At 37.5% G+C, this 1,153,433-nt stretch overlaps 7 protein-coding genes, 2 long non-coding RNA genes and 3 pseudogenes across 17 annotated transcripts; 8 read left to right on the plus strand and 4 right to left on the minus strand.

The window, feature by feature from the left end:
- Nucleotides 1–81,961: 81,961 nt before the first annotated feature.
- Nucleotides 81,962–82,966, minus strand: LOC121493598 (annotated as a pseudogene).
- A 9,079-nt stretch (nucleotides 82,967–92,045) lies between these two features.
- Nucleotides 92,046–99,874, plus strand: LOC121492662 (annotated as a pseudogene).
- A 30,693-nt stretch (nucleotides 99,875–130,567) lies between these two features.
- LOC121492405 (translation initiation factor IF-2-like) lies at nucleotides 130,568–133,882 on the plus strand. Its single transcript, XM_041757638.1, has 4 exons — nucleotides 130,568–130,596; nucleotides 130,728–131,031; nucleotides 132,740–132,822; nucleotides 133,642–133,882. The coding sequence occupies exons 1-4, from the start codon at nucleotides 130,581–130,583 to the stop codon at nucleotides 133,773–133,775; spliced, it is 537 nt and encodes a 178-aa protein (XP_041613572.1). The 5' UTR covers nucleotides 130,568–130,580; the 3' UTR covers nucleotides 133,776–133,882.
- Nucleotides 133,883–143,621: 9,739 nt separating this feature from the next.
- On the plus strand, nucleotides 143,622–151,639 carry PRDM8 (PR/SET domain 8). Of its 3 annotated transcripts, XM_041757635.1 has the most exons (6): nucleotides 143,719–143,759; nucleotides 144,243–144,331; nucleotides 144,807–144,942; nucleotides 147,215–147,435; nucleotides 148,621–148,852; nucleotides 149,274–151,639. In XM_041757635.1, the coding sequence occupies exons 4-6, from the start codon at nucleotides 147,217–147,219 to the stop codon at nucleotides 150,884–150,886; spliced, it is 2,064 nt and encodes a 687-aa protein (XP_041613569.1). In that variant the 5' UTR covers nucleotides 143,719–143,759; nucleotides 144,243–144,331; nucleotides 144,807–144,942; nucleotides 147,215–147,216; the 3' UTR covers nucleotides 150,887–151,639. The 3 variants fall into 3 exon arrangements, with proteins under 3 accessions (XP_041613570.1, XP_041613569.1, XP_041613571.1); XM_041757636.1 differs by lacking the exon at nucleotides 144,243–144,331 and having other exon boundaries at nucleotides 143,622–143,759; XM_041757637.1 differs by lacking the exons at nucleotides 143,719–143,759; nucleotides 144,243–144,331 and having other exon boundaries at nucleotides 144,398–144,942; nucleotides 149,277–151,639.
- A 22,802-nt stretch (nucleotides 151,640–174,441) lies between these two features.
- Nucleotides 174,442–175,357, plus strand: LOC121493378 (kinectin-like). The gene has a single exon (XM_041759193.1). It carries the CDS (start codon nucleotides 174,444–174,446, stop codon nucleotides 175,044–175,046), a length of 603 nt encoding a protein of 200 aa, XP_041615127.1. The 5' UTR covers nucleotides 174,442–174,443; the 3' UTR covers nucleotides 175,047–175,357.
- A 36,858-nt stretch (nucleotides 175,358–212,215) lies between these two features.
- FGF5 (fibroblast growth factor 5) lies at nucleotides 212,216–232,739 on the plus strand. Its single transcript, XM_041760024.1, has 3 exons — nucleotides 212,216–212,670; nucleotides 220,536–220,639; nucleotides 232,056–232,739. Exons 1-3 carry the CDS (start codon nucleotides 212,310–212,312, stop codon nucleotides 232,401–232,403), a joined length of 813 nt encoding a protein of 270 aa, XP_041615958.1. The 5' UTR covers nucleotides 212,216–212,309; the 3' UTR covers nucleotides 232,404–232,739.
- A 39,157-nt stretch (nucleotides 232,740–271,896) lies between these two features.
- CFAP299 (cilia and flagella associated protein 299) lies at nucleotides 271,897–852,541 on the plus strand. 3 transcript variants are annotated; one of them, XM_041760116.1, is made up of 6 exons: nucleotides 271,897–272,348; nucleotides 300,520–300,650; nucleotides 498,837–498,921; nucleotides 773,806–773,948; nucleotides 832,895–833,024; nucleotides 851,938–852,541. In XM_041760116.1, the coding sequence occupies exons 1-6, from the start codon at nucleotides 272,238–272,240 to the stop codon at nucleotides 852,031–852,033; spliced, it is 696 nt and encodes a 231-aa protein (XP_041616050.1). In that variant the 5' UTR covers nucleotides 271,897–272,237; the 3' UTR covers nucleotides 852,034–852,541. The 3 variants fall into 3 exon arrangements, with proteins under 3 accessions (XP_041616050.1, XP_041616049.1, XP_041616051.1); XM_041760115.1 differs by having other exon boundaries at nucleotides 498,837–498,927; nucleotides 851,938–852,540; XM_041760117.1 differs by lacking the exon at nucleotides 773,806–773,948 and adding an exon at nucleotides 604,203–604,252 and having other exon boundaries at nucleotides 271,900–272,348; nucleotides 498,837–498,927; nucleotides 851,938–852,538.
- A 15,704-nt stretch (nucleotides 852,542–868,245) lies between these two features.
- Nucleotides 868,246–875,295, minus strand: LOC121492663 (annotated as a pseudogene).
- Nucleotides 875,296–911,594: 36,299 nt separating this feature from the next.
- On the plus strand, nucleotides 911,595–938,532 carry BMP3 (bone morphogenetic protein 3). The gene is made up of 3 exons (XM_041757666.1): nucleotides 911,595–912,633; nucleotides 928,493–929,403; nucleotides 936,245–938,532. Exons 1-3 carry the CDS (start codon nucleotides 912,309–912,311, stop codon nucleotides 936,434–936,436), a joined length of 1,428 nt encoding a protein of 475 aa, XP_041613600.1. The 5' UTR covers nucleotides 911,595–912,308; the 3' UTR covers nucleotides 936,437–938,532.
- Nucleotides 938,533–968,096: 29,564 nt separating this feature from the next.
- PRKG2 (protein kinase cGMP-dependent 2) lies at nucleotides 968,097–1,070,582 on the minus strand. 5 transcript variants are annotated; one of them, XM_041759733.1, is made up of 19 exons: nucleotides 1,070,560–1,070,582; nucleotides 1,059,983–1,060,456; nucleotides 1,035,043–1,035,209; nucleotides 1,030,777–1,030,890; nucleotides 1,029,237–1,029,342; nucleotides 1,025,912–1,025,975; nucleotides 1,018,609–1,018,686; nucleotides 1,016,883–1,016,977; nucleotides 1,013,323–1,013,391; nucleotides 1,009,062–1,009,160; nucleotides 1,007,570–1,007,723; nucleotides 1,005,353–1,005,489; nucleotides 1,003,139–1,003,228; nucleotides 1,000,816–1,000,957; nucleotides 983,907–984,070; nucleotides 980,125–980,247; nucleotides 979,115–979,177; nucleotides 972,624–972,690; nucleotides 968,097–970,019 (listed from the first exon to the last, which is right to left on the minus strand). In XM_041759733.1, exons 2-19 carry the CDS (start codon nucleotides 1,060,441–1,060,443, stop codon nucleotides 969,924–969,926), a joined length of 2,289 nt encoding a protein of 762 aa, XP_041615667.1. In that variant the 5' UTR covers nucleotides 1,060,444–1,060,456; nucleotides 1,070,560–1,070,582; the 3' UTR covers nucleotides 968,097–969,923. The 5 variants fall into 5 exon arrangements, with proteins under 5 accessions (XP_041615667.1, XP_041615666.1, XP_041615670.1 ...); XM_041759732.1 differs by lacking the exon at nucleotides 1,070,560–1,070,582 and adding an exon at nucleotides 1,070,086–1,070,459; XM_041759736.1 differs by lacking the exons at nucleotides 1,059,983–1,060,456; nucleotides 1,070,560–1,070,582 and adding an exon at nucleotides 1,047,458–1,047,541.
- A 23,491-nt stretch (nucleotides 1,070,583–1,094,073) lies between these two features.
- LOC121492474 lies at nucleotides 1,094,074–1,106,832 on the minus strand. The gene is made up of 3 exons (XR_005988245.1): nucleotides 1,106,771–1,106,832; nucleotides 1,096,031–1,096,222; nucleotides 1,094,074–1,094,179 (listed from the first exon to the last, which is right to left on the minus strand). It is a non-coding gene; the product is annotated as an uncharacterized LOC121492474 (long non-coding RNA).
- Nucleotides 1,106,813–1,131,848, plus strand: LOC121492475. Its single transcript, XR_005988246.1, has 4 exons — nucleotides 1,106,813–1,106,874; nucleotides 1,113,427–1,113,580; nucleotides 1,115,680–1,116,361; nucleotides 1,131,711–1,131,848. It is a non-coding gene; the product is annotated as an uncharacterized LOC121492475 (long non-coding RNA).
- The last annotated feature ends 21,585 nt before the right edge of the window (nucleotides 1,131,849–1,153,433 follow it).

Raw genomic sequence — 1,153,433 nt, forward strand, 5'->3', positions numbered from 1 at the left:
CCGCCCCTCCCCGCCGCAGCTCTCCGGGGCTGTGCTGGCCGCAGCGCTACCCAACTTAGGCAACTTCCTCTGTTTATGAATCTGCTTTGCAGCTGCATCTCAAAGAGCCAAAACCGGCCCGGGCGGAGCCGGGGGGTGGGGGGCGGGGGTGGGGGAGGGGGAGGGAGATGGCCCGAGGCCTGGCCCTTGGCAAAACTCTTTAGGAGTGGAAAGTTGTGCCTCAAAACACTCCATCCAACTGTCATTTCTCCCAAATTCCAGATAATTAAAAATTTCATCTTGCAGCAAGTTGGGCCCTCCTTGCCAAACTTGTGCTGGAGCTGAAGTTCGAGCATTCTCTGCTTACTCATTTTGCGTTTGCATCCTCTCTCCTGCCCATCACCTCCGCATGGGCCTTTTGCCTTCCCCTTGTGGAAACCGGCTTTAGAACTTGCAGCCTCACTGACGGGAATATGAGGTGTCCTTCCTCTTTGATATTTTATCTGAGTTGATGCTTTATAATAAAAGGTTCACATAGTACTGAAATCACATACTGCCTTTCAGCATCTCTTCTGTTGGTTGTCATGTGTATTTAAATTTTCATTTACATTATCTTTGACATACTACCAAATTTGTAAGCTGGTTGCGAATAGAAACCAGTCACTTTGACAAAGATTTACTGGGTACCAATTACCTATTAGGCCCTGTTCTAGGACTCACAGTTAATGCACAGAACAAGATGACAAGCCCCTGCTTACATGAAGCTTGCAGTCTGGTTGAGGAGGAAAAACAGCAAAAATAAAGAAGTAAATGCCCATATTAGCAAACGGTTTGCAGAGAGTTAAAATATACTAATATGATAGAAAATGACTGACTAGGTGACTCAAAAGGCAACCAGCTATTCCAAGAACCAAAAGAGAAGACATTCCTACTTTTTACAACTCACCATAGGGATTGGCTTAGCACGTTGAAGAAACACAGAAAGAAAAGCAGAATGACTAGAGCTTTGTGGGTAAGATGAAGTAAGAAAGGAAGGCAGGGACCAGATCATAGTGGTGCTTTGTTGATTGTGACAATTCAGATATTTTATATTAAGTGTGATAGGAGCCCATTAAGAGGATTTTAACCCGGAGGTGGGATAAAGTATTATGATCTTTGCTTTTCAAAGATCATTCTAGCTGATATGACACAGTGGATTTGGAGGCAGCAAGAATAAAAGCAAGGAGACCAGGCAGGAAGCTATTACAGTATCAGGGGCACAATAAAATGGTACCTTGGACCACCACCCCTGTAGCAGCTAAACTGAAGAATATGAATGGATGAAAGCTTTAATAAACTCAGACAGACCCCCAGTCTGGAAATATCGGCCACTTGGAGATAGAAATTCCCGTACCATCCATTTCTTATCTGATGGGATGGAGAGGGTACTGATGGGACAAGTGGCTGGCTGACTGAATGGAAGATAACTTACACTTTTGTTAGGAATAAACATAAACCCTCCATTATTTTTGAATAATTGAGCTCTAGGAGAAAGTCTAACGAAAGGGATGACTGGATTCAAAGCATCCTAATTAATTCTGTCCCCTTTGGCTTCATCTTTTCTAGAGATTCTGAAATTTTGATTCCTCTGTAGCCATCAGTTCTCTGGAGCTGGGCTACCATATCTTAGCTCACCTTGGGGTCCAACTGTAGATACACTCATCTCATTGCCTTTCCACAACAAAGCTTAAACAGGCTCATATCTTCAGCCAACTTGTATCAACAGCTTGTTAAAGTTTATCGTCAAGGCTTTTATTATTTACTGTTGGTTAAAACTGATCTCCATTTTCAGCTTTACTTTGAATCCAGACGGAATCAAAGATATAATATACACTTCGCAATTAATAACATGACTAATATAATCTGGGGGGAAAATCTGCCAGAAAGTAATAACAACTAGATTTAAAAGTGGACAGAAGATGAAGAAATAGGAGGCAGGATGCTTACTGTATACTCTATCCTCATGACAAATTATTTTAATCCCCACATTTAGTGGCTTTCTTTTCCCGTTTTGGTTGTTGTTGTTTCACCATTTATTTAAATTCTAGTGAGTTCATATGTCGGGTCATATCGGTTTCAGGAGTAGAATTTAATGATTCATCACATACATATAACATCCAGTGCTCATCACAGCAAGTACCCTCCTTAATACCCACCACCCATTTAGCCCATCCCCCCCACGTCCCTCCATCAACCCCCAGTTAGTTCTCTGTAGTTAAGCGATGGACAGACATTTGGGCCCCTTCTGTAATTTGGCTATTGTTGATAATGCTACTATAAACACCAGAGTGGATGTGCCCCTTCGAATCAGTATTTTGTATCCTTTGGGTAAATACCTAACAGTACAATTGCTGGGTTGTAGGATAGCTCTATTTTTAACTTTTTAAGGTACTTCTCTTTTGTTTTCCCAAGTGGCTTGCACCAGTTTGCATTCCTGCCTCCCATAGCTGCTTGATTCATTGCCCGCTCATCTTCTGATCCAAGAACCTATCATGTCCTAGGCCTATAAACTACACCAAAACTTGTTCTTCCTCAAAATTCCCAGGCCCTCCTCATGTCTCCCTACTCAGTTCTTCTGTCCTGACTACAAGATTAGTAAAGGTGATTGACATACTAAAGCATATCACATTCTTTTGTGTATTTGTTTGTCTGGGTAATTAATTGAGCCCACTTCTGGAAATTTTACTCATTTGCTCATGTAAGATCTACAATAAAGTAGGGAAGTGGCCTCACCTTGCAGAGATAAATAATTAATCAAATCTCTTTTATCTAATAAAAATTAGGGAAGGTCATTAATTATGGAGGCAACCAACTGTCCAGATTTGCCCCAGACTGAGGGGTGTCCAGGGAGACAGGGCTTTCAATGCTAAAACTAGAGCAGTCCCTGGGATGATCCATGGTAAAGGAGGCTGTTGGTCACCCTATTCCCAAGCAACAGTGAGAGACAGTGAAAGCAAGGGCAGGTTTGGGAGTTTCACCAAGGCATGAAGAAGGAGGGGTATTGACAACCCTTTCTGTTCCCCTCTCTCAGGTGAGAGGCCTTGGCCATTATGTCAGCTGTACACTAGCCAGGTAAGGTTTCAACTTTTGCACCTCGGTAGACATGTTGGAACTTTCCATTTTAAATCAAGAATGAGATAGGGAATGCAGATGTCTAAGCAGAGAGAGAAAGAGGTTAGAGTGAATTATCTAGATAAACAAATCTAAAATGATTTTCTTTTATCAAATTATCTGGACTTCTGCTGAAGTATTTTGTTTCACAATCCATGCAAGCCTCTGAAAATTATTCTTTGTACCAAACCAAACTTCTAACTCAATATTAGAATTTATCACAGTTACACAAAAATGCTAATAAATCCAAAAACATTTTATTTATTTTTTTTTATTTTTTTTTTATTTTTTTTTTTCCAAAAACATTTTAAACTCAGTTTCATGCAGTTAGAATCGCTTGAGATTGACACCTGATAATTTAAAGTGTTCACTATCATTGTCTACCTCTCTTTTACCTGCAGAGCTCCTATGGGATTCATGTTAGATTTTATTTATTTATTTATTTATTTATTCATTCATTCATTCATTCATTCATTTTTATTTTAATGACTCTCATTTAACTAATGTTTATTGGTTCCTACATGTATCTATTGATGTTCTAAGCACAAATCTTATTTCTTGTTCTCAGGAGTTCACCTTTCCAATATCGTATCACCAAGTTATTTTCATCTCCTCCCACCCTCACAACTAACAGAAGGGACAAATAAGCAACAACAATAAACATAGAAAAATAAAATAAACGTATCCTTTATGTGTTAAAAAATCACAAAATCTATATTGTTTCCAGTAAATATCTTTGTATGACATCCACAATGACAAATATGACTCTCCTGGAAGTTAAATGCCATGATGGAAGTGATTCATATTCACATTACATGTGGAGTGATTCATTATATGATATCTACAGTGATTCAGAGGAAGGAAATAAATCTTCATAGCTGTATGTGACAAAGCTTGTTTAACTTGTATTGAATACAGTCATTACAGTAGACTTCTCCAGTACCTGAACTAGTTCCTGAGAGTGAAGGAAATGCTTTTGGAAGGTGGGATTACTACTAATTTACCATCTCTATGCATGACAACAGGATCTGCATTTGGGATTAAATGTGTTTTAAATTCAGTTTCCCAGAAACAGATCTGACACTCTTGAGATTTGCATGCAGGTGGTATCTTGGAGCATGCTCTCTCAGAAGCAAAACTTTGAAGGCTAAGGGAAGCAGACAGGAATGGTCAGAGGGAAAATTGAACCCTGACACAATTGCAAAGGAAGGCTCAGCCAACCCCAGTAGTAGCTCTAGGGCGTGGATGGTCTTTTACAGTCGTCCTGAATTGAGTGACGGAAAGGGGCCAGTGATTTTTGTGTCCCCTCACAGACCAGTCATTAAATTTGGGCTGCCCCTACAGAAGAAGCATACTCTTGGGCAAAGCAGCTTCCTTTGGTTTAGGGCGATCAAAAGAAGGCTCTCAGCTGGGAGCTGTCAGGAGTCAAGCTCCCAGCTGTGGGGATTGAGTGCCTCAATCCGGAAGGAGGAATCTAGGTGTTCCAGCCACAGCAGCCAGAACACCCACAAAAAGCCAGGATACCTGGCAGCCTGGTTGATAAAAAGTCTTATCTCATGTGCATTGTCAGACCTTCACAAACTAAGTCCGGCTCAGACTGGTGTCCTGGAATGAAAGTCACATAGCTGCCTCCCTTCTCCCTCCAGGTCAGTTCCCTCAACGCTCAAAGGAATTACTCTAATAGTCTTCCGTCTTCTCACACCAACCTGCTTCAATGTGATTTATTTTCGAAGTGAAAAGTTGATCACATTAATCACTTACCTAACAACTGCCAATGAAAAATCATTTCCTAATGATTGAAAGCCCTCCACCATAGCAGCACAGATTAGCTCTAGATCCTCACCTCTGAAAAGACCATATTCCGTGCTCCAGGGAAATCATTATAGTCCCTGTGTCCTCACATACACAACTCTACCTTGAGTCTTACCTCATTTGTACCCCCATTTCTCTGACACTGTGTTCCAGGTATCAAATTCCACTTCTTTCTCTTCCTTTCCATTCCCTTACAGATCAATTCAGGCCAAAAGCCATTAGATGGGTGCAAACAAATGGTGTCAGAGTGGACAGGAGCTCTAGTAGTCCAAAGCAGGGTGTCAGAGACCAAGCAGATTGAGGAGTATCCCTCTGGTGCAGAGAGGGTCTGCCTGGCAAGGGGTACTGGCACCCAAGAAAGGTGAGGGTAGTGATTGAACCTGAGGAGTTAAAGAATGGCCCAGGGGAAGAGGTTATCAGGGTGTGTATGCGTGTGTGTGAATAGAGGTGGCACAGACCAGTGTGAGGTTTCTGAGCATACTCGAAGGGAGAAGAACTTCTGTACAGGGTGGGATGCTCATTGTGGAGTAGCTGGAGTTAAGCGTGGACTTCTATGCACCTTGTCACCCCAGTGCAGGATGTCAAAGCATGAAGAGGGAGAGATGAGAGTCTACCCTGGAAGACAAGCTGTCCAGAATGTTGGAGCATGAGTGGGGCAAGAGGGCAGCTGGTAGCAAAGTGCAGGGTATAAGAACCAGCAGTGTAAAGAGGAATTCTGCACAAGGGTGCCAGCCTTGTGTGGGGCTGAACCCAAGCAGAGTAAGGAGAGTTTCAGAACAGGGAGCAGCCTGGCAGGAAATATGAAACCCAAGTAATCAGATGGAGGACTTTTTTGCAAGGATCACCCTACCCATGGGATGTCAGAGCCCATATGGGTGTAAGAAGTGCCCAGGCAATGCAGCAGCCAGGTTCAGAGTGTCAGAGTCTGAGTGTGGGGTGTAGAGTGATGACAATGTCAGAACTCCTACAGGATGAAGGAATTAGTGTTGGAGGGAAAGGAGCAATGGTGATAAGAAAGTGATTACATACAAAAGGATCAACAAATTAAGTGAATATAGAAAATGGATGGTACATCTTTCACCATCACATAAGGAAGTTACCAAGAAGGAAATGGGAAAATAGTTATTCTAGTAGGTCCTTGAGGCATTGTGACACAACTTGATTCATAGTCCAAATGTCAAGTACTAGTCATTTTGCTGTTTATCAGCATCCCTGCTGGGGGAAAGGTAAGAATCGAAGAAAACAGAAGATAAAAGTTGCCTGAAACAGAAAACACCGTGAATGCACTCACCTAGCACTGATCTAACTCTGCTCTATCATGTCCTTCTGCAGGCTAGAAAAAGCTGAAAATGGGCATTTCCCAAACTACCCTATAGGCAGGCTTCCTCCTGGTTTAGAATCTACCCACCTACGCTAGTGCCAGACTTTGAATCAGAATCGAGTTACCTTCTTTATCCATTCATCTTTCGATGGATGTGGTTTATGTATACAATGGAATATTACTCAGCCATCAGAAAAGACAAATACCCACCATTTGCTTCGACATGGATGGAACTGGAGGGTATTATGCTGAGTGAAATAAGTCAATCGGAGAAGGACAAACATTATATGTTCTCATTCATTTGGGGAATATAAATAATAGTGAAAGGGAATATAAGGGAAGGGAGAGGAAATGTGTGGGAAATGTCAATAAGGGAGACAGAACATAAAGACTCCTAACTCTGGGAAACGAACTAGGGGTGGTGGAAGGGGAGGAGGGCGGAGGGTGGGGGTGAATGGGTGACGGGCCCTGAGGGGGGCACTTGATGGGATGAGCACTGGGTGTTATTCTGTATGTTGGCAAATTGAACACCAATAAAAAATAAATTTATTATATAAAAAAAAATAATCGAGTTACCTGAAGAGAGAGGCAGGACACGGAGTGTTGGTTTTGCTGGGGCCACTGTGTGCAGGAGGTCATGACAGAAGCTGTGTGCAGGAGGCAGCCTCTGGGGCTCATTATGTGGTTTCCACCTCACCTCCTCCCTGACCTTCGCAGAGCAGGCCAGCAGCTCCTTACAGCCCAGTGCTGGAGTGTTCTTGGGGAGTTGCTCCTGAATGTTTGGCCTCCACTCTCCTGCTACAATCCAAATGACTCTATGAGCTACTTCTACTCCTTAAGAAGTCCCTTTCATTTAAAGTAGCCACAGCAGATTCTGTTTCCAAAGACGTCTACGGTTTTTAACATTCTGTAATCTCTATGAACCTTAAATTAGTCATTTTGCTGGCACTTAAAATTGCAATAAAGGGTTATAAATGGAAGAAAAGAGACAAGAAATTGTGAATTTTTAAATTATCCATTGCCCTTATTTGATACTATTCCTCTCCTTGGTAAACTCAGACTGGAAGAAAAAAAGAAATTAGATTTTAAAAAAAGAAGACCCAGTCTACTTCTCTGAAAATCTTGCAAGACAACTACAAATCTTTTTAGCTACTTATGGACACACAACTAGGAGTTTTAAAAAACAAATTCGAAGAACAGGAGTGACTGTAGATAGAAACAGACAACTCAGAAGGGAGACGAAACAAGTTATAGCTAAGAATGATTAAAATTGCAAGGACATAAGTAATCTTTCAATCCGCTCCCAGATTACTTTAAACAAACAAGCCACATGTTTGCACCTACTTTTAAGAGGTTACAATAGAGAATAACTTAGAAGAGTTTAAATTATCTTTTTTTAAAAAAAAGATTTTATTTATTTATTCATGAGAGGCAGAGACATATCAGAGAGAGAAGCAGGCTCCATGCAGGGAGCCGACATGGCACTCTATCCCAGAACCTAGGATCCGAAGGCAGGCGCCAAACAGCTGAGCCACCCATGGATCCCCTAAATCATCTTTTTAATAGTCATTTTATCATGTGTTATAATAATAATGAACTTGGGAAATAACAATAGGAGCAAATGTGGAAAGCAATTTATAGTTTTTAAGATGCTTCTATCAACATTGTCTTTTTGATCAACATTTCTGGTTTTCAACCAGGTAGTTTTTGATGCTGGGTGCATTAAAAATTAACAGCATTCAATCTTCATTCTTCCATATCTATCACCTTCCATATCTATCATCTTATCAACAAACAAATAAAACAAATAAAAGGGACAGGATGATCCTGGTAGTTATACCTAAGGAAAATGTCTAAATGGCAAGGTTCTTAACTAATCCACGCAGCTGAGAGAATTCAAGTGTGTCTGTCCTTGTTTCTTGCCTTCAACCCATCATGGGAGAGAGACACTCTATACCTTTGCCTCCACCATTTTCATAAAGTGAAAAAAAAATTCTCAAAGGCTCTTTTAAGCTAAGCACTAATTTAAAGATTTTGTAGGCAACATGAAAAAGAAAACTTTTTTTTTTTTTGCTTGTTTCAAACTTTTTTATATAACATTTAAACAGCCATAGTGTTTCTGCTCCAAGATATTTAAGCTTTGGTATAAACTATTTTTTTAGATAAAAAAGTTTGAAATGTAATTTTGCTATTTGGAGTGCCTACCATAAGTACTACAATTAAAAAGATTTTTCATAGTTTTGAGTCCTTGTGTTTCTCATGGAAACCGCTTGATTAGAGCATATCCAACTTTATTTTAACAGCACATATGGCACATAGATTATCTATCCCAGTTTTCTTGGGAAGTTCTTTGAAAGGAGCAGTAGGAAAGTTGTCAATCCCCAAATGGCCAATGGGTTTCATATGCAGCAAATTTGGCTAGCAAAAATACCAACTTAAGTTCAATAACACTGGACTGTAAGTGTTTGAGGATATTTTTTAAAGGTAACTAAACCAGAGGTTTGCTTTTGACCCTGATCTTTAAACAGAGTTAACACTTCTTCATCACGTAGGGAGCGTCAAATGAAGAAATCCATTTTAACAAATTTTTAAAATTTATTGATCAAATATTTAATGCCTACTCTCTGTAAAGCACTGATCCTTGGGATACCCAGAGCCTATTAAGAGAGATATTCCAGATGTATCTTCTAATTATTGAACTAAGGTACTTAAACAAATCAATGTGGGAAACAAAGGCGGAAGAAAAATTATTAAATTTCCTTACTACCTGCAGCCCACTGACAAGTCCTTGAAACAGGCTGAGTGACCTTCCTCTAAAAACTCTGCTCTCTTGGTGTTAATGCTTTGTTGAGTGCAGAAGGCAATCTTAGCCTGACCTCCAGGATCCTATAAGTCTACTTTAACATATAAAAATTATTTTAGAAACTTCCTTTATCTCTAACCCCCTATGCCCAAGATACATGTTGGCAATCATCCCCCACACATATAACCCACCAATACATATCTGAAATGTCTCACAACCAAGGTTTTATTAGACAATAACACATGACCTTTTCCCAACAATAGCTAGCCCCTTCAAAGTCCTGGAAACCTTGCTTCCAAAAGTCCTTAGAGATTTACACTATCCCTAACCCTCTCCTAGCTTGAACATATATAATCAGCCACTCCTCCTGACCCCAGTACAGCTCTTTCTGCCCATGGGTCCTGTCCTGTGCTTTAATAAAACCATCTTTTTGCACCAAAGACATCTCAAGAATACTTGGCCACCAGTTTCAAATCCTAATGTCTGTCTTACATTGAAAATAACCATAACACCAAGATTAAAATGATGTGATAGAGTGTAATTGGAATTCCAAAGAATGAGAAATCACTCTTAGCTGGAGAGATCAGAATTAATAAAGGAAAGAATATTTAAATTACATCTTGAAAGATGGGTACTACTTTTAAGATTAACACAGATGAAGGGAAGAAAACTATAGGAAGAAAAGGCATAACCTGCTTCTATCTGAGGACGGAGGGTGGTAGAAGGATGGCATCAATTATTGAAATGAATAGAAAAGCAAGCATATTTTTAAAAATAAGCACAACTTTTTGACTACCTTCTTTATCTGTCTCAAGTTATTACTTGTTTCATAGTATTAGTATTGCATTTAATCATTCATTTTATTATTCTTTCTCTGGAATATTGTCATCATACTCTTAACAGATAGTATGATTACATGTTATCTTAAAGTTGATGTAAAGGCATTTTGTATAGGAAATGTGCTTGGAGAAATGATAGTTTCCTTGTGCCCTACCCCAGCTCCCATCCAAGGGAACAGAAGAATAGAATAATGAATGTACAGAGAACCTGAAGGACATAGGAACTTACTTTCAGTTGAGTACTGAGTGCATGACAGGATAGAAGAGAAAGCAAAGCAGACAAAATTGGATAAAGTCTAATACATAGAGTACTTAAGTCAATCCTGCCCATCATCTGTTTTTAGAAATAAAAGGGTTTTTTTGTTTTTCTTTCTTAAGTAGGCTCCACACCCAATGTGGGACTTGAACTCATGACCCTGAGATCAAGAATTGGATGCTCTACCAACTGAGTCACCCAGGCTCCCCTAATTAAAGTTTTATTGGACCTAGCCAGGCTTATTTGTTTACTCACTGTCTGTGGCTGCTTTTGTGCTATAATAGTAGAGACAGAAACCATAAGGCCCAGAAGCTTAAAGTATTTACTATCTGGCCTTTAATAAAATAGGTTGCCAACCTCTACCTTAGATTAAAAAAAAAAACATTTTAGTGTACATACTCTTTGTGCAGAAAAATGAAACATAATAATTCTAAACATCCGAGAGGTTTGGACAGAGCCATGCTTTTGGAAGAATGCTCAGGTTGCTGTGGCAAGACTAGTTAGAGAGGAAAGACACTGAAGAGCCAAGAGCTTTAAAACTATTTTCAAAATAGATAAAATTTAGTATTATTTTCTTGCTTTCTACCTTGTCTTCAATGAAATACTACAGCCTAGATTCATTCAAAACTGTGAATTTAACAGCAAAATCAGAAGAATAACTCTCTTAAGAGTGGAAAGGTAAGAGAATTTCTGTGCTTCAGTGAAAGAGTTGTGGTCCATAGGTAAGATGTGCCTGGGAAAAAGTTGGGAGACTGAGCAGCTATGCATGAACTGGATGAGAAGGCTCAGAAGAAAGGACACATGGCTGGAACAGGATCCCAGGCTGCCTTGACAGTAAATAGAAAGCCTGCCATTTCTAAGCCAGTCTTGAATTCAATCCATGAAGGTCATCCCAAGAAAGAAAGAAATTTGATTATAGTAACAGATACCAAAGCGAACCAGGTAAAGACAGAAGGAAACACTGTTAGGTTATACAATGTGGCACTTATGGATGGGACTATAGTCTAAACTGGAAAGTCCAGGTCCCAATCTCCAATTCTCAAGCAAGAAGATTTTGCTGTATTGATGTTGTTTGGATCAGGTATACAGCTCAAGTTCAGAGGCATGAACATGTACCCAACCATGAACATGTAACATGGCAGACAGGGCACCATCCCTGGTGGTAAGAAGACGCTTCCTAGTGATGGCGTGCTAGGAAGATACTTCAAAAGATGTCCTCCACAAGAAGCATAACACCTCTTTTATAGAGTCCTCAAGGAAGCAAGATTCACTGCAAAATTCCTGCTTTCAGGTTTTTTAGGATACCTGAGTTCCACAGAGTGCAAAATCTGTATTGTAGATACCAATCTATCCTATCTCCTCTCTCATATCAGACAAAGGAAAGGCTGAAAATGGCTTTTATAAATTAATTTTTAAACAATTATAGTTAACATTTTGATTGATAATCCAACCAACTAGCTAAAGAGAAATAAAATGCAGCGCATGGTACACCAACAAGCTTCTGTTTTTGAAAATCTGACCTTGACAAATTTGCATTTTAAAGGCATTCATTAATTTCCTTTCTGTGGCACAAATACTGAATATAAACCAAGGGAGCCAAGTATGCACAGACATCAATATGTAAAAGATATTGCTGATAAATTCATTGCACCTTGAGGTGATTAGTTTAAAACTCATTGAATTTCTAGTCTTTGAATTAATGCCTTTTTTGTTCATACATGATATAGTACAAGAAGAATCATGTGGCAGTCAAAAAAAATAAGCTAACACAGTTGATATCTTCACCACTCATCATATTCTTGACACTTCTAACAAAATGGTTTTCCACCCTGAATTGACAGTCCAAACAGAGGGACTTCACATAGAATTTTAAACTGCATTCCTGTTAGATGCTATCACAACACAATACCAAACTCATGAGATCAAACAATTTCTCTTTTCCCTGATGCAGACTTAAGAAGTGTATCATCTCTTTCAACCAGTAATTTTTCTTACAAGAGTATCTTGTAGGAAATAAAGTACATTGACATTCTTCATACATTACTATATGCTAGGATTTAAACTGAAAGCTAATTCCATAGGGAAACAAGGAGAAAAAAAATAGTGTTTTTGTTAAGTCTTTTTCTGTGGCTTACTAAGAAAGTTAATAGTACAGACTAAAAATGTATAAGTGAAAATGAAATAAATGTCTGAAGAAATATGACAAAATACTTGCAATCACCACTTTGCTAAAAGCTACAAGCTATTCCGTTTCCAGTATATGGGGGGGATGAACCTTGTGATTGTATCTGCATTACTGGCTCTTTCTTTAGTTGGACTTCCACTACAAAATAGATATTTAATATTCTTGGTCCTAATGATTCAGGAAAAAGTTTTGGATTTTGGTGGGGGAGGAGGTATTTTTCCTCCCCTTCTCTGTCTTCCTCTCATCCTAATGTTGCTGATTTATCAATCCCATATTTATACACGTATGTCTCTGAAACATTTGTCTGTGAGCACATATATGTAGATTAATCACTTCCCATGCATTAGTCTTAGGACCTGCCTCAGATAAAGAAGGTCTTCTTTTCTTTTCACCTGTGCCTTTTAATTTTGCATCCACTTGGGATTAAACATTCATTTCCTTTCAACCTTCCTTCTCTGGCAGGCTTGGCATTTGTAGCTTTTATTACAAAATTATTAATTATTAATTATTTTCTGGAAAAGATCGTCTTTTCTGAATAAGAAAATCCAGACTTAGCTAGTACACATTGCAGAGCAGAGACTTAAGTACGAGTCTTTTGATGGATGCCACATGTAGTTTGCTTTCCACTTGCCTTGGCCCTTGCTCTGCAGGGTCTTCCCACTGAAGGGAACAACTTCAATCAGGCTGCCTTCTATGCACGGGTCTCTGCTCCTAGAACCTTCTCCTTTCTGATCTATTCATTCCTCATCCTTTATAAATCCTCTGTCTATTGGATTACCCAGTTTGAATGTTTTCTGTTTCCTGCTGGGAACCTGACCGATACAGCATAACCCTAAACAGCGTTCTCCAACTCTACTAACTTCCTTCCCACTTCCCCATTTCTACCATGTGCCACCTCAATTGCTCTCACCATTGCTCCCATTGAACTACTCATCCCTGAGATCCTTGTTCTAAACAAACAAGCTCTTTCAGCTTGCCTTATAATAAGAAAATAATCTGATTCTTCAAAAAAATTCACAGTAATATTTTCATCATTAATAAATGTGTACTGTATTACCATTCTATCGCATCTCCAAACTGGCCAACAGTATTTGCATATTTGCCTTACTCTCAACAACTAATGTCAGCATGCCAGGTATCGGCTGCAGGTGGCTTAGGGTCAGATGTTTTTGACCATGTAAGCTCAAAGATCTGTAGTTAAGGGAAGGAATTGTTGGCTACGGCTGAATTTCAAAGCTACTTTTATAGCATCTAAATTACTCTCTTCCTACTTTGAATCTGATTGGTAATAAAAGCTAGACTGTGATAGGTAATACATTAATATTAAGCAAGAGTTCATTTTTGCTTTTGTTTCTTTTGCCTTTGTGGATGTATCTTGCAAGAAGTTACTGTGGCCGAGTTCAAAGAGGGTGTTGCCTGTGTTCTCTTCTATGATTTTGATGGACTCTTGTCTCACATTTAGATCTTTCATCCATTTTGAGTTTATCTTTGTGTATGGTGAAAGAGAGTGGTCCAGTTTCATTCTTCTGCATGTGGATGTCCAATTTTGCCAGCACCATTTATTGAAGAGACTGTCTTTCTTCCAATGGACAGTCTTTCCTCCTTTATCGAATATTAGATGACCATACATTTCAGGGTCCACTTCTGGGTTCTCTATTCTGTTCCATTGATCTATGTGTCTGTTTTTGTGCCAGTACCACACTGTCTTGATGACCACAGCTTTGTAGTACAACCTGAAATCTGGCATTGTGATGCCCCCAGGTATGGTTTTCTTTTTTTAAATTCCCCTGGCTATTCGGGGTCTTTTCTGATTCCACACAAATCTTAAAATAATTTGTTCCAACTCTCTGAAGAAAGTCCATGGTATTTTGATAGGGATTGCATTAAACGTGTAAATTGCCCTGGGTAACATTGACATTTTTACAATATTAATTCTGCCAATCCATGAGCATGGAATATTTTTCCATCTCTTTGTGTCTTCCTCAATTTCTTTCAGAAGTGTTCTATAGTTTTTAGGGTATAGATCTTTTACCTCTTTGGTTAGGTTTATTCCTAGGTATCTTATGCTTTTGGGTGCAATTGTAAATGGGATTGACTCCTTAATTTCTCTTTCTTCAGTCTCATTGTTAGTGTATAGAAATGCCATTGATTTCTGGGCATTGATTTTGTATCCTGCCACGCTACCAAATTGCTGTATGAGTTCTAGCAATCTTGGGACTTCATCAAGATAAGAAGCTTTTGCACAGCAAAGGATACAGTCAACAAAACTAAAAGACAACCTACAGAATGGGAGAAGATATTTGCAAATGACATATCAGATAAAGGGCTAGTTTCCAAAATCTATAAAGAACTTATTAAACTCAACACCAAAGAAACAAACAATCCAATCATGAAATGGGCAAAAGACATGAAGAGAAATCTCACAGAGGAAGACATGGACATGGCCAACATGCACATGAGAAAATGTTCTGCATCACTTGCCATCAGGGAAATACAAATCAAAACCACAATGAGATACCACCTCACACCAGTGAGAATGGGGAAAATTAACAAGGCAGGAAACAACAAATGTTGGAGAGGATGCGGAGAAAAGGGAACCCTCTTACACTGTGGGTGGGAATGTGAACTGGTGCAGCCACTCTGGAAAACTGTGTGGAGGTTCCTCAAAGAGTTAAAAATAGACCTGCCCTACCACCCAGCAATTGCACTGTTGGGGATTTACCCCAAAGATTCAGATGCAATGAAACGTCGGGACACCTGCACCCCGATGTTTCTATCAGCAATGGCCACAATAGCCAAACTGTGGAAGGAGCCTCGGTGTCCATCGAGAGATGAATGGATAAAGAAGATGTGGTTTATGTATACAATGGAATATTACTCAGCCATTAGAAACAACGAATACCCACCATTTGCTTCAACGTGGATGGAACTGGAGGGTATTATGCTGAGTGAAATAAGTCAATCGGAGAAGGACAAACAGTGTATGTTCTCATTCATTTGGGGAATATAAATAATAGTGAAAGGGAATATAAAGGAAGGGAAAAGAAATGTTGGGAAATATCAGGAAGGGAGACAGAACATAAAGACTCCCAACTCGGGGAAACGAACTAGGGGTTGTGGAAGGGGAGGAGGGCGGGTGTTGGAGGGGAATGGGTGACGGGCACTGAGGTGGACACTTGACGGGATGAGCACTGGGTGTTTTTCTGTATGTTGGTAAATTGAACACCAATAAAAATTAATTAAAAAAATAAAAATAAAAAAAATAAATAAAAAAAATTAAAATGAAAAAAAAAATATTAAGCAAGAGTAAAAGAATGTGTTTAGATAGAAAGTTCCAGAAAAGCCTTCTATATAGGATGCTTATATGTGGTCTCCAACCCTAAGTACATGGGCAGTTTGCTTAATTTAAAAAAAAAAATCAATGAGATGAGATAATATAGTCAAATCGTTTTCCATGAACATATTTTGTCATTCCATGTAATTACTTATTCTTTTCCTGTTTAATATGGATGCAGAAGTCTTATGTACATTTCAACTAATAAAATATGAATATAAAAAATATAACCATTAAAAAATTTCCTATGGACTCTTAAAAAAATAGACACATTAGAGAGGATTGGAGATTGGATTGTCTGTACATTATCAAATAATAACCCAAATAAAAACATGCTTCCAGACATGTACAGATGGCTGTTTTATAATCACTGAAACTTAAGAAATGATGAAATATGGTTGGCCTTTAGGTTTCCTGGATGAAGTCTAATACAGGATGATTTAGCATCTGAGGATCCAGAGGATGTATAACAAGTGTTATCACCAAAATAATGTTGGATAAAGTCTTCAGCCGAGCAGAAGTAAGAAAGCAGCCTGGGGCCTTGGGAACCTTCTGTCTGGCCTGTGGCATCGTTATCTGCCACAGTATCTAGTCTGTACAGAAACCTTATTTTAATTTCACTTGGGATCCATATGTTTCTGCCGACCTTTCTTTGAAAAGATGACTTTTTTCCCACATTTTGCTATTTTCTGCTTTCTAAGCATGTGGGTATTTTTTTTTTTTTAATTCTTTTGGTTTTGTTGAAGTGACATTTTACTAGCTAAGACAAACAAAGCTTCCAACATAAGGGTGGCGATTAAAAGAGTTTGATGGTATCTTAAATGTACACACAATATAAAGAATATCACAGACTGTGCATTCTATACTCTGACACTAGCACCTACGCTTCTAATGCCATATTTGTTTAATCCAATAGATTAATCATCTTTACCTTCATTCTTATCAAAATTAATTCAAGTTCATTTTAGTTAATTGTTGGGTTTTCTTTTTAATGTGCTTAAAAGAATATTTAAAAACCATATGGATATATTACTCATTTTCAATCCCTGCAGAGCCGAGTTTTCCAACTGTCACTTAAAATATATAATACTCATCAAGAAGGCACGCCTGGAATGTGACTTGATATAAGAGAAGGCTTTAACCTAACCAACTGTACTGATATAGCTGAAGAATAAATGTCACCAGATGGTCTGCATGAAGTCAAGGAACACAATTCTGTCAGTGTACTTCAGCACCACCCAGAGATGAAGGTGACTTGGCCAGCTGACATGGACATTCTGGTTGCTTGGCAAATATACCCTTAGGGTGTGTTGGGGGACATGATGTGTCATAATTTGATGATATCAGCCATTTAAACATCCCATAACTGTTCTGATTGCATTTCTACCAACTCATTTGAATTTTCCTGGAAATGTATTGGGTTTTAACAGGAGAAAGAATGTGCAAACCAGGTGATATCAGTATTTTAGTTCATTTGGCAACTGTACTTCTCACTGAAAATTAATAAACTGTCACACTGAGTTATAAAAATAGGTAGCTATAACAAAATTATTATCTCTATCTTGCTTCCATAGCTATGCTAGTGTTTAGGCAACTTTTATAGTTTCCTTTTCTTTTTACCCCTCTTCCTCATTTCTTGCCTCCTAATAAACCAACTGTGAATTGTTATCTTACCTGTTTTACAGGGAAATTATAAAAATGAAGTGAAAACATGTAAGTGAAAGCACTTACATGAAATAAAACAACTATGTACTTTTGTAATTGAAAATAGTGCCTTCGGCATTGCAAGTACTCAAAAAATACTTTGGATTTATTTATGTCACCTTGTTCCACAAAGGAGTTATGGTGAGACAACAAAGATTATTTAGGAAATTTATCTCTCATTTTCTTTCTTCCTAGAATTGACATTCTTTCTTTTAATATAGTTCCACCCCTTACTCACTTCCCCTTTTTATATACTGTGTGTGTGTGTGTGTGTGTGTGTGTGTGTGTGCTCAGAGCCAAATATTTATTCCTCTCCTTACTGTAAGTTGGTTTTTTTCTTCCCATCATTCACAAAGTACTGTTATAATAGCATTAGTTAAGCTTTATTGTGTATTATACTAAGTATTTAAATATGCTATCTCATTTAATATTCAAAATAACCTTGAAATGTAGCTATTATTTATTGACTGCTTACTGTCAGCTTGGTCTTATTTTTCCACTTACCAAGGAGGGAACTAAAGTTCAGAAAATTTAAGCAACATGACCAAGGTCACAGAGATTATAGGTAGAGAAGCTAAAACTTGAATCCAGATATTTGACCACATGATATTCTACTTATTGTCTCTCTCTCTCTAAATATATATATATAGGAGTAAAATATTTCTCCTTTACTTACCCAACTCCCAATCCTTGATAGAAGGAGGAAAATTGATAAATCCATTTTCAAATATGTTAGCACCATTTTCTGGTATTATCTCTATATTTTCAATACTATGTAATTACAACTAACATGCTTATTGTGATATACACTGATTTTTTCACTAATGACTGCATGCTATGAAAGGTGGGATTTAACTCCCTATGCCACTGTCTCACATACAAACATTTCCTTTCCCTCATCTTTCCATTCCAAAAAAAAAGCTGTATTCCTGATAATATGTGTAGGTCTTTTTCATGAGCTATATTTTTCCAGAGAAGAATCCTACAATCTCCTGCCTAAAGAATATAAATCGAGCCTTCAATATTCTGGGTATTAAGAACCCCATGGGAAGGTGTTCTGAGGATCTCAGTTTTGAGAATATAGACCTCCACATATCCCCCATTTTTATTATGGTGTCTTTCCAGCACTTAATTGTTTCTAGTATCTCCAAAAGCAGAACACCCTTGGATTCAAACAGTTAACCTTCAGGCTTCTGATTGGAAAAAAGTGGAATAAAGAGGAATTGGGAACTCTTTATAACACTGTCAACCCATTCCCTGTTTTTAGCTCTGCCCTGCATTCCCACCTTCAGAAGCACCTGGTGGTTTCAATTAGGGAGCCTTTCCAGGGTTCAGCAGTTTTTATTAGCTTATTGGTAGGCTTAGGTTTCAGCTTTCTGGATCTGCTAAGTCAGTTACCATTCATCCATCTGCTTGGCAGCTTCCAAAATTATCTGTTGTTCCAAAAATGTACCAGAATGTTAGTGAGTGATTGAGAGGTGAAGTCTTATACTTCGAATTAGCAAGCCAGACCAACCAATGAGAAGACACTTGCCCACAGTGTTCTCAGTATCTTAGCCCTCTCCAAAACTATTTAGGGAAAGGGAATGTTGGTTGAGAGAGGAAATTACAGATTATCCATTCCATTTAAGTCTATGATTAAGTAACCTTATGTGAAAATTACTTATAAGATCCATACTTCATTCACTATTATTTCACATAGAATTTTAGCTTGTCCATATATGGTCTCCAAGGAGACTATACATGCCTCTTGTCAGTATATCCCCAATGCTAAGCATGCTGCCTAACCTATAATTGGTGCTCAATAGATGTTTACTGGGGACGCCTGGGTGGCTCAGTGGTTGATCATCTGCCTTCAGCTCAGATCATTATCCCAGGGTCCCAGGATCAAGTCCCACATCGGGCTACCTCTTTGAAGCCTGCTTCTTCCTCTGCCTATGACTCTGCCTCTCTCTGTGTCTCTAATGAATAAATTAAATAAATAAATAAATAAATAAATACTGAAAAATGAACACAAAGATCTACTCCTTAGGTACAGGTTTAGTTCAGCTCAGTGACAAATGATTACAATTCATGATTATAGAGAACAGCAGTGAAATCCTCATGAGAAACTTCCTTGTATTTCCTTGTTCACAAGTACTGCCAGAATATAAATCCTTTTATTTTTATTTTTTTCATTGCAAAAGATTCTTTTATTATAGCATAGGGACAGGACCCAAGGGCAGAAAGAACTGTACTGGGCTTGTGAGGAGTGACTGATTATAAACTTTTTACTTCGTGGGGCTTAGTGATAACGTAAGTTTCTAAGGAATCGTGCATGTTGAAAGCAAGATCTCCAAAACCCAGGAGGGCTAGCTATTGTCAAGGTAAATTTGGTTTTAGTATTTAATGAAAGATCAACATTAAGGCAGCTCTGAATTCTTTGAGGAATGCCACACTCTGCATGTCTCAACAGTCTTATCAGTGGGCTGCAGTTGTAAGGAGACTTAATTTAGCTGCATTTCTTTAGCCTTTGTTCTCTCCATCATTTTCCCCCTAAACACTTTTGACCTTTAAATCTTTAAGATTGCTGAGGGTGGAAGGTCTTATCTTCTATAACGTCTTCCTGCTGAATAGGTAGGTAAAGATGTCCCTATTTGTGGATCAACATTGGCCAGTTGGGAATGTAGGAGTTATGAAAGGCAGAGGCAGCTGAATTCAAGGTAGACAATATATATGAATTTCCTTGAGTAGAAAGGATCATCTGTCAGCTTGAAGTTATGGCAATCAAGGAATCTCTGGACCAGGTGGAGAGAAATTAGAGAAGCCAAAAAAATAATATTATTATGAGAGAGTGGCTGGGTGGCTTAGTTGGTTAAACATTTGCTTCGGCGTGGGTCATGATCCTGGAGTCCTGGGGTAAAGTCCCACATTGGGCTCAGTGGAGAGTCTGTTTCTCCCTCTCCCTCTGCCCCTCCCCCCAAATCATGCTCCCTCTCTCTCTCTCTCTCTCCCTCTCAAATAAATAGTCTTTAAAAATATTATTATGAGAATATGAGTCATTTTAATTTTTTAAGATTTATTTATTTATTCATGAGAGACACAGAGAGAGAGAGAGAGAGGCAGAGACACAGGCAGCGGGAGAAGCAGGCTCTTCACAGGAGCCGGATGTACGACTCGATCCAGGATCGTGGGATTACGATCCAAACCCAAAGGCAGACGCTCAACCACTGAGCCACACAGGCGTCCCAATATGAGACCTTTTAAAGATATTCTACCTAATGTCTACTTGGATAGACCCTGGAAATTTTAAGACGAAAAAATAAATCTCATTTATACATGCTTTAGGAGTGCCTGGGTGGTTCGGTCGGTTAAGCATCTGACTCTTGATTTCAGCTCAGGTCATGATCTCAGGGTCTTAAGAAAAAGCCCCACATCAGGCTCTGTGCTGGATATGGAGCCTGCTTAAGATTCTTTCTCTCCGTGTCCCTCTGCCCCTCCCCCTGTTTGCATACATGCTCTCTCACTCTCTCAAAATAAGTAAGTCTTTTTAAAAAATTTATATATGCCTCACATTTGAATCTCATTTTCAAACTCAGATGTTCAAGAAGTTAGTAGTATTTCCTTAGTTCTAAGTACTAAATTTCTACCGGGGCAGAAAGTCCCTCAAGTAATTAAACAGTCTCAGTCAACCCCAGTAAGTCCCCACTCCTTTTTTTTTTTCAGGGTACATCTCCAATCAGAGGGGCTTCTTTAGTACTAGGACATTTATATACATGGAAGGAATAAAGAATGGACAGATAGAATCTGGTTCTCAGTGTCATCTATGTGCATGGCATGTGCCAACCAGTTCAGTCTGCAAAGAGGGAGGTATGAAGGATGAGCTTAAGAGAAAGGACAGTGGGAATAGAAAATGCCAAGAAAAGCTTTATTAGTATCTCAAATATATTACCCAACCTTTTTCACTTGGAATCCCATGGCATTGATCTGCCTCAATTTTAATTTTATCGCCTTTTTGCCCAAACTTCTTCCTTGTCTTACCTGTCTTTCCAGCAGCATGCTGCACCCCCTTCCCACATTCCCCAGTGGTTGACTGTGCCTGGCCCAGGCTGTTTGTTTCTGTCTCACAGTTGTCCTGCTGCCAATAGGGTGGGATGACCAGGCTGAGCCAAGCTATCCAGGTAATGTCACTCCTGGCAGGAAGAGAGATTTGCAACAGTAACACACATTGCGCCTTCCTCACATTCCGGACACTCCCAGGAATCCTGTGGGGCCCACTTGTACAAAATTGGCTCTCCACCTTATTCATCTGGCAGCCAAGACCCATAAACTAATTCTGATTTCCAGCAACAGCAGTGGCAACATCAATATGAAAACTAGTTTGGTCCATTCCACAAATGTAAAAATTTTTAAATTTGCTTTGACAAATACTCCTGTGAGCAGTGTTTCTGAAGACCACCTCCAACATTTTTACTGAGAATTTGTCTTTTTGTGAATCATAACAATAATAACAACTGACATACAGTGAACTTTTTGTCTGAGCTTAGGCTAAATGTTTTACATAAACTTTCTCATCAAATCCCCATCACAATCTCATCTCCATTTTACAAATAAAGAAATGGGATTATAGAGAGTAGTTACATTATTGGTATTGGTAAAGTCACATAACTTGTAAATATTGAGTCCAGAATTAACTAAGAATTATGTCAGAATCTAAACTCTTTTTTTTTCAAGATTTTATTTATTCATGAGAGAGAGAGAGCCAGGCAGAGACACAGGCAGAAAGAGAGAAGCAGGCTCCATGCAGGGAGCCCGATGCAGGACTCCATCCCAGGATGCCAGGATCACGCCCTGAGCAGAAGGCAGACCCCCAACCGCTGAGTCACCCAGGTGTCCCAGAATCTGAACTCTTAACCACTATCATATTCAGCCAACCAAACTGGCATGCGAATTTATTAAGTAATCTCTAACTTAAAAGATAGTACCAAAAAAATAGGTATCATTAGCAAAAAGAGAACTTCAAACCCATATTAGCTATTCTAGGTTGAAACAATTTTTATTTCTCAATTGAAATACTAGCACAGATATATAATTAACAGCAAAATATAATCTGAAGAAAGCAAGAGTGAATGGGTCTGTTTTTTTTAAACTAGAAACACATTCATAACTATCACAATGATTAAATCACTAACCAGAGAGCCAAAAACAAAACAAATAAACCAAAAAACTATCCCATTCCATTTACTGCCTCTATTCCTTTTTATAATTTTCTTCTCCTAGTACTTGGATATAAAATACTATGGAAATGTATATTTATTCATCTTCATGTTATGAAAAGACATCCTGAGAGAGCTGACCCATCACTAAGCTGAGAATCAGAAACTGCATTCAGGGACGCCTGGGTTTCTCAGCGGTTGAGTGTCTGCCTTTGGCTCAGGGTGTGATCCTGGGGTCCCGGGATCGAGTCCCACATTAGGCTTCATGCATGGAGCCTGCTTCTCCCTCTGTCTGTGTCTCTGCCTCTCTCCCTGTGTCTCTCATGAATAAATAAATAAAATATTAAAAAAAAAGAAACTGCATTCAGTGCAAACTCAACCACTAACCAGCTATGAGAAATTAGTAAACATGTCTCTTGAGCTTTGTCTTAAAGAAATATGCAAAACAAGAGAGCTAGACTGAATAAACTTATGAGTTTTTTCCAGCTTGAACATTCTTTTATGTCAATCATGTAGCTCAAATTATGAACATTTCTTTTCTGAATTAGCAGTCCGAGAGGGAGCTCTTGAAGTAGAGAAATATAACAGGAAATTAAAATAAGTAAGGGTCTTTCATTACAGATCAAGCCCAAAGTTGCATATTTCTAAAAGGTCTTATTTTCTCAAATATTATACAAATGCAGCTGAAATGATGCAATAATAGTATTTTTATACCATATGGCAACTTCTATCTTAAATACTACTCCATGTCTCCTTATCTTACTGCTACTTGTTACTCTCTGTTCTCATCATAAACATTGTTTACCCTAAGAATTTTTCCTCCACTCTCTCTGGAGACATATAAATCCATGCTTAGCAGTCTGTGAATTTCCTAATAGAGACTTTTTATGATTTATTGTAATTGCGTATGAATTGACTTTTCTTCCAATAATATCATAAGCTCTGAGAGTCTGTCTCAGTAACACCTAAACAGTTGCTGGCACATGGTAGTTGCTCAATGAATGTTGACTAAAATTTTCTCTAGTCCAATTTCCTCACTTACAGATGAGAAACTGTGGCTCCTGGACACATACACTAAATTCTTGGCAAAGAGCTCTTTTCACCACATAACACTGTCTCTCAAACTTTGAAGCATGTATTACACATTTTCAGACTAACTTTAAGTAGAGACAGGGATGATAATAACTATATTATAAAATGCAAATATGCTAAGACATATGTGGAGTTAAAAAAAGTCTTGCCCTAGATAAATGCAAGCAGAAAAAATTTAACATTGCTAACTGATTGTGAGATATAGATAGGATCAAAGAAGTTGCTGACAATTCCTCAGTTTTTAAATCAAATCACAACCATGACCAGCTGAAGACATAACATAGGTGTTTACTAGGATGACTGGGTGGCTCAGTCAGTTAAGCATCTGCCTTCAGCTCAGGTCATGATCCTAAGGTCCTGGGATAGAGCCCCACATTGGGCTTGCTGCTCAGTGGGGAACCTGCTTCTCCCTCTCCCTCTGCTGCTATCCCTGCTTGTGTTTTCTCTCTCTAAAATAAATAAATAAAATCTTTTTTTAAAAGTAGGTATTTACTCCCAGGACCTGGTGGGGTGGGGGGGCGGGGAGCAACAAAATCCACAGCTCTCAGAAGGAATGAGAAAGTTTGAAACTTATTTTTAAGTAGACTCCACACTCAGCATGGAGCTCAAACTCAGGATTCCTAGATCAAGACCTGAGATGAAATCAGGAGCCACCCAGATGCCCTGAAAGATTGAAACTTTTAATGTTGCATTAGTAGATGGACAAGAGTGATTTGTAAAAATACACATACAGCACCACCACTACCACCATATGTGTGCAAGAGTTTTTAAGGTTTTAAAAATATCCATAGGTGTACATGTGCATCACACAAAAAAGTCTGGATAAACTGTAAAATTATAAAAGATTGAATGAGTTGTCAGTACAAGACAACTGAGGATCAAAGTCTGGGCACATGATTTTATTCCTAAATCTGACTCTAACTCATTGGATCATTTTGAGTACTGAACACTCCAAGAGGTCTCTGCAGGCAAAATGGAAGCACTCAGTGGTACTGACATGGAGCCTTTTACAGTTAGTTCACATGGAAAACTGAAAGGAGAAGTCTTACTTGAGGAGTGGGAAGGGTAAGACAGATACCAGGAGAAAAGAGATTCAAAGAAAGCAAAACTGGGTCCTCAGCACAAGGCCTTTACATAGCCCACTTCTCACCCTTTACCTAACTTTCATATTTTGGTGCTGTAGTAGTTACCTGGGGTCCTTGAAGAAACAGTACAAAAACAAAAAGCAATACACTAAAGGGACACCTGGGTGGTTCAGTCAGTTGAGCACTCTACTCTTGATTTCAGCTCAGGTCATGATCTCAGAGTCCTGAGATTGAGCACCATGACAGGCTCCGTGCTGAACATGGAGCCTGCTTAAGATTCTCTCTCCTTCTGCCTCTACCCCTCCCCACCCCACTGGCATGCTTGCACTCTCTCTATTTCTCTCTTTCTCAAAAACAAAAAACAAAAAAAAGCCACTAAAGATGACAGATTAACAAGAGGAAAAAGCCTTTTTAATATTACTCGTAAAGATTCTTATGATTCAATATGGTTTTATATAACAGAAGAATTTATTGAAAATAAGTGATTTATACTCTGTAATCAAACTATGTAAAGTTCATCAAAAAGTTAAAAATAGGGATGCCTGGGTGGCTTAGCAGTTGAGCGTCTGTCTGCCTTTAGCTCAAGGTGTGATCCCAGGATCCGGGATCGAGTCCCACATCAGGCTCCCAGCAAGGAGCCTGCTTCTTTCTCTGCCTCTGTCTCTGCCTCTGTCTCTGTGTCTCTCGTGAATAAATAAATAAATCTTTTTTAAAAAAGTTCAAAATAAGCACCTTACACACACACCCCACTTATTCATATATACACATAACTAACCATACAACTGAAAACTGACAATACTTCATAACTGGCTTATTAATGTAAATCAGAGTAGGGGATATGATTAAGGGAGACTTCTTGCCTGTTTCTAGTTAGAATCTTTTCTCTTTTATTTTCACATGGTTGAAAATCAGCCCCTTTCTAATGTTTTTGGAAGGAAAAATGAACATAGCATTTCCTCCATGTAAGCCCTCCAATCATTTTGTTATGAAAATGTATCCTAGAACACCATCAAATGTAAACATCCCATGCTCTATAGGATATGTCAGCAAAAGTCTGCATCAAAGACAAAGGGTTCATATTAACAGAACAAATAGGCCTTCTACATTGGAGAGTACATACAAAGATTTAGAACATTATCAAATATTTGATCTGTTGCAGTTTAGATGTTATTAATAAAACTATAATAAAACTAGAATGTTTGTGTATGTTAGTAAGCAAAACAATGCTTCAAAAATAGAAAAGATGGTAGTTTTTTAAAGTTGGATTTTTTAAAGCATAAAATATGTATCATTTAAAAATATGTGTAGTTTCAAAAATGTAAGACTAAACATCAAAACTAGGAAAGACAAAAGAGATCCTCTGGACCATTTTAAAAAAAGAGGAAAATCTTAGAACTAAGTGACAGAAGGTGAAAGAACTCCTCAACCAGTGCTTCTGTGCAAGGCTTTTTAAACACTTAATAACAGAACAAGTGGGGGGATGGAGAGGTAGATCACTTGTTCAAGGTCACACTATGCCACTTCACTTAACCTGACCCTGTGTTCTTCATCAGTCTCAAACCTTGAGTAGGTACTCTCCAACTTCTCTCTTGTCCCTCTCCTTTGCACTCCCCACAGCTGGGTTGTGTTTAGTTTTTCTTTTTGCATATTTAGAAAAATGTACCATTTTAAACGTACTGCTCCCATCTCAGTGTCATTTTATAAAACTCTCAGGTTCCACAATTTTCCTCTCAACTTCTCTTGAAGGAAATCTCTAGAATAACAAGTGATCGCTCCTTCACCAGGAGTAGGGATGGGAAGAAATAATAACCCAAGGGAGAAAAAGTGATAAAAAACAACTGCTTATAGTGGTGTTTGGAGAAAATTATGTAAATATTTATGCAAAGACAGCTTTGCAGAACACATCGAGATGCATCCGAACTGCTTGTGCCAGTGAGCACAGGCAGCCTCACAGTTGGATCAGCAGCCTGAAAAGCAGATGTGCCAATTTCCTGTATTTGATTATGATGATTCCTAATTATGCCAAAGCTGTGGCAATGTCCTTTCCTAGAATGACTCTTAATTTTGTTTTGCTAAGCCACACACACACAACCTGTTTTGGACGTTGTAATTCATTGTCACATTAAGTCTATCAAATACTCATTCGCTGCCTAATAGTTCTGAGGACAATGGAGCGCATGGATGCTGTTTTCTTTTTTAATTTGGCATTTTCAAGCATGCAGGGGAAAAAGAAAGAAAATATGCAGAGTGATAGAGCCATGCTGTTTAACATCAGTGAAGCTCAGGCTTTTCCACCTTGGTCCACAAATGAAAAGAATACCATTATGTGGTTATTCTTAAAAGCGCAGTGTTCTTGCTTTCCTTGTGTTCACACTTATAATGTCATTTTCAAAGGAAAACTCTGCACCATTTAAATTAGGCATGAACTATAAGCCATAGCAAACTGACATTGCCTCTATCAGATGTCAAAATTAATAAGTAGCTTGACCTTTGAGGTGCTTAGACCCAACTGTATAATAATTGGAGGTGGGGAAAGCAAAATATGACTGATTCAGTAGTCATGGAACCTTCCCTATGAACCTTGAACTATGCTGGCACACACATTTGCTAACCTGACTTTAATAGATGTATTCTTTTATACTTCAGACCCTACAACTGATGTTCATATCTGCTTTATAATTTAAAATGTGCTTTTCACTTATAATCCTTTATTTACACTGCACAACAATCAGTATTGCTATTAACCTTATTTATAGATGTAGAAATAAGTACAGAGAAGTTAACTTACATGTCAAAGTAAGCAATGGAGGAGCACCTAGATGACTCAGTAGGTTAAGTGGCTGCCTTTGGCTCAGGTTGTGGCCCTGGGATTGAACCCTGCATCAGGCTCCCTGCTCAGCAGGGAGTCTGCTTCCCCTTCTGCCTCTCCTCCTTGCTCATGCTCTCTCTCAAATAAATAAATAAACACATATATTTTTTAAAAAGTAAGCAATAGAATTTGGACTTCAATTTGTGCAAGGATCAATAACTATTAAGCATCTATTTATTAACTAAGTTTAGTCTTTCCGAAAAATCATGACAGAGGCAGAGCTGGGTCTGGCTCCTTCCCATCTTCAACTTTTAACAAATTGTAAATATATTTCTCTCCCTCCAGGAATCTAGTGGCTTCCTGCTTCTCTTGGTTTAAGGAACCAATACCAGCTCCTCCATCTCAGATTCTGAATCTCCCTCTTCTCCAATTTTGCTCCTTTTCACACGTAATCCAGAAACACTCTCTACAGAAAAACTTGAGGACTTGATTGTGATTTGCACCACAATATAAGGTGAAGGGAGCCCCTTTGTCTGTGTCTTTCATTCTTTATCTCCAGCAGAACTTTGAGTGGTGCTTGGAATACTGTGGGCCTCAGTGAATACCTGTTAAATGAATATAGTTGTAGTCCATACATAAACTCATTAAAAAGAACTATTTACCTGTCTTACTCTGAGTTTTCTAAAATAGAGCATCAGACAAGGACTCTGATTGATGTAGTTTATATGGAAAACATCTTCTGGAAGCAGGAATGAGGGAGGAGGGGATGAATTCAGGGAGGAAAAAACCCAAGATAAAGTTTTATAATCAAGTTTACTTTCTAGTTGATAGGAGCTCAATCCCCTCCCCCCACTCCACCAGAACCACTTACCTCTGTACAGAACACTCACATAACTGTCCACTCAAGAAACAGGAGTCTGGAGAATTTACCTGCAGACTCTTTTGATAGAGAGCCACACTGAGAGTGTTAATATCCCCACACTTCCAAGAAGCACCACTCAAGGTTCCTATAGCTTCGGAGAAGTCCCCGAAGAAGAAAGTAGAAATACTAAGCATAGTAAATCCTATCAACATGAGCTAAATCTGAGCCTACACAAACAAATGAAACATGGTAGCAAGGGCTAATATTAAATGGGGCAAAGAGGATGTGTAACAAAGGACCAAAGTACCTGCCCTACCAACACAAAAGAAAATCAAGAGATATTAGTGCATTCTTTGGTGGTAGGGTGGTAGGGTAAGAATTAAGGCATGTTTTCAGAATACTAGAAAATGTCAGTGATAGCTGAAGGGAAAATAGGTCTTTTGGAGTCAAGCTTCAAATTATCTTAATTTCTTGAAATAAAGCCATTGAAGAGTGCCCCTACATCTTATAGGCCAATGTAAAATCTCTCTGTAGAAAGACACTAACTCTTAGGGCTGAAATTATCTCTATAATGTTCCATATGCAATGTCAGACATGCAATCCAAATTCAAGAGGAATAAGAGAAGGGGCTGCTGGGTGGCTCAATCAGTGAAGCCTTTGATTTGATTTCGGCTCAGGTAATGATCTTGGAGTTGTAATATTGAGCCCTGCCTCTGGCTCCATGTTCAGTGCTGAGTCCTATTGGGATTCTCGCTCTCCGTCTTCCCCTCCCCCTCCTCCAACTCACACACTAAATAAACAAACACACAAATAAATAAAAATCTTTGAAAAAGAGTAATAAGAGAAGATAAAATAACAATCTGATCAAAACCAAGAAGAAGAAAAAAAAAAAAAAACAAGAAAAAACACGAGAAAATAAAAAGAGAGCCACAGGGATGTCAACAGTAACTTTAAAATAACTATGCTTGATACAGTGAAGGAAATAAAATGATTTTGACAGAGAACAAATAAAGCACAATTTAGAAAGGAAAAATGCAAATAACCAAAATTAGGAACTTTATGTAATGGGTTTATAAGTGGATTAAATAAGGTAAAGAGGTCATTAATGAACTTGAAGATGAGTCAGAGGAAAAAATTCAAAGAAAGACAAAAGTATGAAAAATGGAGAAAATATGTTAAAAGCATAAAAGACATTGGAGAGAGGCACCTGGGTGGCTTAATGAATTAAGTGATGAACTCTTCATTTCAGCTCAGATCAAGATCTCAGGGTCCTGCTCCATGCTCTGTGGGGAGTCTGTTTGAGATTCTTTCTCTCCCTCTCCCTTTGCCCCTTTCCCTGCTCTCTCTCTCTCTCTCTCTCTCAAAAAAAAAAAAAAAATCATTGAAGAAAAATATAACACAGGTATAACTAGAGAACCAAGAAGGCAAGGAAATAGAGATTTGGGAAAGATGAATAGAAATGTTGGAAGCCAGAGCCAGGGAATAGTTTAAAGAAAATGACTTCAACTCAGAATTTGCCACTGAGAGAAAACAATATCCAAAAACTAAGGAGAAATAAATTATTTTTATTTCAAACTCACACTGAAGAAAATTCTAAGAAGTATTGAAGCCAGGAGGTATATAGTCTTAGAATTTCAGAGAGTGAGGAAAAAATCAAAAGCAGTTTCTAATTCTAAATAAATATTGGCTATTTAAACAAAAATAATAGTGTTTTATGAACTTCAATATTTACTAAGGATCAAAACAGATGGCAACAATAGCATAAAAACCATGAAGCTTTGAAGATAAATGGAGTTAAAGTATGCTAAACTAAGCTTCTCATATAATCCAGAAAAAAGAAAAGAGTACTAATTTGAGTTACTTTGATAATTTAGGGATGCATGCCTTAATCTCTGGCTTAATCATTAAAAGAATAGTAAAAGAACGTATGACTACTAGATAACAGAGAAATTAGAAAAATAGAAAAAATATGGAATCAATCCAATGAAGGAAAAATAAGAGATAAAAAATAGATGAGTTGGGATGATTAGAAATTACATAGAAATTTAAAGCCAAATATATCAGTAATTGTACTGAATGTAAATGGCTTAAGTGTTCCCCAAAAAAGACAGATTATCAAAGTGAAATTAAAAAAAAAACAACAACAACAACCATGTCCTGCCTACAGAGAAACAAATATAAGGATATAGAAAGATTGAAGGTAAAAGGATATAAGATATGTGCTGCAAATATTGACCAAAATAAAGCTGATATGGCCCTATTAATATCAAACCAAAAAAGATTTTATGGCAAAAAACACTACTGGGACTCCAGAGAACACTTCATAAAAGGCTCAATCCACCAGGAAGATACATTAATTCTAAATATGAAAAACAGAAACAGAATTGAGAAAAATAAATAGATCTATAACCATAGTAGGATATAATAACATTCTTCTCTCAGAAACTAATAGAATAGGCAATCAGAAGTTTAAGAAAGGTATAGAAGATTTTATCAACATGGTTAACAAATATAAACTACTGTCATGTAACAACAGACACTGCATTCAACAGTTGTAAAATACACATTCTTTTTGAATGCCCACAGAATACTGACCAAAAAGTGACCATACACTGGACTGTAAACTGAAATTGTATACAAAGTATGTACAAAGGATGGCCACAGTGGAAAGAAACTAAAACCAATAATAATAAAAAAATTATATATGTTTGAAAAATAATAAATACATTTCTAAACAATGGAAGGCCAAAGAAGAAAACAGTCTTGAAGTCCAGAAAATAAATGAATAACAGTAAAAATGCTACTTATCAAAATTCACAGAATGCAGCTAAATCTGAGATTATCCTTAAATGAACATACAAAAGAAAGCAAGGCTGAAATTCAATTATCTAAGCATCACTTTCCCATTTAAAAAAAAAAAAAGATTTTATTTATTCATGAGAGACACAGAGAGAGAGAGAGAGAGGCAGAGACACAGGCAGAGTTGGAGAAGCAGGCTCCCTGCAGGGAGCCTGATGTGGGACTGGATCCCAGGACCTGGGGATCAGGACCTGAGCTGAAGGCAGATGCTCAACTATTGAGCCACTCAGGCGCCCCCCGCCCCCAACCTTTCCCATTTCAATAGAGGAAAAGAACAGCCTAAAGAAAATAGAGGCGGGGGGGGGGGGGGGGGGGGGGGAAGAAAACATGTAAGAAAAAAAGTTAATACAATAAAAACAAACATACAAATAAAGAGGACCAGTCAAGTCAAAAGTTAGTTCCTTAAAAATAAGGCACAAATTTGTTAAACAGCAGAAGTTAGAAAATTGGGGATAAATGCTTTATCTTTAAATGACCTATAATGCTGACAAAAACAAAAATCTCTATCTTCGCATTTTTAACTTGACATTTGGTCCTCTGGTTTCTGGTCTAACTTCCTTCAGTCTATCTCTCCATCTCATTATTGGCAGTATGATAATGCAAGTGTTTGTTGAGTAAACAAGTGAATGTTGCTGCCACCTAGGAAGAACTTTTCCTGAGGCTATTCATAATTGGGATGCTGAGTAGTCAACCACTGCACAAGCAAACCACTCCACGGAACTCAAGCTTCTTCAAGGACTCAGAGAATTTTGCAATCTCCACTAGGATGTATTGCTTTTTCAACAAATAGGCCTTAGACTAAAACATGAAGTTTGAACACAGACTCTGCTCCAATCCATTTTATACATACTGCCTCTGGCCTCTAGTCCTCTGGGTCCTTGAGAGACCAAGATCCTTTCATCTTTCCATCTAAAATTAGGAAGAGGGGCATGTGGGTGGTTCAGTAGTTGAGCATCTGCCATTGGCTCAGGTCATGATCCTGGGGTCCTAGGATTGAGTCAGTCCCGTATTGGGCTCCCCTCAGGGAGCCTGCTTCTCCCTCTGCCTATGTCTCTGCTTCTCCCTGTGCCTCAAGAATAAATAAATAACATCTTAAAAAATAAATAAATAAAATAAAATCAGGAAGAGTTGACTTGAGTAGAAGCCACAGTGATACCATAACCACCTCCAGTACTGCTTCCTATCTGCCAAATCTAGCCTTTTCCTCTCTCCAGACTTTGAAATTCTTGTATCTCCATAATATCTTCCCTTCAAAAAGTCCTTCTGTTATGTTATACTGGATCATACTGTCCACTCTCCAGTTAAGCATGCCTCCTGACTCAGCATCGCAGTCCTCATTCACTCATTTATAACTACATGTCCCCCAGGCAGGGTGAAGGGAGAATGGTCAGTAAGACTGTCAAAATATTACAAATTTAGGCCTCCCTGTTAAAATTTTAACATAGCTATCCCCATATGAATCTTCTAATCTCTGCTCGATCTTGTGATTCTCAATAACAATTCTTGGGGGGAGTACAGATTACTTAGACTATAATGATTAAACTGTAAGTAAAATATCAGAGACCCCAAAAGATGCCTTTACACGGAGATAGACTTACCTCCAAATTATCATTATGAGGCTTTTTCCAATCTGCCCAGTAAAATGGTTGCATGGTTGGGCTTGGGTTCAAATCCTAGCTCTGCCATGTATTAGCTGTGCAATGTTGGGCAAGTTGCTTATCTTCTCCATGACTATTTCTTCATATATATATATATATAGGTAAAATCAAAGCATCTACCTATAAGGTATTTTTGAAGATTTAATGAAGTAATATATACAAATTACCTAACAGAGTTCCCTTAACAGAACACAGAAGAAATGTTATTATTATGGTTTTTTTATTGCAGATATAATTAACAAAGTGTTATACTAGTTTCAATTGTGCATTATAATAAACCAACAACTCTCTACATTTCTCAGTGCTTGTCAAGATAAATGTGCTCTTAATCTCCTTTATCTACCTCATCCAGCCCCTGTATGTACCTTCCCTCTGGCAACCATGTTTGTTCTCTGTATTTAAGAGTCCAGTTTCATCTTTGTTTCTTTGTCTCTTTTTTAATTTTGTCTGTTCATTTGTTTTCTTTGTTTTTTCCTTTCAAGATTTATTTAAATTCAAGTTAAAGTTCACATATAATGTAGTATTAGTTTCAAGGGTAGATTTTAGTGATTCATCAGTTGCATGTAACACCCAGTGTTCATTGCATCCAGCGCGCTCCTTAATGCCCAACACCCTGTTACCCGAACACCCCACCCTCATCCCCTCCAGTGACCCTCAGTTTGTTTCCTATATTTGAGAGTCTCTTATGGTTTGCCTCTCTCTCTGTCTTTATCTTATTTTATTTTTCCATCCCTTCTCCTATGTTTTGTTTCTTAAATTCCACATCTGAGTGATATCCTTTGGTATTTGTCTTTCCCTGATTTATTTGACTTAGCATTTTACCTTCCAGGTCCATCCATGTTGTTGCAAATGGCAATATTTCGTCCTTTTTTATGGCTGAGTTATAGTCCACTGTGTGTGTATGTGTGTGTATGTGTGTGTGTGTGTGTAAAACATCTTTTTTTTATCCATTCATCTTCACTGGACACTTGGGTGGATCTTAGCTATTGTAGATAATATAGCAATAAATATAGGGGTGCATATATCTTTTCAAATTAGTGTTTTCATTTTCTCTGAGTAAATATCCAGTAATAGAATTACTGGATAATATAATAATTCTATTTTAAAATTCTTGAAGAATCTCCATACTTTTTTCCACAGTGGCTGCACCAATTTACAATCTCACCTATAGTTCACAAGGGTTCCTTTTTCTCCACCTCCCCACTAACACATTATTTTTTACTTTTTCTTAAAAAGACTTTGTGTATTATTTATTCATGAGAGACACAGAAAGAGAGGCAGAGACACAGGCAGAGGGAGAAGCAGGCTCCTCAAGGAGAGCCCAATGTGGGACTCAATCCCAGGACTCCAGGACCACACCCTGAGCCGAGGGCAGATGGCCAACTGGTGAGCCACCCAGGCATCCCTTTTTCTTGCATTTTTAATTTTAGCCATTCTGACAAGTATAAAGTGATATATCATTGTAGTTTTAATTTGCATTTCCCTGATGATTAGTGATGTTGAGCATCTTTTCATGTGTCTGTTGGCCACCTGTATGTCTTCTTTGGAAAAATGTCTATTCAGGTCCTCTACCCATTTTTTAATCAGAGTATTTGTTTTTTTGAACTGTATTATTATTTTTATTTTTAGTATTATCATCCTTTGCTCCTGTTCAATTGTTGCTATATTTCACCTTCCTTTCTCTTCCCTTCTAGTCACTCAATCTCTCTTATCCTTTCTCAGAACGTTCCTATCAGAGAAAAAAGAGATTATTATCTTCCCATGCCTTCACTAAAGAATTAATCATTTATTGATAATAGAAAGCAATATTAAAAAGTGTTCATGCTGGTGAGCTGTTACAGACTTAATGTTTATGTCCCCTCACCAAATTTATGTTGAAACCTAATCTCCAAAGTGAATAATTAAGTCCTGAGGCAGAGCCCTCATGAATGGGATTAGTGCCCTTATAAAAGACACTCACTCCAGAGAGCTCCCTTACCCCTTCTACTATGTCCTCACATGGAGAACAGGCTGTCTATGAACCAGGAAGTGGGCTCTCATCAAACACTGACTCTGTGGTGACTTGATCTTGAATTTCCCAGCCTCTAGAACTGTAAGAAATAAATGTTTATTCTTTAAGCCACCAAATTATGGTATTCTGTGATAGCAGCCCAACAGAGTAAGGCTTGGTCTCTAGAGCCAGATGGCCTCAATTTAGTCCTAGCTTTGTCACATCCTTGCCGTGTATTCTTGGACAAGATACTTTACTTCCCAGATTTCTTATCTTAAAAATGCAGAAAATATCTATGCCTCATGGGGTTACCGTGAGTATAAAATAATTCATAGAAAGTATCTGGTACAGGGCAGCCCGGGTGGCTCAGCGGTTTAGCGCCACCACCTTCAGTCCAGGAAGTGATCCTGGAGACGCGGGATCAAGTCCCACGTTGGGCTCCCTGTATGGAGCCTGCTTCTCCCTCTGCCTGTGTCTCTGCCTCTCTCTCTCTCTCTCTCTCTCTCTCTCTCTCTCTGTCTCTGTCTCTCATGAATAAATAAATAAAATCTTAAAAAAAAAAGAAAGTACCTGGTACATAGGATGCTCTGTATGAATATTGCCTGTTTATAGTTTATTTTTGTATTTTAAAGATTTTATTTATTTGAGAGACAGAAAGCAGGTGGGAGCAGAGGGAGCGGCAGAATGGGAGGGAAAGGGAGAGATTCTCCACGCTCAGCATGGAGCCCAACATGGGGCTCTATCTCACCACGTTGAGATCATAACCCGAGCTGAAACCAAGAGTTGGATGCTCAACCACCAGAACCACCCAGGCTCCCTTATTCTTATATTTTAAAATACATTAGAGAATTACTGATAAACTTCAGGCAGGAACAAACCTCCCAGGTATTCTGCCTATTGAAGACCTAAAACAACTTTCCCAAAGGCCACCTATCTCTCAACTAATATTTTTCTTTCTCCCATAGGAGATTTATTCTGGATTGCTTCTCATGAGTCATTTCCCACTCCCAGTTTTGTTCACATTTTAAACCATTCTATGGGGATCCCTGGGTGACGCAGCGGTTTGGCGCCTGCCTTTGGCCCAGGGCGCGATCCTGGAGACCCGGGATCGAATCCCACATCGGGCTCCCGGTGCATGGAGCCTGCTTCTCCCTCTGCCTGTGTCTCTGCCTCTCTGTCTCTCTCTGTGTGACTATCATGAATAAATAAATAAAATCTTAAAAAAAAAAAAAAAGAATTAAAAAAAAATAAAAATAAAAAATAAACCATTCTATGGTTAGTGAATCACTTCTATATACTGCCTCATCATTTGCTTTTTTCCTCTCCTAATTCCCTTGGAGAAAGAAAAGAAAAAAGAAAAACTATATTTGGGACCAGAATATTGAATACCAATGAAATTCAATGCCTTAAATAGCTTTGGATGGAGCCTCCACCCAAATGGTGAAAAAATCTCCCTCACCTCACTTCTTTCAATGCTAGAACTCATGATTCTAACCTATTTTCTTCTTTAAAAGTCTCTAATTGATGGGCGCCTGGGTTGCTCAGTGGTTGAGCATCTGCCTCAGGCTCAGATCGCAATCCTGGGGTCCTGGGATTGAGTCCTACATTGGGCTCCCATCAGACAGCCTGCTTCTCTCTCTGCCTATGTCTCTGCCTCTTTTTCTGTGTCTGTCATGAATAAATAAATAAATATTATTTTAAAAAATAAGTCTCTAGTTAAAACCTTGGTACCAATGTATATGTTTGTTTAGTGATACATTTTCTACATTTAAAGCTCTTTGGAAAATGTAACCTTAGAAGAAGTGAGGTGAAGAGGAAAAAGAGAAGGAAAAGGGGAGTATGAGAAGCAAAGAAGACCAGTAAAAATGAGGAAAGGAGGTAGTGAAGATGTAGAGAAAGAGAAAGGAAGAACAAGAAACAGAATTAGGGGGAATTAGTTTTAAAAAATAAAAAAGGAAAGCAAAAAGTAGAGATTAGACTTATGGTTTTTGGTTCCATATATAAGAAGCTACTTATCCATGCATAAGACACCAGTCCGCTCTAACAAGTACAAAGTTGAAGAGACTGAAAAATCAACAATTCTTCTTGGATCTATAAAAGAGAGGGAAAACCACTGCCTGCAAGATTGGAGAGACAGACAAATGAATACAAGGAGTCATGGATTACCAGAAGATAGTCTCATGAGAAGAAACTATCAAGGAAGAAAATGCTGGTGTATGAAACCAGAACTGTAATTGAAAAATTGATAGAGGCTCAGTGAGGACAAGCCTAAGAGTTAAAACTCCAGGGGAACTCCATGATAAGGGGGTCTCCAAAATATTGTGAGATTTACCTACAAGAGCTTGGCCAGGTTCCCATAGTAAATACCAGAGAAAAATCCTCTTGTGCTTCTAGCAAGGGGAGGAGAAAAGAAACCATTTGGAAATATGCCAGAGCACTCTCTTCCTTTGGGGGAAACTACTTAACCAGAACCTAACCTACTGGGTTATTATCAGAGCCTAACTGGCTCCAGGAAAAGAGAAATACTCAACTCCAGCCAGCTCTACTTTCCACATGAAAGGAGGGTAATATTCAACTCCAGCACACTCTAGACATCTCATCCCAACTAAGGGGAAGAAAAGACTGAGAAACACTTGTGGGGTTCCTAGTCCAGAGGCATACACAGTCAAAGATTGAGACCTAGTCATAGACTATAAAACACGTCCCCTTTTGGGTCACCTGGGTGGCTCAGTCCATTAAGTGTCCAACTCTTGGTTTTGGCTCACGTCATGATCTCAGGGTCATGGGCTCCATGCTGAGCAGGGAGTCTGATTGAGATTCTCTCTCTCCCTCTCTCTCTGCCCCTTCCCACTCGCATATTCTCTCTCTCTAAAATAGTATCTTTAAAAAAAAATAAATAAGATTTCAAAAAAAAAAAAAGAAAAAAACTCATTTCCCCTCCTTGACATCTCACCATGTTATTCAAAGCTTATTTATAGCAGTAATACAACATGTCTGTTTATTTTTAAAAAATTGAAGAGACAGAGCAAGCATCAGAACTACACATGGTAAGAATGCTGGAATGATCAGATCAAGGATTTAAAACAACTATGATTAATATGCTAAGACCTAATGGATAAAGTAGGCAGCGTGTAAGAACAGGTGAACAATGTAAGCAGAGAAACAAAATCCTAAGAAAGAACCAAAAAGAAATGCTAGAGATAAAATACTTTGTAACAGAAATAAAGAATACCTTTGATAAACTTATTGATAGACTGGACAGAGCTAAGGAAAGACTCTCTGATCTAGAGGATAGCAGTAGAATCTTTGAGAATTAAAAAAAAAAAAAAGCAGCAGATAGAGACTGACAAAAATAAACCAGAATATCAAGACTGTGGGACAGCTTTAAAAGGTATAACATATATGCAACAAGAATATCAGAAGAAGATAGAAAAAGGAAAAGAAGAACTATTGAAACAATAATGGTTAAGCATTTTCCCAAATTAATAGCAGACAACAAACCAGAGATCCAAGAAGCTAAGAGAATATCAAACAGGATAAATACAAAAAAAAATTTTAATACCAAAAAATTATAACCTACGCATATCATTTTTAAACTACATAAAATCAAAGATAAAGAAAAACAAAAAACAAAACAAAAAGATAGAAAAAATACAGAAAAATCCAGAGGAAGAAAAACATTTTATATACAGAGGAACAAAGATAAAAATTACATCTGACTTCCCTTCAGAAACCATGCAAGCAAGAGGAGAATGGAGTGAAATATTTAAAGTATTGATAAAGAAAAAAAACCCCTAGAATTCTGTACTCTATGAAAATATTCTTCAAAAGTGAAGGAGGAATTTTCTCAGACAAATAAAAATTGAGGATATTGATTACCAGTAAATCTGCCTTCCAAGAAATGTTAAAGTTCTTAATGTAGGTCAGAAACTCAGATCTGCATAAAGAAAGAAAGAATATCAAAGAAGGAATATATGAAACTAAAATAGAAACTTTTATTTTTCTTATTCTTAATTGATCTAACAAATAACAGTTTGTTCAAAATGATAGTAACAACAAAGTATTTGATTATGTATGCTTGTATGAATATTTTATGGATATATCTTATGCTAATATATGCCTCTATATGAGTGAAATTAATGACAGCAGTGATACAAGGGAGGAATTAGGATTATTTTGTTATTATCAGGTACTCACAGTACCTGTTAAGTGGTATAGTATTATTTGAAAGTGGATTTGGATTAGCTATAAATGTAGGGCAACTACTGAAAAAAAAAGTAAGGAAGGAAGTATAACTGATAAACTAAGAGAGGAGATGAAATGTAATCATATAAAATGCTAAAATGCAAAAGGCAAAAAAAGAATGGAAACAAAAAAAGCAAGGGTAATAAAAAGAAAATAGTAACAAATAAGATAGATACTAACCCAACTATAACCATAATTACTTTGAAATCACTAGTCTAAATGCACTAATTATTGTTGATTGTCTAATTGCACTAATTTGATTGTCAGAGTCAATCAAAAAACACAACCCAACTATATACTCTCTGCAAGAAAGCCACTTTAAATATAAAGGCACATATAGAAGAAAACAAAAGAATGGAGAAAAGTATGTCATACTAACACTAATCAAAAGAAAGCAAGAGGGGCTATATTAAATTCAGATGGAATAGACTCAAAGCAAGGAAAATTGTTAGGGATAAAGGATACTATGTGATGATAAAAGGATCAATTCTCCAAGAGGACATACTAATACATAACATGTATGCAGTTAACAATAGACCATCAAACTAAGTGGGGCAAAAACTAATAGAATTGTGAGAAGAAATAGATGAACCCACTATCATAGTTGGGAAAAACTTCTACACTTCTCTATCAGAAATGGACAGATCAGCAGTCAGAAAATTAGTAAGGCTATAGTTAAACTCAACAGTACCATCAATCAACAGACATCTGTAGAAAACTTCATCTGGGAACCACAGAATACACATTCTTGTCAAGGTCACATGGAACAAGACAGAGCACAATCAGTGTGACAACACCACATTTAACAAATTTTAAAGATCATTTAACAAATTTTAAATACATCTCTCAGGCTAGAGTGGAATTGAACTAGAAATCAGTAACAGAAAGATAACTGGATAATCCAAAATATATGTGTTCAGTATAACACAAGGATCAAAAAAGAAATCTCAAGAGAAATTTTAAAATATTTTGGACTAAAGGAAAAAGAAACTAGGATTTAAAATCTTTAAAAAAAAAAAAAAGAAGAAATTTGTACCAATTTTCTGCAATCCCTTTCAGAGGATAGAAACACAGAGAATACTTCATAATTCATTCTATGAGGCCAGGGATCCCTGGGTGGCGCAGCGGTTTGGCGCCTGCCTTTTGCCCAGGGCTTGATCCTGGAGACCCGGGATCGAATCCCACATCGGGTTCCCGGTGCATGGAGCCTGCTTCTCCCTCTGCCTGTGTCTCTGCCTCTCTCTCTATCTCTCTGTGACTATCATAAATAAATAAAAATTTTAAAAAAAAATTTCATTCTATGAGGCCAGCATTATCCTAATATAAAAACTAGACAAAGGCATAACAAGAAAAGATAATTACAGACCAATATCTTTCATGAACAAAGATACAAACACCCTCAATGAAAAATTATCTGATTGAATATAACAATGTATAAAATGTAGGATTTATCCCAGGTATGCAAATATAGTTCAATGTTCTAAAATCTATGTAATACATCTCATCAATAGGCTAGAAAATAAAAATCATATGAGCATCTATTTAGATGCAGAAGAAGCTTTTGACAATATCCAGCACTGACTCATGATAAAAACTCTCAGTAAAGGGCAGCCCAGGTGGCTCAGCGGTTTAGTGCCACCTTTGGCCCAGGGTGTGATCCTGGAGACCCGGGATCAAGTCCTGCATCGGGCTCCCTGCATGGAGCCTGCTTCTCCCTCTGCCTGTGTCTCTGCCTTTCTCTCTGTGTGTCTCTCATGAATAAATAAATAAAATCTTAAAAAAAAAAACTCTCAGTAAACTAGGAATAGAGGAGAATTACTCAACTTGATAAAGAATATCTATAAAATTCTAGAGCTAACATCCTACTTTAATGGTGAAAACCTCAAAACTTTCCCACTGAGATCAGGTACAAGGTAACATCATATCCAAAGTTTAATCTAGTGCAACAAGACAAGAGAAAAGAAAGAAAAGGAATACTGGTTGGGAAAAAAAGACATAAAACTATCTTTGTTCACAAATGACATGATTTTCTTTGCAGAAAATCTGAAAAAAAAACAGCAACAACAACCACCACCACCCCTGCAGGAACTAAGAAGTGATAACACATTTGCAGGACACAAGGTTAAAGCCAATTACTTCCTTTTACACCAGCAATAAACAAATGATATTTGAAATTAAAAACACAATGCTATTTATATTGACAACTAAACATGAAATACTTAGGTATAAATTTTTTAAAATATGTATAAAATCTACATGAAGAGAGCTATAAAAGTATGATGAGTAAAATAAAAAAACTAAATAAATGGAAAGAGAGTCCATGTTCATATTGAGGAAGACTCAAGAAATTCAGTTCTTCCCAACCTAGTCTATAGATTCAATTCAATCCCAATCAAAATACCAGCAAATTGTTTTGTGAGTATGAACAAACAAATTCTAAAATTTGTAAGGAGAGAAAAGACCCATATTATTCAACACAATACTGAAAAAGAAGAGCAAAGTTGGATTATTGATATTATCTGACTTCAATTGGGTCCATCAGAATTAAAATTTGCATTTGCTGTACCAAGGGCCTCCATCTAAAGGCCAGCCTGAGAATGAAGCAGAGTGAAGCTCACAGCAGAGTGAGCAAAATTAAAAAAAAAAAAAAAAAAAAAAAAAAGACAAGCTTCTTGAACATTACTTGAGTCTTGGACTTCACAGTTACGTGAACTAATGTGCCGGAGGATTTTGCTTTGTTTTGGGTTGTTTTGTTTTTGTTTTGTTTTGTTTTTTTGCTTAAGCCAGTTTGAACCAGAAACAGCAGTACCTGATACAGGCCTTTATGTAGTCAATCAATATTACTAGGTCCTTAAGATACAATAATAATAAAACATCTTTTCCAAAGAGGTTAGAGAAAGATAAGAAAGTAAATTTTATGTTAAGTGCTGAGACAGGAGTAGTTCAAGAAACTATTTGAGTGCATATAAGTTCTAGTTAGCATCAGTTCTCAGCATCAGGGGAAAACTAGATTATCACTAGGATGTTCATTTGATACAAAGCAGTAAAAACTGGATAGAGTATAATCCTCTTAAAACTTTGTGGAAAGGCTGGTTGTAACTGTGGGACCAATGGCCCAGCCATTCACTGGGATTTAGAACCTAAGTTTACCCACTGATGGGATGCTAATAGTTAAAAACAAAAAACAAAACCACCAAAATGAACAAACACATAAAAACTTATTTACAAGGGCTAGAACCAATTTGAGAAAGTAGCCTCAAGACAGTGAGTTTTAGGGGTGCCTGGATGGTGCAGTCAAGTTCTGACTTGAATTAAGCTCCAGTCACCATCTCCGGTCAAGAGATCAAGCCCCATGTCAAGCTCTTCACTCACTACCGAGTTTACTGAGTTTCTCTCTCTTTCTCTCTGTCCTTCCCCACTGTGTGTTCTCTCTTTCTCTTTCTCTCAAATCTATTTTTAAAAAACCAACAATAGTGAGTTTTGGGTAGGGATACCTTAGGATATTTTCTCATCCACAGTGTTCTAAAGTTCCTTCAATCTGAAGACTTAGGGATATGGCAGGAAAAAAGAGAAAAAAGATAAAAAGAGGGAAGTCAAAAAAAAAAAAAAGAGGGAAGTCATATCAGTTTCACATTCTAACCTTTACCAAGCTCAGATTCCCCCCTTTATAATAGCACTAAGAGGGGGGTAAGTAAGATTTACTATAAAGCTACAATAATCAAGATAGTGTGGTATTGGTAAAAGAATAGACAAACAGATCAATGGAACAGAATAGAGAGTACAGAAATAAACCCTTATAAATAGAAAGAAGACAAAAGGCAATACATGGAACAAAGATACTCTCTTTAATAAATGGTGCTGAGCTTTCCAACCAGAGCCTGCAGAATGGCTCCCACAAAGAAAGGTGGCAAGAAAAAAGCCATCCTGCCACCAAAGCAGTACTGACCAGAGAATACACCATCAACATTCACAAGCACATCCATGGAGTGGTTTCAAGAAGCGTGCCCTTCAGGCATTCAAAGAGATCCAGAAATTTTCCATGAAGGAGATGGGAACTCCAGATGTGTGCAATACACCATGCTCAACAAAGCTATCTGGGCCAAAGGAATGAGGAACATTCCATACTGTATCCATGTGCAGTTGTCCAGAAAATTAACGAGTATAAAGATTCACCAAACAAGCTCTATGTGTTGCTACCTATGTACTTGCCACCATTTCAAAATTCTACAGTTATTGTGGAATAGAACTAACCACTGATTATCAAACAAATGTATAAAACTACAAAAAAGAATGATGCTGAGACAACTGGACATCCACATGAAAAAAAAATGAATCTAGACACAGAACATACACACTTCACAAAAATTAACTCAAAATGGATCTTAAATATAATGTAACATCTAAAACTATAGACATTGTTTAGAAGTCCAAACCATTGTTTAGAAGACAATTTAGGAGAAAATCCACATGGCCTTGGGTGGGGCAATGACTTTTTAGATACAACACCAGAGGCACAATCCATGAAAGAAATAACTGATAAGCAGGACTTTATTAAAATTAAAAGCTTGAGCTCCAGAATAGGCAATGCCAAGGGAATGAAAAGCCACAGAGTGAGCTGTACTGATTTTGTTCACATTACACCTTTACCACTCACTAGTTTTGTAAACTAGAGCACAGTGTTTTTAAAAAATTCTCAGTTTCCTCATCTTTAAAAGGCAGATAATAGTGGCACCTACCTCAGAGGGTCATTGTGAATAATAAGGCAACACATGGAAAGCACTGTAAAAAATGCCCAGAACACAGTAAATGTTCAACAAGTGTAGCTGGGGTTATTACTATTTAGAATATTAGGTCATCACAGTAATCATTAGATTCCTTAAATTATTAGTATTTAGAATTTATGCCAACTCTTGAATAACTACAGACCCAATAATTAGAAAAACTCTTACTAGAGATGCCCAATGTATTTGTCAGTGATATTGAATGTTACTATCTCACTAAGAATGTGCTAATGAAAATTCAGCAAAACAAGTCTTTTAACAACTTTTGCAAATGTGCTGCAAACACCCAGAAAAAAAAATCTAACCACATTTTGTACTTGATTTAATGTATCTATTTTAGAATATCTAGGCACCATCGTAGAAGCAGGACCTCCATTTAAAATACTAGGAGCAGTGCCGGGTTTGGTGGGGAACTCAAAAGCCCATGTGTTAAATGTGTTTCCATACATTTCACAGAGAGCTGACCCCTCAGATCTCAGCATGTGTGCATAACTGTCACAGATACCTGAAAATAAACAAAGTGGATAACTAGTCCCGCCTATTGAACCAACATAAAAGTTCCGATCAAAAAGATCTCCTCATCAGATGTTCATATATTCAAAAGTTTACCACATCCCATAATGTGTTGACATGTTTACCATGATTTGCTAAGAGGCAGGACAGACTTTTTTCCACTAAACAGGAGGCTTCCTATAGGGTTGTAGCAGTTCAAACAGGTGAGGGACAAATGTGATTACAATCAACAAGAAATTTAGGCTAAATCGGCATCTTCTCCTACCCCCGCCCCATGAAATATCTCACAGTAAATTGCCAAAATGGTGAACTTTAGAAAAATACTCACAGCTCAGTGACACTCACATTTTCAAGCTGTTATTAACAACTAGTCAGACTCCCAATAATATTCCATTGCTTTGTGTGACTCGAAAATGGAAGAACTTGAGCACTTTCCTTTTTCCCATCATCTGATGCTGTCATCTTATAGTAGGTTGAGGCAGAAAAAGGGAATTCATGACATGAAATAGGATGTAGCTGGTACTATAGAAAAATAAATGGACCACAGGTAAGAGAATATGGCTTTGCCATTTAAAAAATGAAAACAAGGATCCCTGGGTGACTCAGTGGTTTAGCGCCTGCCTTCGGCCCAGGGCGCCATCCTGGCATCCCAGGATCGAGTCCCACATTGGGCTCCCTACATGGAGCCTGCTTCTCCCTCTGCCTGTGTCTCTGCCTCTCTCTGTGTCTCTCATGAATAAATAAATAAATCTTTTAAAAAATAAAAATAAAAAATGAAAACACAGCAGCCAGGGTGGCTCAGAAGTTTAGCGCCGCATTTGGCCCAGGGTGTGATCCTGGAGACTCAGGATGGAGTCCTGCATCAGGCACCTTGAGGGGAGCCTGCTTCTCCCTCTGCCTGTGTCCCTGCCTCTCTCTCTCTCTGTGTGTCTCTCATGAATAAATATATAAAATCTTTTTAAAAAGTGAAAACAAATTGTCTTTCACATGCAAGTAGGACTTTCCATGAATTTTTCACACATACTGGCTCTTAAAATCTTCCCCATGATCTTAGGGAAGGTGAACCTCTAAGATTTATCTCTGGAAAAAAAAATATCTTAAAGCTAACACTTCTGATGATCCTAAGAACAAAGAATCTGAAATATCAAGGAACATTATGTATGGTCAAATAATCTTCATCAAGCCTGGTAATTGCATTACCTTTGTTAAAGTATTTATATAAAATCTTTCCCTATTTAAGGAGCATGACCCTCTCAGGCAACATGTCAGGTTTGCTACAATGTAACCTTTGTTTTTCTATAAATGATTTTCACTTAACTCTCAAGTTTGTTTTATTGGAAAATTTAGTCTTCCTAATTCAAGGTTGCTCAGTCACTCCCAGATATGCCTCAATCTCTTTGGATTTAAAAATCTATTATTTCATTGTTTTCCTTTTTTCCCTCTTCCTAAGGATAATCTAAATTCTATGAGGCTTACATTACGTCTCTAGTCAGGCCAGGAATATCTATGAAATGTGCATCCTCAGTCTTCACGTGACCAGTGATGACTGTTTTGTTCACTCAATCTTTGGAGAAACTTGAACACTTGATGCCTGCCCTGTCTTTGACAAGCCTGTCCTGTTGTAGCCTCCCGATATTAGCAGATAAGCCATTTGCCCTTTTTGGGATTACTGACTTACATTTTGCTCTTGCCTCTCCCACTAGCGTGCCATGGGGCTCTGAGTGGTTGTCCTTGAACCTAGTGATCAAATATCTTTACCAGCATTGCCAATATACCTCTCAGGTATGATGCTGGACTTGGGGCTTCTCTAAACTTTGCAATTTGGAAACTGAAACTTAAGGAATTCCACTATAGTCCCATCTGCTCTGTGATCCCCATAGATTTGATCAGACTTTTGCCTTCCCTCTGAGGTTTAAACTCCCCAAAATATAAGGAAGTAGGGCCCTTTCTGGTCACCACTACAGCTTACTAATATGTCATCTCAGATTTCCATCTTCCCACCAGCTGATCACACTTACATCTCCTTCAAATGACCAAAAAAAAAAAAAATGACCCAGATTCTACATCATTCTGTAGTTTTGACAATTCTACACACTAGTATTTAGCACAGAGTAACCACTAAATGCAAGTAGCTACCAAGCCTAAGGAAGTTAGACCAAAAAAATGTATGCACCTTAGAGTTTTGGCTGAATGAGTGATTTTCATTGAAATTGTTTGATTACAAGGTTAGAAAGCAGGGTAGGCTGAATAATGGCCCCCAAAATATCCAGGTCATAATCCCCGGAACTCGTGACTATTAACTTATATGTAAAGAGCAACTTTTGCTCAGGATTATAATATAATAAATATGTGATGTTTTAAACCACTAAATTTATGATGATTTGTTACAGCAGCAATGAGAAAATTAATAAAGAGGCTATGAAACAAAAATCATTGACAAATAATTTGATAATTTATCACAAAGGTAAACATACATTTACTATATGGTCCAACAAATCTACTGCTAGGTACTTGCTTAAGAGAAATGAAAAAATAGTCTTTTACAAAAGTATTCATAGCATCTTTAACAATAGCGAAACACTAATAACAGCCATTCAACAGCTAAATGTATAAACAACATGATGATGTATCCATATAAAGAAATACTACAACATAGCCATAAAAAGAAATGAACTGCTGATACAACAACATGGATGAATGACTACAACATTGTGCTGGATGAAGTCTGGAACAAGAAAGTACATCCTATATAATTCCACTTTCTTAAGTTCTATATAAAGCAAAATTGGGGGGTGGCCAAGATGGCTGAAGAGTAGGGTCCCCAAATCACCTCTCCCCACCAAGTTACCTAGATAACATTCAAATCCTGAAAACGCATGAATTCGGCCTGAGATTTAAAGAGATAACAGCTGGAACACTACAGAGAGAAGAGTTTGCGCTTCTAACAAGTACAACTTGTTTTTAGCCACTCTGTACTGAGCAAAATGACTAGAAAGAAGAACTCACCACAAAAGAAAGAATCAGAAACAGTACTCTCTGCCACAGAGTTACAGAATTTGGATTACAATTCGATGTCAGAAAGCCAATTCAGAAGCACAATTATAAAGCTCCTGGTGGCTCTGGAAAAAAAGCATAAAAGATTCAAGAGACTTCATGACTGCAGAATTTAGATCTAATCAAGTCAAAATTTAAAATCAATAAAATGAGATGCAATCCAAACGGGAGATCCTAACGACGAGGGTTAATGAGGTAGAAGAAAGACTGAGCGACATAGAAGACAAGTTGATGGCAAGAAAGGAAGCTAAGGAAAAAAGAAAAAAAAATTAAAAGACCATGAGGAAAAGTTAAAGGAGATAAATGACAGCCTCAGAAGGAAAAATCTACGTTTAATTGGGGTTCCAGAGGGCGCTAAAAGGGATAGAGGACTAGAAACTGTATTTGAACAAATCATAGCTGAGAACTTGCCTAACTTGGGGAGGGAAACAGGCATTCATCCAGGACATAGAGAGACCCCCCCCAAAAAAAATCAATAAAAACCATTCAACATCTCAACACTTAATTGTGAAACTTGCAAATTCCAAACATAAAGAGAAAATCCTTAAAGCAGGAAGAGACAAGAGATCCCTAACTTACATGGGGAGAAGTACCAGATGAACAGCAGACCTCTCCACAGACATGTGGCAGGCCAGAAAGGGCTGGCAGGATATATTCAGGGTCCTAAATGAGAAGAACATGCAGCCAAGAATACTTTATCCAGCAAGGCTCTCATTCAGAATAGAAGGAAAGATAAAGAGCTTCCAAGATAGGCAGAAACTGAAAGAATATGTGCCCACCAAACCAGCTCTGCAAGAGATATTAACGGGGACTCTGTAAAAGAAAGAGAAAATCCAAAGAAACAATCCACAGAAAGAGGGACTGAATAGGTATTATGATGACACTAAATTCATATCTTTCAATAGTAACTCTGAACATGAATGGGCTTAATGACCCCATCAAAAGGCGCAGGGTTCCAGACTGGATAAAAAAGCAAGACCCATCTATTTGCTGTCTACAAGAGACTCAATTTGACCTAAGGACACCAACAGCCTGAAAATAAAAGGTTGGAAAACCATTTACCATTCAATCGGTCCTCAAAAAAAGGCAGGGGTAGCAATCCTCATATCAGATAAATTAAAGTTTATCCCAAAGACTGTAGTAAGAGATGCAGAGTGGCACTATATCATACTTAAAGGATCTATCCAACAAGAGGACCTAACAATCATAAATATTTATGCTCCTAATGTGGCAGCTGCCAAGTATATCAATTAATTAATAACCAAAGTGAAGACATACTTAGATAATAATACACTTATACTGGGAGACTTCAACACTGTGCTTTCTGTAAAAGACAGATCTTCTAAGCACAACATCTCAAGAAACAAGAGCTTTAAATGATACACTGGACCAAATGGATTTCACAGATATTTACAGAACTTTACATCCAAACACAACCGAATACATATTCTTCTCAAGTACATATGGAACTTTCTCCAGAATAGACCACACACTGGGTCACAAATCAGGTCTTAACAGATACCAAAAGATTGGGATTCTCTCTTGCATATTTTCAGACCATAATGCTTTGAAACTGGAACTCATCACAAGAAGAAATTTGGAAGAAACTCAAACACATGAGGGCATCCTGCTAAAAGATGAAAGCCAGGAAATTGGAGAAGAATTAAAAAGATTCATGAAAACTAATGAGAATGAAGATACAACCATTCAAAATCTTGGGAATACAGCAAAATCAGTCCTGAGAGGAAAATACATCGCAATACAAGCATTCCTCAAAAAACTGGGAAAAAAAAACTGAAATACATAAGCAAACCTTGCATCTAAAGGAACTGGAGAAAGAACAGCAAATAAAACCTACACCCAGCAGAAGAAGAATGCTAATAAAGATTCGAGCAGAACTCAAGGAAATAGAGGCCAAAAGAACTGTGGAACAGATCAACAAAGGAAGAGTTAGTTCTTTGAAAGACTGAATAAGATAGATAAACCATTAGCCAGCCTTATTAAAAACAAAAAAGACTCTAATCAATAAAGTCACAAATGAAAAAGGAGAGATCCCCACCAATACCAAGGAAATACAAACAATTTTAAAAACATGTTATGAGCAGCTATACACCATTGAATTAGGCAATCTAGAGGAAATGGATGCATTTCTGGAAAACCACATACTACCAAAACTGGAACATGAAGAAATAGAAAACCTGAATAGGCCAATAACCTGGGAGGAAATTGAAGCATTCATCAAAACCTTCCAAGACACAAAAGTCCAGGGCCAGATGACTTCCCAGGGGAATGCCATCAAACGTTTAAAGAAGAAACAATACCTATTCTACTAAAGCTGTTCTGAAAGACAGAAAGGGATGGAATACTTCCAAACTCATTCTATGAGGCTAGCATCACCTTATTTCCAAAACCAGACAAAGACCCCACCAAAGAGGAGAATTATAGACCAATATCCCTGATGAGCACAGATGCAAAAATTCGCACCGAGATACTAGCCAATAGGATCCAACAGTACATTAAGATTATTCACCATGACCAAGTGGGATTTATCCCTGGGATGCAAGGCTGGTTCAACACTCGTAAAGCAATCAATGTGATAGATCATATCAACAAGAGAAAAAACAAGAACCATATGATCCTCTTAATAGATGCAGAGAAAGCATTTGACAAAAGACAGCATCCATTCCTGATCAAAACTCTTCAGAGTGTAGGGATAGAGGGAACATTCCTCAGCATCTTAAAAGCCATCTATGAAAAGCCCACAGAAAATATCATTCTCAATGGGGAAACACTGGGAGCCTTTCCCCTAAGACCAGGAACACGACAGGGAAGTCCACTCTCACCACTGCTATTCAACATAGTACTAGAAGTCCTAGCCTCAGCAATCAGACAACAAAAAGAAATAAAAAGCATTCAAATTGACAAAGAAGAAGTCAAACTCTCTCTCTTCACAGATGAGGTGATACTGTACATAGAAAACCCAAAAGACTCTACCCCAAGATTGCTAGAACTCACAGCAATTCGGCCGTGTGGCAGGATACAAAATCAATGCCCAGAAATCAGTGACATTTCTATATGCTAACAATGAGACTGAAGAAAGAGAAACTAAGGAGTCAATCCCATTTACAATTGCACCCAAAAGCATAAGATACCTAGGAATAAAGCGAACGAAAGAGGTAAAGAATCTATACCCTAAAACCTACAGAACACTTCTGAAAGAAATTGAGGAAGACACAAAGATATGGAAAAAACACTGCATGCTCATGGATTGGAAGAATAAATATTGTGAAGATCTCTATGGTACCCAGGGCAATCTACATATTCAATGCAATCCCTGTCAAAATACCATGAACTTTCTTCAGAGAGTTGGAACAAATCATCTTAAGATTTGTGTGGAATCAGAAAAGACCCTGAATAGCCAGAGGAATATTGGAAAAGAAAACCAGAGCTGGGGGCATCTCAATCCCAGATTTCAGGTTGTACTAGATAGCTGTGATCATCAAGACAGTTTGGTACTGGCACAAAAACAGACACATAGATTATTGGAACAGGATACAGAATCCAGAAATGGGCCCTCACTCTATGGTCAACTAATATTCAACAAAGTAGGAAAGACTGGAAAAGGACAGTCTCTTTAATAAATGGTGCTGGGAAAATAGGACAGCCACTTGCAGAAGAATGAAACTAGACCACTCTCTTTCACCATACACAAAGATAAACTCAAAAGGGATGAAAGATCTAAATATGTGACAAGAATCTATCAAAATCCTAGAGGAGAACACAAGCAACACCTTTTTTGACCTTGGCCAAAGTAACTTCTTGTAAGATACTTCTTTGAAGGCAAGGGAAACAAAGCAAAAATGAATTATTGGGACTTAATCAGGATAAAAATCTTCAGCACAGCAAAAGAAACAGTCAACAAAACTAAAAGACAAGCTACAGAATAGGAGAAGATATTTGCAAATGACATATCAGATAAAGGGCTAGTATCCAAGATCTATAAAAAACTTATGAAACTCAACAGCAAAGAAACAAACAATCCAATCATGAAATGGGCAAAAGACATGAAGAGAAATCTCACAGAGGAAGACATAGACATGGCCAACAAGCACATGAGAAAATGCCCCGCATCACCTGCCATCAGGGAAATACAAATCAAAACCACAATGAGATACCACCTCACACCAGTGAGAATGGGGAAAATTAACAAGACAAGAAACAACAAATGTTGGAGAGGATGTGGAGAAAGGGGAACCCTCTTGCACTGTTGGTGGGAATGTGAACTGGTGCAGCCACTCTGGAAAACTGTGTGGACCTCAAAGAGTTAAAAATAGACCTGCCCTACTACCCAGCAATTGCACTGCTGGGGATTTACCCCAAAGATACAGAGGCAGTGAAACACTGGGACACCTGCACCCCAATGTTTATAGCAGCAATGTCCACAATAGCCAAACTGTGGAGGGAGCCCCAGTGTCCATCGACAGATGAATAAATAAAGAAGATGTGGTTTATGTATATAAGGGAATATTACTCAGCGATTAGAAACGACAAATACCCACCATTTGCTTCAACGTGGATGGAACTAGAGGGCATTATTATGCTGAGTTGCTGAGTGAAGTCAATCCAAGAAGCACAAACATTATATGGTCCCTCTCATTTGGGGAATATAAAAAATAATGAAAGGGAATTCAGAGGAAAGGAGAGAAAATGAGTGGGAAATATCAGAGAGGGTGACAGAACATGAGAGACTCCTAACTCTGGGAAACGAACAAGGGGTAGTGGAAAGGGAGGTAGGTGGGCGGTTGGAGTGACTGGGTGACGGGCACTGAGGGTGGCACTTGATGGGATGAGCACTGGGTGATATGCTATACGTTGAAAATTTAACTCCAATAATAATTTTTGAAAAAGTAAAATTTATCTATAGTGACAGATGTCAAATCAGTGATTGCCTAGGTATGTGGCAGCTTTGACTGTAAGGTAGCATAAAGTGGGGTGAAGGAAATGTTTTACATTTTGATTGTGGTGGTGGATTTATGGGTGTTTAAATGTAATAAACTGTTTTAAATTATCCTGGCAAACGAGTGGCTATATTCAAAACTTTAAAAAATGTGAGTCTAGATTAGAGCCCTAAATCCATGTGGATTCTAAATTTTCCATACAATCTCCAGAAAATAGCCGTGAGATATTGCAGGAATAAATTATAAGTGATATAATTGCAAATCTTTAGATACCACTCAAAATATAAAAAAATCACAAAAGGGTTACTGCTTTAAAGAGTATCCTTTTTTTTTGAGAGAGAGATTGTTCCTTTAAGGAAGCCTTATATTTTAAGTTGAACCATGTGAAATTACCCTCTGTGTTGGTTAAAAAACTTGAATATCTGCAACTTCATATGATTTCACCTAATAAAAAGCTATTTTTTCAACCAGCTTCACTTCATAGCCAAGTGCTAAAAAAATAACTGAGTAAGATATTCACTCTTTTCTTACAAAGTAAAAAAATATATATTCTTGAGTGAATATTCTCTTTCAACGTACACTTTAAAAATAACAATAGAATGATTGTTATTGTTTTATTCTCTGTCAATTGAATTTCAAATACGGTATATATTTGTAAAAGTACTTTTTCATACAGAATGCTGTTGGTTTTAAACATCCTGCATATATTTACATTCCAAATCAGTGTCACTTTCATCATATGTTACCATAGTGGAGTGTTTCTTCTGTAATGCATTTAAAAAAAAAAAAAGAGCAAAAGCAGGATATTCTTAAGCAAACAGACTTAACAAGCTGCTCTGCAAGCTTACATGCATGTGTTTGATTACTTCAGGTGTCCATAATTATCTATAAGGCAAACTAGAGATAAACAATTTCAATCCAATTCAGGTCATTCCTTCAAGTCTTCACTTTAGTTATGGTTACTGGTTAAAGTAATGTCTTGTTACTTTCAGAAACTGTTCTATGAGTGATTTGGGATGATTGGGATAAGATCATACTGTCCACTTGGGATGAGGAGAGTTCTGAGGGAAACCTGAAACACTTTCATCTTTTCTTCTTGCTTTCTCCACCAATTTGGCTAAAAATAATAAAATTTAGATGGACTGTCTCAATCATTTTGGAAGAACATATACTGAAAGCATAGTCCTAGTAAGTTTTTTTCCTTTGCATAGAAGGGGCTTAAATAAATTGGAATTAGAAAAAAAAAAAGAAGAAGAAGAAATGCTGTAAAAGAAGAACACAGAATGGTTTATTTTATTTATTTTTTTTGTCTTTTTTTTTTTAAATTTTTTATTTATTTATGATAGTCACAGAGAGAGAGAGAGAGGCAGAGACACAGGCGGAGGGAGAAGCAGGCTCCATGCACCGGGAGCGTGATGTGGGATTCGATCCCGGGTCTCCAGGATCGCGCCCTGGGCCAAAGGCAGGCGCCAAACCGCTGCGCCACCCAGGGATCCCGGTTTATTTTATTTAAATGGAGGGTCTGGGGCTGGAAGAAAAGTCCTATTCAATCTGCTTTTCATTACAGAGTGATACGTAAATCACTGAAAATGAAACAAAGAGAAATTATACTACCACCAGAATATGTATTCCCCACCCTCTGGATATTTAGGACGTATCCAAAAATACATTCTCTTTCATTCTTAAACTCACAAAAAATATTAAAATGTCATTAGTATTTTGACCTTAAGTTTTTTTCTGAAAGATTTTCTATCTTTGGGAACCCTAGTTAGTATTTCATAAAATTTTCAGAATGTTTCTCCACAAAGCAATGAATTCCTTTCTCTCACGTATCAAGCCACCCCTAATCTTCTTGTTCCCATCACTTAATTGTTCTTCTTTTCCCAGTAAGCCCAAACTTCCAAATCCTCTAAAAACCCAAATTAACAGAAGTAAGACACAGTTCTTCAGTATGTTTTTATATTTTTGCTGGTGTAGCCAAGTCCACATATAATCCAATGACTGAAAATAACTATGTTTGGGGACAAGGAGACATATTCCAAATACTTCTTTTCTGAAGTGAAAATAAAACCCTCTTGAATTGTTTGTTTCTCCTCAAACAGTCATACTTTTAACCTTCTGTTTGCCAGATGGTACAACTGAATATCCACTTAATATGAACGTGATACCTAGATAGGTTAGTTTGAGTCATATCAGGAAGAAAAATAGGAATGTCATTTCTCTGTTTTCAAAAAAAGTATGTTCTTTATTTTCTCCTCATTTGTCTGACTCTGAGACAGTGAATACTGATTATAAAAGACACATTGGTGCACCCAACTTCAGTCCATTTCATCCATCTGGGTAGAGAAAGTATGACAGGCGTGCGTGGGTGTGGATGTGTGTTGTGAGAATGTATAAGCAGGAATGCAGGCTTGAGAGAGCGAGAAAGTGAGAGCGAGAAAATGGACTGTGAAAATGTAAGTCTACCCCAAATCCTGATTAACAAGTCTGCTATTTAATCTTCATTTATCTTAACTCATTTTGTAGTCAGGGCACATGGGCATCATTTTTCTCAAGGAAGCTTTCTCTGATTAGAAATACAGAACCAATGAAACTGTGGGCTATTATTTTAAATGCTTCCCTGGTTCTTGTCTTTGGATGCCTGTCAGTAAATACAGATACAAATGGAAAGGTCCTAAGTCTAATAACTGAAACAAAGTATAGAAGTCAAATGGTCACACTGGTAATGGGGACTGATAAACCCAGAGCTGCAAACTTTCTATACAGTGCTTCGCTGCAGACTCTAATACCAGTCTTGAACGAAACATACTTTCATTAACTTTGCCCTTTGAGTTCTTTTCCCTCCTAAACTCCCGCTGTTAGCCCTATTTTGGCTTTGCCCCTTGAGTTATCTTTCATCTTCCACTTATTTTCTCTAACTTCTCGCCCTCTAATATTCTTTCTTCTTAAATTTCTATTATCACTTATGTCAGCTACTATGACTTCTCTTATTTTTATTTTTATAAACTTTAAGGTTTCTTTTTCTCTACAAATGTACATTTCTTAAAAGCTTAGTATTAATGGACAATTTAAGTATTTTTATGAAGTATACTATATTGCAAGACCCTCCTTCCATTCGCATTTTTCTCATTTAGGGAAAGTACATGGACCTGATAAGCTTAGAAAGATACCAAGAGAAAAATGGCCAGCAACCCTGGATGGTGGTAACAGTAACTGCTACTATATTTTAGTATTTGTGGGTGATTTTTACAAAATGCTTTACATTAAACTTATTTGATTCTCACAGCCAAATATTATTATAGTCCCGTTTCATGAAGAAAGAACCAAGACTTAGAAAAGTTAAGCCCCTTACTCAAGGACACACAGGTAACAAGTGGAAGTACAGGGCTGGAATCCAGGCCATCTCTCTGCAAATCCCAGATTCTTTTCAACATAAAACTCAGGCTAAGCAGAACAAGTCTTAAAAGTAAAAGTGTATCACATACATAAGTCAAATTAAAGGGGATTCCTGTGAAATAGATGCTTCTATTTATTGCCTTTACTTTGGAAAGCTTACATAGTAAGTTATGTTTCATTAATTTCAGCTCCCCCTTAGTTTAGATGTCAGCTGACCCAAAGGTCAAATCAGATCTGGTGCCTTTTTGGGAAGATAAGTTTTGTAGGACAAATAGCCTCACCTAACTTTTCATGTGTTGTCTAGGGCTGTCTTTGTGTTGTAACAGCAGGGCTGAGTAATTGCAACAAGTACCACATGATCCATAAGGCCTAATATGTTTCTTATCTGGACCTTTTCAAAAAATATTTGTTGACCCCACCATAGAACATTTTTTACTATTGTTCACCCTTAAAAATCTAATAAACAGGGGCACCTGGATGGCTCAGTGGTTGAACATCTGCTTGGCTCAGGTCGTCATCCTGGGGTCCTCAGATAGGCTCCCCACAGGGAGCCTGCTTCTCCCTCTGCCTATGTCTCTGCCTCTCTCTGTGTGTCTCTCATGGATAAATAAATTTTTTAAAAAATCTAGTAGACAAATGAGAATAGATTGTAGCTAGCAAAGTATAGCTTTCCTAGAAGTAGACTGTGTCTATGCCGGGCTATCAAATTAACCATTCTAAAATTGTCTTCAAATATTACCAAGTGCGAGTCACACTGTAGTTGACTCAGGATACTCTTAATTAGGTATTGAAAATCAACCGTATGGAAACAATTAAGGTTGTGGTCCAGTATTGTTTTTTTTTTTTTTTGATCCAGTATTTTTAAACACATAAATCCAAATCATAAAGAAATTCCTGAGTTTTCAGATTGTTTCCACAGAGATTTTGCTAATATTGACTGGTCTCCCCCAGATGAGAATTCATTGATTTTCTTAAAAAAGAAAAATGTTGAGAAATGTTTCTGTTTTACAAAGATTAAATCTGTTAGATGTTCACTGCCTTGTCTCAATAATAACTAAACAATATGATGTGACAGATGTTTGAGAAACTCGTGTACTAATTATACATATCCATTTTTAACTTCACAACTCATGAAACTATTGGTCCTGAGGAGCAGCCTTTTTTTTTCCTGCCTCTGATGGATACCAAAGAATAGGTAATGAGGATGCATATATATGTACTGATATTCTCCTTAAAGCTAGAAATAAATCCACAATTATCATTTCCCTTTAAATAACAACTTAAATGCAAGTCACAAGAGTTTATTAAATTCTTTTTGGAAATTCTACTTTCATCAGGAACCCTGTCTCCAAGAAATAAGTTTCATAAATCCACTCTGTTGAATCTGTCAATTAAAATGGTGCTTTTTTGTCTTTGTTTTGCCTCTTTTAAGAGAATTAGCCAGTTTTAACATACAAAATATTTTGGAGGTTTTGGCTCTATTCTCTCAAACTTTGCCATTCTATGTTAGGTTTATATCTTTTAGACTATATCACATGGTAGTCTTGCCATTCTTCTTGGTTGTTTCAGATGTTTTACCCTTTATTGCTTTTATTTTTATTATGTTCTTGAATATAGTGATCAGAACTATGAATAAGAGGTATATCTGCACAATGATTTTCTGTAAGAAGAGGATACCATGTTTTGTTTTCTTCTTTCGCCTTTCTAGTGATTGCCAGAATTTTATCAGTCTCTAATGGACTCATCATTGTCTTCAGAGAAGAGTCTACAATGATCCTGGAGTTGTAATGAACAACTCCAAGCCCATTTACTTTGCAAGTATACTCTGGACTGTTTTCTTCCTACCTGTGCTGGTTCGTTATCTTATCTTTGTCCTTTCTAAGGTTTATATGTCAATTTTCTGTCCAATCCACACAGCTTCATGAGATCCTCCAGCAGCTTATCCCAACTAGCTCAGTATTTCATTAACCAGAAGAACTTAAGGTCACTGGCAAACTCTGAAATGTTGTAGTGAACACTTTCTTTCCCACATATTTATTAAGATGCTAATAAGATCAGCCTCCAAACTCATCCCTAATGCTAAGTGGCTAAATAGATCACTAAAATAAAGCAGTTTATGGAGAAAAATTAAACCCTACATTTGTTATCACGGTACAAAAGATGGTTTTGAATTAATGTTATTTAGAAGACAGATGAATGAAATCCATGGGTGTAGAAAGTGAAACAATAATTAAGGAGACCTTTAACTATTTATAGTAAGATCCAAAGGTAGTGGGCAGAGTAGGTACTTTGTTGTTCTTTAACAAAAGACAAAGAAAGGGAATTCTCCGTGTGTGAACTGGAGATTCCCTTATGCATAAACCACCACCAGTACACCAGACATAAATGTTATGATCTCTTAAAGCTAAGGGCCAATTTTGAACACAATCAATTGAATATCCATGATCAGGAGGAGGGGCAAGATGGCTGAAGAGTAAGGGTCTTCAACTCACTTGGCCCCACAAACTTACCTAGCTAACTTTCAAAACATCCTGAACACCTATGAATTCAACCTGAGATTTAAAGACAGAACAGCTGGAATGCTATAGAGAGAAAAGTTTTTGCTTCTAACAAGGTAGGAAGGTGGAAAAAATAAATAAATAAACAAACAAACAAACAAACAAACAAACAAATAAATAAATATAAGAATAAAGTAGGAGAGCGGCACCATGAGTAGCAGAGCTAAAGCAGAGTGGCAAGAGCCTCTGGGGCAGAAAAGCCCAGCCCTGGAGAAGTGGGAACTCTAAAAATCAAAGCCAGGTTTTTCCTGGATGGAAACGTGCTTAGTAGGAAAATTAGGCAAAATCCCAGGAGGGGCAGTGAAGCCTCAAGAATCCCAGAGTCACTATTAGAGGAGGTGTGCCCAGGGGAAAGCTCACCTCAAACCACGGTCCGATATTGGTAAAGGGCTGGAGCGCTGCAGCCCTCAGGGCATTTGGGAGAAGCCGGTCGGTTAGATGGGCCAGCTCTGGATAAAGGTGGCTGTGCTCATTCCCTTGGGGAGAGGTGGCCCCCAGGAGTTGGAGTCCAGAAACACAGGGCCGAGGATCCCTGGGCAAGCAGACACACCCTACCATCCTGCACTCCCCCTGAGACAGGTGGAAGCAGGGAAGGCACAGGACAGTGAGAACTCTCCTGCCCAGGCACCCTCAAGATGTGCAGATCAGTGCACCCACGCCTTCCTTCAGGAGCATCTGGGCCAGTGCAGACTGGGAGACTGTGGTTAGTTACTCATGGGGAGCTGACTCAAGAGCTGTAAATCTGGCCCCCACCATTGTTGTTATTCCTCTTTGTTTCATTTTGTGCCTGGGAGAGGCAGGGCCTCCGGGGAACAAAAAGGCCTCACAGGATAAACAACCCCCACTGAGCTTGGCAGGGGTCAGGGCAGCTCCCCTCCCCGCTGCACACACCTGACAGTCAGCACAAAAGGCCCCTCCCCCAGAAGGCCAGCTGGAAGAATAAGGGAAGAGCAAGTTCTTGACCAAGCAGCACTGGAAAGCTCCAGGACTGAGGGAAACAGTATATAGAACTAAAGGGCCCCTTTTTAAAATTTGGTTTTTCCTTTTTCCATTACAACTCATTTTTATATCAGACTAAAATTTTCCAACATTTTTTCTCTTAACTACAATATTTTACCAGCTCTTCATTTTTAAGCATTTTCCTTTTTGACTTTCATATTTCTACAATTACATGTCTTAGATATATTTTTCACTTCTAGATTCCCTTCAACATATTCCATTTAATTTGGGGAGATATACAAGATATGGGTATTTCTTTTCTCTTTTTTGTTTTCTCTGCCTTGTTTTGTTCTACAATGGTGGAGGTTAATACTTTCTAAAACACGACCATTATACACCTAAAACCAAGTGGAACACTGTGTTGGTTAATTCTGTGAGATTATATACTCTCTTCCTTCCCATTCTACCCCCCTCCTTTATCTTGTTTATGTTTTGGTGGTCAATGTTGGGGCTTTATACAAGTATTGCTGGTTTATATAAATTTGAGCATCTACTAACATACAGAACTTAATACACTCAGAACCAAGAGGATCACCCTCTAGGACCACACAGGTAGACTACATTCTCTTTCCACTATCAGTTCTTCAACACCACTATCTCTCAGTCTCCCCCAGTTATGTTTCTTTTTTTCTCTTATTTTCTTTTGCTTTTTTATTCTTCATTGGGGTTTTTGGCCTTTGATTTTTTACTGCTCTATTTTAAAATTTGTTTTTCATTTTAGTGGTCCTTTTTTAAAATTTTGTTCTGTTAAAAAAAAAATAAAATAAAATAAAATTTTGTTCTGTTATTCTTTTTCATTTTCTGGTTTCTGACCTCATTGGAATCATCTAGGGTAAATTTTTACTTAGGTTGTGGTTGATACTTTTGACTCAGCCCACTCATACAGCCACTCTGCACTGAACCAAATAACTAGAAGGAAGAATTCATCACAAAAGAAAGAACCAGAAACAGTACTCTATGCCACAGAGTTACAGAATATGAATTTCAATTCGATGTCAGAAAGCCAATTCAGAAGTATAATTATCAAGCTACTGGTGGCTCTGGAAAAAGGCATAAAGGACACTAGAGACTTCAATACTGCAGAATTGAGATCTAATCAGGCCGAAATTAAAAATCAATTAAATGAGATGCAATCCAAACTGGATGTTCTAACTGCTAGAGTTAATGAGATGGAAGAGTGAGTGACACAGAAAACAAGTTGATGGTAAGAAAGGAAGTTGAGGATAAAAGAGAAAAGCAATTAGGAGACCATGAGGTAAGGCTCAGAGAAATAAATGATAGCTTGAGAAGGAAGAATCTATGTAAAACTGGAGTTCCAGAAGAGGCCAAGAGGGAGAGAGAGGACCACAAAGTATGTTTGAACAAATCATACCGAGAAGTTTCCTAATCTGGGGAGGGAAACAGGTATTCAGATCCAAGTGATAGAGAGGAGCTCCCCCAAAAATCAATAAAAACCATTCAACACCTCGACAATTAATAGTGAAACTTGCAAATTCCAAAGATAAAGAGAAAGGTCTTAAAGCAGCAAGAGACAAGAGATTCTTAACTTATATGGAGAGAAATAGCAGATTAATAGCAGACCTCTCCACAGAGACCTGGCAGGCCAGAAAGGGCTGGCAGGATATATTCAGGGTACTAAATGAGAAGAACATGCAGCCAAGAATACTTTATCCAGCAAGGCTGGATAGAATAGGAGAGATAAAGAGCTTCCAGGAAAGACAGAAACTGAAAGAATATGTGACCGACTCTGCAAGAAACATTAAGGAGGACCCTATAAAAGAAAGAGGATGCCCAAAAAATATTCCACAAAAATAGGGACTAAATAGGTATTACAATGAAACTAAATTCATATCTTTCAATGGTTACTCTGAACATGAATGGGCTAAGCGATCCCATCAAAAGATGCATGGTATCAGACTGGATAAAATCCCATCTATTTGCTGTCTACAAGAGATGCTTTTTATTCGTGAGGATACCTCAAGCCTGAAAATGAAGTCTTGGAGGATCATTTACAATTCAAATGGTCCTCAAGAAAGCTGGGGTAGTAATCCTCATACGAGATAAATTAAGGGACACTATATCATACTTAAAGGGTCTATCCAACAAGAAGACATAACAATAATGAATACTTATGCCCTACTGTGGATGTGGGAGCTGCCAAGTATATCAATCAATTAATAACCAAAGTAAAGAGATACTTAGATAATAGTACTCTAATAGTAGGAGACTTCAACACGGCACTTTCAGCAAATGGCAGATCTTCTAAGCAGAACATCACCAAAGAAACAGGGCCTGAAGTGATACACTGGACCAAATATACTTCACAGATATATACAGAACTTTCCATCCATGCAACTGAATACACATTCTTCTCAAGTGCATGTGGCACTTTCTCCAGAATAGAATGCATATTGCATCACAAATCGGGTCTCAACTGATACCAAAAGGTTGGGATTTTCCCTGCATATTTTCAGACCACAATACTTTGAAACTGCAACTCAATCACAAGAAGAAATTTGGAAGAAACTCAAACACATGGAGGTTAAAGAGCATCCTACTAAAAGATGAATGGGTCAACCAGGAAATTAGAGAAGAATTAGAGATTCATGGAAACTAATGAAAATGAAGATACAACCATTCAAAATCTTAGGGATGCAGCAAAAGTGGTCCTAAGAGGGAAACACATGGCAATACAAGCCTCCCTCAAAAAATTGGAAAAAACTGAAATACACAAGCTAACTTTGCACCCAAAGGAATCGGAGAAAGAAGACCAAGTAAAACCTACACTAGGCAGAATAAGGGAGATAATAAAGACTCGAGCAGAACTCAATGAAAGAGAGACTAGAAGAACTGTAGAACAGATCAACAAAGCCAGGAGTTGGTTCTTTGAAAGAATTAATAAGATAGATAAACCATTAGCCAGCCTTATTAAAAAGAAAAAAGACTCAAATAAATAAAATCATGAAAAAAAAGAGGAGTGATCACAACCAATACCAAGGAAATATAAATGATTTTACAAACATATTATGAATAGCTGTATGCCAAAAAAATTAGGCAATCTAGAAGAAATGAATGCATTTCTGGAAAACCACAAACTACCAAAACTGGAACAGGAAGGAACAGAAAACCTGAACAGGCTGATATCGATAACCAGTGAGAAAATTAAAGCAGTCATCAAAAACCTCCCAAGACACAGAAGTCCAGGGCCAGATGGCTTCCCAGAGGAATTCCATCAAACGTTTAAAGAAGAAATAATACCTATTCTACTAAAGCTGTTTCAAAAGATAGAAAGGGAGGGAATACTTCCAAACTCGTTTTATGAGGCCAGCATCACCTTAATTCCAAAACCAGACAGAGACCCCACCAAAGAGGAGAATTATAGACCAATATCCCTGATGAACACAGAGGCAAAAATTCTCACCAAGATACTAGCCAATGGGATCCAATAATACATTAAGAAGATTATTCACCATGACCAAGTGGGGTTTATCCCCGGGATGCAAGGCTGGTTCAATACTTGTAAAACAAATCAATGTGATAGATCACATCAACAAGAGAAAAAACAAGAACCCTATGATCCTCTCAATAGATGCAGAGAAAGCATTTGACAAAAGAAGCATCCACTCTTGATCAAAATGCTTCAGATTATAGGGATAGAGCAAACGTTCCTCAATATCTTAAAAGCCATTTATTAAAAGCCCACAGAAAATATCATTCTCAATGGGGAAAAACTGAGAGCCTTTCCCCTAAGATCAGAAACATGACAGGGATGTCCACTCTCACCACTGCTATTCAACATAATACTAGAAGTCCTAGCCTCAGCAATCAGACAACAAAAAGATATAAAAGGCATTTAAATTGGTAAAGAAGAGTCAAACTCTCCCTCTTCACAGATGACATGAAACTGTACATAGAAAACCCAAAAGACTCCACCCCAAGATTGCTAGAACTCATCCAGCAATTCAACAGTGTGGCAGGATACAAAATCAATGCCCAGAAATCAGTGACATTTCTATACACTAACAATGAGACTGAAGAAAGAGAAACTAAGGAGTCAATCCCATTTACAATTGCACCCAAAAGCATAAGATACCTCGGAATAAACCTAACCAAAGAGGTAAAGGATCTATACCCTAAAACCTACAGAACACTTCTGAGAGAAATTGAGGAAGACACAAAGAGATGGAAAAACACTGCATGCTCATGGACTGGAAGAATAAATATTGTGAAGATCTCTATGGTACCCAGGGCAATCTACACATTCAGTGCAATCCCTGTCAAAATACCATGGACTTTCTTCACAGAGTTGGAGCAAATAATCTTAAGATTTGTGTGAAATCAGGGCAGCCCCGGTGGCGCAGCCGTTTAGTGCCGCCCACAGCCCAGGGTGTGATCCTGGAGTCTCGGGATGGAGTGCCACGTCGGGCTCCCTGCGTGGAGCCTGCTTCTCCCTCTGCCTCTCTCTCTCTCTCTCTCTCTCTCTCTCTCTCTCTCTGTCGCTCATGAATAAATAAATAAAATATTTTAAACGAATCTTTAAAAAAACATTTGTGTGAAATCAGAGAGACCCGAATAGCCAGAGGAATATTGAAAAAGAAAACCAGAGCCGGAGGCATCAAAATGCCGGATCTGAAGCTGTATTACAATGCTGTGATCATCAAGACAGTGTGGTACTGGCACAGAAACAGACACATAGATCAATGGAACAGAATAGAGAACCCAGGAATAGGCCCTCAACTCTATTTTCAGCTGATATTTGACAAAGAAGGAAAGAACACCCACTGGAAAAAGGACAGTCTCTTCAATAAATGGTGCTGGGAAAATTGGACAGCCACGTGCAGAAGAATGAAACTAGACCATTCTCTTACACCATACACAAAGATAAACTCAAAATGGATGAAAGATCTAAATGTGAGACAAGAATCCTTCAAAATCCTAGAGGAGAACACAGGCAACACCTTTTTTGAACTTGGCGACAGCAACTTCTTGCAAGATACATCTATGAAGGCAATGAGACAAAAGCAAAAATTAACTATTGGGACTTAGGCAGGATAAAAAGCTTCTGCACAGCAAAAGAAACAGTCAACAAAACTAAAAGACAACCTACAGGGGATCCCTGGGTGGCGCAGCGGTTTGGCGCTTGTCTTTGGCCCAGGGCGCGATCCTGGAGACCTGGGATCGAATCCCACATCAGGCTTCCGGTGCATGGAGCCTGCTTCTCCCTCTGCCTATGTCTCTGCCTCTCTCTCTCTCTCTGTGACTATCATAAATAAATAAAAATTAAAAAAAAAAAAGACAACCTACAGAATGGGAGAAGATATTTGCAAATGACATATCAGATAAAGGGCTAGTATCCAAGATCTATAAAGAACTTATGAAATTCAATAGCAAAGAAATAAACAATCCAATCATGAAATGGGCAGAGACATCAACAGAAATATCCCCAAACATGGGGATATGGCCAACAAGCACATGAGAAAATGCTCTGCATCACTTTCCATCAGGGAAATACAAATCAAAACCACAATGAGATACCACCTCACACCAGTGAGAATGGGGAAAATTAACAAGACAGGAAACAACAAATGTTAGAGAGGATGTGGAGAAAGGGGAACCCTCTTGCAGTGTTGGTGGGAATATGAACTGGTGCAGCCACTCTGGAAAACTGTGTGGAGATTTCTCAAGAAGTTAAAAATAGATCTATTCTATGACCCAGCAATTGCACGACTGGGTATTTACCTGAAAGTTACAGATGCAGTGAAACTCCAGGGCACCTGCACCACAGTGTTCATAGCAGCAATGTCCACAATAGGCAAACTGTGGAAGTAGCCACGATGTTCTTTGACAGATGAATGGATAAAGATGTGGTCTATATATACAATGGGATATTACTCAGCCATCAGAAAGGATGAATACCCACCATTTGCTTGACATGGATGGAACTGGAGAGTATTATGCTGAGTGAAGGAAGTCAATTGAAGGACAATCATCATATGGTTTCACATATAAGAAGCAGTGAAAGGGATTGTAAGGGAAAAGAGAAGAACCGAGTGGGAAAAGTTAGAGAGGGAGACTCATAACTCTGGGAAATGAACAAAGGGTTTTGGAAGGGGAGGTGTGTGGGGGGGTTGGGGTAACTGGGTGACGGGCACTGAGGAGACCACCGATGGGATGAGTACTGGATGTTATACTATATGTTGACAAATCAAACTTAAATAAAATAAACCAAAAAAATACTGGAATTCCTTGGAAACTCACTACGTAGTCATTTTCTTCACTACCTAAATTTTGAGCAAATATACTAATGCAAAAGGTTGTAGTTATAGGCCAAAATAGCATCTCTTTTGCCTAGATAGGGTAAGTTATATCATGTGAAGATTAAGTAAGTCAACCTTTTTACAGCACTCCAGGTGAGTAGAATTGCCCAAGAACAAATAGTGCTGGAGCATACGGAACTGCACCATAGGGATAGAGTTTGTTTCTCAGGGAGACATGGGTGGCATGTTCCCAGTAGGAAGCTACTAGCAACAGTTTTCCAAGAGGAAACAGGAAAAGAACTGACGTGACAGCTCCAATTTATTCTTCCCAAATCTACCAGTCAGATAAGTCATTTCACTCCCTGGGATAGATGGAATGATGTTTTTTTTTTTTTTTAATTTTTTTTTAAGATTTTATTTATTTATTCTTGAGAGATAGAAGGAGAGACAGAGCCAGAGACACAGGCAGAGACAGAGCCAGACTCCATGCACCGGGAGCCCGATGTGGGATTCGATCCCCGGTCTCCAGGATCGCGCCCTGGGCCAAATGCAGGCGCCAAACCGCTGCGCCACCCAGGGATCCCAAGGAGTGATGTTTTTTTAAAGACAACAGCAGGGCAGCTCGGTGGCTCAGAGATTTAGCGCCACCTTCAGCCCAGGGCCTGAACCTGGAGACCCAGGATTCAGTCCCATGTTGGGCTCCCTGCATGGAGCCTGCTTCTCTCTCTGCCTCTCTGTCTCTCTGTGTTGTTGTTTTTTTTAGATTTTATTTATTTATTCATGAGAGACACAGAAAGAAAGAGAGAGGCAGAGACACAGGCAGAGGGAGAAGCAGGCTCCATGCAGGGAGCCCGACGTGGGACTCGATCCCGGGTTTCCAGGATCATGCCCTGGGCGGAAGGTGGAGCTAAACCGCTGGGCCACGGGGCTGCCCAAATAAATAAAATCTTAAAAAAAAAAAGAGAGACAACAGCAGTTGCACTAATTAAGGTCTTTCAATATTGAGGAAAATATCAGGAAGAAGTAAGAAATATTTCAATGCTAATAGCATGTATTAATCAATGATAACTTACTAAATGCCAAGTAACGAGTATTATTTCATTAAATTCTTACCTTAGTTCTATGAAGTAGGTATTATTTTAGAAGAGATACTGAAGGTCTGTACTGAGGGGGACTTAGAATTACTCAGAGTTCACAATATTTCTCAGTGTGTGGTTTGCAAGCCATTTGCATCAAAAGTACCTAGGTAGCTTTTAAAAATGTAGTAGGTAATGCAATTCCCAACATCTGTGGAAAATATAACTTACATAAAATTTTCATGTACCTGAATTTAATTTATGCTTAGAACCACTATCCTCAATAGATGACAGAAATATTAATTTACTGACATTTAGTTAAAACAATTCATGAATTGTTTTGTCATTGTAGGTTTAAATTTACTCATATTCAGTATTATGTTCCACCCCTTTTCCTAAGGCTGTATCTAAGTTCCAAAATTGTTTTTTTAATGATTCCATGGTATCAGAGCTTTGATCTTAATTGTCCACTAAACTTGATTCTTGCTGCCAGGAATTTCACATTACAGCTAATTCTATTCTCCTTCTGCAAGGTTTCTGTTTTTGTAATTGGGCAGATTTCATCTACTCTTGGTTTGGAGGTTGGGGAGCATGGGGATGCTATCTGACTCTTACCCAAATTCCATTGTCTATGTTGTAATCCCTGGATTACTACTGTTCAAACTAGGTTCCCCCTCTCTTAAAGTTGTGGGCTCAGTGGAATTAAAATTTCTGTTGAAAACTAATAACTGGAGGCGCTGGGTGGCTCAGATAGCTAAGCAGCTGCCTTCAGCTCAGGCCATGATCTCCAGGCCCTGGGATTGAGCCCCATACCAGGTTTCTGGCTCAGCGGGGAGTCTGCTTCTCCCTGTCTCTCTGCCCCCTACCCACTTGTGCTCAGGCACATTCTCACTCTCTCTCGCAAATGAATAAATAAAATCTTTAGAAAGAAAACTAATAATTAGATTCTTGTTAATGTTTTTGTCCTGAGATAATGCTGCCTGACTGAATAGGGAAAGGACAACAAGAAAATGTGGTGATAGGAGTGATAAATGGGGAGAGAAATCTCAGTTATTATTTCAAAATATTAGTCTCTTTTGTAAAAATGCAGAAGGAAATTTTGAATCACAACCTCTGGGCATGGGGCTGGGGAATCATCATTTTAGCAGAATCCCCAGTTTGGACACTGGTGTCATATGGATTCCAGAGGTTGTTGAGGAAGTAGGAGATGATCTAGAGGGTGTTATAATAATGTGAATACTTGGCTTCTCAGACTAGACATAAACATTTACTCAGATTTATCAGAATGCGTATGCTACAAAGCCTTCTGTAAAGTATTTTATCTTTCACTCTTTTATTCTGTACTTTTGCCTGGATCTCGGCTTTTTCCCTCTGTACGTTCAGTTTTATTTGCCCAGGGTTCTACTCCTTCCATCTCCTCGTTGTGGGAGGTGGGTTTGAATGGGGTAGGAAGATTAATAGTTATTGGGCATCTATGATGCTCCAGAAACTTTATATGATCTCAGTTAATCTGCAAAACATTCAGTTAATTCTCAGAAAGGTTAAATAAATTGCTCAAGATTGCACAGGTAGCAGGTGGCAGAGCTGGGATTAAAATCCAAACCCATCTGGTGTTGAAACTGGGCTTTAATTACTTTATGTTACTGCTGTCCTTGACAGAGGCTTTAGTGATACCCCTTATTCCCTCATCATCAACATTTCCCTACTTCCTAGCCCTATGGAAGACCAAATATTCACTTTTAATTTTTCCCATACTCATTATCATACTGAGTCTGTAAAAGAAATTTCATGTTATATTGTCTTTTCTATTTTAGATTTCTAGTAAGAGTACTCTTGTTTATAAGGCACTTTACAAAGTACTCTACAGTTGTGATTCAAGGCATCTTTATTTATACTGACACAGGTTTGAATCTCAGGCTAACAGAGGGTGAACAAGTTAACCCCTGAGATCCCAATATTCCTCTTTCAGTTTCTGTGTTAGGACCCTTAGAGGCTTAAAAATACATATATTTTTAAAAGATTTTATTTATTTATTCGACAGAGAGTGTATGTGCAAAACAGCACAAGCAGGGAGAGAGGCAGAGGGAGAAGCAGAAGCAGGGTCCCCACTATGCAGGACCCCAGGATCATGACCTGAGCCTAAGGCAGATGTTAAACTGACTGAGCCACCCAGGCACCCCCCCAAATACATATTTTTAAAATACAATATATATATATATAGTATATATACATAAGACTCCACATACATATTGTATGTATATTTCTTTTATATTTATTATATATTATATTTAATATATAAATATATTAATTATATATTATATTTAATATATATTTCTTATATATTTCTTTTCTTTAGAAAAGAAATCTAAACACGCGGAGGAGGTTCAGCAGGGCTCTTTCCAGCCCTGTGGGAAAAAAATATATATATATTTTTTATACACACACACTTCTTCTGAATGAACTTCTTCAGATCTGAGGTACCTAAAATTCCCTTTGTGTGAGATTCTCTTTTAATAACATTTTGGCTCACAGTGGCTTAATTATGAATTGTTAAGAGAAGACATAGGAGAACTACAGGGGAAGTGGTAGGACAAGAGTTTCCAGGGAGAAGGAGAAGGGACAGGGACAGTTATTGTTTTTTGGCTTTCTGGCCCTTTCAGGTTCTCCGAAATCCAGCATCCTTTAACACACAATGTCACCTCTTTGCTGGTCTCAGGTGGGTGTGGCTGGATACATCCAAGGACTTTCCTTGTCCATGCAGCCTACTGAGCTGATGCATGTGCCTTCTGTTTTCTCTACATCTCTGGAAGGTGTATATTCATATACTACTTGGTGTACTTCAGGGCTGCATAGTTTTTTTTTTTTTAATTTTTATTTATTTATGATAGTCACACACAGAGAGAGAGAGAGGCAGAGACACAGGCAGAGGGAGAAGCAGGCTCCATGCCCCGGGAGCCCGACGTGGGATTCGATCCCGCGTCTCCAGGATCGCGCCCTGGGCCAAAGGCAGGCGCTAAACCGCTGCGCCACCCAGGGATCCCAAGGCTGCATAGTTTTAAAATTAGTTATCAAAAACATTTTTCCCTTAATAAATGAGGTAATGTGTGGATCCAGTTACTTTCTGCATCTATGTAATGGGGGTGACATTAATATAAAAATCTTCCTTTTCAGCTCTGCTTTCCTGGGTTATATGGATTGTACCATAGCAGAATCTAAACTGGCCAATTAAAAGCATCTGTCTCGGGGATCCCTGGGTGACACAGCGGTTTGGCGCCTGCCTTTGGCCGAGGGCGCGATCCTGGAGACCCGGGATCGAATCCCACATCGGGCTCCCGATGCATGGAGCCTGCTTATGTCTCTGCCTCTCTCTCTTTCTCTCTCTGTGACTATCATAAATAAATAAAAATTAAAAAAAATTTTTAAAGTATCTGTCTCTTGGTTTTAAGTGGTCTAATTTTGTGTAATTATTCAGACATTTCAAAGTTCAGCTTATAAGGGCTCCCCCTCTTCTATCCTATTGGAAGGATGATAACTGGATTTAAGAGGACTTATATGCCCTGATGGTCTTTTTTTAAAATATTTTATTTATTCATGAGAGATATAGAGAAAGAAAGAGGCGAGACATAGGCAGAGGGAGAAGCAGGCTCCCCACAGGGAGCCCAATGCAAGACTCAATCCCAGGACCCTGGGATTATGACCTGAGCCAAAGGAAGACACTCAATCTCTGACCCACCTACATGTTTCATGTCCTGTTGGTCTTGGGAAATGAGGAGATTGAGCTTTGTGGGGGTTTGGGTTTTCTCTGAGTTCTGGGCAATGCTCCCTGTCCCTCCTCATCATAGGCACCTTCATGGACTCACTTAACAGAAGTCTGAGGCTAATGAAACCTGTGGTCTGGTCTCTGGGTATGACCAGGGCATGGTGATCCACCATTTACAGAAATAGTTCCACCTTATCTTTGTGGAATTGCTGAGCCTCAGCAACTTCAACAGTGATGCTGCTTATTTCTCATGTCCTCCTAGTGGGCCTTCTGGCTCCTAACTTCACTTCACAACAGTTTCTAAATCTCTTATAGACTCCACAGAAAAAGACTCAAAGGTGCTTATTCCTTGGCCACTATGGCGCCCAAGTGTTACACCAGTTTCTAATCTCCGTGAGTTTCTCTGAGTTGATGATGGGCACCTTAGGGGGTGATCTGCTAGACTTTCAAATGAAAAAGAGAAGAGATTGTTTACCTCCCATTCTGCTTACTTGTATATCTTAATATGGATTCCTCCTCAGAAGCAGCTCCAGAAATACATATTCAAGTCACCTATTTGGGAAAGAATCAATGGTAACAGCAGTAGGGGAAATGAGACCAGGAAGGGAGGAAAACCATGATAGAATGTATTATCCAGTGACTCATGATGTGGTTTGAAACAGAGGAGATAGAACATAATCCTCATAACATAGTTATCCCATCCAAGGCAGCAGGGAATTGGGGTATTTATATACCATGTCCACCAGTCATTGGTTGAGGGTTGATCTTGTGGGGCATTCATTTTCAAGAATTTTCTGTTCACAGTGTGTGGAAGCAGAGCAGCAGGCTTTGATGGTCAGAAAAAGCCACCAGGCAAAGAGATGAAAATGCTGCAGTTGGAATTCAGGCTGGCATTATAGGGATATGGCTGGGGCATCATCAGCATCTGTTATAGTCTACTGTAGCTCTTGATAACTCATGACCTATGATGACTTTATTCTGTCCTGTCACTTATTCTTCAAATTTGTGGCTGGTCACAGCTTCAAAAAAACAAAATAATAGCTATACCCCCAAGTAAAGTATTTGACATAAAAGGGCTAGTGGGACAAATTACAGATCCCATTTCTGTTCTTATGCTGTGGCTATAACTGAATTTTTTTTATTTTCCTCCTCTATTACATATTGTAGATTCTCCTCACCTGTGGACAACATTTTTGCTCACTCAAGTATTCCAAACCTTCATCCCTGAGGAGTCTGAGCTCCTAGTTACTATGCCTTTGTCTGGCTGTGGTTGCTGTAATTTTCTGCTTTTTTCTATTTGTTGTTACTACCAAGAATGTAGGCCCTGAGAGGCATGTCAGTGAATTTCCTGAATTCCAGACATATTTTTTCTCTTTGATATCAGCCAGTATAGCTATTGAGAATGATAATCGGGTAGTATAGTAGTTTTTCTCTGTCGAAAACAGATAAGTGACAGCTGCAGCTTTAGGTTTATTGGAAAACTTACTGTATCTCCTGGTAGAAGAACTTGGAGTTCTTGTAAGAGCTGACATTAAGGGCACCTGGGTGGCTCAGTTGGTTGGGCATCTGACTCTTGATTTTAGCTCAGATAATGATCTCAGGGTCCTGGGATGCAGCACTCTGTTGGGCTCCATGCTCAGTGGGAGTCTGGTTGAGGATTCTTTCTCTTTCCCTCTGCCCCTCTTCTTCACTCTCTCAAATAAATGAATAAATCTTTTTTTTAAGAGCTTACATTCCTTCAAATAAGTCATAAGGGATAATGGTATAGGAGGCCATTCCCACTGCCATGGATTCAGCATCATATAGTTACTCTGGTGAAGTATAAGGGGAAATCACTATTATATATACTTGTAGTGTGCAGGTTCCTTCCTCAAGGAATTTGGTTTTCCCTTTGATCAATGGGAGCTGGGTCTGAGCACTGGCCTGGATCTGGAACCTGGGTGAAGGATCATGGCATTTAATTGCAGTGGCTGACACCAACCTTCTGCTTATCTACTCCTGATTGTTTTTTTCGTTATATAGGTGAAGCAATATCCATATTTTCTGTCAAGGTTGCCTCTTGGAACTCCAAGGTATATTAGCTGTTGCCATATGGTCCTTGTGAGTGAAGAGCTCTCATTGTCATTTGAGTTTCACTGTCTATATGTCCATCTTGCTTCTGGAAATTAAGTGCTACCACCTGGTCTGTCCTATTTTAGAATCCTATCTTCCCCCATTGAAACTAGGGGACCCAGTGCCACTAGAGTATGCCATGCTATTATCTCTGACTTAAAAAGAGCAGCCACTTCTACTCAGTGATGTGATACTGATACCTTCCTTATTGCTCTAATGAAAGGAGCATTGTTAAGGCCCTTATGCAGAATATAGCTAATGTGTTCTCTGGTCATATATAATAAATCCATTTTAACGTCCTTTTCTCTGAGCCTTTTGACTCCATCATCAATACTTTCCCAAGGCAGTTCTATCTCATTTACTATAGGTTAGTATCATCTCCACATTTTAAGCAGCTACCCCAGCAACATTAGGATTGGCTCAAAGCATCTTTGTTCTGAGTCATAGGAGAGTGATCCACAGGGATCAACAAACCGAAAACTGCTTTATACCTGCTCCTCTTCCATCCTAAACCCTAATATCCATTTTGGGGCATGTTTTGTTGGTTCTTACTATACACATTAGTCAGGTTATTTCGCCTTTTTTTTTTTGGTAAATAACATCTTTCTTTCCAACAGAGATAGTACTTCCCCAAATGGGGATGGGCTGAAAGTTTTTCCTGAATATTATGCTAAAACGGTGGTTGTAGAAACTGATCTCCAGACCAAGCAGCATTAGCATCACCTGGGATTTTGTTAGAAAATCAGATTCCCATGTCCCATCATAGACCTACTGAATCTGAAACTCTGTGGATGGGAGTTCAGTATTCTGTGATTTCATATGCACTTCAAAGGATGCTGATGCAAGCTAGTTTGGAAGCCACTCATCTAGAAGCCATGAGCAAAAGTGGGGGCAGATCTGGAGGGAGGCAGAGATCATCTTATGAGGCATCTGCCTTAGGTGAGGACTTTTCATGGTCTCCAGCTAAGGAGGGGAGAGTTGCTTTTGCTACAGAGTTTTAGAAGATTTAGTATTCAGGGTTCATATGTGTGCATACCCAGATGTTCTTATTTCAGATTTTAGGTCCCTTTCTTTCCTATTAGGGTAATAAATTTAGCATGAGGATTTGCCAGGGAATTGTAAATTCAGCTTTTATTTGTAACTGTGCCTTTTCCAATAAGACCTATAGCCTGATTTTTCAGCATACTCTACCTTCTGGCTCCTGAAGATGAAAAGTCTGTAAATACTGCTACAACAGACCAGTGGCCTTCACACTATGTCTTGAGTTGACAGGTGCCTGATATGACCTTGTGATTTTTTTCCTTTACCACTTTGATGGCCCAACAACACCCAAACACCTCCACAGGTCATATCATTACTACTGCCCCCTTGCTCTCAAATCTCTCAGATGTTGCATAAACCAGTGTATCTTCTCCGGCATGAATCCCATCCTAATTTGCCAGGGGTAAGTCTCATTCTGTTGCTGTAGTACTATAGTACACCATCTCATTGCTGTCTTAGTTTTGGTGTCTGTAGAAGAATGTTCTAAGACAAGCATTCAGTTGCATCTAGATTTAGCAACTCCCATCTCATTCCCCTGGAACTGTGGCACATGGCCTAATTGTATTGATGACTATTGAAGTATTTCATTTTCCTACTCACTATGATGGAAAGAAGCAGGAGAGGAGGGGAATAGAAGTGTATACTGACTCAGCCAAATAGCAATGTTTGCCTCATAAAGTATGTAAAAAACATTTCACATGAACATACATGCATGTAAATGCATATATATTTTATTCTAGCTTCCATTCCTTTTTAAAAAATATTTTGTTTATTCATGAAAGACACACAGAGAGAAGCAGAGGCATAGGCAGAGGGAGAATCAGGTTCCATGCAGGGAGCCTGATGTGGGACTCAATCCCAGGACCCCATGATCTTGACCTGAGCCAAAGGCAGAAACTCAATTGCTGTGCCACCCAGGTATCCCTCTAGCTTCTGTTCTTATAATGATGTACATCTTTTAAAGTGTAGAATGAATAGTGGGATGATGGTTGATCAGAAGAGATGCTAGAAATGACAGGAAAGTGGGGATATTGATCTGTATTTAGAAGGGCTGGAAATGGTGGATGTGCTTCTGCAATACCAACAACAGTTTGTGGGGTTGTGGAAATTCTGTATAGACTTCTTTCTGTATTTAAAAGCAGTTTTAAGTAGATAGGAGTTGAGAGAGCAAAAAGTTTGCACAATAGGTTACTGAGAGGCTGCTAAATCACAGAGAAAAAGATGGAATGCACAAAATAATGAGAAACGGAGAGGATGCACAAAAAGATTGATCAACAATTTTTATTGACCAGAAATGAGTTTGAATTCTTACAATCCTGTAGACCCGAGTTGCTTAGACTAAATCAGGAAGTTCTTCATTTCCTGTTTAGGAAATTGAATGGTAAGGTTTACTTACCTGGTTGCCTTTCATATAGGGAAAACTCCTAGTGGTTTGCAGAACTTCATTTTTAAAAGGTAAGATAAAAAATAAAAAATAAATTTAAAAAAGGTAAGATAATATTAGATTAAAATTTGAAAACTGATTCTAAAAAGGAATTCCTTTCCCATGTCTTTTTCTAAGATTTAGTAATAATATTAGCATTCTGTCATACAATAGCACAACCATGTATATTCCTAATGCTTAGAATTTTGTTTCTTACACTATTTTCCACTGAGAAAACCACATCTGAGGGTGGTTACCTCCATGTCTTCAAGTAGGAAAAAGTTAGGATTGGAAACAGCAAGTCTGAAACGTACAGTTTTTGTTAGACAACAAAGAAAATTTTAAGAATGTCAAGGGATAAAGATTAAAAAGACAAAGAAGCTATCTAATAACATCTAAGTTATGAAAATTTGAGCATCAAAACACAGTAATAATGATCATTAATTGACATAATTGAATGTATGAAAGCCTATGAATTCATAATCACGTGTCAAAAAGAGTTATAAGTATGAAAAGTTTGAAAACCAAAAGGAAGACAATGTAGCAGAGTAGGATTATTTTTTTATTTATTTTAAAAAGTAGAGGAAAGATTTGCTTCTTCTATTAAGTATATGAATTTTGAATATAGAGAACAGTGAGTAGAACAAATGATCAGTATAATACTGGTGTATGATCGGTGGTCATACACAATAACAAAGTAGACAGTAGAAAAATTACCTGTGTATACTGAAATGACAGATTAGTTGAATTTCCTACAAAGGAGATTTACATTCACATAATTTATTATTTTTTTACATAATTATTCCTTAACTAGGTGATGAGACTTGTAGATGGCCCTACTGACTATCTGAGATACAGATATCAATAAATTTCTAATTGTAAGCATCCTTTCTAGATGATTCTTGTCTCCTAGTGTTCACATCCTTGTGTGATCTGGCCTTGCCAACTTACTTACATCTAATGAATAGACTAAAACAAAAGTGATGAGATATTATTTCCTAGATTATGTTTTAAAAAGTCTTTTAAAACTGGTGCTGTCATTCATTGTCTCTCTTTGGCTTTATTGGCTTGTTTGCTCTGATGAAGCCAACCCCAAGAGCCAGTATTGGCTCTTGACAGCCAAACTGTCAAGTTGTGAGCTGCTCTATAGAGTTCCCAACAGTCAGTAAAGAACTGAATTCTACCAACAGCCAAATGAATAAGTTTGAGGGATCATTCACTTGAGCCTTGTGATAACTGCACTCCTGGATAACAGACACCTTATTTGCAGCTGTGTGAGAGACTTTGAACCACAGGACCCAGCTAAGCCATGCCCAGATTCCTGACTTACAGTAACTGTGAGATAGCAAATAGTATCATAAGCCACTAAGTTTCAGAGTAATTTGTTGCTCGCTAATAGATAATGGATAATCAATACACCAACAATGATAATGCCAAAGAAATGAAGTTTAAGTGCATCCTTATCCCATGTCCAAACAGAAATAGACTGGCAGATGATCCAGAGTTTGCTATTTGTGCTAGAGACAAAACTTTTTTCAGTTGTGTCTGTTGAGGTTTCTACTAGGAAGATACATCTGCTAAACTCGCTCATATATAAGAATAAGAATGTGCATTAGGATAAGAAAAGAGCTAATAAAGAAAGAAAATGTAAGGATTTTATATATCAGAAAAAATTTAACTGGTTTTAGTGCAGGTGCAATAAATTCATATCACTGTTACTTTTGTGCATGTATTTTCTCTATTTCCTAAGATGTTTAAGGCATTAAGAGATTCTAATATAGTAATATATGAGATTCTGGTATAAATAGATTTAAATTAAGTTTTAGAATAATTTCAACAAATAAGTTTATAATCAATGTTCAGATGTTTGGGGAAATGTTGGCTTATTAAGCAATATAGTGTAGATATTTATAAGAATGTTAATTTTTAATTCTTAAAGGATTATTACATTTTTAATATTTCCATTGGGTAAATAATTTGGATGTTAGGAATATTTTTCTTGATACACTAAAGTTCCTTGGACATTAAAAAATCTTTCAATATTAGCTACTGATGAGGATTTCTTAAATTTTAAATGCCTATGAAATGCCAATGCCTCCTTAAGCTTTCTTCCCCCTGTTATAAATGTGAGTGACTTCTAGTGACTTTTAGTGTTAACACACATTCATATCCAATATAATTTCTCATTTACCTTTTATCGGTAATTACTGAAACTAGATGATATTCACTATTGGTCAAAAATCAAAGGTGAGTATCTTGGTTATCAGATGTGTTATTGAACTGGTTATTGCTATGGATGAAACCCAGCACTCTGCAGAGTCACATAGAATACACATAAACTTTTTTCTGCAAAAGACAAGAAAAGCCAAGGCTTTTATCCAGTCTGTCTCCATTTGGTTGAGTGTTGTCCTTCAGAATCTTTGTACTTCTGTCTAGGAATCCCAATCCAAATACATGCAAGGAACTCCAATTCAAATGAAAGAATTCAGAGTAACTCATTCTTAAGTAATTTTTTAGGTAGCTAATAAAGGGCTATATTTACTTTGTAATCTCCCATGTTACACTCAAATTCACCTTAACAAGTACTTTCCTTTTTTTCATAGAAACTAAATGCAGAATGGTGAGCATTGTAGGAGATTGTGTGATATATCAGATAGTGACTGGCCCAGAGAAACTTCTTTCCCAGCTATTGGGAGTGGGTATTTTTGCTTTTCCCCCACTCCTGAAGTCTCATTCTACAAGGAAGGAATAGTCATATCTCAGAGATATTGTGGGTTTGATTCTAGACCACTATAATTAAAAGGAAATATCATAATATAGTGAGTCAAATGAATTTTTTGGTTTTCTAGTGCGTATAAAACTATGTTTGGAGCATCCGAGTGGATTAGTTGTTTGAGCATCTGGCTCTTGGTTTCGGCTCAGGTTCTGATCTCGTGGTTGTGGGAATGAACTCCAATGTCAGGCTCAGTGTGGACTCTGACTCTTCCTCTCCCTTCCCACCTCCCTTCCTCTTGGCCCCTCCCCCCACTCCCCACCCACTCCCCACCCCCCAGAGTGCATGCGCACACATACACTCTGTCTGAAATCAATAAAAACTTAAAAAAATATGTTTACACTATACAAAAGTCTACTAAGTGTACAATAGCATTATATCTAAAAACTACATATCTCAATGAAAAATACTTTATTGCTAAAAAATGGCAACCATCATCTGAGCTTTAGTGAGTCATAATTGCTGATCACAGAGCACAATAACAAATATAATAATAATGACAAAGTTTGAAATATTGTGAAAATTACCAAAATGTGTTACAGAGACACTAAGTGAGCAAATGCTATTGGAAAAATGGTGCCAATAGACTTGCTCAGTTCAGAGTTGCCACAAACCTTCAATTTCTATAAAGCAAAGTGCAGTAGAATAGGGTATGCCTGTATTTAATTCAGGTGACATTCATGGCCTCTGCCCATGTCCTTGCTCCTCCCTTAGAGAAGAATGAGCAACTTATTTGATAGTTGGGTTTGAAAGGAGAAACTAGGCAAGCATGGTTGATTCATCTTGACTCCTGTTTCTCTTGGGATCTAGCTGTACAGAGAAAACACACTTAGGATTTGACTCTTCCTGCCATAAGTTTTAGAGTTGTAGACCCCTCCACTCGAGGTGTGTGTGGCAAGTTGTTGGCTGTGATTTAATGAGTAAGTATGAGGAAAGCCCCTGGCCTGTTAGCAAGTCTCAGTAGTAAAGGTGATATTTTTATTTCTGTCTGCTTGATTCCTCTTTGTGTTTCTCCTAATTAATACAAAATATGGTTATGAAAAGAAAGATGTTCTCTATTATTCCTAACTCGACATTGTCCTACCTTTAAATCACAGAAATTTCCTGGCAGGCTTTTCCTTTTTGTTTATACTTACTTAGAAATGACAATGACTACAAATGTTTTGGGACTTTTTCATGAATTTAGTTCCTCTTCCACAAATATCACATCTACAGTTAGATTTGCATTTTTTTCCCAAGTCAGGTATACATCCCCACAACTTTGATAGAACTGTGATGTACCTTTAGTCATTCTTCTATGATTTTGCTTTCTCACAAAACCATTCTTTTTTTTTAAAATTTTTATTTATTTATGATAGAGAGAGACAGAGAGAGAGGCAGAGACATAGGCAGAGGGAGAAGCAGGCTCCATGCACCGGGAGCCTGACGTGGGATTTGATCCCGGGTCTCCAGGATCGCGCCCTGGGCCAAAGGCAAGTGCCAAACCACTGCGCCACCCAGGGATCCCCTCTCACAAAACCATTCTTAATGGACAAAAGATATTTTTCTTTTCTTGGTTAATAACAGTCATGTTGCCTGTGGTTAACTTTACTCATTGTTATTATGACAAATTGCCCTTTTTTCAGGTATTAAAATGGACTGTTTAATGACAATCATCTTGATATACAGATACTATGCTAATGTGGGTTCCCTGAGAAAGGCTGAGACAAGCCCTGTGGGTGCTGCTAGTTTCTTTGGCTGGAGTGAGGATGGAGGTGTGGTTAGAAGTTAGGAAAGTGTGACAGGAAAGGAAAATTTATAAAGGGTATACTATTAATTTGGTTTCTGTTGTGTGTAACTGGAGCTTCATTCTACAGTGAGTCCTCTGAGGAGCCATATAGAAGGCACTCAGAATTGTTCCTCCAGGCCAGGTCATTTGTCATGTGAAATTTTCTCCTCAATTGATGAGGGTCACCCTTGGGAGAATTAACCCCCCCCCCCCGCCCCCGGCCAACTTCTGGGCTTCCTCTGCACCAGCAGAATGAGGCAAGGTGGAGTGATATGGCAGGGACTTGAGGAGGGTGGGGAGATGTGGATCTTGTTCCAGATCTGTCTGCTACAACAGCAGCTTAAGCCGAAATGAACGGAGGAGATGTAGCACTGGGCTCCAAAAGTGCCGGCTTCAAGTGTTCAGAAAATAGTTGAATGAGAGCAACCATTCACTACCTTAATCCCATCAATAAGCACTTTAGCTATTGACCTGATATGGCTAAACAATTGTTTGATTTTTCACAAATGAAAATTAACTAGCTTTGAGTCCTTCCACATTCCAGAGCAGTCAGATACATCTGTATCTTTGTCTAGCTATCTCTATCTCTCTAATGACCTAGTCAAGACTTGCGTTATGTTTCACTGACTTCGAGTTAAAAATGTTATTTACTTGAGTAATAATTGTGTGTTCTTATTGACTTTTAAGTAACATCAATTGACAGTTACTTAAATTGGTCCTTATAAGAAAATTGCTCCTCCTTGAGTTTTGTATATGTGTAGCTCTGGCACAAAAGTTGGGATTGTCCCGTGATTTCATGACGGTGATTGTCCTGCTGTGACTTACTTCATGAGAGTTAAGTCAGGGATTCATAGGTCACAAGGTAGGTACCCTATAGAATGGTGCTACTGACAGGGAAAGAGGGCTGTCTCCAGGGAGGGAATTAAATTTGAAAGTTTGGGTTATTGAGTGGTAGGTGCTGAAGAGAATCTCTCTCTTGGAAGCCAGTCATTCTGGATAGATGAGCAACTTAAGCTCCAGAAACAGAAATCATTATTTACAGTCCAGATTCTCTACATTGAGGTTTTTTTTTTTCTTTGTGTATTTTCCTTTGTTATCCTCTGGCATCAAATACGATCTTATTAAAATGGTTTAGTTTCTTTTCCATCATGATCATGGATATTCTTTTATCCCCACCCTAATTGTGGAAACTTCTATTTTTTATTTTTTAATTATTTTCTTTATTGAAGTTCGATTTGCCAATGTATAGTATAACACTGAGTGCTCATCCCATCAAGTGCCCTCCTCAAGGCCTGTCACCCAGTTACCCCATCTCCCAACCCACATCCCCTTCCACTCACTACCCTTTGTTCATTTTCCAGAGTTAGGAGTCTCGCATGATTTGTCTTCCTCTCTAATTTGTCCCACTCATTTTCCCTCCTTTCCCTTTTAATTCCTTTCACTATTTCTTATATTACCCATATGAGTAAAACCATATGATGATTGTCCTTCTCCGGTTGATTTACTTCACTCAGCATAAAACCTTCCGGTTCCATCCACGTTGAAGCAAATGGTGGATATTGGTCCTTTCTGATGGCTGAGTAATATTCCATTGTATATATAGACCACATCTTCCTTCTTCTTTTGATGGACACCGAGGCTCCTTCCACAGTTTGGCTATTGTGGACATTGCTGCTATGATCATTGGGGTGCAAGTGTCCCGGCATTTCACTGCATCTGTATCTTTGGGGTAAATACCCAGTCGTGCAATTGTTGGGTCGTAGGGTAGCTCTATTTTTAACTTTTTGAGGAAACTCCACACTGTTTTCCACAGTGGCTGCACCAGTTCACATTCCCACCAACAGTGTAAGAGGTTCCCCTTTCTCCACATTCTCTCCAACATTTATTGTTTCCTGTCTTGTTAATTTTCCCCATTCTCACTGGGGTGAGGTGGTATCTCATTGTGGTTTTGATTTGTATTTCCCTGATGGCAAGTGATGCAGAGCATTTTCTCATGTGCTTGTTGGCCATGTGTATGCCTTCTTTGGTGAAATTTCTGTTCATGTCTTCTGCCCATTTCATGATTGGATTGTTTGTTTCTTGGGTGTTGAGTTTCATAAGTTCTTTTTTTTTTCACACTATAATAGTTAATTTTATTTGTTCAAGGCGTATATTGTAAGTATTAAGCCAAGCTTGGGCTTTGATTCTGTGAGTCTGGATTCACATATTTAGGAAAATAAAAGCAAACTGTGATCCATGTATAATGGATGAAAAGTTAAAGGCTCACAGTTAATCACATCATAGTTTTACATTTCTACAGCCTAGAAGCCAGAAGTCACAGATCTTTTAGGTCTTTCTGGATGTCCTTCAAGGTATCTGCACTTTTCTTGAGCTGGGTAACCTCATCATTCTTCAGCTTCTGGTTGATCACACTGGTTAAGCCCTGAGTGTTCAGGATACACGGAAGACTCAGGAACACTTCGTTCTCGATACCATACATGCCATTCACCATTGTTGACACTGGATAAATCCTGGAGAGATTTTTCAACATGGATTCAATGAGATTAGCCACACTTAATCCAATAGCTCAGTTGGTATATCCTTTTAGCTTGATGACTTGTTAGGTACTTTCAACAACCATCTTATGCACTTCCTTCCAATTTTCATTGTTGTTTTCTGTTCTCATTTCTGAATTCAGTTCCCGAAGAGAAACATCTGCCACATTCACTCCACTCCACACAGCCACATTTGAGTCGCCATGTTCTCCCAAAATCCATCCATGGCAGCTGCTGGGATGAATGCCGAGTTTTTCATTCATAAGATAGCAAAATCTAGCAGAATCCAGATTACACCCACTTCTATTCACACGGTGCTTGGGTAGTCCATTTAGTTTCCGGGTAACAAATGTAAGAATATTCACTGGGTTGGAAACCACAATTATGATACAATCAGGACTGTACTTGACTATCTGAGAAATAATGAATTTGAAAACATTAACATTCCTTTGCACCAGATTGAGGCAGCTCTCTCTCTCCTGCTGGCAGACTCCTGCAGTCACCACCACAATCTTAGAATTGGCAGTCACAGAGTAATCTTTATCTGCCACAATTTTAGGTGTCTGGAGAAATAATCTCCCATGCTGTAGATCCATCATTTCTCCTTTGAGTTTATCTTCTAAAACATCCACAAGGGCAAGTTGATCAGCCAGAGACTGTCCCAGAATGCTGATGACACATGCCATACCAACTTCTCCAACACACACTACAGTGATCTTATTGTTTGGGATTGCTGCCTCTTCTTCTGCAACTGGTGCAATCAGTTTTACTGTAAGAGTTGCCATTGTGCCATGAGACAACTGGCTTTAAGAGTCCTGCGAAGAAGAAATGTTAGCTGCATGCGTATCCTTTGGCGCAGAAACTGCCTCATAATTTCTTTATAGATCTTGGATACTAGCCCTTTATCTGATATGTCATTTGCAAGTATCTTCTCCCATTCTGTAGGTTGTCTTTTAGTTTTGTTGACTGTTTCTTTTGCTGTGCAGAAGCTTTTTATCCTGCCTAAGTCCCAATAGTTAATTTTTGCTTTTGTCTCATTGCCTTCATAGATGTATCTTGCAAGAAGTTGCTGTCGCCAAGTTCAAAAAAGGTGTTGCCTGTGTTCTCCTCTAGGATTTTGAAGGATTCTTGTCTCACATTTAGATCTTTCATCCATTTTGAGTTTATCTTTGTGTATGGTGTAAGAGAATGGTCTAGTTTCATTCTTCTGCACGTGGCTGTCCAATTTTCCCAGCACCATTTATTGAAGAGACTGTCCTTTTTCCAGTGGATGTTCTTTCCTTCTTTGTCAAATATCAGCTGAAAATAGAGTTGAGGGCCTATTCCTGGGTTCTCTATTCTGTTCCATTGATCTATGTGTCTGTTTCTGTGCCAGTACCACACTGTCTTGATGATCACAGCATTGTAATACAGCTTCAGATCTGGCATTTTGATGCCTCCGGCTCTGGTTTTCTTTTTCAATATTCCTCTGGCTATTCGGGTCTCTCTGATTTCACACAAATGTTTTTTTAAAGATTCGTTTAAAATATTTTATTTATTTATTCATGAGCGACAGAGAGAGAGAGAGAGAGAGAGAGAGAGAGAGAGAGGCAGAGGGAGAAGCAGGCTCCACGCAGGGAGCCCGACGTGGCACTCCATCCCGAGACTCCAGGATCACACCCTGGGCTGTGGGCGGCACTAAACGGCTGCGCCACCGGGGCTGCCCTGATTTCACACAAATCTTAAGATTATTTGCTCCAACTCTGTGAAGAAAGTCCATGGTATTTTGACAGGGATTGCACTGAATGTGTAGATTGCCCTGGGTACCATAGAGATCTTCACAATATTTATTCTTCCAGTCCATGAGCATGCAGTGTTTTTCCATCTCTTTGTGTCTTCCTCAATTTCTCTCAGAAGTGTTCTGTAGGTTTTAGGGTATAGATCCTTTACCTCTTTGGTTAGGTTTATTCCGAGGTATCTTATGCTTTTGGGTGCAATTGTAAATGGGATTGACTCCTTAGTTTCTCTTTCTTCAGTCTCATTGTTAGTGTATAGAAATGTCACTGATTTCTGGGCATTGATTTTGTATCCTGCCACACTGTTGAATTGCTGGATGAGTTCTAGCAATCTTGGGGTGGAGTCTTTTGGGTTTTCTATGTACAGTTTCATGTCATCTGTGAAGAGGGAGAGTTTGACTCTTCTTTACCAATTTAAATGCCTTTTATATCTTTTTGTTGTCTGATTGCTGAGGCTAGGACTTCTAGTATTATGTTGAATAGCAGTGGTGAGAGTGGACATCCCTGTCATGTTTCTGATCTTAGGGGAAAGGCTCTCAGTTTTTCCCCATTGAGAATGATATTTTCTGTGGGCTTTAAATAAATGGCTTTTAAGATATTGAGGAACGTTTGCTCTATCCCTATAATCTGAAGCATTTTGATCAAGAATGGATGCTTCTTTTGTCAAATGCTTTCTCTGCATCTATTGAGAGGATCATAGGGTTCTTGTTTTTTCTCTTGTTGATGTGATCTATCACATTGATTTGTTTTACAAGTATTGAACCAGCCTTGCATCCCGGGGATAAACCCCACTTGGTCATGGTGAATAATCTTCTTAATGTATTATTGGATCCCATTGGCTAGTATCTTGGTGAGAATTTTTGCCTCTGTGTTCATCAGGGATATTGGTCTATAATTCTCCTCTTTGGTGGGGTCTCTGTCTGGTTTTGGAATTAAGGTGATGCTGGCCTCATAAAACGAGTTTGGAAGTATTCCCTCCCTTTCTATCTTTTGAAACAGCTTTAGTAGAATAGGTATTATTTCTTCTTTAAACGTTTGATGGAATTCCTCTGGGAAGCCATCTGGCCCTGGACTTCTGTGTCTTGGGAGGTTTTTGATGACTGCTTTAATTTTCTCACTGGTTATCGATATCAGCCTGTTCAGGTTTTCTGTTCCTTCCTGTTCCAGTTTTGGTAGTTTGTGGTTTTCCAGAAATGCATTCATTTCTTCTAGATTGCCTAATTTTTTTGGCATACAGCTATTCATAATATGTTTGTAAAATCATTTATATTTCCTTGGTATTGGTTGTGATCACTCCTCTTTTTTTTCATGATTTTATTTATTTGAGTCTTTTTTCTTTTTAATAAGGCTGGCTAATGGTTTATCTATCTTATTAATTCTTTCAAAGAACCAACTCCTGGCTTTGTTGATCTGTTCTACAGTTCTTCTAGTCTCTCTTTCATTGAGTTCTGCTCGAGTCTTTATTATCTCCCTTATTCTGCCTAGTGTAGGTTTTACTTGGTCTTCTTTCTCCGATTCCTTTGGGTGCAAAGTTAGCTTGTGTATTTCAGTTTTTTCCAATTTTTTGAGGGAGGCTTGTATTGCCATGTGTTTCCCTCTTAGGACCACTTTTGCTGCATCCCTAAGATTTTGAATGGTTGTATCTTCATTTTCATTAGTTTCCATGAATCTCTAATTCTTCTCTAATTTCCTGGTTGACCCATTCATCTTTTAGTAGGATGCTCTTTAACCTCCATGTGTTTGAGTTTCTTCCAAATTTCTTCTTGTGATTGAGTTGCAGTTTCAAAGTATTGTGGTCTGAAAATATGCAGGGAAAATCCCAACCTTTTGGTATCAGTTGAGACCCGATTTGTGATGCAATATGCATTCTATTCTGGAGAAAGTGCCACATGCACTTGAGAAGAATGTGTATTCAGTTGCATGGATGGAAAGTTCTGTATATATCTGTGAAGTATATTTGGTCCAGTGTATCACTTCAGGCCCTGTTTCTTTGGTGATGTTCTGCTTAGAAGATCTGCCATTTGCTGAAAGTGCCGTGTTGAAGTCTCCTACTATTAGAGTACTATTATCTAAGTATCTCTTTACTTTGGTTATTAATTGATTGATATACTTGGCAGCTCCCACATCCACAGTAGGGCATAAGTATTCATTATTGTTATGTCTTCTTGTTGGATAGACCCTTTAAGTATGATATAGTGTCCCTTAATTTATCTCGTATGAGGATTACTACCCCAGCTTTCTTGAGGACCATTTGAATTGTAAATGATCCTCCAAGACTTCATTTTCAGGCTTGAGGTATCCTCACGAATAATAAAAAGCATCTCTTGTAGACAGCAAATAGATGGGATTTTATCCAGTCTGATACCATGCATCTTTTGATGGGATCGCTTAGCCCATTCATGTTCAGAGTAACCATTGAAAGATATGAATTTAGTTTCATTGTAATACCTATTTAGTCCCTATTTTTGTGGAATATTTTTTGGGCATCCTCTTTCTTTTATAGGGTCCTCCTTAATGTTTCTTGCAGAGTCGGTCACATATTCTTTCAGTTTCTGTCTTTCCTGGAAGCTCTTTATCTCTCCTATTCTATCCAGCCTTGCTGGATAAAGTATTCTTGGCTGCATGTTCTTCTCATTTAGTACCCTGAATATATCCTGCCAGCCCTTTCTGGCCTGCCAGGTCTCTGTGGAGAGGTCTGCTATTAATCTGCTATTTCTCCCCATATAAGTTAAGAATCTCTTGTCTCTTGCTGCTTTAAGACCTTTCTCTTTATTTTTGAAATTTGGAAGTTTCACTATTAAATGTTGAGGTATTGAATAGTTTTTATTGATTTGGGGGGGAAACCTCTCTCTCTCTTCGATCTGAATGCCTGTTTCCTTCCCCAGATATGAGAAGTTCTCAGCTATGACTTGTTCAGATATATTTTGTGGTCCCCCCTCTCCCTCTCTTTCTCTCTCAGTCTTTTCTGGAATCCAAATTAGATGTATACTATTCTTTCTCAAGCTATCATTTATTTCCCTAAGCCTTTCCTGTGGGTTCTTAATTGTTTTTCTCTTTTTTCCTCAGCTTCTTTCCTTACCATCAACTTGTCTTCTGTGTCACTCACTCTTTCTTCCATCTCTTTAACCCTAGCAGTTAGAACATCCAGTTTGGATTGCATCTCATTTAATCTTTTTGTAATTTGGGCTTATTAGATCTCAATTCTGCAGTAACAAAGTCTCCTGTGTCCTTTATGCTTTTTTCCAGAGCCACCAGTAGCTTTATAATTGTACTCCTGAATTGAATTTCTGACATCAAATTGAAAACCATATTCTGTAACTCTGTGGCAGAGAGTGTTGTTTCTGGTTCTTTCTTCTGTGGTGAATTCTTCCTTCTAGTTATTTTGTCCAGTGCAGAATGGGTGTATGAGTAGGCTGAGTCAAAAGTATCAACCATGACCTAAATAAAATACACCCTAGATGATTCCAAAGAGGTCAGAGTCCAGAAAATAAAAGGAAAAGATTAACAGAAAAAAATAAAAGAACCACTAAAATGAAAAACAAATTTTAAAACAAAGGAGTAAAAATTTAAAAAAAAAAAAGAAGAAAAAAAGAAAAGGCAAAAAAAAAAAAAAAGAAAAAGAGGGGAAAAAAGGAGAAGATGGTGGTGGTGAGGAAGGGGTAGTGGAGAGAGAATGTAGTCTACCTGAGTGTCCTAGAGGGTGATCCTCTTGGTTCTGAGTTTATTTTGTTCTATATTTAAAAGATGCTCAATCCTAAATTTATATAAACCAGCAATACCTATAGAAAGCCTCAACATTGACCACCAAAACATAAACAAGATAAAAGAGGGGGGCAGAATGGGAAGGAAGAGAGAATATAATCTCATAGAATAAACCAATATTGTATTCCACTTGGTTCTGGGTGTATGTTGGTCATGTTTTAGAAGGCACTAACTTACACCCTTATAAAACAGAATGATGCAGGAAAAAAAATCCCATATCTAGTATATCTACCAGCATTATTTTTAAAGATTTTATTTATTTATTCATGAGGGACACAGAGAGAGAGAGAGAGGACACAGATGCATCCCTATCTACCAAAATTAAATCAAATACATTGAAGGGAATCCAGAAGTCAAAAATATATCTACAACATGTAATTGTAGAAATACGAAAGTCAAGAAGGAAAAACCTTAAAAGTGAAGATAACTACAAATAACTACAAAATATTGTAGTTAAGGTGAGAAAAGAGAAAAAATATTGGAACATTTTAGTCTGAAATAAAAACGAGTCATAATGGAAAAAGAAAAAAAAAAGACCCTTTGGTTATATATATTATTTTCCCTCAGTCCTGGAGCTTTCCAGTGCTACTTGATTGATAACCTTGCTCTTCCCTTATTCTTCCAGCTGGTCTTCTGGGGAAGGTGGGTCTGCCGTGCTTTCAGGTGTGTGTACCTGGGGGAGATGTCCCCCCTGCCAGGTGCCGGGCTCAGTGTGAGCTGTTTACCCCGTGAGTCCTCTGTTCCCTGGTGGCCCCGCCCCTCCCAGGCACACGGTGAAACAAAGAGGAAAAGCAAAATGACGGCAGCCAGATCTCCAGCCCTGGGATCAGCTCCCTCTGAGTAACTAACTGCAGCTCCCAGTCCACACTGGCCCAGATACTCCTGGGGGAAGGCGTGAATACACTGATCTGCACAGATTGGGGACACCCAGTGGCAGGAGAGTTCTTGCTTTCCTGTGCCCATCCCACTTTTGCCTGTTCCAGAGGGCATGGAAGATCTCTGGCCTTGTCCACTTGGGCACCCTGGGATCCAGGGCCCTGTGCTGCTGGACTCACATTCGCAGGGACTGCCTTTCCCAAAGGGAATGGGGGGCACAGCTACCTCTTTCCACTGCCAGGATATACGGTAAAGGGAGCTCTGTAACTGGCCCGCCTAATTGACTGGCTTCTCCCAAATGACCCCAGAGGGCTGTGGTGCTCCAGCTCTTTACTGAAATCCGACCTCGGTTGAGGTCTCCGGGGTGCCCCTCCTCTTGTAGTGACTCTAGCAATCTTGAGGCTTCACTGCCCCTCTTGCTAAGCACTTTTCCATCAGGGAAAACTCTAGCCCTGATTTTTAAAGTTCCAGCTTCTCCAGGGCGGGGCTTTCCTGCCATGGAGGCTCTCGCTGCTCTGCTTTAGGCCTGCTAGTCACGGTTCCCCTCCCCCACTTAATACCCCCCCCCATCTTCCTATCTTGTTAAAAGTGAAAACTTGTTGCTGTAGCTTTCCAACTATTCTTTCTTAAAATCTCAGGTCAAATTCATAGGTATTCAGGATGTTTTGAAAGTCATCTAGGTAAGTTTGTGGGTCTGGGTGAGTTGAGGACCCTTACCCTTCCACCATCTTGCCCCTCCCTCCGAATTCCAGTACCTATTTTAAGAGAGAAAAGTAATATCCATCAGTTTACCAAAGAGCCTTGGTTTTTATATTATTTGACCCATACATTTTTATCTAAAAAAAATTAAAGAAGTGTAGTCATAGGTATGTATAAATATTAAGAAAATAATCATGCATAAGAATTTTTATGATTGGAAAAATTTAAATATCCAACAACAGATAGCTAGTTAAGTTGCAGTATATCCTTAAAATGGAATTCTATGAACATATTAAAAATAATATTGTAGAATTCAAATTCTGACCAGATGAAATATAAAGACCAAATTTACTCTCCTACTTTAAATGACTAAATACATGGGCAAATAGAAGAAACAATTTCCAGACATAGCAACAAGCAGCATAGGACTGTGTCCTTGAGGGATGGGAAGCAAACATGTTGAGCTGTACATTCTCATCAGCTTACTGCTTGCAGACTGCCATTTCCAGTCCACAAAATAGGAAGGAAGGACAGTAACAGAAATCAAAGCAACAATAATTTGCTGGACAAAGTAATGAAGATAAGGAAGCTCTATACAGAAAGCCCCATAGATCTATAGATGAATCCCACTGAGTCTTTGTCTGAGTATTGATCTGCAAATATGTAATAGAAAATTATTCAAGGTCAGGAGGAAAAAATACCAAAGAGAGAGAGGCAAAACAATTTTGGAGTTCACACAAGACTGAAATAATCCATCTTCTCAGCAGTCAGAATGGAAGATTTCATAATACATGGTCACTAGATAGAATTCTCAGTAGGGCATCACCTTATAATAGAGCTGAATTAGTTCCATATTAAAGGATTCTTTATATTTACAAAGGTTAACCTAGACAGGATACCACTGATTAACTGTGTACCTGCACAAAATCTATCATTACTTAAAAGAATAAATAAAAATCCATGAACCCACAACTATATGGTCAACTGATCTTCAACAAAGCAGGCAAGAATATCCAATGGAAAAAAGATAGTTTCTTCAACAAATGGCACTGGGAAAACTGAACAACAACATGCAGAAGAATGAAACTGGACCACTTTCTTACACCATTACAAAAATAAATTCAAAATGGATGAAATACCTAAATGTGAGTCAAGAAACCAACAAAATTCTGGAGAAGAACACAGGCAGAAACCTCTTTGACCTTGCCATAGCAACTTCTTACTAAACACATTGCCAGAGGCAAGGGAAACAACAGGAAAAGTGAACTACTGAGATTTCATCAAGATAAAAAATTTCTGCACAGTGAAGGAAGCAATGAAACTAAAAAAACCTATGAAATAGGAGAAGATATTTGCAAATGACATATCTGATAAAGAGTTAGTATTCAAAATCTATAGAGAATCTATCAAACTCAATACCCAAAATACAAATAATCCAGTTAAGAAATGGACAGAAGACATAAATAGCCACTTTTCCAAAGAAGACATACAGATGGCTAGTAGACACATGAAAAGATGCTCAACATCACTCATCATCAGGGAAATATAAATCAAAACCACAAGAATATACCACTTCACGCCTGTCAGAATGGCTAAAAATAACAACACAGGCAACAACAGATGTTAGTGAGGGTGTGAAGAAAGGGGAATCCTCTTACACTGTTGGTGGAAATACAAACTGGTGCAGCCACTTGGAAAACAGTATAGAGATTCCTCAAAAAGTTAAAAATATAACTACCCTATGACCTGCGATTACACTAGTAGGTATTTACCCAAAGGATACAAAAATATTGATTCGAAGGGGCACCTGCATCCTGATGTTTATAGTAGCATTATCAGCAATAGTTAAACCATGGAAAAAGCCCAAATATCCATAGACTGATGAATGGATAAATACATATATACATATATGTAGAAATAAATAAATACATAATGGAATATTACTCAGTCATCAAAAAGAATTAAATATTACCATTTGCAATGACATGGAAGGAGCTAGAGTGTATTAAGCTAAGTGAAATAAGTCAGTCAGAGAAAGACAAATACATGATTTCAATCATATGTGGAACTTCAGAAACAAAACAAATAAACATATGGAACATATGGAAAGGAAAAAAAAAGACAGGGAAGTAAACCATAAGAGACTCTTAACTATAGAGAACAGAGTTGATGGAGGGAGATGGGTGGGGGATAGTTAAATGAGTGATGGGTATTAAGGAGGGTACTTCTTGTGATGAGCACTGGGTATTATATGCAAGTGATGAAAGAACTAAATCCTACTCCTGAAACTAATAGTATTCTATATATTAAGTAGCTAGAATTTAAATAAAAACTTGAAATAAAAAAACACCCATCAACCAACCACATATTTTTTAAAGATTTTATTTATTTATTTATTTATTTATTTATTTATTTATTTATTTATTTGAGACACAGAGAGAGAGAGGCAGAGACACAGGCAGAGAGAGAAGCAGGCTCCCTGCAAGGAGCCCAGTGTGGGACTAGATCCAGGATTCCAGACCCCAGGATAATGCCCTGAGCCTAAGGCAGACACTCAATGGCTGAGCCACCCAGGCATCCTAGCCAACTACATATATACATAATGTTTGGCATCTAATAAAAATTACAAGGAATGCAATGCACATAAATAAGAAAATATGACATATAACCAGAATAAAGTCAAACTATAGAAACACACAGAGAAATGACATAAATAATGGAACTAGCAGACAGGAATATTAAAACAGTTAATATGAGTAAGCTCCATATATTTAAGAAAGTAAAGAAAACTAACAATGATGAGGAGAGAAATAGTGGGTATATATTTAAAATTATGCTGCTGGAGATGTAGAAATATTATACCTGAAAAGAAAAAAAAAAGATAGAATGTAATCACCAGTGGGTTAGACACTGCAAAGAAAATATCAATGAATTTAAAGACATAACAATACTAACATTCCAAAACAAAAGACCAAAGGGAAAAAAATACTGAAAAAATTAATGCAAAGAGCATTTGCACTCTGATCAAATATATAAGTGATTAAAGCCCCAGAAAGAGAGAAGGAAGTGGAAACAAAACAATATTTGAAAAAATAGTGGATAAAAAATTTCTAAATCTGGGGATGCCTGGGTGGCTCAGCAGTTGAGCATTTGCCTTTGGCTCAGGGCATGATCCCAGTTCGGGGATCGAGTCCCACATCCAGCTTCCTGTGAGGAGCCTGATTCTCCCTCTGCCTATATCTCTGCCTCTCTCTCCATGTGTCTCTCATGAATAAATAAATAAAATCTTTTTTAAAAATTTCTGAATGTGATGAAAATACTGATCCCACAAATCTAGCTTAATGAACCCCAAGCAGAACATTCAAATGAAGAAAAACATACCAAAACGTAACAATCAAGTTGTTGAAATGATCATTCAATATGTGCAAAAGAAATGGTTGACTAAATTGAACACCCATTTATTTTTGTTATTACAGAGGATTTTTATTTTATTTTATTTTAATTTTTTTTATTGGAGTTCAATTTGCCAACATATAGCATAACACCCAGTGCTCATCCCGCCAAGTACCCCCTTAAGTGCCCATCACCCAGTCACCCCAACCCCCCGCCCACCTCCCCTTCCACTACCCCTTGTTCATTTCCCAGAATTAGGTGTTTCTTATGTTTTGTCACCCTCACTGATATTTTCACTCATTTTCTCTCCTTTCCCTTTATTCCCTTTCACTGATTTTTATATTCCCCAAATGAATGAAACCATATAATGTTTGTTCTTTTCCAATTGACTTATTTCACTCAGCATAATACCCTCCAGGTCCCTCCACGTCGAAGCAAATGGTGGGTATTTGTCATTTCTAATGGCTGAGTAATATTCCATTGTATACATAGACCACATCTTCTTTATCCATTCATCTTTCGATGGATACTGAGGCTCCTTCCACAGGTGTCCCAGTGTTTCACTGCATCTGTATCTTTGGGGTAAATCCCCAGCAGTGCAATTGCTGGGTAGTAGGGCAGGTCTATTTTTAACTCTTTGAGGAACCTCCACACAGTTTTCCAGAGTGGCTGCACCAGTTCACATTCCCACCAACAATGCAAGAGTTTCCCCTTTCTCCACATCCTCTCCAACATTTGTTGTTTTCTGTCTTGTTAATTTTCCCCATTCTCACTGGTGTGAGGTGGTATCTCATTGTGGTTTAGATTTGTATTTCCCTGATGGCAGTGATGTGGAGCATTTTCTCATGTGCTTGTTGGCCATGTCTATGTCTTCCTCTGTAAAATTTCTGTTCGTGTCTTTTGCCCATTTCATGATTGGATTGTTTGTTTCTTTGCTGTTGAATATCATAAGTTCTTTATAGATCTTGGATACGAGCCCTTTATCTGATATGTCATTTGCAAATATCTTCTCCCATTCTGTAGGTTGTCTTTTAGTTTTGTTGACTGTTTCTTTTGCCGTGCAGAAGCTTCTTATCTTGATGAAGTCCCAATAATTCATTTTTGCTTTTGTTTCTCTAGCCTTCATGGATGTATCTTGCAAGAAGTTGCTGTGACCAAGTTCAAAAAGGGTGCTGCCTGTGTTCTCCTCTAGGATTTTGATGGAATCTTGTTTCACATTTAGATCTTTCATCCATTTTGAGTTTATCTTTGTGTATGGTGTAAGAGAATGGTTTAGTTTCATGCTTCTTCATATGGCTGTCCAATTTTCCCAGCACCATTTATTGAAGAGAGTGTCTTTTTTCCAGTGGATAGTCTTTCCTACTTTGTCGAATATTAGTTGACCATAAAGTTGAGGGTTCTCTTCTGGATTCTCTATTCTGTTCCATTGATCTATGTGAACACCCATTTATGATAAAGTTCTCCATAAATTATAGATAAAAAGGAACTTCCTCAACCTCCACAAATTATAGGTTATAAGGAACTTCCTCAACCTACCTAAATGATGATAGATATTTAGTTTTAGTGGTGAATGACTGGTTCATTCTTAGTGGTGAATGACTGGTTACTTTACCTGTAACACGAGGAAAGAATGATCACTATTTGCACTTTTATTCAACATGACCTCGGAGATCCTACCCAGTGAAATAAGGCAATAAAGATAAATACAAGTCGAGGATCCCTGCGTGGCTCAGTGGTTTAGCACCTGCCTTTGGCCCAAGGTGTGATCCTGGGGTCCCGGGGTCAAGTCCCATGTCGAGCTCCCTGAATGGAGCCTGCTTCTCCTTCTGCCTCTCTCTCTCTCTCTCTCTCTCTCTCTCTCTCTGTCTCTCATGAATAAATAAATAATATCTTTAAAATAAATACATACATACATACAAGTCATTCATGTTGGAAAGGGGGGAAAAACATTTTTTTAATAGAAGGCACATGGTCTATGTGAAAAATCCTAAGGAATCTCAAAAAAGCTATTAGCTTCCATAAGTGAGCTAAGCAAAGTCACAAGATAAAAGGCCAGTCTACATATACCAATTTTATTTCTATATTCTATCAAGACACATTTGGAAATTGAAATTAGGGAAACAATACCCTTACAGTAGTATCCAGAAATAGGAAATATTTTAGGATAAATCTGACAAAAAATGTGCAAAGCCTATATATAGGAAGCTATAAAATACTGCTGAGAGAAATTTTAGAAGACCTAAACAATTAGATAGATATACCATATTCATAGACTGGAAGATTCAATTATTGTTCAGATGTCAATTTTCCTCAAATTAATCTAAATATTCAACTGAATTCCAATCAACATTTCAATAGTCTTCTCTGTTTAAACTGACAATTTCTAATTCTAATAGAATGTATGTAGTCATGCAAAGAAACTAGAATAAACAAAACAATTTTGAAAAAAACCTCCATGGCAGAGAGAAAGTATGTTCTATAAGATTTGGAAAGAACATTTGTAGAAATCTTCTGAGAATGCCTGAAAATTCCGTTCAGTGATTACTCATCATAAGTAAGGCATTCAACTCCAGAAAATGCATAGCTGATAATTGCTACTGGCTTAATTAGAAATGCTAAGACTTGAAACTAATATTTGCTTTGTGCATTTTGTCAGTTTCTTAATAATCCTGACATTTACATATAATTTTAAAATAATTTTTATTATAAGAGAATTAACGTTTAGTGCAGAGCATTATGATTAAGAGAACAAGACATAGAGTCAAATTGTGTGTGATTAAATTCCAATTTCATTATTCACTTGTACAAATTATTCTTACATTAGTCAAGTTACTCACCAATACCTGGTTTCCTCATATATATAATGGAAAATATGATGACATTTATGTCAAAGAGTGGTTGAGATTATTAAAATGAGATGTTATATGTAAAGTATGCATTTCTCAGTTGATAAGAAATAGAGCCCCTGCAATGTAGACCAGAGCAAGCAAGAGCAAACAGGCAAATAATCCACACTTAAGAGAGCATGGTTCTTTGGTGGATAGTTAGTCATCTCAGCCACACTTTTTATATGAGAAAAATTACATACATAATGATATGTAGACCTTAGCAAATAGAGACTCCATCCTGCTGCAACATGAAAAGAATATGTAGTTGAGCAATCAGTCACATAACAAATTATACCAAATATACTAAAAGAATGAATGGTCCTTTTCTAAATCTAATAAAAGCAGAGATGGATTTCCCATGAAGATAATGAATGTTAAGCTTCAAGACCCTCCCTTGCATGAACCCCTTCCAAGCTCATGAGAGAAACTTTAGAAATATATTTTTATGGTGATATATTTTGTAAAATTTTTGAAAAAAAATTTTAAACACCTCTATGGAGATATAATCAATATATGAGAAGTGGAACACACTTAATGTATACAATTTCATGAGTTTGGAGATATGCATACTTAAGAAACCATCACTATAATCAAGGTAATAAATCTATTCATCACCTACAAAAGTTTCCTCCCGTCCCCCTTTTTTTTTCTGTTTTGTGGTAATAACATGAGATCTACAGTCTTAAAAAATTATTAAGTGCACAATACTGAATTGTTAACTTTAGGCACCATGTTGTACAGATCTCTGGAATGTGTTCATCTTGAATAACTGAAATTTCATACCTATTGAACAATGATTCCCCATTTCCCTCCCCCTCCAGCCCTTATCAACCACTATTTACTGTTTTTCTAACTTTGACTATTTTAGATAACTTATATAGTGGAATTATGCAGCTATTTGTCCTTTTGTGACTGGATTATTACACTTAGCATAATGTCTTGCAGGTTAATCAATGTTCTCATATGTGGCAGGATTTCCATCTTTTTTTAATTTGACTGTAGTTGACACACAATGCTACATTAGTTTCAGGTGTACAACCTATTGATTTGATAAGTTTATATATTATGCTATGTTCACCAAAAGTATAGCTACTATCGGTCCCATTAGATTGCTATTGCAATATCATTGACTGCACTCCTTAAGCTCTGTTTTTTATTCCCATGACTTAGTCATTTTATATTGGAAGGCCTGTATCTCCCACTTTCTTTCACCCATTTTTCCCAGCACCTGCCCCTCTCCCCTCTGGCAACCATCAGTTTGTTCTCTGTTTTTGTAGTTCTGACTCGCTTTTTGTTTATTCATTTTTTTTAGATTCCATTTATGAATGGAATCCTATGATATTTGTCTTTCTCAGTCTAACTTATTTGACTTTGCCTAATACCCCTTGAGTCCACCCATGTCTCAAATGTCTCAAATGGCATAACCTCATATTTTTTGTGGCTGCGTAACATTTCATTGTATGTATATACCACATTTTCCTTATCCATTCATCTATTGATGGATACTTAGGTGGCCTGCATGCCTTGGCTATTATGAATAATGCTGCAATAAACATAGGGGTGCATATAACTTTTTGAGTTACTGTTTTCATTTTCCTGGGTAAATCCCAATAGTGGAATTATTGGATCATATTGTATTTCTATTTTTAATTTTTTGAGGAACCTTCATACTGCTTTCCACAGTGGCTGCACCAATATACATTCCCACCAACAGTACATGAGGGTTCCTTTTTCTACACATCATTGCCAACAGTTTTTTCTTGTCCTCTTGATTTCAGTCAGGCTTTCTTTCTTTCTCTTTCTTTCTTTTTTCTTTCTTTCTTTCTTTCTTAGTTACATTTTTTAAAATTTAAATTCAAGTTGCCAACAGATTGTATAATACCTAGTGCTCATCCTATCAAGCACCCTCCTTAGTACCTGTCACCCAGTTACCCCATTTATTTCTTTTTTAAAGCTGAATAATATTCCATTGTGTGCATATATCACATTTCCTATTGAGTTTCTTTCAATTGACCCTTAGGCTGTTTTCATATCTTGGCTAAGTGAATAATAGTGCAATGAACAAAAGAATGCAAATATCTCTTCAAGATCTTGATTTCAGGGGTTTTGTTTTGTTTTTCAAATCTACACCTCTAACTACTTTTCAGTAAATTTAAACCTTTGAGGGGGTACATCACACAGATTCTGTGGCCAGTGGCTTTTGCAAGAAGGTTGCTTTGCAATTTGGCACAAACCAAGCCACTGTTTCCATAAGCATGAATTACTTTTCCCTAGATTACTCTGATTTTGTTCAGTTTGCCACCAGGAGTCACTGTGTTATTCTTTGCTTTGTACACATAAGTACATCTTCTTGCCTAGATAGAATTCAGTTTCATCTCTAACATAAACACCTTCACTTTTATGCTCCTTCTGGTTCTGGACACCCCACTTACAGCCAGCAAAAATGGCCTTGAACCACTGCCTTCCCGATATATTTGTCATTTAGAAGTTCTGTTCCCACTCTGAGAAAGAAACTGAGAATTGCTGAAGGGGAGGTGGGTGGGGGGATGGGGTAACTGAGTGATGGGCATTAAGGGGGGCATATGATATGATGAGCACTAGGTGTTATATGCAACTTATGAATTATGGAAAAATACATCTGAAACCAATGATGTACTATATGTTGGCAAATTGAAAAGAAAAATAAGAAGAAGAAAGAAAGAAGAAAGAAAGAAAGAAGAAAGAAAGAAGAAAGAAAAGAAAAGAAGAAGAAAGAAAGAAAGAAAGAAAGAAAGAAAGAAAGAAAGAAAGAAGAAAGAAAGAGAAAGAAAGAAGAAAAGAAGAAAGGAAAGAAAGAAGAAAGAAAGAAGAAAGAAAGAAAGAAAGAAAGAAAGAAAGAAAGAAAGAAAGAAAGAAGAAAGAAAGAGGAAGAAATAATAAACAACAACAACACCTAAGTCCTGTTGCCAGCAGGCCTCCATAGGCTCCGAGGTGGCAGGGAAAAAAAGACCATTATTTTGGATATATACCTAGAAGTAGGATTTCTGGGTCATATAGTAGTTCTATTTTTATTTTTTTTTAATTTTTTTTATTTATTTATGATAGTCTCACACACACAGAGAGAGAGAGAGAGAGAGAGAGAGAGAGAGGCACAGACATAGGCAGAGGGAGAAGCAGGCTCCATGCACCGGGAGCCCAACGTGGGATTCGATCCCAGGTCTCCAGGATCGCGCCCTGGGCCAAAGGCAGGCGCTAAACTGCTGCGCCACCCAGGGATCCCCTATTTTTAATTTTTTGAGGAGCCTTCATATTCATTTTCATAGAAGCTATACCATTTTACATCCTCACCAACAATGTAAGTTTTCCAGTTTCTCCATATTCTCACCAACATTTAAATTTTTGGGGTTTTGTTTTGTTTTGTTTTGTTTTGTTTCTTTGTTTTTGATAATAGGTATCCTAATGAAATGGTATCACATTTGGTTTGGATTTGCATTCCCTGCTGATTGGTGATTTAAGCACTTTTTCACATATTTCTTGGCCATTGGTATGTCTTCTTTGGAGAAAAGTCTTTTCAAATCCATGGCCCCTTTTGTAATTTGGTTTTTGGGGCTTTTTGTTTTATTTTGTTTTGCTATTGAGTTGTAGGAGTACCTTATTTATTTTGGATATGAACCTCTGATCAGATATATGGTTTGCAAATATTACTCTCATTCCATATGTTACTTTTCATTCTATTGATCATTTCCTTTGTTGTACAGAAGCTTGTCTATTTTTGCTTTTGTTACCTGCACTTTTGGTGTCATATCCAAAAAAATCATTGCTGAAGCCAATGTCAAAAAGGTTTTCCCTATGTTTTCTTCTAGCAGTTCTATGGTTTCAGGTCTTACATTTAAGTAAATAATTCACTTTGAGTTGATTTTTGTTTACAGTTTAAAATAAGGATCTCATTTCTCTGGAAGCTTTGCTGTTCGCGCCGGGGGGGAGTTACTCCCGTCACGAGGGACGGACTACAGCTGGGTCGGCGGCAAGCGGCCTGCCGTATTGGCTTGTTTTGCCTCTCAATCCGAAACCTTTTCTGAATGGATTAACAGGAAAGCCAGTAATGGTGAAACTGAAGTGGGGAATGGAGTACCAAGGTTACCTCGAATCTGTAGATGGCTATATGAATATGCGGCTTGCAAACACAGAAGAATACATAGATGGAGCCGTTGTCTGGACATTTGGGTGAAGTTTTAATACGGTGTAATAATGTCCTTTATATCAGGGGTGTTGAAGAAGAGGAAGAAGATGGAGAAATGGGAGAATAGCATCTTTTGTGGAGAATGTTTTTTATATATATTTCTAGACAATAAACATTTTTTTTCAACTTGAAAAAATAAAATAAAATAAGGATCTAACTTCATTCTTTTACATGTTGTATATACAGTTTTCCCAACATCATGTGTTTCCCAACATTATTCTTGGCATCTCTGTCAAAGATTAGTTTACTGTATAGCCATGAATTTACTTGTGGGATCTCTATTCTGTTCCATTTGCCTATGTATTCCTTCATGCCAGTAGAAAGAAAGATATTTTAAATGCAATTGATTAAGACTTCTGCATCTTTCCACTCCAACTCAACACAAAATTGAGATATAAACCCTATGTCAATGCTATAACTAAATTGTATGCCCCCTCAAATTCATATGTTGAAGCTTTATGTCCCAGAATATGATATTTGGAGATGAGGCCGTAGGAGGGTAATTAGGTTTAGATGAGGCCATGAGGACCCTCATGATGGGTAATACCCTCAAAAGAGATATCAGAAAGTTTGCACTCTCTCTCCACTGTGGGAGGAAGCAACTGACAACAAGCCAAGAAGAGAGCCCTCATTAGAATCCAATTATAATGGCACCCTGATCTTGGGCTACCAGCCTACAGAACTGTATGGAAACAAATTTCTATTGTTTAAGCCACCTGGTCTATAGTATTTTGTCAGGGCATCCTGGACAGATCAATACAGCTATCAAATGCCAATTTTTAAATTATAACCCACATTATAAAGTAGAGATCATGACCACACACACACACAATTTCACACACAAAAAAAAACACTTCCAATATGTTATATATATATATATATATATATATATATACACACACACACTCTCTCTCTCTCATAGTTTTCTATTCAACTTCATTTTATAAAATGCTGATCACGATCCTATTAATTGATTTATAGCCTCCTAATAGATCACAACCCATCATTTGAAAAGTACTGTTCTTTGTGACTATTTTGTCTTATGTGTGAACTTAAAAATCCATTAGTATAACTTGAATGATAGCCTCCATTAGCTTTAAGAAAGTTTGAACTCTATTGAGTGGGAAATAAAGATATTCAAATCCTAACAGACTCATTCTGCCAATTATTCATGTACATTTTATATACATATACATTGTATTAGAGGAAATACCTCAACTGTCCCTCTGTATACATACACATGCACACATGCACAAGAACACACACACACTCACTTATTCACTCACATACTTTCACTCCCTGTATTTATATGATAAATTTGATTGCTTTTTCAGTGACAACTGCAATGAAAGCTCCCTGCAGCGAATCACAGGAGTCTGAGTGAAGGGGTTATTTTAGTGGTTCTTCACCATCCGAGAATTGCACTGAACCACAAGAGTTTTCTGACAGGACTTGGCAAGCTTTTCATTATATTCAAGATTGTTTATTCTGTTGGCAAATTTATCATAAAGGGGTTTGGCTCTTCTCTAAATTACACTGTGCATGTTTGGGTGTATTTGCATATATGTGTGCATGTGTGCACATGCGCACATATATGTAAATATTCTATAAAATATATAGACATAGATGAATATATAGAAATATTTTCTTAATCATTTAATGATAATATTTGTGTCTGAGTTATTATAATGTGAAATAATTATATACTTACAGGGCACCTGGCTGGCTCAGTGGTTGAGCGTCTGCCTTCAGCTCAGGGAGTGATCCTGTGGTCCTGGGATCAAGTCCTATATCAGGCTCCCTGCAGGGAGCCTGCTTCTCCCTCTGCATCTGTCTCTTCCTCTCTCTCTGTCTGTGTCTCTCATGAATAAATAAATAAAATCTTTAAAAATAATAATTATTATATACTTAGAAAATACATAATGTTGATGGAATAATGCTAAAATACTACCTCCTTACTACAGTATTCACTTAAAATGCACTTTCCAGCATCAATTCTGGATGTCATAGAAGAAAATGACCCATGAGAACATGTACAGTCATAGTGTACACAGAAAGGATGTTTTAAAATACAAGAATATTAAGAAGCTTCTATTTTTCCAGTAGATGATCAAAAGATTTACTCAATTCTTTTCTTTCTGCATCTGATGAAGAAATACTTTTGCCCTTCCTCTTCGTATTTTCTCTTGACTGGAATTCACCTACTTATTTGCTCACTTTGGTCATTTCAAGAATGGGCAAAATGAATTTGGAGTAAGGGCATGATCAGCAACTTAAGACATCCAATAAAAGTCCTTGGTGTAACTCCTGGAATCATGCACAGCAGTCTGCAATAAAATTAGATGCTCCCAAACCCCCAGCTGTTTAACCATGCCAGAGTACCCTACAGAGATATGTAGTCAGGTAAGGGTCAAGAGATGAAGGGAGTGAAGGGCTAAAGAAGTGGGAGAAAAATCAGAATTATATTCACTCTCTATTGTCATTTAAGAGCATACCCAATTTGTTCCAATTTTAAGTCAATTTATGCTTTGTACCTACTAGCTGAGTGAGCACAATAACTGGGCCATTAATAATTCCTTATTTTACAAATTACTATTCAAATCTAATTACTGCATTTTCCAAAATACCAAATCTCTATTTTATCTTCATCTGCCTAGTTATCTTTTCTCTAATCCATATTCTATATAAATCTCAATCTTTTTTTCTTGCTTTTTCCAATATAACTCTTTCAAGCTTTCAAACTCTGCTACATGCTATTTCCTTTGACTATAGTGTCTTCCCTCCTGTTCTGGTAGGCTACTACTCACTACTACTCATCTCTAACAATCAACCTGAGATAATTCTCTTCTGTGAATCCTCCGACCATCCAAGGAAAATCACTCCCTACCTCTTACCACAGCTATGAGTCCATTATAGTCTTTGATCTTTCTCTTCTTCCTCTTCTATTAGATTATAAGCTCCTTGAGAGTTGAGACTGTGTCATATTTATATTCCATCTTCAGTGCCTCTTATAAGAGATTGTTTTAGAGTATTGGATTAATTAATTGATTGATCCACTGATGAACATATGTGTTCTAGGTTCTTTACTCTTCTTGGGAGCCCTACTTTATTATGAAGCATTTATCTCTGTCCTTTCTGTATTTTACAAAATGTGTTTATTAAAACTTCATGAGGTTACTTTGTACTTATTTTGAGGTCTGTCTTCTTTACCTAAGATTGAAGCAGACATCATAATCTAGTCTCACTTGAGAATTGTTATCATCAATGGTGTATTCGCTGGAGTATGTTTACATTATGTTGGTTGCTTTGAATAATCAGAGACAAGTTGTTTTGAAAACTTTCATCACCACTAGTACCTTTATTTCCTAGACTTCTCTAGCAGAGCATATATCTCTAATAAGTCTTAGGTCAATAATAAAATCAGGATTAACTATTTGTCATAGTTTCTGCTGAATTTGAGAATGCTTTCCTCTCTAAGCCAGACATCTCTGTCTGAAGATAAAACATTTTAATTGTTAATGGTCCTAGAATTAACATTATTTTCTCAGTAATTATATCACAATGATAGGGGGATTACTTGTTCCTAATTGCTGATTCTCTGCATGTTTGTCCAATATGCCATACCCAGAAGGAGAAAAAGTGCTCTTATATTTACGATTTTTTATAGTTTTTCCAGGCTGAAATTAGGAACTATTTCTCCTGCAGTAAAAATTATAATTTCCTTTTGCTTTGTTTCGAAGATAGAGACAAGGTTTTCCTTATTTTTATATGAGGATATATACATATCAAAATACTAATCAAGTATAGTTCCTAACCAAAGGAAACTTTAGAAAGGAATCTTATGCATTTTTTCTTTCAATTCAGTGATGGAACATTTCAAAAAGGAGCCCAGCAACCTTGAGTCACTTTGTTTAAGAAAAATAGGGGGGGCAGGGCAAGATGGTGGAGGAGTAGGGTCCCCAAATCACCTGTCACCACCAACTTACCGAGATAACTTTCAAATCATCGTGAAAACCTACGAATTTGGCCTGAGATTTAAAGAGAGAACAGCTGGAATACTACAGAGACAAGAGTTTGCCCTTCTAACAAGGTAGGAAGAAAGAAAGAAAGAAAGAAAGAAAGAAAGAAAGAAAGAAAGAAAGAGAGAGAGAGAGAGAGAGAGAGAGAGAGAGAGAAAGAAAGAAAGAAAGAAAGAAAGAAAGAAAGAAAGAAAGAAAGAAAGAAAGAAAGAGGAATCAGGTTGGGGAGGGGCCCCGCGAGGACCTGGGCTAAGGCCAGGCAGCTAAAGCCTCCAGGACAAGAAAGCCCAGCCCTGGAGAAGCGGGAGCTTTAAAAATCCGCACTGGATTCTTCCTGGATGGAAAGGCGCTTGCAGGGAACTCAGGCAGGATCCCAGGAGGGGCAGTGAGCCTCCAGGTTCCCAGGGTCACTAACAGAGGATGTGAGCCCAGGGGAGAGCACCCACACCACGGCTGAACTTGGTAAAGGGCTGGAGTGCACCTGGTGGGGCCTCGGGAGCAGCTCAGACAGCAGCTCTGGGCAGATGGGGCTGTGCAGCCCTGGGAGCCAGATTCCAGCAGTAGGGTCCCCGGATCTCAGGGTGCCAGAGGACACAGCCCAGGATCCTGTGCTCCCCTAAGGACAGGCGGAGGCGGGGAGGGCACAGGACAGTGAGGACGCTCCTGCCACTGGGCACACCAAGCTGTGCAGATCAGCGCCCCTACCCCGGGATCATCCAGGCCAGGGTGGACTGGGAGACTGTGGTAGTTACTGAGGGAGCTGACTCCAGGGCTGGAAGGCTGGCCGCCGCCACTATTGTCGTTCCTCCTGGTGTCACCCTGTGCCTGGGACGGAATGGGGCCCCAGGAAACAGAAGCCTCACAGAATAAACAGCTCCCACTGAGCTGTGCACCTGGCAGGGGGTGGGGCAGCTCCCCCAGGTGAACATACCTGAGAATCAGCACAGCAGGCCCCTCCGCCAGAAGACCAGCTGGAAAGACAGGGGAAGAGCAAGTTCTGGACTGAGCAGCATTGGGAATCTCCAAGGGATGTCAACGGATTTACATTATATAGAACCAGAGGATACACCACCTTGTTTTGTTTTTTGTTTATTTGTTTGTTTTTCTCTTTTTTTCTTCCTTTTTCCAGTACAACTCGTTTTTAGCCACTCTGAACTGAGCAAAATGACTAGAAAGAAGAACTTGCCACAAAAGAAAGAATCAGAAACCATACTCTCTCCCACAGAGTTACAGAAATTGGATTAAAATTCGATGTCAGAAAGCCAATTCAGAAGCACAATTATAAAGCTACTGGTGGCTCTGGAAAAAAGCATAAAGGATTCAAGAGACTAAATGACTACAGATTTTAGATCTAATCAGGTCAAAATTAAATACCAATTAAATGAGATCCAATCCAAACTGGAGGTCCTAATGATGAGGGTTAATGAGGTAGAAGAAAGACTGAGCGACATAGAAGACAAGTTGATGGCAAGAAAGGAAGCTAAGGAAAAAAGAGAAAAACAATTTAAAAACCATGAGGAAAAGTTAAAGGAAATAAATGACAGTCTCAGAAGAAAAAAAATCTACATTTAATTGGGGTTCCAGAGGGCGCCGAAAGGGACAGAAAACCAGAAAGTGTATTTGAACAAATCATAGCTGAGAACTTGCCTAACTTGGGAAGGGAAACAGGCATTAAGATCCAGGAGATAGAGAGACCCCCCCCAAAAAAAATCAATAAAAACCATTCAACATCTCAACATTTAATTGTGAAACTTGCAAATTCCAAACATAAAGAGAAAATCCTTAAAGCAGGAAGAGACAAGAGATCCCTAACTTACATGGGGAGAAGTACTAGATGAACAGCAGACCTCTCCACAGACATGTGGCAGGCCAGAAAGGGCTGGCAGGATATATTCAGGGTACTAAAGGAGAAAAACATGCAGCCAAGGATACTTTATCCCGCAAGGCTCTCATTCAGAATAGAAGGAAAGATAAAAGAGCTTCCAAGATAGGCAGAAAATGAAAGAATATGTGCACACCAAACCAGCTCTGCAAGAGATATTAAAGGGGACTCTGTAAAAGAAAGAGAAAATCCAAAGAAACAATCCACAGAAAGAGGGACTGAATAGGTATTATGATGACACTAAATTCATATCTTTCAATAGTAACTCTGAACATGAATGGGCTTAATGACCCCATCAAAAGGCGCAGGGTTCCAGACTGGATAAAAAAGCAAGACCCATCTATTTGCTGTCTACAAGAGACTCAATTTGACCTAAGGACACCAACAGTCTGAAAATAAAAGGTTGGAAAACCATTTACCATTCAATTGGTCCTCAAAAAAAAAGCAGGGGTAGCAATCCTCATATCAGATAAATTAAAGTTTATCCCAAAGACTGTAGTAAGAGATGCAGAGTGGCACTATATCATATTTAAAGGATCTATCCAACAAGAGGACCTAACAATCATGAATATTTATGCTCCTAATGTGGCAGCTGCCAAGTATATCAATTAATTAATAACCAAAGTGAAGACATACTTAGATAATAATACACTTATACTGGGAGACTTCAACACTGTGCTTTCTGTAAAAGACAGATCTTCTAAGCACAACATCTCAAGAAACAAGAGCTTTAAATGATACACTGTACCAAATGGATTTCACAGATATTTACAGAACTTTACATCCAAACACAACTAAATACATATTCTTCTCAAGTGCACATGGAACTTTCTCCAGAATAGACCACACACTGGGTCACAAATCAGGTCTTAACAGATACCAAAAGATTGGGATTCTCTCTTGCATATTTTCAGACCATAATGCTTTGAAACTGGAACTCATCACAAGAAGAAATTTGGAAGAAACTCAAACACATGGGGGCATCCTGCTAAAAGATGAAAGCATCGACCAGGAAATTGGAGAAGAATTAAAAAGATTCATGGAAACTAATGAGAATGAAGATACAACCATTCAAAATCTTGGGAATACAGCAAAATCAGTCCTGAGAGGAAAATACATCGCAATACAAGCATTCCTCAAAAAACTGGAAAAAAAAAAACTGAAAACACATAAGCAAACCTTGCATCTAAAGGAACTGGAGAAAGAACAGCAAATAAAACCTACACCCAGCAGAAGAAGAATGCTAATAAAGATTCGAGCAGAACTCAATGAAATAGAGACCACAACTACTGTGGAACAGATCAACAAAACCATGAATTGGTTCTTTGAAAGACTGAATAAGGTAGATAAACCATTAGCCAGCCTTATTAAAAACAAAAGAGAAAAGACTCTAATTAATAAAGTCACAAATGAAAAAGGAGAGATCCCCACCAATACCAAGGAAATACAAACAATTTTAAAAACATATTATGAGCAGCTGTACACCATTGAATTAGGCAATCTAGAAGAAATGGATGCATTTCTGGAAAACCACATACTACCAAAACTGCAACATGAAGAAATAGAAAACCTGAATAGGCCAATAACCTGGGAGGAAATTGAAGCATTCATCAAAACCTTCCAAGACACAAAAGTCTAGGGCCAGATGACTTCCCAGGGGAATGCCATCAAACGTTTAAAGAAGAAACAATACCTATTCTACTAAAGCAGTTCTGAAAGACAGAAAGGGATGGAATACTTCCAAACTCATTCTATGAGGCCAGCATCACCTTAATTCCAAAACCAGACAAAGACCCCACCAAAGAGGAGAATTATAGACCAATATCCCTGATGAGCACAGATGCAAAAATTCGCACCGAGATACTAGCCAATAGGATCCAACAATACATTAAGAAGATTATTCACCATGACCAAGTGGGATTTATCCCTGGGATGCAAGGCTGGTTCAACACTCGTAAAGCAATCAATGTGATAGATCATATCAACAAGAGAAAAAACAAGAACCATATGATCCTCTTAATAGATGCAGAGAAAGCATTTGACAAAAGACAGCATCCATTCCTGATCAAAACTCTTCAGAGTGCAGGGATAGAGGAAACATTCCTCAGCATCTTAAAAGCCATCTATGAAAAGCCCACCGAAAATATCATTTTCAGTAGGGAAACACTGGGAGCCTTTCCCCTAAGATCAGGAACACGACAGGGAAGTCCACTCTCACCACTGCTATTCAACATAGTACTGGAAGTCCTAGCTTCAGCAATCAAAAACAAAAAGAAATAAAAGGCATTCAAATTGACAAAGAAGAAGTCAAACTCTCCTTCTTTGCAGATGACATGGTACTGTACATAGAAAACCCAAAAGATTCCACCCCAAGATTGCTAGAACTCATTCGGCAATTCAGCAGTGTGGCAGGACACAAAATCAATACCCAGAAATCAGTGACATTTCTATACGCTAACAATGAGACTGAAGAAAGAGAAACTAAGGAGTCAATCCCATTTACAATTGCACCCAAAAGCATAAGATACCTAGGAATAAAGCGAACGAAAGAGGTAAAGAATCTATACCCTAAAACCTACAGAACACTTCTGAAAGAAATTGAGGAAGACACAAAGATATGGAAAAAACACTGCATGCTCATGGATTGGAAGAATTAATATTGTGAAAATGTCAATGCTACCCAGGGCAATTTACACATTTAATGCAATCCCTATCAAAATACCATGAACTTTCTTCAGAGAGTTGAAACAAATCATCTTAAGATTTTTGTGGAATCAGAAAAGACCTCGAATAGCCAGGGAAATATTAAAAAAGAAAACCAGAGCCGGGGACATCACAATGCCAGATTTCAGGTTGTACTACAAAGCTGTTATTATCAAGACAGTGTGGTACTGGCACAAAAACAGACACATAGATCAATGTAACAGAACAGAGAATCCAGAAATGGGCCCTCAACTCTACGGTCAACTAATATTCGACAAAGCAGTGAAGAATATCCACTGGAAAAAGGACAGTCTCTTCAATAAATGGTGCTGGGAAAACGGAGAGCCATGTGCAGAAGAATGATACTGGATCGTTACACAAAGAAATCTCAAAATGTATGAAAGATCTAAATGTGAGACAAGAATCCATCAAAATCCTAGAGGAGAACACAGGCAACACCCTTTTTGACCTTGGTCACAGCAACTTCTTGCACGATACATCTATGAAGGCAAGGGAAACAAAAGCAAAAACAAACTATTGGAACTTAATCAAGGTAAAAAGCTTCTGCACAGCAAACAAAACAGTCAGCAAATCTAAAAGACAACCTACAGAATTGGAGAAGATATTTGCAAATGACCTATCAGATAAAGGGCTAGCATCCAAGATCTATAAAGAACTTATTAAACTCAACACCAAAGAAACAAACAATCCAATCATGAAATGGGCAAAAGACATGAAGAGAAATCTCACAGAGGAAGACATAGACATGGCCAACAAGCACATGAGAAAATGCCCCACATAACCTGCCATCAGGGAAATACAAATCAAAACCACAATGAGATACCACCTCACACCAGTGAGAATGGGGAAAATTAACAAGACAGGAAACAACAAATATTGGAGAGGATGCGGAGAAAGGGGAAACTCTTGTGCTGTTGGTGGGAATGTGAACTGGTTCAGCCACTCTGGAAAACTGTGTGGAGGTTCCTCAAAGAGTTAAAAATAGACCTGCCCTATGACCCAGCAATTGCACTGCTGGGGATTTACCCCAAAGTTACAGATGCAGTGAAACACCGGGACACCTGCACCCCAATGTTTATAGCAGCAATGTCCACAATAGCCAAACTGTGGAAGGAGCCTCGGTGTCCATCGACAGTTGAATGGATAAAGATGTGGTCTGTGTATACAATGGAATATTACTCAGTCATTAGAAACGACAAATACCCACCATTTACTTCAACGTGGATGGAACTGTAGCATTATGCTGAGTGAAATAAGTCAATTGGAAAAGGACAAACATTATATGGTTTCATTCATTTGGGGAATATAAAAATCAGTGAAAGGGAATAAAGGGAAAGGAGAGAAAATGAGTGAAAATATCAGTGAGAGTGACAAAACATGAGAAATACCTAATTCTGGGAAATGAACAAGGGGTAGTGGAAGGCGAGGTGGGTGGGGGGATGGGGTGACTGGGTGACGGGTACTGAGGGGGGCATTTGATGGGATGAGCACTGGGTGTTATACGATATGTTGGCAAATTGAACTCCAATAAAAAAATTTTTAATAAATAAATAAGAGGGAAAAAATAGAATTTACCAGTCTTACCTGTAGTTCCATGGGAAAGAAAGTTATTATTACATGTTAGCATTTCAGGGACCTCAGGGAGCCCCATTTAGGAATATTTCCATGGAGCGTCCTCTAACATAACTCCATCTACTCTTCTGATTGAAAGGCCAAGTTCTCAAGCTTTCCTGAGAAAACTTTCCTATCAGTTTTCACTTGTAAATAAGAAGAGGTTTATCCCCTAATCCCAATGGCTGACAGTGAGACCCTAGGACAGGCAATTTTAATAACTGTTCTTTTTCTTTAAAAAAAAAATCTATTCATGAGAGACACAGCAAGAAAGGCAGAGACACTGAAAGAGGGAGAAGCAGGCTCTCGAGGAGGAGTCTGATGTGGGACTCAATCCTCGATCCTGGGATCTCACCCCGAGCAGAAAGCAGATGCTCAACTGCTAAGCCACCCAGGCATCCCATTAATAACTGTTTTTTTTTAAGATTTTATTTATTTATTTATTCATTAGAAACAGAAAGAGAGAGAGAGGCAGAGTCACAGGCAGAGGGAGAAGCAGGATCCATGTAGGGAGCCCGATGTGGGAATCGATCTGGGGACTCCAGGATCATGCCCTGAGCTGAAGCAGATGCTTAACCCATTAATAACTGTTCTAATGCAGGTTCTGTTATTTTGTCCTAGAGCTCCCTGATTCCTGATCTTATCTTCTTCTTATAGAGCTCATAGCATCTGCTTCCTCAGTATTGTTTCTCCTCCCACCTTCTATTAATGTCCTTTACATCTCTTCATAATTATATTTTGGATCTCAGACTAAATCTGGAGAGAGTTTCCTGATCCTACATTCCCTATGCCCTAAAATCATCATTGCTGCTAACACAGAGAATTGCTAGGCTGAATGCTAGATGGAAGAATAGTTCAACAATCTAAACAAGAAATGAAGACCTGGACTGAGTCATGGCAGTGGAAATGAGAGGTTCACATTGGTGAGGCATTTCAGAGTTATGATCAAAATAATTTGGTGCCTAACTGGGGGGTAATAGAAAGGGGAAAAGCTATTAAGCAGAAATAGAAATCAAATACTTCTTCTAGTTATTAGTTACTGCTTGAAAGGAAAGGGTGTCAGGTGTGTGTGTGTGTGTGTGTGTGTGTGTGTGTGTGTGTGTTATCATGGGGAAGCCATCAAAACAGCTAAGGAGAACCAAGGGAAAATTCTTATGTTAAGACTGTTTTTGACCCATAAAAATGGCAATTTCATTTGATTCAACCTAAAAAAGTTAAACCTAGAAAAAGTCATTTTCATTGCTGAAATGAAAATTATTGGCATGTTCACAACTTTCTATTTCCAATTTCTTCTAGGTTTTATGTATACAGAAAAATACTCAGTGGTAAGTAGTACAAGCCTCCTTAGGCCTCTAAACTACCAGTAAATCTACAGATGTTTTCTTTTTAATAATAATAATAATAGATAAGTGCACTTCCATGAAGATTATATCATATTATCCTCACACTAATATCTCCAGGGAAGATATTATCCTCATTGTACATATGGAAACAGGCTCAAAGAGGTTAAACAGCTTGTCTGATGACAAATGGAAAGTAATGACCTCTAAGGATTCTGGCTGCTAGTCTGCCGTTCTTTCCACTTTGTGTGGATTGCCTATCTATGAAACAGAAAGGAGGAGATTAGGTGTGCCTCTCATCAGCTATGTCTAAATCATCAGAAATAAGCCAACAAAACAAAACAAGGTCAGCTTTTACTCTCTAAATTGTGATCATTTTACATGGGCTTGAATGCATGAGGCAGCTTAAAAGTTATTAAAATTATCACTGTAGCCCTTTTTTCAAAATAATTATATCTTCAGGCCTCCTCTCACATTATATCCTATAGAGCTTTGCTGTTGAGAAGACCATGAAACAGCCTTACAGTAAAACAAAACAACAACAACAAAAAAACACACTTTTCCTGTTCTTCTGCCCAAATTTGCCTTTCCTGGTGTTAGCTGCTGACTGTCTAGAGAACATGCCCAGTGCATTTTCTTTGTTTCACAGAAGAAGCCTAAAGAAGACTTTGGATTTTAATTTGAAAAATAAATAAATGCCCTTGAAAAAGGATAGATGTATTCCCGTAGGCCTCTTTCATTAATATGAGCTTCATGAAATGCAGAGTTCAATCATGGGATTCAAGGTTAGAGGCAGAGGACCACACAAACTTGGAGACGCCTTAAAAAATTAGAGAGGAAAATGTGGTTTATTAGTTATACTAGTTACAGAATGAACAGCATATTGTATGTGCTGTGTTAGAGGTATGTTATGAATAACAAAAGCCCTGGAGCATTTACATATTTGTTTTCAGCAATCCCGGCAGTTGGATTTCACCATTCTATGCCTCTTTGCCAGAATCACTAAACACTGGTACATATGGCATCTGAAGTACCATATGCCATAGAAAATGTTAGCTGATGCCTATACTTCTATATTATATTTCTATTTCAGATTTTTGCAGTTTGAACAAAGAATAGTAGAAAAAACAAAATATTGGACAAGCAGTAAACAGTAAAGTGAAAAAAATGCCTTCAGAGAAAGCAAATAAAGGAAATGAATCTACCATGAGTTAACATGACTATATGGTAATGAATCAGATATGGGAAGTAATTGTTTTGCATGAATAAATTTAGATAGCTTTTCATTCTATTATTTTGGAGCTAAAGGCTGCAACATGAATACTGAGAGCTGACATATTTTTCTTATCTTATTCTTTCTGACATTTCTTGCTAAAATCATAGTCTCCATTTGATTGAAGTTAATTAACATGAAGGCTATAGTCAGTGACATCTAAAAGCTAGGTTAAAACAGAAAATTCAAATATCAGGCATTATTTTGCAATATTTATTTAGATTTTTGACTGAGATTTTTAGCTAGCATCTAGGTTTTTTTGTTTTTGTTCTTAGACACAGAAAGACTCTAAAGTTAAAGTTAACATAATTGAATACTTAGCTCCCTCAAAACAGAGAAACAAACAAAACCTCATGGCCAACTGTGATATTGGGATTTATAAAAAATATACACATTTGATCATTCAATGACCAAAATATATTTATCATATATATTTGGTCTTCATCCATAGTTCCTGGCTCACAGTTCCCAAAACCCCTAGAATTTCTCAGTTGTAAGAGCAATGGGAACATCTTTTATTATATTTGTTCTTTTAGCCTCAGTTCCTGAATTTGCTTCAGAGCCACAAAGCTGAAACTGGTGTCTTGTTATTCATACAAACCCCTTTTCCACCACAATTTATGGTAATGAAAGTGACTTGCAGAAATCACCTCAGGATGGGGACTGTTTCTAGGGGAACCAACCATGACTAGAGGGTTGAAACTTTCAATTCCATCCCCTAATTTCTGGGGAGGTAGAGGCTGAATCAATCACCAACAGCTAATGAGTTAATCAATCATTCCCACATAACAAAGCTTCATAAAAACCCAAGAAAGGAATTCAGAGAGCTTCCAGGTTGGGGAACCAGAATGCTTCCACATGCCACCATTGACAGTCCCCAAGCTCCACAAGGACAGAAGCTCCTTTGCTCAAGAAGACTCATCTATGTATCTCTTTATCTGATTGTTGATTCATATGCTTTAATATCTTTTGTAATAAATTAGTAATCTAGTATGTAAAATGTTTCTCTGACTTCTATTAACTGTTCTAGAAATTAATGAAAATTGAGGAAGGGGCTGTGGGAACCTCTGACTTAGAGTCAGTTCAGAAGTAAAGGTAACAACCTTGGCTTGCACTTCGCATCTGAAGTAGAAGGCATTTTGTGGGACAAAGCCCTTTACCAATGGAATCTGATAGTATCTATCTCCAAGTAGGTAGTGTAAGAATTAAGCTGAATTCTCAGACATCCTGCTGGTGTCTGACAATTACTTGTTATGGGAAGCCTACACACACACACACACACACACAGAGAGAGAGAGAGAGAGAGAGAGAGAGAGAGGAATTGGGTCCAGGAACCTGAAAGACCAATATTTTACCAATAAGAAAAACATCAAAATAACTGACTAGCTCTGATATGTAATAGGTAAGTGATAGACCACTGGGAATGATTTGGTGAATATATTAATCCCAGGAGAAAACTGCTTATTCACAATTTTTCAAAGACAGCTTATTCTTTTTAGTATTACCAAAAAAACCCCACAAAATTCTTAGTCTGAATTTGGTGTGGAATAGACACATCATCCAAAATTGTGGAAACCTCTAAGGGTTAGGCTACCTGACTCAGTGACTGAATGAGTAAGCCTACTAGAGTAAGGTATGAGAGGGGAAAAAAACAAAACAACAATGTAAAGCATAAAAGTTGTAATATTTTGACTTAAAAATTATCTAATAATTTTAATAATTTTTAATAATTTAAAAGCAGAGTTGTGTAGTATATTAGAGTTTTCTGGATAAACAGGATGAATACAGAACTAAAACCAAAATAGATATATTTGTTATAAGAAATTGGCTCATGTGATTACAGAAGCTGAGAAGTCTCACAATCTGCCGTTTGCAAGCTGGAGACCCAGGAGAGCCAGTGGTGTGATTTCAGCCGTAGTCTAAAGGCAAAAGAATCAGAGAAGCCAATGATATAAATTCTAATCCAAGGGCAGGAGAAGACGGATATCCCAGCTGAGCAAGCAGAAAAGAAGAAATCCTTCCTTCCTGTTTTTTGTTCTGTTCAACCAATTGAAGGCTGCCCATCTGTATGGCAGGAGGCGTCTACTTTACTGAATCCACCTCATCTCATCCAGAAACATCCTCACAGACACACCTCGAAATTGTGTTTAATCTGAGTACCCCATTTCCCAGTCAAATTGACACATAAAATTAACCATCACAAGTAGTACTTTACAGGTTTAAAAGCACATTTTTATTAATTCTCCTAAAAATAAACAATTGTAAAAAACAAAACAAACAAAATTCTGCAAGTTGGGCATCACTGCTTTCTCATGTAACAGATGAGAAAACAAGCTCAGAAAGATTGTCTTCTTGCTCTATGTCTTAACTATACATTGGAATTACACTTTATTCTAGAAGTAATCCTTCCCCAAATTGGAAGACTGGTAACCAAATACCCTTTCCAGAAGAATTGTATATTGCCCAGTAAGATGCAAAATTATATGAAACATAGAACCTCAAGTTTTTCCTAAGAGTTTGCTCTGTATGAGGTCTATGAAGAGATCTATGTAAACTTAGGGTTATATTTTTCATGTCCTAGTCATTCCAGAACCAAGAAGCTCAGGCTCCCACACCTACACAAAGAAACCAAATGTACATCAAGACTCTTCTGTAATGCTAGCATGATCCTCCCTTAACAGACCTCCTAATCCTAAAGCCATAGCAAGGTAGGTGTATTTGTTTCCTAGGACTTCCATAACAAATTACTATAAACCTGTACCAAAACAACAGATATGAGTTCTTTCACTGTTCTGGAGGCTAGAAGTCCAAATTCAAGGTGTTGCTCTCTCTAAAGTCTCTAAGAGAGGAAACTTCCTGCTCTCTTCCAACTTCTGACAGCTCCAGGCATTCTTTAACTTGTGGCTGCATAACTCCAGTCTCTCCCTCTGTCTTCCCATGCCCTTCACAGTCTTGTATCATGTATCTCTTCTGTGTGTCTCTTATAAGAACACTTGTCATTGGATTTAGAGTCTGTTCAGGTAATGTAGAATGATCTCACCTTAAAATCTTTAACTTAATTACTTCTACAAAACCCTTTTTCCAAATAAGAACACATTCTCAGATTCTAGGGACTAGAATGTGGACATGTATTTTGGAAAGTGGCACTGTTAGACATACTGCAGTACACCCTCCGCCCCCTAAAATTCACATCCGTCTCACATGTAAAATACATTCACTCTATCCCAACAACCTCTTCCAAAGTCTCAATTCCTTACAGCATCAACTCTAAGGCCCAAACCTCATATAACTATCATCAGCTCAAAAGTCCCAAATCTCATTATCTACATCAAGTATGGGTTAGACTCTGAAGATGATCCAACCTGGGACAAAAGTTTTCCTTCTGTGGACATGTAAAACAAGAAAACAAGTTATTGAATTTTAAAATATAATGATGAGATAGGTATAGATATTAGACATAGACAGGATAGACATTCCCATTTCCAAAGGGAGTCAAGGAGTCACTGGAAAAAATAAAGAGGTCACCAGTCCTAGGTAAGTTTGAAATACATAATGAAAAATTCTGTTAAATTTTAAGAATTGTGAATAATACACTGTGACTTAATGCTCTGCCCACTGAGACTCCATAGGCTTCTGTAAACCTGCAGTGGCTCTACCCTTGGAATCATTATTACTTTTTCTGAAGGGTAGCATATGTTTGCAGTTGTAATTTCCTGCTTGAGTAATTTTGGAAGCCCAACAGCTTTCTCTCATTATGTCCTGTCTCTGTCCCTTTCCATCCAAGTTAGCAGTGTTCCTGCTGATATAACATTCTCAAAAACCACGTGGGTCTCTCATGTATGTCACAGGTGTCTACAGCATTAGATATTTTCTGGATAACCCCATCTCTCCTGTCTTCTACTGAGATGATCGAGTGGATCCATGGGTTGTAATACCCTAACTTTTTTTCTTTCTTTCTTTCTTTTTTTTTAATTAATTTTTATTGGTGTTCAATTTACCAACATACAGAAAAACACCCAGTGCTCATCCCATCAAGTGTCCACCTCAGTGCCCGTCACCCATTCCCCTCCAACACCCCCCCTCCTCCCCTTCCACCACCTCTAGTTCGTTTCCCCGAGTTAGGAGTCTTTATGTTCTGTCTCCCTTCCTGATATTTCCCAACATTTCTTTTCCCTTCCTTTATATTCCCTTTCACTATTATTCATATTCCCCAAATGAATGAGAACATACACTGTCCTTCTCCGATTGACTTATTTCACTCAGCATAATACCCTCCAGTTCCATCCACGTTGAAGCAAATGGTGGGTATTTGTCGTTTCTAATGGCTGAGTAATATTCCATTGTATACATAAACCACATCTTCTTTATCCATTCATCTTTCGATGGACACCGAGGCTCCTTCCACAGTTTGGCTATTGTGGCCATTGCTGATAGAAACATCGGGGTGCAGGTGTCCCGACGTTTCATTGCATCTGAATCTTTGGGGTAAATCCCCAACAGTGCAATTGCTGGGTCGTAGGGCAGGTCTATTTTTAACTCTTTGAGGAACCTCCACACAGTTTTCCAGAGTGGCTGCACCAGTTCACATTCCCACCAACAGTGTAAGAGGGTTCCCTTTTCTCCGCATCCTCTCCAACATTTGTGGTTTCCTGCCTTGTTAATTTTCCCCATTCTCACTGGTGTGAGGTGGTATCTCATTGTGGTTTTGATTTGTATTTCCCTGATGGCAAGTGATGCAGAGCATTTTCTCATGTGCTTGTTGGCCATGTCCATGTCTTCCTCTGTGAGATTTCTCTTCATGTCTTTTGCCCATTTCATGATTGGATTGTTTGTTTCTTTGGTGTTGAGTTTAATAAGTTCTTTATAGATTTTGGAAACTAGCCCCTAACTTTTTAAGCAAGAGTTTATCCAGCCATCTCCAGAACATGCTTCCGTAGTAGCAAATTTCCTAATGTTAGCATCCTTTGAAATCTCGACAGGCCAAGAACTTCAGATATCATCAAGTGCTAGCTCCTTTTTGCTTAGCAGTCTCTTCCTTAATTTCTCTCTTTCCTTTTGCATTTTACTAAGGAGAAAGAAAATACCAGGCTGAATCTTCAGTACTTTGCTTGGAAATCTCTTCAGCAACATATTCAATTTTATCGTTTACAATTTCTGTTTTCTCCACCACAGCAGAACACAATGCAGCCAAGTTTTATGCCACTATATAACAATTCCTTCAGTTATATATAAAATTCCTTCAGTTTCCAATAATCTGTTCCCCTTTTCCTTCTGAGTCCTTACCAGAATTGCCTTTAGCATCCATATTTCTACCAACAGTCTTCTCAAAGCAATCTAGACTTTTTCTAGTATGTGCTCAGATGTTTTCCAGCCACTGCCCTTTACCCAATTGTTATATACATGAGCCAGAGATGGCCTCCGTATATTGTCTTCTATGTTCTTACTTCTTAACAGGCTGAAACTCATTAGTTCCAAACCCCACTAGAGTCAAACTCAAATTTTTACACAAACAATTGTTTTAAACTTACCCCAAATAAGCAGATTTTTTAGCCATATCAAGCCTGCCTGCTTTGGTATCCCATAAAATTGCTCACAACATGTATTAGCCATAGATAAGACAAACATACTAAACTGTTGCTGCTTTACAGAATTCTCTGGCCTAAAGAATCCTGTTGGGATGGTGAGCAACATTACCTCTCCTATCTCCTGGCCCTTAGAAGTTCCCTTACCCTTCTCCCTTTTGAGTGGTAGCCCTCAAAGTGTGGCCTCTGGACCATCTCACATTCAAACCCACCAAAGTGTTGCCCAAATAAAGGCCGTTTGTTTATTAAGTCCAAGTTATTTTTTTCTTTTATCACTCATGCTTTTGACATTATGATTGAGAGCTCTTTGCTTAATACCAGTTCATTAGATGTGCTTCTAAAAGTTTTATAGTTTTTGGCTTTATATTTAGAGCTGATCTATTTTGTATTAATATTGGTATAAAGTGTGAAATTTAGTTGTTTTCTTTTGGAGGTCTTTTTTGGATATGAATTATCCAATCATCCAACATTACTTGTCAAAAAATCTGTTCTTTCTCTAATTTTTGTACTTTTGCCAAAAATCAAATGGTTGTGTTTGTATGGATCTATTTCTGTATTTTCTATCCTGTTCCATTGATCTACTTGTCTGTTTTTTTTAAGACTTATTTATTTATTCGAGAGAGAGAGAATGAGAGAGAGAGAAACAGAGGCAGAGACATAAGCAGAGGGAGAAGCAGGCTCTTTGCAGGGAGCCCAATGCGAGACTCTATCCCAGATCCCCGGGATCACAACCTGAGCCAAAGGCAGCCGCCCAACGGCTGAGCCACCCAGGCGTCACTGCTTGTCTGTTCGTTTGCCAATATGACACTCCCTTGATTACTGTAGTTTCATAGTAAGTCTTGAATTCAGGTACTGTAAATTCTCCAAATTTATTCTTCTTTTTCAAAATTGGTTTGGCTGCTCTATTTCCTTTGTCTTTCCATAAATATTTTACAAAATGTCTACAAAATACCTTATGTAACTTTAATCATCATATTAGATCTATATATTAATTTAGGAAAAATTGACAACTTTCCTATATTGAGTATTCCAATTAATAATTAAGGAATATCTATTATTTAAATTTTGATTTCTTTTGTCAGCATTTTGTTTTCAGCATAAAGATACTGCACAGTTCAGTTAGATTTATTTGTAGGTATTTTCCTTTCTGTCCAAAACTTCTTTAATTTTAAAAACTTTGAGTATCTAATTGTTCATTGCAGAACAATTGTTTTGTGTACTGATCTTTTGAAGTTGCATCCAGTGACCTTGCTTAACATATATATTTGTCCTAAAATTTTGAAAATAAATTTCTAGAAATTACTTATGTGGGGAAATAATGTCATCTATAAACAGGGACAGTTTATTTATTTCTTTCCACACCATACATCTTTAATTTCTTTTTCTTGCCTTATTGAAATGGCTAAGGCTGCCAGAATGATGTTCAATAGTAACAATAAAAGTGAACATTTCTTCCTTTTTCCAATCATAGGAAATATTCAAGTGAAGCTCTTTCTGCCCCTGGATCCTGTCCTTGTGCTCTAATAAAACTACCTTTTTTGCACTAAAAACATCTCAAGAATTCACTCCAAGAAAGGAATTCAGAGAGCTTCCAGGTTGGGGAACCAGAATGCTTCCACATGCCACCATTGACAGTCCCCAAGCTCCACAAGGACAGAAGCTCCTTTGCTCAAGAAGACCCATCTATGGATCTCTTTATCTGATTGTTGATTCATAGGCTTTAATATCTTTTGTAATACATTAGTAATCTAGTATGTAAAATGTTTCTCTGACTTCTATTAACTGTTCTAGAAATTAATGAAAATTGAGGAAGGGGCTGTGGGAACCTCTGACTTAGAGTCAGTTCACTCCTGGATGTGATACCACATCAAATTACATCATTTTGGTGCCCAACCTGCGAATTGAGTCCAGTTAATTCCATTTTTCTTTTTTTTTTTTTTAAGATTTATTTATTTATTTATTTATTCACGAGAAACACAGAGAGAGAGAGGCAGAGACATAGGCAGAGGGAGAAGCAGGCTCCCTGCAGGGAGCCTGTTGCAGGACTCAATCCCAGGACCCTGGGATCATGACTGACCTAAAGACTCAATCACTGAGCCACCCAGGTGTCCCAGGAATCCATTTTTCTTTAGTGTCACTTTCATTTTATATATTGCTGGATTCAATTTATTAATATTTTACTGGGGGCTTTGTGTCTATGTTCATGAGGGATATTGATCTGTGAAATTTTTTCCTGTATTGCTTTTGTCTCGGTTTCATATCTTAGTCTCACAAAATGAACTCTGATATATTTCCCTCTCTTCTATTTTCTGGAAGAAATTGTGTAGAATTTCTGTTAGGTCTTCTTTAAACATTTGATATATTCACCACTTAAGCCATATAAGCATGGAGAGTTCTTTTTCAAAATGATTTTTTTTTTGTTATTATGAATTCAGCTTCTTTAGTTCTATTCTATTATAGTTCTATTCTATTATAGTTCTATTCTATTATAGTTCTATTCTATTCCATCTTGGGTGAGTTTTGGTAGTTTATGGTTGTCACAGCACTCGCATTTCATCTAACCTCATGAATTTGTCAAGTTTTTTATAGTATTAGCTTAGTATCCTTTTATTATCCAGAGTCTGTAGTTATATCTCCTTTTCCATGCCTGATATTAGCAATTTGTGTCTTTTGTCAGTCTTCCTAGAGGTGTCTAATTTTATCAATCTTTTCAAAGAACCATCTTATGTTTTCATTGATTATATTTTCTGTTTCTTTTTTTTTTCTGTTTCTTTTTAAAGTTTCTTTTATTTCTATTCTTATCTTCATTATTTTCTTCTACTTCTTTTGGCTTTATTTTCCCTTTTCTAGTTTAAAATGGAAGCTTAGGCTATTGATTTGAGATCATTCTTCTTTTTTAATATACACATCTAATGTTATATATTTCCATCTAAGTACTGCCTAAGCTATATTCCACAAATTCTGATATTTTTTTCCTTCATTTCAAAATATTTTATAATTTCTCTTAAAATTTCTTATTTGATGCATAGAGTATTTAGATATGTATTTGAATTCTAAGTGTCTGGAAATTTTCCTATTAACTTTCTGATGTCTGTTTCTTGCTTACTATCTTTCCGATATATCTGATTTTTGCTTGGTATGGTCAGAGAACATACTTAAGATTTTTCTGATTACTTTATATTTGCTAACTTTGTTTTATGTTCCAGGATATGATGTATTTGGGCAAGTGTATATGTGCATGTGGAAAGAAATATTTCTACTGATGTTTGGTCAAGTGTTCCGTAAGTTAAAATTAAATCCAGCTGTTTGATGGTGATGTTTCTTTATTCTACAACTTTGTTGATTTTCTTTCTACTCATTCTACTATTTCTATGAGAGGAATTTTTAGGTCTCCAATATAATTGTGTAACTGCCTATTTGTCCTTTCACTTCTATCAGTTTTGTTTTCTGTAACATAAAGCATTATCAGGTGCATAGATTTAAGATTATTATGAATTATTGATAATGTGTCCCTTTTTTCACTATGATAAGTGATAATTTTTATCCCTGGTACTTTTTTAGCTATGAAATCTATGTAAGCTATTCATATAGCCACTATAGCTTTCTATTGATTAATGTTTTCAGGCATTATTTATCTTTTTACTTTTAATCTATCTATATATATATCATTATATTTACAATGACTGTTTTTGTAAGAGCATAAATTTGGTTTATGGTTTGTTTGTTTTTTCTTAATCCATTCTAACCATCTCTGTATTTTCTACTGAAGTGTTTTATTTTTTAAGATTTATTTATTTATTTATGAGAGAGAGAGAGGCAGACACATAGGCAGAGAGAGAAACAGGCTCTTCACAGGGAGCCCGATGTGGGACTGGATCCCCGGACCCAGGATCACGCCCTGAGCCAAAGGCAGACACTCAACCACTGAGCCACCCAGGCATCCCTCTACTGATGTGTTTAGACCATTTGCAGTTAATGTAGTTAGTGATATGTTTAAATTTAGGTCTACCATTTTATTATTTCTTTTTTGTTCATTTATCTGACTTTTGTTCCTCTATTTTCCCTTTCCTGGCTTATTTTCAGTTATGTAAACATTTTGACTATTCGATTTATCCATTATGTTTTTCACTGTATTTCTACTTAACTTTTTAGCAACTGCTCTAAGGATTATAAGATAGTCATTTTTTCACAGCCTACTTAGGATGCATATTTCATCAGTTCAAGCAGAATGTAGATACATTACCACAAGTGTCTCTTTACTCTCTCCTACAGTGAAAACCCCATCAGGAAACGTTCCACACTTTCAGTTGTATTGAGTTGTGGTTTCCCCCCACCCACTTCCCCTTCTGCAACCCTTCGCTTGTTTCCCAGAGTTAGGAGTCTCTTATGGTTTGTCTTCTTCTCTAATTTTTCCCCACTCAGTTTTCTCCTTTCCCTTATGGTCCTTTTCACTATTTTTTATATTCCAAATATGAGTGAAACCATAAGATAATTGTCTTTCTCCAATTGAGTTATTTCACTCAGCATAATGCCCTCCAGTTCCATCCACGTTGAAGCAAATGGTGGGTATTGGTCCTTTCTGATGCCTGAGTAATATTCCATTGTACATATAGACCACATCTTCTTTATCCATTCATCTATTGAATGACATTGTGGTTCCTTCCACAGTTTGGCTATTGTGGACATTGCTGCTATGAATACTGGGGTGCAGGTGTCCTACTGTTTCACTGCATCTGTATCTTTGGGGTAAATACCCAGTAGTGCAATTGCTGGGTCAAGGGGAAGCTCTATTTTTAACTTCTTGAGGAACCCCCACACTGTTTTTCAGAGTAGCTGCACCAGTTTGCATTCCAACCAACAGTATAAGAGGGTTCCCCCTTCTCCACAACCTCGCCATTTCCTGCCTTGTTAATTTTAGCCATTCTTATCCATGTAAAGTGGTATCTCATTGTGGTTTTGATCTGTATTTATTTCCCTGATGACAAGTGATGTTGAGCACTTTTTCATGTGTTTGTTGGCCATGTGTAGAAGACATACTTCTTTGGAGAAATGTCTGCCCATTTGAGGACTGGATTGTTTGCTTCTTGGATGTTGAGTTTGGTAAGTTCTTTATAGATCTTGGATACTAGCCCTTTATAAGATATCTGGTCATTTTTATAAGCATTTTCAGGTGCCTGCTTTTTATCAAGTATATAGGTCATACTTTCCTGTTCCTTTTCATGCCTTGGAATTTTTTTTATTGGGAACTAAACAGCTTACACACTACATTGTGGCAATTCTGGGATTAGTTCCCTGACTCAAGTTTGTTATTGTTATCCCTTCCACATACACACACACACACACGCACACACACACACACACGATATTAGGTCTCTAATGCTCTGTGATCAGGAAGCACATCCTGAAATCACTCTGGGATGACAATGGTGCTAGCTAGTAAGATTCTCTATCACCCTTACCTGACCACACTCAGGTACTGAAGTCTAATGGCAAGAAAAGCAAAAATGAACAAGGGGAACTATATGAAACGAAGTCTTCTGCACAAGAAAGAAAACAAACAAAAAATTAAAAAGGCATCTTATGGAATGGGAGAAAATATTTGCAAACCATTTATCTGATATGTGATCAATAATCAAAAAAAAAAAAGTAACTCCTACAACTGAATAGCAAAAAAAAGTAATCTGATTTTAAAATGAAGAAAACACCTAAGTAGACAGGTACACAAAAGATGCTAAAACACAAACACATGAAAAGATGCTCAATATCACTAATTATCAGAAGAATGCAGATCAAAATCACAATGAGATATCACCTCACACCTGTTAGGATGGCCATTATGCAAAAAGAAGAGATAACAAGTGTTGACAAGGATGTGAAGAAAAGGCAACATTTGCATGTTGTTGGTAGGAATATAAATTGGTATAGCCATTATGGCAGATAGTATAGAGGTACCTCAAAAAATTAAAAAATAGAACTATCATAACATCCAGCAATCTCACTTCTAGGTGTATATCCAAAGGAAACAAAATCAGTATCTTGAAAGATAATATGCACTCCCATATTCACTGCAGTACTGCTCACAATAGCGACGATATGGAAATAGCTAGAGTCTCTGTCAATGGATGAAATGATAAAAACATTTGGTACCAGACACACACACAAAACCAGAATATTATTCAGCCATAAAAAGAAGGAAATCCTACCACTTTGGTACAATACACCTGGAGGATATTACACTAAGTGAAATAAACCAGAATAGGAAAACATATACTGTGTAATTTCACTTAGATCATTTAAAAATACACCAAGACACCTGGCTGGCTTAGTCAGTGGAGCACATGACTTTTGATCTCTGAATTTTGAGTTGAAGCCCCACATTGGGTATAGAAATTACTTAAAAATTAAATCTTTAAAAAAATAAGAAATGGGGGTGCCTAGGTGACTTAGATAGCTAAGCATCTGACTTTGACTCAGGTTATGATCTCAAGGTCCTGGGATTGAGCCCATATTGGGCTCCCTGCTCAGTGGGAAGTCTACTTGCCCCTATCCTTTTGTCCCTCCCCCTGCTCACACATGTTCTCTTTCTCTTTCCTAAATAAATAAATAAATAAATAAATAAATAAATAAATAAATATTAAAGAAATAAAAAAGGCCAAACTCATAGAGACAGAAGGGGCTGGGGTGGGGAGAGAGGAAGTGCAAATAGGGAATTGTTCATCAAAGATACCAACTTACAGTTACGAAATGAATAACTTTTGAAGATCTAATGCACATTATGGTGACTACAGTTAATAATACTGTATCATATACTTGAAATTTGCAAAGAGTAGGTCTTAAGTATTCTCACCAATAAAAGGTAAGCTTAAGAGGTAATAGATGCATTAACTTGATTATGATAATCATTTCACAATGTATATGCATATCAAATTATTCCCATATGTGCTATAAATATATACAATTTCATTTGTCAATTTTAATTCAATAAAGCTGGAAAAAAAGAAAAATGAACAGTTCCCAGGAGCAGAATTTCTCCACAAACTAATCCAATCATATTGTGGCTCCTTGGAAAGAATTGTTTCTGAGATCAGTGTTTGAACTCTTATTCTGCAGTTAATTCATACAAACTAGCTGACTTACAGTCTAGGCTATACTAAATCCCCTTTCCAATTGCCTTTTATCACAACCTACATGTTTGTTTGTTTTAAGTAATCTCTCTGCCTAACCTGTGGCTCGAACTCACAACCCTAAGATCAAGAGTCACATGCTCTACCAACTGAGCCAGCGAGGCACCCTACAACCTCTACTGTTCTTTGAAAGTAATTCTTAGGTTTAAACTTCCCCACTCTGTTGCAAATGAAATCTTTTTTTTTTCCAGAAAGAGATTAGTAGCTATCTGCTTTAAGACCTGGTTCTCCCCCTCTACCCACAGTCAAAATTTCTGAGCCAGGGCTCTGGGGGTAGGAACAATGACAAGCTTCTGAGTGAAACCTCTACCCTAGGAGATGAGTGCTTGTGAGGGTGAAAGGGGCAGCAGCCAGCAGTCCTCTCAGCTTCTTCTCCTGGTACAGAATCTCTCCCTCAAGGACTGAGGGAAGGGCTCTCAGGATCCAGGGATTCCCAATGTGCCATACCCAAAGTAGAACCTCTATTCCACAAGTAAGGGTTAGGCTTAAGGAAGAAGCTCTGAATCTCCTAACCACACTCACCTGAGACCTAGCCTCAGCAGCAAGTAGCTAGGGGCAGGATTAGAAAACCAGAACTCTTGCTCCCATTGCAAAGAAAATCCTCCAGTAAGGACCTGGAGGATAAAGGGAGCCCTATGTTCTTGGTTGCAGCAGTCTGAGTGATCTTAGGGTTGTGAGTCAATGCCCAGTGAGTTAGGAAGAGGTAGGAAGAAAGTGGTCGTGGCTCAAATACCACAGACTTTCATCCATTTTACCAATTTTTCATAAATTTTCTTGCTTAGACCTTTCTTAATTTGCTGTTTGCCTTCAGGGCTATTTCCAGAGGCTCTAAATGACCATCTTTTGTAAATATATAATTTTCACTAATTTCTTTAGGGAGGGTGATTCAGGAGAGCTCCCCATGCTATCATGACAGAAATTGATCAATTTCCATTAGCTGTATTGTTTAGTTGTACATGATATGTCCAAAAGTATTCATCCTTGCTTGTCACTAATTTTTCTAGAGTTAACTTGCTTCTCTCCATTAAAATGGTGACTTCTAAATCTATACCAGTACACTCAATTTCTCAAACTCTTAGTTTCTAGAAATTCCAAAATGAAGCTTTTATGTTAATATCTAGAGTGAACACTCAAAACTGATTCTAGTTATAAAATTTATCTAAAATGAGGAAGGAAAAGTGTTCCTCCACTACTGTCCTCTTTCATCATTTTATCTATGGTTTAGTTCAGGTTTAGGAGGAAAAGATACGGATGGCAAAGTTAGAAAGAGGAAAAGTTACTTCAATATGAAGTCCACATAGACTCTCAACTCAAGAGAAGACGTTAGTAGGACTTTCTGTTGCTGTGGGGTTGATTTGTTATGAGGTAGTCACCTTTTGCTGAAGCCTTGCTGGCTTCCTTAAAAATAACAGTAAGCAAATGACTAACCAGACCTAGCAAGACTGATCTTGACACAGGAAGCCACAAAACGATGAGAGACCTGGGGATACTCAAAGGAAGTTAACAGAGCGTACTCTCAAATTCTCCCAGGTCTTGGCTTGCAAAGCCTGCCAGGACCTCTGGAAATCTCTCATGAGTGCTAGTTGGGCCCTTTCAGCCAAAGAACTCTGAGAGATGATTCTTAAAAACGTGGTTGCCTAAGTTTACAAAGCCTGCTAAGTTTTTGCTTTCAGTTGGAAATGTGAATTAAAAATATATTTGCAGAGAGGATTCTCAGAGCATTTCATTTTATTTATGAATAACAATAGTTGTGTGCTAGTTATTCTCCATTTGTCTCCTTGAGATCTATTCTCCATCCTTCTATGCCCAGCTTTGTGTCCTCAGAAGCTGACCCATGCAGAATTGACCATTCACCATGTTCCAACATGTTACCACCTAGTTTCCAGTTGGGTTTGGCCAATGCTAGATATCAACATGAAACTGGAAGGTTTGAAAAGAGAGGTTGGTATTCTTCCCTGTCTCCTCCTTGCTGCCTCTCTGGCATTAGCTGTGTCTCTATGATTCTCACTTGGCCCCTCCAAGGTTCCAGTTCTTATTTAGCTCTAGAAACACTAATTTCTCTCATGAGAGCTTCTCGATAAACTGTTTCTGTGTGCTTCATCATCTCATTTATTCCCATAACCATGACCACATCTTTGTAAATAGTCTCTTCATTAGGACTGGATTCAATTTCCTTCTGGGTCCTTAATAATTACTATGTTTTAAAATCTATGTGTGACATTATTTCTAAACCTCACTGTAACAGGGGATCCCTGGGTGGCGCAGCGGTTTAGCACCTGCCTTTGGCCCAGGGCGCGATCCTGGAGACCCGGGATCGAATCCCACATCAGGCTCCCGGTGCATGGAGCCTGCTTCTCCCTCTGCCTGTGTCTCTGCCTCTCTCTCTCTGTGACTATCATAAATAAATAAAAATTAAAAAAAATTTTTTTTAAAAAAACCTCATTATAACCCTGTAAGACTTTATTAACATTATTACACATTTACAGGTAAGGACACATGATTTAGATGGGTAAAATGCCCAAAGTCACACATCTAGTAAACCACAGAGTTAGGATTAAAACTCTAGTCCTAAAAACAATAAATAAAAAAACAAATAAAACTCTAGTCCTAACAAAAGCCATTTTCCTTATTTCATTTAAATTTGTAAACAGGGGCACCTGGGTAGTACAGTCAGTTGAAGCATCCTACTCTTGGGTTCAGCGGGGGTCTGATCTAAGGATCCTGAGATGGAGCCCTGCGTTGGGTTCTATGCTCAGTGCAAAGTCGACTTGAGTTTCTCTCTCCCTCACCCTTGGCACTTCCCCTCAACTTGTGTGCATTCACACACTCTCAAATACATAAATACATCTTTAAATAAATAAATAAATTCTATTTTTTTCTGAAGACTTTATTTAAATATAAATCAGATTTTATGCCAGCTATTTTATTATGACTATATTGATTAAGCTTGAGCCCTTATTCTGAAATAGAATTTGATGAAATTCACAAATTGCTAAATTCAAGTACAGCATCCCTAACTGATAAGTTTTAATGACTATAGTGAGAACAAGAGACTCTTATTTAAAACAATGATAAAACTTGATAATCTGCTCCTGCCTGGTGCTAACATTAAGTCTTCTTTGCCTTCAATTCTTTGGCTAACGGTCTGGGCTACAACTCAATAACCATTCTCAGTTCCCTTATCCCTATCTTTTTCCTCCTTCAAGGCTAGTTCCCCCAGACTCCTTCGTGGGTATCTGTGGCCACATGACCCAGGTGTGGCTAATGAAAAATGGACTTTTTCCTTTACTGATAAAAGGAAATAACTTTTTTTTTTGCCCCATCCCCTTCTTCATGCTTATTACAAGGGTGTGATGTCTAGAATTATGGCAGTCATCCTGTGACCATGAACCAGTATAAGAATGCCCCAAATATTTTATAATATGTACTTATACTAAAAACAGTATTATAATTCAATAAATAATTGGCAGACTTAACATAAAAATTTCATTCTGCAAACCCTCAAACCTCTGAATTTTCTTGTTGCTTAAATATGTTGGATGGATAAAAAGAATATTTATAAAATATATGCATGATATAATGAAAAACAATGCACTAACCAGCTAGGTAATCGCCACCCAGCCTAAGGAAAAGGACAACCTCAGAGGCAAGCTTTATCCTAGATTTTATGTTTATCCATCTTTTGCCGTTTTAATAATCCTCTTTGCTTTCTTTTGTTCATCTTTATCCCTTTTGAAAGGCTAGGAATCAAGACCTTTAGCTTTTTTTTTTTTTCTCCAACCATGCTGCTATTGTATGAAACACTTTAGTCCCAACACACTTTATCATTTTAGAATTCAGGAGACAGCTTGACAGTTTCCTTTCCTTCTCAAATTACAAGGCAAAGAGAATGGTGCAACATTAAAATCAGCAGTTTTAAAAGTTCTCTTAAACTGGTAATAAAGACTTGAGGAGGACCACAGTTCATCTTTTTGGAGCTGGTTATATAAACAGAGGTACACACAGGATGTGGAGGAGGTCTTACAGTTAGAGTTGGGGAGACTGGTGTTTGTATTTAGAGAACAAACTTGAACTTTGGGGTTTCCAAGGGGGTTCCCTGCCCCTGTCTCAGCTCAGACCTAGGCAGGCAGACCCCTGCCCAAGCCTCCCTCCTGATATCCTGCATATGCTTTCTTGCTAAATGACTCTTTGCACCGTTATCTCCTCATGGGATACATCTGTTGGGTGCCTTGCATCCTCAGCTCTGCTTTCATCTCTTCATATCGCAACACATTGTTTCCCCGCAGTCCTGGTGCCAGGGTGGAAGGGAGCCATCCCGCCCGGCCGCTGGCAGCAAATGAATGATTGGCAGCGGGTATCTCTGTCAGGGCTTTGGCATGCTGCAGAGTAGGAGCCCTGTGCTAATGAATGCCATCTACACCTACCAGATGTGCCACTGGGTGACATGCCAGATCTTTTACATAATGCCATTCTGCCGGACACCAGGCAGCTGGGGGAGGGGAATGTGTTTTAATGCCTTGGGGTGGAAGTGGGTCTTTTTTTTTTTTAATTCAGATCTCCCGCCACCGCCCATACACCCAATCAGCTTCCCTTACAGTGGGCTAAAACCTACGGCTGAGGGCATCTCTGGAGAGCTTGAGCTCCCTGAACAGATCCCTTGGCTCTCTTCCATATTCACCACACCTTTTTCCTTCCTTGAGTTTGGTCCACTCTTCCATTCGAACTCAGGGAAAGGGATTTTTTTTTAAGCTCAAGATATAAAAACACTGGCAGGAGGATCTGAAATGAAAGGAGGGGTGGGAAGAAACCACACTTCCTACCACCCCCCCACCCCGTTCTCTCCTTCCCTACCCTAAAGGTGCAAGAGCTTTCTTCACTCCATCCTCTTCCTCTCCCACTGTCCACTGGAAGCTGGAGTGTGTTTATCCCCAAGAGTGATACCCTGTCAGTGCCTGTCCCACGCTCTGGCTGAGTAGTTGTCTTAGTGTGTAGGTGTCCAAAACTCCATGCCGCTGGGGAGGAACGTTTCCTGAAGTGAAACGTACAAAGTGGGAGGAAAGGGAAATGAGAAAACCACTTCTAACGGAAAGCGGGCGTGCACTCGGAGTGTTTGGCTCCCCCCCCCCCCCATCCTCACTCTGCCCGGCTCGCCACGCTCCCATCCCAGGGGAAATGAGGGAGTTGCCGGGTAGGTCCCCTGCTCTTTCACTAGCCTGCCAATCGGAACTGCCCCCGAAATTGTGCGGGCTTGACCGGGGCAGGCCTCTGCTACTCCTCCCCGAGAGCCCAACCCCTCTCCCTCTGCCACACGCCCTCCAGCTCTCAGGCCGCTCCCGCGCCGCAGACCCCGTCCTTCGCCCCTTTGGGCCGAGCCTCACCCCGCCCGCCGCCGAGGCTCCAGATGGCTGCTCCTCGCGTCGGGCTCGGGGCCCCCAGACGCCGCCCAGAAGCAGCCGGCGGTCTCTCCCCCCCTCCCAGCTGCTGCGGCCGCGACGGGGACCGAGCGCTCTGCGACGAGGGCAGGCTCCTCCGCAGGCGCCCCCGCAGGCTCGGGTCGGGGCGGCCGTGCGCAGCCGGGGGGCGCCGGAGCCGTGCGCGCGGGGACCGAGCCCTGCAGGCCCAGGTGAGGAAGCCGAGGCGGAGGGTGCGGGAACGAAGGCGGAGCCTGACCACTCTCACAGCGCCCTCCACCCCCCTGTCCGCCGACCTCCCTTCCCGCACCACCTCCCGGCGCCCCGCGCCGCAGGCCGAGCAGTGGCTGGACCCGAGCACCGCAGGCCGGCGGGGAGCGGCCGCGCAGCCGCCAGGAGGGGGCGCCCAGCGCCCCTGAGCCGGGGCTGTGAGGCGGGCTCTGCCCAGGAGCCGGCCGCAGCCCAGTGAGAGGCGGTCTCGGCCGGAAGGGTGCCCCCTTCTGCCGGAGAGCGGTAATGCGCACCAGCTGTGACCCGCTTCCCCAAGCTCGCCTCTTCCTACCCTCCTCTCCTTTCCTATTTGCTTCTCTTTTTTCTTGCTTGCCTTCCTATTCTCCGTGTCCCTCCTAACACTCTGGAACTTTCCACGCCTTCCCCCGCCCCTTCCCTGGCTCGGGAAGGGTCTGTCCGCCCACTGGGGCGTGACGGGAAGGGGCATGCATCTCACACCTCACGCCTAAGCTCCGGCTCCTCTCCACAGACGCTTCTCTGAGTGCCCGCGTAGGCAGCCCTGAGACGGGCGGCTCGGCGGCTCGCGGGGTTGTGGTCTTTCTCGTACAGGCACGTGCCGGTGAGAGACGCGTTCGCGGCAGCGCTTCCCCCCACCCCCACCCCCGCAAGCAGTTCGGAATTCAATCCTCTTGGAGGACGCATGTGTGAAATGCAGACGCTTGGTACTGGGCTCCTTTCATCCGCCCAAAAGTCAGGCCACTCGAGGGCATCTTCCCTTTACACATATCCCTAAACACCAAAAGCCTATCTCCCTCTCCCGGGAGATTCTCACTTTCTCCTCCAAAGCAGTTTTGCGGGCGGGGGGGGGGGGGGGGCACGAAAAGGCCAGGCGCCGGGCGTCGGCGCGCATCTGAGGTACTCTAATCCCCCGCGTTCTGGCGCGTGCCCACAGACCCTCTGCACGCCCCTGCCCTGCGGTCCTTGGGCATTAGACCCCCCAGAGCGCGTTCCCTAAGCTCCCAGCACAAATCCCCTCGGAAACATTAATCACAACCACCAGTGAATGCAAAATGTGTGCCCGTGCCGGGTCTGCTTTTTAATCCCGAATGTAATTCTGGAAAGCAGCATCAGAAAGGGGTTTTATTAATCCCTTCCACGAACAAATACAATCTCTGACCTACTAGACTTGTTTTCCTGAAATTTCACGAAGAGTTGGTCTGACTAGAGGAATGCTCAAAAATAAGAAAACTGTGAGAAACTTGAGGGGCATTAATGCAATACTGTGGTGCACTTCAGCCAAAAGGCGCACCGACTGGGGAGTGGAATCACCGGTCAGGGGTCCTGAAATTCTCCAGGGTGCAGCAGCAGGAGGAGGAGGTGGGTGAGGGCCGGTGAAGGCAGGCACCTAAGGAGGCTGGGAGAGGAAACCCAGTTCTCTTTCTTCCACAGGCTTGCAACCCAAGTGACCTAATCTGGCGGCTGCCTCCTTATGAAGGCGCTAGGGCTGGCAGAGGGGGTACACAGAGGTCAGGGTTTGACACTCCCCCTCCCCAGGCCTGTTCCTCACACTTGAGATTTCACCATCATATTCAATTAATCATATTTCCCTTCTCCCATTTTGTTCAAACCTATCTTCCAGTCCTTCATAATCATAATTTGCACCATTGCCTTTTATCTGTGATTAATTAGGAAATCGAAAAAGATGGTGAAGGGTCGGGCCAATAAATTAGCCTCAGGGATGGAGATGCAGACAGACGGATGGGGTTGTATGGGTGAGTACTGCCAACGGAGCCTGGTGGGGGCTGCCTCCAGCTGGGCAGGAAAGGGTTGAGAAAAGGCGCTGGGTGTCGGCTGAGTGGAGCGTCTGCTCTGAAATAACCCCAGTGGGTACAAGCAAAGACTTCTCACCGTACTAAGTGGAGAGTCTCCCGTGATTTTTAGCTTTTCTGTTTGTGCAGGAAAAAAAAAAAAAAACAAAAGAGAGCAAGAGAGAGGAAAGGATTTGGGTGGGGTGAGAGTAGGACTCCTATTTCTGTCAAAGAGGCCTCTCTCCTGGCAGATGAACAGATTTAAAGCAGGGTGTTTTTAGGCTGGGGTCTATTTCTTCCCAAGATTGATACGTTAGATTTACTTTCGGATCCTTTCCTTCCCTCTCCACTTGCCTACTCGTCTGAGGGAGAGTGAGAGGAATGGAAGAAGATAGGGAGGGGGAGAGAGAAAGAAAAAGATTTGGAGATTCTATTATTATGATCACATCATAACTCCCTGGCCAAAGAGAAATGCTTGTAACACAGAGTCCCTCCCTGCTCTGGCAGAGGCGCAGGACGGTTTAGTATTCTTTTCTCCCTCCATGAAATCGATCACGCTTCCCAGACAGCTGAAGTAGGGCACTTTGCCACTCTTCACAGCTTCGCCCCAGCCTCTTTAGCTTTCAATTGAAAACCAATTAAAGGTTTCTATAAATCTGTTAGCTCCCCTTTTATCTGGGGACCCCTGATGCATGCGATACTGCCCTTTAGATGCCTCTTCCGTGTTTTGTTTTACAATTGTTGTATCAATATAATGCGGCCTTTCTTCTCCTGTCTCTATAGATACAGATACACAAGGAAAACCAAAGCTATTCAGTCTCCTCATTTGTCCAGCAGCCTCACAGTGGTGCCCTTTCTCTGCTGCTGCTTTCCCTGCTTCGGGAGCAGCAGTTATGGTAGAAGCAGATGGCTACTGATTGGGGGAGCTTTGTGGCTCTAATACTGAATACTTTATGGAAAAGGACTTTATCATGCTTCGCTGGGCAGAGGAACAAGGGGGTGAGATTTATGGCCAGGAAAAATAAATCTTTTCCAAGTTGTGGCTCCTTCTCACCAGTTGTCTCTTTTGCTGGTGGTGAGGGGGGGGAGGTGGTACTACTGAAGAATTGGTTTTATTTTATTCTCTTTTCTACTAATAGCACTTTTTTAGTCAGAGTCTGAGGGGAGAGCAGACTAAGAGCTAGAAGTTTATGGCATAACTTGGGTGACCATTGCTGCATGAGCATTCTCTGTCCTGTGTGTGTGTGTGGGGGGGGGGGGTAAAATAGAAGGGTATAGTCTTGAACGTTGTCTGGGGCCAGTTTTCCCGGATGTCCTGTTAGTTCCTGGGTAAAACATCATCCTCCATTATCCTATTATCTATAGAGAACAAAAAGGAATGTAAGTGCTCCCATCCGAAAAATCAGAGAAGGTCACCGGTATTGAAGAAGTGGGGCCCTGATGAGACATAGGGTGATGTAGGTATGCTCCTCTACTCTGAAAGAGTCTGAGCTGCAAGGATGATTAGGGTATGTCTGTGAATGTCAGTTTTTGGACTCCTAATAGAATTTTCAAGCTTAGAAGATTATACAGACTCCCAACACTGCACTGAAGGTTTAATTCACCCCAGGATAATTGACCCTTACATCTTTTTTCTTACCTTCACCGGAGTTTTACTTCTCAAGAGTCAGATATGCCCTATATCTGTTGCAGGAATGCATTCCTCCTGCATATGCAGAAGTCTGCACCCCCTTCCCCCTTCTATTCCCAAAACCTGTCCCCTAGAGCAGTGCCACCCTCTCTTCCATCTCCCCTTTACAGCTTCCCCTCCTAGGGGCCATGACTAAAGACACAGAAATGCTCCCAACATGCCTACTGGCAGCCAGGCACAGAGACATGGAAGCCAGTTCCAATCCTGGTTCTCCCATTCCACTTCAGACAGACTCCCTGTCTCCTTAATATTTGGAATGACATTTTCTAGTCAAGAAACTTTTGTTCAGAATCTTTCATGCTGTATGCTCCTTTTTCCTGCCTTTCCTATTCTTTTTCCTTTACCTTGTCCCTAGAAACTGAAGCGGAAAGGCTAGAAGGAAAGACATGGGGCATCCAGAAGTGTCCTCTAACTTTCTGCCACAAGCTAGTTCTTTCCAATTCTGCAGGCACTGTCACCCCACGTAGCCACACACACCTTTGTGCATTGTTTCTCTTTCAAGAGGAGAAAAAGTGGAGCAGGAAAACCTAGACTTAGAACTGACATTTACCTAGGTTTCAAAGTGGCAGACATTGAGATGCCTTAAATAATTAACTGTTTGGGCTCCTATAGTGTGTTAGACCGAAAGCTCTTCCAGGCTTACTGCATATAATTATGACCCTTTGAGTTAAACGTTATTCCCTAGTTCACCGATCCCCTTACTTCACAGGAAACCGAAGCACAGAGAGGCTAGCTCACCCAAGCAAGTAGGCCAGCTGGAATCTGAACCCAGGGTAGTTCTTACAATGCCCGTAGCCACGGGGTCACTGAGATAAATGTTTCCTCTGCCGTCTTACAAATGAGGAAACTAGAGTTCAGAGAGGTCGGGTGATTTGCCCAAAGACACACAGCCAGCCGACTGCACATCTGGGCGTTTGAACATTACGTATTCAGGATCCCGAATTCGGGGCTCTCAACCACCGCCTCTCGAATCCTTCACAAGGAAGAGCAATAAGGACCGCCTCCCCCGCCCCCCAACTGACCTCTGCTACGGAGCACCTGTCTGGCGGGAGATTCGCAAAGCTTGAGGCCCTAGGCGTGGGCAAACGTAACACGCCCGCTCCGGGCTGCGGAAACCGGGAAACCGCGTGGGGGCGCGGAAGGAAGCTCCGCCCGTCAGCCCGGGCCTCCGACGGGGCTCCGTCGGCCGTGCGGCCCACAATGCTCCGCGCGCAGCCCGCGTGCGGGCGTCGGGGGCGGGGCCAAAGGTAGGCGACGTGAGAACGTGCGCTGCGCTGCTCGCTGCTCGCTGCTCGAAGCCTGGGCGCCGCTGCCCGCCTCACTCAGCGCTGGGACTGCCTGTGTAGGCGAGGGCCTGCGCTGCCCCCTCCGCCCCCGGCCGCCCGCTGCGGAGCCGCCCCCTGCGAGGTAGAGGAGGGGCGGGGCGCTCGGAGGTCCTGAGCCCCGTCAGGGCGGCGGCCTGGTTCCCCAGGTTTCTCTGGCCACCGCCTTCACCTCCGTGCCCCGCGTGCGCGGTGGCACTGCCCTGACTTCCGGGCGTTCCTGACGTGGCGCCGCTGTCAATTCTAAGGGAAGGACTCTGGGAGATGAGGACTAGAAGTCTAATCGGCCTCCTGGCACAAAACTGCTGCCTCTCCCGAAATGAAGAGGGGAGGAAGGAGTAGGGATTGCCGCCTGTGCTTGGAGCATTCTGCTCCCTTTGGCAGTAGAAGGGATCCCTGAACATCTGAACACGTTCTTCCTGCTTCCTTTGTCGTCCAGTACCTTCTGGTTTCCCTAGAAACTTTGAGAAATCCTTTAGCCTTCACTGAGTGGCTTCGAAAGCGAGGGCACAATACAATTCCCAGCTTTTCTAAAAAGGAGAAGCGAAGGCAGTGCCAACAACGGTAGGGATCCGTATTTACTAGGTGCCAGGCATTGTTCTCTGCACATGCTAGATACCACCTCACGCCGCACGACGACTCTATGAAGAGAATTTCCTTTACCACTCCTGCTCCTCGGTTCTGGGATGAAGGCCTGAAGCACGGACCGGTTAAACTACCTGCCCGGGCGTCAGGGGCCAGGATTCAAACCCAGGGAGTTTAGTTCCCCGGGTTGAATTGGGGTGTGAACCTGACTTGTAGGGTCAGTTCTCCAGACATCTGAGTCAGAAGGAGGTTCCCTCATAAAGGCATTAAGACCTCTCTGGGATGCACAAGGCTGAAATAATACTAACCCCAGCTCTTGGAAGCAATCCCTTACCATCTGCTCAGGAACTGGCTTTCCTAAACGCGTTCACCCTCGTTTTCAGTCCTCGCTGCGACCCGGAAGGCAGCTCTTTCCAGCCTTAGTTTGCTGAGGAGAAAAACCAAGCCTGGGAGAGGTGACTTGCAGTCCAGCACGTAAAAGATGAGAACATAGGCCCACACCTCTGGGAAGGGGGCGGTGTGGACTTACTGCAAGAGGACCTGTGAAGGGGCTGGGGAGGAGGAGGGTAGTCGTGCTGATGGAGGTGGTGGTGGTGGTGGTGGTAAAAAATCAATCAAGCAATCAACCAAAGCATCGCTGCTCCCTGAAGCCCAGCCCTCAGGAAAGTGGCGCTCAGCACTCAGCAGGAGACAGAAGTTGGTAATAATTCTGGGAGGCGGCAGGAGGCTGCAGAACGTGGGAAACGTGGCACTTCCTCTCTGCTTAGTCCGAGGAGTATGGGGAGCACTCCTCGTGGCCTCTTCTCCCCCCCCCCCGCCCCCCCAGGTTTAAGGTTTGCTTTGGCTGCTTCTAAAAGAGGCAACCTCTCTGAAGTTGGCTAGTCTTGTTCTGCCCAGGTCCTGTCTAGTGTTGGGTCTCTACACTTTGGTGACTCATCCCAAACGTAGTGGGAGCTGTATCTGCCCCTGGTGATACCGTGATACCCAGAGGAAACCTCCTTAGTCTCTCCCAGGGAGACCTCATTAGCTCACATACCCACATTGAAGCCCATCACTGTTATTTGGCCTTGTCTGCACTCTTTGTCACTGAACTCTTTACTGAAACATCAACACCAGGGACTCCAGACATTAGAAATTGCCTGTAGCATATATAAGAATGGAACCAGCCATACTCTCAGTACATTGACTTTTCCCAAGATATTTTCACATATTCAGATGAGTCCCACTTATCTAGAAACATTAACTTCCTAGGGCCTCAGGTAAACTGAGTCTAAAATTTAGATAACAGTCTGAGGCATCTGATCACACATACAAGGTAGTAGATACTCAAATCATGTGGGAAATATATTCTTTAGAATGCTATTCAGTTTTGCTCCTCTAGGAACAATTACTCTTCTATAGGACTTCACACAAACTATTTTCTCAAAACCATCCTACATGAAAACATGCAACAAGGAGCACTGACTACTCTATAAACATGGAGCCAAGAAAAATGACAGTCTTGAAAGTTTTTTTAAAGTGCTACCTGAACATTATTCACTCCCAACCTGCTTAAACATGCACACGCACATGCACACACACACACACACACACACACACACATTAAAGGACCATACCTGGTTAGGTTTAAAAATTGTTCAGACCTAAACTGAATTCTAGGTCTTCAGGAAATCTCAACATCCGGGTCTCTATATTCAGTATGTTTTTTTTTCTTGGAATTTTGTGAATAATTTATTTGATATTTCTGGATATTATTTATTTTTTAAAATTTGAATTTTCCTCAGAACTTTAGAAGAGATTATAAATTATATCTTGGTTACCTTTATATTAAATTACCAGAAGACTATTGAATCAATCTGGGAACTGGCTTTCCAGTCAGCAAGTTCAAGAGAACAAATGTAACTTTCCTCTTGCCTGTTATTTCTGACTTCTTTTATGGTGAAAAATTTATATTTAGATTTATAGCCGGCTGGACTCAGTTTAGATGATCCCAATTTTGTTGGCAACATCCAAAGCATCATAGTCAGGAGCCAGTGGAACATATGCTTTCTTCTCTCCATCAGGCCTGATCAAGGTGTTGACCTTCACAGCCTGTTTGATCGGGTGCTTATTGCCCTTGACATCCACAATGAACACAAGTGTGTTGTTGTCACAAGTGTGTATTTTCTTCATGGCTGACTCAGTAGTTAGGGGGAACTTGATGATGGCATAGTGATGCAGCTTGTTTCTGGGGGGGGGATCTCTTTCAAGGATATTTGGGCTGCCTTGGGAGAGACGAAGAGTCTTGGATCATTGGAATGTAGGTGACGTGTGGATCTTCTTTTTTTGTGTGACTGTGCACGCCTTTCAGCACCGCTTTCTTAGCTTTCTTACCTTTGCTTTGGCTCCGGCTTTGGGAGGGCAGGGGTTTCCTTCACCTTCTGCACCATCTTTGTGAAAGGGCATTTCTGACATTTTTATAATGTATATACAGTAGTATTGTTTATAGTAGTCATGCAGTTACTATTGTTTGTAACAAGTTGATCTGTGAATTCTCTGAGAGACCACTTTTTCAGTTAGAATTGAAGAAAGACTTACATGGGTAGCTTATAAGTGCTTATGAAAATCCACTAAAAGTTATAGGCTTTCCATATGATGCTTGGGGAGACATTTCCTCATGAATGCTAGATTAATATGCCTGGATTAAATCATGAGACACTTGCAGTTCACTTGAATTGAAATCATTAAAGATGGTTTGCAATCAAAAAGTCCAATATGTGATATGATCAGGGGAGTAGGTTAGGTATGAGAGCATAGTTTGTGAAGAAATCAAACTATATTTTCAAGTCTCTAACAAAGCAATATGAATCACTGGTGCTGTGGTTGGTTACTGATTGATATCTATTCTCTCAAATCCTTTTCATTTTTTTTTTCTTTTCTGCCTCTCTTTTCCTCAGGGAAAATCAGATATCTGTCTCTCTCTTCAGCCTTCAGGAAAGTATGCCATGGACAAATTCCAAGCTAGAAAGTCCTGGGCATGTGTGCACTCTCCCTAGACTCCCTCCCCAGGAGAGGAATGCTCTATGCTGCTCATCCTCCAGCAGCCCAATTTAAAAGCAAAGTCCATACCTCAGAGTGAACTAGCTGGGATCAGATGCTAGGTAGTCTTCCTATTATGAATCCAGTGTATGTCAATCAGCACCTATCTTTTTAACACAGGAATTATACACAGCCTAAAATGGAGAGAAAAAGAGGTAGAACTCAAGTACTGTTTGGATGATGTCCCTTCTCCTGCCTGTGTAAAGAAATTTGATGTAGAACCTCTCAACTTGGTGACATTCCTAAGGCCTAGAGACAGTCTTCTTAAAATCTAATGCTCTCTCCTATTTGAAACTGGGGATAGCCCTTGGTCCCTAGTTGCCCTGAAAGCCTGACTCAGAGGGTGAGGAAGCTCTGGGTGGCTGACTGTGGCCCTTACATTTCCTTCTGTCCACCCTACTCCTCTGGCTGAGTCTTATTCAGGAGCTGTGGTGTCTGAGTCTGGGAAGAACATTCTAACCTCCAGATCTGACAAAACCAGGATATTCCCTGCCAGCTCTCTAGATATTGTATAGAGAGTAGCATAAAAGCTGGGAGAATCTAAGGGGTCAGGATGCTGGATAGTGGATCTGTGGTTCACAGGTCACACTTAAACAGGTGACAATGAGACATTGATCAGATTTGTGGTAGTTGTCTTCAGTATCACCTCAGTTTGCTAGGCCTGCCGGAAGTCATACTCAAAAGCCATTAAGTCAGTTAACTACAGCTCCCATCCAGGAGAGGAAATGAACTACACAGTCTTCAAAGATGATCCAGCTCACAGCTAAACTCCCAAAAGAAGGGTGAGTGGAACTTGAGATTCCTCATTGAGAAAGTTATAAACTTGAGAAAGGTAGGTTATAATCATAAAGGCAATCATTGTAGTACAGCAGCAGCATTAAAAACTGCTAGCATTTATTGAGAAACAGGAAAAGCTGAAGCAAGAACAATGTGAATCAGGAGTAATGGTCCCTGAACTTGGGAGACTGGGGTCCCTTTTCCCAGACTCCAAAATTATCCATCCTTTGAGAGTCTGGCTATCCCAGGACCAACCCAAGGAAACATTCACTTATTTATCACTGGATGAACCAACTGTAATACTTAGGCAAGGAATAGACCCAAACTGAGATTGCCATGCTCCCTTCCCTGTAAACTTTTATCCAGCTCAGCAAGGCTGTCCCTTATTGTCTCCAAATTATCCCTTAGAAAGTTTCTTATTCTCTAAGAAAGTTTCACTTCTCCAAGGTGCAATGCAACAACCCTCTGTGAAGTTCCATTCTTTACCTCCCCCAACCTTCAGGGCACCATCCAGAGACTCCCTATGTGACATTAATAAGCTTAGGAAAAAGCCTCCACACACTGTTTCATTGGCCATCCTCTTGTCTTCCAGTGCATTCTCTCTTTCACCATGAGTTGCTTTTCTTTCTTTCTTTCTTTCTTTCTTTCTTTCTTTCTTTCTTTCATTTTCAGTTGGACAGCTGAGGCTTTGCTGGTGTAGAGCTTTGGAAGTAGGATGAGAGGGGGATGAACCATGACCTGGAAAGGAAGAGAGAAAGAAAAACAATGTATTTTCATTCTTAAAGGGTAATGATTCTTCTAAATAAGTTATTCTTCAAGATTTCACCAGCATCCTATCACAGAAATTGAGGTATTTAGGCCTCACTTCTCTACCCTGGGAGGAAAAGGGCATTCCCATTCTAATACTCACTAAGAATCAGATTTCTTTTCTTACCCTTTCTCCACCCTCTCACTTAGTTCATAAAAGGCACCACCTTGGGAATCATTCATCAATCTCTCTCCAGCCTTCTCTTTCCAAACAATACCGCAGTTGTCTACATGTGGATTTTTTTTTTTTTTTACCATAACTGCACGAAGCCTTGCTAAAGTGGAGCAAGGTGAACATACTCCACTCTTCATTGTTATCTCCCTAATCATTTAATTGGAAATAAAATCCCAGGGAAAAGAGCTCCAAATATAAACCCATTGTTCCATGTGAACCAGATAAAACTATTGACTGAGATGCATTTTTATAGTACTGTTTGAAACTGAATAAAAATGCCTCAATTCTTCATTTAGTATCAGTGAATTCCGGTAAGGAATAATGCAGAGTGATTTCAAAGTAGTTTATGTACCATTTTAGCCCATAAATTTCTAGAGAAATAAAAGTAATTTGTATATTTTCTTTATATCCTATTAATAATAGTCATTAAGATCATTTATATTACCAGGGAAATGTGCATCACCTAAAATACTGGAAAACCCTAAAAGTAGGAATGTCAAGCTTAATCTTACCCATACTTGTTTTTTGTTATAGCAGTCATTCAATACATTAGACAAAGAGTTGGTTTGTATTCATAGAATGTTAGAAATTCTTTTATTTGGTGTTTTTACCTGAAATCAGTAGGGGAAATCTTAATCAGGGGGCAGAAAAGAGAAACAGTAAATATCTGATGGCCAGACTCTCAATATATCTCTCCCCTCACTGATGTATAGGATCTTACCTATTTTCTTGCTTGGGATTTGGAAGGGTCAAACTCCTCCACCCCCAACTTAGGTATCAGAAGCATTTTTAATTTTATACAATCTGGAGTCTATGTTTCAGAACCTCAAAGGAGACAATGTAAGTGTCCTGTGTATTTAAGAAAAGAAAGGCCAGGGGAAAGAAAAATGTGTCCCATTTAAAGTTTAAGGTTATCTAAATGCCCACACTCTGGAGTGGATGCTTTTATATTTATGATATGTAGGAGTATTTTTTTAAGTGGCTTAAATGGACTGATAACTTTTCTTGGGAAAGGCAAACTCTCTATTCTCTAAATCACAATCTCTAATTCCATTAAACTGTTGAACAGAGGATTGCTCTGTTCAACAGTTTAATGGAATTAAGGTTATAGGCACTGCACACACACTGTTGCTCTATCGGGCTGTAGTTTCTAGGGGACCTCAACTCTCTTATGGCTAATTCTTTATCTTCACTTGCTGTTGTTTACACCTGTGCCTCTTCTGCCCCTTCTTTTTCCTTTCCTTCTCTGAATTCACTTAAGTGACCACTATTTTTCATCCCTGCGGGTTATTTTTCAGATGTTTGAGGCAATTCTTTTGACGTTTCTAATTCTCCCACCCTTTCTTGAAACAAGTGATGGGGGGTGGGAATACTTTCTTGTGAGAGAGAGAGAGAGCACGGATGTATGAATGAAGCATCCAATCATCAGACAAGTAGTGGCTAAAACACTCCAAGATTCTTATATACAGACATGTGAGAGTCCTCAGCATTGACCTTTGGTCGGAATTGCCCTTTGGCAAATAAAAGTGTTCATATATGTATAAAGAGAAATGATAGGTTAAGATGAAGACAATTGCAGTTTAAGAAGCTTTGAAAAGTTAGTAGCTAACCTGGAAATGGAGAGAAAATTGCCCTCTTCTTCCCTAATAAATGGGGATTTTGCAACCCTTCTTTTGCGGAATCCCGGTTTACACCGAGGCAGCAGGTCCGTCTGATCAGAAAAACTTGAAACATACGTGGGGACGTGGGAGCTAACCAGGACTGGCTGAAAATAAAGAGAGAGAAACAGAGAAAGAGAGAGAGAGAAATCAAGAAGAGAACTCAGGTAGCGGGATATTACTCCCACATTTTTATTTCTGCTCAGCAAAATCCTTCCTTGGCCTCCTTGGACTGCGGGCGCGGCGAGGAAGAGCGCCCCTCGCTGCCCCACTGGGTTCCGGAGGGCGGGGCGTCTCACAGTTGCGAGGGGATCAAACCAACACTGTGCACAACTTTTCCTTCTAAGCCGCTCCTTGCCAACCCCCAAACCACTCACCTTATTTCAACACTGGATAAAAACGAGACTGTCTCCTCCTTAAGTCATGGTTCTGCTCCGTCCACTTCAGCGGGCTACACAATACGATTTATCCTGAAGCTAAGATTGTCCTCTTCAAAGAAGTGGTGGTGTGGGTGGGGCTAAGAGAGTGGAGCCGGCTACACACTTAAAGGTCTTTCTTTCCTTAGGAGTTGAAAGGCGAAAAAGAACCCAGAGATTCCCCAGCGAAAATGTGTTGCGGCCCCTGTTGAAGGAGTCAACTTCCAGGCTGTTAAAAGTCTTCAAGTCATTAGCATCAGCTGCTGCACTAGAGGGGCAAGCCAGCGCCTCTAAGTGGCTTAGCGCACAAACGAGGCTCCCGAGACTCCCGCGCAACGCCTTCCGCTCTTCCACCACCGCCTGGATGTAAATTGCTCTCTGGAGCCCATCTTGGTAATAATTTTTACTTTGCCCCCCTCTGAGGTCTTAGAATACGGCTGCCCCCAACATGGGACCTCCTCGGGGACTACGAGCAACGCACCTGGCAGAGAGCGGAAAGGCAGGAACATCTCGAGTCTAGTAACCTGGGTTCTTGCCACCCACCTCCTCTCACCCTTCCCTCGCCCAGGTACTCAAGTTCTGGGACCAGATGACCCCAGTAAATCCCCTGCCGAGGTCAGGCGGCATCCTTGCTCCATCCTCCTCACCCCATCTCTGGGTCCCAGGGAAGACTGAGCCAAGTTCTCACCAAAGCGCATCCTTTCTGAATCTCGCTTGGAAGGGCTGGGTAGGGTGAACGCTCTAAGAGAGAGAGCTGGCGCCGGCTTATCACCCTCAGGCTACTGGCTGCGCAAATCAGCGGTGGCTCACAGGCCAGGGAATCCCTCTAGGCTAATCTGCAACCCACCCCCACCCCCACCCCTTTCCTGAACTCAGACTCGAGAACTGCGCACCGGCTCCGAGGGCGCGCTGGATGGCCAGCTCTCTGCCAGAGGTTCTCCAAGTGCCAAGAGAAACGGAGAAAGGTCTGCTCCAGTTCTTTTGGTACTTCCCTTTCCGACCCCGAAACGGATTTCCCCCTCCTCGCAGTCCCAGAGGGCGGAAGCTTTAGGAGGAGACGGGCCGGGCCGCGCTCAGGGAGGCTTTGCCACTTGGGGAAGGTGCTCAGGACCTGCGGGGCGCGGGCAGGCCAGAGAGACCGCTGCGAGGCAGGCGGCGCCGGAGGGAGCGCCCAGCCCAGCAAAGAGTTAAAGGGAGGGGACGTGGGCTGTCACGCGTCATTGGGCAGATTATGTGCAGCAAACAAAAAGTGTGTGTCTGCGTGCCAGTCAGTCACTGCATCGGGTCCATCTGTACAACTCTCTCCGCGCGCTCTCGCTGTCTCGCTCTTACTCTCCCCTCATCTCTCCAACCCCATCTCTCCATCTCTCTCTCTCTCTCTCTCTCTCTCTCTCTCTCTCTCCTTCTCCCTTTCCTTCTCCCTCCCCCTCTCCTCTCTAGGCACAGCCTACGAGACCGCTACACCAACACCTCTTGACATGGAAATGCACTGATACAATAGGCAAAAGAAACACTCGCTCGCATCTCTCGGTTCCAGTGGCCTTATCTGGGCGATTCGCTCCTGACCTTATCGCCGGTAAGTCTGTGCTTTGCCGTGGGAGGGGGGTGGGGAGGAAGGCAGGCTTGGTAGGGAGAGTGGACAATTTTGTCTTCCGTCTCGTCATCAACCAGGAGAGAGGGGAACAGAATTGTTGAGGGGATCTCTCTACTGGCAATAGGATCATACAAAGGGAGGAGCGGGTGGGGATCACTTTGCGAGAGAAGCAAGCGACGGGGGAGCGCGCGGCCGCCAGACAATGCCTGCCTCCGGGGAGGGCGGGCGGCCGGCGGCAGCGACGGGCAGTGGGCGAGCCCAGCGGGCTCTGGGAGGATCCCTCGGGCGGCGGGAGCCGGGGCCTGCGGCGGGCTGCGGCGCTCCGAAGGGCTGGGCGGCGGAGGCGTCCGCACGCCGGTGGGCGAGCTCGGGCTCCCGGCCCGCGGTATCGCGGCCCGCTCGGGGCTCGTGGCGGCCGCCGCGGCGACGCGAACCCCTCTCCGCGCGGCGTAGCGAGGATCTTTTCACCGTATTGTTAGGTAGAACCGCATTTTAATGATTGCGTCCCTGCTGTCGCCCGAAGTGACGGGGCGACCTCCCGGCACAATGAAACGCTTGTGTGAAAGAGACTTTTAAAGGGAAGAGAGAAATTGAGGCATAAAATGCTGAATTGAGGAAACTGAAAAGGAGAGAATAGGAATCCACTGAAAAGGAGATGAGAGGTTCTGAAGGGTTGTGTTATTTTTTCTTTTGACGTATTTAAATTTGCAATTAGAGATCAGAAAGGCTACTTTGTGTGGGGGTAAAAATACCCAGAGATAGAGGCTGTAATATAATAAAGTAAGTTTCTACTTTATGGATATTTTCTCTTATTTCTGTCTGGCAGAAAGAAACAGCTCAATACTTGACATTTGGAGGATGTAGCAGAGTGAATGGAAAAAGAGACTGACCAAAGTTTTATGCTCTGTTAGCTGGAAAAGAGGGGGGGGGGAGCTCTACCTTGTAATCACATTTGCAAGATTAATTGGTTAATAGACATTAAGATAAAAATGGACATTACTAATATTATTCCATAATGAACAGCTTCTCAAGAAAAGAATTAGGTCTACTCTTTCCTGCTACTTAATTTATACAAAGCATACATAAATTACTGCCTATCGCCCCGTTACTAGGGAAAACCCAACTTGGGGGAGTCTTTTAATCAGTCAGAGTTAACAATGCAGTTTGTTCAAAGCCAGTTTAAAATTTAAATACCTGTTTTGTTTTTTTTTAAATAACAAGTTTGTAAGGGTGTCCAGTGGTATAGGAAAAAAAAAATGTCTGTGACAGCTTAATAGAGCCCTCCATCAAGGTATTAAACATTCTAAATTGCTGTGGATTAAATAGTCAGGGAGCCCACAGAGGTCTACCCAAGTGGGGCTGCCCTCTCTTGCCCACACAGAGTCATATGTGGGGGAGTGAGAACACACCAGTCACTACACATGCAGTATTTCAATCAGGGGACACTTCAGGCCTGCCCTGTACCTGCTCACTTCATGAGGCACATGCAACTCAATCCACCCCCTTGTATAACAAGGTAACTGGGATTCACCCTCATCCATAAATAAGCATGTCGAGAAAAAAAATAATTACCTCTGCTTGCTGCTTTTAATTAAAGCCTCGGAGGGACAGTCTTGGATTATGGTAATGAACAGACATAGGTCCGTAGGCTGCAGAGAAAGGTTAGCCGACACAGAATCAGTGGCCCTGACACTCTACTTGAAATCCATTCTCCATGCTCCGCTGTCTCTGCCTGCTTATTAAGGCTGCTCCCCTCTTTGGAAGAAAGAAAAAAATCAACTCCTGGGCACCCAGTTCAATACATAAGAAGAGAGGAGAGGAGCTTTCTCCCAAGGGTTGGAAGTTTCTTTCAGTCAGAAAAGTCTATAGGCTAGTAAGAAAAAAAAAAAAAAATCCTATTGTTCTCCCCTACCCTTATTCCCCAAATCCTGGCCCATCCTCCCTTAAGGTAATGCAGAAAAGTGGTCTGTCTTTCCTAGCCCCGTTTTCCTTCTCAAAAGCGGTCAGCTCTGAGCTCCCACGATTCCAATTATTTTTAAAAGGCGGCAGGGGGCGGCGGGGGGAGTATTCCTCAGTTGGCATTTTCAAGATATGCCAGATTTAATCTGCCACTGGCTTTATTTTTGCAAAAAGTAGGCAAATTCAAGAAAAATAATGTCTAATAGCTGAAATGTTCTGCTTGGATTCATAGAGGCAAAAGGAGTATAAACAAGGAGTAATATGTTGTTTCCTTGTCCTGTGTATCTGTCACCAGTGATGGAGGATTCAGGCATCCAGCGAGGCATCTGGGATGGAGATGCGAAGGCTGTCCAGCAATGCCTGACAGATATTTTTACCAGTGTTTACACCACCTGCGACATCCCTGAGAATGCTATATTCGGTCCCTGCATCCTGAGCCATACTTCCCTGTATGACAGCATAGCTTTCATAGCTCTCAAGTCCACGGACAAGAGAACAGTCCCCTATATCTTCCGGGTAAGTCTTGGCCAGTGCTGCATAGGGTATGAGGGTAATCCCATGTTGAAAACTGACCAAGGGTCGTTCTATTGACAAGCTGAGAACTCTTCTGAATGTAGAAAGTGAAAAAATGTGAGACATCCTATATCACACGTGAAAAATAGAAAAGGAAAATTAAATTCAAATTATTGTCAACTGATTTCTGGAATAAATGACAAAATTTGATTTTGAATGCCAGGTATATCTAAATTGCTGCCTCAGTTCTGGGCTTTCCTGGTGATGAACACAACTTCCTTAACTCTTTGAGAGATTTCAACTAGGGTAGAAGCCAATTGCATGCTAAATACTTTCTGTAAGTACTTTTATTACAAGAATTGAGTGCATTTGTGTTCCAAAGGCTTTCCTTTCCCCTAAATGTTACTCTTTCTAGGAAGCTAGCTAGTGCCCAGAATTTGTATTTAATGAAAATGTTAATGATTTGACAATAAAATATCATTAAATTCATATGTTTGAGTTTCAAGATATAAGCCTTCCCGCTTTCTATTCTTTTTATTTTTTTTAAGTCTATTTATTCACGAGAGACACACAGAGAGAGGCAGAGACACCCGCAGAGGGAGAAGCAGGTTTCATGCATGGAGCTGGATGAGGGACTGGATCCTGGGACTCCGGGATCACCCCTTGAGCCGAAGGCAGGTGCTCAGCCGCTGAGCCACCCAGACACCCTCTCTTCTTCTTCTTTTTTCACAAAGAAAAACTATTAATTGTTTAATGCAAAATTAGGAAGATGAATGGATGCCACAGAATAATTTCTAAGATCTAAGCTTGCTTTTTTAACTTCCGAAGCAAACAAAATTCCTCACACTTTTGTAATGTGGGATAACTTAGAAGTGAATTCTCAAGAGGTTAATACGAATTTGATTGTAAGGAGAAATTTCCTTATTTGATATTCAACCAATAAATGAAACCCAAGCTTAATCTATATGATTGATACAGTGTTTCAAAGGACAGCTATCTTGTCTGCTGGTTACAAACACAAAGATGGATGCCAACTTAAGTCATGGTTAAGCTTGATCTCAGATAATTCTTTGGAGAAGAATTTCAAAAAGGAAATGGTCCTGGTTCCCCTGGCTTCATACCCTCACGAGAGTCTCCCTCCTCCCACCTCCCTACCCTCTTGTATCCTTTTTTTTTTCTAAACTGTAGGTAGACACCTCAGCGGCAAATGGTTCTTCAGAAGGTCTAATGTGGCTGCGACTCGTCCAATCAGCCAGAGATAAAGAGGAGCAGAACCTTGAAGCCTATATAAAAAACGGACAGCTGTTTTACCGCTCTCTCCGCAGGATTGCCAAAGACGAGGAGTTACTAGTTTGGTATGGGAAAGAACTGACTGAGTTACTCTTGCTCTGCCCCTCTAGATCCCACAGCAAAATGAATGGTAGGTTGGCTCGAGACCTGCGACGGGGCCCTTGACTAGCGGGGGAGACATAGGGGGGGGGGGGGCTCACTCTGGTGCACTGGCGCCAGTCCTCCCTTAGGGCATCTGCTGGAAGGGGAGGTATAGTCTGGAATGAAGCCAGGACAGATAGATGAGAATAAATCCGGGGGGGGGGGGGGACACTTGGCGTGATTACTGCACTCCCCTCAAATGAGGGGGGAAAGTTAGCTCAGGTCGGACAGGATACTTTTGTAGGCGCTCAGGTCCTGAAAAATGGAAGGTGGATTTTTACAGAGGGTGATGGCAAACTGGTATGGAGACGATGCTTAATAATCGTGTGGTGTGCGTGTGTGTGCGCGCGCGCACGCGTGTGTGTGTGTGTGTGTGTGCGTGCGCGTGTGTTTGGTGTTTTCTCACTAAGCAGGGTCATCCCCTTACACATGCCTGGAATGCAGCCAACGTTTCCAGTTTGAGTTCCCCTATGTGGCGCATTTGCGCTTCCGCTGCCCCAAGAGACTTCACAGCGCTGATGCCAGCCCCCAGGAAGAGCAAGGCGGCGGCGTGGGCGCCAAGGATCACGGGGGCGGGGGCGGGGGCGGGGGCAAGGACCAGCCGCAGCAGCAGCAGCAGCAACAAGAGACACCCTTGGGCCCCGGCCCCAAGTTCGGCAAAGCCGGCCCCATCCACCACTACCCGGCCCCCTCCCCCGAGGGCAGTAACCAGCCTGCGGCCGGCGGCGGTGGCGCCAAGCCCTCCACGGACTTTCACAACCTGGCCCGGGAGCTCGAAAACTCGGGGGGAGGCAACAGCTGCTCCCCGGTCCGGAGCCTCGGCAGCGGCGGCGGCCACCAGGAGGCGGAGCTGAGTCCCGACGGCAACGCCAGCGGCGGCGGCAAGGGGAAGAGGAAGTTCCCGGAGGAGGCGGCGGAGGGCGGCGGCGGCGGCGGCGGCGGCGGGCTGGCGGGGGGCCGGGGTCGCTTCGCCGAGCGGCCCCTGCCCGCCTCCAAGGAGGACCTGGTGTGCACGCCGCAGCAGTTCCGCGCCTCGGGCAGCTACTTCAGCCTGGAAGAGAACGGCCGCCTTTTCGCGCCGCCCAGCCCCGAGACGGGCGAGGCGAAGCGCAGCGCCTTCGTGGAGGTGAAGAAGGCGGCCCGGGCGGCGGGTCTGCAGGAGGACGCGGCCGCCGACGGCGGGGGCGCGGCCGCCGACGACCAGGACGCGGGCGGCGGCGGCTCCTCCACGCCCGTGGCCGCTTCGCCGGGGGGCGCAGACAAGCTGCTGGCCCCGCGGCCTGGGGGCGCGCTGCCCAGCCGGCTGGAGGGCGGCAGCCCGGCGCGCGGCAGCGCCTTCACCTCGGTGCCGCAGCTGGGCGGCGCGGGCGGCACGGGCGCGGGCGGCGCGGGCGCGGGGGCGGCGGGCGGCGGCGCGGGCGGCGGCCAGGGCGCCGCCTCGGACGAGCGCAAGAGCGCCTTCTCGCAGCCGGCGCGCTCCTTCTCGCAGCTGCCCCCGCTGGTGCTGGGCCAGAAGCTGAGCGCGCTCGAGCCGTGCCACCCCGGCGACGGCGTGGGCCCCGCCAGACTCTACCCCGCCGCCACCGACCCTCTGGCCGCGAAGCTCCAGGGGGCCGCGGACCTGAACGGAGGGTGCGGGGCCCTGCCGGGCGGCGGCGGCGGCCTGCCCAAACAGAACCCCTTCCTCTACGCCACCGCCTTCTGGCCCAAGAGCTCGGCGGCGGCGGCGGCGGCGGCGGCGGCCGCGGGGCCCCTGCAGCTGCAGCTGCCCTCGGCGCTCACGCTGCTGCCGCCCTCCTTCACCTCGCTGTGTCTGCCCGCGCAGAACTGGTGCGCCAAGTGCAATGCCTCCTTCCGCATGACCTCCGACCTGGTGTACCACATGCGGTCGCACCACAAAAAGGAGTACGCCATGGAGCCCTTAGTGAAGCGGCGGCGGGAGGAGAAACTCAAGTGCCCCATTTGCAATGAGTCCTTCAGGGAGCGCCACCACCTCTCCAGGCACATGACCTCGCATAATTGACCCGGAAAGGACCCTAGATTTCCACGCGCGTACACTCACAACCGAGCCACCTATGGGGAAAACACGCGAGGACATCCACCACCTCCTCGTGACCTGAAACACTGCGCCCGGAGACAGACAGGAACACACACGCGCCACCCCAACCTTTGCATCTACATGTTTACCTGGGACCCACACCACACCACACCACACCACACGCACACGCACGCACAAGACAGGATGGTGGATTTTTGATTGGGTGGGTTGTTCGAGGGGTTTTCTTTTGAATGCACGCATTTTCACTTTCCAAAAATAAAGGTACATTTTTTAAAATGTCATATATTGCAACATATTGATGCATTTGTCATACGTTTCTACTTAAATTATTAAGCACTTACGGTTTAGATGTAATAATTATATGTAAGGGCAAAATTTATTTTAGATATAAAGTAAAGGAGGAGGGTGAGATGCTTTCTGCATTTCTTGATGACAGTTTGTGTTCTTACAAAAATAAATAAAATGAAGAAAAAGGGGTCACCATTCAATTTAAGTTTCCAGGGGGAAGTGCATGTATCATGAAATGATTATGGACTTCAATGAAGAATGTCATCATTATGTAAATATGTATTTCCTTTTAATACAAAGTGTAATTTTGTGCCAGTGAAATGGAGTCTGAATAGTTATGTGTTTCTTTTATCCCTGGAAAGATTTATTAAACTTTATAGATTATCCAGGTATGTTGGATGCTTTGACAATAAATGACTATTTTCTTCAAAGCAATTATGTGGAAAGTGTTATATTGTAGCTAAGGGCTACACTTTGAGTAGATACTATCTAGTTTCACTGAATCTCTGGAAAGAAGAGAGGGGTAATAAACCTTGTCCCACATACATTTATTGTCTCTAAGCCAATATGGAACCTAAAAGTGAGAGGACAAAGTTTGATTATTGTTTATAAAATCTTTAGCGGGAAAGTATTGGGCTTCCTCATCATAGGGCAGATCATTTAGACAAAGATGCCTGTGGTGAAGCCAACCTGTCTGTGGGATGTCAGCATTCTTTTCAGCAGCAGGATAGTTAGCATCTTCACAAGTAGCCAGAGACCATTTTCGGGCCTTGATCAGAAAAGCTAAATGAGAAGCCCACTTTAATTCTACCGTGATACCTACATGGAGGAGTATTCTATGCTCTGGAACTCTTCAGCATTCTGTCGTTATCCATGAAGAGATCCAATGGGGAGTTTCTTTAGAAACCAAGGTGAAATGACCATGATACTCTATGTATTGTTGGGCCCAGCCTTCCTTCTAAAGGCTTGAGCAGCTGCGCGGGCTCTGGAAAAAACCCCTGTCCTACAGCATGAACCTGATAATTTTCCTCCTCTTCCTGTTCCTCCTCTTATGGAAAGTCTTTCTGTACTCTTCATATACTGACAACAATTCTTAGTTAAGTTGTTCAGCAACCATTAGGTGCAAAACCATAAACATGTGATCCTTTGGGTCTTACAGTAGCATGTACTTAGTCCATTCTCTTCAGAGTCATTCTATAAATGCTTTACTAATAGACACTACCCTGATTTATCTATCACAGGAGGTTATTCTTTCCCATTTTTTCCCCTCCACATCTTGCCAGTGCTCTACTGGAAGGAGGGCAGAAGGAGGACACTTGTGAGAAAGTCTGAAATGGGGAACTTGCACACTGTCTCAATGATGGCATTCAATGGTTTCCCCTCTAAAAGGATTGTAAAACCTTCATTATCTTAAGGCGACTGCAAAACAAGTTACAATTAGGGCATGGAGCAAGTCAAGACCAAGGGTAGGGCAAAGAGATGTGACCCCCGCCTGGTGAAAAAGTAGGTTGACTTAATCATCTAAGGGCTTTCTCTGTTACATTTCTCTGAGGCCTACTCTCAGTTTTCCTAGGCAACAGTTCAATGATCTGAAACACTAATCCCCAGCAAAGTGGAATGAGAATGGTCCAAAATTTCAGTTTTAACTGATCTTCATGACCGACATCACTCTGTGTCATTACTGGCATCATTTGATTTAGCTGCATTTTGGTTTTCTCATCTATACAATAAGTGAGACAGATTCTGCTATCTTTAAACTCCCCAGCACTGGGGAATGGTTTTTTGCAATGGGCTACTCAGGACCCAATTAAATCTAAAATGAGATGTATGGAGAAAATACCGAGATTGGTCATGAAGTAAATTTGATGGCAAGAAGTAAGAAAGATATTTGGGGGCAAATGAAAGATGGACTTAAGAGAGCCTTAAATCACAATGCTTGAGAGGCCAACTAAATTGTCCATACCTGGGATACTACTGAATCTCTGGAGCAAAAGTGTCTTTAAAAGCAGTCAACCAACCAACAACACAGGTTGCTTGGGCCTAACTTTCCAAAATAAGCAAACAAACAAACAAAATCGCCAAAACTTCAATGTCCCTATGTTTCCGTCCCAATTGTCCAGAATCTCCTCTTCACTAGGTGGCTTCGTCCTGTTGGGGTTTCAGAGATGAACTTAGATCTAGAAAAAAGTAAGCAGATGATCCTTTTTGTAAAGCTTGGAATCATATAATTTGAAGGATAGTAGGCGATTTCCCTGGTGTTTTCTTTTGTATGGCCATTAACTTAATCACACAATCAGGAAGAAAGACTAATCTTGGCTCAGCTACTGCCCAGACAATCCCCATAGGTAGGTGTGTTGTGGCAGACACTTTAGGGCTAGGCCCCTGTGCTGATTAATCAGCCCACAAGACCTTTTTGGTGGAAATTAGTAGGGTAAGGGTGCCCAGAGCTAGTTTTGCCTTCAGCCAAGGCAAACTGAAATGTTTTGTTGTAATGCTGCCTTTTCAAGCTTTCGGATGTATCTTAACTCTCTCCATGTCTGAATGTTCTCAGATGAGACTCTCTAGGATTCCATAACTCCACCCACCTACCCAGCTAACCGAGGTCGCTGGCTGAGGCCGCGGCCATGGATGTCTGCACACACCTGCGGAGGTAACAAGGTCACAGGGTTATGCAGATTTGCAGCTGTCTTGGTCAGGTGAAGTCTAGACTGGTGGCCTGAGCTCACAGCCCGGTAGCCGCCGGGGGTAAAGACTGGGAAAATGGAAAACCAACGGGTTGCCGCTCTAGCATTTGCTGTGTCTCAGTCGGGGCAGAATGCCTCGGCCTACCGGGTGCCTAGCGCCTTCGGTCTCCAAGCGTGCTCCCCGAGCAGATTCCGAACCCCCCTCTCCTCTTTTGGCTTTTGTCAGTGTGGGGTAGGCTAAGGGCGGGGTGGTGTTTTTGTGTGTGTGTGTGTGTGTGTGTGTGTGTGTGTGTGTAGGAGTAGGAGCGGGGGCTGGGGTGGGGGGAGGGATGGCTGCATTTCCCAGGATCTGCTTTCAGGGTATAGTTTACCCTCGTAGGCTGCGCATCGGTAGGGCCCCAGAAGACACTCCCACCGCTGCACCTGTCCGCGGGAGCTGTCGAGAGCAGATCGAAACCTGGCCTGCTCGGACAAAGTTCCCAAGGTTGCGTGCCCACTCCTAGGCTCTGCTGCCCTCGGAGGCCCAAAGTCCCGCGATCTGCAGTCGCAGCCCCCCTCGGACGGTTGCAAGCGCGGATCTGCGGCAGCCCTTCCGCGCCGCACGGGGCGGGGAGGGAGGATGGGGTGCTTGAGGCCGGTTCCGCGTTTCCTGGCTTCCAACACCGACCTCCGAGCGGCGGTGCGCCGCCTGCTTCGCGTCCTCCGTGCGGTGTCCCCTCCCGCAGCTCCTCCCGTAGGCGCGCGGCCCAAGGAGCGTGACCGCGAGCGGGAAACCTTGGACACCCAGGACCAGACAAACCCCGAGCCCCCGCCTGGAGGCGTGCCCCGCCCCTCGGATCCCGGGAGGCCGGAGCCCCGGAGCGGCCTAGCCGGGCTAGGTGTGTGTGTGTGGGGGGGGGCGTCAGGGGCTCCCGGGGCTCTGTCTCCACCCGCTCTCGGCGCGGAGCCCCCTCCGCCAGCGGGACCGTGCGGAGAGCCGGGGAGGGGTCCCGCGAGCAGACCGCGGGGACAGACGGAGGGGGGGGGCGGATTGAGATTTTCTTTCTTTTTCTCTCCTTGTCCAATCCCACTGGAAATCACTGTTGGCTCATTCCGTGCTCTCTCCCGTTTCCCCTTCCTTCAATCCCTCCCCCCAACACATCTCTTAAGCACTTCTGAAGATTTGAGACCATTGCTGGGTTTAATGAAGAAGCCTGCCCCCCAGTCCCCCGACTCCTGGTGGCCGCAGCCGCGCGGCAGGACTGCACTGCGGGGTACCGAGCGCTGAGGTCTACCCCCCACCTGGCCCAGGGATTTAGAAATGAGGAAGTGCCAGTTCCCTCCAGACTTATGCACAGTCGCCTCTAAGGTAGTTCCTCCTCGGAAAGGAAGCAGCTGGCCTGGTGTTTGAACTGATGTTGCTTTTGGTCTTGCTGGGAAATGTCGTCTTCGGAAGGTGCAAAAGCACCTCGACAGGGTGAAAAAATTTTAGCGCCAGAAGCTGAACTGGGAATGGAGTGAGACGCTGGGCCACCTCTTTTTCTCTTCCACATGCATTTTGGTTGACAGGCAGGCAGGCCATGAGGCCTACAATGTTGAGGTGGAAAGGTATGTCTTTTTTTTTTTTAAGATTTTATTTATTCATTCATGAGAGACACACATACAGAGGAGACAGAGAGAGAGAGAAGAAAAAGAAAGAAGAAAGAAAGAAAGAAAGAAAGAAAGAAAAAGAAAGAAAGAAAAGAAAGAAAAAGAGAAAGAAAGAAGAAAGAAAGAAAGAGAAAGAAAGAAAGAAAGAAAGAAAGAAAGAAAGAAAAAGAAAGAAAGAAAAGAAAGAAAAAGAGAAAGAAAGAAGAAAGAAAGAAAAAGAGAAAGAAAGAAAGAAAGAAAGAAAGAAAAAGAAGAAAGAAAGAAAGAGAGAAGAAAGAAAGAAAGAAGAAAGAAAGAAAGAAGAAAGAAAGAAAAAGAGAAAGAAAGAAAGAAAGAAAGAAAGAAAGAAAGAAAGAAGAAAGAAAGAAGAAAGAAAGAAAGAAAGAAAGAAAGAAAGAAAGAAAGAAAGAAAGAAAGAAAGAGAGAGAGACACAGGCAGAGGGAGAAGCAGGCTCCATGCAGGGAGCCTGCCTGATAGGGGACTCGATCCCGGTCTCCAGGATCACGCCCCGGGCTGAAGGTGGCGCTAAACCGCTGAGCCCCCCCCCCCCCCCCCCCCCACAAAAGGTATGTGAGACTAGTGGGCCCAAATGCCTCCTGGCTTTATAATCTGGCTGGGCAGGGAGAAAGGATGCTCTGCCTCTCTGCTTCACAGACCCCATTCCTAAGGTAGCTTTTGCTTTTCTTACTTTTACTTTAAATTGGAACTTCGAACTTTTCAGAAACGCATCTCTTCTTCCGTAGTAATAGATGAAGAAAAAGTTCTATTTAAAAAATTCTTTTCGTGGAGACAGAACATGAAAGACTCCTAACTCTGGGAAACGAACTAGGGGTGGTGGAAGGGGAGGTGGGCAGGGGGTGGGGGTGACTGGGTGACGGGCACTGAGGGGGCACTTGACAGGATGAGCACTGGATGTTATTCTATATGTTGGCAAATTGAACATCAATAAAAAAATAAATTTATAAATTAAAAAAAAAACAAAATAAAATAAAATAAAAACTCCTTTTCAGGCAGCCCCGGTGGCGTCACCTTTGGCCCAGGGCCTGATCCTGGAGACCGGGGATAGAGTTCCTCGTCGGGCTCCCTGCATGGAGCCTGCTTCTCCCTCGGCCTGTGTCTCTGCCTCTCTCTCTCTCTTTCTGTGTATTCTCATGAATAAATAAAATCTTTAAAAAATAAAATAAAATTAAAAATCCTTTTCTTTCTTTCTTTCTTTCTTTCTTTCTTTCTTTCTTTCTTTCTTTCTTTCTTTCTTTCTTCTTTCTTTTTTAATCTATAGAGTTAGAAGTCTGGTAAAGCATCCTACTTAAATAGCTAACCTGGTTATACTAATTATTATTTACTTATCCCTTTTCAAGTTATGTGTGTGTGTATTGAAATATATATGTGTGCATGTTTGCACACATGGCATATATACAGATATATACAGTGTATATTATATACACAGATATATATTTACATATACAAGTGTACATATCCATTTTAGTACACACACATACACAGACACACACAGGCACACAACTGGCAGGCACTATTCTCAGTACTTTTTATTTGTTGATTTGTAAGTTAATTCTCACAACTTACCCAAGAAGAAGCCTACAGAGAGCCCCACTCCTCTGTGTTTTAGGATTGTGTGGTTAGCACAGCTGTCATCTTGGAACAGAAAGATGGATCTCATGTGGGGTAATGTAAAGAATAGTGGCTTCTAAGTCAGAAGGCCTGCTCCAAAATTTGTGGCCTTTTCAAGCATGGGTCTCAGCTTATTTTACTGGAACTTGTGAATAATACCACCTCTGGTCTTACTACACAGCTGTGTCTTGAAAAGCAAACCAAACCATTCATGTAGGAGCTTTTCACTTTTTTTTTTTTTTAAGATTTTATTTATTTATTCATGAGAGACACACAGAGAGAAGGGCAAAGACACAGGGAGAAGCAGGCTCCATGCAGGGATCCTGATGTGGGACTCGATCCTGGGACTCCAGGATCAGGCCCTGGGCCAAAGGCAGGCACCAAACTGCTGAGCCACCCAGGGATCCCAGCTTTCCACTTCTATACATGATTGTCTTCCCTGCTGGTGAAAGAGATACGCTTTTAGCTTCAACTTACCTTTCTCAGGTGGTTGGGATGCTCTATTACCTCTATAAGATATCTTATGTGATCTTAACTTCCATTAGTGATTTTCACTCATTTATAAGCAGAGGTGGGAGTAATAGCTGGTTTGATTTTGATTTTTGATCTGCCAGGGACCCCTGACTCCAGCTCAAGATTTTTAGTGTTTTTAAATGGACCTCAAGCTACATTAGTTTATTATACATTTCCTGACTTTTAAGGAGATTTGAAGAAGATAGACAGTATCTTCTTCTTTTCCCCAAATTCTTGAGGGAAATTCTTCAGAGAAATATTAAGATTTTTTTGTAAACCAAAGAAAGGAATGAGATTTAAAAGAAAAATCATGGGACAAACTTAATTAACAGTTCTTTATCTCTTTACTTCTTTTCAGATGTTCAGCTAGCTACCAATTCCAATTCTTCTCATCTTTTTTTTTTTTTTTTTTTAAATCTTCTCTGAAGAAAAGCAGGAGTGTGAGTATGAGGGTTTTTCCAGGGGAGAAATCCAGAAAAATAGTTCCACCCTTGAACAGGATCCCAGAGCACACCTACTTTGGAGGTTGAAATATGAAAAAATGTAACATGATTATAGTCCTTCATGAGGATTCATCTCTGCATGGGTGTGCCAGTGTGACACTATGGCTTACTGAACTCCAAGTAGTTTTTTTCTGTGTTTAGTTACTTTTCTTTGAAGTGTGAAACTTTTTTAGAAAAGCTTTTGATGGCTTCTTTTCTCACAGACAAACAAATGAATTAAGATTTGTTTCCCCCTCTGGCAAGATTTCACTGGGTCTTTGAGAAAGACAAACATAGCCAAACAGCGACACCCAGCCCAAAAATCAATGCAAATCATGCAGTTAAAAAACTGTAGTATCCAGGAGGATCCCGGGGTGGCTCAGAGGTTTAGTGCCTGCCTTCCCCCCAGGGCATGATCCTGGAGTTCTGGGATCGAGTAGTATCCATACACTTCTCTAGGCTCCAGAGTTCAGTGGAGGAGCCAAATGATAGAATGCTTTTGGAGAGAGTCCAGGTAAAACTACTTGCTTTAGCTGGGCTGCTAGAGGTAAACAGTAAATACCATGAAGCTCATTCTCATGGACATTTAATCTGCTCTCTGAATACCATCTCAGAACTTCCATCTTCATTTGCCTCTGCCTTTAGTTCCTAAGTCTCCCTTAGTCCTTTCCCCTCCAGCAAAGGGGTGGTATACAAAATTCCCACTGGTATAAATAAATAGCAAGGAAAAAACATTTGAATTTACTTGAAGACATTTCCCCTCCATTTGTTTTCTTGAGCTTCATTTCTAATTTTGGAATAGTCTAAAGAAGGATGAGGCATTGGTATGCAGACGTTCTTCTACTCCTGGGGTGATAATGCTTAAAACTACTTCCAAATCTGAAGTCTTTGAAAGTATTTATTAAGCTTCCAAACATGCCTAAACATAAAACCAGGGAGATATTTAGAAAACTTACCTCTCAAAAATTGAATTCCATGCATAGTAAAGATAATAGCATGGTAAGACAAGTTTCATCAAGTTACATGACTGCTAGCAGCTTACATCTGAATTTCTTAAATCCTTTAAATATTCAAAATACACTTATTTTGGTATTAAGCCAATTTTTTAAAAAGTAAGCTCCACACCCAACATGGGGCCCAAACTCACAACCCCAAGCAAGATAAAAGTCCTATGCTCCACTGACTGAACCAGCCAGGCACCCCAGTATTAAGTTAATTTTAGGGATGCCTGGGCAGCTCAGTGGTTGGGTCTCTGCCTTCAGCTCAGGGCGTGACCCCGGGGTCCAGGGATCCAGTCCCTGCAGAGAGCCTGCTTCTCCCTCCGCCTGTGTTTCTGCCTCTCTCTGTGTCTCTCATGAATAAATGAATAAAATACTTTTTTTAAAAAGTTAATTTTATTATAGCTCAGAAAGAGGGACTTGGGATTTCAGATAGCACACATTTCTCTCTTCTCTGGGTTGGTGGCTTTCCTTTGAATACATTGCAGGAGGAGAAATTTGAAGCTTCATATGTATAGTTTCTGTCTCTGTCATATCAACTCTTCACAATAGTCTGCTCAGAGATCCAGGAACATGGCCAGCTGGAAAAACAGATAAAGATAATGAAAAGTGAGGACCTCTGATAATGACTTCACAATTTCATTGATTCTAAGGAAACAACTCCAAAAGGAGATAATTTTCCCCAAATCTCATTCTCAGAAATATTCATTAGAAATGATAGATATTGGAGTGCCTGGGTGGCTCAGTTGGTTAAGCTTCTGCCTTCATCAGGTCATGATCCCAGGGTCCTGGGATCGAGCCCCATGTTGGGCTCCCTGCTCAGTAGGGAGCCTGCTTCTCCCACTCCCTCCATCTCTCTGCCTGCTTGTGCTGTCTCTCTTTCACATAAATAAATAAAACCTTTAAAAATGATAGATATTAAGAGCTAATAGTAATAATAGAAAAGTAATATTTCCCAATAAAGCATTAATATCCATTGGACACTATAAGGGTCCTTGAGGAAGAGATCTCTCTAAATCACCTAGCTAATTGTTAAAAATGCAGATTCTGAGATGCATTTCCAGAAATTGGGTGGATCTCATTATAGGCCCAGGATCTTGTGAATTAAGTAATCATCCTAGGTGATTGTAGAGCAGATAGTTCTTGATCCACACTCTGAGAAACATTGTGAAATGTTAAGTTCTGCTTAGAGCAGAAATTAGCCCTATGGAAACAAATTAAAATATATGAGTACCTCAGTCTAGAAAATTGCTATATTTCTGAAATTATAGTGTTACAAATATACAGTAAAAGTTTTTAAAAATATCTTCTATTGGTGCTCAATCTTTGTTTCAGATCAATTTTTAATTTCTGGTGATTCATAACATGTCAACATTTTGCTCTTTCATTCCCATTCAGGCCCAGGTCATTAGTATAAACAACAACAACAAAATACATAAATGCATAAGAGAGCCTCTGTTTAAGAAATCTTTAAGTTAAATCTGTATGGAAAAATTTTAAATGTTTGTGGATCCTCACCCCATGAGAGATTTGCTTTTTATTTTTTTGTGTGTGTTTTGATACTTTGGGTTTTCTAAAATTGTGTCACAACTTATTTGCATTTATGTGTTCACAGCCTTCACCAATCAGGCTGTGTCATACCAACCTCCCATGAGCTCGCTTTACCCACGGGTTTTCGAAGGAGAATAGCAACAGAACTGAAAATCTCTTAAGCTATCAGTTTGCTCCCTGTTTGGGTTCACCAATAAACCACTGCTGTTTCTCTGATGGCAGTGTCTGCACAGAGACTGCCACTTTCTGATGGTGAGTGAGTCTAAGCCACCAACTCAGATTGCAGAAGCTACTGGTGCCATGGAAACAACCACTCCTCCACTGGCTTCATCTCACTGAATTTGCTAACTTGGTACTGCCATCTCCATTAAGGACTCAGAGCTAAGTCTGAGGGGTAGGGCCAGAAAAGCCTGGCAGCACCAGATGTAGTGCATCATTCACTGTAACCCATCAGTTCTGATGTTGCCCATTATCCCTGAACAGGATACGGGTTCCTGGAATGCACTTTTAAAAATGTAAAGGTAACTATAACAATCTTGTCCTAGTAGGCTTCTAGATTTGTCAGGTCATGCCTGAATCCAGAGGTGGGTGCAGCTTAATACCAGGGCCAGAACTATAAGATCATTTTAGGTCCAAACAGTTCTTCATTAGCACAGAGAATCTTACTTAAAAAGACAGAGAGAGAGAGAGAGAGAGAGAGAGATCGATCAGATTTCAGGAGACCTAACACATAATCTCCTTCTGACTCTGCCATTTCCCAGCTGTGTGACCTTGGATGAACTAATTTCTTCAAGCTCCAGTCTTCTCACCTGTAAAATGAGATGGTTAGACTAGGTCAGAGCTTCTCAGACTTTAGGGTTTATAATAATTACTAGGGCACTTGACAAATCGATTTGGCTCCATTTCTGGAGATTTGGGATGAAAGGGCAGTGGCCTGTGTGTAAGAATTTGCATTTGACATAGACAACACAGAGGGACTACAATGTGAGGATACAAGGAGAAGGTGGCAATCTGTAGTCCCAAAATGAAAGTTTCAAAAGAAACTGACTCTGTCAGCATCTTGATCTTGGACTTTTTCACCTCTGAAATTGTGAGAAAATTAATCTTTGCTGTCTCCAGCTTGTAATAGTTTGTCATGACAGCCCTAGGAAAACTAAGACATTAGTTGAATAGTTTTCTGAAACCTGACTGACTTTAAAGAAAATAGTATCTCTTATTATTGTTCAGAACCAATTTATCTCTTGTAAGGACACAAACTTTAAAAAAGAAAATGAGTTTTTAAAAAGATTTTTATTTATTTATTCATGAGAGGCACAGAGAAAGAGGCAGAGACACAGGCAGAGGGAGAAATGATGCAGGACTCGATCCCAGGACCCTGGGAACACCACCTGAGCCAAAGCAGACACTCAACCACTGAGCCACCTGGTGCCCCCCAGAAAAAAATGATTTAATGAGTATTTTTTTCAAAGTCCTGACTAAAGATAAACTACGGAAATAATGCAGTTTAAAATACTATGATCAAAATAAAATAAAATAAAATAAAATACTATGATCTAATTTTGAGGACAATGTTTTAAGTTGATAGGACTAAGAAAGTTTCCAGGGTTTTTTTGCTACCAATCAGTAGTAGCAAGCTTGATTTTAATTAAGCAATAAATTACTACCAAATTTTTGATTTGGTCATGTAAATTTAATGTCAATTTTAATTATAAGCATACATGAAATGGAATTTATTATTTTAATTTTAATTCTGGGTTTTATAAGACAACCCTGTTACCTATCCAATGCATGCCTAATTTCTCATGCCTCTTTCTTAAGATTTCTTTAATCTTAATTTTCAGTTGGAACTACTCAGAGAAACTATCCAAGGATTTTCATCATACCCTGGAAAAACATAGACTATAAAGAAAAAGATATATTGCCACCTAGTGGAAAATAGGCAGAATCATTTGGTTGTCATTCAGTTTTTAAATCACAAAATGGTTAGTACAAGAAATGCTTAAAAATGTTCTTCGGTCATGAATAACTATGCTTTAATCAAATGATGTCTTCCACGTTTAGCTGACATACAATTTTTTTACTTTTAAGTTATGTGTTCTTTATTCTTTCTTAGTATATACTCATATACATATGCTACTGCTATATGCTGAGTGATAAAGTTGAACATAATTGTTCTCAAGGACATCTAGCTAAAATGACAAAAGTATTTACAGGCAAATATAAAGACTGCTTACTATCCACAGAAAATCAGAAGTATAGCAAACAACTGATATAACTATAGCCAATGGAGCTTGGGCAAATTACAGCTCTGGACCTGTGTCCTGATCTGAAAAAGTGGTGTTGAACTACATAACTGATTAGATATTTTCAATTATTTTTTAAAAGATTTTACTTATTTATTCAAGAGAGAGGCAGAGATACAGGCAGAAGGAGAAACAGGCTCCCTGCAGGGAGCCTGATGTGGGGCTCCATCCCAGGACCCCGACCCCAAGACCCCAGGATCATGGCCTGATCCGAAGGCAGACGCTCAACCACTGAACCACTGAGGTGTCCCGCTATTTTCAATTCTAATGTGATCAGATTATATATCTATAACACACACTTATAGTTCTATCAAGCCCAGGATCTTTTTAATAATTAGGTGAGTGCCCAACTTAGTTTAGAGAGTAGCATTGCATTGGTGAGTTAATAGGCGTATGTCTTTGGAGTAGCATTTCAGCATAGAACTAAAAGAAGCTTATTAATGGAAAGGAAGTTCCTATCTATTTACTTGGTTGCCAGGCTCCCAGGGTTTTTTTTCCCTCCAAGAGGAAGGTGACATGGCTAATTTTAACTTCAGCAATTACATTCTATCCAGTTAAGTTATCCTGGCCACTTCTATGTGGTGATAGCATCCTTTATTGTTTCCTGTCCTAAACTTTTTAGAAGGTTGCTATTAACTGAGTGGCTGTTGCTGACCTTTAGTAAGCATGAAGGACAGTATTAACCACTTGGTAATTCTTTAAGTCTTTCTTACCATAGGCCAGGAAAGGAAAGGAGAGTTTAAGGACACTTCCCTTTCTGTAGCCCTTGGTAAGTCTCAAGAATGTCATGAGCCTTAGGAGCTAACACTACTATGTGTATGCCCCTGGAAAGATACTATTTCCAAGGATGTAGTTTGGAGGAGCTTAAGTTATCACATTGTTTGACTTAGATACATATTGAATATCACATTCTTGGATACAATTTCTTTCTCTACAGCATTAAGACAGAAGTCTTTCCCTTTCAAATAGGATGCGTTTCATGTGAGAATGTCATTGTGTCTATGGGACATAGGATACAAGTGTGCTACATTGGTAGGTGTCATGAAATACTACAGGTAGGTAGTCCACTATACTCACTCAACTTTTAAATAATTAGTTGTAAGGCACGGCATTCATTTAAGCACTAATAAAAGGGTTAGAGGACATAAAAAAGATTGATATCAAACTTCTGTTTGAGACTTTGTCCAGGGCTAAGGTACTCAAGAAGGCTAATTATATTATTTCTAGTAAATTCCTTTTCTTTTCTCTTCTTCTGTCCCATCCCCACAGAAGAAGAAGAGGAAGAGAAAGGAGAAGGAAGAGGAGGAAGAAAATGAGAAGGAGGAGGAGGAGAAAAAGAAAGAAAGAGGGAAGGGACGAAGGAACGAAGGAAGGAAGGAAGGAAAGAAGGAAGAAAAGGGAACAAAAGAGAGAGAAATGGTTAGTCTCCAGACTATATTTATTCTGAATAAAGTCTGGGAGAATTGCTTTTGACAGCTGAGAGGAACAGAGACTTCTAGAGGTCCATTTTTTTCTTCCTAGAAACTCTTTGTATGTTCTGTTTAGTAATAGTTATTCTCAGATACATTTTGTGGTGTTTGTTGCCCATTTTACTACTGACTTTCTTTTTTAAATAAGCAAAACAGCAGAAAAACAATGTCCTAGGTATCGAATGCAAAGCTGGAAACTACCTGCTTTCTTAGAATGAACAACTATTTCTCCCCTACTGCTTTTTTTATACAAATAGTCTAATAACCAGATCTACCTAGTTGCATAGATAAAAAAAAATTCAGTTAGTAATGTGAGACATTCTTTACTCTATCAGATTATATGGCTGCCTCACATCACTTTCATTATCAGTGTTGCCAACCTATTATGTATCTTCTTATTCTTCAGGTAGGTAGGTAGCTTGAGCAATAAAATATGAAAGAGGGTACCGCCTGCTGAAACAATAGTTGGATGTGACAAGGACAAATTAAGGGTCATGACATCTGTCACTAGGGAAGCAATTTCTGTAGGTTTGAAAAAAAAAAACTCTTAAGATTGATGTACCACTTACATTTCAGCATAATTTAATATATCTGCTTTTTGATCACATGCATCTGTCAACTGGTGACTACTATTATTCTCTTTAAGATAGCATTTTCCCTGTATTGTAGTGGAACAGTACTAAATAGCATATGTAATGGTTAGATAAGCTCTCTCTCTCTAGTAATAAAATTAAAACATTCCATTTCAGTGAAAGGAGGAATCCTGAGTACAGGCCTATGAAAGGAAACTTTATAGGGTAACTTGGTTTTGACTGCATTGATTTTTTTCTTTTTATTATCCAAATCCATGTTCATCGGATACACATTCCAGGGAAGCTGAGTTAAGAAAGTTAAAGGTTTTTGTACAATAAACAAGAAGGGATTTCTAATGTCATACATGTTAAATTCCATACTTTTCTATGGCTCGTAATGAAAGAAGTTGAAATATAACGAAATAATTTGGAAATATGGCTGGTACTTAGAATTCAGAGAATGTTAGGATGGAAAACTATCTCAGAAGTGTAAGGAAAAGCGGCAATGATTCTTTCAGATAAAACATTGGTCTGTATAGGTTTAAAATGTCATATTAACCCTCAATTCTAGTGTATACATTTATACATATGCATGATAATAAACTTATTTATATTTAACCAAACATTCATTTGGCAAGCAGCCTAGAATATTCTAGTGTTCTAAGAGTCAAACAAATGCCTCAGAGATTCAAAGTGTTCGTTTCTTTTTCAATATCTCAAATCATGACAATTTTTTTGTCCTGTATATTGCTGTACTCTAAACAGTGTATTCAGTGACAGGCTAACCCAGGCGCCTGAATGCTTTCCATATGTAGCTTAGAGACAGAGCCTTCATTTGGGGTTTATATCTGATATCTTTAATACCTCTGTGTACTCAAGTGGATGTATTTGGTTTTGAAGTGGCCTGAGAAAAGTCTGTTTTAGTTTGTTCTGTTATTGGTTGGGTTTTTTTTGTTGTTGTTGTTGTTGTTTTGTTTTGTTTTGTTTTTAGTTCATTGGTGGAATAAAACTGAAGTCAGGATTCAGAATTATTGGCTAGGCATTTAATAGGAATGATCATTCAGATATTGAGATTACTGAGGACTTAAGGAATGACCACTGCATTTCCTTGCTTTTCTAGGCTGTATTGGGAGGTGGGGCATGAAAAAGGAGTATTGGGCTCAGAAAAGCCTTGGCATTACCACTCAGTAGTATGCTGTTGTGATGTGTACTGTTGGCAAGTCCCCTTACTTTTCTGAACCTGTTTTCTCTCCTATAAACTGGAATATTGAAGGCCATATGGAGTTGCTATAAAGATTGCAGATAAAAGTCTGGAGGCCTAAGTCACATAGTAGGCACTAGACACATAAAAATGATCATTTTCATAATTCCCATTTATAGGCTTTTCTGAATTTTCCATAATCTTGTGCTTTCTCAACTTTAGGGCTGCCAATTCTTTTCTCCCTTTTGTGAATAAAGGGAGACATCTCCTCCCCTCTTTCTATAAGAAGAAGATGTTGCTGGAAAACTAGGAAAGGAGATATCCTGGGATACAGACTGTTTCTCTTCCTGAGAACTGCAGGTGAGAAGATAAGACAAATGAAGGGGAGTCTGAAACATAGACTCCTCCCTCATCGGCATAGATGGCCTATCTCCCCTAAACATCTCAGGGGAACATCCACTCCCCCAGACTCTTTCAGAAACTACCACTTGAGAGAGCTCCCTTCCCTGGTGGTCTGATGGAGCCCAGGAATGCTGACCTGTAGGGCATAGCACCAGACCTGTGTGCTCACTCTTGCTTGGCGTGAGCAGCGTGGGAGGTGCTGATAAGCTGGCTACTTAAGGACCCAAGATGCTTTCTGAGCACTCCTACACACTGGTGAGACAAATTGCTGAGTAGTCCTAGGTATCTTATGCTTTTGGGTGCAACTGTAAATGGGATTGACTCCTTAATTTCTCTTTCTTCAGTCTCATTGTTAGTGTAAAGTCTGTATTCAAAAAAAGTCTGTATTCAAAAAAAGAACAAAAGCATGGATTTTTATTAACATTATCCTATCAGAGCCCTAAAAATGATTCTATATACAACATTTTCAAATATCTAAGTTTGAGTTTGGGGCAGCACCGGTGGCCCAGTGGTTTAGCGCCGCCTTCAGCCCAGGGTGTGATCCTGGAGACCCGGAATCAAGTCCCACATCAGGCTCCCTGAATGGAGCCTGCTTCTCCCTCTGCCTGTGTCTCTGCCTCTCTCTGTGTGTGTCTCTCATGAGTAAATAAATAAAATCTTTAAAAAATATATCTAAGTTTGAATTTGGAAAAGAATTATCCTATCTCTTTAAAGAGCCTCTCAGCTCTGTTTGTTTCTAAATTACCTAGGTGCTAGAAGAATTCTAGCCAGTATGGATGGAAAACTCAAGGTTCTGTGGTTTCCCTTTTAAGACAGCTGAGTAAAAAGAAAAAAACAAACAAACAAACAAACAAACAAAAACAGAGCACAGATCAGAGGGTAAAATCCTATCCTTGTGTAATTCAGTTTCAGCCCAAATTAAGTTCGAAGAGGATATGAAAAGTAAGTGAAAGTAATACTAAGCTTAGACACTTCATTCCATTTAATATTTCTCTGAATGGGTGTGGGGTTGAATAAGCAGATTTTCAACAGTTACTGAAATCTCATTAGTCCTATAAAATAATATACTTTTATTTAAAAATTATAATTATAATAGTTATTATAGTTCTGCTTCTAATTTCAAGATAATTACTGATTTGACAATTTTCTTGGGTTAGAAAGAGTAAAAGGATTATTCAGGGAATTTTCTATGCTCTTTGGAACTTGCACAGAATTTCTGTTTACTTGGATATATGGTTTCTGAATACATTTTCTTTTTATTAATGAATTGCATTTTCATTTTTTTCACTCTCTAAAAAATGGTTATATCTTTTTAAGAAAATTATATTTTATGGTGCTTTTCAAACAAAATCTCATCTTTAACTTGATGAGGACTTCTACACTTACTACATCACACTACTATAAATAGCGTTTTGTTTCCAAAATATACTTTTTAACAAATTTCCTTCCAGATCTTGACCTTGGAAAACAACTGGTACTGGCTTAGGCACTTTGTTCAGCTGAGGATCTGGGCTCCTACAAAGGATTAGCCTGATTTTCCTTTATTTTTTAAAATTTTTACATTTAAAAAATATTTTATTTATTTATTAATGAGAGACACACAGAGAGAGGCAGAGACATAGATAGAGGGACAAGCAGGCTCCCTGCAGCGAGCCCGATGTGAGACTCAATCCCAAGACCCCGGAATCACCCCCTGGGCCGAAGGAAGATGCTCAACCACTTGAGCCACCGACACATCCCCTAGCCTGATTCTAGAATGTGAGAAACCAGCAATGTGCTGTCCGGTTGGTCTTGCAGGGGATGCCATTGACCAGCAATGTGGGAGGTAAAAGAAAGAACTATCAGGCCCACAAATACATGTGCTGATGAGCTCTCACCATTCACATCTCCTGAATCTAAACCGTCCAACCTAGCTGACTAGAAATGCTTTTTTGGCCAGTAAATTCTGTTCCATATGTGAAAAGTACTTTCTAAAGTTTATGTTATTTTTAGATATATAATATATCTGGGGAATTTGTGAACTTCTTTTGAAATCATGTTTAAAAATTTTGAATGCTATCAAAATAAATACATAATGTCACTGTGTTTTTAAATACACTGTCCATATTCCATGTCCTCAGCAACTTACATTCATTATAGAAACCTGTATTCTTTTTCAAAATGAAAAGCCAGCTTTATACATGAAGCTAAGAGTCCACTAGAGGTCACTTTTCAACTTATTTCCCTTAAAAATGGAAAAATTCACCTTGATTCCTGTCATTGAATCTTTTGTCATGTCTTTGTTTCCACTGTTGGAAATTTTGCTTTCTCCCAGGAAAATTTCTTTTATTCCTCAAGTTGTTTTTTTTTTTCTGAAATCTTTCTGATTCTGGGCTCATACATTCTTATGTATCAAATATAGTTTCTATTGTGATATTTTTAATGACTTTCTTGGATACCTAATTAAGTCTTTTTTTTTTCTGTTTTAATGTCACTATTTGAGCACTAGCAACATATGTCTATTTCCTAGGTTTTTAAAAATATTTTATTTATTTATTTGAGAGAGAGAGACAAAGAGAGCCAGCGTGAACATGTGTGTGTGTGGTGGGGAGGAACAGAGGGACAGGAGCAGAGGCAGAGGGAGAAACAGACTCCCCACTGAGCAGGGAGCCTGACATGGGGCTCATTCCAGGACTCCAGGATCATCACTCCAGCCGAAGGCAGACGCTTAACCCACTGAGCAACCCAGGCACACCTATTTCCTAAAGTTTTAATGGACTTTATAAGATGTATTAATGTGAAAGAACCAGAGATGTACACCTTCTCAGGACTAAGCAACCGTTCAATTTCTTCTCCTTGCCATAAACACTAGTACTGATGAAAAATATCCAACATCAATATTTGTTGATAAATCTCTGAGTTTTATCTTTCTTGATTTAATTTCTCTTGTAATCCATTTAAGCTATGTTTTGAACAACTTTCTGAAAAGCAATGGCTCTGAAATGTGATGCCTGATATACTTTATCTAACTGGATGCCTAATATACTTTGGTTTATTTTTTTTCTCCTTATGCTTGAGGGTTTGAGTAGCATAAAAATGTTCACATGCTGCTCTTATGTTGTTAGTATCACTACTCCTAGACACGAAGTAAAATGACAAACATATGCATTTTATATGTGTGTGTGTGTGTACGTGTGTGTGTGTATTCATAGTCCTGTGTATTTCCTATTAAACCACCTGGCATAAGACCATGATTTCTGGCTTTCCATTGAAAAAAATGCCCACTACATCTCTCCTGTATCTGTGACTGTATTGATCTTAAAATATTTTTTAGCTATTCTTAAAATTTACCCCAAATAGGCAGTTCTAAAACTTAGAGATAGTACAATACCTCATTTCTCTATGAAATGGAGATCTTTAAAAAGAAGTCATGTAGGAACTTATTCTTGCTTTCCAAAAGAATGTCTGTCTCTTTATACCATTCATGTACCACTAACTTGTCTAAATACACTATAACAGAGGATGCTTTAATATAATTTCTACCATTTACGAAAAGATTTTCTCATAGAAAATATTTAATATCTGAAAACAAAATAAAAATTTAAACACCAGGTGTGCTTTAAATTATAAACATGATACCTAGTTTTAATAGTATTACTTATTAAAGTTATTTTCATGCACAGATGTAATATGTGAATCATTTCCCCATGGAAAATACTGAAATACTGCAGATCAGCTGCAGGTTTCTGCTTACCAGCCCTAACCTCCGAGCTTCCCAAAGGTAACTCCTTTTGTGTATTTTCCCATACCTTGTGGTAAGCATTTACATTCAAATGTGTGTACTTCTAGAATATCTACCATACTATTCAGTTTGAAGTACATGTGTGTTTTAAAAATAGATATTATGTGATATTGGACAATTTGTTCCATCACTTCTGTTGGATTTTTATTCAATAATAGATGTTGAAGTTATTTATATGTCAGTTTCTATGAATCTGTCTCATTCTTCTGATCTAGGGCACAGTGTCTTTAAGAATGGACATACCCATAATTTACCCATTTTCCTTGGGAAGTACTATTAGTTTCTTTCCATCTTTACCCTCTTAGAAGCAATCTGTCTGTGTTTGTCATGCACATGATCAAGCGTTTCACTAGACTGGGTATTGTGAAGAGCATTGAGAAATCATGAAAAGGAGGAATTGAACATTTTAATAGACACCATCAACCAGTTCTCCCAGTGTCTTCAAAAATGTCCTCTCGTCCAGCAACAATCAGAGAATAGTAGACTCCCTGTACCCTGGTCAGCATTCAGGATCAAACTTTACATTTCTGTCATTTCTATGACCTCTTATGTTTGCAGTTGTATTTGCCTGGTATTAGCACAATTTAGGTTCATCATCTTTCTGTACATTTGTTGAGGTTTCATATTCTGTGAATTTCTTATTTATACTCCACCCCCTCCCCTTACAATTGCATCATTTGCTTCATCTTACCAATCTCTAGGAGGTTTTCTATATATTGAATATCAACTGCTTGTTGGTTACATTCATGCAAATATTTTTCAAGTCCATCTCTTGGTTTTTAACTTTATGATTTATCTGTCATGAAGGATTTAAAAAAAAGATTTTATTGATTTGACAGAGAGAGAGAGAGAGAGCACAAACGGGGAGTGGCAGGCAGAGGGAGCAGAGAAACGGGTTCCTCACAGAGCAGGGAGCTCAATGGGGGGCTCTATCCCAGGACCCAGGGATCATGACCTGAGCCAAAGGCAGATGCTTAACCATCTGAGCCACCCAGGCACCCCAGACTTTTTATTTTTATGCTGTCAATTTATCAATTCTTTCTCATATGACTAAAATTTGGTATCTTGCTCAAGAAGATTGCTCTTACCCTCAAATGTATACCATAAGGATTTATCTAATATCTTGCATTTTTCTTCTCATTCTTTTATGGTTTTATTGTTAAAATTATTGTTTAAGTATTCAGATTTTCTAAGGATTATTTTCATGTGTGGAGTATATGTCTCATTTCATTTTTTTCCTGAAAGCTACTTTAAAGCTTGATTTTGTGTCTGTCTACCTCAGTGGATTAATTCTAATTATTAGCTCTAAGAGTTTGTCAGGTGATCATCTTGAGTGGTTTTTACTGCAATGATCATATCATCATCAAATAATGACTTTTTTTTTCTTCTTGAGATATATACCTCTTATTTATGTTTCTGGTTTATTGCATTAATTAGGATTTTGAAAATGTTCAAAATTAGAAGGAATATTGGGCATCTATGTCTTTAACTGGCTTTAACAGGAAAAATTTTAATATGTCATTATGATTTTGCTAAAGCTTAAATAGTCACCCTTTATTAAGTTAGGGAACACAGCATTAATTTTAAATTTGAATATAACATGGTAAAATATTCTTGTTATTTGGAATAATTACTGTTTTCAAAGTGTTGAGCTATAATGGGTTATTTTGTTGCCCAGTACTCCAAATAAATTACGTACAGTATGAATTAGTCCATTAGACACCCAATGTGAGTGAGGCTGGGGCTAATCCCAGAAAAATATTCAGAGGCAGTCAAAACAGTTAACCTTCAGATTTTCTTTTAATAGAAACCCTTTTTTCCTAAGGTTGCTTGTTGGTGAAATCTGTTGCCCAAGATATAAAGAATATATCACTGGTGTTGATTAAAATATCAAGTACAAAACAATATTAAATTATATAATAAATACTTCATCCAGTTCTTTCCTAGGAACACTGGTGCTTAAGATTTACCAATAGGTACTCCAATATTGGTTCTTGACATTGTTATAATGAATGCTTATGGCTAATGAGAATACAAGGATTCTGAAATTTAATCAATGAACATTTAAAGGATGCTTATTTTGTACCAGGCATAGAAAATGAATATTGAAATTTGGAGGAAAATCATGCATCTGAAAACCTGAGGAATTGATTCAATTGTCATTCTCATGTTCTAGAAGTAGAAATGGACATGTGAACTAAATATTTAACAGTGGTATACAATGGCAGTTCTAGATGTTCAGAGATCCCTGAGATGCTATTCAGGAGTCTGCAATGTCATTACTATCCCTGATAATGTCAGTCTCTCACACTGGAGTGGAGTGTTCCCGAGGCTACAAGACAGGCTCTATCTCAACAGACTGAATATGGATATGAGAATCCAGCTGTCTTCTAACCCAGAGAGTAAGGAGATCCTTAAAAATGTGAAACAATGCTTTTCTTCCTACTAAATTATTTTTGGTGGTGGAAAGTGTAGTTATTCTTCATAAAATATTTGCTATTAAATTACAACTATTTCTCATGCTAAAACCCTTGGAGTTAGTTTTGATTCCACATGCAATCTATCAACAAATCCCATTGGCTCTACATCAACGTGTATCAGAATACAATGCACATCTCATCATCTTTGCTGCTACCAACTTGCCTGGTCCAAGCCACGATGATTTTAAACCTGGGTTATTTATAATAACCTTCCAAGGCTTCTCCTTACGGAAACCCTTTTCCATCTTCAGTGACTTGATCTGATTTAAATTTCAAAATAATCACTCTAGCAGCTGGGTTGAGTATAGACTGTAAAGGGAGGCAAAAGTGGGATCAGTGCGATCAATTAGGAGACATTGCAATCATTCAGATGAGAGGTGATTGCAGCTCCACCTGGGCTAGTGGTGGTAGAAGATGATTAAATTCTGGGCATTTTTCATATGGGAGATTTCAAACATACACATTTGTAGGAAGAACAAAATAATGAACTCATATGTAACTATCTCCTAACTTCAACAATGATTACCAATGATGACCAATTCTTTTTCATCTACAACTTTCCACTCTCTCCTTTAATAGATTATTTTGAAGCAAGTTCCAGATGGAAAACCATTTCATCCATAAATATTTCAGTGTGTACTCCTAAGAGATAAGGGATCTTTTAAAAACAAACAAAAATAATATTACATTTTTAAAAATTAGGAATAATTTCTTGACATCATCAAGTACCAAAATTGGTGTTCAAGTCTCTCTAATTGTCTCATACTGATTTTACAATCTGTTTGAAGATTTTTTTAGATTTTTTTTATTTATTTGAAAGAGAGTGGGAGTGAGAGAGAAAGCTGGAGCAGAGGGGAGAGGGAAAAGCAGGCTCCCTCCTGAGCAGAGTCCTACACAGGGTTCCTGGAATCATGACCTGAGCAAAAGGCAGATGCCTAACCAACTGAGCCACCAATCTGTTTGAATTAATATCTAAACTGCACCCGATTTATATGTCTCTTAAACCGTTAAAATATACAAAACCTTTATTTTTTTCCTAGCAATTTTTTTGTGGAAAAAAGAAAACTGGGCCATTTGCCATAAAATTTCATGGACTCCAGATTTTTCTGATTGCTTATTGTGGCGTCATAAAATTATATTTCTCTGTCATTTTTACTTCCTGTAAGCTGGCAATTAGATCTAGAGACTTGACCAGAATTCTTTATAGGTGGCATTATGGACTTCCTTCAGGAGTCACTTGTCAGGTTGTTTTGTTTAGGAATGATAATGACTATTGATGATCATTGTCTTGATCCATTATTTCATTAAATGTTGAAAATTTAATGAAACTTCTAATCCTAACACTCCTTCCTCAACTCTTAGCTGAAGTTTTTCTGTCTTATCCTGGAGATAGTGGATTCAGAAGATGAAAGAAAGGCAGCAGAGAGGCTAACTTGAAGAGATAAAATAGTTAACTGAAGATTTAAAAATAAAATAATTGGGATGCCTGAGTGGCTCAGTGGTTGAGTGTCTCCCACATAGGAGTCCCCACTGATGAAATGCATACATTGTTACAGCTCGAGTGTGAAAAATATAAATCTGTCCTGGCAGAAACAGAAGGAATTTTACAGAAGCTACAGAGAAGTGTGGAGCAAGAAGAAAATAAATGGAAAGTCAAGGTCGATGAATCACAGAAGACTATTAAACAGATGCAGTTGTCATTCACATCTTCAGAACAAGAGCTAGAGCGATTAAGAAGAGAAAATAAAGATATTGAAAATCTGAGAAGAGAACGAGAGCATTTGGAAATGGAACTAGAGAAGGCAGAAATTGAACGATCTACCTATGTTACAGAAGTCAGAGAGTTAAAGACACAGTTAAATGAAACACTCACAAAGCTTAGAACTGAACAAAGTGAAAGACAGAAGGTAGCTGGTGACTTGCATAAGGCTCAACAGTCGCTGGATCTTATCCAGTCAAAAATCGTAAAAGCTGCTGGAGACACCACTGTTATTGAGAATAGTGATGTTTCCCCAGAAGCGGAGTCTTCTGAGAAGGAGACAATGTCTGTAAGTCTAAATCAAACTGTCACACAGTTACAGCAGTTGCTTCAGGCAGTAAACCAACAGCTCACAAAGGAGAAGGAACACTACCAGGTATGAGAGTGAAGTAACTGGGAAACTGTTCATTCAAGGATAACAGAAGGCATTGTATTATATTTTGCCAAATTAAAGCCTTATTTATGTTTTCACCCTTTCTACTTTGTCAGAAACACTGAACAGAGTTTTGTCTTTTCTAATCCTTGTTAGACTACTGATTTAAAGAGAGAAAAAAAAAAGCCAACTCTGTAGACACCTTCAGAGTTTAGTTTTATAATAAAAACTGTTTGAATAATTAGACCTTTACATTCCTGAAGATAAACATGTAATCTTTTATCTTATTTTGCTCAATAAAATTGTTCAGAAGATCAAAAGTGGTGAAGACAATATAAAATTTAACATTTTAATACTGATGTTGTACACTGTTTTACTTAACATTTTGGGGAGTAACTGCCTCTGATTTCAAGAAAACACTTTTTTTGTTGCTAATGTAATCTGTTTTTTTGTAATGGCGTCAGCCATACATTTTGCGTCAGCAAATAAAGGGATGCTTATTATTACTATTTTTTTTTAAGATTTATTTGAGAGAGAATACATAAATGCAGAGGGAGAGGGAGAGAACCCTCAGATTCCCCTCTAAGCATGGAGCCCAACATGGGGCTTGATCCCGAAACCCTGAGGTCATGACCTGGGCCAAAACCAAGAGTCAGATACTTAATGGACTGAGCTGCCCAGGCGCCTCGGAAGCGGAATTCTTTAAAAACTCTAACATAGGGATCCCTGGGTGGCGTAGCGGTTTGGCGCCTGCCTTTGGCCCAGGGCGCGATCCTGGAGACCCGGGATCGAATCCCACATCGGGCTCCCGGTGCATGGAGCCTGCTTCTCCCTCTGCCTGTGTCTCTGCCTCTCTCTCTATCTCTCTGTGACTATCATAAATAAATAAAAATTAAAAAAAAAAAAAAACTCTAACATAGAGCAGCTGACAGATTCAGTCTCCTGACCTTCACAGAGGTCTGAGAAGACTTGTGATGGAACACATTTTTTGTTCTGGGATGGGACCAGTGTCCTCTACACCTAGCTGGTTTCTGGTTAGGAGATTGGAGTGTGATGAATGGGCAAAGTTTTTTTTTTTTTTTTTTTTTTTTTTTTGTGCACAGCATAGATTTAGTGTTTGCATACGGTTTCAAGTTATATGGCTAATGTCGAAGGCAACCATCGTCCTACCTCAGTCACACCGTCTCCGTTACCACCATAATTTCTCCATCGACCCCAAATCCTATCTGTGTCCCACCTCTCTGTACTCAGAGCCAGCTGTACCCCTATTCCGAGCAGCCGGTGAGGACAGGTGACCCACCCGTTGCGTTCACAGCGACAGCACAGAGGGACACCCACCCCCGCCTTGCGACACGGTCCAGGCGCGGACCCACGGTAACAGGTGTCCGAGCGCTGGGTGGGTCCCATCGAGTCCCCCAAACCTCCCCCATCGCCGTCCGTCACGGGATGTTCTTTAGTTCATAACATAAATCTTTTTCTAACATTTGACTTGAGCTCTGAGATGTGAGCACAGCCCAGGGGCAGCGCCTTCGGGTCTCCTTTGGCATCGGGTGGCAAAGCGGCCTTTGTCAGTTTTCTCTGGGGGGAACCTCCTGGCCCGAGACTCAGGTTCTCATTCCCCTATAGGAGATGAACTTGTCGGGGGAACCCCGCTAGGGCCGGCGGGCCGGTGGGCAGCTAGGTGGGCCCTGCTTCTTCCTCTGCCTGTGTCTCTGCCTCTCGCTCTCTCTGTGTCTCATGAATAAATAAATAAAATCTTAAAAAAATAAAATAATTTATCTCTTGACTAAGAGGTTTCTAGCTGTAAGACAGAGAGAAAGAACATTGAAGAGTAATAGAGACCATTCAGTGACCACAGGAAATAATACAATGACATGTTTATTCAAGTTTATTTTTCTGAAAATGTCTGACAATACCAAATCTTATTTTACTCCTATAAACCAATGAAATACAAAAATTTTTTTTATCATTTTCAGCATTCTCATATGTAACTATAAATTTTGTGATTTTATTTTCCATAATATTATTTTGCTTGTAAATGCTTCTTTTGGAGTTTGCAAAGCTCTTTCTCACATATTATCTCATTCAAACGTCAGAACAACACAATGAGTTAGTCTAGTTAAGTAGCATCACTTTATCTTACAAATGAGGGAACCAAAAATATTTTTCTTTCACAGTCTTAAAAAATTATTGCTCATAAGTAGAGCTGTTTGACTTAGACATAAATAACTATTGCATTGCCAGTGTTCATAGTTGTGTTGCAGTGGTCAAGGAATGAATGAGTCAAAGGATATGCATGTGCAACATCACATAATCTTGGCTAATTCGGCTTACCTGGATATTTTGAGTATCAACTTGCCAGGATTGGGTCACAGGTTATATAACTAGTTGGGGTGGAAATGAGCAAGCAGAATTAAGTATTAGAGTGTAATACAATAGGTATAAAACTTGGAAGTGTGTTCCTGACTTGCTTTGAGAATTTAGGCATGCAGAGCTGTCTGTCTTCAGTTCCCCACTCGACCAAATGAAGAAATGATGGGTGTTTTTAAAACGGAAGTTTAGGGGCACCGTGATGGCGCAGGGGTTGAGAGGCTGCCTTTGGCTTAGGGCATGATCCCGGGGTCTGGGAATTGAGTCCCACATCGGGCTCCCTTTAGGGAGCCTGCTTCTCCCTCTGCCTGTGTCTCTGCCTCTCTCTGTGTGTCCTTCATGAATAAATAAATAAAATCTTAAAAAAATAAAATAAAATAAATAAAATGGAAGTTTAACTTTTCCAGTTATATTTGCATTGGTTATAGGATGGATAGGCTAGAAAAAAGATCCATCAACCAATGTTCTAAAGAAATTAACTTAGGAAATAAGCAGAATTAATTCAGGCTGGTTTACAAAGAATGTATTTTAGAGATATTAATAAAAGAATTGTAGGATTACAGAATTTCTTTTCTATTAGAAAAGAGTATTAACAAAATCATGGTATTTTAATACTGTTTAATGAGTTCAAAATGACCATGTTCATCACTCTAATTACCTCTAAATTTTAAGACCATTTCGAAGGTAATATGAATATATACATTAAATTATTACTAAAGAATATCCAAAAATGGGGCACCTGGGTGGCTCAGTGGTTGAGTATCTGCCTTTGGCTCAGGTCATGGTCCTGGAGTCCTGGGATCGAGTCCCACATCGACCTGCTTCTCCCTCTGCCTGTGTCTCTGCCTCTCACTCTCTCTCTGTCTCTCATGTAAATACATAAAATCTTAAACAAAAAATAATTTCATGATGGCAATAGCATAGCTTTAAACCATGTAGGTCATTTCTGAGTCTCGAGCCCTGTGCAACCATACAGGTCATACCCATGAAACTGACCTTATTTACAACGGCTTATGTATGCAGTGGGACCAATAGGTTCTGTTCTTTCCCCTTTCCCTCATTCTTTCAAGGAGTTTTTTCTCAGAAACTCTTCTTTCACTGCTTACAGTCATCTTCTACAGAGTTTCCATTGCCAATTGACCTTTTACTTTATTTTATATTCTTTGTTTTAATTTAATTTTTATTTAGCATCATTGTATGCCAGTCATATAAATTATTTGAGGCACTATGTCTGCTTACCATCCTATCCCATCTTTACAAAACCATTCATTATTAACATTGTTCATTATAACAACAATACTGTGTCAATTTTTCTTATTCTTTTTTTTAAGATTTTATTTATTTATTCATGAGAGACACAGAGAGAGAGAGAGAGATAGAGAGAGAGAGAGAGAGAGAGGCACAGACAGGCAGAGGGAAAGCAGGCTCCACGCAGGGAACCCGATGTGGGATTTGGTCCTGGGTCTCCAGGACTGCCCAAGTTTTCTTTTTTTTTTTTTTTTCCAAGTTTTCTTAATTGTACTGAAATATGTCCTACAAATACAAGGCATTTCTATGCAAATTTTCCCCATGAGTAAATATAATAAATTTACATGTTGGGTTGGTCATTATCTCCTTAGAAGAGTATCATTGGTCAACATTCCTTGTTCTTTTTTTTTTTTTTAATATTTCTAATGTCTTCTAAATTTCATTTCTCTCTACATGTGTAGGAACTGTATTATCTTTCTTCAGATGTATTTTATCGTTTAGTGTTTTCATTTAGTTGAGCCATCGGTCAGGCACATTTATAATGACTTATTTCAGGAGCACTATGAATAATAAGTGTTAAAACCTCTGTAGTGTTTATATTTACCAAAGCATTTTGCATACTTTTCATACAAATATCTTTTCATTTGATCCTCATGGCAACCCTGAGAATGATCTACAAATGTATTTTTATTCTTAAAAGTTAACAATATAATACATTAGATAGCATATTAGCATATTATTCCCCTATTGTTAGGTTTAAACTTTTATAAGAATTTCTTTTTTTTTTTTTTAGTTTAATTTATTTATTCATGAGAGACACACAGAGAAGGGCAGAGACATAGGTAGAGGGAGAAGCAGGCTCCCTCTGGGGAGCCTGATGTGAGACTTGATCCTGGACCCTGGGATCAGGACCTGAGCCGAAGGCAGATGCTCAACTGCTGAGCCACCCAAGTGACTCTTTTAAAAGAATTTCTTTGGAAATTATGCATTAGCCCCTCCCTTCCCTGCCACTGCCAAGTCTCTAATTGAGGGAATATCAGGCCTTCATTGCAAACAAATAAAATAGCCATTTGGGGGGTCATTATAGTCAGTTGCATTTGTAGTCTATTATAGTTAGTCTAAATCACTGTTAGAGCGACTTTAGGGATCCCTGGGTGGCTCAGCGGTTTGGCACCTGCCTTTGGCCCAGGTGATCCTAAAGTCCCAGATGGAGTCCCATGTCAGGCTCCCCACAGGGAGCCTGCTTCTCCCGCTGCCTGTGTCTCTCCTCTCTCACTGTGTCTCTCATGAATAAATAAATAGAATCTTTTTTTAAAAAAATGACTTTAAAATAAATGATTCTTTATTCCTATTCATTTTAAATTTGCCAGGTGCTTGCTTTCTTGGTCAAATGTAGAGTGTAGTAAAAAAGGAGGATAAGTAACCAGGCCTGACCCTTTTGTAGTGGCCTCTGTTGTCAAGCAAAACTCAGCATTTTGTTGTTACAAAACATGGGTGCAAACATATCATAAAACCAAACCCAAGCCCCCAATTTCCTTGAAAATACTGAATAAATTTTCTTCCTCAAAATTTAAATTATACATATTCATTCTTGAAATCAGAATGGCTGCCAAATATTCTTTCTTGCCATGGCAACATATAAGAATCTGGAAAACCGTTTAAGTTTAACTGCTGGCCAAACGAATCAACATTCCCTGTTCACATAGCAGCACAGTTAGTAGAATGCTCAACATACTCCAGTTTTGACCATGTTACCTATTCAACTCTCTGGGAGATTATATATGTACTGTAATATTTATAATTATATGATATCTAATATCTAATATATAAATATATCTCTATAATTGTAAGATTTTGATAGAGCCTCTAAGCTAGCTATCTTGGGTAAGTTTTAACAAAGGTCTCACTGCTTGCTTCCTTCTTTAAATTTTATTCTGATGACCATTATCTATTTTAAATCTACTTTCTTTTCCTTCTGCTCACTTTCCATTCCTTCACTGGAGATGCACCAATGCTTGGAATACCTTTCCACATTCACACTTCCTCTCAGTAGTTTCACTTTCCTTCCTTTTCTTTCTTAGGTGTTCAATTTCCCTACTCGAAGGTCTTTCTATACCTTCCCCTCGTCACTCCCTTCAGTGGGTATAGCTTGGCTGGGAGTTGCCAGTTCCCAAAAAGGAGAAAGAGTGAGCACATTCGTATCCTATAACTTTGGGCTTCTTTCCTGCTGTTGCTTCCCCACTACTATTTCTGCCTCCCCAACAGATATCTTCCTACTATGAATACTAATGTCTCCCCTCCCTCTTTCATATCAACGAGTTTTCCCTCTTATCTGACCATTCCCACCTTCATACACATATACCATTAATATCTCCCACCCTAAGATTTTTGGTTTCACTTATAAGAGGGAATATAAGAAATAGTGAAAGGGATTATAGGGGAAAGGAAGGGAGCTGAGTGGGAAAAATTAGAGAGGGAGACAAACCATGAAAGACTCCTAACTCTGGGAAACAAACAAGGGGTATGGAAGGGGAGGTGGGCAGTAGGATGGGGTGAGTGGGTGACGGGCACTGAGGAGGGCATCGATGGGATGAGCACTGGGTATTATACTATATGTTGGCAAATCGAACTTCAATAAAAACAAATGAAAAGAAAAAAAAAAGATTTTACTTATTTGACACAGAGAGAGCACACAAGCAGGGGGAGCAGCAGGCAGAGGGAGAGAGAGAAGCAGGGTCCCAGCTGAGCAGGGAGCCTGACGTGGGGCTTGATCCTAGGACCTGAGATCATGACCTGAGCTGAAGGCAGATGCTTAACCAAGTGAGGCACCCAGGTGCTCCAATATCTTCCATCTTAAAAAAAAAAAAAAATTCTCTCATTCTTGCATTCCCCTCCAGCTACCTCCCCATATCTCTGGTCACCTGAGAAACAAAATTCATAAATGAGTACAAGTTCCCTCAATCCTTTTCTCATTCTTTCCTGATCCCATTGCAATCAAGCTTGCTTTCTTTTCCTTCGCTGATGAGTATCGTGTCATCAAATTTAACGGTCAATTCTCACTCCTCATCTGACTTAACTATTGACATTTAAAATGACTGATCACTTTCACCTTCTTGAAATAATTTCTTTCCTGGGTTTCTTGGCCCTATCTCAGTGTTTCTTTCAGCTCACTGGCCAGAGGTTGGCATCTCTTTTTTTTTTTTTTCAAAATTTAGTTTATTCACAGTTTCATTTTGAAGTAATTACACCTCTTTTTTCTCCACATTAGTTTCCTGAGTGATCTCATTTGGTTCCAGGGCTTTAAATTTCATCTATATACACATGGCTTTTGAATTTATATCTCTAGAGCTGATTTCTCCCTAACTCCAGGTTTTTATTATCAACACATGGTTACCCAATAGGTAACCAAAATGGATCCCCTGATTTTCTCTTCCAAATCTACTCTTCCAGCAGTCTTCCCTATCTCTGTTAATAGCAAATCCATTTTGTTAAGTTGCTTAGTTCAAATATCCTGGCATGCTTTCTGACTCCCTCTGTTTTCCATATAATCCACACATTCTATCCATCAGTTTCTCTTGTTGTCTAATCTTCAAAATGTATCCAGCATCCAGTGGTTGCATCCAGTGGTTGCACTTCGATTCCCTCCACTGAAAATACGTTAGTCAAAGACACATCATCAGACACATATTCCAGCACTGGATTATTTCAGTAGCCTCCTACTGGAACTTCCAGCTCCAACCTTTGTGTCCCTTACAACCTATCCTGTATTCAACAACCAGAGTGATCCTTTGGAAAATTAATTTAGATCACACTATTTTGCTTAGAATCCTTTGACAGTTTCCCTTCTCTCAGAATAAAATTCACAAAAAAATAAAATAAAAAACAAAACAAAACAAAACAAAAGAATAAAATTCACAATCCTTACCATCAGCTATAAGGCCACACAGGATAAGCATCCCCCTTGGACCTTTTCTCCTACCACTCTCATTCCCACTGCTTCCATCACATTGACCTCTTTGTTCTTCCCGAATTACACCAAGCCTGTCTTTTCCAGAATATTTTTCCTCTTTGTATCTGTACAGCTTGCTTCTTCATTTTTCTGTCTTGTCCAAAGGCAATTTGTCAAAAAATGCTACTGCTCTTGACCACTCTGTATAAAATAGCAACATTCTATCTTCCAACCTAATATCTCCATCCTGTTTACCATATGTAATATTTTTAGTGGTTCATTTACTTATCATTTGCCTCCTTTCACTGCAATGAAAGTTCAGTAAAGGTTATGGCTGTTTTGTTTTTATTATGACATCTCCAACAACCAGAATAACACCTGGCAGAAAGTAAGCACTAAGGAAATTTTTTTCTGAATGAATAAACCAATATTTTCATTGCTACCACTTGGCAATTTTAAAACCACTATATTTAAAATTATCATTAAGTATATCAAGAAAAATAATACATTGTAAGCTACTGAAACTAAACTTTGCTTTGCAACTCCACTCTCCCTTGAGCAGGATTAACCCTTTGGAATACTATCCTCCTCCAGGAATGTCTTCTTTTGTGAGACAATTTGTCAAAGCAGACATAGTAAAATATTGATGGAGTTCTATCACATTGAATTAAACGTCTTCACACTGTATAGTTCATAGTGTCAAGGCAGTATCCAAATCCAGCAGAGCAGCAGTCCTCAGTGGCTCCCTGTTGTGCAGAATTTTTATGCAGTAACCTGGCATCAGTAATATTTATTCAATTGAATCATATGAGAAAAGCATTTTACCATCACGTATCGTTGGCCATCATGATATCTGGTCTCAAAGGGCTATAGAGCAAATAGAATTGAGGCCATAACAAGATATTCAATCTCTGGTTCTGAAGCTAAGGACTCTGGGTTCTTAGAGTATTTGGGGACACCTCAAATGTGATGTGATGCTCCTCTCACATCATTGTTCCTTGGATGGAAAAACAAAAGCAGTATCAGCAGTAATTGAAAAATAAAATATCACCAAGTTTCCTTTCTCTTTGTTTTCTTTTCTCTGTGGTGGCTGCCGTGTGCGGGCTGCCTTCTGCCGTGTGAGCTCTGGGTGACTCGCACATCGGCTGGAGGACTGCAGGCCTCGCTGTCATCACCGTGTGATCCTCCCAAGCCGGTCTAGGGCTGTGGGCCACCACTTCCACTCTCATCACATTCCCTATTTGTGCTTGTTCAGGGGGTACCTGTCATCCTGCTATGACAGTCTGTTCTGCCCTGCTCCTCTATCCCCATGCCACCATCTCTGCTCTTTCTCTGCTCTCAGTAGTTCCTGAACTCCGGTTCCCGACAGCTTGCCAACAGCACACTCGGTGCCCTTGTCAGCTCTCGCCTATCACACCTGCTGCTGCCACCTGTTCCGGTACTTTGCCAACACCTCCCCTACTGCCTTCAGTGCTGGCCATGCTCCTTCAGGGGCAGGAAGGATTTTTTGTTTTTGTTTTTCGAATCAGTGGCTGCTACTGGACAGTGACACAACTAAACAGTGACATCTGGGAAATATCATGTCACCTGTCCTTGAGATGGTGTACTAGTCTCATTGCTGCCAAGATATTTAACCACTAAATTCTGAGGTCTGTGGTGTTTACTATTCTACGAATGCTGTCTTTCCTTGGCTTTCTAAGAACTGCATCCTCTACCAAAATAAAAGCTGTTAATTGAAACTATTCTAGCTTGATTTTAAAGACTTCTCCTTGATTTTCATATCAAAATTTAGTTATGCGGAGAGGAAGGGAGAGATATATTGTAAAAGTTTGGTTTCAGTATCACTGACATTAGCTAGGGCATAGAAATACGTCTAAATCAAAGAGCCCTATTATGTTTATGGGTAAGTCTCAATTAAATTTTTAGATTTATTTATTTATTTATTTATTAAGATTGAATTTATTTATTCATGAGACACACAGAGAGCGAGGCAGAGATGCAGGCAGAGGGAGAAGGACGCTCCATGCAGGAAGCCCGATGCGGCACTGCATCCTGGGACTCCAGGATCACGCCCTGGGCCTAGGCAGACGCCCAACTGCTAAGCCACTCAGGCATCCCTAAATTTTTAGATTTTACAATGAATATTAATTTGGTGTGTAATCTGTAAAAATATAAAGTTATTGATGAAATACCACATACTTCTGGATGAATGATGTGCCCCATAATATTCTGTTTTTCCAAAATGCCAAAGTGAAAAATTGGGGATGAGAGATAGAGAAAGTAAATGAAACAATATATTTGGGAATAAATAAAAATTTTCAGGAAACAAGATTTTTTTTAAAAAAAATTGTGTATACATAGAATGGAGATCCAAAGATGAATGGAAATCAAAATATATGAATGTGCTATGTAAACTACAAACTACTATGCAAATGTAAGGATTATTTTTAACCAGGTTATTTCCAAAGCACAGTTTCCAGAAACAGTAAACTGATTTCTTAATAAGGCAATCTATTTCATTTATGAACAGCTCTAATCGCTAGAAAATTATACCAAGCTAAAAGCTAATTTCATTTATACTAGTTCTATGCTCTAGAATTATACAAAATAGTTCTATTTTATTAGCAAATTCCTTTAAATAATTGAAGACAGCTTTACAAAAATTCAGAATATCCATGCTTCTGTAGAATTAGAGAGTCAGAAGTTTCATCCATTATTAGAGCGGTCTGTGGAGAGCTATACTACTTTTTGAAAAGTAATCAATATTTATTCAAATAGGGGCAGCTCTGGTGGCTCACAGATTTAGCGCTGCCTTCAGCCCAGGGCATGAACCTGGAGATCTGGTATTGAGTCCTGTGTTGGGCTCCCTGCATGGAGCCTGCTTCTCCCTCTGCCTGTGCCTCTGCCTCTCTCTCTCTCTGTGTGTGTTTCTCATGAATAAATAGATAAAATCTTTAGAAAAATACTTATTCAAATAAAAATTGCACATAACATTTGATCTAAAGCTATTCCAGTTTGGGGAATCTATCTCACAGAAATATAATAAGCGGTACACTTGAATGTTTTGCATTGTGAGTAGTTATGGTAAAAAAAAATACTAGAAAAATTAAATAACCTTAAAATATATATTAATTATATATTAATTATAAATATAATTTATATAATATATTTAATATTTATATAATAATATTTGAGGGAGTTAATTAGATCTACACATGTTGATCTATATGTAGTCAGAGGGAGCTACTCTTGGTATATTTTTATGTGAGGGAAGCACAACCATATGTATTATAAGGTCTCATTTTTCTTAAGATTTATTTATCTATTTGAGAGAGTGCGAGAGAGCCTGTCACAGGGGGGTGGAGGGAAGGACAGAGGGAAAGGGGAGAGTCTTTTTTTTATAATAAATTTATTTTTTATTGGTGTTCAATTTACCAACATACAGAATAACACCCAGTGCTCATCCCATCAAGTGCCCCCCTCAGTGCCCGTCACCCATTCACCCCCACCCCCCACCTTCCTCCCCTTCCACCACCCCTAGTTCGTTTCCCAGAGTTAGGAGTCTTTATGTTCTGTCTCCCTTTCTGATATTTCAAAGGGGAGAGTCTGAGTTCAGTGCTGAGCTCAGAGCCAGACATGGGGCTCTATCTCATGATCCTGAGCCGAAACCAAGAGTCAGATGCTTAGCCAACTGTACCACCCAGGGACCCCTAATATCTCATTTCTTAAAACAAACAAGAACCAACCCAAATATATGTTTGAAGATCAATGTTTGAAATAGCATTTAAAAAGCATGGTAGAATGTACCACATATCAACAGTAATTATATATTTAAAAATATATCCATCTCTTTTGCTTGAATAAGTTTGCACTCCTCTTTTAACTTAAATGATCTGATATTTAAAAACACAAAACATATTTTTTTTGTAAAGTTCAATCTATGCAGTTCTGTAATTGTACATGCTTCTAGGATTTTATTTGGTTTGGAAATTATGGGCTGATTTTCCCAATCACAGTGACAAACATACCAAAGGAACTCCAGGTTTTCATACATGAATCATTAAAAGATCATGATGAGTTGTTCAACTCTAACAAAATTATGGCAATAAGTCCACTTATTTTTTAAGTACTTACTTTTATATTTGGGTTGAAATCAGAAATACATCCAAATAAATGCTGTCGAAAAGTTTTAATTCCAAAAAAAAGATATAGTCCTCCAATTCTATTTTCTATGCCAGACATCCCCTGATCTTTCGATCAAATGATAATATTCTCAGATCTTTTACACCATATTGGTTGTAACTCTCTGTTTCTATTTTAAAATATGTTATCCTGCCTTGGAAATATTTATATATTTCTTAAAGTATCCCAATATTGCAATTGAGATTAGAAGGCTTATTTCAGTAGAGATTTATATTGAGGTTGTGGCAAATTAATGGCCCCAGATCTCTTACTTGTGTATTGCATTTGTGAGGTTTTAGTTTTCGCTTTATTTTTTAGATTTTATTTATTTATGAGAGAGAGAGAGAGAGAGAGAATGAGCAGGGGGCAGGGGCAGAGAGAGAGGAAGAAGCAGATTCCCTGATGAGCAGGAAGCCAGACATGGGGCTTGATCCCAGAACCCTGAGAACTTGAGCTGAAGGCAGCCACTAAACAGACTGAGCCACCTAGGTGCCTCGTGTTTGTGAGTGTTTTAGTAGAAACTCTGTAGGTCCTCTAATGTCTATCTTGTGCTTGAGCACTTGATCTTTTTTTTTTTTTGACCTAAATGCTTTATCGCATTTTATCTATTTTCAATTTGTGTTTGCCATGTTAAAATAAAAAGGAACTATATTGTACATACAATATTGTTGTCATTATGTGACAAAAATACACTTCCTTATTAAAATAAATAAAAAAGAAAATAAACAGACCAAACTTATTGACTTTGGTATGGTTAAGTGTTAGAATCATAAGTGATTGGACCTCCTCTGCTTTTTGACAAATTCTTCAATTATATTCAAATGAAAATTTATATTATTTTAAGTAAAAAGTTAAAAGGGGGAGATAGTGACATCACCGAGATGGTGAAAGAGATTGTCCCTGACTTTGCTCCTTCTCACAAGAAGAACAACTAACAACTATTAAACAATAAGACACTGTGAGGTTGAAGTGACCCCTCATGCCCCATACCTCAGAGACCAGACAGACTGTATTAGGAGTGCAGTGCTATACAATGACCCCATTGCCTCTCCCCCAGGCCAACGTAGCACCACTCAGAGAAGTCTCCCTGAGCCACCAGTTCCTGCAGTGGGGAAAAAATCAACCAGTCTCCCCCAGTACCGTGGGTCACTTCGCAGGAGCCCCTCCTCTGATCCCACACTATAGGGAGTGGAGGAATCTGCAGGGCTCAACCACTGCAAATGTGACTGGGACAGAGAGAGGGGAGAGGCTGGAAACAACCTGTAATGTGGATCTTGGCAGACTGAGTTCATACCGGTAGTGCCCACATAGTAATCTCCACCTATGGCTTTTCTTATTTGTAGAACCAGGTTGGGGGCACACTCTGACTAGGGAATTCAGTGGGGTACAGATCTTCCTGATTTGAATTTTCAGACAAAGGGTTTTGCTTGCCCAAGACCCCCATTTTCCCATGTGTAGCCAAGGTACTGAGTCATAGCCCCACCTGCTGTGGACAGTGTTTTCTGGCCCCCTTTGACCAGAGGGGCTGGCAAAAACTCCTGGAAGTTGTGTGACCCACGGTACTGGTGCTTAACAAAGCTCCAATAACTGACCCTAAAGAAATGAAGATCTATGAACTATTAGACAAAAAATTCAGAATGATGCTCTTAAGGAACTTTAGTAAACTACAAGAAAACAGACCAAGAACTAAGTGAAAATAGGAAAGCAATGCATGGACAAAACTAGATGTTTGACAAGGAAATGCAACCATTCCTATACTTATAAAATACAATAACTGTACCGAAGAGTCCAACAGAAAGTTTTCCAAGTAGACTAAACTATGTCTATTCCAAGTAGACTAGACCATGCAGATGAAAGAATCAGTGACATGGAGGATAAGATATTGAAAATTACCCAGTCAGAAGAGTAAAAAGAAAGAAGAATGAGAGAGGGAATAAAGTTATGTCTATTCCAAGTAGACTAGACCATGCAGATGAAAGAATCAGTAACATGGAGGATAGGATATTGAAAATTACCCAGTCAGAAGAGTAAAAAGAAAGAAGATTGAGAGAGGGAATAAAGCTTTGGGAAGGCTTATAGGAGTTATGAAACACAACAAAATGAAGTAATATTCACATTATGGGAATTCCAGAAGAAGAGAGAGAGAATGAGACAGAAAGTATATTAAACACAATAATGGATGAAACTTTTTGAATGCAGGGAGAGAAATGGATATCCACATCCAGGAGGCCCAAAGGCTCTCAACTTGAACCCTAATAGAGCTACACTGAGAAACATTTTAATTAAATTGTTAAAAGTCAAAGACAAAGAATTTTAAGAGCAGCAAGAGAACAGAGAGAAGTTATAAACAAGAGAACCCCTGGAAAGCTAGCAGTAGATTCCTCAACAGAAACTTTTCAGGACAGGAGAGAATGAAATGACATACTCAAAATATTGAAATAAATAAAATAACTGTCAACCAAGAACTCTATATCCAGTGAAGCTGTTCTTCAGAAACAAAGGAGGAATAAAGGCTTCTCCAAAGAAACAAAAGCTGAGGGAGTTCATTACCACCAGATCCACCTTACAAGAAATGCTAAATGCATTTCTTTGAGTGGAAGTAAAATAATGCTAAATGATATTGTAAAAATACAAAAAAATAGTTTAAATCTCACTAGTAATTGTAAATATATAGCTATAGACTCTGTAATATGGTAACAGTGGTACATAATTCATAACTCTATTTCAAAAGTTAAAAAGAATATAGCAAAAATATGCAAAACTACTATAATCTGTTATTTTTTAAAAGATTTATTTTTTCATGAGAGACACAGAGGGAGAGGCAGAGACATAGGCAGAGGGAAAAGCAGGCTCCCCACAGAGAGCCCGATGTGGGACTTATCCCAGGACCCCAGGATCATGCCCGGAGCCAAAGGCAGATACTCAACCACTGAGCCACTCAGGTGACCCCAAAAATCTGTTATTAATTACACAATATAAAAACATGTAGGGGTACCTGGGTGGCTCAGTTGAGTGTCAACTCTTGATCTCAGTGCAGGCCTTGATCTCAGGGTTGTGAGTTTAAGTCCTCACATTGGGCTTGGAACCTGTTTAAAAAACACTTTAAAATAAAAAAATAAAAACATGCAATAGCAATAACCTAAAACACGGGGGGAGAAGAAGTAAAAGTGTAAAGTATATTAATTCTATAAGCTTAAGATATTTTATGTAAGCTTAATGGTAACCACAAGGATAAATCTTGCAGTAATTACACAAAAGAACATGATAAAGAAGTGGAAACATACTGATATCAAAAGACACCAAAATACACACAAAAAAGACAGCAGAATAACAAACAAGGGACAATGGACCTACCAAACAACCAAAAAAGAAAACAAACAAACAAACAAAAAAACAAAACAAAACACCAACAACAAAATGGCCATAGTAAGTTGTTATCTATTAATAATTACTTTAAACTTAAACAGATTAAATTCACCAATCAAAAGACATAAAATGACTGAATGAATTAAAAAAAAAAAAGATTCAACAATATGCTGTCTACTGAAGACTCATTTTAGCCTTAAAGATACACATAGACTGAGAATGAAGGGATGAAAACAGCCCTTTCAAACAAATGGTAACCCCAAACAAGCAAGAGTAGCTATACTTTCATCAAAGATAGACTTTAAACTAAAAATGGCAAAAAGAGACAAAAAAAGTTATTATATAGTCATAAAGTGGTCAATACATCAAGAAGCTATAATAATTGTAAAAACTTATGCACTCAAGATAGGAGCACCTAAATCTATAAAGCAAAAACTAACAGAGCTAAAAGGAGAAATAAACAGCAATAGCAATAGTTGGGGACTTCAATATCCCAGTAATTCCTTTAATACTTCAACAATGGGTAGATTATCTAGACAAAGGATCAATAAGGAAACGGTGAATTTGAACAACTCTACAGACCAAATGGATCTAACAGACATGAATGGAACATTCTATCCAACAAAAGCAGAACACACATTCTTCTCAAATGCACATGGAACATTTTCTAGGATAGATCACACATTAGGCTACAAAACAAATCTTAGCAAATTTAAGAATATTGAAATAATTGAAATCTAATATCTTTTCTGACCACAGTGGTACAAAACTAGAAGTCAATAACAAGAAGAAAACTGGAAAATTCATAAATACGTGGAAATTAAAAAACACTCTCCTGAACAATCAATGAAGTAAAGGAGAAGTAAAGGAGAAGTAAAAATGTTTTCTGAGACATATAAAAATGAAAGCACAATATACCAGAACTTGTGGGATGCAGCAAAGGCAGTTCTAAGAGGGAAGTTCATGGCAATAAATGTCTACATTAAGAAGTAAAATGGATCCCAAATAAACAACCTAACTTTACGCCATCAGGACTTAGAAAAAGAAGAATAAACTGAGATCAAAGTTAGTGGAACAAAAGAAACAAATAAAGGTTAGAGCAGAAGTAAATGCCATAGAGAACAGAAAAACCATAGAAAAGATTAACCAACATTAGAGTTGGTTCGTTGAAAAGATAAACAAAATTGACAAACTCTTAGCTAGCCCATCAGGGAAAACAGAGAAAGGACCCAATCAACAAAATTATCAATTAAAAAGGAGACATTGAAACTGACACCATAGAAATTCAAAAGATCATAAGGGCTACTATGAACAACTATATTGCCAACAAGTTGAACAACTTAGAAGAAATGGAAAACTCTCAGAAACACACAACTTACCAAGACTAAATCAGGAAGAAATAGAAAATCTGAAAACAGACCAACTACTAATAAGGAGATTGAATCAGTAATAAAAAAAATCTCCCAACAAAGAAAAGCCCAGTATCAGCTTCACTGGTGAATTTTACTGAACATCTAAAGGATTAACATCAATCCTTTCCAAATTCTTCCAAAAAATCAGAGAAAGAAAACACTCCCACACTTAATTTATGAAGCTAGCATTATCTTGATAACAAAACTAGAAAAATGCACTACTAAAAAAGAAAATCATAGGCCAATATCATGGATGAATAGATGCAAAAATTCTCAATAAAATACCAGCAAACCAAATTCAGCAGCACACTGAAAGTATCATTCATCGTGATCAAGTGAAATTTATCCTTGAATTTCTAAATCGATACAGACGCTATGGAAAACAATATGGAAATAGAACTACCATACAATCCAGAAATTCTACTTCTGGAAATATATTCAAAGGTAGGAAAAACACTAACTCAAAAAAAATATCTGTACTTCCATCCTCCTAGCAGCATTGTTCACAATAGCCAAGACATGGAAACAATCTAAGTGTCCATCAATGGATGAAAGGATAAAGAAGTAGTGATATACATATACAATGGAATATCCTTCAGCCATAATCAATGAAATCCTGCTCTTTGTGACATGTATCTTGAAAGCATTATGCTAGTAAAATAAGTCTAACAGAGAAAAACAAATACTGTATTATCTCACTTCTGTGTGGAATCTTTAAAAAAAGAAAATTAAATTCATAGAAAAAAAATCAAAGTGGTATCAGAGGTGGAAGATGGGATGGGGTGAGTTGGGGGAGGAGGAATTGGAGGAAGGTGTTCAAAAGGTACAAGCTTCCACTTACAAATAAGTACTAGGGATGTATCCATTGTACAACTTGATAATAGCTAACACTGCTGTATTATATACAGCAAAGTTGTTAGAAAATAAATTCTAAGTGCTCTCATCACAAGGAGAAAATTATTTTTCTTTCTTCATTTCATATCTATATGAAAAGATGGGTGGCAGCTGCACCTATGGTAGTAATCATTTCATAATATATGTAGATCAAATCATCATAATGTATGCATTGAACTTCTGCAATGAGGTATGTAAATTATTTCTCTAATAAAACTGGAAAAATATTACAATGACCTTCATCTTTTTTTTTAAACAAATTGTTATGTATTCAATGATGATATAAGAAAGATAACTTAGAAATAGTTATTGCAGGGATACTTGGGTGGCTCAGCAGTTGAGCGTCTGCCTTCAGCCCAGGGCGTGATGCTGGAGACCTGGGATCCAGTCCCACGTCGGGCTCCCGGCATGGAGCCTACTTCTCCCTTCTCCTGTGTCTCTGCCTCTCTCTCTCTCTCTATCATGAATAAATAAATAAATAAATAAATAAATAAATAAATAAATAAATCTTTAAAAAAATACAATCTTTAAAAAAAAAAAAAAAGAAACATTTAATTGTGGAATGGCAAGAATTCCTAGCTGAGAGGATCTTGGCTACTGATATGGCCTGTTCCCCCACCTTTGGTATAAAAGGCAAATGTTGTTGTTTTATGGGGATAAAGTTTCAGTTTTGCAAGATTAAAAATTTTGGGAAGTCTATTTCACAGCAATGTAACTATATTCAACACTACTGAACTAATATTACTTTAACATGGTTAAGATGGTAAGTTTTATGTGTGTTTTAGCATAATTTTTTTTAAGTATGGAAAGAGCAAAACTTCTCAAAACTAAGTATGGGAGATGGGAGATGTATGATATATTATGCAAAGCATTCTGCTTTGGATAACTCAGCACAAGGTGATTGAATTTAGTGGAAAAAGTGAATATGAGGTGGAGTAATTTGGAGTGAAGATACTAATAGAAAAGATACTTTAAAAAAAAAAAAAGAATAGATACTTTGCACCATCTTTTCTTTGCCCAGATGATTTCAGCACTGCTGGAAGAAGCAGTTCTTGTGTATTGCCAGGGTCCTATCCCAAATAGGAACTATTATACCTGTCTGTGTTTCTATCTCAGGTCTTTCTTCTAAGGCATGGCAGCACACAGCACACAGCACACAGATGCAGCCTGGAAGGAAGAGGAAGTGGAATCAGTGAATGATTGCTCTGTCTTACCCATACTTGTGTGAGACAATTTTGTTGTAGGTTCCAAAGGAAGCTCATCATGTCCCCAGTGGGTCTGAACCCCAGCCACTGATGCTGGTAACCAGTTTAATAATCCACTACCCCCCCCTTTCTTTGGCCTTTTCTCCATTTCTGGTTTCATTCTCTTGGCTCTTTTCTGCTTTCTAGGATCATCTTTCAATTAAACTATCTAGACCCAATCCTTGTCTCAGGCTCTGATCAAATCTAAGATAAAGATAATGAATCAGAGGCACCTGGGTGGCTCAGTCAGTTAAGTGGCCAACTCTTGATTTAGGCTCAGGTCATGATCTCAGGGTTGTGAGATCTAGCCCATACCTGGCTCCATGCTGGGCATGGAGCTGTTTAAAATTCTCTTTCTCTCCTCTTCCCTCACTCTAAAAAAATAAAAATAAAAAAGATATTGAATGATATCTAGGACATGTAAAACTTTAGAATTCTTTTTTTTTTTTAAACTTTAGAATTCTTGAAAAGGTTAGTTGAAGATGTCCCTTAGAAAGCTAGAAATTGTTTAGGATTTTATTTATTTATTCATGAGAGACACACAGAGGGAGGCAGAGACAGACGCAGAGGGAGAAGCAGGGTCCATGCAGGGAGCCCAATGTGGGACTCCATCCCGGGACTGTGGGATCATGACCTGAGCCAAAGGCAGACACTCAACCACTGAGCCACCCAGGTGCCCCAGAAAGCTAGAAATTAGTGTCATTTCATAAATAACTTCCATTGTCTTGATCTACTTAGCTTTTTATCCTTCCAAAAATTGTTCTTTCTGTCACTCATTTACTTTTTGTTTTGTTCTATGCCCCTTTTCCTATTTTACTATTTTTTTTAGAGCCTGAGTTCATGGAAGAGGAAGGTTGTTTAAAATGCTTCACTTTTTTCTTCCTCAAATGGATTATATGTAACTATATACAGGTCTAGCTTCTTTTCAGAGAATCTCTGTCCCTCTTGAGTTTCTAGCCTTAAGACCACATCTAATCTTTTTCCCAATCTAATTGCACTAAGGGCATGTTCCTTTACCTTCTCTGTGTCTTTCTTTCATCAAATGCAAAATAACATTCTTTAAAAAAAAAGTGTGAAAGATATACAATAAAAGATAGTTTGATCCTGCCTGGTTTTGTCAATCTCCAAGAGTTGTAACAAAGACGTTTCATTTCCTTTCTTTTTAAAAAAATACCTTTAGGAACCCATTATGTCCATGAGCCCTATCTTATTGGATGTACAGTGTCAGAAATGTGGTTGAAATCTGGAGAAATCCTGGATCTTTAGCACTTTTCCAAAGACTAAAAGAAATCCTTGCAGAAATGAAAGCTATTTGTCCTAGGAGAAGTAAAATTGTTCCACTTGAATCATTGAATCTGCTTGAATTCCCCCAGCCTGAAAGTAGAAAATCCTTGTCTCAAAGAGAACAAAAAATGGAAAGTTTGGGAGATGAAATGATGATTAATCCACTCTTGTAAGTTAGAGAGCACTCTTCCTCTTCCTGTCCCAAGGATGCTATGATCATGTTTCCTTCCCCTAATCCTTCTGCAGGCACAATGATCCCCAGGGTATCTCCTAGGGTATCATATACCTCTATGCTTTGTTTCTCTCAGTTTTATACCTACTTTCTATTGTCTTTTTCAGAAGTAACTTTTTCCCATAATATATATCCTTTTCATGAGTTTTAGAGGACTTGTTCATTTAACTTAAGTTTAAAGAAAATCATCGGAAATCGGGCATTCAAAAGACATTAATTCAAGGATTTTCACACGAAAAAGAACAACTTTAAACAAAACCTATTAAATAAACTAATCAGGGGATCCCTGGGTGGCTCAGTGGTTTGGTGCCTGCCTTCAGCCCAGGGAGTGATCCTGGAGTCCCAGGATCGAGTCCCACGTTGGCTCCCGGCATGGAGCCTGCTTCTCCCTCTGCCTGTGTCTCTGCCTCTCTCTCTCTCTCTCTCTCTCTCTCTCTCTCCTGTGTGTGTGTCTCTCATGAATAAATAAATAAAATATTTAAAAATAAATAAACTAATCAAATGTTGGCGATTTTAAAGAAGGTCAGAAGTGTTCTCATCCTTCTTATATATAAGCATATATAAGAAAATGAAAAAAAAAAAAAGAAAACGGAGGTCTATGAAGTTTAAGGGATCTGTTCAGAGACACAGTCTAATAATTAGCGTCGTCAGGACTAAAACATACTCCTCCTGTCCTTTAATGTAATTTAGTTGAGATAAGCTTCATGGTCAGTAAAGCTCAAGATTAAGAGTAGAGATAAGTGACTTCCTATTGATCTTGTTTATGACATTTGCCTTCTTTTTATAAGAATCTTGGTAACTATCTAATCTAATCACGTTTACAGATTTTACATCGTATGGCTGAGGAAAGCCTGAAACATTGATAAAGTAAGTAATTTGGCTAACCACAGGTTAATATATGGCAGGGCTAGAACCAGAACCTATTCATTCATTCGTTCATTCATTTCTTTGCTCGTGTAATACATATTTCCTGAGTGTATTCTCAGTTGCGGGCATCATGCTAGGAAATGCATGCAAATTCTAATAGCGACTAAAACAAACAGTTCCTGCCCTCATGGAGCTCATGGTAGTCCATAGCTGGGTTGCTATATATCTGTTGATGACATAAGAAAGAGAACTTGGGAACATTTAATTGTGGAATAGCAAGAATTCCTAGTTGATAGGATCTTGGCTGCTTATGTAGCCCATTCCCCCAGACTGAAAGTATAAAAGGCAGAAACAGGCTTATGTCTTTTGGGGTCCTTTGTGGACTATCCTGGCTTACAGTTTATTGTCCAGCAAAAACTCCTCCCAAGTGTGGCTAACTCCTTATCCTAGGAGAAGTGAAACAGGTGGCAACTTTTGTGCCATTGGCTGATTGGAAACAAGTCCATACAAGAAAGCTTCCAAATTTAACTTTGCTTATGCACTTATAAATCATACTGTTGATTTTTAGTTGTACACATTGACCTTTCTTCACTTTCATGGCTTTTACCTAACCCCTGGAGGGAGGTTTGTACAGTGTAGTTTAGACCTTGGTGAAAGAATGAGGCTTACTTTAACCTAGTAACCTAGTGGCCTGAAATATTTTTTGAAATGAATGCTGTTTTTGGAGAGACTAGCAGGACCAATCACACACTCAACTACTTTTTTAGCTTACCCAGTTTAGGAGACAGACATCAGACTCATAAAAAGCTATGCAGAAAAAAAGCTACATGGACAGCATTGTGTCCATACAGGGAAACTTTAAAAGGGATAGAATACTTTGAAAACACATCATGGAAGGGCCTAACTTGGATCTGGGTTGGGAGATAAGTCAGGGAAGGAAGGCTCTTGTGAGAAAGCAGCTCACACGAAGCTGAGATATTTTTAAAAATAAATAAAGGAATAAAAAAGAAGTTAGACAAGGGAAATTGTGGGAAGTGGAAGGAACCATCCCCCTCCCCTTCTTTGTGTTTTCCATTTAAAGGACAGAATCACTTGCACCTTGTCATGTATATGACATTACATTGCATTATCGTAGGGCCAATTAAAACTCAATTAAGATCTTGACTGTGGTGATAGTTACATGTTTGTTCATTTGTCAAAACTTAGATCAGTACACAAAAAGAATGAATTTTACTGTACGTAGGTTTTTAAAAAGAAATGAAAACAAAATACAAATTAAATAGAGCATTGACTACTGTTGTACAATTGCTTTGGTTTCATGCTGAGTAGCAAAAGTAACATACAATTGTGCACAGGATTATGTGTGCTTCCTGGCAATTGTAATCTTCCCCTTGCGATTGGAATGTTTGTTTTTTGTTTGTCTTTGTCTGAATATTTTGTTTCTAGCACAAGAAGGGCTCTTTAATATGGCCTTCATTTTGAAAAATCCCTAGAAGAAAAATATGTTTTGTAACATAATGATCTGACAAATGGAGTGTCATTTGAAGGCTTTATTCTGGCATGACATGACAGGTGTCTTTGTTATCTAGAAGAGATGCAGCTTCACTCACTGGTAGAACACATGATATAGGTGCCTGAATGTCATCACTCCAGTAATGGGGAGACATGTAAGATCGTATTTCATAGTCTGCAAAACTTTGTACCATTGTTGTTCAATCGGAGGCCTGTCATTTCTCCATGTGTCATCTGATGACATTGTCTCTGATATTTATGACAAAGGAAACTTCTTGTGATTTTTTTTACCACTCATTTTCTCTCCCTTTTACAGAATTGAAGAAGTCTGATTCAGAAAAGTTCATTTAGATGCATTTGTTGACTAGCACCAAAATGTAAATCCACCTCTCCTCCAAAATGATTTTTCTCCAAATTCTGTAAGAGGAGAAAAGGAGATTGTATTTTGATGGTTAATGGTCTGGAGGCACACAATGTGCCAGGAATGGATAATTTTATATGCAGTAATTTCTTGATTTTCACAGCAATAATCAGAACAGAAGAGGTTATTATGACTATTGTACAAATGAGGAGAGTGAGGCCCTGAGAAGTTTAGAAACTTGCTCCAGGTTGCAGAGCTAGGAAGTGCTCTGAGCCTTGCTCTGGTTGTGGAAGGTTGATTGTGTGTTTTATGTGCCAAGGTCAAGTGTGCTCATGGAGAGGAATAATGCTGAGTAATTCACTAGAGCATCTTCTAATTCTCATGTTTAGGGTCATGCTGATTTCTTACTGTTGGATGCCTGTGTCTTGTTTCAATTCTTATTGAAACCTCAGATCTGGGCAGCCCGGGTGGGTCAGCGGTTTAGCGCCGCCTTCGTCCCAGGATGTGATCCTGGAGACCCAGGATCTACCTTCAGGGAATCTGCTTCTCCCTCGGCCTGTGTCTCTGTCTCTCTGTCTCTGTCTCTGTCTCTGTCTCTGTCTCTCTCTCTCTCTCTCTCTCTCATGAATAAATAAATAAAATCTTAAAAAAAAAAGAAAGAAAGAAAAGAAAAAAGAAACTTCAGATCTGGTTCCTAACATTTACATTGAAGGTGGCTTCCTGTGATTCCCTTTAAGAAGCTATAAGAGGGAGTGCCTGGGTGGCTCAGTGTTTGAGCCCCCACCTTCAGCTCAGGCTCCGGGCATGATCCCTGGGTCCTGGGATCAAGTACTGAATTAGGCTCCCCACAGAGAGCCTGCTTCTCCCTCTGCCTTTGTCTCTGCCCCTCTGTGTGTCTATCATGAATAAATAAATAAAATGTAAAAGAAGAAGAAGAAGAAGAAGAAGAAGAAGAAGAAGAAGAAGCAGCAGCAGCGGCAGCTATAAGAGCCCCCAGGGTTTTGATTAGTTACCAATCTCTTTTCTGGCTTTTAATGTTGCCATTGAAAAAGCAACAAGGTTAGGTATGAAACAATTACAATGGGAAGTGGCAAGAGTTTCCTTCCTTACTAATTCATATAAAACCAATTTTTTAATTACAATTTCAAATGTTTCAAGATGCTTTACTCGCTTTGGTTACAAAGCAACAAAGCATCTATTTGCCTTTGAAATAGATGATCCTTTTATGATTTTATTTACCTTACGATACATTGACCTTTAAAATTTTTAATCTTAGACATTTCCCAAAACTTTGATTATAATGCTTTGTTATATTAAGCAAACAATCTTGTTGCTCATCTTTCTCCAAACAAAGCACATTACAGATGAAACTTAATGGAGTTAAGAAGCCATAAAATACTTTTTTTTTTCCTATTTAAAATGTAATCTTGTATGAGAAACCATCTTTAGGCTAACAAGTTTGTATCTCAGATTTACTAATAGAGAAAAAGAAATGAAAATGGGTTGGAGTTTGTTCTTTTTTTATTATTATTTATTTTTGATAGTCATACAGAGAGAGAGAGAGGCAGAGACACAGGCAGAGGGAGAAGCAGGCTCCATGCACCGGGAGCCCGACGTGGGATTCAATCCCGGGTCTCCAGGATCGCGCCCTGGGCCAAAGGCAGGCGCCAAACCGCTGCGCCACCCAGGGATCCCTGTTCTAAGTGATTTCTAGCACCTCAGCCACTGTGAGGTTATTTGATTCAGTCATTGTGAGATTATTTGCTTGATTTTAAAACCCATAGCTTTGACCACTATGGCAACAGGTGGCTGCTACCAAGGTATTCTGATATGGAAATCTGAAGCAAAATTGCTTTCCTGTTAAGTGGGAGGCAAGTTATTTGAACAGATCCTTACATCCTGTAACTTGCATTGTAGTGGCTGGAGGACTCACAGTCAGAAAAGATGACACACTAGGGGCTCTTGCTGCTTTCATATCATTCTAGCAATAAAAGGGATCACTATTATTTGAGGACGACAGCTGAAAATGCAGATGGGCTTCTGCACTTTGATATCTACCTTTAGTGTTCTTCAGGATAAAGCAGATAAACCTCCTTCCTCCTATAATTCACAAATGTTCACTGAAATTGCCTTTCAGCTGCTGAAATACCTGTCAGCCGTCATAATCCAACCTTGTAAACACAGACCAAACCATGCTTTTCTGCCACAAGGTATGATATATGCACCATTAATTTTATTTTACTATCTGCATTTTTGAAAGGCAAGATGAACTCATTAATTTTTTTTTATTTTTTAAGATTTAATTTATTATTTATTTGAGAGAGAGAGAGCATGAGGAGGGGGAGGGACAGAGGGAGAGAGAGAAGCAGACTCCCACTGAGCAGGGAGCTTGAGGAGGAGACAATCCCAGGGTCCTGGGATCATGATCTGAGCCGAAAGCAGATGCTTAACCCACTGAGCCACCCAGACTCCCCTCATAACATTTTTTTTTTTTAAGATTTATCTATTTTAGAGAGAGAGAGCATGCAAGCAAGGGGAAGAGCAGAGGGAGAGAGAGAATCTTAAGCAGCCTTCACACCCAGTGTGGAGCTGGTGCTGGGAAAGAAGGCTCAGTCTTCCAATCCTGAGATTAGGACCTGCGACAAAATCAACAACCTGATGCTTACCCTAGTGAGCCACCCAGGTGCCCATAATTAAAATATTTTTATACTCATACATTAGACTTTTTTTGGTATACTAAGGAAATGCATTATATTGACAAATTTAACATAAACAATTGAAATTTTTATGATTATGTAATTTTAATTATAAATTGAACTTGCGTAGGGATGCCTGGGTGGCTCAGTGGTTGGGCATTGGCCTTTGGCTCAGGTCATGATGCCAGTGTCCTGGGATCAAGTCCCTCATTAGGCTCCCCGCAGGAAGCCTGCTTCTCCCCTGGCCTATGTCTCTGCCTCTCTCTGTGTGTCTCATAAATAAATAAATAAATAAATAAATAAATAAATAAATAAATAAAATCTTTTAAAAATTAAATTTGTGTAATGATTTCACATTCATAGTCACACATGTATTCTTATTTCCTTCTCAAAACAAAGAACATCAAACAGAAATGATCACCCCTATTTTTACAGAGAATGAAAATGAGGCTCCCAGGTTTAACTAATGCTACCCTGTTACTGTGCATGTGTGTGTGTTTATATGCAGAAGTGAGCTGCAGAATCAGAATTCATAGACATTGATTCTCATTAGAGTGTCTTTTCCACCACTCCTACCCAGTGTCTTTACAATATGAACTAGGTTTTGAAGCACCACAGGTTTCCCCTCTATGGTGCTGAGATCTTAAGAAATTTGGATGTATAAGGTTTGCTTTGTTTTGTTAAGTGTGGGTACCACAAAGAACCAGCCACATTTCTGTCACATAGTCCCCATTTGCTGCTTCCAAACCCCTCTATCTGTGAGTTGCCATTACTACAAAATTCTTACAGGAAACAAAGTTGAAAAGGTTAGCTGGTGTTTAGTATGTGTGTGTAAGAACAAAAGTGAGCCTCCTGCTCACTTTTGCATGTTCATCCCCTCCCACATCTACCCATTCCAAATACGGGGTGGAGAGGGTAGATGGAATTGTAAGGGGGACTTAGGGTGGCAAAATTTCAAAGGGAAATAAAAGCAGCGTCACTGAATAAATAAATAAGATCTTAAAAAGAAAAAGAAAAGCATGTGGGTGTTAGGGAGTGCATAGAGGGTGTAGTTTTATACAGGTTGGCCAGGTGACATTTGAGAAAAAATATACAAGGAAGCCTTGAAGGAGTCAGTCAGCCAAATATGCTGCGGAAGAGCAATCCCAACAGAGGGAGTAACCTTTGTAAAAGTCCTAAGCTGAGCATGTGGCTGCTGAGTTGGGAAAACTGCAAAGAAGCCAATGGGGTCTGAACAGAGGTGGCCTGGAGATCAGGTAAGGCTGGTTTTTAGCTTTTATTTTAGGTGAGAAGTGAGAAGTGATTGGTAATTATAAGAAGACGGGTGGCATAAACTGACTTTTATCTTTAGAAAGATTACAATGCTACACTGAAAATGAAGTGTAGGGAGGCAAGGACAAAAGCAGGGAGACGAGCCATCTGGATGAGAGGTGATGATGGCTTAAACCTGGGTGGTTGCAATGGAGGTCATAAGAAATGTTTGGATTCTGCACACATTTTGAAGATGAAACCCAAAGGAGTTCCTTGGTAAATTGCATATGGTGGGTGTAGGACAGAAAAAAAAAATGAATCCAAGATTAAAAGTCCTCTTAATGACTTCTCCCATCTGGCCTCCTTCCTACCTACAATTGTATCCATCCCCCTCCTCTGCTTTTCTCTCCAGCATTATTTATCTCATGCCAAGAGAGCTCCTAAGTCTAGGAAAAATCATAACGTAAGGAAAGGAGGTGGTTTTGTGAGAGACAGCGGGGTAGAAGAGAGAAACAAACTCCATCTGGAGGAGGAATTCAGGCTGGCAACTCCTCCCACGGAGTATCCTGGGTAACAGTCCCAGCTAGAAAGAGATACAAATAGAGAGGCTCAATGGCCCCATCCATAGAATGCCCAGCTCTGTGGGTAATCTTCTATGGGATGAATCAGGATCAAGATATCTTTCTGAGCTGGTATGGATTTTCTATATATCTTGGACATGGGGAACAGAAGGTTAGGAAATTAAAAAATAAATATTTGTGCTAAAAATCTATCTTTGAAAAATGTAGGATTTTAATCTCTAATCTCTCTCTCTTTCTCTTTTCTCTCTCTCTTCTTCCTAGACCTTTTCATCACTTTTTTTCCTATTCCTCTCCATGTATGGGTATAAGCCATATATAAATATCTTAACTATCAAAGAACTGATTACTTCAGGAACTGGCACTGACTCTTCCAGTCATGCCTATTAGACTAGATATACCTATTTCTACATAGAGCCAGGCTCATACCACCAATGTACTCAAAGTGGTGGTATTCTTTTAAAAAAGACTTTATTTATTTGTTTATTTATTTGAGAGAGAGAGAGAGAGAACAGGGGGAGGGGCAGAGGAAAGAAAGAGAGAATCTCAAGCAGACTCCTGCTGAGCAGGAAGTCCAGTGTCCCTTCTCATAACCCTGAAATCATGACCTGAGCAGGAATCAAAAGTCAGACACTTAACCAACTGAACCACCTGGGTGCCTCTCAAAATGGTGATTTTTTTTTTTGAAGTAGATTATCATATGGAAAAAATCTTCTTTGCCCCATTTTTTCTTTGTTGTTTTTAAATTTTATTTATTTATTCATGAGAGACACATACAGAGAGAGAGAGAGAGAGAGGAAGAGAGAGAGAGAGAGAGGCAGAAACATAGGCAGAGGGAGAAGCAGGCTCTATGCAGAAGCCCAATGTGGGACTTGATCCCGGGACTCCAGGATCATGCCCTGGGCCGAAGGCAGGCGCTAAACTGCTGAGCCACCCAGGGATCCCCCATTGTTTCTTTCTATCTTCTCTTTTTTTCTTGCTTCCCTTCCTCCATTCTTATCAACTGGATATTTGTCCATGGAAGCCACTTAGAGTTTGATGCTTCAAAGCCCTCATATGTGTTAAACTCCAGGTCACTTTTTAAAAGAATTTTCCTTGAATCTGACCACCTTCATTTACTAATTAACAGATGTTGCAGCCACAGGCTGCATTTCTTGGGAGTAGGCAGAGGAAGGGGACTGGATTCGTCAACATCTTCTGTCAAAAGTCAATGAGCAATCATTCAGTCCTCCTGGGCCCTAAGCAGGTGCTCCTTCCTTTCTGCTGACAATTGCAAAGGTTCCCAAGACTATGGATGACAGCCCCTATGTCAGTACTTAGTGGCTCCACCGACAGGTGTTTCTCTGTATAACCAGACAACAGGTGTTTCCCTGGTGCCGCCTGCCAAAAGCCAAGGAGCCAGCTAGAAAACAAAGCCCATTTGTGAAAATGATTAGTGTAATTAAGAGCTATAGTGATGCAAACAATAAAAACCGCATACATTCACACTGACACTTTCCCAAGTCCTTCATCCTCTTGATAGAGGAAATCACAGACAACATCTCCCAGCATTACAATGTACTTTAAAAAACTTTTTAAGCTTTATTTATTGTTTCCCTGATGTTTTTCCTTTCTTAATTCCCATCACTCATTTTGCCCATCCCCTCTCCTCTCTCTCCTTTCACAACCATGAATTTGTTCTCCACACTTATGAGTCTGTTTTTCTCTTGGTTGTTTGTTTGAAAGCATAAAACTCCTAAAAGAAAACATAGACAGTAATTTCTTGGACATCATCCTTGGCAATATTTTTCTGGATCTATCTCCTCAGACAAGGGAAACAAGTGAAAATAAACCATTGGGACTACATCGAAATAAAAACCTTTTGTACAATGAAGGAAACCACTAAAAAAATAAAATTTTCTCTACATCTTGTTATTTCCTACCAACATGAACTGTTGGTAGGAATGCAAACTGGTGCAGTCACTATGGAAAACAGTATGGAGTTTCCATAATAAACTAAAAATATAAATACCATACAATCAAGTAATTCTACTTCTGGGTATTTATCCAAATGAAATGAAAACTTCAATCTGGAAAGGTATATGCACCCTTATATTTATTACAGTGTTTATCTACAATAGCCAAGATATGGAAGCAACCTAAAAGTGCCCACTGTTTGATGAATGGATGAAGAAAATGTGGTATGGGGTGCCTGGGTGGCTCAGTTGGTTGAGCGTCCAACTCTTGGTTTTGGCTCTAGTCATAATCTCAGGTGGTAGGACTGAGCCCAAGTCAGGCTCCACTCTTGGCACAAAGTCTGCTTCTCCTTCTCCCTCTGCTTCTCTCCTGACTTTTGCACTCTTTCTCTCTCCAAAATAGATAAATAAATAAAATCTTAAAAAGAAAAGATGGTATATATACACAGTGGAATATTACTCAGCCGCAAAACAGAATGAAATCTTGTCATTCACAACCACATGGGTAGACCTGAAGGGTATTATGCTAAATGAAATATGCCAGACAGAGAAAGGCAAATACCACATGATTTCACCTATATGTGGAATCTAAAAAAATAAACCAAATGGACATACAATGTAATTTTTAAAAATATTTTATTTATTTATTTTTTAGAGAGAGAAAGAGTCAGAGGGAGAAGCAGGTTTCATGCTTGGAGCCTCACGTGGGACTCGATCCTGGCACTCCAGGATCACGCCCTGGGCCAAAGGCAGGTGCTAAACCACTGAGCCACCCCGGCTGCCCTGGGCAGCTCTACAATGTACTTTTAAAAGCTAATGTTCTTGGGACTATTGGGTGACTCAGCGGTTGAACATTTACCTTTGGCAGCTCAGGGCATGATCCTGGGGTCTGGGGATCCCCATATCCAGCATCTTGTGAGGCGCCTGCTTTCCCTCTGAACTATGTCTCTGCCTCTTCTCTCTCTCTGTGTTTCCCATGAATAAATAAATAAAATCTTTAAAAAATACTAATGTTCTTACCTCTTTTGATGATAAATGGAAATGATTAGTAAGCCATCTTTTCTGATAAGGATCCTCATTCTGGATTCACATTATTGTGTCTTTGGGGGATTACAAGGCAGTGTATGCTGAAAGGAGGCTGCCTTTGAGGAACTTATGATTTATTGGAGACCATTTATACCCATAAGAAAAGTGAAACAGCTAAGCAATAATTGAGTCACAATACATTTGGTCATGGCCTTCATCACAGCACCAAGTTCCATTGTATGCCCCTCTGGTTCCAGCAAGAAACTGCCTCATCTACAACCAAGAAAAGTCTTGATAATAATATAGTATGTGTTCCTCAACCTCTTACTTAAGGATCATGAGGAGTTTCAAAGAGGGAGCAGATAGCAAAGTAGTTTGCATAATGTAAATGAAAAAAAAATCTGTGAATATGAATTAGTCTTTTTTTTTTTTTTTTTTTTTTCAGGAGCTAAAGATCCTGTCACTGCTCTGGTCTGGTATGGGCCAATGGTAAAGACACAGATAGATTAGAAAAAGTCGTGGACTTTATCAACATGATTTTTATATTATGTATATACAATCACAATATTCAAAATAAATTATCTGTGTTAGGTCCTTTGGCTTCATTTAAATCTCATTTGTATTTGTTTACATGGGAACTCGGGGTAGTCATGTGAGTAGTTCAATTTTATCTGTGACATACTGTGATTACTGAGTGCTTTTATACTGTGGTTACCAAAAGAATGGTCCAGGATTTTTGAGCTAGCAGTTTTGCAATGTGGGGGGGGAGAAAAAACCAAGAGGAACAAAAAAGGCCTTTCACAAATAATTCTCCTAGATGTCACAGGAATGGAATACTATTTTGCAATTTTTTTTGTCATTGTCATTGCTTTGTTTTATTTATATTTATATTTATTTATTTGCTTTGTGTTTTTTTTTAAAGATTTTATGATTTTATTTATTTACTTGAGAGAGAGAAAGAGAGTAGGAGCAGGGGGAGGGGCAGAAGGAGAAGCAGACTCCCCACTAAGGATATCCCAGGATAATGACCTAAGCTGTCAGCAGACCCGTAACAGACTGGCTCCCCAGGTGCCCTTTGCTTTGTCTTTTTAAAACAGCTTTTGGTGAAGCTGAAATCACTTTTTGGAGTTCTCAGAAAGTTCCAGATTTTAGAAAAAGTATGTAAGGAGTATTTCTCTAGAATGTGATACCTATGCTTTTCTTGGAAAAAAAAAATTGAAACAAAAGCAAAACATCCACTTGCTATTGCTGAAGATATCTTTACAGTTTTGTGTATTTCCCTGACAACAGTTGCATCTCCAATTTTGGTCCCCCTGTCCCTTTAACACTGGAAAAAAAATAAGCATCTTGTTATTAGAAAGAAAAACTTAGTCTGCGTGGACTGGCTTTCAGACTTTGAGAAATCAGTTTTGATCAAATTACTTTGGAACAAATGGTCTTTGACTGGGGTGGTGAATGGATAGCCCATGTACCCTGGGTTTCAGTAGCTTCCTATCTGTTTATCACTGGTAGTAGACTTGGTCTCACTTCTGTTCTCTTCTCTCCTATCTCATTTGGCACAAGAAGGATGTCCTAGAAGAGGACACTGTGCCTCCATTCTCTCTATCCCCCCACCCTCATTTTTCTTGAATGAGTGCCCATTTGCTTATGGCCTCTCTGGATACAAACCAAACATCCAGAATGCTAGAGCTATTCCAATGGCAGTATTTCTAATTCAACCATTTTTCTTCTCACAGTCCAGAAAAGTCTCTGATTCCCCACTCTTACCACTGAACACACTTTGTATGGGGAATTAAGACCAGAAGTACCTACATCTTTCCACGTATGCTCAAAATGACCTCTCTAAACATGATTAGATACAGAATGTGCCAGGAACAACCTGTTACAAAGGGCAGAAAGGGCTCTGTTTGGGGAAGGGATGGTGACATGATCTTTAAAAATATACCTATTTTTTTGTACTCATGTATAATAAGCACTAGGAATCACACCGTTCATATTCTATGACTAGTCATAGACTATATAACAGGCTTCCAGTACTTTCAGAACAGTGATTCCATTCCCCTAGAATTGGAAACTGCATGCTAAGGTACCTGGGAGCCTGTACTGCTTTGGGACTCAGTGCGCAGATTTATCAGAAGTGAAAACCAAAATAGTTGCTAGGTTAGTTGAAAAGCACCCAAATTGAACTTTATCGTTGAGGTATATATTTGAGCTTTAATTGAGCTTTGAGTTACTTTTAAAGAAAAGATAACTGATTTCATTGAGTCAATTCAAGTCACAAAAGACCCACTTCTACTGGCAAAAGTTGCTTTGCTTTCTGACTCCACATGAAATAGAGAAAACCAGCTGCCTTTGGCCATTTCAAAATAAGTGCCTCCTCAGAGGGAAGTAAGGGATGCTAGAGACAAAGGAAGAGCTCTATAACCTCAGGACCCGCAGAATTTCTGATCGCACACTGCCATGCTGTCTGTGCATTGTCTTTGTTTCCTTCTCACACAGTCTCTCCCCATCCTTCTCAGCCTATTCAGCCTTCTTTCAGCCACAGGGTATTTGTTATGTAGTTGCTGCCAATTTGGCTGGTGAGAAGTCAGGCCTGGAGGAAATAGAGGGTCCTGGAAAGAACATGGACTTAAGGCCCCAACAGGGTCTACTCCTGACTCCTCCCACAAGACAACTGTGCCTCCATTACAAACTATGGAAGAAGACCTCACTGACAGGTCATCAGAGACCTGGTTAGCAAAAAGTGATCCTGCTACCTGGATACAACCTCTCAGTGTGTGAAGGGGTGGCAGGAATGGAAAGGGAGGGCTGGCCATAGGGTCCTTTAGGGCCAGGTTCAAGCAGCTCACTCAGGAAAACATTCTGAAAACCTCTGGGCTCTTGTGTGCTTGGATCAAACAATGAAAATCAGTTCTTGCTTTCAAGTGTAAGAAACCTCAGACTGGGCAAACCTCACAGAGTGTGAGTATCCCCAAATTCCCCAGAGATCTGGCTCCACTAAGGCTCTCTGAACAAAGCCTGGGCAAGATCTGCTGGTTCAGTAGCAGCCTGGTTTCTAGATTGGAGAGCCTCCCTGGACTCCCAGCAGCCTCCCGCTGGTACTGCCCAGGGTTGCTCACCCTATCCCACGACTTACCTCTTTACCTTCCCTCTGTCCCTGCACCATGCACATAGGATGGACCAGGCACTGGCCTTACCTCCTGACCGACGGCTGGCCTCTGCAACCTCTGGCCTCTGTTTACAATCAGGAGAAGGTTGTTAGTAATGAACATCTCCCTTCCGCGAAGGGAAGCTTGGTCACTGACTTTTTTTGGCCCTGACTTCTTTCTCCCTAGACTTTTGGGAGTCCTGTCGCTAGTGACCGGCTCATAGCTGTGTATGCTATGAGCTTCAGTAGCTCATAGCTACTGAAGACATAAGAGAAATTTGCCATCTGGTTTCCCAGACAGAACTAGAAGAGGCCTAGAAAGTAAGCAGGAGCCTCACCTTAGGCGAGGTGAGCCTGAGGCGGTGGGGCCTCCGAAAGTGAGGCGGAGGGATTGAAGAGCTGCGGCGGGGGAGTCTGAGCGGGTGGGGGCAGCGGCAGGTATACCCGGAGAGTATGTGTGTGTGTGTGTGTGTGTGTGTGTGTGTGTGTGTACACGCGTGCGGGAGGGGGGGGGGGGGGGGGGGGGGCGACGTGATGCACCTGCACTTGGAACCTGGCGCCTAGGTGGCTGGCGGCCACTAATCTGTGGATTCGTTTTCCCGGTTCCTGGTTCCCTGTCGGGTGGCGATGAGCGGAAACTAGCCCTCGAGGACCCTTTGCTCTACCTCGGCAGGTAGCCAGTGGCATGCACCTTCTCCCGGTCCTCGCGTCCTCGCTGGGAGACTGGGGGAATTAAGAACAGCACCGTGCCCTGGCCCTGCGTGGGTGTCAGCCAGCGCCCAGGGACCCTGACCCGGCTCTGGCTCTGCAGAGGCTTGTGGGTGGGCCTCAGGGACGTCTCCAGCCAGGGGCTTTCGATGATCCCAGAAGTAACCAGAGGAAAAGTGGTTCGCACTCTCTGAGTGGAGGAGTTTAGGGGAGTAAAGAGCCTGGGGTAGCCCACACGTGGAAAGGAGAATTTTTCGGGCCGCACGTCTGCGGTGAACAGAGGCTCAGCGGGGTCGGCTGCTCGGTGGGTCGGACAAGGCTCGGGGCAGGGCCGGCGCCGCCGCGGAGCACAGGGCGGTCCCAGCCTCTGCTAAGCTGCGGTGCGAGGGGGCTTGCAGGCTTCGCCGGCGAACCCCGTGAGGTGTTGTCTTCTTTCACTGTTCAGCTTCTGCAGGTCTTTTTTTTTTTTTTTTTAATAACCAAACACATGTTTAACTCTCCTTACAGATTTTAAAAGTTTAGTGGGCTCCACCCTGCTTGCTTGCGCACACCAGGAGGATTCGGTTCCAAGCACGCACTACTCACTACCCTCCAACCCCTCCTCTGCCCCAGTATCCAAGAGAGTTGAAAAGGAACCTAGGGTCTGGGTTCCAACCCAATCACTGCCGGCAAGAGCTGGTCACTTCTCTTGTCTTAGCGAACACAGGGCTCTTCCTAAAATCTTCCCCTCGGATCCCAGAGGAAGTCTAAGTGCACCTCGCCAGCCTCCAGGATGAGGTGGACTAAAGCCCAGGCTGATATTTTGGCCTTCCTAGGTCATCTCTAGACAAAAGTATGGTCCTCTACTGGACTCTTGCAGCTGAAGAGAGGGACACAAAAAACGGTTGTTTCAAAGGGGGTGTGACTTGAAAAGCTGAAGACAAGAGGCCAAATCTCAGCCTCCAGAAGCTTAGCCAAGTGGTCTTCAGCTTCCCAGGTTTGGGGAAGAGGCTGAGGCTGGAAGTACTTCTGCTCTTTCAGCGGACTCCTGAGGGAGAGAAATAAACAACCGGATTTGTTTGGAAAATCTTTGCCCCCTGAGGCATGGGATAGACTGTGTGACAGGAAAGGGAACTTAGTAATGGCATCCAGTGGCACCTACCTACGGGCCTTTAACTCTGACAGCTTTGTCACAGAACCAAGGGCATCACCTGCAGAAGGCACAGTGCCCAGGTCAGCATCCCACAGTCATTCACTCAGGAAAGAGACTTCAGGCAAGCCTACTGTTCTGAGGGACTGCTGTCTGTTCTCAAATATCCACTTTCAGGATTGCCTTGTAAGGCTCTGCTTGCCCGCACTAGCTAAAGCCAGAAGTCTAGAGTAGAAAGAGAAGGGGTGTTCAGTCCAGGACAGCATCTTACATGGTGTATTAGGGGCATGTGCCCAAGCTATGCACATCCATGTGTGATATGACCTTTCTTCCCCACAGTGGCTTCACTGGACTGTACAGGTGATTTTCTGTTTTACAGCTGCTTTGATGTTAGATATTGTAGTCATGGAATATTTCCAATCCTGAAAAATCTAAATGCCTCTTATAAGCTTTTCATTAGTGAGATAGGAACCCTTAAATGGGAATTCAATAATGGATAAAGCTACATCTTAACATCAACTTCAGCTTATGTGAATTGACCTTATAGGTCACTGTTACGGTCTTTTCATTAAAATGACCAATGAATAATGTATCAGAGTGCAGTTTAAAGCTCCGAATATGTTTTCAGACAAATATTCCAAGAATGCAAGTCAGGTATATTTCCCAGATAATTGACAGTAGAGGCACTGCATACACGGAAATTCTCGGGTTCTCAGGTTTCCTGAAACCCGGCGCGCGCATCATTAATCATTCACTGGGGTCGGCCCTTCAGTCAACTGCAGCTCCGAGTCGGCCTGAGCGAGCCCTCAGCTAATCCTTCCTGCCAAGGGGATCCTGGGGGGAGGCAGGACAACTGGACGGTCACCCCGCGTGCTGGTGCCCAGACCGGCCTCTCCCGCCCGGCTCCCGAGCGCGCCGGGAGGGCGCGAACAGCCTCCCGGACGCAGACCGAAAGCTTCCCGTAAGGAAAAACGAATTGGGCAAAATGTTTAGCACAACCCGGAGTTTCCAATAGGAAAGTAGCTCGAAACGTGGCCTAAAGACTCAAAGTGGCTCCCCAAATGCCGAATAACCCCGTTCCTTGCTGTTGAATAAATGAGAGACCAGCAGCAACAGCAGCCTCCTCCTGCCGCGCCGCACTACAGGCTTCCCCAGTAGGACTGCGAGTCCGGGGGGGGGGGGGGTCCCGGGGTCCCCGCTGCAAGCACTCCGGAGCGCTGGGAGTCCCCCAGCCCGACTTCTTCCCGAGGGGTTCCCGGGTAGGGGTTGTGCTTGCGGTGCTGCTCGGCGACCTTGGGTCCTGGGTGGGCGAGGTGGGCGAGGACGCGAACTCACTTCCACGTTTGGACCCCCCCCCCCGCCCGCTCCGGCTGCTGCTCCCCGCGGATTCGTGGCTCGAGCGGAGCCGAACGCCGCGCAGCCTTGGCTCTAGCGGGAGCGCGGCTGTGCGGCGCGGGAGGGCTGCCGGGGTGCGTGGCCCGGTCTGCGCGTGCCCAGCGTCGGGGTGCAGCTCGCGCCCTCCCGGCTTCTCCTCCCACTCGCCCTCTCGCATCCCCTCCCTCCTCCACACCCCCGCCCCCGGGACCGCCGGGCCCCCCCGGCACCGGCCGGAGTACACAAAGCGGCGGGTGAGGGGAAGCTCCGCGGGCGTGCACCAAGCAGTGAGATCACCCGCGTTATAAATACCCGGGTCCCAGCGCCCGAGCGTCCGAGCGGCCTCCCTCCCTCCCCCCCCCCCCCCGAGGCTATGTCCACCCGGTGCGGCGAGGGGGGCAGCGCCAGAGGCACGCAGCCGCGCGGGGGCTGCCGAGCCCAGAGCCAGCCCTACAAGATGCACTTAGAAACCCCGCGGCTGGAAGAATGAGCTTGTCCTTCCTCCTCCTCCTCTTCCTCAGCCACCTAATCCTCAGCGCCTGGGCTCACGGGGAGAAGCACCTCGCCCCCAAAGGGCAACCCGGACCCGCTGCCACCGGTCGGAACCCGGGCGGCGCCGGCGGCAGCAGGGCCAGCAGGGGCACGACGTCTTCCTCCTCTTCCTCCGTCTCCGCCCCCCGCGGGGCTTCGCCGGGCCACCGAGGAAGCGGCTTGGAGCAGGGCAGTTTCCAGTGGAGCCCCTCGGGGCGGCGGACCGGCAGCCTGTACTGCAGAGTGGGCATCGGCTTCCATCTGCAGATCTACCCGGATGGCAAAGTCAATGGCTCCCACGAAGCCAATCTGTTAAGTAAGTTGCTCGCGCTCCCGGCAGAGCGCGTCCTAAGCGGACGGGGGGATTCAGGAAGGACCGCGGGGCTCCCCGGGCCGCGGAGCAGCTTCCGGGACCGTGGCCGCGGGCCCCGGCGGGCGCTCGAAACTGCGGGCGGGCCGGGGAGCTGCGCTCCACCGCGCGCACACGCGCAGCCCCCCGCGGGCGAGGCACGGCGACTCCGGGCGTGCAGGCTGCCAGGGCCGGTGCACGGGACGGGCGCCTCGCTGCCAGGTCGCCGGGGCCCCAGCGAGGGGCCTGCAGCCTGTCTGTGTCTGGAGCAAAGAAACAAAAATCTTTCTGCCTCTGTGGTTTCTGCGCATCTCCTGCTTCTGTTTACTAAGACCAGCGTTTTTTCTTGAGGCATCAAAGGGCATCCCTTCTCCTTGTCCATAACTGAACAGTTATTTTTTTTAGAAGAATCAAGTCTCACATGCTGCCCCCCCCAAAGGCCACCAGAAACCCCAAAGTAATATATATTATACATATATTTATCCGTGTTTATGTCTATTGCATATACATATTTGCACGTCATATACATATAGAACATGTGTGTATGTTCGAGGGGAGACCAGGAAGGCAGTGATCTGGAAAACCGGACGCGTTCAGGGAGGGATACGTGATGGACGTTGGGATGATTGATTTCCGAGCTGGGTTTAGCAACGTTTAGCATGTTGAGACCATGACAACTCCTACCTCGTTAGGAAGTGGCCAGCCTTTGGTCCCCAAGGACAATCAAGGAAAAGTTCTTTATTTTGGGAGGAACTCAGAGGAGGTTCAGTTCCCTCCAGGTGTATTGTGTACGGTTGCTTTTTTTTTTTTTATGATAAGTTTTAAATATTCTTTCGGAGCTTTCTCTTTAGCTCTCTCTCTTCTCCCCCTCTTCCCGGGGCCTCTTTCCTTCCGCCCTCTGCTTAGTCTTCCAGCCCATCACGCCGCCCCTCTGACTCCTCTCACTGCCTCTGGGCAGCTGAGCGGGGAGACGATTTGGGGGCGCGTGCGGCCCTGGGGCGGCCTTGGAGGCTTTCCCTCGGTAGGGCCAGATCGCTCATCCAGCAGGGGCTGACGCGACAGACAGACAGACAGACAGACAGACCTCCAGCCGGGGCTGCGAGGTGGCCCGGAAGAGCGGGAAGGAGGCCGGGAGGTTGCGCGGCGGCGTCGGGTCACCTGGCCGCCGCGGGTCAGCCCGGGAGCTCCCAGGCGCACCTGACTTGCCTCGCTTCAGACCCACCCCACGGGCCGCCGAGCGTTCGCTGCCGCACGCTGGGGAGGAGCGCGGGCGCCGCGGCGGGGCTGGAGGCGCGCGCGTCGTGGGGCGGCGGCGGCGGCGGCGGCGGCGGCGGCGGGCGGGCCCCCGCGGGGTGCGGGAGGCGGCCGCGGGACAGGAGCCGGTCCGCGCCCCCCCGCCTCCCTGCCTCCACCCGGCCTTGGAGCCGCGCCGCTCGGCCGGAGCGCAGCCTGCCTGGAGCCCCAGCCCAGAGCGCCGCCCGGGGCCCCTGCGAGTCCCGGCCCCCCGCGCCGCCCCGCCCCGAGGAGCCTCCCTCTACGGCCGAAGGTTCATTTCACTCTTTTCAAACAGCTTGGCCGCCGCCTTTGGTGTTGAAGGGCAAAGCCTGTTAGGGTGAAGAGGAGTTTGCTGAGATTTCAGGGCAGCGAGGCACAGTCGCTTCAGTGTTTCCATTTGCCTTTCTCATCCCCCCCCCCCCCACCTCTTTACTCCATCAGACACCAGAGCTCATTCCCCACTTCTTGTGATCTTTCCACCTTTCTTTTACAGGAGGACTTTTTCTGTGCTGTTCTTGTAGTTTATCCAGGTAATCAGCACCAACACAAGATAACTTCTGTGTTCCCAAGGGAGGACCCAAAGTTAGAATGCAAAAGCCGCAGGTTGGATCTCTGGGTAAGGGCGGGGGTGGGGTGGGGGTGGGGGATAAAAGAATGTATCTAGGGTGGGTTTAGGTATACTGGGGATCTCGGAACACCAGACTCATTCCCAAGATATTCACCTTCTTCTCTTGGAAAAGACAAAGATTTTTGCAGCTTAGGCCTTGCCATAGAGGGAAGTTATAGAAAAGCATAGGAAGGAAAATGAGAACAGATCAACAAAGAATACATTCAGCTAAAGGAGGCATTGACCAATATCTGCCATTTCCAAGGTATACTTTATTTTAAAATCCACTTCGAAAGATACCCAGAAAAGAATAGGGATGTTTACTAAACAGCATCTAAATAAAACCTCCTTAACTGTCCCCAGTTCATTCCAGTTTAGAATACCCTTTCAGAGTTTAGTTTGTGTCTTTCATATGGCTGGCCATCATTCACTCATTCATTCATGCATCCATAGCAGGCTACCTTCATCATCATCAAGCTTGACATTTTGATTACTTTTGAGAGTTGGAGGATTTCTTAGTTTGTTTTGCCTTCCATAGATTTTTCTCACAGAGGAAACCATAGCTTAAGTATTTAAATTATGGTGATTTTCTGCTTTGTGATGTCTGGAGTGTCCAATACTACTAACTACGATTTCATTACCATGGATGGATAAAGAATTTATGAAATATGTCATGTTTAGTGGGAAAGCATGTAATTTGGAAATTTAAAATAAGTTTCTGCCCTAAATAGCTGTGAAAGAGAAACAGAAGCCTGCTAATTGTTGGGTGGTCATATAACTCTTTGAAAGCAGCACTTGACAGTTTCCCAACACATACATAAACTAAGGCATTGGTCATGGGCTGTTGGTTAGACATGGGCTGTTGGTTAGAGGACAGAAGGAAACATTTGCTGTTTAAGTCTCACAAGAGATGCTGAAAGCTGGGACCAAAGAGGACCATAGAGGATACACCAAAAGTTTTACCTTATCATCTCATTTTACTTTCTATGAGTTAGCAGTAATAGAAAACTTACATCCCTTTGGGCTCAGCATGCTACTTCCGAAAAGAATAAAAACTTTGCATCAAACTGCCTTCTAACAGGTTCTTTTAAACTCAGTAATTTTCTATAATGTTTGTCAGAAGATACACACACACACTCATATGTTTCAGAACTATCATTTGACATTAAAATTTCTGCAAACTGTGAATATTTTCTAAGTTTCGCCATCAGAAGCACACCCTGGTCACAGATTTCGAAACACAATTTATTTAGTTAAGGCATACCACTTAATGTGTCCTTCGCTTCTCTTATACAGTAGTTATCCCAAGTTTTGGAGACAGGAAAGATAGTCAAGCTCATTGCAGATACACTCGTATTATGAAAAAATACTACTGAAAGATGAAGAAAAATGGACAAGATGGATAATAAAATCCAATTATTAAATCGAAACAAAGATTTTAATTTATATGCTTTCATGTTTAGTTTCAAAGCTTCTGTTGACTTATGTGGGGCCACTGATGAATAGGAAGTCAAGTAATTATCAGTTCAGAGAACAGAAGTTGAAGCTATGGCTACACAAGTCAAAGTGTTCACATAAAATACTAAAATTCTGACCATATATTCTGACTAAACTGAACCCTCAATTTCACCAATTTTTATTTTTAGTTATTTATTTTTAAGATTTTATTTATTTATTCATGAGAGGCATAGATAGAGAGGCAGAGACACAGGCAGAGGTGGGACTCGATCCCGGGTCTCCAGGATCAGGCCCTGGGCTGAAGGCAGTGCTAAACCGCTGAGCCACCCAGGGATCCCAATTTTACCAAGTTTTAAAAATCAAAATTCACTATCAATGTTGATGTCATGTAAATTCAACCTTTATATAGTCCCCCATGCCTAGCTAAACCAGGATCTGTAACTGAATAGAAAACATTAAATGGAAGATTTCTGTTACTAATTTAATCACTGAAAACTGCTAAACTGGATATTTCAAGACTCGGATTTGATAAAGATGCAGCATATCTGTTGCTGTGTGAATGCTAGTAGAGAAATTTCAGTTTTAAATTATTTTTCTTTGAGGATTTTCAGATGAGCTGATGACAGCTTCTGATTACCTGGGATATCTGTTATCATGTTATTCACTGAAAAAAGGGGGTTGTACCTATATGATTTTATCGACCATCATTAATAGAATCTTGTATTAAAAAATATGGAAAGGACTAAGGTAAACACCTAGACATATATTTTCTTACTGAAAAACACTTACTTTGTAATGCATGCCTATGCTTGTAAGTAGGTGGATTAAACAACGTGTGTATAAATTCTTGCCTCCTTCAATCTAGATGTCAACCCCCAAATTCTACCAAGAGAAAATAGCTCTTTCTCTTAAGCGCTGTTTTTTTCTTTTGATCCTCTTACAGGTTAACACCCTAGGAAAGATAACACATTGTCACTAGCACTGTAATAGGAAACAATTACACTGATCCTCTCCCCATGCCCCATCCCCCAAGCAAGAGAGGGCCAAAACCGCATAGGGTGTCCTGAAAGAGAAAAGAGAGGTAGTGAGAAGGTCAAAGAAAACAATCCAGTTTAGCAAATATTCATTGACTATCTGTCTGATCTGTGAGATACACTTTGGCCTTCCACAATTTTGCTTAGGAATACCATCTTGGCATCCATAATGTGAATTGTGAATTCTCATAAGGTTTATTATTACTGATTCTAATGAGAGTCAGGAAATTATTGAAATTGAGAAAAATTTAGTTTTACGGAAATGTTTTCTGGGATTTATGTATTTGTGATTTAATGCATGTGGATATAAGATACTGTATAGAATTCTTTAGTGAGTTACTGAGATTTGGATGGTAAAATCAATAACTGCGTGATGTCTTGGAAGTGCGGTCAGGAGGTTGAATTGTAGGGCTTGCAGAATCTGCTCCAACATTCTAGTAAAAAAGACACTGTGAAATTACCGTTGAAATTACTTTGGAAATTACGATCTTAATACCGTTCTCAATATTACATCATAATTACATGATTTAGAAGATCATAGCAAAATTGCCTATGTAAAAAATAATTATTTCATCTGATCTCATCTTTATCTTTCCTGCATCCCTCATGATTTTAAATAGAATAATATATGTAAAAGCATGTTTTTAAGTTTTCACTTAAATATAATTTTTATTTCATTTTTTAAAAAGATTTAATTTATTTATTTGTTCATGAGAGACACACACACACAGAGAGAGAGAGAGAGAGAGAGAGAGGCAGAGACATAGGCAGAGGGAGAAGCAGGCTCCATGCAGGGAGCCGGATGGGGGACTTGATCCCCGGTCTCCAGGACCACACCCTGGGCCAAAGGCAGTGCTAAACCACTGAACCACCCAGGGATCCCCTAATTTTTAAAAATTATAAAATCCATTAATTCCCAGGCAATATATCATTTTTATGCTGGAACTTGCAAGAAAAGAAACCAAGCAGTGTATGATAAAATAATAACACTTTACATGTATGATTTCCTCTTCATATAATTTGTTATGATGCAAATTTTACGTAGCATATACACACAGAATGTATATACAGTGTGCTAGCAAACAAGTGACTCAAAATGTGTTTTTAAAAATAGCATATGTTACTTCTCAGAAGCTATAGTTTACATGGCCAAAGTGGTGCTCCCATTGAACAAATATTTATATTTGTAAGGGACTTTGTCTTGACCTCTCAAATGTTAACCTGTAAAAAGATATATTTAATTAGAATTTTATCTTTTATGCTACCGTGTATTTTTTCACTTACACGTGTGTACAGGTTTGCGTTTGCCAAACCAAGTAATTTTCCAAAGAATGGAATAAAAACTCTCTAGCAATGTAGAATCATGAGTAAGTTGGGGGAAAACATACAACCAACTTTTCTTTTTTACCAATTCCATATTGTCCCTTTTGTGTTTCTCTTATTCCACACATAGACAATTTCTCATATTTCTGTGTCTCGTTTTTTAACACGTTTACACAGCATTCATAATCACGTCCCCCATCTTCCAAATATCTAAAATCATTAATGCTGTTTTAATATCATACTGTAATTGTGATAGAAATATAACTTTGTATCATGTTCTATTTATGCTTTATTAATAACATGATCACAGCATCGTGATATACACATCGTTTATTGTATCTAACTTTACAAAGCATTCTGTGTGCTTTGTCACTATTTGATAAAATGATAATGCTTCTAAATCCTTGGGTATGCATCACACACCCAAATAATTTGTACATCCAAATATATTGAAAAGAGCATTTTGAAAACATTTTGAGGAAATGTTTCTTTCAGAGTTTCTTCTTAAAAGCAAGAGTAGTTCCTTTCTAATAGTTTTTTTTGGATTTTTTGTTTTATTTTCAAGAAGCATACACTAATAAAGTGGTAGTGGCAGTTTCCTTGAAATGTGTTTTATCTACTCTGGACTAAATAACTTCTAACAAAGACAGTAGTTCTTCAGCTACCCCTTCCCCCCACGAACTTCCTGACAAAGTGTTTAAGAAATCAGGTTGAATAAGCAGCAGTATTTGCTATGATTATAGGTACTAGCTCACATTGTACAAAAAAGTGCTTAATAAAAATATTCATATATAAATATTTATATATATCATATACATGTGTATCCACAGAACTACTTTTTTGTCAACTGAATAATTTTATATGTACTTCAAATACTGCAGGGTGAGGTTACTATTTTAAAAAATTCTGGTAAATTTCTCTATTCAACAGAATACTGTTGAGATATCCTACTTAGTATATGTATTCAGAATATTGTATATTGAAAGGTTGAGATTTACTTCCCTTCTTCCATCCTTTCTTCTTTCCTTCCTTTCTTCCTAAGATAAGTCTCTTTTTAGCTTTAGTAAAGTACGTTATTTTGTTCTCTCCCCCCCCACATACCTCATGAACTGTGGTGTGTGATTCTCCTGACGCAGTTGATGGACTTTCAAATTATTATAGGAGACAGAGGATATTGATTTGATAATGCTAACTATGAAATACTAAATATAAGCAATAATGTAATGAAATACATTATTATTATTATTATTATTATTATTATTATTTTGGCCAGGAAAGCCATTTAAAATGCAAGATGCCTCAAAGCATAATGCGTTAAATGCTCATTGAGCCAATAATCCAAAATTATTTATAATGCTTTCAACATCTTTTTATGTGTAATCTTTAAATGAACTACTCATTGAATGATTGAATATGGTGTATATTGATTTGTACTTGGGTAGGTATTATAATTTGGAAAGAGGGATTTATTTCATGTAAATAAATAAAGAATGAATTTGTCTCTGGCTTTCAATGGTTTATACTAGTCTTGGGTCAGACTTTATGAGCTTTAATATTAAAAGCAGTGTATTATCTCTGATAGAAAACAATGGATGAGAATTATTTTGAAAAGTATTTAAAGAAATTCTTTTAGATTCCTTTACAACTTGAAAAAATTCTATGGTTAAATATTGTTGGGACACCTTGGTGGCTCAGTGGTTGAGCATCTGCCTTCAGCTCAGGTCGTGATCCCAGGGTCCTGGGATCGAGTCCCGCATCAAGCTCCCTGCAGGGAGCCTGCTTCTCCCTCTGCCTATATTTCTGCCTCTCTCTCAGTATCTCTCATGAATAAATACATAAAATCTTTTAAAACATTGTTTACTAAAAGTGACATCACTTGTAACAAAAAAGGATTGCTAATGAATCCGAACTAAATTTTTGAATTTTAAAATTTGTTATTTTAAGTGAACACTTGTGTTCTAGGTTTTCTTTTTTTTACCTTAATGAAGGTCATGAAAAATAAGGATGTTAAATACTATGGTTTTTTTTTTTTTTAAATCACAGCTATGAAGAATGAAAAGAATCTATGTAGAAATTTAATTCACCATGATTTATAGAGGAGTCTGTGTTTTATTTTGGGATTTCTGTCATCCTAGGTATTTTGGAAATATTTGCTGTGTCTCAGGGGATTGTAGGAATACGAGGAGTTTTCAGCAACAAATTTTTAGCGATGTCAAAAAAAGGAAAACTCCATGCAAGTGTAAGTAGAACCACTTTCTATTTGTTAAAGGTGTTATGGAGATTTTACATTTGTAGAATGGAATGAAATGATTTTCCACATTGTTAGATGAACAATTGGCTCAGAGGACTTAATGATTTCTTGGGTTTTTAAAAATTATGTGTACACTTAACCAAATTAATTATACATGTTTTTATAAGTAATCATATTCATATTTCATTTACTTGAAAAAATAATACAGAGTCCACAGAAAACTTAAGAATAAATGATTTTGAAAATAGCACTCTCAAAGTGATCGCCATTATTTATTTCTTAAAATTGGTCCAACTGAGGGAAATATTATGAGAATACTAATAACACTACATAACAATTAAAATGTGCATTTTTCTCATTATTGTGCATATTTAGTAGATCAGGTTCTTGTTCAATTTTACAAGCGATTCATGATTTCAAAAATTAGGTGTAAGTAATGTATTTTCACAACAATAAGTATGGAGAGAAACCAATAATGAGAAGATTTTGATCTTTCTTAGGGAAATTCAATTTATCCATTTGAAGACTCATTTTGTATTTTTGTTGCATCAAAAACGATACTTCTTAAAATTATGAAGACAATTTTGCACTCAAAAATTTCATCAAGCTATTTTACATTTTTAAATCAATTTACAAACTACAGATTTCTATTTTTGTCTGAACATGCTCATTAGTTGAGAAGCATTAAAACATTTGAAAGATAATAAACTATGTCAGATTAGTTTTGCTACTCACAGATATGATTTACAGATTTGATTTAGTACATATGCCCAGCACTTAAAAAGTGATTTATGCTTTTTCTGTAGTGTACTAAGATTTGTCACATTACATCATTTTTTCAAGCAATTATTATTTAACTCTTATTCTCTTTGATTTTTACTAAATGAATTGGAGAAATAATCACTTTTCTGGTTTTTGAAGTATATAGGAACTTTTAATTAAGAGTGTAATCAGTTGAAACTTACTATTTATGATTTTTACTTACAGATCTTTAAAAAAATTCATTGAGAATTTCACTTGCTTCAGTGTGTAAGAATTTGTTTTCCTTTTTCTAGCATTCAATTTCTCTTTTTCTAAAGGTGACTTGTTAATATCTCATGGAGGGGGTAGCAGAATTCAAGCTATTTCTATAATTATATGAGGACTAAATTAGATAAAACTTTAAAACTTTTAAAACAGTATTTGGTACATTGTAAGCGCTCGATATATACTATCTATTATTTGGTAATCTAAATATAATAGATACTAAAATCTCAGTTGAATGAGATAAATGAGGAACCGTTGCTAACCTCTTTAATCACCAATCAAAAGAATTATAAAAAGATTTACCTGCTTTATCTTCTGAGGTGGTTATTGTAATTCAGCAAGCTATAATATTGTTTTCATAAGGTAATCACTCCTCAATTATTTATTTATTTTAAGGGGCAAAGTTCTGCATCACTGTGCAGAAGTAGGACATGCCATTTTATTAAAAAAAATTTTGATTTTAAAAAATCAGCATGCAAAATAGAAGACAATGATCAAACACATCTAAACACAATCGCTTTTCCACAGCCTACTTTAAGGTTGTAAAAAATTGAAACACTTTCAGAACCTAAGCATCATCATAAAGTGCAGTGCACTGTAAAGAAACTCTTTTATTGGTTTGTTTTGGGTGAGTACCTTAACTTTTAAATTGTTCTGATTTATGCTCTAGTACATGCAGAAAATAGACTAAACTTGAGCCATCTTAAGGATAATTGCTACACTACTCAAAGTATTACAAATGGATGCCAATTAGAAAGGTCACACCGAGAGGTGAGGATACATGATTCCCCTGTCAAATGCAAGTAACAAATTTTCAGAAATTTGACCCAAATGTTTAAGGATGGCTGGCTGAAATAAGGCAGATAATGCAAAAACAGCATCTGTTATTCTTACTCATCTTGGCAGCCTAAAGTTATTTCATGGAATAATGACTTTTAAACAGTACAAAGCAAGTCTTGCTCTTGTCACTCACTGAAGCTCTTTGATATAAAAGTCATTCTAATGACTTTGAGCTGAATTGTAGATAAAAAGTAAAGCCCTACAATTATGTGGATTCTTTTTAAATCAATTGTCCAAGACCACTTTCTCCTATCTGAGCTTTTATTAGCACTTTTCTTTAGATGGAAACCTAATTAAATTATGAAGTGATTTATTTTTAATAAAGTTTAATTTAGAAATAGTATTAATCCTAGCAATTATCAGTTTTATGCCCAGATGGTTTCTTTCTTGTTTTCTTCTAGTTAAACACATTGAAAAATTGTTCTTGTAACTTTAGATATAATTATTTGATTTAGTTTTGATCTTCACTAAATTGCATTGTCACTTAAAAGGCTGAAAACCTTTATATTCTTAGGATTAAATGTGTAATCCATGAGCTGCTTTAAATTAATAAATTAATATATGCAGAGGCTTTTAAAGAGTACTTTATAATCATTTTGCTGTATATACAAGCATATATATATACATATATATATATACACAAATCATGTTGTACATCTGAAGCTTACACAGTGCTATATGCCAACTATATCTTAACAAAACTGGAAATATTTGAAATTAATAGAGTTTATTTATGAAGGTAAATAGGGTTTTATTTATAAAAGTAATTATGAACCAGAATTCTGGGGAAAGTAATTCCCACAGTATATTGAAGAATATTAATGGATAATTGTAGATTTTCAACTCGGTTTTTATAGTAATGATTAGAATACTAAAACTTAGTTGCTAGGCACAGACAATGTATTTGCACAGTTCTTTAAAAGCTCTTTTACTCACATTATCTCATTACATGATTAGGTGAGGAAAGAGTCTTAGATATGTTAACTCATTTCCCAAGTTAACACAGTTAACAAGTGACTGAACCAGAACCATCCTTTTAAATTTCTCTTTCTCTGTAAATGCTATAATGCTTTTTAGGGAAAAGCTAGTTGAAAGAAGATACTAAGTTTTGTTTGGAACCAGTTACATTGTTTTCTAGGAATTAATAATCACATAGTCTAATAATATTTTCATACTACATGTTAAAGAATAAATATTGTGGTATGTCCTTACAGTATTTTTCTTGTGATGTGGACCCCCTTACCCAAGCTCTGTTGGGACTCTTTTTTTCCCATGTATTTCTGTGTCTCTAGTATTTGACTTTAAAGTCTAGAGAAGCAGAGGGATTTGTTTGCCACAGAACTTATCACAGACTTTTACACATTGGTCATTCAATATGACCAATATATGTTGCATAGGGAACACCTTTCAAGATGAACTTTCAAAGCAGAAGAGAGCTCTGTTTTGTTCACTGAGATTTTTCATTTAGAAAATGCTTCATTATTCGCAGACGCAAAAATCGTGGATAGAAATAAGAGTCCAGAATGATTACACTTAGGCAACATTCGTGCTGATTTCTTTCTGTTAATTCAGTAAGAGAAATTGTATTAGAACTTCATCTCTGTGTGTGCTTCTTCCGGCACTCATTCAGCCTACACAATCTAGCAACCCACATGCAGCTCTCCTTACAGTCTTTACCAATATCCTCCAAATATACAGGGCAGCCAGATTCCTACCATACAGGTTTTTTCAGCATTCTTTATGAGGAAGAAGGTGTCTGGTCTTCTCAAGATGTACTGGGAATCAATGAGAGTGGGAGTAGATGCCTCCCTAATTGCTGTGAGGGTTCGTCAGAGCCTTCGCTGAGAAGCCTACACTCTCCTTCTCAATTTTCTAGGCTGAGGTACTTGTGGAAATGAGCTTACTTCTCTTTGTCACTGTCTCTCTGCCCGCTTGTCTGTTCCTGTTCCTTCCTCACCCTGTTCCTGCTCTCTCCTCAGGTTTGTTTTATCTATCAAAATCCCCCTAGAAAGCCTTTCTGGATTTATCTGAGGTAGGTTCAGATGTAGGAGTGAGAGACCTTGAGTGTAGTGGTTATGAACACAGATTGTGTCAATCTAGTTAAATTAAACCTAGTCATTTTACTTAATCTTTCTCTTCCTTGGTTTTATCAACTATAAAAATAAGGAAAACTAAAGGAGCAATCTATTGTGATAGTTGAGTGGTTTATTTTTTTTAAATTAATTTATTTATTTATGATAGACATAGAGAGAGAGAGGCAGAGACACTGAAGGAGGGAGAAGCAGGCTCCATGCAGGAGCCTGACGTGGGACTCGATCCTAGGTCTCCAGGATCAGGCCCTGGGCTGCAGGCGGCACTAAACCACTGTGCCACTGGGGCTGCCCAGTTGAGTGGTTTAAATGAGATAATACATATAAAACACTCAGCATAGTGCCTGGAAAGTATTCAGCATTTCATTTTAAAAAGATCTTCCTTAATTTGCTCTCAGGCAGCTGTATAATGATCCAGTCTCTCTCAGAACAAGACTTTGTGATTTGGGGGTTGGACAGCTGTGACCCCTCAGATATTTAGACCAGCCCCAAATCCTTTTTTATCATTGACCTTTTTTTTCTGTAGGTCCAAATTTTTTGTGCCTACGAAATCCCTTATCTCCAGAGTTTTCCTTTTTTTTTCAAGGAACCTAATTTGAAAGCAAAATTCCCAGGCGCAAACTCTTAAAGAGGCAAAGATTTCTTCGATCATAATCTCATAATTCTTTTAAAGCCCTGTTGCATTTTGTTTTTCCCTAAAGAAAATGTAAATCCTGGACAAGATGGTCATAATGCATTTTTCAGCCTTTTAACAAAGTATGCATGATAGCCCATTGCCTATTGGGAAAAAACATTCTAGCTTATTTTAAAGGTCCAGAGAGAAGCATGTGGTGGAATTATTTTTGTTTCTCAGGGTTTTAGGGGATCATGTTTGGAAGGAAAGCTAATTGCAGAGTTTACGAAACAGGCATGGAATGTGTGCTTGATCAGCCCTAAGCAAGGACTAGAACGTCTTCCTTTCCTGGTTTCAGAGGGTGCCAGCTGGCTTGCCCAGAATGGGAGTCTGGACTGGACTTCCTGCGCTGGGGGCAGTGTGAGGAAGAGTATGCAGCCTTAATAGCTAGGCATGTTTACTGAAAGGGAAATGGAGACTTGAGCAATATTTACCATCATTCTAAAAAAATAACGTATTAAGCACTACACTCTCCCAGTCGATACCAGGAGTTCTATAAAGGCATTTGAGTAGAAATTCTACCTGCCCTCTAAGGGCTTTCAATTTACATAGTAAAACCAAATGTCCAGCAATGTAGGCTAAAAAAAACGGGCTCAGGGCCCTGCCTTTACAGTAAATGCCAGTTTTCCCTTAATTTCACAGTATGTTAATCTAGCTAGAGAGCCTGCTTTATTGAGGAAATCTGGATGTGATGCATTGACTTGTAGCTTGAGATCCATTTTAGCCCAACATGAGAGATGGTGTTGTTGTTCTTCATTGGTTTGGCGCAATGGCATTGTTCTTCATCAGTATTTTAACATGGATCAACTTTAAGACAAGTGTAGGAGATGTCCTTGGGTTTGTGTGGTGTTAAAGAGCTGGAATCTAGGAAACTGGGAAATTGGAGCTTTAGGTCACAGGTGCCCAACCTGGCACTTGGTAAACATGGGGCTTTCGTGGATCGTTTTCTTTACTTCTCTGCCTTGGAGAATTAGATAATAGTGCCTTGCTCGTCATGAGATTATTGTGAGGGTGAAATAAGCGATGTAAAATCCCTGGCCTATGGGAGCCCCCAGTAGCTCAGTTTTTTGAGTTATGAAGAACATCAGAGAGAAAACTCTTAGCTTGCCTGCATCAGATCACACAGGATGCTGGTTATTGAGGCAATTCCAAGGACTCGCCTTTGATTTACTAAGACACAATCTCTGGAGGTAGGGCCTGGGGAATCTGCATTTTGCACTGGCTCCTGGAGTACTTTTAAGTCAATTCATAAAGTTTGGAGGGTGAGAAATCCTGTGGTTAGTATTCTTCGTTACATTACCTCAGGTCGGTTTATTATTAAATCCAGTTTGCATATTCCCTTGGTCACTCAGGATGAAGAATCGAGACATAGAATGGACAGAAGTCCAGTGCCAAACAGGAAGTAGGCTCTGCCCTGAAGATAGCATAGTATGGCTGCAACCCCTAGAAGGAGCCTATGCAATCAAGAGTAAAAGGCACCCCTTTGGGTGCATGCTGCCCTGCACTGGGGTATTCTGTGTGGAAGCTGTTGCAGCAGGGTCTGTCTTTTAGCTTTTAATCACCACCAAAGGAGGATGTTTTTGTTTGGGGGAACATCCACCACAATGATACAAAGCAGCCTAGGATACAGGCACCTTGGCGGGGCAGCCCCATATGTGGGAGTCGGGATGGGACGGAAGAAGCACTGAAAGGAGGCAGGTGTGCGTGCAGTAAGGGAACTTTGCTTAAAGTACACTTTGGTTTATAATTGTTTTTTATTACAGTTTATTTTAATTATTTAATAATATCACGGCCCACAATAAAATTTTAATTGTTTGTATTTGGTTAATTATTTCTTCATAAGGTTTTTCAAAAAAGGGAGGCAAATCAAAGAAAACAAAGTGAAATGAAGAATGGAAATTGATTTTAATTTTTTTATTTATCCCACAAATTCCAAGCATTGTACCGGTGTTGGTCCAGATTCCCTCCTATCCCCATACCCCTTGCATATACTACCTATCTACTTCTGTTGTTGCACCAAGTGAGAATTGCTGCTTGTTTGCATAGCCTAACTCATTCACTGCAAGATCCTCAATCATCACACAACAGGATATTTACTAAGGAACAAAACTATGTTAAGAGGTTTTAGAAAGCTTCTAAAAAATAGTGTTTCAGAAAGAATTTTCTGTTTGCCTTACTTGAACCTCAGATTTCAATTAAGCAGAATTAGTCCTTTCTAAAATATCCCAGTTAATCAAAGTTTCTTTGAACTGAATTTGACCTTTCTTCTAAACATCCATTGTGAGTTCTCACTGTGTGAAGAGATGAGTACAATCAAGGCACAGTGTCCTTCTAATCCAAAATTTCTTGTTTTCCTTAATTGCATTCTTTTCCCTCCTCTGAAGAATTAGGCTCTCCAAGCAAAAATAGTTTTAAGTTTTATTTATTTGGTCCATGAGGACTATATTAAATTACATCAGGACTATGTAAAATTACCTAAAAATTAGCTGATATTTCATTTTAATTTTGCAATTATTATTTGTTGAATGTAACTTGTTTTTACACTTGCAAGATCAAGGAGAAATTAAGAGAAAAACATATAATTTAACTCAACAAAGAACATGGACAGCGCCATGTCTGTGTTGTTTCTCATTGTAAAAGTGGCAACTAGCACAGTGCCTGACATGGGATACATAATCAATAAGCAGCTGTCATTAGACTTGTAAAATACGAATTTGAAACAAAGGTACGGTTTCTTTAAGAACATTTTAGTGTTTGGTCTCATAGAGGCCGATGGTGCTAGCACGAAGAGGTGATGGGGGTTCTGAATTCAGTAGCTTATTTGAAATTTCATTCACCTCTCTACTTCACACCTTAACAACAGAAAAAGTCTTCATGGCAACCTCACTTTTTCTAGAAAAACAACGTAGTTCTATTATTTAAAAATATGTATTTTGCCAAAGCACTTCTTACAATTCACAGGAGATTTATTTTTTTATTTTTTAAGATTTTATTTATTTATTTGAGAGAGAGAGGAGAAAAAGAGCATGAGCAGGGTGGGGAGTGCCAGAGGAAGTGGGAGAAGCAGACTCCCTGCTGAGCAGGGAGCCTGCCATGGGGCTCCATCCCAGGACTCTGGGATCATGACCTGAGCAGAGGGCAGACGCTAAGTCAGCTGAGCCACCCAGATGCCCCAATTCACAGGAGATTTAAAAAATTAAAAGTAGCTTGGAAAATGTATTATCCAAAGCTGAGTAATGGTAAATGTATATATATTTAAATAACTGTATATTTAAAACCTATATTGCTTACTGACTCTCTGCTACAAAATTGGTTCATGCATGATATTAGGGACAGAAATTCATTGCTTAGAGTCACCATCTTGTCTGAACAAGGGCAGGAATAGTGACAGAAGCAGTCAATCCCTCAAGAAGAAACTAGATCTCCTGATGAAAAAATTCATTGAAATGTTTGTTTCAAATAGTTCTGTTCCATCACAGCTGGGCAAATTTTTCAGACAAAACATTAATTTAGAAGTCAATTAAGAAAGCCAAAATAGTCTGACTGCCTTTACTCCTATTCTAATGAAGGAGCTGGAAAGGCTGCGGGGCTGCCAGTAATGCACGGGGGTCCTCAGGTTCTGGACACCTCTGCCCCCAGTAACAGGTGACCCTTGAAAAATCTAGAGCTAAAATCTATTTCTTTTTTTTTTTAAAGATTTTATTTATTTATTCACGAGAGACACACAGAGAGAGGCAGAGACACAGGCAGAGGGAGAAGTAGGCTCCCCACAGGGAGCCCGATGCGGGACTCCATTGCAGGAGTATCAGGCCCTGGTATCAGGCCCTGACCTGAAGGCAGACGCTCAAACACTGAGCCACCCTGGCGTCCCTAGAGCCTGAATCTTAAGAAAGAACTTAAGAACACAAATCTTAAGGAGGAAAAGAGTAAGGTTTTAGATGGAATAATTTTAGGAGGTGGAGTTGGTGGACTTTCACCCACATGAAGACTCTAAGATAGAATTGCTATAGGTTTACATTGCCATGGTGTGTGTGTGTGTCAGTAAAGAAATGGTTAAATAATGCAGTATACTAAAAAAAAAAAAAAAAACCTGTCAAAACTGAATAAAGAAATCACTGCTATCCTTTTTTCAGGAAAATGGATTTTTGCAGAACAAGAGTAGAGGTCAGGTCAAGGTATAATGTATTATATATCTTTAAAATATTTTTCAAGTACATTTGAGGAAAAAAAATATGAGGCAGGGTAAATATACCTGCTACTCTCTAAACCTCCTATACCTTTTCTAAAATGCTTATTGTTTTATGTCTATAGGTTTTATTTTAAAATAAAACTTTAGTATTATTGAATGAAATGGGAGAGCATTTAAGTCCTTTTAAAACCTAAGCAACCATAAAAACATGTACATTTGACAGGAAGTCTTTTCAATAAAAAATAGGAATAGTAAATGTATACTCTACTATAATGATGTCAGCACAGCACCCTTGGCCTAGCCATAGGCTGGTAGGGTATGCTAGGAAGAGAGGAATGCCATGGTGGTGGTTCTTTAAAACATCCGCTTCCAGCTGCTAGAGATCAAATCCAGCAAATCACCAGTACACTTGTGGAAGTTCTAGATATATATAACTCCATAGCCTTCAAGTAAAGAGCTTTATTGATTGAACTATACTTGAATGTAAATAAATTGGGTGAACTGTCATATATAATGTAAACATGCTGTTGGAAGCGCTCTGAAATTGTTTGTCTACCAGTATTGTCAGTACTTTGCACAAGTCAAAAAATTAATGTGACCATCAACAGTAGATTTACATAGATTGCCTTCCAGCATTCTGACTTTCAGATGACAGCGTTGTGCGGAGAAAAGATTGGCATAATTAGAAAAACCAAGATAAAAAAAGAAATCTTAATTCCAGTGTAGTACCTTTGGTCTGATATGAAAAGGATATCATCTATATATTTAGTGTTTTTCTATGTAGACATCAACATATTTGGTATTCACAAACCCGGGAATTCTAGGCAATGGTGCTCCTTGAAATTGTGAAACATGGTGGTCTGGCCTAGGATAGGAATTCTCATTCTTTGGGAGCTTTGGCCTCTTTTGCATTTGATGAAAGCTACCCATATTTTCCTTAGAAAAATATTTTGGTACTCACAGGAGCCCTATGGATAAGGATGTGGTTAAGGAGCCTAAAGCTAAGACCTTGATTGGCAGAATCGTAGGTCTGATTCCGTGCTCATATTCTTCCTCCATACATTTTCCTTTAATTCCTCAACAAAATTGTCTGTTAAAAATTTAATTAGAAATTTCAAAATAACTTAAAAACAGTAACAATTCAAATATATTAAAAGTTCCTCTTGTTTTTATGTACATTGATGTTATTTCACTAAGTACACAGTAAACAGAGAAACAGAAAATCATGAGCGTTGCAAGCATGGTAAACTACGTATTTTCAGAGCCCTTCCTGGCCCACTTGGTCAGCCCTACTTCTTCTTCCTCCCACCACACATCTTATATGGAAGTCAACACCTGTAGCAGGGTCGTGCTGACCTGTGGACACACTGTTTCCGCTCTGAGAACACTTTCTTATGTCACCTGCCTTGCTAGTATCTTGTTGTACTTGAAAATGTAGCTCAGATGTCACCTTTTCTAGAGAGATTTCCCTACCCTCTGCCTGGTTACTTCCATCCTCTTAGATTCCCCTCCTCTATGCTACCATTGTACCCTCTGCATAGTGCTGTCATAATTCCCTGTATCGGGAACCCTGGGTGGCGCAGCGGTTTAGCGCCTGCCTTTGGCCCAGGGCGTGATCCTGGAGACCCGGGATCGAATCCTACGTCCGGCTCCCGGTGCATGGAGCCTGCTTCTCCCTCTGCCTGTGTCTCTGCCTCTCTCTCTCTCTCTCTGTGTGACTATCATAAATAAATAAAAATTAAAAAAAATTCCCTGTATCATACTGCATTGTGATGGATGTTTACTTGTCTTTTTTTCCACTGTTCTGGGAACATTTCAAGGGCAGACATTGCGTGTGTGTGTGTGTGTGTGTGTGTGTGTGTGTGTGTGTCTGCAGAGGGGGAGAGAGATCGAGAGATCTGGATGAGGTATTGCTAGTGACTCCAAAAGTAAATTTTTTCTTCTTGGCATCAATATTCTCTCCTGTATCACTGTGTGAAGATGTATTTTTTCCTAAAGAACTCTAACACATGCAATATTAATAGGGCCATATGCTACCCCTCTCTCAGCACCATGAATCACACTGATAACACTGAAAAACGTATTCTTGTTTCAAAGGAATAATATGACCCCATTTCTCTGAACATGAATTCCTGTTTTACGAGGCAATTGTTCCTTAGTAATTCAGTTCTATTTATTTTCTCGATGGCTTAAGAGGGGGGAAAAATCTTAAAATATTAAGTCAATTTTTTTACTGCCAATCTCAAAGTAATTTAAAACCATAACAGAATTTCAATATAACACAGTTCCTGTTATCATTTTTATATAATTATTGATACTATTTCACTAAGTACATAGTAAACCGGAATCAGCATTACCAGGATGCATCAAGTAGGAAGACAGGAGTGAACACGGTATTTTAAAGCAACCTTTTGAAAGAAGCAAACGTGTCTTTACAAAAGAGAACGGGGGAGGGGGGGCGTGGGAGACGTGGGAGGCAGGCTGTGGTGAACAGTTTTTGGGTTTCCTTTTAGCGCAGAAGACCTCCTTGTATTAGATGCTGGAATATTGTTGTGACCTCAGTTTCTCCTCCCCCCCCCCCCCCAGGCCAAGTTTACAGATGACTGCAAGTTCAGGGAGCGATTTCAGGAGAACAGCTATAACACCTACGCGTCGGCCATACACCGGAGCGAGCCCGCGGGCCGGGAGTGGTACGTGGCCCTCAACAAGAGGGGAAAGGCTAAGCGGGGCTGCAGCCCGCGGGTCAGACCCCAGCACGTCTCCACCCACTTCCTGCCAAGGTTCAAGCAGCTGGAGCACCCAGAACTTTCTTTCACAGTCACTGTCCCTGAGAAGAAAAAGCCACCCAGCCACGTCAAGCCGAAGGTTCCCCTGTCTGCTCCCCGGAAAAGTCCCAACACCGTGAAATACAGACTCAAGTTTCGCTTTGGGTGATGTTCAGCGGGGCCTGGTGACAGACTGTGCCTTCCCCTCGGGAGTCTCCATGGGCGTCTCCACAGCTCCGAGGAAAACAAGAACAAGACAAAGCAAAACAAAACAAAGCAACAAAAGCCGTCCGGATGCAGCTTCCAGCTCTACGTACACTGTATTGAAGTCAGGTCGTTCGTTTCCTGCGGCTGAAACAAAAACGTCTGATGGGGCCTGGACTGCAACTGCGCGTCGGGCGGGGAGGCTGCCCCGGCGCGGGAAGCCCCGACCTCGCGCTTGGCGCCCGGTGCACACTCTGTACTTTCAGAAAGTTAAACAGCGCGGACCGTGGGAGCTTCTGGCTTTTACAGATCAACACGGAAGAACATTCATGATACGTCTTCAGTTTTGGTTTCCAAAGAATATTTTGATGCAGATAAAATATTTTATTGACTTTTGTTTTTTAAAGTACCTCTGCATTGAGCATATTTTCTTACTTTTATTATTTTAATTAATATGACATAACCATTTGAATGCAGCTTATGAATATAAATGTGTTTATAGCCCATTTGTAACAAGTGGATTTTTTCATTTTTCTTATTTATTGCACTTTTAATTATTATTATTATTATTTTTTTTTTGTTTACCATACCGCAGATAATGTAAGTTTAGTTCTTCATCTTAAAGATGCTTAAATCCCCTTCAACGGCACCAAAGGCTTAGGTCTATGCATGTGTGCACGTGTGCGCGCGCGTGTGAGTGTGTGAATTCGTGACAGTATGTGGAATCCTACCCCTCTGGTGGCTGGGCTGCAACGGGTTAGGGTTAAGGAGAAGATATTAGGATTTTTGATGGAATTACAATCTGGAGGTAAGGAAAAGGATTCGAGGCACAAGTACACTAGTTTGCAGCATTTATTGGGCTCTAATTCTGCCTTGCCTGTATTTCTCCTTTTATCTACCCACCCTGCCCTCATTCTTGAACAGCTGGAGGAATACATTTTATTCTGTCCATCAAGCACACACTATGAAACCAGAGTGCTTCAAAATACCTCTTGTGTGACCCTCTGCTATCCCCACTGTATAGATCCACGGGTAGCAACCCACTTAGCAGAAAAACATGGAGCCCTGTAGGAGATGAATCATGCCACAGCCTTGCACATCGAGTCCCGTTGTCAAAAATATTCTTATTACTCAGACCAGCGCCCTTTGAGTTTGCTATCCTAAAGGTAATCGTTCCAGTGAATCGACAGCCCTTTAGAATAGATACTTTCTGATGTAGATTTTTTTAAAAGCTGGCCATGCGGTATGGGGAATTTAATTTGGGAACTTGATCATTGAAAGTGGCACTTAATTCTCAACCTGCATACTGAATACTGGGCATGAATCACGGAAAATTTAACTTGAGAGAATTTACATAATTTATATGTTTTCTTGGGCAATCATTTCTATGAAGTTCTATAAAATGTAAGTGTTTACGTTCAGAAATGTGCCAATAAAAAAAAGTACGGTTAAAGCTTAGAAGTATGTCTTTCACAGGAAGAACAAGAGTTCACAGAAAGCTTGTGTTTTCTATTTAAGGATGCTTCTTTTAAAAGATACCGACAAACTTTTTTAAGGTATGGTTTATTTTGGTGCATAAATGTGCAGTAGAAATTTATCACAATTGAATCAACTACTACTTACGCAGATTGCTTTTTTTTAAATGGAAACAAACTATACACATATAATATGAAATCACCAATCAGCAAAAACATCACGCCTATACTCTAGTATCATATTTTATTATAAAGTCAATAATCTGACTAAACATTGTTTGCATTTAATGCATGATTTTTAAAAATATAAAATGAAATACTACAAAAATTTTCTTTATACAACTCTCTTGGGTTAAATGAAATAAGATTTTGGAGACAAATATGTCCAACTGTTATCCAACTGGCATATCACCTAAATGCACAGTACAAAGCTGAAAATAGCCTTTGGTTTATTCTAATATGCTAAGAATTGTGCACCATGTATCAAGTTCTTAGTACACAGGAAAAATTAAAATTGTAAAACAGAACGGTAGACATGAGTTCCTAAATGGGCATGGAAAAGATGGTATTAATGATGATTAACAACAAACTAAATTAATGCATATATTATATTAGGCTAATGCTGCTGGTAGTTTAAACCATAAAATAATAGTTTATCTTGTAGTTCTAGTTTGATTTGATTAGTATATGAAACTCAAAGTAGGATAGTTACTAAATATATGTTATGCAAGTCAGGACTCATTAATTTCAAAATTTAAAGGCAAGCTAAAATTTTTTTTAAAAATCTAAGTTACACGTATCTTCAGTTTACTGGCCATACACAAGAAGCTTAAAGTTACCTAAATTAATTAATTGAAGGAACTCAGGTACAGAAAACATGTATAAATACAACTCCTTACCATTACCTAGAACTTTTGATGAGGGGTCCTTGCTTATGTTATTTTTGATAATTTTTAAGTAACTTGGCCCACCTAACATCAAATGAAGTTGTTTAATCATGATTATGTTTATCTAAAAACGTCAGTGATTTGGCATTAAAATTTAGGAACCTAATGGGCCTAGAAGAGAGATGGCAAATACCTTCCTATTGACAATTCAGTTTTACTAATTATATTATGCTTAACTTAATTTAAGATATTCTTTATTTGAAACATCTATAGAGGTAAATAGAGGTTAACAATAAGATGTAATAACACTGTGGTTTTTATTTCACAAATGATACTGTCACTTCCTTCTAAAGAAACTAATTTGAGAGAGTGGGTGTATATAAATTATCTTCGTTCTTTTGCTGAGTTATAGTGGGCCAGCAGTTCAAAACCATGTGATGACAATAAAGGATAACGACAAAAGTTATTTCTGAATATAATAATTCTATTGTTTTAGATGACTTCGCTTCTTGAAAGTGAAAATAAAACACCATAAATCTGATAGGTAAATTTTCTATAAAACTGATCTTGAAATAGAAAATTAAATAATTTTCTTAAATTAACATTTTTTACCCTTCCAAAAGATGGAGAGACTAAGTTGCGACTTCCCACATTTTTAATAACAAAATGAAAATATTGCACAAACTGAAACCTTGAATTATGGCACCACTTTTACAGTTGCAGAAAATTGCTTGTACATTTAACTTTTTAAATATTATTTATTTATTTATTTATTTGAGAGAGAGAGAGAGAGAGAGAGAGAGAGAGAGAGTGTGTGGCAGACGGAGAGAGAGGGAGAAGCAGACTCCCCACTGAACAGGACCATAGGATCATGACCTGAGCCGAAGGCTGACGGTTAACTGACTAAGCCACCCCGGCTCCCCTGTACAGTTAATTTTAAAAATAAAAATATTGCTGGCATGGCTGCATTGAGAGACAAACAAAAATAATTTATCAAAGGAGTTCTACACTTCCTTTAAGATTTATTTCATTGCTACATCTAAATTTTGATCATATGAAATCTATTTTTAAGCCATTGATCTTTTTTTAAAAGTTTTGAGAGAAGGAAACTTCTGGCTAAATAAACATGACTCATCAGCTTTTTTCTTTTAGTAGTCAGTCCAATTGTACTAGCCAGTTTTTGAGATAAGATTATCATATAATTTATTAGTCAAAGAAAAGACTTAGCTCCTCCATCTGACTTTGCCTGTTGGAAAGTCTCAGGTGAGGGTAGGGAGGAGAACCCAACCCCAGCTGAGTTGATACAGGCACTTTTACATTTAAGAACCACAAACATTCAGATATACAATGAGACAATTGACCTCCAAATCATCCATCAGTATGTAATTTTATGTAATAAAAATAGTGGATTAGAAATCAAGAGCTCTTACACACTTTTTATTTATTAAATTATCTTTTTTTCTGACTCTGCCATATATTTACCACAAGTCACTCTCTAGGCCTTGTTTCATTGTCCATCATATGATCTTTAACATCATTTCCAGCTTTGTTATCATTGATTGGATGAGTCTTAAAACGTTGAGGTAGGAAAAAAAGGACATGGTTCCTGTTCCTTCTCAGACAAAACTAAAAATCTATGTCCAGATTATACCAGAAAACCACATGAAAAAAATTGTCAGTAAGGTGATAAACATAGATACTTTTTATTTTTTAATATTTTATTTTGAGAGACAGAGAGATATCAAGCATGAGTGAGGTGAGGGGCAGAGGGAGAGGGAGAGGCAGACTCCTCGCTGAGCAGGGAGCCAACTCGGGGCTTGATTCCAGGACCTCAGGATCATGACCTGAGCCAAAGGCAGAGGCTCAACCAACTGAGCCACCCAGATGCCCCAAACATAGATATTTTTGAAAAGCCTTGGCTTTGATTTAAAAAATAAATAACAAAGTGTGAGATTAGATCAAGAGATTTACAAAATGGGGATCAACTTTGGGTATGCATTTTATGGATTTTGCAAATTTGAATTAATCCATAGGGGAATGGTCAGAGTAGTATCACCGTTCTTTGATAATCAATAGTTTTAGGACCTTATTAAACATGTAATTTTTGAACATATCTGTTTTGACTAAGATCCCACCTTCTCCATGAAGCCTTCTAGACATTCATGGTGTAATCTCATCTTGACACAACTCCTCCAAATAAATATAGCTCATGACATCCCTCATCATTCCCTTACTTTCCCAATTATTCTGTAAACATAATCTGAGATCCTGCTTTGCACAAAGCACTAAACTAGTGAGACATTCCTTTATTTGCTCAATACTTGTTCACCATGTTCTTTTGTGAATGTTAACATCAGTGTACACTCTGGGTTTGAATTTCTGGAGGAAATATATCTGCCCTCATTTGCACATTGCCCAACCCAAGTTCAGGCTAATAAAAAGAATTTAGGAAATGCTCTCAGCTGATAGCAATTTTGAATGACATGTCCCTCTGACTTAATGACTTCGTGAAGCTTATGAGATATTCTACTTATTCCAGAACTTGGTATATAATTGCGTTTACATATAGGTTCCTGGCACATGTCAGGTGCTCAAAAATGCTTGTAGGATGAATATAGGTACTGAGATTTGATGAAGGTAATGACGACAGAAGTTCACGTGACGTAGGAAATGTCACATACTCCTACAAGAGTAAGAACCCCTGCTACACCTCTCACTGTACTTGTACTTCTCAAACACAAATCCTGAGTCCAAACTAAAAATATGCACTTGCAAGCTGCATTTAAGTAACAATGAATTACTCATTGTATGAAACTTCAGTTTCATTGGTAAGCCTACAAATATGTTGCTGTGCGAATCCTGATGTTTTGCTATTTGGAGGCCAAACAAGCAGTCCGGTGAGATGTGAGTAGGTATCAGTGGGAGAGTGAAGACATTTGTTTTTGGTAATTTGTTTCTAGATGTGTTTTTTCTCTTAACTCAGATAAACTCTCTCAGAGAAGACTGACTTTCTCTGTACCCTACAGAGAGATTAGCGAATACATAATCACTGTGTGACAGGTCTGGTTCTAATGTGTTTCTCATTAAATTCTCTGTCGTTTTCTCTGTGGGAAACCCGGAAATTCATCATATTTTCATAAAAAGAGGTAAATTTCTGCTGAGGAGGCAACACAATGTTTTTTACTCTCTGGAGTGCAATTATGTCTCTGCTTCCACAGCAATATTTCATTTTACCATAGGGTTCTCTTTGTAGGATGTGTGTATTCCGTAACCTGTTTCCATAGTTTGACACAAGTTATACATTTACATTTTAAAGTTTGCTGGTTGTCCTACATTCTCCTCAATAACGGGCCCCAGAGAGTAGGTGTAACTGCCTACTAGAATATTAAATGGACCAGAAGGGTATACAAAGACCTCCCTAATGGTCACATCCTAATGAAGCATAGGACAGAATAAGTTTAAATTTTAGAAACAAAAAGTAGCATGAAAGTTGTATGTTCTCAGCCTATTCTTTTTTGTGCATAAAGGATGCATTACAAAGAGGTGAAAACGTGTTTTAAAATAATGACAGAATAGCAGAATAATAGCAGTCATAGCCACGACCACTATCCCCCCCGAGACCTGCAGTACTTGTCAATTAGGATTAGGAGGGAAAGTCATGCCCATTGGCGTTGCCACATTAGTTGTTTCACTGGATAATAAAATTGGGTCAGCTCCGAGAGAGTAGTTTTCACTTTAGAAATCATGTCTGAGATTCTTAGCCTTTACTACCTGGAGAGCAAGAGACCAAAGAAGAAGGAGACACACATCCCAGCTTGCTGGCCCAGAGCACAGACCACAAGATCTCTACCAGTCAAGGGAGTTTAATGTTTAATGATGCAAAAATCAACTCTGTCTAGCAAACTCCCCAGTCCAAAGGAGCTTACATACTCAAACTAAAAGAATAATGATTTCTTGGTCGCTAATAATTTATGGCAGAAATCTCTAATCTCTAAAACATCTCTAATAAAAACATTCAATGTTCATTTAACCCCTTACAGTATGCTGGCGTTGTTCTGGATTCCAGGGCTAAAACTAAAATAAAGGACCTGTGTGTGTGTGGACGGGGGAAACTTATCTTCTTGCTTATATTATCAGAGCAATGAGTCATATCTTCTGTGCATTATATCCAGTTCTCAGTTAAATGGCACTTATTCTTGTTAAAGGAATTTAATACATTACAGTACTACTTACCACAATGGATTCAAAAGCTTAAGCTATAGGTTATATTACATAATTTGGAAGTATTTCACCAATTTCTTTGGCTCTCTCTTTGAGAATTTATAGGATGTTTTCCACTGGTTATTGACAAAGATGAAGATTATTGTATGTTCATAATAAGATAATTAGGAGTCTGATAGAACATATGAAAATGGAATTAGGCTTTTCTAGGGAGACCTCAAATTTCAATAGTCTATGAGCAACCCTCGCTTGATAGCTAAGATTGGAAGGTCAGTGACCATCTCATTTCGGGATTGCTCAAAAACGGGAAACACTGACTTGTGCTTGCCAGAGTCTGATTTATTTCCCAAGACAAAGATGTACACAGGCTAGAACAAGTGTGTGGATTACACAATGAAGGAGCGAATGTGGCCCTGAGTCTGCCCTAGGTTTTCAGCTGTCTTTCTACCTGTTTGCAGGAAGCTGGAAAATTGTTAACAATTTAGCACTTAAAAAAAATTAAAACACTACTCCCAACTGTTCCTCTTAAACAAAGGAGTATATCAGACCCCTTTGAGAACAGCTGCTGCTTTTGGGGCTGCTAGATTAGTGCAAACGAACTGCCCCCAGGACAAATGAGAGGGGTTTGGCAAATGTTGCTGTCTACCTTCAGTGCTCCAGAGGTACCCTTGCAGTGGTTTCAGACAGCGTGCCTGTAACGTTGGCCTGCAGTCAATAAATATTTCATGTCTCTTGCCCTGAGGGTGTGCTCAGAGGACCACCCTGCAAGTATCTGCCTCTGTGGTCACAGCTTCATACTGTGGGCGTAAAGGTGGGTGTTGAGCCAGAGGCAGGATGTACAGGCAGGATCCAATGTGGTTAAAATTTGGGATCACTGGTCTGGCTGTAGGGGATCTGGAAACTTCTTCATGTCAACACTCATTCTGGGAGGAGAAGCATGTCCACCAGAGGATTATCATCAAGCATCAGCGTGACTCACTCAAGGGTTAATGGAAGGAAGCATTCATAAGAGGTGAGGTTGCAGGTTAAGAGAGAAATAGAGGCCTCTTGTACTTTTCACTAGGCTTCCATGGTTGGGGTTAACTACGATGTTGTCTTCTGTTTAGGAAGGACACTCAAAATTCCCAAAAGGCATGGACCCAAGTATATTTAAATATTTCATGGGCATCCTGTATTTTTATTTATTAAATTTAGCAACCCTATTTACAGGTGTAACTCTCAAGAGCACTCCCCAATAAACTTCCTCTGTGCTACTCTCAGCCACAGACTGTTTATAGGAAATACATTCACATAGGAAAAGGTATGATGGTCACTGAGCACTTAGGGGAACCCTGCCTGAGCTAAAGAGAAAACTCACACAGGAACAAGAGGATCTAGAAAGGTCTCTTTCACATTTGTCTGGATATAGTTCAACATTCTCATAGATATAAAAAATCTTTATGCTCACAAGCAATGACCAATTGAGAAGTTTCAGGGGCTGTAGAGAGATTAAAATATTATTTCTCTCAAGTGTGATCTTGAGGCTTGAACTCTGCTCTACCACATGATATTGGCTCTGGATCTGTGTGTTTGTGTAGGTATTATACCAAAGCACAGGGACTGTATTTCCTAAAATTATACAGGGAACGTAATCAACTTGTGACTCATCACCATCGTTTCTGAAAATCTCTTTAAAAGTTGGTCACTCTGGGCAGCCCTGGTGGCTCAGCGGTTTAGCGCCTGACTTCAGCCCAGGGCCTGGTCCTGGAGATCGAGCCCCACATCGAGCTCCTTGCATGGAGCCTGCTTCTCCCTCTGCCTGTGTCTCTGCCTCCCTCTCTCTGTCTCTCATGAATGAATAAATAAAACCTTAAAAAAAAAGTTGATCAGTCCCTCCTTCGTGGAACATATACTTTTTTCTTTCTTATGAATTTTCCAAAGTGCCACAAGCTCCTGGTCTTTCTGACAGTTCAGTAGTTGCTCCTTCCTTGTCTCTGGCTAATTCTTCTTCTACCTGGCCTCTAAACCGTGCAGGATCCCAGAGCTGTTTCTGGTTCTTTCCTATTCTCTCTCTAAACTCGCTCTCTGTGACCTCACCTCTGCTTCAAGTGCCATCTCTATGCTAATGATTCCCAAATTTTAATTCCCAGCCTCAGCCTTTCCCAGAGTTCCAGGTTCACATGACGGCTGCCTCCTCCACACTGCTACTTGCGTGTCTGGCAGGAATCTCAGACCTAGCGTGTCCAAAACTCAACTCTCATTCCCAAACCGGTTAAGCTTCCTGACTTCCACAGGCTCATAAACAGCATGATGATTTATTTATTCAGTGCCTTGAGCCAAAATCTAGGAATCATTCTTGTGCTTTCTCTTTTCCTCATAAACCTCATCCCATCCACCAGTAACTCCTTTGTCTGAACCTTAAGAATGAATCCTAAATCTAACCACTTTTTGCTATCTGTACTCCATACCCTAGTCCAAGCTACCCTTGTCTCCACCTGGATCCACCAGTTTAGCCTCCCAAGGTGGTATTCCTTCTTTCCAGTGGCATGGCTTTTACAGAGAAGTCAGAGTGAAATTTGTATTTATTTATTTATTTATTTATTTATTTATTTATTTATTTATTTATTCATTCATTCATTCATTTATTTTTAAAGATTTTATTTATTTATTTATTCATGAGAGACACACAGAGAGCCAGAGACATAGGCAGAGGGAGAAGCAGGCTCCCTGCAGGGAGCCTGATGTGGGACTTGATCCCGGGACTCCAGGATCACACCCTGGGCTGAAGGCAGGCACTAAACTGCTGAGTCACCCATGCATCCTAGAGTGAAAATTTTAAAACAGAAATCGTGCCATTCTCTGGCCTAGAACCCTCCATTAGCTTCCCAACCCATTAGACTGGATCTGGATCTGGATCGTCCTCCTCTCTATCACATCACCTGCTCTCTGTCCACCCCACTTGCTCTGCTCTAACCACAGTGGACTGGACCATCTTCCCTCCAGCTCTTCACTGACCCCACTCCCTATCCTCAGATATTTATTTCCTAACAAATCAGTGTAAAGTCTCCTCTCCAAGATTTTCTGTCCCATCCCCATCTTATTTTCTTTTGCTTATTTTCCACACTCCTTAACTGTCCTGTATACCTCTGTGTTTACTGGTTTCCCCATGGGGATGTAAGTAGTCTGTTTCCCCTCAGTAGAATACAAGCACCTTGAATACTCAACATTTACTGATTAAATGAGTGAGTACAGTCCTGCGATAGCATTTGTTTTGAAAATATTAAATTTGTTCTCACTTGATTGATATATGAGTGAACAATGTGAGCATGATGTGAGTTCTGAGTTTGCTTATCTGAATTTCATCTGTCATAAATACTGGGCATTTCAGCTGAACCAGGCTGCATAGGAATATACAATACATGCAACACATACTTCATGAGGTCAGTGAGCCACATCTGTCCTCAACTAGTTTTATGACTTTCCACCTGATTTTCAGATATATACAACACATAAAGTTTCTGGAATCAACAATTCCAGGGTGTGTGTTGGGGGGGGGGGAGGAGTTTTTCCCACCAACAAGCAATTCTCTGACCCTGGCTAGGCTATCCAACAATTCAACTCAATTTTGATACCATCTATCCAGAGTAGCATCAGATCCCACAAGTAAAGAGCTCAGATCCACAAGATGCCGTCCACTTCAGATCCAATCACAAGCCCAGTTTGTTCCCCTGTGCTGCTGAACAAAAATTCCAATGCCTCCCTTCGTCAGGTTGGCTTAATTTGTTAGAGCAGCTCACAGAATTCAGAAATCAGTTAAATCACTAGATTGCCAGTTTATTACAAAGGATTTGAAAGTGTGCAAATCAACAGCCAGATGAAGAGATACATAGGTGAGGTTCCAAGTAAAATGGAGCTTCTGTTCTGGAGTTTGGGGTCCAGTGCAAGGTACATGGAAGTGTTCTGGTTCACCAATATGGAAGCGAATCAAACCCTCTCCTTTTGGGGTTTCTATGGAGGCTTCATTACATAGGGATTACTGATTAACTCTTTGGCCACTGGGGATTGTTTGACTCTCTAGTCCCTTTCCCCTTCTTGGAAATCACGGAGTAGAACTGAGAGTTCCAACCCTCTAGTTATGTTTGGTTCTTCTAGTAGCCAGCTCCTATTGTTCAGTGTTTTCCAAAAGTCACCTCGCTAACATAAACTGTTGTGAACAACAAGACATTCATTATGCCTTTATGGCTCTGAGGTGATTTCAGAAACTGAGGACAATTGATTAAATGTTATGACAAAAAATGCTCCCGTTGCTCTTATAGCTCATGAAATTTCAAGGGTTGTAGAGGGCTGCGAGCCACAAGTCTACATTTCTTAGAAACCACAATATTGAAGTCTCCCCCCTGAAGAATGTAAGCACCTTAGGGGAACTCATCTTGTTTGACATATTCACTAGCTTCTTTGGACCAAGCAATGCGCCTAGCACATAGAAGGCACTCAAGGTTGATAGAATGAATGAATACAGTCAAGCCTACTATAATGCTTGTTTTGAAAAACACTAGTTTGTTCCAATGCAATTAATATACAAGAGAACAATTTGAGCATGATGTGAAGTTGACATTTGCTTGCATACAATTCATCTATGAAAAATACTAGGCATTTCAGCTGAGCCAGACTGCATAGAAATACACAATATATACTATACATACCTCATGTCAGTGAGCCACACTGTCTTCATCTTGTTTTATGACTTTCACCTGATTTCAGATAGCTCTCTTTTAATCCTGTTATGGGACTGAATTGTGTTTCCTCCTTACATTCATATGTCAAAGCCCTAACTCCCAAGGTGATTGTATTTGGAGATAGAGCCTTCAAGGGGATAATTAAGGTTAAATGAGGGCATAAGAGTGGAGCCCTAATCTGATAGGACTAGTATCCTTATGAAAAGAGGCAGAGCCAACAGAGCTCACTCTTACTCCTTACACATTCGCAGAGGAAAAAGGCCACATGAGGATAACATGAAGAAGACACTTCTCTGAATGAAATTGCTTTAAAGTATAAATCTGAACAAAAATCAACATGGCTGCATGGATGCTTTGGCCAGGCTCGATTTTAAACTAAGTAACCTTTGTCCTTTCTTCCAGTAACCTTCTCTCCTCCCATCTTAGCCTTTTGTTTCAGGAACCCCATACCACCCTGAAAACAACTAACTATGGAGGCTGGCAGCACCTACACAATTCCTGTCAAAACCGGCTAGATCCAGTATTGGCCTATAACCCCCCAGCTCCTGGGACAGGTTTGCAGTGTTTTTGAAGGCCTTAGCCTGTTGCAGCTTCCTTTGCCCAGCAAAGCAATAAAGGATCTTCCTTCTTCATCCAAGAACTCTGTCTTCATGTTGCATATTTTGGCTCCTGGGCACAGGGGTCTGTTTTTGACCGTATGTAAGCCAGGAAGAAAGTTTCTCCACAAACCATATCTGCCAGAGCCTTGATCTAGCTCTTCCAGACTCTAGATCTGTGAGAAAACAAATGGCAGACTGACACAAACCACTTGACAATGACTCACAAGCTACAACTCTACCCATGGCCTGCTCCCTCTCTTCCTCCTTTTGATTTCCTCCTCTTTCTTCTCTGCCTTTTTCTTGCTCTTCCTCTCTTTTCTCTATTGTTTTCCTTCATCTCTTTTACGGTAAAAGTTTTGCCTCACTTTTTTTCTATCTTTCTTCTCTTTCTCTTATACAGAATACACTGGAAGCTTAAGTACAAGCAAAAATAAGACCTTTTTAAAAGTAAAATGCTGCATTCATTATAGTATTTAATGTTTCTTAACCATGTACTATGTGTGAACTCTACTGTCATTTTTATTCAGTTTCTATCCTATTTTATGCATGTCTCATGAAGTTTTTTTTTTTTTTTTTTAATCTTTTTTAAGTCTTTATTTATGATAGTCACACAGAGAGAGAGAGAGAGGCAGAGGGAGAAGCAGGCTCCATGCACCGGGAGCCCGACGTGGGATTCGATCCCATGTCTCCAGGATCGTGCCCTGGGCCAAAGGCAGGCGCCAAACCGCTGCGCCACCCAGGGATCCCTGTCTCATGAAGTTTTGAGTGCTTTACCCCCAATCCGAGTTTCTCATAGGTCCTGTGATTTTTATTGCACAACTCTGCATATTGCAGCAATTTTTAGAAATGCATATGTTGGGTTACATCAGAAACGACACTTTTATCCTTACAGAAAATTAGAATTAGAAAATCTTATTTTGCAGATGAAGCAAAAGATTGAGACATTGTGGGTGAGTCACATTGTGTTCATATTTACTGTGCCAGGCACACTTCTGTCTTGTAGCTTCGTTTTTTTTTTTTTTTAAGATTTTATTTATTTATTCATGAGAGACACAGAGAGAGAAGCAGAGACACAGGCAGAGGGAGAAGCAGGCTCCCCACAGGGAGCCCGATGTGGGGCTTGATCCCAGGACTCCATCCCAGGACTCCAGGATCAAGCCCTGAGCTGAAGGCTCCACCCCTGACTCACCCAGGCGTCCCTGTCTTGTACCTTTTGATATTAATCCTTATTTTTAGCATCAGCAACCATCTTTAATCTGATTATGTTCAAAGTAGGTTGTCTTTTTGTGGTGATATTTGCCTTGGCAAAAAGAAATAAGGATATGACTTAGCTAATTTAGGTCCACTGTCCGCTGCTAACAATGCAGTATGGATTAAAATTTTCAATGGTATACACTTATTACTGGCTTCAATACATTGAGTCAACAACTGCTTGAGCTCCATGCTTTATTTCGTTTTGTAGGTCAAATGAACATTCATTATTAAATAATATCAGTTTCAAATCATATAGGTCAGTAACAAAAGTAAAGTAGCTTAATATATAAAAGACCATTTTATTATTGTTTTAAGGAGCCATGCATTTTATGTGAGATAGTATTTTTCAAACATGTACTATGTGCAGATCTGTAAAAATGACTAAGGAAGTCTTAATTCTTCCTTTGGTTGTTCCATGTATATTATCTCACTTCCTGTGTAAGTTCTCCCAAACTGGGAGCCATTTGTGTGTACTGTTCTGTGATGGGAAGAACTGAGACTGGCAGATGGGAGTCTGTGTCCTGACATTAGCCCTGCCATGAATTAACTAAAAGGGCTTGAACATGTTAATGAGGCTTAACTTAATGATTTCTAAAGTTCTCAGTAAAGTGAGCAGGTGTATTAGTCAGGGTTCTCCAGAGAAATAACCAATAGGATATTTATATTTATATCTATAGAGATATATCTCTATCTCTATCCTTATCCATTTAAGAGATTTATTATAGGAATTGACTCATGAAGTTATGAAGGCTAAGTCCCATAATCTGCCATCCACAAGCAGAAGATGATTGCCCCAGCTCAGAGAAATTGAACTGGTGCTCTCTCCACCTTTTTGTTCTATCTGGGCCTTGATGGATTGTATGATGCCCATCCACCTGGGGAGGGTTGTCTTCTTTACTTAGTCTACTGATTCAAATGCTACTCTCTTCCAGAAAGACTCTCACAGACACACTCAGAAATAATGTATTATCAGTTATCTGGGCATCCCTTAGCCCAGTCAATTTTATAGATCAAATTAACCATCACAGTTGGGTTTTCTACTGCTTCTCCTTCAGTCCACTTTCCAAATTGGCCACATTTAGAGCTGCCTTTGTTCAGACTATAAATGGTATCATGGAGAACTCTGTTCTTCCACCAAAACTCCGGAGACTTCCGCAAGCTATCCTAGCAGGTAAAGAGGAATAAGAAAAAGAACTTTTCTAAGAACACATAGTTCTTGAAACTTTTGAAGATGTGTACCCAAGAATTAACAATCTAAGAGTTACAGACTACTGAGAGAGGAAGAGAAGATGCCAGTAAGACATGGCTAGTTCACCCAAGATGGTTAATGGGGTGAATACAAAAATTAACAAATATTTCTTTATTTCCTCTGCTGCTATAGGCCAGCTGTCAAAGGTTCCTTTAACATTATTCCGTTCTGGAGTTAGAGCTGATGAGATTATTCCAATGTAAAGATAAGTAAAACCTTTAAATTCCAACTAGATTTAAATATTGTTTTCAACTTCACTCTCAAAATAGATCACATATCCTAGTGTAGCTCTCATTAACCTACTGATATATAAGCTCATTTCTCTTTTAAGATTCTTTTATTCTGACAGTGAATTCTTTCCAACTGAAAAGAAGGGGATAAAAAAATCTAACAGCTATAAACATGAACGTGACAAAAAAAAAAAAAAAAAAAAACAAGGCAAATACCTATATGTATATACTAAGATACAGCAAGTTGGATTAAATTGCTTCCAAGGCACCATCCAAATCTAAGCTTTTACAAAATATGTAAAACTTACTAGTTGTAAACATGTTGATTGACCAGCTGCTATGTTGTAAACTAGAATTTATGTCTTTTGTTCAAAATCTTACAGAAGTGGAAAACCATGATCATAGCCCTCAAAGGAACGACCTTGAGATGTGCTTAAATATTGCAGTGATAAGCCACACACCCAATAGTGAGGTACTCATTCGGAAAACTCGTGATCTTGTCTCTGGGAGAGCCGATAGGACTAATTGTCCACATATCTTGTGTTGAAGAAATGAGAACGCTATTGTTATCAACAACAACAACAAAATGAGCAAACTGATGAGTTCTACAAAAGATGGTCTGTTTTGCCTTTAAAATACAGTAGAGGGCAAAGGAAAGGGCACTTTAAGAAAAATGACATGCATATTTTTAGCAGAAGTTATGACCACTCATGTGACTCAACACAAAATATGTCACATCTCCATAATAGCTTCATGCTTGCTATTGTGCTAATTGAACTATGTACTTCTGATGCCTTCCCTATTCATGTTAAGTGTGGGTAACAAATGATAGAAGTCAACAGTCACGGCAATTGGACATACTGAATATCTTTCTTCTGTGACTGAGTCAGTCTCCTCAGTGGATTACTAAACACATTCCAGAAATCTCATAAGTTACTACTGGTCTAAAAATGGATATAATTAAAGATGAGTAAACCTACCGCAGAGTTTGATGTAATCTTTTAGGGTAATTAACACAAACTATTTACAATGAACTTTTATTCTACTTTTCTAAAGATTGCATATATGTTACTACAAGTTCATATAGCTTGCCATTACAAAAGTGACCCCCCTCCCTAACGTATACATGCAAAGAAAGCAGATGCCTGCATTGTAACTGTTCTATAGGAGGTAAGATCAGTACCTCTGGTTGGAACTTTGACCAGAGCCAGGTGAGGATATGGGAATCCTTCACAGATTTCATGACTTTAAAGATTTACCAGTAGACACCTTTGGGCTTCAGAGTATTGTGCTCTGAAGTAATAACTTCCAAAGTCTAAGATCTGATTGTCTCAACTAAGGCTGCTTTTATTGTTATACCACTAGCTGCTTTCCATGGTGTGGGGAGAGATGGTTCATTCCAAAATTCTCCTTTTCACGTCTGAAAGAGTGTTATTAAAACCTGGAAAAAAAAGTTCCTTTTCTTGCTTTTGCTGGTTTTCTTTTAACTCAGACACTAACTTTCCATAGTAGGGCTTTTTATTCTATGTGGACTTAGTAAAACAATCTATGAAATAGGATAGACACTTCTGAATAATTCATTTTATCTTTTCTTTTATAATTGACCATTACTTCTTAGAGGACCAGTGCTCTCACCTTATTTCTGTAGCCCCCCACAACTGCTTCATATGAGTAATTTCCTCCTTTGCAGGTTGATGAAATTGAGGCTGAGGGATTATATCAATCTCCTCAGATCACAAGGCAAAGCTGAGAACCAAATCGGGTTTGTTTGTTTTTTTTCCCTGTATTCCAAGCTTTGGTTTGTACAGCATATTCATTCTTGGAACTCTGTTATGTATTACACAGTTCAAAACCTAAATTTTTCCTTCTCTATAGAGATAGCTGTGGGGGTGCTATAGGGTTTGGAAAGAACAAATGGTCAGATGTACATTTGCTTCTCAGAGCCTACTCAGGGAGAGTACATGAATTCGTGTGCTGGCATATATGAGAGATTCGTCAAGCACTGAAGAATAGCATGACAAAATGAGAGGCTAGCCATGGAGTCCAGATATTGAATTGACCTGCTTTAATTATCCTATGCTTTTAGAGGCGCCCATGGGATCTTCAGTGTATCAAATCCCTTTCTGACCCTTGATGCAGAACACGGAAGTTTTCTTTCCATCATTACACCCAGAGTTATGCCTAGATGTCCTGTCGTATCAGGGATTAAAATAACCGTTGGCTTGTTTTTATTACATCAAAGAAACAGAAAACAAATTGGAGAAATCAATAGTCACAAAAATTCAAATCCTGCCTTTGAGCTAGTTTAGTCTCACTATAATTTGACCTGATTGCAAGTTCGGAGTAGTTGAGAATATTTTCCTTTTTTTGTAGCTGTCAAAATTCAGTTGATACATCACAGATCCCTAAAGCTATGTAGGGAACTCTTCCCTTAATTCCATCCGCTTCATTTCTAAGCATCTATAATAGTCACACAGCTGGGTTCAGTGAGAGTTCTGCTTGCCATGAGCGTGAGATCATGCCCTGAGTAATTACAGTGAGCATGCAGTGAAAATATGTGTGAGTATAATGTCAGGAAATCATGCAAATTTTATTATCATCAGTGAAGTGGTAGCTGGTGGAGAACTTGTCAGTATTTGCAACTTGAAGCCTCTAATTACCTTGATTTACTTGTAGTACCATTCATAACCTTGCTGCTGTGCTGTTCCTGACAGCACTTTTGCATTTTACAAGAAAGGAATAATGCCACATAAATAATTTAAAAACAATAAATCATTTAGAGTGGCTTTAAACCAAGACCTAATGCAGTAGCTGGCTGACTTCTTGCTGCACTTGACAGGTAGCTGGCATGCAGAATTCATCCGTGCATTATAAGTATTTACTTTTAAAATTCACAAATCCAAAATTGGGTTGAGGGGGAAAAATGAGACCTAAATTCCTTTCTCCTGAATAGTCAGTCCGTTTCACCGTTTTGAGGCCAAATATGAAATAGAGAAATTAAGTTCTATATAGGATAGTTCTATTTAAAACACAGATGTGCTGAGTTATGCTAGTAGGTGAGTAATTAAGACTGATTCTCCAAGCAGAGCTGGCTGAGTGTTGGAGGAGTATATAAACACGCCTGTGGCACCATACCCACTCCCACCCCCACCCCCACCTCGACCCGAGCTGGAGGGAAAAGACTGGAAAGGTTGGGGAGTGGGGATAAGAGAAGAAGCTGATATGTCACCAGCTCCCACCTACTCTCAGGGGAGGATGTGCTCTTTCTCTCTGGTCATCTCTATTCACATAAGACAAAGCAGATAATGAAAAGCAAAAACCCGTGGAGAAAAGCTTCTACTTAAGAAAAAAGGTAGGACTGCTTCCATTATGCCTGAGGGAGAGCTGGGTCTGCCAGCTGCCTTTGGACAATTGAGTTCCTACTGGGTGCCAAGCAGGTCATTATCTCTTTTAATCCTCACAACAATTCTCTGAGGTAGGTATGATTATCCCCTTTTATAGATAAGGACAAAACCTGAGTTAGATTAAGTAATTTGCCTGAGATCACCAGCTAGGAAGTGACTATCAGAATTAAGTCTGAATGGGTCTGACTCAGGCAGCACCCTCCCTGCATCCCCTGCTTTGTCACACCCACCGCTCCCACAAACCTGACTTATTCTTAACTCCATGTACAAATTCATGTATATGTTTGACATTTGGGAGGCAGTCCTGGGTATATTCAGAATGGTGGATTCCTCCCGGAGGTAAGAAGGGATCCTGAAAGTCACCAGAGAGCCAGGTCTAAAATGTCCCTCTTCGCCCACTCCAGAAGGCAAACCCCGCCCCCCCCAAACATCTTCTGTGTAAACAACCCACAGAGGGCAACAGGGCACACAGATGGCTTGCCTGAAGTGGGTGACGGTGCCATCTCTCCTTTGTACATTGCTTCCCTCCCACCCCCCACCCAGGGGGGGTTTCTCCCCAAGTTCCCAGCTACCTCCTTGCCCTCATCATGTTTCTCTTTCAGGGGAGACTCCCCCAGACCTGTTAAAACCCCAAAGTGATTTTTCCTTCCCAGATGCCAACATTCACATATTTATTTCCTTGGGTCAGTGGTCTCAAAATGTTAGCCTGCATAAGAATCACTTGGAGGTTTCTCAGCTAACCTTGCAGCTCATGCTCGGAGGTGGTAGCAGTGGGATCTTAAAAGCAGTTCCAGGCTGGGATTTTTGGATGATATTTCTGGCTAAGCCTTGTTCTCTGATGCTGAGTGATTATTTGGGCTTACATAGGTCCCTAATAAATTCTGTGCTTAAAAAAAAAAAAGAATCACTTGGAGGGATTACTACTATCTTGTGAATTAAAGATGTGAAATGCTCAGGCCCATGGTAGGCTTTGGTAAATGCTGTCCTTTTTATTCTAACTTTTAGATGTCCTCCTTTTTTCTGACTTAAGTTTAACCATGGTGTTTCTAGGCTTTGGGCATCAGTTTCTATTTACCAGCAGCAGGTTCCTCGAATTCATGCATTCACAAGGAGGAAAGTCCTGGGGGGGGGGGGGGCGGGGGGTTACCTTTTATTTGCACCATGTGAGAAGGCAAATTAAGATACTTGTGCCCTCTCGTGTCTGCGTGGCATGCTCAGAAGACATTGTAGTCTAACTACGGTTGTGCATCATTTACGGGAAAATATCATTTCTTTAGAAATGTACTCGGTTCAAATGTCTTGGCAGTGTTTCGAGGACAAGAGAGTTGTTCTTTAAGAACTGAAAGCAGGGGATCCCTGGGTGGCTCAGCGGTTTGGTGCCTGCCTTCAGCTCAGGGTGTGATCCCGGAGTCCCGGGATCGAGTCCCACGTCGGGCTCCCTGCATGGAGCCTGCTTCTCCCTCGGCCTGTGTCTCTACTTCTGTGTGTCTTTCATGAATAAATAAATAAAATCTTAAAAAAAAAAGAACTGAAAGCAAATGGCAGAGTTCAGCTGGTAAAATCTGCTAGAAGCTTCCTAACGCTACTGAAAGGCAAATTGGTTTGCTAGAGGTTAGGCACCGATCAGAAGGGAAGCAGGTGCAGACTTGGGAAAGCTAGTTGCCAAAGAATCTTGCCTTTGGTGGGGAAAGATTGCTATGGAGGAAGGAACCTGGTGGGTTTTTACCAACTGCTCAGTGAAGTGGTTCTCAAAGTGTGATCCTTGGACCAGCAGCACCTGAGATCTTGACAACATGCATTTTCTCTGGTTTCACCCCAGACCTCCTGAATCAAATTCTGGGCATGGGGCCTAGAAATATGTATTTTAGCAAGTCCTTCAGGGGATTCTGATGAACAGGAAAGTGTGGCAACACTGGTCTAGAGCAAGTTTTCTCAAAGGAACCAAAAGGGAAGACAGTACCTTGACCTGAGATTTTAGCTGTGACTGGTCTGTCATTGCCATTATAGTCATACCTAAGGACAATGAAAAGCACCAGGAGGGCAGAAGTCCAGGTGATTCTCCACCCTGGATGCACATTGGAATCACTGGGGGCACTTAAAAAAATGCCATTCCAAGGAGATTTACACCACAGAAACAAACAACAAAAACCCCAGACGGCTAAGACCACACCTAGGAAAACCCACTCTGGATCCTAGCCAGTCTTATTTCATTGTTCTGAGGTGGGAAACCAGGGGTCCTTATTTTCAGTGGTTCCTTAGAGGACTCTAATGCCATGGCCTGTGTTCAGAATTATTGTTGCAGAGACTTGAAGATTGGAATACTGGAAAACTGAAAATACTATGAGGGAAGTTAGTGATATTCTCTTAAAAGCACAGTGTAACGAAGTTTGGAAGATAACTGCTGCCATTTAGCTGGGTTATCAGACCTGTCACACTTGGGAGACCCTATATATCGCAAGGTCACTGCCATTGTTCCCACTAGGAACTCTTAGCAGCCTTTATGGGTCTGTTTGGCCCATACACAAGTGGCTCACTGCCCTTTACAACTATCCTCTGTATAAGGGGAAGGTAGGGAAGCTCATGGAATAAACTTTGGTGTCATAGTGAGAAAATCCATGTTGGACACCTGCCTTGCCACTAAGAACGTAGAATAACTTAAATGCTCTGCACTTGTTTATTAATCTCTTCCACCCAATAAGCTTTCCTCCAGCTTGAAAAGCTTTACTCATAGTTTCTTTTGTTAAATGAAAAATGGACATTTGTACATTTTGTTATTAAGAGACTACATAATCCAATGTACCACAGATCTCAATCCTTGAGTCTTTTTCCTTTGACTTTTTCATTTATTAAAGTTAACCTTTCACTTTTCAGTAAGACAGATGCTCTAAGGGAAATGCAGAAATTGCCAGAATTATCCTTACACTATGAACTGAGAATGTCCACTTTACCTCTTTCAACTGAAAAATCACAAATGCAATCACAGGTGCAATCTGTAAAGTTACCTGTAAAGTTTTGATAAAAGAAATGGAATTTGCCATAGAAAGTTGAAAAGATTCTTTAACTGCCTTTTAAAAGCTGCCTTTTTTTTTTTTTTAGACTACTGTTAGACGCGCTTACATTGGATTTCATGATTCTTTTTTTATTATGAAGCCAACTTATAAGCCGAGAAGGGCTTGGCTGAAGCACAGTCCTTTCCTCCCATAAATGATGCTCCAGATCATATGCAATTCTGAGCGGTATCATATGAAGCATATCACACAATTACTACGGTCTATTCATCATGGTTGGTTTCAACTGCTGGGTTTGGAAATCAAAGAAGGATCAGGTTCTAAATGGAGTACTTAGGATAGATATGACCTCTACCTTTATTGCTCCTGTACTCTATCCTTTTCACATTTTAATGCTATAACTATTCTTTCTGCTATATATAAAAGATCTCTTTTTTCCCTGTGTCTCTCCCTCCCGTTCTTTCCCTCTTTCCCTCTTACTCTAACATATCTCCAAGAATTAGTAAATCAGAAAAGCTCATTTGAGACTTTTATGTAAACTTTCATTTTTGTCAAGACACAGGTCAACCAATAATGCCAGTTTTCATTCATATGCTTTTAACTAACCTTGATACACATACGTGTCTATCAATACAACAGATATGCGCATGTGCACACATATATACATACCCCACCACCCCCTGCACTGCACACTTTTGCAGCCTCAATAGAAAAGCCATTTCCTTCTCTTTCACTGATACATGGTCTTGGAGGTAGTCAGGTGGGCCAGGACTACATGGTAAAATGGGAAGGTATTGGACTGGAGGAGACAAGACCTCCTCTAGTTAAAGATGTACAGCACTTTTTAACTAGCATGAAAGAATAACCAATTGAGATATTAAAAAAATCTTTCCCATAATTGGCAGATGGGATTGAAAAATGATATTGTGATTTAGTAAACAGAGCCTACACTGCACCTCTCTCATTTGGGTCTTTGTGGCTTGTGCAAGAATATTTTTCAGTTATAATTGCTATTTAAAATCTGGGGCGCCTGGGTGGCTCAGTTGGTTAAGCGTCTGTCTTCAGCTCAGGTCAAGATCCCAGGATCCTAGAATCTGGCCCCGCATCAGTCTCCCTGCTGGAGCAGGGGGGTTCTGTTTCTTCCTCTCCTTCCTGCTTGTGTTCTCTCTCTCTCAAATAAGTTAAAAAGTTAAAAAAATCAAATAATTTTGCTCTCGCTGATATATTTTAAGTATTGATAACAATTATTTAATACATTGTAAACTATGTTTTATCTCCTTTTCAATCTCCATGTATATTTAAAATGCATGTTATATACTATGTAATATATATGTAACCATTACATAATCTATTATATATGATGTATTACATGTTATATATAATCTATTATGTATAAATCTAATGCTATTTCATGTTGATAAAGGAAGACTACTCATGTAGAAGACAATTTGTGACAGAAAACTAGTAACAAAAAAGACCCTAAGTAGAAGAATTAGTATTGAATTTATTCACAATGAAAGGCAGTTATAGTCCTTTTTTGAAAACAAACTAAAACCCCTACAAATCTTATTGAGTACTTACAAGGTGAATGCTTTATTCAGCAAGAGAGATGCAAAGGGTATATATCAAAGTAAATTCTTAACTATGAGTTGTGAAGTGTTTCAAATACATATTAAAAATTTGACAGGCAGAGTTCCTTTATGACATAATTTCTGTGGTTCTTATGAGACTTAGGGAATTAGATACCTAAGAGACTTCGCAAATTCCATTTTATACCTACTGACACTCAATCATACATCTTTTTCTCTTTTCTTCTATCATATATGGATATAAACAAATTTCAAGTGGGAGAAATTTCAAGCTGAGAAAAAAAAGGTTGGGTGGATCAATAGGTATGCAGAAGTATGGGTAAATGGGTGAGAAATACTTGACCCCCCTAGCCAACATCTCCATACCTTTTGAAATCAACCCTATTAATAAAAATTTGAGTCCACATTAAAAAAAAATTTTTGCAAAAATTTTAGATCTTTAGGGACACCTGGGTGGCTCAGTGGGCATGATCCCGGAGTTCCAGGATCGAGTCCCACATCGGACTCTCTACATGGAGCCTGCTTCTCCCTCTGCCTGTGTCTCTGCCTCTGTGTGTCTCCCATGAATAAATAAATAAAATAAAAATCTTTAAAAAAAGATTTTTAGATGTTTAAAAAATTTTTTTTAAGTTTTTTTAAAAAAGATTTTACTTATTCATGACAGACACACAGAGAGGCAGAGAGAGAAGCAGCCTCCTCACAAGGAGCCGGATGTGGGACTCAATTCTGGGACCAGGATCATGCCCTCAGCCAAAGGCAGACGCTCAACTGCTGAGCCATTCAGGCATCCCAACCATAGTGCATTCTTACTGCCCTTAGTTATAATTAAATGTGAGTATAAGACATACAAATTAAGATAATTAGGCTAAGAACAGGAGTAAGATTCAAAGTTGTGATGCCTGAGTGGCTCCATTGGTTGGGTGTTCAATTCTTGATTTTGGTTAGGTTCTTGATTTCAGGGTCATAAGATAGAGCCCCTATGTAGGGCTCTGGGCTGGGAGACGAGTCCACTTGATATTCTCTCTCTGCTCCTCCCCACCAAAAGATTGAAAGTCTATTTGAGAACTATGTGTCAAGCATTATGCTAAATTTTTCTGTGCATTTTTTCATCTCATCCTTTAAAGTACTTCATAAACTAAGTACTCTTTATTATGTTTAGCTTACACTTAAAAATAAACAGGCTTAAGAGATTTTGTGATTTACTCAAAATGACATAGTCACAAAAGGGTGGATCTAAGATTAAAAGTCTGATGAAGATTAAAATTCAGATCATTCTGGATAGTAGCTAAGGCTATGGATTCAATTCTCGATTGATTTTCTTACCTTTTTACTAATAAGGATGCTCCAGTGCTTCACTGAGATGAAAATCTACAGCATTTCAATACACTTTATGGGGGCATGTTCGGATAAGTCATTTGTAAGTAAGCATTCTTGTGGTTTGCTTTATTATGAATTAATGATAACATAGGCTATCAGCTCTGCCAAATTTTAATATACATTCAATAACTGTTTTTATAACAGTTAAACCTTTGTCTTAAAAAATGTGAGTGGGGAATTGTCAAAAATATGAAATACAGCCAGCCAGACTAGAACACGAATTGCTTAAACTTTCCCTGCAATTATATATATTTTCTTTATACAAGCACACAATACAAACAATCTTAGCACACTGCTGACATATCACAGATTCATCTATTTCTTTCTGATGAGGCATTTTTAACTTTCCCTTAAGCAGGGCATCTCTCTGTGTCTGTCTCTCTTCTAACGTCCAGATAAAACACCTTAAAAGAGATACTATTTTCTCAGGGGAACTTCATGATCACCCTCCTTGCAATATTCCTTGGTCCTGGAGGCCACATCCTGGGGTCAGTGGGTTGCCCCTGAACTTGGTCCCCTCTGTGGTAACACACTCTGCCCCATCAGCTGAGTTCATTTGATGAGTGCCTCAGAAACATAATCCTAATGAAGACAGCCATACGTGAATGAAAGATGGATTTTTGCACCAAGACAGAGAGCCATGCTGAAAGCCTCAGTGTTCACGGGATCTGTTATATCATTCTTCACTAATTTTTATTGCTTTGCTATCAGCCTTGTGCCAGATGCTGTGTTTTTATTTTTACTCAGTGTGCTGCAAAGTGATCACGGGAGCAGTTTCCTATGTAGAAGGGAAAAGTAACTGTTAAAGTGGCAAGTATTTACATTTTAAGATATGGGGGATACACATATTTAAAATTTCATTGGTCTTTTGTGGACAGATGTTCTATTGCCGTATTTATATTAATACAAATGTACTGTACAGTGATATGACATTGCTCTTCTGTACTTTTGATTTCTGTGTAAAATCATTTTATAAAGAAATTTGTCTTATTTTATTGAATCAAAGACTATGGACCCTGTGATTAAGTAGTAGAATCCTTTCAAAATAAGTGGTATTACATTTCTATATTTGAAGAATGGCAATATTTTTACTGTGAAGTAAAGTATCCAGAAAAAAAATTGTTCAAGCAATTTATATTGAAGAATAGAAAACAAAAATTGGAGAAATGTTTTATCAGAGATCATCATATATTAGTGAAAAGCAGATTTTGATAAAAATGAAAAATCCAGATAATTGTCTAAGTTCTTACACCTGGACATAATACATTCAATTGTTTCATTTAATGCTAAAATATTGTAAACTATCATTTAAGAAGAATTCCTAAGAAGTAAAATGATTTCTATTTGAATACAGAAAATACTAAGGAATCCACCAAGGAATTACTAGAACTTGTGAACAAATTTAGCCAGGTTGTGGCAACAAGATCAATATATAAAAATCAATATATTGTGTGTATATATGAGTTTATAGTCTACTATATACCCTTGCAATGACCAATTCAAAAAGAAAATCAAGAAAACAATTTTGGGGTGGCTGGGTGGCTCAGTCAGTTGGGTGTCCAGCTCTTGATTTCCGCATGGATTATGATGTTGGTGTCACACAGTTGAGCCCTGCAATGCTCTGCTCAGTGTGGGATCTGCTTGGAATTCTCTCTCCCTCTCCCTGTGCCCCTTCCCCTGAGCTCTCTGTCTAAATGGATAAATAAAATCTTTAAAAAAAAATCTTAAAAATAAAACAATTTAATTAAAAAAACCATCAGAAAGAATAAAATGCTCAGGAATAAATTTAACAAAATAAGTGCAAAACGAATACTCTGAAAACTACAAAATATTTTTTAAAAGAAACTAATAATCTAAGTAAACAAAGATATTTTGTGTTCATGAATTGGAATTGATGTTACTAAGATAGCAAAATTCCCCAAATGGATCTATAAATTCAACATAATCAGTGTAGAAACTGACACACTGATCCTGAGATGCATATAGAAATGCCAAGTATCCAAAATAGCCAAAGCAAGTTTGAAAAAGAAAAACAAGGTTGGAGGACTTACATTTCCCAATCTAAAACTTACTACAAAACAACAGTAATCAAGATGGCATAGTATTGGCATAAAGATAAACCTATAAATCCACAGAATGGAAAGTCTAGAAATCAACCCACATAGCTATGATTAATTGCTTTTCAAGAGTGTCCAAGACCATTCAACATAGAAAAAAGAGTCTTCGCCAAATGGCACTAGAACAGCTTTATTTCCACCCTGAAAGGAATGAAGTTGGACTACTACTTCAATATTGCATGCGAAAATTAATTTGAAATATATTAAAGACCTAAATATAAAAGCTAAAACTCTAAAACTCTTAGAAGTATAGAGATAAATCTTCATGAGCATGGATTTGGCAATGGTTTCTTACACAACAAAAACGTAAGCAACAAAAGAAAAAAATTAAACAGACTTTACCAAAATTAATTTTTTTTTGTACTTCATAGGATACTATCAAAAGAGTGAAAAGACAACTCATTAATGAGAGAAATTGTTTGCAAATCATATATCTGATAAGTGGGTAATATTTAGAATACAGAAAGGACTCCTATAATTCAATACTAAAAAGGTAATCTTTTAATAAATGGGCAAAGAATATTAATAGACATTTCTCCACAGAAGTCATACAGAGGCCAGTAGTCCCATGAAAAAATGTACAGTGTAATTAGTTGTCAGGGAAATGCAAATCAAAACCAGGCTGAAATACACTTTACATTCTCTAGGGTAGCTCTAACAAAAAAAAACCAGTAACAAGTCTTGGTAAAGATGTAAAGAAATCAGAATCCTCATTATATGGCTGTTGAGAATGTCAACTGGTGTAGACATTTGGGGAAGCAATGTGGCAGTTCTTCAAAAAGTTAAGCATGTAGTTACCATTTTACCCAAGAATTCCACTCCTAGTATACATTCAAGAGCAATAAAAACATAATCATGCAAGATATGTGCACCAATTTTCATAAAAGCATTATTCATAGTAGCCAAAGGGTGAAAACAACCCAAATGTCCATCAGCTGATGAGTGGAAAAACAAAATGTGATATAATCCATACAGTGGAATATTATTCAGCCAGAAATTTAAAGTACTGATACAAGCTATAACAGAAATGGAACATAAAAATATTAAGCTAAGCAAAAATTCACCTCATATTATGAGATTCCATTCATATAAAATGTTCAGAACAGGCAAATATATAGAGACAGAAAGAAAATTGTGGTTGCTTACAACTGGGAGAGGAGTCTGGGTGGGTGGGGTGATAACTAAAGGCTACATGGTTTCTTTTTTGAGGTATAATAATGCTTGGAAACATGTTGATTGGTTGCACAACTCTTAATATACTAAAACCACTGAGCTATAGACACTCTAGGTTTGTGAACTGTATGTTATGTGAATTAAAATTCAATAAAATTGTTACCAAAAAAGTATTATTTCTGAAGCAACAATCAGACATTTTTAAGTATCTAGCCCATCCAATGAGACTTTTCCAATTATATTTGTGCAAAATAAGGAAACATTTTTGACTGTTTTTTGAAGGGAACTTTATTTGGTCTGAATGAATAAACATTTAATATACTTTCAAAGTACAGGTTCATTTAAACTTTGGGTTTGTCCCTTATTAGCATTGTGAAGTTAATGGATGCAAAGGTCACGGGATGTGAAATTGGAGAACAAATTCCTTAGACGTTTTTCTTTCTTAAACAGGTGCATCCTATCTAGAGAAACAGTTGCTGTAACCCTTATATCCATTTTTTTTCGTGATATCTCAGTAGAAAATACTATTTTCAGAAAGTATTGTCTTGCTAGTGAGTTATACATTTACAACCTATCATTCTTGCCCGACTATGAAAATAATCTTAAGGCATCACTCCAGAATCCTAAGAGCTGGTGCAAGAGCCAACTGTGTTTGCCTCTCGTCTCTCTTTTGCCTCTGAGCCTTTCTACTTAATAAATCTGAAAAAATGTATTAGTCACAGTGGTTTTGTGTTCTGCTTTCCTAAAGCTCTGTTCTAAGCAAGCCGTTTCACTTCTGTACTAAAATTTCCCTCCTTTTTGCCATCTTTCACCCTGGGCTTTTCCAGACCTAAAATGTCAAAGTGTCAAGCAGATGGAATTACATTTGGAGCATTGGTTTGGTAGAGAATGACTCCATGCTTTTAGGAGATCTGTAGTTGTATTATTTTTAAAAACAATGGGCTGTTAATAAAAGAGTTACTGAAACCAGTCCTCTGTCCCAAATAACTACTGTGTTTAGATAAAATATTTGATACTGTAAAGTAAAATCAGCATAGGCCATTTGTTGAGATACCTAGGAAGTTATAGTAGGCCAGATTTTTGTTTAGTAATTCTCTAGAATTGGTTCACTTGGATATACTTCAATATATATATATATATTTTTTTATATATTTGGGCTAAAGAAGCTAAAACAGCTAAACTTTTACACAGACGGTTAGAATGGCTTCCTTCTTGCCAGGGTCATCTTGTTATACTCCTGCAAAGAACTGACACTAGAGTTCCCTTAACTAGAAGTGCACAAAAACACATTTCTGTGATTGGGAGGGGAGTCTTCTCATTTTTCCCCCTCCCTTCACATATTGGCTTTTGGACCTATAGGATTGTGATTACATTTTAATGCTTTGTAGGATACGACTAGGGAAAACATGAGTACTGCCAAACAACTCACTGGGAATCAAGAGTCTTTCACTTTCTCTGGTTTGGGATAATAGTTCGTCATTCAATAAATATTTATAAGCTAATTCTACATGCAAGATACTACCTAGATGTCTAACCTCATTCGATTTAACTTTTTTTCATGCTCGCTTTGGCAGCACATATACTAAAATTGGAACGATTTCAATTTTTTTTGTCTGTAAAATTAAACATGATATTTAAGCTATAAACTCGATTTTTCTTTGATTCAGAGAGCAGAGGTTAACACATTTGACATTTCTTCCAAAGAAATCACCATTTTTACCAGTATTTATATACTTAAGACAATACTCTCATTCGCTGAGATGTTCCCTGTTTTTCTAAATAGTGTTAATAAAGTCTTGTACATGTCTCGAACTAAAATGAAAGTCACTCTAAATGAATATTATGGACACGTGTGTATAGCACTATTGTCCCTCCCAGTTTGAGGAGTTAAATGGCTTAAAGAATCTGCCACCCAGACCTGGATCCCTTCCTTTTAGCTAGCTGGGATTCCAGAATTTCCTATTAACAGGGCCTCCACACTGCAGGTGTGTGGGGTGGTTGGGCCAGAGTCGGAGCCAGATGAAACCTTTACGCTGGGTGTCCATAGCATGTGCATCAGGAACAAGAGAAGAAGGGAAAGTGAACTCCCGGGCCATGCAAAACTTTGAGGCTGTGGGCCTGGGAGTGGATAGGGACTATTCTTTATAAAACATTCTCCTATGTGCATGTTTCCATGGTTGCTGCTTCTATTCTGCAAGGAGCACACATTTGCAGAACAAATTAATTGTAAACCCGACCCAAATGGTCAAGTTGGTTAAAATAAGCTCTGCCCCTCCTTTGTTCATCGATCAGTTATATTGGTGATTTCTTCCCACCATGTCCTCCCATGGCCTCTTCTTAGTCCTTGCACTGCCATGAGCCATCTACCTGGTCTGGGCCCTCTCCTTTGGTGCTCCTCATTCCTCCTTATCCCAAATCAACATGGAACATTTGGTTCCAGAAAGTACTGTACTGCTGTAAGTAGCTTATTTAATTAAACGTATTTTTGATGATTCACTCACCAACAAATGTGTTCTTTTTTTCAGGCAACAAGAGGCTTAATCTTGTTAAAATCTACTGCTCAGAAGGCATGTGTAAGGACAGCAGCCTCCAGAGTCAAACAAAAACTCAGTACATCCTAGGCTTTAGGAATTCAAATCATCTGGTGAGGATCGGTCTTGATACTGTTCTCTGGGTCCCTTTGGCATTTGCTCATTCTGGTTAGTTTCCATCACTTTTGTTACCATCAGTCCTGAGCCACTCTCCTCTGGGTCATGTACAATTTCTTGCTGTTGGTGGGAGGAAAACTTTTGTAAATACTTCTCTCTTTCTTGGTACTAAAACGGAATAAAAGGGAGACAGATTACAAGAATCATGAAAATCTTTCTTACCAAGCACCATGTACTCTGCTACAACACAGTTGTTTAAATCAAAGAAACCTTGAGCTCAATAATCATGGAGGAAAACAATTATTTCAATAGGAAAATGTAGGAGTGGTGGCTAGGAGGATATGGATTCTAAAAACAAAGTTATTTTAAGGAGCAACACTAATGATCCTGGGTTGGAATCGCAGGTAGGCTGCAGTGGGAGTTGTCTGGCAGGCCTCATGCCCTTCCCACCACACCATATTATGGCCTTTGCCTGCAGGTAAAGCTGTTTTCTTCAGGGCAAAGAGGCAGCCTGCTTTCAGGCTGGGGAGATTCAGGCAGGAGCGCCACCCACAGGAAGTCGTGCTAAATGCATTACTCAGAGAAAGATGAAGCAACCTAGGAGAAAAATTCAGGTCAGAAGCAATGGTCAAGGTCATCCTGGAAAAGTAGGGTGAGATATCTGGCAGAAAGGCAAAGTTAGATTATAAACTGAAGAATGACAAATGTCATCAGCAATTTAAAGGTTAGAAACTGGGGTATCAATCAGGGCAATTGGTTCTGGATCAAGAACCTGACCAATGATTGGAAACAGTGGTCATCTAATGTCGTGCATACAGACCTCATGGGTTTCGGATCTTATGACTTTAAGTGAAAAGTAGAAAACATGGTCTCTGTTTTATGCAGCTCATTTCTCTCAATTAACTTCGCTGTTTAACTATGACTTGAAGGAAGCTGTAATTTATTACCAGAGTCTCTCGTTAGACAAAATAAAATAAAAAGGAGTTACAGGATTTGAGAATGGTTCCCAATTAAACATAACTAGACCTTGATTTCCTAAAATCTAAATCAGTGCTATATTGTTATATGTCAGCTTCTCAGGAAAATTGTCTTAGTTTTTTCTTGACCTATCAAAAGGCTAATTATTATTTTCTGTCAGTATCCAAAGACTTAAATAAAAATTTTATTAGCCTAGAAAAGCTATTAATTAAGGTCGATTAACACGTGGAGGAACAAGTCAGTTATGTGATCATGTATACTATAATGGTCGATAAATTATACAGGCCTATAATAGAAAATGTACAAGTATTTTATAAAAATAATACTTTGCTCTTGAATATTTATGCAGGTCAAACTTTCAGAAATCAATAGGAGCTTAAATTTTATTTTTGAAATTACTTAGATTATTTTTAGTCTTATTTATTTTTAAGATTTTATTTATTTATTTATTCATGAGACACACAGAGAGAAAAGGAGGCAAAGACACAGGCAGAGGGAGAAGTAGGCCCCATGCAGGGAGCCTGATGCGGGACTCGATCCTGGGCCTCAGGATCATGCCCTGGGTCGAATGCAGGCACCAAACCACTGAGCCACCAAGGGATCCCCCTATTTTTAGTCTCTTTTAAATTAAAAATTAGATTCCCCCTGTGTATTAGTAATTATTTGGAAATTTAGAGTGATTTAGTTTAATCAAAATGATTGCCAACAGTCTATTGTTGTAGTCATGATTCAAGGCAAATATTAGATTTTTGATTGAAGTAAAGGACAATATTCTTAAACTACATTTTAAGAAAATTTAGGAATTTATATCATTCTTTCTGGAATGCATAATCTACTGGGAAACATTATGAAGGAGCAGAAAGTACAGAGCTGTTTTTCTCTCCAGAGTAGTTATCAGAAGAGGCTTTCAGAGTACTTTACAATCAATTTTTATTATCAGTCCTTTATAAAAAAAAAAAAGTCCTTTATAAAAATTATTTGGATTCAAAAATCCAAGTAATTGACTCATAAACTAAATAGCAAATGGAAGGGGGAAAAATTAAGAAACATGGTTCATTATGCATGGTATCATAAACAGAGGCCTAAGTTATGATTAATGCATTCAATTATAGATAAGCATGTATACAGAGCCACATTTTCAAGTTTTGGTCTTTACTAAAACTTTATCACAGACTCACTGGCAGCCATTCCAGTTGTGTTGCTGCCAATCATGTCCTCTGTCTCAATGTTTTATAATGCAAATCAGAGACATTAATGCTGATGTGCCCTGGGAGAAAATTCTCAAAGAAATTTGAAATTCTGAGGACAGTAATAATTTTGAAAAGATAAAAATGTGGGCTAGCAATCGTCTATTTGAATATGCATATGATATGCTTTTCCATATGAATGCACATGGAAAAGAAGTTGTTTTAGGAAAAAGGTAAAACAAATCTGATAGAAATGTTAATGATCATAGAAAAGACAATGCCTGGAGATGCTTTAATATGGTCACACAAGTACATATTTGTGTTATGTCCATTGAAGTAAGTGTGCATGTAAAGTACTTACTGCTGAAACACCAGAAATATTTAATCTTTGTTATCAAAATCAATATTTTTTGTGTTCCTTTGGCCAATGTTAACATCATTTTGGTAAATGGTAGTAGGGCCTGTTTATAAAAGCTTTTAATTTTTTTTCAAAAATAGATTCTGAGATAGTAATATTTTTGGTGTTCAGATTATTTGGCTAGGGTTAGCTTTAGTGATGTCTGAATTTTCCTAAAAATAATATCTATCTTATGTATTTTTACATTTCAAAGTGAAATTGCTATGTAGAGATGGATGTACTAGGTGTGTAGGTGGGAGTGGTCATACAGAGAGTAGAAAGAAAGGGGACAATTTTGAACAAGAAAAAAGATGTGGGGTGCCTGGGTGGCTCAGTGGTTGAGCAACTGCCTTTGGCTCAGGTTGATCTTGGGGTTCTGGGATTGAGGCCCACATCAGGGAGCCTGGTTCTCCCTCTGCCTCTCTCTCTCTTCTATCTCTCACAAATAAATAAAATCTTAAAAAAAAAAAAAACATGTGAAACAGGCATTTTTTTTTTTTAAACAAGAAATCAGACACACTGTGACAACGTGGTAGTCTTGCGAAGCATGCTGATATTTGTGGATATAAAATAATTTAGTACGATAGTGTGTTTTTTTTCAGCAAAGTGCATTAGAGGGTAACAACTCCACTATTTCCTCTTTCTTCTCAGACTTCCTTCAGGTTAGACCCAAACTCTTACAGAACATGAATGTCCGAGAGCATATCACAGAATTGTGAAGCTAGATGAGATCATAAGAACTTATCCAACCTTACCCCCTTCTTGTAGAGAAGACAAAATTATTTTCTGATTTCTTAAAATATAACATGCTTGCATTCTTTAGGTCTCTTATTCATGCATGGAATCATTTTTTTTCACCCATGTTCCACTTTGTATCTTGTAAACATTTTTATCATGTTGTATAACTTGTATATCATGTTGTGTAACTTGTATAAAATTTTATTTTCCTCATTTATTTCCAAAGTTGTTTCTCCAAATCTGCTAGTTCATCTCTTCCTTCACTCAACCACCTACCAGTCCAGGCTCTCTGAGTCTCCCATCCCTAAAATTTAAAATCCTTGAAGACAAAAAGGACCAGGCTTTATGTCTTGTACCTTTAGGGCCTACTTAGCACAGAGCCTGATCTGGTTATGTTAAATTGTTGCTGGGTGAATCAGTTTTACCTTTGTTTTGATGAGTAAGAGCTAATGGGAGAGATGGATCAAAATGTCTTTTATTGTGATTATTGTGCTTAATTTATCTGTTATCAGGAATGTTTGATATCCTGGAAAAGCAGAGCCAAGTACGAGTTAACTAGCTCTTAATGGAATGGGCATCCCATCCTTTAATGCTTCTGAATCTAGAGAAGCTGGTGAAGTCTAGTGATCTCCCCCGCAACCCCTATTCTGTATTGGCTTAGTTGTAACTGGGGTTGTGTTATTACAAACCCCAAAATACTTGAATATCTAATGAGTTCTGACATCGTCCTCAGAGGCTAGTAAGAAAACAGTGGTTTAAAATAGATCAAGCCTCTGCTCTTAGGAATTCTATAGAGGTCATTGTGTATTTTAGAGGGGCTAAATATATTCCTCAGAGAGGCAGCCTGTTTCCACCTTGTATCTGGGGTTTTAAAAATGTCACTTTTTATTTTCTTCTGAAATATCACCTGAATTTATTTATCTTCAAGTCAGTGCCTCATTATTTGAATTTATTAAGTACCAGCAAGTTTTCATTAAAAATCAACCACATTGATGAATTTCTTATTTTGAGCAGGCAAAAGTTTGATCTTAAGTAAAAAATCTTCTGAATCTTACTCAGGTGTAAAAAGTATGTATTAAACGTGAACTCAAGTTGCCTAATCACCCCTGGTCAGCTTCTGACTTAGCATATTATTTCTCCCACTGTTCCACACATCTTGCACTGTAATCAAATTTACCTGGACAATACTGTGTTTTCTTACCTCAAAACTTTAGCACATGTGCTTCATTCACATGGACATTTATTTGGTGCTCCATATCCCTGTCTCAGTAGTTCCTATTTACTACAAAGTCCATGTTATACATTTAATTTTTGTTGGATCAAAAAAAAATTGTTGGATCTCCCTGGTAGAAGTGATTTTTAGCTGCTCAGGATTTGCATAGTGCTTCAAAAACATCATCTTGCCTTGTGTTGTTATGTTCATATTGTAAAGGACCTTTCTGAAACTTGGGTGCTAAGATTTAGGTTGTTTATATTCCTCACACTGAGTGTAGTGCCTTTCACCTAGTGAAACCTGTTTATTTTAAAGACATGCTTAGATTTTGCCTACATTCTTAGGACCTTTGTTTCCCCCCCTTTTTTACAAAGATGAAGGAGTAAAACATACAGGAGACATCTTGCCTAAACCTTATTATATGTGAGGATGGTCATAACAATGAGGGGAGTAGAAACTGCTCTGGGAATATGTAGGAGAAAATTAACTACTCAGGCAGAAGGAGAGAACTAGTGTGGAATGAAGGTCTAAGAGGAGGTAAATCTCTTCCTTTGAAGCAACAGGGAAGAAGGAAAGAATTGATGTGTGAGTAGGCTTGTATATTTGACTAAAGGATGTTTAATGTGATGACTTTTACTTAATTTGTGGAGTAGAAGTTAAGATTATCTTCTTTGAGACAGGAGGATGTAGGATAAAAGAGAGATGAGAAAATAGGAAAAACCATTGTAGAAAATCAGTGAATTGAAGGAAAAAACACAGTAAGACAGTGGGGGCAGTGCTGAGTATGCCCTTGAAATTGGTGGCTTTGCATTGACAGTGCTCTATTTCCATGTGGCATTTTCTGAGAGTGTTTAGCAATTCAAGGGAAGTGGTGTTTTAGGGTAGAGCTGGATTTCCATTTAGTCAAACAAGTTGAGGGAATATTCAGTGAAATTGTTAGAAAAAACTTAGAGCCATTAAGAGTCCAAGTTTCCTTCTGTTCCAAGGAGATGGTTGTAGCTATGATGTTTATCATCTATCCCATAGCACAATAGTAGTTTTCAACTCTTACCAGCTGTTGACACCCATCAATCCCACTCCTGGGAGTAGTTCGTTCTTTCTCTCTTCTGGATCCTTCCTCTTATACACTGGTAGATATAGTCAAGAAAGGAGAAAACTCGGGTGTAATGGCACATTTACACATCGTGTCTCCAGATGGAAGCTGTGAAACCAGAACTCCAGCACTTTGGAACAACTGAGAAAGTGTGGAAGTCGAGTAATCTCATCACAAGAAATATCTTAAATAAATTCAATGTCATCATTATTACAAAGCACAAAAGAACTCTCCGTGGCTGACGTTAAGCAATAGTCCTCATCTGCAATCCAAAGAAACTGAATAAGCACTTGGGCAACATCAGACACAAATCTCTTATCTTATTAGTGCAAGCATATGTTTTTCTTTCTTAGGATATGGTAATGTGTTGAGTCCATTTTAATAGAGCCACAAGTTCTTATTCAGAGGATTTAGCATCTCAGTAGCGTAATAAGCATGGCATTCCCCTTCTGAACTTGTCAACATACCAAAAGTATGTTTCCTATTCACTTTCCCAGACATCATAGTATATTGCTTAACATCTGGAAATAGAAAAGTGTAAGGTTTAATTTAAAATTCTTTGATTATACTTCCACCAGGTAAGTACAGTACCAAAACCTGTTTATTTTAAAGACATGCTTAGACTTTGCCTACATTCTTAGGACCTTTGTCCCCCCCCCCCCCTTTTTGTTTTACTCAGAACTAAGCTAAATATGGCATATATTCTCTTATTCTTACATAGCACATGTTTATTCTCTTTTACACTTTAGAATTTGGCTGTGAATATACATAATCCTTGCTGGTCCTTTTGCAAGGAATGGAATTTCTAGGATTTGGTGCTAAATTCCAAGTTTCAATCTTCAAAAACCCCAGACTTTAAGTAGGAATGCATATTATTCAAAATAAAGTACTTCCCAATCATAACAAAGACTTTGCAATTGGAAATAGGGACTTGCCAAAGCTCATTAATTTCTCTGTTGCCCTCTTTTTCTCAGGCGCTAATCAAAAAGTGGTTTTGAACTTAAATTGAAAGTTAAGCAAAACACAATGGAATCAGGCCTACCATAATTTCAGCCTTTCTGTGAGGAACGAGGCTAGCTAGAATTACAGATTTTCTTTTTCTTTTTAAATATTCATAGAGAAACAGATTTTTTGGAAATCACCCTAAGTGTTTTGAGTTAGAATAAGCTAGCTAGGCTCATTGACTGAAGATATTTACATAATTGTTTAAATTTAGATGCTTTAGGGATTATTTTATTAAAGAATTGTTTGCCAAATAGTCAATCTAATGAGGTTTCCACTGAAAATGTACAATCACAATGGATCATAATAGTATGATATAGGAACAAACAATGACCTGGCATTTTACTAAAATATAGGTCCTTGTAATCAAAGTGCTATAGTTTATTGAACCCAAGATTTTCTAGATGCTTTATTGTTCCTTGAAAGTGATGAAATCCTGACAGAGGAGGACCTCAAAGCAAATATAAATATAAATATAAATGTAAATATAAATATAAATATAAATATAAATATAAATATAAATATAAATAAATACCCTGGAGGCTTTGACAGTAAGACACGATCTTTTGGGGGCACCTGGGTGGCTCAGTGGTTGAGTGTCTGCCTTTGGCTCAGGTCGTGATCTGGGGGGGCCTGGGATTGAGTCCTGTATCAGGCTCCCTGCAGGAAGCCTGCTTCTCCCTCTGCCTGTATCTCTGCCTCTCTCTCTCTCTCTGTGTCTCTCACAAATAAATATATAAAATCTTAAAACAAAAACCCAACTTTTTAGTAGTGCATGATCATCATTCAAAGCCATTTTTACTGTATACTACTCTTATTCAAGTTCATGATTACTACCTTTTGCAAACTCTTCAAGCTAGCATTCAAAGCCTTCCTACTAAGTTTCTTTTCCTAGGAAGCTTCTTTTTCTCTATTCTCACCTGCCCCCTCATAACATCAAAACAATGTGCAGCTTTCCCCTACACAGACTCTAATCTCTCTTGCCTCCACATCTTGGAATATACCATCCTTTTTTACTCTGGTTATTTATTCTAAGTCCATGCTCCCTCTCACAGTTGGATACATATTTTTCTAATAAACGAAAAAACAGCTTTCATAATTAATTCCATGTGGCTCTTCAAACCTCTATTCACCTCCGCTTTCCTTTGTGGGTAAACAGGAGTATTAAGTGATGTTGCTATTTTTATCTTTACGATTTCCACCAATCCATTTAGATTCACTGTGTCTCTATATTGAGAATAATGCTAATATTGCCTTTTGAGTGGGTTTGTTGACAAACAAGACAATGCATAGGAAGTATTTAGAACAGAACTGGCACATGGTAGTCTTAATAAATATTCTTATACTAAACCAAATACTTGTATTTTCTGTATGTGGTAAGTGGCTGAGACTTCTAAGCCTTTGCTTGTGCTCAGTTCACACAGAATAATGCTTCTTTCAGGAGTGACTTTAAGAAGTCACTTTTCTATTCGCTATACCTATTCTCTAGATAATAGAGAATATTGAGACTTATATCTCTTGTCAATTAGGACATCTTAAGTCACATGGATTTCTTCTCATTCTTGAGCTATTTGAATTTTCATATCTTTTTAGATATTAGATGATGTCAAGCTGTTAGTGGTTGTTAACTGTAGCACAAATACTAGTTAAAGATGTAACCAATCTGTGGCGCTTATGACAGTGTTTGGCATACAGGAAGGGTTCAATAAATAATTGCTATTATTGTTGTTTTGTAGTGTTTTTTTTTTTTGAATAGGCTCCCCCAACATAAGGCTTCAACCCATCACCCAGGGATCAAGAGTTGCATGCTCTACTGATTGAACCAGTCCAGCAACCTTCTTTTTTTGTTGTTCTATTTTGAGTGCTCAACGTTTCTCTATCCTTTCTGTTCTTCTGAAATCAATGATTAAATTGCATTAAAAGGGGCACGTGAGTGGCTCAGTCGGTTAAGCATCTGCCTTCGGCTCAGGTCATGATCCCGGGGTCCTATGGAGTCTGCTTCTCTCTCTCTTCCACTGCCCTTCCACCCTTCTCCTGTGTGCTCTTTTCTCAAATAAAACCTTTTAAAATAAATTGCATTAAAAAGTCTAAATGCCTTTTAAAATACTTCAGAATATTTTCATTAATCAAAAAACAAGTCAGTGAACTTAGAGATTATTGTGTCTGTATCACGTAAAATTTGTACATCTGTGACACGCTAACTTTTGAGATGAGCTTTTCAAATTGGGAAAGCTGACGGCCAAGTATCTTACCAGATATTTTCATTAAAGGAAATTTTTTTTACACCCCTGAACATCTTTAAAATCAATTCAAAAGTACTTAAAGAGCAATTACCACAGGCTGAGTATTGTACTATATGTTAATTTGCAAACGGTTTGTAAAATTTTAAAATCTAAATATGAAATCTGAAAAGTTTTGCCAGTGTCACGCTGGATTATTTATTACTTTAATTAATTAATTAATTAATTTTTGACGCTGGATTACTTTAAATCCGTTATAAAGATACAAAACTTTGTTCTAAAGGAAAAGTCTTTACTAAAAACCTTTACTTTCTAATTTTCCAGATATTTTGCCCTTTAAGAAAGGTAGCTTCAACAAAAGCAGTCTTTTACTGTGTGGTTTTTGAAACTTAACAAAAGTTTAAAAAACAACCATTTCGGGCCAGAAGAGGTCTTCAAAGATATTTTCACCGAGTTCTTTTAATTTGGAAATAAATTCTTCCTCATACCCAAACATTAGCAATAATTTGTCTTTAAGATATCATTTAAAAAAATAATTTAATCATTAAATACTTTGTTAGTGTGTTCGGATACAAGATCATTTCCACAGACTTGCTAGGAGATACGCTTCTTGCAAAAACAGACCTTCAGTTACTTGAGTGCTGACCTTGGTAGTTTTGTGCTGCGTTGAGACTGTTTTAGAACGAGATCAGCACCGACGTCCACACTTCCTGGCCGTCTCCCGATTTTTTATTTCGTCTTGCAAGTGGCATCTCTCACGTGACTCCACGCTGCACCGAGGTCTGAGTCAGCTGACCGGTGCCGGGCCCGAATTCGCGGCGGGTACCCTGAGAGCCGGGTCCCCCGAGTTGGGGGAAACTTGAAACTCCGGACCCAACCCCGGGCCGGACCGACGGCCGAGGCTCCGCGCGGGCTCCGTCCGCCTGAGGGGAAGAAACCGAGGGTGGAACGTCCGGCCCGGCCCCGCGCGTGCGTCGCTAGGGACGCTTTGGCCGAGGCACCGCGATGGAGCAGGACGAGGGCCTGACGGCCGTGGACAACGTAGTCACTCAGTTCAACACCTATGAAGACTTCCTCGACTCGCAGATCACTACGGTGGACCTGTACTACCTGGAGGTAAGGGTCGCGGCGCCGCACAGCGACCCCGCCTCCGCCCCCACCCCGGGCCTCACGCCCCCCCCCCCCGCCTCTCTCACGCCCCTCTCGGGCCTCTCTCACGCCCCCCCCCCGGGCCTCACGCCCCCCCCCGCCTCTCTCACGCCCCCCCCGCCTCTCTCACGCCCCCCCCCCCCCGGGCCTCACGCCCTCCCCCCGCCTCTCTCACGCCCCCCCCCCGGCCTCACGCCCCCCCCCCCGGGCCTCACGCCCCCCCCCGCCTCTCACCCCCCCCCCCCCCGGGCCTCACGCCCCCCCCGCCTCTCTCACGCCCCCCCCGGGCCTCACGCCCCCCCCGCCTCTCTCACGCCCCCCCCCGCCTCTCTCACGCCCCCCCGGCCTCCGCCTCCCCGCCTCTCTCACGCCCCCCCCCCGGCCTCACGCCCCCCCCCCCGGGCCTCACGCCCCCCCCGCCTCTCACGCCCCCCCCCCCGGGCCTCACGCCCCCCCCGCCTCTCTCACGCCCCCCCCCCGTCTCTCTCACGCCCCCCCCCCCCCCCGGGCCTCACGTCCCCCCCGCCTCTCTCACGTCCCCCCCCCCCCCCCCGCCTCTCTCACGCCCCCCCCCCCCCGCCTCTTTCACGCCCCTCTCAGGCGCCCGCGGCGTGCGGTGAGCGCCCCCCGGCGGTGGACCCCGGCCGGGTCGGGCTCCGCAGCCCGCGGCGCGGGAGCCGAGTCGCCCGTCCCTCCGCAGGAGTGTGCGGAACTCCTGCCCCGCGTGGAGGCCGGCGCGCGAACACACGGGGACCCTCGGCATCCGCAGGCGCTCGTCCCGTGCGGCGTCCCGGGCCCCCCTTCCGAGTCCCTGCGTGCGAGGAGGGGAGACCGCATCGACGACCTGCGGAGCCCCTGGCCCGGCACGCCGTTTCTCTGTGCTTTGCCAATTTGTGTTAAAGCACAGAAGACGGTATCCGTCCAGGGCGAGAGGCAACACCAACCTGGTGCGCGTACCTGCTGTTTTATGGGGCATCTGGGTTTATGAACTTGCCACCCTGCACTAGTTGGTTCAGAAAGCCTCTAATTACGGATGCGCAGTACAGGTCGCCGTGCAGATACCTGACATTGATGGAGTAGAGAGTTGAAACTAACGTTGGTAGTTAAAAAAAAAAAAAAAAAAAAAAGCCTGCTATACTGCAAAATTAGACGTCATGGGATTGCCTGCTGTCTTCCACGCAGCAACCATCTTCCTCCCTGCTTCTTTACAGGTGTGTGTTTGATGCGGGGATGATGGGATGCGGGCGGGGTACAGAGCTCTTGTCCTCGGTGAGGAGAACCAGGATGGGCAGGAAGATAATAGGCCACAGGGTCCTGAGAGGCGGGACGTGAACCGTGGACCCCTCTAGCCCTGGGAATGGGCACTGCCCTGGGGATTCTACCGTCCTGGAGCCAAGACACAACCCCAAATCGCCTCCTCCCTATTTAGGCCAGACAGAGCGAACGCCACTGTGGTGCCAAGTCACAGTGGAGTCTGTGAAGGATTTGGATCCTGCAGTCAACTCCCCAAACTCTGTATCTGTAGCAACATAATTCTGCAATTTAGTGCATTGAAAATTTTGGACTCCAAAGATCACGTTAAGCATGATTTTATGTAAATGTGAATTGTAAGGTTTGTTCTTATTTTCCAAAACACATTCAGGTGCTAGATATGAATATAGTTTTTAAGAAGTAGAAGCATCTAATTCTACTCCCACTCACAAGTTCTGTGACCTTGGACAATAATTTGATCTTTCTGGAATTATCTGTTAAAAAAATACATCCAGGAGATACTTACAACATAGCTTTTGATTTTTGATCAGACAAGATTTTTGATATTTTATATAGTTAGTATGTTTAAAGTCATGAGTGCCTCGCATCTAAGACACTAAAATGAAGATTGAAAGGTAATGGTACTAAACAATGTTTGCGTCCACATATTTGCATGTCTAAATAAACACCAATGAAGTATAGATAATTTTATGTGATTAAGATGTTTATTATCTTCATATCACATGTGAAAAATTGTTAAGCTTAAGCCTAGTATCATTAGGCAGGGTTTCAGATTTTTTTAAGGTAGAGTTCTACATGTAAGAATTAAAAATATTAATGTTAATTAGGATGAGAAATTAATACTTTTTTGTTTCATCAATCAGAACTTTAAAGGTCTCTACAATGGAAAATTGTAGCTGTATTTGGGGAAATGATAAGGAAATTTACTTACAATTTGGTCTGGCTTGGCTTACTCTTACTGTACTTTCATAGAAGATAAAGATTTAATTAATAAGGCAAGTATATATATTTTGGATTGGGTAGTGAAAATTTTTAAGCGTCCTTTGCTCTGGGGACTTATATTCTCAAATACTTCCTGTGGAAGCAAGTTCATTTCTCACTTAGAGACAAGTGGACTCTTCAGGATTGGTTCAGTAGTATGGATACTACAGCAGATATGTGCCATGGATTATGGATCACACTTCGTGAGGTGATTCTTACACTGTGTGTGTTTGTGTGTATGTGTGTTTTGGTCATCAGTAATTAACTTTGATGTGAAAGAAGCAAATTTTTTTTTTTAAGAAGCAAATTTTAAATGGTAAATGAGAGATGGCAAATTTTAGTCACAAGAGCCTAGAGTCATAAGATTTGGGTTCTAATTCTGTATTGTGTTTTAACCAGTTTGAAACTCCATTTCCTCCTCCGCATATTGAAGGGCCTGGATTAGATAACATTCAAGGTTATGTGTGTAAAAATTTATGAGTTATCTCTATAGCCATCTGTCCATCTAGGCATCCATGTATTCATCCAACCATCTAATCAATAAACCTTCAGTGGGAGCCTACTGTAGTAGACAGTGCCTTGATTCTAGGAATTTAAGAATCAGTTCTAGTCATCTGATTTTAGAATTGTACTTGCAGTTCAGTCTAACTTTTATTTATTCAGCAAACATTTTCCAAGTATTTATTAACTTACAGTTACTCTTCTGTTATATAGAATATTATTCTTTGGCTATAAGTTTTCAGTTGATTTCAGTAAAAGTACCAACGCTTCACATACAAAGTGGCCATATTATCTTTGCTGCATTCTCTATTCTTTTCCACCTTATGTGTGTTCCTAGAAGCTGTCCTTTGCAGTCTTTAACCAGGCTCTTTTCCTTTGGCTTTGGCTTTGTTTCAGCCAATATGAGATCAGAGGGCAGGAAGAGAGGTGTTAGAGAATTTATTACCTCTCATCTTCCTACTGGTTGTGGCTTGGAAGTGGCTGCATTTCTTAAGTTTGGCTAGCTCCTTATTCCATCAACTACAGCATTCTTTCCTGGTGCTGGCAGCACTCTCTGTTCTAGGAACTGTTTCCTCTCCATCTCCTTTTAGGGCCTAATGGTGTTAGTGACCTCCCACTTTTACTAGCCCAACGATATTACGTCATCCTATGCTGGTTTCCATTAATCTTGTGATATCTTTGTAAATTGTGCTTTTATTCTTTTTAATTATCTCTCTGAGTTTGCCTACGATGATCCTAACTTCTGTATTATCATTTAACATCTTAAATCTCTGTAAGTGTACAGGTAGTATATGTATATACTAACCACAATGTTTTTTTTTTTTTTTATATGATTAGGATTAGGAAGGAAGGTGCTCACTTTGGCAGCACATATTCTAAAATAAGAGTAGGAAGGAAGGGACGTATGCAGTAAAAATTAAGACCTACCAGTTAACTATTTGATGAGTTGGAGAGGGGTAAGGTAGGTTAAGGAGAATAAAAGAGGCTCTTCATTTTCTGTCTACTGTGCTTTGCTCATTTTACTGGATGATACCTATAAACCATTATATTTATAACAGTACCAGCAGTTAGATTTAACTCTGCTAACCCAAATAACAGTAATCAAATAACAGCTCCTTTATTCTAGGAGTTAGTGTTACCTTAAACTGATTAAACCAATCATTAAATGGATATAAAAATACTTAAAAAATTTTGGCAAAATTTTTCGCACTGTGATTTTCCAGATTCTTTCTTGGTAGTTTTTCCATTTTGAATAAACAAATTTATCCCTTCATTTCACTGGTGGTTGCCTGTGGCCAGTAGAGAACCAAAAAGGGCTATTGAATTGCTTTTTCCAGATAAGGAATCAAAGGATGTTTTTAGAATTATTTTTAAATTTCCCTGACTAATGCATTGTAGTCATGGCTAAATTACTTGTAGAAACTAGCAATGTCAGGGTTTTACTTTGAGATTATCTTTCTATTATTTAGAAAATAGAAATCAACAAACTAAACCTTTTGGACATAATCTTATGTGGCAGACACTGATTAAGTGAGATTTCAGGAAAAATCCAGTAGCACAATTTATTATACAGTAAGCCACCTAATAACCAACCAGTATTTATTGCATTTTCCCAGTATTTATTGGATCAGGTACAGAGTAGATGATCCCTATAAAGTATCTTATTTCATGCATTTCAGAATCAGCTGTTGTCTTTTGTTGATTCAATAGGAGAAAAATTGGCATAAATTAATTTCTCTCTGCTTAAGAGGACTTCTACATTTTTCCTTCGGTAGGTTCATAGAGGTACTTATCTCTTTTTATTTATTTATTTATTTATTTATTCATTCATTCATTCATTCATTTTTGTAATCATAAATTTATTTTTAATTGATGTTCAATTTGCTAACATACAGAATAACACCCAGTACTCATCCCGTCAAGTGCCCCCCTCAGTGCCCGTCACCCATTCACCCCCACCCCCCGCCCTCCTCCCCTTCCACCACCCCTAGTTCGTTTCCCAGAGTTAGGAGTCTTTATGTTCTGTCTCCCTTTCTGATATTTCCCACACATTTCTTCTCCCTTCCCTTATATTCCTTTTCACTATTATTTATATTCCCCAAATGAATGAGAACATACACTGTCCTTCTCCAATTGACTTACTTCACTCAGCATAATATCCTCCAGTTCCATCCACGTTGTAGCAAATGGTGGGTATTTGTCGTTTCTAATGGCTGAGTAATATTCCATTGTATACATAAACCACATCTTCTTTATCCATTCACCTTTTGATGGACACCGAGGCTCCTTCCACAGTTTGGCTATTGTGGACATTGCTGCTATAAACATCGGGGTGCAGGTGTCTCGGCGTTTCATCGCATCTGAATCTTTGGGGTAAATCCCCAACAGTGCAATTGCTGGGTCGTAGGGCAGGTCTATTTTGAACTCTTTGAGGAACCTCCACACAGTTTTCCAGAGTGGCTGCACCAGTTCACATTCCCACCAACGGTGTAAGAGGGTTCCCCTTTCTCCGCATCCTCTCCAACATTTGTTTCCTGCCTTGTTAATTTTCCCCATTCTCACTGGGGTGAGGTGGTATCTCATTGTGGTTTTGATTTGTATTTCCCTGATGGCAAGTGATGCAGAGCATTTTCTCATGTGCATGTTGGCGATGTCCATGTCTTCGTCTGTGAGATTTCTCTTCATGTCTTTTGCCCATTTCATGATTGGATTGTTTGTTTCTTTGCTGGTGAGTTTAATAAGTTCTTTATAGATTTTGTTTTTTTTTTTTTCTTTATAGATTTTGGAAACTAGCCCTTTATCTGATATATCATTTGCCAATATCTTCTCCCATTCTGTAGGTTGTCTTTGAGTTTTGTTGACTGTAGCCTTTGCTGTGCAAAAGCTTCTTATCTTGATGAAGTCCCAATAGTTCATTTTTGCTTTTGTTTCTTTTGTCTTCATGGATGTATCTTGCAAGAAGTTACTGTGGCTGAGTTCAAAAAGGGTGTTGCCTGTGTTCTCCTCTAGGATTTTGATGGAATCTTGTCTCACATTTAGATCTTTCATCCGTTTTGAGTTTATCTTTGTGTATGGTGCAAGGGAGTGGTCTAGTTTCATTCTTCTGCATGTGGATGTCCAATTTTCCCAGCACCATTTATTGAAGAGACTGTCTTTCTTCCAATGGATAGTCTTTCCTCCTTTATCGAATATTAGTTGACCATAAAGTTGAGGGTCTGCTTCTGGATTCTCTATTCTGTTCCATTGATCTATGTGTCTGTTTTTTGTGCCAGTACCACACTGTCTTGATGACCACAGCTTTGTAGTACAACCTGAAATCTCGCATTGTGATGCCCCCAGCTATGGTTTTGTTTTTTAAAATTCCCCTGGCTATTCAGGGTCTTTTCTGATTCCACACAAATCTTAAAATAATTTGTTCTAACTCTCTGAAGAAAGTCCATGGTATCTTGATAGGGATTGCATTAAACGTGCAAATTGCCCTGGGTAACATTGACATTTTCACAATATTAATTCTGCCAATCCATGAGGATGGAATATTTTTCTATCTCTTTGTGTCTTCCTCAATTTCTTTCAGAAGTGTTCTATAGTTTTTAGGGTATAGATACTTTACCTCTTTGGTTAGGTTTATTCCTAGGTTCCTTATGCTTTTGGGTGCAATTGTAAATGGGATTGACTCCTTAATTTCTCTTTCTTCAGTCTCATTGTTAGTGTATAGAAATGCCACTGATTTCTAGCCATTGATTTTATATCCTGCCATGCTTACCAAATTGCTGTATGAGTTCTAGCAATCTTGGGGTGGAGGCTTTTGAGTTTTCTATGTAGAGTATCATGTCATCAGCGAAGAGGGAGAGTTTGACTTCTTTGCCAATTTGAATGCCAAGGTACTTATCTCTAAGTAAAATATATAATTCTTCATGGACAAGAATTCTGATGATCAGGGAATGAAATTGAATCCAGAATGCCATATCCACAGTACTTCTGAAACTTTATCCTAATGATAAATTTTAAATGCTGTGACCCTAGTATCATCCTCAGTGTCTCAATTGTGTCTCAAACAGTGCCCTAAAAATCTGTATTCTTTGTAATTAAAGAATGCTCCATTTTCATTTGGTGCTTGTATTGACTTCAAAAGCTACTGCTGGAGGAGATAACAGTGGAGGCAGGGAAGATTCCCAATAGAGTGTGGAAAATGAGATGAGGCAGGGGGCTTATGACAAACTGCCGGAGAACAACCATTACTTAAGGTGTAAGTATGGAGGTGGTGCTCACAAGAACAATGATAAGGGGGTTCAGAAAAGTAGGAGGACACAGAGAGAATGGGATGATCTACAGGCCAAGAGCAGTTGGGTAAGCAAAACCAAAAACACTTGAATAACATTTAATAAAGCTAGGTGAGAGTTATTTCTATGAACCCCAGCATTAAAGCAGATGGGGAGAAGTCATCTATAGCCATAACATTGAAAAGATATTGGCATCCATGTAGTTGAAAAGCAGAGAAGACAATGGGCGTCTAAAGCACCTCTAAACAAGAAACAGCAAAGTAGTCATCAGCTAGCTATTCAGTGGTAGTGGAATGGTCCACTTTGAAAACAGCAGCTGGAAGTGGGAGGGTTTTGGCCATTCTTGCGTATGTAGGTTCCTAGGTGAGCTCTGAAAGAGCTATAGCCAAATAGCCAGTAACTCTTGAAACTACCTTCCATAGCTGACTTTTGGGAAGTGCTCCACACTGTTAGGAGTGGAATCAACATTGAGATGGATGGGGATAGTAGAGACAAAATTTGAAAGAGAAAGAGAAGATAACAGGATAGAAAAGAAAAAAAATATAGAAAGCAAGTGCCAAAGCTTTGAACACCATATAGATATAAAATAAGAGGGAAGTTCTATAAGCCACAGTTTCTTCTAAATGCCCAGGAGAACCAAACACGAGCCATAGAAAAGCATTGAGGTTGAAGCCCATTCAAATTTATAAGATAGAAGAGGGTAAGGAGCAAAATAGCATCCCTATCTCCCTAACAAAACCATGACCTTCTTTTTGAGTACAAACTAAAAGACATTAAGACAATGATACACACATGAAAGAGTTCAGAAATTAGGGAACAGAATTCAGGAAGTAATTAGGAACAAAAAAAAATCTTTAGAAATAAAAACTAGAAGGAACATGAGAATGGATAAACAGAATAGATGATTTCCCAAAGACATAGATGATTAACAGGAGGAGAATTTTATTTTTTATTTATTTATTTTTTATTAAAGATTTTATTTATTCATTCATGAGAGACAGAGAGAGAGAGAGAGAGAGAGAGAGAGAGGCTGAGACACAGGCAGAGGGAGAAGCAGGCTCCATGCAGGGAGCCCGATGTGGGACTCGATCCTGGGTCTCCAGGATCACACCCCGGGCTGCAGGCAGCGCTAAACCACTGTGCCACCGGGGCTGCCCGAGGAGGAGAATTTTAAATAAAAAAATAAGAGATAAAGAATTCAAGCAAAATTGACAATTATTGAAGGTAGAAAAAAATGTGTGGCATATAGATAATAGGAGTCCCTGAAGAAGTAAATGAGGGCAAAGGAACAGAAGAAATCCTAGAAAGTATAATTCAGAATTTTCTTGAAATAAACAATAAAAAAGATTCAAAATGACATATTGGAGGAATACACTCTGTACCTGAGAATTTAAACAGGTATCACCATGATATATCTAGTAAAATTACATGAACTTTAAAGAAAAAGACAAAAAGTCATTTGGACTTTAAGATATAAATAGCATGTGACTTATAGGTTAAAACAAATTAAATTATCAGATTTTTAAATATATTTTATGCTAAACAAATTAGAATTACTTATTTAAGATGCTCAAGGGAAGAGAATATGAACCAACGATACAGCGATTTTATACCCTGCAAATCCGACTTTCAGATATAAAGGATACAAATTTGTTATCAATATGCAATAACCCAGTTTAATAATAGGTCCTTCCTAATTAATGTGTTATAGAAAGAACACTAGAAAAAAATTAAGATGATGTCAATATAGGGACTGGTAACATTGACGATTCACAGCTACTAATGTCACAAAAGGAGAAAGCTAGACATCGGTGTGTGAAAAAGCAAAATACCATTAATAACCTTGCTAAAGACCTCAAACCTAAATCTGATCAAGTTTCTGTATCCAGCTGCCTTTCAGGACATAGAGAAGACAAAGGAACACATTGAACTGCACCATGAGTATACAATCAGCAAAACCAGATGGTAGGAAACTATAGATCACACCACACATATTCTTCCTTACATAGGAAAGGGATTGGGGGGAGGGTAGATGTAAATTAAGAGAAATTTAGAAGAAACATGAAATTTAAGAGGTAGGCAGGACTAAACTGCTATCTAGGGATACACACTTGGCCGATAAAACTATAAAGAAATGCAAAGAAGTGATTATTATAAAAGAAGAGTGGCTACTTTTAGGGGAAAAACAGTAGTAGTTAGGAAGGGCTATATGGAGGAGCTCCTGAGATGCCTATCAAATTTTATTTTATTTTATTTTTTTTTATTTTATTTTATTTTTTTTTAAAGATTTTCCTTTCTACTTCTAAATCTTTTTTTTTTTTTTAATTTTTATTTATTTATGATAGTCACAGAGAGAGAGAGAGAGAGAGAGAGAGAGAGAGAGGCAGAGACACAGGCAGAGGGAGAAGCAGGCTCCATGCACTGGGAGCCCGATGTGGGATTCGATTCCGGGTCTCCAGGATCGCGCCCTGGGCCAAAGGCAGGCGCCAAACCGCTGCGCCACCCAGGGATCCCTCAAATTTTATTTCTTGACTGGAATGGTGGTTACAAGGGTGTATGTTACAATAACATTAAATTCTGTTTGTCACATCTTTTGTATGGGCTTCTGTATCTATGTTTTATTTTACAATAAAAAATTTTTCAAAAGCTACTGATTAAAAACAAAAACAAAAACAAAAGCTACTGATTAACCAAACAACTATAAGAGAAGTCTTTACAATTGAATGGTATATTAATCAAAGTGGTAGTTTTGTTGAAAAACCTCAGCAACATTTATCAGTAAATAATCTGTTTTCAGTATTTGACTTTCTAGGTTTTAGCACGAGCAGTGATGGTTGAGCAGTCTTTATTTTTTATTTTTTAATTTTTTTATAAATTAATTTTTATTGGTGTTCAATTTACCAACATACAGAATAACACCCAGTGCTCATCCCGTCAAGTGTCTTCCTCAGTGCCCGTCACCCATTCACCCCCACCCCCCGCCCTCCTCCCCTTCCACCACCCCTAGTTCGTTTCCCAGAGTTAGGAGTCTTTATATTCTGTCTCCCTTTCTGATATTTCCCACACATTTCTTCTCCCTTCCTTTATATTCCCTTTCACTATTATTTATATTCCCCAAATGAATGAGAACATACACTGTTTGTCCTTCTCCAATTGACTTACTTCACTCAGCATAATACCCTCCAGTTCCATCCACGTTGAAGCAAATGGTGGGTATTTGTCGTTTCTAATGGCTGAGTAATATTCCATTGTATACATAAACCACATCTTCTTTATCCATTCACCTTTCGATGGACACCGAGGCTCCTTCCACAGTTTGGCTATTGTGGACATCGCTGCTGTAAACATCGGGGTGCAGGTGTCTCGGCGTTTCATCGCATCTGAATCTTTGGGGTAAATCCCCAACAGTGCAATTGCTGGGTCGTAGGGCAGGTCTATTTTGAACTCTTTGAGGAACCTCCACACAGTTTTCCAGAGTGGCTGCACCAGTTCACATTCCCACCAACGGTGTAAGAGGGTTCCCCTTTCTCCGCATCCTCTCCAACATTTGTTGTTTCCTGCCTTGTTAATTTTCCCCATTCTCACTGGGGTGAGGTAGTATCTCATTGTGGTTTTGATTTGTATTTCCCTGATGGCAAGTGACGCAGAGCATTTTCTCATGTGCATGTTGGCGATGTCCATGTCTTCGTCTGTGAGATTTCTCTTCATGTCTTTTGCCCATTTCATGATTGGATTGTTTGTTTCTTTGCTGGTGAGTTTAATAAGTTCTTTATAGATTTTGGAAACTAGCCCTTTATCTGATATATCATTTGCCAATATCTTCTCCCATTCTGTAGGTTGTCTTTGAGTTTTGTTGACTGTAGCCTTTGCTGTGCAAAAGCTTCTTATCTTGATGAAGTCCCAATAGTTCATTTTTGCTTTTGTTTCTTTTGTCTTCATGGATGTATCTTGCAAGAAGTTATTGTGGCCAAGTTCAAAAAGGTGTTGCCTGTGTTCTCCTCTAGGATTTTGATGGAATCTTGTCTCACATTTAGATCTTTCATCCGTTTTGAGTTTATCTTTGTGTATGGTGCAAGGGAGTGGTCTAGTTTCATTCTTCTGCATGTGGATGTCCAATTTTCCCAGCACCATTTATTGGAGACTGTCTTTCTTCCAATGGATAGTCTTTCCTCCTTTATCGAATATTAGTTGACCATAAAGTTCAGGGTCCACTTCTGGATTCTCTGTTCTGTTCCATTGATCTATGTGTCTGTTTTTGTGCCAGCACTTCAGAGTGTTGGGATAGAGGGAACTTTCCTCGACATCTTAAAAGCCATCTACGAAAAGCCCACAGCCAATATCATTCTCAATGGGGAAGCACTGGGAGCCTTTCCTCTAGATCAGGAACAAGACAGGGATGTCCACTCTCACCACTGCTATTCAACATAGTACTGGAAGTCCTCACCTCAGCAATCAGACAACAAAAAGACATTAAAGGCATTCAAATTGGCAAAGAAGTCAAACTCTCCCTCTTCGCCGATGACATGATACTCTACATAGAAAACCCAAAAGCCTCCACCCCCAGATTGCTAGAACTCATACAGCAATTTGGTAGCGTGGCAGGATACAAAATCAATGCCCAGAAATCAATGGCATTTCTATACACTAACAATGAGACTGAAGAAAGAGAAATTAAGGAGTCAGTCCTATTTACAATTGCACCCAAAAGCATAAGGTACCTAGGAATAAACCTAACCAAAGAGGTAAAGTATCTATACCCTAAAAACTATAGAACACTTCTGAAAGAAATTGAGGAAGACACAAAGAGATGGGAAAAATATTCCATGCTCATGGATTGGCAGAATTAATATTGTGAAAATGTCAATGTTACCCAGGGCAATTTATACGTTTAATGCAATCCCTATCAAAATACCATGGACTTTCTTCAGAGAGTTAGAACAAATTATTTTAAGATTTGTGTGGAATCAGAAAAGACCCCGAATAGCCTGAGCAGTCTTTAATTGACAAAAGACTCACAGGACCCAAAATGACAATGTTTACAAATCTATACTTTGTTATAGGAAAGGGACACGATATAGCAACAGCATTAATGTAAAGCAGTGCATCATAGCCAAGCAAGCAAGGGATCAGGAGAGACTGAGTGCAAATCCACATATGCAGAGAGAATTATATGTCCATAAGAAAGAGAATTACATACCAGAAACTCCTGGCATACTACTGGGTTCTGATTAAAATAGAGCAGCTGGCCATGGAATCAACAAGGGGCCATGCACTTGGAGCTGCCCATAATGAGCTGAGTTCTTTCAGATCCACCAAGTCATAAGGCCAGGCAGGCCCAGCAAAAATTATTAGTTGGAGGTGTAGCACATCTGGGATAGAGCATCAGTGGGAACAAAGCAGGTGTGCCAGCTGCATAAGCAGGAGTCTAGATCCCAGGTTTTCACAGCTATTGGAAATGCACCTTTTTTTTGCAGCTTATACATGTGGCTATGTGGAGACTTTCTTATAACTGGCTACAAGAGGAAGGAAGTCTGAGTTTGGTGTGTAAATGAGACATTTGGAATGTGGGTGCAAGCTGAAAATGGACTGTAGCCGCACTATAGCGTCATCTAGGTGTGGTCTTTAAAAATTATGGTAAGGCAATATCTTTTCAGAGGTCATCTACTTTCTGTGAACAGAGATGTGGCTCAAAGTTAGACTATATAAGGACAGACAGGTACTAGTAAATGCCAGAAACAAATGTGGTTGCACACGTGGAAGCGGTTACAACGTGCCTACCATAGAAGAGGCATAAACAACCAGGTAGACACAAAGACATAGCCAGTTGCAGTCAGCCAGCCTCTTTCATTTACTACCGTAGTGTTGGCATGATGGGCACATGGAAGAAGGGACTATAGTAGCAGAGATGGGGCGATGCAACAGTCCCCTAGCATGTGCTCCCACTTACCAAGCCTGATCTAGCTCCTGCTAACTCTGAGTGTCCAGCCTGTCAGCAATCAAGGCCAATCCTGTGATAGAGCACCATTTCTCAAGGTGACCAACCAACCACTTGGTGGAAAATTGGCTATGTTGGACTCCTTCCATTTTGGAAGGGCCAACAGTTCAATTTGGTAGGAAGAGACACATATGGTAGAAATGGGTTGACCTTTTCTGTGTATAGACACATGCCAGCTATACTATCTAAGGCCTTATGGAATATTTTTTTCCTTTCAGTTGTCCTGAGATATAATTGTATATTATAATTGTATATTGGTATAGGTATACCACTATATGTTTAAGATGTACAGCATTATGACTTACTGACATGTATTGCAGAATGGTTATCCCAATAAGTTAACATCCCATCATTTCATATAGATACAAGAAAAAAAGTTGTTTTTTGTGTGTGTGTGTGTGTGTGCATGTGATGAAACTCTTAGGATCTACTCTCTTAGAAACATTTAAATGTGCCGTGCAGCAATATTTATTATAGTTAAAATATTGTATAGTACGTCCCCAGTACTTGTTTCTCTTATAACTGGAAGTTTGTACCTTTTGATTTATTTTGTCCGATTCTCCCACATCTCTCCTCTGGTAACTATATATCTGATCTCTTTATGAGTTTTGTTTGTTTTTAGATTCCATATATAATTGGTATCATGAAGTATTTGTCTTTCTCTGACATACTTCACTTAGGAAAATGCCTTCAAGGTCCATGCATGTTGTCTCAAATAGCAGGATTTCCATCTTTTTTTTTTTTTTTTGGCTGAATGGTATTCTAACACATGACATATTTTCTTTATCCACTTATCTTTATCCATTGACCTGTTGATGGACACTTGGCAGAGTGATTTTGTTTCCTTCACATATATATACTCAAAATTGTAATTGCTGGATCATGTGGCAGTTGTATTTTACATTTTTTTGAAAAACTTTCACAGTTTTCCATAGTACCTGTACCAGTTTACATTCCCACTAACAATGCACAAGGGTTCCCTTTTTTCCACATCTTCACCAGTATTTGTTATCTCTTGTCATTTTGATGATAGTCATTCTAACAGGTGTGAGATGATATCTCATCGTAGTTTTGATTTGCATTTCCCTGATGATGAGTGATGTTGAGCCTCCTTTCATGTATCTGTTGGCCATTTGAATACCTTCTTTGGAAAATGTCTATTCAGGTCTTTTGTGCATTTAAAAAAATTGGATTATTTATTCTTCTGCTATTGAGTTGTATGAATTCTTTGTGTATTTTGAGCATTAACCCCTTATCAGGTATAGGATTTGCAAATACTTTGTCTCATTCCATAGCTTGCCTTTTCATTTTGTTGATTATTTCTTTCACTGTGCAGAAGCTTTTCATTTTGATGTAGTATCTTTTACTTATTATTTATTTTGTTGTTTATGCTTTAGGTGCCGTATCCCAAAAATTGTGCCTGAGACTTATATCAAGGAACTTTTTCCTTATGTTTTCCACTAGGAGTTTTATCATTTATGGTCTTATATTTAAGTCTTTAACTCATTTTCAGTTAATTTTGAGCTAATTTCATTCTTTTACATATGAATATCCAATTTCCCAATGCCATTTATTGAAGAGATTATCTTTTTTTTTTTTAAGATTTTATTTATTTATTCATGAAAGACACAGAGAGAGGCAGAGACACAGGCAGAGGGAGAAGCAGGCCCCACGCAGGGAGCCCAACACGGGACTCGATCCCGGGACCCCAGGACCACGCCCTGGGCCGAAGGCAGGCGCCAAACCACTGAGCCACCCAGGGATCCTCTGAAGAGATTATCTTTGCCATTGAGTATTCGTGGCTCCCTTGTCAAATAGTAATTTACTATGTATGAATGGGTTTATTTCTGGTTTCTCAATACTATTCTGTTGGTCTGTGTGCCTGCTTTTGTGCCAGTACCATTCTTTTTTGATTGCCATGGCTTTAAAATATAGCTTGAAATCAGGAAGTGTGATGCTTCCCACTTTATTCTTTCTCAGGATTGTTTTGGCTATCTGGGGCCTTTTGTGATTCCATATAAATTTTAGGATTTTTTTTTCTACTTCTGTAAAAAAAATTGCCATTGGAATCTTGATAGAAATTGCATTGAATCTATGGATGGGGGCTTATGGAATATTTGATTCACAGGCACAGGGTTCCACATAACATTGTGTCAGACCAAGGGCCTATTTTAAAACAAAGGAGCTGTGGGAATAAGAACCTATCTATGTGATTCATATCTCATAATATATTCTGAAACATTCAGAGCTGCCAGCAGATGGATCATTGGAATGAGTTGCTGAAAGCACAACTGAAGTGCCAATTTGTGGGTGATAGTTTAAGGGGATGGAGTGCCATTTAATACTTTGAATAAAAGACCTTTGCGTTTAGGTTTGTTTCCTTGATCTGGGAACTAAGAGGATAAAGCATCTTACCATCATTCCCAATGACCAACTTGGGGAATTTGTCTTCCTTTCTTCACTGTGGCTCTATAGGGTTAATTGTCCTGGTACTCTCACTGGAAGAGAACAAATTCTAAACTACAATTTAGCTGCTCGCCACTATAAAAACCAATACTTGAGAGACAAGTGATGGTAGGAAATGAAAGGTCCCTTGTGGAAAGTCAACAACCTGGGAAGATGGACAAATGTCTCAAAGGCCGTCTTCATCTTCCTGGCAAAGCCAGAGGGTTTTAAGGGGAAAATGTCAGAAAAGGGAGGGAGGTTGTGTGCAGAGGAATAGGTGCCCAGGCGGTAAGTCGTTTGACAGCATGACCCTAAATAGACTTGCTGGCATCCATAGCAGCTGTTTTCTGATGTAGTCAGGCCTTATTTTCTGGGAGAATTTGATCTTTCACGCCTCAAGGCCAGTGGTCTACAGATCTCAAAGAACATATTAGTTCTGCTACAGATCAAGGGACAGGAAGCAAGAAGTTCTAAGTTAACCCTTACAACTGATTGGAGTGCTATTTACAATACCAAATCAGGAAATACTCCCATCAGGTGACTTAGTGAGAGTCCCATTGAATTTTAAGTTACAACTCCTGCTTGGAATCTTTAGGCTCCTTGTCTAGGAATTTGGACGCAAGAAGACAGTCATTATTTTGGCAAGAGTAATGGACCCCAACTGTCAGGAAGGTTAGGGCTGTATTACAATAAATAATGAAAGAATGTATTTGAGAGTCTGGTGATTCACTTGGATGCCTCTTGTTGTGGTGGTAAATGGACCAGTGTAGCAGCCAGGGCTTAAAAAGGGAATGATGACTTCTCCAGAATGAGGTCTTGTTCATAACACGAGTTATGCTACTGATGCTTAGCAGAGGTATTAGTTCAATGTGAGGGGAATCCAGCATAGATGGTGGAGGTAGGAGATGATGAGTATTTGTTGTGGTTCTGAGCCACGCTGCAGCAGCAAGGGTTGTACTTCAACCCAATATCCTTCCTCTTTATATGAATAGTCTTCAAAAAATTATATATATTTTTATTATATATAAATATGTATACCGTTCTTTGTTATTTTCTACTTAAAGGGTAATTTTTATATCTTTCTGTAACCTAAAAAATTGACATTAAGTCTTGGAGATCTTCTAATGTCACTTTAATGTCACTCTATATAGATCTCCCTATTCTTTATAAATTGCTGCATTGAATTTGTTACTTAGGTTGGTTCTTTAGAAGTTTGTTTTCATTATACAGTATCATGAACAACAGTGAAATGAGCATCTTTGGTACATCCTCTTTATGTGCAGGTGTAAATCTATCAAAAAGTGGAATTGGTGGGTCATAATGGAGATGGTTGAAGTGCCCTCTTGAGTAGTCATTTACTCTCCCATCAGCAATGTATGAGTCATCTTTTTCCTCAGGCCATCATGAGTACTTGATATTGTCATCCCTTTCATTTTTTGCCAATATCATAGGTAGAAAAACCTCATTGTTTTAATTTTAAATTTGCTTATTTTTAGTGTGGTTGATCATCTTTATATGTTTCCTGTCCATTTTCATTTCTTCTGTGAGTTGCCTCTTGATATTTCTTGTTGGTTTGTTTCATAACTTGTTTTTTTAAAAAACCTTCTCTACTTTCTTCAGACTTTTGACTCTTAATAGATGACCTTTGACTCCAAATAGATGACTTTGTTGACCCTCAAAGTCAACAAAGGTTCAAGAGCTGAAACCCTCTTCAGTTTTCCAGCATAAAACTTATAAAACTACTTTAATTTCTGTGCACCCACTCTTTCTTACCTCCTCTTAATAGACTCTACCATGTGTATTGTCTGTCTGTCTGCTTCCTGAGTATGTCCTCATTTTGAACCCTCATTATCATTATAAGGTTTTTGAGAAACTCTAAGTCCCACCTTCCTAAGGTAGAGATGGAAACTAACTTTTTCGCTTCCGTTGCTTCTGGTGTTATCTTTGCAGGTATGTCGGCACTGCCAATGACACACACTTGCATGAGACTGCTCTTTAGAGAAGAGTAACTAACATGAAGAAGAAAGCACCATGTGGAATCCATTTGGTATTGAATGGGTGGTGGAGGCTTTTCGCTTTAGTTGATGCCGTGGCAGAAGCTCTGGGGTTTAATGTCCTCAGTCAAATGGTGAGTCACAGTGTCTGTTTTCAGTAGTGGCAACAGTGGAGCATTTGCTGAAACAGTTCCTGTGGCTTTGAGTGTTGTTTCTGGCTCTGTAGGCTTAACTCAACTTTCGGGGGATTTGGGAGTTCTCATATTTTCATAGTTTCTTTTTAGGTTTGTACTGGTGACAGTAAGTTCTGCTGTTTGCAGCTAATACCCTTGATTGGTGATATTTACCTGCATTCTGCACCCTTCCCTTTTATGCTTTTAGGGAACTGTCTGTACTGATTAGCTGCTTTCACCTTTAATTCGAGTCCGTTTCCGAGCTCATTGAGTTCTATCTTGCCCTACCATATCTGTCTTTTATTCCTTCTTATAGTTATTATTCTTGAATGAATCATAAACTAATCATTGTGTTCATTTCCTCATCTTCCACTTTTCAACCCACTGCAAGCTGGTTGTCATCTTCATCATTCAATAGAAATTGTTTTTTTCTATAGTGACAAATGAAGGATGTGTCTCTAAATTCAACAGACACTTTGTAGCTTATCATTCAAATCTTCCACTGGGAGAATGGCTCGTATTGGTATACAAATAGAGGAAAGAGGGATTTTTTAGTACATTAAAAAAGAGAAAAGTGTGGCTAGAATTAAAGCGACACAGCAGACTTGTAGATCCCTGGATATACCTAACCATCCTTCCCCCCTTCTCCCTTCTTTCCTCTCCTCTCCTCGCCTCGCCTCTCCTCTCCTCGCCTCACCTCTCCTCTCCTTCCTAATTTTCCATCATCTGTCACTTATTTTCTATGTCAATATGAAAGAAAATAAATCATTAAAAGCACTAGGAAACAAGAAATGATGCTACTCTAGGGGGCCAGAAATTGTGCAAATTTTTGGTAAGTTAGAAAGCAGATAGTGTCAGACTGACAAGATAGAGAAAACATAGGCTAAAATGAATAAAACAGATTTAGAGAAATGTCAGAGTCAATAATAATAATACAGAGGGCAAGAATGAACTTGTGTTTGATTAAATAAGTTAATTCTACATAGCTAAGCCAGAAGTACACCCTATACATAGCACATGTGCTTGCAGTATTTAACTCAAGAATGAATGAGAGAACTGTTCTCTCAAGAAAATGAAGTACATGCCTAACAAGAAGGCCTGGAGGGAATAAAGGGGCCTGAGTGATAAGAACTAAGCACAGAGTGACTAAATACTGTTAGACGTCCTAAAGAGGAGAATAAAATCTGGAAACAGTCATTCCTTTATGCCAAGCCCATCTTATTTTGGCAGTTGGGTTGGAGAGAGTGGGATATATCCCAACTCTCCTTCCTTCTTCAGGCCCACATATCCTCAAGTGAAGTCTGTACATTGCCATATTCTGCTCTTCTACACATAACTTCCACAGTTCATCTGTTCAGAGGAGAGTCCAGTTAGGGGACTAGACCTTACAATTATGGAGGGTATCCATTAAAGGAGGATAATTCATGTCAGATGAAACAAAACATTTAAATCCCAGAGAGAACTTTAAATAATGCCAATTTTATTTTTTTTAAAAATTACTTATTTATTTATTTATTCATGAGAAACAGAGAGAGGCAGAGACATAGGCAGAGGGAGAAGCAGGCTTCCTGTGAGGAGCCCAATGTGGGACTCGATCCGGGATCTTGGGATCATGCCCTGAGCCAAAGGCAGATGCTCAACTACTGAGCCACCCAGGCATCCCAATAATGCCAATTTTCTATCTCAGAGACATTTTAGTATCAATGAAATTAATAAGTAAAATAATAAACTGGTGTAAAAAGGGAACAATCAGAGAGCAAGAAAGAATTCTTAGAAATTAAAAACATAATTTATAACATTTTGAAAAGGGCTAATTAATAGCATGGATGCTTTTTATTTTTATTTTTTTTCATGGATGCTTTTTAAAGGACAAATTAATCATCAGGAAGTTAAAGGTGATATAATTACCCAGAATATAGTGAAAAAAAGATGAGGAAAATAAGAAAGAATTGTATGAAAGAAAATATGAAAGAATGATTCCAGCAGGCTCAATATCTAGCTAATAAACTTACCAGAAAGAAATTATACAGAAAATGAGGGGGAATAAAATACTCAGTTGAATAATAAAAAAAAAAAACTTTCTCTGTGTTGGAGATAAGCACAAAATTATAATGTCCATTACCTTGTATTTGGACAAATGAAAAGATGAACGCCTAAGTAGATAGTGGTAGAATTTTAGAGTTTTGAGAATAAATGATAATTGATGAATACTTTGGATTGGATTGTGTGACATCAAAATTAAAAACTTTTGTACACCAAAGTACGCTATCAAATAGAGTGAGAAGGAAGCCCATAAAATCAGAAGAAATATTTGCAGATTATGTATATAATAAGGGGTTAATATCTAGAATATATAAAGATCTTCTACAACAGCACAAAAGCAAACAACTCGGGATCCCTGGGTGGCGCAGCGGTTTAGCGCCTGCCTTTGGCCCAGGGCGCGATCCTGGAGACCTGGGATCGAATCCCACGTCGGGCTCCCGGTGCATGGAGCCTGCTTCTCCCTCTGCCTATGTCTCTGCCTCTCTCTCTGTGTGTGTGTGTGTGTGACTATCATAAATAAATAAAAATTAAAAAAAAAAACAAAAAAAAAACCAAAAAAACAAAAAACAAAAGCAAACAACTCAATTAAAAATTGGCAAAGAATTTGGACATTTCTTCCAAGAACATTGCAAAGGTCCCAAAGCTCATCAAAAGATGTTTAATGTCACTAATCGTTAGATATACAAATCAAAACCACAATCATATATACATGAGGAAAAGACAGTTTCTTCAATACATGGTGCTGAGAAAGCTGGACAGCTACACATGAAAGAATGAAACTGCACCACATTCTAACACCATACACAAAAATAAACTCAAAATGGATCAGAGACCTAATGTGAGACCTGAAACCATAAAAATCCTAGAAGAGAGCATAGTCAGCAATTTCTCTGACATCAGCCACAGCAAAATTTTCCTAGATATGCCTCCTAAGACAAGGGGAAAAAAAAGCAAAAATAAACTATTGGAACTACATCGAAATAAAAAGGTTTTGCACAGTAAAGGAAACAACCTACTGAATGGGAGAATATATTTGCAAATGATACATCTGATAAGGGGTTAATATACAAAATCTATAAAGAATTTATGTAACACCAAAAAGAAAAAACCCAGTCTGATTGAAAATGGGCAAAGGACCTGAAAAGACATTTTTTCCAAAGAAGATACACAGATGGTCAGCAGACACATGCAAAGATGCTCAGTATTGGGATGCCTGGGTGGCTCAGTGGTTGAGCGTCTGCCTTTGGCTCAGGGCATAATCCTGGAGACCTGGGATCGAGTCTTGCATTGGGCTCCTTGCATGGAGCCTGCTTCTCCCTCTGCCTGTGTCTCTGCCTCTCTCCCTCTGTGTCTTTCATGAATAAATAAATAAAATCTTAAAAAAAGAAAAGATGCTCAATATTACTAATCATCAGGGAAATGCAAATCAAAACCACAGTAAGATAGCACCCAATACCTGTTAGAATGTCTAAAATCAAAATGACAAGAAATAACAAGTGTTGGTAAGGATGCAGAGATGAAGGAACTCTATTACACTGTTGGTGGGAGTGTAAATTGATGCACCCACTGTGGAAAACAGTGTGGAGATTCCTCAAAAATTTAAAAAATAGAAATATCATATAATCCATTAATTCCACTATTGGGTATTTTTCCAAAGAAATGAAAACACTAATTCAAAAATATGAACCACTATGTCTATTGCAGCATAATGTATGATAGCCAAGATATGAAGCAACTTTAGTAGATGAATGGATAAGGAAAATGTCACATACACACACTCACACACACACACACACACACACACACCCATAGGAATATTACTTAGCCATAAAAAAGATGAGACTGTGCTATTTTAGATGATATCAATAGACCTAGAGTATATTATGCTAAGTAAAATAAATCAGAGAAAGACAATATATGATTCTACTTGTAAGTAGAATCTAAAAAAAATAAAAATAAAAAGCAGAATCAGACCTATCAATACAGAGAATAAACTAATGGTGGCCTGAGGGGAGGGTGGAGGGAGTTGGACAGAATGGGTGAAGGGGAGTGGGAGATACAGGCTTCCAGTTATGGAATGAATAAGTCGCAAGAATAAAAGGCACAGCACAGGGAATATAGTCAATGACGTTGTAATAGTGATGTAATGGGACAGATGGTTGATACACTTGTGGTGAATGTAGCATATGTATAAACTTGTCAAATCACTAAATTGTATACCTGAAACTAATGTAACATTGTACGTCAACTATACTGGAAAAAAAACAACAACACCCCACAGCGATACACCATTTTGCATCCATTAGGATAGCTGTTTTTGTTGTTGTTAAAGATTTATTTATTTATTCATGAGAGACACAGAGAGGCAGAGACATAGGCAGAGGGAGAAGTAGGCTCCCCGTGAGGAACCTCATGTGGGACTTGATCCCAGGACTGAGGACCCTGCCCTGAGCCAAAGACAGACACTCAACCACTGAGCCACCCAGGTATCCCTAGGATAGCTATTAAAAAAAAATAATAGTAAAAAAAAATAAAAGCCACCACAGAAAATAACAAGTGTTAGCAAGGATATGGAGAAATTGGTACACTGCGTCACTGGTGGCAGTATATAATGGTGCAGTCATTGTAGAAACAGTTGATTGCTGTTGAACGACCCCTCAAAAAATTAAAGTTAGAATTCCTATATAATCCCATGATTTGTATACAGCCAGAAGAATTGAAAGCAGGGACTAGAACAGATATTTGTGTACTCATGTTCATAGAGCATTATTTACAATAACCAGAAGGTGGAAGTAACCTAAGTGCTATTGATGGGATCAATGTATAAACAAAATGTGCTACATATCTACAAGGAAATATTATTCAGGCTTTAAAAGGAAGGAAATTCTGACACATTCGACAACATAGATGAACTTTGAGGACATTATGCTAACTAAGTGAAATAATCCAACCAGAAAAAGACAAATACTGTGTCTTGTCTTTAAAAATTCTCACTTTTACGAGATAAAATAAATATTCCACTTTTATGAGATACCTGGTTCACAGAGGCAGAGTAGAAAGTCATTGCCAGGGTCTGGGAGAAAGGGAGAATGGGAATTATTGTTTAATTGGTTCAGAGTTTCAGTTTTGTAAGATGGAAAGAGTTCTGGTGATTGATGGTGGCAATGATTGCACAACGGTATGAATGTACTTAATACCACTGGACTCTGGACTTAAAATGGTTAATTTTAAATGTTGTATATTTAATTCAAATTAAAAAAAATAATTCAAAGTGTCAACAACTTACCCATGGGTCAGCTTGATTTTAGACTTTGCATTCCCAGTAGTGATTCCTAAAAGAAAATGGAGTAATATCCTTATGCTTGTAGAAAATGTTATTTTGAATCTGAAATTCTTTCCATGATTATATTAGATATTTTCTGCTTAGCCCTTGAGAAGTGTTTTCTGTCCTACCCCAACTTGCTTTCTGGCCCAAGAAATTGATTTCTGTTGACTGTTTCAACTGGGCCCCCTTTCCCTTTGGCCAGTTGGATTCAGCTGATGAGAGGCACTAGCAAAAATTAGAAGCTGGAAGAGAGAGGTTAGGCAGTTCTTTTCCCCAGATTCCTTCTGTACCGTGCTGTATGTTAGCATGGATATTTTCTTCCAAAAAACTACAATTTAGGGTCGGGTTCTACAGCTGTTTCCTTGAGCTCTATTAACTGCTCCCTCCTCTTACCTCATTTGGACTAGTTAGTGGTTGTTAATAGCTTATTGCTGTAGCTAGCTGTGGGGTGCTTCATTATCTCTTTAGGATTTCTCTTAACCCTGTTTATACCTTTGTTAATTAACTCAGCCACTCAATTTTGTTCAGTTACTCCATTTAAATGTGTCATCTGTTTCTTGCCTGGACTGACTAAACTGGGTAATTTAGCCTTCATATGGGAATGTGAAATAAAGACTTTTTGTGGTGGGAAATCAGGGACTTTTAAAACCACCGTCTGTTCTTTTCTGAATTCGTAACTTGGGCAAATGCTTCATATATTTTCTCATGACATTAAGTTTAAAAAGAAATATAGTCTCTATAGATGCAGAAAAAGCATAGGATAAAATTCTAAACTCATAACTTGGTGAAGAGTATATAGTACACACCTGTAAACTTCATAATTGGTGGTTAAACATTTGAAAGTGTAGCATTGGAATAGAAACATGATAAAAAAATATTTGTGAGTAATCTTAACTTTTTATTGGTAGTTTGACCGCAGCAATGCTATAATGAATGAAGAGTGTCATAAATATTTGGAAGAAGTCAGATAAATTATTATAAAGACAGTATGATTACCTGCCCTGAGAATATAAGAAAATTAAACTGGATCCCTATTAGAACCAATCAGTGGGTTTGGTTGACCAAATCTAAGATTGGAGTTTAATAGTAACTCTTTTCCAGCAATAAACAACATAATAACAAAAGACGCAAAAGCTAAAGAAGCCTCAGTAGCCTATGGGCCCTGTCAAGGGTCTAGTGGCCGTAGACCCATTCACCCACCCTTCCTGGGGTAGGTGGGTCTTTTCCTTCCTTCCTTCCTTCCTTCCTTCCTTCCTTCCTTCCTTCCTTCCTTCCTTCCTTCCTCCCTCCTTCCCTCCCTCCCTCCCTTTCCTCATCCTTTTTTCCCCCTACATCCTTCTTCTCTCGCTCCCTTTTCCTTCTTTCCTTCCTTTTGATGAGAAATACCTGGATGTTCCAGATGCTGGCTGCCCCTTATTCCAGACTCACCTGCTAGGACTCTGGTTCACAACACATAACACCAAATTCTGATACTCATCTACCCCTCACCTTACTGGAGGAACAGTGTGGGAGGCACTTTGCCCCAGGGGTGCAGCCAGGCTAGGGGTGGGGATGGGCTCTGGCCCAAAGACTGGGACAGTACAGCCCCAAATCTATTTGGGTAGTGAATTGTGCATGCCAGGCCACAGATCTGTACACAGCTTTCCATAAATCAGTAGTACCCTGGGCAGCACTGTGGGCTTCTAGGATGGAAGCCTGTAGTCCCAGTCCAACTCTGCCAAGGTCCAAGGCTGTGGCAACTGGAAGGCACAATTCCATTGCACATGTTAGGGTCAAATGTCTCTCTCAGCAGCTGAGAGATGTCTAAAATCTGTCCCAGAAGAATAGTCATCCGAATTAAGTCTTCCACAGACATTTGCTGCCTGCTTGGGTGGCTCCACTTTGCCACATGTTGTTGTACAGTTCCTGTGTAGCAAGGAAGCCTGCTCTTTAAGGATGAGCCATCTCTGCATTGTGCTTTGCATGATGCCTCCTTATAGTTAACCTGTTCCAAACTGCTGGCCTCCAGAAGTCAGTGGCCTATGATCACATGAGGAAAGAAGCATTGACAATTAGTACAAGATTACTGTCTTATTTATATTCTTGGATTATTCATGGCTAGTCACTTATTTTTTATGAAAATTAACTGTTATAGTCAAAACCATTAGAGTTTTATAAAAAAAGAAAATCTTTTTGCCTTTCCAAAAAATGTAAGTGGAATCCTAGCAGGGTCAGAAGGAAGTAGGGGGTAAAATATATTTGAAAATATAATGACCAAGAAGTTTCCAAATCTTGTGAAAACTATACCGCCATAGAGCCAAGACTCCTTGGCATTCTAAGTGGAATAAAAGAAACCAATCCAAGAACTATCTTAAAATTGCTGAAGATAATTGATAGAAAATCTTAAAGGAATCTAAAATGAAAAGACACATTCTGTAAAATCAGGAAAGGCTAAAACACCTCTCAGAGATAATACGAGGCATAGCACAATGGGGTGACATCTTTAAAGCACTGAAAGGTCAAAGGTCAATTTGGAATACTATTGCAGCAAAAATGTCTTTCACAAATAAAGATGAAATCTATTTTTTCAGTCAAACAAAAGGTAAGATAATTAGTTTTTGGCAGACCTGTGCTACAAGAAATGTTAACGTTTTTTAGATAGAAGGAAAATCACATCAGTAGAAAACTTGGATCTACATAAAGGAATGAAAAGCAGCACTAGTGCTAAATATGTGAATAAGTAAAAATGCTTTGTTTCTCTGGTATCTTTAAGGATAATTTCTTTAAAGACAATTGACCGTTTAAAGTGGACAGATGATTTATGATTCTAATAGTGGTAATGGTTGGCGAGGCAAACAACTTCAGCTTTCTGTTTTCGCAGTAGATCTTGTTATTTGTTGCAATATACAATAATGTAGATGAGTTCAGAGCTATCAGATGATTTTGTGTGGCCCAGGTAGGCACACAGAAATAACACAGTTTAGTCCATATGTGAAATTAATACAGCAGCTTTTTAATGGTCTTTATTATATCAAATACCGTGTTGACTATGAGCCATTTATGTTCTTCTAGAAAAAACCCACAGTCTCAGAGTTTAGCTGAGAGTTCTTCCCATATGTTTACCTTTAGTAATAATATGTTTATGAAAACTTACAGTCAGATCATCTCTCTTTTGTATATCAAATCCACAATCTTTGTTGTTTTTTTTCTATTAAATATTAATTCCACTAGGTGGAGGCATTTGCTTAGTTTTGTGGCTTGTACAAAAGAGCCTAGGAATAACCAGTAAAGTAAGCAAGGAGACAAGTCGGAAAAAAAAGGCCCATAGCCCTCCTGAGGCCTAGTGCTTTGCACTATATTAGCTTGGCAGGTGCATCCCCATTACTATAGAGTTCCATGCAGTTAACCCTTGACCAACAAGGGGATTATGGGCATGACCCCCTTGTGGTTGAATAGGGACAACTCTTGAGTCCCCCCAAAATTAACTACCAGTAGCCTACTTTTGATCAAAAGTCCTACTGAGAACATAAATAATTGGAGAGAACATAAAACATACATAGTTTGTATGTCATATGTATTAACACTATATTCTTACAATGAAGTAAATTAGAGAAAAGATAATGTTATTAAGACCATCATAAGGAAGAGATAATGCATTTACAGTACTGGACTGTTGCTTATCTAAACTGTAGGTTTACATCAACTCTTTGCAAGATGAATTGTCTGTCAGTACCTACGTCAATATTGTCTTATAGGATACAGAACACTGTGGATATTATATGTATTCCTAGCACCAGACATGAAAAATGAAAAGATGGTGTACAGTCTGTAAGTGTTGATAAATTTTAACTTTTTATGATGGGTTTGTGTATGCTTTAGGGTAAATGATAAAAAGACTAGCATCCACATATATTTTATGCATTTATGACATTTATGACACACGTAACCTTTTCTTAATTTTTCACTATTTCTAGGCTCCACGATTCACTTGTGAGTTTTTTTTCAAATTGTTGCAAATCTCTAAAGAATTTTCCAGTATATTTATTGAAAAAAATATGTAAGTGAACTTGCACAGTTCAAACCTTTGCTGTTTGAGAGTCAACTGTATTTGCTTTTAATGTTCAGCAAAGGAAAGTAGCAAGTTTTCTAGACTAAATATTGTCTTTCTAATAGTTTGAATTTTAAAACAGCTTCTAAGGGCTGATTAGATTATTAAACAGCCATCTTACATTTTCTCATTTAATCCTGCCAGATAGTTCTTGGATTCCACAGTGATGTATTAAATAAGTGTCTGTAATAATAAAATGTATCCTGTTTTCACTTTATTTCAAATATTTCATATTTAACCATTTAACATTATCAACATATACATATTTTTATGTAATACTTTAGTCCTTATATCAGTAACTTAATATAAAATGACACCTCTTCAGGTTATGGGGAAACAGTATTCTTTTTTGAATATGCTATACAAGTGACACAAATGTGTGGGACATTTCTTAAAGTAGCTGAAATATAAAAGGAGTAAAGGATGGGAGAAGATTTTTTTTCAGCTTGAAGCTTTTTTGTTGTCATCTTCCTGGATTTCTACTTTTCTTTTTTATTAGTACCAACATTATATGGAAACAATATCTTTCCAGCTAAATAGGAAATTCATCTGCTCTTTATTTTGTATTTGAAGTTTTAATGCTTTGTGTCATCAGTTCATTGACTTCAAGGAAGTAAGTTTCTGAAATGTTACACTTTATGGGAGCAACCCAATTCTCTTTTTGTGCAATTGGTTTTCTTAAAAGTCTTTCTTGTATGAGTACTATTGTCTCAGTTTCATTGTTTTAAAGATACTCTTAATTATCCACAGCTGCTCTCATAAATGGATTAAAAACAAAACAGACTTTTGTCCTCCAATCCCTTAGAGAAAATTTAGTGACTGATGTTATTTTCTTTTTTTTTCCCTTCATTGTTCATCTGTGGGAAAGGAATGACGAATATGATGTTTATGAAAGTATTGTTAGAAAGAAAAATTTTCATATCTCATACATCTCATTTAAAAAATAATTTTGATTTTTCATTTAAACAATTCTCCAGTATACATGGAATAAAATGAGATGTCTAATTCATGCACCAATCTTACAGTTTACTTTTCTCTTTAGGATGAAAGCCTGGCACGCCAGTTGGTGGAGCTAGGCTACCGAGGGACTGGAGAGGTGGTGAAAAGGGAAGATTTCGAAGCAAGGAAGGCAGCGATAGAGATTGCAATGCTGGCTGAAAGAACTCAGAAAAAGTAAGTGTCTGTGTTCCAATCTAGATTTTATATCATATTGTAGAGTCTCTGGAAAAGGACAAGTTCATTGGCATTGTTGTAATTTAGAAACATTGGCTGGAGCACATAGAACTTGAAATGTCCTAAGCATCTGTTTTGCAGATCAGGAACTGGAGGAACTGTGATGTGCTTGCAAGAAGCCATATGCAGGGGCACCTGGGTGGCTCAGTGGTTGGACGTCTGGCTTCAGCTCAAAGCATAACCCCTGGAGTCCTGGGATAGAGTCCACATCGGGCTTCCTGCAGGGAGCCTGCTTCTCCCTCTGCCCGTGTCTCTGCCCCTCTCTTTGTGTCTTTCATGAATAAATAAATACAGTCTCTAAAAAAAAAAAAGTCACGTACACATAAATACCGAAATATGGTCATGATACCAATAAAGTCTTATTAAAAAATAAGTCAGTGTTGTTGGCTTTATGTATTTATGTCCTAAAAACACAAGTACTTTTTGCCCTAGAATTCTTTGTCCTTTTGAGATCTATAAATCTTTGACCTCATTTGTGTTCTTATGTTTTGTAAACATTGATTCATTCAACTTTATTAATGGTCACTGGCTTTCGTTAATAGGACTAAGATAGGGATCCCTGGGTGGCGCAGCGGTTTAGCGCCTGCCTTTGGCCCAGGGCGCGATCCTGGAGACCCGGGATCGATCCCATGTCGGGCTCCCGGTGCATGGAGCCTGCTTCTCCCTCTGCCTGTGTCTCTGCCTCTCTCTCTCTCTCTCTCTCTCTCTCTCTCTCTGTGACCATCATAAATAAATAAAAATTAAAAAAAAATAGGACTAAGATATGGTTTACATGAAATAGGAATCTAATTAAATATGTTAATTAAACATATCATAAACATGTATATTAAACATGGTATATTAAACATATTATAAAAGAAATGTATACATAAAGTGAACTATATCAACTAATAAGCCAGTATGAAAGATGTGACAAAGCAATTAGCTATTTTCTTTTTAAAAATGAATGCTGAAGTTGTATGTGTTGGAGAGGACAATTACTTAGAAATTGTTATATTATTCTTAGATATAATTTAAAATCTACCCTGTTATTATGGGTAGAAATCTCCCATGTATTTATCATAACAAATAACGTTTGATAGTGGGATGTGAATTGGTTCCAGGAGTGTGCAATTTTAATTGATTGTTCTAGTGGTTATTGTGCTTCATTACCATGGAATTCTGGAATTTAATATACTGACATTTGGTAATATATCAGTTATCTGATGCTGCCATAACACATTACTACAAAGTCAGTGGCTTAAAACAACATGAGTATATTTATTCATAGACCTTTGGGTCATAAGTCAAGAGGACAGTGGGTCAGCTGGGTCCTTTGCTCAGTACATCACAATGTCGAAATCCTGGAGTTGGCTGGGCTGAATCATGGAGGCTCTGAGGATGAATCTGCTTCCACACTGATTCAAGTTGGTGGCCAAATTCAGTTCCTTATGATTGTGGAACTGAGGTCCCCATTTCCTTGTCTGCTATCATTTTGGGGGCTGGGCTGCAAGGTCCTACAGACTGCCCACATTCGTCCTCTTGCTTTCCATGTGGTCCTCTTACGGCAAGAGGAGGTTGCAATTGTCTTACCCTTCAAATCTCTCTGACATATCCTTCTGTAGCATCTTTCCTAATTCCAACCGGAGAAACATCTCTCCTTATAAGGGCTCATGTGGTCACCCTGAGTCCATCTAGATTATCCTGATAATCTCCTTATTTTAGGGTCTATAACCTTCTTTACATCTGCAGGGTTCTTTTTTCCATGTAATATAACATGTTCTTAGGTTCTAGGAATTAGGGCATCAGTATCCTTGGGGTGGGCATTCTGCTTACTGCAGGTAATTTATAAAAAAGTTTGATGATTTATTCAACATAGTTACACATAACTTCTATTCTTAAAAAATTGAAATGATGCAAAGTATATGTATACAGTGTGGCCAGGGGAGTCTTTCCATATCAGTAAATGTTTCTCAGGAGCAGAAGTGGAGAGATTTTTGTAAGATTTTACAGGGAATTAATGTATATTCATATTTTATTAGAGATTTTTCCTATTTCATATTAAGAGAAGTTGGACATGTTTAAAGTATAAGTGCACATGTCCACTTAGTGTTTGAGGATCAAAGTGGATATTTATTCTATGCAGTAGTCCCTTTAACTGGCCAGAGCTGGAAGTCCTCAGTCTACTTAAGTACCAATCATGGGAGGCTAATCTCCACCCAGAGCTGCTAGAATTGGAAGGCTCTTTAATCTGCAGGTCTTCTGGCTGCCTCTGTAATGGAATGGGCCCCATATGTTGCTTCTGGCCCCTTGTGGGAGTCACTTTGCTCCTTCCCTCCCAGGTCTATTGTAGTGTTATTGAGAGCATCTATGGTAGTGTTATTGACAGTAGGGCCAGCAGAGGGTAACCTAGAGCCAAATATCTTGGGCCTATACTTGCAGGAGAATTGCTTTGAAAATATGCATGAATATCTGTCTGTCTGCCAATTGGTACCAACTTGGAAACACTTGATTTTGCCATCAGATTATATTATATTAACTTCTCTAATGTGTTCAGGTGAGCAGTCCTGATATGGTGATCGTACCCATCTCAAGAAGTGCTGGTACCTAAGAGTATGTTATTTAACTTAGTTTCAGAGGGGAGGGAAGTCTGGAGAGAAGCAAGTTAAAGGATTTGGAAGGGAGCATTGTGATGAAGGAGTATTTTGATAAGTATCCCTCCAAAAGAAGGCAGAAGGTGAAAAAACATTATTTTGGGCTTTTAGTTTAGTCATCCACTTAACAAATATTCATATACACCCCTATTGCATTAGGCACTGTGCTAAATGTGGGGTATATTATAGAAATAAGATAGTCCCTGCCTTCAAGAAATTGAGGACTAGGTGGATTAAAGGCAGTTATATTGGTGGTGTAAATAGAAAATAGAAAATAGTTGGGCAGTTCTTCAAAAAGTTAAGCACAGCATTCCCATATGACCTAGCAATTCCATTCCTAGGCATATATCCAAGAGAATTGAAAACTAAGGTCTGCTTAATAACTTGTTCACCAGTGTTCATAGCAGCATTATTCATAGTAACTATAAAATGGAAATAATCCAAATGTCCATCACCTGATGATTGGGTAAAGAAATGTGGCATGTAGACACAATGGAATATTATTCAGCCATTAAAAGGAGAGAAGTACATATTGTTAACATGCTTTGATATAGGTGAACCTTCAAAGCGTTAGGCTAAGTGAAAGAAGCTAGACAAAAGGACTAAATGTTGAATAGTTTCATTTATATAAAATGTCTAAAATAGGTAAATGCATAGAGACAGAACGTGGATTTGTGGTTGCCAGGGGCTGGAAGGAAGGGTGAAAGGAGAATGACTGCTAATAGGTATCGGGTTTCTTTGTGGGGTGTTAAAATGTTCCAAACTTAAATATTGGAGATGATTGCACAACTTTGTAAATATACTAGGAACACTGAATTTTACACCTTAGAAGTTTGAATTTTATGGCATGTGAGTTATAGCTCAATAAAAACAATTATAATGGAAAATAATGCATTCTGTCATAGATGCTGTGGTGATACTCTGAAGCAGCATTAAGTCTGGATCTGGGGGATGAGGACGCCTGGTGGCTCAGTGGGTTAAGCAGCTGCCTTCAGCTCAGGTCATGATCCCAGAGCCCTAAGAGAGAGCCCTGTGTTAGGTTCCCTGCTCCGTGGGGAGCCTGCTTCTCCCTCTCCATCTGCCCCTCCTCCCCACTCATTCTCTCTCACTCTCAAATAAATAAATAAAATCTTTAAGAAAACTAAAAAAAATGGGATGTGAAGAATGGGAAAGTTTTTCTTAAGGAATGGCTGCTAACATAATGTCTCACTTATCTTGCACTGAGTTTTACGGCAGCTGGTATAGTAGCCACAAGGCAGAGGCTTTAAATCTTGGAAAGAAGGAATGTGTATAGTTTAGTTGGTGAACTTTTTGTCAAGACAGAATGTTCTCTCCAGGGTCTGGCCAAGGTGTATTGATGAGGCATCCCCATAAGTTCCAGAGAAATTTCTGTTTGTAGTGAGAAGTTCCATTTATTTCCACAGGTGATGAAGAGATGGGCCTTAACTATTTGTGACACAGGTTGAATGTTAGATTCTTGGGATATATTTAGTATTAGTTTAAGGCACTATGATTCCCATTCCTTTCAGCAAGGTATTGTCTGGGCCATGCACTTTTTTTTTTTTATTAAGATTTTTCCATTTATCTTAGAGGGAGAGGGACAAGCTGACTCTGTGCTGAGCATGGAGCCCAACATGGGGCTTGATCCCAGAAAGCCCAAGATCATGACCTGAGCCGAAATCAAGAGTTGGATGTTTGGCCAACTGAGCCACTCAGGTTCCCCGACATTCTCTTATATTCACCCTGGCCTGCAGAGGAGAGCTGCTGATTATCTGGATCCCACAGTTGGTGGAGATTGTTTGATCTTAGAGCCATTGTCTTGTTTAGTGATTTGCAGAGACCATCCTGAGAAAAGCATGATATCTGCTGATTTGTTGAGGCTGACCAAGAAAGTTAACTGGAAGCAATCAGCTAACCATATTTCTTGAAGCCAGTAGCAAGTCCTTTAATTTTATAATTCATTTTTGAAAGTCAGATTTACTGATGTTCTAAAATTGTTTACTTTGATGAGTTCTGACAAACACACATAGTAGTGAGACCCTCACCACAATCAGGATGCTAACGTCTTCATAATGCCAAAAAGTTTCCTTTATATTTATGCCCTTCTCCCAGTCCCTGACAACCACTCATCTGATTTGTGTCCCTAGTGTTTTGCCTTTTCCAGAATGTCAGTATCACTAAAGACATATAGTATAAAGCCATTTTTCACTAAGGCTTTTGAGACCATGAGGTTGCAGGTATGTTTGTTCTTGTGTATTGCTGTATAATATTCTATTTTATGGATGGACAACAATTTGTGTATTCATACATTCTCCAGTTGATGGATATATATATATATATATATATATATATATATATATATATGATGGATATATATAACTTAAATATGTTTTTTCATTTTGTGTCAGGGTAATTTTGATCCCATAAAATGCTTTGAGAAGTTTTACTTGTTTTTTCAGATATTCTGGAAATAGTGGGTAGAGTTGATATTATTTCTTCCTTAATTGTTTGGTAGCAGTTGCCAGTGAAACCTAGTCATGACATTTTCTTTGTGAGAAAGCTGTTAACTATCAATTTAATTTCTTGTAGGTAATAGGGAAGTTCAGGTTACTTCTTTTGGGATAAGATTTTATAGTTTGTATCTTTCAGATAATTTTTCTATTACATTTGTCTATCAGATAGGCACAAAAATTTCATAATACTGTGTCATATCATTTTCATATATATAGAATCTGTAGGGATGTTTTCTCTTTCATCCTCATATTAGTAAGTTAATCCTGATTTAACTATATGGGAACTTACATTTTCAAAGAACTAGATTTTGAACTTTAATGCTTTTCTCTACTATTTTTCTGTTTTCTATTTCATTGGTTTCTGCTCTTTATCATTTCCTTCAGGTTGCATTTGGTTTAGTTTTTTCTTTTTCTAGTGTCTGAAGGTATAAGCTTCAATATTGATGCTATACCTTTCTTCTTTTTTAAAATGAACTTTAATCCTATATATTTCTCTCTTGGCACTGTTTCAGCTGCATTTCAACAATTTTGATGTTTGTTTTGATTTTCATTAAATTCAAAAGATTTTAAAATTTCCTTTGTGACCCATGAATTATTTTGAAGTTGTTGTTTAATGTCCAAATATTACAGATTTTCAAAATATCTTTTTGATACTGATATCTACTTTAATTCTATTATGAAAGGGGAATAAATTCTGTATTATTTCTTTCTTTTAAAATTTATTAAGATATATGAATATGGGTATGTCAGTGCTACTCCAGGGACACCTGAAGATATTCTGCTGTTGTAAGTGGAATGTTCTAAAAAAAAAAAGTCAGATCAAGTTGCTTGATTGTGTTTTCAGGACTTCTGTATTCTTACTGATTTTCTGTCTACTTGCTTGGTCAACTAAAGATGAGTGTTGCCAACTCCAACTATAATAATGGATTTTTCTGTATATTTTTTCAGTTTTATCTATTTTTGCTTTATGTATTTTGATGTGTTCACTTTATGACTCTTATATTTTTCTTTTTCCTATGTTTCTAGAAATAAAAGTCAAGAATTGACTCCTACATCATTTTTAAAATATTCTCTTTATTCCTGGTAATAATTCCTTTTTCTGAAGTTTACTTCTTCTGGTACTCATATAGTTATCTGAGTTTTTAAATAGTATTTGCATGGTATGTTTTTGTAATCTTTTACTTTTCACTTACCAATATTTATGTATTTAAGATGGATTTCTTGTGGACAGTCTTGCCTTTTTTAATTTAGTCTTCAAGCACTGCCCTTAATTGGTATATTTGGATGATTTATGTTTTCATAATTATATATATGATTTAACTCTACCATCTTGCTGTTTTCTGTGTGTCAAATTTTGCATTTTTCATTTTTTAAAGATTTTATTTATTTATTCATGAGAGACACACAGAGAGAGGCAGAGACACAGGCAGAGAGAGAAGCAGGCTCCCCATGGGGAGCCCGATGTGGGACTCAATCCCAGGACCCTGGGATCATGACTCGAGCCAAAGGTAGACGCTCAACCACTGAGCCACTCAGGTACTCCATACTTTGCCTTTTTCTGACTTCCCTTTTTTGGACTTCTTTTATATATAGTTTTTAAAAATGAATCCTTTTTATCTTCATAGTTGACTTATTTATGCCTCTTTAAACTTTCTTTTTTTTTTTTTTTTAGTAATTGCTCTTTAAAAAATGAGCATCAGCTAAAGAGTTTGTAATATTCAACTTTAGCTTCTAACAGTCTATATTCAAATAATATGGGACACCAGGGTTCCTTAGTGTTTGAGCATCTGCCTTTGGCTCAGGGCATGATCCCCGGGTCCAGGATAGAGTCCCACATCAGGCTCCACCTGCAGGGAGCCTGCTTCTCCCTCTGTCTATGTCTCTGCCTCTCTCTCTCTGTGTGTCTCTCATGAATAAATAAATAAAATCTTAAAACAAAAATGAAAACAAAAACAATATTATGACCCCTTCACATAGTGTGTAAGAACTTTGCCCTAGTTCCATTCATTTTCCACGTTTGTTCTATTTTTGTCATACATTTTTACTTCTAAGTATGTTGCAAGTTCTACAGTACATTATTAATATTTCACATAAGACTGGTTTTTTAAGTGATTCCAAGTAAAATATATTCTTTTATATTTACCCTCATTTGATCACTTTTGTACTTTTCTTTGTGCAGATCAAAATTTCTATTTGAAAGTGCAGCTAACTCTATAACTTCTTTTAAGCTTTCTTATTGTGCAGGTCTGCTAGTAGTGAATTTTCCTCACCTCAACTGATAGGTTGGTTTCAGATCCACCTCCAGCACATCAGCAATCCCTGCACATCTGGCCTGTTTAATTAGGTTGGGCTTTCTGTCTCCCAGATCTTGCTCTTTTCCTAGCAGCAGTGCATCTCTGTATGTGCCATATGACTGAAATTTAATGTTTAATAGTCTGTTGATTTAGTTTTTGTTTTGACAGTTACCATTTTCTGCTTTATGAGCTTGATCAAGTGATCATCTTCAATATTTTCATCTAGAAAGATAGATCATTTCTATCCTTTATATTTGTAGGGATTAAGTACTGTGAGTGATGCCTTGTTACCTTATGCACATAAAGTACAGTTTATTAATTAATTATAGTATGTTATATTACTAATTATAAAAGCAATGCTTTCCAGTTTTTCATTAAATACCTATATCCAAGTATATAAGTATGAATACTATCAACTGAAATTCTTTCTTCTTAAATTCTTTTCATTTGTTTTTATGAGATAATTTGCTTTGTTTCATGTTTATTAGAATTATAATTCTTCTAAATAAATGCTTGTATGGAACTCGTTATTGAGAAATCATCTTATTAGGAATTCAACATTTTCCTAGTAAGATCTATGTACAAAAATACTGGATAGAGCTTTTCTCTCATAAAATTAAGGGTGCAACTAAATCAAAAGATTATTTCACATTTACTCACTGAGACTGCAAGTTATGTGATACCAGTATATGCTCACTATCAATTAGTTGGATATTTTAAATCACTGAGACATATACACTGATTTTTTTCTCTTTCTCTTGCTTTTCTCTCCTTTTCACTCTTCCCCCCCTCTCATTTTCTCTGTCTCTCAAACAAGAAAGTAATTACAAATATTATTGATATTTTCAAGAAGCATCAAATCTATCTACCTATCAACATATATAGTATTTTTTGGTGAATACACATTTGAACATATTCATAAGTGCAATTAATTTTAACTCAGGGAGTAGTAAATGGACTCATGGCTTAGATGAATTGATTATTTTGTATTTAACATATTGTCACCATTGCTTCATTTAGTTATAGATCTTAGCTTTTTTGAGCTTAAAATTAAGCAACAGAGAAAACAATGTAGACACAGTGCAATATTGATGATAGATCAGCTAATCATAAATTAAAAAGCAAATAAAATTTATGTTTTTGAAAAAGCCATAGCCTTTTTCTTCAGAGTATTATTTAGATTCCGGTCTTTGTTGTTGTTAATTTAGCTTTTGGCTTAAATTCTGTTAATTCATTCAGTAGTCATTCAAAATCCCTTTGAGCAAATTTAAGGATCTCTTTTCAGACTGAGTGGATTTGCTTGAACTCTGTAGATGCCTGTAACAGCAGTTCGGAATGTTTTGAAATGCTCCCTTCCTTTGACTTTTATTACGTAATAACCTACCATTTTTCTTCTGGTTTGCTGTTGTCTGATATCTCTGCATATTCTGCTTCCTTCTCACACCCTGGATCTCTTCCCAAGGACAGTTCTTTGGCGTTTTCACCTCACTTGTATTTCACTGTTTTCATCTCAACCACTTCTAAGTTTTCAGTTATCATGAGTCAGATCTGCAGTCTTGATTTCTCTTCTGGGATTTTAGCTCCATGTCTGTTTTTTAATATGTCATCAAGCCAAAAATAAAATACAAAAAAGCCTCCTATTATTATTCTCTTACAGATCTGCTTCCTATACACAAATACCATTTTTTTAAGTCTAGAGGCTTTATATTTTAAATCTACCTGATGAGCAATTCTACAAAACAATTAACAATGGATTCCTGTTGACTCTTGTTTATACTCGCCCTTACATTCATACATTTGCTATTACTTTTATATATTGCTAATTCAGTTTTTCTTAGATTGACTTGGTTTATTGCAGTGTCTTACCACATTGCTCAGGCTCAGTTTTCTTCACCCTCTACTACCATGTTGCCAGACCATGCTTCTGTGAAACAGCTTTCAAACATCCTCCTCTCATCCCTGCCCTTTTAGGTTCCCTTATCTTTCCATCTGCTATCTAAATCTGCATTTCTACAAAAGAATTTGGGGTGGTTTGCAAGGGAAATATGAATCTCTTGGCAATAAGATTTTAAAAGGTGGAGAGAATAAAATATAAAAGTTTAGTGCCTAAAATGTATGATAGACTTTGGAAGATAATTTAAAGAAGAAACATTTACATTGTGTAATTCCATCTGTAACAACAAAACCATTGACCAGAAGTGTAGATATTCCTGGTTCTAAGAGGTATAGGGGAGGCAAAATTTTCCTTGATACTCTTAGGGTCCCTGGATGGGTCTGAAAATTAAACTGATAAACACAGATTAACAGGAGAAAATATTACATATTTATTTAATATATTTTATGTGACACAGGAGCCTTCAAGAGGAAATAAAGACCCAAAGAAACGGGCCTGAATATATTTGCTAGGTTTTTTTTTTATTTATTTTTTATTTTTTTTTATTTGCTAGGTTTGATGAAGAGTGGACAGTCATGGGGGAATGTGATAGGTTAAGGAGTATGAAGTAATTGTAGTAAACTGGAGGACACTGAGCAAGGCTCCTAACAAAGAAGCCTTCTTCTTGGCAGTCTTTTATCTTCAGAGATAATGATGCTCTTTCCTTTGTGTATAGGGAGGGCACCTCTAACATGATGAGGGTTTTATGACTACTTCAAGGAAGGGGAATGAAAAGGGAGGAGGTCAGAGTGACCTTCCTGCTTCTGCTTAAAATATTCAGAATGCCAAGATGGCATATTTTGGGGTAGTGTGTCCTGAGCCCCATCAGAGCTGAGGTTCTTTTACCCTCTAAGGAGTTACATAATGAGAAGCTAGCATGAGAGCGAACCATATCACCATCAATATTTTATAATAATAATACTGAGTTTGTCAGAAGAAAGGAATTCAGTCTTGCCCTATACGATCAGTAGGAATTTTTATCCTTTACATTTAAAATCCTACCAAATTACCTAATTTTATCTACCAAAGATTATCTTTTATTACTACTTATTAAGCAAATATGTTGGACAATTATCTTAAATTAGTATTAGCAGAAATGTTGCTGTTTGTATTTCTCTTTATCCAAGTTGTTCTGTTTTTCCTGTTTTCTTCCCTTATTAGAATTTAGGATGATACACATTTTCAAAAATTGACATTGCTCTTGTGCTGCTTTGGGTGTCCACCTGGGTCTGATCTGGTAGGACATTCAGTATAATACAGTGGTAGAACTTAGGAAGGTTTTCATAATATGAATAGGTTATTAAGGTTCAAGAGACCTTGAATCTACTTGACTTCTTCGACCTTGTCTTACCTACTTACTACTCTTTTGCTCCTAAGAATTGTTTTCTTCTTTTACATCTTCCTTTACTCATTACTTACAATCTTCCTACCTCAGGTAAACAGACACACACACACACACACACACACACACTCACATATCAAACACATCAATCTTTTCTACTATGTGCTTACCTTTTCTACTAACCAGAGGGATCAGGACACTTAACTATTAGAATATAAAAAGTGTCTGTGTTAGACATAGAGACATATATTCTATTTTTATGGTGAGAATTATGCTGAGGATTAAAAGCAAAATTACTCTAGTTTCTATATTACTCATAATTATTTAAATGATGTTGATATTAGAAAACCAATCTTTATAAAAGAATCTGGCATTCAGCTAGCAATGTTTTATTCAAAATCTATGAATGAGACTGTCAGGTGGACTATTAGTGTCTCAAAACTCATTTTGTCTGCATTTTGAACTACTGTGATCCTCTGGGTGCTGGGGTGAGCTTGAAAGAAATGCCCTGGCTGCAGTACTGATTTGAAGAGATGAGAAGAAAAACACTTATCTAGTGATCAATCAGAAGAAAATTTTCATACATTAGTTATGAGATGTAAATTGAGGGAGGGAAGGAAATTGTTCAGAAAAATTTGATGCGGGATCCCTGGGTGGCGCAACGGTTTGGCGCCTGCCTTTGGCCCAGGGCGCGATCCTGGAGACCTGGGATCGAATCCCACGTCGGGCTCCCAGTGCATGGAGCCTGCTTCTCCCTCTGCCTGTGTCTCTGCCTCTCTCTCTCTCTGTGACTATCATAAATAAATTTAAAAAAAATTAAAAAAAAAAAAAAGAAAAATTTGATGCATGAGGCTAAAACCTTGAAGGTATTTGTTTTAGAAAACATAGTTGATGTCATGCCACTCACTTCCTTTTTAATTTAAGGACCTCAAAACACATAGTTGATTGTGCTCCTCATTCCATAGTGCACTATTACCATGAGTCCCCACTATGCTCATTTTTAATGAAAAAAAATTTAAGTGTTTTCCTTCTTTATCCCCCATTTTCAATCATATTTCTCTTTCTTATCACACATGTTGGAGAGGAAGAATTTCCTTTACCCTTTAAGATTCTTCCAGCTGGACTAAGAATCAAATTGACATGCGGCTGATTAACAGGAGAAAATCAGATTTAATAGCATATGTACTAGGGATCCACAAAGACATGGAAATTCTAGACAGTGAGGCAACATGATACCTATATGTGTTAAGGAGAGGGTAAGGGTTTGAGGATTCAAAGGAGAGAAAGACCATTATAGGAAGGTAATTATGCAGATAATTTTCTTAATTAAAGAGCTATCTCTGTTAATAGCTCTCTTCTTGGTAAAGTAGGCAGTTGGGGTAATGAGTTTTTTTTCTGAGTTTGCTGGATTGGATTGCTTTTAACTCAAAATAATGTTCATACCAAAGTGGCCCATCTTGGAGCAAGCTGTCCTTTGTCTATATATACACTCCTAGAATATGTATTTCCCTTGCTTACTTCCTTTTGTATATTTATTTAAATATTTGATTTTTAGAAAAATATTTAAATTTTCTCAGAAATATGAATTGCATTGTATATATTATATTTCTTATAATTTGTTAGTAGATTGAGTGAGTGAGGTTTCAATGTAGGTAATCATATTATTCAGAAATAATGATATTATGTTATCTTTCTTCCAGTCACTTGTTTAATTTCTTTTTTAATTGTACTTGTAAGGTGCTTCAGTACGTGGGTAATGGAATTGTTGATAGTGAGCTTTCTTGTGTTGTTCCTGGTGTTAAAGGGATAGTGTCTGCTGATTCCCTCTTTATAATGTTGTGTGTGTGTGTGTGTGTGTGTGTGAGACATGGAAGGTTCTCTTCTATATGCAGTTAATAGAGATAGATGATCATATTGTATTTTCCCCTTTATTAAAGTGGTACAAGATATTTAAGGAATATTTTAATACTAAACTATCTTTGCATTCCTGGGATAAATGCAATTTGGTCATGTTTATTATTTTTATTATTCATTGTTGGAGTCAGTTAAATGATAATAAATTATTTGAATTGTCTCTTGGATTATTCTTCCAGTATTGTCTGCTAATCACTTTTACCTGGTATCACCATAACAAACAACTCTGCTGTTCAGGACTTCATCCCTTCATACTCTAACCACCTCCTTGTCCCACTACCCTGCCTCACCTCTGCCGTTAAATCAGTCTTTTATAAGTCCCACTTTAAGAGTCTAAGGATTTATTATAATATGCTCAATTATCATAGCTCTGGTCCTATACTCATGGAACTAAAAAGTAGGGCAATCCCTACCTGTTTCCAGATATTATAGACCAGGCAAGAGTGGACAAAAACCAGAGCAGAAACTCAGTGGTATCTGATGGAGGAAGGATACGTGGAATACTGTTTGTTTTTTGCTGTATCAGAGCATCAAGATGACTGGAATGATAAGGCTTTGGGAGAATATGTTTATTTGAGGACAAATACCTGATTTTTTCATTTAGAGATCGAGATCTATTGCTTGGGTAACTTATATTCTGGTAGTACATTGGCTAACTTAGTTAAGGCATTTTATTTTATGCCTTCATTATTTTATTGATAACATAAATAGCTAACATTATTGAACACATATTGAAATTCAGACATTTAGTACTCAAATGATTTTATTAGTATTATTTAATTTTTAAAATGATTTCATGGATGGTAAAATTGAGGCACCAAGTTAAGAAATGGGGATACCTGTGTAGCTCAGCGGTTGAGCATCTGCCTTTGGTTCAGGGCGTGATTCCTGGGTCCAGGATCAAGTCCCACATCGGGCTCCCTGCATGGAGCTTCTCCCTCTGCCTATGTGTCTGCCTCTCTCTTTTTCTTTCTCTCATGAATAAATAAATAAAATCTTTAAAAAAAAGTTAAGAAACGTACTAGTACCTAGCTGAAGACTTAAATCCAGGCAGAGTGGCTCCAGAGCCCACAGTAGTTTTCTATTTTAAGAACTTATTACCAGAGAGATTTAATTTTTTTTTCTTAGGATCATGCCTTAAATGGGAAGTTTATAGTTTATATTTAATGAATCTTTTAAAATATATTTATATATATTTTTTATATTTAATGAATCTTAATTTGATTATTACAAATCAACAGAGAAAAGACCTTATGAAAGAAATAGATGATTTAAATAAACCCGTGATATGTAGTTGTTTGCTCTTTTTACCAAGTTGAATGAAGATTTAAAACTAAATTCAGTCCTATCAAACTGCTCAATTTTTGTAAAGTCATTGAATTAATGAACTGTAGTAATAATTGGTGTTAATAATCTATATCTTCCTTCAACTCCTGGTTACTGTATTCATTACAATCAGTCAATATATAAATGGCCTATGATTGAGCCTGGAAAACCTGAAAACTTATGTTCTACATGCACACCGATATATGCACACATGCACACACACACACACACACACACACTGTCTCTTTCTTTGCTTCCCTTCTCTTCCTCTTCCTCTGTCTTTTAATGTGTTTAGAGCTACTACTGAGGGAAAAAATAAGTAAACAGAACAGTAGATATTTGCCAAAATACATTTTGCTCTGAATTTTTTAAAGCATATTCAATGATTAATTTGCTTAGTTGATAAGTTATTTTGTTTAATTTTTATTTAATGGGGAAAATATTTAAAATATAATCAGAAAATAATGTGTTTGATCTAAGAGGATATGGCCAAAGCCCACCACAGTTGTCCTTTGCTTCAATTGGAGTTAGAGATGTTCATTTCCAGTAATCACTAAGTACTATGGACAGGTGTCAGGGCATGGGTAGATAGGATTTCTTCCAGTTTCTCGTAAGTCAGTTCATTGTAACACCAAATACCCTTGTTTGCCTCAAACATATTTTCAAGGGTAATTGCAAACATCCATTGAGAAAATAAAATACATGTTTTATATATGTAATGTTTTATATCTATAACATTTAGATAATGAGTACTATGAGTTTATTTTATTTTATTTTTTTATTCATGAGAGACACAGAGAGAGAGAGAGAGAGAGAAAGAGAGAGAGATGTCAGAGACACAGGCAGAGGGAGAAGCAGGCTCCATGCGGGGAGCCTGATGTGGGACTCAATCCCGGGACTCCAGGATCACGCCCTGGACTGAAGGCAGGCGCTAAACCACTGAGCCACCCAGGGATTCCCTGTACTATGAGTTTTATTAGCGTCAGTATTAGTTTTAGAGATAGGTAATACACATTAATTTCTTTCTGATGTATATAATCTTACTAGTATAATTATCCAAATTGAGGTGATTATAAGTGGTCTGTTTAGTATGATTCTCTTTTTTATAAATGTTGAAACAGTTTCCAGATGTGAGCTTCTTTCTTTTTTTTTAAGATTTATTTATTTATGATAGGCATAAAGAGAGAGAGAGAGAGAGAGAGAGAGGCAGAGACACAGGAGGAGGGAGAAGCAGGCTCCATGCAGGAGCCTGACGTGGGACTCGATCCTAGGTCTCCAGGATCAGGCCCTGGGCTGTAGGCGGCGCTAAACCGCTGCGCCACCAGGCTGCCCTGTGAGCTTATTTCTTGACTTAACTTATACATTCTAATAAAATGTATATGTCTTTCTTTTAAACTAGAGGGATTTGTTCATTCATTTGTTTAATCTTTTGTTAAGATTAAAAGAATGTGTGGCACAACCTTGAAATGAATTATCATCACAGCATTACTAGATTTTAAAAACTAAAATTTCATTTCTGTGTTTGTTGGAATAATGCTGACTTTTTTCATTTTGTATTTTACTTAATGTATTTTCTTTATGTCTGTGTGTTGATATATATTTAGATATGTAAACTCTGATGGGAGTGAGTAGATTGACAGTAGTCTGAGTATATTTTTGTATAATAATAATTAGAATTATTATAACTCATTTGCTGATATGTGCCAGGAATTGTAGAACATCTTATATGTTTTAAATTGTTTAATTTTATGATAGAAAAACTGAGTATATAGAGTTTACATACAGGTAACAACCAGTAAGAGACAGGAGTGGAATGAGAGCCCAACTGGTCTGGTGTTAGAGCCTGGATTCCTAACTACTGTACTCTCTTGCTTCATAAATGAAATACGGCATTAATGCTGTATCTTTAGAACACAGCCTCTTTCTTATTCGTTATTCTGTGTTTTCTCAATCTTGTAAGACCTTTGACCAAACTAATTTTAAAGTGACCTTATAAGCACTGAGTACCACCTGATAATACTGAGTTTGGAAAGGAGGTCACGAAATGCAGGTTTATCTTTCATCAGAATTTGAGTAGCTTGTTTCATTCACTCTAAGTAGCAAATTGGGCAGTAGTGCTTTTTGATGACTAAACATTCATGTCCTTAATATGTTTACTTTAACACAATATTAAATCAGTTCTGAAAAGCTGCAGGTGTGTTTGGGTAGCTTTTTTTAAAAAAGTAGTGTATTTGTAACATTAGCAAAAGTGTTTTTGCACCTGGATTTGGACAGTGATAACAAACTTTCTCAGCCTATGAATAAATTTGGACTCTTTAAAATTTTTTCTGTGATTTTAAAATATTCTAATTCTAAATAGTTTTGGAAAAGCCCACAGCAACAAATAAAATTTGCTTATATAGGTGTAACAACACATTTCCTTTTAATAAGGATTGTTACTCTTTGTAACAACTTAACAATCTTCAAGAAGAAAGGCTTGAGGCAACCCTGGTGGCTCAGCGGTTTAGCGCTGCCTTCAGCTCATGGTGTGATCCTGGAGACCCTAGGATCGAGTCCCATGTCAGGCTCCCTGCATGGAACCTGCTTCTCCTTCTGCCTGTGTCTCTGCCTCTCTCTGTGTGTCTCTCATGAATAAATAATAAAATAAAATTTAAAAAAAAAGAAGAAAGGCTTGAGTACAGGCGATAATTTGTGGGGTCCAGGACTGTTACCATAGGTTTAAAATGGATTCCACTGTTTTGAATCCTTTTCCTCTGTTTTTAAAAAATATTTTTCTAAAAATAGTTCTGATTTTTTTTTCCTTTGTAAACATGAAGCTTGTTCCTGACATAGACTTTACACTGGTTGTTCTCTTTGGAAAACTCTTCTGCTTGATTGACCATTGTGTTTGTGTGGCTGGCTCCATTTTGTCAGTCCATATATTACCTCTGAATAGAAGTCCCATCAGACTGTCAGTCTAAACCAACCACCTAGTTTCTTGCTACAACTTTGCTCTATTTTATTTTTCTCTGAGGTTTTACTACCTGATATGTTTTTGTTTGTATTGATTGATTAATATATGCAATCTTTCTTGGCAGATACATGTTAGCTCCATATAAGCAGGTATCTTTTTTCTCTTGTTCAAATCATCCTGAAAAATGTCTTGACAAGTAACCTTACTGCCACATTGTCCATAGTACATCCAGTCCTTGTGCACTGTTGGTGGGAGTGTAAATTGGTACAGCCACTGTGGAAAACAGAATGGAGTTTCCTCAAAAAATTAAAAATAGGGATAGGATATGATTCAATAATTTCACCAGTATGTATTTACCCAAAGAGAATAAAAATACTAACTTGAAAAACTTTATGCATTCCTATGCTTATTGCGGCATGATTTACAATAGCCAAGATATGGCAGCAACCTAAGTGTCCATCAAGGGATGAATGGATAAGGAAGATATGGGATGGATAGAGATACACACACACGCACACACACACAGACACACACACACACACAATGGTTATTACATAGCCATGGAAAAAGATGAAATCTTGCCATTTGTAGCAGCATGGATGGACAAGGAAGGTATTAGGCTAAGTGAAGTGAGTCAGACCGAGAAAGACAAATGCCATATAATTTTACTTATGTGGAATGTAAACAGCAAAACACATGAATAAACAAACAAACAAAAAGCAGAATCAGACCTATAAACATAGAGAACAAACTGATGGTTGTGAGAGGGGAGGTGGGTGAAGGTAGGTGGGAGATACAGGCTTCCAATTATGGAATGAATAAGTCATGAGGTTAAAAGGTACAGCACAGGGAATATACTTAATGGTAGTGTAATAGCATTATATGATGACATACGGTAGTTACATTGTGGTGAGTACAACATAACACACATAGAAGTTGAATTACTATATTGTATACCTGAAACTAATGTAACATGTATGTCAACTATTTTTAAATTAAAAAAATTAAAAATCAGGGGATCCCTGGGTGGCGCAGCGGTTTGGCGCCTGCCTTTGGCCCAGGGCGCGATCCTGAAGACCCAGGATCGAATCCCACGTTGGGCTCCCGGTGCATGGAGCCTGCTTCTCCCTCTGCCTGTGTCTCTGCCTCTCTCTCTCTCTCTCTCTGTGTGACATCATAAATAAATAAAAATTAAAAAAAATTAAAAATCATATTACCCAAACTGACACCTACTTACATCTTTTAATACCTAATTCTAGGTATTATGTAATTATGTGCTTAGGCAAATTGCTTCTGAGATTGCCAGGTCGATGATTATGTAGCATATACATGTATGTATAACATAAATTTTATATTTGTAGTATAAATATTCATTACATAAAGTTTACCATCTAAGTTTACAGCTCAGTTGTGTTAAGTATATTCACACTATTATGCTTGCAATCTCTAGAACTTTTTCTTTTCTTTTTTTTTATTTTATTTTTTTTTATTTTTTTTTCTAGAACTTTTTCATCTTGCAAAATTGAAACTCTATACTGAGTTAACAAAACTTCCTATTTCTCTCTCCCCCGGTCCCTGGCAGGCCCTTTTCTACTTTCTGTGTCTTTGAACTTGACTGCTCTAGATGACTCATTTAAGTGGAAAAATACAGTGTTGCCTATTTTGTGATTGGTTTATTTCACTGAATATAATGTCTTCAAGATTCATTCATGTAGCCTAATTCAGAATTTCCTTTGTGATTTTCTGAAGAGCATATTATTTTTCTTCATTTTGGGGCCTTCAGCTCCTGAAAAAGTATTGACTATGTCTTTGATATGGTTATTGTATATAGCCATGACAGTAGTTATTAATGATATTAGCTGGCATGCTTTTTTATTAGCTGATCAAAAACTATGATATTATGAGTGATTTTTTTATTATACCTACCTATCAGGTTATGCCATATCTTAACTGAAAGATAAAGGAGGTAACATCACACACCAGACCCAGATATTAGAGAGACATAAGGATGTCAGTATATTGATTCAGGGTATAACCATCAGCACACAGATTATTTAATGGATTTTATACATTGCTTCCAAAATGTCAAAAGATCTAGTTCCACAGACTCTTAAACCTCAGTAAAGGCTTGTGGTGTTGGTTTCCCTGAGGGTGTCAGATCATAGTCCATTTGTTACTAAATTAGGCTGTGTTAGTTATCATTCACATTTATAAGAATGTGAAAAGAAAAAAAAATTTTTGAAAAGGAAGATTTTTCAAAATTTAATATTTGTGAAACTCTCCATAATGTGACTATGTACTTGTTGGTTACCTACTATGTAAAAACTGAGTGAGCATCTCATGTGGTTCTCACAACAGTCTTTAAAGATAAGCTTACTCATGTCTATCGTATAGATGATGACAATGAGGTGCAGAGAAGTTAGGTTACTTACCCAAGATCAAAGAGCTGGTTAGTGGCAAGGATCTGTATATTTCCAAAGTCTGTACTATACCATGTCTGCAGGGTTTGATAGTAGAAAACACAAACAATAATAGCAAAAATTTGTACTACTTTAAGTTAGTATTTTAAAAATCAGAGTGGCTTTTGCTGTGCTGCTTAATGATAGAATAATGAGGCTAAGTGAATTGATGTGTCATTGAGATGAAATATAATAGAAAATTAAAATTGTTAGTATGTGTACAATGTCAATGAATGGAAATACAGGTTAAAAATGAATAGAAGATAAAATAAGAACATATGGAGTAGAGCCCTGACTCTTCCAACCTATAAACAGACCATGTGTCCTAATGCACATATTCAAAAGTTTCTCTTGGCCATACAGTATAATATATCAGTTGTAGAGTATGTGAATGTTTAACCTTACTTCCAAAGTAGTTGAACCAATTTACCTTCCTACTACCAATTAATAAAATATCTTTAGGCTCTACATCCCATCTCATACCTATACGGTCAGAATTTGTTTTATTTTTACCATTTGAATATTTCATTATTAGTTTCTCATTGTAGTCTGGATTTGTGTTCCCTAACCAAAGATTACTGAGCTATTTGTGTTTTCCTCATTTGTGTTTTTTAAATGTCTTAAAGTCCAGTAAGTTAACATATAGTATAGTATTAGTTTCAAATATAGAACATAGTGATTCAACACTTACATACATTACCCAGTGCTCATCACAATAAGTGCCCTCCTTAATACCCATCACCCATTTAGCCCTTCCCATCACCCACCTCCCCTCCAGGAACCCTCAGTTTGTTATCTAGAGATAAGAGTCTCTCTTATAGTTTGCCTCCCTCTCTTTTTTTTTCTTTCTCCTATGTTCATCTGTTTTGTTCCCGAAATTCCACATATGGTATCTGTCTTTCTCTCACTGATTTCACTTAGCATAATATGCTCCAGCTCCATTTACATCATTGCAAATGGCAAGATTTCATTCTTTTTATGGCTGAATAATAGCCCAGGAATATTTTATTTATACTTGTTTTAGTTTAATATACTTCAGGTAGCTTCTTCCAGTTTGTAATTTGCCTTCTCCGTTAACATGTCTTTCTTTTTCCTTAACATGTCTTTTGACAGAATGTGAAATTAACCTGAGTATGAAGTTATGAGGATTCATAGAGTAAGTTCACATTTTCATATGCTCATGTGTAGAGCAGAAACGGGTATCATCATCTCCTTCATATATTGCCCAGATTGTGTACCGCTGTTTGAGAGAATGGTTAAGAATGGCAACACCCAGAAGAGGCTCTGAAGATAGAGGAGAAATTGGGAAGAAAATTCCCACTTAAAAAATTGAATTTCTAAATTGATGACATACTCTTACTGTTTTTCTTCAATTCATTGTAATACTTTTTACATCTTTGGGTTTAGCATTCCTAAGCAGTACAAGGTTAAGTGATGTCTGAAAAATCTGAACAGCTGATAATATATGTATTAGGGAACTATATAATTTTGGCTTAACATGCTTGTGAAATGAGAATTTGTACATAGTCAGGTATCTTAATGATGATGAACAGAAAGAGGGAAAATGAGAAATTTCAGGTGGTTTCAAATATAGTTGAATAGTTCACAATAAAAAAAAAAACCCTAGAGTTATTGGCAACTCTAAAACCCTCAGAAATGTATCTCTTAATAAATACATTGAAACATTTAAACCAATACAGGTGTCAGAAAAATGTGTGTTGGGCACCCCCAGTGGCGCAGCGGTTTAGCGCCGCCTGCAGCCCGGGGTCTGATCCTGGAGACCCAGGATCGAGTCCCATGTCGGGCTCCCTTCATGGAGCCCGCTTCTTCCTCTGCCTGTGTCTCTCCCTCTCAGTCTCTCTCTCTCTCTGAATAAATAAATTAAAAAAAAAAAGAAAAATGTGTGTTTAATGTGTATTTTAAAAAGACATCATGTTATATGCTTACCACAAGTATAGCTACCATCTGTCACAATGTATATTATTCTAGAGTGTTAATTAAAATTATAAAACTTAAATCAGATTTAAAATATACTGGCGACTCACCATTTTTCAAACTTATTGACAAAACCTTTTGTAAATTTTAGCCTTTTTGTTTTTTGTTTGCAAGATACTCCTACAAAGTCTGCCAGATTATGTCATTCTTAAAAGAAAATGGAATCCAATGAACATATGAAGAAAACATGTTTCTAAAATGTCATCAAGATGTAAATGTTGATGGTTATTTCATGAATTGTATAAATTTTGATTTTTTTCACAGCTTTTTAAATTTTAGCTTTTATAGAAGGTAGAAAATATTCTGAAGCTGTGCTCTTCTAAATTTGGTCCTTACTGACTGGGAGGGATTATTTGAAACCCCTGATATGCAATACAAGCCTTGGAGAAAGGTCCCACAAGATGACAGCATACAGGATTACAGAGCAAAGAGGATTAGGAAGAGCAATATATTTTTGAATAAAAGGGCAAGCATTACCACTTGGAATGTTTGATCAAGAAAGGGCTACAGAAGTGAAAAGTAATCTTTCTGCTTTATTTGGCATTATTGCTGTGTTCGATTTTGGTCTTTGCATTTGGCAAAGAACATGGAGATTCTGGAGAAGGTCCAGCGAAGATCAGCAAAAGTGATGTAAGGAATGGGGACTAGCTCCTAAGAGAGGGCTCTGTGGGATCAGGGCTGTTTGACTTGGAGAAGGGAAGACTAAGGGGTGATTAAACTGTCTTCAAGTATTTGAAAGGTCATTATATGGAAGATGCAGAACAGATGTTCTTTACTTCCACAGGAGACCAAATAAAAAGAAATACTTTTAAATTGTGGCAAGACAAAAAGTTCAGTTGGTCATAAAGATGGACATAACTATAAAGAAGGGATTAAACATTAAAACAGGTAACCAAGGACTATGGACGTTCAATCCTTAGAGATCTTTAAAACTAGGGATAGATAGCCATCTGCCTTGGATGGTGTAAGTGTCCTTCCACCTCAGAGCAGGGAGCTACCTTGTATCTGTTTCTGAAACACATCCCCTCTTGAGATTCTATATATGTTGTTTCCACTCTTGTGGAGTTACCTGGAAAACAGTAATGAGTATTTATCCAAGGGTAGCAGCTAGAATTCAGCAGAAGCAGAGCTGAAAGTGCTATCTGGTGTTGCCCTTGAATATCTGATTGCCTCCTAACTCTATAGACATGAGTGATTGGACCAGAGAGGAGAAAGTATTTCTCACTCCTTTATTTGAAAGACTGTAGTATATGGTGTCTTTCTTCCTGGTGCTTTCTGAACCTGCAATGATAATTTAGGAAATTATATTAGCCACCGTTATTTGGAAAGTCAGGCATTCCTCTGAATTATTTCAGTAACAGGGAGGGGGTATGTGGTCTCCTTCTACAGGTAAGGAAACTGAAATTTAGATGATTTAGTCGTTAACTTAAGGTCCTTTAGTGAGTGAGTGAGAAAGGCAGAATTCAAGCCTTCTTGTCTCTTTCCTATTTCTAAGGAGAAACCACACATATTTGGAAGCATCCTCCATTGATATGGGCAGCTTTTGTTGTTTTGAGAACTAGAATAAGCTCCAAAAATTAATAGTCTCTATTAGGGGAATGTAAGAAAACAGATGTTGAATAAATGAGGACCAAGGCTTAGGTTCGGGGTAAAATTTGGTGATATTTTGTGATATGTGTCATAATTAAGTTGCTTCCTGCAGATAAAGGAGAGCACTTGTGATGAGCACTGAGTGGTTTGGAATTGCTGAATCCCTATACTATACACCTGGAACTAACGTAACACTGTATGTTAACCATACTGGAATTAAAATTTTAAAAAGGTAAATTGCTCTCCTCCATCAAATCAGCAATGTATTTTTTCAAGATTGATTCTTTGGCTATTTGATCCATAATTAAGACAATTGAATGGTGATCTCATGAATTTAAAAGCTCTACAATTCAAATAACCTTTGGAGTTTGAGCATTTAGACTTCTGAAAGGCATGAATAACATGGGATATTGCAAACTTCCACAAGTAAGTTAAGTGCAAAATGATAATATAACTTTTGGAAAAAATTTATTTATTTATTTATTTATTTTTTTTTGGAAAAAATTTAAATAACAATTTATATGTATAATTGATGCTTAATTTACTAACTCTTAACTGTTCTCAATCACTATTTTATCACTTATTAAAGTTTGTTTAGACTTAACACAATCTGAATCTTTATATTTCTAGTAAAAAAACACTTCTGGGAAAATCCAGATACATAAAAGGGATATAAACAGTTTATTTTTTAAATTTAAAAATTAGCAATTAATGTACAATAACATTGATCTTGTTTTTAGGAAAATGGTACTGTATTTATTTAATGGAAAAAGTTTTAAGAACCTGAGATTATGTACTGTGCACTCTTAATTTGTGAGGGTAGTAGAAATGTGAATTCTTTCATAATTTTTTGTACTGTTTTGTTGCTATGATACCATCTGATCCTTGGGAAGCATATTAGGCAAATAGGTGTTAAGAGTCCTTGAATATTCTTTTCTAAGAAAATATTTCCCTTTGCCCATTTCTGTTTTGCATTCCATAATTTAAACTTATTTTACTTTGTAATTAAGTAAGAGAACAGTTGATATATTGATCTAATAAGAATAGGTAACATTTATTGAACACTTGCTGTCTGCCCACAGAGGACAACATCTAAGTGTGTTTTGTGCCATGCCATGGTTTTCATTCTCCATGACAGGTACTAATCCAGGTGCTCTGTAGGTAGTATCTTATCTAATCCTCATAATCATATGAGGATTAAGAGTTTTAATTAGGCCTGGTATGGAATAAGAAACTGAATCACAGAGAGGTTAAGTAGCTTATACAAGTCACCCAGTTAGTAAATGGAAGAGTCAGGATTTATACCCAGAAAATTGAATGACCATGCTTTTAGCCTTGTACTGTGCTGCCTCTCTATTTGTGATTACTTGCCTGTGCAAAATCATATAATGGTCATTTCAGCTGAGGCTTTTTGCCCCTTATCTGATGGGTAGTCTGAATCAACATACAATTCTTATTTTTTCCTAGTTAAACACTAATCATAAAATCTTTACAATTCAAATAAAAATATGTTTGCTATAAGCTACTACAAAATGAATGTGTTTGCATGATACATTTTGGGACAAAAGTTAAGCATGAAACAGCCTTTGCATTAAGGAATTCACACAGTTCAGAGAGGAGAGTAACACATAAATTCAACTAAATATGTTGCTTGAAGCAGAAGGTGCTAACTGGTATAAGAGAACAACATTTTCCAGAAGCACAGAGGAGGGAGATTCATTCTCATTGGGCAAGTGTGGTGCCATGGACCTTGCTTTTAAAGAGAAAGCTAAAGGATTTGTATTAAACAGAATAACTGTGAGACATGTGGATACAAACAATGTGCAGCATAGGAAATAGAGACATTCTTTGTAGCAGCTTTTGACGATTGAGTATTCTGGGGAATGCATCAACATGTAGAAATATTTCTTAATTATTTGCTGGCTTATGAACATTGGGAATTGGCACTTTGACATACACACACATATCCACCCATATGTCTATTCACTCTTATCAAATCTCTGATTAATCTCAGTTGAGATTGTGATTGTTTTCTTTAATGGGTATGCATTTTTTAACCTTAGGATTTAAAATAGGTATATAAGTGCTTAAGACTCAAAATTATAACATTAATGTTTGTGTGTTAGGGAAGAATTTGCTCATATTTAGCATTGTATTTGCTTAAAATGAGCAAATTTCAGCCTTTTGGAATGGTAGCCTATAATTTCAAATTAAAATGCATACTTGAGGCAGCCCCGGTGGCCCAGTGGTTTGGCGCTGCCTTCACCTTGGTGTGTGATCCTGAAGACCCGGGATCGAGTCCCACATTGGGCTTCCTGCATGGAGCCTGCTTCTCTCCCTCTGCCTGTGTTTCTGCCTCTCTCTCTCTGTCTGTCATGAATAAATAAATAAAATCTTAAAAAAATAAAATAAAATGCATACTTGAGAAATAGGTTTTAACTTGTAATTTTTATTTGTGAATGTTTCTAAATTTACTATATTGGAACACTTAAGAGAAGTTAATATTGCCCTTTATATATTTAACATACTAAATGTATAAAAATTATTTGAGTAATTTGTTGAGGTTTTTCCTTTTTTTTTTTTTAATTTTTTTTTTTTTTATTTATTTATGATAGTCACAGAGAGACAGAGAGAGAGAGGCAAAGACATAGGCAGAGGGAGAAGCAGGCTCCATGCACCGGGAGCCCGACGTGGGATTCGATCCCAGGTCTCCAGGATCGCGCCCTGGGCCAAAGGCAGGCGCCAAACCACCGCGCCACCCAGGGATCCCTGTTGAGGTTTTTCCTGATATAACAATTGAAATATTTAAAAATGAAATTAAATATATTGAACTAATGAATGCATTTATTATGTTTAGGACTGTTTAATAGGCTCTTAAACATTTCTAGTCTTATAACCAAGATTTATCAGCAGAATTTAAAAGGCTAGAGAAGGAAAAGTGTTTGAATTTGAATAATCTTGTTTCATCCCAGAGCCCTCTGTGCAGTGACATCAACAACATGGCTAAAAGTTTTGTTGGAATGGGTTTAAGAGAGAATGGGAAGAGTGGAATTGGACAACAAACACAGACTCAAGAATAGATCCTGACATTAGTGTCATTATTTGGGCATTGATTGTGGTGCTACCCATGCTCTAAAGTTTCATCCTTAGATAATTATGCAAGCAGTAGTCCTTTCCAAGAGGGACTACAGTCAGGGAAGATAGAAAGATTGCGTATGATTGGTGAGGATGTGGAGAAAGGGGAATGCTCTTACACAATTGGTTGGTGAGAATGAAAACTGCTGCAGCCACTCTGGAAAACAGTATGGAGGTTCCTCAAAAAGTTAAAAATAGAGCTACCAACAATCTAGCAATTGCACTGCTAGGTATTTACCCAAAGGATACAAAAATACTGATTCAAAGGGACACATGCACTCCAATGTTTATAGCAACATTATCAACAATAGCCAAAATTATGGAAGGAGCCCAAATGTCCATCCACTGATGCACAGATAAAGAAGAATATGTATATATATACACAATGGAATATTACTCATCCACAAAAAATAATGAAATCTTGCCATTTGCAATGATGTGGATGGAGCTAGAGTGCATTATGCTAAGTGAAATAAGTCAGAAAAGGTAAATACCGTGCCATATGAGTTCACACATATTTGTAATTTAAGAAACAAATTAGATGAATAGAGGGGCAAGGAAAAAGAGAAGGGAGCAAACCATGAGAGAGACTCTTAACTATAGAGAACAAACTGAGGGTTACTGGAAGGGAGTTGGAAGGGGGGATGGGCTAAATGGGTGATAGATATTAAGGAGCACTTGTAAGGAGTACTTGTATAAGCACTGGCTGTTATATGTAAGTGATGAATCACTAAATTCTACTCCTAAAAATAATATTATACTGCATGTTAACTAAAGTTAACTTTAGTTAACGTATTTTTTAAATAAAAACAACATTAAAAAAATAAATGCTAGAATTTTCTAAGTTGTTCCTCTGCAACACTAATGTAATTTTCTTCTAACATATTTGCTCTTTATTGTTTCAAGCACAAACTTTATTTTATTTTTTTATTTTTTAATTTTTATTTATTTATGATAGTCACACAGAGAGAGAGAGAGAGAGGCAGAGACACAGGGAGAGGGAGAAGCAGGCTCCATACACCAGGAGCCCGATGTGGGATTCGATCCCGGGTCTCCAGGATCGTGCCCTGGGCCAAAGGCAGGCGCTAAACCGCTGCGCCACCCAGGGATCCCTTTTTTTTTTTTTTTTAAATTTTTATTTTCAAGCACAAACTTTAAATCTTCTGTTGTGTTATTACTTTTCAATAAAAGTATGAAATTCAGGTAAAAAAGAAAAGACTGTGTGTGAACTCAATCCCAATCATACCCTTGGAGGGTATGATTCAGGAGCTGGAGATGTTTGCAGTTATACAGACAGGGGATAACACCTGCATATGTAACTTATGACTACTTTAGTAGTCTTTTAGTAGTCCCCATGAAGGGACTAAGATACTGGAGAATCGTGGAGACTGTACCTTAGAGATTCTGGATGGATTTTAGAGTTGGATCTTATGAGGCACCATTTGTGGGGGATGTTGAGTTTTATAAGTCCTTCATATAGTCTGGGTATAACCCCTTATCAGATATATCATTTGCATATATCGTCTTCCATTCATTAGGTTACTTTTGATGGTTTCCTTCACTGTGCAAACTCTTTTTATTTATTTATTTATTAAGCTCCAGTAGCTTAATTTTGCTTTCATTTTACTTGCCAGAGGAGTTATATCTAGGAAAATGTTTCTATGGTCAATGTCAAAGAAATTCCTGCCTATGTTTTCATTCAGGAGTATTATGGTTTCAGGTCTCACATTTATGTCCTTAATCCATTTTGAGATTATTTTTTGTGTATGGTAAGAAAGTGGTCCAGTTTTATTCTTTTGCATGTAGCTGTCCAGGTTGCTCAGCACCATTTGTCGAAGAGACTGTACTCTTGCCTCTTTCTCCAAGATTAATTGATCATATAAGTGTAGGTTTATTTCTGGGCTCTCTATTCTATTCTGTTGATGTGTGTGTCTGTTTTTGTGCAATTTCCATACAGTTTGATTACTACAGCTTTGTAGTGTATCTTGAAATCCTGGATTGTGTTACCTCCAGTTTTGTTTGTCTTTCTCAAGATTGCTTTGGCTGTTTGGGGATTTTTGTGGTTCCATACAAATTTTAGAATTATTCTAGTTCTGTGAAAAATGCTGTTGGTATTTTAAGAGTGATTGCATTAAATATGTAGATTGCTTTGGGTAGTACGGACACTTTAACAATATTTGTTCTTCCAGTTCATAAGCATGGAATATCTTTCCATTTCTTTGTGTCAATTGTCTTCAGTTTCTTTCATTGATATTTTATAGTTTTCAGAGTACAAATCTTTCACCTCCTTGAATAATTTTATTCCTAGATATTGTGTTATTTCTAGTGCAATTGTAAATGGGATTGTTAATTTCCCTTTCTGCTATTTCATTGTTGGTATATAAAAATGTGACAAGTTTGGGACGCCTGGGTGGCTCAGGGGTTTAGTGACTGCCTTTGGTCCAGGGCGTGATCCTGGGGTCCCCGGATTGGGTCCCACATAGGACTCTCTGCATGGAGCCTGCTTCTCCCTCTGTCTGTGTCTCTGCCCCCACCCCCATGTGTCTCTCATGAATGAATAAATAAAATCTTAAAAAAATAAATGTGACAGGTGTTTGTATATTAACTTTGTATCTTGCAACTTTACTAAATTCACTTATTAGTTCTAGCAGTTGTGTGTGTGTGTGTGTGTGTGTGTGTGTGTGTGTGGCACCTTTAGGCTATTTTATATATAGTATGATGTCATTTGCAAATAGTACAAGTTTTACTTCTTTGCCAATATGATACCTTTTGGGTTTTTTTCTTGTCTGATTGCTGTGGCTAGGACTTCCAGTACTGTGTTGAATAAAAGTGGTGAGAATGGACATCCTTGACTTGTTCCAGATTTTAGAGGAAAAGCTCCCAGTTGTTCACCGACAGAGATTAGAAAAAAATGAGGAGACAAAGGAATATGTTCCAGATAAAAGAATAGGACAAAACCATAAACCATAGCAGAAGAGCTACATGAAATAGAAGCAATATGGCTGATAAAGAATTTAAAGTAATATTCACAAAGATACTCACTGGACTTGAGAAAAGAGTAGAGGATCTCAGTGAGACATTCAACAAAGACATAGCAAATATAAAAAGAACCAGTCAGAGGTGGAGAACTAAATAACCAAAATAAAAAAATACACTACAGGGAATTAGTAGCAGATTAGAGGAGGTAGAAGAACGTGATCTGGTAGTCATCTGGAAGATAGGGTAGTGGAAAGCAACCAAACTAAACAGGAAAAATAAAAAAGAATAATAAAAATTAGAATGGGTAATTCAGTGACATCATCTAGCATAATAATATTCACATTTTAAGTTTCTCAGGAGGTTAGAAGAGAGAAAGAAGGGAGCAGAAAATTTATTTGAAGAAGTAATAGCAAAAAAAAAGTTACCTAATTTGAGGAAGAAAACAGATATTCAGATAAAAAAATTTAATGACATTTATCTATTTTTATAGTATCCTACAGAATATTTTTCACTGTCCTAAAAATCTTTGTGTTCTGCCTATGCATTCTTCTCCCCTAAACTCCTGGCCACCACCGACCATTTTACTGTGTTCACAGTTTTGCTGCTTACAGAACATCACATCATTAAAATCATGTATGTAGCCTTTTCAGATTGGCTTCTTTCTTTCTTTTTTTTTAAGATTTTATTTATTCATGAGACACAGAGAGAGAGACAGAGACACAGGCAGAGGGAGAGGCAGGCTCCTTGCAGGGAGCCCGATGTGGGACTCGATCCCAGATCCCGGGATCACGCCCTGAGTCAAAGGCAGATACTCAACTGCTGAGCCACCCAGGCGTCCCTCTCACTGTTGTTTTAATGTGGATCTTCTTGATGGCATATGATGTGGAACGTCTTTTCATATTTTTTTTCCATCTCTATGTCTTTTTTAGTGAGATATTTGTTAAGGTCCAAGGCTCATTTTATAAATCAGGCCATTTGTTTTCTTGCATTTAGTTTTAAGCGTTGTATGTTTTTGAAAACAGTCTTTTATCAGATGTGTCTTTTGCAAATATTTTTCTCCCAGTTTGTGTCCTGTCTCATTCTCTCTCTATTGGTTTCCAAACAGATTCCTTTCTTAAAAAGTTGCTGAAAGCAAGTACATATTGTCATTAGTATAAATGCTAGAAAACCAGTAGATACCCATATTTTATTTTCTAGCATTATTAAGAAGTTCTATCAGAAGAATCTTAACTATGGGATGTCTTTATAACGGTCTATTTGACTTTGCCATTTAAAATTTTGGTTTTATTACATCACAATTTTTTTAAGATTCTGTGTTCTGATTGTAATTTATCTCATACGTAGTATTTTTATTTTTACATTGTTTTATTTTTGTTAGGTTTTGTTTTGACAAAAGACCTACTCTTCTTTCCTTGAAAGTTTATGGGTTAGGACATTTAGCTGAAAATGTGTTAAAAGCAGATAGAGATAATGTAGAATCTCATCAAATATGTTAATGGTAGGGCTACTTATTTGTCTGGAATTGTAAATCTACAAATTTATGCTCAGCAGAAATAAAAGAAATACAGCAACTTTCTTTATAACATTTCAAGATCTTTCTATCAGTTTCATTCCACCAATTATTGTTCTGAGTAAAATGAGAATTCTCAAAAGATGCTACTATAATGAGCAAACCATATAATATGTATATAGATATTTTATAAATTGCATTATTGTTTTATAATTATTGACTTAAAAATTCATTTAAAATGCCCTCCCATGTATAGATGTTGAAGCCTGGGGATTCGGTAAAGGCCCATAATGTTGACATTCAGTAAGAGGACACTGGGGCAAGAGTTCCATCAAAACAGTTCACCAACAGTAAAATAGCCCCATTCTGGAATGTGAGTTCAAGGATAAATGCTCTGATATTGTGGTGGTGACTCTTTCCTGGGGGGAGGTATATTTATACTTTATATTTTATTTATATTTTATTTTATTTATATTTTGATAAGAATAAGTCATTTTTACCATTGCAAAGGATTAGGTTCACAATTGTGTGGTGATTTGAAATCCAGACCTACCTATTGCATGTTCCATTATGTTGAGAGTGTTTCTAGTGCTTTGCACTTAGTATGCAGGGGGATATCTTGTGATGTAGAGAGGTTTTGTCAGAGTGATTATGATATGCTCCACAATTCCATGGCTGTGCCCGAAGATATTATGGCCTGTTCTTTTTTTCCCAAAATGCAGCTCTCTTTTTGTTTCTCTGTAGCCCAAAACCCTTCACCAGCTTTCCCTCACTCATTGCTCCAGCCTATTTTTCTAATTCCTCACCAATTCCTCTTCATATTTACTTTCACCAAAATAAACTGCTCCATGTATCTTCACCCAGGCCTTGGACGGCCCTGCTTTTTTGCCTTTGCATATTCCTTTGTTCATTCGAGTCACTATGTGTTGGGGCCTTCTCTGTGCTAAGCACTGTTTTGTCCCTCTCATTAAGATGTCCATCTCATTAAGATGACTGTTTTTTTAATCTCCTTATATATAATCCTATCCATCATTCAAAGTCCAGCTGAAACACTTCACGAAGTCTCTTAGAGCTCCCGTGATGGCCCTATTTTCTTCTTCTTCTGGGAATCTCATGACATATTGTATTATCTGTATTTTTCACATGACAAGTCACATTTCATTTTGGTTATCATTACTTGTGTCAGGCTTTTAGAGCTTCTATTAGATTATAGTCTCCTTGAGGACCCAGACTGTGTTTTAGTCCTTTTGCTTTCCCCATAATCCCTCTCCTGGCATTTTGTAGATTGTTGTAAGCATTTGTGGAATAAGTAACTAAAATTAGATTTTAAGCCAGTTTAAATTCAGACTGATTTCTACTTTATGACATTTTGTGGTCTTGGTCCGGCAGCTTTCTAAATTAGCACTTACTGATTATTTATAGTCCCTTGAATTTTTATTTCCCTCTGTCTTGTCTTCTACTTTCTTAAGATATTCAGATAAAAAAAGATAAGAAGGAAAGGAAAAAACAATAGAAGATAATTTAATGTAGACCAAATATGGTTTTGAGCCTGAGTTCCCCAAACTCCTTGGAAGGGGACTTTATGAGTGGATTTTAGAGGGTCTGGGAAAACCATGATACTATTGGCATATCTTGCTGTGGGTAAGTCAGTGGTTTTTATTTAATTCTCAAGGGCATCTTTTACACAAAAACAACAAAACAACAACAAATCCACTCTTCTCATCTTTCTACTTTATCCCAGCTTTCAAAGAACGTCACTATATATAGAAGGGTTTTTGGAAACTAAATTCTTTTTTTTTTAAGATAGATTTATTTATTTATTTATTTATTTATTTATTTATTTATTTATTCCTGAGAGACACAGAGAGAGGCAGAGATGTAGGCAGAAGGAGAAGCCGTCTTCATACAGGGAGCCCAATATGGGACTCGATCCTGGGACTATGGGATCATGCCCTGAGCCAAAGGCAGACGCTCAACCGCTGAGCCACCCAGGCATCCCTGGAACTAAATTCTATATGTAAATTAATTTTAGGGATTATGATTTTCAGCAAAGCTCCATGCCTTAGAAATAGTCATTTAGAATAGTTTGCTAAGAGATCATTCATTAGTAGAACTTAGAGAAGTGAATGTCAAAGTTTTTTTTTTTCTTCTCTAACTTAATGAGATAAAATACAAAAATGTGAAGTCAGCAGTCCCAAGGGCTGGTGTGTAATTATGAAGAGCATGTGATTTATTCCCTAAATACCAAGAAGTGAAAAAATGCTGCTTTCTTTAAACTTGGCCAAGGCTTGGAGAAACAGAGAATGCAGAAACTCTGGAATGACACTCATTGCACTGAATCTGTACTTGTAACTATGTACCATAACTCAGGGTTCTGTGCAGTTGTTGGTATAACATACCTGATGGGAAACAGTCCTCTCTAGTTTAAGAAATATTTTTTTCCCTTATTAATTTAAAAGTATTGCCTTTTCCAGTGCTATCCATTTTTTTTTAAAGTCATCAGTTTAGTCCTTCACACTGTGGGTAGCGAGTTGCATTTCTAAGTGCATCTCCCAGGACATTCATACAGAGATCTTATTACAAACAAGACTTGTAGGGCCTTGAATTTTTTCAACTTTATGCTTTTCTTCATTGTGTTATTTTTGCTTTAAGTGGAATTAACTAGTTCAATTATTTATTTAACCACTTTTTCTTGAGTAAGTGTCCTATGCCAGGACTGTGCACTGTGTATTCAATAATGAATAAGATCTAGTCTTCAGGCAGCCACTACACTACCCTGACATGGTCATGTAAATAATTAAATAGAATAAAGTATTAGTAGATGATCAATTTGTTTGTCTGACATACATGTACAGTATAAATATTCAGGCAGGAAAAATAAGTTCTCTTTATAAAAATATATTAAGATAGATCTTACAGTCATTTCTGTGAAACCCAAACTGCCATTTGTATGTAAAGAACAATGTAAATATGCACATATGCCAAAGTTTGGAAAGCATTTCTACCTACCTATGTGGCCTTCTTGAAAACAGTATTTTAGGAAGTATTCTATATGGTTGACTAATATTTGACCAGGAATACAAGAATCTCAGTGGAGAAAAGACAGTTTCTTCAATAAATGGTGCTGGGAAAACTGGATATTCACATGTAAAAGTGTGAAACTAGACTCTTACCTTACACCACACACAAAAATGAACTTAAAATGGATTAAAGACTTTAATGTAAGACCAGAAAGCACAATTTTCCTAGAAGAAAACCTAGAAGAGAAGCTTCTTGATAAGAGTCTTGGCAACCATATGGCATGTAAAGCATAGGTAAAAAAATGAAAAACAAGTGAGACTATATTAAGCTAAAAAGCTTTTGCACAGCAATGGAAATGATCAACAGAATGAAAGGACAACCTACAGAATGGGAAAGAATATTTGTAAATTGTTTATCTGATAAGGAGTTAATATCCAGAAAGTTTAAGGAACTCCTCCAACTCAATAGCAGAAAGAACCCCCACAAATAATCCAGTTAAAAATAGGGAAAGGAGGGATGTCTGGCTGACTCAGTCCATAGAACATGTGATTCTGGATCTAGGGTTGTGAGTTCAAGCCCCGTGTTGGATGCAGAGCTTACTTAAAAAAAAAAACGGGCAAAGTACATGAATAGGCATTTTTCTGGAGAAGATATTCAAATGGATAACAGGTACATGAAAAGGTGCTCAGTGTCACTTGTCACTAATAAGGGAAATGCAAATCAAGACCACAATGAGCTATCACCTCACACCTGTTAGAATGCCTGTCATCAAAAAGACAACAGATAACAAGTGCTGGGAAGAACGTGGAAAAAAGGGAACCCTTATGTAATAATTGTTAGTGGGAATGTAAATTGGTACAGCCACTGTGGACAACAATATGGTAGTTCTTCAAAAAAGTAGGAAAAAAAAAAAAAAAGAACTACCATATGATCCAGCCATTCTATTTCTAAGAATATATCTAAAGAAAATGGTAACATTATGTTGAAGAGAAATTGGTACTTCCATGTTTATAGCAGCATTATTTACCATAGACAAGATATGGAAACAATTTAAGTGTCCATCAGCAGATAAATTGATAAAGAAAAGTGGTGTATACACACACACAATGGAGTATTATTCAGCCATAAAAAAGAAGGAAATCCTCTCATCCTTGGAAATGGATCTCAAGGGCACCTTGCTAGGTGAAATATATCAGACAATGAAATACAAATACTGCATGATCTCACTTATCTGTGGAGTCTAAAGAAAAGGAAAGAAAGAAAAATAAACCCTAAACTAATTGAAAAAGAGGTCAAATTTGTGGTTGCCCAAGGCAGGGGTTTAGGGGATAAGTGAGTAATTGGAGGAAGGTGGTCAAGAGGTAGAAGTTTATAGTTATAATTATAAATAAATACTGGGGATGTAATGTACAGCATGGTGACTGTAGTTAACACTGCTTGCTATATAGTATATTTGACAGTGTTAAGAGAATAAATCCTAAGAGTTCTCCTCACAAGGAAAAAACTTTTTTCCTTCTTTCTTTGCATCTATATGAGATGATGGGTGCTAAACTTATTGTGATGATCATTTCACAGTATATGTAGGTCTAGCCATTATACTGTATACCTTGAACTTATACAATACTGTCAATTATATCGGGATAAAACTGGGGGTATAAAAGAAAATAAGTCAGAAGATAGTAGAAAAGGAACAGGTCCCAGTGCTAGGCAAGAATAGGTTCTCAATGACTGTTTGCTGAATAAATTGATGAGGAGTAAAGGAACCCTGAATATTTTAAAAACAGGATTACAATAAGCAGGATCTCAGAGCTGCTGGGATCAAATTCAATTAAAAGCATTCAGACAACCAAAAAAAAAATTATTCTAGATAATCAAAAAAATTAATCAGAATTAGTAATAGACAAATTGTGGGATACTAAATGGACTATTCGGTGTGTCTGATAACTGGGATTGCCAGATTTAGCCCTATAAAAATATAGGGCACCCAGCTGAATTTGGTATCCATAAGCCCTTTCCTTAAATTTTTAAAGTCCCCCCTCTGGTTATTGGGACCTATGAAGACCAGGGTTAGGTTTTGGAGCAGTGCTTAGCCAGTTCTTGTGTGGGGTCCAGTCCCTGTTTCTCCCACTCGGGGAGCTCTCAGACCCTCTACCTTGCACATGAAGCCAATCAGATGTCCTGTGAACTATAGGATTTGTACTTTTGGGATCACCTTAGCCTGTGGCTGGGCCAGGGTTCTAGAATGCAGTCTGGTGAGCAGATCCCTCTTCTGACTAGTGCAGGATTTCTTTCTCTGATGGGTGCTGGATTCATGCTGCCACATAGATTATGGGTAACCCCCACAGAGGACAATGAATGAATTTAGGGCTATGGGAGACTAACTGAGCCTTGGATTTGAGCTGCTTGAGCAGACCATTTCTTGTCAGTGTGTTCCAACTGTGGTGCTGCCTCCAGGCTGAAGCGCCCTAGCGTTAGGTAACTGTTCCCCTCACCAATTGCTGATGCCTAGGGTGTCCACCCATACTTCTGCAGGCAGTCCTCTGGAGGGGCCATGCTCATGCTGTCTGTGGACTTTAGAAACTATTTTTCTCAGTATCAGTGGTTTCTCCTGATTGATACCCTCCCTTGTCTCTAACCTATGTGGGTGTGTGGTCTAACTTTATGTGGATGGGTGTGTGGGCCATTAGTCTTATGGCGTGTCAGAAGAGAGAAGGTCATTCTTTGCTCCAGTGGGACTCTTCTCTCTCTGCCCATGGTTCTTGTTCTAATCTCGTGACCACATTCTAGCAATGCAGTGATTATAGCACAGAGTTGTTTGTTCTGTGTTATAAAATTCCACAGGTAAATTTATCATGATCTGAAAAGGAATTATCATTCACATTTCCCTGCATGTTCTGGGTAAGACTTGTTTTTGTGGTTATCATCAGTAAAACACATATTCTGAGGGTAAGGGAATGGCGATTTTTTGTGGTAGCACTAGGGATGATAATAGTATTATGGGTGATAATAGTATTATATGTGTATTGTTCCACATGCGTTCTGTGCCTGTATCTGTTCCAGAGAAGTATGAAATTATAAGATATGTGGGATTCCCTTTAAAATAGATGAGGGGTGGGGAAGAATGGGAAATGGTAGATAAAATGATTGGCAAAAAACACTGAGTATTGAGGCATCTGGGTGGCTCAGTGGTTGAGTGTCTGTCTGTGGCTCAGGTCATGATCCGGGGATCATGGGATTGAGTCCTGAATTGGGCTCCGTGCAGGGAGCCTGCTTCTCCCTCTGCCTATGTCTCTGCCTCTCTCTCTGTCTCTCATGAATAAATACATAAAATCTTAAAAAAAATAACATTGAATATTGTGGAAGCTGAGTGAAGTGCTTGGGACTTAATATACTGCTCTCTCTTGCTGGGTGTTTAAATTCCTAAATTAAAGAAAAAAGATTTGAACAACTCAATTGACATGGAATAGTGTCAGGCATAAGGAAGACACTCTACAAGTCTTTACTGCATCATGTACCTTTCCTCTTCATCTTTGAATTATTGTTGATAAAGTTTGGAATATAGGTGAAGTTTGGTGGGGTGAGGTCCGGAGCTGATGACCAAGAAAGAATTCTTGAGATGTCTTTGGTGTAAAATGGTGGTTTTATTAAAGCCCAAGGACTGGACCCGTGGGCAGGAAGAGCTGCTGCCCGGGGCCTGTGAGGGGTGGCTGATTATATACCTGGGAGTGGGAGGGGTTTGAGGATAGAGTACTCTCTAGGGAATTTTGGAAGCACGGTTTCCAGGGCCTTGAGGGGGCTAGCTATTGTTGGGGAAAGGTCACTTATTACTGTCTAATAAAACCTGAGGTATGAGACCCTTCAGATGTGTATCGGTGGGCCATGTGTTTAGGGGGTTAGAGATAAAGGAAATTTCTAAAGGAATTTGTATATGTTAAAGTAGACTCATAGGATCCTAGGGGTTAGATTAAGATTGCCTTTGACCCTTAGCAAAGTATGAACATCGAGGCAGTTGAGTCTGTAGAGGAATGTCACCCACCCTGTTTCAAGGACTTGTCAGTGTGCTTTGTCCTCAGCTAGTCCCCTGTTCCCCTATCATCATAGCACTTTATGTTACTCTGGATAGCCAATGTATAATATGCTTTCTAATATAATTGGATTGTAAGCTCTACTTAGTATTCCTATTTATTAGTCATTTATTTTTTATCTCAAGGTCGGGCCCATAATTTCTCACATTGTATGCTCAGCACATCTAGTAGGCAATCAACAAATATTTGTTGAATGAATAATAGATACTTAATACGTACATATTAAGAATTGAAGGGATAACTATATAAGAAATGACAAAGAGCACATTCTTAGCTCTTGTTCCTGGTAACTATTTCTCCACTGGGGGAATGATAAAATATATTTTCTCCCTATAATCTAACACGTTTGTTAGGACAGATAAATTTCTGAGAGCACATGTAATTCTGGGGATAGGTTTGCTGAAGCAAGGATTATTCTCACCCCTTCCTTTTATCAGTCAAAGGAATCCCTGAAAATTTAAGGAAGGAGGCACTTTTTTTGGGCAGTAAGAACTCAGTTCTGGAGACACAGATTAAGGTAGAAACCCAATTGTGTTCTGAGGAAGTCAGAGAGAGGGCAGAATTACTAAGAACCAAGAACCAAGGCGAGCATAGTTCTCCTTTAGGTCCTCTGTGCAAAACAGAGATTGAAATTAAGTTAGTGGGCATTGGTTTGGTTTATACGCAAATAAGGGATTGAAGCTCATTAAACTGAATTTGTCTCCTTTAGAAGTGAAGAATGCAGATGATTCAGTTGCCATGCTGAAGGGGATGCTAAATCCAGGCTGAGGGCTTTGTTGCTGGCTTGAAAGTTCAGAAAGTCCACAGTTCCTTCAACAAAGACATGCATAAATTCCTCCTCTCCTTTAAGGCTCCCAACCCTTTTTTAATGGAGACTCTCTTAGCTAGACTTGCTTGTTCCAGTTTGAAATCTCCTTTTACACTTTCCTTAGAGAAGCACTGATTCAGGCTTCTGTGAAGGTAAGGCTTAGTGGTATTTTCTTGTTCCATTTTCTGTTCCTACGTCTTTTTGTAAACACAGGTGTATAAATAGAATTGTTTTCAATGAAAAGGAACCTTGCCCTTAGCAAGCCTCTGAGCAGTTGTGTTCTGCACCTGCAGTAATAAAATTCGAGAGAGATAATGTATTGAATTTTAATCACATGTTGCCTTGTTATGTATTCACTGAAAACATTTCCTTTATTGTGCAGTTGTTAGTAAAAGGGCAGTGTTGCCAATTAAGCCACTGAATAGCTTGGGGAGTGATTTTCCCCTGGGGAATGATTATAGTCTTGTGTAAAAATAGCAGATGCTCAGGTTAAAGTGAAAAAATCTGGTAAACAATCTTGATGAAAGTTGGTCTCACTAGAAATACCTCTCACGTGTGTGTGTGTGTGTGTGTGTGTGTGCATTTATAAGTGAAGTTGGATCTTTTGTCCAGTACACAGAAAGGGTTTATTTATTTATTTATTTATTTATTTATTTATTTATTTATTACTTCTTTTATTTATATTTTATTATTTATTTATTTTTTTTAAAATTTTTTATTGGAGTTCAATTTGCCAACATACAGCATAACACCCAGTGCTCATCCCGCCGTTTGCCCCCCTCAGTGGCCATCACCCAGTCACCCCAACCCCCCTGCCCACCTCCCCTTCCACTACCCCCTTGTTCATTTCCCAGAGTTAGGTATCTCTCATGTTTTGTCACCCTCACTGATATTATCACTCATTTTTTCTCCTTTCTCTTTATTCCTTTTCACTAATTTTTATATTCAGAAAGGGATTATTTAGTCAACAACTTTGTATACTAACATTTTGGTAATGTCAGTGTATTTAATAAAATTGGCCACTAAAGGGGAAGAGAATTTGCCACTCAAAATATGCCTTTTTGGCATAAGAATTATCTTGGACTGGTTATTATTATTTTTTTAAAGATTTTATTTATTCATGAGAGACACACAGAGACAGGCAGAGACATAGCAGGGCCGCCATGGGGAGCCCGATGTGGCACTCATCCCAGGACCCTGGAAACACGACCTGAGCCAAAGGAAGATGCTCAACCACTGAGCCACCCAGATGCCCCGTGGGCTGGTTATTTTTTTTAAGAAACATCAGACAACAAGCCCTGAAAACCAAGTAGAAGTTACCCTGTTATAAGGGACTTTAACATTTATAAGGGCAATCTCCATTTGTAAGGGTGTCTCCCCATTTGTTAAAGGAAGAGGAGGTTGACTAAACTTCTAGAAACTTTTATCTGGAGAAGGCTGAGACCTATATCTGCATAACCTTACCCTCCTTTACTGTATTTTGCCTGATAACTGACTATAACTAACTTCCCCCACCCCCAACACCCTTTATCCGGAGATGGTATTTAAGGTGATGATTTGGACTATTTTGGGAATTAGTTTTAACATATTGACTGTTTCTACATTTTATTCGCCTGAACATTTCCAGTGCTTATTTAATAGAAATTATTTCAGTTATATTTTTGAAGGGTATGATGAGAGGAAAACAGATGTTATTCCTATTATCCATTTATTTTTACTGTATATTTTAATAAAATCATCACATCATATTTTGCTGTGTTTTCTGGAATGCTGTGGATATTTTCTTTATATTAAGGTAGGGAGTTCTCTAACAATTTTCCAGGTAGAGAATAGAAGAATATGAGAGTATCTGCTGTTCTTCATCTCATAGGAAAAAAAAGTGAATCTAAAAGCTAGACTCTATGAATTTAGGTTATATACATGTTAGCGTTTTGGTTACATATATGTTAGAATTTTCAGAGATTCAGTGTAGCATAATGTGAGATTTTTCAAACTTGCTTGCTCATAAGAATCTTCTGGAGGGGCCCCTTACTAATGGTAGATTCTTAAATCCCTCAGCCCTATACTAAATCAGAATGATGGGGAACAAGAGGAGAGGGCTAGCTGAGGACAAAGCACAAGCTGATATTCCACAAATAACCACCCCCCCTCCCCAGTGTGGGATATATGTGGCATTCCTCAGGAAGCTTCCAGTTGTCTTAATGTTAATGCCTTGCTAGAGGGAAAAGCAATCTTTAACTTGACACAGCAAGGCCTCCAGTATCTTGTAGGTCCTCCCTAGCATATGAAAATCCTTTTGGAATCTCCCTTTTGCTTACCTCCCCCAACTCTTGGTTGTATAATCAGCCACCCGAGGGAAAGCAGCTCTTCCTGCCCATGGGTCCTGTCCCATGCTTTAATTGAACCACCATTTTGCACCAAAGACATCTCAAGAATTCTTTCTTGGTTATTGGCTCTGGACCTCACCTATATTCCAAAACTTCACCAAGAATTTTCAGGGAGATGAGCCTGGAGTGCTTGTTAATCATAGAAATAGTAGTAGTAAAATATTGCAACAGATCTAAAAAGTGATTTTTGTTACATTGTCTAAAAGTCACTTTTGTTAAAAAAATCAAAATTTAATTGAGTAAATTTTAGAAATCTTATTGACTTTATTCAATGATTTATGAATCCAGCAGCCTCCCATCTAGCAAATAGAAAGGTGCTTAGAAGAGTTATAGAAAATGAAAGATGGAAAGAGGTGTGACACAGAAGTCATACTAGCAAATAGATGATTGTTTGGGGCAAGGTCATCTTTCTTTGGGGAATGGTAGGGATCTGTCTAGCAGATTACCTCACTAATGCTGACCAGAAATTCCAGATTGCCTGGTTTAAGGGTCCATTTTGTGGGGAGGCTGAGACTAATTAAGTTAGATATTAAGTTTGGTGACATGAGGCTTAGCACAAGTGACTCCATTTTGGTCCTATTGTTTCTTTTTAAAAATACTTTAAAATATTTATTCATAGAGAGTATATTATGTTTATGTAAATTATTTTTAATCTATAACTGTTAACATTTGAAATGACCTAATAAGGAATCCACAGGCTAAGGGAAGTTGGTATTTGAAAGAGACAATTATCTGAATCTGTAAGAAAGGGTTTATTAACTAATATAAGTGGTGTTCAACATAATTTTTTTATTGATGAAATAAGAGCTTTCAAGATATGTCAGTTGGATAGAAACTGTACAGGCATCACCACTTTTACAAGACTGGCAGAAAAATTAGGAATAACTAGCAGTATAATCCCTCTGGACTAACACAGATATATAGACTTTTCTTCAGTCCTTTTATCCTACCACTTAAAGGAGGGGTTATTTCGTGATTCAGCTAGACACTCAGATCAGATAATCCTGCCCCAGAATGTGATGTTTATCTCCAAATTCATTTTTAATACGAGGCTCTTGTTGGAGAGCCCAAGGGCAAGTGAGGACTTCATTGAGCTTGAAGAACTTAGTTTGTTCCTCCTTGCTGTAGATGTTTATACATGCGGTAGAATTCACTGTGAAGCTAATTTTGTTTCTCATATTTTCCATATTTTGGTAGTGAGTTGTAGAGAAGGATACTCTTAGCATTGGCCCCGCTTCAATCATCAGAGGCTACTAAGTGAGAAATACTTGAAAAAAATGTGACCAATTTTTGAGTGACTACTGTTAAAAGATAAACTGAGTCATATACAAAATTTTAAGAGTTTACTTGAACAAAACTCAATTTGAATCCAGCAGTGCCAAACTCGAAGTGATTAGGAACACTCCTCAGATAGGAGCTAAGGGAAAGATTTATATAGAGAAAGTATAGATGCAAAGAAAGGAAATTATTTGATTGGCTATAGGTTAAGGGCTGGTTGGCTGTTTATGATTGGTTGTCCATAGTGTTTTGTGTTGTAACCATAAGGCATTTACAGGCTTAGGCTTTGGTTTGTTTGTGTAGGCCATCCAGGCATTAGCACCACCACAGTCTAATGGACTTCTTGTTTAATTAATTTAATACCACTTAAGTCTATTTCAGTTCACAAAAACCTTCTGGTTTCACCACAAGTTTTAAGGCTTGAAGGTCAAAATCTTAGGAAGTTTACTATTCATTTTTTGGTCTTTGGTATGATATACTCACAAGAACCAATTGTTATATCTTTTCCCATGTTCATTGGTAGCTTGAAATAGAACATGGCAGGAATATTCACAAGTTGGCAAACTTTACAATTTCCCCCAAAACTGTTTGTTAAATATGCAGCACACCACTGCCCCTAAGAAAGTACTGCCCTTTCATGGTCTGGTATTCATTCTGACAGTTCTGTCCTCATGACTAACTGGATTTGAAGAAGTATTTAGAATAGCACCCCTGGAGATAAAGGATTAGCAAATTCTTAGAAAGCACCTATATTTCTTGCTTGCTTTTTGGGCTGTAGTGCATGCCCAAAGACATGGAATGCAATAGGGTAGAAGCACAGAATTGGACTGTGTGTTTGGCAGAAGAAGTTGGTTGAGACAAAACCCAGAGATAAAATTCAGAGATAAAACCCAGATAACTGAGACAAGTGATGGAGCTGAACATAGAAACTAGGGTTCATGGGGGCACTTAGGTGGCTCAGTCAGTTGTGCGTCTGACTCTTGATCTCAGTTCAGGTCTTGATCTCAGGGTTTTGAGTTCAAACTCCATTCCCCACCCCCCCGTCCCCCAAAGAAACCAGAGTTCGTGTATTGATTTCCACAAGCATCTCTTAATTTTCTGTTGATAATAAAGACTGGTAACATCCTTAGCGTTCTTTTGGAGAATGTTCTTAAACTTATTTTGAGATATTTACACTTGCAGTTATAAGAAATCATACAAAGATCTCATATGCCCTTTACTCATAGGCCCTTTACTCATCTCCCTAATGATAACATTTAACAAAACTGTAATGCATCATAGCCATGATATTCACATTGATGCAGTTAAGATACAGAACATTTCCATCACCACAGGATTCCCTCCTCTTGTCCTTTTAGAGCTACATCCTCTCCTCACCACAACTCCCTTCTTACTGACAGTAGGCAGCTGTTAATGTGTTCTTCATTTCTGTAATTTTGTCAGATCAGGCATGTTATATGAAAATGGGATAATTCAATATGTAGCTTTTGGGATTGGCTTTTTTCACTCGGCATAATTCTCTGGAGTTTCACTAAGGTTATTGGATGCATCAAACATTCGTTTCGTTTTATTGCTAGTAGTTATTCATGGTATTGGACATATCACAGTTTATTTAATCATTTACTGATTGAAAGATATCTGGGTTGTTTTGACTATTATGAATAAAGCTGATATAAACATTGGTGTCCAGATTGTTTTGTGGATATATGTTTCTATTTCTCTGGGATAAATGCCCAGGAGTGCAATTGCTGGGTCAAACGGTAATTACATTTCTTTTTTCTTTTTTCTTTTTTCTTTTTTTTTTTTTTTTAAGAATGTGCCAAGTGTTTTAGAGTGCCTGTACCATTTTACATTCCTACTAGGATAATGTGAGTGATCCAGAATTTTTGCATCCTTGACAGCATGTGGTGGTATTACTGGTATTTATTTTAGCCATTTTTGTAGGTGTATAATGACATCTCATTGTGGTTTTAAGGCATTCCAACAGGCTGGCTAATGATGCTGACGTCTTTTCATGTACTTATTTGCCACCTGTAGATCCTCTTCATTGGCATATCCTTTTGTGTCTTGCCCATTTTCTAATTCAATTTTTTTCTTATTCTTGAGTTTTGAGAGTTTTAAAAATATATTCTACATACTAGTCCTTTATCAGATATGTAGTTTATAAATGTTTTCTCCTGAAGAAATGGGTAGGAAATATCAGAAAGGGAGACAGAACATAAAGACTCCTAACTCTGGGAAACGAACTAGGGGTAGTGGAAGGGGAGGAGGGCGGGGGGTGGGGGTGAATGGGTGATGGGCACTGAGGGGGGCACTTGATGGGATGAGCACTGGGTGTTATTCTGTATGTTGGCAAATTGAACACCAATAAAAAAAATTATTATTAAAAAATGTTTTCTCCTTGACTATAGCTTGTCTTTTCATGTTTATCACATGATTTTTTACAGAGCAATGTTTTTAATTTCAAGAAATTCCATTTGTTATTTTTTCCTTTTAATGGACTATACTTTTGGTGTCAGCTCTAAGAACACTTTGCTTAATCCTAGATCACCAAGATTTTTCCTGTTTTCTTCTCCTAAACATTGTATTTATTATTATTATTATTATTTTTTAAGATTTTATTTATTTATTTGAGAGAGAGAGAGCAGGGAGGAGATAAGGAGACTCCCTGTGAGCAGGGAGCCTGACATGGGGCTTGATCCCAGAACTCTGGGTTCATGACCTAAGCAAAAGGCAGATGCTTAACTGACTGAGCCACCCAGGTGCCTCTCCTAAACATTTTATATCTTTATACTTTATATTTTAATCTGTGATCCATTTTGAACTAATTTTTGTATAAAGAATGAGACTTAGATTGAGTTTCATTTTTTGGTTTATGGATGTCTGTCATTTTTTTGAAAAGGTGATTTTTTTTTTTTTTTTGCATTAAATTGCTTTTACACTTGTGTCAGAAATCAGTTGGGCATATTTGTGTGGCCCTGTTGTGGCTTCTTTATACTATTCCAATTTCATTGATATCCTTTCTCTACTTTTTCTATCCTTCTGCTTCCTTAGTGTTTATTTTGTTCTTCCTTTTCTAGGTTTTGAAGTGGGAGCTTAAATGATTGACTTGAGAAATTTTCTGTTTTCCACTATATTCAGTTTATGCTATAGTATAAATTTCTCTCTCAGCACTATATTAGCAGTCTCCCACAAATTGATATTTGTATTTTCATTTACCTTTAGTTCAGTATATTTGTAAATATCCCTTGAGATTTCCTCTTTTATCCATTTATTATTTAGAAGTGTGTTTAGTTCTAGGTGATTGTAGATCTTCCAATTATCTTTTTATTGATTTTTAATTCTTTTGTTGGATGACGCACTGTATAGGATTAAAATTCTTTTAAATTGTTGGGATTTTTTTTAATGCCTCAGGATATAGTCTATATTGGTATATATTTTTTAGGCACTTGAAAAATGTATATTCTGCTCTTGTTGGGTAGAATGTTCTGTAAACATTGCAATTTTGTTGATGGTGTTGTTAAATTCTTCTATATCTTTGCTGATTTTCTGTTTTTTTTTTATCAGTTGTTGAGAAAGGGGTGTTGGAGTCTCCAAATATACCTCTGAATTTACTTATTTTTCCTTTCAATTCTAGTTGTTAATGATTCACATAATTTGCAACTTTGTAATTTGGTGCACTGAGAATTGTTTTGTCTTCTTGGTTTTATCACTATAAAATGTGTTTTCTCTCTTTCTGATAATTTCTTTGCTCTGAACTCTGTTTTATTGGTTGTTAACATAAGACACTACTATTTTCTTTTGATTAATGTTTTTGTGTGATCTACCTTCTTCCATTTTCTTACTTGTAGCTGGCCTATATTGTTATGGTTGAAGCAGGTTTATTGCAGATTTTGTATAGTTAGTCCACAGTGTTTAATTCAGACTTCCAGTCTTTGTCTTTTAATTGGTATATTTAAGACATCTGTATAGAATGCATATTTTGATATGCTAGGGTTTAAGCCTGCCATTTTACTTTTTGTTTTGTCATTTTGTTTCTTGTATTTTTCCCGTGTTCTTGTATATTTCTTGAACATTTTTTGGAATTTCATTTTGATTAATCTGTATTGTTTTTGAGTGTATCTTTTTACATAGCTTTTTTAGTGGTTGCTCTCTATACTAACTATATATACACAATTTTTCACACTCTTCTGGTACAATCATTTTTCTTGTTTGAGTGAAATATAGAATTTACCTACTTTTTAATCCTTTTACTCTCCTTGTTTATATTTATCTTGCGTATCTTTTCTACGTACATTTAAATCCATCAGAGAATGTTATGACTTTTGCTTCAACCATTAGTTACCTAATAGCAGATTTACCTCTTTGCTTCATTCTCATGTAACTACCACTTAACTACCCTACTTACTGTTTATAAAATATAAATCTTAGATTAAGTACTATAGTTAGGGTAATATCTGTGCCACTTAGCTGAGCTCAGGAACTATGAAATAGTTACCATCCTTCGTAGAGCCTAGGGCATAGGAGAGTAGGGTCAAGTTCAGTGGTGAGGGCAGTATTTTAGGGCATGATAGTCCCAAAATTGGGTATGGCATTTTGTGCAAGATGTGCACATTTCTGTGGAAAGGGTTCATTGTTTTAAAATTAGATCTTCAAAGAGTTATGTAACCCATAAAAGATTAAGACCTACTTCTCATGGGAGGAAGTTGATACCATTAGTATTGTTTTTCCTTTTCCAAATCAAGGTACTGCGTTAAATGGCAATTTAGGAATTTAAACAAGATAGGAAGATACATTATAATATATTATTGCAGTGTTTAATACATTTTATTTTTATTTCAACTACCTATAATGCTTAGAATTTGTATAAAAGGAGAGAGGTCCTACTCCTTATTTATTTATATTTAATAGCAGATTCAAACTTTATTTTTCATTATCACGTCAGATTCCTGGTGTGTTTGTTCTTAAATCTATTTATATTCACAAATGATTATTAAATAGCTACTATTTGCCATATATTAGATACCATAGAAAAAGTCCATCAGGTGATTTTTAAGGGATAGCTCATTTTTTTAAAGATTTTATTTATTTATTTGTAAGACAGAGAGAAGGATCAAGGGGAGAGGCAGAAGAAGAGGGAGAAGCAGACTCCCTGATGAGCAGGGACCCCCCCACCCCACTTCGGGCTCTATATGGCCCGATCCTGGGACTCAAACCTGGGACTCCAGGATCATGACCTGAGCCATATGCAGATACTTAACTGACTGAGCCACTCAGGTGCCCCAGGCATAGCTCTAAATTTGAACTTTACATTTCTAAGAAGACGCTTAGTAAAGTTAGTATGTGAGACAACCCTCTGCAGAAGCCAGTAGCCCATTAAACAACAAATTAAAGAGATGAAATTTTGGCAGTTTGTTGAGAAGCCCTACAAGTTACTCCTGTTCTTATTACTTCTGACATATATTCTAACGCTATTTCTTTTTTTTTTTCCTGATGCTATTTCTTGGCTCTGTATTGCATTTTCTCCTATTTAATAACTGTTCTTTTACTTGTAATTCGATTTTTAATTCCATAAAATTTTTAGTTTCATTCTACTGCCATTCCTATTCATCCAATGTCTTGTTATAAAAAGTCTGTTGTACGTTGAAAACAGTTTGGGACTGCCTTTGTCTGTATTCTTTAAGGTGTTGTGGGCAGGATTTAGTTCAAAACATATAATTTTATTTTATTTTATTTTATTTTTTTTTCAAAACATATAATTTTAATAATTTAAGTAATCTGCATGGCAATAGGGAATGATGTGGGGTTGGGGGTAAGAATCTGAAACCTTGATCTTAATAGCATAATATTTTATTTTATTTTATTTTTTAAAGATTTTATTTATTCATGAGAGATAGAGAGAGAGAGAGAGAGAGAGAGGCAGAGACACAGGCAGAGGGAGAAGCAGGCTCCATGCAGGTAGTCTGACCCGGGACTCCATCCTGGGTCTCCATCCCAGGTCTCCAGGATCACACCCTGGCCTGAAGGTGGCGCTAAACCGCTGAGCCACCGGGCTGCCCAGTAGCATTGCATTTTAACCAGGTGAATGAGTTACTCTAAGAAAATAATGTACTGATGTAGTAACATATAAAGAAAATGTTTCCTTGGGAGAAAAATGAGTTAATTATGGTAAAAATATTTCAACAGAAACAACGGTGCATTTTTTTTAAAGTGAAATCATATATAGAGGTAAACTAATATTTCCAGAATTATTGACATTTTATACACAATGTGTGTATTTTTCTTGGCCTTAAACATTTTTTTTTCCACTAAATCAAATTCATTGTATTTGGCAAGATTTTCAGAAAGAGCATGAGGTTATTTGTGGGATGAGTATTTGACAAGTTCACACAATGTACAGTTCAGAGTTCAAAGTTGAAATCACAGTACTGTTTTTCTTGACAAGAGTTCTCTTTGGCAAATCTCCTAGGAAAATTCTGGTAGGTTTCCATGTATCCCACACAGTATTCAGCTAATATTAGTCATCAGCTGGGACTAATTGCTTTAGAGTGATTTATCTGAAAAAGATGACTCTTCATTAGCTTTGTGGAAACAGTAGGACACATTCAATTGAAAGACTCCAGTAGTCTTTTGCCTAAAAATTGATACAAAAATATATATGCTAAATTTGTATCTGAGAATATGAAATATATTTATTTATAATTTATGTTCTTGGTAAGATACAGTTATAGAAATACGTTATGCATATATCTCAGTATAAAATCTAAGTAGGAAATTCCTAGAAATATTTCTGCTTTAATGTCATTTAATAACCTGTTACTGTTGCATTCCTGCTATACCATCAACATTCTTTAGTTGTTAATTTATTTTGGTGGCCTGTGGTATTGAATTTTTATGTCCTTTTGAACTACAAACTCTGCTTTATGGAAATTTTATACCACATTCAGATAGGATAGACTCAGATTTATTATTATATAGCATGAGTCTAAAATTTGATTTTAGGAGTGTGAGTAGGCTGTGAAATGTTGGACAATGAATGTGATTCTAGTGGAGTTCTCCAGTGGCTTTTAATAGAATTAAATACTGCTCTTTGAAAGAAGTTGGTTTGGGATTAAGAGTTGTAACCTGTAATGTGTCATTGTAAAACATTATGTAAAGTGGCCATATTTGTAAATATATTTTAAATGTATTTGTGTATTATTATTTTATACCTTTATTAGATGTATCCAATGCTTTGCATTGCTAATATCATCAAGTAAAATCTTACTGTCTTCTTCTATTATAGTACTATATGTTATGCTTTTATTTCTTTAATCTCTTTGGTGTCTTAACACAGTTATGGCCCTTATAGCAAGTGCTCAATCAATATTTGTTAATTGGTCAGTTCATTTCATCTTCTCACCTAACAGTTATTTATCAAATGCCTATTATGTATCAGACATTTAATGCAAAAGGTAAACTGTAAATTTACATCTCTTTATACCAAAATTTATGTTTTGGATGTTACACATTGTAAAATATATATCAATATCATTAAACCAGCAGCTACTCTTAAAATAATGTTCTGGTCAGTTTAGTTCTTATTGTTATAAATTCACAAATTCATTGGTTCACAATACATCAATATGTTAGATCCAAATAAATAATGTCACTTGTTGTAAGGTTATAGCAAGTGGTATTTTTTGTTTTCTGAAATCCATGCTCCTCTTCTCATATAATGAAAGGACTCTTGTTTTGTAGCAGGACATGTGGCTACAGAGTGACTATGTTTCCTCTGTTACACATTCCAAACCTACAACCTGACTAAGATAGAAGTAGGGTGCATAAAGTGACATAACCTAGATATATGGTATAGTATGTTGGGCAATTGAGAGGCAGGAGGGAGACTCAGATATTGGAAAGTGGATTAATTCCTGATATGCTGATGCAGAGCATTGGTATAACTCTTGCTTGTAGTATTTTAGAAGGCAGACTAGATGGAGGCCATAAATAACATTAGGGGAAATCATAGGAAAGCTGCACAGTCTTGATGGGTGTTGGTTGCTTCTTGCTGTTGCAGCAAAATCTTGTGACAGAGATGAACTCAAGAATTAGCCAGTCTGCAAACAGAGGTGAAAAGGAATACAGTTCTGTTAAGAAAGGCCCTTTGTGCCAAATTAACAAAATAATTTCACTGAGAGTCCCATAATTTGAGGTCCTTAAGGGTTGAAAAAGTCAACTCCATCTGTTCTCCAAACCAAAGTTACAATTGGTAGCTTCAAAGCCAGTACCCTAGAAGATAAGTTCATTGCCCTGCCAGATTTGGGAGCCAGTTCAGAGGCGAAATCAAATTAAGAGTATCGCTTTTCCACCCAAACAAAATCGTTCAGATAGCCTGCTTGTAGCTTCCATCCAGAGAGGGGGTAAGCAAAGCACACAAAGTAATAAGAAAAAGACAAGCATCTTTAGGCTTAAAGACTATATCTAGGTTAGATCTTTGGCTATAGTTACTTACATAGGGAACTAATCCAAAACAAATTGCCTGGGAGCTTGCTAAAGTTTTGAGGGAATTGTATGGCTAAAGAACAACAGCATGGCCTGCGAAAACCTGTAATTGCTCAAGTCCTTAGGAAATCCCTGGGCTGCCCAATCTGGACCAAGGATCAGGTTACAAAATCATTGCAGTCTCCAAGAAGAGCAGTTTTTGTAATACTTACTTGACTCATTGAAGGGGGGTGGGGGACAAAAGATAGGAAAGCACCTTCCAGAGGGTAAAACTGAAGGTTTTGGAGGAAAAGGGACATTTCCTCCCAGAAAGCAGAATCAGGGACTTCCAGATGAGACTAACCAAGGAACTTACTCCATCGTTGGCTCAAGGAATATTTGTGACTTCTACATAGTCAGGTTTGATTATTGCCATAGCCCAGTAATTGCTCTGTGTTTCTCAATCCCTTTTGCTCATAGGAGCAGTTTAGTTTGCCATATCCACATTCTTCACAAGTCTTGAGTATTGACTATGCTGGGCTGATAAGTTTATGTCTTAGTTTATAGGTTGCCAAACCATGAGGCTTAATATCCCTTTGTAATCAAATGGCTTATACATCATCCAGTGAGGAGAGAGTTTTAGCAGGGTGCATTAACCAGTGGGACTTCACAATCTTCTCCCTTTTGGAGGTCATCAGTATATTCTATATGAAGTTGAAAGGTTGTGATGAGTATTTGGATTGCCACATGTGAATGGACTATGGCAAATCATGATGCTATTTGTACTTAAATTTCTATTCTCTCCTTCTTTAACAGAGATATAGCCTTTGATTTTTAGCTATGTGCAGGACTTCCAAATATAATATAGGCTCTTCTTTGCCATTTAATGTGGCCACATGATTAATATCTGGCCAATGGGATGTAAGGGGACTTGTGTGCAAAATCTGGGATGTTTTTAAAAGGGAAGTGTGTTACATTTCTGTCGCCTTTCCTCTACCCTATTTTTTGGAACATGGTTAAAGCAACAAGATAGGAGCTTTTGTCCTTGGGTAACTTTGTGCAGCAGAACTACCATACTAGCCCTGTATTGCCTGCCTCAAGAGTATTGCACAAGGGAGAAATAAACTTTTATTACATTGAGAGTGTTGGTATTTTGAGTCTTGTAGTATGCAGCTATTGCCATATAACAAACAATATAAAAATCTCAGCCGCATAAAGTAAGAATTTATTTCTTGCTCTTTGTTTTAAAGGTTGCTTAGAGTAGCTTTCTTTCATACTTTAGTACTTTAGGTTGTCTGGTAAGTGGTGCTTCTATATCTCCTATTCTTCTCCTGGGACCGTTACGACTCCCCAAAGTGTGTATAGGTTGTGTGTGTGTGTGAAATTATGATAACCAGATAAATAACTATAGGGAGGGAGCTATCCTACATACATGTTATGCATTTGTGAATATCATTTAGTTGAAAGAGAAGTCGAATGATGCTTCTGAGGTGCAATTTAGTATTGTTTTGAACAGAAGCAAATGACCATATCATTGCTAATGGTAGTACCTATACAAAATTCTGTCATTTTGCCTGTAACTGTAAGAGGTCTAACATTTTATCCTACTTGCAAGCTATAAATTGGCATGGCCGGGACCAAAACTTCTGAGTCAGAGATGAAGGACAATTTATTATTTATTGCATTAGCTGCACAGTATTAGCATTTTTTGCATCTGGTCTCTGAGTCCCAATTCTGAAAAGGAAACTGTACAAAGAGAGTGAGTTGATATCTGCACATTCAGTGAGTTGTGTGATAGGAGAAGAATCCTGAATATAGAGAACCCAAATATTTCTCTTCTGTGTGGTAATTATGCCGGCCTTTTGCTCCAGAGGGGAGACGCCATATCTTACAAAGTTGGAAATAAACCTGTCTTTTACTGCAGAGGTAGATACCTTACCTTCCAAGATTGTTCACTATCCAAACATACATGAAAAGATCTTCTGGAATAAAGGATAATTAGGATCTTGGCTAGCAAAACCTGTAGAAATGAGACCTGTGGAGAATTGTCTCCCAAACAACTCTTGCCAAAGTCATTAGTAACATTCTAATTTTTTGTCCACTTATCTGACTTGTTTTCTTATAGTTTACAGTGCTATTGTCCTTTTCTCCATTCTGGCTCCAGTTAAATTTTCTCTAGGCTTTCTTCTTACTCCTTTGACTTTTTATTCATTCTTCCCTTCATTTATCAAATGTGTCTCGAGTAGCTAATAAGCTCCAGTAGTCTTCTAGGCTCCAAGAGGTGAACAGTACAGAAAAAGCACCTTTGCCTTCAGGCGAATTGGAGAATTAGATGATAATAAGGTAAAGAAATGAGATAATATATAATATGTTAGATGGTGGCAACTGTTAAGGAGAAAATTGATGCAGAGAAAAGAAAGAGGGGGATATGGAGCTTGGGGGTGGTTGCAGTTTGAAAACAAAAGCTGAGAAAGTAACATTTGAATACAAATGTGAGGGGAGTGAATAAATCTTGAGGCTACTTGGAGTATCCTGGGTGGAGAGGTCTAAGAAAAGCCAACAAGAAATGCAAGACCTTGAGACTGAAGTTGGCCCCTGTGTCTAAGGAATGGCAGAAAGGCACTGCTGCTGAACTGCTCTTTGTTCAGCTTCTGAAGGTCATCCCAACTCTTTATATTTATATTTATTAAATATAAATTTAATTTTTTTCTTCTACAAATTTTGATTTAATAAAAACTTACTGTATTTGATCCCAAAGAAGGGAATAGAAAGTTACCTTTTCAAATAATGCTATTAGTAAATACATTGACATTCATAGCGAATATGAGACAACATGAATCCAGATGATTAGTGATGCAGGAAAGATGTTAGGGTTTGAAGTTGATGGCTAAGAAGGATTTCTTGAGATGTGTTTCATACAAAAAGGTGGTTTTATTAAAGCACGGGGACAGGACACATGAGCAGAAAGAACTGGGGTCATGAGGAATAGCCCATTATATAGTTTCAAGTTGGGGAAAGTGTCAGGGACAGAACAAACTTCCAAAGTATGTTGGGAACAAGATTTCTAGGATCCTGGGGGGTCTAGCTACTGTTTGGAATGGTCATTTACTATTGCCTAGTAAGCCCTGAGTCAAGAGACCCTTCAGATGTATATCAATGGGCTGTACGCTTGGAGGATGATTGCTAACATGTATCTAGAAGAGAAGTCTCCAAAGGAACTATAAAAGTTTTTTTTTTAAAGATTTTTTTTTTAAAGATTTCATTCATTCATTCATGAGAGCCGCAGAGAGAGAGGCAGGCTCCATGCAGGGAGCCCGATGCAGCACTTGATCCTGGGACACCAGGATCACAGCCCAGACCAAAGGAAGGTGATAAACCGCTGAGCCACCCAGGGATCCTGGAACTTTTATATGTTAAAGAAGACTTGCAGAATCCTGGAGGTTGGGCTAAGATTGCCTTTTGCCCTTGCAAAGTGTCAACATCAAGGCAGGGAAGTTCCCAGGGGAAGGTCACTCTGCCTATTTCAAGGACTTGTCAGTGGGGCTATACATAGTAAGGACATTTAATAATTTGTTGCCTTTGTTTCCCACATTAATTAGTACATCAAAATTTCGTTGTAAATGTATGATTCCATAGAAGTGGTAATTACACTTAATATCACACTGATTCTCTGAAGATGAATGCTTGGAAGAGTACTTGTTTCACAGAAACTCTGTATCAAATGACTGAGAAAAAAAATGCTCAAAATGGTAAAGGAATACTTGAGACAAATAAAATACTAGGAAAACACTAGATATCTTTGGACACTGAAGGTTATGTTTGGTTGCAAGAAAGTATATGTGATTTATATAAAAGAGTTCTTTTTAATCCTAGAATTCAGAAATACGTTATTTAATTAATATTAGACATGTTCACGTTACGTTTATCTACAGATCTGTAGTCCATAAAAAAGACATTATAAAAAAGGTGAGTATAATAAAATCCAAGCTGTTAAAATACCAGTATTTTGAATAAGATACTTTATTCAAGAAATCTGATCAGAACATTACTTCATACTGAAGTGCATCAGTTGCCCAAGGAGAGTTAGGCAAGAGTTGATAAAAGAATTGACTGTGTGTGTGTGTGTGTGTGTGTGTGTGTGTGCGCGCGCGCGCACGCGCGCGCGCGCGCGTTTGAAAAAGTGATAGAGAAGTGGAAGGAAGAGGAAGAGCTAGTTTCTCACTTCTCCTATTTTTTAAGGGGACTGTTGTTGCCTTTCAAAATGGTGGCCTTGACGGGCATAATTTTCAGCTTCTGAGAAGTATTTTAATGTGTAACTGAAAGAGTTAGTGAAGCAGTTTGAATCTGAAAGACCTAAGATGAGCAAAGTAACTGTTGGTTTGAGGAAAATCTTTAATATTTTAAAACACTTGAAGGCTCAGAATCAGTATTACCACAAGAATATTCAGTTATATTTGTCACAGAAATAGAAGAAAGACATTTTATTTGTTTATTTATTTATATTTTTATTTATTTATTCTTTTAAGAAAGACATTTTAAAAGACTGATTGTACTCTTTTTAAAAAATTTTTTTTTTATTGGAGTTCAATTTGCCATCATATAGCATAACACCCAGTGCTCATCCTGCCAAGTGCCCCGCTCAGTGCCCATTACCCAGTCACCCCAACCCCCTGCCCATCTCCCCTTCCACTACCCCTTCTTCATTTCCCAGAGTTAGGTGTCTCTCATGTTTTGTCACGCTCACTGATATTTTCACTCATTTTCTCTCCTTTCCCTTTATTCCCTTTCACTAATTTTTATATTCCCCAAATGAAAGAGATCATATAATGTTTGTCCTTTTCTGATTGACTTATTTCACTCAGCATAATACCCTCCAGGTCCATCCACGTTGAAGCAAATGGTGGGTATTTGTCGTTTCTAATGGATGAGTAATATTCCATTGTATACATAAATCACGTCTTCTTTATCCATTCATCTTTCGATGGACACTGAGGCTCCCTCCACAGTTTGGCTATTGTAGACATTGCTGCTATAAACATTGGGGTGCAGGTGTCCCGGCGTTTCACTGCATCTGTATCTTTGGGGTAAATCCCCAGCAGTGCAGTTGCTGGGTCATAGGGCAGTTCTATTTTTAACTCTTTAAGGAACTTCCACACAGTTTTCCAGAGTGGCTGTAACAGTTCACATTCCCACCAACAGTGCAAGAAGACTCCCCTTTCTCCGCAACTTCTCCAACATTTGTTGTTTCCTGTCTTGTTAATTTTCCCCATTCTCATTTGTGTGATGTGGTATCTCATTGTGGTTTTGATTTTTATTGCCCTGATGGCAGATGATACAGAGTATTTTCTCATGTGCATGTTGGCCATGTGTATGTCTTCTTTGGTGAAATTTCTGTTCATGTCTTTTGCCCATTTCATGATTGCATTGTTTGTTTCTTTGCTGTTGAGTTTCATAAGTTCTTTACAGATCTTAGATACTAGCCCTTTATCTGATATGTCATTTGCAAATACCTTCTCCCATTCTGTGGTTGTCTTTTAGTTTTGTTGACTATTTCTTTTGCTGTGCAGAAGCTTCTTATCTTGATGAAGTCCCAATAATTCATTTTTGCTTTTGTTTCTCTTGCCTTAGTGTATGGTGCAAGAGAGTGATCTAGTTTCATTCTTCTGCATGTGGATGTCCAATTTTCCCAGCACCATTTATTGAAGAGACTGTCTTTTTTCCAGTGGATAGTCTTTTCTGTTTTGTCGAATATTAGTTGACCATAAAGTTGAGGGCCCATTTCTGGGTTCTCAATTCTGTTTCACTGATCTATGTGTCTGTCTTTGTGCCAGTACCACACTGTTTTGATAACCACAGCTTTGTAGTACAACCTGAAATCTGGCATTGTGATGCCCCCAGCTATTGTTTTCTTTTTTAATATTTTAATATTTAATATTTTAATATTTGGGGTCTTTTCTGATTCCACACAAATCTTAAGATTATTTGTTCCAACTCTCTGAAGAAAGTTCATGGTATTTTGAGAGGGATTGCATTAAGTGTGTAAATTGCCCTGGGTAGCATTGACATTTTCACAATATTAATTCTTCCAATCCATGAGCATGGAATATTTTTCCATCTCTTTGTGTCTTCCCCAATTTCTTTCAGAAGTGTTCTGTAGTTTTTAGGGTATAGATCCTTTACCTCTTTGGTTAGGTTTATTCCTAGGTATCTTACGCTTGCAATGGTAAATGGGATTAACTCCTTAATTTATCTTTCTTCAATCTCATTGTTAGTGTATAGAAATGTCACTGATTTCTGAGCATTGATTTTGTATCCTGCCACGTTGCTGAATTGTTGTATGAGTTCTGGCAATCTTGGGGTGGAGTCTTTTGGGTTTTCTATGTATAGTATCATGTAATCTGCGAAGTGGGAGAGTTTGACTTCTTTGCCAATTTGAATGCCTTTTATTTCTTTTTGTTGCCTGATTGCTGAGGCTAGGGCTTCTAGTACTATGTTGAATAGCAGTGGTGAGAGTGGGCATCCCTGTCTTGTTCCTGATCTTAGGAGAAAGGCTCCCGGTGTTTCCCGATTGAGAATGATATTTGCTGTGGGCTTTTCATAGATGGCTTTTAAGATGCTAAGGAATGTTCCCTCTATCCCTACACTCTGAAGAATTTTTATCAGGAATGACTGCTGTATTTTTTCAAATGCTTTCTTTGCATCTATTGAGAGGATCATATGCTTCTTGTTTTTTCTTGCTGATATGATCAATCACATTGATTGCTTTAATGAGTGTTGAACCAGCCTTGCATCCTGGGGATAAATCCCACTTGGTCATGGTGAATAATCTTCTTAATGTACTGTTGGATCCTATTGGCTAGTATCTTGCTGAGAATTTTTGCATCTGTGTTCATCAGGTCTATAATTCTCCTTTTTGGTGGGGTCTTTGTCTGCTTTTGGAATTAAGGTGATGCTGGCCTCATAGAATGAATTTGGAAGTACTCCATCTCTTTCTATCTTTCCAAACAGCTTTAGTAGAAGAGGTATGGTTTCTTCTTTAAACGTTTGATAGAATTCCCCTGGGAAGCCCTCTGGCCCTGGACTCTTGTGTCTTGGGATGTTTTTGATGACTGCTTCAATTTCCTCCCTGGTTATCGGCCTGTTCAGGCTTTCTATTTCTTCCTGTTCCAGTTTTGGTAGTTTATGTTTTTTCAGAAATGAGTCCATTTCTTCTAGATTGCCTAATTTATTGGTGTATAGCTGCTCATACTATGTTTTTAAAATCGTTTGTATTTCCTTGGTATTGGTGGTGATCTCTCCTTTCTCATTCATGATTTTATTAATTTGAGTCTTTTCTCTCTTCTTTTTAATAAGGCTGGCTAATGGTTTATCTATCTTATTAATTCTTTCAAAGAACCAACTCCTGGTTTTGTTGATCTGTTCCACAGTTCTTCTGGTCTTGATTTCATTGAGTTCTGCTTGAATCATTATTAACTCTCTTCTGCTGGGTGTAGGATCTATTTGCCGTTTTTTTTTGTTGTTGTTGTTGTTGTTGTTTTGTTTTGTTTTGTTTTGTTTTGTTTTTCTCCAGCTCCTTTAGGTGCAAGGTTAGCTTTTGTATTTGAGTTCTTTCCAGTTTTTGGATGGATGCTTGTATTGCGATGTATTTCCCCCTCAGGACTGCTTTTGCTGTATCCCAAAGATTTTGAACGGTATCTTCATTCTCATTAGTTTCCTTGAATCTTTTTAATTCTTCCTTAATTTCCTGGTTGACCGTTTCATCATTTAGCAGGATGGTCCTTAACCTCCACATGTTTGAAATCCTTCCAAACTTCTTGTGATTTAGTTCTGGTTTCAAAGCATTATGGTCTGAAAATATGCAGGGACAATCTCAATCTTTTGGTATTGGTTGACACCTGATTTGTGATCCAGTATGTGGTCTATTCTGGAGAAAGTTCCGTGTGCACTTGAGAAAAATGTGTATTCAGTTATGTTTAGATGTAAAGTTCTGTAAATATCTGTGATATCCATCTGGTCCAGTGTATCATTTAAAGGTCTTGTTTCTTTGGAGATGTTGTGCTTAGAAAATCTGTCGAGTGTAGAAAGCGCTAGATTGAAGTCACCAAGTATAAGTGTATTATTATCTAAGTATGTCTTAACTTTGGTTATTAATTGATATATTTGGCAGCTCCCACATTCGGGGCATAAATATTTATGATTGTTAGGTCCTCTTGTTGGATAGATCCTTTAAGTATGATATAGTGTCCCTCTTCATCTCTCACTACAGTCTTTGGGATAAACTTTAATTTATCTGATATAAGGATGGCTACCCTTGCTTTCTTTTGCGGACCATTTGAATGGTAAATGGTTCTCCAAACTTTCATTTTCAGGCTGGAGGTGTCCTTAGGTCTAAAATGAGTCTCTTGTAGACAGCAAATAGATGGGTCCTGCTTTTTTATCCAGTCTGAAACCCGGCGCCTTTTGATGGGGTCATTAAGCCCATTCATGTTCAAAGTTAGTATTGAAAGATATAAATTTAGTGTCATCATGATACCTATTAAGTCCCTGTTTTTGTGGATTGTTTCCTTGGACTTCCTCTTTCTTTTGCAGAGTCCCCCTTAATATTTCTTGCAGAGCTGGTGTGGTGGTCACATATTCTTTCAGTTTCTGCCTATCTTGGAAGCTCTTTATCTCTCCTTCTATTCTGAGTGGGAGCCTTGCTGGATAAAGTACTCTTGGCTGCATGTTCTTCTCATTTAGGACTCTGAATATTTCCTGCCAGCTCTTTCTGGCCTGCCAGGTCTCTGTGAAGAGGTCTACTGTTACCCTAATACTTCTCCCCATAAAGGTTAGGGATCTCTTGTCTCTTGCTGCTTTAAGGATCTTCTCTTTATCTTTGGAATTTGCAAGTTTCAATATTAAATGTTAAAGTGTTGAGAGGCTTTTATTGACTTTAGCGGGGGAATCTCTCTATTTCCTGGATCTGAATGCCTGTTTCCCTTCCTAAGTTAGAGAAGTTCTCAGCTATGATTTGTTCAAATACATATTCTGGTGTTGTGTCTCTTTTGGTGCCCTCTGGAACCCCGTAAACGTAGGTTTTTCTTTCTGAGGCTGTCATTTATTTCCCTTAACTCATCCTCATTTTCTTTTAATTCTTTTTTTCTTTTTTCCTCAGCTTCCTTCCTTGCCATCAACTTGTCTTCTATGTCCCTCATTCCTTCTTCTACCTCGTTAACCCTCATCATTAGGACCTCCAGTTTGGATTGCATCTCATTTAATTGATATTTAACTTTGGCCTGATTAGATCTAAATTCTGCAGTCATGAAGTCTCTTGAATCCTTTATGCTTTTTTCTGGAGTCACCAGTAGCTTTATAATTGTGCTTCTGAATTGGCTTTCTGACATTGAATTGTAATCCAAATTTTGTAACTCTGTGGGAGAGAGTACTGTTTCTGATTCTTTCTTTTGTGGTGAGTTTTTCCTTCTAGCCATTTTGCTCAGTGCAGAGTGGCCAAAAACAAGTTGTACTTGATAGAAGCGCGAACTCTTCTCACTCTAGCATTCCAGCTGTTCTTTCTTTAAATCTCGGGCCAAATTCATAGGTGTTCAGAATGATTTGAAAGTTATCTAGGTAAGTTGGTGGGGACAGGTGACTTGGGGACCCTACTCTTCCGCCATCTTGCCCCACCTCCCTGATTGTAGTCTTGAAATATGATTTAAACAAATAGAACTATCTGAGTTCTGGTAATTCTGTGAAAGAGCCATTTCCAACAATTTGAATATAGGCAATACATATTCATCTGCTCCTACCGACTCGTTTGAACAAAATTTATCATTGATATTATTATAAAAAAATAAGAAGATGGAGTGCCTGGCTAGCTTAGTCAGTGGACATGTGACTCTTGATCTCAGCGTGTGTGTTGGGTGTTGAGATAACTTAAAGATAAAATCTTTAAAAAAAAGTTAAGGAGATCATCCCTAGAAAGTCTTGGTAATGATTTGGTATGGCCATTTCAAACATAAAACTGTAGACTAATGCATTATGTCCATAGAAGAAATGTCATGCTTTTAATTAAAAGTTTTGAAAAAAATTGGAAAGTTGATATATATTCAGTATTTAAAATCTTCCCTACTATTTTGCATTTCATTTATGTTATAATCATAAAACAATGAATATGCAGGACTTTTCTACCAAGCCTCTTGTAGATGCTGCCAAAGTCACTATTGTGAAAATTTTATTTTCATGTGCATCGTTGAAAAAAAGGTTGGGAGTCACTTCTGTATAATTCAGTGGGGAAGAATAGTGAATCAATAATTGGTGGGATTATAAGGACTGAAAAAAATAGTATTTTCCAAAATAGACAGTGAGGAAGGAAAGCAGTTAGAAAGTTCAACTAAAATTAGTTAGATAATTTTCATCAGGATAAAAACAAATGAGGTAAATCTTAAAATAGATTAAGGATAATAACTTCTTGGTGGGAAGTTGAAAAAGCTTTGTCAATTTTTTTATATAGCTTTTTAGTAACTGAGAAACACAAGGAGAATGTTTCTATAATGCGCTAAAGAGCTGGAAGGGGAACAATCTCCCAGAGCTGTACCCAACCTAGCAGCTAGCACCCACTCAGCCAGTTTCTTGCTTAGTAATATTGTTGAATAAGTGGGGTTTGTATTAGTTTACACAGGCTTTCATTACAGAATATCACAGACTAGTTGGCTTAGTCAACAGAAATTTATTTTGTCATAATTTTGGTAGCTGGAAGTCCAAGATCAAATGTTAACATGGTTGGTTTCTTCTGAGGCTTTTCTCCTTGGCTCACAGATTGCTGCCTTCTTGCTGTGCACATACATCCTTGGCATCTCTTTTTTTGTTTAAGTCTCCTCTTGTTATAAGGATACCAGTGAGATTGGAATAGGGCCACCCTTATAACTTATTTAACTTTTATTACCTCTGTAAATGCTCTGTCTATGAATAGTCATATTCTGGGATACTGGAGATTGATTAGGACTTCAATGTAGGAATTTTAGGGGGATGTGGTTCAGCCCATTATAGGGGTCTAGCATTGCAATTGAGAATATTGCCAAGAGCTCATCTTCAGATATTTAGTTGAGTTTATGTTTTGTGTAGGAATAATTCTCATGTTATTCAGTAATAAGGAAAACATAGTTCTGTCTGGTACACTGTTATCTAATTATCTACTTTCATTTACACTACCTTTTTGTTTAAATTTTTTTTTTATTTATGATAGTCGCACACACATAGAGAGAAAGAGAGAGAGAGAGAGAGAGAGAGAGGCAGAGACATAGGCAGAGGGAGAAGCAGGCTCCATGCAGGGAGCCTGACGTGGGATTCGATCCCGGGTCTCCAGGATCGCGCCCTGGGCCAAAGGCAGGCGCTAAACCGCTGCGCCACCCAGGGATCCCCCTTTTTGTTTTTTTTAAAAGATTTTATTCATTTGTTTGACAGAGAGAGAAAGCACAAGCAAGAGGAGTGGCAGGCAGAGAGAAAGGGAGAAGCAGACTGCCTATGGAATAGGGAGCCCGATGTGGGACTCAGTCCCAGGATCCTGGGATCATGACCTGAGCTGAAGGCAGCTGCTTAACCAACTGAGCCACCCATATGCCCCCTAAACTAACTTTTCAAGATTCTTGATTTATAGAGTGTGTTTTCAGTCTTTTGGCAACATAATTGATTCCTTTCCTCTTTTGACTCTTTTACACAATTGCAGGATAGAAAGTTCCAGTATCTCTGGATGACAAGCTTAGATTAATTCAGTTTCTTTCTTATCTTCATATATCATTCTGAACACACTATGCTATTGAGAAGATGGAGCTTCATTTAAGACTAACCACATTGATCTAATCTAATCAATGAAAGATTAGATCCCATCAGACCTAAAGCCTGAGCCTGTTATTTGGAAAATTATTCCTAGGAAACTGACTTTTCAACCACATCCTGCAGTAAACACTCAGGAATGTGGTAGGGATGTTACCTGTTCACTTGTGCCTAGTGGGCCCAAGAAGAGTTGAGTTGATGGAGATAGAAAGTATAAATCCACCAGAAGAAATATAAAAGCAACTTGTAGAAGGTTTTAGGAGATTTTTGCCCCATAGAGACATTATCCTGATGATACATGTTTTGTGGGGCCTTGAGGCTGGGAAGCCTATCCTCTGCCTGGGAGTGCTGGCTCATCACAATTGTATATAATATGCTCTATATTATAACCCGAATCCTTTTTTTGTGCATTAAAGGAACATGTAGCCTTCACGTGGCTCTGTGGGTATCTTTTAGTCAATTCTATCATACTGTTGGGGCAAAGAGGCCCATAGCTAATCATTTTATTCTCCACTTGTTGCTCTTCATACAGGGGAACACCCAACAGAATAAATTATAGGACATGTGAATCCAAATTATTTTTTTCTGGCTATTGCCATTTCTGGGAAAGCAAAATGGATAAAATTCCTTTTAGAATCTCTTTTGCGACTTTGTTGGTCTCTCAGGTTTGTAAAGGCCATGGAGATCCTGTATGGAACTAGCTGAGTTATGTTAACATGCTGCTATTTGGGTAAAGACTATTGTAAAATACACTTGATAGCTGGCTATTTTAGATGACAGAAATTTAAGGCCTTTTGGAGCTGAAGCTATTATTGTTAATATTGTTAACATTAAAAGGGCCATAAAACTAAGCTGAATGAGAACAATGTGGTACAACATTAAATTTGAAAAATAATGTAATTAAATTATTACATTTTACTTGATTACTTGTTAAGCAGTAGAAGTTGTGGGGGTAGATTATGGGATTTGTTTGAAGGGATATAACACATTTCCCCAAATGAAAACATCTGTCCAAATTGGTGTTTTCCATTAGTCATCTTTAGAGATGTTAATTTAACTTAAAACAATTCACACTACTCTGTTGATGATTAATTTTGAAATGATGTTTGCATTATTAGTTGAAGTCAGAGACACCATGAGAAATGGTAGTAAAAACAGATGGCCACAATGATACATTGGGTACTTAGACTGTTTACATTTAAAGCAGCCCCTGGTGCTTCCATAGGACTTGAAAAAAGAGGAGAAACTAAAATTGGCACAAATTATTAAACTGCCTGACTCAGAAAGTCAGTATAAACCCTGAGTAGGTCTCATAGAAACTGCATTCTTATCAAGTTTCATGTGATTAACATAACATGCATTCACCTACTTGTCTACAGGGCTTTGGAGGAAATAATAAGAGTTCCGTCACTTTTCTTTGTTTGTATTTAAGGAAAGATTTTAAAAGCATAAAGCCTGTTAGAACAGATCATGCTTTTGACTATTGAACCTTGCATATCACAAACATTCCAATTTTTAATAGGCAGCAGAGCATTTTTCTGAGCATTCAGGCAGAGGCAGTTAACTCCTGTAAGAGTAGTCAGACTAAGAGGTGAGTTCTTGTATATCATTTGCTCTTGAATTTTCAGTGGTGTATCCTGTCCTATAAATCTTTATTTAATTAGTGGCATGGCATGGTAATCTAAATTTTTAACAAGCTTTCCAGATGCTCTGAAAAATGATTTTTAAAATTTCTGATATAACTATTCTGCAAATTATCTCTCAAAAATAATCCTGCAGCCTTGATGTTCATTTTTACCCACCTAGCTATTTTCTTAGCACTTTAGCTTTATAGCAGCTTAAAAAGTCAGAGAAGAGGGATCCCTGGGTGGCGCAGCGGTTTGGTACCTGCCTTTGGCCCAGGGCGCGGTTCTGGAGACCCGGGATCGAATCCCATGTCGGGCTCCCGGTGCATGGAGCCTGCTTCTCCCTCTGCCTGTGTCTCTGCCTATCTGTCTCTCTCTCTGTGACTATCATAAATAAATAAAAATTAAAAAAAAAAAGTCAGAGAAGATTTTGGTTCATGGTAGCACACTAATCACACAGTGCTGTGTCCTTTACCATCTCAGACACCTCACTTAAAAGGATTAAAAGATATAAACACATCATAATGAAGGTAACAGGAGATGAGTGTTAATGGTTGACAATTTTCAACAATTCTCTGGCAGAGAGAAAACAATTTGGGGAGAGGTATTAGAAGAAACAGAATAGAGGAGCCAGACCCCAAGGAAGAGTTGATCTGTCCCACTGAATCCTGAAGAGATTTAACACTCAGGAGCTTCAGGTCTGATCAAGCACAGAGTGAAGAGTGAGTTGAAAAAGAAGAGCATTGGAGATCTATATGTGACAGGTCACAATAACCCTACACTTCACGTGGTAGACAGAATACCTAATGATGATTATCAACCCATTTAGGCAAAATACTGGAGGGTTCTTCCCTTAAGTGAGTGACTGTCTAGATTGCTTGGGGACAGTTGGTGTGGAGTTGGTGTCTGATCCAAAAGCTCAGCGTTCTGGGATATAGACAACCTTAAGCATAAGGACCTGCTTATCACCAATAAATCCCACTAGCACCCACACACACATTCCTATGTATTTGAGTTTTTACCACCTCATTTTTAAATGTGCAGAGACAGCTATGATTCAGTAGGTATTCTTGGAAACTTGAACCATAAGAAAAAAAAAAAACTAAATGTCTAAAACATGTCCAGAGATGGACACATGAGCACAAATGAACCAGATACTTACTCAAATTACATGGAGATTTTGATGCTTATTCAAATTATATGGGGTTTTAGTGAACTCTCCCACTATGCACGCATACACACTTTTACGTTGTATTCAGTATTCCTAAAAACAATGATACAGGGACTCCTGGGTGTCTCAGGGGTTGAGTGCCTGCCTTCGGCCCAGGGCGTGATCCTGGAGTCCCAGGATCGAGTCTCATATCAGGCTCCCTGCATGGAAATTGCTTTCCCTCTGCCTGTGTCTCTGTCTCTCTCTCTCTGTGTCTCTCATGAATAAATAAATAAAATCTTTAAGAAAAACCCCCAAACAATGATACAGTGCCATGCAACAGAAACACTTGGAGAACAGCAACAACAAAAAATTTTAAAAAGATAGGTTCCATAAAAGATTTCAAAAGTAGGACCAATTCTACTTTTGTGAAAGGTCCTAGAGAGTAAAAAAAAAAATATATTGAGAGACCTATTTCATTTTGTAACATGCAGCCCCCGGGGGAATAAGCACCTCCTTGAAATATGTTTCAGGGTTCTTTTATGCTAAAGTTTTTTTTTTAATTTTTATTTTTAAAAGATATTATTTATTTATTCATGAGAGACACAGAGAGAGAGAGAGAGGTAGAGACATAGGCAGAGGGAGAAGCAGGCTTCACACAGGGAGCCTGATGCGGACTCCATCCCAGGACTCCAGGATCACGCCCTGAGCCGAAGGCAGGTGCTCAACCTCTGAGCCACCCAGGGATCCCAGTGTTTAAGTTTTTAAAGTTAACTTTTTCAGACATAGATTTTGGCAGTCACCAGTATATAATATTCAGTGATTCACATGTCAATGAATTATGCTTTATTTGTTCATTATCGGGTATTGGCTGAAATGTCCATCATTACTCTAAGTGCCAAGTAGTAATAAAAAAGTGATATAAAAATCTCTGTATCCATGGAGCTCATGTTTTAGTTGGGGGAAGATAGACAATAAGCAAAAAACAAAAAATATAGAATAGATGGTTGCAAGTGCTTTGGAAAAAAAAATAAAGCATGTAAAGGCAGTAAGAAGGTATTGGATATGGGGTTGTAGATGTAAAAAGGATGATCAAGAAAGACTAATTTGAAAGATGACATTTGGGCAAAAGGGAACCAAGATAGGAAGCCATAAGAATATAGGAAAGTGGGCAGCCCTGGTGGCCCAGTGGTTTAGCGCCTGCCTTTGGCCCAGGGCGTGATCCTGAGGCCCTGGGATCGAGTCCCACATCGGGCTCCCAGCATGGAGCCTGCTTCTCCTTCTGCCTGTGTCTCTGCATCTCTCTCTCTCTGTGTGTGTGTCTCTTATGAATAAATAAATAAAATCTTAAAAAAAAAAGAATATAGGAAAGGACACTCACATGTAGATGGAAAAACAAGCCAATACTCAAAGGCAATCACAAACTTGGTGTGCTTCTGACAATGTGAGGAGGCTGCTGAGACTAGCATGTGGAGTGATATAAAGGCAAATGGGGCCAGAGAAATAAGTTCGTTTGGCTGATTCACGACAGGCCTTAATTGTGGAATGCGGCTTCCACTTTTGAGATATGAAATCATTGGAGGGCTTTGCTCTGAGGGGTGACAAAAACCCATATAAAAGATCTCTCTTGGGCCATAATAAGAATAGATTATAGTGGGAATAAGAATGGAAGCAAGGTTCTCAAGGAGAGGCTATTATAATAAGCCAATTAAGAGATAATGCCTCATGGATCAGGATGGTAACAGTGAAGGGGTGAGGTGTATCTGTGGCCTGGATGTATTTTGGAGAGAAACAAATAGGCATTTCCAATGATTGAATGTAAAATGTGAAGAGGAGAAAGATTCAAAGATGAGGTGTTTCACTGAGCATCTGGAAGGGTGAAATAGCCATTCAGTTAGGGAAGACAGTAGGAGGAAGATTTTATGGAGGATTGGAATTTGGAGTTTGTGTTTCAGACATACCACGTTAGAGATGCCATGTAGAAATCCCAGTGGTCATGGAGAGGATGGCTAGATAAGCAGTTTGGAGTTTGGTGGAGAGTTCCGTGTGGCAGATACTAATTTGTGAGTCATGCAAGTATAGTGGTATTTAAAATCATGTGAATCAGTAAGATTGAGAAGAGGTATAGGAAATGAGCCCTGTAGCACTCCATCCCATAGATATTTGCTTGGTAGATGAGCAAGAACTTCATTATAGAGGTTAAGAAGGGTTAGCCAGAAAGAGAACAAAGGGGATATAGTATTCTAGATACCAAGAGAAGAAAGTATTTTCAGGATCAATCATTCCAAATGGTTTTGTAAAAATGTTTTCATCTGTCAGTGGGTAGTGGTAGTGCTCTTACTATTTTACAAGGCTATGAGGGTACATAAAAATGGAAGAGTTGTACTGTACAAGTAGTTTGCATTATACCAAAATGTAGCCACTTCAAATACAAGTTTGAAATGAGCAGAGTAGAAATAAATTTATGGAGTTAACCACTAAATTGAAAGGCAAGGGTCACACTATTTGATGATCCACAGGCAGCACACATCCCCCTCCCCTCCTCCTGCCAATAAATCACATGGGAAATTGAGTAACTGTTTTTGTTATTTTCCTGTGTCCCAACAGCATCTCTGAAACCTGGAATCATTATTGGGGTATGTTGGAAAATTGTTTTTAGTAAATTCCCTGGTTAGGGGAAGGGAGTCAAAGAGGCTGCCTTGTTGGTGGTATTCAAAAACATAGTCTTTTGAGTTTTCACACTTATGCAAAATTGAACGGGTGACAGATGTTTATCCACTGAATTCTTTTGGCTTGGATGAATCGTCAGAGTAGCAGGAAATATTCTTACTTTTAATATATTCTTTGAGTACCTAGAGTACTGTCAATACTTCATTCATTATAAATATATCAATATGTGGTAAGTTAACTTGCTGAGATATTATTTGTTGGTTCTTGCATTTCCTTACTTCATTTATTTTCCTAGGGCTTCTGTTTGGAGTCCTCAGGGGAAGAGAGAGCTCTTCTGATTTTGAAAGTAAGGAAGATGCAGAACAGGATTTATTCCCATTTTAGTAGGATAGAGGTTCTCAGATCTTTTGAGGAGGAAGGGTTCCATTATGGAGTAGTACTGGGTGCAGTGGGCCTAGCAAGCCTCATCTCTAAGAGTGGAGAGACCATACTACAGATTTCGTACCTCAGGTGTGACACAGGGGCTGCCTTCAGCTTCCTGGGCCCATGTGGCTGGAGGCAATAAGCCCATTCTTCTGTAACTTCCAGGAGGCACTGGATTAAATTTATGTGCTAGAGTTCTATGTAGTACCATCATACCTCTCATTCTTGCTCTTGATTCCTAGGCTATTCTTGCTTTTGATTCCTAGGCTACTGCCCCCAAACCGAAGGCTTTGTTGTCACAGTTTTTCTCCTAAGCCAAAACTGTTTTGCTAGTTCTTCCCTGCCCCATGGGTCATTTTCAGATGTCTTCCGTGGCCTTCTATAACCACATTCTACCGTAATACTCATTTTTCATGGAATGCTTCATGCAACATCTTTGCCCTAACTGAAACTAGGCTCCCTGCTGAGGACATGATTTTTCTGGCAACCATCTACAACAGAGACTACTTATCCATTCCCTGTTTCACAGGGCTTGTCACTCCCTATTGGTTTTCTGGATCATTTCCTGCGTCTTCCAGTAAAAATCCTCCTTCTACTCTTGAGACTTATTCCTGACATGCATTCATCCTTCTGTGGCACATTAATTCATCTTTTGTGTTTGTCAAGAACTTTGGCACTCAGGTCACAATTTTACTTTTCACTCCAAGTGCTGTAATTTTTCATCATTCCTTGTTGTGGTTCACACAGCTCTGAAAGTTCACAGTTCTTTACAGTAACCCGCTAGTGGCTACATCCTAACCCTCATTCCAAGCATTCCTCTGTCTTTGGACTCCAGAATTCTATTATCTTAACTTCTGGTGACAGTCTCCAATATTTCCAGTTCTCTCATCCTTGCTCATGAATCTTAATATTCAGTCCCATAACTGCTTCAAATCTCTTCTTCCCCTTGTGGCTTAACTTCATTTTCTCATACTATTTAAACCTTCTTTGCCTGTGTTCTCACCCTGTTAGTCTGTCTCTGTCTTACCTTCTTTCCTTTTTCCTCTGTTCCTTTATTTGTTTGTTCCTTCTTCCTTCTCTCCTTCCTCTATCTTAGCTTCTTGAAACCTACCCTGTGTAAGAAACTGGCTCACTGTTCACCATAACCTCTTTTCTTTCTTCTTAGCATACAGGCATGCAGTTAAGTTTTGGTCTGTGTCTGAGGTCTGACCAGTGGGCTGTGAGTAGAAATGATGTGTGCCACCTCTAGGACTGGCTTACATACACCTCTGGTATGACCTTCCACATTCTCTCCCATTCCATGCTAGTTGCATGACAATACCCAATGTGTTCTTGGAATTACATGCTGAAGATGGATGAATTTTCACTAGTTTGACTCTCTAAATAAATTTCTGAATACACCCCACGCCTATTCTGAAGAATTTCCAATCAATGAGAAATAGACTTCTTCTTTTGTTTTTCTTTTAAAGGATTTTATTTATTTATTCATGAGAGACACAGAGAGAGAGGCAGAGACACAGGCAGAGGGAGAAGCAGGCCCCATGCACCGGGAGCCTGACGTGGGACTCGATCCTGGGTCTCCAGGATCACACCCTGGGCTGAAGGCAGCGCTAAACCACTAAGCCACCCAGGCTTCCTGAGAAATAAACTTCAATTTCAATCAATGAGAAATAACTGTAGTGTTAAATCATTGCAATTTCTAAGGTAATCTGTAATAGCAGTCAGTGTTAGTGTAATCAAAGATAAATCTACCCTTCTGCCTTTTGTCTTTCCATATTTGGTCTGCCATGGAGTGCTGCTGGAGAAACTTATAACATCAGGTGGATTTGTAACAAAATCTACCATCTTCAACTTTAGCTGTATTATTAGTTGTGCTCAGCAGTTACACTGTGTATCACATTGCTTCATTTCCTTCTATTTCCTTCAATAATTAAATCTTTACCATGAACATCCTCATTTGGATATATGGTTTGCATTGTATGTCATAGAATTAGGAGACCTTGAAGTATGAATTTCTTCAAATTCCTGTCCTTCATCTACAAACATGTCTACATTCATCATGCCCACTTTACCTCATTCCTTTGAAAGAATGGATTCTCTTTCTTCCTGAGGCTAATGACTCCATTTGGATCATCATCTTCTTTACCTTCTTAGCGCCTTTGGTCTATTTGGTATTCTCTAAAGAGCAGCATTCATGCTAATTTAACCTATCCTTGGATCCCCAACACGAAGCACAGTAGATGAAATACAGTTGGTATTTAAAAGAAGTTTCTTGGATGAGAAGATAAATACATTTCCTTTCTTGTAATTTCAATATCATCCTTTCTACTGACACTTTTTCTCCTTAGTATATAGTCAATTCTGTTCCTATGAAGAACAAATCTAGTAAATAAAACTTCCACAAGCTTTGAGATCCTTGAACTCCTGCTCCATTTCTCTTCTCTTCATGAGTAATCTTTCTGAGAAATTGTCTCTATGCACACTTCTTCTCAACTCGCAATAGCTAGATTTCTGTTTCTATCATCCCACTATGCTGTTTTGGCTAAGGTTGCAAAGACTTTGTAGTTCTTAAGTTAAAATTACATCCACACTCTTTAGGCCTTAGTTTTCTTGATTTCTCTGTTGAATTTCATGCTATTATCACTCCTTCATCCCCGCCCAACACATTATTTTTTTTTTGGCACATAGTTTTAGTTTTCTTATCTTTCTGCTATTCCCCTCTCACCATCAATTTCTCTATTTTTTTTTAAGATTTTATGTTTACTTATGAGAGAGAGAGAGAGAGACAGAGAGAGAGAGAGAGGCAGAGACACAGGCAGATGGAGAAGCAGGCGCCATGCTGGGAGCCTGATGTGAGACTGGATCCTGGGACTGGGACTCCAGGATCATGCCCTTGGCCGAAGGCAGGCACTAAACTGCTGAGCCACCCAGGGATCCCCCTCAATTTCTCTATTAAATGTTGGTGCGTACTTATTTGTTTTCTTCTCTGTTTATAGACTCTAAGTGATCTCCTCTCACTCACGGTTTCCCAATGTACCACAGCCACCCACCTCTGCCCAGTTTCTGATCTGTTTATTCAGCTATTCATGGGATGTCTCTGAATGACCCACAGTTGCTTCAAACTCAACATGTCAAAAGTGCATTCATCAGCCTATCACCCAGGGAAATCTCCTTCTCTTTCTAAGTTTCCCTTTTCAATGGATAACAAAATCCTAATAACAGCATATACTGGAAATTTTATTTTAGTTTTTTTTCCCCCTTCAACATCCTACTTAGGTCTAGAGTACTAGGGAATATAGTAGTGAGGGCAGGAGAAGGAGAGGATGCCTCCTCAGGACAACAGAATAGGACTAGGTGAATATCTGAGCCAAACCAGAAGTAGAGTAGGACCTAAGGATATCAGGTTATTTTCAAGCTGTAGATCTGAGAAAAGAAACCACCTGCCTCCCCCAAACAGTGAGTGAGACAGGAACTATCTTCAAAACCTATCTTTTGGCAACACTAAGTCAGAATAAAATGACTAAAAATTTTAAAAATCCTTTTAACATAAGACATATTACCACTTTTATAAAATAGAGGAAAAGAAACATCAGATGAAAGACTCTGAAGAAATGCAAAACTTTGAAAATCACTTATGTAGCAATTGGCTATTTTAAAAACAGTGTCAGAGGAACAAATCAATTAGTAATGAATGCTATGAAGAAAGGACATGCAATATGATCAAAGGAGCATCTCTGAAAAATTTCACAAACACAAGGAAATGGTCTTAAGGGGATGAAATATTGATATTTAGTTGCAATAATCCTAGGTCCTTCTAGTTTTTCATGTCTTATATGTGTTAGCCTGTGCAGGCTGACATAACAAAATACCCCACACTGGGTGGCTTAAACACCAGAAATTTATTTTCTCCTAGTTCTGGAGTCCAGGATCAGAGCACCATCAGGGCTGTTCAGGCTTCTCTTCCTGGCTTGTACATTGCTGCCTTCTGAATGTGTCCTCACAGGGCTGCTCTAAGTGCACATGTAGAAAGAAAGAGAGAGAGACAGAAAGAGGAAGAGAGAGAGAAATGGATTTGGTGTTCTTTCTCTTTTTAAAAGGATAACAGTTGTCTCAGATTAGGGCCCCTCCTTCATGATCTCATTTAATCTTAATTACCTCCCTAGAGGTCCTGTCTCCAAATGCAGTCACACTTGGCATTAGGGCTTCAATATATGAATTTTGGAGGGGACACAGTTTAGTAAATAACATTATACTAAACAGAATAGAGGTTCATTGCAGTGATGTTTTGCTTCCTAGGTAGTAGTATTTAATGCATTGGCTTACATGCACATCTGTTAAATCTCTGCCAGTCAGACCTGGCTGGTCTTCATTCTCTGTAAATGTCTGCAATATTATTATTTTTTTAAGCTAAAACTGATTATTTCATTTCATTTCATTTCATTTTTTAAGATTTATTTATTTGAAAGAGCAAGAAAGAGAGACAATGGGGAAGGTGTAGAGGGAGGGAGTCTTCCGTCCGACTCCCTGCTGAGCGGGGAGCCTGATGTGGGGCTCTGTGCCACAACCCATGAGGTCATGACCTGAGCAGAAACCAAGAGTTGGATGCTTAACCTAATAGGCTACTCGGTGTCCCAAAACTAATTTTAAATTAGACATGCATAGGGGTGCCTGGGTGGCTCAGCTGGTTAAGCATCTGCCTTAGGCTCAGGGCATGATACCAGCGTCCTCTCCCAGGAGCCTGCTTCTCTCTCTCTCTCTGCAGCAACCTCTGCTTGTGCTTTTTCGCTTGCACTCTCTCTCTCTCAAAACAAACAAACAAATAAATAATTAAAAATTTTTAAAAAATAGACATGCATAAAAGTATCTAAATGCACCCAAGATCATGTTATTTTTGGCCACTTTTGACTAAATAACAAGAAGCTAATTTTGACTTTATTTTGTAAACTAAAAAAATGAAATGAAATGAAATGAAATGAAATGAAATGAAATGAAATGAAATGACACACTCCAATCAGGAATTTCTATGCCGAGTTTAGGCCTGGAGCCAATGTTAAGACTAAGTTATAACTCCCTAAAATGTGGGAGGTTGCTAGATCCTTAACATTACTGTGCTGCCAGTTGCTTACTGTAATATTTACTTATGTTACTAGCACTTAAGCTAAAGGAAACTGAATGCAGCTGCATACTTCAAGACACATGAAGCTATGTGCTGTATTTTCTATGCATTTTACTCTTTTCAGTATTTACTAAGAAAATGGATGATTTTTACCTAGAAGTAAAAAAAAAAAGGTGACATTCATTGGCCATTCAAAACATTGCAATGCTAAATGTTACGCTCATAGTGTGTGATGCAGAACTTTAAAAACAGTGAGTGTCTTTCAGTTTCCCAATATTTAAAACTTTGCTCCCAACATTTCAGAGCTTTACAGATGAGGTATATCGTCCAGGATTCCAAACTTCAAAGACTTAAAAAATAAACTGCAAACTAGCAAACTTTTCGTTTTTGTTTTACTTCTGTTATTTTTTTAACCTTTACTTTTTAAACACACTTTTTCAATGCATTTGCCACTTGCAGATAAAGCTGAGAGTACTAAAATAATTCATTTTTAATAAATTCTAAATGTGGTAGGCTTTCTGTGAGTTGAACCAAATGACATAAAAACCGTAAACTCCAGAGATTTTATAGTTTCTTCTACTTTGTCATAATAGTTTGACATCTTCTAGTGAGCTTCATATTAAAAAGGTACCCGGAATATTATTGATTAACAGAAAAACAGAAGATCTTGTGAACTGTATAGAATATATACATATATATGTCTTTTATGTTTTCATTTATTTAACTTTTATTCAGGCAAGATAAGACAGACATGTTTTTTCTTCTATAATGATCTTAACCCTTATATTAAAAATAATAAAATTATAAATTATTTCATAATTACAATTAAAAATTTTCTCATCACTAAGTTGTTTTCAGGTATCGATAAAATTTTACTTATAGTCAAGAGAAGAATAAAAGTTAAAATTCTTGATTGTGTGTGGAACCTAAATGATCCAGATTATTCTGTTAAACTACTACTACTTGTACACTGGACCTTATTTTCTATCAGACAAAATTTAAGAAAAGACAAAAATAGAATTTGACACTTCTGTCTTATCTGATACCCTGATTTAGATAACTCAGGTGAAAATACTAGAGCTACAGTCTAAACTTACAGGAGAGGAGGGTGATGGTGTGGAGGGGTCATAGTTCTCCATGAAAGGAGAGACAGGAAGGGATGAAATTTACTGTGTTAGAAAAGAAGTGATATAGGGTCGCTGAAGGAGAAATTCCAAAATGCCCTTACAGGTTTCAGAGCATGGGGGTGAGGGAATCAGTTGCTTCAACTTTCCATACCTTCCACATCCTATCCATCTCTTTCACAGTGTAAAAAGTGTTGCAATATTACAAGGAAATTTAAATAGATCTCTGTCCTCCTTACTCCTTCTTGGGAGAGTGAAAGAGAAGGAAGATTAAGGGAAGAAATAGAATGATACATAATAATAAACAACAAAAAAACAAAACAAACCTGTGTACAAACTAACAAATCACAGCCTTCCCACAGGCATTTTGGAAGTTTTCCTCAATGTTTTAACCCTCTGTAGGCTGTTCTTTTCTTGAACATGCATGGGCAGAGCTTCTGAAATGGGCAGTCCCAAAGAAAACATAAAAAGGAATGCCTAATGAATAAACACTTCATATGATTAACATTCACAACCCTGAGGATTACAGCCAGGCGACTCCGCTGTATTTCATACACAGGCGAATGTAAACTCTTTCATTCAGCAGCCACAATTTCTGGGAAGAAACAGATCCTCTCAGAGTTCCAGAGGAGCACTGTAACTTCCAGATTTTGAGGTTTCCCCTCTTGCAGTTTTTTAACTTAAATGATAATACCTGGAGGTAACTCAGGGCACCTCAAAAAAACCTGAATCATTTTCTGGTTATTTAAAATGCATATGAGCTAATATTTGTGCAAAAAATATCTAGTTTTTATGTAATATCATCCCAGACTTGAATGGCATCTATGTAAATGTAAAAAAAAAAATGGCACAAAGTTCAAATTAGAAGCTTTTTTTGAACCCAAATCTTCTAGAATCTTTTTGTGGAAAGGAATAACAAATATAAGTCATGGAAATGCCACCATAAATATTCGTTATGTTCTTTTCAACAAAAGGAACAAAGTAAGGGTTTTAAGGCTTCTGCATGAATTGCTTATAAATATTTGAAGAGAGGAAATTTGTGAAGGTTTCTCTCAGTATTTTTTCAAAAATATGCATAACTATCTAAAATAGGTATCCAGAACTCTTTTTCAGAATGCTTCACAAGAGGGCTCAGTTTTGAGGCATGGTCCCTTTCTGGAGTGTTTACCAGCCCTGGAACTCTGGTACATGGTCATGAAGGCTTTCTGCTCATGGGGTCATTGCTTTCCTACTAGTTCTTTGAAACCACCCTTCGTGGAGAGGCTTATCTTCCTCTCCAGCATACCCTAAACCCTGGGGACTCAGCTGAGGGCAGCATTTTTCATCCCTTAGCTCCTAAATTCTGTTTTTACTAATCTGGCCCCCTGTGGCTGACAGCAAGTAGTCTCCACCACCCCATCAAGTGCTCTTTCATCCTAGGCTGCTGCAGTTTTCTATCACCTTAGACCCTGCACTGCAGGGTATGTGCACAATGAGACCAGCTACAGATGTCTGTCAAGACCAGAAGATGAAATAACTTCAAGCTAAGGCTTTCTAAACAAACTGGAAAGAATGTAATCCTATGCTTCTGTGTCAATTACAGAGAAGAGATGGCTATTGATTCTACCTAGGAGAATTTAAGAATTTACACCTAGCTGAAAGCTGTGGAGGAGGCTATAGAGCTATTGTCTTAAAGCTGTGTTTGAATAGCAAGTCCACTTTTTTTCTAGGTTGTGTTTTTAGTTGAGGTGGGTTTGGGTATGTTGGAGCCAGTTTTCACAAGCTAGCAGTCCAATTTGGCACTTTTCTTCCCAGATAGGCCACTTGTTGATAGCTTGAAATTGGCCAAGATGGGAGTACTTATACATTTACAACAGGGATACTGACAAATGGGAACAATCAGGGCCTCTCTCTCTCCCCTTTCTGCCTTTCTTCCTCCAAACCAGGTTTGGGCATATTGAAGGTAATTGGAACATGGCAGCTAAAGCCATTCTAAGCCAATACTTTGGTGGTATCACTCACTTAACTACTTCTTAAAGTGCAAACCTCACCTGTTTGTCTCCTTTTCTCTCATCTTCATTTTGCTTTAGATTTCCTCTCCAGACTCCAGACCTTCCCCATCTCCAACTTTTCCCACTCTACCTTTATTGTAAATTCATTTGCCTCTTGAATTGTTTTACAGAAAGCTTTCTTCAATTCCTTGCCTAGTCTTAACCTGGCAGGCTTCTAAGTCCACAACTTCTCCTGTACCTGCATCCCTCTTATTCAACATGTGGGGGACTATTTTTTTTCTCATGTGCCCTCCAACTCGAATATATAATCCAGGCTAAATAATGCATATCTTAGTGCCAAGTGATATGATACAAGTGTGAATGAGAACCAACTTATAGAAAGAAAAGTTGGTATCACATAGGCATAATGTTACTTGTTTGACTTCTCTCTTCTCTTCTCTTCTCTTCTCTTCTCTTCTCTTCTCTTCTCTTCTCTTCTCTTCTCCTCTCCTCTCCTCTCCTCTCCTCTCCTCTCCTCTCCTCTCCTCTCCTCTCCTCTCCTCTCCTCTTCTCTTCTCTTCTCTTCTCTTCTCTTCTCTTCTCTTCTCTTCTTCTCTTCTCTTCTTTCTCCTCTTCCCTTTTCACCCTTATATGTAATCCAGATTTTTAACTTCTAAGATTGGGAAAAGGAAATATGTGAACATTGTAGATGTCTTTAATAAAAGAAGGCACTAAAAAAAAAAATAAATAAAAAAAAAAATAAAAGAAGGCACTGAGAACCAAAGTGAGCATTGGTTCATTTGTTAGCTTTAGAAAACTCATTGGTAAATGTGGATGTAGGGAGGGGATGATATTTCTAGATCTTACCTGGAGCTCCTCTTCCAATATTCTTTATCTCAGTTACTGCACCTACATTGCTAAATAAGTTTGGATGACTGAGAAAAAGCAATCAGCAAATTCAGTGTAGTATATATTTAGAAGCTTTAAAATTGTAGACTAGTGGTTCTCAATATGTAGTCCCTGACCAGCAGTATCAGTATCACATAGGAACTTGTTAGAAACGCAGATTCCGGGGCTACACTCAGATCTACTGAATCAGAAACTCTGATTGAAGGAGGCACATTGTGGTCTTTGTTTTCATAAGCCATGCAAGTGACTCTGATGCCTCTGACATTTTGAGAACCACTGTTCTTGGCCTTGGCCATAGAGTTGACTGCCAGTTCAGTGCCATCTTTTTATCTCCAAAAGAACATGGGATTTATATAATAAGATGTGCATGAATATTTATGAGTACAATGCACAGGTGTGTCCTATTTATGTGTCCTAGGGCAAGCTACTGCTTTCTCATTTGTGCAAACATTTTTCTCATCTCTTAAGTGGGGATATAAGAGTATCTAATTCAAAAGAAAGTCCATTTGAAAACATATAAAATTATGCACTGTTATACATATAACAACAATAATAATGTTGAGAATAATGATGATATGCAGAAGGATTCTGGGTTGTGGTATTAAGAAAGGGCATTATTTAATGTATTATTCATTAGTCTCCAACCAAAAAGATTAGAAGGTGAGACATTTCCTTAACAAATTTAATGCCAAGAAGAATCTCTTATTTTTCTTCAAGAAATAAATGTTCTTATTAACTTCTGTTAATGAGAATTATGTAATTAGTAGAGAAGATAATTACAAATATATTTGCATTTTATAGTCAGTCATCTCCTGTAGTCAGTTTGGAAACCATATCAAATGAAGTTAAATTCTAAATGAAATAAGCTGATACTAATGACAAAATGGCAATAAGGATGGTGATAGTTATTTTACACTATTATCAAGCACTGTACCGAATGCTTTCTCTGTATTGACATGTTTAATCCAGAAAATAACCTCCTATGAGGAGATCTTACAAATATCTCTGTTTTATAAAGGAAGACCTGAGATTTGGAAATTTACATAATCTGAGTAAGCCTTACAGGGGTAGGTTGTTCAGTTAAAATATGAACTCAGACTCTCTGCCTTCATAACATATGTCCATAACCCTATAGGTTATTGTACAGTTTTAACACTAGTGTGATAATAGTTATATCAGAAAAGTAAACCAACTTCTTCCCCTTCTAGAAAAAAACAAAAACAAATCCCAAAATAACTACAAAAAAGCAAAACCATAAAAATGAAAACAAGTGCCTCAAACTCAAACCTATTAGCAAATGTTATTGTTATTGGTAAACTAACTGATAATGTGTGGTATATTCATGGCATAGCTTTAAAAAGCTCTGCTATACCATTTAACAGGCTTTGGCAGGAAAAATCCTCTCTTGGCATTAATTCCACGCAACCGTAAAAAGAATCCTTGCAAAATGCCAGCAAATGAGGTGGTAAAAACTTCAAACTACTTTCCTCAGCAGGGAGATGCTCAGCAGGGGAAAAAAAGGATCTGCTTTCCAATCTCTTAATTTTTCAATATAAAGCAATGATATGAGGTTCAGGTGTGCCGCATGAACCATTTAAGTTGAGGATGTATTAACATGTGAAATAAGAGATCATTTTACCGAAATGATCTCTTTTCAAAATGTAGCATTCAGACTCCCCAGCGTGACCGGCCGTGTTTCTTTAGCTGCTCGATGGGAGAACCCTTGCGCTCCTTCCCACACACCTGTGTTTACATTGAGGCCTTGGCAGCACATGACCCGGCAGCCATCCTTCACTCACAGCTTTGGGTTTGCCTTCAGCCATGGCAAGCCACGCTGTCCCTGAACTTTCACTAGCTAGCACTGTTAGAATGTTGACTTAGGAGTCCTAGGCTTGGAATTTACTATAAATCAGTTTGTTGAATCTCACTCATTTTAGAATGTTACACAGACATTTTCTTCAGTCCTAAACTGGAATCGATCATGGCTGGTAAATACCGTTGAACTTTAAAAAAGGGGTGGAAGGGGGGAGTTGTTTTCATGTAACTTTTTGTTTTTGTATGGGTTTAAGATATTTTCCCCAATTTGCATCTCTTGGAAAATAGGAGTCATGGACTGAAAATGAGTTATTTAGTAAAGCATATATGGTTTTTCTGAGGCTTCTGGAGTTTCATCATCAATATATAGAAGCAAAAGAAATCTATAATAATGCACCTTTGCAGTGATAAAGTTTTTGCATGCTACCCTTTTAATGAAAAATTTGATGCAAAATTAATCTGTTCAATGAAGTAAATGCCATTGCTGTCAGGACCTGATGAATGAATAGTGGAGTGCATTCACCTCTTGATTTCTTGGGAAATAACGGGTACTGTGGATATTTTCAAGTGCAGGGAGTGTGACTCAGGCGATTAACTGGTACTCAATTTACTGATTCATGAAAACACCATTAAGCTTTGAAACACGTATGTTCCCAAAGAAAATCAGCTCCTGCCTCAAAAGGAGCTTAAAATTGATTAGGGGTTAGAGACAGCAAATAGAGTTTTGTAATATGAAATAAATATCAGAGTACCTTGGAAATCCACAGGAGGGACCCCTAAGCCAGGTGCTGTGGGGCCAGTTAGGCTTGCACAGAGGGGGAGATCCAGCCAAGCTGAGACCTGACAGGTGAGCAGGGGCCAGACAGGTAAGGACCAAGGTAAAGAATGTTCTAGGCAGAAGATAGAGCACTTGTGAATTCCCCAAACGAGAAACATATTTCTATAAAACAAACTGAATAAAATGAGGCTGAGGACCAGTATCACTAATCCTTCTGGAGTGGTTCTAAAATTTAACTTTAAATTTTATAGTTTTTGATATGTTTAAATGATCCCAGGCTTTTAAAAAAAAATCCAACATGTAACTTGTTTGGGCAGGGGAACTATCCCACATCTTAGCAAAGGGACATGCCAAGCAATAAGAATAAGAAAAATAATGTGTTTCTTTGAAAAGTGTTGTTTGGTTACATATTTTATCTGATAAATATGATTTTATATGTATTTTAGCTTAATGAATTATGAATCTCTCAAAAAAGTTGACAAGTGAGGTTACTGACATGACAAATAATGCTCCTTATTTTTAAAATGGATATGAGAAAGTGATTGTAATTAGAATGTTTTCTCTATTTGGAAATTTCCTACATGGGACCACAAATTTAAAGTCAGTTTCTGGGATGCCTGGGTGGCTTAGCAGTTTAGTGTCTGCTTTCGGCTAAGGACATGATCCTGGGGTTCTGGGATCAAGTTCCTCATCGGGCTCCTACGTGGAGCCTGCTTCTGCTCCCTCTGCTTGTGTCTCTGCCTCTCTCTCTGTCTCTCATGAATAAATAAATAACATCTTTAAAAAAATTAAAGTCAGTTTCTGAACACCTTAAAGTTAATAAGATGTTAAATACTTTCCCTAATCATCTATCAAAAACAATTTAAGGTAAATTTAGTTTTCTTCCTTGACATAATGGGGTGGAATGGAGAATATATATGTTCAAATTTGACTTTGAAACAATTTTCTGCATCTCACCATCAGTATACTATGATAATTATTTAAATATGGTTTCATATTACATAATGGGGCATAGAAGATGGGTCAGGTTAGAAATATTTTGCAGGAGACAAGGAAGAATAAAATTGAGTTGTGTAATTGATTAGAAGTTGAGATTTAGTATTTCAAGCAACAAAAAGGAATGAAAATGCAGACTATATTTATAAATCGACCATTTATTTATCAGTTCCTTCAACAATATTATTTGTTGATGGGACTCTTATTCTAGGTTTTGGGTATGCGGGATGGTCAAGATAGACATGGTGCCTGTGTTCATGGGGCTTGTGTTCCAGTGAGGAAGACAAGTAACAAGTGAATAAACAAATTGACTTTGCAAATGTAGTTTCCAAAAATTCGTATTTGATACTATGAAGAAAATGAAGCAGAACAAGGTGACAGGGTTGACTTGAGGGGGTTACAGCTTATTTTACATAGTGTGTTCAGGGAAAGCTCATCAGAGGCTTGGAACAGACTGAGCTCAGCCCTGCAAGGATCGTGGAGGGCCCATGCAGAAGAGATGAAGGCTGGTAGGGGGACTAGGCTGGCATGTATGGCACGATGGAGGGTAGTAGTGAGAAGGCCCGCAGGACCAGAGCAGAGGACCAGAGGGCAAGGGAGAAGAGTGGAAGCTAAAGACATGCTCAGGTACCTGTGTGCTCTGGCTCGGAGACCATGTCAGGACTTTGCAAAGCACTCAGCTTATAGCTAACACAGGGTAGTGGATGTGAACACATTTGCGTTCAACTAAAATCACTGGCTGTTGTGTGGAAGGCACATTGTAGGGAGAAACTGACTGACTGTTGCTTAAAGTCTGGTTGGCTGTTTGTGATAAATTGTGCCTAGGTTTTGTAACCTTGAGGCATTTACAGCTTTGATTTGGGTTTGCTTACTTATGTAGGTCTTCCTGGCATTAGTGTCATCTCAGTCTCATGGCCTGTTACTTGATTTAACAATTCTCATGCTTGTTGTAACTCTTGGGGATTCAGTAAGCATGGAGATAAACCTTCCAGTCTGTCTACTAGGATGCTAGCTTTCTTTCTTCTTATTGCCGAACTCAGATTTGTCCGTGCATCCTATGCACAGCAAGCCAATGTCTGAGACCGATTTTGAAACAAAGAAAGCTCTATTATCAAAAGTCCAACGAGGAGGCAGGGCTGCCTTGGCCTGTTGAGCCTAGGTATGTGATTGGGAAAGAAGGTGAATCCATGAAAGGAGGGTGATTTTCAAACAAGGGGTGGAGTGAAAAGGGCAAAGTTAATGGTTAATTGTGCACGGGGCTTTAGAGGTGCTGCAAACTTAATTGAGTAGGGAACAAAATAGAATGTGGAGCTAAGTTAATAATATAACTAATATAACCATAGTGCTGCTTTTGCTTTCAGAACAGGTCCAGGAACCAGGCGTGCAGCCTTGCTGTCCCCGAATGATCTCGCCCACCAACCAACCATGTCCATCATTCCATCCTCAGACCCTAGACGTTTCATTAGTGATATCTGCCAAACCCTCCATAATCTCAGCTTCAGGCAACACACTTTCCTGGTACTACCACTGAGTTTTACACAAATCTCTCTTTAGTTCCCTTGCTCTATTTTCCTATGAGCCTGATAGTCCATTGTTCCTACTACCTTCGGTGTCCATTCTCCCGTTTCCCTCCTTACTCAGTTAGATTCCATAGTCCATCATTATAATTACTCCCTTGCCGACAGCATCAACCTATTTGCTTTTATTTTTTTGCGTTGTTATTGTTGGCTGGCAAAACTCTAAGTCTGGTTAAATCCAACTCTCCTCTCCCTCCACACCTGGACTTGTAGACCTGAATGTGGCTGGAGAAAAGCCTGAAAAAGGGACTGGCTTCATTTTGAACTGGACTGTACAGACCCTGTGTGCCCCAGAAATCCTACCTACTTTCTCTGGTGCCTTTATTTACCACTTTTCTAAATTGGTGATCTTCAAACATAGTGTTCATTTATTTCCTAGAAGAATTTTGAAAAAACTATAATACATAAAAACTTCATATATTTTTAAAGTTTTTACCTAATATTTTCACCATCATTTTAATTATTATAAAAGATGTCATGCCTGGTGTACTGTGTGTTGCTTTTTAAATTGTGTGTAGTCAGTGGAAACTAAAAACTATAGCAGGTGATGTTCACTGTTTTCCATTTAGAAACCCGGTCAAGCTGTTTTATAACAATTGAAAATGTTTATCATTCATTTCTATTTCTAGTCCACTCACCCATGCAATTTTATTTTATTCGAATGTAATTTTTTGTGTGTTTAATATTATTACTCTATCATACTTCTCTGGAATAAAAGTGCACATAAATCAAACTTTAAAAAGTGCACAGATCAAAATTCTGTGATTATAAGCCTCTAGCAGTTATATAGTGAATTATTATCAGTACAAATATTTTTAGTAAGCATTTTATCATATAAAAATCTATTATATATTTTGAAGAATAATATTAAACCTAAAAATAATATTGGAAATTCAGTGTCAAAAAGAGACCGAATTAAAAAAATTTTATTTATCATGAGAGACACGGAGAGAGAGGCAGAGACCTAGGCAGAGGGAGAAGCAGACTCCCTATGAGAAGCCCGATGGGGGACTCGATCCCAGGACCCTGGGGTCCCACCCTGAGCCAACAGCGGATGCTCAACCCCTAACCACCCAGGCATCCCGAGACCTCCATAACTTTTAAGTTCTGATAAATATGTGCACCTAATGAAACCACTTTGTTTTTGAATGCCGTAGTTGGATATGAGTTAATGCTATTGCTTTTTATGTTCCCCAAATGCAAGTTAGCAAGGAATTAATTCCTTAGTTAATTCATTTGTTGTCGTTTAATGAATTATTTATTTATGAAGTTTAAAAATACTTTACTTAGAAAGACATTGCTATGGTGGAGTACCCCAGCAGAAAACAAACAAACATACCTAGTTTTTGGGGGGAGATGAGGAGGGTGTTGATATAGTGACTTTACATAAAATTTTCAAAGAATTCCACTTTAAGAGAGTGTACAGCAATAATTTCATACAAGTCTTGATGATTAAAGTGGCTCCTGATTCATAGAGTATGCTACATTAATTAGAGTAATATGCCTAGTGTTGGGTATCAGATTCAAAATGATTATGGATACTTTTGAAGAGGTTGGATTCCAGAAAGATAATTCGATGAGTATAAATTGTGATTTATAAAAGAAAAAACGATAGTGGAGCTTCGGTCTATTTAGTCTACTAAAGTGAAAACTAAGGGATGATATAACAATTTTATAATGCCAAGCACAGTACCTTAGTGTTAGATTCTATGAAAGTTGAAATTAAAGTTACCAGTTTATCAATAGCCTCTGTTAAAGAGCGGGGGAAGAATGAGAGAGAGAGAGAGAGAGAGAGAGAGAGCTTAAAGTGAAAAAATATAGATTTGAAAATTTTGAAAACAAGTTATTTAAGATTTAGAAATGAAGTATACAAGGAAGACTTGGAGTATCTTTTTCATCCCAAACTCAAGTACTTTCTGCATGAGGTTAGTATCTTTTATGGGATATAAGGATTCCATCAAATAAATTTAGGAAATGCTGAGTTAAAGAAAATCAAACTGATTTCTTTATTGCAAGATTTCTCAGACTGTTTAGTATGCTAACGTGCATAAGAAAAAAACAAAGTACTTTCATATTCTGTGGAACATACTGTGGGAAAATACCAAATTCGATTTTAAGTAACTGTTTCCATCATTAATTGGTCTTTTCAACTCTTAGGTAAGATTAGGGCATATTTCTGGTCAAAAGTCCAAACTTTTGCCACAGACTGATAAAGTAATGAATTGTTTTGAAAATTGTTCTATTTTGAATAAGAGAGAACACTGTAAACTAATCCACTAATTAAATAAATTCAAACTAGATATTTTAATGGTAAGTAGTCATGTAGAATTTGTTGCAATATTATAGCAAGCTATGTCACTTTAGTCCAATAAACTTGTTTAGTTCAATAAAGTTAACATCTTGAAAAATCTTTATATTAGTACTAACTGAATTAAGTGGACACCTGGAACATTAACACATTTTGGGAAGCCTTAAGAGAACCAAGTGACGAAAAGCTAGCAGCCCATTTCTATAAAGCTAAAACATATGTTCCGATTTATGCTGGCTAAGTATCTGCTAATGGCTGGATCCAGATTTTTTTTTTTTTAATGGTTATACCCAGCTGTAGCAATTTAATGTGTACCTGGGCAATACCTAGTTGATCTCTTCTTTTCCTTATGTACTAGGGCATTTCTTAAAAAAATTTTGATGCAGAACTTTTAATAGCATTTTTTCTACAAAAATTATCCCCATGCTTTCCTAATGGGTTACATCGTACTCCAGGGATAAAGGGTGTTTAAGTAGATGAGTGCAGATGTTACTGGTTGTTATTTATTGGATTGTTTCAAATCATTATATCCCTAAGATGCTATATACTAAAAATATACTAAATATACTAAAATACTAGTATAAAAATATACTAAAAATGAATTTCCAATTACAATATATGTAGAAAAACTTGTGTAAATCTGGATTTGGGTTTAATTCTCATTATATATGGCTCAACTCAACCTGCAAAGACTGCAGTATCAGCTACATTTCACCATGAAGCATTTTGTAGTTAGTCTATACTAATTTAGTTCACAATTTTTCTAATCAAATAAGTGCTGTTAAAGATCAACTAACTGATGGCCAAAAATGTGTTCCTTATCCCTAGAAAATGCCAAAGAGACGTATTTAGGCTATTGGTCTTTTTAAGCCATGTAAGTAGAAATGGCATATTTTGAGATAATGGCTTAGTCATGTGTGATAGCCAGAAAAGCACAGTTAAGATACTTGTAAGGAGGGGATCCCAGGGTGGCTCAGTGGTTTGGCGCCTGCCTTTGGTCCAGGGCGTTGAGTCCTGGGATCGAGTGCTGCGTCAGGCTCCCGGCATGGACCCTGCTTTTCCCTCTGCCTCTCTGTCTCTCTGTCTCTCTCTCTCTGTCTATCATAAATAAATAAATCTTTAAAAAAAGATACTTGTAAGGAGAGGCAACACTTTGTTGAACAAGCTTAGTATCAGTAGAGGCAATCAACAGATGTTCAGAAGATTTTAGATTTGACTTGTAAAGGCATAGTCCATACAGAGATGTTAGTACTTCACTGAAATGAGGATGCTTTTGTGAAGTTCATAGCTGATTGTTTCTGGATAATGTCTATATGCTACAAAACCAAAATAATGTGCTAAAATTATAGATTATCACCAGATGAATCCTCCAAAACTCATAGCAATAATATAATATTTTAAGATCTATATATCTATCAGCACATATATATGTTAGTGGGCTTTTGAATTTTTACCTAACACAGTTTATTTTTTTAAAATATTTTATTTATTTGTTTATGAGAGACACAGAGAGAAAGAGACAAAGACATAGGCAGAGGGAGAAGCAGGCTCCCTAGAGTGAGCCTGATACAGACTCGATCCCAGGACCCCAGGATCACGACCTGAGCCAAAGGCCGACTCTCAACCACTGAGCCACCTAGGTGTCCTTAACACAGTTTAAACTCACTGCAGATACTGCACTGTGTTTAAGGCATTTAAAAAAAATACTCTGTTGAAAGAGCAAATGCATCTGTTTTACTGGCTTTTCAAAGTACATAGGAAATAATCCTGTTAATAGGATTTTTTTGAGAGAATTTTGATTACTGAATGCAGCTACTCAATGTGGATAAAAAAAAAATTAAAACTGGAATGAAACTGGAGACCTAGTCTTTATTTCCTTGTTTTACATATTGAGGAAACCATGCATGACCCTGAAAGCTTAAAAGTGACTTATTTAAAAGCTACATGGTAATTTGTGGCAGAACTGAAACCAAAATGCAGGTGTTCCTACTTCCAAACCTGAAAATAGAAAATATATTTGAATGAGTATGTATTTATTGTTACCAGTTCATATATAATGATAACACTGCTACCATGTATTTTCTTCCCACTGATTGTGTTCATCTAAGAATTTTCCAGTAGGATCCAGTAGGCTTACATTTAAGACATAGCACATGTCTAATACTCAATACTAAACGTTTAATTTAGGGATCCCATTCCAAGAAGAGAAAAGACAGACTATTTATATTATATGTGGCATTATTTGAAAATATGGGAACACACATGTTCTGAGTGATAATATATAAGAAAGGATTATGGTCTAAAACTGGACAGTAATAAAAGAAGTAGAAGAGTCAGAGAATCTTGTAAAATGGCTCTGTAACTGCACAGGTGGCAACTATCTCGAAATACAGAATTTAAGGAAAGATTTTATGATGCTTGAAATTCTTTTACCAGAAATGTAAATGTGTACTAGATCAATAAATAAGTATACATTAAACTCAGTAGTACTGGCTCTCACTGCCTTTTCTCTTTTTCTGACCATGAACAGATATCAGAGGATGAGAGGCATTTCAGAGTAAAATCCAATGAACTGTCACTTTTGTCTAGATGATATTCCTATCATCTGTCTAATAATAATGTTACTCATGAAGTATTCTTTTGGGAAAGAATAAAATACCATTCAAGATTATAATACTCCTAAGAAATTTCTTATTAAGTCATCCAAGAAATGAGAACATTTTAGCACATAAAGTTAATAAAATAACCTTGGTTGCAGGCTATCATGACATATGCATTTTAACATTGTTCAAGTTAGTACAACAATAAGGAACAAAGCAGTAGAAAATAAATGAAGGAACAGTCTTAACCCTGGGCAGAAGTTTGAAGAGATCTAGCAAATGATAAATTGTTTTTAATAATCCAATAATACTTTTAAAATAATCTAATTATATTAACTAGTGTTTTCTTTGAAGGACTTATACTAAATCAATCACTGTGTCCACTCTTTTACCCAACTTATTTTCACAACAGTCCTATGTATGAGGTGTTTTTGTCTCCCTTTCTTAGATGTGGAACATTGCCCAGGTATATAAAAAATAAGTAAAATCAAATAACTATTAAGTGCCGAAGCTGAAATTTGAATCATGGTTCTCTCTGAACACTAGTTCACAGTGACTGATAATGTCACTTCAACTTTTGTACAAACCTTTAAATATACTTAGTAAGTGTGTGTGTAAAGTCCAAAGCAGGGGCTTCAAAAATGTCCATGTCCTAATCCCCAGAACCTAGTAAATATGTTTGCAAATGGCAAAGGGGAAATAAAACTGTGTAGATGGAAGTAAGATTGCCAATCACTGACATTAAAGTAGGGAGATTATATTGGGTTATCGCTGTGAGTCCAGTTATCACAGGGGTTTTGGAAAATGGAAGAGAGAGAGAAGACGAGATCCTAACGATGCTATGTCATGTGCTATGCTGTTTATGAAGGATTCAGCCTGCTGTTTCCATCTTTGAGTATTGAAGGAATCCACAAGCTTAGGAATGCGATAACCCAGAATATGAAAAAGGATTCTCTCCTAGAGTCCTGATTTACAGAATTGTAAGATAATAAATTTATGTTATTTTACATCACAGAGTTTGTGGTAATTTGTTATAGCAGCAATAGCAAACTAATACAACAGGTGTAATTTTAGCATTCTCTTTCTTTCCAATTATGTTTTGGGTAAGTTGCATTGATGATTTCTTATTTTTCATTCTCACCATTGGATTATGGGTAAAAATATTAAGAAAATCTTTTTGTCATTCTTAATTTTGTCTTCATTATATACTAAGTTTCTCCTTAACTTTTAAAGATGTGTCTTTAAGCAAGATTATAGTGTATGGTATAACTAGATGAAGTATGGGGTCAGTTTTTAAAAATATGAATGAAAACATTAAAAAATCTTTAGGAGTTATTTGTAGTAATCAGTTCTAACAAATATACATCATAAGTTGATAATATTTAAAAAGTAATTGTCTTAAAACTTTTCCTCTTCTTTTTTCCTTTTGTCCCAAACATATACTTTTGTGATCAAAGACCATTGTTATTGTTGTTAATTATTTAAATAAACTTTGAATCTCTTGAGAACATTTTCTTTTATAAGTAATCAGGGCACTTGAATGTTCAAATTGCAGTTTTCTTCAGTACCATTTGCAATATCTTTTTTTAAGCCAGTTTTTATTTTTTTATTTTTTATTTTTTTTCTTTGTTTAATTTTTTAGTTTTTAGCCAGTTTTTAAAGTATTAGTTTTTGTATCAGTCTCAAAAATTTCCTTTAAGGGAACAAATTCTTTATGCTAAACATAGTAGAGAAAGGACCATTTTATTCAAATATGGAAGAGGTATTAAAATAGTATAGTGATTTTTTTAATTGAAGTGTTGACATACAATGTTGTATTACTTTTGAGTGTACAACATAGTGACTTGACAAGTCTATACATTATGCTATGTTAACTACCAGTGTAGCTACCATCTATTTGTCACCATGTTATTACAGTATCGTTGGTGATATTCCCTCTGCTGTGCCTTTTATTCCTGTGACTTATTCATTCTGTAATTGGAAACTTGTATCTCTTACTCCCCTTTGCCCATTTTGCCCATCCACCCATTCCCTTCTCTCTGACAGCCATCAGTTCTCTGTATTTGTGAGTCTGTTTCTGCTTTTTGTTTGTATGTTTATTCACTTGTTTCATTTCTTAGATCCTACATATAAGTGAAATCACATAGTATTTGTATTTCTCTATTTGATGTATTTCACTTAGCATAGTACTTTCTAGCTTCATCCATGTTATCACAAGTAGTAAGATCTCATCCATTTTTATAGCTAATACCCCATCTCATCTTCTCTCTCTCTCTCTCTCTCTCACACACACACACATACACACACACACACAGCCACATGTTACATCTTCTCTATCCATTCATCTACTGATGGGGACTTGGATTGTTTCCATTATCTTGACTATTGTAAATAATGCTACAATAAACATAGGGTGCATGTATCTTTTCAGATTAATGATTTCATTTTCTTTGGATAAATACTCAGTAATGGAATTACTGGATGATATGGTATCTCTATAAAATAGTATAGTGATCTTTAACATAATAAATGACTTGGTTTCAACTTGTAGGTGTTTATTTATCTTTTTCTTTTCTTCTAAAGAGTTAGTGATATGGAGTTTCTTTGACAAACTTTAATTGCTAAGTTTATTAAATTTGGTTTCTCTGTAACTGTACTGCCCCAATATAATGAGTAATTTAAAAAATATATACAAATTAATTTCTACTAAAAATATCTAAATCATATTCACTAAAGATACCTAAAATGCAGTTGTGCTAATAAATGCATTTTACAAATATAACTTAATACTTTTATCTGAGTATAAATGAAATGAATACTGATGGCAGAAGTTGTTTAAAGTCAGCTATAAGCTGGAAATTTTTCAAGATTTTCTTTCCTCTACCAGAAAAATTTGTATGACAAATTTTATTTTTAACTTTCCATTATGAAAGCAATTTTACTATAGAAAAATTTAAATAAAAAGAAAAGCTATTGGTAATTTTAGCATCTGCTAATCCAGTAACTGTTAAATGTTTCTGTTCTGTTTAGTGCACATATTTTTAGATAGCTGACATAAAAGGGAATATTTAGTTTGTTTATCCTATGAGAATTATATATTTGAGATATTTGAGGAGGAATGGTTTCTGTTTATGGGAGAACATGCCTTATATAAAAATCCAAGCTAAAAAATATAGAGGGAATGACAACATTAGCAAGTCACATTTGTAATCATATTGGAAAAAATTAATGAGTCAGTAGTAGCAATAAATGATGAAACCATTAGGAGAGGGAGTGACAAATAGTTTTATAATAGAAAGAGCAGGATAATCACCTAAGGTTAGCATCACTAAATGAAGATAACTAGGCATTATGTGTCTCCTCATATAATACTATGTATATTTCCCAGTACCACTTATGAAGTAGTCTTGCTAAAGAAGTTAAGCCTGAATCTAACAGAGCCATTTTTATGATATGTAGAGGATAAATCCACAAATTGAACTGTAAAAGATACAGGAATCAGAAAAATTCAGAATATGAAGTATTCTCAGGACAACCAACCCAATTTCTCCAAGTCAATGGCATGGATAGGTGGGTGGAATGGGGTGAATCTTGATTAAAATAGAATTTGAGGGGTGCCTGGGTGGCTCAGTAATTAAACATCCAACTCTTGATTTTGACTTAGGTCATGATCTCAGAGTCATGAGATTGAGCCCTATGTCGAGCTCTGTGCTCAACACAGAGTCTGCCTGAGATTCTCTCTCTTCTTCTCCCTCTGCCTATCCCCCTGCTCACAAGCTCTCTCTAAATAAATAAATAAAATCTTTTAAAAATAAAATAGAATTTGAAAACTAAATTAAATGTGTGGATTTTGTTTGGATCCCCATTTTAATATACCAACTATTAAAAGATGTTTTTTTTTTTTTTTTAATTAACTTTTATTGGTGTTTAATTTACCAACATACAGAAAAACACCCAGTGCTCATCCCGTCAAGTGTCCACCTCAGTGCCCGTCACCCATTCCCCTCCAACACCCGCCCTCCTCCCCTTCCACCACCCCTAGTTCGTTTCCCCGAGTTAGGAGTCTTTATGTTCTGTCTCCCTTCCTGATATTTCCCAACATTTCTTTTCCCTTCCTTTATATTCCCTTTCACTATTATTCATATTCCCCAAATGAATGAGAACACACACTGTTTGTCCTTCTCCGATTGACTTATTTCACTCAGCATAATACCCTCCAGTTCCATCCACGTTGAAGCAAATGGTGGGTATTTGTCGTTTCTAATTGCTGAGTAATATTCCATTGTATACATAAACCACATCTTTAAAAGATGTTTTTGAAGATAATTGGGAAAAATTTGAACATGGACTTGCTATTAAATGGTAATAGAATTTTGTTAATTTTGCTGGATGTGGTAATTATAATTATGTAAGAAAATGTCTTTTTCTATGATACCTATGTAAACATTTAAGGGAAAAGGACATTATTTGAAGAATTTGTCTTATAAAGAGCTTCCAAGACAGGCAGGAACTGAAAGAATATGTGACCTCCAAACCAGCTCTGCAAGAAATTTTAAGGGGGACTCTTAAAATTCCCCTTTAAGAAGAAGTTCAGTGGAACAATACACAAAAACAAGGACTGAATAGATATCATGATGACACTAAACTCATATCTTTCAATAGTAACTCTGAACGTGAACGGGCTTAATGACCCCATCAAAAGGTGCCGGGTTTCAGACTGGATAAAAAGGCAGGACCCATCTATTTGCTGTCTACAAGGGACTCATTTTAGACAGAAGGACACCTACAACCTGAAAATATAAGGTTGGAGAACCATTTGCCATTCAAATGGTCCTCAAAAGAAAGCAGGGGTAGCCATCCTTATATCAGATAAACTAAAATTTACCCCGAAGACTATAGTGAGAGATGAAGAGGGACACTATATCATACTTAAAGGATCTATCCAACAAGAGGACTTAACAATCCTCAATATATATGCCCCGAATGTGGAAGCTGCCAAATATATCAATCAATTAGTAACCAAAGTTAAGACATACTTAGATAATAATATACTTATACTTGGTGACTTCAATCTAGCGCTTTCTACACTCGATAGGTCTTCTAAACACAACATATCCAAAGAAACGAGAGCTTTAAATGATACACTGGACCAGATGGATTTCACAAATATCTACAGAACTTTACACTCAAATTCAACTGAATACACATTCTTCTCAAGTGCACATGGAACTTTATCCAGAATAGACCACATACTGGGTGACAAATCAGGTCTGAACCTATACCAAAAGATTGGGATCGTCCCCTGCATATTCTCAGACCATAATGCCTTGAAATTAGAACTAAATCACAAGGAATTTGGAAGGACTTCAAACACATGGAAGTTAAGGACCATCCTGCTAGAAGATGAAAGGGTCAACCAGGAAATTAAGGAAGAATTAAAAAGATTCATGGACACTAATGAGAATGAAGATACAACCGTTCAAAATCTTTGGGATGCAGCAAAAGCAGTCCTGAGGGGGAAATACATCGCAATGCAAGCATCCATTCAAGAACTGGAAAGAACTCAAATACAAAAGCTAACCTTACACCTAAAGGAGCTAGAGAAAAAATAGCAAATAGATCCTACACCCAGCAGAAGAAGAGAGTTAATAAAGATTCGAGCAGAACTCAACGAAATTGAGACCAGAAGAACTGTGGAACAGATCAACAAAACCAGGAGTTGGTTCTTCGAAAGAATTAATAAGATAGATAAACCATTAGCAAGCCATATTAAAAATAAGAGAGAGAAGACTCAAATTATTAAAATCATGAATGAGAAAGGAGAGATCACTACCAACACCAAGGAAATATAAACGATTTTAAAAACATACTATGAAAAGCTATATGCCAATAAATTAGGCAATCTAGAAGAAATGGGTGTATTTCTGGAAAGCCACAAACTACCAAAACTGGAACAGGAAGAAATAGAAAACCTGAACAGGCCAATAACCAGGGAGGAAATTGAAGCAGTCATCAAAAACCTCCCAAGACACAAAAATCCATGGTCAGATGGCTTCCCAGGGGAATTCTATCAAACGTTTAAAGAAGAAACCATACCTATTCTACTAAAGCTGTTTGGAAAGATAGAAAGAGATGGAGTACTTCCAAATTCGTTCTATGAGGCCAGCATAACCTTAATTCCAAAACCAGACAAAGACCCCACCAAAAAGGAGAATTACAGACCAATATCCCTGATGAACATGGATGCAAAAATTCTCACCAAGATACTAGCCAATCGGATCCAACAGTACATTTAGAAAATTATTCACCATGAACAAGTAGGATTTATGCCCGGGACACAAGGCTGGTTCAACACTCGTAAAACAATCAATGTGATTCATCATATCAGCAAGAGAAACACCAAGAACCATATGATCCTCTCATTAGATGCAGAGAAAGCATTTGACAAAATACAGCATCCATTCCTGATCAAAACTCTTCAGAGTGTAGGGATAGAGGGAACATTCCTCAACATCTTAAAATCCATCTACGAAAAGCCCACAGCAAATATCATTCTCAATGGGGAAGCACTGGGAGCCTTTCCCTTAAGATCAGGAACAAGACAGGGATGTCCACTCTCACCACTGCTATTCAACGTAGTACTGGAAGTCCTCGCCTCAGCCATCAGACAACAAAAAGACATTAAAGGCATTCAAATTGGCAAAGAAGAAGTCAAACTCTCCCTCTTTGCCGATGACATGATACTCTACATAGAAAACCCAAAAGCCTCCACCCCAAGATTGCTAGAACTCTTACAGCAATTTGGCAGCGTGGCAGGATACAAAATCAATGCCCAGAAATCAATGGCATTTCTATACACTAACAATGAGACTGAAGAAAGAGAAATTAAGGAGTCAATCCCATTTACAATTGCACCCAAAAGCATAAGATACTTCGGAATAAACCTAACCAATGAGGTAAAGTATCTATACCCTAAAACCTATAGAACACTTCTGAAAGAAATTGAGGAAGACACAAAGAGATGGAAAAATATTCCATGCTCATGGATTGGCAGAATTAATATTGTGAAAATGTCAATGTTACCCAGGGCAATTTACACGTTTAATGCAATCCCTATCAAAATACCATGGACTTTCTTCAGAGAGTTAGAAGAAACTATTTTAAGATTTGTGTGGAATCAGAAAAGACCCCAAATAGCCAGGGGAATTTTAAAAAAGAAAACCATATCTGGGGGCATCACAATGCCAGATTTCAGGTTGTACTAAACTGTGGTCATCAAGACAGTGTGGTACTGGCACAAAAACAGACACATAGATCAATGGAACGGAATAGAGAATCCAGAAGTGGACCCTGAACTTTATGGTCAACTAATATTCGATAAAGGAGGAAAGACTATCCACTGGAAGAAAAACAGTCTCTTCAATAAATAGTGCTGGGAAAATTGGACATTCACATGCAGAAGAATGAGACTAGACCACTCTCTTGCACCATACACAAAGATAAACTCAAAATGGATGAAAGATCTAAATGTGAGACAAGATTCCATCAAAATCCTAGAGGAGAACATAGGCAATACCCTTTTGACCTCAGCCACAGTAACTTCTTGCAAGATACATCCACGAAGGCAAAAGAAACAAAAGCAAAAATGAAGTATTGGGATTTCATCAAGATAAGATGCTTTTGCACAGCAAAGGATACAGTCAACAAAACTAAAAACAACCTACAGGATGGGAGAAGATATTTGCAAATGACGTATCAGATAAAGGGCTAGTTTCCAATATCTATAAAGAACTTCTTAAACTCAACACCAAAGAAACAGACAATGCAATCATGAAATGGGCAAAAGACATGAAGAGAAATCTCACAGAGGAAGACATACACATGGCCAACATGCACATGAGAAAATGCTCTGCATCACTTGCCATCAGGGAAATACAAATCAAAAGCACAATGAGATACCACCTCACACCAGTGAGAATGGGAAAAATTAACAAGGCAGGAAACCACAAATGTAGGAGAAGTTGCCGAGAAACGGGAACCCTCTTACACCGTTGGTGGGAGTGTGAAATGGTGCAGCCACTCTGGAAAACTGTGTGGAGGTTCCTCAAAGAGTTAAAAATAGACCTGCCCTACGACCCAGCAGTTGCACTGTTGGGGATTTACCCCAAAGATTCAGATGCAATGAAACCTCGAGACACCTGCACTCCGATGATTCTAGCAGCAATGTCCACAATAGCCAAACTGTGGAAGGAGCCTCGGTGTCCATCGAAAGATGAATGGATAAAGAAGATGTGGTTTATGTATACAATGGAATATTACTCAGCCATTAGAAACGACAAATACCCACCATTTGCTTCAACGTGGATGGACTGGACGCCATTATGCTGAGTGAAATAAGTCAATTGGATAGGACAAACTTTATATTTTCTCATTCATTGGGGGAATATAAATATGAGAGGGAATAGAAGGGAAGGGAGAAGAAATGGGTAGGAAATATCATAACGGGAGACAGAACATGAAGACTCCTAACTCTGGGAAACGAACTAGGGGTGGTGGAAGGGGAGGAGGGCGGGGAGTGGGGGTGAATGGGTGACGGGCACTGAGGGGGCACTTGACGGGATGAGCACTGGGTGTTATTCAGTATGTTAGCAAATTGAACACCAAAAAAAAAAATAAACTTATTATTAAAAAATGAAGAATTTGTCTTAAAATGATAGCAAAAAATGAGGCAAATAAAAAGAAGGAATGAAAAATGTTAGATGAAGCAAATATGGCAAAATATTGGTAATTTGTTATCTTTTATTCTAATATATATTAATATATCAATATTCATTTCTAAAGAGTATAGTAAAAGCTCCTTTGATTTCATTTTAATGCATTTTTGGTGTCTATTAAAATGTCTATTAAGGTACTAATAATCTAAATTAAATTTTCATGGTAAAACATTGTGATTTCAACTTAGCCACTGAGTTCTAACCTAAACAGATTAGTGAATGTTTCATATTACTTTGTGTGTGTGTGTGTGTGTGTGTGTGTGTGTGTATTTACTAAACTGATTATAACATTCTACCAAATAACAACTCGTGATATCCTTGGTTTTAACTTATATTTAGGTACTTAGTGTCCACATGCTGTTAGTGGGAATGGGGACAGTGTGTGTGGTCTCCTCTCCAGAAAGGCACTGAATGCCTCTCCCTACCTTTGGCTTCTGGATGATGCCTTCAATGCCAGTGACTTACACCCCCAGGGTGGCCTTAATTGGGACAAAATTATAGCTGTGCTATTTGGGTCAGATTTCTGAGATGTAAATTCCATAGAAGCAGGGTTTCTTCTTCAGCCCTTTTTCATCAAAGTAGGATTGAGGGAAGCACCTGTCCAGATTTGGCTGTTGAAGGTAGAAGCCCTAGCTCTAATGTCTGGTTTTGTATCCCACCCTCTAAGACCTGTGGGTTTGCTTTACTTTGCCAAAAATCAAAGTTGTGGCTCTAATATTCTTCTTTTAGAGGAAAAGCATTAATTTAATAACCTGTAAGGATACAGTACAATCTTGAAACAAAATATGTCTTCTCTCAGCCTGCTGGAGTTCTCCTGTTTCTTTGCCACACAAGTGTCCTAGGACTCAGTCACTGTGTCTGTGAACAACTTCTCCTGAAGGTTGACCAAGTCTTGGCTGCCAAGAGGGCTACATACAGACCAGTGTTTCTGCTTGGGTAGCTCTAATAGATGTGTGAACCCCAGTTTATATTGCCTCTGTAGGGACCAACTTTCATCCATTAGTCCATTAAAAAAACCAACCTGCATTTTGTTCATTGGCCACCACTGGCTGGGGCCTTCATTGGTTGTTTTTTTCCAGTGTGCTAGGTGGTCATGAGATAAGATTTCAGGCTTGCACAGAGACAGGACCCAGAGTGGAAGGAGGCTTTTCTGTTAGTCTCTTTGATAGCAGTGCCTGGGCTTAGAGCCTCTGCACCTTTGGAGACCACTGTGATATTTAGTTGCAGTCAAGGCCTATACATTAAAAAAAATTGCAATGAAGTATTTTTTTAAATGGATTCAACTCCTTCTTTAACCTTTTCAAAAACTTATAATAAATTAATTTAGTTCACAGTAATGAGAATTCCCATCTGGGAATCTTATATACTTTGATTCTAATGAGAACTAACCTCAGGTCATTGCAATTGCTTTATTTAATATGCTGGAGAATATAAAAATGCAGAATGAGTTTTACTCCTCAAGTATAGAAGCCTATCTTACTATCCAAGATGCATTTTAAATTCTTTTAAAAAGTATGTTATTTGTGAGATCTTAATTAATTAATTAATTAATTTTAATTTATTCATGAGGGACACAGAGAGAGAGAGAGAGAGACAGAGACAGAGACAGAGGGAGAAGCAGGCTCCATTCAGGGAGCCAGACGTGGGACTCAATCCCAGGTCTCCAGGATCATGCCCTGGGCTGAAGGTGGCGCTAAACTACTGAGCCACCTGGGTTGCCCTCTCCCTCTGATTATGTCTCTGCCTCTCTCACTGTGTCTCCCATGAATGTATAAATAAATAAATAAATAAATAAATAAATAAATAAATAAATATCATAAAAAGTATGAATCTACTAGTTTTGACTATTTGACAAGACTGGGGAGCATCAATCTCTTTCTAGTATCTTGTGCCATATTTTTGACTCTTCACAGAAGGTGGCTGAGGAAGAAAGAGAAAGGGGATGGCTGCTGATCCAACGTGTCCTTGTTTTATTCCTTTGTGTTCTAAAAGAGAGGGATCCCTATTTAAGCCCTTTTTAGCTTAATGTCTTGGTTATTCACTAACATTCAGCAAAGATTTTCTTTTTTCTTCTTCTTTTTTCTTTTTTCTTTTTTTATTTATGAGAGACAGAGAGAGAGGCAGAGACACAGGCAGAGGGAGAAGCAGGCTCCATGCAGGGAGCCTGATGTGGGACTCCATCCCTGGTCTCCAGGATCAGGTCCTGGGCTGAAGGCGGCGCTAAACCACTGAGCCACCTGGGCTGCCCAAAGATTCTCAATATAGTTCAGGGTTAGAGGTTTAGGAAGATAAAGCTGTGTGTATAGCAAAAATGATAAAATTGAGACTAGTGTAGAAGCTCAGGGTGTCAAATGCAAAATTTACTGTTAAATTTATAATCAGTACTCATATATATTTTTCCCATGTTTAGATAATCAAGACCCTAAAAATTTTATATTGACAGAAGAGAGGTAACCAGCATAGAACCATAGGGTCAAGATTCAGTACCTCTCTCCCATTGTCTTGCTAATAATTCACCATGGGAAAATGTGATGATTGGTAAAGTAATGATGGTTCAGACCTTGTCTGTTTTCTGTCTCTGTGTTGAAAAATGGTATAGCATATAGCACCTCCAACATTTACCCATCTTAATCTTTTAAATGACTTCAAATAAGCTTGATACAAAAAGTTGATAATAATTGTGGACAAAGTACTAATATAATATGTCAGTATTATAAAATATAAAGTAATAGTTTAGACAAAATACTTTTGCCATTGGTATATAGATGAATCTGTATGGAGATCTCTAAGCATGTGAAAATAACATTAAGCCTTTGTAAGTTTAAATGGTAAAACAAAAGCTTCACTTACAATGACTCCTGAAGAGTTTGGTAACCACTCAAAAATCCTAATTAAGGATTCTGGAATGTTGCTGAAGAAAGATAGAGACTTTGAAATACTGATTGGAAATGAGAAATTTTAAACACCATTCATTCTTTTATTCATTAGTGTTCATTGAGTGTGCCTTGCTACTTGCTAGACTCTGTGCTAAGTAGTAGGCACAGCAACAAATGAAATAGCATGGTGATTGCTTTTAATCAACTGAATGTATTGTATCTTTTCTAAAGGAAAAACTTTTGAAAGCAAAGGAGATGTTCAGCATGGCATCTGGAATCAGATGACAAGATAATGTCTCTTGGTAGTGCCAGGATTCACCTTTATGGTTGCCTGAAACAAAGGTCAATTACTTCATGTCCTTGTCCTTAAAGAACAATGATATTTATATAGATTTATCAGAGTCAGTTAGCTGGATCTAAGTATGTTGTAGCCTCCCTGAGTATTTCTTCTTTACTTTTTCTGTGTTCTTCTTGGAGAGGAGTCCAGGGATTTCTTCTTGGAGAGGAGTCCAGGGATTTGGTTTCTGTTAGTTGGATAACATAGACATACTTCTCTAACAAGATACTTTTGAAGTTATTTTTACTATTATTTTTTAAACAAGTTCATGTACAGTTTCTGCTAAATGGGGAGCTGCTGTTCAAATCGCTGCTGCCCACTCTTTGGCTGATCTAAGTAAGCCCTGCAGTTGGCAGTTCTCTCTAACTGCTCATCAAAGAGGGAGGTAGGGATGAATATACTGGTAATTGGCCTGAGAACATCATGGAAATTCAGTCTGTTACTGGATAAAATTTCAACTTTAGTCATTATCACAAGAAGAGGAGAGATAATATGGAACACGAGGAAGGAAAGCAAACAGCTCTTCATCTAGCTGACTACATCGCAGAAGGCATTGGGATATTCATCTAGTTGGAGATGTAGGAGCAGCTATGTTTGCATATTTATTTCTGACATCTGGCCTTGTTATCTCTGGTGCTGGGAATCAGAGTTCATTTCCCTGCCTCTTGACCTACCTGTCACAGGGTACTGCTTTTGTCCTGGAAGTTTTGAGACAAGTTCCTCTGATGACTACCATCTCAATCAGACTCTGCTAGTGTACTTGGCAAATTCTTAAAACTTAAAAGCTTAAGTTTGATCTATTGGGCTACTAATTGTATTTTTTTTTAACATTACGATTATACAAATGTCTGTTCTTGTTAGACTTCATGGCCATAAAAACAACCTTCTGATTTTAAATTTGCTTTCTTTGTAGAATTTTCTGTTCTGAGGAAACAGGTGATTATTTGCTAGTACAACCTTACTGGTTTGCTTTGCAGTTATAGTTCTCATTGCAAATTAGCTATCTGGTTATTCATCAGTCTCTTTATTTCTAGCAGAAATTAGTATCCCTTGAGCCTGATGACCCGTGACAACCCATCTATGTGATCAGCCAGCTTCTTCAGACATTAGTTGTCATAATATTAACTTTATATTTATCTAGATCTATATTATCTCCTGTATATGCTAAGTCTATTTATACAGGTTGGCCTCTTTTCTCCCCATTTCTAGGTGCTGCTGTAGTGTAGGATTATTTCAATATGTCGAATATTTCGGAAAAATTTATAGAACTTCTGTCTCCAAAGAACATGAAAAATAATCAGTTTAGTAATTTCAGGCTATTATTTAGTATATTATTTTAGCAAAAATTGGAGACACATTTAATATAAAATTACTTTATCAACAATGATCTTTTTGAACTATGACAACTTAGATTTAAAAAAAAAGTAATATAAATTCTGTTTTATTTTTTCCTGTCCTGTCTCTTCATGTGCTACTTAATATCCCTTTGTGAAACTTAAATATAATCTACCCAGTGCAGGGGTTTCTGGAGAAATTTGTAAGGGTCTGTTCATCTTCTCCTACTGTTTCTTATCTGTGAATGTATGGATATCTTTCTGTTTCAGGTAGATGACAGGCTGTCACCCAGTGGGTTTCATAATCCTTACCTATCTCTTCTGATTTTGGCTCCCTAGACCTTAGCTTATTTGACATTTTGTTTTGTTTGTTTCAGCCTGCCTACACTGTCTCTTGTATAGAGCCTCCTGACTTTGATCATTCAAGTCACCACCCACTTTTTAAATATTTTATCAACCTCCGTCCCATAGAGAATGAAATCCATGGGGCAGAAACTTACTATTTTTTTTCTTCACTATGAATCTCTAGTAGCCAGAAGAGTTCCTGGGTAATAGCAGATGTTAGATGTTGAATAAAGCCTGAACCCAGTGGATCCTTATTCTGTTCTTCACCTGGAATTAGGAATTCTGAGATTCCTAATTTCTTCTTCACATTTACCAAAACTTTTTTGGATTTTTTTTTTTTGGGTGTAAATTCACACTTAAAAAAATCAAATACAAAAAAAAAAAAAAGAAAAAAATCAAATACATTTATTTTTCAATCCCATAGCTTAAAATCCGGTATTCTAGGGATAATTTTATGATTCAAAAATAGAATTAATGTAGGCTGGATACCAGGTTTTCTGTACATTTAATATGTTCATAAAAATTAAGTAGTAAATTGGACTGAATAAAAAACACTTAATGAGCTTTACTCAGTTTTTAAAAAAGAACTCATCTGGAAAGTATGCTATGCAGGACAACACATATAATATGTATATAAGTATAGTAGTTAACATTCATAAATAGGACATAAGGTTAATAAAGGTTAATAAAGCCATTTTTCTTTATTTAAGGAAATGTTTTATTGTATTCCAATAAACACAGAACTATACAGCCCATCTATTTGTATAATTACTTTGAGGAACTTTTACTTTTCTGTTCATTCTCACCAATTTTCATTCTCACCAAATCCATTGTCAAGAAAAATTAGTGATAGGGATGTTTGTGAAAAGTACATAAGCATATGTGCTTCATGATAAAATAATTCTTTGGGATATTCAGGGAAATAATTATGACCAGTAGTAAGTCAAAGGTAGAGAGTTTTATGTAGGAGAAAGTGGAGGGACTTACAAGTATTTGTAAGTAGCCAGAGAGCATTACAACTTGGTATAGTATAATGCTGGTTGCTAGTTTGAATAGTTTCATTGAGCTCTGGAGTAAAGAGCAGTTTCTAGTCTGGTCCCTGTCCTAGGGTGATTAGGGCAGGAGGATAGTAGCCCAGAGTGTTTGAGCCCTGTTAGAGCCTGATAAAAGAGGTGGTTGAGAGTTTGGGCTTTGAATCTGTTGATTTGCACATGAAAGGTGGGTGCACTGGGAGTCTTTTACCTACCTTTTTTAGGAATTGGCTAGCCTGAGGAGGGTAGCTTTCCAGGGTCAGAATAAAGATATGCTTAATGCAGTCTCTCACCAATCTCTGAGGTGGATATAGTATTTATAATTGTCTTCTCAAAATGCGCACATTATACATGCCCAATGCTTTAAAGCTACTTATATGCTGATGACTTTCAAATTTGTATCCAACTCTGGCTTCTCTCTCAGCTTGAGCCTGGTGATATATCTCCTGTTCCTTCCGTATCTCATGTCTGGGATCAAGAGCATTGAATTCCTTTATTCTGTTTTGGCTTTTTTAAAAATTCAAAGAATTAACATACAGTGTTCTTTTAGTTTCAGGTGTGTAAAATAATGATTCAGCAATTCTATACATTGGGACCCTGAGATCGTGACCTGAGCTGAAACCAAGAGTCAAATGCTTAACTGACTGAGCCATCAAGGTGTCTCTTTGTAACATGATTTTTAATGGTGCTATCATAATATGGATGTACCATGTTTAGTTTAGGATTTTTTAAAAAAGATTTATTTATTTAATTTGAGAGAGAATGAGAGTGTGAGTCCAAGAGGGGGTACGCAGGGAGAGAAACTCAAGCAGACTCCTTGCTGGATGATGGAACAGAGCCTGATGCAAGGCTTAATCTCATGACTGTGAGATCATGACCTGAGCTGAAATCAAGAGTCAGAGCTCAACCAACTGAGCCCCCTAAGCACCCTTAGGATTTTTGTTGCACTTTATATTTCATTAGGGATATTTTCTTCTTATGTTATATATAATAATGGTAATATGCTTCAGACTTGAATTTGCTTTCTAAACCCCTGTAGATATTATTTTTACAATGTAATGATTAAATCTTGAATCTAATGTTTCTGACATTTACATTTCTACATTACTGTACATATCACTAACACTTAATGAATATTCTTTTTTATCCCTTTAATTTTTACCTTTTTGTATTTTGATTTAGGTGTGGTTTTTTAAATATTTTATTTATTTATTCATAAGACACACACACACACACACACACAGAGAGAGAGAGAGAGAGAGAGAGAGGCAGAGACACAGGCAGAGGGAGAAGCAGGCTCCATGCAGGGAGCCTGACATGGGACTCGATCCCAGGTCTCCAGGATCATGCCCTGGGCCGAAGGTGGCACTAAACTGCTGACCCACCCAGGCTGCCCAACAGTTCATTTTTTTTTAAAGGTAAATAATATACATACTGTCAATATTTATTTGAATAAAACCCCCATTCTAGAGTATGGTGGCAACATCTGTCATAACTTCTCACTAAACCATACCATTTTACATATCATATTTTATGTATTTAAACTAGCTATTAATAGCTAGCCTAGCTCTACAGAATTTATTTTATTGACTTCATTTCTTTGTTGCTGTTTGAATGACTGGCTTATGTATTTGTGTTTTGAAATAAGCTCAGGGCAGCTTGGGTGATTCAGCAGTTTAGTACTGCCTTCGGCCTGGGGTGTGATCCTGGATACCAGGGATCGAGTCCAGGGTTGGGCTCCCTGCATGGAGCCTGCTTCTCCCTCTGCCTGTGTCTCTGCCTCTCTCTGTCTCTCTCTGTGTCTCTCATGAATAAGTAAATAAAATCTAAAAAAAAAAAAGAAAGAAAGAAAGAAAGAAATTCAAATTTTACTTTTGAGAGGAACTCTTATTTAAACTTCTGTTTAGTCCTCAGACCACTGCAGTCTGGATTCAACTCCTGTTTCAGCTAAAACTGACCAGCCCTGTCAGCATCACCAGTGACTTCTAGTTAATCAATCCATTGATCATTTAATACTTCTCTCCTAACTAATCTCTCTGAAGCATTTGGAATTATTGAGAATGGATTCCCAGAAGAATATGGTAGGAAACCATGAGAGAATGGTGTCCTAACAGGCAGTCTCCTTTGGGTGCCCTTCTGTCACTACAGGGAAAATATGGTGTTCAGTCTTTGACTCCATTCTCTTTTGACTTATTAATTTCTCCTAGGAAGAGCTCATTTAAAAGCTGTTTCCTAAATTTTATGTACAAGAGCCTGATGTATTTCATTACAGTAAAATCCTTATCTCTATGATACAGATTCAAGGAGTACTATAGTATTAATAAAATAGGTCAGGTTGAACTATAAAAAGTCAGGTTGTACTATAGTATTAATAAAATAAGACTACACCAAACCATCATATGTTAGATTCCAGTAATTCTACTAGTTCAGTATACTTAATACTCAATCTTCTCATTTGTTGAATTAACCAGTTATTTTTTGGAAACTGCTGTCAAAGCAATTATAAATTTATTCTAAAACAATTTAATATTTGGGGTATTTGACAGTATATTCAATGAATCTTCAGTCACATTTGATAGAAATACAAGTTTCGTCTGTCTTACATGTGTGTCTTACTCAAAGCATGGTACCAGTGCAAGTCTGTTTCTGGTGCTCATAAATAAAATACCAACAAACCCACAATATTGGTACAGACTGTTCTGGACTAGGTTATAAAATGTTAACCACAGGAAGTGATTTTAGTTCTTTTTTTGAAATCTTTTTTTCCCTCCATGAGGCTGCCTACGTACTTAGTGTGGTATTTCCTGGATCTTCTAAGTATTCAAAATTACTGGAATAAACAAATGGAATATGATCTTATTTTCTTAAACAAAATATGGACAGATAAGTAAAATGACAGTGATCTAAGCCTGATTGTTTTAACAATGGAGGTTTTAATAAAGCCCATTGAAATTTATAAAATGTCTTTTCATAGCAAGTGCAGATCAGTGCATCAACCATCTACCTTTTTTTAAAAGATTTTATTTATTTATTCATGCGAGACACACACACACACACACACAGAGGCAGAGACATAGGCAGAGGGAGAAGCAGGCTCCATGCAGGGAGCCCAACATGGGACTCGATCCCAGGCTCCGGGATCATGCCCTGTGCCGAAGGCAGGCGCTAAACCGCTGAGCCACCCAAGGATCCCCACTGTCTACCTTTCCAGTAATTTCTAACATTACTTAAGGCTTTATAACTCTAGCTGATCTCATCATTGCCTTTAGACATTTGTATTTACAACATGAGTTATTGCTTGTTGAATTTTACATTGTTTTAAATGGGAACAATGGTATTAAAAATGGAATTCATGATGGGCTCAGTTTTTGAAGTCGGTGCCTACTTTCATAATTAAAGCAATGTGTTCTTAATTTCAATATATAAATATATATAGATAAAGTACATGTAAATTCATTAAAGTTAATTAAACATTAAATAAATATCTAGTCATATGACAAATTTGAATTTGTGTCAATATTTTTAATGACAAAAAAATTTCTACAGTGTTCAAAGACGGTACTATTTTTGATGTAAAATTTATTCCCTTTATTTTTTCTTACTTATAAAAGGAAAAAATAAGGTAAATTAAGTGTAGTAGTTTGGAAAATATTATTTTTTAATTTATTTTTTATTTTTATTGTTGAAATATAGTTGACAGTGTTATATTAGTTCAAGTGCACAACACAGTGATCTAACAATTGTATACATTACCCATGCTCACCATGATAAGTGTAGTCATCATCTGTCACTATATAACATTATTACAGTATTATTTATTATATTCCCTCTGCTATACTTTTCATTTCTGTGACTTATTTCTTTTACAACTGGAAGTTTGTACCTCTTAATCTCCTTCACCTCTTTCAGTTTTTTTCTTTTTTTCTTTCCCTTTTTTCCCCGTTTTTTTCGTGTGAGACAGAGAGAGAGAGAGAGAGAGGCAGAGATATAGGGAGAGGAAGAAACAGGCTCCCTGTGGGGAGCCTGATGTAGGGACTCGATCCAAGGACCCCAGGATCATGACCCTAGCCAAAGGCAGATGCTCAACCACTAAGTCACCGAGGTGCCCCACACTTATTTCATTTTTAAAACTTTTCCTGCATGGACTTTAATTATTCTGATCATTTTGCTAATTATCTTGGTTCTGCTCAACTGCCCAATATTTTACCACATGGTAAATAATTTGAAATACTTTATGTTTTGGGTGGCCCATTTTAATTTTCTCGATCAAGGATGACAGATTTTATAAAAGGCCATGATATAATCCCTCTCCCATTATTTTTATACTATGAAATGCTTAGATGAATGAGTCACATTTGTGTGGTGTTGAGAAACCACAACTTATTTAAGACCACTGTGGGCCAGAATCTAATTTTATCAACATTTGGAACTTGTATTGTTTTGAGGTTTTGCATATATCCATTCAGCAGGTAATTTGTTAGCCAAAATAAGAAGAAAATAAAGTATTGTGCTTTTATTTTCATTGATGATATGAGAGGAAAATCACCTACTGTCATGAGTTTTCTCTCATACTGAAAACCAAAGCCGTGTTCTTTATTTTACCTGATCTCTGTATAGCATTTATCACTTAAGACTGATTCCTCCTGATACTAACTCACCTCCTGCCTACCATGTTGTGCTTCTTTGCTGGCTTTCCTTTTGCTTTCATGGATCCTTTTGGGAGCTATTTCCCCTGGATCTACTTCTGCTTAACCTTAAATGATGGTGTTCTGTTGTTTCTCACATCTGCTTCTGTGTTCTTCATTTGGCATCTTTTTGTCTATTCCATTTCTTCCTATAGCTTCAACTTCTAAAGACTCTCAGTTCTGTATGCATACAAACCCTTTCTTAGCTCATGACCCTGGATCACCTTTGGAAGATGATTACAAGCTGTGATAGGTGTGAGAGGAGCAATGAGAATAAATAAATAATGAAAAAAAGACATAAAGGGAGAATCTGACCTAGTTTGGGAAAGGTAGTTAGGGAAGGCTTCCTGGCGGAACTGATAGGTGAGGTAGAGTCTGAAGGCAGTGATGGAAATGATGTCATGAAGAAGCAGAAAAGCAAGATTCTTGCACCTGTCTAAAATTGAGTTTGCCAAACATCATTCTCATAATAGCAATACCTGATTAAAATCCTTCAGTGCTATCTCATCGTTTACAAAATACAGTTAAAACCCTTTAGTGTAGGACTCAAAGTCCTTCATATCCTGACCTCAAGTTAATTGTCTTTCTTTTCTTAAATTTCCATTTGATTTCTCATACTCCCCTTGATGTGCTTGGTTGGCCCAAAACATAAGTGCACATTTAAGACTTTGTCATTTGTTTCCTACTACTCTCTTTGCTTTGGATTGTCCTCCTTCCGCATTTTCTTTTTTTTTGGTGAGCAGCTCTTACTCATCATTCAAAGCCCAATGAAATAATATTGTACCTCTGGAAATTAAATTTTCTACTCAGTGGGTTTTCATAGAACTCTTGACTTTGTTATGTTCTTATCATTCTCACAAAAGACACTATTGTATAGATGCTAAAAGCAGGGGCTCTGACACAGACCCACCTGGAATCAGGATCCTGAATCTTTTGTTTATTATCTGTGTGATCTTGTATGAGTTAATGGTAGTACCTCCAGCATAGGGTTGTCATAGTGTCCTACATACTTATTTCTTAGAACAGTAGCTGACTTGTATTAAGTATTCAATTTCTAGCTGTTGTGGTCCCTTTTTTATTATACATCATCAAGCACATGCAGGCTCGAAGCCCCTTGGGGCAGAAGCTATGTTTATTTACCTTTGTGCTGACTGCAAAATAAATGGAAAAACAGATATTGTTAAGTTGAGGTGAAAGACACGCCAAAGCATTACAGTTCAGGCTTTATTTTTTTTTTTATTTTTTTATTTATTTTTTATTTTTTATTTTTTTTCAGTTCAGGCTTTAGTTAATTGATGGAGTGTTATTTCCTATAATGTATCACAACCTTTTATTCATTCACCAGATATTTGTGGAGTGCTTACTCTATGCCAAGCACAGAGCTAGGAACTAGGGATGACTCATGCTTTTGTGAATTTTTCACAAAGAATCGTGGTTAAGAAAGATGTTAATCTGTTATCCAAATAGATGTATAATTCATACTATGCCTCGTTCTATTAAGGGGTAGCAGGAGGTACTTTTTGTGCTTATCATAAGGAAGAGGTTGATTTGGTTTGAGGTGTTCTAAATGGCATCTCTGAAGAGATGATAGATGTTTTGTGATGAGACAGGTTAGAAAATATTAACAAGGTGGAAGGGAGAAACTGATGAGCATGAGGGAAAGATGCTCGGGACAGAGAGCAGGGGAGAGAGTGATAAGAGATGGGGAAAGTAGAAGTAGGTCTTTGTAGAGTAGGAGTATGTTTTATATTGTAGGAATAACAGGAAATCATTTTTAAGTACTAGATGTTACCAGTTTGCACTTAGAGAAAAATAATTCTCTGTATGCAGTGTGGAGAGGAGATGGATAGGCCTGGAAAGGATATAAATTAATGTCTTAGGGGAAGCCCCGGTGACGCAGCGGTTTAGCGCCGCCTGCAGCCCAGGCGTGATCCTGGAGACCCTGGATCGAGTCCCACCTCAGGCTCTCTGTATGATGCCTGCTTCTCCCTCTGCCTGTGTCTCTGCCTCTCTCTCTGTCTCTATAAATAAATAAAATATTTAAAAAAATTAATGTCTTAGGAATATGATGAGACTTTTCTACGAGTTTGATGATGACTCGACTTGGATTAGAAAACCCAGGAAATACTACATTGGACACAAGGAAGCTCCTTCCTAGAGTTGATATCTAGGTAAAGCCTTAGAATGCTGCCCAGCATTTTTACTTAAATTTTATGCTTTATTGTTTTTTTAATTTAAATTCAAGTTAGTTAATATATAATGTATTATTAATTTTGGGGTAGAATTTAGTGATTCATCAGTTGCATATACCACTCAGTGCTCATTCCATCAAGTGCCCTCCTTAATATCCATCACCCAATTACCCCATCCCTCTACCTACTTCCCCTCCAGCAGCCCTCAGTTTGTTCTCTATAGTTAAAGGTCTATTATAGTTTGTCTGTCTCTGTTTTTATCTTTATTTTTTCTTCTCTGCTCCTAAATTAATTAGTTTTGTTTCTTAAATTCCACAGTAAGTCTTCTGACTTACTTTGCTTAGCATAGTACCCTCTAAATCCAATCCATATCTTTGCAAATGGCAAGATTTCATTCTTTTTGATGGCTTAAGTAATATTCAAATATATAATACCATATATAACATATATATAACATATATATAACATATAACACACACACACACACATATATATATATATATATATCACATCTTCTTTACCCATTCATCCATCAGTGGACATCTGGGGTCTTATCCATAGTTTGGTCATTGTGGACATTGCTGCTATGAACATTGATACACGTGTACCTTTTGAATTACTATCTTTGTATCCTTTGGATAAATACCTAGTAGTGCAATTGCTAGGTCATAAGGTTGTTCTGTTTTTAACTTTTTGAGGAACCTCCATACTATTTTCCTGAGTGGCTGCACCAGTTTGCATTCCCACTGTAGTTTATTGTTAATATATGTTTTACTTATTTACTTTTAATTTTTACTTAAATATTTAGTTAAATTTTACTTAAAATCTCATCATTATGGGTATTTTTAGAAGAATAAAATGAATCATCTCTTCTTAAAATTCCATTGGGAGAATAAAATGAAACTCCTGTTTTTAAGATGTATGTACCGGTGGAGAGGCAGAACATGAAACTATTATAGTTTTAGTTTACTAAGACCCCAATTTCTAAGATTTTTGGGAGTTTGTGGCAAATAGGGTATAAGAAGGCACTGTAGAAGTGAGAAGTTAAGTAGCATTTTTTGGCAAGGTCGAGGCAGGTGGGCTTAGAAAAGGGTAGTTCAGGATCTAAAAGAAACAAGAGTGAGGAAGAAGATGAAGAAACAATATCTATGATATATATGAAAGGATATATGTGTGTGTACATATGTAAAGGATGCATATGACGTTAAGGTATATATATGAATATATGGATATACATATGATGAAGAAAGGAGTATATAGCTAAAAGGTGATGGAAATACATCTTATCTTTATAATTTTTCCAGAGCACTAATAGATTAGGTAGTTAGAATTTACAACTTCTGCTTCTTTCATACTTCTTTAAAAATAATGAGTTGTACAGCCAGATTATATAGTTAGTGACCAAAACTTAATCTGTCTTTCCTGAGTGGAGGAACTAACTTGTTACATTTTAAAGTAATGTTCTTTTCTTTGTTAATTTACTTGTGTAGGTGCTAAGCGAAGTGTGACATGGTTTTCTATTATTACAGGGGAGTGACATGAACTTTCATCACCTTCTCTCATGTGCAATTGTACTTGTTTTGACAGAGGCTAGAAATGATAGCATAAAACTGTTTAAAATAATGATGCAAAATTGACTATTACTATAAAGAAATTTAAAAGTGGAAGTCATTTCATAAGGGGTGAGTATTGTTACAATGACAAAAATAGGTTCAACTATCATCTAATTTTTCCAACCAAGACACTTGGATGCTAAGCAATACAAGAAGGTGCTTATTAAAGTAAAAACACGTGTGGTTATATATGTGAACTGAAAATAGCCCTCTTAATACGAAATCTTAGAAGATACTTTATTTCAAGGGTTAATGTTTATACTGTGTGGAGAAAAAAATATGTTCCATTACCTCAGTAGGAAATCCTATCGGTCATACCTTTGTGTTCCTAAAAAAATGTTGGTAATTTCTACTGATGGATAATGTGAATGAAGATACTTTTTTTTAATGCTTTTGTTCCTCAACTCTGTATAGATGACATTTAGATGTAAGTGATAAAAATGATATTTAACTGCATGTGACTTTAAATATAAAACACTGCCACTCATAAATCTCCAGACTGAGTGGTAGATATATCTTAACATCAGAGTTCTCATTTTAAGAATTTTTGGCCATATGACGGGCACTGAGGGGGGGCACTTGACGGGATGAGCACTGGGTGTTATACTATATGTTGTCAAATCGAACTCCAATTAAGAAATATACAACAAATAAAGAGTTTTTGGCCATAGTAAATCTAGGTGAGACTGTATTTAAAACATATATCTATATGAAGATATTCTTGGGTGTAGGAAATCTTATTTTTATAGTCAAATGATTATTATTGGAATCAGTGGGGGTTCCATACATCCAAAGATAATAGCGTCATTGAGATTAGTATACTTGCCTAAGAATAAGTCTCATTGAGGCTAGAGTAGTTAAATGAAAGGCTGTGGTTTATTATTTCTAAGAAATGAATTGAGTGACATTTTTACTACCACTCTTATTTTAATTTCTATTCATGATTTTGCAGGAAAAGAAAATTTGGGACTTTAATTTCTCTGTAATTTGAATTAGTTATTAATATATTGACTCCTGTGTTTATAAATAGTATCCAGGAAATTCTTTTTTTTTGTATATTTTTTAATTGGAGTTCGATTTGCCAACATATAGTATAACACTGAGTGCTCATCCCATCAAGTGCCCCCCACAGTGCCTGTTACCCAGTCACCCCGTCCCCCCACCCACCTCCCCTTCCACTAACCCTTGTTTGTTCCCATAGTTAGGAATCTCTCATGTTCTGTCTCCCTCTCTGATATTTCCCACTCATTTTCTCTCCTTTCCCTTTAATCCCTTTCACTATTTTTTATAATCCCCGTATGAATGAAACCATATAATGTTTGTCCTTCTCCGATTGACTTACTTCACTCAGCATAATACCCTCTAGTTCCATCCACGTTGAAGCAAATGGTGGGTATTCATCCTTTTTGATGGCTGAGTAATATTCCGTTGTATACATAGACCACATCTTCTTTATCCATTCATCTTTCGATGGACACTGAAGCTCTTCCACAGTTTGGCTATTGTGGACATTGCTGCTATGAACATTGGGGTGCAGGTGTCCCGGCGTTTCACTGCATCTGTATCTTTGGGGTAAATCCCCAGCAGTGCAATTGCTGGGTCGTAGGGAAGATCTATTTTTAACTCTTTGAGGAACCTCCACTCAGTATTCCAGAGTGGCTGCACCAGTTCACATTCCCACCAACAGTGCAAGAGGGTTCCCCTTTCTCCGCATCCTCTCCAACATTTGTTGTTTCCTGTCTTATTAATCTTCACCATTCTCACTGGTGTGAGGTGGTATCTCATTGTGGTTTTGATTTGTATTTCCCAGATGGCAAGTGATGCGGAACATTTTTCATGGGCTTGTTGACCTACACAGGGGTCCTCTTTGGTGAAATTTCTGTTCATTTATTTTGCCCATTTCATGATTGGATTGTTTGTTTCTTTGCTGTTGAGTTTAATAAGTTTTTTATAGATCTTGGAGACTAGCTCCAGGAAGTTCTTGATTGAATTATGAGGTAGATAAAACTTGACTTTTTTTCTCTTCCTTCATTATTTCCCAGAAGCTCCTCTATTCCTAAACTTAGCTATTCTTTATCTCAGCCTCATAAACTTGAACTCTTAATTATCTGATTAGCATATTAAAGTCAGTGGGATTAGAAAACAACACATGAGTTAAGTGTGAATTATTGCCAGTGTTTCTGTTCTAAGGTTAATTGTTTAGTTTGTGGAGGTTCTGTATAAAATAAATAAAGGAAAAAAAAGGAAAAGAAAAGTTGGCCATGCATGGCCGATGGTGGTTAATTCAGTTCTATGAACTAAAGTCTCTCTAATAATATTTTCCATTTTTAGATGATAAAGATATACTTTCCAGGGTTATTTTCATTTTCACTGAGAACTGAATTTACTCCAGAGTTAAATGGAATAATTTTAAACCCAATTTCAGATCATTCTCTTATTTCTGGTTCTAGAGATTTTGACTTTCCTGCATCATATATCTGCATACATTCTTTCATGAAGGTTTATTTCTTCTTATTTATATAAATGTGTGTTTGTATGTGGGTTGGTGGGGAAAGGAGCTGCCCATCAGTTCAGGTCATCACATTGCCACCGATGCCTGAAGGTATTGTTCATAGTGAAAATTCAGAGAAATAAACTTTGAGCAGTGTGATGGGAGTGGCATTCTTTGTAGTATCACACAACCTTCCTACGCTAGCTGCTCCTAGAGTCTAAATAGTGAAAAAAATTATACTTATTTGAAAAATGTTATTAGTTGTATTTGGGAACCTTTAGAACTATATCCTATAAAAAGAATTGAAGCAGTTTTTCCAAGCAGTACATTCAGAGTGCTGCATTAGTTTTATTATACTCATTTCAGAAGCACTGCTTTCTTGGATCTTTTGAAAGTCTTCTTTTGGAAGATTCAACTTGAATTAAAATCTAATTTGTCACAAAATCATATTGATTTAACTTCAAAAAGAGATCTTAAATTCATTAACATCTGCCCCTTTTCACTGCCACTGCTGTGGCATCATTTCCTCCATAGAAGACCTCCACATTGGCCTATCTGGTTCGGGTACTTACTGTTGCTTTTCTCCACAAGCCCATCATGTGATGCTTTTGCAACAGAAACATATTATGGGTACAAAAGTCCAAACCTGAGGAACCTTTGTAATGCTCTCTTCTTTTCCTGGACTTTTAGATTCCAGAAACTTCTGTTATTGGAGATTTATTTTGTGTCCTTGATTAAAAATAATTAATTACAATTGATTTCCATGTAAAGACAGATGACACTTTAAAATAACAGTTTGTCTTCATACTATACACTATAATTATACCAAAAATAGCTTTAATTATACTAGCTAGGTATATTTCAAAAATAGGTCTCAGCTGGTATACAAGAATAATCCATAATTGAGACCTTAAAAATTGTGTCATGTCTACTGCACCCTAGGAAAAAACAAAATAAAAAATTATATTTAGATTGTACAGAGAAAGGTGTTATTTCTCTAGGGGAAAACAGTGTGAATTTGATTTTTTTCCCCACTCACTTACTTACATTCTGAAATTTTCCACACTTCTGCCTTTTTAATATTAATATCCAAATAAATGGACCATCCATGCAATAAATTGCTTCACAGAGAAGGGCTGTATACTGATACCATTCTGTGCTAATAGTTATTTTTCTGTAGCGTGGGTGAGAGAGATAATTTTTTTTCTGATGACAACCAATTCTATGGAATGGTTGGTCCAAAATAAGCAATTTTTCTGTTTTGATTTGTGTTCTGTCAAATGTAATAAAAAAATAAGTAAGGAATTGTTGCAATAAGAACTTGGTATTATAAACCTTGTAATGCCTCTATCCTGCTATATCAAGTGGATCTTTTCTTCAGACTCTTCATCTTTCTAACACTGATCAGCTAAGTTGACTATCTAAATTTACTGGAAGAATAATTCTCTCTCTCTGTCTCTCTCTCATTCTCTTTCTCTGAGAGAGAGGGGGGCAGGGAAAGAGGTGGGATGGGGGAAAGAGAGAGAGAAAGAGAAAGAGAGAGAGAATGAGAGAGAGAAAAATGAAAGAATGAGAAACTAGGGAGATAAAATAAATGTTGATGTTGATTACCATTCAATTCCATTCAATTCCAAGTTTTCTTCTATAATAAAATTTCATTGTAGCTGTTAATTCAGTGGATAGTAGGTGACATCATCTATACTTTGATCATGAGGTCTTGCAGACAGAAGCTTGTGGTTTATATCAGTTGCTATAAAACATTTCTGGGTGATTTCAGTATTTTCTGTTACCTCAGTTTATCAATTCCTTGCTCCCCTTTCTCACTTTGATATTCACCTGGTAAAATCCCAGACTTGGTACAACTCATTTTTGATTACTATGTGCCTGTACCTGTGAAGCTGAGCATGCCTAGAAAATGCATCCTATGTTGAAATTCACTCTAATTTCATGATCACTAAGCCAGATGTCTTGTTATGGCTTCTTGGTAGTCCTATTAAATTTACCTAATCCATTTGCTCTCCCACTCTCCTAGATGGCTTTTTATACTTTTTTCTACCTGTTCAGCAACCCCCATCTTCACTTAGCTGATGACCCTTCTTCCCATCTTACTGAGAAAACAGAAACAATCAAAATAGAAATCATAAAAGCTACCACAGCTGAAACAATCCATCTGCATTTGTGACCATATATTTAGGCTTTTTTCCTGTTTTTATCAATGAACTTACTGTGCTTCAACTAAAAGCTCATCTTTCCACTGATATCCTCTCTTGCCAACTCATGTACATTGCTCCAGGCTCCCTCTATACTTTCAACATAAACTTTTCTCTCACTATTAGGTCATTCATCACAGTGGAAGAATATGCTGTAATTTTTCTCATCTTATAAATCCCTATCTTGAGTCCATATTTCATTCTTTAAGGTTCTTTTTTTATTTATTTTTTTTTGTTTTTTTTTTTAAAAAAGATTTATTTATTATTTGAGAGAAAAAGAGGGTTTGCGTGCAGGGGTAGGGGCAGAGGGAGAGGGAGAAGGAGAGAAGCAGACACCTTGCTGAGCATGGAGCCAGACCTGTGGCTTGATACCACTCTGAGATCATGACGTGAGCCAAAATCAAGAGCTGGATGCTCAACTGATTGAGCCACCCACTTGCTCCTCATTTTTGATGTCATCTCATTTCACTGTACCCCTTTACTTCAAAACTACTTGAGACAGTTATGGTTTCTGCATCCAAGTTCTCTCATTTATTTCTCACTTTAGAAAATATTATACTCAGATGTATTGATCAGCACCATGTAGTATGCAAGGTCTATTTTATTCTTTTATGATTTCTTAAACTAGTGAATTTTATCTGATGTTTTTTTTCTTTTTTTCTAGTGTTTTTATTTAATATATTAAAAACCTTGTTTTCTATCATCTTAAAAACATGGTTACTAAATTTACTAAATTCCCAATGAGAAGATACTGAAATGTAACATTTCACTTTTTAAAAAATTCATGAGACATTTTGTAGCTACTTTTGTAACAATGAGAATTATCATTTAATCTTGGAGTTGACTCTATTTTACTAGTAAGAGAATTAATTTCTTAGAATGCCTCTGGTATGGGCTTGATGCAGGATACTATGACTAGAAACATACCATAGCTTTTCCTGTCATAAGTTGCAGTGGTTTTCTTGAACTCATTCTAATCAAGCATTCTTCCACCCCTACCTCTTTAATGAATCTGCTTTTGTTCTGGTCACCATTGATCTCCATGGTTTTTAAATTAATTAATTAATTAAATTTTAAGGTTTTATTTATTTATTCACAAGAAACACACACACACACAGAGAGAGAGAGAGAGAGAGAGAGAGAGAGAGAGAGAGAGAGGCAGAGGCAGAGGCAGAGGGAGATGCAGGTTCCATGCTGGGAGCCTGATCTGGGACTCGTCTCTGGGATCATAACCTGAACTGAAGGCAGATGCTTAACCACTGAGCCACCCAGGTGTCCCAAAGTTTTTTTATTTTATTTTTTTAAGATTCATGGGTTTTTTTTTCCCCCCTCTGGTGGCTGATCTGTAGTTTTGGGCTGCTGGAGACAATCACTTTATTCTTCTTGGAACAACACCTTTACTTGGTTTCTAAGACTCTTCTAGGAAACCACATTCCCTCATTTCTGCTCTACTCTATTGGTTATTTCTGTTCAATCTCACTGGTTGGTTCAATATCTTCAATAATATTTTTTTAGGATTATAATCTGTATTTTCACATCTTCCCTCTGGAGGAAAGAGGTCAAGTAAGTTGTTTTAGAAGAATCTACCTTTTTATAATATGTCCTTAAGTATCAGCTGGCTTCATGTAGAGCATAGGTATAATGATGAAAACCAAATGCTATCTATGTAAAATCTAAAACAAAGTAAATATTAATTTTAATTTTATTCCTAAAAACATATACGATAAAATATTTTAACATTGTCCAGTTTTTCATGTTTTCAGATATTTTAAAAGTCTTTTAATGTCTCCAGATAGGGATCCCTGGGTGGCGCAGCGGTTTGGCGCCTGCCTTTGGCCCAGGGCACGATCCTGGAGACCCGGGATCGAGTCCCACGTCAGGCTCCTGGTGCATGGAGCCTGCTTCTCCCTCTGCCTATGTCTCTGCCTCTCTCTCTCTCTGTGACTATCATAAATAAATAAATTAAAAAAAATGTCTCCAGATAGATCACCACACATTGCATACATTTATTGGCATTTTGATAGCTTGGGATAGAAAGTCATATAGTCAGCACTATATGTATTATTCAGAGATTAAACTTTATAATTCTCAGGATTTAAAAGTTTTGAAGCAATCTGGGTATTTGGATAGCATTTTAATTAATTATTTTAAAAAAGATTTTATTTATCTAAATGGCAGAGCGAGAGTGCACAAGCGGGGGCGGGGGCAGAAGGAAAGGGAGAAACAGACTCCCTGCTGAGCAGGGAGCCTGATGTGGGCCTTGATCTCAGGATCTTGGGATCATGACCTGAGCCAAAGGCAGACACTTAACAGACGGAGCCACCTAGGCGCCCCTGAATAAAATTTTTGAGGGCTTCTTCATGTCTACTCTTATTTCCTTATTTAAGAAGGAGTAAAAGTATATAAAGTATATGTTAGAAGACCTTCATAAAACTGTTAAAATAAACTGGGTTTGTGACTGCTTATGGTCAGTCACTTTGGCTGAAAAATGTGTGGTGCTATCATTTCTTGATAATGTTGGGTATAGGAAATGTCATTTCACACTTTCATTCTAATTAATTATAAAATGCACTGGAAAAATGAACTCGGGACTAATTGTTTTAAAAGGTATTATATGCAAGTTGTATCCATTTAAGGAGTTACTTCAGGTTCGACAATATTTTATTAAAAATGTGTATAAATAACTGTATTTGTATTAAGTTGTCTGACTAGCCCATAGACGTTACATGAAATTACTTGTAGTTTGATAGTATTTTATTTAATCTTTTTTTCCTTTGCTTATTTTGTTTCTTAAATTCCACTGGTATCTTTCTCTGAGTGACTTATTTTGCTTAGCATTATACTCTCTAGCTCTGTGTTGCTGCACATGGTAAAGTTTCTTCTTTTTAAATGATGAATAATATTCTATTGTATATATACACTGCATCTTCTTTATCCATTCATCTATTGTTGGATACTTGGATACTTGGGCTGCTTCCATAGTTTGGCTATTGTAAATAATGGAGTAAATATAGGGGTGCATATCCCTTTGAATTAGTATGTTTTTCTTTCTTTCTTTCTTTCTTTCTTTCTTTCTTTCTTTCTTTCTTTCTTTCTCTCTTTCTCTCTTTCTCTCTTTCTTCTTTCTTTCTTTTCTTTTTTCTTTGAGGGTAAAAGCCCAGTAGCATGATTCCTGGATCATAAGGTAGCTCTATTTTTAACTTTTGGAGGAACTTCTATACTGTTTTTCAGAGTGGCTGCAGTTTCAAGACAGTTTCTTTTTCTCCACATCCTCTCTTGTGCTTTGGATTTTAGTCATTCTACAGGGATCAGGTGATATCTCATTGTGGCTTTGATTTGTATTTCCTTGATAATGAGAGATGTTGAGCATCTTTTTATATGTCTATTGGCCATCTGTATGTCTTCTTTGGATCAATGTCCATTCATGTCGTCTGCCTATTTTTAAATTGTATTATTTGTTTTCTGGGTGTTGAATGGTATCAGTTCTTTTTATATTTTGGATAGTAACCTTTTATTAGATTTATCATTTGCAAATATCTTCTCCCATTTAGTAGTATTGTTGATTGTTTATAACTGTGCAGAAGCTTTTAATTTTGATGTAGTTCCAATAGTTTAATTTTGTTTTTATTTCCCTTGCCTCAGGAGACCTATCTATAAAAATGCTGCTATAACTGATGTCAGAGAAATTAATGCCTCTGCTTTCTTCAAGGATTTTTATAGTTTCAAGTCTCACATTTAGGTCTTTAATCTATTTTGAATTTACTTCTCTGTATGTTAAAATAAAGTTATACAGTTTTATTGTTTTGCATGTAGCTCTCTGGTTTTCCCAACACCATTTGTTGGAGAAACTTTTTCCCATTGTATATTCATTCCTCCTTTGTCCAAAATTAATTGGCTGTATAATTGTGGGTTTATTTCTGGGTTTTCTATTCTGTTTCATTGATCTGTAGGTCTGTTTTTGTGCTAGTACCATACTGTTTTGATTACTACTACTTTGTAGTATAATTTGAAGTCCAGAATTGTGATACCTCCAGTTTTGTTTTGATCTGTAGGTCTGTTTTTGTGCTAGTACCATACTGTTTTGATTACTGATACTTTGTAGTATAATTTGAAGTCCAGAATTGTGATACCTCCAGTTTTGTTGCTCTTTGTCAAGATTACTTCAGGTATTTGAGATCTTTTGTGGTTCTATAACAATTTTCGGATTGTTTCTTCTGGTTTTGTGAAAATTACTGTTTCATTTTGATAGGGATTGCATTAAATTTGCAGATTGCTTTGGGTGGTATATGCATTTCAACAATATTTGTTCTTTCAACCCATGAATGTGGAATATCTTTCCAGTTCTTAGTGTCATCTTCAATTTCTTTCATCAATGTTTTATAGTTTGCAGAGTTCAGGCCTTTCACCTCTTAAGTTTATTCACAGATATTTTACTGTTTTTGTTCCAGTTGCAGATGGGATTGTTTTCTTAATTTCTTTTTCTTGCTGCTTTATCACTAGTGTACATGAATGCAACAGATTTCTGTACGTTGATTTTGTATACTGTAACTATACTGAATTCATTTATCGGGTAGTTTTTTTTTTTTGGTGGTGTCTTTAAGATTTTCTGTATGTAGTATGTCATCTGCAAATAGAGTTTTACTTCTTTACTAATTTGGATGCCTTTTATTTCTTTGTGTTTTCTAATTGCTATGGCTAGGACTTCTAGTGCTAGTGCTATGTTGAGTAAACGTGGTGAGAATGGACATTCTTGTCTTATTCCTATCCTTAGAGAAAAAGTGCTCATTTTTTTTAGCACTGAGTGTGATTTTGTCCATGAGTTTTTATATGAGGCTTTTATTATGTTGAGGTATGTTCTCCTAGACCTCCTTTGCATGAATTGATGTTGAACTTTGTTGAATGCTTTTTCTGCATCTATTGAAATGATCATATGGTTTTTATACTTTCTCTTATGGGTGTGATGTATCACATTGATTGTCTTGTGAATATTCGACTACCCTTGCATCCTGGGAATAAATCCCACTAGATTGTAGTGTATGGCTTTTTAAAATTATTATTGGATTCAGTTTGCTAATATTTTGTTTGAGTATTATTACATCCATATCCATGAGAGATAATGTCCTATAGCACTCTTTTTTTGTGATGTCTTAATTTGGTTTTGGTATCAAGTGCTACTGGCCCCATAGAATGAATTTGGAAGTTTTCCTTCCTCTTCTGTTTTTGGGAATAGTTGGAAAAGAATAGGTATTAACTCTTCTTTAAATGTTTGGTAGAGGGCAGCCCCAGTGGCTCAGTGGTTTGGCGCTGCCTTCAGCGCAGAGTGGGATCCTGGAGACCTTGGATCGAGTCCCATGTCGGGCTCCCTGCATGGAGCCTGCTTCTCCCTCTGCCTGTGTCTGCCTCTTTCTCTCTCTCTCTCTCTCTCTTTCTCTCTCTCTCTAATGAATAAATAAAATCTTTAAAAAATAAAAAATAAATGTTTGGTAGAATTTTCCTGTAAAGCCATCTCGTTCTGTTTTTGGGAATTTTTTGATTACTCATTAATTTTCATTGCAGGTCATTAGTCTCTTCAGATTTTCTATTTATTCCTGCTTTAGTTTTGGGAAGTTACATGTTACTAGGAATTTACCTACTTCTTCTAGGTTGTCCAATTTATTAGCATATAGGTTTTCAAAAATATTCTGTTTGTATATTTGTGGTGTTTATATTTCTGTGGTGTTGGTTGTTATTTCTCCTCTTTCGCTAGTGATTTTGTTTATTTGGTTTCTCTCTCTCTCTCTCTCTCTCTCTCTGTCTCTCTCTTGTGTTTTGATAACTCTGGCTAGAGGTTTACCAATTTTGTTGATCTTTTCAAAGAATCAGCTCCTGGTTTCATTGATCTGTTCTATTGTTTTTGTTTTTGTTTTTTAGTTTCTATATTATTTATTTCTGCTCGAATCTTTATTATTTCCTTCCTTTTGCTGGGTTTAGATTTTGTTTGTTCTTTTTAGCTCCAATAATAATAAGGTTAGATTGTTTCTTTGAGATTTTTTTTTGCTTCTTGAGGTAGATCTGTAATGCTATAAACTTACCTCTTAGAACCAGTTTTGATGCATCTCAAAGATTTTAGAATGTTGTGTTATCATTTTAATTTCTTTCCTGTAATTTTTTTTAATTTTTATTTATTTATGTATTATAGTCACAGAGAGAGAGAGAGGCAGAGACACAGGCAGAGGGAGAAGCAGAGGGAGAAGCAGGCTCCATGCACTGGGAGCCCGACGTGGGACTCGATCCCGGGTCTCCAGGATCGCGCCCCAGGCCAAAGGCAGGCGCTAAACCGCTGCGCCACCCAGGGATCCCCACTTTCCATGTAATTTTTGACTTCTGCTTTGATTTCTTGGTTGACCTATTGTTTAATAGCATATTTAACCTCCATGTGTTTCTGCTCTTTCCAGATTTTTTCTTGTGGTTGATTTCTAGTTTCATAGCATTGTGGTCAGAAAAGATGTGTGGTGTGACTTTGACTTTTTTGAATTTGTTAAGACTTACGATGGATCTTATTTTTTTAATCTACTTCACCACCCTGTGTCTTTTGATTGGAGCATTTAGTCCATTTACATTCAAAATAATTATTGATAGATATGTATTTATTGTCTGCTTATTGCTTTTTTAAATAAATTTTCTCTGGTCCTTTCTTCTCTTGCCCTCTTTCATGGCTTTTATTGGCTTTCTTTAATGATATGCTTGGATTCCTGTCTCTTTATTCATTGCATCTCTATTACTGGTTTTTGATTTGTAGCTATCATTGGATTTGTATATAACATCTTCACATAGCTGTCTATATTAAGTTGATGGTCACTTAAGTTTGAACCCATCTTTACTCTCTCTCCTTCAGGCTTTAGATACATGGTGTTATAATTTGCATCCTTTTATTTTATGAATCCCTTGACTGATTTTTATAGAAATACTTATTTTTACTGCTCTTTTGTTTTTTTACTTTTCATATGTTCACTTCTGGTGTTTCTTTTCCACTCAAGGAGTCCCCTTTAATATTTCCTGTAAGATGGTTTAATGGTCATGAACTTCTTTATAGTGTTTGTTTGCCTGAGAAACTTTGTATCTCTCTTTCTATTCTGAATAATAGACTTGCTGGATAGAATATTCCTGGGTGCAGATTTTCTCCTTTCAGCCCTTGGAATATGTCATGCTACTTTCTTCTGGCCTTCAGAATTTCTGCTGAAAAATCCACTGATAGTCTGATGAGGTTTCCATTATGTGTAACTGTCCTCTTTTCTCACTGCTTTAAAAAAATATTTTTTTTTATCTCTACTTTTTGCCACTTTAATTACTATGTTTCTTGGTGTTGATCTCCTTGGGTTGAATTTTTCAAGGGATCTCTATGCCTCCTGGATCTGGATATCTGTTTTCTTACCCAGATTAGAGAAATTTTCAACTATTATTTCTTCAGATAAATATTCTGCCCCCTTTCCTCTCTCTTCTTCTAAGATTCCCTATAATGCTAATGCTTTAGGCTTAATGGAATCACTGAGTTCCCTAAGACTATTCTCAATTTACATAATTTTCTTTCCTCTCCTTTGTTCAACTTGGTTACTTTTCATTACTCTGTCTTCTAGGTTGTTAATTCATTCCTCTGCTTCATCTAGCCTGCTATTTTTTCCCATCAAGTCTATTTTTAATTTCACTTGTTTCATTCTTGATCTCTGATTGGTTCTTTTTTATTTCTGTGTTAAGGGTCTCACTGATGTTCTCCACTCTTTTCTCAAGTCTAGTGAGTATTTTTATGATCATTGCTTTAAATTCTCTATCAAGCATATTACTTATATAGGTTTCACTTAGCTCTATTACTGTGGTTTGGTCCTGTTCTTTCATTTGGGATATATTTGTCTCTTCATTTTTTTTTCCAGCTCTCTATGTATGTGTGTTAGGAAAGTTAGCTATTTCTTTTGTCTTAACAATAATAGCCTTATGAAGAAGAGGTCCTGTAGTGCCTTGCAGTGCAATGTCTCCTGTTCTCTAGGTCCTGGCCCTTCAGAGAATGTCTCCTATGTGTGCTCTGCTCTTGAGTCCTGGCCTCTTTTTTCTTTTGTCCTCTTGTCTGCAGAGGCTCTATTTGCCTATTATGGACAGTATTTGGACCCTAGCAGAGGTGGAATGCATGTTATTAACAAGGTGTATGCTGGTCTGCTTGTAAAATGAGACCTACACCCTGGCATTGGAGAGAGGAACAAACTGAGATCCTGAAAAATGCACAAGTCTGGAGATGTGGTGTTGGCAGGGTTTGCTCAGGTCTTCTGGGGGAGGGTCTCACAGTTCTGGAAGAAGTAGATCCTCAAAAGCACATGAGGTAGATGAGCTTGGTGCAAGCAAGTTAGATAAGAGGTGTCAGTGCCTTGCTGGTTCCCACAGGTGACTTTTGTTTATGCTGGGGGCCAGGGAGGGAAATGACACCTGCTAGCTCCTTTGTTCCTGGAAGAGTCTCCCTGTGATCACTTTCTCTCCAGACCAATTTTGGATGAGCAAATCATTCTTCCTCCCATCTGTCCCCTAGCTTTTTTTCAAACTTCTAGTTCTACCCTGTACCTGCATGGGCTGTTTGTTGTGTTGTCTCTTTATTTTTATTTTATTATTTTATTTTATTTTATTTTATTTTATTTTATTTTATTTTATTTTTTATTTATGATAGGCACACAGTGAGAGTAAGAGAGGCAGAGACATAGGCAGAGGGAGAAGCAGGCTCCGTGCACCGGGAGCCTGACATGGGATTCGATCCCGAGTCTCCAGGACCGCGCCCTGGGCCAAAGGCAGGCGCCAAACCGCTGCGCCACCCAGGGATCCCCGTGTTGTCTCTTTAAAGGCAGGGACTCTGCCCTCTAGAGTCTCCCAGAACTGAGCTACCCAATTTTTAAAGTTCCAAGTTTTAAGTGCTGCTGGTTGTAAGAACATCTGAAATTCATCCCCCTTCACTTTCAAATGCAAATGTTATGGGGATTTATCCTCCCCCTTTGTTAGTTCATGGGCTTCCCAGTGCCATTAGCTCCCTCCTTACCACAGATGGCCCTAGACCATTTCATTCTGAAACTGCATTTTTACTTCTCCTACCTTCTTCAGTGTGGCCTCTTCTCTACCTTTAGTTGTAGAGTTTGTTCTGCCAATCTTCAGTTCATTTTAGGAGTTTTTTATGCTGATATGAGTGTTATCTACTTGTATCTGTGCAAGGAGGCTAGTGTAGGGTCTTTCTAGTCTGCCATCTTCCCAGCCTACCAAATTTCTTTTGCTCTTAGTTGATAGTATTTTAAAGTATAATCTTTTCTCCAAGATTTTTTGGTAGCTCTTCATTCATCCACTATTCAGTATGCAAGGGAGTCTGCTCATTTCTTCAGAGAAGGAATTATTCAGAAAAATGTTGTGAATAAAGTGAAAAGCAAGAGAATGCTTTATTTCAGGAGAGTGTAATGATGGGGATGGGGAAAACTCAAAGGAGAAGTTATCAGGCCTTTGACCTAGAGTTAGAGATCTCTCAGAAAGGAGCCATGTCCCCTGCCCACCCCCTTTTACTAGTTGAGCCCCAAGTGAAGAGCAGTAGAGACCTCAGAAAGGATTTTGAGATCCTAAAGCAGAGGAGACCTAGAGCTTACCCTTGTGGAAGAGCCCAGGACCTGGGGAGGAGGGACTAGTCCCCAGAGTTGAAAGGGCTATGTGACACCTCTGAGGAGGATGGCCTGAGGCTTGTCCACAACTTTCCCATAGATCACCTTGCTCTGCAGTGATGAAAAATCCTCAGACACCCAATAGAGTTATGAAAATAGCAGAGAGGGATCCCTGGGTGGCACAGCAGTTTAGCGCCTGCCTTTGGCCCAGGGTGCAATCCTGGAGACCCGGGATCGAATCCCACGTTGGGCTCCCGGTGCATGGAGCCTGCTTCTCCCTCTGCCTATGTCTCTGCCTCTCTCTCTCTCTCTCTCTCTCTCTGTGTGTGTGACTATCATAAATAAATAAAAAAATTTAAAAAAAGAAAATAGCAGAGAGAATTGCTGGACAGGATCTCATAGATGAGAATTATTGGGTTTGACAGAATTGTAACCTCAATAGACTATCTGCCAAGGACCAAAACACAGAAGAGGTAAGATTCAGAGGACATGAGCATGGACAAATAATACTGAGGAGTATTTCCATCCCTATTTTTTAACATTGCATAAGACTCTTGGCATTTAGATTTAATCCTAAGCAAAAATAGTGGAGTTTGAGTGAATTTAGAAATTAATTGTTATAAAAAATGAAGTTTTTTTCCCCATAACTGAATTTGTGGATGGAGCTTCATACCTGTTTCACACATTTCTTTTTTTCAAACATATTGAAAATTACAGCTAATTTATTCTCGACTCAGTAGACAGCCATAATCACATGATAACAGGTGATAATCACTGTTACCACTTTCTTAGGTATATTCCAGAGGCCACTTGGCTGGCATATGGAGCGCTTTGTAAGGCTTTGATGGGCAAAAATAATTTTTACAGGGACTCTATAAGTGGGATTTCCTTGACTTTTGTTTTGGGATATTCGAGATCTATATTAGAGGAGGATCTTGATATTTTTCATCATATATAAAAAAGCACCATGAATAAATAAGTTCCCATCTGTTGTGCCTAAGAATAAGTAGATAAAAGCCACACTCGGACATTTTTCAGGCTTTTAGATCCAACGCTGAATAATTCCCAAGTTCATGGTAAATTATCACCTTTCCTCAATATTTATAGGTTTATTCTGGAACACAGCTCTCTAGACTCTAGAATAGGCCACATGACAAGTTGCTAACAGTGAAATATGGGACATAGTCGGGAGTAATTTTTAGACAGAGAACCATAAACTTTTAGAGCTAGAGGTCAACTCTAGAAGTTTAGCCTTTCTTGGATATAAATCCTGGAGATAACTTCCTGATCCCAGGTGTTTCTATGCTGATCTTGGTGACTAGTGAAGGGAATGAGGGAAAAAATGTTTAAGCCACAGGATATAGTGTAGTTGGACATAGCTGCCTAAATATGGTTGATATAAATTAAATATTAAACATATTTGCCCATATCCTCTAAATATGTGAAATATACAATTTTAGTTTTTAATACCTTATCAAAGTAACAGCATGACATTCTGTATTTTATTAGCTTATACCATGCTAAAATACATTGTTACATCTTGAATTTAGGGACACTTGAGTCAGGTTTCCTGTTTGGCGGGGAATCTGCTTCTCCCTCTCCCTCTGTCTTTCCCCCAACTCATGCTCTCTCTCTCTCTCTCTTTCTCTCTCATGAGCTCCCTCTCAAATAAATAAAATCCTTAAACAAATTCTTGAATTTATATGAAAGCATTTTAGAACAAACTTGAATAGAGAAGGCAGAATTAAATGTATTTATTGATGACAGTATTCTTCATACTGAAGAAATAAAGTTTTAAGATGAGTTTTCTTTTACATGAACTAAGCTTTTATTTAGAAGAAAACAAAAGCTGAAAAAATACCAAAATTTTTTGTTATCTTCACATATGAATGTGGCTTGTAGTCAAAAATAGATTGTTAAATACACTCACAGTTTTCCTTAGTTATGTATTCATAACTTGGTCAATCTTGACCTCTGGATGTGAATATTGGAACTCTATACTGTGCTCTTATAAAGTTACCTATTTCTGAAAAATTGTCACTAACAACAGAATTTATCAGGTCATAAATAACTTGAAGAATGTTATTCATTGTAACATTATTCATTGGGGGTATATAATTATTATTTCTTCACGTAGAATTGACTGTTACAGATGTTAGTATTAACTAATCAGCAACAGGAAATTACCATACATTTTGAAGATTGAACGTTTTGTTTCATTGAGATGAGTGATGAGGCATTTAAATTGCCTAGAAAACACCACGAATTTATCACAGAACTGATTTCCTTTTTATTTTTTTAAAGATTATATTTATTTATTCATAGAGACACAGAGAGAGGCAGAGACACAGGCAGAAGGAGAAGCAGGCTCCATGCAGGGCCCGATGTGGGACTTGATCCTGGGACTCCAGGATCACACCCCGGGCCGAAGTTGGCACTAAACCGCTGAGCCACCAGGGCTGCCCCACAAAACTGATTTCCTAATGATCTCCTGCCCTGCTTCCGGAAATTGCTTTTAAAAATACAGATTGTAACTTATAACTCATCTCTTTCACAACCCTGCTGATTCCTCCTTGTTCGTAGATTCTTTACCATGAGGACCCGCTTCATGGATGAGTGAATTCTACAGTTGCACAGAGCCTCAAATTTTAGAAGGGCTCCATTCTTGGTTTACTCCCATGTCATCATTCTGAAATGATTAATAATTTTGAACAAAACATTCCACATTTTCATTTTCTACTGGGTGCCACAAATTATATGGGAAGCCTTTTCAGCTGTCCCAGACAGACTTTATTCTTTTCTCCTCTTTGTTCTTATCCTTTTTTTGGTACCTGTCTGAACCCTGATACCAAATTACACTATAATTTGATTATCATCTACTTGCCTTTCCAGATAGTTGCAGTGGATGCTGTTGGTACCCACTCAGATCTTTTTTACCAGCCAATTTGCCAATCTCCTAGTTGCTCTGAGCACTGGTTGCTAATGGCCCACCGCTGGCCTTCTCCAGAAAATTGTGCTGTTTTAGAGGTACAAAAGGTCAATCTTTGCCATAAGGTGGGCTCTCTCTGTGATGTCATTTGTACTGCAGAGCTCCTTGTGGTCATCTTTCAATCAGACTAATGTAGACTATTGCTGAGCCAATATCCTTGCCTTGCTTCATTTTCTAACCTGTCCTCCTGTCTCCTCACTATTTTTCTCCTTTGAACATTTTCTTAACAGTACAAAATTACCTGAATACTTGTGCCAGGCTCTGCTTCTAGGTGCTTCTGTGTAAACCAAGCATGAATTAGGACAGGTACCATGTATTTCTTATCTCTGCATCTCCAAGAACTGTTCTTGGCACATGGTAGGTGTCCTATTATGTTTGAGTCAAACATTTCTAGGATACTTTGTTTGAGTGGTAAAGTTCTTTCAGTGTAGTTTTGTTCAAGACATAATTGTGAAGGGTATAAATTTTGCTTTCTTCATAGATACTCAATTACCTCTAGTTTTCTAGTGTGGTCCTTCCAGCCAGGGCCTCTATTTCAGATCACCTTTTCTCGCTCAAACTTCTAAAAATGTTTATCTCTCTGAATGCCTTTTAACTCACTGTTTCTTTGGAAAGGTTGTGAATTTATAGAATATTAGAATGAGAAGAGGCTTAGAGAATATTCAGAAAGGAACTGATAAAAGAAAAAATACTGGAAGCTCAGGAAACAAGAAGAACAGAAACAATGGAAAGCAGAATTATGGTTACATATCATATAATGGACTATCCCTCTCCTCATGAGTTTTATAAATTATGTTTAAATGATTGTAACAAAGTTTATAGCACTGTCTGATAATAAGACAATGAATTTAAAAGTGAGGAAGGTAAGGTACTTAAACTGAAGTGAGGTGTCCACACACTTAACTAGGGTGGTAAAAATGTTGATACCAGTAGATTATTATCATCACATATATAGATACTAGAATACTCAGAGCAATACTACAAAACCTATAGAAAGATATATACTCAAAGCCACTACAGATTTTATTTATTTATTTTTTTATTTATTTATTTATTTATTTATTTATTTATTTATTTATTTATTTTTATTTGAGAGAGGGAGAGAGAGAAAGTAGAGAGAGGAAGAAGGAGAGAGAGAAGCAGGTTACCTGCTGGCAGGGAGCCAGATGTGGGGCTCTATCCCAGGACCCTGAGGTCATGACCTGAGCTGAAGCCAGATGCTTAACCAACTGAGCCACCCAGGTGCTCTTCAAAACCGCTATAAATAAATCAAGATGGGAGACTGAAAATTCTAATAAAAAAATCCAACATCTTTTTATGATAAAAAACTCTTTAACAAATTAAGAATTGTATACGCTTAGCAGAACATGTTAAAGATCTGTATGCTGGAAATTTTTAAAAATTACTGATGAAAGAAATAATATCTAAATAAGTGGAGAAACAACTGGGTTCATAGATTGGGAGGCTCAACATAATAAAGATATCAAAATCCCAGCAAGGTTTGTTGTAGATAAAGATAAGTTTATTTTAAAATTTATGGAAGACGCAGAAGCTAGAGTAGCTAAAATAATCTTGGCAAAGAAGAATAAAGTGGGAGGAATCACTCTCAAATATTAAAGTTTACTGTGTAGATATAATAATTGAGATAGTTTGCTATTAGTAGAGGGGCATGTTGATCAGAATAGAATAGGGAACCCAGAAATAGACCCACAGAAATATGCTCAATGTGAATTTTGATGAAGATGCAAAAAAATTCAATTAATTGAGGGTAGCTTTTCGACAACTAGGGCTGGAGTAATTGGATATATCCATGGGCTAAATAAATAAAAGGAAAAAAGAAAAATAATAATTTCAACCTAAACCTCACATCTTAATTAAAAAATTTACTCAAAATTGGGGAATCCCTGGGTGGCGCAGTGGTTTGGCGCCTGCCTTTGGTCCAGGACGCGATCCTGGAGACCCTGGATCAAATCCCATATCGGGCTCCCGGTGCATGGAGCCTGCTTCTCCCTCTGCCTGTGTCTCTGCCCCTCTCTCTCTCTGTGTGACTATCATAAATAAAAATAAAAAAATTAAAAAAATAATTTACCCAAAATTGATCATAGAATTAAATGTAAAATAAAAATATAAAACTTTTAGAGAAAACATAGAGAAAATATTTAGGATCTCGGGCTATTCTAAAGTTCTAAATACGATATAAAATGCATAATTCATAAAAAAGGAAAGGAGATAATTTGGACCTCATCAAAATTAAAAACTTTTGCTATTTAAAAGCCCATGTAAAAAAGCTATTGGTTGAGAAAAAATGTTTGCAAGCTGCTCATCTGAGAAAACACTGGTATGCATAATATATAAAGAACTCTCAAAACTCAACAGTAAAAAAAATAGTCTAAACAGAAAATGGAGACAACATGAAGAGACATTTCAATTAAGACAGTATACAGATGGCAAGTAAGCACATGGAAAGATGTTCAACATCATTAGCAATCAAAGAAATGTAAATTAAAATTTCCATTAGTTATTAGTACACATATTTCAGAAAAGCAAACATTAAAAAAAACCTCACAAAACTGACAATACCAAATGCTGGTGAGGATATGGAGAAACTGGATCATTTCTACACTGCTGGTGGGGATGAACTACTGTACAGCCACTCTGGAAAAGAGGTTATCAGTTTCTTGTAAAATTGAGCACGTTAGTTATGATAGAATCTAGTAATTTATCCCAGAGAAATGAAAACCTATAGTCACATAAATTCCTATGCACTAATGTTCATAGCAGATTTCTTTATAACGGCCCTAAACTGAAATTTGTCCAGATATCTTTCAAGAGATAAATGGTTAAACAGACTGTAGTACGTTTTTATATACTGTATAATACTACTCTGCAATAAAACAGAAAAGACCTATTGTTTCATACAACACATCAGGTGAATCTCCAGGGAAGAACTGGAGTAAAAACAGCTGAGTGGAAAACAGCCAATCACCAAAAGTTACATTCTTTGATTCCATTTAGGGAGCATTTTTGAAATGACAACATTTAAAAAAATAGAGAATGGATTAGTGAATATCAGAGATTAGGGACAAGGGAAGGGTTGGGGGCAGGAGGGTGATAAACAGGAGACATTCTTATGGTAACGAAACTATTCAGTATCTTGAGTGGATGATGCATGCAGGAAACTACCTGTGATAAATCTGTACAGAACTAAATACACATGTACATTTGTACAGATACATAGATACACACAAGTATAAGTAAAACTGGGGAAAACTGAATGATATTGGTGTGTTGTATAATGTTGGTATCTGGATTGTGATATTATACTATAGTTGTACACAATACTACCATTGGGAGATGGGATAAAATGCACATGGCATCTTTCTGTATTATTTCTCTTAACCGCAGGTGAATCTATAATTTTCTTAAAATCAATAAAAAAAATTCTGTTGGTAATATGGTAGAAGAAATTCAGAGTAATGCTTTAATTGTAAATTTAAATATTTTTTGTTTAAAGTCTTATTTGATATATAGGGCAGTATTAATATTTAATTTATTACGTATAGAATTTATTTTTCACTTGGGAACTGGATGTTGACACTTCATTATACTACATTTCTTGATCTACAGCCAGTTGTGAGATTAAAATATATTGAGAATTTTATAATTATAAAATTCCTTGATGAAATGGAAGTACTGATACTTGTTGTGTGTGTGTGTCCAGTTGTATTTCCCCTCTTAATTAATCCTGACACTGAATGTCCTACAATGTTATTTAATTCTTGCACTTCCAGGTAGTTACCTGGAATTTGAATTAGACTTCTCAAGTTTAAGGGCTCAGTTTCACAAGACTTCTACTTCAGACATTAGTTGCAGATGTGCTGCCCAGGCTACCGACGTTTTTGCCCAGTTGAATACAAATTCAGGAGTTCCCATGCAATAATTCATTAGAACAATTCACAAAACTCAGGAAAGTCCTTCACTACTGCCTGTTTATTATAAAGAATACAACTTAGAAGCAGCGACATGGAAGGGGATATACACAGGGTGAGGTATGTTGAGGGTGTAAGGTGTGTGCAGAGCTACCATGACCTCTCAGGGCACACCATCCTTCCAGTGACTCAGTGTTCACCAACTCAGAAGCTCACTGAACTATGTCATTTAGGGGTTTTTATGGAGGTTCTCTGTAGCATGATTATTTAAATCATTGGCTACTGGTGATTAAAACAACCTCCAGCCCCTCTCACCTCCTTATTGGTCTAGGGGTGAGAAAGTTCCAAACCCGTAAAGAGGTGTTGGGCTCCTCTAGCAACCAGCCCCCACCTGAGGCTGCCTAGGCCCCCCCCCCCCAAAGTCACATCACGAACATAATCTCAGATATGTTTGAAAGTGCCTGTTAGGTGTAAAAGAATACAACTCCTATCAGCCCTATTATTCAGGAAGTTACATGATTTTAGATGCTTCTTGGCAGGAACCCCATAAACAAAGACCAGATATCTTTCTGTGATCCACAGTGTGTGTATTCAGTTTTTTTTTTTACTTAATGCTGTTACCAAGAAGCATTTTTTTAGATGTATAGTACCATAACAACAAAAAACCCTTGAAATCTTAAAATAACATCAATATGTTCTAAGTAGAAAGATTGTTCAAGATAGTGTGTGATTTCATAATAAATCTGTGGGAATAAAAGCTGCATTAATCAAGGATTGTAAGATGTATAACATTCAGATTATTTGTTCTTTGTAGTATATATAATGTTGGATTCAAAACTCCACATGAGCTTAATCATTGGCTGGTAGACTCCTGTCCTGTTTAATGCTGCCTTAGAAAAATATGCATTCAACACTGTCTTCTGATGGATAATGGATAACTTTCAACATTCTGGCTCCTTTTTAGCAGCTAGTAGAAATGAATTTGGTACTTCTTTGAGAGGGACTTAATTCAGATCTAATAGGAATTTTTAGTTTCCTATCTATATTAATACTTTGGCCTAATCTTTAATGTATCTATTTGTCAGAGAAGCACTATAATGTAGTGATTATGATCAGGGGTGCTTAAATTGGACCATCTGAGTTCAAGTCCCACTTCACTTATCTATATATCACCTGGAGCTGTCTATTCAATCTCTTTGCATGTTTTCTTATCCATAGTAAAGATAGCTATGTACTTCATGAATGAACTTAGTATATATGAAAAGATTAGCCCTGAGGACACATAGGAAGTATTATGTTGATGTTGGTGATTGTTACTGTTGATGTGAAAAACAGGGGGTGCCCATAGTATCTAATAATTTATGTTTGCATGCATTACAGCTGTAATCAGGCTGATGTGTAAATGAAATTTCCTGAATATGTAAAGCTATTATATAATATACAATATATGCATAATATATTATATATATTAAATTTGCTAATCTTTTCTTTGAGGAATGAAATCATGTTTTAATGTGACTGTACTATATTGAAGTATTCCAAAGTACTTATTGTCCGTAATGTCCATTTTTTTGTAAGGCAAAACACTAACAATGAAGATAGTGGTTGTCGATGTGATGATAAAATTGTTTATTGTACAGCACTTAAAATGTGCCTCTTTCCCTTGGATGGTTTTTAAAACCAGAATCTTCAAACAAACCATATGTGCATTTATAAAACAATTGACCTTCAAGCTCATCACATGACCTAAAGGTTGACTAAAGAGAATCTTTATATAACTTGATGATTTGTTTAATCACTATAGTCAAACCAAGCATAAAATAACAGGTCCTCTTCTCTTTAAAGTTATATTAACTCAGAAATTACCTTAATGCTGATTTCACTTGGGAATCTTTATAGGCATTGCTATGCTCAAAGTAAGATTTCATATGAAATCCTGAAAGTTTCATAGAGGCATAAAGTTAAGTTTTTAAAAATTCTTAAATTTAGGAAATTATTGATCAACTCTTATAATAGACTTTTTAAAATTTTTTAAAGATTTTATTTATTCAGGAGAGACACACACAAACACACACACACACACAGAGAGAGAGAGAGAGAGAAGGAGAGACAGAGAGAGAGAGAGAGAGACATAGGTACATAGGTAGAGGAAGAAGCAGGCTCCATGCCGGGAGCCCAATGTGAGACTCGATCTGCGGTCTCCAGGATCAGGCCCTGGACTGAAGGCGGCGCTCAACCGCTGAGCCACCCGGCTGCCCTAGACCTTTTTTTTTTTTTTTTAAAGAGACCGCCCCACCCCCCTTGTGTTTTTAGGACGGGGATAAGTCACATTATTATTTCAGGGATAAGTCAAATTATTCAGCTGAAATTCCCAACATACATATATATATGTGTGTATATGTATATATGTATATATACATATATATATATATATATGTATATATATATAAAATCATTGGCCACTGGTGATTAAAACAACCTCCAGCCCCTCTCACCTCCTTAGCAGTCTAGAGGTGAGAAGGTTCCAAACCCGCAAATAGGTGCGTGTGTGTGTGTATATATATATATATATATATATACACATATATACACATATATATGTATGGAAGTCAGGTTTAAATGAAGGTAAGTGCAACTATAGAAGAGGAGAAAAATTAAAAGTTTAGTTCTGGAGCACTTGGGTGGCTCAGTGGTTGAGAGTCTGCCTTTGGCTTGGCTCGTGGTCCTGGGGTCCTGGAATCAAGTCCCACATCAGGCTGCCCACAGGGAGCCTGCTTCTCCCTCTGTCTGTGTCTCTGCCTCTCTCTCTGCGTCTCTTATGAATAAAGAAATAAAATCTTAAAAAAAAGGTCAATTCTACGTGGTAGTGATGGCAGGCACACATTTTACATCATATATATATATATATATATATATATATATATATACCAGTATATATACTAGTGTGTGTGTATAATATATATAATATATTATGATGCAATAAGGTATTGTGTATGTAATACATAATATATATGTCCTATATATGAATGTGTGTATATATATAGGTGACACAACATGATTTGCTAAAAAGGATTGTGTCCTGCAAAAGAGAATCATACCCGACTTTTAGAGAACAACTTACGGGGCAACATGCTTAGGAACCACATTGGAAAACAGCTCTAAGTGGTAGTACTCAGTATAGCACCATATTTTGGATCCAGATAAGGATGCAGTCCTCAAGGCTTTTGGTGTAAAAGTTACATTATGTGGACAAGCTGCCTAATAAGACAAGTAGAGCCAGTTAGTAGTGAAGCAACATAGGAAAGGAGCTAGCTCTGAAGCTCTAGAAGTCACATTGCCTGGGTTCAAATCCCATGTACCAGTTGTTTGCTCAGCTTATCGTTTGGTCTGTATTCTCATCTGAAACATGGGTAGAATAGTAACTATCTGATAGGGCTGTTACAAAGATTAAGTGAATTATTATACTTAGAACAATGTCTAGCCCTTAGCAACCACTCAAAACAGTTGAGTCTTTTTAATTTGATTACTTGGTAATTTACTACTAAACTCTGTACAGAATTCAAGAAAAAAAGTTCATATTTTGATTTCTACTATGGAATGATTAATATTGATAAAATGTTTTAGGAATTCCTTGCCCTTTGGTATCTTTTTTCTACATTTATTATTACAGTATTTAAAAACATGGAATTTGAAATATTTTGTAATCCTTATAATTTTTACATATATAGTCTAATCTATCTGAGTACATCAGGTAAAATATATATATTTATAAACATAACTCTGTAAAAAATCCAATTTATCTCATGTTTCTCATTAATGTATCTTGGAAGACTGAAAAAATGTTATCAGGAACCAGCTGCTTTGAATCTTTTAACATATAGCTTCATTGCCCAAGAAGAATGAAGAACAGATTTTCTAATTTAAATACAAATCTCACAAATATTTAGTTCTCCAGAACTACTCTAATGGCAAGATAGAAAGACAGAAGTAAGGCCAAATTCGCATCCTATCACATTTTAGTTCTTAAATCCATGCCAAAAACTTCCTAGTGAAAATAAAACACAGAATTGGTTGGTTTGCACTGCATGCTTTTATTTTAAAAATTGCATGCTTAAATGAAATAAAACAATGTAATTACAAATTTTATTAAATTCAATCAGGGAGCATTCGAAGTCATAGCTTATAAAGTACAAATTTGAAAATTACATTTTAGACTTAAACGCGAACAGGTTGTATATATTTGTGCTTTTCCCACGGGCCCCACCATCAACCCCAGCACTCACATGTACATATATTGTAGTAGCCAAGAACCTGCACACCAAGGCCGGACTGCATAAATTCATATCACAGCTCATCTACTTGCTGGCTGTGTGACTTTGAGATTGGGAAAATTATTTATTCTCTCTACTGAATAGAGAGGTTTTCAAAACCTCCTCAAACATAGCTTTTGCATTTTCAACGCTACTGCAATACACATGTACACTGATTGCATTTACATTATTCTTGAGACCAATAGAGTATGCTAACACAGCAATAACTAAGAGTAAAGCCAGAGCAATACACATGCTTTGTAACCAGTTTTCCTCTCCCAGAGGGGTTTCACTGACCTTCTCAGGGAAAGCCAGGCCTAGGAAATACCCACAGCAATTTTGAAGAGTACTCAGAATATAACCTCACAACAAGAGCTATTTTAGGGGGAAGTAGTTGAACTATAATATTTAAATAAAGAATTTGAAGCAGGTGTTACAATGTAACCTTTTGATAAGCACTTTTAGTTAATTTTCAACCAATATGTTAACTAACATTATCCAGCTGCAGAGAAATTAGAGCAGAACTTTTGTGCAAATAAAAAATCAGTCACTTAATCAGTCTCTGGATATAAAGACCAAGAAAGTTTAGTAAAATGCATTTGATGTTTAGTGATAATGATACTGAGCAAAACAGTGCTTTGTAACTTGGTTCTGTAAGATAAACTTCAATGATGTATAGTTTCATGTTTGGCATTTTTAGAATTCTGCTCTTTTTCTCTCCATTTCTCTATCTCCACTTAAGTGATTAATGAAAATGATGAAAATAAAGTATATATAACATATTTTTAAAGTATCTAATTTAAGGTATAAAATAAATAGTAGATCAAGAATATTTCCAATTATAACCTGAGATATGTTCAAATTTTAAAACCTTGCTGAATTTCCATTTAAAGAATTTATGGAAGAATTATACATTATTTGTACCCTCCATATTGGAGAGACCATATGCTGTGGCTTTGGATAGTTTCAGATTATATCAGTTGTCCCAGCATAATAATTTATAACATTCTCTTTGACTTTCAGAAAAGTCGTGCTTTAATAAAGCATATGCACTTCCTACCTAGTACAAAGGATCTGCTTGTGAAGTGCTGTTTTAACCTTAAAAATTCTGGAACTTTTCAGGGAACACCTATGAGCCACAAGTAGTGCCAAAAATTATTTCCAGTCTTAACAAGTATCAATTCTCCGCCTGCTCATTCTTACTGGTGCTGCTTTGTGATGCATTCCTCTAAATAATTTGTAGTCCATACTCCTTAAAGTAAAAAAGTATTACTCCTTTATAGCATTTTTTAATGTAAATTTATTTTTTATTGGTGTTCAATTTGTCATCATATAGAATAACACCCCGTGCTCATCCCGTCAAGTGCCCACCTCAGTGCCCGCCACCCAGTCATCCCCACCCCCCACCCACCTCCCCTTCCACCACCCTAGTTCGTTTCCCAGAGTTAGGAGTCTTTCATGTTCTGTCTCCCTTTCTGATATTTCCCACTTTTTTTTTCTCCTTTCCCCTTTATTCCCTTTCACTATTTTTTATGTTTTATTCAAATTATAGTCTAAAATGCAAGTTCACTTTTTTCTAACATTTTATTTTTGTTGATTTTAATTTGTGCAGTACTCAAGAGTTTGTGTCATTATTTGGTTGACCTGGATAAGGATCTTTTAGAAGCTATACCATTGTTAGACAGCTTCACCCCCAAGTAAACTCTTGGCTTCTAGAAAGGTTCCCTGGAGGTAGCATAATGTCTATATGCAATAGGCACCTAACAGGTATTTATTGAATGAGTGTGATTGGTAGCAATAAGTTTTCTTAACTTAAAAAAATAACTTATTCTAAGTCAACAGCATTGTTTTAAGTTATCCAAGCTACAATGAGAATAATAAAATTCTTACTTGAAGAATATCTGATCACTACTCTTTACATTTATTAGGATAAACACAATACACATGTACACTAAAGGAGAATTAATTAAATTACCCTATGTAAGATATTATCTGAGAAACATTAATGCATTTATGTTTAAATATGAAGGAGGAAAAGAGATAATATGGAGTGGAGAATGTCATGAAATAATTTAATTTCTTGTCATGTCAAACCTTTTTTCTGATGTATTTCTGTTATAGAATTACTATTGAAAGCCTGTCAGTCACTCTGGAGCCCCTTAGAAATAATACTTTCCATATTATGTTTACAAATTCCTTTCATGGTCAGAGGCATGGCTTGTGATTTAGCCTAATATCAACTAAAAAAGACCCCACCATTATTATGGAGGAGGAGAGCTTAGGACACCAGTAGGCCATAAACTTTTTAGATGGTAATTTGAAACCAAAGTTTGAAAACTATATTTTAAGGGATGGGCTTTGCTCTTTGATCATGTTATTAATATCCCAGGAATTTAATAACACTTAAGCCAATTTTATAATTTAACTAAGAGGTAGGCAATAATTATAATAAACTTTAAGTGTCCATAATAGCATGATGGGAAAAGAGAAGGTGAACAATAGAGTGGATCAGAGTTTTCAACGTCTTTAATTCTTTAAGTCCATAGGAAGAGAATTGTTGGCATTAAAATGGGCTAATTCAGGTGAATTACCAAAAGGTGATTGGCAAGCCACAACTAAATTAAAATGATTGTTTAAAGACTACTAGTCCCTTAGGCTGCAGTTGAATCACATCAAAGCCCTAAGCTTTAAGGCTTCTTGTCATTCCTAACCACATATTTGTATACCTGTGATACTTTCCCTACCTTCCTTACTCCTTTCTTTTAGTTTCATCTACCTCTTTGAATAGATTCTAGTTGCTAAAAAAGAGTATCAGATTATGTTCTTTTAGAAAAAAGGAAGTCTAGTGGAAATAAAAGCATGGCCACTTCAAAGTTAATAACAACCCAAATTGCTGGAATAAGGGGGAAAAATAGCAACTTAATATCTCACTCACATTATAGTATTAAAGACTAATTTGTCTTATTTGTAAATTTAATTTGATGAGAACAGTTTTCATGATACAAAGGACATAAAATATTAATGAATCATTTCAACCCACTCAGGACTATATCTTCTAGTAGAAAGGAAAAAGTTCTGCAAATAAACTTCTTTCCTTTAATGTCTTTTAATGTAACACTCAAACAGCAAAAACTGCATGCAGTACTTTTAGCATTTTATTGTACAGTTAGAAAATGATCTAAATTTATTTTCTTTAGAACTATTTGTTTTAACTTTAACATCCAAAGAAATGTTTCAACTAGACATCAGTTGTTGCAGTGCCCCACCAAGTGCTTTTCCATTGAAAACAAGATTACTTGAGGTATTAAAAACATCTAGAAATATATTTGTACATAGAGGCTATTAAAAGGTGAAATTATGACAAGCAGAGGTTGTTGTTGAAACACATGATCTTTTATAGTATTTTGCAGGAAAGTCTAACACTATTATCCAAGTTGTCTGTTTTAATTGATCTGATTTCCTAGATAATTGCTATGCTCTTCAACTCATTTTGTCTCTATAGCACAATCTTTCAATTAAAAAGAATGGGCAGAAACTTAGCAGCATTCAAAATATCTTGCCTAAGTCTTTGAAAAGTTTACATGTTTCTGTATTATTTTTCTTATCAAAGTGATTGTGATTAGTTTATGTGCCAAAATTAAGATGTGAGAAGTTTAAATTTATTTCTGCTTAACTTTATAATTAGAATTAAAAGAAAATATGATGTCATAGGGAGTTAGGGCAGCAAGATGTGAAAACATAAATTATAGAAATGATTTTTTTGCCTCATGGAATCTATAAAACTCAGTATAACCACCTTTCTTTTTTTTTGGGGGGGGTACTTATGTACTTAATGCTAAATTATTTTCTCATGTAGACACACATTTCTATTTATCTGATAATATGTTCACTTAACAATATTTTGGAAATCTTGAATGTGTAAGGCTCTGGAGAACAAAAGGAGAACTTAACATAAAACCTGTGCTGGGGGATCCCTGGGTGGTTCAGCAGTTTAGCGCCTGCCTTTGACCCAGGGCGCGATCCTGGAGTCCCGGGATGGAGTCCCACATCGGGCTCCCGGCATGGAGCCTGCTTCTCCCTCTGCCTGTGTTTCTGCCTCTCTCTCTCTCTGTGTTTATCATAAATAAATAAAGTCTTAAAAAAAAAAAAACACTGTGCTGACAGCGCTTATGATTAAGTGTACCATAATTTACATGATCATAATAGAAGAAAAAAGATAACTTCAAAAGTATGTACATTATTGTAGGGGAGCAAGATATGATACCTAATGGAAAAACAGGAAATTTGGTCATTTTGACCTTCAAGAAAATAGTTTCCATCTTGAAGCTTGTTAGGGATCTGGTTACAAGGTTTAAAAGACAGTTAGGAAAGGAGTGCAAAGAAGTTTTTTTTTTAGTAAGACCACCTTTCAGTGTGTAGTTAGCATACCATCAGAGTAACATGTCAGAATTCATATTCACAAGGGCAGCAATTGTCTTTTTTCTATTTCAGCACCTAGTTCATGGCTTTGATGTAATAAGGGTTCAGCAAGCATTTATTGAATGAATGAGTGGGTTAAGACAAAGACAGATGGGTTTTCATTGGATTTAGCAATCAGAAAATATTTGCAACCTTAGCAAGATCTGGTATTTTAGTGAAATGTCTAGTTTCATAATGTGTAGAGGACTAAATGTTTAGACACAAACATAAGCCTGTGTACAGCACTTTCAGAAGTTCTGGAGTAGAAAGGAAACTAGTTTGAGTAAAGGTTTCTATTGTCTTAGATCAAAAATATTAGAGTATTTTGAAAGTGCTGATGAAAAGCCCCTGGAAATAGACAAATGTAATTAACAGAGCTGGTTCCATGAAAAGCTATTACAGGTATAATGCGTACCAGGAGAAGATAAATTACCTGTATCCACGTGTCCAGATGCCTGGATACAGGGTAACAAGAGGAAAGATAGAAAACATGCATATAGATACTGTTATATTTTTAGATCTGATGACAAAAGATTGAGAGAATTATTTCTATTGGCGTTAATTTTTGTTGTGTGCTATTAAGGTTATTATTTTATATTGAACAAGGATGTAGCCAGAGCTTTGAGATGAGTGGAGACATTTTGAAATGGCTGCATGGGATGGGAAAAGAGCATTCACTAGTGAAACCGAGAAGTATTTCTAGACAGGAGTAAATGAGCTGTTGGTGTTGGAGGCTGTAGATCTATGGTGATAACACTACTTATTTTCTCTCGCTGGTTCAACTGTCCAGATACAGAAGGCAGACACTGAATTTAAATCAATGAGTATATGGTATAGGGATAAGCAAGGAAGTTCAGGATATGGTAAGAGTGATTATTGTAATGCATTATGGAGTTGAATATGAGAAGAAATAAGTCAAGACATGAGCAGGTTAATTGGTAGGGAGTAAGCAGAAACATTTAGGAACTGGTTGCCTTGCCAAGATCTAAGACCTAGTACAAGAGAGAGAAAAGCTGAGTGGTAGAACTAGGATAATGGGTAGCTGTACTGTAGCTATTTGAGTTTCAGACTTTGGTAGTGGATGAGTTATGGATGATCACAAGGTCTGGGGCATGGATGTGAGAATTGTATAGTAAGTAATGCAGAATTTTGAAGTGAGGTTTACTGAAGGCCAGGAAGTAGAAGAACTAAGAGATCAAAATTATTCTTTTGGACTTGGAGACACCCAAGATGGTAATAGCAGTTGGTTGAAAGGAAATGATGCTGAGAGAAGTGCAAAGCCTTCAGGGAATGTTGGGGCATCATCAAAAGATTGGTAGATGAATATTAATGAGAGATAGAGGGTGGACGGCTGGAGTACCACATAAGCCTTTAAAAATCAAAGGTTCTCAGAGAATTCTGTAGGCATAAAGATCTGGAGGCATCACTGAGGATGACAACTAATCCTGACTCCAACAAAAAGCAGAATATGAGAAAATGAATAGATTTTACTCATGAGTTTTATATGAGAGGACTAGGTTTGAATTAAGGTAAGGACACAGAAAAAATATTCAGTGAAGATGTCTAAAGTGCAGGTCAATTTATTTTTCATGAAAATGCTTTTGGGGGGTCTTTTTAAGAAGGAGGAAAATGGTAAAATGTGTGGTCGGTGAAAAGAATTATAGAATGGTACAGAGATATGAATTTAAGAGAGAGAAAAATGATTGAAGAAGCCTGTGGCTTGGGTGGTGACCAGGAAAGGTAATGGGACTGTGTGAAGCATGCTCAATATGGCCGTTGGATTTCCCCACCCAAGTAAATGAGAGTATGAGACCCCAATTTGCTCAGAATTAGTCCTCTAGGGCCCTAAGTTAGCATTAAACAAGGTCCTGAAAAAGTTTATAGGACTTTGCCTAGAAAAGAAGCAAGGGAGTATACAATAGGCAGAAGGAATAGTACCCAGTAAGATCTACATACAAGTATATGAAAATACTTTTCAAGAAAATGAATGCTGAAAAGTTCAGTGTGGACAGAGCAACAGGATATGTCAGCTGTATGTGGAGTAGTAGTAGACCATAAATACCTTGATTGTGAAGGAGACATAAGTTTTGTCAATGCTGGTGCTTAAGTAAAATCAATTTTGTTTTTTCATCTCTGCAGTGACATTCCCTTGCGTAGTTACCAGCACATAAAAAGCACTGTGTTGATAATTGTTGATCAATTACATTTGCAGTTACCTAAAGCCTTGAGGAAAAATTAACATGTTTAAATTAAAATTCATAAAATTAAAGGAAAGACTGGAATGGGCCCAAAACAGTGAGATATAATTCATATAGGACCCAATATGCAATCTTAGCCTTATATCTGGAAAGTCAACCACCTAAGTGCAGAATAGGAGTGGTTTTACCTGGTGGTGAGCCAACTCAAAAACAGTTTAGGACTAGAAAATGTAGAGGTTTTACTTGATCATAGCCAAACACATGTCAGTACTATTACATAACTGCCCCAAATCCCCACAAATGTATATTGCACACTAGAAGTTAAAGCAGCAAAGTGGGTAGGAGCCCTGTAACCTACATGTCAGTCCACACCTGTATTCTCATTTTGAGTCCTGAGCACATAATTATCTGAATCATATAGTGAGTGTTGGGACTGGGCCTGGATCAGGGAAGAGAGGGGTATAGAAGAGAGACTTTCTATCCCTTCCCTGCCTTCACATCTTCTTTCTAGGCAATCACTAGTTTGAAGTCTTACTAGAGATCCAGAACAGATACTTGGAGACAGCATCAATGAAGCACATGTTGACTTCTAAAGTTACTTATTTAATTTTCTGTGTGTTTACTTTGTTTTGAGTCCCTAATATGTTTAATTATTTAATTGCATTATTGTAGCACAACCAGACAGAAATAAAACGGGATAAATGACTTCTGGGAGGAACGTTCCTGAACTCATTTTATCTCCTTTGAGCACCAGAATATTGACTGTACCAGCGAGCCAGGTGGTGTATATCCAGCGGCAGTATCTTAGAGTTTACCAGGTCCTGTTCTCCATCAGCATTCTTCTGTGATAACCTTCTTTTACACACTTGGGAGGGTTATGTTTTACTCAGATTGGCCTAAAGAGTGTATTTATTGTTTAAGATTCTTTTTTTCCTTAAAATATCTTCTTTTGCAGTAACATATTAAATATGTAAATATCAAGACATTTCTCAAAGAGATAGTAATGTGAGCATCATGGTAGCATAAAATATCCCTTGTTTTTGTCCCCCCCCCCCCCGCCAAAACAAAACTTTGGCATTCATCCATGGACAAAAGTGCCTCAGTGAACGTTGTGCGATCCCGCAACATATGCCAAGGGACCTGGAAAGAGTCTTGCCCATCTATGCATTGGGCAATAGCCTGATGGACCTCAGTACCAGCTCTGAACCCTGAAGTAGTCTGTGAACCAGTTCCAGTCCCTCTCGGCAGTGGTCTGGAGCACCTGGAGACCACTGACTTGGGTAGTCTTTTACAGAGAAACAAGAGAGCCTTTGTGGAAATCTGACTTTCCAGAGGAGAAGTTTCAGCACTCTCTTGAAGCAGAAAAAATTATGAGTTTGGATAAGAAGAATAGCTTGACTTTGCCCAAATTACCTGTCCCCTAAGATTACACAGTTTAGGACTAAATGAGACCTGTTTGGCCAGAGATTTCTCTTGTGGGCAAAACATAGAGCTGGTAAATGAGTAACTAGCTTCTCCAGCTGTGCAGGGTGCTGCCAAAGAAAATCATTTCTCTCTAGCAGCATCTGGAGTCCTAAACTGGGAACTCCATGGCTAAGGGCAGGAAAGGACATCAGCAGATTCTCAAGGATGTAGTTCCTGCTGACTGCAGAGTGACCTCATCAAGAAGCCCATACATGAAGTGCTAGAGAAGCCTATGTGTGAATAGCCCCACCTGGCCCTGGGCACCCCAGCACCTGCATGCCTGATCCACACACTTCACCCCACTTTTTGGCTGGCCCTCTTTGCTTGTTTCAGAGAGAAAGGAAAATGAGTTTTAGTAGAAGGCTAGTGAGCATACAGAGAAAGAAAGGCAGGGTCTGTAGGTCAGAGGGAAACCACAAACTTGATCTGTACGGATAACTCAAGAAAATGAAAGAGAGAATATCAGCAACCAGTCTTGTGCATTGTAGGATTGAGAGAAGACAAAGAAGCTTCAGATTTCTGCCATAAGAGGGGATAACAAGTATGGAGCAGATATATTCATATAAGGTCTGAGAAAAAGTCAGTATTTCTAATAGGACTGAGAGAAAAGTATTTCTATCCTGAAGGCAGTTGGTAAGTTTAGAGGAGGTGACTGCTATGTCAAATGTGAGGATAGCAACACAAAATTCCAAGGAACATGAAAAATCAATGAAACATGATATCATGAAACTATTACAGTCGTCTGCCAGTAATGAATTCAAAGATATGGAGAGATATAATTTATTCAATAAAGAATTCAAAATAGCTGTTTTGAGGAAATTCAGTGAGCTACCAGAAAACACAGATAATTCAGTAACATCAAGAAAACAATATATGAACATAATGAGAAATTTTTAGCAAAGCAATAGAAATCATAAAAAAGAACCAAACAAATTCTGGAGGTGAAGAATTCAATGAATGAAATGAAATGAAAAAAAATCAATAGACATCATCAACCTCAGAATAGACCCAACAGAAAAAAAGATCTGTGAGTTAGAAGATAAAAACTTTGAAAACACCCAGTAAGAGGAAAGCACAGGAAAAGCATGGAAAAGAGTGAAGAAAGCCCATGTGATCTAAGAGACAATATAAAAAGAACTAATATGTTAATTATTAGAGTTCTACAAGGAGAAGAAAGGAGGAAGGGGGTAGAAAGCTTATTTAAAGAAGTAAGGACTGAAAACTCCACAAACTTGGGAAGAGATTTAGACATACAAATTCATGAAGCTAATAGATTAACTTCATTATTTTAATTCCAAATGATTTTCTCCAAGACACATTTTAATAAAACTCAAAATCAAAGACAGAGAGAATCCTTAAAGAAGCCAGAGAAGATTATGACCTACAAAGAAACCCCCGTTAGACCATCATCAGATTTCTCAGCAGAAATTTTACAGGCCAGAAAAGAGTGGGATGATATATTCCAATGGCTGAAAGAAAAAAAAAAACTGCTAACCAAGAACATCCAGCACACTCATCTTTCAGAGATGAAGGTAAAATAAAGACTTTCCCAGACAAACAGAAGCTCAGGGAATTCATCACCACTCCACCAGCCTTATAAAAAATGCTGAAAGGAGTTCATTAATTTGAAATGAAAGTACAGTAATTCGTAACATGAAAATATGAAAATATACAACATGAGTAAAGGTAAATTTACAGTTAAGTTCAGAATATTATAATGTGGTGTAATAAACACTTAAATATAAAGTTAAGTGACAAGAGCATATAAAATAGCTATAATTACTATAATTTGTTAATGAATAACAATGTAAAAAAGAGGTAAATAGTGACATTAAATCATGAAAGGGGAATGTAAAAGGGTAGAGTTATTGTGTTATTGAAGTTGTGACCAGTGTAAAATATACTGTTACATATATATAGGATATTTATGCAAGCTCCATGGTAACCACAAAGCAATAACCTATAGTAGCTTCACAAAAGATAAAGAGAAGGGAATTAGTTCATATCACTGATCATTAATTCATTAATTCACAAAGAAAATCATTAACCCTTCCAAAGGAAACAACAATAGAAAAAAAAGGAATAAAGGAAGTACAAAATAGTCAAAGTAATATAGTATTAGTTAAGTACCCATCAACAGTTACTCTAAATGGATTGAATTTTCCAGTCAAAAGACATAGAGTGGGGGATCCCTGGGTGGCTCAGCAGTTAAGCACCTGCCTTCGGCCCAGGGCATGATTCTGGAGTCCCGGGATTGAATCCCACGTCAGGCTCCCTGCATGGAGCCTGCTTCTCCCTCTGCCTGTGTCTCTGCCGAGGCAGAGAGTGTGTGTGTGTGTGTGTGTGTGCGTGTCTCTCATGAATAAATAAATAAAATCTTTAAAAAAAAAGACATAGAGTGACTAGATGCATAGAAAGCAAAACTCAATGTGCTACTTACAAGAAACACACTTCAGCTTTAAGGACACATATAGGCACAAAGTTGAAGGGATAGAAAAAATATATTTCATGCAAGTTGAAATCAAAGAGAGTAAGATGCCTATCATTATATCAGACAAAATAGACTTTAAACCAAAGATGTTAACAAAGACAAAGGATTGTAATTATAAAGGGGTCATTTATCAAAATGATATAATAGCTATAAATATATACATACCCAATGTCAGAGTACCTAGAAATATTAAGCAAATACTAAGATATCTGAAGGGAGACACAGGCAACAATACAATAAAAGTGGAGTACCTCTCAATATCTTAACTTTCAACAATGGATAGATCATCTAAATAGAAAACTAGCATGAAAATATTGGATATGAATCATCTTTTAGCCCAAGTAGGCCTAACAGACATACACAGAACATTTTTTCCAACAGCAGCAGCATACATGTTCTTCACAAGTGCACTTGAGACATTTGTTAGCATCGATCATATGATGGGCCACAAAACAAGTACACCATGTATATTTTCTTTCTTTTTTAAAATTTTTTATTCCTTTCTTTTAGAGAGAGTGCATGTGAATGGGGGGAAGGGTTGAGGGAGAATCTCAAGTAGACTCTGTGCTGAGCATGGAGCCCAACACGGGGCTTGATCTCATGACCCTGAGATCATGAACTGAGCTGGAATCAAGAATCAGACACATAACCACATAAGCCCCCCACCCCCAGTATCTTTTCTGATCACAATGGTGTGAAACTGGAAATGAGAAACAGAAGGAAAATTACCCAGATACCAAAGCCAGATAAGGGCACTACATGAAAAGAAAGTTATAGACCAATATTTCTGATGAATATACATGCAAAAATTCTCAAAGAATACTAACAAATCAAATTCAACACCACATTAGGAGGTTCATGCACCATAATCAAGTGCAATTTATTCCTGGGATGGAAGGATGGCTCAACATATGCAAATCAATAAATGTGATACCACATTAATAGAATGAAAAAACAATCATATAATCTCAAGATGCATAAAAAGCATTTGGCAAATAATCTTTCATGATAAAAAGTCTCAATAATTTAGATTAGAGGGAACATATCTTAACATAGTAAAGCTCATATAAGGCAAAGGTCAGAGCTAACATCACACTCAATGGTGAGAATTTGAAAACTTTTCTTCTAAGATCTATAACAAGACAATGGTGCCCACTCTCATCACTCTTATTCAGCATAGTATCAAAAGTCCTAGTTAGAGCAATTAGGCAAGATGACGAAATATAAATAAAAAGCATCTAAATGAGAAATGAAGAAGTAAAATTGTCTTCATTGCACATGATATAATTTTATATATAGAAAATCATAGATTCAATCAAAAACTTGTTGGAATTAATCAAGTAATTCAGTAAAGTTGCAGTATATAAAACTAACAAATCAGTGGTGTTTTTACAGACTAACAACAAAACAGCTCAAAAAAGAAATGAAAAAACTTCACAACAGTATCAAAAACAATAAAATACTTGGGAATAAATTTAACCAAGGAGGTGAAAGACCTGTACAATGAAAACCTTAAGACTCTGGTGAAAGAAATTAAAGACACAAACAATTAGAAAAATATCCCTTGTTGATGGGTCAGAAGAATTAATATTGTTAAATGTCCATACTACCCAAAGCCATCTATAGATTCAGTGCAATCACTATTAAATTCCAGTGGCATTTTCCCTAGAAATAAACTATCCTAAAACTTGTATGGAATGAAAAAGACACCAAATAGTCAAAGCAATCCTGAGAATGAGGAACAAAGCTGGAGGCATTACACTTTCTGATTTGAAACTATACAAGGGAGGAGGGGCATGATGGTGGAAGAGTAGGGTCCCCAAGTCACCTGTCCCCACCAAATTACCTAGACAACGTTCAAATCATCCTGAAAATCTACAAATTCGCCCTGAGATTTAAAGAGAGAATGGCTGGAATGCTACAGTGAGAAGAGGTCACGCTTCTATCAAGGTAGGAAGAAGGGGAAAAAGAAATAAACACACAAAAGGCATCCAAGGGGGAGGGGCCCCACGAGGAGCCGGGCTAAGGCCAGGGCGAGGGTCCCCAGCACAGGAGAGCCCCGTCCCGGAGGAGCAGGAGCTGCACCAACCTTCCCGGGGGGAAAAGGGGCCCGCAGGGAGTTAGAGCAGGACCCAGGAGGGCGGGGATGCCCTCAGGCTCCCTGGGACACTAACAGGCACCTGCGCCCCGGGGAGAGTGCGCCACACGCCACGGCCGAGCTCCCTAAAGGGCTGCTGCGAGCGCCGGGCTGAACCCGGGAGCAGCTTAGAGGGGCTCGGGCACGGCTCCGCGGAGGGGGTTGCGCGGCCAGGACCGCTAATCCAACAGCGCAGGCCCCGGAGCACAGGGCGCCGAGACACAGCCCAGGATCCGGCCTCCCCCCAGGACAGGCAGAGGCCGAGAGGGCCCAGGACAGCAAGGACGCTCCTGCCCCGAGCTGAGAAGATCAGCAGCCCCTCCCCGGAGCCTCCAGGCCCTGCAGAGGGAGAGCTCTGTAGTTACTGCCTGAGCTGACTCCAGAGCTCCAGAGCTGGCCGCCGCCACTGTGATTGTTCCTCCTGGGGCCTCGCGGGGTAAACAACCCCCACTGAGCCTCACAGTGGCCTCACCAGATAAACAGGATAAACATTACTCATTGAGCCCTACACCAGGCAGGGGGCTGAGCAGCTACCCCAAGCGCTAACACCTGATCAGCACAACAATCCCCTCCCCCAGAAGACCAGCTAGACGGACAAGTTCCAGGGGAAGTCAAGGGACTTAAAGTATACAGAATCAGAGGATACTCCCCCGTGGTTTTTTGTTTGTTTGTTTGTTTTGTTTTGTTTTGTTTTGCTTTTTGATTTCTGTTTGCTTCCCCCACCCCCATTTATCCCTTTTTCTTTCTCTTTTTCTTTTTTCTTCCTTTTTTCTTTTTTCCATTTCTCATTTCTTTCCTTCTTTCTCTCCTCTCTTTTTCTCCTTTTCCCAATACAACTTGTTTTTGGCCACTATACACTGAACAAAATGACTAGAAGGAAAACCTCACCTCAAAAGAAAGAATCAGAAACAGTCCTCTCTCCTACAGAGTTACAAAATTTGGATTACAATTCAATGTCAGAAAGCCAATTCAGAAGCACTATTACAAAGCCACTGGTGGCTCTAGAAAAAAGCATAGAGGACTCAAGAGACTTCATGACTTAGATCTAATCAGGCAGAAATTAAAAATCAGTTGAATGAGATGCAATCCAAACTAGAAGTCCTAACGACGAGGGTAAACGAGGTGGAATAACCAGTGAGTGACATAGAAGACAAGTTGATGGCAAAGAGGGAAAGTGAGGAAAAAGGAGACAAACAATTAAAAGACCATGAAGATAGATTAAGGGAAATAAACAACAACCTGAGGAAGAAAAACCTACATTTAATTGGGGTTCCCGAGGGCGCCGAAAGGGACAGAGGGCCAGAATATGTATTTGAACAAATCATAGCTGAAAACGTTCCTAATCTGGGAAGGGAAACAGGCCTTCAGATCCAGGAAATAGAGAGATCCCCCCCCTAAAATCAATAGAAACCGTTCAACACCTCGACATTTAATAGTGAAGCTTGCAAATTCCAAAGACAAAGAGAAGATCCTTAAAGTAGCAAGAGACAAGAAATCCCTGACTTTTATGGGGGAGGAGTATTAGGGTAACAGCAGACCTCTCCACAGAGACCTGGCAGGCCAGAAAGAGCTGGAAGGATATATTCAGGGTCCTAAATGAGAAGAACATGCAACCAAGAATACTTTATCCAGCAAGGCTCTCATTCAGAATGGAAGGAGAGATAAAGAGCTTCCAAGACAGGCAGGAACTGAAAGAATATGTGACCTCCAAACCAGCTCTGCAAGAAATTTTAAGGAGGACTCTCAAAATTCCCCTTTAAGAAGAAGTCCAATGGAACAATCCACAAAACAGGGACTGAATAGATATCATGGTGACACTAAACTCATATCTTTCAATAGTAACTCTGAACGTGAATGGGTTTAATGACCCACAAGGCGCCCGGTGTCAGACTGGATAAAAAAGCAGGACCCATCTATTTGCTGTTTACAAGAGACTCATTTTAGACAGAAGGACACCTACAGCCTGAAAATAAAAAGTTGGAGAACCATTTACCATTCAAATGGTCCTCAAAAGAAAGCAGGGGTAGCCATCCTTATATCAGATAAACTAAAATTTACCCTGAAGACTGTAGTGAGAGATGAAGAGGGACACTATATCATTCTTAAAGGATCTATCCAACAAGAGGACTTAACAATCCTCAATATATATGCCCCGACTGTGGGAGCTGCCAAATATATCAATCAATTAATAACCAAAGTTAAGACATACTTAGATAATAATACACTATACTTGGTGACTTCAATCTAGCGCTTTCTACACTCGATAGGTCTTCTAAGCACAACATCTTCAAAGAAACAAGAGCTTTAAATGATACACTGGACCAGATGGATTTCACAGATATTTACAGAAGTTTACATCCAAACTCAACTGAATACACATTCTTCTCAATTGCACATGGAACTTTCCCCAGAATAGACCACATACTAGATCACAAATTGGGTCTGAACCGATACCAAAAGATTGGAATCATCCCCTGCATATTCTCAGACCATAATGCCTTGAAATTAGAACTAAATCACAACAAGGAGTTTGGAAGGACTTCAAACACATGGAGGTTAAGGACCATCTTGCTAAAAGATGAAAGGGTCAACCAGGAAATTAAGGAAGAATTTAAAAGATTCATGGAAACTAATGAGAATGAAGATACAACCGTTCAAAATCTTTGGGATACAGCAAAAGTAGTCTTGAGGGGGAAATACATTGCAATACAAGCATCCATCTAAAAACTGGAAAGAACTCAAATACAAAAGCTAACCTTACACCTAAAGGAGCTAGAGAAAAAACAGCAAATAGATCCTGCACCCAGCAGAAGAAGAGAGTTAATAAAGATTTGAGCAGAACTCAACGAAATTGAGACCAGAAGAACTGTGGAACAGATCAACAAAACCAGGAGTTGATTCTTTGAAAGAATTAATAAGATAGATAAACCATTAGCGAGCCTTTTAAAAAGAAGAGAGAGAAGACTCAAATTAATAAAATCATGAAGGAGAAAGGAGAGATCACTACCAACACCAAGGAAATACAAACAATTTTAAAAACATATTATGAACTGCTAAACGCCAATACATTAGGCAATCTAGAAGAAATGGACGCATCTCTGGAAAGCCACAAATTACCAAAACTGGATCAGGAAGAAATAGAAAACCTGAACAGGCCAATAACAGGGAGGAAATTGAAGCAGTCATCGAAAACCTCCCAAGACACAAAAGTCCAGGGCCAGATGGCTTCCCAGGGGAATTCTATCAAACCTTTAAAGAAGAAACCGAACGTATTCTACTAAAGCTGTTTGGAAAGATAGAAAGAGATGGGAGTACTTCCAAATTCATGCTATGAGGCCAGCATCACCTTATCTCCTAAACCAGACAAAGACCCCACCAAAAAGGAGAATTACAGACCAATATCCCTGATGAACATGGATGCAAAAATTCTCACCAAGATACTAGCCAATCAGATCCAACAGTACATTAAGAAAATTCTTCACCATGAGCAAGTAGGATTTATCCCCGGACACAATCTGGTTCAACACTCGTAAAACAATCAATGTGATTCATCATATCCGCAAGAGAAAAACCAAGAACCATATGGTCCTCTGATTAGATGCAGAGAAAGCATTTGACAAAATACAGCATCCATTCCTGATCAAAACTCTTCAGAGTGTAGGGATAGAGGGAACATTCCTCAACATCTTAAAAGCCATCTATGAAAAACACACAGCAAATATAATTCTCAATGGGGAAGTACTGGGAGCCTTTCCCCTAAAATCAAGAACAAGACAGGGATGTCCACTCTCACCACTGCTATTCAACATAGTACTGCAAGTCCTAGCCTCAGCAATCAGACAACAAAAAGACATTAAAGGCATTCAAATTGGCAAAGAAGAAGTCAAACTCTCCCTCTTCGCCGATGACATGATACTCTACATAGAAAACCCAACAGCCTCCACCCCAAGATTGCTAGAACTCATACAGCAATTTGGTAGCGTGGCAGGATACAAAATCAATGCCCAGAAGTCAGTGGCATTTCTATACACTAACAATGAGACTGAAGAAAGAGAAATTAAGGAGTCAGTCCCATTTACAATTGCACCCAAAAGCATAAGATACCTTGGAATAAACCTAACCAAAGAGGTAAAGGATCTATACCCTAAAAACTATAGAACACTTCTGAAAGTAATTGAGTAAGACATGAAGAGATGGAGAAATATTCCATGCTCATGGATTGGAAGAATTAATATTGTGAAAATGTCAATGTTACCCAGGGCAATTTACACGTTTAATGCAATCCCTATCAAAATACATGGGCTTTCTTCATAGAGTTAGAATAAATTATTTTAAGATTTGTGTGGAATCAGAAAGGACCCCGAATAGCCAGGGGAATTTTAAAAAAGAAAACCATAGCTGGGGGCATCACAATGCCAGATTTCAGGTTGTACTAAGCTGTGGTCATCAAGACAGTGTGGTACTGGCACAAAAACAGACACATAGATCAATGGAACAGAATAGAGAATCCAGAAGTAGACCCTCAACTTTATGGTCAACTAATATTCAATAAAGGAGGAAAGACTATCCACTGGAAGAAAGACAGTCTCTTAAATAAATGGTGCTGGGAAAACTGGACATCCATATGCAGAAGAATGAAACTAGACCAGTCTCTTGCCCCATACACAAAGATAAACTCAAAATGGATGAAAGATCTAAATGTGAGACAAGATTCCATCAAAATCCTAGAGGAGAACACAGGCAACACCCTTTTTGAACTCAGCCACAGTAACTTCTTGCAAGATACATCCATGAAGGCAAAAGAAACAAAAGCAAAAATGAACTATTGGGACTTCATCAAGATAAGAAGCTTTTGCACCGCAAAGGATACAGTCAACAAAACTCAAAGACAACCTACAGAATGGGAGAAGATATTTGCAAATGACGCATCAGATAAAGGGCTAGTTTCCAAGATCTATAAAAAACTTATTAGACTCAACACCAAAGAAACAAACAATCCAGTCATGAAATGGGCAAAAGACATGAACAGAAATCTCACAGAGGAAGACATAGACTAGACATGGCCAACACGCACATGAGAAAATGCATCACTTGCCATTGGGAAATACAAATCAAACCACAATGAGATACCACCTCACACTAGGGAGAATGGGGAACATTAACAAGGCAGGAAACCACAAATTTTGGAGAAGATGCGGAGAAAAGGGAACCCTCTTACACCGTTGGTGGGAATGTGAACTGGTGCAGCCACTCTGGAAAACTGTGTGGAGGTTCCTCAAAGAGTTCAATATAGACCTGCCCTACAACCCAGCAATTCCACTGCTGGGGATTTACCCCAAAGATACAGATGCAATGAAAGGCCGGGACGCCTGCACCCCGATGTTTCTAGCAGCAATGTCCACAATAGCCAAACTGTGGAAGGAGCCTCAGTGTCCATTGAAAGATGAATGGATAAAGAAGATGTGGTTTGTATACAATGGAATATTACTCAATCATTAGAAATGACAAATACCCACCATTTGCTTCAATGTGGATGGAACTGGAGGCTATTATGCTGAGTGAAATAAGTCAATCCGAGGAGGACAAACATTATATGGTCTCATTCATTGGGGGAATATAAATAATAGTGAAAGGGAATAGAAGAGAAGGGAGAAGAAATGGGTAGGAAATATCATAAAGGGAGACAGAACATGAAGACTCCTAACTCTGGGAAATGAACTAGGGGTGGTGAAGGGGAGCAGGGCGGGGGGTGGGGGTGAATGGGTGATGGGCACTGAGGGGGGCACTTGACCTGATGAGCACTGTGTGTTATTCTGTATGTTGGCAAGTTGAACACCAATAAAAAATTAATTTATTATTAAAAAAGGAAACTATAGAAAGGTACAATTAATTAAAACAATGTAGTATTGGCATAACAACAGACACATAGACCAATAGAATGGAACAGTGGGTCTAGAAATTCACCCTTGGATATACAGCCAACTAATACCTCACAAAGGAGCCAGAAGTTGTCATTGAGGAAAGGATAGTCTCCTTAACAAATGGTGTTGGGAAACTTCATATGTCACCATATGAAGAGAATGGAATTGGATCCCTATGTTGCACCATCACAAAAATTAACTGGAAATGGCTTAAAGACTTAAAAATAGCACCTGAAACTACCAAACTGCTAGCAGAAAACATGGGGAAAAATCTCCCTCACACTTTTTTTTTTTACACACGACACCAAAAGCACAAGCAATTAATGCAAAATGAATAAGTGGTGCTACATCACACTAAAAAGCTTCTCACAGCAAAAGAAGCAATCCATAAAATGAAAAAGTAACCTTTGGAATGGAAAAGTATTTGCTAATCATATATCTAATAAGGGGGAAACATTCAAAATATATAAAGAACTTAATAATAATAATAAACTAAACAATCTGACTTTAAAAAATGGGCAGAAGTTCGAAATAGACATTTTTCCAAGGAAGACATACAGATATATGAAAAGGTGCTCAACATCAATAATCATCAGGGAAATGTACATCAAAACCATAATAAGATATCACCTTAAGCCTATTAGAATGGCTATTATCAAAGACAAGAAATAATATATGTCAACAAGAATGTGGAGCAAAGGGAACCTTTGTGCACTGTTGACGGGAATGTAAACTGATTGATTTACCATGGAAAACAGCATAGAGGTTCCATAAAAAATTAAATATAGAACTACTGTATGATTCAGCATTCCATTTCTCTGTATGTACCCAAAGGAGAAGAAAACAGAATTTCAGTGAGATATCTGCACTGAAATATTAATTGCAGCATTATTCACAGTAGCCAAGATATGGAAATAACCTAAGTTTCCATCAATAGATAAATGGATAAAGAAGTTGTGGTATATATATATTCAATGGATTATTATTCAGCCATGAGAAGAAAGGAAGTTCTGTCACTTGGGACAAGATGGATGGACCTTGAGGGCTTTATGCTAATTGAAATAAATCAGAGACAAAAACAAATACTATATGATATCACTTATATGTGGAATTTTAAGATGCCAGACGTAAAGAAGCAGTGAATAGAATGGTGGTTACCAGAGGCTGGAAGGTGGGAGAAATGGGGAGATATTGGTCAAAGAGTGTAGACTTATAGTTAAAAGATGAATGAGTTTCCAGGAATATAATGTACACCCTCATAACTATAGTTAATAATACTGTATTATATACTTGAGAGTTTCTTTCTTTTTTTTTTTTTTTTACTTGAGAGTTTCTAAGAAACTAAATCTTAAATGTTTTCATTAGAAAAGGGTAATGGTTAAAAAAAAAAAGAAAAGGGTAATGGTAATTATGTGATGCAATGGAAGTGTTGGTTAAGGCCACAGTGTTGATCATTTTGCAAAGTATAAGCATATCAAATCAACATCTTTCACAACTTGACTTTATACTATGTTATATGTCAGTTATGTCCCAATAGAAGTGGGAAAAAAATCCCAGGTATCATTATTAAACATTACCTTCAGGGACATGCAAACCTTCAAGTACTGAGGTCAGCCTTGTAAAGTAGAAGGTGAGACCTCAATTGTCTTTGTCTACTCAGCCATCCATGGTTGAGCTAGTGTAAAATTCCCCAAGCATACTACTTTAAAAAAGTAACTTAAAAGATAGAATAGTCAAAGATAAGTTTTAAAAAATTAAAACTACAGCTATATCTCTGCACATTTAAGGAGATTTTCTGTTGGCTTTTAAAAATTATGAATTAATTATATTCTAACTTATTCCACTAATGATTTAAGGCACCTTTTAACAAGCAAATATAAATTAGAAACAAGAATACAATGGAATATTACTCAGCCATTAGAAACGACAAATACCCTCTATTTGCTTCGATGTGGAGGGACCTGGAGGGTATTATGCTGAGTGAAATAAGTCAATCGGAAAAGTACAAACATTATATGGTCTCATTCATTTGGGGAATATAAAAATTAGTGAAAGAGAATAAAGGGAAAGGAGAGAAAATGAGTGAAAATATCAGTGAGGGTGACAAAACATGAGAGACTCCTAACTCTGGGAAATGAACAAGGGGTAGTGGAAGAGGAGGTGGGTGGGGGGTTGGGGTGACTGGGTGATGGGCACTGAGGGGGGCAATTGGCGGGATGAGCACTGGGTGTTATGCTGTATGTTGGCAAATTGAACTCCAATAAAAAAACTTAAAAAATGAATAAAAATGGGTAAAAAATAAAGATAAAACGGATCTAGGACTGTGACTTCTATGAAAACATATACCATAGAGGGCTATGCATATGAAGAGTGAGCCACCAATTTAAGTTTTCCATCAGTTAATGAAAAAAAGGAATTATGAAAAGAGAGAAAGAAATAGAGAAAACTTTTGCCATGACATCAAATATATAGATAAAAGAGAATCTTAGGATCACTTGAAAATTTACAAATAATACAAACAGGTTACATATTAAGAACTGAAAGGATGGAGATTTTAGATTCATTCCTTAAGGATTACACTGACCAAAAAACAGTCTCTTGTACATATTGCTTTAGGTAAAACTTTCACCACATGATGTCAGATTGGGTGCACATCTTCCTTAGACACAATAAAAGATAAATTTTATTTTAAGCCTTATGTGACTATCACAAAATTGATGTTCACTTGAATATTTTACTATTTGATTTAAATCTCAATAGAAGTGGGAAGTGGTTTCTATTTCTATTATATGAAACTAATATTTTTATACTTTAATTCTATCACATGTAATCTTTGGCTATGACAAAAGTAAGAGATGGTTTTATTTTAATATGCATAAAATTTCTTGTTCTCTGCCAAATATTTTATATACTTTTCTGAAAATGGTAAATTATTTAAATGAAATATTGAAGTTATTTTACCACTTTAAAAACTTTCCTGAAATAACAAGTAAATAGAATGAATGCATAAGTGATACCATACATTCAGAGGGAAAAAATTCCATAATCGAGTGACTGCAGAATGTGGACCTACGATTTTAAATGTCATTTGCAGTTCTGTTTTTTTTTTTTTATCACAGTAAGCCCTAGAACCAATCTAAACTATCTGTATTGTAATTTATGCTTATACAATGAAAATCTATCTTGCCTGACATGACACAATATTTTCAAAAGAGAGAATGATAAAAATACCAGTTATGGTATTTAAACCACAGACTATTTATCATTTTAAGCAAACTGCAAGGAATGCCCTAAGTCACTGTCGAAGCAGCTGAAATTAATCCAAAACAGGTAAGACACCAGATACTTTGCTGATGGAGTCTTTTACTTATTAGACTGAGTAACCTTGAAAACTAATCCATTCATTCAACAAACCTTTAATAAATGTCAGCTTTTTCAGAGCACTGTGCTATTTTGGGGGCCAAAAATAGAGTTATAGATGACCTATTTTCAGTCCTCAAGGAGTTTACAGTCAATAGCAGAAATTAGATTAATATAAATGTATTAAAATGAGGCTTAAAGCCAGCACAGGAAGTAATAGGAGTTGGAGGAAGGAAAGTATAAGTATGAAGAGCTTTTTAAGTAGATAGAGTAGTTTTGACTTCCAGTATATGAGCTGCAGACTGCCACATCTTAGCAACTCTTATCCAAAAATCTCTCTCTCACTATCACTTTAGGTTTCAAAGACTTTTATATAATACTTAAATGCCAGTATTAATTCAAGACAAACATCTTGGAAATTTAACATCTCTGGATCTAATGCTTTTTGTAGTATTCGCTTATGGTATGTAGCAAGTGAAGAATCTTGGGGTCATGGAAGGAAAAGTATAACTTTGAAGAAGAACAGAACAGATTAAAAGCTAAAGTGCTATGCTGATATTCTTTTCAGTTTTCATTTCTCCCAATTTGAGGTTCTCCTTTATGTGGCCAAAGAACCCTGACTCTTAAGGCTGGACTGAGCTCAACCTTGTATATGAAAGGATGAACCCTCAGTTGTCTATATCTGGACATAGACAGCCCTAGGACCCTGAGGCTTGTTTCTCACCAGAACACATTAAGCTTTCCCAGTAGAGATTGGCGCCTGTTTGCTGAGAACTTGAGGATATTAAGACTCTCACTGATGATCACATGCCCCTGGGTGGATAACTACTAGACACCTATCACTTGCCCAGTGTTCCCATAATTTATTTTTTGAATCTCCTAGCTTTTCCTTTACTTTATTATTTAAATCCTTTGAAAAAATGAACTCATGTTGCCCTTGAAGTAGATTCTTCAATATTTATTTATCATTTGGGTTCACCCATGTCTCCCTTAAGAACCAGAAGTCATCCTGGACCCTTTCCATAACCCCATTCACAATCTCTGGTCAATTGCCAACATCTGCCAATATTATATCATAAATATCTCCAGAACGTATTTTCTCCTATGCATCTTTAATACCATTTCCCTAATTCTACTCTTCTAAAACACTGCTCTGACCTCCTTTATTTGTTTCCTTAGGGGGCTGTCTTAACAAAGTACCATATATTGGATGACTTAAAACAACGGAATTTTTTTGTCTCACAGTTTTGAAGGATAGAAAGCTGAAATTAAAATATTGGTAGTGTTAATTCCTTCTGAGGGGTCTGAGGGAGAATCTGTTATATGCCTCTCCCCTAATTTCTGATGGTGGCCAGCAATCCTTTGATGTTCCTTGGCTTGTAGATGCATACATAAATCTCTGCCCAATTAAGGACTGAAATCAACTTGGGTGATTTTTTCATACTAATCCACAGATATCTGAGAACATAGTAATAGGAATCAAATCATGCACCACTGAGTTTTATAACAGCCAAGGTTTGGGCTTAACCCTGGAATACTCAATTCTTTTGAAACTCAATAGTGGATGAGCTCATTGAAGGAAAGTACAGCCTAGAAGGGAAGAACCTAAGACAAGTTTTGGAAGAACTCAAACTTTTGTGTAATATAGCCCTTTTTCTTCTACTTTCCTTGCAATTCCATCTTTGGATTGATCTTTCTCTATCTACCCATAAAATGTTGACCTTCCTGAAGGCTCAATTCTAAATTGTCTTGACTTTTTACTATGCTTTTGTCTAGACAGTTTAATCCATGCCCACCTACTCATACATACATCATCTACACAAAAATGTATAAATTAATTATCTAGTTCAGTTTATCAGCCTTAACTTTATTGAAATTTTGTGAGTTTGGGGGGAGGTAAGGAGATCTGTCTTGTGTATTATGGAATGTTTGGCAAATTCTTGGCTTCTCCCACTCAACCTCAGTAATAACCCTCAGTTGTGACAATTAAAAAAAATGTTTCTAGACATTGTTAAATGTTCCTGAGGGGCAAAATCACTACTGACCTAACCTGAGGCATCTCTTGCACTCCAGCCCCATAAATATAATTATCTAATTGGCATGCCTTTTATATATCTTGAGGAACTTCAAATTCAACATGCCCAAAGCAAAACTCACTGTGGAACCCCTGCCTCTAAACCTGCATGTTTATCATTACTTGTTCTTTAATTGACCCACACTGGTTATGCAAGCCAGAACCTAGGTATCATCTCCCTTTATCTATATGTACTATTGTCATATAACAAATTGCCACAAATATAGCAGCTTAGAGCAGCACACATTTATTATGTGATAGTTTCTGTGGGTCCGGACACAGCTTAGTTGGTTCATCTGCTGAGGATCCCATAAAGCAGCAGTCAGGGTGTCAGCAGGGCTTTACTCTCATCTGAGGGCTTGACTATAGAAGAATATACTTTAGGGTCTTTTTGGTTCTTAGTAAAATTCCTTTCCTTGTGGCTGTATGATTGAGGACCCTGGCTCTTTGCTGGTTATTGTGTGGAGACTGTCCTCAGGCCCTAGAGGCTGCCTACAGTTCTCTACCACCTGGCCCTCTCTATAAACAGTTTACATTATGGCATTTGCTTCTTCAAGGCTGTCAAAAGGAATCCCTCCTTTTCAGTTTGTTAAGACTATCTTCTATGACATAATGTAATAAAGAGTGAAATCCCATTACTTTTGCCATATTTTGTTGGTTAGAAGCAAGTCATAAATTTTACCTGTACTCAAGGAAAGTAGATTATATAAAAGCATGACTTATTGTGGGTCATCTTAGCATGTTACTGCCCTAGTAGAAAACCAGTGCATCACCAACATCTGTGATCCTCATCTTAGCATGTTTATTCATTTCTATTAAATTCTGTCACCTTTTCTATCTTTATTATGCTTATTAAAACCTGTCATCATAATTTACCTTGATTGTTGCAGTATCTTCTTTAATGAGTTTGTCTGTATCCAATCTGGCCTTCTCTAATCCATTCTCTACTACATAGCCAAGGTGATCTCCTTGGAATGCAAATAAGTTCATGTCCCATTCTTGTTTAATTTTTTTCAAGGGCCTTCAAAAGCTCCACAGAATGTGGAGCTTATCAGAATTTACAAAGTCTCTGTATGTATTTCCTTCTTTAACCTAAAAAGATCTTATTACTCATCTTCACCCAGAGAAACTTTTTGACCTCTATGAATGTGAGCTTCCCTTAGGATAAGTTTCTTCTCTTAGAGTTTATAGTGGTCCCCTTGTTATAAGTGAGTATATATTGAATTGAATAGTTTCTCTCTCTTCCACTAGATGATAAAGTTTACGAAGGCAAAACTATGTCTGGTTTTGCTTACTATTTGGCCTCAGCATGAAGCATTATTCCTAGCACGTAATACGTATTTATCTATCACCTCTCTCTCTCTCTCTCTCTCTCTCTCTCTCTCTCTCTTAGTAGATGAATAATTGATCAAAGAGATACTTCAGAAATTGTAGTCATATAATAGATATGGATACTTTAAGTTTGGTTTCTAATATTGACTGGTTCTAAAATAGGAATAGTTACATATATTCACTATTTAACAGTTATGTACTGTGCAATTTCTGTGGGTCAAGAGTCTGGGTGTAGCATAGTTGGATCCTCTGTTTGGAGTCTGCTATGGTTTGGATGTTGTGTTTTTTTTTTAATTATTTATTTATTTATGATAGTCACAGAGAGAGAGAGAGAGAGAGAGAGGCAGAGACACAGGCAGAGGGAGAAGCAGGCTCCATGCACTGGGAGCCGGACGTGGGATTCGATCCCGGGTCTCCAGGATCGTGCCCTGGGCCAAAGGCAGGCGCCAAACCGCTCCGCCACCCAGGGATCCCATGGTTTGGATGTTGTGTCTGCAAAATTCATATGTTGAAGTCCTAAAACCCAAGCATGATGTTATTAGGAGGTGGGGCCTTTGTGAGTTGATAAATTGAGGAAACTGGAGTCTTCGTGGATGGAATTAGTGCCTTCTAAAAGAAGCTCCATAGAGATCCTAGGCTCCTTTCACCATGTGAAAATACAGAGGGAAGACACCAGCTATGACCAGGAAGAGGGCTCTTGTCCAGAGAGCATAACCATGCTGGTGCCTTGATCTTGGATTTCCAGCATCCAGAACTGTGAAAAATACATGTCTTTTATTTATAAGATACCCAGTCCATGGTGTTTTGTTATAGCCACCCAAACTAAGACAGATTTTCACAAGGCTTCAATTAAATACTCGGCAAACTTCAACTGAGATTAATAGTGCAGCAATTTTGATCAATAAATTAAGAAAATGTATTCATTTGGAAAGTAGCTTGAAAGACGACTTTTTGGCACAAAAAGCAGAAAATTCATTATATAAAAAACATAAGGTCAAAGTGAAAAATAATTCTCTTTTGTCTTAAGACCCCCAAATCTTTCCAAAACCCAGTTAAAAAGAATATTTTATGCAAATTCTACTAATACATATTAAATCAACATCATAAATCTGTAGAGACTAGTGACATATTTCTAATGGATACTTAATAAAGAAAAAATTTAATTTAAAAATCTATGTATCATCCTCAGTATCACTTTGTCCTAGCAATTAAAATGGAAGTAAAACCTTTTAAATATCCTAATGGTTTTTAGTGAGTGTAGATTTTTTATATCTGTACCCACCCTATATTTTCACATTATAAATTCAAGTCAAATGAGGTATTTCTATTATTTAATTCCTGTGTTTGGTCCTCTTATTTCCATAAATAAGATTATTCTACAATTCATAAGGCATATGCTGTGATTCTAATGAAAACTAGTCAACTAACTGATATAGAAGCAGAATGGATTGACTTAGTTCTTTTATTACATCATGTTTTATATGTTTTTTAGTTCCCAATCTAGCACTGTGCACATTCTAAGAGCCTAATATCTAGCTCTTGAATAAACACATAGTTAAGGCTTTTATTTTAAGATGTCAATTAATTCAGCAAAAAGTGTTTTGAACTTTTTCCATGTCTTTGTGAAGTGTAGTGGATGAGAACAAGACACCAGCTCTGTGACCTTAGAGCAGTTACTTAAATTTTCAAGCTACACTTATCTCAAAGCTGGTATCTACGTCATCTATTATTATGAAGATAAAATGAGATAATGCACACAACTGCTTTATCAGAGTACCTGGATCATGCCAAGCGTAATCAGGAAATATTAGAAACTGTTAATTGCTCTTTACATAAACTTATCATCACTGCTCAGAAATTTGCTCTTCAGTGCCATATCATGCTTGTTTGACCTAAAATCACTGAGCACTTTCTAGTAAGAATTTTTTAATTTTCACAGTAACATTTGTTTCTGTAAAAAAATATCCAATTCATATTGGAAGCAGTTTTCATGATAAATCAAGCTAGAAAGAGACAGGAGGATATTATAAGAATTTATCTGTGACCTTTTTCTATTTCCTGCATCTTTCCTTACAATGTCTGTGTGCCTGTAGGTATTGGAAATGAAGCAAAAGAAAGCAAGCAAGCATAGGGCCTTTTTAGTCTTCCTAAAATACCACTTTCATCACCTGCTACCTTTTATAAAAGCCCTTGCTGACTTTCTGCTGGTTAGAGGACAGTATGCAAAGTCAGAATCAGAGGTTGAAGGTAGAATTATTATCAGGCCATTCCCCATTTCTTTCACAGAATGATTACTATTCCCCTTATCTGCTGCTCTAGCAGGTCTGGTCTGGTTGGCTTTCCTTTTCACTGACAGCACATGCCCCGTCTCACTCTGCCCTTCCAGCCATTACTTTCTCCTTGTCTCGTGTGACCCCTCTTTTTCAGAATTTATTAGGTCTCTGTGGTTTCTTTTAATTGCTTTTGTTAGCAGTATGTGGAAACTTGAAAAGAATCAAACAAATATGAGAACAAAACCTATATGAGAAAGGTAGAACCCAACATTCAGATTTGGGAGACTTCTATGTGTTAGTAGCTTTCTCCTGCTGTTGTCAGGCACTTAAATGCTAGGGAAACATTTGCTCTCATGTTCTTAATTACTGTATCTAGGAACCTCCAAATCTATTCAGGTTGACTAGGATCTTTTCATGTTTATATATCCACTGACTATTGAATATCTCATCTTGAATTCATTCAAAATATATTTTTCCACACACCTACTATATACCAGGAATTTTTCTAAGTGATGGAAATAGTGATCAAAGAGACTAATTTTTTTCACACATTTTTCATTCCATTTCATTTTATTTGTGTCATAAAGGCAATCAATACATAAATGCATAATACAATTTCAGGTAGTACTAGTATTATAAAGTAAAATGAGGATAATTAAACCACTAGAAAGGGACAGGGTGATATTGTAGATATGTTTAGGACAGGTTTATGTGGGAAGACATCCCTTATAAGTGACCCTGAATATAGGAACAAGCTATGCAGATATCCTGCACAGAGGGTTCCAGACAGAGGGAGGAAAATGTAAGGAAACCCTGGGATGGGAGAATGCTTGGCTTGCTTGAGGAATGGCAAGGAGCACAGTGACGGGGGCAAAGTCAGAGCTGCAAGAGTGCGGGAGTGAGGATGACATTACCGGCTATGCTAAGGCCTTTGGATTTTATTCTGTGTGAGGTGGGAGGTCATGGGAGGGCTTTGAGCCAAGCAATGACACAATCTGACTTAAGTTTAAAAGTATCACTCTTACTGCTATATTGAAAATCAATTGTGAAGGGACAAGGGAGTAAGCAAGAAGGCCAATTTAGAAGACTGTGCAGTAATCCCAGAGACAGATGTGGTGGCTTAGACTAGGATCAGAACAGAGGAAATGGTGAGAAGTGGTCAGGTCAGATTCTGGATATATTTTGAAGTTAGAGCCAATAGGATTTGCTTGTGGACTGGATGAGAAGAGACAAGGGTTCTTCCTGGATTTTAACCTTGAATACCTTATGGGAGTCTCTAAGACAATATATTCTAAACTAAACTCAATTCTCTCCACGTCTCCCTCTTCTGGTATTTAAATTTCAGTGAATGGCATCACCATCTGCTCTGTGTCCCATGAAAGAAGGTAATATCCTTCTGTTATTTTACCATTTTTTCTCCTTTCTGGGTCTACCCAAACAATTCCCAAGTCCTACCAATTTTCTACCGTATTGATCTCAAGTGAGATCTCTTTATCTTATTTTATCTTTATTTTATTTTTTTAAGATTTTATTTATCCATTCATGAGAGACACACAGAGAGAGGCAGAGACACAGGCAGAGGGAGAAGCAAGCTCCACGCAGGGAGCCCGACGTGGGACTCGATCCTGGGACTCCAGGATCATGCCCTGGGCCGAAGGCAGGCGCCAAACCGCTGAGCTATCTAGTGATCCCCGAGATCATCATTCCTTACGCACTTATTTCAGGGCATGGAACTGGGTTACTCCCACGAGTTTCCTTGCTTGCCTTTAGAAAGCAAAATTGCCATCTGCTCACCACATGTAGCCAAAACAATCTTCCTAAAAACTCAGTGAAACATTTCAGTGACTCTCAGACTTTCTGTGATCTGGGGGCAGCTTGCCTTTCTTCTTCTCTCTTGATGGGTTCTTCAGGCTCCCGTCAGTCACCTGCGCCTCTCTCTGACCATGTGTTCTTATGTCTGGTCTTTTGCGACTGGTTCATTTCTAGAGTGTACTGCATCATATAAGACGAATTGTGTCCTTATTCTCTAAACATTAGTTTAGCATAGTACAGATTTTCAAAAAAGTACTAAATGCTATTGTATGTGTTGGCTTGTTTATTTCCTGGCCATCTGCAATGATAGTTTTGCTTATTTCAAGTAGAGTTAATTTGCTTTTGAGTCTCACTGATACGGTTTAATCATTGAAATGCAGTCCTCTCAGTGGCTAAGAAAAACACGTTTTTATCCTGAATTTTCTCAGAAAATTGTTTTAAAGGACTATTTTAGAGCTGTTATATTTAGGTTTTTTTTTTTCTTTTCTGGTTGCATAGAATGAAGGTAAGAACTCATTGTTCACCTGTGCTTTCTAACTATTTAGATACAATGCCTACCTTTTCTTGGCAAATGGAAGTTTTAAGAACCTAGTGGGGCAAAGGGAGTATTGCACTGACCTCTTCATACCCAGCAGATAATAGAGCAGACCTGTGGACCCAAAGGAAGCAAGTGAAATATACACAAATTAACTATATTAAAATGATAGCATATTTTCCTTTTTGTAATACAGTACAAAATTTTAAAACACTTAACCTAAAAAAATAAAAAAAAAGTAAAACACTTAACCTCTTGTTTTGAAAACAGTATTTGAAGACATGGAGAGAAAAATGAATGTGACCTGAGGGAAGAAATTGTATCAGTCACTTAAGCTGAAATATTTTTCCCTATAGACTATAAATACTAATTTTTAAGATGCATGTGAGTTAGCAGAGCAGATCACACATTCAACTAGTGGGTAAAAATATTTATATGAAGTATGCAAGGAATTTGAACTTCCAGATGTTTGTTTTGGAATGTGGTTATAATGACATCACAAAAATATTTTGAAAATATATCTGTGACTGTGATTATAGTATTTCAAAATTTGAAATGCAGAGTTTCAAATATACTCTGTAAATATTGGAGATTCTTTTCAGAAATAGTATTTGCAGATCTTCCATGACTTATGATGGGGTTATGTCCAGACAAACCCATTGTAAATTGAAAATATAGTAAGTCCAAATGAATTTAATAAACTGCCCTACTGAACAACAGAGCTTAGCCTAGCCTACCTTAAATGTGCTCAGAATACTTCCATTAGCCTACAGTTGCTCAGAATCATCTAATACAAAACCTAATTTTTACTAAAGTGTTGCTATCTCTTGTAATTTATAGAATAGTCAAAATGAAAAACAGAATGATTGTATGGGTATCAGTTATTTACCTTGGGGATTATCACATGGCTGTTGCTAACTGCTCCTACCCAGCATCATGAGAGTATTGTATCGCATATTGCTAACCTGGGAAGAGATACAAATTCAAAGTATGAGTAAAAAAACAAAACCAAAGTATGGTTTCCATTGAATGTAATTTGCTTTTCCACCATTTTAAAGCTGAAAATATTAAGTCCAACTATCATAAGCTGGAGACCATCTGTATTTTTGTATAAGATACAGATAGTTCCTGAAATAGTCAAGTGAAATGATTTTAAGGTACTTTAAAATAATTTGGGTACCCTGCTACCAAGAGGATATTTTCTGGAGGCTATCATTTGTAGAAATCACATTCAAAAGAGAGAATCATTTAATTAAGCCATAATCCAATTTTTTGGTTTGCTTTGTGTGTGTGTATGTGTGTGTCTTTTGCTATTTCTGAACTATAAGGCTTTTCCTGTTTTTTTTTTTTATTTAAATAATGATGTCCATCAAGTCATTCGATAAATTTTTATTGAGTATCTCCTACATGCCAGCAATGTTCTACAGACAGGGATTCAGCAGTTAACAAAAGTGAAGTCCCAGCTTTCATGGAGGTTACTCTGTAGAGAGAAGAGAGACCATAAATGAGTGACAAGACATGTATTGTGTGCTACACGGTAGTAAAGGCAGTGGAGGAAAAGAAAGATGGAAAGGTAGGTCCAATGTGCTAGAGAAGAGAGGATGTGCTGTTGTTTTTCATAGCATGTCAGGCAATGCCTAATTGATAAGGTTAAGAAGAAGTGAAGAAGACAGCAAAGCACATTTGGGGAGAAAGTGCTCCAGGGAGTGGAAGCAAGTGCAGAGGGGAACATGTGCTTCAAGGAGTGGCTAGAGTGAGTAAGTTAAGGAGCTGATAGGAAGTGAGATTCAAGATCTGTGGCCTGTGGGTAGACAGCAGCCTTTTGTGTCAATATACAAACTTGAAATTTGTTTCTGAAAAAAGATTAGGATCTTTTAGATGACTTAAAGTAAGGCAAATAAAAAGATTTACATTTTGAAAGCATGACTATAGTGGTTGTTTTGAAAGGCAAAGGGGAAGTGGGGAGACCAGTTTGAAGACTAGTTTTATAATCTAGGCAAGAGATGAGGATGGCATGGGCCATGATGGTGAAAGGGTAGATGTAGAAAGCTCCAGCCAGATTCCAGACATACTTTGAAGGGAGCTTTCAAAAAATGGATGTGAAATGTGAGGGAAGGAAAGAAATCAAATTTTTAAAAAGTTTTACCTTTATACTTGAGTTTATACATTTTTTAATGCTTAGAGCATAATTTTAAATGTTTCTTAAAGTGTGAAACCAAGGGCTTGTTAATTTTACTAGTTTTTTTTTAACTCCATCTTTTTTTAAATTTTTATTTATTTATGATAGTCACACAGAGAGAGAGAGAGAGAGAGAGGCAGAGACATAGGCAGAGGGAGAAGCAGGCTCCATGCACTGGGAGCCCGACGTGGGATTCGATCTTGGGTCTCCAGGATCGCGCCCTGGGCCAAAGGCAGGCGCTAAGCCGCTGCGCCACCCAGGGATCCCCATTTTACTAGTTTTTAATATTTTAGCTCTTGGCTCAAATATTTGTTTTCAACTGTCACATCCCAGGAAATTAGGCCCCACCTGTAGCTGATACAGTTTTCCAATTTAAAATTATAATAATTATAGTTTTTTGTCATCTTTCAAAATTTACAGAGAAAAATCAGAAAGACTAGTGTACGAGACTGATGGTCAACTGATAGTGACCTATTTAATATCAATTCTCTTTTTCATTAAAGATAGATCTCTGCTGTGATTCACGGTGATGGTGTGCTCAGCTAAAAAAAATATGTTACTACCCTCTCTTACAACTAGATGTGGCCATGTGACCCAATTCTGGCCATTGCAAGAAGCAAGCAGAGGTGCACAAATTTCTTGGTAAGGTTCTAGGAAAGATTCTTTGAGACAAAGGTGACATGACGCTTTCTCCTATTGCCTTTTTTCTTCTACCTACTTAGATCTGAGATATTTTAAAATATCATTTGAGCATTTAGTTTTTTATTTTAATTCCGATAGAGTTAACATACAGTGTTCTATTAGTTTCATGTGTACAATATAGTGATTCAGCTAATCCTCTTCATTACTCAGTGCTCATCTTGGTTAAGTGTCCACTTTAATCCCTGTCACCTATTTCACCCCTCCCCTCACCAGCATCCCCTCTGGTGACCATTAGTTTGGTCTCTTATAGTTAAATACTTATATTTGTTAAATAATAGAACTTAGCATAAGGGAAAATGAGAGTTTTCTAGATACTTATTGCTAAATGTTGGGAAAAAGATTGTCAGAAGAGAACATGGTATTAAAAATAGTCATTAATCCCTTGTAAATGTCCTGGCTTTTGTTCATGTCTTTGCCACATTCTGGCACATAAATTAGAAAAGCATATTTATCTTGCTCAACCCTCAGTACTGTTGGGTAGAGTTAGGATTGTCTCTTTCTGTGTCCCTTAGTCATTGTGTGGTCTTGGGCCGGTTGGCTAATCCAGCTAAGCCTCAGTTTCCTCATCTGTAAAATAAGATTAATAATTACTTTCTCACTAGTTTCTTCCCTGGATTAAATGACATAGTATAGGTACATTTTATAAATCCCTGAAATCCCGTAGCCTATGTCTGATACATGTTAAGAGCTAATTACATGTTAACTGCTAGTATCAATATTGTAGCTCTTATTTCCACTGATATTCAGAGCTCTGTATGTTGTTTGGCGAACACAGTGAAAAATTTTGCAAATTAAGTATGAGTTGAACACATTGTTTATAAAGCAGGAAGGAAACTACACAGAGCTAAAGGGACCACAGGTCTAATAGAGTGGCATCAAGTGCAGCTGCCAAGAGAGTACAAAGGACCTCCCACGAGGAGAAATCTTGTGAATAGTGAAGTGTTCTTTCCCTTTTTCTTCTCATGTCTTTAGTGTCACTGGGCCAGGCATCCCAGTACTAACAAACATCTTAATAATTTACCATACTTTTGTTGTGTCTGTTTCCCATCCGACAATGTCTAAACCTTATGTATACTATGCCTTATTGAATTCCTTGAAAGTATTGTCTCCGTTTGAAAAGCTTTTCACCTGCTCTACTGTAATCCGAGTTGAGCAATCTCACAGGCTTGTCTGTAGAACAGGATTTACGAACTCATTAGAAATATTAAGTCCAGAGGCAAGCACAGGTGCACAACTTCTGGCTTCAGTTTCATTTGCATAATAGGAGCTGGGTAACTGAAGCTGTCACTGGTTACCTGGTTAAACACAAAAGATTAAAACACTATATTCAAGTATGGTTTCTCTAAATCTGTCTACATTTTACTCTTTACAAAGTTGAATGAATATTGTTAACATTTATTAGTATGCACAGGTGTGGAATTCTAGGACTCCTATTTATAAATTCTTTTACTGGAATGTCCCAGTATTTTCTTTAATCTTCATTTTTGACTCATCTAGCTAGAAAGGAAGTTTTTGCCACTATTTTTTTTTTCTTTTTAGGGTGGATGCCTTTTGCAATTTTAATTATAGAAGAGCATTAACTCTTGGCAAAACAAAGCTACTGGGTTTCCTGCCTCAGAGAAACCTTTAAATAGGATTGGAGAAGATTCTAGGAACTAACTTTGTAAGAAGCAGTCATTGCTCACAGACCTTCAATATTTCAAACAAAAAGATATTTCAAAAAACCTTCTAATAACAATTTAGCAGTACATATTAGAAGTGTTTTAATGAAAATGATTTCCATATCACATGTACATGTGCTTCAAGGATGTTCCCCATGGACTTATTTATAACATAAAATATTTAGGAGGCTTCCCACAATGAAGTGTAGAATTGAATTTTAAGCTTTCTTTTGAAGTGGTGCTATACAAAACCCTCATATCCAAGGGATATATCATTGACTTCTTAAGTAGGAAATTTAAAACAAAAAAAAACCCAAATATGTTGTATAGTACTATATACAAATAATGGAAATATACATAAATATTGATTGGATTGAGTTCTATACATAGGCAAATACTATGATCACTGGTTTGTAATACCATGATTAATCATCACTATCTGTCATGGGCAAAGAAAGGGTATTAATGTCCTGAATGCTGTGTATTTAAAGTTATTGCCCAAAACAGTAAAAGTGAACATTTCTTGGTGGTGGAATGAAAGGGGATTTCATTTTTCTATTACCCTTGAGAAAACAGGTTTGTTATTTTTATAACATTAAAAATAATCCAATAGAGTATTCTTAAGAAATTTCCCTTAAAAACCTAAATTATCCATGTTAAACAGATGACTAATTTTAAAAAGAAATCAACCAAAGTTCTCCTACCATACTTTTATTAAGGTTTAGAAAGTTAAGATTACTTTTATAGCATTTCTGTATAAGGTGATTCCATTTCATCTAGCTTTTGATAGTTTATGCTGGCTGGGGCTTAAGTACTTAAAATGTTAAGTAGAACAAAGCATAATTAATCTTGGTAATTAGAAATAGAAATTATCTAAGATTTTGATGATTTTTTTAGAGCTTTACAAATTTACTTTTATTATTTTTATCTATAGAAATGATTTAGTGTAATATTAAAGTTTTCTACAATTTACTTATCTTGTTGGCTTTTATTTAGTGATTCATGAATCAGGAAGAATCTAGTCTAAAAAACAAAAAGGAGTTTCAAAGAGTTGTATAAAGTGAGAGGTTTTTATAAAAGTCAAAAGTGAGCAGGAACAAAGAAGTTATACCATCATTTGCTGATTGGTTAAGGCAGGGTTGCTTCCCTTATGTGGAACAAAGGGAAGTCTGGGATTCAGGTCAAGGTGATGTGTGCTGAGCGGGCAGACGCTGAATGCTTGATCAGGTCCTTCCTTTTCTGTGAGAGCCAAATGTAAAAATTAGTTAATTTTTAGTTTGCTGACATGGGGCATAGCATGAACAGTTCTATCTTGGGCCTAATTTGGTTATTTTAACAACAGCAATCCATTGAATATATATATAAAAAATCTTGATTAAGTCCCAATAGTTCATTTTTGCTTTTGTTTCCCTTGCCTTCATAGATGTATCTTGCAAGAAGTTGCTGTGGCCTAGTTCAAAAAGGGTGTTGCCTGTGTTCTCCTCTAGGATTTTGATGGAATCTTGTCTCACATTTAGATTTTTCAACCATTTTGAGTTTACCTTTGTGTATGTTGTAAGAGAACGGTCCAGTTTCATTCTTCTGCATGTGGCTGTCCAATTTTCCCAGCACCATTTATTGAAGAGACTGTCCTTTTTCCAGTGGATAGTCTTTCTTCTTTGTCGAAAATTAGTTGAGAGCCCATTTCTGGGTTCTCTATTGTGTTCCATTGATCTGTGTGTCTGTTTCTGTGCCAGTACCACACTGATGATAACTGATGATCACAGTTTTGTAGTACAACCTAAAATCTGGCATTGTGATGCCCCTGGCCATGGTTTTCTTTTCCAATATTCCCCTGGCTATTCGTGGTCTTTTCTGATTCCACACAAATCTTAAGATGATTTGTTCCAACTCTCTAAAGAAAGTTCATGGCATTTTGATAAGGATTGCATTGAATGGGTAAATTGCCCTGAGTAGCATTGACATTTTCACAATATTAATTCTTCCAATCCATGAGGATGGAATGTTTTTCCATCTCTTTGTGTCTTCCTCAATTTCTTTTTTTTTTTTTTTAATTTTTTATTTATTTATGATAGTCACAGAGAGAGAGAGAGAGGCAGAGACACAGGCGGAGGGAGAAGCAGGCTCCATGCGCCGGGAGCCTGATGTGGGATTCGATCCCGGGTCTCCAGGATCGCGCCCTGGGCCAAAGGCAGGCGCCAAACCGCTGCGCCACCCAGGGATCCCATCTTCCTCAATTTCTTTCACAAGTGTTCTGTAGGTTTTAGGGTATGGTTTAGGGTAGGTCCTTTACCTCTTTGGTTAGGTTTATTCCTAGGTATCTCATGCCTTTGGGTGCAAAGCCTCTGCATAGCAAAAGAAACAGTCAACAAAACTAAAAGACAACTTACAGAATGGGAGAAGATATTTGCAAATGACATATCAGATAAAGGGCTAGTATCCAAGATCTATAAAGAACTTATGAAACTCAACACCCAAGAAACAAACCAAATCATGATATGAGCAGAAGACATGAATAGAAATTTCACAGAGGAAGACATAGACATGGCCAACAAGCACATGAGGAAATGTTCTGCATCACTGGCCATCAGGGAAATACAAACCAAAACCACAACGAGATACCACCTCACACCAGTGAGAATGGGGAAAATTAACAAGGCAGGAAGCCACAAATGTTGGAGAGGATGTGGAGATAGGGGAACCTTCTTGCACTGTTGGTGGGAATGGGAACTGGTGCAGCCACTCTGGAAAACTGTGTGGAGGTTCCTCAAAGAGTTAAAAATAGACCTGCCTTATGACCCAGCAATTGTACTGCTGGGGATTTACCCCAAAGATACAGATGCAGTGAAAAAACAAGACACCTGCACCCCAATGTTCATAGCAGCAATGTCCACAATAGCCAGATGGTGGAAAGAGCCACGATATCCTTCGACAGATGAATGGATAAAGAAGATGTGGTCTTTATATATACAATGGAATATTACTCAGCCATCAGAAACGACACATATCCACCATTTGCTTTGACATGGATAGAACTAGAGGGTATTGTGCTGAATGAAGTAAGTCAATCAGAGAAGGACAATAATTATATGGTTTCATTCATACAGGAATATAAAAAGTCATGGAAGGGATTATAGGGGAAAGGAGGGAAGATGCGTGGGAAAAATCAGAGATGGAGACAGAACATGAGAGACTCCCTACTCTGGGGAATGAACAAAGGGGTAATGGAAGGGGAGGTGGGCGGGGGGATGGGGTGACTGGGTGATGGGCACTGATGGGGGCACTTGACCTGATGTGCATTGGGTGTCATGCTATATGTTGGCAAATCGAACTCCAATAAAAAATATACAAAAAAATAACAATTTTGTATTTTTATGTCTGGAATAAAAAGATTTTCTTTTCTTATTTCAGAAAGTTAATCATAGGTTCATGTGAAAGAAATGTCACCAAAATAAAGGCATTTTCTTTTACTAACACAGTTACAGGACAAAGATGTTTTAAGAAAACTATGAGTGATGTCCTCTGGTTTACAGAAAATAAATGAATTTCTTGATCAGCATTTTAATTGAATGTGGACTCCCCCCTTTTCAATGTAAATACATTAAAACCATTGAACAATAGGAGTAGAGATAGATTTATAAGATTATTAAGAAGTCTTTTTAAAATTCCAGATTCAGCAGATTTTTTCACCTAATTTCTGATTAATAAAAATGATAAGGATTGAAACAGAACTTTCATCCCATCCTGGTGCTAGTCCTGGATGAGATGATGTGATATAACTTACATGACAGAGGAAAGAGTCTCATAGTTTAGCCACTTTGTGGGTGTGCCTTTCACAGTAAGTTGAGTCATCTTCAAACTGGGTAGGGCAAAGTCCACATCTTAAAAATATAAAAAGAAGGAGACATGTTTTCCGATTCTCATTTCTCAGCCCCTATACAACTAACAGGTTAGGAAGTTGAATAAAGTGGCCATTCTGCTTGCAGAATCATCTCTAAGAATGGGAGACCTGAAAGACCACCCCATCCCAGTTTTCCAAATGAGAAGATGAGTTCATTTTCAGAAATTCTAGAATGAGAAGCTTTAAGTCAACCCTTAGCTGTGTTTTGTAATATAAACCACTGATTGATGAACAAGTGAAAGGGAGACGTTAACACTTGAAGAGAAACTTGATTCACAGGGAACAAGAATCTTAAACTCTTTTCCTATTTTGATAAATTTACTAGCTTGGTTGTCATTCATTTAGCCTTGTGCTTTATTTTATTTTATTTTTTATTTTTATATTTTCAAAAAGATTTTATTTATTTATTCATGAGAGACACACAGAGAGAGGCAGAGACATAGCAGGGGGAGAAGCAAGCTCCCTGTGGAGAGCCTGATGCGAGAGATCCCAGAACCCTGGGATCCTACCCTGAACCAAAGGCAGATGCTCAACTACTGAGCCACCCAGGTGCCCCTAGTCTTGTGTTTTAATGGGATGTGACTGAACCTTGCAAATACCTTGGGCAATTAGTTAAAGTGACTTTAGGGTTTCGTAAGACCTATATGTGTCAACAGGGGGTGATGTTAGTTAGCTTACAGGTATGGATCACAGATGGTCTCCCATTGTACCCTCGATTGATCACCTGCAGAGTATAAATCTGAATTGTGAGAATTTAATTTTTTAGGAAATATTTACAGATTAAAAGTCATTCAGAGGTGGATCATCAAGCTCATGAGAGCTCTAGAACCATTGTATGTTCTAGAAGGTGTTAAGGAACTGTTGATATTTAGCATAAAGAACTAAGGTATAAGGTGATCACATACAAGCTGTTTTCAAATAGTTGAAGATGTACCCGATGGACAGACATAATTATGGGGTTAAGAAAACAAAACCAGAAGCAGTAGGTGGTAGTTAAAGGGAGGAAAATTTAAACTCAGTGTTAGGGACCATTTTCTAATCATTAGAACTGCTCCACAGTGGAATAAATGGCCTTCAAAAATTCTCTGCCTTTAAAAAAAAAAAAATCTCTGCCTTTGAAAATATTGCAACAGAATCTGTACTACTGCCTTTCAAAGATGTCACTAAGTGGATTCCTACACTGAGTAGGCATCTTTAGATTCTCTGATTTTATGATTCTGTAATTTTGTTTTACATACACAAATCTGCATAATTATTCCACCAGATAACTCTGAATCATGATATCATTTAAAATCTTTTAATTATACTACTCTAAGTTTCATCAGGTGAAGAGTGTTTTATTAACAGAGATTAAGAGAGAATGCTATGTCTTCCCACAGCTCTTAGATTAAGGTACTTTAAAACCTGATGCATATGCAAAAGAGTTCACATTTCTCCATGAATTTCTTTTTTTTTTAATTTGAAGATTTTACTTATTTATTCATGAGAGATACAGAGAGAGAGAGGCAGAGACATAGGCAGAGGGAGAAGCAGCCAGTGACATAGGCAGCAGGGAGCCCCATGCAGAACTCAATCCCAGGAACCCAGGATCACACCTGAGCCAAAGGCAGAGGTTCAACCACTGAGCCACCTAAGTGCCCCCATTGTGAATTTCTTAGTAGGTTTTTAGTCAGCATCACAGATTTGTGGCTATCTCAAAATCAATGACAACTTTAAAGGACCTATTGGTGGGCAGCTCTGGTGGCTCAGTGGTTTAGCGTCGCTTTCAGCCCAGGGCATGATCCTGGAGACCCGGGATCAAGTCCCACATCAGCCTCTCTGCATGGAGCCTGCTTCTTCCTCTGCCTGTGTCTCTGCCTCTCTCTCTCTCTGTGTCTCTCATGAATAAATAAATAAAATCTTTAAAAAAAAAATAAAGGACGTATTGGTGGTTTTCCTAAATTGGATTTTGCTACAATTTCTCTTACTAAATTTAATTAACTGAAAACTTTATGCTAATGTAATGATCTCATTTACAAATGAGATAATACTGGTTATTTTTCATATTTGTGGCTATACAAAATCTTTGGAACACTTGTCCTGTGTCTGGACAGTTCTTCAGATTAATATGACTTGGGCTTCTGTTCTAAAATTTGTATCCTGGAATTTGTTTCAATTAGGTATGAGAAGGTAACAGACCAAGAGATAACTACCTTTGAAAGAAGAATTTATCACTTACATTTTCTAAGGGAAGGGAGTATGACATAGTGTGCAGGGCCACACTGGAGAAGCACCAGGTTTTGTCTACAAGCAAAAGTAAGAGTGGGAGGCAGAGCATGACCAGAGCCTTTATTGTGTTTTTCATGGGAAAGACAAGGCAGGGAAATGCTTAGGATTGGGTAGGTTGAATAACATCAGGCTCTGGGCAATATGGGTAGTCTCTGGTTGTTCAGTGTGCCGCTTTGGATGATTTAGGGCAGAAGAAATATAGGCTTGGTGTTTAAGAGTTAGATAAAGGAGATGGTTGGGAGTATAGACTACCAGTTGGTCTTTGGGTTTGTAATATAATCTCTATATGCTCATGAAAGCTGGATCATAAAGGAGATATAAACAATTTTGGTTATTAATTTGGCTCTGTAGTTAGTGGGTATCAATAGACAATAGACAGAATTGAGACAAATACAGAATTTAAGAAAACACAGAATACTTCTGAACTACAGTAGAAGCCAAAGATCATATTCCTAGCCTGTCATGCTGTTAGGGCATAAACATGTGACTTCAGTTTGATTAATCAGTGCATTGCAAGAGATTTGGATTTGGAGGTGATGGAAGCAAGAACATTGGGAATACTTCTTTTGGTAAGTAAAGCATTTAGTTCTTGGGGGCAACAGTAGAGAATATTCTGGAGTTAATTCTTAGTATTTTGGATATAAGGTATAGAGTCCCTAAAAGCTGCAATACCTTGGCCAAGTGCGAGGCAATATTGTTTTTGCCAAAGCAGTCATTTTGATTGAGCATTTTCCAGCAGTTTCTCAGTCTGGATTTCTGACCTTCTTTGAAGTTCTGTATGCTCTTTAAGATGCTTTGATAAATTACATTTATGCTTAACCTACCCAGAATGTATTCGGTTGTATACACCTAAGAACATTGAGGTATATGGTGAATTTATAGTAGCTTGTGTCTTTCTGAAAAATTTTTAATAAACAGAGAACACAAACATAAATAGTTGAAGATATATTTAATTATGTTACTTAGGTATGAATATCAATAAAATAATTATGGTTTGAATATAAGCAGCAACTGTACCACATGAGGAAATGGAGAAGCAGATTAATAACATATGACTGTGTAATTCCAATGTCCCAAACAAGGGCAAAAAAAAAAAAAAAGTAGACAGTTTAACTAATAAACTGCAATCATAAATGTTGACTTTTATGACTATTTTGATGACACAAGAGATTGGAGGAAAATGACTCTATAATGAGCAACTTGAGCCAGAAACCAAGACTAGGTCTGTCTGTAACAGAGAGAGGAAGAACGGACTGGTGATCATACATCAGGGTATCCAGCACCAGCCTACACATGAGTAGCAAACTAAAAAGCTCTAAAAGTTCAAATAAGAGGGCTGGAGTGTATATTTTCTCTGTCTGTAGATATTATTTCCATGATGTAGAGTAAATATTGTATACTTGAAACATAGAAATAATGATGAGTTCTTAATACCTCACAAATGGCCCCAAGTAATGTTTTTTCAGTGCCATATAAGAAACCTTTGTAGTGATGAGTGGGGAGCTATCTGAGAAACACTTTCAACTTTTGCAAAGCTCTCTTATGTTCCTTTGATGGGGATTTTTTATACTTGATAATTATCAGAGCAGCTAACCACAGAGAAGGATCAGAGAAGAAGATGATTCAATTCTTGCTCTGATCTTTATGTCCTAGTCAAATTAAAACCTTGTTACAAAAGAGAAATTTGCTTCCCTTAAGACATTTAGTAATATATTTTCCCCTTTCTGAAAAACATGATGGAGAAATTATTTTACATGCTTTAGACATAATATTAACAGAAAATAAATATTTCATATGACAGAAAAGATAATTGTGAGAAATAATATACATGAAGTTTATTTCTAACTTTCCTTAGACATTGTTGAAATGTAATTTCTCTGTTTATGTGTATTCCATATAAACTTGGTTAAGTTTATTTGAATTCTTCATTTCCATGTTGCTTCATTGTGGTTGGTAGTTCTGATCATTATGAGGATTAAACATTTTTTCAAAGAAACAGATGGGTTAATTCAATCAAATCTATAAATGTGTGGAAGATATATATGAGCATTTTCCTTCTTAGCATTATGTTAGGTAAGGGAACTTTAGAATATTTTTGATGTCGTGTTATATACCATCTCTACAGGTTTATTTGGTGTACACTGTACCTCATAGCTTTTATCAAACTCTCTTCTAATTATTTGTTTAATGTTCTGTCTTCTCCCATTGCATTTATAACCTTTTATGGGAAGGGACTATATATTATCACATTTCTTCTAATTCTTAACAGAGTAACTGATGCAGTAGGTGATTCATATAATAATTCATTCTGTTCTCAAGTATTTATTGAAGCACTCTGCTACTCTTTGAGTGGAAAGAGTTAAGGAAAGTAAATAAGGTTCTTGGTCTCACTAGATTGAGTTCAGTGAGGATAGTAGACATTTAACAAGCACAAAAATAAATGTTATAATGCTATAAAGAAAAAGAAAGGGATTCTAAGTGAATTTATGGGAACTCTAAATAATGTGGTAGGCATTCCAAATAGTTTAGATATTATCATGGTACTAGGCCACTGCTGAGCCACTGGTGAATGATGAAAAAGGAAATCAAGGACAGAAGTTGTATCATAAGAAAAATAAGAAAAAATCCATTGTAAAACATGAGAGCTAAGCTCTTAAATCTCCATCTGTCTAATATGGAAACTCTAAGATACAAGAGGCTCTGGTAGTATGACTACAATGTGTTTTTGTCTTATCTCTCTGAGGAGAACCTTACCATCTCATCTCTGTGTGAGTTCGTGTGAATTACGATTTGGTAGGATACGATTATTTGCTTAACTCATTCTTACCCTCATATTACCATCTGGTGTGAGAACATTTTAATCTGCTGCATTTCCAAATGCCATGATTAGCTTTCATTGAAATTGTGTAATAAGACCCTGTATGACCCAGATTAGAATGGAGATCAGAGAGGACTCTCTCAGGATCTGATGTTTAAGCTGTCATGTTATAGATAAGCAGGAGTTAGAGAAACAAAATAAAACAAATCCCAGGTAGAATTTTCAGCAAAGAAAGTATCTTGTATGAAGACCTAAGGTGAGAAAGATGTCACCTGTTTTAAGAACTATACATGGCCAGTGTGTTCAGACGCTAGTGGGAAGAGAGTGGCAAGAAACATCTTGCAAAGTCTTTCATGACAGGTTTATTATTTTTATGTTTTATTCTAAATTCTACAGGAAACAATTAAAGGGCTTTGATCAGGTAAGGAACACATAACGCACACATTTTTTAGGGTTCAATGAGGAAAATTAATTGGAGAGTTAAATTTGAGACACTAGCTAAGATGCTACTGTAATATTTAACATAAATGATGATGATGGGTTGGATTTAGAGTATTGCTGGAGAAGACAGAGGAAATTGAATGCATCTTGGTAAGACTTTGGTGTAGAGAGGAAGACCATGTGAGTTCAACTATTAAAAAGTTTACAGGGATGCCTGGGTGGCTCAGTAGTTGAGCGTCTGCCTCCAGCTCAGGGCGTGATCCCATCCCTGGTTTTGGGAATGAGTCCCCATCAGGCTCCCTGCATGAGGCCTGCTTTTCCCTCTGCCTATGTCTCTGCCTCTCTCTGCCTGTGTCTCTCATAAATAAATAAAATATTTTAAAAAATTAAATTTTTAAAACAGAATTTCCAAAAACATAGATGTTTATGTTTATACTTGTTGCACGTATGTTAATGGATGTCCTGTGAAATGACAAAAATGATTCTTTGGTGAAATAAATTTTGGAAACACTGAGTTTAGGCAAGATTAAAGAGGTTTCTTCACTAGAAGACTTTGCACTGCCTTTAAAAAATATGGCAGTGTGCAATGTGGAGTTTCAGCAGATGACAGTGGAAACTCCTGATGGAATTCTTGTAGGCTTAGTCTCTTACTGAACATACTTTGTGATTTGCTGCTTGTAGCAGCAAATGAGCTATCATAGAAACATATTTAATAGTTCATATTAAATCTGTATTTTAATGAATACTTTTAGTTGATGGAAAGTATATATTTATTGTTTTGGGAATTGAGAAGGGATTTTGGAAAAAACATTGAAAGTACAATATAATTTTTAATAACTTTATTAAACAGAAAAAAGTTTATGTATTATAAAATTAACTTTGTACTTGCTGCAAAGCAAAAGAAAGAAGTGAAAATTTATCTGTACAAATTATTTTTTGTGAATTTCTTTCTCTGGTTATTCAAACTCCTTACTCATTACCAGTTCTCTAAATAATATAGTCATTTTTATATTATACAGAATTTACAAGTCTATTAAATGCCATTATAATTTTAATATTATATAGTGACTATATATAGTAGGATAAAACAAATGCAGCCACTTAAAGTTTCACACACTCCAGGCCTGATCTGTCCATCAACATTAAGTTTTATCTATTCAGCAATCATTTATTGTGCTTAAACCTGTACTTGCCATGTGTGGCATATAAAATTATGAAAAAGACATGACAGTTATGTTATCTCTAGAAAACACTTAGCCAATATTAATATTTATTGATTGATAATAAGTACAGGTTATCCCACTATGATTTATTTGATTCAGCTGAATCCTGAGACAGCATATTGAACTCTTTCCTTCCTATATTTATTTATTTTTTTTATTTTATTTATTTTATTTTATTTATTTTATTTTTTTTTCCTTCCTATATTTAAATATGCACTTGTCTACATATGTTTGGCTGATCTGATATAGGTAGATTACACTTTAATATATAATTTTATAATTTATACCCATAATAAACTATAATTTAGTGCTTAAATATCTTTTGGGTTTTGCTTGGGTAATATCTTCTTATTTAAGTGGCTTAAAAATAGATTGTTTTATTATTTATTATTATTAATTAGTCATATCAAAAATGTTGGAGTTTGGCCCCGTCTCTCTTCTTTTAACCTCTACCACTCTTATCCTAATATAAACATTATCCCTAACTTCATTTTAGTTATCATTAACTAATCATTCACTATGATTCAAACTGTAGCAATGTATAAAATTTAGACTTTATAAATATTAAAAAGTATTAGATGCACATTTCTAAAATCATGAAATATTATGGATAGAAATTGCTTCTTCATATATATTGAACTATGCTATAACCACATAGGGAGAGCTTCTCAGTTAAATATTTCCCCTTTCTTGGAAGTGATGGGTTTTTTAAATTTAGCAGAAAGCTGATAAAGTAACTTTAAAATATATATACACATATATTTATATAAATATATACACATATAGTTAACATACATATATACTCACACATATGTATATATGTATGTATAGTTAATGCTGGATAAGTGACATTGGCCATGCTTCTGGTAACTCTGTTAACTGAAACATTCATGCCAATATTTGGTCAGGTGTGCACTTATAGTATAAGCCAAAATTCTGATAACTGTGGAACTGTTCAACTAAACTATGTGAGCAATAATATATTTTAAAAATCATTTACTCTGTGGAGGTTCAAATATCTTATAGTAAGTGTAGTTTTTACAATTACTTGTTCATTTTATTAAACAATAAAATATGTGGTCTTAAGGTTCTTACAAAGGTATTTCCTGTTCAGTAGATTATGTAAGTAGCAATCAAATTTTTACAGTAGATTTTTCAGCTGACAACATGCCAACAATGTCAAAATGACTAACAGTCTACGCTTTAAAAAATGACTTCCTATCTTGTAAAGGATAGCACATTTTTAAAATCTTTAACTTAGAATTAAAATCATGATAGTAAGGTAAAATATACATAAATAAAATATATTTATTCAGATAACATATACATTGTTATTTCTAATTCATGTATATTCTAAGTTTAGGTATCAACTAATTGTACTATAAATAGTCTCATATATTAAAATTTTTTTTCTTAGAATGAGTTTTAGTTTTATACATGGAAATTCAGGTGTAGGGATCCCTGGGTGGCGCAGCGGTTTAGCGCTGCCTTTGGCCTGGGGCGCGATCCTGGAGACCCGGGATCGAATCCCACGTCGGGCTCCCGGTGCATGGAGCCTGCTTCTCCCTCTGCCTGTGTCTCTGCCTCTCTCTCTCTGTGTGACTATCATAAATAAATAAAAATTTTAAGAAAAGGAAATTCAGGTGTATAATTTCCTTCAATGTTAAACCTAAGATTTCCTCACATGACTAATATTAGAATTTTGCATAAAAAAGCTTTTTATTTAAGAAATATATCTATTAATGTTTTTAAAGGGCTGAAAACATTAAGATAAAAATGTAATGACGTTCTGTGCACTTTGGGGAAGATTTTAGATACAAATACTCTGTAATAGACTCTAGTTTGTTTTCTTTATTGGGGCAACATAACAATGTTTCCTGGGACATCAGTTAATAAATGATATCAAATTACTGGCTTCAGTTAGAAATATTTAGTTCTAGTTAACTTAGGTTACCACACTTGATTGCTTTAATAATTGGGAAAATACAAATAGATTCTGCTCTCACTGAGAAAGAGAGTGTCCTCAAGTGGAAATGAACAAAACCATATTTTCTTTGGTTCTGCTCTGTTAAATATAAAATTTTTAGCATATATATAAATATATGTGTATGTATATAAAATTGTGCCACCAACTCTGTTCCAACCAGGTGAAATTCTCCACCAGAATATCATGGGCCATAATGCTTTTTGCCAGAAATGAGTAGTTTATTATCTAGACTTTAAAGTTTTCTACCATATATATATATTTGTATGGTCCAAAATATTACAAAAGAAACTTTAGAGAGGAAAAAAGTTATAGAAAGAAGGAAATATTTTGCTAACAGAAAGTTGATTTTAAAGATTTAAATATATTTTTAACAAGAGTTTATTACTAAATCCAGTAATTTTATTTTTAGAGTATGTATTAATATTCATTAATTTCTAGTTATTGCATGTGAAAAATATTTATTTTGAGCATAAAATATTTATATTTTTTCACAAGAAATAAATTTCATCCTTCTCTTTTTAAGAGAAAGAGGGAAAGAAAGAGCAAGAGAACAAGTGGGGTATTGAGGCAGAGAGAGAGAGGGAATCCTAGGCAGATTCCATGCTCAATGTGGAGCCCAACACAGGGGTCTGTCTTCTACCCTGAGATCATGACCTGAGCCGAAGTCAAGAGTTGGACACTTAACTGACTGATCCACTCAAGCTATACCTTCTCATTCTATACCTTCTAAATAAATATTTGTTATGGTTGTCTATTTCTGTAAAACACATCATAGCTTTGAACATCTATTTCATTTTTCTCACATCTCTTGAGTTAGGAGTTCAGGAAGGGCTTGCCTGGATAGCTGGTCTCTGCTTGTTTGGTAACATCTGATGGGGCTAGAGCTAGATTCACTTCCAAGATAGCTTCTGCACTTATATATTTGGAGCCTCAGTGATCTCTCTATAAGACACTCTCTGTCTTCTCTCTCTCTCTTTTTCCCCAACTGGCAGCTCATACTCTAGGCCTCTTCATATAGCTTGGGCATTTCACAGCATGATGGTCTCAGTATAGTTGTTTTTCTTCTGTGGCATTTAGCTTCCAAGGACAGTGCATTCCAAGAGAAGGATAGAAGATGCAAAAAAAGAAATAGCGGAATTTCCTAAAAATAAGAATAGTGCAAATACAACTATCAGAATCAATGGGGCATATTTAAAGCAGTTTTCAGAGAAAAATATGTAGCATTAAAGATTCATTTCAATAAAATGAAAAAATAAAAATGAATTAAGCACCCAATTGAAAAAGTAGAAGAAGGACTACAGAGTACCCAACAAAAGAAAAAGGAACAAGTAAGTAAGAAAAAAATGTAAAGTGAATCCAAATGCTCGTTCTTTGGGGAAAAAAATGAACAAAATAGTCAAATTACTAGCTAACCCAACTAAGATAAAAGGGAAAAACTATGAATACATAGAATGAGAAGTGACTAGGATGGGTATAACGATTAAAACAGAAGACTTTTAAAAAATCAATAGAGGCTACTTTATGCAACACTATGAAAAGACATTTGTGAACATTAGATGACATAGATAAATTATGTAGATAAACGCAATTATCCAAAATAGGCCATAGGAGAGATTAATCTTCTAAATAGATAAATTAGATAAAAATAGAGTGATATACAGTATGATAGGTTTTGAGTTCAGTTTGATGATTAGACTCCTCAAACACATGGTTTTAATCTAATACTACATTTAATTGGCTTAATAGAAAATTGAGGACTGGAGTTATGGCAAGTAGAATGTCTTCCTGTCTTTGAAAGTGGTAGCAATAATTCAGGTTCACATCATCTACAGGAGCTAGTGTACACATGGATTACCATGACACAGAGAAGCTGCAACTCCAGTTTCATGCCAGTCTTTGAGTTAAGGCAACCATCTTTAAAATCAAAAGCTATGACATTTAGAAATTTAAAGTAATCCTGGTAAATGGTCATCGCTGTTTGAGTTTTTTTTTTTTTTAATGACCTTGGCAATTCAATTACAAAATCCATTTGGAAAAGCGAATAACCAAGAATATCCACACACACACACACACACACACACACACACACACACACAAAACACCCATGAAAAAGAACGACAATGAGAGGAACTAGCTTTACCAGATATTAAAACATATAATTTCTATTATTAAGATAATGTGGCACTGATACACAAACAGACAAAGCAATGAAATAGAATAGAAAACAGAAATAGACCCAAGTGTATATGGAAAGACATCATCTCAAATCAATGGAAAAAACAAAATTGACTTGTAAATAATTGGTGTTGGGATAACTAAATAGCCACATGAAAAAAGTTAAAATAGGATCAATTTATTACGTAGTACATCCAGATAAATGCCAAGGAATTAGAGATATAAATGTTAAAATGAATTAAGAAATAAAAAAGAAAACTTTCAAGTTCTAGAAGAAAATATGGATGGATTTCTCTATAATTGGTGATTCAAAATCTATAGTAAGGGAATGATTTGTAACATTTATAAATTATTTTAATAGCATAAAAATGAAACATTTTCTTGGTAAAATGCACCATAAGCAAAATAGAATGACAAATGAAAAGCTAGGGAAAATATTTGCTACTTATATCACAGAAAGAGCTAAAATTCCTCATGTTTGGGCACTTAGGTGGCTCAGTGGTTATGGTCTGCTTTTGACTCAGGTCATGATGCCAGGGTCCTGGGATGGAGTCCCACATCAGGCTCCTCACAGGGAGCCTGCTTCTCCCTCTGCTTATGTCTCTGCCCCTCTCTCTGTGTCTTTCATGAATAAATAAATAAAATCTTAAAGAAAATTCCTAATGTTTAAAGAAGAATATAGAGAAGAAAGAGGCCCATGATACTATAGAAAAATGAGCTATCAACATACAGTTTAAAGATAAAGAGGAAAAAAAATAAAGATATAGAAGTGCAAGTGGTCTCTAAACATATGAAAATATGTTTAGTTTATATTAAGATAAATACACAGTTATGCTGAGTTTCTCATTACTAGACCAAAAGAAATGTAAAAGCTTTACAAAATACTTTGTCAATGCTGTGCAGAAACTGGCACTATTATAAATTGTAGGGAGGACTGCAAAATGCCCCACCACATTGAAGAATTTGGTAATATTTAACTAAATAAAATATTCATGTACTCTTTGACCAGCAATCCTACTTCTAGGGATTTATCCCCAACATAAAGTGGCAAAAACATGAAATGACCTATGTGAAAGCTAAACATTAAAGCAGTATTTATCATAGCAAATAACAGGAAGCAAACCAATTACTATCAGTAGCTAAGTGACTAAACCATGATAAATCCCTACAATGGAGTACTATGTAACTAAGAAATGTTGCGAAAATGTCTCTTACTACTATGGTATAATTCCCTGAATATACTGCTTAAATTAAAAAGCATGTTTGAGGAAAGTGTGTGTAGCTGGATCCTATTTACATAAATAAATACCTAGCTATCTAGCTAGATAGCAAATAGGTATGTTTATATTAAAAATTGTTACAATTAAAAAAGAAATTCAAGGATACTTTTTAAAATGATGCTCTACAAAGGGAAAGAAAAAAAAGAGACAAATCAAGAAATGACGGTCTGATGGTCACCAGAGGGGAGAGGAGAGGCATGAGTGAAATAGGTGATGGAGATTAAAGAGTGTATTTGTGATAAGCACTGGGTGATGTATGGATGTGTTAAATCAGTATATTGTGCACTGAAATTAATATAACACTGTATGCTAACTAACTGGAATTAAAAATAAGACAAAATGATGCTCTGTATAGAAGGGAGAGGATGGAATAGGGTAGATAGAATTGGAGATGAAAACTAGACTTTTCTAAACTTCTAAATTAGATTTGATTTTAGAATTCTATACATATTTTTATCTAACTATAAAGCAAAATTTGAAATATCTTTCAAATTGAAATAAAATCAACAAATGAACCTAATTGTGTATCTAGCTGGTACCAAGTGAAGTATCTTTAAAGCACAGTAATCTGGCTATTCATCCCTAGAGGTGTATACCCTAAGGAGAAAAAGACCTGTGAAAAGTCTTTAAAAAAAAATTTAAGGGATCCCTGGGTGGCGCAGCGGTTTGGCGCCTGCCTTTGGCCCAGGGCGCGATCCTGGAGACCCGGGATCGAATCCCACGTCGGGCTCCCGGTGCATGGAGCCTGCTTCTCCCTCTGCCTGTGTCTCTGCTTCTCTCTCTCTCTCTCTGTGTGTGTGACTATCATAAATAAATAAAAATTTTAAAAAAAATTTAAGATTTTATTTAGTTATTGAGAGAGAGAACAAAAGCAAGAGAAGCTGCAGTGGGAGAGAGAAGCAAGCTCCCCACTGAGCAGAGAGCTTAACATGAGGCTCCATCCCACAACCCTGAGATCATGCCCTGAGCCAAAGTCAGACACCAACTGAGCCACTCAGATACCCTGCTCTGCATAAAGCCTTAAGATGTTTTCAATAAACCTATGGTTGATAATAGTTTTATTTTGTGACTATATTTGTGATAATTGAGTTATTACGTTGGTGTTTTTGAACCTCAAGATTTTTGGTTTGGACGAAAATTGTGGCTGTGAGAATACATTTTATATAGAGAGTAGAGTTAACTGAGGGTCCCTTCAGATGCTGCTCTTTGAAACCTGTTGTGCATTTGCACCATGGCCACCCTCTGATGGGCTGCTCTCCCTTGATGATGGAGTGTGACAGGGATATTAGGGTGGACCCTTGAATCTTTATTGGCTGACTTTGGTTCAAGGACGTGGCTTTGCCGAACCTTCTTTAGATGGCATCGCAGTCTGGGACACTTCCATTCACCCCTCTCCCGCCTCCCCTGTCTGTCTCTGTCTCTCATTCTAATGTTCCATCTTTTCTAAACTCTCCCTGTCACTAGAGGTCATACTAAACCTCTTAGTACTGCCAGTTTTATGAGAAGCAACATAGGGGTTTATACAAAGGAGGTAATGCAGCAAGACTTCCTAACAGTCTTCTGCAGGCATCTTTCTTCCCCAAAGTCTCACATGGATACATCTCTTCTTCCCTTTTCTTCTTCCCTCCCCTTATCCGTATATTCTCTTCTCCTCTGAACCCACCACCCTGATGTGTGACAGTCCCTGCCATCTCGTGCAGTTTGGGCTTCTGTTTTGACTGCTTGTCTCTGGTGAGAAGTTGCTCCCTGGAATTCCATTATGTCAAATTCTTCACCTTCCTAAGTAGAATCTTTCAAATATTGTGAACTAGAGACAAACACGTGGAGATTAGGCATGTGCAGCCTAAAGATGCTGAGCCTAAAGGCTTCACCTTTCTAAAGCCTATGTACTCAGTGTTCTGTGGAGCGATGAGGCTGATTCCCACAGGTAGAGAGAAGTCTGGAGGCAGGCATAGCAAACAAAAGCTTACTTTCTTTGTTTTCTATTTTCTCATTGGCTTTCACTATGCAACCAGAAGATCAGGAAGTCTATTTCAAATCAGATAAAAGATTTTGATGCCTCCCAGAAGGGAGTAAAAATAAAGTCATATTTTAATGTGTTTTCAGGATAAAATCACATTTAGAGACTAAACACATTTATTTCCTCTCTGAGCAACCTTTTCTTTTTGTCCTCCTTAAAGTTTGAGAACATCTTAACTTTCCATGTTTAGGAATTAACTAGAGAAATTTGACAGATGCTCCAAAAAAAGAGGAGTTCAGAGACTCTTTCACCAACAGAAGCCAGGCCATTTTGTTCCTCCATGAAAAGCTCAACTTTTCATCCAGGAGGGAGTAGTTTGAGTGATGGAAGATACCACAGATTTCAGGACTCGCACTTAGGTTTTCCTCAAAATAGAAGATGAAAGGAACAGCTGTTGAGTGTACATGTTAGTGCTTCTTGTCTTTCTTCTGTGTGCTTCGAACAGTTGAAGCTTCTTCCCAGATATGTTGATAGCTTTACTGTACATTTGGTAATTTATAAACAAGGGGTGGAAGGGGAAGTGATGCCATTTATCTTAGTGGAAATTTTATTCTCATTCCTCCTTACCAATAAATGAATCTCATTTCTCAAGAAGTCTTTTTCTTTCTGAAAGTAACTAGATTATTAAATTGATGACCTCCTGGAAATTCCGTGGAAGTCACAGTATGTAGTGTAAAAATTCCTAAACCATAAATCTTTCTAGATATAATCCTGATTGACTGGACTCCTAAGAAACATTGTTTCAATTAAATGTAATAAAGGAAGGAAGAAAGAAAAAAGCCACCAAGAATAGTTCACAGGAAAATACAGGAGGATCAAAAACCACACATTGCATTTAGCTCCACAATTTTTCCCTCTTAGATCTTTAAAAAATAATCCCTTAGATATATTTTTTAATTTTTTTTTATTTTAATTTTAATTTATTTATGATAGTCACAGAGAGAGAGAGAGGCAGAGACACAGGCAGAGGGAGAAGCAGGCTCCATGCACCGGAAGCCCAACGTGGGATTCGATCCTGGGTCTCCAGGATCGCGCCCTGGGCCAAAGGCAGGCGCCAAACCGCTGCGCCACCCAGGGATCCCATCCCTTAGATATTAAAGGTAGATTCTCCTACTGTATTAATGCTCAAAGGAAAGGATTTGAAATTGTTCACTGGTTGCTTTTATTCTTTCTATACATTTTTGGTAATCATGTAGCCTTTGGAGGACATACAATTTAGAAAAGTATGTATATAACAAAAAGTAATCAGAGAAATGCAAATTAAAAACACAGTGAGATGCTAGTACAAACACAGTGAGTTGCTTAAGAGAGCAGTTACCAGAAGCAGACCATGTTGGTACCCTGTCCTCAGACTTCCAGTCTCTAGATATGTGAAAAAATATATTTCTTTTGTTTAAGACACCCAATCAGTGGTATTTTGTTATAGCAGCCCAGATTGATCATACAGAGCAAATGTAAAATAATACTCTGAAAGGAGGATTGTGAAGATGTTTACCACGTTAGAGAAATTTCTAAAACACTATTTGAGGAGAAGCAGGATTTTTTCCTCTAATTTATGTAAATAGCAAAGCAAAGAAGGTGTCATTGTCCTGTAGAAAACGTATAAGGCAAAGTAACAGATGCCCTACATAAAAGTACTATAGAAATATATCTCCCATATTTAATACTCAAATAAATTGTCTAAAAATCTACACACTGTGATAAGTAAAATCATACTTTTTATCAAGTTTGCAACCATTTTCCATTTTGGCCTCTGAAAAATAAATTTATATTATTTGAGACCACACAAATACATGCATGTAGTTTTGTCAGTAAACTTATCCATGGAAAATAAAGCTGTTTCTGAAAACTGCTTTTTCATAGATGTGTGTTTATTTTCTAAGAAGATAATGTAGAAATTTTACAATAAACTTTTGCTCATCCATTACATTTTACTATACTCTCCACTAAATTTTTCTAAACGGAGTGTACAAAAACATCATTTCAAAGTAACTGAGGCACAGAGAAGCTGAATTACATATTCCAAGTGCAGATGAATTGGATAGAAATTCTAGAATTATTTAATGTAGGCTATGCCAGATTTCACTGACTAGAAATCAAACCTATGTCTAAACAAGTGCTTGATCAGAATTCTGGTCTAGACTGGCGTGATGATTATGGCTGATTAGTTTCCCACAGAGGTTTCAAGACCACCAGCCTCTGGTTACTCCTAGAGGCACCTCCTGATGGAGGTTGCACCTTACCCTGTTCCTGTTAATTTCAGTTTCCTCTCACCAGTGAATTCTCATTGTTTTCTGTAAGAATATTAAGGCATCAAATGATGTTTTGATATATTGTGAGTCTTCAGTATGGTAAAATAAAGCCTTGGAGTTAGTGACATTTAAGTTAAAAACTGAAGGCCAACTGACTATAAGCAAGTTCATTTTTAAAGTGGAAATAGGGATCCCTGGGTGGTGCAGCGGTTCGGCGCCTGCCTTTGGCCCAGGGCGCGATCCTGGAGACCGGGGATCGAATCCCACATCGGGCTCCCGGTGCATGGAGCCTGCTTCTCCCTCTGCCTGTGTCTCTGCCTCTCTCTCTCTCTCTCTGTAACTATCATAAATAAATAATAATAATAAAAAAATTAAAAAAAAATAAAGTGGAAATAAAAATGTCCTCCCTTGGGCTTGATTTGAAGATAATTGAAAGTATTTGCAAAATACCTAACATAGAGACTAGTATAAAGACTGCTCAATAGATAGAACAGTATTGCTATTAAGATGGATTTAATCTCAAATTTGATTTAGTGTTTATTCAGAAACTGCTTATTTGAACACATCTCAATGATTATTCAAACCTTGCCTATTAGAAAACTCCTGATTTTACATTTAAAATTCTGAGATGATTAATAACTCATGTTTACTGAAAGACTTTGTAATCTTTAAAATAAGTGACCTCTTTCTTTTTTTAAATATTTTATTTATTTATTTATTTATTTATTTATTTATTTATTTAGTCATTCATTCATTCATTCATTCATTGGAGACGCACAGAGAGAGAGGCAGAGACACAGAGGGAGAAGCAGGCTACATGACAGGAGCCCATGGGGACTCGATCCTGGGACTCCAGGATCATGCCCTGGGCCGAAGGGACCCCCTAAAATAAGTGAACTCTTAAGAAAATAACTTAAGGGCAGCCCGGGTGGCTCAGCGGTTTAGCGCCGCCTTCAGCCCAGGGCCTGATCCTGAAGACCCGGAACCGAGTCCCATGTCAGGCTCCCTGCATGGAGCCTGCTTCTCCCTCTGCCGCTCGCGCGCTCTGTGTCTCTCATTAATAAATAAATAAAATCTAAAAAAAAAAAAAAAATAAGAAGAAAAGAACTCAAGGAAATGTTTCTATTTTAACAGCTTTCCATTTTTTTCTTTTGTTATTTACTCTCTTGGAGTGTCAATCTAGTAGTACAAATATATATGAAGACACAAACAACATAATTAAATCATAAAACCACTAGTCTAATTGCTGAGAATTAAGAATCTGTTTAGATTTATTCATGTAGGATTATATAAATGCCTTTAGCTAATGATTAAACATGATTGGTAAAAAATAACTCATTGATACAACTTTTACCCCATTTTGAAAGTATAAAACAACATTTTGAGTGTAAACAACAAAGATGGAGTATTTAACTTTATAAAACTTATAACCCTAATATTTTGTAATAGGCCTGCTTTACTTCTTGAGGAAGTGACTCCTTTTGTAATATTTGTTTAAGCAAGGTTTCTCAGGTCACTGACTGTTAAATAAATTTAGTTAAGTAAGAGTAATGCATGTTAAAGATTTAAGAATTTCTTACAACATACTGAATTAACTTTCTTGCCCAATATTTCCCCTTGCTGAGAAGTTTCTGGTTCTCAGATGTAGCGTGGTATAATAATTGATTATTTATATAACTTTTTGCCTCTGCTGCATTTGGCTTAGGAGTTTTAGACCTTATCCTCTCTGTTCCCAGTTTATGTAACAAGAATACTTTTATCTTTCTCATAGAGGTTATAGGAAATGGATGTCTATGTATGTAAGACTTAAATAATAGTAAAAAAAAAAAGAGGAATAGTATGATCTTAATATATCGTCAGTATAAAATCATTTTTAGACTGATTATAAAATTAATATTTGGTGATTAATAACAGAGTGTGGTCATTTTAAAGCTCGAGTTTTATAGCAGCTGGAGGTTAGGAAATTATTTAGTCTATGATGAAACTCAGATTCAGAAAAATGTGACTTGGACTAAATCAGTTGGTAAATGAATAGGAATTAACGACTGATGTCCCATCTTATATTTCAGTTTAATTTCCATCATGTCATGCTTCCATTTGAAAGACTTAACTTTCTATTAAAAAAAAATTTCAATTTAATTACATAAGTAGTACAGTCTCCAAGGAAATCCTTAAAATATTACAAATGAGGTTAAAGTCCAATTTGATCATCAAGCCAGTCCTGCAACATCTTTTTTCAGAAGGATGAGCAAATTTCATATGGTGAATGTATCTTTTTTGATTAGGTTTAGTTAAAAATCATAGAAAAAACTCAAAATGACAGTATCTTAAACAAAATATAAATTATTTTCCAGCAGTCAAGATGGTATCAATCAAGGCTGGGTTGATGCACCAGGGTGTCAGGGTCCCTGTTTCTTTCTCCTGTTGCTCCATAATCATGGCCTCCAATTTAAGTCAAGACAGCAGCTGGAGCAATTGTCATTATATTGCCTTCCAACTAGAGGAGAAAGTATACCTTCCTCCTCTCTAAGTAGACTTCCTAGAAGTTTAACAGAATTTTCATTTGAATTCCATTGTGTAAAAGTTAGTCATATGGGCATACCTACCTGGAAGAGAAGCTAGGAAATGTAGTCTTTATTCCAGGAAGCTACATTCTCTGCTAAAAGCCCTAAAAACTAGGGCTTAATTTTTATGGAGGAAGAGAGGTCAGTGTCTGATATAGTAAGTGTCCAGGGGCAGCAAGAATTCTACTTCTTGCTACTTCTTTTTTCCTGCCTGGCCCAGATATCTGCTAGGCCTGGCAGAATTTTAGGACTTCTTTCCTCATTAATGGATGGTACCTAGAAATCTATTTTTCCAACTTTTCACATCTGATGCATCTGGAGATAACTTTGATCTTTCTTGGCACTCATAAACATCTATTCCAAAGAACAATAACAGCAATAAAAATAAAACAATAAGTGGCAGAGTATGTAATAACAACTCACCAAATCATACCACGTATGCTTTTGTGATTATACAAATATATACATAAGCTATAGAAAATAAAGGATCCATGCAAAATTGATAGATACACTTTTGGTGTTGTGGGATTGGGGTTGGTTATCAAATTTGATTATAACTTTTCTGTAAAATTCTGAAGATTTACAACAAAATGAGATGTGTTTGGAGAGGTAGGAGGAGTAGAAAGTAGACTTACTATATGGAAATGTTTAGGACCTTTAGAGTACCAATACTGATTATCATTGATAGGAAGAGAAAGTTGAATGATAAAGCTATGTAGCAGGAATGAAGAATAGACACTATAACTCCAAATGATTTTCATGTTTGTGTCTGTTTATGATGTATATTCTTATGAAGTGAAGTGATATTGGTCAAGCTTGCAACATGTTCATTAGCAAAGGTTTGGGGGATGTGAGTTTTTACATTAGTGGGTAACTTGATTGACTGTTCTATCAAGGTATAGAATATGGGAGAGACCATTGTCCAAATAAAAATCAGGGTTCTGTGACCAATACAAAAGGGAAGATTGTTGGGGAGGCAAAACCAACAGATATTTACAACTCTCATAGAAGACCACGTACCAGTCTGTTTCATTGCTTCAGCTGTGATTTTTATCATATGGGTATGTGGTGTTGGGGGCAAGGTTCTGTTTCAGAGCTGAAGTTAGCGATCTTAATTTTCAAAAGGATCTGTACTTGGTTATATTGCAATAAATCCATTGTTATCCCTGGGTGGCGCAGCGGTTTAGCGCCTGCCTTTGGCCCAGGGCGCGATCCTGGAGACCCGGGATTGAATCCCACATCGGGCTCCCGGTGCGTGGAGCCTGCTTCTCCCTCTGCCTGTGTCTCTGCCTCTCTCTCTCTCTCTGTGTGACCATCATAAAAAAAAAAAATTAAAAAAAATAAATCCATTGTTTAACAAATTTTCTGTACTTTTAAATTTCACTCAGAAATCATTTTCTTTATTGCTCTTGTTTACTGAGCTATCTACTCTTAACCTTTGATTATGCTATAGGAAGCAAGGGGCACATGGACTACCATTTACAAATACTTGCTACTCTTCCCAAGACAGGATTATACATTTCACTGATTTCAGACTTGGCCATGGTGCTTTCTTTGACCAATAAAATGTGAGTGTAAGTGACACAAGTCTCTTATAAGTAGACTCTTTAAGAGCCATTATGTGGCCATGTTCTCTTTTCCTTCTGTGCAGTAACCAAAGCTGTCTTAGGTGGAAATTGTTTCTTCAGCCTCTTAGTTTATCCCTCCAAGTTGAAGAGCCTCAGTTATTGATGCATAGCACTATTGAGGAATAATCTTGTATGAGCTGCTGTGATTTGTGACTGTAATATAAATGGACTAGTCATAACTGATGTACTTGTAAAACTAGTTTTCTGTTTAAAATTAAGAGAATTTCTGGTTTTAAATACAGACCACAAATAGGAAAACTGACAAAGTGATTAGAAGATTATCTTGTGAATAATGGAGAAACAATACATGTTTTTTGAGCAAGCAACTGACAAAATACATTTGATGTTTTTGAGATTTAATATTGGAGCATGCAAAATTATATTGGAGCAATATGGAAGAGTTACTTTTGGAAAGAACAATGAATTAAAAAGTTTCTGAAATATTTTATTCTGTCCATTGGTACTAATTAGTGGTGATTTTCTATGGATATTTAGATATTTGGATGATTAGTTGATGTTGATACAAGTCAAGACACATGAAGCTAGAAAAGCAAAGGAAGACAAGTTATGATCAATTTAAAGGGTTGCATTTCTAGATCAACAAAACCAGTAAGTTACATGTTGTACAGGTCTATATTGATTTAATGAAACTTAGTATTGATCTCTTTTTTAAAACCCCACAAAAATAAGTCACCAGGTCTGTTTTACCTCTTAGGTATTTCCCAAATCTGTCCCTCCCTATCCTGACCACCACTGCTTTAAATCAGATCTCCATCATCTTTGCTAAAATTTTGTAATAGCCCCCAAATTAATCCCTATAATGTTACTCTCCTTCCAAGCTATGTTTCTCATACTGCTCAATATTCTTCTAAAACACAGACTTGATGATCTTATTTCCTTGCATTAGATCTTTGTGGTTCAACATCCCCTGGAAGACACGGTCCAATCCTTAACATAACAAATAAGGCTTTAAACTTAAACTTAAAATTAAGTCACTTTTCCTTGAATAGATAGGATATTCTCACATGATCTCCTCTGACACTCCATCCATATCTCTATTTGTTACAGTTAGCACATTGGTAGGACATTATAATGTGGCTGTATCTATACACTTCTATGGTAGGACATTATAATGTGGCTGTATCTATACACTTCTATGGTAGGACATTATAATGTGGCTGTATCTATACACTTCTATGAAATAGCAGGCAACTTGAGAACAAGAATTATGTCTTATTCATCTCTATGCCTGGTACAATTCCTAGTACATAGCAGAAACAATAAAAATGTTGAATATAAAGGAAATTGCTGTTTGAATAAAGGATTATTATTTCAAAAATCACTCTTGAAATCACTCTTCATTATGTGGTTCAGTGTAGCTTAATGTCATAAATTTTTTAAAAAGTTCAGGGAAAACCATTGCTTTCTAAAATTCTTTAAAAACTTTTTAATCAAGATTATAATTGATATATAACATATTATATTGGTATTATATTGACAATAGAATATTAGTTTCAGATGTACAACATAATGATTCAACATATGTATATATGTGTATATATAAATGAACACCCCACTAAATTTAATTAACATCCATCACTACACATAGCTATAAATTCTTTTTTTGTGATGAAAGCTTTTAAGATCTACTCTTAGCAAATGCCAAATATAAAGTATTATTAATTATGATTAATATAGTTACAGAATACTATATATTACATTCCCATAACTTACTTATTTTATAACATCTCTTGAATCCTTTTTTTAAGATTTTTTTTTTTTTTTAGTATCTACACCCATCATGGGGCTTAAAATCACAGCCCTGAAATCAAGAGTCTCATGCTCCACCAACTGAGCCAGCCGGGTACCCTGTATTCTAAATGTTTCTTTCTTTCTTTCTTTCTTTCTCTTTCTTTCTTTCTTCTTTCTTTCTTCTTTTTTCTTTCTTTCTTTCTTTCTTTCTTTCTTTCTTTCTTTCTTTCTTTCTTCTTTCTTTCTTTCTCTTTCTTTTCTTTCTTTCTTCTTTCTTTCTTTCTTTCGATAGATAGATGGAGAGAGAGAGAGAGAGGCAAAGACATAGGCAGAGAGAGAAGCAGGCTCCCCATGGGGAGCCTGATGCTGGATTTGATCCCAGGACCCCAGGATGCCTTGAGCTGAAGGGAGATGCTCAACTGCTGAGCCACACAGGCGTCCTTCTAAATGTTTCTTTTTATTTAACAGAGATGACTCAACCTAGTTTCTTTCCTTTTTTGCTTTTCTCATATCCTCATAGAGGTAAGATTAATGCTGTATACTAGTGAGGCAACTGGCTTAGGTTTCTAGTATTTTAATTTTCTTGTATTAAATAAATAAGTTGTGTTTAAGTTATAAGCAATCTAAAATTATTTTGGGTAGTGAGAAGTATGAATATATTAAATTTGCATGGTGTGATAAAAAGAATAAAATGGACATGTAAATGAAATTAACTGTATCTAGCTTGAGTATTGATATACACATGTATATTATTTATGGACTTGATTCTAATTATTCATACATGCATTCCTCAAATTGACGAATATAGTAAATTATAATAATTGTGTGTGACTTATGATGACTGGTTTGTAGTTTTGTGTTATAAGGAAATTGTCACTTGGAATAAAGAAGCATGATTGTTGGCCCCTGAGTGTTTTTAATATATTTGTTTTCTAATATGTTGTAACCAAAGACCTGCCTTTTATAGGACATTAACAAGTGCTGGTAAAGACCTGCAAGATAATTTTCTGAAGGCTTTGGCACTGAGAGAAGAAGACAATCGCAATGGAAAAGTGAGCGTGAGTACATTTCACCCAACAGCTAAAAATGTATACTTATTGTATAATGTACTTATTGTAAAATTGTGTACTTATTGTATAATTATACAAATTATGTAGAAAAAATTTTATTCCCACTTATATCTGTAGAAGTACCCACATGATGAAAAAAAATAAGATTCTATACAGCTATTGTAGAGAAAATGCATGTACTTGATAGACTGGTTGTCATCTCCAACTTTGTGTTAGTCTTATGTTGAAACTTGCTGCTTCATTTCAGCTCAGCCTCATAGTACACTCCTCCAAGTCACATTATCCACTCACCCCCTCTGGATAAGTACTATATAGAACATAAAAATAGAAAATTGAAGAAAAAGAGATTGAAAAGAGAGTGGTTGGTTGCTTTAGCTAAAGTATATAGAAAATCACTTAGAGGAGGTGACATCTGTTAGGACTTCAATGACATGAGAAGGTAGCCACAGAATTTCAAAGAAGAGATACTCCAAATAGAAAAGGATTTGAGAGGAAGAGACATTCCAAGAAAAAGGAACAGCATATTGAAAACTTCTGACATAATAGCAATCATGACATATTCAAGAGATGGTAAGAATATCAGAATGGCTAGAATATATTTATTCAAAGGGATTATAGAGACAGGTGATCTGAGAGGAAGTCGGCAGGCAGATCATATAGATTTTAAGGAATTTTGATTATAAAGATAAATCACTCTTTAATTATAATTTTTATATTCTTCTATTTCTAAACTTATAAAGTCAAAGGACAACTTAAGTAGAGAAGTGACCTACTAATCTTTTTAAAAATTTGACTTATTTTTTATATTTTTGATACTTAATTTGTTTTTTTTTAAAAAAGTTATTTAAATCTTAAATAATATATATATATTATTCATAATGTATTATAATGTATTATTGGTTCCAGAGGTAGAAGTCAGTGATTCATCAGTCTTCTATAAAACCCAGTGCTCATTACATCACATGCCCTCCTTAATGTTCATCACCTGGCTACCCTGTACTTCCACCCTCCAGGGACCCTCAATTTGTTTCCTAAGATTAAGAGTCTCTTATTTGTCTCCCTCTCTGATTTCATCTTGTTTTATTTATTCCTCTCTTCTGTTGATCCTCTGTTTTATTTCTTAAATTCCACATATGAGGGATCCCTGGGTGGCGCAGCGGTTTAGCGCCTGCCTTTGGCCCAGGGCGCGATCCTGGAGACCCAGGATCGAATCCCACGTCGGGCTCCCGGTGCATGGAGCCTGCTTCTCCCTCTGCCTATGTCTCTGCTTCTCTCTCTCTCTCTCTCTCTGTGACTATCATAAATAAATAAAAATTTTAAAAAAGGAAAAAAAACATTAAAAAAATTCCACATATGAGTGAGATCATATAGTAATTGTGTTTCTCTGATTGACTAATTTCACTTAGCATAATATCCTCTAGTTCCAGCCACATCATTGCAAATGGCAAGATTTCATTTTTATGATGGCTGGGTAGCAGTCCATACCACACACACATACCACATCTTTATCCATTCATTTGTCGATGGACATCTGGGCTCTTTCCATAATTTGGCTATTCTAGACATCACTATAAACATTGGGGTGCAGGTACCTCTTTGGATCATTACACATTTATCTTTGGGATAAATACTCAGTAGTGCAATTGCTGGGTTGTAGGAAGCTCTGTTTTCAACTTTTTGAAGAAACTCCTTACAGTTTTCCAGAGCGGCTGCACCAGCTTGCATTTTCACCAACAGTGTAAGAGGGTTCCCCTTTCTCCAAATCCTCACCAACATCTCTTATTTCCTGGCTTGTTAATTTTAGCCATTATAACTGATGTGAGGTGGTATCTCATTGTGGTTTTCATTTGTATTTCCCTGATGCCAAGTGATGTTGAGCATTTTATGTGTCTGTTGGCCATTTATATGTCTTCTTTGGGAAATGTCTGTTCATGTCTTCCCCCCCATTTCTTGATTGGATTATTTGTCCTTTGGGTGTTGAGTTTAATAAGTTCTTTATAGATCTTGGAGACTAGCCCTTTATCTGATATGTCATTTGCAAATATTTTCTCCCATTCTTTAGGTTGCCTTTTGATTTTGTCCACTGTTTACTTTGCTGTGCAGAAGCTCTTTATCTTGATGAAGTCCCAGTGGTTCATTTTTGCCTTTGTTTCCCTTGCATTTGGAGAGGTGTCTAGCAAGAAGTTGCTGTCCAAGGTCAAAGAGGTTGCTGCTGCCTGTGTTCTCCTTTAGGATTTTGATGGATTCCTGTCTCATGTTTAGGTCTTTCATCCTTTTTGAGTCTATTTTTGTGTGTCTGAAGAAATGGTCCAGTTTCATTTTTCTGCATGTGGCTGTCCAGTTTTCTCAACACTATTTTTTGAAGAGACTGTCTTTTTTCCATTGGATATTCTTTCTTGCTTTGTCAAATATTAGTTGAACATAGACCTGATGGTCCATTACTGTGTTCTCTATTCTGTTCCATTGATCTATGTGTGCTTTTGTCCAAGTACCATGCTAGATTACAGCTTTGTAACAGAGCTTGAAGTCCAGAATTGTGATGTCACCAGCTTTGGTTTTTCTTTCTTTTTCAACAATCCTTTGGCTATTTGGGGTCTTTTCTGCTTCCATACAAATTTTAGGATTATTTGTTCCAACTCTGTGAAATAAGTTGATGGTATTTTGATAGATATTGCACTGAATGTATAGATTGTTCTAGGTAGCATAGACTTTTTAACAGTAATTGTTCTTCCAATCCATGAGTATGGAATGTTTTTCCCTTTCTTTGTGTTTTCCTCAATTTCTTTCATGAGTGCTCTATAGTTTTCTGAGTATTAATCTTTTGCCTCTTTGGTTAGGTTTAGTCCCAGGTATCTTATAGTTTTGGGTCGAATTATAAATGGTATTGACTCCTTAATTTAACTTTCTTCTGTCTCATTATTAATATATAGAAATGCAACTGATTTCTGTTCATTGATTTTATATGCTGCCACTTTGATGAATTCATGTATGAGTTCTAGTAATTTTGGGGTGGAGTCTTTGGGTTTTCCATATAGAGTGTCATGTCATCTGTAGAGGTAAGAATTTGACTTCTTTGCTGATTCAGACACCTTTTATTTCTTTTTGTTGTCTGATTGCTGAGGCTAGGACTTCCAGTATTATGTTGAACAGCAGTGGTGGTAGTAGACATCACTCCCATGTTCCTGACTGTAAGGAAAAGATCTCAGTTTTTTTCCCATTGAGAATGATATCTGCTGTGGGCCCTTTGTATATGGCTTTTATGATATTAAGGTATTTTTCTCTATCCCTAAAATGTGAAGAGTTTTAATCAAAGAAAGGATGCTGTACTTTGTCAAATGCTTTTTCTGCATCTATTGAGAGGATCATGTGGTTCTTATCCTGAGAAATGACCTAATCTTGTTTATACTTTAGAAAGCTTGATCTCACTGCTGCTGTGCAGGGTGGAAGATGTGGAGAGGATGCCTAGAGAGAGGCAAGGAGGTAAGATAGGGAGCTTTTGTGGGTTTTTTTTGAGGTTTTATTTATTTATTCATGAGAGACAGAGACAGAGAGAGGGGTAGAGACACAGGCAGAGGGAGAAGCAGGCTCCCCGTGGGGAGCCCGATGTGGGACTCAATCCCCAGACTCCAGGATCATGCCCCGAGCTGAAGGCAGATGCCCAACTGCTGAGCCACCGAGGCATCCCTGATAGGGAGCTTTTGTAATCAACCAGCAAGAGATGAATTCTTACAACAAGGTGGTACTAATAGAGATGGAGGGAAGTTACCAAATCATGTCTGTATTTTGGAGGCAGAATTTGATGTATTTGATGTGGAATATTAAATAAATGAAAGTAGGATGACTATTAGGTTTTTGTCTTGAACACATCGTAGACGATCATACTACTCACTATGACAGGATAATTCTTGAGGAATGCTGATTTCAGGAATCAGTAATGAAATTGCGCCATGTTGGCAATTTAATTTTGTGATGCCTCTTGATACTCAAGTGGAGAAGTTGGTTGGTCTTTTACACATATATTGCTTTGGAACTTAGGGGAGAAGTCTTGGCTAGAATATAAATCTGAAAGATACTAACATCTAAACGGTATGTAAAGTCACGGACTTGTAAATGTTGACTAGACAGCAAGTGTAGGTAAAAAGCCTGAGGTCTTATAATGGGGCTTAAGGGTACTCCAACATTTAGAGATCTGGAATGTGTGAAAAAGCCAGCAAAAATGATACTGACAAGTAGCAAGTAGAAGAAAAGTCAGGTGGGAGCAATGCTACAAACATGGGAGAAGAAACAATTTCAAAGGAAAGAATGCTCACCATTGTCAAATGCTGCTAAGAGGTTAAATAAGATGATGCATTAGTTTCCCCTGTCTTCCATAACAAATTACTACAAACCGGGGGCTTACAACAACTGAAACTTATTTTCTCACAGTTCTGGAGGCCAGAAGTTTGAAATCACGATGTTGGCAGAACCATGTTCTCTCTAAAGGGTCTAGGGGAGAATCTTTTCTATGCCTTTTTTCTTAGTTTATTGTGTTTCTGGAAATCACTGATGTTCTTTGGTTTGTAGACATATCGCTGTAATCAATGCCTCCAACATCACATGGATTCTCCCTCTGCACTTGTGTTTGTCTTCTGTTCTTATAACAACACCAATCATATTGGATCCTCCTCCCCAACTGAGTATGGCCTAACCTACTTTTATTACATCTACAAAGATCTTATTTCCAAATAAGTTCATACTTCTAGGTACCGAGGGTACCTAGCGTTTGCTCAACATCTCTTCTGTGGGGGTGCATAACTTAACCCACAACAAATGATAAAAAGTTTGACATTGTTTTTTGCTACATAAATGCTATTGTTACACTGATGAGGGCTGTTTCAATGAAGGGTATAGGTAAATGTCTCATTGGAATAGGTAGAAAAAAGAAATAAAGTATGTAAGTGAAAATAAGGAGAAACAACTGTTTTTTGAGGATATTTGCAGTGAAGTATAGTGTAGACATTGAGTGACAGCTGGAGTAGGGCCTGGAATCTAGGAAGTTCATTTTGTTGTATTTTAATTTAAGATGAATAATATGAACCCGTGTTTTCTGTTAATGGGAATGATCCAGTACAGTGTATAGTATTGATGGTTTAGGAGAGAAAGGGAATAATTGCTGGAAAGAAGACCTTAAAAGGAAGATAGATGGGAGGCAATACACTAGGAAAGGGTTTGTCTTTGAGAGGGGCAGAAGCCATCCTTAAAATTATAGCAAGAGGGGAGAAAGAGTCTGTAGGCACATCTGCTAAGTAGGTTGGTGAACTTGGGTTTGGGGTGATGAGGGAGCTCTACTATGAGTGTCTCTATTTTCTCTTCATTGTTGGTCTGAATGATCTTTAATTGCATCATTATAGATTTGTTTTTTCCCTAGGAAAAGTCCTAAATTTAACTTTTATTGAGTATGCTAAATAGTCGACCTTAAATGTTGGGATTTGGAAACTGGAATCTTATCAGACTCATTCATGGCTTTGCTGACTCTGAAACTAGCATGGTCTCTTTGGGTCTTTGAATTCCTGATATTATAATCAGGAGAATACATATCATTTTATTAGGGATGGCATTTAAGGCTTAAATTTTTGTTTCCTAGTCTGGTCTTAATGCAGACTCAAAATGGTTTTATAGTAAAGTATTTATAAGAGAATAAACATATTTTAGACAGATCTAATTATAAGGATCACAAGCTTACTTAAAAGCCATTTAGTAGGGATCCCTGGGTGGCGCAGCGGTTTGGCGCCTGCCTTTGGCCCAGGGCGCGATCCTGGAGACCCGGGATCGAATCCCACGTCAGGCTCCCAGTGCATGGAGCCTGCTTCTCCCTCTACCTATGTCTCTGCCTCTCTCTCTCTCTCTCTCTCTGTATGACTCTCATAAATAAATAATAAAAAAAAAAATTTAAAAAAAAAAGCCATTTAGTAAATGGATATGCTTTTTAAAAAGTAGTCCTATAAAGTATATAATAGTCATGATATTTGAATGTATATTAATTTGCTGTCAGCAGAAGTTATATGTGAATTCTATGAGGTCTGAACTCTCCAAAGGAAATAACTGTTTCCTAAGTATTAGCATTTCTCTACACAGTGAGTGCAAAATAAATGGAGAACTTCAACCCAGAGGCTCATTTGCTGTTCTTTTTGTTTCATTTTAATGAAAGTATGTGCTAGAAAAATTATGATATAGTTTTAGAACTGATGTAGTTGATCTACATGACCTAATAAGGCTTGAAGGACTAATTCCATAGCAATTTTCATAGGTAATTTTCTTTAAATGTAGTTAAGAAATTAGAAGAAGATTGTATTTACTTTCCCACATGCACAACTTTTTATTTAATTTTTAGGTTGGGTGATCCTAGGTTTCAAATGCTGTTTAGTGAAATTGGATCTTGATCTGGGTGTCCTCTTTCTCCTTCTGGTCAACTAATTGCAAATTAATTTACTATTTTTCTCCATTTAGGCCTTGAGTTTACTCTGCCAAAGGGCATAGAGCTTGGGAAAACAGAACTCCTGTCTGTCCCCACTTCCCAGTGGGCCTACCTTCTCCAATACTTCAATGCTCAAGTTGTAGGATTACTTGCTTATTATATATACTCATACCATTTCTGTAAACCTACTGCTTAGGCATGTGGTCTTAGGGCTGTGCCCTGGGATGGAACAGCATTTTATGACAATTAAAAGTTTATAGATATTGTTTAGGTAAATACTTTTTTTAAAAAAAGCTTGTATGAAGCAGGGGGTAACTTGATTTAATGCAAGAATCAATATTATTTGATGAATGCCTCTGAATTTCATGCATAATACATACTACGTATAAATGTATGCATGTATATACACACATATATAATAAGCATTTTATTAAAAAATATGCACATTCCTTTCTTTACATTTTTTCCCAAAATAGTCTTTATTTTTCTGAACTAGATTTTATTTTTTTTATAATAAATTTATTTTTTATTGGTGTTCAATTTCAACATACAGAATAACACCCAGTGCTCATCCCGTCAAGTGCCCCCCCCCTCAGTGCCCGTCACACATTCACCCCCACCCCCGCCCTCCTCCCCTTCCACCACCCCTACTTCGTTTCCCAGAGTTAGGAGTCTTTATGTTCTGTCTCCCTTTCTGACATTTCCCACACATTTCCTCTCCCATCCCTTCTATTCCCTTTCACTATTATTTATATTCCCCACATGAATGAGACCATATAACGTTTATCCTCCTATTGACTTACTTCACTCAGCAAAATACCCTCCAGTTCCATCCATGCGGAAGCAAATGGTGGGTATTTGTCGTTTCTAATTGCTGAGTAATATTCCATTGTATACATAGACCACATCTTCTTTATCCATTCATCTTTCGATGGACACTGAGGCTCCTTCCACAGTTTGGCTATTGTGGACATTGCTGCTAGAAACATCAGGGTGCAGGTATCCCAGCCTTTCATTGCATCTGTATCTTTGGGGTAAATCCCCAACAGTGAAATTGCTGGGTCGTGGGGCAGATCTATTTTAAACTCTTTGAGGAATCTCCACACAGTTTTCCAGAGTGGCTGTACCCGTTCACACTCCCACCAACAGTGTAAGAGGGTTCCCTTTTCTCCGCATCCTCTCCAACATTTGTGGTTTCCTACCTTGTTAATTTTCCCCATTCTCACTGGTGTGAGGTGGTATCTCATCGTGGTTTTGATTTGTATTTCCCAATGGCAAGTGACGCAGAGCATTTTCTCATGTGCATGTTGGCCATGTCTATGTCTTCCTCTGTGAGATTTCTGTTCATGTCTTTTGCCCATTTCATGACTGGATTCTTTGTTTCTTTGGTGTTGACTTTAATAAGTTCTTTATAGATCTTGGAAACTAGCCCTTTATCTGATGCGTCATTTGCAAATATCTTCTCCCATTCTGTAGGTTGTCTTTGAGTTTTGTTGACTGTATCCTTTGCTGTGCAAAAGCTTCTTATCTTGATGAAGTCCCAATAGTTCATTTTTGCTTTTGTTTCTTTTGCCTTCGTGGATGTATCTTGCAAGAAGTTACTGTGGCTGAGGTCAAAAAGGGTGTTGCCTGAGTTCTCCGCTAAGATTTTGATGGACTCTTGTCTCACATTTAGATCTCTCATCCATTTTGAGTTTATCTTTGTGTCTGGTGCAAGAGAGTGGTCTAGTTTCATTCTTCTGCATGTGGATGTCCAATTTTCCCAGCACCATTTATTGAAGAGACTGTATTTCTTCAACTAATATTATCGAATATTAGTTGACCATAAAGTTGAGGGTCCACTTCTGGGTCGCTATTCTGTTCCATTGATCTATGTGTCTGTTTTTGTGCCAGTACCACACTGTCTTGATGACCACAGCTTTGTAGTACAACCTGAAATCTGGCATTGGGATGCCCCCAGATATGGTTTTCTTTTTTAAAATTCCCCTGGCTATTCGGGGTCTTTCTGATTCCACACAAATCTTAAAATAATTTGTTCCAACTCTCTGAAGAAAGTCCATGGTATTTTGATAGGGATTGCATTAAACGTGTAAATTGCCCTGGGTAACATTGACATTTTCACAATATTAATTCTGCCAATCCGAGAGCATAGAATATTTTTCCATCTCTTTGTGTGTTACTCAATTTTTTTCAGAAGTGTTCTATAGTTTTTAGGGTATAGATCCTTTACTTCTTTGGTTAAGTTTATTCTTAGGTATCTTATGCTTTTGGGTGCTATTGTAAATGGGATTGACTCCTTAATTTCTCTATCTTCAGTCTCATTGTTAGTGTATAGATATGCCACTGATTTCTGGGCATTGATTTTGTATCCTGCCATGCTACCAAACTGCTGTATGAGTTCTAGCAATCTTGGGGTGGAGGCTTTTGGGTTTTCTATGTAGAGTATCATGTCATTGGCGAAGAGGGAGAGTTTGACTTCTTTGCCAATTTGAATGCCTTTAATGTCTTTTTGTTGTCTGATTGCTGAGGTGAGGACTTCTAGAACTATGTTGAACAGCAGTGGTGAGAATGTACATGCCTGTCTTGTTCCTGATCTTAGAGGAAAGGCTCCCAGTGCTTCCCCTTTGAGAATTATAGTTGCTGTTGGCTTTTCGTAGATGGCTTTTAAGATGTTGAGGAATGTTCCCTCTATCCCTACACTCTGAAGAGTTTTGATCAGGAATGGATGCTGTATTTTGTCAAATGCTTTCTCTGCATCTAATGAGAGGATCATATGGTTCTTGGTGTTTCTCTTGCTGATATGATCAATCACATTGATTGTTTTACCAGTGTTGAACCAGCCTTGCCTCCCAGGGATAAATCCTTTTGGTCATGGTGAATAATTTCCTTAATGTATTGTTGGATCCTACTGGCTAGTATCTTATTGAGAATTTTTGCATCCATGTTCATCAGGGATATTGGTCTGAAATTCTCCTTTTTGGTGGGGACTTTGTCTGGTTTTGGAATTAAGGTGATGCTGGCCTCATAGAACGAATTTGGAAGTACTCCATCTCTTTCTGTCTTTCCAAACAGCTTTAGTAGAATACGTTCGGGTTCTTCTTTAAAGGTTTGATAGAATTCCCCAGGGAAGCCATCTGGCCCTGGACTTTTGTGTCTTGGGAGGTTTTTGATGACTGCTTCAATTTCCTCCCTGGTTATCAGTCTGTTCAGGATTTCTATTTCTTCTGTTCCAGTTTTGGTAGTTTGTGGCTTTCCAGGAATGTGTCCATTTCTTCTAGATTGCCTAATTTATTGGCGGATAGCTGTTCATAATATGTTTTTAAAATCGTTTGTATTTCCTTGGTGTTGGTAGTGATCTCTCCTTTCTCCTTCATGATTTTATTAATTTGAGTCTTCTCTCTCTTCTTTTTAAAAGGCTCGCTAATGGTTTATCTATCTTAGTAATTCGTTCAAAGAACCAACTCCTGGTTTTGTTGATCTGTTCCACAGTTCTTCTGGTCTAGATTTCGTTGAGTTCTGCTCAAATCTTTATTAACTCTCTTCTTTTCTGGGTGTAGGACCTATTTGCTGTTTTTTCTCTAGCTCCTTTATGTGTAAGGTTAGCTTTTGTATTTGAGTTCTTTCCAGTTTTTGAATGGATGCTTCTATTGCGATGTATTTCCCCCTCAGGACTGCTTTTGCTGCATCCCAAAGATTTTGAACGGTTGTATCTTCATTCTCATTAGTTTCCATGAATCTTTTTAATTCTTCCTTAATTTCCTGGTTGACCCTTTCATCTTTTAGCAGGATGGTCCTTAACTTCCACGTGTTTGAGGTCCTTCCAACTTCTTGTTGTGATTTAGTTCTAATTTCAAGGCATTATGGTCTGAAAATATGCAGGGGACGATCCAAATCTTTTGGTATTGGTTCAGACCGGATTTGTGACCCAGTATGTGGTCTATTATGGAGAAAGTTCCATGTGCACTTGAGAAGAATGTGTATTCAGTTGAGTTTGGATGTAAACTTCTGTAGATATTTGTGAAATCCATCTGGTCCAGTGTATCATTTAAAGCTCTCGTTTCTTTGAAGATGTTGTGCTTAGAAGACCTATTGAGTATAGAAAGCGCTAGATTGAAGTCACCAAGTATAAGTGTATTATTATCTAAGTATGTCTTAACTTTGGTTATTAATTGATTGATATATTTGGCAGCTCCCACATTCGGGGCATATATATTGAGGATTGTTAAATCCTCTTGTTAAATAGATCCTTTAAGAATGACATAGTGTCCCTCTTCATCTCTCACTACAGTCTTCGGGGTAAATTTTAGTTTATCTGATATAAGGATGGCTACCCCTGCTTTCTTTTGAGGACCATTTGAATGGTAAATGGTTCTCCAACCTTATATTTTCAGGTTGTAGGTGTCCTTCTGTCTAAAATGAGTGTCTTGTAGACAGCAAATAGATGGGTCCTGCTTTTTTAACCAGTCTGAAACCCTGCACCTTTTGATGGGGTCATTAAGCCCATTCACGTTCAGAGTTACTATTGAAAGGTATTAGTTTAGTGTCATCATGATATCTATTCAGTCCTTGTTTTTGTGGATTGTCCCACTAGACTTCTTAAAGGGTCATTTTAAGAGTCCCCCTAAAATTTCTTGCAGAGCTGGTTTGGAGGTCACGTATTCTTTCAGTTCCTGCCTGTCTTGGAAGCTCTTTATCTCTCCTTCCATTTTGAATGAGAGCCTTGCTGGATAAAGTATTCTTGGTTGCATGTTCTTTCATTTAGGACCGTGAATATATCCTGCCAGCCCTTTCTGGCCTGCCAGGTCTCTGTGGAGAGGTCTGCTATTACCCTAATACTCCTCCCCATAAAATCAGGGACATTTTGTCTCTTGCTGCTTTAAGGATCTTCTCTTTATCTTTGGAATTTGCAAGCTTCACTATTAAATGTCGAGGTGTTGAACGGTTTTTATTGATTTTAGGGGGGGGGGATCTCTCTATTTCCTGGATCTGAAAGCCTGTTTCCCTTCCCAGATTAGGAAAGTTTTCATCTATGATTTGTTCAAATACATATTCTGGCCCTCTGTCCCTTTCGGCGCCCTCGGGAACCCCAATTAAACGTAGGTTTTTCTTCCTCAGGCTGTCGTTTATTTCCCTTAATCTATCTTCATGGTCTTTTAATTGTTTGTCTCTTTTTTCTCACTTTCCCTCTTTGCCATCAACTTGTCTTCTATGCCTCTCACTCGTTCTTCCACCTAGTTAACCCTCGTCATTAAGACTTCTAGTTTGGATTGCATCTCATTCAATTGATTTTTAATTTCTGCCTGATTGGATCTAAATTCTGCAGTCATGAAGTCTCTTGAGTCCTTTATGCTTTTTTCTAGAGCCACCAGTAGCTTTCTAATAGTGCTTCTGAATTGGCTTTCTGACATTTAATCGTAATCCAGATTTTGTAACTCTGTAGGAGAGAGGACTGTTTCTGATTCTTTCTTTTGAGGTGAGGTTTTCCTTCTAGTCATTTTGCTCAGTGCAGAGTGGCCAAAACAAGTTGTATTGGGAAAAGGAGAAAAAGAGAGGAGAGAAAGAAGGAAAGAAATGAGAAAAAGATAAAAGGAAAAAGGAAGAAAAAAGAAAAAAAGAAGAAAAAGAGAAAGAAAAAGAAAAAGGGGAAAAAAGGGTGGGGGAAGCAAACAGAAATCAAAAAGCAAAAAAACTAAACAAAGCAAAAAGAAAAACAAGGGGTAGTATCCTCTGATTCTGTATACTGTAAGTCCCTTGACTTCCCCTGGAACTTGTCCGTCTCCCTGGTCTTCTGGGGGAGGGGCCTGCAGTGCTGATTTTCAGGTGTTAGCACTTGGGGGAGCTGCTCTGCCCCTGCCTGGTGCAGGGCTCAGTGGGGGTTGTTCACCCCGTGAGGCCCCAGGAGGAACAGCCCCAGTGGCGGGGCCAGCTCTGCAGCCCTGGAATCAGCCCCCGCAGTAACTCCGGGGCTCTCGGTCTGCAGGGCCTGGGGCCTCCGGGGCGGGGCCGCTGATCTGCTCAGCTCGGGGCAGGAGCGTCCTCGCTGTCCTGGGCCCTCCCGGCCTCTGCCTGTCCCGGGGGAGGCCGGATTCTGGGCTGTGTCCCGGCGCCCTGTGCTCCAGAGCCTGCGCTGTTGGATTAGCGCTCCTGCCCCGCAGCCCCCTCCGCGGAGCCGCCCCCGGCCCCTCCGAGCTGCTCCGGGTCCCGCCATGTGCGCTGCAGCCCTTAGGGAGCTCGGCGCACTCTCCCGGGGCGCAGGTGCCTGTTAGTGTCCCCGGGAGCCCAAGGGCATCTCACCCTCCTGGGTCCTGCTCCAACTCCCTGCAAGCCCCTTCCCCCCCCCTCCCCCCGGGAAAGTTGGTGCAGCTCCTGCTTCTCCTGGACGGGGCTCTCCTGTCCTGGGGACACTCGCCCCGGCCTCAGCCCGGCTCCTCGCAGGGCCCCTCCCCCTTGGAGGCCTTTTGTGTCTTTATTTCTTTTTCCCCCGTCTTCCTACCTTGATAGAAGCGCGAGCTCTTCTCCCTGTAGCATTCCAGCTGTTCTCTCTTTAAATCTCAGGCCGAATTCGTAGATTTTCAGGATGATTTGAAGGTTATCTAAGTAATTTGGTGGGGACAGGTGACTTGGGGACCCTACTCTTCTGCCATCTCGCCCCTCCTCCTCTTCCCAAAATAATCTTGTTTTAAATTAGTATGATGTTCTCTGCACTTAGTTTAGACCAAACATTGAGACTTATGCACAATTCATGTACAGAAATGTTAAAAGGATTTTTATTATGTAAAGCTTCATATGACAGATATAATGAATATTTTTCCTGCTAATATAACTGATTTTATTTTAGTATGTACCATAGATGTATGAAAATATTTCTACTTCTTGATTCAGATTTAAAAATTCTTTAACAACTAAAATAAGTAACCATTTTCTTTTCATTTATAAGCAAATTTATTGTTTTCTGAGAAAGTGTAGTTTCTGATTGCTTATGTTCTAGTTTTTAAACACTACACTGTAGTGAGGTATTCTCTAAGTATGTGTTTATGACAAATACCTGGAAAACAATTAAACAGGTCTGTTTCTAGGGATCCAGAAACTCAGAGGCAAATCACATTGATGTATAGGTGGACATAAAATATTCACAGATTTTTAGTGGTATCCTTTGGGTTTTCTATACATAGTATCATGTCCAATGCAAATAGTGAAGGTTTTATATTTACCTTGCCAACTTGGATGCCTTTTGTTTCTTTTTGTTGTCTGATCACTGTGGCTAGGACTTCAGTACTGTGTTAAATAGATGTGGTAAGAGTGGTACATCCCTGTCTTGCTTCCATCTGTAGAGGAGGAGCTCTCAGTTTTTCCCCATTGAGGATGATACTAGCTGTGGGCTTTTTATATATGGCCATTATTATGTTGAGGTATGTTCTGTCTATGACATGATGCTATATATGGAAAACTTGAAAGTCTCCACCAAAAAATCTGCTAGAACTGATAAATTCAGGAAAGTTGCAGGCTACAAAAATCAGTGTATAGAAATCTGTTACATTTCTATACACCAATACTGAAGCAGCAGAAAGAGAAATTAAGGAGTCCATTCCATTTACTATTGCACCAAAAACAATAAGATACCTAGATATAAACCTAACCAGAGATGAAAGACTTCTACTGTGAAAAGTATAAAACATTGATGAAAGAAAATGACACAAAAATGGAAAGGCATTCCATGCTCATGGGTTGGAAGAACAATATATTGTTAAAATGTGTATACTATCCAAAGCAATCTACACAGTTAATGCAATACCTATCAAAACACTACCAACATTTTTCACAGAGCTAGAACAAACAATCCAAAAATTTGTATGGAACCACAAAAGACACCAAATAGCCAAAAACTTTGAAAAAGAAAAGCAGAGTTGGGGGCATCACAATTTTGGGCCTCAGGTTATGTTACAAAGCTCTAGTATTCAAAACAGTATGGTACTGGCACAAAACAGACCCACAGATCAGTGGAATAGAAAAGAGAACCCAGAAATAAACCCGTACAACTATATGGTCGATTAATCTTCTACAAAGCAAGAAAGAATATCCAATGGGAAAAAGACAGTCTATTCAGCAAATGGTGTTGTGAAAACTGGACAGCAACATGCAAAGGAATGAAACTGGACCACTTTCTCACACCATACACAAAAGTAAATTCAAAGGGGATTAATGTGAGACCTGAAACCATAAAAATTTTCAAAGAAAACATAGGTAGTAACTTCTTTGACATCAGCCATAGTAGCTTCTTTTTAGATGTGTCTCTCAATGCAAGGGAAACAAAAGTAAAAATAAACTACTGGGACTACCTCCAAATGAAAAACTGCACAGCATAGGAAAAAAATCAACAAAACTAAACGGCAATGTATGGAATAGGGGAAGATATTTGCAAATGACATATCCGATAAAGGGTTAGTATCCAAAATATATAAAGAATTTCTAAAACTCAACACCCCCAAAATGAATAATCCAATTAAGAAATGGCCAGAAGACATAAGTAGACATGCAGATGGCCATTAGACATGTGAAATGATGCTCAGCATCACTCATTATCGGGAAAATAGAAATCAAAACTGCAATGAGCTATCATTTTACACCTGTCAGAACAGCTAAAATCAAGAACACAAGAAACAACAGATATCAGTAAGGATGTGGAGAAAGGGGAACCCTCTTACACTGTTGGTGGGAATGCAAACTGGTGCAATCATTCTGGGAAACAGTATGGAGGTTCCTTGAAAAGTTAAAAATAGAACTACCCAATAATCCAGCAATTGCACTACTAGGTATTTACCCAAAGAATACAAATATACTAATTCAAAGGGATACATGCACCCTGATGTTTATAGCAGCATAATCTACAATAGTCAAATTATGGAAGTATCTCAAGCATCTGTTGACTTATGAATGTATAAAGAAGTGACACACACACACACACACACACACACACACACACAGACGAATATTAGTCAGCCATAAAAAATGAAATCTTATTGTTCGCAATCACATAGATGGAGCTGGAGAGTATCATACTAAGCTGAACAAGTCAGTTAGAGAAAGACAAATACCATATGATTTTACTCATATGTGGAATTTAAAAAACAAGAGCAAGAGGACAAAGAGAGAGAGAAGCAAACCAAGAAACAGACTCGTAACTATAGAGAACATACTGATGGTTACCAGAAGGGAGATGGCCTGGGGGCCTAAATAGGTAGTGGGGATTAAGTAGTGCATTTGTGATGAGCATCGGATATTGTGTAGAAGTATTGAATTACTATATTGTACACCTGAAACTAATATTACACTGTATATTAACTAACTGGAATTTAGATAAAAACTCAGAAAAAAATTAGAGAACTAAGAACATTGTGTGAATATATGAGGTATTGAAAAATCATTCTCAGAAAAATTAGTGAAAATGTTAAATAAATATTTTATTAAGTTGAGATGAATGGTAATTTTTTTTCTTGCAATGTCCAAAAATACCTTAATGGAAGTGTAAAATTACAGAGGGTGCATGAATGAAGATGTAATGTCTTGAGAGCATTTCATATATGTGATAGAGTCTGAAGAAAATTTTAAAGGTCAAAATGTGATGATCGTATGAAGAAAAGACTAGGTAGAAATTGGAATATAGAGGTAAAATGGGTTATTGTGAAGCAATAGTTTTCAGCTTTCTAGATTACTTTGAGCTATTTACATAGTTAATCATTTCCTATCTTGGTGTCTATGTCATAATTATCTTATAGTTTTCTTACTTTAGATTTCATTCTCTTTCTACTTGAAAGAGTACTCTACTTGAACTCGTAATCCTTTCCAATATACCCATTTTTCCTTGGTATGATCCAGCCCCTGTACATCCAGTGCCATGAATCCACTGAATATGTTTCTTGATACCAAACCAGAGGCCTAGGTCTTTGCTGTGCATCTATTAATTAATTTATTCAATTATTCATTAAATGGTGATACCTGTTCTATAATAGGCATTATATTAGCTTCTGGGGATACAGTGGATTTCAAGTGCCTTATGGAGCTGAGAGTTGCTTGTGAAAGAAAGTGAATAGTCAAGTAAACATACAAATAAAGCAAAATTTCAACTAGTGCTGACAGGTACTATGAAGGAAAAACACAAAAAGTTCTGATTGTGTATAAATGGTCAGGAAGTAATATGATCAGATTTTCAGTCAGAAAAAAAAATAGAACATATTCAGGATAGAGAACAAGCTACAGAGAGAATAAAACATTCCAATACATGCAAGATCAGATTAGAGAAGATGAAATAATAGCTTGAATCAGGAAGATGATAGGGAAGTAAAGAGACCTGATTGACAGCTATGTAGAAGGTAAACTAGGCAGGATAAGGTGATAGCTAAGACTATAGCTGTTTAAACAAAGGGAGTGGACATGGATAACTGGCCTCTACAGCTGAATAGATGGCTATTCTTTGATACATGGTACACTCAAAGATCAGGAAAGGGGCATAGAGAAATCATGGATCTGATTGTTGGTATATTGAATTTGAGTTCTCTTGGCAAAAGAAGTTGTTGAAATGTTAAGTAAATAGCTGGAGGAAAAAAGATCTAAAATTCATCTCCACATTGCTATACCTCAGATACTTAAATTTATATGCATTGAAATTAATTTTCTTTTTTCCCTCCACTCTTCATGTCTCACATCCAGTGAGTTACCAAGCCCAGTCAGTTCTACCTTGAAATAGGTCTCCCACATTTGTGGGAGAGGAAGCAGAGAAGCCACAGAAATAGGCAGTAGCCATCTCAGAGGGCTCTGTTGTGCTGTGCTCAGTAGTATGAGACAGTGCTTAGAAAATGATTAGTAACTGTCAGAGAACTTAGACAAATGGTTGATGTGATCAAACATGCATTTTAAGAATACACTGGCAGCAGTACAGATTTTATACACTTACAGGTTTTATTAGAGTTCTAAAGATTGTTGATCATTACCAGATACTATAGCAATCAGAATATTAAAACAAGTACTTTGTTATGGATTTTGTTTTATGTTATAGGAAACTACAGTCTATTTTATTAATTTTCTACTCTGTGCAAACCACTTTGCTATTTGCCATAAACAAAGATGGAAAAGACATGGACTCCCCCAACAGTTTCTAATGTAACAGGATTATGTAACTCTTTTAAGTGGCTAGGTGACGGAATGGGGATGGGCGAGTTGTTCTTTTTCAGATGGTAGTAAACTAAGAATCTTGGATTTATTGAATGGGAAAAACAAAAATAAAATATTCCCTTCCTAATCAGAGACTCATGAGAATTGTAATGAAAAGTCACATGCTGTTCTGGGCTGAGAAAATGGAACCTGTTGACACTTATTTTCCCACTGAATGTTGACTGTGTAAACAGTTACATGGCTGACCAGTTTGGGCTTTGAAATATGCATTATTGAAGCTGTTATAAAAGCACTGCTTACAACTTTTCCTTCAGAGTTATTGAAAGAAACCACTGTACGTGGGTAAGGAAAACCTATGAATTAGGCAGTTCCTAATATACCCATTTCCTGTGTTGAAATCTCTATGAAACATAAGATTGCGTTGTATATGACCAGTAACATTGTGCTGACATGATCTTTTCCCTCCTTGCTATTTTCCAACTTCTATAAAATGTTCCTTTTCAAGAAAATGAAGGTATTATACAGATGTTTATTTCCTTTTTAATTGAATCCATGCCTGTCCATTAATAAACCCTTATGGAAATTATATGACTCATTCAATCGTACCTTCATTTTAAACAAATTACAATCAGTGTTTGGAAAATAAAATGGACATCAACTAACATTTTACTGAAAAAGGTGTAGTTGAATAGATCTTTAATTTTTCTTTTTATGTTCTAGATAAAAAATACAATACGGAGACAGTGAGAAATTCTGGAAAGAGTAGATGTTATGGACCCATATTAATCTGAGTTTGATTCTTGGACTTCCCACTCCTTACAAGCTAAACAGAAGGTCTTCAACTTTGCAGAGCCTGAGTTTCCCTACCCATGATACAGAGATAATCATTTTTGTACAGCTGAGATATTTCTAGAATAAAATTATATAATGTTTAAGGCACAAATTAGCTAAATAGTAAGTGTTTTCTTTTAGTAGGTATTTATAAAATATAAGGAATATGTGTTCTGTAAAAAAAAAAAAAAGAAAGAAAAGAAAAAGAAAGAAAAAAGGTAGTATGTGTTCTGTTAGTTCAGGTTCCCTAGAAGTAGGGCCTAAGATGCAGATTTTAGTGGAAGTTATTTGGTGAGAAAGTTCTCTCATGTGAAACCTGTTATGGGCATGACAGAGGCATGATAGTACAGAAGAGAATAGTAGGCAGAGATGGGATTTCAGTGGCAACTAGCTTCAGTCTGAGCTCTGTGAGCTCTGGGGCATGAATTGTATCAGTTTGTTTTGCCTTGAGGCAAGGGGAGTATGCTTTATACACACTCTCCTTCCCCCTTCCTGTCTTTCTCAGTTAATCATCAGCTGCCCCAAGGGTTTGGGGGGAGGAGGGAGTAAAGTGGCTCAGGTCAGCTAAGGGCAGTACTTTCTAAGGAGAGAGCAGGTGTGAACCATTAGCCATTAACACCTGCAGCATCTGGCACTGGGTGCAGCAGTCTGGGAAGGGGGATCTGGGAGGGACACGGCCAACATGTACTGCGGATGCAAAAGGTTAGTTTTAGCCATTTTTGAAAGAAAACAATGCTACTCTACTCTTTCAATATGTAATCACATATATGCCAAAACATATTTTCATCTAAGGTATTTACATTTATCAATCATTTTTATATAAAGTTTTAATTACTTCTGTAGTGTCCCATTTCTAAAATGAGAATGGTTATTTGAATTAAAATAAAATGTATGTTACTGCAAAGGGATCTTTGTTTACTAATATTACAAGTCCAAATATGGTTTTCAGGTCCAGAAATCTTGCATATATAATAAGCTTTCTCATTTAAATCTTATACCCATGTTCCCATTTATAATAGGTACTGTTTTGTTGGATTGACAGAATCAAGCTCATGAATCTACTCATGATTCAGGAACCAACATCATGTCAGAATGCATTCATGAAAGACATGATTGTGAATATAATAATTGTGGTCGTGCGAGTAGAGATATATACTTTATTACTTTCTAAACACTAAATATTTTCAAATTTAGTGCAATCTTTTTTTAAGTCTTTAATTAAATTCCAATTAGTTAATATACACTGTAATATTAGATTCAGATATATAACATAGTGATTCAGCACTTCCATACATCACCTGGTGCTCTTCACAATAAGTGCCCTCACCTTAATCCCTATCACCTCTTTAACCCATTCCTCACTCCCCACCTTCTGGTAACTATCAGTTTGTTCTCTATAGTTGAGTCTGTTTCTTGGTTTGCCCCTCCATCTCCCTCTCTCTTTTTTTTCCTCTTTATTCATTTGTTTTATTTCATAAGTTCCACATGTGAGTGAAATCATATGGCATTTGTCTTATTGAATGCTATTGGTTGCTTAATTGTCTTTTTGAATGCTATTGATTGCTTATGGAATAGGAAAAAGAGGAGAGTGGATATAAGTCAGTAAATTTGAAAAATGAACTTCTTGGTCACATTATGGAATTATATGCCCAAAGTTCTATGCAAACAGGTGAGAACGTGAAGAAATAAGGAATCATGTTCATGATTCAACGATCAGTACATTGTTAGGCACAATTCAGAGAGCATTTTAGTGATATCTGGTAAAGAGAAAGATAAAAAGAGAAAGATGTACATAATCTTGAAACTAGTAGATGCCTATCTGAGAGAAACTGTCAATCATATATAAGAAGGGAATTACAAGTATGTGCATTGCAGCATTACATGGAATAAAACAAAATAACCTAAACGTTCATAAACATGAGAACAAGTTGTGGCCCATTTGTAGAATGGGACACCATACAAGCAATCAATGTCAGGAACTAGTTTTATTCTGTTTATCAGTGTGAATCATCTTAAACATATCATGTTAAATTTTAAAAAAGCGTGTTTCAGAATGTAATGTGCAGAATAACCCTCCCTCAGTTCCTGCTAAGCTCTGTTCCTTTCTATGTCTCAGTGTCCTTATCTGTGCATTGGATTTATGACAATAAGTTGATAGAATGGATGTGAGGATCAAAGGATGCAGCACAGGCAAAGTGCTTAGAACAGTATTGGAACACAGTAAATGGTCAACAAAATTCATTATTAAAAATACAAAAAATTTTTAAAACATACAAAATAATGGACAGTCTTTTTATGGATATGCTAATGTTCTAGTCATATAAAAACTCCATTAGGATAATATACAACAAATTTTGGAAAGTAGTTACATTGCCCAAGATAGGAGGAGGCTGGAAGAGTAAAGAGGGAGAATAGAATTGAAAAAGAGGCTCTTATGTATGTCTTATTTCTTTAAAAATTACGATGCCAGTATGGGAGAATAGGAAGATTTGAGTAATCTCCTTAGCTGAATTTTGACTTCTTGAGTATTAATTATGGTAGTTAGGTTAATAAATATTGTTGACCTGTTTTATAATTTTCTTTATGTGTGAAATATTTCAGTCATAAATGGAAGCAGGAAACTATTTTTGGAAAAATTTTGAATGAGTAATTACTGGTGAATTTATTGTGTCAAATAAAATGTTTATAAAGAAATAAATTAAAAATGCAGCCACAAGGGCAGATCTTGGGGTGGCAATTCACAATTTTCTCTGGAAGTGGAACTCAAATCCAGAAGAGGCCCACTAGAGGCCACAGGTGTCCTGCCTACCCCTGCCCTCCTAGATGATGGATTTATCTTGGGCCAATAGGATTCTCTCTATTGGGAAATAACATTAGAAATAGTGAGTTACAGGGCCAAGGAATCATTGATGCTTAATCCCCTTAAAGAAATGGTTCATGAACTCTAGCTGCTGAGGTCCTTGATCTATTCCTGTATCTTGAATATTCACCACTGTGCCTTTGAATCTGGGAGATAGACTGCAGGACTATTCCAATAAATTTTTATTTTGCATAGAGTACAATTTTTGGTTTACACCCAAGGGAACCTTAACTACAACCTTAAAATTAGTAAGATTTGTCCCTAGTGCAGAGAGGATAATCATTTAGCAAAATCCTTTTGTGGGAACAATTGCTTCCTGTTCCATCCAGAAGAAATGACAAAAAACATTGGATGAATTGGAATCTGTGGATTCATGCTCTGTGTGCATCTAAGAAAGCTTTTACCTCCTCTAAATCCACTTCTATATGCTTTCTTTCACACAGCAATTTAAAGGTTAACTAAGAACAATTGAAAAAATGCTACAAATTTTGGAGAGAGAAAATAAAAATAGAGTGGGTCCAATAAAATATAAAATTGTTGGATGTGCTGATTGTGGGAATTACCTGAGGGTTTTTACTTTTGAATGCTTCATGTTAATGAAATTATAAAATCTGCTACTCCAGATAACTGTAGAAACATTTACAGATTGTTTTGGATTTGGACATGTGTAAGAAGGGCCAAACCTAGTCATGAGAGTATTTGATCATTGATGCACCAAAACAGTAATATTTTTTTTTCTTCAAATGCGTGAATTTTAAGAAAAAAACCTCTGGCTGCCTAATGTTAACAAAGATTATGGCTTTCAAATTGTGAATGATACAAAACAAGCAATGGGAAAAGAAAAATTCTCCATATTTTATTAGAAATGAATGAATTAAATAGCTCTTCTGTCAACAAATAGTTTCACTTCCTAAAGCTAACAGTGGTCCTCATAAGGAAGATTCTAGTGCAAATTAGCTGTCAGAGAAGATGTTGACTGTACTATAATAAATAACAGAGCTGACCTTCAGAGCAATAAGAGGAATATAACTGTGATTACTTTTATGAGCAGTTAGTTGCTCTTTATTTACGAGCCTTATTGCTCAATCTAATTTGCAAAACGTGATGGTAAAGTTGGCATAAAGTTGTAATGTCTAACAGTTATAATTCAGTGTTTGTACTATTAGGAGAAAATTATATTGCATCATATTCAAAGGATTTTTCTTTTGATTTTCCAAATGAGTATTCAGTACTTCAAGAGGTTGGTATGTATGATCTCAGCAAGATTTGAATCACAATCAGAAATTTAGCAATCATGCTGATTTCTCTTTTTCTCCTTAACTCCAGTATGCTGTGAATTAATTAAGTGCTCTCCACAGCTAAGCTTTTGAAGCAGTATTCTGTTTAGATGCTGTAGCTAAAAGAAAACATGGTTAAGCCTTCCTATTCCTGCCTGCCCCTTGCCCTGCTCCGCCCGCCCCCAGTTCCACGGGAACAGTATATTTTACAGCTGGGACTTCACAGGGTTGTATTCCTTTATTTTTTAAAAAATTTCAATTTTATATTTAAATTCTAGGTAGATAACACATATGGTAAAATTGCTTTCAGGTGTAGAATTTAGTGATTCATCACTTAATATAACACCCAATGCTCCTCACAACAAATCCCCTCCTCAGTACCCAGCACCTATTTAGCCCATCCCCCACCTACCTCCCCCCATCAAAGGATGTATTCCTTTAGATGAAAAAAAACGTGCAAATAAATGTTGGCTGGTGCTTTTCACTAGACCAATTTGACATATCTGACCATTGCTGGTCTCTGTTATCAATAATCCTAAATAGAGAGGTTTAAGGGGACAGACTAGATTTGAACCAAAGTCTTCATTACATGCAAGATAGCAAGAATACCTGCTTAATTTGGCATAAGGGCCAAATACACTTGTATTCTGCCTTAGTTCTTGAGAGATGGGGGCAAAATCTCAGAAGAGTCAGTTTATCTTTCACTCATTTTTTAGAAATCTCTATTCCTCTTCATATTTAACCAACTTTTGCAGTGTTAACAATTACAATTATAATTAAGATTGTTGTCTTTTGTTGAATGACTACTTATAATTTGTCATGTTTCTTGACATAATTATTCATAGCATTCCCTATCGTTGTAATGTCTGTAGGATCTTTAGTGATATCCACTTTTATTTGTGATATTGGTGATGTCTGTCTTCTCTTTTTTCCTAAGGTGTCTGGCCTAGGTTTATCAGTTTTCTTGATCTTGTCGTAGAACTAGCCATTAGCTTCATTGATCTTCTCTATTGATTTAGTGTTGTTTATATCACTGATATTTGCTCTTTGTTATTTCTTCTGCTTACTTTGAATTTAATTTTCTCTTTTTTTAGTTTCTTAAGATGAAAGTGTAGGTTTTGATTTGAGACTTATTTTCTAACATAGGTGTTTTAGTGCTATATTGTTTTAAGCACTGTTTTAGTTACACCAGATATTTTGATATGTCATGTTTTCATTTTAATGCAATTTATTTTTTATGCAGGGCAAATTACTTTCTGATTTCCCTTTTGTTTTATTTTCTCTTTGAATTGTCTAAAATTTGTGAGTTTTCAAATATTTGTGTTTTTTTTTCTAGTTTCTAAGATTGCCTCAGTGTTTGAGATTAATTTATTACTTTTGATTACCCATTCCTCTTATTCCTTTTCTGTCATGGTCTTATCATTTGAGATGAACAAGTTAAACAGACACATCACTGTTAGCTGATGTGCTTTCACCCTAGTATTGTGTTCTTAAGTGATCTCTGGGGAGACTAGAGTTTTTGTTTTGTTTTGTTGGTTAATTTTCTGTTTCCTAAATTACTTCTTTGTCTTCTAGGGTAAATCTTTTCTGTATGTATTTGTTGCAAGATTTTTCTCAAATGTCCAGTGATCCTTGGTTATTCATTCATATTTAAGAAAAAGGCAACATAAAAGTTGACTCTGAACTCATGATAGGTTTTGCATTAACCTAAGTGTGATTGGTCAGGAAACTTGCATTAGGCAGAAACTTTCTTAAATGAGGAAGACTGCTCTCTCTGTGACACCAAGCACCTGCTCTGATTCTCTCCAGGGTTGTTTTTAGTTTCTTTAGGTAGTAATCTTCAATATTTTGTCTGGGCATTTAAAGGGTACGGCTGTCAGGCTATTGATAATTCTGTTCACGTAGGTGGAGTGCATTTTTGATTGATCTTCTTGGCCCTACTTCTCACTCCTTGACTTCTATGTAACTGCAGTTTCTGAGGTCTGAGCTTCTTCAGGGATTCACTAATAAAATTGATTTTCTGCTTGGATGCAGTGCTTTCCCTTGTCCTTCCCTCACTTCTTCCTTTCTTCCTCCATGAATAAGCTCAAATATGCCTGCATCTCTTTTATTAATAATGCTAGATATATTTTACTATTTTTAATTTTTGAAGGGAAGAGTGCCTAAGATTCTCTCCCTGACACACCCCCAACTCACGCATGCGCACACTCTCTCTCTAAAATAAATAAAATCTTTTAAAAAGACCCCTAACTGACTGAGCCACTCAGGTGCCACAATAATGCTAGATATATTTTAATTACAATTACAGATCTTTATTTTTTTAAAAGATTTTATTTATTTATTCATGAGACACAGAGAGAGGCAGAGACATAGGCAGAAGGAGAAGCAGGCTCTTCCTGCTCAGAGCATGATGCAGGATTCGATCCCCGCACCCAGGGATCATGCTCTGAGCTGAAGGCAGATGCTCAACCGCTGAGCCACCCAGGCATCCCACAGATCTTTATTTTTTAAAGCAGAATTATGTCACTATATGCTTATTACCAAGACTCTAATGTTTGATAAGACCATAGTATGTTCATGTATATGTATAACTTATATATTCAATTATAAAAAGTGTCATTTATTAATGTATTTTTTGGTAAAGCAGATTTTCCTATTATTTTAAAGATTTTTAGGAATAATAAGAGAAGTAATGTATGTACAAAATGATATAGGAACTCTTTGGGAATTATGTTTGGAGGGCTTATCTAACATTTTATATGTATTTGTTGGTTGGCAATAGTGGCTACTTGGTAAGCCAGTACTAAGGTGACTTTTAATGCAAATACTTTTTGTAATTTATTGGATTGGGATAAAGGCTGATCAAATAAAATGACCTCGCAACCATTTTAAACTAATATGTCAAAATGAATATAAAATTCAACAAAGTGCTATTGGGTTAGGGTGTTTCTGAGACCTAAGAAATGAAGGTGTTATTGAAAGGATAATGCATAACCACTTTGGTATCTGTAATCAAGCATGAAATAGTTATCTAGCAAGGGAAATTATACATATGTTTTCTTGTGTGTTTTCTGAGATCAAAGAGTTCTCCAGGATTCTTGGGAAAATATCTGGGGAGGAGGAACATCAAGTTCCAAAATACTTTCTCCTTTGGGGGAAGTGGAGTTGGGTGGGTGGAGTGGGTGTTTAGCACTCTATATCTGGGCCCTGTTGAGGGTTCCAATCACACTTGCAGGTCTTTGTGTGATTCACCTGGATGAAATAGAATTGAGAAAATAAAGTATTTCATTTAAAAATCTCATTTTCTATTATCTTTTTGAAGTCAGGAGAGGGAGAAGGAGTGAAGATGGAAAGGAAAGAGGAACAATTACATTTAACACCAATTTCATCATGAATTGTAGCATCTTAGAATTGAAGAGAGCAGAGTTTATCTTGTTTAGCCTCTTTTTCAAGTGGAAATTCCTTTTTTAGTTTTTCTGGCCAATGGCCATGCAGCTTCTGTTTGAAGAATTTAAATATTTTCAGTGATAGGTAACACGTTACTTTGTAGGTTATTTCTGTTTCAGAGATTTCTAATAATTGACCATGCTGGGAAAAAATCTACCTTATTTGTCTTCTGGAGCAATATAAAATAATGCTGCTGCTACACAGTGATTTTTGAAGATATCTTCCATTTTTTTCTTCCAAATTCTTCTGGGCTTTTTGAAGTTAAAATTTTAAATTCCTTCAATCACTATTTAAGCTTTCAGTATTCTGAATAATGTTTTGATTCTCTCCAATTTTCAATAACCCTTAAAACATTTATTTATTTATTTATTTATTTATTTATTTATTTATTTATTAAGATTTTATTTATTTATTCACGAGAGACACACATAGAGGCGGAACACAGACAGCGGGGGAAGCAGGCTCCATGCAGGGAGCCCGATGTGGGTCTTGACCTTGGGACTCCTGAATCACGCCCTGAGCCAAAGGCAGAGGCTCAACTGCTGAGCCACCCAGGTGTCCCACCCTTAAAACTTTTAAAAATCAAAGTATAGAATACAAATAAAAATATACAATTCGTAAATGAGCAGCCACATAAATTACCATAAAATGAACAAGCCATTTTCTCAGTATTTCCAAATTAAAAAAAAAACAAACAAACATGACAGATAATAAGCCTACTTCCTGTCCATTTAGTCACTACTTCCCTATCACCAAACATAATCACTATTCTAATTTCTAACACCATAAACTAGTTAGTCACTTTTGAAAACTGACAATCTGACTTCTTTAACTCAACATTTTTTTTCAGTCACTCAGTTATTGTTTGTATTATAGTATACGTTACTTCATTTCAGACGTTTTTCCATTGTATGATAGCACAATTTATTTTTCTGTTTTACTATTTATAGAGAGTGGATTATTTGTAGTTTTGAGCTGCTCTGAATAATGGCACTGTGAACATTCTTATATGTGTCCTTGTGTACATAAATACATGATTTTCTATTGGATATATATTTACAAGTAAAATTGTTAGGTCACTATATATATATATATGTATATGCCATATATGGCATTTTCTAGTAGAGCTAAATATATATATTTATATACATATATAAATAAATATATGTATATATGTATTTAGCTCTACTAGAAATTGCCACTTTCCAAAGTAATTGAGCAATTTATCTTCCCAGCAACCATGTATGAGAGCCTCTATTGCTTCAAAGTCTCGTTAACATTTGGTATTTTAATTTTTGATTTTAGATATTTTAGTGTGTGATGTTATCCCATTGTGGTTTAAACTTGCATATCTCTGATTATTGATGAGGTCTTCACATGTTCGTTGGTCATTTGGATACCCTCTTTTGAGAAATGTCTATTCAAGAGTTTTGTCCATTTTTTACTATGTTTTTGCCTTTTTAAAAATTAAGGGATTTTCCATATATTCAGGATTAAAACTGTTGATTATATGTGTTGGGACATTTTCTCAAGATCTACTAATGGAAGTTCCTAATTTTAATGTGGTACAATTTATTAGTTTTTTCCTTTATAGGTGGAGGTTTTCCTATCATGTTTAAGATATCTTTGCTGCCCTCAGAACACAAATATAAACTCTCATGATAGCTTATAGAAATTCTTTTGTTTTATTATTTATATTTACATGTATTCTTTTTTTACTTGCAATAACTTTTTTGTGTGTGGTGTGAAGTAGAGGTCAAATTCCATAGAAATACTTATTGTATATCATAACAAAGATGTTAAATAGACATAGATATAAAAATTTGGACTTCAGAGTGGGAGTCTGCATTGAAGTTGAAGTTTGGGGAGTGTTGAGTGTACAGATAGTACTTAAACCTATGAGATTGGATACTATTGCTAAATAAATGAGCATAGGTTATAGAAGAACCTGAAGAGAGAGCCCAAGGACACTCCAATATGTGTCCTAAAACTAGACTCGTTACTTTGCTGTATGACAGTGAAGATAGAGTACAGTATACTAATATAGACCATAGTGTACTATATATAGATTCCTGTCATCTACTACCTGCAGTAGTGTATCCTATGATTGCATTGGTTTATGCCACAGTCAAGTCAGAACATAAACTTAATTAAATGGTATAGTAAACCAGAACATCACATTTTTAACATGAATTGTTATTAAGCCAAGCCCTTCATTCTGCACTGAAGGAATTGGTTAGTTTGCATATAAAAGCAGCAACTTACATTTTTTTCTTGAACTTTCTGTGATGTTTTCATGTTACTCAGGTCATTTGTCCCAGCTGATCCCAATATCTTGGGATCCCAGATAATTAATTCAGCATGTTTGCTACCTCTCATACATCTGTGCATTCAACATTTGTAGATTTGATAAGCAAGGAACTGATAGCAAATTCTGGATACTATAGGATCATATCAAAAAAAAAAAGGATCATATCCAGAAGTCTTTGACAGGTACAGTAGAGACCTTCCTCCTTTAACTGACATTGTTCCCAATTCCAAACTTTGCTTGAGAAAAGCCATTCAATTACATCTAACTTTCAGTCATCCAGGTCATATTTTCTCAGTTTTTCTAGGAGGAAATCTTGAGAAAGTCATCTTTCTTTGAATTCTCACTTTCATAGAGTCTTGAGTGGAGCACGTAATATTCTAGAATCTTGGCCACATTCTTGTCAGAAGAAATTACTACAGTACCAATTTGTTTCACTTCTGCAGGAAGGACTAGCCACAAAATAGTATGATGCATGCCTAATGTCATACTTGACCTCTAACAAGCTCAACTGTGTGAAAGTATAAACTTGATATAACGGTAATTTTATTTAGCCAAACTGAAGAAGAAAAAGTCTCTGAAGTGCATGTTCATTTCAGTTGTGACATTTACAAAGCACTTTTTTATGCAAGGCACCACTTTAAATGTTATGAAGGGCATAAAATGAATTATGGATCCCCACCAACTGACCTTATATATCATCTCTAGGTCTGCCCCTTACACTGCCGTTAAATCCACAGCTCTAAAATCTTCATTTCCTTCATAGTCTGCTCACAAATCATATCCTGTGATTTCCTGTTTCTTAAGACATCCCCAGAAATTGTTACAAGATGCTTTTCGAAGTTCTTAACTAGCAGTGATGATATTTGGCAATCGTGTGGCTAACATTCATGTCCTGTGAACATGACCTTTGAATTTCTGCTGTTATCCATAGAATTGATAATGAGAGATAAGAACACTAGGTGTTTTAGAGGGTAAGCCATGCAGTTAGTGGCTCACAGGGGTCTAGAAAATAAATTCCCTTATCTCTGGTCCTTTTTTTATTTCCCCACAGTCCACAAAGTGTGACTTTAAAATTGCAGAGGTATTGAATTTAAGGACCCCATGAACAATGAATACAGCCTCAAAAATCTCGTAGGCGCACCTCATGATTGCGTTGTTATGAATTTCATATAAAATGAGGTACTGCTGCTCTTGATCTTGCAAGCTACTACTGTTACACTCCCAGGAAGTCTTTGAGGTCTTAAGCTTGTGTTTAGGTTGTAAGGGATCATTTATTCCTGAAACATTTACAGTAGTGCTTTTATAAGGCATGTGACCAAATCATAATATGTGCCTTTAGCAATGAAGGAATGAAGGTTGTTGATTAGCGGTAGGAAACTTGAATGTTCTACACTTGAAATTGGGATACAAAACAAAACAAAAAGCTAAAGATTACCAGATCTCAAAGGGAAAAATTAGTAATCTATGAATAATAAACAGAGAAAGTATTTTCAAAAGTCAGGGTGTCAAATACCTCTGAGATTAGTTTAACATATATGATCTGCACTTATATATGGCAGATTACCTAAATTCAGACTGACCTTGGCCACTGTAGAGGGTAATATTTTTGAAAGAATGAGCTGTATTAAAACAGTTTCTGCAATGTATTAGGCACAAATATGTTTTCCTTCCACGTTAGGCATGCAGAACTTTTTCCCACCTGTTTATTTTTCCTTAAACAAACATATTATCTGATATAACTAGTCCAAAGAAAATTTTCTCTTCCTCTACGTGAATGAACTCCCCTCTTACCCTTTTCTAAATCCGGGAGCTCTAATGTAGTTCTTATATTACATCCATGTCACTTTTTGGAATCACTTCAGTAGTATACTGCCTTGAATTATTTTAAAACAGTTAATCACCTTCTGTTTCAGTCAGTTTTTTCCTTTGACAGTGTAAATTATTTTCCAAATATAATATATGATAATACAAACTGGACTCTCCGTGCAATTATGAAGATTGAAATGAAAAACAAGCTTTGTCTTAGTCTTTTTTTGGCTATAAAACATGGCAAAATTAACAATGTTTCATCAAGTCTGTACTGTAGTTCTTATGACAGTTATTGCATACTGTGGTTGTCTTTTCTTTTCACCACTGAAAAATTCCATTTTTTTGAATGGAAAGCTCCTAACGAATTGGTTCAGGGTGTCCAAAGTATAAAGAAGAGGGTTTCTAATGAATGGATTTATACTTACTCTGTGGTAAAGTACTAGGCTCTGGAGTCAGATTTTTTAGATTTATCATTGAGCTCCTTTAGATTAATAGTTGGAGAAAATAAATAAAAAAAAAAAAAGTTGGAGAAAATAATATGCCCTTTGGGAAAATAATATGCCCTTTCTGGGCCTTAGTTTCCTAAGCTGTGGAATGAGGGTGAGAATGGCTCCCACTCATTGACTGTTGGAATACTTTAAATGAGATGGACTGTGTGATGTGTTTCATATGGTGCTGTACTTAGTGCTTAATAAATATTGGTCATTTCTAAGATTTACACATGAGATTGTTATAGAAAATAGCAACCTTTTCACATGGTTAATGAGAGGAACCACCAAGAAAGACTTAACAGGTAACTGATTTTTAGTGTACAGATGATAAAACAGAGACAACTTATTATCACCATCTCAATTATCTAAATAATATAAAGTATTTAAATCATAAATCAGGTTAAGCTTCTAATCTCACCACTTTCTCACATGGCATTATTTAATGTGGAAAATTTGTGCCACTATGACTTATTTTTGCCTAAATTTTAAGTTTATCTGGTTTGGATATTTACTAAAATTTTTCATTTGATGGATTTTTCATGATAGAAAATGTACCATGTTTTGTGCATTATGAAGTGTAAATGGTATGAATAAATAACTATAAAAAATGTTGGAGTTTGAGGACTTTATATATAACTTCTCTGTTCCTCACTTAAATATGGAACCGATTGAGAGAAAATTCTAAAGTGAGGTAGAATGAGAAAGTGACATTGACTCTCAAACAGAAAAATCTAGACCAGATGAATGGCCTAGGTTGGAAGCAAATGTGTTTACCATCACTCTCTTTTTTCCCAGGCTAGAATTTAGAACAAATAACCTACAAGAAGTTTTGTTCCTTGGAAAGGACTTTTATGTAGACTCTACCACTTCATACGTACAGCTTTTGCTTGATTAGTTCCACCTAATCAAGACATGCATGGACCACAAATTTGCCCATTTCTATGGAGAGGCATTAAGGGTAGAACAACGCAATTTTTTGTTTTTGATCAAGAATTTCTAGGAAAATATAAGAGAAGGGAGGGTAGGGATGAACCTGAAAGGTATGCCTATTGAAGTTAAAATACGGGATGCCTGGGTGGCTCAACAATTGAGCATCTGCCTTTAGCTCAGGGCATGATCCGGGGATCTGGGATTGAGTCCCATATCAGGCTTCTTGCAGGAAGCCTACTTCTCCCTCTGCCTCTATCTCTGTGCCTCTCTCTCTCTCTTTCTCTCTCTCTCTCTTTGTCTCTCATGAATAAATAAATAAATAATCTTAAAAAAAAACTTTCTAGAAAGAAAAAAAAAAGTTAAAATACTTGCCAGGAATGTTGTCAATCACTGCAGTTGTGCAAGATTATCTGAGAGGCCCAAGCCTAAGAAACAACATAACAAAATAAATGCACTATATAAACATGGAAAGGAAGAATCCAGAGTATCAGTAGTAGACAGTGATATCATTTCTTTTAAAGTTCAGGAGAACTAAGTGAAAGATCAGTAAAACTACTAAACAAAACTTTTTTTAAAAGATTTTATTTATCTATTCATGAGACACACAGAGAGAGTGGCAGAGACATACCCAGAGGGAGAAGCAGGCTCCCTGTGGGGAGCCCAATGTGGGACTTGATCCTAGGACCCCAGGATCATGACCTGAGCTGAAGGCAGACATTCAACCACTGAGCCATGCAGGTGTCCCAAAACTGCTAAGAAAATGGAGTCCCAGGATCGAGTCCTGCATCGGGCACCCGGTATGGAGCCTGCTTCTCCATCTGCCTGTGTCTCTGCATCTCTCTCTCTCTCTATGTCTGTCATGAATAAATAAATAAAATCTTAAGGAAAAAAAAAGGAAAATTTGGTTGGGAGACCAAATATCAGATTTTTGCCTTATGCCAGAGAATTCCAAGATAAAAGTTTACATATAAAAAATAATCAACCATTAGTTATAGGTTGAGGAGAGATAAATCTAGTGGCCCTGATAGCTAATCTCTTTCTATTTCAGTTGCTTCACAGAGAACTGACTCAGCAAGGCTGAGTTAGTTCAACAGAACAGTTCCTGGGGTCCAGAGGCTCCCCCTTTCCAACAATGCCATCCCCTGATGGGGGGGTAGATCTCCATTGTTACAGATCACATTAGGTTCCCTTGCCCCTTAGACTCATAAATATGTGAAGTATTGCTGAATGTTGGCCATTGCCCCTGTGTGCCAAAATGTTGGCCACCTGAGAATGGAGAGCTGGAGGTGGTGTGTGCTCTACTGCTTCTCTGCCTATCAGCTTTCCTTTGATAACCTCGTTTCTGTCTGCACTGTGCAGTGCTGGTGGCATGTGCCCATAACCCCTGTGCTCACAAAGTTATAAGCAAATGTTTATAGGCTATTAGAGTAAAGAAGATCTCTAAGGATGACATGAATGCCAGCCACATTGAAGGCAAATAATTAAAAAATTGAGTAAATCTTTTAGTATGTTACAAGTCCCAAGATGAAAATTGAGGATATAAAAGGACAAATGTGAAAACTGCATGTAGTGTATTTTCCATATCAATTTTATTTCATTCTTTAATTCTATTTAATTATTATTATTATTATAAAGATTTTGTTTATTTGGCAGAGAGAGAGAGAGCACAAGCAGGGGGAGTGGCAGACAGGCAGAGGGAGAAGCAGGCCCCTTGTGGAGCAGTCAGCCTGACTCAGGGCTCGATCCTGGGACCCTGGGATCATGACCTGAGCTGAAGGAAGATGCTTAACTGACTGAGCCACCCAGGCACCCCTTACATATCAATTTCAAAAGTCATATTTCTTAATAGAAATTTTAGGAATGCACAGGAATATGTGGACAAATGTCCAAAAAAAATGTCCAAGTTTCCGGTGAGCACCATATAAATGCATGATACAGAATTTGTAAATTAAAACAACAATGAGACACAATTTTTGCTTCTCAAATTGGACGTATATCTGATAATAACTACAATTTAGTGTTGAAGTCAGAGGTGATCACATATTACTATTGATAGGAGCATTTTGGCAACATATGGCAATAAATAGAAAATATGTATATCCTTTAATCACTTATAGGAATTATTTTAAGGAAATATTTAAGAATATCTTTAAGTAATTCTCTGCTGGACTATTTATCAGTGCATTTTTTTAGGTTAATACTGTTATTCCCTCTATATAGATATGGATATAGATAGAGATTTTGTTTAAGGATTATTTACTTGAGAGAGAACATGAGCAAGGGAGGGGCAGAGAGAGAGGGAAAGGGACAAGTAAACTCTCCACTGAACAGGGAGCCCAACACAGGGCTTGCTCCCAGGATCCTGAGATCATGACTTGAGCCAAAGTCAGACACTTAACAAACAGTTGGTTAAGGCTCCCAGGTACCCCTATCTTATCAATGGACACTTGGACTGCTTCCATTACTCAGCTATTATAAAAATGCTGCAGTAAACACAGGGGCGCATTTATCAATTTGAATTAGTGTTTTCATATTTTTTTTGGGTAACTCTGTGGTAGGACAATTCCTGGATCACAGGTAATTATTAATTTAAACATTTTTAAGGAAACTCCATACTTTTTTTTCACAGCAATTGTAGCAGTTTTCATTCCCACCAAGAGTGCATGAGGTTTCATTATTCTCCATATCCTTGCCAACTCTTGTTTCTTGTATTTTTTATTTTAGCCAATCTGATGGGGGTGAGTTGATATCTCATTGTAGTTTTGATTTGCATTTCCTTGATGTGTGAGGTTAATCATCTTTTCATGTTCTGTTGGCCATCTGTATGTCTTCTTTAGAGAAAGATCTCTTTATCTCTTCTGCTTAGTTTTTTTTTTTCTTCTGCTTAGTTTTTAATTGGATTATTCTTTTTTTCTTTTTTCTTTCTTTTGTGTGTGTGTGTGTGTGTGTGTGTGTGTGTGTGTGTGTGTGTTGAGCTGTATAGTTCTTTATATTTTTGGATACTAACCCTTCATCAGATATGACATTTGCAAATATCTTCTCCCATTCGGTAGGTTGTCTTTCAGTTTTGTTGATTGTTTCCTCTGCTGGTGCAGAAGCTTTTTATTTTGATGTAGTTCTAATAGTTTATTTTTGCTTCTGTTCTCTTTGCCTCAAGAGACATCTAGAAAGATGTTGCTACAGCTGATGTCAGAGAAATTACTGCCTGTGCTTTCTTTTAGGGTTTTTATGGTTTCAGATCTCATATTTAGGTCCTTCATTCATTTTGAGCTTACTTTTGTATATGGTTTGAGAAAATGGTCCAGGTTCATTTTTTTGCATGTAGCTGTCTAGTTTCCCCAGCACCATTTTTGAAAAGATTGTCTTTTTCCAATTGCACATTCTTGGCTCCTTTGTGGATTACTAATTGACCATATAATTGTGGATTTATTTCTGGATTTTCTATTGATCTATGTGTGTCTATTTTGCACCAGTACCATACTGTTTTGATTACTATAGCTTTGCGATATAGTTTGGAATCTGGGATTGTAATACCTCCAGTTTTATTCTTGTTTTTCAAGATTGCTTTGGCTACTCAGGGTTTTTTGTGGTTCCATTCAAATATAAGGGTAATCTGTTCTAGCTCTGTGAAGAATGCTTGTTAGTATTTTGATAGGGATTGCATTGAATTTGTAGATTGCTTTAGGTAGTATGGACATTTGAATAGTATTTGTTCTTCCAATCCATTAGCATGGAGTATCTTTTCTTTAGGATTTTATTTATTTCTTCATGAGGCACAGAGAGAGAGGCAGAGACACAGGCAGAGGGAGAAGCAGGCTCCCTGCTGGGAACCTGATGTGGAATTTGATACTAGGACCCAGGATCATGACCCGAGCCAAAGGCAGATGCTCAACCACTGAGCCACCCACACCCTCACAGAAGGAAATTTTATTTAAGAAACAACACCTTCTTCTCTTGCCTATCCTTCCCCCAAAACCCTATTATTATGTACAGACAAATCAGAAGTTCATAGTCCACAGCATTCTCCCACAAAGAACATTCCCAAATATCACTTAAGGTGCTGGGGAGAGTTCATCTTGGGCTGACCTACCACAGAGCTCCTGGGGCGGCCTGCCCTAGGCAGAGGCCAAGGCCCGTGCCCTCCTGGCCTGACTGGCATTATCTATTGACACACATCTTCGGAGGCTTCTATTTCATTATGTTTTCTTAACCAGCACTTAACTGCCACAATAAAGGGCTATGCTACTTGCATCCCACAATTTTAGACACATCATCTTTTTTTAAAATAGTTCTCCCATTTTTCTTTTTTAAATTTAAATTTAATTAGTTAACATATAATGTATTATTAGTTTCAGAGGTAGAGGTCAGTGTGTATATTGATTTTATATCATATGACCTTACTGAATTTATTAGTTCTAGTAGTTTCTTAGTACAATCTTTAGAGTTTTCTGTGTATAGTATCATGTCATGGCAAATAGTAAAAGTTTTACTTCCTTACCAATTTTGATGCCTTTTATTTCTTTTTCTTATCTGATTGCTGTGGCTGGGACTTACAGTACTGTGTGAATAAAGGTGGTGGGCATAGACATTCTTGATCTTAGGGAAATAACTCTCAGTTTTTCACCATTGACTCTGATTGGTAGCCTGAGTTTTTCATATATGGCCTTTAATATGTTGAAGTATGTTTCCTCTAAACCTACTTTATTGAAAGTTTTTATTATGAATGAATATTATCATTTATCATTCTTTTACTGCATAAATTAAAATGACCATATATTTTTTTATCCTTCCTCTTATTAATGTGTTGTATTATGTTGACTGGTTTGTGAGTCTTGAGCCAGCCTTTAATCCTGGGAAAAACTCTGCCTGATAATGGTGAATGAGTTTTTTAAGGTATTGTTGGATTTGGTTTGCTAATATTTTGTTGAGGATGCCAGTCTACTGTGAGAGGGGACCTGCAGCCACCAAGGAAACCTTCTGCCCAGGCTAGTATGGAGGGGACACATCCACAGACGAGCAGCAGGGTAGGGAGTACTGTTAGCAAGCTAGGTGAAGAGTGTTTGTGTTACACTGGTTCCCTAAGGTATATGTAGGCTCAGGGCAGGAGAGGGAAATGGTGCCTGCTAGCAATTTTGCTCTTGGAGAAGTCTCCCAAAGGGGGCAAGGATGCCCCTCCAGCACAGACTCTGAGATTAGTGAAGAAATCTTGGTCCAGTATACCCCAGGCATTTTTCAAACTGCTGCTTTTATGCTGTATCTCCCTGTAGCTGTTTGTTGCGTTGTCTCTTTCAGGGCAAGGACTCAGTTCCCTATCACACTCCTGGCTCTCTCGGAGCTGAGCCTACTGTTTTTAAAGTTCTAGGTGTTAAGTCCCACTGATTGTAGTCCACCTCTCTGGTTTTCAAAGCCAGATGTTATGGGGATTTGTCTTTCCTGTGCAGGTTCCTGTGACTGGTGCCTTGTTTGGGGTCTGTTCGTCTTCTCTGAACCTGAGGCATCCCTCCCTCCTGTGGACAGTTGCATGATTCATTTAGCTCTGGATCTGTCTCTGCCCTTAGTATCCCCTTCAATGTGGCTTCTTCTCTACATTTAGCTCTGGGGAGTCTGTTCTTTGGATTCTTTTTTGGGTTATTTACACTGATGTGGTTTTTATCTAGTTGTATCCATGTAGGACAGGTGAGCTTAGGGACCTCCCACTCCACCATCTTCCCTGGAAATCTCAGTGCATTATTTTTTAATTTAGAAAAGAAATGGATAGCACCCTAAATTTCAACAGTGGAGAATTGCTTAAATAATGATTCAGCCATATGATGGAATATTATATAATTATTAATGAAGTTTTAGGAAAAAAAATACATAATGGCTTAAAAATGCTGTCAATGTAATTAAAGAATAAACAGCCCCATCTATCTTATTATATCACCTAGGAATGCTATTCACAGAAGCCTGATTATCTCTAGATGGTGGAATTAGGGGACCTTCATTTGTTTTTCTTCATTTCTTTGGGCTTTTTTTCCCCAAAAAACTTATTGCTGTGTTGCTTGGTATAGTCACAAAAATAAAATAATCACTGCAAAAGGAGCATGTGTGTAAAATTACTAAAACTTAAAGATTTAAACCAAAGATTTCACTTGTTGAAACCATTGTCCTCGTGCTCAGCAGACTTAATTCCCTTGAATTAAATTTGTCCTAAAGCAGTGAGGACTCAATCTGAAGAAAAATTTATAGTATCAGACACATGCTCTTAAAAGGGCTTATATTTCAAAAGCTGGATTTTGCAGGGAGGAGATATTTGAGTGTCAAAGGCTAAAAGCTTGAGGTACTCAGCGCATATGTAAAAAATGGCAAAGTGGAGGTAAATATAGACTGATGCAAATTTTTTTGGCCCAATAATACAATAAAAGTTTGGTTAGCTGACAGTAAGAGAAGAATTGCAACTAAATTTGAATAGTCATCACAGGTGGGTCCCTGGGAAATGGTCCAGTACCCTACCCTCTGGGCACAGCTTGACATATGGTAGTAACAAGTCAAGATGATTGAAACTCAATACATGTTTTAGGAAATTCTAGAATAGAAGGATCTCTACCTAGCTTCCCAAAGTCTAACCTGTGTTGTAGGCCTCCTGGAAATGCTTCTTGTCCAGCATGGTACCTGGGTAGCAGCAAAGAGTAAATGGGGGGCTTGGTGATGTGGCATGAGGGCAGACCCTAAAAACTTAAAGGGCTCTTTAATTCATCACTTGGAGGAAACAATGAGCTGAGTGGGATTGGCAACTGGAAAGCAAAGAGGAACACCCATATTTCAAGCTGAATGCAAGGACAGCACTAAAAAACCAGAGTATGAATTGTACTAAAGTATGAATTGTGTATCACATAGAAAGACCAGATGGATAGATGTCAGTGACTTTGGCTTGGATACCTGTCACCCGAAGTCTCACCAGTGATATCAGAAGGAAAATTTTCCCCCTAGGAGAATGAGAAGGAGAATTATGTTTAAACTAGAACAAAATAACTGCATTTATTTTACACTGGTAAGATACATGTTTTGCCACCAGTGAAAATGGAGGCTCACAAGGTAAATGAAGTTCATGTAAAATTCATACCTCAATTAAGATAGACATGGTTGTTTATAATTCTACTTAAGGTCATGTTAAAAATAATTTATTCATATTTTAGAAAGTGGTAATGAGATGATTTTTATTGAAGAGATACTTCTGTACAATTGTATTTTCTTTTGAACACGTACTTTTCAACCAAATGCTTAATAAGCATGTGTGTGACTTTATTTTCCAAAGGTAAAAGGTGACCTTAAGGGAGAAGGAAAATACCAAAATGATTTTCCTAAAGTGTTTTCATAATAATTGTTTCTCCTTAAACATAAAGGGAGCTACACTAATACATCTTACTCTAAATACAGACTGGAAAAGTGAAAAACTAGGTTGTATAACCAACAGGAAATAACATTATGAAATACTCTTATTGATGTTACTATATCACCTTTTAAGTAAAAGAAAAAGAAATAAATGTCAGGAATGTGTTTTCAAGAATGAGGTTTTATTTGTGGCATTTCATTCTGGTTCTAAATATAACCTGAAATGAATAAAGGACATTTGTTTTTTATTAAAAAACGATTTAAAGTTACCTATTTGATAATGTAACATTACTTTCTTCTTTTTTTTCTTTTTTGGATCTCTTTATTTACAAATAACTTCAAACTAAAAAGAGACAAAACAATACTACTGAAAACACCTATATGCCCTTTACCCAGATTCACATATTGTTAGCTATCATTTTTAATGGCATTTTTCAAAATTTTTAGCGTGCTGAGCCCTGAAACAGAAGTTAGGCCACATTGTTTTGTGTGTTTCATAGGCAATTTCCCTGTTTACCATGGTTTTCAGGGGAGCATGGCTTCTGCCAGTCTACAGAAGTCCCCTTAAGGCAATGGGGGCCAGATCATCTTTCTTTTGTAATCCTAAGAAGGGCCATTCCACTTGTTGAAAGAAGAGTCAAGGAAGCTCTCAGCTATTCTAGCAAATGAATATACTAAAAAATGATAAACAAATGAATAGTGTAAGCAAATAAATAAGTCTAAATAATAGGTATATATTTCAAAAGTGGGAGTTTCATTCTTCAACCTCACTGTTTCTTCTGAACTAACGGTATCTTATAAATCTTTCCAAAAATAAATATGATATATATTTATGATATATAGCCATTTCTATAGTGATAGTTATAAGGTTGTAGAGAGATGCAGAAGTATAAATACACCTGTAAATAGGATTATAGGTATAGGTTTAAAAACCTATACCTATAGTGTATATATATATATATATATATATATATATATATATATATATATACTGCATTTTGCCTAATGAGATTATACTATATGTACTCTTTTGCAGCTTGCCCTTTCCATATAACAATATGCCTGAGCTAGCTTGTGACATTAATTCATGTAACTCTGCCTCAGCCTTTTTAAAAGTAACATAATATTGCTTTGTATGGATATGCCATAATTGTTTGACCCATATCCTAAGCATTTTTTTTCTCCTTTTCCTTTTTGCTGTTATATAAGTAACAAACAAACATTTGCTGTGTATCTCCATTTCTTATCTGAGGTCTCCTGTAAAATAAATTTATAGCAGGGTTATTTGTGCATGTAAATTGTGATAATGATTGTTAAATAATTTTTATAATCATCGTTTGAAATTTATTGTCTTTGGCAAGTAGTATGTATTCAGTAAATATTTGTAGAAGGAGGAAGGAAAGGAGAAAGGAAAAAGAGAAGGAAGTCAGGCAAGCTGGTCTTTGGGGAGCAGTTTCCTTTACTTAAGTGAAAGAGAAAGGGGCCTCCCAGTGAAGATTGTGATTGCCTTTTCTTACCAACTTTCTATTGTGCTTCTGAATCTTTTGATTTCTGTACTTTTAAAAATATTATGAGCTTTTTGTATCTTTCAGAGGCCAGCTTTAATGTTGTAGAAGGTTATAACAAATATCAGAAAGAATGTAACAAATAGGATGTTAAATATTTTTATCATATGGCTCTGTCATTCCTTCAACTTCGTCTTTTATCACACTTGCAATTTTTTTCAGTCTTTCTCCTCTGATAGACAAGAAGCAAGGAGAACTATCCAGATAGACCATGCCTCTCTTACTTGTCAACGTATTCTCTACTTTACAAAGATGTCTGGGTGCTCAGCAATGTTAAAGTAAAAAGTAGAGGGACAGAATTAGAGTGTGACAGAAAGAGATAGAGATAGAGATAGATAGAGAGAAATAGACCTAGAGAAAGAGATAGGGAGACATAGAAAGTAAGAAAGAGAAGGAGGGATAGAAACAGGGAAGAAAGGAAGGGAACAAGTTTAGAACTGTAAACGTAGGAGATATACATAAACATGAATGGTGAGAAAGGAAAAAAAAAAAAAGCACCAAGCTAAAAGAATCTCAGTATTTAATGACTTAAGAATCAGAGAAACATTGGATCATTTCCCAGAAGACCAAAGTCAGTGTCCATAGCTGGGCTTCTGACTGCAGGGTAAAAGCTATGAGAGCCCAGCATAAGGATTATTTCAAGGGTTTGTCTTGTAATTTAAGTTGTGCAAAGAGAACTGAGCAAGGAAAGGTGAAATACCTACTTTCTATTACCTGATGCTGTGAGAATGGAAATGTAATTTGTAATTACAGTCATGAATCCATCATAGCAGGGGGAAGCATAGAGATTGTGCTAGACTAGGAGCCCATGTAATATAACAACATAAAGGCTTTATGAAGTTGTTTGCTTATTTTTATTTTAGATTAGAGTGTAATGGAGTAGAGACATTTATAAAATATTTTCTAGCTTAAATTTCAATTTGATTCTACTACATTATAACTATATCTTTATATTTCTATATGTGTATGTATACATACACATATGTCATACATATTCTTATGTAATTACAATGGATGGAGATGCTTTAGAGAGATAAACTATCTTCAATTTTATACCATTCACAAATGTTAAACTTAAATAATTAGGAAATAGATTATTCAATTTATAAGCTTCTTGCTGCTTCTACCTCACTATCTCTCAGTATCTTCTTTTTGGGTCATGTGTCTCTCTTCACCAACATTAGAAAATGAGTTCATGAAGGGAAAATAAATAATCAAATAAGTAAGAGCAGGCTGTATGGTTTTTGTTCATTTTACACTATCAATATTCTCATACTTACGTATACAGTGACTTACGACCAATTCCAGTACCACCAGAGGATGAGATTCAAATTACTTTAGTCTACGGCCATACCACCCTGAACGCACCCGATCTCATCAAATTATACTTTAATAAGACAATTTGTTAACATATGGGACATGATGCCTTACTTGAAATTCCTCTCAATTTATTGGAGTTAAATCAACAGGAGTCTGATATTCTTCATACCTTGAAGAAGCAACTGGCAGAAAGTAGTGCCCATGGAAGTTTCCTTTACAAGTTAGAAAAACATTTTGGCTTCATCCTACGTATACTGCACTCCAAGGTCTGTTGCTACTGTTTTCCGAATTACTCACTGGCTTGATGAATGGCAGTTACAAGTAGAGCTTTTAGTGCAATGTACAGATGTTGATATTTTCCACAATTTTCTTGGAGTAAATGGAAGGCTTTCATATGAAAAAAATCATTTTGGATGTAAGAAAAGAACTTAGATTTCCACTTTTTAAAAGATCCATACATCTCCTACATTTTTATTCTTTTTTTTTTTTTTTAAAGAAAGTTTATTTAAAGAACCTGTCTTCCTTGGCATTGATGAAAAACAGATGTTACCTAATGGGATGAAGCCAGAGGTTTATTGAGTAATAATAGAGAGTTAGAATAATCATGTTGGAAGTCAGAAATGGGGTAGAATTTTTATATAAAACTAGATAACACTAACGGTGTCTGTGTGTGAGTCTGTGTTTATAAAGGGGGGGGGAGAGAGGATGATGAAAAGGAGAGAGAAAAAGGAAATGTTAGGTGAAATGTTTCATGATAAAATTCAGTTCTACAAATGACTTGGGATTTACCTACCTTTTGGATTTATTTTAATTGTGTGTTTGAAGTTCACATAGTGTGTGAGACTTTTAAATCAGAGCTTATAACTCAATATAAAGAAGTGTATGGATGAATTTCCTGGAGAAGTTTCCAGGGACTTTTAAAACACATGTATTTGCTTTTGGGATATGTATGTTTGCTATTTGAGTTCCTCACTATGTCCAGAAACCTAAGGTTGTGTTAGAAAAAAAAAAGGTTTATATTATTTTAAATAATGTAAATTTGTAAATAAATAGGACCCTTGCCTTGTGTGTAATTATTTACACTGGCAAAACTGTACTGTGAAATCAGAATGATATCCATAGTTATCAAAGTACTGTTTTCTATGATCTCATTTAATTGTGTTAAGGAATCTTGAGAACACTGTCATTCTATTCATGCAAATATTTCCAAGGTTGGGAAACTATGTGATGAGAGTAAAGTTATTTTAGGAAATATTCTTTTAGAAATGTTTCACAGTTTGGTTTATAGGGTTTATTTATTTAAGTGTAAAGATTTTCACTTTTCTTAATGTTTCAACAGAATATTTCTTTAATATTAGATTAATTTCAATCTAGATAATAAATGCTAATTTTATTTTTATTTCTTGTTTATTTTTGAAGTGGGCCAAAGTAATAATGAAATGTACAGTAGTTTTTTTGGAGCAGTTTTAGTTTTACAGCAAAATTAAGAGAAGGGTATAGAGATGTCCCATATACCTTCTGCCTCCACACATGTACAGCCTTGCCATTATCAATATCCCTAGGGGTATATTTGTTACAACTGATGAACTTCATTGACACATCATAATCACCTCAAATCCAGTTTTGCAATCCAGTGCATTCACTTTTGGTGTTGTACATTTTATGGATTTGAACAAATATATCACGACATGTATCTATCATTATAGCATCATACAAAATATTTTCACTGCCCCCCACCCCCAATCCTCTGGGCTATGCCTATTCACCCATTCCACTTAATCTCTAGCAGCTTCTGATCTTTTTACTGCCTCCAAAGTTTTGCCTTTTACAGAATGTTATATAGTTAGAATATAGTCATATCATCATTTAGTATGTAGCCTTTTCAGATTGGCTTCTTTCACTTAATAATATGTACTTAATTTCAGTCTTATCTTTTTCTTTACTTGATAGCTCATTCCTTTTGAGTTCTGAATATTCCATTGTCTGGATGTACATAATTCATTCTTCCATTCACCTACTGGAGGACATCTTGTTTGTTTCCAGGTTTTGGCAATTATGAATAAAGCACATCATCTGTGTGCGGGTTTTTGTATGGACATAAGTTTTCAGGTAAACATGAAGGTGTGCTATAATTTTTTCACGATGCAATTAATTTTGCTATGTTTTTTTATTTGGTATTTGTGGAGTTTTAAAATAATTTCAGTTTTATGTGTGGGAGTATGGTTTGATTGCTTTCCAATGACACCTAGCCTGTCTATAAATTTGCATGCTTGTATGCCATATTCTGAGTTTTTGTGTCTGTGTCCCAAGTAATGGATTTTGTCTGGTAAAATGACTTTGTTTGAATTCAGTCCATAAATGACCCTCATCATGATAAACTGAAAAGAAGCCAAAAATTCTAAACTGTGTTTGAAACAAATCAAATGCATTTTAGTAGTTCTGTCCTGCTAGTCATATCTGGGTGAGATTTTCCCCATAGGAAATTGCTTGAGTTTAATAAAAAGGCTGAAAAATACTCATTAGTGTCTGTGGATTTTCAGACAGTTTGTGTACTTATGTGACTTTTATAGTTTATGAGGTAGTTCTTTATTTATTTATTTATTTAATTTTTTTAGTTAATGAGGTAGTTCTAAGTAATTTATTAATTGGGGCAGCCCGGGTGGTTCAACGGTTTAGCGCCACCTTCAGTCCAGGGCGTGATCCTGGAGACCCGGGGTCGAGTCCCATATCCGGCTCCCTGCATGGAGCCTGCTTCTCCCTCTGCCTGTGTCTCTGCCTCTGTGTGTGTGTGTGTGTGTGTGTGTGTGTGTGTGTGTGTGTCTCGTGGATAAATAAATATAATCTTCTAAAAAATTATTAATTGAAGAGATTCTAGTTTCTCCCTTAATAGCTTCTCTTTTTGATGACATTAGGAACTTCTTTAATAGATGATCTACTAAAAATAAATGATATCGGTGAGGCTGGTATTGAGGGAAATGAGAGTCTGTTTTCTATTCATTGAAGACATTACCCTGATTTTGCTGGAGTGAATAGCCTTGAACTCATCTGAACCCTCAGTTTCCCCAACTGGACATAGTACTAAAGTGGTGAAAAGATGCACATTTAAGGAAAAGAGAACAACTTTTTCCTCCAGCTTTATTAGGGTACAATTGACAGAAATTGTATATATTTAAGGTGGACAGTGTGATGATTTGATATAATATACATTGTGGAATGATTGATCCCCAGAATCTATTCATCTTATAACTGAGTTTATGCCCTTTGACCATCTTTCCATTCCCCCTACCCCCAGCTCCTGGCAACCACCATTCTCTCTTTACTTTGATTATTTTAATTATCCACATGTAAGTGAGATTATGTAGTATGTGTCTTTCTGTGTCTACCATATTTCACTCAGCATAATGTCCTTGAAATTCATTCATATTGTCACAAATGGCAGGATTTTTTTTTAAATGGATGAGTGATATCCTATAATAAATTTTTCTGGCTGAATAATATATATGTATAATACATACATGCAATGGAATATTATATATACCACATACTCTTTATCCATTCAATTGTCAATGGACACTTCAGTTGTTTCCATATCTTGGCTATTGTGAATAATGCTGCAGTGAACATGGGAGTACAGATATCTCTTTCACATCCAGGTTTCATTTCCTTTGGGTATATACCCAGAAATGGGACTGCTGGATCATATGGCAGGTATACTGTTAATTTTTTGAGGAATTTCCATACTGTTTTTTTATAATGACTATACCAATTTATGTTCCTACCAACAGCTGTACAAAGATTCCCTTTACTTCTTACTAACACTTATCATTTCCTGACTTTTTGATAATACCATTCCAATGGGTGTGAGGTGATATCTCATTGTAGTTTGGTTTGCATTTTCCTGATGATGAGTGTTGTTAAGCACATCTTCATATACCCATTGTCCATCTGTATGTTTGTGGGTTTTGGGGGGCTTTTTTGGAAAAGTGCCTATTCAATGCCTTTGCCCACTTTTTAAACAGATTATTTACATGCTGTTGAGTTGTATCAGTTCCTTATATAATTTGGATGTTAATCAGATATGTGGTTACGTGGTTTTCAAATATTTTCTCCCAGAAGGGAATAAATTCTAACAAAATGTTATGCTATTTTAATGCCTCTAGACCAATAGTCACTTCTTGTTTTTATCTCCTAATCTATCTTGTGTATTTCCTACACTTCTCATCACATACTTCCTTATGTTGTAGTAATTAATACTTTACATCTATCTTCTTTATATTTTTAATATTCTTTAACTCAGTTTCTAAGCATATCAGCTTAAAAACAACAGTACAGAATGTTAGTTTAGTCAATGTAATTTAAAATATTAAATATTCTAAAAGATATATAAAAATATCTTAATGTTTTATCAGAATGGACTTAAAGCTAAAAAATCTTTTGGGATCTTATTTTTGATAGTATAAAATCTACAAAAGTGGTATAAACCTCAAAAACCTGTAGTTCTTGTTAAATGATAATTATAAAGGCGTTTCTACCCAGGTTGCTATCTTAAATCTTGTTATTAGCCTAGAAACTTGCTAGCAGATGGATTTTATCAGTTATGGTTAAATTATTCTGGGTGGCCCATAATCATTATGTCATCATCAATTGCAGGATGAGCTGGTCACACTATTTGTAATTTCACTAAGTTGTTCTATCAGCTCTCCAGAAGTCAATGCAAATAAAGAGTTCCAAACCCCTTCAGAACACGCTGTAAATCTTTGTAACTTCATGGCCAAATGGTAAACCGCAGGACCACATGAATCAATTCCCTTGAGACTGTCGTGTTATTCCTGTCAAACTTTTCTTCCCTCATTCATCAGCTGGAGGCTTTCATCTCCTTTTAAAGTCATGGCCTTTCAAGTAGGGGTGAAATTACACCTGTCAGTAATAAATGTTCCCAGTACTCTCTATCACTCTGTCATTTCACAAAAGAAATTAAAAGGAAGCACAGCCTATTCCATTTTTATTTAGTACCACTTTTGTTTTTTCTTTCTCTATAGTACTTTTAAATACCTTCCAGTTACATAGTTGTTGAGAGTATTTTTTAAATATCCACCTAAATTGAGGAATGATATCGAAACATTGGGGAAATTAGCTTCTGTGTGAGTTGTACTTATATTCAATAACTACATTAAACTTATTTGACAGAGAGATTTAGCTGTATACATAATCTACAATGGCAATCTCAATGTGCCCCTTAGTTGTGCTCGCTTCAGCAGCACATATACTAAATGTGCCCCTTAGCACACTTGTTCTGTTTATTTTTTCTACATTATACTCTGATAACTTTGTGGTTGCTTGTAATACCATACAGCAGGTGCACCTGGGCAGCCACAATTTTATTTACATAGAGAACAGAGTTAATGTTTTATCAAATGCAGGCCACACCTGGGTTGGGACATTAGTAGGAAGCAGAGTTCAAATCAAAGTTGCAATTTGCACTTAGGCTGATATTTGAACTCCATTGAGCAAACTCTTTTGAGTTCTCTTCAAAATTTTGAGGACTTGGTCTCTTAACTCCCCATTAACCAAAGGATGAAAGCCAGAATACTGAATACATTAGCTATAATGCTAGTACTCACTATGGTAGGTCTTGCTTTAAGCAATGAAAATAACTGAATTGTGTTATTACTGCCCACATCATACACAGTGCCAGGCAGAGAACACTTTAAAAACAAAATGTGTTTCTTTTGATGTACCTGAGTGTGAGGGATAAAGTTTTAATCAATGCCCTAAAACTGAACTAGAGGAACAAATGAATATTGTGTGAACTTCACAGTTCACTGATGATGGTCATACCCTAAAGGTTTGTTGTTGGTGGTGTTGATATCTCTCAAGGAGAAATAATGTTTGTGCCGGTTGTTTTTAGCTTAAGTGATACAGCTGAGAATATGTGAATACAATTAGCCACCAACAATCACTAGCAAAACATCTTTTACATTAACAGGACATACAGGAAATATTTAATTCCTCTATTTCTGTTTTGTTTTTTACCCTATTTCCCCTTGTCTTCTTTCCCATAAGGAGAAAAATAACATGTAAACTAAAAATCAGAGTCTAAAACTTAATAAGAAGGATGGATTAACCCCGCTTGTTACTAAACTAAAGAATTTATCTCAAAAGCACAATGTGAATTTAATTTGTCTGGGAATGATTACATTAGAGTTTGATGAGGAAAAAACCTGAAGTATCTTATCAAGCCTAATCAAGTAATATCCTTATTTATAGAATCAACTTCATCCATATGTATGGCTGGTAATAAATTACTATTATTTAATAATTGTGTTTTGTGAAATATCTCTCTTAATAAATAATTTATGAAAATTGAATTATCCCTATTTGTTACCCAGATCATCTTTGTACTGAGTTGTCTTCTGTAGTTCAAGTTAAAGTGTTCACTAATACTTCCACTTAAACAGAGGTTGAACTTAATGCTCTCAGTCCTCTGAATTAAATATGAAATGCCTCTGATCATGCCAAGCCCTATAATTGTGGCCTTGGACTTTCACTCCAAATCTTCTATTTCATACATGAATCTTAACAAGCTTGTTTACACCTCTAACAAGCTGTTGTATTCACCTTTATAAGGTAAGAAGCATCAAATTAAAAGAATTATGTAAAAAAAAGTTAAAAAAAATAAAAGAATTATGTACCATAGTTAGAAAAAGAAAGACTGACAGCCAAGGAGAGAAGGGAAAAGTCACAGTGATGTGCTGGACATGTTAGTGGGCTCTTGCACATGGGTTATCACATTTGATCCCTCCAACCCTTCATATGGCACATTACTTATTTTGTAAATAAGTATGCTAAGGCATATGGCATCTGGCAGGCAATTGCCCCAAGGCTAGTAAGCAGCAGAATTGGCACTTTTTTTTTTTAAGATTTTATATATTTATTCATGAGAGACACAGAGAAAGAGAGGCAGAGGCAGAGGCAGAGGCAGAGGGAGAAGCAGGCTCTATGGAGGGAGCCCAATGAGGGACTTGATCCCCAGACCTGGGATTACGCCCTGAGCTGAAGGCAGACATTTAACCGCTGAGCCACCCAGGTGTTCCAGAATTGGGATTTTAACACAGGATTTTTTTTTTTTTAATTTTTAAAGTTTATTTATGATAGGCACACAGTGAGAGAGAGAGAGGCAGAGACACAGGCAGAGGGAGAAGCAGGCTCCATGCACCGGGAGCCCGATGTGGGATTCGATCCCGGGTCTCCAGGATCGCGCCCTGGGCCAAAGGCAGGCGCCAAACCGCTGCGCCACCCAGGGATCCCAGGATTTTTTTTTTTTTTTCAGTAAATTGCCACCTTTAATCCATCCTGCAGTGCCCTATGAAAGGGTCACAGAAAGACAGTTATGACCATATGAAAGTATGATTCTTGATACAGAATCAAAAGTTATTTTCAGTTTCCTTTGCTTTTATAAAGTCCACAATAACAATACTTAAATGCACTTTTTTTTTCCTGTGATATAATTAAAACCCAGTGTTTTATTTCAATTGAACTTTAAAATAGAGTCCCTGGTGAATTAGACTTTAAATCATACTGTAAACATATACTTTATCTTAAGCCAGTGGTGAATGTTCAGAGATGATGTCAACCACCTATACAAGTTTAAATGTTGTCCAGTATATTTGTTGGAGCAAGAAGTAAAAAAATCATTTTAGGAGGATCCATAGAAATTGTTAAAATATCCAGAGCCTTTGAAATATTGACATGATGTCTTTTGTGGAACCTATTTTACATATTTTTGTTGTTCTTGCTTGAATCATTTAACTCAGAAACTGATGTAGCACCTATCATGTCTCAAATAAATCTAAATGATTCTTTCAACTCAATTTATAATAAGTCCAAATCACATTATTTTCCCATTTTCTCTCCAATATTATACATGTGTCACATTATGTATGTGTCACCTCCATAATGTCAGGGCAGATAATAGCACTTGTCCATCCCCCACCCCCACCTGCCAAATTTCAGCTGGCTTTTATGTTTTACTGATATGCACATATACCACATTTCAGTATTTTACAAAAGGAACCTACAAATAATCTGCATAAAAATCCCCATGTTACTTTTGTAGAAAGCTGAATTAGGTCTTCGGGGATTGGGGTTTAAGAGCACAAAGTCTGAGAACCAGTGCCTTTCCGTTCAACATTTCCCTTTGTACTTTAAGATGATAGTGCTTTGCAGCAAACTACATTTTACAATCCATCTGCACCTGCAAAGACTAATGCTTGACCAAAACACTGTTGACTGAAACAAAAATAATGGTGAAAACCAAAGTCTGTCTTCAGCTTATTAATGATCATTGTTGGCCGTGCTCTTCCCTATACCTTTGCCACAGAAAAGCAGGTAGGCACATGTTTGATTCATTCTCTCTAATTCTCTTAAGTATTACATTTGTTCCCAAATTAATATGGAGCTGGGTTTTGTTAATTGATGCTGTTGTTCTAGAATTTGTATTCAATTTTTCCTCTCCTATATGTATAACATATTGATTTACAAGTTAAACTCAACCCAAAGTAACCTTAATGTCAGTTTGCACTGAAGTTATGCTATTCTTTCTATTTTAATGGGGAAATTTTTGATTAAAATTAACTGCTATTTTAGAATATTTTAAGTCTCAAGACGTCACTCAAAACAAATGGAAAATGTGTTCCTGACAGAGAGTGTCCTAAAAGGTGCATTTGTATGACAAATAATGACCTGATTCCAGTGGCTATGTCTTTTGGAGAGATGACAGACAGTCATGCCAGTGGTGAGACACTGACTCTCAATTAAGGTATTTCTATTGAAAAGGAGACTTTGATGAAATAGACATCACAGATAGTGTAATTAGGGAAGATGACTCTGATTATGATATGGGTAATTGGGAAAAACTGGGACCAGGTCTTCTGCTGGAGAAGCATAGGTTCTATGCATTCTTGGAAGTCTGGCTACCCTACAGAAAGATTAGGGGGCAAGGTTAATATAGTTTAACAGAGAAATTAGAGGATATGGACAGTGCTTGTGTTTGTTTAAACTTGGAAAATTAAATGCTGACAATTGCTGGCAGTGTGGCTCTTTCTAAATGTGCTTACAAGTATTGAACTTCAATGAATTAGTTCCATTTACCAAAAATTTTATAAAAGCATTGCATGCATACACATACTATTAAAATGTTGTTTGAAGCTGAAGTATTTCAAAATGGCTTCTGATCAGAAGAGAAAAACACTATTTTCATGTCAATGTGCAGGATACAACTTTGTTGCATTTATACCAAAATCTTATTAGTATAATTATAGCCTCAACTTTTCCATTTCCTTATTAATATATTTAAATGTGTGTCAACTAATTTTATTTTAAATACCATGTTATATTATGGGTTTCTAGAATGGTGAAGAGTATTAAAACTTCATTTGTATTTTGATATTTCAAGATCTCTGTATTTTTATTGCATTAACACTTTCCTGTCCTCTGTATAGCCAATAAATTCTGGCTAATCCTGAGAACCAAAGCTCCTAACATTTATTAATATGAGCAAATTAGTCTACCAGACCTTGGGAACTCTGATTTGAGTTTAGGGGACTGCAAACACAGTGCACAATTTAGAAATTACTGGCTATTTACTCGTCAAACATTGTTCATTGGCTAGGTAAATAGTGATATGGAAGCAAACTTGTTCAAGTACAAAGTAAATAACAATGTGTTTAATTTTTTCCTAATATTTCCATCTATTTATAACAACTTATTATGGGCTATGGGAAGTCAAACTTTTTTTACAAGGTAAATCTTTAGGAATATTTTAATAACTAACTGCAGTCTGTCTATTTTGAAATAGGAAACTGACACCACTGATTCCCCCTGGGGTTGGCATGCACCTCAAAACTTATAGATAAATACATAAATAAATAAATAAATAAATAACAATTAAAATAATAAAATAAAAAAGAAATTTCTAGCAAAGATAGTTTAGAAGTAATATGTGTCTTTCATATTACTAATTCTCTCCACAAAGGAGAGCTATTTCTTTTAACTGGTCAATACAACCTCAGTTATTTCACATCTTAACCTCACATAAATTTTTTTTAATGTAATATTGTATTATTTTGAATCCTGTTTCCATGTAAGTTTTGTGTGTCTTCCCAAGTAAACTGTAAATTTTCTTCTCTATATTGTGGGTGCCAACCCTGAAACCTGACCAGAGTGGTCCTTCTTTGTGAGCCTAGGCCTTCTGGCTATTCCTAGACATAAAAAATGATGATGAAGGTTTAAGAATCCCTGATTATATATGAAGCATCTCATGGTCATTGATGAAAGTCAAGTCTGGAAGGAATAAGCTTTACTTTTCCAGGTCTTTGAGAAAAAAATAAAAGGTAGAATGAGGTATACTTCTTGGAATTAAGGAGTAAGAGGTATCACATGAAGTCAAGTTTTTTTTTTTTTAAGAAAAAAATATTATCTACCACATGTAAAAATTGTATTTCATACCATGTAAGTAAAAAGAGTGGACAGTTTTTCTCAAACAGATACATGGCACTTAAGGACAACCAAGTAAGTAATTTGATAATTATTCAATATTGAATTAAAAGAATTCAAGAATTCTTTCAAGTTGTGATCAAGTTTTCCTGTATTCAAAAGTTTACCATGATACAAATAGGGTGAGGAGATACATACTGTGTTAGAAAAAAAGGGAGATATATAAAAATAATTTAAAGGTAAGATGATATGAAGTAAATGTCAATAAGGCCTTAGGAGATAAATTGGGAACACAAATTTAAATCATATGAAAATAATTGAGGGAGCAGGAAGGGAGTTCTTTTTGAAGGGTCTTGCAGCCAAATCAGCCACATGAACTCTCATTATGCCCATGGTTTTTATTACTAATAAACTAAAAGAATGAATTAAATCATTTTTTCCCAATCCATTTGAGGATGAGGTAGCTAATAACAAGTGGATTTTTACTTAGTGTAATGAGGGTATAATATATTATAATAAAACAGGCTATTGTTAATAACTCAAAATAAATACCTTCTGATAGTAGAAATAAAACTTTAATTTAAAGCATACATGAAACCATACTTAAAATTATTCACTAAAAAATAGAAGAAGTATGACGTATTTATATGTATTTTGTGTTCCTGGACTCAAATCCTCTGTGTGTGTATGTGTGTGTGTGTGTGTGTGTGTGTGTGTGTGTGTGTGTAGGCTTACCCAACAAGCAGTTCTTGGACACCCTACTGTCCAAGAATTCAACTCCTTTCTGACACTGTCTACCTAGAGATAGCATCAGATTCCATGGGCAAAGGGCTCAGTCCCACAGACTGCCTTCTACCTCAGATGCCAATCACAGACTCAGGTTATTACCTGTAATTGTGACCGACTGACTCTGAATTATTGGTTCCCATGACCCCTTCTTGGGTTCAGTTAATTTGCTAAAATGGCTCATGGAACTCAGGAAAAGTTATTTATTCACTAGATTACTGATTTATTATGAAGGATATTTAAAAATACAAATCAACAGCCAGATGAAGACTGGAGTAGAGTCGGTTTGGATGAAATCCTGAATGAAGAGGCTTCTGTCCTCTGGAGGCTTGGGGCCTGGCATGGTGGCACCTAGAAGCTTTCTGTTTCCTTGATCTGGAAGCTCCCAGAACCCTCTCCTTTTGGGTTTTTATAGAGGCATGATTGATTAACTCATTGGCCAATCATGATTGATTCAACCTCTAGCCTCTCTGCCTCTCTGGAAATCTGGGGTAGAACTGAAAGTTCCAATCCTCTAATCACGATTGGTTCCCTGGGGAACCAGCCCCATCCTTGTGGGTGGGGTCCAAAAGTCACTTCATTAACATAAACCCAGTTATGGTGGAAAAGGAGTTTGACATGGCATCCATTTCAGCTTTATGGCTCTGAAGCATTTTTAGGAATTGAGGAAGGCTCCCATTAGTTTTAAGGTAAGAAAATTCCAAGGCTTTGGGGAACTGTGAATCAGGAACTGTGAGTGAAGGTCAAATATATGAGTCGGCTTCTCTCCTCCTCCCACCTCCTCCTACTCATGGGCAAGCGTGTGCTCTCTCTTTCTCAAATAAGTAAGAATTTCAGAAAAATTTGAAAAGAAAGGATTAGATTACTTTCAAAGTAAATATTTGTGAAAGATTCCCACTCCACTTCACACTTTTCTTCTGATAAGTTAGGAATGGATCACCTATCAAAACTCATTGAATCAAAATGCCACAAGGTGGCCGTGGCCTGCTCAAGGTGGAATCCTTTCAGAGGACATTGAAGGCCCTACTCAGGGTTCACATTCTATTTCTTTCTTAGATTTCTTTCTTATATTTTTTGATAATTGAACTTCCTGTTTAAGAGATATGGGATTTTCTGAACGTATTTAATGTTAAAAAACATAAAATGATTCATTTCTATGATCTTTATTATACTCTTCAATTCTAAAATAAGGAAAAAAGAAACCAGCGAGGGAAAAAAACCCAACCATGTATTTATTATGTTATGTGCCTCAGAGACCTAACTTGATACCTTACGTATATTATGTATCTAGAATGTAGTTAAATATTCAGTAGATATTTAATAGTCTTGAAGGACTATGCATACAGTAGTATGTTTTGCCTCACCTAAAAACGCAGTGGAGATAGGCATTTACTAAGCACCCAGTAAGACTCTTTCTTTGCAGCCTCCTATCACTGGCAGTGATGATTTATTTGATTTTCCTATGTCAAGTATCTGTCCACACATATATTTTATGTTTAGGCATGTATTCCAAGGTGATTGTGTCTAATTAAGTGATTTTATAATATCTCTTTCCTTGTTGCAAGGAACAGTATTGAGAGGATTTGTCATGATGCTGTTAACTTTCCATTTTCACTTTGAAAATGAATAATCGTTATGATTTTTATTTTCTAACTTCCATAGGAACATATTGATATATTAATGAAAAATATCAACTATCAGAAGCATGGAGAGAATAACAGAATACAGAGTTGTGGAAACAGTTTTTATATATGTGATGTTTACTTCATTACATTTGTTCATGCTTATTTCATTGTTACTGGGTTTTTTTTTAATTGAATACTATATATTTTTGAGTTACATTTATGTAAAGTGACATAAAAAGAAATGCTCCCATTAGTACATACCTGACTGAACACCTAAAGGCAGGGCCCAGTGATTGGGACTCTGCAGTGAATTTATAAACAAGAATCTTTAGGCTTCAATGGTTCCCATCACTCTTAACTTTTTGGTAAGAGCACTTATACAATGTATAACTTTATTTATGGTTGGCTCATCAGTGGATGACTCCATAGAAGAAAGAAAAGAATAATTTGCTAAAAAGGGGTACCATGGAGATGCCAGGGATGTCATGGTGATAAAGGATATGTTGTTCTAATCTTGGAGATGGCAATGAAGATTTCTGAAAGGCTTTGTGGTTGAGAGTCACTGATTTTCTCAAAGATGTCCATGTAACAGCTTGAGATGAATTTAACATATATTTCAATTGTATTTTGTTAGTGTTTGATCTACAATTGAGTGAATTTAAACTATGTTACTGTTGCTTCAAGTGATGGCCCAATTCCTGATGTCATCCTGATAAATTCAGTTTGGTCTCCTTATGCCTGTCATCATTCTCACCACTTGATTTAATTAGTTCTTCGAGGTCATTTTTAATCAACTTGATACTGACTGACTGAATCTCTCCTGTCACTTTTGTCTCCTTATATCTGTTCTCTACAGGAAGTGAGAGCACTGGCTTTGGAATAAAGTTAGATCTGGGTTCAAATTGTGACTTAGCCATTTTCTGGCTGTGAGAATTTTGGTAATTTATCCTCTATAAATTTTATTTTCCTGGTCTATAAAATGAGAGAAATAATATCTGCCTTTGGGGTTTGTCAGTAATGAAAACTAAATAGTACAAGTATATAGAGCACCTGGCCTATAATAAATATTTAAATAAATCCAAGCTACTCTTTCTGTGACTGCTACTTTCAGGCTCTGCTCTCCCTCAGCAACCCTATCCACTTCATCATCGGGGAGTGACCTTTAGCAAAGTCATTGACACCCTTTTCTACTGGTCCCCAGTGGGTATTTCCAGTAGAGTGCTTCCCTCCTTTAATTATTGCCTTAAGTATTTGGGATATCATGAAAAATATTTCCTAGGATCCAGTTACAGTGGTGAAGCACACTGAATTTTTTCCAAGATGCTTTGAAATATATACTCTGCATTTTGCCACATGAAGATTACTTCTTTCCTTTTCCTCAGGGGTAGGCTTGGACTACTGAATACCCCTTAAGAGAGTTGTTATAGTATGAAAACTTATGAGAGATTCAGTATCATAATCATTAAAGATTATTTTGGACTTACCAAGTAAAAAGCTCAACTAATGACTAAAAGCAAACATTGAGTATCCTGGGGTTAATGAGACAAATATTTTCATTAGAACATCATAGTGTCGTTATGTGTTTACCAGTATTTAATATAACATGATAAATGCTTCGCATAAGGTGGGGATCAAGTGCTGGGGCATTCAGAAAAGGAAGCAGTTTGGTCTTCTTTTTTTAAGGGAGGTATGAATTTTTTAGGCCATTGGGAGAAGTGGGGGCTGCTGAGAGGAATGTGTTAGGGAAAAGAAAATGTTTCAGGTAGAGGAAGCCAATAGGGAGAAAGAGCTGGAGTTTGAGAGTTAAACATTGTGTTAGGAATGTTTTGGCTGACAAAGAAGGCACTTAAGGTTCAGTAATATAAGCTGAGACTGTGAAGGCAAATTGGCGTAATGTTGTATAGGCCTGGAGTATTAGTGCTGTACTTACAAAGTCAGATTCTTTCCTCTGAGCTCCAGAAATAGTTGGATTCTTTAATGCAAAGATTTCTTTTTAGAATATTAATTTTTCTGGTCATGGAAGAGGAGAAACTGATCATGGGAGACTAATTGGGACAGAGTAATTGGGCAGTAGCATTGAATAGAAATACAATGGTAATGTTGAACTATAAAACAAACTATTTTCCTCTTCAGATCAACATAGAGTGATTTTTCCTGCCATGTGGCCCTAACTGGATCAGACCATCCCAGGTTAGCTAGATGAAATAATATTAATCAAATTCTGTTTTGAATCTCAGTATGCCAAAATTGTCATTCTTAGATAGCAACACTTAAGTGGACATCTTTTCTACAACTGCCTCATTCATTACTGTTAACTTCATTGGCCTTTATTATTTTCCTTATCAATATATTTTTAAAAATAGCTTGCATTTCTATTTGGGATAGTACAAAGAGTTCATATTTAAAGCACCAACTCTACTCCAAACAATAGCAGTGAGAGATGAAAATGAAGAAAATTGAAAAGATATACCTGGCTAAAAAGCAAGAGCAGTATCTCTAGAAGTCAGAAACACGAAGTTTTGAGTGAATCTAAAACTATAATCTGCCGGGATCCAGTTACTGAATCTTATGATCTAAAAAATTTCTATGCAGAACTTGAAACTAGAGAGTGTGCATTTACTGCTTTGTCTCAGATAGGAATGACTCTCTCCTAATCCAGTTCCACTGGTGAAAGTGGTTAGGATATGATTATGCTTATGAGCCTGAAACTATGGCTTTGTAAGACACTATAAACCAATGTAGGTAAACACAGAAATACATCCTTTTTTTTCCCTTTTTTTAATTGGAAATGAGTCAAGTTGCCCTTTGATTTAGTGACTGAATCTGTTATCCCTGATATTGTCATAAAGAAAGAACTATTTATAGTTTGATTATGGACTTAACTCATTAGGAGATTAAGTGGGAAGGAACTAAAATATAGAGGAATTAAGAAGGCTTATAATAAGAAAGAGAGAGGGGGATCCCTGGGTGGCTCAGCAGTTTAGCGCCGCCTTCAGCCCAGGGCATGATCCTGGAGTCCCGGGATCAAGTCCCACATAGGGCTCCTTGCATGGAACCTGCTTCTCCTGCCTGTGTCTCTGCCTCTCTCTCTCTCGCTTTCTCTCTCTGTCTCTCTCTCTCTGTCTCTCTGTCTCTCATCTCATAAATGAATAAAATCTTAAAAAAAAAAATAAGAAAGAGAGAAAGGAAGGGAGAGAGGGGAGATTTCCTTAATTCAAATGAGCTTGCAAACCAAGATTCCAAAGTACATGAGCCAACTAATTAAGAAACACAGCCAATAGACTAGGCTAATGCTCACAAGACTACATCCAAGATGAAATTAATTTTATTTTATTTTAAATTTATTTTATTTTACTAATTTTTAATGATGATCATGAAAAAAGAACAAAAGTCATGAAACAAAGGCAGAAGGGAAACAAAAGTAATTAGACATGAATAGAACCAAGTGAAACTTTCAGAAATACAACTATTTTTATTAAAGTTTATAAAACTTCTAGATGGAATAAATTCTAGACTGAGCATAGTTTAAGAGAAAATTAGTGAGCGGGGTGATAGGACTGAGGAACTCACCCAAATGTCAGCATAGACAGGAGAGATGGGAAATACGATAGAACAACCATGAGATGTGACGGTAGATTGAAAGGCTCCCACAAACTTTGAACAGGACTTCCAGAAACCAATGGAAGTAATGGCATAAAATTAACATTTTTGTATGTGCCTGCTTATTTTTAGTTTGTGGCAGAAAAAAAGAAAACATTGATTAATGTTTTAGTAAGATCATTTCAAATTCAGCCTTATCACTTCTACATTTGTGAAAGTTGATTATAAGCTTATACTTATTTAGCTGTTATCAGAAAAGTCCTGTCTTTAAAGATGTCTAAAAGGAAAATTAACAACTCACTCTAAATTTGTCTTCTACTTTATAAATTGATGAGTAGCATGATTTTAGAGGCTCTAAGTTGAGTGATGACTAAATTAAGAAGAGTTCAGTCTCTAAATAAACTATGAAATGAATTTTTAAGAAATTTTACATTTTAGGGTACTTTAGAAAAGACCTCAGTAGCAATTGTTATGTTTATATTATTTATATAATCATATTTTGCTCATTTCTTTTTTTTTTTTAAATTTTTTTTTTATTTTTTATTTATTATAGTCACACATCGAGAGAGAGAGAGAGAGAGGCAGAGACACAGGCAGAGGGAGAAGCAGGCTCCATGCACCGGGAGCCCGACGTGGGATTCGATCCGGGGTCTCCGGGATCGCGCCCTGGGCCAAAGGCAGGCGCCAAACCGCTGCGCCACCCAGGGATCCCTATATTTTGCTCATTTCAAGGCAGATAAAAGACATAAAATTAACAGCAGAAGCTCTGATAACCACCACTTCAATAGATCTACAGTATAGTGATGCTTGTCAATCATAATCTTGATTCCAAAAACATCCCAAATTACACAATTTCTTAGGAAATTAAAAGACCCACTAAATTAGGTGATGGAGTATGTTGAAATTTTGGAGATACTTTAATAATGCAATTGTAGAAGTACTTGATTTGCTAAGATATACAGTAGGCAAGCACAGTACATCAAACTATAAATTAATCTATCTAACCATTTTTTTTTTTTAGGGCTTGCTTATAGATGTAACTTTTATAGTTTCCTCAAACCTTACAACTTATAAAATAGCTTCCTTGGTACTATATTGGAAAATATCACTTGTCCTTATATTTTGGAAACTGAAATAGTTTTATATTTTGCTTTTCCTCCTTTAAAATCTTTAATTTTTTCTGACTTGAATAAACTTGTCAAAAATTTGAAATAGCCCAGAGACCTGGAAAATGAATTTCAGAAAACTGTGGGACTTATTTAAAGGACAAAGAGAAAATGATGAAGTTTTCAGGATATATATTTAGTTACTTAGTATGTGAGATTTAAATTTAAATTATTTTTCATTATTTATTATTGATATAGATGGAAATTAATGATCCATCTATTATTAAGTAATATATTGATCATAGCTGCATGGTATTTTTATAAGTACTTATATGAAATTAGTTGATTTAGTATATGAATTAGTAGCTTTCCCATGAAATAAATGCCAAGAATAGGTAGACTTGTTATTTTTCTTACCCAAATATACTGGAGTCATGTTAACATATTACTTTAGCACTGTTTTAAAGATTAATTAGGTTTAAAATGAGAATAGACTCTCACCAATTCCCATTGATGACAGGAAGATGCCATTTAAACTGCTAAAATATTAAAGTTAGAAAGCATGAAAGAAGTATAATTAGTTATAGGGCTATTCATAAAATATAGTTGCTTCCTGTATTAAAGTAGTCTAGTTTAAATTAATTATAAAATAACATTATTTTCATATCGGGGGATCCCTGGGTGGCTCAGTGCTTTGGCGCCTGCCTTTGGCCCAGGGTGCGATCCTGGAGACCTGGGAGGGAGTCCCACGTCGGGCTCCCAGCATGGAGCCTGCTTCTCCCTCCTCCTGTGTCTCTGCCTCTCTCTCCTTCTCTCTGTGTCTAAAATAAATAAATAAATAAATCTTAAAAAAACAACAACATTATTTTCATATCAATTGGCCTAGTCTTTGATATGTTAAATGATTATTATGGTCATTTAGATTATTTTTTTAACTTTAATTTCAAAGTACAATAAAAGTATTGATTTTGTGGTTATTGAAAGTTGCCGGATTAGTAAATAAGAACAGTAAATTCTTTGTTATTCTACAATTTGTTTTATATAAAATATTTGCTGATATATTTTTACCATATGTCTTTTAAATTGCATTTACATATATGTTATTGGCTAATAAATTCTATAAATTTCATGATATTCAGTACAAATACTTCAAATAGATGCTTCCATAAATATGAAGCATAAACTCTAAATTTAAGTATAGGGCTAGAAATTACTAATCAGTAAGATTAATTTTTTTAAGAATTTTTATTATTTTTATTTATTAGAGACAGAGAGAGAGACAGAAAGAGAAACAGGCAGAGGGAGAAAGAAGCAGGCTCCATGCAGGGAGCCCGATGTGGAACTTGATCCCGGGTCTCCAGGATCATCCTGGGCAGAAAGTGGTACTAAACCCCTGAGCCACCAGGGCTGCTCAGTAAGATTAATTTTTTTTAAATGTTTTGAAAGAGAGAGAGAGAGAGAGAGAAAATATTAAACAGGCTCCACACCCAGCAAAGAGTTCAATTCAGGTCTTGATCTCATAACCCAAGAGTTGAAATCAAGAGTCTGAGGTGAAATCAAGAGTCAGATACTTAACCAACTGAGCCATCCAGGTGCCCCTAAAATTAAATATTAAAAAGAAAAATGTATGGTGAAATTCCTAGCTATATACATTTTTCCCTTTTAATAATTTACTATTAAGCTAGCATCCTGTCCTTTATGGTCTTTGGAATAATATAATACCAGTAGTTTAGATGTTCAAGTATATATGTTTCATTTTGAAAATGTTTCATTTTTCACTTTGCCTCTTTCAGTATTCACGTACTGTCATAATTCTGTCTGTATAAATGTATTGCTTTCCAGTTAGTCAATTTATATAAACTTTCTTTCAAAATTTTTTTATTTATAATTAATTTTATCATGGATTATGATTGTGTTAATTATGTTAACAGTAGTAAAAGCATTTTGGAAAATTAGAGTTATTTAGACCATTTTCTCATAGTTTTATGTTGAGTTCATATTTTTTAATTTATTTCATTATAACAAACACTTTTTGATAAAATCATTTTCATGTATCAAAATTATTTTTAAAACAATGTCGTTTTCTTTTCACAAGGGCCAAATATCCCTTAAGTTATTATTAAAACTTAATTATTTATTTCCCCCTTTTCTCATATAAGTGTATTCACTCACTGATTCGATGAATCTACATTTATTCCGCATCTGATATGTGCCTAGCAAATACTAGCTGCTGGTGATGAAACTTTGGACAGTATCAACAAGTCTTTTGACATCATGGAAATTAATGCTCCATAGGAGAGTTGGACAATAAACAAGTTAACAAATGAATAAAATATAGTGTTAACTACAATACTCTGAAAGAAACAAATATCAAGAATAAGGGCTATGTGGGCAGACTAATTGAGTGTATATATGTGTATATACACATATATATGAGAATATATACACTTACCACTTTTCATGCATATAAGGAGAAATAAAATCATTTTTTGATGAGAACATGCCTTTTTTGGAAGTTTTTCTGCATATATTAAATACTTAGAACTAAAAAGAATGTGTTTTCAAGTAAAGAAATTTAAGTATTTCCTAAAATATCACTGATAGAATTTTTTACCCATTAATCTGATGTGTAAAAAAAAGAGAAAAAAGAGCTTGAAAAATATCTACATTATGGATAATGTAATTTCAGTAAGCACAATCTATATCATGTTGAAAACTAACCATATGACAAATAGACAATTTATGAGTGACTTTTATTTGAGACCACAATTAAGACATTATAAACATTTACTGAAAGGATATATATGTATATTAAACATCATTTTTTCTTATTTAAAATTCCATTTTTAAGGAAATTTTAAATGTCTAAATACTATTCTTCTTAAAATTGAGAAACACGTAAATCATATGTGCTATGTAGTAGACTTCTCTTTTCTCCTTAAAATGTGAACATGACTGCTTACCTTTTAAATTACAGTTTAAAAATTACCATGCTAATTTTAATAAACCTTATGACTTGATTTAATTTTCCATTCTTAGACACACATTTTACAAGATTATGCCATGGCTTTAAGATTTTATATATGGCAAGATACTATCAGGAATGTAGATACTTTCCTTTATGAATTTTCTTTGTACCTAATTCAGATTACAACTAAACTGGTCATTAAAATAATAAAATCTTGTTCCTTGCCTTCTGAATTTCATGGGAGAATAGTTTATTTTTAAATGTAATGATTATGTACTTTTACTCAGAGGCCAAATTTGTGTGATAATACCAGTTATGTTAATATATTATATACAATATTTCCTGAAAATAATTAGTCTTAAATACAATTTTTTCATGGTTTAATGTTTTCTATCTTTAAACTTTTTTAATAACATGGAGAACAGAATGAAAAACGAAACTATTAAAACAAAAACATGAATGTAAATTCTCGTTCACTGAGAAGAAAACTCTTGAGACAAAACAACATAATAATTAAGAGTAAGGGTCTAGTGTTAGAGCTGGATGGAGCTCAGTTCAGATCAGTTCTGTGGCCAACCTCAGGCAAATCACTTCATCTCCTTGGTCCTCAGTTTCCTCCTGTGTAATATAGAGAATATATCTAACTTAGAATCTCATATTCTTTATATATATATAATGGCATATTTAAAAGAGTGTGCTACTTATTTTATAAATACCATATTAATGTTAGCTATTATTTTTAACATTTCCCACTTAGCTGTTTAAAACACTGTACCTTGATTGGAATTGTCATAAAGTAGTATGGCCTTAGAGCATATAGGTTGAATATGTGTGACAAAACATGTTTTTGTGTAGTAGGCTACTATAGTTGAATCATTAAATTGTACTGAAAAGTACAACCAGATTAGATCTTCTAATTTGAACTTTCTAAGATTCTGAAAGCATTTAGGGATTTTTTTTGTTCTTTGGAGACAGCATTATGAACATCTACTATCATTTAATCGTAGTTGTATTAGAGTAATGGTTGACAAAGAGTTCCATTTAGTGAATGCCAGTTAAACTAGAGTTGCAAAAATATGGAAGATGTAGGACACCCTTTGTCTAACTTGAAATGAACAAATGTGAAGAGCAAAATACTATTAATATTATTTATTCCACTGAGGTCATTGTAAATTATTTATTATACTATCTCCCAAAGGAATCTAATATATGAAATGATGAATTATATCACATTGTACTTTTCTTAATACGGGCATCCTTAGAGTAATCTAGCTTTATAAAATTCTGTAATTCTTAGAATTATAAAGTAGGAAATAAATTTTGTGCATGTTTATGGAAAATTTTTATGTATGACATTCCAGCTCATGTTGATGTTTAACATAAGTAGAACAAAGCTGAAAACAGGTAAAATAGCGATTGTCATATGTGTGGAGGCCGAGAAAATTAAGGCCATTCCACCTTAAATTCAGCGTTAGCACAAGTACAGCCATCTCAGGCCCCTGTGAATAAGAGCTGAAATTTACCTTGCTTCAGTTACAGGAAAAAAGTTTACAGTTTAAGGCCCTAGAAAGCCCCATATTAGAATGAGAACAAAGCTCAATGCTCTTGAAAGCCCCATATCAGAATGTAAACAGAACTTGAGAAATTCCTCCACCCCTTCTAAAGCTCCCCTAGACCAGCCCATAAAACTAAGCTGGAACCCACCTCGGGGTCCAAATCCCTGTCCGCTGTGTTGGGTACACTTGGACCCAAGCTTGAGCTTGTAAATAAACCTTCATGTGTTTGCATCAGTGTCAGCTCCTTGGTGGTTTCTCGGATACGTAATCTTGGGCACAACAATATGGAGTTCCCCCAAATAAAATGAATTTCGTGGAACAGAACTACCTCACAGAATACTGAATCTGTAATGAAATCTTCCTACTATAAGTTAAAGATCTAGAATTTGCCATTTCCTTCCCCTGTTTTTCCTTCCTGCTACAAACAAGCATCCTATAACTAGCAACATTTTTACTTTTCTATTTTACCAAATTTCTATATAGCCAAAGTAAATAATACTCAAAGAAAATAGATTTACCTTTTAAAATTTTGTCAAAATACAGCATTTTATTAAAAGCTAAGATAAAAAAAAAAAAGCTAAGATAAATTTTCCAAAACAAAACTGATCACAAGTTTAATATGTTGGTGACTGCTGTTTCCTCTATCCTCTGTTACCTATAATTAATTAAATTAAGGAGAAACTGTGAAGATATAATAAACCAGTCTTTTCAGTATTTTACACACTCATTTGCATTTCCACGGCTGCCCTCAGATTCCTGTCATGTAATACAGCAGTAATTTGCTAGAAAGCAGACTTTTATGACAGATACTAGTACTGAAAGTATCAGCAGGCATTCATTTGTCATTTAGCCGCATTCTAACTATCATGGGCCCTCATTTATTCAACTTTACTACCTCAGGAAGCTGCAGAGAATTTGAAGATCTTAGATCTTCTGTTAAATATGATCCTACTGATGATTGGGTAGTTTCACATTGTTAGGAATAGAAATTATATATTTTGTGGAAGAAGCTTCATCTAAATTCACTAATACCCAAAGGAAATGAACCATGAAAAAAAGCAAACTTTATCCCATTTCTGCTAGTTAATTGGAGTTCTGTACAATTACCAAAATGACAATTTTTTGAGTGCTACCCCAATTGTAATATACCATGTTCACTAATATTTCTCAGAAGGTTCAGAAAATAAAGGACCATTTTTCTTCTGAAAGTTCACTTTCTTTTTCAGAGGTACAGACAAGAATTAGGGAAGGCAGAAATGAACAACTGCTTGGCTGGGCAGAACAGCTGCTTTAATCTCGGCTGCTCAGATAGCATCATACATCACAGCCAGATCATCTGAAGACTCTTTTTTTCAATATTAAAAGTTCAGCTGTGGATGAATGGAGAACTTCATTTATAACTGCCCAGAAATTTTACTGAGTAATTCGAAAAGTTCACTTTTCAAAGGAAAGCAATCAAAATAAATATTTTGCAAAAGAGAATTTTTAGAATTAAAAACAATTTATAAGTTTTAGCATTTAGTTTTTTAACATTTGTTTATGAGTAGTCAAGGGCATGTTCAAGTAACTATGGAAGTACTAGGATTTGATAACATTCACCTAGACCAAACATCTTCAAATGACAAGTGCAAAAGCTCAAATAGGTTAGGAGACATTCCCAAAGTGACATAGTTAATGGAGAAGTTGCTTCTAAATCGACATATCTTGGCATCTTGTATTTATGGTCCATACAGCACCACTTATCGAATAAGACAGAGTAAGAGTTGGCAACTGATGGCCTCTGGGCCAAATCCAGCCTGCTATTGTTGTACATAAAGTTTTATTGGAGCATAGCCATGCTCATTCACGTACAAATTGTCTGTGGCTGCTTTTGTACTAGATGGCCAAGTTGATTAATTGAAATAAGACTGTATAACTCACAAAATAAAAAATTTATACTATTTGGCTCATTACAGTAAATCCCTGGTGTAGAGAATTAAGGTATGAGTATATGTTAGAAAAGAGAAAAATTGAAGTTTTTTTTTTTAACAGTATTGTTCAATGTACCTTTAAAAAAAATAGTTTGAAACTTTACTCTGAATGCCCAATCAAAAATAAAGATTATGACCATTCATGGGTGCCATGCAGACCTGTCATGAATTACTTCTGCTCATTTTTTAAAATCAAGACTTATGTTTAATAAAGAATAAAATGTTAGCATGGAAAGTCAATAAAAAGTATGCATAATACTTTTTAAATTGTATTCAAATAAAATAGAGGGAAAATTAGAAAAAATAGATTTTCTATTTTTAGCAAGGTATAATAGGTATAATGTACAGTAAAAAGAAGTGATAGACATGCATTTTCATTCTCTTGAAACTCTCTTATTTTGGAAAGAAATGGTTGTCAGTGCCTGGGCATTTGCTTGACAGATTATACCATGCTGCACAATGGCAGCGTTTGTCTTTGGTCTGTGGACCTAAGACATTCAGTATCGATGGGACCTTATTCAGTACAGGTAATAATAAGGTGGTCAGTCAAGCAACCGAAAGATCAAGTTTAAAGTTAAGATTAAAGAAGAATTCCCAGCACGCTAGCATTTCATTTTATGTAAAGCTCTCCAGCAGCCAGGCTCCTTTACTTGTCACTGGTCCCCAAATGAAAATACAAGTTTGACAGGAAAGATACAAGCAAGTAAAGTAGTCTTATTCTGTAGAAAAGCTAAGAGAAACATTAGAACAAGCCTATTAGATGACTTAAAAGAATAGCAAAAGGAGTAATTAACAAAAGTATATAATCTCAATCATGTCCTCTAAAAATTGTCTAAGCTGTAGTTCAACTAAAGGTCATGGTGTCTTACTTCCTCCTCTTCACTGGAGAGGGCAGTTAAAAAGTCAGTATGATGTGTTTCTTTTATCATACACTGTTGGCTTTATTTATTTATTTATTTATTTATTTATTTATTTATTTATTATTGTATATGTTTCTATTGGAGTTCAATTTGCCAACGTATAGCATAACACCCAGCGCTCATCTCAACAAGTGCCCCCCCAGTGCCCATCACCCAGTCACCCCAACCCTCTGCCCACCTCCCCTTCCATCACCCCTTGTTCGTTTTCCAGAGTTAGGAGTCTCTCATGTTCTGTCATCCTCACTGATATTTCCCACTCATTTTCTCTCCTTTCCCCTATAATCCTTTTCACTATTTCTTACATTCCCTGTATGAATGAAACCATATATTTGTCATTCTCAGATTGACTTGCTTCACTCAGCATAATACCCTCCAGTTCCATCCACGTCGAGCAAATGGTAGGTATTTGTTGTTTCTAATGGCTGAGTAATATTCCATTGTGTACATAGACCACATCTTCTTTATCCATTCATCTTTCGATGGACACCGAGGCTCCTTCCACAGTTTGGCTATTGTGGACATTGCTGCTAGAAACATTAAGCTGCAGGTGTCTCAGTTTTTCACTGCATCTGTATCTTTGGGGTAAATTCCCAGAAGTGCAATTGCTGAGTCATGGGGCAGTTCTATTTTTAACTCTTTGAGGAACCTCCACACAGTTTTCCAGAGTGGCTGCACCAGTTCACATTCCTACCAACAGTGTAAGAGGGTTCCCTTTTCTCCGCATCCTCTCCAACATTTGTGGCTTCTTGCCTTGTTAATTTTCCCCATTCTCACTGGTGTGAGGTGGTATCTCGTTGTGGTTTTGATTTGTATTTCCCTGATGGCAAGTGATGCAGAGCATTTTCTCATGCGCATGTTGGCCATGTGTATGTCTTCTTTGGTGAAATTTCTGTTCATGTCTTTTGCCCATTTCATGATTGTATTGTTTCTTTCTTGGGTGTTGAGTTTCATAAGTTCTTTATAGATGTTGGATACTAGCCCTTTATCTGATATGTCATTTGCAAATATCTTCTCCCATTCTGTACATTGTCTTTTAGTTTTGTTGACTATTTCTTTTGCTGTGCAGAAGCTTTTTATCTTAATAAAGAAGTCCCAATAGTTTGCTTTTGCTTTTGTTTCCCTTGCCTTCATAGAGGTATCTTGCAAGAAGTTGCTGTGACCAAGTTTAAGAAGGGTGTTGCCTGTGTTCTCCTCTAGGATTTTGATGGATTCTTGTCTCACATTTAGATCTTTCCATCCATTTTGAGTTTATCTTTGTGTCTGCTGTAAGAGAATGGTCTAGTTTCATTCTTCTGCACGTGGCTGTCCAATTTTCCCATCACCATTTATTGAAGAGACTCTTTTTCCAATGGATAGTCTTTCCTGCTTTGTCCAATATTGGTTGACCATAGAGTTGAGGGCCCATTTCTGGGTTCTCTATTCTGTTCCATTGATCTGTGTGTCTGTTTTTGTGCCCATACCACACTGTCTTGATGACCACAGCTTTGTAATACAACCTGAAATCTGGCACTGTGATGCCCCTGGCTCTGGGTTGTTGGGTTTTTTTTTTTCAATATTCCTCTGGCTATTCGGGGTCTTTTCTGATTCCACACAATTCTTAAGATTATTTGTTCCAACTCTCTGAAGAAAGTCCATGGTATTTTGAAAGGGATTGCATTGAATGGGTAAATTTCCCTGGGTAGCATTGACATTTTCACAATATTAATTCTTCCAATCCATGAGCATGGAATATTTTTCCATCTCTTTGTGTCTTCCTCAATTTCTTTCAGAAGTGTTCTGTAGTTTTTAGGGTATAGATCCTTTACCTCTTTGGTTAGGTTTATTCCTAGGTATCTTATGCTTTGGGGTACAATTGTAAAAGGGAGTGACTCCTTAATTTCTCTTTCTTCAGTCTCATTGTTAGTGTATAGAAATGTTACTGATTTCTGGGCATTGGTTTTGTGTCCTGCCACACTTGCCAAATTGCTGTATGGGTTCTAGCAATCTTGGGGGGGAGTCTTTTGGGTTTTCTATGTACAATATCATGTCATCTGTGAAGAGGGAAAGTTTGACTTCTTCTAGTTGGCTATCTTCAAATATTTAATTTATAATATCACATCTGATTTCTACAATAAAGAAAATTCTTCTTTGATTTTTCTTTCTTCTTGCCTTTAGCATTTGGATGGGGGGAGGTTTTCAACTTCTGTCATGTTCAGCGTTCAGAGAGATTCACCTCATCAAATTCTCCTGTGTTGATAGATGGGAAATAACCTGGAGCCTCATTTCCAGAATTATGCAATGAGTAGGAGTGTGGCTAGAAGTCCAGAAGCAAATGACTCTAGCTTCCTGTCATGAGCTCTTTGCACAGTACCCCTCTAACTCCCCTCCTTGGAGACCCTTGATTCAGTTACTTGTTGAAGTATGACAGGAGTTAAGTTATGCTAAAGGGCTTGCCTATGGGTGTGTGTTTGTGTACTATAAGCTTTGAGGGCTATTTAACCATCCTACTTGGGTCTAGTCCCAGGTCTGCAGATGAGAATACAAGATTGACATGAAAGATATAAATGAGTATGAGGTAGCCTTAATGTTATTTCTTGTTTCAAACAAAAGGATCTAGAAAATTCCAGAATTAGAAACACTAGTACGAGCTTTTAGATGATTTAAAGCACTTTCCTGAGAATATAAGCAGTAGGTTATAGTTCACAACTTCAGTGACTGGACCAAGTTCTGACTAGAGTTCTTGGATCACCAAAACAATCACATTTCTTGATGATCCTTTGTTTCCCTCTAGCTTCCTCATAAATTTAAAGTCCAATAACAATGCCAGTGGTGGTCCTCTATGGGTGCATGTAGTCACTCTTATAGTCAGTGAACGTACTAAAGCAGTCATTTTCTTTCAGGTTGTCTTTGCCTGCTCAGTTGCTATAACAAAATATCATAGACCAGGTGGCTTAAACAACAGAAATTTATTTTCTCACCTTTTTATGGAGACTGAAAGCCTAAGATCAAGGTGCTGGCATGGTCAACATCTGGTATTGACTCTCTTCTAAACTTTCAGATGGCCGCCTTCTCAGTGTTCCTTTACATGGCAGATAGAATAAGAGCAAGCATTTTGGTATCCCTCTGTATAAGGGCACTAAACCCATCACAACCCAGACCCCACCTCCAGTATGATCCATCTAAACCTAATGATCTCCCAAAGACTCCACCTCTGAATTTGAACACAATGAAGATTAGGTCTCAACATATGCATTTTGAAAGGACACAATTCAGTCCATTGCACAAGTGCAACCACACACTTGAAAGGTAAAAGTATAAGTAAATGCAGACATTTCCTCTAGCTGGGAAGACAGATTTAAAAAGAAGGAATCCATGTTAATAGTGTCATTAGTTAGCAAAATATAAACACTTTTAGGAAGCATCTGCTGATCTAACAAAAGAGATTAAATTTAAGTAGAACTCAGAAGGACATGAAGATGTTTTTGGTATAGAGAAATCATAGGTAGGGAATAAGTAATCACAGCAGGACCAGCTATATAATTTGTGAGAGGACTACTAAAAAATGAAAATGGAAGGGCACTTGTTCTCAAATTATTCAAAAACCTCAAGAAAGTGACAGTAAAGCATTAAACCAAGTATGGGTAAAAGGACAACTACTGATTGTATGATTCTACTTGTATGAAGTACCTAGGATAGTCAAATTCAAAGAGAAAGAAAGTAGACTAGTGATTATCAGGGGTTGTGGTAAAGAGAAAATGGGGAGTTATTTTTAAGGGGTCCAGAGTTTCATCTGGCATGATGAAAAAGTTCCAGCAATGGATGATGGTGATGGTTGTACAACAGTGCAAACATACTTCACACCACTGGATTGTACACTTGAAAATGATTGAAATGGTAAACTTTATGTTATGTATATTTTATCCGAAAAAAAAATAAATAAAACAAAGGTGGTGCCCCTGTGAGTCCAGCACAGCTGCTGGGAGGTGTGCTCGTGAGTCCATCTCTAATTTGCAGCATGCTCAGGAAATGGTAACTCCTTATGTCTTGCTAGAACACCAGTGACAAGTTTGTGGGTGTATCAGGGCTGGCAGGGGATGAGAGCTGGAACAGTAGACTGAGAGCTGGTCATTTCAGCAGACACTGTTGCTTGCTTGTCAAATCAGGTAATGCTTCTTTCCTCTTAAGAAGCCACCTGTTTTGTTTAAGAATACTTTCCTTGGGCAAGATAGTGCTATCCCAATCCCACAGCTTAATACTGATTAGCGTATGAAAATGGAGTAATACTCAGAGTGTTACCATTGCTAGTGGTTAATTAAGAGCCACCCCAAATTTGTCTTCATATATCTTTCTTTGTGGAGTACTGGAAAACATATAGCTAAGTATCAGGATTAGTCCTGGGAATTGCAAAATGCCCCAAAAGTGAACTCCAATAGTGACACCAGATATCACCTATAATACTCACTGTATTTGTTTAAATGTAGTCTGTTTTTTCTCCATGTCTATTTTCTGATAAATTATTATTTTCCTCCCATGTGTGCATCGCTTATATACTGTGTCTCAGAGGGTTACTCAAGATTAACTAGTGTCCTCCTGTGCATAGAAAATGACAACTTCTGCAGTTTATCATTGGGGAATATCATCAATTACTTTCCTCTACAAAATCCAGATGAAAATATTTTACATTTCAGTGCAATTATTGAAGTGATATGTAAACAGATATGCTCTCTCCTGCAATTAAATTTTTCTGGGTAATTTTGTCATTAGAAGTATAAATTTTAATATCTGCTAAATATGACATCAGATGAATTACATGAATTTGAATAATTTGTTATACAGAGTATTATTTTGCAAGACTTCTTTCTTTTGGATCATCAAAGCATATTTTTATAACCAAATATTTATATCTGGGGAAGTATAGTATAATTATGGTATAACATCTATCACTTAAAAGTCATTTCTGGGAAGCTTATAACACGTTTAGCTATGTAAAATAAAGTTTCTTTTTTCTTTTTCTTGTTGAAATATCGTTGACATACAATGATATATTAGTTTCAGGTGTACAACACAGCGATTCAACAAATCTATATGTTACTCAGTGCTCACCAGTGTAAGTGTAGTTAATAAATAATTTCTTTTCTAAATCTAATTTCAAAAATGTATATATCTGGAGATTGCGCAATACTTTGCCTTGTTTATCACCTGAAATTAGTAGCTTTTAAAGTTAAATATATATTCTATGCAAGGTATTGTGTGGTAGGTTCTATACAGAATTTAATCATAAATGAGAAATCTACCTGCAGCTTATGCAAGAGTACAAATTGATTTTAACAAGAAAGCCAAGAGAAAGCATCATATGAATATGACCTAAAAGAACATTATATGGCCACACAGTGGAAGACATTCACATATCATTGAGCTGAACAGAGAAAAAGTATCAGATGATATAGGCAAATGGGATAGGGGGAATCTGTTTAAGCTGAAATCAAGCAAAGCACAATTTGTTAAGTACATAGGGGTCGTTCAGGGTAGAGAGGAGCCTGTAAAATCAATGACACCATTGGATTAAAGCATTATTTACTTCAGGAAAAAAAGATGGTTCAGTTTCATGGACATTTAGGGGTAACTATATAAAGCTAATGAAGGGGGATGGTTGTGTATTATATAGGGCCTTGAAGGCCATTCTGAGGGGTTTGTATTTAACTTGTTGCTTTTAGAGCATTGAAAACATTTGTAAATTACAATTTATCAATCTTCTGTTTAGGAGAGATTAACCTGCTAACAATGTGAAAAATAATTTGAGCTATGGAAGAATAGAGGCCAAAAGATCTAATTGGAAAGGATGTGTTAAAGCCATTTAAAATTTGGGGTGCTTGGGTGGCTCAGCGGTTGCGCATCTGCTTTTGGCTCAGGCCATGATCCCGTGATCCTTGGATCAAGTCTGGGATCAGGCTCCTCACAGGGAGCCTGCTTCTCCCTCTGCCTATCTCTCTCTCTCTCTCTCTCTCTCTCTCTCTCTCTCTCTCTGTGCCTCATGAATAAATAAATAAAATCTTGAAAAAAACATTTAAGAATTAACTAACTAAATTTGGACTTAAGTACTGTTCTGAATAATCTAATTAGCTAGGGAAATAAATGGTGGCATACTAATTGAACTGGGAAAGTCAGGATAAATGTTGGTTTATGAGAGAAGATAGTTCTGTTTAGGCATTTCACAAATTAATAAGAACTCTTAAGGTCCATAGTGCCCAAATTAGCAGTATATACCTTGATAATTTAATTAAAAGTCAGTGGTTTTGCCCGTATTTTGTAGATCTGGTACATGGTGTACTACATTTCAGATTCTACTTTTAACTGATAGATATTAAGGAGTTAACAAAGCAGACAAAAACAGAAACCCTCCCCTCATGGAGCTTATATTTCAGTGGTGGAAAAATAGCAAAGGACACTGAGTGAAATAGAGGAAAAATCTAGAGAGATGCTCAACTGAACTAGAAGTAAAGGAATTTTTTAAAGAAGGGGAAAGTGACCTCTGGGGCCAAATGTTGTTGGTGGATTGAGGAAGATACACCATCATTAGATTTGACAAGATAGAAATTGTTGGTGACTTTGTTAAGAACTGTTTTAGAGAGAGGTGAGGATAGAAGCCGGAGTGGAGTGGGGCCAAGAAAAAGAAGAAGGAATGAATTTAGACAACTATTACACTGGTTAAAAGAATTTTCTATAAAGGGGAGTAGAGAAATAGGCCAGTGGTAGAAGGGAAAAAAGAATCATAAGGTTGTTGCCTTCTCTGTTTTGAAGTAGATGACATGTAAGATATTTGAATATTGATGGAAAAATACACTAGTGAAGGAAAAGTGATGATAGAATAAATAAAGGGAAGAATTCCAGAGTAATATCTTTGAGACGATGAGAGGCAATGGCATCCAGCGTACAAGTTGGATAGTCTGCTCTTGGATAGGGATATGGATGATTCATATCCATGAATGATAATGATGATAAGGAAGGAGTGATAAGGAAGGAGTAGGTTTTGGAGTCTAGATGTAAAGATTGATAGATTTGAATGGAGAAACTTATGGAAATTCTGTTCTTACAGCTTTGGTCCCCCTTTACTCCAGAAAAATAAGAATCAAAGAAATGAGCAGAGAATGAAGAGGTGTTTATGTAACTCCCATCAATAATTAGGAAAACATTATTTTATTATAGGTTTAAAAGAAAAACCAGAATAATTTCATGTTACAATGTAGTGTCTTTTTGAAAGATATTTATAACATTGGACAGCACAGGGTTCTTCAGTATCTGTGTGGGGTAGTGATTTTTGCATCATGTGAATTCTAAGATAAGGTTTCAATATCTCTAATGTCCATCAGTAGGGGAATAATTGAATGCATAACGGTGCATCTACAATGAGGAATATTATGAAGCTATTAGAAAATAAATTTAAGGGACACCAGGGTGGCTCAGTGGTTGAATGTCTACCTTCAGCTCAGGGCATGATCACGAGGTCCTGGGATTGAGTCCCACATTGGGCTCCCCACAAGGAGCCTGCTTCTCCCTCTGCCTATGTCTCTGCCTCTCTCTCTCTGTGTCTCTCATGAATAAATAAATAAAATCTTTAGCAAATGGTGGGTATTATGCTGAGTGAAATAAGTCAATCGGAGAAGGACAAACATTATATGGTCTCATTCATTTGGGGAATATAAAAATAGTGAAAGGGAATAAAGGGGAAAGGAGAAAAATGAGTGGGAAATATCAGAAAGGGAGACAGAACATGAGAGACTCCTAATTCTGGGAAACGAACTAGGGGTGGTGGAAGGGGAGGTGGGCAGGGGTGGGGGTGACTGGTTGACGGGCACTGAGGGGGGCACTTGATGGGATGAGCACTGGGTGTTATTCTATATGTTGGCAAATTGAACACCATAAAAAATAAATTTATAAATAAAAAAATCTTTAAAATAAAATAAAATAAAAACCAGATTTAACAATTCCATTTTATGGTTCTTTTCATAAAAATAAAAATCTCTGTTGACTTTTTGTTTTTTGTTTGTAAGTGTTCTATGATGGCTAGCTAATTCAGATGAGCAGAATGTTTAGAGAATGCCAACTTCTGTTCTTTGAATAAATTTTGCACTCTATTTGGAAAGATTTTATGCCAGAGACAGCTGCTGCGCCTGTAATGGGTCAGTGTGTGATGCTGGGCCTGTTGCCTAATCTCATAGAGCAATATTTCAATATGAAATGAAATAATTTTTAAATGCCTAATTCATGGGAAAAAATGTGAGCAAAAAGGATATTAGATGCCAAAATATTTTTCACCTTCTTTCTTACTGGTCTTTTCATCAGTGTTTGTCACTTTTAATCAAGCCCTCTTTCTTGTAAGAGGTAACTGAGCTTTTGTGATGTAACACTCTCCCACAGAAATCTTACCTGCAATAATGTCTTCCAGCTCAGACTTCCTCCCTGAGTTCTATACTGTCAGAGATCCTCTTTATTTGATGAAAACACTTCAAACCTAGCAAGTTTCAAGCTGAACTCACCCTTTCCCATCATTACTCTCCAATGTTTGCAATATCAATGAATTTGTGGATCTTCATAGTTCTTATAAGTGGAACAGAGAGGCAGAAGAGAGAACCAGAGATTCAGTTATCATTCATCCAGTTGTGAAGATGCTAGCAAAGAACTGAGGCCTGCAGTCCAACAACCCATGAAGTATTTCATTCTGCCAGGATCCCTTAAAATGAGCTCAGAAGCCAATTCTCCAGTGAGCCTTTAGAAAGTATGATAATTAGAATCTTTGGTCCACTTTGATTTTACCCATCAAAGGACCCGTAAGGTCCTTACTGACCTTATTAGATACCTATTGATGCTATAGCAAATTACCACAAATTCAACAATTCAAAATACACAAATTTATTATTTTAAGATTCTGGAGCTCAGAGGCCTGAAACATGTCTCACTGAGATAAAATGTAGATGTTGGCAGGATCACATTCCTTTTGGAGGTTTGAGGAGGGAGTCTGTTTCCTTGCCATCTCCAACTGCTGGGGGCCACCTGCATTCCTTGGCTTTTTTTTTTTTTTTCATTTCTTGGCTTTTGATCCCTCTAGCAATGTTGAGCTGAGTCTCCCTCATGCTGCTATTTGTTGGGAGGTCCCCCTATTATGTCTCTTGTCTCTGCTTATAAGGACCCTTATGATTAACTTAGGCCCATCCAGATAATCAAGGATAATCTTCCCAACTCAGCTGATTGGCAAACTTAATTACATCAATGACCTGAATCCCCCCTTGCCATATAACCAGCATCTTCTCAGGTTCTAGAGAGTGGGATGGAAACATCTTTGGAAGCCACTGTTCTGCCTAATATGTAAATTCACCCTAAACAATGTATGCAAATTATAGCTATCCACTCCCCTCACATAACAAAAGGAGAGTAGAGTTGGGGTGTCAAATATTTATAAAGTAACTGGAAAGTGAGAATGTGAGAACAGCTATGGTGTGACTAGCCTGAGTGTCTACCAAGTCAGGGCTAGCCCTTCCTCCTCAGTGTTCTCAGGTGTCCCAGTAAAATCACACTTGCAAAGTTCATAAGAACTTAGGAGTTTGGAAACACAGTAGACTAAGAGAATAAAATAAATTGGCCACTAGAGATAATTAATGCTTATCCCTTCCCTTATGGCTAGGCAATTTGTGATAGTGAAAGCCATTCAGTGTAGCTAGAGCTATGCAGATAGGAAGCAGCCATAGCAGAGTGGCACTGGACACCAACCCAAATCCCACCTGTAATAAACCCTTTCTGGGGGGCAACTTATAACCTATGTCCTCATCTAGAGGATAAACAATTCTCATCCACTTCCAAAACCCTGTGATTTTTATGGTTAATACTAGTTAAAAATCATAATGTCAAGGCAAACTTCCCTTTATATTATAGAGGTAGCCTGACTTTTATTTTGCCTTGAAAGGATAGATGGACTATTATTATTCAAATAGATGATGGTGTGAACATTGAGAGCAGGAGGTTTGACTTTAAGGCAAGGAACTGTCTAGATTTATAGCTGGTTTAAAGTATGTAATACTATATTCAGAAGCTGAATGAATTAGTTTTAAAAGTTGGGAAAATATCCGTAGAACTTAGAATTTAGGGTGTTTGGGTTGCATGCCATCTCAATTTAGGATGTAAAATAACTAGGGAAAAAAGAAGAGCTTCCAGCCCTCTGGGTAGTTGGAATGTCTTCTCATCACTTGGATTATTTTTGAGGCAGGGAAGACATATCTGATTTCTATCATGTGAGGCTCTTTCTCTTGGCATGTTTTTAAAGGCCTCATGACTTGGAAGGTCAAGTGCCATTTGTGCCTTTTCTCACAAACCATAGCAAGCAAAAATGAGGGAAGTGCTTGGTAGACATTAGCTGCAAAGAATTATTGTTTAGAACTTGTGTTTTCACTGTGACTGATTTGCTCTCAGTTGAAATATTTGAAATTTAGCGTGATGCCCCCCAACATGTGTTTTTTTCTACTCTTTAACTTTTAGGACTTCACTTTTAACATGCTAGTCACCAGAAAGGCAGCCTCCCTTCCTAAATGCAGTAGTATCTTTGAACCTCCAGTTAATGAAATGGATGATTTTAACTGCCAAACCACAACAGTACCTCCAGTGTCTGTAATCTTGCTTTGAGCTGGCACAAATGCATGTGTTCTACATCTGTATTAGAGAACTTAGTCTTGACATCCCTCCATCCTGTGCAATATTCATTGAATAAAAGAAAAAGAAAAAGCAGACATGCTTCAACCAGATGTAATATTTAGTCAGCCTGGAAATTATTTCACCATGCCCGTGGCTTTACTGTCACAAAACAGTATGGAGCCAGTGCCTGCCTCCCGTATCCAATTTAAATTGATGATTGCTGGTGACTTATTATCCTGATTTTTACTCAGCTAATTGCAATAGACCTGCTGTGAACAAGAGTACTACAATTTATTCCAATAGAAGCTTTATTCTCAGTTTCATGTCTATAGATTCTGTATTTAATTAATTATCTTCTGTGTAAGCCACTTTAGTTTTGGAGTGTCTTTAAAAGTTTCAGAAAAAAAAAGAATCCAAAGAATTTTTAAAGTTTTATCAAAAAATGGGGTCATGTGTCCCAACTTTATTGTACTTATTTTTCAAAAATGATGTATACTGGTTTTGACTGGTGGTGATATTCACTATCTCCTGACAATCATAGACACCAAATAACATGAGAACTCAATATTGTTTGTATCCTTTCCACCTTTCCCTTTCTCCTTTGGCCTGCTCCTTCTCTCTTTCCCCTTCCTTCCTCCCTTATTTCTTATCCCTTCCAAGCCCTAAGCCATATTTAGTTGTGCTAATAAGGTAATGTAAATGCAGAATGGATTAATACATTTTTCAGTTTTATAGTGTATTCTCCAATCTGACACTATGGTTTTGAAGCATTATAGAGTTAAAAAAAAGTATGAAGCTGGATTTCAGTTAGGTCTTCCAGTTCTTTTAATCTGTAAATATTTCTAAAGCATGTGAAAATAAAGTATAAGAGTATAGTTTGCTGCTCAAGTGTATGAACAGTTCTCCTTAAAATAACATTTATCAAGTAATAAATATCACAGAGAGCATCTGGCCACACACTAAATGCCTCAGACCAGAGAGAAATGGTCTTCAAATGCTAGAGTTTTGCCAAGGCTCTACAAACATTCCTTAAAATATAATTTAAAACACCCTCATATGTGTTGTAAAACATTTTGTGTCCACCAATTTATTAACTTATGCAGAAAGATGTATTTGTTTTTGGGGTAGACCATGCAATAAACTATCTATTTCAATCACTGTGCATTTGGCTGTTCTTAGAATTTTTTTAATCAAATGGATGATGGTTTCTTTGTACTGGTCATGTTAAAAAAAAAAAACTCACTTCTGTGCATGTTCCCTTATGTAAAATTGTGGAAGTGGAAGGTTCTTCCACTTGGCTCCAAAGTTGACTGTGCGTTATTTCATAAAGCACAATATGTATAGATGTACATGCATGTAATTTATAAGTATATACATGTATAATACATATAAAGTCTATACCTAAGTATATGTTTATCGTTTGATAAGTAAATACAAATATAGATAGTCCTCAAATATTTGTAGTGGTAGAAATGTGTGAACAAAAGGTTTGGAGACTGCAACTCAAAAATATAAGTTTATAAAAAGGAATGGATCTTTTTGTTGCTGTGCTTCTAGAATATGTACAGTTTATTGCATGTTTTGGGAGTCAAATATTAATTAAATTAAGTAATGATAACTTCAACCCACTTGCATAGAGCTCAAACACATGCCAGGCAAGGCTCAGAAATGTTTGTTTGGTGTATGTTCTTGTTTTTGTAATCTAACAATATTAACACACACACATATATATATATATATATATATATATATATATATATTAAAGATTTACTTATTTATTTGAGAGAGAGAGAGAGGGAGAGGGTACACATAACTGAGGGGAGAAGAGAGAAGCAGACTGTTTAATGAGCATGGAGCCCATCATGTGGCTTGATCCCACAACCCTGAGATCAGGACCTGAGCTGAAATCAAGAATTGGATGCTCAACCAACTGAGCCACACTGGTGCCCCTCAAATAATTTCTTAATGGCAAGGGGTAAGATGATATTATAGATAGATTTAACACATATTTAATGTTTTCTCTGCTTTTTATATCTCTCATAGGGAGTCCAATTATTGTTAAGTAATTACAATAGAAACCCTCTAAATCTATACTCTGTGACTCATTAGATTATGAAATAACCCATTTCCTCTGAAAACCAAAGGCAAGATGGATGTTCAAAGTTAGATAGTTGGTTGCATGCCCACATACTCCATCACACTCTACCTATGCTATATGCTAATCAAGGGCCAGTTATTTTTGTTTCCAAACCTGTTTATGCTTGTTGTTCTCTGAGTTACTATTACATTAAATTTAATACTTAACTGTTCATATAATTGAATTGGTTGTAACTTAGGGAGATTAAAATATAGAACCAAAAGGAAATGTTTCTAAGAAAAGTAAATTAAATGCTTTGGAAAGTTTTGATTAAAATCATAATTAAGTTAGGTATAGAAAACCAACTGTAAATTATTGGAAACAAAAGTCATAAAAATCTACATGATTTTCATATTCAAGTTGCTTACATTTTAGATATCTTTAAATTTCTGCTATGTCTTAAAGAAATTAATACTAGACTTTAGAGATGATGCCTTGGAGTAGTTTGTGTAAGAAAGATTATAAGTAGCTGAAAGGAGCAGTCACTTACAAAGAAAGGTCTTTTCCATAGTTTAAATATGGTAGCAATGTGAACCTTTATATGTTTTACTTTTAAAAAATTAAGTTAAATTTGTAATCTTTCATAAGCCTCACCTTAGCTATTTTTTGACATAGTCTAATTACCATCTAACTGTATCTGTTAAGAGGACGGCTACTATAATTCACAAAATATTGATTCAGAGGAGCACTGGTACCCCAGTGTTTATAGCAGAATTATAAACAACACACAAATCATGGAAAGAGCCCAAATGTCCATCAACTGGTGAATGGATAAAGAAGATGTGGTGTATATATGCACACACACACATACACACACACACACGAACTATTTACCATAAAAAATAAAACCTTTTCATTTGCAATGATGTAGATGGAGCTAGAATGTATTATGTTAAGTGAAATAAGTCAGAGAAACACAAATACCATATGATTTTACTCATGTGGAATTTAAGAAATGAAACTGATGAACATAGAAGAAGGGGAAAAAACAAGCAAGAGAGGCAAATCACAAGAGGCTCTTAAATACAGAGAACAAACTGAGGGTTGCTGGAGGGGAGGTGGGCAGGGGGATGAGTAAATGGGTGATAGGTATTAAGGAGTGTTCTTGCTGTGATGAGCACTGGGTGCTACATGTAAATGATGAATCACAAAATTCTACTCCTGAAACCAATATTACACTATACGTTAACTGGAATTTAAATTAAAAGTTGGAAAAAAATTAAAATTTAAAAAAGATGATGTCGAGGGGGCAGGGCAAGCTGGCGGAGGAGTAGGGCCCCCAAGTCACCTGTCCCAACCAACTTACCTAGATAACTTTCAAATCATCCTGAAAACCTACAAATTCGACCTGAGATTTAAAGAGAGAACAGCTGGAATGCTACAGAGAGAAGAGTTTGCACTTCAAACAAGGTCGGAAGCAGAAAAAAAATAAAAGAATTCAGTGCCGGGGTGTGGGGGGGTGGGGGGTGTTGCGAGGAGCCGGGCTAAGGCCAGTAGGCGTGCCTCCCGACAGGAAAACCCAGCCCTGGAGAAGCAGGAACTTTAAAAATGCGCACCAGATTCTTCCCGGACAGAAAGGCGCTGAGCAGGGAAATCGGGCAGAACCGCAGGAGGGGAGAGACACCTCCAGTCTCCCGGGGTCACTAACAGAGGAAGTGCGCCCGGCGGAGAGCCCACTGCACACTGCCGGCCGAGCTCAGTAAAGGGCTGGAGCGCGCCTGGCGGGGCCTCGGAGAGAAGGTCAGGTAGCAGCTCCCGGAGGAGGGGGCTGCGCCCTGCTGCCTTTGGGAGCCGCGGCCCCCTGGGAGCATGATTCCAGCAGCACAGGCCCCGGATCCCAGGGCACCAGGGGATACAGCCCAGGATCCTGCGCTCCCCCGGGACAGACGGAGGCAGGGAGGGCACAGGACAGTGAGGACTCTCCTGTGCTGGGTGCCCCCAAGCTGTGCAGGTCAGCGTCCGCCCCAGGAGCATCCAGGCCTTTGCAGACTGGGAGCTGCAGTAGTTACTGCAGGGGCTGACTCCAGGTCTGGAGAGCTGGATGCTGCCAGTGTTGTTGTCCCTCCTGGTGTCACCCTGTGCCTGGGTTGGAGTGAGGCCAGCAGTAAACAGGGTCCTCATGAGGTAAACAGCTCCCATTGAGCCATGCACCTGGCAGAGGCAGGGCAGCTCCCCCAGGTGCACACACCTGAGAATCAATGCAACAGGCCCCTCCCCCTGAAGACCAGCTGGAAGGACAGGGGAAGAGCAAGTTCTTGACCCAGCAGCGCTGGAAAGCTCCAGGGGAAGTTGACGGATTTAGTATATAGAACCAGAGGATATCCCTCCTTGGTTTTTTTCTTGTTGTTTTGTTTTGTTTTTTTCTTTTTTTTTCCTTCCTTTTTCCATTACAACTCATTTTTAGCCACTCTGCAGAGAGCAAAATGACTAGAAAGAAGAACTCACCGCAAAAGAAAGAATCAGAAACAGTACTCACTGCCACAGAATTTGGATTACAATTCGATGTCAGAAAACCAATTCAGAAGCACAATTGTAAAGCTACTGGTAGCTCTGGAAAAAAAGCATAAAGGATTCAAGAGACTTCATGACTACAGAATTTAGACCTAATCAGGCCAAAATTAAAAATCAATTAAATGAGATGCAATCCAAACTGGAAGTCCTAATGACAAGGGTTATTGAAGCAGAAGAAAGAGTGAGTGACATAGAAGACAAGTTGATGGCAAGGAAGGAAGCTGAGGAAAAAAGGGAAAAACAATTAAAAGACCACGAGGAAAGGTTAAAGGAAATAAAAGACAGCCTCAGAAGGAAAATCTATGTTTATTTGGGGTTCCAGAAGGCGCCAAAGGGATGGAGGACCAGAAGGCATATTTGAACAAATCATAGCTGAGAACTTCCCTAAGTTGGGGAGGGAAACAGGCATTCAGATCCAGGAAATAGAGAGGTCCCCTCCAAAATCAATAAAAACTGTTCAACACCTTGACATTTAATAGTGAAACTTGCAAATTCCAAAGATAAAGAGAAAATCCTTAAAGCAGCAAGAGACAAGAAATCCCTAACTTATATGGGGAGAAATATTAGATTAACAGCAGACCTCTCCACAGAGACCTGGTAGGCCGGAAAGGGCTGGCAGGATATATTCAGGGTCCTAAATGAGAAGAATATGCAGCCAAGAATACTCAATCCGCAGGCTCTCATTCAGAATAGAAGGAGAGATAAAGAGCTTCCAAGATAGGCAGAAACTGAAAGAATATGTGACCACCAAACCAGTTCTGTAAGAAATGTTAAGGGGGACTCTGTAGTAGAAAAAAGAAGACCAAAGAAATAATCCACAAAACCAGGGACTGAATAGGTATTACGATGACACTAAATTCATACCTTTCAATAGTAACTCTGAATGTGAATGGGCTTAATGATCCCATCAAAAGATGCAGGGTTTCAGACTAGATAAAAAAGCAAGACCCATTTATTTGATGTCTACAAGAGACTCATTTTAGACCTAAGGACACCTGTAGCCTGAAAATGAAAGGTTGGAGAACCATTTACCATTCAAATGGTCCCCCAAAGAAAGCAGGGGTAGCAATCCTCATATCAGATAAATTAAAGTTTATCCCAAAGACTGTAGTAAGAGATGAGGAGGGACACTATATCATACTTAAAGGATCTATCCAACAAGAGTACCTAACAATCATGAATATTTATGTCCCTAATATGGGAGCTGCCAAGTATATCAATCAATTAATAACTAAAGTAAAGACATACTTAGATAATAATACACTTATACTGGGAGACTTCAACATGGCACTTTTTGAAAATGACAGATATTCTAAGCACAACATCTCTAAAGAAACAAGAGCTTTAAATGGTACACTGGACCAGATGGATTTCACAGATATTTAAAGAACTTTACATCCAAACACAACCAAATACACATTATTCTCAAGTGCACATACTTTCTCCAGAATAGACCACATACTGGGTCACAAATCAGGTCTTAACCAACACAAAAGATTGGGATTGTCCCCTGCATATTTTCAGACCATAATGCTTTGAAACTTGAACTCAATCACAAGAAGAAAATTGGAAGAAATTCAAACGCATGGAGGTTAATGACCAATCTGCTAAAAGATGAATGAGTTAACCAAGAAATTAAAGAAGAATTTAAAAGATTCATGGACACTAATAAGAATGAAGATACAACCGTTCAAAATCTTTGGGATACAGCAAAAGCAGTCCTGAGAGGGAAATACATCACAATATAAGCATCCCTCAAAAAAAATGGAAAAAAACTGAAATACACAAGCTAACCTTGCACCTAAAGGAACTGGAGAAAGAACAGCAAATAAAACCTTCACCCAGCATAAGAAGAGAGGTAATAAAGATCCAAGCAGAACTCAATGAAATAGAGACCAGAACTGTGGAACAGATCAACAAAACCAGGAGTTTGTTCTTTGAAAGAATTGATAAGATAGATAAACCATTAGCCAGCCTTATTAAAAACAAAAGAGAAAAGACTCAAATTAATAAAATCACGAATGATAAAGGAGAGATCACAACCAATACCAAGGAAATAGAGATGATTTTAAAAACATATTATGAATAGCTATACACCAATAAATTAGGCAATCTAGAAGAAATGGACACAATTCTGGAAAACCACAAACTACCAAAACTGGAACAGGAAGAAATAGAAAACCTGAACAGGCCAATAACCAGGGAAGATATTGAAGCAGCCATCAAAAGCCTCCCAAGACACAAAAGTCCAGGGCCAGATGGCTTCCCAGGGGAATTCTATCAAACGTTTATAGAAGAAAAAATACCTATTCTACTAAAGCTGTTCCGAAAGATAGAAAGGGAAGGAATACTTCCAAACTCGTTCTATGAGGCCACCATCACCTTGATTCCAAAACCAGACAAAGACCCCACCAAAAAGGAGAATTACAGACCAATATCCCTGATGAACACAGATGCAAAAATTCTCACCAAGATACTAGCCAATAGGATCCAACAGTACATTAGAAGATTATTCACTGTGACCAAGTGGGATTTATCCCCAGAATGCAAGGCTGGTTCAACACTCATAAAGCAATCAATGTGATAGATCATATCAACAAGAGAAAAAACAAGAACCATATGATCCTCTCATTAGATGCAGAGAAAGCATTTGACAAAATACAGCATCCATTCCTGATCAAAACTCTTCAGAGTGTAGGGATAGGGGAACATTCTTCAGCATCTTAAAAGCCATATATGAAAAGCCCACAGCAAATTCCCAATGGGGAAACACTTGGAGCCTTCCCCTAAGATCAAGAACTTGACAGGGATGTCCACTTTCACCACTGCTATTCAACATAGTACTAGAAGTCCTAGCCTCAGCAATCAGCAACAAAAAGAAATAAAAGGCATTCAAATTGGCAAAGGAGAAGTCAAAGTGTCCCTCTGTGCAGATTACATGATATTGTATGTAAAAAAACAAAAGACCCCCCCCCCCAAGATTGCTAGAACTCATACAGCAATTTGGCAGTGTGGCAGGATACAAAACCAATGCCCAGAAATCAGTAACATTTCTATACACTAACAATGAGACTGAAGAAAGAGAAATTAAGGAGTCCATCTCATTTACAATTGCACCCAAAAGCATAAGATACCTACGAATAAACCTAACCAAAGAGGTAAAGGATCTATACCCTAAAAGCTACAGAACACTTCTGAAAGAAACAGAGGAAGATGCAAAGAGATGGAAAAATATTCCATGCTCATGGATTGGAAGAATTAATATTGTGAAAATGTCAATGCTACCCAGGGCAATTTACCCATTCAATGCAATCCTTTTCAAAATACCATGGACTTTCTTCAGAGAGTTGGAACAAATAATCTTAAGATTTGTGTGGAATCAGAAAAGACCCCGAATAGCTAGAAGAATATTGAAAAAAAAAAAAAAAACCAACAACCCAGAGCCAGGGGCATCACAGTGACAGATTTCAGGTTGTACTACAAAGCTGTGGTCATCAAGACACTGTGGTACTGGCACAGAAACAGACACACAGATCAATGGCACAGAGTAGAGAACCCAGAAATGGGCCTTCTCTATGGTTAACTAATTTTCGACAAAGCATGAAAGACTATTTCCACTGGAAAAGAACAGTCTCTTCAATAAATGGTGCTGGGAAAAGTGGACAGCCACATGCAGAAGAATGACACTAGACATGACATAAAGATAAACTCAAAAGGGATGAAAGATCTAAATGTGAGACAAGATCTAAATCCTCCATCATAATCTTAGAGGAGAACACAGGCAACACCCTTTTTGAACTTGGCCACAGCAACTTCTTGCAAGATGTATCTATGAAGGCAAGGGAAACAAAAGCAAAAAACGAACTACTGGGGCTTAAGATAAAAAGCTTCTGCACAGCAAAAGAAATAGTCAACAAAACTAAAAGACAACGTACAGAATGGGAGAAGATATTTGCAAATGACGTATCAGATAAAGGGCTAGTATCCAGGTTCTATAAAGAACTTATGAAACTCAACACCCAAGAAAGATACAGTGCAATCATGAAATGGGCAAAAGACATGAACAGAAATTTCACCAAAGAAGACATACACATGGCCAACAAGCACATGAGAAAATGCTCCACATCACCTGTCATCAGGGAAATACAAATCAAAACCACAATGAGATACCATCTCACACCAGTGAGAATGGTGAAAATTAACAAGGAAAGATACAACAAATGTTGGAGAGGATGTGGAGAAAGGGGAACCCTCTTGCACTGTTGGTGGGAATGTGAACTGGTGCAGCCACTCTGGAAAACTGTGTGGAGGTTCCTCAAAGAGTTAAAAATAGATCTGCCCTACGACCCAGCAATTGCACTGCTGGGGACTTACCCCAAAGAATACAGATGCAATGAAAGGCCGGGACACCTGCACCCCGATGTTTCTAGCAGCAATGTCCACAATAGCCAAACTGTGGAAGGAGCCTCGGTGTCCATCGAAAGATGGACATTCATCAATGGATAAAGAAGATGTGGTCTATGTATACAATGGAATATTACTCAGCCATTAGAAACGACAAATACCCACCATTTGCTTCGACGTGGATGGAACTGGAGGGTATTACGCTGAGTGAAATAAGTCAATCGGAGAAGGACAAACATTATATGGTCTCATTCATTCGGGGAATATAAAAAATAGTGAAAGAGAATAAAGGGGAAAGGAGAGAAAATGAGTGGGAAATACCAGTGAGGGTGACAGAACATGAAAGACACCTAACTGTGGGAAACGAACTAGGGGCGGTGGAAAGGGAGGTGGGTGGTGGATTGGGGTGACTGGGTGACGGGCTCTGAGGGAAGCACTTGGCGGGATGAGCACTGGGTGTTATGCTATATGGTGGCAAATTGAACTCCAATAAAAAATATACAAAATAAAATAAGATGATGTCTACTATGATTCAACTTTGACATTTCCTTCTATTTCTCTTTTATGCATTTGCAACAAAGTAACTTAAATATTTTGAGACTGAAAGACAATTGTTTTAGTCATGATGTTTTGATACTGTATAACCTAAAGAAAATTCAGAAATAAATGAAAAAATACAGCTATCGTTAGAGATTTAAGTAAAGATCATTAGGATTTTCTACTTTAAAAATTCTCAAAATGGCTTCATTGTTTTCAGTGATTAACTACAAAACAAGTAAAGATCATAAATGCAAATGTAAGCAAGAAATTCTAAAGTGCATTCTAATATATTGGGAGATCTTGTAAATTTTCATCTGGCAAGTGTTTCTTTATCAAAATACATTTCAAATGCTCTATTTTAGACGCACAAAAATGATTCAGACCAATCTGGACTTTCAAGAAACAAGAATAAGGACAACACCACCTTAACACAAAGAAATCAGTAGATGATAAGCTTACTTCCCACTCAGGGGATAAAGGAAACTTCTTCTAGAAAGTGTGGTTGAAACACAGCCACACACAAAAAAAATAAGCGGTTTTCTGATAAATAGGTAGAGGGAAAGGTAATCTCAGAGAGGGAAGTGGACCAGCAAAAGGCAATACAAGAGCAATAGAAAATGTTTCTGGAAAAGGGAAGGAGCTGTTGGTTTTGCAGTCAGGTGAGGAAGGGAGCTCCAAGGCATTGGAACTTTGAGGTAAGTCGGCTTACTTGAGCCACTGACATTGCCTGAGTGAAATGGAACATCTTAAGATGGGTATAAAATATTATTAGAGAACCTGTGAGAAACAAGAAACTCTACAAGAAACTTGTAGAGAAGTTTCTTCATGGAGAAAATTCCATTTCATTTGGACATGATAGATACGTATTTTGGGCTACTTACAAGGGCATTATTTGAAGAGAGGAGAGACCAGAGGCATACACATCAATACTGATGCAGTGCAATGTAAAAATTTCATGAACTTAGTAAAAATTTCCCTTCTTTTAAAGGTAATTACTGTTGATTTTTAAAAATAAATTTCAAGTTGGTAGAATTAAGAAAATTTCATTTCCTTCTACTTTATTTTTCCTTCTTGCTTATATTCAGAAATTCCTCCCATTAAGTTAGTATCTTGGAACCATTTGACTAATGTAAAATGAAAAATTAATTTTAAAAATTTCTAGATCAGAACTGAATCATTATTGCTAAATAAAAGGATACAATTTTATTGTGTAGAGAACTGAAATGTTCTCTCAAATTGCATTATTACTAAAAAGCCACTAGAATTGGATTTTTAAATATTTTGAAAGATTCCGAATTATTGTCATATGGTTCAGTTTCATGTGCATTTAAGAAAAATGTCTTTAGGCATTAAAGAGTTTCCTTCTATAAATCACTGAAGAATGTTTCTTACAAAATGGACTTTAAATTTTATATATGAATAATAAGGAAAAATAGTACAATTATATCTTTTTTTTAAGTGCTGTAATGACTTTCAGTGGGGAAGTTAGCTTATAAATAAGTAAAATTCCAACAAGATAGCTTCATAGTACAGATGTGCCTTATATATTACTTATGGTGTAAGAAAATATGAATATAGTAATAATTTTAAAGTATGTTGGGAAAGTTAATATTTGTAAGAATTTGCAGAATATATAGCATGCATATATTGAGAACTATAATTTTTGTGTATTAGGATACTTATTTTTAAAATAACATTTTAAATTAATACTTAAAGAAAAAGTATTTTTAGAAAGATCTAAGAAAAAATTACTTATATTTCATTATCTCTCCAAAATACTTTATAAAATATACCTCTTCTATATACATAAAACTATGTTACTTTTTTACTATTTTTTAAAATTTTTTGAAGATTTTATTTATTTATTCATGAGAGACACAGAGAGAGAGAGAGAGAGAGAGAGAGAGAGAGAGAGAGAGACAGGCAGGGAGAAGCAGGCTCCATGCAGGGAGCCCAACGTGGGACTCGATCCCAGGTCTCCAGTATCAGGCCCTGGGCTGAAGGTGGTGCTAAACCACTGAGCCACCCGGGATGCCCTTTTTTTACTATTTTCTTATAAAATTACATTAATACATCATTTTAAAACTTCTTTACTCAGCATATCGTATCCCTTTATCATCTTTTTTTTTCAAGATTTTATTTATTTATTTGAGGGAGAGACAGTGTGAGTGCAGGAAGGGAGTGCAGGAGAAGGGGCAGAGGGAGAGGAAGAAGCAAACTCTCCACTGAGCAGGGAACCTGCCATGTACATGGCCCTGGATCCCAGAACCCTGAGATCACACCCTGAGCTGCAGGCAGATGCTTAACTGACAGCCACTCAGGCACCCCTCCCTTTATCACCTTTTAATATTCTTTTGTTCTTGTTATTAAAGATTTTACTTATTTGAGAGAGAGAGTGAGAGAGAGAGAGAAAGAGATCACCACAGAGGAAGACGGAGAAGCAGACTTCCCACTGAGCAGGCAGCCTCACTTGGGGTTCCATCCCAGGACCCTTAGATCATGATCAGAGCTGAAGGCAGAGCTTAACCAACTGAGCTACCTAGGCGCCCCTATCATCTTTTAATATTCTAAATGATTTTTCAAGAATGTGATCTTAATGATTTATGCAAATGTCATCGTATTGATGTGCCGTATTTTATTTAGCCAATCGTCTTCTGTTAGCATTTGCATTGCTCAGATTGTCTTTAATGTAACCATGGTTGTGAATTGCCTGAAACCTAAACATTTGTGCCCATGTCTTAGGAAACAGGGATATAGGCAGTAAGCATCTTCAGGCTTTTGACTGATAGTATGAAATAGCTATCCAATTTACACAACTACTTTCTCTAAACTCTCCCATTCTGGATACTATCTTTGTTTTATTTTTGTGTCTGTTTCTTTTTTTTATATTTTTTAGTTTTCTGCTTGAAAAGAATTCCTTTGATATTTACCTTTATCAGCTATTTATGTTTATGGGTATGTGTGTGAATTGCACACATTTTTTTTTTTTTGCAGACTTATAAGGATGCCTAGGTTACAAATATTTTTCTCTTCTCCTTTTGATATCTTCTTCCTGGCATTTTGAAATTCAGATATTTATAATTTGATGAGTCTAACCTCAGGATCTCACTTTACTGTCTTGGCTATTAGGTGCATTATGTGTGTGTGTGGGGGGGGGCAGTGGCTATATGTGTGTTTGTGTGTGCTTGTGGTGGGTGTTGTAGTAAATGGGCACATATTAGGGAAGAGTATTTAGATAAATGTTGAAATATTAATCCACTACATATTATCCAGTTTCATTAAGGATAAAGTCAAAGAGCTTATGCAAATACTCCATATATTTGTGAATTTGAGGAGTCATTTGAGTTTCAAAGTTGAGCCTTAAAAGGACTGTGGGGGCTAATGAATTCCCTCTAAAAAGAATGTGTCACTTTTACCATCAGAAACCAGGATGAATACTACTCAAAATCAATGTACTTGGGTGGTTTTGAAAATACGGAAGAGAGAATTCCTGGGAAGATGGAAGCTACATTAATGCTAGAAGATAAAAACCAGTGCTATGATTGAGTCTCTCAAAACATTCAAGACAAATTAGGCTGTGATTGTCACAGCAGCATTTTTATCTGATGAGACCTTAAAGCTGACTACACGGCTGCCAATAAATGTTTCCCATTACAAGTGATACTGTATGTTTTACATGATGAAATACTGTTGTTAGTGGATGTAGGGACTTTAACCAGGCCAAAAATATTTCATCAAGTGGATTCTCTGCATGGGGTAAAATTTCACCGAGTATAAAAAATTTTATGAGCAATATTTTATAAAATATGTATTTAGACATTTGGCCAAACTATAGAGAAAAGCAAGAATTAAGAACATAAATTTCAGGTCCGTAGTTCCCTCTGGGAGAGGGGGAATGGGACGTAATCAGGGAAGGTAAATAGAGGGCAGCATTGGTATGGAGAATGTTTACAAAGCTGTGCTGGTTACACAGATATTTGGTTTTGTTTTTTTTAATTATTCCTTACATATATCTTATACACAGGCTTTGTTTGAACAAGGTATTAAAATATTTTACTACTTAATTTTAAAGATCAGGAAGCTATTTTAAATGAATAGAGTAATAGTACTTACTGGATGTGTCCCGTATGCCAGGCAAACCCCTCACATTCCGGTTCCTCTTTCCCGATCCTCTTCCCACACTGTAATGACCTCCTACCCACTTGTGTCTGGGTTCTGCCTCTAGCCTCCCTTACTCTACTTTGGTGGATGTCCCCCTTATTTGGCACTCCAAATAAGGTAAGTTCTCACCAAGAAGCATACAAATGAATTTGAGCTTCTACAACTGACTTACCTTGTATTTCCTTACCTTACCTGTGCCCTATTACCACAGTCTCAGAATCATGCTGCCATATTTTCCAAATGGAGAATCAATGAGTCTAAAAAATTAATATATGCAAGATGTTAACATAAGAAATAGAGCCTCTTCTTTCTTAGTTTCATATTACCAATGGCCGTTAGAGACGATGCCCTATGCCTTTGCTATCTTTCTTTTTCTTGTATATTTTTTATTGGAGTTCAATTTGCCAACATATAGCATAATACCCAGCGCTCATCCCATCAAGTGCCCCTCTCAGTGCCCATCACCCAGTCACTCCCACCCCCCGCCCACCTCCCCTTCCACTACCCCTTGTTCATTTCCCAGAGTTAGGAGTCTCTCATGGTTTGTCACCCTCTCTAATTTTTTCCTCTCAGTTCCCCTCCTTTACTCTGTAATCCCTTTCACTACTTCTTATATTCCCCATATGAGTGAAACCATATGATGATTGTCCTTCTCCGATTGACTTACTTCACTCAGCACAATACCCTCCAGTTCCATCCACGTCGAAGAAAATGGTGGGTATTCGTCCTTTTTGATGGCTGAGTAATATTCCATTGTATATATAGAAGACATCTTTATCTATTCGTCTTTTGATGGACACCGAGGTTCCTTCCACAGTTTGGCTATTGTGGACATTGCTGCTTAAAACTCTGAGATGATGTTTGATTTTTACCCTAACCTCTTCCCTCAGCTCCACATCTCTGCATTCAGCTGCATGCTCTACTTGAGTATCAAGCATATATAAAAACTGAATGAATAATTTTCCCACTTACCCCAAACTACCTCCTCCTGTGGGGTCTTTCTGAATTGCGGGGCTACTGCCAACTGGTATAAGACACATAGGAGGCATCCTTAAAGTCCTCCTCTCCCTCCTGTCTCCATTTCTAGTGATTGTGGCCTTATCATCTGTTTCTTTATTGATCTATCATTTTGCCTACTCAAATTTATTTTCGACACAGAGTGAACATTCTTGGATATGGATTTTGATATCATCCTCCTGTTCAAAAATTATAATTTTTCTTCCGTGTCTATATCAGTGGTCTCTGAAGCACAAATCTCAGGGGTGGGCAAGATGAGCCAGAATGGTTCATAAAGAAAACATTAACACTTATAAATTTTTAAAATAAATTTTTATTGAGATATATTTGATGTATAACACCATGTAAGTATAAGGTGCACAATGTGTTGATTTGATACAGGTATATTTCTATATGATTATGACCGTACCTTTAGCTAATACCTCTGTCACATCATAATTATCTTTTTTGTGCTAAGAACATCTTGTGTTTGTTTTGAATGTAAAAAATTAGGAAGTAATATTTATTAGCATTGAAATATGAATTGGCACTGTTTTTTAACTCAGTCTCTATTCTATGGCCATGACAAGATGTCTTGAGGAAAGAATGGGAATTAAAAGACTCCAGGAGTTGGCAGTGGTCTCTTTACTTATTCTCTTCCTTTCAGTGTATATTGACATAGTGCAGTTTATGTGTGCAGGATAAATGGATTAGCCAGTTATATTACCTTGCTTTAACGAAACTAACTTTCAGAAAATGGACAAGAAACTAAGAAATATTTAGTTAAAATGAAAGGGAGGGACAGAAGAAGAAGGGAGGGAAGGAAGGAAGGGGAAGAGTGGGATGGGAAAAAAGGAAGCTGCTTATTAGGAATAATATTATTGATGAAAACACAAGTGATAATTCACAAGTGGCAGAGCTTCTCCTACTACATGTGATACAGGCTCATATCATTAACATGGAGGATAAAACAGCAATGAGCTAATTAGAATGACAGGAAGTTGGGCAAGAAATTATATTTTGGGAAGAAGATGATTGGTAATATGGACTTATAGCTGCTATCTAATAGTAAATCTTTCCAGAAGTGTATACTGAACCTTCAGATATTAGTGATGGAAATATGTAGCTCCAGTGATTCGCAGGTCAAACACCTAGAAACATAAAAGCAAACCCCTTTTGAAGCAAATTCTTACTTCAGGATTTTTGTGATTTTTGTAAACTCTTTATTAAAAATAAAAACTACATTTCTAAACACTGTATTTCCCACATTATTTTTTTTTATTTTTATTTTTTTTATTTCCCACATTATTGAAAATATTTTCTGAATGAATAAAAGCTTCCTTTGGGGAAACTAGATTAAACAAAGACATTTTGTGAATGAATTAATAATAACTACAATATCTAATACCTTTCAATTTGCCAGAAAAATTGCTGATTAGCTTTACTGAAGATAGAAGTTTTCTAACTGAATTTTAACCAAAACTATTGTGTAATTTGTGGATCAGATTGAAAATGAGCATCATTATTTAGTGAGCATAGCTCAGGCTGCATTTTTTTGTACTTGTAAATTATCTCTTTTAAGTTCTGATACACATCAAGAGCAAGTAGGCAGCTAATCCAAATAGACAACTAGATTTTTAAAGCACTGCTTTAGTGTTAGGTGTAAATGGGGAATGGGCATGAGACATGTTTATTTTTCAAATATTTTATATTTCATCTCCAGCACATTCTTTTACAAATATGTTTTATATATGCTTAAACAATATGTGATAGTGAAATAAAAAATGTATATATTTACCTCTTTAAAATAAATAGAAACAGGCACGAGCTTAAAACATTTTTGTTTTTCGGGATCCCTGGGTGGCGCAGCGGTTTGGCGCCTGCCTTTGGCCCAGGGCACGATACTGGAGACCCGGGATCGAATCCCACATCGGGCTCCCGGTGCATGGAGCCTGCTTCTCCCTCTGCCTGTGTCTCTGCCTCTCTATCTCTCTCTCTGTGACTATCATAAATAAATAAAAATTTTAAAAAAAAACCACTTTTGTTTTTCATTTTATTTTTACTGATTGTGGACAGTCTGACATAAATTTAGGTTAGCTACAGAATATAGGATAATCAGGAAGGCAGGATGAAATTATAATTACAAGTTTTAACAAAATAAAAAAGGGCTGTTTGCAATCCTGGCCATCTAATTGAAAGAGTGTTATTATTTTCACTGTTTAGTTTCCCAGTCTCCTAGAGGAAAGTATTTGTGAGGTGGGCACAGGCATCAAAGGGTGAAGAGACAGCTGACATTTTGAAAGCAAAGGAGACATTAGAAACTATTTCAAAGATAGTTACTCAATTATCCAGTGCTTTGTATAATACAAGAATAGGTACTAATGATGATATCAAGACTTTATCTGCCTATTGAATGGTTTTGATTTGCATTAAAATCATTCAAAGTTTATCACTTGAAATATTACACTCCAGTACTGAAAAAAAATGTCATAGTATATTTTTTCTCAATAAATTAGACAGCAGTGTAGTGTTCTTTCCTTGGTGGACTTTGCATCAGAGTGTGTAATGAAATTATTCACTGCCATCAAGCCATGGCCAGTTTGCTCACGGGTTGGTAATGTCTGTATGTATATGTGGGCATGCATATCATGTTCACTAAGGAGAATTCAGTTTTAGATATGAATGTGGTAGGCAGGCAACAAGCAGATTTTGTTTCAGATGCCCATTTGTTGGAGTTACTACATTTCAGGTATAAGATTTGCTTCAAATTGTGGCTGACCTGGTTATAGAGCTGGATGTTGGAGTCTCTCCTAGCTGATTGAAAAGACCAACAATAGCGATACCTTTATTGGATTTATGATTTTGGAAACTTAATGTATCTGTTTAATTGTTTGTGCTTAAGAAAAATGAAACACACTTAATGATTCCTTAGGCACTCAGGATAAAGAGACACACACAAAGAAAGATAAAATTCGATGGGAGGTATTTAGGTGGTGTTTATTGGAAAGTGTTCATGACTCATGAAACTTTTGTAAACTCTGCAATGTTCCAAAGTCCTGATAGTTTTAATAGGCCTTGTCAGCTCTATCCTAAGTAATAGGATAATGATTCTTGGTCTCCTTTTCTTAGCCTTTAGGTCACTCTGTGTTTTAGGTCTGATTAATCTATAGTAAAATTTTCTGATATAAATGATTATCAGAGGATAAAATGTCAGAAGAAAATTAAGCGCACGTATCTGGTCCACACCATCTATATTGCACTAATTTGTTGCTTGTGCAATTGTATATTCATTATTCTAAGTTACTGTTTTTAAAGAATAAAAGATATTTCTGTTTATTTTAGCAAGACATATTCCAATTCCAAGACTTCTGTTTCCTAGTTCTTTTAGTCAGACCCCAAAGATGGAATATTTTTGTAAAAGGCATTAAGGGTGAATTTTAGGTGATACCACCTAATTATCAATATTAACTTACTACTTTAATTTAAAAATAATGCCCCAGGAGTTTGTATTCTGTACAGAATATGTGAAAGACAGGGGTTTCAATGAAAGTATTCATTAAAAGTGCTTTACTGGAATATGTTTTACTTGTTATTGATGACATATCAGTTGTGCATTTATTATTTCCAGTAACCTAACTTTTTGCTAAGCTCTCTCTCTAGCTTGATAGAAAGATTTTACTATGAAGTAAAGGTGACACTGGATAATCCTCAGATAACCTGTCTTCAATTGGTGCCTTATATAATATCATTGAAATACTGATTTTAAGAACAAATATTCTAGAGCCATGGCAGGAAATACATGCTATGTATCTTAAATGTGAATCCATAAAAACTGAAGAGGATACTGGGTAGACAATTGATATGATAAGTGGGTCCTGCAGCTGCGTTCGCTTCATAAATGCTTTACATGTGTTCTTCAAAAGCAAATAAAAGAGCAATCCCCTCATCTTCTAAGGGGATGGGGTATTTTTTTTTCCTTTTAATAGTAGTCCCAAATATGATCCTCATTTTGTTTTCTTAAAATGTTTGAAGCCGTGAGGAAACACTTCAGCTTGGAGACACAGCTGTTAGGTTGATCAGGAACAAAAGAAACCCAACAATATTCTCAAAGTGAAATTGAAATTGTAATTATGTGAATTTTAGCAACTGGAATTATAAATGTGGGGTCCCTCAAGGAAAGCTTGGAAAGTTGCCAACTAACTGCATTTTATGACAACATTCACATATATCACAAAGAAATTTACATTTTGTTCCCCTCTTCCCTTTATTGGCATTGTAAACCATCTTTGCACTGTCTACAACTAACCTCTTCTAGTTGAAGGTAGAAGTCAGGTGGTTGAGAGTTGCGTTAATGATTTCCTCTTAGCTGCTCATTATGAACAGCTGCACTAAACTGCACAGCATCCCTTTGAATAGGCATAGACCGGTGCTCAGCTCAGATGAAAAGTGTAACTTTATCTTCTTGGCTTTTTCAATGTTTTCACTGAACATACATTTTTAAGAAAATTAATGCAGAACAATTATTGTTGCAGTTTGATACTGTTCAAAATGGACTATTGTTGTTACAGAACTTTTGAGATATATTTCAAGTTACTTCCTGTATACTTTGGAAATTCTTGGCAACTTCTGACAAAACCTAGAGAAAATTGTGCTTTTCAAAGTTTCTAAAATATTCTGTTTAGTCCTTTTTATGCCATCCCTTGAAATTATTAATAATCCTACTTTTTTGGGGTTGTTGATGATAGTCACTTGTGCTTGTCAAAGCCACGAAAATTATGTGTTCTTTTCCACATAAATAGTCTTTCTTATCAGGATGGTGCTAGGCCTTTGTGACTTCTCATTCGTTTTCCTTGTTTTATTCAATTCTTCTATCTGTCTAGCTATATATTTGTTCAATTTTTAAAAATATTTATTCATGAGAGAGAGAAAGAGAGAAAGAGAGAGAGAGAGAGAGAGAGAGAGAGAGAGGCAGAGACACAGGCAGAAAAAAAAAAGCAGACTCCATGCAGGGAGCCTGATGTGGGACTTGATCCCAGGTCTCCAGGATCAGGCCCTGGGCCAAAGGCAGTGCTAAACCGCTGAGCCACCTGGGCTGCCCTATTTGTTCAATTTTTAAGCATTCCTTTTTTAAATTTTTTGAAATTATTACTTTAATTTTTGAAAATGTTACCTCTCCAAATGTATTTTTTTATTGCCTTAAATTTTAACTAATTATTTGTAATGTACCTTCAACTATAATATGTAGCTTCAGATTTTTAAAAAAATTTTTTCCAAATAAAAAGAAAAATATTAGTTATCATTTGTATTTGGGGTCAGCATCTACTATTTAAACTAATGCTGAAAACCTATCTATCATCTCTAGTTATCTTGTTTATGCCTCGTGGATTCTAAATGCTTAAGAATGCCTTGGAAGGAAAGTGAATATTTGAAGTGTGAGCACTGGGGCTCCTGGGTGGTTCAGTCAGTTAAGCGACTGCCTTTGGCTCAGGTCATGATCCCAGGGGCCTGGGTTCGAGCCCTGTATCAGGCTCCCTGCTCCATGGGAGCCTGCTTCTTTCTTCCTCTGTCTGCTGCTTGTGTGCTTGCTCTCTCTCTCTCTCTCTGTCAAATAAATAAATAAAATCTTTAAAATACATAAAGTGTGAGCATTATTTTGATACTATGAATTTTGAAGTGACAAATGATTTCAAATCATTATCAGTATTTTAAAAATATTTTCTGAAATATCAGGAAGGGAGACAGAACATAAAGACTCCTAACTCGGGGAAACGAACTAGGGGTGGTGGAAGGGGAGGAGGGCGGGTGTTGGAGGGGAAGGGGTGACGGGCACTGAGGTGGACACTTGACGGGATGAGCACTGGGTGTTTTTCTGTATGTTGGTAAATTGAACACCAATAAAAATTAATTAAAAATAAATAAATAAATAAAAAATAAAATCTTAAAAAATATTTTCTGAATATAATATACAATATTTTAAAAACAATTTTTAAAAATATACTACTTTGTATGTCTCAGAATCATGAGATATCTGGAGTTAGAATTGTTTGCTATGGCTAAATCTATTGTTCCGACTAGGGGTGGTGGAAAGGGAGGAGGGCGGGGGGTGGGGTGACTGGATGGTGGGCACTGAGTGGGGCACTTGACGGGATGAGCACTGGGTGTTATTCTGTACGTTGGCAAATTGAACACCAATAAAAAATAAATTTATTATTTTAAAAATAATAATAAAAAATAAAATGTGACAGAAAAAAATAAATCTATTGTTCCCTCCTAAGACTTCTATTTATTGGATTCCTTTTGTAGCATTTGACAGTTTGAGTCATTTATGCTTTTTGCCTCCTTTACACTTGTCTTCCCACCTGTAGCCCTGGTACTGGTTTTTCATAGCAGCATCTCATGTCACTGCTGGCCTCTTTTTTTTTTTTTTTTTTTTTTTTTTTTTTTTTTTTTTTTTTTTTTTTTTTTTTTTTTTCACTGCTGGCCTCTTAATTATGCCTCAGTGTGTTATTCACATTTGTGTATGTTCCTTTCTCATTAAGCTTACTCTACCCTGAGTAATATTTCTCACTCCAGGTTTTCACCTTACACTCAAGGCTCAGATCTCACTTCATCTCTGCTTTCTTCCCTGAACTCCAAAATTACATCATCAACTGCTACTGGAAATCTCCACTGAGTTGTTCTTCAGGTACTTTAAACTCAACTTGTCCAAAACAGAATTTATCATTTTTCATTTTTTCCTGTTCCAACTTGATCCCAGTTCCATATTTGCATGCTGCCATTTGAAAAAGCTAGGAACATGGACATCATCCTATAGACGCACTCTTCCTTCTCACTTTATACCTGTGACATTAAAGCTTATCAGATTTAGCTTTCCAGTACCTACAGCAGGTAGTTTCATTCAGCATCCATTCTAGCACACTTTGGTCTTGACTTCTTAGAGTCTAAAGATGGAAAATAACAAAACTATACATTTCCAGATGTATAGTTTCTACATGTGACATAGACCCACCAAGTAGAGAAGAGAACAAAAAACATCAGTAATCACATTTAGTAAGCATGCTGTCAAACCTTGATGGTACCATCTGATATTTTTGCACAGCTGAAGTAGAGTCCCTTACATCAGAAGTGCCCAGGGATGAAGAATGACTGAAAATTTCTCCTGACTGAATTGCCTGTAATTTCCAAAGTCCAGTATTCAAGGCTCTCCATGATCATCCCATCTGACTTCACATTTTTTTTTCCATCCTTATCCTGCTGTGTGCTACATACAAACAGAACTGCTTTTGTTATTCATACCTGAACCATAATTTTTTTTGTGATTGCATCTTTACTCTGCATTTTCTTCCTTATAGGGTCCTCACCCCTGCAAATGTAATCTTAGGGTTCCTGGATACTCACTTTCTATTACTCCTCTTATCGTTTTCTACATTGGAATCCATTTGTTTATATGGTGATGTTTTCTGTTCTATTTTATATCTTCTTAAGATACAGTTTATATTTCTTTGTATCCCCACAGCTTTTAGCAGGAGTCTTTTTCAACCTTGACTATTTAAATACTTTGAAGAAACGAATACTTTTGTGCAAGGATCACTGAGATATGAACATATTGTGGCAGCATTTTATACTTTGGTAAAATACATATAACATAAAATTTGCTATTTTAACTATTTTTAAGGGTACAGTTTAATGGCATTAAATACTTTCATATGGTTGTGAAGCTTTCACCACCACCCATCTTGGACTTTTTAATCTTCTGGAACTAAAACTTTCTACCCATTAAACAAAACTTTCCCTTTCACAACAACTAGCCCCAGCCCCTGCAAAATACCATTCTACTTTTTATCTCTATGAAATTGACTACTGTAGGTACCTCATATACCTCATATAGGTACCTCATATTGTCCTTTTGTGACTGACATAGCTCACTTAGCATAATGTTCTCTATATTCATTCAGGTTGTTACATGGGTCAGAACTTCATACTTTTTAAGGCGGAATAATGTTCCATTGAATGTATATGTCACATTTGGTTTATCCATTTATCTGTCAAGGGACCCTGGGCTTTCTTCCACCTTTTGACTATTGTGAATTTGCGACTCTGAACATAAGTATACACATACCTGTTGAAGTTCCTGCCCTCAGTTATTTTGGGTATATACCCCAAAAGTAGAATTGCTGGATCATAATGATAATTCTGTGTTTAACTTTTTGAAGAACTGTTATACTATTTTCCACAGTATAGACTGAACTATTTTAAGTTCCCATAAGCAGTTCACTAATTTTATCATATCCTTGCCGACATATATTTTCTGTTTGTTTCTTTTTGATAGTAGCTATTCTCATGAATGTAAAGTGATATCTCCCTGTGGTTTTGATTAAGGATATAGAACATCTTTTCATGTGCTCTTGGCCATTTGCGTGTCTTCTTTGGAGAAACGTTTATTCAAGTCTCTTGACTTATTTGTTAATAAGGTTGCTCCTTTGTTGTTGAGCTGTAGATGTTCTTTGTATATTCTGGATATTAATCCATTATCAGACATATGATTTGAAAATATTTTCTTCCATTCTGTGAGCTGCCTTTTTCTCTGTCAGTAATGTTGTTTGATGTGCAAAAGTTTGTAAATTTTGGTAAAATCCACTTTATCTATATTTCTTTTGTTGCCTGTGCTTTTGGTGTTATAGCTAAGAAATCACTGCCAAATTCTGTATCAGGAAGCTTTTCCTCTTTTGTTTCTTTTAAGAGTTTCCCCTGTTGTTTCTTTTCTAAGAGATCTTATGTTTAGGTTTTTGATCCATGTTGAGTTCATTTTGTATATGATGCAAGGTAAGGATCTAACTTTATTTTTTTGCATGTGGCAATCCAGTTTTCTCAACACCATCTGTTGAAAAGACTACCCTTTCCCCACTGAACAGTCTTGGCTCTGTTGTTGAAAATCATATAACCAAGCATGTGAGGGTTTATTTCTGGGCTCTGTATTCATTCCATTGGTCTAAATGTCTCCCTTTATGCTGGTACCACATTGTTTGGTTACTTTGTAGTAAGTTTTGAAATCAGGAAATGTGAGACCTCCAACTTTGTTCTTTTTCAAGGCTGTCCTGGCTATTCTGGAACCCTTGAGATTCCATATAAATTTTAGTTTCAACCACATTTTTTGTCCTCTTCTTGCTCAGCCACACAAATGGCCATAAGAATAAAAGCAATTAGCATTTCATCATTTTTTTTAGTGCAGGAGAATATTGCATATGTTTTATGTTAATAATATCTGAACCATTATAATACAAAGACAGATAGTAATGTATCATGCAAACAACTATTAATAGCATTTGCGAAATTGAGAGACTCTGGTTCTAGCCTCAAACTGGCTATGTGGTCAGCAACAAGGTATTTAATACTTCTGGGCCTCAGTTTCCCCATTTGAAATGGATTATCTCTAAGATGTGTTCTGACTCTAAGAACTTTATGGAGAATATAATCTTTGGGAGCTCTTTTTAAAAATATTTTATTTATTTATTCATGAGAGAGAGAGAGGGAGAGGAAGAGACACAGGCAGAGGGAGAAGCAGGCTCCATGCAGGGAACCCGACGTGGGACTCGATCCCAGGTCTCCAGGATCATGCCCTGGGCTGAAGTTGGCACTAAACCGCTGAGCCACCAGGGCTGCCCTGGGAGCTCTTCATGATAGTGTTTTAGTTCCTTTTCCCTACCTATACCTAACTATTGTTGTGGTTAGGAAGAATAGCCCTTCTCTCTACTGAATGTGTATTATATGTATTCCGTCCTGTGACAGAGGGGAATCTCTCTTGTGAATTCTGTACATGCATATGTTTGTTAACGTTCCATCAACCAGGAGATTGGTGAAGTGGAAGTTTAACAAAGGTGAAAGACAAGTTGTACCCAGGTGTGCAGGGAAAAGGAGTCAGGTCAACAAGAGCCGTCACAAGGAGTTAACACCACAGGCAAAAATTATGAGAGGCCAGTGAAGGAAAGGGAGTGGGAAGCCTGAAGTGGAAAGTTTGAGACTAGAATGCTGGGAAATTGGGCAGCAGAGGACATTTCTGCTCAAATGTCTGAACTAGAATGAGAGCTGCCAACTCCTTCAGAAGTTGTCCAGGGACCTAGAGATACAGAGGTAGAGAAAAAGAGAGAGATATTCCTGAGGTGTTGAAATGGAAGAAGGAAACAAAAATAGAATGAAATTAGAAAGGGAATGTAATGTAATATAACATAGGATTAGTCAAAAGTAGTTTAACAGATAGTAAAATGTGTAAGATACATTATGTGATCCTGGCCAGTAACTACCAAATACTCAGTAAATATTCAGTAAAGCTCATGAATGCTTTGTGTGAGAAACATTTGGTGTGCGAAATTGTCAAAGAGCTAATTTTCATGCCTGCATCCATGTACCCAATGGAAGCAGCAGCCGTTGAGAATTCAAGAACCTGGAGAACATTAGCATATCAGGAATTTCCAGAGCTTTGGGGAAGGTTGTGGAAATTTACATCAGAAACTGGTGGACAATAGGGATACAAGGGGACATAAAAATACACATACAAAAGTAGCAATTAGCTTATTGAGTGGGCTTCAAATCTTTAATGTGCATTTATTGTTATCAGAAAAGTCTTACCTTTCTTTTGTGGTATGGAGCTATGATCTTTTTTGTTGTCTATTTCATATTTTTTGAACCTGTCCTTCCTTGAATCTGGTTCCTCATGTTGAGAGAATAAAAGGAGGGGCTGGAGACAGAGAGGAGAAGGGTCTTATGTGATTGATACTCTTGTATTCAGTATCAACTTCAACTAATTATTTTGGTTATGAATGGTGTCAAAAAATTATCTCCCTCACAGATTATACCAGTGAGCTCTTTGGAGGACTTCCTCCTATTCACCCCAACCATGGGAATACCCTTTATAGAAGGTCCTGACACAAGTGATGCTTTCTGGCTAATCTCTTTGCTACTTCAGTTCAATTTCTTTAACTATACACTCTACTAGACATAAAATATATATATATATATATATATATATGGGCTATTAACAAACTCCATGACACTGGGCAAGCTATTAAATATCTCAGCTTTTCATTTATAAACTTGGAATTGTACTCTCCACTTAGACATAAAAACTAAAGATGTATGAAGTGTTTAGAACAATGCCTGGCACATACTACTTAATATTATCTATTATTGTTGGGGCTGAGTTCCCCTTCTCCCAGTAAGCAGTCTGCTTATCTAGGCAAGAGGAAAGGTCAGTCCTCAAACCTTCCACCTGAAAACTTGACCCACCAGAACTCCTCATAACTTTTCAGCCTTCTCTTGGCCTAGGGTGGAGGACAGTTTGGTAGAGGGAGGAATCTGTCCAGCTACCCAGTAAATCCTATTGTCTAGCCTCCCTCTTTAGAATGTAGGAACACTTGTCAAGTATTATCTTCACTGTCAACTCTTTAAATTCTGAGACACAGACATAAATTTTTATTTAACATTCTATTTAGCAAAATTTCCTGAACAGAGATTATAGAACACAGAGGAAGCCATATTAATCCTTCAGTGGCAACTACTATCCAACAAGCTGGTCCCTTGGTTCTATCACAAGCAGCAGGTTGATTTTTGAAGGTTTTATTTTTCATTCTAAAGATATGAATCTCATTATTGTGCTTAGAAAATGCTTTTTAAAAATATTCAGCTCCATGAATTTGATTTGTTTGGGGACATTGTTGGAAAGTAGGGAGGAAAGGAAATGGAGCTTATTTTCCTAGACATTTACCCCACATTCTCAGCCACTGATGAAATTTTTAAAAGATACTCAAATCATGGGACGCCCAGGTGGCTCGGTGGTTGAGCGCCTGCCTTCATCTCAGGGCATGATCCCAGGATCTGGGATCGAGTTCCACATTGGGCTCCTTGCAACAAGCCTGCTTCTCCCTCTGCCTGTATTTCTGCCTCTCTCTCTCTCTCTCTCTCTCATTAATAAATGGAATCTTTAAAAAAAGAAGATACTCAAATCATTTCAAAATGAGTTTTAAATATGTAAGTATGAAAGTTTGAGAAACACATGGATCCAGTTTTAATTTAAAACACACCAATTTAAAAGTGGAAGCATGTTGTCTTGCTTGCCTTGAAAAAGGTAATTTTCAAATTGTTTGTATCCTTTGTTTACTCCAAATATATGAAGGATAGTTAGGGATATTAAATATATCTCGTATCAAATTTTAGTCTATCCAACTTCCTCATTTTCTTCTTGCTTAATTGCAGGGAAAATTAGGGGAAATGAGCATTATCACTTTTTAGGTCCAATAATCCTTAAGCTCCTTAAAACACTCAATTTTTTTGGCTAAACTTTTACTTTATTTTACTTTGATTTGTGAGCTTACAGAGTGAATATGTTGACTTGCCCTTGAAAATGTATTGGTTCTGATTCCCTCTTCCTAACATCTTTTTGTGTCTTTGGTGACTGAAATATGTAGAGTTGTAAATGACTTCAGGGTGGGATGATCTTTGGAGAACTGGACAGAGAACCCAAGTTGATAGATCTAGTCCCTTGTTTTAAGATTTTGGTTCCTGATAAAAGGAAATATGCATTTTACTCAATAGTATTAATCATAAGATTATCAAAATGTGGAACTAATTCAATCTTTTGTCAATAAAATATCTAATATGAGCTGTGAACATTGGAATGATTCATTGCAATTTCCTATCTTATAGATAATAAAAGTTTAAGGTCATTTAATTGCTTTCAGAATACATATTTTCTCCCTTATTTCTGGCTTCTATGTGTTTAAAACCAAGGATTAATTCGAAGAAATGCAAACTATTGCCCAAGGCCTTTCAGTTCTCTTTCAGTTTGAATTGTTTAATTGAGATGATCCTTCAGGATAATGATAGCTAATACTTAATTGAGCATTTCTTGTGAGCCAGACATGTGCTTAGAGCTTTGCCCATTTTATCTATGAGATCTTTCCTCCCAACAACCCTGTGGTTTAGCTAATCTTACCATTTCCATTTTACAGATGATAAAAACCAAGGCACGGACCTGGAGTACCATGCCCCAAATCAACTGGTAGGTAGTAACAGAGCTGGTCAGTCGCACTGCAAAGTCCATGTTTCCACTCCCAAAATTTGGCTGACCTCTTTCACATTGAAAGATCTGAAATACTACTAATATTCTATATTCTTACAAGTCATACAATTTTAATGACTAGGAGAGAAGTAGTATGTTCTATTGAACAGGGCTTGATATTTGTCGTCGTGTTTTATCTTGATAGTTTGTCATAGAGTTACAGTGAGATATTTGGCAGATTCTAATTATCCTCTACAAAAAATTTAATAAGAAGAACAGTAGCTAAAATTTATTGAGCCCTTACCAAATGCTAAGCACTGTGTATTCTATATTTGGAGCACATTTATTCTTGTAACCACCTTAGTATTACCTCCATCACATGGATGAGGGAACTGAGAGAAGCTTAAGTCCACTTCTCAAATGTCACATTTTCACTGCTTTTTGGCAAGATCTTCCCCATCCTTTATTTAAGACCTTAAAGCAGCATTTTATGCCTACCATTTAGATTTCTTTTTCTTTTTCTTTTTTTTTTTTTAGATTTCATTTCTAAAGTTTCTCCCTATCAGTTCTGGCTTATTGGGATCACTCTAATCTTATTTTTGTCATCCCACACCATTCTCTTAGCTCTTGAAGCCTGCCATCAAAAATGACTCTCTGTCATCATCCCAGTTGTTGATAAGAATGTTGAACAGATTGGTACCAAGCACAGAGCCCTGAAGTCCTCCGCTGGAGAGCCCTCACTATGTTGTTCATCCTTCAGCATCCTGAGGGCTACTAATTTACAGGGTGTGAATTACCTCTCATTCAGCCTACTTGTCTTCATCATTCCATAGATTTTGTCAAATTCTTTCTCCTCCAGTATAACACCTATCTCAAAGATAGTATCAGAGCAAATTTGCTGTTTTATAGGCTGATAATGGTGATGGTGGTGAGAAGAATGCAATGTAAATGTGAATCCTCTATAAACTATTATTTACAAAGTCACAGAGGTGGAAAATATCTCAGAGTGTCTCAATACATTTACCTCCATACTGAGAAATTAATATTTATATCATTCAATTCTTAAATCTCTATAGGTCTTCATGCTTCTGAGTAAGTGCCTAGTACCTAGATTTCCATAAAAGCAGAAGTCCTACACGCTTTCCCCTTGGTTTTTCAAACTATTATTTTCTGATTCTGCCTTATCCAGAGATGTTTAATAGGGGAAACTGATATTGATTTTATAACATAAAACTTGCAAGTATACCTAAAAGTCTCTACCTTCTTTCCAGTTATCTAATACGTTCATCAACATTAAATTTAATGAAAGATCGCCTGAATAGGTTTGTGTTTTTAGCTTAACTTTTAAAGTTAATGAGTTCCATGTGCTTACTGCTTACCTGCTTAAAATGAGTATTTTAGAATTTTTTTTTTAAATTTTAGTTTTTGGAAAATTGGAATAGCACAAAATGTATGAGATATTGAGTTTATGTACTATTTATACAGTGCCTTATCCATAGCTGATGCTCAGTAATCATTTGTTTAAAGAACTTTTGTGTTATCATGGAAATCTAGTGCATTTCCTTTTTTGAATTATCGAACTTTCTTCCTTAAGTGTCAAGAAGTGCATGTTAGTTACTAGTATCTTAATATTTGGCAGGTAAGTCCATCTTTTTTAACATAGAATTTCATAAGTCTATTTATTTTTAAATTTCATTCTCTAAACTGGAGTTCCAGTTGATTCCAGTATAGTCCTGTATGGGAGCTAGATAACATCCTTGTTAATTGTTGTTGTCCATTCTGAATCTTTGCCAAAATGATTATACCTTTTCTGTTCTACAACTGATTAATCAGAATGTGAGTTTCTAGGCATATATGACTATTGTTCATTGTTGGAAGGCATCGAAGACTTTTTTTGTTTGTCTTATTTCTGTCATTTATGTGGAGATATCTTGTTTAAAGCTTTCTGACTATTATATGCTAGTTTAGTTCTTTAGAATCAGGAAGTCATTAATATTATCGAAATAGACCCCTTCTGTTGAAATGAATTCCATTTTTCTTATTTTTTACCCAGTGGATAAGGTTTAGCAAATATTTACCAGAACTGCTAGTCTTTTGCATCATTAAAAGCTCTTATTACAACCACTTTCATGCTTTTCTTTTTCTTAGTAAATAGATAAGCACCTTTCTATAAATTTTGTTATGTCTATTTATGCAGTCATAAAACTCTGTTTCTCTTCTATTGAAGCTGACTTTGACTGCTGTTGAAGCCCTTTAGACATATGTGTATATTTGTCCCAATTTAAAGTCTAGAAGTTTTTTTGAAAAATAAATAGAAATGGTAAAATACTGAAGTTCACATAAATGCACAATGATACTGCTATGTATTATTTGCACATTTATTTTTTAATTTAAAATATATTATAAAATTATTTAAAATGTGGGTCTGAATGTTGCTTTATTAAGGTAAGAAACAGGAAACTTATTCACCAAACCAAAATTAAACATTCTGTAATGCTTATTGTCCTTTAAGATTTTTCAGATAAAAGAGACTTCTGGGCTGGCCCCACACATTCACCTAACATTTCTCTGGAGTTTTCATCACTTATACTAAGAAGCTCTTGTTCAGCAAATGAGTTTTCAGACTCTTATTAAATTTAGGTTACTAGTTTCTTAGATTTGATTTGAGATCTCTGAGGGAAAAAAAAATGCAGAGCTTCACCATTAGCTACCCAATGCATAATGTCTGCTTCCAAAACAATGAACTGGAAATGTGACCCCATGCTTGGGAATTGAAATCTTGCCAATTGCACTGAAGTGTTACATTCATTATGTCATACCACACACATCTGATAAGGGAAGACATAATGCTGTTGGATAGGTTCTTGTATACAAGAACTCCATAGGTCAAGTAAAGAGCTGTTTTTCATTTAATAACTGAACTATGCAGGTGCTAATTTGGACCATATGTAGGACAATGCAGAAATATGTTACTCCACGGTGGAATGGTAGCATTTGTGTGAGTTGATATTGAGGGGAATTTTTTGATTAATTAAGGTGCCTATGCTCTGCTTAATTTAAACCATGGAAGTTAATTGACATGACTTTATAAAAAATAAAGCTTGTAGGAAACTGTCATAATGCTGAAATTTTTCCTGTTCCTTTTCTTCACACACCCTGACTTTTTGAAGGTCCCTGTGGACCAGTTCATCTGAGAGAAACATATTGGACACTGGGAAAGGCCAAATTAAAACTGAGGCAGCAATTAATTCCCTCATTAAATATACCTGCCATGGGATCTACATAGTGTGTCTGGCACAAGTAGTACCGGGTGATTCCGGTTCTTAATATTTTTCATCTTCTTATGGGAACTAAGTAAGGAAAAAAGACCCCAGAGGTAACATGCTAAGAACCATTCTCACAATTTAATTGCAAATTTGCACTAGCCAACCAAATATAGTGTAGGTGTTGAGGATTAAATAAATCCATGAGAACTTTGATGAAAATTTTGTTTGAATGCTATTAGAATCAACCCCTAAGAGAACCTTTTAGACTCTAGCCAAATCCACATTTTGCAACCTTCTACAGGCTAGTTATTCATATGCTTCCCTAGCTCTTCGTACTTCCCTTTTGCTCCTTTTTGAGACTGTTATAAAAATTACTTTATTTGTGTTGCAAATATTATTCTCATCCTTTAAAAATTATTAGGGCTAAGTAATTCTGTAGTTCATTATAATCATATAAATGTATGTGAAGAAAATTTTTGTCACCCTACTAGGTTCAGAAATGCTGCCCCAGTTCACTATTTTATGTGTTTTATTGCTGGTGAGCAACTGTGGGGTTTGTGGGTAGTGGCAGCCCATGAATGCAATCCTTAATTATGAGGACAAGAAAGTTTCCAGAAAATATAATTATTGATCATTTTTGTGTCACACACTTAACCAGAATATGGCCTTTCCTAAACCTACATTTCTGCTGAGATGTAAAGCATCTACCTGCACAATGAAAATATGGACAGATTTTTCTCGAAAGATGCTTGCAAAACTGATCTCCACCCTATAACTAAGCTGATTTGGAGACCATGTGCATGGTGTAACATTTCTTTGCCTTCCTTTACACTTCTACCTGAAACCACCTGAATGATGCACCTTATACACCTAGTCCTATGTACTTATGGCTTTCTTTTTTTTAATATTTTATTTATTCATGAGACAGGGAGAGAGGCAGAGACACAGACAGAGGGATAGGTAGGCTCCCTGCGGGGAGCCTGATATGGGACTCGATCCCATGACCCGGGATCACGACCTGAGCCGAAGGTAGACTGTCAACCACTGAGCCACCCAGGCATCCCTACCTATGGCTTTCTAATTGGACTTATCCCTACTCAAGCACCCATATAGCTCAGTCTCATAAATCTCTATGAAACATATTTTTAAAAAGTTGCCTTTGCCTTAGAAAATATTCCTGCCTCTATAATAAAATCTGAAGCCCCAGCTGGACAATCAGACCATTCTACCAGTGGCCCAGCATACACTCAGCTTTCTATCCTGCTACATTTCCTACTATGTCTCCCCTCGAGCAAGTCCATCCATCACTAGACTTCTGATACTATTATGTTACCTCTCTTCTAACTCATACTTGCCCAATTCCATTTCCCTGGAATGTGCTCCCCACCTACCTATTTATTAAAACCCCATATTCCACATTCCCGTCTCAAACTCCAGCTCCATTACTCATGATCTCCTCAGCCTCAGGACTCTTGAAATTGGTTATTACATGATCATAATTTTCATACTTAAACAGAGTTTGGTGGTGAAAAATCTGTCTTACTATCCTCATTTTATAAGTAAGAAAACTAAGACCCGAGAAAGATAAAATTACTAGTTTGCTATTGCAGAAATCTTTAAAGATACACATGGGGGTGATTTATCCTGAGATTAAAGCATCACTATTGTAATTTCTTTGATCAGAGTTTGGATCTTACACCCATCACTTAACAAGTATGTAATAGGTACTTTGCAACTAATTTGACGATGACATCCTGATCAGATATACATGATAGGATATGAAGACCATTTTTAGTCATCTAAAGGCTATCCAAAATGTAGAATATTAGCTTCTGTAATTAGAAGGTTTGTAACAAAAATAATTTGTTGGTGGCCCCTGTGGCTCAGTGGTTTGGTGCTGCCTTCAGCCCAGGGCATGATCCTGAAGACCCTGGATCCAGTCCCACGTCAGGCTCCCTGCATGGAGCCTGCTTCTGCCTGTGTCTCTGTCTCTCTCTCTCTCTTTCTCTGCCTCTCTTGAATAAATAAATAAAATCTTTAAAAAACAAACAAAAAAACCCCAAAAATAATAATTTGTCAAATTTATTCGTTCAATTTAGTAGATTATTTCCCTTATAGCTGTCCTAAATGGCTAAATTTAGTTATAGAAGAAATCATTCCTGGTTTTTCTGACTAAACACAAAAATTATTAAAAGCTCCTATTTGAAAAACCTTCTATTTACTATGGATAATAAATAATATAATTTGCCTTAATAACTGTGGTGTTTTACCTCACCGCTTAATATTGTAAATACAATAGTTGAGTTCTGAAAGTCACACATGGAGTACATTCTTTGGACTTTTCTTTGTTTGATCACTGAACAACACACAAAGCTTTGTATTTTTTCACCTGAGCAAATAGTACCCTGCATTTCACTCTTTGAGGTCAATACATATGTCTCACAAGACAGGCGTTCTTCAGCTCTTTGCCTGTAGATTCTAGTGAAAAGCAAAAATGTCAGCATTCATCCTACCTGACAGAGAGTGGAGGAGTCTGTATTTTTTATTTTTATTTTGCAAAACCAGTTGCTGGAAAAAAAAAAAACAGTTGCTGGTAACCAGTAGTTTATATATTGTAACATTTTCTTAGTAGAAAAGAACAATATATATTGATATGTTGCTCTAGACTTTGATAATCAACATAGCTTCAAAGCAGATGACTTGCCAAATACTCAGAATATTTAAATTTCATCGTGATATGTAATAACAGGTATGCAGAAGACTTGCCAATATCCACCCAGTGATTGTGAATTCAATTATTACTTGCCAGACAAAATGGTATTTAACTGTTATCTTGAATTCTAGCTTGGCAATAACACTTTCAAAAATTTCAGCTTTCAATATGAAGCATTGTCTTTATTATTTATATACGTCAATTGGAGATGGAAAGCATATTTACTCTTTTTAAGATATTTCAGACTTTTTGCAACATGTATTTAGATGAAATTGTTTTCATTTTGTCTTAAATTTGACTTTTTTTCATAAAGTGAAAAAAAAAACCACTGTGATTGAATTGTGTAGAATACATTCTAAGTTTTAGTCCATTGTAAGTTTTGTTTTAGGAACAAAAACTTCATTTGCATAGCTTAGATGGGTCACCATAACTTGGCCTTGTGTTAGATGAGGGGCCAGATTTTGGGGACAAAATTGTTCCAGTGATGACCAGATCATTGAGGTTTGCCAACAAACCCTATATACTCTAGTATTTGGAAAAGTCTCACAGTAGTGTCATTCAAACAAACAAAGTATACATTTAGATGTGATGAAAGCTAAGTTAATACAAATATGCAGGTAGTTTCCTTATTTGGGCATGGGTGATATGTAGCAGATCCATATCTCATTATTCATTTAGGGAAATAATGATGTATTTTAAACTAATAGTTTGAACTAACCCGCATAGTTTTAGATATATTAGAAAATCAGTTCCATTAGCATCTCTTCTGGGTAAAGTCTAGTGATAATCTATGGATTGCTAGACCTTCTTATTTCGTTTTGTTTTGTTTTTACCACCAAGTTGCTTCCCACACAGCTTTTTCACATGCAGTGATGTCCAGTTGCCATCTTCAGCAAATACTTTCACTACTCAGATGGGACAAACTGTGTTCTATTCATTAACATGCTCTTTTGCAGAATTAGAATGTGTCCCAAATGGATGTGAACGTCTGTATGAGTATTGTATGTGTTATTTCCCACCATGACATCCTCAAAATGATCCTCTCCTTTCATATAGTTAGAGTTGACTACATCAGAAATCAACCAATGCAGACTACACATGCTCTACTAGAAAGAAAACATAATGGGTCTTCTTATCATCTTAAATATTACAAAAACTTGGGCATAAGCAGACAAAAGCCTCATATTGAGAGAACATTTTTAAAAGTATAAGAATTTAATTCACCATGTCTTAAATATGCTAATTTCAAATGAGTAATCTGTTCAAGAAAGAGAAGAAGCTGTATTTATGAAGGATTGTGTAGTCTTACCATACCACAGGAAAGGAGAACATTCTGATAACAGTTGAAAGTGACAAATGACAATCAAATAGCAGGATAATAAAGAAAGCACACAAGATTGCTAAAAGTATGTGGAATCTACAAATTTCATCTCCTGGTCTCCAAAGTGATTTTTTTCTTTAATAATTATTGTCTTCTCTGTCCTAGATAGTAAGAATATAGAACAGGGAATAAAGTAGACACTGATGATGTAGAACAGAGGATAAACAAAGTCCCTCTTCCTCTATAATTTATGTTCTATTTAGAGACAATAAACACATAAGCAAAAAATAAACTTAAGTTCCTGTGATAAATGCAAAAGGAAATAAAATCTAGGGATGTGATAAAGAGTGGGGGACAGCTTTCAAAGGATGATTATGGACGGCTTCTCTGAGATCGTGATGTTTGAGGTGAGTCTTGAATGGCTAAGGGCAATGGGAAGAACCGATAAAAATGTTCTAGGCAGAAGGAACGGTGAGTGTAAAGATCTTGAAACATGAATGAGCTTAACATGCATGAAGAATAGTAAGAAGTTCAGTGTGCTTGGACTATGATGAGTGCTGGGAAGAGTAGTATGAGAGGAGTATGGGGAGGTAGCCAGACACAAATCACATGTGACCATTTCTATGGGGAAGAAATTTGGATTATATTCTGTTATGTCAATGGAAAAGATGAGGCAAGGATTAGTATACTTGAGACACATAAAGGATTAATGTTTTCAGAAGGATTTTAATCAAAGTAATTAAATCTTTAAAAATTAGTCTTTCCTTAATGCAGCTGTTTCTAATTATCACAAAAATGATCTACGTGAAATAACTCAGAATTGGAGATCCTGGTTAAATGAGGCCTTGAAGAAGATGAATTTCTTAATAGGATAGTTTAAGGTTTAGAGGTAATTCTGGAAGCAAATATGGTTGTGTAATCACTATTGTTGTTGTTGTTTTTAATCCCTGCTCTTCTTACAATAGAACCCTTTTGTCTCAACTTTCCCAGTCTGTTCAAATAGACACCAGAACCATGACTACCCCTATCTCCAAACAAACACATAAACAAAACAAAGCAATAACAGCAAGAGACAGACTGAAATGAGATCAGGTGGCTCCTAGCATTTTGGACTTTGTGTCATGAACCTACAGACTTTAGGCTAAACCTCAGTGGTGATGTTGGATGGCAGTAGTGGGGATCACTCCCTGGAATGGGTCATGGTTACCTCTTAGTTTTGTTCAGCAGTGGCTTTGGACCATGGTGAAGGGTAGAGAGGGATTGTAACCATTAGATTTCTCACAATGATAGCAGACAAGAACAGGATTTATGGCTGTCACCACCTGGCTTCACTTTGACCTTCTGATTTCATGTCAGGTAACATGCCATAGAGCAGTGTATACCCAGACTGTGTCCATATAAAGTGACACTCAAGATAATGTGGGATCATATGAGGACATACTTTTTATTTTGAGAGAAATATCTGTACTTTAGTGTAATTATAAAAAATAAGTAACAATTCAAACTAAGAATTTCATAGACATTATTGATGCAGCAAAGTCCAAGCAAATTTTTAAAATGGAAATAGTACCTGATAATGACAAAAATTGTCAATGTCATAACTAAATGATGGAAGGTTGAGGAATGCTAGCATTAACCTTACCTAGACTCTGACACTGAAATCCTGGCTCTGTGATTTCCTAGCTGTGTGACTTGGGCAAATCACTTGAATCTTTGAATGAGCATTTCTTACACAATGGGGAAAATAATGCATGTTCCATCATTACTTTGTGGTAATTAAATGAGATGATCAATTTGTAGACACTAACAATGTCTGTCTAGAGTAAGTGCCCCAAATTAGCAGTCACCATTCCTGTTTTCTATCACTGTGTACTCTTTAAGAGCAAAATTGTATCTTTTATACTGTTACATTTTTAGAACCTAGTCTAGTACCTAGCAGTCAATGAATGTTTTTGAATGAATAAAAGAAAGGATGAATAAGGATGAAATAAATGAGTTTTCTGAATTTGAATTTCTTAATAAGTTAAATTAATTGTACTTTTAACCCAGTTGAATAAAAAAAATCATTTTTAGATGCTGACTACATACTAACCGTTCATTTAGGTAAGATAACCATCATCTTCAAAGCAACATATGCTATAAGATAATTCCAACACAGATAAAGGTTAGAACAGTAAGCAGGTCAAGTGTATTTGAGCAATTACTAAGTATTTAATATTTCTGTTTATAATTTTAATTTTCCTAGTCTCCATAAGCTTATTGATAACCAAAAAATAATTTAGCAGTGACACTTAAATTCTGCTTCTTGGGGCTCCTGGGTGTCTCAGTCAGTGAAGAATCTGCCTTCAGCTCAGGTCATGATCCCAGGGTCCTAGGATCAAGCCCCACATCAGGCTCCTTGCTCAGTGGGGAGTCTGCTTCTCCCTCTCCTTCTGCTCCTTACCCCCACTTGTGCTCTTTCGCAAAAAAAAAAAAAAAAAAAAAAACCAAAAAACAAAAAACTCTGCTTCTTCTTCCTTCTTTATACCAGGTGCCCTAGGCTCCCAGACCCCAGAGGGGTGTAATTGGTTATGGCTTCCCCACTTCCCCGCAGCCTAGTTATATTTGAGATTAGTCAATATTATCTCAAATGTATGTATAAAAACTTTGTTCCAAGTAAGTTCTGTGTTTGCCCTGTTGGGCAGGGCAGGCTCTCTGCTGGGCGGCGGGTGACCTGGCAGCATTTCACGCTACAGCATTTCATTGCTGGTCCAACAGATATGTGTTACCAGTGGCTGCTTTTTCAGACTTAACAATTCCCCATGAATTGCCACATTTCTTCCAGATGCAGAGAGCTCAATTACTGTTCCACCAGGCAGTTCCACAGATACCAACTACCAAACAGGAAGCGGTCTGTGGTAGGAGAAGATGACTTTCTTTCCTTTGATTTACACTTATTAGAGAATTCCAAGAAATGCTGTTTAGCTAGTGTTTTAGTTTCTTCAATTACCAAGGTACTGATGTTCCAGAGAACAGTTGAAGAGGTGGTCAATGTGCTATCTTTAAAACAGCTTCTTACCTCTGAAATCTAGGGCTTTGTTACTAATGCAAGTCTCTTTGTTGTACATTGCCATATGAATTTGCCACTAGCTTCTTCAAATTTAATATTTCCAAAATTTAACTCATGATGTTATCTTTCAAATTTGCCCTGACTCCTAATATCTTAGCTCATTTTTTTGGCCAGTTCTTGATTTATCTCTTATTTTTATTTTTTTCCCTAGGTTTTAATTTTCCCAGAGAGTTCTAAAGTCCCCTGGTCAATAGACTCTGATAGGTTATCACACATGACTAAATTTCAGCCCTGACACAGCCTAGACTCAATTTGTGATCCCTATTCTCCTGGAGCATTATATGTGGGGATAAAAGCAACAAGAGTTGGCATTGAAAAGGTAGGCAGTGTTTGCATGGTGGAACTTAGTTTTGATTCTCCAAGTTATTGGGAGTTATTGAAACAGGGAAGTAACTCATCAGAATTTAATATTAAGTCCTAGCCTCAGCAATCAGACAACAAAAAGACATTAAAGGCATTAAAATTGGCAAAGAAGAAGTCAAACTCTCCCTCTTTGCCGATGACATGATACTCTACATAGAAAACCCAAAAGCCTCCACCCCAAGATTGGAAGAACTCATACAGCAATTTGGTAGCGTGGCAGGATACAAAATCAATGCCCAGAAATCAGTGGCATTTCTATACACTAACAATGAGACTGAAGAAAGAGAAATGAAGGAGTCAATCCCATTTACAATTGCACCCAAACGCATAAGATCCCTAGGAATAAACCTAACCAAAGAGGTAAAGGATCTATACCCTAAAAACTACAGAACACTTCTGAAAGAAATTGAGAAAGACACAAAGAGATGGAAAAACATTCCATGCTCATGGATTGGAAGAATTAATATTGTGAAAATGTCAGTGTTACCCAGGGCAATTTACACCTTTAATGCAATCCCTATCAAAATACCATGGACTTTCTTCAGAGAGTTAGAACAAATTATTTTAAGATTTGTGTGGAATCAGAAAAGACCCCGAATAGCCAGAGGACTTTTAAAAAAGAAAACCATATCTGGGGGCATCACAATGCCAGATTTCAGGTTGTACTACAAAGCTGTGGTCATCAAGACAGTGTGGTACTGGCACAAAAACAGACACCATAGATCAATGGAACAGAATAGAGAACCCAGAAGTGGACCCTGAACTTTATGGTCAACTAACATTCGATAAAGGAGGAAAGACTATCCACTGGAAGAAAGACAGTGTCTTCAATAAATGGTGCTGGGAAAATTGGACATCCACATGCAGAAGAATGGAACTAGACCACTCACTTGCACCATACACAAAGATAAACTCAAAATGGATGAAAGATCTAAATGCGAGACAAGATTCCATCAAAATCCTAGAGGAGAACACAGGCAACACCCTTTTTGAACTCAGCCACAGTAACTTCTTGCAAGATACATCCAAGAAGGCAAAAGAAACAAAAGCAAAAATGAACTATTGGGACTTCATCAAGATAAGAAGCTTTTGCACAGCAAAGGATACAGTCCACGAAACTAAAAGACAAACTACAGAATGGGAGAAGATATTTGCAAATGACGTATCAGATAAAGGGCTAGTTTCCAAGATCTATAAAGAACTTATTAAAGTCAACACCAAAGAAACAAACAATCCAATCATGAAATGGGCAAAAGACATGAAGAGAAATCTCACAGAGGAAGACATAGACATGGCCAACATGCACATGAGAAAATGCTCTGCATCACTTGCCATCAGGGAAATAGAAATCAAAACCACAATGAGATACCACCTCACACCAGTGAGAATGGGGAAAATTAACAAGGCAGGAAACAACAAATGTTGGAGAGGATGTGGAGAAAAGGGAACCCTCTTACACTGTTGGTGGGAATGTGAACTGGTGCAGCCACTCTGGAAAACTGTGTGGAGGTTCCTCAAAGAGTTAAAAATAGACCTGCCCTACGACCCAGCAATTGCACTGTTGGGGATTTACCCCAAAGATACAGATGCAATGAAACGCCAGGACACCTGCACCCCGATGTTTCTAGCAGCAATATCCACAATAGCCAAACTGTGGAAGGAGCCTCGGTCCATCGAAAGATGAATGGATAAAGAAGATGTGGTCTATATATACAATGGAATATTACTCAGCCATTAGAAACGACAAATACCCACCATTTGCTTTGACGTGGATGGAACTGGAGGGTATTATGCTGAGTGAAGTAAGTGAATCGGAGAAGGACAAACATTATATGGTCTCATTCATTTGGGGAATATAAATAATAGTGAAAGGGAATATAAGGGAAGGGAGAAGAAATGTGTGGGAAATATCAGAAAGGGAGACAGAACATAAAGACTCCTAACTCTGGGAAACAAAGTAGGGGTGGTGGAAGGGGAGGAGGGCAGGGGTGGGGGTGAATGGGTGACAGGCACTGAGGGGGGCACTTGATGGGATGAGCACTGGGTGTTATTCTGTATGTTGGTAAATTGAACACCAATAAAAAATAAATTTATTTAAAAAAAGAAATCTTTAAAAAAAGAATTTAATATTAGATGCTTCTGACGGGATTAGGGTGGATAGATTGGGGTGGATAGAATAGATTCTATTATAGAAAAGACTGGAAGCAAAGAATGTGGCAATCATACATAGGTGAGATAAAATGAAAATCTGGAGAGATCTATTTATTATGTGTAGATGAGCTAAAATGAGCAAAATTTGGTACGACTCAATAAAAGAAGTGAAGTGAATTGTGAAGTTAAAGGTAACTTTCATCTTTCTGGTTTCCATGCTGAAGTCAGTATAGTACAGTGGTTAAATGTGTAGGGTCCAAAGGCAGGACACAGGTTTTATTACTTACTAGCTGTGTGACCCTGGGCAAGTCACTTAATCCTGCTCTTCATCAGATAATGGTAGTAATCATATAGTTTTAGTTATTGATGCCATAGTTTGTATTAATATAATACTTATTATTTTAATATTATTAAATGAATGATAGTGGTTCCAGAGACTGGAATGGGCAATACAAGAGGCAAGTCAAATTTGAAAACTAAGGGGATGTTTTGATTCGGATTTACTGAGTCTGATGTGCTAGCTAGAAAATCCAGGTAGCAGTGTATAGCCAGAAGATGAGTCTGCAGTTCTAGCAAGGGTTCTGGCTAGAAGCACATGAGTAGATAAGATTGCACTCTAAAAAAAAAAGAGCTAGGGTTGAGATACTGAACAGAAACCAATGTGTTCAGGAATAAATGAAATGAGAATGTGATGACAAGATGTCTAGCATATTCTTTCAAGAAGTTGTAGATGAGAAGGAAAAAAATAGTATGGAAGTAAACAGAGGGAGAACCTGTTTCTAAAAAGGGAATTGATTTAATATATATATAGACTGAATTTGTACAAGGCCAGAAGAAGGTAAGGAAAGGAAAATAATAAAAAATAGAAATCACAGTGGCAACTAATATTAATTATTTGCTAATAGAAAAATATGTTCATTTTGTGTTAGCCACTGTTCTAAAAACTTACGTGCATTATCCTGCTGGAGCCTCAGAATCAAGCAAAATAGGTACTAGGTGAGGTTACTTGGGGCATGAGAGGCTAACTTGAAGTGTATGGCCTTAAACTTAGCACTGCCTGGTACTCAAGCATTCATGTCTCTAAGCACTGTACTGTTCTGCTTCCCATACTTGGAATAAAAGGGATAATGAATAGTGATCCTAAAAACAGTAGTAGACATTAGAACTGAAAACACAAATGGGAAAATAAAGTGCACCAAGTAGTTGGGGATGTTTTAAGAATCTTTGTGCTGGGTTAGAAAGGAATGAGTAAGAGGATATAGAAAATTTCTCACAGCTCTGCTTCTATGAAAATAGAAATAACATTATTTGTATTAATAATGTATGAATCTTAATATTCAGTTGTCAAACACCTAGTCATCAAGTGAGTTTAAATAACTTACTGCTTTTCAAAAATACCTAAATGTGTTGATTGTCCTGAGGAAGTACTAGGCTCCTTTGGCAAGAAGGATTTGAAAGTGATATTTAAAAGTAATTATCCAAATAAATAAATAAATAAATAAATAAAAGTAATTATCCAAAAAATAAAATAAAATAAAAGTAATTATCCAAATTGAATTTAAGTTTAAAAAAATGTAAAAATGAAAAAAATAATTATTCTAGATGTGTCCATTTATCTATGTGGATTTTATGCAGAAAATAGAGTGAGATTTACTGGTGTGTCTTTTTGTTTTGTTTTCCACAAAAGTTTGAGTGTGGTTAATGGGGTAATTGTTAGCAGAAACCTTTTCCTTACAGCAATGTTGGTGGGCTTTAAAATCTTTTGCTCTTAAATTATCCACTCCCCTTTTATTTTTAACTGTGCAGTATTCACTTGAGAGAAAAAGAAAAAAAATCCCTATTGATTCATACCAGGCTTATAAAACAGAATATGTGCTTCTACTTTTTATAGGCAAATGAAATAGAATGATTATGAACAATGAACTTGCCAACATGATACTGCTAATCAGCTTGTTTAAACAAAACCCAAATCATGTGCCAAATACCTGCCATCTTGTTAAAGAACAGTTTTGTGTTCTTTGTATGTGGCTAGATTTTATTCCCCAGAGATCTGATGCTATGAAGCTGGAATTCAATTTGTATGTGGTTAGGAATGATATTAGCTCCTAGAAACACTGCCAGGACATATCTTCCCAAACAGGTGTGAGAATGAGGTGGAGTAGAACAACTCTACAGTGTGCTTGAAGAGATGCATAAATAGATTTATTTTTATAATGTCCTTTCAGAAATCTCTTCAGCCTTTTTCATTTACTCAAGTGAAAGGCAAGGTTGGGAGATTCTCATCACATAAATTGTATTTTATTTTACTTTACACGATATAGGGGACATCTTTCAGCATTTGTGAATTTTCATTTTTCAAGACACATTTACATATATTTCATGAATCCATACTTGGTTTATTCATTTTTTTTCCTTTCTGTTAACCTATCAAAGAAAATTATGGCACAAAAAATTCTCTTGGAAATGTTGAAGAAATAAATTATTTCCCCACTTTAATATATAGCACTGAGCTATATAAGTGAAATGGAGATAAATGTCTTACCAAATGTCTGAAATGTTGAGGTCAGTCCAGGCTAATCTACATGTCTGTAATGGAGATTAGGTCATTCTAGAAAACTGTATGTTCTGATAAGAACATACAACTATTTTTATTTATTCCTTTTAAAATTATTAGTATTTAGGTAGATTCCAAATTTTACTGAATTTTTTTTCCTGGCTATTTTGAGTCACAATGACTGTTAAGTGAGAGGTAAATGCACCCCAGCAAATATTTTACATTTTATATTTTTAAAAGTAAGCAAAAAGACATTTCAATTAAATTTGCCTATATTAAGTATTTTATCTGAGTTAATTGCTAGTGAGGTTTCAAATCTTGTATCCTGTAACAAATAAGCCTCAATCAGAAAAACTCAAAACTATTCCAGTCGAGTCTGTATTCTGATTCATGAAGTATTTCTGTACTAGCCTTGGAAAAATTGATGGAGTAGAAAAAAAAAAAAAGCTTAACTTTTTGGAAAGATACCAGGGGAAGAAATTGTGGTAATTCCATCCTTCATAGTTAGATCAACCTTCAGCTCTACGTACATGCAGCTTTTTCCACTTAAGTCTATTTTACTTTCCATGACCTGTCTTGAGTAATGGGACTGGAGAGGAATCTACACCTATCCCTTAACATAAACATAGTTTGTCTACTTAATAAAGAAGTTAATAGGTCTTGCTTACTACAGGTTAACCCCAGTTACCATATATGGTATTCTTGTTTATTAAACTGAAATCTTTCTGACCAAATACTGTCTTTGATTGGACCTGGATCTGCTGATAACTAGTACTCTATTATCTCAGAGGAAATGCCAGTATATCAAAGACCTAAGAACACAATAGCTTGTCCTGTATATTTCCTTATAGCCAATGAAGTGCTAATATAGCTCGTAGATTATTGAAATGATACTGTAATCAGCATAGCTTAATCCTATGCAGAATAATAGCATCTTTCTTATGAACCAGGGATGAAAATTTTAAGAAATAAAAGTTTAAATTAAGTTCTGAGAAATAAGACCTATAAACAAATGGAAGTATCAGTAGAAATATATAGAAATATCTGCTAGAATCATTCCTCTTCAGTCTCTGCCCCTCTCTTCTCTGTTCTTTTGTTCCCCTGAATTCCCTGACATCTATAAGACTGATTCCCTGTTGCTGTCCATCTGTCCCTCTGTAATTACCAGTGCATAAATAATCTTGGCCCTATACTTCCATCCAGAAAAACAATCTAATTTCTGTTTGGCTATTACAGAGAAATTCCATCTGTTTTCCAATCTGAAAAACCAGAAATTGACCCATGCACATTTGTTTGTTATTAGAAACATATAACATCTTTTCTCAGGTCACTTGTCCTTAAATTATAGTGTTTTTTGGAAAACACTCCTTGCCTCTGTTGTTTGCACACTATCACTGAATTTAACAGGCTTTTGATGGGTTGTATATATAAGTGGCAGATTTTAGTAACCCAGGAAAAGCCCATACTGTGTGATGGTATGAGCCTGGACCAGGTACTCACCTGCCTCGGCAATACAGCCTCTTCTATTTTAGTTCAAACCCTACTCTGAGCCGCCTTTCTTATTTTAAGAATTAAACAAGTTCAAAAAAAAAAAAAAAAGAATTAAACAAGTTCATAAATGTAAAGCATATAGAACAGTATCTAGAACATAGCAACCAATAAGTGTCAGCTTTCAATTGCTGTGGATAGTTAAGTACATACCAGTTCAGCCCATGGACTTTGCTTCAGCAGGCACCCAAAACACCATTACACACCATAACTCTATGACAAAGTTCATAAGGAATATATATTTAATTCATATGAATCATATTATATATAATTTCTAAAAAGCATATCTGTTTGTAAGGCCAAACAATTGGTTCAGTAAGTTCCCTATTATAGTCACCATAACCTTGTGAAAGAATCATAACTCAAGAAGCCCACAGGAAATTTTAGTAGTGATGGTAAGTGATAACTTCTCATTCTTTTAGCTGGAATATCTTTTATCAGTGGCTTATTTACACACTCAGATTTCTCTTCACCGTCTTTCATATATTATGTGAAATATAACATGAAGGCGTCAGTTCTGATAGTGGTGAAGAAAGCTATTAATTGTCATGTGATAAGGACATTGATAATTAAATTTGGTCTAAAGGCAGAAGAATATAATAGCAAGAAATAAGTGAAAGGTGTCAAAGGAAACAAGGGGATGTGACTGAGAACAGTAGCTAAGGTCCCTTGCCCATTTTCCTGAATTTAAAGTGTTTAAATTTAATATTAAATTTAAATATTTTGGTGGCTTAGAGGCTGTAACATATTTGTTTTCTTAAAAATAACTACAGTGAAATGATTGAATATTCTATATGGATATTTATATTCAGAGCCCTCTTCACCCTTTCATATTCTACTTTCCCAGTTCTTTTCCTTAGTCTTCCCCTACAAGTGTACAGTTCTATCACCCAGCAAGTATATTTCCCTCCAAACGTGTCCTTTGGTCTTACCTTTGCTCTTCTATTTCCATGGCTATCTTAGCCTATCTTCGGCTGACAATATCCAGCTCATTTCCTTATAAATCTAGATTAAGAAAAACTAAGAGATCAGTGGCTAGAGAAAGAAAGAAAGCAGAAAATATAGATTATTTATTTAGAAGTATGTTAGTCAAAAAAAGAGAGAGAGAAAGAGAAAGATGGAATAACATGGAGAACCCTCAAGGGAGATTTCCTTTATCTTTTTTTTCTTTAGTCCTTATGGATATATAGAACTTTGCTTTAGACTGAGAAAAATAAATTAATACAGAAGAATAAAAAGATTTTATGTACTGGAAAAATGAGAAAGTTTGAGAGAGAAAATCTGGAGGAAGTGAAAATAAATTGAATCAATGATAAGGATGGGTGGGTATCTAGAGTTAGAAGGCAGATGATAAGTCTTCAGAGAGATACAGGCAAGTTGTTTCTCTGCTCTGTGAAGTAAGGAGGAACATAGAGATGAAGATAGAGATACAGGAAAGGTAAAGAGTTTGAGTGAACACATTAGGATGGTCTGCATCTTCTCAGTAGCAAAGCTGCTGAAAATGAGAAATTCAGGATTGGGGTTGGACCCTTAAGAAGAGTAGAAAAGTTCTGGAAGAGCTATCATAGGAAATAAGATAGGTTGTCAGCTGAATTTAAGGAATGAAAGTTAAATTGAAGACCTAGTTGAGATTAGATACATATAGAGATGATGCAGGCAGTAGTTAAGGAATCTCTTATTTTGTTCATTTCTATGATTAGGATCATGATAGATATAGCAGATAACAGGTATAATTAAATGTCAGTGTTATTGTTGGCAAAAGATTAAACATTCCTGAAATTGCAGAAGCAGCATGCCTTTCTTCAAGCCATTCATTTTAATAAAAAGCATAAATATTGGTTGCCGAAACCATCTCATATAATAGACCTGCCTGTCCTAGGTAGAACTATATCTGCAGATGTACTAAGCATTTCTGATAATTCAGTCAATTCTAACTTACTTTATTTTGTAAAATTTTGATATCCATGGTTTTATATTATTAGTGTTGTCAGTTAAGAAGACTAAGACTACAGGATTAAGTGGTTATTATGCCATTTTATATGTAATGATGAAACTAGATAAGGCTCACTCAATTTTTGTAAGACAGGAAAGCATAGAATTATTGTCTGTTTTTTTTCTCTTTAGTCTTTATTTAAATTCCAGTTAGTTAACATACAATGTAATTTTAGTTTGGGGTGTATAATTTAGTGATTCAGTACTTCAACAGGTTCAAGGAGAAACTAGAGGTGGAATGATGACAGTGAAGTCAGAAGTGGTGCAGGCATTGTAGAGAGACAAGAGGGCTGGGAGTTTTGTCTGGAAAGAAGATAGGGAGAAAATGCAACCTCTTCTTTGCCTATATCCTCTATTACATAATAATAGAGTAGTAGTAATTGCTATAAAAAAATGACCACAAAAAAAGACCACAATATTTATAATTGCTTAAAAAGTTAAAAGTTTCTTTTCTTGCATCTGAATCTTTGGGGTAAATCCCCAACAGTGCAATTGCTGGGTCGTAGGGCAGGTCTATTTTTAACTCTTTGAGGAACCTCCACACAGTTTTCCAGAGTGGCTGCACCAGTTCACATTCCCACCAACAGTGAAATAAGTCAATCGGAGAAGGACAAACAGTGTATGTTCTCATTCATTTGGGGAATATGAATAATAGTGAAAGGGAATATAAAGGAAGGGAAAAGAAATGTTGGGAAATATCAGGAAGGGAGACAGAACATAAAGACTCCTAACTCTGGGAAACGAACTAGGGGTGGTGGAAGGGGAGGAGGGCGGGTGTTGGAGGGGAATGGGTGACGGGCACTGAGGTGGACACTTGACGGGATGAGCACTGGGTGTTTTTCTGTATGTTGGTAAATTAAACACCAATAAAAGTTAATTTAAAAAAAAAAAAAAAAAGTTTCTTTTCTTGCTCACATAACAGTCCTGAGTTATTCTAGGTTAGTGTAAAGTAGAAGATAATCTATTCCACTTAGTCATTCAGGGACCCAGGTTAATGAGGTCTCTATCATCTTCAGGATGTGGCTTCTAAGATCATGTTGTTACCTCCTAACAAAGGGAAAAATGAGAAGGATTATGGAAATTGGCTTATGGGAGGTTTGATGGGTCAGTCTAGAAGTGTTGCACATTGATTATGCTGTTATTTCATTATCTAGAACTCCAACATGTGGACAAATCATTTGCAAAGCAAGCTGAGAATGTAATCTAGTAGTATGCCTGGTGAAGAGAGGTATGGAACAACTCTGTTTCATATGCAGTGCTATACTAACTGCTGAGTAAGAGGGGTAGCAGCAACTGCTATACTGGCCTAATAGGGAAAGCTGTCTGCTACCTAACCCCCATCTCCACTTCATGATTGGGAACACTTGGCTGGTTTCCTCATGGTTCTTATTTGAAGGCATAGTAAAATTAAGAAATAATCAGTTAGCCTTATTATCTAATATTTAGAGACTATTGAATATAATTAGAATTCACTTACTCAGTGTCATTATAAATGACCATTAGTGATGACAAGGCAGTATGGAAAGTTCTTGTTCCTCCAAGTATACAAAGTTTTATTCCCACTATTACTGGCAACTGTAAAAGTAATGAGTGCATTTGGTTGGGCCAATGAATGAGGAATGGATTTTACATTTTGAAATGGTTGAAATAAAATCAAAAGACTATTTCATGACACATGAAAGTTGTATTAAAATTGCAGTGCACACAAATAAATTTTTATTAGAGTATAGCCATGCTCATCTGTTTACATATTATCTATGGCTGTTTATGCACTACAGTGAAAAGTTGTGTAGCCATGACAGAGACTGTATTACTTCTCGTTGTTGTACTACTAACTCGTCAGTGTACTACCAATCACAATGACAGAGTGTTAATGCTGTGGTCTTTCAAATGCAACCGTATGATCATATGATAGCATTGATAAAGCATTGTCTTTGTTATGCGGTGGTTCTTTTTTTAATATTTTATTTATTTATTCATGAGAGACTCAGAAAGAGAGAGAGAGAGAGGCAGAGACACAGACAGAGGGAGGAGCAGGCTCCATGCAAGGGAGCCTGACGTGGGACTCGATCCTGGGTCTCCAGGATCATGCCCTGGACCGAAGGTGGCGCTAAAGCGCTGAGCCACCAGGGCTGCCCTTATGCAGTGGTTCTGTTGTTGCACTTTAGTGATACAACATATATTAACATCACTAAACTAAGTACCCATCAAAATATTCCCAACTCATAAGAAAACAATAAGAAAAATTAGGAAACTGAAATGGAATATCTCATCATAGCAGAATTTCTTTACCAAGGTAAAAAATGGAAACGAACCTGTAACCAAAGTAAATTTCTGAGCCACTCGTTTCTTAGTCAAGCAAAGGAAGCTATTTGCTGTTGTTGAGTTAATTGAATTGTGTTTGAAGTAGCTGAAGAAATTTGTCCAGAGGAAAAAAAAAACTCCTTTAAGACTATTAGCCTCTTTGTAAGAACAGTTGCTGAAAGAATTGTGGATGTTGGGAGCAACATAACAGTCAATTGAAAAACAAAACAAATGATTTTGAGTGGTTTCCATGACTACTGATCAACCAACAGATGTTAATTGATACTGCTCAGTTGCTCAGCAACAGATACTGTTGCTTATTGTGGAGTCAGTGGCAAGTGTAAAGTGACTGAAGAATTAGCCCCTGTGAATACTCTGCATGGAACATCCAAGGCAATAAATTTTTGAAGAAGTTTAGAAAACACTAATATAGTACAGCCTGACGTGGAATCAGCTAAGATATTATAACTAACGGTGTCAACGATATTATACATATCTATACGAGCAGATAAAGGATTGATTGTACAGATTACAATTTGTAGAAATGAAAATATGTTTAAGATATTACTCATTAGTAGATACCTTCTGTAAAATATTTGAATCTATAGTGTATTATTGAACCAATAGCGTTCAGTGGTGAGCTGCTTTCATTCTATGGCTTTATCCATTGTCAATTCCATTATTTTTGTCAGAAATAAAAACTGAATATCCTAAGTTGCCCCACCATGCAGCAGTTGAATGGTTAACAGTGGTCATGTTTTATTGTAGTTTTCTTTTTGATCACGGCTGAAGCTGAATACTTTTCTGATGGAAAGAAGAATTTTGAACTACTATTTCTTCTTTTATTATTATTGGAGCTCAATTTGCCAACATATAGCATAACACCCAGTGCTCATCCCATCAAATGCCCCCCCTCAGTGCCCATCACCCAGTAACCCCAAGCCCCCAGCCACCTCCTTTTCCACTACCCCTTGTTCATTTCCCAGAGTTAGGAGTCTCTCATGTTCTGTCATCCTCACTGATATTTTCACTCATTTTCTCTGTGGCCAAGTTCAAGAAGGGTGTTACCTGTGTTTTCCTTTAGGATTTTGATGAATCTTGTCTCACATTTAGATCTTTCATCCATTTTGAGTTTATCTTTATGTCTGCTGTAAGAGAATGGTCTAGTTTCATTCTTCTACATGTGGCTGTCCAATTTTCCCAGCACCATTTATTGAAGAGACTGTCTTTTTCCAGTGGATAGTCTTTCCTGCTTTGTCAAATACTGGTTGACCATAGAGTTGAGGGTCCATTTCTGGATTCTCTATTCTGTTCCACTGATCTATGTGTCTGTTTCTGTGCCAGTACCACACTGTCTTGATGATCACAGCTTTGTAGTACAACCTGAAATCCAGCACTGTTATGCCCCCGGCTCTGGTTTTCTTTTTTAATATTCCCCCTGGCTATTCAGGGTCTTTTCTGATTCCACACAAATCTTAAGATTATTTGCTCCAACTCTCTGAAGAAAGTCCATGGTATTTTGATAGGGATTACATTAAATGTATAGATTGCCCTGGGTAGCATTGACATTTTCACAATATTAATTCTTCCAATCCATGAGCATGGAATGTTTTTCCACCTCTTTGTGTCTTTCTCAATTTCTTTCGGAAGTGTTCTGTAGTTTTTAGGGTACAGATCCTTTACCTCTTTGGTTAGGTTTATTCCTAGGTATCTTATGCTTTTGGGTGCAATTGTAAATGGGATTGACTCCTTAATTTCTCTTTCTTCAGTCTCATGGTTAGTGTATAGAAATACCACTGATTTCTAGGCATTGATTTTGTATCCTGCCACACTGCCAAATTGCTGTATGAGTTCTAGCAATCTTGGGGTGAAATCTTTTGGGTTTTCTATGCACAGTATCATGTCATCTGCAAATAGGGATAGAGGGAAATTCCTCAGCATCTTAAAAGCCATCTACGAAAAGCCCACAGCAAATATCATTCTTAGTGAGGAAACACTGGGAGCTTTTCCCTTAAGATCAGGAACACGACAGGGATTTCCACTCTCACCGTTGCTATTCAACATAGTACTAGAAGTCTGAACCACTATTTCAAATATTAAGTAATTTTGGCTGTCAGCTTTGCTTCAGACTTGATAATGCTTCTTAATGGATTCAACTTAATAAGCAAAATGGTGCTTAAATGTGAAATTATAATCCAGTAAAGTCATTTCAACAATAACTCACATTTTTGAATGTTTTTATTTTCTCATTGCTGTGTAGCGAATTACCAGAAACTATGCAGCTTAAAGCAAAACCCATTTATCAACTTACACTTCTATATGCTGGAATCAAGGTGTCAGCCAGGCAAGTTCTCCTGTAGACACTATAGGGGAAAATCCACTTCCAAGATCACTCTTGCCCTTTGTAGAATTCAGTTCCTTTCAGTTAGAGCACAGAAAATCAAGTGTCCTTGATGATTTCAGCCAAAAGACACTGTCAGCATGAGGAGGCTGCTCACATTCCTTGCTACCTGGCCTTCTCCAACTTAAAGCCAGTAATGGTGCACCAAATCCTTCAGACTTCCTCTATCTTTGACCTCTACACCAAGTTTAAAGAGCTCAGGTGGTCAGGTCTAATCGTTCAAGTAAAATCCAACCTATTCACAGTCCCAGAGATCAAACAGCATGTGTATACTTGAAGGTGAAGATGTTGGGGGTCATCTTGAAATACTGCCTACCACATACAAGCAACATCAGGCTGCTCTGCACCCTTCTTGTCCTGTCAGAAGGCAAAATGAAAACTGAGATCTTTGTTTCCACACAAATTTGCAGCAGATATATTTTATTAGCTCAGACTTCAAATCCAGTACTGTTTTTCGGACTTCTATGTAAGGACAGAGGAAATTTTCATACTAAAAATCCATTTAACAGTGTAATTGAGAAGCTTCTACATAACTTTCAATTGAAAGTGATTAATCAGCAATGTGATAATGTGTTAAAAGGAAAATATCAGAATATAAGAGAATTCTATAAATGTCTTCAAATAACGAATATGCTCAATTAAAGTCATATTTTTGTGCATTTATACCAGTCTTTTGGCAATATCTGTGTGAAAAGACATTTTCAAGTATAAGATATGTAAAATCTTATTGCATATCAAGCTCTATTCCAATCTGTAATCATGAAAACGGTATGGTACTGGCACAAAATAGACATGAAGATCAATGGAACAGAATAGAGAACCCAGAAGTGGACCTTCAACTTTATGGTTAACTCATCTTTGACAAAGCAGGTCATTCTCTAAACGTTACATGTTTGATCAGCATTCCATGCCTATACCATTCTCTCTTACCTGAAAGAGTTACATGCTCTGCAATCTTCTCTTTTATCTTTTAAGAGCCAGTTACATTATTAAACCATTCTATGAAGCCGTTTCTGACTCTCCTAACAGATTTAGTTGTTCCTATCCCAGCAGGTTCCTGATAGCTCTCATATTATTGCATTCCAAATTATATGTTTACATTTGTCTTCAATGACTAGAACATGAATTTTCCAAATATAGACTCCAAATCTTACTAATGTGTATATTTTCTGCTTCTTTCACTGTGCTTGGAACATAGTAGTTATATTTAGAAAATGTTCACTAAAGAAAGAAAACCATGAAACACTTTATCCCCTAATACAAGATTTATTTATTATTACTTTTTTTTTTAATTAATTTTTATTGGTGTTCAATTTACCAACATACAGAAAAACACCCAGTGCTCATCCCATCAAGTGTCCACCTCAGTGCCCGTCACCCATTCCCCTCCAACACCCGCCCTCCTCCCCTTCCACCACCCCTAGTTCGTTTCCCCGAGTTAGGAGTCTTTATGTTCTGTCTCCCTTCCTGATATTTCCCAACATTTCTTTTCCCTTCCTTTATATTCCCTTTCACTATTATTCATATTCCCCAAATGAATGAGAACATACACTGTTTGTCCTTCTCCGATTGACTCATTTCACTCAGCATAATACCCTCCAGTTCCATCCACGTTGAAGCAAATGGTGGGTATTTGTCGTTTCTAATTGCTGAGTAATATTCCATTGTATACATAAACCACATCTTCTTTATCCATTCATCTTTCGATGGACACCGAGGCTCCTTCCACAGTTTGGCTATTGTGGCCATTGCTGATAGTAACCATGATTTCCAGGAGACTCTCTGCTGGATTTACAAAAATTAATCACTCTCACTGTTGGAAGCAGAATAATTTGGTTAAGTAAATTTGGCTAGAAAAAGGAAAAAAAAGTTTAGAGTCCAACTAGTGATTCCAATTCAGATTACTTTTGTAAAAAGTAATCATCAGTTCTGCAGTTCTGCTGTGAATGAGGAAATATTCAGTAAAGGCCAAAGACTAGGGTAGTATATATTTGCTCTATTTTTTTTTAAACAGCAAGAAAAAAAGATGATATTATAAAATAAAACCCTATATCAAACTGAGAGTTCTAAGGTTTACACTTTTGTGAGTTTCTTTTGGTACCCATAAATATCCACATATAAATTTGGCCCCCACCTTTTAATCTAAGTCCATATAAAGAGATACGGTATTTCTTGCACTTCATTCAGTACAACTGAAAAGTAGAAGGAACTCAACAGTTATGTCAACTATTAGATGGTTGAATGAAAGAGTGACTGAATCTATCTTCTTCAAGTAAATTAATAGCAAACACTTTCTCTTCACCCATCAATTATGTTTACTTTCAGTAACTTCAACATTTGTAAAATGACATTCTTAAAGGTCTGATCTCATAATTTCTTGTTCTTCTTGGCTCACTTAGGTTCCCTGCCAACTTCTGTAGTTACCCACTTGCAAGACTGTTCTGTGTGTCATTCAAAACTGCTTATCTCCAGTATCACTAACTTTGTAAAGCAATAAGCTCTCAATTAACACACCTAGTGTCTTTTATCATATCTTTTTATAATGATGATCTTTATTTTCACCATTAATCTACCTTCTTCACTTTGACATTTAGATTGCCTCTACTTTAGGCCATGCCCGAGTTATCACTTATTAGGACTATCTAGGGCATATATAACCTCACTATTACTATAACTCAATAGCTCACCTTGTTACTATTGATTTATTTCACAGTGTTTCTTAATTCCCACTCTTCTGGTCCTAGGCATAGACAATAAATTCTAGAGCCCCAAATATCTTGTTCACCTTTATTTCTTTATCTTATCTGGATAGTAATCCCTTGATTTCCAACATTGAATATTTTAAAACTCCATTGATTGAGTCACACATGTCACTGAATTATAATTATCTATACAAATACAAAATTGGAGTAAAAGAACATTTTCTTATAGTTTAAGAAAGTACCATTGTACGTGTCCTTTGCCGCAGCTACTCTTACTGGGTTGAATTAGATGATGTGATCTTTGGAGGCAAGAGAATTTTAAGAATCTCATGAGGAACTTTCTGAAGGTCCAGGTAACATAAATCAGGAGCTATCTATTGTTATCCTCCATGAGGGACAGGTAGTTTTAAGCTTGGGACTGTTATTTCCAAATCAGGAAATCCAGTCCCAGTTATCAATAGCAATCAGGAATAGTAACTTTGCTGATATATATCCAAATGGCAGCTACTTACCAGCAAACCTAACTCTTGGCAAGTTTTTCATCTAAGTTCCTTCATTTTTGTGATTTTCTGTTCGACTGTTTGATGTACATACAAGATTTACTATTAGATTTCAATGGGCTCTCCTTTTGAGCTGACTAGAAAGAAAGGACTGACCTGTCTATGCTTCATGCTTTTACATTTTTGTTACCTTTACATACCACCTAGGTAAGAGTTCAATCCTAGTAGGAGACTAGTATGTTCTTTGTCTTTTTGCTCTTTATGTGACTATGTTCTAGATTCATTCTGCTTTACTAAATGTAAGTAAAAATGATTCCAACATTCAGCCTGATGCCTGACATTTTCTTTATTAGATTCAATGTACTGCTTACATTTCAAATTATACTATTCATAGAGAAATTCATTTGGGAAAAGATGGTGGTTGGTATTTTTCTTATAAGGCTTGCAAGGACTCTAAATTAGTGTAAAATATTTCTGAATGAAATATCTTTAGCATTTAACATACTGAAAAGAGTATATATGGACCTAACCAAACAGCTTTCTTTTAATGGGGAGAGTCACTTAGGCAATTTTCAAAGTTTAGTTATACTATAAACTTTCTCTGTAGGATCACTGACAAACAGAAACAATCCAAATAATAGCATGGTTAAAAACAAATAATATTTAAAGCTGATACCATCATGAGAAAGTGTCCTTGAATTTAAACTTTTAGTTACCGAAACCAAAAGCACAATATAAAATTTTGTAATAGATGACAATAAGCATTGTTTTTTAAAAGATTTTATTTATTTATTCATGAGAGACAGAGAGAGAGAGAGAGAGAGAGAGAGAGAGGCAGAGACACAAGCAGAGGGAGAAGCAGGCTCCACATAAGGAGCCCTATGTGGGACTCGATCCTGAGACTCTGGGATCATGCCCTGAGTGGAAGGCAGATGCTCAACCACTGACCACCCAGGCAGGCATCCCAGACAATAGACATTGTTTTCAAATGTAAAGAAAAACATCTTTAACGATTTATATGGGGAACCAGTGTATCCTTTAACTTGCCATTCAGTCTGTAGAATATCAGCCTTAAACCTGCAGAAGTCACACAAAATAAGTATCAACTCTGTTTTTACTATTATAAATACTATGGCTATTAACACTTCTCCTTTGTTTTTCCAATAGCTGGAAAAAGTATACTAAACCAAAATGAGCCTAATAGATGCTTTAACTAAAAGCAAATATATTCCTATAGCCAAATCCTTTTACATTTAGAGACCAGTTAGTAGCTAGAAAAAAACATTTTTCTTTTTTAGAGTTTAACAGTTTTACCCTTCCAGCTGTTTTACATTTGTTAAAGGATGTGGCTCTTCTAAAAGACATTTCGACTTACAGCCTCTCTGTTGTATGGATAAATGAAAGCAAATGATGCTGTTGTAAAGCATAAAGACAAAAACAATGTTGCCAAGTTTGCAAACAATTATAAACCTGTAATACATATAAATAATCTGGGTTAAGTATCAAGGTTGTCAGAAGCACTGTTATATAGTGCTGCCTTTTCATTCATAGTTTGATATAAATCACTACACCTATGTTTAAGAAACTTTATTAAGCTAGTTTCTTCACAAGTTAAGTTGCTTCCTCAATTTGAACATATTCATGTTTCACTTTATCCCTAGTATTTCAGATGCTAAACAATCTGATTCATCAGGGGCCCATGGTATTGTGTCATCTGTAAGCTAGATAAAATGTAACACAAACACGAACTGGGTCGTTGGGGTCACGACCCCAGGCACAGGGTTGAATAGACAGGTTGATCAAAATTTTGTTTTGTTAAGTCAACACTTCATACAGTGATTCATATTTCATTCATGTTTGTGACAACGTGCAAAAATCTTGGTAGATTGATCAATGTTGTATTAGCTCAAGACATATCTGAGGAAGATAAAAAGATAGGGAAGGAGTTTGGGCCAGTCTATAGTGGGGACCCTCATTTTACTTAAAATTCCTTTAGCCTAATACAACTTTGGCTTTAGTAATATGAATATGTTTCAAGGTATAGCAGAGCACAATAACCAAAGGCATGTACTCTGGAGCAGGCTTCCATGTCTTATGGCTGTGTGACCTCAGGCAAGTCATTTAATGACTGTCTTCCTCAACTTCTTCGTCTGTAAGGTGGGAATAATAGTAGCACCTACTTTCTCATGTAGAAATTAAATGAATTATTATATGGAAAGTCCTTATGAGAATTATTAAGCACATAGTGAATGTTTGTGACTATCACTGCTGTTATTCAGCCAGTTATACAATATACAGCACCTGTATACTTATTATTTATGGCTATACATATACAATAAGTAGTGCATGACTATCTGACTTTTCGTATCTCTGATAAGCAATTAAAATCAGTGGTTTATAGCAGCCATGTCCACAATAGCCAAACTGTGGAAGGAGCCTCGGTGTCCACTGAAAGATGAAAGGATAAAGAAGATGTGGTCTATGTATACAATGGAATATTACTCAGCCATTAGAAACGACAAATACCCACCATTTGCTTCGACATGGATGGAACTGGAGGGTATTGTGCTGAGTGAAGCAAGTTAATCGGAGAAGGACAAACATCATATGGTCTCATTCATTTGGGGAATATAAAAAATAGTGAAAGGGAATAAAGGGGAAAGAAGAGAAAATGAGTGAAAATATCAGTGAGGATGACAGAACATGAGAGACATCTAACTCTGGGAAACGAACAAGGGATAGTGGAAAGGGAGGTGGGCGGGGGGATGGGGTGACTGAGTGACGGGCACTGAGGGGGGCACTTGACGTGATGAGCACTGGGTGTTATGCTACATGTTGGCAAATTGAACTCCAATAAAAAAATAAAAAAGAAAAATAAATAAATAAAATAAAATCAGTGGTTATTAGGCAACTATCAAATTCATCTGAATGCCAGCTGGCGATACTGATCTCAGAACAATCAGGAAGATAAATCAGAATTGAACTACATAAGATAGCGGTGATGATAATGTAGCTGAAAGAAATTTGGAGGAGTTAGAAACTGAAGCTTAAACAGGGAAGAAGACTCCGTAAACAGTTCTCTCCAGAATTGAAACATTAGAAGAATGTGAGCTGGGAGAGCAGTTTATCTGAACTTCCTTATTTGAGGCCCAGTGTGGAGGTAGATGAAGTTGTTTTCTCGTTGGCCAGGATGGTTAAGGAAAGAGATTTAACTTTGTCCAAAGAAAGCAACATGCAGAAACCAGAAAAGGAAATTAGATTTTTTAGGGATTCCAGAAAGAGACAAACTTGAGACTGAAAGAAAGAAACTCAGGTAAACACCCTAGGGAAGTAGATTCTGATTCCTACTCTGCCACTAAAGCTGCTGAGTGATTAGGACAAGTAACAATCTCTCTGGGCATTGACTTTCTCACTTTTTTTTTTTTTTTTAAAGATTTTGTTTACTTGAGAGAGAGAGAGAGAGAGAGAGAGAGAGAGAGAATGAGCAGGGGTTGGAGGGGCAGAGGGAGAAGCAAACTCCCCCACTGAGCAGGGAGGCCAATGCAGGGCTCCATCCCAGGACCCTGGGATCATGACCTGAGCCAGAGGCAGATGCGTAACTGATTGAGCCACCAAGGCACCCCAAATTTATTACTTTTCAAATAATTGTGTTAATATCAAGCATTACAGGGTATCCTATCAAAGAAAGTATCCTTTCATCCATTTGTTCTTTGAGGGCCTACTGTGTGCCAAACACTGATGTGTGTTGGGGGATGTGGTGAGCCAGCTGTTGAGTTGGGGGCTAGGAGAAGGTATATGAACCAACTATTCAAGGATATGCAGGAGCTAACCTGATAGGAGAAGAGAGAGCAGAAAGACTGGAATAAATGCATGGAGATTACTTAGAGGACTAAAGGTTAGTGACATCAATGGGTCATAAAATAAAAAGAAGAGATTGGAGAGTTGGGCAAAAGCTTGGCTACAAGAACCCTGTTAATAGGCTTGATCCCCTGGAGGGGGTCATTGAGGAGATGGAAGTCAGGACGGTTGTGTTTCAGTTGTGCAACAGGCAGCTATGTATACCTTTGAGAAGAGAACTATTAGACTTTTAGGCAAAGGCCAGGCAGGGGATGATGGTGATGTGAACATGGCTGTTTTTATTCCATAGAGAATAAATTGTTTTCTGTAACATGAGAAGAAATTTTAGGATATCAGAAGAATCCTGCAAAAGGTATCACCAAGAGCAACAATGGTAACATTACTAGCCACCAGAATTTATAGAGCACTTACTACGTACCAGGCACTCTACCAAGACTACAAGCTCCAGTATAATCCGTACTATAACTTTGTGAGTTAGGTACTCTTATTATCACCATATTAGGAGAAGGTCACACAACTAGAAAAAGGGTGAGCTGAGACTCAAAGCCAGATCTTTTTTAGAGCTATGGTCTTAACTACTATGGTATACAATTAAACGCATTTAATTTATAACTTTAAGTTTTCATAAAATAATAAAATAATGGTTTTCGGATTAAAAACTGAATAGATTTATCATTATTTCAGTAATCAAAGTAAATGGATCTTGTGACTCTTGCCCTTGGCAAAAGACACTTCCATTCCAAGTTTGCATTCATTTTGATGGGTGCCTGAACTCCAGAGAAGGAAACTGCTCTTACCCAAATAGACTTAAAGCCACAAAGCAGGCTCTATGAAACTTATGAAGTTGTAAACACACACACACACACACACACCAAACAAACAAATAGAAAAGATTTATGAAGTAGTGGGATATATCTTCAGCACTTATCTTTTCACCTTATTTCTTGTTGACTTTTATCCTTGTCCAAGCTAGTTATCTGTGATCTAGTGCTGTCTCCCAAGTTCTTGGAATAAAAATTATCTGAGAAACTGATTTGAATAGCTATATTTGTTAGTGACTCAGTGGGATATTTCTCTGGGAAGATGTTTTTGTAGAAGAGTGGGCCATAGAGAGAGAGAGTAAGAGAAGGGAAAAGAGGGGGGGAAAGAGGCCTTTGGAAAAAGCGGCTTCCTAAAAGGACTAACTCTAATTTTTAAAGAGTCATCTGGTATGATGAATTTAAGCATTCAGGTCACGTAATAAATAATCCTTGTGAGATTCTGTCCTTCAAAGCAGACTTCTGATTATAGTTTGACTTCCACTGTGGTTGGACTTCCTGAAAAGAATGTCCTGGGTAAAAGATGAAGTACCTGGATATATGGGTAGTCATAGTTCTCTATTTTAATCCTTAAAAAAAGCATCTAGTTTTATTTATTTATTATATGTCTACAGCTTTGGTTAATGTGAGTTAATTCCACAAATGGTTCCAGAATGCTCACAAATCAAATTTCTAAGTTCAAGACACAGAGGTTAGGTCTGGAGTCATGGAGAATCCATCAGGGGAAAAATGTTCTCCTGTAATGCTGTTGGGCAGTTGTCCAATTTGTTTTTCTATGTTAGACCCTTACCTTGATATGTGCTCTTTGCCTTTGGAAAGTCTTACAAGACCTGTTAAGAAAGTCAGATTGTAAGCATCCCAGGACTTGGAAGGCAGATAGAGTTTTAAGAAAGCAGGCTTTCTCATAACCTCCAGAACATATCATGTAGAGAAATGAAGCCAGTTTTGGAAATCTACTAATCATACTTCTGACATTGATGACTTTTTACATTATTCCAAGGGAAAATATCAGTTCTGACAACTGACAATTTCTTATAATTGCATTTAATCAAAGAGTTTATTTTAAAGCTGCCTAGAGTTCTTACTGCATTCCACATGGCTGACTCTTGGCAAAGTGAGGAGTACTGATAGTCATGCTAAAACTTCATAATTTTCCAGGTAGTTCCCTGTCTAAGCCAATAAATCACATTTTCTCTTCTCAAAAGTTATTAGACCTCCTGGGCAGTGTACCAAGTCGGGCAGATGTTTTGAAGATGTTCTGATCAATCCAAATTAGGAAATAGGTGTTTGAAGTTCACTATGTAAACATCATGATACTGAAACTTGGCTGTGTGGTTTGGGTGGAACACAGTAAAGGAAACACAAAGCATTTTGCTGCCTATATATGACCCAGCCTTTAAAAGGAAAAAAAAAGTGACAAGTTGGCTTACCTCAGAGATATTTTTATCTCCATGAATATCCTGGCAATACTTAGGTATATTTGCTAATAGTAACAGATCAAGCAATTTCTTTCACAGAAAGGTTTGTTTTCTGTTTTGTGATGGCATAAATTATTATTTTTATCTCTGATGTGGAAAAAGCATACCTTTTAACTTTCTGAGGGTGGTCATAAATATTGCACTTAGGAAAAGCCAAAATGAGTGTATAGTGTGTTGTCAAGAAATTCCTCATCAATTTAGTTAATCATCAATAATGGGTAAGTGCTTTTCAGAAATAAAAAAAATTTGAAAAACAAGGAAAAATTTGTTTCAAAAATAGAAAATACCCATTCTCCTTTGAATGCATGTCTTGCTTAAATATTTACCATGTAAGCACAGCATAGACTTTTCATAACTTTGTCATTCACAGTTTGATGGAATTTGATGATTTTTAAGGTTTGAGTTTATTACTCCCATTTTATTGATGAGGATTTCAAACTGAAACCTGCAATGGTAATAGACAGAGCTATATTTAAGAGTCAGATGCAATGTTACTTCCATCAGAGCTTCTTGAATTTGAACTCATTTTACTTTTTTTTATTTTAAAATATTTTATTTATTCATTGATGAGAGACACAGAGAGAGAGAGAGAGAGAGAGGCAGAGACACAGGCAGAGGGAGAAGCAGGCTCCCTGTGAGGAACCTGATTTGGGACTCAATCCCAGGACCCTGGAATCACGACCTGGGCCAAAGGCAGATGCTCAACCACTGAGCCACACAGGTGCCCCAATTCTCTTCTATTTTTAAATTTACTAGAGTAATGTTCATAGGACTGGAAGAACGTGGGAGTTGTAACCTAGAAGTCTATAAAACTCCAAATGAAAATAAGAAAGAGAACAAACGTTATTCAGTAGAATAGGAACAGAGTAAGAGAATCAAGATAGTAATTGTACTAACAATCCCTTTAAAACTCTAAAGTCCTATATTAATACCATGTGACTTCTATCTGGGTATCTTATTGTTCCTCCCAAATATTATGTGAAAGAAACAAAGCACATAGTATTTTCACTTTGCAGATAAGGAAGTTAAGTGTAGACACTTAAATGTACCTGACAGCAGTGGAACTGTCAGAATAGCTCTGATTGCTAATATAAGTTCATGATGACACGTGCAGATCTGCCTACTCCCATTCAAAAACAACTGGAGCATGATCACATTACTGTGTCTTACTCCTGAAACATTCACTCCCAGCGTACAAGCTTACATCTTATATATACATCTAGTATATAAGTAGTTTAGTTGAATCTGAATATATACACATTCAATGTGTAGCTATGGATTGAGGAGTTCTAGCTGGTTCCAAAGCAATACTATCCAGAAGATCTCTGAGGGCCCTGGGGATGCAAATAATGTTTTCTCATTCTATCAAAATCTTTGTAGGAGTGTGTTTACATGTTCTTTAGTATCTGCTTCACACCCAGATTCTAGAACTATCTTTGGTCCTAAATTTAAATTTTCAAATCTATTAGACAATTTGTTCATTTACCCATTCATTTATTCAGTAAATATTTATTGAATTGTCAACATTGTGCCAAACTATCTGCTTGCTGGGGGGTCTAAATGAATAAAACAGGCATATCTCTTTTTTATGGAGTTTGCAATATGTTAGGAAAAATACAACTAAAAAATAACTGTGAAAAAAATGTGATGAATATTATGATAGTGGAAATTGGGATTACAGCATAAGACCACTTAGAGGATTCTAGCCTGAAGGGGATGATGGCCTCATGGAGGAAGTGAGCATGGTTAAGCAGAAAATTGAAGGATGAGTTGAGTTAGCTGTTTTTAAATAAGAGAAAAGAAGCAGAACGTCTGGCAATGATTTTCTCATATGTAGTTCCAGCTTCTTCCATGACATTTGAGATATACAAAGTCATATTTGAATGCTTTGTTGTGACCACTGTGTGTTATAGAAATAAACTCAGGTCAGCAGAAATCACATATGACTACTACTCTTTCTTTCCAATTACTAGTAGACAAAACATCTCAATTCTCCTAAAATGTATTCTGGAATGGCCTTCATGGTATTTATGTCTTGGGAGCATTGTTTAATTTTTTTTTAAATTCCTATCTTTATAAAAGAATGAATTAATAATAATAAAAAGAAGAACTACCATATACCCAATGCCTGCTACATGTCAGGAGAGCTTTTGTATTCATTAGTTCTGATCTTATCAACAGCCCTCTAAGATTGATATTTTTATCACCATTTGTACAAGTAAAAATTGAGGTAAAGTTAGTCTAAATCTCACTTTATTCTATTAATCATGAATTTTTACTTTTAGAAAATATTAAGCATACAACTATGTGCTAGTTGAAACATTTGACTCTCCCCATTTCACCTTTTCATTATTAATCACTGTAATTTTTTTACCATTTTTAGTTTACAATTATAATTGTATATTAATTTCCTGATAGACATTGTTTTTCTATGGCCTTTCCTTTAATTTTACACTTGGTAATAGTAATACCCTAAGAATTATTGAAACCTAAGCCTAGGTTTTTGTAACTCCAGGAAAGGGAAGAGAGAACATGAGGAGATGAAGACACAATCTTGTTAGTGATCATCAGTATAGTTTTTCTAGGTAGGATCTACCATAATTTTAGTAACACCATATGGCATAGTAAGTTCTTGGAACATTGTATGTGATAATATGGAAACAAAACCATGATAGATTCTAGTAAAACTCCAAAAGACAAAAACAGGTTAGATTATCATGCTTCCTCTGGAAGCAAGAACCCAAGTCTTTGCCATGGTATCTATGGTACCCTCATTAAACTCAATAATTTTTGGTTAATTGAAGAATATATAGGTGGAAGATAAATGATTTCTTTGATAAGGAATGCACTTAATTCAGTTATTTTCATCAATGCAAATATACAGGAGCCATGTCTCTATGTACTATTTTGGAATAGTCAGAGTAAACAATAGTAGAACTTTAGGGGAATGGAAGTCAAAGAGGAGGTTAAAAAATATTGAAGAGCTTAAAAACAGACTGGTATTTAAAAGATTAATCATATGTTATAAAACATCAGTTATTTTCCTGAAGTGAAAATATTACAAACAATTATTCAATTGCAAGGCAATAAAATTAGGAATTATTGACAAAATTAAGACAAAAAGATTCTTCCATCTCTAAATTAAAAATAAAATTTTCCATTAATTCTCCAATGAAAAGGGACAAATAAAATGAAATAATAGAATTTCTAGACAGTAGTAATTAAAAATACTACATATCAGGACCAATGGCCTATATTTAACCAATAATCAGAAAAAACTTCAAAACACTAAATGTATTTATCACAAAAAATAAATTTAAAAAATCAATGAAGACCTTTGCTGCTGCTGTCTTAATATATAGGTGGAGAATTAGAAGGAGAAGAAAGTGAAGGAAATACCAGCCTTGGGTAGTTTACAAATAGTTAAGGGACTTTTCACATCTGACCAAGGTGAGTGTAACAGGGACCAGATTTACCTCCTCATGAAACAAACAAATATATAAAACATAGGAAACAATAATTTTCATGAAATTGGAAATCAGGGGAAAGGGCAGTAACCTTTGAGAAATGGGAAATAAATGAGATTAGTCCTCTAATTTCCCCCAAATTGCTGCCTGAAGAAAATGTCTTTGTTGCATTGCAGAAAGGGAGAAAGCCGGCAGAGCATGGAAGTCTCTATGGGTCAAGGAGTTGAAGCTGGTAGTATCAAAGGGTAGGTAGGCCATCTGTGGGTCATTGGGAAGTAGAATTGCGAAGAGTGAGATCTGTAAAGGGTCCCTCTCAAATACTGTGCTGAATGTCAGTGATGCACAGGAGCAGCTTATCTGGAGCAAGGGGGAATGGATTACCTGAATAGATGAAAAGGAACAATCTTTAAAGCCAACACACGACCACTAGCTTGAGTGGAAAATCTCAATTCACAGAGTATCAAGTAGAATACCCAAAGGGGTTTTGCCTCAGTAGTGGGGAAAATTAACCTCAGGTTGAAAGTGGCTCTGGTCCTGTCTAACAAAGCTTAAAGGCAAGAATTGAATGAATAAAACTAATTCTAAGTAATTTGACCACTTTCTATAATAGAGCTCAAGAATTATTACAGGAATACAGAAATATCCAGCATCCCAAAAGGTAGAATTCACAATATCTGGCATCTAATAGAAATTACTAAAAATACAAGGAAACAGAAAAGTACTACACATTATAGATTCTATTGAATGAGGAGAAAAATCAAACCAACAAAACTAACTCTAGATTGATACAGATAATAGAATTAATGGTCAATGATACTAAAATAGTTAGTATAACTATATTCCATCTGTTCAAGACATTAGAGGGAAGACTAGATATGTTAAGTAAGAAGTTGGAAGATATTTTTTTAAATGCCCCAATTTGAACTTCTTGTGTTAGAACTACAGTATTTGTAATGAAAAATACACTGAATAAGATTAATAACAGATTAGACATTTAGGAAAAAAAAAAGATTAGTGAACTTGAAGAATTAATAATAGATTCTATCTAAAATTAAACCCAGAGAAAAAAGAATGAAAAAATCCATAGCAATTCTGTAAGCTATAGGGTAACATCAAATAGCTAAATTTATGTGTAATTGGAATTCACAAAAGACAGAAAAAAAATATGAGAAGAAGTCATGGCTGAAATATTCCAAATATGATGGCAGCTAATAACCCACAGATTCAAAAGCTCAATGTTCCTCAAGTATAATAAATATAAAGAAAACTACACCAAGGCAAGTCTAAATCAAATTCCTTAAAACCAGTGATAGAAAAATTTAAAAGCAGCAGGGGGAGGGAGAAGTGAAAGAAGATACTTTATGGACAGAAAAACAAAAATAAAGGAGAAAGCACGTTTCTGTTAGGAAACAATACAAGTGGGAAGATGGTGAAGAAACATCTTTAAGGAACTGAAAGAAAAACCTGTCAACCTGGAATTTTTTACCCAACAAAACTGCCATTCAAGAAATGAAGATAAAATACTTTGTCAAATGTACAAAGGCTGAAATAAAGCATCAGCACATCACCACCTCTACCACAACAAATGCTAAAAGTCATTCAGACAGATGGAAAATAAGACCAGAGAGAGACCTGGATTTACACAAAGGAATGAAGAACACAATAATAAGTTCATTGATAAATTGAAGATTTTTTGAAATTATTTAAATATCTTTAAAATATAATAAACTGTTTAGAGCAAAAATAATGACCAGTTGTGGATTTTCTAACACATATAGATGCATCTCTATAAAAGGATACTTCATAAATAATTTTCTTCAAATGATGTTCTTGGCAGAATGCAAAGGCAAGTCACTAGCTGGTAGAGAACACTCCAAAAATATATATCTGATAAAAGACTAGTATCCAGAATATATAAAGAACTCTCGAAACTCAATGTTTAGAAAATAAACAATGCACTAATAAATGCAGCAAAATTTTTGAACATTTTGCCAAAGAAAACTTATGGATGGCAAATCAATACTTGCAAAGATATTCAGTACCATTAGTCTCACTAGGGAAATGGAAATTAAAGCCACAGTGAGATGCCACAGCTATTAATATGTCTAAAATAAATCAGACTGAGCATACCACCTGTTGGCAAGGATGTAGAGGAACTGGAACTCTCTAATCCTGCTAGTGGGAATGTAAAATGTAAAATATATAATCACTTTGGAGAACTTTTTTACAGTTTCTTAAGGGTTAAACATACACCAACCATATGACTAAGCCATTCTCCTAATTAGTCATGAAAGAGATATACCCATACAAAACTTACACATGAATGGTCATTGGAGCATGATTCATAGCAGTCCCAAACTGGAAGCAACCCAAATGTCCATTCACAGACCGAAGGATAAAGAAGCAGTGATGTAGATATACAAGGGAATACTACTTAGCAAAAGGCAAATTAACTGCTGATACATGTTCTAACATGGATGAATCCCAAAATGATTACACTGAGTGAAAGAAGTCAGATAAAAGAGTTTGTAGGTGATTCCATTTATACAAAATTTTAAAATGCAAAAATGCAAACTGATTTATAGTGAAAGGAAGCAGATCTGTGGTTCTCTCAGGATGAGGGATTGGTAGAGAAGGGAAGAAAGCTACAAAGGTAATTTAAAAAAACTGGGCAATGGGATGTTTATTAGCCTTTGTCAGGATGATTTTATGTTTTTTTAAAAAATATTTTATTTATTTTTTTCATGAGAGACACAGAGAGAGGCAGAGACATAGGCAGAGGGAGAAGCAGGCTCCCTCAGGGGAGCCTGATGCAGGACTCGATCCCAGGATCCTAGGATCATGACCTGAGCCAAAGGCAGATGCTCAACCACTGAGCTACCCAGGTACCCCGATTTTATGGGTTTTATACAGATAAAACATAAACAGTACACTTTAAAAATGTGAATATTTTAATGTATGTCAGTGGTACTTGTTAAAAACAATAAAATGAATAAATGGATTAAATACCCACACCCCTCCCCAAAAAAGCCTAGATAAAAACAACAAAATCAAAGAAGCCCAAAGGAGGAGTTATTAAAAAGTAACAATCAATAAGGTAGATAATGGAAAAATAGTCCACCTAATAAATCAAACTCTGTTGCTATAAAAAAAATTAACAAGGGACACCTTCTCCCTCTGCCTGTGTCTCTGCCTCTCTGTGTCACTCATGAATAAAATAAAATCTTTAAGAAAAATTAAGAAATTAAACAATCCACCAGCTAATTCATAAAGAAAAAGGGGGAAGAGAAGCAAAATTATATAAAATAAGAAAAGATGACATAAATATAATTAAACATTAAAATTTCATTTCACAATAGATTTCAGAAATGTTAATAACATTCATATCTTTGTATCCTTAGTTTATTTCTTCTTAGACTCAACAGAAACTGCTATGAGTGTTTAGAAGTTACATGCACACAAACTTGTGGATAAGAATATTTTATCACTGCCTTTTTTTACAGTTGTTAGCTCAAGATAATAATAAAAAGCATACTACTTTTAGTCATTTTTATTACTGTTAAGTTTTTCACACACAGTGTAGCCCTCCAGTGTCTAGAGATCCTTGGTTCATTTATATTTAAAAGAGAGCACTAAAAAGCCATTTGGAAGGTCTCTATCCCTGTGCCTGAGTGGAGAAGCCACTGATTAGTTAGGGAAGCCTTTCCCAAGTTATATTCTTTCTCTTCAGAGGTCAGTTTCACCAGCAAAGACTTCTCTAATCTTCTGCCCATAATGGAAACAAAAAAGGTGGCAAGTATAGACCTCAGTCCAAGCCTGAGAGTTAAATAAAAAGAGACTGTGGTCATTTTATTCAGACCTTCGAGTTTGTTGACCTTCACTTCATGATCCTGTTTTCCATATGGCTTCACATCTTCCTGCTGGACTGATTTCTGAGCTCCAGAGACTCTGTTTTTCAACTTCGCAAAATCTTTGTAGGTTAGGGAGGAAGGGACACTCTCCTGGCTGCCAATGCCAGGAATGGGGTGGAAAGTAGTTCAACCTGGTCCTCATACAGCCTTTCACATAATTCTGATTTGGGGCCCATATCTGTTGGTGCCTCCAAGCACCTAGCAGTGTCTGCAGGGAACACTAGGGCATGAACCTCTTCTGCTGTATTAACCAGGGCTCAACAATCTGCTTTACATCTTTTATAGTTTTATTGATTTCTTTCTTCTTCACCTACTTCCTCCTAGTTCTGACTGCCCTTATGAATTTACAATTTTTATTCCTTTACTGTTACCTCATTAGGCTTTCCAAAGGGAGCACAGGTAAATGGATATGTCCAATCTCCCTGATTTAACTGGAAATGTGGAATCTTCCTCTATGACACAATTAGGACGATAACATTAAAATTTATATTTTGAAACCTATAAGTTTTAAGTATTTGAATGGATTTTCTTTTACCTTAAAAAGTTATGCCATTAATATGATGGGAACATTAATAATTGGTTAAGTTTAACTTGTGTTAGAAGAGAAGACAATGTCTCTTTAAAAGCCTCCAAATATATTTATTTCATACTTATTTTATACTATACTTATTTTAAATCTTCTTAAAATAAAACAAATATATTTATACAACCTGTGTTCAAAGTTGAATAAGTAACCATCAAAAAATAAGAATGAAAAAGAAAAGGAAAACAAAATGTATCAAGAAGAGATTAACATTTTTCCCCCACACTTCATGGTGCTGAAATGTGTTAGGAGCTATCTTTCTTTGTAATGCTTTTGGCATTTCATATCCCTAGCCGATCAAGACCAGCCATATGTTCTTTCCCTGATTTTCCATTTCTTCACTAACTTAAACATTGTGGGGACTGGCTGTGTTACTCACCAGTTGTGGAATAAAGTAGCTGGCTTGAAATTGATTTAAATCAAATCTGATATTTCAAAGATATAAACCATGTTTTTACAGTGTAACCACAACACCCATGGGGTATTATATAAGCAGTTGGATGCAGGTATATGTTTATCAATTGGTCTTTTTTCATCTAGGAATACTTTTCATTGTTGTATTGTTTTTCTTTCAGTTGAGTAATTTAATTCAGAAAAAAAATCTTGTTTTCCTCTTTCCACACTTCACCTCCAGGCTTCCAGCAAAAATAAAGTAAAAAATAAATAAAAGAAAACAAATCGTCATGAGTCAGGGCAATGTCCTATATGTTACAAGATAACATTTCAGTATTTTAAGAAAAATATTTACTTTCCATTTGAAAGAACATCTATGTATTTTTTCTAGAAAAACAGTATTTTTATTTGATTACTAGTAAAATATGATAGCTTAGAATTCCAGGTCATTTACAGAAGGTATCTACATGTTCTTATTTTCCTTCTAGAGCATTTTATTTACTGCTTCACTACTATAATATTTTAAAATTGCTAGAATATATTCAGAAAATTATTTAAGCAGCCTGTGCTTCACTTTACTCCTCCAAAGGGATAAAGATTGTAGAACTAATTGTATTTTTTTAAAGATGTATTTATTTATTTGAGAGAGAACGAGTGCACACATAAGGGGGAGAGGGTGAGGAAGAAAGAGAATCTCAAGTAGACTCTCCACTGAGTGCAGAGTCTAATACAGGGAAGGACTTCACGACCTGAGCTGAAACCAAGAGTTGGTTGCTTAACCGACTTAGCCATCCAGGCGCCCCTAGAACACTAATTGCACTAACTGACATGCTACTATCATATGTTTTTGCTTTAAGGACAACAGCAAAAAGATGCCTAGAAAAATACATAGAGGAATTAGGACTAATGGATCTTGAGCCAGACTACCTGAGTTCAAATCTTGATTCTACCACTTATTTTTTGTGGAATTAGGGCCCTTGGTTTCTTCATTTTTAAAATAGGGCTGATAATAGTACCACATAGAAATGTTAAGAAATTTAAAGGAAGATAACATACATAAAGAGCATAACATAGTGTCAGTTACTTAGCAAGAACTCAATATTATGTACTAATTGTTATTATTATCATAAACTATTATTATTATTATTATTATTATTATTACCAAGGTTAGGAAGCTTATCTTATCTTATCTTATTTATTTATTTATTTACTTATTTTTAAAGATTTTATTTATTCATGAGAAACACAGAGAGAGAGGCAGGTAGAGACATAGGCAGAGGGAGAAGCAGGCTCCATGCAGGGAGCCTGATGTGGGACTCCATACCAGGACTCCAGGATCACGCCTTGAGCCACATCAGGCAGATGCTCAACCGCTGAGCCACCCAGGCATCCCATAGGAAGCTTATTTTAAAATGTTGCCCAAGTACATTCCGTTGTTAAATTTGGGACAGAAACCTTCGGTCTTGATTCCTGACCTTCTAGGCTTTCACTGACAAGCAAAATATATTTCAGAAAACAGTTTAGAAAACAAATGTGAACTATTTGATAAAATATGTTAGGAAATTCCTTGTACTATTTTGAAGTGATAGCAATATTAGTAAATTAATAAATAGAATTTCTATTTGCTGCAGTTCATTTGCAATCCAAGAAAAGCTCAAATCAATTACACATTTAATAAATAACAAACAAAAAACAGTTTCTATGTCTATAAAAAGGAATGTCAGGGATTTTCCTTCAGAACTATTACAATTTAAAGACTAATAGCAGTGAAAAGTTCCAGCTGGTTTTAGAAAGAAAATTCTCACTAATATTTCCACATTCAAAGCCAAGTAAGTAATTTTCCAACTGATATGACTTACTGCACAATAGTAATAACCTTTTTCTGTCTCCTTATGTTTCCAAACCTGTAGATATTCTTTTCTCTAATCTTAGTGCTTTTTTTCTTAAAACGTTGGCTTAGCACTTTCCACATATTCCAATGACAAAGGTGTAATAGACTAAAGAATATCATAGCAAAACCAAAGAACAGTAGACTGAAGATGTTATGGTGGATTTTATTTTTTTAGAAATAATAATACTCATTTTTCCCAGTAGCACAAATATCATTTTAGTTTTTTCTATATTTTATTTTGACCTTAGATTTAGGAAGCTATTCAGAGCCACATTCTCTATTTATCATTACATTTTATCATTTTTCTCAAACTTCTGTTTCCTTCTGTATTTGCAGCTGATCTCTTCAACAGAAACAGGATACTGGGAGCTAACCTAAACCCTTTCTTCTTCCATATGCTCTACATTCAGTCAGTCACCAGTGCCATGCATTTTGCTATTTAAAAATCTCTCAATTCCATTCTTTCTGACCTTTTTCTTCCTGTCTTAGTTCCTGTGCTAGTCCCAAATATGAGGACTTCTGAAAAAATGGTCAGCCTTGCTACAAACCCCTTAAGCCCACTCTCTTTCCACATAGCTATCAACATGCTCTCTATAAAATGACCTTCAGAGGTCAAACAGTGCCCAAAGCATAAGTGGTGTGAGAGGCAAAGACTATCTTTCCTGGTTTCTGCCTATCTGTCCAATGTCTTGATTTGCCTTTTGCACCGATAGTATACTTCGTTTTTAAAAGATGCAATGCCTGAAAGCTCCCCCCAACCCACATACAACCAGAAAAAATCAATTCTGTAATGAGGAAAAGTGAGTTTGATTAACCAAGGCAGAGTTTCTTAGATAGATAAAGAAGATCACTGATTAATGTTATTGGCTTGTCACGCTTCAGTGATGAAGTTGAGATGAGGAAAAATAGAAGCTGGTTGCATCTTTACCTTAAGTAAATAGTCTGTAGCTCTGGGTGGTGCTTCAAAGCTTTCAGAGATTTCCTAGCCACATGCAGAATTGAGGCCACTAGTTTGGTGTCAAAGAACAATAGAATTGGTTCTATGTGGAGGCTTTGGCTTACAACAACACCAGTCGGATGCACTTCTGGTGCTAACTCCTCAGCCTGGACAGTGCTACCTTAAGTCTGTCTGGAAGTAAATTCACCTGTGTTTGTGGTACGTAGCCTCTTAAATGGCTCCCAATGATCCCTCACCTTAATATTCACGCACATAGGCAATCTTTTCCCCTTGACTGGGTGGCTTTGTGGCTCACTTTTAATAAATAGAATACAGCAGACATAATGGTATGCTAGTCTTAAGATCTGGCTCAAAAAGCCTGTGGCTTCCTTCTTGGGCACTCACTCTTAGACCAGTCACTGGGAAGGAGGGTGGGGGGCAACAAGCTGACAAGTGAGCAACCTGCAGAGAGGCCCCTTTGAGTGAGCTTTGAAGTAGATCCTTCAGACTCAGTCAAGCCATGAGATGACTGCAGCCTCAGGCAACAGCTTGACTATAACCTCACAAAAGACAGGGGTGCCCAGCTAATCTGGACCCAGATTCTTGACTCACAGGAACTATGAAGTAATGTTTGTTGTTTTAAGCTGCTAAATTTTAGGGATAATTTGGGCAATTGATAAGAAATACATTGTTCTTCACATACTTTCATGCAATTCATTGGCTACCATTAGTTTAATTACAGCACTAAAATATCAAACTACTAAGAAATTCCCATACACACCATATTTTTTTTTTTGGGGAGTATAAAAATAGGACTTTCCCCCCCCTCATAATCACATCAATTATCAAAGAAACAAACAGTATGTAACAAAAATACAAAGCTCTGGTAAATTTTTTTTGTCTCTTTTTGTGGGTTTTTCTGCCCCTCACCCAACCCTCCCCAACAGCCCCTTCCCAGAGAACCCCTGGCTGAAGCCTGGATGCTGTCCCTGGGGTCACCCTGGGGCTTAGGAGAACCGGTGGTCCAGGTCCCTCTGGGGGCTGGCTGAATAGGAGTAGGCCTTGCCCAATACCAAGCGGTCCCGCAGCAGCTTGAAGAAGGCATAGTAGTTGCTGAAGAGGATGAGCGCCAGTGAGATCGTCTGGTGCCACTTTTCAGAAGACATTAAGGAGTATAGCTGGTAGACAATGACAGCACCCTCCAGCAGCAGAAGGATGTTGAGGATCCGTAGTGGTTTGCTGAAAAAGAAGTGGAAGCGGAAGTGGACCAAGAGCAACAAGGAGATTGTGGAGCACATCAAAAAAATCTTGGGGAAGAACAAGGAAACCCTGGAAGAGGAGGAGCAGGAGAAAAAGCAGCTTTCTCACCCAGCCCACTTCGGGCCCCGAAAGTACTGCCTGCGGGAGTGTATCTGCGAGGTGGAGGGTCAGGTCCCCTGCCCGGGCCTGTTGCCGTTACCCAAGGAGCTGACCGGGAAGTACAAAGCAATGCTGAAGGCCAGCACCCAGGACTGAGGCCCAGGCCACACCCTGGGAGGGTGTCCCTGGAGGGACTCTGAAAAATCTGTGCCATAAGACCGTCCCCTTCACACACCTGTGTGCAGCGACACAAGAGGGTCGGGGAGGATCTGCAGTGGAGCTGCTAGACGTGGGCTCTGCTCTGTCAGGCAATAAAATGCTTCCTGGTCTCCAAAAAAAAAAAAAAAAGCCATTCCAATGGCTTCATTGTTTTATTGTTTCATTTCTTTGAGCCTTTGCACCTTCCTTTCTTCTTCCTAGCCTACACATGCTTTATGTCCACTTTATGTATTCTTTTCTCTCTGAGAGTTCTTGAGGTGCCAACACTTCCTCTTCATTACTTCTATGCTTTGTGCTTCCACCACTCACATCTGTTGTCATGATTTGAGACTTCTGTAATTCCTCAGTATATAACCTAACTCTACATGCCTTTTTTTCTCTGTGTTTAAAATGACACCTATTTTTCCTCTTAAAAAATACAAAGGAAAATCTGTGAGAATAATAGGTACCAAGTTTATTTATTTTTAACTTCTGGAATCTTTAAATGCCATTCAAATCTCATATAGGTAGAAGGTGGTTCCACATTGCTAAAACAAATGTTAACTTCGAATATGTGGGTAAACAAAAACAGGCACGGTAAAATTGCCAGATCTTCTGTGTTTTGAAAATGCACTGTGGCAATTTTCCTTGAAACCTCCACTAACAATAAAAAGGAAGGCACACATGAGGAAATGCACAATAACGGCTTGTAAAATCACCTTCAAATTACAAGGGGTCGAGTGTTCTGGTTTCTTTCGGGTGCCAGTGGCCACTACCAGTCTCTAATGGGTACAGGTGTGGTCGTTTCTTAACCTGTTTTTGTTTTCACTTAATCCTGTTATTATTGGCTGGCTCCCCCAGTGCCTGTCCCATCTCTTTGCCCTCACTCAGGACTGCCATAGCAAGCTCAATTTGCCCGTAAAAAAAACCAAACAAACAAACAAAAAAACTTTTTGACTTCCCCAAGATCAATTAGTGAGTTATTTTCTATTCTTAAGTTCATTGACCTAAAACTGTAGAAGCCTTTGGCCAGGTTTATTTTCATCAGCTACTCATTCTTTCTCATGATGTCATGATTATTGTCTGTTCGTTTCCTAGGTCTAGAATTCAAAAAAAAAAAAAAAGAAAAGAAAAGAAAAAAATCCCTGACCTTTTTTCTTTTAAATTTGTGTCAGCCTTCAATAAAGTCTTTGACCTTCTTTTAAATTTCTATCAGTCCTCAATGCAACCCTTTGCTGATTTATTTTTATAATTTTTAATTTTTGATTTATCAGCTTGTCATGTGTTTACATTCCTCGTTGTCTCATTACTAAAAGCTGCCATAAGCTTTTCTCTTTACTATAGGTTATTTTTCTTTAAAAATGCTGTGAAAAGATTTCCCTGGATTAAAAAAAAGTAATAATAAAAACAAACAAACAAACAAAAAACCCAGTGTTGTGTGTTTTGAGTATAGACACTCTAAGCAGGGAAAGAACAAATCCAGTTGGTAATGTGCCAGAAAGGATGGAATATTTGAAAGGAATCCTTCAGTTTCATGATTTTCCTTCATAAATCTTGCTTTTTTCTTGGATAAAAGCCATAGGTACTCTGGAAGTTTGCCTTAAGAATCACACACCTTGAAATATGAGTTCTCACTGTTTCCAAATGCACAGAATGACTGCTACCTATTCCTCTATTACAAATTAGCCTTGATCCCTCAGCTTTTTTTTCCCCTCAGCTTTTTAATAATCAAGAAATTCATTATTGACTGGAAATGAGAAGACAGTGAGATCATACACGAGAGCTAGCTAGAAAATGAATTTTAGTTTTAATCTACTTAGCCAGTAAAGGAAAGAAACCGCAACTGGGCAGAAATTCTTTTCAAACATTATGTAATCTTTAATTCTTGCTATTTCAGTTCAGCTTTTAGAAGCAGGGCTGTAATTGTCCCTAATAGACATTCTTCTTCTTTCCTGAAAAATTCCTCCTCTCCCTTCAAGATCAACTAGTCTCCTTGAGAAAAGTCTTCTAGGGACATGTAGATAGCTCAGTGGTTGAGCATCTGCCTTTGGCTCAGGGCGTGGTCCCCATATCCTGGGACTGAATCCTGCATTGGGCTCCCTACTGGGGAGCTTCTCCCTCTGCCTGTGTCTCTGCCTCTCTCTCTGTGTCCCTCATGAATAAATAAATAAGATCTAAAGAGAGAGAGAGAGAAGTCTTTTCTGCCACCCTTTTCAAGACCCCACACTGAGCAGTTATCAGATTGCATTCTAAATTTCTGTTTACTTTTCTGTATCCCTCTAGACTTTGTGCTCATTCCCGTCCATATTCCTTTGTTAGAAGAAAGTCTGTTATATAATAGACTTTCAATAAATGTTTTGAGGAAAGGAAGTAAGATGGAAGAGCTTCAATATAGATTTATCATCATCTGCCAAGAGTCATGACAATAATTTTAATATTGTTTTTTAACTCTTGATGAATAATAAACCTTATTAAAGTGTTTGGCATGAGTTACCTTCAGAACTCCCAGGAATACTAAATCAGCATTAATTGGGCCCAAATCAGTATTATGACTGTGGTTGCTTATCATCTTTATGTGGCTATAATTTTGAGAATAATATAATAAGTTCTGCATATAATAATTTGAAGTCTATATTAATCTACCAGCCTAAGCTATAACGGGAAGTATACAAATGGGTAGTGGATGTAATTAAAACTTGAAACGCATGTAAATAGACTTTTAATGAGCTGCTAAGTTACTCTTTGAACTTATACCAATAAAAAAAATTCTTTATTTGAGAGAGAGCATGAAGAGTGCAGGTAGGGGGAGGGGCAGAGAGAGAGGAAGGGAGAGTCCTAAGGAAGAGAGTCCTAAGCTGACTCCTAGCTGAACAAGGAGCTCAAAGCAGGACTAGATTCCACCACGCTGAGATTGTGGTCTGAGCCAAAATCAAGAGTTGGACACCCAATCATCCACCCAAGCATCCACCAATTTTAATGAGCAGCTAATATTCTCACAGCTTAACATAAAGTGTTAAATAGGAAATAAAATAAGTACATAGAGTTTTTATGAAAATAAGCCCTTTTCAAATGAAGGGCATTACATTTATTCATTTCCTTATTCATCCAAGAAATAATTATTGAGTTTCTAAAGGCTGTAGCAAGAGATAAAACAAATTCCCTGCCCTCAGGGAAGTGAAATTCTACTTGTGGAGATAGACCATAAAAAAAAAAAAAACACAAAAACAAAACAACAACAACAAAAACCCTGTCACAAGGGTGTCTGGGTGGCTCAGTTGGTTAAGACCTCAACTCTTGTTTTGTTTTCTTTTTTAAGATTTTATTTATTTATTCATGAGAGACACAGGGAGAGAGAGAGAGAGGCAGAGACACAGGCAGAGGGAGAAGCAGGCTCCATGCAGGGAGCCCAATGTGGGACTCAATCCCGGATCTCCAGGATCACACCCTGGGCTGAAGGCAGCGTTAAACTGCTGAGCCACCCGAGCTGCCCCCCAACTCCTGTTCTAAGCTCAGGTTTTGATCTCAGGGTCATGAGTTCAAGCTCCCTGTTGGACTCCAGGCTGGGCATGGAGCCTACTTAGAAAAAAAAATCCATCATAGGCTGATGATAAGCAGACACAAATACACATAAACAGACAAGTAGATAGAATAATGCCAGCATTGCACAACATACGGAGTTGTTGAGTCACTATGCTGTACACCTGAAACTAATGTAGCTGTGCATTAACTATATTTCAATAATAAAAAGAGTAAAAACATGCACACACTTTATCCATTAGTCCTCTAAGAGTACCCATGTTGAAGAATAAATATAATAATATAGGGAAATGTATGATCAGGAAATGTTTATTTTAGCTTTATTTACATTTGTGGAAAATTGGAAACAGCCAGTTTTAGTGGATTGCTAAGTAAGTTTAGAACCTACCTATAATATGCACCACTAAAATGGTTATTGTAATGTTTATGTAAATATATTGAGCCACAGTAAAAAAAAGAAAAGAAAAAACAAAAAAGCAGATGACAAATTATTCAAGCCATGTAACTAGTATGAATTTGTATTTCTTAATATTTTGTTATTTGACTATCAAGATATAATAGGAATCGATAATTCCCCAATTTTCCGTGCTAGAACCTAATTTAGTTCATAAGAAATCAACATGCTTGTGATGTGGGTAAAAAGGAAAAAGAAAGAATAATATCTGTGTTTGATAAGTGTTATTAACGAATACTGAGGGGTCAGAGACAGAGCTATTTTAGTAGTTGGTAAGGGGAGAAATCTATCAAAATGATGATATAAAGATCTGAACATGTTTTCTAGTGAGATAAAGATGATAATGCTTTAGAAGAGTGAAATGTAAGAGACCAGCTGTGATTGCTCAAGAAGCAAAAAAAAAATATTTGTTTTAATTTGATTATACATGTAGACAGCCTCAGTGTTCTGTGTTTAAAAACTCAAAGCAAGGCAATTTTATCTCCAAAACAGAGGCAATATTGTATCTTACAGGAAATGTGACTCATTTTGGCAATTCAGTTTTCTTGGTTCTTCATGTATGAAAAGGTGTTTCAGATATATGTGTAGATAGTACTACTTTGTGGGAGAAATTTTTAAATATATTATCAATAAATATTTTCCAAAGTAGTATGGAAAAATATTTCCAAAGTATGAAGTTGACTTGATTGCATCTAATTTTGTGATTGACCCAACCTGTTTGTATAGCTTGTGAAATTTAATTTTTTTTTTTATTTAATTATGATAGTCACAGAGAGAGAGAGAGAGAGAGAGAGAGAGAGGCAGAGACACAGGCAGAGGGAGAAGCAGGCTCCATGCACCGGGAGCCCGATGTGGGATTCGATCCCGGGTCTCCAGGATCGCGCCCCGGGCCAAAGGCAGGCGCCAAACCGCTGCACCACCCAGGGATCCCCAGCTTGTGAAATTTAAATATTTATTTTATGTCATTGGAATTATATGTTTGTATGTGCATATTTACATATATGATGCATTTAAGTTATATAATAATGTGTATCATTTATAGAAAGGTTCAAACCAGTTTTCAAAGATTTTTTTGTTAATGATTATTAAAATATTTGGGTTTCCCATTTGCTTCAACGTGGATGGAACTGGAAGGTATTATGCTGAGTGAAGTAAGTCAATCGGAGAAGGACAAACATTGTATGTTCTCATTCATTTGGGGAATATAGGTAATAGTGAAAGGGAATATAAGGGAAGGGAGAAGAAATGTGTGGGAAATATCAGAAAGGGAGACAGAACATAAAGACTCCTAACTCTGGGAAACGAACTAGGGGTGGTGGAAGGGGAGGAGGGCGGGGGTGGGGGTGCCGGGGTGGCGGGCCCTGAGGGGGGCACTTGACGGGATGAGCACTGGGTGTTATTCTGTATGTTGGCAAATTGAACACCAATCAAAAATAAATTTATTATTATTAAAAATAAATAAAAAATAAAATATTTGGGTTTCTTTGGAGTAGTTAGCAAGTAATCAGTTAATAGCAAACAATAGTGTGTTATTTTTTATTTCTGGGAAGAAATTGGGTTTAAGTCATCGGGTTTCTTTTTCAAGTTCAGGTGTCTGGTAATGTTTGCAGACAAGATAGAATTTTGTTCTCTGCACCAGCAGATAAGGGTTGGAATTGAGGGGATATATTGCCCCTAAAACTAAATCAAACTATTTTACTTCCATTTATTGAGTTTTGATTTTAAAAACACAAGGAAATAATAAATATTAGTTTTTGAAAGCATATATCGAGATAGATAAAGCAATTGTCATTTCTTCCTTATAGAAGAGATCTAAATCCTTGCTCCAAATCTCATAAAAATAACTTTTAAATATGCATGTAAATTCATTAATACACTTGGCTTCAAAGAGTTAATTAGTGTATTGTCATGCATGGTCATGGGCTTCACTCCACTCGAGTAATGCTCACTTCTGGTACATCAGTCTTTGTATATTCTCCACTAATCTTGTAATGTGGCATGCAAATGCTAAAGGAGCAATCTCAAGCCAGCATGAAAGTGTTTAGCAAAAAATTTTTGTAGAGCTATTACTCAATAGACCTATAACTTGTTAGGAATGACAAAAAACTATAGGAAGCAAGCTGAGGGTTGTTGGACGGGAGGTGGGCAGGAGGATGGGGTAACTGAGTGATGGGCATTAAGGAGGTCAACTGATAATGATAAGCAGTGGGTGTTATACACGACTGATGAATTACTGAAATAAATAAAATAAATGCCAAATTTAAGAAGGAGAATTTTAAACATCATAATACAGCTTAATTTTTTAGTTGAATTTGTGTTTATATATACTATTTTCCATACACACACACACACACACACACAGAGGTTTATTTGATCCTGTGATTAGTTTTTGACCTCTAATAAAATAGGAATACTATTTGCTGATGGCTATTAACATATGCAGATATATAATTTTAATTGCTGATGGCTATTAACATATGCAGATATATAATTTTAAATGCAAAATTATATTAAATTGAATTTTAATTCCACAATATATAATGAGTTGGTTTTCACTAACTAGTTTTGGGCTTAGCCTAAGTAGGGATCTTAAAAAAAGACTGTTCAGCTGTTCAGTGGTATTTGAGAATGAGTAGAATTGAAATCTATGACTTCATTTGCCACATGTCAGAAGCCATAAAAGCAAATGTATCTAAAGGTCTTTCATGCCTACATGTACAACACAAATGGTCTTTTTCATCATTTACAGTAAATATGATTATTGCCAGATTGTAAATATGGACCCAGGCTGTTCTTTGGGAAATTTACTTCAGTCTGTTTGCAACTCTTTACAGATGTGAGTTTTCCATAAAGATAATATCTTTATACTTTGCTACAAACTGTAGATTTGATTATTTCATTTATCTTCAAAGATATATATAACATTACTTATGTAATTCATGTTAGTATTGAATGTTCATGATTTTCCTGTAGAAGAAGATAAAAAAGGTGAGGAAAAGAAGATGGCAGTTGCTTCATCATAGAGACATCTCATTTTAAAGACAGCAATATAATGACCTTGATAGAAGTACACTTGCTATCTTTCCATTTTCTTGATATCCTAGGAAGAATCCAAGGACAATGTGCCTCATTTGGGTCCTGGTTGGAATTCCTGCTATATTCTGTATCTCAGTTTGTGGCAGCCAGCTCAGAAGTGTTTACTGTGGTTCACAAGAGCTGGACAAAAATAGTCCATGGTAAATGGATAGACATTCATCTCCAGTTTTTAAAAACTTGATGTACAGACTTCACTATGCAGGTCAGCCCTAACATTTCACATGTTAAGGTACTGTTTTTGGCAAATTGACTTGCTTCTCTACATACAAACACCACAACTCTCTTAGCTTCCTTGTTTTTTTTAATTCTTTCTAAAGGCTGTTCACTTTCTTAATCTTTATTAACATACAACATCTACCTGGCATATAATAAATTCCTTAGGAGTCATTTATACAGTTGACAGAAGTACATTGATTTGTTAAGAATTTGACCACCTTTTTAAATAATGATAAGCCACAAATTTCTTCCCATCTTATGAGAGTTCCATGATTGAAAAGAACCCAAGCCATCTCAGATGCAGATCATTTAAAAAAAAAATTATGGAAAATGCTACTCCACTGATTGGGGAGTTGAGTTGATCACCTCATATATTCCTAAGGGATAACAAAACATTTGTGATAGGTGAATAAAAGCATTCTGAACTAAGGCTCACAGCATCAAAGAGGAGTTTCCTGTGCATTGTTTCTGTAAACCAAGACAAAACCAAATAGCTCATCTGGCTAAAAAAAATTTAAAAAGGACAGTTAAAAACTGACTTTAAAATAAAGGTCATAGGGATGCCTGGGTGGTGCAGTCAGTTAAGTTAAGTCAGTTGAGTGTCTGACTCTTGTTTCAGCTCAGGTCATGATCTCAAGGTTGTGAGATTAATCTCAGTGCAGAGTCTGCTTAAGACTCTCCCTCTCCCTCTCCCTCTCCCTCTGCCCCTTCCCTCCTCAAATAAATAAATAGATCTTTAAAAATAAAATAAAATAAAGATCATAAACATACTAAGTATCGAAACCAACCGCATGGTGTAGGCAGGGGACAGCATGACCTTAAAGCAGTGAGATGGTAAATCTTCAAAAATGGTGGCTGTGTTGTAACACCTCAATACCCATACTTGGTGATTCATCTGGATGAACCTCAGTCCATCCTGCAGAGAAATATTAAAGAGATATTTCTGTTTGTTCTGCATTCCCTGTGGAAGTTTTCATGTGGTTATAGGCGGGGAAGCAAAATTTGATGTTCGCTACTCAAAAATGATGTTTGAATAAAATAGCAATGTATTTTTAAGAGCTGGCACGATGAAGATCTTCTACTAGATTTGGTATCATTATCTCATTTCATCCTAACCTCAATCTTGCGATTTATCCATTGTTATTCCCACTTTACACATAAGGAAACAGACTGAGATTAATTAGGGAATTGGTGAAAGGTCATGCATTGAAGATAGATATAAAACTAATAGCATGGGTTGTATAAAAATAGTATTACTAAAATTACTACCAGACCCAAACAAAATATAAACCAAATCTTAAATTAATTTAAGTTGCAAGTTGGTGTATTGCACGTGAATTTGATGCACCAAATAAAATTGCCCTTGTATGTTTCTGATAAGTTCACCAAAAATATTTCATTCCATTTGAGAATTGTGTTTATAGGTCTCATTTATTAAAAATGAGTCATAGAGTAGCATTGGTTTTAGTTATTTAATAAACTTTTTATTTTAGAATAGATTTAGATTTACAGAAACATTGAACATAGTGCAGAGAGTTCCCAGATATGCCCAGTTTACACTAGCATTAATCTCTTACATTAGTGTGATACATTTATCAGAATTAATGCATCAATATTGATTCATTATTATTAACTAAAGTCCCTACTTTATTCTAATGTTCTTAGTTCTTATCTAGGGTCCTTTTTCTCTGTCAGGATCCCATCCAGGATACTACCTTACATTTAGTCATCAGGTTTCCTTAGGCTTCTCTTGATATCCGTGCTTCCAAAGACTTGACAATTTTGAGGAGTACTGGTCACAATGTCCCTCAAGGAATACTTGTCTGATATGTTTCCATTTATCTATAGGTGTCTTAAACTGATAAGTCTCCCAAAAAATTCAAATTCTATTCCAATTTTCTATTCTTCTGGCTATCAATTCTATCCGTGTTCTGGTAGTCATGGGGTAAAGACCATGAGGTGTGATTTAGGACCTGGAGTGTTTCCACAAGTAGAGAATTGGGAATCTCATTGAAGATAAAAAGAACCTGTACTTGAGTCTGGTTGAGTCATTTGTTAGATTTTTGTACATGGGCAAATAAATCCATCTCCTAGAGTGAGTTTACTCATAAGTAAAGGGCCACCTTCCACTTTAGAAGCTGTTGCAAGAATTAAAAGAACGAAGCATGCTTAGTTTCTGATATAGAAGTTTCTTGACATAGTAAGCTATTAATGAGTAGTAGCTTTAAAAATATTTTTAGATGCTACGTATAAAGAGCTGAATACAGAATAAGCTTTTATAAAAATATATTTAAAATGAGTGATTTGAGAAGTAAACCTAGTTAATTTGTGAAAATATACAAATTGAACATGTATATTATCCTAAGGGAAGTAACATTTTTGCATTGGTTTCACTAGAATGAAACCATAGCTTTTTCTCTGAGAAAAAAAAATCTATTCAGTTTTTAGACTGCTAAAGTTTTATTGTTCATCAGATTCTGAGGTTGATATCAATCAGGTTGACATGACTTCCTTCAGGAGCAAAGATGGGTCAGCTGATCACCCTTGAGTAACTAATGATTAAGATTACATTCATACTCGAAGAATAATTAATTCTATAGTGAAAATAATCTAGTAATGGAACAGACAGCTGTTTGTACAGACTTCTATTCAAGTGGCTAGTGAAAATAGCAAGAGATAATGTGTAGTTTTATTTGTAATGTATTTTTCAGTTAGCCTGTGAAAAGTAACCTAATCAAGCCCATTCAAAGCCTGTGTGCACAAATAAGGCCATTAGAAAAAACAAACTAGAAGCTAGGAAATGTTCTTTGGAATATGTCAAGCTAGATAAGATTGAGTGATCATGATAATAAGGACTGGCCTTTTTGTCCGCGGCTTTAAAGAAACCAGAATGGGCTCAGTGGAAATTGGGCTCTGAGCCCAAGAAGAATTAGGCAGGGAGCCTAAAGGAAATTTAATGTTCTCTGCTGCTTCTTTCTGTTTTCTATTTAATTTGGTTTTGGAAGAAATCTCTATAAGACAATTTTAAGTTTATCTGAAGCAGGTGGATGATGATTTAAGTCTACTGAGTTGGAGATGAAAAGAAAGATATAGGAAAAAAGGAGAGGACACCACTAGTACATGTTAGGGAGACTGTGGAAATCTTTGCAGATAGAATTAGATTCTCCTGTAATGTGAAGGGGATTTATAACTTATGCCTGGGTTAACTAAATTTTCAGTTATCTGTGTTTCATAGTTTGGCTAACCTGTTCTCCATGATTGTAATAGAATCATAATAATCTCAAAAACGAACTGGAATAGTTTGATTTACTAGACATTTCCATTGAAGCAGTTTCCATTTCTTCATAAAGTATATCTAAATATAAAGAGGACTCATTTCATTTTGCTTTAAGACCAACCTTGTTTTCTAAGGCTGTGAATATGAAGAAAATAGGTAGTCATATGCAAATTCAAATGAGGATAAATATTTATCATGGGAGGAAAAGAAATAACTAATACATTTGATAAGAATAAAAGGTTATTTGCCACAAACAATATATGGAAGTTATATTATGGCCAAATGTTCTTTCATATTTTATTTTATTTTTTAAAAGATTTTATTTATTTATTCAAGAGAGACAGAGAGAGAAAGAGGCAGAGACATAGGCAGAGGCTCTCCACAGGAGCCCGATGTGGACTCCATCCCAGACCCCGGGATCATGCCCTGAGTCAAAGGCAGACGCTCAATCGCTGAGCCACCCAGGCATCCCTCAGATTTTATTAAGTGAAGTTTCAGAAAATACCAGCTATGGACAGAATGAAAAATTTAATATATGCAGAGCATATAACTAAAAATTTTACAAATTAACTCCCCCCACATCTCTTTAATTTTCAGTAAATGTAACACTAGTTTGATAGTGATTTTATTTTTACTAAACTTACTCAAATTTTAAGTGTAAGGGCATAACAAGAATCACATCAATGCTATACCTCAAAGTCTAAGATGGACTCAGAAATAAATTGATTAAAACAATTGACATAAATCAATAGTTAATGAAATTATAAAATGCACATGATAATTCTTTTTCAGCTCTAGGAATTAGGGTTGCCAGTTTTAGTAGAAGAGATCCCACAAATAGATTAAGAGAAGCCAAAAATAACAAAGAAGATATGCAATGAATGAACTAAATAATCAAGTGATGCTAAGATGTCATTTATTATATCCTAATGATACATACTATTATATCCTTATATATAATTAAGGTCTAAAGAATACAGTTTAGCACCTTAAAAATATTACTGTTCATATAAAATAAAAATTAAAAATTGAGAAAAAGTTATTTTGATCAGAATCCTGAGTTCTAGCTGGGTTCATTGCTTTACAATCTATATTATTTTGAACACATATTTTCATGTTGGGACCATCGATAAGCTAGGATTGCTTCACCTATAAGTAATATTGTTGTGTAGATTAAATGAATCTAGTATAGGCTCCAAATGAAAATACTTAGAAAGTTGTAAAATGGCACAAAAAGCAGATACCATTGATGTCTCTGCTAAGGAATGTGCTCCTACCAATTTAGCAAATTTCAACTGACCCTTAAACTTGAACATATTTCTAGACAGTAATTGTAATTATAACCATAGGAAATATAGACTTATTTACTGTTCTCATTGTTTACTGCTTCACAAGAACAAAAGAGCATCATTTTTAATAACCTTTGAGGCTCTCAATATAGCCAGTATTCCTAAATACATATTGAAAAGGTGGGAGCAGGGAGGGGGGACCAGAATGGCTACATGCTGGTAGTTGGCTACATGCACAAAAAGGACAATTATTCTTGGATCTAAGCCTCCTTTATTTTATAATAAAGGCATAATGATACTAGAAAGCTTCAATGAAATTATTCAATGAACAATCAAATGGCAACCTTATGTTTAAAGCCCTACTGGCTTACAGATGAGTCCATTTTCAGTTTCCACTCCAGATGCCATGACATCAGCATATCTATGGACAGTATCCCAAACATCCAACTTTGTTTCCATAGAGCAGCCTTCATACATACATACATTGCCAAGGCAATCGTTCCAAAGAGTCAGAGTCTGTGATTTTACTATTAATCACATTACTTTAACAAGGAACAGTTACTTAAAAAAAAAAAAAAAAAAAAGGAAAGAAAAAAAGAGAAGAGTACAAAATATTGGCACTTAACTACACAGTGGTATGCCTTTATTACTATGTAGTTGTTATGTTAGCTGAAGTCTTTCTTATTTGCCCTTTGGGATTATCAATGATTTAAGGGCGCTGTCTTTTAATAACTAGTGGCTAATAAGTACACATTTATCCCAGTGATAGAATGATGAAGACTTATCACATGTAATAGAGTGTAATAGATCCTTATATGGATCCCTGAAAAAAAAATAAAAATTCCAAGCAAAGATTGATGCTTGCAATCTTCTTTTTCTTTTTTCCTTCTTTCTTACACATCTCCTTAATTCTTTCTTATAATGACACTTTCCAGACTTCCACAGGTATCAGCCCTGTAGTTTGTCCTGAGATAGCAAAAAGTAAGCTATGAACCAACCAGTGATGATTTTTGTTTCTATATGGGTGTCACACCTAACACATGCCTGTCCCACTCTTAACACAGATTTTACCTACTTAAAATTGTTTCTGATTTGGTTGGGGGGAGAGTCCCTTAATACCAGTGATTTGATGTGATGTACATGGGGGATGACATCATTCATTTGAAATATGATTTATTTATTTTTTAAGATTTTATTTACTTATTCATGAGACACACACACACACACACACACACACACACACACACAGAGGCAGAGACACAGGCAGAAGGAGAAGCAGGCTCTGTGCAGGGAGCCTAACGTGGGACGGACTCAATCCCAGGTCTCAAGGATCAGGCCCTTGGCTGAAGGTGGCACTAAACCCCTGAACCACCTGGGCTGCTCTGAAATATGATTTAAAACTAGGCAGACTTTGTAAGAGAAACATTAGGATCAGGAAGAGATAGAGAAACACCAGGCATTAGAGTTGTTTCCAATTTGGGCCATTATAAATACTGCTGCTATGAACATTCTTTTATGGTGAACTTGTGCATACATTAATGTAGGAAGTATAACTAGCAGAATTGCTGGGCCATGGGCCATGTTATTTTCAGCAGAAAATATTAATAGTTCTCCATAGTATTTTTAACATTTTATATGCCACTGGAAGTGTGTGAGACTTCTAGTTGCTTTTTAACCTTACCAAAACTTGGAATTGATACCTTTTTTTAGCCATCCTGGTGGGTTTGTAGAGCTACTACATTATGGTATTAATGTACATTTTTCTGATTTATAATGGGGTTGACAACTTTTTCATATGTTTACTGGCCACTTGGATATCTATTTTGTGAATTTGTGGAGGTGGTTGCCAGGTTTTTGTTATTTTATTTGATTTTCTTTTGCTTGTTGATTTTTAAGTGGTCTTTACATTGTATTTGATCCTTCTGTCAGTCATATGGATTGTAAATATCATTTCTCATCCTATAGCTTATGTTAATTTTTTTAAATGATCTTCCAGTGAACAGAATTTCCCCCAAATGAATGTATCCAATTTGTTCATCTTTTCCGTTATTGGACATATGTATATATTGGAGATATGTAATTATATATTAAAGTTCTGAATTCAAACATGACCAAATTATTGAACTCATAAATTTTGTACTTGAAATCAAACATGACCAAAAGTGAACTCATAAATTCTCCACCACTCTCCAGGGTTCTCTAGCTAGGTAAATCGTATCACCATACATCCTTGAATCAAGGTTCAAGGGAATCATCCTTCACACTCACCTTTTCTTTATCATCCCCTGTTTACTAAGTTACCTAATCCTACCTTTTTAGTTATTAAATGTTTCTCTTTTTCAAGTGATTCTCACATCATAGATAGATGACACCAACCAGTCTTTAATTAGTCCCCTTATATTTACTCTGTAACTCCAATCCTTCTTCACATTGAAGAGTTTCTATTTTGAATGCAAATATTAACTTGTCATTCCCTTGCTTAACTGCCTTCAGTGATTTCCCAGGCATTTTGGGTAATATACGTTCCTTAATCCCTTGAAATGGCTTAAACAATCAGACATGATTTAGTCTTGCTGACTTTTTCAGCCTCATCTCTTCTCACTCTCCTAGATAAAAGTCTTCTCTATCATATTGTAAACTCCATGAAAACATACTCTTCTTTGGATGCCTGGATGGCTCAGTGGTTTATCTCTGTTTTCCACTCAGGGCGTGATCCTGGAGTTCAGGGATTGAGTCCCATATCCAGCTCCCTGAGGGGAGCCTGCTTCTTCTCCCTTTGCCTATGTCTGCCTCTCTCTCTGTGCATCTCTCATGAATAAATAAATAAAATCTTTTTTTAAAAAAGAACAACATACTCTTTTTGGCACTTAGTAGAAGTTCAATATGTTTTTATTGAATGAATAAAATGTATCATGGTATTCTTTTCCACATTTCCATTTATAACAAAGTATCATTTTTGGGGGTCTAGATGTTTATCACTAATGCTGTTCATGAATTTGTTCAAATTCATTTTAAGTACCAGGGCATCTGGATGGCCCAGTCAGTTAAGCGTCTGACTTCAGCTCAGGTCCTGGGATCCAGCTCAGCTCAGCTCAGCGGGGAGTCTGCTACTCCCTCTTCCTCTGCCCCTCCTCCCACTCATGCTCTCTCTCACTATCTCAAATAAATAAATAAAATATCTTAAAACAATTTTTAAAGATTATTTATTTATTTATTCATGACAGAGAGAGAGAGAGAGAGAGAGAGAGAGGCAGAGACACAGGCAGAGGGAGAAGCAGGCTCCAGGCAGGGAACCCAATCCTGGAGACTCAATCCTGGAGACTCAATCCTGGGTCTCCAGGATCACACCCTGGGCTTAAGGCGGCGCCAAGCCACTGGGCCATGGGGGCTGCCCTAAAAATTCTTTTTTTAATAAATAAAAATTCATTTTCAGTGCAGTGTTTTTCTTTATTACGTCACTAAGGAGATCTCTTCTAATCAATATGCACTGCAAAATATCTTCCACTATTTGCTTATAGGCCTGGGGACTGGTTTTGCCCTCTTGGAAAGATTATATGTTCTGGTCATTTGCCCAAGTGTTTAGCCTGTACATTCTTTGCCATACAGCAACAATGAGCAGGTTTATTTCTTTTCTTTTGGCAAAAATTTGAGGTCCAATACTATAGGTAAACTTCTGTCCACATACATAATGCAGCACTATGAATGCCACAGTAACTTCCTATTTAAGTATTTAACTTTCTCTGTAGAATGATAGGATTTTTTTCCTCTATAACTATTCCACTTTGACTAATAGGCAACATTTATACAGGCATATATGCTTGAGATCTATTTACATGCCATTAAAGAGGTAGAGAACATTCATCCATTTATTTTAAGGTATTTCTTGAGTAGTTTGGGATAATGCTACATCCTGTTCAGTAATTGCAGGGCAGTGCTGAGTATTAGATACAAAGCTTTGGATTCTGCAGTCTGGTATTGACTGCATCACACCACATAAAAGCTATTCAGGCTCCTTGTTTTGGTTTCCTCGTGTATAATATAGAAATAAAGAAAATATTTTATAAGCCTGTTGTAAGGACTAAAAAAGAAAGCACTCCTAGTACCTTACACTTGGTAAGAAATGAATAAATCTTAGCAATTACTAAAGTAAAATTTAGTAATATAAATCTTTCATTTTAAATTCTTGCTTGTACTATAAAATATATTTTAAATCTGACATAATGGCAAGATTTATTTTTTTAATTTAATATTTCTAATAGTGTTTAAGTTATGCAAATACTTGATAAATAATTCAAATCATATAAAATGGTATTATAAAAAGTCTCTCTACCACCCTTGTAGAATTATATTTGAAAATAGTAATATTTTTTTAAAAAGACTAGCACTTGGGCAGCTCTGGTGGCTCAGCGGTTTAGTGCCGCCTTCAGCCCAGGGCATGATCCTGGAGACCCGGGATCAAGTCCCACATCAGGCTCCCTGCATGGAGCCTGCTTCTTCCTCTGCCTGTGTCTCTGCCTCTCATGAATAAATAAATAAAATCTTTTTTAAAAAAAGGCTAGCACTTTAAAGTATTTATAACGTGTTTTGACAAATTTAGATCATAAATTGCTAAGTGCTTTGTATACTTAAGTGGTAAGAGGATTCTACTCCTAGTACTCAAGTCACTATTGAACTTTGTAGCATTCTGATGTATAAGAAAGTATAATTGTTGGGTTCTGTGTGTAATAATGCCATTTTCAAGTTCATTACATACACGGTAACAATGAAATCTGTGAATGGGAATTATAAATCCTCTATTATAGGAATCCACCTGTGGCTTTATGATCTTGGAACTGAGCCATAATTTTTCAACACCAGTGAAAGTGCATCTGTCTATCAGATAAGAAAACACAGTGATCATTAATTATATTCTTTCTTCATTATCTCATGGGCTTAGAACCATTAGTGTTATTTATGGAACAGACTTCATGTTTGATTTAAGTCATGTTGAAATTTGCAGCCCATGTGAGTTACTTTGACAATATCCTGGTTTGATCATGTAGTGAATACATCAGAAACAAAATGTGCTTTGGATTATGCTAGGCTCTGCTTCAACTATTCTTTAAGAAAGACAAAATCATAAAGAATATTGCAAGTTAATTCCATGTTCAGAGTTTCAGGAGTTTGGTGCACCTTTTACTTGTCAACTTGAGAGAGAGGAAAAAGCCAGGATTCCATGCAGCATGATAAATTTCTAAACAGGAAGTCTATCGAATAGCATGCCTTCAGAGTAAGAAAGTTGAAGTAAGTGAGGAGCTTTGTTCAAAAGAGAGATACTGCCTTTCTAATTTTCGTATCTTTTAAAATTTATTCATTGGAAATTTCAGGTTAATATTACTTCTATTTTCCCTATAGTATCTCCACTATTTTCTCTACTTTGCCTTCTCTATATATCAAAGTTGCCATTCACAAATTTTTATTCATTAAAAACTTCATTGACAAACAAGGATAGTGAGAGACACCATGAAAAAGAAGTGGAAGAAGAGGTAGAAAAGGAAGGGCAAAAGGAGAAAGAAAAGACAGGAAGAGGGAGAAGTAGAATAAAAAGAAGAGAATGAGATCCCTGCTCTCCAGTGTCTAAAATATTCCTGTGTACAGTGATCTCTACCCGGAGACAGTGTATTATGTACTCAGTTTGGTAGGGCTGCCAGACTGGGCAGCTTCAAAAAACAGAAATTTCTCTTTTTACAACTCTTAAGGCTAGGAGTCCAAGATCAAGCAGGGTTGATTTCTTCTAAGGCTTTTCTCAAGCTTGGGTTGTGGATGGCCTTCTTCCTCTGATGTCCTCATGTGGTTTTCCATCTGTGGACTCATGTTTTAATTGCCTCTTCTTATAAGGACACCATCGGGGCTTACCCGTGTGACCTCATTTTAACTTAATCACTCTTGTAGGTCCCCATATCTCAATACAGTTGCATTTTGAGGTACTGGAGTTAGGAGTTCAGCATATGAATTTTAGGGGACACATTCAAATTTATGTAATGGATTTTGGGCAAATTAGAATATAAAGAGTGGAAAAATTAGTTCTAGCCAAAGAAATTTGGGATAGGTTCTGGTAAAAGGAGTATATATCCTTTTTTTTTTTTTTTTTAAGATTTACTTATGTATTTTAGATACATAAGGGATATTTACTCCCTTTTTTTTTTTTTAAAGATTTACTTATGTATTTTAGAAGTAGGAGGTAGGGGCAGAGGGAGAGAGAAATTCAAGCAGATCCCACTCTGAGCGCAGAGCCCAGTGTGGGGCTTGATCTTATGACCCTGAGATCAAACCAGAGCTGAAACCAAGAGTTGGATGCTTAACCAAATGCACCACCCAGCCATCCTGAGGGAGTATATATTCTTAAATCCATATGTATGTCATCACAAGATGACAGGTTTGAATTTTAGGGTTCTGAGCATTTTCAGTCAATTTTTGATATATTGAATATATAATGTCATATGTATAAGTAGGATTAATTTTTCAGGAAGCAAGCTATGTATAATATTCTTAGTCACTATTTATGCAGGAGAAACGTTGAAACATGCCAAGCCCTTTGCATTAACATTCTATTCAAAGAAATATTCTGTACTAAGGATCATTTTAGTTATAAGCATTTACATGGGTTATTTCCCAAAGTTATTTCCAAATGTATGTGCCATAAAACATTTCTCTGTAGTTTTATTTCTTTGCTACTTCTGGAGTAAGAACTTGCAAAACAATGAGATAGGTTTAGTTTAAAATGAAAACAAAAAGTTCATTACTTATATGCTTAGATTTAAAAAATTAACACATTATAAACTGAGAAGTGAAAAACCATAAAGTTATGGAAGCGTTCTTATTTGAGTTGTTTCATATTTCCTGAATATTAAATCGTCTTTTAAAGAAGGAATACTGTTGTATTTTTGTAATCAGACAGGTCGAAGTTCAGCCTACATTTCTATTGTCTGGAATTCCTTGTATACTGGAAAGACAAAGCATTCTATTTGCAATATAACTACTTTTATTTTTTCTAAATATTAATGTAACATGTCTGCTATAGACTGAATATCTGTGTACCCCCAAAATTAATGTTGAAACCTAATCCCCAATTTGATGGTATTTGGAGGTGGGGCTTTTGAGAGGTGATTAGATCCTAAGAGCAGAGACCTCATGGATTGGATCAGTACCTTTGTAAAAGAGAACCCCGGGTGTTCCCTTCTCCCCTCTGCCACCCAAGAAGACACAATGAGAAGGCAGCTTATGAACTAGGAAGCAGGTTCTCACTAGACGCTGAATCTGCCAGTGCCTTGATCTTGGGCTTCAGATCCAGAACTGTGAGAAATAAATTTGTGTTGTTTATGAGCCACCCAGTCTGTCGTATAACAATGTTTCTATAAAATCGGATACCGAGTACAACTTAAAGAAATGCATCTGTCATTATTTTTTGGTGGGGAAAGCCCATTTTCAACATCTTAAATAAGTAAATCCAAAAAGATAAAATCTAATAGGTTTTGTTTAAGTAATATATATACTTTGACTTAATCTAGAGCCTTTGCTTAAGGATATGAAGTACTAAGTAGTTTATACTGATGACGTCAAAGTTGAAGGTTATGACAAGAATGCTAATGTTAATGGTAATGAAGTTGTAATTTCATTAACCAAAATTATTAAGTAGCTGCAAATTGTCTTTGCTTCCCCTTTATCACTTCTGGCCCAGAGGAACCAGGCAACTCTAAACATGGAAGCCCATTATCTCTAGTATCTGGCTTTCCAACATCTATACTTTCTCCTGTATCTAAATCTGTTATCTATGTCTCAGTTCTATTACACTACCGAGATAATAATTCATAGTGCAACTGAAGTTGACATTAAGAACTTTCGAAGAGTGTCATTAGGATGAATTTTAGGCAACATGGCAGGCTAGCAAAGTAAGTGTGTCTAAATTACATCACTGCCTAAAGTCATTCTTTTATCTCAGAGTTTACATGTGCATCTAACTTATTATTTTGATTTGAATAATTAGTTATGATTGAGGTATGATCCAATTACTTGGTCATATATTAAGCAATCATCTATAATCCTAAATTTTAAATTTGTATTTTCTGTAATATACATAAAAAAATAGAGGAGTCATGGATAGCTTTATAGCTTTTATCATGCTATAGCTATTATTCTATTTAAATATGTGACTGTTAATTTTTTAGATCTTTATTTAAATGTTCTGTTAAATATAGGAAAATGCACAAATCCCAAAACTGTGGCTCAGGGTGTCACAAAATGAATATATCTACAGAAGTACTACCAAGACTAAGGAGTAAAATACCATCAGTATCCTAGAAGCACTCCTTTTACCCTTTTCATCACCAATGCATCATCTTCTTTTTAATCCTCTGCAAAGGGTACCAATATCCTGACTTCTGACTATATAGGTTAGCTTTTCTTGGTATTGAACTTTATATAAATAAACCATTCTGTGTGTATTCTTTTCTGTTTGGCATATTTTGCTCAATATTTTTGCTCTCGGATCCATTCATGTCATTGTGTAGCAGTACTGTGTTCATTTTCATGTTTGAAAATGTCTTAAACTGTACTTCCAGAAGCAAAACCTGAGACAACAGTCTGTGTTAAAGTGATTTTATCATTCCTAACAAAAGCTCAGGAGAAAAACTCTAGGGTACTGTGGAAGTGGGACCAGGAATATTGGAGGGCAAGCAAAATAGGTATGATATAAAGTAAAGTTCTCAGGAGGGATGCTTGTCCAATCTCACAGGGGAGCTCTGGGCAGGATGTAACTTCAAATCAGAGGTGTCTGGATCAAGAGTAAAGGAGCTGGGAAACTTACTTTTGAATCTGTCACTCTTAAGGGTCGCCAATAAGGTACATAAATTTTCAGGCACTTCAGGCTCTCCGTGTGCAAAGTAAATTAGGTTCCTGCAATCTAAAGACAGCCTTCTGATCTAGAGATGCAGGTATTGGCTGGTTGAAAATGAAAGCACACCTTACAAAGATGGCAAAGGGATACAAGGAGATATGGATAGAACACTAGAAGAACTTTTACAAATAGAATACTATTGTATAACATGCAGCATGATTTATTTTTTCATGATGCAATTGAAAGACATTTGAATTGATTTCCAGCCTTGGGCTATTATGAATTGTGCTGCTGTGAACATTGATTTGTCTTTTGGTGGACTTATGTGTATATTGCCATAAGCTTCTCATTTAGTGGAAGATGCCAATTCAACATTTCTCCACAATAGTTTTAACAGTTCATACTTCCATCTGGAGTGTGTGAGGCTTGTAGTTGTTCTGTAGTCTCAGCAAAATTTGAGATCTGTCAGTTTCCATGTTAGCCATTCTGTTTTGATTTTGCATTTATGATTCCTAAAGGAGTTAGCCATTATTTCATGTGTTTATTGGCCATTTGGTTATCTTGTTTTATGAAATTGTGTGTTTACTTTTTTTTTGGATTGCCTTTCTTTTGTTGACTTCTCAAAGTTCTTTATATAATTTAGGTTTGAGTCCTTTGTTGGTTACATTGTGATAGGCTGAATAATGGCCCCCTAACTATGTCTGGTCTTAATCCCTGGAATCTATAAATGTCACCTAATATGGTAAAAAAAAAAAATTTGGATGTGATAAAATTAAGGATTTTGAGATGGAGAGATTATCCTGATTTATCTTGGTGGGCTGTAAATGCGGTCATATGCACATTTTAAGGCAAAGGCAGAGGGAGATTTGGCAAAGGCATAAAAGATAAGGCAACAGGGACTTAGAGCCTCCATTGATGCAGCCATCAAAAGCTGGAAGGGGTAAGAACAGATTTTCCCTTAAGGACCTGGTAACACTTTGATTTTGGTCCCAGCATACTAATCTCAGACTCTAGTCATCCAGAACTGTGAAGGAATATCTTTCTGTTGCTTTAATTCATTAGGTTTGTGGCAATGCATTAGAGCTTTAAGAAAACTGTCATCTCTACTGTATGGCTTGTGTTTTCATTTTTTTTAATGGTGTCTTTGATCAACAAAAACTCCCAATATAATTGTAGTCCAATTTATCAAGTTTTTTTTATGGTTAGTGACATTTTCCCGTCTTGTTTAAGCAATGTTTCCCTGTCCTAATGATGTGGAAATATTCTCTCAGGTTATCTCATTTTACCTCCCCTTTTTGTTTATCAACCACCTAGAATGGGTTTTTGGATATAACATGAGGGAGGTTAGGTTTTATTATTTCCATTTAATGGATATTCCTTGAATATGGGACCATTTATTAAAACAACTGCACTTTCTCCTCTGTACTTGAGGCACCTTTCTTGTAAATGAGATGATTTTGTATTATAGGTCTGTTTCTCTACTTTCTTCTCTATTCCATTGATCTGTTGCCTGTCCTTGCACAAGCACACCTGTCTGAATTAATTTAGGCTTATGATAAGTCCTGATACTAAACAAAGTAAATCCTCCAATCTTGTTCTTTAAGGTTGTCTTGGCTGTTTAACCTTTGCATATCCATGATCATTTTGCAATCACTTTATCAATTTTCACACCAAGAAAAATCTGATGGATTTGGAATTTTGCTGACTCTATAGAACAATTTAGAGAAAATTGGGGCATATAAAGAGTGGCTCTTTAAATTCATAAATATTATATGTCCTACCATTTGTTTAGGATTTACTTAGTTCCTCAAGATAATGTTGTAAAGTGTTTATTAGATTTATTCCTTAGTGTTTAATGTTGTTCTTATTTATTATAAATTGTAACATGAAAGTGTTATTTTCTTAACTCTGTAGCTGACAAATAGAAGTATGAATTGATTTTTTAAATCTTGATTATCAAACCAAATGGTTAAGCTCACTTATTTACTCTAAAAAAATTTTCCTTTGCATTTTCTATATATATAATTATCTTATGTACAAATAAACTATATTTTTTTTCCTTCTAGACTCATAGATGTTGCTTTCTTTCTTCCTTTTTTCCTTTATTTCATTGATGAGGCTGTCCACTATAGTTTGAATAGAGCGTTAATGCTTTACATCCATATCTTGTTCTACTAAGTATGAGATTTGCTTAGATGTTTTTTGTTGATCTTCTTTATTAGATTAAGAATATTCCCTTCTAACCTCAGATGTTTCTAGTGGGCTCAAATCAATAAAATTGGTTATTAGTGTATAGAAACACAAGAGATATTTGTATATTAATTTTGTATCCTGCAACTTTACTGAATTCATTTATAAGTTCTAATAGTTTCAGAAGATTTTTATCTGTTGATTTGAATAAAGCCATTATGGATTTAAGGAAATTATTTTCTTCTTATGTCAATTTAGTAGGATGTTTTTTTTCTGGGAATTTTATATCTTCACAGATTTTCCAATTTATTGGCATATGATCTTTTTAAAGTCTGTATGATCTGAAGTAATGTTCCTTTTTCATTTTTGGTATTGGGTTTTTTAATGCTTTTATTCTTTCTTTCTTTTTTTTTGGATCAGTACACTTGGGAATATTTTTGGTTATTATTAAAGATTCAAACTTGTTTTCAAGGTTCCTGTCTATTGCTTTTTTCTTTTATATTCCCTTAATTATATTTTTCTTCATTATTTTGTTGTTTTTCTGTCTCTCTGCGATGAATGCTTAGGACTGTTGATTTTCATTCTTTTTTTTCTGTTCTAGTGTATATATTTTAGGCTGCTCTGCCCTCAGCTTTAGGTATTCTCTATGCTTGGTGCCTTAGAATGTTTTCCTACAAGCTTTTGTCCCTCTCTCAAAAGCAGGAAGACTGCTGTTTCTCAATGCTTTCAATTCTACTGTGGGTGCGGGGTAGAGACATTCTTTGTCGTGCTGACTAATACCTAGTCTTAGGCAAACATTTTGTAATGAGTATTGATCCCGTCCCAATCCCAGATTTAGGACTGTACTCTTCCTTCTCCCCCAAGTGTGTGTGTGTGTGTAGTTCTTTTCACCTGTTGTGATGAATCTTCATAAGGTCCCTATGTGTAATACTGTGTGTTGCGATTCCCCCACTCTTTTAAGACTGTTTTTCTCCCCGTGAATAAAAATGAGGGGAAGGATCTGGGCCAGATCTGTGCCTTTTCTAAAAGTGGTTGCTCTTAGACATTAATAAGCCTATACCTTTTAAGAGGCTCTTTCATGACTCATTGGTCATGAAAGATACTGAGAAAAGATTGGTCTTTTTCTGAGAAAAGATACTGAGAGCCGGTATAAATTTCCCTTGTGTCTGTGAATCTCAACCATTCTATATTCTCTTCATATACCACAGTTAGCCTACAGAAATTTGTTAGGACTTTCAACTGAGTTCTTCATCCAGATGTTCTTTGGTATCTATTCCAGATAAGCAAGTGCTTGCATTCTGTCTGTCTGTGGACATGACCACTGCCTTATATTTCATGTTAGTCTGTAACTTCAGCTCTCTGTTGAGATCAAGAAAAGTTGCCTGTTTGCAAATGGTTGTAGATCTTATTGAAGGGTAGCAGCAGTGCACTTTCCTTCCTTCCACTTTCTGTGTGGAACCATATTATTTATTTTTAAGTCCTTGATTATCAAGAGGCAACAGGAATCTTGGTCTTAGAGATCAGAGCATTCTGAGATTTTTCTCAGAATAATAATCAAATGAGATAGAGTCTATAATAGAACAAAGAGATAGAGTATAGTCGATAGTAGACAAGAGGTAGGTAAGTGGGCAGTGATATTTCCCTATTTTTGTCTGATTGCTTAATATAAAGATGGGATGGTATTTGGTCTGCTTTTTTAAGAGAAATGAGTACAGCCATAGGCATTAGGTTAAATGAAAAAAATGGCTACTTTGGAGTCTGCTGTAAGAAAAGAAAAGAAACAACAAAACAAAAATCATGGGTGAGAAGGGTTAAGCTGTTGTAAGACATTAAAATTTAGTATTTCTTTCCACTTCATTTGATGTATTTTTGAAGCCATTCTTCAATATTTTCTTAATTACATATTATGACAAAGTATTTTGGGAATGAAATTAAAGGACCATAAATCATGTAGAACAAATACTTAGACTATCAATCAGTTATTAAGTTCACCCTTTACTCTTCAGGGTGATAAGTGGATAATAAAAGTAGAAGTTGAACTGAGTGGGAAGTGTAAATCCAACATAATCCAATTAATGGTACATCCTCGATAGGTCTTTGTCATGGCTTAAGAAATTTAAAGGCTCCTTTCCTAAGCTGTAATTCTTGTGCAATAAGCAGTTCAGTTTTCATTAGAACTCTGTGGCTAGCAAAAGTATCTGCTTAATTCATTTTACTAGCAATTATTTTTGTACTTTAACAAGAGTAAATTAAAAAGACTGGCTCAGAGGGGTCTTTCTCTTTCATTTGGTGCTTTTGGTAACAAAGGACTAATCTACATTTTAGGGCGGTTCTACCATTCTGTCCATAGTCTCTCTCATTAGATATATCTGAGAACTATATTGTGTGGACTCTGCTCTCTCCACCTTCAAGAAAATATCAGTTACCCAAGTCTGCTGAATGAGGGGAAAAACCCATGACCCCTTGTTGTCCACCAGAATTTTATGTTTTCAAAGGGAACCAATATGCTTCTGCCTTGTGGTTTTGATAGTTTAAATATTTAAAAAGTATGCTTATCTTGAATAAATTATAATAGTTCTAACAGGATAGTTCATAATATGAACTAACAGGAATAATAATAAAAAATGTCTAAATGACAGAAGTTTAGGGGTTTAAATGATAATACAGATGGAACACCATCACCCTTCTCAAAGTGTTTTACTTTGATTGCCAAAAAATGCATATTGGTCATATAAACATGATATATGTACTAAGGCTAGCAAAGCAGAGAGAATTATTTGTCAAAGATGGCCAGAAAGCAAAAAATCAGAGCAAATTGTATTGGCCAAAAGGAATTCTTACAATCTTCTAAATTTTAAAACAGCATGAAGGCATTATTGATGTTTTCTGTACCATCTTGGGTTCTTATTCTTAAAATTAACTCTGGAAAAGAATTAGTGAAGTTCACTGAAATTATTTTGAAAAATATATTTATATTTAAAAAAATAAGAATCATGACTGTAAAAAGACATAAAACTTGAATTGCATCCTATCCATGCCTAAAACTTCCTGAACTTTTTTTTTTTCCCCAGCATGGTTCAAATCATTTTAATTCAATAAATCTTTTTAAATGCCTTTTATGTGCCAGGCACCCTGTTAGGTTCTGAAAAGGATTCAAAGTTGGTGAATGCATAGGTGTAGTTCTAAAAGTACTCACAATCTAACAGTTAATATAGTACATAGACAATACCTACATGGCCAAATATGTGTTAGGGAAAGTTATGAGAGAAAATATTTAAAGTGATAGTTTGCAATCTGATTAAAGAGAAAATGTTGAATTCCATCTTTATAGCTAGAGCTTTATTCTGTACTCCTTTATTCCATCTTTATTGTTAGAGCTTTACTCCTTTTGAGCACAGGGCAGTTATGATCTTGGTTGTGCTTAAATTCCACGGAGGAAAAAAAATGAGCAAAGTTGTCTTTGGTTTTATTTGTTTTGTTTTGTTTTATTTTTCTCCTTTAAACCACTGTTCTCATCAATGTTAAGAAATAGGGAGAAAAAAAGATCAAATTAATAGTATTGACTATTATATATCCAATGCAATTTTGGCACCATTATTTTATTTCTTTATGGGATTATTTTATTGTTCTTGTTGTTAGAGGCAGATTTTCCAGTAAACATCACAAAGTGGAATTATTTGAAGTCAGAGTTGCAGGGATTTAACAGAAATAGAAATAACAATGATTTACATAACTTTGCACTGAATTTATTTAGTAACCTAATTAATTCCATGACTTCATTCCATATTTTATTTCTGATTTTCCATAACTCTATTTACCTCAATGTGGACCTAATCTCTTTAAACTTTATATATTTTTTAAATAAATATTAAATATTAAATTAATTTATTTATTTAATTAAATATTAAATAATATTTAAATATTTTATTTAAATATATCTAGATTCTTTATTTATATTTTAATAGTTTGGATTATGTTATGGGTAAGTTTGCACACAGCTGCAGACAGCCTCTTCACAAATCTAAGATATGTGTCCAAGGCTGGAGAAAAATATTTGTTTACTTAGCTTACCCTGATTTAGTCAATTTTATGGACTTCATAAACTCTTCGTAAGGATAGGCTGTTTTCTTTTTAATTTCCAAATTGGTTCAGGTTTTTTTTCTACTGATTTTCATAGAAAATCAATAACCTTAATTTTTTAATCTTTATCATTTTCAACACACCAGGAGGTAATCTGAAAGAGAGAAATAATGGCTATTACTCTTTGTATCAGAGTTTTATCAGAAAAGCACAACTAGTGTGGTGCTTATGGAATAATGGACTCATTATGAGACCTAATGCAACTGTGGAAGAAGCTGAGGAGTAACCAGGAGTCTGGAAAGAAGGAGAGCTGGACACAGAGCAAAGGAGAACATGGACAGACTGGGACCCACCAGCCTCTTTGCACCTACTTCCACCACATTCAACCACAATGGCGTTCAGAGTGCAATGTCCACTGTTTAATTTCCAGTTTTCGAACCTGCATATGTCTCTTTTGCCTGACTTTAGCCAGAAACTGTATAGGAAGGGGGATTCTGAGAAACACTTTTCAGCTTAGCCAGGTTGGCATAATATACAGGTATCACTCTGGTATTTTAAAAATCATTTATATATTCATCCATTTAGCCTATAGTTATTTAATAGGCACTTACCTCTTGCCCGGCTCTTTGTTAATTGTTGAAGATGAAATTTTAAAAAAGAATGCTCCCCTCTCCTCAAAGTTCAATTTTTTTCAGGAACAAAAATGCAAGTAGCAATTAGAATAGAAGTGTAAGAAGAAGTACAGGTAAAAAATGGGAGGGAATAATTGAGGTCCTTTAAAAGAGTTCATCAATGAAGCCTTCCTAGGCAAGGAGACATCAAAACCTGATATAGAGGCACATGTGATGGATGGGGAGAGAAGTAGGGGAAGGAAGGTAGCATGAAATGCCCCAGAACCAAGAGAAATGATGGTATCTTGGGAGAACTGAAAAAATATCAGGGTAACTAGAATGCTGAATTCTCAAAAGAAATAGGTAACTTGTGATGGACACATTACTGTTTCTTTGATAAATTGTTATGCATGTATTTAATTCTTTTTTCCTGCTTCCATACTCATTTCAATAGTAATTCATTTATCTGAGGATTATCACTTTAAAAGTTCCTCTGATGGTAGTAGGCGTGTATTTAATTGGCATTATTGTCTCACAGCAGATGTTTTCGAAATATGTCAGATAGAAACTGCATTTTATTTTAAAATCTCAATTTAAGTTTGTCTAAGTAGAATATAAACAAGAACATGTGTTTAAGCAAGCCTTTTCTCTTTTTTCATATCCTTCTAGCAGCAAGTCCTTTCCTTCTGGGTGGTCACCATTGTGGTCTTTGTTTTTATACAAAGGAAAATATAGGAGGACTCTCCTGTAAACCAAACTACACTGGAATTTGCTCAGAATTAGACTGCTAACCACAATCATGCATTCCTTCCTATAGTTGTTATCAGCATGGTTAATCTCTAGTTACAGTGATATGCTGCACTATTCAAAACTCAAAAATTGACATATTTGTATGGAGGGAGGGAAAAAAAGGGAACATTTCACCTTAAATCCAAATACCCAAGCTGTAAAATCCAAAAGGTAGACTCGGTAAAGTAGGTAACTGCACAGGGTATACAAAAAGAAAACAAAAATTTTCCTCTGTATCTGCAATAACCAACAGAGAAAATTCAACAATAAATATAAAATCATTTAGACAAATTAGACGAATAACAAAAATATGCAGGTCTAAATTATATAGTAAAGTTTCAATCAAATTTCCAGCAGGAGTTTTATGCAGTTTTAAAGACAATTTCAATGTTTGTTTGTTAAATATTTATTTATTTGAGAAACAGCACATATGCATGCACAGAGAGGGGAGTGGGCAGAGGGAGAAGGAGAGAAGCAGACTCCTGACTTGGGGCTCTTTCTCATGACCCTGAGATCATGACCTGAGCTGAAATCAAGAGTTAGAGGCTTAACTGACTGAGCCACCCAGACAGCCTTCAATGTTTAAGTAATAGTTATAACGCATGTTAGCACAGCATAGAATGATCTTGATAGTAAAATGAATCATGAATCTACAAATATCAAACCAAGGGATATTGATACAGAAATAATTAAGATTAATGGAGGTGAGTAGATAACATAAGAACTGATTTTAATGTTTGAATGTCTGTGTGCATGTTTATGTGCATTGGGAATTCAAATATAATAAAAGAATAATTTTAAATCAATGGGTAAACAATTATTTCATAAATAGTCTTGGATATTAATTTGGTATAAAGTATAATGAAATATGCATCTATTACATTTGATATAACTCTGATAAATTCAGTTTTAAAAGTCAAAACCACACATTTCCTTCCTTGCAAGATGGTAGACTAAAATAACATGAAAAACATCTGACATACATTTATACATATATACAATTTCTGGTGTAAGGAGAACATAAAAACCAAAAAGTTGATTCCTGGATAAAATCACAAGAAAGAAAGATATCCGAAATAAATAGTATACTTCCCATTTTGCCTGGAACAGTCCTCTTGTCCCAAGGGTAATTGGACTTCCAAAAATGTCTCTGTTTGGATGACTCCAGTAATTATAAACAGGAACTAGAAGTTTGTGAACTATTAATGCACCTGGCCCTGGTGTAGGGGGTGGAGTGTGATAGAAATAGAGTTTGCAGTTTTGATATCATGAGTTTACTGCTCATACAGGAACAGGAGATAGAGTTTGGAGCCCACTTGAGGAAGAGAATTGGAGCCCTAAGTCCACTGTGGTGAATGGTAATGCTGCTAGATTCACTTTCAAGAACAAAGAACTTATTACCCCAGGTGTGATGAATGACTGGCAAACAGTCCATTGATGCCAGTCCCCTTTGGAAATTATTTCGGCTAAAGAAAGCTGTCTCACTAAATCCATACTCCTTTCTCAGGGTGGCCAGCATCCAACTAGTGACCAGGGCACAAATGCCTGGCCCTGTTTCCTTGGTGGGTAACCACTAGAGAGGACTATACCAACTCCAAAGCCACACATAAGGTATACAGAGGCATTTGATATAACTGCATTATAGCCCAGCCTCTTCCACCATCTCATTGTATTTTCTTCCTTTTCCTTCCACAGGTGTTCAACTCAAGAACACTCCCTAACAAATAGCTTGAATTCTAATTTTTTTTTAGTACTCTTTTTTTTTCCCCTAGAGAACTCAATCTGTGACCTGTGCAAGGGTGATTTAGAGATAATCTGGTGAAAGAGTGACCTAGAGATAATCTACCTCATGGCACAGGAAGGCTGCTTGTATTTCCCAGATTCTGGGTAGGAGGAGGAGAAAAGACCATCTGACAAAACTAAGTGCTGGATATATAGCCTTGCCTGTGTTGAGGTCCATATTTGCTCTTTCTACATGAAAGAAGGCTCAAGCATGAAAAATTATGAAGTCTGTCTTTAGTGAGAGATAGTGCCTCACTTCACAGTGAGGTAATAATACCTCTTCTCTCAATAGGTAATAATACCACTCAGGCTGGAAATGATTCACCTAGCAAAAAAGAAATAGCATTAGCTACTAAAGATGAGCTCACAATAAAGATTTACCAAACAAATCAAGAAAATTCACTATCAATTAAGTGGTAGACATAAATATAATGAAGCATTAGTTTCAAGAATTTTCAAGATAATTAGATTGAAAATTTAAAATCAGTATTTTTAAACAGATTTAAAAATAAAATAATCAGGCTTTTAGAAACAAGATGCTATGAAATATTAACTTTAACTTGTAAAAGAACTAATGTGCAAAGAAGAAGTCAAACTCTCCCTCTTTGCTGATGACATGATACTCTACATAGAAAACCCAAAAGACTCCACCCCAAGATTGCTAGAACTCATACAGCAATTTGGCAGTATGGCAGGATACAAAATCAATGCCCAGAAGTCAGTGGCATTTCTATACACTTACAATGAGACTGAAGAAAGAGAAATTAAGGAGTCAATCCCATTTACAATTGCACCCAAAAGCATAAGATACCTAGGCATAAACCTAACCAAAGAGGTAAAGGATCTATACCCTAAAAACTACAGAACACTTCTGAAAGAAATTGAGAAAGACACAAAGAGATGGAAAAACATTCCATGCTCATGGATTGGAAGAATTAATATTGTGAAAATGTCAGTGTTACCCAGGGCAATTTACACATTTAATGCAATCCTATCAAAATACCATGGACTTTCTTCAGAGTTGGAACAAATTATTTTAAGATTTGTGTGGAATCAGAAAAGACCCCGAATAGCCAGGGGAATTTTAAAAAAGAAAACCATAGCTGGGGGCATCACAATGCCAGATTTCAGGCTGTACTACAAAGCTGTGGTCATCAAGACAGTGTGGTACTGGCACAAAAACAGACACATAGATCAATGGAACAGAATAGATAACACAGAAGTGGGCCCTCAACTTTGTGGTCAACTAATATTCGATAAAGGAGGAAAGACCATCCACTGAAAGAAAGACAGTGTCTTCAATAAATGGTGCTGGGAAAATTGGACATCCACATGCAGAAGAATGAAACTAGACCACTCTCTTGCACCATACACAAAGATAAACTCAAAATGGATGAAAGATTTAAATGTGAGACAAGAATCCATCAAAATCCTAGAGGAGGACACAGGCAACACCCTTTTTGAATTCGGCCACAGTAACTTCTTGCAAGATATATCCAAGAAGGCAAAAGAAACAAAAGCAAAAATGAACTATTGGGACTTCATCAAGATAAAAAGCTTCTGCACAGCAAAGGATACAGTCAACAAAACTAAAACACAACCTACAGAATGGGAGAAGATATTTGCAAATGACATATCAGATAAAGGGCTAGTTTCCAAGATCTATAAAGAACTTATTAAACTCAACACCAAAGAAACAAACAATCCAGTCATGAAATGGGCAAAAGACATGAAGAGAAATCTCACAGAGGAAGACATGGACATGGCCAACATGCACATGAGAAAATGCTCTGCATCACTTGCCATCAGGGAAATACAAATCAAAACCACAATGAGATACCACCTCACCCCAGTGAGAATGGGGAAAATTAACAAGGCAGGAAACCACAAATGTTGGAGAGGATGCAAAGAAAAGGGTGGGAATGAGAACTGGTGCAGCCACTCTGGAAAACTGTGCGGAGGTTCCTCAAAGAGTTAAAAATAGACCTGCCCTACACCCAGCAATTGCACTGTTGGGGATTTACCCCAAAGATACAGATGCAGTGAAACGCCGGGACACCTGCACCCCGATGTTTCTAGCAGCAATGTCCACAATAGCCAAACTGTGGAAGGAGCCTCGGTGTCCATCGAAAGATGAATGGATAAAGAAGATGTGGTCTATGTATACAATGGAATATTACTCAGCCCTTAGAAATGACAAATACCCACCATTTACTTCGACGTGGATGGAACTGGAGGGTATTATGCTGAGTGAAATAAGTCAATCGGAGAAGGACAAACATTGTATGTTCTCATTCATTTGGGGAATATAAATAATAGTGAAAGGGAATAGAAGGGAAGGGGGAAGAAATGAGTGGGAAATATCAGAAAGGGAGACAGAACATGAAGACTCCTAACTCTGGGAAACGAACTAGGGGTGGTGGAAGGGGAGGAGGGCGGGGGTGGGGGTGCCTGGGTGGCGGGCACTGAGGGGGGCACTTGACCAGATGAGCACTGGGTGTTATTCTGTATGTTGGCAAATTGAACACCAATAAAAAATAAATTTATCATTTAAAAAAAAGCTAATGTGAACTTCTAAAATGAAATAAAAACATTGTAATTAAAGGAGAAAAACATTTCAATGGACAGATTAAAGAAACCAAAGAGAAAATTTGGAATTTGGAATATAGAATTGGAAAAATTACCCCAAGTGCAGCACAGAGATATAAAACTTGAAATTATGAAAGATGTTATGACACACAGACAGTAATAATGAGATGGTGTAATATGTCAACTGTAAGTTTCAGAAGGACAAAACAGAGAATGGCAATGAGGCAATATTGGAAAAACAACAGCTGAAACATTTTTTGAATAGATGAAAGGCAAGAATCTTAAGACTTGAGAAGCACAGTGAGTTCGCAGCAGGATAAATAAAAATTAGCCATCACCTGGACACAACTCAGTGAAAATGGGTTACACTGAGGACAAAGAGAAAATCTTCAAAACAACTGTAGATAAAACCCCGACAGCCTGCAAAGGAAAACAATTTGGCTAAGTCATTAAAATTACTGCAATAGTCTAAAATGTCAACAACAATTGAGATCAAAAGGCAATGAGAAAATAGGTTTAACTTCCATAAGGATAATGTTCCACTAGAATTCTGGACTTAGCTAAATTGTTGTTTAAGATTTTACTTATACAGATAGAGAATATATACAGGAAATAACTTGCTCATTTTTAAGTGCTTAAGGTAATTGAATTTTATCCTCTCTACATAGTTATAATCATCGTCAATGTCCAAAGACTAGTTTTGTAACATTTGTGGGGTCTTTGTAGCTAATATGCCACTTTAACATTTCTATGTAACCTTCAGACATACACTCACCCACCTTCACACACACACACACACACACACGCACATACACACATTCACATGTGTGCACACACACAGCATAGACAGGAAGATTATTTCATGCTAGAAATGATATTTTGTGTTTGAAGTCTAGCAACTGAAATGTTGACAGATCTCATCAAATTTTACTTTGTAAATTGCTGTGAAGCCATTACTTTGTTCCTTTTTTTTAACCCTAATGCCATTATTTCATTCTTACTTAACTCCCTGATTTAAGTGGAGGGCCGATTTGTTAAAATTGTGTGTACATCTTAGTTTTAAGCAGATATGAGTCATGTCGCATTTCTGTAAACTCTGAATAGTGTAATAAGGGTGATAACTGGGTTAGTGTTATTTTCAGTATTTAGTAGTATCCTTCCTACAACTTTTCATCACTTGACTTCTGGTCTACTATCAGATAACTTTCATTATTTTAAAGAACTTAATATTTCCATATACAGTTTATCAAACATAATTCTCCTTTATCAGAATGCACTCTAGGTTTTTTATTTGTTTCACTAGTTATCATTTTCTTGTAATTGCCCTATATACATATTTGTCAAAGAAATTAATATTAGCATTGATGTTCAAAGAACAATGCTGCAATTTTTAATAAAAACATGTATTTCTGGTTATGCACAATTTGTCTTGGGTATAAAAATATATTTAGCACTTTCAGTTTTGCAAGTGAGAGCATTTTAATAAGTAAGGTCCAGAGGGCTATCAACATTATTGGCACCCATTTTCTTCCCTTCAGGAAGGATGAATCATCAGTAACCAAACTTGAATAATGACACCTATGATTCTAAAACACAACTTTTGAAAAGCACTGAGGGGTTTCACATATTCTCAAGTGGTTGAATGATATACTCGAGAAGTAAGAGGTCTTCAGCTAATAATACCTTGTATCTGTTTACTATTTGAGTGTAAATGGCTTACCCTGAAGTCAAAGAGGCTGTTCAACAGTCACAAGAAAAAGAATCAGTGGCAACATGAAAAATCCAATCTAACAAGCAGATATTACACTTCTATATACTGAACAAAACATATGATTTTTATTGAACTTTATAAATATGAATGCTCTACAGTGTATAAATACTAATATGAAACTGATACAGTGTTAAAGTTAGATTTATATTTGAGGCATGAAAATAATTTGTAATTCACATTGCCTACTCTATGTTGATCTGCCTAAGTGAGTCCAATATTTAACCATTACAAAATATACATTTTTTTTTTGTCGTGCGAAATTTAAAATGTGGCGTTAACTGAATACATCATGTGGAATTCCCTTCTGGTGTTTCATTGCAACTCGTTAAGTATTGGTTAAGTTTCTACTCTGTATCAGGCACTTTGTTAGATTCTGGAAGATTCTGGAGTAAAGAGTCCAAGGCATAGATACCAAGAAGAATAAAACTGACTTAAAACATTCTGCCATTTAAGGAGAGTGAAGGCATGCAAACAACCAAATACAGGGTAGAATGAAGTATGCCTTAAATAAAACTATAAATAGCATAAACTGTGGTCACTCGGAAATTGGACTGATTAAGGCTATCTGAGAGGATTCAGATAAAGCTTTTAAAGCTTTAGGCAGGAAGAGATATTTAAATTTGATTTGTGAGGTGCAGCAGTGCTTTTCAAAGGTAGAGAATAGATGGGTAAGCAGGGCAGATTAGATTATGTTAAAGCTTTGATAAATGTGAATATAGTTAGTTGAAGGAGATATTTAAGATTTTTACACTTTTCTTAGAAATAATATTTACATGTTGTTAAGTATTTACTAAGTGCCTTATGTTTTATTCCCACCTAATAAGAATTATTTCATTCAGTATACTATGGTATGACATTGGCATTACTATCCTATTTTACTGGTACAGAAACTGAAGCTTAGTGAGTCTGCCACAGAATTATACTTAGAGTGACATAGCTTATTAGTAGCTATATTGGATTTATATTATTGTTCAACAAATAACAATAATCTTAGTGGCTTGAAACAATTCCTATTTTTTATCTCATAGTGCTGTGGGTCTGACGTACAACTATATGTTAGCTCAGTCTCCTGCTCAGAGTCTTGCCAAACTGAAATCAAGATGTTAACCAGGAATGTGGTTCTTATCTGAGACTTGGGGACCTCTTCTGAGCCCATTTGTTGTTGACATGATTTTTCCTTGTGACTGTGATGTAGATCCCTGTCTTCTTGCTGGCTCTTGGTGCTCTTGCGGGGCGGAGGGCACCTTAGCATCTAGAGGTTGCCCACAGTCCCCTTCCAGCAGATTTCCTTGGGAAGTTCAGTGTGAGTGTTTGTTTTCTTCCAAGCTAGCAGGAGCTGATCCCCCGGACTTCTAAATACCTTTACAGACTTCTGTGCTGAAGTCTTATGATGGAAGGCAATCACTGACTGACAACTCCATCACCACATGGCATAAAATTTAACCTAAAGATGAGTAACTATCCCATCATATTCATATGCACGGGTTCCACTCATATTTGAAGGGAGATGATACAGGGTGTGTACAACAGGGAGCAGAAGTTATAGAGGGCTTCTCACAATTCTGCTTGCTGGACTCTGCTCTTCCCAATGCAAAATACATTCACTCCCCTTCCAAGGTCTCCAAAAGACTCTTCCCATTACATCATCAGCTGTAGTCCAAAATCTCATCACCTAATTATAAATTTCATAATTTCCTCAGGCGCAGTCCAAAGTTGTATCTAAATTTCCTTAGCTAAAAGTAAAAAAAAAAAAACAAAACAAAAACAAAAAACCTCTCATCTCTCATCATCTAAATCATCTTACAGAGGTGTAGATGCAGTCCTACCATAATCCATGAATACAGCTCCTGGGGCACAGTTCCTCTCCATCTGTGGGTCTATAAAAGTAAAGAGAAAAGTTAACTGCCCATGACATTCCTAACATGCAATGGTGAGATGTGCATTTAGGAAAATAACTATAAAGATTTGGGTTAAAAAAGAAAAAAACTGGAAATGGAAGGTAAAAAAAAAAGGGGGGGGGGCGAATAAGTGGTCCAAAGCAGTTCTGTAATCCATCCAGCAAATAGGAGTTTCTTGATTAGTTTTTAAATATTGTGAATAATTCTCTGTGGTTCTTGGTTCAACCTTCTAGGTTCTTAGTTTTATTATCTGAGTCATCCTTCCTTTTTTATGAGAAGCAGTACACATTTGCAGGTGAGTAATTTATCAGCCTGCTTCTTGCAGTAGAATGAGGGAAGGTGATTTCTGACAAAGTCCTTCCATTTGTACTTCCTCTGTCCTTTTTAGGCCAACCTTGAGATATTTCTACTGATAGAATTTTTTCAAGGACTGTGTGGGCCTTTCATGGATTTCCATGGCATTAACTGTGTTAACAAAAGGCATACCCACAGATCTTTTTGAGATAACCCCTTCTTTCATTTTGTCTCCTTTTCTTGGAAGTCCTCTGGTTTGGTTGCAATGTGTGAGGCAACTCCTAATCGCTTGAAATAGCCTTTGTAGTCTGAATTATCTGACATTTTACTATAAGCAGCAGGTGGAACCCAAGCAGCATCTTCACTGTTTTGCTTGGAAATCTCAACTATATGTCCAAGTTTATTGATTAAAAGCCCAGTTTTCCACACAATTTGACACAGAATTTGTTAAGAATTCTGCCATTACAAGAATCTCTTTTCCTTTTTCTAAGACAAGACACGGTACATATAAAAACTAAGTAACATTTCTGCACTTCCAAACATCTCCTTTAAAGGTGTGTACTCTTTCACACTTTTTAACCTGCTAATATAAATGTATACAGATAACATGTAGACATACTTAAAGTTCATTTTATCTTTTCTTTCAAACACACATTTCTTTGAAGTCAAGACGTTAACCAGGTATCTCTTCATTTAGAGGCCCAACTAAGGACATTTTGCTTCCAACCTCCCTCTGGTTGTTTGGAGAATTCACTTCCTTTGGTTGTGAGAGTAGGATTGGAGATGTCTTGCTGTCTGTCAGTTGGGGACCACTGTCAGCTCCTAAAGTCTGCTTTCTGGTCCTTGTCACATAGCCCTTCACCATAGTATCTCTCACACTTCCACTCTTTCTGATTTTAGAAATGGTCCTGTCATTTTTTGTTTAAGGGCTTAGCTGGTTAGGTCAGGTCCACCTTGATTTTCTCCCTTTTGATTAACTCAAAGTCAATGGATTAATATCCATTTATAGGAAAGGTATACTATTATATTCTCAGGTTCTGTCTATATTCAAAGAATGGAGAATACACTAGGGGATAGGAATCATGTGGGTCATTTAGAATTCTGCCTACCGCAGTGGAATAGCTATAATCCAAATTCAGATCTCTTTTGCTCTCAAGTTTTCCCTTAGTATTATGGTATACCACAATCTTCTAGACTTATTTTGAAGCATATTTATTAATTTAATATGTTAAATCTGTCATAGATGTACATGATTTTTCAAAGTATTAGGCACAGGCCAAAATTATTTACCTCTCACCAATGAAGAGATAAATCCATATTTGCTCAGAAATGAAGGTATTTGGTACAGAAACATTTTATATATATAAACATTCATTCCAGTAGTGAATGATGCAGTTAATATAACTAATTTGTTTTTTCCTATCCAGTCAGTTCAATTGAATAAAATCTATTATGTGCTCTCAACCAATGAAAACTATTTTGGCATGTCACTGTGCATCTTCTCAGCTTATGTTATTAGTTATAAGTCTATTCAACTAATAATAAATGTTAAAGTACAAGATAGACTTTTTGTCTCCCTTCAGTTGCAGACTCAGCATAAGGATCCAGGTTTGATATATTGGCCCTCTGGTGCTGGGGACCCATACTCATTCATGTTGTTGCTCAGCCATCCTAAATTCACATCTTCCATTATGTACCCTAAGGTGGCTCCTTTGGCTCTTGCCACAATTCTAGATAATGTGAACAAGGATAAAGACAATGAGATCATAGGTATTTCTATTTAAGAGAATAACTAAGAGAAGTTGTTTCTTCTCACAACCCATTTTTATAGAACCTAGTCAAGTGGCAATTCCTAGCTGCGAAAGACTCCAAGAAATTTAGTTTTTGTTGAACAATGATACAGCCAAAATTTTTATTAATATAGAAAAAAGGAGAAATGGAGATCAGAGGACCACTAGCAATAACTGCCAGATGTTTTATAATTACTAGTGATTGTTGGCCAGTACTTCAAGTTGTTATGACCAATCTTGACCTACCATTTCTCACTAATCAAAAGTAGGCAAATTATAGGGCAGAAAAATCACACAAATTATGAAAATCTAAAGTTTTACTGGTTTGGGAGAGAGAAGCACCTTAAGGTACAACCAAATAAATAGATGGTAAAGATCAGTGACCAATATGAAATTAATGGAAATTCTTTGCTTTATGAAGGACAATGTAAAATCAATGGAACCTGGAGAAAAGTGACCAAAATTGTTAAGAGTTAATTGTTAATTATTAAGAGCCAGAAAAAAGTGTAGTTCAGGCATAGGATTGCTTCTGGGCATGTGAAGAAAGGAGGATATAATTGACCACAGAAGAACACAGGAGCACAGTTGTGTGGGTAACAGGTACTGTTAATTTTATTTAGCTCTGATCCAGGTGATGCTTCCATTTTAGGAAACTCATCTCCTATGCTAAGTAGAATAGTGATTCTATGTAAATCATTAAACTAAAATCTCACATATAATTACATTAGTATTTGTCTGTAACCACATGAAAAAGCACAATTCCTATTATGCGCTATTTTCTTTATAATTGTCATTAGGATGGCTTAAATGATATAATCGCCGAATCAGCTTAGCTTTGACGTGTGTAAGGAATGTAATCAGATATCATTTAAATATCCTTAAGAATTGTGTCTTGGCTATGCAGTTAGAATATAAAACAAATTCAGAATAGTATGAAGCAGGGAATAGATTAATTCAATCCTAGTCAGTGGTAAAGTGACGGGGGTATGAAGCTGTTGACTCAAACCAGACAGAGGATAATCTTTGTTAAAATTTCTCGAAAGGCTCTGTGCTATTAGCCAACTCTGTTTAGAAGGTATGGATTTGAATTCATGGCTGTTACAGTCATTTGAAAAGGTAGTACAATGTGTTCCTCAGTAGCAAGGCAAAAAGCCATCTGGATGTTTGCAGTAATTTTTATCCTTCATTCCAGAGAAATGGTGATCCCAATTTTCTTTTTTTCCTTGGTGGATAATTTCCCTTCAAACTCTGTAAGTATTAGAGTTGCAAATATGGATGATAAAGTGTAAATTATCATCATAACCTTACTATGTTTTAAATCTAGAAATGGAGGGGGGTTTTTTGGTAGTAACTTGGCCAATTAGTTTTATTTAATATTCCAAGTATTTTAATAAGGTAATTGGGATTAGTAGGGTGTTAGCAGGTTAGCCTTAGATTCCAATTTAATGTGTATCTGAGTAATTCTTAGGACTTACAATTTCTAGATCAAAAGTTATGAAATAATTTTTCTCTTATGTAAGATTTATTTATTTATTTTAGAGAAAGAGAAAGAATGAGTAGGAGGAGGGACAAAGGGAAAGGGAAAGGAATAGACTCCCCACTGAGTGGGGTTCCAACTCAACGTGGGGCTCAATCTCAAGTCCCTGAAGTCATGACCAGAGCTGAAACCAAGAGCCAGCCACTTAACTGACTGAGCCACTCAGGTGCCCCTATAAAATAATCTTTCATGTAATTAATGAGTCTTACATGTTACTATATTTCAGAGTTTAATATATTAGGATTACTAAAGTTATTTAAGTACTCTAGCAAAGTACTAACTTGGAGTAATTGAATTTGAGTGGCCCTTGAACAACACAGGTTTGAATTGTGTGGGTCCACTTACATTGGATTTTTTTAACTAATACATATTGTACAGTATTGTAAATAAATGTATTTTCCCTTCCTTATGATTTTCTTAATAGCATTTTCTCTAGCTTACTTTATTCTGAGAATTCAGTATGTAATTAGTATAACATACAAAATACATGATAATCGACTGTTCGTTATCACTTCCAGTCAACTGTAAAACATTAGTAGTTAAGTTTGGAGGGAGTCAAAAGTTATAAGGAGATTTTCAGCTGAGTGTGTTGGAGGGGTGGTCAGTGCCCCATTTAACCACTGCATTGTTTAAGGGTCAACTCAAGAGGTGCCTGGTTGGCTCAGTTGGTTAGGTGTCCTGACTCTTGTTTTTGGCTCAGGTTGTGATCTCATGGTAATGAGATTAGCCCTTCATCAGACTCTGCTCAGTGCAGAATCTGTTTGAGATTCTCTCTCTCTCTCTCTCTCTTTCTCTTTCTGCCCCTCCTGCTCATGCTCTTTCTCTCTCTGAAATAAATAAATTATTCTTTAAAAAAGTCAACTCAAAAGAGATGCAATATATTAAATTTATATTTGAGCCATGGTTGATAGAATTTCAAAGAATTAACTAAGTTTGTAAATAGTAGAGCTTAAAAACTTTCCAGTTTGTTTACATAGGCTGATTACACATTAATCAGAAGCTCCTTGAAAGATTTTGTAAAATTCATTCAATTTATGAAAAATACAAGATATCTTAAAATTTGAGCTTAAAACCTTAAGTAAACAGATTTGTAAATCTGTGATTTTAATTAATTTAATACTAATTTTAGGAATCCAAAGAGCTATAATTGATTTCTCCAGGCACAGAAGTTACCCTCAGGATCACCAAACTTTTATACAATAAATATACTCTCTAGGAGAAGCATAATAATATTTTATATATTTAAAAACAAAAGTAATAATTATTTAAACAAAACAAAGGTACATATAAAGAATAATCTTTCTGCATTTCCAAATATTCCCTTTCAGTGGCATGTGCCCTTTCAAACATTTTTCTCTGCTAATATAAATATATACATATATATCTACATATAGTAAAAATTTATTTTCTTTCTTTAAAAGAAAAACACATTTGTTTGAACAAAAATCTTAAAAATCTCATTCTCAAAAAAAATTACAAATGGCCAAAAAATATGTGAAAAATGTTCAAACCACCTTCAACTAAGTAAATATATATTAAGATAATTACATAATTTTCATATTTTATTTTGGCAATTGTTTAATAAGCACTGGTGGAAAAATATGTGAAATGAAATGAGCACTCACATACATGGATGATGCTTCTGGAAATGGGTCGACTCTGAAAGATACTTTGGTGATATGTGTCAAATAGCTTAGCACATCCATGGTTTTTGATCTAGTGATTCAGTTTCTAAATATTTATGAGCAAGGGTGATTGTCACAGTCATGATTATAAAAATCTGAATAGATTAAATATCCAAAGAAAGGATTTATTAAAAAATATTTACATTTGGTGGACTATGTATGATGTAGCCATTAAAAACTGTGTTCTAAGGAATAAGGGCCTAGGGATATGCTTTACAAAATTAAAATATAAACATATAATATATATGTGTATATATATTAATATATATTTATACCATAAATAGTATATATTTATACTATTTAAAACATATAAACATGCTTCTAATTAAAATGAATATATACTATAGAGATATATTTGCACGATATAAATGAAAACAATAAAGTATTATAATTTTAATATTTTAGAGTAGTAGAATTACAGATTCTTAAATATGTTTTCCTTATGCTTCTCTGTATATCCAGGTTTTCCTCAATAAGTATGCATTATCTTAATAATCATAAACAAAAAGTGATTTAAAATTTAATAATAAAAACAATGGATATTCAGGGTCATGTATTCATTAATATTTACTAATTTCTGATGAAACCTCTTGCATGTGTAATGCACCATATTTATTTTCTTGCTAGTTGACTCTATTTAGTTGATGTAGTTTTAGATAATCTAGTTAATCAGTTTGGAGAATAAAATTAGAATGCATTCCTTCAGATTCTGGCCAAGTTTCCTTTACCCTACACTTCTCTGTAAAATAAAAATAATTTGAAAATTAACTAATAGAAGCACCAGAACACTAAAAGTGAAAAAAAAAATCAGTACAAATATGTTTGTATAAAGTTTAAAATTGGGCTTGTGAGAGTTTTGGAGAATATTTTTGAAAAACTGACCATCCAAATAAAGCAGGTTTGTCTGGGATGCAAATTTATAAACAAAATGGTTATATGAAGTGAGAAAGGCATGAGTCTTTGTTTGCTTCGATATTATTTTTAACACATTGAAATATTCCAGTAAGTGATTTGAATTGCAATTTAGGAACCAACTGAGTCAACAAAATAAATATGACAATTCGATGCCATTTGAGGATTTTGGCATTTTATAAAAGAAATTGTCTTGTAGAGTAGATGGTGGTTCTGGCTCAGGTTGCTTCTCTCTTTCTCCTTTTTCTCACCCTGGGTGGAGATCCTTGCCACCAGGTTCAAAGCACTCTCTTGCCAACTCTAACACCATGGAAATAATTTAAAAGGTTCACTGGATGAAGTGCTTCAAGGTAGCAGAGGCTTTTACGATTGTGTAAGATACAAGGGTATACTTGTACAGGTGACCAAGAGAGGGAACATACAAATATACCATGCTAATTTGGCAATTTTCACAATTATTTTAGGACCATTGCCAGAAGTTCATCAATCCATGCTTCCATTTTTCTCTACAATGGCAGACTATACTGGTTACCCAGCCTCTACTTGAATGTTTATAGAACCAGAAAACTCTCAATCTCTCCTAGGTTCTTAACTTGAGGTCATAGATGCCATAGGAGTCCCCAGATAAGTTTCAGGGATCAGATAACACCAGAAAATTATATGTAAAATTTTGAATACGTGGGTTATTTTCCATACTTAGTCAAATTCCTAAAAGTGTCAGGGACCTCAAAAAAATTAAGAACCACTGCAGAAATAGGCAATTCCATTTTTAAACAGCTCAAATAACTGAAGAAAACAAAAACAAAATGATGTTACAATGACAATTTCTACCCAGTCATATAGATGTAAAACACTTGAAATTCAAATCTTAGTTCTAATCGCTTACTAGTTGTATGACCTTAGGTAGTTCAGTTAACATGTCCAAGCATCAAGTTCTTCATCTATGAAATGGAACTAATATCTAATTCACAGTCTTGTAAGAATTGGAAAAGATAATCTATATGTAACTTTTCTAGAATAGCTTTATTCTTTCCTTCTTGCCTACATTCAATTAAATTACATGTAGAAAACTGAGGAATGCTTAGTAAATTCTTAGATCTCATACCATGTGGTTACCTAGGTTAACCATGTGGTTACATATGTCTATGTAACCAATTCTTCTACTGCCCCCTTTACTCCTCTGCTTACACCACATTGCCTTTATTGCTATTCCTAAAACAGCTCACCCAAACTTCCACTTCAAGGATTTTGATTTGCTGTTCACTTTATCTGGATTGCTGCCTGCTTCCTTCTACCCTTACCCCATTTTTTAAAAAAAATTATTTCCTCTCCTTCATGTCTGTATTTTTGAAATAAAGCCAGTCTATCAAGAATTCAACACCTGTCCCCTTCCACACATAGGAGATACACCTGAAATAAACTAAAATGTTTAGAAATTAAGGAAGCCATCAAAGAATCCTGATGTTGTGTTGAAGACAGTTGCATAATCAAAATGAGGAATGAAATGTAGATGAAACTTTTATTTCTGGCTAATATGGAGTAATCTGTATCAAACCATCTCTTCTACTAAGTATATTTATAAAGGTAGAATACAAAAAAGACAAATAAACACCATGTTTTAAAGGTAATCGATGGGAGCAACCAAAGCAGCCAGCATTTGAGGGCCCCACACTCCAGAAAAAAAAAATTAGGTGAGCCAACTTTCTCTGCCATTTTCCCCTGTGAAATATTCACCAAATTTCAGGCACAGCACTGAAGTGAAAAGGAAAGTGATGACCTAATGCAGAAATTAGAAAAGTACAACCTTTGACCAAATCTGCCTTACTGTGCATACCATGCTCATTGATTTACATAATGCCTATGGCTATTTCTGCAAGACAATGGCAGAGTTAAGTAGTCTTATCAGAGATTGTCTAGCATGTGAAACAGAATCTGTTCCTCTCACCTAGCTGGAAGGATAAATATGGATTTTAGAGCTGCCGGTAAGAATGGGCCCCAGAAAACACTGTGTTTCAGCTGAGACCTCTGAAAAGCTGTGCTCTGTGCTCTAAGGGAAAACTCAAAATAGACACCTCTACAAAACTAACACTCAGCCTTGACTCATCTCAGCCCTTGATTAGATATAATCGACTGAATTATATCAGTTCTTACTGACAACTTGACAAAAGTAAATCCTCTGTGGAAGGAGATAACTTTATCCAGAACTTACACAGTTTTTTATACTCAGTGCCTAACATTTCATCAATAACTACCAGGAATGTCTACAGGTGGGGACAAATGACAGGAAGGCAGGAGGAAAAAAAAATAAATTAAAAGGAACCCTAAAATCATCAAGATATTGAAGTTACCAGGTGTAATCGCTTTAAAGTAACTGATTACAATGATGATATTTGTAACTCACCACAGAACCATAATGTAGGCAAAAAGTGAAAATTCTAAAAGTGATAAATACAATTAATGATATTACAAATGCAATAGATAGGTTTTGGCAGCAGATAATAAATATCTTCACTGAAGTACTGAAAGAAAGAAGGATGGAAAATACCTAAAGGATTGTAAGAGACTTGGGACTCAATGAAAAAGCCTAATATAACTGTCATAGGGAGACAGTTATATTTATAGGAGACAGAACAGAGTGGAAAAAAAATTGGAAGAGATACTAGTTGAGACATTTTTATTTAAACTAACAATATCAGGGATGCCTGGGTGTCTCAGTGGTTGAGCCTTTGGCTCAGGGCATGATCCCGGAGTCCCAGGATCCAGTCCATATTGGGCTCCTTGCATGGAACCTTCTTCTCCTGTCTCTGCCTCTCTCTGGGTCTCTCATGAATAAATAAATGAAATTAAAAAAAAAAATAAACTAACAATATCAAATCACAAATTAATGAAATCCCATCAATCCTATTAAAAGGATGAATGAAAAGAAGCCACACTTGTGTATCCTACAATAAATCTTCTGAAAACTTGAAACAGAGAGAAAGAAAAGAAAAAAGGTACATTTTTCTCAATGAAGCTGTAGTAAGACTGGCAACTATTCATCAGAAATTACAGAAACCAGATGAATCAAATTTCTAACTAGAGAAAACAAAGAATATAGGAACCTGTTATATGTCATTAGGTTTAAAATCAGCCAAATCCAGAATGTAAAAACTTGTCATATGACCTGATTTCTTCATCCAATAGATAGAAGGAAGAGGAGGAGGAGGGGAAGAAGGGATAAAAGGTGAAGGAGAAGAGGAAAAGGAAAGGAGAGAAGAGAAAAAGAGGAGAAGGAGGAAGAAGAAGGAATTATTTTGAAATGCATATTAATTAAATGCAGTGAAGGAACCTTCCTTATGTCTTGATTTCAATAAACTAAAAAAAAAAAAAAAAATTTATGAGCCAATTGGGGAATTTTAGTTGTGATAATCCTATTTTGAATATTTTTTTAAAAAAAACCCTTAATTAGAGACATAAACTGAATTAAACACACATTAATATATGATATTTATGATTTCCTTTCATATAATTCAGTGGAGGTGTGGCTACATGGCTAAATGAGATAAAATTTACCATTTGATAGTTTTTGAAGCTGGTCAATGGACACAAGAAATCCATTATACTATTATATCTATATTTGTGCTTTATAACATTTCTATGATAAAAAGGCAAATTTTTTAAAAAAAGAAAAAAAATAATTTTAGTTTTTTGAGTTGAACAAAATGAGCTTACAATCCACACCAAAAAAAGGCATTTCTGGAATTACTTTATTATATACCTAAGTCCAGATATTTCCTCAGAAACATTGAAAGGCAAAATAATAATTCTAGATTCCAAAGTTTCAGTCCCTTTATAGAGGGTTAAGATCTTTTATTTTTTATATTTTTATTTTTCTTCTAATTTCTTCTTTATTTCCAATCTTTGGACCTTGGGTTGGACAGGAGCAAGTCTATTGCATACCTGTACCAGCCCTCATTGCTACTTTGTGTAAGTTACCAAAAAGGTCCTTTTCTTTAATGGAGGCCACATGTCTGGGGTCTGGGTTCCAGCCTTTGCTGTTCCCTCATTTGGGTGTTAATATGCACTGAACAAATTAAACCAGCTTTTTTGGCAGCCTTGGGATTTTGGAATCTTTTCTCAATTTTCCAGTATCCACTGGCAGTTAAGCTGATTTTTTTTTTCATAAAAAATTACTGATTTACTATATCCCCTCTTCCTCCCACTGATTTTCTTCTCCCTCCTTTCTTCATATATTGCTAGTGCATATTGCTTTTAAGGCCACAATAGATGACTCCTTTCCATATCACATGAAATCCTTCCCTTCACATAAACCAGTATGTGGCAACACAGTCATTTCTTCCACAGATTTATGAGGGGATAGAGAATAACCCACACATCTTAAAAATTACATTTTATTTTGAGATAATTGTGGATTCACATGCAGTTGTAAGAGGTAATATCTTTTACAGTTTTCTCTAATGCTACCATCTTACAGACTGCATTGCAGAATCACAACCAGTATATTGCCATGGATGCAATTCATCAATCTTACTCAGATTTCCTCAGTTTTACTTGCATTCATTTCTGTATGCATATTTAGGTCAATGCAGTTTTGCCACACATGTATGCTTTTGTACAGATATGTCTTAGCTGAACTATTTCTAAAAACAATAGCTAACACATATGTATTTAATGTATGTCCGACAGTGTCCTATGCATCTTATATTGATTCTCTTAATCCTCAGAACACAATTAGAAAATAGGCACTGTTGTTATCTCCTTTTTGTTTTTATTTTTTAAAGATTTATTTATTTGAGAGACAGAGAACTTATGCAAACGGAGGTTGGGGGAGGGGCAGAGGGAGAGATAGAACCTCAAGCTGACTCCCTGCTGAGCACAGAATCAATCCCCACATCTTAAGATCATGACCTGAGCTGAAATCAGGAGTCTGATGCTCACCGACTGAGCCACCGCGGTGCCCCTATTATCTCCATTTTAAATAGAAAATACTGAGGCACAGAGAGGTTAAGTACCTCACCCCTGCCTCACATAGCAAACTGGGGTGGGGGGGTGAAACTTGAGCTAGGCATTCTGACTTAGTGTCTAGCATAGACACTTAGCATAAACACTAAGACTTAGTATCTAAGTCTAATAGACTTAGACTTAATATATGATATATTAATTAATAATAATATATAATATAATAATAATATGACACTAAGACAGTGTCGGGATGACACTAAGACTTAGTGTTGGGATGACACTAAGTCCCGACACTAAGTCATCCTGACAAATTACTTCTTGTTTTCAATGCTTCCATATCTTCTAAATGACCACTAAATGGGAATATTTTGAGTCGACATTTCATTCCATTTGTTTCCTAGTTCTGCCACAGAAAAGCTATTTTTTGTGACTCTAAGTGCAAGGAGCAGCTTGGCCAGCACATAGCTAGCTGTACATCCTACTTTATTGGAATGGGATGAAGATGAAGAGAGCCCTGGCATGTCAGCTGTTGTGCACAGTTGTTGGAGAATAATAAGGGTTATATGCCTTCTCTTACTCTGTGTCACCACAGGTAGGTCCAGACCCTGTCACCACACACTTGAATCCCTTCAACATAAAGGATAAGATAATAAATTTAGATATTTAGACACTATTCGTGTAAGTACTGTAACAGACTTCCTCTGGTTTCTCCCAGCCCTGCCTCCTGTCTCAACCCCTCAATGACAGGTATCCTCCTTTCTACTCCCCTGGCACACCTTTGCCCACGTCTTCTCCTTGACACTCCCTTATTCAGCATCTTTGTGTCTCCTTAGTATTTGGCTCTCAGCTTTTATGTATTTGTGTGCTTGTTTATTTACTTACTCATTTACTTATTTATCTGTAAAGCAGTAGTACTCTTCATTGAAGAAAGTATATGCAAAATCCCAGCATGTAACAGGTATTTAAAAAAAAAAAAAAAGTCTCCAGAATCCCAATGATTCAGAGTTCCAGGCTCTGTTGAACAGAGCTTGAAAACACTATTACTTCAATTTACTCCACTTTTACATTATTTCCTACTTGTTCCACCCCTCTGGACCCTTCTATCCTCCTCCCCCCATGGGAGGGGAGGAGGATATTTTTCTATTTTTGTTGCCATGGTTGTCCTTTTTTTGCATTGATTCCTACCTTTTATTCTTACCTGGAATTGTCCCCTTCCTCCTTTTCACATTTGCATTTCCTGTTCATTCTTGAACTCTAAAAGGTTTTTAAATAAAATAAAACTTTAAAAAAATTTTTAAACAGTTTTTAAAGAAACTGTGTCCTGCCTTCACTCCACCCCAACCCGTTATTTTTCTCACCAGCATTTCTGGCTACTGTTGCCTGCACCAGTGCGTCCATTTTGACATTTAATAATATGTTACCTTGTGTTGAGATTTATTGCTTCTCATGGTCTCTTTGTGCCATTGCACACTCTTGGATGACAGTGCCACTTGCTCAGAGTCTCATCTTTGCTACTACATTGTCTTGGGCGAAATTCTTCTTTGCATTTCCATAGCAAGTAGTACAGCATGCTACATATATGGCCCACCCAGGTGTTTTTGTTGAATGAACAGCTTAAAGCATTGCAGCATGAGATATAGAAATGATGTGATATGTTCAGTGTTTGAGGGAAACATCATTTAAATTCTAGGTGGTTTTAGAAATAAGCAAATGATTCTTACTGACTTCTTAGTTCTCTTAAAATCAATAATCCCCCTCAGGTCTACTAAAATGAATTTTCATTCAGAAAAATGTTTCTCTTTGACCACATGAATAGAGTTATTGCCAATGACTTATGCTAATGGAAATTCGATAGTTGAGCCTATGTATGCCTATAAAACTGAATCTGGAAGAGAAACAAATATAAAAATAATATCTAAAAATTAAAAAAAAAAATTAAAAAAAAAAAAAAAGGGATCCCTGGGTGGCGCAGTGGTTTGGCGCTTGCCTTTGGCCCAGGGCGCGATCCTGGAGACCTGGGATCGAATCCCACATCAGGCTCCCGGTGCATGGAGCCTGCTTCTCCCTCTGCCTATGTCTCTGCCTCTCTCTCTCTCTCTCTGTGACTATCATAAATAAATAAAAAAATTAAAAAAAAATTAAAAAAAAATAATATCTAAGCCTATCAGTGATTACACAGGCAGTTACAAGGTAGATGCAGTCTATATTTACAGTAGAAAGAAATATGTAGTTGGTATAAATAAAAAACTAAAGAAAAGAGAGTTGGTAAGTTGCTGTTTTTCCTAAGTATGCTATTTTTATGAACTGGAGCCTGAACTCATGTATTTTTATGCTTGTGCTGATTCTTTGTGACAGACTTCTTCCTTAAGAAATGTATATAAAGTGCTTATTGCATGATTATCACATACATAATTGTATGCCTTTTATGTTTAGATATTATCATACCACATTTTTCTTCCTTAAAGGAGATTTTCATTTAATCAAGCTCAAGAAGCCTTAGTAGGAGATATTAAGGAAAGGAAGAGGAAGATTCAGGTGCCCTTAAATATCTGCTATTGTTGATGAATAAAGAACGCTGTTTTGAGCAAATAGTCATGCCATTTTCTTTGTTTCAGGGGAGGTGACATAGAGAGAAATTGTTTGATTATTAACAGAACTGTTTTAATATTGTTGATCTTGAAGAATTTAGCAGAGTGGTTTTAACAATTACAATTTAACAACTACTAACAATTTTTAAGTGGTACTTCAAAAGAGACTGGGATGAGAATGAATTTCAAACAAAAAAGATACTGATAAATGAAGAGAGAGATAAGCACTTGTATCTTTGTATAATAGTCTAGGACTATAAATTGTTCTGGACATCTAATCTTCAAGGAATAGATTTCATAAAGAGCAGAAAGGATAGCCAACAAAACCTTGCCTGTCACAGCCCTCAATTTGGTATGCTGGGAACTAGAACAGGATTATGTGCAAGGGCTGAAGGGAATTTATTAAGACTCATTTGTTCATCCAATAACTATAATGAAAGGTTTAGATAATGAGATTGTGCACTGATTCTCTATAGCCTAGCTCATATGAGGTATTTCATCTAACACTTAGGATTCATAGTTGAAGAAACAGGGCAAGTGAAAAAAATGATCAGGTTATACAGAACAGGAGTATAATTTAGGATAGAGGGAGTAGAGCAGATGAAATGTCTAAATAATTCAAATTTTCAAGTCACTGTAAAATAATTACTCATAGGATTATTTAGAGAGGTAATATAATAATGTGGTAATATAATAATGTGGTGTGACTCATGGGTTCTAGAATCTGACCAGCCCTTCCACATCTAGCTGCAGAATTCCACGCAAGCCACTCAAGCTTTTTTATTGTCTTTTGTCTTTTATTGTCTTCTGTGGGAAGTGGTAATATTATCAGCTACTTCATTTAATTGATGTAAGGCATGGGAGATATTTCTGCCCAGCATCCATTCTGCGCTTCTCATCTGAAGACCCCAGTACCCTACTTTTCCTCTAGTAAAAACTTTTTCACATTTAGCCTATCTATTCATAAGAGGAAGCATGTGATTTAAACTGGCCAGCTATGCTCTCTTTACTCCAGCTCTGTGGCTGGGTCAGAGACATTTGATGTATAGTTAAGGCTAAAGTGATACAATGATAATTTTTCTGGGATTATTGGGAAGAAGAGTCATTTTTCCCCCACTGCACTGGAACCTAGAAGAATATAAGGCTGAAGCTGCTGAAAGTCATCTGTCCATGAAGAGCATGAGAACTAAATAATGTAGGAGGAGGGCAAAGGCCAAAGAGCACATAGGCTATTGCTTAAGCCCTCAAGCCTAGCAGTTTGTGAAACAAGCTCTCCCCTGTACTTTCAGTTACTTGAACCAACAAATTCCTTATTTAGGGAGTACTAGGAAGGAATTCAGCTTAAGGCAGCTTGAGTTGAGTTTCTGACACCTGAAACATAAATATATGAAGTTTAAATTATATAAATACAATATATAATGATATAAATTATAATAAAATTATGTATTTATATATATTTAAATTTTATATAAATTATAATCCTTAAAACTCATCAGGCAGGACATATTAGTGATCTATTGCTGCATAATGAATTATACAAAAGCTTACATTTATTATTTAATAGTTTTTCTAAGTCAAGAATTTGGGAGCACTTCATTTGACTGGCTCTGGCTCCTTGTCTCATGAAGTTTCAGTTACAATGTCATTTAGGATAGCAGATATATGAAGGCTTGACTTGGGCTGGAGGATCCACTGTCAAGGTGGAAGAGTGAGTGATTCAAGAACAGACAGAAGTTTCAATATATTTTATGACATATTGGAAGAGAGACTGTGTCATTTACATAATGTCCTACTGGCCATAGGTTAGCTCTATTCAGTGTAGAAGGGCACTATCCAAAAATGTGAACATCAAGAGGCAGGGTTGGCTGGTACATTCTACCAAATTTCAGTATTGTTTTTCAATGAGAAACTATGTATAACTCTTTAAAAAAAAAAAAAGAAAACTCTGGGACACCTGAGTGTCTCACTTGGCTAATCGTCTGACTTCAGCTCAGGTCATGATCCCAGGGTCCTAGGATTGAGCCCCTTGTCCAGTTCCTTGCTTAGCTCCTTGCTCTAACCTCTCCCTCTGCTTGTTGCTCCTCCTGCTTATGCTCTTTCTATCCATCAAATAAATAAATAAAATCTTAAAAAAAAGAAAACTCTTAAATTTTCCTTATCATTGCATTTTGTTTAGTGTTTCATGTTCACTTATCATCTGTGACTTATTTTTTGTTTTTGCCTTAAGATTCTTATTTTATGTGTGTTAAAAGTTCCCTGCTTGGGTCACCTGGGTGGTTCAGTTGATTAAATGGCTGTCTTTGACTCAGGTCATGATCTCAGGGTCATGGGATTGAGCCCCACACTGGACTCCCTGCTCAATAAGGAGTGTGCTTCTCCCTCAGTACCTCCTCCTGCTTTCTCTATCTCTCTAATAAATAAATAAATACAATATCTTTTTAAAAAATTCTTTGCTGAAAACATAAGGTTATACTTTCATGGATGTCTGTACTTGACATCATACTTTCCCATCCCTACCAAAGGGACCCCATTTACCACTGCCCTTGAGCTAAGGTGTTCTCTTATCCATCAAGACTAGAGTTCTTTTTTAAAAAAAATATTTGCTTATTTTATTTTATTTTATTTTTTTATTTGTTTATTTTAAAGAGAGAGAGAGAGCACACAATGGGTGAGGTAGAGGGAGAGGGAATCTCAAGTAGAGAGAATCTCAAGTAGACTCCACCTGAGCATGGAGTCCCACACAGAGCTCAACCCCACAACCTTAAGATCAGGACCTGAGCTGAAATCAAGAGTCTGACGCTTTAACCAACTGAGGCACCCACGTGCCCCAAGTGTTGAATTCTTCTTGCAGAAGATCTCTGGGATCCACCATTTCCTCTCCCATTTCCATGGCCAAAATCTCAATTCACATTATAATCACCTCCCTGCTAGGCTCATGCATTAAATATCACAAACATTTATGTACCATGAATAGTGAAAATGTAGAATTGTGGATGCTTATGTAGACAGACTTGTGGATAACAAGGAAATAGTGATGTTCTATAGATAGTAATAATTGTTAGGCTGCATGGAGGGCAAGAGATCAGGATAGAAGTTCTAATCCATGAGGCATATAGAGCTGCCTATTGAAGCCATATGAACAGATATTTTCCCTGGTGATTACTAGAGTCAATATTTTCCACAGTGTAACTTTTGTTTTTAACCGAAAGAGTCTGTAATTGATTTTATCAATATAGGAAAGTGCCTTGTTGAAAACACAGTTAAAGTAATTCAGAGAAGTAAAATAATATTTTTGAGGTACCATTTTTGAGTCTGGCAATAAAACTCAATGTTCAGGGCCAAGCAGAACAGCATAATGAAAAAAAAAAAAAAAACTAAGTTTTTTTTTTCTTCTTCTAATGTCAGAAAGGACCTCCACATATTTTCTAGAAATTTTGCAATTTGGAATTGCTATTGTTTTTGGCTCTGTTTTAACCAGTAAACTAGTTACCCTGAATTCTAAGACACCCATGATAGACATGTGGGTAGTGAAATAGACCCTCTGTTTAGTGGACTATGGTTTCTACAAAAAGAACTGTAGTACTCCAGGCTATTTTAGTGTCATGGCTTAAAAAGGATAACCCTAGTGCAATTAAGTCACAATTTAGAGTGGAAAGGAGGTGGGGAAGGAGATATTAAAACCAATGAAAACACTGCTGACCAAATTACTTTGGCTATTTGATGGAGCAGATACAACAGATTAAAAAGTGGTGATTTGCAATACTATGCACACACTACAGCCCAAGAGGGTTTGACTTTTAGATTAATGAAGCTGTAAAGAAAAATTGCCACCTATATGCTTGCTTATTTTTCAAATATGAAATACTTTAAAAACTGAAGTATAATTATGGACTGTATTTCTCCTGTGAACATTAATAAAAGTTTGACCAAACCTAAATTATGCTTTCCACAACCTTTTTAAAGTCAAATGAAAAAAAAACAAACCTCAACCAATTATAGTAACAGTGCTGTGTAGGTGGTTTGCAAATATATGATACATTTTGACAGCTGTTTTTTACTGGAATCCTATCAAGACAATCACTAAAATATTTTGGAGTGCTTAAAATGAGGGAATGCTAAATTTGTAGCTGTGCCTTAGCCGCTGGAGGCCCCAGAGTTTGAAAGTGTTTTTTGATTGCTACAGTGCTACCACCAATCCTTGAAGCTGGCCACATTCTGTAACCCAGATTCCCCAGTGATTAATACAAAATATTTACTCTAAATGTAATCCTTCTCTTTTCAAAATGTTTATACTATTTGTGCAAATAAAGTTGTCCTTCTGACACACTTGATCAATAAAATAGACAAGGAGGATATTCAAAGATTGTCCCTATAAAATGGGCTTGAGGATGATAAAACTATATTCCCAAACTTGTAAATAACAAATTGCTGTGAAGATACAGGAAGGAATAAAACAGTGGGTAGAAAAAAAAAAAAAAAAAAAAAAAAAAAAAAAAAAAAACAGTGGGTAGAGCTAATCCTTGACCCTGTCATTGTGAAGAGTATCTTAGATCAAGATGAAGAAAAGGTGATGTCATATTTCCCGGTCTATGAACTGAGTATCTATAACAACTATACAATAGTCATACATATCCATGTGGTTAATCTTAAAATTTTCCCTTTGTATTTTTGTTGCTGTTGTTTGTGTGTGTTTTATTTTGAATAGAGTTACCCTGAATTTTAGTTAAAATCACCTTTTGACATCCTTCCACCTCTTTTCCTCCTTCCCTTTACTTCAACTCACTTACCTTTGATTAAATTTGTCAAAGCCCAGCTGGATCCCAGAGATGTCACACCTATCTGAAAGCATCTGAGTCTGGGGCTTCCTTCTGATTCTCTCCATTCTGTTCAATCAGATGGCTCCAGAGAGCCATGGTCAGTAACAGGTGATCAACAGGAAGCCCAAATTTTGCAGGAGCATCAGTTACAGGTCCTTTTCATAGTGGCTCCCTGAAGTTATTTGCTACAGCCCTTATTTCAAGACCTATATGAGATTAGGCCTAAAATATTCAATACATCTAGACCCTGGACCCAGCCTAATTTGCTTTATTACCATCTCTGCCTCTTGTTTTTAATTTGTAGGAGTGTCACACACATGACATTCTTCCCTCTCTGCTTTTGTTAGTGTTGTCCTTTCTGCCTAGAAATAAAATGTGTAAACCCTCCCTGGCATGGCTCAAGTGTCAGTCCTTATAGAAGCCTTTTCCCACATTTCCACGTGAAGCTATGTATTTTTTCACCAACCTCTCTATTTAGACTACTGGTTCCAAGCTTCAGTGTGCACCAAAATAACTTGGAGGGCTTGTTAAAATACAGATTCTTAAATTTCTGATTCAGTAGATCTGGGAGGGGGCCTGAGAGTTTGCATTTCTAATAGTCCCTCCAAGGACTGACAATTTGGAAATGATACTGTGAGAATCACCATTCCAGGTTTTAATTAAACCTAGGAAACAGTAAGACAGTGTGGAGTTTCCCAACTCACCTGTGTAGTCTTTGAAGGCAAACTACTCATTCTTGTGTCTTCATATGTACTTTCAGTATCTGAGCACTGTGCCTGACTCTAAGCAATTGATAAGCAATTGGTGCTGAAAAATAAAAGCTAATAGACTCAAGAGCTGCAAATGAGTCTGTAGCCTCACTGTACCAGAAACCAGCAGACTAGCTATCAGGGAACTCATTCGAGTGGCCACAGTCTTTCAGTTTCTTCATCTCCCTTTAACAATCAAAAACTAGTATCCACCATATCTGCTTATTTTACCAAGATAAAATTAAATCTAATGGCATATATGTTACATATATACACATGTGATGCTCTCTACGGGTTTTAGTGTGTGTGTGTAATGATGAGTCTATTAGCTAGTGCATCTTAAGTACTTAGAAAGTGATATCTTATTAGAAATTATGAACATATTTGTTTGGAAAGTCTCTCCTGTTTATGTTATAACCATATTAACCACACTGTTTTATACTGACCAGTTTCTATAGGGGATGGGGGTGGGCAGGGGAGGCAGGAAGAAGAGAGAAGCCATTATATGGAAGACAAGAGGACACATAATAGGCCCTGAAACATAATTTGCTGTGGTAACTGGAAAGTCCTTGTTTATTAAAAGTGGTTTAGGGTTAGACAATATGTTCTTGAATTTTCAAAGCTTTGGTTTTCTTTGGAATGGGTAAGCCTTTAAATTAAGTGTGGTCGACCTAACATAAACATCTAATACTTTCTTCATCTCTTATATCTGCTCTCTTCGGCACCTTGCCGAGTCACTTGAGGGCTGCTAAGTAAAGCTCTCCAACAATAATTAACATATAGTATGAGGTTAGTTTTCCATCTGGAGATTTTACATATGTGCAAACAAAAATTCGGAGGAATTTTTGACTACGAAAAGTCTTAAATTCTAGTAAATACAGTTATCTTCCAATAGAAGGATACAGTTGGTTCTGTTCTGACCAGTGTTGGACAGGAAGGAAGGTGCTTCAGTCTGCCAGGTCGTTAGGATGTCATTGAGGCAATATGTCCCACCGAAATCTTGGAAGCTGGGCATACCTTTGGAAGTATCTTACTCCTATGTTAGAGAGACCTAGGTACCAAGAATAAACAGATTAGATGGGAGGTTAGAGAAGAATGCAGAATAAACTTTTAGAAAGGGAAAGTGATTTAAGTTAGAAACTAAGCTACTCTACTTACTTTAGATAACTTCATTAACTAGGGTCAAAGTTAATACTGACATGAAGTTACCGGATAGAGAATTATTAGGGGATGATTTTATTAATACTCTGATAAATTATTTTGTTCTCACAACCCTTGGAGATTGAGGCTCAGTTACTTTTACTATCTGTAAATGGAAAAGCATACATTATTAACCATGTGCTATGTTTCAGGCTCTTAGACATTCATTTATGCATCCTATGACTGATTTGTATACTGATGACCTTAGAGATAAGCAAACAAAAGATCTGAATAAGAGAGATTTGCCCAAGAATATAACTCTGAGTAAGCAGACTTGGGGCCATTTCTTACTGCAAATCTAGAACTTACTACATTTCAGCAAAGTCCTTTTCATCAAGCATGAAAATTTATTCACCTGTTCACATACATTAAACCTGCATTAACTCTTTCTGTATGTTAGCCATCCAGTTATTCTGCTAATGTAGACCACTCACACAAAGGTGAGTTTGCCTTTTAAGAAATGAAAATGTGTCTTCCACCCTTACATATTCAACTTGTAATGGGCAGATAAAGGTAGTACTAATATATCTGCTAGCACTTTATTTTCTTTAGTAGGAATTAGTAGGAGCCTTGCTCAAGATTATCCAACAAATAAGTCAGAATCTACATCACTGTATTCTTTCCCCCCAAATCCAAATTTTCTTGCCTTTACTTGTGAATTCCTGTCATAGTTCTTTTGTACATAAAGTAAGATCAAGCATTACTATAATTTATTTACTATTTTAGAGTTTGAAAACCACCAGGTACCATTTTAATTGTATTGGTTTCCTTGAGATATAAATTTACCAGTGGCAAAATCATGCACAACTTCTGCGTTGTCTTCTAAGTCACTTTGAAGTGTCATAGTCACAGTACAACACAGATTTCACAAACTCTAAAGGATTTGAAACCCCCTGTCTTAATGGTCACAGCATGAATTTTTCATAAAGACTGGAACCCCTCTCAAATCATAATCAGATACTTTAATACTACTTAAACAACCATTACATGTGAGCAAGGAACATTTATTTAATGTTGAATCATAATGTGAAATATTTCACACAAATCTAAAATACCAGAAATGGTCCTTATGATAAAATTCTAATGAGGTCTTATTTTTTTTTAAAGATTGTATTAATGTATCTGAGAGTGAGAGAAAGAAAGCATGAGCGAGGAGGTTGGGTGCTGCAGAGGGAAAGGGAGAAGCAGACTTCCAACTGCTAAGCAGAGGGCCGACATGGGGTTCGATCCCAGGACCCCAAGATCATGATCTGAGCCAAAGGCAGACACTTAACTGACTGAGCTACCCAGGCATCCTATGGGACACTTATTTTTTAATATATCTTAAGCTGTGGGACTATGTAACTGAGACTTTCCAATTTTTTAATTTATAATGTTGAACATATATGCATCCTCTCTCACGAGGGAGAAAAAAACTCTCTTAAATTTTCAAATACTGGGGTAGCCCAGGTGGCTCAGTGGTTTAGCGCCGCCTTCAGCCCAGGGTATGATCCTGGAGTCCCTGGATCGAGTCCCATGTCAGGCTCCCTACATGGAGCCTGCTTCTCCCTCTGCCTGTGTCTCTGCCTCTCTCTCTCTCTCTCTCTCTCTCTCTCTGTCTCTCATGAACAAATAAATAAAATCTTTAAATTTTTTTCTCAAATACTGATCATAATTGGCTTAAAAGAAACTTGAACAAATTTTTAAGTCAAATTTTCTGACTGGTTGAAGGTTTTCTTATTATTCAAGAGAAAGGAAATGTGTTACTTAACAAGTCTTTTATTTCATGAATATGAAAGATGAAATTTTCCTATTATAGATGAGAGTTTCATGAAGAAAAATATTTAAGTCTGTGGGTTTTAAAGTTAGAGACTGGATGTGAATCCTAGCTCTGTTATTTCCTGGCTGTGTGAACTTGGGCACATATTTAACCTCATGTTGACTCCTAGTCAAGGGATAGCTGTCAAGATAATGACACTTTGAAAGGTAGTGGTGAGAATTAAGTGAGATAATCCATGTAAAGTATTTGTTACCATTCTTGAACAAAGGAGGTCTTGAATATATATCAGCAATTATAGCAATTACTGCGATAAAGTACAAATTTTGATAAAATAGAGTAAGCCCTCCATGCACATTAGAACCTAAAATTGAAATCAGAGAATGATAATGTCAACCCTTTGATATGTGCAAGGTGGCCTTAGAAAGAAAACAAGTCTGGAATAAAAACCAATGAGAAGATGTCTAGGAGCTTACCTTATTACTACGTAAATAAATGATTCATTCAAACTGCAGAAATCACACAGAATATGTGTTTGAAAAGCATAAAATCTTAGTTTCCACATGTGTTCTTAGAAGCATGGCAGACAACACTGAGGAACAAAATTATGAAAATATAAAAAACTTCAGCAAAGAGCTGAAATGAAAAATGCACCAAATCAGTTGAAGTCAATAACTTGATGTCACAATAAATTTTATCTGAAATTTCTGTAGTGTTATCATGTTATCATATGTAACTTTGTGTATGGAGCTTGAAATTTTTATCAGATGAGATCATAGTCACTAACTATATGTGAATATTACAATTAATATTTAATTAAAATTAAATTTAATTAATAGTCTAGCTCCTTCATTGCACTGAGTTGGACCTTTAATAACATTAAAGAAAAAAAAAGACTATGATCTCTGTTCCACACTATTGACAGTAAAGCCTTTGTAGGCATCAAATAGAACTTTAAACCAAAATTGTATCTAGGTTAATTTGGTCTCAGAAGTAATTTGAGTTATCTGACTGAGTTGCAGTGAGATTTAGTATACTTTTGGATTTCATTTCTAACTCACGAGTGATAGACTACCCAGGTAAATAACAAAGCACCTCCAAGAGACAGTGAAAGAATTGAGCAACTTTAGAGAAGGTAGAGATGCATAAGAGCTGAAAAAATTCTGGGTAAAGTCATAGTGGCAGTATTTGATGCTGTTTTCTACCTGCAATGATTATTATTCCCCTTCCCAAGAAGGGCATTATGAAATGGAATCTGTGAATAACAAATGCTAGTAGTAGATTTATTTTTATCAATAAAATATGTATCTTTATCACTTATTCTAAAAATTCTCTTGAAACCTTCCGTGAAGTAAAATTCAAATAAAGAGAAAAATGCATTGAGACTACAAAACTAAATAAGTGGTTGACAAAATATTGATGGGCTGTTTATTAAATTCATGTACTTAAGAGAGAATAAAGGCTAAATTTTAAAATATTCATCCCAAATCAATTTTATTAGTTACTAAACCAGAATCTCTTGCTTCTTCTGAATCATAGTTAACCCAAGAAATCATAAAGAGATGTCAGTCATGTTCTACTTATCATCTGTAAATTGTTTGCAGATCCTTCTCAACTTCTGTCTAGTTAGAGCATCACCTGGGAAGAGGGACAAAGGAGAGCAAAATAAATTGTTGATCAAGTTGAAGTGGATGAACCTTCATGCAGAAAGAGGTGCCTCTAACTGTCACAAGAATGGGTTAAGTAAAATCGCAAAACCAGTCTGCCCAAAGCACTCTGGTTTCTCACATTCAACTTCCTGTGAAGTTCAGTAGAAATGCAACCCTTATGTTTTCTGATTCATTTTCAACTAATTCAGCACAATGTTTTGCAAGCACTTTTTGATGTCAGAGAAACATGTTGTGTTGTCTCTCTAAAGTCATTTTTGTTGAAGCAGGAAGTTACAAATTAGCATAAAGAGCAAAACACTGTATTTTTAAAAACATGATTTAAGCCTTCAAAATGAATTAGCCTAAAACTTATCAAAATATGTTTGTTTTATTCACCATTTGAATTAAAGAATTTGAAAACATTCTTTTGTCAAACACATGGCTTATTTTAAAACAGAAGGACTAGATGCAGAAATTATAGGAATGGAAGAGGCAGTAAATAATTTTAAATATATTTTGAATGGAATGGAACAGAGGTTTTACAACACATAGGCTTTATCCGTTTTGAGGCCCGGCTATATGTTTTTAGAATTGGGTGAGTGCTTTGAGTTGTGGTATACATGATCATGATATTGCTTATTTTTCACTGCTTCTTTTCATTCTATCGTATTACATTTTAAAAGAATAATAGAATTATGGGTTCTCTAATACATGCCTTCAACATGGTTTCATTATTAGCTGCTAGATGTCAGTTCATTAGTGGTCATCTATGAGCACTTGAGACTTTCCTTCCCCCAAATTAGAAACTCTCAGATACATTTTACTCTTTCTGCCATCAAAAACAGTCTTCGATATTTGAAACCTCCAGTGTTTAGAAGGAATTCTGGGAAAATGATCAGTATTTGAAATGAGCCCTGCCATGCCTCTTTTTCATTTATTTCCATCTCCTTAAGTATAATTTGAAAAGGTTATGCTGCCTTTCACTTGGCCTTTGGTTAGTATAAGAATTTCATGTCCATTTAACTACAATGAATTTAATAAGTTTTTAAAAATTCCATAATTAAAAAATATGTAAGAAGTTGCCATTCTAAATTATGTCACCTGCATTATTTGTATAATTTCAGTAACTCTTTAATTAACTCTTACTGAAATCTCTCATTAATCTTAAGCCAAAACCTGGAAATGTCTTTATTTATGAATTCTGGAAACATCTTACTGACAACCAGTTAGATGGCAAGGAAGCTAATATAAAGGATATATTTTGTAAAGGAGTATCAACTGGTATGCAGTAGAATAAACACAGATTCAACAAAACCTCATATCATCTGCATAATAGAGTTTAAATAAAATTTCCAAAGTCACATATTTAATCAATGGTGGGGACATAAATCAAAGCAAATCTGTTTGATTCCAGATTCCATTTATGTTCTTTTATTCGGTAAACACTAAGTGCATTTACAGTTTGTGGGAGAATCCAAGTCTGTTGTAGGAGGTAAGTGTTTACCAATGATTACAAGTGAGTACAGAAGGAACATCATTAATCAGCATAGAGGTGGGAACATCATCAGTGAAGTGTCTGATGCTCCCTAGACAGGTCAGAGTAGATCTCATAGAGAAAACCATTGAAATAAATGTTAAGATATTCCTAGGATTTCACCAAGGAAATCAGAGATTAAAAGGACTTCTGTCAGGGCCCCTGGGTGGCTCAGTAGGTTAAGGGTTTGTCTTCAGCTCAGGTCATGATCCCAGGGTCCTGAGATGGAGCCCAATTTTAGCTTCCTGCTCAGGGGGAGTCTGTTTCTTCCTCTGTCCCTCTCCAGCTTATGGTCTCTATTTCCCTCTCTCAAATAAATAAATAAAATACTAAAAAAACAAAAGGGCTTCTGTCAAAGAGATTAGGGTGTTTAAAAGTGTGAATGTATGTAATAAAATCATGGTCTGGTTATATATACTTTATGTACCAAATTGGATCACAGACCAGACTGCAGGCTGATTCATTGACCAGAAAAGGGGTTAAAATGGTAGAAGCTAGAGAAAGGGAAGCTTATATTTTATCCAGTGGATCAATTCTGTCCAATAGAAAAATAATATAATTTATACATATAATTTTAAATTTTCTAGTAGCCATGTTAAAAAAGTTGTAAAATTAATTTTAATAACAGTATACAGGATATAATACATTATATTTTTTAATAATATATAAAATATGTTCTATTTGGGCCATCAGTGTGGCATAGTCAGTTGAGTGTCTGATTCTTGGTTTCAGCTCAGGTCATGATCTCAGGATCGTGAGATCGAGCCCTGAGGTGGGCTCCACACTCAGTAAGGAGTCTGCTTGAGGGTCTCTCTCCCTCTTCCTTTCCACTTCCACTCATGTGTTCTTGTTCTCTCTCTAAAATAAATAAATCTAATTAAAATGTGTTCTATTTTGTCTTTTAGTCTTTATTTAAAGTCAATTTAGTTAACATATACTGTATTATTAGTTTCAGGGGTAAAAATTTAGTGATTATTCATTTGCATATAACACCCAGTGCTCATTACATCAAGCACCTTTCTTTTTTTTTTTATTTTTATTTTTTTTTTATCAAGCACCTTTCTTAACGCCCATCACCAACTATCTCTTTCCACCACCCACCTCTGCTCCAGCAACCCTCAGTTTGTTTCCTAGAGTTCAGTGTCTCTTATGGTTTGCCTCCCTATGTTCATCTTATTTTATTTTTCCTTCCTTTCCCCTGTGTTCATCAGTTTTGTTCCCAAAATTCCCTATATGAGTGAAATCAAATGGTATTTGTCTTTCTCTGACTGACTTATTTCACCTAGCATAATACCCTCTAATTCCATCCACATTGCTGCAAATGGCAATATTTCATTCTTTTTGAAAATAACACACACACACACACACACACACACACACACACACATCTTTATCCAATCATGTCTCGACAGAGATCTGAGTTCTTTCCATATTTTGGCTATTGTGAACATTATTGCTATAAATATTGGGGTGCACCTGCCCCTTCAAATCACTATGTTTGTATCCTTTGTAAAAATATCTAGTCGTGCAATTGCTGGGTCACAGGGTAGCTTTGTTTTTAACTTTTTGAGTCACCTCCGTACTGTTTTCCAGATTGGCTACATCAGTTTGCATTCCCACCAGCACTATAAGAGGGTTCCCCTTTATCCACATCTTCACCAACATCTGTTGTTTCCTGAGTCATTAATTTTAACCATTTTGGCCTGTGTGAGGTCGTATCTCAGTGTGGTTTTGATTTGTATTTCCCTGATGCCAAGTAGTGTGGAGCATTTTTTCATGTGTCTGTTGGCCATTTGTTATGTCTTCTTTGGAGAAATGTCTCTTCATGTCTTCTGACCATTTCTTGACTGGGTTTTTGTTTTTGGGGGGTTGAGTTTGGTAATTTCTTTGTAGATTTTGGATACCAGCCCTTTATCTGTTAATATATTTGCAAATATCTTCTCCCATTCTGTAGATTGCCTTTTAGTTTTCTTGACTGTTTCCCTTGCTATGCAGCAGCTTTTATCTTGATGAAATCCTAGTAGTTCATTTTTTGCTTTTGTTTCCCTTGCCTTTGGAGACATGTCTAGCAAAAGTTGCTGCACCCATGTCAAAACGTTGCTGCCTGTGTTCTCCTCTAGGATTTTGATGGATTCCTGTCTCATACTTAGGTCTTTCATCCATTTTAAGTTTATTTTTGTGTACCTTCACAACTGTTGTTTGATATAGCACTGGAAGCCCTAGCCTCAGCAGTCAGACAACAAAAAGAAATAAAGGGCACCCAAATTAGCAAAGGAGAAGTCACACTTTCACTCTTCCCAGATAACATGATATTGTATGTAGAAAACCCAAAAGACTCCACCAAAAATTGCTAGAACTGATACAGGAATTCAGGGAAGTGGCAAGATGCAAAACCAAAGCACAGAAGTCAGTTGCATTTCTATACACTAACAATGGGCAGAAGAAAGAGAAATGAAGGAATCAATTCCATTTACAATTACACCAAAAATCATAAGATACCTAGGAATAGACCTAACCAAAGAGGTAAAGGATCTATACTCTGAAAACTATAGAATACTTATGAAAGAAATTGAGGAAGACACAAAGAAATGGAAAAACATTCCATGCTCATGGATTGGAAGAACAAATATTGTTACATTGTCTATGCTACCTAAATCAATCTACACATTCAATGAAATCCTTATCAAAATAGCATCAACATTTTTCACAGGACTGGGACAAATAATTCTGAAATTAGTATGGAAGCAGAAAAGACCCTGAATAGCCAAAGGATGTTGAAAAATAAAAACAAAGCTGGTGGCATCACAATTCTGGACTTCAAGCTCTGTTACAAAGCTGTAATCTAGTATGGTACTGGCACAAAAACAGACACATAGATCAATGGAACAGAGTAGAGAACCCAGAAATGGGCCCTCAACTCTATGGTCAACTCATCTTCAACAAAGCAGGAAAGAACATCCAATGGAAAAAAAAAAATCTCTTCAAAAAATGTTGGGAAAATTGGACAGCTGCATGCAGAAGAATAAAACTAACCACTTTCTTACACCATACACAAATATGTTCTATTTAACTCAATATATTTATTTTGTTATATATAGTTATATACTATTTAAACATATTATAAAACAAACATTATTAAAAAAAAAAACAAAACACAAACATTATTAATGAGATATGTTACATTTTTTATACTAAATTGTCAAATTCTCATGTGTATTTTATATACATGGCACAACTTAATTAGGACTAACCACATATCAGGTGCTTAATAGACACACTGGTCTATTGGCTACTATCCTGAACGATCTGGCTACCGGCAATAGTAAATATTTTAGGCCTGGGACTAATATAACCAGTTTATGCCATTGTGCTGGCAGTTTGGAAGATAAATGACAGATTGGAGGCAAAAACACTGACTGAAAGATTGTTGCAGCAGTCCATGCAACAATGAGAATTTGAACTAAAGTAGTGATCATGCAGGTCCTGAGGATGATGCAGCTTCTGATCTGGGTAGATTTATGGTTGGTTGTCTCATTAACCCAAGTATTTTTTGTGTGACTCTGTGCAACATAGTGTAGGGGTTAAGAGCAATGATTCTGGTGTCAGTCTTCTTGGGTTTGAAACCTGTCTTACTAGTAGTGAGAACTTGGGCAACTTACTTAACCTCTCTGTGCTTTAGTTTTCTTTTCTGTAAAATTGAGATAATAGCTTACCTTTCTTACAGGGTTGTTAATAAATGTCAAGCACTTGGAGCAGTGCTTGGCATACTATTAAAAGATATGAGTGTTAGCTATAATTTTAATCACTTAAAAATTGATCATTTATCTATAAATTATGAGGTCATAATACTAATAACTAAAATATTGAATTAACTAGAGCACTCACAATACACCTACATAAATAAGAATTTGTTGACCTGCTTTTTTACCTTTACATCTAATAGTGGAATTATTAAAAACATTAGGAAAAGTATCTTTATTTTTTTTGAAGATTTTATTTATTCATTCATGAGAGACAGAGAGAGAGAGAGAGAGAGAGAGAGAGAGAGAGAGAGAGGCAGACGTAGGGAGAAGCAGGCCTCATGCAGGGAGCCCGACGTGGGACTCGATCCCAGGACTCTGGGATCACACCCGGGGCCAAAGGCAGGCACCAAACCACTGAGCCACCCAGGGATCCCCCAGAAAAGTATCTTTAAAACAGTATTGTAAGCCATTTTGTGAGTGCAATGGAGGCATACATTTTGTAAGTATATTAGCAAATGTGATTGAACTTAAGAAAATTTACTTTAGTCTTACCCATATACAGCTGATCCTTGAACATCATTTGTTTGAACTGTGTAGGTCCACTTGTATGGATTTTTTTTTATAAATACAGTACTGTAAATGTATTTTCTCTTATGATTTTCTTATAACATTTTCTTTTCTCTAGCTTACTTTAAGAATTCAGTGTGTAATACAGATAGCAGATTTACCCCAAAGATTCAGATGCAATGAAACGTCGGGACACCTGCACCCCGATGTTTCTATCAGCAATGGCCACAATAGCCAAACTGTGGAAGGAGCCTCGGTGTCCATCGAAAGATGAATGGATAAAGAAGATGTGGTTTATGTATACAATGGAATATTACTCAGCAATTAGAAACGACAAATACCCACCATTTGCTTCAACGTGGATGGAACTGGAGGGTATTATGCTGAGTGAAATAAGTCAATCGGAGAAGGACAAACAGTGTATGTTCTCATTCATTTGGGGAATATGAATAATAGTGAAAGGGAATATAAAGGAAGGGAAAAGAAATGTTGGGAAATATCAGGAAGGGAGACAGAACATAAAGACTCCTAACTCGGGGAAACGAACTAGGGGTGGTGGAAGGGGAGGAGGGCGGGTGTTGGAGGGGAATGGGTGACGGGCACTGAGGTGGACACTTGACGGGATGAGCACTGGGTGTTTTTCTGTATGTTGGTAAATTAAACACCAATAAAAGTTAATTAAAAAATATATATATATTAATAGACTATTTTATCAGCAAGGCTTCTGGTCAACAGTAGGCAATTAGTAGTTAAATTTTGGGAGAATCAAGAGTCATCTATGGATTTTCAACTATGCAGGGGCTCAGTACCCATAACTTCTGTGCTGTTCAAGGGTCAATAGTAGTTACATGACTTCTGTGAAATTTTCATGCAGACAATACATAAATTTAACTGTTAAACCATTTAACCATTGCCTCTCCCACTCTTTTCTACTCTAGATATTATTTCTACTGATATGTTTTTATTATCCATGGTTCTTATATATTTTTATTCAAATAACTTATCTCTCAATAATTTCAAGGAACAATGATGTCTTAAAGTACTATTAAATTCCAAATAACTTTGACAAATTAAAAATTCTCAAATTTACAGACGATATGATGATAAAAAAATGATCACTACTGTTTTTGATAGTCTACTATATTGTCACTTAATCTTTCCACTGATCGCATTACCATTATTTCCATTCTACAAATAAGGCATCTAAGGCATATAGAAGCTAAACTGCTCATTATCAGTTTGAAAATTTCATTTTAAGAATATGAACATAAACTTCATGATGTAACATTTAGGTTATATATCTGAAAGAAATTTTTGAGAATGGGTTGTTGGGATAATACTGAGAGATAGAAACATCACATTTACAAATTTTTGCTATACTCTTTGTAAAATGATCTTATCAGAGTACCATTTATGTCACCACAATTTTAAAAGAGAAAAGAACCATAAGTTTTCATAAAAGGTGATATAAATAGGATCTTTACTTTCAATTATAATGCTTTATGAAAGTAGATTCTACATCTCTTTAATTCATAAAATATATTATTTTAAATTAAAGCAAAAATGTATTTAGCAAATAAAGTGGCAACTCGTTTTTGAATACCTATTCAGAGCACAGGAATATGCTAAAAGTTCTGAGAATACAAACAAATATAATAATCTCTGTGCACAAGGATCCTGTAACATACCCAGAGAAATTATCACAGTTAATAACATGTAAAACAATAATAAATTAGATATAAGAAGGACATCTTAAACATCAGAACAATAATATACTACATAGCATCTAAGGGAGGTTGTTGACTCACTTTTCTTTATGCACTTTTAGAAAGAATGTACTTAAATATTCATGCTGATTGATTTAATGATTGAAATGGGTAATTTATGGAATACATTCAATGTACCATTCAATGAGCATACTGTACATGTTATCATTTAACATTAGATCCTATTAAGGAGATTAATCTATAATTCCTTATCTTCTGCCTCTGTTTATATTTTTGGAAAAAGACCCTTTGCTTACTTTCTAAAGTCATGTTACTAAATGTCAATCCATTAGATATTAGATATTGAGCTCTTGCTATGTGGTAAGCACTAGCATAAGGCTAGTGTCAAATTTGTAAAAGTGTCCTTAAAGAACTTTCCATATCAGTCAGATACAGAACCAAGATATAATGGGAAAATACCTCAATTGTTAAGGTGTTGCAAAAATAAATTCACTCAACAAATTTTATTGAATTCCTACCATGAACCAATCACTGTTCTAGAGATACATCACTGGAGATACATTAAAAGCCAAGTCAGAAAAATCCCTGCCCTATCGAGTTCATTTTCCAGTGCCATTGGACCTTCTGTGAAGATGTAATTAAGTCCAGTGATTGTAAAGGGTCAGTAGAAATTACACAAGCCTGGTACATTTAAGGTGGGTTTTTTTTTATTTTTTTTTTTATTATTACTTATTTATGATAGTCACAGAGAGAGAGAGAGAGAGAGAGGCAGAGACACAGGCAGAGGGAGAAGCAGGCTCCATGCACCGGGAGCCCGATGTGGGATTCGATCCCGGGTCTCCAGGATCGCGCCCTGGGCCAAAGGCAGGCGCCGAACCGCTGCACCACCCAGGGATCCCTTAAGGTGGGTTTTGAAGGATGAACAGGAATTTGCTGGATAAACAAGGAGGTATGGGACATTGCTAGTAGAAGTGGAAGACTTTCCAAAGATAATGAGGGAGGCAGGGTATCTATTCACATACAACATTTACTTCCTCTTAGATGGTCAGATATTAAGGAAATAAACAAAACCTATTAGATGGTAGAAAATGTCAGGACATCTCTAGGGTATATCTTGCTAATTTTTAATCATTTGAAGATGTTAGCTTTATTGTTAATAGTTGTAAAAGTATAGACTCAATTATATTAAATATGCTTTGAAAATAAGAAAGAATTACTTTTGGACTCATCTATAAGGTGTTGAGATTGTCCACTGAAAGATGGCAGTTTATAGATACAAAGTTGCAAACAAGTACTTCTTTTCTTAGAAGCAAATTATCCCTCTGGAACAAGGTTCTGTGCTTTAAAGAAGGGATTTTTTTTTAAAACATTATAAACTTATTTGTAACGAGAGTGAAAATCAAATCTATGCATTCTGGCATTACCTTTTGCCCACAAATAAAGTCAAATATTTTAAAGAACTATATTTACAATGAGGTACAACCATTTCAAGAATCACCACATTGGAAAGCATTATTATTTTTTGGTGTTCATACATCTGCCAGCTCTGAAGTAATTAATATATATCACACTATGCCATACTACACATATTTCAGGGTATACTAATTTATCACAAACACTAGAGAAAAATCAGAAATTATTTAGGGACGTTTATTTAATACTTTAAAAATTCAGAGACTAGAATTCAATACATAAAATGAGTCAGTGTTTAATAAAGATGCTTTAGGAGGAAAATAGGAACTCTTAAAATCTTTTTTTTTTTTAATTTTATTTATTTATGATAGGCACACAGTGAGAGAGAGAGAGAAGCAGAGACATAGGCAGAGGGAGAAGCAGGCTCCATGCACCAGGAGCCCGACGTGGGATTCAATCCCAGGTCTCCAGGATCGCGCCCCGGGGCCAAAGGCAGGCGCCAAACCGCTGCGCCACCCAGGGATCCCGGAACTCTTAAAATCTGATCTTTAATAAAAGTCCTGGGTATTAACATTAAGTCATGGCAATGGACTGAAAAGATGTTGCTCTTTTGCTCCAACTGCTTTAAAGAAAGGCTTTCACATTGAGTAAACATGACAAAAGCATTCATTTAAAAAAAAATCATTCTGATAGTAATTTACTATATTCCCCTGATGGATGATATTTTACAGACATTTCAAAGCTTATATGCTAGGGAGCCTCAATACAGTAATGATGTATCTGGCAGTTAAAATAAAAACATAATCCATTTCACTGTGAGTCAAATTAAAAGTCAGGGACATTGAGGGGGGATGAGGGGACCTCACTGGTTGAATTGTTAGTTCTAAAGTTTGCATGCAGAGTCACAAACAGGAGAAACCAAGAAGAGAATTTAACCATGGACCATGAGCAACTTAAACAGTGTTAGTGAGAAGCAAAGAAAAAAAGGAAATTAGCAGTGTATTTTAAAATATGGAACTTTAAAAAATGTTATACATAAAAGATTTTATATGGAAATACTTAAAAGTTCATAAAATTATATTCCAGTTTTTCCATCTTGATACTGAAATACTGAAATCTTGAGCTAAACTAACTATTTTGGCTGTTAAAGTTTTCTAAGATGCATATGTTTACCATTATGACAAAACCATATTCGTTCAGAGTTCTTTTGGTTACTAATCAAAATTACATTCAAAGAAGGAATTTGGCATTCATAGATCATAATCTGCTGCTACCCTGGGTGACCTTTGTAAAAGCATTTGCATGTGAAAGAGTGGAAGCATTTGCTTAACCTGAAGTACCAGACATAGTTATGTGTTGTCAGTCTGTATCTTATGTTATTTTCCTACATAATAGCACCATAATTCCATGGAAAAAATGTTGAACTTAATTTTGAATATGTTTCATACTACTCTAAAATACATTCTTAATTCTGATGTGCAGGGAATTTATTGAGTTATGTGAAGTAAACATCTTTGATTTCTGTATATGTTAGATGGTCAGCCATAATGTTTTTGCATTGAGTATATAGTGATCTTTTCTGTTTTTCCATAAAATAAGCATTTCAAAAGTTGCTAACCTGCCACTCCATGTGCTACACATGTTAAGCATTAACTAATGTGATTTTTCAAGCATCTCTTACATATGACACATTTAGGGCTAAATGCTTGTGAGTCTTGATTCTAAGAGCCACAGTTATAGGTTAGAGCCCTTTCTCCCTTTTTATTTGTGGTTAAGTTTTAATGTGGTCATGGTATATATCGCATGATTTATAATCAGATGGATTAGCCACTGACTTATGCTTCACATAAGCATTATAAATTCATATCCATACCTTCCAGATGCAGGGAAAATGCAGAGACCTTTTTTATAATGGATTATTCAGACCATTTTGAGTAGGGAGAAACCAATCCAAAGCAAAAACAGCTTTTACATACAGCATCCATAGTGGTAACACTATTTTGCAGAGAATGCTCAGATGAAGCAAAAATGTCATTGACAAAGACAAAAAAAGGGGGGGACAAAAAACAAACAAAACAAAACAAAAAACCCCAACAAACTATTTATAGCTACAGCTCGAGCTGTCAAATTTAGAGTAAACCTTTTGCCTGTAACCACATTTGCTACAGCATTCTTCAGGCCAATTGCAGGCTACTCTGGCTTTGCATAGAGACATCTGTACTGTGACACACCCTGTAATTTCATGGGAAGGGATCACTCATGATTTTGTTGATAGTGTATTATAGCTAAACCCTTTGGGTGGGAACAGGGGGATTGCATTGTTTCGATCAAGGTGACAAAAAGTGAAACCTTTAAGGAAGTAATATTGCCCAGAGAATAAACCATCCAAGTGTTCTAGGAGAATGTTTCATATTTTATCTTAGCTGCACAGAGAGATTTTTAAATTCTATGAAATAAAGACAGGGGGAAAGAGGTATCTATAAACAACCAGGGTTATTCCCTCCAGAATATGTTTGAAATGAGTCATACATAATTGCCACTGCCCTAGTTCAGGCTTTTATCACCTCTGGACTATTTATTGCAAAAGCTTCTTAGTACAGGTGTCTCCTATCAGACTGCATCAAGATCCCATTCTTTAGTCTCTCCTGGACACTAACCATTAGCACAATCTTCTAGTGTCCCTGTTTCTATCATGTTATACATCCTTTCAAAAAGTTCAGTGACTCCCATTCCTTGTACATTCACTTACTTGGCTTTCATAAACCTCAGAAATGGTCCCCAAACCCTTCTTCTGGCCATGTCCCTTCCTATATCAGTAGCCTGTTTGGACTGTCCATGGGCCCCCGGATTCATGTTGTCTAAGTTTGAGGTCCAGTCACATCACTTACCAGCTGCCTGACTGGCAACCAGTGACTTAACAACTTTGAGGCTCAGTATCTTCATCTATAAAGTGGCTCTAAGAATTGCACCCACATTTTAATGTTTTTGCAAAGATTTAATGTATTAATAATACATGTAAAACTCTTAATACCTGGCACGTAGGAAGCACTCAGACATTGATAACTCTTTTATTGCTGTTGTTCATTGGAGGACACAGACTGTGTGTCTTCCGGCTTAATCTTTCCTCCAGAAGTGTGTTTTCTGGGAGGATGTTTGATTATTTTTTGAATTTCATCCTGTTTAGACTGTTCTTACTTACTAATAACTTGTTACTTACCCAGCTCTTGGAGGAATCTCATCAGAGTTCTCTGCCTCTGTGCATACTCTTCTGTCCATCCATGGTAAATTAAGCAGTGTCCTTCTCCCAAATTTACATTCATCCTGACCCCCAGAATGTGATGTTATTTGGAAATAGTGGTCTTGAAGATGTTGCTAATCAAGAATCTTGAGATGAAATCATGTGGGATTTACAGTGGGCCCTCAGTCCATCGACTGATATCCTTCTAAGAAAAGAGGACACAGAAAGGCACAGAGAAGACCGTGTGAAGACAGAAGAGAGACTCAAGGGTGCCTATCCAAACCACGGGACACCAAGCAAGGTTCACACAACACCAGCAGCAAGAAGAGCAGCATGGGACAATTTCTCACTCCAAGCCTCCAGAAAGAGACAACTCTGCCCACACCTGGGTTTCAGACTTCTGGCCTTCATAACCATGAGGGGGAAAGGTTCCGATTATTATGAGCCACCAATTTGTAATAATTTGTTATGACAGCCTTTGGAAACTAATATATGATATCCGTATGAGTGATATGGATATCATTCTATCCATCTTTCAAGTCTCAGTTCCATTTTCACCTCTGGTTAAACCTTCACCGCTTAAATCATTCCAGACTGATCTGAACACACCTTGTGCTGAACATTCATTAAATGAACCATCTTCCCCCTTCATTTGGTGCTTATATTTCTTCATTGCTTTTATACATATGTCTGCCTTTGATTCCACAACAAGACTATAAACTTTATAAGGGCGAAAATTGAGCCCCACACATTTTTATGCTCTGATGGTAATTTCAACACCATAGGTTATGATGATACACGTTAATTAATCTATCCATATTGCCTTGGAACTTTATGAAAAATAGGGTTCACTAAATCTATTGAAAAATATGCCATAAAAACAATTCACTTAAGTTGCAGTCATGTTTCACCAAATATTGTTAGTATACATCTACAAAATGTATATTTACATATGTTTTCAGTGATGTCATGTCACGTTGATAGCCAGAAGCATACGTATCCAACATCAATTGCAAAAATACAATATATTCCCCAAATGCAAATATTAATTGTATTTATGGCTATCACAGTATAGCTCTTTAAAACGTGATTTAATTGTGTAAATTGTTATCAGCTATGATAACAATTTGTTTCTCATGTAAGTATTTTATTTGTTAGCTTAAAATGCATGCTTGAAAATGGTACCCCAAATTTGCCATCTATTTGATATGATGGGTGTATTGATGACGGTTTCACTGAGTCACTAATAATCAGTGCTTCAAGGACCTGGCTAAGGCCAGGGATTTCATTTCCTTATGGCTTGGTTAGTTTTGCAGCTACAGACTATCCCCTTTACCTTAGCTGGCAGAACCCATAAATTTGTGGTCACTAAGGGAAGTGACCTGCCAAAACTGGGTTCGCTGTATCCACTTTGTGTTCAAAGGGCAGCAGGTTGAGAAGCTGCATCTCTGGAGAGCCAGTTGTTAAGGACTTCAAAAATTGAAGATAAGGTGTCTGGCACTTCAGAATTAAGAGGTTAATCTTGCTATAACTGAAGGCCTAAAGTCAGAAATGGATGGAAGGAGAGCAGATGTTAAAGCATAACAAAATACAAAGATGGAAATTTGGAAAGGATCGTGGAATTTAACAGATCTGGAATAAAAGCATTATGGGAGGTGGTAAATACATAAAAATTCAATACAAAGTAGCTGAAAACAAAAAGATTATAGGAAAGGGGATTGCAATAACAACCACAAAGTTCTATCAGTGGGACATGAAGTCCTTTTTTAATGAGACCAAGAGTGATGTATTCATATATTGCCAAATTCCAAAAATAAAGCTTGTGAAAATGGCGAATAGTATGTGTCTGTCTTCAGTACCCAGTAAGATAACTTGACCAGTGGGCCGCTGCTGAAGAAAGTTTTTCCATTGCATTATTTTTTTTTCCTCAACACTTATTGATCACCTGTTAATGTGTGAAAAGCTTCTCTAGACACATAGTCCCTACGTCCCATGAAACTGGAGGTGGGTGGTTGTGCTGATACTATTAAAATACAGGTGGCAAGTGTTTTGAAAGAGGCTTGTATGCAGAGGGGTTACATATTGCAGAAGAGGGTCCCCTTCCTTATCTTGAAATTGAGCAAAGAAAGATTCCCAGATGAGATGTCACTTAAACTGAAAAAAGAGTCTCTGAAAAAGTGGTGGAAGCCCTAAAATCTATCATGAAAAGTAATTTGTACTTACTCCATTTATTGACTTCCCAAGTATTCCTTGAACCATCTACTATTTTCAAGGCACCAGAGAGGGCTTGAAAAACCTCCAGAGATTTATAATCTAATCTGGACCTTCTAGTATGATATAGGCAATTAATATGGTCAAATTCACAGGGAGAACTTGTATGTAGTATAGGGTAGTAAACAATGGGACAAAGTAGTTCTCTATATGTATTTACAGAAAGGACATCTTCTGTTTCTCCTAATGTATTTATTAGAGGTAGTTATCTTGTCCAAATAATAAGCCTTCTAGGCTGGTGTGGTGAATAAAACCTATGGCTCTCATCAGCTATATCTCTACCAGATGAGACAGAATTTATATGACTCAAGACTTTAAACAGAATTCAGATTTTTAGAAATTGGAGTTCATTAATCATAATAGGTGTTATAAGACAAATGAATAAATAAAAATAACGCAATCAAATCATTGCCAGGACTTTAGGTATAAATTTGAGGCCAAACCCAATGCAGGCAAAAATTTGGTATAATTCTTATCCAGAAGGGAAAGAAAGAAAGAAAGAAGAAAGAAAAGAAAGAAAGAAAGAAAGAAAGAAAGAAAGAAAGAAAGAAAGAAGAAAGAAAGAAAGAAAGAAAGAAAGAAAGAAAAGAAAGAAAAAGAAAGAAAGAAAGAAAGAAAGAAAGAAAAAAGAAAGAAGAAAGAAAGAAAGAAAGAAGAAAGAAAAAGAAAGAAAGAAAGAAGAAAGAAAGAAAGAAAGAAAGAAAGAAAGAAAGAAAGAAAGAAAGAAGAAAAGAAAGAGAGATTCCCCTGGCTATTCGGGGTCTTTTCTGATTCCACACAAATCTTAAAATAATTTGTTTGTTCTAACTCTCTGAAGAAAGTCCATGGTATTTTGATAGGGATCGCATTAAACGTGTAAATTGCCCTGGGTAACATTGACATTTTCACAGTATTAATTTTGCCAATCCATGAGCATGGAATATTTTTCATCTCTTTGTGTCTTACTCAATTTCTTTCAGAAGTGTTCTATAGTTTTTAGGGTATAGATCCTTTACCTCCTTGGTTAGGTTTATTCCTAGGTATCTTATGCTTTTGGGTGCAATTGTAAATGGGATTGACTCCTTAATTTCTCTTTCTTCAGTCTCATTGTTAGTGTATAGAAATGCCACTGATTCTGGGCATTGATTTTGTATCCTGCCACGCTACCAAATTGCTGTATGAGCTCTAGCAATCTTGGGGGGAGGCTTTTGGGTTTTCAATGTAGAGTATCATGTCATCGGCGAAGAGGGAGAGTTTGACTTCTTCTTTGCCAATTTGAATGCCTTTAATGTCTTTTTGTTGTCTGATTGCTGAGGTGAGGACTTCCAGTACTATGTTGAATAGCAGTGGTGAGAGTGGACATCCCTGCCTTGTTCCTGATCTTAGGGGAAAGAAGAAGAAAAGAAGAAAGAAAGAAAGAAAGAAAGAAAGAAAGAAAGAAAGAAAGAAAGAAAGAAAGAAAGAAAGAAAGAAAGAAAAGAAAAGAAAGAAAAGAAAGAAAGAAAGAAAGAAAGAAAGAAAGAAAGAAGAAAGAAAAAAAGAAAGAAAAGAAAGAGAAAAACCCAGCAAATTTAAAGAAGTATTTGCAAAGTCCTTAACTTATTGTGAAATTAGTTGGACCAATTTGTGTGAATTTGTTGGCATTGCTAAATAAAGATAGACATTTGATCCTATTTTCTCTTTTCTAGTAAATTATGTTTTAAGAAGTTAGGGTACTTTATTCTACATATTCCAATCTGTGGTGCCTGCATATATGTTAGCTACCTCTCAAAAGTACTGTAAACTTTTATTTAGCAAAATTATTTTTCCTTCTTCTGACTTCTGTTATTGTACTCTACCAGAACTCCAAGTAGAACTCTATTGCACAAAGCTTTGTAAAAGTGTGTTTGAATGGGTTGAACCCTATTACACTTCATCACTTCCCTTAAACAAGTAAGCTAATGATGTTCTTTCCTTTTAAAATGTGTATTGAGACATCCACACATGTTCTGCAGCAGCCCCCCAAACTTGTTAAAAGCACATGCCTAATTCATGCTCTGGAAGTGCACTTGATTTTGGCACTTGGTATCAAACACAGATGGACATGAGTGTCATCATGTCATTAGTAAATCCATAAGAGAGACATTTTCCCATATTTATGGTGGATTTTGAAGGCCTTTAGAGAGTTCCAATGAAAAACGAATACTTGAGCCAAAACACACATTCCATAGAAAAAATATGTAAGAAATCAACTCCCCAATGAGTTTTGTGTTCATATGATTTTTTTCCTTAAGATTCTTTGTAATTTCAGAGTAATTTAATGTCTCCAACTTGTTTAAGCTCTCAGTGTGTGATTTAAAATACTTCCTTGGAATATTTAGCAAATTTTTTTTACTTGCTTTTAATTGTTAATTTAAAGTGGAAGCTAAAAAAAAAATAACTTAGTTTCTTTTCTTAATAAATTAAATAGTTTGGCTTACAGGAACTCCCAACCGAATGTTGACACTAGAAAAATAAGCAGGGCAAAACTTGAGGTAACCTCTTAGCTCCATAAGGACAGTCAAGGGAGAAAAGATACTAAGGAACAAGACTTTGTTCGATTAAAGTCTGCATTGAAAATTCTTACCCAGGGACGCCTGGTGGCTCAGCAGTTGAGAGTCTGCCTTTGGCTTCGGGCTTGATCCCAGGATCCGGATCAAGTCCCACATCAGGCTCCTTGCGCGAAGCCTACTTACTGTGTCTGTGTCTCTGCCTCTCTCTCTGTGCGTCTCACATGAATAAATAAATAAAATCTTTAAAAAAAAAAGAGAGAAAATTCTTACCCAGATATCAATGTAGTACCCCTAAGAGATGTGAAATCCAGAAGACAGGCTGCTCACACATCTCAAATGGATACATATTCTGCACCCATACTTACACACACACATCACAAGAAGTTGGCCAATGCAATCAGCCTCTAAGTTCACCAAAGGCAAACTGGGGTTATCTAGTACAAATAAAAGCAAATAAACCAAACTTGCCAAAATTTGATGAAAACCAATAGCCAAAGAGAAGTGCCAAATTCAACAAATGGAAGATTTAGCAACCAAAAAGAGTTAATAGTGAAAACAGAGAAAAACTTTAAATTTAGCATTTGATGTACCTAGAGTTGTGAAGATATTGCATCTATAAAATAAAGTTAAGCTACTATGAGAAAAAAAATCTGTAAAATTAAAATGTGATGTAGCCAATGATGCAGATTTTTTTTCTCCCAGCTCTCTTCCAAGTCCTTTGTAGTATACTCTGTTGTATGCTAGAGGCTGGAAAGTTTGTATTTCTCAAACTGCTTTACCACTTGGGTTCTGTGTGGGACCTAGCTAGTTTCTTAAAAGTAGAACGCAATGTGTGAGGTTTGAAAGGCAGAAGTGAACATGCTGAGGTGGAGGCCACACTTCAGACGCTTTTGTGTCTGCTGGCAAATACAAGTAGGAGGTATTTGACTTTTCTGTGGCAGCTCCAGTAGAGGTCCAGGTGTCTGTTCTCTGGCTTCATGGGCATTCAGAAGCAGCATGTGACATCTGTTTACTGGTACATGTCGGGATGAGGTTGCATAGTCTTGCAGCCAGCAGAGACGTAGTGGCATCTTATCCCTGAGTTGTGGCTGAGGCATTTTGACATGGATCCATCAATGGTGGTGGCAGATTCCCCATATTAGCAGAAGCAGCTGCTCCTTCCACTGACCAGTTCTATCATATTCTGGGAGTTGTTTTTAGATCTCCCAATTACAGACTGTTCATCCCTGCCCTCAGATAACTTTGTACACATCTAATTCCACCTATTAAATTTTTTCTGCTTGGGATGCCTGGGTGGTTCAGTGGTTGAGCATCTTCCTTTAGCTCAGGGCGTAATCCCAGGGTCCTGGGATCAAGTCCCATATCAGGCTCCCTGTGGGGAGCCTGCTTCTCCCTCTGCCTGTGTCCCTGCCTCTCTCTCTGCGTCTTTCATGAACAAATAAAATCTTTAAAAATAAATAAATATTTTCTCTGCTTAAACTAGCCACAGTACAGTTGGACCTTGTTTTATATATGTAATTATATAAATAATATAGCTTCATATATAAAAATAACTGAAGCACAAAATAGACATATTTGAAGATTGAATTAATTAATGAGCTGGGAGATCAAGCCAATCTCTAAAATGTAACAAAAAGATCCAAAGATGGAAAATATAAAAGAGAAATCAAGGACTAAAGATAAATTTACATGTCCTTTCATTTATATAATAGGAGTTCTAGAAGGATAGGACTGAAAAAATGCAGGGGAAGAAATAAAGAAATAAAAAGAAGAAATTCCAAATATTGAAAACAATGTTCAGAGTCAGGTTTCAGAAAGTCACTAACTAAAGACCATTTCAATTCTAATTACTTACAATTATTGTAGCAAGAAGTTTGTATATCAACAATGTGAAAGGAACTTAAGAAAGAGGAAGACACTGGGGTGCCCGAGTGGCACAGTTGATTAAGCATCTGGCCTCTTGGTTTTGGCTCAGGTCCTAATCTCAGGATAGTGAGATAGAGCCTTGTGTGGGGCTCTGTGCTCAGTGCAGTCTGCTTAAATTTCTCTCTTCCTCTGCCCATCCTCCTGCACTCTCTCTCTCTCTCTCCAAAATAAATAAATCTTAAAACAAAAGGAAGAGAAAGACATCAAATTAAATAAACAGCAGCAGGGAGCGATGAAGCATTAGTTTAAAATTAATAAGATGGCAGGAAAAATAAAGTAGCAAAGATATTGCTAATTACAATAAATATGAATTGATTGAATTCAACTATTAAAATAGATACTATATTCATGAATTTATTTTTTTTTATTTTTTAAAAAAAATTTTTTTTTTAATTTTTTATTTATTTATGATAGTCACAGAGAGAGAGAGAGAGGCAGAGACACAGGCAGAGGGAGAAGCAGGCTCCATGCACCGGGAGCCTGATGTGGGATTCGATCCCGGGTCTCCAGGATCGCGCCCTGGGCCAAAGGCAGGCGCTAAACCGCTGCGCCACCCAGGGATCCCTATTCATGAATTTATTATGAGTATATTGCGGAGCCTTGAAAAGTTCTCCAATCTTAAAAATAAAATATAGCAAGTAAAACAATATGTAAATTGTGGTGACAATTATGTTTGATCATTTAGGTTTAATCATTGTGTGTGTGTGCATATATATATATATATATATATATATATATATAAATGTGTATATGTATATAAATGCGAATGCATTGGTAAAGAACTAGAAAGGTATACATCACATTTTTTAACAATATTTCCCTCTGGAATCCCAGGAATTGAACTGGGATTGAGGGTAGGAATAAAGAAATACAGTAAATAATTTTTCCAATAAAATATTTTTATGATACTCATAGCATTAAAAATAAGAAAGATTTTGCTACTTTGCAAGGATAATTCTATCAATGAAAAATATTTTGAACTCAGAAAATTATTGCATATATAATCTTAAACTCCTATTTGATAAATAGTTTCTACAAAACACTTAGGAAGGCAATGAATTAGAATATGTCAGAATTTGAGTATAAGGGTTTTTTTTATAAAGACACTTCCTTTGGAATAATCATAGAAGATATATGGAAAATTTCTCCAAGAGCAACTCATCTGCAAATGATTCATAAATGGTTGTGGATAAGATTCTTCCAAATCTAGAACAAACATTTAAGAAAGATAATATAAAATGTATAATCTATATGAAGTCTGGAAAAACTTTTGATAACAAGAAATTATCAGTGTATCTTGAGCAGTAAAGGAAAATGAATTTTTCTAATATAGGAAATAGTATAATGGAACTATCTCCATTATTTGAAAGCAGATATCTTTTAATACCATCAATTTTCGTTCACACAATACAAACCAAGAAACCTTTTAACATCAATTTGATTTCAAAAGAGATTTTTTTCCAACTTAGTAGCGAACGTACTATCACCCCAGTCAGTATTTTGGTTCTCATGTCAGCTATATATCTCAGTGAAAATTAATGAATTGGTTTTGATATGTATATAACTCTTACAAATTGTGTAAATGTAACTCCATTCCCTTTGTTATCATCACTAAGGGAGAAACTGATAAATTCAAGAATGAGTAAGACTCTAGTCCTTTGATAACTCTACAGATACCATGTAATTCTCAACAGGAGATCACCAGTAAAATAGATGCTATAGTGCTCCAACCCATTCCCTTTCAGGTCCAAAGCATTACTACCCCAACTACTAGCACCTGAGTCCCTTCCAAAGAGCGCTCTCAATCAAAAGAAGCTACTTTATACCAGGTTAGACTCTGTCCTTGGGAGCAGCCTCCATCCAATGACTGGTCCATGTTAGGGATGTGAGTTACAAAGGTCTGTCCCCTTTACATTCATATAAGATAAATGGAAAATTTCTGCTTAAACTAGCCACAGTACAGTTGAACCTTGATTGATATATGTAGTTATCTAAATAATATAGCTTCATATATAAAAATAACTGAAGTACAAAATAGACATATTTGAAGATTGAATTAATGAGCTGGAAGATCAAACCAATCTCTAAAATATAACAAAAAGATCCAAAGATGGAAAATATAAAAGAATCCAATCTAAGCTTTCTAATCCATTGTAGTTCAATAGTATTCAGCTTATTTTTTCCAGTTTTCCTCCTTTATATAAGTATTCTCATTAAAAGTAACTTTTTAAAACATTTTCTGTATATTTACTTCAAAAATAAAACCATTTAATAAAAATGTGTCATAATCTTTAATGGATTATGAATGTTTTCCATCTTATATATCTTTATATCCTTTAAAACTGCTACATAATATACATCAGTAAAAGAGTACATTATGTACTTACTTAGGAACTTTTGGTTGCAAAAATTCAGCTACTTGTGCATACATGTTAGAGTAGACTCAGATAATTTCCTTACGATACTTTTCTTAGAGTAGAATTTCCGGAGCAAAGGACACACATGAATTCAAGGTTCTTATTGCTCTATTTCACTACCAGAAACATTGCACTATTTCCACAACCAGATATCTTTGAGAGTAGATACTAACTTGAAAGGTAGCTTTATTAAGTCATGAAAATATATCTTGTTTTAATTTGCATATTTTGTAATAAGTGAGATTGAATTTTTTCATGTTTATTAGGTATTTGTGAATTTCTTTGAGGAGCTATATATTCATATCTGCTGGCCCATTTTTTTGATCAGGTTAAATGTAGTTTTCTTATTAAACAGAAGAATATAGGGGTGCCTGGGTGGCTCAGGCAGTTCAGCATCCAACTCATGATTTTGACTCAGGTCATGATCTCAAGTCATAAGATTCAGCCCTAGGTCCAGTTGGCTCTCAGTGCAGTCTGCTTAAGATTACATCTGCCCCTCTCTCTGCCCACAGTCTCTCTCTCTCTCTCTCTCAAATAAATATATAAAATCTTCTTTAAAAAAAGAATATAACAATATTTAATATAAAGACTAACATAAATGACAGTATGACTGACACAGAAATGTTTGTATTCTATATCTTTTGTAAATATGGATATATATAAATTAAAATTAAGTGGTTTTATATTAATATGAAGATACTAAAACTACATTACAATTGCAGCTACCTTTTTAAAATTTTATTTATATATTTGATAAAGAGAAAGAGAGAGAGAGAGCATGAGCAGGGGGGAGAGGCAGAGGGAGAAGCAAACTCCTTGTTGAACAGGGAGCCAGACAGGGGGCTCCATCCCAGGCCCCTAGGATCATGACCTGAACTGAAGGTAGATGCTTAACTGACTGAGCCATCCAGGTGCCCCCAAACACATCCTTCTTAATATGGCCTTCTATTTCGCAAAAGACAAATTATACTCCCTTGGTATTATTTCTTAAATCATCATGCAATTTTTCTTCACAGATCTTACTACAGATTCTAACTATATAAGAAATAGTGAAAGGGATTATAAAGGAAAGGAGGGGAACTGAGGGGGAAAAATTAGAGAGGGAGACAAACCATGAAAGACTCCTAATTCTGGGAAAGGAACAAAGGGTTGCAGAAGGGGAGGTGGGTGGGGAGGTTGGGGTAACTGGTGACAGGCACTGAAGAGGGCACTTGATGGGATGAGTACTGGGTGTTATATGTTGGCAAATCAAACATCAATAAAAACAAATGAAAAAAAGCAAATACAGTGAATTTTTGTTTAATAAAATAAAATTTTGTTTAATTTCCCTACACTAGAAGCATTATGAGAGCAGAGGCCATCAATAATTTGCATCTGAGACAAAGCATATAATTAGAATGGTTTCTTTATTTTTTTAAAAAATTATTCATTTATTTATGAGGGACACAGAGAGAGGGGCAGCAGAGACATAAGCAGAGGAGAAGCAGGCTCCCTGCAGGGAACCTGATGCGGTACTCGATCCCAGGACCCTGGGATCACACCCTGAGCCAAACGCAGATGTTCAACCACTGAGCCATCAGGCATCCCTAATTAGAATGATTTCTTATTCAAGAGTATTTTTGTAGATAGGTTCAAAATATTTTTTCCAAACTTTTCACTGCTTCTTAATTTTATCTGTGTTTTAAATCAAGGTTTTAAGGGGTGCCTGGATGGCTCAGTCAGTTAAGCATCTAACTCTTGATTTTGGCTCAGGTCATGATTTCAGGGTCATGAGATCAAACCTGTGTCAGGTTCTCTACTGGACATGGAGTCTGCTTAAGATTCTCTTTCTCTCTCTGATCCTCCATCAGACTTTTTTTTTTCAAAAAAAAAAAGTTTTAAAGAAAATATTTTTAATAATTGAATGATTTTCCCATTTATGACTTTGATGCCCACTCACTGTGTACACTACCATGAAAAGTTTCTTCTTGTTACATTATTTTCCTCTAGTGTTTTACAGGTTTCTTTTTATATTTTGATCATCTCTAATCTACATACAATCTATTTCAATTTTATAGGAAAACTATTTTGTTTTTAATGTTCTTTTGTTTGACCCCAAATAGTTTGCCAGTTTTTTTTCTGAGAGCTTTCGTTGAATAAACCATCCTTTTATGACTGCTTTCACAGAATACTTTTTCAGTTGTGAAATTATTTTATATGTATGTGAGTGCATTATATTGTATTTGGTTCTGTTGCTCAAATAATATCTTGGCTATCAATAGAATAATGAAGTTATTATATAGCTTTATAATATTCCTATACCTAACCAGCCATACATGCTTTGTTCATCTTCTCTTTAAGTATCATTAGATTCTCTTACATTCTTTCAAGATCATATAAGGAATTGTTTGATCAAATCCCCTTCACTCCCAAAGAGCAAAAAGATAAGAAAAGAAATCTAGTTGTCCAACAATTTGCTGAAATTGAAAAAAAGTAGATCAGAAAAGAATATATATATATATATATATATATATAGAATATATATATTCACTGGTAATAGTAGGTGATGAACTACCCCCTCGCTCTCCTCCTTTTGAAATGTTGTCCTTATACCCACACTTTTAAATGTTGGCTTATGAAGTCATGATGGTATTATTTCAGTTGCAGTGAATAAATCTCACCAGCTAAAAATCTTAAAGAGAAGAAGAGAAACCCCTAAATTACTGACAAAATGTGCACATGTCACACAGACTGCTTAGAGGAACCAATGAAGATGTGCAATGTATAGAACTAGAAGAATGTGATTGTCTTTGATTTGGGCGTATTAGGAAGTCATCGTATATGAAATGACTTAATGTGTGGTGAGGACATGCTGAAAGTGGTAACACTGGGCCTTCAGTCCTCAGTGAGGAGAAGAAGCCATGTGGGATTTATGAAGGCTTCAAATAGGCAACAAAGAATTCAGAGGAAAAACAAACTACAGGTTTCAGAGGAGTCATAGAATGTTTTCAAAAACAGCCTTGGTATAAAAATACTGACTAAAGGCAAAACCTCGGCCTCAGGGTGCAGGTGACCTAGGACTTCTGGTTAGGAATGTTCAGAGTGTGTTAGTTGAAAAAAGAGATCCAATCAACTGGTAGGTTTTGGAGACTGTCAAGAGAATGGAGTCAGGCAAAAGCTACATTAATGAACTAACCACATCCCCAGGAATAAGTAAGTTTTCAGGTCAAATGAGCCGGGTAGGTGGTCAAAATTAACTTGATGTCTAGACAAATAACAAGGAAAAACTCGTTTCCTAGTGTGAAGGAGGAAATTGTATAACTTGTGATCTCAGTAAGTAGAGGAGAAATAGAATTATTCATTTCCAGGCTATAAGAATGATCTCTATGAACACTGACCTTAATGATTTCTATTCTATTTACCTAAACTGGAAAATCTATTGGGAAACATCCCAATTCATAAAGTCCAAAAAAACTTTTAGCTTAAGTAAGTACAGTGCAAGTCTTAATATAAAACTAGCACACAAATGCAACAATGTTGTCAGAATCCTGCTCCTACTATTTAGAGACCTTCAAAAAGGCTCCATTCTTGTGGACAGTCAAAGGCTGAGGAGTCTTTCTGAGATTCACTCCAAACTTGTAGGCAAAGTTCTTGAGAAGCAGCTGAAAAATTCTTGAAAAACAATTGCTTCTCTTTCTTTACATTTTTTTTGTTGTTTCTCTTTCTTTTTCTTTCTCCCTTCCCTTCCTTCCTCCCCCCTCCCCTTCCTTCACTTATTTCTTTTTTTGTTTTCCTTTTTTTCCCTCCTTTTTTGGCTTCCAGACCATTTGAGAAGTGGTACGAGAATGACAGATGGAAGTGGCTATATCACAGTAGCCAAAAGAAATATCAGTAATATAAGAAAGCTTGAAACAAATGAGGTTTCCCTTAACTTCCAAACACCTTTAATATCATGTGGATTTACATTTTAGTAAATTTGCATTTTAAGAAATACAGACAATGTTAATGATCACTATAACATTTGTACCATAACACTCTCATGATTTATGGTGATATGGTTATTTACTCATATATATCTCTTTCTAATTAGACTAAAGACCAGGTATTTATGCATCACTGCAGTCATAGAACAGATATTTACTGGATTTCTACTCTGTGAAAGACTGACTATTCCAGACACAGGGGATGTAAGAGAGCAAAATGAAACGAAAGAAACTCAGCCCTCCTGAAACTTAAAATAATTAGGAGATCAGGCCAAAGCCAAGATCAGTGAGAACAGAATCAGATCAGGAGCTAAATCCATGGAGATAACGAGAAATATACAATGAGAGTTTGTAAAACAGGAAGTTGGGGACACATGCTTGCTGTGTTTCAAGAATAGCAAGATCAGTGTTGCTGAAGCAGAGTGAGTGCAGGGGTGGAGCAGGACACGAGGGTAGGGAGGGAATGAGGAGCCAGCCTTAGTGGTGGTTGTAGCAGTTTGAAGCAGAAGGGCCATGTGACTGAGTCATAGTTTGAAAGGGTCCCTCTCGCTGCTGTGGGTCAGTGTGGAAATGCAAATACTGTTATCATTCCCTTCATGTCCCCATTGCCTTGCCTGGGACATTGCCTGGCACCGATTGGTGGTTCAATCAATGCTTAATCAATGAATGAATGAAGATGTTTATGACTATAAATGTTATGAATATAATAAATAGCAACTTCTCAAATGATATATGCCATCATTTTGGATAACATATGTCACTAGGCAGAGAGAAAATTTACCAGCCCTGAGGACCAGTTAAAAGATTTGCAGGCTAATAATCCTGAGCCACTTTTAACTTTATCGTGTCTCTTTAAGTGTAGTGAAGGGAGTCCAGAATATTATTAGAGTAATTATAGGGAAATATGGCAATAAAAGATGACAGAAATGACAGAACTGATTTATTATAAAAACACCTGTGCTGGTAACTTCTATAAATTAGCAATTCCCTCAGCAGGAATAATTTTTTAATATTGTGGTTAAGATATCAAACTTTACGTATTTGACTGTGAGTCAACCTAGTGGGTAAAAGAGTGACTTCCCTGTGCATTAAGTGGTATTTGGAAATGCATCATAGGGCAGCCTTGATAAAGAAGCTTCGTTCTTATTCTTGGGTCATTGAAAATGTAAGCTGAGGAAAAAGTTTTCAAATTTTAAAACAAAATTTTAAATGTTGTTTCTTTTTGTTGGATGATGAGAAATAGATTAAAAAAATACTTCAAAATCATGTAAATGATTCCTAACTCCTGTAATAGGACCCCCTCCCCCATTTTTGGAAAACAAATTATACAAACAAATTTCTGAGGGATAGAAATGCCTCAGAACCAAGCAGTGGATGTGTTCTTCTGGTAAAAGCTGAACTGGAAAAGCAGCACACCTGCTTCCAGCTGGTCTCCCACTTCACATAGCTCACACAGCCTTGCCATGTGAAGTCTCATCCAAGTCAAACAAGTAGCAATTTTAAAGTAGCACCTAAAGAGGAACTCAGGCACGGTTTGCCAGCAAAACCTCAGACCCTAAAAGTTCCTGCTGCACAGGCTTTATTTTCATTTCCTTGACCCATTTGCAGAGAGTTGTTACTGATGGCCGGCTCGGCCTCCCTGTACACAGCACACCAATAATAAACAGAGTCCAGCTGACACCCAGAGACACCTGCAGAACACTCACAGTGCCGGATTGTTCATCCAAGGGGAAACGTTTTGACTGGGGCTGGATGGTTAGACATCCACTGGCTCAGGACACACACACACACACACACACACACACACACACGAAAGAATTTTACCAAGGACCCTCCTGAGGGCCTGCTGGCCTGCCAAGAGAGCTAAAAGAAAGAGCCGCTGACTGTGAGGAGCAGCTGTGAAAGGGCCTCTGTATGTAGTCATCCCCTTGTGTACTAAGCACTTGGACTTGCTGAAATTAATTTTGCAAAAGTTTGGTAGAAGCTGCATGCAAGACTTTGCACAAAGACTTTAAGGCATGGAGCTTTTTATTCCAGTTTCTGAGGCTCCAACTTCTTATTTATTCATAAATTATATATATGCCAATGAAAATACTTTGTTGAAGGTCTGATCAAGCAGGTGCATTCAAGTAACCTGAAAAGCCTCCACTAACATTTGAAAACTTTTCAGACCTGGGTTTCTTGGAATTGACAACAAAGATCTTTTTTCCTTCCATGAATTCAAGTTTGAAACAGTTTTCTAAATAATTCAGAAAATATGATTTATTTTTTATAATAAATTTATTTTTATTGGTGTTCAATTTGCCAACTTACAGAATAACACCCAGTGCTCATCCCGTCAAGTGCCCCCCTCAGTGCCCATCACCCATTCACCCCCACCCCCGCCCTCCTCCCCTTCCACCACCCCTAGTTCCTTTCCCAAAGTTAGGAGTCTTTATGTTCTGTCTCCCTTTCTGATATTTCCCACACATTTCTTCTCCCTTCCCTCCTATTCCCTTTCACTATTATTTATATTCCCCAAATGAATGAGAACATACAATGTTTGTCCTTCTCCGATTGACGTACTTCACTCAGCATAATACCTTCCAGTTCCATCCACGTGGAAGCAAATGGTGGGTATTTGTCGTTTCTAATGGCTGAGGAATATTCCAGTGTATACATAAACCACATCTTCTTTATCCATTCACCTTTCGATGGACACCGAGGCTCCTTCCACAGTTTGGCTATTGTGGACATTGCTGCTAGAAACATCGGGGTGCAGGTGTCCCGACGTTTCATTGCATCTGTATCTTTGGGGTAAATCCCCAACAGTGCAATTGCTGGGTCGTAGGGCAGGTCTATTTTGAACTCTTTGAGGAACCTCCACACAGTTTTCCAGAGTGGCTGCACCAGTTCACATTCCCACCAACAGTGTAAGAGGGTTCCCTTTTCTTCACATCCTCTCCAACATTTGTGGTTTCCTGCCTTGTTAATTTTCCCCATTCTCACTGGTGTGAGGTGGTATCTCATTGTGGTTTTGATTTGTATTTCCCTGATGGCAAGTGATGCAGAGAATTTTCTCATGTGCTTGTTGGCCATGTCCATGTCTTCCTCTGTGAGATTTCTCTTCATGTCTTTTGCCCATTTCATGATTGGATTGTTTGTTTTTGGGTGTTGAGTTTAATAAGTTCTTTATAGATCTTGGAAACTAGCCCTTTATCTGATACGTCATTTGCAAATATCTTCTCCCATTCTGTAGCTTGTCTTTTAGTTTTGTTGACTGTATCCTTTGCTGTGCAAAAGCTTCTTATCTTGATGAAGTCCCAATAGTTCATTTTTCCTTTTGTTTCCTTTGCCTTCTGCCTTCATGGATGTATCTTGCAAGAAGTTACTGTTGCTGAGTTAAAAAAGGGTGTTGCCTGTGTTCTCCTCTAGGATTTTGATGGACTCTTGTCTCACATTTAGATCTCTCATCCATTTTGAGTTTATCTTTGTGTATGGCGAAAGAGAGTGGTCTAGTTTCATTCTTCTGCTTGTGGATGTCCAATTTTCCCAGCACCATTTATCAATGCCCAGAAATCAGTGGCATTTCTATACACTTACATTGAGACTCATTAGCAAAGTGCATCTTTCTGATATTCTGCAAAATCGTTTGCCTCAAGTCTTAGAAATACAGGTATCCTCTGCTTTTTGAAAGTTGTCATTACGCCACATTACTACCTACATCAGTACCTGTTTATCCTAACCAAAAGAAATCTGAAGATGATTTTTCATTTTTCTGAAAAAGGTGGAAAGTGCAAATAGCATTCAGTATTTCTTTTGCAGCCAGCTACTATAGAAGGAATGTGTACCCTGAGCAGGAGAGTGTCCCTGCCAAGTTCCCCCCAACTACAGTCAGAGTCTTAGCATTTATCAAGCTGCCATTTCTTTGAGCTGTGTCTGTGAGCACCTGTGTTTTATCTCAATTTATTTTGTGCATCCATTAGCAAGATGTGTCCTCAGGTATCAGAAAAGCCTAAAAGAGGTTGTGTTTTGGGTCTGAGAATGCTCAAAAATGTTTTCCAATAAGTTAATGGCAATTGCTTGTTCAATTTAGGCCATATCAGTTTACAGAAGGTGTCATAGGAACGCCCTACTGTCAGATAGCAGGGGAAATCTGTTGTCCAAACCACTCTTGGGCAAGAGAGAATACACCAGCTGTGGTTTAAGCAGCAATGCAGCTGCAGAAAGTATGTGAGAACTGAAGCTGGAAAAAAGCCAGTTTGCCTCAAAGAGTCCCACCTGGACCTACTTAGACCCTCCTACCTTGCCCTAAACCTAAACACATGCCCTCAGGACTCCCAAGGGAAAAAGATGGAACCTGGAGAGAATACGAGGTTTAGGTCTTACTTTGGGTTAACAGGATTATTCCAACGCCCTTATATTGCCTGTTTCACCTTAGTTTGGGTCCCCACCGAAATCAGTTTGACCAGTAGCCCTTGCTATATATTAATGAATCAAAGACTATAGCATTTCCCCCATATTGTCTTTTTATGTTCTTTTTTTAAAATCTTTATTTATTTATTTTAATCTACGATAGTCACACACACACACACACACACACACACACACAGAGAGAGAGAGAGAGAGAGAGAGAGAGAGGCAGAGACATAGGCAGAGGGAGAAGCAGGCTCCATGCACCGGGAGCCCGACGTGGGATTCGATTCCGGGACTCCAGGATCGTGCCCTGGGCCAAAGGCAGGCGCCAAACCGCTGCGCCACCCAGGGATCCCTCTTTTTATGTTCTTATGAAAGAAATCCAAGGGGCATACTGGAGACCTTCTTTCACTGCATGTAACCAGAGCAACTTAAGTGGTAAATAACTGGGTTGGCACAATTCTTACATAGTTACATTGGTTCAGCAATTAAGAAAAATTTCTGTGTTCCTATTCTTCTGATGCTTATCCTTAAATAAAGATATCCCTGGAGCACCTGAGTGGCTCAGTCAGTTAATCACCTGCCTTTGGCTTGGGTCATGGTCCCAAGGTCCTGGGATTGAGCTCCACATTTAGCTCCCTGCTGGGTGGGGAGTCTGCTTCTCCCTCTGCCTCTCCCCCCTGCTCATGCTGTCTCTCTCACTCTCTCACTCACTGTCTCTTGAATAAATAAATAAAATCTTAAAAAATAAAGATATCCCTGTTCTATGTCCAACAGCCAAAATTTAGACATTACAGTTCCTTGAGAAGATTCAGGAACTTTATTATATATTGATTCACTCCTTTAACAAATACTGAGTACTATAGCTTACACTGGCTGAATAGATCTGTCTTGTGCCCAGTGGTGGGTTAAGTATTCTGCCTTGATTATCACTTCAGCTTTACAGCAATGCATAAATTAAGTACTTTCATTATCTCTCTTTCCTAGATGAGGAAACTGAAGTTCACAGAGGTTAAGGGAGGTGCCCAAGGTTATCTATCTAAAAAGTTATATAATTAATATTTGAGTAGTCTTTCCAAAAATGTTAATTATTGGACCTAGGCATCAAGTGTAGGAGGATTCACTGTATAATTCTTTCAATTTTTATTCAATAATAAAATGTCAGATAGAAAATCACTTTTATTTTCATTCCTATGAAGCTTTCATGGATAGATCATATCATGACATATGTGATATTCATTTAGAGCCACATTATAAACACTAATGCAAAATTAAGATATTCCCAGATAAACAAAGTTAAGGGGGTTCATTACCACTAGATCTGCCCTGCAAGAAATGCTCAGGCATCCAGTAAGTTGAAATGAGAGGACATTATAGTAATTTGAAGGCATATGCAGAAACAAAAATATTAGTAAGTGTAAATATGAGCATTGATGCTAAAATTTCACAAAATACTATTAAATTGAATTCATTAAAAGGATTATATATCATGACCAAGTAAGATTTATTCGTGAATACAAGGATGATTCAACATATGAAGTCAGTTTACATAATAAATCACATTAATAGAATGGATGAAAAAGCCCTACAAAATCCTCTCAATTGATGCAGAAAAATCATTTGCAAAATTCAGGTCTCTGTCCTTTTTTTTTGAGAGAGAGAGAGAATGTGTGCAAGTTGGGGCTTAGGGGCAAAGGGAGAGGGAGAGAATCTTAAGAGAATATTAATCTGGCTTCTTGCTCAGTGTGGAGCCTGACTCAGGGCTCGATTTCATGACCCTGAGGTCATGAGTTGAGCCAAAATCAAGAGTCAGATACTTAATTGACTAAGCCACGCAGGCATCCCCAAATTCAACATTCTTTATGATAAAAACACTCAATAAGCTAAGAATAGTTAGAAACTACTTCAATATAATAGGAGCCATATCTAAAAACCTACAGTGGACATCACACTCAATGGTGAAAGACTAAAAGCTTTTTCTTTAATATTAGGAATAAGGGAAGGAGCTATCTCATCATTCCTATTCAACAAAGTACTAAACTGTACCACTTTCTTATACCATGCACAAAAATAAATTCAAAATGGATTAAAGATCTAAATGTGAGAAACAAAACCATAAAAATCTTAGAAAAGAACATAGGTAATAACTTATTTGACATCAGCCATAGCAAATGGCAAAAATAAACTATTGTGACTACATCAAAAAAAGAAAGAAAGAAAGAAAGAAAGAAAGAAAGAAAGAAAGAAAGAAAGAAAAAAGGAAACAGTCCACAAAACTAAAAGGAAACCTACGGAATGGAAGAAGATATTCACAAATGACATATCTGATAAAGGGTTAATATCCAAAATTTATAAGGAACTGATAAAACTCAGTACCCCAAAAATGAATAATCCAATTAAAAAATAAGAAGAAATGAATAGACATTTTTCCAAAGAAGACATCTAGATGGCCAACAGACATATGAAGGGATACTCAACATCGCTGGTCTTCAGAGAAGTACAAATCAAAGCTACATAGAGATATCACTTCACACCTGTTGGAATAGCTAAAATCAACAACACAAGAAACAACGGGTGTTGGCAGGGATGTAGAGAAAGGGCAACCCTCTTGCATTGTTGACGGGAAAGCAAACTGGTGCAGTCACTCTTGAAAACAGTTCTTCAAAAAGTTAAAAATAGAACTGCACTATGGTCCAGCAGGTGCACTACTAGGTATTCACCCAAAGAATATAAACATACTAATTAAAGGTGATACAGGCACCCTTGTATTTATAACAGCATTATCTACAATAGCCAAATTACAGAAACAGCCCAAGTATCCATCGACTGATGAATGGGTAAGATGCATTATGTACACACACACATATATGTATATGCACACAATGGAATATTATCCATAAAAAAAGAATGAAATATTGCCGTTTGGAATGATGTGGACGGAGCTAGAGGGTATTATGCTAAGCAAAATAAGTCAGTCAGAAAAAGGCAATGATTTCACACATATGTGGAATTTACGAAACAAAGCAAATAAGCAACAGAAAAGAAAAAGAGAGAGAGAGAGAGAGGGACTCTTAACTGTAGAGAACAAACCGATAGTTACTGAAGTAAATGAGGTGAGGGTGGAGTGGACAAATAGGGGAGGGGGATTAAAGAGTACACTTGCTCTGATAAGCACTGGGTGTTGTATAGAAGTGTTGAATCACTATATTGTACACCTAAAACTAATATTACACTGTATGTTAACTAACTGGAATTTGAATGAAAACTTTAAAAATACTCAAAAAAGGTAACAATTTACATATAAAATTATTATATAATTTTTGATAATGGAATACATTTGAAAAACTAATGTTCAAAAATCATTATTTTTATTCAGTGGGAAAAAAAAAAACCCATAGTACTAGAAGTCCTAGCCAGACAATTAGGCAAGAAATAGAAATAAAAAGCATACAAATTGGAAAACAAGAACTACAATTACCTTTGTTCTCAGACAATAATGAATTTATACATAGAAACCCTGAAGATTCCACAAAAATCTCCAAGAACTAACAAATATCAGGATACAAAGTCAAGACACAAAAATTAATTGCACTTCTATGTACTAACAAGGAGCAATCCAAAAAGGAAGTTGAGAAAACAGTTCCATTTACAATAACATCACAAAGAAAAAAATATTTATGAGTTAACTTACCAAAACTATGAAACATTGCAGAAAGAAGTTAAAGAAAATATAAGTAAATGGAAACACATTCCATGTTTATGGATTAGAAGACTTAATGTTGTTAAAATGTCCATTCTACCAAAAGTGACCTACAGATTTTATGCAATCCCTATCAAAGTCTCAACAATTTTTTTTAAGTAATAGAAAAATCCATTCTAAAATTCACATGTAGGACAACCCTGGTGGCTCAGCGGTTTAGTGCTGCCTTCAGCCCAGGGCCTGATCCTGAAGACCCGGGATCGAATCCCACATTGGGCTCCCTGCATGGAGCCTGCTTCTCCCTCTGCCTATGTCTCTGCCTCTCTCTCTCTCTCTCTCTCTCTCTCTCTCTCTCTCTTTCTCTCTGTGTGTGTCTCTCATGGATAAATAAATAAAATCTTTAAATAAAAATAAAATTCTCATGTATTGTCGAGTAGCAAAAAAGGTCTAGAAAAGGAACAAAGTTGGAACTTCCTGATTTCCAAACTTACTACAAAGTTATAGTAACAGAAATAGTGCAGTACAGGGGTACCTGGCTGGCTCACTGGGTAGAACATGTGACTCTTGATCTTGTGGTTGTGAGTTCAAGACCCACATTGGGTGTGGAGCCTACTTAAAATTTAAAAAAAAAATTAAAAAGAAAAATAGTGTGACACAAAGACAGACGTATAGACAAATGCAATAGAATAAGGAGCCCAAAAATAAACCCTCACATATATGGTCAAATGGTTTTTAACAAGGATTATAAAACTATTCAATGGGGAAATTTTTTTCAACAAATGGCACTGATTAAAGTGGATCTTCATGCAAAAGAATGAAACTGGACCCTTATGTACCACCATCTACAAAAATGAACTCAGAATGGATTAAAGACCTAAATGTTGGAGCTGAGACTATAAAACTCTCAGAAGAAAGCATAGGACAAAATCTTCATGACATTAAATTTGTCAGTGATTTTTATTGGCTATAACTCTAAAGGCATAGGTAACAAAAGAAAAAATAGATAAATTGGACTTCACAAAAATTTTTAAAAATTTTGTTCATCAAAAGATACTACCAACAGGATGAAAAGGCAAGCTACAGAATGGGAAAAATATTTGCAAATCACTTATCTGGTAAGGGGTTAAGGTCCAGAATATATACAGAATTCCTAAAACTCAACACCAAATAAACCAACAACCAAAAAAATAAAATAAAATAAAAAAACCAAAAAAACCCCAAAAAACCAACAACCAGATTCAGAAATCAGCAAAAGACTCGAATAGATATTTCCCCAGAGAAGATGTAGAAATGGCCAATAAGGACATGAAAGTACTTAGCATCACTAATCAGTAGGGAAATGCAAGTCAAAACTGCAGTGAGATACAACCTCACACCCATTAGAAGGCTACTATAAAAAGCAAACAAAAATAGAAAATAACATGGTGACAAGGTGTAGAGAAATTGGAACCCTTGTGCACTGTCAATGGAAATTAAATGATACAGACAATAATGAATTTATACATAGAAACCCTGAAGATTCCACAAAAATCTCTGAGAACTAATATCAGGATACAAAGTCAATACACAAAAATTAATTGCACTTCTATGTACTAACAATGCGCAATCCAAAAAGGAAGTTAAGAAAACAGTTCCATTTATAATAACATCACAAAGAAATGTGTAGACAATAACAGTTCTTTAAGAAAATTAAAAATAGAATGACTATTGATCCAGCAATTCCACTTCTGAATATATTCACAAAAGAACTGAAGGCAGGATCTTAAGGAGATATCTGTACACCCATGTTCAATGCAGCATTTTTCATGATAGCTAAAACATGGAAGAACAGAAGAGTCCATTGATGGATGAATGAATAAGCAAAACAATGTATGTAAATATAATGGAATATTATTATTCTTAAAAAGGAAGGAGATTCTGAAATATGCTACATGAATGTACCCTGCAGACATTACATGAAATAAGCCACAAAAATACAAATGCTGTACCATTCCTCTTCTATGAGTTAGCTGGAATAGTGAAAATCATAGAGACGTAAAAAAAGAGTTATCAGAGGCTGAAGGAGGGAGTGAATGGGAAGTTGTTGTTTAATGTATATAAAGTTTCCGTTTTGCAAGATTGAAAGAGTTCTGGAGATGGGTGGTAGTGAAAGATTACAACAATATGAATAAACATAATACCCCGGTGGCAAATTTTTTGTTATGTGAATTTTATAATAAAAATTAAAAATATAGATGCTAAAATGCATCGTCATCCAGCTATTCCAGAATATACTTATTTTATTTTTGTAAAATACCAAATTTTTAAAAATGTTATAGGATTCTTAGTTGTCAAATAATGTTTGTGAGAACTATCCAGACCTCCACATTATAGGATGAAAAGCATTTAAACAAATAATCATAATAAAATATGATATGTATTATAGACAAGTCATAAGGAAAGTGATCAAGCCTAGTCGAAGGGCAAGATAACCTTCCAGAGAAAGGTAAAGAAGATGAGGAGAAATAGAAATGTGTTTCAGACAGAAATATTTGTACAGGTAAGAGGTGATGTTGGCTGGACTAAAGTAGTGGAAACAAAAATGGATACAAGTGAACAATAACTTCAGCCAATTAACAAGTAGTAGAGTCAGAAAATACTGACTGTCTTGGGTGGCTTAGTGGGTTGAATGACTGACTCTTCATTTTGTCTCAGGTCATGATCTCAGGGTCATGAGATACAGCCCTGCTTTCGGCTCCACACTGTGCATGTAGCCTGCTTAAGATTCTCTCTCTCTCTCTTTCTCTCTCTCTCTCTCTCTCTCTCTCTCTCTCTCTCCCTCCTCTGGGTGTGTAATTTAAAAAAAAGAAAAGAAAACAGGGATCCCTGGGTGGCGCAGTGGTTTGGCGCCTGCCTTTGGCCCAGGGCGCGATCCTGGAGACCCGGGATCGAATCCCACATCAGGCTCCCGGTGCATGGAGCCTGCTTCTCCCTCCGCCTGTGTCTCTGCCTCTCTCTCTCTCTCTCTGTGTGACTATCATAAATAAATTAAAAAAAAAAATTAAAAAAAAAAAGAAAAAAGAAAACAATGATGATCTATGGGAAGAGCAAAGAGTTAAGAATGATGACAATGGCTAATTTACTAAAAAGGCTTTTCATGTCCAAGGAATTGCATTAAATGTGTTACATGAGTCATCTCATTTAATTATCACAATAATTAGGTGTTTACTATTTTAGAAATGCTGGGGAATACATGGATAGGAAATAGTAGAAATGAGGCTTTAATCAAAGACTGTTCACTCCCAGTCCATGCTTATAAGTACTACCTAGGCAGTTTTTCTTCAACTGGGTAGGTGGTATGGGCATTTATTAGAGAAAAATGGGAAAGGATGGGTTGGGAAAGGGGGTCAAGATAATGATATGTTTGTAAAACACTTTAATGGAAATGGATGTTATATATAATTTATTACATATAACATATATTTGTTGCATTCTTTCTAAATGCTGAAAGGTCAATTATTAAAAGCATTTAATAATAAACAGCAAATGGAAGGTAATTCTCTTTACCAGTGTTTCTCGGCTGAACTGCAAATTAGAATCACCTGAAGAATTGTAAAAATCTGAGCATCCCTGGACTTCACCTGTGTAGTAAGTATATGGAGAAGCATCTGTATTTTTCTGAAACTTCTCAGACATGCCAGGGCTGCGAGCCACCACGATATTGAATTTATGCCAGTGTTTTTCACAATAGGAGAGCAAGATTGCTGGCGTTAGGAATCTAGGAGTGCTCATCAACATGCACATCTTCAGTACATTCCCATGCCTCTAAATCAGAATATCTGGGAATGTGGCCCAGAAACTGGATTTTAAGTGGCTTCCCAAATGATATTTCTATACAATAAACTTGGACAACTATTTTTTTTAAAGATTTATTTATTTATGATAGACACAGAGAGAGAGAGAGAGGCAGAGACACAGGCAGAGGGAGAAGCAGGCTCCATGCAGGGAGCCCGATGTGGGACTCAATCCCGGCTCTCCGGGATCAGGCCCTGGCTGAAGGCGGCACTAAACCGCTGAGCCACCTGCTCTTCCCAAGAATTATAATTCTTAAAAACAAAACAAACAAAACAAAACAAAACAAAACAAAACAAAACAAAACAAAACACTCTTTTACTTTTGACTTGTTTTGCCTTTTAATCTTCTAAGTACATGTCTTCAAAATAAAAGAGTTTAAATGTGAAATATTCATAACTGGAAGAGAATATTACATTTTAACTTTGGCCAGTTTATAGTAATTATATTTTCTTGACCATATATTTTAACTATTTTATTTTATTCAATTAGCATGTGATAATGCAAAACAGATTTTGCAGTATTTATTGAATGTAGTAACCAAAACTGGGTCAAACATTTCAGATAATAAAAGGCACAATTTACAAGCTCGTAAACCCTTATTTCATGAAGTACTATCTTTTTTTTTTTTCATTTTATTTTGAGTGTTGTAGTGAAGGCAAATACATTAATGGTTTTGAACCTAAAAATACATTTAATATTGATAGTTAAAGTCAACACTTAACTTATTTGGGAACCACGAGCCCAAGAGATCACCATCTTCCCCTTGACCGTCATCTTGCCCTCTCCAGCTTCGCACTTCACTGTTACTTTTCAATATCAACCACTCTATTAGTGTGGAGAGAAATATCATGGACTGAACCTACTATGTTCCACAGTGTAAGGCAAGTACTTTCATGACATCACGAGGGGAAGAAAAGAGGCAAAACATAAATGGGACAATTTTGTTACTGCTCACAGCTCTATTAAGGTTAAATAAATATATGACATGACATTGTTGACTAAAGGTATGTTTGGGGATTTTTTTTTCAGTATTTTGTACATTCATTCTGAGTCTCGCACAACAGAAATGACTACTTGATTATTGAAGATATTTTCATGAATATAGAATTTCAAATACAAGGAAACAGTGGAACCTATCCTGTAGAGAAAATTCATACTAGATTTCTAGCAGGCTAAATGTCTAATAGAACATGCTTATTCTAACAAAGGGAAAAGCTTCCTGTGTAGAGGGGAAATAACATTTGTTCTTCCCTACCACTGACATTCCTGCTACAATAATACACAAGACAACTCCATGTCAACCTTCTTGATGAAAGCAAGAATTAATTTTTGGCACAGAATAGAGTAAGAAATGGAAGTTGGTAGAGAACATCCCAAATCAGTGGCACGTTACAAAGTAAATGGAAGTGGTAAGTTCACAGGTTAGATTCACAGGAAAAGCACAAAGGTAAAGCTCCTTCAGTCATTGTAGATTGGAGAGTTACTGTTTGCTGACTGTGTATCTAAGAAGCAGAATGCTCAGTTTTTTGGCTTTTGGCTTTGTTTTGCCTTTGCTTTTTCTCAAAGGGGGTGTGTATTCCCAGTTTGTTCACATTATGTAGCCGTCAATAAATATTTACCAAATGGATGAGCCAGTGCCTATTTCTAAGACTTGCTTGTGATTAAAGGTGCTGGACAGTGTTGCAGGAGCCAGAGTAATACTGAGGAAGAAGTGACATGGGCCAGGTATGCAAGAAACGCTGTGGTCCCTTCATCTGCAAAGTGCCTCCCTACCTCTTGGGTGGTTGTGAGGATTAATTACTCTGGACCATAAAGCTCTTTAGGGGAGAGTGTCCAGCACCAAACAAACCCTGGAGGGTTGCTAAGTTTATTATGCTGTTATCTGTGTTGTAACAGCTGATGCCTCGTGTGAGGCCACAGTGTGTTTGAAGCTCCAAATTTTATAACTAAAAGAATTTTCACTGAGTGTCCAATCAGATTGTGCCAATTTTCAGCCAAAAATTCAATGGCTTCTCCAGACTAGTCCCTACCTGGGCTTGCTGTGATAGAGGAAGAGACACAAATATTCAGAATAAGGATGTAAAAATCTCATGCCAATTATACTGAACTAATAAATTATTACTAATCTTGGTGGTGAGTTCACAGACCAGCCCCCGTCACATTTCACATAGAGCAGGAACAGAGCCTTCTGTCCTGTTGCCCCATCCAACTGCTCATCAAATTATGACAATGTTACCTTCAAATATTTCTTGAGCAGTGTTTCTCAAATTAAATAAATCACTTTAGGATCTTGCTAAAATGCAGTTTCTGTGTCAGTAGGTCTGGAGCCACATTTTATAAGCTAAATACAACTGAGTATGGTATCCAGACCAAAAAAAAAAAAAGGTAGGTTATTACCCCCATTCCAGAAATCAGTTGCAGTGTGGGCTGAATGGTGGCCCCCAATTATATTAGGTCCAAAGCCCTGGAGCTCATGAGTATCACCTCATATTGTAAGGGTTTTATAGACATAATTATATTAGGGTCTTGAAATGAGAAGGTTGCTCTGAATTATCCTGGTAAGTCCTAAATCCCATCTCAAGTGTTAGACAAAGGGATATCAAACACACACAAAGAAGACCATGTGAAGATGGAGGCAGAGGTCCTAGGGATGCAGCCATAAGCCAAGGAATGCAACTACAAGAAGCTGGCAGAGGCAAGGAATGGATTCTTCCCCTAAAGCCCACAGAGGAAGTGTAGCCCTGCCAACAACTTGATTTGGGATTTCCAGATGCCAGAACTGAGGGAGAATAAACTTTTTTTCTTTAAGCCACAAAATCCATGGTAGTTTCCACAACAGCAAAAGGAAACAAATGTACCAGCTTAATTCCTTTTTAAATAAAATACCCTTCATCCTTCAGTGTCATTTAATTCATGTCCTTTTCTGAGAATACTTTTCAAGAACTTGGAAAAGATGGGTAAAAGTTCTTTGTCTGATACCCTCACATTGAAATAACTTACTCGTTTTTCTCATTTTGCTTTTCAGTTTTAGATACACTTACATATTAGCAGTGAGACATTTCTGTATCTCAATGACTAGAGCCATTCACTTAATTCATTAACTGTTGTAATTCTGTAATTGGCTCAGCACTTTTGCACTAAGCCTCTGAATAATTATTTATGAATTTGATTCTTCTAAATAATCCCTGGTTGTAAATAATACTTGAATAATCCCTTCTAATATGAAAGTAAAGTAAGTGATCTAAATTACTTGTTGTATTGTTTTCTATGCTGCTTATAACAAATTACCACAAAGTTGTAAGCTTAAAACAACACCATTTATTATCTAACAATTGTGTAGGTCAGAAATCTGACATGAGTCTCAGGCTGCGAGCAAAGTGAGGAGGGCTGTTCCTGTCTTCAGACTGATGGAGGAAATCACTTTTCTTTCCTTACGCTCCACTGGTTGCCCACATTCCTTGGCTCAGGGCCCCTTTCCTCCTTAGTCAAAGCAGTAATGTTATCTTTCTGAACATTCTTTAGTGGTTGCATCTACCTCCCTGATGGCAGCTTCTAACGGCCCTTGTGATTATACTGGGCTGACCCAGACCATCCAGGATAATCTCTCCATCTCTCGGTCCTTGGCTTTAATCACAAACTCAGAGTCACTTTGCCATGTGGTGGTATATTCACAGATTCTAGAGATTCAGATGTGGACGTCATTGGGGGTGTGGGGCATTAGTTGCCTACCATACTCACTCTATACTATTTCTGGTCCTTCAACCTAATTTTGATGATACAGGTGTTGATATTTCCGGTTACTTTTAGAAAACAGACTTTCTGATTTTTTAAAAAGATTTTATTTATTTATTCATGAAAGACACACAGAGAGAGGCAAAGACATAGGCAGAGGAAGGAATAGGCTCCATGCAGGGAGCCCGATATGGGACTCAATCCTGGGACTGTAGGATCACACCCTGAGCTAAAGGCAGATGCCAAACCACTGAGCCACCCAGGTGTCCCTTGATTTTTTTAAAAAAATCTTAACTGTATTTTCTAAAGTCACTCACTTAAAGAGTTCTTATTTAAAGCATTACTCATCCAACTTTTTTATCTTTGTATAATGCTGCTAAGTATAATTCTAAGCTCTCCACTATTTTGAGAATTATTATTATTAGGGTAATTTTTACACTGGAATTACTGTTTCCTAAAGAAGGGATACATAATTTTAACTTATAGCCATCATTCTGTACACTACATCCCCAGAACTTATTCATAGCTGGAAATTTGTACCTTTGGATCACCTTCACCCATTTTGTCCACTGCCAGTCCGCTGCTTCTGGCAACCACCAATCTGTTCTGTTTTTATAAGTTTGGGGTTTTTTTAGATTATATGTATAAGTGAGATCAGACAGTAGTAGCCTTTCTCTGTCTGCCATATTTCAGTTAGCATAGTGCCCTCAAGGCCTATCCATGCTGTTACAAATGGCAACATTTCCTTCTCTTTTGTGACTGAATAATATTTCAATCTCTCTGTATGTCTATTATATATATATAAACATATATTTATACTCATATATATATATCACATTTTCTGTATTCATTCATCTGTCAGTGGACACTTAGGTTGTTTCAACATCTTGACTATTGTACATAATGCTGGAAAGAACATTAGAATGCAAATGTCTTTTCAGATAGAAATTTTGTTTCCTTCAGATAATGCCCAGAAGTGGAATTGCTAGATCATATCCTAATTATATATTTAATTTTCTAAGGAAAATCCATACAGTTTTCCATAGTGACTGAACCAGTTGAGATTCATACCAACAGTCCACAAGGATTCTCTTTTCTCCACACGTTCACCAATACTCGTTATCTCTTGTCCTGTTGATACTAGCCATTGTAACAGGTATAAGGTGTTATCTCACTGTGGTTTTGATTTGTATTTTTCTGATGATTGGTGATGAGCATCTTTTCAAGTAGCTGGTGGTCACTTGTATGGCTTCTTTGGAAAATAGCTTTTCAGTTCCTCTGCTCATTTTTTAACTGGATGTTTTTGAGGAGATTTTGTTGATGTTTTTGTTATTGTTACTGAGGCATATGAGTTTTTATGTGTTTTGAAATTAACCCCTTATCAGATATATGGTTTGCAACTTTTTTCTCGCATTCCATAGATTGCCTTTCATATTGTTGATATTTTCCTCTGTTGTACAGAAACTTTTTACCCTGATATTGTCCCATTTGTTTATTTCTGCATTTGTTGCCTTTGCTTTTGAGTCAAATTCAAATAATCATTGCCAAGACCTATGTCAAAGAGTTTACCCCTACCTTTCCTTCTAGGAGTTTTATAATCTCAGGTCTTACATCAAGCGTTTAATCCATTTTGAGTTGCAGGTATGCATGTGTATGGCATAAGAAAGTGGTTCAGTTTCTTTTACATGTGGCTGTCCAGTTTTCTCAATACCATTTGTTGAAGAGACTGTTCTTTCTCCATTGTATATTTTTGCCTCCTATGTCATAAATTAACTGACCATATATGCATGGTTTTATTTCTGAGCTCTTTATTCTGTACCATTGGTCTATGTGTCTATTTTTATGTCAAAGCCATACTGTTTTAAGTATTATAGTTTTGTATTATAGCTTGTGATGCCACAAACTTTATTCTTGTTTCTCAAGATTGCTTTGGTTATTTGAGGTCTTTTGTGGTTCCATAAAAATTTTAGGATCTTTTCTTCTATTTCTGTGAAAAATGCCATTGAAATTTTGATAAGGATTGAAATAAATCTGTAGACTGCTTTAAGTACTATGGAAAATTCAATGATGCTAATTCTTTCAAAAATTTTTTTAAAGCTTTTATTTATTTATGAGAGAGAGAGAGAGAGAGAGAGAGAGAGAGAGAGAGGCAGAGACATAGGCAGAGGGAGGGAGAGAGAAGCAGGCTCCATGCAGGGAGCCCGACGTGGAACTCGATATCCCGGGTCTCCAGGATCACACCCCAGGCCGAAGGCAGCGCAAAACCGCTGAGCCACCAGGGCTGCCCTCGATGCTAATTCTTACAAACCATGACTATGAATATCTTTCAATTTGTGTCTTGATATTTTTTCATTGATGTCTTGTTGTCCTCAGATCTTTCACCTCCTTAGTTAATATTATTCTTAGATATTTTATTCCTTTGATGCAATTGTAAATGAAATTGTTTACTTCATTTTTTAATTTAATTTTCAATGTATAATTAAATTGCAGTGTTATATTAGTTTTCATGTTTTCAACATAGTGATTCAGCAGTTCTGTACATTTTTCAGTGTTCATCAAGATAAATGTACTCTTAATCTCCTTTATCTATTTCACTCATCTCCCAACACACCTTTCTGGCAACCACCAGTTTTTTTCTCTGTATTTTGGGATCTGGTTTTTGTTTATTTTTTTTTATATTTGTTTATTTGTTTTGTTTCTTAAATTACACATATGAATGAAATTTTTCTCTGACTTATTTCACTTATCGTTATACCCTCCAGGTCTATTCATGTTGTTACAACTAGCAAGATTTCATTCTTTTTTATGACTAATATTCCTGTGTGCATGTGTGTGTGTATGTGAGTACCACATCTCCTTTACCTATTCATTTATTGATGGACATATGGGTTAATTTTTCTTTCTTATAATCTGTAGGTGTACATATAACTTAATAGTACTATTTTAAAATGTATTATTTAGTAATTTGTTAGGTGATCTCTTTTGAGGTGAATAATAAGAATTACCTTATTTTTCTAAATTAGCAAGCTGAAATGGGTAGTTTTATCAGTACCTGTCAAAGGGGAAAAAAAGCCAAAATTATAGGTAGGAAATATTTTTTCCTATAATTTTTTACATCTTTAAACTTTATTGCCACCAATTTGTTGATTCATTGTTTAACACATTAACTGTATATGTTTCCTAAGTGTTAGAGAAAATTAGCAGATTCACATCTGCTGATATTTTGTATGTGGACACTTGTGCTTGTCTCAAATTCACAAATTCATTAAAACCCATTAAATTCCTCTCTTCCAATGAGACTATCTTGATCATCCCAGCCTACATTGTTATGATACTTCTTCCAAAGACTTAAACTGCTTATCTAGTATATTGTTCATTTGATGCTGCCTATGTGCTGTCTTGAATTATTCACTCTTTATTTGAGTGAACATTTTCTTCCAGATGAATTGTGAACTAGTTGGTGCAAATGATAGACATTATGTTTCTTCGCAATTTTTTTTTGTGCTTATCATACTGTTCTGCCCATTGTAGATAATTAGAGTACATTTGCTTATTGGTCAGAAGTAGCACATCCTCCTCATCATCATCATATCAGTGTCTTCAGTAAGCATTTACTGGAGAAAATGATAATTCGTTGTCTAGAACAGCAAAGAATGTCTTCAAAAATGCTTAGCATATTTTTCTTGCATCATACACGGTGAAGAAAACATTGTCTCTTGTACTGGGCCACTTGTATGCATAAAAAGATGTGATCTAGTGGGAATTTTAAGAAATTGAAAAAATCAGAGTCCCTCCCACCCTCCCTCCCTCTTCAAGCCTTCACTAGCAAATTACTCCAGGCAAGCCAGGTCATACTGAACATTGCTCTATTCCTCATCCTCAGAATTGTCACTGTGGCAGGGTGCCTAGATGACTCAGTCCATTAAACATCTGACTCTTGATCTCAGGTCAGGGTCATGGGTTCAGGCCTTGTGTTGGGCTCCACATGGAGACTACTTAAAAAAAAAAAGAATTACCTCTATGGCAATTTATTTCGTGTATACACCATTAGGCTATACTGTGTGCAAAATGAAAAAATATAAGATAATTTACTTTAAAAGGTAAATAAATTCCTTATAAAACTAAATTCTTGTTCATGATCATCTTAAAATCACATTCTCAGATAAGAATTCCCAAGTGGATAATGGATTTTAAAAGACATTCTCTGTGGAATTCCCATCTTAAAAATCCCGCAACTGTGTTTCAAAGTAATGAAAACCCTTGCTCTCCTTTGTAGAGAGATACACTAGAACAACTCTTACTTGTTTCTGAGATCTTGAAGTCCCTGGGAAACATTCAAAAATAATCAGGGTCCTGGCAAGGAAAAACCAAGCTCACTGTAAAAGCATTATGTATCTTAACTGTTATCCTTGTCCTCACTGTACAGATGAAAAAATTGCCTTACAGGATTGTGGTGAGATGCAAATGAGATAACTCTTGTGAAAACCCTTAAGCAAAAGCTTAATTTTCTTTTTCAAGAAAATTGAAAATGTTCATCTCTCAATCTATTTTTCTGTTGATGTTAATAAGTATATATTTTATGAAAAAATACACAAATTTGGTGCTTCAGATTTGAATGTTCCACATCCAAATTAATGTTTCTTATAATCGAAATGTATAATCTGAACTAGATGGTGTGTGTTATGCTCTAATATTCATTAATTAATAAGATATAGCAATAAGTACTTGCATAGCTATGTCTGTCAAAAACATTTACTATTTTGATAGACTTTAAAAATGCTTAAATAAGCATACAGGCAGAAAGGATTTGGATAACTTTATATTTTAAATTGACATCAATATAAGTAGACAAGTTGGTGTTTTATCTTAAAGGTAAATGCTACTTTATTTTGGCATAATTATCATAGTTTAGAATAAAACTATTTTAGAAGGGCAGATAACAAACACACATTTATTATTTTTTTAATCTTGAGATCACATTTTTGTATTTGCACATTACCCTTAAGCCACATCCTGCATGTTTTGGATTTCAGAGAGTTTAGGATTAAGGGAAATTCTTTTTATCTAATGCTTATTCTCAGAGTTTGTTTTGATTTTTTTTTCCTTAGCGTGATACATAAAAGTTTTGGGTTCTTTAAAGATTCTCTGGATTTATGAGCAAAGGAAGAAGAGGATTAAAATGATTTTATTTTTATTTAATATTTATTAAACACACAAGTCATTCCAGAAATTTTGGAAAATACCAAACTAAAATAGCCTCAGAAAATGTGTTTGCCTTTTAGATTTTTAGATTCAGATGCCTAACCAATCCTTCCACCTTCCTTTTACAGAAGAATTGAGTCATGAAGAACTCAAGTTGTTTGCCTGTGGTCATAGAGCTGGCTAATGGCAAAACTGGGAGTAGATGCTGATGTTTTCAGTCCCAACCAGTCTAGATTTTCTACTACACCAAACTGCCACTCATGGCAACTAAATGTTTCCAAGAAGGATAAATATGTAATTATGCATTAGAACGTAGGAACACTGCAGGCAAGGATGATGTTTTGTTCAACCATTTGTCCAGCATGCAGTAACAATAAACAGTTCATAAATATATGTTGAATAATTGAGCTGCTGACTGGTGCTCATTTAACTCTACTACATGGCCTAGGAATCAGTGCATCATCGTTGACTGAGTTAAACATCTTAATTGAAGCCTAGCTGTTCAATTAGCCTTCATTTTGTGGTCTCACTGCCATAAAGGCCACAAATTCTTCCTATCTTAGAGGAAATAACCACCACTAGAGCACAGGTCTCAAAAATCCCAGTGCTCAAGGTGGCCATACAAAGGTCCCTGTACTGTTTTCATTCTACAACCCCTTAAATTGATGTTGCAACACAGCCCTAACTATGTTGTTTTGCTGCCTAGATGAACAGATAAGTCCTCACAGGCTCAAAAGTTTCTATCAAATTAGGGTCCTTTAATAAGACTTTTAAGAAACCAAGTAAGTAATTGCAAAATTACAAAATCAACATGTAAGTTACATCTAAAGCAGTATTATGTCTATATTTTAATCTAAATCCAAAAAATATATATATATATATTTGGTCCCCAAACAACTAAAACTTGTGTGACAACAACTTTTGCTGATAGGACTCTAAGGATTCAGGCAAATGGTTACCACTTTTTAAAATGAGACTTGTGTCCCAAATCCCAAAGTGGACCCATCATGAGCTAGGCTAAACCACATAAAAGGTGCTTTTTTGTCTATACTAGATTTTGTCCTAAGTGACTTAAGACACTTGAAGTAGATCAAGAGGCCTTCGTCCTGTCTACTTTTCACCTAAGCCCTCCCCTAAATTTTTGCTTATCAGTCTGATAATAAAGTCTGGAGAAGGAAACAAGCCAGAATTTCTTTCTGAGGACAAGAGGAAACTAGCCTCATCTATGTACCCAGTCTTTCTCAGTGTGCAAACAAGAAGAGGTTACAGCCCATGACTCCTCTGCTGGACACACATTCTGGAATCGAACACATCACTTCATCTTGGGGGGTGGTATGAAGAAGTTGATTGCTGGGGAGAGAAAGCTGGGGGAGTTTGGCTGAATCTTCCTTCAGACAGAAGCAACAAATTATTCATAGGTAAGAGGCTGAAGCATGCTCTTAGGTGATATCCGTGGATTACTGAGTTCTAATCCTGGCTCCACCACCTACTATGTGGGTGAACATGGCCAAGTTAAATATTTACCAGTTCTATCCCAGACACTAGGGATAAGTTGGTATCTCTTTCCTTTTTCATATTGCTGGCTTTCTTTGCTATGAGGGTGACAGAGTGGCAGTAGTGTATAATGCTGAAGAAAGTGGATTCAGGAATCAGACAGAGCTGGCTTCTAATTACAGCTCTGTCACATAACTTTGGAAAATTACTTCTTTTAAGTCACAGTCTTCTAATCAGTAAAATGGTTGTGATAAGTGTGCTTGCTTAGTAAGTTCACTGAGTATTAGATGAAATATGAATGTAACGTGCTTAGCACAGTGCATGACCCAGTTTGATCATTCAGTAAATATTAGATTTTAATAATAGGAGCCAAAGCTTAGGTGTGAGCTTAAATGGGATGGGGGAAATAGAGGCCTTTCAGCCAGCTATGATCTTAAACTCATGCTCAGTTCAGGCACCTAAATAACATGGTCTCTTCACGAGATTGAGTCTAAGCCCTTGGGTGTGGCACCAGGTATTGCCAACAAAGCCTTTAAGTAGTCACGAAAGTTTGCCATCGCTTCTGTTAATTGTAGCAGTCCCCACCCTGAAGGGTTAGAGCCAAGTCTTCACCCTATTTGCACATCTGGGGCATCCCTTCTGCCTTATACTCCATTCCCATCACAGCACATCTGCTCAAACCCCACATTGTCTTCTCTAAGAGACTTTTCAAATTCTCCAGTGATGTTTTTAAATTAAAAAATCTGACCAGGGTATGCATAAAGCTACCCAATGACCTCCCATTGCATTTATATCAAATTGAAAGCCATTCTTTGAGTCCATCTGGCCTACAGAATTTGTCTGTTTCTTAATCTGAAAATTTATCCCATGTCATTCCTTCCCTAACCCCTTCTTTGCTCTCAACTGTAATCCAACCACATTAACTTCTTTTCTGTTTCTTGAACAAGCCAAGCTATTTCCTGTATGAAAGCCATTGCACTCACTTTTCCTTCTGCTTAGAATATTCTTGCCTTGTAGTTTCTCATGGCTTTCTCATTATTCAAGTTTCAGTTAAAACATTTTCTTCTCCCTGATTTAAGCTCCCTATCTAAAGTAGCTAGGCCTTTTCTAATTAGTGAGACTCCATTATTCTCACAGCATAATATCTCTATCTGCAATTATTTGCTTACATATTCATGGTTCTTCTTTCTCCATTAAAAAAAGCAGTCTTTTGAGAGTGGGATCTTATTTTATTCACCATTTATCAGCAGTTTCTAGAACAGTGATTTGCTCATGGACTATCAATAAATATTCATTAAATGTGAGAATGAATGATTGGCCTGAAATCTGCCTTTAATGGCAGGCTGGTCTCCACCTACTGCCCTTTCCATATCTTTGAAATTTATTCAGCACTGAATGATAATGTTTAGGACTTTGCTCCCTTTGTGCAATCATCATTTATATAACCCTTTTATTTCTCACATGGTCACCCTGCATTTCATCTTCCTCATAATACTACAGTCTTCCCTTGTGCATTTGCTTCCTATTTGCTGAGTGGGGCAACATCAGCTCTAATTTTGGATGAAGGAGGAGAGGTGGGACACTTAGTAACCCTTGGATAGACCCTAGAGTTTCCACTAGAAGGGCCTCACTTCCAGGCAGTGTCACTTGGAGATATCTGGTCCCAGAAAACATGAAGACTTCTCTAAATTCTTTGAGCTTCTCCTATGCTCTTTTAGCAATTCCAAACTACAACAGTTTTTTTTTACATTGTTTTTTCTGTACATTCTTCATTTGTGCATTACCATGCCATTCCTCATAACCATATTTATTCTTTCCCACTCTTATTTGCATTTTCTATGCCCTTCAATGGAATTCTCCAATATTTTAAGCAAGAAAATATAGCAATCAATATGAATTTCTATCATGCTTAATTTCCTTAATTCAAGTAGCCATTCATTTATTTACTCAACAAATATTTATTGAGAATCTAGTATGTGTCATATACTGTTCAAACCCTTGGAATATACTAATGAATAGGATAAAGTTTCTCCATTAAAGTAGCACAAAAATATGTATTCTAAACAGATATAATACATTGAGACATGCAATATATCTATTTTGATTGTCCATCTTTATTCTTAAAGCTTAGAATTTTATTTCATTATGAAGTAAACATGATATATATGAACTCTGAATAATGTTCTTAACTAAATCATAATTTATTCAATACACTGGTTTATTCAGTAACTATTGAAGTAAAAAAGAAGAGTTCAACATGTCCCATCATTTTTTGATCCCAATTTTTGAGAGCTTTCTTATAAAATAGCAGGTTAACATGAATAAGTAACCAATACACTGATACCTTTCAAGAACATCAAAATTCTTCCATTGTGCTTACCCCTAACCCCAAACAACTACATGTTATTTGCAAATTTAAATGTGCAGATATCATTTTAAAAGTCTTTTTTCTCTAAACCTAAACATTTTACAGGTCTGTTTAAGGTCATGGGAAAAATAGTCACTTCCTTTGATCTTTAATTAGATTACAGGCTTTTAAAGGTTTCTTTTTCTTTATTTTTAAAGATATTTATTTATTTATTTATTTGAGAGACAGATAGCATGAGTAAGGGGGAGCGAGAAACAGACTCCTCGCTGAGCAGAGAACCTCATGCATGACTTGATCCCAGGACCCTGGGATCATGACCTGAGTTGAAGGCAGACTCTTAACTGACTGAGCCAGCCAGGTGCCCCTAAAAGTTTCTTCCATCAGCTGAAGAGCTTGATGTTTTATCTATAGATTCAAGAAAAACAGTCACCCTGAACTCAAGTGGAAGCTCCCAGTGATTAAGCAAAGAAAGTGAAGTAAGAATTTGAGTCAATTCTTTAGATCGTGCACAGTCTAGAAGAGAAAGCAGGGTAGTGTGAGTTTTCATAACCTCACTATGCTTTTAATTTATATGTAGGGTTGAAAACATCCTCCTAGAGAATGTACTCATTATCACAGCAACAATTCACAATTTTGAGACATTCTCCTATGCTTGCTGGAATGCAGACTGATATATTGGAGAGCAAACATGTGAGTTAATATACCATCATTCAAAACTCTAACTCATCCACTAACTAGCTGTAAATCCTTGGGCAAAATATTTAATGTTTTCCTTATATGTTTTCCTTATATGATTAAAAAATGGAAATAGAAACAACCAACTTACTTAGCATAAATATAAGTAAAGCCCCTGTCACATAGAGGATTATCAACAAAGTGTGACTATTTATACATTTACCATCAAGCATGCAGATAATTCATGCCTGTTTTGAGGTTAATATATAGAAAGTGAATAGAAGAAAGATATTTTTATTATTTATTTTCCTTTGTACATTTATGCATTTAATCAATAATCATTATTGTATGTTTTCTTTGCTGGGCGTGAGGCTTGATTGTGGAGGAACCAAGATACATGTAAGCATCCCTGATCACAAGCAGCTCACAGTCTAGTAGGGGGACAAATCATTCAAGAGACCAATAAGATACAGTGTGAGCATTTAGGGAAGAGATAAGAAATGGCTTGTCTGGCAACACTGCATGATAGAGGATTTGTCCCACAAAATCTTCCAAGAACATGAGTTTCAAAGGATAGAAGAAAAATGTTCAGATGGCAAAGGAGAGGAAGTTTATTCCAGATTTCCAGATGGAGAAGCTGTTTGTCTTCTTCACTAGACTATGAACTCCATGAGGTCAGGATCTTATTTTGTTCACTATTATATCTCCAGCACCGAGGACAGCACCCGGCACACACTGGTCTCTCATTAAGTGTATTTGAATTAGCCCCTCTCCCTCTAATAAGCATAGTATGATTTACTCAATTCAGAAGTCTGTATTAGAAGACATAAATGAGTGTTTTTAAAAATTGGGAACTGTATGGAGACAATTAAAGTATTTCTTGAGATTGACAAAATTCAGTTTATAATGAGAATGATAATTTACTGCAATTCATAATCAATTGTAAAGACTAATGGATTCAGATATTAATATATAGTTGCCCATTACTAAGGAAGTGGTTTTAACCCATAACTAGTTCTTGTTAATTGATGGAGACTCTATGCTAGCTTGGTCCTGTCCTCTGTTGTATGTTGCAGGGATGCTATTATTCCACTGGATAGCCTTTCTTATTTCTGGTTGCTTAGTCTTGGCTTGCCTGAAGCCCTCTGAGCCAAACAAAGCAATGCACTCTGCAATGTGCTAAGTGCCTTACCTGCTTGCCCATGCAGTGTTACAGTCATTTTTCTGTTAGGTTCCAAGATTTCTCTTCTTCTCCTAAGCAATTGTATTCTCCTTGCAAGAGGGATGTCCCAACAATGTTCATTTTGAAAAGGAAATAATTCCTTTGTTCATATGAATCACTTTGTTTCTGGAATTTGAAATGAAAGCTGAACCTCCCTTCTTTCCCTCCACCCCACAAACACAGCACAGTAGTAAGAGCTTGGGCTTCATAGCCACATACTTGGGCACAAATCCCAGCATTATCACTACCATTCCTAGTACCTTTGTTTTGCTACTTCAGATTCTCTTCCATTTTTCACCACTCTACTCTCTACCCAGGGAGGCTGCTTCTATGGGCATGCATGCATGGTAACAGGGATCTGTTCCCAATTTAAGTTAGCCAATATGAAGCTTGAGCAGGAAGGATTTATTAGCTTGGCCCTCCTTCTGCAAGATTTCCTACAGCTGTCTATGTCACTTGACATAATAAGGTCTCCTCCAGGATGCTCTCAATCTGTATATGCCTCTCTCTATTTGGGATTCTGGTAAACTCTTCCACTTGGTAGGATAAGGAGAACGCTGGTGGCAGGGATGGTGTCAGTTTCACCACTAGTAGCCCCAACTACATGCAATATTCCTTGAGGTGACTCTGTGCGTCATCGATTAGTCCCCGTGTTATTAAACATTAATTAAACAAATGTTGCCATTGTTTTCTGTTGGAATTCTGATGACACACTAACCATATGAGCCTAGGCCCAAACACCTCCTGGCACTTCAATTTTCTTATCTATAAAATAGTATTAATAATTGTCTTTATATTATGAAAATTTGTTAGGATCAAAAATGAATGGAAACCTTGGCACATAATACACACTCATGAAAAATTAGCTTTTAGCACTATTATTATTTTGTCACATGGTGACACTTTCTGTGAGGCAAAATTAAATGAATAACACCTCTGGCAGACTGTCTTGCTGAACTTAGTAGCCTCAATTTCAAAACCATTTTGGTTGCACTAGGAGAGATATGAAGTATACAGAGTTAGATACACTCTCCAGCCTGTAAGGACCTAAAAACTATAATATAAAGTAGTAGATACAAAATAGAAATATTTTAAAAGCTGTTATGGGAGCTCATGTGAGAAGCAGAGTAAATTCCTAAGATAACACTGAAGAAAATTTCCAAAACTGATAGTTAATTCTAGTGGAAGCCTAGAGAGAATTAAGCATAGGTAAAAGAAGACTGAACTCCCAAAGATACATCTCCAAGAAAAATAAAAACTGACAGATTATGAATGCTTTGAAGAGATGGTGGTAATTTTGTTGAAAATTTTGGAGTGGATTAACAATAATAGATAGGTTCATAGAAAACTTCAGGTGTGGGAAGCCAAGGCAGTTAGTTAACCTTCTAGGAAATAAAAAGTTGTTGAAGAAAGGAAACTAATCATAGCTGGGGGAATACATTTCTTGACTCAGTTGTGGTAATGTTTAAATGGTACTAAACTTGTAAACACTACATAATCACTTAGCCTAAAATTATGATATTGCTCTATTGAGGGGCTGGATAGAAGAAAAGTTTAGAAGTGGTTTGAGAGGGAAAATGGAGACAAGTAATAGAGATAGATCATCATCTTCCACAATAGGAAGTGGATTTAAAAAAAGTTAGGAATATCATTATTAATATGTTATTTAGAAACAGCTAAAAAATGTTAAATGAGGTTCTTCTGAGGAATAGGTACCAAGATTAAGGAGGAGTGATGAAGATGAACTGTATTTCTAGATAAGTTTTGAGGTAGAATTTGAGTCTTAGAAAATATATAAATGCATTATTAATTACAAATAAATAGTAAGTGTGATATTAAGCAAATATCTTACACAAAAAGGTTTACATGAAAGGGGGAAGTGAAAGTGGTCCTGGAATGGTGATTTGCCATCAAATAGTGGACAAACTACAATAGTAAAGAGGTTGTGCTTCAGAACTTCAAATAACTAATAAAACAAGGAGAAATATATTCTGATGTCTGCTTTAGAGAGGAAATTCTGGGATACTTTTGAAAGTAGTTAGAGTGAAGAAGAAATAGTGTCAGGGAAAGTGGTTATAACAGGTCAGCAGGGAAACAGTAAGCTTGTTATTTCAAATGTCTTATTCAATGTTGGCAGTGGTCAAAAGAAAGCAAAGCCATAGCTTGAGATATATCTTAGAGGTATAATCAAGAGAATTTGGTGATTGATTAGATGTGGGTAGAAGAGAAATCAGAGTTGATTCAGAGGAATCTATGTTTTGATGGCAAAGCTCTTTGCTTTTGTAGCAGGCATAATTATAAGCAGATTTACTACTACATCCAGTTTAAATGATGTAGTAGACAATAACACATAGAATGTTGAAATTCAGGGAAACTCTGAGGCTGGAGATAAAGATTTTGATAAAAGTTACCCAAATGAATCAAAAGTTCATGAAAGAATAAGAACTGATACTTAAATCTGTGGAACTGGACAAAACCAATTCATGAGTGAATATGACAAAGATGAAGCCTTGAAGAGCTGCAAAACTTAGACATCAGAAGAAAAAAAAAAAGAACCAGTGAGGAAAAGATTGATGAAGCAAAAGAAAATATATGATGTCACTGAAACCAGATGAAACAAAGTGTTAAGAAAAAAGAAAGTGAATAATTATGTCAAATGCTACAGGAAGTTCAAGTAAATGAGAATTGACCATTGGATTTGGCAGATGGAATAGATGTGAGAGACAGAACTATGTATCAGAATGCTCCAGAAAAAAAAGACTGTAATGTAATGAGAATTGTAAAGAAAAGTAAAAACTTGGGACTGTAACTAGCTGTTTCTTTTTCAAATAGTAGATAGTACAACATGTTTATATGTCAGTAGTAGCAATCTTACAGAAAGTAAAACATCAGTGATTCAGGAGTAACAAGAGAGGAAGTGTGGTTCAATACATAAAAGAAGAGGCTGGCCTTGGATAGAAACCCAAATACTCCAACTCCTAAAACAGGAGAAAAGGAAGAACACAGATCCACACAAAGATGCATAGATTGATTTGTTGGAAGGAAGATGAGGTTGCGCTGGTCTGATTGCTTCAATCATTGAAGACAGAATTATTGAGTGTGAGAAAGGATATAGTTGAAAGTTTAAGGAAAGGTGATATAAAAAAAATGAGTACAGGATGAAGGAAAAGCGTATCATAGACAATTAATATGCAAGGGCTATAGCTCCAATTGAGTTCATAATCATAAATATTTGTAAGATTAGTCATCTTAATTTTGCTTTTTCCCTAGCCAAACACAGTTGTTGCTAATGCAAAAACAGAATAAAAGGAAAGTTGGCTTGAAACAATGTTGGAATTTTTTTCAGTGAGTGTAACAGAAGGATGTGTGCAGGAATTTGAAGGAATATGAATCATGTGTATAAGTGAAAAGATATGTATCTAATTGCAATTGAATAAAATGATGTAAAATTTTAAAATAATCATCAGCATAAAGAATTTCAGAAGTAACTTGTTTTAAAGAAATGTATAAGGACAGACATTTTGAAATGTTACAATTATGATGCTGCACTGTGGAATCTAAGCTGGATAAATAATAAAGTGAGTTATAAAGAGGCCAATAAACAGTAAAACATGGCAGTTTAATGAATTAGCAGCTCCAAAGATCTGAAAGCATTGTTAAATTGGGGCTTCCAGAGTATGTGAGCTAAAAACACAGGACACAGAGGTCAGAGTGGCATGTTTGAAAACAAGATTTTAGAACGTGTAGTGCAAGTTCTGCTGTTGATTCTTCCTTTTAAAAATTATCTTACATAGTTATAACCAATTATTCTTCAAGGTAAAATTTTAAGTAGTCAAAAATACTCCATTGGTATTTTGCTTAGAATTTCAATACATTTATTTAATAATCATAACTTTCTTTCAGCAGTGTAGCCCCTTTATTTAGTTTTTATTATTATTTTAGAAAGAAATTGTAAAAAATGCTTGGAGGAATGTTATAATTTTTTAAAAGCATAATTTAAATAAATATTGAAAAGCATAATTTAAATAAATATTGAATATTGAAATAAATATATATACTATAGTAGTTAGTAGATTATTGCCAGTGTTAAACCATGGTATTTTTGGGGGTATAGATGTTTTGAATTGGATCAACTTAAAGGGTAGTCTTAGAAGTTTTTTAGTTAGCTGTCTTGGATTTTTTAAAGCTTTTATAAGTTTATATAAAATATAATAATTTTCTTTTCTCCTTTCAGTATTTAGGGGCTATATATACTTTCAATATTAGTTTCATCTACTAAAATTTCCAGATCATTTTGGATACTTAACAGTGAGACCAGATATTCCTAAATTATTCTTTTTTCCCCCTTAAATTATTCTTAACCACTGCAAAAACACCCTTTCAGATATGGATATATTTTATAAACTGGGAGAGAAAAAAGTTATTAGTTCATGATTGCCCTCAGAAATCAAATCCCCAACTATTACAACATGAACACACCAGCTACTTGCAAAACTCCTAGTTTCTTTAAGATAAGTAACCGTATATTGAAAAAGAACCACAATTCTCTACTTTGTCCTTTATCCATGCCCCTTTGCAATGACATTTTTGCAGCTCTTCCCTTCAAGGGAAGTCATTCCCTGCCTTTTGAATCTGGGCCAGCCTGTGACCTGCTTCGGCCAACAGGATGAGGAAGGAAAAGTATACTGGTTCTAAGCCTTCAATAGGAAGGACAAAGAACTTTCTTAAACATAATCCTGAGAATTGTGTGTGTAAGTTAAAAGATATGTGTCTAATTGCAATTGAATCAAAAGATATAGAATTTTAAAATAATTATTAGCATAAAGAATTTCAGAAAGTAACTTGCTTTTAGAGAAGTGTATAAGGACACATTTTGAGACACTACAAAAACTTGTCAGAACTTAGACTCCATTTGCAAAATCATTTCTCTTTTGAAAGGAAAAGAATATTCCCTAAAACTAATGATTCATGAAAGTATTCCAAAATTATAGGAGATAAAAATTCTTTCTTCATTTGTTTCTGTCAGGGAGCACACTGACAGTCTCAGAGGGGTAGCACAAGAACTTAGCTTGTTTGACAGCTCTCATTCCCTGATATGGATATTTCAGTTTTAGAAACATACTGCTTACTACGCTTTTTTTTTTTTTCAAGTGACTTTGGCTTCATTGTTGAAAAATTCCCATTTCAATGTATCAAGTTTATGTCTCTTCATTAGTGTTTGGCAAGAAAAATCAGGCAACACATACTCAACTCATAACAAGTTTATGAATTTGTATTTTAATGCACTTCTGGGAAAAGACAAGCAGCCAAAGATCCAAATGATATATTAATGGTCTAAATTGTACTTTAATTCATCTTTTCTCAACATATGAGGGGTAATGAGGCCCTAACTAGACTTTCCGTAAGTCTTTTAAACTAACATTGGTTCACAATTGAGGTCAGAGACCATCCCAGTAAAATCTCAGATTCCACATTTTCTTTGGTGTCTGAGCCACTGCCTCAATATCAGGAATACGTGTATCTTAATATTTATCAATGGCTTGTCCTTAGGTTTTTGTTGTTGTTACAAAAACTAGTGTCTTCTGCTTAGGTTGCAAATAAATGTAAACCAATATTCATGGCTTCAAATGAATATCATTTGATACTGAAGTACTTAGGTTGGTTATCCTTTGACTTATTCTAGAGAGGATTAAAAGGTTTTATCTAAGGACAATGAGCATTTTGGAAGTCTGCCTTTTTCTAAACATAACATCATAATTTAAAAGAGTCTTTATAGTTTTCATGTATCTCTTGGGAAATTAACTATGATAAAAAATGTTATTAGAATGAAAAAGGCCATATATTGTATGATTCCATTTATATGAAAAATCCAGAAAAGGCAAATCTGTAGAGGCAGAAAGTAGATTAGTGGTTGCTGGGGCTGGGGATGGGAACAGAGATGACTGCAAATGAGCACAAGGGATCTCTTTAGGGTGATAAAAGTATTCTAAAACTGGATTGTGTTGCATGGCTCTGCAAGTCTACTAAAAATCATTGAACTGTACATTTAAAACGTGAGGGAATTTTTATGTTCTATGAAGGGTATCTTGATAAAGCTGTGCTTTTTTAAGAAAAAGAAAGTGTTGTTAGAGAAGCTTAAAACAATTATTTATAACATTTTATAATTCCTAGTAAAACAATACAGGAGCTCACATAAGAAAGTTTGCCATTACTAAAATATTTCATACTCAAGCTGAAATAAACCTAATTCTTCAAAGGGCTCTCTTAGTCTCTTCTGCCCATTCTGGTTGCCAGAATCATGACTTTATTGTCAGTTGGGCCCAAACTGTATGTATACAATAATACCTGGAAAAATTGTTTAAAATTTAACTTCAGAATAGATCCAAAGTTTTAACTGAGAATGCTGAACATAACAAATGAATTGAACCCTGTCCAGCGACATAATTATACACACCCAGGCAATGGAATTCTGATAGGAGTATTCCATTTCCTTATCCCTAAGGAACTGATAAAACTCTTTAACATAATATAAATGCAATAGTGACAGTAATAATACAAATTTTTAAAAGCAATAGATAATATTCACTGGATGTTTACAGTGTGCCAGGCATTGTTAAGTGCTTAGCAAGAATAGTCTCAATTCACACAGCAACCCTGAGAAGCAGGCACTATGCTCATTTTATAATAAAAGAAACTGAATCTCACAAATGATAACTAATGTATCAGTATCACAAAGTAAGTAGATGGCAGGGCCAACCTTTGGATCCTAGTCCATGTGTCCATTATAGAGTGGCAAAAAACATGGACTTCATGGGAAGGCACTCTTCCCATGAAGGATGTGAGTGGGTGCCCCATTCTCTAGCTTAAGGCAGTTATTCTCAATACTACATTTACAAAATGTAGGATCATTTTGCTATCTAACCATTACACATTTTTGAGAGAATTAAATAAGATAATGAATATAAAGCTTTAATATTTTGCTCAGAACATACTGCCTTCTTAATAAATGATATCTAGTAGTATTAATATCAAGGGTAGTTAGTATTCACTTTAGAAGAAAATATACATTTGATAAATGAAAACATTAAATTTATGAATCAAGAGTGTCAGTTAACTGAATTCTAGTTCTTGGACAATCCATATAATAAAAAATAAGACAGTAAGATTTCAACCAGCCATCAAATACTTTACAACTACCTCTTATGTCTTCTGTTTCATTATTTTTCCTGTCACCTACACTGTGTTTTTATAATGATGGATTTCTAAAGTTAAATGTTGAGTTGTAATTTCCTGACAGTTTATCACCAATTACCACACATTAAGAGGTCTAATCAATTTTTTAAAATAATTTCATGGAGCATGTTGTTCATTAGGAATTTTTATTTTAGCATTTTTAAAAAAATTTTACTAAACAGTCTTTCACAATATACTTTTACACCTATGTAGCCACACTTGAAAAAATGTCAGTGAAGTAATTTGTTTCTATTGAAAATAAAAGGAATTATAGATACAATGATCACTACAATCTCCCCATTGAAAATGAAACAGTATTTGCATGTTGCTTACAAATTAGATGCATAGGGCAGAAGGTAGGTCTGACTATGAACTGAGCGATTCCATGCAAAGCAGAAGAGATTATTTTATTGCTCTACGGAGCTGAAGGAGAAACAGGAAGAAAGGAGAGCCTACAAGAAGGCTTAGCTAACTAAATGCTTGGGTCCAAGCAGGATTTTGGTCTCTTGTTTATTTTGGTTTTGTTTGTTTGTTTGTTTGTTTGTTTGTTTTGGAGGCATTCAGTTCGGTTTCATAGAAACTTGCTAAATTTTGCAGGAACCTACTTAGGGGCATAGGATTTATGAATATAGAAAGGAGTTAAGAGCTAAAGAAACCCACCCAAGGACATACAGTGAATCTGAAGGAACCCCCAGTCATACTCAGTTTGGCCTGACTAGCTTCAGAAAACACCTAGACTTACAAAAATCACAGGCATTCACTTCACTTTCAGAAGGCTAGAGAAGTGATATTTGAAGTGATTTGCTCAGATTCCTATAGACAATGGGCTTTAACCCACTTAGGAAGGCTTTATACGATCATGTAAAATAGTGAAACTTAACAACTAATAGCCTATTTGTTGACTGGAAACCTTACTAAAGAACATAAATGGTCAACTAACACATTTTATGTGTTATGTGTATTATATACTGCATTCTTACACTAAAGCAAACTGAAGAAAATATTATTAAGGAAATCGTAAGAAAGAGAAAATACATTTACAGTACTGTACTGTATTTTTTAAGTATATCCACATGTAAGTGGAACTGTGTAGTTCAAACCCATGTTGTTTAAGGGTCAACTGTACATCCTCTAGGATTTCTTTGAGTAAGAGTCTTTTGTCAGCCAAGTCTCTCTCATTTCTTGATCTGAGAATGTCTTTATTTTGCTCACTACAAAGATATTTGCCGTGGGTTTATAATTCTGGAATCATCCTTCTTTTCTCTGGACACATGAAAGATTGTTTTCAAACTTTTTTGATTTCTCTGCCCTATGTTAAGGCAGTAAATCCTATTACTCTGTCTACCTAGAAGGCTGGATCTTGTCTCCTGTCACCTCCAATTCCCAAGATCATGAAATCCTTGCTGAGATTCCCTGGGGTTGAGCATATGCCTGCAGGACAGACATGGCTCTAGTACTATGCTTTCCTTTCTGGGAAATCTGGGAAACTGCTTTCACTTAGTTTTTAGACTCTAAGTATTCCTCATTTTCTTGACAATACATCAGTGCATATTACAAGTTGCTTTTTTAGATTTTATCCAGAATTTGTTTTTGTTGGGGCACCTGGATGGCTCAGTTAGTTAAGGGTCTGCCTTTGGCTCAGGTCATGATCCCAGGGTCCTGGGATCAAGCCCTGAGTTGGGCTTCCTGCTCAGTGGGGAGTCTGCTTCTCCCTGTCCCTCTGCCTGCAGCTCCGTCTGCTTGTTCTCTCTCTCTCTCTCTTTCTCTCAAAGAAATAAATAAAATCTTTTTAAAAAGTCTTTGTTTTTGTTTTCACAACAAAGATAAGTTATGATATTTGCTATGCCATTCTGCTGAAAAAAAAAATAAGGCTGGTCCATTTCATTTAAAGAGAGAGACAAAGAGAGGCAGACAGAGGAGGGTTTTTCATTCTTTTTCTGTTAATAGAATTCCATTTTAGGAATGCCTGAGTATCTCAGTCAGCTAAGTGTCCAACTCTTGGTTTCAGCTCAGGTCATAATCTCAGGGTGATGAGATCAAGTCCTGTGCTGGCTTTGTGCTCAGCACAGGGTCTGCTTAAGATTCCTTCTCCCCCCACTGCTGCCCTCCCCAGCTCTCTCTCTCTCTCTCTCTCTCTCTCTCTTTCTTTAAAAAGTAAGTAAATAAATAAAAATATTTAAAAAGAGAGTTCCATTTTAAAAGTAGAGGACTTATTTTGGACCTTTTTCTCTGTATGTGTATGCCTGCATTATTTGCCTTAGCATCAGAAGCAGTCTTGATGGTATAAAGATTTCAAGTACCTTTAGGACTTCATATAAAACATTGATAGTTCTAGCACATGGTCTTGATTAAGCAAGAATAGCAGTATTAGGTATGGGTTTAGTAGTGTAAGAATCTCAAGAAGTCTCTGAGTTACTGTCCATTTAGAATTTGCTAGAAAAGCTAAGAACCATGTAGCTGAAAGCATGGAGAAATCTATAGGCATTTAACTTGAAGTTATGTGGTAGAAATAAGAAGGATAAAAAACTAAGACTATGAAGATTGAGCACAAAAATACCAATGCTAGCTCCTTGATCCATATCTATGGGAAATGGTACCAACCTATCACCACACTTACCCTCCTTAAGCCAAGGACATGCTTCAGAATCCTTCTCGGCACAGTAGCCTCAGCACCCAGTGCCAAACAACCACAGGAGGCAGAAGGATGCAATTTAGCAAAATAGCAACTAACAGTACCTTGTGGCTTGTTCTTCTGTTTTTCAGTAGGGAAACTGCAAGTGATATGTTTTCTCAGGTGCAGCAGAGAAAAGAATTCTTTCCACTCTCTCAGTTCACCTTTTGGAAACTCTGCTATGGTAACCCATGCTAGTGCTTCCTGTAATTGGCTACACAGACACCCAACAAGTAACCATCTAGTGATTGCTGGAGAGGAAAAGGAAGGCTTGTTGACGGTTTCTTCCAGATGTAGAAATTTGCCATGAAATTCTGTACTTGGAACTAGATCTGGAAATAAAGACATGAATAACCTTTCCAGTTACAATAAGTTTTTTGTTTGTCTGCTTTGTCTTGTTCTTAGAACTTGTGGGCTTGATAGAGAAAAGACAATTCTTCCATTTGCATGAGTTTATTTCCACTTACAGGCCATGGTACCAGCTGTTCCCTTCAGTGATAGTCTCCTTTTCTAGATCTTTCCGTAAATGCCAGCTTTTTCTCACCCTTCATGCTTTAAGTCTTGTTTTAAAATGACCTCCTCAAGGTCTTTTCTGATTACTGAAAGTAGGCTTTACTACCAACAATTCATTCTCTAATCAACCATGTTCTTTGCTTTGTGGCATTTATCATTATTCACTGGAAGTATTTTATTTTTCCTTCTCATGTGTCACCTGTCTCCCCTCACCAGAGCATACATTCTGAGAGGCCAGAATATTTACTGTCTTGTATCCTCAGCACCTATGATGGTGCCTAACATGTAGTAGGCACATGATGATATTTGTGCAGGAATTAATGTGAATGAGAAATATGTACTTGCTATTTATTTTCACCTACGGACTTAATTTTTAAGGTGACTTTAATTTATAGAAAGGTTTTAATTTTATCAAGATATTTTTTGACTCTCATGTTAATGAAAAGGGACCAATTTACATCTCTATAACAGAAAACACATAGGAGTTGAGATGGCAAAATGATGTAGTGATTAGAAAGACAAACATATGAGCCTAGGTTTTAATCTCAGTTTTTCCATTAGTAGGGGTGAGACCATGAGTGAGGTATCCAACCTCTCTGTTCCTTAGTTTTCTTATTACAGAAATTATGACAAAGGGAAGACAATAGGATTGGGAGAAAAGGAAATGAATTAATGTACTGCAAACACTTAAAATAATGTCTGCCCTTTGGAAGGCCTCTGTAAGTTATTTATTGATATTATCACATAAAACTACTGTAAATGCACATTATATGCATGTGCAGCTAACTTTTTATGAATTTTTTCACTTGTCAGGAGTAAATAATCATACCTACTTTATGGAATCATGGTGAGAGTGATGAAGTGTAAAGCACTTAGAGTACGGTCTGGCACAGTTAACACTCAAAAACTGTAGTTTTTATTATCATATGCAATATATTCAAATGACTTTTATTCACTTGCTCTTTCCATTCTCCATCTTTTTTGTGTTTGTGCTACCAGACTGTGATCTTTATTCGTGATAGAAATTCTCATGGGCAGGAGGTGTCAGGATACATTGACTATGCCCACAGGCTAAAGATCGAAGATTTTGAAGTTTATTTTAGTGGAAAAAGAAGACTTCTTCCAAAACCTACAGATATGAGGTAAATTGTATGTACTTCTCACACCCTCAGTAAGAGAACAAGCTCCAGAGAGGTATGATAAAAGATTCTTACTTTCTGTTCTATGTCATGCTTAGAGTGCAATATATATATTATATATATGTAAGAGTAGCTTGAATAAAAAATTTTTTAAATTTAGATTGGAAATGCAGATAGATGCACTTTTTCTGTTAACAGTCTAAGGAAGAGAACTTTAGAGAGATGAGGTAAGTAAATTCTCAGTGACATTCCTTTTAAATGCTAAGTAGAACCTAAAAATGGCTAATCTCACTGGTGTGAGGTGGTATCTCATTGTGGTTTTGATTTGTATTTCCCTGATGGCAAGTGATGCAGAGCATTTTCTCATGTGCTTGTTGGCCATGTCCATGTCTTCCTCTGTGAGATTTCTCTTCATGTCTTTTGCCCATTTCATGATTGGATTGTTTGTTTCTTTGGGGTTGAGTTTAATAAGTTCTTTATAGATTTTGGAAACTAGCCCTTTATCTGATATGTCATTTGCAAAACTGTGTGGAGGTTCCTCAAAGAGTTAAAAATAGACCTGCCCTACGACCCAGCAATTGCACTGTTGGGGATTTACCCCAAAGATTCAGATGCAATGAAACGTCGGGACACCTGCACCCCGATGTTTCTATCAGCAATGGCCACAATAGCCAAACTGTGGAAGGAGCCTCGGTGTCCATCGAAAGATGAATGGATAAAGAAGATGTGGTTTATGTATACAATGGAATATTATTCAGCAATTAGAAACGACAAATACCCACCATTTGCTTCAACGTGGATGGAACTGGAGGGTATTATGCTGAGTGAAATAAGTCAATCGGAGAAGGACAAACAGTGTATGTTCTCATTCATTTGGGGAATATGAATAATAGTGAAAGGGAATATAAAGGAAGGAAAAAGAAATGTTGGGAAATATCAGGAAGGGAGACAGAACATAAAGACTCCTAACTCGGGGAAAGGAACTAGGGGTGGTGGAAGGGGAGGAGGGCGGGTGTTGGAGGGGAATGGGTGACGGGCACTGAGGTGGACACTTGACGGGATGAGCACTGGGTGTTTTTCTATATGTTGGTAAATTAAACACCAATAAAAGTTAATTAAAAAAAATAAATAAATAAAAATGGCTAATCTCATAAGGCTTTTGCAATGAGATTGGGACTTGGTCTGCGTGGACCTGGTCTTCTTAGCAACCTCAAGAACTGTCCACCTAACACATTCTCCGCCCCCCTTTTCTTTGGCCACCAACCAAAGTACAAGCCTTTGATGAGCTTGCCCTCATTTACTCTCATCACTGGCCTATTCTGGAATTCCTTCCCACCCATCATTCTTTTTATTATTGACCTCTTACCCCTTCTTCTGGAGGTCACATATGATCTGCTCTATACTGTTGGTTATTCACAGATCAACCCATCTATCCCCTGATGAATAAATCTCAAGCTAATTTTTTAATTATTTTACTTCCTATAGAATCCAAAAGTGATAGCAGCATTCTACTTGAACTCTCCACTGTATCCAGATTATTTGACACTTGTGACAATACTCTTCTCCTCTGACATTCCTCCTGTCTTTTGTCCATTCTTTTGCTATTATCTAAAGATTTCCTAACCCATCACCACCTTAATGGACCTACTCCTTTTCTGATCCCACCTAGATGCATGGCATGTCATTTAACTACTCTCTGTAATAATCTCTTTTTGTATTTTGGCTGTATCTATCCTGCTAACTTCAGAGGTAAATTGATAAACACTTTTTTTTTCCTGCACCTGTAACTGAATTCCTGGGTTCTGCTGGAGGAAATTTTAGGAAATTTCACTAAGGTGTGGATATCCAAAAATATTCTTAAAATATTCTTAAGTTTCATCACTTCCTCAAGATCTTTATCATCAACTCTTGATACTGATTCCTCTCAATATATGATTTGCCTCACATTTCACAGATTACATTGAGTCTAAACATAGAAACTACCAACTGATCTGTCTCTTTGTCGATCAAAACAGACTTCCTCATTAGCCTGCATTCTCCTTGTAGTGCCCTTCTGATTATCTTCAGTAATGATTCCATTCTGGCAGCCATCAGCCCCTGGGCCCACCATCCATGTTCAGAATATGACTTTTGCTACTTGGTACACCACCATGCTATCTCATCCATTAGCCTATCTCTCAGAGGGCCAATTTGCTGCAAACCAGTATACATTCTTCCAACTCAGCAAGACCTACAATTCCTCAAGAACCATGAGGGAATATATGACATAAGAATGATTTGGGGGGCACCTGAGGGACTCAATGTTTGGGCATCTGCTTTTTGCTCAGATCATGATCCCAGAACCCCCAGATCAAGTCCTGGGAAGACTGCTTCTCCCTCTGCCTATGTCTCTGCCTCTCTCTGCGTGTCTCTTATGAATAAATAAATAAAATCTTTTTTTTTTTTTAAAGAATGAGTTGGAATTTTTTTGGTGGCATTTCTGAAACAACATAGGTCTGACCTTAGGTGGCTACACCCTCTGCTTTTAGAAATAAATTTATATCTTAAAAAACAATTAATAGTGCATTCTTACCAAGTGAAATATTCCGTTTATACATACATCAAGTCTCACAAATTTTTTAGAGATTCAGAGAAAAAACTAACTACTGTTCTATTTAGAACTAATTTATTCAACTTGTTTTTCATGCTTTCGATCCAACTTTCCACTGAAGCTATACTTCGTCTGTTCCCCGTTTTTAAAAACTCTCAAACTTACTCCCTCAACTGACTCCTTTATCTTGCCTCTAAACATGCTGAAACCATTTCTATTAAAAAAAAAAAAAAAAGGAAATCTCCTTTACATTACAACTCTTCCACTGCCTCTCCTTTGGTTTTCAGCTAAGCTCCTCAAAATAGTGTGTCTCCAATTCTCACTTCTCATGTAGGCGCTAACCCATGGTAATTATTCTGTGCCACCATTATTCAAATGGAATGACTCCTGCTAACATCATCAGGTACTGCCAACTTCAAAATCCCATAGATTATTTTCAGTTATTCTCTGACTGAACTTCCTTATAGTATTTGATTAATGTTGATTAATCATTATGCTGAATAATTATGTCTTCTCAAAACTATTCAAATAACTCTTGTTTCTTTTCAGAATCCCTCATTGAACTCTCCCCCCTTGTTTTTTCATACACATTGGCATTCATCAGAGTTCATCCTTAGACTCCTTTTCTTATCATATATATTTTCCTGGGTGATATGATCATTTTCTTAGAGGGGAGTTGTTCTTCACAGCTGCAACCTTAACACAGATCTCTCTTTTTATTGCATATTCCGTTATCCTACTGTTTACTTTAGAGAATGTTCTGTGTATCCCAGTAGGACCTAAAACTTATTTTCAAAATTAAACTCATTTTAACCTCTGTAGTTTGCTCTTGCTTCTGTATCTTCCATCTCAGCAAATGGCACTGCCCTTGGAACTCAAAGCAAAATCCAGATGTCATCCTAGACCTCTTCCTCTCTACCACCACTCCACAACTAATAATTTACTAAAAATACCATATTCTATAACCTTAACATCTTTGTTTATATTAAAGCAAACGTAAGATGTGTCCTTTCACCTGTATGAATTGTTCATACTAATATTTCAGTATGAATCTTTATCTGATGACACTGTAGCAGAAAAAAACATGACATTATCATACCCAACAAATAATTCCTTAATATCCTCTAATATCTGATTGGTCCTTATTCATATTTCATTGAATGTCTTAAAGTTATCTTTTCACAGTTGATTTCACCATATCAAAATCCAAATAATATTGTGTTTTCTTATTCTATCTTTTGTAATTCTTTTCTTATAAAACAATACCTTCCTTCTTTTTAATATTTTTATACTGTTGATTTGTTAGAGAAACCATGTCATTTATCCCAAATGGCTCATATTCTCAATGTGACTGATGACTCTCACGCTGTTGTTTTACATCCTACCTCTATCCTTCTACTTCCTGTAAAATGGCTTGATGAAATAATTTTCAGTTTTTTTCTTTTTAGGTAATAATATTTAAAATGTGAAACTCTGTGAGCTTGATCTGTGAGTTCAGATGGTGTCAGTTTGATCACTCCACTATAAAGTTCCTCATTGTTTCACCCAAATGGTTTTAGCATACAATAACGAAAGCTACCTAAATATTTTTACTAAGGGTTGTGTAATGGTAATTCTCTAATTCTATCATTCATTCTGCATTTTTCAACTAGAATTCTTCCATAGGGAATAACTTTTCCTCATCACTTAATTTGGTTACCCTAAAATTGAATTCAGTGCAGGAAGAAAGATAAAATAAATATTTTATTATTTCCATAAATTTGTGGAAAAAATACAAAGCCAAAAGAACAAAAGAGTACACAGATAATGCCAAATTGTTTTCAAAGTGGTTCTGCCAATTTGTACCCACCAGAAGTTCTATGTAAATTCTCTAGTCAACATTTTTTCCCCACTGTTGTGAGCTATGAATGATCTCTCATTGTGGTTTTTAACTTTCATTTCTCTAAACTACTAATGAGGTTGGGCATCTTTCTTTGGTTTTTCATATTTCCTTTCTGTGAATTATCTATTAAGACTTTTCTTCATCTTTTCTATTGGTTATTCTTCCTTTTCTTATAGATTGTGAATTATTTTTGTGTTTTGGACACTGATTAATCATTTGTCTCTTGTATGTATTGAAAAATATCATCTTCCCATGTGTATTTCTCCTTTCGCTTCTGTTACATTGACTTTGATAGTCAGAAGTCAGAAGTTTTGATGGCTTAATACGTTTTACTAATCTTTTCATCCGAGATTTGCATTTTTTGTGTTTTGTTTAACCAAACCCTACCTTTATGCAGGGCAAAAAGATATTGTCCTATTATAGAGTATAGTTTTGATTTTTATTTTATATCTTTAAGCTACCAAGATTAAACATTGTATGTGATCATTGGGTAAGGGTCCACTTTTTATTATTGTTTTCCTGTATGACTAATAATTTGTCCTAGAGCACTTACTGGAAAGTTCACTATCTTCTCTCCTGTGTATACAATACCATTTGTGTCTTAAGTTAGGCTCTGTACATGTTAGTTTATTTCTGGGCTCATTCTCTAGTTTTAGTGGTCTTTCTGTGAAATAATATAATCTTGCTCATTTGGTATATTTTAGTAATAGTTTTTGAAATAAAGGCAGTTCTTCAGAAGCATCTACACCATGCTTGTCCTTTACTCCAAAATATAAATTTTAGAGTCAGCTTGTGAAATTCACACACAAAAAAAGCTGCAATTTTGATTGGACTTGCTTTTGAGTTATGATCAATGTACAATAGCATCTTTATGATATTCAGTCTTCCATTTATTTACTTATTTACACCTTCTAAAACTTCTTTTAATAATATTGTGTAAGTTTCCTAATTAGTGAGTTTTATCATTTTTTTTCTCATGGGTGCCAGGTCATTTCTGAACTTTTAAACAAAGTTGCTCTATCCTGATAATTCCACTGGATGATTTTTACCACATGAGTTTAACTTAAGCCATCCATCAGAATCAATCTTCAGATTTTTCACTCAAGTGATTTCACACCAATAAATGACTAAACAGTTGCTACCGGGGGTGGGGGGGCAGATATCTTTGGTATATAGATTTCCATACTTAGTTCTATTCAGAACTAAAACAAAGACTTTAAAATCAAAGATTCACTTACCTTTTGACATACTATTCTATTCTGTATAGGAAGAGATATTATTTCTGTGATTGGAATCTTGTCTTGTAGAAAATAGAAACTGTGGAAAACAGAAATATTGACAGCTATGACTATTATGAAATACAACAGAAGAGAGAGCTCTGAGAACTTGATGTCTTGTCAGGTCAGACTCCATCCTGACCATGTGTTTAAGATTCAGAACCCTCCTGTCAGTATATGTGAATACCTTACAAGTGAATGGCACATTGCATGGCAGGGAGTTCACACTTACCTACCACAACTTAGTGAAATAGATTCAAGATGCATTAATGCAATCTGAGAGAGGAGAAGATAGAGTAAGCCACTTGCAAAAGTCCACAGTAGAGAAACCATGATGAGTAAGAACAAGTCCTTAGAAATTGTAATTCACTGCTCACCTCCAGAACACTATTCTGAATTTTAAAGTTTTTGTAGCCTGAGTGGGATTGCACTACACAGAATCCTTGAGTTATGTCCTGCCCCATGTCTAGTGCCTTACATTTCCATATTTATGTATCCATATCATTTCCACAAAGACCTGAAGTCTGCCTATAGAGCTCCACCTATCCCTCAAGTAAACTGGTCAGGAGGAAATGCAAAGTTTTCTTCATGTTTCTCTTTGGAGAGTCTATGAAATATTCATACCCTTGACCAAGGAATGCCCCTAAATACTAAAGCTTTGAGATATTATTATCAAATTTCCCTTGCAATCCCATTGTCTGTTTTATTAAAATGTTTAACATGCCAAACTTCTGAAGTTAGAATGTAAAGTTGTGCTTATCCTGTGCTTAAGTGGGTTCTTATGAAAGCGTCTGGTTCTCAAATTTAAAAGAAAAAGGAGTAAATGACTCAGTTCTTCTGCAAGAAGTATGTAATATATTGCCTATTTTAAGATTATTAATATTGTTATTTATATTAATATAAATATGGTAACTAATTAGTAGAATATCAGTTTAGTCTCTTCAACAGATATTTGCTGAATTTGCCAGAGAAGGAATACTTTGGATGAAAAAGGATTCTGGTAGCTGCCAGCTCCTTGATATTCAAAGTGTGGCCCTGGACCAGTAGCACGAGCAGTAAAGCATCTCAGGCTCTAACCCAACCAGTGAATCAGAATTGGCTTTTAATATGATCTGCAAAATTTTATTATGCATATTAAAATTTGAAAAGCATACTGTAGACCTGTGTTGTCCAGTGGAGTAGCCACTAGACACATGTGGCTGTTAAGCACTTTAAATGTGATTAACTCTGAATTAAGATATGCTAAAAGTATAAAACAAATACCTGATTTTGAAGATTTATCATAAAAATATTAACTATGTTATTAACAAACTTGCATTAATGACATGCTAAAATGATATGTTGGATATATGGTTAAATGATATGATTAAATGAAATATAGTATTATATTTACATATATTATAATATATAATAAAATTATTTTGAAATATATTATTAAAATTATTTTCACTTTTTTAAAACTTTTCTTTATTGTGGCTGCTAGAAAATTTACAATGACATATGTGGCTCGTGTTTATGGCTCAATTAGATAGATAGATAGATAGATAGATAGATAGATGATAGATAGATAGATAGATAGATAGATAGATAGATGATAGATCTGTTCTACTTGTCCTCAAAAGTTCAATCCCATCCTGATCTTTAGAACCAATATTAATCTTAGATAGGCATGATGTAAGAAACTGTAGACCAGAGATCACCAGTTAGTTATGTCTGGCTGCAGACATGTTTTGTTTGACCTACACTATGTATTTAAAAAATTATGTCAGTGCTTTACAAACAGGAAATGTCACATAAAATATATTGGATTTGCAGATTCTCTTAAAAACTAATAAAATCTTCCCACACTGAGCCTGCATTCTCTCATTGCAACCGTGATTTGGAATTAAATAAAACTGCCTCCTGAGATGGGGTATGTTCTCACCAGATTAACATAGATATAGCCTTGACAGTTCACACATAAAGGCATCTGCACCGTTCCCCTCAGGTCACTCATTTAGAGTATCTCCTGCGTTCTCCCAAGCATTTGAATTTCTGAGTATTAGCCTAAATTACTATCTCAGATGTTAGAAGTTATATTTACCATTAGCCCAGTCAGGCTCTCTGTTGTTCTACCACTGGGTGAGTTTAATTTCAGCCCTGGGGCTCTCTCAGGTGGCTCCATACTACTGAGTCAAAGTCTGAGATAATTATGATGCTGATAAAAATCAGCTGAGCACTTATGTGTACAAGGCACTGAGCTAAATAATTTATATTCATTATTTCACTTACTCTTTACAACTGCCTTATGGCTTACGGGTTTTTTTGCGCATTCTTAAATCAAAGAATGTGCATCATAGAGACATTAGTTCGCTTAACCCAGAGCTATCCACAGATACATCTGCATTCACAACTAGAAACCTAGGACCAACGAGAGATCTGTGGAACCCTCAATACTATGATTTTTAAAAATCAATACATGATTTTACTCTAGGACTTTGTTATGAAAAGCTGTCATTTTCCCCTTTGGTCTCAAATCCGTATCTAGTCATTGTCTGGTTGTGTATTTCTTTCGCAGATGTGTATTTGACTTAACAAGACCTAATTTAGGATTGTTTTTCAGAACTTGAAGCAATCCTGCTATCCACAGTTAAGACGGGAATTTCAGCCACCCTGTATCCACCCTTGCCACTTCCTCCTCTCGTGGAGCTTGGCAGAAAACAGCCCTTTGTACTTAACCAGGCTTTTATTTTCAGTCACCATGAATAAGAATTACAGTGTCCCACAGCTTTGTGTGTGGAAGAGCTCTGGACAGATCTCTAAAAGTGGCCTTTCATTGTGGTTTCAGCCTAAAAGTCTTTAGGGAAAAATTGGCCCTGATTTGCTGAACCTCAGTTATGTCCCAGGATACTTTTAGAAGCTATTCATATCCTCTGAACTGTGGTTCACATAATTTTTGTAATATTTATTTGGGATTCTTATACAAATAAATTTAATTTTCCAGTACTTAACTCATTTCAGTTTCTCTTTATCCCAAGCTAAACATTAAGTACTATCTCTCATGGAAAACTCAAGGATGGAGAGGAGAGGTCCCCAAAGCTATATTCAGATGCACCTCCTCCTGCCTGTCTATATAAAACCCAAGAATACTAGAACTAATAGTACCTACTGAATTCTTACTGAAATATCTGCTTGTACTATTCTATGGTAGAATTTTATTCAGACCTGTTTAGCTGATTGCTTAAAAAAAAATCAAGGGTGCCTGGGTGGCTCAGTCAGTTAAGCATCTGCCTTCAGCTCAGGTCATGACCCCAGGTCCTGGGATCGAGCCCCACAGTGGGCTCCCTGCTTATTGGGAAGCCTGCTTCTCCCTCTCCCTCTGCCTGCTGCTCCCCCTGCTTATGCTCTCTTTCTCTCTTTCTCTGTCAAATAAATAAATAAAAATATTTTTAAAAAATCGGAATACCATAACAATCATCTGGTAGTCTCTTTAATTGTCTAGAATGTGCTTCCCTGAAGATCATGCTCTGGGTAAACCTTAAGTGAATAATTAGAGATCTGAGACAACCTCTAGTTTATTGACAACAATTACTGTGATTATGCCAGGCTTATTTTTTTAAAATATTTTATTTTTTCATGAGAGAGAGAGACAGAGAGACAGAGAGAAAGAGAGAGGCAGAGACACAGGGAGATGGAGAAGCAGGCTCCAGGCAGAGAGCCAGATGCCAGACTTGATCCCAGGACTCCAGGATCACACCCTGGGCCAAAGGCAGGCGCTAAACTGCTGAGCCATCCAGGGATCCCAAGCCTATTCTTTATGCGAGATTTTTTTTCTGACATTTAAAAGTTTTGGTAAAATATATGTAACATAAAATGTAGCATTGTAACCATTTTAAGTGTACTGTCCAGTGGCACTAAATACATTTAAATTGTCATACAACACTTCCAGCTTATTATGAAGTTATCTTAATTTTGGAAAAGTTCAAATAACAGTACAATAAATACCAACATAGTCACATAGTCACCACCTAGACTAAACAGTTATTCACATTTTTCAAATTTGCTTCAAATTTCTTTAGTATGTTGCTGTGTATATACCATTTTAAAATAGCTTGCACATTTCACCCCTAAACATTTCCTATGCATTTCCCAAGAATAAGAACATCCTCCTATATAACATCACTATTATCATACATAATAAAATTAGTAATTATTTCCTGCTGTCATCTAATATATCCAAGCTCATATTCACATTGTCTTGTTTCAAAATGTGTTTTATAACTGGTTTTGAGAAGCATCATCCAGTGTTCAGAAATTGCATTGCTTATATCTCTTTTTTTACATATAAATTTATTTTTTATTGGTGTTCAATTTGCCAACTTACAGAATAACACCCAGTGCTCATCCCATCAAGTGTCCCCCTCAGTGCCCATCACCCATTCACCTCCACCCCCCGCCCTCCTCCCCTTCCACCACCCCTAGTTTGTTTCCCAGAGTTAGGAGTCTTTATGTTCTGTCTCCCTTTCTGATATTTCCCACACACTTCTTCTCCCTTCCCTTATATTCCCTTTCACTATTATTTATATTCCCCAAATGAATGAGAACATATAATGTTTGTCCTTCTCCGATTGACTTACTTATGTCTCTTGACTGTCTTTTACTCTAGATATCACCTTCCCCTGTATACCCCAACAAGGTTTTTCTCTTGGTCATGACATTGACTTTTTAATGAGATAAGGCCAGTTGCTTTTTACATTGTCCTGAGTTCTGGATTTGTTCAGATGTTTCCTTATAGTATCTTTTGTTTCTCTCATCCCCGTATTTTCTTTAAAATGGGAGATAAGTCAAAAGGCTTGATTGTATTAAGTGTAAATATTTTTTCACTAAAAATTCTTTATTGGTGAGTAACTTCATATTGCATCATATCAGGAAGCCCCTAATGTCAAGTTGTCCCATTACTAGTAATGCTCAGTTTGACCCCAGTTAAAGAAGAATTGCTAAATATCTCTTCCAAAAAGATTTTCATTTGTTGGCAACATTTTTTTAGTAGCTGAACTAGTATGAACTAACATTTATGTGTTTATACAAACTTACTTGTTTGTCTAAAATTTACATTTGTAATAGACAAATAGTTTAATAGACAAAGACTATTAGCAAATTTACCTTCGTATCCAGAATTTTTTCATTTAACTTTCTAAATTAGAAGAAAAGATGGCATTTGTCATAACAGAATTCAAATAGTGTTATAGTGTGGAGCTATCAGGAATCATAGACAACCTACAGTGTGCAAATAAAGTGCACCAATATTGTACTTATGTATTGTTTAGGACTCAGACCCAGTTTCCTAGAGAATCTGGAGAATCAGGCCATTCCACAAAATGCCAGACCCATTATTTTCATTGAAAAAGTAATTTTGTTGTATGTAACCAAAAGAAATGGGGTCATCAAAGAAATATCTCCACCCTCCTGCACCTTCCCTGTGTCAGCTATATAATAACCATCTCCTGTGGATTAATAAAACAAATGGGGGCTCCCCATGATCACCTTCATTCAGATGCCTTATCTGTGGCCATCACAGAATTTAAAAAGTAAATTAACATGATACCTTGGAGAACACATCTTGCTGTCTCAAAGTAGTAGGCAAAATCGGTTTCTATTCTTGGAATACATAAGTCAATACATTCCAGGTAGAATCTGTTCAAAAGTCCAACACTTATGACTTGGGGAATACTAGAAATTTACTGATGACTGGAAATATAGATATACAAGGATGCATGAGTGTAAATCTCACAGATGAGAATATTCATGGCTTGCTTAGCACAAAAGAGTAGATGTAACAGAAATGGGACTAGATCCTAGGTCTCCTAATCCCTAGCCCAGATTCTTTTAACATTCCAGCATGCTGTGTATTTATCTATCTGTACATATGACTCAAGAATCTGTATTTTGCTTTACTTCATTGTATTTTAGAAACAGCACTAGCTTACTTCGTGATAAGCAAAAACTAGTCCACTTGCTCTAATTAATTATTACAGTCCCACATCAATCTATGCCATTTTCCCTTGTCTATGGCTGAGTGAACATGCAAAAAACTGGAGAGTGAAATCACATGGACTAAATCCAAATCTATCTACAGTACTTCCTATGGGGGAATTCTGAAGCCATTCTGGAATTGAACTTAACAGAGAGATTTATTGCTCTCTTTCCACCCTGATTCCCACTTACTGCAGAAATTCTACTCTCCATGTTAGAAAAATCATCTCAAACTTCAAAAGTTGAGATTAGCAGTCAGTAAGACAGAATTGTACTTAAACATTTTTTTAAGATTCAGAACAATAAAAACCTTCCATTAAATGAAAAATGCAGATCAACGTCTCTGTCTTGTTTCATGTGTCTAACTACTTCACTTCATGCTTTAATTCCAAAGAGCCATTCACTGTTTCCTAGATATATCATGATCTTTCAGGACCCTCTACCAGAAGTACCCATACCCACATTCTCCACCCAGTGAATCCTTTCTTGAAGACAAAATTCAAGTGTGACCTTCTTTTCCAAACTCTTCCATTCCCTGGACTGAGTTCACCAATTTGATTCCATATCATTGTGTCTACCTCTTTTCCTTTATATCAGTTACAACATGATTTTGCCATGTTTACCGCGAGCTCTTCAGCATGGAAACAACCATAGTGTTGACGGTTTCCTGTGTGAAATATCTGTACCTCCTCCCCTCTCATGGCTGTAACTGCCCGGTAACTGACACAATAATCCCTATGGGGAGCCATTCAACAGATAGTGACTAAACACCTTCCACACACCAAGTTCTAGGACCAGGGATACGACTACCAGAAAAAAGTAAACATTTTCTCATAGAATTTATAGTTGGTAGAAGGAGATAGAAAATAAACCAATGACAAATATATCTATCCATGTATATGTATGTATACATACACATATATGTTATATGGATTTATGTTAAGTAGTTAAGTAGAAAGTTCAGCATCTATACATCTATATGAAATGTCAGAGCAAGATAAGTGCTGTGGAGGGAAACAACGCAGGGAAGGGGATATCTGGTTGCCATTTGAAATTAAGATGGTCATGGAAGACTTCACTGTGAAGCTGGCATAGGCACAGAGACCTAAGGAAGTGAGCCCCAGGGGGAGCAGGCAGGGGGACTGTGTAGGCAGAAGACATAGGCCCTGAGGCAGTCTGTGAGGAGCAGCAGGAGGCCCCTGGTCAAGCAGGCTAGGAGATGAGTCAGAGAGAGAACAGGAGACCATCACATAGGTAGGGCCTTACCAGGTGTAAGGACACCATTTTTACTCCAAGTAAAATAGGAATCCACCAGAGCATTTTTAGCAGTGGCACAATGTGATGCACATTAAATTTTTACACACTATTGCTATCTGCAGAATTGACAGAGCAAAGATAGAGGTAGAGGAAAACCAGAGCCTGCTGGAGTCAAAGTCAGCTTTGTCAGTGGTGGTCCAACAATTCTAAGCACTGTCTTCTGATACAGGTGGTTCAAGCTGTGGTTCTTAAACTTTACCATGCCCCCGAATCACCGGGAGTGCTTGTTTAAACCAGATTTCTGGGCCTTGTTCCCAGCAGCCCTATCTCACTAACCTGCTACCTTGTGAAGGCAATGTACCAAAGAGAAAATGCTCCAAGTAGTTCTGTGCTGACTTTTCAATGCCTGGACCCTACCCCTGGGAACATATGGCTCAGAGAAGTCAGTTTGTCACCCTTCAGACCTCTCCTATAGAAGTCCCCTTCTTGGGAAATGTGGGGCAATATGTTATGTGTATGTAGTTGTACCTCTGTTGCTAAGCTAAGGCCTGGCATCTATTTATTTATTTATTTAATAAATAAAAATATGTTACTTGAATGTTGGGATGAAATGAGTAATTTTTACTAAGGAAATCTTTCACCCAATTTTGAATAATTTCAGTATATATGCTGCCAAAGCCAGCACTCAATGTTGAAAAATCAAGCTTTTACTTAAAATATTTACTTATGGGGTGCTTGGGTGGTTCAGTTGGTTAAGCACCTGACACTTGATTTCAGTTCAGGTCATGATATCAAGATACTGGGATCGATCCTTGCATAGGTCTCTGAGAAGGGAGCCTGCTTAAAATTTTCTCTCTCTCTCTCCTTCTGCCCCTCTCCCTTCTCATGTGTGCTCTCTAAATAAATAAATAAATAAATAAATAAATAAATAAAATCTTTATAAAAAATTAAAATTTTTACTGTAAAACACCTTAACATTGTGGAAAACAATCCAAGTAAAGAGAAAAGTTAGTTGTATATTGATAGCTTTTGCTTTGGGGTTAATTTTTACTTTTTAATAACTCCGGTATCTGGCACAATAGTTTTGAAACTGAACTGGCCATTAATACTATAGCAATTCTGTCAAGAGATTATTGTATTTATACTATTTTATTATATTGTATTTTAAGTCTGGATATTTGCCATCGATTGACAAAATTTGCTTTGGTGGTAAGACAGAGTTTTCACTAGATTTGAAACTGTCAGATAACAGGAGAACATTTTCATAAGTATTTTCCAAGTCAAATTCCATCTCACAGCATGAAGTGAAAGAGAATAATTAAAATTTTGGTATAAGCTTACTTTCATTGTTTTCATAAGTATCCAAAAATATAGCTTGCGATATGTACAGAGTCTCTGAATTTCCATCTGGCATTAGTATAGAAACAGTTTTCTTTGTATTATTGAATTCCCACTTGGTTCTAGTTTGTTACATAAAAGGAATGCATGGGAGAATGTGAGACACCAGGGCTTATTGCTTGAACTTTAAAACTTCAACTGCCAAACTACTTATAAAATTAAATTCATTTCATCTCCAATTTTACGAAATTGAATGAAACAATGTGAAACCAGTTTCTTCAAACAATATAGGATTTCATTTTCAAATATTACAAAATGTCACATAAATTTCAAACCAGGACATTTTGAAAAATCAAAGTGACCTTAAAGATTTTGTGAAAAGAGAAAATCTGTGTATTCTTTTACATTTTCCCTGTCCCTACTTTTAGAAGTAAAAATGGGTCATTTTAAAAGGACTAAATAATTTAGTTCAATTTAATGATATCTCAGTTTATATCCATGGACTAACTTGAAAAGGATGAAACAGAAACCCTGATTCAGTTTTGCCTGATCCTTGACTATTTCTATGGGAAGATCCAGGAACATATGGAGATTTCACACCCAGTCCTAAGCATGTTCAACTGAAGTAGTCAAACCCAGCTGAGTATTTCTCAATAGTAGTCAAACCTAACTGAGTTTTCCTGAGTATTTGACTTCAGAAACAATTAATATAATTCTTTGCCTGCCTTTCCCACATTAGCAGAATTAGATGTTATTTAGTTATAGGAAAGGAAAGGAAATATAAGGAAAGCAATAAACAAGTCCAACACGAAAAGGCAAGTCACTAGGAATGCCACCATACCATACCGTCTTATTAGTTACCATAATCTTATTCATTATCTTCCACCTAACTGGAAGTCTGTAGTGTCAAACCTTTGGGATTTTCCTGTTTAAATGATAGAGGAGGGCAGCCCGGGTGGCTCAGTGGTTTAGCACCGCCTTCAGCTCAGGGCCTGATTCTGGAGACCCCAGGTGGAGCCTGCTTCTCGCTCTGCTTGTGTCTCTGCCTCTCTTTCTCTCTCTGTGCCTCTCATTAATAAATAAATGAAATCTTTTTAAAAAATAAATAGACAAACAATAGAGGATTCTGGGTCAGAATCTTTCTGGGTCCAGAAAAGACCTCAGTCTTTTGACTATGCAGCACTATCAAGACAGTGCAGAGAAATGAACATGGAAAGGAAAGGAAGGGAAAGGAAATGAAACAAAATGAAAGGAAGGGAAAAAGAAAAGAAGGGAGAAGGAGAGGGGGAAGGAAAGAAGCTGGGAGGAAGGAAGGAAAAGAAAGAAAAAGGAAGAAAGGTGGAAAGGGAGGAAGTAAGGAAAAAAGGCTTGAAGTTTATTCAGATACCTTTGAGAAATCTTGAATCTTTTCTTTTTATGTGTGAATACATGAAATGAGTCCATTAAAGGAGAGCCTTTGCCTTGGTTCTTCAACTCATATTGATTAAAGCCCCTAAAAGGCATTTGCTGTACAAAAGCTTCTTATCTTGATGAAGTCCCAATAGTTCATTTTGCTTTTGTTTCTCTTGCCTTCATGGATGTATCTTGCAAGAAGTTAATGTGGCTGAGTTCAAAAAGGGTGTTGCCTGTGTTCTCCTCTAGGATTTTGATGGAATCTTGTCTCACATTTAGATCTTTCATTCATTTTGAGTTTATCTTTGTGTATGGTGCAAGAGAGTGGTCCAGTTTCATTCTTCTGCATGTGGATGTCCAATTTTCCCAGCACCACTTATTGAAGAGACTTTCTTCCAGTGGATAGTCTTTCCTCCTTTATCAAATATTAGTTGACCATAAAGTTCAGGGTCCACTTCTGGATTCTCTATTCTGTTCCATTGATCTATGTGTCTGTTTTTGTGCCAGTGCTACAGTCTTGATGACCACAGCTTAGTAGTACAACCTGAAATCTGGCATTGTGATGCCCCCAGCTATGGTTTTCTTTTTTAAAATTCCCCTGGCTATTCGGGGTCTTTTCTGATTCCACACAAATCTTAAAATAATTTGTTCCAACTCTCTGAAGAAAGCCCATGGTATTTTGATAGGGATTCAATTAAACGTGTAAATTGCCCTGGGTAACATTGACATTTTCACAATATTAATTCTGCCAATCCATTAGCATGGAATATTTCTCCATCTCTTTGCATCTTCCTCAATTTCTTTCAGAACTGTTCTGTAGTTTTTAGGGTATAGATCCTTTACCTCTTTGGTTAGGTTTATTCCGAGGTATCTTATGCTTTTGGGTGCAATGGTAAATGGGATTGACTCCTTAATTTCTCTTTCTTCAGTCTCATTGTTAGTGTATAGAAATGCCACTGATTTCTGGGCATTGATTTTGTATCCTGCCACGCTGCCAAACTGCTGTATGAGTTCTAGCAATCGTGGGGTGGAATCTTTTGGGTTTTATATGTAGAGTATCATGTCATAGGAAAGAGGGAGAGTTTGACTACTTCTTTGCCAATTTGAATGCCTTTAATGTCTTTTTGTTGCCTGATTGCTGAGGCTAGGACTTCCAGTACTATGTTGAATAGCAGTGGTGAGAGTGGACATCCCTGTCTTGTTCCTGATCTTAGGGGAAAGGCTTCCAGTGGTTCCCCATTGAGAATTATAGTTGCTGTGGGCTTTTTGTAGATGGCTTTTAAGATGTTGAGGAATGTTCCCTCTATCCCTACACTCTGAAGAGTTTTGATCAGGAATGGATGCTGTATTTTGTCAAATGCTTTCTCTGCATCTATTGAGAGGATCATAGGGTTCTTGTTTTTTCTCTTGCTGATATAATGAATCACACTGATTGTTTTATGAGTGTTGAACAAGGCTTGCATCCCAGGGATAAATCCTACTTGGTCATGGTGAATAATCTTCTTAATGTATTGTTGTATCCTATTGGCTAGTATCTTGTTGAAAATTTTTGCATCCATGTTCATCAGGGATATTGGTCTATAATTCTCCTTTGTGGTGGGGTCTTTGTCTGGTTTTGGAATTAAGGTGATGCTGGCCTCATAGAACGAGTTTGGAAGTATTCCAACTCTTTCTATCTTTCTGAACAGCTTTAGTAGAATAGGTATGGTTTCTTCTTTAAACGTTTGATAGAATTCCCCAGGGAAGCCATCTGGCCCTGGACATTTGTGTCTTGGGAGGTTGTTGATGACTGCACAGCAAAGATACAGTCAACAAAACTAAAAGACAGTCTATAGAATGGGAGAAGATATTAGCAAATGACATATCAGATAAAGGGCTAGTATCTCAGATCTATAAAGAACTTATTAAACTCAACAGCAAAGAAAAAAACAATCCAATCATGAAATGGGCAAAAGACATGAACAGAAATCTCACAGAGGAAGACATACACATGGCCCATGAGAAAATGCTCCACATCACTGGCCATCAGGGAAATACAAATCAAAACCACAATGAGATACCACCTCACACCAGTGAGAATGGGGGAAATTAACAAGGCAGGAAACCACAAATGTTGGAGAGGATGCGGAGAAAGGGGAGCCCTCCTGCACTGTTGGTGGGAATGTGAACTGGTGCAGCCACTCTGGAAAACTGTGTGGAGGTTCCTCAAAGAGTTAAAAATAGACCTGCCCTACGACCTAGCAATTGCACTGCTGGGGATTTACCCCAAAGATACAAATTTAGTGAAACGCTGCGACACCTGCACCCCGATGTTTCTAGCAGCAATGGCCACAATAGGCAAACTGTGGAAGGAGCCTTGGTGTCCATCGAAAGATGGATGGATAAAGAAGATGTGGTTTATGTATACACTGGAATATTACTCAGCCATCAGAAACGACAAATACCCACCATTTGCTTCGATGTGGATGGAACTGGAGGGTATTATGCTGAGTGAAGTAAGTCAATCGGAGAAGGACAAACATTATATGGTCTCATTCATTTGGGGAATATAAAAAATAGTGAAGGGGATAAAGGGGTAAGGAGAAAAAATAAGTGGGAAATATCAGAAAGGGAGACAGAACATGAGAGCCTCCTAACTCTGGGAAACGAACTAGGGGTGGTGGAAGGGGAGGTGGGGCGGGGGGGTACTGGGTGACGGGCACTGAGGGGGGCACTTGATGGGATGAGCACTGGGTGTTATTCTGTATGTTGGCAAGTTGAACACCAATAAAATATAAATTTATAAACAAAAAAAGTTTGAATATTTTTCCTAAGGTAGGAGAAGTAGCAGGACATGCAACTCAGAGCCCTTTCTTTCTCTGGGGCCAGTATGGAAAGAAGATCTGCCCCAACCATCTGCACATCTACAGTAAATTCCTGGCAGAGGATAGCTCCTGATTTTTAGTAATATTTTTTAAACCGATTTAGGAAATCTCTAGTTAGGACTGCAATATATTATCAGTCTTTGATGAAAAAAAAATGGCTGTTTTGCTAACCACAGAAGAGATTATTTCAAGAGAGCATCACTTTGTAAATGCAGACTGTTAGAAGTTATTTTTAAAGAAGATGATAGGGATTCCTGGATGGCTCAGCGGTTTAACGCCTGCCTTTGGCCCAGAGCGTGATCCTGGATTCCTGGGATCAAGTCCCACATCGGGCTCCCAGCATGGAGCCTGCTTCTCTCTCTGCCTGTGTCTCTGCCTCTCACTCTGTCTTTCATGAATAAATAAATAAAGTCTTTTTTAAAAAAGAAAATGATAAACTACTTTTTACCTCCAATTCGATTTTATAACTGTTCAAATCAGAGAATACAAAAAAAATCAGAGAATACATTATTTTTATAGAGTAAAATGGAATATGTAAGACATTACTGCAGTGGTTTGTTGACATATGTATGTATATGTATGTATATATGCACACACACATAAATATGCCATGTATGTATACATATTATAAATATGTGTCAATGAATATTATTATGCTGCAAAGAAAGTAAGATTATTTAAATATTTTAGTATAATTTCTCATAGAGCATTACAGTATAACCAGGTCTTTATAATTTACTAGACTCTTAGAAATCCTCAAAGATGAGCCTTTTAAATGAATTTCGTGGCAAAGACAAAGTGGGAGAAACTAAATCTTTGGGGAGATGACATTAGAAGGTTTCCTATCTTTTGGGGGATAAACTATGGAATGTTGCAAACATCTGTCTTGATGACTCTTGCCACACTGGGACATCCTGACCTTAGAAATCATGTCATGTCTTGTCTGCGGATGGGCTGGGGTAAGAAGTCCTCAATGTTGTCCACACTTGTATTATTAGTCTGCATAGCCCAAGCAGAGATTTTTTTTTTCCTACTGGCCCAACAAAGCGGCTAAAATTCCAGAGAACTTGGAGAATGGAAAAGGGAGAAAGCTAACTCTACTTATTATCCAGAAGGCGAAATTTCTAGTTCCATCAGTTACATAGAAAAAAAAAATGAAATCAAATGTAAAGAACTTTTTCATGAGAAATCTTTATTAGAAATCATTCTGAAATATTACTTTTGTCTGGATTTTTTTCTTTCTAGTATTCCTTTATTTGTGGAGGTATGTAATTACTGATATTAAATTGATATCTATACAGAAACAAATATAGATATATTAATATGTAGAAATATATACTAATATTGACATATAGACATATGTTGGGATAGATATTGAGATACATAGAATTAATATTAATATTAGCTATATTAAAATTGATATCAATATAGAAACAAATATAGATAAATATGTAGATCCTAATACAGCTTTTTTCAAAATTTTGATCCTGGTGTTACACAAAATTTTTTCAATAGCTCTAAGAAAGTCTTTTTTAGAATAATTATTTCAATTGCTGTAAGGAAGTCTCTCAAACATATTATCAGGGGCTATCAGTCATTTCACAGTGAAATCCATTAAATAATTTTAATTACCCATAACAGACAATAATGTAACACATAATCATTGGTCTCAAGAAACTTGATATTATTTCCTTCATTTATATAGAGATTCGTAGAAAATAAAATTAAATTTAAATTTGTACCTGATCAGGAGCATGGAGAAGCATTCTCTGAACTTCCCAAAGACATACACACTTAGGAGAAAATCTGTCACTGTTTATTTGATTATACACTTCATGAAGGTATGTTATTTAAAACGTTATCTTAAAATAATTCTCATAATTTACCTGTATGCTTTAGATTATATTTGAAGTAAAAACTGTGAAATGCAATTACTTAATTATCTATGAAAGTAAAGTAACAAAGAATAGTTTCCTAGTTTTGAATATATTGTTTTTGGAAACGTTGCAATTATTACTCTCTGCCAAGCATGATGCTAAGTGTTACCTGGCTTAATGCTAGGATATGACTGGAGGAATGAATATTTTTGGCCTGAGGAGCACTGGCTCCAAACATTGCTTCTGAAGAAATGGTTCAGAGTCAAGCTGGGAACAGTTTCAGCTTTTTCAAGAGTCTTGGAGTGCATATTCGCAAGTCAATGAGTGAGGTTTGCTGGAACAAAGACATAAAGACACCTGCCTCTTTCCACCTCATGACATCCCACCCCAAGGCCCCAGTTAGATTGGCAGTTGAGTGCCTTTTGCTTGGGTACTATGAGAAAGGCTTCTTAAGAAGTTCTAAATTGGGTAATTTCATCTTTCTCTTTCATACCCTGGCAAAGAAAATGCTGTTTCCCCCCACATTTTCCTTGAAGGATTTTTCTTTGCAGTTTGATCTTCCTCAACTGGTATGATAAGATCTGGAGGGACCAATATTAGAGATTGAACCCAGATAAAGAGGATGAGGGGCCGATCAGCATGTTTGCTTTAGGCTTTAGGTCACCCTGCTTCCAGGAAAGCATCCCTTGGTGGTGTCCCACAGCATGGCCTAACTCTTGAGACAACACATTGGGATGCATGACAAAAGCCTAATAATAGAGATGCCCGGTGGGTCAGAGGTTGAGTGTCTGCCTTTGGCTCAGGTCGTGATTCCGGGGTTCTGGTATCTAGTCCTGCATCGGGCTCCTTGTGGGAGTCCTGCTTCTCCCTCTGCCTATGTCTCTGCCTCTCTCTCTCTCTCTCTCTCTCTCTCATGAATGAATAAACAAAATCTTTAAAAAAAAAAAGCCTAATAATTAAAAAGCATGCGTGTATACATCTTAGTGAGAAGAACTTGACCCTTCTGGTCTGCGGTGAAACTGATACTGATCCCCAGGGAACCTTGTGATATGTGCCATAAGAAGCAAGCAATGAATAGCCTAAGCCTTTGTCACAGGTAATAAAAAGCACGTGTTAAAAATATGAGAAAAAATATTTTACTTTGGGAGATGAATAAAAAGTGTTTTGCAAGAGGATAAGCTTTTGTTTGAATACCTTGCTTTATGATATTTAAAGTATGTGTGAGCTCATGAGATTTTGCATGAAAAAAGTTCGTAATAAAAACACAATCCAAATTGTTTAAGGCAAAACAAGACCATTTTTAAAAGACACACTATTCCCACTCCCTATACTTTTTATATTAAGGTCCCTATTTCTGGAGATTGGGAAAAACTGGAAAAGCTTAATTTAACTAACAGTCTTACTTTTGTTGCAATGCAAACCTATTTATTACTTGACTGCCAATTTTCAGTATTTCAACCATTTGATCATTTTAACCCATCAAGTTAATGGTCAATATATTTGAATCTAGCCCATTCAGTGAAAAAACTAGGAATAAAAGAAAATAGCTATTAGACCAAACTTACCAGGAAGCTTGCCCATAACTGTGGACTGCCAACTAATTCCTGCTCCTGAACTGAGACTGCTGGGCTGATTTCCATTGCTCTTTCTAATCATTTAAATAATCTTAACCAGAAAATATATATGTTTTGAAGAGACCAGAATTCTAAAGACTTGGATGTGCACAGCAGTGAGATCTCAAAGAAATCTCCTGACAGTGTTTTCACTCTATATCTCCCTCACCTAGATTGGTGCCAAAAAAGCATCAAGTCGGCTTAGAGAAAACTGCCAGGAAGCTGAAGGGACTCTGCATCCCAGCACCTTGCTGCAATGCAAGAATGGTCTGTTAGTTCCCCTTGGCTTTTAGTGCAGTTTCTCTATGGCAAAACACTCATCCCTGCGATTTTCATTATCTCTGTGTATGTATTTTCACCCCAAGATTAACAGGCAAATGCAAAGTGTTTTCACATTTTGCTCCAGAAGCCTGAAGTGTCTTGTTCATGGGTGTTTGAATTTCTCAAGTCACAAACTCTTCTGTTCTCTCAACGGTCCATGATAGCCACTAAGTCAGTGTGTAATGAACTGTGGTGTTGCAGTTGAGGCACTTTACGCCTGTATCCGATGACAGCTTGACTGCAAGTCATGGACAAATCCTGCGGGCTACATTTATCAAAGCTCTGTAAATCGCTGCAAAACACAAAGTCAATAATGCTTAATTTATTTTGCTCATAGGATGTCCCATAGAGTTTAAGCTTTACAAACATTTTTTTCTGAGTGCAGGTTTTGTTCTCCCCCACTTCTTGTTTAATATTTTGAGAATATGGATTTAACATGACATTCCTACCTGCTTAAGTAACAAGGCTTGGAAAAAATTAGTGAAGTGATCCAAGATAGAGTTGCTTTCATGCCAGAATCTTATTCTTGCATACTCTGCTTTGGTGATGCACCTGCCCCTACACATTAGAGTCACCAGAGAGAAAGCATTTCCTTAAGTACTGCTTCTCATTACATCTCCAGGTCAAAATGTCCTTTGGAAGTTAGTGTGCAAGCCAAATTGCCTTGTTGGTATTAGTGTACCATGCCTCGGGTAATGCTGCTAAGGTTGTTTAATTGTCAGTAGTTGTATTTACAACAGCAGATTTCAGGTTGGTTCATGTTACCCTTAGGTACTAATGCTCACCTCTCTCATTACTGCTTTACTCTTGTGTTTGATCTATATAAAAAACCTAACTCTGGATTTAATCCAAATGTTTGGAAGTACATTTTAAATTTACAAACATTCATGCTCCTATGTGCACACAAACACACAGACACGTATGCATATTTTGCCTTAGTGCCACCTGATCTGAACGCTCAAGCAATGAGTCATATGATAACACTGACATTATGTCTCCCCAAACTGGGTCATCTCATATCATGCTAAGAGGCTTTGTACTCTCCAAAATACCTGCAGATCTTTCTGTAATTCTCACAATTCTCCCCAATTTTACAAATGCAAAACCTGTAATCACTTACTTAGAATAAACATCCACAGTGGCGGTTGTGAATTTAAATTCACACATCTATCTTATCAATTGCCTTTATTTTTCTATTACTTGAATACTAAAAACTAACTATATTGGGTTCAGCAAGCACCAAGCTTCAGTAGGTGTCTAGGGTGGCTCATTGCAGAGTTCAGTATTTTCTACAAGAGTTTATCTGGATATTTGTTATAAGACTTAGTTTTTAGCTTTAGCACCAGATTAAAATCTGTAATTTAATTATTATAATAATTTTAATGATAAATTCATAATTATTATTCTAAACAGATATGGGGCATGAATCTATTATGTAATGGCCTAATATTTCAAAGAAATATGTATCAGTAATATGTAATTTTAGAATCCCAGAAAACATTTTTTTGAAAGATTCTATTTATTCATGAGACACAGAGAGAGGCAGAGACATTGGCAGAGGGAGAAGCAGGCTCCATGCAGGTAGTTCGATGCATGACTAGATCCCAGGACTCTGGGATCAAGCCCTGGACCGAAGGCAGATGCTCAACCACTGAGTTACCCAGGCATTCCCCCAGAAAACATTTAAATGAGAAATGTATTATGCAGTATATGCCTTACAGTTCAAAATTTTCCTTTCTGAGAAAGTTTTTTGCATTATGCCTTACCTTTCTTAAACTTCAAGTGGAAAAATAACTTACCATAATTTTTAAATTCTTATTCTCTTTCACAGACTGAAATATTTTGATATTCTAAAACAATAAAATCTCTGTGATTTTAAAAGGCACAAATGGGTTACATAAAATTTAGAAAACCAGATGCTTTTAAACCCTTTATTCAATTTCAGTATTTTTTGGAAACAGGCTTGCAGCAATAACAGTTTTTTTTTTTAATGGCTCAAATTAAAATAATTTTTTTTGGAAACCATAAATGGAATTCAAACAACCTATTATTTACTATGTTTTGAATAACAATCACTTGAGTTAATTTATGCTTGATCAAGTTCACCAATTCATATTTACAACTAAAACAAATATGTGAAGAAAAAATTCAGAAAAATAAAATACATGTTCGTTCATAAAAAGTCCTCTTAGACTAACAGATCAATACACCAAAGTTTACATCTGAACTTTATCTACAAATAGTTTATTTTATATAAGTTATCGATTTCATTAAAACAGATCATTGTTATTATTGGCTACTCTAGAAGTAGAATAGCCTGGGAAATATGAACTCAGAGTTCTCTACAACATTTGTGCCATCCTTTCCAGTTCTCAAAACAGATTACCAGAAGTGCTTCCAGATTTTAAAAAAATAATAATTTGGCATATGTTCAATAACCCTTATCTTAATAAGCTTTTCCTAATCCTTGGCTTTCAATTTCTTGACTCATTTCAAACTTAACATTTTACTCTTAAAATATTTGTATTTAAAATATTTAAGCATTTACAATTGAGAACTACAAAGTATTTAAATAAAATGAAACATAAGTTGTCCCATTCTATGTTCCAATATCTCTGGTCTGTTTCATTATTTCAGGGTTTATCTTGTTTTTGTTTAATTTTGAGTTTTCTAAGCCATCTTCTATATCTTTTCTTTTCTATTACCATTCTTTTTTCTGCCCTTCTCTACCTTTTTCATTCACACATTCCTCCCAATGTATTCTGCAAAACTCACATCCAAAGACATTATTCTGACATCAATACAAATCAGTTTACAAAAATATTCACATCATATATGCAAGTGAGTGTGCTGATTGAAAAAAGGAAATAAAAAAAAATGTTGGTTTAATTTTACTACTAACAGTATTTTGATAGATCTGGAGCCTGGTATCTATTCCAAATGGTTTGGGTTTTTTTGTCATGCTTTTGGGTGGGGGGGGGTTGTTTTTTGTTGTTTTTACCATTTATTTGTCTGTATGCTAAGAGGAAATTTGAGTGCATTCATCATCCAAATTGATTTCAAGCATAGGTTTTTAGGTAAAAAATTGGATGCAATAAGATTCTGATCAATTCCATAAATCTCGTGATGACTTTCATGTCATACTAAAGTACATCACACCAACCTTTAAAACCATGTCACTATATCAAAGAAAGGAATCAGAATTCCTTCTCTCAGAATCTGCACAATATTATAAGAAGTACTACAAGGGGAGAATGATTTCCAAAAAAGTAAGGTAACATTATTTAATAGTCAATTTTAGAGAGCAAATACTAAGCATCCAGACCCTTAAATGGAATGATTTATTTATTGAAAATATCAAGTATTTTATGGACCCTTCAATCAATCTGTCAGAGAAAAAAATAAATAAAACCATAATGTAATGTTTCATTAGTGCCTAATAGAGAGCCTGACGCAGTGAATAATGCAAAAGACATTGAAGATACAGTGCCTCTTCTCCAAGATCTTATTCTGTGTCCAGAGCAAAATTAATGTTTAGGTTTCTGTTAGAGAATACTTAAGCATCAAGTAATCAGCACACACTGCTTTCCACCCATTACACCAGAAGGAAAAGTGAGAGGCTTATGGGCAGAGCAAGTGAGGACAGTACTTTCCTAGGCCCACATAACAAGACAGGCCCAAGGAGAACACAACATCTTCATAATCGACCAGAGCCCAGAGAGGACATCAATTGGAAAAGCAAATAAGCATGGCTGAGCAACAGTGTCAGAAGCCCTTGCAAGAGATAGGCAGGCCACCCCTGGAATACTGCTTCCCTCCTTGCCCTGGGCCTGTGGAGGACCCGGTGAAAGTGCAGTCCCAAAACAGAGGAGAGATGATGCACCCACTGTCCTGAACACTTCTTGTGTTCAATGTAAGAATCACTCAAAATCAAACTTCAGGCTTATCTGGCAACATAATCTCCCATGATCCTCTAAGGGAACTGTTGTGACAGCCAGTGGGAGCCATTCATTAACCAGACCACCTTTCTGGAATAGGAGCCCAGCCGAAGGGTCCAGGAAGAACACAGAGGTGCAAGTTCTGGGGCTCCTTGATTCTTCTGGTAGACTCCACAGGCAGCGGGCAGGGATAAAGTGTCATAGAGCACCAAGAAGGGCCAAAACGGGGAGCAGGGATGACAGAGGTCCTAGTGTGATCGGATTCTCCACCCATATAGAACTACCTACTGCGGTGGGTCCCCACAACTAGGTGCCACTGAAAGGGACAATTTCAGAGGCAACAAGGAAGAAATCCCAAATGAGAAGGAAGAAAATACAGATTACATGTTAAGCAGGGCACAGTCTAGCCAATCACTCTTCGAAGATGAGTTGGGGAATTATGGCGGATATTTTGGAATGGCTCATTTGTTTTCAGCTCCAACTTCCATTTAATATGCCTCAGTGTGCTATGAAATCTGAATTGCTAGCAACGACACTGCTAGGACTTCAGACAGCTAGGACTCTCACTATGAGATAGGCTTTCTCTGCTTCCATGTGGAAGTGATTTTGTGGAGAAGAGGCAGGTGGTGTGCACTATGGCTGAGAAGGCAGAGAGAGCTGACATTGTAGATGCAGGTAGATCCCACCTGCGGAGGAGGATTCCCAATCTTGACAGACACCACGTGGTTCTGAAACTCATAGCTATAAGAGGAGTTCCCATGACCTGAGCTGAAATCAAGAATCAGATGCTCAACTGACTGAGCCACACAGGCACCCCATGACACTTGACTATGTGTGGACAGGTCTCTTTCTTTTTTTTTTTTTTTTACTTTAATCAAATTATTTTGACGTGTAATCCACATACAATGAAACTTCCTGATTGTAAAGTGTGCAATTCATGAGTTTCAGCAAATGTAAACAGGCATGCAAATACTACCACAATGAAGATACAGAACATTTTCCTCATCCACTAAAACATAACTTTCACCCTCAATCCCTAACCCTCGCTCTAGCCCCATTGTTCTGCTTTTTTGGTACTATAGTATGTATTTATCTTAAATTTCATATAAACTAAATCTTAAAAAGTAGTCTTTGAGTTATGACTTCTTTCACTGAGGTTAATGCTGTTGCGATTCACCCATGCTCACAATGGAGTCTGAAACAGACTATGCCACATTTTTTTTTTCAGACTATGCCACATTATAGATGTTCATAAATTCTTTAACACTCTTCCTATTGAGTTGTGTAGTCTGGGTATCCTCCCAGAATCCTCCCAGAATCCTTCCCTTGAATCTGGGAAGTCTTAGTGACTGCTTGAACCAGTAATATATGCAGAAGTAATCGTAAGTCAGGTTTTGGACCTAGGCTTTAAGAAACTGGCAACATTTACTTCCTGTTTCATAAGATACCAATCCAGGGAAATGAGCCATCATATATCAAGTGCAACTACCCAAAGACCATCATGCTGCCAGAAGCCCAAGTCACTTGAAGAAGCTATAGAAGAAGAGACACCATATGAACAAAGACAGAAGGTCAAAGAGCATCAAAGTGCCAGACACATGATTAAGGGAACCACCTTGGAAACAGATCCTCCATTTCCATGAGGGGACAGCACGTAGATAAGAGATGAATCACCCAGCTGAGCCCTTCATGAACTCCTGACCCATGAAAGCATATGCTAAATAAAGTAATTGCTTTAAGCCATAAAAAAAAAAAAAAGTTGTATGTATCAGTAACTTACTCCTTTTCATTGTCTAGGAGTATTTATATATGTGTATATGTAGTATGTGTATATATATGTATACATACATACATATGTATCTATATGTATATATGTGTGTGTATAAGTAGATACACACACACAGTCTGTTTACTCATTTACTAGTTGATGGAGGTTTGAGTTCCTCCCAGTTTGTGACTAATCTGAATAAAATGGATATGAACATACACAAGTCTTTGTGTAAACAGAATATTTCTTTTTTCTTACGTAAATACCTACAGTGCGATTGTTAAATACAGTAGGCTCATGTTTAACATTATAAGAAACCGCCAAACTATTCTCCAAAGACAGTGCAACACTTTTCACTTCTATCAGTGTTTGAATTCCTTTTGCTCAACATTCTTGCCAACATAGGTATTTTAAGTCCTTTTAATTTTAGCTATTCATGTGTGTGTGTCCGTCAACTTTCTTAAGCTCAGCACGACTGATATTCAAAGACAGCTAATTTTTTTTGTTATCTTCATTGTAAGATGTTTAGAAGCATACCTGTCCTCTACCAACTAGATACCTCTAGCAACCCTCCAGTTATAATGATCAAAATTGTATGCAGACATTGCCAAAGTTCCCCTCAGGGTAAATACAATCCTCTCTACTGAGAACCACTAATGTAGTGGTAGACTATTGTGGATTTATTTTACATCTCTCCAATGACAAATGGCAGTGAACATCTCTGCTTGAATTTATATATAGGGCTCTTCAGGTTATCTATTTCCTTAATTAAGCTTTGATAGTTTGTGTCTTTGAAAGGATTTGTCAGTCTCATCTAAGTTGTCAATTTTATCAACTTGAAGTTGCTCATAAAATTTCTTCATTATCCATTTTATTATCTGTAGGATATGCCTTCTCTTTTTTCTTGATCAAACCTACCAGAGTCTTCTCAGTTTTATTTTATCGTTTCAAGGAACCAGCTTTTTAATTTCTTCAATTTTTTCTGTTGTACTGTCCTTAAGGTTATTGATTTATACTTTTATCTTTATTATTTCCTTTTTTCTTAGATCACTGATGTGGGACTTCTTCAAGTATTTTTTTTTCTGAACCCCTTTTCAACCACTCTCCTGGTTTCTCCTCCTCTCTCTCCATTCTCTTTCTAGTACACCAATTATATGTATGTTAGCTGATTAAGCTTCTGTTATTTTAGGCGGGTAGTGTCTATTGATGTCTTCAAGTTTACTTTTTTTTCTTTTGTAGTGTCCAATCTTAATCCCCTCAAATGTATTTTTTATTTTAGATATATTTTTCCCTTCTAAGATTTTATTTGGATTATTTTCATACTTTCCATGCTCTCTTCTTACCATGTACATTCTTTAGCATATTTATAAAATATATACTAGCTATTTTATAACTATCTCCTAGTCCCATCTTCTTTGTCATTTTTGAGTCTATTTCCATTAATTGATATTTTTTCTGTCTGGTTCTGTATCATACCTTTCTGTTTCTTTGTATGTCTAATATATTGATTGGATACTGAACATTGTGGATATTACATTTTTGAGTTCTGGATATTTTTTTCTATTCCTTTAAAGACTGTTGCACTTTGTCCTAAAATGTAATCAAGTTAGGTGAAATCAGGAAGGTCTTTCTAACATTTAGTTTTTGAGTTTTTTTTAAGATTGATTATTTATTTGTTTGTTTGTTTATTTATTTGAGGGAGAGCATGTGAGTGGGGAAAGGAACAGAGGGGGAGGGGAAGGAGGGGGAAAGAATCTCAAGCAGACTCTCCACAGAGCATGGAACCCAATGCAGGGCTTGATCTCATGGTGCTGAGACCATGACCTAAGCTGAAATCATGAATCAGATGCTCAACTGACTGAGCCACCCAAGTGCCCCATGACACTTGAATATGTTTGGGCAGGCCCAGAACAGCCTCAAATCTAAGTCTAGGTTGTTGCAGTGACTCTTCTCAGTAATACTCATATTATGAGGTCTCTGCACTCTGACTGAGGAGGAAAATGAGATACTTTCAGTCCTGTGTGTGAGTTCTGGGAACTCTTCTTTTGATATTTTTAATAAACTCCTTATTTCTTCAATTAAGCCAGAGGGGGTCCGAGAAAATTCTATCTCAAAGGTGAATAATAGTTGCTAGGATTATATAAGTGAGAGAATATAAATTATAAAAGATATTGACAGTCAAGCTGAACAGACAAGCTTCAACTTAAGAGTAAAGATGGAACTAGTATTGATTTTTGCGAAAATAGATGATACAACATAAGGACATAAAATCTGTGAAGTAATATTCCATGTATTCAAGAAAAGAAGTATAGAATTAGGGAGACCAGCTAGGAAGTGAATTAAGTAACCCAGGTGTTGTTGCTCAATAATGAGCTTAGAACAGTAAGAAGTGAAAAAAAAATGGTTAATATGAACAACATTTGTAAGGAGTAAATGATTTGAAAGGAAAGACATGGTGACAAACTGGATAGACTGATATTAGAAATGGAAAGGGGAGGGTTGATGACTCCAACCTTTCTAGCCAGGGTGATACTAAAAGAAATGAGCAAGGAAAATTAGCTTTCAAGAGTAGATGATGAGTAAATTTTGACTTCTGTTTTATGATGAAGGCAGGCACATCCAAGTGACAATGTCTTGGAGGCTGTTGAAAAATAACATACAGTTTTACAAGTAATAGATCTGAGCAGGAGAACTGAGTCTGGACAAAAAGAGACATGGTTAATATAGATGAGTTTAGTTGCCTTTTAAGATATTACTGTCCGAAGTCCTATCCTCATGTCAATCTTACTTTAGTAAAAGAAAAACGAATAATATTTTCTCTGTTTTAGATTTTGAATGCTTATTGATTTCTAGATTTGAAAAGGAATTAGAAATATCATAATAATGCAAGGGAAGCTATTCTTCTGTGTAATTACTTACACAAGTATTGGAAGCCTCACATAAAGTATTGTGTTTGAGGGAACTCCAGTCCATATTCTTTACCAGAATTTTGGCTAACTTTCAGAAAAACAAGCCTCCAAACAGTTCAATAGTGACTATTGCACCAGCAGTTGCCAGGCTAATGTTTTCATTTCTTCTCCATGGCACATTTCCCAAAGAATCTGAGCCTTTTGTGTTTTGAGGAAAGATTTCATACAACACAAATAGGCTTTAAAAACACAATAGATTATTATTATGTTTGTTTCATGATACAGATAACTTCTAGGATACATCACACATTTTCTGTTCTCTACAAACAATTTCCTGGGGTATCAACTCATTCACTAATGCTATTCTGAATTAATCATTAGACAAAAACACAAATTACAACATTTTGGGGGCATGCTAGAAGTAACCTACTCCAGATGCTTGATTGAGTAGATGTAGAAATTGTTAATGAGAAAGGTGTAGTTCAGATTAATGACACAGTTAGAACTAGAATTAAATTCTTGATACTCTGCCCAGTGCTTTGTGGTATACCGCTAGCTTTGCTACCTTGCAAACATTTTTGAAAAGCCTCAAAATAAGAATATGCCAATAAATGTGATTTTCTTAATTAATTCACCTTAAATATCAGTATCTTATTATGTCCTAGTTTTCTATTCCACTCATAAGGCAGCTAGGTGCTGGATAATCTCCCAGTAACTAGCGTATGATGATTCAGTTGATTTCACAACACATCTAAAATAAGTATTTCACTTATATCTATTTTGTTACTAAATGCCTTGCCTGTAATTATAAGTTTCTTGTTTCCATGGCTATGAATAATAAATCAAATCTTCTACCCACTTTATTTTTTTAAGTTTTGTTTGTTTGTTTGTTTGTTTGTCTAGTAATCTCTATACCCAACATGGGGTTTGAACTCATGACTCAAGATTAAGAGTCACATGCTCTACCAACTAAGCCTGCCAGGCACCTCTCTCCCCACTTTAAACTGGTGGAAAAAACTAACAAATAATAGATTCTGATTTATGAATTAATAACATCTAGCCTATCCTTGTAGACCCCAGTTTACATAAGATTTATATTCCATAATTAGTAAACTGACTATTAGAAACATTTATATTTTCCCAACAGTGTTATATATCACAATTAGGTAAATTCAATGATACCAATACTTCTGAGGTGTGTGTGTAAGTAAACTTTTAATGGAAAACTGGTAACTATCTTTTATTTATAATACCGGTTTGTAAAACCTTTTTTACAAGTTTTAATATTTGTTGCCAATAATACATCTTCCCCCACCCCAAAAGAAAAGGATACTTTACCAACTATGCAGGCTGCCCAGTTGCAGCTTCATTAGAGGAAAAAGAGGAGAGGGAGGAAAGAGAGGATGATGGAAACTAACAAATCATACACTTTGGTGTTTGGGTTGTTTCAGGGGCAGCCACTAAATCAGGAAAGCTCTGGGTTCAGGGAATTGTTTCTAGAGGATTTAAGTTTTATTTACAGGGTCCATCTGTAAGTAAAGTACACACAAATAAAAGATCTGTAGACTGTGATGGTAGTTGAGGTGTCTGGCAGCAGTAGGAGTCCCTCTTTAAATCAGGATAGTAAAGGAAGAGACCCACAGAACAGAATGTGTAACTGTTAGTTATAAGGTGAATGGGAAAAAACCAGGAACTGTCTGTAGATTACACAGTTTGGCATCAAAACCAAAACCCTTGAGGACCTGAATTTATTTTCTTCTTACTATGCCAGTAAATTCACATTTAATTCTAAATATTAGTTCCTAGAGCATGCTATATGTGGAGCAAATTACCAAACAGATATTCCTGGTTAGATTTCTAGATTTCTAGATTCCACAATTCAGGTTATAATCCAATATATTATATCAGTATTTTAGTCTCTATATGTTTTAATAACCATGTTGAATTACCATGCAACTCTGTAATTCAATTTATTGGACAAATGTGGTACATGAAGTTCAAGAATTTAGCCTCTGGTCACAGTCATGTCTAAGGCAGAAATGCAATCATCTGCAGTTCTCAGCACATTATAATTCAAATGGGTAGAATTTTCTATTATAGTCTCAGGCTATTGCAATGTTTTCCATTTTCCACCATCAGTGTGAGATCCTCAGGTAAAGCTGAATTATCCATTACTTAAAGTTAAGCTTTTTTTTTCATTTTCCAAGCTACATAAGAAACTGTTTTACTTCTGAGTCCATGACTCATAAATTTAATATGTTTGAATTATTTCTTCACTAGGTACACATCATTTTCTATTGTTTCAGTCCAAATGTATCTGGTTCACATAGAATCAGGACATTGAATTCATTTGAGGAAAATTTATTAATTTCTATTAATTCTGGACCAATATCAGATTCTACTATTACAAAGATTACCATCCAGATAGAATTAAAGAGAGCTGTAATTTTCTTGAACCCAATACCTCAGGTGCTGAAAGATGGATGCCTACCCCAGATCATTTGCATGGTCAGGGTTTTGATGTGTCCCCTGTATTGATGGGTCTCCTGGAATAACCCACCTAGGTCCACAATATGGGCCACAAGTATAACTTCTGTCTTAGAGAATTATATGACCTGTTTTTAAAAATTCTTAGTAAACATTTGGAGTTGTAGAACCTACTTTATGAGAAACACTACTCTTTTTTGTTATTATACATCATTTTTACATGATACATTGTTATACATTTTTCATTGTAGCCCCTTAATCTATTTGGAAATTAAAATGTAATTATAAATTTGCAAGTTAGAATCCAAAATGATCTTGCTGCTCTCTGACTTCACATGCATGGTTGCTTTTGTTTTAATTGAAATACAGTTGTCACACAATGTCAGATGTACAGCATAGTGATTCCACAAGTCTATATGTTATTCTATACTCACCAAAAGTGTAGCTACCATCTTACCATCTGTCACTATACAACACTATTACAATACCATTGATTATATTCCCTGTGCAGTACCTATTATCCTCAAAATAACTACCCTTGTATGCTGTTTTTGCCCACCCCTATTCCCACCCTAGGATCTTGTATTAAAATTACTTTTACTCTTTTATATCTTCTTCAATTTGATGGGGGAAGACAAATAATCCTGGTCAGAAATCCTTCCTGACAAATGGTTCATAAGGAGCTTTGTTAAGGATCCACAGACAGGGGCACCTGGGTGGTGCATTGATTGAGCATCTGCATTTGGCTCAGGTTGTAATCCCAGGGTCCTGGAATAGAGTCCCACATCGGGCTCCCCATGGGGAGTCTGCTTCTCCCTCTGTCTATATCTCCACCTCTCTCATGAATAAATAAATAAAATCTTTAAAAAAAAATAAAGATCCATAGACTGATATGGAGCTAGTCTACTAGCTTTTTAGTCTACACGTGACTCACCTGTCTTCCCTCCATTGAATACATGCTGGATCTTGTTGGAGATGGAAGCATTTCCTAGCTGAACCAAATTGAACCAAAGCTAAACAAAGCATTGGGAGTGGGGTCATGTCAGGTTCAAGCCAGACTGCAGTGTCAGCACCTAACCTGCTTCCTTGAACCATAGAAATCTTGTGCCACAAAAGACTCAAGTCTTCACACCACTTCCTTAGGTTTCCAGAGGGTATGCCACATGGATGCTCTCTTACCCTTAAATTGGAACCTGCTCTTTCACTTCCTCTTCCCATAATGTATCTCTCTGTTGGCTCCTTTCCATGTGATAACTCTGAGCCAGTATGTCCTTTTTTTTTTAAAGATTGTATTTATTTATTCATGAGATACAAAGAGAGGCAGAGACGCAGACAGAGGGAGAAGCAGGCTCCTGCAGGGAGCCTGATGTGGGACTGAATCCCAGAGCCCTGAGATCATGACCTCAGCCAAAGGCAGACGCTCAACCACTGAGCCAACCAGTGCCCCCCAGCCTGTCCTTTGAAATGTGACCTTTTACTACAAAATAGTGATGCCTCAATCTCTAGTTTCTCTTTGTCGCTTACTAGTAATGTCCATAAGTCCCCTGAATGTCCATGACTTTTTTTCTGTAGCAAGAAGGGGTGAACTCTGACCTCATTTTCTACTACTCTAAGTGGATCTGAGGGGGACTTAGGAAAAGAAAAGTTGAAATGTGATAAATAGGGGTGAAAACTTTTATTTTGGCCTGTGGCTGACTTCCTAAATGCAACTGAAATTAAATCCAATTTACCAAAAACTATTATTTTCTTTTTTTTAAGATTTTATTTATTTATTCATGAGAATATACAGAGAGAGGAGAGAGGCAGAGACATAGGCAGAGGGAGAAGCAGGCTCCATGCACCGGGAGCCCGACGTGGGACTTGATCCCAGGTCTCCAGGATCACACCCTGGGCTGAAGGCAGTGCTAAACCGCTGAGCCACCCAGGCTGCCCAAAATATTATTTTCTTATTAAGGGTTACCCAACCAAATCCTTAGAAAAACATGAATTCCTTCTATTAACCTTCTCTTCATGTTTCTTCTGTTCTCCATGAATTAACAACCATGTTCTTGTTTGCTATAGGTGTATTTGCCTCCCTCTAGTCTCAATTTTCATGACAGTTTCCCCCACATTCATTGACAAAACCAAACACCAAACCTAAATGTATATCCTTAATCCCCAGGAATTCAGTACACTGTCCCACGTGTGATTTATTCCTTTATTTTCTAAATTCCTATTTTGTGAACCTACAATGTGTTGAGCAGAGCGTTAAGTGATTTGATAGAAGACAAATAAGATTCTATTCCTTCCTTCAAGGGACACATTGTCTAGTGAACATGAGAGATAATTATAAAATGATTTGGAAATACAATTATAGAGATATACCCAGAGCATATCTAAGTATAAAAGAGACTACAGAAGGAATGAGTGCAGGGGGAGATGGGGAGGAGGCAAGATCACTAGAAGAGGTGCTGACAGAGCTCATATGTAAGGAATGTGTAGGCATTTCCATCCATGGAAGATGGAGAAATAGCACATAGGCCAAGGGGACAGCATGAACAAAGGCATAACACAGCATGGTATATGAAAAAGAAACTATTAGTAGTCCAGGGTTGCTACAGCGTGAACCTCAAACTGAAAGCAATAAGACCTGAAGGGTCATGCAAACCAAATTTCCAAGGTCAGAGGTTATCCTCTAAATAATGATGAATCATTGAAAGGGATTTGCATCAGGGAGTAACATGGTTAAATCCATGAATGAGAAACACCATCGGGGGCTGTGAAAAAGATGGATTGAATAAATAGGATACAGGAGGCTCAGAGACAAGCCAGCTGCTGCTCCAGACTCGGATTAGGGTGGTGGGAGAGACAGGATGAGAAGCCCATCCTATGTGAGAACTATTTATGGAAGGAAAGTGGTGGCACTGAATGGAAATGGGCTATGGAGAAATTGAACATGTCCCAAGTCTAAATCCCGGTGTCTCAATAAATAGGAATCAGTACATATAAAATAGAAAATTCAGGGTGATGGTAGTTTGGGGAGAAGATCAAGGACTCCATCCTGGGCGAGTTGCTTTTAAAATGCCTGTGGTATTTATTCTTCCAATCCATGAGCATGGAATATTTTTCCATCTCTATGTCTTCCTCAACTTCTTTCAGAAGTGTTCTGTAGTTTTTCGGGTATAGATCCTTTAGCTCTTTGGTTAAGTTTATTCCTAGGTATCTTATGGTTTTGGGTACAATTGTAAGTGGGATTTGACTCCTTAATTTCTCTCTCTTCAGTCTCAGTGTATAGAAATGCCATTGATTTCTGGGCATTGATTTTGTATCCTGCCACACTGCCGAATTGTTGTATGAGTTCTAGCAATCTTGGGGTGGAGGCTTTTGGGTTTTCTATATATAGTATCATGTCATCTGCGAAGAGGTTGAGTTTGACTACTTCTTTGCCAATTTGAATGCCTTTTCTTTCTTTTTGTTGTTTTATTGCTGAGGCTAGGACTTCTAGTAAGTGTTGCCAAAGTGTAGGTGGGTGGGGGGATGGGGTAACTGGATGACAGGTACTGAGGGGGGGCACTTGATGGGATGAGCACTGGTTGTTATACTATATGTTGGCAAATTGAATTTAAATTTAAAAATGTAAAAAAAAAAGAGCACACATGATGAGCACTAGGTAACATAGAATTTTTAAATCCTTGTGTTATACACTGTATGTTATACTTCAATGTAAATAAAAATTTTTTAAATGAAAAAAGAAACAAAATCCTTGAAGAGTATCTAGAACACAGGCGATCAATATCTATGTCTGAATCTCTGAGATGACTGGGCAGAGAAATGGATATGGAACTTTTAAAATACAAATAATAACTAAAACAACGAGAGAGGATGAAATTTTCCAAGGAGGTAATTTTTTTCTAACACTAGCAGCAATAACATTCTCTTTATTATAGGAGTACCAGGTTTGCTTGCTATTTTTTAAGAATGACTATTATTATTTTGCATACTTACAAAAAGCACATATTTTTTGAGGTATACATGTGGCAAATATGCTTTCAGTTTTACTTGCAAATTAAAATATAAAAAAGATAAGGAGACAGGTACAATTCTTTTTTTATGCTTTCATGGCTAAAAACTTGAAGAGTAATTACAAATACTGCTCTTGAAATGACCACAACAGCTTAAGTATTCATAGATGGATTTCATGTCTGTCCTTACTGTCCTAGATGAAAACCTCAAGGATACTCTGTTTCTCAAAATCAACCCCCGTTTATACTCCAAGATTTTTCATGTAACCTTGCAAAGCATACCACAGACAGATACTTAGAGCAAAAAGAAAAGCAAGCACTTTATTTATCCACTTGATATACATCTTATAACAAAGGGTTTCCTATTTCCTCCATTTAAAAGGAAACACTTTTGCTCTTTTTGGTTCTAAAAGTAATGTTTACTCTTGTGGAAAATAATGTAAACTATAGAGGAGGACAAAGCATAAGAGAGAATATTGAAATCCTTCCTAAGTTCCCAACTCAAAGTAATTTTAAAGTGTCATAAATGTTAAAATGTTACGAAGACAAAATTATATAAGTATATTTTAAGTATTATAAATATAAATATAGTAGGCATATAAACATAACATATATAATATATGTAAATGTAACATACACACATATGCACAAATATATATTAAAGAGATAGGAGATCGGCTATTGGGCAGAATTATGTGTTTACCAGGTCATTGCCTATAGGTCAGATATATGCTGGGCCATCAGTTCCATGCCTGCTACTTGCTAACGAAGACAAGAGCTGCAAAACATTTGCATTTTCCTTAAATAACCTATGCCAGAGGAAAAAAATCACTATCTCAAGGAGAGTTTCCTTCATGGTTGCTCTGGGCTTTGCCTTTAAAGGACTTTAAAAAATTTTTTTTATTTAAATTCAATTAATTAACATATACCATATTATTAATTTCAGAGGTAGAGTTCAGTGATTAATCAGTTGCATATAACACCCAGTGCTCATCACATCATGTGCTCTCCTTAATGCCTATTACTCAGTTACTCAACCCCCCCCCCCCCCCCCCCCCGCATACACACAAAGGATTTCTGCTAAAGAACAGTTTGCCTCCAGCCAGGTAGGGATGGGGGGTTCCCGACACCCTCAGGCCTCGGCTCCAGTTTGTGGAGTTGGAGTTGAATCCAACTGCATCCCAGGCTGTGACCCTGTCACCGCACTGACCACTGTCCCTCCACTACACCCTTTAACTTTTGCCTTTAATTACAATCTCTCAAGATATACAGAAAACAGCATATAGAGGATATATGCTGCTCTAAGTGCCAGGAAATCAAGATTCAGGAACATATGCCCCTTTTTACTGTGAGGTTACTATGAAGAAGGAGAAGTTTCCTTAAAAGTGACAATAACTGGCAAGTAGTCAGCTGCACGTGTAGGTGTGTTTATGAATGCATTTGCTCTCTTACTGTATACTTACCACAACTCTGAATCTTATTATATTCTAACCACTTGATCTTCTCTCTGAAAAGTCTGCATGAATATCAATTATAAGAGCTGCCAGTATCTTGTTTCTATGCTGTTCTTTCATTAACCAATTTTCAGTTATCAAATATTGGTTCAAAATCATCTCAGTGCCCACTAAGGGCTCTTTGTCCTCCATCTGTTGAAGTCTCAGGACTCCTAGAAAAAAATATGGGTCTTACTTAGATTCTGAGTTGAGTGAACCATACTTTAAAAAGAAGTAAATCGGAGAGTTGGTGAACTTTAAATGCTAACTGGGTACTTGGTGATACTGCAGGTTTAAGGTATGATAATAAAATGTAGTTATATTTTTTCTTTTTTAAAATGTAGTTATAGTTTTTAAAAGCTACCTTTTAAAGATTAAAGGAAAATCTTACAACACTTCTGATTTGAAGTAGCGTCATAATTGTAGGTGGCTTGTGTCAGACTTGTATTAAACTCTGACACTAACTACCCAGAGTTAAGGCCAGACTCCACAAGTTCAAGGACTAAGTCCTACAAAACTGTCCTTATTTCAGGTGCCGATTACAAATAATAGATCCTCCAGGTACCCACACTTCTGTACAATGGCTACACCCACCACCAACCCTCAGGCTTGATGATTTGCTACAACAAATGCTACCCTTGAAACTACTATAACACTATATGTTAACTAACTAGAATTTAAATAAAATCTTGAAAGAAAAAAAAGAAAACCTCGAGGAAATATTTACTTATGTTTACACGGTTTTCATAAAAAATTATTATAAAAGATATAGGTGAACAGCCAGAGCCAGAGAAAGAGGTTCATAGGATGATGTCTTGGAAAGGCCCTAAGCATAGGAGCTTCTATCCCTGTGGAGTTTGGGGTACATCACCTTCCTGGAACACAAATGTGTTCACCAACCCAGAAGCTCTCCAAACTCTATTGTATAGGGTTTTTTATGGAGGTCCCATTACATGGATATGAATAATTAACTCAGTCTTTAGCCCTGTGGCCCCTCTCCCCTTTCCAGGGATAGAGGGGTCAGGCTGAAAGTTCTAACCCAATAATCACGTTGTTAGTTCCTCTGGCAACCAGTCCCCACCCTGAAGCTGTCTGGGGCCTCACAGAGTCACCTCATTAGCATAAACTCAGGTATGGTTGGAAGGACTCTTTGTGAAGAACAACAGATGTACCTTTCACCCTGTCACTCAGGAAATTGCAAGGGTTTTAGGAGATCTGTGCCAGGAACAGGATGAAAACCAGATATACATTTCTTATTATAGCACGATATCACAGAATCCACACTGATGTTTTTTTGGATGAAATGGTAAGATGTCCAACATTTGATTGAAAATAATCTAGTTGATGGGAATGAGTTTGTAGGATGGAAGAAATGACACCAATGGGCCCTCTCTGAATAATTACTGAAGCTGCAAATGGGTCCATAGGGATTCATTATTCTAGTCTCTCATATTTTTAGGTATGTTTGAAATGTTTCATGATACATTGTTTTAAAAGGGGAATAAGAGGTGAACTGGGTCTCTAAATAAACACACTGAATAGATATTTTGTGAAACTTTTGTTCACCTGTATCCAATGAAGTGCCCTTGATATTTCTGTTTTACTCTACACTATTCCATATTTTCATTCTGCAATTGATTTTGTAATTCAAGAAAGGACCACAATATCCACTGTTTAAAACCATTGTTCTCCCCAGATTCTTACCTCCTGCTCAGCCTTTTACCACTACTAACTCATTTCTACTGCTTGTTTCAGACTCAATTTAAATCCAAATTTCACCTTCTGATTGCCTAGAATGGGAGTTTGGTGAATTTCAACGATTGTTATTGTAAATAATTCTGTGAACAGTCTTCACGTATATATATCTTTGTAATTCTTGGAAGTGTAATTGGAGGGTCAGGTAACATGAATACTTACCAGTTTGTTATGCACGTTGCCAAATTGCTTTCCAAAAATGAATAGCTTGCATGCCCACAAACTATCAATGAGCATACTTGTCTCACGGTGCACTAGCTGGTAGGGAATATTATAGTCTCTTTAATTATTCCTTATTTTGAAAGACAAAAACATTTTATTTTACTCAAATTTCTTTCACCATTAGCAAAACCTGTGCTCATTTCAATTATCTGTTGGCTACAATTTTATTTTCTATGATATATTTTTGTCCTCTCCTGATGTTTTGTTTTGTTTTGTTTTTTTAATTTTTTATTTATTTATGATAGTCACAGAGAGAGAGAGAGAGAGGCAGAGACACAGGCGGAGGGAGAAGCAGGCTCCATGCACCGGGAGCCTGATGTGGGATTCGATCCGGGGTCTCCAGGATTGCGCCCTGGGCCAAAGGCAGGCGCCAAACCGCTGCACCACCCAGGGATCCCCTCTCCTGATGTTTTGATTTAGGACCATTGAAGTTTTTTTAATTACTTCATAAAAAAAATGTATAATTTAAGGTTATTTAAGGCACATATTATTCTCTCTCAACCTTCTGCCTCTGTCTTTCCTGAACAAAAGATTACTGATTTACCTTTTTTATGTTTTGTTATCAAGTCCAGGTATGTATCAAAGGCATATCTTACCAGCTTCTTAAGGGCAAAACAATGGATTTTTAAATGCAATGTGTTTTACCCAACAATAATGATCTCTGCTATCCAATTTCCATTGGGATGTTTGATGCATCTGTCATACTGACAAGAGAGTTATGCTTTGTACAAATAAAAGGTTGCTGAGTGTATGGTATGATTGATGGATGATTAGGAAACTGCCTTACCATCTACTCAAAAATACCTCCTCTTAAAGTGACAAAGGATACACCCCACAATTAGAGATGTGTGGCATTGGCAAATGAAAGAAGAGACAGATTATTTCATATTAATATACAAGTGTCTGATAACATCCTCACCCCAGGCTCTTAGCAAGGCAGAAGTCTAGAGGAGAAAGGAAGTGAAAGCAGGTACAAGAGCAAGAGAAGCAGATTCTGAGGATCAAGTCACACACCCCATGGCAGTCTCATGGTATAACCTGAACATTTGTTAGAAATAACCCAGTGCCAGGTGGTGCTCCTCCAGGAATAATCAGATAAAGCCTGGTTCCTATCCTTAACTCAGTTGAGAAATAAGAATGGTAAATCAATTATTACAAATTAGGCTAGCTGAGGGTTGTAGGTTCCCATGGCAGGTATTATGTGATATGAAATTTGAAGATTGAAGAGGACGTAGCTAGATAGGAGGGGAAAATGTGGAGAGGGCAGACCAGCAAAGAAAACAGCATGTCATGTCTGCAAGTAGAGAAGTCCTGGCAGGGCCTGGAATGACATGTTCAAAGAAATATACATAGGGCGTCTGGGTGGCTCAGTTTGGTTTTGGCTCAGCTCATGATCTCTGGATTATGAGATCAAGCCCAATGTTGGGCTCCATACTTGAGATTCTTTCTCTCTCTCTCTCAATCTCTCTCTCTTTCTCTTTCTCTCCCCATCTCTTTCTCCCCCTGCTCATGCCCAAGCTCTCTCTCTGAAATAAGTAAATCTTAAAAGAAGAAGAGAGGAAGAAGAGGGAGAAGAAGAAGGAGGAGAAGAAGGAGAAGAAGAAGGAGAAGAGAAGAAGAAGGAGGAGGAGAAGGAGGAGGAGGAGGAGGAGAAGGGAAATGCACATAATGGGGAAAGCTCAAGAGAACTCTGGGGTTGACAGTGCATGGAGTGGCCAGAGAGGCAGCTTCTAGATTTTGGAGAGTTTGTGCTTAGCTACAGAGTGTGTTTAGAAAGCCATTGGTATTAGGTAAGTATTTTAAACAGAGAAGTAATATCTGATGTGATATTTTAACAGATAATCATAATTACAAGGTGATGATGGATGAGAGGGAATGAAGACAAAAGGGAGGGCTGATTGTGAAGCTATTGTATTAATCCACAAAAGGATTGGTGTCTGATGCATTTGGAAAGAAGCAGATAGACCCGGGAGATTAAGGAGGTAGAATCTATAAGACTTGATGAGAGACAGGATGTGCAGTGAAGGAGAGAGATGACCCACATTTTGAGCTTAGGTGACTAGGTGGATAGTAGTACCACTTACTGATGAGTATGACTCATGACTCATGGGATGCCTGGGTCCTCAGCGGTTGAGTGTCTGCCTTTGGCTCAGGGTTTGATCCCTGGAACGGGATCAAGTCCCACACTGGGCTCCTGCAGAGAGCCTGCTTCTCCCTCTGCCTTTGTCTCTGCCTCTCTCTCTCTCTCTCTCATGAATCTATAAATTCTTAAAAAAAAACATGACTCATAAACATAAGACATTGCTTCTGTGTGGCTACTAAAAACTGGCAAAGGAAGGAGAAGCAGAATCTGTTGTGAAGGAAAATACTGCATAGGATTGTGGTGTAGTGCAAAGAGTTCTGGTGTAAGTTTATGGAACAAGTTCAAGTTAATGATCTCTCTTGTAAATATAAAATACCTTATTATTTGAATGAAGAAGGCCTTTAGATAGAAACGTGTCAGCTGAGGAAGGATACCTAGATGAGTAGCTCTAATTCTTTCTACTTCATGTTTTCTTCTTTGACTTTTCCTACTATCTCCATGATGGAGCCCAACAAATAGCTGCTCCCATTTTCATTCTGTCCTAGGAAAACCAGTACATCTTTCTTTGACTTAGCTCTGTACAGTTGAGGTAGACAGACATTTTTTAGAGATAGCTTTCCACATCATGTACAGAAATACCAAGTTGACCAGAGAAAAGTTAAAGTCTGAAATGTTTAGCTTCCCTTTCTGCCTCAGGTTGTTTTTCTATTATGTGGATTCTCAGTTCTTTAGTCTGTGTTGTTTCAGTGTTATTTTTGTTATTTCTCTGTGATCACATTCTAATTATAACTTATATTCCTGCTTCCCCAATCTTGAGTACAAAATGAGGTCACATTCCTTTTAACATTCAAAATAAACTTTAACCCTGTGGTCCATCCCAGTATCCTGTCATAAAGTGTTTATTTCTTTTTCAACTTGCTCCCTTAAGGTAACTCCAAAGCCTCCACAATGTCTAATATATTATCTTATTACTGCTGAGTACAAATTACTACAAATTTGGCAGCTTAAAATAACACTTATTTAGTATGTCATAGTTAGTAGATCAGAAGTCTAGCATGGCATGGCTAGATTCTCAGGTTCTCACAAGGCTGAAATTAATTTGTCAGGCGACCTAGATTCCTGTCTAGATATTCTGGGGAAAAGGCCTCTCCCAAGCCCATTTTGATCACTGGAAGAATTCACGTCCTTCTAGTTATAGGACTGAAGTCCCTGTTGCCTCTCAAAGCCAGCAACAATGCATCAAATCCTTCTCATGCCTTGAATTACTCTGCCTTCCTCCGCTGTTTTTAAGGGCTCTTGTGGTTACTGTGTACCCACCTAGATAATCCAGGATTTTCTCATTTTAAGGTCAAACAATTTATAAACTAGGTTATATCTGCAAAGTCCCTTTCACCACAGAATGTAACATATTTGTAGATACAATGCCAATACAATGTCACATCTACCTATTTCCAAGAGGTGAGTCTTAGTTGCTATCTTTTGAAAGACACAAACTCACAAAATCATTTCCAATATGATATAACAAGTTATCCCTATCAAAAACCTAGGCACCTACCAGGTCAAGTGCCTTCCCTTTCTAGAGGGTTGTGATTTAAACACAAGAACATCGAGCCTCTCAAAATCGTATTCCTTGTAGTACCAAATGATCTTGTTTCCCAGACAAGCACTACCATCAAAACTTGATAATGCACCTGCCTACTAAAACTCCTGACCACCTAAGAAAGGCATTTTAATGACGTAGGGCTAATATATCTCCATATTCTCACCTCCAGCTTCATGCTGGTCCATCACAGCTCCACACTGCCAAACCTTTTTCAGAATATTCACTTATAATATGACTATTGCATATCTCTTTTAGCTTACACAAACTCAGAGCTGTTTCACCTCAAAGCACACCTACCCAACCTGAGCCTGGAGGAGCGGTCAGTATCTCTTACAACATACTTACACCCAGTGTTTTCTTCCCAATTTCCCTACCTGATCTCTAGGAGCCTAGATTCTCTCTTCCAATATGCTAGCCTGGCTTTTAATGAAAGCCTTTACTTGGCACATGGTTATGAGTAAAAAAAATATAATTCCCAAAGTTTTTCTACAGATATGAAAGAAAAGTGTGGTAATTGCAACACAGATTTTGTGGCTATTCATAGAAAGATCAGTAAACTGAAAGAGCATCTTAATATTCATAATGTAAAAATGAATGATGAGCTTGCTGATGCAGTAGGTCTGAATATTTTCATATTCACAAAATTTGAGTTGCCAAGACATTCCAGGATAGAAAGAATACGACAGATCAAAGAATGTTTGTATTTTTAATATGTTTGTTATTTTTAGAGAACAGAATTTTAATCTTATAATTCAATAGAAACAGCAAAGATTACTTATCTACATAATCTCCTTAGCTTAAGATAAATACATGCTAGCCCTTAAGAGGAAAGTTACTAATAATAATCACCATGTTAGGGATCCCTGGGTGGCGCAGCGGTTTGGCGCCTGCCTTTGGCCTGGGGCGCGATCCTGGAGACCCGGGATCGAATCCCACATTGGGCTCCTGGTGCATGGAGCCTGCTTCTCCCTCTGCCTGTGTCTCTGCCTCTCTCTCTCTCTCTCTCTCTATGACTATCATAAATAAATAAAAATTAAAAAAAAAAAATAATCACCATGTTAGGCCTTTTCTCATTCCTTGCTTGCATTTGACAATGAGGATCTCCCCATTACTTTTTCATATCTTCTACTCCTCTTGGTTCTTGTGGCGCTGTCCTTGTCCTACCTCCTCTTACATTTGTATGCAATTCTCTGTCCTCCTCTCCCTGAGATGAAACAACTCTTTCTTTGTGACTACTTTTTTTTTTTTACCATAAAGGGACAATTTGTCTCAAAAAGTCTCTATTTGGAATTTATTCCTTGCCTTCCTCCTTCTGGTTTGCTCCCAAGGAAGAATTTTTACTACTTTCATGGGATATAAGACTATTGCCCTAGCCTAAGAAACCTGACACAGAGGACTAGTTAGCAGACAAACAATGAAATAATCAGCTTAAAATCATAGATTGAATGCTGATTTTGCTGCATAATATCTAGAACATTCTGTTAATTTTCTTTTCTATAAAGTGATAATTTAATAATAATACCAGCATATACATACATATATAACCTGTCTATCTCACATGATTGTTTTGGAGGTTAAAAAATAGTATAAAGGTGAAAGTTCTTTGTAAATGATAAACCACTACATCAATGTAAAACAGCATTAGCAGCAGTTGTTTTGATAATATCAGGAAGAGAATGAAAGCAAGGAAGGGCTCTCTGTGATTGCCCACCCCATCCCTGCACCATCCATTCAAGTCTCTGCTTTGAGAAAGCGCTGCTTCTTCAATCTCTTTACTACAAATGGCCACATAGCCCAATTGCTATAGGACTAGCTAGCAGCATTCTTGCTTGACCTTGAGGTTTTCTTTCTAGGATTTGCAACTGAGAGGTGCTCCAAAATGTTTCTAATAATTCCTCTGATTGAAAAATCAGAAAGTGCTTTGGGTAAGTCATAAATTTATTTTCATAGCCCTATTGTGGAAGAAATATGGTAATGCGTTTATCTGTTACTATCACCCACACCTTTCTCACTGCCTGGGGGCTGGAAATTCTAGATGCCCCACCAGAGGGCTGGAGTCCCCAGTGAGGAGGCCAGAGAACAGTTTAAGAGTATGGAAACAGGCATGACATCCTCAGAACTTCTTCCTGTAAGAAGGATCCCTCTGTACAAGAAGCTCTTTGGTGGGGACCTAAGAAATCTTCCCCATTGGGCTATATTATTCTCTACCCTTGAGAAACTATTACAATTAGTCAAGTATCCTAGGTGTTATATTCCATTCACCATTCCCTCAGTGCTTTCTACAACCAGTCCATCCACTTGAGAGCGCACTTCTCGTTCAGAGCCCCATGGTGAGTGAGCATGCCACACAGGTGCTAATTTGCCTTCTGGCACAAATGAAAATTGAAGAGTCATGGCCTGCCCTCAATGAGCTCCCCCTTTTATCCCTGTGCCTTAAAATAATAGGAGAGCCAGCCTTACTAGCTCTCCTTGCTTCCTTCACTGAGCACACTCTGTCCCCAGAAGGAAGGCACATACAAAGTTTCTGCATTTAGTAGGAGACCATTAAGAATCATATTTCATATTTAATTTTCAACCCACAGCAACTTACCTTCTGTCTTACCTCTCAGGGTATGACTGAAAATTCTTTGTGATGGTGAGCGCTGTTATAAGTACATGTTTCAGTTCCTATCGAATCTGCTTTTTACTCTCCTTTCCACCTACAATGCTTGGCCCTATTGCTTTCCATCAGGAAAATCTCACTAGAAATATATTTGACCAAGTCATATATTCTTTTTTGACCCCTACAGCTGCAAAAGACCTCACATAAATTTCTACTGCATCATTTTTCATATGGTACTATAATCTTTTGTTCACAGTTCTGATTTCCCATAGACTCTGAGTTCCTTGAAGATAAGAACTGTTTTCCTGGGGTGTGTGTGTGTGTGTTATAGTTAAACACTCAGGACTATTCCTGGCACAAAACAATTGCTCCAAATTCTGTTAAGTTGAACTGAATGACCACTTAGACTATCGGTCAGTCATCAGGGCTTTTAATGGCCTCAATTATTTTAATACTTACAAGTGTGTTGTTCAACAGTTATCTATATTTTCCTAACTGGCATAAGCATTTATTAAATAGCTGATTGAATTTAGAGATACAATATGTCAGGTTTGATCTGGCTGGTAGTGAAATGAAATAGAGAGGCCAGGCAAAGGTGGGTAGAGGCAAGCTTTTAATGGAAGCGCTCTCGGGTGAGGTTCTGCGCCCGCCAGGGCAAGGGAGTGAGAAGGGGAAGTCGTGCGTGGGGATAATACAGGCAGGCTTTGATAGGGAAGGGTAGGGTGGTGCGGGTATAGGGTGATAGCTGCTTAGGTCTACTATTTATGGTATGGGGTTAGGTAAGGTTTGGTTTCGGTTCTCTGCATAGGCCCTATTTTCCCCATGATGACATGCCCTTGGGCGTCTGCTAGTGGCAGGAAAATCCCAAGGCGAGGGTGACAAGATGGAGGGACCACGGCCACTCTGTTGGTGCCTGCCGATGCCCCTTGATCCTGCGGGCCCAACACGGTATAGGGTGATGAACGTGCGGTAATGAATATATGGTAACTTATGGCAACACTAAACTTTAGATTCCATATTCTTACCAACCAAAATAATTGATCAAACATTTATTTTTCATGGAATCTGGTAGTTCAGAAAATTAGTTTTTGTAGAATGTTATGCTACTTTGATATTATTTGAAAAATAAATATTTGTTGGTTTTTTTCATTTGTTTGTTTTTTTACCTTTTTTTAAATTGAAGTTCAATTTGCCAACATATAGTATAACACCCAGCGCTCATCCCCATTACACTCAGAACGGACACCCAGTGCCCGTCATCCAGTCATCACCCCATCCCCCCGCCCACCTCCCCTTCCACTACCCCTTGTTCGTTTCCCAGAGTTAGGAGTCTCTCATGTTTTGTCACCCTCTCTGATTTTTCCCCACTCAGTTTCCCTCCTTTCCCTTATAATCCCTTTCACTATGCCTTATACTCTCCATGTGAGTGAAACTATATGATGATTGTCCTTCTCCGATTGACTTACTTCACTCAGCATAATACCCTCCGGTTCCACCCAGATGGAAGCAAATGGTGCGTCCTTTCTTTCTTTTTTATGATAGTCACAGGGAGAGAGAGAGAGAGAGAGAGAGAGAGAGAGAGAGAGAGAGGCAGAGACATAGGCAGAGGGAGAAGCAGGCTCCATGCACCGGGAGCCTGACGTGGGATTCGATCCCGGGTCTCCAGGATCGCGCCCTGGGCCAAAGGCAGGCGCCAAACCGCTGCGCCACCCAGGGATCCCTGGTGCATCCTTTCTGATGACTGAGTAATATTCCATTGTGTAGATAGACCACATCTTTATTCATTCATCTTTTGATGGACACCAAGGCTCCTTCCAGACTGACTATTGTGGACATTGCTGCTATGAACATTGGAGCACAGGTGTCCTGGTGTTTCATTGCATTTGTATCTTTGGGGTAAATACCCAGTAGTGCAATTGCTGGGTCATAGGGCAGTTCTATTTTTAACTCTTTGGGGAACCTCCACACAGTTTTCCAGAGTGGCTGCACTAGTTCACATTCCCACCAACAGTGGAAGAGGGTTCCCTTTTCTCCACATCCTCTCCAACATTTGTTATTTCCTGTCTTGTTAATTTTCCCCATTCTCGCTGGTGTGAGGTGGTATCTCATTGTGGTTTTGATTTGTATTTCCCTGATGGCAAGGGATGCGGAGCATTTTCTCATGTGCTTGTTGGCCATATGTATGTCTTCTTTGGTTAAATTTCTTTTTGTCTTCTGCCCATTTCATGATTGGATTGTTGGTTTCTTGGGTGTTGAGTTTCATAAGTTCTTTATAGATCTTTGATACCAGCCCTTTATCTGATATGTCATTTGCAAATATCTTCTCCCATTCTGTATGTTGAATGTTTATTATTTTAGATTAAATTTTATGTTTCTATGCCACAATTGCTATTTCATATAATTTTTCCACAGCAATAACATTTTTAAAAAATATTTTACTTATTTATTCATGAGAGACACAGAGAGGCAGAGACACACAGGCAGAGAGAGAAACAGGCTCCATTCAGGGAGCCTGATGCAGGACTCAATCCCAGGATTCCGGGATTACTCCCTGAACCAAAGGCAAATGCTCAACCACTGAGCCACCCAGGTGTCCCAATGATAACATTTTTTTAAAAAGAGCAACCATAAGAAAATATGCTTTAGCATTGTTTAAACATCTTTATCATGTCTTTGGCAAATCTATGTCAAAACTTTGGAGACATTTTACATAAACACTGGATAAATCAACTCTAAAATGTTTAGATTTTTAGGTGTGTCGACCACACACTTGGTTTGTCCAGCATCATCTGAGCTTACTCTTGTTGTCTTGGCAAAATTAGTAGCAATCTCTATCTTTTCTGAGAAGGTTATAGTTTGGACAGTAAAATTATAAGGTCATCTTACTTACAGGATGTCTACACTGAGATTAAAGAAAAGGAGACAATAATGTTTAACATCTAAATGTCTCTGTGATTGATATGAAACCTCCTGTTTTTTTTCATTTTTCAATAAAATCTTAACAAAACTAGTTTTGTATGGTTTTAATCTTATTTCTATTTTCATAAATTTCCTTTAAATATGAGTATTTCTCTATCCAACAAATTATATTTTATAAATGTACCTTCTTTCTTTTTATCTCAAAGGGAATGTGCTTTAATTTTATAACCATATGTAAGTCTTAAGTACTGTGAAAGCCTACTAGTCCAACTGTATAAAACCCAAAAAGATTTTATTATTAATGGAGTTTAAAACAAAACTCCTTCCTAATTATTATAAATTGTTGATTGTATTCATGGGGAAAATCCCTGAGATGATAATAGCTTCAATTCTAGTGATGTGTTCTCTGTGATATCTACTCTCATGTTTATGTGGTAGTGATTTTATCTCTATTCTTTACATACTGCTCTGCTTTACATATGGTGACTGCACAATCGTTATATTTATTCTACATTCAACCCTAAGGCCTTAGCTTGCCTTTAAATGTATTATTATGTTCATCTTTCAAATCTTCAATAACATTGTCCATTTTGTGCTTTCATAATTTCCATAAGTATGCCCCTTCCATTACATTTGAAGGAAAGTAGTGAGCAAAACCGGGCCAAACAAGGTATCATGGACAATGGCTTTGAAATTTACTCCCCCTGGTGGTCCAAAGCTCTGTTGCCCTGTGATGTCATGAGAATATTTTCTCTGGCATCAACCGGTACCATGTAAAATAAATGACAAACAGGTAATTGTCTCCAAAAACATACACAAATTTCCCTTATCACTTAATGAGCAGACTTTCCACAGATTTCATTTTATTATTACAATTTATTTGTATAAGTTGCATATAAGTACACTCATACCTATACACTAAAATGCCCAATCCTCAGGATTTTTGTCATAGAAAGTAAATGGATAATTGTTCTTTCATTCCAAAAGCTTAAATCATTGTACCTAAATTACCTCATAAGTTCTTCTATCTGTTATAAATAGGAAAGTTTAAACTTTCCTATAAGCATTTTCAAGTTGTGAACACCGAGACATAAATCAAAATAATGTATAAGAGCTCATTGAATCAAAAGAGACTTTTATACTGGAATATTAGCATTGTAAAGAGACTTTGAAATTTATAGTTCACCTTCTGAACTTCAAATCAGAGAAAAGTGAAATCATTTTAATAATAATAATAATAATAATAATAGTAGAGATGGATATATATGTATCAATTCTTTAATCAATAAACATTTATTGAGTGTCACTTACTGATATAGAGAGCACAGCAAGAATAAATAAGTTTGGAAGGTGAAAAGGAAAATTTATATTTTGATAGGTCGAGATTTAGGAATCTATCATTTATCCCAGTAAGTACAATTAAGCAGGTGGGTGGATTATTAGTTCAGGTGAGAAAACTGAGATGGAGCAGGAAATGAGGTAAATTGGCATGGAGAAGATGTGTTTAATTATAATGTCTAGCAGAAAGATGTGACAGCCTGAAGAAAATCTGAATTTGGGGAAGTTTTTTAATCTCTTTCTCTTCCCTTTCTCTTTCTTATTCCACTTCTTTCTATTCTTTTCTTCCTTAATCTTTCTTTCTACTCTTTTTCTTTCCTTCCTTCCCTCCTTCCTTCCATTTTTCCTTCTTTCCTTTCCTCCTGCTTCCCTCTTTCTTTTTTTTTTTCTTTTCTCTCTTTTGTCTTTTCTTCTCTTCTATTTTCTTTTCTTTTCTTTCTTTTTCTTGTTTAATTGGGATCACTGGCATGTTTGTTGGTCCTGGGGAAGATTTCATAGTGAGATGAATTTGATATCAGAAAAAATTAGATAATTATTTGAGTAACAAAAGAGACAGTAAGGGGTGGAATTTCAAACATACATGGGTATGATCTTTTCTTGGAAAGGAAGAGGGACAACTATTCTTGTGAGTTGAATGGAAGAAGGTAGGGGACATAGTCAATATAGACAAATTTGCTACTGATAGAACAGGATATTTATCCTGTTTTATTTATTTCTATTTTACTGTCCTTTATTTTGCTAATAAAGTAAGAGGTAAAGTCATTTGAGACTCTGGAGGAATAGGAGGTATGAACAATATAATGAATGGTAAAGAAGATAACTAGAGAAATGTAAAAAAATTCTCTGCAGTGTCTAAAATCCAACAGAGGTTAGAGATTTGGAACTTAGAATTACATCAGTGGCACACTTGTTTCAACAAGAGTTGTCAGAAGACCATATGGAGGAACAGAGAAGAAAAACATTTGAATCAACTTTGAACTGGTATTTTTCAATATAAATAGGGTCAGTTGAGCAATAAAGTTGTGACAACTGGCAAGTATCTTGTGAATCATGGGTAAATAAAGAAGTAAGGAAATAAGTCGTTGTAAATTAAGATTAAAAGGATGAGCCAAGTAATTCAAGGCCTTAATGAAGTAAGACAGTAGTATAGATGAACTAACAAAAAATACTAATAGACAATAAGAATTCAATAAGAGTTATGAGTTATGATAATATCTAGAGTGTAGATCTGGATATAGGTGGCTTAAAGGGAGTAGAATTAAATTTAAGATATACCTTAATTCATTTTTCATTGATAAGAACTTTGTCTCTTAAAAGTAATCAAGAAATAACACATAAAGACCATTTGGATTAGTGACATTAGCAAGGTAGTAGAGTAAGAATCTGTGGACTCTCTTTCCCCTTGCAAATAGAGATTCAGCAACAATTCTCAGATTTCCTTTGCGAGAAATTAAGAAAGTAATTAAAATGCTCCTGCACCTCAGACAAATGTAAAACCAGCTTGACCAAACCCAGTAGAGAGGTTTGGACACCCTCTTGCTGTAATTCTCACTCCTGACATAGCACCTTATGACCAAAAAGAAACTCCTAGTTTTCACCAAGGGAGGAAGGAGTTGGTTAGTGTATCCAGACTCCCAACTTTTCTGATGGGGCTCCCTAGAAGACTGGTTCCTATCTTCCCAGTCTTTGAGCTCTGATGGGACCAGCATGGTCTATCTACCTTGGGAAGAATGGAGACAGTGACTTGGGCTGGGAGACATGATATATTCTGCTCTCTCTCATTACAGGGAAGTAGACAAAACCCACAGCTGCTTGTTTCTTTCTGGGGAAGAAAATGTTAGAAGAGGCCTCTAGAAATTCCAGCCAGGCTGATTAGTGGAGGTCTTCTTCTGTATGAGGCCAGTCCATGAACATTTGGAGAGGTGCCAGCTTTGTCTAATATATGGACATCAATGGAGAGAGTCAAGGAAAATCAAGAATCAAGCAAAGATATTCAAAGAAGAACAAAATAAATCTCCAGCAAATGACCCTAAAGAAATGGAGTAGTATGATTTACCTTAAAGATAATTCAAAATAATTGTCATAAAGATGCTCACTGAGGTCAAGAGAACCAATACATGAACAAAGTGAGAAATTCAACAAAAGGATAGAAAATATTAAAAAGTACAAAACAGAGACCATGGAGCTAAAGAACATAATAATTGAACTTAAAAAAAAATCAACAGAGGTTTTCACCATTACACTAGATCAAACAGAAGAAAGGATCAGTGAACTCAAGGACAGTTAAGTCAGAGGAGCAAAAGGAAAACAGAATAAAAAATAATGAAGAAAGCTTAATGGACTAATGGATATCATACATTATAGAATTCCCAGAAGAAGAGAGAGATAAAAGATCAGAAAATTTATTCAAACAAACAATGGCTGAAGACTTTCCAAATCTGAGGAAGAAAATGGACATCCAGATCCAAAAGGCTGAAAGAATACCAATTACATAAATCCATATTAAGACATGTTATAATTAGATTGTCAAAAGTCAAAGACAGATAATTTTGAAAGAAACAAGAGAAAAGTGACTTGTCATATCCAAGGCACTTTCCATATAAAACAGCACATTTTCAGCAATAATCCTGCAGGCCAGAAGGGAGTGGGATGATATATTCACAGTGGTGGGGGAAAAAAAAAGAGGTAGCTAGTAAACCATACCCAGCAAAACTGTCATTCAAAAATTAAGGGCAGATGAAGATTTTTTCATGCAGAGAAAATCTGAGAGTTTGTCACCACTAGATCTGTCTTACAAGAAATGCTAAAAGCTGACGTGAAGGGATGCTAAACAGAAATATGATAGTGTAAGAAAGTATGAAACTCATTGATAAAGATAAATATATAAACAAATACAGAATAGTATATTGCTGTCATGGTAGTGGATAAATAACTCATATTCTACTACAAAAGTTCAAAGATAAGATAAAGTAAAAATAACAGTAAAAGATATACATTATGAATAGATGTAAACTATTACAACAATAATATAAAGTGCATGAGGGGGAGAGGTTAAAGTATAAATTTTATGTATATGATTGAACTTAAGCTTGAAATTTGACTATCAGCTTAAAATTGACTATTGCAACTGTAAGATATTCTATGTGAACCCCAAGATAACTACAAAATAATACTTAGAGAAGATAAGCAAAAGAAAAAATATTCAAACTACATCCTTTTAAAAAATCAACAAAACACAAAGGAAGACAGCAAGAGAGGAAAAGACAAAGGACCCCAAGACTAACAGAAAACAATAAAGTGACAAGAATAACTTTTTCCTATTGATAATTACTTTCAGTGTTAATGGGTTAAACTCCCCAATAGAAAGGTATAGAGTGGGATCCCTGGGTGGCGCAGCGGTTTGGTGCCTGCCTTTGGCCCAGGGCGGGATCCTGGAGACCCGGGATGGAATCCCACGTCAGGCTCCCCCTGTGGAGCCTGCTTCTCCCTCTGCCTATGTCTCTGCCTCTCTCTGTGTGACTATCATTAAAAAAAAAAATTAAAAAAAAAAAAGAAAAGAAAGGTATAGAGTGGCTGAATGAATCTAAAAATAAAAACCAAGAAAACAAAAAACTACCTGCAGGCTAAAAGAATCTATTCATAGATGTGGAAATTACCTAAATGTATATGGACAGATCAATGTATAGAGAAAATGTGATATATGCATACAACGGAATATTCATTCAGCCTTAAAAGAGAAATTCTGCAATATGTAACAACGTGGGTAAACCTTGAGGACATTATACAAAGTGAAATAAGCCAGTCACAGAAAGACAAATACTCTATAATTACTCTTATGTGAGGTATCTAAACAGTCAAATTAATAGAATTACAGAGTGGAATGGTAGTTGCCTGGGACTGAGGGAATGGGGAATTGAGGAGTTAATAATACATAGGCATAAAATTTCAGCTGAGCAAGATGAACAAGCTATAAAGATCTGCTATATGATATTATACCTGTAGTCATTGTAGCTATAGCTAATGTATTATACACTTAAAAAATTATTGAAAGGGTAAATCTCCTGCTAAGCATTCTTACCACAATAAAATATTTTTTTAAAGAGCACTTGTTTTAGCTTCTGTAGTCTGGGTTTAAGACTGTATTCTAGTATTAACTAAATATGTTAACTTAAAAAATGTAATTATCTTCTCTTGGCTTCAGATTTTCATCTATATAATAGGAGTAGCCATAAATAATATGTAGGGCTCTTACTATAATCAAATTATCCTATATGGATAAAGGAATACCATAGTGCTGTTGCTTATTAGATACATCTGCTCAGATGACTTTTTATGACGTATTTTTTATATCTCTTGCCTCATTAGGATTTTGTTTTCTCTACTTTTCCCTCTTCATACCATAAAAAACACACTCAAAAATATTTCATCTTAAGGAAGGGGGTGGTACCTTAATTTTTTATTTCTCTAGTATATCCTAGTTATCTTGTTTGCTTCACAACCAAATTCTTAAAGACATTATTTTTATTCTGTAATCTGTTCTCATTATCCCTTAAATTCTCTACAATCTAAATTTTGCTCCCACCACTTCACTGTAACTGCTCTTCCTGTAATATCTTTTTGAGTACAAGCTTTGATGGACTCTCATACCTCATATAATTTAAGAAGCATTGGCACTCTCATCTTTCTTAAAGTGCTCTCTCATCATATATTATCCTCTCTTCAGTCTTTCAACAAAATAACTTTTTCCAGATTCTTTTTGATGCTTCAGATGACTGTTTTTAATTGTCCTTTGCTGATTCCTCTTCCTTCCCTGTAAGACTGATGTTCCCAGATTTCATTGTTATCTCTATGTTCTTCTCCTTTGCCCATCTCAGCCACCTCTTTGAATCATTACCACCGTTGCTTCCGAATCTGTTACTTCATCTTAGAAAACTCTGTAAAGTTCAGAATCTCATTTATTATCTATTGATTCAGTTAATGTGTATTCAGCATCTACCATGTGTCAGGTATGGGCTGAGAGGAGATTTTGGAAAAGGGCAGTAAAAGCACAAACTAAGATCTTTGCTTTCATTTTCTTGGATGTTTCACAGGAATTTCAAGTTCAACATCTCCAAAACTGAACCTCCCTTCTCCCCTCAACTCCTTCTTTCTCTTGTATTTTATATCCTGGTAAATAATTCTAACCACTAAGGAATTCAAACCAGAAATCTGAGAGTAATCCTGTGCTCTCATTTTGTTGACATCCCCTTCACAACATCAAATCCACTTTTTAGTATCTTTTAAATCCAGTTCTTCATTTTTATATATAAGTACACTTTAGGATCACCTGGGCTCTGCATGTATAAAATTTGATCATTTTGTACCTACTTCATGGGGTTGGTGATAGGATTAAATGAGATAATATATTCACTAGGCTTAATACAATATTCAGCACATGGTAATTATTTATTAAATGTCAGTTGTCCTTATTAAATACTAATAATTATCAGCCCTTAGGATTGACATGGAAATTTACCTGTTTCCCATCCTTGCCTAGAAGAACAAAAGTATTGACAATCTAAATTGCTCATCAAAAGTACCTTGTGCTATACAAATTAACTTTTTTTATATAAAGAGTTTATACATATATACATGTATACAGTCTGCCTGAACTTTAATAAAGCTTTTAACTTGAGATCTGAGTAACAAGACGGGAATGTGTGATGTAAATCATTCCACTGTAGCACAGCTATAACTCAAGCATTTTATTGGAATTATCTCTATCTATATATCTCAGAAATAATTATTTAGGGAGACAAATAAAAGGTTTAGAACCACACCTATCTCCTCTATTCCAACTTAGCAATCTTTTAACTGAACAGCCAGTAAGATGGAGGTCAAATTATCTTCTTTATTATGGAATTTGAGAATATAGTTTGGGTGCACAGTCAGATTGGCTACTAATACTTTCACTACTGAATTGAATTTATCACCACTGCTATAGGCTATTACCTTACCATTACCCTACTGGGGGCTGAGCCTACTATGATAAACTGTACTTTGGAAGGCTAGCTAATGTAAGGACCAAAAGAACCATGAATTCTCAGCTCCTTTCCTCTATTCACCAATCATAGAGCCATTCCTGCTCTCTTGGGGAGGACAGACTAAACAGACAAAGCTGGTTAGAAAACCACTTTTCCTAACTAAGAAAGTGCCTCAGAAAGGGAAGATATTCCTGTCTTAGCCATAGGAAAATAGTAGGAAAAGAGAGAAAATAGTTCTCATTAATATGCCCCCAATGATGTAAATATATGGTCAATGTAGTGAGTTCTTCCTAAGTATTGAAAAACTTGAAGGTAAACATTACGTTTTCAGATAATAGCACAAAAATTGATGCCCCAGAAAACACTATAATTCAAAGTGGGCTTAATCAATGAAATCTACTCTTTAAAAATGAATAAGGAATAATAAAAGGCAAAGCAACCCAGAAATAGGATAATACTAGGCATATTAGAAACATGTTAATATGTGAAGATATTAAGATAATATTAGGAATGTGCTAATAGGAATAAGATATGTGAAATTAATATAATTTTTACAGCTCATATTGCAGTATTATATTAACTTTTGACAAGTTGGTATAAAACAAGACATGGAAAAAATAGGAAGTATCCATAGATCAAGCAAGAAAACAAAGGATAAAATGAAAGCAATGTTGAACAGTAGAAAGAAAGAACACACGTGTGCTTTGAAACACACAAATCTGGGTTGAAATATTAGTCCTATAACATATTAGTTGCAGAGCCTTATCAATGCCAGTTGACCTCCCCTAGTCTCCTTGCCTGGTTTGTGAAATGGGGGCAACTTCATATGGGTGTAGTGCTAGAATACGTCACATCATGCTGGCCTATGGTAACCTCTCACATTCACATAATTTCCTCAATCCCTGGGAAACATATTGGAAAATAAAGCCTGAAAGAAATGATTAATTTGTTTCGAATGAAAAGAGGTGACTTAGCTTGCCTTCCAGTAAACAGTCTCTTAATACCCTGAATACTCTTAAGACCCTGAAGAATCTAAGTTGGAAGAAATACTTCAAATTGCATCACTTCTCTTCTTGACTTCCTGGGAAATATAATACTGGACTAATTCCTAGTTCCTAGAGTGTTCAAACCAGGAAATTATGCAACATTGTCATAAATGTGTATTTAAATAATTTGAGAATGATTAAATCTAATGTTTTCTGCAAGAATTTTAATCACACAGGTGTCTTACATTGTTATATAGACTATGATCCAGTTCATCTATCTTGAAACTAAACTGCCCCAAATATTTTCTGAAATGTATTTGTCAATTTTTGTTATTATATAATATTACATGTTACCTATATTAATGCATACTAATTTTTAATTAGTATTTATTTTTCTAGCTTTTACAACTGGGACAGTCATATTGCTGTTTGTAATTCAACTCCCAATTATCAAGTGATTGCTGATAATCCAGAAGGCTTACTTTTCAAATACAAAAGAGACAGAAAAATTCTCAATGTGGACCCAAAGGTAAGACTGCTCTTACATTTATATATCCCCCTGAATTTTATTGTATTTCTACAACTATTATTAAAACTATTATTAAAATCTATTAAATATTTGACATTCTTAAGTATTTAAATCTAGAAATAAAGGACTATGTTGAAATATAAGACATGCATTATTCTTTTTTTTTCTTTTCATGTGTTTTTTATTTTTTTAAATTAATTTTTATTGGTGTTTAATTTACCAACATACAGAAAAACACCCAGTGCTCATCCCGTCAAGTGTCCACCTCAGTGCCCGTCACCCATTCCCCTCCAACACCCCCCCTCCTCCCCTTCCACCACCCCTAGTTCGTTTCCCAGAGTTAGGAGTCTTTATGTTCTGTCTCCCTTCCTGATATTTCCCAACATTTCTTTTCCCTTCCTTTATATTCCCTTTCACTATTATTTATATTCCCCAAATGAATGAGAACATACACTGTTTGTCCTTCTCCGATTGACTTATTTCGCTCAGCATAATACCCTCCAGTTCCATCCACGTTGAAGCAAATGGTGGGTATTTGTCGTTTCTAATGGCTGAGTAATATTCCATTGTAGACATAAACCACATCTTCTTTATCCATTCATCTTTCGATGGACACAGAGGCTCCTTCCACAGTTTGCCTATTGTGGCCATTGCTGATAGAAACATCGGGGTGCAGGTGTCCCGACGTTTCATTGCATCTGAATCTTTGGGGTAAATCCCCAGCAGTGCAATTGCTGGGTCGTAGGGCAGGTCTATTTTTAACTCTTTGAGGAACCTCCACACAGTTTTCCAGAGTGGCTGCACCAGTTCACAGTCCCACCAACAGTGTAAGAGGGTTCCCTTTTCTCCGCATCCTCTCCAACATTTGTGGTTTCCTGCCTTGTTAATTTTCCCCATTCTCACTGGTGTGAGGTGGTATCTCATTGTGGTTTTGATTTGTATTTCCCTGATGGCAAGTGATGCAGAGCATTTTCTCATGTGCATGTTGGCCATGTCCATGTCTTCCTCTGTGAGATTTCTCTTCAAAGACATGCATTATTCTTAAAGAAACTCCAAACCTAATCAATTATCAGAAATCAATAAGGAAGAGTTTGAGGGGAATTTAAGTAGAACTCACAAGTGAGAATGCTTCTTCAAGCCTACTAGCAAAATTAGATTCAGGAAGTGGGCAATGCATTTGTGGGTTCTGATCCTGTAGATGTCCAGTACGTTTTGCTCTAAGTGGGAAGATGAATCATTTACAGAAGGGACACTCTCACCTCACAATTGTTCTCCGAATTCTAACATCCCTTTTTATATGTGACTAACATTGAAATACACCCTTAGTGTATTTTTAAGTGCTAACTTAGAAATTATATTTTATTTAGATATTTTAAAGACATGTCCCATGATATTTTGAATTTGTTCAAGGACAAATTTTTACATCTTACATATTTTAAAAAACTATGTTTGCATCATGACTTTTAATCATGACTTGTCATGTGTTTGGGGGTGAAGGTTAAAGGTTAAAACTTTACTTAAAGTCATATGTACTTGAGTTGCTTAGGTATTTTTTTAACTTTTGGAAGTCATGTTACTCATATGACAGCATCAGTCTAAAATACAAATTTAAAAAATATTCCTTCATAAGAAAGAAATAAGAATTGTATGATATAACGGGGATAGAAAAAACAAAACAAAACAAAACAAAAATAACGGGGATAGAGGCAAAGACAGACCAAAGGAAAATGACCAAAGATTTCCAAATCTTTTTAGAAATTTAAAATAAAAAAATGATTTTTGTTTCATATCCTTTTAGTACAGTTTATCGCCCCCCAAAAAACGCTGAAAACTACATGTTCAAAAAACGAATAAATGAAATTCTGTAGTAAGAAATGAATTGTTGGAATGCCTGGGTGACTCAGTGATTGAGCATCTGCCTTTGGCTCAGAGCATGATCCTGGGGTCCTGGGATCGAGTCCCACATTGGGCTCCCTGCATGGAGCCTGCTTCTCCCTCGGCCTATGTCTCTGCCTCTCTCTCTGTGTCTTTCATGAACAAATAAATAAAATCTTTAAAAAAAAAAAAAAGGATTGTTGTCTACAATCAGATACAATTCCAAATATCAGAAACTCTAACACAGTGACTTAACAGAATTGAAGCTTCTTTCTCTCCCATGTATGACTCTAGATTGTCAATCTTTCAGTGGCATCTCCACAGTCATTTAGGCCAAAGTGGCCTTCATTCTCATGGCCCAAAACAGATCTCCAGCCAAAACAACCACATTTCAGACAGAACCCATGGAGGGATTTCAGAGGCTGCAAAGGACAGCCCCTTCAGTGACTTTTAAGGAAGTTTCCCAAAAGCTACCACACAAAGGTTTACTTATATTCCAAAGCAAGAGCTTAGTCACATGGCTGTGTCTATCTACTATCTACATGGAAGGCTGGGAAATGTAATCCTTATTCATCTGGTCATGCATTTAGCTGAAATCAGAAGTTCTAGGAAAGAGAGAAAAGAGATTTGGGTAGACAACCAACAATTTCTGACACAACGTTATCTCCTTCAAAAGAACACTACTCTTGGGGCACATGGGTGGCTCAGTAGGAGGAGCATACATACAGCTCTTGATCTTGAGATCATGAGTTCAAGCCCCATGTTAGGTTGTAGAGATTACTTAGATAATTTTTTTTTAAAGAACACTATTCTTTTTTTTGGTCTCAAGTTTCTCATTGGTAAAATGAAGGACTGAATCTGAAAATCATTGGGGCTGTAATTATCATGGATTTTTGAAAACTGGCACACCTTCTCTCTAGTTGTACCTCTTTCCTTCTCACAAATGGGTGTCAAAATTGAGGCAAAGTACTGGAAACCTAATAAATCACATTCACAGAGACTTTTACTCTTAAAGGGCTAAAGATAAGACACAGGCAGAGGGAGAAGCAGGCTCCATGCAGGAAGCCTGACATGGGACTCGATCCCAGGTCTCCAGGATCAGCCCTGGGCTGAAGGCGGCGCTAAACCGCTGAGCCACCCAGGCTGCCCAAGATATAAAATTATTAATGGCTTCATTAAGATGTGTGAAATAAATTTTTGAATTAAATATTAATGATATCACACTTAAACTACTTTAGGGCTCTATTTTAACACACGTAAACTACTTTAGGGCTCTATTTTAACTGAAGGCATATACATACTTCAAGAATGTATGTCATGAATTACAGTTTTTATAGTCTTTATGGAATCATTATTGAATACAAACTGTTACTTGAACATAGTTTAAATAACTAAAACACTGAAATCCTAAATAATCAAACATGAGATTCAAAGATTTAGTCAGCAATACATAAATTTTAACATTTTCTTCTTTGGGGGAGGGAGGTTTTCATTATAATTCCATTATAATTCAAAAGATTCATGATGAGTCTGAAAGAAAGGTATTTCCAAATCCTGGAGAAAGAATAAGAGTTTAGTTAATTAGTGATGAGAGGAAAGAATTATTAAAAGAATTAATTATAGACAAATCATTGGGTGGGACACTTGATAACATTTAGATACTTATATTTATTTATTTATTTATTTATTTATTTATTTATTTAATCTTTCTTTTTTTAAATATTTTTATTTATTTATGATAGTCACACACAGAGAGAGAGAGAGAGAGAGAGAGGCAGAGACACAGGCAGAGGGAGAAGCAGGCTCCATGCATGGGGAGCCCGACGTGGTATTCGATTCCGGGTCTCCAGGATCGCGCCCTGGGCCGAAGGCAGGCGCCAAACCGCTGCGCCACCCAGGGATCCCTAATCCTTCTTTTATTTTTACATTTTTTGAAGATAAGAACTTATAGCTTACCTACTAGAAAATAATCCTGGTTTCAGCATTAATAAACACAATTCTAGGGAATCCCTGGGTGGCGCAGCGGTTTGGCGCCTGCCTTTGGCCCAGGGCGCGATCCTGGAGACCCGGGATCGAATCCCACGTCGGGCTCCCGGTGCATGGAGCCTGCTTCTCCCTCTGCCTGTGTCTCTGCCTCTCTCTCTCTCTCTCTCTCTCTCTCTCTCTCTCTCTCTCTGTGACTATCATAAATAAAAATTTAAAAAAAATTAACACAATTCTATGCCTTACCTTACAATTAACTGGCTTCCTGGCCTTTCGAAATTCACTTAACTTCTCAAGGTTTTCACATTCACAAATGGAAGATGTGGGTGCTTTTGTTTCCTGATCTCTAGGGTCCTTTTACAGCCCTAATTCTCAGAGATTCTGACTCAACTGGTCCCAGGCATACATTTTTTCACAAGCAGCCAGTGTGATTCTGCTATAGATTATGAACCACAATTTGAGAAAAGCTTCTGCCTGAAAAGACTACAATCTCAAGAGATCTGGCACTCTGTTTTCAAACATTTGACTTCAAATAATATATAATACATATATTTTAATTTTCATGGACTAGGTATGAAATTAGTGTGTATAACTCCTACATAATTCTACATACCTTCTTCTAAGAGCCGTGATCCTTTTATATTTCAGGTACCTCATATAGCATCTCTTATAGACCTACAGAAAAATAAAATATAGGCTGTCAAGTTTTTAAAATTACAAATGCACAATAAGAATTGCATTTTTATACTTAATGTTTTCATTAATAATTTTATTTGAAATTCTTCCTAAAATGAACACCATAACTTATAATACTATAAGTATTATAGTATTATAATACTATAAAGTGCTCTAAAATACTGTAAGAACAACCCAACTAAACTCTCCTTTTCCTTTTCTTCAAGTAATCTCTTTGAAATATTTTACACTTGAAATTTTAAAAGGTCAAGATAAACAAAAGGTGGAAACTATGATAAACAAGATGTCTTTCCTTTGTACAACACAGATGTAGACTCATTAATTCTGAAAAGTGGTCCCCATGAAGCATAGTTGTTTGTGAATGGTAAGAGTGGAAAAAAAAATTGTGCAGGTCTTAGAAAGAGTAATATGAGTTCATTGGTTAAGAGATTCCAAATGCAATAAGAGTTTGGTTGCATTGAAAATAGGACCACTGGCTTTCACTTCCCTGCAGCTGTAAAACATCTGGAACAAATAAAGCTAGTTTCTATTTTTGAGTGAAGAATGCTTGTCTGAATGATTCACACCCACCAAAATGTTTCCAGTGTATTATCTTTAGAAGGATTGAGTGGAAGAACTTTGCAATCACTCCCTACATTATATGAACAAATGAAAAAATAGGCATTTTTATTTTGCTTTTAAGAAGCATTGACCATGGGAGAGTTTCAAGTCTTAGAATAATATAGGTGGTCTAAAACCTTTGTGACCTAATCAGAGAGACAGATTGCATAGAACAGTTAAAAACTGGAAAGATCTTCCTTAATGGCACCAGCTTTTCTCCCCTCCCTTCTTCCATTCACTAAATGAGAGAGGTGAGCTCATCACCTGGAAGAATGCCTGTTTAATAGACACTTAATAAGTATTCATGGAATAAAGAATTGATCTCCTCCAAACACACAAAAATAATACTACACTAATTAAAAGTTGAGAAGCAGATTATGTCACTGATACTTGACATAGCAGTGATAGCCGGAATGGGAATAGACCTCGTTCTATATCGATCCAAATAAGTCAGGAGAAAAATTGTGGGAATTTATCAATGGAAACAGCCAGTGTAGCCATAATTTTAAGTTTTTAAATGTTATGCAGAAATCTTAATTTTGGTATGTGCTTTCAAGTCTTGTACAAATCCAGGAATATATAATTTAAACCATTGCAAATTAAGACTTTTGAATTAGAATATGTTTTTGAGGGGCACCTGGGTAGCACGGTCAGTTGAACATCTGCCTCTTGGTTTCTGCTTAGATCATGATCTCTAAGTCATGAATTTCAGGTTTGGGGATGGAGTCCTGCATGGGGCTCCTTGCTCAGCATAGAGTCAACTTGAGATTCTTGCTACCTATACCCCTCCTACTCATGCTCTTTCTCTCTAAAATAAATAAATAAATATTTTTTTAAAAGGTTTTTGATTTTTGAGTAAATTGACTCAAACATGCTTAATGACTTACTCAAAGTCACATAGTTCATTATTAGTAGAGTCTAGCAATGGAGCTTAAATATAAATATTATGAGACACCACAAAAGATCTAAAAATGAGCAAGAGTTCAACCTTTCCCTTAATTAAGTTTATAATAGGGTATATATAAGAAATATAACTGCAGTATAAAGCAGAGAATGATATGCTACCAAAGAGAGAGAGAGAGAGAGAGAGAGAGAGAGAGAGAGAGAGAGATGCCTTGGAAATTCAGTGGAAAAAAGAGATGATTTTTGATCTAGGGTAGGAGCCAGTGGAGAGGGGATGGTGAGAGGACAGCATTGGATAGTTAGGTGATAATGGAGGAGGTAATCTTTTAACTGACCTTGAAAAATGATTAGGAGTTGAACTCATAGAGATGGAGAAGCAGGCAATACCAGGAACGACCCCTGTTAGCAAAGATAAGGTTGACGGGGATAAACCAAAGGAAAGCCTAAGTAGTTCAATTTGGCTGATGTATTGGCTTGGAGAAGGAGTGCTATGGGAATTAAGCATGGAATGGTCATGAAAAGGCTTCAGTGCAGGACTGTTAAGGATCTTGGACTAGACTTAGTAGGAAATGGGGATACACCAAAGCTTCTATGCATGGAAATAACAAGATGAAAGTTATGTTGGTCTTGGTTTATGTTTTGGGGTTTTTTAAAGATTTTATTTACTTGTTTATTTATCTGGGAGGTGGATAGAGAATGCACATGTGAGCAGGGTTTGGGGGTGGAGGCAGGGCAGAAGGAGAGAGAGAATCCCAAGACTGAGACTCTGGGCTGGACACGGAGCCCCACGTGGGGTTCTATCTCATGCCTCTGAGATCATGACCTGAACTGAAATCAAAAGTCAGATGCTCAACTGACTGAGCCACCTAGGCCCCCGAAAGTTATGTTTTAAGGGGATTAGAGGGACTAAATTAGGACAAAGTAGGGAGGACAAACAAGAGAAGATGCTAGCATAACTATTATCCAGGTAAAGACCAAAAGGACTAGAACTAGAGGTCCTGCGGTAGTTAGCAAGTTTCTGAGTTGATGTTTTTACTATTGCTACTACCTGATCATTCAGGCAAAGGCAGAAGTTAGAGAATGCACATCTATCTGGAAAAAGTAATTGAGAGGTCTCACTTTACCCCAACCTTCAGGAATGAAAGAAATAATATGAACTAGTGTTGGATGAGTATAGCAAAAAAAGGTGCACTGAATGAACATCAGTAAGTCTATTGCCTCTTCAATCTTCCATCCTCCTTTTCCTCATCTGATGTTTACTGAGTAACTAATAGGCACTGTGAGGTATAAAAATGAATTCTAAAAGTGGGCTTCTTGCTCTTAAAAGGTTTACTAGTTAATTGAAGGGTGGGTGAAAATATAATATGCACAGAAATGGCAAGCTATCAAGTGAGCTGAAAGGACCGAGGAAGATCTAAAGAATTTAGAGGAGATACAATTTACTCTGGACATTCGAAATCAGTTAATGAAAGAGATAACAACTGAACTGGATATTGAGGCATGGGTATGGTGAGGACATGAGGATTGGGGTAGAAGTATTCTGGTAGGCGGGAACCTCACATACATAGATGAGGAAGCACCAAGTGTGAGCCTGCATGGAAAGGGAGAGGACCCCTTTTGGTTAGAAAGGAATTGTGAGCATGGGCCAGCTGTCAGAATCACCCAGGAAGCTTTAGAATATATTTTGGCTATCCTCATCCCCAAAGATTCTAATTTAATTGGTCCAGGTGGAAGGCCTGAGCATCTGCACTTTTCAGAAGCCTCTGTAACCATGGTTGAGATCAAGGTGTAGGAAGGAGAGGAATAGTAGAGAAATTCAGAGAGAAAATGAAACTCCAAGTGTGGAAGCCAAATCCAGTAGGCTTTTTGCCATTCTACACAGTTCAATGAGAATCTGTACCATTTGTATCATGACTTAGAATCAGAATTTCTGAGTACAAAAATGGTTAAGCTGTTTTGAAAGGAGGTGAAGTTATTGTTCTGTTGGCTGAACTTCATTAGTGTGTAAAAGAAAATCAGTGTGAAAAATATGAAATTCCATAGGACAGAGTCTTATTGTTACTTTGTTTAAAGTCTAATAAAGTCCACTTGAATATAGTCACTTGATAAATGGCTGATAATAAACAAGCAAACATGTTAAAAGATCTTAAAGATGCGTGTTTTTTTGGGAATCCCTGGGTGGCTCAGGGGTTTAGCGCCTGCCTTTGGCCCACAACGTGTTCCGGGAGACCTGGGATCGAGTCCCACATTGGGCTCCCTACATGGGGCCTGCTTCTCCCTCTGCCTGTGTCTCTGTCTCTCTGTGTGTGTGTGTGTGTGTGTCTTTCATGAATAAATAAATACAATCTTTAAAAAAAATGTGTGGTTTTTATTAGATGTACGAAATTGGTGAAACAAAATGACCTATTATAGAATAAATCTTTCTGGATCCATCCTGAGTGTCACAGAACCTGGAAGGCACATCAATGCAGACTGTGCGTAAACTTAGCAGAACGTATTTCTTTTCTTTTATACATCAGTAATCCTCACTGTACAACAGGGCACCTCTAATTCAGACTTGTCCTTTTGAAGATCACAATTGTTCAAACAGAAAAATGTGCTTCTTTGGAATGCAAACTGTTATCATAGAACTTTTCATTGGTGTCCAACCCACAGTGGCTTGAGTAGAAGTGATTTTTGTCAATTCATATCATATTTTACCTTCCTCTCTCCTCACACTGGCCAATCAGAGCCCTAAACTCCACCCCAAGTGATTCAAACTGAACTGGTCTGTGGTGAGGCCCAGGAATCTGTATTTTATAAATGTATCCCTAGGTGATCCTAAAGATTATCTGGATTCGATATCCATTGTTTTGTTATTAATAAATTAGTAATAGTTTATTAGCTGTTGGTTTCATCTTATACCTTACACATGTCCATAAAGTAATCCAACTCCACTCCTCTAAAACAGGTTTTAATTCAACATTCTTAATTGTAAGTAGTCTAAATTATAGATTCCTGAGACTGTACAGACTAGAAAGTACAGACTGTATACCAAAGACTTCTGGATAACCTCCCCAGTAACATAACTAACCATATTAGTGCCTCCAGGAGCAAATTGCTGCTATTTTTCCTCACGTGGATCATTACAGATTGAGGTGATGGTAACCATTCTTGCTATCATGGTCTCATTAAGAATCACATTATCAGTTAGGTTTGTCCAGAAACTCAAATGAAACAATATAGGCTACAGAAACTCATAAAGCAAAGACTGAAACATGTGGCCGGAAACTTTTCTGGTCGCTTTACCATTGTATCTCCAGTACTAGCATATGGTAGATGCTCAGTAAACACCTGTGGAATGAATAAATTGAATATTAAATATTTGCTAAAGAAATGAGTAGTAGAGCCAAAAATAATCCTGGAAACTTTTGAGGTTAACTTTAAAATATTTTGGGATCTTATGCACTAGAAACATATGTAGAGCTAATGCTATTTTTATCTGAAAATTACCAGAGTAATTGACTCTGGTGCTTTTCCCTCCTTAGTAGAAGAATTAAACCTGGAGGTTCTTTGCTGAACTTTGGAGTGTTGATGTTGAATAGTATCAGGGCAATGATGAAATATTAGGTCCATGAGTGAAAGAGAAAAATGTTTTTATTATTTTTAAAAATAAATATATAGCATCATTGTATATTATGCAGTTACAAAAAAAAGACATTCTACTTTCTTGTTCTATGAGCAAAAGAATAGATGAACAAAGTTTAGAATTAAAAATAACCTCCACTGTTGGCAAATTGAACTTAAATTAAAAAAAAGAAAAATATTCCACCAACAAAAACATAATTTTTGTTTCTTTGATTTAGAGGAAGATTCTAGTGGTATTTTATCATAGCTCCTCCCTGTTTTGTTACTCCCAAACAAACCCCCACCCTTTGCTACTATTAGGAAAGGTGTTAATTGCCTCCTAAATGCTGCCTCCTGGTTCACTGACTACATTAAAATAAATCAATTTCCTGCCTGGTTGAAATTGTTCCTCTCAAAATGGAGACCCATAACATTTCTACACCCTTGCTGCAAATGATTCCATTTTAATCTCTTGAAGCTCCACCCTCCTAGTGAAGGTTCTCAATTTTACAAACCCTCTTTTTACAGAGCTCAGGTATATTTTCTGTTGGACATTTAAGGAAAACAACAAACAACCCATACTGAAGAGAATCCTTTTAATCAAAAATATGGTTTCTTCGAAGCCTCCGACACAATGTTCCCTCAAACCCCACACAAGCTTGAATTAATGGAGCACGGGATACTGAATTACCCTACACCACTCTCCTGGCTCCTAGATTTTCCTCTGAGGCCTCTTGTAAACGTTACGTTTTAACTGTGGCACAGGCATAGTTACTAGGTAAAGCTGAGGCTTTGCCAACTTTCTGGTTTGCTGCCCAAATTACTGAATGTTTGGTCAATTATAGCCCTAAAACACCCACATACTAAGGAGCTTTTAAACATTTTTCTCCCCTGGGCAATCACCTGGTATATCTGAACTGAAAGTCTACCACATATAAATTAAGTATTTACTCAACAAACTGCTGCTAAAATCAATGGCCTTGAGGAACATATTAAAAATTACATAACAGAGCTTGACTTTTATGAATTAAACTCCTAAAACTTAAATGCTGTGCCCTCCTCTTGACCTGAAAAATGATTTTAATTTTATATGCCGTATTACGGAACAACCCCTTGAGATAAGGACATTGCTGTTAAGTGTCCAATGTATGAACTCATAGATGAAGTGTGGCACAAGAGAGGTGAGCTGGAGGAAAGAAAAAATTAAATATAAAAATTTGAATTACTGTTTGTATATCAGTGCTTAGTGATAAGAAAGTATAAATGATAACCCTTCACCATCCAAGCTGAATATATGCAGTGAAAAGTACACATCCCAATAAAACATACATGACAAAGAAAAAAAAATGCTGCTTTAAGCTTCTAACTAGACAGACAGCCTAATCAAACATTTTACCAAAGGTATAATAGGATCAGCATGGAAGTGAGAAAGGAGAAATTTGAGTAAGAGAGTTTTCACCTCAATTTATGCTCTTTTTCTTTCTTTCTTTCTTTCTTTCTTTCTTTCTTTCTTTCTTTCTTTCTTCCTTCCTTCCTTCCTTCCTTCCTTCCTTCCTTCTTTCGGCAAAATTTATTGTCACAAGTCAGGTTGGGAGTATGAGAAAGAATGGAAGGTGAGGTTCCTGGCTGAATGAAATGCAAGAATAAGAACAAAATAATATTTTCCTCTGTGATTTCAAAGACCTAATAGCTAATGACAAAGAAACAGATACCAGAAAATCCATGAATCAGGCATGGAGTCATTGCAGGTGCGAAAACACAGTTAAGGAATTATTTCTAATTCAAAGGGAGCATGATTTCTTCTGGATCTGTACTGTTGAACCAGTAGTCAGGCTTCTTCTTAACTGTTTCCCACCCCGGCAGATGCTTATAATTTCTAAGGCACTGAAACCCCAAAGCAGAGTGAGGGATGCTGACATTAATTGGAATATGGAACACGAGAGCATGAACAGTGATCAAGGCCATTGGCAAGGGTGGAAAACTTATGTTGACAACTTCTCAATTGTTACTGATGGCTGGGATATCTCAACATAAAACACATCCAAACAAATGGCAGCCTCAATTTGGTACCCCAGAAAACTACCTCACAAGCACATGAGGCTGCTCCTGAGGATAGGTTCATAACCTTTTGGGAAGTACAATTTATTTTAAAATTCTGATAAATTTCATGGATTTGCTCCAGAAAAATGTACATATGGCCATACACACAAAGTAGTGTAATAATAATTTAGGATATTGAAAGACCTGCATAAGTCTCTTAATTAATTTCACTTGAAACTGAAGACTTAGGGACTCTCCAGATTACCTGGGAGCAGTTGAAAGGGGCTGGAAGAACAACATAACAAGAAGGAAAGAAAGGGTCAGGAACAGCTACCAGGACTCAGGCTGGAAAAAGCTGTTTATGAGGGGCCGTAGCTAAATTGAGTTGGACCCAAATAGATCTTATCAGCTTTGTGATTAGAGCAAACCTCTTAATTTCTCTGAGCATGTTTCTACCTCTATTTTCTCATCTGCAAAATCCGTAAAAACAACCATTTCACAAAAGTTTGTTGTGGAGGTTAAATAAGAAAATGTGTTTCATGTGCCAGTAAATAGGTGGTCAGTAAATGAATATTGCTCCCTTGTGGTGTATCAACTTAGGATCAGTGAAATTCCCCAAAGAATATCACTTTTCTTGCAATAAACACTGGAAATAATCTATATGCCCATGACTAGGCAATGGTTAAATAAATTATGGTAATTGACACAGTGAAACAGCACACAGCAGCCTTAAAAAGGAGTAAAGCTATATTTAGTGAGGTTGATGTACTGGTAGGAATAGATGTTCAAGGTACATTATTAAGTGAACAAAAGCAAGCTATAAAATGATGTAAATAGCATTCAACCCTAGGAAGTAGTCTTAATTTACTTAGGAATTTCTCACTTATGGACATACAGATTGGCTTCTGTTTTTCTCTCCAAGTTTAAATGAGTGTCTATAACCAAGTTTCTGATTTTGTCTTTAAGATGGATTCTTAAAATGGAAAATGCTTAATCAAAAGATACATACACACACACATATATATAATAAAACTTTATAGAGATATTGTCAAACCACTTTGTCATTAGTATATATTTAATAAACTATTTAAGGCTGACCGTTCACCATGCCCTATTTATTTTGCATACTTTTTAGACTTTGTTAATTTTATAGTTCAGACTTATTTGGGTTTTTTTAAAGATTTTATTTATTTATTCATGAGAGACAGAGAGAGAGAGAGAGAGAGAGAGAGAGAGAGAGAGGCAGAGACACAAGCAGAGGGAGAAGCAGGCTCCATGCCAGGAGCTCGATGCGGGACTCGATCCAGGGTCTCCAGGATCAGGCCCTGAGCCGAAGGCAGGCACTAAACTGCTGAGCCACCCAGGGATCCTCCAGACTTATTTGGAATCATTTTCATTTGTTGTTATTATTAGGGATGAACATTTAGTTAGTATGTTGTATTTCTTCTTCTGTAATTGTTGTCCTCTACACACTTTTCTATAGAATTTTAGTAGGGTTTTCTTTTAATTAAATTTTAAGTATTCTATATATAAAAGGTAGAATACCTTTGTTTATCATACTTTTTAGTGACATATTATAATTTATATATCTGTTTTTTTAACTTAATGTTTTTTGACATTGACCTTGTATATAGTTTAAACTATTAGTTTCCCTCGCTGATTTTTTCTTGGCTTCCTTCAATGTTTTAAAAGATCCCTATACTAAGATTGGACAAATATTGACCTATAGTTCCTTCTAGATTAGTTTATGGTTTCCTTTATGTTTAAAATCTATAATTTTTCTGGAAAGGGAGGTGGGCGGGGGTTGGAGGTGACTGGGTGAGGGGCATTGAGGGGGGCACTTGACGGGATGAGCACTGGGTGTTATTCTATATGTTGGCAAATTGAACACCAATAAAAAATAAATTTATAAAAAAATAAAATAAAATCTATAATTTTTCTAGGATTTTGTGGAATAAAGTCAGAGTCTTTTTTACTTTGTTCCATCAGTTATTATTTTTCAGTAATTTATAACTGTTGATCTTATCCCCATAATTTGATTTACTTATATTTTATGTTTGGCTGGGAGTCTCATCCATCTTGGGAACTAGTAATGACTTCAGGCAGTAGTAGTCTTTAGCAGCAGCTCCTTATAGTACTATGAATTTGAAGTCAGAGTTTTCTAAGTGCTGAATTTTCTCAACCAATTGCATCATTTGCTGTTGTTGTATATGTAAGATTGTTTTTAAAACTCTTATTATCTATTGTTAAGGAATAATTTTTAAAAGAAGGTAGGATCATGATTTTCACATAGACATAAAATGAACATATGTCAGAGATTTTTAACTTATTAATTAATGAAAGATCAGCAAAATGCTATGATTGTTTTGAAGAATTCAAAGGGCAGAGATATATAAACGGTATAAAAAATTTTGAAATGAAGGGGTGCCTGAGTTCGGCTCAGGTCATGATCTCAGAATCATGAGATTGAGTCCTGTGTTCTGCTTAAGATTCTCTTTCTCCCTCTCCCTCCACCCCTCCCTATATGCGTGCATACCTGCACACACGTGCACACATGCACACACACACACACACACACACACACACACTCTCTCTCTCTCTCTAAAAAAAAAAAGAAGAAGAAGAAAAAGAAAATCTGAAATGAATTTACAAATAGATGCAAAACCAGTCTGTTTATCAATGTAAAAATCAGGGGCATTCTGTGGAACACTACTTTGCATTTATACAGACATGAATTATCTGCATTATAATGAGATTTCTACAGGTTACAGAGTTGTAATATCAGTTAAAGATGAGAAAACCTATGTGTATCTGAGTTGTCACAATAGCCACTATTTGATTTTTGCCCATTTCAAAGTCTCTCATAATTTTTTCTGGCAGTTCCCTTTCCTCTTTTTGTCATAAGTTCAAAGAATCATCATTCTGATAAAATAAGGCTTGTCCCATTAGATTTGCCTGGTTGTTTACATAGATGCAGTAAAAGTGTCATTTTACCATATAAGACACATTAAGTTTTCTGTGTAAACTCTAAAACCATACAATTTTGAACAAATACTAAATTAAATTATGTCTGCAAGTTTTCATAAGAAATCTCAAATTGGATTTTTAAAACCCTCTATTATTTGGTGACTTGAGGCTAGGAAACCAAGCGCAAGAAATACTCTCCACCATATTTCACGTGAAATACCTATAAATTTGAGTAAATTCCTCTTTTCTCAAGGTCCCCCAAATATACTAAGGTTACATGTACTTAATATATAATATTCTTAGACTTTCTAAGCCAAGAAATAGGCCAGGGCTTTGTAGGTATTGCTTCCATAAGTAAAATCAAACTTAATCCAGGATGAGGGGCTGTTCCTACCTGATTAAATGAGTATTGTTTTTGAGTACAACATTCCAAGCAAGGCCCTGGTTTTTCAATTTGTGCAATTAAACCTGATTAAAAAATAATAATAACAGCTTCTTTTTAAACCTATGCACATAACTAAATGACCATGGAAAGTGTAAAGTAGGTGTAGTTTCATTTAATCTTTTCTATACTTATTGGACACTCCATCTGAAATGAAGTGTGTACTATATGTTCACTAATTGAATTTAAATTTAAAAAATCCAATTATGGAGAGGCAAAAATTAGAAAATAAAATTGTTAGAGGCTATTTGGACATTTGATTAAGATAGGATCGGGGTACTAGAGAAATAATATTGAGTTATATATTTAATTAAATAAGTAAGATAATAAAACATTTTAAATAAATATAGATATTAGCATGGTTGTAAAGAAACATTTTTATAAGTGAGGAATCTTTGTTCTTTACTTTCTTTTATTTTTTATTTCTTTTTCTTAATCAAGAATGTAATAAATTCAACATAAAGCACAGAAAAATATTCTTACAAGATACACATTATTTGCTACCTAGACAGATTACACAGAGGTCAAAAAATATTTTCTATAGTAGGCAAAGGAATGAATCAGTAAGTAAAGAAAGCAACCCCATCAAGATAAGGCAAACTTTACAGAAATTTTAATACATTTCATCATTTCTTTTCAAACTCAAGTACTGTAACCCAGGACAAGTAAAATTTACTTCCAAATTTGCCCTTTATTTTGCTTTTTCTGGCACAACAATTCTCAGGATATCCATGAGCTCAAAATAATTTTTATATTAAGATGTTATTTCAGTTAACATTTTAATTTGTGTTCATCATTGCTTTAGTCAAATGAATCAGTAAGTGTTTAAAAATATCTCAGTTTCAACTTCTGATTTGGTAAATACTGATGGTGATAATTCACACAAAATTTTTTTTGGAGTCCTCAGTAGCAAGATTGTACAGAGGTTCTGAAAAGGAACAAAAGGGGGAAAAAGGCTTAAAAAACATTGCTGCATATAATTATGTAGTGTATGTGTATATATAAAATCAGTACTATAGAACTTGCACTATAAGACAAAACTACTTTCTCTCTGGAACAGAAAAGCATATAGACAGTGGTTTTAGTCTGTCCCCATTACTTAGTGGAATTTCAACCACTCATGTTAATTGTGACTTTTAATCAAAGTAACTTCTATTTCAGTGAGAAAACTAGAGGTAGAAATTAACCACTGTCCTCCACAAAAAGTATTTTAACAGAATAGCAAAATTTGTGTTGCACCTGTCTCCAGCCACACTTTTTTAAAGAGACAAAATGAACGGATCCATTGACATGACCCAAAGATAAGAATGTTTCATGAAATATAAGAAACAGTATATAAAGTTAAATTGTGCACTAAATGTTCAGTATTCTTAGTTAGAAATTATCTTGATATCAAATTAATATTCATCATATAATTCAACTTTATAGCAGTCTAAGGCTTTAGGTTTCCTAGAGATCTTGGGAATTATATTTAACCTGACATATTAAAAATAAAACATAAAATAAATAAAATAAATAAAACATAATTACTATTGAAATAAAGTTCTCAGAATAATGATTTGATTTTGCTGAATACAAATTTATATTTTTCATTATCTAAAATATTGTGTAGAAGTAATGTGAGTTTATTGGATCAGTATACCCGAGTAAGTTTAAGAAAAGCAAACCCAAGGAGAATAAAATGTATACTTCACCTAATACTGATAAATCAGACTAGAAGCTGTTTTTATTAAACCAAAATTATTACACTGGTCTAATTTGCCAAAAATTTATCTTAATTACATGAGCTTAAATATTCAAAACATTTCTGAGTTTCTATAAGAATAACTTAAAAAAAAAAAAAGATTGACTTATTGATCGATTTACTTCAGAGAGAAGAGAGCAGATGGGGAGGGGTGGAGGGAGAGGCAGTGAGCATCCCAAGCAGTCTCCACAGAGACCTGAGCCCGACACAGAGCTTGATCCCATGACCCTGAGATCATGACCTGAGCCGAAACCAAGATGCCCAACCAACTGCACCACCCAGGCACCCCTATAAAAGTAACTTTTTAAGTATAGCACATATCAAGTATCAAAACTTTGATTTTCTCATTTTCCTGGAATCTTAAACATTAGCCACAGGCCAAAAGTAAACACAAAAAAAATGATCAGACTATATATCAAAAAGTTGTTTCCTTTCCTGGTGAGCATGAGATTCTTAATTTGAGATCAAAAGACAAGTAGACAAAGAAAATAAAATACTAACAAATCAGATTCGCTGTTGTCTTCCATCCAAGAAAAAAATAAATCTCTATAATCTATTACTCCATTTACAGGGATCACAAAATTTTGGCCACAAAACCAAAAATCTGAATCATTACTGTTACTAATGAGGAATCATTTATTGATTGTGAAAGTTATAAAAACAAAGCACATAAGTAGTAAAATGGAAAATATGTAAAGAAACAGAGGATCAGGAAAGTGAAAATTCTGTTACAATAGGGAATTTACTTCTAGGAGCCAAGAAAAGCCCTGGTTAATTGTTTACAAGATAATTTTTTGTAAAAGGATAAACTTACGACTCTCATACAGATACAAAATGAATGTGCCAACTATTTTATTTAATTTCCTAATTATAGACAGAACCAGTAAGGTAGTGGAAACAAAGGGGAATTCTAAGAGCAAAACATATATAGGAAATAAGAAAAGTTGAAATTAATTTACAAATAGATGCAAAGTAGAACTATATGTAGGGCAATAATGAATTAAATCTTATTGGGTACAATTAATTTGCATCTTTTGGGCAAGTATATTTTGCATTACTATCAAGTTTCCACAACTTAAAGAGTTGTAAAATAGCACAAAAACCGTGAAAGGCAGAAAAAAAAATTGGATGAAGGAATCACTCAAGACACCCAAAATCTTTGTTTACGCATTTCAGTCTTTACGGTTTTGCTGACTCTACTTAGTAAAAGATGGGTCCAATGTTTTTTTCTTGCTAGCACAAGAAATTAGTACCGTGGTGGCAAAGCAGAACCATTATGCCTTTCCTCTACTCCCACATCGAAATGTCTTATCATCTCTTCCTATAAAAAGAAGAGAGAGCAAGAAACTTCATTCATTTCTGCATTGAATATTATTTTCCAATTGTAGATATTACCAACTCTTTTAGAATATCTTCTCTCTCATCAATACCATAATAGTGAATACTTGTTCCTGCAGGAGCTCCCTAGAAGCCTAAAAGTATGATAGACTATTGTGAATAAAGATAGAAGGAGCAAATCTTTTTTCACAGAATGTAATTTGAAGGGCGAAAAAACAGTTCAATTAGTTTTTAAAAAGACAAGAAGTTTCCAATTAAACCCAACATGGGCAGGTACTTCCACTAGTCTGAATCAATTGCAAGCTCAAGTTCATTTTTTATTGGACAGATTTGAAATTATGATAGTATTCTTTTAGATTTTAGATTTTTAGACTTTTTTAATTAATCTGTGATCATATGTGTTTAAGAAGTTCTTCCCTGGAAGTTCTGCAAAGTTAGTGATCCATGGGGTTTAGCAAAACCCAGAGAGCATAAGCCTGGGACACTGTTTTGACCCTAGATATTTTCAGTGACATAATTACCCAGGGCGTCAAAGCTTCTGATTAGAATTATCACTACTTCTGAGAAAAAGAATCTGAGGGGAAAATGAAAATGTCTCCATGGCCATAGCATTTTGTTGTTCTGTTTGCTATAGTATTAAAGCAGGAAGATAATTGATTTAATGCCAATCATTTTCATGATGGACTGGACTGATTAACAATATGATTTATGTATTTTAGACTTTACCAGGTGACAACTCTACTAGAACTCCTATCCAAACAGAACTCTACATTCAAGCTGTTATTTTTGACCACATTTCCAGAAGAAAGACTTAACTACTAACATGATAGATGGTCCCCTAAAGGCTTACTAAGTTTGATTGAATCCTGTAACCAGAAGCAAATTAGAATAATAAATGAATCCTGTGGCTGGAAGACAAATTAAAATAATAAAAGTTGATAAAGAATTTAGAAAAAGCATAATCTTTACTGTCTTTATGTGGTACGTATCTTAATGTGATTTGAGGTTTTTCTGAATTCCTCCCCCTCCCGCAACCCGCCGAATACTGAAGCTGATTGCAACAGTTCATGGGAGAGACTCTTCTTGCTACATATTTTGTAGCTCAGATTTTCCAAAACAAAAAATGTTCCAGGTCCTGCTATTGCCAAATACAGTGGACCAAAATCTATACCATGTGGCAGTGCTATCTACTAAATTTGTTGAATATTGATAAGAAACCTGAAGGTGAAGAATAAGAGGAAGAAAATATGAATACAAAGTTTTCAATAGCTCCATATGAGAAAATAAAATCTGAAAAGTTCCACAAGATGATGTAGAAAATGAAGTGTTTGATATATTTATGCACCTAGACAATATGAACCCCATGACAATGAAGCTGAGAAAATTAAATCTACAAGAAACCAAAAGATTTTAGAAAAGTGAGAACTTCATTAGTGAACAGGTTTTCCTGAGGTGCCCCTGCAGGTGGCTTTTGTGCAGAAAAGATATTATTCAAGAAGTCACTTGTGATTTAAAAATTAACATTTGGTTCTTCCTCTTATCCCCATTCTCTTCTCTTCCCTTCCTAAACACTCCAGTACTAAGGCATTTAGTCAGTGCCAAGCAAAGTGGAAGTCTGCTCAATGTGTGGGAATAGGAAAGTCCAGAGTAGGGGATCAGAGTTTCAATGGGGTGAGAAGGGCATATTCATAGGGGAGGAGATGGCCGGTCACAAGATTGCAGATTCCAGTCAAGATGAGTAGAGCGGTATTAAATTAGAATTGAATGTATTTTATGATCTCATCATTTTCAATATATAAACAGATACAGAACATATGTTAATGTTTTCTGTATGCATCTTCCCACACTTTGTTCAATAAGAGGGCCTCAAAACAGCAACACCCAATATCAATGAGCACACACAGCACCCAGATCTTGGTTCTCCCCACCATTTTCTACCAAAAGGAAGCAAGGATCTTTGGGAAAATGACTATTCCCGGGCTAAGGCAGAGAAAATACACTAGTCTAGAACATCTTTTTATGCCAGAAAGCAAAGAAGTTCTTGAGAAATGAAGAGATCTATCAAAAGGACATTGAATCCACCTTGAAAAAATTCCCACTGGCTAAACCTGGGACAGTTTGGGCATCAAAAGAAATCATGAAAACCAGGCGGAAAGTAGAAAACGAAAAGCACACACTGATTTACATAAATGAATAAATGGAAAGTTTGATGAGGAATGGGATATTTATATAGTATCTCCCACAAAATATGTATTCATTATAGAGAAATAATAGAAAAGCCTGGAAGACACCATTTTCAACAATGATCAAAGAGAATATGTTTAGTTATAAGCAACTGAAATTGTTCTCCACCAAATAATATGCAATAGAGGAATTCATCATCGCTTTTGTGGTAATCCTGCCAAAGTTGTATAACCTGAATAGAATCAAGAGAAAACTCAGAAAAAAACAAATCCATGGACATTATGCAAAATGACTGACCTGAGATCTTCAAGGTGTCAAGATCTTGAGAATAGAAGAGTGAGAAATTATCTCAGTCTAAAGGAGACTAGAGAGACATGATAATCAAATCCAACACATGACTGTAAGTTGCATCTTTATCCTATAAAGGGTGTTTGGGGACAACTGGTGAAAACTGAATGGTTTCTGAGAATTAGATGTAAAAATGCTTATGTCCTGATTTTGATGATTATGTTGTGGTTATATTAGAAAATGTCCTTGATTGTGAGAAATTACACTAAAGCATTTGGGAGTGAAAGGGCATCATGTCAGCAAATTATTTATAAATATTTCAGGGGAAAAAAGGTCTTTGTGCTGTACTTCAATTTTTTGTAATTCTGAAATTGTTTTGAAATTTAAAAATATTTGATTTATTACATTTATAAATTAAAAACTCTAGTTATTCAAACTCTAAATATTTGTATAAATTTTATTGTTCTATCTATAGATTTGCTGAAATTTTTACTGTTCTTTTTATTTTTTATTTTTTTTTTAATTTTTTTTATTTATTTATGATAGTCACAGAGAGAGAGAGAGAGAGAGGCAGAGACACAGGCAGAGGGAGAAGCAGGCTCCATGCACCGGGAGCCCGACGTGGGATTCGATCCCGGGTCTCCAGGATCGCGCCCTGGGCCAAAGGCAGGCGCCAAACCGCTGCGCCACCCAGGGATCCCTACTGTTCTTTTTATGAGTTCTTTTATAGTTAAACTAAATTTCTTTAAACATTTTAAATTTTGTGATGTTTGTTACATTCAATTTTATAACTATTTCAAATTTCTAACTAACAAATAAGCCTTTATATACATTTAAATAACTTATAAATTTAAGAATTTAAATATAGAGACTAGTGTTCTCTTAAAAGTTTCAGTATGGTTTATACATTTATAAAATTTTAATTGAAAATCATGTCTGAACTAATTATTCAAATATCACATTTTAAATTTGAAGAGTATATGCCAGTTTTTCATAAATGTTTAAAGTATTTTAAATATTTTAAATATCTATGTTTAAATATAGGCATTTAAAATACTTAATATATTTACAGATTACTCCTATATTTAATTCCAAGGTTTAAGACACTAAAAAAATCAATTTTATCATCACAAGTAATTTTTTACATTAGCTTCTGGACTGAATTTACAGAGAGTAAATAATGAATGGAGACTTGAGTTGAATTATGGGATATATTCATTTGCTAGGGCTGACATAACAAAATACCACAGACAGGGTGGCTGAAACAACAGAAATTTATTTTCCAGAAGTTCTGGAGACTGGAACCAAGATCTAAGGTGTCAGCAAGTTTGATTTTTTCTGAGCCCCCCCCCCGCCCCACCCCTGGCGCCCCACCCTCTTACTTGTAGGTGGCAGCCTTCTTGCTATTTTTTCACATGGTTTTTCCTCTGTGCAGGTCTCTGGTGTCTCTCCACATATCAAAATTTCTCTTTATGAGAACACCAGATTGGATTAGAGTCCACCCAGTGACCTCATGTTAATTTACTTACCTCTTTAAAAGGTTTTGTTTCAAAATGCAGTCACATTCTGAAGGCCTAGGGGATAGGACCTCGACCATGAATTTTGGAGGGATACATAATTCAGTCCCATACATGGAATGTGGACTACAAATATCCAGGGTATTTTTCTCATGATTAGACCCTTTCAGCCAATGCTAAGCCACGTCTAGACCTCCAAGGATTCCAATATCATTTCTTTCAAATGTGGATTGCCTTGCTTTATGGGAGCCGTGGATTCAGGTATCATATTAACTAATTTTGTAGTCTAATTGGAGTTTGCAGCATCAACCCAGGTCAATTGATACTCACTGAATCTTTATAAGGTCTCATTCTACTTTTGAATAGTTCTTATATCTATCAGTAGAACCATGATACCTATAAATATTTAAATGGTATCTAATGGGGCACCTGGGTAGCTCAGTTGGTTAAGCCTTTGCCCTTGGCTCAGGATCCTGGGATCATGACCTTTGTGTTCATGATTTTGTATTCTCTTTGTATGCTTTCTCTTTTAGAACACAAAGCACGGGGCTCCCTGCTCAGCTGGGGAGTCTGCTTTTCTCTCTCCCTCTGCCTGTTGTTCCCTCTGCTTGTGCTCTCTCTCTGTGTCAAATGGATAATAAATAAATAAATAAATAAATAAATAAATAAATAAATAATGGTATCTGGTTGTATTGAGCCTATTTCTCATGTCTTGCCTTGCTCTGGGGTCACAGTTCTAAGGAAGGTCAAACTAATGCAGCTATTACAAACTGGAAATTCCCTTCATGGATAAGGTGACCTTCACCCAATAAAGAAGACAGAGCAATTAGAGAACTGTTATGCCTGAGTACAGAGTACACTAAGAAAGTAATTTTAACCTGATACTAATGGTGGACTTCAGGGCCAAAGAAAGGGAATATGTGAAATGTATGTGAGAATCAGAAGAACACTGGGCCAAAAACACAGGACCAAAGAATGAGCTAGCCGGCCGAAAGGAAATGAAACAAGAAATTGAACGACGTAATAAAGAGTAAAGAGCATTAAGAACCAGACTATTTGGCAAACTTGATGCTGGTAATTGGCCAAATCATTTTATCTCTCCAGACTCTGGCTCTTGAAGGTCTCTTCAAAATCCAAAACATCTCTGATTTCTCTGCTGTTTTTCTAATCTATTTTTAGACTCCATCGTCTGAATAGAACAGCCTTGCGAGTTAAGTGTAATTTTCTCCAAGTAACAGTTCAAGTGTGTTATCCAAGACTCTGCTCGCAAGTGACAGAAATTCAGTTTGAATCTTTATTATAAAAACATGGAAGTGTCTCCCAGAACTAAAGAAAGGAATATATCTGCATCCCAGGAATAATTATACAAACGTAATCAAACACTTGAGTACTATCAGAACTCTCTCTCTCTATTTCATGACTATGTTCCTCTCTGCGCATCGTTATTCTCTTCCAACAGAACAGCCTTTCTATTTCGACGAACACACACACACACACACACACACACACTTCTTTCTTTCTTTCTTTCTTTCTTTCTTTCTTTCTTTCTTTCTTCGTTCTCTTCCTTCCTTCTTTTCCTTCTTTTTCTTTCTCTCTCTCCTCTCTCTCCCTGTCTTCCTTTCCTGTCCTCATTCCTTCCCTCCCTTCTTGTCTCTTTTTCCCAATTCCGGAATCCCAGAGAAGGGATGCTTGACTCAGCTTTACTTCCCCCACCAAAATTTGAATTCTAAAGAGATCAGGCTCTACAGACTTATATCTCCCAAATTACAACAACTATGATAACCTTGTGAATGAATGAGAATCTTCAGAAAAGCAAGTAATTTGGGGGACACAGCAAGGCCTCCAGTTGAATGGAGCGAAAGCAAATGTAAGGAGGGAAGAAAAAGAAAAAGCTCAGGCACTCAGTCATGGAGCAACAAGTCACTTCTCCCCTTTTCACTGGTGGCAACAACAGAAGAAAAAGCAGCAGTGGCAATATGACTGATGAATATTCTCTTTGTATGTTTTCTGTTTTAGAACACAATTTTCTGGGATGAATAATTACATAATCAGAACTACCTGACATATGACCAACCTCTTCACTGTTATTGTAGCTTTGTAGGATATACTGTATGATAAACAATAAACAATAAACAATTGTTTAAACAATAAACAATAACTATAAACTTTCTTAATCTCAAGGAAATTAAAAGGAAATGTATACCCATCATTTATGAAGGAGCTATTGTGAGCCAGATACTTTTCTAAAGGTATAATAATGAACAAGGGCTTCCCTCGAGGAATTCTTCAGCTTGAAATAAAAAGGAATTCTGAGGGATCTTATGTTTTTATTGTTGTTCCCATTGCTTGCTGCTATTGTGAGTGGATTTTCCCTTCAGTCACCAATAGATTGTTATCTATGACAATCTAAGACATGAATTGGCCAAGACTGAATCATACTGTCAGCAGATGCTGCTGCTGATTTATTGGGAGTACCTCCTTGAGAAGTACTTCCCAAAATATGTTCTATAGCATACTAATCCGCCAAAAAAAAATTTTGTGATTGAATAAGTGAATAAGTGACTATTACTGACTCTTAGAGATTCTCTAAGTTAGTTTAACCTAAGTTCCCAAATCGTCCATTGATCAACATCCCACCCACCCCCACCTTCTCATCATGAAACACTTACGTGTACCTGTGTTACTTGAGGTTTTTTGTTGTTGCTTGCAAGCTACACACACAAAAACGTCTCACACATTTAAACAGGAAGCTTGAATTCCTGGAATCCAAGGAAGAGATGAAAACCAAGACTCAGGAAAGAAAAAATGAGGATTTCTGGGAGCTGCTCTAGCAAACACTGCCAGTAATAAAGCTGAGTTCCAACTACTTCCCAGTCTCTGTCAGGAGGAAACTTCTCATCAGCTGCAGAAGCGTCAGGTGTCCATCTCTGGATCAATCAGCCGTGGTCAAGGTGAGAAGGTAGTCGTCACACTGGAGGTCCATCCATGTCTCAAGGGCTGTTTCTAGAGAAAGAAGGATTATCATGAGCTGGGAAGAAATATCTACTATGAAATCTCTTGAGACTAGTACTATATTACACACTGCTAAAAACCATTAAGTATGATGTTGAATCAACTTATTATTTTATTTTATTTTTTAAAGATTTTTTTATTTGTTTATTCATGAGAGACACACAGAGAGGCAGAGACACAGGCAGAGCGAGAAGCAGGCTCCATGCAGGAAGCCCGATGCGGGACTCGATCCCGTGATCCAGGATCACACCCTGGGCTGAAGGCGGCGCCAAACCCCTGAGCCACCCGGGCTGCCCGACTTATTATTTTAATATTGGATGGAACTATACTCCTATTCCCAAATTTGTTTTAAGACTTAACCAAGAATGGATGTCCATGTTTCCTTCCAAATGCAGTTTTGCCATCCATGGAAATTATCATAATAAATAAAATCTAACTTGATTCCAAGTTGGGTTTTTTTAAATATTTTTTATCTTGTTGTTTTAATCTGAAATTTCCTAAAAACATATGATGTTGAGCATCTTTTCATTTATTTATTTTCCACCTATATATCTTTTTTGGTAAAATATCTGTTCCAACATGTTGTCCACTTCTTAATTGAACTGTTTTCTTATTGTTGAGTCTTAAGAGTTCTTTTTAATTGTGGACAAAGTCCTTTATCAGATACCTGTTTTGCATGTATTTCTTCCCAATCTGTGGTTTCTATCTTCATTCTCTTAAAGTATATATTTGTTTTTAAATACTATCTTTAATAGATTTTTTTTAAAAAAATCAAAGTGAAGTTGGATTTTTCTATATTTTGGAAAAGTTTTTATGTAAAAATTTGGATTATCTTCTTATTAAATTAAAGATGACAGTAAAAACACATGGCTCAAAGCTTTTCAGAAGAAAAATTTTGATTACTTTTTATTAGCGAAATTAATATTTTCTATTTCTTATGCCAATTTTTCTCAGAAAAATTATGTACTTCATTGAGATCTTTTAATATATTTTCATAGAATGGTACATAGTATCTGTTGTAATATATTCCCTCTACTTTTTTGTGGTAGTAAATGTGTACTTCCTATTTAATTTTGATTTGTGTCATAGCTTTTCTCTTAATTATATTTATAATAGATTTGGTTTTAAAGGGCCTACCATTTTGCTTTTGAACAATGCAGATTCTGTTTTGCATTAATTTTGTTTCTATTTTTATTTTTCATCATATCCTTCTTCATGCTTTTTAATGTGTTTTATTGTTTTCCCAAACTTTTTGAAATGTAATTAATCATTATTTTTATTTCTGCTTTTTAAAAATAATGAAACCATTTAACACAAAAATTTTCCTTCTGAGCACTCCTTTGACCATAATCGACAAATTCTGAGGATTATTGTTCTCATTTTTCCTATGTTATAAATTCTCCATACTTGAATTATTTGCACTTGCTTTTAGCCCAAAATTTTAGTTTTTGTTTTAATTTCAAAGTAATCCTAGTTACTCTTATCTATACTTGTGAGCATGATTTCTAATTTTATCTCATTGTTGTCAAAGAACCTTGCCTTTATGATCCCCACTTTGAGGATTTTATCGATATTTTCCTATAACTTAGCTTACAGTTAGCTTTATTTTTTAAATTTAATGTTCCACAGATAGTTGCAAAAAACTGCATATTATTTCTTTTAATATGTATTTAAACTTTAGTAACATATTATCCAAGTACCTGTATCTCTTATTTTATATATAAATGTATGTACATATATACACATGTATGAATGTATGTGGTTTGGCCCATCAAAGGCTAACAGAGATATGGCCAATATTTTTATCAAAAACAATGTTTAATACTCCTTGTAAATCTAACAATTTTGCTTAATTGATTTTGAAACTCTTCTTTTGCTATTCTTCATAGGTATTGTCAACATGGATTGTACCTTTACTAAAGGAACCTTTAATTTCCTTTTTTAAAATTTGAATCCTGTTATTTTTTTCTTGAAATTTAAAATATCAACCCTGCTTCATTTCTGTTTTTATGTGTCTGATAAATGAGTGCCCATCTTATTAGCACTACCAACATTTTTCAGTGCTTATTAATATAATCTGGTGGCATAAGCCTGGGTTATTGTCATTTTTTAATATATCCCCTCTTTCAATAATATTCATGGAAAATTGAAGTTAATTTTGTAGCAACATTTATGACAATTATTCTTGGTTCTATTTTTAAAAATGCTTCAATGTCACCATCAGTCCTATTATTAGCATGAAATCCCTGTTCTTAAATTCTAATTTTATCAAGTTTTTCTTGCTTATTCTTTTTTTTTATTTCCAAAATTACATTTACTTTCTCATAGCAAATAATTCAAGTAGAATTTAAAAATAGGTGAAAGTTATGTTCCTTTCTCCCAGGTCAGGACTAGCGTGAGACAAGTGAGAGCCTTAGGGATACACAATTTAAAGAGACAGTCTCAGGCCAACGTCCTCGAATTTGTACTCTAGCTACCTTATTCACCTCACCCTAGATCTAGCCGCACTTCCTGATACTTATGCCATGGCAGAAAAGATATCACTGCTGACAGTTTGTCTCTCTAGAAAAGTGTGTGTGGAGTGCATGCATGCACGCATGCATGCATGTATGGCTTTTTTTTTTTTAATACTTGGTATCATCCCTATATGTGGTTCCCCATTGCTCCACGCTTAGAATAGGGTCATTCACTCACTCCAACAAATATTTATTAAGACTATTCTGGGTGCCTGTTGTTTTAGGCATTTAAACAAAACAAAGCCGCGATGAACACAAATATATTTCAGGCTTCCTAAGAACGTCATGCTCTTCCAGTGTATGGATGTACTATAATGTTTTCATCCACTCTTGATATTGATGATGTTTAAGTATGTGTTGTCACAAACTATGATTTTCTTAACATTCTTTGCATTTATTTTGTGCATTGAAGTGAACATATATATAAGAGAAATTCCTGAACATGGAACCATTGGATTAAAGGGCAGGTGTGTTTAAATGTTGAGAGAGATTATCAAATTGCCATTCCAAAGCGTTGCACCAGTTCGTAACCCAAAAGTGAATATGAAGGTATATCTCTCCCCCACTGATAATAGGTTATTAGCAACCTTTTCATTATCTGCTTCTCTAATAAGTAAACATTCGTACTCCACTGCAGTTTTAAGTTGTTTTTCTTTAATTGCAAGTGAGTTTTTGCATATTTTTGTATATTTATCAAATACTTTTATTATCTTTTTGTGTTGTTGCCTATTTCTTAGTTTATGTTCTTTGTATTTTTTATGTTCTTTATTTTCTAACTGGTTTGGAAAATTTGGGATGTACTGGGATTTTTTTTCTGAAATACATGATGCAAATGAGTTTTTCAGTTTATTGTTATTTGATTTTCTTTGGTTGTACAAAAGGATTTAATTTTTAAGTAATCAAGTTCAATTGTGCTCTTACTAATAGCTGTTGTATTTCCCGACAGAAAGACCCCCACACAAGTTGGTAATTATTTTTAAATTTTTCTTCTGATACTTTTGTTGTCATTTTTAGATGTAGATTTTTTCCACTTGAAATTTATTTTGATATAAAGAATGATACAGGAATTCAACATTTTTTCTCAAATAACTATTAATTTGCCCCCGTATTTTTCAAAATAATCCATTTTTTTCTTGACTAATTTTAAGTCCCAAATTTATCATAATAAAGTCACTCTTTTTTTAAGTATATTTCTAGTGTCTCTATAATATATATTCCTGGGCCACTACATGCTTTCTTTTTTCTTAGAGCTTTGAATATCTCTTAGGGCAAATTCATCTTCATTCCATTTTATTATGGTTGACACAATGATTTTCTTTACATTATCTTTAATATAATTGTTCAAATTTCAGGAGTATATAAGGATTAAAAGGCAATTAAGGTAAGCATTTTAAATAATACCTGTCTCATAGTAAAAATAAATTTTAACTTCTTAAATTAATTCTCCAATGTAGTAAATCTATCTGAACTTCGTGCTTGCTACCCAAGAAGGTGAAATGTCCATTGTCTCTATTCTTTCTGCACCTCACTATTGCTTGGATTTTCTGCTCCCACTTGTTCCTCAAACACAGTAGAGTGAATCCAGCCCTCCTTAGAAATCTTGTATATAGTTTAACTCTCCTGGACTGAAGTTGGAACTTTCTCCTAGGCTCATGATGCCAAACACCAAAGGATATCATGACAGTTGTTATTCGTGGTAGGCCGTTTTGCCAAAATGATTCCTATCTCTGCCCAAGGATACTGTACCTGGGGCACACACACATACTACTACAAGAAGTCTGTTTTCTTTTCCAGTTACTCCAGAATAAGAATAGGGGTAACCATGTCAGAAAACAGTGCTTTTTAAATTATATTCTTCAGAGTCTTGAAGTTACATCTAAAAGTCTGAGGGGCCATCTCAAATGGTAATAGAAAGCAAAGTTAGCGAGGTTACAAGATTCCTATGCATTTTCAGCTTTCTGTTTCAAGAAATACTTTATTTGGACAAATGATGACATTATTTTAAAAATAAAGGTAGGGAAGGAAAGGACACAGAAGTGGAGTTAGTCCAACTCTAGTTAGTCTAGACCAGGGTTCTTCAACATCAGCACTACGAATGTTTGGGGCTGGATAGTTTTTTGTTGTAAGGGGGATATCCTGTGAATTATAGTGTTCAGCAACATTCCTGGCCTCTAGCTAGTAGAAATTCCTCCACAATTGTAACAAATAGAAATGTCTGCAGACATTGCTCAAAATCACATGGTGGGCAAAACTGTCACCATTGAGAACTACTGGTATAACTCAGGCTTTTGTGTAGTAAGGCCATAATACTGGATGCATGTTACACCTCCATATCTTCCTTCAGTTTGACAAGTTTGCTTTGATAACAAACTATGTTTCTCAGTCAACTTCATCAGACTTTGATTAGTGCAGACTCCCTCCAAACTCTGTAAGATTTAGTGTTTTGGTGTTTGTGGTGTTAGAAAAACTGCAGCAGGTCCTCGCGGTCTGATAGCATTTAATGCCAACCTCCTTGAAGACTTCAAATTTTAAGTTACTGGCATAGTAACAAGGAACCTGCTTATCAGTTAAGGTTAATCAGCAAATAAACATAAAACAATCAAGCAATGTCTTCTCATCAGTGGGTTTAAGTCTTCAGAAACCTATTGAAACATGCATGAGAAGTGGGTACCTGGTCTTTATTCAATGTTGGCTTTTTATTTCTCTCTACCTGGTTATTTTGGATCATTTATTTCTCTAACATTTCATTTGCTCTATTCATACACTTTGGAAAATGGATCAGTGAATACTCCCAGCTTTTGAATCTTCCTTCTGGCTCTCCCAAACTTTGTCACGGATGATTTTTATTATAATAATATCTGTTTTCTAGAAATCACAGCTGTCAATTTTTAAGAAAGGATACTATTTCATTTAATTTTGAAGTGGCTCTTAACAACAAGAAAACCCAACATTTGAAAGATTTCCTTTTCTCAGAAATAATTTCCTGCTTAAGAAATATAAACATTCAGCCAGTAATATGCTGTGGTTACTTCTTTCAGGAAATAAAATAAGTAGGTGTTTGCTAATCTGATTATGTAATAAGTAATATTTAAAAGTGAAAAATAACTTTTGCTTTTTTCTTGGCAGCTTATTTATTCCATAACTGGCATATAAAAATGAAAAAAATATGCACTTACTATGAGAGTTATAACCACATATCAGAGTTAAAAGATCAGTGAACTTATAAAACAAATTTTTAGTGTTTTAATTTGCCAATTATTTTTAAATTGGTCAACATTTCTTTCAAATTATCACTCTAAGAAGGATTAATTGTTATAATGATTAGAAATGCCAATGTAAGTTCAAAAGTGTACTAAGGATGCTGAAAACTTAGAAAGTCAGATATACACTGGGGAGGTAAAGGAGGCAGATCAAGCAAATGAAAAACTTCAAGAGGTGAAATATAAGTAATAAAAACGTATGATTTTGGATACCTGCACCTAAAGACACATTTTCCAAATTACTCTGCAACCATTATTGCTAACCATAACCCTGGCCAGCCATAGCTATAATGCAATCAAGAATGTATCATATGCCTTCATTCTCACACATCATAGTTGCCAATACATTCCAGAAATCTTAACCTTAGAAGATCCAACTTCTGATATTCTACTCCTTGCAATTTCTGCAAGTTTTTTTTTTAGCTATTCTGAGACCCTTTTCAGTTGCACTGCTCTTTCATCATTGTCTGGCTAAAGTCCTATGGGCCTCTCACTCATGAATTTAGGACTAGTTAGTGAGCACTCCCTCAATTATCCCCTTGATGAGAGTCAGCATGCAGCTCATAGGACTTGAAAGCCTGCATCTGAAAGGGTCACATAACGTGAAGTGTCTAGAAAAATGAAAACAAATAGTTATTAAGTTCCTATTATGTACTAGGAAATCTTATGTCCTGGTACTGGAGCAGCAAACGATATAGTCAAAGCCCCTTACACCGGGCATCTTACCTTCCAGTGAGGAACAGACAACAAACAGCCAAGAATATCATCATTCTCTAATTTCAAACTGTGCTTCTAAGATTGGGAGACACCTATAGTATAATATAAAAAGCAATGATTGTGAACTCAAGAGGCTTGCCTTTGTGTGCCATTTTAGTAGAATTATTTTAAGCAAATCACAATTTAATTTTCTGAGCTTAAGTTTCCTCATATGAGAAATAGGGATAATAATATCTATCACTGTTAGAATTAACTCATATAATACCTGAAATAGTCACTTGCAACAAAATATTGAAAAAAGAGAAAATATTTATAAGGTTAAAGTCATCTTCAAATAATACATCCTTTTTCTAGCATTAATGTCATCTTTGAGTTGTCCTCTTTATGGTTACTGAACAATTCAAAGACACCCCCAAAGTACAGAGTTCTTCCTATTCCTCAATAAAAAACATGTCCTGATGTTCTTCTAACTTCAGTGGAACATCAGTAAGCAATAGCAGAACAACACAGGCAAAACAAAAGCCCAGGAAATCGGTGGCTAAATTCCAAAATTAAATTCAGATGATCCTATCTCAACTGTTAACATTTTTGAGAAGCAAACCTCAATGCCCTGGTCTTAGATGGAGATAACAATCTTTGATATTTTGAAATGTTTCTTTGAAATAAATGTAACTACTTTCTTAAAATGCCAAAGAAATTTATTAAACATAATGAAATTTAGAGCAAAAATATTAAAAGCTAAGTCATATTTTTACATTTCAATGTGAGAGCTGACAACATAAAATAAGAGTATATTATAAATTATTATTTGATATGGGGACTACCAGTTTTGCTCCATTAATTGTACTCACTTGACAAGATGCAATCCGTTTTTTATTTTTGTAATAAACATTATGCAAGGGTGTCTTATCTAAGCTGATGTATCACAGAATCAACAGGGGTGGCACACAGGCTTATATCTTTCTTTCTTTCTTTCTTTCTTTCTTTTTTTTTTAAAGACTATTTATTTGAGAGAGAGAGCACAAGCAGGGGGAACAGTAAGCAGAGAGAGAAGCAGGCTCCCTGCTGAGCTGGGAGCCCAATGCGGGACTCAATCCCAGTAGCCTGAAATCATGACCAGAGCTGAAGGCAGATTTTTTTTTTAAAGATTTATTTATTTATTTATGATAGACACAGAGAGAGAGGCAGAGACACAGGCAGAGGGAGAAGCAGGCTCCACGCCCGGAGCCCTATGCAGGACTCGATCCCGGGACTCCAGGATCACACCCTGGGCCAAAGGCAGGCACCAAACCGCTGAGTTTCAGGGATCCCCTGAAGGCAGATTTTTAACTGACTGAGCCACCCAGATGCCCCGGGGCCTACATCTTTACTATATCTCTAGGCCTCAACCTGTCTTCCAAGATTCAGTTGCATGTTTCCAACTGCTGGTTGAATTTTTCTGCCTGAATAATTCACTAGCATACCAAGCTTAACAAATTCAAAGTGGAATTCATACTTTTTTCCTAACCTTGTCCTTCTCCTGACATTTCTACTCCTGTTGATATCATTCTTCCAGACCCTGGAACTTCCATGTAAATTTTAAAGACGATCTTTCAGATCTTCAATCTCTGTTTGTCTTTTGCCTTTTTTTTTTTTTCTGTTTGCCTTTGTCTCCTGTATCAACCTCCTCTTGATATTCTCACTACCAGTGTCCTAGCTCAGTTCTCTACTGTCCCTTATGTAAGGCAGATCAAATGCAGCCTCTTTAGTTACTCGGGACAAGCCTCCTCCCAGCTTCGATCCATCTACATTGTAGACGACAGAATACCGGCCTCCAAAGATGTTCATGTCCTAATCCTCAGAACCTGTGACCATGTCACCGTACGTGGCACAAAAGGACGTTGCAAATATGATTAAGGTTGAGGACCTTGAGAGGGAGAGATGATCATGGATTATTCAGGTGAGCCCAACCTAAAACACAGATTCTGGAAATCAAAGGAATTTTTTTCTCATTGTGATCCAAGGACAACGAGACTAAATATAAAGGATCAAAAGTATGTAAGATGGCTAGTTTGGAAGATGGCTAGTTTGGAGGCCAGGGGATAGGGAATGCAACGAGCCTCTAGAAGCTGGAAAAGGCAAAGAAAGGACAAGGAAACATTCTCTCATGCTGCCTCTAGAAAGGAACATAGTCCTGCCACTTTGATTTTAATCCAGCAAGACCTGCCTCAACTTCTGACTTACAGAACTAGAAGGTAATAAATTTGTATTGTTTTAAGCCACTACGTTTGTGGTAATTTGGTGCAGCAGCAATTGAAAATGAATACTCATGCACTGCTAGGTTAATCAATTTTAGACCATCCCTATTTCCTTATTCCCAGTCAAGACTTTGGAGCACCCCATTACCTGCCAAGTATAATTCCAATGACTCTACCTTACATAAAAAAGATGATATAATTTCATTGCAGACATTTTCCACCATTTCCCTTCAACATTACACACTGAAGAAATGTTTATAAGCCATTCCCCAAATCAGTGGGAAAGTACATTTCCCACAATTGTGTCTTTGCACATCTCCTGTCTGAAATGTGTTCCTCTTCATTTTCACTTGCTGACATTCTGGTTGTCCTCCAGATTTGAAATCCATTGCCATCTCCTCCAAGTGGCCCTCTCTGATTTCTCTAGCTGGAAATGAATCACTTTCCTTTTCTGTACTTTCTTTGCCATTGCATATATCTCTTAATTTTGTTTTAGTTTCTATCTTCTTTATGCAAAATGTTGCTTTGTCCTTATTATATCTTGAGCTTTTCAAGAACAATCTCGACTTTTATCTTTGAATCCCTAATATCTTGATTTCAGGTCACTGCACTAAATAAATATCAATAATTCTTCTGTTGAACCAAAGGAAAAATAAAAGAATGAATAAATTAGTGTAGAAAACACATTAATTTTATGCCATCTCCTCTTGACCATTTAAAGAAGACCTGGTATAATATATCTTATCTGCTTTAAAATACTTCAAAATAAGTCAATCAGAGAAAGACAATCATCATATGATTTTACTCATATGTGGAATTTTTTTTGCCATAAAATATGGATATTTTATCATAGCTCTGGGGGAAGAAAAAAGGGGAGGAACACATCCTTCTATACAACATTCTAATTTAGCTGGCAATAATTTGAAAAAAACAAAATCAAATATGTATATGTACATGCACACATACATATCATTGGTATTTATATATTTACTCTATTTTTGTTTTTTTTATAAACACTCTTAAAAATCATCAAATGCATCCCCAAACTTCTACTTCTGCCTCTTCATCAACCATTTAATATTGTTTGTATTAAATTTACAGTTCGTGTTTTAATCCCTTATATGATTGGTCAAACTATACATTATATTAGAAGATGTGAGGGAAAAACTTTAATAGTTATATCCTAAAAAAAAAAAAAAAAAAGTCATACTCTCTGTGTCACAGTTACCCTTTATATGATTTTTTTCATCATTATTTTCAACTTCACACATCTTATAGTTCTCTATACAGATTATTTCAGCTTCTAGTGCTGTACATATCTACATCTTCTGAATGCGACTGCCCGTGACCCATGAGCTTAGGGTCAAGATAAACCATGTAGCACCCGAGGTGGATTCTGATCTTCTCTTTGTTTCAGAGATTAGTTCAGTTGGCAAAGGCACTATTTCAGGCTGTGAGTTGTTTTTGCAGGTATTTCTATTTCAGCAGAATGCCCTAGCTTGAATTTTTCTTTAGATTTAGGAAAGGACTATTTTTTGTATGTTTGTCCACAATGATTTAACTGCTTCATAAATTTGCTCACTTGTAGTGTATGTCTTTTTCCCAGTTACCTTTGCAATTATTACTGACTGAACTGGTTAGCAAACAGCTGCTCCCAAAGTGGCCAGTCCCAGTGGATAAGCAATTTTCTTAAACCTAGAACCTTTTCTTGCCAAAACCTAGCCTATCAATCCTGAAACAGTAATTGCTCCAACTTTTGGAAGAAAATCTCAAGGTGGATTCTTCAGATAGACATATGCATCTTTTCCAGATTGTACTGTATCCATTATCCCATTTTTCACAAACACATAAACACTCTTGCATCAGCCAATATAATGACCAGTTGTAGTGCAAATGGATGCAAAGCCCATTTGTAAATGACCAGGCTGTTCCTCCACATATTTAGATTGCAGAGGTGGTGCAGTTTATACGGGAAGCCGTTCTGGTTTTACTAGCTGCTTTTTGTATTCTTCTTCTTTAGCCGCATGCACAGTTATAGATGCACATATCAGACCTGCAGGTATGGTTATCAGCTTTCCCATCCTAACAGCTGCTATATCTGTGAACTTCTCTGTCTAGATTTTCATATGGTGAGCCTCATATGTGGAATTTAAGAAAAAAAAACAGAACATCATAGGGGAAAAATAAAATAAAACCAGAAAGGCAGACAAATTATAAGAGACTCTTAACTCTAGGGTTGCTAGAGGAGAGGTTAGGGTAGGGGGATAAGGTTTAATAATGATGGGCATTAAGGAGGGCATGTGATGTAATGAGCACTGGTGTTATATGCAACTAATAAGTCACTGCACTTTACCTCTGAAACTAATAATACACTATATGTTAATTAATTAAATGTAAATAAGGTAATTTTTTAAATAATAAAAGTAAAAGGAATGCTTCAGATTTTTAAAACCAATTTTATTGAATTATCTTTATGGTACTAAAAAGTAAATATCATTATGGTCTCCAAAAGACAACTATGATAAAAAATTTTCTGATGCAACAGCATCATCTGGGTCTATCCAAAACATACAATGTAATAAAATTTGTAGGTAATCTTTAGATTATGAAGATACTTGAATTTCCTTATGGTTAATATGATTCTTTAAGGTTGTTCCAACGTTTGTTTCTCCATCCACTGATTTGCTTGTTTTCCTTATTTTGAAAATGACAACTTTGTTGTCTCTAAACAATGTCATCCCAGAGCCCTAGGCAAACAGAGTAAGACAAATGTGCCAAACATATGTATGACAGGGGAATGATTTTCCCAGAAATGATAACCACATGAAAGTTCTCAGAATACCCTCCTGGGCTATGGGACTTTTTAGCCAAAGAAAATGCAAATTGTATGGGCTGAAGTGGGAATCATAAAAAAAGAAAAAGGATAAGGAAACTGGTTCAGTATTTTTGGAAAAGAGAATTGCTTCTTGACATACACAATATCTTCATTATTCTTAAAGAACAGTGCCTCTACTTCTAAAATGAATCAGTTGATCCATGGTATTTTCATGAAAAAAAGAAAATCACTATTGTTGGAACTAACAACACTTGAAGACATAAAGGGAGTAATAATAAAATTGTATTGGGGAGATCATTTATTGAATACCTGCTCTGCTGAGCACTAGACTAGGAATTGAGCACACTAAACTTAATAATATAAGGCTTTGCCCTCAAGAAGCTGAAGTTCTAAGCCAATTCAACTTGATTAATTCACCAAAGAGCTAACTGGCTTTTGATGATTTGTTTCCAGTGAATTGACTTATGGTAAACTGACCTGCCTCTGAGAACTTCCAGTAATTCCCAATAACTAAGAATATCATATTAGGAATAGATAATTAAATGATTTTAATTAAATGTGATAAAGTGTATGACAGAAGTTTTCACAAAATTACTTGATAGTTTAAAGAAGCAGCATCCAGAAAGCTTGCTGACTGAAGTGATAGCTAAGATAAGCCCTGAAGAAGGAAATAGCCAGGCAAAGGCGAGGCATCTACAATAAAAGGATTAGAGAGAGGACAGGACGTGTTTGAGGAACTCTAAGGGACTAGACTTGTTGGCACAATGTCTGAAGTAGTATGTGAGTGGTGAGACAGAAAGAAGGAGAGGAGAGGTAAACAACAATCAGATCACAAACGGTCTCATGTGCTCCACCCATACATTCATATTTTGTTTTTGACAAACCCGGACCTATCAATAGGATTGAGGTAAGATAAAATGGAAGAAAGGACATTTCTGCTTTTAGATTAGATCACATGGGGTTGGAGAGAAAAAAAGAGAGGCTTGGTTAGTGTCTGAACTTCTGCAGGAATGTGATTGGATTGCTCAATGTCCTGGATAAACTGGACTAGAGAGATGAGAGGCAAGGGAGTGACCTAGGAGGAAACTGCAATAATCCTCCAGGAATCATAAGGCAGTGACAGAGGCCTGGAAGGACGAACAAAGGTGAGCGGTATTTTGGAGGTAGGATTAACATGTTTTAGAGACTTGTTGGGAATGAGGGAGGAAGAAACTGTAGATGCCTCAGTGACCTCTAGCCTGGGAAACTGGGAGAGTGATGGTGGCATTATGACACAATGTCAAGCCTGCTGAATGTGGTATAGAGTTCATGGTGGACATGGGGAAAACTCTAAAACAGTTTTATTGTGTTAATGACCACATATTAGCCCAGTGTCTTCAATAGCTTAAAGATTTCTAATAGCTAAAACTTTATAATTTACTATGATGTGTCATTTAAAATGTTTTCTAGGGGAACCTGGGTGGTTCAGTCACTTGAGTGTCTGACTCTTGAGTTCAAGAGTTCAAGAGTTCAACTCAGGTCATGATCTCAGAGTCATGAGTTTGAACCCTATGTTGGGCTCCATGCTGAATATGGAGTCTGCTTGAGATTTTTTGTCTCCCTCTCTGTCTCCCCCTCTCCCTCCTCTCTCGATCCCTCCCTCCCTCCCTTTCTCTCAAAAAATAAAATAAAATAAAATAAATAATTTTATTTCTAAAATTTTACCCAAATATGCCATTGGTACATAAAATAAGGTGTATGAAAAATGGCCTTTGCACCACCCCCTTAGAGTTTCTATTTATTTTTACTTAGCAAATGGAAAAGACATTAATATTTACAAAATGCCTACTATGTGCAAGTACTGTTTTAGAGAATTTTTGCTTACATACTATGTCCTCTAATACTCACAAAATTTGAAGAAAGCAATATGCAGGAAAGTTCAGGAAACTTAGAGATAGTAATCTCTGACTACATCTGTAGCCTAAACATTAACTCTGTAATGGCTCTTTGTGTCCAAGGTCATACACTAGCAAATGCTCTTTATTTCTGAGTACAAGTGTAGGCCATCGAGTGATACTTTATACTTCAAGAGCACTTTGCTTTGTACATCTTTGGGAAAGTAGTAATCCATTTGGTCTTGTGTGGTGTAAGTTAAAACTGTAATATATCCTTTGGACACTGGATGGCAATATTCTAAATAGACTGATGTCTACTTCCCTTGTTGGGGCCAGTGTTACATAGGGTTTACATAACAAAGCTTCATTTCTGAAATCCTATTTAGTCTCTGGCTCTCTGAGACTTGCATAGTGTTTTGCCAATAGAAAAAGAGAAAAGGCCATTTGGCGAAACCTGCCAGTCTGTCCATCCAAACACCTGCAATAGGTCGATCGTATTATCCTTAAGGATGGAAACAATACGTGTAGTAAATTAACTCCAGAAGGCCAAGGGCTAAGTTTTCTTATAGCGAAATTAAGAATCTGAGCACATTCAAATAATTTCTGTTCCAGTACAAAATGTGACCATCAATAGTTCTGCAGCATCCACATATGATCAGCATATTCTGAACTGGATGTGGTCTGGGTGTAAATATGTGTCACTGTCCCCCAAATTGGGAAATCTGTGGAATCTTTTAATATGTTGGTCTGTTTGGGATATCATGACACCACATTAGGAATCTGAGGGGGAAGAAATGAGGAGAACAGTGTCAGCTGGCAGACATTTGGTATTAAGACAGAAGGGAAAGGATGGCGTATGGAAATAAAAGAAGGGGATCTGTACCTGATAGATCTCTAGATGTAAAAGAACAAAAACTAAGATGTTCTCTTATTCAGAAGAGGGAATATAGAGTTATGTGTATTTTGATGGTTTTTGTTCCTTGGTTTCTTTTTGGAGATATTCAAGGATGCGACTTTCAGCCAGACTTGGACAATTCCAGAAAGTCCTGCAGCAGGTCTCTGAGCAGTTACATGGGCTAAACTCTAGGAAAGCACCTCACTTCCTCCAACTTCTCAGAGATAGACCTTTATAATAGATTAGAAATCAAAGCTAATAAATAAATTACTGAGGCCAGCCATGAGTCCTAAGCACAGATCTTGGCCATTTCCCTGGGCAGTGTCTCAGAATGGTAATAAGGAAAAGCAATATTAGGAATTACATTCAACTCAAAGCACCTAGTGAAGCTCAGCTCTCCAGACGGCTGTCAGAGCTGAGCTGGCTTCAGTACAGTTGTGTACTCGGGCCAGGGGATTATTCTCATCTGTAACAGCTTGCTCTGCTAAACCCTACTGCCATTCTCTTTATACTACTAGTGATATTTTGAAATACAGCGAAAAGAATTACACCTTAAAACAAACAAGAAAACACCAGCAGCAGAAACGTGTTCCCCTGAGAAAAGTATAGAATAATTTTACATCATTTACATGTTGTCTTCTGCTTTACAGCATTATTTCTGGGTGAGTCAGCTGAGATTGCAGAAAATTGTAGAGGATGCTGAAATATTAGAGCAAAATCAACTTACAGCTTCAAAGGAAAATATCAGAAAGCAATTATGTTTTATTGAAATCAATCCCTCTAATTTCTAAAACAGGGTGGAACTGAGGACAGCTATAACTTCTCTGAGTAGCTGACTGTCAGTTCCTAGGCAGATAGCAATGAAGAAAAAGATTATATTTGGAAGTAACAGAGTATGCACTTTTTTGAGCAATAGGGAAATAAAAAAATCATATATAATTGCATGTGTATTCCCATTTGCATTTTTATATATGTGGTTTCCAAGAAGCTTGAAAAGTATGCTATTTCCAGACTGTTTATTTTTGTAGAGAGGCAGTGATGAGGATATTTCGGTAGTTGTAGATGTTCAAATAGGTTACTATCTACAAATCTGGTAGATCCTAAATTTGGTCCAATATTAGACATAATTGGGAAAAGTTTTTTGTGGGGGGGGGGAGTTTTTAAAAAATACATATTCTGAGTTACATCTTAGTTCTAATGCATCACAATCCTCAGGCAGTGACACATTTACTGTCATTAAAAATTATGAGAGAGCCCCTTTTAGTTGGAATTCCATGGCCCAACAGGCAGGCCTTGGGGGCAAGCTCCTTTCAAGACAGCTCAGACCTAGCCACCATCCTAAATAACCCTTTATCTTCCCGAAATGACACCCTTTATCTCCCCGCCAATGGGCAGTTTGCCCAATGGTGGCCTTTTTTCTTCAACCTGTCAGCTTCCTACTTTCAGAATTTTCAACGTAAGAAGGAATCACTAATCCCTATTGCAATGTAGACTCCCAACCACTGGGAAACATGCATTGAGGTCATACCTGATGCTTTCGTCAAAGCCCATGACTACTTCAGCACATAAATCTGCAGTCCGGTCAATTCCAGTACATGCCTGCCCAATCTCCCTAAGTGTTTCTTGATTTAGAGACTGTTATTTGGCCAAGAAAAGAAGCACCTTCTTATCTCTGGGGAAAAAAAGCCAAAATATTTTCTACTTCTATAAATTTCCTTAGAAAATTGATCTTTCTAGGGATGCCTGGGTGGCTCAGTGGTTGAGCGTCTGCCTTTGGCTCAGGAAGTGATCCTGGGTCCTGGGATCAAGTTCCACATCAGGCTCTCTGCATGGAGCCTGCTTCTCCCTCTGACTGTGTCTCTGCCTCTCTCTATGTGTTTCTCATGAATAAATAAATAAAATATTTTTTTAAAAAAGAAAACTTATGTTTCTAAATAATAATTTTCTCTTCTCTATGCTGGAGATAAATCCTGCTACTTGAGGAGACAAGTTCATTCACCATGCAAAAAGAGGACATAAATTTAATAATTCTCTTTAGAATATGGAAATACTTATCTATTATTGTTTTCAGCTTTCAGCTTAGCCAACATTCAGGATGCCATTTTTAATATCCTGTTCCACAGATATTTAAACTCAGTAAGCTAAGTTCAATAATAAAATGATTGTAATGGTTAATTTTATGTGTCAACTTTGACTAGCCAGCCATGGGGGTGCCCAGATATTTAGTTAAACATTATTTCTTATATGTCCATGAGAATGTTTCTGGATAAAATTGACATCAGAAGCAGATTGGCCGGGATCCCTGGGTGGCGCAGTGGTTTGGCGCTTGCCTTTGGCCCAGGGCGTGATCCTGGAGACCCGGGATCGAATCCCACATCAGGCTCCCGGTGCATGGAGCCTGCTTCTCCCTCTGCCTGTGTCTCTGCCTCTCTCTCTCTCTCTCTGTGACTATCATAAATAAATTAAAAAAAATTAAAAAAAAAATTAAAAAAAAAAAAGAAGCAGATTGGCCTTTCCTAATGTGTGTGGGTCTCATCCAGTGCACTGAAGGCATGATTAGAACAAAAATGTTGAGTAAAAAAGAATTCTATCTCTCTGCATGACTACCTTCAAGCTGGGACATGGGTCTTCTATTGTCCTCTGACTTAGAGTTGGATTGAAACTTACATCATTGGCTCCCCAGGTTCTCACACCTTTGGACTCAGATTGGAAGTATACCATTGACCCACTTTGGTCTCCATCTTGTCAGTTGCAGATCTTGGGACTTATCAACCTCCATAATTGTTTGAACTAATTCCTTATAATAGAGGGAGAGGGAGAAAGAGAGAAAGAGAGGAAGATACCTTGATTGGTTCTGTTTCTCTAAAGAACCCTAATACAGACATGTAATTATTTCTCATCATTTCCTGCTAGGTTGATTCTATGGGCCTGTTCTCTTGCTCACACCAATCCCTACACAAGACTCCATTAGGAGAAATGTACTGTATAGTTTTTCTCATCTTTGTTTATTCAAAATTGATCTCAACTACCTTGCACCAGCTCAATTATGTTTTAAATTTGCCTACTATTCAGAGATTCTTCAGAGTGGTGTTAAAGCTTTGGTAGGTTGATATTGCTCATAGTGGGAGTATTTATACCACAAAATTGGCAAATGCTAAAAATCAGGGTTTGAGGGAGAGGAGATCCTGTTTTACCAATACCATTTGGGGGTAACAATTTTCTATTGTTTTTATAACTTAAAACTATCCCCATTCTAAAATCTTTGGACTGTAAGCATGAAGTTTACATAAAATGGATGCTAATAAAAAGAAAAATAGTAAAAAAAAAAAAAGTTAAGATAAGATAACTCTCCCTTTCCTTAACCCCAAGACTATAGCTAGCTTGAGACTTAGAAGCCTACAATGGGGGAGACTATAGCTAGCTTGAGACTTAGAAGCCTACATTGGGGGTAAGCATGAAGTTTACATAAAATGGATGCTAATAAAAAGAAAAATAGTAAAAAAAAAAAAAGTTAAGATAAGATAACTCTCCCTTTCCTTAACCCCAAGACTATAGCTAGCTTGAGACTTAGAAGCCTACAATGGGGGAGAAGAACAGAGGGACATGACCAGCTTCTTCTATACTCTCCTTTCTTGCTCTAATAATCATCCTCTCCCACTTGGAACTGCTGTTTCTGATCTTTCTAAGGTTGGGCTTCAAAGAGGAGATGGTCAGGGATAAAGATCACAGATTTAAGTGCCTGATGCAATTGTAATCTGGCACTGGTTCCCACTGACTGTGCTGGCTGCACAGTTGCTATGCTCTTCTCCTGTGGGTTTTTTTTTTTTTTTTAAGATTTTATTTATTCATGAGAAACACAGAGAGAGAGGCAGAGACATAGGTAGAGGGAGAAGCAGGCTCCTTGCAGGGACCCTGATGTGGGACTTGATCCCAGATCTGGGATCACGCATTGAGCCAAAGTCAGATGCTCAACCACCCAGGACTCCCTTCTGTGGGTTTCTTTTGAGGTCAGAGTTTTTAGGCAGAAGACCTTCAGCTGCTGGTCTCTGGATACTTCCCTGGCTGATTACTTAGGTCATTCCCTCAGGCTTTGGACTCAGAGGGTCAGGTCTTCTATTGAGGTTTCATGGCTCTTCCAAGTAGTCTTCTTAGATGAGATCCTTTTAAGATGATACCTGGTAGGATTTCTCCCGCCCACCCACATTTGCCCTCAGTCCACTTCTTTTCCCTCAGAAAATAGGCACTTGCAGCCTGCTATCAGCTCTGCCTCTCAAGAGTCTATTGCCCTTGACTTTGCAAACGTGAGTCAGGATCCCTGTGCCCTCCAAACTCCAGATGACACAAGTCAGAATCTCTCAGTAATTCTCACAAAGCATCCTTTCCCACTTTGGTTAATGTGAAGACGAAGGATCCCCAAGTTCCTCTCCATGAGGAAAGGAATCCATAAGCAGAAAAACAATACTCCAAAAATGTTGTCCTCTCAAGTTTCTTTTTATAGCTTTGTTATGGATAATGAGTCAACAGTGGCCACACAATCCTTAAGCTTCTGAATATATCGTATATAAACAGTCTCATGTCTTGCTTTACTATGAGAGGAGAGCTTGATACCTATTTTACTGTTCTAGGCTTTTGGAGCCTCAGCAGAAATTCTGAGATAACAAGTCGTCTTTAACATCTTATTGTATGTGTATCTCTAAGTACATTTGAATTTATATATATAATATCCTGAGCAATACGTATACATATTACAACTTAACCTTTGGAGAAAAGCATTTGGGGAGATGTATGTGTTTTTACTATATAGTTTTCTGTAGTATGTAGTTTATTTTTGCAGTGCAGATGTATTAGCATAGTCTTTAAAAAAAAAGATGTGCCCATTCAGATTTGAGAACCACTAACCTCTCAGTACCCATTATGTTATTTAAGCGACTTATTGCAATTTGTAATATTTCTACTATTAGTGTCTATTTTTACTGTCTGCCTCTCTCTCTAGACTGTAATGTCCAAGGGCTGCTTGTATTTGTTACTAGTGTATCCCTGACACTAAATAGTTAGTAGATGCTCTTTCTTAAAGCAAAAATTAGAAATAGAAAAACAGGAACTAATTGAAATGGTTGCCTATTGTGGGTCGGTATGGGATAGATGGGAATTGGAACAATACTTTTCAATGTATATTTGTTTATATTGTCTAAAGTTACAATATAAATACATTTTGAGTTGTAAAAATGTCAGTGGGCATCTTCTGATCCTGTATGCTAATATGGAACCTTCTACATGAAGGCAGGAATATTGCTAGGCTAAAATTTTGCTTTCTTCTCAGAAGTTCCAGACCTTATCCCAACCTGACAATTGTCCTGCCTCCATGTAGAGAGCTCCATATTAGCATGCACAATCAGAAAATGTCCACTAAAAACATGTTTACAATTCAAAAAGTATTGTCAAAGAATAGGTCACACACACACACATTCCACATACACACAGCTGTCCTCAAATTTCATATAATTTGAAGACACTCATTGGGGTGCCTGAGTGGTGCAGTAGGGTAAGCATCCAACTCTTGATTTGACTCAAGTGATGATCTCAAAGTGCTGGGATTGTGCCCCACATCAAGCTCCATGCTCAGCAGGGAGTCTGTTTGAGATTCTCTTTCTCCCTTGTCTCTCCTACTAGTGCTCTCTCTTTCTCTCTCAAAAAAGTAAATAAAATCTTTTTAAAAAGTAATGACATTCACTAACTAGAAATCTTTATGGACTATTCACCAAATGAACTGAGATTATTTTCTCAAAAACTCAGAATTTTAAATGGGTTCTAAGCTTCAGAAAACAAAATGTCTACTTTAGTTTAATATTAATAATATGATCCATATTACAAAATTTAGTCAAAGAAATTAACAAATAGAGTAAGCTGGCGAGTTGCATTTTATGAGTTTTTGTGGTTTAAAAACATGTGCCTATTTTCCAGCTTAAGTAAGATTCAAATAGGAGGAAGAGAAAGAAGCCCTTAAAGAATTTTCCTAAGGTTCTAGAAAGTTCAAATATTTCTTATAAGTTATAACATAAAACTCAATTAAAGAAATTTTTTCCCCAGGAAGACCTTTTTTCCTTACCCATTTTCTTATTCAATTATTTAATATCATAATAAAGATAGCCTTTAACTCAGGAAGTGAAACAAGATAGAAAAGATGCGTAAAGGCTCTTGAGGTATAAATGACCTTGGGCACAAATCAAAAACATTAGAGCCATTATTATCATAGAAGAATGAAATGGGCTTCCTAATCAAATTTGTGAAGAAAAAGAAATAAACTTTCCACTGGCAAACAGATTCAGTATTATGAGATAAACTCACCATCTCATATGGGTGTAATGTGAATCATGGCCAATTATGTAATTTGAAAACTTACCATAAAGAGAGAGAGTAGAATCAGTGATCATTCATTTAAAAAAAAACCCTTAAGACAACAAAGAGGAACTTGTCGTCTCAATTCATTTAAAATGTTCAATATACATTACATTTTTAAATAATATCAAATATTTAAGCAGTCTAAATGGCAAATCCTTGAAGATTTCTGATCCACTTTCAAGCAAGCATCCTAGCTTCAAGATCTTTTGCCTATAGAATAGATGTGAGCAAAATTTAGTGGCATCCAAATAGCCCAAGGTATGATCCTGTTCCCTAATTAGTAATGCATTCAAAATATATCTAGTAAGGGCAGCCTGGGTGGCTCAGCGGTTTAGCGCCGCCTTCAGCCTAGGTCATGATCCTGGAGACCTGGGATCGAGTCCCACATCAGGCACCCTGCATGGAGCCTGCTTCTCCCTCTGCCTATGTCTCTGCCTCTCTCTCTCTCTCTCTCTCTCTCTCTCTCTCTGTGTGTGTGTGTGTGTGTGTGTGTGTCTCATGAATAAATAAATAAAATATTTTTAAAAAAGATTTATTTAAAAAATATATCTAGTAAGTGCATATTACATACCCATCTCAATGGTGTGAAAGACATCTCCCATCTCTGTGGGCCTTACCAAATAGCAAGGAAATAGTTAATCAATATAACATAGTGTGGTAAGTACCTCAATGAGAGAGGTACAGTATTCTATGTAAAACATGTAAAGATATCTTACATTCTATAGAATGTACATTCTATATACATTCTATTCTATTCTATTTACATCCTATGTAAAGATATCGTAGGAGCTGGGAGTATGGAAGGCAGCAGATTCCATGGAAGTAATCTGAAAGTGCTTGTGTGTCTCTCTCTTCTGCCTCTTCCATCCATTTTCTCATCTATCTTTCTGTCTTTCCTCTTCATCTTACTCCAGATATCTTTCTTTTCCTTTTTCTTTTCTTGCCCCAACCTACCTAATACCAGTTCCTCTACTCTTTCTACAGTTGCATTGACATAGGATTTGAGCAATGCTCCTCTTAGAAGCGAAAACTCACTTAATTCATATCCAAATTCGGTTTCTTAAAATAGCAGAGAGAGCTACAGCCTTGGGGAGTGAGTGAGCATTGAACTCCCAGTCAGGTGACCTGGGCACTAATCCTGATTTTGCCAAGTAATAATAGCCGTGTGAGAGTCAGAAAAAAACAACCTCTCAGAATCCCAGAGTCTTCATCTTCATAATGAATCCACCTTACAGGTATGTTGAAAAGGTAAATGTAGTGAAAATGATCATAAGAGACACAGGCAAACAAAAAGAACATTATCATCAAAGGAACAAACCAAAAACATGTCTAATTTGACTCAATCAGGAAATGTTTTAGGAGTTTTTCTTTTGAAATACATCAAAAGCTATACCTTAATTGTGTCAGCTACAAAATGAATTAAGTTGTATAGTTCAGATAACTGGACTATACTGTACAGAAGTTTGTTTTTTTAGTGAATTTTGTTGGTGAAATGTAAGTATCTGACCATGACTGATAGAGTTTGAAAATTTTTTATTAAAAGACTATATATGGTCATTATATAACCTACTCTCTCTACTTATGTAGCTTTTTTCATGATAGGATGAAAGCTTCCTACCTTATGAATCCTGGAATCAATCTTAAACAAGGAATGGACTTACTGATTATTCAAAATATTCAGATGTAGATTTACATTATTAGCCAAGTTTGATTATTCAAAATATTCAGACATAGGTTTACGTTATTATCCAAGTTTTTATTTTTAAACATCTAAAGAACACTGAGCAGTTTATACTTTGTTTCTCATCACCTACAACTACAGAGTCCTCAAAACTATAATCATTGCTCAAAGGGAAGAATATATAATTTGACTTATCATGCATTTATAATAGACCTGAATCCAGTGCCTACAGTGATAATCCACTCTTTTCTCATAGTATTTCCAGACAGTGGGTCACCTTTTATCAGAAAGTTTTGGAAGAGTACTTTATATACATACTTTATAGACAATTTTGTCCACTTTGCTTTCTTATAAGATAATTTTTAAATTTCCCCTTCTTTGGGCAAGGCAATGTTTAACTCATGGCATTTCAAGGAAACCATCTACTTATCTTCTGGTTGTTGACTGATTCAGTTAATCTTTGAACAAATATTTATTGAGGAACTAGTATGCACCAGGTAACTTTCAAGGGTTATTCCATTTCACTGTCACCACAATTCTGTAAGGTACATAATATCCTCCACTTTCAGTGTAAAGATGCCTGGACAGAGACAGACCAAACAAAATTCTATGCAAAACATACAGAGGCTTTCTATCATCGTGTCTTCATGGAATTAGTTTGCTCATTTAAGCAGACTGGGCAGTAAACGTCACAATCTGTTTTGAACAGTTTTTCAGTGATGTCCTCTTCACTGTGGAAAGGCACTTGGGAGTCACTGTGTCTCCACTAGGAGTGCTCAATTAGATTTCCACATCACACTGCCAATGCTGTTCGGACTCAGAAGAGGGCACAGGAATCAGCAGCATACTATCTAGAGAATTTCCTCTCTGCTGACAAAGTTTGTCAAAAATTACTATTGTCTGTTAAGAAACTTTAGATAGAGATCCCAGCTATTTCCAATGACCAAGGCAGACACATTTTCACCATAATAAACTAGTAGGCAGAATTTCTAGGTATGGCGGGAAATCTCTTTGGGTCTCCCTTCCTTGAGGAAAGGGCAAAAGTGCACCTCTTGCAAACAAATGCTCCTGCCTTTTGAGAAAGACATATCCCCTGTATGCAACAAAACCAACCTGCAAAAAGACACTGTAAAGAATTTAGTAGGCTGAATCAGAATTGGGGTGCTTATGGATTCATAAATTATCTGCCCTTCTGTTTCTCTGGCTCTCAAAAAGGATGTTGACAAGTATTTTACTCCTTGGTTTCCTGCTTTTTTAACTTATAAAATACAAGTTTCAATATTTCTCACCAAGTGACAAATGTAAAGTGTTTTGGAATTTTCAGAGGAACAGTGTTTTTGCAGACACTGCAGTTTGCCAAAAAAATCTGAAGTTGAAGTCTGAAAAAGTATGCGACTTTAATTAAATGACCAGGCAAGAAGTGTATCATTTCTACATCATGTGTAGGCATATAATTTTTTAATTTTACATTGCAATAGAACTCTGCCCCTGAAACATTCATAATATTGCAATTTGGGGACAGGATAAGACTTTTGTTTGGAGTGGGAATGAACTGAATCACTCATTCTCAGATAAAATGCACACAGTTGAGAGCTCCATGACTATCTGTGAGACAGATGGGAACTCCTGATGCATACCAGGCCGCTGTTCTTCAGCAAAGAAAACAAAAACCCAGGTGCAGAATGTATTGGAACAGTGCAGATGGTCCTTCCAGGGTGTTCACTGTTTACAAGAAAAAGGAACGGAGCTCTCATCATTGAGTGACCACTCTTCCTGGGGATCTATTTCCCCCAGCTGGTCTCAAGCAGAATATCCCCCCAAAGGCCCAAGCAGCAGCTGTCATTGACCTCTGCCCCTTCAAAGAGAGAGGCTGGGTGGCCGCTTTCACCCTGTCAAGATGTGCTAATTATGTGAATGTTGAGAATCAGAGCCTACATACTAGAACAGTATTTCTATAGCGGGTGTGCCTCCCACACATCTTTCTCTTGCCCTTAAGTGTTTTAAAGGAAAACAGTTTCCATCTGTTTCTTTACAGATTACTGGCATCTTTTCCATCTAGTTGTGTGTTATCAGCTCCCAGTTATGTCTGAAGTATGCCATTATTTGGGGAAGTAAAAAGTCAACCGTAGGAAGATGGATTTGGTAGGAGCGGGAGGGTCCTCTAGATAGCTCTCCTGTGCCAGGTGTATGTCCTTCATTTACAAGCATGGCTGCATCTGCTTCATCACATCATCACAATAACTCCTAGAGGAGAACACTCTTGTTCACGCTGGACAGACAAGTCAACTGAGACTAGGGGAGACTGATACAATACTCTTGTACTGTACATACTCTCTAGTCTCTCCCTTCCCCATTTCATCTTTGACACTACCTAGTCAGTCTTCCTATGATGTAGTTCCAATTGTTTTTACTCCAGTGCCCCTCCCTTGAATAGTCAATGAAGTACAAACTCCTCTGTCTGCCTTTTAAGATGTAGCCTCAGCCTGACCTTCCAACTGTATTTTAAACTCCTTACCAAGGCAAATCTCTCCAGCTACATCCCGGGTTTCTGCCCTTCCTCCTACAATTAAGATTTCTCTGATTCATCTATCTTCCCCTTTATTCTGGCCTCCTTCCAGGGAGATCAGACCATATTTCACAGATCAGCACAAAGGTCATCTCTCTCAGGAAATCTTTATCCTTGCTTTTATATGTGTTAAACCCATTATAACTTAGCATGTTAAACTTGGAGCTCATCAAAATCCACTAAAGATGATGCTGAACCATGTATGTTCACATTGAAAATCATACTAAAATTCAATATTATTATGATCTCCACAGAACATTGTATTATGCATCATGTAAGGAGAATTAGAGAAAATAGGTAAATTTTTAAAACTCTTTTCTGAGCTGTCTTGAAAGAGAGGCAAAGAGAAGAACATAGAGTCATATAAAAAAAAACAAACACTAAGCATGGAGATAAAAATATGAAATTGAGTTTCCAAGTAACAATATATGGTCATTCTGTTTTACCTAGAGGTGTTGACATCAAAAGTATTTAGATACATATATTCTTTAGAGATGGCTCAGATGAAAGAAAATTAATATTGCATCCCTACAAATGATAAGAACCTATTTATTATCTCATCTTACCACAAGCAGAGATGTACCAATAAATGTTTAACAATAGGCTCTGGAAAGAAAAGAGGCCTTGATCTGTAGTCTTTGGCAATTTCTTTAGTGTAAATATTTTCATTACTAATATTTCAATCCGAACTTACTAATGTAGTAACATCTCTGACTATGGAACTAGAAGAGATGGGCACTTTGGGCTCTTCTGAGTTGGTTCAAGTCTCCTCCAGCACCCCACTCAACGAGCCAATTAGTTATCTCTATTCAGCAGATGACAAAACTGAGTCAGAGGTTTTATAACCTGTGCAAGATCACATTGTAGACATATGGAAGACATATGCTTTTAGTCTGACATGTTACATTGCAAATCCTACTTTTCTCCGCTAGAGTACATTATCTGAATGATGTCAAGGGACTGAATTAAGGCAATTGAACGTAGTCACTCTTGAGTCCCCTGATGCTTCTACCAGGAGTAGGGAAGTAAACACAAGTGAATAGTCACATAGTAGACAGGTCTTCAATAAAATATGTCAATAAGGGAGACATATCTGGTAACATCTAGTGATGATTCTCAGAAAGATAGAGAGAGAGAGAGATGAGCAGGAATAGAGCTGTTACCTCTCACATGATCTTCTCTCTACCTCCCCAAGCCCTCACTTGTCACTGAAACCACTACTTCCCTTTAGCCCTTAACACAGCCACATAATTAGTTTCTCTTTGTAGTTTGTATTTTTTCTATATTTCTCTTTTATCCCTTCTTCCTTCAATCTTTCCTTCCTTTTACTTCCTCTCTGCCTTCCTATCCTTTCTTCCAGCCTTCCTTCCTTCTCATTTCTTTTTTCCCCCAACTACTATTTTATTATTGTTCTTTCATCATCAAGGCTCTGAAATAATACACAGTACCATTTGCCAATGTTGCACATCACACATAATTCATTCTGCATTGTCTAGAAAGTATTTGGGTCAAACAGGATATTAAAAAGTAGTCTCAAAATCAGAATCTGTTAATGGAGCAGGCAAAAGTGTGTTGTGAAGGTCAAATGGACTTACCCAGAGGCACATAAAACATTCCTATTAAAAGTTTGGAGTGAAAAGTTAATTTCCATGGTATCAAGCTGAATTTTGATTCTCCTCAGTACACAAAAACCAAAGTTAAGTCCAAACACTGATGCATATAACTCTCAGATCCCATTATCTTGCAGAGAAAAGAATTATAATACTATAAGTCATGGACAAAGTATACTTCCTTTTATTCTCATCATGAACTTGTCCAATACACCATTTAACACTAAAATGAATTTCTAACTTAGCCTTCATAATAAAAAGGACCAATTCCCTGGTAGTTGACAATGCACATCAAATGAAATACAAAACAACACATGACCAAAAGAGGCATTCCAGTTCAATCAAATAGGGCTTTTAAAAAGTCACATACTCAGGAATCATTTTGTAGCCTGTTGCTGTTGTCTTAAATATTCCTAAGGGGAGAATTAGCCTCCTCTCCCACCCACCAGCACCCTTTTTTACATTTCCCATTTGTCAAGCCATTTGTCAGCACGCAGTGGTATCCAAAGTGCCTGGACTTTGTCAGATTCTCATCTGGAAAACACAGCAAAGCTGTCTAAAGTCACTCACACAGCCACCTCCTTACAATGAACAGAACCCAGCTGATGTGCAACCTGCCACTCCTGACCCACACTCGCAGCACAAAGCACTCTGAGTAGCTGTGACACATCTATCTAGAGGACCATTAAAAAAAAGTGCAGTAACAGAAGGGACAAGAAGCAGGACTCCAGACCTGGCTCTGAGTATCTCCAGGCCTCAGTTTCTTCATCTTTAACATCAGACAAGAGCCAGATGATTATACAAGTCATTTCCAGCTGAAAAACTCTAGAATGTAAATAAAAGCATCACCAGGCTGGGGTTTACTTTTTTAGCTGCATAGATAAGATTGAAGAATCGAGACATATTTTTTTATTTTAATCTGGGGTCTGTTTGCCCTAAACAGAAAGAAAAAAAGTGTGGGGTATGGCTGTGTGCTTTGGAACATTACTTGGTCATTTTGGAAATTCTGAAACAAAGGGATACATAATAAAAGATCTCAGAAAGGATGCTACCTGTCCATGCATGAGAGAAGGAACTCGAGTTCCTTCTCCGATATCCATTTAACACTCACTGTGGCTTAGGTGTTTAAATAGGTACATAGAAAAGATAGGGCCTCTGAAGGTGGCAGCATCTTGGTAAGGTCACTATCTTCTACAGTTTAGTCCTGAGAATTCACAGTCTGGAGCATTTTGATAAATGTTTTGCTTCTCTTTGACAGGAATAGGTTCCAAGAGCTTGCCTCACATTGATGAAGTAATAGTAACTGCCACATGAGGACCATATTAGGTACTTTCCCTATAATATATCCCTTCTTACAAACTGAGGAAGTGAAGTTCAGAAACATTGAGAAACTTGCCTCAAATTCCTAAGAGTTTAGAAGGAGGTAGAGCTTGTGTCTAACTCTGATCTGAATATAACTCTAAAGTTATATTCCCCAGTATTCCAGCACACTGTGGGGCCTAGTCTAAAGACTACTGCATCAGAGAATTGCTTGGAGTGTCTATTAACAACATAGGTTCCTTGACTTCAGGCCAGATCTTCCAAATCTCTGTGTGTGTGTGTGTGTGTGTGTGTGTGTGTGTGTGCTGTGGGACAAAAGGGGCAGGAATCTAGTTTTTTTTTTTAACAAGTTTCTTGAGTGATTGTTTCATATATTCAAATTTTAAAACTTTTGCACAATACTATATGGCCCTCCTAAGTAAAACTCACAAGAACCTGCTATCACCCAATAATCATAGGAAGAATTATAACAAGAAATCTCAATGCCAGGAGCATTGTAATACTCAAGTTGGCTGGCCAGTCTATTTCCTTCCCAGCACATGAGAAACCAAACTCCTCTCAGCAAAGGGCCTCGTGAGTGAGCATGGAGTAAGTACAAAGGGGTTTGGATGAACTCAGGAGTAACATTAGTCTGTCTCCACAAGAGGATCAATCTGACAAGGAGGACCAGTTGGCTCAATCCTGTTTATGACAGCAGGTCTAACTTTGGTTACCCAGGCCAATTCCAATCTCCTATTGATACACTCTACACCAATCAGGCGGTGAATTTCTGAGGGTTACAGCAGCAGGACTGGGATTTGAACACATGCAGCTGAGCCCCAGATCACTCTTATCTATCCTGCCATTGCTTCTAGGAATATCTCATATGCTTATTTTTACTACTTCTATTTTTTGATGGAACACAGATCTCTACATCTAGGTGACATTTTAAAGAAAAGATTGTGAATATAACAATTAAAGGTACAACTGGCTCTGCATTATATTTGTCATACCTGGAAATGAGAATGGCCTGAAAAAAAATGAAATTTTATTTATAATATCCATTTGTCATGTTTCCATAAGCATAGCACTCACCCTTACTCAGTGATGATCTTAAAAGTACATACGATAAATGCTACACATAAATTATCACTAGAAATATAAAGCCAATTGTATAAAACAGTGTGATGCATCACTTCTTTCCCCTAGTTATCCCATCCCCCTGATGTGTGTCTGGGTGTTTTTACTGATAAATTATTTCACAATCACCAGAACTTAAGTGAATTTAGACTTTATCTTTTTTTGTTTGTTTGTTTGTTTAGATTTTATTTATTTGACAGAGAGAGAGCCAGAGAGCACAAGTAGAGGGAGAGGGAAAAGCAGACCCCCCACTGAACAGGATGCCTGATGTGGGGCCTGATCCCAGACCTTAGGATCATAACCTGAGCTGAAGGCAGATGTTTAACTGACTGAGCCACCCAGGAGCCCCAGAACTTAGACTTTCTATTTCATGGTACCACTCTTACTGTATCACTGGTGATACTGAAGATGGGTTCCAAGTAAGCTGAACTCATTTATACATTTATTTTAAAAAGATTCCTTTGAAGATCAATAACATCAGAAGATGAGGGTCTGCAAGAATGATGACAGGCCAGATACAAGCTCCATTTCTTCTCTTTTGTGTGAAGATGCAACTTATACAACATCCTGAAATTTCAAATAGAAGACAGGGTAATTTTAATTTTCAAAAGAAGTGACTTAGGAAGCTATAACCTCTATTGGAGTTCAGAACCAGAAAAGGTTTATTCCTGAAATGTTTCTCATTTCATAAACAAACAAACAAACAAGAATTGGGGCATTTGAGTCGCACAGTCACTTAAGCGTCCAACTCTTGGTTTCTGTTCAGGTCATAATCTCAGGGTCATAAGACTGAGACCCACGTTCTGCTCTGCTCTCAGCATGAAGTCTGCTTACCATTTTTCTCTATCCCTTTCCCTCTGCCCTTTCCCATCACACTCTCCCTCTTTCTCTCTCAAATAAATAAATAAATCTTTTTTAAAAGTAAAAAATAAATAAATAAATAAATAAATAAAAATAAATAACCAAGAATTTGTTTTCCCCTTCACATTACTTTGATTTTATGTTTGATAAATAACAACCAGTCTACAATATTTTACTTATTTATTTTTATTTTTTTATTTTTTTTTAAATTTTTATTTATTTATGATAGTCACAGAGAGAGAGAGAGGCAGAGACACAGGCGGAGCGGAGAAGCAGGCTCCATGCACCGGGAGCCTGATGTGGGATTCGATCCCGGGTCTCCAGGATCGCGCCCTGGGCCAAAGGCAGGCGCCAAACCGCTGCGCCACCCAGGGATCCCCACAATATTTTACTTATTTAAGAAAATTTCCAGCAAACTTATCCCAATTGAACAGGCAAAATATACTATAATGCTTCATCAAGTCTAGACTGAAGTTAATTATAAATAATACAAAGACCATTTTAGACTTCTTGCTCTACGAGGTAAGTCAAGCTTCTCATCAATTGATATATTATCAAGAGATTAAACACTACAACCAAATCAATAAAAGATTAAATGATTCAGTTCTAGGTAAATGACAATATGAACACCAATACCACCCCGAAAAAAAGAGTATCAAAGACTCTTTCATTCTAGAGGAAGAATATCGAAATATGCATCTTATGCATAAGGTCTTTGGTTAGCCTCTTGCACTGTTGGTGGGAATGTGAACTGGTGCAGCCACTCTGGAAAACTGTGTGGAGGTTCCTCAAAGAGTTAAAAATAGACCTGCCCTATGACCCAGCAATTGCACTGCTGGGGATTTACCCCAAAGATTCAGATGCAATGAAACGCCGGGACACCTGCACCCCGATGTTTATAGCAACAATGTCCACAATAGCCAAACTGTGGAAGGAGCCTCAGGGTCCATCGAAAGATGAATGGATAAAGAAGATGTGGTCTATGTATACAATGGAATATTCCTCAGCCATTAGAAATGACAAATACCCACCATTTGCTTCAACGTGGATGGAACTGGAGGGTATTATGCTGAGTGAAGTAAGTCAATCTGAGAAGGACAAACTTTATATGGCCTCATTTATTTGGGGAATATAAATAATAGTGAAAGGGAATAAAGGGGAAAGGAGGAAAAATAAGTGGGAAATATCAGAAAGGGAGACAGAACATAAAGACTCCTAACTCTGGGAAACTAACTAGGGGTGGTAGAAGGGGAGGAGGGCGGGGGTTGGGGGTGACTAGGTGGCAGGCACTGAGGTGGGCACTTGACAGGATGAGCACTGGGTGTTATTCTGTAAGTTGGCAAATTGAACACCAATAAAAAATAAATTTATTATTTAAAAAAAAAGGTCTATGGTTAGCATTTTGAAGAGCATGTATAAGATATAGAATCTTCCAAGGTTTTCCAAGACAACCTTGATTTCAAACATCCTTCCCTATTCACCCCAGGTAATTACTGAATGGCTCCTATGTGCCATACTATTTGTCAAACTATGTATCCTAAATTTTGTTTGGAAAATATGATTGGAATAGGCTTTTGCTTCATCTACCATCATTGGGTTTTGTCAGGATTTCTTTTCAAAATGTACTTCACAGAACTTGGACTTGAAGGAGTCCATTGTAAGAGTTAGTGTTTCTGAAGCCAGACTGCCTGGATTCTTAACATAGTCCCTACTTGCTACCTACTTGCTGTGTGACCCAGGGAATGCAATTTAGCCCCTTGGAGCCATAGTTTCCTCAACTAGCAAAATGAATACTAATAATAGGTATCCTAATGGGTTGTTAAGATATTAACTTCTCAGTAAATATTAATTCAATATTTTATCTAAGCTATTAATCAATTTAATTGACCATTGGATGAGACCAATACAGAGATACTACCACTTTACTTCAAAAATGGCCTCATGATAGGGGTGCCTGGGTGGCACAATTGATTAAGCATCCAATTCTTGGTTTTGGCTCACATCATGATCTCAGGGGTGTGAGATTCAGCCCAGAGATGGGTTCCATACTCAGTGTGGCGTCTGCTTGAGAATCTCTCTCCTCTTGCCCTTCCCACTTGTACTCTTTCTCTTTCTCAAATAAATCAATAAATCTTTTTTTAAAAAACTGGCTTCATATACTATAAGAGGGGTATACAATTTGTACTTGAACTATGGATTTATTGATATGCTAGATTATCTTATCTTTTACCTTGCTTTTAATTTATAATATATAACTACTATATTGTTATATAAGTACCTTAACAATGTGAGAAAACATTCTTGTCAATTTCTTGTTGCCAGTATCTTATTACTTTAATTGCTCATTAAAGGAAAACCTTTCAGGATGGCATTATCGCATTATCTGCCTCATTATCTGTCTCCATATACTTTTTAAATGAATGGAACTGCTCATTACACCAGAACCAAATTATTTCAGGTATTGCGTCAAGGATATATTTGTTTACTCTTCTCTTCTTTGATCTACATCAATATCAATAATACTTAATATCAGATATTCTATTTTTAATGTCTAATAAAAGGTTGGCAAATGAAATGCCAATATGGCATACATTTAACTTGGGATAGAAAATATTTATACATGACTTTTTTCCCCAAAAAGACAACCTGAATAGAAGGAATTATCTTGAAAAGTGTATAAGCAAGAAAATCTGAGTTCAACAAATAAGAATCCATTAATTCTTGAGAAGTAATTGTTATAGTAAACAACTACAAAGAAGCCAACTAAATGATGCTTGTAGAAAACCAGTTCTCATGGGTCCACTATGGAAGGACAGATTCTAACATGAGGAAACCAACTGTGTAGTGCTGAAGTAGTGTCAAAGCATTAAGGGGGGGAAAGAAAGGCTTATTCAGTCATGTGCAGAACAACTGTAACCCACACAATCTAACATAAGCATACCCCAGTCATACAGCCAATAAGCCTCACTCACAGTAGGAATTAAAGAAATGTGAGTTGTATGAAGAAATAATGAATGAGTTTGATCCTGAACTACAAGAAGGTAGAAAATGCAGAATAATGTGTTATATGTGCTTTTTATTTGTTTGGTTTTTGGCATAATGGCAATCAATTAATCTACCTCTCTAAACTTCAGTTCCTTCTTTAGGAAAATATATATAGTAATAATACTATAATTTAATGCTCCTTCCTACTCCAAAGGGCTATTATAAATTTCAAATGAGAATATTCTGGAATTTACAAATGCTACAAACAATTAAGTAATTTTTATTTCATTTCCTTGAAAAAAGTAAAAAGCCACTGGTATGTTTACAAAGATTCTATCCCTTTCAATCTGTCGTTATATATCTAGAGGTGTGAGGATGAAGTTAAGGGTAGGATGGAAAAGGGAGAAATAAGTATGCCTATGGAAGGAAGGTAGAGAATCTTCAATTATCTTTCCCCATGATGGTTTAGAGAGACTGTCTACAGAAGCTGTGAAGCAAGAGAAGGAAGTCAGCATTGTTTTCCTCTGTAAGTCAAGCACTGGATGGCTTATATGGAAGATGACGTGGTCCCTGAGGAGAAAGGTGAGAGATAGCAGTTGGCAACAGTAATTTGAAGAACAGTCATCACAAGTTTAAGGTGTGAAAAGCACTATTAGTCACACAGGGCTATTTCAAGCTTCACTTGAACTCCTATCAAGCAATATGTGAGAAATGTAGCCTCCTTCCCTCCACTTTCTGAATGCAGAGGGAAGACTGTTCAGAAAGGGGAAGCAAAGAGTATCTTGTGTTAAAATATTAATTATTTGTGGGTGGTGCTTTCTAAACACAGCCAGGAGTTGTTATTGAAATGCAAATGTGTGTTTATTGCCCTGAGGGACATGCTGTTAAAAAAAAAAAAAAAAAAAGACAATACCCAGGGCTGGAAATTGCCCCATGGGCCAAGGGCAGATGTTGGGCAAGAGCACAAACCTGAAGAGAGGACAGGAAGAAAGGAGAAGGGGCAGGGGGGGAAAAAAGGTCAGAAAGAAGTAGAAAAGGCCAGAGTGGACATCCCATGAGAGCTGATTAAAAAGTCACAGCTGAGCCCAGCCTTTGTCAAATCCAAGGAAGAATTCACAAGATTTAACGGGTAGTCAACTAGTGAGGATTGGAAGACTCTTCCCAATAGAAGCAAATATGATAAAGCTGATCTATTCTGCCTTCATCCTATGAAATGATATTGTAGCCGGTAAGGTAGGACCCAGCTATTCCTTCCCCTTTTATTATTAAGTAAAAATTGACCTAGAAATAAAATAGCCTTAGGGCACCCACATACAGAGCAGAATAGCAGAATCACTAGAGATGCGATAGAGAAGAGAGAGAAAAAGCTGAGCTTATGAAATACTTAATGGAGAGCTTTCCTACTCAACTTTTTGCTCACTGAATGGTGGAAGGAGAAAAAAGCCTGGGACTCCCTAGGAAGGAGCCTGGAAGAAATAGAGGGAAATCAAATAATCAAACTCCCATTGTTTCAGCTTTTCCTCACTTTAGCCATGCTGGAATATTAATGAAAACAACAACTAAAAACAAATGAATAAACAACTAGATATATTCGTGGACTTAGATGCACTCAGTCAATCATGCACCATTGCTATATCAGGACAGCTTAATATACAAAGGCAAAATATTCAGGAAACTTGAATATGCTACAGTTTGGCAGGAACTAAATTCATACCTGCTTGTCTCCTTTAGACTCAAAGTGCCTCCATATATGACTACTATGTCGACACGAAGTCGTCGTGTTATTTATTCTTAAGGACACAGACATACTGACAGACTTACTACCTTTTACAAAGCAGAGGATCTCCTTGTCACAACACACTAGGTCTCAGGGACCCCAAATTTAATGTTAGAGGATAAAGAATAAGGATAAAGTGTAAATTACCTTGGATCAGAAGGAATAATTTTTTTCCTAACCCTGCCCCCGGCCCCTGCCACCACTTACTAGTTATGTGCCTTGAATAAAAAAAGCAAAAAGCTGTAGCTAAATACACACACACACACACACACACACACACACACACACACACCTGAGAACTTGGGTAGGCATTCATTCATTCCCTCATTCACTTAACAGGCTTTTATTCAACATCCTTTTTGTACTAAGCACTGTTCTTGACTCTGGGGAATGCTGGAGCAGTAAACAAGGTACTCAACAGGGAAACACAAGACAGCACAGTTTGTTGGGAATGGGACCAGAGAAGACTACAGGCTCCTCTTGGCTGTGGAGAGACTTCATGAAGGAAGTAAGGGCTGAGCAGGAGTTTGCCACCTGTACCCTCCCAAGGATGACTTTCTTGGAAGAAAGAACTGACTAGTCATCAGCAAACTAAACCCCACTGGATTGGCATTATATATTGTATTTTGAAAGGAATCTTAGAAGTCTTAAAGTATTTTGTCCCAGAGAATAGACATATTCTTTTGAGAAGGGGTAAAAGGATGTGAAGAAACTATGCTCCTTGAGAGAAATTAAGAAATTTTATCAAAGCCTTAAAAATAGGTGAACAAGATTCACATTCTCATAGTATCTGAGTAACATAAAGGATGTGTTAAAATAGTGACTTACTAATTCAATATTTTCACAAAATATATGAGTTCTTACAGGTTTTTTTAGTGTGTTTTATTCTTTTTTGTTGTTGTTATTCTACTGAAAAGGCCTAATCACTTACAAAATAAAAAATAAAAAAAACAAGTAAAGGATTCTGTCAATTGTATGAGTATTTAGAAGCCTCTTAATTTTTTTTTTTTTTTGAAATCAATGTTTTGCTCCTATGATTGGAAGAATCAGGATAATTAGAGTTTGGTTTTTGAAATGGTAATTACTTGATGCTGTTCCATAACTGTATTTATTGATACATGAGGATTCATAGTAGGTCTACTAGGAAACAGTTTTTGCCATATATCCACCAACATTAACATTCCAAAAACGTGTCCTATTCTTTCTTTGAGATATAGTTTATAACATGTATTTTTTATTTTAATTTTTATTTGTTATTGAAGTATAGTAGACATAAAATAGTTTCATGTGGGGATCCCTGGGTGACTCAGCGGTTTAGCACCTGCCTTTGGCCCAGGGCGTGATCTTGGAGTCCCGGATCAAGTCCCACATCGGGCTCCCTGCGTACAGCCTGCTTCTCCCTCTGCCTGTGTCTCTGTCTCTCATGAATAAATAAATAAAATCTTAAAAAAATAAAATAGTTTCATGTGTTCAGCATAGTGATTTGACAATTCTATAATTATGTTATACCACAGTAAGTATAGCTACCTTCTGTCACCATATAAAGTTATTACACTATTATTGACCAAATTCCCTTTGCTATGTTTTTCATCCCCATGACTTACTTATAACTGGAATTTTGTACCTCTTAATATCCTTCACCTATTTCATGTATTCACTTATAATATATATTTTTAAAGGTACCTTTTAGAAGTGATATATGGGAACAACATAGTAAGACTTGCATTAAATGATCTTTAAAATAGAATGAAGTGATACAGTATCTTGAAAGAGAAAAAAAATCTACAATTTGCTGAGTTTCTGTGTATCAAGTACATTAGATTACCTTATTTAATCTGTATAATAGTCTTTAGAAATAAGAGTCAATTCTTTGTTACTCAAAATAGTTACCTTTTATAAAGTCACCATAAACACTGTATTGGAGGATATAGAACCAATGTTCTATAATGTTCCGGGTTAAAGAAATATGGAGTTAGGTTCCTGCAAATCTCTGATCATAGTTATTTTCCATAACCAGTGAACACATAGCTTTGCTTTATGTGTGTTTCTGCTTAAAGACACCTTATCTATTATATGTTGTTCATTTATTAATGCTGAACTCATGGCCAACATTCAAGCACAACTCATGTGTGATAAAGTTTATATAACTCATGTGTTTTCTCCATTAGGCACATCAAGCCTTCTTATGCATCAAGAACAGCACTTGAGCACCATGCTTGGGGGCTATAGTGGAGGGAAAGTCACCAACAAAAAAAAAAACACATAAATGTGAAAAAAATATGGCATCCAGTAGACTGTGAAAAGGACACCTGTTTATAGTATGAGAACTGAAATAAGAACATCACCTTATCCAACTTTAGCAGGAAATGTGTACATTTTTCACCATTCTGCACATGTCCATGAGTGATTGCAAAGGTGCCAAATATTGATTTTGAGGATACAAATACATACTAATGAGTAGGTGAATTTGCACATACAGAATCTGCAAATAATGAAGATTGATTATAAAGTCTGTTCATCCTAATAGGGAAATAGAGACCTAGAGAACTTAAATAATTTGTCCAAGCTCATCCAGTTGGGGAATAACTGGCACAATAATTGTTCAAAATTAGCCTCATCTTGAAACTTTAACCTCAACTAAATTTCCATATAGTCAGTGTACTGGAAGGATTCGGAACATAGTGGCTGGGTTCAAATCCTACTTCTTCCATTTACTAGTTGTCTGCCCTTGGAATCTCACTACCACCTCACCCCACCCCACCCCCACCAAGCCTGATTATCTCGCTGATGAAGTGGGGACAATAACAAGTACCATTAATTGAGTGGCTGTGGGGATTAGAGTGACTAGCACAGTTCTTAGCTGTGAAGTGCTCAGTAACTATTAACTTCTTAGGCTCTATTACTTTCTCTGTAGCCACCATATATTGAATGCCAACTGAGTTGTACACTGAACCAGGAACATGGTATTTATACAGTCCATCTCACAACCTATGACAAAGGTTAAAACACATTTTATAGATGAGTAAACTGAGGCTCATAGAGGTTTAACCTAAGTGTAAGCTTACTGCTAAGTTTAGTAGAGAAATTCAGATTTGAACTCAACTCTGACTCCAGCCAGCTTGTTTCTAATGCCTTCTCCCAGTTCCTCTTGGGTCCATCATTACAGGATCTGTATTTGAAGAATAATTATTTAACAGTGATTACATACACCACAGCACAAAATGCAACCCTCTTTCATCTGCTTTGTGCTTTTATATACAATTTCAGATGAATTAGAAATTCTCTAATTGCAAATACAGCTAGGTCAGGACTCTGATGTATTAGTCATAATGCTATGTCAATTGGATAAAGAATAGCTCATCTTCATATTTTGTGACCTGAAAAATATACCAACAATATCCCTATTTTTCCTTGATTTCTTTTTGAAATATCTCCATTGTTTCCTCAAGACTATAATGTTGTAGACATAGAAGTCTTCAAGAGGCATTTAAAGTGAGGTGCTTGTGATGATTAATTTTATGTCAACTTGGCCAGGCTAGGGTACCTAACTGTTTCATTGAGCACCAATCCAAATGTTGCTAGGAAGATATTTGTGATTATCATTAATAGTTTTTGTAGATATGATTAACAGTTATAATGAGTTGACTATAAGAAGACCAGATTATTCTCCATGTGCAGGCCTCATCCAATCAGTTGAAGGTTTTAAGAACAAAGGCTGAGATTTCCTGAGGAAAAAAGAATTCTGCCTGGAGACTTCATAGAAATCCTGCCTGAGTTCCCAGCCTGCCAGACCTATTCCAAGGACTGGAGATTCAAGACTACATCAACTCTTCCCTGAATTTCCATCTATCTACAGTCATGTGAACCAAATCCTTAAGTGAAATCTCTTGATAAATAGAAGGATAATAGATAGGTAGATAGATAGATCTGTGTCTGTGTCCTATTGGTTTTGTTTTTCCAGAGAACTTTGACTAATCCAGTGACCAACTATCCTACTTTGCTCAGGACAGAGAAATTTATGGGATGTGGACATTTCAGTTTTAAAGTCATCATAGACTTGAGCCAACTAGGACAAGTTGGTCACCCTGCATTAAAGTATCTCTACCCTGTAGCAAGTGGCATGGTGAAAGGAAATATTAGTGCTATACAGATTTGCAGGATCCTTACAATTATCTTGGCACAAGTTATCCAGCCAATAACAGGTCAAACTATGTTAACTTTGCACTGCCCTAGGTTGTGTTTGTGCATGATAAAGTTCACATAACATAAAATTTACTATTTAAACCAGTTTAAAGCAACATACCAATGTGCAAACATAATTACTATCTACTTGTGGAGTCTTTGCATCACCCTAAACAGAATCTCATGCTTGTTAAGCAGTCACTCTTCCCAGCTCCTGGCAACCATGAATCTGTTTTCTATCTCTATGGATGTGCCTATTCTAGATATTTCGTATTAATGGAATCATACAACACAAGGTAAAATTTGTACATAAATGTTCATGGCAGTTCCATTTCACAATAATAGAAACAACCCAAATGTCCATCAGCAGGTGACTGGATAAATAAAATGTGGTATATCAATTTAAGGAATCTTATTTGGCAATGAGAAAGAATAAAGTCCTGAACACATGCCATTATGACATGTATATGTGTTGAAAACACTATGCTAAGTTTAGTAGGTTTTATAAGAGTACACAAGACAAGAATTAAAACAGAAAGAAAAAAAATTCAGACTTTTTTTTAGGTTTCCATTCAGGACCACAAGATAAACTTTGCAAAGATCCTCTCCTAACCATGTTGCTACCCTATAATACTGTGTCCTCCATGTACAAATCTTTGCTGAAATCACTTAGCAACTCTCTTTCACTACCAAACTTCCTTGGAAGCTTAGAGATTTGAGAGAATAGTTTGATTAATTCAATCCTTCAAATATTTTATAATATTATATATAAATGTGTGTATGGTTAATATAAAGAGGAATTAAGACTTGGCGGGGTGGGATCAGTACATTACCCCAAAATCCCAATTAGATAGGCATAAGACCAAGGCATGGCTCTGACACCTAGGCCCATTCTCTTACATATAAAAAATATAGTAAACCATGAACACTCACTTTTATAAAATAGCAACTCAGGAGATTTAAATTCAAACATAAGTATGGAGTCTAAATAGAAGGACAAATACAATCAGGTGGGCTCAGTTAAGGAGGTCATAGTGTTAAGCATGTAGTGTATGCCCAATGACATATCACATTGAATTAAAAGGTTGCCTGAAGGAATTAAGTTTTGACCTAGACTTTTACAATTCAAGGAACACAGATTATGAGAGACTGAGGAAAAGTGTTTCAGGATTTAAATCATTTATCCATACATTCAACAACTCTTTGACAAGCAGCTACTATGACCAGGTGCTTTTTATGGTTCTGAGGTCGTAACTGTCCTTACACACATAGAGTTTACACAGAGGGCAGGCCAATAATAGCAAAATGGTCAGATGTATTGAGTTTATGGAAAAATGTAAGCAGAGAAGAAGCTGATGGAAGATAGAGGCCCTTGAATTCTGGACTGAGGTGTTCAAATGTTAAATATGTTAGGCCCTAGATAGTCTCAATAGATTCCTGGAGCGTGAAGATATCATCCTTGGCTATTCTTGTCCTATTTCTGTGTGTGGAAAAAGATAGGGAATGTAAACAAGTGATTGTTCTAAACGGGCATGAATATGAGTGCAGTCTGCCATTGCACAGGAAGATAACAGTATGACTGTGGAGATGGAAAAGAAGGCCTTCCCACTTTTTCACAGGATTTTTAAAAACTTCTATCAAGACTGACTTTGTGCAGGGCTTAGTTACACATTCGGCTATTATTACTCTGATAAGAAAAACCATTAAACACCTGTGTTGGGTAATATATGTCAATAACATCTCCCCTAGATCAGGACTCCATCTATACTCATCAATATTTAGCAGGACTTCTACCATGACCTGGTAAATAGATACGAAAAGGTCCACCTCTCTGCAGAAGTAGAGATAAGTACTTCCCCAGAATATTACTCTAAGATGCTACTTGGATCTCCTTTACAATCCTATAATAAAACCAATAATAACACTTTGTACTTAGGAACTGCCTCACACTGAAAATCTCAAATGTTTTATAGACCATAAATTCTCCCAACACCCTTCATGAGATAAAGAATAATCACCCTCTCCAATTAACAGTTAAACCAGAAACTAACTTTGCTGAATAACTGGCCCAAGGCCACTGAGGTAAGACGGAAGTCCACTTGTTCTACAGACTAAAGCAGGGCTGATGCTCAACAAAGGAATGAGGGAAGTCAGACTTCATCCCAAGTACTGTTTCCTCTTCCTCTTTCTTTCCCTACCAACTTCTCCTGATTTACTACATCTCCCCCAAGGTATTAACTGACACCAGTTGATAATGCTCAAAGTGTTAGCCTTCCCAGGAACATCTACCTTTTATTAGGGGGCTCTTGAAAGCTGGCTGAATTTCAAGAACCCAAGAAAGGAGCTCTTTGACTTGCTGCTGGAGAGTCTGTTCTCTTCTCAGAGCTCACAAAGTGTACTACCCCAGGAGTCATTCACCCTTGTACTGCCGCCCGGAGAGTACTCTCCTTCCCCAGAGTACTCTCCTTCCCCTACTACATCATCCAGTACACTGAGGTTTTGCTTTGTCTTAAGGATGGGAGTGGGAACCAAAGTCCTCTTTGTGCCCAGAACTACCCGACATCAGGACCCACTGGACCCACCTGGTCCCATCTGTGTATTTTGTAATTACATTCTTTGTGGCCAAATATTGTTAGCAAGTGTATCGTCTCTTGAAGTGTGCTAGGAATACAATCCAAACACTGCCACCAGGTGGGATCTCTTTCATCTAGCGTGACATTTTCCACAGCATTTCCAAATTCAACAACATTAAAGATCTCTTCCTACCTGGAAAGGAGAGAACAGAACAATTTGAAACCACCGGGAAATGCCTGGTTGCCATTGCCCTTTGTTAGGACTTGTATTCAATTCTCTGTAATTTCACATAGCCAGGCTATTACACATGATTCCGGAGGAAAGTAGGAACTAGGAACTTAGGACATGAGGTTTGCTATATGATCACTTGCATATCTTCTATGACATGCATCGCTTCAAAGCTCTGGAGGAGGCAACCACGCATTATGTATAAGGGCTGAATGCACAGAGAAAAATACTGAACATTTTTCCCCTCCCAATTTTTACACCTTTGAAAGGAAGTAGTAGTGTTTTTCAATATATAAAAAGGAAACAAATTTCTATCAACTTGAAGTTCCTCTGTACAGCTCTGTGGAGGCTGCATAGGTGTAATAGACTATGCCCAAGTTAAAAACAAATAAATAAAAAAAGGAAGCCTCTCTTTTCATCTTTCTGCCATCCTGGTGACAGCATGAGGATGTCACTGATTCTGCCTACGTACTCTTCTTTCAGCTGCTCTTCTAAAGGACATTTAAAGAATACCTACTGTTGGCAAAATACTATCCCAGTTGCTATGCATGATTCTTAACCTTAAGAAACTGCATCTTTTTTTTTTTTTTAATATTTATTTATTTATGACAGTCACAGAGAGAGTGAGAGAGAGGCAGAGACACAGGCAGAGGGAGAAGCAGGCTCCATGCACCGGGAGCCCGACGTGGGATTCGATCCCGGGTCTCCAGGATCGCGCCCTGGGGCAAAGGCAGGCGCCAAACCGCTGCGCCACCCAGGGATCCCAAGAAACTGCATCTTAAATACAGATGCACATGTACACAGATACTCATTTTATATGGTCAGTTAACTTCCCATATGTTTATGTACCAAATAATAATGGCCTTGACTCATCTAAGAAGGCTTTATGAAAACATTAAAATCCGAAGTTTGCTAATCTGGGGAGAATAAACATTTTGGCTTGGTTGTGTGTCATATTAGGAGGAAATTCGCATGAGAGTCTTTGTAAGCAAGAACAACTGCCACAGGACAGCAACATATTCTTGAGGCTATTCCTCATCAATTCCTTAAAATTCAAAAATACATACTGACTTAGCTATAAAGATCATCATAAATCCCTTTTTAATTGGTTACACTTCCTCCAAAATATGTACTTCAGTAAAAAATATGTTGCACATTTAGTATAAATGTGGGAATTACAAAAATGGAAAAGCAGGGCAGCCCAGGTGATTCAGTGGTTTAGCACTGTCTTCAGCTCAGGGTCTGATCCTAGAGACCCTGGATCAAGTCCCACATCAGGCTCCCTGCATGGAGCCTGCTTCTCCCTCTGCCTGTGTCTCTGCCTCTCTCTTTCTGTGTGTCTCTCATAAATAAATTTTAAAAAATCTTAAAAAAAAAAAAAAAAAGGAAAATCAGCAACCATTGGTCTCCCGGAGCTTAGGATCCATCAGCTTCCGTTCTCTCTTAATTCCTGCCCAGCCAAATTCTACTCAGCTTGCCCAGCACTGTCCAGACACTCCTGCTCTGTTTATGGCTCAGCAATAGTTACTACGATTGACAACATGGATACCTGAAATATCTATATTATGCAATCACTCTTCATTGCCCAGTAAAAGAATTGGTTTGCAGGACCTGGCTCCCTGCCAAAGCTATCAAGATCTTAATTTTATAAGGCAAGAATTTACCCTAGAGTTCAAAAATTGAAAAACAGGGTGGAGGAGTTGTTGTTGGTGATCATTTGTGGTCAAGGAGAGCTGTTTGCTTTTCTGTGGGCAGATATCCAGGGGCAGTTTAAAATGACTTCCCTCAAGGAAGAAATGCCAGAAAAACACCTGGAAATCCTGAAGCAAAAGTAAAGAATAAAATTAGTTCCCAGTGGTGATATTTATCATTTCTGCATTCATCACCATACCTAAACAACTTTAATTGATCCTGTGAAAGTTTCACATGGGCCACAGCTATGCCATGAGCAGCTATGCCTGGAAGTCTGCAGGATGAAAAGGCAGATGCTTACAAGCGTGACAATCATTGGGTCCCTGGGTTGCATAGGTGACAAATGAGATCGCCTCCTGCCACTGCCTTTCAGCTCCAGGTGACTGGAGGCTCAGTAACCTCTTCCATCCATAGTCTCATTGCCAACTATCTCCTGGGCTGTATTTAGGGGAAGTGTTGGTGGCAAGGAAGAAGGACAAAAGGAAAATGGGAGAAGGTGGAGAGGGGTTTGAGCTAGAGAGTAGAAGATAGAGAGAGGAGAGAGAGAGAGCCACGCGTATTTCAGCATTGCCAGCTATGGTAGCCTAGAGACACGATTACCTGGGAAAATGTATGGAAATAGGAAGGGAAGTGTTCATGGAATTGTGTATGGCACCATTGCTTGGTCACAAAGTAATTTAAGTGTTATGCTTTTAGAACCCAACTTAGGGACCCTTGGGTGGCTCAGTCAGCTGTGTGTCTGGCTCTTTAAAAAAAAAAAAGTATTTATTTGCTTGAGAGAGAATGAGAGAGCACAGAGGGAGAGGGAGAAGCAGACTCCTTGCTGAGCAGAGCACCCAACATGGGGCTCGATCCCAGGACTCTGTGATCATGACCTGAGCTGAAGGCAGATGCTTAACTGACTGAGCCACCCAGGCGTTCCAGGGCATCTGACTCTTGATCTCAGCTTAGTCCTTGATCTCAGGGTCATGATTTCAAGCCCTGCTTTGGCCTCCACACTGGATATAGAAGCTACTTTAAAAAAATGAGACACTCCAACTATCAAAATCACAAAGACTAAACCAATAGCCAGTGAAAGAACAACCTTCAAGGTGGGCTTGTAAAATTTCTCATGCTGTGATTGCAAGCATGACAGAAAACATTCTACCAAGGAGAAAGACAGCAGTTATTATAAGTAAAATCCTATTCATTTTTCAGGGTGGCTGTGGGTTGGTGTCGTGGTAAATTCTCACAGCACCATTATCAGTAGAAAATTTTCAGTATAGGTGGAGTTGAATAATACAAGGAGAAATAGGACTAGGCATGTCAATTAATTATATAATCTTTGTGTGTTATTCTGATATGTTAATCATGACACAGAATATAAAACAGCATAAAAAAGGAATACAGTCACCTCACAATATAATTCCTTTCTAATTAAACAGGAAAGGTCAAAACATTATATGATTATAAAGATACAATTAACACATGGAGATCTTCTATGCTCTAGGCATAGAAACAGGGAGACTGACAAGATATATCCCAATATACTAATTTTGGTTTTGTTTGTTATGATTACGGGTAACATAAAAATACAAAAATATAGTTACTACCCTCAAGGAGTTGACTAATTCTTATTCCTTACTATATCTGTTTAATCATCTTTAATTTTAACATCTTTAAAGTTTTAATAAATGTCATAGTTGAAAAATGGTTAAAATTAATGCAGAAAAAAAGAATAATCAAAGGCTAAAACTAAATAGGAAGACAGAAATATTTTGTATTCTGTATATTTATATAGGACAACAAATTTGCTGGTGGGAGATATTTGACATAACACCTCTTAGCTTGTCACTATTCAGTTGGACTCAGCTCCATAAATACTGGTTAAACACATAACAAGGTATAGCGATATTAGGGGAAGGCAATGGGAGTAAGAGATGAATGACTGTCTCTGCCTTCAAGGTTCTTGCATCCAATAAGAAGTAAGATCGATATAATGTTATTTCCACCTCTTCCTAATCCCAAATTTGTGCCTTAGATTCATGTCTGATTTTCTTTTCTTTAAGATTTTATTTATTTATTCATGAGAGACACAGAGAGAGAGGCGGAGACATAGGCAGAGAGAGAAGCAGGCTCCCTGCAGGGAGCCATATGCAGGACTCAATGCCAGGACCCTGTGATCACACCCAGAGCCAAAGGCAGATGCTTAACCACTGAGCCACCCTGGTGTCCTTTGTCTGATTTTCTTATTTAGGATAGAGAACAGGGCCAAGCCTTTGGGTGAAACTCTCTGAGTGACTAGTTGTTTTCCATCACTGGACAGTGCTCAGCAGGCTCTCCATTCCAATTTTTTCCTAGGGTCTGAAACATTTTTCTTCCAGACCTTCTTAAGGCTGACTTTGCCATCACCCAGGTCTCATTTCAAATGCTGGGTCCTCAGAGAGGCCTCTCTTGACCACCTCACCATCCTGAAACATCACCCCTGCCAATATTCCCTTTCCCATATCCACACCATTCTTGATCCTATTACTTGGTAATCCTTTGAAATTCTTGTACTTTTTTTTTGTTTAGGTTTACTGTCCATTTCCCTTGGAATATAAACTCCATGAGGGTAGGGAGTCTTTTGTATGGCTATATCTCCAGCTTCTAGAATAGTATATGGCTTATGATGTATACTCAATGAATATTTATGATCAAATGAGAGAAGAAGAAAAAAAAAAACACCTGCCTCTGCCTCTCTGGGTCTTATTGTCTTGACCCTAGATTTTTCTTTAAAAAGACGAACATTCATTTAGTTCCCAGTTTCATCTCTAGCCCCTGGAAGAACTTCTACATAATGGATGTTCGGTAAATATATATATATATATATATATTGCAAAATAATGATAGAACAAGAACCAGGGGGGAAAAAAAGACCTAAAAAGCAGAAAATCAAGAACAAAAACATTGTGTAAGCCAGGTTATGGAGTTGTGTGTTGATTTCCTTGTCTTTGTTTCCATGAACCTTTAAGTGTTGTTCACAAGTTCTAGGCTTGCCTCAGCTATGTGACAAAAATCAACAATTAAGGATGAGCTATATGAGAAAACTTAGCCCAAGTGAGAGAGGAGTAACAGAATCCTTTAGTGCAGCACAATGATAAAAATCAGAATCAGCCAGAGAAGGATCCGACAGTTGGAAAATCTCTGGGGATGGAGAGTGTGACAAGAGGTCCAGCCTTTCTTCCCAGGTGGATGTTCTCCCATTACTGCCAACCCTGGGGGAGCTGGGTTTTATTAGAGAGGCAGCCATTTCTTAATAAGAGCAAACAATAGCAACATACAGAATCTCTTAAGTGCTAGAAGAGGTCCTAAATGCTATGAATATTTAGAGGAGTAAGAGCTCACAAGTCCTTGGACTGATTAGGAATCACTCCATGGAGAAGGTAGCATCTTCAGATGGGTCTTGAAGAGCACAAACCAGGCATATGAAAACAACAAGAGAGAAAAGCAGAAAAGGACCATCTAGTATGGCTGGAACATATAGGATAAGTTCCGCATAAGGCTCCTTGCAAGGAGCCTGCTTCTCCCTCTGTCTCTGCCTCTCTCTCTCTGTCTCTCACGAGATTAAAAAAAAAATCTTTAAAAAGAATGGGATCCTTTTTTGAAGAAAGAAATTAGAAATACTGTATTTAACATGTAAGACGCTTTCCACTGGTAGCTTGGAGATGAAGGCAACCACATGGCAGAAATGACAGGTGGCCTCTGGAAGCTAATGACAAGCCCTGCTAATAATAACCAGCAAGACGATGAGCCCTCAATCCTGAAACTGTAACGAACTGGATTCTGCCAACAGTGAATGAGCTTGGAAGAGAATTCTTACTCAGAGCTTTCCAATAGAAACACCACCTAGCCAACACCTTGAATGAGAGACCCTGAGCAGAGACGCCAGATGAGCCCACCTGAACTTCTGATTGGAGGACCTGTGAGGGTGTAGGTTTAAGCTCCTAAGTTTGTAGTAACTTGTTATACAGCAATAGAAATCAAATACAGCTGGAGTGAGGATGAATGGAGAACCATTTGGGAGTTTAGGTTAGAATAAACTAGCAACTTAATGAAAGAGGTTGCAGTAAAAATAAAGAGGACAGGTGGAAGAGAGATCAAAGAGGTAGCCTCTGTGTGACTTAGTGATGCTCTAGTGGTCAGAGAGAGGAAGAGAGGGGAATGTGAGTCTGAGACAGGGAACCTGGATGGCTGAAAGGATAATGGTGCCATTTATAGAAGAATGGAAACCAAGAATAAGATGGTGAAGGATGACCATTTTCATTTAAGATGCACAGAATTTGTGTGATGCCAACAGCATATCCACAAGTTTATTAAAAAATGGGAGCCTGGGGCACCTGGGTGGCCCAGTCAGTTAAGCACCTGACTCTTGATATCAATTGGGGTCATGATCTCGGTGTCATGAGATCGAGCTGCACATTAGGCTCCATGCTCAATGGGGAGTCTGCTTATCTCTCTTCTCTCTCTCTCTAAATAAATAAATAAATAAATAAATCTTTTTTTAAAATGGGATTCTGAAATTCTATAGAGAAGCTTAGGTTAGGAAAGTCATTTTGGAGTTCCTAATAAATAAATAAAAATGCACAGCTACAATGAGTTAACTGAGGAAATTACTGGAGAAAACTATTGGTATAAAGTTGGATGAAGATCTCAGAGGAAAGGCCTCTCTCACTTCTGTGCTCTTGAAACTTCCTCTGCCTGGAATATTCTATCTGAAATAATCCTGGAAAACCACCTACTTAACTTTCAAATCTCAGTTCAAGCATCATCTCCTCCTTGTAGCACTTCCTGCCTTACGCAGCCATTCAACATTATCTTAAGGTTTCTTAAGTGGCAATATTCTTATCTCCCCAGTAGACTAAGTTTTCAGAAGACAGGGGCCATTTTTATTGCATCTTTGCATTCTCAACACCAAATCAAGTGTCAAGAACACAACAGACACTGCATATTTGCTGAGTGAATGAAACAAAGATAGGAATAATCAAAAAGATAGGAAGGATCCAGAATAGTGCCACACACATAAGATAAAAAGGAAGAGAGATCCCAAAAGTGGGTGGTAAATAGTGTCAAAGCCTTCAAGATAAATAAGGCTGAAGACTCAGTGGTGGGGAGCTGTTAGTTTGGTGATTAGAAGTGTAGCGCCTAACACAAGAACAGTACGAGTACAAAGATCAGATTACAGATGGTTAGAAATAAAATGAAGTGATGTGATTTGGAGGTAGTGAGAAAGTGAAATGTCAAGTGAACTTTTTGAAGTAGTTCAAAGATCAAAGAAAGGAAAGTGATCGATGTTTGTGAGCTAGATAAGGAAGAGAGTTTTGATGTGTTTTTGGTTGGGAACTGGAGAAAAGCTAAGCAAGTTCACAAGTAGAACAGAAAATAACCCATACATGGGTTGAAGATTCATTCACTGTTCACGTTGGAGGGTCCTTATACAAGACCCCGTTAGTGACTTTACATTTTCACTGCTCCTTCTTCCTTGACAACTGAACTCCAATTCCTCTTGCAATGGCAGTGTGCCGAGGCCCAGACAAGACTCTTGATTTCCCAGTCCCCCTTGCAGGGGGTGACCAATGTGACAAAATTTTGACCAGTGAGAAAAAAGAGATACCTGCCAGGGCTCTGAGAGAGGTTTCGCTTTCCCAGTGAAAAGGAACAGATATAGCCGGTGCCTCCCCTCTCCTTCTCCTTTCTCCCTTGAGAAAGCACTTGATGGCTGAAGTTGCAAAAGGCATCTTGTGACCTTAAGGCAGCAAAAAGTAGAGAAATGATAAATGAGTCCCATAAACACTAATAATGACATTCATCAAGCCCTGAACAGATACCAACAGCTCCTTAACTGCAGACTTCCTACAACAGGAGGAAAAATAAGCCCCTATGTGTTTAAGTCACTGTGATTCAGGTATATACAAATAGATACATGTTTTATTGCCCCAGATAAGTTTGCAACTCATAAAGTATTAAATATCTTCAATCAGGGGACACCAGGGTGGCTCAGTGGTTGAGCGTCTGCCTTTGGCTTAGGTTGTGATCTGGGGTCCTGGGATTGCGTCCTGAGCTTCTCCCTCTGCTTGTGTCTCTGCCTCTCTCCCTGTGTCTTTCATGAATAAATGAATACAATCCTAAAAAAATAATAGATATCTTCAATCAGCCTGCTGCTTTTGAATCAACCTTAAACTATCTTTACTTTGTCATCCACCTTATGTGTATATATTTCTGGAGGCAGGAAATTTATTCATTACTAAAACTTTCCAGACCATTTTTGGAAAGTTTTGGCCATGAGACAACCTTCTATTCTCAAAAACTTTCTAGGGTTGCCTCCTTGCCCCTGATCTAGCATTCCAGGTCCTCCATAAACTCATTCCACCCTGCATCCCATCTCTATTTTTCCTGTGCTCTCCTGCATAAATACTCCATAAAGTCAGATCAGCCTTTGTCCCACAGGACTCAGCCTTAGTAACACAGCCAGCTCATGCCCACTTCTGCAGCTTCTCTCCTACTGCTATTCTTTCCTAACTTACAAGTCCTTCATGTTTGGCTCTAAAATGTTACCCATTTTTCAAGGCTAAATGAAGCCTTACCTTTTCCAGGAAATTTTCCCTGGCTGCTGCATCTCCCACTGATCTCCTCCTATTACTGACACAGCAAATTGTGACCTAGTCTCCAAAATATGGGTGGACACTGAATTAATCCATCTCCCACTATTTGTTCACTGTCCTGTGTGGGTTTCTTTGGCTTACCTACTAGAGGGGAAACTCCTCCCAGTCTAAGACACATTCTCCTCGCATATTCTCCCCACAACTGCTAATGCAGCCTTACATACATCCTCAATAATAATTTGATGGAGTTTTTTGGAAATAAAGGTATACCGTGCTTAAGGGATCTAATAAAGGCATGCTTAATACACAAAAATACACAGGCAGGATTTTGTGGTGAAAAGTAGAGCTCAATTCAAAAGAATCCACTAAAATTCTAAATTGGTGTTTGCTTTATGAAAATGTCTTTAACTTTCCTTCCTTTTAGGAAAAGAGACTGATATAAATGTCCTCTGATTCACTGGTAGGCTGCAATGGTAACACTTATTCTCTAGCATAAAAGAGGAAATTCCTGTTATTAAAATATAAAGCAAATTTAAATTAACCAGGCTCAAGAAGAAATCAGACACAGGCACTTGTACCACAATCATATTCAATTCTGAAGTTCCTCTTTCTGAATAGCTCTAAATCCTCCATACATCAAGTAAGCCAGATGCCCAGCCAGAATTACAAGTCCTATAATTTCTTCCTTGGAGAGGAAGGCATCTAAAGATGCCAGCATTTGGAGACTAGTTAATCCATCCAGATCTAAGCTTCTATGGCCTTTGACAAAAGAAACGCTGTGGTACTGAAGTACCACAAGATGGCATCTCCAGATGTTCTAATGAAGGAACTATTAATTCCATTTCTATTTGGTCTCAGTTCCCTAGGAGGTCACTCAGAGTGTCTGGCATGGGTGCCATTTATTTGGCATTCCTGGACATGATACTGCTGCCTCCACCTGTTTCATCCCTTGCTCCATCTTCTTGGGTGTAGGCTCATTGCAAATGAACCTCTTTGGGTCCAGGACTTGGCCTCCACCAGGATTCTTCAGTTTGCTGGCTTTCATCTACACTTTCCTTTCCAGCCTTGCTCTTACAGCTGAGTATCTCAGCTAGGGATTATTCTACCTGCTAATCCTCTCCTTGTTACTTTGTCTATTCTGAATGTGATGGCTAGTCCCTGGAATATAAAGCTGGACACAGCTTGACTGCTGCTTTACATAAAAATATACAAGCAATTATCTTAGCTCATAGCTGACACTTCTTAAGCATCTGCTATGTGGTAGGCACTGTCTTAATCTCCTGACACTGACTGCTCAATGATTCTCTACAACAACCTTGTGAGACAGGAATTATTATTTTGCACTTATGGCTCAAATAAAAAAAATGGAAGCACAAGAAAGGGACAGTACATGGGGCATCTGGGTAACTCCGTGGGTAAGCGTTTGCCTCTTGATGTCAGCTCAGGTCATGGCCTCAGGGTTAATTGAACCCTGCATGGTGCTTCATGCTTGGTGGGGAGCCTACTTGAAGATTCTTTCTCCTCTCCCTCTGCCCCTCCCACCTCCTCACCTGCACTATCTCTCAAATAAATAAATAAATCTTCAAAAAAGGGGTGAAGTATATAAATCTGGGAAGAAGTGAAGTGAAGGTAGGCATTGAAGACATGAGGTCAACCCCACCACCTACAGCTTCTACAGATGAAGAATTATGTTGAATGCAGGTGGCAAAGGTTGCCATAGAGTTATACACTAGGGCTGAAGGAAGAGAAGCCTTAGGGATGGCTACAGAGAGGAGACGGGTGAAATTTTGGCAATGCAGAGGGGGGCTGGTAGAGACCCAGGACCGCATAACTTGAAAGGTCAGAGGTGACCACTGAAGCAGAGGATTTTTCTTCTCAGTTTGGCATCTTCTGGGGCTAAGTATAAAGATGTAAGGAACATTGGAGGCAGACCTGGAAAGTGGAGGCAGCTCATAGAACTTAAAGCAGAAAGGAGAAGGAAAGAACCAAAGACTCACAGGGAAAAATCAGGAGAGACTTTCCAGGGTCTATTGAAATTTGCAATTGGGTCTTCATTATTAATCGCAAAAGCTACTATGCTCTTGATGCCAAGGAAAGATCACACACATGATCCCCACAATCCACACAACCACCCTTGGAGTATGCATTATTATCTGCAGAACAGTTCTAGGGGTGGCTGGGGGCAAAATGCAGACCACAAGGGGCTGAGAAGTGACAGAGTGGGGGAGAATGCAGTCTGCCTTTGGGATAAATTTGGGATAAAAAGGGATTGAGCTCCTGTTAAAGGCTAGTCAGGGCGCCTATCACTTCAGCACTGCTTTCCAGTTCCATCCAAACAAAACTCTAAAAGAGACATGTCCTTATTCTCCTTCAAAGAAAAAAGTGGGATTCGGAAACCCACTGTGATCTGGGAGCCTATCTTCCTTTTGGTAAGCCCCCACTCTGCTCCCAAGGAGGGGACAGATAGCACGACAGATGTTCACTAAGGGCCTTACTGCACCAGGCTGTGCTCCCTGCTAAGAACATTTCCATAACTGTCATATTGAGAAGTCAGTTTAAGTGCTAACTTCATTAGTAATAGTGTGGTGAGTAGGGGCCAGGAGTCAGACTTTTCTGAGTTTGGAGATCAGCTGTGTCACCTAGGAGTGTCCTTTTCTCCCCCTCAGTTTCCTCATCTGTAAAAAGAGCTTCCTTGTGAAAATTCTTTAAAGATAATACAGGTGAGGGGCACCTGGCTGGCTAGATTGGTAGAGTTTGCGGGTCTTGGCTTCAGGGTTGTAGGTTCGAGCTCCACCTTGGGGGTAGAGATTGCTTTAAAAAAAAATACAGGTGAAACATAAAGCATAATGAGTGTTTAGGGCCTGGGGAGTGTGGGGTAAATGTTAACTAAGAGTCTGACCTCCACTTTACAGCCAAAAAAAGAATGAGCACAGATCTCAGAATTAGAAACCCTAAGCGCTTGCTCTGGATTCCTGGATGTTCCAGAAGTGGTTGTTTCATCCCTAGCCACCGTCCTACAGAGAAACCCCTGAAGGGGAATGAAGTGGTGGAGTGGGTGTTGTGGCACGTTTGCTTGTTTATCCGTCCTTAAGGAGGATTGACTCACACCTATTTTTCTCCTGGGGGGAGATGTGAAGTGAAGATGTGGCAGAGGAGGAGCTGTGATGGGTGAGCCCTCAGAGAGACAGGAGGGGTGGCACCCAGGCACAGGTGCAGGGTGCACAGCTTGATAAGGAGAGGCTCCGGAAAGGAAGCACGCAAGGCTGGTGCTCACACCTTGATTTTGTTTGGTATCAGAGGAGAAAGAAACTAGGAGGAAGTTTATTTTCCTCTGCCCTCTTGAAGGCCTGGGCACAATCAATATTCTTGGAGCGATCAAAAAACACCCTGTGCCTTCTACCCTTTCTTCCTGGATCTTCTCCTTTTCCCCCTCCTCTCCCAGCCACCCCACCCCTACTTCCTCTTCTCTCTCTCCCCCTGCTGGTTCGCGGGCTACTTCCCCCTCCGCTCCTCTCCGGGCTCCAGCAGGGTCCAGGCTGCCTGCGAGGGCCAGGGCGAGCGAGCCTGGCCGCGGACTGCGCAGAGCGGCCGAGGAACGAGTGGTCTCTCTCTCTCTCTCTCTCTCCCTCCCTCTCTCTCTCTCTCTCTCTCTCTCACACACACACACACACACGCACACACACGCACACACACACACTCAAAACTCCTCGGACCTGCCGCCCCGCTGCTGCTCCAATCCCTGGAACAGGCAAGCGGCGAGCGCCCTCCGGGCCGCTGCGCGCACCCAGACCCCGGCGCTGCGCCCGACGCAGCTCGTGCCCTTCCCCAGCGGCCGGCGCCGGTCTCGGCCGGGTGTCCTGGGACATAACGAGGAGAAGGAGCACAGGATCAGACCCTGAAGACGCCCGGGCCGCACGCGCCTCCACTTAAGCTCTTCCTCGGCGCCCCAGTGAGGACGGCGCCCGCAGCGCCCTGGGCGGGTGAGGCCCGCGCGGCCGCCGGGAGGGGCCCACCTGCCGCCCTCCGCGTCCCGCCCCAGCTCGCCGCCGCGAATTTGAAATTCAGCCCCCGGCTGTGTCGCGGGCCCCTCGCGGCCTCGGAGCGCCTGTCCCCCAGCCCGCCTGGCGGGGAGCCCCGGCTATGGCTGGGGCGCGCGGGCTGCTCTGGCTGTGGCTGGGCTGCTTCTGCGGGAGCCTGGCGCGGGCGGAGGGGCCGCAGCCGAGTCTCCCGCGGCTCCGCGGCGCTGGGTCAGGAGACCGCACGGCAGGTGGTGGCTCGGGCCCGGTGCTGCGGCCGCTCGACAAGGTGTCGGAGCACATGCTGCGGCTCTACGACAGGTACAGCGGCGGCGGCGGGGCCGAGGCGGACCGCGCGCGGGGGCCCTCGGAGCGGGGCTCGCAGCCCGCGCGCCCCCAGCCCCTGCGCGAAGGCAACACGGTCCGCAGCTTCCGAGGCGGAGCGGCAGGTGAGTGCCGAGACGCCCCCTTGCCGCGCTCGCGCCGCAGGTGTCTCCGGGGCACCCCCTCCCCAGCTTCCCCGCCGCCCTCTGCTCCCGGACGCTACCTAGAGACGCCCGGTGCAGTTGCCCGCCGAGCCCCCTCGGTTCCGCCACACCCCGCTTCGCGCCAGCGAGTAATCCCAGTTTTAAAGCCCGAATTGAGAGGGGGATCTGGAGAGAAGTAAGGGGCCGAGCAACCGAGCGGGTCAGGTGAGGCTGCGGGAACTGCTTGCAAGGGGGGAGGGCTACCCCCTGCCGGCAGCGCCTTCCTGCCCTGGGCGTCTGGAGCACCCCCGGGGCACCTCGTGCCGAGGGCCCCTAAGCCAGCCAGCGGAAATTCCCTCGGACTGGGCTCTAGCCGTGTTTACCGAAAGGCAGATGTCATTTTATGCCAACTCCGAGGCACCAGGGAGGAAAGTCACGCTCGAACGAGGCGCCTTCCCCTCGCCTCCTAGACGGTGGCTTCTCCAGACCTCGCACCGCTCTTAGGCCGCGCGCTCCGCGGTACTGCAGCTGACGCTCTCTATTAGATAGTCAGTCGCCTGGTGGCAAACACACAAACTAAACCAGGTGGTCGGGTGTTTCCATTCCTTAAAACCCATCTGGACAAATAGAGGTTGTACCTATTCCAACCTGGGAGGGGTTGAGAGGTGGGGGTGTAAACACCTCTTGGAGTCTGCGGGTGGAAATCTGCTCATCCCATTTTTCAACACACAGATCCCTGCAGACTGAAAGCCCCGGCTTCACAAGGTTTCCCTGCCCCCTGTGGCGAGCGCAGAACTTAGGCTAACAGCCTGCCTCCCTTGTGCTAACAGCCTGAGGCAAAGTTTCCTGGACACTGACTCGGTTTATATGCTTTGAAGACGCATCAGGCTTTTTTGTTCACTACATTCATGATAAAGGGAAATGTAACTGCAAAGCCTATCTTCAGCGAACCGTTGAAAAATAGCCAAGAATCTTCAAGTAAGGAGGCCTTGACTCATGCTCTATCACTTCTGTCAGAATCACTAGAAAGAAATTTCCCAAAGCTTTGATACGTAGGACTCCTGGAAAAAAGGAAAACCAAAGCATCCATCAAGGAAAGCCCTAGGTTGACACTGTAAATACACTCTAGAGCTCCTAGGCATGATGACATTTACAATAAATGTGAGTTATGCTTTCTAATGCAGAAGTCTTTCACTAGAATCTGACCTGAATCAGATTTTACTTTGTCCTTAAAACCGTGAGTGTAATCTGTAAGGGGCTGCCCTCTGCTCTGGGTTATCCACAGTATGCCAGCCACTTGAGGAGGCCGTCCTGGCAGCTGACCACTCCAGTCAATGCCCTGTTTAGTTCAGTGCAACTCTGAGGGCAGGGCTCAATGAAGGAACAGTGTGGGAGCAGCAGGAATCGGGAAGAAGTTGGGTGGGCAAGGCAGGTGGCAGTAATGAAGGTCCCCAAGTCACTCTTAGCTTGATAGTCATTTTCTTCCTGGTGTTCTCTGGGAGTAGCTAAAGCACCCGAGAGATGAATAGCTTTTTTTGGTATCAACAAGTTTCATTTTTAGCATGAATCATAAGATTGGGAGGTGGAATGTGAGTTTGCTTCACTCACACCCAATTGCCTGGTTGTTTGTTTCTTTTAGGCTGAGTGAACCATGCATTGGAGATGGATAAGGATTTGCATAAGGCAGGCCCCATGTACGTTTGGGCTTCAGCTCATTCTGGGCATTATACTTTCTAGCATCCCTTACCAGTCTTACTGGTCTTACACCAGCAAATAATAAACTCTGATAGGGAGGCCAGAAGTTCCTTTGAAATGATGAATTGCAGTTTGAAGCATATATACAAGGCTGTGTGCCCTGATAAGAAAAGTAATCCCTTTAGCATCCTAGAGACCGTCTTAATGACTTATTCATCAAACGTAGACACTGGTTTTTGTGAAAGCTTAAGTGTCATGTTACTGCATCGACGGAGGCTCCTGGAGAGGTGGTTCATGTTGGACCTTTTCCAAGAGTGTTTAGTTACTAACACACTAAAAAGACCTTATTATAAGGCAGTTCTGGCTCTAAGAAGGCACGACTTCATGAAGGTGCTAAGGCTTTGTCTCGTGACATATGTTCCTATGTAAGTGAAAGATGCAGTCTGCTTTAATAAATCAGATATGTTTTCTGGTCCCTGGTGTTTAGGTTTCACAACATATAGGCTTCTCTGTAGCAGCGATGTTACAGATTTTAGTGGAGGGTCAGGTGGTGTGCTGTATATATGCAGTGGCTGCTGATCCCGCAGACTTTCCAAGTGCTTATTCAGGCTGAGTTATAGCCTTAGAGCACTATTTGCTCCTTGGAACATACCTGATTAAAATTATTTATTGTTCTAAATCTAGAATATCTTTGGTTGAAATTTAGCTGCTGTGGTATCCCTCTGATTACTTTCTACTTAAATCATTACTTGATGGTGGGTGGCATTCGTCCTAAATACACTCTCTGCTAACCCCTTTTTCTCCTCCCTCAATGCTATGCAGTCGGCGTGCCAAAACCGTAAGTTTGGAACGCTCGTGAGTCTTTTTGTGATGTGTAAAGGTTTACATAAAGATAGGTTTTATCTTTCCCTTTGTAAAAGGTAATTTACAAAACTATTGGTGACAGAGAAGTTTAGCTTTATAAAAATATACCATCTTTGAAGGAAGGCAAGAGGCATATGAAATCAGCTTTTATTTTGATCTCAGTTTAAGTTGTTCCTGGCTACTGTGTAATAAAAGAAGAGTATTTTACATGAGGTTTTCTCCTGGCTTGATCCTTTAAGATACATATTTTGTGTTCATTAGTTTCTCATCATTCCCATAGTCACTCTTATTTTTCTTACCCATAAATTTAACTTCTTTAGGAAAGTGATTAAAGCACACATGTTCTTACTAGGAAAGTATCATTATTTTAATTTATGACATATAACTACAAAAAGATTGTATTTCAGTGAATATTTGTCACCTTTAAAAAAAAAAATCACACAAACTTCATAGGTAAGACAAAACCGAGGTAATCGGGACCCAAAAGTGAATATCATCCTTCAATAAGAAAGGGAAGAGTCTTTCTCCTACCATGACCAAAACTCTTTAAAAATAAAGTATTTCCATTTGATGTGTTTCTGAAGTACAAGGCTAAATGATAAGGCTTTGGGAGAGATAAAGTTAAGGGCAGAATGAGCATTCTAATAGGATAGAATAAGCATTCCTGTGAAATACATGGGCCTGTGAGTGAACATCGTTTTTGATGGGTTTAATGGCAAGAAAATGTAATAACTTTATTAAAACATAGTTATCTTAAAATTTTTGGCACCTAGAAGCTAGGCTTGAAATTAAAGAGTACTCAGGTTATCTAATGTTTTCATTCAAAGGATGGTAGTACATCTAGAGAAGCAGAGCTGGATGTGCAACTGCTTTGAATTACACACTGCTTTGAATACATGATAGCTCCCAATGAAGTTTTTACTGTAATAGTCAAGAGAGATTTACAATCTCTGACATTTCAAAATCCATAATGCCAACCATGAATTCTTGATTATCCATACTAATGGAAAAGAGGAAGAGAATGAGTTACATGAAAAAATTATTTAAATCTAGCATTTTAGTATAGTTAGACACACTCAAAGAGACCAAGAGACCGCGAGGGTCAATGAAAAAAAAAAATCCCCTAAGTGGATAATTCACTCAGGAAATAGTTCTACATTAAAAAAAATATATATATATATATATAATTAAGAATATATCAAGAGGGTTACATACATTTTATCTAAGCAGTGGAAGTTTATAAGCATTTGACTGACCCAGTTTAGATATCTCTAAAAATTAAATAAGGACATGAATGTCTAATCTATTCTCAGCATTTTGGAATTATGCAAGTTTGTATTTAGAAGAGGCTTTAAGGAAAGCAAGTTCAACCCCCTTATAGGCAAGAAGAATTGGTTGTCATGATGTATTTACCAGACAATTTTTCAAACATACTCCACTCATCTCAAAACCTATTATTTCTAATAGTCTAGTTTAATTTTCTAGAAGGAAATTTTGTAAAAAGGGGTCTTTGGAAGATGTTAATAGGCATTACATAAAATTGGGTCTTGTGGTCAAATAGGTTTGGAAAAAAATATAATTTTTACTTGCTGTGGGAACTTTTGGGGCCATTAAATGCTAGTGAGTCCCCTTAAGAGTGGATCATTTACTCCCTGAGTGAGCATTTCACAGAATTGTGGTTCTAAGACATCTAGTTGGGGAACCACTGGTTAAGAGCCTTCTTAATTTCTCAGAAAAGGATGATATACAAAATTCAAGTAAATATCACAACCGAAAACTGTCTCATTTCTCATTTCCCGATTAGTACCTATCTCAGGATGTTTTTTTACACTGTTACTTTTTGGGCTCGGGTTCACTTGCCACTGTACCACCTTCCTGCTTTCATGTTTTAAACTTCTCTGGATGGAATTGTAGAGTCTCACTGTCGTTAAATTTCCATTTTGTCTGTTTCTGTATGAATTCTCTTTCTTTATTTTCTTCCAAAGGGTTAATATTCATTATTTCACAACTAGTGTTATGCTTTTAACAGAAAAGCTGCTTTATTTGTGGAAAAATTCACTGGAGACCATACACATCACTTTATGTTTCATCACCACTAATATCTTGATGAAAGACACATGCAAGACACCTATCAAATCCCTTATATAATCACCAATGTGTGTTGTATTTATTAGACATAACAAAAATCATGCCTATCAAAAAACAAAAAGCCTAGTGAAAATTATTGAGCAACTTTGCATATACTTTCTATTCACTGCTCAGAATTTTTTTTCAACAACATCAAGACTTTTCTCCCCAAATTTGGATGGTTTTCCCATTTATTCAATTTGTATATCCTAGTAATCAGTATCTTAATAACTTGATTTTGGTGGGAGTAGTGGAAATAAATTTGGCATCATCACAAATAGTCTCAGCTTGAACTTGCCTATGCCAGATTTCAATTCAGAGTGCACTGTTATGATTATGTTACGAACCCATGAACATAGAATTATGTAATGGAAACACTGACATAGTATTAATCAAGTGACACAAGTATACCAGGATAATATCTACTTTGGATAGTAAATGAAGACAATGTAACTGAAGAGCACTCATATATGGAATATATTTGGAAATGCGTAAAGTTGCTAGTCTATTCACATGCTAGTAGTGCTGTGTCCTACCATGTTGGTGGTACCTGAAGCAGTACTTTCGGTAACACACTTTTCAGGGAACTGGGTGATGGGCATGAGCAATGGGTGTTACACTATATGTTGGCAAATCGAACTGAAATAAGAACAAATGTAAAAAAAAAAAAAACCCATACTTTTCAGGGATGGTATGTTTAAAGCCATAGATGCCTCTATTTATTTAAAACACCTATGCATATAAATCATAGAGCCAATTGAGCATGGGGTGTTTACTGGCTCCTTCAATGATGGACCTACCTTTAAGACCATCATTTCTTGGTGACAGGACCACAGTAAATGCAGTGCCTAGATTTTATTTGGGCACACTATGAATAAACATTTTGGACAAATTTTGAACAAAAATTTTTGGACTACTGTGTTACCATCTTCAGCAAGGACTTCTTACTTTACTGATTGAATTCTATTAAATATTCCTTTTATAAAATAAATGCATCTAATAATTGTAGAAATACAAGATCTTTTGTCCAATCCTCCAATTTTACCATTAAAACAACTGAGACCCAGCATGATCTCATTTGCTTTTCTTTCAAAGAACATTTTAAAATTAAAATATTGCATGTTATTAAGCAAAAGACTATTTGAATTAAGTGTAACTGCTATACTTAGGCATGGGTTAAGGAAAATGGTTTTCAAGTAAAGAAGAGATTCCTGGTATTTTAATTTTTCTATTATCTGAGTCTGAGTTAAGAGATCTAGTGGGTAATCTTGGCTGAATTGCTAATTGATAAAGATATCTAATGTAGCTAGGCTCAGTTTCTTCATCTAACAAATGATTAAGTCATACTTACTGTGCCAGCCTCACAGAAAGATGGTAAAACTCAATTGAAAAAAAATGAATGTGAAAATTCATTAAAAGTTTAGAAGCTCTATATAAATGAAATATTCTTAAATCTTAAAAGGTTATCTCTCTCTAGCTTCTCACAAGCCTTATACATACCTAAACTGTTGCTCATGTGCAATTGTTTATAACACAAAGGATATAATTTCAGCAGCAATGTAAACATAGGGAGGTGGTAGTCCTCTTGTAATACAATCTGTGATATCCCAAATCCACATTCAAGAAGTCACTATTTCTTTCCTGGCCTTGGTGGCTGAATGGAGCAGAGTTGCACCTTTTTATAGTAATTTCTTGAAGTTAATTATTCTAAAATATGGTCTCTGGATAAGCAGTTTCAGCTCAACAGGGACCTCGTTGGGGATTTTCCAGCCCACCCAAGACCACCTGAATTAAACTCAGGAGATGGGACAGAGAAATCTCTATTTTAATAAGCCATCAAAGTGATTCTGACACATGTTTGAGACACACTCGTCCAAGCTCATGTCCCTAAAGTTTTGAGTACCTTATAACCAGCATCTGAAATCTTGGATTGATTAAAGTGTAAGTCCTGGTCTCATCTGACATTTTTAGTGGGTCTTTCTGTGGACAAATGGTTTATTAATTTATACAATGGCAAGCTTCTCTCACTTTGGAAGGTATATTCCTGTCTTTTTGGCAGTTTTTCCTCTGGAGTGGACTTCAAAAGAAGTTAATAAAGACTTTTTACCCTTCTTTCATAGCTGCAGAGAGTTTGGGGCCTAATAGATTTGCTAGAAAGAGGACATGGGACAGGGATCTGTAAAGCAAGTCTCTGAAGCACAAAGAGCATGTCTCATTTCATTCTTGTGTTCTGAGGACCTGGTATAGTTTGCCACATAACAGGCACTCAATAAATATTTCAGTTGAGCTAAATGAGATGTTCAGGGGACCAGATAAGAAGAGATAGTAGAAAAGCTATCAGCCAACCAAAGGAGCCTTTAAAAATAAACTTGCCATGAATGAAGATCCCATGAGGCATTTTACTGTGTATATGTCACATGGCAGTGCTGTTCTACTTTATATACAACTCTTCTAATAATGCCTCTTTTCTGATGAGCTGAAAGGAAACGCTATATGGTACTTCTATCCAAGAAGGGCTTCTGCTGACTTTGAAAAGTTGAAAAAACTTGGAAGTTTTTTTACTTTGGTGTTAAGTGGGAAACATTTTTGAATCTGGTAAGTTTACACAGTTGTTCATTCAACACATTTGACAAATATTTTTCAGGATATAAATACTCCAGACCATTCAAAGTACTAGGAGTTCAAAGATTTATTGGGACGTGGGTCTCCCCTCTGAGAGCTCACAGTCTAGGAATGCCCTCAGGTGGAGGCTAAGGGTAGATAAACTGATTAATGAACGTTTTGTTATTCTAGAAGAACGTAACATTATTATCATCCTTGGCCATGTTTTACTTTGGACATAGAGAATGGTTGTCTTGAAATTCCATAAAACTCAGTTGTTTGACTGGCACTCTGCAAGAAAAACAAAATTCTGTGACTTCGCGTTCTATTTAGAGTCTCCATCTCGCCTTGCCTGAGAGCTGAAGGTGGCAGAGAGAAGCTGCTATCTGGACTCGGTAATATGCAAGCATTCAGCCAGTGGTTGGGGGGTGGAGGTGGCTCTTTCCTAGGCACCCCTGGCATTTCTAGCAGCTGTACTTTGTTTGGAGAAAGAAGGAGGGGGGAAAAATTTGTCCTTAGTTACATATTTTTCTGTATGAGTAAAATGTTTTCCCTGCTTTCTGGGGATTTAACTAATCATCAAGATTTCATTTAGTCTATTTGTTTTAAAATCAGACTTTACATAGAAAGCTTTCCATTGTATGTCCTAATTCCCTTTGAAAACATTCTGTGTGGGCCAGCACGAAGGTGAACTTCCACTTACCACTCCCTGGGCACTGCCTCAATGACTCCATGACAGGAGCCGAACGGTCACGATGGCACGGCAGGTCCTAAGTTATAGTTTCCTCAACTGAGTCCTTGGTTTCATTAGGTTCAAGTGCTTTGTTTTCAGATGAAAACAGACATAAATCATCTGCCTTTATCTATTAATCAAACTCCTAAAAAAAAAAAAAAGTCTATATAGTTAATAGAAGAGCTGGGCTCCTCTTCAAAATCAATGTTAACTTGCTGGTTCTTCATTTTTGCATTTCTACAATGAATAGGTTGGATTCAGTCTGTTTATTCATGAAAGAAGCATTTACTGAGCACCGCTCTAAGTTAAGCCCTATGCTTGGGGCTGAAGAGTCTGATAAAGTTACTACGGGATCTTCCTTTAAGAAGTTTCTGGTTGTAGGAAGGAAAGGAACAATAATAAGATGAAAATCATATTAGAAGCAGAGCTCCAACCGAAGGAATGCATTGTCACGACAAGCGTACCTCAAGAGGTGGTGGCTTTCTTTTGCCTTAAAAAAAGCAAGTCTGGATTATCAAGAAGAATGGGGCGGGTGAAGGCATTCAATGGGGCGGGAGAAGCGGCAGCAGGTGCAAAATCCTGACAGGTGTGCAAAGAGGAGTCTAGCCCAAAACTCACCTGACTTCTGAAGCTTATTTAAATTCACAAATCTTTCGACTCTAGAAAATTCAAAATAAGAAGATAATGCCAATGGCAATCCTAACTAGACTGCAATTGATGTATTCCCAGCAAAAAAAAAATCCAAGTTTGTGCTAGTGCCAGCAAACAGTAAGAAAACAGCACCACCTATCGGTAGTTCTATTTCTATTTTGGCATCAAAACATTTCCTTGGGAAGAGCTGAAAATAAAGCCTGTTGCAGTTCCTTGCAAGGGATCTGAGAGGTTACCTAATGCATCTCTCATACCTCCACACCATAAAGACATCCTCCTGTAATGGTCTTGAATTAGGACTACCTTATGTTTGCCCACTCCCCTAGACGGGTCTCACCATCATACTAGACACATAGAAAGTCATTCCGTACACACACTGTTCTGGATTCTGTCTCCATTCAACTATCGCTTTTAGACTTCAGTCTCATCTCTGACCCTGGAAAGAAAAACCCTTTGATAGCTCTTCAGCCTCTCAAGTATTTATAATCAATTTTCATATCATCCTTTTTTTTTTCCCCTTCAAGCCATGTCTCAATTTATTCAATTCAAACTTGTAAGACATAGTTTCCAGACCCTTCGCTATCTTGGTTACTCTCTCCTGTATCAATGAACTGGTTAAAATGAGGGCACCCAGAATGAAGTATGCAACTAACTCTAGATGTAATTAGATCTATGTGGCAGTCAATGTCTCCTGGTACCCGAAGACTACAAACAGCCTGAAAATGCATAAGCTATTGCTTTTTTAACCTGATAAAACCCACCGTTGGTTTTTATATTATTATGATGTCAGTTTGTTCCTATTAATCAGAAGCTATGCCTCAGGTTTCTAGTTCAAAATAGGTATCAGAATCTTTCAGAAGAAAAGAAAAGGTGAGCACTACAGCATTTCTTGCACATTGATATTTGAACATACATAGCTGTGTCTGTAGAGAAAACTGTAGCACTCCCAGAGAAGATAGAGAAGCCTACCTCAAAACTCCTGTTATTACCTACATGAAGACTCTCACTTGAAAAGTTAAATTAATTTTAAAAATCTATTAAATAAAAAGCATGAGAGTAATTGAATAGATATTATCACTTCGCTCCACTTGCAGGGAGGTATTTATCTCCTTTTTTTTTTTTTCTCTATACTCATTCAATCATTGTAATGAAGTTATTTGTTGAGTCATTTGGAGGGCAAGAGCATTAACTTGCCCAGAAAATTAAATATTTGAAGGTGGAAGAAGGCAAAAATACAGGACGAGTTAGAGAAGCCAAGAAATGTTTTTTGTTTTGTTTTGTTTTTTTGTTTTTTTGTTTTTTTTTGCAAAATGGTTAAGACTTCTAGCTTATTGTTAAAACAAAGTGGGAGAGAAGGTCATCTAGAACACCAGGGATAATGCATCACCATCAACCCCCCACCTCACCCCAGAAATGGCAAAGACATCAAGTGCTGCGCTTGATACAGCACATAGAGTTAGGAGCTGAATGTAAATTGGCTACTCCTTTTCTGAATTTAAGTAGCTTAGATAGATGTCTGTTAGGATTTCAAAAAACTAGATTAATTTAGGACGTTTTAATATATTTCTGCTTAAAATATTGGACATATTACTATGCAAAAGCATCCAGATATGCAGCATTGCATGCTGCCAGAATGGGCTCCGTCTGGTTCCCCACCTCCAACATCCCTTCTTTTCCCTTCAATCTTAAAAGTCTGGTTCAAAGGTTAACTCTTCCCTGTGTATCCTTCCCCTTAGTCAGGGCGGAGTTAATTGCTCCCTTTGATGCTGCTCCAAGAGCGTGGTTAACACTTTTGACAGCAAGCAGCATCCAGCATTGTCATGGTGTAGGTAGGTGTCATGGTGTAGGTGCATGTTGCTACTTTAACACCCCACACACACACCCATCATTCTGCCACGGTGTGGACATTGGTGGGTGTTTGTGCAGCCCTGAGACCCAGGCCAGGGACCTAGTAGGCGTTCGACTCATATGTGTTTAAGTGAAACATTTGTTTTGCTTTGGTTCTGGTTCCTCGTTGGCTGTAGTGGATGTATCTGTGTACTACACAAATAACACAACTGAAGCTGTGTATAGAATCGATGTGCCATCAAGCACTCTTGCTAACCTGCCCATTTAACTCTTTTAACTCTATTGTAGAGCAATTTGCTAATTTTAGACTTCGGACTGCAGATTGAACCGATTAGCCACAGCTGGAGGGAAGATTAAAAAGTAATCACCAGGGATCCCTGGGTGGCGCAGCGGTTTGGCGCCTGCCTTTGGCCCAGGGCGCGATCCTGGAGACGCGGGATCGAGTCCCACGTCGGGCTCCCGGTGCATGGAGCCTGCTTCTTCCTCTGCCTGTGTCTCTGCCTCTCTCTCTCTCTGTGACTATCATAAATAAATAATTAAAAAAAAAAAAAAGTAATCACCAAGGGCATCCCGGGTGGCTTAGCGGTTTAGCGCCACCTTCAGCCCAGGGCCTGATCCTGGAGACCTGGGATCCAGTCCCACGTTGGGCTCCCTGAATGGAGCCTGTTTCTCCCTCTGCCTCTCTCTCTCACCAATAAATAAAATCTTTAAAAAGAAAAAAGTCATCACCAAAATTATCTAATGTTCTTGGTAAAGGAAAGTCTGTTGCATTCCAAAAAGGGAACCTTTTGCCTAACTTACTTTTTGGTTTGAGTATTCATGTTTAGCAAAAATCCTAATTTTTCTGTGCACTTTGAAAAAAGAATAGATGCCTTTTTTCTTTCCTTTTGGACAATATGACTATAAAAGTGTGGTTATCCTGGACTACCAGTGTCCAGTAGAAATTTAATTTGAGCCACAAATGTGAGCCACATAGGTAATTTAAGATTTTTAGTGGCCACACTTAAAAATATGAAAAGCAACAAGTGAAATTAATTTTAATCTTATATTATTATACTGAAAATGTTCTGTACCCAAATCTCATGTGGGTGAAGTGGGTCAGAAGTTCCCCACACCAACAAGCAATTCTCAGACACCAGCAGAGTATCTGAGAATTCAAGTTAATCTCCCTGGAGATAGTATAAGATCCCACAGGCAGAGGGCAGCCCCACAAGACCACCCCTCCACTTCAGATGCCAGTCACCAGCCCTGCAGGTAGCTACAGATTGGAAGTTCCAATGAACACCTCCTTGGGTTTCCATTAATTTGCTAGAACAGGGATCCCTGCGTGGCTCAGCGGTTTAGCGCCTGCATTGGTCCAGGGCGTGATCCTGGAGTCTCGGGATCAAGTCCCATGTCAGGCTCCCGGCATGGAGCCTGCTTCTCCCTCCTCCTGTGTCTCTGCCTCTCTCTCTCTCTATGTCTATCATAAATAAATAAATAAATAAATAAATAAATAAATAAATAATAAATCTTTAAAAAAATTTAAAAAAATAATTTGCTAGAACAGCTCACAGAAGTCAAGAAATCCATTTGCTTACTAGATGATCAGTTTATTATAGAAGAATATAACTCAGGAACTGCCAAATGGAAGAGATGCATAAGGCAAATTATGGGGCAAGGGTATGGAGATTCCATGCCCTTCCCAGGCATGTTGTTTTCCCCAAATCTCCATGTATTCACCAGCCTGGAAGCACTCTGAACACCAATTCTTTTGGGTTTTTATAAGGCTTCATAATACAGGCATGATTGATTAAATCATTGGCCATTAGTGATGGCTTCAATCTCCAGGTCCTCTTTCCTCCCTGATCAGGGATGAGACCAAAAATTCCAACCAATCAGTGGGTTGGTTCCCCTGTCAACCAACCCCTTTTCCTACCAGTCCTCTAAATTCACCGCATTAACATAACAAAAAGCACCTGTACAGATCTCTTAGGCAATACCAAGTGTTTTTGGGGCTCTGTGCCAAATATGGGACAAAGATCAAATATATATATACTTATTATAAATCACAATATCATAATATTTAATTCAAGATATCCAAATGTTTTCATTTTAGCATACAATCGATTATAGACTTCTATTCATGTGATATTTTACATTCATTTTTGTGTTAAGTATTTGAAATCCAACGTGTATTTTACGCTTAACAGTATATTTCAGTTTAACCTTAAATGGCTCATCATTCTGTACAGCACGATGCTAGTTAGCTAACATTCCCTGAGTTTTTTCTATGTGTTACGTGCTTTACCTGCATTCTGTCAATTAATTCTCACAACTCTGCAGTTGATACTGTTGGGCTATTTTTACAAATGAGCAGATTTAAGGAACTTAGGTTATTTGCCCAAGGACAGCTAGTGGGTGTGGTGGAGCTGGGCCTGGGCCATAAGGCTTGGACTTCAAAATAGTGTACTGAGCTAAAATGAAAGCCATCACAAGAGGCGGTATGGAAGATTCTAAAGCATTTACGAGAGGATATTGAAGATTAGACACGGGTGGAGGCTGCTTAACAGCAGGTCACAAGGTGTCTGGAAACATGTTTGAAAGAAGGAAACTTTTTTTTTTTTTTTTTTTTGAGGAGGAGGAGGAGGAGGAGGAGGAGGAGGAGGGGAGGAGGAGGAGGAAACATTTTGAAACAAAATGTTGGGGGAAGGAGTACTATTACTTTACCCATTAAGATGCTACCATCCAGACCCCTTGCAGTTCATTTTTCCCTTGCCAGAATGTTTGGCAACCATTCCATTGCCACATACTTAGAACAGAGACTTCTCTTCCTTCCATTTTAAACTTCCATCTGCTACAAGAAGTTTGGGTAAAAGTATACGCTATGGTGACTGGTATGAATTAAGGCTAGAGTCTCTGAACAACCCTGATGCCATGGCTTTGTTATAAAGGTCTGTAAAATATTATCCTGGTGTCATGGATTATACAAATGTGCACAAATGGCAGTTTCCTCCTTTTCTTTCACAGTGTTAAAAATGAGTAAAATATGTTTCCCATTGCACTTCCCTTGTGCTTGGGGACTCAATGAACTCATTTTAAGTTCCCACATCTTTATAAAAATGTTTTGTTTTACTGAAATATGTTTTTGATCAAGAACATAATTTCACGATTGCGTGTATGTTTCTAAAACCAATATATATATGGAACAAGTGCATGGAGGAGGGCTCCAGCTCTGGTGACTGATCCGAGGACTGGGCATTCTTGGGTTTAGCCTTACCACCAACTTGGTAGATGATCCTAAGAGAAGGAACCAACCCCTGCCCTTACTAATCAATCTCTTGTTGTGTTTGTTCTGTTGCTTTCTCTCATTTTTGAAGAGTTAAAACACAATTGACCTATTTCAATACTTTCATCAAACCACAAAGAAAATTCAACTCTTAAGTTGTTGGGAGGTCATAAACTCCAGGCAAGCTCTACAACAGCATTACTTCTGTGTGATAATTTCAATGTGTGGCTCATCATTTCACATAAATTACCTGAATATTAAAATGTATGGTTTTGCTTACCTACCTTCATCCTACACTGTAAACTTTGTGAGGCAAGTAGAAGATATAATCCCCATAATACGGTCAATGCTAGCACTAATAACAACCATAATTTATATTTAAGAAACTCTTACTGGGTGCCTTATGAACTGCTTTACACACATCTAATTTAATTCTGATGGCAGGAGAGGTAGGTATTGCCTTCACGTAATGAATGAGAACACTAGCATAACCAAAGCGGCTGAGCCAGGGCTTGAACCAAGGTGAGTCTATTCCCACCAGTGCTCGGAGCCAATAGGCTATACACGACCATAGATAAGAAGCTATTGCAATCCTGTGCCAAATTTATAGGACTAGTTCTTGGTAGTCTTATAATGAAAAGACAGAGCTTTCAGCTCTCACACCAGTAAGTTTACTGCTGTGTTATAACTTTTACACATCTGTACTGCTTCAGCAAATTAGTAAACATGACTGATCTTGCTTTAATCTTTCTCTAGCTTCTAAAATTATCCCTGTCATCTTTTTTGTTTGTTTAATGTTTGCTGAATTATGAAATTCACATAACATAAAATTAACTATTTTTTAAGTGAACAATTCAGCATTTGATACCTTTGCGATGTTGTACAACCATCAAATCTACCTATTTCCAAAATATTTCTGTAATTCCAGAATAAGGCCTCCTACCCAATAAGAGATTTTTTTTTCCCCATTCTGCATGCCTCCAGCCCCTGGAAAAACATCAGTCTGCATCCTGTCTCCATGGATTTACCTGCTCTGAATATTTTGCATAAATGGAATCATACACTACGTGACCTCTTGTATCTTCTTTCATTTAACATAATGTTTTCAAGATTCCTTCACATTGTAGCATGTATCAACTCTTCATTACTTTTAATGGCTAAATAATATTCTACTGCATGGATATAGCACTATTTGTTTAGCCATTCACGCGTTGATGGACTTTTATGCTGTCTCCACCTTTGGATATTGTGAATAGTGGAATTATGCATATATATGTACTTGTCTGAGGATCTGTTTTCCATTTTTTTGGCTACAGAGGAATAGAATTGTGCAGTCATGTAATACTTCTGTGTTTAACTTTTGGAGGACCTGCCAAACGTTTCCATGTCAACTGAAGCATTTTATGTTCCAACCAGCAATGTAAAAGTGTTCCTGTTTCTTCACATCCTTGCTAACACTTATTTCGTTTTTTATTACTATAACCAGGCTAGTGTATGTCAAATGGTACCACAGTGTGGTTTTTATTTATATCTCCCTAATGATTACTAATGTTGAGCATTTTTCCATGTGCATTTTTGGCCCTTTACATATCATCTTCAGAGAAGTGTCTTCTTGATTCTTTTGCCCAGTTTTATTGATCTCTTTGACCTTCTGATGTTGAGTTGTAAGGTTTATTTATATGTTCCGGATACTGCATTTTGTCAGGTATATGATTTGAAAATATTTTCTTCATCCTGTAGGTTGTACAGACTTTCTTGATGATGTCTTTTGATGCTCAAAAAATTTTAATTGTGATGAAGTCTAGTTTATCTATCTTCTCAATTTATTTATGTTTTTCTTCTGCTGCTCATATTTTGGGTGTCATTATCTAAGAATCTTTCACCAGATTTAAGGCCATGAAGATTTTACCTATATGTTTTCTTCTAAGAATTTAATGGCTCTAGCTCTTATATTTACATCATTAATTCATTGTGAGCTACTTTTTGTGTGTGGTGTCAGGTAGGAGTCCTGTTTACTACTGTTTATTATTTTTCTTTTTTTTTTTTCTTCCTAGGAACCCTTGGAAGCAAGGGACTGCACATTTTTAACCTGACTTCTCTAACCAAGTCTGAAAACATTTTATCTGCCACACTGTATTTCTATGTTGGGGAGCTAATAAACATCAGCCTGAGTTGTCCAGAGTCCCGAGGATGCTCACATCATGCTCAGAGGAAACACATGCAGATTGATCTCTCTGTGTCTATCCTTAAATCTGACAGAAACCAAAGTCAACTCTTCGGTCATCTTTCAGTAGATGTAGCCAAATCTCATCGAGACTTTGGATCCTGGCTGTCTAAAGACATCACTCAACTCCTGAGGAAGGCCAAGGAAAATGAGGAGTTCCTCATAGGATTTAATATTACCTCCAAAGGGCACCAGCTGCCAAAGAAGAGGTTACCCTTCCCCGAGCCTTATATCTTAGTGTATGCCAATGATGCTGCCATTTCTGAGCCAGAGAGCGTGGTGTCAAGCCTACAAGGGCACCGGAATTTCGCCGCTGGAACTATGCCTAAACTGGCTAGCCATATCAGGGCTGCCCTTTCTATTGAACGCAGGAAGAAGCGCTCTGCTGGGGTCCTGCTACCTTTGCAGAACAATGAGCTTCCTGGGGCAGAGTATCAGTACAGGGAGGATGGGGTATGGGAGGAGAGAAAGCCTTATAAGACCCTTCAGACTCAGGCCCCTGAGAAGACTAAAAACAAAAAGAAACAGAGAAAGGGACTTCACCAAAAGAGCCAGACGCTCCAGTTTGATGAACAGACCCTAAAAAAGGCCAGAAGAAAGCAATGGATTGAGCCTCGGAATTGTGCCAGGCGGTATCTTAAAGTGGACTTCGCAGATATTGGCTGGAGTGAATGGATTATCTCCCCCAAGTCCTTTGATGCCTATTATTGCTCTGGAGCATGCCAGTTCCCCATGCCAAAGGTAGCCATTGTTCTCTGTCCTATACTTCCTACTTGCATAGAGTAGAAATACACACTGACTGTGTATTTTCATTTACAAAATCCATCTGGACACTTATTTATTGCCTTCTAATGTGCACTAGGCAATAATTGTTACACTTGGTTTTTCTTTAATGGTTGTTAACATAATACGAAGTCAGTATTGATATGAAGAAGGATATGAGAAAAAATGTATGTGTGAAATACGTTTTTTGTGTTGCTTCCAAACACAGTGCATATTCAGCGATGTGGTCTGTTCAGCTATGTGTGAATCTATGCCTGCCTACCTTAAGCAGGCCCCAAAGGACAGAAGGCTGATTTTGGAGGGAACAGTCAGAAAATGACTAGATGTCATGGGAAAAGGGAAGGGGAAGGCTTAATTGGATTGATGCCCGTGCAGAATATATTTTGATGAATAGTCTCTCATGAGATGGCCCTGGACCCAGCAGGATCAGGATCAGGGCTGGGCCAGGTAAACTTGCTCATGAAATCCACCAGTTGCTTATTTCATTTGCTTCCCTAATAAACATCAAAAAGGAAGGTAAAATAGGATATGCTGACTCTATAAGTTTCTTCAAAAACTTACTAGTTTTTGAACTAGTCAGAGCTTACCTGTGTCTCTTCCAAAATCAACAGAAACTGTACTTTATTATATCAGTACTCAGTATCCTGAGGAATATACTCTCAGAAGCTTCCCCCATCCCACCTCTGCCTTGCACGGCAAATCCAAGTGACTCTATTCTCTTTCAATTCAAAGTTAGTAAAATACAGTGATATCCCCTGACCTTCAGTTAAGCTTATTTCCGAAATACTATTCTTAGCTTACAACAGTGTGCATCTCTGCCATACAATAAAATGGGCTGTAGGAATAGAATTGGGAGAAAGAATAGAGTTCGGTACTTTTTGTTCTTTTTCTCAAAACTTGAAATGAATCAACTTTTGCTGCTCTAGAATAATGAAGAAAAAAATCTTTGCCTCAAAGACTGAGCAACTTCTGCTTATAACTCTTTACAGTTTCGTGTTCATGTCCTAGTCCAATGATCTTTGGATGTTAAATAGAACACGTGCACAAAAGTCAGACTGAACAAGGCCAGGTCAGCCTCAGCACAAGGGACTTAACTGAAATCCCCATTATCTTATCAGAATGTCTCAGAAGGACAAGATTTCTATTGCGTCGAAGACTTGTCTTTCCCAAGAATTGTTGTCCATTCCATGTTATGTAAATCTAAACACTAAGTACATTTACTGTGATATAAACAGCCTTATCTTGTCTAAATATTCATAAAGGGTCCATCACAGATCAAACAAAACTTGTCCCAACTAGGATAGCATTTAAACACACACCACAAAGATGCAGATTGTAACAGCGATGGGTTTCATTGCGTGGGTTGCTTTGTGGCCTTGAGAGGCAAAATGAATTCAAAATCTTCCTCTAAACTCAGGATGACTGATTTTAAGTGGGGCTGTGAGTTTTCCAAATGATCTCTCATGCTCATAAACTGTAACTTCTTCTGTGTAGCTTGGGGAAGGTGTTTTCCTTCCCAACTCCAGGCGTTAGGACCTAGGGAGCCATGGCAATGAGGAGCTGCTGAGTGAGCTTTCAACTTCTCCACCTGGAGACCTGGTCTGGTCTCCACTCCACTCCAATTACCCCACCTTGACCCTCCCATCTCCTGTTGGTTACACTTGCCTTGACTGTTCAGAATCCTGCAGTTCTTCAGTAGATCCTCATGATGGTTCTCCATGATCCAAAGAATAATTATTTAAAACCTTATGAGGGATAAGTTAAAAATAACAGAGATATGTTCAGGGAGAGAAGTGTGTTAGTGCAACAGAATGATGAAATGTATGTGCTCATGGCCGGGCTTCTTAACTTTCATGTGGCTACGGATTATCTGGGGCTATGGAGGTTCTGATCCAGTGGCTCTGGGCATAGAGCCTAAGATTCTATGTATCTAGTATAGCTCCTAGGTGTTGCTGATGCCACCAGTCCACAAAGCCCATTTTGAGTAGCACCATTGAGAGTTAAATCCTTTTGGCTCAAATCTTGGTTCTACTCTTACCAGCTATGGCTTTTGGGAGAAGTGACTCATACTGTATACAGTTGACCCTTGAATAATGTGGGGGTTGGGTCACTGATGCCCTGCACTGTCAGAAATCCATAGAGAAGTTTTGATTCAAAACTTAACCAATAGCCTACTGTTGATTGGAAATCCCACTGATGACATAAATAGTAGATTAAACATGTGTTTTCTATGTTGTGTGTACTCTATACTATATTCCTAACAATAAAGTAAGCTAGAAAAAAATGTCTAGAAATTCATAAGGGAGAGAAAATAAATTTACAGTAGTGTATTTATATAAAAAAAAAAATCACATTAGTGGACCCATGCAGTTCAAACACATGTTGGGTAAAGAGCAACTGTATGTTAGTTTTCTCATCTTTGAGTTGGGCACAATAGTACCTTAAAAAAACCCAACAGTATCTATATGAGAACAACAGTGGGGAAATAAAACGGTAGGATTCCTTGCACATAGCAGGTGCTCAATAAATACTACTAATAGTATTTTATATTGCTACTGATATTATTATTAACGGTCATTGCTGAAACTGACAAGAACAGAAAATTAAATATAGGGGCCTGAAGAAAGATCAAATAGGGGAAGGGATCAAGAGAATAAAAGATGTAAGACAAGAAAAAGTTTTTTAAAACTTTTCTAGCCCCTTTTCAAACATCACAAAGCCTAAAATAGGATTCTCCCTGCAGGTTCAATAGCCTGTAAGCTCTTCCAGTAATGGTTTTTGGAGAGTAATAGAATCAGGACAGCATTGGTTGCAACAACTGAACTCATCATAATATTTGTCCAAACTTGGAATGGCATCAGAACTCCAGGGAGACATAACAGGGATAAGTGTGGAGTTTCCTCTCTAAGCTTGAGATTTCCCTTTGCCAAGTTGAGAGTGGAAGTTTGGCCGTTACATGGAGTTCTCGGTCTCTCATCACCTTATGTGGATCTGCTTAACTTTTAAGGCTTTCTTGTGGTTCCCTTTGGCTTTCCAGGCCTTGTGGCTTTCAGGTGGTACAATAACCAAAAGGATGGGAGGCATGCAGCAATATGAAGCTGCTACATTCGGGGTAATCAATGAGCGTCGCTGTTATCAGCACAGCTTCCAACATGGTAGCCAGACTGAACTATTTAAACAAAAATAGAGCCCAGGCAGCAGAGGATGACAAGGTTTCCGACCAGGTCAGTACAAACACATGTGAAATGACTGGGGTGCCAAAGAACTTTTAGACTTTAGATATATTTACATTTTGCCCCAGAGGAAAGTTCTCCCAGGCCAGACTCCTCTGCTGGCCCTCCTTCCTTTTGGCCTCCTGAGCAAAAGCCTGCTCTACATGGCGGGGCTCTCCATCTGCAAAAGTTGACAACCTGTTCTGTAATTCAGAACAGCTGTGTCCTGCCTTTCCCAAATTCCAGGCTTTGCCCTTTCACTGATTCCAATTAGATAGTTTCTGGACTATCACACCCATGTGGGCTGGACTGGAAGAGTGCGGAGCAAAACCCCATGGCCCAGGTCAGGAATGAAGGCTCCTAGCTGATGACACAGCCTTCCTTACTAATGCGCTCGACTCGAGGACATCATGTGCAGCTTGGCAGGTGCGGGCCGGACCACTGCAGATTTCATTCACAGACACGGCCGCGTGGATGTTTCTGATTTCTAGCCCCTGCAGCCAAACTGTTCTCCCAGGGAGAGACCCCTGGACTTCTGCCACGAGATGAAAAATACCCATAGAGCTAAAGCCAAGTCCTATGCCTCTGCTTCCCCCTCACCACATTAGCAAAGATGGAAAACAGAGATTGCAAATGAAATGAAAATGATTGAGCTGTTGTTGCTGACCGAGATACAAGAGAACCAACAAGGATTAGAGGAATGGAGTTAATTTTGCATGGAATGGTGTTATTTTCACGTGGAATGGCGTGAATGCTAACAATAGCAGGGACACAGAACCAGGCAGCAAAGGATCTAAACCCTTGGAACCAAATATCCTATACAAAGAAGAAATTCACATTTAATGAGTTCAAAATAATACACCCTCAGTTAATTTCCCGAGTTTCCAATTCCAACCTTTGATCATGAAAAAATGACCTAAAAATCTTAAATCTTGATGTACTGAGTTACCCACACAGAAACTCCCTAGACTCACATTCAAGTCAGGTTTTACACTCATTAAAGAGAGAGACTAGGGAGGGAAATAACACAGATTTCTCTTGTGATTGACAAATTTCTCAAGCTACATAAAGAGAGTCTGAAAAGTATGATCTGAACTCAAAAACAAACAAATTATAGATTGGCAACATGCTTCAAACGAGCAATTACTGCATGGATCTTTTGTGCATGACATAATCATTCCTGGTAATGGCAGCTTGATCAGAGGATTCCATAGTGAGAAAAAAAAAATGAGGGCAACTCCCTAGCAAATTGAAAGCTCCTGATAAGACACACCAACCCAGAGCTAAGGGCCCATGCCTGAATTCCAGCGAGCCCACCGAGACTGTTCATAGTTTCTGAGTCTATCATCTGTGAGTTAGAGCTTAAAAAAAAGGACAGGAATTTTCCTAGGAAACACCCAAGAATATTTTCCATATCTACTCTGGGTCATTTGCACAGAAACTTTTATTTTTGTTGATGGTTATTATTTCCACAGAAATAGGTAAAGTGGAGGGTATGCTATTTCTTATGAGTATTTCGTCTATTTTGCAAGTATTTATTCAGTGCCCAGAGCATGCCCCGTTCCAGGCACTGGAGAATAGCAATACACAGCAGTATTGGTCAACTGAGACCTCATCTACTTAAATAGATCCACTTCATATGAAATTTCAATATTATAGGGGTCATTAAAACATTAAAAATTACAGAATAATGTCAGAAAATCTATGGCTTAAAAATATCCTTTGGTGCCATTAGTATAAATTATTTGGATCACCGAGTCTTAAGAATAAATCAACAGAGAAAAGTGGATGGCTGCGAAAATTTTCGTTGGAAATTACCAATACTGATGAAATAATAGACAATGGCTATTGATCTCTATTGTACAATAACAATTAAAGTTTGGCTCAGTTACACAGGTTTTATTGATGTTGTAAGGCACACGATATGCAAAACAGAACATAGACTTCCTTTCCTTAAAGGGAGAATACTGGCTTTGCAAAGCTAATTGATTGAACATGAAAAATCCTTTCCAACACATACTGAAACTTTCCAGGAAGAAAGAGGAAAAAACCAGTTGCCCCTCATTAAGACCATATTTTAAATAATTTGTGCCTATTCACAATAAAGTTAAAGTCTAATATGGATAATGTCTTTCATTAACGTTGAAAGATGGGATGAGACAATTTGGATTTGCCCTTTCTCTGACAAAAATAATCCTTTTCCTTTTTTTAAAATAGAATGCCAGCTTTTCTATAGTATTTGCTTCTCCCTTGGTCTGTATTTACCTTAACCTTTAAACTTGTTCCAGTTTCCCATACTGGGAGTTTTAGGAGTATGAAATTAAAATACCAACTGCCTCTGAGCCATGAGAAAGAAACATGGCTTGAAGTCTTGAAATTAAAAACCCAGAGTTTTGGCCTAAATCCCACTTCTGAATCAACATGTGATCTCTGGCAAGTTACCAGATTTCTGTTTTTAGATCTATTTAAAACACAACTGGTTTCACCTGTCTAAAAGAGACATTGGGGAAAACGAATGCTGAAAAGCGCAGCATCTCTCCCGAAGCAGGTCATACCATTCTGGCAATACCTGAACATTCTGGGCATGAAAAGCGACTGTCCTTCAATGCTGAGCAGAGAGCTGCATGGCACTCTAAATAAAATCATATGTGTCACGTGGATTTCAATGGTTCCATTTGGCATTTTCTCAGGAATGGATTTTATCCAGGCTTCTTTGGTCAAACTCTGATACCCATGGAATAAACTTAGGTTCCCTCTATTCCCAGAGGATAGATAGGGCCCACTCCTAGAACACTTTTAACTCAACCACCTTGAAGGCTGAACCTGTGGAGCAACAGTGACCCCCAGTGGCCAATGGGGTGGTCTTCTTAATGTCAGGTTGTGCTCCCTTGTGAATGAATTACACAGTGGAGTAATTACCATCCAATCCATCCCGGTGCCAACTAGTAAATAAATCAATGTTCCTTGATGTGCTTGGTTTTATTTTTTTTTTGAAGCTTGGTTTTATTTTAACAGCAAAGTATAAATATCAGTATATCAGTGGCAATAACATATCTATGTTAAATATGTTGTTTGTCAGGGTTCATTATGATTAGCATAGATTCGAGAACAAATCGTTTTTGTGGCAATCCTGTTATTGAAGATGTCCTAGGATGTATTAATCCACTATTTGGAGACTAAGTTGTTTTTAAGTAAATGATTATGGTTTAGATAACTGGATTCAAATCCTCACTCTATCACTTACTGGTTATTTGACTTTAGACATGTCATCTGAGTTTTTGAGCCTGTTTCTGTCCTTGTAAAATATATTTTAAAAAATGTTAGTTTTGTTATAAGGATTAGAGATACTATGTATAACACACTTGGCACATAACAGGTACTCAATAAATGATAACCATTATGATGGTGGTGATACAGGAGATTGTGCCAAATAGTGATACAGGAGATTGTGCCAAATGGGTAATGATGTCAGAGCATTATTAAGTTGCTGAAACGAATTCATTTTCTATGTATTTTTGTGATGAATGGTGAAGAGTGGAAAAGCAGTTCCACCTAACTTACATGTTCTTTTCTCATTTCTTTTCTAGTCTTTGAAGCCATCAAATCATGCCACCATCCAGAGTATAGTGCGAGCTGTGGGGGTTGTGCCCGGAATTCCTGAGCCTTGCTGCGTGCCAGAAAAGATGTCTTCACTCAGTATCTTATTCTTTGATGAAAATAAGAATGTGGTACTTAAAGTGTATCCTAACATGACAGTAGAGTCTTGTGCTTGCAGATAACCTGGCAGAGAACTCATACGAATGCTTAATTCAATCATTTGTTTATTTAATGGACTTTACCCCTCCTCTTTTTTTTTTTTTTTTGCACTGCCAATGCATTTCATCCCAAAAGATTTTTTCATAGTCAAAGAGAAAGAGCAGATAGACTGATGATTTCCACCAGGAGAACTGGACTGCGTTTGTTTTTGAATGTAACTCATTGTGGGATTTTAGTAAATATGGACATTTGTTTCTTGTTTTAAAAAAAATCATGAAAGAAAAATGATCAAACTGTTTTTAGAGCTATTAGAGGACACACTGATTTATTTTTGTAATGGGCTTTGATAATATGTTGTGATAACACCAATAGCTAATCATTAGCTATACTCATTGAGATTAGAAACATTTCATATTTTGAAGTAAGCTTATTGCCATAGATTCCTAAGCAACTCAGCAAGTGCTAAATAATCCAATCAATGTTTGTTTATCTTAGAAACATTTAAGACTCTTGTTTACCTGTGTCTTTCCTCCATGTGTAATTGCGTGAATCAATGAGTGGAGAGTGTATGCGTATGTATGTGTGTACATTGCTAGGTGCCTGTGTCCTCTGTAGGAAGGTTTGCTTAACCTGGTTTTATAATTCAGTCTACACAGGATTCTTTGATTTCTTCATTTCATGTTCTGGCAAGCACCATTCAATTATGAGAACTTCACCAAAAAGGGTAGAGTGATCCAAGAGCATATGCAGAGAGTTACCACTTGGCCTAGCCTTGCAATTTGAAATACAGTTGTTTTCATTTCATTGCCTCCTAGAAAAAGGAACTAGCAACCCAATTTTCAAAAACCCAGATGTAATTCCCCTTCTGTATTTCTTTGTCATAAGTACCTGCGTTTGCTCTTTTAAACTGAATTCAAAACTTCAACTAAATTTTTTAAATTAAATTAAAATTACAGTTTTCTTGATATGTCTTTACTCGATGTGAAGTAATCCATAGATACAGAGGCTCAAAAACTAATAGAATATTGGAGATTTCTTAAAATGACCAAATTAATCACAGTCACATGTCAAATATCATTCTCCGGTGACATTCAGGGCCAGACACCTTGTCATATGGACCAAGGTTCAACCATAAATCTACATTTTAGCAAATTATTCACCCAAAAAAGGAAGTCAACTATAGACAGTTTTTTTTGCCTACTTCTATGTGTCATAAATATCCTTATACTTTGCCTTTGAAAACTTGTTTCAAAAATCTCTCTCTCACTAAATTCACATGTGTGACAAAAATGTTAACAGACCATGGGTTGTTGTTGATGTCATATCTGTGGTTAATAGTCCTTTTAGTTGAGTCTTACCTGAGCAGAGACAACTAAGCCATTTCAGAGGCTGTGAAGTATCAGAAGACATAGGGTTTTGTTCTCTCTCTTCCAGTAGCTACCTATCTTGGTTCATCATTTAATAAATATTTATTGAGCATTTATTCTGTAAAAGGCATTGTTTTAACTCTGTGTCCTTAGCATTCTCACTGGTAAAATGAAGAGTTTGACTAGTTGAGCTAGAAGGCCTTTCTGACGCAGAAAGTTTGGGCTTTTACTACTAGATTTCATACACATCTTCCTTGAATGGATGGTACTGATAGATCTAAAAACACTGCAAGTATCTCTGTTCATAGACCAAAGGCAAGAACATTCAGTCTTCAGCATTTGGGAGTGAGTATGAAATTCTCTGTGGTTTAAGTCATATTTCTAACGTTGCAACTTAATAGAAATCCATTAAAGAAGATTACTATGAACAGAAGCTCTTTGACACTTTTGGAGTACACAGAGGTTGTATGAGTGTGTATTAACTCCATGAATGAGACACAGTAGTTCTGAATAATAAATTAAGCTCTGATGCCTGAGTTACTGTGGTTTCTTATAGTTCACTTTTTATTCTGGTAGCACTATCTTAAATATTTGAAATGAGATAGGCGATGGAATTACTTTTAATAAACTTTATCAACAATTTGAAAGTAAAATTATATAATAGAAGTGAGCCAGTGTATGCCAATCGTATCTTGGTCATACCATCTTTCAATAAAGAAAACTTCTTTTAAAAAAAAAAAAAAAAAAGAAAACTTCTTTTTCGCTGGCAGAAATGATGAAATTCTTAGTTTAGATTTTCCTCTAGCAGTTCTCATCATTACTTTTCAGCCTTCTATCCAGATGTCTATTACCTTTCTTAATTTTAGTTGATAACCACTTCCTACAGATTAAATCCTACAATGGCCAGGAAAGCCTCTAAATAATAAAAATTTATGAGTATAAACTAAGATTTTAAATAGCAGTTTATATAACAAAATTACAACATAATTAAAGAGCTTGGTAGTCTTTTAGCAATCTAAATATTTTTTGACCAGTAGTTATTTCTGAGTGGCCTTGTAACCATCATTTCACTACCAAATTGAGGACATATTTTGCTATAAACAGGAAAAAATTTTATTCCCCCAAAATAAAGGAAGATTTATTTTCAGTCGAAGGGGTTGAAATAAATGAAATGGTGTTTTAACTAATAAAAATTTATTTGAAATAGTTGGAAAATTGACCATTTCACAATTTCTTAAGTACTAGTGTATGCATAATTGTTGCATAGACTTTTTATAAATCTCCTGGTATAAAAGTGGCAATGGTCTAAGAAGAGAAATTATGTTTAGAAATGCCATTTCCTAAATAATGTGTCTACGTCTGTCCCTCCCTCCTCTCTCTCCCATTCCCCCCTTCTCCTTCCCAACCTCCATTCCATCCCCATTCCTAGACACCACACACACACACACACACACACACACACACACAGAGTCATTTAAAAATGAATTTTTTTCAATAACTATTTTCTTAAATTCAAATTCAGAGGCTGCTGATGTCAATATAGAATTTTCAAATATCTTACTATAAGCTGTGTAGATAATATACAATTTACAAGATTTGTGATTGTGGAATTTAAACTGGATGATTGGAATCCCCAGATCTCAGGACTACAATACTCCAGATACATTTTTACATTCACCTAGCTGTATTTTGACTGATGATCATTTATTCATTAAGATAAGATTTTTTACCTTAATATTTCTGGGAAAACTCTTGTTGCCGGTTTAATATTTTTATAGACAATCATATGTGTATGATACTATTATCAGTCTGTAACAACATTTTTTTTCTATAATTACACTATTCAGTTTAGTCTTCCTGCTTTCACTTTTCTCTATGCTAACAAGTAACTAATATCTGGATGTTGACTTCTTGTTGAATCAAGGTTGGGTTAAACAATAGCTATGCACATAAGTGTGTAAGATTAGATATGAAATTAAATAAGAAAGTTTGGATAAATCTCATTTCTCCGTATAGTGTCTTTTCCCCTTGAGAATCATATTTTAATGTAGTTTATAAGTGATTAAATGACCCCCCTTTTCCGGAAACCTAGCCTTCCCTCAGCTTTTCACACTAGCTTCTGTAAATGTTTTAGTCCAGAATTTAATGCTTGTACAGTTAATGCCAATTTAAAATATATATTTTATATATTATATATATATATGGGAAACTTTAAAGGTGCTTTTAATTTATTTAATGACTGTTGCTTTTCTATAATGGTAATTTTCATCCTTAGAGGGTGAGAAAAAAGTATTTTTATTATAGTTATTACATGCAAAATGAAATTCGGTTCTTTAGTCAAATCCACTAAAGGGACATGTTGCAGTGAAACTGTGCAGGACATTTCACTACTGATGTATAAGCTTTGCTGACTTTGTATCATTTTCCTCTAGTAATAAGATCTTTTCATTATATAGTATGAAAATAAAAATTGCTTAATTGAATGCTTCCCCATTCTTTACTATTAATTGGGAAAGACTACATTTCCAAAACTTTTTCCAACTATGCTGCATTTGAAAAGAGGTGATAAAGGTTGGGCCCAGAATTGAAGATTTTCCAATGATATCATAAATGGAACATCATAACCTACTATCAACAAAGCATGATTACTATGTGGAACAAGACTGAAATACATCCGGAAGGGGAAAATTTAGCTTCTAAACTGGAGAAACTGAATCTGAATTCTTTTGTATTTGTTTGGTTTTGTATTTCCTGTTTAACCACAAAGTCCCCATTTCCTAATTGGAAGTATTTTTTTCTGGGTGCCTGACTCCCTATTTTGACAATAACATTATTTTAGGACATATTTTTACCATCTTCTAGGTACATTTTAGATGATAAACATCTAAATGTAATTAATCTGATAAGCGAGGTATATTGCTCTATTTTTGTTTAAGCTCTAGCTTTCCCTTTAAGAAAAAGAAGGACTTGAGGTTCAGAAGTAAAAATATACTTTCATATTATTTTCACTCATTTAATCTATATCAAATTTATTCAAACTGCGAAGTCTAATTAAAATCTATAGCATTTTGGAATTATAAGGCACTTTAAAGATTATCTTGAGCAAGTTTCTCCACCTCTCTGTGCCTTGTTTAACTCACCTATAAAATGGGGCAATAAATTTCCTGCCTTATAAAGTTGTGACAAAGTTTAATAAGACAATACATGCTTTGTATGTATGGCAATTAATTTGCCAAGTGCTTGAAACAGAATACTCGGTTACTATCTATTATTATTGTTGTTGTTATTATTATTATCTAATCCAGTCTTCCCATTTTCCAAATAAGGAAATGTAGACTTGCTATCTATTTGGATGTCTACTGACTATGCCCTCCCTAAAAATTGGCTCCCACCAACAGAGATGGGTTTCTTGACACATGACAAACATGAGTATCGGACAAGAGTTGAATAAATGTTGGTAAAGCTGGGAGGATATTTAGCAGCAATGCTACCAAGGAGGGTTGTAACTCTTTTGCATCAGGCATATAAGAAAGTTTTCAAACTCAGCATTCAGAGAGAAAGAATGAAATGGGCACAGATAGAGCATGGAGCTTCACAGAGGAGATAGAGTGGCTGCCTTGTTTCCTGACGATATTATAGTTTCCATTCCTGCCTCTCATAAACTGTACTTCCTGTCCTTGGATTACGTGAGGTACCCATGCAAACTCTATAAAGTTTTCACTCTTAATTAAGCAGATTTGAGCCAATGTCTGTAAATTATAACCAAAAAGGATTACGAAGACAATATATTGAACATTGAGTATATTCGTGCCATATGACAAAATACTGGAAAAATTGGGATTCAGAACCCTGTGTAACATTATGGGGAGAGCATGATCTTTGAGATCAAACAGTCTTGCAGAGGAATCCTTGTACTGCCAGTCATTACCAGGGTGACAGGTGCCTTTGAGGAATATTGATGGGTTCATCAAAACACTGGGGTGGTCAGTTCTGTGACTAATAATGACTTCCAAAATAAGTCACTATTGTAATAGGTTGACTCAATATTTGTGCCAGAGGATTTCCTTGATATATCTCTTAAGATTGATCTTTGTAGCTATTAGAAGATGTGGTGGATATCGGGGTAGAGGATAAGAACTTCGAGCACAAATCCGCATCATCTTAAAAATTATTTTAGCATTACCAAAGATTGCTCACATTGTACAAAACCCTGTCTTAGTTGGTGGAGATGTGATTGTTGAAATAGAGTATCAATATCTAAATTGTCCACCGTCTCAGAACTGGAGATTACCTGTATGTAACTATTATCAAGTGAACATCAACCAGTAAGACTAAAACAGAATAGGAAAAAGCACAATGCCAGAGGTTTTATACAGTTAGGTCCACAACATACAAAATTAAGAATACATGAAAATTTCCTTCGTGCTCTTTTGTTCAAACACACTCAAATAGATGTTCTCATAGTATGAGTTTTTAAATTGAGTTTTAGGGGGTTCTAATATTTGTATTAGAATGTATCAGTTGCATTTGCTGTAACCTTGGATTCTAGTTCCATCTTTGCTAAGCTCTGGGATTGTGGGCTTTGCTATATTGCTTCGCCTCCTGGTGGCTTTAGCTTTCTCTTAGGTGGTCTTTAGAATCTCTTCTTGCTCTAGTACACTAGGTTCTATAATCCAAATATCCTTACTTAATCACAATTCATAAGCATTTCAGTCATGATCGTGTCCTAGGAAAAAACAATAATAAGAGCAAAAATGAAAGGAGAAGTGGGGAGAACATGAGAAAGAACTAAGAAAATAGGAAATAGGTCACCTTCCCTCGACTTGGAAGGAGGTCACAAATTCTACCTCACTTCCGTCATGGGATGGCATCTGCCAGACTCTTGAACCTTTCGTACCTATACTTAAAACGTTCATTCTCTCATTTTAATAGCAAAATCAAGTTTTAAAAACTAGATTTATCCATAGGCCTGGAGGGTATCATGCTAAATTAAATAAGTCACACTGAGAAAGACAAACACCCTCTGATTTCATTCATATGTGGAATCTAAAAAACAGAACAAATGAATAAATACAGACAAAGCAGAATCAGACTGATAAATACAGACAATAAACTGACAGTTGCCAGAGGGAAGGAAGGGATAGACAAACTGGGTGAAGGGGAGTGGGAGATACAGGCTTCCAGTTATGGAATGGATAAGTCATAGGGAGGAAAGGCACAGCATAGGGAATATAGTCAACGATAGATATTGTAATAGCCTTAGTAAGGTGACAGATGGGAGCTATACTAGTGGTGAGCACAGAGTAACATGTGGACTCGTCGTGAATCGCTAAGCTGTACACCTGAAAGTAACATAACATTGTGTGTCAACCACACTCAAATAAAGTTAAAAGGACAAACGATAACTTGATTTATGTAATGTTCTTTGTAAAGAGAGTACAGCATGGGAGTTACGAGCTTAGGCTTGGAGTCAGACTATTTGCATCAGAATCTCGACTCTCACTTACCAGCTTGCACAAGTTATAAAAACTCTCTGTGCATCTGTGTCCTCATGTGTAAAATAAGAAGGAAACACAGAAGTTACCTTGCAGAGTTGTGAGGATTACTTGAGTTGTTAACAAATGAAACACTTATAAATATTCACAGTGAAAAGTAAATTTTTTTTTTTAGATTTTATTTATTTACTTAGACAGAGGGAGATAGTGAGAGACAGCACGAAGGGGGGGTAGGGGATGGAGGAGTGGGGAACGGAAGAGGGAGAAGCAGACTCTCTGCTGAGCAGGGAGCCCGACCCTGATAAGGCTCCATCTCAGGACTAAGGGATCATGACCTGAGCCAAAGGCAAATGCTTAACTGACTGAATCACCCAGGCGTCCCCAAAGTAAATGTTTGATAATATTAGCTTTTTGATGCATTAAATGTACTTTATGCATTTCCATGAGTGAGTCCTCCTTTGATCTGGGAAGTAGGGTCTTAGGTATTAGTCTCAGTTTATTCATCAGGGAGAATATTTGATCTAAACAAGGTAAGAGCCATGCTGGTGTCAGAGCTGGGATTCAAGTAGTAGTAGATTGCTCTGATTGTCCTCCTATTCTTTTCAACTTTGCTTCAGATGCCTCTTCCTAAAGAGAGCCATCAGAGTAAATATTTTCTCAGAGTTTAGAGAAATATTAAGGAAATAGACAAAAACATCAGATAGGGACTAAAAAATAAGTTTTAATAAATGCCATGTTTGATTAGTGTTTGGATCTGAGGCTGTTTGCGTGAGTTGAATTTCCTGCCCAATTGCAGGCAAACCTCGAAGGGCATGGAGACCGGCTGGTGAGCTAAGGTCCTGAAAGATGGAAAATGTGTGTTTTGAGCAGCTAATTCTGAAAAGGGAAAAAGTCTTAGAGGAGCTGAGCTGTGCACTTGTGATTGCCATTTTCCCCACCATCAGACAGGTAAGTTGGCCCCCTTCAAAAGAAAGGATGGAGATAGGAATGGAAAGTATCGTTTCAGTACTTTCCTGGAAGAGAGTACACAGGACTCTTGTTCCCTGTATAGGGAAACTGGAAGTCAGGTATTACTAAAAGCCTCCTTTCTCCAACTCCTACAGTGCTATTACAATGGGAAATAATGCCTTCCCTACATCCCGTTAAGCATGAAGAACCCAAAAGTATAAGTTTATAATCTTTGTTTACGATCTTAAATCTTAACCTCGCCTCAACTGAGAACTATGGACCAATTGGTGGATGGCCAATTTTCACTCTGTCCCTGTTTGGGTCAGCTACTGTCTTCCCATGGGGAAGAGCCAGGAGAGAAGGGAGAAGCAGGACATGTCTTCTACCACTGTGCCCTCTTAGCAAGCAGGGTAAAATTGAACCTCATTCACAGAAAGGTGAAGAACGGGGTAAAAGTGACCAGACTAACATAAACTACGTTATGAACCATCTCCTATCACTTTTTAAAATTTTAGTGAACTTTTATTATGAATTGAAAAGTAACAAATATGGTATATGGTAATCATTTCAGTTAGCTGTTGGGATTTAGTTTTGTATGAATTACTCTGCTCTGTTTTTTATAAGATTTTATTTATTTATTTATTCATGAGAGATGCACACAGAGAGGCAGAAACATAGGCAGAGGGAGAGGCAGGCTCCCTGCGGGGAACCTGTTGTGGGACCCGATCCCAGGACCCCAGGACCCCGAAGGCAGACACTCAACCACTGAGCAATCCAGGCATCCCATGTCTTGTTTATTATTCTTACTTTCTTCAGGGCCATCAAAATATCTGGAAAAAATAATCTGACTTTGGTTACTTTGAGTCCAAGGCTATAGTGGTCTGGGTATTTGAGCTTCAGCCTGTGGCACAGAGGAGTCTATTCTGTGAAAGAGTTGGAAGCTGCTATAATTAACAAGGTTAGAATATGAAGCACACTTCTCCCCACTCCACCCTTAATGTTGTCCATTTTAGTTTGCAACAACTTGGTTTTCATTGTCCTCATTTCCTTCTGAGACATTGCAGTGCTGCTCTGAGGGCAGTAAGAAATCCAGTCCTAGAAGAAGTTAAAATCAGAGAGTAGCAGGTGTTTTCCTCCCCCACAATCCCTTTATTCCAGCCCCATACCCAATATCAATATCAATCTCTCTCTCTCTCTCTCTCTCTCTCTCTCTCTCTCTCTCTCTCTCTCTCCCTCACACACACACACACAGAGACATGCTGGCTCCATTGCAATATCACTGAAGCAGAGAGTGAGGTATGGTTATGTTCCAACCCCTTGGCTTAAAATATTAGCCAACTACATTTTCAGACTCAAAACATGGGCAAACTGCCATCAAGTTAAAGTCAAAACCACCCCCCACCTCATGAGGGCTCGGGCCAGATGTGAACGCAGCAGTCCAGAGGTGAAGCAATTATGTGCAAGAACCATGTGACAGAGCTTTTCCCAAAATGGACTTGCTTAAGAGAAACATTTTGATGTTTCTAGGACTTTCAGTCCTGCTTTCTGGAGATTTTCCATCACTATAAACACTGGTATACATATACAAGAACATAGACTTAAAACTGGGTCCAACATATGTACTTTCATTAAATAATCTTGTTAGAAATAGGATAAATTAATGACACAATATCAAAATTTTGCCAGTTGAAACAGACAAATGCTGTGTGGAATCTGGAGTCTATATTCTGGTGTCAATAACATGGATTAGAAAACCCAGAGCTGTTTGGAATGTTTGGATGATTTTATAATGCAGAAGTAACATGGCCTGCCTAGCTAGGGGTGTGCATCAAGAGATAACTGAGCCCTTTGGAGCTGTGCTTTCTACTACCTTTAATTTGAATCCAACTTTGTAATACTTCCAAGGGATAGCAACATGTCGCAAAGATAAATTTCAGCTGTGATAGGTTGGGCTGAGAGCATTTTGAAGTTATATTTGCCTGTAATGTCATCAGCAGTTCCCATTTTCCCTAGCAGAGCATTCTAGAAGTTATATTAAAATCTTACCCTACCCTCTCTAGTTACAAAACTGAGATTTAGGGTTCATCATCAAGATGAGATATTTCTGTCTTATAGCAGGCAGCCTCTTCTAGTGCATTCTGCTTTAAATCACCTGTGAGACATGTAGAAAATGACCCAGCCTTGAGAACAAGGGAGAGATCACATAAACGTGGGTAAGTTGAGTTGAACTGAACTGTCACCTTTTAGAGTAAAAAATCTTAATGAATCTTCGACTTCATTATTATTATTCTTTCTCAAGTCTCTTATAGCTTTCAGTAATAAACTTAGTGTGAAAAGGCCGAAATAGCCTCTAGCATGGTTATCAGGCACATATAGACAATGTACAACATACCTCAATTAGGATACAAAGAAAAATGAAATGATCAGATCAACACATTGATCATTTACTAACTGGAAGGGTTTTCTCTTAAGTTTATTGGCTTTATAGAAAATGTCAGAGTCATGTCCTGGATATTTATAACTGATGAAAAGTAATTATCTTGATTATAAAGCTACTTACTCAGAGAATGAGAGAGAGAAAACGGAAGAGAAAGGGGAAAGAAAAGGAAAGAAAGAGAAAGAGAAAGGAAAGGAAAACATTTGTTTTGAATCTCTGGGAATCTGAAGACTGTTACCATGACCACTGCCAGAGACACAAGGTCCTAGATAGTAATTTATTCATTAATTGACATAAACACCAGTGGCTAAAAGCGGAGGAACCCTAAATAAGAAGTTCTTCAGGTTCTTGGATGACAGGCAGCTTGAATTTTAGTTTTGGCCAAGGTTTTAAGGGTCCAGCATCTGATAACACTAAAACCATCCAGAAAAATTCCCTCATCATCATCAGAATTAGGAAAGCTTGAATTTGAAGCTGCACAAATACTGTAGCCATTAATCATATGTAGCTATTAAACTTCAAATTATTTAAAATTGGATAAGAATTAAAATTTGTTTCCTCGGTCCAACAAATCACATTTCAAATGCTCAGTAGCCACACATGGCTAGTGGCCATCTAGTTGGACAACGCAGATGTAGGACATTTCCGTCATCACAAAAACTTCACCTAGACAATGCTGATCTAAGGAATAAACAAGAAGTAGCTTCACTTTGACTCTTCAAGAAAATGTCGTCTATTTCCTGTCCCTCGTCTGAACAAGTGCACTATCAATAGGAAGATTCTTGGCCAATACACAAGGCTCTGAGTGCCCTCATGGCTAACTAAACTTGAAAAACCATTCTAAAAATGTAATTTATAAGCCATACTTCTTTAGGATTATATGTTAATTGCTCTCTGATATAAAAGCTGCCTCAGGTCATTGGTCCTGGCACAAGGTCCAGTTTTTACTCACCTGCTATTTATAATGCAGATGTTAATTACCATTCGGATCCAGCTGGGCCACTCTTACTGGGCATTACATCACATATGGCAGAATGTTCCCAACATGCCTTTCCATTGACTCTTAACAAGTTTATGTGATAACACTAAATCTGTCCACAGATGTTCCAAATTCATTAAGTCCATTTTTACACATAACTGCTCTTTTGCCCTTTCTGAACATTCAGAATATGCATACATAATATATGAGAATGATAAGTAGATAGATAGATAGATGAAGTTAAATACTGTTAAACCATTTATCCTGTTTTTCATCAACAGTTACTTCAATTCCTTTTTGATGACTCTGTTCAATAAGTTTTTTTTTTTTAAGATTTTATTTATTTATTCATGAGAGACACACAGAGAGAGAGGCAGAGACACAGGCTGAGGGAGAAGCAGGCTCCATGCAGGGAGCCCGACATGGGACTCAATCCCCGGTCTCCAGGACAGGCCCTGGGCTTAAGATGGTGCTAAACCACCGAGCCACAAGGGCTGCCCTGTTCAGTAAGTTTTCCACAAGCAGGGGGCACCTGGGTGGCTTAGTGATTGAGCCTCCACCTTTGGCTCAGGACATGATCCGGGGTCCTGGGATCGAGTTCCGCATCAGGCTCCTCACACGGGGCCTACTTCTCCCTCTGCCTGTGTCTCTGCCTCTCTCTGTGCCTCTCATGAATACATAAGTAAAATATGTTTTAAAAATGAGTTTTCTCCAAGCAAATGACTTGACAAAAAAAGGCTTTAGTTCAAATATGTAAATGTTATAGAAAAAAATCACAGTATTATTAAAATTATATATTTGTATTTTATAAAAGGGGTGAAATGTTCTCCAGATATACCAATAGCTCTCCTTCCTTTGAGATAGATTGCTATCAAAATAAATAATAAACAGTTAAAAATAATTATATCAGAAAGGCAGCCATTTTCAAGGCTAAAATAGGCAGTTGTGGGTATAAACTAGATAAAAGCAATCAGTTTTAAACTCTTTTGTTGATTCTCCATGTAATACTGGGTGTTTGCCCAGAGAAGCCTTCATTTTAGAAGGGAAGGCTTTGGTCTCTATAATCCAGAGAACATACTTGCTTTCTGATTTCTGAAGGACTTATACTCTTCTAAAAACTCTTTTTAAAAAAAATTTTTTTTAACCCTCCAGGGGACAAAAGTTTGCCTCAAATGATGGGAAGTGTTAATGTTTCTGGACTTAGAATGGGATTTTATGTGTGAAATACATCTTAGTTATGTTTTCAAAATGTGTGTGTAGTTCTAGTGTTTTTTACTCAGCATCCCATCTACAGAGATGAATGGATGAATGAAAATTAGTACTGAATTATCCATTCTTGCTTAAAAGCCAGTTTTGAGTAAAAAATTAATACCTGAAGTAGAATTTTTTCATTGGAAACTGTGAACAATGATAAGTAATCAAGATGATAATATAATACCATGTGGATATATACACTGTTAAGGTTGAGAAGTGTTCCCAAGTTCTGACTGAGACACTAGTAAGTGAACTTAGTAAACTAAGTAGACTTGGCAAATGAGAGACTTCCAAAGACCAGAGAGTAAAGACTTCTAAGCACCTGCTTTGAAACTCTTCAAGGGCTCAGAGAAAGTTGTTAAGATTCCTTGTCACTTTCACTGGGTGCAAGAGGGGCTCTCTCCACTCTTTTAGCTCTTTCTCATGTATTTATTGGTGTGTATGCATTGTATCTATCTCTCCACTCTTTTAGCTCTTAGAGATATTTGTTATGTTCATTGCGCGCGCTCACGCACACACACACACATTTACAGAAAGTGTTTTTCCCAGTATTCTCCCCCACCCAACAAATCTACATTAAACTCCTCCCAGTCTCTCTGATGCACCTGCATTTTTATTTTCTGGCTAGGAAAGAGAGAGTGGAAACTTTTGGAAGCCATCAAACTCCTCTTAAATCAGCCTGGTAAATGAGTTACATATGTTTTTTTGTGTTCATGGGAATTCCCAAATAATATGCTGAGGAATAAATGCAATCCATAGTAATGTATGAAAACCTACCCAAAGTTCATGTTTATTCCAACATTGTGAATCTTGTGGAAATATTTTGCGTACCATATAATACCATAGACCCTGCTGTATTTATTGGTGTGTATGCATTGTATCTATCAATTCATCCTCAATTCCCAATAATCTAAGCTTATAAAATCTTCCTGGCTTTCTAATTGTGAATAAGAATTACTTATAAACAAAAAATACACTTTTATTTTACATATAATAGATATGTAGATAATAGAAACAAATTGGTAAAATTCTAAGACCTTACAATAACCTTTTATATGAATAATATCTTTCATTTATTAAGCAATAGAAAATATTAATTTCACAACATCTAGCTTAATCTTTTTTCAAGATTTATATTTGATAAATGCACTTTTTCTTAGAGGGCGATAAGAGAAGGTGTGGGGAAGGATAGAGGGAGAATCTTAAGCTGGGTCCATGCCCAGCGTGGAGCTCAACTCAGGGCTTGATTTCACAACCAAGATCATGACTTGAGCTGAAATCAAAAGTTGGACACTTAACCAACTGAGCCACCCAGGCGCACCTAGCTTAGTCTTTACAGCAGTGGAAACTGAGACTCGGATAAATTAAGTTAATGTTCAAATTCTAACCTTTAATATGCCTTCTTGGCATCCATTTGAACTCTGATTCATCTGAATCTAAAGCTATTAGCATTGCCACTACGATTTACAGACTTAGTGTATTAATATTACTTATACCTTATACCTTTTGGTGACAACTGGCATACCCGATGCCACACTGTGAGATATTTTTTCACACTGTGAGATATTTTTATTCCCATCTATAGATGTTGGAAATGAGGTCCAAAGTTAAGTGAACTTTCCAAACTTATATGGCAAATTACAATACTCTTTCCAATTTTTATTTGTTGATATTTATTTCATAACTAATTATTACCATGTTTAATGTTTCATCCCACAAATATTTATTGAGATCCATGCGGACACTCTATAAGATGTAATCAAAACGATCTTACTACTTGCTCTTAAAGAGCTCACAGTCTTATGGACACAACAGGTGATTCAGCAGGTAGAGCAGAGTGACATCCAGGATGCCAAGAAGGCCAGGTAAGATCCTATTCCCCTCAGAAAGTCCCTAGACATCATTTTGGAGAACAGCAGTCAGCAACCTTTTTTCTCAATCCAACAGGTAGTAGAGATGCTCGTTACTGCCTCTGGCTGACCATCAGGGTGCAATTATCCAACTGCTAGGAAGCTGGGCTTACAGCCAGGAACCACCCGGATAGTGTAGGAGACATTTCCTGGCATCTGAGACTAATAGCTTCAGGGCATCTGCTCATAAATTCAATAAACATTTATTGAACGTGTACAGTATTCTGGGCACCAGGGATGTAAAGTCACACAACATACCATGGGGACTGTGACATGCAAGCAAATAAGAGTAATAACAACATAAGTGCACCATAGATAATGTACTCAGGGCATCATCAGATTCTCCTGCCACACATCCTGTAGGCAGTCATTTAGATTCAGTGCTGATAATAATGCATCAACCAACATGAATGTTGTACAGTTTGGTAGAATCGAATTAAGAACCAGGATGGCCATGTGTCTTAATTTGCCCAGGTCAGTTCCCAGATCACATCTTGCATCAGCATAACCAAAGTACCCTGCTCTCACTCTCAAAAATGATCTTGCAGGATCCCTGGGTGGCACAGCTGTTTAGCGCCTGCCTTTGTCCCAGGGCGCGATCCTGGAGGCCCGGGATCGGATCCCACGTCGGGCTCCCGGTGCATGGAGCCTGCTTCTCCCTCTGCCTGTGTCTCTGCCTCTCTCTCTCTCTCTGTGACTATCATAAATAAATAAATAAATAAATAAACCTTAAAAAAATGATCTTGCTTGTTTGATAAACTATACGGTCATCCAACTTACAGCTCATGGAGGTTAATACCTGCTTTGCTTTAAAGTACAGGAAATGGCTTAATGTTCATTTCTGGAACCCTGACTTATGTGCCAGTCAAGCCTAGTGCTAGGTGCTACTGCCACCTCGCCCTTCCCAAAAGTCAGATGCAGTGGTATTGTGTGAGCTCTATAGATGAGGAAAGTGAAATTTTAGGGAGCTCAGTTACTTGCCCAGGGGTCACAAAGATTAAATGGCGATGGTAGGATTCAAACACAAGTTCGTCTCGCTCCTTGTAGCAGCAGATGGAGTAAGTTTGACAACATTATATATATATTTTTTAAGGTTTTATTTATCTATTCATGAAAGACACAGAGAGAGAGAGGCAAAGACACAGGCAGAGGGAGAAGCAGGCTCCATGCAGGGAGCCCGATGTGGAACTTGATCCCAGAACCCCAAGATCACAACCTGAGCTGAAGGCAGACACTCAGCCACTGAGCCACCGAGCCACCCAGGTGCCCCTTGACAATGACATTAAGGATCAGAGAAGAAGGCTATTAGAGAAGACGTGGAAAACATACTACTGATTGGGTAGGAGACACTCAGGACCTGGACCTTCAGTGTAGAGACAGGAGATCTACGGACCTCACTGACCCATGAAAGGCCTGCATCCTTAGCCATCCCCACCCTCTCCTTGTCTAGGCGTAGCTCTCCATCACCATTTCTTCAACTCAGACCTCAGACACTTGGATTCGGACCACAGCTCATGCACCGGCACATGGATGGATGATTGCAGAAGGGGAAGGGGGCGGGTAGAGGGAACGGGGGTGTGGAGGCAAGGGGTGGGAATTTGTCCCAACCATGCAAGCTCTCTGTTGGCCTGCTTCTTTCAGAGAGAGTCTTTGTGTCTTCGCAAGTTTCCTTTTTACCCCCTTCCATATGGAGACTTAATATAGTGCCTAAGGGATACAAGAAGAGAGAATTTTTCACCAGTGAAATGGAACTTTTATGGTCTGTGAAAGATACATCTCTTTTGTTAGTCCCTTTATTTACCTCTGCAGTACTATAAACTGAAGCAGGAAATTATACTTTCAGACTAGGAAACATTGTAGAAGGCATGGTTACAGAGTTACATGGAAATTTGTCCCAGTTGCTCAGGCTTTATTCCCATCTTCAATAAAAATTGCTTAATGGGTTTATCTGATAATAAAAGTAATCTATCGTAATTGTGGGCAACACAGAGAATAGAGAAAATATAAAAAAAAGTGGAAATTGTAATCTCACCACTGAGAGATAACTACTAGTAATGTTTTAATGTATATCTTTCTAGATACTTTTCCATGCTAATTTATGTACATATGCAACTTATTATTTCAATAAAATTGTGGCATACTTTTGTAAGCTGTGTTCTCTTAGCATATTATAAATATTTTATGGTATAAATGTAGATCCAAATTTTCATTACACTGAAATAGTATACTATGTGGCTATATCCCAATTATTTTTATCATTTCCAAATAGCAAAATATTTAGGGTTGGTTGGTTGATATTTGCTGTGTTTTGTTTTTAGGGTTTTTTTTTTTTTTGCTATTATATAAAATCCCAAAATGATGATTATTATAAATATATTTCTGTAATAGTTGTCCATTCAGTTGTTTCTTTTAGATACACTCCTAACAACTGAATCTTTCCTATATTAATTCACATCAGTAAGCTCTACTCAGATAGATTACATTCCCATCATCTGCACAAAAGCCTTTCCTCTCCATAGTCATTCAATGATAGGGCTCTCGACTCCTTTAAACTTTGCTGCTTTAACAAGAAATCTGTAATTTATGATTATTAACAATTTAGTTAACTGAATAATCAGGAGTTCACACTAATTTAATTATTTAAAGTTAAACTAATCTTGCTAATGGTTGGTAAACCTAATATAGTTTTCATGGATTTTTATACATGTGTAGGTCTTTTTTGAGAGCAACTTGTTCATTTCCTTTGCTCCCTCAGTCACCAAAAGGAGTTTGTTTCTTTTTTTTATTATTTGTTTGTTAGAATTCTTTATATGTGAACAATATAAAATTTTTATCTGTTGTTCACGTGCCAGATGTTTTCCTCAGGTGGTTGTCTTTAATTGATTACAAAATTTTAAAATTGGCTTTTGCAAGTATGTACGTATGAATATATTAATATGTATGTATATTTTTATATGAATGCACACACAGAGATTAGGACATGCATATAGTCATGGACAGTCACAGACATTCAACATTCTCTGTACCTCTCACTCCTACCTCCTATGAGTAGTTATCTGACCTTCACATTTCTGCATGGAACTCTCTCGTGGTTTTCTATGGAACTTTGCACCTCTTGTAATGTATTTTTGATACATTCATTAAACTTTTATCTATTCTCTTCAACTGTGAACTCCTTGAGCCCCACAAAGCACCCAGCAGAGGGCCTGGCAGGTTTTAAGTAGACAACTGGAGGAGGAAAGCTTTGTATCTCCCTTCTCAGACACAAGGAAATTGTCCCACAAATGTTTAGCCCCAGCGACCTGCCCAAAGTCACAGAGCAGAGACAATTCTCCTGACATTCCACCGACTACTATTTCTACCATCCTCCCTTGTATCACATAACAATAAAATGAATCTCACAAAACCATCAGAGTGAACAAAAGCACTGCCCGGCCTGCAGGGCCTCAGCCATAACAGGCTCCTACCTATAAAAGGAGGTATCAGAGTGATACCAGGGCCTAGAGGCTCTGTACTTTGTTGTGATTTAGTGTCCTCAGACCCTCTGACAACAGGAGCAGTCAAATCTCAAGAACAGCATCGATGGACGGTTTAGTTTCTTTTTGTAAGCATCCCAGTTTGTTATTCTGACCACTAGATGGAGTCCAGTTATTAGCCTGAAGAGACCAGATGCACACTTAAGTGCATCCCAGCCTCCATGCATATCTAGTGACCCTCTGGTTAACCAGAATGGGACCCTGCCACTGTGCAGAAATGGCTCTTAGGTAGCCCTTGCTTCCAATGGGGACAATTCTAGATAAAGCTGGAGATCATAGGATTTTGTCTGTCTCTCTGCTGTGAGCTAATAATCCATTTGTGAGGCTCCTCAGTGAAAACTTAAAATTGCATTTTAAATGTTTCTAGACTCCCTTTCTCTCACTGTCTCCTGTTCCCTCTATCTCTTTAATCTTTATGATCTTTAAAGACAAAGAATGTTCTCTGCATCTCTGTCCTTAGTCAGATATTTCTGCTATTAGATTCACCTGGTAAGAAAATATTACTGCCCTGAAATAGGAAAAAAATGTCAAGAAATGGGTTCACCACCTCTTAATTTTATCTAAAAGATTAACTGCAGGATGGATGGATCTAGAATGGAACTTTTCTTGATCTCACATTCAATTAAACCTTTTCTGGAAATAATGTTCAAGAGTGCTTTCGTCACATTCCTTATTTTCCAGTAAGTTTTCACAGAGAATATAGCACATTTGCAATTGCCATCCTTTTTCTGTGCTTATTTATGTTCTTAAATTCGCAGTTTTTAGCAATCACCTGCATGTCCCTGAACTATCAAATATAAACACAAAGAGACATGGTTGGAAGTAAGACAAATAGAACAAGGAATGGCGATTTTAACCTGAGCACTCCTACTTTTTAAAATTCAAGATCATTCGCTTTGTACAAACAAAAATGAATCACCCCAGCTTCCCCAGGAGGCTTACCATCAGTCTGGTAACCCTCATTTAGAAATAGAGAAAATATCACCTTACAGATTTATACTAATATGTCTAACCACTTCCCCCTCTAAACAGCTCAAGTTCATAACAACTATGACAGCTGCCCTATATCAACCTTTATATTAGTAAGCTTAAGAATGACTGAGACGTTTAGAAGACAAACTTGGGAAGACAATCAATTATTTAACTGGACGGTTGAGAAGTGCCATACGCATAACCTCCAACACAGAGGAAACTTTCAGGTTAAAACAAAAATCCCCGGGGAATATTTTCAATACTTAAAAAAATGTATAATATCGCCGATTCCCATAGGTTTTCTTTTTAATGTATACAGTTCAGACTGAAATCTAACACCTTTATTTTCCTTCTAGTTCCCTGATAAATACTAAGAGTCTCAGGCAAAAATGTTCAAGAACAGCTTGGTCTCGCAGCTTGATGTGAAAGTTAGTGTGTTGGATAATACTGATGGTTTCATATAAAAATTTAAAGATGTCATCCCTTGAGTTTTCTGCAAATCATGACATTTCTAGAGAACTTATCTACATCTCATGGCATTCATAAAAATAGCATTTTGTGTATTTATACATGACTTGTTCTAATGTGCTCTTCTACTTAATATACTAATTTGAACATTCTAGGATCTTTTTAAGGGTATAGCTCTGATCAAAACACAAAGCAGTCAAATTCAAAAAAAGAAAGTATAACAGATTCATGCTATACTCTAAATTCTGTGGTTCTTGTGTAAAGAAACAAAATCTATTCACTTGGAAGTACTTAAGAGTAACAGACAAGCAAAATAAATGCAAATTCAAACTTATGATATGACTATCATAGTGATAAAAGAGTATGATCAAAAATATATTGGATTAGAGAATCAGAACATGGGGACCCTAATGAAGTCTTGCTAACACAGGGTAAGTTATTTAACTATTCTGGGATTGGTTACTCCATCTATAACTCATGCATTCATCCAAGAAATTCTTGTTGAGTGCTCACATCTGCTTAGCACTGTTCTAGACACTGGGCATAGAGCACCCTGTCATCATCAAGGTTACACTGTACTAGAGGAAGACAGAAGTCAAACACATGAAATGTGTATTATATTAGAGAGCAGGAAAGGCTATGGAATAAACTAATAAGGGGGAGAAGGATAAAGAGAACCAAGGCACTCGCAATTCTAAGTATTGTCCTCAAGAATAAACCACACCGAGGTGAGATTTGAGTCAAAATCTAAAGAAAGTAAATGTCTCAAGAAAAGGTATGTATCAGAGATGAACCAGTGCAAAGACCCTGAGGTGGGAGTATAACCCTCATATATAGGAAGTGCGTGGAAGCCAATGTGGTTGGAGGAGAGTGAGAGAAATCAGTGGGCCAGGAAGTGAGGAAGGGAATGGAATTGGAGGTAGAGTGAGTTGTCTATAAGGAAGGAATGATTTTGTCTTTTTCTCTGAAAGTGATGGGAAATTATCATAAGGTTTTGTAGAGAGAAATAATATTCTGGCTTATATTTAACAGATTACTCAGGGTACTGTATTGAGAATAGATGAAATGGGGCCAAAAGTAGAAGCTGTGAGACCGGCAAAGCAAGGATTTCAAAAATCAAGGTAAAAGATAAAGGTGACTTGATGTAGAGAGCAGCAGTATGGGTCCTATCTACATTTCAAAACAAATTTAATAACTCAGATGAGAATGATTTGGAAGTTGTAAATTCTTCACAAATGTAAGATGGCAATAATGTTCCTATTTAGAAAATTTTTGACTGTTCTTTTGCATATACTATCTTAGATCAACTTTAGAAACAATCTGTGAGTTTCATTTGAAAAATACCTAGCTTTTTCTGCAAAAAGATTTTTCCAATTGGATCTTAAATCTTATCTTTTAAAAATTTCCTGTCAATATGATGATATATTTTTCCATTAATCAATTTTCTTACATATTACATTAATATATTTCCAAATAGTTAAGAGCTAAACTTAGCTGGTACAGTGAATCTTGTAATATGGTTTTGGGATTTAATTTGTGATATTTTATTTAGGACTTTGCATCCATTTTTATAAATAAGACTGGTGCACGTTTTTGTTGCTATATAAAAAAAACAGTTGTATAATTGGATATTTTGGTTTTACTAGCAATAGAAAAAGAATTGGGAATTACTTTTCTTTCTTTGTACAGAAAGAGTTTAAGTATCATAGGAATTGTCTATCAAACACTTAAATTATTTGGGCTCATTGCATTGTGGAGATAAGCAGTTACCATCTCATTTTGGACTATTAAGACATTCTGCCTCTACAGGGATTGATTTTTAGTGGTTTACATGCTTTTTTATCTACCTTTGTAATTTATTTTCTCATTTACATTAACTCAACTCTGTAATTATTCCTTTTCTTAGTCCTGGCATCATTATTTATGCTTTCTCTTCTCGGTCAAGCATACTTTTTTTTTTTTTTCTATTATGGTGGTCTTCTCAAAAACTCAGCTTTGTCTATAATAAGGATCTAGGGTTTTTTTTTCTTTTGTCAAGTAATGCTTTAATCAATAAAGCGTTTTTTTTTTTTAATTTTTATTTATTTATGATAGTCACACAGAGAGAGAGAGGGAGGCAGAGACATAGGCAGAGGGAGAAGCAGGCTCCATGCACTGGGAGCCCGACGTGGGATTCGATCCCGGGTCTCCAGGATTGCGCACTGGGCCAAAGGCAGGCGCCAAACTGCTGCGCCACCCAGGGATCTCAATAAAGCGTTTTTTACAATTCTCTAGGACTCATTTTTTTTTCTTTTTCCAGCCTCATCAGGTGAATACGGAGTTCACTTATTTTTTATTCTTATAGTGTTTTAATAAGTTCACGTAAGAATAACCATTTTCCTCTGGGTACTACTTAACCATATCCCACAGGTGTTTGAAACGTGTTGCTCATATTCTTATTAATTTCAACCATGAAATTTTATATTTTAAAGTCATCTTTAAAATTCAGAGTCATTTTGAAAAAATATCTAGTTTCCTACTGAATAGTTGTTGGGGGATTACTTTACTAATGGTTCCAGTTTTTTGCATTGAGTGCTTGATTTTTTTTTTCTGATCTACTTTTAAACACCAAAAGCACTTCTTTGATGATCCTCAAGACCCTTTATCTAAAATTTAACATAAAAGTTAGTTTTAACTTGGATGAAGCACTTTTAAGCAAAATTAAATTAGACAAATTTAGGCAATACAGAAATAAATACAAATGCTGACAGAAATCTAGACTGGAGGCAAGGAGACTAAGCCTAAAGAGTTCAAAAAGTCCTGGCAAGAGATGGTGTTAACTTCAAGAGAGATGATGGAGAAGGACAAGTTCAGTTTTGAACTGAGTTTGTGGTCACTAGAAAATTTAGATGAATATGATCAGAGGTCGGCTGATCAGGGAGCTCAACTATAAGGTCTGGTCTTAGGGTTGGGACTTGTGGTCACAGTTATACAGATGATATTAGAAATCAGCTAAGAGGCCAAATCCCCTGTAAGGAGTGACGGGCCAGAGGCATTGAGGAGAGTGCTGAAGGTTTGAGCATATAGAGCAGCTGTGAGGAATGAAGAGAGAGAAGAGTCCTCAACCAGAGTCCTGAACAGATTATTAAGTTGGATATATTGACTTTATAGTTGAATCTTTATATAAGCTAGCTGGCCTGTATTGCCACAGAAGCTGAGTTTGACAGCTCTTTGGCCCTCACCATAAAGCAATGATGCGAGAAGCAAGATTTGGAGGATGAAAAGTGAGGACTTGTGTTTTCAACATGTTTAGCAGAAAGTACCCAATCTTTAGTAGAAGTTGAAAATATGAATGCCTAGGGGCTCCTGGGTGGCTCAATTGGTTAAGTGTCTGACACTTAATTCTGGCTCAGGTCATGATCTCAGGGTCTTGAGATCGAGGCCTCCTCCCTAACCACCCGCTCTAATTTCCCCCCATCAGACTCAGATGCTCAGTGGGGAGTCTGCTTGAGATAATTTCTCTCCCTCTCTCTGCTCCTCCTTGCCCCTCATCTGTGCTCTTCCTCTCTCTCAATCTCTCTAAAAAAATAAATCCTTTTAAAAAAGACAATAAAATATGAATGCCCAGAGTTTGATTAAAGGTTTGTAGTAGTAATGAGCTGTAATTCAGGTAGAAATCAATCAATCAATCAATCAATCAATCTGGAAAGTGGAAGCAGAAGGTGTAAGGGTAGTATGACCCAGTGTCTAGCAAGCATTTTAGAAGTTAGTCTCCTATATGAGTGCTGCCCTCAAAGCCTGAAGAAATTTCTTTGGGAGGCTATACACTTAATCCAAAATTGTTGACATCCTACCCACCTAATAGTTTATAAGAAAGTAAATTTCTTCTCCTAATAGCACTTTATTTTGAACCAAAATGGTATTGTTTATCATTCCTTCTGGTTTGCACTTTCATTCAGACTTGGCTTCTGTGGCTTTCTAAGTTGTTTTGACACGTCCTTAGCTTGCCCTTTCCATCTAGAGAGAAGGTGGAGGAAAGGATGAACTGATTCATTACATGATTCTGCAGGCAACCTCCCCAAATGGCCAATAATCTTTTGAATATATATTTACTACTGCTGAAAAATAACCTTGTTCATTTATTTCCATACTTGCACACACCATGAATGCAAGGTATAGAAGCAAAAAACAAACAAACAAAAAACCAAAAAAACCCCCAAAAGTTCTACATGAAAATAGAAGATAAATTTGATGGTACAAGTGAGCTTAAGTTAGAAAAAAGTGCAAAAAAGCTAACCAAGAAGCATTTTGGAAGCTATATTAGCATCTGTGGGTTGCGTCTATTCCATAGAAGGGGGGCGTGGGGTATTGTAGACTCCTGCAGAAGAAAGACATGATGAAACTAGCAAGTGCAGACGATTATTAGAGCAGCTGCATAGAACAGCTGGCATCTCCAGTGCTGCTTTGTTACAAGGAAAACTAAACTCTGCTGAAAAGTTGAACTTGGCATGAAGAGAGATAAAAAAAACTAAGTCTAAACACTCCCACCCTGGTCACACTCCACCGTCTAAAACCATAACAACATTGTTTTGTACATGATATACGTATTTCAACTGACTTCCTGGTACAGTGTATGCTTGAGAATATTTTTGACTACAGGTGCTATATCTGGTTCAAGTCAGTAAATGAAAGGCAAGGTCTTTTGTTTTAACTGATTTTACACCCAGAAAATGCGCCACACCACGAGGAGGGTTTCAAAATTATTTTCCTAGTGAATGGTCATAGTGCCATACTGTATGGTAATGAAGCTACTCATTCTGGTCCTCAACTATGAATATAATGCACACAGTAGGTCCTTTAAAAATGTGGGTTGAATGAATGTCTAAAATCTATTAGTCTGTTCTTTTCCCTCCAGAGTAAAATTTCCTCACCTATAAAATAGAAACAATAACTTCATAAAGCTGAGGCATACACTTCATGTGAGATAATATGTATAAAGTACTTAGCACATCACCTCTTATGTATGTGATTATAATATCAATCCCTCTTTTTTCTACCTTGAACAGTGTAATCAGCAATATGTAGCAACCCTGCTTAAAAAAATGACTGAGACCACAGTCCGCAAATTGTTCTTAAAAGAAAGGATTTTTTAAAAATTACATTATATATATAGACACGTACATATGCACACATACATATACCTGCATACATATATTTACCCACCTAGAACCATGAAAACCCCAAGAATCATCTTTACTGGCTTTCTCTCTTTCTCTCATTCCTCACATCCAATCCTGTCACCTCTCTCCAGATACAGTCCCACCCATGGCTCCTTGTACATGACCCATTTGACATTCTTGCTTGAGCCAGCTTCCATTAGTTTTCCCCTGAGTTAAATAATTCAACTGCCAGCTAAGTGGTCTGCCTGCTTCCTTTATTCCCCAATCTACGCTCCATTATGGCGCAGCCACCATACTGATCTTTTGAAAACATAAATCAGATCAAGCACTCTCCCACTCCAAAAGAAAAAAAAAATCAAACAGCTTCGTATTTCATTTAAGATGAAAACCAAACTCTTTACAGTGGCCTACTAGGTTCTCAACAATCTGGTCCTGCCTACTTCCCTGAGCGCTCACTCTACTGGAAACTTACAAGACCTCTTTCTTTTCTCAAACATGCCAAATTCATGAATACTCCCATGGCTTTTGCATTTGATTTTTCTGCCTGGAACACTTTTTCCTAGACTATCTCAAGGCTGTTTCCTTTCACCATTCAAGTCTCAGCTCAAATATCACCTACTCAGGAAAGCATTTCCTTACCACTTACTCAAAGTCACTCTCACCTCTTCTCAGCCCTGATCTGCCACATTAGTCTGTTTATAATTATATTAATAGAGCTTATCACTGTGTTGAAAGTTTACTGTTTATTTTTGCAAAGGTTAAATAATTCTCCTTTTAAATGATTAAGGTGATTTTGTTTTTGCCTTTCTGATACTAAATTTTGGTTCTTTTCTAGAACCATCCACCTGCTGATTAGGATTAATTCCAGTAGGGTTGTACTGAGAAAGTCTTAGGGAACATTAAGCTTTTGAAATTCAAAAGCCATGCTTTGGTCCTGAAAAAAGGATTATCTAAATTCTTCTATCTCCTGTAGTTTATAAAAGATCAGGCTTTTGTGAAAGAGATCAGAGAACTTTATGTATATAAGAGAAACCCAGACAGAAGAAAAAGACCAGGAAGCCTATCCTTTTCTACCTTCTGAGAACTATGGAAGGAAAGAGGGAGGAGAGGAAGCCCCTCCTTCCCACATTTGGGTCTTATCACAAGCTGCCCTCAAGCAAAACACAGATAGTAACCTTGAGGGCACAGCATAGCCTGAGGTATGAGGCCCAGAGCTAGTTATCCTGAGTCCCCTTGCCCTCTACAATGTAAAAACAGGACCTATAACTCTGAAGTTCTGGCTAGGGAAGATTTTTGGAGGGAATTACCTTAGTAGGAAGCAGGTAGATTTATAGTGAGTTCTGAAGAGGGTCTCAGTTAGAGCTGGAAGGGACCACAATCAAACCCAAAGCCTCTAGTGCCAGCAGTAACTGAGAGGAATCCAAATCATCAAGGAAGGCTTTGGGCCCTGTCTCGGCCCAGAGAAGACATGATGATGAGCTTCCCTCACCATAAACTTCTGCTCCAAACATCAAATAATTAGCAACCAAGTACCTGACCCTAGAGCTTTGACTTATCCTCCGTTTTGTCAGGAGTATAATTAGAAGAGAGGCTAAATGAAAATCTGAGCATTTTTGTCTAAAAGAGAGTAGGCATTTTACAGAGCAATGGTTCTCATATTTTGTGGTTGGTTTATCAAAACCACCTGGGGAGCTAATAAAGTCCACAGAAGCCCAGGCTTCTTGAAAGGGAATGTGGTCTAGGCCTTGATACCCTATTTCATTCCCTATCACAATCTGATACTGACCAAGACTTGAGAATCACTGCCCTGGAAAACCGTTCCCATTATTTGTTTGGATTATTTGTTTAAACTAGAGGAGACTTTTAATATTCCTCTCACTAACCAGAAGGTGGAAGCTCAAAGGAGATAAGATGAGCCACAGAGAGATAGGGTAACTGGGTGACAGGCCCTAAGGAGGACACATAATGAGATGAGCACTGGGTATTATAACTATATGTTGGCAAATTGAATTTAAAATAAAAAAATAAATACATTTTTTAAAAAAGAATATGTTCTTAGGAAACTAATTAAAATATATGTTGATTAAAAAAAAGATAAGCCACGGATACTTTTTAAATTTACATTTGTTTCTTTGTTCATCCAAATTTTATGTTGAGTTCTATTATGTAATGTGCACCATTTTTAAAAATAATTTACCATTACCTTCTTGCAATTAGAATATCTGCTTCATGATGAGAGAGATCCTATGTTGTTTATTGCTGCACACCAGAGTAGTCACTCAAATATTTGTTGAAGAATCAATCAGTTGATTAACTAATTAATTCACACATAGGCATTTAGCAGAGAGAATTTGGTGTCAAGAGATACACTATCTACATGTATAGGAGAAGTAGAGAAACAAGGCATGGAAACTCTGGCAGAAGCAGAACTAAATAGTTTTCAAAAACAACTAAAAAACATTTAAAGAAATAAATTACCTGCTTCTATCAGGTGAAAGGCTTACTTTGCATCCTTCTGTGTGGAAATACATCAGAACGGAGAGGTAAGGAAGAAAGAGAGTCTGTAAAAATGTGACTCAAAGATTTAAGTAAGTAGGCTCTGAATGCTGGTGAGGCCTGACAAGGTCTGTCAGCTGCCTGTAAAGTGATGTGACACAGTGACATGTGTAGTTGGCGTTTATTGGTCCTTTTGTTTATTGACCTTTTTGATATGTAGCTTATCTGATTCAAATTTAGTTTTTGAAGTAAATCTTGTTCCTTATTATAAAATATAAATCTAATGTATAAAACTCAGATAATATAGAAGAAAAATATCCATGATCACATTTACCTGGATAGTATTATCATCACAGTTAACCTAGTTATCTAATAAATATGAGTTTATATTAGGACTCTGATTTTTGTCCCTCTGCTGTATCCTCAGCATCTATGAATGCCCAGAAGAATGCTCAATAAATAACTGTTGAGTGAATGAATTAAGATATGCATCAAATATTTTTCTTCACACTCAGTACACATTAGAAAAAAATTCCCCTCACTCCCCTTGATCTTTATGGGACCTTGAAAAGAAAAATATGTTTCTATGTTTTTATTAGCCTTTCTTTACTTTCTTTGGCTTTGACTCATGGATTGAATTTTTAAATATTTCTAGGCATACTTTAATCTTTTGACTCCCCTTCCTAAATGCAAAACTGAGCATAGACTTTAAGGGACAAGCAGAATATAGAAGAGGACAACTTTCCAGATCTTGTATTTTATGATCCATTTAGCAATCTGAGCATCCTCCTGAGTTTTAAATAGCAGGGTTAGATAGTTGACTCATAGCTTGTGTTGCAGTGTGACACCTGGCTTTTTCCCATCCCCCTTAAGAGAAGCCCATTTTTTCTCTGTGGTTTTCAGGATTGATGCATTGTTGGTGTTTTTCCTTTATCACATCAGAGTTTCTTCTGCCTTTTTTTTTTTTCCTTTTCTCAATGCATATTGACTTCCTCACTGAGGAAGTTTATATGTATCAAAACAAATTTCATGTTACTTTTCATTACACCATTTTTAGTGTTGTAACTAACAATTAAATAAACAAAAATATCTTGGCTATCTTTCAAAATTGAAAATGCTCCAGCTCTTATTCAATTTGTAAATCACCCGAGACAAATTGTTATTGCTGGTTTCAGCTGAGTTGTGTGTCCTGTCTCCATGCACACTTTGATAACTCCTGGGTAGAAAGAGAGGAAGAAAATCTCATTACTTAAAAATTCAAATGAAATCAATCATATAAGAATAATTATGTATTATATATTTTACTAGCTTTGAAATTGAATGACTTTGCACTTTGTCAATCTAGCTAAGCCAGAAATAGAATATTTCCCAGGGTTCCCTTCTCTGTATGGTTCTGAGTTAGGCTTGGCCACACAGGAAATCAGTGTTAGATCTGAAATGCAGAAATGAGTAGCAGCCGTATTTCTGCTCTGGAGGTCATGCAAGACCAAGCCATAGTGGCAGCTCAGGCACTGTTGCTGATCTGCTGGTCATCTAGTTGGTGAAGGGTAGCAGCCAAGTCAGTTTCCTCCAGATGCAGCCAAATTGTCTATAGGCATATGCAAATCCCAAGCCAGGTATAGATGAAGGGAACCAGCTTATCCCAGAGGCCACCCATATGACCAAGATGGCAACCATGAAAGACAGAAGCTGGTTCCCCTGTGTCCTCCTGAATTCTGGTTTGTTATCACAAACTGTAGTTTTTCCTCTGGGATACCAGTGTCTTCTTGAGTCCACTGTGCCCTTGTTGCCCCCACTTTTTTTTCCATTTTTCCTTCCCAGTTTAGTAGTTTAAAAAAACATTTCTTAACTCACAGATTCTATAAGTTAGAAACTGGGGAGTTGTATTTGTGGCTACTCTGGCTGATGAACTGTCACTAGGTACAATCAAGGTGTAGGCCAAAGTTCCGGTATCATTTGGGGGCTTAGCTGGGGGAGCATCTGCTTCTAATCTCACTTCCGTGGTCACTGGCAGGACTCAGCTCTTCATGGACTGTGGGATTGAGAGCTTCACCTGATCACTGGCTGTTGGCCAGAGACTCCTTTAGTTATTTGCCACATGGCCTTTCCAGAGAGCAGTTCACATCATGGCAGCTGGTTTCCATCAGAGCAAGCAGATGAGAGAGGAAGGGGAGTGAAGAGAAGGGAAGCAGAGTCACTTTGTAATTTACTCTTAGAAGTAACATCCCATCATTTTTATTGTATTCTGTATGTTACTGGGCTCAGTCAACAATTAAGAGGAGAGGATTATAAAAGGGCACAAATGCCATAAACAGGGATCACGAAAAGCCATCTTTGAAGCTGTCTACCATACCCTTTCAGATCAAAAGGCCATCTTTTTATATGCTGTGCACATTCCCTCTATTTTTTTTAACATTTTATTTATTCATGAGAGATACAGAGACAGAGATGCAGAGACACAGGCAAAGGGAGAAGCGGGTTCCCTACAGAGAGCCCAATGTGGGACTTGATCCCAGATCCCAGGATCATGACCTGCGCCAAAGGGAGACACTCAACTGCTGAGCCACCGAGGCGTCTCTACCCCCTCTCTTTTAAAAAAGAACTAGGAATAATTTTCCCCAAAGCATCTTCACAGGAGGATGTGGAGTATAACCTTTGTCTAATGAAGGGAATCATAAATTTATACACAGGAAACTCACAAAGTTTTTAAAGGAAATGTATCAGCTTGGAATAAACAGAGACAGATTGAAAAAAGCCTTATCTACCACCAAACAGCTACAGACAGGAAACAGGCTAAGCAGTCTACTCAGTTGCAAATTGCAGCCATATCTTATAAAAAAGGAAGGATGACTTGAAAGGCAGAACCAGGATTCTATGCAATAAGGCCAAGAGCTATGAAGAACAACTTACAGGGAGTAGATAAAGGTACTATGCGTCAGACCAGATTTCAGTATTTGATGGACTAGAAACTGCTTTGTGCCTCCCATCTTCTCCCTCTCTGAATGCAGGCACCTGTTGTGGTTATCCTTTGATGGTCTCACCATTCAATGTTGAAAGTGTGCTGACAGATGACTTATTTATTCAGTTCACAGGCCTCCAGAACTGAAAGAACATACCCAAGGAATCACACCTAAGGACACTTATCTACGCCAGGATGAATTTAGTTGGACTAGATCCTAGATCTTTAAGCCTGATGCTGTAATGTAATTATGTTCTTAGGGAGGCTCTTGGGAGGGAATGTGTTTATTTTGCATATGTGGTAATATGATTCATCTGTGACAGAAGTGGCAGTTTTCAAAATTGCTTGTAAATTCTTTGAAACTCTCTTCATTAAGTCTATGTTCCCTTTCCTCAAATGTGGGTAGGCTTTAAGTGTTTCCACCAATAGTGATTTGTTATATGGTCCTAATAACTGGAACTAAGCCATGAAAAACCATAACAGTGAATGAAATGCATATTTGAAGCCAATTGTTTAGCTGTGAGGACAATCAGCAGTGAGTCTGTTTATAATTATTTTCGGATCTTGTGTGAATGAAATAATGAATGTAAATACTCCTATCACAATGCCTAGCAATAAAGAACAAGGGTTTACTATCATGCCAAAAGAAATATATGCATGTGTTTATTTCCAGATGGTTATTTATCAGTGATCTACAAGTAATAATACGCTGGCCCAAAGTTCAAAAGCTCTACATATCCATCTCCAAGTTACAGATGAATAAGGTGTGGTTTGTCATTCACACAAATCTAGGCAGAGCTAGAATTCAAACCCAGATCTTTTAAACTACAAATCTCTTACTTTCCACCACTACATTTTTCTGCTTCCAGACATTTTCATATTTAGATAAAAGATGAAAAAAGCTACAATTATGAAAAGTTAGCCCCACAGAGAAGAGGCTAAACAATGAAAATTTAACTTTGCACTTGGAAAAAAGAGAACAGGAATGATTTAATGATTAGGAATATGATGAGTTTGTTTATTGGGGGATTAGGAATATGATGGGTTCTGTATTTTTGAAGATTATGCTTACATATATATATCCTTAGTTCATAAAAAATTAGAATTCAGAAATGTAGGTGAACTCTTAATAAAGCACTTCATTTTGGTGAGGATTATTAACTCTTCATTTTAGGTACTGAAGTTTGATCAACCATCTTCACTTCATGATTTAAAAGAAAAAGATAAATGCTGGATTTAATTGGAACAACTGTATGTGCAGATACCAAATAATACATGGGTTCAAGGCTAAATGGTCATTGAGTCTCTTTTAATTCTAGTAGAGACAGTACTAGTAGCTTCCACCTATGCAGCATTAATTATTTCACAGATGTCAGCAATGGACTCTTTAGGTATCTTTGTTAATCCCTGAAACAGGTGGCTAAAGCAGGTACTACTTTACTATGTCTTCTTCTACAGGTAAGAAAACTAGTACTCTACTCAAAGAAGTGAATGCAGTTTCCCAAGGTCACCCAGCTAGGAAACAATGGAATTGGGATTATATGATGGTTCAATCTCTCATTTCTTCATCTTTATAAAATAATCTAAAGGAAACAAAATAAAACCGCATGTGGAGATTACATAGTGAAATGGTCAATCACAGGCAAAATAAAACTGTAGCCTCTAAGTTGCTTTTATTTGTATATATGTAAGTCTTTTTTGAAATACAACATTGACCTCCTTTGAGAATATCATTGCTATTATAACTGTATAGTTCTTATATCCATCCAATGCATAAATTTTCTACATTTATAGGTGGGTAATTTAAAAATATATACATGGAAAAACATACAATGCTTACAAACAAATGCAAATAAAAATCTTTAAAAATCTTAGAAATTCATTAAGCAGGTTATGTTGATCCTATTAAAAATGGTTAGTCTATATACAATACATAATCTTTAAAAATACTACTCCAGGAAACAAAAATTCTTTGGTTCAGCAAAAGGATTCTCTAAATGTGGAAATTCAATTTGTTAAGGATGCGCCTTCTTGGGTTGGGCCTCACTTAACTGGTTTGGCTCTTTAGGAAGCATCTAGCTAAATCTTTCTGAATGCTGAAATATGGGTGGAGAGTGGGTAGAGGTTGCTTTTCCCATAGAACATTAGCATGTGAAAATATAACCAGAAGCTTGAATAATGCAGGAACTTAGATGTTATTTTTACCCTGCCAGATCAAAAAGACACAGAGAAAATCTGCTTCCCATCCATTTGGTGGGATTGTGGTCAATGCATAATAACATTCTCTAGTAAAATTCTTAGGCACTAGCATCCAGTGCCAATGAAACTAGTCTATTCATTGTCTGGAAGATTACAGAGAGGAGACAGGGCACATGCTGGATGCTCCTTATACTGAAGTCCTGTCACCTCCCCAGTGGTTTGTCTACCTTAAAAATCTAAAATTATAAACACATCCATGACTCACATCTCTTTAAAAAGAGTTATTGATGCAATAGTAATTATAGGGCATCAACATGAGCCAATGAGATTTTTCATTAAAAATTAACTGTGGTTATTCTATGCTCTTGATTTCTTAATGGCAACAAACACAGAACTGGCCAAAATATCTCAGTTTTAAAGAGTCAGTAACCTTACCTATTAGAAATTATTCTCCTCCATATTTAATGGGAAGGAAAGGCCTTCACAGATTTGGGCCTACATGTTTTCTACTTTGTGAAAATATTTAGTATATAAGATAAAACCTTTCCAAAGGCCCATCACTTGAACACACATTATAACTACCTTTAACAAGGCTTTTGAAAAGTCTCTGAGGTACTGCAGCTGGTCACAAAACAAAAAATATTTTTTGCTTTATTTTTTCAAAGTTCCTCAATGGAATATAATTACTGGCTGGGTGAATTAACTCATTTACGTTAGGAAGTGGTATCACTGACTAATACTTAAACTTGCCTTTCCCCAGACTAGTAACAGGAGCACATTAATATGTTTCTAGGTTGAATGCAGGTGAAAATCAAGAGTTTCTATCGACTACAAAGATTTCTGCAAACCATGGCTTGGAGATGCCATAATGCTCACATGGAATTGTTGGGAGCAGGGAAGTTTTCCAAAGTTCACCTTGTTCTTCCTTCCATTTGCATGACTTAGTTGCTCAAAGACAAGACACTTTTTAAACTTTATTAGGACTCAAAGGAGACAAATATGATTGAGATGGAGCAACAGATTGCAGAGAAAATGATGCCCCATCAAGAAAAATGGTTCTGATTGTGGAGAGGGGAATAGAATAGCCTCCAACATTTGAGAAAAGCAAAGAATAGAATACATGAATAATTCAGAGCATATAAATGAGACATTATAATTCAGAACCACCTTCATATCCACATTGTCCACCCAGCTCTTGGGCAGGGATTTCTCTTCCCTAATGGTCTTCCAAAAGACATTATAATACTCCAAAGAGAGAAATCATCACTATTGGATTATTGGTCCTTATAGTCCTCTTCTGGATGTATAGGCAATACTCATCTTTTCTTCTATCAGAAGTCTTTATCCCAGCCTGACAGCTCATCTGGAGGTACCCCCTTTTCAGGGGGATACTTGTCGAAGTAGCTGTGGTCTGTGGGTCCACTGAGCTAAGAGAGGAAGAATTAAACCAAAAGTGAGGATAACGTTGACTAAGCATGCTATTAGATATGGGTAATGCTTTTTATGTATCTGAACACTGCTTTTATACTGCAATCACTGGTAAGTTATATGTAAGAGAAAGAGGACCAATTGTCATTTTTGAGTCACAATCTCAGCCTCTGAGATCTCCCCTTTAGACCAAATCCGGTCACTGCATTACATTCAATAGAAGCCACCCTGGCCTGAGGAGGTATGTCTAAAAGAAAAGGTGATAGAAATTTTTTTTTTCAGACTGAAAAACATTTTAAAAGCAAATGTTTTTTTTGCTTTTAAATGTTTTTTTAAATGTTTAAAATGTTTAAAAAAGGTTTTTTTAAAAAAATCAAAATTTGTAACTTTTAAATCCTTTATCTACTTTGTAAAAGTTTCTCACCAACCTTGATTTTTTTTTTTTTTTTTTACCAACCTTGAATTTTTATATGGTTAGTTGACCCATATAAAGTTTCCAGAATCCCAAACAAAGGGTCAATTCAAAATATTATTGACCCTGTTGAAAGAGTGAAATGATTCTGGAATTAAACTCTTTTGCAAATCAGGTGATTTTTGATTCTTTACATTCAAACAAATTTTTTAAAGTACCCGACTGAATTCTCAGCAGATACATCAATATCAGATACTACTTACAATGAATCATAATGTGTTTTTTTGGGAGAGTGGAGAGATCACTCAGAAGGCATTCAAAGTGACATTGCTATTATAAAATTCTCCACTCCAGTTACTAATTTATGTGAACACAGCTCTCAGCACTTACACCCATAGCATTTTAAAAAGGAATAGAATTGATGTGGAGCCTGATCCCTATTTTTTAATAAGTAACATTTCTCCCACGGGACATAAATAATTTCTTTTTAAGAAATATTTTTTAAATACTTTTTTTAAATTTTGCAACATATATCTGTTGTTTGATACTCGGTGCTATAAAAATGTAATTACAACTGAATCCAGAAGAAATATTTCTGTTGTCACAGAAATTCTTATTGTCACAGGAATTTTAAAATTTAGAAAATTGCAGTTGAAAGCCATTTAAAGAATAATCAAATATTGGCAGGCATAAAAAGATTTTTACATAAGAGGAAACTTTTTAGGGAAAATGGATAGAAATATAAGAATATAAATTCAGAGAGGAAAAGGAATTATGTAATATTGCCGTCTGTGTATTTTAAATGGCTATTTTGAATGGCTAGTGAGCATCAAATCTCACTGGTATCTACGACCCAGCAATTGCACTGCTGGGGATTTACCCCAAAGATTCAGATGCAATGAAACGTCGGGACACCTGCACCCCGATGTTTCTATCAGCAATGGCCACAATAGCCAAACTGTGGAAGGAGCCTCGGTGTCCATCGAAAGATGAATGGATAAAGAAGATGTGGTTTATGTATACAATGGAATATTACTCAGCAATTAGAAATGACAAATACCCACCATTTGCTTCAACGTGGATGGAACTGGAGGGTACTATGCTGAGTGAAATAAGTCAATCGGAGAAGGACAAACAGTGTTTGTTCTCATTCATTTGGGGAATATAAATAATAGTGAAAGGGAATATAAAGGAAGGGAAAAGAAATGTTGGGAAATATCAGGAAGGGAGACAGAACATAAAGACTCCTAACTCGGGGAAATGAACTAGGGGTGGTGGAAGGGGAGGAGGGCGGGTGTTGGAGGGGAATGGGTGACGGGCACTGAGGTGGACACTTGACGGGATGAGCACTGGGTGTTTTTCTGTATGTTGGTAAATTGAACACCAATAAAAGTTAATTAAAAAAAAAAGATTACATTATATATATCTAAAGGAGTAATATTTTACTTTAATATGTCAATATTTACAACAAACTAAAAATCACATCCTCCACAACAATTTAAACATATGGTAAGAGAATTGAGAGGTCAATCTAAAAATGTACAAGGAGAGACATAGATCTTTGAAATTCCTTTAACACAGCATAGAGTCTATGGGTGTTGACCAAAACCATTTCTGAGTCATTCTCTGTGCCCTCTCAGCCCTAAGTTAGCAGATGTTCTGTTTTCTCTAGAGCTGTGATGTCCAACCAGCAAGAGGTGGTGATCAAGCACCTGAAAGGTGGCTAGTCCAATTGAGACTGCTATAAAATCCATTTGGGATTTCAAAAACAATATAGAAAAATAAATGTGATGTCTCAATATTTTATGCTGATTCCATATCAAAATGGTCATTTTCTGATATACTGAACTAATTTACCTTAATTTCACCTATTTCATTTTACCTGTGGCTAAACAGAAAATTTTAAATCACACTAGGATTCATATTATACTTCTAGAGATCTCTGTTAGCCTGACCAATGCTGAGTACCTGTGGACTTAGATTTATATGTAATTGGTTCCTGAGAGCTGAGCTGATGTCCATGAAAGATGAACTACTATTTAGTCCCTGTAAAATTGCTAGGACATTTTCATTTAATTTATATAAAGTATTTAAAACATCTTAGATGTGGTACATCAAAACATACCTCTACTCTGTTTACAAAAATAAAAACTAGAACAAAATCAAGAAAACAATATAGTGGAGACCATACCTCTCTCTGTAAAGGTGATGGAAGGTTCCGCGCTTTCAGGCCCTCCCAATTGAAACCGTTTAACCACCTGAGAAGTAAAAAGAGTACAGAAGAATATTACTTGCCTGATACACTATTAGCATATTAAGTTATCCATCGGTCCATTTTGTTGCCTTCCCCTTGCCCACAACAGTGCAGTGGCAAGTGGTCAGGGGGGAAAGTGTATGACTATGTTGATTGTCTGGTCTCATAGTGAATCCAGGCCCGCTAAGCTCAAGGGGCTACTTAATGCTGCCCAGAAACTGGTCTAGATTTCCCTGTTGTCCCACTCCCTTAGACTCATAATTCATCCTTTGCCCTCTCTCCTCAAACTTCCAGAAACTTCCATCCTCACTCCCAAATGATGACCTGGCTCCCTATTTCACTGAGAAAACAGGGCTGCCACAATCTTCTACCAGTTTCTCTGCCTGCCTGCCCACATCTGTGTGTTCCCTTCTCTCTTGCAACAAGAGTTAACTGCCTTTGCTTCTAGGGAAGGTCAGCTCAGCTCCTCCACTGTGTACTTGATCCTGTGGGCTCTTCGACTCAAGAGCATGCCTCTGCCATGCTCCTCACTCTTGAATCTTCAATGTCTATCTGCTCAATCATTCCCATCAGGATGGAAACATTTTATTTCGTCAACCACAAAACACCCTCCCTTGACCTGAGTTCTCATCCAATTTGCATTTTATTTCTCTCCTTCCACATAAGGAGAACTCCTTGAAAGTTATCCACTCTACTCATTTTCTCCTAACTACACTACAATCAGCATCCACCCTCCTCCACTCCTGTGAATCTCCTCAACTCTCCATTTTTGTCTTACTCAACCTATGAGCATTTATTGCTGTTCATTACTCACACTTCCTGAAATATCTTTTTTGCTTGACTTCCAGGACATGTTATTTGACCTTCTTGGATGCTTTCCCTTGTTTCCCACTGCTATTTCCATAGGAAGCTGGTAGGCTCCAGGGCTCAGTCCTTAGACTTTCTTTTTTCAACTACTCTCACTTGCTGGGTAATCTCATTCAATTTTGTGGTGTTAGCATTTATATATCTACTGGTTACTATTTCCATTTCCAATCAAGACCTCCCAGGCTAATAGCTATAGCTGCTATTTATCATCTCCCAAGCAGGTGTCTAACCTGCATCTAGCATGTATCCGGACCACACTGGAGCTCCAAATGTGCCCCAAGGAGCTGGCCCCGACTCTTCTGGTTACTCAAACCAAAGACGTTGGAGCTGTCCTTTTTCTTACACCCTACCTCAGTCTATATGCAAATCTTGTCAGTGTTACCTTCAAAATATATCTGAATTCGGAATCGAAAAAATTCTCATCACCTTCACTCCACCAGTACAGGCGAAGCTACTACTACTATTCCCCACCTGTATTATTGTAATAACCTCCTAATAGGTCCTCCTGCTTTTTGTCCATGGGAGATAGCCAAGCAGCAAGTGTGATCATTTAAAACATGTCAGGTCACATCAGACCTTTGTTCAAAGTCCCCCAGTGCTTCCCATTTTTCTCAGCATGAAAGGCAAAGCCTTTAGGATAACCCTGGAGGCCTTGCACATCATTCTTTCCACCAGCACCCCATCCCCCAGCTCACCACTGTCCTACTTTCCTTCCTCCCTCCCTCCTCACCATTCTTCCAACAAGCTAGAGATGCTCCCACATTCAGACCCATGCACTCACTCAAAGCTAGATGGTTCCTTTCCCAGATTTCCATATGGTTTGTTCCTTCAACATCTTCAGGCCTTTTCTCAAAGATCATTTTCTTAGTGAGGCCTTCTCTGACCATCTAAAGTAATATTTCACCTCTCTATGCAACCCCACTTCCTATCCTCCCTGCTTTAGTTTTCTCCTTAGCTCTTACTGCTATTGGATGCTTCTGCTGTATACTTTACTTCATTCTGTCATTTATATGACACCCTATGTCATTTACTTCAGTCTTGTTCATTCTGTCTTCCCCACTAGAATGCTAGCTCCATGGGGCAAGGATTTTTATCTATTTCCTTTCTTTCTGTGTCCCTCACTCTTGGAGCAGGACTTGCCATCAAACCAGGTTCAAAAAATGTCTGTTGAATAACTGAATGACTCTGCAAGAGAACACACTTACACAGATCCTCTTATTCTCACATCTTAGAACATCACACTCTGCCTTGGTGGTGATGTTCCTGGTGATGTGTATACAAAAAAACTCCAAGATAAAAAGATGTTTTCCAATAATCTGCAATGAGGTTAAGCTGATGGCCAGATGAAGTTTTGTTGGTTTTTTATTTTGTTTTGTTTTGTGTTTTCCATTTATTGCTTCCACAGAACTAATCTAAAAGAAATGATCTAGTCTTTAGGACCCATGTCAAACATGGTGGGCTGGAAATGCAACCATGTAAGTGTTCTCTTGGACATAATGTATCCTCTCAGGAACATGGAATAATACTGTTTTATACCCACTGATATTTTCTACTAGAACAGTGAGATCAAGGCAGCTAGCCAAAGGCAATTTGGCCCAGGCATTGGGAAAAAACAAAGATCCTGCTTTTCAGATATTTTTATTTTGGTAGAAGGTGCGTGCCAAACAAAAATAAATAAATAAAACAAAATTTCAGATACTAGTAAGTACTAGGAAGATAAAGGAGAATAAAGTGGTGCCTGATGGCTGGAATGGGATGGGCTGGGAGTGGCTAGAATGAAGAGAAGGGGAGAGCCATGGGAAGACTTGTGGCAAGGGCCTTTTTAATGGCTGAGTAATATTCCATGATATATCTCTATCTATCCATATCCATATCTATATCTATGTATCTATATCTATATCTACATCTACATCTATATCTATATCACGTTTTCTTTATCCCAGGGCCTTTTAAATGGAAGGAAGTGATAGAAATCAGCTGAAGTATAGTGAATAGAGAGGAAACTAGGGGGAAAAAAGGTATCTGAGAACTGGCCAGACCTTGTAGCACACAGTACGGAATCAGGATTTTAAACTTAATGGGAAATCATTAGAAAGTTCTATGTAAATGACAGATTTAAGTACATTTCCAAAAGATAATTCTGACTGCTATGTGGAGCATGACCACAGGAGGCTGTGATGAGGCAGGGTGGTGGTAGAGGTGTGAGACTGAGATTGGGGAACTGGGTGGCTGTCAGCCACACCAAAAATTGTGCTCTTCCATCTTTTCTAATCCCTTCTTACCCCTGGAGTTGGTTTCGTTCAGTCCTTGACTAGAATTTCCATTCCAAGTCTGAGCTTAGCAAGAGAAAAAGTACTGTAAACAGGGAAGGCTGTTCCATTGTAAACAATGGAAGGCTGTACCTTCCATTTCAGATGCCATTCTTAACCCAAGGTGCCATTTCAGTATAAGCTGCTGAGACACTAATCAAAGAGTAAAAGTCAGACAGCAACCCCAGCTATAAGGCTTTCCCTGTCCTTGCTAAAACAACACAGAGTCCTCTCCTTGATCCACCCATCAGTTTCTTTGCATAGACTGAAGCTCCATTTTTAGGGACTTCTAGGTGCATAGTTATGTGGAATCTTTTCTTTTGCCACCAGATACTGCCACAATTTCTTTTTAACATATTTTACAGTGCTCTCTACCCAGAAGTTATCCCATAAATATCAATAAAAATCATTACTGTTACCCTACTGAATCAAAGAGCCTATACATTTCTTGCTGAGTACTTGTTACAATTTGACTTACAGCAATATTTACTTAACATGAGTGGCCATTCACTTAACACTTGGCCTTTTGACACTAACCACATTTTAAGTAACACAAGTGCCAGCATGCATTCATGTGTAAAATATATTCACCAAAGAAATATTAGCAGCAATGGCACATAAATTGCTTCTTCATTTTTAGAAGACTTGTAGAAGCTATTCTTGAAAGTAATTTCAGCAGCTAGAAATATTAAAGGTAACATTAAGGCACTTGAAACAAATTATTATTCCTCTATCTAGGAGGAAAAATTTAACTGTCCCCTACAAATATATTATCCTTCTTTTCAGATGAGTGTTGGAGGACATGATCGGTGCCTCATTTATAAGTTAGGCTCAGTAAGAGGGGATGGAGGAGCTCTGATTATTTTTAGTTAAGAAGATTTAACTCAGAACAGACAAACATAACAATATGCCATGTGAAACTGTATCATTTTTAAATACAAAGTTAAAATGAATGGTTCTCTGAGGGGGGGGGGAACATATATTTTACTTTAGAGAAGAGTGGGAAAATCTGATGGCAAATTTCAGAATGATTTTCTTTTAATTCCAAGGGTCTAGAGAGTAAAGAAGCTGTAAGCCTTGGAGACTTATGGAAGGTTTTAGAACACTCCTACGTAAAGGCAGGGAGAGATCTATTTTTCAGCTTTATTTCTTAAGAAGCACTATAAAAATCAGATGAAATAATGTCAGTGAGTTCCCTCGGCTCACTGAAAGACACTGTATACATTTGGTACATCTTATTACTGAACCCTACCCCCATTCACTGCACTCTGACTCTACCCTTGCATGACCAAGAATATCCTGCCAGTTAAGAGGAGTGGGCAAATTAATCCCTACAGGGAAGGAAATTCAAAATTCTTCATTACCATGCTGAGGTGAGAAAATCTTTTAGCATCCATTTGCATGTGCACCCAATCACAATTTGACAGGTACATTTAAATAAGCTTCAGATAAGTAAGAAAGAAAAGATAAGACCAGAGCCTGTTAACCCAACCACCCAGGAGCAAAACATGAGGAAGCTTCTTTAATGAGAGAAAGGAGGAAAACACATTGGAAGAATGACTAATTGACGGGACACTTGTTTGCTCGATATGCATAGTGTGTTTCTGTGTCATTTTATAACGAGAAAAAAATTATGATAACACATGGAGAAAGATAAATTGGAATCTAAGACAAATAATGAGCTCTACAAAGAAGCAATCCAAAAGATGACAAAGAACAATAAAAATACTATAAACATTTTGATGTCTAAAATGCACAGACGAGTCTGTCTCTATCATCCCTACTCCCTCCTAACACACCCTTGAGGCAAAGCCTAATATGAATTTACAATGTTGAGTACATGGCTTTATTTCAAGTAAGTTCATCAATAGATAGAGCAAGGTTGGCAGCCTGGGGGATTTTTTTTTTTTTTTTTGAAGCTGCACCACTACTGTTAAGCAAAACAATAGTGTTCCTTTTCAGAAGCTTTTCTCCCTTTCTTTCCACACTGTATTATGTACCTCTAATTCTTCAGTAAAAAAATATACAGATAGGAATGAAATACTGAAAGGTGTTTTCATTTCTGAATATCAACACTTCAGTGTGTTCACAGGATTTCAATGATGAAATTCTCAAATTTAGTTTGTCTACTGTTAATAGCACTATCAATAGGTGATATTTTTTTGTATATTTGTGAGCAACATTAAAACATCTTGAGGACTGCAGGATTTAACTAGGCATCAGATTTCTTAAAAATCTGAAAAGCTTGAAATCCACACATGTAAACCAAATCAAAGAGGATAATTCACAGAAGTTATCAATGGTTCTGAAGGCCAGCTTTAGAAATCCACAAACTGAAAAGATGCATGTTAGATTATTGTTTGGGGTTTTGTGAAAATCAATGTACTTTACCCTAAATGTAAAATACAACACTAGCTTCAAAATTTGGAGAGCTAGTTAAAGGAAAATTATATTTAAAATAAACACATATTATTAATTTTTTTTAAAATTTTTATTTATTTATGATAGTCACAGAGAGATAGAGAGAGAGGCAGAGACACAGGCAGAGGGAGAAGCAGGCTCCATGCACTGGGAGCCCGACGTGGGATTCGATCCCGGGTCTCCAGGATCGCGCCCTGGGCCAAAGGCAGGCGCCAAACCGCTGTGCCACCCAGGGATCCCAACACATATTATTAACTAAAATTGAAACAATACTATTTAAGAGTTGATTTCTCTTTAATATTGATAACAGTGACTACATTGTACTGTAAGCACAAATCAAAGGTCAAAATTAAAATTTAATTCCTCTGTAGAATCCAAGTTGATATTTTTTAAAAATAATAAGAGGCGCCTGGGCGGCTCAGTTATTTGAGTGTCCAACCCTTGATCTCAGCTCAGGTCTTAATCTCAAGGTTGTGAGTTCAGGCCCTACATTGAGCTCCACACCTATTGTGGAACCTACTTTAAAAATAAAGAATAAAAAATAGCAGTGTATAAAGAGCAAAGAGCTAAGTCACTATAACTTAAAGATGTGATTTTGTCACTTGTTTCAGAACTTCATCCATTCTTGATGTGAATTTTCAACATTAGACGAATCACTTTGAAACTGATTATTGTAACTGTACCTACCAAAACACAAATTAAAAATAAAACACTAAAAAGGAAAAATTGAGGGTCTGTAAAGGGATCCTTGCGACCTACAATGGAAGCTTTAAGATTACATTCTTTTTTATAAATTTATATTTCTTTCTGGGTTGAGCAATAGCTACATACCTGTGTTTCTTAATATCATTAATTCCATTCTTCAGATTTCCAAGTCTTTCTGTTGGATTTTGCCTAAAATAACAATTTTAACAGGCAATTTATAATAACTATTCTTCAGTGAATTTTAAATTAAAATGTAACATTTTTTCTTTATGTATTCATTCATGCATGCAACAATATTCATAGTCCAAGCAGGTGAGTATAGGGAAATGGAACACACAAGCTCCTCTCTGGTGTGTGTATTTGTATGTACACACACACAGACACAGACACATAAACACACACACACACACACACACACAGACACACACACACAAACCCTGGTGCTTTAGATGAGCTATGAATAAGGATGCTATCTTACCAACTATCTTACCAACTTTGCTGAGAAAACCAGGAAAGCTTTAGAGAATCATTTACATCTGAGCTGGAATCTTAGAAACATGCAGAAATTTCTGTTGGCAACCCACAGCTAGGTTTCATGTTCTAAATTTACTAAATGCTAATGCTTTAAAAAAAAGTTCAAATGTGCAAAAAAAAAAAAAGGTGAAAGAAAGAAAACAATGACAAAGTGAAGTTTAAACACAAATTCCAGAAGTCTTCTGTTCTACAATATATTATTTTTAAGGATAAATAGAAAATAGGAATAATTTAAAATAAGACCAGAGAGGTGCTGTTTTTTAAAAATACAGGCTGATAGAGTCTTTATCACCAACCACTGATTTTCTCACAAAAGAACAGGGTGGAAATTAATTACTCCTCTATTTAGCTAAGGTTCTTTTTGCCTAATAGATAAAGATGATTCCCAAAGATAAACTGCAAAAGATGGATCTCTTTTAAACTATAAGTAGGTAACATGAAGTAAACTCAAACTCCTAGTGAAGAAACGATTTTAAGGATAATTTAGCTACAAATAAAAGTACAAAAAGTCAGTACATACCTAATTTTAAAATGTGTGGAAACAGAAATGAGAAGACTTCACACACTCCCCAAGAACTCTAGGTTTTAACTTTCATTCTCACCTGCAAAGCCTCCGAATCAAATCTTCCGGTCGTCTTGTTATCTTTCTGGGAAAATCCATTTTCTCAATTCCTTTGAGAATCAAGTTGTAGGTCATCATCTGGTCAATCCCAGAAAAGGGAGGGCTGGAGAAAAGCCAAAACAGGACACTAGGACCAATGTGTCAGACACATTTACAACTTTCTTTTCTTCCCTTCCTTCCTCTCTCCTTCTTTCTCATTAGTCATTGCATAAAAAATCTGGATGTGTGGTAGAAAATAATTTCATTACACAAATTACACACATGCACATACAGGTAATTGTCACTAAAGAGAAAAATAAAGGAAGAGACAGTAACAGAGAGAGGTGATTTTTCTTAGACACAGTAGATAGGAAAAACCTCTTTCACCAGTTGATGACTGAGTAGTGTGATATCAATGAAGAGGAGTGAATGAGCCACACCATTATCTGTAAGCAAAAGATTCAAAGACAGCAAGCACAAAGGCCATGAGTCAGGTGGGGCATGGGTTGTTCCAGGACTGGGTTGCTGGGAGAATGAGTAAGGAAGCAGGAGAGGGGTAGAAGCAACGAGGACTCTAGCATGTGAAGCTACCAGGTGATGGTAAGAGCCTAGGAATACGCTCTGAGTCAGATTACGGAGTTTACAGCAGTCAGATCAGAGTAAGCTTTTTAAAAAATGTGTCAAAAATGCCCATGATGGTGCTAGCAGTATGAGAAGGCAGGCCTCATGGCCTGAACTAGGATGGTAGGAGTGAAAGTGGTGAGATGTGGTTGGATTCTGGGTCTATTTAGATGGTAAAGCCAACAGGATTTGCCAATGGGGTGAATGTGGCGTGTAGGAGAAAGAAAGGATTCAAGAATGATGCTAAAGTGTTTTGACCCATGGAATGGAGCTATTGCTTACTAAGAGAGGAAAGGCTGGAGTAGGAGCTGGAAGTGATGGTCCAGAGGTACAGAGCAGGTTATGAAATGTCCAAATAGAGTTAGGTCTTAAACATCCAAAAAGAGATGCTACACAGGCAGCTGAATTTGTGAGTCTGGCATTCCGGAAAGAGGTTAGAGCTGGAGGCGTGATTGTGGGGTGTCATCAGATAGGATTTCTGGCCATGAACCTGATGCTATCAGCCAAGGAGTGAGTAGATGGAAAAGAGATCAAGGACTGAAGGGGCCCAAAGTTGATTGGTCAGGAGGATAAGAAGGATCTGGCAATGAAGGCAGAGATGGAGCCACCAATGTGGGAAAATAAATGAAAGAAAAAGAGGTCCTAGGAGTCATGTGAAGAGAGTACTTCCAGGGAAGTGTTGCTAAGGTGAGTAAGAAAGCATTGGGAATTGACCACTGGATGCAGATAACGTTTTAACTCACATATTTTGCTATTAACACTATATTCCATTGTGCCACTGAATTTTTGAAAATTGAAGATGACTTTCATGAATTACTCTGCTATATCTTGGCCATGCTTAAGACTTTTGATACCAAGAGTTCCCACTTTCAATAATAAACTTGAAATAAGGTTGGTGCAACAATTTTGCAGCAATCTATGTCTTGCTTGTAAAGAAAATGAGGTACAAAAAAAAAAAAAAAAGAAAAGAAAATGAGGTATGAAACAAAAAAGCATTTCTATATTTTCAATACTTATATATTTACAGCTATGTTGTGTTGTATCGTGTTTTAGTACTTTTTCTCATTTTCACTTACCTCCTGATTCTCTAGAGTTCAAGCCACTTAAGATGAACATTTCTCATGCCCTACCCTGAAAACCTTTTTTTTTTTTAATTTTTTATTTATTTATTTATGATAGTCACACAGAGAGAGAGAGAGGTAGAGACACAGGCAGAGGGAGAAGCAGGCTCCATGCACCTGGAGCCCGATGGGATTGATCCCGGGTCTCCAGAATCGTGCCCTGGGCCAAAGGCAGGCGCTAAACTGCTGCGCCACCCAGGGATCCCCCCTGAAAACCTTTAAAAGAACAATTTCTCAACTTCTTGACAGCTTAAAGCCACTTTAACAACTAACTCCAAGTTACTGGGCATTCCCCCTTCCTTATTTCCTTCCTTTATTTCCATACGCCTTGTAGCAATTGTAGCTGATAAAGACTGAGTTGTATATCCTTTAGTTACCTACACAAACTATCATCTATTTCTTAGAAATGTGGCTGACAAAATTCCCAGGGACGAGGAACAAATTCTTGAAACAGAACTCCTTGTATTCCAAGACTGTAAGCAACTTTCTCTCTGAATGACAGTCTGGAAAACTTTCTCTTCTCTCCTTTAAAATCTCAAGTAATGAGCATTTGAAAATGAATGCAGATAATATAAAATAATCTTTCATATCTGTTTCCTCAATGCATATGGCCAAGGAAGTCGAATATACCCACAGGTAATCTAACACTGAATCTGTAGAAGTTGTAAAAGTTCAAGATTTTATGAAACTCTTTTTAAGTATGTGTTGAGACCTGAATCCCCATCAAAGGGCTCATTCCAGTATTTCATATGCCATTCTATACGCAAATCCTCTCTGAAAAGAAGACAATATTTGCTTATAAAGGTAAATGATCAAATCAATTAATGACAAATGGAGAGAGAACACTGAACTGAATCCCATGGGTATGTCCGTGCATTATGTTAAAAATACATACGTATAAGGCATAGGCGTGTAATGCAAAGTGTGTCATATTTAGGGTTAGAAGGTCTGGGATCAAATCCCTGACTTTAAGCATATAGCTCTGTCCTGGCTTTCTAATCCATAACCTCTAAGTCCTAAAATCATAAAAATTCCTTCTTTAACTGCTACATAAATTTGTGCAAACTAAATTGAGAAATACACATATAAGAGCTTTGTAAACTGTAATTGCTTCACAATATAATATTACATAGAGCCTATGTATGTGTGTGTGCATGTGTGGGTGTAAATGTGTGTGCCTGTTTATGCATGCATGCACGCATGTTGAAAATTTGGGATACTGGATTCACTAATCTAGCCTTTTAATCCCTCCAGGAATGACAATTCAACTTGAATTGTTAAACCTCCTGCTGAGTCTGGTCTCTGTTCATTAGCACCTCTAGAAAGCAGTTGACAAGGAGATTAAAATTTAAATCCAGCAATGTTCCTTTCTCTTAGCTTTTCTGGTTAATGATTTATTGGGAAGATGGAAGAATGCAGCTAAATGTACTTTCATTGTTTAATGGATTTTTTTTTTTTTAAATTTTTATTTATTTATGATAGTCACAGAGAGAAAGAGAGAGGCAGAGACACAGGCAGAGGGAGAACCAGGCTCCATGCACCGGGAGCCCGACGTGGGATTCGATCCCGGGTCTCCAGGATCACGCCCTGGGCCAAAGGCAGGCGCCAAACCGCTGCGCCACCCAGGGATCCCTGTTTAATGGATTTAACTGAAACATGATTACTGTTTGTTCAATTACAAAAAAATATTTATGAGAGAAAATAAGAATGGCCCACAGCTTCACTTCCTTTCCTTATTCTTACCAAAACCTTCCCACATTTAATGATATATACATTATACAATATATATGATTATACAGGCCTGTATAATAACAGGCCTGGCCATGTTAGGTAAACCAACGCAATTCTTTATTTCTTTCCTGTACTTTCCTGTAGGTTTTCTCCATGTTACAAACCAGCAAGCCTACCATATGTAAAATATACAAATGAGAAAAGTCATCATGCTTAATCAAAAGCATTTCTAAAATGTTAAACTCTTAAATGATATCTATTCTATCATTAGCAAATTATCTGATACTTGTGTGAACTCGCAGGTACTTACTTGCCAGTTAGGAGCTCATACACTAGAATTCCCAGGGACCAAAAATCCACACTGAAGTCATGACCTTTGTTGAGAATGACTTCAGGAGCTACATACTCAGGAGTCCCACAGAATGTCCATGTTTTCTGTCCAGATCCTATTTTCTTAGCAAATCCAAAGTCAACCTGGAAAAGAACATCAAAGACATTTTCAGAGACCATAAAACTCATGTTCTTCTTTAAGTCTCCCTCTAGCTTCTCCTATTTTTTGTCCTACACCTCCATCCTCCCCTTTACACACACACACACACACACACACACACACAAATACACACCGCTGGCCCTCTCATTTATTCTTCTGCAGGACTAGGTAAAAATCTAAGTTACACTGGAGACTGTTCCATGCACACACCTCTATGTCCATGACCCCTAGAAGATGAGATGAACGCTTAGCAAGTATAGACCATTACAACAATTATGAAGCTCAGAGGAGGCAGATGAATGATTTTCTAGTCAATGGTGGTGGCATTCATTAGGAAGAGGAGAGAAAGGGGAAGTGATCGACCCCAGTGCACTTTAAGCTCCATCATGGAAAGAAGAGTAATGGAGAAAATTTAGAGTTTGGGAAAGGGACCGTTGTTGAGAAAAGGGGAGTCTTAAAATTCAGATCAATCTTTAAAACCATTATGCACAATGTCTGCACCCTTTACATTTTGGCATTCCAAAGACAAAGCCAGAATCACATCATCTCAACTTTGACTATGTACACTTTCAGGCCTTTTCAGGCAAGCTAGTGGTGAACAACACCTGCAGGAACTGAATTGTTCTGAAAAGACCCAGCTGGCACCCACTTTCTGTTGGCCAGGCCCTGTGCCAGGCTTATAGATACAGAGCTGAGAAGGAGAAATGCAGAGTGTTGGAAATACTTACACATATGTGACTAATATCACTTCATGTGATACATGATATAGTAGAAGATTACACAGAAGGCCAAAAAAATATATACTTCTGGAGTATTAGGGAGAAGACCACTGGGAGAGATGTCATTAGGAGGTGATATCTGAGCTCAGGCCTGACTGCAGATCAGAAATTGTCCTTGGGTTATGAATGGGTGCTACCATCATCCGTCATTTCAGAACAGGTCCCTCCACTTCTCAGAGACTATTTCCAATGAACTAAATAAGTCTGGGCACAGAATTGAGATGGCCAGGAAGGCTGGAGCAACAGGAAGTCTTGCTCATTGAATGGAGACAGCATACATGACTGATAGGGAGGTTTCTGTCCACAGGAGTTATTTAGCATATGTACTTTTCATCTCTAATACATACAGATATTATTTGAATAAAATCACCTTTCACCTCTCTGCAGTAAACAGACACACAAATTATACCTAGTCCTCAATATGAACACTTTAATAGTTTCATTATGCATGGACTATGCTATAATATGGCAATAATATTGAGTAAAAAAAAATAAAGTTAACATATCAAAATAGGCCCACACCTAAAAGAGTATGCCAGTGAACTATAAAATTCAACCCTCATTTATTTATTTGAATCCTTGTATTTACAGTCTTTGTTGTACCTTAAATTAAGCTCTTAGAAACAGCTTTTTACTAATGTTTTTTAGTATTTATCATGCAACAGCAAGGATTTCCTTATTAGAAAAAGGGAATTTAAACAGCCTAAACTGAAGTGGGCTTTTACAGTTTTCTTTTATCCATACAAAATGACTCATAAAGATTTCATCAAAGGGATGGCTAGGGATACTATGAAATTAAAATTTGTAACCAGCTGAGATTAGCTTATATACTTACTCCTCAGAGAAAGAACCAATATGAAAAAATCCTAGCTAATTTTATAAAGACTGAAATTTAAGAGACAGGAAGGCAATGCGTATAATTGCATTTTTTGTGTATGCACATATGGAAATATTGTTGTTTTATAATAGCCTTTCAACTCATTTTTTTCATTGCATCTAAGTTTTCCTTTTAAAAATGACTGGAAGTTCATTAGATGTTTAGAAGACTTTTTCTAGCTCCGAAAATGCTGAATTTTAATTTGAATAGCTGGTTTTGCTTTTGTAGTATTTGAATATCGACCCACAGAGATGGCAATAATTATATTAAGATTCTAGGATTTATGAGAACTTACCACATTTCTTTGATCTTATCAACTTTAGTCTAATCCATTTGGTCAGAGGAAAGTGACACTCAGACCTATCCAAAATCACATGCCGAATAAAGAAGGCCTCAGATCTTCTCATGTCCAATTCTGTGTATTTTTTTTTTTAAGATTTTATGTATTTATTTGAGAGTGAGAGATCACAAGCAGAGGGAGGGGCAGAGGGAAAGAGAGAAGCAGATCCCCCAGTGAGCAGGGAGCCCAATGTGGGGCTGGATCCTAGGGCTCTGGGATCATGACCTGAGCCCAAGGCAGACACTTAACCGACTGAGCCACCCAGGCACTACTCTGTGTATTTTCTATAAGCATTCACATCACCTCTGTCATGTACCACCATGGATTCCAGCACAAAGCTTCAGTCTTTTTTTAATACTATCTCTTCCAGGCAACAGAAATGTAAGTTCCTTCCTTCCTTCCCTCACTGAATATTTATTGAATACTAGTATGTACCACGCACCAAGGATACAGACAAAGCCCCAGTCCTCTCAGAGATTACATTTGAGAGAAAGAGAACAAGCATAAAATTAGAAGATCATATGTAATAATGCCAGATACTGACATATGCTATGAAGAAACATATGGAAGAGTGAGGTATGGAGATCAATAGGAATTTTACTTTAAATAGGGTGACCAGGAAAAGGCTCTCTGAGGAGGTAACATTTGAGCAGATTTTAGCAGAAATCTGAGTGAAATAAGAAAAAGGGCTCTGTAAAAATCTGAGAAAAAGTGATTCTGACAGAGAAAGAACAGTGTAAAGGCCCTAGCCTTTGGGAACATGCATGGTAAGTTCAAGGATCAGCAGGAAGGCCAGTATGGCTGGGCCACTGTGTGTGAGGGGAAGAGAGACAGGAAGTGAGAACGGATTATATGTTGCTCTGGGAAACCCCAGAAAGAAGAGTTATACATGTCCTAACTAAGTTTTAAAGGATCATTCTAGAAGGCAAGAAAATAGACCCACACTTTTTTTTTTTTTTTTTTTTTTTTTATGATAGTCATACAGAGAGAGAGAGAGAGGCAGAGACATAGGCAGAGGGAGAAGCAGGCTCCATGCACCGGGAGCCTGACGTGGGATTCGATCCCGGGTCTCCAGGATTGCGCCCTGGCCCAAAGGCAGGCGCCAAACCGCTGCGCCACCCAGGGATCCCTTTTTTTTTTATTCTACTAACAAAACTGAGCTTTCAAGAAGAATATCCAGAGAAGCCACACACGTTTCCTCTAGTCTCTATTAAATTTCCATTATTAAAAGCAGCTTACATGATGTTGAGAGTTTAAAAACATCAAGTCTCAAAGATTTTAATGAACTAGAAGGTTTTAAGATGCTTCTCAATTTGTAGTCGTGATTGCAGCATTCAGAAATAGAAAAATTAGCATTGTAGCTTGCTTGTGCCTGGGTCCAGTACATACTTGCTTTTTCCCAGAAGTCTTCCTCTGGGTCAGTAAGTTTGTCAGATATTGGTTCTCTTGGTCACATAAAAAATGGATACAGAATTACCAGTCTAATTAAGCCAAATGATTCATGGGGACATAACATTCCAAAAAAATGTTTATGTGGACTTTTCAGGGCACCTACTTCGCCTAAGTCTAGACAAAGGGTACAACGGAATTTGTTTATCCTGTCAGCAGCAACAACCAAAGATGATTTCATGTCCTTGTGATACTAATGTCCATCCACTAAAACAGGCAACAGTGGATGGTTTCCACTGGATGGAAGTGAGAGTGAGGGAGGCTAAAGTATTGTCCTTCACAGCAACAACCCATTCTTTACGGAAGTGTTGTGACTCACCCGAAATACTTAGCGCATTTTCTAGAAAGTGGGCACATTGAAGGAGAGCTCTCCATGCATGAGCACAAACTGAAAAAAAAAACAAAACCTTTGGAGGCTCATCTCATATGCCACCACTTCTTTGAAGCCTTCCTTGAATTTACAGAACCAATTCCTTTCTCCTATGAGGTACTTTAACACTGTTTATATTCCACAGTTACATCCCTTATGGCAGCATCCTCCAGTTGTGTGTGAAAAAATCTAGCTCCTTGAGGAAAAGTATTATATCCTATTCATTTTTTAACCCCTACAGCATTTGTAACATAGCAGATGTTCAACACTTGCTTGGTGAAAAAGATCTGAATGAAGAGATAACTGTTAACATCGGTTTTAATAAGATACGTAAAGGCACATGTATATGTATATGTATATGTATGATCTTCACAACAGCTTGGTGAGCTACAGACTATTATCCCAATGTTAAAGATGAGAAAATTAAAGTCTAGGAAGGTCACAGATACTTAAGGTGAGACTTGATCCCGGTTCCAAAGGGAACTTTCCCATTATACATAAATTGATGAGAATGTAGGAGATTTTTAAGAGAAAAGAAGCAACATATATTAAGCGCATTGGTGGAAAAAGCTTAATTGTTACTTAAAAAGTACAGCTAATAATGGTCTGGCAGAAAAATTATAGTTGGAGCTGATAATTACTTTTATCTGTCATATTAGGAAAAACTGAAACATATAAAATAATGTGACCTATATGCAGGTTAGAATAAAGCATGAGCATAAAAGCCCACTGTACGCACAACCAGGTTAACAGAGCAGAGCCAATGCAGAAGCCCTCTGTGCTCTTCCCATGGTGACCTACTGCACACTGCCAAGAAGAGGTCACCACCACCCTGACTTTTGTGTTGGGCAGGTATCCGCATTCATTTCTAACTATACCCCATATTTAAAATCCTTAAGTAGGGACGCCTGGGTGGCTAAGTGGTTGAGTGCCTGCCTTCGGTCCAGGGCATGATCCCAGGATCCGGGATCGAGTCCCACATCGGGTTTCCTGCCTGGAACTTGCTTCTCCTTCTGCCTGTGTCTCTGCCTCTCTCTCTGTGTGTCTCTCATGAATAAATAAAATCTCTTTAAAAAATCCTTAAGTAAAGTAAGTTCTTGTTTTTAAAAAAATTAGGTAAATCTTATAACTATTCATGAATAAATAAAATCTCTTTAAAAAATCCTTAAGTAAAGTAAGTTCTTGTTTTTAAAAAAAATTAGGTAAATCTTATAACTATTCTTGGGCAAATGGCCTATTTTCATTTAAAATTATATTTGTGAATTTAATTGATATTGGAGCACATTTATTTTCACTGCCATATCATGCACCACTGAATTAACATACGATTTTTTGTCCATTATGCTGTTGATAGGCATCTGTCTATATCTGTGTGCTATGATTAAAATGTTTCTATTAATACCATTTTCCATGTTACTCAGCAGAGGTACATAGAAAATGGTAGAATTACAAGATCAAAGACATGGTATATTCAATTTTACTACACAATGTCAAATCACTTTCTTTAAGGACCGTACTCTCTTATCACCTTCTTCACCAGTAGCAATGCATAGAGTTCCGGTTGCTCTACATCTTTACTATCCTTTAATGACATCAACTTTTATTTTTTTCATTTGTAAGTATTACATCACTGTGACTTAATTTGCATTCCCCCCACCTTAGTAATTAGTTTGAACTATAGTATTATAACTAGTTTTAATATTTGAGAGAAATTCCTCCTACCCTCTTCTTGTTTGCCTTCAGAAATGTCTTCACTATTCTTGGTCCTTGGTTAATCTATATAAACTTTAGAATCAGCTTGCCAAACTTCATGAAAAGCTTTGCTAGAATTCCACTGAACTGTATCTAATCTGTAGATCATTCTGGAGACTATTCATCTTTATGATATTGAGTCTTGCTATTTTTAAACCTAATACATCTTTCGGATTTAGGGTAATGCTATAGCTACTGTAACAAACATATCTAAGAAAGTATAAAAGCTTAAACTCTACATTAATTTACTTCTCATAATGAATTTTCTTGAGCAGTAGGGGATCTCTAGGCATTGGGCCAGGGACACAGGCTCCTTCCATTTTTTTTTTTTAAAGATCTATTAATTTGAGCAAGAGAGGGATAGAGAGAGCATGTGCACGTGAGCAGAGGGAGGGGCAAAGGGAGAGGAGAAGGAGAGAGAATCCCAAGCAGACTCCCTGCTGAGCACAAAGTATGATGTAGGTGGGGCTCAATCCCATCCCCCTGAGATTGTGACTTGAGCTGACATCTTGACCTGACTCAAAATCAAAAGCCAAACACTCAACTGACTGAACCACCCAGGCACCCTTGGCTCATTCCATTTTAAGGCTCTGCCAACTTCAGATCTCAGTATTTGTTAGCCACAAGTCATAAAGACTACGAGTGATTATCCACAGAGATTACTCTCAGCCCAGGCCTGATCATGGTGCACAACCACTTCACACTTCACTAGCCAGACTGTGCCACAGGGCCATAACAGGCACAAGGAAGGATGGATATGTTGTCTAACTCTGTGTCCAGAAGAAAAAGAATGATCCTATTAATTTACATGTTTTTAATGTCTTTCTATAAATTTGTCTAAGTTTCTCAATAAAGCTTACACATTTTTGTTAGATTTATTCCTAGATACATTATATTTTTATTTCTGTTATGTAAACATATATTTTTTGTATGCTTTTAAAAAATGATACTTTTATTCCTATTTACCAACTATGTTTCTGATATTTAAAAATACACTGAGTTCTTATATTATCTTATATAATCTTATATCTTATATCTTATATCTTATTATCTTATATCCAGCAATCATTCTAAACTATTTACTTAGTTTTAATGATTTGTTGTTTTATTCTGGATTTCTATATAACCATATCACATAGGAAAACACATTTTGTTATGTCTCAACTTTTTTTAAATTTTATTTATATCTTTCTGCATTGGGTTAGAACTTCCAGTAAAATATAGAAGTGCTTATTTTACTGACTTTTAAAAGCATATGCCTAATGCTTCATCATTATGTACAGTGTTTGCTTCAAATTTTAGGAGGTATCTTTCACTGGGTTAATAAAATTTATTTCTATTCATAGTTTGCTAAGATTTTATCATAACTGAATGTAGAAACATACCAAAAATTTTTCTGCATCTACTGAGGTGATTATAGAATTGTTTCTCTTTTTTAATCTACTGAAATGGTGATTTGGTTTAAAGAATTTTTAATGTTAAACTGTGCTTAAATTTCTGAGATATATCCAATTTTGTTATGATTATGATGTCTCATTATAATTTGTATTCAGTTTGTTAATATTTTACTTATGATTTTTACAGTAAATTTATAAGCTAGATGGGACATTAATTGGCTTTCCAGAGTTTTCTTTGGAGAACCAAGTTTATACTAGCCTCACAGAATAAGATGGAAATTATCTCTTACTGCTTTCTGAAAGAATTCACATCTGATTAGTATTATAAATCCTTAAGGTGAATTCTCTGGATGTGGTGTGCCATAGATTGAATGTCTATGCCTGTACAAAATTCTGATGTTGAAGCTCTAATCCCCAATATAATGGTATTTGGAAGTGAGCCTTTGGGAGGTAATTGGGCCACGAAGGTAACATCCTCATGAATAGGATTAGTGCCTTTATGAAAAGAGACACAAGAAAGATGATTTCTTTCTGCTATGTGAGGACACTGTGAGAAGATAGCCATCTGCAAACCAGAAAGAGCCTTCACCGGAACCTAACTATATTTTTACAACATACATATAAACAAATATGTATTTCATATATAGTAATAAAGTTGCCCAAATACTTTCTAATCCACATAAATCTCTGCTTTAATTTTAATTATGTTCATTCATAATAGTATTTATCTGTATCTCTTTTGATCAGTATTTCCAGTTTGTTAATTTTTTTAGTCTTTTCAAAACATCAGCCTTTGGCTCTGTATCCCTTTTATTTTCTATTTTATTAATATTCTTAACTTTATTCTTTTCCTTCTTTTCTTTGGTTTTATTGTTTCTCCCATTTCCATCTTCTTAAGTTGAATGCTTAGCTCATTAATTTTTAGCCTTTCTTTTTTCCTAGTGGAAACATTTAAGACTATAAATATTACTCTATCATTTTAGTTGCAAACACATGTATTGATATGTAGTGTCTATTGTGCAGCTCAGTTTTATAATATTCGTTAAAATTTCTTCTTCACCGATTCTTGAGTTATTTTGAAATATCCTTAAAATTCCAGTGAGATGAGTTATGATCTTTGTTATCTCTTCCTGTTTTTTTTTCAAATTTTGTTTTTAATTTCTAACTTAAATACATTGACATCAGTGAACAAAACCTTTATGCTCCTATTTTCAGAGCGAGGAGGTAGCTGCCCCTCTGACCTTTCACTCATTCTTATATGCTAAGCAATGCTCTAAATCCGGCAGTAAATACCATAGCACAATTTTTGCCCTCATGGGGCTATTGCCATAGAGGGGAAGGTAGGTCATAAAGAAGTAGGCAGCAATATCAACATTTAATATGTTCTACATTGTATTTTCTTATATAATATTCACTATAGGATTAAGTTGCTCTATTACCACATGAAAAGTATTACTCACATGAGTTAATAGCACAACCATAAAGAATGTTTATTGATTTACTAGATTACTACCAAGTCTTTCCTTAAGCAAACCCAAGAAGACAAACTACTACATTAATTCTGCTAGGGTTGAGAATAAGGTAGATTTTTCTTTAAACTCTAAGTACTGTCCTACACCGTATTATTGTCCTTGATTCAATCATGATAACCAAAAGAAAGACTATTAATCATAATTGTTTTCATCACTTTTCCTTGGCCTTGAAAGTATAGAAAGATTGAGGAAATCATTGGATAAGTGGGTGAGACACGGTGACATGAGACTCTTCATGTTCTTTAGTAATATCTGCTAATTCTTGATTTCCTCTCAGTGTGTTTACTGATAGAGACAGTATGGACCAGGTAGCATTCATTTGGAAACAAATCTGGCTGATAATCTCAATTGTGGACTGAGGAAGAAGAGGAGAATGAAGTCTTCATCCCTCACTACAAACTCATCCTCTGTAATTACCACAAAAAGGCACATCTCTACACCCTCTAGAGAGACACTTCCAAAACCCAGATCTTTCTTTTTACATAAGTCTTTTCCCCCAAGCTTTCACTGGTTATGCTTTGCTGGAAAACAAAACAAAACAAAACAAAGCAAAACAAAACAAAACATCATTCCCATCGTTCCTTTCTTTCTGTCCTTAGATATCTGATCCCTCACAGATATAGCCAAGAAATTATGTAGGAAGATGAAAAACACCACTTAATAAAAGTTTGTAGAATGAGGCCAAAGTAAGTCTTACATAATCTTTCATCCTCAAAGACTTGATGTCCAAGGCTGGACAGCTTAGTGTCCATCACCCAGATGTGCATTCTTATTGTGCTGTCACCAGGCACTTCCATCACCCCCCATCTCTACCACGATCCCCTCAGGAACTCTCAGTGGAACAGGTTGGCTGGACTGTCAGCCGGCAACCTAATTCCTCTTTTTCGTATTTGCTGAAACACTTGCTTCATGGCCCTAATGGATGATAAAATTTTTCTTCAACTCTTGGGAACAATATTCTATAAGCCCATTAGATCAAGTTTATTAATTGTGTTGTGCACATCTTCTAAAGCTTTAGTGATATTTGGTTTGAATGTTCCATCAATTTCTGAGAGAGATGTAACAAAATTTCCTATAATTGTTCATTTCTACTTATCAGTTCTTTCAAATCCTGCTTATTTTTTAAGCATTCTAATAGGTAAATAAAAGATTAGGATTTTCACATCATCTTGGCAAAATGAGCCTCTCGCCATCCAAGGATAACCCTTTTATTTCTAGCAATACTGCTTCTCTGATAACGAAACCTGCATTTCATTTGTTGTATTTGTTGACTATTTCCCAGACATATTTTTTTTGCCCCTTTCACTTCCACCTTTCTGCAGCCTCATGTGTTAGGTCTGTCTCTTGTAAATAGCATCTAGCTGATTTTTATTTTTCAAATCTATCTGACAATCTTTGATTTTGATCTGGAGAGCTGTCTACACACGTTAGATTTCTTTCTGCTCTGCTCTTGGAGGGCGCTTTCTCTTGGATCTTTTCCTAGGTTTTCTGTCTCTCTTGCTGTCTCCTTTGAAAATGACTGATATTTTTTCCTACTTTAATTCCAATTATACCAACTCCTGGTTTTCACGCTGCTGCTGTTGAGTTATTTAGCATTTTCTCATTTTCAATACTGGATAGCGGAATGAGAATGATTACTTTGCACCAATATTTAAAGAGATTTAACATGTTTACCATCTTTCTAAGGATCTTTCTCAGATCCTCCATCGGGGATCATTTTCTAAGGATCTTTCTCAGATCCTCCATCGGGGATCATTTTTCCACTCCCTTAAGCACATCCTTTGTATAAGGGTAGCAAACACCCTTCATCCTTGTTTGTAAATACCTTCATTTCACCCTTTTGAAAGATAGTTTCCCTGGATTTACAATTCAAGTTTGTTAGTTATTTTCTGTCAGAATTTTATTTTATTTTTTATTTTATTTTATATTTTTTAAAGATTTTATTTATTTATTCATGAGAGACACAGAGAGAAAGAGAGGCAGAGACACAGGCAGAGGGAGAAGCAGGCTCCATACAGGGAGCCCGACGTGGGACTTGATCCCGGGGCTCCAGGATCATGCCCTGGGCTGAAGGCTGCGCTAAACCGCTGAGCCACCCGGGTTGCCCTCTATTAGAATTTTAAATATCTACCACTGCATTCTGGATTCTCTTGTTGCTATTGTGATGTAAACTGAAAGCCAAAGTTTTATTCCTTTCTATGTAAATTGTCATTTCACTTTGATAGTTTTTGATACTTTGTTTTTGTTGTCCCCTCCCACGATAAATTTCACAGTAAAACAGGTCTGGCCCTAACCAGATCTGACCAACAGCATGGGCTGGAAACGCTGGGATGTGACTGAGAGTAGGTTCTAAAAGGCATTGTATGGGCGCTTCAGTGGCTCAGTGGTTGAGCATCTGCCTTTGGCTCAGGCCATGATCCTGGGGTCCTGGGATCAATTCTTGCATCAGGCTCCCCCTGTGGAGCCTGTTTCTCCTTCTGCCTATGTCTCTTGCCTCTCTGTGTGTCTCTCATGAATAAATAAAATCTTTAAAAAGGCGGGGGGGCATTGTAGCTTTTCCTCGGATGACTCACTCTGAGGGAAGCCAGCTGCCACGTCACTGAAGACATTCAACCTCTAAAAAGGCTCATAATGCCCCCAAATAACAGCCAGCATCCATTTCCCAGCCATGTGGTTAAGTGACTTTGGATCTGGATGCCCTGGTCAAGCCCTAGACAAGCTTCCAAGTGACTGAAGCCCCAGCCAACATCTGACTGAAAATTCAGGAGAGACCTCAAGTCAGTACCACCCAGCTGAACCACTCCCCAAATTCTGACCCACAGAAACCATGAGAGATCATAAATGATTCTTGTGGTTTTAAGCCATTACATTTTGAGGTGATTTGTTATACAAAGATAGGAGCTACAACAAATACAATTTGTCCCAGATGGGATTTGTTTGGGTTCCTTTACGTGATGATTGGTGTTTCTTATAATCCCCCCAAATTCTCGGCTACTGTTTCTTTAAATACTGCTTTTCCCTCATTTTCCAATATTATTTTATCTTGGAAACAGATTTATAATTTTAAGAACTTCTCACTCTGCTCTCTTATTTTTTATCCTTTTCTTTGTGTCTCTATGCTACATTCTGTGTAAATTACTTAAATTCATCTTTCTGTGAACTGATTTTCTCTTAATTTGTGAATCACCTGACATTTAACCTATTACATTTTTCAAATTGATGTATAACTTACAAACAATAATATGCATAGATTTTTGGCATTTAGTTCACTGAGTTTTGTTGCCGATTATACATATAATCACGACTACCATATAGTTAGGATACAGACACAGTCATTCTCTCAGAAAGTTCCCTCATGCCTCTTTCTAATCAAATGTCTCTCCCAGAAGCAACCATTGTATTGATTTCTACCATGATTCTAGAATGTCAATGAATATAATCATAGAGAAGATACTCTTTTGTATCTGGCTTCTTTTGTTCAACATAGTTTTTTAAATTCATTCACATTGTTGCTTATAGTAATTCATTCCTTTCTACTGCTGAGCAGCATGCCATTGCTGAAGTACTACCGCCGTGTGTTTATACATCTTATTGGTGACAGATATTTGAGCTGTTTCTGATTGGGGGACTTTTAGAAGTAAAGCTGTTATGAACATTCCTGCCCAAGATTTTGGAAGGCACGGTTTCAGTTTTCCTAGATAAATACCAGGGAGTGAAGTTTCTCCCTGGAAGTTGATTTTTTTTTTTTTAATCCTAGATTAGGTTTATGTTTGACTCAATAAAAAATAGATAACCTAGTCTTCAAACAGTTTATACCTTTCTTTCTCCACTAGAAATTTAAGGGAAAGTCCTTGCCAACACTTGGTATTGTCAGCCTTTTAAATTGTAGTCATTTTAGTGACTATGAAATGGTTCCTCTTTGTGATTTTAATTTGCATTTCCTTGATGACAACTGTTAGGGCTTATTAATCATTCCTATGTCTTCTTTTGTGAAGTGATTTTTCAAGATCTTTGACTATTGTTTTTTTAGTTGGGTTGTCTTTTTATTACTGAGCTGTAGGAGTTATTTATATATTTCCCAATACAATCAAGTCCTTTGTCATATTAATATATATTGCAAATATTTTCTCCCAGTTTATGGCATGATTATTCATTTTCTTAATGTACTTTATTTTTTTCTTAATGTATTTTAATGATAAGAAGTTTTTAATTCTGATTAAGTCCAATTATTATGGACTGCATGTTTGTATCTCCCCAAAATGTATACGTTGCAAAATCCCCACTGGGATGGTATATGGAGGTAGGGCCTTTAGGAGGTAATCAAATCATGAGGTCAAGCCCTCATTACATAATTTGAACCTTATAAGAAGCTCACCCCCCTCAACTGTGTGTGTGCAAGTGTGTGTGTGTGTGTGTGTGTGTGTGTGTGTGTCTTTCTCAAGTGAAGGAATGAGAAGGCAGCTCTCTACCAGCCCAGAAGCGAATCCTGACCAGACGGATACGAGATCTGCCTGCACCTTAATCTTGGTCTTCCTAGGCTTTAACACTGTGAGAAATAAATGTTAATTGTTTAAGTCATCCTGTCTATGGTATTATTATGGCAGCCTGAAATTTTTTAAATTACTGCTATTTGTATTCTAAGAAATCTCTGCCTACCCAATGGAGTGAAAATATTACCATATTACCATTTCGAATTAATTTTTCTTCATTGTGTGAGGTGGGAGCAGGTTCGTTTTTCCCCCTCACATATGCATATCCAGTTGTTTCAGCATCATCTGCTCAGAAGACTGGCTTTTCCCTTCTTGCTAAAAATCAGTTGATCGTATGTCTGTCTCTGGACTTTATTCTATTAGATTAAGCTATTTGTCTATCCTGTATTATGACACTGCATTGATTACTGTAGTTTATAGTTTATAGTTTATATACTATAAATTCCTCTATTTTGTTCTTCTTTTTTCAAAGTGGTTATTAATTTTTCTAAACTGTGTTTCTGTGTAAATTTTAGAGTGCCTCAGTTTCTAAAACTGCACCTGCTCTAATTTATATTACAATGACCTTAAATCTGTAATTAATCTGGGGAGAATGGACTTTTTATCAAATGCTGAGTTATCCAATATGTGAACATAGTATACTTTACCATTTAGTTATATATTATTTTCTCAGTAATATTTTGTGGTTTTCAATGTGGAGTTCTTACACATTTTTACACATTAAATGTATTCAAGTTTATTTTATGATTTTTGATATTATAAATGATATTTTTATTTCATTTATATAAATATTTACTGCTAGCATAAAAATAGAGTTTATATATTGACTTAATTTGTATATTGACTTAATTGACATATAATTTTATTTATATATTGACTTTGTACTGGTAATCATGCTTATTTGTCCAGAACTTTTTTGGTAGATTCCTTAGGCTTTTTCTACATAAACAATCATGTTGTCTGAAAAAGACAGATAACTTCTTCTTTTTTCATCTTTGACCTTTCATTTCATTGTCTTGGTTTTTATTTCATTTGCTAAGACCTCTGTTATAATGTTGAAAAAAAGTAGAAAAAATACTTTTACCCTGTTGACAATTTAATGGAAAAATGTTCTGTATTTCACTGTTAGGTAAGATGTTAACTAAAGATTTATGCCCCATACCTTATACAGTAAGATGTGTCCTGAAACAAACAGCTTTTAAACAGCTATAGCAATATGGATTTTTCACCCAGCATGGTTCCCTTTTCTCAAGATTTAAATGTCTACTTTTTGTTGCTCTCCTTCACATATTTTAAGACATCTATTATAATTAATCTAGCAAGATGAGTCCAATGCAAGCTGCTCCATCATTAATGAGACTTCCTTAAATATATAATTTCAATTATTATATTCTTAAGTCCTTTTTTTTTTTTCTTCTTAAGTCCTTAATAAAAGTTTTACTTACCAGTTTTTTTCTAAACTTATTAGGTTTTTTTCTCTTTTCCTTACTCATTTGTCATTCCTTCTCTTATTTTTAAAAGGCATTAGATGTAATTATTTTACATTTTGTATCTGATTACTCCAATATATGAAGCACTTAATTGCCTTCCAAATAATGCTCATGGCACCTTTTGTCCCTCATATATACTTTTTGTCTTATTTATTTTTTTAATGTGAGATCATGTTCTCTGGGACTATATCTTCGGGAGTTCTTTGTATCCTGAGTTAAGAGTACATTCGTCCAGTCAGTATTTACATTGATTCTTGAAAAGTTGGGCATGCTACCAACACGAATCCATTTTCAAATTCTTGCATGGGGTTTTCCATCTTTGAAGATCGAGCACCCGACTTCCGTGAAGACGAGCCTATGGCCAAGAATTCTTAAAGGAGACTCTTTTGTTACCCTACCAAGAGCTCAATAATGAGAAGAGCATGTTTTCTTGCTTGCACTCTATCTTTATAAATGAGATCTTTTTTCTTGCATTCCATTTTTCTGAGAGCATAAACTGTGTGATTCTGGGCTCTGGAAAATGTTCTCTGATTCAACTTCCCACACTACCCAGGTCCAAAAGTTGGTATCCTGTTCTCACAAGGTACAGCTACTAAAATCAGACCTCTAGTCCATCTCGGATTGCTGGGTGCCCACAAAACAGCAGCTTCATTGTTTGATCTAGACGAAATGCTTGCTCAAGTTTGATTCCCAACCTCGGGGGAATCCCACTGCTGTCTTATAAAGCCAGTCATGCATGTAATACAGCTCTTCATGTTTCATCTAGTATTTTTAGACATTTGTTAGTGAGACAATTTCCTTATATCTGGTTTGATACATAGCTAGAAATAGAAATATTCAACATTTACATTTTAATCTCTAAAGGCTTTACTCATCATTCTTCATTTAGCTTGTTGGTAAATGAGTTAGATAGATGGATAATACTAGCTAACAGGAGAGATATTTATTTATGGCTATAAATGATAAACATGCTACCGATTTTTTAAAAACAGCTATGAAGAAAAAGGAATGATCTAATGGATAGTCTGCATCCCTTATGATGGTTTTAGTTCTCGAATACTCCAAAGGGTTTCCCTAAATAGCTGTAAGAAGCACAGCCAATGAAGAAATTGTGAAGAAGAGGAGTGACTGAGGCCTGTGTTAATAACTCCTCAGTTCTCAAAGCTGCCTTTCACAGATAAAATAAAGCTTGAATGGATCAAAATGTTTCTTGGAAGTTCACCAGATTTCACATGAAAGGACTTATTTTACTCCTTTACTGTGAAGAGAAATCGCTTAGCAATTACACATAATAAGTTTAATTCCTAAGGCTAAAAAACACTGTAACACGTAGATGATAAAAACCTACCTCATCACTTATTAAATATACTAATCGCAAAATGTTTAACATAGGTCTTGATATGCAACATACTAAATTACTTATGATGTGATAGCTATTATTATTTCCATGTATGAAAAGTCCTGACATGAGAAACTTTTCACATCTTTGTAAATGTTACATTCAGGGATGGTTTCATGCCCTTGACATACTGACAAGATAAACTCAGGAAAACACAGCCTGGGCTCCCCAACCTGATGGGGTTCCCTCCTAGTGTCCAAGGTGCTTTGGTTCTTCCCCACCTTATGACTGCCCAGTTCTCTTACAGTTTTGCACTGAAAGTAGTTTATGTGACTGGTAGTGTGGCCCACAAGGGGATTTGTGTTAGGCATCAGAGGATTATAAAAATGGATAAGGAGGAAAATCTCTGTCCTCAAGGAGCCTATACTCTAGTGCTGTGATTCTCAGCCCTGACTATACTTTAGAATCACCTAGAAAGACAAAAAAAAAAAAAAAACATACCAATATTCATATGTTTATCTTTCCTTCCTATACAGATAGTGACTATCTTGGGACAAGGGGACAGACTACCATATTCTTTTCTTACTCCTTACAGCCAGTCTCTGTATGTCTCAGGAATGTAATAAAACCTATTTAAATTCATTGTAAAAATATTAGCAAAATCCAATGTTAACGGCATTCTGTTATGTGAATCCTTAGTAGCAGTCACAAATATAGTTGAAACATTAAATTCCCAGTCCAAAAAGAATGTGCTCATAACACTTCTCCCTGTGTTAAGGGTGCCAATGTCACAGGCCATATTCTCCCCGCAGGGTGAAAATAGCAGATGTCTCAATATATTAAAAATTCTGCAACTAGGATGCAACTTTGTATTTAGAAGTGTCTCTCGTGACACTGTTAAGAATTTGTCTTACCAATTTCAGATAACCCTCAGCATCTAGAATTAAGTTTTCTGGTTTCAGGTCTCTGTAGATAATACCAAGTCGATGCAGGTAATCAAATGCTTCTGTCACGCAAGCGACACAGAACTTGGAGGTGGGTTCATCAAAGCTGCCTCTGCAATGAAATCATTTTCCCTCTTAGTACTCTAGACACACTCATATTTATTGTCTGTGCCGGGTGTCAGTTATTACATTAAGAAATCAACACAATATAAATATTTTGTAGGGCATCGACACTAAAAAGCATTTGGTAGTGGCAACGAATTAGACTGATGATGGTAAAGTAATTTAGGGGGATACTGGAGGCTACTGAGAAGACTTCACTCAAATTAAAATGTCTATATCCAAACAATTGTTTCTGGTGATTATACGTGGGTACGTAAAATAGAAACAAGAAAACAAGACTGTTTTTAGACACTTGTGGCAAACTCTGGAGACAATGCAACTACTTTCACAGAGAGCATAGAGCAGACTTCTGTAATTTATTGCTTGACTAAAAAATGATTCAAGTGATCATTTTCATTTCCTGTTGGTATAACATGTAACAACAACCCATGTAGATATAGGGGCATAACTCTTCCCTGTCTGGTGCACCTTGATGATATTAGAGCTGCCCTGTGTCAGCACTGCATGTGGGTTTATACACTGAGTTATTAAAATGTGGTGGTGATTTGCTGAATGGAGTAGTATGAGTGTGGCTTTGGAGTGAGAGAAACTACCTCTGACTCCTGCTTCTTCCATCCCCGTGTCCTCAGGCAAGTTGTGTGGCTGTTCTGAGCTTCACATCCCTATCTGTAAAATGGATTTACTACTAACTGAACAGCATTGTTTGGGAATCAGACACAGCACCTAACAGATAGTACAAACTCCCCTTTCTAAACAGATTTACCTGTTGAAGCAGAGGTGGAGGATGCAAATGTTCCATAGGTATCGTGCAAATCTTCTCATCCTCCCCAGTTTTCCTCACTCAGATGCATCTAACAACACTTTCCAAATACAACACATCCATCTCTTCTTAGATGCTCAAAGGTTTCCCATTACCTAGGTCTGTGATACTCTACCATGAGTGCACACTAGACTTGCCTGCGAGGTAATTTACTAGACCCCATCCAAGATAAACCAAATTGCATCTTCTGCCATTAAAGGCTCCGTATTTTGGGGCGCCTGGGTGGCTCAGTGGTTGAGCATCTGCCTTTGGCTCAGAGCATGATCTTGGGGCCCTGGGATGGAGTCCCAAATTGGGCTCCCCACAGGGAGCCTGCTTCTCCCTCTGCCTGTGTCTGCCTCTGTGTGTCTCTCATGAATAAATTAATAAAATCTTATAAAGAAAAAATTAAAGGCCCGGCATTTTTACTTTGTAAAGCTCTCACTTGATTTCAATGAGAACCAGGGTTGAGAACCAATGGCCCAGGTAATACTATCAAATGTTTGGCTTGGCATTTACCTCCACAACCTCATGCAACCTTCCCAACCCCTTTTGCCAGCTTTGTCTTCTACTCAAATCCTGCTGTAAATCATCCACAAAGAGACATAATCCTATCTCAACTGTCCTATTGTATTTTTCATCCATTTCCTTTCCTCTCTGCCTTTCCAAATTCTGATCATCCATAGAAGGTAGGTCCAGCCTTCTCTATTTCATCACATTTTTATATCTTTCCTCTCCTCCAATTCTACAGTCTAAAACACTCACTTCCATTTAATTGCAAAATGCCAACTTCTCTGTCCCATTTAGTTTACACATTAAATAATGAAATGTTTTAAAACTGCACATCATGTTATCTTCCAAATAAAATCTAAACTTACTGGGGTAAAAGTTTATACTTTTATCCTTTTGGGTAGAAAAGTTTACATTGTCTAGAGAACTCCTGCAATGGAGCCTTGCACTCTGGTGGTGCTCAGTAAACATCTGTGGTTTTGATTATGTAGAATCTTTGCAGGAGTCTCACTCTGCTTCAGCACTCCCTACCCCTTTCTTCATTTCCCTTGTAGAGATTCAGAATCAACAACATCTGGGTTTATAGCTACTCTGCCTTACACTAACCATGTGACTGAGGAGAGTTCACACTCCTTCAAGGCCTGTGATTCTTTGATCCCTAATATAGTAATGACAATGACCACCTTATAGGGTGCCTATTACAATGTTAGCTAAGAAAACACCAAACACCATCATTACTATTTTATTAGGTGATAATATTTTCTCAGGATCATTTCTTAATGACTTTATCTTTAAGTGATCATGAATAAAGCCTCCTTTAGACCAGATGTGAGTTATTATTTATAATTCTTTTTTCATTACCTGTCCCTTAATATGCTCCATAGCTCCCCACCTAAGCAGGCCTCCAGAAGCATGTAGACATACTTATTGTCCTTGAAAGTACGATATAATCTGTGAAGACACATAAAAACATGGTTATTATTGCAAATCTAGTTTTAAAAGATTTTTAAAATTGCTTAAGGACATCATCAATATCATCTGGAACTTTGGTGCTCATCTCATTCCAAACATCCTCCAGCTACATGGGACTTCTCACTGAATGCTATTTGGTCTTTCTTCCTGTCTTGCTTCTGCACGTGTTAACACCTTCACTTAGACTGCCCTCCCTGCACACACAGACTGACCTTCTGCATCTTAGTTTCACTGTAACAGTGTTATCCATTCCTCAAGATGAAGTTCAGAGGCCTGATAAAGCAGCTCATCTTCCCATCTACCAAATATGGCCTCTCTTCCCTCCAAAAGCCCAGAGACCTCTGCATACATTTCCTTTATGAACTCCCTTTATGCTCATGTCTTATGTCCTCTGGATGGTCTCAAACACTAGAGTGTGAGATGGAGACCTGTAAGCAGTAAGTTTAGTGGGTAGTGTACTTGGGAACAAGCCCCCTAGGGAAGGATTAAGACACACCTGGGCAGCCGAGAGTTGGAGATGATCTAATTTCTAGTTTCAATGAAAGCCTCAACTCAAGGAGCTCTACCATCATTGGATGCAGGCTGTAACTGGAGACAGAGTGTGATCTTGGGCAAGGTGAATCTCTTCACCTTAGAGCAATGACCAGGAAGGGACTGAGCTAGAGTCCTCATTTGACAACACTCCCAGAAGCTATAGGAATGACAGCCTCAATCCTGATGTGGGATTTGGGCAAGGTACTGCATTTTAACACTGGGTATCAGCAGAGCACGCAGATCATGTGCAAACAGCAGAAGCAATCTAGTAAAGTAGCTTAGGGTGGGCTGTAGGTCCTAGCAGCTCAGTGTGGGCTCTGAATCTAAGCTGCCTAGGCTTGAATCCTTGACTGGCTATTTATTAGCTATGCAACCTAGTTTTCTTAATGTTCTTGAGGACAATCGTAACATGTACCTCACTGTTATAAAGATTAGATGAATATATATATTCATTTGATTTTATATTAATGATATATTAATTTATTTTTTAATGATATATTAATTTAATGTTATATGTCTGCATATATGACATGAAAACAAATACAACTTATCTTAAATATATATTAAACATATTATATATGATACATATCATATATATTTTGTTTATAAGAGTGGCACATGTTAATTTCTCAATAAATGCTGTCATTAATATTTATTATTGTATATTATTTCCCTACTATATGCCAGGTACTTTGCAGAGAGCTGGAAATGAGAATAAGAATAAAACTTAATTCATGCCCTGAAGCTGCTCATGATAGTTCATTAATGAATTATTGATGAAAGGGGGGCATTCTGGGAACATAGTTAATATAAAAATAATTGGATGACTCTATTGCCAGCATTGCCTGGGTTCAAACTTTTTAATGTTGAAAACAAGTGGGTGTGGGAATATAGATAGACAGGAAGATTCTCTCAAGGTATTTGATCAAAAAACAAAAATTCTATTCATTATAGGGGCATTTTACATTGCCTGGAAATCACTAAAGCTACACTTTATGCCTAAGACATGTATGAAAATACATGTCTTCACTAGCCTACACTAACTCATGAATTCACAAGTAAAGAAAGTAAAGAAATCCATGGCCTAGAATAACATAATTCTCTTCCAAACTCTGGAAAAAAAAGAATAGTGACTTTTAGAAGGTGGATCTTTCATCATCTAGGCACTGCTAGGACCACACTCTTTTCCTCCTTGGCAGCCTACATGTGCTCAAACGCCACTTCTTACAGAAATTCAACAGTAGCATGTCCCCTGGGGGTTTCAAATGAATTCTTTGCTTCCCAAATTCTGCAGTACGTATGGATTAAATAATCCATTCAAGCTATTCCACAGTAATTTTATGTTCTCTCTCTCTCTCTCACACAGACACACACACACACACACACTCATTTTCCTAAGATTTACTTGAGAATAAAAAACCTGAACTCTTGACTCCAGACTTCAAACTTCTAACATTTTATGTATTGTTGCTATGACAGGGACGGAGAATTCAGAGCGGGGCCTCCTTTTCCTTTTCTGTTCTTTGGCATGAAACCATTCTAAATTCTGGGGGACAAATGTTCACTTACTTCACAATGAAGGGAGAACACAACTCTTCTAGAATTCTCTTTTCTGAGTAGACGTGCTCCTGCTGCTTTGTGTCAACAATATGCTTCTTCCTTATACATTTCATAGCAAAAGCAACATTCTCATTTTTCACTTTAACCTATGTAAGAACAGAGAGATCCCTCAAAATTAACTTACTAGTAAAGATTTACAATATCTATATAAAACACATTAACCAATGAGAGTTGAACTTTTTTCACATTTAAACAGTATGTAACCTTTTAACCACTTATCTAACTCTGGGAACTAAGTTTTATTCATTCCCTTTCATTGTAATTTCCAAAAGAGTTCACATATCTGGAACAGGGTCCTAAAAACATTTGCATTAAAACAAGAAAAACAAACTCTAGTTAGATTTAATGTTTAGAAATCTATTCACTTTTGAGTGTGTGATATGAAAAACGCTGACCAGAATTGCCAAATTTTTTCTTAACATTTACTTCCTTAATTTTTTAAAAGATTTTATTTATTTATTCATGAGAGACACACAGAGAGGCAGAGACATAGACAGAGGGAGAAGCAGGCTCTATGCAGGAAGCCCGATGTGGGAATTCGATCCCAGCTCTCTGGGATCACGCCCTGAGCTGAAGGCAGACATTCAACTGCTGAATTACCCAGGCTTCTCTTCCTTGATTTTCAAAACAAAACATACTAAATCGAAAACCATTGCTTAACTAACCAATATGACAGCAACTAGTCACATGAGGTTATTTAATTCTAAAGTAATTAAAATAAAAAATCCAGTTCCTCAGGTTCACTAAACACATTTTAAAAGCTTGCCAGCCACATCTAGGTGGTAGCTACCCTCCTGGATAGCAGAAGGATAGAACATTTCCATGAGTGCCGAAAATTCTTTTGGAGCTTGCTGCTTTAGATGGACAAACAAAATTTTCCCTTGAAGGGAAATAAAAATTTTTAATAGATATTTATTCAGCTAGGCTTAAAACTCCATAAGCCGACTATATTTGACAAGTAATGAAACTGCAGATTTGGCTGCACCTCATACTTTGCTTACATTTGCCATTAGTGCTGCCTAGGATTTTTAAATCAATGGTAGAATTATTGTTTCAATTATTATTACATAACTATATAAAAAAATCTCAGCATTGCTAATTCCATCCTTTTGCCAGGATCTTTCGTGAAAAATACCACTGTAGATGGATATTGCCTTTGTCTCTCCACATGGCATAAAAAAATATGACAAATACTCTTTGGCTTATTAAGAAACTGTTTCTCTCTCCTCCTCACCCATCAGAGAGGAAGTATTGACTGGGTGTGAAATGTACTATCCAGAATGTCCTGACAGCATTTCAGATGTGCTCATGTCCAGAGCCATCCAGCAGATGAAGGCGTCAGCATAATTCCCGGAGGTGAATGTACAGTGAATTGTTAAAAATTTGCTGGGCAAAGAAGGGCTTGGTAATAGCCAAGGGTTCAGAGCCATCTGTATCCAGTAAGGTCACAGATCTCCATTCTACATCAGAGCACTTGATCTGACAGTACCACTCTGTTGCTCCTTGGAAGCTAGTTATAAAGCTCAGAAAGGTGGTGATGTGGAAAACACAACCAAAATCAGGCCGTAGGTTCCCAGCTGTTCTGATCAACACTACAGAAGGCTGCTCTTCAAATATTCCTTTACAGTCATCTTCTCTTCTTTTTTTTCAGATAGAAAATTTTGAGCAACCCCAAGATAGGATAAAGGAAGCCAAATACAGACATGGCAGTGGAGTTGTGTGAACTATCATATTAAAGATTTTATTTCTATGGCACTTCCACTGGACACATTCTTCTTTCCTTCAGTATATAGTTAAGGTGTCATGAGTTTATGTGCATACACAATTTCCTGTGACAAAATACATTTTTAATGTTTTATAGCCTCTGGGAATGCTTACTTGGTATCATTATAAGTTACCTAATAATTATAATTTAAAACCTCACAAAATGTGATACAAGCAGCATGAAATAGCAGCTATATTACTACAAGTTACTTAATTAGCACAGACCTGCTACTATACAATACACAGAGTGAAAAATGTACTTTCTTAATTTCAGTTCAAAGCAACATTTAAGATAGCAACAACAATTCATATTTTCCTCCAAGATACACTGGAATATAAAACAAAACAAAACAAAAAAAGTCAAAAGGCTTCTCTCAGATGCTTGAAACGTAAACCCCTTACAAGCTCAACTCTTCCGAACCCACCAACGCCCAGTGTTGCGATAATCTCAAGGTTCTGGAAGGGGGATGATGAGGAAAATCTGGCCACCTTCTCCTTCAGCTGAATCATCTCCAGAGAGAGTGCTTTAGACAGCTTCCAGTTAGACATGGATCTCCTGTGTAAGAAAAGTGAAACTTTGCATACACCTCCTTAGTCAAGCCAGGGTCATGCCACACATAAATTCCACTTTTGCAACAGTCTGATTTCTACCAGTAATTACTGCACATCATTGCTACAAAGGCTATCTCAACTTTTGCAGGATCAGATTTAATTACCTCTGGGGAGAAAAACCTCAGAATTCACAAACAAAAAACTCACATACACACAATAATAGACAAATGTCAAACTGGATCAGTGAAAGGTAAAAAGAACTAAATTGTGTGGTATTTAAAGTATATCTCAATAAATCTGTGTTTGTTTGTTTTTTTTAAAGTCAATGAGAGGAAATAAAACCAGTGAGCCATTTCCTTTGCTATGCACACAGAAGAATGCCACATTGAGAATCTTTGCTGTGTTTTCCTATTTTTGTCAGATATTGAAGCTCTCCATGGCTGAACCAAGGAGCAGAGTAACTGCTTAGTGAAACATGAAGAAATGCATTTTTTACTTTATGTCTAATAATCATTGTTTGGAAATAAATACTCATTATTCTCTTTTAATTAAGGTTTACTGCTCTGAATTATATGTTATATATATTCATAAGTTGTCCTTACTACAAAAGGCCTTTAAGGACATAAAAACTGCAAATACAATCCTTGCATAAAAAGACAAAAACAAAAAAACTTACGAGGTCCCAACTGAATGTTCTAATTTAACTCAAATGTCAGTGTTCTAGAACTTTTGAATCCAGCTTCATTAGCACTACTTGGTGAATATATACCATAGTATTTACTCTACAGAATGTAAAGGGTTTTCAAATGATTTTAATTTTACAAAATGGTTTTTCTATTAAGCGCAAAATTTTTCATCAATATTACTACATTTAGCCCAATCCAACTCCTTCCTACATACACACACAGACAGAGCCCTGGGCAACAGGTCCCTTCTATTCTGAAATAATTCTGCCTCTCCTCCAGCTCTCTGCCTGGAATCAGAATGAATGGGTTACTCTAGGGCCTTGGCATTCTTATTTGATTTCCACCGGCAAGATAGGCTTCATTTCTGAATAACGTCCCGTTGATATTGAGAAGACAATGTCAAGAATCCCTTTCCCAAGGCCCCCTCTCAGGAAATGTCTCCCCAACATTACTACTCACCACCCAAAATAAGAAGCAGACTACTTACAGACCAAAATAATATCCATAGTAGTGGTACGTGGCAGCCTCTTTGTGGAAGAACAATTTAAAAGAACTGCCCCCAATTTCGTAGTGGTGGCACATTATAAGTTACCACAGAGTGATTCACACACACTGCCGGAAGTCATGTAGGCTGACGAAAAGATTCCTCCACTTACTTTGCATGTCTTTTCTCATCATCACGGTTCAGGTTTGCCACATACCCTTCAAGGTATTTTTGGAGTTCTTCGAAAGTCCCAACTGTTTGGTTGAATGTTCTAAGTGAATAAAACAGTTACTCTCACAATTTGACATTTTCTCGAGTTCATAGAAGACTTTTGTATAATTATTGATGGCTTTAAATGGTCTTTCAATAATTTAGATTATGTTAAAGCTGCCATAATATGTAGAATAGCTATTAGATGTTATATAATTAATCCTTCAAGTTTCTGAAAACAAAGAAGAGAAAACCTTTCTGTTGTTTTCTCTCTTGTGGTTCAGGTTCGCCAGCAATTTTTTAAGAATACAGTGTAAAGGAAATAGTCTATATAATCTGTTTATTGAATCAACAGGTTTTATGGGTTGCAGATTTTCCTCACTTTGTTTCATCAAATTAACCTATTTATTTTAAAAGTCAAGGATAAAATTTATCTTTTATTTTCCATCGATAATACTCCTCGTTTCACATTCCTTTATAATTAAATCCAAACTGTTTACTTTATCATAGTGATTCTCTGAGGCTCAGCCAACATCTTCCCTTGACCACACTTGTCCACCACAAGTCAGACTTCTGTGGCCCCATATAATTTTACATTGCTTGTGGGAATTCTTATACATGGCCTTGCCCATGAAAAATAAAGAATCCCCTTCCTAAGCAGTGAATTATATTTTCTTGATTATCTTTTCAATGCTTCCCCACCCTTACACTTGACAATCCATCTTGATTTGTGATTTTTAGAGTAGTTCTCTTCCCTACTGAAAAATAGTCTCCTTCTAGAAGCCATACTTTAGTCTACTTGCTGAATCTTAACCACTTGAGGATAGTAAAATGAAAGGAGTGAAAATTTACCTCAAAACACTTAAAACTAATAAACCAGAGCTGGCTCATTCCTGTACTGCCACCATTTGTTACCTGCCTAGCTCTGAAGACCTCTACCCACATTGAACTGACCACCAATATACTTTCCCATTATTAAGCAGATCTTACATACTATGTTTGGTATTTTCCATTTTTCTCTTCAGATCTACTCTCTTTTCAGATCTCTTTTCTACCCTGCTGTGTGGGCTGTCCTTCATGGACTGCAGAACAGTGAGAAACAGAGTATTGCCATGAAATTTCAAATTTCCGATGGTTGATGTTTTCAAGTAAAAAGGAAATATTTGTACTTTATTTTGCTTTTATTCATTCTGCATGTAACCATTACTGGCCTGCTGTTAAACTAATTAAAGTATTGTCAACACGTCTCATTTTAAAAATGTAGGTGACACCGGTGTCCCAGGTCCCTAGAAATTATTTGCAAAAGTTAAAGCAAATTTAAACAGCTACAACATTCTAGCTGTAACACACAGTTTATAATTACTCTGGGCGGGGGGGTATAGCATGAGGTGTAATAAACTCCTTGGAGATCTGTCCCAACAACCAAACCATGATGGCAATGTCACACATCACCTTCCCACATATTTAGAGTTACTGCCATTTTGTGCATTTTACTGCATTCTAAAAACAGGGAAACTTAAACTCTCCTCCTTTATGCATTTTGAAAATAATGCATTAGGAAAGAAGAAATAAAGAGCCAAAGCCTTTCAGTCACTATATTTCATTGCAAGGATGGACTTTATTCAGCCAACACATGGAGCCCTTCCCATCTGCCGAGGGCTATGTCATTTGCTGGCACTGCAACAGCAGAGCACAAGTAAATGTTTCTGTACCCATGAAGCTTATAGGAGGGTGGGAAGACAGGTGTTAAAGCAGTGAAATAATATGCAAATTATGATATAAAGACAGATAGGGTACTGTGGGAGAATTATCATCGGATCTTAACCTAGTCCCTTAGTCATAACTATGATGATCACATAATTTGCCATTCCAGCTGAATGCTTTTCAGAGTGAAAGGCAGTGCCAATAACAAATATGCTGGGCAACCAGAACTGTCCAGGAAATCTAGGATGTAGGTCGACTTGGTTATGACTGATATTCAGCTTCTCTCATCCGTACAATAAATTCATGTAACTTTTTAAGTCTCATTGAGACTCACACAATACTCTATACTACCGCATCTCAGCTGTACACATGTAAATTGAACATTTTAAAATTATAAGCTTCCAAAGAATACATAAGCTCTACGAAATCACTGCATCCTTTTCAGGGACTATGAATACAGGAGATACTGTATAAATACTTGCTTGTGGGATTACAATGAAGAAAAAGGAAAGGAGTTCTTCCTTTTTGTCATGTTTTTAGTCCCAGCGCTTCAGAGCAATTTATAACATTCCACCACACAGCTGATGCTATTCAGTGCATGCGTATATTTTTAATGAACTCATACACAAAACGATGCATGATCGGGACAATGCTGTACCAATATATTTCCCATTCGTGAGCTGGCTTCCAAAGGTTACCTTTATCTGAACATATTTTGCACTTTCTAGCCCTTCTGCCTTTGTTTTTACATTTTACTTCACCTGGATTTCTACATTTCTTATTTGCTTGAAAAAGTCCTATGAATTTTTAAGCCCCATTTCCACACTTAAAAAAAATCAAACCTTGCCCACTTTACCACTTTGTGATTGCTCCTCTTTCTGAACACATGCTATGGGGAGCAAAGTAGCACGGTGCAAAGAATGTGAAAGAAATTGGGAGACCTGGGCGATAGCCCCTGCTCCATCACTGCCGGCATTGCTAGGGCATCTCTTTACTGACCTGGGATTTCCTTTTCTTATCCATAGGAGAGGGATTAAAATCATTGTAAGTGATATGAAAAATTATTGTCCAATGTGTGGCGATGGATGCTAACTAGACTTACTGTGTGGTCGTTTTGCAATATATACATATATCAAATCATCATGTTGTATACCTGAAAATACTTTAATGTTATGTGTTTTGATTACAAATCTTGATTACAAATAATAAATAAAAAATAATTATTGCTAATTTTTAGTATATTAATGTTATTGTCATGTATTATAAGGACCATTTATCTTTTAGAGATGCTACTAAAATTTATAGATGAAATAATTTTGTGTTTGGATTTGCTTGAAAATAGTATGGAGGGATGCCTGGATGGCTCAGCTGTTGAGCATCTGCCTTCGGCTCAGGTCCTGATCCCAGGGTCAGGATCAAGTCCCACATCGAGCTTCTTGTGGAGAGCCTGCTTCTCCCTCTGCCTGTGTCTCTGCCCCTGTGCGTGTCTCTCTCATTAATAAATAAAATTTAAAAAAAAAAAAAAAGAAAATAGCATGGAAAAGGCAGGAAGTGGGTGGCAAAGTGATATAGGTAAGGCATTAACTGATAATTTTTGAACTTGTATTATGGAGTTCATAATACCACCCTGTCTGCTTATGTGAAATTTTGCACAATAAAAAGGTTTTTTAAATGTTCTAAAGTTATTTCCAGTTCTAAATCTCTATAACCCTAAGTTCAATGAATGTTATGTTCAATTAGCAATCAACTACATACTCCCTTGGGATACTTCTTGTCATTTTACTAATTTTAGCTAATATTTCATATGAGTATGCCCTATTTCTTCGACTACACTATGATATTTCTCAGACAATGGCCTAGCTTTGGTATATTTGGATTTCCTTTACTCTATCTAGATAATCATCGATAAATATCCAACTGATTAATGAGAGACCTAAGGGGCCAGATTCAAATATAATTTGAAATGAGTTAAGGGCACAAAGTAAGACTTTTCTGAAAATAACCTGAGACATTTAGAGATAAGTATTAACACACAACACTTGTAAATTACTACAAATGTTAAGTTAAACCTTCTCTGGAAATACATATAGCTAATGGGTATTTTATATTATGCCCAAGAAAGATAGGTCTTATTTTAAAAATTTTGACTGCTTAGAGCACTTTAGAAATAAATTATGGAACTGTTTACTATATTGTGTGGGGGAAGAAAATCCATGAGTACTAATAAGCTTATTTCTCTGGAAGATGCAGAATTTAAATCAGTCTATCACTGATATTTATGTACAAACTTTGCACACAAAATATTTAGCCTGCCAGCATCTGCCACTGCCACAGACAGATTCAGATCAGAAGGCCCAGTTCCTCCCCATGAATTTTAATAGAATGTACTCGCAGCTAAGGATAGGCCAGCATTTCTAAGTGGTGATGAATAAGAAGACAGATGGGCCCTTGGAGTAACAGAAGGCCAAGTCTTCAAAGGTGGTGGAGCCTGCCTTCTTCGAGAACATCAGCATACTCACTCTCGATCTATAACTAGGCATGCGACATCATTTTCTTCAGCAATAATGTTAGCTGATCTGACATCCTCACTGCAGACAAAAACAGGGAAGTCAATTTTCTACAGTTAGAAATTAAACATCCATTTTTATTAGAGAATCTACTTTTTTATGAAACACCATCACTTACATCTTCCAAAGACTGCTTTTTTTCTAAACATCGTAATTTATAATCCACTCCTTTCCAAAAACGGATTTGAAATGTGTCCCAGTAGGGTTATGTACACAGGAATTGAGAGAAGAAGATAACTGTATGGGGACCGGAGAGGAATCAGTGACTGTGACTTATGTATGAGATGTCCTTCTGTGCTTTGTATCAGCCAAAATAAAATTCCTCTCCTATGATCAAATGGGAATTGCTAATTAAAAAGCAGCCAAACCTGAAATTAACTGAGCAAAGAAATCTACTGGAAAAAACATTCAGGTAATTAACATATAATAAATCACCAATCAAGAATAAAGCCCAAAGAAAGTGTTCTTAGTGTCATATCAACCAATAATTTAAATAAACACTAAAAAACTTTAATTTCATAAAGCCTAAGATGTACATTTTCCACTAAAATCTCTGAAATCAGAGTATGTCCCACAATTGATGATGAATCATAGTGCAATTAATAGCATTGTCTTTCTTTTTTTTTTTTTTTTTTTTTTTTTTTTTTTTTTTATTGATGATACTCACAGAGAGAGAGAGAGAGAGAGAGAGAGGCAGAGACACAGGCTGAGGAAGAAGCAGGCTCCATGCACCGGGAGCCTGATGTGGGATTAGATCCCGGGTCTCCAGGATCGCGCCCTGGGCCAAAGGCAGGCGCCAAACCGTTGCGCCACCCAGGGATCCCAATAGCATAGTCTTTCTTTCTCAAGGGTACATAATATAATGGCGGTACACCTCACAATGGATAGCTTAGATACAATGAATTATGGCATATGATCTAATGATGGCAAATTTAATTATCTAATGAATACCAACAGGCCAAGCATTGGGTAAAGTGTTTCTATAGAGACCTTTACTTATATTAGTTTCCTCCCTCTATTAGTTACAAACTAAAGACATTGAAAAGTAGTACACGCCTTATGGTACCCAGTGCTGTGAGGTTCACTTAAGGTAACTTGGAGGAACAGGCCTGTTGAGACTGCTCTCAGCAATTTCATCTAAAATGGCATAGGGCAGCCCGGGTGGCTCAGCAGTTTAGTGCCACCTTAAGCCCAGGGCGTGATCCTGGAGTCCTGGAATCGAGTCCCACATCAGGCTCCCTGCATGGAGCCTGCTTCTCCCTCTGCCTGTGTCTCTGCCTCTCTCTCTCTCTCCTCTCTGTGTTTCTCATGAATAAATAAATAAATAAATAAATAATCTTAAAAAAAGAAAAACAGCATCACACAAAATATATATAGTTCCTTGCTCTTCCCTTAGTGGTGGGATAGGAAAATCTTGGTGACCCATTTCTCATTCCAAAGAAGTCCTTCATCCACACAGCTGACATCCAGAGTCCTTCTGATACAACCCATAGTTGCTCTCAAATTTACAGGGTCTTTGCTAAATGACATCAGTGAAAACATTCCAGATTGATGAGGTTTTGAGCTGGGAGCTGGGTACTCAACTTGTATGTCTGTAGACATCTATATGTAGATATAGATATACATATACACATACATATGCATATACATATGATCTTAGATATGAGCCAATTTGATTTGTGAGTTCAGAAAAAGAAAAGGTATGGCATCCCTTTCACTTGTCAGTGTCAAGACTGACTAGGAATATTTTCTGCAAACACTTTATAAATATTAGGTGTTTATAAACACACATATGTTTCTTTCATAATGATGGTGTAAGTGCCACGGATTTATTTTTGCACATAAAATGCTTCAAGAACTCCTGGGACTATTTAATGTCAAGTCTTAGAAATACACAGAATATAAAGAATATGGAGTCACTGTCAGAGATCCTAAAAAGTGACAGCAAAGAAATGTACAAAAACGTAAAAGTATTTGCATTCAATGCTCCTTTTCCTTGATTTTAGCTTTATGCTTCCAAAAGCCTGAGGAGTTTGGTATCTTTATTAAATATAAATTCCCATGTTTCTCATGGGAAAACACTGTAATTGGCTAGCTGTGACATATAGCATGAATTATTTCAGATCCAGCAAAATCAGACAGCATATTTCCTTTCAAGAGCTATTTTGACTCTATGGTGCATTTATAAAGTTCTCTGCATTTTTAAACTTTAGTTGTTTTGTTTGGAAGTCTGAGAAAAATGATCTAGTAATGTTAAGAACAAATACACCGAAGTTTTGAATAACAATATTATACAATTATACTACATGAATTTATTTATATTGTCACAAACAAAAAAATTAAAAAGGACAATTTCCCTGTTATTGAAACAAAGTTAATTATGAGCCAGAAGATGAGAAATAAAATTTTCACTTGTCTTTAAATTCTATTTTTAAATTGTTTACAAGATCACTATAATTTAACTTACTAAGTTCAAACAGTTTTTACTTTAAAAATAAGAGCTTTTTTTAGTTTGTAAATAATCAAATTTGTCTTCCAGTGATTCACGAACACCTTTTCTTTGCTCTATACTTAATATTATCATCACATACAAATCAGCAGAACTGGGACTTTATGATAAAAATTAAAAGGAAGAAAATGAACAGAAATAATGCTCATTTCTATAAGCATAGATTTGAAAATAAAAGCCATTTAGTAATAACATAAAGTTTAAGTGATGTCTTAACTAATTTCAAGAAGTCATTTAAAAATATGTGTAACTCCAAAATAAGTATTGCTCAAAACTCCAATCTTTTATAAAGTTATTTATATTTTTAAAAGTGTGTTTTTTAGAGTTGAGGTTGCTTTCTGAGTTCCAGGAAGTGTCTCTTGACACATTTGATTGATCTTTATAAATATCTCTTCCATCAGTTAGATCAAGAGTAGATAAACTCATATCTCAAAAGACGTAAGATTCAGGTAGAAGTTTCATATACACTATTTTGAGTTGTTTCTAAAACTTGCAAAATGACCTGGTAAAAATTCTTAAGAAGCTATTGCTTTTGGCATAATGATTTTAAAGCATACAAAATATGTAAAGTCATTATTTGATAATTTTTTGAGAAGGGGAAAATGGCAATATTTTAAACTTTGGAAATATAAAAACTTGTCCTTAAAGGAAAATTATAATTCTCATGTATTTCAATCTCTTTCTCTGACTCTTTTCAAGTAAAGATTCTGACAGGACACAAATTTTATTTTCACTAGCAAATTTAAGCCTTCCCCATTTCTTCTCTGTACAAAATCAGTCCACTTATTTCATGCATAAACACAAAATTTTTAGCATTCAGTTTAGAACTTTTGTTTAATTCCTGAATATTTGCTGACATTAGTTTGGTAGTTCAATTTGACATCTCTAAATAAGTAGTTGCACACGCAAAGCAATCAATTTTAGTGTATGTGCTGCCGAAGCGAGCACCACGTAAAGCAATCAAAGACTTATTTAAGTATGGGACAGAAATTCATGGATTTACCTGATAAGAGCTTTTTCTCCGAAGTATTCTCCTTTCTGCAGTGTTTTTATCACTTGTGGTTGATCATGGCCCTCTGTGCTCTGGGTGACTTTTACCTAAAGGATGTTAAACATTTAAAAAGAGAGGGGAAACAAGAAAAAAAATGAGAATCTGAACACATATCCATTCAACCAGACCTTCCAGACCTTTATAAATTTGACTAAAATAAGGAAATAGCCAAGCCTTAGCTTTAACTTTCAGTAGTTAGGACAATCTTACTACCGTCATCTCATTTGGAGGGACTGCCAAATCCTGTGATTTAACACGACCAAGTGACTCCCTGTGTGTAAGAGGAAGATTCTTCATTCAAATAACTCCTCTGAAAGTTAAAAAAATTTTTATGTGAATCTAGTGATTCCTTTATAGGGCTATTCAAAGCAAATAATAATGGTCCTGCAGGAACTTCTATTTTTTTCAAAAAGCCAGAGTATTGACAGATTAATCAGGAATAAGGCTAAGTGTCAGAGTTCTGAATTGTGTCCATGATTAACTTGTTGAATCCTGCTACCCTCTAAAATTGGATGGAAAATGTGGATACAGAGAAGGGTGATAACTTTCATAGGTATCTCAGTGTGATCCATGGCCCAGGTGAGTTTAAGAACTCCCATGGCAGGACCAAATAAAAACTTTAATATTCCTTGTTTGTAGCTAGAATTGCGCCAATTCAACATGATCACAAGGGTTGCTTCATGTTGATTAGAAATTCTGAATAGCACTATGGAAATCACAATGAATTAAAATTTTTAAAAAACATTAAGTGCAATTTGTTTTTCAGTCAGAATGCTTTCAAAGCATGGAGTCCAGGTTGGGGAGAAATAATAAAAAGTGTTTTTGAGTGTTGAGTTTCTGAGGTTTGAAATTATCATGTTAATCTTTTTTTCCTCGCTGGGTGACCAGTTCAAGGTTCAACCACAAATCAATTCACGAATAGCAGTGCTCAACTCTCTGATGACAAACTCTCCCATGGAAGAAAGCACATTTGTTAAAACATTTGTATAATCAAGATTTCACTCTGTCATTCAGTATTTCACTAATGCCTTTTATCTCTGAGGAACATCGTAGAGAGTCAACATAGGAATAACTGGTAACATGTTATCCACTCAATATTAAAGTAAAGAAAAAAATCTACGGTATATACGCTAGCCTAAAATTTTCATTAGCATCTAAATCAACTTGAGCTATAGTATATAAGTTGAAGTCTGGAGCCATATTGTTCTATAGCTTCATGCCTGGCCACTGCTGTCTTCAACTGCCGAGTTCATTCTCCCCTACCTGCTCCTGCTTATCGCATCTATCAGATGGAAAAATTTTCCAGCCCTGATCTTGGACCTGTGGGCTTCTGGAGAATCAAAGATAAAAAGGATCTTAGGAAAAAAAAAAAAAAAAGGATCTTAGAAAGAATCCAGTCACCTTATGAACAATTAAAAGAGATCCAAAGGAAGTCAAGCGACCTGCCTAGGGTCACTAAGAAGTTACTGTCTCCACTAGAACCCATCACAGGTCTTTCATCCCCCAAACCCAGTGCTCAGACCAAACCCCACAAGACTCTTCTGAGTAGAAGCTCCTTTACCTGTTTAAGGCAGAGGTTTTCCTATGGTGTAGTGCTGAGCACTAGTGTGTTTATGGCAAGCTAATGTGAACAGACTTTTTGATTAAGTACTTTAAGTAAGCTGTAATTAATACTTACCTTTCCTTTTGCTAAGATGAAGAAGGTACTTCCTTCCTCACCCTCTCTAATAATATAATCTCCTTTGTCATAGTATTCCTATTGGAATGAGAGAAAAAGAAAAGGTTAAATCCAGTAGAGATACATAAATGAAGGTATAAATGAAATAGAACTCCTCGTGTCTTTGAAATGAGCATTCCATGCCCATTCGTTATATTTGTTATTTATTGTCACTGTAATGTTCTTGAATGTTGCAGTCATAAGCTGTAGAAAAGTAAGGAGACTTTGCTTTATTACCTGCATTTATGTTTATCTTTCCCAGAGAAAATTCACCTGAAAGACCGATTTTCAAGCATGGAGACTAAAGAACATGAAGAGAAATGAGAGCAAAGCAATAATCGCTGATACACAAGTGAGCTTTCACCCAAATAATCTAAATACAAGCTGTTCAGTGAGCTGTAAGCAGTTTGAAACTGGGTTTAGAGTTTAGAAAAAGATAATCTAATAAATAGAAAATATTAGCTCCAGTGGACATCAGGAATAGTAGACTCAATTTCTAATTCCTTGAAGAGCAAAGGCTGGGAAAACTCTAAGTACATAGTAAGTAGCTCTTTCATATGGATTCTTTTCAAAGATTTATCATCATAAAAGATCAACATTAGAATTTTTCACATGTAAATTCTATTTTTCAGTGTAGGCTTATCCTTATCCACTTATTTCTTTGTTTTCCTCACATATGTGCATGTCATCAGAGAATTCTTGGGCAGGGCAAGATAATTCATCCGTTTGTCAGATCAAACAAACAATTCAGTCTCTTAGAAAACAAAAGATGGATTAAACCGGTCACCTCTATGTCACTTTAACATGGTCTCAAAGTCACAGAACTAAAATGGATCTCTTAATTATTTATATAAACAAAAATGGGCCTGTTTGATTTATTTAAAAAGGCATTTTTAAAAATATTTTTATTTATTCATGAGAGATACAGAGAGAGAGAGGCAGAGACACAGGCAGAGGGAGAAGCAGGCTCCATGCAGGGAGCCCAATGTGGGACTCCAGGTCTCCAGGATCATGCCCTGGGCTGAAGGCAGACGCTAAACTGCTGAGCCACCCAGGCTGCCCTAAAAAGGCATAATTAACAATATAATAGCTCTCTCTTTTTCTTCTAGATTCGAAAATAAAATCCAAACAAAACTACTTTTGGGTCTGCTGTATTTCAATATCCTTTTTGGTCATTTACTCCTAAAACCTATGTACATTTTTGAAATAAATATTACTCCTAATATGAATAAACATACCTTTTATTTACGTAGTCCTATGTACATTTTATAAGACATTTCAACATTTCATAGAAAGGAGCAAAACATCTTAGAGGGAAAAGTACTCTGAAGCCAAACGCATCTAGATTCAAATCCCAATTCTACTTTGAATTTCACATCCACCAACCCAAAAAGTTCAAATAAGCACATTTACCTTCAGAGATTTAGAGAAGTACATTAGTTTTCTATTGCTGCTGTAACAAATAACCACGCATTTCTTAGTGGCTTCTAACAACATCCACTTATTATCTCACAGTTTCCATGTGCCAAAGAGTCCAGGCACAGCATGGCTCACCTGGATTTTTCTGTATAAGGATCTCTCAAGACTAACTCAAAGTAACGGGCTGTGTTCCTTTCTGAAGGCTCTGAAGGAAAATCACTTTCAAGTTTAATCAGGTTGTTGGAAGAATTCAGTTTCTTGAGGTTACAGGATAAGGTCTCATTTCCATGCTGGCTGTCAGCCCCTTTGTTCCTATAGACCTCTCTTAAGTCCTTGCACAGAGCCCCCTGTGCTTCATAACCAGCAATGGCTAATCGAATTCTTCTTGGACTTGAGATCTCTCTGACTTCCACTTCTGCTGCATCTCTCTGATGCCAGCCAGAGAAAATTCTCTGCTTTTAAGGACTCATGTAATTATATTCATCCCACCCAGATAATCTGAAATAATCTCCTTATTTTGAGGTCCTGAATCTTAATTACATCTTCCCAGTCTCTTTTATCACTTAACATAACATATTCACACATTCCAGGCCCTAGGATCTGGGACATTTTGGGGGGAGTCCATTCTGCTTACCACAATAAACCAACTCATGACCATGTTTTGATGTGTGAAAAGTACCTGAAACATAGTAAATACTCAATTAATGATTGCCATGTTAAGGAGGAAGATGATAATGGTTTGCATAGCTGTTACTTAAACCTTCTGGACCTCAGTTTACTTTTCCATAGAATTAAAATGGCATGACCTACCACATCTAATGCTGAGATAATGTATCTAAAGCATCTGATAGCACATTTGATAAACACTAAGCACCTGGTACCTCTTAATTCCTCTGAAAGGGCCTGAGAGCTGGCCATCAAAGCCTTCCACAATATATCTGGCTGTTCAGCTAACTATATGCCCCAGCCTCCCTGTTAGCTATAGCATGTGATTAACTTCCTGTTAAAAGAACCTTAGCAGAAGTGATGTGTGCCACCTCTGGGCCAGGTCCATAAGTAAGCCATTTCAGGCATGTGTCTTCATAGAGAGATCTTGGGAAGGGGATCATATACCCCCTAACTTGAGTTCCTTCTGTGTAGCCACCAGGGACTATCCTCCTGGACTGTTATGTGAGCAACGGACAAACCTCTACTTTATTTGGAAAATGATATTTTGAGTTTCTTGAATCCTGGTTTGCTTACTCCAGCTCTATTCAGCCTCGTCTTAGCTTTATCACAGACTGTCGCCACACACAAGCTCAATTTCACAGTTGAGATGATCATGAGCCTCGGTGTCTGAGTAAGTGACCACACTCCATGGTTTGGCATTTTCATGATGCAGCTACTGTTCAATTCTCTTTAACTGGGACTACTGGTGTCAAGTTAGATGTCCCCATTTCAGACAGTCTGCTCTATAATGTCTCCTGTTCCCACCCCTATCTCACTCCCCACTACCCACATGGAACAGAAGAGGCATGGAGAATTTCTAAAGTGCTGGTAGGCTGTTCTTCAGCTATTATAAAGCCTCTGGTGTGCGCAGATGTGTGGCTTTAATTCCTGCCAGTCAGAGAAGCTAAGGCGAAGCTTGAAAGGGAATACTGAGAAAGAGCCTTATTGTTTCTTAAGGGGCAACCTTCCTAGTGGTATTTTTCCTAGGGATGGCTCTTTGTCACTCAAAACCATGGGAGGAAGATAAATAATACCTCCCAGTGTGTTGACAGTAACTTCATAGATCAGAAAAGGCTGTGGATGTAGGTCAGACCAAAAATATATGGTGGTAAGTACTGGCTATGATGCCAGACTGGCCAGTGTTTGTCAACTGGGGAGTGAAGCCAGTCTAGCCAGGGTGGTCTCCAACACCAAAAAGAGAAATGCAAACAGTGTGGTTATTGTCCTGTGGTTATGCTGCAAAGGGGTCCCTTATAGGACCAAGAAGCCATAGACCCTGTCCTCTGGAGCCATGATTTTCAAGCATTTTTTACTCTGACTTACAGTAAAAAATACATTTTAGGTGTACACCCACATATACATATGTGAGCATGCACACATAGAAACATTTACATAAAATTGAAATATATTTAAATCATATTTATACTTACTACTGATATTTTTTTAAATGTTCCTCTAAATTAATTTCCTGATCTACTAATGAGCTGTGACCCAGAGTCTGAAAAAGGTATTTTTAAAGAAGACATGTAGAAACCCTGAGAGTAGTTACTTAGCATATAGCAAGAGGTAAAAATAAGGAAATCAATCTCAGGGCAGACTAAGTGGTAGAGGTCAGAAGAAAACTATACACAGCACAGCAGTAGCTAAAGATGCGAAGAGTTCTTTGCTGTAAAGAAAATGCTCATTCAGTGATATCTAGAAAATGCTAAAGCCTAAATGCCTATAATAGTGTGTATAAAACCAGAAGAAAAACCCAAAGTGATGGAGAACCAAGACCAAGAAGCAAGCCTATAGCTTCGTTAGAGTCTTTAGCATGTGGCTAGAAATCTTCATCACAGGGAAGTATTGATTATACACAATCAGACCCATGATACACACACACACACACACACACACACACACATTCTGCATCATGTAACTATGTACCGAAGTTGGTTGTTTAAAAAAGTGTATACAGTTATTTGGGTTCTCACCAACAATTTTTTGTTTGCCCAAGTATGATAGTTAAAATACCTTAGATATTTTAAAGCAAGTACATCTGGATCAGGTGGACCCTTATCAACCATTCAGGTGAAATTTAGTACCTGTTGCTTATTTCCAAGGAACTAGAGCCTAGAAAATGAAAACCCACAGAAATTCCTCTCACCTGAGTGAGCCAACTATCTAGAAGTCTGTAACGAAACGTTAAAGGAGCCTGTAGGTTCCGACATGCCCTTATTTTGTAGATGACGAAACTCTACTGCCTACCATAATTAATTGACAGCTGTTACTGACAGAAGCTTGACCATAAACATTAATCTCCACACTTTGGACTAGTGAACTTTCTATGACACTCAGCTGCCCCACCTTTAGCTAACTGGTCCATAAACAGACAAAATCCACAGTTATCTCAACTTTCTTATGACTCTGGATGTAATCATTAAAATAAGAAAACCCTCTGGTTTATGCAGGTGTTAGCAGGAACTATAAGAAAGAAAATTAGATTTTTAAAAAACTACGAATATTGGAAAATCTCTGAATAAAGAGATAGACTATGGCAAACTCTAAATATAGGTTCTATTCACGACTTTAAAGTAGTGCTCTCAAACTTTAATAAGCATAAGAATCACATAAATTGTTGAAGTGGGTATTTCTGGGCCAATACCTGAAGTTTCTGATTCAGTAAATGCAAGGTAGTACCCGGGAATCCACCTTTCAAGCAGCATCACGGGTGATGTGGGTAAGGGCAATAATATTCCACGTGACCCCACCTCAGCCTACTACTACTATACCTCCAGTTTCATGAAAGATGTCATGTCAGAGTCACAGTGCAGAGGGCCACTGGATCACATATCAAAGCTCTCTAACAAAAGTAAGGTGACATTTTGATCAACCACAATCAAATCCCATGCTTCTTGTGTGAACAGAAACTCATTCCACTTTGTGCTCCTTACTGCACAATCGCCAGGTGCAGAATTCACGTTATCATTTTCATCACCATTAACACCAGCACTGCATTCGGAATCTGTATCACACATCATGATGTTCACTAGTTACCTCTTGAATGCGTTGGTACTGTTTTCTCATCAGAACACAAGTTGAGGCTTAAAGGTGATGCCTACTTCTAGAACTGAATGAGTGATTTAAGCTAAAGCAAGAAACGCTCCCGGGATACTGGAAAATCGGAGCCATTTATCTAAATGTTCAGTAGTCAAAGTCTTCACAAACACTTCAGATCAACTGCTTGGTGATGGGATATTCCGATATCCCTTCCCTGCCCCCACACAAAAATTAAAAACCTCCCAAATCAATTCCTAAACAGCATGCCAGATTCAGCCTGTTTTTTGTTTTGTTTTGTTTTTCAAAGATTATGGGACAGCTGGTCCTGGAACTCAGCAGGCGTCCTGTTATAACTCCAATGCATTAGTGATTGGCTGTTGTCAGGAGCCTGTTGATGGGTCATTAGTCCAAGCTATGCTGGTAAATTATGTGCTTTTCTTAACGCTAAATAGATCCCATTACTCCCTTGCTAATCACTTTAGCATTTGAGAATTTTTACACACTATAGGGACACATTTGTTTGCCAGGTATGAATAAAGGGACCTTTATAAATTGTGCTGCTGTCTGCAAATGCTGAGATATAATAAAGCCTTTCTAGGGTGTTTTAAAAGATGAGAACTTTCAAACTCAAATTGTGTGTTAATTAATACTGGATTTGCACCCTCATATATATATTCTGTAGCTGTTGCCTGTGGCTGCAATAAATGTCTAATTTCCCATTTATTTTTAATGATACTAAATTTTAATATTTGCTGTTAGCATGGAATTCCCCTCTGGTGAATCTACTCTATTAGTATTATATTAAAAACAGATTTCCTCAGTTAAAAAAAAATATAGGGCTACTCCAGCTTTAACACACACTCTCAGAAATTAGGATGAATTATTAATTTGTAACATCTGTGGTTGGGTTATGTTACACTGGGAAAATCCCAGGAGATGCGGGGCAAGCAGTCCTCTTGAAAATGACTTCATATCTCTATACTCTGGGGACACAAGGCCAGGCACTGTGTCATCAGGGCCTGTCCTTGATAAACTGCTGGACAGTTTCCATGAATTGTAAATGGAAACATTACTGGTGTCACTTACTCTTAAGGATAAAATGGTCAGTGATCCCTTCTCAACAGATATTAGTTTACATTGTATATTGTGATTGACAGAGGTATGAATCTGTCAACAATCAGTCTTGTAGAGATTTTTACAGCTTCCACCGAGAACAGCTTTATAAAAGCTTCAAGTCATCATGTCAGACTTGAAAGAAGTCAGACTTCTTTACTAATCCTTACCTCCTTTTACATTCTGTAAAAACCCATTCTGGTTTCAATGAAATTGACACCCCCCCCCAAAAAAAAAAATCAGAGAGAAATTATTTGCTTTGAATTTTATTCTCTGAAATCTGAAGAGGTTTTCATATAATGCATATCATTAGGATCCAAGGTACATGTTATAAAAGCTTTATTCACAAAAAGACTTGACTAGCCTTGGACTAGAACCAACCATCTGGATGATGCCTCATATGAGGGTTTTTTTTTTTTTATATGAGTTTTTGAACACATTCCAATACACTGTTTTCCCCTAGATATTAAAATAGGTAAAGTGCTCCTTAATGCAAGGGTTTTTAAATGTCTTTTCATGGTGTTGAATTTTAAAGTATGGAGCTGTTTCATAGCCTGATTCAGGGGGCTATTCCCAAAAGCTCCAATGTATCCTTCTCTACTCCATTACCTAATTAAGCATCACTGACTGCTTTATACTGGGAAAACTCTACATGGGATTGTGATGTTAACTGCAGAAAATCAAATGCCTCTCCAGTAAGGCAGATTGGTTTTATAAAATGTACTAAAAAGATTAAAGTTTGTAAATCAAATGTCACTTTACACATGCAAATCCAATTTCCTTTTATAAATTCCAGAACAGTCACCTAAACCTATCCCAGCCTCTCAGTTCCCTATGTGGTGGTCCAAGGTTTTCACAAAAAGGCTCCTGGACTCAATAGCCTAGCAACCTACCATCTTTTCCTTGTCATTCATTTACAATGCTAATAACGACTAGATTCTATGGTCTTCTAATGAAATGTATTTTTTCCTTTAAATTTTCTTACCACTTCCAAGCAGTCAATGATCTTGGTTAATTTATCTTCAGGTAAATTCTTCAGCAAGGATACACTTCAAAATTAAAAAGAAACCCTTAGTTATCTTACTGAATTAAACTATAAATATGCACCTATATGTAGTTCAAAAAAATTTTACCCACATCTAAAAAAAATATGATGCACTTTAATTTTTCCAAAGTAAACCTCCAAAATATATCACACATAAATAACTGAATTTCAAATACATTGAAATTATATAACCACATGTAATCACAGTTATGTATCATAGGCAAATAAATAAATATAGTAAGATACCATAAAGAGAAAAAAAAAATTTTGTCTGTTTGAGGGAAAAAAGCCATTTCATATTTGTTGTTGGTTTTCAGAGTGAATCACATCCAGAAATTTGTTTCCCTCCACATCTCAGTATCTCTTTTATTAATATGAGTGAGGAGCTCTGCTTCCAGAGGAGGATCAGATTTTCATCTAAATCCTTGTAATTAAGTAAAGGCTGAATCCAGGGGGGAATATAAGAATTAGCATGGAAATGATCTTTGATTATTAGTCATATGTACAGTCTCAAAATTAATGGTAACCAGGGGCATGTAACTGGAATGTTTTTACAGATAATATGCAGAGAATGAAATAGAATACTGGAAGTTATTATTTGAAAAAAAAAATCAGGGGTGCCTGGGTGGCTCAGTAGGTTAACCATCTGCCTTGGGCTCAGGTCATTTGTCCTCACATTATTGGGCTCCCTGCTCAGTGGAGAGTCTGCTTCTCCCTCTCCCTTTGACCCTCCCACTCCTGTGTTCACTCTCTCTCTCTCTCTCTCTCTCTCTCTCAAATAAATAAATGAAATCTTTTTTTAAAATCAGAAATTCCACTCAGTATGATTAGCCAGTCAAATGATTAAATTGTTTTAGAGAAATTTCTCTTTGACTTTATCCATTTTTACTCATGACTGTTCATATATTTTCTGTAAGATAAATACTTCTTTACCTACCTATCTAAAATTTGACATCTCTAAGGAAAAAATGATGCTGCTCTAAAAATACATAACTGGATCTAATTTTTGAAAAGATAGCTAGCTCTAGATGGACCCTTGCACATGTGCACAAGGAGGCACATAGCCAGGAGATGTGGATAGAATGTTCGTATCCGAATTGTTTGTAATTGCAAAACACTAGAACACACCCCACTTGGAGAACAGATAAACACACTGTAGTAGACTCAGATAAGTAAATGCTACAACAGGAGAAATGGCTAAACCAACCAGATGGATGAAACAGAAAAAAGTATTGATATTGAATAAAAAATTGAGTTACAAAAATAACACTTTTTTTTTTAAGTTCAAAAAGAGGTAAAATCATGCTATAGGCAAGGTGATAAGGAATACCAGGATGATTACTAAACTTCAGAATACCGACCGCCCCCAAGAAGAGACATGTGGGAAGCTGAGAAATGAATGGGGAGCAGCACGTGAAAACAACAATTAATGTTGCTAATGTTCTAGTTCCTACGTTGGACAGAAAGTAGCTTAATGATGCTACAATAACATTTTGTTATTATGTTTTATAGCTTACATATGCACTATATACCTTTTATACATATATTACATACTTTATAATAAAAAGATGTACATGGGAAAAGAAAGAGCTTACTGTATATTATGAAACCAAATGAAATGTCTTTCTGTAATCTACCTTTATATGAATGGAAAGGTAAAAGGTAACCAGAACTTGTCATTGATTAACATACACTCATTGTGAAAGTTCTGCTTCTGGTCCAAACTGGGATCTATAAAGTTAATGAAAAGTCTTTCCTGTAAATCTATCACCCCGGAAGATTAGTGAGGAAATTGATATGAGGAAAAAATCTTTAATCTGTTTCCCTTTCATAAAGAGATAAGGTTTATTTGGATGGCCACTGAACACAATGTTTAGGGCCCAGCAATAAGTATTTGTTAAATGAATTCATGAATGAGATAACAAAAGGAAGAAATAAGGAAGAAGGTTTATGTACTAGTAATTTCTCTGAATTCCTTCTACTAAGAACACTCTAGACTCCAACGGAACAAAATGCCACGCCTAGTGGCTCAAGTTTTATCTCACACATTCAAATGCAACTCACAAGCACCGGTAGATTTATTTATCCCTTCTTGGACAATTGCATGAGTGTAGTTCATTAGCTTTCAGTGCTGACCTGTGTTGCTCGGTTGTTGGAGTTTAGGATACCTAGACTCGGCAGACTCCACAACATGTCAGCTGAAGTGTTGGTTGGCATTTAGGTAAGGCCCTTGCTTATCACTACTGCAGTTCTTTGCCGAGAGTCTGTGTCATCTCTGGGAGGGTAAATCAGAGTCTACAGAAGAACCCTTGACACCTACATGTTCTACCGATTAACAATACATTTATTCACTATTTATTGAGTCCTTAGTATATACGAGACATTGTACAGCTCCAAAATCATTGACTTTGCAGGCTAGTTATCCAAGATAAAAATCACTATAATTAAAAAGAGCTTACAATTTATTATTATTACTATTATTATTATTATTATTATTAATCACTTACCATAGGTAACATTTCATTATAGTATGTACTACAGCTTTAGAGATTGCCAAAACTCCCACAAAGAAACGCAGAAATAGTTTAAATAAAGAACTTAGGTTCTCCAGAAAAAATCTTTTTATATTCATAACTGGCTTTTTCAGTGAGACAGGTATTTGTTTCTCTATGAATTGATGCATGCAAATTTGGGGGGATATGGAATAGCTCACAAAATGTGTTCCAAGGATCTGTGTCATCATGACAAGCATATTAACATTTCTGGCAAGTTAATTTACTACAAATAATATTAATTTGGAAAATGACGTGGCTATATAAATGAGAAAAAATGTCTCGGGTAAAGCAATTAAAGACAGTAAAATAAATTAATTTTAATCTTATTCTAACCAAGGCATTATTAGGAAGATTATCTTTTGCTACACACTTTCAAGTTACAGGATGTCTTTCAAAGTCAACTGAGCAGCCCAGGTGAACATTTTAGGATTTTTTTGTATATTTTTCTATACTATATTCAATGACTCTATCAATTCAAGGGCAAAATTAGTGAAAGGCATAAATCAGTGTGCAAGGCTAATGGAAATTAAATATAATTTTCCTACATAGTTACATTTACTGCAAGGGAATACTTTTGTTCCTGTGGTTTAGTCATGTGGAAAATGCTTAAATGAAAAAAGCTGTAATAAAATAATTATTGTGATAAACCCAACATATCTACAATAAGGCTACACCATCTTCTACTCTTTCCACCAATGGGTTATTCTTACCTTCTGAGGAAGTTTCTGTACTGTTCATCTCTAGCTTGAGCTGTCCTTCTCATTATGTTCTGGAAAACCTCTCGATCTAGTGCCCAAGTCTTAACATTGGTAAGAGCTTTAGAAAAATCAAAAAAATAATAAAATATTGTTTAGCCCCCACATTAAGAAAACATTCCAAAATGTTAATCAATAAATTTTTCATATATTCTCATAAAATGATATTTCTTGGAAAATGCATTAACATGCAAATGGAAGGAAGTAGTGACATAACTAGTGGGTAGTTTTATAAAATCATCTTTGGCTTTGAAATGAACCATGATTTGGAAGTGAGTAGCAAAAGATTTCCTTTCTAATTATGTTTTGCTTAGGATGATATCAAAATTAGTTTGCAATTCCTAATTACACACCACATCATCAGGATGTATTTCAGATTTGTGCTGTGATACAAGAGAAAACCAGCCAGCTTGTAGCTACATAAGAGTGAAGAATTCACAAGTTGATAATTGGAAGTTAAAGATCTCTGAGTGTATGAGTATGTTTTTATATCTTTTTATGTTGTTCAGACATTGTAGCTAATGAGAGCCAATATATTTTAAGGATCTCTATGGTTACTTTTGTATAAAGTGCATACAAATCATTTTCATAGAGATTATGCAAGACAGTTTTTGAGACAATTTTTTATAGGAAAGACATGGAACGCAAGAATAAAATCTAAAAAGGAAGAAGAGCAGAAGTAGCAGCTCAAAAAATCTAGATGAAATTACAATTGTAATTAAAAAAGAAACAAAGAAGTAATGAGAGCCTATAAAATAAATCAAAATCCAAAGCTTTGGTTTACTAAACTTCAGAGTGAATTAGATTTATCTTGACATTCTTGATAAAAACATAGATGCCTAGGCTCCATTGCCAAAGATTCTAATTTAGGTTTGGAATGAAGCCCCAGAATCTGCATTTTTATCAAATCCTGCAGCAATTCTGAGATGCTTAAGCCAGTCCTAAACACTGAGAAACACAGCTAATTAATTCTGCCCAAGATTACCATGAATAAAGTCAATAAAAATAGGAACCCTTAAACTAACCCCAAAAGTCACTTAAGAAAACTCTCATCAATTAATTCAATCCCTTTTGATATTTATATATCTTCCTTGGCTTCATTAATTTTTCTGGTTTATAATATGATCAGAACATCATGGAGAATGAAAAGCAAACATTCTGGATAAGCCAAACACAGATGTTTTCACAGTAAAATTAAAAAAAAAAGTGAAGTGGCAATTAAAGCAAATATTGGAATAATTCAAGAATATAAAGCCATTTTCATATTTTATACGCAGGTACCTGCATATAAAAGATTCTCTTAAAAAAAAAAGGTTCTCTTAAGTTGAATTGTTTAGATAAGCACTTTCGATATAAATCCTGTAAGCACAGCATTTCTATTAACAGCAGCCTGTGGGGCACAATGAGAGACAAAGATACTCAGCAGGCAATAATGACTGACATCTTCATAAAGACTGGGTAACAATTCAAAAGTATAGCATTTCACTCCCATTACCTTTCACGGAGGCAGTTCTTGTACAGTTGTATAAAATGGCTAGTTCCCCAAACGTAGTCCACAAAGGGATGGATGATAGTAATTTCTCCCCTTGGAATACCTCTAGTCGGCCCTCTATCAATCAGAATTAAAAAAAAAAAAAACCCACAATCAGAATCCATCTGGATTCCATAAATCACAAAAATAAGACAATCAGAAAGCATACAAAGCATAACAGCAACGTACCTTATGATTCTCATTAAAATACTGTGGTCCAGGGTGAAATCATTTACTCATTATTAGCTAATTACCTTGAAAGAAAGAGTTACCTACCCTGCCTGTTAGTGTTAGCTTTTGTTAATATTATTATCATTGTTACCAAGTTCTTCCCCTGAAGCAGTGGATGCCAAGTCTTGTATTTAAAATTCATTCTACCCCATGAAAATGTAGCACATAAAACTATTTCTCTTGTCCAAGGAACACAATAATCACTGTATGCCTTGAAAACACAGCAGAGCCATTCACATTAACAAAAGACTAATTTGTCATAACTGAGAAATACATTGGCCCTGGAGTCCGACTGCCTGGCTCTGACCAATCATTGGCTATGTAACCTTGGGGAAGTAACTTCACCATGCCTCCACTGTTGTTTAACCACTCAATCATTGAAATGAATTAGTAAATTAAAGTTGCTAAGAAAAGTGCTTGAGAAAAACAGTATCAAGAGAATTAGAAGACAAGCCATAGACTGGGAGAAAATATTTTTGCAAAAGATACATCTGATAAAAGGATGTTTTGCAAAAGATACAAAGAACTCTTACAACTCAACAAAAAGAAAACAATCATTTAAAAATGGGCCAAAGAGCTTAACAGACACTCACTAAAGAAGATGGTAAATAAACATATGAAATGATGCTCCACATCATATGTCATCAGAGAAATGCAAATTAAAGCAACAATTAAGTGACACCACACACCTAGTAGAATGACAAAAATCTGGAACACTGATAACACCAAATGTGGAGCAACAGGAACTCTCCTACATCGCTGATGGAAGCACAAAATGGGACAGTCACTTTGGAAGACAGTGTGGCAATTTCTTACAAAATTAAACATGCTCTTACCATACAATGCAGCAATTGCCTTCCTCAGTATTTCCCTAAAGGAGTTCAAAACTCAGATTCACATAAAAACCTGAACACAGATATTTATAGCAGCTTTACTTATAATTGCCAAAACTTAAAAAGCACTAAGATGTCCTTCAATGGACAAATAGATAAAATGTGGTATATCCAGACAATGGAATATTATTCAGCACTTAAAAAGAAATGAGCTATCAAGCCATGAAAAGACAGGAGGAGCCTCAAGTGCATACTACTTAGTGAAATAAGTCAATTTGAAAGGGCTACATACCCTATGATTCCAGCAATATGACATTCTGGAAAAAGGAAAACTATGGAGGGAAAAAAAGATTAGTGGTGGCCAGGGATGGGGGCTAGAGGAGATGAACAGGAGGAGCACAGAGAATTTTTAGGGCAGTGAAAATACTCTGCATGGTATTATAATATATGTCATTATACATTTGCCTAAACCCATAAAAGGTACAACACCAAAAATGAACCCTATGGTAAACTATGGACTTTGATGACATATCAATATAGATTCATCCTTGGTTAGAAAAAAAAAAAAGTACCACTCTGGTAAGTGATGTTGATAACAGTGGAAGCTACGCATGTGTGGGGACAGGGAAATATGGGAAATCTCAGTATCTCTCTCTCAATTTTGTTACAAACCTAAAACTACTCTAAAAATGTTAAGGCTTATAAAAATAAGAGTGCCTGACACTAAACTTTATCTAGGTAACAGTTGCAGGAAGGGAAAGATAGCAAGTCAGGCAAAATCCTCACAATTTTTTTGCTCTGGTGATTCCTTTCTCCTTTCCCTTTGGACAAGTAAAACTAAAACTTTACCTAACAAAAGGTCATATGCAAAAAAGACCTACATTCTTAAAGGAAGAAAAATGGTGGGGTTATTCTCTTTCCCTTGAAGAATTATTCTTCCCTTTGCCTAATTCACCGCTAGGCAGCTCTGGGTCATCTCTATTCAGCCATCCACTCACCAAATTGGATTTCAGTATCTGTGTTGTAACAGGAACTGGTCCAATGGCCAGAGAGGCAGCATGGACAAAACACAAAAGATACTTACTCTGATAGAACTTACATTATAGTAAGAAATAAACTCTGTGTTGGCTCCAAATCCTACAGATATGCAAAATTTAATAATTTCTCATTACAACTAAATTCTATACCATCGAAACCACTTAGTGGCACTGTCAAGTTGATATCATGGATCATCGTGCATTTCAAGCTTTTTTTTTTTTTTCTAAATGATTATGACTCATGGAACTTGAGCAATACTGAAGAATTATATGGAATATCAGAAGTTTAAGCTAAATACGCTTTTATTATTGACTAGTGTATTGACAAATATGCTATTATTATTATTACGTCTTATGTCATAAAGGGGAGATTTTTAATTAATTTTCTCAATCAATTAAATCAGGCAAGTCATTAACACCATAATTAATTTAAATAAGAAATTGTCCAATTTTCATTTCCATGTGAGCTGTAGCCCTGATTTCAATGACTGTATTGATGCTGGCTTCTGCTCTAACTCTTCTCTGCCCTAGCCTTCCATTAGAGTCACTGAAAAGGAACGAGATGGGCTGACATGAGTTTCTCATCCTTGTCTAACAGGTTCTAATGAAATTTGTTGAGTTAATTTTCTATCTTTTCTTGTCAGAATTTCTGATGTTACTGAAGTAGAAGTGAAATGGCCAAGAGAAAAGCTGAAAGGGGGAAATTGCTCTAGATCATCTGTCCCTAAAAACTTGAAGGCTGGTTAAATTCAGACTCTAATTCACTTCCTGGGTAGAATAATTACTTTAGAATGACTGTATAATTTTAAGGGTGTCTACAAAGATGTTTATGGCAAATAAACACCAATATTTATGAAACTAGTGTGTCTGAAGAATCAAAGTATATGAAAACAACCTTTCATACAATATAAATAGAATAACATATATTTATTAGTTTGTTTGGATATGCAACTTCTGCCCCAAACCTAAGGCCCTAAGGAAATAAGAATCCCAAAAGCAGTCTTAGATTGCTAGGAACTAACAGTATAAAATAAAAGGCTATAGCAAATCTTAGTTTACCACCCCATCTGGGTAAACCACTTTAACTTTTTTCCTAAAATCCCAAAAGTTTGGATATTCAGAATTTGACAAAGTGTTCCATAAGCATATGCCCTATTCAGATAATTTCTTGCTTCTGTATCTAAAATCATTTTTTGAGTACCACTATAAGGCATGCATTTAAGAAACCCTTTTTTGGGATGCCTGGGTGGCTTAGCAGTTTAGCGTCTGCCTTCAGCTCAGAGTGTGATCCTGGAATCCCAGGATCGAGTCCCACATCAGGCTCCCTGTATGCAGCCTGCTTCTCCCCCTGCCTATGTCTCTACCTCTCTCTGTGTCCTTCATGAATGAATAAAGTTAAATAAAATTTAAAAATTTAATTAAAAAAAGAAATCTTCTAATTTTTAAAATTTCTCCAGTGTATAAACATGTTCCTATAAGCATATATGTAGAAAACCATTTAAATGGTTTTAAAAACACCAGTATTAATCTGAAGGCATTCCACATGATTCATATATTGCTTATATGTGCCTAAATTATTTTTTGAAGTCAATCATATATAAACAAAATATTTTACAGAACCACAAAAATAACTTTTCTTTATCACACAACAACAACCTAAAAATGTCAACAGAAGCAGCAGCATTTTGAACAGAAACCCCTTTTTTGCGGTCGTTGAGTAAGTAGCACTGTGATAAATAGTATGGACTCAAGTCAGATTGCCTACATTTGCATTCTACCTCCACCACTTAGGAGCTTTGTGGCTTTTCATAAGTTGCTTAAATTCTCTGTGACAAAGTCCACGTTAGTAATATGGAGGGAACAGCACTTGCCTAACAGAGTTGGTGAGAAGATGAAATGAAATCTCTCTATTAAGTGTTCAATAGGATGCTTGGCATTTAAGAAGCATTCAGTAAATATTATCACCAGTATGATTAGATCAACAATGTTACTATTTCATGAGCTCAGTCTGTTATGTTTTGTACAAACAGAGCAACTGGTTTTGCATTTTTATAAATGTTTGCAAAAAATCATAACACAATAGGCAAAATATTTGTTATATGATAAGGAGAAAAATCTGTGAAACCCACCTGCTAGCACAAAGATATGGTTTCCTGGTTCTCCTTGCTTAATAATGTAACTCCCTTGCTGGTAGTTTCTCCCATACATGCATTCCACCATGTCTTTGATCTGCTGAGGATCCAGTCTCTTTAGAAACTGATTTTTATTAAGGGCATCTGTAATGAGCTTCTTCTCACTGGTGTAATAGAAAAGAGATGTTAAGTTACAATAATGAATACCATGTTTTGTTATTTAGATTTACTTCATTTAAATTCCTGATATTACTACCTATATATTTTTTTTTATTTAGTTTTATTTTTTTAAGATTATTTATTTATTTATTCATGAGATACACATAGAGAGAGAGAGAGGCAAAGATACAGGCAGAGGGAGAAGCAGGCTCCATGAAGGGAGCCCCATGTAGGACTCAATCCCAGGACTCCAGGATCATGCCCTGGGCTGAAGGCAGGTGCTAAACCACTGAGCCACCCAGGGATCCTCACTACATATGTATTTTTAACTCTTCCATCAAGGACAATTTTTTTTTCTAGCCCCACCAACACTGACCCTTAAAACTACCACACTTCACATGTAAAACCTTTGAAAATATTTTTGAATAGTTTTCTGTAACTGGCATTATGTCAATTTTATTATCACTCCCACCTGTCATTGCCACAAATGTAGCATCTCTCAAGATCTCTCAAGATAAATATAAATAATAACATTAGTAACATTAATGGATACATAATTTTTATATGGAAAGAAAATCTGGTTGGTTTGGTAGAAGGTATATTTAAGAAATTACAATGCAGTATTCATTTATTCATGTATTCTTGCATGCATTGGGCCTATAGTACTATCTTATTTAATCTTCACCATTATCCTGAGGGATAATTACCATTCCTACTTTACCAGTACGTAGACTACAAAGTAAGAAGCAATATAATCCCCCTAGGATTTCAATCTAAGTCTGTGAGTCTGAAGAATGTATGGTTTCCATCCTATCTATTGCCTCTTCTGAGTTAAAGAAGTCAGCTCCCTTGGGACTCGCTAGGTTTGCTCAGACACAGAGGGTGATGGTGGTAGACTGGATTCACCTAGGTTTTGATTCTTGGTATGCCTAGACTAGACACAACAGATCTTTCCAATCTCATAATCTATTCATTCCCCAAATCCAAGGCCCTCTTTGTTGGTAATCCTAAAAATATTCTGTTTTCTTTTGGAAAAGAAGTAGCTCAAAATAGTTACCCAATCTTCATTACCATAAATTTCAAATGTTTTCATTAACATACTTTATATGTAGATATCACAGAATTATTGAGCTGGCAGAGAAGTGGCCTCGTGGGCTAAAACACAATCTCTGTACAACATATTTGATTTCAGTCAAACAGTGTGATTTCTAAAAATAGGGATTTTTTTCCCCTGTATCTTTAATTCAAACTCTTTCCCATCACTAGCTTTCCTGTTTCAAAACGTGGTATTTTTCTACACAGAAAGTTCTCAAACATAAACTAGACATAAAGTAAAATTTCACAGAGTTGGATACTTCCTTTGTGACCCCCTCCATCAAATCATTAGGTGTACATGAAGTAAGCTGAAGAAATTCCTTCTGCCCTATAGTGACTCCATCATCCTTAGAGCCACACAAACTCTTTGAGTACTTTGAGAGCTTACTTCCTCCTACAACTAAGGTATTGCCAAATCTTGTCATTTCTCTTTACAAAATATCACAGGTATCCATTTTATCAAGGATGTCACCCCAATCCAAGGAAAAAAAATTAGGTCTGAACAACGTTAATAGCTTCTTTTTAGCATTTCAGCTTCTAGTCTCTTTCCCCTGTGGTCTATTCTATACTATATTATCAGATTATTCTTGCTAAAAAACTGACTTCATCTGATCTCATTTTCCCCTCATCTGCTAAAGCAAATAATTCCTTCAACTAATATATACCAAGAAATTACTTTGGCTACACGTTCTTCTCAGAGAGCAAACAGTAGAACTATGAACATAATGCCAACAGTTTTCATGGGCTTTTCATGCTCTCCTAACATTCCAGCCAGTGTTTCATCAATGCCCACATAGCCTAATTTCCCAAAATATGTTCCAAGTGGTGCTCTTCCTTCATAAGCAAAAGTGTGCTCAGTTGGAATAATTTTGGAAATTGACAATGCATCCTTTGAGAGTTCAAAGAAACCTTGCAGTAAACAAATCTTTTAAATCAATGTTTCCAAACCTCAATGTCTTTTTTATTTATTTCTTCTTTTGGCTTAACCTCTCTGAACATTCTGTGGAAGTAGTTTGAAAACTCTTTTGTCCATAGCAGAAAATCAATATCCCACAATCTGGTGTTCACCATATCCCATGACTCCACTGCATCCATCCAGTACTTACTTGCTAAAACAAATCCTTTGCTTCAGATAGGCTGGTATCCTCATGGTCTTCTATGCCCGCCAACTTTATCTTTAGGTTTAGCCAGTTTTCTCCAACTTAACTTAGTTTCTTCTCCTCTCAACTGACTGAATCCTTATAACTCTCCCTTTATGATCTAGTCAACTCTGCCTCGATGCTGTAGCTCACACAAAATCTTTTAAGTCTAGTATAAGCTCCTTAAGTGTTGTATTCATGTCTATTAATTCAACAAATTTTATCAAACATTTACTTAGGACATAAAAATTAATTAAGCATGGTCCATGGCCTCAAAGAGTTCGCAAATCCTTTTAACTTAATTTAGTGTATAACCCTATTAAAATATTCTACTATTAGAAAAGAGTTCTATGACTTCTTCTCCAAACTAGATTATAATTTAAAAAGAAAAGATTTTATTTATTTATTTGACAGAAAGAGAGAGAGAAAGAGTACAAGCAGGGAGAGTGGCAGAGAGAGAAGCAGGCTCCCCATGGAGCAGGGAGCCCGACATGAGGCTTGATTCCAGGACCCTGGGATCATGAACTGAGCTGAAGGCAGATGCTTAACCTACTGAGCCACTGAGTCTAGGCACCTCTAGATTATAAATTCTTAAAGGACTGGGTCTTCTCTTGAATTGTCTTGGAGGCAGCATACAGCAGTGACTGTATGACAAAGAGTATGAATTTTGCCACTCCTATGGTTATTATTGTCCAGATCTTACAGAATAGCCCTCCATGCTCACACAATACAACTTCAAAAGCTAAGTAAAGTCTATTTTTACCAATCTTTTTGAAAGCACTAGAGATCTATCAACATGGCAACAGCCTGAAAAGTCATGATCAACAAGAGAATATGTGCTTGACATTCACCTCTACTTTTTCCTTCAGGGGATTTGCTGAGTCATACACAGCACTGAGCAGTTTTGGCAGTCTCAAATGATTAGGAAGACCAAAGTTAATGTTGAAAGCATACCATGAAGGAAGAATCCTGGTAAACACGCAGAATTTCAGATGGGACACCTGTAAGGCTGCAACCTAGGAGTAAACACCAGCCCAAAACAGGCTAGCTCCAAATAGACTGAACACTAACTTCAAAATAAATTCCTATTTTGGTTAAAATGACTTGATCCTAGCCTGACTGCCTGCCACAAGCAAAGGTAAATGTCTTCTGTTGGATGTTCACAAAATCTAGAGACTCAAATTTTCTCTAGAGTTTTTCACTAAAGAGTATCTGGCATGACATCAGGCATACCAAGAGAAAAGACCAAATGACTGAAGACTAAGAGAAAAAAAGACAATAGAAGCAGACCTAATATATCAATACATTGCAGGTATCAGATATAGACTTTAATATAACCATATCCAAGGAAAACCATACCTAGGACTATCATAGTCAAATGGCTGAAAACCAAATAGAGGCAGAAAAATCTACAATGCAACTAAAAAAGAGACACATTACCTTAAATGACCAACAACATGACTGACTTACTCCTCAATTGAAAGAACAGAAGCCAGAGACAGTGGGATAGCCCCAAAGAGCTTTAAAATGCCTATTTCCAATATCTTAATCCAGTGAAAACATCTTCAAAAATAAAAGCAAATGAATACCATTTCAAAGTGTCATTCCACTGGCAACAGACTCATAATAGTGGAGAGCTCCAGACAAACAGAAAATGATCCCAGATGTAAACTAATAGATGTTAGAAGGAAGAAAGAGCAATGGAAAAAGTAAATATGTGGATGACTAAAGGAAGCTTATCTTTATAAAAGAGAAATATCAATACATGCTAGATTTTAAAATGTATGATAAATAAAATGTTTGAGAATAATAGCCAAGTTGTGAGGGGGGGAGGGTAGCAGTAAACATAATTTAAGGCCCAGGAAGTAATAAAACTACTAATATATATTATAAATTTAATAAATTAAGGAAGTATGTCATAATTTGGGGTAACCCTTATAAGGTTAGCCAGAGAATGTTTAACCAGAAAGCTAACAGAAAAGAAAATGGAATTATAATACACATTTAATTGATCCTAAAAAAAGTCAAGAAAATAGAGGAAAAGAAATCAAAGGAAAAGAAACAAACATTAATAAGCAAATATTTTCATTTACACTAAAGATAAACACACTAAATACTGCAATTAAAAGATTGTCAGATTGAAAAATAAAATGAAAAGAAAATACGAAATGTGTGTTACCTATAAGAAGCATTCCTTAAAGTTAAGGATATAGAAAGGCTGCAAATAAGATGGTAGGAAGAGGTATTTATCCTATATAAAAACCAATTATAAAGAAAATGTTTCTTGAGGCAGGAAAGTAGACTTTAATGAAAAGCACATGTCTGGAAATGAGGGATATTTCACTTTGATATGATCAGGAAGATATAGGTATTCTAAATCCATATGCAATTAACTAGATAGCATCAAATATAAAAACAAAATTGAAAAAAATAAAAGAATAAACTAATCCACAATTATTTGGAGAGATTTTAACACATCCCTTTAAGTAACTCACAGAACAAGTGGACAAAAATTAGTCAGAACATAGCTCTAAACAACTGACTATCAAACTTAATTTCTTGACCTCACTGATAGTCTACAAGATTACATTTGGGGCACCTGAGTGGCTCAGTCAATTAAGTGTCCAATTCCTGGTTTCAGCTCAGGTCATGATCTTAGGATATGAGACTAAGCCCAGCAGTGCGCTCCACACTGGGCATGGAGCCTGCTTTAATTTTTTTTTTTAATTTTTATTTATTTATGATAGTCACACACAGAGAGAGAGAGAGGCAGAGACACAGGCAGAGGGAGAAGCAGGCTCCATGCACCGGGAGCCCGATGTGGGATTCGATCCTGGGTCTCCAGGATCGCGCCCTGGGCCAAAGACAGGCGCTAAACCGCTGCGCCACCCAGGGATCCCTAGAGCCTGCTTTAGATTGTCTTTTTCCCTCTCCCTCTGTCCCTCCCTACCTCCCCCTCAAAAAGAAAAAGAAAAGATAAGATTATATTCAACAAATTCAGAATACACATTCTTTTCATGTACACAAAAACCTTCATGAATATTGGCCATATGGTGAGCCATAAAGCAAGTCTCAACAATACAAAGTATGTTATTTGAACAGTAGAATTAAGCTAGAAATCAATAATAAAAAATAATTTAAAAATTCTCAAGTGTTTAAGAATTGAGTAACAATTTTTGAGCAATACACTTACTTTTTTATTTTTTATTTTTATTTCTATGTTTTTTAGAAAGAGGAGAGAGTGAGCATGTGCATGAGCAGGGCAGTGGGAGGGATAAAGGCAGAGGGAAAAGGAGAGAGAGAATCTCAAGCAGGCTCCACACTCAGCGTGGAGCCCAATGCAGGGCTCAATCTCATGACCCTAAGATCATGACCCTCGTGAACCAAAAAGCAAGAGTCAGATGCTTAACCGACTGAGCTACCTAATGGTGCTTCAAGCAGTACATTTCTAAATAGCCCACTGATCAATGATTAAATAATAAGGAAAATCAAATTGTATTTTGAAATAAGTGATAAAAATGTAACATACTAAAACTTGTGAGGTGTACATAAATCATGCTATGAGAAAAACTTACAGTATTAAATAGATACACTGGAAAAGAGGAAAGGTAAAAGTGAATAACTCGACTGCTAGAAGAAGAAAAGCAGAGTGAGCTCAAAAAAGAGAGAAGGTAAACAATAAAATGGAAGCAGAAAAATAGTAAAACAGGAAAAAAAGTACAATGAAGAGAATCAACACAGCACAAAAAGTTTTTAGAAAGACACAAAACTGAGGAATTTATGGCAATACAAGGAGACAAAATACTTAACAATATTAAAAATCAGAAGGGAGACATCTCTATAGATATACCAATACAGAAAGAAATGAGTAGGCAGGGGCAGCCCAGGTGGCTCAGCGGTTTAGCACCGCCTTCGGCTCAGGACGTGATCCGGGGGACCCGGGGTCGAGTCCCACGTCGGGCTCCCTGCCTGGAGCCTGCTTCTCCCTCTGCCTGTGTCTCTGCCTCTCTCTCTGTCTCCCATGAATGAATGAATGAATGAATGAATGAATGAATGAATAAAAAAAATCTTTAAAAAAAAAAAGAAATGAGTGGGCAGTATAACCAACTCCTAAAATTTAGATGAAATTAAAAACTTCCTGGAAAAATACAACAAACCACATCTGACAAAAGAATAAAAAAGTGATTAGCCATTAGGAAAATTAAACAAAAAATATTCCATGCTCATGGATTGGCAATTTACACGTTTAATGTAATCCCTATCAAAATACCATGGACTTTCTTCAGAGAGTTAGAACAAATTATTTTAAGATTTGTGTGGAATCAGAAAAGACCCCGAATAGCCAGGGGAATTTTAAAAAAGAAAACCATAGCTGGGGGCATCACAATGCCAGATTTCAGGTTGGACTACAAAGCTGTGGTCATCAAGACAGTGTGGTACTGGGACAAAAACAGACACATAGATCAATGGAACAGAATAGAGAACCCAGAAGTGGACCCTGAACTTTATGGTCAACTAATATTCGATAAAGGAGGAAAGACTATCCATTGGAAGAAAGACAGTCTCTTCAATAAATGGTGCTGGGAAAATTGGACATCCACATGCAGAAGAATGAAACTAGACCACTCCCTTGCACCATACACAAAGATAAACTCAAAATGGAAAAGATGTAAATGTGAGACAAGATTCCATCAAAATCCTAGAGGAGAACACAGGCAACACCCTTTTTGAATTCGGCCACAGTAACTTCTTGCAAGATACATCCACGAAGGCAAAAGAAACAAAAGCAAAAATGAACTATTGTGACTTCATCAAGATAAGAAGCTTCTGCACAGCAAAGGATACAGTCAACAAAACTAAAAGACAACCTACAGAATGGGAGAAGATATTTGCAAATGACGTATCAGATAAAGGGCTACTTTCCAAGATCTATAAAGAACTTATCAAACTCAACAGCAAAGAAACAAACAATCGAATCATGAAATGGGCAAAAGACATGAAGAGAAATCTCACAGAGGAAGACATAGACATGGCCAACATGCACATGAGAAAATGCTCTGCATCACTTGCCATCAGGGAAATACAAATCAAAACCACAATGAGATACCACCTCACACCAGTGAGAATGGGGAAAATTAACAAGGCAGGAAACCACAAATGTTGGAGAGGATGCGGAGAAAAGGGAACCCTCCTGCACTGTTGGTGGGAATGTGAACTGGTGCAGCCACTCTGGAAAACTGTGTGGAGGTTCCTCAAAGAGTTCAAAATAGACCTGCCCTAGATCCAGCAATTACACTGTTGAGGATTTACCCCAAAGATTCACATGCAATGAAACGCCGGGACACCTGCACCCCGATGTTTCTAGCAGCAATGTCCACAAGAGCCAAACTGTGGAAGGAGTCTCAGTGTCCATCGAAAGATGAATGGATAAAGAAGATGTGGTTTATGTATACAATGGAATATTACTCAGCCATTAGAAACGACAAATACCCACCATTTGCTTCAACGTGGATGGAGCTGGAGGGTATTATGCTGAGTGAGTAAGTCAATCGGAGAAGGACAAACATTGTATGTTCTCATTATTATAAATAATAGTGAAAGGGAATATAAGGGAAGGGAGAAGAAATGTGTAGGAAATATCAGGAAGGGAGACAGAACATAAAGACTCCTAACTCTGGGAAACGAACTAGGGGTGGTGGAAGGGGAGGAGGGCGGGGGGTGGGGGTGAATGGGTGACGGGCACTGAGAGGGACACTTGACGGGATGAGCACTGGGTGTTATTCTGTATGTTGGTAAATTGAACACCAATAAAAAATAAATTTATTTTAAAAAAAGAAAAATTAAACAAAAAATAAACTATCTCACAAAAGGAATTCTAGACCCTACCATTAAGTTTTCCAGACACTTATGGAAAAAATATTAATCTTAAAAATCTTTTCCAGAAAAAAAAAAGAATTTCTCCCAACTTAGAGTATGACAATAGCCTGATAACAAAATCCACATCACAAGAAAGAAAAATTAATGTAATTAACCACATGAAAACAACAAAGGATAAAAAAAATAGCAAAATCTTATTGGATGCAGAAAAAGTATTTGATAAAATCAAACACCTATATGATTTCTAAATTTTAAAAAAGCTCTTAGCAAATTATAAATAGACTGGAATGGAATCTCATTAATCTGATAAAAGATTATGTATAGAATAAAACAAAAACAGAAATGGTAAAATACTGAGAGCTTCCCTTGAGGTATCAGAAATGGGATGTTTCAATTTGATCCTGAACGAAAAGTCTGAGCAAATGTAATAAGGTGAGAAAAAAAGAAAAAAATATCAAAGATGTAACAAAGGAAAAGAAGAAATAAACCTGCCATCCTTCCTAAACCTATCCTAAAGATATGCTGTGTAAGTGGTAAACTATCAAAATTAACAACTGATTTCAACAACTGGATATAAGTCTCCAAGCAAATTCAATTATATTCCTCTATCCCAGAATCAAAAAACTAAAAATGAATTTTTTTAAGTTATGTCACTTTAAAAAGATAACAAAACATCAACCATACAGAATTATATCAAACAGAAATGTGTAAGACCCCTACAAAGAGAAGTACAAAATATTAAGAGAAATGAGAGAAAGAGATGGAGGCATATACCACAGTTGTGGATGAGAAGACTAAAGTCTTTAATGATGTCAAATCTACTTAGATTAATTAGGTTCAATGAATCCCCAATCTACATTCTGAAAAAAAATTTTATGAAAATGAACAAGCTGGTTCTAAAATTCTTAGTCACAAAAAGGCCCAAGAATAGCCATCACAACAGTGAACCACAACAAAGTTGGAAGTCTTAAAGTAATAGATATCAGGAATTACTATACATCAAAATAATTAGAAGAATATACTCATGCCACAAGAATGAACTAAAAGACCTGTAGAACAGAGTAGAAAGTCCAAAAATCCACTTACATATACATAAATACTTAATTTAGGATGACGGTTGTACTACAGAGCTATGTGGAAAAACAGACATCAATGGAAAATACATACTTCTAAAATGGTTCACCCTTGTGCATTACCAAGGAAAAGATAACCAAAACCAAAACCAGATAGCACAGCATACATAGCAGAATGGCTAAAAAGAGAAAAACGGACAATGCCAAATGCTGCTGAGCATGTAGAGTAACTTAAAACTCATTAAGTTACTAGTGGGAGTATACATTTGTTCAACTACTTTGGAAAATTACACGGCAATCTAAATTAAATGTAAACTTAGATAAAATGTACTACCCAGCAATTCCATTCCTAGGTAGATAACCATCATAAATTATATATATATATAATATATTATATATATAATATATATGTAACATACTGTAGATAGATATAGATACAGATAAATAACTACAAAGAGAGAGAGACATACATGACAAATTGTTCATGGCAGCCTTACTCAAAATTGCTAAATACCAGGACACCTGGGTTCAGTTAAGTGTTTGTCTTTGGCTCAGATCATGATCTTAGGGTCCTGGGATCAAGCCCCACACTGGCCTTCTTGCTCAACTGAATGAATAATCTTTTAAAAAGTTGCTAAATTAAAAAAAATATATATATAAAAAGTTGCTAAATACCAAAATTAACCAAATGCCCAACAACAGAATTGATAAACTGTGGTATAACCACCCAATAACTACTACACAGCAATATTAATTAATAAATTAGTAATTATTAACAATAAATAATAAATTACTGCCACATACAATAACATAAGTGAATCTCGCTATATAAACCAAGCAAGCTAGGAACGCCTGGGTAGCCCTGTGGTTAAGCGTCTGCCTTCAGCCCAGGGCGTGATCCTGGAGACCCAGGATCGAGTCCCACATCAAGCTCCCTGCATGGAGCTCCCTGCCTGTGTCTCTGCCTCTCTTTCTGTGTCTCTCATGAATAAATAAATAAAATATTAAAATAAATAAATAGGGATCCCTGGGTGGCGCAGCGGTTTGGCGCCTGCCTTTGGCCCAGGGCGCGATCCTGGAGAGCCGGGATCGAATCCCATATCGGGCTCCCGGTGCATGGAGCCTGCTTCTCCCTCTGCCTGTGTCTCTGCCTCTCTCTCTCTCTCTCTCTCTCTCTCTCTGTGACTATCATAAATAAATAAAATTAAAGAAAAATAAAAATATTAAAAATAAAATAAAAAAAATAAATAAATAAAATAAATAAATAAACCAAGCAAGCTAGACTCTATATAGAGTACATACCCTATAAATCATTAAAATAAAATTCAAAAAAATTGGGGTGCCTGGGTGGCTCAGTCAGTTAAGCATCTGCCTTTGACTCAGGTCATGATCTTGGGGTCCTGGGATTGAGCCACTTGACCAGCTCCCTGCTCAGTGGGGAGCCTGCTTCTCCCTCTCCCTCTGTGCCTCCTCCCCACTCATGCATGCTGTCTCTCAAATAAATAAATAAAATCTTTTTAAAAATTCAAAAATAGGCAAAAAGTAATCTGTGATAATACTAGCACAGACACTGGCTACCTTTGAGGTAGATAATGGGTAGAGATTAGAAGGGAAAAAGAGAGACTGAGGTGCTGGGAATGATCGATTACCTAATCTGTTTGGTGGTTACATGGGCTTGTTCACTTTATGATTTACATACTTCAATGAAAAGTTAATTTAAAAAAATGTGTATATAGCTTTGGAGTCCGAAAATCCTAGGTTCAAATCTCAGCTCGGCCACATCCTTGCTGTACAACCCTGGCCAAGTCACTGAACCTTTCCGAATCTCAGGCTTCTCCCCTGTGAATTGAATAGAGCATGGTAATCATATCTACTTCACTGGAATATTATGCACATTAACTAAGGCGCCAATAAATACTTTACAAATGGCAGTAGTAGTAATTAGCGATGGTGGTTGTCATAGCATGTTTTGGGGGGTGGGTAGGAAGTTAGAGTGGAATGGGAAAAGTTCTAGAAACCAGGGAGAAACAAAGAGGCACTGCCAAGACACTGAGCCTCAGTTCCTCCAGCAGGGCTGGAACTCAAATCCCTGTCTATCGGCGGCAGCATCAGTGATCCTCCGGTAATCCTTTTATATCCTCCACTTATTTAATCAACATTCTTGGAAGCAGTATATTTCTGCCCTCTAAATTGCTTCAGGAAATTTAATTTGTCAAAGTCCACCAACAGTTCCTGTTATATAGGGTCCTCCATCTTCTTTCTCTGGTCCCGAAGATTAGAAGCCTGTGTTCTCACTATTTGCTTTTGTTGGGCAACAGCACATATCCTGCAAACCTTCTTTGCACAAGGCTCAGTGCAAAGCAGAGGCCAGTGGCCTCTGCCTTCTTTCTTATCCTCTCAAGGATTTCTTGTGAGCATAGAAGTTGAGGCATGCAACTTGTGTGGCATTTCATAGCTTAATTATATATACAAAAAGAAAGCCTACTGTAAAGCCTATTTGTCAAGGGCACAAGATCTGGAGCCAAGATGCCAGGGTTTGATTCCCAATTCTGCCCCTTATGAACTGGGGAACCCTGGGCAAGTAAGTCACTTAATCTCGAGTTTTCTCAGCTGTAAAATTACAATGAACACAGTCCAGGGGTTATGGAATTTCTATGACAATTTAATGAGTTCACAGTATAAACCTCTAAGAACAGCGCCCCGCATGTAAAATATATTACCTAAGGGATAGCTATTACTCATAAGTCAGCAAGTTCCCAGCAACTTAAAAACCTGTAAGTCAAAACAGCCCTAAAACCTATACTTAAGTCCTGTCTTGGTTTTATTGTGAGAGACTCCTCCACAATGGTGGTAAAACTCCTGACAATCCAGCCTCCCTGACTGTCTGGCCTCCAGGTGCTCAGAGAACCTGTGGCCCACTGACTTACCTGCAGGTCCACAAATGTGCCAGGCCACCCTGTCTCCTCGCCAGCCATTCCTCCTTCAAAACCCAGCTCGAGATCATCTTTCATGGAGCTTTTCATGATCCCACCAAACAAAGTATGCTCCCTCCTTCCTCTGTAGACCTACCTCTTTGAATATGAATCACACAAGACTGCCATACATGTTAGTTTCCCCAAAGAGACTGTGATCTCCAATGGGGTGACTATGTTTTCTTCATCTTCTTATGACCTAAACTCTACAAGTGCACCTGGCACACAGGAGGAACTGGACAAGATCAAGAATGCTAATGGACATGCAAATTCTTTCTCCTAGTTAAAAATTACGGGTTCAGAGACAAGAGTGGAGATGAGGAATGTCAGTTACTTGGTAAACTGAAAAAGCCACAGATAATAGTAAAATTAAAGTAAGCATCTCTTGATTTCCTTTTCCTCAAAAATTTTTGGGCAATAAACCAACAAGAAAAAAACCCTAATAAATGCACATTTATTTGAGAAACTAGATTGAGAAAGATGAGATCATTCCATGATAATCAGAAAATGAGCATGACTTTCTCCCATCAGCTCTCTCACCCTATTGCCCATGTAATTAAATACGGTTGTAATTTAATCATGTTTACTGTTACTTCACGCTCACGGCAAAGACTTCTCACTCCCCTTCTTAAATGTGTGCAGATGATCCTATTCCCATGAGCATCCAAGAACAGAGTTTAATAATGAAATGCTGAAAACAACCAACATTTACAAGGAAGTTAATCTGACACACTCAATGATATGCATAATCGTCATTGTGCTGCATGGTAATTAGGTAGAAATGGTAAATAGTTCCCTTAAAGGTCTGTAATGAGTATTGCTCTTAAATTGGCACACTGAACATTTCTGGAGTCAGCTGCAGGGAAGCCTTTTCCTATAATAAAATACTGGTTCCCAATAGTCATTGCACATTATGATCCTCTGGGGAGATTTTATAAATCCTGACGCCCAGGGTGCTCACCTCAAACCAATTTAATAAGACTCCCTGGCGGTTGAACCTCAAGCATCAGTATTTTTAAATACCCCAGGTGATTACAATGTGCACTCAAGGTGAAGAATTACAGCTGTAAACAAGAAAATGCAAGGGAGCTTGAAGTGCTCCTTTTCCTCTACTAAAGGCTCATGGAGCAATCAATGAATTACTATCAAGTAATTAATGATGATTGATTAATTAATAATAATTTAATTTTGTCACAGGACTTTTCCATGTCTCATTCTCCTCTGCAATATTACAAATAAACACAGAAATGAGAAAATCATTATTCTTCTCTCTCTCCTTCCAGGAAACTACATAGAACCTGAAATGCGTCCTAGCACACTGGGGCAATGCTGTCAAGTCAGCCCCAGGACTCTGGACTTTTAAAAAAAAATTGTGGTAAATTTACATTATACAAACTATACCATTTTAAGGGTATAGTGCAGTGGCATTAAGTATATTCTCTCTGTTTTGCAACTATCATCATCATTCGTCAAAGGAGCTTTTTTCATCTTCCCAAACTAAAACTCTGTACCCATTAAACAATAACTCCCATTCTCTGCTCTTGCCAGCCCCTGGCAACCTCTAATTCTGCTATATGTCTCTACAAAGTTGAAGACTCTCGGTTTGCCATATAAGTGGATTACTACAGTATTTGTCCCTTTATGTCCAACTTATTCACTTGGCATAATGTCCTCAAGGTTTGTTCAAGTTGCAGCATGAACAAGGAAGGAATTTCCTTCCTTTTTTGAGGCTGAATAATATCCCATTGTATGTATATACTGTATTTTGTTTACCCATTCATCCATCAGTAGACATTGGGTTGATTACACATTTTGGCCACTATAAATAGTTCACAACATGCTGCCATGGATACACATGTATGTGCCTCTGCACTTTTTATGTATTGCTTTACATATCCAGTATGGCTAACATTCTTAGCCAGGGAATCTCACAACAATAAAACGAAAGGGCCTGGCATAGTGTGTGGATTTCTTTTTTTTTTTTCTTTTTAATTATTTATTTATTTATTTATTTATGATAGTCACAGAGAGAGAGAGAGAGAGGCAGAGACACAGGCTGAGGAAGAAGCAGGCTCCATGCACCGGGAGCCTGATGTGGGATTCGATCCTGGGTCCCCAGGATCGCGCCCTGGGCCAAAGGCAGGCGCCAAACCGTTGCGCCACCCAGGGATCCCAGTGTGTGGATTTCTAAGATGGTCCCGTGATGTCCACCCCCTGGTATTAAGCTCTTATATAATCTCAACCCTCAAGTGAGATGGAATCTGTGATTTGCTCCTTGCCAACAGAATATGGCAACAGTGATGGGAGGGTCACCCCGTGTGTGTAATATACAATTTCATCTTAGTCAACTATAAAGAGATTCTCCAAATGGCCTTGAAGAAGTGAGCTGCCCTGTTGTGAAAGGACCTGGGAGCAAAAATATGGTTAGGAACTCTGGGAAGCCACTAGGAGCTGAGAACAGCCACTGAAGACAGCCAGCAAGAAAGTGGGGACCTCAGTCTTACAACCACAAGGAACTTAGTTCTGCCAACAATCACATGAGCTTGGAGAAGGCCTTCTTCCACTAGAAAGCTCTAGGAAGGGACACAGCCAGCTGATTCCGACTACTATCTTCTGAAGCCCTGAGCAGATGACCTAATCATTGTGCCTAAACTCCCAACCCACAGAAATTCTGAGATAACAAATATGTGTTATTCTAAGCCACTAGGTTTGTAGTGGCTTATCACACAGCAACAGAAACGAATACAACTGGGTGTCCCTGAATTTCTAAGTCCAAGAAATTTCAGGTAAAGTCTTGTTCACTTTTTACCTACCTTTTCCTCATCTGATCTGGAAAGAAGGGACTGGAAGCTACAGATCTTTCTTTCCTCCATATTTCCCAGAGCTTGATCTATAAACTCCAAAAAGTTGATCAAAACTACTGCTTGAAATTTACCAATTAAAGTTAATCAGATATGACAAACATATGGACATGACAAACATATACTTCTGGAAGGATTAAATGGACATTAAGAGTTTCTGATTGTTCACATCTTAGTCTGAATGATATACAAGATATCCTCTGGCCATTCTAAGCTACATATATATCTCAAAAAACAACAACAACAACAACAACAACAACACCCACACAAAAATCTGTCAAAGAAGACTGCACTGAAGTATCTATGACTAGCAAATAATTTGAAGGAGAGTCAACATGGAGAGGAGGAGACAAATTATTTTAAAATGAGACTTTAAGAAAAGGAAACAGTTTAATCAAAGGATAAATAAAATATATCTTTCACAGAGAAGGTACTTCCAAAAGGAGTCTAAAAACTGAAAAGCTTTATCCTTGGCTTCAGATATTTTCCCTTTCTTGAGAACCCTAGAAAAAGTCAAGTGGGGCAGCCCCGGTGGTGCAGCGGTTTAGCGCCGCCTGCAGCCCAGGGTGTGATCCTGGAGACCAGGTATCAAGTCCCATGTCAGGCTTCCTGCATGGAGCCTGCTTCTCCCTCTGCCTGTGTCTCTGCCAACCCTCCCCACCTCTCTGAATAAATAAATAAATAAATCTTTGAAAAAAAGAAAAAGAAAAAGTCAAGTGACAGGAGCAAGGCTGCTCAGGCTTCCAGAAAGAAAAGGGAGGCTCTTCTGGAAGTGGACTGCATTGCTTATTAGAAGGCAAAGGTCAGTGGTGATGTTTCCCTCTGATGCAATAAGCACAGAGAGAAAGGTCACTGTTTTCTTGACTATACTGTTTCTACTCTATTCTTCCCTGTGAATCTAGCAAGGAAATGGGCAGTGTCCAGAAAGGCATGCAATGTCTGTAAGAAAAAACTGGGTCAGAAGAGAGTAGCCCATTTCAGAAGACACTTAGAAGATGTAAGTGAGGGGAGCTAGAGGCTCCTGCCCAGGCCTCCGGGACAATGGTTCAAAGCTAGAGCTGCTAAATTCATCTGGAAGAACTTACTTACAATCAAGCAGACCCACAAACTGTTACAAATATCATATAAATTAGTATTATAGCAAGTAAAATAAGTACAGGTTTTAGAGTAGCTCTGATTAAGTGGCAGCTGTCTTGACACCCAGGTGAACTCACACAGCTTAAGGCACTGTGAATGATGACCATGGACTAGCTACTTCTGCCTGCTAAGTAAGCCTCAGACAATAATACTTAGCTGGCAGGTAGACTCTGAAAATGAATAAGATAACTCTAATCTGGGTCATACTGCAATGTGCCTGGCCTGTAGTAGGTACTTGAAATTCGTACTGGTGGCCTCCAACTAGTCAGATGGTGAAAACAGAGGAAAATAAAAGTATATGTGAAAGAAATGGGAGAGAGGAGACAGAAAGACATAAAGGGGAAACAAAAGAGGAAGAAAACAAAACTAAAGAATGAGCTTCACTGATTAAGAAATTCAATATTCAATAAATAGCTGCTGAACTGAAGGTGTTGACCTGAAGGAGAGAAGGCAATCTTGGACACTACATAGCTGCTAGCCAAGGCTATTGGTCCTCGTGGAGTCTAAGAACAGCATAGTACATGCTAACACTCTCAGGCACAGAGACCACCAGGTGGGGCGTGCCTTCCCCCAGCACTTGGACTCTGGACTGTTCACAGCAGTGTGTCTGTCCTCGGGAGCCAAGTATTTTCTGAGGCTTCATGAAACATTTTCCCTAACACCTGGCAACTGGCAGACTGGAAGTTGTGAAGATAAGGTGAGAAGGAGCAAAAGGCGCCTATAAACCAAGCAGAAGACCACGTGAGAAGCTGAGAGAGGACCTGGGTGTGCGTGCACGGTGAGGGGGCGCCCAGGGCCTTTGCCTCCAAAGAGAAAGACAAGTAAGAGGCAGGAAGTGAGAGAGTGGGAATCAGGAATCAGAAAGTCTGCCTAAACCTCTTTAACTTCACCAAAATGTCCAGGTGGCCATAACCTAATTCTAGGCAGGTTCCTCAACTTGGCTATGCTCCTTACCTCTGCCAACCACATTTTTTTAAAAAAACAGCACCACCATCCCCACTCTTCCCCTCCATGCACACATCTAGGGGTAGCCATCTACACTGCAGGCTGCACCATCTATAAGAGCTGTCCACATACACCATGGTGGAGAACGTGCACTTGGCATCAGGCAGACATGGATCTGAACCCTGGTTCAGGGAACTACCAACACCATGAGCTTGAGCAAAATGTTGAAAATGACTCTGGGCTTTCATTTTGCCTTCTCTGGTGCCATGGAAAAGCAACTTCCACCTCATCCAGCAACGCCCCTGCCTCCATGAGATAATGTTCAGAAAACAACACCTACCCAGCTGTTATGAGTAATGGTTTTCTCAAGCTTTCCTGCATAGCTAGGTCTGATTGGGGTGTCTCAATGCACACCATTGCTGTAAAACATAACCTCTATAAAACAAAACATATCACCCAGCTGCCTTCACCCATAGTGTCTGGCCATCAGAGCACCATACAATTGGACTTTTTCTTTTTTCTTTCCCTACACAGGGAGTTTCATTTTCTGCTTTTCAGAAGAGCCAAGTGAAGGCAATAGTATTTATAAGCATATTTTTTTAAAGATTTTATTTATTTATTCATAAGAGACACACACACAGAGAGAAACAGACACAGGCAGAGGGAGAAGCAGGCTCCATGCAGGGACACTCGATCCTGGGTCTCCCACCCTGGGCTGAAGGTGGCACTAAACCGCTGAGCCACCCAGGCTGCCCTATAAGCATAATACTATTATGCTATAAATAGTATTATAAACATTCTTATAAATACTATAACACAAAATTTTCAACTATCCAGCTGATTATTAAAAGCCTGTACATAGGCTCTTTCAAATCTTTAATAACCTATTGACATGAAATCTAGATACAGAACCTCTCAGACACCAACATGATTTCATGGAAGTAAAAAAAAGTTTATTTCCCTCCCATCCCCAGCAAAATGTGCCTCTACTGCAAACTGATAATAGGGCAGTATTATCCGGAAGTGTAATTTTCAGGGAGAAATAACAATAGCCAGGAGCTGTTTGTAATCATACAAAACAACAGCATTAGAAAAAGCACCCTTTTCTAATTATATATTTAATTTTTTACAAGGCTTCCCAACTAAAATTTAATTTTCATTTTTGAAAAGTAGTACATCGGAGTTGTTAGAACAGACTTGAAACAGCAGAGTTCCTGGCTGAATTCTGGTTCTGATATTAAAAGCAGTGTGATCTTGGGTAAGTTATTTAATTTTGCATGTTATTTAATTTTTCTCAGTTTCCTCATCTATAGAATGGGGGGTGAAAATAATAATCTCTATCATACAGGTTTGTTGTGAGAATTAAATGATTCAGTATTTATGAAGCATTCAGAATGGTGCCCGACACATAATTAGTGATATATAAATGCTATTACTTCTACTATTCCTGGTTATTCCATACAAACACTTTGGCCCAATAAAGGAGCTACATTTCTGTAATGCATATTCAAATGCTCAGCCCTGTTTTAGAAAGGAAACACAAATGATAACAACCATACTCTTTCTCCCTCCCTTGATGTAGATCTTATTTACATGGATGACTCACTAGCATTTTCCACTTTTACCTATTCTGCTCCTGGGGTGGGAGTGACAAATGAAACTAATTGTCCTTCCTAAAACTAGAGTCAACATCTGAAGTCAGAAGGAAAGTCTTTGTTTTATCCTTCCTTTTCAGGGAAGAACAATAGTTTCAAATGATAGTTTCACTTTCTTAGCGAAAGGCAGTCATACTAGCAACTTGCCAGATGTCTCTGATTAATTTGCCTGTGTTCTACCAGACATTCAGCATGAGCTTGTAATTTTGCTTTGCCAATGCTGAAGTTTGCTAAACAATGTCTACATAAACAGAAAATTTAATTTCAGTGAAAGGTCTGACCTCTGAACACATGGTTGTCTTGGTGCTCAAGGCAGGTCAGACATGGACAGAAATGCTATCTGAACTCTTTCTCCCCCTCCTTTGTCACTGATATTCAGTTCTCAGTCTTGAGAAGCACTGTACTCATATGGGGACCCATTCTTGTCCCTCCATAGATATCACAGTCTGTGCTATCAGATGGATCAAACCCATTCCCCCTATCCTTTTCACACAGGCCTGAGCTCTGAGGATCCAGCACTTGGTGAACATCGATATAGTGATTAAGCGCTGCTCAACTCTGCTTGGCAGAAGCCAGGAAGCACCACTGTTCCTCCTACCAATCAGTAAAGCATGTCAAAATAAAGCAGACTGGTGCCCAAACTGTCTGACTTGAGGCCTTTGATTTTTGTGGGAGTTCTAAGAACACTAGGAAAAGTACTGGTCTCAAGGTCAAGAATCTTTAATTCTAATCTTAGCTCTGCCACTTACATTGGCATATTCTGCAACTCCCCTGCCTCTGTCTCCTCCCCTTCCCCAGTAAAGGGGGTAGCATGAAATAATCTATCAGGTTCTTCGATCTCTAAATCTTCCACTGTTCACCATAATAAATTTAAATCAGAAATCAGAGCACTTGATATTCTATAGTGCTCTGACTCATCATGATTTATGATGCTTCAGTAAGGCTGAGTATCTGTAATAGAAACAGGCTATATGCCCACATAGTCGTATGCTTCTGAAGATCAAAAATGGTCAGTGGATACAAAGCCAAGTCACAAAAGGCTATGATATACTGCAGGCTCAGTGCAGTTTAAGAGTGATCCCACATTGTACCTGCTTCAATCTGACAAGCACATTCTCTTTTTCTGTGGCTTTGTCCTAAAACCAAACACAGGTCCTATGTTGTCTATATAGATTTCCCAACCTTCTCTGGGTCATAATTCTCATCTCAGGAAATAGCAGTTCCAGTCAAAAACATGCAGTCTATTTCCAAAGAAGATATACAAATGGCCAACACACAAGATGTCCAAAATCACTAATCATCAGAGAAATGCAAATCAAAGCCACAATAAGATATCACCTTTCACCTGTCAGAATGGCCAGTATCAAAGAGACAAGAAATAACAATAATTGGTGAGGATGCGGAGAAAAGGGAACCCTCGTGCACTGTTGGTAAGAATGTAAAAGTTGGTGCAACCACTATGGAAAACAGTATGGAGATTCCTCAAATAATTAAAATAAAAATACCATATAATCCAGTGATTGCACCATTGGGATTATACCCAAAGAAAATGAAAACACTAATTCGAAAAGATATGTACACCTGTTTGTTTATTGCACCATTTTCTACAATAGCCAAGATATGGAAGTATCTAACCTAAGTATCCATCAATAGATGAATGGATAAAGAAATGTGATACACACACACACACAAACACACACACACACACACACACACACACACATGCAGTGGAATACTACTCAACCATAAAAAAGAATGTGATTTTGTCATTTATGGATAGGACTAGAGGGTATCATGCTAAGTGAAATAAGGCAACAGAGAAAGGCAAATACTATATAATTTTACTTACATGTAGAATCTAAAAAACAAAGCAGAACAAACAAACAGATACAAACCCAGAAGTACAAAGAACAAATCGGTAATTGCAAAAAAAGAAGGGGAGAAGGGTGGGGAATGGATGAAGGGAAGTGGGAAGTACAGCCTTCCCATTCTGCAAAGAATAAGTCACAGGGATGAAAGGTATAGCATAGGGAAGGTAGTGAATGGTATTGTAATAGCCCTGTATAGGCAACAGATGGAAGCTACACTTCTGGTGAGCATGGCATTACTTATAGAGTTGTCAAATCATTATGTTGTATACCTAAAACTAATATAACATTTTGTGTCAACTCTACTTCAATTAAAACACAATACATAACCTAGAACTGCAATATCCAATACAGTAGTCACTAGACACGTGGCTATTTAATTTTAAAGTTAATTAAAATAAAAATTCCATTCCTCAGTGTCACTAGCCATATTTTCAGTGCTCACAGCCACATTTTGCTATTGGCTAACCACACTGAACAAAACAGATTATAGAACATGTCCATCATTGTAGAAAGTGCTATTGAACAGCACAGAATGATGAGTTTCCCAATGTTATTAGAGCATGTACGCTCTTCCATATAAACCAAGGAGGTACATCTATACAGTTTAAGCTATCCCTTCAGACCCTACAGGAACACTTGATGGGTTCAGGACAACAAAGCTGGCATGAGTGAGCTGCTTAGCAGTTGATGAAGTTCACTTGCCATTTACAATATATTTGAGCATGGGGCCCCAGCAAGCTCACAGACTGCTGTGGCATGGGTTTTACAGTTTCTCATGAATTACTGAATTTGAATCTTCAAATTTCAAATCTATCATTCCCCCCATGTTATTTTATGGTTTCCATCAGTATTCATATCTCCCTCATGTTGTTGATTGCAAAAGGGCTGGGAATCTTCCCTTGCTTTCTTGCTCACTATTAAGTCCTGTACTTAATTAAAGAGACATCCTTTTTGACAAAAAGACTGAAAAGCTATTCAATGGTTTTCTGACTCAGCACAGAGGGAAGGATTCCAAAATGTTGTTGACACATATTAATGGGAACAAATTTAGTCATAAATTCAGCCAGGAAATTTTGAATAAAGTTCAACATGTAAGTCACGAGAATTTAAAAATAAATGAAGGAAACATTTTGACTGATACTTTAAACCCTCTAATATCTGTTTGGAAAAGTAGCCAAACCATTGAGTGCTATATGCCATCCTTTTATCAGTTAATGATGTTCCCATCTTTTCTAAGGCTCAGATTTCTAGAAAACTGTTTCTTCCAAAATTTCTGATAGACTGTGTAAAAGATACATAAAAACATCCAAAGTTTACTTGGGGCTTTTCTCTAAAAGTAGAATATTTGAAACTGGAAAATGAATTGTAATATTAAGTACTTTAAAAAAAAACTGGAAAATTTAAAATCTCTGACTTGATGTTAGTTCTCTATACTTAGCCAGTTATTCCAAACATAAGAAGAAAGACATCTGCAAGGGAAATTGTAAGAAAAAAATTGAGGAAAACCTTCTGCAAGGGAACCTGAAGCACAAACCAATCAATAAAAAAACAGTGGTCCCTAAATTCTCACTTTTTTTTTTTTTTTCAATTTAGAACCACAAGGCTTCATGAAAGTATATGGGAACTCTTAAGTCAGGGATGATCTAGTCTGGTCTCTTCAGGACTTATCCATTAAAAAAACCCATCAGCAGGGTATCTGGGTGGCTCAGTTGGTTAAGCATCTGCCTTCAGCTCAGGTCTTGATCCCAAGATCCTGGGATGGAGTTTTACATGGGGCTCCCTGCTTCTGCCTCTCCCCCTGCTTGTGCTCCCTCTCTCTATCTCTCAATGAATGAGAAGATATGAATGAATGAATAAATAATGAATGAATGAATGAATGAATGAATGAATGAATAAATAAATAAATAAATAAATAAATAAATAAATCCTATTGGCCTATTTCTTCATCATGATCTCAACATAGACTTGTACCCATCTGGCTTGCCTTCATGATAAGGGCAATCATTGTTAATCCTATTCAAGAGATCTAATGTCTTCTCTCCAATGTCCCACTCATTATAGATAGGTGGTCTGGTCCAGAAATTGACTGTACCTAACTCCTGATTTTCTTTTCCTGACTATAATAGAGCTAATAAAGCAATACAAAGAAAAAATTTTATACAAAGGAATGTATGTATCTTGGATTGTTCAGTTACCTAAAGCCAGGAGAAGGGTTTTCTGCCTCAAGATGGCCAAGTCTTTGGAACAAAAGAATTAAACATAATATTTGCTAAAGAGAAATTTGGTAGAATATGTAGGAAGACGGTGAATGAAGATGAACTGCTATTAAATTCTCTCATGCTTCTCTCAGATATACAAGAACATTCCTATTTGAAAGATTTTTTGTGGGTAAATAATACACCGTGCTTACATAAATACAGCAATATACTACATAACATGGAGTATTAACTCTATATGCATATATCTCTGTTATATCAAAAGAGCACTAGATGATATCTAATTTTTGTAAAACAAGCACAAATCCACACCATTAAAAATAAACACTAGTTTTGCAAAGGGGATAGATAAGGCCTTTCTAAACCAACTAATAATAAAACCCTCAGCTTATAGCAAACCCTTCTCTTTTTTTACCACAAATTCTTCTGAACTCTAATATTAATCAGATTTCTTTCAGCCTCAGGGTATTATGATTAATAACCCAGCATGACTTGTTTCCTTAGCAAATATTTATTGATCCCTCACTATGTGACTGTCAACAAACTGATGAATTAAACCTCCCTTCGTAATCCCGTTGTCAAAATTCATCATTTATTTGTTTAAGTCAGAAATTTTATGTTGACTTATATGACTTATGTTTATGGATAAGTTAAAATTTGTTTTAAATTCACAACTCTTCCATTTTGCCAAGAGAGACCCAGGCTCAGCCAAGATATTATCAAGGCAAAAGATCTAATTTCAACTAATAAGTATTCATTCATTTTAAAATAATGCAGAAAAGAGACCCCAACTTGGGATGACTCCAGTTAATCTTTTCTGAATTTCTAGGAAATTCAACTTTCAGTTAGAAAAAAATGTACGAACACGTGCCATGCCCAGACATGCACACATACACGCACATATAAGAATGCTGTCATACAAAACATGAGAGAGACCTAACTCTGGGAAACGAACAAGGGGTAGTGGAAAGGGAGGTCGGTGGGGGATTGGGGTGATTGGGTGATGGGCACTGAGGGGGGCACTTGGCGGGATGAGCACTGGGTGTTATGCTAAATGTTGGCAAATTGAACTCCAATAAAAATTTTTTTAAAAAAAAGAATGCTGTCATAACATTTATAATTTCTTATAAAAATCTTTATTTTGAAAATTAATCTTTTCATTGTTCCTCTGCCTGCAAGGCCCTTTCCACCTAATCTATGCTTCTTTCCCTCCTTTCAGTCTCAGGTAAAGGTCACCTCCTTGGCCAGGCCTCCAGGACAATCCAAATTCTGTTGCCTCCTGCCTTTCTCTCCCCCTAATCACAGACACCACTACTATACTGTTGGTTTCCATCATATCATTTGTCCCAAATAATGATTACACAATGTCTACTTGTTTTTGTGTAGATCTTCTCCCCATGAGAAATGCTCTGTGCCTGTCGGCTCACTAACATGCGTTAAGCATCTAACACAGTGCCTTAAACCGTGGGATGGGTGAATGAACTCATTCCCCTCTTAGGATCCAACTTATTCCTTTTTCATGATGCCTGCAGACTAAGTGCTAGCACATGGTTTTTGCTACACACACTCATAATTCACTGTGATTTGTGCACACTTTTAAGTCCACTCCTCTGGACAGAGAGAGAAGGCCAGACTTCAAAGACTTTCTGTGGACTCCCCTAGGGTTTTCCAGAGAATGGACATGCCTTCCATAAACTCAGCTCCTCAGTTATACATATCACAAACCAATGTCCGGGTAAAGCACCATTCCTGATTTACAGGAAAGTTCTGCCTAAGGGAGAGCCTTTTCCACAGCAGACTCATTTTAGTCAACCCTCGGTTTCCAAGTCTGCAAGGGTTATTATCTCTTGGCCACCGAGGCAGCCTAAAAACTCTCACCTTCGTCTTAGATGTGATATCAAAGCTCTTGGAGTCAAAGAGTGGGGTTAACTTCTTACCTGGAGTCCTTTCTGACTCTGGCTTTCTCAAAAGAAAATTCGGGGGGTTTATTGAGATCATAGGTTCGGCTTGTTGGCTCAGCAGACACTCCAGCTTTTGCCCCCCTCCTGCTATGAAGGGACACCAATCCTGAGGCCTTGCGGTGCACCTCAAGAGGCACTTTATCCGGAGAGGCCTGCGGCAGGCTTCCTCCCTGCAGGTGCACCACATCCTGAAGCTTGTTCAGCTGGATGCACTTGTTCTGGAGCTCCTCCGTGAGCTCCGCAACGGCCGCTGTCTGCCTCGACAGCTGTTCCCGAAGCTCCTTCAAGTGGTATTCCCGCTCCTGGATCTCAGCCTCCTTCCTCCTCAGCTCTCTCTCCAGCTCTACCACCTTGCTCCGCAGCGCGTGGGTACTGAGGTTCCCCGGGTGGCCATCGGGATGCTTAGGATGTTTGGGTTTCACTGAACCATTTCCCATTTTGCTCAAGGACCTGAGAGAGGGCAGAGAGAGTGGGGAATTACCTGGTGGAGTGTCACCACCCCCCAGCTGCCCCCCAACCCCCGCTTCATTCTGATCGGTTTCATGAATAGAAACACAGCCACCCTTGTTTGATAAGCAATAAATTCCCCCTCTTCCAGAAGGAAAGCTATTGACTGATTTCCTTTGTCTGTATGAGCTGGCACTTGGTTTCATTCTTCCCTGTCCCTTTGATGGCACAGGCGTCACACCTAAGCATTTTGCACAAGTGGCCTGAGTTACCTGCTCTTCTCTCTGGCCGTTGTCCCTGGACAGCTGTCAAATGCATCAAAACCAAAATGCAATCTGGATGTCAGCATGGCAAAGATGCAGCACAAATGAGCAGCTACAGAAGCAGAGGCTTGGACATGTCACCACTCTCCCTGCTCCCCGTGTAGCTACAGCAAGAAACTGTTCCCTGATTTATAAAACAGCGCATCTGCATTCTTCCTCTGGATCAGACTGAGTTGCTGTTGCTTAATTAACACCTTTCTCCTGTTGTATATACCTTCTATGTTTTGTTTTTCTGATAGCGCTTGCTGTTAAAAAGTTCTGGGTGGCAGTCACTAGAAAGTAAAAGAGAGGTATGGGAATTCTTTTTTTAATTGTTTTTTTATTTATTCATGAGAGACACAAAGAGAGAGAGAGAGGCACAGACACAAGCAGAGGGAGAGGGAGAAGCAGGCTCCATTCCATGCAGGGAGCCAGACGTGGGACTCGACCCCTGGTCTCCAGGACCACACCCTGGACTGAAGGCGGCGCCAAGCCACTGATCCACCTGGGCTGCTCAGGTATGGGAATTCTTTGACATCTTTTATTATATCCTAAAGCCAAAGTTGTCCAAAAATGATGATGTATGGTGCAAGGCTCCATTCTTCTCCTATTAAGAATATTCTCAAGGTAGGCCCCAAAATAAGTCCCTAACCCAGCAGATTTCCGGATGTGATACATAAATCAGGATTATCAGGGTGGTTTTAGTTGATTCAGAATGGATTTTTTCGTTCAAAGCTATGTGTTTATTTTAACATTGCTTAGAAATATAAATAATTGGCCCCACAAAGTAGTGATTTCTTTGAATTTTTTTTTTAATCACCTGCAGATAATAAGCACACATGAGTAAAACCAAAAAGGAGAAATTTGAAGGGGGAGTTTGGAAAATGCTGCTTTGATTATTTCTCATAAGGTTTAAGTCTTTTTAGGCTTTTTAGTTTAAATATAAACTTGATATTCTGCACTTGCATTTTTTGACAGCCGTAACTCAAGAAGCATTATAACACTTGTAAACTAAGTGTAAATTATTTCTCATTATATAATATCCAAAGAGCTAGATGAAACCTTGTAGTTATATAAACCACACATTCTTGCCTCTCTCCCTCCAACTTTCAAACTCAAGGAGAAAAGAAATGCTTAGACTGATTTCATTAGCTCCTCCAGAATAACTGTGACCTCCACCACAATAAAGGCATAGACGGAAAGATGTAAAACAGCCTCTAAATCTCCAGCAGATGCAACCAAATAGCCAATGCACATCACCTAAGATGGATGGTGCAAAGAGAAAATAAATGTGCTTATAGAAATAATCTTGCAATACCCAGATATTCCTCATAGAATTTGGGTTCAGAGTAGTCATTAATAAACATTAGCCTCCAGAGAATTGCCTTGCTATGTTGCAGAGATGTGGCAGGTTTAACCTTTAAGTTTCTCTTGACTTGGCAGCATTTAATATTCTTATGTATTAAGAATATATAAGGTTGAGGAGACTAGAATTCAAAGAAGTGGCCCTGGACAACCTTGTGTCCAAATAAGCAATTCAGAAGATGTTAGATTGGGACCTAGAAATAAACTTGAATGTGATTATGAATGACAGGCAGGAGATGGGTGCTCCTGGAGGCATCTTAAATTAATATGTGCACAAGTTTTTAACATGTGGCAGTGAGCCATTTTCTAGACATGCTTTTTAGGTCCATGAACAAGCATTCCCAACCAAGGAAGGATGGAGGGAGAGGACTGGTCAGAGGAAAAGGAATTGCCTTATAAAGAAAAATGAACATAAAAACTTTTAAATGTAATATTAAACTCATTTTTTATTCATGAAACCATTGTTTACTAAGACCGAACTAAGTGTCATGTACTATATCAGGGGCATAACTTCATGAATTTGCAATCAAATTTGACAGAGAAAACAGTTCCAGCATTTTAAACATGAAAAGACTTAGAATCATTTTTGCTCTATGTATGGTATTCAAAATATCCTGTTCCAATCCAATAATTTTACAAACTTGAAACACAATTAGGCAGGTGTTAAATTCTCCCCAAACACCAACTCTTCTCTGGTTTTAATGAAGACAGTTCAGAAGCTATATAAATCTTTCCAGCTATTTAGAATTCCAAAGAGGGGTGAAATGAGAGTAACTAACTCATCTTTCAAGTAACTAATTTAAGATATGTAAGTAAATCATTGAATGGCTCAATACTAAGTCTGATTTCTTAGTTCACTCATTTAAATTTTGTTGTTCCTTAAGCTAAGGCTTCAAGTGCTTGGCTTCACAAAACCTAATTAGGTTCACTCTGTTTCTTATATTAGTCACTAAGATAGATAAACTATTTCTCCAAAATGTATTGCTAAGCCACAAGAAGAATATATTGCTAGCAACTCAGGATGTTGCTCCATTGATCTAGCAACTATAGGTTATTAGAGTCATTCTTAGAGGGCAAGACATGATGTAATAAGAAAGGAGCTTGGAGACGAAGATCAGAATTTAACATGAACAATGGAGTCAGGCCAACCAGCAGAGAAAACCAATCTGCCCTTTCCCAGCTGTGTGACTTTTGACAAATGACTTAAGAATCCTGTTTTCCCATCCAGAAAATGGATATAATTATATCCAGCTCATAGGGTTATTATGAAGATTGTGTTTATAAGGTATCCTGTGCAATGTTTGGCACACAGCAGGCACCAAGTAGCTCTTACAGTGTGTGGCCAGGGACAGGCACTGAGTGTTCCAGGAGGAAACCCCTACAAGAGATCACTGCTGAATGGAACAAAGTCTGGCATGCTGGATGTCTTCTGGTTAAGAGATCTTTAAAGATGTCAATTATTCCCTGGGGTGAGGGGAACCTTACTCTGCCTGGTTTAGCTCTTCCATTAAGAAAAGAAATGATTCTGGGACAGCCTGGGCAACCTTCCCTGATAAGGGAAACTCCACCTAAACATGGAGACCAGAAATGTCATAAATGACCCAGCCCAGGTTCCAGGACTCCAAGGACTCCACAAGCTTTGTCATTCCCTCACACTGCCCCTACCTATTTTCACATATTGCAGTGTAATCCTTAAGCCAAAGGGGCCTGCCTAAGTATCTTGAAGGACAATAAAAAAAACATGGCTCACTATGAAGGCAGTATTCTTCTGTATACAGAAACAGGCAAGAGGAGTAGAATGAGCTGAGGCATTTAGCAAGAAGAGAGGAAAAGTATATACAATTTTAAATTATTATTACATTAATATGACGACTACTTCAGAAATGTCATATATAAGAAGTAACTAGAAAAGATACAGAAGAAGCAAAAATGACTATGAAGTCTCTTGCAGGTGGATTCATACTTGGCAGCCAACGTGGGAGGAATTAGGCTTTGTTGTCTGTTTTTCCTCCAGCCCTCTAGTAGCTTGAAACCAAAATCTTGGCTCTGATCTGGATAATATCTATTTCTCTCTCTCCCCCATCTGGAGTCTGATATAAATATATTTATCTGTAAATATGGGAGATGGTATAGTGCTGGCTAAGGTCACAGAGCCAGTCTCAATCAGAGCACTTTCACTTAGTATGTATCTGCCCTTGGCCATGATTTTGGGCTTGAGTGTCAATAACAGAACAGATGGACAGACCCATAGATAAAGCCATGGGCAGATAAAATCACTATGCATATCATGTAGAGTTGTTAAAGGACCAAATGAGATAAACCATATTAAATATGATTATTATTTACTGTTACCATTATTTACCCAACAAAATAACTCATCTTATTAGATAAACTTTTTGATCAAAAAATACGTACTAAATGAACACAATATTATAAGAGAACAAAGACAGTGGTGATACACCCAGATTTCAAGACTTACTATTAAAAAAAAGAAAAGAAAAGAAAAGAAAAACGTACTATAAAGCTGCAGTAATCAAGACAGTGTGATATTAGTGAAAGAATAGACAAATAGACCAATGGTGTATAATTGAGCTCAGAAACAGACCCATATAAATATAGTTAACTGACCTTTGACAAAGGCACAAAAGCAGTTCAATGGAAAAAGGATATTTTTCTTAACAAATTGGACATCCATACAAACACACATACACACTTGAATCTAGACACAGATCTTCTATCTTTCACAAAAATTATCCTCAAATGTATCAAAGACCTAAGAGTAAAACACAAAACTATAAAATTGCTAGCAGACAATATAGGCAAAAATTGAACTGATTCCCAGTTTGGTGATGGCTCTTTAGATAAAAAACTAAAAGCACAATCCATGAAAGGAAAAAAGTTGATAAAGTGGACCTCGTTAACATTTAAAACGTCTGCTCTGCAAAGACACTGTTGAGAACGCTAGAACAAGCCACAGACTGGAAGAAAGCATTTGCAAAGCACATATCTAATAAAGGACTAGTATCCAAAATATACAAAGAACCCTTAACACTCCACAATAAGAAAACAAATACCCAGTGGAAAAATGGGCAAAAATATAAACAGATACCTCACCACAGAAGATACACACATGGAAAATAAGGATATGAAAAGATGCACAACACTGTATGTCATTAGAGAATCTCAAATTAAGTCAACGGTGAGATACCACTAGACACCTATAAGAATGCCTAAATTCCAAGCACTGCCAAGACCAAAAGCTGGAAATGAGTTTCTTATAAATTGGGAGTTTCTTATAAAGCTGTATAATTACATAATGCACCAATCTCATTCCTTGGTATTGATTCAACTGATACAAAAATGTATGTCCACACCAAAACCTGCACATAGATGTTTACAGTGGCTTTATTCATAACTGCCGCAACCTGGAAGCAATCAGGATATCCTTCAATGAATATACAGATAAACAAACTGTGGTATACCTACACAGGTATTACTCAGGGTTGAAAAGGAGTAATGATCAAGCCATGAAGACATGCAGGAATTTTAAATACCTATCGCTAAGTGAAAGAAGTCAATCTGGAATATCCACACAGCACATGATTCTAACTATATGACATGCTGGGAAAGATAAAACTTAGAGACATTAAAAAGATCAGTGGTTGCAGGGACTTGGGAAGATGGAGAGAGGTCTGAATAGGAGAAGCACAGAGGAATGTGAGGGCAGTGAAACTACTGTGTGATGCTGTGACGGTGGACACATGTCTTATACAGTTGTCCAAACCTATAGAATGTACAACACAAAGAATGAACCGTATTGTAAACTAGGCACCTTAGTTAATAATCATGTATCAATACTGGTTCAACAGTTATAGCAAATGTAGGACACTGATGCAACATGTTAAGAATAGGGAACCATGGAAGTGGGGTGGAGGGTCAAGGGAGCATACGGAAACTCTCTGTGATCTTCACCTAATGTTTTTATAAATCTAAAACTGCCCTAAAAACTAAAGTCTATTAATTTTTTTTAAAAAAAACCACATAATAAGGAGTGAATGCAAAAAAAAAAAAAAAAAAGCCAATAGCATATTCAGGAAACAGGCTGAAATGCACGATGGGAGGAAGAGTAATGAGACATGAAAAGTGTACTGGAGGAATAAAATGCTGAAGAACTTCATATGGCATGTTATGGTATCTGCCTTTTTGTGCAGGTCAGGTTTTTTTTCAAGTTATATGGTCAGATTTGTCCTTGAGAAAAAAAAATAATTTTCTTGGCCATAAACATGGAATGAAGGGAAAGGAGTTTAGAGGGAGAGAAACAAACTAAGAGGTTATTGCACCAATTCAAGTAAAAGGTGATGAGGACAGGGTAAGGCCAAAGTCCCAACCCCATTCTCATGTCTTGAACTTCTTGAACTCAAGATCAAAATGGGCCAACTCCACCGCAGCCAGAAAAGAAAGACATGATCACCAGGAATTTGGTGAAAGCTATGGCCATAGGCAACTCTGCAATTTCCTTCCCTTCAGTGAATATGAAAAGTAATATCGATTCTCTTTTTTTGATGTGGGTAGTTTACCCTGAAATCAGAGGACTGAATTACACAGGTTTTTATAAATAGTCTTCTAAGTCTATATGAAACTGATTAATTTGGTGCTATCCTTAACTTTGTTTCACCCAAGTTCTTTTATAAAATAATTACCCTTGCTAAATATACAAATTCTTGCTGTTCTCCCTGGAGCAAAGCACAAAGAGCTGCCCTTGTGAGCACAGCTCAATTCCCTACCAATGCCACAATTAAAAGCATCTGCCCATCTTGTGACTGATGACCTGGGGCTCAGTTTTGAATCTACTGTGTGTTTTCTCTACCCACAGCATATTAGCTTGGAGAGTAATCTTCTCTTATCAGGCAGTCATATGAGCTTCAGTTTCAGCTACTCCAGAGGTTGACTATCTCTTTGAAGTGCCTCTCCACCCAACAGAATGTTCACAGTGATTTTTACAAACGCCACATAGCCTATATTTTCACTGTCAAATGTGATGGTATTCCATTTAGCTATTTTTGGGTGCTAGAGTATCAGATACACAGGCCAAGACAGAGAAAATGTAATTTTATAGGTGTAGGTCAGAAGATTATAGCTGATGGAATTTGAGTGGTGATAAGAAGAAAGAGAACAAAGATTTGGAATTTTCCATTGTGGTAACTAAGTAAGAAGTGATGTCATTAACCAAAAGGAGGAGCAGATTGGAGAGATAAGACAATGAGTTTAATTTTGGACATTCTCAGTTTGAAGGACCTGTGGAAACTAATGTGGAGGAGTTCAGTAGGCAGTAAGACATGAGGGACTAGAAAATCAGGAGGGGGAGCTGAAAATATGGCTCTGATAGCCTAAGTAGAGGCTGAAGCTGAAGTAGTAGATGAAAATGCCCGGGAGACTGGCAATGAGGAGAGGAAAAGTATCCTGGCCTATATGACATGTGAAAGAAAAACCAGAGATACCATAAGAAGAAGCTATTGCTTTGGTAAAAGTGAGAGGGTATGAATGGATTCATGGTAAAAAAGAAAAAATATTTTTTAAAAAGGGCATGATGGGAGGAATCCTGCAGGGGCTACATCTCAATGTGGTGAGTAAATGGGTGTACAGAGGGACATAAAAAAAATGATCCCAATATTTTGATCTTAGAAGGCTTGGAAGAAGGTAATACTATTAACTCATTCATTCATTCAAAAATGAAGAGAGCACCATCTATGGGAGCGTACTGTGACACTGAAGTCAGGGGAATGAGTGAGTATGCTTTATGGAGACAGTGCTGGAGCTGAATTTATCTATGTTGAACGTGAGATGCCTGAATGTCATCAAGGTAGAAATGTCTAGCAGGTAGTGGCAAAAAAAAAGGAAGGTCAAGGCAAGGGACTGCTTTACAGAGATAAGAATTTGAAATCCCATTAGTAGATGCAATTACTCAGGGAGAAAAAAAAGGAATGCCTCTGTGGTTATATATGTACATCTAGATAATACCTATGGATAGTACTTCTAGAAGAAGAGGAAGAGGAGGAAAAGTAAAACACAAAGATGGGGAAGGAATAGTTGTCCAAATAGAAGATCTAGGAAAAGTATCACAGAGACCAGGAAGATAAGATTTTCAAGAGGAGAGCAGGCTGCTGTTCACATCCCACAGATACTCCAAAGCAAATTAAATCAGAGGGAAAAGCATGGAATTTAGCTTCTCACACAAGAGTTGGGATAGAAATCTGATTACAGAGCACCGTGGGAAGAGCTGACGTTGACAGTAGGGACTTCAAGATGGTATCTTGGTTCAGGAAATGGATTTTTAGAACAGTGGAAACTTGAGAGTATTTGTAAGCCCAGAATAATGAACCAGTGAGGAAAGAGAAAATGAAAACACAGGAGAAGAGGGAATAATTGATAGGAAAATGGCCTACAGGAAGCATGACAATACGGGATCAAAAGATTTGGGCAACATCCAAGCAACATATGCCTTCACTGTGCAGTGAATTAGCCTCACTTGTCAGGATTCCAGAAGACTAGAGTTAAGTATTTCACATGGAACAGACAGATCTCTGTGCGCCATCGTTTTACGTTGTTTATTCTCAGTGACACAGTGTCTCCGTGCAGGGAGAATGGCCTCTAATTCTCCAAAGAGAATTCTCCACTATGTTAACTCCTCCTTTCCTGTGTCAAACCACACAGGAGTGCTGGCATCAAGTACTGTGTGCCATGTGGGGTGATCGCCTTGTCTAGGAGTCAGATAGAAACTTGCAAAGAAAAGAGAGGATAGGGGGATCCCTGGGTGGCGCAGCGGTTTGGCGCCTGCCTTTGGCCCAGGGCGCGATCCTGGAGACCCGGGATCGAATCCCACATCAGGCTCCCGGTGCATGAAGCCTGCTTCTCTCTCTGCCTGTGTCTCTGCCTCTCTCTCTCTCTCTCTCTCTCTCTCTCTCTGTGACTATCATAAATAAATAAAAATTAAAAAGAAAAAAAAGAAAAGAGAGGATAGGGATCCCTGGGTGGCACAGCGGTCCAGGGCGCGATCCTGGAGACCCGGCATCGAATCCCACGTCGGGCTCCCGGTGCATGGAGCCTGCTTCTCCCTCTGCCTGTGTCTCTGCCTCTCTCTCTCTCTCTCTCTCTGTGACTATCATAAATAAATAAAAATTAAAAAAAAAAAGAGAGGATAATTTCTACGGAACAGGGGCGGGGGAGGCAGCTGTATGTTGCTCCCTTCCTTTATAAAAAAGCCCCTAGGAACTTCCCAGAACAAGGTGAGGATCCGAGAAGACCAAGACTTGGATCCGACCTCGCCACCTGTTCATTCTGCCTGAGTTGTTCCTTCTCTTCTCCTCTCTGGCCTCAACCGCCACCCACGTGCGCCCTGGTTCTCCTTCTCAAACTTGAACCCACTGCTTTCTCTCTCACCCCCTAAGTGGATGATTTATTGTTTGTTTGCTTGCCCTCGTTTCCGCACTAGGCAATGCAGAGCAAGCAACGTGACAGCGCCGCACGGCGCGGGGAGCGCCACAGAAGCCCCACACAAGTTCCCAAGGACCCCTAAAGTCCTTGCCCGAGTACTAGCCCCCCAGCAGCCCCGCAGGGCTGGCCGAGGAGCGCACGCCCTGACCGCACGGCCGAGCCCCGGCCCCGGGGCGCCGGCTCGGGGAGGGACGCCCGAGGAGTCGCTCCCCACTGGGGCTGGGCTCTCCCCTCCCGCCCCGAGCCAAGCTCCTTAACGCCCAGTAGCCTCCCTGGCCCCGGGAGCTCACGACGCGCTGCCACAGCAAGCGGACGCCGGGCGTGCACACTTCCACGCGCGGCACAGGCACGAGGCCGGCGGGGGTGGGACGGAGGCGCCCGGCGCGCCCCGCACGCGCCGCAGGCACACGCGCTCCCCGGCCGCGTCCCCGCCCGCGCGCCCCCGCGCCCGAGCCTTCCGCCCGCGAACCTCACCGCGCAGCCGGGTAACTTTCCAGGTGCGCAGCTGTCGCGTGGCGCCGCCGCCCCTGCGTCGCCGAGTCCCGTCCGCCGCCGCCCTCCCTGCCGCCTGCGGCGCGCGAGCCGAGCGCCGGGCAGCTCGGGGGGCTCGGGCGGTGCGCGGGGTGCGCGGGGTGCGCGGGGTGCGCGGGGCGCGCGGCGCGGGCCCGGGGCTGGCGGCGCCGCTGCTCCGGCTACGTGGGATCCGGGCGCGGGCGAGCGCGCTGCGGGCTGGAGCTGCGGCGGCTTGGGTGCTGCCGCCTGGCTCCCTCCGCGGGGGCCGGTGCACAGCAGACACGCAAAGAGGGAGGGAGGGAGGGAGGGAGGGAGGGAAAGAGGGAGGGGAGGAGGAGAAGGAGGGGGAGGGTCAGCGGGGCTGCTGCGTGCGAGAGCTGGGAGCCGGCTCCCCGAAGGTGGGGTCACCCGCGCGCGCACCCGCACGGCCCCAACCTTTACTCCCGAGACGAGCCAGCGCAGATGGCCGCAGCCTGCACTTTATACCCCGTGCCCTGCGGCGCGAGGCGGCTTAAGTAGGCAGATAACACCGCGGTTGTAAAGCTTTTTTTTTTTTTTTTTTAATGTTATTATTATTTCTATTTCAAATGTGTGGGACTTGGGGAGAGGAAAGTTCAGGGACGTGTTCCCTCCCCCCCCTCCAGACTGCCTCCCCTGCAAGCCCGCTGCCCGCCCTCCCTCCCGGAACGCCAACAGGGGCACATCCTGGACGTGCTCCCCGCGCCGCGCCTCGGCCACGCCGCTGCCCCTCCGGGAGGCTGTGACCCCGGAGGACTTGGAGACGCGCTCCTCCCGGACTCTGGAGCCCTAACTTCATCCAGTTTGCCGATTCACATGATGCCGGGGGCAGTGGTTTCAAGGGACAGAGATGATACCTTCGGGAATCTCTAGGTCCTTTAGCAGGAAGCTTTCTTGATCAACCGCTGGTACTGCTGTCCCAGTCGCCTTTTTGATTACAAGTTTTGTTTTGTGGGGTTTCCCCGACCCCCACCCCCACCCCAGGCTTGCATTACGGTTTTCTAAATATATATACCCCGCCGCATTATTTGCCGTGCTCTGGAGTTGTGAGATCTTCGTGTGGCTTTTCCCCTTTCCTTCTGCCCCCAGAGGAATTTCACTGGCAAATCCACCACAGACAAGGGCAGTTTCTGTGTTGAGGAATGGGAAGTACAGTGAGGTGGTATTTTTCACTGTGCCACTAGAGAATGTCGGAACCCTACTCTCTTGGGGTTTAAATAAGCCACATGGTGGCAATGGGACTCGTGTAACACTGGTCTGCTCTAGTACATACATAAACTTATATAGAAACGAGGCCCACGTAAAATATGTTGAATGGGGCCATTACATTTTAGAGAAGGAAAAATGTGGTCCTGTTTGGTTTTTTGTGCTAACTGAAAAGAAAAATAAGCAAAAGTACAGAGTACTTTTTCAAGAGCATATGTGAGAGTCTTTCCATTTTATGCAGGCCTCAAAACAACCCAACTAGAAGAGATGGTCTTGGGAAGAATTCCTCAGGAAAAGGAAAGATAATTAAGTCATTTTTAAGTCACTGTAATAATGAACTAAGTCCATAGAATGGATTTTGATGAACAGTTTAACAGTAAGAAAGAAATCAGACTTTCAAAGTTCTTGCATTCATTTAGTCCATTGGGGGTGCGGGGAGGAGAATGAATTGCTAATTAATGGGTTCACATTTTTTTTTTAATTTTTATTTATTTATGATAGTCACACACACAGAGAGAGAGAGGCAGAGACACAGGCAGAGGGAGAAGCAGGCTCCATGCACCGGGAGCCCGACGTGGGATTCGATCCCGGGTCTCCAGGATTGCGCCCTGGGCCAAAGGCAGGCGCCAAACCGCTGCGCCACCCGGGATCCCGGGTTCACATTTTTTTAATGAAATGGAATAAAAATATCAGAGTACATCATGCATAGTAACAATAAATATGCTCTGTATATCTTTCATTTCAGTTAAACGTGTATATGTGTATATTGGGTCAACCATGTGAGATGTATTTTCTTCCTGTTCCTTTAGGCAAAAGCTTGAAAACTGTAGATGTACTGCTGTTGCTCAGGGTCACCCATCTAGTCAGAGTTTGAGAGGGGACGTAAGCTCCTTCCCAGAGATCCTGTCCTCTGGCAACAATACTGTGCTGAGCTGTGAAGAACAAGGAGGATGGTGAGGAGAAGGAGAAAAGTGACCATGTTTGAGTCTTTCCATTTTTTCAGCAAATGTGTTTAAGCAGCTCCTATGCATCCGGCACAATGCTACACTCTGGGAATTCAATGATGAATAAAATCAACATATGATCTTTGCAATTTTCAAATCTACAATCCAGTAGGGGGATGGGGGAATCAGACATCAAACCAATAAACACAGAAGTAACATACATGCCAAAAGTGCCATGCAAGAAAATATGATATGAGAGCCAAAAAAAATGTGAAGTTATCATCTAGATGCAGAAGGCTGGAATTAATAATTAAGCTAGTTTAAAAGATCTTAAATGATAAGGAAATTTACTGTTTCGTATGGCTAGAAGTGCCAAGGTTGAGAGGCTCTCGCTGGTAGATTCAGCACCTCAGTGATGTCAGGATAGGCCCCGGGCAGTTTCTGTTACTCCCCCTTCTAGCTCCAGCGCACCAACTCTGAACCAAGGTCTGCTCCCCTCCACTGTGGTCCCAGGACGGCTGGAGCAGCCCCTTCTACCACAGATAATCCTGACAAAACCCAATAGTAGCAGAGTGTGTCTCTTTTCAAGAGTGAGCAAATCTTTCTTAGAATCTCCCAGTCAATCTCCTCTCACCTGTCATTAGTCCAAACTGAGTCCCATGTCTACACCCAAACACTAGGCCTGGAAGGAGGGTCACCAACATTGACTTAGGCTCTTCCGAATTTGCCCTTGAACTTTTCAAAATTGCATCCTTTGAGGAGTTGATACTCAAACAAAAAGGAGAAAGCAATGGATGTTGGGTAGGTAATCTAGAGTCTGCTAGGGGGCTCCAGGATGACTTCTTTGAAGAAAAAAAAAGACATTTAAAACATAGGATGAGTAAGAGTTAGCAAGAGATGAGGAGGAGGATCCTTCAGACAGAGGGAATGACAGGTGTGGTCTGACTGCCACGTGTAAAAAGCAGACATGCAATTTCTCATTTACTATATCAATCCCAAGAGATAAGCCAACTTCAGGAAGCAAACTCAGAGTGTTAAGTAACTTGATCAAGTTCACAGAACTAGGAAATTGCAGAGCTGATCTATCTTATTCCAGAGCCTAAATCTTCATTTCTCCTACTAACTAAGAGAGTGAGAAGCCAAAGTCCCCGGGACTTAAGGTCACTGCCTAAGGAACACAGTGTCCTCCAGGACACCTCTGCGAGGTTTCTCTGGGCCTACTGGTGGTGCAGGATGGGTATTCATGAATAAACTCTCTCCTACTGAGTATGCCTCTGCTCCACCGCGTGTCATGGTCTCTGCCAAACACTGTCACCAGAGCACTGGCGTCAAAGCTCAGAGGTAGTGCATGGAGATGTGGAGGGTAAAATGCAGGTCTTCGTGCTACATGCATTTCGGGAAAGTATCCAAGCAGCCTTGAATTTTACAAGAATCTCTCGATTTTTCCTACTTTCCCTTTGTCACAGGGACCTGCATCCAAGGGACTGAGCTGGAAGCAGACAACAGTAGTGCTTCCATGCTGAACACAGACTCCAGGCCCCTGCATGACTAAGTTCTGGTTCAAACTCATCCAGCCTGAATCCTTAAAATATCTCACAGGAGGCTCCATAGTTGTCCTGGCACACAGACTTCCGTCAGGCCACCCCATCACACCAGCCTTCGTGCTCACTGTGTGGAAGCCCCAGCTCAGAGCAATCTCATGCTCAAGCTGAGCTCTCTCTTATGAATCACCAGAAGATCTCCTGAGGATGTGAGAGGGCCAAAACCAACATACAGTTCCTCACCATCTCTTCAGTTTTCCTCTCCTCTCTCCTTTCCTCTTTCATTTGTCTTTTGGCTTATTTATCTTACTGCACTGACCCCACAGGCAGCCGTTTCTGTTGTATTAGGTCTTTGTGCCCTTCATCCATATTAGCTTTGCCAAACCCTGACCCAGGAGCAAACTACCTTTGCCATGGGTGTTCCTGTTCTCCAGGTTCCAGCATCACTAGATAAGGTAACCAAATGGGGTCAACTGATTCCACTGCCTTTTTTTTCTGCCTCCAACCTCCCTGCGGCCAACAATGCCTCTATTCACCTCAAGGCCATTTATTTCTTCCATGATGTCTCAGTGATGCTGCAGGATAGTGGCTTTGTCCTCTAGGATCCCATAGGAACATGCTGCCCAGAGTCACAAGTACCTGGTGACTGACTGACCGTCTCTCTTACTGGACTTAAGCATGGGGCTTGGCGGTGTTGATTCTTATATCTTCAGAACGTACGGAGCTCAAATCTTTAAGATGTAGAAAACAATCCCAAAATTCCACTTTTCAGTCTATTGCCTCGATTTTATAAATACATACATACATACATACACAAAATCTTTTTTTTTTTTTTAATTGCTTCCCAGGATACTAGTGACTTGAGAAGGAACCCTGCACTCAGTGCTTCTCCTTCCTTGGTGGAGTTCATTACTGTCATCACACAATCTTCCAGGCCCAGCTCTGGGGGCAACATTCTCCATTCCAGTCTTGTCTCTTTAAGGGGACAATGGCCCCCACTCTGAATTGACCCATCTCTTGCCCATGTTCTCCTTGAATGTCCTCCCTCCTCCATCCCACTTCCACACATTTTCCATTTTCCCAGGATTCTGCCCTTACTCTCTCCTTCCCTCCCACTCCTACTCTCTCTCATTCTCTTCGTAGCTTCACTCATTACTCTTAGGTGTATGCCTTCAGAACCCCCACAAGTCTGCACTTTGTGTCAGCCGTTTTTATGGTGTTTGTCAGTCTCTACTTTGTATTATTGTTATCTCTCTATATTCCTCATCACCCTCATCACCTCATTACAGATTCACTGTAAACACCTAGAAGTGATGGTTCATTTGATTCATCTTTGCTGTGTCTCTCACAGCACCCACAGCAGGAGCAAATCCTAGAGACAGAGTGAGCTTTGACTTATTACCCAGAAGAATTAGGTTTCCACAATTCTATGGAAAGAATTTGAAAGAAGTTCTTGGGTTTCCTTCTGGAATAAAAACAATTGTTTGAAATAATGACCAATTAATTTACAAATTAATAATCTGCCTAATTAACAGTTAAGAGTAAGTTTTACTATAAAAGACCACCATATACATACATTTCAGTTTGCTTTTATATGCACACACTGAATTTCAGTCCATAGTGTGTTGACTTTCCTAAGTAGTGCTTGTTTTTCTAGTTAGGGGTGCTCATTAAATAATACAACCTATGTATATTAATTATGCACTAAATTCACAGTGTTTGGAATCCCACTATCCTGTGTTATTTCAGCCAACATAGACCATCCATCCAATGCTTTGACCTTGCAACTCCTTAGTCCTCAAATCCAATATCCTTCATTTCCAGTCAGCTTCAGCCATCCACACCCAGTCACATCTGGAATCTCCTCTAAAAGCACTGATTCAGATAGTATATGTGCACCTCAGGTCAGCTCAGCCCTGCCTGCCCCCAAGAGTTTAGCCCTTTGCCTTGCTTCTCAGACACAATGGTCATAACAGTGCTTTGTGCTATTCCCATAGTTGTAAAGCTTAGGTCAACACTGCCACTGACCTCAGCCTCCTCTAGAGTGAGAAACAGACCAGCATGGCCTCTGTGTCACCCACTGTAGAGGTAGCCGAAGCTATTCCAACTCTCAGGTCTGACCTGTCTATGCCCACAGAAGCTCCAGCTTCCCTATCTACTACCTAGAGGGGTCCCAAGACATATCCTAGAAATATAGTAGAATTACTTCCCTGTGGAGTCAACTTTGACCATTCAGAGACAGGGGCCACAAAGAAGCCGACAGATAATTGCTCCCCCTTCCTGCCCACCCAAGAACTGGTCAGAGATGCAGTAGTTCTGTACTTCTGGCTGCCCTGGTATGACTTAGCGACCAACTTTGTTTTCTAAAGATTCTGTGGACAACATGGTAATGTACCCCCTTGAATCCGCCTTTTCTACTTCTCTCCCTCATTTCCCTTTCTCCCTTACTCCTGCTTCCTTAGGATAGCACCCCCTAAGAATTAGCATGTAAGCTTTGCCTCAGGCTCTGTTTTCTAGAGAGAGAACCCAGACTAAGATAAGATGGTACACTCTGTGACCACAGCCTTCCATCCTTCAAGTTTTTTTTGCTCAATTTAAAGTGACCTCTAATTCCTTGACTCTCTATTTCCTCTCTCTGTCTTTATCCAACTTCTTAGTTTAGTATGCAGTGCTATATACTGAATATATACTAAATATTACTGCATTTCAAACTATATCACAAAGTTATAGTCATTAAAATAGTACAGTATTGACATAAAGACAGGCACCTAGATCAATGGAACAAATAGCCCAGAAATAAACCCATGCTTATATGGTCAGTTAATTTACAACCAAGGAGCCAAGAATATACAATGGGGAAAGGATAGTCTCTTCAGTAAATGATGCTGGGGAAAACTGAACAACAACATGCAAAAGAATGACATTCAAACACTATTTTGCACCACACGCAAAAATTAACTCAAAATGAACTAAAGGCTTGAACATTAGTCCTGAAATGTAAAACTCCTAGAAGAAAACATAAGCAATAAGGTCCTTGACATAGGTCTTGGCAATGGTTTTTTAATCTGGAACCAAAAACAAAAGCAACAAAAGCAAAAATAAATAGCTGGTACTACATCAGATTAAAAGGCTTCTGCACAGCAAAGGAAAACCATCAACAAAATAAAAAGGCCACCTACCAAATGGGAGAAAATATTTGCAAATCATATATCTGGTGAGGGGCTGATATGATATCCAAAATATATAAAGAGTTCATACAACTCAAAAAACAGAAAAGGGGGGGACAGAAAATCTGAAAGATGTTTTTCCAAAAAAGACATCCAGATAGCCAAAAGGTACACTAAAAATATGCTCAACATCATTAATCATCAGGGAAATGCAAATCATAACCACAATAAGATAGAGGTGCCTGGGTGGCAGAGTTGGTTGAGTGTCAGATTCTTGATTTTGGCTCAGGTCCTGCTCTCAGACTCATGAGATTGAGCCCTACATGGAGCTCCATGCACAGCATGGAATCTGCTTAAGATTCTCCCCCTCTGCCCCTCTCCCTTGTACTCATTCTGTCTCCTCTCCCCAATAGACAGATTTTTAAATGAAAAAAAAAACACAATAAGATAACACCTTACACCTGTTAATGCCTATTATCAACAAGACAAGAAACAACAAATGTTGGTGAGGATGTGGAGAAAAGAGAATCCTTGTGCACTGGTGGTGGGAATGTAAATTAGTGTAGCCACTATAGAAAACAGTATCTAGTTTCTTTTAAAAATAAAAAATAGCACTACCATATGATCCAGCAATTTCACTTCTAGGAATTTTTCCAAAGAAAATGAAAACATTAACTTGAAAAGATATATGCTCCCCCCTGCCATGTTCACTGTGGCATTATTTATGATAACCAAGATATGGAAACAGCCTAAGTATCCATTTATGGTTGAATGCACAAGGAAACTGTGGTATGTGTATAACACACACACACACACACACACACACACACACACACACACACTGGAATATTATTCAGTCATAAAAAAAAGGGATCTTCCTTTTGTAATAATGATGGACTTCAAGCACATGCTAAGTGAAGTCAGAGAAAGACATTTAAATACTGTATTATTTCTCATGTGGATGAAAGAAAGAAAAAGAAAGAAGAAAGAAAGAAAGAAAGAAAGAAAGAAAGAAAGAAAGAAAGAAAGAAAGAAAGAAAAGAAGAAAACTCATAGATACAGAGAATAGATAAGTGGTTTCCAGAGGTGACAGGGAAGGGAGTGGGAGAAATAAAAAAATAAATGCAGTCTAACTGTATTTTTTTGATTCAGCATATATGTGTACATGGATCTATATATTTTTTAAAGTATTCAGTGCATTATTTCACACTCTTGGTAGCTTCCCCCAACAATGCATCCTGCAAAAGCTGGACAAAGCTTCCATCTTGGCAGAAATCCATTTGTCACCTTCTCTTCCTTATATTTGGACAGTGAGTACTAAAGAAGCAAGACAGATATAGGTTCTGTTCTCATGGAAATCTGGGTCCATGATAGAAGCCTTCTAGAGAAATATCTTGCATGATTTACTCAGGTCAAGAATATGCATAACCTAATGATAATTCCACTTCTGAGTATACTAGATATCCCAGAGAAATTCTGATATAGGTCCATATGGAGACACGTTCAAGGATATTTATTGAAGCTTATTTTGTGTTGTTATGGTTAGGGACTAGAAGATTAGGTAGGGGATGATCCTTCTCTGGGAGGAAAAATATGTAAGTTATTGGTGGATATATGCCATAGAATATTATACAACACTTAGGAGCAACAGATTTGATATTAACAAAGCAAAATGATATGCCCTAAAATATAGTATCTAGTGGAAAATGGAAAAAATATAATGAGATGCATGGATATAACAATACCCTTTGCATAAATCAAAATTATACATAAAATAGAATTACATATATTTTATATATACACATACAAATAAAGAGATACAAAATTAGGACATTGGTATGTTTGCCTAACGGGAGTGGGAGAAGGGGAATGGGAGTGGAGTATCTGAATAAAGGAAATAGTAAGGGGGAAAAGGAGGGAGGAGAGACAGAGAAAAAGCAAACAAATGCAAGAGACATTTTTCATCATCAACAAATACTATAATGATGATTGGACAGAAGGCTGTAGGTTGGATGTGGAGGGCTATGTCTGAGACTTGATCAGAGATGATCTCTCAGAATAGGGAACCATGTGAGTAAACTCTAAATGATGAAGAAAACCCACATATGGAGATCTAGAGGAAGGACGTGCCAGGCTGAGAGAACCACAAGTGCAATGGCCAGGAGGCCAGAAGGAGCTTGGTGAGTTTTAGGGGCAGAAGGAAGGCTGCTGTGGCTAGAATGTGTGAGCGTGGAAGAACCTGACGCCAGATAGGTCAGTGAGGGTGAATTTATGACCAGACAGTAATGAAGAGTCAGGTTTTATGCCACTATAAATTCCTTTTTTTTTCTTTTTAGATTTTATGTATTTATTCATGAGATGCACAAAGAAAAGCAGAGACAGAGGCAGAGGGAGAAGCAGGCTCCCTGCAGGGCGCCCGATGTGGGACTCGATCCCATAACCCTGGGATCACGCCCTGAGCCAAAGGCCAACACTTAACCACTGAGCCACCCAGGTGCCCCTCCACTATAAATTCTTGATACCAGTCTCATCTGGGTAAAAAAGACTCCCTGATAATCCTGCTGAATTTAGCTAGTGAGCCTTCTTTCTAAAATAATAAAAATAGCTTATCTTTTCCTCTTTCTTCAAACCTTTATCTCACCACCCTTATTGGTGGTAGTTGGTCTTACTGACTCTTCAGAGAAAGGACAATGATAACAGTGGCTATGGACTGGATTGTGTCCACTGCCTCCAAATTCATATGTTCAAGTCCTAACTCCCAGTACTCTTATGTGTATCTTATATATATATAAGAAACTAAAGTTTCTTTCACCTTATTGTGCATAAGTATGTATATATTTATATATTTTTTATATGTATACTTATATTTAAGTTTCTCCCACCTTAAGCAAGAGTGTCGCTTTTTTTAACATTTTATTAATTCATGAGAGACAGAGAGAGAGGCAGAGACACAGGCAGAAGGAGAAGCAGGCTCTCTGCAGGGAGCTCGATGCGGGACTTGATCCCAGAACCCCAGGATCACACTCTGAGCCAAAGGTAGATGCTCAACCACTGAGCCACCCAGGCGTTCCCGCAAGGGCTTCTTCCATTGTATCTTGTACAGCTCCTCCTCAAATTTCAACACCCACACTTACTGTCTTTATTTCCTCTGTCATTCCTTTGATTTTTAGTGTACCAGTTTCTTTTTTTTTAATTTTTTTAAATTAATTAATTTATTTATGATAGAGAGAGAGAGGCAGAGACACAGGCAGAGGGAGAAGCAGGCTCCATGCACCGGGAGCCCAATGTGGGATTCGATCCCGGGTCTCCAGGATCACGCCCTGGGCCAAAGGCAGGCGCTAAACCGCTGCACCACCCAGGGATCCCCTAGTGTACCAGTTTCTTAAGGCTTGCTGTAACAATTACCACAAACTTAGGAGCAACTAACAACACATACTTATTTTCTTAGCATTCTTGAGGTCAGAACTCTAAGACTGAGCTAAAATCGAAGTGTCATCAGGGCTTCATTCCTTCTGGAGGCTCGAAGGGAGAATCTGTGGCCTTGCTTTTACCAGGCTTCCGGTCCCCTTCTATCTTCAAACCCAGCATCTTAGCATCTTCAAAACTCTCTCTGACTCTGATCCTCTTGCCTCCCTCTTTCACTTATATGGACTCTAGTGACTACACTTGGCCCACCCATGTATTCCAGGGTACCTCCTCATCTCAAAACCCTTAACTTAATCCATCTGCATGCAAAGCTCTTTTTGCCATTTAGGTACAACCTCACAGGTTCTGGAAATTAGGACATGGACTTTTAGGGAGGTTGTTATTCTGTCTACCTCACTCAGTAATCTAGTTTCCCACCGCTCTACCAAAAATACTTTCTACTAGGTCACTGACAGCCTCCATATTTCTAGTTTCCTTAGAAATACATCTGCTTCAGTTGACCTATCAGCAGCACTGCATGCAGCTACTTCATTTCTTCACAGAGCAGCAGCCTCACTGAGCACATATTCTCCATGGTTTCTCTGCTTCTTCACTAGCTGCTCCTTCTCAAGCTCCTTTCCCAATGAGTCTGCCTCTAACCATAAGTGTTCAAAGTCCTTGCTACATCCGGCGAGGTTGTTTTTCCTCTCTGAGGGTGACCATCCTCTTGAAAGTAACACCCCTTTTGGGGCGTTAAAAATAAAGAAGGAGGAACATAGAGACATCCTTGTTTCAATGCCATCTGCATGATGGCGGCTCCCAAGTTGACATTTCCAAGTCAGGCTTCTCTTCTGTGATCCCAGAACAAATTGTTCATCTGCCTTTTTAATATTCCCAGTCAGGGACCAAGATGCAAACCACTCAATAACAACATGTCCAAAAGAAGGAAACATCTTTTCCCCAAGAACTAACTGTTCCTTCAGTGTCGCTTATATGAATAGCCATTTTCCAGTTAGATTTCTGGTTGGAATTCAAGGAGTCATTCGTATCTCCTTCTTTCCTTCAGTTTCCATAAAAACTTCATTCCAGAGTCCTGACAATTCCACCACACATGTATCTCTGATATCCATAAGATCCTCTCCATCACCACCACCACCCTCATTTCTCACCTGGGCTGCTGTGAGAGCTTCCTCACTGTCTCCCTACAGCCACTTCTGCCCCCATCCAGCCCCAGTGCATTATCCACACTGCTGTCTGAGTGATCTTGTTAGAAAAGAAAGCTGACTCTGCCACTTCTCTGCTCAAAGCCCATTAATCTAAAAAGCATATAGCCATGGTGCTTTGAGCGGTCATTACCGAGGACCTGTGAGATTATATGGGACCTGGAAAAAAATTATCATCTCCATACCACAAAAGAAAAAGTTACAAGATGTTTAATTGAATACCTATAAATCATATTACGCCAACTAGTACTTCAAGTGTACATGTGTATTTATATATAATCAATTTTAAATCCAAAAACAAAAGTAATAATTTAGTCATATAGAAACTCAAATTCCTAAATTATAAAAAAAAATTCATTCTTTAAAAAAAAATTATGCCTGGGGATGCCTGGGTGGCTCAGCAATTGAGCATCTGGCTCAGGCATGATCCTGGGATCCTGCTATTGAGTTCCACATTGGGCTTCTTGTGGAGAGCCTGTTTCTCCCACTGCCTATGTCTCTGCCTCTATTTCTCTCTCTATCTCTCGAATAAAACAATAAATAAAATTTATTTAAAAAATTATGTCTGCATGTTGAATGGGATGCCACTATATTTGAATGTGCTTACTATGTTGTGGAGGTAGAGCTTCTGAAAGTCAGAGTGGGTAGGGCCTATAAAAATCCTTAAATAGTTCAGCCTTCAAGACCTTCTTGCTGCTCTTACAATGAAGTCCTGAATCTTTAATTTAGGCTTAATCCCAGCACATTAGAGCTACACTTTGTAGCTTGCCTGAGGATATGCCCATGTTGGAGGAACACACTGGGCTCCTAGGAGGCCCAAGACCAATACTTTTCAAATTACAATGTCCATCTGAACACTGGGGAATCTTGTTACGATAAAGGTTCTGATTCAACAGGCCTGAGAGGGGACTGAGATGTTGCAACGTGTTTTTCACAAGTTCATACTTGTGATACTGCTGCTGCTAGCCCACAAATCTAGTGGCAAGACCCAGAGGGCACCCTGCCTCTTTCCATTGGCCACTCCAATAATGCTAAGAGCTCCATGGGGTCTAAGTTGGCTTGGAGGTTCAATGGCTAGGAGGTACTTGTAATCTGATGGAAAATCTTTATGAGAGACATAGATGATTTTGAGGATTAGAAGATAAGAGACTTAATATCTACAGTATTGAGACTGAGTACATGGGGTGGGATAGCTGGAGAGGCAAACAAATACACTTACCTTTATGCGTGCTTGCACTCTGGACATACCCTCACATAGCCTTAGGCTGCCCCCAAGCCTCTTTCCCTAATGTCGGAATCTGGCTGAGACTCAGCCTATATCACAACTTTTATCAAGCCGTTTTATACTCATGTGTTCATGTACCCATTTTAGGATTAAACTATAAATTCCTAGGTGGCCAAGAGGAGTTCTTCTTTTCCATGGTAATCATTCAGTAGATAACAATCAATAAAAGAGTCATGTTAATCCCTATTCAAGTATAACTTCTAGCCAGAAGGCAACATTGTTCTGGAATGCCAGGAAATAATTCTATCTGCAGGACAACCTGTGTACAGTAACTAGAGATGGGTTAGCTGTTTTGGCACTCAGATGCCATGTACCCAACAAATGGAAATAGCACATAGCAACAGCTCTATAAATGGCAGCCCTAGCTATAAATTTTAAAGGAACTATCTAGCAATAGCTAGGGTAACATAGGCTGTTTGTTAATAGTGGCTGTTTTTTTTCTTGTTGTCTGGTTTGCCTGTTGTTTATGTTGTTGTTGTATAATAATTTGTGTTATAGGTAGTGACAACTTTACCTCCAAAGTAATGAAAGATAAATGAAAATAACTTGAGTGTATTTTTTTTCACTTGATGCTTGTAGAGTATAAAGCCCTGTAGATATGGGCTATTATTTGCCCATCCTGGCATTTAAGTAGCAGAAACCTGGCTTGAACTATTTATCTTTTCACATAGCAATTCAAGGGAAACTAAATCCATTAGGACCTCTCTGGAGATAGAAAGTTGCCATTTCCCAAACCCAGATGGTTTATAACTGATTCTTCCTCCCAGAAAGCCCTCCGGATACCAAAGATTTCATTTAATCAGTCAGCAATGATATTTCCCTGAAATAAGAGTAATTGAAAATCCTGTTTAGTTTCAGTTCTTCAATGGTGCAAATTGTTTTTCAGATTTTGCTCAGTCTATATAAACAGTGTACCATTAAGTGAGCCCATTTGATGCCACAATGCCAGGCAGAACCATCTGCTCAAAGACAGAAAATAATAAATCAAATCTGGGCTTTTACATAGCCAGAATGTTGCATGAAGAAGCCAGTAAAACACAACTACATGGTCTTCTGTCTTAGCACATTGTCAGATGTCACTGTTTATGTCATGATCTTATCAGTGGGGATAATGATTAATTAACCTAAACTACATGGTCCTCTCCTTTTCTCTGACCACGCTGTTACTGGCTTTGCAGTTTATACATCCAGCTTCCCTTTGAAGACCTAATCGGGAGTAAGTTACCAACTTAATTGTAGGTGTGGTCCATTTAAAACAAGTAGTTATGTTAATGAAGCATAATAAAAGTTTTATGCATAGTTTGTTCTGATCTCTAGTCATTTCATATTATAAAAGCCAAGGTTCAAAGACTATTCATCAGAGGCTTGCCACAGATTACACAACGTCTTCTAGGCTGTGTATTTACAAATATTCACAGAGTGTACCTAACACAGAATTGGGTGATCAATAAATATTTCCCGAGTAGATGTATAAATGTTTCTGGGTTACTTAGCTATAAGAAGAGAGGTGAACATACCCTTGTTTTTGACAATTTAATAAAAATGAAAATGTTTGAAGATCATTTTTATGAATTAAAATATAAAATTTAATAAAAATTTATTATTAAAGATTCTGCAGCTGTGATTGACTTATTGTATTTTCCCCCATTAGTGAATGGCTCCTTTATTGAGAGAACATTTCAGAAATTACATCATTAGCACACTCTCTAGTAGGTGATTGTAATGATTTTACCTTGAACAGATTTTATGTGGGAGTTGAGGTCCCACAGTGTTGAGAGAAGAATCTTTTGAGAGGGCAGCCTGGGTGGCTCAGCGGGTTAGTGCCACCTTTGGCCCAGGGTGTGATCCTGGAGACCCGGGATCGAGTCCTACATCAGGCTCCATGCAGGGAACCTGCTTCTCCCTTTGCCTGTGTCTCTGCCTCTCTCTCTCTCTCTCTCTCCCTGTGTCTCTCATGAATAAATAAATAAAATCTTTTTAAAAAAAAAAAAAAAAAAGAATCTTTTGAGAGATTTGCACTAGGGAGAATGGACACCAGGGTTTGGGCTCAGGCCAGACATATCCAGTTCCAATTGCAGATTTGTAGAGAAGCAGACCACAGTTGGCCTTGTGGAGGGAGTACGTTCAGAGAAATAAGGTAAGGAGGAGAGTGGAAGTCCTAAATTATGTAAGTGATGCACTTTCTGCCTCTACACCCCACTTACCCACCAGAGGTGCTAGAGGCTGTGGGAAGCTAGGCTCTGTGGTCACTCTGAGTTTCGTGAAGTATGGTATCTATAGTAGTTTCTGAGGGCTGCCATAACAAACTACCAGAAACCCAGAGTGTTATACCATAGAAACATGTTGTCTCACTCTCCTGGAGGTTAGAGGTCTGAAGTCAAAATGTCAGCAGTTCCATGCTCCCTCCCAAACTTGAAAAGGAGAATCCTTTGCCTATTCTGAAGGTGGCCATCAATTCTTGGTATTCCTTAACTTGTAGCTATAGCTCTTCAGTTTCTGCCTTTATTACCACATAGCATTCTTTCTGTGTGACTGTTGTCCAAATGTTCCTTCTTCATAAGGACACCAGCCACTAGAGTAGAGCCCAGCCTGACGACCTCCTTTTAACTTAATCCCATCTGCAAACACCAATTTGCAAATAAGGTCACACTCACAGGTACCAGAGGTTAGGACTTTAAGGTATTTCTTTCAGTGAAGGACAACTCAACTCCTAACAGTATCCTTGGCTAATTAATTTTGGAGTTAAATATAACAGTGTGTGTGTGCTGGTGGGGTGGAAGCGAGGCAGAGTCACTCCTCCCCCACTGTCCAAAACCTACCTGAAATAACACAAGGTCATAAAACCAATATATCAGAGTGGCTTTGAATTGCAATTAAGGTATCATTTGTGAAGTGAGAAGTAATTTGCTATGTCTAGAAAATAAGCATAGGCCAAATTAGGGATCATGAAGGAATTTGTACATGACCATTTAAGCAATGAGGTGTTATTGATATTTCTAACTCACAAAGCAGTAATATTCAACTTGTGTCATAGAGAAGGTTATCTGTCAAGAATGTGAGTGACAAAATGGCCCAGGAAAATGTAAAGCCAGAAAGAGCAGTTAGGCTATCACCACAAGAGTCTGGAGAAACAAGCTGGCTGGCAAGGGCTAGAGATATGTGTGTGTGTAGGGCAGTACACTAGTATGCTGGACAAAACAGTGACCCCAAAGAGGAGGGAAGGAGAATGGTTAGGAACATTCTAAGTGACTTATTATATCTGACTAGTAAGAAAGACAGAGGGATTGAGCAGAGGGGTATTATACTATATGTTGGCAAATTGAATTTAAATAAAATATTTTTTAAAAAGACAGAGGTGATATTAACTGTGGCCCAATGAACTCAATTAAGTGGGTGGGATGTGTCACCGTTAATTGAAACAAGAAGCATAGGAAAACAATGCAGACTATTCAAAAGGGTGAAGAAATTAGAATATAGAAGATGCTATATAGGGATAACAAAGACGTAAGTGTTATTAAACAGGAAAAACTGTGTTTGTCTGTTATGTAAGGACATTAAGATGCACTGTCTTCTACTCCTAAGGCTTGCAATGACCCCACACAAAAAGTGTCCCAAAGAACTGATTTTTCCTTTTTACTGTCAACTCCCTCCACTTCCCCACAACCAGTCCTGTCTTCTCTACCTTAGTGGGTGACACCATGATTTACCTGTCTTTTGACTCATTAATCTGGAAGTTTCCCAATGCCTCTCTCTTCCCAAACTCTCATTTTCTAGTCATCAAGTCTTGTCCATTCTGTCTTGTAAATCTCTTGAATCGACCCTGCTCCTCTATTTCCATGGTCTCTGCTTTATTGAAGGCTCTAGCCTTCTCTCATCTGTTCTATTATGAGAGTATCTTACCAAGTCAATCCCCAGTGCACTTGAACTCATTCCAACTCTACAGCCAAAGTGATCTTTGCACAATGAGAGTCTGATCATATTGCTCTAAGATAGCTTATCCATGCTAAGACCTGTCCCTCCCCCTACCTCATGCTGCCTGTCAGCTAAAGTCCAAACTCCATATGACCTACAGAGTCTTGTATATTATTGCCCTTGTTTATCTCTAGACTTTTGCTGTATTGCTCACCTTCTCAGTACATCTTAGCACATTTAAGGATTTTGGAGCTTCTAATTTCTGAATACCTCTTGTTTCTTCTTTGCATCATGTTTCCTCCACCTGCTCCCCTGGTCTCATGGCCCCTTTCATGTTCTCCTTGATGCTTCGGTGCACAAAAATAATCATCCTTTGTCTCACCTACCTTTGTACCATGACATACTTCCCCTGTTACACTTATTAACACTATGTGCCATTTTTGATGCAGCTGACTCCCCAACATCACCAGCAACCTCCTTGAGGGCAGGACACCCAAATTCCATCCCATAAGCAAACAGAGCACCTATTCTATTTCTTGCACTATGTTTTTGCTTAAGATCCAAAGATGAATGGATTGCTCTTCTTGAGTTTATGAAACCTGTGAACCGAAGAATTGGATTATTCAGACAATGCAAAGGAGCTTATAGCCTCAGAGGAGAGTCAAGGTAAATGAAAATGTAAAAAAGAAAGAATCAGTTGGTACAGTAAAAATGAATCATCACAGGTCAGAATTTTAATGTGTCTGGTTAAAAGCTACCTCAAGACATACAGGCCAGAGTAGCTACAGCAGCATCTTTAAAGCAAACCATACAGATCAAAACAGAACAAAGTGAGTGTGAATTTCCAAATATAAAAAAGATGACATTTTTTACTTCTTTTGAAGAAGTCAGTAGACCGATACATTGCTTTGGCATTTTATTTGCACCAAATAAAGCAACTCTCAACTCTGCTTTTCTCCAGTCAAAATAGAGAAGTGGTATAAAAGCAAATATATTTTAACTAATAGTAAAGTAGGTAAGCTATCCATTTTCTGATCAGAATTGACCTCTAGGGGACACCTGGGTGGGTCAGTGGTTAAGCGTCTGCCTTCGGCTCAGGGCATGATCCTGGGGTCCTGGGATTGAGTCCCGCCTCAGGTTCCCCATGGGGAGCCCACCTCTCCTTCTGCCTATGTCTCTGCCTCTCTCTGCATCTCTCATGAATAAATAAAAATCTTAAAAAAGAACTCGCCTCTAGGGATATGCAACTTGGCCTGTGACTGATAGTAAACTTTTTCCCACTGCCATCCATACCTACAATCCACCACATTCATTTCTCACTGGGGTTAGTGCAGTCACGGCCAAAGTGAACTCACCCACCTCCCCTCCTGCTCTCCAAGAAAGTATAATCTTTTTAGTCTGTTCTCTACATGGCAGTACATTATTCTTAATAGATGTTTCACTTTCTGCTTAAAATTTTTCAATGGTTTCCCAATTCATTAGATAAAATCCAGACTTCTCTCCCGATCATGAAGGCCTGCATGATCTGGCTCCTATCTCATGGTGCTCATTACCTGCTGATCACTGGACTTCCATTAAGATGTCTGCCCTGTCATGTCAAGATCTTACCACCCCGAGGACTTTGCTCTTCCTGTTTCCTCTGCCTGGAACTGTTCTACCTCTTCTTCAAATGACAGGTTCTTTCATCTTTAGAACTCAGCTTAAATATCACCTTCTCTTGGAGACCTTATCAGCACTTGGCCTCTAAAGATGGCCCTACTCTTGTCCTTTCCTCTACTTATTTGTTTTTATAGCATTAATTTTGTTTAATTTTTAGTCTTTGTTTATGTTTAATTAATTAGCTGATTGGTCATTTGAGCTCTCGCTCATGCTAGAAAAGGAGTTCCATAAAGAAAGGGACATCTCTGACTCATTCATTTTCGTATTTCCAGTGCCTAGCACATTAACTGGTTCATAATAAGCCATTCAATACATGTTTATTGAATGATCCTTTATTGCTCATTTTATGTTATATTCATAGAAATTTTTATAATTATATTTTATGGGCATTTTTATTGACTCAATATCTTCTTCTTTGCTAAAGTTTTAGGAAAGTAAAAATCAAGTCCATTTTGTTTGCTGATGTATTACTGGAACCTTGCAAGTAATAAGGTCCTTAATATCTATTTATTCAATAAATGAATGTATTAAATAATTATTAACCAATGGAAGACATTTAAAGGGTAATATTAAAGTATCCCCCAAAAAAGTGTCCAGACAATCCATTGTGTTAAAACAACACAAATGAACTCTACTCTCATTAATAATCTTAAAAATTAAAATCTAATAACCAGCCTGTTAGACAGAGATATCACTTTCTCTTTTAAATCAGTCGCCAGTCTTGTATGTTAGCCTCTGCTTGAAACAAACTACTTGTTTATAGGGATACAATGTACTCAAAAGCATCTATGATGTATAACAACCTAGTCCTTATTATTTGGTTATTGGTCTCAGGATAATTTTGTGGGTTTTGTTGTTGTTGTTGTTGTTGTTGTTGTTTTTCCCCCCTTAAATAGTTGTTTATTGGCAGTGGGCTGGAAAGAGCAACGGAGTTAGCATATACAGACAACACCACACACCAATGTCACATGGGAGGCCAAAGTGATGGGAAAGAGCAGGCTAGAGCCCCAGGTGAGGCCCTCTCTTCAAGAGTGAGTGTGGGAGAAGGCGGGGGCTGGAGTGTTGAGGGGGCAGCCTTAGAACATCTCCGCTTAGTAGGCATGGTTAGAGATGAAGAGGGACTCGCTGGCTGCAGTCCCAGCCTGACCACTTGGGGTGTACTTTCCTTGGCAGGCGAGGCTGTTGGCCAGGGCTCGCTTGATATACTCCTCTGGCCTCAGGATAATTTTGATAGAAAGTTCTAGTGTAGAGGTTTCCAGAATTGATACTGAAGCATAATCTTAACCCACACTTCTGCTGTGTGAATGCCACAGTGTCAAATGACTATTGTGGTAGGTGGGTGGGTGGCAAAAATGGCCACAAAACCCTGTATCTCCTTCCACTAAGAAGAGGAATCTATTTTCCTAATTATTGAGTCTCTGTTGGCCTTAAGACTTGTTTTAATCAACTGAATGTGGCAAAAGCAATATTGTACTGGTTCTAAGTCTCAGCTTCAAGAAGCCTTACACCTCCTGCTTTGGCTTCTTAGAAATTTGCAAATGCCATGTGAACTAACATGGCTAACTAGCCTGCGGGAGGCTGAAAGAACCCACAGACACCCCAGTTCTTTAAGATATCCCTGCTGAATCCGTCATAATCAGCCAGCCTGACCAAACTGCAAGTTGCCTGCAGAGACATAAGGGAGCCCAATTCTATTAGTTTGCTGGGGCTGCTGTAACAAAATACCACAGACTGGCTGGCTTAAACAACAGAAATTTATTTGCTCAAAGTTCTGGAGAATAAGTCTGAAATCAAAGTGTTAGCAGGACTAGCTCTTTTTGAGAACTATAAGGGAAGAATCTGTCATCCCATGCTTCCCTCCTTGGCTTACAGACAGCTGTCTTCATGTCCACATGGTGTCCTCCCTATATCTCTGCATCACCTTCTCTCTGTACATGGCTGTGTCCAAATTTCCTCTTTTTATAAGGACACAAATCATATTAGATTAGGGCCCATCCTAATGACTTCATTTTACCTTAACTATATCTGTAAAGATCCTGTCTCCAAAGACAATAACATTCTGAGGTACTGAGGGGTTAGGACTTCAACATATGAATTTGAGGAAATGAGGTTGAGGCGGCAGGTAACACAATTCAGCTTATAACACCAACCAATATCAGCAAAGATAAGGAGAACTGCCTAGCCCAAAATCTGCCTAGCCCAAATTGCTGACCTACAAAACAGAGAGATAAATGGCTGTTGTTTTAAGTTACTAAGTTCTTTTTTTTTTTTTTTTGAAGATTTTAAAAAATTTATTTATTCATGAGAGACACAGAGCGAAAGAGGCAGAGACATAGGCAGAGGGAGAAGCAGGCTCCCTCTGGGGAGCCTGATGAGGGACTTGATCCCAGTACCCCAGGATCACAACCTGAGCCAAAGGCAGATGATCAACTGCTGAGCCACCCAGGTGTCCCTCTATGGTGTCTTTTATAAAAGGGAACTAATCCCATTCATGAGGGCTCCCCACTCTAATCTATTCATGTCCCAAAGACCCTACTTCCTAATGCCATCACAAGATCAGATTTCAACATGTAGATTTTGGAAGGGACACAAACTTTCAACCTAGAGCAGCAGGAGCTGCTAAATACTAAGTGAATTACAAGAGCTGTGCTGCTTATATGGAAAACTTGCTGTGACAAACATTCACTGAAAACATACACAGTCTCTCTAGCATTCCAAGGATAGGCTAGATGTCATTTACCACAACTATTTAATTTTTTTTCTGACAGATTATCCTTTGGGAAGTCCAATAGCAGTGATCACACTATCAACTCAAACTCAAATTTAGTACTTTCCAGTCAATATTTCTATCAAAGCTATGTTCTTGTCCAATTTTAACCTGATCTATTTTCTGAAAAATCAAATCAAGCATACATCATAGCACCCTCACCTAGGTAGAATCCATGGTTTATTTACTTTTATGTGTAATGTTGCATCTCTAAATACCAATATGTTTACCAGAACAAACTTAGTGTTGCAAAGTTAAATTTCATTCATATCAGAAACATTTCCCCAAATTGAATAAATATTAAAATAAGCAATTCTACTTTTTGGCAGAGAGTATTAAATGTGTGTTTGGTCATCAAATTGACTTGGTATCCCAAAGAATATCCTAATGTTTTTGGCAATGTCTCAAAGCTCTTATGAATCTCCCAGCCAACTATTGCTTAGGAGGGCAGTTTCCTCACGTAGCAGCAAGTTTTTCTAGTTAATTCACATTAGAATCCCATACTGACCTCTTTTAATTTTTCCTACATATATAAGCACAGCTAAAATTGTTACCAAGAAATGTTCTAGAAGTCCTACATGGTTAAGTAGCCTTATTACTCTCATGTTGGGAAACTGATAATTTATTATTCTAATTTTAACTGGATTAAAATCCTAAAATCCTACCATGCATATTACACATCTTATTGCCCAATTTTATTGGAAGAATAAAGAATTTAACAACTGTATATGGAAAATGCTGAGAATTGAATGTTTTGCTTTGGAGGGACCACTACTCCTGTTCTTAAATGCAGTTTAAACCCAAGTCAATGTCATATGCAATTTAACTTTTACTTTGAAAAAAAATTGTTTAGAGAACTTAGTTTCTTTGGAATTCTTCACCAAAAATCATGAGCCATCCTAGTCTCAGAAGTACCACTGTTAGACCCCTGGATGGCTCAGTTGATTAAGTGTTGGACTCTTGATCTCAGCTCAGGTCTTGATCTCAGGGTTGTGAATTCAAGCACTGCATTAGGCTCCAACCTTGGGATGTGGAGCCTACTCAAAAAAAAAAAAAAAAAAAAAAAAAAAGGTACCACTGTGTTCCCACTACCACAGGTTCTCACTGTACTGAGGGCTAGTTACTGTTTTGCTCCAAAGTGTCAACATTTTCCCTGTGGCTGTCTGAGTAGATGGTTAAGTTTTGCCACTCCTTGAAATTCACACTGCATTCCTTTTTGCCTTGGCTGTAACTGGGTATCTGCCATTTCCGATGTTCCAGGAAGCCTGCTTTTTACTGGTCTCTATTTCAGTTTGTTAATGTGCAAAATTTATCTGGTTTATGGACATAGATTAAGTCCTAGATAATGTCATCTCTGTTTGCAAATTGACTATACCAAATAAGAGCCTAACATCCATATGAGACTGCCCAGAAACCTTTTGGTGCTCTGACCTTTTTTTTTTTTTAATACAAAAATAGAACTCTTTATTAAAATAGCAAAATGTTAAAGAAGATTCCTAAACACTATCTTTAAAAGATTATACAAAGAGATGAAGATTTTTTTATAAATAAATTAATTTTTATTGGTGTTCAATTTACCAACATACAGAAAAACACCCAGTGCTCATCCTGTCAAGTGTCCCCCTCAGTGCCCGTCACCCATTCCCCCCCACCCTCCGCCCTCCTCCCCTTCCACCACCCCTACAGACCTTTTATTTCCATAGTCTGTCTCTGGGATAAGTTGGCTTGGCATCTAATCACCACTTCTTTGATTCAGGACCTCTTTCTTTCATCTCTGACAGTGTAATAACTTGTCAACCATTTTCTTCCTTCTTCCTTCCTTCCTTCCTTCCTTCCTTCCTTCCTTCCTGTCTTTTTTTCTTCACATGTTTGAGGGCATGAGAGTTCGTCAGTATTACTTTGCTTTCTTTCTCACTCTGGACATGTTCTAGTTCCTTCAGGGGTCTCTTTCACAATCTAATTTTCTTGACTTTGCCAAAACCAACAAGGAAGCATTTCCTAAACAGAAAGTCTATGTGCCAGATCATATTAGACAATTTTTGTTCTCCAGATTTTTCAAACTTGAAGAGACATTGATGTCTATATTCTTGCAAAAATTACCATTGGAATCCTTCTTTTCAAGGCTTCTGACAGCCTCTCATGTTCATAAAACACTTAACAAATTTTCCAGAGATCTTCAGAGAGATGTTTCTCTGTCCAGGAATATCAGCTTGTTAAAAAAACAGACAAACAAATAGAACTTATGTCCAAAAACCAGCAGCCAGAATTGTTCCTTTACACTCCTCTGCTTTTCTATTTCAAAAGTAGCCTTCTGAGTTTGTGATCACTGTGACTCTAGGGGCCAGAACACAGAACGTCAATCCAAGTAAATGATTTTGACTGTTTTTTAATGATAAATGTAACTCATCTCAGCTAAACTAATTGGTCATTGAGATAGGCAGAACAATCTTAAAGTAGGTTTTGTTATGGGACCATCCTTTGGGACATCAGATACCATCTATGACCACCTGTACTGTCAGACATGTGAAGAGCACTAAATATTTGATTACTCTAAAAACCTTTTGGGGTGTCAGATATTCTGAAAAATTCAGACAAATCAGTGGTTTTAGGGTTTTTAACAAGCAGAAAGTAAAAATACTTAGGTGACTGGGATGTATTCCTAGAACCAACAACAGAGGGAATCATTATTTATTGGGCATTTACTTTGGGGAACACACTTACAAAAGGATCTCTTCGTTCCTCACAATAATCTTTTAAGTAAGTATTATATCTCTATTTTATAATTGGGAGAAACCAAGGCCTAAAGATGTTAAGCTACTTGCCTAAGGTCATATCATGCCCTGCGGGTGTGCCGGTATGCTGGAGCCGGGACTGCAAACAGGTCTTGTTCCAAAGATCATGCTTATTCCCTTCTACTCACATGGCTTCCTAAGAAGGAGAAATAAAGAGAAAAGGCAAGGAGGTAGGATTGATCTATTTTCATCATACTTCCATGATTTATAGCGCATGTGGACTAGGGCCCTAGGAAAACAACATATGTGTTGTGTAAGACAGCAAATCATGAACATGGAGACACTGAATGTATATGTTTTCCACACATGTAAATGATAACTGAAAAAATAACGCCAAAATCTAAGTACATTGCTTAGGATCAAGTAATATGAATCAAGGATCCTGAGCACATGCTTTCATCTGCACAGACCATCAGAGACACAATGTAGTGGTTAAAAGCAGGGGTGTCTGGAGCCAGACTGTCCCTGGCAAGTCCCCCTATTCCTCTTACCAGATGTACAGCTATGGGGAAGTTACTTAGCCTCCTTATGCTAAAGTTTCCTCATTCATAAAATGGGGGTGGTTTCAAAGAACAGTTTATCTTTGGGGGTTATAAGAATTAAATGAGCAACATACAAACAGTAAGCACTTAAAGCACACTACCTCCTGTTTTCTTGTGCTTTGAATCTCAAAAATTCTATGAATCCTTGTCATAACATTGGCCATCACAACCGATGGTAGTATCATTAGACTGTCTTAGGAGTTCCTGAGATATTTCATAGAGTTCCCAGGAACACAATCTATTTCAGAAACAATGAGTAGAAAGCCAGTATAAAGCAGTGGTTGAGTCAGCAGGCCATCAAGCCATTTGTTCCTACGAGCCAGTGCTGGAACCCTGATTCTACTACCCAGTAAAAAAAAAAAAAAAAGGCAGCGGGGACACCTGGGTGGCTTACTGGTTGAGCATCTGCCTTCGGCTCAGGGTGTGATCCTGGAGTCCTGGGATGGAGTCCCACATCAGGCTCCCTGCAGGGAGCCTGCTTCTCCTTCTGCCTATGTCTCTGCCTCTCTCTCTCTCTCTCTCTCTCTCTGTGTCTCATGAATAAGTAAATAAAATCTCTAAAAAAGAAAAAAAAAACCAACCCAAGTAACCCAGGTGGGCATTTTTCCATATCTGGATAATGGAAGAACACTAACTACCTCACAGATTAGGAATTCCTTTGCTTGGTATATTTGAGTTCATTTACTCAGATCTTATATTGATAATGTCTTCAATTTGTGTGATACGTTTCAGCTTATTTAGCACTTCACATCTATTTCATCCATAAAACAACCTTGCAAGACAGATGTTATTACCCTGAGATTGCAGAGAAAAGCAGAGAGATTTACCCAAGATCACAAAGTTGCTAAGTAACTGAGCTAGAACTTGAAGCCAGTTCTCCGGAGTAAAGGCTTCTATACGAGTTTTTCATGTTCCCCTACTTTATTCTGAATGTTCTCAGGAGAATTTTTTAAGGATATGTAGTCCCGGAGTTACACATGTCTCCACCAAATATGTTGATGTAACGTTGTTAAAAGTGAAGCAAGGAAAGAAAGCCTTTCCTAAAAGCAAGTAGATAGTTTCAGAGTAAAGAAGAAACATGACGATGTGCTTCATCTTTTGTAAAAATCTTTCATTTGCAGTTCCCCAGTCAGTAAGAATCATATGACAAATTGTTTACACAGTTCCCATTGAGACTTGCGAACCCAGAAAAGGCCAGAAAATCAAAAGAGCAAAGTCTTTATATTTTATGTTTTCACTTATTTTTTAAAGTATATTGTTTTCATATGCATACAAATATGAACATTGAGAAACCATTTGGAAACCCAGCAGAAAGATTATTAAATTACAAAAAAGACAGTTGATAAGGTTGTGAGGATAATTACTATGATCTTTTTTTTCTCTTTTGCCCTAATCCACTGTCAATAACTTATTCCAGTGGTAGAAACTGACATTTACTTTCTTACCTTTTTTAAACTCCTGGGTTTCGGCTAAAGTTCAGTTTCCAGGAAATCTCTCCCCATTTGGGGTCACTGTACCACAGCCTCAAATTCCGCCTGAGGCCCTTGCCCATGTACACAATCGTACAACCCATCGTCTGTTCAGGCTGGTTTAGTGGACAGTGCCCATGTGACAAAATTATATACTTCGGAAAGGAGCTGGAATGAAAGAGAACAGATATTACCCACTCAGGGATGGGGTTTAGTGTAGGAAACCAAGGACGCTCACTGGCCATAATCACCAGCTTTGCCAGCAGGCTCAGATTTTTACAATTTGGTCTCTTGGATCTGCCATGCTCCTTTTTAAAGAGTGCGGAGATACAGAAAGCCTAAAACCAAGTCTTTTTATCCAGGAAGGCAGTCCTGCTGATTTTCACAGAGAAGTCTAAACAGAGAGGTAGAAGATCAGCATATTCTAACAACCACTTACTCATTGATGGAAAACAAACAAGGAGGAAGTACAGGTCAAAAATAAATTCCTTAACAAGCCAAAAAGGACAGAAGAAATAAAACTGTGTATCAGGGATACAGAGATTCACTTTTGGTTAATGACACTAACAGGAATGACTACATTTCTTTCCCCTAAATGATGTAGCTAAATGCCCGGATGTTTGTACTTCGTCCGATATCACACATTCTTCTTTCCAAAGAGACCCCCTGTAACTTAGAAAATCAGGACTTTCTGCTCTTCACTGTGACTGTTTTGTGAGCTTGTTTATCAGCTACACAGATGTGCTGCAAGGCCTTTCATCAGCTTGGGACCACAAGTGAGTGTGTGGTGCAAAAAATACCTCACCATGCAATTTAACAGATTCCAAAAAAAGGAACAAAAATCCTGAGAGAAGGCATTCATAACAGTAAAAATTACGGTTGGTGAAACTTGGTTGAATTGGCTGAGGAATTCTTCATCTTTCTAAAAAGATTTGCCTCGTGTATTGGGGTTAAGTTCAGCCCTCAAAGGGCCTATTTGAAATCATGCTGTTCTTGCATCTGGCTCAGGACATTCTACCCCAAATTAACCACACACAAATGCCACTTTTAGTCTTTCAACATTTGCTGCAGACAAGGATTCACATCCTTTGAAGCACAACTCTTTAAGTTGCAATATAGCCAATATGCATTGGGATACTCATTGTGTTTTAAATGAATATTCTGCTTAGATAAAATATTACCCATAATCAATATTTTTCAGCCCTTATTTCTTGAAAACCATGATAATATGCATTAGATTAGTTATCTCAGCTTTAGAAATCAGAGTATACTGAATGTAATATAATTATTTCTTAATACTAACCTGAAGGCAGTGTAATATATTAAGTATTTTTTAAAATATCCTTCTGAATCTGTAATCACTAGGTCTCCAGGGTCTGGGAAATAGAATATAAATAAGTAAATAACTGACTAAGGAATCCTGCCTCCAAAATTGCTTTTGATGGCTTTAAATATCTAGATATGTTTTCAGGTTCCATTATGATTATTAAATATATATATCCTAAGTGATGTTGAAGAAGATGATGACTTATACCAACCTAAGTCCATATTCTAAAAGATCTACTTGTAAAAATGGCATGATTTATGTATATAGCAGTATTATTCATGATAGCTGGAAGATGGAAGCAGCCTAAGGATCTATCAACAGATGACTGGATAAACAAAATGTCGTATATACATACAAGGGAATAATACTCAGCTTATTCATATAATGGCATGTTATCTAGCTTTAAAAAGGAAGGAAATCCTGTCACATGCTACAACATAGGTAAACCATGAGGATAGTAAGCTAAACCAAATAAACCCTACTCATGAGGAGACTAATACTGTATAATTCTACTTATATGAAAACCTAGAGTAGTCAATTCATAGAAAGAGAAAGTAGAATGACCACTGCCAAAAGTGGGGGCAGAGGGTTGATGAGGAATTACTGTTTAATGGATATACAGAGTTTCCGGAAATTGGTTGCACAATAATGAGATTCATTGTTACAATCAATGATTCAATGCTTTTTTACAATTTTAGCACAGCCTGTATTCCAGGCATCTATCTTCATTATAGCCCTACTAAACTCTTTACTCCTTCACATTTCCATGATTTTATGAATACTACTCTCAGTCTAAGTACAACACTGTCCAAAAGAACTTTTTCTGTTGATGGAAATATTCTATATCTGCATGGTCCAGTACAGTTGCCACCAGCCACATGTGACTAGAGACTGATCCATTGGATGTCATATTTCTGGAATGTTCTTCTCTATTTCCAAATCTGCTGCAGCTCTACTCCCTTCCTTTCCACGTAGTGAATACTGTAGTGAATACTGTCAGTGTTGCATGCAGAGCCTCTCAGATCCCTTTTATTGCTTCTGTGTGCCTTTCTTGGACTCTCAGTTTTTACTTCTAATAGCCTGTACCTATCAGTCTTGAGAGACTATCCTGAAAGTGCTGGAGCCATTGTTCATTCTGTGTGGAGAGAGCCCTGGAGTTTAGATCCTGCCCTACCTCCTCACCCCCACCCCAGGGCAGCCCTCAGTCTCTGAAAGACCAGTATAAAAGCATGAGAACTCAGCTTTCTTTGAATCGGGCCCATTCTGAAGTAGAACTCACACTCCTAAGTTCTCCACAGTATTAGGTTGAAGCTACTTCTGGAGGATTTGGAAACCTTGCCCTTATGCTCAGCTGCTTTTCCTCCCTTGTCTGCTTCCTTACTAGTTTCTCCTGAGATCACTGCCTTCATAAATCACTTACACGTGAATCCTCATATCAGCATCTGTGTCTAGGAAATTTGAGGATAAACTGAAATGCTGATTCCTCTGTGAAAGCTTTCCCCAGTCATCAATCAAAATTAATCTCAGAGTCCTATAAACTGCCAGGGCACTTTCTTTACATTTCTAGTCTAATACCAAGTATTGTAATTACATTCATAACTGGGGCTGCAACTAGAATGTGAGCTATTCATAGGTAGAGATCATGTCATATTCATCCTCATATCCTCTTTTTCAATGTCTTGTGTGTTATAAGTTCTATAAAATGTTCATTGAACTTATTTGAATATAAAGGAAAATGTGGACATCATGGCTTTTCATCATTTTTAATAAAAATATTTAATGATTTGAGGTTATTAAAGTTATAGGAAAGAGTGTCTGTTGCCAGAAGATATTTATTCAATGTACTATAGATTTTTTCCCATATTCAGTGATGATGGCTAGCAGTTCTTTAATTTGAAAGAGATTAATATAAAAAGATGGCCTACCAAAAAATGGCTCATAAACTCATTGACAGTGACAATACTTCCTGCTTTTTATGAGTTCTTCAGACTTTAGAGTCTTTAGAAATTCAACTGGGAATAATTCAGATATATCACTGAGCTGAATCAGGGCAGCACACACAGTAGAAAGGAAAAGCCGCATCTTTCCCATCTTTTGATGATTACAAGTTAATAAAACATGGACCAAATTGAATATCTTGTAGCTATTTAAAAACATATAACTGGGATCCCTGGGTGGCGCAGCGGTTTAGTGCCTTCCTTTGGCCCAGGGCGTGATCCTGGAGACCCGGGATCGAGTCCCGCATCAGGCTCCCGGTGCATGGAGCCTGCTTCTCCCTCTGCCTGTGTCTCTGCCTCTCTCTCTCTCTCTCTGTGACTATCATAAATAAATAAAAATTTAAAAAAAAAAAAAAAACATATAACTGAAGATACTCAATAATATTTATCAAATGGACAAATAATGTTTAATGCCAAAAAAGTAGACCCCAGAGTAGTATATATTTCTAAAAATGAAATATATATGCATATAGGAAATAAAAACCAGAAAAAAATTGTACGAAAATGTTAGAAATGGTTAGCTCTGAAAAGTGTCATTTAAGGTGGTTTCTTTTTCTTTCTTCATTCTTCTTTTATTTTTCCACATTTTTTAGTTTATTTATTTATTATTTGTTTAAATAATCTCTACACCCAATGTGGGGCTTGAACTCACAACACCAAGATCAGAGTTCCATGCTCTACCAACTGAGCCAGCTATTTCTACAGTGAGTATGTACAATTTTGAAATAAGAAACCAAGTACATTTTTTAAAGCCTCTAGTTACAGTCACATCTTTCCTATCCTGTATACTCCAAATATTGGTAATAATAATTGAATAAAAATGCAGGCTTACATACAGCAGAATAAAAATGATAACAGTTGTGCTCATTGAGAATTATTTACAATTCAACCAATCGCAGAGTAACCTGCTTGTGAGAGCTTGATCCTCTGAGTCGGGCAAACTCATAATGACTTGTTTTGATAGCGATGTAACCCCTCACAAACCACGGGGAGCCCATTCGACTAATTTCATTCTTTCCTTACATACTTTCATGTAGGTATGTATTTTACATGCAAAGCCTATGTCCTTGCAACAGAATGCACCAATTTAAACATTTGAACATTTTGTTAGCAATTCAGATGCATCATGGTTAGTTTGATTATGTTGAAAAGTAACAGGTTAATTTGACTTAAAGAACTTAACTGACCATACTATGCCTTAAGCAACTATTTTTTAAATGGACTAAAATGATTAACTCAGAATAAATCGCTCAAAGAATTCCTATTGATCAAAGTGTTCAGATTCTTCAAGGAAATATCTGAATTTTTCCCTTTGAAATTCTCCTTTGGCAATAAAATTATGAAAAGAAACCTGACCTTAACCTCACTGTATGGAGAGGAAGATGATCTGTAAGTCACAAAGCTTTTAAGTAAGTGTGGTATTAGATTCCTGTCTAAAAGAAAACTTTTGGTAAGTGCATAGCAGTTGTTGGGGAGCAAGAATATTCTGCCTCCAAGGTCCTAGCCAGACTAAGAATCAAACTGACACAAGACAGATTAACAGGAGAAAATCAAATGTAATAGCATAGATACAGGGAATCCACACAGACATGGAAATTTCAAAGACAGTCAAGGCAATGTAAGGTGTACATATATTGTTGAGCTGAGGAGAAAGGGGTAGGGGTGTGGAAATTCAAAGGGAAGGAATGCAACTCACAGGAAGTTGATAAAGAGTAAATGTTTGCTAAATGCTTGCTGGGCCACTGAGAAACAATGGGACACGGATGACTTCGGCCAAACAGGTCTTGCCAGGCTCTTCCCTGTCCATCGTGCCTAGTTGATATCATACTGTAGTTATCTTTGGTGATAGCTCTCGACCTGGAGCAGGTCGAGCAGCTGAATCTGTTGAGTTTTGACTACTTTTCAACTTAAAATAATCTTTATGCCAAAGCAGAATATTTTGGGGAGGGGAGTTACCCTTGGCCACTACCTGATATATTTTTTAAATGTGTTCATCTTTATTTACACATCTTAAACATATAATAGCACTGAGAAATCAGAGGGCAAATACTCTTACCCTTATTTTTCTGCTGTAGGATCTGAAGCCACAATTAAGTCCTTTCAAAAGCCAAGCTGCATTGCGAGCACAGCAGTCCTGACTTGTATTTGCAAGGGCATTCCAACAGGCATAGGCTTAAACTCCTGAAGGATGGTTAGCAGAGCGGAAATAAGATTTGTCTGTCACCTCAGGAAAATGCCAAGTGTCCTCCTGTCCCAAGAACTTGTCCAACGTGCTTGGTAGAAATGCTCCACAGCTGAGTGTGTGAGGGGGTAGGGTGGGGCACCACTCACACCACCCCCTCGTCTGGGTGGTCTTTCTGGGAAGCCCTCAGAGGCGTACTGGTTAGGACCAGAATTGCCATGCCACCCACACCGTTCCCAGTGTCAGGACCTGGCCAGCTAAAGCATATTAGCCATCCTAAAATAATAAAAACAAATTAATGGAATTGCCTCAAGGGAAATCAGATTCCACTTAGAGGCCCAGAGGCAGAAACAGCTGTTAAAATTCATTAAATTAGAAGTTCCTGTAGTAGCTTCTTGAGGATGTTTTTCAAAGTCTTTGGGCCACTACTATAAAAAAAAAAAATCTAGTTAAACATTATTCATCAGAAAGTATTTTTGTGGTGAGGACGTGGAGTGTATTTTGAAATCTTCATAGGATATAAGGTTGTGGCTGGACCATTTCCCAAGTTTATATTTCACTAGGCTTTGACAGATGGGCTCATTGTAGTTTTAAAAGTTAAGTAGAGAATCAATGACTGCATTAAAAACCCCAAAAGCTTTTCCACTGAAGATTAAAAATCCCAAAAAGATTCCACTGAGCATGATTGTCCTATCAAAGAAACTCTATAAGATGTTTATGGATTTTCACAAGTCTGACTACAAATTCTACAATAAAATTAGTAGCTAATTGATGAGGGAACAAGGCTAGTTGCACAAAGTACAGCTGATATCCCACAAATGACCCACACCCAAGGTGGGATTTGTGTGACATTCTTCAGGAAGTTTCCAGTTGTCTTAATGTTAATGCCTTGCTAGAGGGAAAAGCAATCTTTAATTTGACAATGGCAAGGTCTCCAGTATCTTGTAGGCCCTCCTTAGCATATGAAGATCCTTTTGAAATCTCCCTTTTTGCTTACCTCCCCCAACTCTGCAAGTATATAATCAGCCACACCTCACTTCCTGCCCACGGGTCCTGTCTCTGGGCTTTAATAAAACCACCATTTTGCACCAAAGACGTCTCAAGAATTCTTTCATATTTGTCGGCTCCAGACCTCACCTATATTCAAAAACTTCATCACTAATGACAAGAACAACTTAAAACCTGTTACTTTTTGGAGGACCCCTGGGTGGTGGCTCAGTCGGTTAAACATCCAATTCTTGGTTTCTGCTCAGGTCATGATCTCAGGGTCATGAATTAAGCCCCACGTTGGGCTCAGTGCCTAGCTCAGAGTTGGCTTGAGATTCCTCTCCCTCTGCCCCTCCCATTCTCATGGTCTCTCTCTCATCCTCTCTCAAATAAGTAAATAAATAAATCTTAGGGGGGAAAATAATTCTCTTTCTCTCTGCTCCTTTCTGCTTGCTCACTCTCTCAATAAATAAATAAGTAAATAAACAAACAAACAACCTGTTACTTTTTTTTTTTAATTGAGGTTTTTAATCTACCTTTTCTTCCAAGGATATTTCTATGCTGTTAAAAGGACTATGCTTAGGGATGCATAGGGAAATTATGATCTGAGTCTTAATTTCCACTTGGATCATGGTCTCAGGGTGGTGGGATGGAGCCCTGCACGTGGAGTCTGCTTGGGATTCTCTCTCTCTTTTTCCACCCACTCACGTGCATTCTCTCTCTCTCAAAATCTTTAAAGAAAAAAAAAGCGTGGGGGGCTGTGCTTGTTATAGGGGAACTATTTCAGAAAAAATTCTTATAATGTCAATAATAAAGGAATGTGTCTGACAAGAAAGGAAATGAATTTTGCTGCTCTCTGTGCTTCAAATTCTTCAACTTAAAAAGGGACGGTGGGGATTGGATTAGATTCTCTCTGAAGACTACTTCGGTTTTGAGTTCTAGGAAACTAGAATTCCAAAGGTGTTTCACAAACCAGTGGGTAGCAGCCAGCTCTAAATGCAGAGTTAATAGATTCATTGTTAGATTTTGAGGAGTGCCGATAATGTAAAATGGTGATTATAAATGTATCCGCTAAAGCCTTTGATTGTAAATAACGGAATTCAACTCTGGCTAACCACAAGTAAAAGGGAAATCATCATAAGATCATGGTGGAGATCACAGACCCAAAAGGAAGCTTGCAAAAGCCTGAAAGGACAAGAAGCAGGACTTCTTAGGGATCTAAGTGGCAGGACTTCAGGACACTGCACTGGGACCAATTGGCTCCAACTATTTTTCTTTTGCCCTGTAGTCATCAGGCTCAAGAGTCAAAGTGTCAGGGCAACCTGGGGGGCTCAGCGGCTTAGCGCAGCCTTCAGCCCAGGGTGTGATTCTGGTGAACCGGGATCAGGTCCCACATCAGGCTCCCTGCATGGAGCCTGCTTCTCCCTCTGCTTGTGTCTCTGCCTCTCTTTCTCTCAGTGTGTCTCATGAATAAATAAATAAAATCTTAAAAAAAAAAAAAGTCAAAGCATCAGGGAAAGACCATTGCTTAGATGATGGATTGATGTTCACTATCCATTCCACCCAATTCCAGGGTCCCTTCACTCACTATAAAGGCTCAACAGCTAAAAGCTGTATTCACTAGTCTCCCTTGCAGCCAATGTTCCAGAAGATATTATTCAGCTAGTCACATGCATTTGTGTTAGATTGAAAAGGCAGCAGTGAGGTGTATACCACATGTGTGCTGCTTCTGTGATTTCTCTTCCAGAGCATGGATGTCAGAGTGTTTGATTTTCCTGCAAAAGTGCTAGCCAAGGTCACTAGTCTAATAAGTGTTGAGAGGCATGACATGATCATTCATTTTGTTGGTGCAGTCCCAGCAGATCTGTCATAGCTCTGGAGACAACTATTTATCAGTGGTTTCTAATCCCCAGGTCACAGCTAAGATGGCATATTGCTGGAGCCAACAGTTGGCATCATGGCTTCCTAATTCCCCAGCTTTCTGATGATGATCATTCTATTTGTAGACTTGTTTTGTACTACCAGTAATTCCTGGAAGTACAGTTCCTTATAATAAATCCCCTTCTGCTTAAATAGCTAGAGAGTGTTCCATTCGAGTACAACTGGCCATGGTGGTTCATACACCCACCACTGGGCTAGGGGAGGCAGGACATGTTGAGTGGCATACCCAACAAAATTGTACACAAAAGAGGAATAATTCTCCCAAAATAAAATAAGTTACCCTGAAAAGGAGTTGAGAGGGGGAGTGATGGATTGTGGGTGGCAGAAAACAAACAACCCTCCTGCAAATAAATACAAGATAATCAAATCAACATTGTTTTAAGAGTATATTGCAGACTCACTACACAAACCAAAGTTTTCTGAGGTCCTGAAATGTGACAGTATATTATGAAAGCTTAACTTTCCTGAGGGAAGGAGCCAGAGGAGGCTTCATAAAGTGACATCTGATTCAAGTCTCAAGGCTCAAGTAGATATGAAGGGCTTTCTAGGTAGTGGGAAATTAGTAATTTAATTATAATTTATTGATTATTTGATAAATTTATTAATTTGATTTAATTTTTCTTGTGTATGGGGGGTGTGGTATCTAAATAAAGATTGAGGGGTTGATTAAATAGTAAAGGGGAAAGTTTTGTTTTTTAGTTTTCCTCAAATAGGTGTAAATATTATAACTGGGAGGAAACTCTAAAAGACAATGCAAACAATGGAAACACCATAGACCCCGGGTAGCTAGCAGAAGATTTCAAAAGCCCAACCTCTACTTCCAAGCCCTACCCAGGCTACTCACAGAAGCAAGCAGCTGCCTATCTCTGCCCTTTTTATTGCTCTATACATATATAGAAATTGGACCTAATTCCTGAATGCATTCCAAAGGCTAAAGTTCATTATCCACAGACTCCCACATCACCTGATTTTTTTTTTTGACTTCCTAATATTCTTCCATAGCCTAAGTGTGCATTTCATCATCATGGTCACTGGCTCATGGACTGGCCCTGAGGGATATTAGCTTTGAGCCTCCAGATGCTTCTGCTTTCCTCGAGGAAAACCAGGCCTCTGTTATTTTTTCTCAGCTCCAGCTAAGGGCATAGTTTTATTTCTCTTCTGATCTGTGACTGCTATTTTTCTCACTTGGCCATTTCACACATTGAGTTCAACTTTTACCTGAGCTGGAAATGCTGCTGTAACAGTATTGTCACAGTGATGCTTTGACCCAACTCACACAACGTGTTTTATGTGCCACCTGGTAGCATCATCAAGAGCCGGAAGGGAAGGAAAACTAATACTAATTGAATTTCCATTACGTGTCAGGTATGCGTCTAAGTCCTTTCCCAGGTGTTATTCATTTAATATAATTTCTACAGTGGTTTACCGCCCCCAGCCAATCACCCTTCAATCTGCCTCAACACCTCCCAGAGGCTGCCTATGGGCAAATTCGATTTAATTAAATGCCTTCCTCCCACTAGTGTGCTTTGTCCCACTCATCCTGCTTTTTAGTCCAGGTGACTCTCAAGTCCACCTCACTGCCCTTGCTTTCACTGCTGCCATCCTCACAATCCTCCTTGGTCCCAACTTCCTGCTCTCCTATTCTTGCTTGACTCCAGTCTTCCTGCAGTGAGGCTCTGATCCCAGCCCCCAAATTCAAGCCAGTTCTAAGTGAAATGCATCTGTCTCCTCACGTGCTGATACTGACCCCACAGAGAGGGAGGGGGGAAATAGTGAGGAGAACCAAATTTTGTACATTCCTACCATTTTTGTAAAACTGTGTCCACCTGTTTTGAATCAGTGGCATATATGAAGTGAATGTGATTCTCCCAACAGGATAAAATTGAGTAGATACACAATTCCTTATAACACAATTCCTCAAAGCTTATCTTCCCTACTTGACCTTATACATTTTCTTTCCAAGTGGCAAGAAGGCTACGAAAAGATAAGTTTCTCAAATATGATAGAGTGTTCCTCAAAAGATTAGGGAGCAAAGATAAAAATCAGAGATCAAAAAAATATATGAATAGCATTATAAACAGGCCAGAGGAGATTTCTGTGAGCCGTTAAAGCAGGGTAAAGTCCTGATTCCTCTGTGTACAATCCTGTGCGTGCAAACACACACACACACCCCTCCCTGTTTACTCTTCTGTCGTAGCATTTAAAAATTGAATGTGTTGGGGAGGGAGGGGCAAGACGGCGGAAGAGTAGGGTCCCCAAGTCACCTGTCCCAACCAACTTACCTAGATAACCTTCAAATCAGCCTGAAAATCTACGAATTCGGCCTGAGATTTAAAGAGAGACCAGCTGGAATGCTGCAGCGAGAAGAGTTCGCGCTTCTATCAAGGTAGGAAGACGGGGGAAAAGGAATAAAGAAACAAAAGGCCTCCAAGGGGGAGGGGCCCCGCGAGGAGCCGGGCTGAGGCCGGGGCGAGTGTCCCCAGGACAGGAGAGCCCCGTCCCGGAGGAGCAGGAGCTGCACCAACCTTCCCGGGCGGAAAGGGGCTCGCAGGGAGGTGGAGCAGGACCCAGGAGGGCGGGGATGCCCTCGGGCTCCCGGGGACACTAACAGGCACCTGCGCCCTGGGAGAGTGCGCCGAGCTCCCTAAGGGCTGCAGCGCTCGGCAGGACCCGGAGCAGCTCGGAGGGGCTCGGGCGGCGGCTCCGCGGAGGGGGCTGCGGGGCGGGAGCGGGAATCCAACAGCTCAGGCCCCGGAGCACAGGGCCCGGGACACAGCCCAGGATCTGGCCTCCCCCGGGACAGGCAGAGGCCAGGAGGGTCCAGGACAGCAAGGACGCTCCTGCCCGGAGCTGAGCAGATCAGCGGCCCCGCCCGGAGCCTCCAGGCCCTGCAGACAGAGAGCCCCGGAGCTACTGCGGGAGCTGACTCCAGGGCTGCAGAGCTGCCGCCCCGCCACTGGGGCTGTTCCTCCTGGGGCCTCCCAGGGTAAACAACACCCACTGAGCCCTGCACCAGGCAGGGGGAGAGCAGCTCCCCCAAGCGCTAACACCTGAGAATCAGCACAGGAGGCCCCTCCCCCAGAAGACCAGCTGGACGGACAAGTTCCAGGGGAAGTCAAGGGACTTACAGTATACAGAATCAGAGGATACTCCCCTGTGGTTTTATGTTTTATGTTGTTTTTTTTTTTTTTTTGCTTTTTGATTTGTTTCCTTCCCCCACCCCATTTTTTTCCTTTCTTTCTCTTTCTCTATTTCTTCTTCTTTTTCTTTTTTTCTTCCTTTTTTCTTTTTTCTTTTTCTCTTTTCTTTCCTTCTTTCTCTCCTCTCTTTTTCTCCTTTTCCCAACACAACTTGTTTTTGGCCACTCTGCACTGAGCAAAATGACTAAGAGGAAAACCTCACCTCAAAAGAAAGAATCAGAAACAGTCCTCTCTCCCACAGAGTTACAAAATCTGGATTACAATTCAATGTCAGAAAGCCAATTCACAAGCACTATTATACAGCTACTGGTGGCTCTAGAAAAAAAGCATAAAGGACTCAAGAGACTTCATGAGTGCAGAATTTAGATCCAATCAGGCAGAAATTAAAGATCAATTGAATGAGATGTAATCCAAACTACAACTCCTAACGACGAGGGTTAACAAGGTGGAAGAATGAGTGAGTGACATAGAAGACAAGTTGATGGCAAAGAGGGAAACTGAGGAAAAAAAGGGACAAACAATTAAAAGACCATGAAGATAGATTAAGGGAAATAAACGACAGTCTGAGGAAGAAAAACCTACGTTTAATTGGGGTTCCCGAGGGTGCCAAAAGGGACAGAGGGCCAGAATATGTATTTGAACAAATCATAGCTGAAAACTTTCCTAATCTGGGAAGGGAAACAGGCATTCAGGTCCAGGAAATAGAGAGATCCCCCCTAAAATCAATAAAAACCATTCAACACCTCGACATTTAATAGTTAAGCTTGCAAATTCCAAAGATAAAGAGAAGATCCTTAAAGCAGCAAGAGACAAGAAATCCCTGACTTTTATGGGGAGGAGTATTAGGGTAACAGCAGACCTCTCCACAGAGACCTGGCAGGCCAGAAAGGGCTGGCAGGATATATTCAGGGTCCTAAATGAGAAGAATATGCAACCAAGAATACTTTATCCAGTAAGGCTCTCATTCAGAATGGAAGGAGAGATAAAGAGCTTCCAAGACAGGCAGGAACTGAAAGAATATGTGACCTCCAAACCAGCTCTGCAAGAAATTTTAAGGGGGACTCTTAAAATTCCCCTTTAAGAAGAAGTTCAGTGGAACAATCCACAAAAACAAGGACTGAATAGATATCATGATGACACTAAACTCATATCTCTCAATAGTAACTCTGAACGTGAACGGGCTTAATGACCCCATCAAAAGGCGCACGGTTTCAGACTGGACAAAAAAAGCAGGACCCATCTATTTGCTGTCTACAAGAGACTCATTTTAGACAGAAGGACACCTACAGCCTGAAAATAAAAGGTTGGAGAGCCATTTACCATTCGAATGGTCCTCAAAAGAAAGCAGGGGTAGCCATCCTTATATCAGATAAACTAAAATATACCCCGAAGATTGTAGTGAGAGATGAAGAGGGACACTATCTCATACTTAAAAGATCTATCCAGCAAGAGGACTTAACAATCCTCAATATATATGCCCCGAATGTGGGAGCTGCCAAATATATCAATCAATTAATAACCAAAGTGAAGAAATACTTAGATAATAATACACTTATACTTGGTGACTTCAATCTAGCTCTTTCTATACTCGATAGGACTTCTAAGCACAACATCTCCAAAGAAACGAGAGCTTTAAATGATACACTGGACCAGATGGACTTCACAGATATCTACAGAACTTTACATCCAAACTCAACTGAATACACATTCTTCTCAAGTGCACATGGAACTTTCTCCAGAATAGACCACATACTGGGTCACAAATCGGGTCTGAACTGATACCAAAAGATTGGGATTGTCCCCTGCATATTCTCAGACCATAATGCCTTGAAATTAGAACTAAATCACAACAAGAAGTTTGGAAGGACCTCAAACACGTGGAGGTTAAGGACCATCCTGCTAAAAGATGAAAGGGTCAACCAGGAAATTAAGGAAGAATTTAAAAGATTCATGGAAACTAATGAGAATGAAGATAAAACCGTTCAAAATCTTTGGGATGCAGCAAAAGCAGTCCTAAGGGGAAAATACATCGCAATACAAGCATCCATTCAAAAACTGGAAAGAACTCAAATACAAAAGCTAACCTTACACCTAAAGGAGCTAGAGAAAAAACAGCAGATAGATCCTACACCCAGCAGAAGAAGAGAGTTAATTAAGATTCGAGCAGAAGTCAACGAAATTGAGACGAGAAGAACTGTGGAACAGATCAACAGAACCAGGAGTTGGTTCTTTGAAAGAATTAATAAGATAGATAAACCATTAGCCAGCCTTATTAAAAAGAAGAGAGAGAAGACTCAAATTAATAAAATCACGAATGAGAAAGGAGAGATCACTACCAACACCAAGGAAATACAAACGATTCTAAAAACATATTATGAACAGCTATATGCCAATAAATTAGGCAATCTAGAAGAAATGGACGCATTCCTGGAAAGCCACAAACTACCAAAACTGGAACAGGAAGAAATAGAAAACCTGAACAGGCCAATAACCAGGGAGGAAATTGAAGCAGTCATCAAAAACCTCCCAAGACACAAAAGTCCAGGGCCAGATGGCTTTCCAGGGGAATTCTATCAAACCTTTAAAGAAGAAACCATACCTATTCTACTAAAGCTGTTTGGAAAGACAGAAAGAGATGGAGTACTTCCAAATTCTTTCTATGAGGCCAGCATCACCTTAATTCCAAACCCAGACAAAGACCCCACCAAAAAGGAGAATTACAGACCAATATCCCCGGTGAACATGGATGCAAAAATTCTCAACAAGATACTAGCCAATAGGATCGGAAAGTACATTAAGAAGATTATTCACCATGACCAAGTAGGATTTAGCCCCGGGACACAAGACTGGTTCAACACTCGTAAAACAATCAATGTGATTCATCATATCAACAAGAGAAAAACCAAGAACCATATGATCCTCTCATTAGATGCAGAGAAAGCATTTGACAAAATACAGCATCCATTCCTGATCAAAACTCTTCAGAGTGTAGGGATAGAGGGAACATTCCTCGACATCTTAAAAGCCATCTACAAAAAGCCCACAGCAAATATCATTCTCAATGGGGAACCACTGGGAGCCTTGCCCCTAAGATCAGGAACAAGACAGGGATGTCCACTCTCACCATTGCTGTTCAACATCGTTCTGGAAGTCCTCGCCTCAGCAATCAGACAACAAAAAGACATTAAAGGCATTCAAATTGGCAAAGAAGAAGTCAAACTCTCCCTCTTCGCCGATGACATGATACTCTACATAGAAAACCCAAAAGCCTCCCCCCAAGATTGCTAGAGCTCATACAGCAATTTGGTAGCGTGGCAGGATACAAAATAAATGCCCAGAAATCAGTGGCATTTCTATACACTAACAATGAGACTGAAGAAAGAGAAATTAAGGAGTCAATCCCATTTACAATTGCACCCAAAAGCATAAGATACCTAGGAATAAACCTAACCAAAGAGGTGAAGGATCTATACCCTAAAAACTATAGAACACTTCTGAAACAAATTGAGGAAGACACAAAGAGATGGAAAAATATTCCATGCTCATGGATTGGCAGAATTAATATTGTGAAAATGTCAATGTTACCCAGGGCAATTTACACATTTAATGCAATCCCTATCAAAATACCATGGACTTTCTTCAGAGAGTGAGAACAAATTATTTTAAGATTTGTGTGGAATCAGAAAAGACCCCGAATAGCCAGGGGAATTTTAAAAAAGAAAACCATATCTTGGGGGCATCACAATACCAGACTTCAGGTTGGACTACAAAGCTGTGGTCATCAAGACAGTGTGGTACTGGCACAGAAACAGACACATAGATCAATGGAACAGAATAGAGAACCCAGAAGTGGACCCTGAACTTTATGGTCAACTAATATTGGATAAGGGAGGAAAGACTATCCATTGGAAGAAAGTCTCTTCAATAAATGGTGCTGGGAAAATTGGACACCCACTTGCAGAAGAATGAAACTGGACCACTCTCTTGCACCATACACAAAGATAAACTCAAAATGGATGAAAGATCTAAATGTGAGACAAGATTCCATCAAAATCCTCGAGGAGAACACAGGCAACACCCTTTTGGAACTTGACCATAGCAACTTCTTGCAAGATACATCTATGAAGGCAAGGGAAACAAAAGCAAAAATGAACTATTGGGACTTCATCAAGGTAAGAAGCTTCTGCACAGCAAAGGATACAGTCAACAAAACCAAAAGACAACCTACAGAATGGGAGAAGATATTTGCAAATGACGTATCAGATAAAGGGCTAGTTTCCAAGATCTATAAAGAACTTATTAAACTCAACACCAAAGAAACAAACAATCGAATCATGAAATGGGCAAAAGACATGAAGAGAAATCTCACAGAGGAAGACATAGACATGGCCAACATGCACATGAGAAAACTCTCTGCATCACTTGCCATCAGGGAAATACAAATCAAAACCACAATGAGATACCACCTCACACCAGTGAAAATGGGGAAGATTAACAAGGCCAGAAACCACAAATGTTGGAGAGGATGTGGAGAAAAGGGAACCCTCCTGCACTGTTGGTGGGAATGTGAACTGGTGTAGCCACTCTGGAAAACTGTGTGGAGGTTCCTCAAAGAGTTCAAAATAGACCTGCCCTACGACTCAGCAATTGCACTGTTGGGGATTTACCCCAAAGATACAGATGCAATGAAAGGCCAGGACACCTGCACCCCGGTATTTCTAGCAGCAATGTCCACAATAGCCAAACTGTGGAAGGAGCCTCGGTGTCCATCGAACGATGATGGATAAAGAAGATGTGGTCTATGTATACAATGGGATATTACTCAGGCATTAGAAACGACAAATACCACCATTTGCTTCGATGTGGATGGAACTGGAGGGTATTAAGCTGAGTGAAGTAAGTCAATCAGAGAAGGACAAACATTATATGTTCTCATTCATTTGGGGAATATAAATAGTAGTGAAAGGGAATATATGGGAAGGGAGAAGAAATGTGTGGGAAATATCAGAAAGGGAGATAGAACATAAAGACTCCTAACTCTGGGAAATGAACTAGGGGTGGTGAAAGGGGAGGAGGGCAGGGGGTGGCAGTGAGTGGGTGACGGGCACTGAGGGGGGCACTTGATGGGATGAGCGCTGGGTGTTATTCTGTATGTTGTTAAATTGAACACCAATAAAAAATAAATTCACTAAAAATAAATAAATAAATAAATAAATAAATAAATAAATAAATAAATAAAATTGTCTGTGTTGCAGGGCCTCCATTGTTTCACACACTGAATTCACAAGCATAAAAGTTGTAAAAAGCAATCTATTTTTGCAACAGGATTCCTGTATGGGGTGCTGGGTGAGATTATGCATTTTAAAACAATTATGGCCCTGAGAAAAAGGGTGGCAAGTTCCTAAGAGAACTCTCAGAAGTTGGATCCAATCACCCCTCCAAGGCTTGAAGTATCAGGACAAAGCATTGCTTACCCCCTCTTCTCACCCCTGAATGATGTAAGAGGAGAAATGGGAGCCAGAAAGACCATCCTTTAGGGGACTATAGTGTGTTATAAAAAAGAACTGTAAAAAAAAAAAAAAAAAAAAAAGAACTGTTTCCTCCCTTCCTTCAGCTCCCCCTACTGGGAAGAGAGGATTTTCCTCCCTGAATGAAAGGGAAGGACCTCACAAGAATTCTGGTAAGGATTAGGGTGATTGTTGGAAGGGAGATTGATGTTTCATTTTTTGGTTACATAGCTGCTTAGGAGCTGGGCTGGCTCATCTGCCCAATGCCACTCAAGCAGAGAAAATGGGCCACTCGGGGTCTTACTGGGAACCACAGCAGCAGCTGGCCAAAGAGAACCTAAAAGAGGAATGCTAGCTGATGTCACCTGCTGCAGGTCGGAATATGGTAAGGATTAAGATATTTTAGCATTTTGTATCTTACATATTAGACTATGAGGTAATAAAGCATGCATGTGCCTCATAAATATTCGTCTAGAACTGGTTTCAAAAAGAGGCACATTCAAAACCAGCTTGAGTAATGACAACTAAGTAAAATAAATGCATCATTTTTCATAGCAGTAATTTTGAAAGACAACACATTAAGACATACCTATTTTGCTGCACTTATTCAAAAGAATGGTCCTCAGTCCTTTATTGTCTCAGTCTACATGGATTGTCATGTGACTCGAGTCCCTGTATATACAACAGTTCTACCAGTCATAAAGTCTTCCAATGGCGGATTTTCATGATTCACTTTTGCCGTCTTGCTTTCATTCATTGACCACAGGCAGGGATGTGTTGAGAATGTCTAACAACTGAGTTTGTGGGGCAGGGGGACACAGTTGATTTGGAAAGGTGTATAATCATGCCTGATTAGCCTCCGTGGCTAATTTCAAGCTACCAATTTGACACCACTAAATGTGGGCTTGGGAAGAGATAGCAAATCAGCTCTCAGGAGCAGGTAGGTATAAGCCATCTCTAGCACACCACTGAACTGGCAAATGTGACAGTAAGATCCACTCAGTCTGTACCACTAGTTCATTTAAAATGCTGTTGTACTATTAATTTTTTTTTAAGGTAGGCTCCACATGCAACACAGAAACCAAAAGGGGGCTTGAACTCATGACCCTGAGATAAAGACCTAAGCTGAGATTAAGAGATCCTTAGCTGACTAAGGCACCCTCTATTAATTTTTATTTTGCGTCCTTTCTCAAGCAATTGTAAATAGTATACAGAGAACAGAGTACTCAAGTACAAGCAAGCATGGGGATAAAAAGGAAGTAAAGAAAATGAAAAATGTTAGCCTTACAGAGAAGCCCTAACAGATGAAAGAGCTAATTATGCATCGCATGGTAGGTGCTAAGTCCACATTTAAGAAGACAAAAAGTCCTACTTGTTTTATATTCTTGCTGTAATGGCCCCTACCATAGCATATCTTAAAGCACAGGCCTTTGGATGGATTTGCCTTGCGGCTTAAAAGTTCCTCAATGCTATGTGGTATTTGTAGAACTTGCTCTTCCTTTGTACTAGGAGTTAGCTCCCCAGCCCCACTAGGAAACACAGTTCTTTACCCTTGGCAAAGGAGAGAAAAACAAGAGTTGCAAGGTTGGTAGATCTTATTTTCTAAAGAGGAAGGAGTTGTGTCCCTCAAGCTGTTGGAAGAGTGATCCAGCAGCAAGCCACGGAAGCCCAAGGATACTTTACTGCTAGAAGTTTCCGAAATGAGTTTTCTACCAAGGCCTCTGAAGTTATACTCTACATATACTCGGATTCTCAGCTGTAGCACAAGTGGAGATGAAAATGATCATAGCTCAATTAAGGTGCTCTCTCAGAAAATGAAATAAAAAGATTATGATTAGTATTGCTCTTTCTTAGAGCAAAACATCCCAAAATCATAGTTTTCAATCAAAAAGATAAAGAATTAACAGCATGGCCTCAATTTCATATCTGCATTAACAATTCAAGAAGAACAAATCTGCAATCATCTATTAGTAGAAGATTATATCACTGGCCTAATTCAATTACATGTTGAATAGAGGCTAGGTCAATTAAAAAAAAAAAAAGCAGAGCAAAGAGTTTCTGATTTTTCACACTGAAATTTTATAGAAGACTTGCTTTGATTTTGATGTGCTACATTTACACACTCCAATTACACCCATATAAAGTTCAGTGAGCATCATGAGGTCAACCCAATTAACTGGCAACATGAAAGCCTTCTTTTACTCCCTGGTTCATCTTTGCCCTGTTCCAATCATCCCATTTTCTATTAATTAGAAGCTTAGTATGGAGCTGAGGTTTAAAGGTCTTACTATTTTCCTGTTATATTAAATAGAGGAAGAATGTTATAATGGTTTCATTTAATGTTTAATGGTTTCATTTAAAATCCATTCTAGGTGTATATAATATAATATAGTCCCTCATCACTGAAGGGATAGGTGGGAGTTACAGGACCACAGCTCCTCATATTTTGTCACTTTTCATAATTCATTCTTCTCTTTTTCACAGAACACGAGAGAGAAACAAAGAAACAGAGAGAAAAAGATAGAGAGGATCAAGATATGCTAAACTGGCCTAGGGGAATATACTCCTATTTAAAGAATTTTTTTCAAGCATGCTTGAAGGAGATGGAGGCAATACCCAAAGTGTGTCTTCAAATTGTTGATATAGTATTGCACAGATTGACAAAGAAGAAATGTGGACCAGGGGAGGCTAGCTCCTTTGAGATGCCAGCAGGCAGAAGGTGACTCAAGACTTAAAGCCCAACTCTGAACATGTTGTGAGGTGTATCTACCTTGGAAGTCACTTCTTGCTCAAGCATTTCCAACAGCATTCCATGTGTACCTATTGAACAGTGAATGAGCAGCCAGGGACTCCAACAATAAAGTGGCATTCATCTTGGCAGAGCTTTATGGTACTGACCCCATTTGGGAAATGTACAACCACTAGACACTCAAGAAACTTTCATAATTGTGAGCTAAACTAGGACAGCCCCAAGCAGGATGGGGCAGGAGGACTATTTTAAGGACTCCCTGAAGCACAACTTCAAATGAAGAGGCCCCGCTTTGTCACATTGGTCTGATGAAGAAGTACTTTTAAAGACCTTAGGCTAACTCTAGAAACTCAGACGAAGCAAACAAAAGGCTTGGATTCTGCAAATAGCAGCTGCAAGCACACTTCTAGGAAAAGAGTGAGTCCTTTCAGCCATTCTTATTTTCAAACTATCAGTCTGTCACTGTCATCTTGGAATTGAAAAAAGTTGATTGCCTGCAAGTGATCTGGCCTGCAGAGAGAAATTAATTTGGTACAACTTGCCTCAGTAATGTTAGTGGCAGGCAATAAGTTAATATATCAATAACTGTTATAGATCAATAGGAAAAGGAACAAATGCCCCAATTTTTTAACTGGGAAAAGAATGTGAAACAGCAGGTTTTTTGTTTTTTTAATTGAAGTGTAGTTGACACACAATATTACATTAGTTTCAGGTGTACCACATAGTGATTTGATTAACTATATGCTATGTTATGGTTATCACAAGAGAATATGAAAGAGCAATTTTTAAAAGTAGAACTACGGCCATCAGTAAACATTTGAAAAAAATAAAGGTCAACCTAAACAGTGAGCAAAGGCATACAATATGCCATTAACAAGATGTCAGTTTTCACCTATTTGGGATTTTTTTTCTTAATGATAGCGTAAGGCCAATGACAGGAAAATGAAAACCTGTATGCATTAATTTATTCATTAAATACTTTTGAGCTATTTCAGATGCTAGAAATACAGTAATGATCAAATCAAGCAAAATCTTTGTCTTCAAGGAGCTTATATTCTGTAAGAGGAGAGAAATTCGTAAATGATCAAACAATTTCAGATCATGATAATCCTATAGAAAGTAAAACAAGATAATTGAATAGCCAGTGACAGGAGAAAGGTCCATTTCAAAGAGATTGGGGAAGGCATCTCAGAAGAAATGACATCTGAGTCCTAATGGCAGTATGAATACAATCATACCCCTAAAAATTTGTTAAGGAAATGGATGTGCATGTCTGAAGTATTTAATTGTAGAGATATTAACTGCAATCTACTTTATAATTGCAAAAAGTTAGAAACAACATAAAAGTGCCACAGCTTTCTGTTTATTCTTTGTCCCTATAAGATCACTCATTATGGAAAAAGCAAGATGCCATGTCATGAGCAGTCCTGTGGAAAGGCCTATATGGCAAGGAACTGAGGCCTCTAGCCATAGCCATGTGAATAGTATTGGAAGAGATCCTGTAGCCCTGAAACAGCAACTCTGTGACTGCAGTCCTATGAGAGGCCCTGAGCCAGAGTACGCACCTAAGCTATTCCCAAGTTCCTGAACCACAAAAACTGTGAACTAATATAGGTTTGTTTCAAAATGCTAGTTTCTTTAGGACAATTTGTTATGCAGCAATAACCAACAAGTATACCTGGCCAGAAGAAGGCTTTTAGAAATTTGAATTTAAATGTTTTCCGGGGGACACTGGCTGGTTCAGTTGGTAGAGCATGTGACTCTTGATCTCTGGATTGTAAGTTCAAGCCCTACATTGGGTAAATAAAATCAAGGCACCTCGATTTCAGTTCAGGTCTTGATCTCAGGGTTGTGAGTAAAATAATAATAATAATAATTAATAGGTAAATAAATAAATAAATAAAGTCTAAAAAAAATTGTTTTAGATTGGCATAGTATCTCCCAATTTGTCACAGACTCTACCACTACCTGCCTCAGGCTTTCATGCAGTTCATAAAGACATTTGAGTTGAAAACACCTATAAAATTCTTACCAGATATTCAAAGGAAGTTGGGTAGTTTAAAAAGTTGCCCCAAGACATATATTTTTCTAACTCATGCCCCAAAAAAGTGGTTTGCTATTTAAAACTAATTTGGGAAAGACATAGAGTAGCTAATTCCCACTTGAAACTCACTGCACATCGCAATCGTAAAGACTGTAGGATGTCCTTCAGGAAAGAATTCTGTTTAACTATTTTTAGTATTTCCCAAAATTTAATAGTCTTTCTTCCTTCATTTCTTCCATCCTTTATTGCAATTGTCTCTCATCATACCTTGGAACACTTCAAGAAATGCTGTTCCAATTGCATTTCAGGGCTGTTCAACTGAGAGGTTTGCAACATCATCCATAATGCACTAACAGAGAAATGAATTAGAGTCTTGGCTTTTTATACATTTGAGTGAATATCTAGAGCCCTGCCTAACCTGGTGTCCCAGAAATTTGTCTAGCCTGCCTTTTTACTATAATCCATTACAAAGCTGGGTGCATAGAGGAGTCATTCTTTAAGCATTAAATTGCTGCCATATATTTAAATCTTGCCTAGCTTTCCTCCACTATTAGCTGACACCTAAAACAGGAATGTATGGTTATTTAGATGTTAGTTTAAGAAAACAAAACAAAAAATAAAATAAAATCAAAACAAGAAAGAAAAGAATGAATATCAACCTAATGCGGTTACTGACTACTTGGATATTGGTAACATAACTCTTCTCCCATTAGTAAGGGTTCTAAAAGCTTCTATCTGGAGATTTCTGAGAATTACCAGAAGCTTGAAAAAACCCTAATAAACATGAACCCTTCTATTCATTTTAAATATATCCCATCTATAGGGATGGGAGAACATATTGGCCACAATTCAAAACCATGTCACATTAGAAATGTATTCCTTATAACTGGGCCATCCTTAAAGGCTTAAAAGCAACAGAATAGATAGACCTTGAGGAAGCAGAATCTGAAAAACCCACCAGTGCAGGGTCAGTACTACCAAGTTACTGGTCGGCTCTGCTGTTACTGTAAATCCTGTAGTATAGTCCTATGAGGGAATGAGAATTCATTATCGCCAAACTACTACAACCACAACCTACTGGCAAAATCTAGGCCAGCAACTGGTATGAAAAACAACACAGCTTAATGCCTTGCTGCTTAGAGAGTGGTCCCTGGCCCATCAGCATCAGCATCTCCTGGGAGATTGATAGAAGTGCTTCTACATTTCCTGGTTCAGGCCCTTGGTGAGTACTATTGGTTAGGTGGACTCTGAAATCAATAATAGTGGTAATTCATAAAGATACACTCAACTGAAAATAGCTAAACACACGCATGCACACATATACTCATGACTGTTGATAGAAATTGTAACAGGTATTGTCCATAAATGATGTTATCACATTGTTTTTATTTTTTTAAATATATTTTATTTATTAATTTCTTTATTCATGAGAGAGAGAGAGAGAGAGGCAGGGACACAGGCAGAGGGAGAAGCAGGCTCCATGCAGGGAGCCCGACATGGGACTCGATCCTGGGACCCCAGGATCACACCCTGGGCTGAAGGCAGGCGTTAAACCGCTGAGCCACCCAGGGATCCCCTATCACATTGTTTTTCAAAAAAGAAAATAGGAGTCCACTAATTTATCAACAGAAATAACAAAAACCTTGCAAAATTTGGTGAGTTAAAGCAACAATCATTTAACATCAATCACAGTTTCTGCAGGTCAAGAACATGGAAAGGGCTTGGCGAGATGGTTCTATCTTAGCAACTTGCTCTGCTACAGTCGGATAATTTCTAAGACTGGAATAAACTGTCGTCTTGCTCACTCACACATTTGGGGCCAGCCTTTTTCTCTATCCCTGTATGATCTCTTCACATGAACTTTGCATTGTGGAGGCTTTAAGGTAGCTGGATTCCTTCCTACCTGGCAGGGAAGATGGGCATCTCATTCAGTCAGAAATAAAAGTAATATTTTGGTCTCTCTCGCTTCTCTTTTATTTCTGTACTTGCTCAGGATATAGGAAACAGAGGTAATATTTCCTAGGACCCCTTACACAGCCCTTTGGAATGATTGTCCTCTCACTCCTGGGGAGCCTTTCTCTTGGGGGTCCTGCCTCACTTTGGTGCCCTGCTATCCTCACACCCTTGTCTCCCCTTCCCCCAAAGCCCCTCAGTCTGGTCACCTTATTCTCTTAAGGGACCCAAGGCAACTTCTATCATACCCTTGGCTATCTGCTCACCTTCTGGCAGCACTCTGAATCCTGAGCATCATACATGGCTAGGATATATCCCCCTTGCCGAGGATTCCAGAAGGAAATTATGCATGGACATGGAGCGTTCTGGAGCATGTTCCCTAGGGAGGAGAGATGAGGGGGTGCAGCAGGCAGTAGCTGTGACTTCAGCAGAGTGAAGGGAAGACAGCATAGCCTCCTTCATCCCTGTCCACCCAGTGTTCCAAAAGAAGGGAAATGTTTCTTCACCTCATCAAAAGAATACAAAAATGTCAAGTTACATGAAATTGGGTATAGGGTACCTGGGTAGCTTAGTCAATTGAGCATCAGACTCTTGATTTTGACTTGGGTCATGGTTCCAGGGTTATGGAATCAGGCCCACATCTGGCTCCATGCTCAATGAGGAGTCTATTTTTCTCTGCTCCCCTCCCTTCCCCCACCCTGCTTGCACATGTGCTCCCTCTCTCAAATAAATAAATAATCTTAAAAAAGAAAGAAATTGAGTGTAATCGTTAGTTCTCTCTATGCTGTGACAATGTCAATACCCAGCGAAATGCTGGGATCAATTAATACCACATGGGTGATCTGTGCCTTCCAAACAGTGTCATCATGCTGTGCTTATAGCCAGGCAGCAGGTACCTCAGGGAGACGTAGAGAGAGTAAACTTTTATACAGACCTGTGAGGAGGCTACAGCTGACTAGCCTGAGAACATATTGGTGAAGATTTTTCAGAGCTCTGAGAGGAAGGACTGTGAGGTCTCTGCTGTTGGACTCCAACAGCAGAAGTCTCCTCCAACTTGCAGGACGTCAGTGGATATCTCTTGAGGAGTGGTGGGCCTGGCTGCGAGAAGGAGGACTGAACAACCCCTTATGGATCTTGCCTAGTGCCTGGCTATCATTCAAGTGGCAGAAATTGGCACTTGGAGTAGACCCCCTCAAAGGGTACATAGCAAGAGCAGAGGCGACACGGTGTAGGTTTCCTCCATGGCAGCGTACCTCCTGCGTCATACCTCCACCAACTAAACACAGAAGGAGAAATTGAATGACACCTGAGACCATCAGCCCTCTTCCAAAGAGAGAGACTGGGAAGAGCTACTATGGCATCAATTTGCTCCCATCTGTATATATAGGTGGCCTTTGTGGTGAAGAAGAAGGAAATGTACGCACATCACCATTTTCTATCTTCTGACAAAAAATATCTTCCTCTTCTCCAAGTACTTTGCTGGGTTGAGTTGTCCTACTTTCAGGTTCCTCCTGAAGCTAATGCTGGACAATATTCAAGTGTAAATTGTTCAGTTAGAAGATGGTACCAGGAAGCCCTGGCAAAGTGCCGAGCAGAGAGACCAGGAAGAGAAGAAAGCCAATTATAAGGACATGATGAAGCCAGTTTCCACTGTAAACAGTTGGGGCTTATTCCCACTGGGAGCCCTGGGAATCCCTGCAGGACACTCACCACAATCATTCCTTGAGGAGGGTGGATGTTTTTCCCACCAGCTCCCGTCAGTGACTGGTGGAGGGCAATAATTCCCCTTTCCCCTTTACTTCTAGCTTCCCCTGGCAGTCAGAAAGCCTTCAGGCAAAGAATCTATGATGCCAACAGTTAGAAGTCAGGCCTGGATATATAGAAATGGTGACTTGTCTACTACAAACTCAATTTCTGTCTTTCCATATGACTCTCTCTTGCACCTTTATTTATGCAAGCACTCCCTAACTCCCATAGTCCTTCTAGATCACTGAGTGCCTCTTTCTAGAACAGCCTGAGGCTCATCTGTCTTCTTGATCTTTCAGGCAAATTTTCTACATTGCTGCATCATCTGGTCACTCCCCTTCATAGTCTGTTACCTTCATTGGACTCTGAGGATTCTGGAATGCAATTAGATATGATATGGAAGATTGCTGGTAGAAATTTAGTTCCTTCACAAACATGTATACTCAAATAACCTCTGGTAGCAACTAGATAATGACTATTGCTGTTTCCCTGATGGGTTATTCAATTTAATTCACTTGGTTGCATTAACCAATCATTTGGTAATTAATCAAAGAGGAAAGGTATTTGAGCCACCTAAGCGTGTACAACTTTTTCTTTCCATATTGACTTTAATTACAAATCACTTTCTTGCTATTAAACATCAAGTAATCAGACCTTCGTAAGTCTGACATGTAAAACCTCTGAATTCCCATTTCTTCATTCTTAACTAAAAGTTAAAACCATTGCTACAAATCTTGTTTTTTGCTGGAGAGATCAAAGATTTTATGTGTCCTATGACTTTAGAGAGATTACACTGCTTATTCACATTAACCATTACATTTCAGTTAATATGTAACATATAAATCTCCAACCAACCTTGCTTTCCTCCAAGACTTCTTCCAGGGAAATATTAATCAATGAAAAACAAAATATGAAAATTACATGCTTTTAGGGAGAGAAACAATCTGCCCTTTCCAGTACCCTAAGGGCATAAAGCTATCTATTGCTTTACTCTGAAATGTTAATGAGAGAGAAAAAGAGAGAGAGAGAGAGAAAACTTTAGCATCTTTGAAGGAGAAAAGAGTTCCCAGAATAATGATTCAGCCTAAAAAGCCTAAATATAAACATTATTGGAAGCATTTATTTAGAAATTATTGAGAGGGTTTGTGTTTTTTGTTGTACCTTTCAAAGCACTCTATAGAAAAATCTTGACAGGAAAACAGCCCAAGATATCTAATTTACATCTTAAAGAGAGTATTTTAATACGACTTTTATGACACTTATAAAGCATGTTCATTTTTGTTTGTTTGTTTTGTTTTAATCTCATTGTGTCTTGCTATAATGACCTAAATGTCTTCTCAAAGTACCCGATAGCATAGAGAGCAGCTTGCACTCTCAGAGATCCCTACTGACTTGAGAAGGAATAGCTGTTCTCGGATAACAGGGAAAAAATAACATATAAAATAAAGGCTGAGTGTTTTCTTTTCTCTGACTCAAATGTCGGAAGGTGAAAGGTCTATGAAACAATGTTAACTCATCTGTTCCTCTATAATTTGATTGGGAAATGATTGAATTTCCATCTTTAATAAAGCAACCTTGGAGCCTCTGTGAAATGACTACGACAATGAGATCCATTGAGCTCCCATTTCTTTGGGCATTTTCATTTTGAAGTTGTAAGCTTGACATTTTACCAATGTAATATTTTCCTCTGTATTTTATTTTATTAAAGGTTGTATTTATTCATTCATGTGAGGCACACAGAGAGAGGCAGAGACACAGGCAGAGGGAGAAGCAGGCTCCCTGTGAGGAGCTGGATGTGGGACTCGATCGCGGGACTTTGGGATCACAACCTGAGCCAAAGGCAGATGCTCAACCACTGAGCCACTCAGGCATCCCTCCAGCGTATTCTTTTTACAGGCTTTAAAGCTGAGAAATCTACTGACTTTGAGAATAGCAAAAGAAAATGCTTCTTCTCCCTCTGCCCCACCTATATTTTAGCCCAGGCCCATCCTCTGAGATAGGTCATGTCCATGTTTCTGAGTGTTTTACATATGTTTACTCACTCAGCCTTTATGACAATCCATGTGGTATGTACTATCATCATCTCCATTTTAAAGAAACAAAGACACAAAGAAGTAATTTTTCCCAGGCCATGGTTAGTAAGAAATGGAGCCTATGCAACCCGGCTTCTGGTATTCAAGACTCCTAGCAGTTGTTGTTACCTGGGTTCATCAAGGTCCTAGAAAACAACTGTGAGGGAGGCAAAGTGGATTATCTTCATTTTGCTTTTTTTTTTGTTTGCAAGGTTTGTTTGTTGTTTTGAAAACTTTGATTTCAGTGCCTCTTTCCCTTTTCCAGAATTCCTTCACCTGAAGTCTAAAGTCTTCTTGGGGCACCTGGGATAGCTCAGTGGTTGAGCATCTGCCTTTGGCTCAGGTCATGATCCCGGGGTCCTGGAATAGTGTCCCGCATCGGGCTCCCTGTAGGGAGCCTGCTTCTACAGCCTGCCTCTCTCTCTGTGTCTTTCATGAATAAATAAAAATAAAATCTTTTTTAAAAAAAATAAATAAAGTCTGCTCATCTCTTGTCAGAGCCCTGATCATTTATATATTTATATGTAGGCCTGTGTTTATATTTGTATTTACAGTTGTATAATGCATATATATGAACATTATATATGTATGGTATCTACCATATCTGAGTTCAACACAATGATCTGACTCTGTCCACCCTGCATGAGAAAACCAAGCCATTTCTCATGCTTGAGTTTGACCACATAGCCACATAAATACGACAGCACTCTCAGTATATCACACATTGGAAAATATTCAAACCCTCTGAGAGTCTCATGCTATTTATCAGACCCAATACAAGATTTAAGTCTTTCATGTACATATGTTTTCTAATATATCTGCCACATTTTTGAAACATTTCAGCTGTTTCACATCATGTGCCACTTTGAAATAGGAAATGACTCCAATATGTTTTTAAAAATATGATATGCAAAAAAAAAATATGATATGCAGATATATTCTTGTATTTTTAAAAGATTTTACTTATTTATTCATGAGATACACAGAGAAAGATGCAGAGATATAGGCAGAAGGAGAAGCAGACCCCCCTACACAGGGAGCCCAATGTGGGACTCAATCCTGGGATCCCTGGGATCACACCCTGAGCCAAAGGCAGATGCTCAACCACTGAGCCACCCAGGCATCCCTATTCTTTTATTTTTATGGCCTTCAAAAAAATGGTGACAATTCACTAATTCTTTGCTGAAAGTCTGTACATAGACTCACACAATAGTCTCACCTCCACTAGTCACCAAATCTAGCTAACAAGAATAGATTTTTCACAGCTAGTGAGCAAAGGAGGCAAGTTTCAGAAATTCAAGAAAAGAATCTAAAGCAAAATAGTTGAGTTGGAGCAACAGAACTAGTAAACAATTTTAAACAATCAGGAAAATTCTTTAAATCTAAAAATATATATATATTAAATATATATTAAAAAAATATATATATATATTTAAACCTGTAAGTTCATAAGAAAGAAAACTTAATATAAAAATTTATAGACATTATGACCACACAGGATATCAAGAAAAGGCCACTTCTCATGCTCTTTTAAGAATACTTCATAGATTTCAAACCCTTTCCATTGGGAAATATTTCAGTTATTACTGATTTAGGGATGTTTTATTGGATACAGAAAGAACATGGAAGTATATTTTGAAAATAATCTAAATCTAGAATGGGATGATATTGGTGAGCAGCTTAATACAACTGGACAAAAACTGGCTCCCAATTCTAGTCCAGATTATGCTGGATATGAGGGCTCTTTTTATTTTCCTACCTCCCTCTGTAATAATTGCTCCAGTTACCAAAAAAGGGGTTGAGCTTAAAGATCTCTGAAATTCCTTCCTTTTTCTGAGTTTTATCAAAAGGATCTGCATTTGACAGCCCATATTCTAAATATGCCTTTAAAATCAATATTTATGTTAGACTCACAAAGAATAATAAACAGTACAGTATTTGCTACTTACATTTGATAAAAAAAAAAAACACCCTAATTTGACTACTTTTATTTTCTTTTATTTTATTGGCCAGCTATTTCCATAAAGTAGCCAAAACCTGTCATTTATAAAGTCAGGAAGACATAGATTAGCTGAAAAATCAACAATATTCTTTTTCCTCCTACCATTGCTGGTTTAATGACACAATTTTATTCTGACTAAATTATGAAACAAAGATATATGATGGCTTTTAAAAATACAGATATTAAAGTTAGCCTGGAATATTATTATTATGTGATCTGTGCTCAATGAAAGAAATTAGTATACCTGAAAAGGATGATCTATGTCCTAGAGCTAATAGTAGAATAGATTTTGTCTCATAATTTTTGGGACTTTCTAAATCATTAATGAGATTTTCTAATGACACACAAATAACAGTAGCAATTGGGCCCCCAAGGTGGTTTTAAGTATGTGCTTTCACTGTTAAAGTTATTGTGCATTTTATCTTAAAATAGGAATAACATAGCACTCAGCTATTGCAAAAATAGATCACTCCTAAATAATCACTAGTGAGAGCACTATAAAGAGAATTTACATTCAATAATTCAATAAATAGATCTCAGTCTTAAGATAAATCACAAAGATAGATATTACTATGAACTAAATTCTGCCCCCTTCCCAAAATTCATATCTCAGAGCCCTAACCTTCAATGACACTATATTTGGAGATAGGGCCTTTACTGAAGTAATTATTGTTAAATGTGGTCATAAGAGTAGTGTCATGATCACGTAGGATTAGCATACTTGTTGAAGAGGAAGAAAAGCCAAATAATCTCTCCCTCTGCCACGTGAAGACACATCAAGAAGGTAGCCATCTTCCAGGGAAAGTTCTTATCAAGAACTGAATCAAGTGGCACCTTGATCTTGAACTTCCAGCTTCTAGAACTGTAAGAAATACATTTCTATTGTTTAAGACACCAAATCTATGGTATTTTGTTATGGCAGCCAGTGCTAACTTAGACCTGCATTGGGGGAAAAAATTAATGTTTTTAGGGTAGGATAAAGGAAGAATACTTCATTAGGTGATGGGCAAATGAGCTTTTTAGTGTTTCCTTGTGGTTATTGTTTGTTTGCCTGTTTTGCAGAAGTGGAGACCCCCAGCATAGTCTAATAACAGATTAGTCAATGAAGGGTAAGAAGCTAGTGTGACCTTGACATATAATCCTTTATAGGATCTCCTATGTTTCTTCATCAGCCCAAGCTTCTGACCCCTAGCTTAGCAAATAGGCTCACGCTCTTCTTTACATCAGCCAGTGATATCTATCCATGTTTCCTTGACCTCATTAGAACGACTATTTATCTCTTTCTAATTCCCTCGTAGGATCTTTCGAATGAGTTAGGAACCCTATAAATCTGCAGATCTCTTGAGATTGGTAAAGATAGAAAAAGTAAGTCCATGTGAGCACTGCTGTTGTTTGAGGCCTGATGTCAGTTTCATTTTTATCCGCCCAAGTGGGAGTACAATAAAAATGTTCTAGAAAAAAAAATATTGTTTGTTTCTTCTCATAAGAGTCATAGCAGACAAAATAGCTGGGTGAGAGCTGAAAGAGTCATTGCAGAATCACAAAGATAGAAATATATTAAGTAACAAACATATGTTGTGAATAACATTTCTGGAGCACACACTATGCTATGTGTACTCTGGGGAGCATAACGAAGTAGAATCTGACCCTGCATGTGGTATAAGATGATGTCATGAAACAACACAGCACAAAATCAATCAACTTGTATTTACTCAACCCTAATTATGCTTGAGGCATCACACTTGATGCTATGGCATATGCTCAATTTTTCTATATGCAAGGAACTAATAAGCCAATTGGAGAAAGTCTGCACATACATACATATTAGCCATTGAAAATAATAACATGTTGACTGGAAATTTGTTAAACTTACATGAAGACAATAATTCTTACATCACAGCCTTTCAGGGGATCATAAGCGAGGACTGAATGGGAAGCAAAATACTTGAAAGCTCCAGACAAACTTAGGTTTGATTCCCTGCTCTGCTTCTTATGAGATAGTCTTATGCAGATATAATATCTATAAGAATGGATGACACTAGTAGTTTCATGTGATTATGGAGAGGATTGAATAAGATCACCTTTGTAAAAGTATTTGACACAATGCCTGGCAGTTAGTAAGCACTGGATAGATGTTACTTAACTGATTATACACATTTTAAGTTTCCAACATAGGGTGTGATCTGTGGAGCTGTTAAACAAATGTTAATTTTTATTTTTTCCACAAGAGTCAAAGGAAAAAGCTCATCAACAAGAAATAACATGCGTACCAAATATGTAATTAGAAAGCTGGACCAGGAAACACAAGGAAATAGGGCTATCATCTTCTCTAACCTGAGCTACAGACAGACCTATCCAAAGCCAAATAGCGCTAGAACAGTGATCTCCAAAGGATGCCACTCAGGAGTCTCACAGGATCTGATGTGACTGATCTGAGAAGGAAATCTTGTTGTTGAGAACCAGAAAAGAATAGCTCACCCACCATCACTGCTACCACCAGGTCCAAGCCACCTCATCTTGTACCAGATTACTGAAGCAGCCTCCCAACTAGTTTCACAGCCTTTCCTGTTGCCCCCTTATACTCAATTCCCAGGTAGCATGAGTAATTCTTTTATAATCAGACCATGTCACCCTGCTGATTACAACGCTCTCACAGCTCCCAATTTCACTCCTAGTAAGAGCACTTATAATTAGCTCCCTGACCCTGCACACCTTATTTTCTGGTCCCTGGCCTCATCTCTTTTCACTCTTCCCCTCTGTGGCAGGCCCAATAGCCTCCTTACTGTTTGTTGAACATGCCAAGAATATCTTTGCCTTAAGGTTTTTGCATTGGCTGTTTCCTCCACCTGCATCTATTCTCCTGCAGAGAACTCCTTCTTCTCCTTCAAGCCTTTGCTCAAAACTCAACTTCTCAATGATGCTTATGACATTTAAAATTGCAACCTATCAAAACAAGAACAAAAATAAATTACTGGGACTAGACCAAAATAAAAAGTTTCTGCACAGCAAAGAACACAATCAATAAAACTAAAAGACAACCTACAGAATAAAAGAAGATATTTGCAAATGACTTATGCAATAAAGGGTTAGTATTCAAAATATATAAATAACTTATAAAACTCAACCCCCCAAAAAACAAATAATCCAGTTTAAAAATGAACAGAAGACATGAATAGACATTTTTCTGAAGAAGACATACAAATGGCCAACAGACACATGAAAAAATGATCAATATCGCTCATCATCAGGGAAATGCAAATCAAAACCACAATGAGATATCACCTCACCCCTATCAAAATGGCTGAAATTAACAACATAAGAAACAACAGGTATCAGCAAGGATGTGAAGAAAGGAAAACCCTCTCGCACTGTTGGTGGGAAAGGAAACTGGTGCAACCACTGTGGAAAACAGTATGGAGGTTCCTCAAACAGGTAAAAAATAGAACTACCTTATCATCCAGCAATAGCACTACCAGGTATTTACCTAAAGAATACAAAAATTCTAATTCAAAGGGATACTTGCTCCCCTATGTTTATAGCAGTATTATCTATAATAGCCACATTATGGAAGCAGCCAAGTGTCCATTGATTGATGAATGGATAAAGAAGTTGCCATTTGCAATGACACGGATGGAGTTAAAGGGTATTATGCTAAGCAAAATAAGAGAGTCAGAAAAAGACAAATACCATCTGGTTTCAGTCATATGTGGAATTTAAGAAACAAAACAAATGAACAAAGGGGTAAAAAGAGAGAGAGGAGAGGCAAACCAAGAAATAGACTCTTAACTATAGATGGGGATTGTGGAGATGGATGAAATAGGTAATGGGGACTAAGGAGTGTACTGTGATGAGCACCTAGTGTGGTATGGAAGCATTGAATCACTATACTATACACCCAAAACTAATATTACACAGCATGCTAACTGGAATTTAAATTAAAACTTAAAAAATAAAAAAAATTGCAACCTATCTCCCATTCTCCTCCAGCCTTATTGATTTTCCTTGTTTTGCTCTACTTTTTAATTTTTCCATAGTAGTTATCAACTATTTGATTTACTTATTTATTACAGTTATTGCCCATTTTTGTTTTCTCCCAGAAGAACATAACTTTCTACATTCACAAGGATTTGTGTTTGTTTTATTAACAGTCTTGATCATAGATCCAAAAGAATATTTGGCAAATAATGATTTACTGAGTGATTGACTTGTCTACTGCTACTATATACAAATATATTAATATTGTGTTATATATTATACATTAATATGTTAGCAATACATCACTACTGATTCTATTATGTCTGCTGCCTTTAATTTAACCTATGATAGAGTTACTAGTAATATTAGTAATTACTAGAATTACTAATAAGGTAAATTACTTATAATTTTAATATACTAATAATTCTAATATGTTATTAATATAATAAGACAAGAAAGGGTTTGAAGTATCACAGGGTTCAGAGGAAGAGCCACAGCCCCTTGCAAGAGATAATCAATCCTTGGTAGGCCTGGCTAGAACACATAAGAGGTGTCAGTAGACAGAAGCAAAGAAAGCACAAAGGATCCTATGGAGACTGCCAGTGAAGACATTTGGGATGCAGTGGGTATATCCTAATCATAAACTAAGGCTGTGAACCAGGTTTTGGGTAGATGACCTCAGTGAGCATAACTAGCAAGTCTTTAAAAAATAAATCACTGATCTCACAGATTATGTGATAGACAATTAATGTCTGGATATAAACTTTCCAGAAATTTAGGGGCAAATGCAGAGGGGAAAAATACATTTACTGTGCTCAACAAGAAGCATAGTTCATAGAGTCAACATAGGCATCTTCATTATATGTGTCAATAGGCATCTTTAGAGAGAGACCCAAGGAATGTCCCTCAACCTTCATGCTATCTTGCCCCAATACTGGGAAAATTTCTTTTCTCTTGTGTCTCCCCCTCCCCTGGCCCCAATCTGTCATAGCATGGACATGCATTTACTTCATATTTGAAAAGCAAATCATTCCCACCTCTTCCCCAGACACACTGTTTATCATGCTCAGTTTCTACCTAAAGCGTGGAATGTGTATTTTCCTCATACAAAGTGAAAGTCCTGTTTCCAACAATTTGTTTCAATGGGCCACGGGGGAAAATAGGTGTTTTTACACATAACTAGATGTGAAATATAGATTTTTCTCTTGGCAATTTACTGAGTGACATTTTCTCTCTCTTTCTCTGTTTTTTCTTATTCCAAATCTGTCATGGCTACCCAAAATCTTGTGAGCAAAATAAAATGTCTACAACTTGGCAATGGAATTTACTTATAGGCAACCTCTTTCTACACTCCAGTATAGGGGTACCTGGGTGGCTCAGTCAGTTAAATGGCTGCCTTTGGCTCGGGTCATGATCCCAAAGTCCTGGGATTGAGCCCCATCTCGAGCTCCCTGTTCAATGGGGAGTCTGCTTCCCTCTCTCCCTCTGCCACTCCCCCTGCTCGTGCATGCCTGTTCTCTCTCTCTCTTGCTCTGTCTCAAATAAATAAATAAAATCTTTTAAAAACCTCATATGAATATATATATATATATATATATATATATATATATATATATACTCATTTTGATCCAGTAGAACACTGAACTCCATTCAGTTTTCTTCTTTTGGGAAAAATCTATGTAAACAGAGGAGTGTAATACATTTTCTTTACTACATACTAGGTACTATATAAATATAAACCAGAGATGGCTGGGTTTTTTGATAGCAGAAACCATGTCTGAAAGGAGGAAAGCTTAAAAAAAAGTTCTGAATGCAAAACAACAGCAAAGTATTTTGGTCTGTTAGAATGATAATGATCTCTGTGTTGAAAAGTTGTATGTTAATGTCGGAAACAGCTTATTAAAAAGGACTTTCCATTAGTTTCTGTTACCATCTAATAACTAAGAGCACTGTCACCTTGTTTTGTTTTTCCAGAATGATGTTGCTGCATGTTCCCTTACCTTAAGAAATAAACAAACAGGACCACTTGGGTGGCTCAGCAGTTGAGTGTCTACTTTTGGCTCAAGTCATGATTGCGAGGTCCTGGGATCAAGGCCTCCATCAGGCTCCCTGCAGGAAGCCTGCTTCTCCCTCTGCCTGTGTCTCTGCCTCTCTCTCTGTGTCTCTCATGAATAAATAAATAAAATCTCTTTTTTAAAAAAGAAATAAACAAACAGCAACAACAACAAATTGTGGCCTTTTTCCTGAATCAGTCAAGGCAAGCCACATTGGGTAAGGAGAAAAAAAAGGATTATTGCCCATTTCCTTCAGCCAAAACCATCTTTAGAAAGATCAAAAGACTCACCAAACCATCTCAAAAAGTTTTTGAAGTAGATGAGATATAAATAATCAATACATTGTCATCCAAAACACCAGGTAGGATGATTGGCAATCTAATGAGCACAGGCCATGGACCGACAATTAGTGAGAAGAAAGTCGGGAGAGGTTAAATAAAAATGGAACGTCTTCAGATCACTGAGTATGGGCTATATGGAATGCTCACATCTCATCTATGAAATGGCCATCAACCTCCATATAGAATGGCTCAGTCTCGCAGAAAGACACATAATCTGACCCAACTCCCGCTTGGGAAATGTTCTGGATCCTGTGATTTTCCCTCTGGGCTGAGATGTAGGCAGTCACATAGGAAGAATGAACTCCCAATAGCTCCAAACATCAATCTAATGTGATGAAGAGCACATGCCACAACAGCCTACTCGGACCCACGTGTGTTCAGACCACACAGTCCTGAACTTGCTTAGATCCTATGTGCCTTATAGATTTTTTTTTTAACTTCTAACAATGCCTGAAATGTATCTAATGTTAGATCTTTTACTGACTCCAGAGTTGAAGAAAATGAAACATTTCTTCCAGGTTTGGTCTGAGGGGACATCTTTTAATATGAGAAGTGAGTGAGGTTTCAATCTTACCTTGAGAATACCTCAGGTCACTCTTTATTTTTAAAGGGTTCTGTAAGAACACAAATTTTCCTGATTCACATTGTGTTGCCATGTAAGCCTTCACATACTTGCTTTTGGGCCTAGGGTGAGAGAAAATGAGAATCAGCCCTGTGATCTTGCTCTGGCATTCCTCAGAATGCTGGAAGATGGCGGCTTGTGTTGCCAACATTAACCGATAATAGCTAAAAGATGCTTCTGTTACCAAGAATAGTCCTGCCAGACGGCTGGCATCAGGAGGAACATGCCAAAGAATCATTCCCATACTATGTAGTTAAACTTTGTTTTTTTAAAAAGGGGACTTGAAGGTAAAGGGAGAGTAAGTGAAATGGGTTGAGATTGAATGCTTTTATTTGCCCTGTTTGCTCTAAGATTACTCTTGAACTTAAGTCATCCTGAGATCTGACCTGGTATCTCCCCCAAACACTCTAACATTTTGTTACAATGAGTCCCGGGGCCAGACACAAGTCTCCAGTATGGGCTTTGGTTCCAGTAGCAAATATTATCTCTGCAAAGAGAAAATACAGATTGTACTGCAGACCGAAATAATCAATGACAGAGTCTACATTACATCCAAGATCCTCACTGGGATAGTGAATAAAGTCTGTCTGACCTGATATAGCTATATAGCTTGCTTCCCTGACTTGGACTCACAGTGAATTTCACCTTTTTAGTAGTAGTATGAAGCAGAAAGCAAAGTTACTAGACTATTCAGTTCACCACAGATACACACTTGACTTTAATTAAAGAAAAAAAGATGCCCTTAGGCATATGAAGAGACTGTGTCAGACACCTAGGAGACTCAGGAGCATTAAGCTTAGCTTAACAGAAATTTCTGGGGTCCCTGAGTGCTCAGGGTCTGAGTCTTGATCTTGGCTTAGGTCATGATCACGGAGTCGGGAGATCGAGCCCCAAGCCGGGCTCAGTGCTCAGCAAGAAGTCTGCTTGGGATTCTCTTTCCTCTCCCTCTCCCTCTGCCCTTCCTCCTGTTCCCTCTCTCTTTCTCAGATAAATAAAGAAATCTTTTTTTAAAAAAGAAAGAAAAAAAACTGCCGTGGCATTTTGGGTCAATGAGCCCTAGAACTGTTGCTACACCAAGTCTATAGAACTCACACCACTTTCCACCTGCTTCATTCCACCCTTCTGTGTTTGTACGTAATATCCAAAGGCCTCAGGGAAAGATATTTAAGCCCTGGTCACACATGAGTCTGCTCTGGCTGGCCGGATTTCCATTCCTAAAACTCTTGTCTACACGATTCATCTAGCACTGTCTGCCGCCTTACTGGACCGTTTAATTGTATTTCATTTACTTCTTACTTTGCCCAGTGAGTCTGAGGGCCCATCAAGTGTGAAGCCAGACCCTGGATTATATTGGTACTTTTCTCCTCCCCCACAGCCTACATATTGAGTACATTGCTTTGAAACAAACCACTTTATTGAATAGGATTATATTCCTTTATACGGAAAAAAATGCCTGAAGACAAACTGGCTCTGTGACACTAGAAATTTATATGCTAGCCCCACAGGCAAACTTTTCTAAAAGGGGCCACACTATAACAAAAATTTCCTTCAAGGAACAATTAAAAACCAAATCTGAATGGACAATACTGTCTCACTAATGGGCTACAGAAAATACCATGTGATATTTCTAAAATTATTTGACTTGGGAATAATATTATTGTTGCAAGATTGTACTACTTCATTTTTCCACTTTTAATCATTTAGAGTTTATATCCCTCATATTGAAAAGGGTTGATGAAATGTTTAATAAGTTAAGACTGATTTTAAAAGAGCTTTGCTGGCTCAATTCCCTGTAAAAATAGGACCTAAAAAAGGAATTATATTTTATGAAAGACTCCCCGAGACGTCCTTTTTATAAGAAAAGAGTTTGTAAACTGACCTCATGCTGCAAACTCTCTGTCTTCTAATGTGTGGTACCAGGCTTAGTGACGTGTAGCATGGAAAGGCACACACCATGGCTGGGTTGTCACAGTGACACCTATGTGCTGCTGGTCTGCGAAGGTGAGCCACACAGCAAGTGAATGCTCTGCCCCAGGAACAAGCATATGCCTGGATTGTGAGGAGAAGCAAGAGAGCATGTCTGTCCTACATTCTCTAGAAGTCCTGGCTAGAGCTGTAAGGATTCACTTTTGTCTGCAAAGAAGGAGATGAATCTCAGTGCTGCTGTCACATATACTCTGGCACCCAGAGACTAAAAGGATCTAAAGACAATAAACTTGCTACTGTCTAGGTCAGGGCCCCAAGTTACTAACGGCCTCCCATGCTTGAAGACGTAAGTTAACACAAAGAAATTACATTCTCATTGTCAGCATGTGATCTTGTTCTAGTTCTTCACATACTTAAAAACCTTTAAGCCCGGAGTTCTGATAAATACTGCATCCTTTTCACACACACACACACACACACACACACACGCACACACACACACCATCTAACCCCACACACTGACCAACATTTTCTTTTATCTTGAGACCCAACAGAATCAAGCATACAAAGCCTTAGATTGTTTTTTGAAGCAGATCTTCATTTTACAAAGAGTATTTCTAAATGTATGAATGCTATTTTATAGCATGTTGCCCCAGTGGTCTTGGCATTTGGTTGGTGGTTATCTCCAGCAAGTGCAATGTAGAAAAGTTCCCAGTAAGTGTAAAATTCTACCAAAATCACTGATAACAAATTGTCTGTTGCTTCCCATATGAAAACCCCCTTACAGGCATAGGAAGCTTCACCAACTGAATAATATGCATTGATTCTTAGACGAAATGTCATGCCATGTCATAGCCTGTTACATGAGTTAGCATCATTGAGCTGATTCTATATGCTTGTACTATGTCTGGGCTTTTGCAAGTTATTTTTATTTAACATGTCTTTTAAGGTGTTTGTTTTAAGACAGTTAAACTAATAACCCACTAATGTCCTACTTATTTGCTGCCCTCATTTCTATTGTATTTTGCATGGCTCAGATAGAGGTCAGAAGAAAAGCATATTCTAGTGTCCTTCACAAACATCTAGCTCCTATGAGGACTCTAGGACCCACTAGGATAGAAACCTGAGGTTTCTAAGGGAAGCTAAAAGGAAAAAATTGTGCTTCCACTGTGGGTCTCTAGAATAAGCCACAATCCCACTGCCTCTGAAGAGTAGGAGTTACTCATTAAGTCATTTACTTTACATCTCATTTTCTAATCTTCTACTTGTAAGAGCACTGGACAAAGTTCATCAAGATTTATTGCTCTATCTAAATGTTTAGTCAACAGGCCACACAATGTTAGTCATCCTGAGTAGTCTGTTTCCATAGATAAAGATAATAAAAATTTACGACCATGCATGGTTTTAGCAAAAGGAAATTGGATTGCATCCTCAAGTCCAAACAAAAGCACTACAGTGTAATTGAATCAAATAATATGACAGTTAATTATTTTGTTATGATAACTCATTGTCTAAGTATCATCTTCTCTGGGTTATTTTATTGAAACCAATCAGAGTGTCTTCCATACAGACTGAGATGTCTGGTGTTCTTGCCTTTATCATCTCCTCTGAAAGCCAACCTTCAGATATCACCATAAGAGCCATAGGAAAGAGCACAAAGATACTAGGAAGTTTTTGATATTTGTTCAGAGGAAAAGCAAATGGAGAAAGACAGCTTCAATGAACAACAAAATCCATGAAACTTTTGGAGAAGAATGGTAACACTCTTTCTTAGGAGATACAGGGTAGTCCAAGGAATTGTATTTAGATGAAATTTTGGAATACATCATGAGCCCTTGGGGAGTTTTTTTGTAATTCAGATACTGGCTCTTCACACCGTTGTATATTCTGATTCAATAGGTTTGGATAGAGCCTATAGGCTATTCCCTGTTTCCAGCATCATCTATCACCTTCCCTGCTTCACTTTTTTTTTCACAACACATATCACCTACTAAGATACTAAATAAGTGAATTATCTAGAGTGTGTAGTTTCTCTTTTTCAGTCTCCTCCCATTTGTTTGGCTTATTATAATGACATCTGACACAGATTGATATTGGAAGGAAAGAAGGGAAAGTAGATGGGCTGGTTAACTGTGTGATCTTTTCAAAACCCTTTTAGTCTAGTGGTGGGTCTGATGGCAATCCCAACACTGAAATGTCCACTTAAGTTCCTAATAACTGTATGCCAGGACTGGTACAGATTAATGATGATTCTTTTGAGAAGTGATACACATATGACCCACTCACCTCATTCCTACCTACTGACCAGCTTTCTCGCTTCTCCTTATTTCTCCTTATTTCTCCATCAGACAATGCAAATGTCAAGAGAACCAGAAAAGGTTTTGGAAATGTTGCCAAAGACTAAGACAGGAGTTAATGTGTCCTTTCTTATCTAAACATGAAGGAAAGAAGGCAATGTGAAAGAAGGAATACAAGACAGACAAATAAACAAATTCTCTAGATTGATTGGAGGCAATTAAGAGGAAATTTGCCCAGAATCTGCTTACTTACGAGTGCATATCAACTTTCACACAAGAAGCCTCTATGAACTCTACAGAGCATATTGTTTTGGAGCCACCAGAGTCAAATCTGAATCATCTTAGATCTCTTCTTCTAAGGAATTTGATATGCATTACTTTTAAAAAGAAAATTATGAGAAAGTGGAGGTACTGAGACATTAATGAGCTAGGAGTTTGGCCTAGGTTTACATGAGACTGAAGACCAAACTAATTAAGGGGAGCCAGAAAAAAAGTTAAATGGGACTAAATTGGGAAAACCTTAGGCTAATAATAGAGATCTAATAATGCATTAGTATGAAAACAGTTAATGGATATTTTTGTTATTGTTTTTTATAGGCATCATGTTATTTATGGAACAGATAGGCTCTATTGATTTAGATCATAGAGTGAATCTTTATAAAAGAAATTTCCCCTACTGACTTATATTATAAATTGGAGTACTCCCAGAGAAAAAAAATAATAATATAGTAGTGAGAATAGCAGCTCCTTTCCCAAAAAAATGTAACCCAAGAAATGCCCACAAATGCCTTTCTCATATCCTGTAGATCATGGTGTTGTAAGCTAAGAGTCTGTGTTTTTTTTTTTTTTTTGATGTATTTGAATCATATATTGCACAAATAAAAATTAACTTGGAGTAACAATTTATTTTTTAAAAAACTATTTTCTAAGTGGTATAATCTTACTACTTTTTCATTCTGTAGTGCCTAATAACACCAAGCACTGTAGGGAATATAGTAAGTTAGGTCACTGACAGTCTCTGTGTAGCAAACACACAGTGGAATGTCAAATAAACAAGATCCATTAAATACACAATATAAACTCAGCATTATTCTAGGACTACAGGGTTGGCAGGAAAGATACATAGAAATAAAAGATGATTTAGTCCTTAGGTTATGAAATTGTTAATTTTTAACAAACTTCAACCCCATGCTGTATTCTTCTATGAGGCACTGATTTGCAGCTTGAAGAATCCCATCAAGTGCCCAGCAAAATGAATGAAAAGCAAAGAACATAACATAAAAGGGCAAATTTAAGACTTAGTTTACATGTCATATAAATGAACAAATGGTATGAAAGTCATCTATTATGACAAAAAGATTCTCAGACTGGATATTGAATAAAATCCAAGTAAATGTTGCATATGGCACATTTAAAACAAAGTGTTTTGGAAACACATATCAGAAAATTTAAAATATGGTTCCTGAAATTTTAAAATAATAATAATAAGCAACATGGTTGGAAGGTAAAATCAAAGAACTGTTGTAACAAAGCTAAAGGAAAAGGAAAGGTTAATGAATGCCCAGCCCAAGGAATTGAAAACAAACACACAAAGGAGTATTATTTTGAAATTTTAGAGCTCAAAAATAAAGAAAATATCTGAAAAGCTTCTAGGGGAGGAAAAGAAGGTCAAATATGAAGGTATGAGAGAGAGCAGACATCCCAGCAGCAACATGGGCTACTAGAAGACAACAGAGAAGTACCTTCAAAATTCCGAGAGAAAATAATACCAACTTCAAATTCTAGAATCAATTGTGGATACAGGTGGTTTGTGGAATTTTAAGTGCTCTTTGTAGTAAACCTTTGCTGTGTAGATTTGAAGGGACCTACTTTTAAAAGTAAGTTCACAGGGTGACACTTGGGTGGCTCAGTGGTTTAGCGCCTGCCTTTGGCCCAGGGCCTGTTCCTGGGGTCCGGGAATCAAGTCCCGCTTTGGGCTCCCTGCATGGATCCCTCTGCCTATGTTTCTGCCTCTCTCTCTCTGTGTTTCTCATGAATAAATAAATAAAAAAATTTTTAAAAGTTCACAAAATCATGATTAGTTACAAAAAATGAGGTTAAAATAAGTTATTTTCTATTTGAAAGATTTTTAAATGGAAATGGTTTAAAGCTGTCAAAATACAATACAATATTGGGATCTTGGTGTCTGAAAGCAATCATTTTACCATATTAAGAATTTTAAGAATATTATTTCTTCTATGGATTATTGGTCAAAGTGCATAAATTTGCAACTAGAAGGTAAATGTCAGTTCTGGAGATTCAGTGAATAGCATGGTGGTTACAGTTGAGCAAGAAGGTGTTATATACTTCAAAATTGCTAAGAGACTGGATTTTAAATGTCCTTACCTCAAAAAAGAAATTATAATTATGTAACTTAGTGATGGAGATGTTAGCTAACACTTGGGTGATAATCATAAGGCAACATATAAATGTATCAAATCAACTGAGCATCTTAAACTTATACAGTGATATATGGCAATTATATCTCAATTTTTAAAATCATTACATTATACACCTTAAACTTTAAAAAATGCTTCTATTTTTTATTTTTATTAAAAAATGCTTCTAAATATGAAAATAACTTACCAGAAGAAACACTTGAGAGTTAAAAATGGTTGCCACTTAGACTGGTTTTGTGGGTTTCTTAAAAATTATAAAACCTCTTAGAATGGTTGGCTTTTTAAAAACTTCCAAATGTTTGTTTAAAATATTTCTTTTAGGGATCCCTGGGTGGCGCAGCGGTTTGGCGCCTGCCTTTGGCCCAGGGCGCGATCCTGGAGACCCGGGATCGAATCCCACATCAGGCTCCTGGCGCATGGAGCCTGCTTCTCCCTCTGCCTGTGTCTCTGCCTCTCTCTCTTTCTCTCTGTATGACTATCATAAATAAATAAAATTAAAAAAAAAATAAAAAAAAATAAAATATTTCTTTTAAATGTTTAATAAAATAAAAGATATTCACTACAAAACAAATGAAGAACAAACACATTCTGAGCTCACCATTACTTAAAATACTGACTACACATATTTTTATTCTAAGACATATACCAAGGTACTTTTAAAAGTACCCAAGTGTACTTTTAAGTCCCAAAGTGTAAGTATTCCCATTATGGTTGATTTCAAGCTACCAACATGATGCCACTGAATGTAGAGTTGGGAAGAGATGCAAATTAACTCACATTTATGTAGTATTTCCACTATACAGAAAAAAATAATTTTAAATAACCTTAAGAACAAAGATAATACCAAAGATAATTAGGAAATGATGAATTTTTGAGTATTTACTAACTTTATTTTTAACTCGTTTTAATTCCTTTATTTCAATTCATTTAATTATAAGCTTTTATCATTTAATTTTTTTAAATGGCTATACTTAAAGCATGCAAAATTCTAGAAATTTAACAATTGTCACTTGCAAACCAGTTTGAGCCAGCTTAAGCACACAACTGACACTCAGCATAAACATGCCATCATACTTTTCTGGAGTTGGATGGTCGTTAGGTGGATGGATAAATGGATGGACTGCTGGATGGATCGAAACATAACTAACTGAAAATACTAACCATCCAAGAGGCGATTTATAATAAACACTTTGAAAATTGAAGGCAATGTATCCACAGTGACAGTCATCCTGTGTGATGGCTGTAGTTATCTACAAAAACACTGTTAGCTGTTCTGTTATTAAAAGCATCATTACTTATTACCTAATAGTTTTGGCTACACTCATAGGAATTGGAATGTTTCATCGAATAGCATCATCTTGAAATCTAAAGAAACTATCAATAATCATCAGAAACCATATATCAGGACCCAAAGTGGATATTTACTGGATTATTTGATGAGGCTGTGTTAATGGAATTCTTCAAGGAAATTACAAGTATTTGAGGGCAGATATTGTGTCTGGCTCATTTTCCTAGCCTCCATAACACTCACACAATGTTTATACCTATGTTGGAATTTACCAGCCAGTATTGCAATGATTTATTTATGTGTTCTCTTCTAATAGGCTGTACACTCTCCTTAAAAATGAAGTTTTATCTTATCAACTCTATATGATAGTGCCTGGTTGATATTAATGCCCTACTAAATAGAAGTTCAGTTAGATTGAAGAGTTGTCTAATAATTATTCATTGAGTTAAATTAACTAGATTGAATCAGAACTCAATTCAATGTGTAACCACAATGTAGATATATCTGATATGTGATTATAATACATGACTGGCCCAGAGGGGTAGCAAAGGTGTTTAAAACAATGAAACTTATTCCCAATTATCAGCCAAAAGGCTTCTGATAAAATTAACTTTGTGACATTCATCAGATTGTTATAGTTTCCCTCCTGGATGTAACCCATGATTCACTAATCTGAATCAAGATTGAGTATTAAAAGATTACTGAATTTTGATCTTTCTCTGCCTTGGGTTTGCCTTGGAGATATGTCATCCTAATAGAAGCCATACATTCGTCTTCTTATCTGAGTAATTCTTCATGCCAACCATGGAGGTGAACACGTTTTATTTACTCTGAAGTGAAAGCTGATACTTGAAGTCAGAAATCTCATGATAAATTTTAAGATTTTGACTCATCAGTCCTCACCACCCAAAGCCCTTCCTACTACAGAATCTTGCCCTACTTACATTATATAATATTTCACCTCATCTTTCTCACCAAGATTTCTAACTCAAGATGTGTGATCCAGGTAAATCAATTACATGCATTCTCTCCTGATGTTTGGTTGTTGAAGTGAAGTTGTATCCAGATAAGGTTTAAAAGGTGTCTGAAAATTCTTCGACACCTTTTCAGGTGAGAAGTGGGGTCTGTTCACTTTCTTGGAATCTGAGTGAGCTTATAACTACTTTGAAGGATAGAGTATGACAGAAGTGGCAGGATGTGGCCCCTGAGGCTAGTACATAAAAGGCCTTGATCTTCCTCCTTGTTCCTGGAGCACTCGCTCATGGAATCCTGAACTGCCAAAGAATGCCTTGTTAAGAGAGGGCCCAAGTATAAGCCGAGGCCAGAAATACACATTCCAGTCAATGGTTCTAGATGAAGTCAAACTTGACTGAACCCAGTCCAGGACTCAAACATGCAAGTGGAGAAGCTTCCAGATGATTCCAGCTCTCAGCCATTCAAGTCACCACTAGCTGTTCCACTCTTCCCAGCTGAGGCCTCAGATTTTTTTTTTTTTTTAAGATTTCATTTACTTGGAGGAGGGGCGAGATGGCAGAAGAGGAGGGTCCCCAAGTCACCTGTCCCCACCAAATTACCTAGATAACCTTCAAATCATCCTGAAAATCTACAATTCGGCCTGAGATAAAGAGACCAGCTGGAATGCTACAGGGAGAAGAGTTCGGGCTTCTATCAATGCAGGAAGACGGGGAAAAAGAAATAAAGAAACAAAAGGCCTCCGAGGGGGAGGGGCCCCCGAGGAACCGGGCTGAGGCCGGGGCGAGTGTCCCCAGGACAGGAGAGCCCCGTCCCGGAGAAGCAGGAGCTGCACCAACCTTCCTGGGCGGAAAGGGGCTCGCAAAGGAGGTGGAGCAGGACCCAGGAGGGCGGGGATGCCCTCGGGCTCCGGGGACACTAACAGGCACCTGCGCCCCGGGAGAGTGCGCCGAGCTCCCTAAGGGCTGCAGCCCACGGTGGGACCCGGAGCAGCTCGGAGGGGCTCGGGCGGAGGCTCCGCGGAGGGGGCTGCGGGGCGGGAGCGAATCCAACAGCGCAGACCGGGAGCACAGGGCGCCGGGACACAGCCCAGGATCCGGCCTCCCCCGGGACAGGCAGAGGCCGGGAGGGCCCAGGACAGCGAGGAAGCTCCTGCCCCGAGCTGAGCAGATCAGTGGCCCCGCCCCGGAGCCTCCAGGCCCTGCAGACAGAGAGCCCCGGAGCTACTGCGGGGGCTGACTCCAGGGCTGCAGAGCTGGCTCCACCACTGCGGTTGTACCTCCTGGGGCCTCACGGGGTGAACAACCCCCACTGAGCCCTGCACCAGGCAGGGGCAGAGCAGCTCCCCCAAGTGCTAACACCTGAAAATCAGCACAACAGCCCCTCCCCCAGAAGACCAGCTGGACGGACAAGTTCCAGGGGAAGTCAAGGGGCTTAAAGTACACAGAATCAGAGGATACTCCCCCGTGGTTTTCTTTTCTTTTCTTTTCTTTTCTTTCTTTTTTTTTTTTTTTTTTTTTTTTTTGCTTTTTGATTTGTTTGCTTCCCCCACCCCCTTTTTCCCCTTTATTTCTTTTTCTTTCTCTTTTTCTTCTCTTTTTTTCTTTTTTTCTTCCTTTTTTCTTTTTTTTTTTCTTTCCTTCTTTCTCTCCTCTTTTTTTCCTTCTCCCAATATAACTTGTTTTTGGCCACTCTGCACTGAGCAAAATGACTAGAAGGAAAACCTCACCTCAAAAGAAAGAATCAGAAACAGTCCTCTCTCCCACAGAGTTACAAAATCTGGATTACAATTCAATGTCAGAAAGCCAATTCAGAAGCACTATTATACAACTACTGGCGGCTCTAGAAAAAAGCATAAAGGAGTCAAGAGACTTCATGACTGCAGAATTAAGACCCAATCAGGCAGAAATTAAAAATCAATTGAATGAGATGCAATCCAAACTAGAAGTCCTAAAGACGAGGGTTAACGAGGTGGAAGAACGAGTGAGTGACATAGAAGACAAGTTGATGGCAAAGAGGGAAACCGAGGAAAAAAGAGAGAAACAACTAAAAGACCATGAAGATAGATTAAGGGAAATAAAGGACAGCCTGAGGAAGAAAAACCTACATTTAATAGGGGTTTCCGAGGGCGCCGAAAGGGCCAGAGGGCCAGAATATGTATTTGAACAAATCCTAGCTGAAAACTTTCCTAAGCTGGGAAGGGAACAGGCATTCAGGTCCAGAAAATAGAGAGATCCCCCCCCCCCCAAAATCAATAAAAACCGTTCAACACCTGGACATTTAATAGTTAAGCATGCAAATTCCAAAGATAAAGAGAAGATCCTTAAAGCAGCAAGAGACAAGAAATCCTTGACTTTATGGGGAGGAGTATTAGGTAACAGCAGACCTCTCCACAGAGACCTGGCAGGCCAGAAAGGGCTGGCAGGATATATTCAGGGTCCTAAATGAGAAGAACATGCAACCAAGAATACTTTATCCAGCAAGGCTCTCATTCAAAATGGAAGGAGAGATAAAGAGCTTCCAAGACAGGCAGGAACTGAAAGAATATGTGACCTCCAAGCTAGCTCTGCAAGAAATTTTAAGGGGGACACTTAAAATTCCCCTTTAAGAAGAAGTTCAGTGGAACAATCCACAAAAACAAGGACTGAATATATATCATGATGACACTAAACTCATATCTCTCAATAGTAACTCTGAACGTGAACGGGCTTAATGACCCCATCAAAAGGCGCACGGTTTCAGACTGGACAAAAAAAGCAGGACCCATCTATTTGCTGTCTACAAGAGACTCATTTTAGACAGAAGGACACCTACAGCCTGAAAATAAAAGGTTGGAGAGCCATTTACCATTCGAATGGTCCTCAAAAGAACGCAGGGGTAGCCGTCCTTATATCAGATAAACTAAAATTTACCCCGAAGACTGTAGTGAGAGATGAAGAGGGACACTATCTCATACTTAAAAGATCTATCCAGCAAGAGGACTTAACAATCCTCAATATATATGCCCCGAATGTGGGAGCTGCCAAATATATCAATCAATTAATAACCAAAGTGAAGAAATACTTAGATAATAATAAACTTATACTTGGTGACTTCAATCTAGCTCTTTCTATACTTGATAGGGCTTCTAAGCACAACATCTCCAAAGAAACGAGAGCTTTAAATGATACACTGGACCAGATGGATTTCACAGATATCTATAGAACTTTACATCCAAACTCAACTGAATACACATTCTTCTCAAGTGCACATGGAACTTTCTCCAGAATAGACCACATACTGGGTCACAAATCGGGTCTGAACCGATACCAAAAGATTGGGATCGTCCCCTGCATATTCTCAGACCGTAAAGCCTTGAAATTAGAACTAAATCACAACAAGAAGTTTGGAAGGACCTCAAACACATGGAGGTTAAGGACCATCCTGCTAAAAGATGAAAGGGTCAACCAGGAAATTAAGGAAGAATTTAAAAGATTCATGGAAACTAATGAGAATGAAGATAAAACCGTTCAAAATCTTTGGGATGCAGCAAAAGCAGTCCTAAGGGGAAAATACATCGCAATACAAGCATCCATTCAAAAACTGGAAAGAACTCAAATACAAAAGCTAACCTTATACCTAAAGGAGCTAGAGAAAAAACAGCAGATAGATCCTATACTCAGCAGAAGAAGAGAGTTAATTAAGATTCGAGCAGAACTCAACGAAATTGAGACCAGAAGAACTGTGGAACAGATCAACAGAACCAGAAGTTGGTTCTTTGAAAGAATTAATAAGATAGATAAACCATTAGCCAGCCTTATTAAAAAGAAGAGAGAGAAGACTCAAATTAATAAAATCATGAATGAGAAAGGAGAGATCACTACCAACACCAAGGAAATACAAACGATTCTAAAAACATATTATGAACAGCTATATGCCAATAAATTAGGCAATCTAGAAGAAATGGACGCATTCCTGGAAAGCCACAAACTACCAAAACTGGAACAGGAAGAAATAGAAAACCTGAACAGGCCAATAACCAGGGAGGAAATTGAAGCAGTCGTCAAAAACCTCCCAAGACACAAAAGTCCAGGGCCAGATGGCTTTCCAGGGGAATTCTATCAAACCTTTAAAGAAGAAACCATACCTATTCTACTAAAGCTGTTTGGAAAGACAGAAAGAGATGGAGTACTTCCAAATTTGTTCTATGAGGCCAGCATCACCTTAATTCCAAAACCAGACAAAGACCTCACCAAAAAGGAGAATTGCAGACCAATATCCCTGATGAACATGGATGCAAAAATTCCCAACAAGATACTAGCCAATAGGATCCAAGAGTACATTAAGAAGATTATTCACCATGACCAAGTTGGATTTAGCCCCGGGACACAAGGCTGGTTCAACACTCGTAAAACCATCAATGTGATTCATCATATCAGCAAGAGAAAAACCAAGAACCATATGATCCTCTCATTAGATGCAGAGAAAGCATTTGACAAAATACAGGATACAATCCTGATCAGAACTCTTCAGAGGGTAGAGACAGAGGGAACATTCCTCAACATCTTAAAAGCCATCTACGAAAAGCCCACAGCAAATATCATTCTCAATGGGGAACCACTGGGAGCCTTGCCCCTAAGATCAGGAACAAGACAGGGATGTCCACTCTCACCACGGCTATTCAACATAGTACTGGAAGTCCTCGCCTCAGCAATCAGACAACAAAAAGACGTTAAAGCCATTCAAATTGGCAAAGAAGAAGTCAAACTCTCCCTCTTCACCAATGACATGATACTCTACATTGAAAACCCAAAAGCCTCCCCCCAAGATTGCTAGAGCTCATACAGCAATTTGGTAGCGTGGCAGGATACAAAATAAATGCCCAGAAATCAATGGCATTTCTATACACTAACAATGAGACTGAAGAAAGAGAAATTAAGGAGTCAATCCCATTTACAATTGCACCCAAAAGCATAAGATACCTAGGAATAAACCTAACCAAAGAGGTAAAGGATCTATACCCTAAAAACTATAGAACACTTCTGAAACAAATTGAGGAAGACACAAAGAGATGGAAAAATATTCCATGCTCATGGATTGGCAGAATTAATATTGTGAAAATGTCAGTGTTACCCAGGGCAATTTACACGTTTAATGCAATCCCTATCAAAATACCATGGACTTTCTTCAGAGAGTGAGAACAAATTATTTTAATTTGTGTGGAATCAGAAAAGTCCCCAAATAGCCAGGGGAATTTTAAAAAAGAAAACCATATCTGGGGGCATCACAATGCCAGATTTCAGGTTGGACTACAAAGTGTGGTCATCAAGACAGTGTGGTACTGGCACAAAAACAGACACATAGATCAATGGAACAGAATAGAGAACCCAGAAGTAGACCCTGAACTTTATGGTCAACTAATATTCGATAAAGGAGGAAAGACTATCCATTGGAAGAAAGACAGTCTCTTCAATAAATGGTGCTGGGAAAATTGGACACCCACATGCAGAAGAATGAAACTAGACCACCCTCTTGCACCACACACAAAGACAAATTCAAAATGGATGAAAGATCTAAATGTGAGACAAGATTCCATCAAAATCCTCAAGGAGAACACAGGCAACACCCTTTTGGAACTTGACCATAGCAACTTCTTGCAAGATACATCTATGAAGGCAAAAGAAACAAAAGAAAAAATGAAGTATTGGGACTTCATCAAGATAAGAAGCTTCTGCACAGCAAAGGATACAGTGAACAAAACCAAAAGACAATCTACAGAATGGGAGAAGATATTTGCAAATGACATATCAGATAAAGGGCTAGTTTCCAAGATCTATAAAGAACTTATTAAACTCAACAGCAAAGAAACAAACAATCCAATCATGAAATGGGCAAAAGACATGAAGAGAAATCTCACAGAGGAAGACATAGACATGGTCAACATGCACATGAGAAAATGCTCCGCATCACTTGCCATCCGGGAAATACAAATCAAAACCACAATGAGATACCACCTCACACCAGTGAGAATGGGGAAAATTAACAAGGCAGGAAACCACAAATGTTGGAGAGGATGTGGAGAAAAGGGAACCCTCCTGCATTGTTCATGGGAATGTGAACTGGTGCAGCCACTCTGGAAAAGTGTGTGGAGGTTCCTCAAAGAGTTCAAAATAGACCTGCCCTACGACCCAGAAATTGCACTGTTAGGGATTTACCCCAAAGATATAGATGCAATGAAATGCCGGGACACCTGCACCCCGATGTTTCTATCAGCATTGTCCACAATAGCCAAACTGTGGAAGAAGCCTCAGTGTCCATCGACAATTGAATGGATAAAGATGTGGTCTGTGTATACAATGGAATATTACTCAGCCATTAGAAACGACAAATACCCACGATTTGCTTCGATGTGGATGGAACTGGAGGGTATTAAGCTGAGTGAAGTAAGCCAATCAGAGAAGGACAAACATTATATGTTCTCATTCATTTGGGGAATATAAATAATAGTGAAAGGGAATATATGGGAAGGGAGAAGAAATGTGTGGGAAATATCAGAAAGGGAGACAGAACATGAAGACTCCTAACTCTGGGAAACGAACTAGGGGTGGTGGAAGGGGAGGAGGGCGGGGGTGGGTGGAGGTGAATGGGTGGCGGGCACTGAGGGGGGCACTTGATGGGATGAGCACTGGGTGTTATTCTGTATGTTGGTAAATTGAACACCAATAAAAAATAAATTTATTATAAAAAATTTATTTATTTGAGAGAGAGAAAGAGAGCACACATTTACAAGCAGGGGTGCAGGGAGGAGCAGAGGGGAGAGGTTAAAGTGAACTCTCCTCTGAGCAGGGAGCCTGATGTGGACTTGATCCCAAGATGCTGGGATCATGACCTGAGCAGAAGGCAGACATGTAACCAACTGAGCCATCCAGTGCCTGGAGGTCTCAGATTTATGGGACAGAGAAAAGGATATCTGCTGTGCTGTGTCAGAATTCCCTGCCCCCAGAATCTGGGAGCACAATGAAATGGTTATTCTATACCACTGAGTTGAAGGCAGTTTGTTACGCAGCAGTATTAACTGAAACATTTACCATGAACCACTGGGGAAGCCATAGAGGTGGAAATTCACAAGGAAAAAAAAGAAAGAAAACAACCACCATCTGAAAAATGTTGCTGGGAAATAGACTCAAGCATTTATTGTACAGGTAGGTACACAGCATCTCCTTTGTTTATTTAGCACCAACAAATGACTTCATCTCCATCCTAATCCTCTGCCTCCATCTTGCTACATTAGACACCCCCAAACGCAGATGCCAAGACAATTTCCCTGATGAACTATTTGTGAGATGCAGCTATATGTGGGAAGAAATTTTTTAAATGAGAGGAGAAATCTCTCCTACTGGGGTGAGGAAGGAAAATAGCATAAATTGGGGAAAGGTCTTTCTCTACAGGTTACTCTCTAATTTTACTCTTTTGAAATAAATGATAGAGGTATGAAAGGAAAAAGAAAAACAACATTTTTCCAAAAACCTGGAAGAAACAGAAGATGCTTTAAAGTTTTTTTTTTAATTTTTATTTATTTATGATAGTCACAGAGAGAGAGAGAGAGAGAGAGGCAGAGACACAGGCAGAGGGAGAAGCAGGCTCCATGCACCGGGAGCCCGACGTGGGATTCGATCCCGGGTCTCCAGGATCGCGCCCTGGGCCAAAGGCAAGCGCCAAACCGCTGCACCACCCAGGCATCCTGGGAGATGCTTTACTAATTTGTCTTACTAAATCAGGCACAACATTTTATGATGCCTACAAAGCCCCCGATATTTAATAGTTCCTGCTACTGTATCTTTGACCTGATATTTCTTCACAGTATTAGTCACGTTGACAGAATATTTAAGAATTTGCTACATGCTGTATTTTTTATTCATATTGCCTAAGCTTAAAAAAAATCAAAACACTGTAAATTACAAAACTAAAAGCCAGTATAATACTCAGGGCTGCGAAAAAAGTAAATCCCATACAAATCAAAGTACAATAATAATAATTAGTACCTTTTAATTAAAAGCAATAAGCTAATTTTAAAAGGTCTCTGTAGGGATGCCTGGGTGACTCAGTAGTTGAGTGTCTGGCTCAGGAGTCCCAGGATCGAGTCCCGCATTAGGCTTCCCTTGAGGAGTCTGTTTCTCCCTCTGCCTCTGTCTCTGCCTCTCTCTGTGTCTCTCATGAATAAATAAATAAAATCTTTTATAAAATAAAAAATGAATAAAAGGTCTCTGTAATTGCCCATAGTTCTTTAGACACGTTATTTAGCATAGATCTTTGTAATGAATAACAGCCATAATTCAATAATAAAAATGGCAATTACCCATGTAATGCTTACAATTTATGAGTTGGGTACTTTTCCCCCATTTTACAGCTGAAGAAAAGAACACGCCCAAGGACGCATCACTAGTAAGATGGGGCAGAATAAAACACAGAGTGGCCTATTCAAAGCCTGCATTTCAGGCCAATTATCTAAATTGCACTTGATAATTTAAAACATTACCTCCATGTGCATTGTTTAACCTCATTGGATCCAGAAAGCAATGCTGTGAGTCAGCCTGTTGTTCCTATTTTATAGATAAAGAATCTTCAGCTCAGGAAGGCATAGCAAATTTCGTCAGGTCAAGCCATACCTATGACACACTTTTATACATCACAACTTCTCAATTAATAATATTTGAAATGTGTTCTGTGGGAACAATAAGGGATATTTAGTTGGAAATATGGTACCTTCTGAGGAAATATCTTGGTTTTGTGGGAGATATTTTTAAGAAAAATAAATGAACAACTACAGATATAAAATTATGCACCAAAGTGAATATGTATTCAGAATGAGAAAACAGACCACCATAAATTAATAATTTCTGAAAACCTGAAAGATATGAGACGTCTGAAGGGTTCAGTCAGTTAAGCGTCTGTCTTTGGCTCAGGTCATGATCCTGGGGTCCTGGGATTGAGCCCTGCATCCGGCTCCAACCCTGCATCAGGCTCTCTGTTCAGTGGGGAGTCTGCTTCTCCCTCTCCCTCTGCCCATTCCCCTGCTCACGCTCTCTCTCTCAGATGAATAAATAAAATCTTTTTTAAAAAATGTAATTATCTAAGGACCTGCCCAGAGTACCTTCATCTCTCAGGTGAACTTGATCTACACTGGACTGTAAAGGGACTAACTGGGGCACATAATTTAAGCTATAATTTAAGCTGCAGAACCACTTCATCTAGATCAATTTAAAAAAGTGTTCTTGGCTAACTTCATTTGCATATTTATATTAATTCTCCACTTCACTTGGATCTAAAGGGCTGCATTTAATTATAGTACAACCCTTCATTTGTCAAGCAAAACTGATGCCAACAGTAAACAAGGGTTATCTATCTATTCAGAATAAAGCCAACATAATCTGTAAGGAGCATTCATCTTCAAGCTGGAAAGGCTTGGACAAACATGACAGCAAGGGAATGGAGACCCAGCATAAGGGGAAAGCAGTTGGCAATAAAGCTTAGTGCATTTTAAATAAACACAAGTCTCTAGACAGAGATGAATTCCTTCCCAAAGTACTGAGAGGATTTGCAAATGTGAACATTGCTCATTTTTGTAACTTTTGCATAATTACAGAAAACAGAGATGCTGAGAATCTAAAAGTGGAAAAGATGTCCACTCCAAAAAAAAGGAGGTAGATGTATTTGAAAAACACAAGACTGAGGATCTTGGTGTCAATTTCTAGCAAAATGCTAAAATAGATTATCATTTTATTAAGTAGGAATTTAGCAATTCCTAGCTCAATAATCAAATGCGATTTCTGGGTGTTAGCCAAGTGCTAGCTGATAAAGAAAACAATCTATTCATGTCTGACTTAAACTCCATGCAACTCAGCTATTTTCTCAGTTACTCAGGTTTACAGTTCAAGAAGGGTTAAGACCATCTCTCGAGGTTGTTTGTTTTTCCCTTTCTCTTTCCCCCCTGAGGTTGACTCTAAGCCCTAGAGGGCCTTTAAAAATGACTATGTTGTTTCCTTCATGATAGGGAGGGGGTGATTATATTTTGAGTTTACTCTATCTGCCAACTTCCTTGTGAGGATCCCAGAAGATCCTCAGAGGCAAATAATGGTCACTGTACCCCCCAGGAGCAGCCTCATTGTCCACATGGGCCATGATAGGCTCATTAGAGTGCTCACCGGAGTCAGCATCAGCTTGAGGTAAGCCCAAGGCCCAGGGGCTCTTCTCAGAGAGACCATGTGTGTTGCTAACTTGATTATTTCAGGATAATCTGCTCCATTCCAATATATGTTTATAAACAGCCTTTGGAGCAAATTTATACTGCTTCGATGAATTCTGAGTGATCTTCCTTTTGCAGAGGTAAAAATGATAGGTCTCAAATACTAATGTGCCAAGATGAGGAGAAATGTCCTGAATTGCCTGAGAAATTGCAGAATTTCATTGAGTTTTTCTTGATTTTGATTTTATATTTACATTTTTTCCTTGATTTTAACATCTTATCCTAGAGAGCAGAAGTTCAAAAATGAAGTGAAGCTTACTTTTCAAAAATCTTCTGTTTTTGTACAACGAAGCCATGGTGTATCAGGGTTTATAAATTCATACCTAAGAATTTTACCACTGTCTTTTAAGAACCATTAAAAGGAAGCATTTATCACTTAGAGCCCACATGAATTTACATCTAATAACTTCTATTAAACTAATCACCTTTTTTTTAGTTAAAAAAAAAACAAGAAATCAGGGGAAAACTATAAATATGTATCTTGATTGAAGAAAATTAATACTGTTTTTGACAGCATCTCAGAGCCAAAAATGGCAGGAGAGAAGAACTACCTTAAATTCCAATATCTCAAATGAGGAAAATGAGGCTCTGAGAGATTGTGACATCCTCAAGGTCAGGCACTCAATCTGCAACAGAGACTAACCTTGAAATATGGGCTCTTATCTCTCAGACCATTGACAAGCGTGCTATGTGTCAGATGCTATGTCTTGGGTTGAGGACATAAAGATGAATATTCACAGCCTAGCTTTGGAAGCTCAAAGCTAAGTCAGGGACAGTAAATAGACCCCAGATGGCTGTAATCTTTAGGCTCCAGGGAGTCCCTGGAACTTTTCTTCACAGGGTTGTGCAGAAGCTGGTTCTCAACCAGCTCACTGAAGCCACGTGCATGCATATCTTCTCAGTTCCACATCCAGTGACATCATGTCGCTGTCTTGAAATTGGCAGTGGTGCAAAAACCTACATGGAGGGAGCTGGAACGTGCCACTCCCAGGGGTTTCTTCCATCCACACAGCCAGTTTTCACACATCTTCCAGCACACCTCTGCCTCTGGGATTCTCTTGCTGTCAGCCCTGCACTCTTCTCCACAAAGCAGGCTCTGCAGTAAAAAGAAGTCTTCCTACATCTTTCTATGGCCCCTAAACACAAAACACAAACAAAAATACAATAAAAAAAAAAACCACCTTACTGAGGTAAAAGAATTAAGCCTATTACAAAGGTAAACAGAAATCAGATGAGCAAATTACAAAAGTTCACAAAAGTTCCTATGGTTTGCATTGTTCATACCACCCTGGCCTCCAGACTTCCCCTTCTGGGTCCATGAATGGATACGATAATATACACAAAGTTCTTAGTGCAGTGCTTGGCCATAGGATAGGTTGCTCAAAAAAGTAGTAACAATTGTGATTATATGAGATGCCTGGGTCGCTCAGTGGTTGAACTTCTGCCTTTGGCTCAGGGCGTGATCCCAGGGGTCCCG

The sequence above is a fragment of the Vulpes lagopus genome, chromosome 6 (assembly GCF_018345385.1).
Source record: "Vulpes lagopus strain Blue_001 chromosome 6, ASM1834538v1, whole genome shotgun sequence".
Classification (NCBI taxonomy): domain Eukaryota; kingdom Metazoa; phylum Chordata; class Mammalia; order Carnivora; family Canidae; genus Vulpes; species Vulpes lagopus.

What these genes read in the sequence shown, in the direction of transcription:
- LOC121492405 (XM_041757638.1), top strand. An exon ending in ACCGAGCCCTGCAGGCCCAG is followed by an intron (nt 131,032 to 132,739) that starts GTGAGGAAGCCG and finishes GTGATTAATTAG; the next exon opens with GAAATCGAAAAAGATGGTGA. An exon ending in AGACGGATGGGGTTGTATGG is followed by an intron (nt 132,823 to 133,641) that starts GTGAGTACTGCC and finishes CTGTCTCTATAG; the next exon opens with ATACAGATACACAAGGAAAA.
- PRKG2 (XM_041759733.1), bottom strand. Translation starts at nt 1,060,443, where the DNA reads ATGGGAAATGGTTCAGTGAAACCCAAACATCCTAAGCATCCCGATGGC. An exon ending in TGGAGCATATTAAGGGACAG is followed by an intron (nt 1,000,958 to 1,003,138) that starts GTAATGAAAAAA and finishes ATTTCATTGCAG; the next exon opens with AGGCAGCTTTGATGAACCCA. An exon ending in CATCACCTTTACAGAGAGAG is followed by an intron (nt 970,020 to 972,623) that starts GTATGGTCTCCA and finishes TTCCTCTCTTAG; the next exon opens with CTCAGTGGACCCACAGACCA.
- PRDM8 (XM_041757636.1), top strand. Translation starts at nt 147,217, where the DNA reads ATGGAGGATTCAGGCATCCAGCGAGGCATCTGGGATGGAGATGCGAAG. An exon ending in CAGTCCCCTATATCTTCCGG is followed by an intron (nt 147,436 to 148,620) that starts GTAAGTCTTGGC and finishes TCTAAACTGTAG; the next exon opens with GTAGACACCTCAGCGGCAAA. An exon ending in ATCCCACAGCAAAATGAATG is followed by an intron (nt 148,853 to 149,273) that starts GTAGGTTGGCTC and finishes TTTCTCACTAAG; the next exon opens with CAGGGTCATCCCCTTACACA.
- LOC121493378 (XM_041759193.1), top strand. Translation starts at nt 174,444, where the DNA reads ATGCATACATTGTTACAGCTCGAGTGTGAAAAATATAAATCTGTCCTG.
- FGF5 (XM_041760024.1), top strand. Translation starts at nt 212,310, where the DNA reads ATGAGCTTGTCCTTCCTCCTCCTCCTCTTCCTCAGCCACCTAATCCTC. An exon ending in CCACGAAGCCAATCTGTTAA is followed by an intron (nt 212,671 to 220,535) that starts GTAAGTTGCTCG and finishes CTGTCATCCTAG; the next exon opens with GTATTTTGGAAATATTTGCT. An exon ending in AAGGAAAACTCCATGCAAGT is followed by an intron (nt 220,640 to 232,055) that starts GTAAGTAGAACC and finishes CCCCCCCCCCAG; the next exon opens with GCCAAGTTTACAGATGACTG.
- CFAP299 (XM_041760115.1), top strand. Translation starts at nt 272,238, where the DNA reads ATGGAGCAGGACGAGGGCCTGACGGCCGTGGACAACGTAGTCACTCAG. An exon ending in ATCGCAATGGAAAAGTGAGC is followed by an intron (nt 498,928 to 773,805) that starts GTGAGTACATTT and finishes TTGTGCTACCAG; the next exon opens with ACTGTGATCTTTATTCGTGA. An exon ending in TTCTCAATGTGGACCCAAAG is followed by an intron (nt 833,025 to 851,937) that starts GTAAGACTGCTC and finishes TATGTATTTTAG; the next exon opens with ACTTTACCAGGTGACAACTC.
- BMP3 (XM_041757666.1), top strand. Translation starts at nt 912,309, where the DNA reads ATGGCTGGGGCGCGCGGGCTGCTCTGGCTGTGGCTGGGCTGCTTCTGC. An exon ending in CTTCCGAGGCGGAGCGGCAG is followed by an intron (nt 912,634 to 928,492) that starts GTGAGTGCCGAG and finishes TTTTCTTCCTAG; the next exon opens with GAACCCTTGGAAGCAAGGGA. An exon ending in GCCAGTTCCCCATGCCAAAG is followed by an intron (nt 929,404 to 936,244) that starts GTAGCCATTGTT and finishes TTTCTTTTCTAG; the next exon opens with TCTTTGAAGCCATCAAATCA.